At 39.6% G+C, this 992,790-nt stretch overlaps 6 protein-coding genes, 2 long non-coding RNA genes, 2 other non-coding genes and 1 pseudogene across 25 annotated transcripts; 6 read left to right on the top strand and 5 right to left on the bottom strand.

Moving 5' to 3' along the window:
- Window positions 1-8,758: 8,758 nt before the first annotated feature.
- TTC39A (tetratricopeptide repeat domain 39A) lies at window positions 8,759-63,632 on the top strand. Of its 4 annotated transcripts, XM_042247870.2 has the most exons (19): window positions 18,937-19,058; window positions 20,665-20,750; window positions 26,633-26,737; window positions 34,307-34,438; window positions 35,303-35,379; window positions 36,625-36,692; window positions 38,762-38,826; window positions 40,882-40,981; window positions 42,296-42,361; window positions 44,295-44,403; window positions 44,821-44,888; window positions 44,970-45,029; window positions 45,924-46,085; window positions 51,351-51,442; window positions 53,404-53,524; window positions 55,593-55,704; window positions 56,119-56,233; window positions 57,154-57,270; window positions 57,782-63,632. In XM_042247870.2, exons 2-19 carry the CDS (start codon window positions 20,674-20,676, stop codon window positions 57,903-57,905), a joined length of 1,770 nt encoding a protein of 589 aa, XP_042103804.1. In that variant the 5' UTR covers window positions 18,937-19,058; window positions 20,665-20,673; the 3' UTR covers window positions 57,906-63,632. The 4 variants fall into 4 exon arrangements, with proteins under 4 accessions (XP_027825762.1, XP_042103804.1, XP_027825767.1 ...); XM_027969961.3 differs by lacking the exons at window positions 18,937-19,058; window positions 20,665-20,750 and adding an exon at window positions 8,759-8,936; XM_027969966.3 differs by lacking the exon at window positions 20,665-20,750.
- RNF11 (ring finger protein 11) lies at window positions 58,642-105,117 on the bottom strand. The gene is made up of 3 exons (XM_004001961.6): window positions 104,507-105,117; window positions 71,094-71,263; window positions 58,642-69,929 (listed from the first exon to the last, which is right to left on the bottom strand). The coding sequence occupies exons 1-3, from the start codon at window positions 104,627-104,629 to the stop codon at window positions 69,758-69,760; spliced, it is 465 nt and encodes a 154-aa protein (XP_004002010.1). The 5' UTR covers window positions 104,630-105,117; the 3' UTR covers window positions 58,642-69,757.
- Window positions 80,681-80,752, bottom strand: TRNAY-GUA (transfer RNA tyrosine (anticodon GUA)). Its single transcript has one exon. It is a non-coding gene; the product is annotated as a tRNA-Tyr (tRNA).
- Window positions 105,118-117,861: 12,744 nt separating the features above from the next.
- On the bottom strand, window positions 117,862-123,160 carry LOC105605441 (serine/threonine-protein phosphatase 1 regulatory subunit 10-like; annotated as a pseudogene).
- A 6,462-nt stretch (window positions 123,161-129,622) lies between these two features.
- LOC132659140 (uncharacterized) lies at window positions 129,623-154,385 on the top strand. Its single transcript, XR_009599109.1, has 3 exons — window positions 129,623-129,815; window positions 148,258-148,405; window positions 150,120-154,385. It is a non-coding gene; the product is annotated as an uncharacterized LOC132659140 (long non-coding RNA).
- A 9,318-nt stretch (window positions 154,386-163,703) lies between these two features.
- On the bottom strand, window positions 163,704-350,868 carry C1H1orf185 (chromosome 1 C1orf185 homolog). Of its 6 annotated transcripts, XM_060408847.1 has the most exons (7): window positions 350,653-350,868; window positions 349,911-349,984; window positions 342,465-342,564; window positions 209,543-209,648; window positions 204,176-204,311; window positions 176,912-176,948; window positions 163,704-175,313 (listed from the first exon to the last, which is right to left on the bottom strand). In XM_060408847.1, the coding sequence occupies exons 3-7, from the start codon at window positions 342,466-342,468 to the stop codon at window positions 174,919-174,921; spliced, it is 678 nt and encodes a 225-aa protein (XP_060264830.1). In that variant the 5' UTR covers window positions 342,469-342,564; window positions 349,911-349,984; window positions 350,653-350,868; the 3' UTR covers window positions 163,704-174,918. The 6 variants fall into 6 exon arrangements, with proteins under 6 accessions (XP_060264830.1, XP_060264832.1, XP_060264838.1 ...); XM_060408849.1 differs by lacking the exon at window positions 349,911-349,984; XM_060408855.1 differs by having other exon boundaries at window positions 349,911-350,679.
- Window positions 350,869-354,054: 3,186 nt separating this feature from the next.
- On the bottom strand, window positions 354,055-360,005 carry CDKN2C (cyclin dependent kinase inhibitor 2C). Of its 2 annotated transcripts, none has more exons than XM_012138615.5 (3): window positions 358,819-360,005; window positions 358,224-358,363; window positions 354,055-354,809 (listed from the first exon to the last, which is right to left on the bottom strand). In XM_012138615.5, exons 2-3 carry the CDS (start codon window positions 358,350-358,352, stop codon window positions 354,432-354,434), a joined length of 507 nt encoding a protein of 168 aa, XP_011994005.1. In that variant the 5' UTR covers window positions 358,353-358,363; window positions 358,819-360,005; the 3' UTR covers window positions 354,055-354,431. The 2 variants fall into 2 exon arrangements, with proteins under 2 accessions (XP_011994005.1, XP_042103788.1); XM_042247854.2 differs by having other exon boundaries at window positions 358,829-360,005.
- Window positions 360,006-360,147: 142 nt separating this feature from the next.
- FAF1 (Fas associated factor 1) lies at window positions 360,148-857,459 on the top strand. Of its 7 annotated transcripts, none has more exons than XM_060408829.1 (20): window positions 360,148-360,730; window positions 404,737-404,805; window positions 428,956-429,048; window positions 495,506-495,552; window positions 511,903-512,108; window positions 551,989-552,080; window positions 559,846-559,937; window positions 583,264-583,369; window positions 629,191-629,277; window positions 679,141-679,236; window positions 699,890-700,016; window positions 700,948-701,011; window positions 702,153-702,234; window positions 717,106-717,260; window positions 739,434-739,570; window positions 743,884-743,972; window positions 794,193-794,273; window positions 795,836-795,913; window positions 811,984-812,199; window positions 855,365-857,459. In XM_060408829.1, the coding sequence occupies exons 5-20, from the start codon at window positions 512,003-512,005 to the stop codon at window positions 855,446-855,448; spliced, it is 1,692 nt and encodes a 563-aa protein (XP_060264812.1). In that variant the 5' UTR covers window positions 360,148-360,730; window positions 404,737-404,805; window positions 428,956-429,048; window positions 495,506-495,552; window positions 511,903-512,002; the 3' UTR covers window positions 855,449-857,459. The 7 variants fall into 7 exon arrangements, with proteins under 7 accessions (XP_060264812.1, XP_042103774.1, XP_060264804.1 ...); XM_060408821.1 differs by lacking the exon at window positions 360,148-360,730 and adding an exon at window positions 366,756-367,251; XM_060408822.1 differs by lacking the exons at window positions 360,148-360,730; window positions 855,365-857,459 and adding exons at window positions 366,756-367,251; window positions 843,667-843,731.
- Window positions 853,113-853,187, top strand: TRNAS-GGA (transfer RNA serine (anticodon GGA)). The gene has a single exon. It is a non-coding gene; the product is annotated as a tRNA-Ser (tRNA).
- A 4,604-nt stretch (window positions 857,460-862,063) lies between the features above and the next one.
- LOC132659137 (uncharacterized) lies at window positions 862,064-867,353 on the top strand. Its single transcript, XR_009599099.1, has 2 exons — window positions 862,064-863,187; window positions 865,130-867,353. It is a non-coding gene; the product is annotated as an uncharacterized LOC132659137 (long non-coding RNA).
- Window positions 867,354-872,041: 4,688 nt separating this feature from the next.
- Window positions 872,042-878,003, top strand: DMRTA2 (DMRT like family A2). Its single transcript, XM_004001956.6, has 2 exons — window positions 872,042-874,492; window positions 875,877-878,003. The coding sequence occupies exons 1-2, from the start codon at window positions 873,877-873,879 to the stop codon at window positions 876,926-876,928; spliced, it is 1,668 nt and encodes a 555-aa protein (XP_004002005.4). The 5' UTR covers window positions 872,042-873,876; the 3' UTR covers window positions 876,929-878,003.
- The last annotated feature ends 114,787 nt before the right edge of the window (window positions 878,004-992,790 follow it).

Here is a 992,790-nt window from a genome sequence, read left to right as displayed (position 1 = left end):
CAGAGGATGAGATGGTTGGATGGCATCACTGACTCAATGGACATGAGTTTGAGTAGACTCCGAGAGTTAGTGATGGACAGGGAGGCCTGGTGTGCTGCACTCCATGGGGTCGCAAAAGAGTTGGACTTGACTGAACTGAACTGAGCCTCATTTTCCTCTTTTAGTGAGCATCATAATACCCAGCTCACAGGATTGTTCTGATTGATTTGAGTTTGACAGCTTTTTAATATTATTTTAATTAAACAAATTCCGCCATGTTCTTATTAATAGAATAAGTACTGGCCATTGAACGCACTACAGCGAGCACTTTATGAGTGTGTGTGTTTAGTCACTCAGTTGTGTCCTGCTTGTTGCAGCCCCATGGACTATATAGCCTACCAGGCTCCTCTGTCCATGTTGTTTAATCTTCACAACGGCCCTAAATAGGAATGTTATTCACATCTGTGTTTTTTCAGTATTTATTTATTTACTTGGCTTCACTGGGTCTTAGTTGTGGCATGTTGGATCTTCAGATCTTTGTTGTGGCAGGCAGGATCTTTTAGTTGGGCATGTGGGATCTAATTCGCTGACCAGGGATCAGGTCTGGGCCCTCTGCATTGGGAGCATGGAGTTTAAGCCACTGAACCACCAGGGATGTCCTCAGCATCTATTTTAAAAATAGGAAAAATGAGGCTCAAAAAAGTTACAATAATGTGATTCAGATAATACAGCTAATGAGTAGATGAGCCAGGAATTGAACTTTGGCCTCTCTGATTCTAAAACATGACACTCTTTCCAGTTTACTGTGCTTTGTCTCATTTTGTATGAAAAAAACTGCCTATAGGAAACTTTAGGAACAGAGCATGATAAATAACACCAGATAACATGTTGAGCTTCAGGCAGAATCCTTCGTGCTTTACATATATTATTTCTTTTAACCCTTTAAAAAGTAACCTTGTAATGTATAGGTACTGTTTTTGTCTCCATTTTCCAGAGGTGCCCTAACGAGGCCACAGTTATGTAGTTAGTAAGTGACAGAGCTAGAATTTGAACCCAGTAGACTGGCAGTACTGTTTCAACCACTGCTCTCTATTCCTGTTAAAGGTGAGAATTCAGAGGAGAAATACCATAAATAGAACAATCCATGTAATCTCTGCTCTTGAGGATTAATGAAATAAACCTACTGCATAACACATGGCATCTTATAAAACATTTCCCAGTTCATTTTCATAGGTAATCTTTACCAGGGTTTAGAATAGTTTTTGACACATGAAAGCACTGAACAACTTTTAGTTATCAATATGACAAATGATAAAAATGAACATAGGGATGAGAGCATCCTTTCTTTTATTAAAAATGTACAAATTTCAAAGCCATGAAACTGGTAAAAACAAAAATTGTTTTCTTGGTGCTGGCAAAGCTCTGGAAAGAATGCATTAAAAGGTAGGCAAAGGTAGTACATTTTGGGGAGTTTGCCACACAGATGAAGGGACAGGCGTTCTAGGCAGAGGCCACAGTTGTATAGGGTGAAAGTGTAGAACACGGTACAGCGTGCCACAAAACCGCACGTGTTGACGTCTCATTCAGTGTGGGTTGCGTAGGTTTGTGGCCAAAGATGAAGTGTTTGTGTGTAGAAAGAACTCATTGGTGGTAATCTGGAGGATTACTTTAGGAGGAAGCCAGGTGAGGCGGGGAGAGCAGGGGAAGGCTATTGGAGTCATTCATATGAGATGGTAAGTACCTAAATATGACTGTGGCTGAGGCCTGAGAGAAAGGGACTTACTTAGGAGAACAAACAGGCCTTACATGTGGCGCTAGTGGTAAAGAACCCGCCTGCCAATGCAGGAGACAGAAGCAACACTGGTTTCATCCCTGGCTCGGGAAGATCCCCTGGAGCAGGGCATGGCAACCCACTCCAGTATTCTTGCTTGGAGAATCCCATGGACAGAGGAGCCTGGCGGGCTACAATCCACAGGGTCACAGAGTCAGACACAACTGTGGTGACTTAGCATGCACGCAGGGTTTGATTAGATGTGGGTGGTGAGGGAAAAGGAGTGAATGTCAACTTCAGCGAGCATCAGCCCTTGTTCAAGTACAGATTATGGACCCCATCCACAAGCTTGTGATTTCAGTAGGTCTAGAATGGGACCTAAGAATCTGAATTTCTGAGAAGTTCGCAGATAAAGCTAAAGTTGCTAGACCTCACTTTGAGAGCCACTAGAATAGAGGCTGACTTCCAGGTCTCTTTGTCCAGATACATGTCTTATTAGTAATAGATCTACTCCTTGAGTTTGCAGTGCTGTTGCACCTAGTCACTTTGTTCTTGACCTGTGGCTTCTGCTTCATAGTGCGAAGTACCTCTAATCTTTCTTGTGCATAAAGAGAGTTTTTAAAAATAATAATAATAATTGCAAGCTTACAGCACTTATTATATACCAGTACTATTTGAAGCACTTTAATATACAGACAGTCCTCAGCTTATGCTGGTTCAACTTGCAATTTTTCTACTTTAAAGATGGTGCAAAAGTAATACATATTCAGTAGGAATCATACCTTGAATTCTGAATTTTTACCTTTACCCAGACTAGTGATGTGCTGTGTGATCCCCTCTCATGTTGCTGGGCAGCAGCCCACCTCCCAGTCCACTTCACAATCACAAGGGTGAACAAGCAATACACTTAAGACCACCGAGTATCCTGACAGACATTCTGTTTTTCAATAAGTTATATGAGATATTCAACACTTCGTTGTAAATAGGTTTTGTGTTAGACAAGTTTGCCAAACTATAGGTAAATATAAGTGTTCTTACATCACATAACATTACATTAAGTGTTCTGAGTATGTTTAAGGTAGGCTAGGCCAAGCTCTGATGTTCAGTGTATTAAATGCATTTTTGACTTAAATATTTCCAATTTATGATGGGTTTATGGGGATATAACCCCATTATAAGTCAAGGAAGGTCTATACACTGACTCTTGTTAATCTCCATAACACTCCTTAAGTTAGGTGCAAGTTTTGGAAATGTACAGCGAGAAGATCATTATCATTCCATTCACCTTTGCTAAGGTGTACTGTGTTCTGGGTACTGTGCTGGGTCAGAGCCTTGCTCTCAGGGTGCAACACGTCTGTAGGGGAGACAGATGTTACTTAGAATTAATTTCACGGCACTGCACACTGAAGATTGTGATAGACATGCTGGGACACCCAGAGGAAGGAGAGAATATTTCTGACTGAGAGGATTGGGAAAGACTTCCCGGATGGGGTATCCCTAGGACACAGTATTCTGTTCCTAGCATTAGTAAAAGCATAGATGGCAACTGTCAAAATTTAACAGCAAACATTGTGGCTTTAACAAGCCCACATCGTTTGATGGCAGGGCTCTGCTGATAGTGAAAGATTGGCAGACAAGTCTCCTGGAAAGCCTCATTTAAGGGACGTTCATTACTTAGTGAATTCAACCTTATCCAAGGTCTGACCTTCAAGTTTAGAAACCTGATTTTCATCAGTAAAAGAGACAGAGCTTGTGTTAAGCAAGTTCTCAGTGACTGCTGTAAAGACCAAAATGTCCGTTTCCAGTAAATGTTGCCCTAGGGCTTGTGGCGCCCACACTTAGCTGAATAAGACTCCTTCTCTCTGCCCATTCTTGAATGCCTCCTGCCTGTGAGGCTCCTCACTCTGCAGCCTCCTTGGATGAGCATGTTCTTAAGACTAATGTGTTTAATCAGGCTACAGCCTTGTTTGGCTGGTTGGGTAGCTATAAAGTCTCTTTGGGGTGACTTGGCATTTCCTGCTTTCATCACATATGTGGACTATATATTTAGCTCCTCCTAAGGCTGGCTTTCCCGTTTCTGAGTTCTTAGTGAAACATCTCACTCCCTGGGCTCTGACCTCACCCTCTCTTTGATCATATCATTTATTGAGTGTATATGTGCCAGGCTTTCTCCTTGACTCATCCTCCTCCAAACCATCCTCACAACTCTGCCTTCTAAGTATCTCTCAAATCTGTCCCCTCTGTCGCCTGCGCCACTTCCCCAGGTCAGGTCTCCATCATCTCTCTTCAGGTTTTTGCTTAAGCTTCCAAATCTCCTTGCCACCAATCTCTGTTTTTCTCTCTGCTTCCAGACCATCCTCCATGTGGCAGTCAGATTCTTATAGAATCGAAATCTGCCTTATCACCCCTGTAATAAAACATCTACTGATCCCTGTCTTATTAAAGTTCATAGCCTAACCCCGTGAAGGCTTTTCCTTAATAACTTTTAAGTTCTGACTGGTATTGAATCAGTAGTGGCTTGACCATATAAGATGTGTTTTCTTTACTCCCTTTAAACAAATCTTGAGAAAATGCCACTTGAAGGAAACACAGCCACTCTAATATGATTGTCGTATATAGAATCCTTTTATAGATTGTGCATAATTTTACTCTCTAACTTGTTGTTTCTCAACAGGTATGTTGTTACTTCTTAGTTGGGTTGTGAAGTCAGTTTAGTGCAGCCAGCAGCATGGAGAAAATGGAGAGTACAGGCACTTGGTTCCAGACCACCTAAAGTGAATGTCACAATAAAGTGAATCACGTGTATATAAAAGTTGTATTTACACTACATTGTAGTTTATTTGAAGTGTGCAGTAGCATTGTATCTAAGAAAACAGTGTACCTACCCTAATTTTAAAATACTTCATTGCTGCTGCTGCTGCTAAGTCGCTTCAGTCGTGTCCGACTCTGTGCGACCCCATATACGGCAGCACACCAGGCTCCCCCGTCCCTGGGATTCTCCAGGCAAGAACACTGGAGTGGGTTGCCATTTCCTTCTCCAATGCGTGAAATGCAGACTGTGACAGTTGCTTCAGTCGTGTCTGACTCTGTGCAACCCCATGATGGCAGCCCACCAGGCTCCTCCATCTGGGATTCTGAACACAGCAAAGCATAATATCTGCAAAGTACGATACAGCAGAGAACAGTAAAATGAGGTAGGCCTGTAAATTAGAATGAACACCCATGTACCAATAATCAGCTTCAATGAATACCAGTTCATGTCCAATCTTATTTTATGTATATTCCTACCCAGTTCCCTTTCCGATTATGTTGAAGCAAACCTTATATTACGCTTGTAGATTTTTTAATATGTTAATAATTAGCATTTTAAAAATTGTGAAATAGAATTTGGTATTAATATATACCAGGTCACAGGATGAAATGAAAGTCATTTTTTTAAGCGTCTCTTTTCAAGTAAGAAATGTGGGTCCTAATGTACATACAGGTTAATAATGTAAAGGATTATCTTATGAAGGGAAGGTATGTCTTTGCTGAAAGACCCGACTTATTTTTCTTCTCCTCTGCAATAAGTGTACAGAATGTGTTCAGCTGTCCAAGACCTGAGAGGTTAATCTCAGCCTCTCCTTTCTGTTTCCTCTGGAGTAAAAACTTGAGAGGACTGAGTTATTTTGTAAAAAGGAAAAGAGACAAGGAAAAGTAGCTGACACTAAGGACCATCTCTCAGCCTGTCTCTGAGGCGTTTGGTATGCATTACCCTACTTAATGCTCACAACACTATTACAGATGGTAAACATGTTGTATAGAGAGATGGAAATGACTTGGCCAAGACCCCCGCCCAGGTGCATTGACTTTGAGACCTGCTGTTCCAGCACACCAGGCTGTGTTTTGCATCCTTGGCCTTATAAGGCCCTTTGAGCCTGAGTGTCAACAGATACCAAACACAGCAACCCTGGGCCCTAAGCAAGAACTGATGTTCTCAAAGAAGACCCCAAGCAGCTCAGCTTCCTGAGAAGGTTCCTGGCCTTACTGTTTGCTAGCTGTGTGACTTTGGGTAAATCTCTTTAACTTCTCTGGTCTTCAGTGGGGATTATACTCACTTCACAGGGTTATTTTGAAGATTAAAGACGATGAATATAAAGTGTTCATTCCTGCTACATGGCAGATATTCACCAAGTAAGAGCTGTCATGTCTGTGTTTTAAGACAGAAAAAAATATTTTAGGAAAATGTCTATATGATTAAGGGAATAAAGTTGTTGAAATAAGTTGTTACCTTGAAAGTTTATTGATATTAAATGTTCCCCACTGGTTCTGGATAAAACTATCACACATTGTCCAGCATTATTCTCTTTTGTTTGCATCAACTCATTTAGTCCTCACAACAACACTTGTGGTAGGTAGTGGTGTTATCCTCATTTTACTGATGAGAAAACTGAAGCACAGAGAGGTTAAGTAATTTGCCTGAAGTCAAAAGCAGCTATCAAATGGTTAGGCCAAGATTCTAACCCAGGCAGTCTGGCTCCAGAGCACAGGAGAGAATATTAATAATACCTGCTATACCTTGAGGGGTAGGGGGTGGGGACATGAGATTCAAAATAAGATAAACTTTGGGAAAGTGGTTCATAAACACTATGTGCATTCTAAAATCTTGGGTGGCAGGCAGACTGGGACTGGGATTAAGATACATACTCTAATCTGGCTGCTTGGGTTGAGTCCTAGCTCCGCCACTTAACTAGCCTTTGTTATTTCACCGGATTGCTTAATCCTCTGCTCATTTTCTGAACTATAGAAATTGAGGTTGTAAAAGGACATACCTGATAGGATTATTCTGAGGATGAAATGAGTTGGTACATAAGGTTTTAGAATAATGCCTAACAAAGTTCTAAGCAAATGATGGTGATGAAAATAATATGATGATGAAGCTGTCCAGATGTCAAAGAACAGGAAACAAGCCATGAAGTCTGAGAACCCTTGGGTTGAATCCCAGTTCTTTTTTCCCCCCTCCTTTGGCTGCCCTACTCAGCTTGTGGGAATCTTTAGTTCCTTGACCAGGAATTGAACCCTCCCCCATCAGTGAAAGTTCTGAGTCCTAACCACTGAACCTCGGAAGAATTTCCCCCAGTTCCTAATTTGATCTCAGGAACATTTCTAAACTGACTCAAATATTCTCAAAGCAGAGTTGCCCAGAATACAGGTAGTGTATGTAAATGCCTTCAGCATTGTGTCTGCCACTAAGTAGAAACTTGATAAATGTTAGGTCCCTCATTCTCTCAGTAGTGATCATCTACTATGTGTAACAGTGGTGTTAGGCTCCGTGGAAGACACAAATGAGAGACATTCTCTGTACCTTCAGATAGAAATCTGAAGAGTGGGACTAATATGGTCATTGATAATCAATATAAGGATTAAAAAAATATATAGTGCTAAATGCTCTGAGAGAAAATCTCTGAAGAGGGAGCTAGTCCTCCATTAGGAGATACAGGAAGGCTTCCTATAGGAAGTAGTGGTGGTTGTGGGCTTGGAGGCTGGTTGGGACTTTAATCCCACGAGGATTAAAGAGGAGACCAGGCCATCTGAGCTCCTGTGGTTTTTATGCCTGTGAGCCCAGGAGGAAGTTGGCTATCTGTAGTGCCCAGTGCTGACAGACTGGGCAAAAAGCTCTGTGAGCTGAGAGGTTTGGGTTCCTGAGTACACGGTAACTGGAATTTCCAGATCTGGAAGCTCTAGCTTTGTGGTCAGATAGGCAGCATTCTCGGGCCCTTGTTGATCTGCCAAGGCCATGACATGAGTGCTCAGAGAAAGGGGAAAAGGTTGTATTTTCTCTGCTGCTTATTAAGGAAAAGTGAGAGAAACTGCCCATGTGAGCCTTGAGGCTTCTGCCCTCTGCTTTGACCAGGACTCCCACTCTGTGCGCTGCCCACCTGTAGGCCACAGGCAGGGTTGGGGGAGCACCAGATGGAGCAGACAGATCCGGTTGTAAGGCTTGTTCTCAGGGAAGCCAGCGAACCATTCTGAACCTCAGTTTCATCAACTGAAAAGGGGGTGAGTATTTAATAAGATGAAATTAAATGAAAATTTATATAAAACACCTGGCTTAGGGTTTGGCACATTACAGTTAGTCACCATTTGATGCATCAATTGTGTTGCTCAAGACGTAGGATACAGACCCAGCCCAAAAGGAGACAGAAGTGGTCCCATTGCCATCTTGCTCCCCTGACCTGTGTTCACCTCCCCCCACTCTCTCACAGAGAGAAGTCTCCAGGGAGCCCTGAGTCCATCCTACACGCTCCACCTTGGAGTGATCCTTCTTGAATACCTCCTCAAGCTGCTCCCTTGCTCCTCACCCTTAGTAGAGCTCCCACCCTCCCCACCCCCATGCAACCTGCTGGGCTGGACTGCCAGAGGCTCACTTGCTCCAGAGCTGATTCTTCTATTTATTACTGTTTTTAAATAAAAAGTGCAAATGTACGTTACCTAAGACAAAATATGGGGTTCCAAAGAAAGTATGTGCTGGAGACAGGTTCATTCTTCTCTGTCTCCCACCTCCCCTAGGGGCTGGGAGCCAGAAGTCTGTGAGCAGGGCCATGTCCCAGGGCCTTGCTCGGCCAGCAGCCTGCACTCCCACACTCCAGCGGCTCCTTTCCTCCTGTCCGCTCCTTGCCCGCCCCTCCTGCTCTGTGCCCTGCACTTTGAGGGCAGCCCCAAGCCCCTGACCCCATTCAGCTACTGCCCTGGCAAGGCGGGTTCTGCACTTGGGCAGGTGGGAAAGGCATTGGTGACGCCATCACCTCTCGATACGGAGTACGGGCTCAATACTGGGAGTGGAGGGGCCGGGGGTAGGTCCTGGCACTGCCACTGGCTCTCTCTGTGACCTTGGACAAATCCCTAGGGTAGGGGGCAGGGGCTCAGTTTCTCATTGTCTCGACGACCGTGGACGGGAGTGGTCTCGCCCTGGGACCGCAGGTCGGCTCTTGGGCACCAACGCCCGGGACAGGCAGGGAGGAGCCCGGCCGGGCGGGGAGGAGCCGCGGGGCCCGCCCCGCCCACTCCGTCCAGGTGCGGCCACTCGAGCCGCCGCTACTGCAGCCGCCGCCGCGAGGGGCCGCCCGCGCCCCCTCCGAGTCGGGCCCGCGTCCATGGCCTTTCTGACCGCCTGGAAGGGGGCGGCCTCCGGGAAAAGCGACTACAGGTACCAGGCGGGGGTGGGGACTCGGCTGGAGGCGCGGGTGGGACTGCGGGACGGCAGCCGACAGAGGGACAGCTGACGGGACATAGCAGGCGACGGCAGCGTGCGGGTTGCTGGGCGCGGGGTAACGGCCGGAGGGCCCCGGGAGGGGCAGCCCACTGCCTCTCACCACCACCCGCGCCACGTGTCGCTTGCTCGCGTGTTATGGCCCCCAGCAGGGCTGGGCTTGGGAGTGAGGAGATGCCACTCATCACCCCAAGCCCCGCTTCCGGTGCTTCACCGGTGAGGGCAACTCAGGTGGGCTGGACCTGGGCCGGACTGGGAGTCAGGTGTGGGCAGCTGCGCCTCTCCTCCAGCAGGGCTGCTCACACCCCGCACCCTCCACTTCTGGGGCAGCAGCAGTGTGGAGGGAACTCCTAGGTTGAAGTGGGCATCCATGTGCACCACAGCTTCAGGGGTGTGTCATCACCTCTGTGTGTCACCCCCAACTCCTGGGTGAGTTGGTATCTCCAGATGTGTTTTCATGAGAAGAGGAAGAGGGGACAGCCCTGGCCTCCCTTCTGAGCTTTGACTCCTGATTCCTTTCCTTTGTATATTTAAAGCTCACCCTGCTACGCCCTGGAGAAGGGCAATCTAACTACCCTCCCAACAGCTCCATCTGACTGTCCTGTTGGCACATCAAACTCAGAAAGCCCCAAATCAAACTTCACATCGCACCCTCAAACCTGTTCCTCCTGTGTGCCCATCTCAGTAAAGGGCATAGTCATCCACTCAGTTGCCCAAGCCTGGAATCTGGGAGTCATCTCTGTCACCTCCCTCCCTCACCTCCACCCTGGTCTCCACGTTCTGCTGATTTTAGCTTCTTGATGACTCTTGAAGCTGTTCATTCCCCTTGGACTATTGCAACAGCCCCTAACTTTTCCATTTCCTGACCATCCTTCAGACTGGTCTTTTCTAAATAAAAAACCAGACCATGTCATTTTTCTGTTTTAAAACTCTTCTGTGGCTTTCTATCACTTAGTAGTGAAAGGTCAAGACTCTCCAGGGGAGGGGCTGTGACCTGCCCAGGCCCACTTCCTATCACTCCGTGACCCTCACTCTGGTCCAGCAACAACAGCTGGCTTTGTAGGACTCTCACAACAGTGCTGAGCTGCTCAGGGCTACCTCTGCCTAGAATGCCATCTACCACTCCTGACAGTCACCCCATAAAATTCAACTTTAGATGACTCTTTTCTTTAAATTTTTTTTTTACTATTAAAATAAACTTTTAATTCAAGGGTAGCATACATACAGAAAAATGCATACACTTTAAGTGTACAGAGCTCAATGACTCTTCACAAGGTAACCAGTACCCATGTAACCAACACCCAGATTAGGACACAGACCATTACCAGCCCCCAGTGTCTCCCTTGTGCCCCTCCCAGGGGCAAGCCCACAAAGGTAACTACTATCCTGACTTCTAATACCATAGGTTTGATTCTTCTGGGTATTTTTGTTTGTGTGTTTGTTTTAATTGAAGTATAGTTGATTTACAGTGTTGTATTTAGATTCTGGTGTATAACAAAGTGATTCAGCCATGAGGAAATGGCAAACCACTCCAGTATTCTTGCTGGGATAATCCTGTGGACATAATCCTGGAGGGCCACAGTCCATGGGGTAACAGAGTCACACATGCACACACACATGTATATGTGGCTTAAAATAGAGCAATGTGATGGACAGAAAAATCCATTATGCCCAGAGCATTTCCAGCAGTGAGGGTATTTCCTGTCAAAGCCTGAGATGTGTCTGAAGAGCAGAGAGGTGTGTGTGTGTCATTGAGGATCCAGGAGGCAGGCTACCCAGAAGAAGGCAGAGTTTGGATTTTATTGTGTATTGGGAGACATGACTGAAGTGACTTAGCAGCAGCAGCAGCAGCAGCAGCAGCAGCAGCAAAAGACATTAGGGAGGGGATTTACATATTTAAAGCTGACCCTGCTGCCCATGGAGAAAGGATATTGCTGAGAAGACAGAGCCGTGGTCACCCCCTTCTGTCTCCCCGCTACATATGAAGAGGGGACAGGGTTCATCTACCTCCATGTCCTTGAAGCCCAACACAGTATGCTTCGGTCTTGATGAGAACATGGGGGAATGATTTCTGAGGAGGGTGAGATCGCTTGGCTGAGGGGATGAGGAGCAGCTGGATCCACGTGGATTTCTTGCCCACCTGCCCTCCTGTAAGAACCCAGTTGCGCTCTGTCCTGTAGCCCCCTATGTGAGGAGTGTAGGTGAGGACCTGAACATGCCTGGCTCTCTACCTCAGCTGGAACTTGCTGGTCACAAATACCCAGAGAATTCTGACTGCCAGATGCCCTTACAGAGTCTCTCACCTGAGGCAACAAACCGGGTCTCCATTTGCTCAGCTCGAGGCCTGTGACTTCTTCACCCGCGGCCCTCACCCACAACGCTGCCTTGTCTCCCACAGCCTGGCCAAAGGCTAAAGGGCTTGGGAAGGTGCTCAGCCCCCGCTTTACCATGTACATACTGGCTCTATGACCCTGATTCAGCTGCCTGACCCACGTGAGCCTCAGTTTACTCATCTGTAAAACAATAGCTGCTCACTGAGCGGTGGAAAGACCTGGTGAAGCCACATTGATAAAGGACCTGACAGACAGCCACTGGGGCAGATTCGGTGATCAGTAAATGTGAGTTCACTGCTACAAGGGAATCCTCCGTCTATGGTATTTGCATTGAACAGAAGGGATTCAGAAAGGTTTAGTGACTTCCCTGGTGGTCTAGTGGTTAAGAATTGGCCTGCCAATGTAGGGGACCCAGTTCAACCCCTGGTCCAGGAAGATCCCACACGCCACAGAGCAGCTAAGCCCATGAGCCTCAACTACTGAGCCCACATGCCACAACTACCAAAGCCTGTGTGTCTAGAGCCCGTGCTCCACAATAGAGAAGCCACAGCAATGAGAAGCCACCACAATGAAGAGGAGCCCCCGCTCACCACAACTAGAGAAAGCCTGTGTGCAGCAACAAAGACTCGGTACAGTCTAAAATAAATAAATAAATAAAAGAATCTTTAAAAAAAGAAAAAAAAAAAAAAAGGAAGGTTTGGGAGCCAGTGGTGTGATTGCAGGCACCAGAACTGGGAAGCCAGGAACTGTTAGAAGAGGGAAATGATGCCTGTGCATCTTAATATAGTAACAGCCACCTACTTGGCCTACAAACAAGGTCCCTTTCAGTCATACCAGTACATGCCCCCCACCATGGCTGCTCCTATAGGAGAGGAAGTGCAAGCAGGCAGGATGCTTTTAAGAGAGTAATTCAGTGGCAGAGCTGCTGTGGGAGAGAGGGCTGCCCCAGGGATGGAGAGACCTTGCTGAAGAGGCCAGGGGCCTGCGGGGCCTGCGTGGACAGGTTTCCAGCTCTCAGTTTGAGCCTGAGTTCATGAGCTCTAAGATGCCTCCAGATAGGGAGTGTCAAATTTGATGACTGGAATCCTTGAGCTGTTAAGTGGTCCCTTCCTTGGCTCTGGATCTGGACTCAAGGCCAGTGCTGAATTTTCACCTATGGGATTCTCAGATCCTGTGAGTTGAGGCATCTGTGATGGTCAGACTCATGATTTAAAATGCCAAGTTTTACATTCTTGAAGTTCCTGACCCCAGGATTCTGATTTATCCCCTTTGGCCAAGGGCAGCTGCACGGGGTGGGAGAGGGCTCTGATGTGGGAGTCACCATGTGGCCCCTCCTATTCTAAACCCCTGGTGAGTGTACCATGGCCCAAGGTGGTAGCATGCCTGACATATTTGGAAAAGAACAAGGAGGCCAGTGTGACTGAATCAGAGAGTAAAGGAAGATGACACCAGAGAGAGAGAGAGAGAGACAGTGGGGAAGGAGGGCTGGTGAAGACTTTAACTTTTGTACTGAGCACCATGGGGAGCCAGTGCAGAGGTGTGAACAGAAGAGTGACATGATCTGATCAAGTAGGGCTGGAGCTGTGTGGAGAATAGACAATAAAGGGACATGGGTGAGAGCAGAGAAAATAGGGAATATGCAGTCATCCAGGCAAATAAATTCTCTATAAATTTAGCATCTGCAGAATAGTTCGGTATAATTCATTGAACTAATTCCTTATCTATGGGCATTTAAATGATTTTCAGCTATATCTTTATTATAAGAAACACTATGATGAACATCCATGTACCATAAATCTTTGTGTCTGTGATTATTTCTTAAGATATGATTGCTGCCTAGGTGTTACTCGTCATCTTTCTAAGGCTCTCAGCCCATTATTCCAGTTACCCTTCAGAAAGATAGTGCCACTTTCTACTCCGACCAGCAGGGAGTGAGGTGGCACATTTGCCCTGAGGGAGGTATTAGATGTCCAGTGGGTGTTGCCCTTGTGGTCCTGGCCAGGTCTGGGTGCATGTCATAGGGGAAGTCCCTGTTCTCTGGCTAGCCTTACAGGGTTCCAAAACTCTTTCAGGTCCATTTGCTTATTTTATTGCTCATGTCAGTCTTGTTATCCCTGCTTTATGAATGAGGAAACTAAAGCTCAAAGAATAATGACCAGGCCCATTCTAAGAGCTTTATGTCTATTATCTCATTTAATCCTTACAACAACCCAGTGAGGTTGGTGCCGTCAACATCCCCATTTCAAAGACAAAATCATTGGTCCATGGTGTCAGAGGTGGGGTATAAGCCCCAGCTTGCAAACCTGCTCTCTGAAACACTCCCTCCCTGCCCTGACTGAAGCCAGCAGAGTGACTTGCTTGGGGGCTACACAGCTAGGACATGGTAGGGCTGGGGGTCCAGCTGGATCTTCCTGATTCTGCAGCTCTGACCTCTGACAGGATGCCACTCAATGCCAGAACCCCCTCATTAGCATTCTGCATCTTCTTTTCATTCAAAATTGTTCTTGGTTTTTGTGCCTGACAGGGTGTTCCTTTCTAAGACCCACCTTTGGCAGCTCTGGGGGACCAGACTTTTGAAAAAGAGCTCATATCCCAGAAACCAAGCACATCAGAGCAGGGAGGGCTCTTGACCTCCTGGTCCAAGCTTCTCTTTCTTTTATATTTGGTGGGGGGAGAGAAACTAAGAGCCAGAGGGAGGCAGTAACCTGTCCAGGATTACATAGCTAGGAAGGGCCAGAGTCCATGGGGAGGGAGGAGGGCGGCCCAAGGAGTAGGCCTAGTCCTCCCTAAGGGCCTCTCTCCAGGGAATGTTGAAGAACTGTGACTGGTTTGGCCCTCTTCCAGGGCCCTTTGTGGATGAGCCTGTTTACTTGTGAATTAATAACGAGCTCAAGCCTGTAACCTGCTGGGTGGAGCTCACTCACTCACTTTAAGGAAAACCAGCTTCACAGTCATCAGCTCAGCTGGGTTGGGAGGGCTCTAGGGTCTGAGGGGTAGTTCTGGGTCTTAGAGACAGTGGAGGTGGGATGCTCCATGTAAGGGTGGGGCCTGGAGAAAGGCACCGAAAGGGCAGCTGTGATGAGGGGAGGGGACCAGGGTCCCTGAGTAATGCTTGGCAAGCTTATGAGCATGCCTGAGAGGTTGCCACTGTGACTGCAGGTTTACAGATGGGAAGACTGAGATTCAGAGGGGCAGAGCCAGAGCTGCCTTCACAGCTTAAGCTGCTTCTACAGTGGCATCACTTTTCACGTGCTCAGACCCCTATTTGTGTGACATCTCCCCTACCCATTTCCACACACTTTCTCTATAGGATAAAGTTGAGATTTGGTTTAAAGCATGCCTAGACCTGAGTCCAAGTCACACTTGGTTCAATCCTCAGTTTTCTCATCTGTAGGATGGGAGATAAAGCTACTGTGGAACTTTCTAGAGCATTCTGAGGAGGTTAGTTATTGAAGGCTCTTTTTTTTTTTTTTTTTTTTTTGGTAACACCATGCGGCTTGTAGGATATTAGTCAGATAGCATCACCTACTTGATGGACATGAATCTGAGCAAACTCCAGGAGATAGTGGAGGACAGAGGAGACTAGAATGCTGCACTCCATGGGGTCACAGAGTCGGACACAACTTAGCAACTGAAAAACAAGTTCCCTGAATGGGGACTGAACTCAAACCCCAGCAGTGAAAATGCTGAGTCCTAACTACTAGTTCAGTTCAATTCAGTTCAGTCGCTCAGTCGTGTCCAACTCTTTGCGACCCCATGAACCACAGCACACCAGTCCTCCCTGTCCATCACTAACTCCTAGAGTCCACCCAAACCCATGTCCATTGTGTCGGTGATGCCATCCAACCATCTCATCCTCTGTCATCCCCTTCTCCTCCTGCCCTCAACATTTCCCAGCATCAGGATCTTTTCAAATGAGTCAGCTCTCCACATCAGGTGGCCAAAGTATTGGAGTTTCAGGTTCAACATCAGTCCCTCCGATGAACACCCAGGACTGATCTCCTTTAGGATGGACTGGTTAGATCTCCTTGCAGTCCAAGGGACTCTCAAGAGTCTTCTCCAACACCACAGTTCAAAAGCATCAATTCTTCAGTGCTCAGCTTTCTTTATAGTCCAACTCTCACATCCATACATGACCACTGGAAAAACCATAGCCTTGACTAGACAGACCTTTGTTAGCAAAGTAATGTCTCTGCTTTTTAATATGCTGTCTAGGTTGGTCATAACTTTCCTTCCAAGGAACAAGTGTCTTTTAATTTCATGGCTGCAATCACCATCCGCAGTGATTTTGGAGCCCAGAAAAATAAAGTCAGCCACTGGTTTCCCCATCTATTTGAGATGAAGTGATGGGACTGGATGCCATGATCTTAGTTTTCTGAATGTTGAGCTTTAAGCCAACTTTTTCACTCTCCGTTTTCACTTTCATCAAGAGGCTCTTTAGTTCTTCTTCACTTTCTGCCATAAGGGTGGTGTCATCTGCATATCTGAGGATATTGATATTTCTCCCGGCAATCTTGATTCCAGCTTGTGCTTCCTGCAGCCCAACGTTTCTCATGATGTACTTTGCATATAAGTTAAATAAGCAGGGTGACAATATGACCACCAGGGAATTCCCCGGAGGTCTTCTTAAGCTGAGAGATGGTATCAGTAGAATTAGCCTATATGAGGCTTCTCAGGGCCACCGAGAAGTGCAGTGAGCCCAGTTGCTTGCTCTTGCTGCTTGGGGAGAAAATGAGAGAGGAAAGCAGGCCTGCTATTTCCTAGGCACAAAGCACCAGAAAAAAAGGTCCCCTGGCAGGGGAGGAAGGAACCCAGGACTCAAGATGCTCTCCTGGTCCCCTGGAAATAAGTAGATGACCTGAGCAAGGTCACCTGGGTTGGGAGGTGGAAATAATGGTAACTCATGGACTCCCCAGGTCTGGGGCTGAGCCAGAGTTCCTGGGGGCTGGGAACTGCCTGGGTGGAACCCTCCTGAAGGATAGGCCATTCTGATGCTCTGATTCATCAGGTGAGTGGCTCCAGCATCACTGCTGCTATTGTGGTATAGACAGAGTTCCAGCTCTGAAGGCAGAGCTAAGCCTCAGTTTTCATCTGTACAAGGTGGAGAATAATAACATCTACCTTGGCCCCCCCACCACCAGCATCAGAGCACTTAAATAGCACTGTAGGCACATGCTAGGCACTATCCTGGGCATTTTACACATAGGAATTCTTAATCTTCAAAATGACCTTTTGAAGCAGGCAGAATTTCCATTTTACTGAGGAAGAAACTGAGGCTCAGAGAGGTGGTTAAATGTGTACATTAAAATGAGATAATCCACGTTATATTCTTAACATATATAGCACATAATAAGCCTGTGATGAATGTCAGTCATTATTGTAATCATTACCTGAGAGGAAAATGGTAAAGTGCTAGGCCCAGTTTTCAAGTTTTTGGTGGTTAGTTGGGCACTGACACAAAGATGTCTGACCAGACCCAGAGGCTCCCAGTCTGATGGCAGAGACAGTCACATACAAACCCCACCCCACCCCCACCACACAGATGGTGGTCGCCCCAGGTCATAGGGGAGGTCAGAATGGGTTAGAGCAGTGTGTGCCCAGGAAGCTACTGCCCCCATTAGGGAGGAAGGGCTTCCTGTGTATGCATCTGAACTGAAACCTTCAGGGTGAGTAGCAGCTTTCATACATGGCAGGTTTTTAATAAATGTTGGTCAAGTACAACTAAAGATTTACCTTGAAGCTAAGGTAGCATAAAGCTTCAGAACTCCTCACTTACTTGGCCCCTTCCAAAGCTCTGGGAGGACCCTCTAAATTATATATTGATAAATTTGTATTCTTTTTTTTAAAAAAAGCCTTTCAATTATATGTTTTTGGATTGTCCCTTGGTTAAACAAATGAATAATACATAACAAGGAAGAAGGTGTGTTCCAGGCAGAGGGAACTGCATGTGCCAATGCCTAGAGACCTGAAAGTGCATGGCATGTGACAAGACACTCCCCACCCCCCACCACCATCTGGGTCTCCTCCACCAGCCTCCTCCCCCAGGCTCCTCTTTAACACATTGCTGGGCTTCTCACCAGCTTCACAAACTCCAGCTGTCATCAGTGTGCCTTTGCCACTTCCAAGCTCTTTGATCCATGTACCCATCTGGTACATCCTTTCTACAACTTCCTTGTGTATAAACAATATAAACTTCAAAACTCAACTCTGTGTCCACCTTCTCCAGTAAGCCTCAGACTCCTCCAGCTTCTGTAGCATTCTTCCTTACCCAGACTTCTAAAGATGATGGTGGATGTTATCATAGTCGGCTTCTCGCAGTTAAATAGCTTTTCCATGCCTATGTCAGAATCCCAGAGGTGTGATGGCCTTTGCTTGTGAGCATCTGGCCCCTGCTTACATATGGACAGAATAAGAACTCACTACCTTTCCAGGCAACCTGCCTAGATTCAAACAGTTGTCCCCAAAGCCTCTCCCCTCTGCCACTGGGCCCAATCTGCCTGGCTCCTCCAGGACCTAGTCCAAGCCCTCTTTCTAACATGGCTGCTTCTATAGGCTCCTCCTATTTCCTTTTCTGACATCCTGGAGCTCAGGGCTGATGCAGGGGTGCTGGAACCCCTCCTCCCTCTGTCCCCTGCCTTTGTGAAGGGACAGCTCTAATGGCAGCCACGTGCTCTGATGAGTCATGATCAAGAGCATCTGGAGCCTGGAGGTGGCCGCTGGTTAACTCTTTATGGGCCAGTGGCTCTTCTGCCAGGAGGCCTGGTCGACTTTAACTTAACTCTGGTCCTAGACATATACCTGAGGGCTGGGCACACAGTAGGCGTCTGAAGTGTTATGGGTGACCCCACATAGGCCCTGGGGAATCAGGGGAGAGGGAGCCAAGAAGGTAAGAGTGTGTAGAGTCAGGAGAGTTGAGTTCCAATCACAATTTGCTATTTCTTAGGTGAGTGGCCTTGAGCAAGTCACATGAACTCTGTGCCTCAGTTTCCCCATCTGTAAAATGGCAGTTATGAGGATTCTTTGGGGAGGCAAGTGCGAACTGCTGGCTGGCAGTGAGTGCTAAACGGCATGATTTTCTGCCTTCTGGTCTCCTGCAAGCACAGCCAAGCTGTGGGAAAGTGGGTGGGATTAAAATCCAGGTCTTTTCTCTGCATGATTGCCCCCCACCAATGCAGTAGGATGGTGAAGGGCTCAGGTCAGGGGCGCTGAGAGGCGGGCCCCGTGGGGATGGGAGAGTGGCAGGGAGGTGGACCTCAGGTCTAGGAGAACTTTCTGGGCCCAGATTGCTGGGGCTCCGTGAGGAAGGCAAGAGCCCGCCCTCCCGGGGGCTGAGCGCAAAGGGTTCTCCGGCATGGGCAGGGCAGACCTTGGGCGACCCGGTTCTCACTGTCAGAGCGGGGATGGGGGATGTGGGGGGCGCCTTTCGCCGGCCCCAGGCAGCCCTCCCATCCGCGCCCGCTGCAGAGCCCGCGTCTGTGGTCCGCCGCGGGCGGGCGGCGGCCTGGCCCCACTGCACGGGTGGGCAGACCGAGGCCCGGCCCGGCCCCGCCGCCTTCCCCGCCCCCGGCGCGCCCCTCCCCGGGCGCCGCGTCCGCGGCTCGGCCGCACAGCGCCCGCTCGGGGTTCCGGCGGCAGCACCTGGGCCGCGGCTGGCGTCCGCGGGGGCACGCTGCCCGCCCCCCTCGGCGATGACCACGGCCGGCGCCCCGGGCGCCCTACCTGCGGGGTAAGTGCGCTGCGGGGCGGCCCGAGGGGCCCCTGGCCGGGCCGGGTCGGGACAGGGGGCGGGGGGCGGGGGCCGGGGGGCGGCGCCGGGCCCGGCCTCCCCAGCGGCCCGCACTGCGGCTTCCAGCCCCTGCCTCCGAGCGGGAAGGGGGCTGGGCGGGGAAGGTGGAGGCCCCGGGGACCCTGGGTCGGTCACTCCCCTCTGGGTCCCAACTTTGTCGGAAGCTGTGGCCACAGCCACGTCAGAGCTTCCTCCCTCCCTGCTGGCGTTTACACCTGAGCCCACCGTCATCACCTCCATTACAGGTGAGGAACCTCAGCCAGTAGCTCTTAGATGACTTGTCTTAGGTCTCCCAGGAGGTGAGAAGTGAGCCTGGGATTTGAAACCAGCAGTGTCTGATGCCAGGCACTACTTCATCTTCAGGGCTATTCGAAGAAGTTAAAAGGCTAAGCAAGGAAGCGGCCGGGCCCCCTGGGCACAACAGGAACAGGGGTAGTAAAGGTGGGCGTTGTCACTTTCAACGTGGCACTGGTGTTCATTGCCACCGCACCCTGTTGAGGAACCTGTGGGACCCTCCACTGCCCCGCAGCAGTGAGCCTCTCTTTGCCATTCGTCGGCCCCTCTGGTAGGGGCTGGGAGCCTGAGCTGCTAGGAACTTGTTGGGTGGAGATCCGGCCCAGGTGATCTGGGAGGGGTGCCATTCTGCCTGGAGCCTGGCCAACAGGACAGTATTTGCGTAGGGCCTCAGGGCTAACACATGAATAGGGAGGTGACAAGGCTGGTGCCGCCTGTCAGCTGGAGGCCTCCACAGGGTCCTTGTGTGTTCCAGACTGAGGGCTTGGAAGTTGGGTGGGTGGGGGACTCCCTGTCCTGGGGGAGGGTTGCCTGGTAAGTCAGGCAACGTTTTGTATGACTTTGACCAAGTCCTTTATCCTCTCTAGACTTCTGGTCCCTCCTTTGGAAAATACAGGGAGGCTGAGCTGGCTGCTCCCTTCCTTCTCTGGGTTGGTCTCTGTAAATCTGGAAGCTAGTTAAGTCTGTCTGCCTAGCCCTGAGCATCACCCCCACTGGGCCAAGAAAAATGATTTTTAGGAGAAAAGGCAGGTGTGGAGCAGGGCACCTATCAAAGAATCCTGAACCCTCAGACTAGAACCCTCATTCATCCTCTTCCTTGCACCCTCACATCCCTGCCTGAGTCCCCTCTACAACTCTAGGCTCCTCTGACCCCTCCTTGGGCCTGCCCTTCTGCACTGGCAGGTCATCCTCCTACTAAACCATACCTGCCCGTTTGCGTGCCCTCAAGTTCCATCTGGTCCCAGCCAGAGCATTCTGGTGGGGTCTGAGCAGAGCAGCGGCAAAGCAGTTCCTTTACCATAGACACTCATTCAGTCACTCAGCAAATTCTCAAGCCTACTCTGAGCCCAGCTCCGTGTGTGATGGTCAGTGGTGAACAAACTAACATTTAAATCTCCATCACTTCAAAAATTATGAAACATTTTCAACCTTCAGAACAATATAGCCAATAATAAAATGAACTCTATGCCCTTGCCAGCAAGCTTTTCCAGATGTTAATATTGTGCCCCATTTATTTCCTATTCTTTTCAAGAGATAAACCATGGCAAAGATGATCAAAGCCCCTGTGGACCACCCCTACCCTTCCCTCTACAGAGACAGTCACCATCCTGAATTTTGGTTTGTCATTTTTCTGTCTGTTTTTATTCTTTTACTGAGTATGTTTAAGCCTAAAAATTATGTAGTTCTTTAAACTGTTTCTGTAAATGGAGTCATACAGCATAAATCATTCTACAACTTGCTTTTACTCATTCAGCTTCAGGTTTCTGAGATAAAGGTCTCTTGATCCTTGAAACCCTGGTCTGCACTTGCCTTCCAATGTGTGGTATGCCACCTGATGTAGAGACTGTTATTTATTTATTTATCCAGCCTTCCTGAGGTGGAAAGAAGGTCCACCTGAACCTGAGATGGTTCCCAGGATCTTGTTTTTCAAACAATATTCTCAAATGATTGTCTTGCACATGTATGAGTGTCCTTCCAGGTTCCCAGGTAGGAGTGGAATTGCTGAGTAGTAGGACATGTGCATTCAATTTTTAAAGTTACTTAGTTTCATTATAAAAGTGGTGCTGTTCTGTAAAAGAAATGATGGAAACATCTTAGGGGAAAAAATTGCTAACATTTCGTGAGTACTTTTTATTGTCCTTTACACTGTCTCAGTCATTCTTAGCAGCAACACTGGGAGGTAGATACTGTCATTCCCATTTTATTGATGAGGAAACTGAGGCTCATAGAGGTTAAAGAACTTTCCCAAGTTTTTCCAACAAGTGATTGCTAAGCTGCATCTATAGTCCAGGGTTGTCTGATTTCAAAACTCCGCACCACCTAGGCCACACTCCCTGCCATGTGGTACTGGCTTTATGCATAGCTAAGGGTGACTCTAGAAGCAGAGTCCCAATCATATTTGCAGTTTAGAAAGGTCATTGTGGAAGCGACAGGTCCCCTATAGATGGGTTCCCCTGAGCCAGTTCCCCGTGAATGCTGGAGCAGGAAGTAGAGGCCAGCTCTGACTCCTGTCTGCTCTGAGTGACCACCTTGCCCTGCCTCCACTGCCCCACCCACCTCACCCTGACTGAGGGCTGGGTAGGAGGGTTTTCTGTTTCCAGAAGGTACGAGGGTGCCCCAGCTCTGCCCATCACACACTAAGGTAGTGATTTCCAGGCAGACTGAAGTGGAGGGGTGGGAAGGAAGGGGCGAGTGGGATGGCTCCAGGCTTGACACCCCCTCCCACCCTTCAGCTCTCTTCTCACTTTGACTTCAAGCCCCCTCCCCCTATGCTAAAGATCCTGCTGTTCATTGTCACTAGCCATTCCCCACCCTCTATCCAGCTCAACATCCCTGCCCACCCACCCCCACCTGCAGCACAGAAGAAGAGGCCACCATCACTACTTGGGATCCCAGGAATATTTTGGCCTGGGCCCCAGCAGGGAGCTTAGAGCAGGAAGGCCTTAAAGACATGGAACAGCCTACAGAGAAGTGGGGACCTCAGTCACAGCCAGGGGAAGGGAAAGGTTTGGCAGGTTGCTTTTGCAGAAAGTATTTCTGTCTTCTCCCAGGTTCCTGGGAGCAGGAAACCAGGTTCCTCTTTTTACTGTCTTCACTTCCTTATCTGTCAAATGCAGATAAGAACTTCTGGCTCTTTGAGCTGGTAGGAGGATTGAGTGAAATAATGCAGGCATCAATTTAGATAACTTGAAGTGATATTCTCCTGACGGTGATGGGTATTTGTTAGTGCTATTATTAAGTCCAGTGAGGCTGATGTCTCCAGCCCACCTCAGCTTCCCAACCAGCTGGGATGCCCCCACCTCACTCCTTCACTTATAGGCCTTGCCAAGCCTGTCTTCCATGCTTGCCCCATGGTAGCTGGCGCCCCCTCCTCACTATGGTGCCATGCCTCCAGCCCTTTGCTCACACTCTGTTCCCCTTCAGGGACTGCTTTATCCATCTAGTCCTCACTTCAGGGCCATCATACCCAGAAAACTTCCTTGATTGCCCCACGCTCACTTCTTGGTCTCGTCAGCCCCCAGTGATGCCCATGAGCGCAGCCCTGATGACTCTGGTTGTCAATGCCTCTGCCTCGTGTAGCCCTCAGGGCAGGCCCAGGCCTGGGTCCAGTCTCTTTTCCCCAGGGTCTAGCCCCAGGTCTGGAGAGGTCACCGCAGACCCGCCTCACCACAGTTAAGGGGAAGGGTGCTGAGGCTGCCAGAGAAGGGAATATGTGCCTCTGTGTTTCTGTCTGTGCATCTTTCTCTCCAGGTAGACTGAGGAAGCAGAACCTCTTTCTTGATGCGGGAGTAGGAGTGGGGTGTGCACAGAAAGGGAAGGTAGGCTCTTGTCTCTGAAATTGTTTAGAGATGGACAGAAGCCAGGACAATGGACTTGATTTCCTGGGGCTGAGCTGGTGGGCACTGGCTTAGGCAGAAACTTGGGTTAGAACCCATGCTCGGACATGTGACCTTGGCCAGGTCACCTCTCTCTGTGCCTTAGTCTCTCTTCTGAAGTGGAATAATAATTCCACTTCACAAAGCTTTGTGAGCGCTCAAGGAGAGGACAGCAGTTAAGTGCCTGGGGCAGTGGGTACTCATAGCCTTTTCACTGATTCACTAGCAGAGATGAATGGACTGAACCCCACTCATTAGGCTAATCCTTGGGTGCAAAGGAAGACACCGTCCCCACCTCATGAAGTGGGGTCTTTTTGGCTTTATCCTAAAGGTGAAGACAGTAAAGGCTTTCAAGTCTGGAAATGACATGGTCAGATTTGGGTTTTAAAAAGATGCCTTTGGCTATTACATTTATCCTTTACCATACATTCCTGAGAGTCTGCTGAAGTAACAAATCCCTCCAGCCAAGGGAGCTGAAATCAGGCTGGTAAATAAGATGAAGCCACAGCAACCTGGAGGTATTTACAAGCTACAGAAACCTAGAATCTTGAGTTTTAAGGACACTTAAGGAATGGACTTCCCTGGGAGCTCAGTGGTAAAAGAATCCACTTGCCAGTGCAGGAGAAGAGGAAATGAAGGTTTGATCCCGGGTCGGTAAGATCCCCTGAAGAAGGAAATGGCAACCCACTCTAGTTTTCTTGCCTGAGAAATCCCATGGACAAAGGAGCCTGGTGGGCTCCAGTCTATAGGGTGGCAGAAGCGTCAGACATGACGTAGTAACTAAACAATAAGAACCAGGAATGGGAAATAAGGACTTGGGGCTACCCAACAGTGTGAGGGGTTGGAACTTATCCTCCCTACCACCCCACCACTACATGAATGTGCCACCCTCAAGGGTGTCTTCAGCACGTAAGGATACTGACTAGGAAAAAAATACCCACACACCACAAAGGGAGACCACAGTTCTGGTGGGGACCAAGGGGCTCCCTAGAAACTTATACATACCAGTCAGCTCTCACACAAATTTCAGGTTTGAATATACATTACCTCTGTGGTCCTGAAAATGCTAAACCAAAAAAGTAACATAAGTAGTCTTAGGGTGGTAGCACCACAGGGAACTTGGCTGAAGTGAATGAAAATGCTCTCTGAAGAAGTGGGTTCTCATTTCAAAATCCCTTTGGGATCAGTCAGATAGGAGTTTGTGGTAAAATTATGAAACATACAAGGAAACGAGGCGCTGTGAGCAATAGATACCAGAAGCGAGAAATAGCAGAATTAAGAGTCTACGATCTAGGGAGGGTGGTGGGAGGGGGTCAGGGTTGGGAACTCATGTACACCTGTGGTGGCTTCATATCAATGTATGGCAAAACCAATACAGTATGGTAAAGTAAAAAAAAAAAAAAAAAAATAGAGTCTACGATCCTAGAGTGATGAGAGACTGTGATTGTGTTTAAAATGTGGAAAGAAATCAAAGATGAACTTGCAACAATAAGCAGAGAACAAAATACTGCCAAAAATGACTAAGCAGATTTGAAAAAGAACCAAGTAGAATTTATGAAGATGAAAAATAAAATCATTGAAATTAAAAAAACTCAGTGGACAGGATAAGCAGCAGATGAGACATACTTAAAGAGAATTAGTGAAATGAAAGATATAAAGAAATTACTCCAAATCTAGAGTGAGTGAAAGAGATGGCCAAGAAGAGAATGAAGAGAAATGAAGCACAGAATAAAATGAGGTAACAGAGAGAAGAGTTAGGAATGGACAGGAGTAGAAGGTGGAGTCTCCCATCAGACCTAGTAGAGATGGTAATGGCCTGGACTGGAGGCCACTGGGTATAGAAGGAGGTGGATTAAGAGATTTTCAGGAAGTAGAACTGATAGGGCTTACTGATGGAGCAGATGACGGAGGCCAGCGGGAGGATGTATCAAGGATGACTACTAATATTTCTGGCTTGGGAAACTTGATAGAGGGGTATTGTTAATTGAGATGAGAAATCTGGAGAACAAATTTGGGAGAAGAAACAGTTTTGACCAAAAAACATACTTCATTTTGCCTGGGAGGTTCTGCCGATGCATCACAGAGTCCTTACAGCTGGGCCTTAAGATAGGTGTAGGACTTTATCTGGTAGAGAAGGAACTTTAACTTTTAAGGATCGTTTTGCAGTAAGATCGTCAAGACTCTTTTTGGAATCTTCTCTACGTAAAAGAGATGGAGAAGGCAATGGCACCCCACTCCAGTACTCTTGCCTGGAAAATCCCATGGACCAAGGAGCCTGATAGGCTGCAGTCCATGGGGTCGCTAAGAGTTGGATGTGACTGAGTGACTTCACTTTCACTTTTTACTTTCATGCATTGGAGAAGGAAATGGCAACCCACTTCAGTGTTCTTGCCTGGAGAATCCCAGGGATAGGGGAGCCTGGTGGGCTGCCGTCTATGAGGTCGCACAGAGTCAAACACGACTGAAGTGACTTAGCAGCTACGTAAAAGAGACCCCTTGAGAAGAAACATTCACAAGAAATCAGGACTTTGGGGATCATCTCTCATCTTTTAGATGGAAACAGGTTCAGAAAGATAAGGAATTTGCTCTCAGAACCCAGGGCTCTTCATTTATTCATTCATTCATTTGTTTGTTCATTCATTCGTTTACTGACAACCTATATTTATCAAAAGCCCATTTTGTACCAGATACTAGATGCTGGTGATACAGTAGTGAACAAAATGAAGATTCCTGCCCTCAGGAAGCTTATATTTTAGTGGAGGGAGACAGATAATAAACCCAAAAATAAGTTAAAAAAAAAAAGGGTCACAGAGTGATAAGAGCTATAAAGAGGTATAGTGGTTAAGACTCTGTGCTCCCAATGCAGAGGGCTGGGGTTCAACCCCTGGTCAGGGAACTAGATCCCACATGCCACGACTAACAGCTTGCATGCCACAGCCAAAGACCTCGCATTCCACAACAAAGACTGAAGATCCTCAAACTGCGAATAAGACCTGTGCAGCCAAATGAAAACAAATATATTTTAAAAAGAGGTGTAAGGACTGGAAGGAGGCCAGGAATACTGGAGATGCTATTGGCTAAGGTGGCTCTGGAATGTAAGGCCCCCTGGGCAGCTCTGACAGGGTGGCTGCCCATTCCAACCCATTGTGACAGGGCCTCTGGGGTTCTAAAGAGCAGGCCAGAGGAGGCCAGGAGAAGGCCTAGAGAAGAAGGAGGAAGAAAAGGACTGAAGTGGGACTTAGTGGGTGGGCTGTCCCCCCTAAGTGGGGGCAGAAAAGTCTAATGGGTCAAAAGGGGCATGGAAGGTAAGATAAACTTATTCTTGAGGCTTCCTTGCACCAACCCCCAACACTATCCTCATCCCCTTCCCAATTCCCCCACTGGGTCTCAGATGACATTCCCCTTCCACTCCCCTCTCCTACCTTTAGGAATACTCAGAGGTAGGTTCAGATTGTCCTGTGTCCTAGTACAGAGGGGGCAGCCTGGAGGAGCTCATGACGCATCCGAGGATCACCAGGCAGGTCAAATGGGTGCTGGGAGGCTCTGTTTCAGCCAGGACAGTTGAGCCTCTTGACCGAGGCTCTGTTGAGAGCTTCGGGGTCATGCTTGTGTCTCTCCCACCAGGACTCCTGTGAGCAGCCTCCATGAGGCCCTGGACCAGTGCATGACCGCCCTTGACCTCTTCCTCACCAACCAGTTCTCAGAAGCACTCAACTACCTCAAGCCCAGGTGAGGCTTAAGCCCAGATTGGGGTGGATGATGTGTGTGTGTGTGTGTGTGTGTGTGTGTGTGCATGTGTGCACATATGTGAGTGTAGGGATGGGGGTGTTAGATGGAGAACCAGAAGTCTTACGTGAGAGGAATCCGGTGTACCTAAATGTCTTCAGCCTTCTGGGTCACTCTGACCTCTGAGAATTCCATAAAAATGGCTCAGGATCCCCATTCCACAGCCATGAACAGCCAAGCCCTCCTCAAGGTCACCGTGACTTCCTTCTCCTCAGGTTCTTGCGGCTTCTTCCACTTTGATTTCTTGGTCCCACAGAATCCAGCTCCAAAACAGCCCCTTTTAGTTATTTTCCTCCAGAGTACTAAAGACTTGAATTGCTTTCACTGAAGCCTTTAGGGCAAATAATGACAGTTAGTAGTTTAGCCATTTCTTCTAAATAATACACTTGGACTGCTCTGTCCTTACTTACCTCTTTTTTCAGTTTTTTAAAAACTGAAATAAAGTTGAGATATAATTCACATACCATAAAATTCACTCCTGTTACTTTTTACTTTTACAAATCATCTAATGGTTGCAAGGGCTTCCCAGGTGGCTCAGTGGCAAAGAACCCCTCTGGAAAGCAGGAGACATGTGTTCGTTCGCTGGGTCGGGAAGATCCCCTGGAGAAGGAAATGGCAATCCGTTCCAGTATTCTTGTCTGGGAAAACCCATGGACAGAGGAGCCTAGCGGGCTACAGTCCACGGGGCTGCAAAAGAATCAGATATGACTTAGCAACTAAACAACAAATGGTTGACAAGAATTTAGCTTTCTTAAACCCCTGCCCTACCTTCCTTCCTTCCTCCTCCGCCTATTATTATATCACAATATCTGGCTAAATTAGTAATCAGTGTTTTCATTATTATAACTATGTAATTATTATAATTATGCTCATCACAAAGATAAGCCTTACCTTGTAAGATTATATTTTCTTTTTGTAGTTGATAATTGTCTTGTTTTTTTCATTTGCCTAATTTGCTATATGTTTATCCTGGGCTCTTTATAGCCACTCCATGAAGTCATGAGGTTTTCTCTAAATACTCACATATAACAGGGAAACCCTCTCAGTCCCTCCTTTTTCTGGAAACCTGTTCCCTGGAGGACAGGCCTGATTACTGGCCACCTTCCAGCTGGCTCCCGGAATCCCCTTTACTTCTCTCCAGTTTGCTTGGCCTGACTTTTTCTCTCACGTCCATATCCTCCCTCCTTTGGTTACAGCGCATCCTCTAGAAGTTTCCTAAGAGAGAGTTGCATGAATATAAGCTTTCCTGCTCAGAATTTTGAAGGCATTGTTTTCTGCCCTGTTTCCTGGCAGGTACTGTAGCCAGGAGAATCCTAATTCTTCTTTCATGACATGGGATCTTTTTTCCTTCTCCAGACATGTTTAGGATCTTCTCTCTTATTCCTGCAAATCTGAAATTTTGCAATGATGTGCTGGAGTGTACGTCTGTTTAATTAGTATTTTTTAATTTGAAAACTCAGTTCTAGGAAATTCTCTTGTATGATCCTTCCATATTCTGTTTCTCTTTCCTGGACTTTACGTCAGCCACTAGGCTTCCTGGTCCAGTCCTCTTCTGAGCGATTTATCTGTACCCTCCCCCCTGCATTTCTTTATCTTTTTTCTCCCTGATTTTTAGGAAAGTTCCTTAACCTTATCATTAAATCCACTGACTTTTCTTTTTTGTGTGTAATCATATGATTAATTCCCTAGTACTCCTCAATGTTTTCTGAATGTTCTTTTTTCCCTAAAACATCTTATTTTTGGTTTATGGGTGCACTGTGTTCTTTATATCTATATTTAAAATATGAGTGTCCTGAGGATGGGGCCTGGCATGTAGTAAGCATTCTAATGAGTATTTATTGCTGTTATTATTATCACAGAATGATTATCTCTTTTAAAAATATTTTATTTTTTTCCCACACAATCTTGGCTTTCTCAGTGTTTCTTTTTTCTTTAAGAGGGAGAATCCTCTCCCTGTGGTGGGGAGGGGCTTTCCTGAGACACCCATGGTCCCTGGCTGTCTGTCTGGTGATATTTAAGAGCAAGTTCACTCAAAATCCAATGGGAGGGTCTGGTCCAAGTAGCCTTGTGATTGGTGGGATCAGCTTTTGGATGAGCTGGCAGAGAGCGGGCCCTAGATGTTAGGATTTCAGGAAAAGAACCCTGAAGAGCCCCCCTCCACACGCACACACACCCCACTACCTTCCTCTATGTGGGCAGAGAGCCCTGGCAGCCTGGGTCCGGGGGTTGAGATGGGGTCGGGGTGGGGTCTAATCACGTCTGCCGCCTGCTGGCCTAATCCCCTCTTTTCAGCTCTGGGTTGTCCTCTGCCACAGCTGGCTCCCCCAGAACTGCCCTCCCCGCCAGCTCCCCCGGGAGAGCGAGTGCTGGGGCAGGGCTGCTGCTTTCCTCAAGCCAGTCCTGTTCAGTTTCTCTGGACCTGACTGACCCATCGCTCTCCTGTCTGGGGTCAGCGGCCCAGCCTCTGAGGGGGCAGTTCCAGGCCTTGGTGGGCATGAGTCGTACAGCGCTCCGTGTGGTAGCAGCCCTCACACCTCAGCCCACCCTCTGAGAGGGTCTGGCTTGAGGTGGGGCAGGACCAGTTCTGCTCAAGAGTGTGGCCACCGTCTGAGGCAGGCCAGGCTCCATCCTGCCCCATCTCTGAGTACCTTCCAGTACTTCTGGAAGGCTCCTTGGCTCCCCTTCCCTCCTGGTCACTACCTGTCCCTAAGCAGCTTCTCTCTGCCACTTCACCCCTCAAAGCCCTCCTCCCCGCCGAAGCCCCCTCCTCCTTGAGGGGCTGCCTCGCCCGCTCTCACCTCAGGAGGGTACTTTCCTGGGGAGTCCTGGATTCAGGCCCCTAGAGGCAGCACAGAGAGAACAGTCTTCCTGCGAGGCCACCTTCACCTCATTCAGGAGACGCTGTAGCCTCTATTTATCTCAGCACTTGCCCCATTCTAAAAAAGGGTCTTTCCTTTCTTTCTGCATTTAAGAGCCTCCCCCTCCACCAAACAGTGCTCGTCATTAGCATACACCCCACCCCTTCTTGTGACAACCAAATAATCTTTCCAGAAGGGAGGTGTGGGGAGGCACAGGAAATATCTTTCTCTATCACTGTGAAGAACCACTGGTCTAGAGAAAATAATTCTTGCTATAACATGACCTCCCCTGCCCAGGCATAGCCACTGAAGCTGTGAAAGACGCTGGGGGTCAGTTTCATTCACTGTTCCTATTGTACGCACAGTGTCTCACTTACTATTAGCCGTACTTTGCCCTCGGGGAGTAACTGGGCTCACCAGGCTCCCCACTTCCCCCCCCCCCCCCAGTTTTTGCTTTCCCTTTGTCCCGTCTTTGAGTAGCTTCTAGTTTATGTTACTTCACTCCATGCCTACCCCTGAGCACTGTCTCTGGAACATGGTCACTACTCCACTCATTTGATGGAAAAATTGGTCATGGCTGATACCGAGCAGAACCACGGTTGAAATCCAGCCCCGCTCAGCTCCACAAGCCACACTCTGCCTCCAGGCTGTCTTGGATCTCAAGCAGGTGGAGGAGTGTATCTGGCACAGAGGCCTCATGCCTGCCTCCTCTTCCTGGTGGGAGGGAAGGAGGTAGAACCAGGGGTGTGCACTGTCCTGGGATTCCTTTTCTTGAATGTTTACGTCGGATCTTGGTTGCAGCACATGGGATCTTTTGTCACAGCTTGAGGACTCCCTAGTTGTGGTGCAGGAGCTTCAGCAGTTGCAGCACCCAGGCTTAGTGGCTCCATGGCATTGCGGTTGCCGGCCAGAGATTGAACCCACGTCCTCTGCCTTGCAAGGCGGATTCCTATCACCTGGACCACCAGAGGAGTCCCCTAGGATTCCTTTGAAAGAGGAAGCCAAGTCCCCTGCTGAGAGTAAGGGCCCAGGCTGGTGGTGGGGTGGGTAGGGGGTGACAGGGATTGAGGAAAAGTTGATGACCAGTGTGATGGGCTGAGGTTGGTGATCCCGCTCAGGATGCACCTGTCTGTGTAGTGGCGGCTTCCTCCCTTATTGCGAGGTGGCAGTGCTGTGGAGAGAGTAGGCGGTTTCTTGTTTTCTGGGCCCAGGCTCCTAACCAGTGCTGCAGGGGGCTGGAAGGCTCAGCAGTGAGGGTTTTGACAAGAGAGTGGGTGACATGAGGAGGCTTGAAGGGTCAGGAAGACAGGACGGGCTGGAGGATCGGGCAGTGGGAGTGATGAGAGAGCGCAGAGGTGGAGAGCCTATGGTTGGGAGGGTGAGTGTGTCATGCAGGCCTCCAGAAGCAGAGCTGTTCTGTGGGTTGATGATGAGGTCAGGATGCGGCAGTTGGGCACCCATGACCATTTCACTTGGCAGCGCCTTGTGAGTAACCTCGTGTGCATGGCAGCAGGTGGGGTGCTGGGGCCACAGGACTGAACAAGGTATGGGCTGCTCTCAGCACTCCTCAGGGAACCAGCAAAGGGTGGTGCTGAGAGTTATACGAGGACCCCAACTCATGTGGGAAGGGGCTGGTCAGGAAGGCTTTAGGCCCAGCCCCGTAACTTCCAGGGTGCATTGCAACATGCAAATGTAGAATCCTTTGTTCAAAAATTATTAAGGATTTCAAAACAATGACAGCAGAGCATTAAACCAAGCATGGACCCCTGTGTGACTGCACAGATGGCATACCCGTGAAGCCAGCCCTGGAAGTCTTCCTGGAGGAAGTGACATTTAAACTGAGATAGGCTGGATGAGGAGTCAGCTAGATAAGAGAGAGCATTTCCAGGCAGAGAAACAGCCTGTGCAAAGGCCAGGCAGAGAACGAGGGCCTAGTGTATTTGAAGAACAGACACTCAGCCTGGCAGGGGTGGGGAGAGCTGGAGTAGGTCCCAGAAGGATGAGGGCTGAGTGATGGGAGGTGGACTGGGGATACAACTGCCCCTGGAGGTGAGTGAGCTGGAGAGAAGGGCAGCAAGGTGGGTCTGAGAGGCGCTGGGGGGCTTCCATGAGGATGAATGAGAGTGGCTTGGAGGTGGGGGGCTCTGTCTGCCTTCCAGCCTAGAACAGCCTCATCCAGAGAGGTCCTCTGGAAGTCAGGGTTTAGACTGGGACTGCAGGGAGGTCCCCAGAAAGAGCAGTAGGGGTGGGATCAGAATCAGCCTGATGGTGAGGACAAAGATGGCTAACAAGTAGCTGGCAAGGGCCCAAGTCATGGCTACTGGCAGGAGGTGGGAAGGGCTGGAGGCCACTGGGCTTAGTGGACCTCCAGGTGGCCGAGGAGTCCCCGATCCCAACATACAGCTCTTCCGATGGATCTTCAGTGCTCTCCTTCTCTCGACAGCTGGTCTAGGCCTGGCAGAGACCCCGGGGGCATTGTGTCCTAGAGCTGGGTCTGGCTCACAGGGAAGGGGATCATTGCTTCCAGTGGTCCAGTCACCACAGGCACAGATAAGAACTTTGTGGAATGCAAACTAAACTTGGGGTGCCTGAGGTCTTGGGGGGCTGTGTTATACCTCTGTGCCCTGAATCCCAGTCCAGACTACAGACTTGAAATTCCACTTTGCCTGCCAGCTGCCCAGGCAGGGTCCCTCCTTCTGGGCTGGGCAAGTGGAGCTGAGTCCTGGGCCTGGGACCTGAGGGTAAGGAGGATGAGAGTTAGACAGGCCTGAGGAAGGGATTTATCTGGGATGTGGGTCTTTGTGCTGCCAGGGAAACCCTTCCTAAAGGAGAAAGCTTTTATGCAGGGCAATGACCCTTGACCCTGGCAGGACCCAGAGGGACTTAGACTTATATTTATTGAGCATCGGCATTGTGGCCCCGGACTGGATACCCAAAAGTCCTGGGAGAGAATTATTGTGTCAATTTTACAGAGGAGAAACCTGAAGCTCAGAGATGCCTATAGAACTCACCAGGATCACACAGCTGGTAACTAGTGCCTCTGTCTGAGATATTCTGGAGCTTGAGTTCTGTCCCCACGATAGGCTGTGACTTCCTTTCCACACGCCACTGCCCTCCAACAAGCGGTTCTAGCAAAGACCTGGGAGGTGTCCTGACAGCTACTAGGATTGGTTCTCTTCATAAACCTTTGACTTCTGAGGATAATATCACCTGAGAATCACCCAGAAGTAGAAAAGCAACTTAATTTACAGAGGTGTTTTATGAATGAGAAAGGCAGGAAAATGTGTGAAGTCGTATACTCTGTAACAGTCTATAAACAGCCTATAAACCTTAGTCATCTCTGCCTCCTGTGAAGTTCCCAGCATAAGCCTGGCACTGAGGAGTTTGGAAAATAATTAACAAGGGAGTGTAGGGAAGGGAGTGAAGACTGCTGCAGCGTCTACTCTGTGCGAGGCTAGAGCACTCCCTGGCCAGTCTCATGGGGACTCTGGTGGACCAGCGTTATTGTCCCCGTTTTGCAGAACCATAAATCAAGGCCCAGATGTGTTGTGACTTCCCAGGTACAGGGAAGGGCCGGGTCCCATCCTTCCTTGCCTGTTGCTCTCTGTGTGTTAGACTAAATGCCGTCCCTCTCTCTCCAACAGCCTTTAGATGAGAGGTCTGGGACCATGGAGGAGCAGGGAGAGAGGAGGGGGAGGCTTCCTGAGCCCAGCTTGCACTGTCACATGGGTGCTAAGACAGAGATAAACACACAGCCCTGTTCTTGAGATGCCCACCATCTGGGAGAGAGCTGAGTGTCTGTTGGCGTAAGCTCAGCGTGGTCTGCACCTCAGGCATAGACGCATGCTCCCTGGAGCAGGAGCCCCAGTGACATTCGAGCAGGAGCCCCTTGAGGCGTTCGAGTGCCTTTACAGACGAATCGGAGTGTGGGGTAGAGAACGGGCATTTCATGCTGTGGGAACAGCAAGGACAAAGGCCTGCAGGAGGGAAAGGGTGGAATTTTCCTGAGGTAAGCGTGTATGGTTCAGTGTGGGTAGACTTGAATGTGTGCAGATATTGAGGCAGGAGCGGAAGTGATAGGAGAACTGGGCTGGAGAGGTGGCCAGGGCCTCAACCCCCAGAGTTATCTCATGGGAGGTGGAAGCCCCAGGTGGGCTCAAGCAGAAAGCGGTGTGGTCAGGTGATGGGATGGGGAGAAGCAGGAGGTAGTGAGGCCAGGGGCGTTCAGACATAAAGATGGGTAAGCCCGGGGTGGGGTTTGAGGATAAAGGAGGCCCTGCGGACAGCACTTGGGCTTGGCCTGTGGTGGGTAGGGGAGAAGGCGAAAGATGGCCCTGGCGCAGGGAAGTACCACCTCAGGTCAGCATGCTGCTGCTGCCATCTGAATGAATGTATAGATGCTGTATAGAATGAATGAGAAACTGAAGCTCAGATTTGGAGATTCACTTAGGGCCATGCAGCAGGAAGAAGAGGAGCTGGGATCCGAGGCCGCCTGAGTAGCAGTGGAAGGGTCAGCTGTTGGGCGAGTCCATTCTGCTCTCTGGACCTGTGTCCTCGCCATGCACGATGGGGGAGGGGATGGTGAATGATGACATGGGATCAGCTATCTTAAAGTTCTAGGGGTTGATGCTTTTATGTCCCTTCTCTCTGGCAGAACCAAGGAAAGCATGTACCACTCGCTGACTTACGCCACTATCCTGGAGATGCAGGCTATGATGACCTTCGACCCCCAGGACATCCTACTTGCTGGCAACATGATGAAGGAGGCTCAGTCGCTCTGTCAGAGGTCAGGTCCACGGGGCAGGCAGGGATGAGGCATTGTGAAGCATCTGTTTGTCACTTTGGCCTATCCCAGTGCCTAAAATGCCACTATTAGTCCTGCTCCTTTTGGCTGAAAAGTGTGTCCCCATGTGCTCAAAGCTGTCCTTGTTGGCGCTGCCTCAGGAGCCACATTGTCTGACCTGGTCACTGAGGGCTTCCAGGGCCAAACTGGATTGGGAGGAGATGAATCCTGGCTGTGGTCATGTAATAATTCTCTGACCTTGGGCAAGTCCCTCTCTGGACTCAACTTTCCTCATCTGTAAAATGGGTGTGATGATAGAGTTGTTGTGGGAACTGCATAGTTGGTGTTCAGTGCACATTAACTGCTTGAATGCATGAATAAACAGACCCTCAGTGTTTGTGCACAGGTAGAGTCATCATTCACTGGGACACACTCCAGCCTGACCTAGGCCAGTCCCTGTGCTGGGCTCTGTTCGCCCAGACAATCATCAGACCCTGGCCCCTCTGATGCCTGAACGGCCTGATCAGGGAGACTCAGGCACAGACAGTGACAGCTCAGCGTGATGCAGGGCAGCTCATAGGGTCGTGGGGGTCCAGCCTGAGGAGCAGGAAGGGCTTCCTGGAGGAGGTGACATCAGAGCTGGGTCCTGTGGGGTGACGAGGAACAGGTCAGGTTAGAGGGGACAGGGGAGGGGGCTCCATGCAGAGGCAGCAGCAGGGGCAAGGGCATGAAAAAGCCTGGATTTGGGGGGAGTTTCCAGGAGCTAAGTGTGTGGAGTCCTCTGGGAGGGGCAGGGGAGGCTGTTGAAGGTGCCTGAGCCCCCTGCTCACCTCCCTGAATGATATGAGGCCCTGTTTTTCTCTGCAGGCACAGGAGGAAGTCCTCTGTAACAGATTCCTTCAGTAGCCTGGTGCACCGCCCCACTATGGACCAGTTCACAGAAGGTGTGGCATCCAGGGTGTCCTTTCAGCCCGCTGACGCCAGGCTGCCTGGTTCCAGGCCTGGGAAGGGGCAGGAAGGGGCAGTTATCCTCCTCATTGTCACCCAGGGGGCCGAGCCCTGGCCCAGGCACTGAGACATTGATGGGTCAGACCTGGGGCCTTTTGAGGACTGGTCTCATGTGTGGGGGTGGGTGGGGAGCAGGTAAGACTCAGTTACCTTACAGCATTACCTGCTGAGGCCTGCAACTTGAGGAAAGAAAATGCTGTCAAAGGAGCTGTCACTTTGCTCCTCAGGCTAGGGTGGACTTAGGGCTGTGTGTGCAGTTAGGTTTAGTGGTTTAAAGACCATAGTGATCTCAGGTGCCCCAGAGGGGACTGTGGTTTTAGAGCCTGACACCCTGTGACGAAATAGCTGGGGGCAGTAGCAGAGAAGGTCTGGGCTGCCAGAGCCACACTGCATCTTTGTGCCATGACCTCAGTCCTAGAGGCAGCAGCAGCCAACCGTAAGCACTTGGGGACCCTTAAGTAGGGGTGGAGGGCAAATGGCCATCCCTACCTCGAGAGCCCTCGATGGTTCCAGCACAAAACATTGCCCTCGATGGTGTCCCTCTCGTTCAAACTTGCCATGGCTCCGTGCTGCCCACAGGCCCAAATCTGTAAGTCTTCACCTGTGTGTAAGGCCCTTTCAGCCAGACTTCTGCCCCTCATTTTCCTTGTCCCTTCAGTCTCTCCCCACTTCACCCCATTTCAACCTTCTGTGGCTCAGCTGTCCCCAAGCATCAGAGTTGTTTGACTTTCCTGGGCCTCTGCCAAGAAAGCTCTTCCTGCCTCATGCTTCCATCCCATTTTCAACTCAGATATCCTTCTCCTGGAAGTCTTTCCTGACTCCTCCAGCTGTGTCGGTTCTCCTTCCTCGCTCCCACAGCCCGTGGCTTCCCTGGTTTCATCCGTTCATCCCAGTGCCCTAGGAGTGTTGGTGCACAGCGCCTACAATGAGGCCTGAAGGGCAGGAGGACAAGGCCCAGGGCCCTGCGCTGGCTTCTAGGGGGATGCAGGCGTGGGCAATGTAAGCTAACTGGGGACGTGTTGAGTACCCTGTGTGAAGGAACCTGGTGATGGGACTCAGGAGGCAGTGGGCAGGTGCTGACTCGGGCTCCCTTTGCCTTTTGGGAAATGAGATGAGGAAGTGACCCGAGTCTCCTGCCAAGAGTTCCAGGAGACCGCAGGGCTTTGGTTTTCTCCCCGCAGAGGAAATCCACGCTGAGGTCTGCTACGCAGAGTGCCTGCTGCAGAGAGCGGCCCTGACCTTCCTGCAGGTAGGAACCGCTGCCTGTACAAGCATCCTGGGGGTTTCAGAGGGCGGAGCACCACATCTTAGCCTGAAGGATCTAGAGAAGCCATGACCTGTGGTTGATGCAAGGACCAAGGCACAGTTACCCCAGCACTCCTGGCCCTGGGCAGGCTCAGTGGCAGAGGTGACGGGCTTTCCCAAGGGGTACACATGTCCCCACCCACTGACAGGATGCACGTCCACCTCGTGACTGCTGGTTTTCTGCTGCTTTTGTGTCACGGGTTCAAATGTCAATCAAAGCCTGACATTTGATTTATTCAACAGACAAGTTGGAATGAATCAAACTTGATTCATTCAAGAACTTGACTTGTAGCACCTGCAACACACCATACTTTGTATATACATTGCAGGGTTGTCGTTTTTACATACCTTATACCCATTACATATTTGTTTCTGCCTACATTTGCATATTTTATTTAACCATCACCTCAAGCCTGTGAAGGGGAAAATTAGGGGGAAGGACCCACCTTCTCAGGGTCATATGGCTAACAAATGGCAGAGTTGGGGTTTAAACCAGATCTGGCTGACTCAGCCAAGTAGGAAATGGCAGCCACTCTAGTATTCTTGCCTAGAGAATCTCAGGGACAGAGAAGCCTGGTGGGCTACAGTTCATGGGGTCACAAAGAGTTGGACACGACTAAGCACATGGCTTCTGGCTGACTCAGAGCCTGTGCTCTTCACCATAGAGGAAATTGTGAGACCCTTTGGTTTTACCAAAAAGCCAGGATTATAGTTATAAATATATGTGCGTATATATTCAGTCTCTTCAGTTGTGTCCAGGGATTGAACCCGCGTCTCCTGCATTGCAGGCAACCATCATGTAAACAGGTATATTGGGGTGGGAGAGGCACATATAAATTTTATTGTTGGGGTGTTCTTTATTTTTGTTAGTGATATTTCTATCTTTTTGGACCTTGGATGATTAGAATTTGATTTATCTTAGTTCTTCATGAGGATCATCATGAATGGCCTTTTATTTCCTTTGTTTGTATACTCTATTATTGCACATAATACCTAAATACCCATGAACCCCACCCCAACCCAATCAAAGAACAGAACCCTGCTGACAAGCCTCCTTCCCTCCTTGCCTCCTCCCTCCCTTCCCCTGGGGGGAGACCACTACCTGGAGTTTTGTATGTATCATCCCCACCCTATTTTTTTTTAAAATGGTTTCTCAGCTTCCTATTCATGTCTGAACACCAAATTGCTATGTTTTGGTTGCCTTTGAGTTTCTTAAGGCCTCAAACTGTGTGGGACTTGCTTTTTTTACCCAATCACATAAGGCTGTGTTTAATACTCCCTGCTGTGAACATGCCAGTTTGTTTATCCATTCTCTGGCTAAAGGACATCTGGTTGTTTCGGTCCTTGGCTACTGTGAACAGTGGTGCTATGAGCCTTCTTGAAATACATCCATTTTTGTTGGATGTATACCTGGGAGCAGAACAGCCAGGTGGGCTGTAGGTATTGGTGCTTCTTTTTTTTTTTCCTGCATCGTGTGGCATGTGGGATCTTAGTTCCCCAGCCAGGGATCAAATCCATGCCCCCTGCAGTGAAAGTGTGGAGTCTTAATCGCTAGACCACCAGGAAAGTCCCCAGGTATTGGTGCTTTAAATTACAAATGTGATAAATACCTGTTTGTTGTTAAAAAAAAAAAAAAACCCACAATCCCAAACCAAAAGTCTCCCTTCCTTCCCCACAGTTCCTCTACCTGGAGGAGACATGGTTAACTGGTGGGAGCATCTCCTTCAGGCCTTTCTCCAAGAGCATAGTTCATGTACATGTGAGCCTGGTAAAGGAGGCTGTGGTCCAGCCCTGGGCATTTTGGAAGGCTTGTTTGGCAAGCAAGACGCTCGTCTTAAGTCCCCAGGATAGAGTGGGGAGGTCTAGTTTAGCTGACCTCGGACCCCTACCCATGCAGGGCCCCTCATAAAGTGGGGCCCAGGGAAAGCAAGGAAGGATCTGGAGCCTTGATGATCCTCTCAAGCCTGTGGCTAGGCACCCAGGCCTGGCTCTTAGCAAGTCTCCCTCCTGCAGGACGAGAACATGGTGAGCTTCATCAAGGGCGGCATCAAAGTTCGAAGCAGCTACCAGACCTACAAGTGAGTGGGACTGGCCTGGGCTGGGGGATGTGAGGGTTGGGGGGCACAGCAGAGCACAGCACCTACTATCCTGTGCCCCTCAAGCTGCCCTGTGGGAGGCAGAGGGTGCTGGCTGGAGGCAGGACACCTAGAATGCTGTGTGACTTCACATTTCTGCAACCTCAGGACCTCCGTTTTCTGGAATATTATTCCCCTGGTTTTCTGGGTGTATCTGTTCATTTGGTCCCCCCAAGTGCTGTCTTTGTGCCTAACTCTGAACTAGGGAAAAATAAGACGTATTCGGTACAAGCAGCTCGGTCTGGTTGGGGTAGGAGAAAGATGCAGGAACAATCATTTTGAGGACAGCAATATAATTCCTACACATCCGTAAGGCCCCGTCCAAATGCCACTTTCCCCATGAAGCCTTCCTTGAACCCTCCAATATGTAGAAATGGTGCTTATACACACACACCCCCTCCCCAGACTGGGAGCTCCTCGAGGGCCAGATAGGTTATTTCCATGCTGGCCCAACACTGGGCCACACATAGGGCCGTGTTTATGGAGCGAAGATTGAAGACTTAATCCAGAGCACTTCTGCCCAACATGGTCCTGCAGTCCTTGTCTGTAATTCTCAGACCAGGAAAGCTCTGAAAGTAATTAACCCTCCCTCCTGCCCCCAGTTTGGCATTAAAACTCCTTTTCCATTAAAAGTTGAATCGACTTGAGACTGTTGCCATTACTTTGCCCACTTAATGTGAGAGTTTCCCTGTGGAGACACTGTGAAGTTGATTTCAAGGTGTTCCTGGGATATAACACACCATGCCGTATATGGATGCCAGCTCCCTTCTGTGGTCTCTGCTGGAATTGCTCAAGGAAACCAGATGTGTGTTCTGGCCCCTCCAGGCTCCCTACCTGCTGCCAGAGTGATGTTTTCAAAGCACAAACCTTGTCAGGTCACTCCCTGCCAACTCCCAAGACCTCTCTTGCTCTTAGGATAAAGTCCCAGGTCTTTGCCGAGTCACTCCTGGGAGCTCCGTTTGTTCTTGTAACCTCATCTCCTGCCCCACTCTGCCTCAGACATTTGGGCCTTCCCTCAGTTTTGCAAACATACCAGCTCATTCCTACCTCAGGGCCTTTGGACATGCTGTTCTCGCTGCCAGGAACATTCTGTGCAGGCTAGCTCCTCGTTCCTCAGGTTTCAGCTCAGATGTCAGCCCCTTGAAGAACCCTTCCCAGCACCCCAAATGAGGTCAGGCTCCAGGGTTCCCCCTCTTCCTCTCAGTGACTTGATGGGGGTCCGTCCCTGAGAGGGGAGAGTTGTGAAGATAGCAGCTTGATGGCTTTGTGCTCTGCCGTCCAGAGAAGCTCAGTCAGTGTTTGCTAAGTGAATGCTCTTAAGATGCTCATGGCCTGCGGAGGAGGCAGGTACCTCTTTAATTTCCCTGTCCTGCCCCAGGCGGACTGGCATATGTGTGTGCTCAGAACTATGGGTGACCAGAAAGAAGAGGGTTGGATTCCGACCAAGAAACTCCAGGAAGACTTCCTTAAGGAGGTGCTGTTGGAGTTAGCCCAGTGTTCCTCATCTGGGGCCAGTTTCCCCGCCACGAGGCAATGTCCAGAAACATTTTGCTTGTCATACTGGGAGAGGCTGCTCCTGACAGCTAGTGAGTGGAGGTCAGGAATGCTGCTAAACTTCCTAGGATGTGCAGGACAGCCTCCACCCCCCGCCCCCAATCTGAACAAAGAATTATCCAGTTATCCAGCCTAAACTTATCGGTAGTACCAAGGTTGAGAAGCTGTTCTAGACAGAATGCAGAGCACAAGTCAATGCCTAGAGGTCAGATGAGGCGGGTGTGTGAGAGCTGATAGAGCTGAAATTCAAGAGCAAAGACTGTCATTACGGTGGGAGATGGGGCTAGAGGTTCCTCGAATATCGGCTCTCTGGATTGCCAGACAGTTACACATCCACCACCAGGGAGTTCTGAGGTCAGTAAGAAGTGGGGGCCACTTGGCCCCAGCTGGAAGGGGACCCCGCCCCCCAGCTGTGGCTGAAACAGGCTTTACCTCCCTCCACAGGGAGCTGGACAGCCTTGTGCAGTCCTCACAGTACTGCAAGGGGGAGAACCACAGGCACTTTGAAGGAGGGGTGAAGCTCGGCGTGGGCGCCTTCAACCTGGTGAGTGGGCGTGCCTCCCCGTGTCCCGCATCTGGGTTCAAGATTAATCTCCCCTGCACATCACTGGCTACACTGGGTCTCTGCTGGGCTACTGTCCTGGGCCCCAGTGATGAAGCAGACACACTGCCAGCCTGGGGGTAACTCACAGCTGGGGTGGGAGTGGAGGCTGGCCATGGCTCCACGGTCCCTTCTGTACGTTTCTTCCTGAGGCAAGTTGAAGCTTGAAATCAACTATGGCGACAGTATTTATAGCACCAGAAATTGACAAACACAAGACATCAGGGCCTTTTTTACCCCAGAAAGCTGGTGGTTAAACATTGACCAGTGGCTGGGAAGGAGACAGGCCTGGAAACAACTGATGACCCATGGGGAACAGAAAGCCAGGACTTCTTTCTGGGGGAGTTGGGGAAGGTTCCGGGGAGCGGGGAGTATTTGAGCTGGAACTTGAAGGATCCACAGGTAAGGGAAGTTTTCCAGGTGGAAAGAGCATTCTAGGCAGAGGGAACAGTGTGAGCTGAGTCAGGAAGGCTCAGAAGAGGTGTGCCTGCTCCTGGGAGGAGGAGCTGCTCTTGGATGACTTGGACTCCTGGCCCTGGGTGGCCAGGGACTTACCCCAAAGTGTGTGTGGTGGGCGGCAGCTCCTCACCTATAGGCAAAGCCTGTTCAGATGGGGATCCCTGCCCCTCTCTGGGTTTCAGATTCCTCATGGTAAGATGGGAGCAGTGATTCTGGCCCAAGTGCTGAGAAATACAAGCTGCAGAGTGCATCAGATACTTTAGCAGGTTGTAGCTGGACTGTCTTGGGTTCAAGAAGTGGCTCCACTTCTGATCTGTGGAGCCTTGGGCATATTCTGTCACTTACCTTATGCCTCTGTTTCTCCCTCTGTCAAACATAGCAGTAAATCCCTTCTTTGCAAGACTGTTCCGAGATTCAATGCAATGACAGAGATCCTGGTACAAAGCAGGGATTAAGTGTAATAACAATAGCTAACTGCTAGGTGCCACCTCTGTTATGTGCTTCATGTGTATTAATGTGATCCATTTGGTAGGGGCTATTTTTATTTCCATTTTACAGATGAGGAAATTGAGGCAGAGAGAGGTGACCGAGCTGGGAGTGGTGAGGTTAGGATCAAGACGCAGTCTTTTCCTTATTGTCATGCTGTAGTGCCTCTGTCCCTCAGTGGGAGCTGGGGACGGCCTCATGGGCATTCCAGAGATGGACTTGCACCTCAGGGATCACCCCCAGGACTGTGGAGGTCTGCATTTGGGAGGGGTGGCCCCCACCCCTCATGGGTTTGCCTGCCTCTCTCTTCAGACGCTGTCCATGCTTCCTACCAGGATCCTGCGGCTGCTTGAGTTCGTAGGGTTTTCAGGAAACAAGGTAACCACCTCCCTCCTGGGGCTCCCAAGCCTCAGCCCCAGGGCCGGAGCTCAGCTGGTAGGGTGTGGCTGAGGGGCGGTGGGGCCTTAGCACCAGCCCTGGCTCAGCGCTCCGCTCGGTGTGAGACCCTGGACAAGGCCCAGGCCTCTCTAGGCCTCAGTCTGCTCTCCTGCAAATGGGACCAGTGATTGCTACCAGGCTCTTCTCAGGGTGGAGAGGCTCTAGGGTGAGGATGGGTATGAAGAGCGGCTCCTGGGGTCCTTTAGGGGCCTGGGGTCATCATCTCTATGTCTGGTAGGTGTTAGGAACCTGGTCCTTCTCTCAGATAGCCTTGAGCAAGTCCCTCCCCTTGGGACTTGTCTGGGAGATGCCCATGGGGAGCCCTGCTGTGCACTGGGCCTTGAGGTGGAAACCAGAGGACTCAAGAACCCAGAGGCTTTACTGAGGGCAGGAACCTGAGTGCCAGGTAGCAGATCAGGGAGGGCTGCCTGGTGGAGGAGACCCAAAATGGTACAAGGAGCATTCGCCTGGAAGTCAGGAGCCCTGGGTCTGTCTAGCCTCATCCCCTTCTTCCTGTGACTCTGAACAAAGACTACTGACTGACCTCTCCACTGATCAAATCAGTGTTTCTCCAGCTTAGACTTTCTCCAGCCTTTCCTGATTTTTTGCCATGTGCACAGACCTCTATATTATTATTTACGTATTATTTTTCTCAAATGTGGTTCTTTTTTTTTTTACTTAAATTTATTTAAAGGACACATTACTACACAGAGACCCCATATTATGTGGCATGGTAAGAGCATGATCCTAACAATAAATACTACGGGACCAAGCAGTCTTCCTTGGTCCACCAGATTGTGTAGCCTGTTTCTCTCTGTAGCCTGTTTCTCTCTGTGTGAAAGACAGCTTAGAGCAGGGTGATGCTGCTCTCTCCAGCACCACACTGAGGCTTTCTCCTGTACCCTGAGGACAGTCGAGTACTGGGAAGGGCTGCTCCTCCCTGGGACCCTCTGCTTCTTCTCGTCTGTCCCAGGACACATACAGGCTTGGCTGCCATCTGTGGTCCGTGGCCTGGGCCCAGGGAAACACTCATTACAGGCTCTGCAAGTCCTCAGTTTTGTTTTGTTTTGTTTTGTTTTGTTTTTTTAAATAAGAAGGCCCTTTGGTCCTGAGCAGGATCTCAGGATGATGATGGAAGAACACGAGAAAGTCTGAGAGGTGGGACAGGGTGGCCTGGCCAGGAAGAGAGGGTGGCAAGGCCGGAGCAAGAGGGACCTCCTGCACCCACCAGCTCCAGCTTCGTCTTTGTTCCAAAGTCAAGGGGGTTGTGGAGGGTTTGCAGCTGGGGTGAGGCAAGTCAGATGTGTCTATTAGAAAGATCAGGAACACACCCTAGGATAGGCAGTGGGGCAGAAACTGCTGGTAGTGATACAAGCGTAGTCTGGCTTCTTGCTCCTCCCCAGGCAGGCTCTTGGAGCCTTCTCCTCCTGGCAGCCTTCCCAGCCTGCAGTTTCTATGGCCCTGTCTGTGCCCTGAGCCTGTGGTTAGGATTATCTGCCTCCTTGTCATTTCTACTCCCCGACCAGACTTGGGGCTGCTCAGGGCCTTGGCGCCTGAGCAGGTGGCTATAGGGAGGAATGGGGAAGGGGCTATTAGGGAGGTAGGGGACGCTGTCGCCTTTGCCCTGGCTGTGGCAGTGGGGTCCTCTGCCCCCAGCAAGATGGCTGAGGCACTGAGAGGGATGGCCTCTTGTTCCTGGTTGCGTGGCCTCCAGGGCTCCAGGCTCGGAGCCCAGCGCTGTCTGGCCCCTTCCGCAGCAATGTTGCCCTCACAGCTGTTGAGGGACCTCCCTTCCCCTCCCCTGCCCCAGGTCGCGGGGTAGAGCTGGGGGCCTCGGGCCTGGCTGCCTCAGCTGTCCCCGTCTTTCCCCCAGGACTACGGGCTGCTGCAGCTGGAGGAGGGTGCATCGGGGCACAGCTTCCGCGCCGTGCTCTGCGTCATGCTGCTGCTCTGCTACCACACCTTCCTCACCTTCGTGCTTGGTAGGAGCGCCCTCCCAGTGAGCGCCGGGGCCTCTGGGCTTTGACTGCCTCTAAGGGCAGGGGTGAGAGGGCAAGGGGCTGCTGGCCCCCAGGACTGGGGAGGGGGCCCTGAAACCAGAAACAGTAGAACCGCAACTGTCAAGGGGCCTGGACACTCACTTCTTTACAGTGTGACTGGGTTCCAGACTCGATTTTCTCATCTGTGAAATGGGGGTGGGTCCTGCCCACCTTGTAGAGGGCATGAGGATGCTGTCAGCCCTGGGGTCTTATTCAGTCCTCACATCACCCTGGACACAGAAGAGTTATCATCCACATTTCACAGAGCAGAAATGGAGACCCTGAGAAGCCCCTGGCAGGTTGCTGGGAGGATCACCAGGGAGGATGGTGATGAGTCCTGTTGTCCCCCACCTCCTTCAGGCACCGGGAACGTCAACATCGAGGAGGCAGAGAAGCTCTTGAGACCCTACCTGAAGCGATACCCTAAGGTGAGCCTCACCTCCTGGCAGACACCTGCAGCCCACATGTGCCCTGTGGACCCCCACAAACCCAGATACGTGTCATTGTAGGGCGCCATCTTCCTGTTCTTTGCGGGGCGGATTGAAGTCATTAAAGGCAATGTTGATGCGGTAAGTAACAGGGGTCTGAGCCAGTGCTGGAGGCCCCTCAGGTCTTCCAGGTCAGTGGGACTGCAGACACACAGACAGGGGACAGGCAGACCAGGAGGGGGCCTGAGAGAAGACCCACGAAGGGAGCGGGCCCAGGAGAGGCACTGCCAAGACGGGAGAGTCTGGGAGGGCGAGGGAGGAGGTGGCAGTGCTGGTGAGTGGGATTGGCAGGGAGAAAGAGGGATACAGCGCCCTTGAGTAAGGCAGAGAGGCGGGAGGGTCCACTGTGCAGGGAAGGGGGACAGGCTGGAGCCTGCTGCTAGGGGCGAAGCAGGCGCCTGGAAGGCCTGACTAAGGATCTGGGCTCCAAGGTGGGAGGGAGCCGTGGAAAGGGTGAGAGAGGGGAGGCTTACCACCCTGGCAGAATCCCCAGCACTAAGCCAAGGCCCAGGACAGACCCCGTGACTTGGAGTTCTGGCACTTCCCGCTGGTCCTGGCTGTGGTTCCTCAGGCCGAAGGACAGATGCCCCGGGTCCAAGTCACTTTGTGGAAGCTGCTGGAACCTTTGGAGTTTGCTCTGAGGCAGAGACATCATTGTATCACTTTAACACTTCCCACTGCCTATCATGCCTCTGTTATAGCTCTGTCCCACACCCTTTCGCTTTGTGCCGAAAGACTAGAGTCCCTAGGAGGGTTGGTAACTGGGCCCAAGGTCATGTAAGGCTTTGAGGATAGAACCGGGACTGGCGGCCATACCTGCTGTCTCCCCGATGCTGCTGCTCGCCCCCCTCCTGAGGCTGGCATGGGGCTGGGGCCGCTGTGGAGCTGGGCAGGGATGGAGGGTGTGGCGGGGGGTTGGGGCAGATGGCTGGGGCTGGGGGGTACTGGCAGAGGCTCAGTGGCAGGTGCCCGCAGGCCGTCCGGCGGTTCGAGGAGTGCTGCGAGGCCCAGCAGCGCTGGAAGCAGTTCCACCACATGTGCTACTGGGAGCTGATGTGGTGCTTCACCTACAAGGGCCAGTGGAAGATGGCCTACTTCTACGCAGACCTGCTCAGCAAGGAGAACTCCTGGTCCAAGGTGGGCTGGCACCACATGCTGGGGGAACAGGGAGACCAGAAGACCCGCCTAGATTGGCCATGAGCCCCCAGACCAGGACCAAACCCCTAACTGAACACAGACATCTCAGCTATAATTTAAGCAAAACCACAAATTCTACTAGACCTCAGGGTTGGAAGGAACTAAAGACCACGGGAAACAGGTGACCTTTAGAACTACAAGGTGTCGAGATTTTTAGCCACAAGGGACAGAAGTGTCACTCACATGGTCTGAGTGAGTGTTGCCCAACATAACTTTCTGTTACAGTGAAAATGTTCTATGCTGTCCAGTGTAGAAGCCCCCAGCCACACGTGCACGCCAAGCTCTTGAAATCTGTCTGCTGCAACTGGGAAACTGGATGTTTTCAATTGTATTCTATTTTAGTTACTTTAAATGTAAAAAGTCACATGGAGCTAGTGGACATGTTACCTGACTATGCAGGTGTAAACACAAAGGCTTATTGGTTCATAAAACTGAAAATTCTAGGTACATCTGATTTCAGGTTGGGCTGAATCCAGGAATTCTAAGTGGTTTGGGCTAATTTTTTCCAGCTGGGACTACGCTCTTCTCTGTGACTTCTTCACTGTACAGGCAGGTTCTCTCCATGTGCCAGCAGGGTGGCTATGGGCTGCCTGTTCCTGTATCATCTCTCCCATTTGGTTTCAACCAAAGTCCCATGATAGAGCCTCATTGGCCTACATAGATCATAGGCCAGTGCCTGGAAACAGGGGTGGGAAGACCCCTCATGGATTAGAAGTAGCAGAGGGGTGATTCGCCAGAAGAAAAATGAGGTGATGCCCCAGAATAAGTGTTGGGAGTGAGCATTAAGGAGATGCCACGGAGGCGAAACAAAACAGATGCTCAGCATAAATGCTTATCATGGTTCAATTCAGTTCAGTCACTCAGTTGTGTCTGACTCTTTGCAACCCCATGGACCGCAGCACTCCAGGCTTCCCTGTCCATCACCAACTCCTGGTAACTTGCTCAAACTCATGTCCATCGAGTTGGTGATGCCATCCAACTATCTCATCCTTTGTCATCCCCTTCTCCTACCTTCAGTCTTTCCCAGCATCAGGGTCTTTTCCAATGGGTTAGTTCTTCATATCAGGTGCCCAAAGTATTATCATGGTAAGTAGTGAAATAAGTATCAGCCATTATCATCACAGAGTAATGATAGCACAGAATGCTGAACTAAGAGTCTTAGAATCATTTAGAGCATCAGAGAGCATCCGCTATTGTGAAATCCATAGCACGTATGTCTCAGTGACCCTGATTTTCTCATCTTTCCCCCACCTCTGCATGAAAGTCCCTATTCAGTCACCTTGCCTAGGGCCCAGGCTGAAAGGGACTCTCTGGCTCAGGGCTGGCTTCCCTGGTGGCTCAGATGGTAAAGAATCTGCCTGCAGTGCAGGAGACCTGGATTCAATTCCTGGGTTGGGAAGATCCCTAGAGAAGGGAATGCCAACCCACTTCAGTATTCTTGCCTGGAGAATTCCACGGACAGAGGAGCCTTGTGGACTACAGTCTGTGGGGTTACAAAGAGTCGGACACAACAGAGTGACTTTCACTTTCGCTGGCTCAGGGCAGGCGGGGCTGGGAGGAGGAGTGGGCTTTCACTGAGCTCTGACTGTGTGCCCAGCGCTTGTCCTTTCCTCCACATGACACCCAGTGAGGTAGATGTTACCTTCATCAGGCACATGAGAGACACGGAGGCTGAGAGGGTGAGACTTCCCTGGGCCACACAGCAGCTGGTGACACACACGGGATCTGAAGGCAGTTTTGTGTGACTCCAAGGCCTCTGCTTTTCCCTCGCTCCTCAGTTCCCCTGAGTAGGCCCAGCTTGCCCCAAGACCACCTTGCTGTTGAAGGCACTTCCTCAGGCCCAGCCCCTGTGGGCCAGCATTCATCCCTCATCCCTCCCCCTGCCAACAAAGCCTCCAGGAACCTTTTTAAATTAAAGTGATCTAGAAGCCTGCTTGTGAAGTGGGGCAGGCAGCTGGGCCTTCTACCCGGGGAAGAAGAGACCTGAGGTGGCCACCCAGCTGCTGTGAGGAGCAGAGGCGGGGCGGGCCAGGCCTCCCACGCGCCAGCAAGTCTGCCTGGGAGTTGGCTCAGCCTTCAGCTCTGTGGCTGTGGGGTGGTCAGCCCCCCTCTCTCTGCAATGCTTTCTCAAAAGGGTTTCCTGTGAAAGTAGGTAGAGGTTGTGGCACCTCGAGTTCTGGGGCCTCATTCATCCCTAAATTCCAGTGCTTGGCTACTAAAGTCCCCTGGCTTCCAGCTCTAGGGAGTTGGCCTATGGCTACTGCCCTGCGTGCCGGCCCCTCTGTTCAGTGTCTGACTGTGCTCGGCTGGCTCACCCCTGTGGGCCTCATCCCTAGAGCTTGCAGCCCGTGCTTGTCTGGCTCACCCCGTGGGCCCTCTGCTCAGTCTGCCTGTGTTCGGCTGGCTCACCCTGTGGGCCCTCTGCTCAGTATCTGCCCGTGCTTGGCTGGCTCACCCTGTGGGCCCTCTGCTCAGTATCTGCCCGTGCTTGGCTGGCTCACCCTGTGGGCCCTCTGCTCAGTATCTGCCCGTGCTTGGCTGGCTCACCCTGTGGGCCTCACCCCTCGTGCTTGTAGCCAGAAACCAGGCGGTGACAAGTGTGTGCTCAGTGCCACAATGGGGGCATCAAGAGGGGCTCAGAGGCGGCCCTGAGTGGCCCAGCCAAGAGGACAAGGAAGGCTTCTGGAAAAGGAGATGTCTGAACTGAGAGTCTCGAAGGACAAGGAGTTAGGGTGGCAGGACACCCCAGGCCAGGAGAACTGCAGGGGCACAGGCTGGGGAGCCAGGGGCGGCCAGGAGGTCCTGTTTCACCAGGTGAAGGGCTTGTGGGCGGAAGTGCAGGGGGACTGTGGAGGGATCTTCCCCCTCTAAGCCACACACTGGAAGCTTCTTGGGGACAAGGACTGTCTGCCTGCACAGAAGCTAGTAGAATAATCCAGCCAAATAAATATGTGGAATCAATAGGCAAACAAGTAACTGGGAGAGAGGACTGCCCCTCAGGCAGGGCGGCTGTGGCTCCATCAGCATGGCCCCATAACATCCCTCAGTAACCTGGATGCCCATGGCTCTCGCCATGCTAGGTCGCTGCATCCGTCCTAATTCCTGCTGACTCAGTGCGGGTGGGGGCCAGGGCTGGGGAAGAAGCTCTGAGAGGAAGCCCACAGATGAGCCTGGCAACGAAGGGACAGTGGGGTCCCAGGCAGAGGGATAGCACAAGCAGGACCCTGAGGTGAGTTCAGGGGGTGATGGGGGAGAGTGGCCCAGAGGAGGAGCCGGAGAAGCCAGTCTCCAGGGCCCTGAGGGGCTGTTTGGGCTTTAGCCTGACAGTGGGGGAGCTCTTGTTGCTTCTGGCTTGTATTTGTGCTTTTAGAAATCTGTCCTGCAGTCGCTTGGCACCCTCACATGCCAGTCCTATTCTAGAGCACGTCAGCTACAACTGAACAGAGCAAAGACCTCGAGGCTCATGTTCTAGTGGGGAGAGAGACAAGAAACATAGATGATGCGCTGTGTAAGATAGCGCCAGGTTCTGGTTAAGCGCCATGAAGAAAAATTGGGCAAGGTGTGGGTGGAGGATGTGGAGAACAGTGTGGTCAGGAGGGGCCTGCCTGAGAAGACACCAGAATGGAGTGAAGGAGCAAGCCAGGCTGACATCTCCGTGAAGACTGTTCCAGGCCTGGTAGATGTTAGGACAGGTGTCAAAGGAAGCTGAAGCCATGAGTTGATATATTCTGGAAACAGCCCAGAGGCCAGTGTGGCTAGAGCGAGGGGGCGCCAGTGGAGAAGCTGGAGGGGAAATTGAGGGAGGCTGCCTCGGGCCTCGCAGGCCGTGACAGGGAATGTGGGCCTTCTCCCTAAGTGCAGTGGGGTATCATGAGTCAAAGAGAGACTGCTGTGACCTCATTCTAAAATGTCCACGTGGCAGCGGTGGGAGAATGGCTGGCAGGGGCAGGAGTGGGAGCAGGACATCAGGAGACCACATGGACCAGGGCGAGGCCTGGAGCGGGAGATGGCATGGAGAGAGAGGGCCAGGCCAGTGGGATTCCAGAGCCCTGGGAAGTCAAGTCCTGAGGGCTGGGTGGCTCAGTACTGGGGCCAGGGGGAGGGAGAAGGCACAGGTGACACCAAGAGGTTAAAGAGGGCTGGGGAACAGATTTCACTGAGGGAAGCATCTTAGCACACCCTGCAAAGACCAGATTTTCCTCATGTTGTGAAGGGCAGGCCGAGGTGCTGGGGGCAGACTGGAACTGGGAGCAGCCCTGGGTTTCATCATGGGTGGGGCTCCCAGGTGGAAGTTGCTTTCCACCTTCTCCTAAGACTAGACTCCAGGATGTCCGGCTCCCTTCCCTCCTCTACTGGCTATACTTTGCTGGGTAGCAGCTCCAGGGGGCAGGAGCTGTGGTTCAAGACTCGACCACTGGAGGGCAGCACAGAGCCAGGTTCCTCTGGCATTGAACTTCAGGCAAAGGGGAGCGGCTTTCAGGAATACATCTCTGAGATGGGGGTGAGGTTGGGGCTCTGCAAACCACCCCTTATCTTGTCAGCGGATCCCTTGAAGCCACACAAACCTGGGGTCCCTCCCAGCTCTGCCCCTAGCAGCCCTGCGGTCCCAGGAAGCAGAGGTAGGATACAGATTCCTTTCTGGCATTGTCTTTGGGATATATGTAAAGTGCCTGGTACACAACAAGGCAGTCTCACCAAGGGACCCTGAGATGAGCCACAACCCAGGTCCCTGCCCCTCCTGGCCTCACACTTCTTGTGTATTCCATGCTTTATGCTACCACCCATTTGACTTACACACGTCTCTGCCCTCCCTTTGATCAGGATGTTCCTTTTGCCTGGAAGGTCCTTTTTCTGTTTCCGTGAATCTTCCCATTGGCCTTCAAGGGCCCAGTGTGAAGTATCTTCCCTGAAGCCCCTGCTGCCCCGTCTTTGTATCTCCATCCTGTCCTCAGCACCGCCTGGCGCACCCACTAGCTGCTTGCATCTGCCCAGTTGCTTCAAAGTGGAGAGGTCAGGAGCTTAGACATGGCCCAGTACGGATTTAACCCCTAGGTCATGTCCTCAAGTTGCCTCGGCTTCCTCACCCACTTTCTCCCCTGGGGGTTGGGGGTAATAGTGAGGTTCCAGTGAGGTATCTGTGCCAGTTCAGGACTGTGGCTTGGAGGGCAGGTTGCCGACGCTTGACTGTTGCTCTGCCTCACACAGGCCACCTACATCTACATGAAGGCCGCCTACCTCAGCATGTTTGGGAAGGAGGACTACAAACCGTTTGGAGATGACGAAGTGGAGCTGTTCAGGTGGGTCTGGTCATTGCATTCCATCGTAGGTCTCAGCCAGGCCCTGCCCACAGCCGCCCTGAGCAGAGGGGGACGGGGGTCGCCATCCCCAGGGCCCGGGGCCCCCAGCCCTCCCCAGCCCTCCCCCCACACCGCGCCTGTCGTCGTCTCCCACCCCCACCTCCTCTTGCTGCTGCTGTCAGAGCCCTTTGAATCTGTTCAGAGGTTTTCTTTCTCAAAAGTGGTTTTGTCAACATCATTTCCACTGGGCCTCTTTCATCCAGAGTGTAGCACAGATGTGGACACAGGTCCAGAGAGGTTCCTTCTGCCGAGTTAACCTGATACACTCAGAAAAGCAGAGTTGGAATCACGTAAGCAGGATTAAATCTGGCCTCTGCCATTTGTTACCTGTGTCATCTGGGACAGTTTCAGCATCTGTAAAATGGGAATAACAAACTCGGCTTTGCAGGGTTGTTTTGCAGATCAAATAGAGAATAGATTTAAAGAGTCTGTGGTAGGGCCTGGAGCCAGTAAATGGTGGCTGTTTTTATTCCTACCTGCACTGCTGTGTTTGCCTTCTGTGAAGGGCCTAGAGCAGGGCTCAGCCACGGCAGGCCTGAGGAGGGAGCCTCGGGCTTTCCCCCGGTCATGGGAGGGTTGGCCCCAACTTGCAGATACGGCAATGGGTGTGGTCATCGCTTCTGGGCTGTCGCAGTCACAGGGTGCTGTCATTTACTGAGGGACTTAGTTTCTTTATCTTGTGTAACTCTTCTAGAAGATCTGTGAGGGTAAGAATCCGTGGGGAAATAAGAGTTATTTTTCCTCCATCCTTCTAGATTCTTGGCTGAGACCCTCATAATAAGATTAATGGAAAAGCAAACAGAAATGTAATAACTTCTGTATGGGAGGGACCCAGGAAAACCGAGGTGACTCTCTGAAATGGCCCAAGCTGTTACCTTAAATGCCATCTCCAGCTAAAACAAGAAAGAAGAGTTAGTTGAATGGGGAGCCAGTTATGGGAGGTTTTCAGGTAAAAGAGAGGGTATATGGTTGTTATGCAGACTTTAGTCTCCGCCTTCTTCACTGATAAGTTTCTGGAGATTCAGTCTTCCTCCTCTTCCTGGTCCAGAGAAAGACATCCTTACAAATGACACTTTCCTTGTAAATGTCTCTTACAAGAAGGTTAAATTCTACTAGATTTTCAGAGCATTTTGTGTGTTTGCTGTTTTCTTAAAAATAATCATCCTAAAATAACCCTTATGCCAAAGACGCATATTTGGGGGTAACAACTTCTTTCCATATCATTGTCTCCATTTCAGGGATAAGAAAGCAGGCCCAGAGAGATTCCACAGTGAATAAGTGGCAGAGGTGTTTGCTGGGGACCTCACAACTAGGTCCAGCTATTTCCTGGGCCTGGACGGCTCAGGTCACAGCCATACCCCCATGATTGTGGCAGAGATTCAGGGCAAGGCAGAGCTGGGGGGATGGGGCCCCAGATGTAGTCTTGCTCAGCTGCATACCACATTTTACTCTACCCTTGGAAACAGCTGAGGAGGCTGCAACTCACATGGCCAGAGTTAATGAAAGGTTTGTGCTGTGTGGTCTTGGGCAGGTCCTTCCCTTTTTGAGTTTTAATCTCCTCTGTGAAACTAGGGTCAGACTTCTGCTGGGCCCTCAGGAAATGGGGGCTGGGAGTAGAGAGGGACAACTGGAAGGCAGAGCAGACCTGAGGAGTGGTGGTGGTGGTCATGTACATTCTCAGCTCTAGCTACGGGTACAGAGGAGCCTGCCTAGCCATAGGAAGTGGTCAGATCTTGCGATAGGGCCTATGAAATTAGGTCGTAGCCACAGGGTATGAATCCAACACTCTCGTCATATAGATGGGGAAAATGAGGCCCAGAGAGGGGTCAAGCAGTGGGCAGGTTGGGGACTCTCAGTTCTAGCATTTTCTTGCCCTCTCTCCATCCTCATCTCTTCCACAGAGCTGTGCCAGGCCTGAAACTCAAGATTGCTGGGAAATCTCTACCCACAGAGAAGTTTGCCATCCGGAAGTCCAGACGCTACCTCTCCCCTAAACCTATCTCGTTGCCCGTCCCTGCTCTGGTGGGTAGGAGGGTCTTGACTGGTCCTGAACTCATTTGGGATTGTGGGGATTAGCTGAGGGTCAGGGATATAGCCAGTGACCCTGGAGGGTATGGACGCAGGACAGAGACCTTCATGACCCCAGGGCCTGGAGATGATTTTACAGATCACCTGGCCCTGGGTGAGGGACACAGGAGTCTGAGCCTGCCTCAGCCTCTGAGAAAGCATGGTCTACTAGGGATGGGGGTGGGCAGGCAGGTGAGCAGGCTGCAGATGCCGGAAAGCAGAAAGCGCAGCTCTCCCAGACAGGCATCTCTCAGCTGTTTGTGTTGCCATCCTGTCTGTTTCTGTCTTGTCACATGGTTTTAATTATTGTTTATACTGTTCCTCCGTCACTGCCCCAAGCTTTTCTGAGGCTGGGACCCGTGTTACAGTCAACTTTGAAGTAACAGTAATTGCTGGGATTGTTACTGGGCACATGCTTGTTCAAGGCTCGTTACACCCATTGCCTATTGCCTCATCTGATCTTCACAAGAACCCTCTTAGGTGCTGGTGGCATCTCCATTTTACAGAAGGGGATAAAAAGGCCTAATAGATAAGTAGGAAGCTAAAATAGAGATAAGATATAGCTAATAACTTGTCCAAGTCCCTTAGCTGATGAGTTAGAATTTGAACCCAGGCAGTCTGGTTCCAGAGACCATATTCTGAATCACAGCTATGATGCTAATTCCATGCATGATCTGAGCAGGCATCAGAGCAAGTTCTAGTTTGTTAAGAGTCCTTGTTATTCAAATAATAAGGCAGCCAGAAAGGTAGGAAGGGTGCTGCTTCAGAGACCTGGCTCTGCTGTTCACTAATTGTGTGACCTTGGATATAGGGTTTCCTTTCCCTTAATGTAAATATCTACCTTGCCCATTTCATAGAGCAGGTATGAAAGTCTGCTGATAAAAACTTATTAAACTTACTGCAGAAATTAACAAGTTCAGTATTTATGTAGAATTTATTTTGAGCTTATATCCTGAATATCTTTAAATAAATTTTGAACTATTTTACAATTAAAAATATAAAATAAAGCTGTCATCAAATGGGGGCATATGTTGTAAGGAGGGGCAGGGAAAGCAGCTAACCGGATATTTAGGGGAGAATTTCCAAAACTGTAACCTGCAAGATGCTATGTGTGCATAAGATTATTTCTGTGATTAAATACATTTGGGAAAGACCGGCCTGAACAAAGTTTACATACTGTAGACCTTCTTGGAGCCTTTATATGCTCATCTGCATGGTAGGTCTCCGAGAAGAAGCTGAAATGCAGTTTTTCCCTGTTATTTAGCCACAGAACTCTTTTAGACCATGTAATGATTTACTAAGTACTTGTCAAAACTTAAAGTCCCTCCCTAGAACATAATAAGAACTATAAAAAGTCTTTCTAGAACTTTATGTATACAAATCACTATCATGTCCATTGCTTGGTTCGATAGTTTAGGAAATGCTAATCTCGGCTAACAGAATTACTAGAATGAAAATTTAGTATTCTGAGCTTCCTGGCAGTTAAGGCAAAGAAAGAAATCATGTTTCATAGATGGAAACTCAGGCCCACTGCCTTAGTGAAATAGGAGAGAAGGTATCTTGGTCTTAAGCCCCTGAAGAGCTTACGTCAACTATGATTCCTCTGGTACAGGAGGCCTTGTTAGCTGGAGCAAGGAAGACAACTCCCTGGAGAGTGTGGGGCATGACTTTGTTCTCAAAGGATGGGAAATTTGGACAGAGAGATTGGGAGAGTGCAGACTAGTGCCCTAGGGATCCAGGAACAGAAATGTAATTGAAAACTATATGAGGAGAAGAGTGAGAATACTGGTCCATCTTAAATTCTCACAGGGATAAGGAGAGATCTCAATAATAAGTAAGAGATAAGAATCCCTATCACTCCCTCAAGCCTACAGCTTCAAAGGCTGGGCTGAGACTTGTCATGGAAGATTAGAGCTAGAAGGGCCTTTAGTGATCCTCATCTGAGCTACACATTTTATAGATGGAGAAACTTGAAGCCCCACTGGGGAGGAAACCTAGGACTGACTTGCTCCCCTGCCCCTAGGAAATGATGTACATTTGGAATGGCTACGCTGTGATTGGGAAGCAGCCGGAACTCACAGATGGGATCCTTGAGATTATCATCAAGGCCGAAGAGATGCTGGAAAAGGGCCCAGGTGACTACCCGAGGCCCTTGAACTGGCCAAGCTGGGTCTGACCACAGGTCTTTACAGCTGAAGGTTCCCTCTACCCAAAATGTCCTTCCTCACTTCTCCACCCTGGTAATTGTCCTCTGCCTTTCTAGGCTGAGTTTCAGTGACAGCTCCTCCAAGAAGCTGCCCCTTGTCCCCCAGGGAGCATCAGGGCCTCTGCTGGGCTCCCACAAGCCCCGAGCTTCCTTCAGTCGGTCCTGATTTCACTGCATTGTCATCGTCTCAGTATCTGTCTTTCCTCCCCAGATGTGTGCTCCCTGCAGACAGGGGCTATGTGCGAGCCATCTCTGTGTCCCCAGGGCCCAGCAGAGTAGGGGCTCCAAGAGTAACTGTTGGGCAAATGAACAAAGCTGTCTTCCCTCACTCCCCTGTTCTCAGAGAATGAGTACTCAGTGGATGATGAGTGCTTGGTGAAGCTGCTGAAAGGCCTGTGTCTGAAATATCTGGGCCGTGTCCAGGAGGCTGAGGAGAATTTCAGGAGCATCTCTGCCAAGTAAGTGCCTCTGTGGCTGCGCTCGCTCCAGATGGCCTCCTGCTGGGCCCGGGGCTCCAGGGTGGCGTTTTCTGGGCTTCTCTCTCCCTATGCACACGTGCACGGTGCCTGGCTCTGGCCTGCTCCTCCTCTCTTCACATGTACTAGTTTCTGTTTTGTGCCAGGACCCTTCTAGGCCCAGATCATTAGACCTTGTCCTCCAGGGCCACCAGACTGCCCAGCGACAGGAGCCCATCTGCAGTGTTTCCTGTGAATGGTGCCCCCTGGAGTTTGTAACTGAGGATCTCTGTCCTTGGGGAGTACAGATATTAGAGAGACAGCTATAGGTAACTTAATCTGGTATGGTGAGGGCTGTGCTAGAGGAAAGCAGAGAGGCCAGCAGGTGCCAGGAGGAGGGACCTGAACCTAATGCTAGACACCAAGAAAGGCTTTCCAGTAATGCCACTTCAGTTGGAAAGTTCAGGCAGAGAAAGCAAGGAAAGAGGAGTTTTAAGTGGAGCAGGTAGAGGATGTGCTAATGCCTGGACACAGGAAAGACACCTGAGGTCGGGCGGTCAGTCCTTCCCTGCTTAGGTGAAGCCATAGAGGGAAAGGGTTGCAGATGAAATAAAGGCGGTGGGGGGAGGGGGGTGCAGGGTTGGGGACTGAGGTGGAGGTGGTCCTAGGACATGACGTGAACCATAGGTTGTCAGGGACTTGGGGCCCCAGGTGCAGAGGACTGGAAGGCTTTGCTGTGGTTCTTAAGTCTTTCTAGGGCTAAATAGTGGGAACCTTCCAAGCTGGAATTCAGGTCAGAAAACCGCACGAGACCATGAGTTGGATCCTCCCATTTGGGAGACGCTCAGGAGGAGTCTGACGGACGTGCCCAAAGGATGTCTCAAGAGCAGAGCCTGTAAGCTGTGTTTTCTTCTGTCCTACAGTGAAAAGAGGATTAAATATGACCATTACTTGATCCCAAATGCCCTGCTGGAGCTGGCCCTGCTGTTTATGGAGCAAGGCAGAAATGAAGAGGCCGTCAAACTCTTGGAAACTGCCAAGTAAGGCTTGATTTGCCTTGGCCTGGCCTTTGTTCCCCATGAGCTCAGGGGAGGCAGAGGTGCCAGGCGGCAGTGTGAGAGGGTGCTGGCAAAGGCAGTGTAGCAGCCCAGAGGCTGGGCCCACGTCCCGGGGGAACCCAGCTCTCACCTGGTTGTAGGGAGGCTTCTCCCCTAATTTACCAAAGAGGAACTGAAATCCCAGACTCAGTGACTGAGTTATCCAGGGTCACACCGCAAGCTGCAGGGCTGGTGTGAAGATGCAGGTCTCCTGCCTCTAGCCCATGGATCTTGAAAGCATTCCTTCACACTGGGCCCCAAAGGACCAAGAGTGGCTCCAGAGGGCACGATGACAGGTAATCCCTATTAAATTTAAGCCCAACTCTTTCTTTAAACAGAGATAGGGATCAGCCTTTAAAAATATCCCTTGGCTAGTGGGTTCCCACAGCTCAGACTAAGGGAAAAATCACAACCTGGAGCATCTTCACATGTCTGATTCTCTGGTCTCTTCCAGGCAAAACTATAAGAATTATTCCATGGAGTCAAGGACACATTTTCGAATCCAGGCAGCCACACTCCAAGCCAAGTCTTCCCTAGAAAAGGGCAACAGATCTATGGTCTCATCAGTGTCCTTGTAGTTTTGTGCAGCAGTCCCAGACTGGAAGACAGAATCAGCTGGACAGAGCTCCTGGAAACATTTCAAAAAGAATCCCTCCCCCTGCCCTGCCTTTGGGGTCCACCGGTGCTCCAGTGGGACAGCACGACATAGGCGTCTGTGCAGAAGTGAAGCCAGCATGCTCACTAGTGCAGCCAAGGGCTTTGGTCAAGGCCAGAGCAGGTGGAGCTCCCTGCCTGCCCTGTCACACATACGGGTACTTGTTTTTCACTGTGATGTTAAGAAAATGTATGAACAGTTTACATTTTCCTTAGAAATACACTGATGGAATCAAAGTTGGCTTTTGGGGAAAAAAACCACCAACCAACCATCTGTATGTAAATCATTGTTAGACTTCAGCGAGGTCTCAGCTTCCAGGGCTGGAAGGACCCAAAAGAGGATCTGGACCTCAGGCTTCGAGATTTCTGAGGGCTGAACACAGAGGTTTCACACAATCCCACTACCTTACTTCTTACAGTCCCTTTGTAATTCTGCAATTGAAAAAAACAAACATGTCTTTTTAGTGAGATAATCTTGAGTCCATTTGTAGGAAAAAACATCAATTCCCACTACTAAGGAATGGTGATATCGAGGCCTGAAGGAAGGGGAGCACTTTCTGTGCCAAAGCCAAGAAATTTGGCAGGTAAAGTTTCTCAGACACTAGTCTGCTATACGCCAAACTGAAACCACTGGGAATGATTTATGAAAGACAAAAAATCTTCTATACTTCAAGGTACATTTATTTACTGATAGTATTTTTCTTAGAAACAGAATGGTTATTCTTAGCCTGTTTATGTATGTTTTAGATTTTTCAGTCAAGAGAAAAGCTATATTTCAGTAATAAAACTTATACACTTCAGAGATCATACAACATCTATTTCAGTAAAATACTTTGTTGCTTGAATTCTTGGGCAGGGCAGAAAGTTTCAATCAGAAGCCATATGGCCCAAGCATGTTTTATTTAGACAACCTAATGTTTTAAAATTTTCAGAATAAGTTAACATTTAAAAATGGGGAGACTTCACAAATAAATCTGGCTTCTGGCTTCTTACTTTAAAAATCTGGCAATACTGGGCCTCATTTTCACAAGGCAACAATCAGTTGGAGCTGAGTAGAAGCTCTTTTCAACACTTATCCTTCTGGCCCCTAAAAGTATCTTACTAACTCAAACACACAAATGCAGTTTCTGTAAGGGAAGGACCACAGACGACTTTTCCAATCTTCCAGCCTGCTGTATTTAGCAAACACTTTTAGGCATATGCTAGGGACAGGGAGGTTTATTCAGTTAATATACAACTAAGTTTCCTTGACTGATATTGAATGAAGTTATGGGTTTTAGGTAAAGCATATTCTCATTTTCGACTGAAAAGACAGTCGAAAGATCCTCTTTCTGTCAGAACAGAAATGCTACTGAAGGAAAGCTCCAGTATCTTGTTAGAACTAGACAAAAGAATGCTTTCCACAAAGGGCAAGCTCTCTTCCACAGCCTGGATCCTGGGCGCCCAGCCCAGCAGGGCAGGTGAAAGGGGTGAACTAGAGCTAGACTGCTGAACAGGGTGGCCTCTTGGCCTCCCTCACATATCAGAATGGAACCCATCGCAGTATAAAAGCAGCACTGGTCACCACATACCAAGCATAAAATTGCCATTTAAAAAGCCTTTCTTTCAGTGTTCATTTTAGGTGTTTTTGAACTCTTTATGCCAAGGTGATCTCCTAGTTGTTGCTGTTTCCTTCTGGGCCTCACGCATTAGCCGCCCAGCCGTCTGCTGCCCTGGCTGCCGACATATTGGTTTTGTCTCCTTTATCCTACCTGCAGCTTGAGCTCCTCCCTCAAACACGCTTGTGAGGGAGGTCCCCAGAGGTCCAACGGTTAAAACTTGGTGCTTTCACGGACGTGGCCAGGGTTCGATTCCTGGTCAGGGAGCTAAGATCCTGCAAGCTGGATGGCCAAAAACAAACACACACATATGTGAAGGAATGTGAAAATGCTGGGTGTCTACACCACTGTATCCTTGTGCAGAGGCCTCTGAAGGTGAAAATGCTGTCTTGAGAGTCTCACTGTGTCTTGAGCCATTTCTGGTCATTGCTTCTCTAACACTGCAGACCTTCCTAGCACATTCTGCCCTAAAAAGGCAGCTGATCGGGTGAGGAGATTTCTGGCCTCCAAGTAAGGAGACCTAATTGCAGCCCCTGCTTTGCTACTACTGCTTTTTCAGTGTGACCCTGGGAGTCATGGAGCCTCTAAAATTTAGTAATTTGAACTAGATTAAGGCTCTCTCCTGCTGTCAACAGTTCTAATTCTGGTCAAGTCTGTTTCTGGGCTTTCATCTTCAAAAAGAGGCAACTGATCTGTACCTCTCTACCTTTTGTCAAAGGCTTGTGTCCCCAGGTGGCTTATGAGAAGTAATGATAGACTCCCTCAATCAGGGGGCCTCTACAGTGGTCCAGGACACCCAGAGAGCAACTAATCCTCATTTGCGGAAAGTCTGAATCCTTGCCACACAGAGGAACTCAGTTGTTAGGGAGCAGCAACTGTGTAACATGCTCTGAACAGGCTCTTGGCAACAAAGTCTACTCTGCCTCTCACTGGTCCCAGGCCTTGAACTGGCAGGGTAGCTTCCAGCAGTATGCTGGTCCCTATCAGCTCTCCCATATGTTGGCAGGATTCCCTATCCCTTATCTCTCAAGTCAGAATAGGAGCGTTTCCCAGACAGCTATCGTCATTCACAGCAAAGCAGCCATGACCTGACAGTGAAGCCAGGACTCTAAAAGGCCAGCACCAACCAAACACTTGGCTCGGGTCTGAGTGGGAGATTCCCAGCAACAGGGGGAGCACTGGGGGGTTTTAGAAAGCCCCAGCCTGCTGCGTGCCTGAATCATTCAACAGGGGAATAAAATCCAGATACTTTTCTCTGGAGTGACTCCCAAGCTGATTTCGTCTAAGATGGTAAGGAGTGGAAAACAGTCTTCCTCTTTGCTTCAAATTTAGTCCAACAGTGTGCCTTCTCAACAGTTCTTTTATGTCCTTAGCACCATCACACTAATTCACTAATAAATGTGAGGTGTCTGGATTCTGAAAACCATTAGCAAATGGGAACTTCTCACCTGCACCCTCAGATGCAGTTTTCCAAGGCTGGAAAGTGCCTTTCTGCTTGAGTTAGCACAGCTCTGTGGAAATCTGGTGCAAAGTTCATCACTGTCTGACAGGGTGAAGTAAATCCACAAACAAGGAGCCCGCAGGGCCTTAAAAATCCATTTTGAAGTAGTGAGCAGTCTATGAGTTGCTTCCACTGTCTACTTAGCTCTTAAAATGACAAAATAGAGCCCTTACTTTGGGAAGATACAGAATTACAGAAGATTGCTGTGGACGTCTAAATATTAAGTGCTACTTACCAGTTGTGAGTCTAAGTCGTCCACACGTATCTAATCCTCAAAAACCACTCTATGAAGTAGGGCTATTATGGCCATTTTTCAGATGAGAAAACTGAGAGAGGTTAAACAACTTGCCTAAGACCACACAGCTATTATGCATCAGAAATATCTGAAGCCAAGCAGTTGAACTCTAAAGCTCATGCTTTGCTAAACTACTGGTCAAGCTTTCCAATTATTAGCTTCAAGTTGGATCTGATTTAATTGACCCTTGGGCCAGTGTTAAATAAGGAAAAGGTACTGGCTAACAACTCAAAACACTAAAAATCCTTGGCTTGGAGTGCACGGAATTATGTCTGTGTGGCATGGTTCCCCACATGGCACTTGGCATCATGAGGTAGGGGCAGGGTCTAAATTGGACAAAGGCAATCCTTAAGCAACCATATTTGCTCATAAAATTAGGATGTTGGAGGAAAATGTATGAGCTAATCCCAGTTGAAGAGGTAGAGTTCCAGCCAGCTACTCCAGAGATGGAAAGTGAACTGATGCAGAGGCTCAGGCCTGGACTGTGGCTTGAGTCCAAACCATATGCTAGAAGAGATTTGGTATAAGACACTGAGAGGTAGGAACACTGGCAAACTTAGAAGCATATGATGCTGAAGACACTCTTAGAATTTAAGTTTTTAAGTGCTTAAGAGCTCTGGCTGGCCAAATATTTCACATCTGTGGGTCAAAGTGGTTCATGGGCCAGAAATCTGTCACCCCTGGGCTAGAGGTGACTTGCAGACATCTATCTATGGAAAAGAGGTAGTGAGCAAATTCATAAGAGAAAAGCCTGATCTACTTTAAAATAGCAACTGTAAATTCTATTATCTACATGGGATAGTGGATATAAGTACAGCTTGAATTCAAATTATTTTACTGCTTTGAGAATCAGTTTACTCTTCTACAAAATGGGGCTAATGCCAACTGCTTCACAGGCCTGCTGAAGATAAAAAGAATCAACTAAATAAATAGCCTAACTGAACAACAGTCCTTAGTATATTAAGGTACATGTATTGGCCCACATGAACTGTGGGAAGGCAGTGGTGAGTTTGGCCTAGGTGATGACTGAATCAATGAACAGCTCAAGTGCATCCATTAGGCCTTTTCCAACCCTTTACTTTGTTCATAGATTCTCTTGAACTGACTCTTCTGCATGATGGTTCAGACCTTACATCCTTACAGCTTTGTAACCAGAAGAAAAGGGCTCCTTCAGTTCAGCTCAGTTCAATCGCTCAGTTGTGTCCGACTCTTTGCAACCCCATGAATCGCAGCACGCCAGGCCTCCCTGTCCATCACCAACTCCTGGAGTTCACTCAGACTCATGTCCATCAAGTCAGTGATGCCATCCAGCCATCTCATCCTCTGTCATCCCCTTCTCCTCCTGCCCCCAATCCCTCCCAGCATCAGTCTTTTCTAATGAGTTGACTCTTCGCATGAGGTGGCCAACGTACTGGAGTTTCAGCTTTAGCATTATTCCTTCCAAAGAAATCCCAGGGCTGATCTCCTTGCAGTCCAAGGGACTCTTAAGAGTCTTCTGCAACACCACAGTTGAAAAGCATCAATTCTTCAGCGTTCAGCTTTCTTCATAGTCCAACTCTCACATCCATACATGACTACTGGAAAAACCATAGCCTTTACTAGACGGACCTTAGTTGGCAAAGTAATGTCTCTGCTTTTGAATATACTATCTAGGTTGGTCATAACTTTTCTTGCAAGGAGTAAGCGTCTTTTAATTTCATGGCTGCAATCACCATCTGCAGTGATTTTGGAGCCCCCCAAAATAAAGTCTGACAGTTTCCACTGTTTCCCCATCTATTTCCCATGAAGTGATGGGACCAGATGCCATGATCTTCGTTTTCTGAATGTTGAGCTTGAAGCCAACTTTTTCACTCTCCTCTTTCACTTTCATCAAGAGGCTTTTTAGTTCCTCTTCACTTTCTGCCATAAGGGTGGTGTCATCTGCATATCTGAGGTTATTGATATTTCTCCTGGCAATCTTGATTCCAGCTTGTGCTTCTTCCAGCCCAGAGTTTCTCATGATGTACTCTGCATGTAAGTTAAATAAGCAGGGTGACAATAAACAGCTTTGAGGTACTCCTTTTCCTTTTTGGAACCAGTCTGTTATTCCATGTCCAGTTCTAACTGTTGCTTCCTGACCTGTATATAGGTTTCTCAAGAGGCAGGTCAGGTGGTCTGGTATTCCCATCTCTTTCAGAATTTTCCACAGTTTATTGTGATCCACACAGTCAAAGGCTTTGGCATAGTCAATAAAGCAAAAATAGATGTTTTTCTGGAACTCTCTTGCTTTTTTGATGATCTACCCCTAGTATGAAAAATCCCCAAGTAAGGACTCTTGATTAGTCTGACTTTGGCTCAAATGTTCCTCCCTTAGGCTGGTGGCTTCCCAGCATTAGATATCTTGAGAATTTGTTAGCAATGCAAATTATCAAGTCCCCTCCTTTCAATCAATGTAGGGGTGAGGTTGAACAACCGCAGTCCTCCAGGTGGATCTGATGCACACTGAAGTGTAAGAACCACCTTGGAAAGGGCGTGAGGTACTACAATTGGTCCATCTTGGGCTACACACTTGGTTGGGAATTATTACTAAAAAACATGGGGTACTGGGCAGACAAAAACAACATGTATCCACTATACGTCCTTTCTTTCAAAAGTTGATTCCCAGGTGAAGGGCAGTACTGATTAGAGAGAAGGCTTATCAGCAAGCTGCCCACTCAAGAAGAGCTTTGCCTTTGTCCTTCTTGCCACCCTCAAAAATCTTTATAAGATCCCTACTTTCCAATGGGAACCTCCTAGATGGTGGCGTCCAACCATCAGAAATGCTCAGACTCCCTGCTTTCTCCTTCCCTTCACTTAATAAATATCTGCAGAGCACCTAAATGTCCTGCTCTCATAGAAACAAATGAAAGTAAACAAATTAGAGCCATGGAATAAACAGGGACTGTTGGTACAGAGGATAAGAAACCAGCCATCAAACAATCCGGGGAAGTGAACTACAGGATAGAAACCACAAGAGACCTGACAGGAAAGAGCTTGGCATTTTAAAAAGCACAAAAGGTCTAAAAAGTAGAGTACTATTAAAGGAGAGAGGCAGAAAATCTACTATCGCCATTAAGGAGCTTGGATTTTATTCTCCACAATAGAAAGCAATTAAAAGCTCTAAGCAGATGAACGAGATAATCCAATTTACTCAACAACTTTTAACTGCTGTGTGAAGAATGTACCATATAAGGTTAACCATGGAAGTTGGGAACCCAGTGCCATGCCAAATGCCACCACCACCAATTGCTCCTGCTTTGTGCAAATTGCCATTAAAACACCTCATCTTCTCTTCACCAGCTATGACACTTAGGGGGAGAAAAACACTTTCAATATGCTAAGTGATAATCAGGCTCTAAGCGTCCATGTGAGCTGGCATTTCATGTTCTCTATTCTTCATGAGAAATTAGCAATGCACTTTTTTGAAATCCAAACCCATAAATGTGATTTCTTAAAGATACCTTCAACCTGCAAATGCCCAGCTAGCATCCATCTCACTACTCAGAAGAATGGTTATTATTCCTCATATCAAAACAACATTATAGTGATTATCAAGGGCTATGAGGAAAAATAGTTTGTGAAAAACAACTTCCCTTCAGCACATACTCTAAAATTGTAGCAATTAACTTATCTGTGCTTGAGTTCAGCTACCCTCATGGAAAGAGGATCACTATTCTGCACTATTTCAAAGGTGAGCCTGGCTTTGATTCTGGAATTGGCAGAATGTAGCTTATTTCCATACCTCTGGTATGGATAGTGCTGGGAAGTCAACCTCAATGTCTTCACTGCTAAGACAGCCCAGCCTTCCCAATTCACATAACACCTACAACCTGCTTTTGGATCCAAAATGACTAGATTAACTACCATATGGCTCCCAGAGAAAAGGACCCAGCACTTGCTTAGCCAACCATATTTTCTCGTAATTATTCAGAGTTCACTACTATGACCAGACTCCTGAAGTAAACCCTCAGCTGCATTTTTCAACTTTTCTCAGCACCAAGAAACACAGTCGATAAGCACTGCTTACAATGTGTTCAAGGCAAACAGGCACTGCTTATCATGTGGTCAGTTTTAGATGTCTAAAATCTGTACCTTATTAATAATGCTGCTTCACTCACTATACAGACAAAACAAACTTGCTGTGGAAAACATCCAAGATAACGAAGTCTTCCAGTGGACAGTAACTTTTCTCAAAAAACAGAAATGGAGAAGTCAGTACCTCTTAAAGTTTCCTTAAACTCTTTTCAGTCTATCAGTAACATTAATTAGATGTATCCAGTTACTGTCCTGGGCTAATGCACATTGCTCAGGGTGATAATGTAACGAAGAACAATGTGGACAATTAAAAGGTGCAGGTTAAGTCCAAACCCCTTTTGTAAAATTTTACTGAAGCATCTTAACAAAAGGTTTATGGATCACGAAATGGGTTGTAAAGGAATTTATCTGCGTTTTGTTTCCATGCAAGAAAATGAAGGATAAATGGAAAAGCAAAGTCTGGATACCTGTTATTGGGACAATCAATATCTGAATAAACAATCACCCAGTACTGCTGTTTTCAGACCCAGAGGCTCTCAGAAAAGGCATTACAAAGTACATTTAATATTCCCAAATTATATGTGCCTCATTCATACTAACTTCTATATGGTTTTTTAACACAAACACTGCTGTGTTATAATGTAACTCTTAGAGCTTAAAAAGCCATGTATTTTTCTCTAGTTAAAAATAATAATTTCTGTGAAGAGAGAACAGTCCACTTAACTTTCCCTAAATACATGAAGTGGACTTGCTACATCTTTCAAACCACTCAGAAAAAGTATCATTTTAAGGTGTTTTACATAATGTAATCAAGCAGTTAACAGTCATTCCCATTAAATCCTTATGTTTCACTTGAAATTTCTACAAACTAAAGCGCTGTCTAAATTTGAATTATGAGCATTAATTAAACTACTGCCTGGCCATAAGCAAGTGTCTATTCTGACAATAGAGAACTGAAGAAAAATTCGCAGGCCATTTCTTGATAGCTCTCAGGTCAGTCACCTAACAGTGGGTCAATCAGTAATGGCATTTAATGCAAAGATGAAATTTTGCAGGTGGACATTTTTATCCCACACTTTTTAATTTAATGATGGCAAAATACTTCTGAAGTGGGACCAGGAGGAAGAAATTAGAAGGAATTAAATAAACTATGTCCTCAAAAGGAGTAACAGAAGGCAGTCAGAATACGACTGAATGACCCTGAAACGGACAACCTGCACCGAGCCTGAGTCTTCGGGAAGTCTAGAAAAGGGGAGCTACACAGGGGACACAAGCAGGGGCTACAGACTACCTAACTTTTCCCCTACCCAGTAAAAGAATAGCTGATCTTTAAATTCAGGTGAGTAAGTTTAGCATTACTTCAGGAGATACTACCCCAAAATCCACTTTTTCTCATGTCCACCGATTTCAAATTTAAAGGCTTAAAAAATTAGCTGATTAGCTATGATGCACTTAACATGCAAGTGTCAAGTGTCCTCAGTTGACTCTGAGAAACTGATCTGCTAGCCAATGCCTTTGTAAGCAAACATGGCCACCAACTGTCTACATTTATGAATTATGCCAAAAAACTTACCTTTTCTGTTTGCCATTTTCAGTCTAAGGACCACAGGCAGTTTTACTTTGTATTCCTTTATTCTTAATCCTTTTTAAAAATGTATGCTTCCCTAAAGAGGAGGTTTGCACATAGAGAATTTGTTACCCTGATGCTCACTATATTCTGTTTTATGTCATATAGACACTGAAAGTAGTTTGGAGAGTCAATACCTGTTTTAAGAGACGCCTTATAAAGAACACTCAGAGCATTTAAAAAGTTTGTGTGAACCAAACTCCAAGTATCTGAAAGTATTTCTTCTATGGTTTACATTTAAAAGAATAAGATTCTTTTATTTTTTTCCTGGTCAGGCTTTTCAGACATTTCAAATCCTACAGCCAAGCCTGAACACATCTTACCCAATCCCAATTATGCCGGATAACAGGGTAATATGCCTATTATTTGCTTTAGAAAATATAGAAGCTACCAACCTTCTAAATTTATGATTAGATGATAGTAAAAGCCAAGCCATAAAAAATACTTCCCCCAAAGTTTATATATATACCTAGAAAACTAAAGGCAATTAATTAAATTTGTACATGTGTGTTCTGAAGGAAGGATTAGATAACTTGGGAGAACTGATTCTTATGTAATCAATTCTAACTTTAGCCCTTTACAACTGTATTATAACTTTATTTAACTTGGTAAAAGCCATAATTGATGGTTCTTAACATGGTATGTAGAGATCAAAATTAAAGAATACAAAGTACCTTATTAAAAAAAAAATTCAGCTCAATCCTGGTTCCCTCAATATTACTGCCAAACTTCTGTAAAAGAAACCTTGTTAATAAAGAAAGACTAATAGCAACATAGAAGATGATTAAAAAAAATGTTCATTTACCAATTTTGACAATCTAGAAAAAAAGAAAGTCTGACTATAATACTTGATGACAGACATCATGTTTAAGTAGAAAACACAAAGATAAAAAAGTAATATTGCTGAAAATATTGCACAACTTCAGGTGTTTCCTCCAAATTTGCTTTATGTAATTGGATATAAATTAATGAACAAAAACTTAAGGAAGATACATGTAACAATTTAACAGAACCTGATAATCTATAATTTCTTTCAATTTTTCTCAAACTCATCATGGGGCTCATAAGAAAATTAACCAACATAGATACTGCTACAGTTGAATGTCAAATCTTTAAGTGCTTCTGACATACTAAATTCTTCTTAATACAATTATGAAGAACCCTTCAAGAGACTTGACTTGTGTTTTGTATGTAGAAAAGTGTTAAAGAGTCAAATATTCAACTCAATACAAAATAAGAAACATTTCTGATTTGTTAAGGTTGAGATTGCTTCTCCTTTCGCTAATGAATGATTTTTTAGTTGTAATTATCACTGAGCCAAACAAATATGTCATCTTCTAGTACATAACAAAAAATAAACACATGCTAAATGGATAAAACATTACAAACTACATCTTTGCTAGACCATCTCTACCTCTAACACTTCAGAAGCTTAGAGTTTCAGAGAATTCCTACATTTAACTGCAAGAAAAAGATAAAGGAGAAAGTCTTTTTTTTGAGATCACAACTATGATGTCATGTGGTTATACAAATTCTGCATTTGTGTGCAAAACATTAATTAAACACATTTATCTTAATTCTCCCTGTTTAGAATTGTCAGTCAACTAGCAGGACTTTCCTTCTAAGAAACAGAGACTGAGATGTGTTTTGTGTAACTTCAATAACCTCAGCAATACAACAAGAGATGCAGTATCCTTTTGCTATGGTTCAAGACAACAGGGAAGAAGGTCACAGGAGAGAGAAAATCAAAATTGTTACAACTGAGAAACTTTCTCAGTTTAACCATGTTGCCACTTTCATTTTTACATAAGCATGGTGGCATAATTCGAGCTCAATAAATCAGAATTCCTAATATTTAAAATTTACCTTGACTTTTAATTATCACCATATTAACAACCAAAATAATTATCACCTATTAACAACCAAAATAATTAGATGAAACACATAAGAAAGGCTAATATTAAACCTGACTTTACTAGAGTTGGTTTCTTGACACATTAACTGATTTTTAATAGAAAAGGGATAGTGCATCTCAGTTTGCTTACAAGCTAGGAGATCACTTTGAATTCTGCATTTCCTAACTGCAAACAGATATAGCACTTATAACAGGTTATAAATAAACTGGTTTTCAAGCATAGAGCCAGCCCCAACGATAATAATACACTATTTAAAAAAGACCTAAGGCAATGAATTCCATTTCCAATGGAAAAAAAGAACTGTGCAAACAAGCTTAAAACTACTTTTTTTGTGCCAGTGTTATAAAATGTAGCTTTTAATAAAACCTTGACCCAAATGCCAGCAACTTCAGAAAAGAATTTGGGTGGGGGAGAAGAAGAAAGTTATTTCATTTAGGAAAAAACAACCACTATCTTTTTCCTAATCTTTGACACACACAATTGAAACATATACAGCTGCTGTAACACTTTACACAATTCCTATGTACTGGAGCAATAACAAGATCTAAATACAATTATATTTTTAAACACTGGGTCAAGGCTTTACATAAAAATACCATCCTACTTTTCCCCCTTAGTTTCTAAAATATCACGTACTTTTCCCCAACATCTGCAGCCATTCAGGAAATTTTAGGAAACTTTTGTGCATGATCTTAATTCCTAATCCCTGGCTCTTTGGGCTCAGTGACAAAAGATCAAAACCACCAAAAATGATGGTTCACTTGAAGTCAGATGAGAGACCCTGGCTCAATTAGTCTCGTAGGACGAAAGCAGTGCTGCATCAACTGGCTCCATGCAGGAGGGGCACGTGAAGGATCTCATCAGCCAGTCATCTATACAGTCCAGGTGATAGATGTGCATGCACGGCAGAAATCGAATTGGGTCCCCATAAACAAAGTCCATCATACAGATCACACACCTGTTGGGGTGAGGGAGAGAAATGAGAAAGCATTTTTAGACAAGTGATCTATCTAGAATACTCTTTAAAATCCCCATTACAAAGACAATGTTAATATGAACAGACAAAAACGGCTTCCTGTCATTCTATCACCTAAGCATCCAGACGGAATTTTTTCCTAGCATTATCCTGCTACAATCTCTTTTTTCAATCACCTGGGAATTTGAAGAGTTTGAGAGCAATCAACGAAGAGAAACGTATCAGATAGGAATCAAGTTCACTGCTAGAATTGTGCTTGTAAAACAGCTACATATTACAGAAGACACCTTAAGGAGGATGTGAAACTTTAGTAGACAAGAAACCATGTTAGATTAATTTTATTTGAACTGAGTTTTCAGTGTAAGCCCAGACAGCTTTCAATTTAATAACTACATGTAAATACAGAACCACTAAACCTAAATGGTGCTACAGCTCAAACAGCCAAGCACAGCATAATAAATTACTTTATGTCTGTTGGTAAAGATCATTCTTAACCTACAAGGAAAATAGTTGTTCTCAGGGATTCTCAAACAATAATGAACTCTGAAGGAAAAATCTCCCTGAAGTAAAATTTTATATTTAACTCATCAGACTTAGTACAATTATTCTATAAGTTAAGAAACGGATAAGGTTTTCCTCATATCACTAAAATCCTTAGCAAACAATTTTAATCCCTATATAACCTACCAAAGTATTCCTCTATTATTATTTTTCACTAACTAAAATTATGGTAACTATCTCTGCGCATAAAACTCTGGGAGCTGAAGTGAGGTACATATTCTAGGATAGATCTCTAGAATTAACTGTCTCAAAGGGTTTAGATCTAAAGGTCTGTGAAATATTGCCAAACGGCTTTACCAATTGATTAGGCCACCAGCAATGCTGGTACTAGTTCACACTTATTACACAGTTAAATAATTTTTAACTGACATTAACTGTCATCCAAATGGACACAGGCAACCTATAAAACGGTCAGAATTTGTACCATCATTTATTTATTTTTATATGAAAATTCTTAATTTCTACATCTAAACAAATTTTTGCCCAGAATTCATTAAATATCTGACTCTCAAAATGCAACAGAATATTTTTAAAAAACAAATCTCTGAAGACAGACCTTTGAAACATGTATAAATTAAAACTTACTCCCGGATCTTTTTTTCTGATCCATCTCTTCCAGGGTCATAAACTCCTTTAGGCAGATGCTGTATAAGGCCTATTCTTTGAGCTATCCTAATTTGTTCCTCTTCAGTCAGCTGAGTTGCCAGGCGAGTCTGGCTAGGTGTTGGATGATAGACCGGAACTGGAACTTGTTCCTAAATTTTTTAAAATGGAGAAAATAATTATTTAAAAAAAAAAAATCTGTTTTCTAGGTAACGTTTTCCTTTTGTTTCTTCCTTTTTTGGCTGAGGAGGGGACCTTGGAGAGGAAGGAGATTGGACAAATATGCACTGGCATGAAATTCTGTTTTACCCTGCTTTAACGTTAGCATATCTGACCTACTTTTAAAGGATATAAAAACAAGCTTTACAGTAAAACTGGCATGGAATGTTACCTGAAGTATTTCTATAGGAAAACCAAATAACACAGACATATTCATTCCTGATACACAAACAGATAAATCAATGTAATTAATTAACCAAATGGACTGTATTCAATATTCTGTAGGCCACAATGGGAGTTTCGTGGTTTTGGTATATATCATTACTTACAGTAGAATTGGCCATTACAGATTCTTATTTGCAAACTTGTTATTTCTTTCCATACAGACAACAATCTTTATAATTAATTTTTTCTTTATTTGGAAAGATGAGATATTATCGCAATAAATTCCTGTAAAATTAGGCTTTGCATATGTATTTGGATATGATGATCCAGTGAGCGAAATGAGGCCACCTTCCTTCCAAATGGAATACACATTCGAGGACTCAACCATGAATCATGCAGTACTGTAGTGCGTATTAGCTGAAAAAACACCCATGCATAAGTGGACCTGTGCAGTTCAAACCTACGTAGTTCAAGGGTCAAGCAACTGTATTGCTTTATTTTTCTACTCGCTGTGCTGTGCTTAGTTGCTTAGTTGTGTCCGACTCTTGGAGACCCCATGGACTGTCGCCTGCCAGTCTCCTCTGTTCATGGGGATTCTCCAGGCAAGAATACTGGAGTGGGTTGCCATGCCCTCCTCCAGGGAATCTTCTCAACCCAGGGACTGAACCCAAGTTTCCCACATTGTGGGTGGATTCCTGTCTAAGCCATCAAGGAAGTCTCACATTTATGAGATAATTTTATTCACACTCTTTTATACATTGTTTCAACAGATACCTGAGTATCTATTATGTACTAGGTGATGGGGAGTGAAGTGTAAACAAAGTTCCTTGATTGATAGAGAAAGCTACCTTGTTAGATAAGATACTCAGAAAAAACCTCTGATGAGACATCTGGGAAAAGATCTCAACTCAATGAATACTATGAAGTTCATCTCTGACCTAATGATTTCATTGTGGCTAAAACCATTTTTGAGCCACCTAATACAGTGTTTCAGATAATCTCTCTACTGAATAAATTGACTGAGACATAATACTTTCAATCTATGTATAACGTCTTCATGGGAAAATTCACATTAAATCACAACTAATTAACATTAAAATTAGAAAATGTAACATTACATTTCTAATGTTATGTAAACATAACATTAGAAAATGTTATTTTTATTCATCCTGTATGATTACTTATGATTTCTACAATTTAGGCATTTGTTTACAATGATAGCCAACATATGCAAGTAGGAGATTATGCCTTCAGGAATAATCGCTTAATTTGTTGACACAACCTTTTTTAACAATTTGAAAAAACTGTTTAACAACTTAAAAAAAATTCTGTGAAATAACCTCCCTAAGTATTAGAAATAGCATCAGCTGAGGCTGTTTTTAGTCAATGGTTTCTGGGGTTCAAAAGAAAATAACAGAGAGCACCAATAATGAGACTTTGTAAGGGCTCAAGTATAAATATGCTTTTCAAAGAGAAATTTTAGGGGCAAGTCTCAGATACATATATATTAGGCTCAAATACTGAAATATTTAATTCAAGGAAAAAGACATTTCATCACAATGTCTCTTAAAGATACGATTATGTTCCTTTAATTAGCCCTATTCTTATAAACCTGTTTTCTGACTAGTTATTATTGAGTTTCTGGTTAAAGGCAATTCAACTCAAGACTATTTCTTTTGAGATTCAGAACAAATCTGTAATTAAAGATCTCAAAAAAAGGTAAATTCTTATCAAATTAATGTTATATTCTCTGACACAGTAAAATGCCAGTAGTTCCAAGTTTCATGTTTTATAAATTTCCACATGGAATCAATAATGATTAATACTTCTAGCTCATCTAGAAAATAACAACCAAGCATATGGATACTTATCAGAATTACATTCTTCATCCAAACACTTAGTTCATTTCACATGGAAAGAACATATTTTATTATTATCAAGTATGGTTTTTGGATCCAGATAACCTTGGATTACTGTCAAAGTTGCTTCTCTGCCACTAGAGTGACCATGTTGAAGAGATTTAACCTATCTGGATTACCCTACCATATATGGTTGCTGTTAAGACTTAAATGAGAAAGACGGTGAACCTTAGAATGGCAGGAACTCACAAAACAGTGGCTTTTATAACTATCAATATTGCATTTGAAGAGCTCTGTTACTTCAGCCCAATTAGCTGTTTCCTAAAAGTTTCAAGCTTGTCCTTCTTACTGCCTTTGTTCTTGCAATTCCCTCTACTTTCCCCTGCAGGTCCACTGGTTCAAAGTATATTAATATCTTGTTAATGTAAAACTTTACCCGATCCTCCTCCTTGCCACCCAATATTGATAGACACTGCCTTTAGCCTCATCTTAATTACATGTGTCTGCCTATAAGAGAATTAAGATTAAACAATACAGTGAAACTTCAGTTAACAAATACTGTTAAAATTCAACAAATAACAATTAACAATTAAATAACAAATTCAGTTAACAAATAACAAAATAGTTATTAAGCAAGAGGCTGTCAATTCTAGCTTTCAAAGAGGAAGTGAGGTACAAAACTGCATTTCTTTACCACAGCATGAGAGCTTTTCTTCAGTCCTATAAAAGTTACATGACCCTTCTGTTATTAAAGATTGTAAAAATGGCTGTTGCACCTCTGGTTTAGATATTCACCTATTAAAGGTTTTATACCTAGTGGGCAAATTTTTTTTTTTTTTCCTGAGCTCAAACCATTTTATCTATCTAGAAATACAATGATCATTTCTCTGTTTTTAACAAAGAGAAAACTATAGTACCAGTATTTATTTTTGATTTAGCAATGTCAATCAGGAAGTTAGTAATAAAAGGAATATAAGTTTGTGCAACTAAGCTCTGTTAGATTGTATTGGTTAAGGTGTACTATATATTGACTATTATTTGGCCTCAGAGTAGGTAACTATTTTTTGTTTTAGATGTTAACTGTCGATGACTCATAATGTTAAAAGTACATCCAAATTAAAATGTTTTTGATTAAGAATATCTGCTGATTATGATGGATGTCTACATGTTTTATTGTAAATTCATTTGAAAAAGGTATGCAAATACTGTTAAAAAAAAAAATGTTAGCTTTCTCCTGGCTTTGAAGCAAAAGAAATACACGTAAGTTCCCCCAGCCCTACCCCAAAACAATAAAAAAAGTCATGTTTTTCTTAAGGTAGCTACTGAACTCTTAAAAATAAATTTAAATGCTTTATTTAAAAAATAAGCCATCGAAGTAGGAATTTCTAATAAAGTTATAAATCTTTTTCATCTGCAATAAAGGTTTTGTAATTTCAACAACTTTCAGAATTTAGAATTTCAAAAAACATCAACTCTATCTTGAAACTGTCTCATAAAATAGATTCTATTGCTGATTAAAAAATAAATAGAATCCTGCACGCCCCCACCCCCCTATCTAGGGTACCTTTGCAGAATCCTAGGAATCAATGAAACAGTTTTTAAAATACTGCTATTTACGAATATGGGATTTTCAGTCTGAAAAACTTGAGTCTCTGATACTTTCTGCAGTGAATAAGTTATTTGAACCCTTTGCTTTCTTCCCATCATCAAATGCCTCTGGTGTGCAAACGTTAGGCTAACTGCAACTGCCCCGGCTTTGGTCTTAGCTTTCTGGCTTGTCTCTGAATACAAGCAACTCTTTGGCCTCTGTTGTAATCCCGCAGCTAAGATTTTCAACCCCTGAATTATGACTTTCAATTTAGACTATTTTTCTTATTCTCAGTCCCAGATCAACTGACTGCCATCCACATCAAGATATGACTAATTCCAAAGTCAGTGGAACAAATAGTGTAAGACTGTGGGTAGTGTAAGACTCCTTAATCCTTGAACATACCTACTACTGTTAGTACAAACAAAAAGACCTAAACTACAAACCAGAACACCTTAACTGTCTCTTAAGCAGGTGCTTATAAAAAGCTCAATTTCTTTGGTCTTGTGGTTCACATATGGGTACAGAGAACACAGAAAGCAGAACAGAAAAGGAAAGCTCTATCTTATGAAGAAGCATATTAATAGACACAAAACCACAACTCCGATCTCTTATAATATTATGGATGTATTTTCTTCTTTGGTATTTTTGTTAAACCAAAGGAACCCTCTAGAAATTTTAAATGAGTCACCATTCTAATTTCAGTTTACATGCAACTTTTTAGAAACCTTCTACAGAGAAGGAAATGACTAAGAACTAATATTTTAAAGATGGCCTCTCTCTTCTTACCACAAACACCTATTTTTATTCCCATCCTACTTACTAAAAATGACCTTAAGGATGAGTTATTGTTAAGTAACTCGAGAGCCAATGGTATTTTCTAAGTGGCCAAACAGAATATAGTCAGAAGACTAGAATGGAAGATTGGACAGGGATATAAAAACGGCAAGTTTTAAAAGGCTGGATTCTGAGTCATTAATTGATGGCTCACTGTGCCTAAACTCTTTGTGTGAACAATATGATTTATGCCGGACATGTTTTCCCTCTGGGAGTCTAGAATTTTAGTATATGCTAGGCAGTGACTGTCTATTCAGTACTTCAGGCTCCCCTGGTAGTTAACACTTCACACATGTTGGCACAATTCTGTGCGACTCCACCAGGAGAGAACTCTTAGAAGCCTGTGCCTTACCTATAGACATATGCACCTTTCTTCACCAACTGACTTGTGTTCTCCTGCAATAACAAATCATGACTGTGATTACAATTATATGCTAAGAACTATGAGTCCTCCAATGGAACTGAAGATCTAGATGGTAAGAGTGATGGAAGGAACTCCCTGGCAGTCCAGTGTTAAAGGCTCCGTGCTTCCACTGCAAGGGGCATAGGCTTGGCACTCCCTCCCCGACTCCCCAAAAAAGAGTGATGGATAAGTGCTGCATTGACTCTCCTGTTTTCAAATGGTTTACTTGGTGATGTTCATTAGGAATGCTTCTTTATGGCCTTTCCTGGCGGTCCAGTGGTTAAGACTCTTGTGCTTCCACTGCCAGGAGCATGTGTTTGATCCCTGGTCGTGAGAACTAAGATCCTGCCTGTTTTGAGCGGCCCCTCTCCTCAAGAAGAGAAATGCTCCTTTGTGAAAGACATGTTTTGACAATGACAGTTACACAGTTTTGCGTTTTATTCCTATTTTTTCAAAGTAAGTTCTAAGGAACTAATATTCTGAAATTATTATTAAGCACAGAGAAAACCATCTCCAGCACAGAAGTGTTACATGCTGAACTGCGTCCCCCAAAATTCTTATGTTGAAATCCTAACCCCCAGAACCTCATGATGTGACTGCACCTGGAGTCACAAATGTGACTTTTTGTCCTGGTCTGTTCTCCTGCCCTGTACTCTTCACTAAAAACTATGTCCATGTTGACAGCTAAAAATACTACCTAGATATAAATGATTCACAAATTTATATTCCAGTCTAGATCTCGCTTTTAAACTCCAGGCTATACTTTGACAGTTCAAACTCAATGTCCAAAAATGAACTGCCCTCCAAAACCTGTTCCTCTTCCCTATCTCAGTAAATGACATGACTTCCTTTGTATAGTTCTGGAAGACAGAAACATCCTTGGCACCTTCCCCTCACTTAACTACTGAAATGCTGATGATTTCTTCCCATGTCTACTGCCGATACTTCAGTCTAAGTTCCCATTTCTTTCCTGATTAGCCATCAAAATCTCAATTTGTTTTCTACCTAGAAGTTAGAGCAATCTTCAAAAACAAACCCAACCCTATGCTCTCCTCAACATACATTAAAAACCCCTTCAATAGCTTCCCACTGCTCTTAGGATGGAGTCCAAAGTCCTTAACGAGACCTCCAATGCCTTGCATAAGTCTACCTACCACCCATCCTCTCCTTTTTCATCTAACAACTCACTCACTGCTTTCTAGTCTTACTGGCCTTCCTTCAGATCCTTTAAAGAAGCATGATCTCTTCTGTGAAGTCACAGCACCTGTTATATTTGCATAAAACACTCTCTTCCACCATTACTCTTGCTTGGTGGTGGTTTAGTCACTAAGTTGTGTCTGACCCTCAAGACCTCATGGACTACAGCTCACCAGGCTCCTCTGTCCATGAGATTTTCCAGGCAAGGAGACTGGAGTGGGTTGCCATTTCCTTCTCCAGGGGTTCTTTCTGACCCAGGGATCAAACCCTGGTCTCCTGCATTGCAGGCAGATTCTTTGCTGACTGAGCTACCAGGGAAGCTGACTCTTGCTTAGACACTTCTTTTTCCTTCCTTCAAAGTTCAGGTTAACTTCCATTGTTTCAGATATTTTCCCTAACCATTCTTTTCTACTATAGGCTCTTTTACAACAAGTGACTTCCCTTCATAGCATTTGTTATAGTTGTAATTTTATATTTAGTTATACGTTAACTTGAATGTTGTCTTTCCCACCAGACTGTAAGATCCATGATAAGAGTTGTGTCTGCTTTTGCTCCTCACTGGATGGATAGATGAATAAATGACCTACTAAAAATGTTACTTACTAATAGCTAAAAACAGTCACCCATTAACTGACTGCAGTGTTCCTTCACATTTTAGTTTTTTCCTTTAGATTTTTAGGAACCCGTAGATAACTGTCAAATAATTATTAAAGTTAGTATACATACGCTATAATCCTGGGATTACAGAGCTGCTTTGGCTTTGCTAAGTATATTCTTTAAAAATGACTAACAATAGTATGTCCATCACTTCCTCTGCAAAAGTGAGCCCTAAATATGATTTTGAAAACCTGTGGAAAATGCTTACAAATTAATCACTGATAATGTGAGTCACTCAGCGTGTCCGACTCTTTGCGACCCTTTGGACTGCAGCCCACCACGTTCCTCTGTCCATGGGATTCTCCAAGCAAGAATACTGGAGTGGGTTGCCATTTCCTTTTCCAGGGGATCTTCCCACTTAAAATGTACAAGGGCACTTAGTACAAAATGAATGGATTTATGAAAATCTTAATCACCAATGTAGTAAACTGCTAATTAATATAGATGCTGGGAACCTTTGAGGGTGGTTCACTTGACTGTCCTCACCTCTCTATGAAAATGATTCAAGTAGTATTTTGTGCCTGGGCTGAAAAGGTGATTACCTGTGTGACTATCTGACGAATGTATTCCTTCACCACTTCATAAGCTTAACAAAGGCAGAGATTAAATCCATTTTGCTCACCAATATATACTGTTCACCTAGCACAGTGTATCATTCACATAGTAGAGATTCAAACATTACTGGATAATTGAATGACTTAAATGAAAGCACTCATGTTCCTGAAATCCATGTTATATATTCATATCAGGATTTTGTAAACATGCTATGAAAATTTTTCTAAGGATCTGGATTATGCCACAATAAAACCAAAAAGGAAAACTTAATATAAATTATAACCATCATTCCTTCTCCAACAGATGATCTGGTTTGTTGCCTCTGTGATACTTTTACCTATCTTTCTATCCCATTGAAACTTCAATTTAAAATTTATCTAAAATCAAACTAATGATCTCCTACTCCCATAAGTTTTCTCAAACTCAGAATTTCTATGTCCACTACCTAGGTTAATGATAGAAAAGTACAGTGGAAGGAACAGATATAGAATATCAGCCTCTGGCACTTATTAGGTATGTGACCATAGGCAAGTTACTTAATACCTCTAAGGTTTCTCATCAGAAAAATGTATAGAATACCCATCTTAAAAGAGTGCTACTAAGGAATAACTAAGAAAATGCACGAACCACGACAGGGGCTCAAATATCTGGGCCTTCCTATACTGACATCTAGAGTCATCCAAGGTAGACATCTCTTCCCCCCGCTTTTCGTTTAGCCTTATCATTTACTTAAATGTCTTATGTGCTGTGCTAAATCACCTCAGTTGTGTCTGACTCTTGGTGATCCCACCCATGGACTGTAGCCCACCAGGCTCCTCTGTTTATGGGATTCTCCAGGCAAAAATATTGGAGAGGATTGCCATGCCCTCCTCCAGGGTATCTTCCAGACCAGGGGATCAAACCCATGTTTCTTGTGGTTCCTGCACTGCAGGTGGATCCTTTACTACTGAGATACCAGGGAAGCCCAGTGGCTCAGTGGTAAATGTCTTATAATCTTTATCTAACTACCATTTCCTCAATGTCACTAGGAGACATACATGTACTTGCCCTGTGAGTTTAAATCTTGTGAAAGAGGGAATTCACTGTAAGAGAAGCAAATGTATTCAAATAAATTTAAACATTTTTTTCTTCCTTAATGCTTTCAGTTCAGTTCAGTCTCTTGTCATGTCTGACTATTTGCGACCCCCATGGACTGCAGCATGCCAGGCTTCCCTGTCCATCACCAATTCCCGGAGCTTGCTCAAACTCATGTCCATTGAGCTGATGACGCCATCCAACCATCTCATCCTCTGTCATCCCCTTCTCCTCCTGCCTTCAATCCTTCCCAGAATCAGTGTCTTTTCAAATGAGTCAGTTCCCCACATCAGGTGGTCAAAGTACTGGAGTTTCAGCTTCAGCATCAGTCTTTCCAATGAATATTCAGGACTGATTTCCTTTAGGATTGACTGGTTTGATCTCCTTGCAGTCCAAGGGACTCTCAAGAGTCTTCTCTACACCACAGTTCAGAAGTGTTTCTCTGGCTTTCATCAATTTGGTCGCATCAATTCTTTGGCGTTCAGCTTTCTTTATAGTCCAACTCTCACATCCATACATGACTACTGGAAAAACCATAGCTTTGACTAGACAGACCTTTGTTTGCATAGTAATGTCTCTGCTGACAAAACGTGGTCCACTGGAGAAGGGAATGGCAAACCACTTCAGTATTCTTGCCTTGAGAACCCCATGAAAAGTAAGAAGAGGCAAAAAGATGACACTGAAAGATGAACTCCCCAGGTTGGTAGGTGCCCAATATGCTACTGGAGAAGAGTGGAGAAATAACTCCAGAAAGAATGAAGAGATGGAGCCAAAGCAAAAACAGTGCCCAGTTATGGATGCGACTGGTGATGGAAGTCTGATGCTGTCATAGGTACCTGGAATGTTAGGTTCATGAATCAAGATAAATTGGAAGTGGTTAAACAGAAGATGGCAAGAGTGTTCAGTCGTGTCCGACTCTTTGCGACCCTGTGGACTGTAGCCTACCAGGCACCTTCCTCCGTGGGATTCTCCAGGCAATACTGGAGTGGGTTGCCATTTCCTTCTCCAGGGGCTCTTCCCAACCCAGGGATCGAACCAGGGTCTCCTGCATTACAGGCAGACGCTTTAACCTCTGAGCCACCAGGGAAGCGTTTAAGAATCAGTGAACTGAAATGGACTGGAATAGGAGAATTTAATTCAGATAACTATTATATCTACTACTGTGAAGAATCCCTTAGATGAAATGGAGTAGCCCTCATAGTCAACAAAAATGCAGTACTTGGGTGCAATCTCAAAAACAACAGAATGATCTCTGTTCATTAATGCTTTAAGTCTTCATGCAAAACAAAAACAAAAACAAAAACAAAAAACCCCCACACAAAAACAACAAAAAGCCCAAGAGAATCCAAGCAAAATATCTGCCTTAAAGAAAGGGAGTAATTTAAATTAAAAATGTGTTCGGAAAAGAAATGCAGCATCATGGAAATGGGTAGAACAGAAAAAGAACAAAGGATTACAAGATGTGCTGAGGCAGGAAAAAACAGAAAAGAGGGTTAGTCACACAAAAAAGCAAGGTCTGACTTTCTGATAAGGTAAATCTCTGAAGTGTTCCAGTTGTTTGTTAATAAATAATGAAGCATCTATAAAATTATGAAAGTTATGAAAAATAAAATAGGCTCTAATCTCAGGGAGTTTAAAGTCAAGAAAGACAGAAACAGATCAAAGTCTAAATACATCTATCTGAAAGGCACTATATTAAAAATTGGACCCAGTTTAGGGAATTATGATACAATTTCAGAAACTAAATAAAACAATGCAGTGGGGAAGTGCCTAAATAATGTGCTGAGGCTGGAAATAGTACAAGTCTGGTCTGTGGTAAAGGAAAAATAAAGTCACTGCTAAAGAATGCAGCTTGTCACCAAAATCTGTATCCTTTCCTCCAAAATCTGTATCCTTTCCTCCAGAAGACTTAGTTCTTCTGATTTTCTCCTTACAGCCGCACGAGCTGCTGCTGGCAGCACCCGATCCCCAGCTGCAGTCTCCTACTGGGGATGTTTCCTGCATTTTGCCAGACTGAAACACAGCCATAAACTGGAGGATGTGGATAAATGATCTGAATGCATATTCTTACTCTGACGTTCAATGACTCCTGACCAAAAAGACTCAAACCAAACAAACAAAACCCTAAAGACTAGCATTAATGCAATTCCTGAACCATAAAGGATGACAATTATACACTGAGGGGAAAAAAACCCAGTATCCCATCAATGACACTGACAAATGATATGTTTTGTTTAATGCGAAAGTATACAAACCAAAGTCATCTACATGGAAAAGGAGCACTGCTTCCAGGGAGGCAGTTTGTATTTGTTTGCTTGTTTTTTACAGAAATGAAAAAGTTGGCTTATTTCATTCACTATATAAATATTCACTGAGCACAGCATCCTAATTGGTAGACGGCTGGTAGGCATTATTACTACAGGCACTCAGCAATAGCAAGTCATTAGATAAATCCATCTAAAGGTCAAGACAACTGAAATCAAGGTCACATTTGGAGACTAGGCACAAATTACAATATTTTTTAAATACTCAACCACATTTCAGATGCTATTTTAGGCAAAGGAGATATAGTGGTGACAAAGATAGATGAGGCCTGTCCTTATAAAGCTTAAATCCCCTGTAAGTAGGGGGATACAGAGATAGCAAACAAGATGATTACCACATCAAAGGCTCCTATCCCTAAATTGTCCATGACCTGGCAATTCTTGGGACAGGCATACATTTCAGTGGATCCATAGGCTAGTAAACATTTGATGAGTGGCACCTACTGACTGCTGAAGAGAGGATGAACCAAGAGACTGTCTTCTCTTAGAACTGGAGCACTGAATTAATTGACCTGAAAGGTACTAAGCAGCAAATAAGAAACGTGTAAACTGAGGTTTTGAGGAAACTAATGGTATTAAAGACAGATTAGAAATGCTGAGTAAAGCAGATATTAGGAAATCTGCTGAAATCTGGTGATGGAAGTCTGATGCTGTAAAGAACAATACTGCATAGGTATTAGGAAATCATAGATATTTGTGATATTTCCTAATATCAGCAGATATTAGGGAATCACCAGATATTTGTGGTGATATTTTCACAAATGAAAAACCCTGAAGTCCCTGGGTAAAAGAACTGGGAGACACTGGCTGCCTTGGTTCCTTTACAGTTTTTTGATTCTAACCCATGTGTATATCATTACAATAAAGCACCTTTCCTCTGAATTAACTTTTGTCTAAAGTAAAGAGTCTCGTGAGCACCACCACCGTTTTCTTTGCTAAATGAGACCTAAATTAGCCTACCTTTTCCTTTTCATCAAGCAAACTGGTTTCCAGAGGGGAAATGGTACCAAATGACTGACAAAGAATTGCTTACCAGTGGAGCTGATTTCCAGGGCAGTTGTAGGCGAAGAGATATTCCTCTGACTGACTACATAAATTATTGCTGGAACCACTTCTTTGCTACAGCCAAAAAATACTGAAATTTTTCTCATCCAAGCATCCTACCAGCTTAAAGAATAAGAATATACATTTCAATAATTATCTTTCATCCTTAAACATAAGATGCAAATGTATGACTACCGGAAAGCTAACAGTAATAAGCCCTAGAGTTCTCTGCAAAACCAGAGCTAGAATATACACAGCCTTTAAGGAGTTAAAAGATGAAAGCTTAAAAAAGGTATTAATTCCAAAGAGAATATGTTTGTAGCAGCCAAGGGTTGGCTTTTGATCTCAGGAAGTCTGTTATTGCATTTACTGCACTAAGTTCTTTAACAGATACCTTTCCCCTCTCTTTCTTAAAAGTTAATATTTGAAGGACCAGGGCTAACATCACCAGAAAAACTAATGCCCTCTAAAAACCAGTGAACTTCATTTGTAAGAATTCTACAAAACTCTTTAGGAGATATATTTCTTGGATTCTAACAGCTTTTTGCTATTGCTGTTGAATAGTTGATTCACAGTATTATATTAGGTTCAGGTATACAGCAGTCATTCCATATTTTTATAAACTACACTCCATTTAACCCTACTACAAAACAATGACTATATTTCCCTGTGCTGTACAATATATCCTTGTTTATCTATTTTATAGGGGCTTCCCTGGTGGCTCAGACGGTAAAGCGTCTGCCTGTAACGCGAGAGACCCAGGTTTGATCCCTGGGTTGGGAAGATCCCCTGGAGAAGGAAATGGCAATCCACTCCAGTATTCCTGCCTGGAGAATTCTGTGGATTGAGGAGTCTGGTAGGCTACAGTCCACGGAGTCGCAAAGAGTCAGACACGACTGAGCGACACAGTAGTTCTTTGGCGACCTACAATTTAGCATATTTTACCCATGTTGTAGCATGTATCAAAATCTCACTCCTTTTTATTGCTGAATAATAATACTGCATTGTATGTATGTCCACACTTTGCTTAGCCATTCTTAGCTGATGGACATTTGGGTTGTTTCCACTTCTTGGCTATTACGAATATACTGCTATGAGCATTTGTGTACAAGTTTCTGTATGGGGATGTTTTCATTTATCTTGGGTATATACCTAGGAGCAGAATTGCTGGGTCATATGATAATTCTAAGTTTAATCTTTTGAACAACTGCCAAACTGTTTTCCAAAGCACTTGCACCATTTTATGTTTCCACCAGAAGTGTATGAGGGTTATTTCCTATTTCATCACATCACTGCCAAATCTTATTGTCTTTTCTGTTTTGTTTGTATATGATGATCCTTTTTAAGACACAGCTATCTTGGATCTCAATGTTGTGACTGTATTAAATAAATACTGAGATGCTAATACTTTTCTACTACACTGCTCAGATTATGCTAAATATTAGCACCTACAAGTCTTAAACTAGAAAATAAGGTTGAATCTTTAGATTCTTCAAGCTGAATTCCAGGGGTCAGGTCATCAGGAAATTTTTAACCAGTAAGCAGAATACAGAGTTCTTAAGTCCTTTTGCTAATGAACCTCAAAAGAAAAAAAAAAAAAAGGTTTCCTAATACAAATATAAGTAAAAGTTATGACTACCAGAGAGTTACTAATGTTAGTATCCAAATGTAAAAGTTGCCCTAAGCAAGGCTATCTGCCCATCAGCCAGCTATTAACAAGTTATTTTCAAACTGAAACTGTCAGTACACTACTTTTTCATAAAAGCTCCGTGGTACAATTTATACATGAGAAACACATCTCACCAACTCCTCCACTACTACCACTATCAAGAATCAAGAAACTTATCCTAGAATATCAAGAAACACCCTGAATGTACAGGAGCATAATATAGACTTAATGGATTTATAGATTTAATGGCTCTTAAAAATGGGAACTTTCAAGACTGCAGCAACATGAGAAAATACTTAAATGGCATTAAGGAAAAACTAAAAGTGTGCAAAAATATGAGGGTACTACTATATTTTAAAATATTTACATTTGGGAAAAATCATAAAACTCATTCCTCCTTTTCCCCAGCCTGTTTCTACGGACTTACCTATTCTAGACATTTTATATAAATGGAGCCACATCTATGTGTATGGTGTCTAGCTTCTTTTTTTTTTTTGGTGGTGTTTTTTTTTTATGTCTAGCTTCTTTCACTGAACATTATATATTTGAGCTTCATCCACGTTGTGGCATGTTACAGACTCCATTTTTAAGAGATACTGAATCAGTCATATAAAATTATTTTGAGACTTTCTTGTATATAGGATACTATTGGTTAAATAATATTTTGTTTCAACAATATTATTTTGGAGTGCAAATGTATACAAATCAGTGGAAATTTTTGTTTATACTTAAAACTGTAAAACTACAAAAAAAAGAATAAATTTCAAAATATCTTTTTAAAGTATATAAAACCACTTCTAGTTTAGAATTATGTAATGAAATCCAATGATACATACTGTGTACCACAAATCAGGAAAACGGGGCTCAGTGTGGTGTTACAAAATAGCTGTGTGACCCTGTCACACTCATTCAAATTTCCAAGAGTACAGGACATCAAATGTTCTTAAATTTTTGTTCTTTATATTAAATAGCAGGCACGGTGGAACCACTGTTAACAGGAGACCTGGTAGCAGCAGACAAGGTATACTGAAGAAAGCAATGCAAGGAAGTAAGAACAGAAGTTTGAGACGATAGGCCAGAGATTGTTAATTGAGATCTGGGCTTAAGTGGGTACATAAATTCTTTCAAATTGCATACAAAATTCTGTGCACCTGCCCAGGAAGAGGATTTATGGTTTTCAGCTTCTCAAGAATTATTAAATAATGAAAGGGTTAAGAGACACTTGGGTGAACTTGGATGGTTGCCAGAGAAACAGAAAAACCAGCTGAAGGAATATAAGTTAAAAATTCAGAGAAGAAATCTTGGCTGTTGATACCTGAACACCCAGTCCTTAAACAAGCCCTCTCACAACTATAACCAAAGTTAGCTGTCCCACCGCACGTCTTTGGCACCTGCCACCCACATGACTTGTACTGTTTCAAGTCTGATCTTATCCTTGGCCCGTGGTACCTAATACTGAGAGTGACCTCCTAGACCCACCCAAAGTATCTGAAAAAATTATAACCACTTGCAAGTACCTTATGTTACTGCAAACAAATTTATAATTTGGGCTTAATCAATTTTTCTATTTTAGCTTAAAATTATATATTCTATAACTGAAAAACAGTAGAAAATGGAAATTCTTGGAAATTAGGCAGTAATGTCTTTTCATAGAGCTTCTGAACCCAAAACACAGTCTTTGCCCTAAAAAGGAATCGACCTTCAGATAAGCTAGATCCACTTAACCTTAAATGGAAGGTCCTGATTTGAGGCTACCCAAAAATAGTCCTAATTTTTCTTCAAAAGGTGATTTCTAAAAGTGACTTCCGACAGACAAACATGTACTTTAATTAAGAGTTTTCCTGGTAATGACTCCAACTTGGTCCAGTAACTCCCTTACCTCCATCTGGTGTACTGACCTGGCCAGATTTCCCTAGGTGAGGCATTTTAATTCCTGCTTATTTGACCAAGTTAACTCCCTACACATCAGCTCATTTAACCTAAATATTAAAGTTCACTCTGCTGGTCCCAAAATGGACCACCTAGCTCTCTCTACTCAGATAATTTGGACCACTTAACTTCTACAGTCAAACTTATAGTCCTGCCCATTTGTGCACCTATCTCCAGTTAGTCTTTCTGACTTGTTAAAACAGAGGTTATTATCCAAAGAATAGTACTGACCCAAATGTCCATCAAATACAGAACTGGTTAAATAAATAACAGTATACACAATAATACTATGCAGCTCTAAAGAATGAAGCTTTTATGCACAGATAGGGAAAGAGCTTTAAGACATAGTGGAAGAACAAGCAACGTGCAAAACTGTGTGTATAGTGGGCTACATTTTGTGTAAAGGGATCAGGGAGGACTAGTATTTGTTTGCATGTGTATAAAATTTCTTGAAGGATATAAAAAAAATATTAACATTAGTTGCCTATTGGATGTGGAACTGAGTGGCCAAAGAAAAGATTTCTCACCTGTACTTTTGTCCATGTGAATTTGACCACATGAGTGTATTATTTAATATTATTAAAAACTAAAGCTTGTTTTCTTTTGTATAGGCCAATCCCACTACCTCTGGATTCCATCTGCTTCCACTTTCTCAGAAAGCTTATACTACATCTTTCTCATTAAAATCTATCCACCTTCAATTCCACAGCCCATTATTGCCTATTCTTATACCACCCTCTTCCTTCAGAGCTGATCTCCTCCCAAAATAACGTGTTCTTGATGTTTCTATTCTTGGGAAAAATTCTTACCATATAATCCATTACTGAGTTCTGCTGTTTATTTCTCTAAAATAACAAGAGAATTCATCTGTAACTCTTCTTCTCTACTGACAACACCCCAGGTAACAATATCTACTAATGCAGTGGCTTCCTAAATAGAATATATATTGTTCTCAGAGATCTCCTTCAAAAATTTAATTTACATAATACTTCTCCAACCCTACCTAAAATCCTTCACTGGCTGCTGCTGCTAAGTTACTTCAGTCATGTCCAACTCTGTGCGACCCCACACACGGGGGCCCACCAGGCTCCCCCATCCCTGGGATTCTCCAGGCAAGAACACTGGAGTGGGTTGCCCTTTCCTTCTCCAATGCATGACAGTAAAAAGTGAAAGTGAACTCGCTCAGTCGTGTCCGACTCATAGCGACCCCATGGACTGCAGCCTGCCAGGCTCCTCTGTCCATGGGATTTTCCAAGGAAGAGTACTGGAGTGGTGTGCCATTGCCTTCTCCCTTCACTGGTTATCTTTCCCCTTTTCTAGGATAAAATTCAAAATCTTTAATAAAGATAATAAATGTAAAGGACCTGGCACAAGCATCTTAATGACAACTCCCAGGTTACAAACATGTATCTGCTTCTCTAAAATGCTCTTTTTAGAGAGGCAAGTTTGTTCCTAAGAGATTTTGTCTGAAATGAGAGACATAAAAAGTATTTTAAATGTATGTCGTAATCTTATCTTTGTGGTACTATATCTTGGAGTCTTTCTGGGCTCATAGCCACTGTGAGTTGTGAGATCAGTTTTGGAGGGTTAAAGCTAGGACTTTCCAGAAAATGAGACAATATGCAGAATACATAATGGTAAGGGCCAATGCTGCTTATGAAACTTGTTTCTATTTTTATAAACAAATCTGGTATAAAATGTATTTTTTCTAACATGAGTTGTCAAAAAAAAATCTGAACTCCACAGTCTAAGCAATTTGAAACTATGATGCTACTGTATTGCTATGATACAATTTTTTCATCCATGACTAAGAAATTATACCTCAAGTTTAATTTTCAATAGATTTCAGAATTTCAGTCATTTAAAAATGGCTCCACTTCATGTTACCCAATCTTAAATGAGGTCTGACAGTTTACCTAACAGTGTTGCAACAGCAAAGTTTAACTTAATACCTATATCACACAACTATCAGAACTCTGTGGTTCAAACCCCCAAGGCTTTGCCGTTTCTGGCAGCAGAGATAGGAGCTCATGACCTGCAACTCAAGAGACTGCCTCTCAGGGATTCTTAACCTTCTCTGTGGCATGGAAACCTTTACCAAACTGATGAAAAGTCATGGTTCCCTTCTCAGACACTGCTTTTGAATGGATATGTAAGATTACCAAGGAAATTAGTTACAGTGAAATGCAGTTCTATTCTTGACCCCAAAGGGATCTGTGGATTTAAAGGTAAGTATTTCTCAAGCTAAACATTACAGTGAGTTTAAGAATTTATACATAAGGAGTCTTAGGTAACTAAAGTACATTTTAAGAGAAACAAAGCATTTTGAGAAACAGTATCTAGGGACAAGAGAAAATTCCAGCTAATGAAACAGGAATGGGAGGTATATTTGAAAAATGAAATCCTGACAAGCTCACTTCAGTATTAAAGGTTTCTTCCCTTTCTCTATTTCTCTACTCTCACGTGTATATGGACTTCCTGCTAAAATCAACTTTACTTTAGCAAACTTGTGCCAAGGAAACGAAATTTTTGGCCCCTCCCCACAAAAATTATAAAATGCAGCTATCAGAATGAAAAGCAGAATAAATTTCACTCAGTAACACAAATATTCCTGCATAATTGAAGACTCTGGGCATCATTCTATTCCTTAGAGAGTATCATAAACTCATCTTTCTAATAATTTTGAATCAGTAAAATGAGATGAAAATCTGCTCTGAAGTCAGTATTTCAGTGATTTATGATATGGGGGAAGGAATAAGAATTAAAAGGGTGGGTTGCAAAGTTTGACTCAGCTGAGAATCAATCTTAGAAAGACATTGTTACCAAAGATAGTGTACTGGAATAAAAAAATGTTAAAAATGTAAAATATATTTTAGAAGGCTTTCTATCCCAAACTTATCTATCCAAAATAAATTGTTTGAATTGGAAAATTTCACTTAAATCTAATTGCAGTTAGATTTTCTATACTTGGATCCACCTCTGTATGATTTCAATACCCCATCTTTTAAAAAATTTAATTTTTAATTGGAGGATAATTGCTTCACCAATGTTGTGTTGGTTTCTGCCAAACAACAAGAACCAGCTATAAGTATATGTATGTCCCCTCCCTCTTGAACTTCCTTCCCACCCCCAACCCCATCCCACTCCTCTAGGCTGAATATTTCATCTTTTCAAGTCTTGTTTTTTTAAGTTTGTTTGCTCCTTCATTACACTGAATAGACTACTTATCAGTTCTTGTGGCTTCAGGGCCCTTTTAAACTTCAAATCTACTTTTATTACTTTAACATTTAAAAAATATCACAATAAAAAGCAAGAAACTAGGATACAAATGACTAGTGGAGATAATGCTAAATAAAACACATTCACACTGAACTATGCATGTCACGTGCGTGCCAAGGTGCTTCTGTCATTTCCGACTCTGTGCGACCTTATGGACACCAGGCTCCTCTGTCCATGGGGATTCTTCAGGGAAGAATACTGGAGTAGGTGGCCGTGCCCTCCTCCAGGGGATATTCCTGACCCAGGGATTGAACTATACTATACTATAATTAACTTTAATCAGGAATTGGTGCCTTAATATCAATTAATGGCAAATGTATCATTTCTTATTTTGATTTGGGAGAGAAAGGTTAGACAGGGATCCCTGATCACTTACAGGAGAAAAGAAAGATGAAAGGGGAATTACCAGCTGAGGACAGAGGAGAGGCCACTGGAACAACAAAAATACTTTGCCAACTTTAGCATTTTGCTAAGTGGCAGTGTTGTTTATTTTCAAATGACAAAACAGATGTTATACAAAGGGACATTTCTGTCAATTTAGCACAATCCTGCTGTGCTATACAAAACCTACCTTTATATGACTTATGAGATATTTTTAGAAGACCCACTTTATTATAAAGGAGCCTCATTACCTCAATTATATCACTGTATAACCCACTTCATTCCAGTATCCCATTCTTCTGACAGATTCACTCTACTGGAAAGGACTCCCAGGCTCCCATGACTGCCTTTGAGCCAAATCTAGTGTGTTATATCTATTTTGATTCTTCTGCTATTCCACTGCCACACTGTGCAATTACTTCTGCCATCTAAAACTCAATTCTCATATAGCTGACTAACTCTACAGCTAACTAAGCCTGTTTCTTCATCTATAAGATGGGAATAACATTCACTGTCAAATAATTATTATGAAAATTAAGAACTTCCAGTTTCTGATCTAGCATGCAAGTAGAACCAGTGCTAGGGTAGAAAAACCTAAACTATAATTCTGCTGGGAGCTGCATGATTGTGGGGGGTTCAGTATGAACAAGCCTGAGTTATAATCTCCAGGGGAACCAGCACTAAATCTGTAAGTGTTACTTCCTGAGCTATACCAGGTCCTCACAGTGACTATTAGGATCACTTATTATTAGATTATTAATTATTATTATATTAGAAAAATCCCCTCATGCTCGCAAGAGGAGGAAGAGGAAAGGAACTATTTTGATATATGTCACAGCATTCTATTTTTCTTCACCTTAAGGGGCAGAGGTGGACGCAATGAGAAGCACTGGGAATTGCAAATTAATACAAGTAAACAAAAATATCACTACACACCTATTAGAATGGTGAAAACCTAAGACACTTGACAATATCAAATGCTGGTGAGGCTATGGATGGAACAACAAAAATCTCATTCACTGCTGGTGGGAATGCAAATGGTACAGCCACTTTGAGAGACAGTTTGGTGGCTTCTTACAAAACTAAACACACTCATACAATCCAGCAATTGTGCTCCTTTGGTATTTACCTAAAGGAGTTGAAAACTTACATCCACCCAAAAACCTACACATGGATTTAATATCAGCTTTAATCATAACCTTTATGTAAATAAACTGTAATACATCAAGGCAATGGAATATAGCACTAAAAAGAAGTGATCTATTAAGCCATGGATAGACATGGAGGAACCTCGACTGCATATGACTAAATGTAAGAAGTCAATGTGAAAAGGCTACATTCAATTTGATTGTAAATATAAGACATTCTTGAAAAGACCAAAAAAACCCTATGGAGACAGTAAAGGATCAGTGGTTGCCAGGGGTTAGAAGGAAGGGATGACTATGTGAAACAGAGCATTTTTTAGGCAGGACAAATATCCTGTATGATACTATAATGAAAGAGCCATGTCACTGTACATTTGTCCAAACTCATGCAATGTACAACACCAAGAGTGAACCTTCATGTAAACTATGGATTTTGGATAATAATGATGTTTTAGGGTGGGTTCATTAAAAAAAAAATTAAATGTGGCCCAATCAAAATCCCAGCTGGCTTATTTTCAGAAATTGACAGTGATATAGAACTACAAGGGACTAAGAAGAGCCAAAATAAAGTTGAATAATAAGAACAAAGTTTGAAGATTCACATTTCCTGATTTCAAAACTTAATGCAAAACTAGTGTAGGCCTAGCATTAAGAACAGACATATAAAATCAGTGGATATGACAGAAGAGTCCAGAAATAAACCCTTAACACTTACAGACAATTGATTTGGGGCACAACAATGGGGAAACAGTATTCAAAAGTGGTGCTCTAACAGGATAACAGGATCATCAGTCAGTCAGTCAGTTCAGTTGCTCAGTCGTATAACTCTTTGCGACCCCATGAATTGCAGCACGCCAGGCCTCCCTGTCCATCACCATCTCCCGGAGTTCACTCAGACTCACGTCCATTGAGTCAGTGATGCCATCCAGCCATCTCATCCTCTGTCGTCCCCTTCTCCTTCTGCCCCCAATCCCTCCCAGCATCACAGTGTTTTCCAATGAGTCAACTCTTCATATGAGGTGGCCAAAGTACTGGAGTTTCAGCTTCAGCATCATTCCATCCAAAGAAATCCCAGGGCTGATCTCCTTTAGAATGGACTGGTTGGATCTCCTTGCAGTCCAAGGGACTCTCAAGAGTCTTCTCCAACACCACAGTTCAAATGCATCAATTCTTTGGTGCTCAGCTTTCTTCACAGTCCGACTCTCATATCTATGCACGATCACTGGAAAAACCATAGCCATGACTAGACAGACCTTTGTTGGCAAAGTAATGTCTCTGCTTTTCAATATGCTATCTAGGTTGGTCATAACTTTTCTTCCAAGGAGTAAGCGTCTTTTAATTTCATGGCTGCAGTCACCATCTGCAGTGATTTTGGAGCCCCCCAAAATAAAGTCTGACACTGTTTCCCCATCTATTTGCCATGAAATGATGGGACCAGATGCTAAGATCTTCGTTTAAGCCAACCTTTTCACTCTCCTCTTTCACTTTCATCAAGAGGCTCTTTAGTTCCTCTTCATTTTCTGCCATCAGGGTGGTGTCATCTGCATATCTGAGGTTATTGATATTTCTCCCGTGTAAAGTAATAAATTTGGGCTTTCCTTACACTTACACAAAAATTGACTCTTAAAACACAGGAATAAATCTTTTTGAATCTGGGTTAGGCAAACTTTGCTCAGATAACACCAAAAGCTCAAGTGACAAAAGAAAAAATAAACTGGACTGTATCAGAATTAGTAATTTTTGTGCTCAAGTAATACCATCAAGAAAGACCACAGCAAAGGAAATCATAAACAAAATGAAAAGATAACCTACAGAAAGGGGAAAATATTTGGAAATGAAGTGATCAACAAGGGATTAATCTCCAAAATATATATATATATATACACAAACAGCTCATGCAGTTCAATTAATTAAAAAAATAAAAATTAAAAAAAATAGGCAGAGATCTAAATAGACATTTCTCCAAAGAAGACACAGAGATGGCAAAAAGTACATGAAAAGATGCTCAACACCTCTATTAGAGAAATGCAAATCAAAACTTCAATGAGGTATCACCTCACATCGATCAGAATGGACACCATCAAAAAACCCTACAAACGATAAATTCCGGAGTGAGTATGGAGAAAAGGGAGCTTCCTATACTGTTGATGGGCATGTACATTGATAAAGCCACTGTGAACAACTGAATAAGGTTCCTTGACTAAAAATAGAGCTACCATATGATCCCACAATCATATGGTATATGTCTGGAGAAATCATAGTTCAGAAAGATACATGCACCCCAACGTTTACTGTAGCACTACTTACATAGCCAGGACATGGAAGCAAACTAAATATCTATGGACAAAAGAATGGATAAAGAAGTGGTATATGCATACCATGGAATATTACTCAATCATAAAGAAGAATGAAAATAATGCCATTGCAGCAACATGGATGAATCTAGAGATGGTCATACTGAGTAATGGAAGGCAAAATAGCATATGGTATTGCTTATCTGTGGAATATAAAAATAACATGGTACAAATGAACTTATTTACAAAACAGAAACAGACTCACAGATGTTAAAAAAACAAACTTATGGCTACCAAGGGAGAAGTGGGGGGAGGGATAAATTTGGAAATTGGAATTGACATATACACACTACTATACATAAAATAGATAATTAATAAGGACCTACTGTACAGCACAGAGAACTCTACAAAATACTCTAACAACCTCTATGGGAAAAGTATCTAAAAAAGAGTGAATGTATGTATGTGTATGACTGATTCACTTTGCTGTACAGCAGAAACTAACACAACATTGTAAATCAACCATACTCCAATAAATATTAATTTTTAAAAAAGTGAAAAGACAATCCACAAAACAGGATAAAACTTGCAATCTCATATCTGACAAGGGATCAGAACATATAAAGAACTCTTGACAACTCAATAATAAAGACAATCTGATTAAAAATGGATAAAGGATCTGAATAGACATTTCTCCAAAGATATACAAATGGCCTAGAAGCATACAAAAAGATGCTCAACATTAGCTTTTATAGAAATGGAAGCAAAACCACAATGAGATATCACTTCATAGTCATTAGAGTGGCCATTTAAAAACAAAGCAAAAAGCAGATAACAAGTTTTGGTGCTGATGTGCAGAAATTGGAACCCTTGAGCACTGCTGGTGGGAATGTAAAACCATACTACAAGTGTTCAGGGAAAGTCAGGCAGTCCCTCAAAAGGTTAAACATGGAATTATATGACACAGCAATTCTACTAGGAAGTGTATAAACCAAGAGATATAAAGACATATCTGTATAAAAACTTTAATTCAAACATTTATAAAAGCATTCATAAGAGCCAAAAAATGCAAGTGCAAACATTCATCAATGATGAATGGCTAAACAAAATGTGGTTGATCCATGCAATGAAATACTTCACAATAAAAAGGAATGAAGTCCTGATATATACCACAGGATTCATATAGATGAATCTTGAAAACAGTTAAGTAAGAGGCCAGCAACAAAAGACCACATATTAATATGCATATTGGTATGCACTTCTCATGTTGTTTAGGAGCTAAGTCATGTTTGACTCTTTGCAACCCCACGGACTATATCTCTCCAGGCTTCTTTGTCCCTGGGATTTCCCAGGCAAGAATACTGGATTGGGTTGCCATTTCCTTCTCCAAGGGTTAGGGAAGACATTCATTGGCAGGCGAATTCTTTACCATTGAGCCACCAGAGAAGCCTGCACTTCTCATTGGGGAAATACAAATTAAAACTACACTGAAACACTTTTACAGACTTATTAACTCCAAAATAAAAGCTTGACTGACAATATCAAGTGCTGGTAAGGATGTAGAGCATACACAGCTGATAGGAGTGTAAACTGGTGAAACCACTTTGGCAACTTATTTTAAAATGCATCCCTAAATAGGATGAATTGATAAAGGGGTTGGATGTATGTTAAAACAAATTCAGCAAAATGTTAACTACAGACTAAGTGGTAGGAATATGGGTGTCCAAACAATTCTGTCAACTTCTCTTTATTTTTGAAATTTCTGTAATACAATATTGTGGGAGAAACTAAATTCATATCTGTTCTAATACCCAACATTTCTACTCCTGAATATATACAAATAGGTATTTATGTATATTTAAAAAAGATGTTCATAGTACACTCATACAGACAAAAACTAACACAACCCAAATATACATCAAATAGTAACATGGACTTTAAATATATTTAGGGACTTCCCTGGTGGCTCAGCTGTTAAAAAATCTGCCTGCAATGCGGGAGATCTGGGTTCGATCCCTGGGTTGGGAAGACCCCCTGGAGAAGGGAAAGGCTACCCACTCCAGTATTCTGGCCTGGAGAATTCCAGGGCCATGGGGTTGCAAAGAGTCAGACACAACTGAGCGACTTTCACTTTCTGGTGGTCCAATGGTTAAGACTTTACCTTCCAATGGGTTCAATGCCCAGTCAGGGAGCTATAATTCCACATGCCCTGGGGCCAAAAAACCGATATATAAAAAACAGAAGCAATATTGTAACAAATTCAATGAAGATTTTTAAAAAAATTATCTACATTTAAAAAAGTGTATTTATTCAACTGAATCCTGAACAGGAACGAAAAATAAAGAGCTGCTCCCACGAATATGAAACAACATAACTGAATTTCACAAACAATGCTGAACAAATTATTCAAGTTCAAAATTGGGTAAAAACAATATAAGGTGTTAAGAGGTCAGAAGAGTGGCTACCTTTGGAGAAGGGGCATTGTATGTTGGAGGGATATGAGGGAGCCTTTTGGGGGGCTGGATATTGGCTATATACTGATGGTGGCTATAATATGTTAAGGGCTTCCCTGGTGGCTCAGACGGTAAGGAATCTGCCTGCAATGCAAGTTCACTAGGTTGTGTAGCTAAGGGATTGTTATTTACACTATTAAAGATATAGTCTTTATTATATTATATATAAACAATAAAAAGGTTTTACACACACATATTATACTTAACTGTACAAGACTATACAACTCCCTCTAAATTCATGCTCACCACCTACTGATTATTCTTCTGGCTCCAAGCTCCCCAACTCATAGTTTAATCAGGGCAGTTCTTCTCTTTTATTCATTTTTCATACTGATGTTCATCATTTGATATCTTCAGAAGCTAAAGAGTTATTTTGTGATTCACTGCCCTATATTATCAATTGATCCTCCAACTTAAAAAGTCTGAAACAATTTAATACTTGATTACACTGTTTCACACTGAATAAATGCTTCATGTATATACATTAATCTTGTCTCCTTAAAGCAGTAGCTCTTTAGGGGTAAAGAACTCATTTTTCCTTTTGTCTTCGTGCCCAGCACACACCTAATGACTGGTAGAAGAAGTGAGGTATCAAGTGTCTTGGTTTTTAACCTTAAAGCCTTGCTACTCAGTTTATGGTAAACTGCTTTTTTCCTCAAATATAACAATTAAATTGTTATACAAGATTATGTGCAATTTAACTGGAACAATTATAAAGGTCTCATTCTTCTTAAAATCAGTTAGCTTTATAAGAATTCAAAAAGTTTTAATAAATTTAGGAACTAATATATCTGGAGGATTGCTTTCTTCATTCCCATACTTTCAGATCCCTTATTTACCTTATTGTACGCTCTCTGGATTAAGTAACAAGATTAATTGCTCAACTGCCCTTGGGAACACACTTCAGGTTTGCTAATTAAAAGATAGGTATATGTGCATTCACATTAAAATGAACTCAAAATATTTTTAATTGGTTACAAAAAGAAACTCTTTGAAGACTTTAAAAGCAACATACCACAAAGTCAAACTGAATATCAAAACCAAAAGGTCAGCCAGATTCCCCAAGAGCAGAAAATATATTTAGTTCTCCCTTATCACTTTACTTTTCAATTGATGTAGCAATCTCTTCTGCCATTAAAAACACATACACTTTGCCTATCTATATGCTTGCTTTTCTTCACATCTTGCACTTATATTTCCACTCTGAGTCTTTGGTTATTTTTACCATCTCACTCTTAATTTCATTTATATCACAAGTGCAAAAATCCTGAATATTGAGCAGGTTAACAATATCATAAGTATTTGTTAAATTCAATATTAAAAGTTACTGACAAGTAATCAGCCTCTGGGAATTTGTTACAGTCCTTAAAATATTCTATGATACAGGACAGAAACACAGCACCCCTAACTCTATATCATCCCTAACTCTTTGCTTGAAGAAAGGTAATACATAGAGGATAATTATATTCAGAAATGGCTTGGGGCAGGATGACATCCAATTTAAATTGTATTTATTTACATCATCCTCCTTCCACTCCCTTCCTCATTTCTACAAGTTCTGAAGTTGGCTGAGGCAGTGAAGACAAAAAGTAGTGGTGTAAGTTGAAGAAAAAAGGCAGGGAGAACCTAGAGTAGCCAGTCTGTGACACTTATACTATGTAGAAGGAACCAAATAAAATTAAGATCATTAAAAAAAGAAAATCTAACCTATCTTGAGTATTAAGATTTTTTTAAAGATCAAAATTTTACAAAAAAAATATATACCAGAAAATACCAACTAAAAAATATTTTAAGAAAGTCAAGTTCTCAGACCTTCTGTACCAAGTACTCATTACCCCTATCTTCTCAAGTTACCCTATAATTAGTCCTAGAATTAAACTCTAACACAAACTATCCTAATCTTAAAGGTGCTCATACATTCTTAATGGCAAAGAATCAGCCTTAATTAAAGGACATCCAGAGTGGGAGATCATGCACAGACAAAATTCCTGCAACAATGGTTACAAGTAAACTGCTTATTTAAAAAAAAAGAAAGATGAGGCAAGCTGAACACAGACCAAACTCAAAGGAAAAAAAAATGTAAAGAGATTAACTTTCCCAAAGCTTATGCACTTTATAAATTAGAAGTGATGGGACAAAACTGAATATAGTCAGATAAAATAGTTAACATGGGAGAGAAAAATAGCAGAACCCTCTAAAGTACCAAAGCCAAACACTAAAGCACAGGATTCTGGGAACAATTACACAGAAGTCAACAACCATAAAACTTCACATTCACAGAAAAACACAGTAACCGATTTTCCCATTTATTCAAGTATTTGAGTGTCTGCTATGTGAAAATAGTTCTAGCAATGCAAAGATGAATCATCAGACTTGGATTCTGGAAGGGGAGATGTAACATTGTTATAAAGAATTAAAATCAAATAGGAAAGGTAAAGCGTCCTAAGAAAGGTAAACAAGCGCTAAGTGAGTTCAGATTAAGAAGCTATTCATGTTGGGGGAGATCAGAAAAGGACTTCTAACATTTGAGCTGGACACTGCAAACTAAAATTTACACTGGGAATGATTAAAAGGGGTATTTCTGGGCAATGAGCAAAGGCAGAGGTTGGGAACCAGAAGGCATACATATATACTGGTTTGATCAAAAAGTTCATTTGCATTTCTCTGTCACATCATTCAAAAACTCAAATGAATTTTTTGACCAACCCGAAAGATTATATAGCAAATGTCAGTCTGACTAGAGTACAGATTTTATGTGCGTGTGTGTGTGTGTTCAGTCACTCAGTTGTGTCCGACTCTTTGAAGACTCCACTGACCCACCAGGCTCCTCTGTCCACAGAATTTTCCAGCAAGAGACTATAGAGTGCGTATTTGTGTGAGTGTGTCGGGGGGCAGTTGGCCTTTGGACAGATGTCTGCCACCCTACCTCCCCAGACACCAGCATCTGTAGCAAACTTTCCTTTCAAAAAAAAAAACAAAACACCAAACTCTAGTGGGTTGCCACTTCCTTCTCCAGGCGATCTTCCCAACCCAGGGACTGAACCCTCATCTCTTGCATCTCCTGCATTGGCAGGCAGTTTCTTTGCCACTGTGCCACCTGTAATTTCATATGAGACTACAAAAGCTGGGAAAGTATAAAAGAAGTCAGATTATAACTCTGAATGCTAAGATAGGTCTTTAGTGATGAGTCATGAAGAATCATTAAGGATTAAGAGGCAAGGGAATCTGATCTGGACAGAATCTACTGAATAACAATGGATGAAATGAATGGGGAGAAGAGCAGACATTAAACATCAAATTGTGAGAGGTCATGAAGACCTCAGTTGCAGTGGTGATGGTCTAAGAGGGAGAAGGCAGAGTTCTAGGTCTATAATGTGTAAGCTGCCATTCTCCTCTACTGAGAAACTTTTAAAATCTGAACACATCATTCTCACTTTTAAGAAAATTGTGATCTGGAAAAATAATAAATGTTAAAGCATCAAGAACTAATTAATAAGGTAATATATGATTTCCAGATAAATATTACACGGAAAAAGTACTGTACTGGAAGAAATCAAGAGAGGGAAAAATGAAAGTGGAAGCTTTATTAAAGAGGTTGTAGTTGATCTGCACCTCAATGAAAAGGTAGAACTTTAAGAGGGGAGGGATAAAATCTCACAAACAATTCGATTAGTAAGAGTAAGATATGTTAAATAATTTGTTTATTAAGAGTAAGATATGTGAGATACATTGAGGTAGTTTTCAGCAAAATGGTAAACAAAATACTAGTACATTAAAAATAACACACAAAAAAACCCTCAAAACCTCAATTACCTGAACTTCATAAAGATATCAAAAAAACAAGGTATTATTTATTACAGGTTCGAAAGCTTAAAAATAAGTATTTTCTTAGTCTAGATTTTTAAACGAGAGAGAGTAAAGGAGAGACCACGCCTTAAAAAAACAACTTTCAGTCAGTTTGAAATATCCAAAATGTTATGTTTGTTATTTGTGAAAGAAGCTCCTCAAGACGTAACATAATCTGATAAACCCTCTTCATAGTCTACATATAAGTAACAACCAGGATATGTACTCAGACCCATCTGACTCCAAAACCAGAGCTACAACTGCACTCAGTGCTGTATTATAATTTTTCTTCTGATTTCAAAATCTCATATGTATTAATCACAAAGTGCAGGACAGAAGAGATCAGTAAATCTCAAACTACTGAACATACAACTGATGCAAAACTGAGAGATACCATTTTGTGCAAATATATACCTATTCAGATAAAAATACTGTAAAGAGCTTTTTTGCAGAGGAATGGGGGTCTTTGAGTGACTAGTGGTTTTTCAATTAGTTCACTTACACCTTCCAAGGCTGGGCTATCTTACCTGGCCCTTTCCTCAGCCTTTCATGACTTATCTTCCTTCTAACAACCCTTCTAAGACTGTCCTTGATGGGTAGATTTCCTTTGTATTCTTTTTAAAAATTCCTTCCTTAAAGAGTAGATGGTATGTCAAATTTCTTGTTTTTAATCTTCTAATTCAAGAACAGCTCTAACCTCTTATCTCAGATTTCTTTAAGGACAAGAATTCACATTCTTTCTCATAAACATTTTGTTAAGATTACAAAGGGTTGAAAAAAATTACACTATTTTATCAATGATTATTTTAAACCAGTTACTATATTTAGTATTATTGGGATTAGATTTTTAGGATTGATTTCTTAAAAATGACCCACAATAAAGGAAAAAGGCACTAGGAATATGCATAATTTTTATAAGACATTCAATTGCATTTGCCTCAAAATAAATATATTAATTCATTTAAAGGAAATCCAGTCTTCAACCAGTAACTGAGTGCCTGTTATGTCCCGGCACTATTCTAGGCACTTGGGAAACCACAATTTTTTTTAACACTCCCTTTTCTTCATGGAGTTTACCACCAGCAGGAGAAACAGATAATAATAAATAATGTTAGAAAATGATAAATGCTATGGGAAAATAACAGAACAAGGTAAGCTTAGCAGAGAGCTAAGGTAAATGCAATTTTAAATAGGGTGGTCAGAGAGGATTTAAGAAGGTGACACAATTTGAGTAAAAACTTGAAAGGAAAGGAGTCAGCCATGATGATACCTGGGGGAAAAGTACTCAAGGCACAGAATCAACAAGGGCAAAAGTTCTGGTGTATCCTAGAACAAAGAGGCCAGAGAGGTTAAAGAGAAGCCAGCACGGGTAGAGTAGCAGCAAGGATAAAGAGAGCTACGTATGCGGGCAGAGAGTACAGATCATGTAGGGTTTATGGGACACTAAGGAATCTGGATTTTACTTTGAATGAAATGAGGATTCACAGAAAGTTTGGTAGAGTGTCATGATCTATTTTACCAGAAACAATCTGGATGACAGATTAAATATAGATTAAAGGGAGAGCAAGGGTGAAAGGAGTGAGACCAGTGAGGAGGCTACAAAAGAAACCCAGGAGAGAAATATGTATTTTCCATAAACTTGACCACAGTTTATTTATGCTTACTTTCAAGCATAAATAGATAAAACAAATCTCAGATCCTGCTAATAGGAAATAATTGGATCTTATTGAAGTTTATTATAGAGCTCTTGGCATATATATGTACACACATCTTTTAACTACTCACTGCAGAATACCAAATGCGTTCCTTTACAATCAGTTATTCTCTGAATTTTTAAAACATCCTTTTGTAGCTGAAACTATTCTTTAAAGAAATAAGCCAGTATTTCTATAGCTGTCAATTATATACTATTTTTGAAGAAAAAATAAGTTACTTCTGTTCATTAAAAGTATAAATTATTTATCTTGGATTGGTGTTTCTCAGACAATCTGAATTTTACATTCCTAACACATATTTTACATTCCTAAAACATTTCAGTTCCTTCAGGTAAGACAAATTTTTACAAAAGTTTCTCTTTTTATACTTTTATCTTTGAAGAAATTACTTTCTTCAAATTGATACCAAAGTTGCCTATCAGTATCTGGGTTGTTCATTTCAGGAAAAGGAAACCACGAAAAACTCCCATTGTCACAAACATTTCAAAAAGACCTTTCTACCTGATACCAAAAAAACCCTCTCTTTATTATCTTATCCTCCTGGAAAAGGCAAATATTGAATACAATCTCCATAAATTCTAAAGAAGTTATTCTTAACAATGTATAAGATATACATGTATTTAAGAGAAAGAGTACAATAAGTTGAAGGTATTTTACTTGCTTATAAGAGGACTAAGGAATATAGGAGATTCTGAAATAAAAACTCGTACCTCTAAAAAATTTTTTTCATGAAATGGAAATAAGCACATTGTCCTATAAACATTTATGAAGGAAATCAAGAGTGAAATTTGAAGGAAAGTAAGAGTGAAACAATTTACTTGCTTCAAAGACTCAGGAAAGCACTTAGATTTGGTTTGGATTTTTAAAGAGACTTCTCCTGTGACAATTCTTTGGAAGAAATGGGTGTGTAAACTTACATAACAATACTCCATTTAAATTCATTAATTCACTCAACATTTAAGTGTTCATGAGCCAGAAACTGCACTAAGCACTGGCGGGTAGTCCCTGTTCTCAAGGGCTTAGAGTTTTCCCTTATTCCAGTTACTGAGCAACTACTATGAAGCCAGATGTTGAGGATACAACAAACAGGAAACAGAGTTCCTACCTGCATTCAGCTTATACTGGAGAAGGAGGGAAATGCCTCAAGAATGAGACACACATCTAACTTAACAAGGACAACATATAAGTGTTATATGCGTTGCTTTTGAAAGTGCAGACACTTCCTTCAGGGGAGACACAAAGAAGGGAGTGATTGATTCAGGGCGAAAGGGAGGGGAATTTAGGAACTTCAGATACAGCTCAGCTGAGTCCTCAAAGAGGATTACACGCTCACCTGCTGACCTTGGGGGAAGGGTTCCAGAGAGAGCAATTGGAACTAAGGCAGAGAGGTGTGAATAAGCTGTTGTGTTTGACAGGCCTGGAATATGAATGTGAGGGATAAATCATGGAGTCTTCTGTAAGCCACATGAAAAGACTGGACTTTACCAGCATATATGAAAGGCCCCTGATGGGTTTTATTCAGAAAACCAGCATTTGTGATCAGGTTTTTCTGGTGTGGTGAGACACTGATTAACATAGGAATGAGAAAAGAATAACACTAGATAATGATGTCACCACATGAAACAACAAAGGAGACTGCCCAGTTAGAAAATTAAACCCCAATCAGGAAAAAAAATTAAGCCACTTAACTATCCAAGTCCTTCTGGTAAAGTTTTTAATCAACATCTTGAAATAGTAGAGGAAAGGTTTATATATATATTATGGATTATAACATCTACCTATCTATTTTGAGTTTTCTAAAGAGGGCTTCAGCTCTTTACAAATCGTGTAAAGACATCTGGAGCTGCTGACTGCTGCACAAAAAGCAGTGAAGTCATTTAGAAGACAAGTCTTTGATACACACGGAGAAACCATGAGTAACAGAAGGTATTTCTCAAGTAAGGTTTAAAGGTTTCCAAAGTTCAAGATAATCAAGTTCTCTAAATCAGCGCGTTTAAAAGGTGTGTCACAGGGGTGGAGCAAAAAGAGGAGGGGTTCAGAATTAATACTGTTGTTGCTGTTCAGTCGCTAAGCTGACTCCTACAATTAGTATAAACACACACACACACATAAATATGTATACATATATATGTAAAGAAGCAACTCCATGTTGCTGGAACCAAAATCACTACTTGAAAATCTCCCAAGCACAGGAAGAAATGAACGCCTACTAAATTCAATGAATACAGACAGACGAGAGGGAGGAGAGGAGGATCACACTTTAAAGTATAAATGGGATGTATGTGTGGTGGGGTGGGGTAGTGGGGGGAGGTTAACCACTTATCCAGAACCCATAATCCAGCCGGTGATGAGGAAATCACCTTCGAACCTCACAATGCACATATAAAGGCATGAAAATATCACTTCCGAACTCCACAATCTAGCCACCAGTCACTGGCCAAGGGGATATAGTCACACACTCGAATCCCAGAACTCAAGGACAGAAGTATCCCCACACTGCTCGAAGGGAGGTGAAGGATTCCCCCTACACTGACGATGGGATCAATCACACTTAAACCCAGCCCTAAGGGGGTCCAGTGCCTCTCAGGCCGGGTGTTGCCGAGGCCAGGGACAGTGACAGACAGCCCCGAAGCCCCCACAATCTCCGCCAGAGCCGCCTCTACTCCTCGCACCCCCCTTCCCCAACACACACCCTCCCCTACCTGATATGGCGGCGGCGGCTCCTGATCCGGCTCCGTCCCCTCGCCAAAGCTGGCCCGGTCGGACTGAGACTCGTGAAGCAGGGAGATGTCATCCGAAGTGGGGGACTTGAGGCAGTTCCCCATCTTCTGGAGCTGGGGTGTGTGATCTGGGGGAGGAAGAAAGCAGTGGCGGGGTCGTTCGCACGCTCCGCGGTCAGCCTCGGTCAGCGAGGTGGGGTCGGGCGGCAGGCCGGGGTTCAGGCGGCAGCGGCTCCCCCGGCCCCCGGCGCCGCCGAAGGGCAGCTCATGCCAGTCCCTGGGGCTGGGGGCTTAAGGCTGGGCCGCGGGTTTCCCGGGGTCGCGGCGGTTGCCTCCTGAGGCGGCGGCAGTGGGGGGGGGGGGCGGGGAGACGAAGCACTTCCCCACCCCGCCCCCCCGCGGGGCGGCGGCGGCCACGGAGCTGCTGGGCCTAATCCAGGTCAGGAGTGGGGGGGCGCAGCCGTCGCGGCTCCCTCAGCTGCTGCCTCAGCTGCTACTGCTGGCCCCGCCGACGCCGGAGCCGCAGCCGCGGGCCTCATCCTACTCCGCTTCGCAGCGGCGGCGGCGGCCAGAACGAGGCCAGCTGCGGCCCTGCGTCACGCCGCCGTGCGTGCCCTGGTCCCGCCCCCGGCGCTGGGAGGCGTGGGTAGCTCCGGCTGTGCTCCCTGCTCCTTTGCCACCCCCCTGCCCCTCCCCCGTCCCCAGCAGCTGTTTCTGGGGCTGCGTCAGTTTCTGCTTCTCTGACAGCCTGGGACGCGATTCCGATACCTCTTTTGGGTCTTCGGTTCCTCCCCACGCGCTCTGCTCCCTCTTCGCTTGTCTCAGCTCTTAACTGTGCGTTGTTTTGACAGTCTTCTGGCCACCTTCTGCCAAGTAATCCATTTTAAAACCCATATCTGAATGGATTACTCCCATGACTAAAATATTAAAATATTCTATCCCTTCAGAATAAAGTCCAAACTCACTACCTCCCCAGTCACTTTGCAATCCTCCTACATCACAGTCAGAAGAATTCTTCAACCGATTATTCTATTTATTTCTATTCTTACCACCATAGTACAAGCTACCGTCATTTCTCTGCTGTAATACTTTGAACTATTTCCCCTGCGTTCGCCATTGCCCCCATTCAATTTACTATTTGTACAGTTATCTTTTTAAAATGTAAATCTGATCAGGTCATTCCTGTAGGAGGAATTTAAGCCTTTTAAAACATTCATTAAAAACTTCCCAATACTGTTATGACTGAAGTATTAATTCTTAAATGGTTTACAAATCTGGCTACCTCCCCAGTCTCATTTGTGGCCTTGTTCCCTCACATATTCTAATCTTTAGGATGTCTGAATAGTTTTCAGTTATCTAGAAGACTATTCCCTCTGGCTGAGGTCTTTACCTATGATGTTTCTCTGACATAAACTCACTTCTCCCCACTCCTGAGCTTATACCTTCCATCAAACTATATCCACACTTGTCCTTCTTGGACTCAACTTTGATTCCACTGGGAAGCCTGTCCTCTAACCCTCCTGTCTGGGTTAGTTACCTCCTCTGTGCTCATAGTCCCTGAGCACTCAGTTCCTGAGTCCCTGTGAGTCTCTATCACAGCCAGATCAAGCTGAATCTGCCCCTCCTCTGTACAAAGACCTGGCACATTGCCTGAGGCAGAATAGCCTTTCTTCTTAACCGAAATAACAAAGAGTTCAAGAGGCAATGTATGTAGAGGGAGGAAATAAGAAAGATGAGAATGCTCTAATATTCATTCAACGAGGGGAAAAGAGGGTCTTGACTGTCTTTTTTTCATTCTTCATTTACTTTTTTTTTTTTTTTCCCCACTAGACTCTATATTAGGCACTAAGGAAATCTGGCTTATTCTTGATGGAGCCCAGAATCCACCTAGGAAGATATGTAAACAGTGAGGTCTCCTGCCACCCCCAGGACAGGTTTCTAGAGGGCACTGCTGCTGCTGCTGCTGCTAAGTCGCGTCAGTTTTGTCCGACTCTGTGCGACCCCATAGACGGCAGCCCTCCAGGCTCCTTTGTCCCTGGGATTTTCCAGGCAAGAGTACTGGAGTAGGGTGCCATTGCCTTCTCCTCTAGAGGGCACAGTAGGGAGTACTTAGAGCATTGGGTGAGGATCAGAAAGGATTCTTGGAAGTAGAACTGTGTTAAAATGACATGTCCTAAATGCTGTAACTTTGAAGTCCTTGTTCTGCAAAATCACATATTTTATTTGAATACACTCATATCACACATTAAATGTAACCATTGTGCTATTTTCCCTCTTTTCCAAGACTTACCTTTCTTCCTGTTAATGGCTCCCACCTGAATAGGTGTATCTGTAATGCCATGTTTGTTATCAGAATCTTTCACACATCCCCAAGAATCATTGCTTAATGCTGTGGCTTGGACAAATAAAATTATTGGATCATTTGGAAGGAAATTTTCAGGTATTTTCTTCTTTTCTCTTATTGCTATTTCCCTGGTCCCCTCTGAACTGTTGTGACAACTTCTTAATGAAGCCCTTGCTTCTGCACCATCTATACATTCTCCACACTACTGTCATGAAGAATGTGATCAGAGAGCGTTCATAGACTTGTGGTTCAGAAATTTAGCATGACATTAAGGCCTTGAACCATTTGGTCCCATCCTGATCTCCACTATGACTTTTTAAATTTTAAATTTATTTTTTAATTGAAGGATAATTGCTTTATAGAATTGTGTTGGTTTCTGCCAAACATCAACATGAATCAGCCATAGGTATACATAAGTCACCTCCCTCTTGAAACTTCCTCCCACCTCCTTCCCCATCCCGCCTATATGACTCTTGACTCCAACCAGGCATCCTATACTCCAGCCACATCATAATACTTACCATGCCCTCAATTTTCACTATGCTTTTCCATTTCTGATCCCTTGCCATGCTGTTCCCTTTTGTTGAAATCCAACTATCTTTTAAGATCGTCCTTAGATGCTACTTTCTTCATATAGCTGCCCTTGATTTCATTTAGTTGAAATATATGTAAAAATATAAAATAAATGGGATCCATTACTATATTATATTCTATGTATCTATTTATGTGTATAGTTTAACATAATTTCTATGTATATACACAGATGTGTGTATATCTGAATATATATGTAAGAATGAATGAAACCATAACTTCCATTTATTAGCCTGAGTCTTGAAAGGTTGATGTTAACATTCCTGTTTTACAGGAATAGAAATATGGCTTCACATGGCTACCCAGGGGGTAAAGCCAGTATTTAAATTATATACCAGTTGCCTCTATTAGGTTGGGAGAGGGAACTACGTCATTTTTCGTTCTGATAGTCTTTTCTCAGTGTATAAAAACAAGAGAATGGGAGAAGACTTATCTTCAATGCCTTTAGCATCCATGTGTACTTTTGTAACGAAGTAGCTATTCAATGATCTTTCTTCCTAATCTAGTTTTAGGAGGGAACATTTGGGAAGTGTCCTGTATACCAGAAAGGGTGATCTAATTACAAAACAATTTTAAATAAAAAAATAACCAACACTATTGAAGTGACAAAGACTCTTCTAGACCCAGCTCTAGTCAGGCTCCTCTAAGCCCTCAAGGCTCTAACTTTGGGCTTTGTGCTTGACCTATTTATTTCAGTTTAGCAAGAATATAGTTGAATTAGCTTAGCCAGAGTCCCTCTCCCTTTGTATCTGACCACCTTGGCCTGCCTTTAGCAGAAATCCTATCAATGTTTTTAGCCAGAATTTTCTTTTATCCCTGATGTTTCCTCTTTGTAATTTTCCATCCACTGTCCCCCACCCTGTTCCTTGCCCATAAATTCCCACTTGTCCTTTTTATATAATATAGAGTGAAGTCTAATTCTATACTGAGTCTCTTGTCTCCTATTGCAACAGGTACTGAATAAAATATGCCTTCATTGCTTTGTCTGATTCTTGTTTTCTCTGACCAGGATATCTAACGCAGAAACAGAGATGAAAATCTAGTATCTTCTGTTGAGCCAGATTTTTTTTTTTAATAACACTTTAGACCAGTTTTAGGTTCACATCAAAAAACTGAGCAGAAGGTACAGAGATTTACCATATACCCCTACCCCCATACATGCATAGCCTCCCCCATTATCAACACCCTGCACCAGACCAGCTTATTTGTTTATTTTTGGTTGCATTGAGTCTTCATTGCTGTGAGTATGCTTTCTCTACTTGTGGCAAGTGGGGTCTTTCTAGTTGTGGTGCACGGGCTTCTCCTTGCAGTGGCTTCTGTTGTTACACAGCACAAGCTCTAGGTGCATGAGCTGAGTAGCTGTGGACCATGGGCTTAGTTACTCTGCAGCATGTGAATCTTCCCAGACCAGGGATTGAATCCATGTTCCCTGCATTGGTGGGCAGATTCTTAACCACTGGACCACCAGGGAAGTCCCAAACATTTGTTAAACTGGTAAGCTATCACACAAAATGCTTGTTTATGTTAGGGTTCACTCATGGTGGTGTACATTCTATGGGTTTAGACCAATATATAATTATGTGCACGTACCATTATAATGTCATACAGAATAGTTTCGCTGCCCTAAAACTCTTCTGCACTCAGCCTATTCATTCCTCCTTTGGCAACCACTGATGTCTTAGCAGTCTCCATGGTTTGATTTTTTTCAAAATGTCATATATTTAGTATCTTACAGCATGTAGTCTTTTCACACTTCTTTCACTTAAGTGAAAACTAAGATTCCTCTGTTTCTATTCATGCCTTGATGATTTCTTTTTATCACTGAATAATATTCCACTCTCTAGCTATCTCACAGTTTATTTATTCATTTATCCACTGAAGGACATTTTAGTCGCTTCCAAGTTTTGGCAATTTTGGATAAATCTACTATAAACATCTGTGTATAGGGATCTTTTTCCCAACTATTTTTATTGTAGTAAAATACACAACATAAAATTTACCACCTTAACCATTTTAAGTGTAAAGTTCAATGTTAAATATGTTCATAATATTTTGCAACCATCACCAGCATCCATCTCCAGAACACTTTTCATCTTGTAAAACCAAGTGAAAGTGAGTGAAGTCGCTCAGTTGTGTCTGACTCTTTGCGACCCCATGGACACCAGGCTCCTCCGTCCATGGGCTTTTCTAGGCAAGAGTACTGGAGTGGGTTGCCTTTTCCTGCTCCAGGGAACTTCCTGACCCAGGGATCGAACCCAGGTCTCCCGCGTTGTAGACAGACTGTTTACCACCTGAGCCACCAGGGAAGTCTCCAACTATCCATTAAACAATAATTCTTCTTTTTCCCCTTCCCTCAGCTACTGACAACCACCATCCTACTTTCTGTCTCTGATTTTGACCGCTGTAAGTATTTTATGTAAGTATAATTACACAGCATTTGTACTTTGTGACTGGGTTATTTCACTTAGCATAATGTCTTCAAGGTTCATCCTGGTATAGCATATTGTAGAATGTCCTTCCTTTTTAAAGCTGAATAATATTACATTGTATGTATGTATCGCATTTTGCTTATCCATTCATTCATTGATGGACAATTGGATTGTTTTCACATTTTAGCTGCTATGATCCTGCTATGAACATGGATGTACAAATATCTTTTCAAGACCCTCATTTTAATTATTTGATTATACACCAAGACTGAAATTGCTGGATCATATGGTAATTCTATATTTAATTTTTTGAGTAACTCAGACTGCTTTTCCACAGTAGTTGTACCATTTTACATTCCCTCAAACAATATGTTTGCAGGTTTTTATGTGAACTTGTTTTCAAGTAATTTGGCTTATATCAAGGAGCACAATTGCTGGATTATATGGTAAAAGTATGTTCAGTTTGTAAGACACTACCAAACTGTCTTCCAAAGTGGCTGTACCACCAGCAAAGAAGGAGTATTCCTATTGTTCCATATCCTCACCAGTTCTTGGTGTTGACAGTGTTTGGGTTTGGGTTTTGGCCATTTTAATAGGTATGTAGTAGTATCTCATTGTTTAATTCCCATTTCCCTGAAATTTTCCTTTCATGTGGTTATTTGCCATCTGTATATTTTAACTGGTGAGGCGTTTTGCCCATTTTTTTTTTTTAAAAAAGGGGTCTTTTGCTGCTTCATAAAAATTTTAGAATCAGTTTGCTGATAACCTCAAAATAACTTGCTGGAATTTGGGATTCACTGAATCTACAGATCAACTTTAGAAGAACTGACATCTGGACAATATTGAGTCTTCTTATCCATGAATGTGGATATCTATCTCTCTTTTTACTTAGATTTCATTATTCAGAATTTCATAGTTTTTCTCATATAGATCTTGTATATATTCTATTAGATATGTATCTAAGTATTTTGATAAATACTTAGTGACATTGTACAGGAGACAGGGATCAAGACCATCCCCAAGAAAAAGAAATGCAAAAAGCAAAATGGCTGTCTGGGCAGGCCTTACAAACAGCTGTGAAAAGAAGAGAAGCAAAAAAACAAAGGAGAAAAGGAAAGATATACCCATTTGAATGCAAAGTTCCAAAGAATAGCAAGGAGAGATAAGAAAGCCTTCCTCAGCGATCAGTGCAAAGAAATAGAGGAAAACAATAGAGTGCAAAAGACTAGAGATCTCTTCAAGAAAATTAAAGATACCAAGGGAAATTTTCATGCAAAGATAGGCTCAATAAAGGACAGAAATGGTATGGACCTAACAGAACCAGAAGATATTAAGAAGAGGTGGCAAGAATACATAGAAGAACTACACAAAAAAGATCTTCATGACCCAGATAATCAAGATGGTGTGATCACTCACCTACAGCCAGACATCCTGGAATGTGAAGTCAAGTGGGCCTTAGGAAGCAAGATTGCCAGGAGAAATATCAATAACTTCAGACATGCAGATGACACCACCTTTATGGCAGAAAGTGAAGAAGAACTAAAGAGCCTCTTGGTGAAAATTAAAGAGGAGAGTGAAAAAGTTGGCTTAAAGCTCAACATTCAGAAAACTAAGATCATGGCATCTGGTCCCATCACTTCATGGTAAATAGATGGGGAAACAGTGAAAACAGTGGCAGACTTCATTTTTGGGGGCTCCCAAATCACTGCAGATGGTGACTGCAGCCATGAAATTAAAAGACACTCCTGCAAAGGAAAGTTATGACCAACCTAGACAGCATATTAAGAAGCAGAGACACTACTTTGTCAACAAAGGTCCGTCTAGTCAAGGCTATGGTTTTTCCAGTAGTCATGTATGGATGTGAGAGTTGGACTATAAAGAAAGCTGAGCACTGAAAAATTGATGCTTTTGAACTGTGGTGTTGGAGAAGACTCTTGAGAGTCCTTTGGACTGCACGGAGATCCAACCAGTCCATCCTAAAGGAGATCAGTCCTGTGTGTTCATTGGAAGGACTGATGCTGAAGCTGAAACTCCAATACTTTGGCCACCTGATGCGAAGAGCTGACTCTTTGGAAAAAACCCTGATGTTGGGAAAGACTGAGGGCAGGAGGAGAAGGGGACGACAGAGGATGAGATGGTTGGATGGCATCACTGACTCAATGGACATGAGTTCGGGTAAACTCTGGGAGCTGGTGATGGACAGGGAGACCGGCGTGCTGCGTTTCATGGGGTCGCAAAGAATCGGAAACGACTGAGTGACTGAACTGAACTGAATGTAAGTGATATTGCATTTTTAATTTCAAACTCCACTTGTTCATTGCTGGTTATATAGAAAAGTAATTGATTGTTGTATATTAACACTGTATCCTCCAATGTTACTCTAGGAGGGGTCAATCTTACTATAATCACTTATTAGTTCCAGGAGGGGTTTTTGTTATTTCTGTTGATTCTTTTAGATTTTCTATAGAGATGATCATGTCTTCTATTAACAAAGTCAGCTTGATTTCCTCTTTCTCAACCTATGATTTCCTCTTTCTCAACCTAGATAGCTTTGATTTTCTTTTCTTGTCTTATTGCATTACCTAGGACTTCCAGGACAATACTGAATATCAGCAGTAAGAGGGTACATCCTTTCTTTGTTCCTTATCTCAGTGGAAAATCTTACCAATGTTGGAATCTCCCCATTCAGTAAATGCTACTGTAGGGTTTTTGTAGTATTCTTTATACTATCAAGAAAATTCCCCTCTAGTTCTAGTTTTCTGAGAGTATTTATCATGTATGAGTGTTGGATTTTTTTCTCTCTTTCTTTTGAGTGTTGGATTTTTATCAAATAGTTTTTCTATATCTATTGATATGATCATGTGATTTTTCTTCTTTAGGCTGTTAAGATTGTAATGTAATGGATTACATTAATTTATTTTTATTAATTGGGTCTTCCCTCATTCTTTTTTTAATTTAATTTTATTTTTGGTTGCATTGGGTCTTTGTTGCTGAACACGGGCTTTTTCTAGTTGCCATGAGTAGGGGCTACTCTTCATCGCAGTACACCAGCTTCTCAATTGAGGTGGCTTCTGTTATTGTAGAGCATAGGCTCTAGGCATGCAGGCTTCAGTAGTTGAGGCACTCAGGTTCAGTAGTTGAGACTCATGGGACCTAGAGCTTGGGGCTCAGTAGTTTTGGCACATCAAGAGTTGTGGTTTGTGGGTTCTAGAGTGTGGGCTCTGTAGTTGTGGCACACAGGCTTAATTGCCCTGCAGCCTGCAGAATTTTCCTGGACCAGGAATTGAATCCATGCCCCCTGCGTAGGCAGGCAGATTCTTATCCACTGTACCACCTGAGAAGTCCACATTAATTAATTTTCAACTGTTGAATTAGCCTTGCATATGCGATAAATGTCACTTGGTATATAATTCTTTTTTATACATTGTTAAATTCTACTTACTAATATTTCATTGAGGAGTTTTTGCATCTATGTTCATGAGCACTATTGGTCAGTTTTTGTTTTTTTGTTTTTTTTTTTGTAATGTCTTTCTCTGGTCTCAGTAATGAGGGTAAGTCTGGCCTCATAGGATGAGTTAGCATCTATTCTGCTGCTCTTCTGAAAAAGACTGAGAGAACTGGCATAATTTCTTTCTTAAATGTTTATAAGAATTCAACAGTAAACCCATCTGAGCCTAGTGCTTTCTGTTTTGGAAGGTTATAATTATTGATTAAATTTCTTTAATAGATGTAGTGATGTCCCTTCTTTCATTTCTTATGTTAATAATTTGTGTCCTCTCTTTTTTTCTTTGTTAACTTGGCTTAGAGGTTTATTGATTTTATTGTGTTTTTTTTTTCAAAGAAACAGTTTTGGTTTCACTGATTTTCTTGATTGATTTCCTGTTTTCAATTCCATTGATTTCTACTTTTATTTTTTTAATTTCTTTTCTTTATTAACTTTGGATTTAATTTTCTCTTCTTTTTCTAGTTTCCTAATGTGGAAACTTAGGTGACTGATTTTAGATCTTTTTAATTTCCTAATAGATGCATTCAATACTCTAAATTTCCTTTGAAATAGTGCTTTTGCTGCATCCCACAAATTTTGATAAGTTTGGTTTTCATTTTCATTTAGTTAAGAATATTGTTTAATTTCTCTTGAGATTATTTAGGAGTGTGTTGTTTAATCAAAAAGTTCTTAGGGATTTTCTGTTATTGTTATTGGTTTAATTCCACTGTGGTCTGAGAGCAAATATTGTATGATTGCTTTTAAAATTTGTTGAGGTGTTTTCTAGCCCAGAAATGTGGTTTATCTTGGTGAATGTTTCATGTGGACTTGAATAGAATGTATATTCTGCTGGTTATTGGATAAAGTAGTCTATAGATACCCAGTATTTGATTGATGGTGTTGTTGAGTTCAAATATGTGCTTACAAATTTTCTGCTAGCTGCCTTCATTTCAGACAAAGTGGAGCCAAATATTAAAGAGCTATTGCAAAAATATAGAAGACTTTTCTTGGAAATATAGTTATTTTTCATAAAAATATGTTATATATATTAACATGTAATGGAATTAATATTGTGATTTAAAGGGATTAAATACATATTTTATATTTCTCAGTTTTATTTTCTAACATGAGAGACATGCTAGATATAATTTATATAAACAGAAGCTCAATTCAGTTCAGTTCAGTCGCTCAGTCGTGTCCGACTCTTTGCAACCCCATGAATCGCAGCACGCCAGGCCTCCCTGTCCATCACCAACTCCCGGAGTTCACTCAAACTCATGTCCATTGAGTCAGTGATGCCATCCAGCCATCTTTTCCTCTGTCATCCCTTTTTCCTCCTGCCCCCAATCCCTCCCAGCATCAGAGTCTTTTCCAATGAGTCAACTCTTTGCATGAGGTGGCCAAAGTTCTGGAGTTTCAGCTTTAGCATCATTCCTTCCAAAGAACACCCAGGACTGCTCTCCTTCAGAATGGACTGGTTGGCTCTCCTTGCAGTCCAAGGGACTCTCAAGAGTCTTCTCCAACACCACAGTTCGAAAGCATGAATTTTTTGATGCTCAACTTTCTTCACAGTCCAACTTTCACATCCATACATGACTACTGGAAAAACCATAGCCTTGACTAGACAGACCTTTGTTGGCAAAGTAATATCTCTGCTTTTAATATGCTGTCTAGGTTGGTCATAACTTTCCTTCCGAGGAGTAAGCGTCTTTCAATTTCATGGCTGCAGTCACCATCTGCAGTGATTTGGGAGCCCCAAAAAATAAAGTCTGACACAGTTTCCACTGTTTCCCCATCTATTTCCCATGAAGTGATGGGACTGGATGCCATGATCTTAGTTTTTTGAATGTTGAGCTTTAAGCCAACTTTTTCACTGTCCTCTTTCACCATCAAGAGGCTTTTTAGTTCCTCTTCACTTTCTGCCATAAGGATGGTGTCATCTGCATATCTGAGGTTATTGATATTTCTCCTGGTGATCTTGATTCCAGCTTGTGCTTCTTTCAGCCCAGTTTCTCATGATGTTCTCTGCATATAAGTTAAATAAGCGCAATTAGGTCCTTAATAATTTTAAAAAGCATACAGTGGACCTAAGAGTAGAAGTCTGAGAACTGCTATTCTAAATCTTCCCCACTCAAGTGTGTTCCATGGATTGCACTACTTAACTCACTTGGGAGCTTCTTAAAAATGCCAACTCAAAAAAAAAAAAAAAAAAAGGAAAAAAGAAATGCAAACTTTCAGGCCCCACACAAGACTGAATAAATAAGAATGTACATTTTCATGATCCTTTGATGATTTAGATGCCCATTAAAGTTTGAGAAACACTGGTCTAGGGGTTTTAAAAAAAATCTTCCTGACACTTGAGTTTTATAGAATGACTGGGAGCAGCTGGGGAGGACTGATGACCAAGGACTCAGGCAGACAGGAGAACATGGATGAAATAGTAGTAGAGAGAAATGTTATGACATGCTGGGAAACTGCAAACTGAACATATCTAGACTTTTGATAATGTTCTTTTTCAAATTTTAAAAATTGTGCTAAAATACTTGTAACATAAAATTTATCATCTTAACCATTTTTTATATGGGTAGTTCAGTGGTTTTAAACACGACTATCCATTCCCATACCTCTTTTTATCCTGTAAAACTTAAACCCTACACCTACTAAACAATAATCCTCCAGTTATCAACATGAACAAGGGTTCCAATTTCTCCACATCCTTGCCAATATTAGTTGTTGTCTGTTTTTCTGATAGAAGCCATCCTAATGCGTGTGAGGTCATAACTCGTTATAGTCTTTATTTACATTTTCCTAACGATCAGTGAGGAGAAGGCTATGGCAACCCACTCCAGTACTCTTGCCTGGAAAATCCCATGGATGGAGGAGCCTGGTAGGCTGTAGTCCATGGGGTAGCAAAGAGTCAGACACGACTGAGCGACTTCACTTTCACTTTTCACTTTCATGCATTGAAGAAGGAAATGGCAACCCACTCCAGTGTTCTTGCCTGGAGAATCCCAGGGACGGGGGAGCTTGGTGGGCTGCCGTCAATGGGGTCGCACAGAGTCAGACACGACTGAAGTGACTTAGCAGCAGTAGCAGCAGCAGCAGCAGCAGCAGCAGCAGCAGCAGCAGCAACGATCAGTGATGCTGAGCATCTTTTCATGTGCTTCTTGGCTATTTGTATATCTTCTTAGGAGTAATATCTATTACTGTGCCTATTTTTGAATCAGGTTGCTTTTTTATTGTTGAGCTTTAAAAGCTCTCTGTATACTTTGTATATTAATGCCTTAAAGATAAATGATTTGCTAATATATTCTCCTGTTCTGTGGTTTTCCTTTTTACTGTTATTCTAACTTTTGATGCATACTGTTTTAAAGTTTTCATGAGGTATTATTTGTCTAATTTTTCTTTTGTTACTTATGTCCTTAATGTCATAGACAGGAAATCATTTCCAAGTTCAATGTCATGAAGCTTTTGTCCTATTTTCTTCTAAGAGTTTATTGTTTTAGGTCTTACATTTAGGCCCTTGATCCGTGAAGAATTTTTTTTTTTATATGATGTTAGCTGAAGGTCTAACTCCATTATTTTGCATATGTATGTCCATTTTCCCCAGAATCACTTGTTGAAAAGCTTGTTCTTCCCCCATTGAATGGTCTAGAGACTTTTGTCAAAAATCACTTGACCATATATGTTATAGTTTATTTCTGGGCTGTATATTCTATTCCACTGATCTTTATGTCTGTATTTATGCCAGTATCACACTATTTTGATTACTGTAACTTTGTAGTAAGTTTTGAAATCAAAAAGTGTGAGTCTTCCAGTTTTGTTTTTCAAAATTGTTTTGTGTTTGTGGGGTCCCTTGAGATGTCATATGAATTTTAGTGTGCTTTTTCATATTGCAAAAAAAAAAATAATGTAGTTGGTATTTTGGTAGGGATCACATTGAATCTGTAAATTGTTTTGGGCAATATTGTCATTTTTTAACAATATTAAATCTTCCATTCCATAAATATGAGGTGTTTCCATTTATTTATGTCTTATTTAATCTCTTTCAGCAATATTTTATAGTTTTCATTGCGCTTAACATCCTAAGTTAATTCCTAAGTATTTTATTCTTTATGATGCTATAGTAAGAGGATTGTTTTTATAATTGCCTTTTCAAATTGCTCGTTCTTAGTGCATAGAAATGCAACTGACTTTGTGTTGACTTTGTATCCTGATTTTTTTTTCTGAATTAATTAATTAGTTCTAACAGACTTTTTTGTGGAATCTTTAGTATTTTATACATATAAGATTATACCATCTGCAAATAGAGATATTTTTATTTCATCCTTTCCAATTTGGAAAGGATTGTATTTGGTTTCAATTCAAATCCAGTTGAAAATTGGTTTCAATTTTTTTTTTCTTGCCTACTTGCTCTGGCTACAACTTCCAGTACTAAGTTGAATAGAAGTGGTGAAAGTGGGCATCCACACTTACCTTGTTCCTGATCCTAGGGGGAAAGTTTCCAGTCTCCTCCATGGCTGTGGCCTCCATCATGCTCTCAGTGGCCCCACATTCCTCTCATGGCCAGGACCATCATGGCTACGGTGTTCGTGAGGGGGTGGCCCTCAATGGTTGTGGCCTCAATAACCAGGAACATCATGAGGCTGGTGGCCATGGGGTCCGTCCCCCATGTCCAAAGCCTTCATGGGGCCAATGTCTACCACCAGCATCCATTCTTCCACCAGGGCCTTCATGGGGGCAATGTCCACTGCCTTCACCCCCATGCCACTGCCAGGGCCTTTGTGGAGATGATGCCCACCATCTCCAACTATACCCCCACCAGGGTGCCCTCCTTCATTTGGGAGTCTCCTTCAGAACAAGCTTTTCTGGCCCCTCAGACTGGAGGAAGAGAAGGTTCATTTCCTCCTTGGCCACCATGGCCTCTATGGTATGGTCCAGGACCTGATGCTGATTCCCCCACACCAGGTCACCCTGCATGGTGTCACATGGGCCATCCCAGAAGGGATCACCACCCCCTCCCTAGAAGAGGGTGGGGGACACAGCAGACGTGGACCCTCTGGGCTACCAGGACACCCAGGTCCTCCATGGGGATCTGGCATAGGTTTCCCAGGTTCAGGGAGGATGTGCTGCATGCCCTTGGGCCCCTCAGGGCCTTCCAGTAAGAAACCACTGGCTATTGGACCAGGCCTGAATCCAGGTGGCACCAGCATCTGCTTGATCTTGTCTGAATAGTCTGGTTGCTTTGGCCTTCCTGCGAGGGCCAACTGTTAGGTCTACCCACGATGGAGGAGAGGCTCTCCTGCAAATTGATGCCTCCTGCTCTAGGGTCCTGGGGACTCTTCCCAGCACCTGTGCTTCCAATAAAATTGGCCATAATAGGAGGCAACTTCAAACTGCCTTCCCCATCAGGTGAACCACAGGCCCCTTAGGCTCTAGGGTCTCATCCATGGAACAATCCACATCTAGGGTGATGAGTTTGGGTGGGGAGAATAGGCTCCTAAGGCTTAGGATCAGGCTCATGAGGACTTTCTTTGTTCAGGAAGAGCTCCTGAAAGATTCGCTTCTCCTCCTCAGCCTGGATGTACCTCCTGTTGCATTCAGGGATAACGAGAGGCGAAAGCATCACCAGGGGCCTGGTGCGCATCCAGGGCACCTTCTCCTCCATGGTGTTGTGGCTCAGATGCCAGCCTATCTCAAACATGTGTTCGCTCTGATGGTATCTCTCACTTAGCTGACCTGCCAAAGTCCTTGATCTTACTCACATTTGCTCATTCAGTTTCATCCAGTTCAAAACAGAAATACTCTCCCAGTTTGCCCTCTGACCACATCACAGCTTTCTTCTTCCTGCCTTTCCGAGTCAGCTGACTAGGATCTCTGGTACTCTCAATTGGCTTTGCTTCCAGAGTTCCTGGCTCCAAAGAGGTGGTATCCATGAGCTCTGGGACTTCAGCAGGGGAAACTGGGGGCTTGGACATTCTGTGTCCATAACCTCAGAAGGAGGAGGTGCTGACTGGCTCTGGGGAAGAAGTTTCGGCTGTGCTTGGTTCTGTGCTTATTTTCCCTTCAAATGGGCTTGACTTGGCAGCTGTGGGTGACAGCACCTTCTTCTTGATTTTGATGCCTGGAACAGAAGATAAATTGAGCACATCCAGAAAGCCCAGGCTTTCCATTGGCTGTGGCAGGATTATTAGATCTCTTTGGTGGCGTTGGGTGTTGTGTTGACACTTGAGGGGGACGGGTTTAAGGTTGTACTTGTCCGAAACCACCACTACACTGGTATTCTTCACAGTCACCAAAGATGGGGGTCTCCAGCTCTAGTCCAGTGAAACTTGGTGTGAGACTGGACACTGGGGTTATAAGAGACTTAGACTTCTCCCTCTTCTCTGGGGCCTCCTGAGCCTGAGTCTCAGCCTTCACTTCTATCACCGGTTGGTCAGGAGGGGTGGTTTAACTCTTTCCCTCTTCTTTCTGTTTCTCTTATCTTTCTCAGCAGGCTGGGTGGTGTACTGCTCTGGGAGTGGATGACTAGTCGCTGATAAGGACTGAGGCCAATTTCCAGAGCTCTTCATTCTCACTTGACTTGCTCAGTTGCTTCACCAGTTTGGCTGTGTTGTTCTGCTTGAGATGGTCTGCAGGGAGTGGAGATGCTGCAGGGTCAGTAGAATTTGCTGCAAGAGGGGAATGTTGTTGGTTGTTTTTTAATTTGTCAGCGAATTGTTAAGAAACTTGTAACTACCAGCGTCAATAAACTTGACTAATATTTCTGGTGAATGAGTCTGCAGCAGAATGTTCAGATAAGTGTGATGACTCACCATCTCTCATGCTTCCTTCATCAGACTGAATATCTTTAAAATCTCATCCATATTCTTGAGTTCCCCATCTCAGTTAAGGAAGCTATCCAGCATCCTTAAGTTTAAGGACTCTCTTTGAGGCCTATGGGACCCAAACGCATGATCAAGGTTTTATCAGGCTCAGGTGGGGAGGAGGTTAAACTTTTGGAGGAAAAAAAATAAATAAAACAACTAATCAGAACCCAAAGTTCAGTTATTTGGGGGGGCCTCATTGGATCAAAAAGTCTCTTTAAAAAAATAAAGGCCAACTCAGCATACATTCCCCCCTCCCCAACTCCATTTAGGGAGGGGGCTCATAGGAAAAAAGTTCTGAGTAGATTAAAAAAAGTAAGTGTTGAATGAGTGAATTTGGGTGGGTTTCGGAAGGAAGGGTGGTTAATTATATTTGAAGTTATGTGGTAATGGTCCTTTAGCCACAGATTTCAAGTACCAGGCAGTGTGGGCTGGTTGGGTGGGCGAGATAGGTGGGAAGGGGCAGAAGACACAAGTGGTTGGGCTGATGGCTGTTGTTTTCCCTTCCCCCTTTCTTTCAGGATCTTTTCAAGGGTTCAGATGTTGCTGTGGCTTGTTTCTTTTTCCCTCATGGCCGACTTGAGAAAATTCCAAACCCCTAAATAAATCCCAGAATCGAACCTTCTATTTCTCTCTTCAATTCCATCAGAGAAAAAGAGAGGGAGAATAGTAATGGCAGCCCTTTAAATTCCCTGGAATTTTGCTGTATGGGTAGGCACTTGCAACGGGGTGGGAGGTGCAGCAACGACTGCCTGCTTCTTTGTCTGCACCTCTGTGATCAGAAGCAAGTCTTCCACTGGAAGTTGCCAGCAAGTCTTCGATAGGTTCCAGAGTTGCAAATAGTTACAGGAGGCAGATTCTGCTAGTGCAGCTGTTGGCAGGTGGGGAGATAGAATCCTGGTGCTTTCTACTTTGCCATCTTCCTAGAATTCTCTCTTGCTAACATTTTGCCCTCTGACATGTGAATTGTGGTGATTATAATCTTTAGGAAAAACCAGGAGCTAAAACTGCTAGTAGTCCTCTTTCAGAGTTTTATGCTAAAGGAAACTTTTAATAAAAACATAAATATGTATTTCACTGATAGGCAATCTCAGAAACAATGATCTAAATGGTTGAATTTGGTATCAGTATTAAGTAATTGTGTCTACTCCAAGAGGCATTTTCTAAAATGGTCATTCCCTGCAACATTGTTCTCTATTCCTTTGCCTTGCTTTAATTTGCTTTATAGCACCTGACATTTTGCTATATATGCATTGTTGGTTGTATGTCTTTTTAACTAGAATTAAATCCACAGGATAAAGTCTTTGGCGTATTTGTTACTGAATCCTTGTCATCTAAAATAGAGCCTGGCAAGTAATAAGAACTGTGTAAAATTTGTTGGATATATGCATGAATGAAACATGAAATTTGGGGGGGGGGCCAATACTATTCAGTAAAAAGTACAGAAAATAAAATGAAATGTATTCTTTCATTAAAACAATGAAAAAATGACATACATGAGGGCAGAGTTTGGAATTTAGGAATTTGGAGACAACGTCACCAAGGTTATATGGAGAAATGAGAACAGTTATTATGATAGGAGACAGGGTTGTCGGCAACGTTTTCTCTCCCTCTTTCTTTTTATTTCTGGTATTAGTGTTTCAAAATGATTTATTCACTGAAAAAAAAATTTAAAAAACCCATCATTTTCCTAAGTCAGATGAAAAGTATGGATAGAGTATTATGCTTGCCAAACTTATTCCTGACAAATGGAGCTCTATATTCCATATAGGAAGGAACAGTCTCTGGAGCTTTCAGACAGAAAAATAAAGACAGAAGGAGGAAGATTTGCTTAGTGTTTGAACAGTAAATCACAAAATGTTATAATTAAAAGATGTGGGGAGAAGGGGACAGAAACTAACTTCCTTGGTTTGTGTCCAGAGGCTGTGTTCTGAATTTAACAATAGAATACCAATAACCAGGCGGGGCCAGAACATAGAGTCACACATTTTGTTCATGTCACAAAGGTGCCTGAGGCAGAAAACAAATGGCAGCTGAAATTCAGACCCTGCTCTATTCTCCAAGCCACTGAAACCTAGTGTAGGGCTGTATGTACCCAGGGGATGTACTTTTTTTCTGATTTTCACATAGGCATTGCAGGGGATGGGTATTGGAATAGGTCTTTGACTTAGCATGTTGGAGTCTGATGCCAAGTAAAATAACCTCTTTGTTGAACCATATCAATCTCTATTCCAGTAAGGATTAAGGTTGGGCTTAATATGTAGTCTTCAGAGAATCATATGAAGAGGCATGAATAACATTTATGACACACAGTCCATTACCCAGACTTGCACTCTGTTGGAAGACAGAAGTTTAAATGCTACTGGATGTAAATACAGAACATTAAATAGTCTTATCTTCCTCTAGTCCTATTGCTGTGATTTAATGAAGAAATGGGGTGGCAGGGTTGCAAATAGAAACAAAGAAAAGCTCTGGAGTCACAACTCTTAGAATCAATAGGAAAAACATTAGGTTGAAATGAAGTCTCCAATCCCCTTCTCCCTATACCTTTCTGACTACCTCAAGAAGAAACATTAAAATAATTTCAGGTTTCTACTGCTCACATTTTCCACCTCAATCATGTGAACCCCTCATCGTTCCCCAGACATTCCATGTTTCCTCACCCCACCTCTTCTCAGCCCATGCCTAGAAAGTCTTTCACTGTCTTGTCTTCTTAGGAAATTCTCTTTAGCTTTTAAAACTCAGTTCTAATAAAAAGGAATGCATATGAGTCAGTTCAAATGAGGTAGATGAACCTGGAACCTATTATACAGAGTAAAGTAAGTCAGAAAGAGAAAGACAAATACTGTATAATAATGCATATATATGGAATTTAGAAAGATGGTACCAATGATCCTACATGCAGGGCCGGAAAGGAGCCATAGATGTAAAGAACAACTTTTGGACTCACTGAGAGAAGGCGAGGGTGGGATGATCTGAGAGAATACCATTGAAACATATACATTCAGTTCAGTCGCTCAGTCGTGTCTGACTCTTTGTGACCCCATGAATCGCAGCATGCCAGGCCCATTACCATATGTAAAACAAATGACTAGTGCAAGTTTGATGCATAGAGCAGGGCACTCTAAGCCAGTGCTCTGGGATAACCCAGAGGGATAAGGTGGAGAGGGAGGTGGGAAGGGGGGTTCAGGATGAGGGGGACACATGCATACCTGTGACTGATTCATGTTGATGGCATCACAATATTGTAAAGTATTCTCCAATTAAATTAATTAAAAAATAAAATACTTGGGCAAAGTAATAAAAAAAGAAATTCAGTTCAGGCACTCAGTCATGTCTGACTCTTTGTGATCCCATGGACTGCAGCAAGCCAGACTTCACTGTTCATCACCAAATCCTGTAGCTTGCTCAAACTCATGTCCCTTGAGTCAGTGATGCCATCCAACTATCTCATCCTCTGTCATCCCCTTCTCCTCCTGCCTTCAGTCTTTCTCAGCATCAGGGTCTTTTCCAATGAGTCAGTTCTTCTCATCAGGTGACCAAATTATTGGAGCTTTAGTTTCAGCATTAGTCCTTCCAATGAACATTCAGGACCGATTTCCTTTAAGATGGACTCGTTGGATCTCCTTGCAGTCCAAGGGACTCTCTAGAGTCTTCTCCAACACCACAGTTCAAAAATATCAATTCTTTGGTGCTCAGCTTTCTTTATAGTCCAACTCTCACATCCACACATGACTACTGGAAAACCATAGCCTTGACTAGACAGACCTTTGTTGACAAAGTAATGTCTCTGCTTTTTAATATGGTGTCTAGGTTGGTCATAACTTTCCTTTAAAGGAGTAAGTGTCTTTTAATTTCATGGCTGCAGTCACCATCTGCAGTGATTTTGGAGCCCCCCAAAATAAAGTCATCCACTGTTTCCCCATCTACTTGCCATGAAGTGATGGGACTGGATCCCATGATCGGTAGTTGCCCAATATGCTACTGGAGATCAGTGGAGAAATAATTCCAGAAAGAATGAAGAGAGGGAGCCAAAGCAAAAACAACACCTAGCTGTGGATGTGATTGGTGATGGAAGTAAAGTCTGATGCTTTAAAGAACAATATTGCATAGGAACCTGCAATGTTAGGTTCATCAATCAGGAGATGGCAAGAGTGAACACTGACATTTTAGGAATCAGTGAAGTAAAACGGGCTGGAATGGGTGAATTTAACTCAGATGACCATTGTAGTACTGTGGGCAGGAATCCCTTAGAGGAAATGGAGTAGCCATCATAGTCAACAAAAGAGTCTGAAATGCAGTACTTGGATGCAATTTCAAAAACAGCAGAATGATTTCTGTTCATTTACAAGGCAAACCATTCATTATCACAGTAATCCAAGTCTATGCCCCAACCAGTAATGCTGAAGAAGCTGAAGTTGAACGGTTTCTATGAAGACCTACAAGACCTTTTAGAACTAACACACCAAAAAGATGTCCTTTTCATTATAGGGGACTGGAATGCAAAAATAGGAAGTTAAGAGATACCTAGAGTAATGGTCAAATTTGGCCTTGGAGTACGGAATGAAGCAAGGCAAAGGCTAACAGAGTTTTGCCGAGAGAACGCACTGGTCATAGCAAACACCTTCTTCCAACAACACAAGAGAAGACTCTACCCATGGACATCACCAGATGGTCAATACTGAAATCAGATTGATTATATTCTTTGCAGCCAAAGATGGAGAAACTCTGTACAGTTAGCAAAAACAAGACCGGGAGCTGACTGTGGCTCATATCATGAACTCCTTATTGCCAAATTCAGTCTTAAATTGAAGAAAGTAGGGAAAACCAGTAGATCATTCAGGTATGACCTAAGTCAAATCCCTTATGGTTATATAGTGGAAGTGACAAATAGATTCAAGGGATTAGATCTGATAGACAGAGTGCCTGAAGAACTATGGATGGAGGTTCGTGACATTGTATAGGAGGCAGAGATCAAGACCATAACAAAGAAAAAGAAATGCAAAAGGGCAAAATGATTGTCTGAGGAGGCCTTAGAAAAAAGGAAGACTTAAAAAAAAAAAATTCAGCTCTAAAGTCACTTCTCTAGGAGGCCTGCTGATACTCCCTCTACCCGACTGTAGATATTTCCTCCCTCTTTGGTGTTCCCTTAGCATTTGGCATAACTCTCTAACAGCATCTGGTTTCCCTGGTGGCTAAGATGGTAAATAACCTGCCTGTAACGCAGGAGACCCAGATTCTTCCCTGGAAAAGAGAATGTCAATCCACTCCAGTATCCTTGCCTGGAGAATTCCATGAACAGAAGAGCTTGGAGGGCTACAGTCCATGAGGTCTCAAAGAGTCGGACAAACGACTGAGCAACTAATAATTTCATTTTCTAATAGCATTTAACATTATCTGTTAACATATCTACTGATCTCATTAGACTATGGGTTATTCTAGAATAGAGTTTATACCTTTTCAATGTTTATATCCCGTCTCAGCATCTAATATGGTATCTAACAGACAGGGACATTTCAGAAATGCTTGCTGAATCATGAATGAATGAATGAGTGCTATGACTCATGCATGCATCTGGAGGCAGAAGATCTGGATTCAACTTTTTGTTTTGCTGTTAACTTTCTGGAGGAGGAAATGGCAACCCACTCCAGTACTCTTGCCTGGAAGATATCACGGACAGAGGAGCCTGGTAGGCCACCGTCTATGGGGCTGCAAAGAGTTGGACACGACTGAGTGACTTCACTTTTTTATGTGGCAGATTAAATATGGCCACAAATTCTTTGATGCTCCTTCTATTGAGATGATATTCATATCCTTTCCCTTTGTATCTGAGCAGACCCTCTAACTGCTTTCAGTCAGTTCAGTTCAGTTTAGTTGCACAGTTGTGTCCAGCTGTTTGTGACCTCATGGACTGCAGCATGCCAGGCCTCCATGTCTATCACCAACTCCTGGAGTTTACTCAAACTCATATCCATTGAGTCAGTGATGCCATCCAACCATCTCATCCTCTGTCATCCCCTTCTCCTGCTGCCTTCAATATTTTCCAGCATCAGGGTCTTTTCAGATGAGTCACTTTTCGCATCAGGTAGCCAAAATATTGGAGCTTCAGCATCAACTTCAGTCCTTTCAATGAATATTCAAGACTGATTTCCTTTAGGATGGACTGGTTGGATCTCCTTGCAATCCAAAGGACTTTCAAGAGTCTTCTCCAACACTAGAGTTCAAAAGCATCAATTCTTCAGCACTCAACTTTCTTTATAGTCCAACTCTCACATCCATACATAACTACTGGAAAAACCATAGCCTTGACTAGATGGACCTTGTTGGCAAAGTAATGTCTCTGCTTTTTAATATGCTGTCTAATTTGGTCATACCTTTTCTTTCAAGGAGTAAGCGTCTTTTAATTTCAGGGCTGCAGTCACCATCTGCAATGATTTGGGAGCTCCAAAAATAAAGTCTGTCACTGTTTCCCCATCTATTTGCCATGAAGTGATGGGCCTGGATGCCATGATCTTAGTTTTCTGAATGTTGAGCTTTAAGCCAACTTTTTCACTCTTTCCTTTCACTTTCATCAAGAGGCTTCTTCTTCACTTTCTGCCTTAAGGGTGGTGTCATCTGCATATCTGAAGTTGTTGATATTTCTCCTGGCAATCTTGATTCCAGCTTGTGCTTCATCCAGCCCAGCATTTCTCATTATGTACTCTTCATGGAAGTTAAATAATCAGGGTGACAATATACATCCTTGACTTCTTTCCTGGTTTGGAACCAGTCTATTGTTCCATGTCTGGTTCTAACTGTTGCTTTCTGACCTGCATACAGATTTCTCAAGAGGGAGGTCAGGTGGTCTGGTATTCTCATCTCTTTCAGAATTTTCCACAGTTTGTTGTGATCCACATAGTCAGAGGCTTTGGCATAGTCAATAAAGCAGAAATAGATGTTTTTCTGGAACTCTCTTGCTTTTTCTATGATCCAGCGGATGTTGGCAATTTGATCTCTGGTTCCTCTGCCTTTTCTAAAACCAGCTTGAACACCTGGAATTTCACAGTTCATGTATTGCTGTCTTGGAGAATTTTGAGCATTACTTTACTAGTGTGTGAGATGAGCGCAATTTTGCTGTAGTTTGAGCATTCTTTCGCATTGCCTTTCTCTAGCTAATAAATAAAATATGGCAAAAATTGACAGTTTCCAAACTCAGGACTGAAAAACTGGAAGCTTCCACTTCCTTTTTCTTGGAACACTGATTCTTGAATTTCTTGGGTGTCATATAAGATGTTTGACAACATGTCTGGACATACTTCATGAACAGGATTTGAGACTACATGCAGAAGAGAAGGGCTTGAATGAGCCCAGCCTTCAAGAGAGGAACAAAGAGAAGGCCTTCAAGAGAAGGATAAGTCTAGTCTTGCTAATGTCTCAGTCATGTGAGTGAAGCTATCTTGGATCCTTCAGATCAGCTCAACTTCTAGCTAAATACCATCAGCTGACCCCAGTTCATTTCATATGGGGCTGAGAACTGGTTATTCAAGCCTTACCTCAAATATTGACACACAAAATTGAGAGACAAATGATTTTTTTTTTCTAAGTTACTAAGCTTTGAGACAGTTTGTTAGGGAACAACTGGCAACCACAACAGAAGCTGATAACTGGTAATTGGGCACTTCTGTAACCCAAACCCCAAATATGTGACATTAATTTTGAGACTGGAAATGGGTAGTGACTTGAAGGACCTTGAGGAGTCTGTTAGTGAAAGCTAGAAAGATCTGGAGGAGGTGTTGGAGATCACTTTCAGAACAGTCAAGAAATTGTTATTGGAAGCCAGAGGAAGGTTTGAAAACAAGGTTACCTATGGCAACATGGAAAATAGAAAGGTACCTAATGAACTTGAGGATCTAGTTGGGGGGTTTCTAGACAGAAAGTCCAAAGTGTCAACTGGCTTCTTGTAGTTATTTATAATTAAATATTAGAAGAGAGAAGTAAACTAAAGAAGAACCCAGGATAGTATTTCCAAGCAGCACAAGAGTCTCAAAAGTAAAGAATGGCCTCATGGTAAAGATCAAATGTAAGGTGTTGCTGACAAAATGACATCACCAGGTAAAAACAAGCCAAAGATGCAACTGTAAGATCTTTTTTTAAGACTTCAGAAAGATATCTTTTAATTGAGGTAACATTGGTTTATAACAGTCATGTGTACAATATTATATTTCAACTTCTATATACACTACAGCACGCTTATCAAAAGTTTAGTTTCCATTTAGCACCATACAGTTGATCCCTTTTACTCATTTCACCCTTCCCACCCCCCTTCCTCTCTGGAAACCACTGCTTTGTTCTCTGTACCTATGTGTTTGTTTTTGTTTAGTTTTATATTTTTTATACTCCACATATGAATGAAATCGTAAAGTATTTGTTTTTCTCTAACTTATTTCACTTGGCCTAATACCCTCAAGATTCACTCATGTTATGGCAAATAGAGGTTTTGTCTTTTTCTGGCTGAGTAGTATTTCTCTCTGTGTGTGCATCTGTGTCTGTGTGTGTCTGTGTGTATGTATACACACACACACACCACATCTTCTTTACCCATTCATCTGTTGATTGGCGCTTAGGTTGTTTCCATATCTTAGCTCTTGTATATAATGCTATGGTGAACATAGGGGTATGTATATCTTTTCTAATTACTGTTATCACATTCTTTGGATATATACCCAGAAGTAGACTAGCTGGATCATATTATAGCTCTATTCTTATTTTTTTGAAGAAACTCAATACTGTTTTCCATATGGCTGCACCAATTTACATTCTCACCAACAGTGTAGGTCAGAAAGATTTAAGGCAGTGTCTCATAGATGCTTTCAAAGTTATTCTTAGTGGAAATAAATTTTTTCTGAGGATCTCAAAGCTGTGCCTTAGGGATACTCTGTGTTAAATAGTAGGGTTTCTAAGAGTCTTAACGGTGTCATTCCACAGCAGGTTCACAGGGGGACCAAGGTCGAGAAATACTATCTGAAAGATTTGTGTGTGTGTGTTTTGGATAATGGAGTAGAGTATAATTCGATACACAGGAAATCCCCTAAATTTTAAAAGGATTACGTTAGCTTGGCCTGAAACTGACAGAGGCAGTATGAAATGAAAAGAAGTCTTTGGACTCCCAGTCTACTACAGGCAGAGAGCAGGCTGAAAAAACTATTCAACTATAAAAATGGGCTATTTCTTATGGAAAAAGAAGGGTGACTCAGAGGGCAGAACCAAAAGTCACAGAGACTCATTCCCAGGGAGCAGAAGTAGGCCTTAATGAAAGAACTGGCATCAAGTGTTTGGCTAGATTTCAGAATTTCTAAGTACCAGTGACTGCTTTGTACTTCTGTTCCTTCTACCACCACAACCACCACCCTCCTTTGAACAGAATGTCTGCAGCAGTTACTTTATGCCTGCTCACCGTTATAATCAATAGTTGGGTGTATGTGGGGAAGGTAACTTTTTCGTTTCAGAGATCTTCAATGGAAAAGAACAATGCTAAAGAAACTACACCCTAGGAACTACATCTGAGGATATTCATCCACGCCTGGAACTTATTCAGATGGTGAGATCATGGATGTTGACCCTGAGTCTGATGCTATAATAGGCTGAGTTTGGAGGGGCAGGTCCTTTGAGGAGGTGAATGTATTGTGCTGTGGGAAGAATGTAAATAATTTGTGGCCAGAGGGCAGATGGTAACAGATTAAAGACGGCTGTAAATTCTTTGATCCTCCTCCCAGTGACAGATGGGGTCTGTGTGTCCTTCCCTGGAGTCTGGATGGGCTCTATGATTGTATTGACCAAGAAGATACTATGGAGGTGACACTGTGCTAGTTCCCAAGCCCAAGTCTTAAGAGACTGGTAATTCCCACTTCCTGTCTTCTGGGAACATTTTCTCTTTGAGCCCTAAGATTCCACATACTCTTGACTGAAGTGACTTAGCGTGTATGAGATGCCTTTATTATTTGGGCTTCCCTGGTGGCTCAGTGGTAAAGAATCTGCCTGTAATGCAGGAGCTGCAGGAGACTCCGTTTCGATCCCTGGGTAGCGAAGATCCCCTGGAGAAGGAAATGGCAACCCACTCCAGTATTTTTGCCTAGAGAAGCCTCTGGACAAAGGAGACCATCGGGCTACAGTCCACGGGGTCTCAAAGAGTCAGACACAACTGAAGTGACTTAGCATGTACTCTAGCAAAGAGATCACATTGAAACTATCTGAAAGTGAAAGTGAAAGTGAATGTCTGACTCTTTGTAACCCCATGGAATTCTCCAGGCAATAATACTGGAGTGGATAGCCTTTCCCTTCTTCAGGGGATCTTCCCAACCCAGGGACTGAACCCAGGTCTACCGCAATTCTCAGCAGGCGAATTCTTTACCAGCTGAGCTACCAAGGAAGCTCAAGAATACTGGAGTGGGTAGCCTCTCTCCTCTCCAGGGGATCTTCCTGACCCAGGAATCGAACCGGGGTCTTCTGCATTGCAGGCAGATTCTTTCCAGCTAATCTACCAGGGAAGCCTTAAGGAAGGGAAGAGGGGGCCAAATGAAGCCAAGGTTCAAAGCACTGAGTGAAGCTCAATTGAGGATCAAAGAATTTACAGCCATCTTTAATCTGTTACCATCTGCCCTCTGGCCACAAATTATCACTGAGTGATCTCACTTGAATCCATGTGGAGAAGAAAAAGCAACTATTCTAGCTCTGACTGGATTCCTGACTCACAAAATTTTGAGAAATAATAAGGTTGTTATCTAAGCTGCTGAACTCTGGGATAATTACAGTTACACAGCAGTAAATAATTGAGATTTCCATGACCTTGAGTCAGTCTCTTCTCTCTAGTACTACTTCTTCAGCTTGAGCAGTGTTGCGTTAGGTTGGGTGAACTATAAGAGTCTCAATAGCTCTGATTTTCAGTTTGGATGCAGTTGAAGGCAGTTGGACTATACCAAATGGCATTTAGACATCTGTAGAATGACCAGAGGAACACAGAACATATATTGTTAGGTATTCAATAAATATTTCAATGAGCTTTGAAGGATGAAGAACTAGGTAAGCAGAAGGGAAGGGAAGGACACTTTAGGCAGAATGAACAGCATGTACAAAAATGCAAAAACCTGGACAAACCCGAAATGCAAGCATTTTAGAATCATTGAAGTAGCAAGTACAAGGAAGAGTGTGGTAGACAAAGCTGGAAAGGTAGACAAAGGCCAGATGTTGGAGAGACTTGTGTACCTAGCCGAAAGTTTTAGGCTTTGTCTGCAGACCCTGGGAAACCTCTGAAGGAAAATTACCATTGAATCCTCTGTCAGATAAATTATGTTTTTCTTCCTTTTAAACACATAGAAACTGAGGTTTTGTCATTTGCCCAAGATCACATTGGGCTTCCCAGGTGGCTCGGTGGGTAAAGAACTCACCTGCAATGCAGGAGACATGAGTTCGATCCCTGGGTCAGGAAGATCCCCTGGAGGAAAGCATGGAAACCCATTCCTGTATTCTTGCCTGGAGAATCCCATGGACAGAGGAGCCTGGCGGGCTACAGTCCATAAGGTTGTAAAGAGTTGGACACGAAGCGACTGAGCACACACACAAGATCACATTATTAGTAGGTGGCTGATTCAGGATATGAATCGCTGCTGCTGCTGCTGCTAAGTCACTTCCTAACAATATTTAGGTATAAAATATTGTTTGAAACAATATTTTTAAAAACTTCAGAAGTTAATATTACTTTATTTAAAAAATCATTTTGAATATATTCTATATGACTGATATTGTATAAAGTAGAAGAAATCTGAAAGTAAATGTCACAGGCAATATGAATTGCTTATGATTAATTTTCCTTGGCGGAAGTTGAAGAAATGATCAATTTTCCTTGGATAAATGAAAAAGGACATTTAATTTTGTTCATTAATTATTCATTTATTATTATTTAAACTGGAGCTAACATTCATTGAGCTCAAACTATGTACCTGCTATTGTTCTAGGTGTTTTACATGTGCTATTTATATCTCACCCTATGAAGCAGGTACTATTATTTTCCACTTTTATTTCTAAAGCAAAGTGAGGTTAGGTAACTTGTTCAAGTCACACATTTAGTAATCCTGGGTTAGATCCTGGTGAATCAGACATCATGCTCTTAACCATAAGTAGAGACATTTGAATTAGGCCTTAAGATAAGAAGATTCCTATGCCAAAGGACATTCAAGAGAGAAAAACACATGCTAATATTTGATGGCATGAAAGTTCACCATGTTCTAAGAATAAGATTTCAGAGAAGTTTAGGGAAATTTAGAGAAAGAACATTGTGCATAGGTGTGTGTGTGGTAGGAAGTAGAGGGAGATGATGAAAGAAGAATGATAGAAAAGGGTGCTAGAAATGTAGTTTGCGGCCAGGAAGCTAGACAGAAGAGTCTGGACTTGATCTTGTAGGCTATGGGGAGGCATTAAAATTGCTTTTCTTTCTTGTTCTTTTTTTAAATCAAAGAAATGCCATGATTAGGTCTGTGTTTCAGAAACAGTTAATCTGGTGCCAAGGAGAAATGGACTGAATGGAAGAGGCTGGAGGCAAAGAGAAGGAAGTCAGGAATCAGGTGTCATGTTTGATATCAACACCTGAACTAGGATAATTATAGTGAGGATGGAGGAAAGGGAACCAAGGAACATGTGGGCTAGTGCTTATTCTCATAGCTAATGTCTGTTTACCAACAGGCATAATATTTTGAAAGATGATTAAATTCTGCCAGTTTTGCTTGGAGAGGCTTGGATGAAAGCATATTTGGAAAGTCAGAAACTCTGCTTACAATTCAGTGGTCTTCCACACAGGGCAAATGGGACACAGAGACTGTAAGAGGATATATGTACCAAAAAACTTCAAACACTTTATTGTTTTCCTGGCCTTCCTATTAATGACACTGTGCCATCTATAGCTATGTGCTTTCTTTCTACCTCAAAGACAGGACATCAGCTGGATTTTAATAGCAGGTACCTTTCTGAGACTTGAAAATGTCCACAGAATGCCCCTAAACTTGACCCGACCCAAATAAAACTGAACAAAATTGAGGAAGTCCAGATTCTACACATCCTACCTTCTAGCATTAGCAGACACGACAAAGGAAATTTGCTGGTACCTCTAACTCTTTTCACATCAATTCCATTTGCCTGAAAAGCTCTTCCTTCCCTTTTCCTCCTCCCAAGGCAAAGCTAGCAATGCCCTCCTTTCTTCTCCCGTTATGCCCACCATATTTCTCTATTATAGCACTTTTCATCTATTTGATAGCTACTTGGTTTTTTGTCTTTTCCCTCACCTGTGTTCTGAGCTATTTCTTTAAGGGTAAAGCTTTTATTCTGCTTATTTATTTATCTTCAGTGCCCGGCAAGACACCAAACACATAGGTAAATATTTGTTAAGTAACTTGCAGTCCGCACAGAAACACATGATTAAAAAAAATTAAGGAAATTCAGCTTATACTGATTCTTTTTGATTTATCAGCTTTAGGCATTTTCTTTTAAATCCCTATTGTGGAAGATGAGTATTCATCTCTTCTATCACCCTAGACACCTATTTTCCTCTCCCTTATTTAGTTAACATATACCTTTTGACTAAATCAAAATTCAGGTTATGAATTATTCTAAGTATTGGCTACTGCTAAGCTAAGTGAAAGTGAAGTCGCTCAGTTGTGTCTGACTCTTTGTGACCCCATGGACTGTAGCCTACCAGGCTCCTCCATCCATGGGATTTTCCAGGCAAGAATACTGGAGTGGGTTGCCATTTCCTTCTCCAGGAGATCTTCCCAACTCAGGGTTTGAATCCAGGTCTCCCGCATTGTAGGCAGATGCTTTACCGTCTGAGCCACCAGGGAAGTCCAGTCAGTTCAGTCGCTCAGTCGTGTCCGACTCTTTGCGACCCCATGAATCGCAGCACGCCAGGCCTCCCTGTCCATCACCAACTCCTGGAGTTCACTCAGACTCATGTCCATTGAGTCAGTGATGCCATCCAGCCATCTCATCCTCTGTCGTCCCCTTCTCCTCCTGCCCCCAATTCCTCCCAGCATCAGAGTCTTTTCCAATGAGCCAACTCTTCACATGAGGTGGCCAAAGTACTGGAGCTTCAGCTTTAGCATCATTCCTTCCAAAGAACACCCAGGACTGCTCTCCTTCAGAATGGACTGGTTGGATCTCATTGCAGTCCAAGGGACTCTCAAGAGTCTTCTCCAACACCACAGTTCAAAAGCATCAATTCTTCGGTGCTCAGCCTTCTTCACAGTCCAACTCTCACATCCATACATGACCACAGGAAAACCATAGCCTTGACTAGATGGACCTTAGTTGGCAAAGTAATGTCTCTGCTTTTCAATATGCTATCTAGGTTGGTCATAACTTTTTTTCCAAGGAGTAAGTGTCTTTTAATTTCATGGCTGCAATCACCATCTGCAGTGATTTTGGAGCCCCCCAAAATAAAGTCTGACACTGTTTCCACTGTTTCCCTATCTATTTCCCATGAAGTGATAAGACCAGATGCCATGATCTTTGTTTTCTGAATGTTGAGCTTTAAGCCAACTTTTTCACTCTCCACATTCACTTTCATCAAGAGGCTTTTAGTTCCTCTTCACTTTCTGCCATAAGGATGGTGTCATCTGCATATCTGAGGTTATTGATATTTCTCCCGGCAGTCTTGATTCCAGCTTGTGCTTCCTCCAGCCCAGTGTTTCTCATGATGTACTCTGCATAGAAGTTAAATAAGCAGGGTGACAATATGCAGCCTTGACGGACTCCTTTTCCTGTTTGGAACCAGTCTGTTGTTCCATGTCCAGTTCTAACTGTTGTTTCCTGACCTGCATACAGATTTCTCAAGAGACAGGTCAGGTGGTCTGGTATTCCCATCTCTTTCAGAATGTTCCACAGTTTATTGTGATCCATACAGTCAAAGGCTTTGGCATAGTCAATAAAGCAGAAATAGATGTTTTTCTGGAATTCTCTTGCCTTTTCCATGATCTAGTGGATGTTGGCAATTTGATCTCTGCTTCCTTTGCCTTTTCTAAAACCAGCTTGAACATCAGGCAGTTCACGGTTCACGTATTGCTGAAGCCTGGCTTGGAAAAATTTGAGCATTACTTTACTAGCATGTGAGATGAGTGCAATTGTGCAGTAGTTTGAGCATTCCTTGGCATTACCTTTCTTTGGGATTGGAATGAAAACTGACCTTTTCCAGTCCTGTGGTGCTAAGCTAAGTGTACTATATTTCCTGTCTTGTACATACTTTCCTTACTGGAGATATTAATAGTTTTTTCATTTGTTTAGTTCTCTGTACCATTAGTTTCTACATTATCAAGTATATCAGATAATCTATCTGTTCCATTTATTCTCCTGAAGACATAAGTCCTGGAGCCCTTCATTCTCTTTCAATTTTTGTACATGCTATCCTACGACCCCCCAGCTTTTTATTGAAATATAATTGCTTTGCAATGTTATGTTAGTTTCTGCTGTATGACATCATGAATATGATGTTGTACATATATTACCAAGGGAACAAGGGAACCAAGGGAATAATATAATACCAAGGGAATATACTTATAATACCAAGGGAACATTTCATGCAAAGATGAACACAATAAAGGACAGAAATGGTATGGACCTAACAGAAGCAGAAGATATTAAGAAAAGGTGGCAAGAAAACATAGAAGAAATATACAAAAAAGATCTTCATGACCCAGATAACCATGATGGTGTGATCACTCACCTTCATCCTGGAATGTGAAGTCAAGTGGGCAGTAGGAAGCACCACTACGAACAAAGCTAGTGAAGGTGATGGAATTTCAGTTAAGCTATTTTAAATCCTAAAAGATGGTGTTGTTAAAGTGCTGTACTCCATATGCCAGCAAATTTGGAAAACTCAGCAGTGGCCACAGGACTGGAAAAAGTCAGCTTTCATTCCAGTCCCAAAGAAAGGCAATGCCAAAGAATGTTCAAACTACTGCACAATTGCACTCATATCACACGCTAGCAAAGTAATGCTCAAAATTCTCCAAGCCAGGCTTCAACAATATGTGAACCATGAACTTGCAGATGTTCAAGCTGGTTTTAGAAAAGGCAGAGGAACCAGAGATCAAATTTCCAACATCTGTTGGATCATTGAAAAAGCAAAAAAGTTTCAGAAAAACATCTACTTTTGCTTCATTGAATACTCCAAAGCCTTTGGCTGTGTGGATCACAATAAACTGTGGAAAACTCTTTAAGAGATGGGATTTCCAGACCACCTTACCTGCCTCCTGAGAAATCTGTGTGCAGGTCAAGAAGCAACATGGACATGGAACAACAGACTGGTTCCACATCGGGAAAGGAATACTTCAAGGCTGTATGTTGCCACCCTGCTCATTTAACTTATATGCAGAAACGCTAGGCTGGATGAAGCACAAGCTGGAATCAAGATTGCCGGGAGAAATATCAATAAACTCAGATATGCAGATGACACCACCCTTATGGCAGAAAGTGAAGAGGAACTAAAAAGCCTCTTGATGAAAGTGAAAGAGGAGAGTGAAAAAGTTGGCTTAAAACTCAACATTCAGAAAGCTAAGATCATGGTATCCGGTCCCATCACTTCATGGCAAATAGATGGGGAAACAATGGAAATGGTGGCAGACTTTATTTTTTGGGGCTTCAAAATCACTGTAGATGGTGACTGCAGCCATGAAATTAAAAGACGCTTGCTCCTTGGAAGAAAAGTTATGACCAACCTAGACAGCATATTAAAAAGCAGAGACATTACCTTGCTGACAAAGGTCCATCTAGCCAAAGCTATGGTTTTTCCAGTAGTCATGTATGGATGTGAGAGTTGGATTATAAAGAAGGCTGAGTGCTGAAGAATTGATGCTTTAGAACTGTGGTATTGGAGAGGACTCTTGAGAGTCCCTTGGACTGCAAGGAGATCAAGCCAGTCAATCCTAAAGGAGATCAGTCCTGAGTGTTCATTGGCAGGACTGATGCTGAAGCTGAAGCTCCAATACTTTGGCCACTTGATGCGAAGAACTGACTCGTTGGAAAAGACCCTGATGCTGGGAAAGACTGAAGGCAGGAAGAGAAGGGGATGACAGAAGAAGAGATGGTTGGATGGCATCACAGACTCGATGGACATGAGTTTGAGCAAGCTATGGGAGTGGTGATGGATAGAGAAGCCTAGCGTGCTGCAGTCCATGGGGTTGCAAAGAGTTGGGCATGACTGAGCGACTGAACTAACTAACTATACATATATTCGGGCTCTCCAGGTGGTGCAGTGGTAAAGAGTCTGCCTGCCAATGCAGGTGATGCAAAAGACGTGGGTTCGATCCCTGGGTTAGGAAGATCCTCTGGAGAAGGAAATGGCAACCCTCTTCAGTATTCCTGCATATAAAATTCCCTGGACAGAGGAGCTTGGTGGGCCACAGTCTATGGGGTCACAAAGAAGCAGATATGACTGAACATGCACACATGTACCTATGTCAATGCTACTTTCTCAGTTCTATGATTCCTTTTTATAATCATCGTGGGATTCTCTTTGCCTCTCTCCTTTGTTTTATCTCCTATTTTCCAATCCCAAGTTTCTCTCTCTCTTTTTTAACTCCCTCATTTTGGTGGCATATATCCTGTAGTAGCCTCCTGGAAAAGAGATACGGGAAGTAATTTTTTAAAAAGACTTTACAAGTCTCAATATGCCTTAATTTTGCCTTCACAATTGATTGGTAGTTCTCTGGATAAAGACTTCTTGGTTGAAAAAAATTTTCTTACAGAAATTTTAAGGCATTGCTGTTTCATATTCTAGTTTCTAGTGTTTGTTTTTGAGAAATTTAATGTTATTTCAATACTCTCTCAATCCCTTATATAATACCATTATTTTCCCCTGGGAGCCTGAGCATACTTTTTTTTTTAGTCTTCTAGTGTTCTGAAGTTTCTTAATGATGCCCCTTGACATAGTTTTTTGTTTTTTAAATCCATTTTGCTCCACCCTTGATAAGCCTTTATAAACTGGAAATATGTATTCTTTAGCTCTGAAGCGACTTAGCAGCAGCAGCAGCAGCAGCAGCAGCAGCGGCAGCCATGGAAGGTTTTTTTTTTTTGCATTCTCTTTCTGAAACTCACATTGTTTGGACGTTAGATCTCCTGGATTGTTTTTTTTTTTTTTTTTTTTTCAGTTTCCTTATCTCTTCTGTTGTCAAACTCTTTTTGTTCTATTTCTTTAATTTCCAAACGTTTTGTTGATTCTTTCGGCTATCGTGTTTATTTTTTATTTTTATTTTTTTAATTTATTTTAATTTATTTTTTTTTTCAAGAATAATCTATTCATGAAAATAACACTGGCTTAATTATAAGTATTTCCATTTTTTCCTGTCAGGGGATTATCACTAACATGGTATTATCTTTCCCCTGCATAATCATATCAGCAGGCATGGGAAGGCTGTTAGGTTGCTTCACCCAGACTTTAGCTCCAATTGCAAGCATTTCACTTATGGACCCAAACTGGCCATCACTCCTCACTGTTAGTAAGATGGGAGATATTCTTTTTCATGTGTTTAATTTTCACGAGTTCTTAGTCTTTTATTATTCCTTTTTTTTTAAAAAAAGAAAGCATCCTAGTCTTATTTCATGAATGCAATGTTTATTTTTATCTAAGTATCAATTCAGTTCAGTTCTGTTCAGTTGCTCAGTCATGTCTGACTCTTTGTAACCCCATGGACTGCAGCACGCCAGGCCTCCCTGTCCGTCAGCAACTCCTGGAGTTTACTTAAACTCACATTGACTGAGTTGATGATGTCATGCAACCATCTCATCCTCTGTCGTCCCCTTCTCATAGTAATGATCATTTCAAAATTTTCTTCTATTTCCTAATTTATTTCCTGTGAGTTTAATTTTCTGTTTGTTTCTTTTGTCATCTCTCATTGTCGAATCTCTTTTCAAATATTTGGTGAAATTTTGCAGCTCTTCATATTTAACAGTAAGTTACTAAAAAGTCAATTGGAAGCTCTGTGTAAAATGGATGGAATTTGTTGGTTGGTGGCTTCACTGTAGAGTAATAGGGGGGTTACTTGACCAGTTTGCTGGGGATCCCAAAGTATCAGTATTTGTAGTTCTCTTCTCTGAAGCTGGTCAGATTCTCCAGTCCCTTCTCTTGGGTAAGAGAGGCAGGTATGACTGCCTGACTATCCAAGTACTCTAAGCTGAACAGGACATGGGGGCCAAAGGCCTCACCATTCAGTAAGTAGACACTCACTTAACTTTCCTGTTTTCACTTGGCCCTTCTCTCCAGCTACCACAGGACCTAATTTATCTGTGCTTTGGCCTTTAGGGCTCAATTTTTCTTTTGATCAAATGTCTGGTCTCCTGCCAGGGTAGGGAGATATGCCAGGTTGATTTATTCATTTGGGGAAGGGACTTGCAAGTCTAACTTCTCTTTTCACAGACTTTCAATCAATTTCTGTACCTCGTCCCTGCCTTCTATGGTTCTCTGTGCTTCACATTACTGAGGCTTTATCAAGAGGCAGTACAATGTGTAGTCAAGGGAATAAACTTTGAACCTAGATAGCTTGGGATTGAAATTTGGCTATGTGACCCTGGACAAATTATTTGACCTCATACTTCATTTTCTTCGTTTGTAAAATGGTAAAAATAATATCTACCTCAAAGGATGTTGTGAGAATTAAATGATTTTACACACATATATATAAATATATATATACATATATAAAACTATATATGAATTATATATATAAAATGCTTAGAACAATGCCTGATATTTAAGAAGATATGTTGCAAGATATTACTATTAATATTATTCATTTCTATAGCTTCCCACTGGATTCACCTGTCGGCATATTTCAAATTTCTCAACTCTGCTAACTTTCCCCACTTCTAAAAATGTGCTCACTGACAACTTCTCTTGCATTTTTTTAAACTATGAGTTGATATTTTGAAAAAAATCATTTTTTCTCTTTTTATTGATGTTTTGGGAAATAAAAAGAGATAAGGACAAATATAGATTATAATACACACATATATAAAACATGTGTTACATATATATTACATATATAATATATTACTTATATGTTATTATGTTAGAACTGGTTCAATTAGCCAAAATTGAAAGCATTGAAATTATAATATCAATGTTGATAAGATTATGGTAAAATAGAGAACTCATACATTATTGTTATCAACATAAATTAATAAAATTCCTTTGGAATATACAAATATATAGTGAGTCATAAAAATACTTTGACCTTTAACTGATTATCCTATGAAATTTTTTAGGGGAAAAATATAATAAATAAAAAATTATACATTTTAATGAAAAAGTACAAAAATTTCCAATAGTCTCAAGATGTTAAAATTCAGTAGATTCTAGTTTATTGAGTTGATAATATTATATAGTAATTATTTTCCAACATGAATTATATTAACATTAAGCATTACAATATAACACTAAGTGCAAAGAAACGGACACAAACGTATGTTCACTGTGGGTAAGCAATATAAACTTTATATGCTATAAAGGGAATATACAAAAATAAAACCAGTTGTTTTAGCATGGTAGAATTAGGAAGGTTTTGTTTTTCTTTCAAAAAAAATCCTTTTATGTTACCATAAAAATGTTTTTATAATTAAAAAAAAAGAACCCTCAAGCCTAAAGCTGACAAAAATCATAGTGATTGTGTCTACCAGGCCCCTTAGATGAAGATGAAAACTAAACCATTCAGCCAAACATCTGAAAGTTTCAGAACAGCCAGGTCTTTGATGTTGGGTAGACTAAACAACCAGATGTTTGACTGAAGTTTTCCGTTTTCATCTGAAGGCTGACATCATGTAACTATAGCCTGAGTGCATTACTGATGTCAGTCACCATAAAGTTCAATGAGTTGTTAACATGGCCCAATGCAGCTCTCCTGGCCTTCCTCATTTGGTACTCACAAATATCATCTTTAACTTGCTCTTTGCTTTAAGGTGTTATACAACTCTTTGATTGTTCTTCATTATCTAAAGAATAAAGGCTTAACCCTTCATAATGTGGCCCCAGCTGGCACCAACAGCCCCACCTCTCACCATCTGCATCCTTGACAAAGTCTATACATTCTAGATGCTAAAAATATAGTCCCTGATCTTCAAGATACTCATAGTTGTACTATTATTATTATCATACACTAGAGAATATTCCTGTTATCACTCATTGAACTACTTTGTTCCAGAGTGCTAGGGTTTAGTATACAGTATTGAATTTAATCTTCACCATAACTTTCTCTGGCATTATTATTTCCATTTTAGCAGTAGAGGAAGAGAAGCTACAGAAGTTAAATATCTTTTTTTTCCCAAAATTTTATAACCAGCAAGTTACAGAGCCAGGACTCAGTATATTGGATTCCAAAACCATGCTCTTAATCACAACACCACAGAAATATGTTTACTGACACATTTACTAAGGTATTATGGTGACTATGTGGTAATATGGAGAGAATGAGGTTTATTGAACGGCAGTAAGTAAAAATAGAAATAGGCAAAGGCTTAGTCCAAGTACCAATAATAGAATGCCTAGTATGTTCCATGGAGAAGGCAATGGCACCCTACTCCAGTACTCTTGCCTGGAAAATCCCATGGATAGAGGAGTCTGGTAGGCTGCAGTCCATGGGGTCGCTAAGACTCAGACACGACTGAGCGACTTCACTTTGACTTTTCACTTTCATGCATTGGAGAAGGAAATGGCAACCCACTCCAGTATTCCTGCCTAGAGAATCCCAGGGATGGGGGAGCCTGGTGGGCTGCCGTCTATGGGGTTGCACAGAGTCGGACATGACTGAAGCGACTTAGCAATAGTAGCAGTATGTTCCAGGCCCTATCCTAAATATATAGGGACACAAAAGAGTCAATATCATCTTTAACAAAGGTGTCAGACACCCAAAATTAGGTGGAAAGTGCAGGTGTTCCAGGAGTGGAGCCCAAAGGAGTGATGGTGTCAGATATGCCCAGGGCTTGGCTGGGGTACAGAGTCATGGGTTAAAAACTTCAGGAAGAGGAGAAAGGGAATAGAAAGACTCCCAGATACCAAGGGGCTTAAAAAGAGTGCCCAGAGAAATCTCTGTCTCCCCACAGGACTATTTGAAGAGTGCAGACGAGGAGAAATTTTATCCATCAGAATCAAGAAAGTACAGAAACACATGACAGGCACAACTGTTCAAAACAATAATGAAGATTCCTTTATTTTACTAGTTCCTATTGTGTGCCTCTCCTGGGCACCATGGATTTGGATTAAAGTCATATGGTCTCTCCCAGTAGTGGTCACTGGGCTGGATCATTCTTTCCACAAATAAGTATAGAGAAGCTACTATGTTTGAGGCTTTGCTCTAGGCACTATGGATACAACTGTAAAAAAGACAGACATGCTGTCATGGAGCTTACAGTCTATTAGGGTGAGATGGACAAATAAATATGTGAAATATATAGAGTTTTAGAATGTGTTAAAAGTCAGGAATACAAATAAAGAAAGGAAGGAGGGCAGGAAGAATCAGTGAGATACCAAGATCAGGAAAGGCCTCTCTAGGAAGCTGACCACTAAGCAAAGACTTGCATTTTCACAAAAACGAGATCATGCTAGAGAGAAAAAAGAGCAAGTACAAAATCTCTGAGGCTGGAGTATGTTTGGTGTGATTCAAGAGAAACAAAAAGGCTAGTGAAACTGGGGCAGACTAAGTACTATAAGAATTCTGACTCTTATTCTGAGAGAGATGGGTAGCAGTTGGATAGCTTCTGAACCAAGAAGGGATATGATCTACTTTATGATGTCACATTTTCATTCTGGTTCCTGTGTTGATAATAGACTGGAGGAGGATAAGAGTGGAGGTTGGAAGACTGATGGGTAGTATTGTAGGGGAGAAATGATGGTGCCTAGGATGATAGCAGTAGAGGTACTAAGTGGTCCGATTCTGAATATCCTGTATTTTAAAGGTAGAGCTTATAAAGTTTGCTAATGGATCAGACTGAGATGTGGAAGAGTGGAGTCATGGATGACATTTACTTTGGTGAATAAGACTGGGAAGAAGCAGGTTTTAAGGGAAAAGATCTGGAGCTAAGCTTGGACATGACAAGCTTTCAGTTCAGTTCAGTTCAGTTGCTCAGTCGTGTCTGACTCTTTGCGACCCCATGAATCGCAGCATGCCAGGCCTCCCTGTCCATCACCAACTCCTGGAGTTCACTCAAACTCACATCCATCGAGTCGGTGATGCCATCCAGCCATCTCATCCTCTGTCATCCCCTTCTCCTCCTGCCCCCAATCCCTCCCAGCATCAGAGTCTTTTCCAATGAGTCAAGCCTTCACATGAAGTGGCTAAAGTACTAAGTTTCAGCTTCATTCCTTCCAAAGAACACCCAGGGCTGATCTTCAGAATGGACTGGTTGGATCTCCTTGCAGTCCAAGGGACTCTCAAGAGTCTTCTCCAACACCACAGCCAAGCCTTATGTGCATTTAAATATTCAGGTGGAGATGATGAATAAGCAACTGGATATATGGCTCTGGAGTTCAGGCAAGAGGCTCAGGCTAGAGATAAAAATTTAGGATTCATTGGCATGTAGATGATTATTTGAAGCTACATGAAGTCAGCAAGGAAGTGAGTATAAACAAGAAAAAGGTCCAAGGACTGAGCTCTGGGCTAAGGTCAGGACATAAGAAACCAGAAAAGAAGACTGAAGAAGAATTGTTAAAATTAGAAATAAAATCAGAAGAGGGTAGATTTTAAGAATCAAATGAAGGCAATGTTTCTAGGAAAATAGAATGATCAACTCAATTATGTGCTGTTGAGAATTGACTGTTGAACTTAACAAGAGAAATTCTGATGGAATGTCTGGCTCTGATGGGGCAGAGCCAGACTGGAAAAGTTTAAGTGAGATTTAGAGGAAAGGAAGTGGCACGGTGAGATTAGATAAGATATTTGAGGACTTCTACAATAAAATAGCAACAGGGTTGAAGTTGGAAGGGGAGTTTAAGGATTTAATATGAGAGAAATATCAGAATTTATGCGTGTGTGCTTATAGGAATGACCTAATTTAGAGTTTCCCAACTTTGGCACTACTGACATTTTGGGCTGAATACTTTTTTGTTGTGGAGGGCTGTCTTTTCCATTATAGGATTCTGAACATAATATCCCTGGCAGTCTATCCACTCTATGCATTCCCCAATCTCCCCAGCTGTGATAGCCATAAGGGACTCTGCTGCTGCTGCTGCTGCTGCTAAGTTGCTTCAGTCGTGTTCGACTCCTGTGCGACCCCATAGACGGCAGCCCACCAGGCTCCCCCGTCCCTGGGATTCTCCAGGCAAGAACACTGGAGTGGGTTGCTGTTTCTTTCTCCAATGCATGAAAGTGAAAAGTGAAAGTGAAGTCACTCAGTCATGTCCAACTCTTAGCGACCCCATGGACTGCAGCCTACCAGGCTCCTCCATCCATGGTTTGCCAGGCAGGAGTACTGGAGTGGGTTGCCATTGCCTTCTCCGATCAGGGACTCTAGACATTGCCAAATGTTCCCTGAAAGATGAGGGAGGGCAATGAGCTAAAATAACCCATGGTTAAGAACCACTGACTTAGTAGGAAAAAATATTGGTGATGCCAGACAGAAAAATGGGAAAATTGCTGGGGCAATATCCTTGAGTAAGTGAGAATGGATTTGGATCTATGGCATAAAAAGAGGAATGGGTCCATTAGTTTCATAGACTGAATGCACATTAATAGAGAAAGCAGAGGTTATCGGCACAGATGCAGCTGGATGGCTAGATGTGGTGTTAGGAATCTAAGGAAGTTCTCTTCTAGTCACCTTTGTTTTCTTAATAAAATAAGAATCAGAGTAGGCAATTACATTTGGAACATGAAAGGAGGTATTTTCAGAGATGGAGGATCACATAGGAGAATGAAAGACAAAACAGACTAATGAAATGTATTGTGATTGCTGAGTGGCTTTACTGTTCAGTGGTAAAAATCCATTAAGAGTAAAGTAAGACTAATGGTTAAGTAAAACTCAACATTCAAAAAGCTAAGATCATGGCATCCAGTCCCACCACTTCACAGCAAATAGATGGGGAAACAATGGAAACAGTGACAGACTTTATTTTCTTAGGCTCCAAAATCACTGCAGATGGTGACTGCAGCCATGAAATTAAAAGATGCTTGCTCCTTGGAAGAAAAGCTATGACAAACCTAGACAACATATTAAAAAGCAGAGACATTACTTTGCCAACAAAGGTCCACCTAGTCAAAGCTATGGCTTTTCCAGTAGTCACATATGGATGTGCGAGTTGGACCATAAAGAAGGCTGAGCACTGAAGAATTAATGCTTTTGAACTATGGTGTTGGAGAAGACACTTGAGAGTCCCTTGGACTGCAAGGAGATCAAACTAGTCAATCCTAAAGGAAATCAGTCCTGAATATTCATTGGAAGGACTGATGTTGAAGCTGAAGCTCCAATATTTTGGCCACCTGATGCGAAGAACTGACTCATTGGAAAAGACCCTGATGATGGGAAAGATTGGAAGCGGAAGGAGAAGGGGATGACAGAGGATGAGATGGTTGGATGGCATCACAGACTCAATGGGCCTGAGTTTGAGCAAGCTCTGGGAGTTGGTGATGGACAGAGAAGCCTGATGTGTTGCAGTTCATGGGTTGCAAAGAATCGGACGTGACTGAGCAAGTGAACTGAACTGAAAGACTAATGTACAATGTCATGTGTTTTTCTTCAGCCACACATAAAGGTCTTGGTGCACAGAATAAGCTGAGTAGGGTATGGGTAGGGTTGTAACCTTACAAAAAAAGTATCATGAAATGAAGTGGGGCAAAGGTGTTGATAGTATATGCAAGGGAGTGATCATAACCATGGACCATGAAATTTAAGCTGGCTAGGAAGAGAAATGAGGGCATGAAGTAGGTGACAGATGGTGAAAAGGTGGTAGGAACATTGGTGGAATATGTCAATCGTTAGCGGAATATGAGTGGGGCTGAAAGATTGCTGGAGTTGCAATACTAAAGAAAGTGAGCTGGAAATATAGTCAGCGAGTGAGATGTTTCAAAGTGAAGTTATGGAGGGGTATATTTATTGGTAAGGATATGGTCTAGGATATGACAATGTTGGTAAGTTTTGGGCTGGGGTGGAAAATGGAGTCACAAAGGCAGATACACAGAGCCATAGAATCTCAGAGTTCAGGGGATGAGGGCTGACAGCAAGACTTTACTGTTGTAACTAACATAAACATTTACCAGTTTCCACCCTGCCTTGGATGATTAACTTAAATTCTGTGATAACATTATTCCCCTTGCCAGTGACTGATGTAGAGATGGCTGAGAAGGTAAGGTAAAGTCTTCATGGGAGTTTCTGGAATATGTTTTCCTTATTCCAAAGAAATAGAAATTTCCTCTTCTTTCTCTGGATTATATGATGCCTAAAACTTTTTAGCCATCCTGTTAGCAGCCTGAAAGTGAAAGTGAAGGTGAAGTTGCTCAGTCATGTCAAACTCTTAGTGACCCCATGGATTGCAGCCTACCAGGCTCCTCTGTCCATGGGATTTTCCAGGCAAGAGTACTGGAGTGGGATGCCATTGCCTTCTCTCTAGCAGCCTGAAGGTGAAGCTAAACATTGAAGATGGCAGAGAAAGGGAAAGAAGATGAGCTCTTGATGAGACTGTTGAATCACTATCTCAACCAATTCTGGAGGCTGCCCTACCCAAACACTTAACATTTTGAAAAATAATAAATTCTCATATTGGTTAAGTCAGTTTGCATTAGGTTTCTGTTATTTGCAGCCAAAGCATCTGATAACATTATCCTCAAGGAGAACCCTGCCTGCGGGAGAGCCAGATATGGAAACAAATATATCTCAGTATGTCAACTGCTGCCCTAGAGGAAAACCAGGGGACCATGAGAGCCTTGTGTCAGTGAGTAACCAGATGGAGAGTCAGAAAAGCCTTTTCAGGGAAGAGTAGTTCTTCAAGGACAATAAGAGTTTCCTGGGTGAAAGGGGGTTTCTGGGGAGAGAGAGCTGAATATGTGATGGAGCAATGGTAAAAGCTCAGGCCTGTTTGTAGATTTATAGCCAGCAGAAATTTCAGATAACCTCAATAAAAATTCCAGCAATAGCTGATACATACTTGCCAATCAAAAAGGTGACACATTAGAGGTTCATCAGTTGCCTATCCAGCACCAGCCTTCCCTCTTCCCTTCCTTTGTCGTTGTTCAGTCGCTAAGTCATGTCCCACTTTTGCAACCTAATGGACTACAGCATGCCAGGCTCCTCTGACCTCCACTGAATTCCGGACGTTGCTCAAATTCTTGTCCATAGAGTCAGTGATGCTATCTAATCTTTAGTTCCTCTTCACTTTCTGCTATTCTCCCTTTCTTACCACACTCATATTTTCCTCTGGGCACTACTCCTCCTTCCTTGTGTCGTTAACTCCAATCCCAGTTCTAGAGAGGCTCTGACTGACAGAGGCCAAGTAATCTTAAGCCCCTTGACACAACGATTCGTTCTGGTAGATCAGGCATAAATTAGTCAAATCTGGAAGTTTCTGGCTACAGAAAGCAGTTCAGTGGGGGTTTAGTCAAGTCTGGAACTTTTACTCACTATTAATAGTTTTAAGAAGCAATACTCTCTTCCTTTGTATGTGGGCAAGAAAGCACATAATCTTTCTGCTAGCTGCTAGTCTGCATCCAATACAGAAGCTGGTGCAAGGATTACAGGCTATATACATAGCGGTTGGAGATGAAACAGCTGAACAGCAATTGAGGAAAAGCCCCGATTGAACCACTCTGAACTCTGCCCTATTGTTTGGCTTTCAGTTACATTTGACAATAAATCCTTTCACTAAGTTAAACCAATTTTAACTGGATTTTCTATTTCTTGAAACTGTGTGGATTTCAACTTGAAACACATATACACAGGATCAGCATGTTCATTAATAACTTACATTATAACTGGCACATGAATGATTCGTACCAAGTTAAAATATTTTGTATTTTTTATTTCTTGTTCAGATAGATAAAATGTAGGCTGTCCAGTTCCTCACCAGACATCTGCAAACTCTAATGGCTTGGAATGGGATATGTGGATATAACTCTGGAGAAGAGGACAGGGGACAGTATTTTATCCTAAAAGTAATGGAAAGTCAAGAGTAAACGAAAGGTAATAATCATGGCTTTGAAGCCTCTTCAAAAAGGAAATTCTTTTTCTTTGCTTTTTTGTCATTAAAATTCTTATTGATTTCAAGATCAACCCATTCATTCAATAGCTATTTATTAAGCACTTATTATGTGCCAGTCGTATTTGTAGGAACTTCAGATAAAACACTGAACAAAACAGGAAAATAATCCTGCCGTCATGGTCCTTATGTCCTTTTCAGACCAAATGGCATACTCTCCAAGGCATCCTTCTGAATTTTCTCAATCATAATTAATAACTCCTTCTGCTTTTATGGCATGCAGTACCACTGGAATTACATGTAAATTCTACTACAAGGTAGAGGCTGCTTCAGATGTCAAATGTCTCCTTCACTAGACCAAGGGAATCTTGGGTTCAGGGTCGATGTTACAATAAGTCTCTGAAGCACAGAGCTGGCTTAGAGCAAGTGCCAGTAGGTATTTGTTAAATGAGTGCACGACTGTCTACAGTCCAACAGGGGAAGCCCACATAGTGAATCCCTTACTGCAGTCTCTGCCAGGTATTCATTTGGAGCTGTTGGGAGCCAACCTGTTATGGACTTAGGCGATCTGGAGGTTGTATAGAAATGACACTCCTAATGAGTGATTATTACTGATAAGTGGCAATAATAAAGTTCATTTGTGTGACTATGGGCATAATAGGAAATTGAAGTCTGAATAATTCTGTTATGAAATTCAAGTAGCTGTTCAGCTTAATGAGCGTAAATGGCTTTTTGGTGAAGAAATGGAACAAGGCCAGTGAAAGTGGTGACTGTGAGTATGAAAATATTTCTTTGGTTAAAATGTAAATGACCCAATAACTGGGTCATAAATACACTTGATTGCTTTATAAGTTACATAATTTAAAGACCTCTAATTTTCCTAAAAGCAAAAAAAGAGAAGAATTACTGTACAGATCCAAAGCAATTGTTTCTGCTGGATGTCGAACGGTTGCTGTTTTATTGCTACACAGTCAACAGAGGGAGCCCATGTTACAAAACCTAATAACAATTTCCTTACAGAGTGTTGTATGTTGCTAGAAAGTCAACAGAATAGAGAGAAAAAGAAGAAATAGAATAAAAGAGTTAAGGTATGGGACAGTTTGGTTTTAAGTGGTAACGGGAATCTGGGATCTCACTTATGAAACCAGGTTTGGGGAATGCTGGTAATTACACGTATTTCAAGAGAGCCTACATGTAGTTGCTTTTAAAAAAAAGCACTTTCTATACTGCCAGAGTGATCCTTTGTTGTTGCTTTTTAGTTTTAATGACTCTTTCATTTATTTATTTTTAATTTTTTTTTGGGCGGGGGCGCGCACAGCATGCAGAATTTTAGTTTTCCGACCAGGGATTGCACTCTTGCCCTCTGCAATGGAAACGTGGTCCCAACCACTGGACTGTCAGGGAATCCCCTAGAGTGATTCTTTCCCTTTAAAGTGCACAATTACACTACTCTCCTGCTTAAAACCCTCCAATGGCATCTTTATCATTCCTATGACAAATCCAACCTTATGGGGTTGTGCAGATGCAAGAAGATGATAAATAGCACAATGCCTGGCTCAATAAACTCTCAGTAAATTTTTAGTATTATCTTTCACGATTGTGTCTTTTATTGTAGTGATCCTTCAGACTAGAATGTTTTCTAAACTGCCTTATTCTTACTTTGGATTTTATCTTGTTAACTCCTTTCTTACCCAATAGGTTCCTGGATCCCAGAAGTCTTGCCTCATTCACAGTGTGAATGCTCTTCTGTTACTTATCACACCACATTGCAGTAATCTGTCCACGAAGATGTCTCTCAGCCACTGGACCACCAGGGAAGTTCCATGAATATACATTTCATTGTGGATAAGTTTTCCTACTTTTTAAATTTTCAAACATCTCTACAATGATCATATGATTTTATAGCCAGCAAACACTACCTACAAAATACTGGCATTTTTGTTGATAGGGTAGTGGGTGTACTTTAAATAATTATTTTTCAGAAAGTTGTTACCTTTGCATGAAGTTGTTGCTGAAAATTAGGTAACAGATTATATGTTTCTTCTCGTACAGTGCTTCTCAAACTTTACTGTAGGTCTAGGATGGGCCTGTGATTCTGCATTTTAAAATAAGTTACTTATTTTTAATTGGAGAATAATTCCTTTACAATATTGTGTTGGGTTCTGAATCATGAATCAGCCATAGATATACACATGTCCCCTCCTTCTTGAACCTCCCTCCCACCTCTCACCCCATTCTACCCCTCTAGGTAGATCTGCATTTCTAACAGACTTCCAGATGATATAAGTGCTTCTGGCTTGTGAACAACATTTTGAGTAGTAGCTCTAGTATACCTGAATTCTAGTCTACATATATATATATATATATTCACCATCTGTGCCTTTGTTAGTGCTTCCAAAAACGACACACTGGAGTAAATATAGAAGGTTTCTCATAATTCAAGTTTCTGAGAACTGGGGGAATCAATACCTTGGGAACATCTGTGACATTTCTGAGGTACAGTATAGAGGTTGGGAGTTCTAGCCTTAGAGTTAGTCGTCTGGTAAACAAGAAGTCAAATGCAGCGAAACATATCAGATCAACCAAAATGCCAGAGCACTATGCTGATAGATGTTACACTACTCAAAACAGATTAACTGCCTCCTCCTCTATGCCTGTCGTGGAGTACAGTTGTGTTTGAAGGCAGGAATGAACTTAATTATATAATAATAACAACTAACATTTGAATACTTTCTAGAAGTTTAAAGCACTGATTCTCAAGTTTCAGTGTGTATGAGACTTATCTGGAGAAGTAGCTGAAATGTAGATTCCTGAACTATACCCTCAGAAATTCTGATTCTTGGCAGTGGAGTTCAAGACTCTGCATTTTTAACAGGTATCCAAATGATTCTAATGTAGATGTCTCTGGACCATGTATGTTAAGCAGCACCATTCAAATGTAAGAAAAAAAAATACTACAACCTTTAGTAAAACAATTTAATACACTTTATAGCTTGATCCAATTCACACACACATTTGTGTGTGTGTGTGTGTATGACAGTTTCACATACATATATGTGAATATATATATATATGACAGTTTCACAACTATGTGTTATATAGTGTGATATTTTCTACTTTACTCAATTTCATCACAAAAACATTGCTCATGATCACATTAATTTCACATCATTTATCTTCTTTGAGCTTCACATCAGTGCTGCAAAGTGAAAAGTTAAAGTCGCTCAGTCGTGTCCAACTCTTTGCGACCCCATGGACTACACAGTCCATGGAATTCTCCAGGCCAGAATACTGGAGAGTGGGTAGCCTTTCCCTTCTCCAGGGTATTTTCCCAACCCAGGGATCGAACCCAGGTCTTCTGCATTGCAGGCAGATTCTTTACTAGCTGAGCCGCAACGGAAGCCAGTGCTTCAAGGTTAGCACTTTTAACTGCATCTTTTTTCACTTGAAAGTTCAGTTTGGAGAGGATTAATGTTCTCAGTGTTACACATCGAGTATGTGGCAGAGGTGAAATTCAAATTCAGAATGCTTGCCCTTAAATTGCCCTGACCTGCTCTCACCCTCACACTGACATCCTGAAAAAGTGCAGGAACACTCCAATTTGGGTGTACATTCAGACAACGTCTGGTTTTCCCAGTTGAATTCTATCAACTTTGAATACCAATTTGAAATTTCTAAGAGAAAAAGAATTTGACTCAAGTTGGACCAGGTGTGAACTCTGATCTGTTCTGCAGTAGTCAAAAGGATGCTAAGGAAGGGTCACCTAATGCAGCCATGGCCAGCAAATCCCTAGAGCAAGGGCTGAAACTGGCAGATTTCAAAGAGACAAAGGGCTCAGCAGTCATGTGGAAATATATTTACTATACCTGCATTTCTCCTCCTTGGAGAAGGGGAATTTAGTGTCTCCATCTCCAGAAAGGTCCTCACTTTAGCATCATACCAGAAGAAACTAGAACAATATAATACATGTGTCTGCAGTCTCACAACTTCCTGCCAAATGTCTGGCCTCTCCACCTTCCCAAATACAGGGCAGGGATAATCCTGAAATATCTCACCTGAGGCAAAGGAGAATGTCAAAATGAAAAGGGTATCTCCTTCAGTCTTTGTGACTGAGGACAGCGATTGACTTCCTGGGTCAATAAAGATCTTAGGAGATTCAAAGGTAGCTGATTCCTCTCCATGTTTGAAGTTGTCACAGCTGGGCCCCAGAAGCAGGTTCTTGCCTAAGGTTCTGAAAACTTGATACTATTGATTACATAATTCAAACTTTGCATCTAAGACACGATTTTAATCTTTTGAAAAATTGCAAAATTGATCTCAAAAGTTCTTGAATGAAGAAAAAACAGCATTATCAGCCCTCTTAGAAAGTATTCAAAATGGAAAAGTCATGTGGCAGTTCTTTACCACATGTTCCTTTCTTCTATCAGTGTAGACACACACCTCTTATGAAGACCAGCTATGGAGGTTTGAGCTATGCCAAGAAACATAAGACTAAATAAATCAGAAGGTTATAAAAGCATATGGAATTTTTAAACGCCTAAATCCTTTTTGGACAAATCAAAGGGTGCTTTCATCTCAATCCTTTGTTTTCTTCCCACCCCTGAGGAAGATCGACAGTTTCTTTGATTAAAAGAATAGTTTGATTGAAGTGTTTTTTAAAAGAATATTTTTAATAGTTTACTTTCTGTTATTTTCAATATTGTTAAAAGTTTTAAAACATTTTCTCTCTTTAACATGGTAAAATAAAGACTGACCTTTAACTGGCTTTGTAGACTGTTAATATGCTTATTTCTAATTAAACTTGCAGTTTTTTTAGAAATAAAAACAATCTCTAAATCTTAACTCAGCAAGTATTTTCCTTTTCTTCCCGTCTTTTCAAGTCTTTATATGCTATGATTTTGTATAACAATAATCATGGTGAATACATAATGTTGGGTTGTACTTTTTCACCTTGATGACAACAATAATAACAACAATGGTGCTTTCTTTTGCAGAAGTTAATCTGTATGTGCACAATCATTATAAATATTACTTCTAAGTGTCTCAGGTATTGCTATCATGTCTCATACTCTTTCATCTGGAAGTGTTTTGATTTTTTAAAGGCATTTTTGTTTGTAATATTTAAGATGAGTATTATTTTAACAAATATTCTTTATTCATCATTATTCATATTTACCTGAGTGAAGATAGCATCTACATCCCACAAAAGTAATGCCAAGAGTTTTAACCCAATGAGCATCTGAAAAGTAATAGTACATTTCTAGTTCCAATAGGTAAACATTTTAAACAGTATTGCTATTACTTTAATAAATGAAAATTGGCATTTCTCTTTAGAAAAGAAATTCCTCAGGAAGTAAATGTTTTACACACACAAAAAAATCAACTAATTAAATGAAACTCTTTTAGGAAGAAAGAAGGAAACACTTAAATCCTATCTTAATAATAGATGGGGAGACAGAATAATTGTATTTAAAATTAGGCTTAAACCAAAAACTGAACATACTCAAAATTACCCTTTAAAATGCTAAGTCATGTACTATCTACATCACTCATATATAACGCTATAGAATATCAATGTATAAGACACATATCAAACACGAAGAGTATAATTCCAAGAGAACTTGGAAACTGAATAATTTAAGTAATTTGAAGACTGCAAATTAGTGAAGATTCCAACTTATTATTCTTCCTATGCCTGATTTTATTGGTTCTTCTTTTCATTATCCAGGAAAGAATCCAACTTATTTTCTATGTAACCACATATGCTACTACTTGATTTCTATGAAAAAAAAAGTTTTATTACAATTCAAAATATCTTGTCTGATTTAGTAAATTAAAATGCCACTTTCATTGTATTTTTGTTGATTTAGACTTTGTAGGTATGTGTGTAAGAATAACACCAGCAAAGAGAAAAGCATGTTGGAAAATTTTTAATAAAAATAATGTTGCCAAAACTGGAACAAAGACTCCTTTGTGGTTTTGAATAGAAGAGCTAAAAAACAAGAATCTAAAACAATAATTATTATCCCTCTGAACTCAGAAACACTGCAAATGAAACATAAGTCTAAAAATGCAGGAGTTACAATGATAATCAAACTTAACACTTAAAAACACATCCTTAGCAGATTCAAGTAAAGGTACAAAATATTTATATTTGATATACCTATCTGATGAGACACAAACCAGCTGGCAAGTTTCGATCTCTTCAAGAATATTAGTTTCCTGGAATTTTGTTTGTAACTTTGTTTTGTTAAAGCATACACTGTCATTTATGAAAATCCAAATTTAGGAAAATGAAAACTTTCTCTATCTTGAATTTTGTTGACTCATTGAAAAAGACTCTGATGCTGGAAGGGATTGGGGGCAGGAGAAGAAGGGGACGACAGAGGATGAGATGGCTGGATGGCATCACTGACTCGATGGACGCGAGTCTGAGTGAACGCCAGGAGTTGGTGATGGACAGGGAGGCCTGGCGTGCTGCGATTCATGGGGTCACAAAGAGTCGAACATGACTGAGCGACTGAACTGAACTGATTGAGCATTTCAATACTCTTTTATAATTTTCACTCAAAAACATCTTTCTCTTCTTAAAGATATTTTATGTCACCTATTGCCTTTAGAACATTAGCTGAGCATTCAAAGCTCTCCACAATGTGGCTGCAATTTATTTTTCTAGTCTTTTCTCCCGTCATTGTGTCCCTTACCACACTCCGGCTCATGCTGCATTAGACTACAATTTCCTCTTCAACCAAACACCCTGCTCCCCTTGCTGTGTGATGTTGACTCTTCTGCCTGTGTTGCTCTTTTCCTACTTCTCTGCCAAGTAAAACATTGGTAATAGATCAAGATTCAGCTCAGATTGCTTCTAGTATAACAGAGCAAGTTCTTAAATAATTTCCCTGCAGTTTATCTTGCATATCACTTCTAAACCAATCTTACTGAAACTATTACTTTATCCTTTTATTGGGCATCTGGACATGGCTTAGCAACTGAAAAACAATAAATCCTTTTATTATCAGTTACCAACTGGGGCTTCTAGTTCAAAATACTAAATTAAACAATTATGTTATGAAAGTGAGAGTCTCTCAGTTGTGTCTGACTCTCTGCAATCCAGTGACTGTAGCCCGCCAGGCTCCTCTGTCCAAGCAATTCTCCAGGCAAGAATACTAGCGTGGGTAGCCATTCCCTCCTCCTGGGGATCTTCCCGACCCAGAGATAGAACCCAGGTCTCCTATGTTGCAGGTGGAATTATGTTATAAATGTGGGAAATACAGCATTCCTAAACACTTTAACATGTGACTTTGAAGTGTCAGGACATTCTCACAATATAATTATCACACATGAAATTGAACATTGATACAATATTATTATCTTACAGTTTATATTCAAATTTCCCCAACTGTCCTGATAATATTCTTTATAGTGCTGTGTATGTGTTTATGTATGTGTGTGTGTGTGTGTGGGGAGATCCAGGATCCAAACAAGTATCACATGTTAGTTGACATGTTTCTTTAGTCTTATTTATTATTATTATTTTGGCCACACTACTTGACATGTGGGATCTCAGTTCCTTGACCAGGGATTGAAGCCACGCCCCCTGCGTTGGGGGCATGGAGTTTTAACTACTGGACCACCAGGGAAGCAAAGCTCCTAGTCTCATTTATAAAGAATTAAATAAAAAAAAAGAGAACAATTTCCTACCTTTCATTAGTCTTTCAAGACAGTGGCATTCTTTTTTTTTGTTAAATTGGTTGATAGTTGCTTTACCATATTGGGTTGGTTTCTTCCATACAACAACGTGAATCAGCCATAAATGACACTGGCATTCTTGAAGAATCCAGGTCAGTTGTATTACAGACTATCCTTTAATTTACATTTATTTTATTGGTTTCTAATGCCTGCAATGCAGGAGACCTGGGTTTGATCCCTGGGTTGGGAAAATTCCCTGTAGGAGAGAACTGCTACCCACTCTGGCCTTGAGAATTTCATGGACTATATAGTCCATGGGGTCGCAAATAGTCAGACACGACTGAGCAACTTTCACTTCCATGATTACATACAGATTAATTTGGAGGCAGAACCTCAGGAATACTACATAAGAATTGTTGTGTTCTTCTCTGCACAAACCTATCAGGAGGCAAACAATGTTAACTGGTCCCATTTTAACACAATTCTGATCACTTTTGTCATTTTTAGATTTTTTTCATTGCAAAAGTACTTTCCCTTTTTATACATAATGAGTGGATGATTCTTTGAGACTGTGAATATCATATTCTCAACAATCTTAAACCTCATATTTTAGTGTACATTGACTTGTACAATTGTTAGTTATTGCTAAAGAGGTTGCAAAATGGCGATGTCCTAATTTTATCATTCTTTCTGCATTTACTACTTACTTTCTGTCATTATCTCCTTTAAATTTTTAAAAAAGTTATCAGTATGGACTCATGGATTCTTTTTTATTCAATACATTATAGCCTATTACTATTTGTTTTTATTTCAAAATTTCCCACATTTGACGACTGGGAGCCCCTTCAAGCTGGCTCAGATGTCCTTTTGGCCTGGTCCTATCAATTAATGAGCACTTCCTTACTTTAAGGACAAGAAAATGTTCGAGGTTCATTTTGTACTTTTCTTGCCCTCAGTTCAGTTCAGTTCAGTTCAGTCGCTCAGTCGTGTCTCACTCTTTGAGACCCCATGACCCGCAGCACTCCAGGCCTCCCTCTCCATCACCAACTCCTGGCTGCTGCTACTGCTGTTGCTAAGTCGCTTCAGTCGTGTCCGACTCTGTGTGACCCCATAGACGACAGTGCACCAGGCTCCTCTGTCCCTAGGATTCTCCAGGCAAGAATACTGGAGTGGGTTGCCATTTCCTTCTCCAATGCATGAAAGTGAAAAGTGAAAGTGAAGTCGTGTCCGACTCTTCGCGACCCCATGGACTGCAACTTACCAGGCTTCTCCATCCATGGGATTTTCCAGGCAAGAGTCCACCCAAACCCATGTCCATTGAGTTGGTGAGGCCATCCAACCATCTCATCCTCTGTTGTCCCCTTCTCCTCCTGCCCTCAATTTTTCCCAGCATCAGGGTCTTTTCAAATGAGTCAGCTCTTCACATCAGGTGGCCAAAGTATTTGAGCTTCAGCTTCAAAATCAGTTCTACCAATGAACACCCAGGACTGATCTTTAGGATGGACTGGTTGGATCTCCTTGCAGTCCAAGGGACTCTCAAGGGTCTTCTCCAACACCACAGTTCAAAAGCGTCAATTCTTTGGTGCTCAGCTTTCTTTGTAGTCCAACTCTCACATCCATACATGACCACTGGATAAACCGTAGCCTTAACTAGACAGGCCTTTGTTGACAAAGTAATGTCTCTGGTTTTTAATATGCTGTTTAGATTGTTCATAACTTTCCTTCCAAGGAGTAAGCATCTGTTAATTTCATGGCTGCAATCACCATCTGCAGTGACTTTGGAGCCCCCAAAATAAAGTCAGCCACTGTTTCCACTGTTTCCCCATCTACTTGCCATGAAATGATGGGACCGGATGCCATGATCTTCATTTTCTGAATGTTGAGCTTTAAGCCAACTTTTTCACTCTCTTCTTTCACTTTCATTAAGAGGCTCTTTGGTTCTTCTTCACTTTCTGCCATAAGGGTGGTGTCATCTGCATATCTGAGGTTATTGATATTTCTCCCGGCAATCTTGATTCCAGCTTGCGCTTCCTCCAGCCCAGTGTTTCTCATGATGTACTCTGCATAGAAGTTAAATAAGCAGGGTGACAATATGCAGCCTTGACATATTCCTTTTCCTATTTGGAACCAGTCTGTTGTTCCATGTCCAGTTCTAACAGTTGCTTCCTGACCTGCATACAGGTTTCTCAAGAGGCAGGTCAGGTGGTCTGGGATTCCCATCTCTTTCAGAATTTTCCACAGTTTATTGTGATCCACACAGTCAAAGGCTTTGGCATAGTCAATACAGCAGAAATAGATAGAATTTGCCATTTCTTCAAGGAACACTGTTTCCCTTGAGTGGGGAATAGTTTTTAGAAACCAAAATCTGAGCATTAACTGTCCTCACTGCCACTGGAATGAGATATCAGTATTAACATAAATAGGATGAACATATATAGTATGAATATGCTAATACTAATAACAGGATTAGAGGGATCAGTGGAAATAAATAAATATACAAACACAATATATATACATATATATGGATACTTGTAACTCCAAACTAATACCACATTACATGGTTTTTTTAATTCTGTGGTCTTTTTCTGCATGAAGATCAGCTAAGGTCTCTCTAGGGAAGTGATATTTGAGATGAAGTCAGAATAATATTTAGAAGCCAGCCATGCGAAACTCTGGAAGCAGATCATTAAAAGCAGAGGGAACAACACAAAGACTCAAAGCAGAAATGTGTGATATGTTTGAGAAGCAGAATGACTCGAGTGGTTGGAACACACTGAGCTACTGAAAGGTGGTTTGAATAAAAAGCTATATAGGACATAGTAAGGAGTTAGGAATTAATTTCAGCACAACAGAAAGACACTAAAAGTTTTTGAGAAGGGGATCATGATAATCTGATTTATTTTTCCAAATATTACTCTGGATGTTGTGTAGAGAATGAATTGTTCAAGGCCAAGAAAAAAGAGCAGGGAGATAGTTATAACTTGCAGTAACATAAGCAAGGTAAAATAATGATTTAGAGTAGCAGCAGATGATATAGACAAGAATATACTTGTGATATATTTTGGAGGTAGAAGCTAATTGGACTGATTCTGAATTCTCAAATGGTTATTATACGTCTACTATGTGCTATGCATTGTGCTAATTCCTGGGGATAGAAACACTAAAAAGAGAAAAGACCTATTTTTAAGAAGCTCATAATTTAGCAGTGGGGACAGATATACAAATAATTTTTTTATATGTGGTAACAGATCAGTTTTAGTTCTAGAACCTGAAGCCATACAAGCATACACTACAAATGTCATGGGACTGTTGTACACATTCAATAAAGTGACAACTATACAATACCACTTAGTATCTCAAATCAGGAACATAAGTCTTAAATTCATTTCAGTTTGAGTGTATTTTTTATATGGAATCAGATAATTTAAAAATTTATTTATTTGGCTGCATTGGGTCTTAGTTGTGGAACATGGGATCTTTCGTTGTGACTTGTGCCCTCTCTTGTTGTGGAGTGGGCTTAGCTGCCCTGCAGAATGTGGGATCTTAGTTCCCTGACCAGGGATCAAACTTGCGTCCCCTGCATTGAAAGGCAGATTCTTAACCACTGGACCACCAGGGAAGTGAAGTGAAGTGAGACACTCAGTCATGTCTGGCTCTTTGCGACCCCCGTGGAACTGTAGCCTGTCAGGCTCCTATGTCCATCTCCAGGCAAGAATACTGGAGTGGGTAGCCAGTCCCTTCTCCAGGGGATCTTCCCAATCCAGGGATCGAACCCAGGTCTCCCACATTGTAGGTGGAGCCTTTACCGTCTGAGCCATCAGGGAAGCCCACACCAGGGAAGTCCCTATCAGATGATTTTTGAAGCATCATTAGCATTTCCTTTAATCTGTCTACATTCAGCCTAGTCTTTGCTGACACCTCCATGGTGTGTTACTGTAAGTTGTGAGCCCACTGGTGTTCTTCCTATGTTACCTGAGTTTGATGATCCAAGTCTGATTTATTGCCAATTAAAATCATTGGAACTCATCATGATTCTTTACTCTGAGAGTCTGTTCCTTAAACTGACAGATACTTTCAAAACTGCCTCTATCCATGACTGAAAAGAGCAATAGGGAACCCTCACCAGTTCTCAGGAACCGTTATAGCCCAGGACTTCTCCCACTGTAACCTGAATATCTAGCTGGGCTGCTCTGTCATTTATCACATATACACAAAGCAGATGGTTGGTTCACAATCCATTACAAAATAGTACTGGATGGTGAGCGCCAACTTGCCCAAGTCACCCCCACCGACTACCATCAACAACTGGTATTTCTGGCCAGACCAGTTAGGTCAGTGGGCCAGGACCACAGAGATGTGTAGCGTCCAGCCTGGCCACACTGAGCTTCTGCTCATCCTAGGTCAAACTCTGAATGTGTGTACCCCACAGGTATCCAGGGTCTGGTGGCAGTGCAGAGCCCCTGGGGGTGGCCAGTCCAGCCCAACAGGTAGAAGACAGCGCCAGGAATATCGGGTGCTAGGGTCTCACTACTCTATTCCTCTCTGTAGTGTGCTAAGTCCAGAGAAGGCAATGTCAACCCACTCCAGTACTCTTGCCTGGAAAATCCCATGGATGGAGGAGCCTGGTAAGCTGCAGTCCATGGGGTCACTAAGAGTCGGACACACTGAGCGACTTCACTTCCACTTTTCACTTTCATGCACTGGAGAAGGAAATGGCAACCCACTCTAGCGTTCTTGCCTGGAGAATCCCAAGGATGGTGGAGCCTGGTGGGCAGCCATCTATGGGGTTGCACAGAGTCGGACATAACTGAAGCGACTTAGCAGCAGCAGCAGCAGCAGTGTGCTAAGTCACTTCAGTCATATCTGACTCTGCGACCTGCCAGGCTCCTCTGTCCATGGGGAGTCTATAGGCAAGAATACTGGAGTAGGTTGCCATTTCCTCCTCCACCTCTCTGTAGCACCTGCCCACAATTAATTTTAATATATGTGTGTGTGATGAACAGATGGTAGTAGTAACAGATAGTAATAATAACAACAATTGAATTTAGTACTAGATAAAATGTCAGTACAAATGAAGAAGGATTTGACTGTGCCAGCTCTCCTGAGAGTCCCTTGGACTGCGAGGAGATCAAACCAGTCAATCTCAAAGGAAATCAGTCCTGAATATTCACTGGAAGGATGGATGCTGAAGCTGGAACTCCAATAATTTGGCCACCTGATGCGAAGAACTGACTCGTTGGAAAAGACCCTGATGCTGGGAAAGACTGAAGGCAGGAGGAGAAGGGGATGACAGAGGATGAGAGGCTGGATGGTATCACCTACTCAATAGACATAAATTTGAGCAAACTCCGGGAAACAGTGATGGACAGGAAAGCCTGGCGTGTGGCAGTCCATGGGGTCACAAAGAGTTGGACACGACTGAGTGGCTGAGCTGAACTGAGATGCAAGGAGTGGTTTAAAAAGTCCTCATAAAGGATTCAGAGAGCTGTCCTTGTTTTTCCCCATTGAGATATAATTGATATATTACATTGTGTAATATCAAGGTGTAAACATGCTGACGTGATACACTTCTATATCGCGAAAAGAATACTACCATGGCATTAGCTAATACCTGTATCATCTCACATACTAATATTTCTTTCTTATGGTAAGAATGGTGAAGATCTCTCTTGGCAGCTTTAAGTATATAATACAATATTATTCACTATAATCACCATGCTGTACGATAGATATCCCAAACTTATTCTTCTTGTAACTGGAAGTTTTACTCTCTGACCACAGAGAGCTATCTTTTAAAGGCTAAAGGATTGGGGAGTAAAATAAGAATAGGTGCATGAGACAGCCTGATGAATTCCAGGACTGCTTAAGGATGACGGAAGCCTAGAGTTTAAGGATGGGATTAGTGTCAGGTGGAAGCAATTGAGGGGCTTTACGTGAGGAGAGATGATATTAGATTTGCATTTATAAAATATCACTCTGACTTTATAAGGAAGCAGATAGATTTGAGAAATGCAAATCCAGAGTTAGGTGGGACTTAAACTTTTAGCTCGGAGAAGGCAATGGCACCCCACTCCAGTACTCTTGCCTGGAAAATCCCATGGACGGAGGAGCCTGGTAGGCTGTAGTCCATGGGATCGCGAAGAGTCGGACACGACTGAGCAACTTCACTTTCACTTTTCACTTTCATGCATTGGAGAAGGAAATGGCAACCCACTCCAGTGTTCTTGCCTGGAGAATCCTGGGGATGGGGGAGCCTGGTGGGCTGCCGTCCATGGGGTTGCACAGAGTTGGACACGACTGAGGCGACTTAGCAGCAGCAGTAGCAGCAGCAGCAAGGTATACATGATGATGTGATATGTTAACACACTTAATTTAATCAACATGTCCTTCACCTTAATAGGTGGGTGGACACTTAATAAAGTGTCCTCAAAAAAGGACACTTTTTTGAGTGTGTATGGTGAGAAATCTTAAGATTCACTCTCTCATAAAATTTCAGCATGTAAGACAGTATTATTAACTACAGTCACTATCTGTACATTAGATCTTTAGAGCTTATTCATCTTATAGCCGAAAGTCTGTACCCTTTGACCAACATCTCCCCATTTTCCCAATCCATGGAAAATGCAATTCTACTCTTTTTCCATAACTGTGACATTTTTTTTCTTTAGATTCCATGTATAAGTGATACTACACAGAAACTGGCTTTCTCTACTTGGCTTATTTCACTTAGCATAATGCCCACCAGGGTCGTCCATGTTGTGGCAAATGGCAAGATATTCTTATTTTTTGTAGCTGAATAATATTTCATTATTATGTGTATATGTATATATACATGTGTATATACACACACACACACCATATTTTCTTTCTCCACTCCTTCATCAGTGGGTACTTAAGTTGTTTCTATAGCTTGGTTATTATAAGTAATGCTGCAGTGAATATGGATGGAGGTGAGATATCTCTTCAAGATACTCACTTTCAGATATATATTCAGAATTGGGTTTGTTGGACATGTGGAAATTCTGTTTTCAAGTTTTTGAGGAAACGACATACATAATGGCTGAAATAATTTACATTCCACAAATGGTGCCCAGGGTTCTCTACTCTCCATATCGTCACCAACATTTGTTTTGTATTCTCTCTTTGATAATAGTCATTTTGATGGGAGTGAGGTAATATTTCACTGTGGTTTTGATTTGCATTTTCCTGATGATTAGAGATGCTGAGCATCTTTTCATGTACCATTGGCCATTTCTGTGTCTTATTTGGAAAAATGCCTATTCGGGTCCTTTGCTAATTTTAAAATTTTGAGTATTTGCGTTTTTCATTGAGATATATGAGTTCCTTATATATTTTAGATATTAATCTCTTTATTTGGTAGGTGGTTTGCAAAAATTTCCTTCCATTCCACAGGCTGCCTTTTCATTCTGTTAATAGTTTCCTCTGCTGTGCAAAATCCTTTTAAATTGATATAGTCTTACTTGTTTATTTTTAGTTTTGTTGCTTGTCCTTTTTGTGTCAAATATAGAATGCCATTGCCAAGACCAACATCAAGGAGTTTTTCCCCTGTGTTTTCTTCTAGGAGTTTTTACATTTTCCAGTCTTACATTAAGTTTTTAATCTTTGTGAGTGATGTAAGATAGAGGTCCAGTTTCATTTCTTTGCATGTGAATATCCAGTTTTCCTAACACTACTAAAGAGACTATCCTTTCCCCATTGTGTGTTCTTTGTGCCCGTGTCAAAGATTAGTTGTATATGCATGATTTATTTGTGGCTTCTCTATTTCATTCCATTGTTCTAAGTGTTTGTTTTTATGCCAGTACCATAGTGCTTGATTATTATAGCTTTGTAGTATAATTTGACATCAGGAAGTATTATACCTCCAACTTTGTTTTTCTAAAATTGCTTTGGCTATTTAGGATCTTCTGTGGCTCCATATAAATTTTTGGATTTTTTTTCTCCTGTGTCTGTGAAAAATGCCACTGGAATTTTAATAAAGATTGTGTTGGATTTGTAGATCATTTTGTGGAGTATGGATTTTTTTTGATATTCTTTCAATCTATTTGTGTCTTGTTCAGTTTTTTTTCATCTGTAGCTTACAGTTTGCAGTGTACAAGTCTTTCACCTCCTTGATTATGTTTATTCCTAAATATTTTATTGTTTTCAATGTGACGGTAAGTAGGACTGCTTTCTTAATGTCTCTTTCAGGCAGTTTATTGTTAGCATATCAAAATGCAAGTGATTTTCGTATGTTTACTTTGTATCTTGCAACTTTACTGAATCTGTTTATTCTAACAGTTTTTTTTTTTTGGTAACTATTCTAACAATTGTTTTGATTTTTTAGGGTTTTCTATATATGATATCTTTTTTTTTGCCTAATTTCTCTGGCCAGGACTTCTAGTCCTATATTAAATAAAAGTGGTGAGAGTGGGCATCCTTGTGTTATTCCTGATCTAACAGTAAAAAAATTCAGTTTTTCACCACTGAGTATGATGTAAGCTGTGTACTTGTCATATACGGCCTTTAGTATGTTGCGGTACATTCACTCAGTACTCACTTTGATGACAGTTTTTATCATGAAAGGATGTTGAATTTTATCAACAGCTTTTTCTGCATCTATTTAAGTGATCATATGATTTTTAGTGTTCATTTTGCTAATATGATATATCACATTTACTGATTTGTGAATATTGAAACATCTTTGCATCCCCAGAATAAATCCCACTTGATTATGGTTTATGATTATTTTAATGTATTGTTGAATTTGGTTGGCTAATACTTTGCCAAGAATTTTTGCATCTATGTGCATCAGGGATGTTGGTCTCTCTGTAACTTTCTTTTCTTGTAGTATTCTTGTCTGGTTTGGTATAAGGGTGATGCTGGCCTTGCAAGTGGAGCTTTGAAGTGTTCCATCTACTTAAATTTTTTGGAAGAGTTTGAGAGGACTGGCATTAATTCTTCTGTAAATTGTTGGCGCAGTTCACCAGGTACACCATCTGGTCCTGGACTTTTCTATTTTGGGGAGATTTTTGATTACTAATTTTATCTTTTTACCAGTTTTAGGTCTAGTCATACTTTCCATTTCTTCATGAGTCAGTCTTTTAAAAAATTAAATAAAATTTTATTTTATTTAAAAATTTTTTACTGAGGTACAAGTTGATTTATAATACTATTATATTAGTTTCAGGTGTACAACATAGTGATTCACAATTTTTGTCTGTTCAGTGTTGGCAGGTTATCTTTTTAGGAATTTATCTGTTTCTGTTAGGTTGTCCAATTTATTGGCATATAACTGTTCATAATGGTCTCTTATGGTCCTTTGTATTTCTGCAGTATCAGTTGTAATATCTTCTCTTTCATTTCAGATTTATTTGAATCTCTTTTGCCTTAGTCAGACTGAAAGGTTGTCAATTTTGTTTGTTTTTTCTTAAAAACAGCTCTTAGTTTCATTGATTTTCTTTTTCTTTTTCTTTTTTTTGGTCTGTACCCTTTTCCCAATCTGATCCTTGTTATTTTCTTTTTTCTGCTAAACTTGACCTTAGTTTGTTCTTTTTCTCTAGTTCCTTGAGGTATAAAATTAGATAGCTGGAATAAACTATATATTCCTGTGATGATGGATGGATAATTTCAAATTACTTCTCTTTGAATTAACAGATTTTTTTATTCTGCTTGATTATGTATATTGTTCATGCTATCACAATTTTTATTCTATTCATTATATCCTTAGCTGCAGAATTTAAAAAATAATTTATTTTCTTTGTTGAACCTTTTTCATGCACTATTTTCCTGATTTCATTGTCTGTCTTCTCTTGCAGCTCACTGTTTCTTTAAAACAATTATTTTGAGGACCTCCCTGGTGGTCCAGTGGTTAAGACTGTAGTTCCACTGCAGGGAGCACAAGTTTGATCCCTGGTTGGGAATTAAGCTTCCACATGCCATGCAGTGTGACCAAAAGTAATACTAATAAGAATTTTCAATTCTTTGCCAGGCAATTTGTTGATCTCCATTTCTTTGGGATTGGTTACTAGAAAATTATTGTGTTCCTTTGATGGTGTAATATTTCTTTGATTTTAAAAAAATTTTTATTATTTCTTAAAGTCTTGCATTGTTGTCTTCACATTTGAAGAAGTCATCTCTTCCATTATATACTGACTGACTTCAGGAGAGAGTACCTTCATCTGTTAGTACAGCTAAGAAATTCTGAAATTCTAAAAATTGTATGCCTTTTCTTAATCCTGCAAAGACAGACTGGATGGTGAGAGCCCCCCGCCTCCCTCCCCTTAGCACTACCCTGAATCACTAAAGTTTATGAACCTTTTCCTAGGCCCACAGAGTTGGGGTGACTTTCTGTTCTTGTTTACTAGCCATCTGTAAGGGCTAGCTCTCACTGTCCATAGAAGCTCATGCTGGGAGCCAGCCTGGGGAGGTTGTAGATATGGCAGAGATGCACAGAGAGTTGAGAGTTCTCATGATCCTGGTAGGGTAAGGCATTTCCGATGTCTCATGATTGGCCTTTTTGATAGAATCCACAGATCAGCTGGTAGGAAGAAGAGTGAAGCTATTAGTTGTGTCCCTTTGATATAAATACATCAAAGGGACACAATTGTGTCCCTGTCCTCCCACCCTCTCCGAATCACACAGTCTTGCAGATCACTTCAGTAAACTGAGTTGGATGAGAAAGGAAAGCATCTCTTGGTCAGCATCCTGCACAGCTGGGAGAAGCAGGTACTCACTCACATATTCTCTTCATCTCCTGTGGGCAAAATCACAGGCTGTGGGGTTCTCCTGACACCAAGCCCTGCTACCTTGAGGGAGAGGTAACATGGGCAAAGTGAAACTCTTTATCTTACCATTTTCAAAATATTTCTTCTCAGATTTTTCTTTGGTGGTATTTTGGAACTTCTACACTAGATTCCTGGACTTCCACAAAAGTACCGTCACCTATTGGTGACTGCTAAAATGGATGTGGAACACCAAATCTGCATATAAATGCTCCTGCAATTCAGGGCTCAACATTTTTTAAAATATATTTTAATTTCTTTAAAAATTTCCCAGTTTTATTGAGATGTAATTGACAATATTAGTTTAAGGTATACAACATAATGATTTCACATATATATATATATATGTATAGCAAAATGGTTGCTACAAGTATGATTAATGTTTATCACCAAAGTGTTGCAATTTTTTTCTTGTGATGAGAACTTTATTCTCTTAGCAACACTCAAATATGTGATACAGTATTGTTAACTAAAAACACCATGGTGTATATTATATCCCAGAACTTATTTATCTTAGAAATGGAAATTTGTACCTTTTGACCATCTCCACCCCTTACCCCAAGCCTCTGGCAACCACCCATCTGCCCTCTGTTTCTTTGAGTTTTGTTTTTTGAAATTCCACATATAAGTGAGACTATACAATATTTGTTTTCCCCTGATTTCTCTTAGCATGATGCCCATCAAGTCCATCAATGTCACAAATGGCAAGATGTTCACTATATAGTCCTATACACTCTTCCATTGTCTATATATACCACATTTTCCTTATCCATTCATCCACTGATGAAACTTGTTTCTGTGTCTTAGCTATTGTAATTAATGCTACAATGAACATGAAGATACAAATGCCTCTTTGAGATAGCTTTTCATTTCTTGTGGATATGATCCAGAATTGCTGGCCCATATGGTAGTTCCATTTTAAAATCTTTGAGGAATCTCCACCCTGTTTTCCATAATGGCTGCACCAACTTACATTCCCTCCAACAGTGCACAAGCATTCCTTTTTCTCCACTAAGTGCTAACACTTATTATATTTGTCTTGATGACAACCATTCTAATAGGTGTGATGTAACATCTCATTGTGGTTTTGATTTGAATTTCTCTGATGATTAGTGATGCCGAGCAACTTTCCATGTGCTTGTTGGCCATCTGTATGTCTTTGGGAAAATGTATCTTTGGTCCTCTGCCATGGCTTACTATTGAATTGTTACATAGGTGATAATCCAAGGTGTCCAGGGGCAAAACAAGAGCTGAAAGAGCCAAGCAGACACTTCAGCTGTTGTCTACCACAGTGCAGACAGATTTAACCTATAAAAGCTAACTTGATTTGAATGAGAGAAAAAGCTCTAGCTAGATAAATAGCTTGAATCTCTACAATATAGAGTTGTGGTTCCTCAACTACATCCCAGATTTAAGCTTTTTCTCAGACCCAGAGCCCTTAGGATAAAAGATGGTTTTGAGGAAGGACCTCACTGCTCTGCTGAAAATTCACACTGTAAATCTTCCTTCTAGGCTTCCCCCCAAATAAGTACAACCATTTTCCAGTGTGATGGTGCACTGGGCTAAGGGAAATAACCAGATTTTTAAGTGGAGACAGCAGTTGTGAATTAATACTAATTACTGGAGTTTTAAAATGTCACAGTAGTTCACTAGTCAAATAGGGGTTTACGGAGGTCAGGTCACTAATGTAGTTATGGTTTGGGTCCATTTCAACAGGTCCAGTGAATTCCAAACCCAATCCATGGTTTTCTTTTCAGTTGCAGAAAGCATAATTGGAATAGACATACTTAACAAATGACAAAATCTCCATGTAGGCTCTCTACCCGATGGAATGAGAGTTATTATGGTAGCAAAAACCAAATGCAAGGCACTGTAAGTGTTTCTCCCTACCAAAATAAGAAACCAAAAGCAAAACCACATAGAAAGATGAAAAAGATTAATGTTGCCTGAAGAGGCAGGGATGGTGACTCTTCTTTCAGCTTGCTTCTTTGGCCTGTGCAGAAGACAGATAGCTTCTAGAAGATGAAAGAGAATTGTTCCAAATAATTTATTCAGGTAGACCTCAATTAAAGCTGCTGTTCATGTGTTGCTTCATTGCTGAAAAAAAAAAAATCAACACTTTCCCTTGTATCTGCTATTCCTCTGGCAAATACTCCCCCGCCTTTATTCCTGTTAGTATGAACCACAAGATGCAGTTTTATTTCATTTGCAAGGAAAAGCACTGTACCCTCACTGTTCCCCCCAAGGGTTATATTGTTTTTCTAACCCTCCATCATAATCTAGTCCAAATTGGTCTTGATCTTCGTTACACATGAATGGACACCACAGGATATTTGTGGTATCATGCTGATTGTCCATGGTGAATAAGAATTAGCAACTATTCTAGATAATTTGATAAGATATATGCATGTCAGAAGGTGGAAATAAATTCCACAAAATACAAGGGCTTGTTGCCTCAGTAAATTCTTAGCATCCAGCGGTCTGGAGCATGTTCAGATGGAAATGGACAAGATGCTTCAAGTTGCTGCATCTGACTTCTCCAAGCCCTAAGAGGTACAATGGATACTGGAGGCAACACAAACCTCACTTGGATGTGCTACTCTGACTCACTGAGTTAACTGGAAAGAGTTCCAGTTCCGACTATTGCCCAAAAGAACAGAAGGCTCTGCAACAGGTCCAGGTTACCAAGTTAGTTGTTCTGCCCCTTGGGCCATATGGCCCAGCAGATCTTTGCTCTTTGAAGCATCTATCAGATAGGAAGCCATATGGAGATTTCAGCAGCCAAATAAGGTTAATCAAAGTTTATAGGATTCCAAACAAAGCTGTGTTACACCTGCCAATAATTATTCACCTTTTGGAAACAACACCTAGCTTGCCATTAGACTAGTAGAGGCTTAATCTGTGACCATGGCCACCAAGCTACCTTGAACTGGTGAACTGAGCTGCTCGCCATGAACTGGATGTTGTCTGACTCACTAATAGATAAAGTTAGGCATACAGATCTGTGATAGATCTAACATGGCATTAAGACATGTAAAACTGAATTTGAGTAGATTCTGAAGGCACAAAGAAATTGTACAAGGAAATGGTTAATATTCTTGGGGCTCTGATTCCTGCTACCTGGTCTTCTCTCAACTTGTATCTATGAGATCAAGTGGACTTGCTTGTCACCAGTTGACTGAGGAGGGAAATATTTGACACTGGTTCACAGATGCTTCTGAACGACGTGCCAGCTTCAGCTAAAAATTCAGAGTTGGAGTACCATAGCCCTGCTCATATATCACTCTGACGGTCAGGAGTGAAAGACAGTCTTAGTAGGCATAACTCTGAGCACTGACCTATTTTTATAGACTGGAAGAAGTATACATTCAGACGTATAGATTTTCACTGACTCATTGGCAGTGGCTAATGATGTGGGGGGGATGGCTGGGAACTTGTAAGGAATACAATTGGAAAATCACCAATAAGGAGTCAAGGAAGACACTTGTAGGTAAATTTCTCAGAATGGGCACAAAGTGTGAAGATAAATTGGAGGCCCTTGTAAATGCTCCCCAAAGGGCAATATCAGAAGATGCTAATAATCAAGCGGACAAGATGATCTGTTCCATGGACGTCAGTCAGCCTCTTCCAACAGCTACCCTTGTCCTTGTCCAATAGGCTCATGGAGAAAACAACCATGTTGAAAGGGATGAAAGTTACTTATGGGTTTAGGAACATGGACTTCCACTCACTAAAGCTGATGTGACTACAGTCACTTCTGAGAGCCCCACTTGCAAAAAGCAGAGACTAACACTGGTTCCCCATTTCCTGGGAGGAGCATGTATCACCATCTGGTAACAGGTTGATTACATCAGACTACATCTACCATGAGAAAATTATTACCTGTGTTCTCAGTTGAATTTCACTTTAGATATGGATTTGCCTTTCCAGACCACAGAGCTTCTTCCTTTACCACTATCCCTGGACTTCAGGGTACCTGATTCACCATCATGGTATCTGAAAAGATCGCTTCTGACCAGAAGACAATTTCACTTGACATCAAATGAGGTGTGTCAGTAGGGTTGTGCTCATGGAATTAACTTTTCTTACCATTTTCCCTTTTACCCAAAGCATGAATCTGATAGAATGGTATGGGGGTTGGGGAGGGGACTTTTTGAAGACCCAGTTTTAACAGCAACACTTTTCATGGCCCAGACAGATGTGTTCCATACCAAGATATAGTGAGATCTCTCTATCTCTTGGCTAGGATTCTCAGGCCCAAGAAAGAAAGGGTGTAGAAAAGAGTGACTCTTCTATTACTCCTGGTAATCCAGTTGTGAGTATTTTGTCTCAGCAATGACCACGTGACAAATTACAAAAATGATGGCAGTAGTTACAGGCATTTCACTCCTACCTTGAAATGAATATATACCAGTTCTTTTTCTTTTCTTCCTCTATCTTATTCCTCTAAGAACACATGTAAATAGTGGCTAACCTTATATTTCATTATTTAGGTTACAGAATTTCAATGCGGATCTGTCTCGCTAAAAGAGAAACATCACTCAAAAATGGACAAAGTGACAAGTGGGACTCTGTATCTTCCACTGGGGAGAGTCTAGGTGCATTGTTTTTTATAGGGGGTATCTTGCATCATCTCATCATGGAACATGAGAACACAATTGCTGCTTCTTTTTGCAGAAGTTTTAAATATTGTTAAAGTGTGTGTGCATGTGTGTGTGCATGTGAAATTGCTTCAGTTGTGCCCGACTCTTTGGGACTCTAGCAAATGAACGCCAAACTGATGAGTGGACTGAGATAGTTTATACTCTGTTAACTCCTTACGCTAGAATTATGTTTCCCTGTACACTTTCCCCTGTATGATTATGGGTTAGAGTTGGCCAAGAAAGTAATCTGTGCAGTATTTGGAAGGCAGACTTCAAGCAGAAGCCATTATTCTGTGAAGGCCATCATGTTTACATGTGGTATCAGCAGAGGACAATGGGCTTCAAATTGTCCTCACTCTCCTCTGCTGAGTTTCTAGTTCATTCCCCCAGCATACAGCTTTTCTTCCTAACTGTTGACCCTGTTGACAAACAATGGCTCCAGGGTCCCCAGCAGATGGTTGATAAAATACCGTCAAGGCAGTTGCTACACAGAGGCGCATCTTCCTCTAGACATTCCCACAAGCCTTCCTTCCCCCTTCCCCAGGCTCCCTGTGGCAGCTGGACAAGGTGGCTTCTCAGACTATGTGACTTCTCTGATCCTCTAACTTCTCTTCTAAACCTTCACTTCCCCAGCTTCTTCTACAACTATTTAAGATATAGCTCTTAAAAATCCCCTTTCTCATACATGATAGTGATTCATTTTCCCCTCATCAAAACTTGACTGGTATAAACAGAAATAGTCTTGATGGACTTTGACCCTGTTCCATCTGTTCTTGAGACCCAAGAAGAGATGTTCTTGTGCTTTCTATATTTAGTTGCTAAACCATTATTTGAATTCGATTTACAAATAAAAATATTTTTCCTAAGCTAATCTGTGTTGGTTTCCAGGTATTTGTGATTTAAAAATAAACTGTAATCAATACCCTATGGCAGTGTTAATCACAGATCTCTTGTATTTCTGCATGCCTGTGAGCAGACACACAGAACACCAAATTCTATTCACCAATGTATATGGAGCAAAACACTCTTAGAATATATTGTGGCTTCCTATGGTTCAAAGGGCAGGCATGCTTATTGCACATTATAAAATACTTGCTTCCATTAACTCAGTGTTCTTTCCTGTTACGCAATCCACTGTGCAGTCATTATTTGGGCCTCTTTTCACTGCCTTTTGGGAACTGGGGCTCAAGAAAAGAGGCAAAAATGATGATACTTTGGATATTGCTATGAATAATAAACTGTCCTTTGTCACTGACCTAAAACACATGTGGGCTTCCCTGGTGGCTCAGATGGTAAAGAATCTGCCTGTAATGTAGGAGACCTGGGTTCCATCCCTGGGCTGGGAAGATCCCCTGGAGAAGGGAACGGCTACCCACTCCAGTATTCTGGCCTGGAGAATTCCATGGACTGTATAGTCCATAGGGTTGCAAAGAGTTGGACACGACTGAGGAACTTTCACTTTCACTTTAAAGACATGCTGTAATTTCATATGTACTGCTCATTAGATTTTTCAAAGAGAACAAGGTATATACCTATGATACAAAGCAACACATTAATAAACAAGCAAATGTATTAGGTTCTGAAGAAATACTCAGTTTTTTCTATCACTACAGTGTGAAGTTCTTTAAATGTATAGTTCTTTTTATTTCTCATTTGTAATGACAAGAATTTGATTAGGATGCTTTGGTTACAGTAACAGAAACAAAACTCTACTTAATGCAAAAAGGGTAATTTATTAAAGAATTATATGGGTACCTCACCAAAGCTAACAAAACAAAACAAAACAGTTAAAACAGGCCTCAGTGATAGTGGCTAGTAACAGAAATCAAATCTGTTAGGGGTCGCAGAGTCAGACACAACTGTGCGACTTAGCAGCAGCAGCAGCTTAAGCAAAAAGGGGAATTTATAATTAAGATATGAGGGTGCCTTACTAAGCCAAGGGCAGGATTCAAGAAGGGCTGGAATAAGGGAATGGAGCACTGTTAAGAAAGCCAGGGATCACATTTTTCTGATCTCTCATCTCTGTTCTTCACTTTGCAAATATTTCACTGCTCTCTTACTGCAGATTTGCTGTTCTTTTCTTCCTAAACCACAGAGTGGGACATGGCAGTCCACAGCTCCCCAATTTATGTCTCTTCTATTCCAGAGATTAGTCAAAACAAGGCTAGAATCTGTTGTTTCTAACCCCAAATTTCTAGGGAAGATTTAGAATCTTACCAAAATTAGAGATGACTTTCTTCTCTGGGATAGGCAATAAGATAGAAGTTGGTAGAAAATCAAGAAATAGAGACCATTTTTTTTTATGATTCTTTACAAACTACTAACTGAAATGGCTTATTTTGATTTAGGAATGGATGTAGAGAGATATAGAGAGATATTCTCACAATCTAATCAACAAATATGACCAGATGCTTCAAAAGACAGAGGTGTTCTAATATTTTTTAATATCCTCTCTAAGAGAGAAATGATGGGCCTGTATAATACTACTACCATATCTGAGACAAGTTTCCTTTCATTTATTGTAATAGACATGATTTATCTCTTGGGAAGATATGCACAGTCCCAGTGTGAGTGTTTTAAGCACAAAAAGTAATGATATAGTTCATTGTTTTTCCGAAGAGAAAGAAAAACAGGGCCTAATTACATGAAGAGTATTTATGAGAAAGAAAAAAAGATTAATTATGGGGTAGGTGTCAAAAATCCATGGGAGCCATAAATTGAAATTTGACCATGGGTTTCTCAGACTAGAGAGAAATTCTGGTTCATCCGAGCTTGAGTCAGGTGCTTATGAACATAACTGCTTATACCTTCATCATAGTGGGGTAAGGGTCAGAGGGTCATTCTGAGAAACAGACATAGGACAGGGCAAAGAAAATTATTTTCTGTATTCTTCAGTGTTCCAGGCTCCCCTAGAGGAACAAAGTTATATTGCTTATGAAAATCATGGCATAATAAGATTTAAATGGTAGGTGATTTATGTATTTAAAAATCAGAATAGCTGATGGAAGTATTCTGCCCAGTCTTACCCACACTGAAATAAAACTGAAAATGTCAGAAGTATAAAGAAATGCTGCAAATGTTTTATTTAAAATGTATTTGTGCTGAGGATTTCTTAAAGTATTTCTCCTATATGTTAAAATACTTTTGTATTATTTATTATATCCTTTGATGAGATACAAGGAGTTAAACTTAATGTTTATGATATCACTCTACTTCTTCCTGTAATTTTGTTTCTACAAATAATTGGAAAGGGAAGTAGGACCACTCTATGGTAAAGAACAAAAGAAATAATACTAGCATGGACATGTTAAGAGACTCAGAAGCTGGTAATTCAGTTTTAACTTTACATGATTTCAGGGTACACAAAGTTTCAAAAGAAAAAAGTCATTCAGTATTATGTTGAAGGTTCTGTATTTCAACCTCTGTATTTCTTCGCGTAAATATTTCCTTAAGGTTATCATCTTTTTGATCATCACAAAGTGTCATATTTAGTACATTTTCAGTACATTGTTCTAATGGAATGGTTGTCAAGTATGAAAATACTTTTTCCATTAGAGGCTCCCCTAGAAAAGGCATCGGAGGGCTCTTTTTCATTTGAGAATCATCAGAATACCAGTCATCAGCTATTTCTACACTTTGGCTATAATAAAAATCAGATGGTAATGTTGATAAGCTTAAGGTAACACTGCTGGGATTTGTTGCCGAGCTAGACTCTGAGGGGTCACAAATGACTTTTTTTGTTGCAAGGCAGAAATCATCTTTAGAATAACCATTATTTGCTGTAAAACAAAACAAAACAAATTTACTATGAATATTACATATTCATGAGACACATCTTAATATAAGGATAATGTTACTTTCTAAAGTTCAAACTCTTTTCACGGTTTTTAGGAACAGAATAATGCAACAGTGAAAATTCTAAGTTGCTATCAATATCTACACAATGTTAAGTATTTAATGGGGAATCAGCAATATTTTCATGATAAACAAGAGTAGAAAAATCTATTCTAAATAAAGTCAACTTGTCTTAACAGGAGAAGATTCTAAACAGACTAGAAAGCTCAGTTCTGGAATGTCCCTTAAAATCAGAAATGGCAGATAGTTTAACTATTTACGGCTAAATATTATCTTATTTTAAAAATAAATTTTGGCTCAGGAAACTCAAACAGAGGCTTTGTATCAACTAGAGGGGTGGGATGCGGGGGGAGATGGGAGGGAGGTTCAAAAGGGAGGGGATGTCTGTACACCTATGGCTGATTCATGTTGAGGTTTGACAGAAAACAACAAAATTCTGTAAGGCAATTATCTTTCAATTAAAAAAAGGAAAAGTAAGAGAAAAAAATAAAAAATAAATTTAAAAATGTCTCCTTAAGCAGATAAATTGGGGCTTCCCTGTGGCTCAGATGGTAAAGAATCTGCCTGCAGTATGGGAGACTTGGGTTTGATCCCTGGGTGGGGAAGATGCCCTGGAGAAGGGAATGGCTATCCACTTCAGTATTCTTGCCTGGAGAATTCCATGGACAGAGGAGCCTTGAAGCCTTCAGTTCATGGGGTCAAAGCAGCTAAATTACAAAATGTTTGTCCACCATGGGATCAAACTGGCTTTATACCAATTAAAGTAACAACTAAATGAACATTCATATATAATGCCTTAGAATTTGTACAGCAGTTTGATATACTTCCAGATATCATTTATCCTTTCAATTATTACTCAAGGTAGTTATTAGCCCTGCTTCACAAAAGATATTACTGAGAATAAGACTTAGAGAAATGAGTCACCAAAATCAGATACAAAATGGACTTTGTTCTAGATCTGTGTTACTGTAAGTCCCATGCTTCTCCCATTACATTATTTATGCTGTACAGCTGCAAATAAAATTGCTAAGTTTTAGAAAATATCACATTTACAAAATATGCTAAAACATCTTTTATGATATTTTACATAATTTTTATGCAAATATGTAACATTAATTTAAAAGCTGTTTTAAATACCTTATTACATTCTATATTCAGCATTTCTAAAATTATGTAGGAGAGTAAGGCTTTGAGGTACTAAGTCAATATCTAAAGGGTTACAAAATGCTCATGCCTTTTGACTCTCCATCATGTCTCTATGGCATTGACTCTGATACCTTTGGGTATAAATAAGAGACAAAAAAAATTTTTTTTCACATTTTAAGATAGGCATTGCAAATTTTGTTTTCTAAAAAAAATGCTCATTCATAGCACTAATAAATAGATATTTCCCTTGAGTTTTCATGATTTTAAAAATATTTAGATATTCAGCATATATTTAAGATAGCCTCTTGATTCTTTAAAATGTGAATTGCTAAAAGTTGATTATGATTTATTCTAGTAAACTGTTGAGAAAAAGTACCTTTTATACATGCTGTTTCCTTTTTTCTTTGCTCCTCCTACATAAAAAATATTATTTGTATTTTAAAAATTAATAGTTATAAAATAATTACTTGATATATACTTATGTGATAATATATGTTAACATCATAATAAAATTTTTATAGAATCATATTTTTTCCATCATATGAATTTATCTCACCAAACTATATTGACAAGAAAGACAATGTGTTGAGGTATCATCTGAAAAGAATGTGAATTGGCTCAAGAAGGCAGTCTCCAGGATAGGGAATGAAGGGTGAAATAGAGTTCAACAGGATTATTTCTCTCTATTCTCACTAACTTAGAGTTGCTTGGTTAGAACTAGTGATGACAATAAAAGTAATTACAATTCCTAGACTTACTCATCCTATTAACTGATAACAACATAAAAGTAAATGCTGGCTGAAAGCTTTTATAAAATTGCGACTATTTTGAAGCCAATAGAACATCTGATCAAACAATACATTTCAGATATGTTCTGGAAAGTGTAGTGGTGTAGTAGTTCTCAAACTTAGGGCATCAGAATCACCCAGTGTGTTTATTAAAAATGCTGTTTCTTAGACACAATATCAGACCACTAAAACAGATTATCGGGCAGTAGGGTTTACAAGTATCTATTGTAAACCACTCCATAAGCGATCTGATTCAGTTTTTCCTTAGACTACTAGATAAATGATGAGCTAATGCACAGAGTGTTTGATATGCAGTGGGTGAAGACAGAGAGACAATGCTGTCTCATGTTACAGGGGAACAGTGTTGGTACTCTGTGCTGATCTTCATTGTCTTGTTTGCCAAAAAGGCTTGATTAGGAGATACACACACACACACACACACACATACACACATGCACACATGGAATATACATATAGGTAGGATAACACATAAGCACTGTTTTTGGAATCTACTTTACTTTTTGATCATTGTTACCTTTTATTAATACAAATGTCAGTATAGGCGCTTGACTTAACTTGCCTGGATCTAGGATCAAGTCAATTTTCCCACACGGGCCTGCAGTTTAATCTAAGAAGTTCTGGAATCAAGTCCTGGACTATTCTATGCTCCTGTCTACACATGGGCTTCCCTGGTGGCTCAGTGGGAAAGAATCCATCTGCTAATGCAGGATATATGGGTTTGATCCCTGGGTGGAGAAGATCCCCTGGAGAAGAAAATGGCAACCCACTCCAGTATTCTTGTCTGGAGGTTTCCATGGAGAGAGGAGTCTGGTGGGCTACAGCCCAAGGGGTTGCAAAGAGTTGGATATGACTGAGCGACTGAACAACATATAAATTATATTTGAAACTGCTTTTCAGACTTTTATGTGCCTATGTACTACCTGGGGGAACTTGTTATAATACAGATTCTAACTCAGTGGGTCTGGGGTGGGGTCTGAGATTCTGCATTTCTAACAGGTTCCCAGGTAATGCTGATACTCTTGATATGGGAACCATAGAGTAAGGTCCTAGAAATATTAAAATTCTACCCAAACTAGGGAATGACAAAATGGGCATTCTTATATATTGCTGTATATATATAAATATATAAACCACTAGACCATTCACGTATGACTGAAAGCAAATCCCTTATGATTATACAGTGGAAGTGACAAATAGACTCAAGGGATTAGATCGGATAGACAGAGTGCCTGAAGAACTATGGATGAAGGTTCGTGACACTGTACAGGAGGCAGGGCTCAAGATCATCCCCAAGAAAAAGAAATGCAAAAAGGCAAATTTGTTGTCTGAGAGGGCCTTACAAATAGCTGAGAAAAGAAGAGAAGCAAAAAGCAAAGGAGAAAAAAAAAATACACACATCTGCATGCAGAGTTCCAAAGAATAGCAAGGAGAGATAAGAAACAATAGAATGGGAAAGACAAGAGATACCTTTTAAAAAATTAGTGATACCAAGGGAACATTTCACACAAAGATGGGCTCAATAAAGGACAGAAATTGTATGGACCTAACAGAAGCAGAAGATATTAAGAAGAGCTGACAAGAATACATAGAAGAACTGTACAAAAAAGATCTTCATGACCGAGATAATCACAATAGTGTGATCACTCACCTAGAGCCAGATATCCTGGAATGCGAAGTCAAGTGGGCGTTAGGAAGCATCTCTATGAACAAAGCTAGTGGAGGTGATAGAATTCCAGTTGAGCTATTTCAAATCCTAAAAGATGATGCTGTGAAAGTGTTGCACTCAATATGTCAGCAAATTTGGAAAACTCACAGTGGCCACAGGACTAGAAAAGGTCAGTTTTCATTTCAATCCCAAAGAAAGACAATGCTAAAGAAAGTTTAAACTACTGCACAATTGTATTCATCTCACACGCTAGTAAAGTAATGCTCAAAATTCTCCAAGCCAGGCTTCAGCAATATGTGAACTGTGAACTTCCAGATGTTCAAGCTAAATTTAGAAAAGGCAGAGGAACCAGAGATCAAATTGCCAACATCTGCTGAATCATCGAAAAAGCAAGAGAGTTCCAGAAAAACATCTGCTTCTGCTTTATTGACTATGCCAAAGCTTTGACTGTGTGGATCACAATAAACTGTGGAAAACTCTTAAAGAGATGGGAATACCAGACCACCTTACCTGTCTCCTGAGAAATCTGTATGCAGGTCAAGAAACAACAGTTAGAAATGAACATGGAACAAAAGACTGGTTCCAAATAGGGAAAGAAGTACCTCAGGGCTATATACTGTCATCCTGCTTATTTAACTTATACGCAGAGTATATTATGTGACATGCCAGGCTGGATGAAGCACAAGCTGGGATCAAGATTGCCAGGAGAGATATCAATAACCTCAGATATGCAGATGACATCACCCTTATGGCAGAAAATGAAGAAGAACTAAAGAGTCTCTTGATGAAACTGAAAGAAAAGAGTGGAAAAGTTGGCTTAAAGCTCAACATTCAGAAAACTAGGATTATGGCATCTGGTCCCATCACTTCATGGGAAATAGATGGGGAATAGGTGGAAACAGTGGCAGACTTTATCTTTGGGGGCTCCTAAATCACTGCTGATGGTGACTGCAGCTATGAAATTAAAAGACGCTTGCTCCTTAAGAAAAGTTATGACCAACCTAGACAGTATATTAAAAAGCAGAGACATTACTTTGCCAACAAAGGTCTATCTAGTCAAAGCTATGGCTTCTCCCATGTATGGATGTGAGAGTTGGATGATAAAGAAAGCTGAGCACCGGAGAACTGATGCTCTTGAACTGTGGTTTTGGAGAAGTCTCTCAAGAGTCCCTTGGACTGCAAGGAGATCCAACCAGTCCATCCTAAAGGAAATCAGTCCTGAATATTCACTGGAAGGACTGATGATGAAGCTGAAACTCCAATACTTTGGCCACCTGATGCGAAGAACTAACTCATTGGAAAAGACCCTGATGCTGGGAAATATTGAAAGCAGAAGGAGAAGGGGATCATAGAGGATGAGATGGCTGGATGGCATCACTGACTTGATGGACAAGAGTTTGAGCAAGCTCCAGGAGTTGGTGATGCACAGGGAAGCCTGGTACACTGCTGTCTATGGGGTCAAAAAGAGTCAGATACGACTGAGCGACTGAACTGACTGATATTAATAGGTATAATTCTTCTAGAGGGCAATTTAACAAATCCTCTTCTAGAAAATTATTCTGCCAGGTAAATAATTTTGGATTTATGTTAATACCCAGTTACTAGAATTTTCCTCACAACACAGTTTAGCATTTTTAAAGTCTATAACGTAAAATTCTAAGAGTAAGGAAATATTTAAATATATAAGGATATATAGATATTAGTAAAATGAGTATTCTTTCAAAAATGATACTATAGATCAGAAGTAAGTAAAGATTCTAAAAATGATGGGGATATTTAAAAAAGACAGAGGAATAATCTTGAACAAGTGGCTCACTGGTTAAGTTTAGGAAAATTTGAGCAATAAATTAATGATAGTGATGGATTATAATCTGCTAAATAAAATAGAAATCCATGAATCTATACTGATAATAAAGCAGAAATAGATGTTTTTCTGGAACTCTCTTGCTTTTTTGATGATCCAGCGAATGTTGGCAATTTGATCTCTGGTTCCTCCACTTTTCCTAAAACCAGCTTGAACATCTGGAAGTTCATGGTTTACATATTGCTGAAGCCTTACTTTACTAGCATGTGAGATGAGTGCAATTGTGCAGTAGTTTGAGCACTCTTTGGCATTGCCTTTCTTTGAGATTGAAATGAAAACTGACCTTTTCTAGTCCTGTGGCCACTGCTGAGTTTTCCAAATTTGCTGACATATTGAGTGCAGCACTTTCACAGCATAATCTTTTAGGATTTGAAATAGCTCACCTGGAATTCCATCACCTCCACTAGCTTTGTTCTTAGTGATACTTCCTAAGGCCCACTTGACTTTGAATTCCAGGATATCTGGCTCTAGGTGAGTGATCACACCATCATGATTATCTGGGTCATGAAGATCTTTTTTGTACAGTTCTTCTGTGTATTCTAGCCACCTTTTCTTAATATCTTCTGCTTCTGTTAGGTCCATACCATTTCTGTCCTTTATTGAGCCCATCTTTGCATGAAATGTTCCCTTGGTATCTCTAATTTGCTTGAGGAGATCTCTAGTCATCAGGTGGCCAAATTATTAGAGTTTCAGCTTTAGCATCAGTCCTTCCAATGAACATTCAGGGCTGATTTCCTTTAGGATTGACTAGTTTGATCTCCTTGCAGTCCAAGGGACAGATCAATTAGATGCACTGAAAACTGCAAAGCCTACAGCCAGCACTGGTCAACAAAAAAAAAAAAAAAGTGGAGCAACTTTGAGGAGATGTCCCATGTCCAAGGCAAAGGAGAAGCCCCAGTAAGATGGTAGGAGGGGCGAAATTGCATTTAGAATCAAACTCCATACCTGCCAGAGATGCTCAGAGGGCTCATACAAACCTTGTGCCCACCAGGACCCAGAGACTCCAGAGACTGAGACAGAACTGTGTTTGAGTGTCTCCTGTGGAGGTATGGGTCAGCAGTAGACTGCCGCACAGGCAGGGACTCTGGGTGCAGCAGACTTGGGTATGGCATAAGCCCTCTCAGAGGAGGTTGCCATTAACCCCACCATAGAGCTGCCAGAACTTACACAGGACTGGGGAAATAGATTCTTGGAGGGCACAAACAGAACTTTGTGCATAACAGGACCCAGGAGAAAGGAGCAGTGATCCCACAAGAGACTGACCCAGACTTGCCCATGAGTCTAGGAGTCTCTTGTGGAGGCGTGGGTCGGTGGTGGCCTGCTGCAGAGTTAGGGGCACTGAGTGTAGCAATACATGCATGGGACCTTTTGAAGGAAGTTGCAATTATCTTCTTTAGCTAAGCAAAAATGGCTGTCTGAGGAGGCCTTACAAATAGCTATGAAAGGAAGAGAAGCAAAAAGCAAAGGAGAAAAGGAAAGATATACTCATTTGAATGCAGAGTTCCAAAGAATAGCAAGGAGAGATAAGAAAGCCTTCCTCAGTGATCAATGCAAAGAAATAGAGAAAAACAATAGAATGGGAAAGACTAGAGGTCTCCTCAAGCAAATTAGAGATACCAAGTAAACATTTCATGCAAAGATGGGCTCGATAAAGGACAGAAATGGTATGGACCTAACAGAAGCAGAAGATATTAAGAAGACATGGCAAGAATACACAGAAGAGCTATATAAAAAAGATCTTCATCACCTAGATAATTACGATGGTGTGATCACTCACCTAGAGCCAGACATCCTGAAATGTGAAGTCAAGTGGGCGTTAGGAAGCATCACTATGAACAAAGCTAGTGGAGGTGATGGAATTCCAGTTGAGCGATTTCAAATCCTGAAAGATGATGCTGTGAAAGTTCTGCACTCAATATGTCAGTAAATTTGGAAAACTCAGCAGTGGCCGCAGGACTGGAAAAATCAGCTTTCATTCCAATCTCACAGAAAGGCAATGCCAAAGAATATTCAAACTACTGCACAATTGCACTCATCTCACATGCCAGCAAACAAATGCTCAAAATTCTCCAAGCCAGGCTTCAATAGTATGTGAACCATGAACTTGCAGATGTTCAAGCTGGTTTTAGAAAAGGCAGAGGAACCAGAGATCAAATTGCCAACATCCGCTGGATCATCAAAAAAGCAAGAGAGTTCCAGAAAAACTCCTATTTCTGCTTTATTGACTATGTCAAAACCTTTGACTGTGGATCACAAAAAATGGTGGAAAGTTCTGAAAGAGATGCAAAAACCAGACCACCTGACCTGCCTCTTGAGAAATCTGTATGCCAGTCAGGAAGCAACAGTTAGAACTGGATGTGAAACAACAGACTGGTTCCAAATAGGAAAAGGAGTACGTCAAGGCTGTATATTATCACCCTGCTTGTTTAGCTTATATGCAGAGTGCATCATGAGAAACGCTGGGCTGGATGAAGTGCAAGCTGGAATCAAGATTGCCAGGAGAAATATCAATAACCTCAGATATGCAGATGACACCACCCTTATGGCAGAAAGTGAAGAAGAACTAAAGAGCCTCTTGAAAGTGAAAGAGGAGAGTGAAAAAGTTGGCTTAAAACTCAACATCCAGAAAACTAAGATCATGGCATCTGGTCCCATCACTTCATGGCAAATAGATGGGGAAACAATGGGAACAGCGAGAGACTTTAGTTTTTTTTGGCTCCAAAATCACTGCAGATGGTGTGTGTAGTCATGAAATTAAAAGACGCTTGCTCCTTGGAAGAAAAGTTATGACCAACCTAGACAGCATATTAAAAAGCAGAGACACTGCTTTGCCAACAAAGGTCTGTCTAGTCAAAGCTATGGTTTTTCCAGTAGTCACATATGGGGTTGCACAGAGTCGGACACGGCTGAAGCGACTTAGCAGCAGCAGCAGCAGCAGCATGTATGGATGTGAGAGTTGGATGATAAAGAAAGCTGAGTGCCGAAGAATTGATGCTTTTGAACTATGGTGTTGAAGAAGACTCTTGAGAGTCCCTTGGACTGCAAGGAGATCCAACCAGTCCATTCTGAAGGAAATCAGTCCTGAATATTCACTGGAAAGACTGATGCTGAAGTTGAAACACCAATACCTCAGCCACCTGATGCAAAGAGCTGACTCACTTGAAAAGACCCTGATGATGGGAAAGATTGAGGGCAGGAGGAGAAGGGTTCAACAGAGGATCAGATGGCTGGATGGCATCACTAACTCAATGGGCATGAGTTTGAGCAAACTCCTGGAGTTGGTGATAGACAGGGAGGCCTGGTGTGCTGTAGCCCATGGGGTCACAGAGTCGGATACGACTGAGTGACTGAACTAAGTACAGCCAGCACTGGTCACCAAAAAAGCGACCAATTCTTCTCCACAATAACACCCATCTGCATATCATACAACCATTGCTCCAAAAGTAGCTGTGTGTTTTCTAGGATCAACTACCTCCTTGTAAATCTTACTGCATCTCATGCAAGAAACTTGGCCTCCACTCTGTGTTCTCCAGAGACAGCTGTGTGGGTTTCAGGAATAATAATTCAGGCAGAGGGTCCTCTGTGGTCAGGGGAGCCCTAAATTTGGATAAGATTTCACTTGAATATTCATTGGCTCTAGTAATTTGGTTAAAGTAGGAGAAGACTTAATTCCAAGGGGTCAAATATCCTCCTTGAAACGAAAATGAAAAAGATGAATTAACTCATGGAAAGAATTTTGTGATAAAGCTAATATCCTGGGACTACTTTTGTAATAGTACCTTCTTTTCTCATCACTCATTTCCCTTTTGTGTGTCTTGAATAATATCATTTTTAAAGATTTAATAAAGATTTCTCTGTCAGCAACCTGCCCCGCCCCTGCCCAAAAAAAGTTGAATGAATTGGGCTACATAGGTTTGCCTCATCTGTCATATTTACCTGATCTCTTGCTATCTGATTACCACTTCTTCAAGCATCTTGACAACTTTTTGCAGGGAAAAATGCTTCCACAACCAGCAGGAGGCAGAAAATACTTTCCAAGTTTGTTGAATCCCAAAGCATGGATTTTTGCAAGACAGGAATAAACAAACTTATCTCTCATTGGCAAAAATGAGTTGATTTTAATGGTTCTTATTTTGATTAATAAAGAGCTGTTTGAGCCTAGTTATAATGATTTAAAATTCACATCTGAAACTACAAGTACATTTTCACCAACCTAGTATAAACCACTCAAACATCTTTCAACTGATAAATGGATAAACAAAATATGGTATAGTCATACAATGGAATATCATTCAGCCATGAAAAAAGAATAATATACTGATATATGTAATAACAAGGATGGACCTTGAAAACTTGCCAAATGAAAAGGTAGATATGAGACCATATATTGCATATTTATGAGAAATTCCAGAATAGACAAATCTGTAGCTATAGAAAGTAGACTAGTAGTTGTCTAGCCCTAGGAGGATTGTTGGAAAATGGAGAGTCAGTGATTGCTAAGGGTATGGGGTTTCTTTTAGAGGTGATAAAGTTATTCTAAATTGATTGTGAAGGCTGTTCTACAACTCTGTGAATATCTAAAAATTTCTGAAGTATACACTTTAAAAAGGCAAATTATACATTATGTGAACTATACCAGTAAAGCTGTTAAATATAAAACAAAACAACCTAAAGCCAAGAAACTTTCAGAAGAAAATTTAGAAGCAAATTCTTGTGACCTAGGGTTAGGCTAAGAGTTCTTGGATATGACACTAAAAGCATGATCCAAAAATGAAAAATGTATAACTCAACAACAAAAAGGCAAACAACCCAACTGAATAATGAGCAGAAGGCCTAAACAGACATTTCACCAAAGAAAAAATGAAGATGGCTAGCAGGCATATGAAAAGATGCTCAACATTTCTAATATTAGAGAAATGCAAATCAACTACAATGAGGTACCACCTCACACCAATCAGAAAGGCCATCGTTAAAAAGTCTACAATAACAAATGCTGGAGAGGATATGGAGAAAAGGGAACCCTCCGCTACGCTGTTGGTGGGGATGTGAGTTGGTACAGCCGCTGTAGAAAACAGTAAGAAAATTTCTCAAAAAACTAAAAACAGAATTACCATATGATCCAGCACTCACACTCCTGGGCATATATTCAGACAAAACTATGGTTCAAAAAAGTACACACACCTCTATGTTCATAGCAGCACTATTCACAACAGTCAAAATATGAAAACAACTTAAACGTCCAATGACAGATGAGTGGATAAAGATGCCATGGTACATACATACAATGGAATACTACTCAGTCATAAAAATAATGAAATAATACCATCTGCAACAACGTGGATGCAACTAGAGATTATCATACTAAGTGAAGCAAGTCAGAAAGAGAAAGAGAGATACTATAAGATATTACTTCTATGTGGAATCTAAAATATGACACAAATGAACCTATGAAACAAAACATAATCACAGACATATGGAACAGACTAATGGTTGCCAAAGGGGAGGAATTATGAGGGAGGGATGGTATGGGAGGTTGGGGTTAGCAGATGTAAGCTTTCATACATAGAAGAGATGAACAACAAGGTCTTCTTGTATAGCACAGAGAACTATATTCAATATACTATGATAAACCACAATGGAAACAATATATTAAAAAGAATGTGTATATATGCATAACTAAATCATTTTGCTATGACTTCCTAGGTGGTGCAGTAGTAAAGAATCCACCTGCCAATGCAGGAGATGAAAGAGATGTGGGTTCAATCCCTGGATTGGGAAGATCCCCTGGAGTAGGAAATGGTAACCCACTCTGGTATTCTGGCCTGAAAAATTCCATGGACAGAGAAGCCTGGCAGGATACAGTTCATACGGTCTCAAAGAGTCAGAGAGTACAGAGCAACTGAGCACACACACACACAAATATATATAACTAAATTACTTTTCTGTATAGCAGTAATTGAAACAGCATTGTAAATCAACCATCCTTCAATAAAAACAAAGCAAAAAGGGAAAATGGATAAATAAAATCTTATGCTTTGCAAACTCCTCTTTGACAAGATAAAAGCACAATCATCAATTAGGGGAAAACATTTGTAAATCACGTATCTCATAAAAGAGACTTGTATACAGAATACACACTCTAAATTACTCAGAAATATAATCCAATTAGAAAATGCACAAGAAAGCTGAAGAGACTCTTTATCAAAGAAGATACATGATGGCAAATAAAAATATGAAAAGCTGTTCAACATCACTGCCCATTAAAGAAATAAAAATGAAAATCACTGAACATATTTAAATGGGTTTCCCCTGATGGCTCAGTGAGTAAAGAATCCATCTGTAATGCAGGATACACAGGAGACATGGGTTTGATCTCTGGGTCAGGAAGATGCCCTGAGGAGGAAATGGCAACCCACTCCAGAATTCTTAACTGGAAAATTCCATGGACAGAGGAACCTGGCAGGATATACTCTATGGGGTTGCGAAGAGCTGAACATGACTGAAGAAATGGCACCCACACAAACAAATTTAAATGGGTAACATTTAAAATGCTGCTAAATATCAAATGATAATGAGGATGTGGAAACTTGATTCTCTTACACATTACTGGTGGGTATGTAATATGGTACCATCTGCAAATCAATCTGGGAATTTCTTTTAAAAGTAAACATATTGGGACTTCCTTGGTGGTCCAAAGGTGGAGAAGCTGCCTGCCAATGCAGGGGACATGGATTTGATCCCTGGTCTGGGAAGATTCCACATGCCACAGGGAAGCTAAGTCTGTGCATCACAACTACTGAGGCTGCCTGCCCTATATCTTGTGCTCTGCAATAAAGAGAAGCCACTGCAGTGAGAAGCCCATGCACGGCAACTAGAGAATACCCTCAGCTCACTGCAACTAGACGAAGCCCATGCACAGCAATGAAGACCCAGCACAGCCAAAAGAAAAAAAAAGTACACACTTACTGCATGATCCAGCAACTGCATTCCTGGGAATTTATTCTAGAGGAACTGAAACTAATGCTTTCAGAAAAGTTGGTACACAAACAATCATGGCATGCTTATCTTGTGATACCTCATAACTAGAAACAAAATATTCCCCGGTGGATAAATGGTTAAGCAAACTATGGTATACCCACACAATGTTATACTACTCAGCAATTAAAAAAGAAAAAATATTGATACATGCAATGCTATGGAGGGATCTTAAGGGTATTATGCTATGTGATGAAAACCCAAGCTCAAAGGGCCATAAAGCTATAGGATTCCATTTATACAAAATTCTAGAAGTGAGGCAATTAGAGAGATGGAGGACAGAATCAGAGGTTAAGGAAAAGGAGGGAGGGTGTGACAATAAAGGCTAGTATGAAGGAGTTTCTTCATGGTAATGGAACAGTTCTGTATGTTGACTGTCATGGTGGTTATACAAATCTATATATACGATAAAATGTCATAGAAATATATACAAAAGCAACAAAGAGTAAGTACGTACAAAGATTGGTAAGCTTTGAGTTAGGTCTGTAATCTAAATTTCCTGGTTTTGATAATGCATACTTAAAAGTATACTTTTCATGAAGTATACTTATATAAGGTGTTGTCATTGGGCAAGTGGGTGATGGGTATATAGGGCATCTTTGTAATTTTTTTTGCAACTTTTGATTTTCAATTCAGAATAAGATAAGACAAATCAATTGTATTTATATTTACTAACAACAAAAATAGGGAAATAAAAAATTTAAATCAATACTACTTACCATAGCATAAAAATACCTATAAATAGGGCTTCTCTGGTGACTCAGTGGTAAAGAATCCACCTGCCAAATCAGGAGAGATGGGTTTGATCCCTTGTCTGGGAAGATCTCATATGCTGCAGAGCAACTAAGCCTGTGCACTACAACTATTGAGCCTGTGCTCTACAGCCTAGGAACCACAGCTACTGAGCCTATGTGTCTCAACTACTGAAGCCCACGTGTCCTAGAGCCTGTGCTCCACAACAAGAGAAGACACTGCAATGAAAAGCCCATGCACCACAATGAACAGCAATCCCTTTTGCCACAACTAGAGAAAAGCCCGCACAGTAATGAAGACCCAGTGCAGCCAAAAATAAATAAAATTATGTTAAAAATACCTATACTTACAAATAAATTAAAACAAATGTGAAGGACTTCTATACTGAAAACAATGAACTAAAATAAAAGATGAGCTCAATAAATCAAATTAGTAACTTTAAAGAAGTCAACAAGAATAATATCCTCATAAATTAGAAGAATCAATAATATTAAGATATCCATTCTTCCTAAGCTTAGAGATTCAATGCCAATCCAATAAAAATTCAAGCAGGCCTTTTTAAAGAACTAAACAAGCTGCTTTCTAAATTTTATGGAAAAACAACACACCTAGAGTAGTCAAAATATTCTTGAACAAATAAAACAAAGTTGGAGGATTTACTATACTTGATTCCATGACATAACACTACAGTAATCAAGACAGAAGAGTATTGTTTAAGAACAAATAGTTCTCTAAAAAGAATATAAAGTTCAACAAATAAACCAATACATATACAGTAGACTGATTTTCATTCAAAGTGACTAATCAGTTCAATGGGGAAAGAACGTCTTTTTAACAAAGTTTTCTGGAACAACTGGATATGCAAATTGACCTGTACTTTACAGACTTAAACATAAAACCCAACACTATACAGCTAAGACAAATATAGACTATTTTTGCAAACTTAGAAAGGTAGATATTTATTAGATAGATACAAATTTCTTTTAAAAGAAAAAATCACAGTCTCAATCAACATTGAAAATTTCTGCCTACCAACTGATACCACTATAAAAATGAACAGATAAGCTACAATCTGGAAAACAACATTCACAACATATATATCTTACAACAGACTAATTCCAAATTGTATTAAGAACTCCTAGAAGTCATTATTTAAAAAACAAACAAACAAAACCAATCTTTAAAAATGACCAAAAACTTAAATTATCAAGTCACACACACAAAAATATGCAACCGGCTAATGAACCCATGAAAAAGTGCTCAACATCTTTACTTATCAGAAAAATATAAATTAAAAGCACATGGAAATGTCATTCCACACCTGCTAAAATGGCAAAATTAAAAACAAAACACTAGTAACACTAAATGTTCACAAGGATGTGTAGCAACTGGAACATCTGCTATTGTTGATGGGAGTGAAATAAGTTATAACCACTTTGGAAGCTGTTTGGCAGTTTCTTATAAGGATATATATATGACTACTCAAGCCCCACTGATTCCATGCCAGGTATTTTTCCAAGAAAAATACCAAAAGTTTTTACTCAAAGTACACAAATATTTATAGCAGCCTTACTCATATTAGTCAAAAACTGAAAAAAACTCAAATGTCCCTCACTAAGAATACATAAACACGTTATTATATAACCATACAATGGAACTGTTGTTCAGTCGCTAAGTTGTGTCCAACTCTTTGTGACCCCATGGATTGACTGCAGCACACCAGGCTCCCCTGTCCTTCACTGTCTCCCATAGTTTGCTCAAATTCATGTCCATTGAGTCGGTGATGCTATCTAACCTTCATCTGCCACCCCTTTCTCCTTTTGCCTTCAATCTTTTCCAGCCTAAGAGTCTTTTTCAATGAATCAGCTCTTTGCATCAGGTAGCCAAAGTACAATAGAACACTACTTACCAATAGAAAGAACAAAGTTTTAACATATAAATTAACATAGATGAATCCTAAAAATTTGTATTAAGTGAAAGCCATATGTAAAAGGTGTATATTATACAACTCCATTTGCATGAAATCCAGACATAGATTAAAACTAAACTTTGCTGATAAAAATCAGAAAGTGCTTGCATGGAATGGTTAGAAGAGCTGACTGGAATGGGACATATGGTAACTGTTTCAGGTGATAAAAATATTCTGTATCTTGTTTTTAGTGTTGTTTAAATGCATAATGGAGAAGGCAATGGCACCCCACTCCAATAGTCTTGCCTGGAAAATCCCATGGATGGAGAAGCCTACAATAGTGGAAAATCTAAGGTCTTGCATTCTATTGCAGGTAATTATACATCAACAAATATTTTAAAAATCATATCAAATTTGACTTCCGTGGTATTCTTCCCCCCAAATCCATAACTCTAGTATAATAATGAGCAAAATATCAGATAAATCCAAATTGAGGAACACTGTAAAAAATACACAAAAATTTATAAAGCTCAGATAAAAGAAGGAAAGATGTAGATATAGTCAGAGTGGAAGAAATTAGAGACAAATGCAGTGTGTTATCCTGGATGAGGTCTTGAAGGAGCAAAAGGAAATTCATGTAAAAGCTGGTGAAACCCAAATAAAAGTCTGGAGCTTGGTTACTAGTGATGTATCAATGTTGGTTTCTTCAGTTCAGTTCAGTTCCGTTGCTCAGTCATGTCAAACTCCTTGAGACCCCATGGACTGCAACATGCCAGGCTTCCCTGTCTATCACCAACTCCCAGAGCCTACTCAAATTCATGTCCATCACATTGGTTTCTTAGTTTTGACAAAAATATCATGGCAAAAATATTTTTAACATCAGGGGGAAATAGGTAAAGTACAAGACTATTCTATACTGAATTACTTTTGTCACTTTCCTATAAATCGAAAACCATTCCAAAATACTTTACTTAAAAACCATATCATAAAGACATAAAAAATGTTTTCCAATAATAAAGACTAGTATAGGCCAGGAAAGGATTGGACTGGGAGTTTAGAATTAGCAGATGCAAACTGGTATATACAGAATGGATAAACAGTAAAGTCCTACTGTATAGCACAAGAAACTATGCTCAATATCCTGTGATAAACCATAATGGAAAAGAATATGAAAAAGAATGTGTATACACACACACACACACACACACACACACACACATACATATGTATAACTGAGCCATTTTGATGTACAGTAGTAATAAATATAACACTGTAATTCAACTATACTTCAATGAAAAATGAACTTTAAAAAAAGCTAGTATAAGATGCGCAAGATTTTAAAGCTTTATTTAAAGATATTAAAACCAGTTTTTCTCAAATTGATCTAAAATTGCACTACAATGTATGGCAAAACCAATACAGTATTGTAAAGTAAAATAAAGTAAAAATAAAAATTAAAAATAAAATAAAATAAAATTGCACTACAGTTTCCCTCAAAATCCCAAAAGAATATTAGTAAGTGCTACTAGGCAGTTGAGCAAACATAAGAGAAAAAGTGAAATTGGGTTGCTATTTATACCAAACACGGAAATAAATTCTAGATTGGTTAAAGATCTATGTAGTCAAAACTATAAAACTCTTAGATGACAATACAGAAGAGTATCTTTATGACTCTGCAGTAGGGAAAGAAATAAATAATAAAGGAAAGGGTTGAGAAATTAGTTTACATTAAAAGTTAAAGAATTTTTTGTTCATCAAAACACCACCATAAAATAGTGAAAACACAAACAGAATCAGACTCATAGAAATAAACTTATGGCTACCAAAGGGGAAAAGTTGAGGGGATAGGGAGGAGGGATAAATTAAGAGTATGGGATTGGAGACTGGTGTGGAGATCACAAAGGTGGGAAGCCTTGGTGGGGGGTGGGGAGCGTCCTAAGATGGCAGAAGAATAGGATGGGGAGACCGCTGGTGGAGGACACCAGGCACCCAGAAAGGCAGCCCATTGTCTTCAAAAGATGTTTTATCATTGGTGCAGTATGGATGGAGAAGTCTTGAGGCTACTGTAAGAATAAGACTGAAAGCCAGAGGCAGGAGGCTTAAATCCAAAACTTGAGAACACCAGAAAACTGACTCCAGGGAACATTAATCAACAAGAACTCATCCAAAAGCCTCCATACCTACACTGAAACCAAGCTCCACCCAAAAGCCAACAAGTTTCAGAGCAAGACATACCAAACTAATTCTTGAACAATGCAGGAACATAACCCTACTCATTAAAATACAGATGGCCAAAAGTCACACCAAACTCAGTCACCTCAAAACTCACTACTGGATACTTCATTGCACTCCAGAGAGAACAGATCCAGCACCACCCACCAGAACACTGACACAAACTTCCCTAACCAGAAAACCTTGACAAGCCACTCATCCAACCCCACCCACAGGGAGGAACCTCCACAGTAAAAAGGAACCACAAACTTCCAGCATACAGAAAGGCCACCCCAACCACAGCAATCTAAACAAGATGAAAAGGCAGAGAAATACTCAGCAGGTAAAGCAACATGATAAATGCCCACCAAACCAAACAAAAGAGGAGGAGATAGGGAGCTAACCTGAAAAAGAATTCAGAATAATGATAGTAAAAATGATCCAAAATCTTGAAAACAAAATGGAGTTACAGATAAATAGTCTGGAGATTATACAGAGTGAAGTAAGCCAGAAAGAAAAACACCAATATAGTATACTAATGCATATATATGGAATTTAGAAAGATGGTAATGATAACCCTGTATGCGAGACAGCAAAAGAGACATAGATGTATAGAACAGTCTTTTGGATTCTGTGGGAGAGGGAGAGGGTGGGATGATTTGGGAGAATGGCATTGAGACATGTATAATATCATACATGAAACAAACTGCCAGTCCACGCTCGATGCATGATACTAGATGCTTGGGACTGGTGCACTGGGACGACCCAGAGGAGGGAGGGGGGTTCAGGATGGGGAACACGTGTATACCTGTGGCAGATTCATGTTGATGTATGGCAAAACCAATACAATATTGTAAAGTAATTAACCTCCAATTAAAATAAATAAATTTATATTGAAAAAATAGTCTGGAGACAAGGATTGAGAAGATGCAAGAAATGTTTAACAAGGACCTAGAAGAAATAAAAAAGAGATAATGAATAATGCAATAACTGAGATCAAAAACACTCTGGAGGGAACCAACAGTAATAACTGAGGCAGAAGATAGGATAAGTGAGGTGGAAGAAAGAATGGTGGAAATAAATGAAGCAGAGAGGAAAAAAAAAAAGAAGAATTAAAAGAAATGAGGACAACCTCAGAGACCTCTGGGACAAGGCCCCAACATTTGAATCATATTAGTCCCAGAAGAAGAAGACAGAAAGAAAGGACATGAGAAAATACTTGAGGAGATAATAGTTGAAAAATTCCCTAAAATGGCAAAGGAAATAGTCACCCAAGTCCAAGAAACCCAGCAAGTCCCAAACAGGATAAACTGAAGGCAAAACACCCCAAGAAACATACTAATCAAATTAATGAAGCTCAAATACAAAGACCAAATATTAACAGCAGCAAGGGAAAAACAACAAATAACACACAAGGGGATTCCCATAAGGATAACAGCTGATCTTTCAATAGAACTCATCAGGCCAGAAGGGAATGGCAGAACATACTTAAAGTGATGAAAGAGAAAAGACTACAACCCAGATTTCTGTACCCAGCAAGGATCTCATTAAAATGTGAAGGAGAAATCAAAAACTCTCAGTTCAGTTCAGTCACTCAGTCATGTCCGACTCTTTGAGACCCCATAAATCGCAGCACGCCAGGCCTCCCTGTCCATCACCAACTCCCGGAGTTCACTCAGACTCACGTCCATCGAGTCAGTGATCATCCAGTCATCTCATCCTCGGTCGTCCCCTTCTCCTACTTCCCCCAATCCCTCCCAGCATCAGAGTCTTTTCAATTGAGTCAACTCTTCGCATGAGGTGGCCAAAGTACTGGAGTTTCAGCTTTAGCGTCATTCCTTCCAAAGAACACCCAGGGCTGATCTCCTTCAGAATGGACTGGCTGGATCTCTTTGCAGTCCAAGGGACCCTCAAGAGTCTTCTCCAACACCACAGTTCAAAAGCATCAATTCTTCGGCGCTCAGCCTTCTTCACAGTCCAACTCTCACATCCATACATGACCACAGGGAAAACCACAGCCTTGACTAGACGGACCTTAGTCAGCAAAGTAATGTCTCTGCTTTTGAATATGCTATCTAGGTTGGTCATAACTTTTCTTCCAAGGAGTAAGCGTCTTTTAATTTCATGGCTGCAGTCACCATCTGCAATGATTTTGGAGCCCCCCAAAATAAAGTCTGACACTGTTTCCACTGTTTCCCCATCTATTTTCCATGAAGTGATGGGACCAGAGCCATGATCTTCATTTTCTGAATGTTGAGCTTTAAGCCAACTTTTTCACTCCCCACTTTCACTTTCATCAAAAGGCTTTTAAGCTATCCCACGTTGAAGGTCAGGATGGGCGGTGGTGAGGAGAACCCTTCATCCAAGGTAAGGAGCAGCCGCTGCAATTTGCTGGAGCAGCCGTGAAGAGATACCCCATGCCCAAGGTAAGAGAAACCCAAGTAAGATGGTAGGTGTTGCAAGAGAGCATCAGAGGGCAGACACACTGAAGCCACACTCACAGAAAACTAGTCAATCTAATCACACTAGAACCACAGCCTTGTCTAACTCAATGAAACTAAGCCGTGCCTGCGGGGCAACCCAAGATGGGCAGGTCCTGCTGGAGAGGTCTGACAGAATGTGGTCCACTGGAGAAGGGAATAGCAAACCACTTCAGTATTCTTGCCTTGAGAACCCCATGAACAGTATGAAAAGGCAAAATGATAGGACACTGAAAGAGGAACTCCCCAGGTCAGTAGGTGCCCAATACGCTACTGGAGATCAGTGGAGAAATAACTCCAGAAAGAATGCAAAACTGCTAGACCACTCAGGTATGACCTAAATCAAATTCCTTATGATTATACAGTGGAAGTGAGAAATAGATTTAAGGGCCTAGATCTGATAGATAGAGTGCGTGATGAACTATGGACAGAGGTTCGTGATATTGTACGGGAGACAGAGATCAAGACCATCCCCATGGAAAAGAAATGCAAAAAAGCAAAATGGCTGTCTGGGGAGGCCTTACAAATAGCTGCGAAAAGAAGAGAGGTGAAAAGCAAAGGAGAAAAAGAAAGATATAAGCATCTGGATGCAGAGTGCCAAAGAATAGCAAGAAGAGATAAGAAAGCTTTCTTCAGTGATAAATGCAAAGAAATAGAGGAAAACAACAGAATGGGAAAGACTAGAGATCTCCTCGATAAAGGACAGAAATGGTATGGACCTAACAGAAGCAGAGGATATTAAGAAGAGGTGGCAAGAATACATAGAAGAACTGTACAAAAAGATCTTCATGACCCAGATAATCACGATGGTATGATCACTCATCTAGGGCCAGACATCCTGGAATGTGAAGTCAAGTGGGCCTTGGAAAGCATCACTACGAACAAACCTAATGGAGGTGATGGAATTCCTATTGAGCTATTTCAAATCCTGAAAGATGATGCTGTGAAAGTGCTGCACTCAATATGCCAGCAAATTTGGAAAACTCACCAGTGGCCACAGGACTGGAAAAGGTCAGTTTTCATTCCAATTCCAAAGAAAGGCAATGCCAAAGAATGCTCAAACTACTGCACAATTGCACTCATCTCACATGGTAGTAAAGTAATGCTCAAAATTCTCCAAGCCAGACTTCAGCAATATGTGAACCTTGAACTTCCAGATGTTCAAGCTGGTTTTAGAAAAGGCAGAGGAAGCAGAGATCAAATTGCCAACATCCGCTGGATCATGGAAAAAGCAAGAGAGTTCCAGAAAAACATCTCTTTCTGCTTTCTTGACTATGCCAAAGCCTTTGACTGTGTGGATCATAATAAACTGTGGAAAATTCTGAAAGAGATGGGAATACCAGACCACCTGACCTGCCTCTTGAGAAATCTGTATGCAGGTCAGGAAGCAACAGTTAGAACTGGACATGGAACAACAGACTGGTTCCAAATAGGAAAAGGAGTATGTCAAGGCTGTATATTGTCACTCTGCTTATTTAACTTATATGCAGAGTACATCATGAGAAACGCTGGGCTGGAAGAAACACAAGCTGGAATCAAGATTGCTGGGAGAAATAGCAATAATCTCAAAAGATTTACAGATAAACAAAAGCTGAGGGGAATTCAGCACCACCAAACCAGCTCTCCAGCAAATGCTAAATGATCTTCTCTAAACTGGAAATACAGAAAAGGTGTATAAACTTGAACCCAAGACAACAAAGCAAATGGCAACAAGATCATACTTATCAATAATTACCTTAAATGTAAATTGGTTGAATGCCCCAACCAAAAGACAATGATTGGCTAATGGACACCAAAATGAGATCCTTATATATGCTGTCTACAAGAGACCCACCTCAAACCAAGGGACACATACAGACTGAAAGTAAAGGGCTGGAAAAAGATATTTCATGCAAATGGAGACCAAAAGAAAACAAGAGTATCAATACTCATATCAAATAAAATAGACTTTGAAATAAAAGCTGTAAAGAGAGACAAAGAAGGACACTACATAGTGATTAAAGGATCAATCCAAGAAGAAGATTAACAATTATTAATATATATGCACCCAGTATAGGAGCACTGCAATATGTAAGGCAAATGCTAACAAGTGTGAAAGGGGAAACTAACAGTAACACAATAATAGTGGGAGACTGTAATACCCCACTCACACCTCTGGATAGATCAATTAAACAGAAAATTAGCAAGGAAACACAAACTTTAAATGATACAATGGATCAGTTAGACCTAATTGATATCTATAGGACATTTCATGTCAAAACAATGAACTTCACCTTTTTCTCAAGTGGACATGGAACCTTTTCTAGGATAGATCACATCCTGGGCCATAAATCTAGCCTTGGTAAATTAAAAAAAAATTAAAATCATTCCAAGCATCTTTTCTGATAACAATGCAGTAAGATTAGATGTCAATTACAGGAGAAAAACTATTAAAAATTCCAACATATGGAGGCTGACCATCATGCTGCTGAATAACCAACAAATCACAGAAGAAATCAAAAAAGAAATCCAAATATGCATAGAAATGAATGAAAATGAAAACACAACAACCCAAAAGCTATGGGACACTATAAAAGCAGTGATAAGGGGAAGGTTCATAGCAATATAAGCCCACCTCAAGAAACAAGAAAAAAGTCAAATAAACAACCTAACTCTACACCTAAAGCAACTTGAAAAGGAAGACATGAAGCACCTCAGGGTTAGTAGAAGGAAAGAAATCTTAAAAATTAGGGCAGAAACAAATGCAAAAGAAACAAAAGAGACCATAGCAAAAACCAACAAAGCCAAAAGCTGGCTCTTTGAGAAGATAAATAAAACTGACACACCATTAGCCAGACTCATCAAGAAACAAAGGGAGAAAAATCAAATCAACAAAATTAGAAATGAAAATGGATAGATCACGACAACACAGAAATACAACGGATCATAAGAGACTACTATCAGCAACTCTATGCCAATAAAACAAACAACTTAGAAGAAATGGACAAACTCTTAGAAAAGTACAACTTTCCAAAACTGAACCAGGAAGAAATGGAAAACCTTAACAGACTTATCACAAACACAGAAATTGAAACTGTAATCAGAAATCTTCCAGCAAACAAAAGCCCAGGCCAGATGGCTTCACAGCTGAATTCTACCAAAAATTTAGCGAAGAGCTAACACCTATCCTAATCAAACTCCTCCAGAAAATTGCAGAGGAAAGTAAACTTCCAAATTCATTCTATGAGGCCACCATCACCCTAATACCAAAACCTGACAAAGATGCCACAAAAAAAGAAAACTACAGGCCAATATCACTGATGAACATAGATGCAAAAATCCTTAACAAAATTCTAGCAAACAGAATCCAACAACATATTAAAAAAATCATACATCATGACCAAGTGGGCTTTATCCCAGGGATGCAAGGATTCTTCAATATCTGCAAATCAAGCAACGTTATACACCACATTAACAAACTGAAAAATAAAAACCATATGATTATATTGATAGATGCAGAGAAAGCCTTTGAGATAATTCAACATCCATTTATGATTAAAAATCCTCCAGAAAGCAGGCATAGAAGGAACATACCTCAACATAATAAAAGCTATTTCTGACAAACCCACAGCAAACATTATCCTCAATGGTGAAAAATTGAAAGAATTTCCCCTAAAGTCAGGAACAAGACAAGGGTGCTCATTCTCACCACTACTATTCAGCATAGTTTTGGAAGTTTTGGCCACAGCAATCAGAGCAGAAAGAGAAATAAAAAGGAATCCAGATTGGAAAAGAAGTAGTAAAACTCTCACTGTTTGCAGATGACATGATCCTCTACATAGAAAACCCTAAAGACTCCACCAGAAAATTACTAGAGCTAATGAATGAATATAGTAAAGTTGCAGGATATAAAATCAACACACAGAAATCCCTTGAATTCCTACCCACACTAACAATGGAAAAACAGAAAGAGAAATTAAGGAAACAATTCCATTCACCATTGCAACGAAAAGAATAAAATACTTAAGAATATATCTACCTAAAGAAACAAAAGACCTATATATTGGAGAAGGTGAAAGAAACAAAAGACCTATATATAGAAAACTATAAAACACTGGTTAAAGAAATCAAAGAGGACACAAATAGATGGAGAAATATACCATGTTCATGGATTGGAAGAATCAATATAGTGAAAATGAGTATACTACCCAAAGCAATCTAAAGATTCAATGCAATCCCTATCAAGCTACCAACGGTATTTTTCACAGAACTAGAACAAATAATTTCACAATTTGTATGGAAATCCAAAAAACCTTGAACAGCCAAAGCAATCTTGAGAAAGAAGAATGGAACTGGAGGAATCAACCTGCCTGACTTCAGACTATACTACAAGGCCACAGCCATCAAGACAGTACGGTACTGGCACAAAGACAGAAATATAAATCAGTGGAACAAATTAGAAAGCCCAGAGATAAATCCATGTACCTATGGACACCTTATCTTTGACAAAGGAGGCAAGAATATACAGTGGAGAAAAGACCATCTCTTTAACAAGTGGTGCTGGGAAAACTGGTCAACCATTTGTAAAAGAATGAAACTAGAACACTTTCTAACACCCCACACAAAAATAAACTCAAAATAAACTCAAAACTTTTAAAATTTCATAATAAAAAGATAAGCTAATAGAAAAAGGGGTCAAAAATTTGAACAGGCATTTTCCATAAGAGAAATTAGTAATGGCCAATGATCTTTAGAAAAGACAATTACTTCAGTTTTTAGCAGGAAAATACAAATTAACACTATAGTGAGATATCAAGAGAATGAGAAGACAGGACACAGGCTAGGTAAAAGTGTTTGGAAGAGACACATCTGATAGAAGATTGTTATTAAAAATGTGCAAAGAACCCCTAAAACAACAATAATAAACCCAACAACCCAATTAAAAAATGAGCAAAAGATCTGAACAGACACCTCACCAAAGAAGATATACAGATGACAAATAAACATATGAAAAGATTATTAGCACCATATATTAGGGAAATGAAAAATAAAAACAACAGAAACAATTATATGCCTATTCAGTTCAGTTCAGTAGCTCAGTTGTGTCTGACTGTTTGCGACCCCATAGACTGCAGCACACCAGGCCTCTCTGTCCATCACCAACTCCTGGAGGTTACTCAAACTCATGTCCATTGAGTTGGTGATGTCATTGAACCATCTCATCCTCTGTCATCCCCTTCTCCTGCCTTCAGTCTTTCCCAGCATCAGGGTCTTTTCAAATGAGTCAGCTCTTCACATCAGGTGGCCAAAGTATTGGAGTTTCAGCTTCAGCATCAGTCCTACCAATGAACACCCAGGACTGATCTCCTTTAGGATGGACTAGTTGGATCTCCTTGCAGTCCAAGGGACTCTCAAGTGTCTTCTCCAACACCACAGTTCAAAAGCATCAATTTTTCAGCACTCAGTTTTCTTTATACTCCAACTCTCACATCCATACATAACCACTGGAAAAACCATAGCCTTGACTAGATGGATTTTTGTTGGCAAAGCAATGTCTCTGCTTTTTAATATGCTGTCTAGGTTGGTCATAACTTTCCTTTCAAGAGTAAGCGTCTTTTAATTTCATGGCTGCAGTCACCAACTGCAGTGATTTTTGGAGCCCCCCAAAATAAAGTTTGTCCCTGTTTCCACTGTTTCCCCATCTATTTCCCATGAAGTGATGGGACCAAATGCCATGATCTTCATTTTCTGAATGTTGAGCTTTAAGCCAATTTTTTACTCTCCTCTTTCACTTTCATCAAGAGGCTCCTTAGTTCTTCTTCACTTTCTGCCATAAGGGTGGTGTCATCTGTGTGTCTGAGGTTATTGCTATTTCTCCCGGCAATCTTGATTCCAGCTGTACTTCATCCAGCCCAGTGTTTCTCATGATGTATTATGCATATAAGTTAAATAAGCAGAGTGACAATATACAGCCTTGACGTACTCCTTTTCCTATTTGGAACCAGTCTATTGTTCCATGTCCAGTTCTAAATATTGCTTCCTGACTGACATACAGGTTTCTCAAGAGGCCGGTCAGGTGGCCTGGTATTCCTATCTCTTTCAGAATTTTCCACAGTTGATTGTGATCCACACAGTCAAAGGCTTTGGCATAGTCAGTAAAGTAGAAATAGATGTTTTTCTGGAACTCTCTTGCGTTTTTGATGATCCAGCAGGAGTTGGCAATTTGATCTCTGGTTCCTCTGCCGTTTCTAAGACCAGCTTAAACATCTGGAAGTTCACAGTTCATGTATTGTTGAAGCCTGGCTTGGAGAATGTTGAGCACTACTTTGCTAGTGAGTGAGATGAGTGCAATTGTGCGGTAGTTTGAGCATTCTTTGGCATTGCCTTTCTTTGGAATTGGAATGAAAACTGACCTTTTCCAGTCCTGTGGCTACTGCTGAGTTTTCCAAATTTGCTGGCATATTGAGGGCCGCAATTTCACAGCATCATCTTTTAGGATTTGAAATAGCTCAGCTATATGTATATGCCTATTACAATGGTGAAAATTCAACACTAACACCAGTAAGTCCTGGTGAGGATGTAGAGCATCAGAAACTCTCATTCATTGCTCGTGGGGATGCAAAATGGTACAGCCACTTTGTCAGGCAGTTCAGTAGTTTCTCACAAAATTAAACACCTCTTACCAGTTAATCCAGCAATCATGTTACTCGGTAGTTACCGAAATAAGTTGAAAATATATGTCCACTCAAAAATTTGCACACTGAGTGTTGACAGCAGCTTTACTCATACTTGCTACAACTTGAAAGCAACCAAGATATCCTTCAGTAAGGGAGTGGATAAATAAATTGAGGTAGATCCATACATTCTAAGCTGAGAAAAGTCCATATAGTCAAAGCTATGGTTTTTCCTGTAGTCATATATGGATGCAAGAGCTGGGCCATAAAGAAGGCTGAGCACCAAAGAATTGATGTTTTCAGACTGTGGTGTTGGAGAAGACTCTTGAGAGTCTCTTGGACTGCAAGGAGATCAAACTTGTCAATCTTAAAGGAAATCAATCTTGAATATTCATTGAAAGACTGATGCTGAAGTGAAGCTCCAATACTTCTGGCCATCTGATGTGAAGAGCCAACTCACTGGATGCCAGAAAAGATTGAAGGCAGGAGGAGAAGGGAATGACAGAGGATGAGATGGTTAGATGGCATCACTGACTCAATGGAAATGAGTTTGAGTGAACTTAGGGAGATGGTGAAGGACAGGGAAACCTGATGTGCTACAGTCCATGGAGTTGCAAAGAGTTAGACACCATTGACCAACTGAACAACAACAGATCCATACAATGGAATATTAGTCACTGCCAAAAAGAAATGTGATATCAAGTCTTGAAAAGACAGAGAGCACTTTAAATACATATTAATAAGAAAAAGAAGCCTGAAAAGGCTACATTCTATATGATTCCAACTATACAACATTCTAGAAAAGGCAAAAACATGGAAACAGCTAAATGACCACTGGGTGGATGATCCTTCCTTTGAACAACATGGAACAAGACTTTTAGGGTAGTAAAACTATTGTGTGTGATGCTATTAATATAATGTTGCCCACATATCTCTCTCTGTCTGTCCCTATTTTTCTGTGTGTGTGTGTGTTTCTGTCTCTACATACATGTCAAAACCCATAGAATGTAGGATTCAAGAGTGAGTCCTAACAGACAGTGGACTCTGGGTGATGATGTCTCAATGTAGATTCATCAGTAGTAACAACTGTACCACACTGGCACAGGATGTTGATAGTAGAGGAGGCTGTACTTGTGTAGGGGTAAGGAGTATATGAGAATGCTATACTTTCTCCTTAGTTTTGTTGTGAGCCTAAAACCTCTTGGAAAAATAAAGTCAACTAAGAGAAAGCTATAGTGAGATACTATTACACACCCATCAGATTGTTAAAAACTCAGAAGCCTAAAAATATCAGTACTTGTTGATATGGAGCACCTAGCAATTTTGTATGCCCTAGGGGAACATATGTTGACAGAACTGCTTTGGAAAATAATTTGAATTTATCTAATAATATAAAACATGCACAAATCTCATGAGTCAGTGATTCCAAAGTTAGGTACATATTTTTTGGAAATTTCAAAAAAAAAAAAAACCCAGCTGAAAACAACTAAATGTTTATAACAAAAACTTGACATATTTATATAACAGAACACCACATTAAAAAAAAACACAATGAATAATCAGTATATGCACCAATCTGGATGAGGTTTAGAAGTACAACAGAAAAAGGAAGAATATATTAGACATAGAATCCAAAAACATTAATCAAACATTGTTTAGCTATACCATAGTTTTAAATTTCTACTGGCGTCTCCCTTGTTTTACTTTGTCCATACAACACTATTTTGATACCATATAACAGAAAGTTAATTATGCATCTGTCTTTTCCACTTGTACTACACTAGCACTTTGATGGTAGGGTTCATATCTTACCATAGGGAGGGCCAAGAGCTCAGAATGTAATGAAGCCTTAATAAATCCTTGTTAAACTGTATTTAATTTCAATTAGTTGGTTTTGATTAGATTTTTTGGTTATCTGAGTATCCTCTTATCTCCAAATCTCTTTCTTTTCATAGACTTAGCAATTTTGCTTTTCTTTTCTTACGCCTTTTATCTTCAAGCCTATAACAACTGCAATATGGGGAATACAGGTTCTCAGGCTAGAAATATAAGGAAACAACTACAGGAGACATTTTCACTTAGCCTTTCAATTTCCTATAATAGAAACCCTAACTAGTTTGGGTAATTTAAATTTAGCTCCATGTTACTGTCCCTCAAATTTAAAAACAATAGTGGATAATTAAAATAAAGATAACAATGCTAATGACATGGTGTCACAAGAAATTATTTGACAAGATTGCTATAAAATATTACACACTACCTGTGATTGGAATCTTCCAGTATGAAAATTACGAGAAATAAAAACACACTGAGGATGAGATTTAATCTTCGCCTTTGATGGTCTTTGTCTGCATTTCTCATCAACTGCTTTAAATTTAGAGTCTTGAAATATTTCTCTGAAAAATATTTTATAGAGAACATTAGTAAACATGAATTATAAAACAAAATAATTGTTTCTAACAGTTCTACATAAATGGTTTAAAATCAGAATATATTATTACATATTTACTTTCAAAATTGCAAATCAACTTATATATTCTCTTCTCATATGTTACTGATTTCACAACACTATTTTGTTCATAGAATATAAATTAAGCTACTTCATCACAGGGTTAATATTTCCAGTTTGAAGATCAACCATTAGTTTTTGATAATCTTCTCTCTCTGGCTGTGAGATAATCAACTTTAATGTCAGTTAGGCTTTTCATAGATCTGCCTTTAATGGCATAGGAAATTAAATGAATGAAACTCATTGGCCATTTTTATATTTAATAATATTGACAATAGATGGGGAAACAGTAGAAACAGTGTCAGACTTTATTTTTTTGGCCTCCAAAATCACTGCAGATGGTGATTGCAGCCATGAAATTAAAAGATGTTTACTCCTTCAAAGGAAAGTTATGACCAACCTAGATAGCATATTCAAAAGCTGAGACATTACTTTGCCAACAAAGGTCCATCTAGTCAAGGCTATGGGCTAATGGTTTTTCCAGTGATCATGTATGGATGTGAAAGTTGGACTGTGAAGAAAGCTGAGCACTGAAGAACTGATGCTTTTGAACTGTGGTGTTGAAGACTCTTGAGAGTCCCTTGGACTGCAAGGAGATCCAACTGGTCCATTCTAAAGGAGATCAGTCCTGGTTGTTCATTGGAAAGACTGAAGCTGAGGCTGAAACTCCAATACTTTGGCCACCTCATGCAAAGAGTTGACTCATTGGAGAAGACTGTGATGCTGGGAGGGATTGGGGGCAGGAGGAGAAGGGGACGACAGAGGATGAGATGGCTGGATGGTATCACCGACTCGAGGGACATGAGTTTGGGTGAACTCCAAGTGTTGGTGATGGACAGGGAGGCCTGGTGTGCTGCAATTCATGGGGTCGCAAAGAATCAGACACAACTAAGTGACTGAACTGAACTGAACTGGCAAAAAATAAGTAGAAGGAAACTGAATTGAAACTAATGACTTACAGGGGAAGAATACCTGGGATCTTTATGCATGCAGCCACATTATTTCTAAAATAATGAAATAGCAAGTAAAACTCCAGCTGACTGAAGACAGTTAAGTATAAAGGATTGTAGTTTCTAATAGTAATTCTAGATTTAATTAAAAATTTTTTTCCATTTCTTTTTTCTGAGGTACTAGAAATTTTCTAAATTAATTCAAGAGATCATATTATGTTACTTAATACAGTATTAACAATTAAAATCCATTCAATTATTGAATTCAATTTACTTAACAAATATATACTGAGTACTTACTATGTGCCAGGCATTATGCTGGGTGTTATATACAGTGGCAGGGGAGAAAAAGCACAGCCACTACCCTCATGGAACTGTCACTGTGCTCATGGAGCTTAAACACTAGCAACAAAGACAGATAGTAATAAAACAAACACAAGAAAATGAAAAAATTACAACTATGGAAAGTATTATCAAGGAAAACTACCTGCTACTCTGTGTGTCTATAAGAAAGGGAATTAACCTGATTAGAAAGGTCAGGGAAGGCTTTTCTGAGGAAGAAATGATTGGATTAGGCATCTGAAGAAATGGGAGCAGGTATTAGATAGAATGAGTGTAGGAGGGGAGATGTAGGAGTAAGAACATTCTAGTCAGAGAGAATATCAAGTACAAAGACCTAGTGGCCACATTAGGACAGTGTAGCAGAAGTACAGAAAGCAAGAGGGAAAGTGGGAAATGAAATTTGAGAATATGCACGGGGAGACCATGTGGGGCCTTAAAAGTCATATTGTTTTATCTTTATCCTAAAATCAATGGGATGGCCTTCACAGTGGGAATGGGGTGGAAGTAGGGTGATTTGATCAGATCTGCATTTGGAAAATATCTGGATGAAGTGTGGAGAAGAGATTAAATGATGTCAGTAGCGAAGGTAAAGGTCAGTTATAACTCCTACTGCAGGAGTCTATGTGGGGGATAAGGTGGTGGCAAAGATAATGGAGAGAAATGGATAGATTTGAGCAATTTATGAGGTAAAAATAAATAGAACATGATGGTTCAAGTTTAGCAGGGGTGCGAAAGAGAGGAGGAGATATCAAACATGCTTTCCATGTTTCGAGGAAAAACAAAACAATCCTTCCTTGGACTTTTCTGGTGGGACAGTGGATAGGAATCCGCCTGCCAATTCAGGGGACATGGGTTTGATCCCTGGTCTGGGAAGATTCCACATGCTGCAGAGCAACTAAGCCCGTGCACCACAGCTATTAAGTCCAGGCTCTAGAGCCCATAAGCTGTAACGACTGAAGCATATGTGCCTAGAGCCTGTGCTCTGCAACAAGAGTGGCAACTAGAGAAAAGCTCAAGCACAGCAACAAAGATGCTGCGCAACCAAAAATAAATAATTTCTCAAAATAGATGTTTAAAAAAAATTCTTCCTGACCTCACATTTTCTTCCAGTTTCTGCCCCTTTTAGCAACTCCTCTACATACCACTGCCCAAAAAATGCTTCTTAAGAGATTGTATGTATTTGTTTCAATTTTCTCACCTCCTGGTTTTACTCAAAAGTAAGTTTCTGAACCCACCACTCTACTAAAACTATTCAAGGCTACCAACAACTTCTTTACTGCTAAATCCAAAAATTATTTCTTTATCCTCATTTTCTCAACTTCTTAAGTTCCTTTAACATAACTGGTCATCACCTCCTTCTTAAAACTTTTTCTAATTTTGACTTCCTTGACACCAGACACCTTTCTGCTTTTCCTTCTCAGATGTTGTTGATTCTTCTTGCTCTTTTTCTAGTTTTCTAAATGTTGGTGAGTTGAAGAGAACAGTCATACAGTCTTCTCCTTCAAAAATTACTCCCTGGTTAGTCTCATCCAGTTGTATGACTTTATATACCCTCCATACAATGATAACCTAAATCTTTAGCCCTGACTTCTCTCCTGAAGTTCATACCGGTATATCCAACCGTCTATTTAACATTTTAACTTGGATGTCTCATAGGCTTTCAAATTTACATTCAAAATACAACTCCTAGTTTATCACCATTCCCTCAATTTGTCCCCCTCATTACCTCCTCATCTCAGTAAATGGCATGATTAACTCATGGTAAAAATGTAGACGTTAGCATTATCTCTGCCATTTCACTTGTCTTTCCTTGCCTCATCCAACCCATCAACAATCCATCCATCCTCCTAGCTTTACCTATAAAATTATCCCAAATCCAACTCCTTCTTTTTTTTCATATCCTCTTAGACACTTAGACAGTGTCTAAGACACTGTCATCCTTAATCTGGACTGTGCAATAGCCTCCTAACTTGCCTCTCAGATTTTATTCTTACTCCATATTAATATAGAATCAGAGAGATGTAAGAAAAATCTTTTAAAAATATGAATTAAAACGCTCGTACCTTGCTGAATGGGAGTGTAATTCCACCTTGGAGAACTGGTTAGCAGTTTCTTATAAAGCTAATCACATGATCCTGCAACTCTATTCTTAGGTATTTACCCAAGAGGACTTAAAAACATGTGTACAAAAAGATTTAGAGTAGAATGTTCATAGCAGCCATATTCCTAAGAGCTAAAAATTGGAAATGACCTAAATGTCCATTAACTGAAAAATGGAAAAGCAAACTGAGATATATTTCTACAATGAAAAGAAGGAAAAGATAAACTCAACAACATAAATGAATCTAAAAAATATTATACTAAGTGAAAAAAGCAAATGTAAAAAGTTTGTACAAAGTTCAAAATGGGTAAAATTTATCTACAGTGATAAATCAGAATAATGACCGCTTCTGGGTGGGAGGTGGGGAATAAAACCTGGAAAAGAGGATGAGAGATCCTTACAGGATGATGGAAAAGTTCTGAGTCTTCAATGGGGTTGTGATTATATGGGAATATATTTGTTGAAATTCCTCATTATATATTTAAAATCTGTATCTCAAATTGTAAGTGTTACTAAAATGTAAATCATCTATAGGTGGCACTGTAGTCTTTAAAGTGGGGATAATATTACTGAAACTTCATGGGGCTGCTATGAAGTCTAAATGAGATAAGAACATATAAAGCACTTAGAATAGTATATAGTAAACACCTGATTTTAGCTGTGATAATGATAATAATGCCATTCTCTTGCTTAAAACCTTCTGATGGCAGAAATAATAAAACCTAAATTTCATGTTCTTGCCTACAAACTTCTATGTGATTTGACCTCTGTCTACCTTTTAATGTCATCATTATTTCCCTCTCATTTGATCTATTCACACTTTCTGTGTACTGAACAATACCAAGATCATTCCCACTTGAAATTCCAGTACTTACTATCCCATTAGCATAGGGAAAAGCGCTTGCACAGGATTATCACATGTCTGGCTCCTTTTTTAAGCCAAATCTCAGATTAAATATTACTCACTGGAAGAGACATTCTTCCCACCACTTTGTTAATTTGTTTCCTCTCAGTGGCACTGCAAGTCTATGAAATAAGGACCTTATCTGACTTGTTCACAACTGTATCTTTAGTACCCTGAACAATGGCAGGCACCCAATAAATATTTGTTGAAAGAATGGATTAGTGAATAATTTCTGGTTTTCTGACTTATGCAAGTGTATATTCATTTGCTGTAATAGGAAATACTGGAAGAGTGTGTGGGAAGATTACATTTTTTAACATGAGCCAAAGCAAATACCAAACCAATTAAATAATGAAAAACACCAAATTTTAGGGGTGAAAGGAACTGAGGTATCAAGTTTCTTATTTCTATCTCTGGCAAAAGACTACACGTAGACCATACCAGAACATTCTGTCAGCTCTTTTCTTAAGTTATCTCCTAAAGGAAGAGAGTCTTTTTCTTTCAGTAACTTTTTAAATCTCTAAATTAGTAATCAAAAATTTTAAAAAATTTCTAGCCTTTTATTATAATTCAAACCCATGTCTTCTACAGAATAAAACACATCTCATTATTCCTTAAAAATTTCATGCATGAAGATTGCTACTATACTACTCGGACTATTATACTACTAGGACTTCTCTGCTCAGGCTACTTTAAACAAGTAGTTTTCTTCCCAGTCAAATTATAAAATATCATTATAGTTATCTAAGTTTAATATCATTTGAGAAAATCTTTCTTCAAATTTTTAAAAGAAAAAAGTCAGATGCTCTAATAAATCTTACCTTCTTTTGCAAATCAGGAACCACAAGGCTGATGCCAAAGCAAAGAAACCAATTCCCAAAGTAACAGCACCAGCAGCCAGAAAATAGGTTAAGTGGTTAAAAAAACCTATACAAATAAATTATAAAAGATTATTTCATGCATATATCTTCATTTTCTATGTAAAATTAAATGTCATAATATTTCAAATGGTGTTACATAGTGTAGTGTTTAAGATATTAACTAGAAGTTTGGGGGACCTGAATTCTGGTCCTGTGTAATTCTAATAAATTTCAAGATCCTGAGTTTGAGAATTACATGGGGGCTAATGAAGATTAGGCCCTAGGGCACATTTCTTTGACCCTGCTAGAATTTGAGACCTAGGCTGTTGTTGCTGTTTTATACAGCTGTTACCCCCTTTTTTCTTATCTAGTTTTTTCCCTTTCCAATCCAGCTGTAAATTTTTATGCTATTTTTCCAGCACCACTCTTTGTAGTTCTCCAACATAAGACAATTTCCATTTTAAGATTTTTATTATCAATCGCTATCAGGAGAGAGATAAGGATAGTAAAGGCCAAATATGAGGAATTTTTCAAGATCTTAGAAATCTTTAAACATTTTATCTCTATCCCAGTAAAGGGTCATAGCCAAAAGCCAAATAAAAGCAATGTAAATAATAATATATCACTGGTTTATAAGTGGAAAAGCCTATGGGAATTGGATGATATAACTCTTTCATTTTACATATGATAAAACTGAAGCCCAGGTGAGAGAAGCAAGTGAAGTTAGGTCAAGCAGCAAATTAAAGGCAGTCCTCTGTTCTTATCTATTATCATATCCCTGCTACCAAACATCTTAATACTGGTCTGTACTAAAAAGAATTAAGACTAAAGAAAGCATGATATATTTACGGTTAGGTTGGTAAAGCATTCATTAAGATTCTGAAATCTGCTACGTAAGCATAAAGCAAGGAAGGCTGTACAGAATTTGAAGGACCTTAAGACAACTTACTGAAGGAGCGCATGGCAACTCACTCCTGTATTATTGCCTGGAGAATCCTATGGATAGAGGGGACTCGCAGGCTGCAGTCCATAGGGCTGTAAAGAGTTGGACACGACTGAAGTGACTGAGTATGCACGCATGCAAGACAACTTAGGAGTATATTTGGGGTGGAGGGAAGGAGTTTAAAAGTAAAACTAATAGAAGATCTTTGTGTGTGAATGTATAAGTTCCACTATGGGAAAGACATGATAAAGACTTTGTTTTCTAAGTAATTTTCAACTTCCTAGATAGTGCCTCTCAAATCTTAGTTTTCTTTGGATTCAGAAATATCTACATTTGGGGATTCATTAATGGTGTAAAAAAGTTACATAAGACTATTTATAAAAGTGATATAATATTGGAAAAAAAAAACCACAACCCCCCCCAATACCCATATAGGGAGTCAATTAAATTATGATGGTGTTACATATGAAAAAAGTATAGATATTTTGGATCAGATACTTTGTCTGAGGGACTGTCCTGTGCATTGAGCCAAAGATATCAAATGTATTCTGAGGGGCAGAGTTACCCTCAGTTGAGAATTACAGGTATAGTGGTATAAGGAAATATCAGATAGTATTAAATGATAAAAGCAAGTAGATAAAACCCATATTAAAAAAAACTTAAAAGATACAGTTATTCTCAAATATAAGATAAATATTTCTATGGACAAAAGAAGAAAAGCTATATAGATAATAATTAGTAGCTTCAACCATAGGCATCTAAGCTCTGAGATCTGGAAGAGGAATTAACTAGAAGAAGCAAAGAAAATCAGTAAGACAATAACTAGACCAAGTCATCCTCTGGCAGAGTGAATGACTAACTCAAAAAAGGACCAAGGAAGAATCCTGGAGTTTATAAAATTAAACATTTTAAGATGGAATAAACTCTTCTTTAAACACAAAGAATTAATGAAATGAAAGGTAATACTGAGAGTCCATCCAGTTACATTAAAAAAGTGAAAAATATGATAAATTATGAGACAGAAAAGATGAAGAACACACAGCATAAAACTTGGAAAAAGTAACATAGAAACTTACATTACCATATGTAAAATAGATAGCCAATGGGAATTTGCTGTATGGCTCAAGAAACTCAAACAGGGTCTCTGTATCAACCTAGAATGGTTGGATGGGGAGGGAAATGGGAGGGAGTTTCAAAAGGGAGGGGATATATGTATACCTATGACTGATTCATGTTGAGGTATGACATAAAACAGCAAAATTCTGTAAAGCAATTATCCTTCAATAAAAAATAAATTAATTAAAAAATAAAAAATTAACAGGGGTCCCCAAAGAGAAAATAAAGAAGTAGAAGGGAAGCAATATTCAGAGATACAGCTTAAGAAGGTTTCTTCTAAAATTTTTTTTTCAATTTACACATAGTAAAATTCACTGTGTGCATGCAATTCTGTAAGTTTTGACAAATATAAAAAGTGTTTAATCACCATCACAACCCAGTTACCGAAAACTTCTCTCACCGGAAAATATTTCCTTGAACAGCCTCTTAGAGGTCAAGAACAAACTGCTGGCAACTACTGATTATTTTCCATCCTTATTCTCTATCGTTATCGGAGAAGGCAATGGCACCCAACTCCAGCAGTCTTGCCTGGAGAGTCCCATGGATCGGGGAACCTGGTAGGCTGTGGTCCATGGGGTCGCTGAGGGTCGGATATGACTGAGCCACTTCACTTTCACTTTTCACTTTAATGCATTGGAGAAGGAAATGGCACCCCACTCCAGTGTTCTTGCCTGGAGAGTCCCATGGATGGAGGAGCCTGGTGGGCTGCCGTCTATGGGGTCGCACAGAGTCGGACACAACTGAAGCGATGCAGCAGCAGCAGCAGCAGTATTCTCTATCGTTATACTTTTGCCTTTTCCAGAATTTCATATAAACTGAAATAGTCGAGCTTTTTAAACTTAGCATAATGTACTCGAGGGGCTTCCATGTAGCTTGCTGCTGCTAAGTCACTTCAGTCGTGTCCGACTCTGTGCGACCCCATAGACGGCACCCACCAGGCTCCCCCATCCCTGGGATTCTCCAGGCAAGAACACTGGAGTGGGTTGCCATTTCCTTCTCCAATGCATGAAAGTGAAAAGTGAAAGTGAAGTCGCTCAGTCATATCTGACCCTCAGCGACCCCATGGACCACAGCCTACCAGGTTCCTCCATCCATGGGATTTTCCATGCAAGAGCACTTGGAGTGGGTTGCCATTGCCTTCTCCTCCATGTGGCTTAGACAGTAAAAAATCTGCCTACTATCCAGGAGACCTGTGTTCGATTCCTGGGTGGGGAAGATCCCCTGGAGAGGGAAATGACAACCCACTCCAGTGCTTTTGCCTAGAAAATACTATGCACAGAGGAGCTTAGTGGGCTACATACAGTGCATGGGGTCTCAAGAGTGGAATATGACTTAGGATCTAAACCACCACCCCTGCATTCGAGATTCATCCATGTTGTGGCATGTATCAGTAGTTTCTTTTTATTTCTGACTAACGTTCCATCTTAGCATCATTCCTTCCAAAGAACACCCAGGACTGATCTCCTTTAGAATGGACTGGTTGGATCTCCTTGCAGTCCAAGGGACTCTCAAGAGTCTTCTCCAACACCACAGTTCAAAAGCATCAATTCTTCAGCACTCAGCTTTCTTCACAGTCCATTTCTCACATCCATACATGACCACTGGAAAAACCATAGCCTTGACTAGACGGACCTTTGTTGGCAAAGTAATGTCTCTGCTTTATAATATGCTATCCAGGTTGATCATAACATTCCTTCCAAGGAGTAAGCGTCTTTTAATTTCATGACTGCAATCACCATCTGCAGTGATTTTGGAGCCCCCCAAAATAAAGTCTGACATTGTTTCCACTGTTTCCCCATCTATTTCCCATGAAGTGAGTGGACCAGATGCCATGATCTTAGTTTACTGAATGTTGAGTTTTAAGCCAAATTTTTCACTCTCCTCTTTCACTTTCATCAAGAGGCTTTTTAGCTCCTCTTCACTTTCTGCCATCAGGGTGTTCTTTGGAAGGAATGATGCTAAAGCTGAAACTCCAGTACTTTGGCCACCTCATGCGAAGAGTTGACTCATTGGAAAAGACTCTGATGCTGGGAGGAAGTGGGGGCAGGAGGAGAAGGGGATGACAGAAGATGAGATGGCTGGATGGCATCACCGACTCGATGGACATGAGTTTTAGTGAACTCTGGGAGTTGGTGATAGACAGGGAGGCCTGGCGTGCTGCAATTCATGGGGTCACAAAGAGTTGGACACGACTGAGCGACTGAACTGAACTGAACTGAACTGAACATTCTATTTTATAGATGGGCCACAGTATATTCCCCAGCAGAGAGACATCTGGTTGTTTCCAGTTCAGGGTTGTTAGGAATAAGGCATACTATATACTTGCATACAGGTGCTTGTCTGAACATAAATTTTGAATTCAGTAGCAAGTATATATTCAAATTTATAAGAAACTATGAGATTGCTTTCCAAAGTGGTCATTCTGCTCTGCTTTCCTACCGCGTTATACAACAATTTCACATGCTCAGTATCATTGCAACCACTTGGTATTGTCAGTTTCATTTCAGCCATTCTAATAGATACACAATGGTATCCTACTATGGTTTTAATTTGCATTTCCTTAGTCAGTTATGCTGAACATCCTTCCACATACTTATTTGCCATTCATATCTTCTTCAGTGAAGTTTTTGTTCAAATCTTGGCAGATTTTTAGAATTCTTTATGTATTTTGGATACAAGTTATTGGTCAGATGTGTGGTTTGCAAATATCTTCTCCCAGCTGTGTACTGTCTTTTCAATTCTCTTAATAGTGTTTTTCACAAAGCAAAACTTAAATTTTAGTGAAACCAATTTATCAATTTTTTTTATGACTTGTGCTATGGGTCCTTCTCTAAGAGCACAGTATCTAATCCAGGTAACAAAGTTTTTCTTCTATGTTTTCCTATAAAATATTTTCAGTTTTATGTTTTACATTTAATTTCTGATTCATTTTGAATTAATTTTTGCATAAGGTGTGAAATAGGGGTCAAGGTCTTTTTTTTTTTTTTTTGCATATGCATATCCAGTGGTTTCAACACCATTTGTTGAAGACTACTCTTTCTTCATAGAGTTGCTGTTGTACACTTGAAAAAGTCAATTAGCTATATTAGTGTTAGTCTATTTCTGGACTCTATTCTGTCCCCCTGATATATTCCCTTTCATGAATAACAACAGTAATAACAACATATTACTTATAGAGCAAATATATATAACAGTATTTGGCACTACTCAAAGTGTTTATATTAACTCATTTAATTCTCACAACATCTCTATTTCCCCACTTTGGAGATAAGGAAACAGATGAGGCAAAAATGAGGTTAAGTAACTTGCTCAAAAGGCATACAATCAATAAGCAAGGGAACAATAGTAATTTTAAAAATTGCTAAGGTCCTTCCTTATCTAATAGAGACAATGAGTATCTTTAGATTTTATTAGAAAACAGTTAAGTATGAATACTAAATATTAAAGTGTATCACAAAAGAGAATATCTAAATGACCAATAAATATATGAAAACTTCACTAATAATCACAGAAGTGCAAATTAAACCACAGTGAGTTAATATGACAACTTGATGCCTAAAATGAAAAAGAGAGAAAATATCAAATGTTGTCAAGGAGGCAGAGTAACCTGAATTCTCATTCACTGTTGGTGGGAGCGTAATTTTATATAATGCTTTGAAAAAGTGTTTATGTCACTATTATTAAAGCTGAACATATACATACCCTATGATGCAGCAAATCTCAGACACATACCAAACTGAAGTACATATATATTTTCACAAAATTATATACTAGAATGTTGATAGCATCACTTTTGTGTCTATATGTTGACAGAGACACAAACTGGAAACTACGCAAAGGCCCATCAATAGTTAATGGATAAATTTTAAAAGTTTAATTGATTTAAGGAAATAAAATACATACCAATGGGAAAGAGTAGACTACAACTATGCAGAACAAAGTGGATAATTTCATAAATAATGTTGAGCAAAAGAGGCAAAGACAGACATCAGAAGGAGTTCAGGAATGCTAGTAATTAACGTTCTGTTTCTTGAACTGGGCGCTGATTATATAGGTGTGTTCAGTGAAAATTCAAGCTTAACACTTATGAATAAATTAGGTATATATGTATCAGCATGAACAGAACTGGAAAACCTAGTGTTCAGTGAATAAGGCAATTTCCATAAATTTATATTCAATTGTAACAATCATATGGATTCCATTTATGTACGTCAAATATACTTTTTTTTAAAGTGTGATATAAACTTTAAAATATATCATATTAATTGCATCTGGGACTGTGGATTGAATATAAACTTAAGAATTTATCTGTAGATTTCTTTAAAAGATTAAAGATTTGAAGTTTACATAATCAAAAAATTTTTATTTAGTAGAAAATTACATGAATGTTTGTTATTTTTTGTGCCTTTCTTTTTACTTTCCTGGTTATCTCAAATGTAAAAAATATAAACAATGACCTCAATTTTGTGAAGAAAAAAAAAAAGGAGAGGAAAAAGGGAGAAACATACTTGTATAAGGAAAATAATCAATACTGGCTAATACTGGCTACTTCTGGGGTAAGGGCTTAGTTATAATTTTCTACTCTAGACTTTTCTGTACATTTAGATTTTCTACCATGAATATCTTAGAAAAATCAGGAACAAAATTTTTAATGTTCATATGAGATTCTTGATTCCTTTGCTTGGATAGTACAAGTCTCCTTGTAGCACTTTCTCTATTGTTATCACTGTTTTATAACCTACTTAGTAGCTTTCTCCTACTGAAGAGCTCTACCCTCCTTTTTATCATTTTTGTAATTAGTAAAACACCATTCTAGTCCTTGGTGTCAGTGAGCCATTTACATCTCAAGAGGAATTCCAATGAGGTATAAAGAATATAAAAGTTACCCAAATCAATTTACCAACAGAAAGACAAATTACATATTTTCTAATACCTCCAAGTCACAGTTTATCTGTAAAACAATCTGTAAAATGAAAAGTCTTGATTCTGTTATTCTTAAAATCCCCTCTCGCTTTGAAGATTTAGTCAATATATAGTTTTAAGAAACACCATATATAAAGGTTGTAGTTTTACTTCTTGACTCTGTCCTTAAGTATGCTATCTAATGACTCTTCATATACAACAGTCACTTTATTACACCACCTTATGTCTTCATCTTAATAATTAATAAAATAAATAATGCTCTTTATTTATTAGTTTACTGTCTAATGTCAAGATAAGTCTTTTTCACTGGTATTCTATGAGTTTAGAATAATGGCTGGTTACTCACAGATGATTGACTATTCAATGAATAAATGATAGGCACTGTGCTAGATGCTAGTACAAAAATTGTAATATGGGTATGTGGGATTTTTTTTTTTCTTATTTTGGTTGTTCCAAGTGGCATGCAAGATCTTAGTTTCCTGACCAGGGTCTGAACCCATGTACCCTGAAGTGGAAGCATGAAGTCTCAACCACTGGATGACCAGGGAAGTCCTTAGGTATGTTGTTTAGTAGGAAGGTCATACATGTGAAAAAGAATTAGTGCAATTAAAAGGTATTATAGGCATTATAGTGGAAGAAATAAATACAAAATACAGATACAGAAAGATCTATAAAAAGATACGAGAAAAAAATTTTGAAAGTTACATAGTCTAATGAAACATGCTTTGAAAACTTTCCACTGCCAAGTCCTTGACAAGAGTTGGTGATTCAAAGATAAGTAACACATGGTCATAGACTTTAAAATCTGAAGGGTACAACATTTAAATAGAATATTCATTATAATATTCTAATTGTTATGATAATAACATCTTGACAGCACAATATCATGTGAAATGCCAGGCTGGAGGAAGCACAAGCTGGAATCAAGATTGCCAAGAGAAATATCAGTAATCTTCCATATGCAAATGATACCACCCTTATGGCAGAAAGTGAAGAGGAAGGTGAAAAAGGAGAGTGAAAAAGCTGGCTTAAAACTCAACATTCAAAAAATGAAGATCATGGCATTTGGTCCCATCACTTCATGGTAAATCAATGGGGAAACATTGTAAACAGTGACAGACTTTATCTTCTTGGGCTCCAAAATTACTGTAGATGGTGACTGCAGCTGTGAAACTGAAAGATGCTTGCTCCCTGGAAGAAAAGCTATGACCATCCTAGACAGCATATTAAAAAACAGACATTACTTTGCAGACAAAGGCCCATCTAGTCAGAGCTATGGTTTTTCCAGTAGTCATGTATGGATGTGAGAGTTAGACCATAAAGAAGGCTGAGTGCCAAAGAACTGATGCTTTCAAATTGTGGTATTGGAGAAGACTCTTCAGAATCCCTTAGACTCCAAGGAGTTCAGTCAGTCCTAAAGGAAATCAACCTTGAATATTCATTGGGATGACTGATATTGAAACTGAAGCTCCAATGCTTTGGCCACGTGATATGAAGAGTTCACTCATTAGAAAAGGCCCTGATGCTGTGAAAGACTGAAGGCAGGAGGAGAAGGGGACAACAGAGGACGAGATGGTTGGATGGTATCACCAATTCAGGGGACATGAGTTTGAGCACGCTCTGGGAGATGGTGAAGGACAGGAAAGCCCAGCATGTTGCAGTCCATGGGGCTGCAAAGAGTCGGACACGACTCAGCGACTGAACAACAAGAAGACAACTGAGGCAGTTTGACCAAGTGCTGGAACAGTTTCTAAGGGAACACCAGAGCTGAATCTTACAGAATGAGTAAGAGATAAATTTCCAGATATTATCTTAAACTGGGGTATGATTCTTTCATCTTACGGTAAACAAAACTCTCTCAATGTACATTAAGCTATAGCTTACAATTGATCCTTTCTTTTTTTAAAAAAAAAAAAAAATCATTTTCAGCCAAAACTCTTAAAATGAGAATTTCTACTTCACAAGTTCTATTTCCAAGGTCATTAATAACTTCATGAACACAAAATTGAAAGGTCACTATTGACCATTCTCACTCTCTTACCTGGGCATAAGTAACCTAAATTCACTTGGTTTTCTTCCCTTTTCTTTGTTTATAATTTAATTGCCTTTACAGGTCCCTCTTCCTCAACTTCCTCAGTCCATCTATCCTTCCAGAGAAAGATCTAGCTGTATCCTTTCACATATGTAAATAGGGCTATACATAGATATATAAAGAATGTAGACACATACAGACATTAGATGCAGATGTAACATATCTGTATCTATGTCTAATATCTTTAATCAGAATTACTATACCTTTGTGCCAGGAGTATTTTCAAATTATATTTTGCAGTGATTCCAGAATTGAATGTTCAATTTTATTTTTTGAGTATTCACAAATTACCTCTTTATTATACTCTTTTAGGGTTTCAGATTTCAGTCTGAGATTTACTGCAATTCAACAAATGCCTATTGAAAACCCATATGTGTGAGATATTGTTTGAGGCACCAAGTGAGGGATAAAAGGTCACTGAAGTAAGAATGAATCTTCATCCTGAGGTTTAAAATTTTATAATGAAATTATTAGTAAGCCTCATATGCACCTGGCATAAAAAGCTGATCACACCAATTTTTTAGTTGTTGGCTGCTCTGACTGAATAGAAACTGACTAGATCTGTGAACTCAGAAGAGTTATTTATGCTGATTGGATTTTAACATTATTATTTGAAAAACGGGAGTCATATTATCTGTCTCAGAGAATATGAATAAGGAATAAACAAGATAATGTTGCAAGGAATTACTAACATAGTAAAGAAGATATCTCAAACAGTGTGTGTATACCAGACCATAAAGCAAGACTCAACAAGTTTTATAGAATCATTATACACACCACACTCTCTGACAATTAATTTTAAATTAGTAACCTAATTTAAAACCAAGTGTCATCGTTGATCTAATTGACATTTACAGAACACTAAACCCAAATAAAATGAAACACAACATATCAGGATTTGTGGGATGCCAATAAAGCAATATGTAGGGGAAAATCAATACTGAAAAACTGTAATAGTAGGGGAAAATGTGAAACACCCTTAAAAACTAAAATAAGGAAATTAAGCCCAATTAATTTTAAATTAGTAACCTAACACATACTCTAAGAAAAGTTCCCATACTTGGAAAATTTTAAATCACACTGTAATAACTATGTATTAAAGAAGAAATCAATGGAAATTTGGAAATACATAATACTAATCAGTAATGAAGCACTATATATAAATACTGGTCTCATCACTTCATGGCAAATAGATGGGGAAACAACATAAACACTGACAGAATTTATTTTCTTGGGCTCCAAAATCACTGCAGATGGTGACTGCAGCCATGAAATTAAAAGATGCTTGCTCCTTGGAAGAAAAGTTATGACCAACCTAGATAGCATATTAAAAAGCAGAGATATTACTTTGCCAACAAAGGTCCGTCTAGTCAAAGCTATGGTTTTTCCAGTAGTTGTGTATGGATGTGAGAGTTGGACTATAAAGAAAGCTGGGTGCCGAAGAATTGATGCTTTTGAATTGTGGTGTTGGAGAAGACTCTTGAGCCTTTGGACTGCAAGGAGATCCAATCAGTCAATCCTGAAGGAAAACAGTCCTGAATATTCACTGGAAGGACTGATGCTAAAGCTGAAGCTCCAATACTTTGGCCACCTGATGTGAGTAACTGACCCACTGGAAAAGACCCTGATGCTGGGAAAGATTGAAGGCAGGAGGAGAAGGGGATGACAGACAATGAGATGGTTGGATGGCATCACCAACTCAATGGACATGAGTTTGAGTAAGCTCCGGGGATTGATGATGGACAGGGAAGCCTGGCATGCTGCAGTCCATGGGGTGGCAAAGTCAGACACGACTGAGTGACTGAACTGAACTTAAATATAAATGCTTGCAGCAACAAAGCTGATGACCAATTCCAGGAAAATACATGGCCCTAAATGCTATGTTAGGAAAAAAAGGTGAAAAATAATGAACTTAGCATTCAAATTACCAGTTGAAAAAGACCAGAAAAGTAAGCCTAAATAATGCAGAGGAAGGAAATAAAAAAGAACAGAAATTAGTGAAAAAAATTAAGATTTTAGGAAAAGACTAATAAGATTACGAAATGTAACTAAATTTTTTTAAAAGGTGGCACAAGTAAACAATTTCAAAAATGAAGAAAGAATATAATTACAGTTATAGCAGAGATTAAAATAAAATACTTTCAACAAATTTATGCTAGTATATTCTAAAACTTACCCTAAATTATATATACCTATAAAGTGACTTACAAAAAATGACTCAAGAAGTAATAGAAAACCTAAATGAACATGTATCCATTAAACTGAATCAGCAGTTACAAAATTTCCCCCAAAGAAAAGAGCAGGCCCCAATAACTATAATTTCTACTGTATACCCATGATACAAATATTTCTTATCTTATACAAGCTCTTCCAGAAAACAGAAAGAGATTTCTGGCTGTTTGTCCAAATGTATTTTCTTCTTCCCATGTAAAAACTAGATTACATGTCCCAGCTTCCCATACCATTAGGTGAAGCCATGTGACTGAGTTCTAACCAATGGAATTCAAATGATGTCATAAAAACCTCCCACGTACCTTTCTCCATAATCTTTCTTCCTTTAGGCTTGGCTGAGATGAAGATGATCCCAAGGAAACTTTAGAAACCAAGTATCATCATTGATCTAGCTGACATTTACAGAACACTCAACACAAATAAAATGAAATGCAACATATCAGGATTTGTGAGATGCCAATAAAGCAATATGTAGGGGCAAATCAATATTAAAAAACTGTAATATTAGGGGAAAATGTGAAACACCCCTAAAACCTAAGTAAATTAAGCCCAAAGAAAACAGAAGAAAAGAATTTTAAAAAGCCAAATGGAAACCAATGAAATAGAAAACAGAAAAACAATACAGAAAATCACTGAAACAAAAAGATGGTTCTTTGACATCTATATAATTGATAAACTAGCTAGACTGACTAATAAGAAAAAAGACACAAATTATTAGTATCAGAAACAAGAGAGGTGACATTACTACAGATTCTATAGCTATTAAAAGAATAATAAGGCAATATTATGAATAATTTTATATTAATAAATTTAACAACTTAAAAAATTCCTTAAAAGATATGTTTTCAAAGTTCAATCAGGAAGAAACAGATAACATAGATAGACAAATATCTTTTCAAGAAACTGAAATTGTAGTTAAAATTCTTACAAAGAAAGCTCCATGTCCAGGTGCTTCACTGGTAAATTCTACCAAACACTGAAGGGGAAAAAAACACTACTAATTCTTCAGAACTGCTTCAAAAATTTGAAGAGAATTCGTTTTGATTCATCCTATGAGGCTATACAAAAACTAGGAATGAAAGACAGACAGAGAGAAAGAGAAATAGAGGAAGTCACAAACTGAACATATATGTAAATGTACCTATAAACAAGGAAAATTCTAAACAATATTTTAGCAAATTAAATTCAACATTATACTAAAAAGGTGATGAAGTGGAGTCTATCCCAAGAAAATAGGGTTGGGTTACATTTAAAAAATCAATGCAACTTACCATATTAACAAATTAGAAAAGAAAATTCATGTGATCAATAAGGATCTATGTCAATAGACATGAAAATTTTTGAGATTTATTCCTGATTTAAAAAAAAAGATTTCAGAAACTAGGCAAAAGGGTATCTCTCGTTATCAGGTACCCCAAGCTGATAAAGGTCATTTATTTTAAAAATCAGACTTAATAGTGAAAGAATGAATGCTTTCCTCCTAAAATCAGTAAAAGGATGTCCACTCTTACAACTACTATTGAACACTGCAATGAAGGTTCTAGCCAGTGCAAGCAGGCATGAAAAAGGAAAAAGTCATCTAGATCAAGAAGGGAAAAAATAAGTGTTTTCAGTGTTTTGGTCTGAATGTTTTTGTGCTGCTCAAATGCATATGTTGAAATCCTAATGCCTAATGTGATAGTTTTAAGTGGTGAGATCTCCAAGATCTGCATGGGTCATGAGAGTGGAGGCCTTGTGAAGGGATTAGTGCTCTTAAGAAAAAGATCCCACAGAGCTCCCTAGCCCCTTCCGCCATTTGAGGACACAGCAAGAAGCCAGAAGAGGGCTCTCACTAGACACAAAACTTGATCGTTTAAGCACCCTGATCTCAAATTTACAGCTTCTAGAACCGTGTGAAATAAAATTCTGTTGTTTATACATCCAGATTGTGGTATTATGCCATAGCAGCTTGAATTGGCTAAGGCATACAGGGACCATTATCATATACGTAGAAAATCCTGGACAATTTTATATAAACCAGTAAAACAATTAAGTGAGTTTAATAAGACTGCAGAATATAAGGACAATACTTAAAAATCAACTGTTTTCTGGAACTGTAAAACTCCTAGAAGAAAACAGAAAAAAATATTTCATGGATCAGCCTTGGCAATTATTTCATGAATATGACACCAAAAGCATAGATAACAAAAGCAAAAACTGACAAATGGTACTGTATCAAACTACAAAGGTTCTGCACAGCAAAGAAAACAACAGAGTGAAAAGGCAACAGAGAATGGAAAAAATATTTGCAAACCATAAGAGGTTAATTTCCAAAATATAAAAGCTAACACTCAGTGGCAAAAGAACTAAGAACCCACCTTAAAATGGGCTAAAGACTTGAACAGACATTTCTCCAAAGAAAACACAGAAATGGCCAATAGGCATATGAAAAGATGTTCAACGTTTCTAACCATTAGGGATCTGCAAATCAAAACCACAATGAGATATAATCTCACACTTGTTAGAATGGTTATTTTCAACAACAACATAAAAGAGGATGCAGAGAAATTGGGAGTTCTTGTGCACAGTTGCTTAAAATGCAAAATGGTGCAGCTGCTATGGAAAACAGAATGGACATTCTTCAAAATATTAAAATCAGAATTACCATATGATTCAACAATCTCATTTTTGGGTATTTATCAAGAAGAAATGAAAATAAGATCTCAAAGAGGTATTAGTACTCTAAAGCTCAGTAATAGCTAAAATTGGATAAAACCTAAATGTCTATCAATGTATGAATAGATAAAGAAAATGAAGCATATGCATACACACACACACACACACAATGGAATGTTATTCGGCCTTTAAAAAGAAGGAAATCCTGCAAAATATCACAACATGGATGAACCTGAAGGACATTAGCCTAAGTTAAATAAATTAATCATATTAAGACAAATACTATGTGATTCCTCTTATATATATTAGGTATATAAAACAATCCTACTCATAGAATCAAAGAACAGAATGGTGGTTGCCAGGGGCTGGAGGAAGGAAGGCAATGGTGAGTTGCTAATCAATGGGCATAAAATCTTAACTATGCAAGATGGATAAGTTCTAGAGATCTGCTGTAAAACATTGTGCTTATAGAAAATAGTACTGTATTACACACTTAAAAATTTGAGAGGATAAATGTCATGTTAAGTATTCTTACCACAATAAAATACAATTTTTTAAAAAAGTAGAAAAAAGTCTTTCTATATACCATTAAAAACAATTGGACATTGAAATGTTCAAAAATTACCATTTGTAACAGCATAAAAGTATGAAAAGCTGTTTCACAACTTAATATGAAAAGTTATGCCCGACTCTGTTGTAACCCCATGGACTGTAACCTGCCAGGATCTTCTGTCCATGGGATAGCCCAGGCAAGAATATTGGAGTGGGTTTCTATTTCCTTCTCCAGGGGATCTCCCTGACCCAGGACTCCAATCTGCATCTCCTGCATTGGTAGGTGGATTCTTGACCACTGAGCCACCTGGGAAGACTAAAAATATGAAATATTTAGGCACAAATCTGATAAAAGATGTGAAAAACCTGTGCCTAGGCAACTACAAAATATTGCTAAGAGGAATTAAGGATGATCTAAATAGATAGAGACACATACCTTGCTCATGAGTTGAAAGACATACTACTGTTTTGACATTGAGAAACCCACACCCTGCAACTAGAGTAACTCCCACTTGCCGCAATGAGAGAAAAGCCCAAGCAGCAAAGCCTGTGCGTCAGTGAAGACCCAGCACAACCGAAAATAAAGGGGGGAAAAAAAAAACAGATTGACAAATCAAATCTTATTTTCTTTTTAAAAATTATTTATTACTTTTGGCTGCAGTGGGTCTTTGCTGTGGCCCATGGGCTCTTTTTTTTTTATGTGTGTAGGCTTTCTCTAGTTGTGATTAACCAGAGGTGACTCTCTAGTTGTGGTATGCAGGCTTCTCATTACTGTGGCTTCTCTTGTTGTGAAGCATGGTCTCTAGGGAGCACAAACTTCAGTAGTTGCGATGCATGTGCTCAGTAGTTGCAGAGTACAGGCTTAGTAGTTGTGGTTCACGGGTTTAGTTGCCCCACAGTATGTGGGATCTTAGTTTCCAGACCAGGGATCAAACCTGTGTTCTCTGCTTTGGCAGGTGGATTCTTAATCACTGGACCATCGTGAAAGTCCTAAAAATCAAATTTTAAAACACATACTCTTCAAAAGACACTACTAATAGAATGAAAATTCAATCTGCAGACTGGAAGAAAATCTCAGCAAAGCATATACTAACTTAGATCTGGCATCTAAAACTGAAGGATTGGGATTCACAAATATATTACAGGACAGCTAAAATTAAAGACTGACCATACCAAAGTCTGGCAAGAATATGGAGAAATTAGAACTCTTGTACTCTGTTGATGGGAATGAACAATGGCACAATCACTTTGGAAAATAGTTTGACAGTTTCATGAAAAGTTAAACATATGCCTACCATGTGACTCAGCCATTCTATTTCTATATATTTACCCAAGAGAAAAGGAAATATACATCCATACAATTTTCATAGCAGCTTTATTTGTAATAGGCAAAACCTGTGTGTTGCCTAGAATTCTAAGATCTTTCCAAGATTCCTGGCCCCTGGTATACATGCACCTACCTTCACCCAGGTATTTTAAAAGGAATAATCTGGGTACTACTTTGAAATGATTGCACAGATTTATTAAGGCCCCAAATTAGCTGAATTTAAGATAGTAAGATGATCTGAGTGGGTCTGACTTAATCACTTGAGCCCTTTAAATCTGGGTCTAGAGGTCAGACTGGTAAAGTCTTGAGCCCTTTGAATCTGGGTCTAGAGGTCAGCCTGGTAAAGTCAGGGATTTGAAGCATGAGGGGGATTCATGTATAAAAAGTTCCCTGCTCCTGGTCAGAAGGTAGAGGTAGCCTCATGGCAAAGAATGCAGAAAGCCTATGGCAGCTGAGAGCAGTCCCTAACTGAAGCCAGCAAGAAAAAGGGGGCCTTGGTTCTACAACCAGAAGAAGCTAAATTTAGTCAACAACCAAAATGAGCTTGGATGTGGATTTTTTTCCCCAGTGCCACCAGAAAGAAATGCAGCCTGGCTGACACCTTGATTTCAGCCTTATAATACTGTAAGCAGATCAATCTGACCACGGTGTGCCTTACTTATGTAGGGACTTACACCCTACATAACTAAAAACTAACAAATGGGTGGCTTAGATTGTAGTAGCTTGTTATGCACCAATAGAAAACTACTACAAACCAGAAACAACTCAAGCGACCATCAACATATTGTAATATATTCATACAATGTAAACTTCTCATCAATAAAGAGAAATAAACTATTGATACATACAATATGAATACATTTTAAAATTCTGCTGAAAGCCAAAAAAAAAAAAAAGCATACTGTATGATCTCATTTTCATAAAACTCTAAAAAATGCAAACTAGTCTACAGTGACAGAAAGAAGATGAGTGATTGCTTAGAGATAGGGGACAGGGAAGGATGGGAAGGTTTACATAGAAGACTTCCCTGGTGGTACAGTGGATAAAAATCTGCCTGCCAATGCAGGGGACACAGGTTCAATTCCTGGTCCAGGAAGATTCCACATACTGCCAGGCACCTAAACCTGTGTGTCACAAATACTGAGCCCGTGCTCTACAGCCCACTTGCTGCAGCTACTGAGCCTGTGGGCCATGACTACTGAAGCCCGCATGCCCTAGAACCTGTGCTCTGGCCTCAAAATAGCACACTGAGAAGCCTGCACACCACAATGAAGAGTAGCTCCCACTTGCCACAATTTTAAGTTTTATAGCCAGCTCATTCTGAAGGCTTTATCTGGACATGATATTAAAAATCAGATGGGCAGAAATTATAAGCAAGTCTTTGATGATTGTGGAGAGAGAAATGGCAACCCACTTCACTATTTTTGCTGGAGAACCCCATGGACAGAGGAGCCTGGCAGGCTGCAGTCCATGAGGGCCACAAAACAGTCAGACATGACTTAGCCACTGAACAACTTCAATGACTGAGGCCAAACTATAACAATTCTTTCAGAAAAAATGTCCAGGCCCAAATAATCTAGTCCAAGATCAATAACAAGAAAATAGTAGCAAACAAACAAAAAACACAAATAAAAACACACAATTCTGTCATCATTGCAGATACTCTTGGGACTCATCTGTTTTTGAAGATGGGCAAGTCCTAGAGAGAAAGGTACCAGACTTCAAAGCAGAAATTCTGAGCTAAATTCTGATTCAGCCTCATGGTATCAACCTCCGCAGTGGAGTAGAGGGGAAGGATGGAAAGATTATATTAGCTAATAAAACGAAAAACATATTTTCTGACTTACTTCACTTAGGATGATATTCTCTAGGTCCATCCATGGTACTGTAAATGGCAATATTCTTTTGTATGTTGATCAACACACATATATGTACTAACACATATATAGCACACATATATGTATTACCATGTATACTTATATCACTTCTTAAACCAATTATCTGTTGATGGGCACTTAGGTTGTTTCCATGTTTCGGCTATTTTATAGAGTGCTGTTATAAACACTGGGATGCATGAATCTTTTTGAACTAGAGTTTTAACCTTTTCAGGATATATGCCCGGGAGTGAGATCAATGGATCTTTTAGCTTTTAAGGAAATTCCACACCATTTTCTATAGTGGTTGTACCAATTTACATTCCCATCAACAGTCAAGATTCCCTTTTCTCCATACCCTTTCCAGCTTTTATCATTTGCAGACTTTTTGATGATAGCCATTCTGACAGATGGAAGGTGATACCTCTTTGTGGTTTTGATTTTCATCTCTCTAATAATTAGTGATTATTAGAGCATCTTTTCATGTGCCTGTTGGCCACTGGTATGTCTTCTTTGGAGAGATGTCTATTTAGGTCTTCTGCCTGTATTTCACTTGGGTTATTGAGTTGAATGAGCTGTTTGCTAATTTGGATATTAACCCCCTGTTTACCATATCATTTGTGAATATCTTTTCCCATTCTGTAGGTTGTTTTTGATTTGTTGTTTCCTTTGCCAAATTGCCAAATTTCTTTTCCAAAGATTGCTTCCTTTTAAATTTTATTAGGTCACATTTGCTTATTTTTTTTAAATTTATTTTGCCTCGGGACACTGACATAAGACAATATTGCTATGATTTATGTCAGAGAATGTATTGCCTATGTTCTCTTCTAGTTTATGATGTCATGTACTGTATTTTAAGTCCTTAAGACACTCTGACTTTATTTTTGTGTACAGTGTAAGGGAGTGTTTGAACTTAGTGCTGATTTACACGTGGTTGTCGAGCTTGCCCAACACCACTGAACAAACTTTCTTTTCACCATTGTATAGTCTTGCCTCCTTTGTCACAGACTGACTGTAAGTGTGTGACTTTATTTTGGGGCTCTCTATTCTGTTCCATTAAGCTAAATGTATGTTTGTGGGCCACTACCACACTGTTTCACTCTGCAGCTTTGTAGTATTAAGTGTGAAAGGGTTATGCCTCCAGCTTAGTTCTTTTTCCTCAGGATTGCTGTGGCAATTCCGGGTCTTTTGTGGTTCCATATAAATTTTAGGAATATTTGTTCTGGTTCTGTGAAAAAATGTCATAGGTATTTTGATAGAGATCACATAAAATTTGTAGATAGCTTTGAGAAGTATGATCATTTTAACAATACAATCAATGAGCATGGCTATCTTTCCATTTCTTTGAATAACTTTCAGTTTCCCTTATCATTGTTTGATAGTTTTTAATATGTAGGTCTTTCACCACCTTGACAAAGTTTCTTCCTAGGTTTTTTTAATTTAAAATGGAATTGATTCTCTGCTTTCTTTGTCTGGTATTTCATTGTTAGTGTAAAGATATGCCACAATTTCTGTATATTATTATTATACCCTGCTACCTTGATGAATTCATTTATTGGTTGTAAAGGATTTTGTGGGGAGACTTCAGGGTCCTCTCTATAGAATACCATGTCATCTGCAAACAGCGACAGTGTTACCTCTTACCTTCCAATTTGGATACCTTTTATTTCTTTTTCTTGTCTGATTTCTGTGGCTAGGACTTCTAATACTATGTTGAATAGAAGTGGCAAGAGGGTAAGAGTAGACATTCTTGTCTTGTTTCTGTCTTTAAAGGAAAGCTTTTCAGTTTTGAGTATCACGTTGGCTGTGCGGTTGGCATAAATGACTTTTATTATGTTGATGTATCATGCGAAGAGTTCACTCATTGGAAAAGACTCTGATGCTGGGAGGGATTGGAGGCAGGAGGAGAAGGCGATGACAGAGGATGAGATGGCTGGATGGCATCACCAACTCGATGGATGTGAGTCTGAGTGAACTCTGGGAGTTGGTGATGGACAGGGAGGCCTGGCGTGCTGCAATTCATGGGGTCACAAAGAGTCGGACACGATTGAGTGACTGAACTGAACTGAACTGATTCACTCTACACCTCTTCTGTAAGAGTTTTTATCATCAACGAATGTTGAATTTTGTCAAATGCTTCTTCTTTTCCTATTGAGATGATCATGTAGGTTTTGTCTTTCCTTTTGTTAGTGTAGTGCATCATACCAATTAATTTGTGTATGTTGAACCATCCTTGAGACCCAGGAATGAATCCAACTTGATCACGGTGTATGATCCTTTTTGTGTATTGTTGGATTTGGTTTGCTAACATTTTTGTGGAGAAATTTTGCATCTATATTCATCAAAAATACTAGATTTTAACTTTCTTTTTTGTAGTGTCTTTGTCTAGTTTTGCTACCAGGGTGATGGTGGCTTCATGGAGTGAATTTGGGAGTGTTCCCTCCTCTTGAACTTTTTGGAATAGTTTGAGAAGGTCAGGTATAAACCCTTTGTATGTTTGGTAGGATTCCCCAGTGAAGCCATCTAGTTCTGGACTTTGTTTTCAAGGAATTTTTTTCAATTACAGATTTTCTTTCACAACTAGTGCTTCCTGACTCAGTTTTGGCAGGCTTTATGTTTCCAGAAACATGTCTATTTCTTATAGCCTGTCCAATCTGTCGATACATAACTGTTCATAGTATTCTTTTATATATTTCTTTGGTATTGGTTGCTAAATTTCCTCTTACATTTCTTATTTTGTTCATTTGGATATCCTTTCTTTTTTTGTTGGACAGCCTGGCTAAAGGTTTATGACAAACTTCTTTTAGAATTCAATATCAAGAAACAGTCTTTTTAGACCAACTGATAATGCATTCAACTGTCAAGACCTAAGAAGTATATACCCAGTTATCCTTTGCCCTGAATATAAGAAAGTTTAGACTAAAATTCAAGCTTGATTATGGGAATTATGCTAACTAAAATTTCTAAATTAGGACTTTTCTATTTCTCCTTTCAATTTTTAACTTTATATCTTAATCAGTTCTATTATATGACTTTCATTGAAAACTACTTTAAATTTTCTGAAATTAAAAAAGTCATACATTTCTTAAATTCATTAGAACTTTGTTAGTGCTTCAAAAAGCATCCCATACTGTTGACTTTTGTGCCCCTGGGCACTTTAAAATTGATCCTTAAATTTTGCTTACAGCTTAGTACCCAACAGGGATAGAACTGTGAATGGCTCATATTACAATTTGAAGAATTCCCACACAATAAGAATGGAATTTATTAATTCCATAATTATTTACTGAGCACCTACCATGTGCCAGACACATTCTGAAGCCAATGATACTGTGATGAAAAAGATGAGGGTCCTGGGACTCATATTAAACACATAAGCAAATAAGACACTTTTAGAGAGTAATAAAGATCTTAGAGAAATCACCGAAGAATGAGTGGGAAATTGGAAAGGATATCTCAAGATAATGTGTATTTTTGTACTATCATCCATAAAAATATCTGAATTGTCAGTTTAAAAGGGATACTACCTATATTTGTCATCAGTTCAATTACTGGGGCCACTTTTTATAAAAAACAATGCTAGGGAGTTTGTTTAAGGATTTAGAAGTAGAAAATGTTGAACATTATTAGAGCATCAAAATAACATAGGCAGTTATGTTATTTAAGTTCATTATACAAACAACAGAGAAGTCTGTTGACTTTTACTAAAGGTAGCCTTCTATTGGGCTTCCCTGGTGGCTCAGATATCTGGTAAAGAATCTGCCTGCAATGCAGGACACCCAGATTTAATTCCTGGGTTGGGAAGAGCCTTCTATTTTTATTTCTTAAATTTTCCCTGCATTTTCTTAGGTCCTTTTCACTGTAACCTTTCTTCCAAAAGATAAGCAGATCATAAGTCAAAAGATAAACATGTGTCACTGGCTAGGATAAGCACTTTAATGTCCCTGACTTGAATTAGATAGGTATGATATCATTGAACCCATTGTTTTCTCTTCTTTATGCAATTGCAGCATCCTCTGGTGGAGATTAATTTATTTGATAATGTTTGAGATAAGCTTTTACAGATTTTGAGAAATAGCTTTTATGGAATTTAGCACAGGAATAAAATATTTGGTGCTTCATTATCTTTGTTATCAACCTTGCAAAGTATTATGTTAGTGCTTATTGTCAAACTTAAACATACATCTGAGAGATATGCAATTATACAAGTACAAATAATAAGGACACTACTACAAATAAATGCTAATACATTATTCTGGAAAGCATTCAAATGACTTTTGATGGGAAAACAACTTTCTCATGTGATTTAAATTCTCTAATTGTGTCTATCTTTTTATATACTTTTACTTCCATCACATGTACATTTATTATATATTCAGAAAAACTAAAAAGCACAACTGAAAAAGGTAAAATAAGCTATTAAATATAATTTTATCCAATGTGACAAAAAATATATTTGTTTCTAACAAGTGATACAAACTTGATGAAATATAACAGCATAATTTATAAAACAAATAGCAAAGATTCTTAGTTTTTATAGGATATTTTACAATCCAATCTCATAAATAGGTAATGATAATCTATAAAAGAACATATAAGCAAAACTTGGAGATTAGTGCTTTTTTCATTTCTGAATTCTACTTCCTTCTAGTTATAGGTGTCACTGCTTTCCAAGGAGAACCTGTAATAAGGGGAAGGGTCTCAAGAGAACAAAGTCACAACAGTGGGATTAATTGGAAACCCACCCAAAAGCCCTGAGATTCCAGTACCAGCGATAGTGATAGAATGCCAGGAGAGTGAAGTATGTGTGGCTGACACATCATATATACTTATTATAACAAATAACTGAAGAGAAGATGAACTTAAGTCAGAAATTAATGGATGCATAAGCTAAGAGTAAGTATAAAGGAAGAGGGACTCAAATGCTTACAAATCAAGAACAGAGCTCCAAATTCTAACCAGAGGAGCAATCACAGCTGCTGTCTGGGCACAAACAGCAAAACCACAGTATAAGATAAGTGCTGAGCCAGACTAGAGAGTCACAGGGGCATTCTTTTTTCATTTTTTATTTGAAGTATCATTGACATACAATATTATAATAATTTCAGGTGTGTAATACAGTGATTCAACATTTATACAGTATGAAATTATCACCATAATAAATCTAGTAACCATCTGTCATCATACAAAGTTACTGCGGTATTATTGACTATATTCCCTATGCTGTATATTACATCTCTATGACTCATTTATTTTATAATTACAAGTTTGTACCTGCCAATCCCCTTCACCTATTTCACCCAACCACCTCCCCCCACTCCCTTCTGGAGACCTCCAAATGTTCCCTGTATTTATAACTCTGTTTCTGTGTTATTTCAGCTTGTTCATTTACTTAATTTTCCAGATCCCACATATAAGTGAGATCACATGGTATTTATCACCTAGAACCAGACATCCTGGAATGCAAAATCAAGTGGGCCTTAGGAAGCATCACTACGAACAAAGCTAGTGGAGGTGATGGAATTCCAGTTGAGCTATTTCAAATCCTGGAAGATGACACTGTGAAAGTGCTGCACACAATATGCCAGCAAATTTGGAAAACTCAGCAGTGGCCACAGGACTGGGAAAGGTCAGTTTTCATTCCAATCTCAAAGAAAGGTAAGGACAAAGAATGCTCAAACTACCACACAATTACACTCATCTCACACTCTAGCAAAGTAATGCTTAAAATTCTCCAACTCAGGCTTCAACAGTACATGAACCGAGAACTTTTAGATGTTCAAGCTGGATTTAGAAAAGGCAGAGGAGCCAGAGATCAAATTGCCAACATCCGTCAGATCACTAAAAAAGCAAGAGTTCCAGAAAAACATCTCCTTCTGTTTTATTGACTATGCCAAAGACTTTGATTGTGTGGAGCACAACAAACTGGAAAATTCTGAAAGAGATGGGCATTACCAGACCACCTTACCTGCCTCCTGAGAAATCTGCATGCAGGTCAAGAAGCAACAATTAGAACTGGACGTGGAACAACAGAATGGTTCCAAATTGGGAAAGGAGTACGTCAAGACTGTGTATCATCACCCTGCTTATGTAACTTCCATGCAGAGTATATCATGAGAAATGCAGGGTTGGATGAAGCACAAGCTGGAATCAAAATTGCTGGGAGAAATGTCAATAACCTCAGATATGCAGATGACACAACTCTTATAGCAGAAAGCAAAGAAAAACTAAAGAGCCTCTTAATGAAAGTGAAAGAGGAGAGTGAAAAAGTTGGCTTAAAAGTCAACATTCAGAATAGATGGGGAAACAATGGAACCAGTGAGAGACTTTATTTTCTTGGGCTCCTAAACCACTGCAGATGGTGACTGCAGCCATGAAATTAAAAGATGCTTGCTCCTTGGAAGAAAAAGCTATGACCAACCTAGACAGCATATTAAAAAGCAGAGACATTTCTTTGCCAACAAAGGTCCATCTAGTCAAGGCTATGGGTTTTCCAGTGGTCATGTATGGATGTAAGAGTTGGACTGTGAAGAAAGCTGAGCGCCAAAGAATTGATGCTTTTGAACTGTGGTGTTGGAGAAGGCTCTTGAGAGTCCCTTGGACTGCAAGGAGATCCAACCAGTCCACCCTAAAGGAGATCAGTCCTGGGTGTTCATTGGAAGGACTGATGCTGAAGCTGAAACTCCAATACTTTGGCCACCTGATGCGAAGAGCTGACTCATTGGAAAAGACTCCGATGCTGGGAAAGATTGAGGGCAGGAGGAGAAGAGGACGACAGAGGATCAGATGGCTGGATGGCATCACCGACTCGATGGACATGGGTTTGGGTGTACTCCAGAAGCTGGTGACAGACAGGGAGGTCTGGCATGCTGTGGTTCTTGGGGTCTCAAAGAGTCGGATATGACTGAATGACTGAACTGAACTGAACTGAAAATCACAGTATCCTTTTTGCTTTTAGTTTGAAATGATTGTTTTCATTGCTCTGAAGAGAGTAGGTTAAATTTAATACTGAGATGCTTTTTTATTCTCACAAGACTTTCTTAATGTATTTACCAACCATGTGTCAGAGTATATTGTTAATATTTATTAAAGTCAATTGAATTTTTTTCAACTACATTCTTTCTTAGATAAGTTTAAGATTCTTTCATAATATGTGATCTGATTCATATTATATGTATTTCTTCAAACTCCTACAATTCCAAACAATATAATTTTTGCTGTTAAAGCCGAATTGAGTTTCGTTTTTCATTTTTATCTTTTGTAAATAGATATCCTAATTTCACTGATATTCTTTTTGCTTACCATATTAAATGAGTGTTAAAATATTTTCAAATGAAACTTTTTTTTGCCAATTCTTGCCTTTGTTTCATATTTTCTGTTGAAATTTTGCCTTTCTAACATCCATAAATAATTTTTCTTCCCAGCCCTTTAATAAATTAAGTTCTTTGAAGTGTGGCCTACTCTGAATTTGAAGATGGTAGCTGTCCAGTGTAAGTGGTTTAGTTCAGCACTGATATTGATACCCTTTTATTTGACCTGAAAAGCATAGTAAAATACAGCCATAATTAAGCAGATGTTTTAAATCACTTTGGTATTCAATATTAAATCATTTATTATTATGATTAAAATTACTTTGAAAAATTCTAAGAAGTACTAAAAAATATCATTAGAAAGAATATGCTGAAGAATGTAGTAAGAAAACTAATCATAAAATGAAGTTGCCTTTGATACTGTCAAAATGACTATATTACCCAAGGCAATCTACAGATTCAGTGCAATCCCTATGAAATTACCAATGGCATTTTTTGCAGATCGACAACAAAAAACCCTAAAATTTGTATGAAACATAGAAGACCCTGAAGAGCCAAAGCAATCTCGAGAAAGGAAAGCAGAGCTGGAGAAATCAGGCATTCTGATTTCAAACTATATTGTGAAGCTACAGTAATCAATGATTACTGGCACAAATATAGACTTATAGATCAATGCAGGATAGAAATCTCAGAAATAAACATAAGTACTTATGGCCAATTAATGTACAACAAAGGAAGCAAGAACATACAATGGAGAAAAGACAGCCTCTTCAATAAGTGGAGCTTGGAAAACTGGACATGTACAAGAATGAAATTAGAATATTCTCTAACACCATACACAAAAATAAACTTAAAATATATTGAAGACCCAAATGTAAGGCTGAATACTATAAACCCTTAGAGGAAAACACAAGCAGAACACTCTCTGACATAAATCGTACCAATCTTTTGTACCAATCTTTTATTACTCTACCTTGCAGAGTAATAAAAATAAACAAAGGGGACCTAATCAATCTTAAAAGCTTTTGTACAGCAAAGAAAACCATAAACAAAACAAAAAGATAACCAGAATGGGAGAAAATATTTGCAAATGATAAGGATTCATCTCAAAAACATATAAACAGCCCCAACATAAAAAATAAAACAATTAAAAAATGGGCAGAAGATCTAAATAGACATTTCTCCAGAGAAGACATACAGATAGCCAAAAAGCACATGAAGAGATGCTCACAATGCTAATTATTATAGAAATACAAATCAAAGTTACAATGAAGTATCACTTCATACAAGTCAGAATGGCCAACATCAAAGTCTACAAACAACAAATGCTGAAGCGGTGTGGAGAAAAGGGTACTCTCCTACACTGCTGGTGAGAATGTAAACTGATATAGTTGCTATGGAGAAGAATATGCAGGTTCCTCAGAAAAACAAAAACAGAGCTACCATTGTTGTCCAAGTCATTAAGTCTTGTCTGACTCTTTGCAACCCTATGGACTGCAGCATGCCAGGCTTCCCTGTCCGTCACTGTCTCCCAGAGTTTGCTCAAACTCCTGAACATTGATTTGGTGATGCCATCCAACCATCTCATTCTCTGTTGCCCCCTTCTCCTCCTACCTTCAATCTTTCCCAGCATCAGAGTCTTTTCCAGTGAGCAGGCTCTTTGCATCAAGTGGCCAAATTATTGGCGCTCCAGCATCAGTTCTTCCAATGAATATTTAGGGTTAATTTCCTTTAGGATTGACTGATTTGATCTCCTTGCAGTCCAAGGGACTCTCAAGAGTCTTCTCCAGCACTACAGTTGGAAACTATCTTCTCTCTTCCTTCTGTACTATTTCTTTCCCATCCCTCTATTGATCTTTTCCCTTAATATATACATATACCAACCAAAAGTCCCTTCCATCTTCAAGATAAATAAAACCTTTATCCTTCTTCACAGGCAAGCATCTTGGAAGTTTTTCACTGTCACTACTCTGGTTTTCACTTCCCAACTCACTCTAATATTACTTCTGCCCATACAATTCCTCCAAAGCTGCTCTCACTAATGTCAACATTGTATTCCACATTACCATGGCCAATGGACACAATTCTTTCTTTAAAAAATTTATTTATTTTAATAGGAGGCTATTTAGTTTACAATATTGTGGTGGTTTTTGCCATACACTGACATGAATCAGCCACAGGTGTACAAGTGTCCCCCATCCTGATTCCCCTCCCACCATCCTCCCCATCCCATCCCTCTCAGTTGTCCCAGTGCACCAATTTGAGTTCCTTGTTTCATGCATCAAATTTGGACTAGTGATGTATTTTACATATGGTAATATACATCTTTCAATGCTATTCTCTCGAATCATCCCACCCTCACCTTCTCCCACAGAATCCAAAAAAGCACTGTTCTTTATCTCTGTGTCTCTTTTTCTATCTCACATACAGGGTCATCATTAACCATCTTTCTAACTTCCATATATATGTGTTAATATACTGTATTGGTGTTTTTCTTTCTGACTTAATTCATTCTGTATAATAGGCTCCCGTTTCATCCACCTCATTAGAACTGATTCAAATGTGTTCTTTTTAATAACTGAGTAATAGTCCATTGTATATATGTACCATAGCTTTCTTATCCATTCAACTACCGATGGTCATCTAGGTTGTATCCATGTCCTAGCTATTGTAAACAGTGCTGCAATGAACAATGGGGTACATGAGTCTCTTTCAATTCTGGTTTCTTCAGTGTGTATGCCCAGCAGTAGGATTGCTAGGTTGTATGGCAGATCCGTTTTCAGTTTTTTAAGGAATCTCCACACTGTTCTCCATAGTGGTTGTCCTAGTGTACATTCCCACCAACAGTGTAAGAGGGTTCCCTTTTCTCCACACCCTCCAGCATTTATTGTTTATAGACTTTTTGATAGCAGCCATTCTGACTGGCGTGAGATGGTAGTTTATTGTGGTTTTGTTTGCATTTCTATGATAATGAGTGATGTTGAGCATTTTTTTCATGTGCTTGTTCAGTTCAGTTCAGTCACTCAGTCGTGTCTGACTCTTTGCGACCCCATGAATCGCAGCATGCCAGGCCTCCATCGAGTCCATCGAGTCCATGATGCAATCCAGCCATCTCATCCTCTCAAGAGCCTTCTCCAACACCACAGTTCAAAAGCATCAATTCTTCGGTGCTCAGCCTTCTTCACAGTCCAACTCTCACATCCATACATGACCGCAGGAAAAACCATAGCCTTGACTAGATGAAACTTAGTTGGCAAAGTAATGTCTCTGCTTTTGAATATACTATCTAGGTTGGTCATAACTTTTCTTCCAAGGAGTAAGCGTCTTTTAATTTCATGGCTGCAGGCACCATCTGCAGTGATTTTGGAGCCCAAAAAAAAAAAAGTCTGACACTGTTTTCACTGTTTCCCTATCTATTTCCCACAAATTGATGGGACCGGATGCCATGATCTTCATTTTCTGAATGTTGAGCTGTAAGCCAACTTTTTCACTCTCCTCTTTCGCTTTCATCAAGAGGCTTTTTAGTTCCTCTTCACTTTCTGCCATAAGGGTGGTGTCATCTGCACATCTGAGGTTATTGACATTTTTCCTGGCAATCTTGATTCCAGCTTGCGCTTCTTCCAGCCCAGCATTTCTCATGATGTACTCTGCATAGAAGTTAAATAAGCAGGGTGACAATATACAGCCTTGACGTACTCCTTTTCCTATTTGGAACCAGTCTGTTGTTCCATGTCCAGTTCTAACTGTTGCTTTCTGACCTGCATACAAGTTTCTCAAGAGGCAGGTTAGGTGGTCTGGTATTCCCATCTCTTTCAGAATTTTCCACAGTTTGTTGTGATCCACACAGTCAAAGGCTTTGGCATAGTCAAGAAAGCAGAAAGAGATGTTTTTCTGGAACTCTCTTGCTTTTTCCAGGATCCAGTGGATGTTGGCAGTTTGATCTCTGGTTCCTCTGCCTTTTCTAAAACCAGCTTGAACATCTGGGAGTTCACGGTTCACATATTGCTGAAGCCTGGCTTGGAGATTTTTTAGCATTACTTACTAGCGTGTGAGATGAGTGCAATTGTGTGGTAGTTTGAGCATTCTTTTGCATTGCCTTTCTTTGGAATTGGAATGAAACCTTTTCCAGTCCTGTGGCCACTGCTGAGTTTTCCAAATGTGCTGGCATACTGAGTGCAGCAATTTCACAGCATCATCTTCCAGGATTTGAAATAGCTCAACTGAAATTCCATCATCTCCACTAGCTTTGTTCATAGTGATGTTTTCTAAGGCCCACTTGACTTCACATTCCAGGTTGTTTGGCTCTAGGTGAGTGATCACACCATCACGATTATCTGGGTCATGAAGATCTTTTTCGTACAGTACTTCTGTGTATTCTGTGTATTGCCACCTCTTCTTAATATCTTCTGCTTCTGTTAGGTCCATACCATTTCTGTCCTTTATCGAGCCCATCTTTGTATGAAATGTTCCCTTGGTGTCTCTAATTTTCTTGAAGAGATCTCTAGTCTTTCCCATTCTGTTGTTTTCCTCTATATTTTTGCATTGATTGCTGGCCAAGGCTTTCTTATATCTCCTTGCTATTCTTTGGAACTCTGCATTCAGATGCTTGTATCTTTCCTTTTCTCCTTTGCTTTTCGCTTCTCTTCTTTTCACAGCTATTTGTAAGACCTTCCCAGACAGCCATTTTGCTTTTTTGCATTTCTTTTCCATGGGGGTGGTCTTGATTCCTATCTCCTGTACAGTGTCACGAACCTCCTCCATAGTTCATCAGGCACTCTGTCTATCAGATCTTGTCCCTTAAATCTATTTCTCACTTTCACTGTATAATCATAAGGAATTTGATTTAGGTCATACCTGAATGGTCTAGTGGTTTTCCCTACTTTCTTCAATTTAAGTATGAATTTGGCAATAAGGAGTTCATGATCTGAGCCACAGTCAGCTCCCGGTCTTGTTTTGGCTGACTGTATAGAGCTTCTCCATCTTTGGCTGCAAACAATATAATCAATCTGATTTTGGTGTTGACCATCTGGTGATGTCCACGTGTAGAGTCTTCTCTTGTATTGTTGGAAGACGGTGTTTGCTATGACCAGTGTGTTCTCTTGGCAAAACTCTATTAACCTTTGCCCTGCTTCATTCCGTATTCCAAGGCCAAATTTGCCTGTTACTCCAGGTGTTTCTTGACTTCCTACTTTTGCATTCCAGTTCCCTATAATGAAAAGGATATCCTTTTTGGGTGTTAGTTCTAAAAGGTCTTGTAGGCAGGCATAGGAAGATTAAAAAAAAGGGTTATCTCACTATTCCAAGGACCATTCTGCAACTTTTTAGAGTCAGCAGTTTCTTCATCATTTTAAGATTCTGGTTTTCCCTTACAAACATGGCAAGGGGATCTTCACTGCAAACCTACCAACTATAACCCGCCAAGGCTCCTCTGTCTATGGGAATCCTCCAGGCAAGAATATTGGGATGGGTTGTTGTGCCCTCTTCCAGGGTATCTTCCCAACCCAGGGATCAAACCTGCATCTCATATCTACCTGCATTGGCAGCTGGGTTCTTTACCACTAGAGCCACCTGGGAAACCATTGCAAACCAGAGTCAACTAAAGCAGGGCTCTCTCAAGAACCCTAGATTAGAGAGGGAAGTCGACTCCAAAGTCCTAAAGCCTAGTGGCTGCCAAAGAAAGGGAGCAAAAGAAAATGAGGGCGAAAACGGGTGCCAGGTCGTTAACTTACCCCTGCAGGAGACTCCATTGAAGATGCCAAACTTCACAGAAGCTAGAGGCACAGAGGCTTTTTTTTTTTTTTTTTTTAAATATAGGGTTTGCAGCTTGTTGGAACAGCAGAAAGAAAGAGAAAAGATCTTCTAGGGAAGGGAGGAGCAAGAAGGCTCACAACACCAACTGCCATCGCGGCACCAACTACCAGCGCCGCACCCACTGCGCGCCTTCGGGACTGAGCTGTGCCTCAGCGGCAGGCTGGAAGCCAGAGTCTCGCAGCCGGAAGCAAGAGCCTGGGAGGCTCGGAAGCTTGGACCCAGGACGCAGTCCCAGGTCAAGATGTGAAGGAGAGAACCCTGGGGCAGGGAGGTTGGAAGTGCAACCTCATTCAGAATATCTTGGTTGCCCTGGCATCAGCCCCTGAGCTGATGTTATCTGAGGGAAGGGGACCAAGCCTTCTAATGTGCCGCCAGACAGCTCCTTCGAGTTTATTTCGCAGTCCCCATTCTGGCCTTTGGTTCTTATGAAGTACTTGTTCTTGCAGCCTGCGAAACTCTAACAGTGTGTTAAGCCCTTCCAAGTCCCTGTCCTGAGAGCTTCACCAACAACTATTTATATATCTATCTTATATTTATATACATAAAAAATATATTTAATATATATTAAATTCAATGAGAATTTATTAAATAGCTATTATGTACTAAGCTCTGTTCTAGGTTTTGGTCATAGAAAGTTGACTCAATCTTTGTCTTAGAGATCTGAGCTCTGAGTCTTGGTGGGGGAAAGGGACAGAGCACAAAACAATTATCTTTAAAGGTATAAGATGAATAATGGTAAATGCTATGCACAGATTCAGAACAAGTGGGACTACAGGAAACAGAGAACTGAACTGTATGTCTGGAGGGAATTGAAAAGCTTTGTAGAGGAGGTAACTTGTAAAGTAACCAGCAGAAGAGGAGGGGTTATGTTTACAAGTAGAATTCTGGCTTAAGGTCTGAACTTTCTAACAGGTCTCAGTTGAGTGCTTTGCTCCATTTTCTCTTGCTTTCCAGTTCACTTTGCCTTCTACTCACCAGCTCTTGTTCTGTTTTCTTGGAAGTAGCCAAGGCCAGGGTATTTCACTTATGAATGATAATTGCTTCTTATTAAAATACCTATTTCTGCATTGACAGCCCTTGTAAATAAAGAATTTTCTTTCTTTCTTTATTTTAGAATTTGTTTTAGCCAAGTCAACAAAGCGCAGTTCCTGTGGCTCATCTCCTAGAACACAAAAATAGCTTCACCATGTCCATACAGATGTTTAAAATGGTATTCATTAAAATGAAATTCCACCTGTAATAGAAAACAGAAAGTGGATGCAAAACGAATGCTTTACGCTGGCAGCTGCTTGCTGTTGCCTTCCATTTCTTTCAGTTCAGTTCAGCCGCTCAGTCGTGTCCGACTCTTTGCGACCCTATGAATCGCAGCACGCCAGGCCTCCCTGTCCATCACCAACTCCCGGAGTTCACTCAAACTCACATCCATCGAGTTGGTGATGCCATCCAGCCATCTCTTCCTCTGTCATCCCCTTCTCCTCCTGCCCCCAATCCCTCCCAGCATCAGAGTATTTTCCAATGAGTCAACTCTTCGCATGAGGTGGGCAAAGTACTGGAGTTTCAGCTTTAGCATCATTCCTTCCTAAGAAATCCTAGGGCTGATCTCCTTCAGAATGGACTGGTTGGATCTCCTTGCAGTCCAAGGGACTCTCAAGAGTCTTCTCCAACACCACAGTTCAAAAGCATCAATTCTTCGGTGCTCAGCCTTCTTCACAGTCCAACTCTCACATCCGTAGATGACCACAGGAAAAACCATAGCCTTGACTTTCTTTAGGAATGTATATTTGTGGGTAAAATCTTACTAATAAAAATGCATTTCTGGCTTTGGTCTCTAACCATAGGGCTTACTAGTGATATTGACAAACAATCGTCCCAGCTCATTACGAAAGTAGTAGTCATGACCAAAAAAAAAAAACCTATCTCTAGGGCATATGCCTTCTTACCAATGAACAAAGTTATCTCATGCAGAAAATTAATGACTGTCCTACATTAGTAACAGAAATGAACATTTACTAGTTATCTTCTGTGTCAGATGCCTTTCATTTTTACAGGGACCCTATGAAAGAAATATTATCCTCATTCTATAGATAAAGAAATTAAGACTGAGCAATCTGTTAAATAACTTGCTCATGTTGATGTATGGCAAAACCAATACAATACTGTAAAGGAACTAGCCTCCAATTAAAATAAATAAATTTAAAAAAATAAATAAATAACTTGCTCAAAGTTATAACTACATTGGCTCAAAGTTACAATGACAATGGAATCCAGGACTCTGATTCTAAGCCAACATACTTTTTTCCAGTATTTCACACTGTCTTTATAGCGATGCAGGCACATAGGGGTTAAAAACCCTACTCTATCAAGTGGAGTATCTGGGATGTAAATCAAGGTCTGTCTGTGTTTACATATTTCTATGTATTTTTGGCCTTTGCTTCCAAGTTCATTCAGCCCCATCTATGGCATAGAGGAGAAGGCTGTCTAGTAAAATAGACAGTGTTCTAAGTTATAACTAGCATGCCCAGGCTGGCACTTAGTTACTGTTAACAGAAAAACTATTTAGACTGGTGAAAATACATGAATCATTTTTAAATAAACAGAAGTAGATTAACTTCTTTACTACTTCATATTTTTCATGTTCTTTCATTGATCAATACAATAAATTTTGTTGATCTCTTACTTTGTGTGAAACAGAGGATTAATCAGACCAAAATCCCTGTCTTCATGGAGTTTACATTCTGGTTGGAGATGCAGGCAATAAGATAAATATAAATCAGTAAAATATGTTGCATGTTAGGTGCTAAGTGTTAAATACAAAAGTGAAGTAATGAATGGAGGTAACATGTATGTGGTAGGGACTGTTGCATTTTTAGGTAGGATAGCCAAGGAGGACCTTACCTAAAGCAGACGGGGGAAAGAATCAAGCTGTTATGTGTGGGGAGTACATGTGAAGAGATGGAATATCAAGTGCAGAGGCCCTAAAGCCAACGTGGCAGGAACAGAATATGGAAGCGGTAGATAGTAAGATGAGGTTGGAGTGATAAAGGGAAAGGGTTTAGATAATGAAAGACTTTGTGAGTCATAATGAAGACTTTGACTTTTACTCTGAGATGAGAACTGTTGAAGGATATTGAACTGATGAATAAGCTAATTTGCCTCAGTTTGTTGTTGTTGTTGTAAAATACATGTCACATAAAATTTACCATCTTACCTGTTCAGTAGTATTAAGTACATTAACATTGATATGCAGCAATCACCATCATCTATCCCCATGACTCTTTTTATCTTGTAAAAGTGGGACTTTATATCTATTAAACAATACCTTCCCATTCTCCTCTCCCTTGAGGCTCTGCCAACCACTATACTATTACAGTTTGTTTCTTCATGATTTTGACTAAGTATCTCACGTAAATAGAATCATACAGTATTTCTTTTTTTGTGACTGACTGGCTTATTTAACTTGGTGTAATGTCTCCAAGGTTTATCCATGTTGCAATATATGGTAGAATTTCCTTCCTTTTTAAGGTTGAATAATATTCCATTGTATGTATATACCACATTTCTTTATCCGTTTGTATGTTGATAACCTTTTAAGCTATTTCTGTATCTTGGCTATTGAGAATAATGATGCCATGAACATTGATGTACAAATATCTCTTTGAGACCCTTCTTAAAATTCTTTTTGGGTAACTACCCAGAAGGGGAATTGCTAAATTATGTGATAATTCTGTTTTTAACTTTTTGAGCACCCTTTATACCATTTTCCACAGTGGCTGGGCCATTTTATATTCCCATCAGCGTTGCACAAGGGTTCACATCCTCACCAACATTTATTTTCTGGTTTCTGTTCATTTGTTTTTGAATATTAGCCATTCTGTTGATGTGAGGCAGTATCTCATTGTAGTTTTTATTTGCAGTTCCCTGATGATCAGTGATGTTGAGATTTTTTCATATACTTATTTGTCATTCATGTATCTTCTTTGGAGAAATGTCAGTATTCAAGTGCTTTGCCCATTTTTGAACTGGATTGTTTGCTTTTGTTGTTGAGTTTGAGTTCTCTATTCTAGATGTAAATCTTTTATCAGATATATGGTTTGCAAATTTTCTCTCCCATTTTGTGCATTGCTTTTTTACTCTCTGGGTAGTGTCTTTTGATGTACAAAAAGGATCTGATATGCAAAAGAATTGGTATTAGTTCTTCTTAAAAAGTTTGATGGAATTCACCAGTGTAGCCATCAAGTCCAGAACTTTTCTTTGTTGGGAGATTTTTGATTATGGTTTCAGTCTCCTTACTGGTCTGTTCAGGGTCTCCTTATAGGTCTGTTCAGGTTTTCTATTTCTTTGTGATTTAGTCTTGGTAGGTTTTGTGTTTCTAGGAATTTGTCCATTTCATCTAGGTTATCCAAATTTTTTTCCATATGATCTTTTATAGTACACTTATAATATTTTTATTTCTATAGGATCAATAATAATGCTTCCCTTTCTGATTTTAGAAATTCGAATCTTCTCTCTCTCTCTCTTGTTTTTTCAGTCGTCTGCCTAAAGATCTGGAGAAGGCAATGGCCCCCCACTCCAGTTCTCTTGCCTGGAAAATCCCATGGACGGAGGAGCCTGGTAGGCTCCAGTTCATGGGGTCGCTAAGAGTCAGGCATGACTGAGTGACTTCACTTTCACTTTTCACTTTCATTCATTGGAGAAGGAAATGGCAACCCACTCCAGTATTCTTGCCTGGAGAATCACAGGGACAGAGGAGCCTAGTGGGCTGCCGTCTATGGGGTCGCACAGAGTCTGACACAACTGAAGCGACTTGGCGGCAGCAGAAGCAGCAGCAGCAGCCTAAAGATTCGTTAATTTTGTTTATCTTTTTGAACAATTAACCTTTGGTTTCACTGATTTCTCTATTGTGTTTATCTTTCTCTATTTTGTTTATCTTTGCTCTCATCTTTATTATTTCCTACCTTAAGCTAGCTTTGGGGTTCTTTATCTAGTTCCTTAAGTTTTGAAGTTAGGTTCTTGATTTCATATCTTTATTGCTTTTTAAGTATTTATAGCTGTAAACTTCCTGCTGAGCACTGCTTTCTCTGCATTCCATATTTTGGTATGCTGTGGTTTTGTTTTCATTTTTCTCTAAATATTAGGTTGATGCAAACATAATTGCAGTTTCAGACTGTTAATTTTAAATCATTACAACTAGGGTCAAACACATCTTTATTAATCAAAATAGGAATATTACAATCAACACATTTTTGTCACAAGAATTAAGTTTGTTTATTCCTCTAGCATAAAATTCCATGCTTTGCGATTTCACAGACTCTTGGAAAGCATTTTCTGCTTTCTGTGGTTGTGAAAGCATTTTCCCTGCAAAAAATTGTCAAGATGCTTGAAAAAGCTGTAGTCAGCTGGCGAGAGGTCAAGTGAATATAGCAGATGAGGTAAAACTTTGCAGCCCAGTTCATTCAACTTTTGAAGTGTTGGTTAAGCGACGTGTGGTCGGGTGTTGTGGAGAAGAATTGGGTCGTTTCGGTTGACCAATGCCAGCTGCAGGTGTTGCAGTTTTGAGTGCATCTCTTCCATTTGCTGAGCATACTTCTCAGATGTAATGGTTTTACTGGGATTCAGAAAGCTGTAGTGGATCATACCACCAGCAGACTAACAAACAGTGACTATGATCTTTTTTTTGGTGCATGTTTGGCTTTGGGAAGTGCTTTGGAACTTCTCCTCAGTCCAAACACTGAGCTGGTCATCACCTGTTATTGTATAAAATCCACTTTTTGACCCAAGTCACAATCTGACCAAGAAATGATTCATTGATATTGTGGAGAATAAAAGAAGACAACACTTCAAAATGATGGTTATTTTTTGATTTATGGTCAGCTCATGAGGCACCCACTTATCAAGCTTTTTCAGCTTTCCAACTTGCTTCAAATGCCAAACAATCTTAGAATGGTTGGCACTGAGTCTTCAGCAACTCCTCATGTAGTTGTAAGAGGATCAGCTTTGATGATCCTTTCAAATGGTCATTGTCAACTTCTAATGGCCAGCCACTACACTCTTCATCTTCAAGGCTCTTGTCTCCTTCAAAACTTCTTGAACCACCACTGCACTGTATGTTTGTTAACAGTTTCTGGGTAAAATGCCTTGTTAATGTTGAAAGTTGTCTCTACTGCTTTACAACCCATTCTGAACTCAAATAAAGAAAATTGATTGTTGCAAATTGCAGTCTGTTGTTCCATGTCTAGTTCTAACTGTTGCTTCCTGACCTGCATACAGATTTCTCAAGAGGCAGGTCAGGTGGTCTGTATTCCCATCTCTTTCAGAATTTTCCACAGTTTATTGTAATCCACACAGTCAAAGGCTTTGGCATAGTCAATAAAGCAGAAATAGATGTTTTTCTGGAACTCTCTTGCTTTTTCCATGATCCAGTGGATGTTGGCAGTTTGATCTCTGGTTCCTCTGCCTTTTCTAAAACCAGCTTGAATATCTGGGAGTTCACAGTTCACATATTGCTGAAGCCTGGCTTGGAGAATTTTGAGCATTAACTTTACTAGCATGTGAGATGAGTGCAACTGTGCAGTAGTTTGAGCATTCTTTGGCATTGCCTTCCTTTGGGATTGAAATGAAATCTGACCTTTTCCAGTCCTGTGGCCACTGCTGAGTTTTCCAGATTTGCTGGCACATTGAGTGCAGCACTTTCACAGCATCATCATTCAGGATTTGAAATAGCTCAACTGGAATTCCATCACTTCCACTAGCTTTGTTCATAGTGATGCTTCCTAAGGCCCACTTGACTTCACATTCCAGGATGTCTGGCTCTAGGTGAGTGATCACACCATCGTGATTGTATATCAATAAATCTATGAGATAAGTTCATAAGTGAAATTGTTGGGTTAAAGGATATATTCATTTGTAATTTTAATAGATTTTGCCAGCTGTCTTCCATAGAAATAACACTATATACTTCCCTCAATAATAGATGAGGACTTCCATTTTCACATATAAGGAACTTGGAAGTTACCACTCCATCCTAACAACAAGTAAAAAGCTGACAGGTTGAAAAATAGAAAACTGAAGACACAGGATCAGAAAGACAATTAAATACAAGGAGTCACAGTTTATCAGAGCAGAGACTCCTGCCTAAGCAAAAAATGAACCAGAAACCAGTGTCAGGGTAGGAGAACCTGAACTGTAATTGTGAATTGCTGGAGCCTCAACATGGGCCTGTCTGAGAGTTAAAGACTCCAAGGAATATAGTCATAGGGGAGCACTCACAGTGTTGTTCAACCAAGTTCCCACAGCAAATATCTGAGAAAAATCCCTTCGTGTTTCCAGCATGAGGATAGAAAAAGGAACCGGTTTGAAATATGCCATATCATTCTGTTATTTTTGTCAAGACCTACAATCAGGGGAAACTGTTTAAACAGAGCCTAGGAGATCCAACCAGTCCATTCTGAAGATCAGCCCTGGGATTTCTTTAGAAGGAATGATGCTAAAGCTGAAACTCCAGTACTTTGGCCACCTCATGAGAAGAGTTGACTCATGGGAAAAGATTCTGATGCTGGGAGGGATTGGAGGCAGGAGGAGAAGGGGACGACAGAGGATGAGATGGCTGGATGGCATCACTGACTCGATGGACGTGAGTCTGAGTGAATTCCGGGAGTTGGTGATGGACAGGGAGGCCTGGCGTGCTGCGATTCATGGGGTCGCAAAGAGTCGGACACGACTGAGCGACTGAACTGAACTGAACTGAATCTGCTGAGATATTATCAGAGCCTACTCTGGGGGGAAGGGAAATGCTCAATTCCAGCTCCCTCTAGCCATTCTGCCTCACCCAAGAGGAGAGAGAAAAAAATGAGACACTCGTGAAATTCACAGTCCAGTGTCATAGGCTCCCTGAAAGACTGAGACCTAATCATAGGACTGTTTCCCCTCCCCTGACACCTTACTAGCGTAGTTCTAAAAGTCTCCTTAAAACAGTTCCTTTTACCTAGCATATCATGTCTCATTATCAAGAAAACACTACAAGGTATACTAAATGGCACAAAACACACTTTGAACACATAAAGCTAGAATCAGAATGAAATGTGACAGAGAATTTGGAATTACCAGGATGCTAATTTAAAACAAAGATTGAACCTGGGTCTCCTGCATTGTAGACAGACGCTTTATTGTCTGAGCCACCAGGGAAGTCCTAATATACTAAGGACTCTAATGGATAAAGTACAGCTTTCAAGCAAAGATGTGCAGTGTAAGCAGAGAGATGAAAATCCTAAGAAAGAACCAAAAATAAATACTAAAGATCAAAAACACTATAACAGAAATGAAGAATGCCTTTAATGGACTTAACAGTGGATTAGACACAACCAAAGAGATAATCTTTGAGCTTGAGGATATAGCAATGGAAGCTTCTAAAACTGAAAAGAAAAGAGAGAAAAGCCTGCAAACACAGAACAGAATATCCAAGGACTGTAGTACAACTACAGAAGCTATAACGTATGTGTGATGGGAGTACTAGGAGAATAAAGAGAAAGGACCAGAGGACATATTTAAAATAATTAAATATTTAAAAAAATATTTAAAAGACTAAGAACTTCCTCAAATTAATGTCAGACACCAAATCACAGATCCAGGAACTCAGATAACATCAAGCAGGATGAATGCCAAGAAGCTTTTTTTTTTTAATGGATTATAGAAGATCAAAGATAAAAAATTCTGTAAGAAACCAGAGTAGGGGAAAACCTTACCTATAAAAGAACAAAGATTAGTTATATCCAACTTCTCCTCAGAAACCATACAAGCAAAAAGAGAGTGGAAAGAAATATCTGAAGCATTAAGAGTAAAAAATAACAACTTAGAATTCTGTACCCTACAAAAATGAAGGAGAAATACTTTCTCAGACAAACAAAAATTGAGAAATTTGTTGATAGTAGATCTGCACTATAAAAAAATTCTAAAGAAATTCTTTAGAGAGAAGAAAAATCATGTAGGGCAGAAACTCTAATCTACATTAAGAAAGGGAGATCATCAGAGAAGGAATATGGAATAATTTAAAATTTTTCTTTTTCTTCATTGATCTAATAGGAAAAAATTATGTTCAAAATAGTACCAACAATGAGTTATGTGTGTGTGTATGCTTACGTATAAGTACAGTGAATAACAAAATGATACAGAAGATGGGAGGGGGGAATTAGGATTGTTGTCTTATGGTACTCCCACTACCTATGAAGTGTTACAGTATTGTTTGAAAGTGGACTTAGATGTAAATATGTATTCCAAACTCCAAAGCAATCATGAAAACCAAATTTTTAAGTATAACTGATGTGCTTCGAAAGAGAAAATGGAGGGAATTCCCTTGTGGTCTAGTGGTTAGGACTCCACACTCTCACTATCAAGGGCCTGAATTCAATCTCTGATCAGGGAACAGAGATCCCACAAGCCATGCAGTGCAGCCAGAGAGAGAGAGAATGGAATCATACAAAATACTGAATTAAAACAATGTATGAGAATGCTTCTATTTTTCCACATCTTCACAAAGTGGTATAATATTCAATTTTTCGTCACTATAAGGAAACAATATCACAGTGTGGTTTTAAGTTACTTTTTCTTAGTATCAGGAAGTTTTTTTTAATGTCTCTGCTTTTTATTTATTTATTTTTTTGTTGTGGTGGTTTTTGCCATACATTCACATGAATCAGCCATGGGTGTACATGTGTCCCCCATCCTGAACCCTCTCCCACCCCCACCCCGCATCCCATCCCTCAGGGTTGTCCCAGTGCACTGGCCCTGAGTGCCCTGTCTTAATGCATTTAAAATACTTGTATTTTATTTCTGCAAACTAGCTGTCTTGGAGATATTTTAAAGGAAAAAAAGAAGTGAATTCCAGAATTTTTTTTGATGCTATTGTAGACCAGAAAATACTTATGTCTAAATTAAAATTTTATATTATTTTGAAAAAAAATCCTAAAAAGAATTGGGGAGATTTGTAAAGAACAGTAATCTATCTATGTGTGATGGCAGCAGTGACCTAGCTGTTCACATAACAGAGCAAAATTGAACAACTTCTATCAAATCTCTAGTACATTTATCTTCATAATAAATGAGTCAGAGAATTTGTGTCTAAAAGACAGGATGGAGTGACATCAGCTAGATGGCAAGTCCTTGTTTCCTCACAGATACACAGATTTAACAATAACATAAGTAACAAAATATCCTTATGAGCAGTACATAATTCAGTTAAGAAGTTACAGTACTCCAGACAAGCACAAGGCTGAGATCAGCTTCATCAAGAGAGGTTACACAGAGCAAATTTTCTTTACCTGTATCACAGCTAAGCACAAAGAGAGATTGTGAGTCCTCTTTTTTTTTTGGAGGGAGGGAGAAAAAGTAAGGCCAACTTCTACATCTCTGGTCTTTCAGTGGACTGCCAGAGGGACCAGCTTCAGTCCCATTTCAAGTGGATCACAGAAAGAACTGGCATAATACGGTTGTCTGTTGTGGCTAAAGGAATGGACAGCATTTCTGCAGCTGGCATGGCTCTGCAAGGTTGAAAAAGGCACATAACTGATGCTTTTCAAAGGGAGAGGAAAGAGTGTAGCATGTCCCCAAAGTTAGCAGCCTTTCAGTGTACCACCCAAGGCGCTGGTTTCTATCTCACTTCATACAGAGGACTGACATGATTGACATAGATCCCGCAAGCCACATGGTGTGGCCAAAATAAATAAATAGTAATTAAAAGAGTTGGTTTTTTAAAAAGATTTTAAAAATTGACAAACCCTTGGCTAGGCTAAGAAAAAAAAGAGAAGACTGAACTAAATAAAATCAGAAATGGAAGAGCAGAATTACAACTGATGCCACAGAAATTTAAAAGATTGTAAGTAACTATTATGGGCTTCCCTGGTGGCTCAGCAGTAAAGAATCCACCTGTAATGCAAGAGACCTGGGTTTGATCCCTGGGTTGGGAAGATCTCCTGGAGGAGGGCATGGTAACCCACTCCAGTATTCTTGCCTGGAGAATCCCAAGGACAGAGGGGCCTGGTGGTTTACAGTCCATAGGGTTGCAAAGAGTTGGACATGACTGAAGTGACTGAACATGCAAGTAACTATTATGGACAGTTATATGCAATCAAACTGGATAACCCAGAAGAAATAGCTAAATTTTAAAAAACACATAATTCACCAAGACAGAATCATTAAGATTTAGTAAACATGAGCAGACCAATATCAAATAAGATTTCATCACTAAAAAAAAACACCACAACTCCCAATGAAGAAAAGCCCAGGACCAGATGGCTTCATTGGTGACTTCTGTCAAACAGTTAATAATTAGCACTAGTCCTTCTTAAACTTTCCAAAAACTGAGGAAGATGGAACATTTTCAATCTCACTTTATGAAGCCAGAATTACTCTGATACCAAAGTTAGACAAAGACTAACAAAGATTAGTTTACAAGAAAACTACGGACCTATATCCCTAATGAATATAGATGTAAAATTTCTGAAAACAAAGAAACAACAAACACTAACAAACTGAATCTAACAGCTCATTAAAATAATCATACATCATGACCAAGAAGATTTTTCCCTGAGATGTAAGGATGGTTCACCACATGCAAATCAGTTAATGTGATTCACCATATTAGGCGATTGAAGAATAAAAATCAGATGATCATCTCAAGAAAGCCAGAAAAAACACTTAACAAAATTTAACACCTTTTCATGATAAAAACTCTCAACAAAGTAGGTACAGAAGGCATTTACTTCAACATAGTAAAGGACAAGTGTGAAAAGCCCACAGCTAACATCATACTCAACAGTGCAAAATAAAAGCTTTTCCTTTAAGGTCAGGAATGATGCACGGATGTCCACTCGCTTCACTTCTTTTCATCATAATCCTGGAAGTTATAGCCAGAATAATTAGGCAAGAGAAAGAAATAAAAGATACCCAAATCAGAAAGGAAAAAGTAAAATTACCTCATTTGCAAATCACATGATTGAATGTATAGAGAATCCTCAGGACTACGTGCGCACACACACACACACACACACACACATACACAAAACTATTAGAGCTAATAAATGAATACAATAAAATTATAGGGTACAAGATCAATATATAGATATAAGTTGTGTTTCTATACACTAGGAATGAATCTTCTGAGAAGGAAAAAGAAAACAATCCCATTCACAATAGTGTCAAAAAGAATAAAATAACTAGGAATAAACTTAACCAAAGTTTAAAGATTCATACTATAGAAACTATAAATCATTGATGAAAGAAATTAAGACACAAATGAATGGAAACACTTCCTGTATTTATGGATTGGAAGACTTGATATTGTTCAAATGTCCGTATTGCCCAAAACAATCTATAGATTTGATGCAGTCTATATCAAAATCCCAATGGCAGTTTTTTAAGAAATAGAAAAAAGCAATCCTGAAATTCATATGGAAACACAAACGACCCTAGTTGCCAAAGCAATCTTAAGGATGAAGAACAAAGCTGGAACATCACTCTTTCAGGTGTTAAAATATATTATAAAACAATAGTGATTAAAATAGTATGACTGGGACTTCCCAAGTGGCTCAGTGTTAAAGAATCCACCTGCCAATGCAGGAGACATGGGTTTGATCCCTGATCCAGGGAGATCCTACATGCTGTGGAGCAAAGAAGCCTGAGTGCCACAAGTATTGAGCCTCTGCTCTAGGGCCCACATGCCACAACTGCTGAAGCCCACGCACCCTAGAGCCTGTGCTCTGCAACAAGAGAGGCCACTGCAATGAGAAACCTGCACGCTGCAGCTAGACAGTAGAACCCACTTGCTACAACTAGGAAAAAATAAAGCCCAAGCAGCAATAAAGACCCAGCCCAGCCAAAGATAAATAGATAAATAAAATTATTTGTTAAAAGTATGACTGACATAAAAACAAATATATAGAGAACAATGGAACATAATAGAGAGCTTAGAAATAAACCCGTAGATATATGATGAATTGATCTTCAACAAGAGAGCCAAGAGTATACAATGGGAAAAGAACAGTCTCCTCAACAAATGATGTTTGGAAAACTGGATATCCACATGCAAAAGAACAGAATTAAACCCTTATTTTACACCATAGTAAAAAATCAACTCAAAATGGATTAATGAGTTAACAGTAAGACCTGGAACTGTAAAAATCCTAGAAGAAAGCATAGGGAAAATGCTTTGTAATATTGAGCTTGGTAATGATTGATATATGCTACTGCTATGGATAGGACACCAAAAGCACGAGCAACAGAAGCAAAAAAGCCCAGTGGGACTATGTAAAGCTAAAAAACTTCTGCACAGCAAAAACAAAAACTCAAAACACAACAGTGTGACAAGGCAACCTATAGAATAGAAACTATTTGCAAACCATGTATCTGGTAGGAGATCAATATCTTAAGTATACAAGGAACTTTCACAACCTAACAGCCAAAAAATAAAATGACATATATTTTAAATAAGAAAGAACTTGAATAGACATTTCTCCAAAGACATACAAATGGCCAGCAGGTAAATGGAAAGATGCTTAATATTACTAATTATCAGGGAAGGGCAAATCAATACTGCAATGAGATAGCATCTCACATTTGTTAGTATGGCTGTTGTCAAGAAATTGGAATGCTTATACACTGTTGGTGGTAATGTAAAATGGTGCAGTCACTATGGAAAATAGTATGGAGATTCCTCAAAAAAGTAAAAATAGAGTTACTACATGATCTAGCAGTCCTACTCTGGGTATATATCAAAAAGAGAAATCTGGATCTCAGATGAACACTCCAGTGTTCGTTATAGCACTGTTCACAATAGCTAAGATGTGGGAAAAACCTAAATGTCTATGAACAGATGAATGGATAAAGAAAACATGTTATAGACATACAGCCTTAAAAAAGAAGAGAATCCTGCAACAACATGGATGAACCCAGAGGACATTGTGCTAAGTTAAATGAGCCAGGCACAAAAGGACAAACACAATTCCACTTCTGTGAGATATCTGAAATAGTAAAACTCATAGAAACAGAGAGTACAAAGATAGTTACCAGGGGCTAAATGGAGAGGAAATGGGGAATTGTTCAATAGGTATCAGGTTTCAGTTACACAAGATGAGTATATTCTAGAGGTCTATTGTACAACATTGTGCCTGTAGTTAACAATACTATATTAAGCACTTAAAATTTTGTTGAGGGTCAGTCTCATATTAAGTGTTCCTATCACAATTTTTTTTATTATAAAAGACTCGTAAAGAGTTTTATGCTATAGTATTGAATAAAAGAAGATAATGATGGAGTGGATATCAATGCTTAAGAATTACCATTAAGAAAATTTAATTTCTATTTATGTTCTATTCTTATCTATAGCTAGTGGTAAAGAAACTGCCTGCCAATGCAGGAGATTTTACAGACACAAGTTTGATCCCTGGGTTGGGAAGATCCCATGGAGAGGTGCATGGCCACCGACTCTAGTATTCTTGCCTGAAGAATCCCCATGGACAGAGGAGCCTGGTGGGCTACAGTCCATAGGGTCGCAAAGAGCTGGACATGACTGAAGTGACTTAGCACACGCAGAGAATTAATAATATACCTTACATTCCTGTATTTCATGGTATTATATTATTGGAAGAATTATGTTTCAAAATGCAATAATATTAAATTTAGTGCATTAAAAATTGCATGTGTAAAGTAAAGCAGTTTTTTATTTTATTTATTTATTTTTTACTTTACAATACTGTATTGGTTTTGCCATACATCAACATGAATCTGCCACGGGTGTACATAAATTCCCACTCCTGAACCCCCCTCCCACCTCCCTCTCCATATTTTCACTCCAGAGAGAAAAATAAAGCAGTTTTAATTTGGAATAGCTTGGGACTTTCAGTAAACAGATTTTTAAATTCTTTATTGATGTCTGGATTAAAATATCTGATTTTATCTGAATTTCTTTTGTTTTTTTTCTTAGTTGTGGAGCACAGGCTCTTCACTGTCGTGAACGGGCTTAGTTGCCTCTGGCATGTAGGATCATAGTTCCCTGAGCAGAGATTGAACCTACTTCCCCTGCACTGGAAGGGGGATTCTTAACCAGCGACCATCAAGGAAGTCCCCACCTGATATTTATCTGAATTTCTGAGAAGCAAGTTTGTGTTGTGACAAGAATTGGGGCTTTGAAGACCTGGGTTAAAATTATGACTTCTTATTAGCTGTGTGATCTTGATGAGTTATATAATTCAGTTCAGTGGCTCAGTCATGGCTGACTCTTTGTGACCCCATGGACTGCAGCACACCAGGCATCCCTGTCCATCACCAACTCCCAGAACTTTCTCAAACTCATGTCCATCGAGTCAGTGATGCCATCCAACCATCTCATCCTTTTTTGCCCACTTCTCTTCCTGCCTTCAGTCTTTCCCAGCATCAGGATTTTTTCTAATGAGTCAGCTCTTCACATCAGATGGCCAAAGTATTTGGAGCTTCAACTTCAGCATCCATCCTACCAAAGAATATTCAGGGTTGATTTCCTTTAGGATTGACTGCTTTGAGTTTGCAGTCCAAGGGGCTCTCAAGAGTCCTCTTCAACACCACAGTTCAAAAGCATCAATTCTTCAGTGCTCAGCCTTCTTGATGGTCCAACTCTCACATCTATATGTGACTACTAGAAAAACCATAGCTTTGACTACACAGACCTATGTTGGCAAAGTAATGTCTCTACTTTTTAATATGCTGTCTCAGTTTTTCATAGCTTTTCTTTCAAAGAGTAAGCATCTTTTTATCTCATGGCTGCAGTCAACATCTGTAGAGATTTTGGAGCCCAAGAAAATTAAGTCCCTCACTGTTTCCATTGTTTCCCCATTGATTTGCCTTCAAATGATGGGACTGGATGCCATGATCTTTGTTTTTTGAATGTTGAGTTTTAAGCAAGCCTTTTCACTCTCCTCTTTCACTTTCATCAGGAGGCTCTTTAGTTCTTTTTCACTTTCTGCCATAAGGATGGTGTCATTTGCATATCTGAGGTTATTGATATTTCTCTCGGCAAACTTGATTCCAGCTTGTGCTTCCTCCAGCCTGGCATTTTGCGTGATGTTCTCTGCATAGAAGTCAAATAAGCAGGGTGACAATATACAGCCTTGATATACTCCTTTCCCAATCTGGACCATTCTATTGTTCCAGGTCCAGTTCTAACTGTTGCTTCTTGACCTGCATACAGATTTCTCAGGAGGCAGGTCAGGTGGTCTGGTATTCCCACCTCTTTCAGAATTTTCCACAGTTTGTTGTGATGCATGCAGTCAAATGCCTTGGTGTAGTCAGTAAAGCAAATGTTTTTCTGGAATTCTCTTGCTTTTCTATAATCCAACGGCTGTTGATAATTTGATCTCTGGTTCCTCTGCCTTTTCTAAATCCAGCTTGAACAGCTGCAAGTTCTTGGTTCATGTACTGTTGAAGCCTAGGTTGGAGAATTTTGAGCGTTACTTTACTAGTGTGTGAGATGAGTGCAATTGTGCAGTAGTTTGAGCATTCTTTGGCATTACCTTCCTTTGAGACTGGAATGAAAACTGACCTTTTCCAGTCCTGTGGTCACTGCTGAGTTTTCCAAATTTGCTGGCATATTGAGTGCAGCAATTTCACAGCATCATCTTTCAGGATTTGAAACAGCTCAACTGGAATTCCATCACCTCCACTAGCTTTGTTCGTAGTGATGCTTCCTAAGGCCCACTTGACTTCACATTCCAGGATATCTGGCTCTAGGTGAGTGATCATACCATAGTGGTTATCTGGGTCATTAAGATCCTTTTTGTATAGTTCTTCTGTGTATTCTTGCCACCTCTTATTAATATCTTCTGCCTCTGTTATGCCCATACCATTTCTGTCCTTTATTGTGCCCATCTTTTCATGAAATGTTATATAATTACTCAGTCTCAATTTTCCTTATGTGCAAAGTAGAAATAATAATATGAACTCAAAAGATTGTTGGAAGGATGTATTAGATAATGTACCCAGATGCGTAGCCTATAGTGGAATCTATAATAAATGCTACAATTAAATGTAATTGTGAACTCTAAATTCTGAAACTTTACAATGAAGATATTACAGAAACACATTGAGTAAACTTTTTGAAAAATCACATTAATTACAGCAATGATTTTCCTGTATACTATCTAAAGAAGTCATTAAAACATTGTGTGATTAAGAGTTTTCTAATTAAAATACCACATTTAGTATAGTTTCCTATTATAGTCAATAAATATTTAAATCCTATATGTGAAATAACATATACTTTTTGATTTGACATTGTCAGAGCTTAATGTGTATTGGTATATCTTCTCCAAAATTTGACAATTATCAGTATTTTTCATTCTAGCTCAGGAAAATAAGATTTAAAAGAGGTGGTTCATGGCCAGTGAGTAACAAAACTTAAATTTATTAAATATTATTTTGCTTTAAAAAAAAGCTACTCTGTATCAGTTCCTATTTTTTAACAAACCATGATCTTAAATCAATATAAAATTATAGAAGCATATACATTTATATTTAATTATATAAACATACATATGCACATACTATACACACTAAAATATAATCTATTTGATGTATTTAGAACCAAGTGGCCAGTTAGAAATTTTATATAAGCATTTAATGAAGACGACGCTTTAAAAAGAAAAAGAAAATTAAAAAGAAACAACTCCAGCACTTAAAAAGAAAATGCTGGAGTTGGTTCAAGAGTTTATTTATATAATTAAAAGTCTTTGAAAGATTGTAGAAGATTACTTGCCAACATTTTATTTCATTAACCTAAACTTTATTTTAAAACTTTCATATTTTTCATAAATACTTTCATTTTTAGAACCTTCAGATAAATGTTTGCACAGCTCAGCTATTTGATAAATATCCACAAGATGGTGCCATGGTTAACATATTAACATGGAAATTTGAAAATAAGGGAGAAAGTGTTTGACACACAATTGTATGACAAAATTACCACCAAATTTTCATTTGTTTTCTATAATAATATTGATTAATGCATTTTGCATGTTCAAATTATTACATTTTAATATTAAAATGTTTCATTCTTTGTAAATGTATGTTTCTTCAAAAGGAATATTAAACAATAATATGATATTCAAAGTTGCTAAAAGAGACATCAGTTGGACCTTTTATATTTTACAAATTAATGGATATATTTTTAATGATCTCATGTTCCATCTTTACTGCCATAATCAAGAATAATATCCAAATGCTGTTCCACTAATTAGCATCAATTAATCATATATAGGCTAGGTCTTTGCTATGAGCTGAATTGTGTTCCCCCAGAATTCATATGTTGAAAGCTTAACCTTCAGTGTGATGGTATTTGGAGATGGGACTTTAGGAAGGTAATTAGGTTTAGACGAGCTCAGGAAGAGGGCCCTCATGATGGGATAAGTACCCTTATAAGAAAAGACACCAGAAAGCCTACTCTCTCTCTTCACCGTTGAGGATGCAGCCAGAAGGTGGCATTCTGCAAGCCAGGAAGAATTCTCAACGGAAATTGATTATACTAACATTCTGATTTGGGGCTTCCAACCTCCAGAACTGGTCAGTTCAGTTCAGTTCAGTTGCTCAGTCGTGTCCAACTCTTTGTGACCCCATGAACTGCAGCACGCCAGGCCTCCCTGTCCATCACCAACTCCCAGAGTCCACCCAAACCCATGTCCATTGAGTCGGTGATGCCATCCAACCATCTCATCCTCTGTTGTCCCCTTCTCCTCCTGCCCTCAATCTTTCCCAGCATCAGGGTCTTTTCCAATGAGTCAGCTCTTTGCATCAGGTGGCCAAAGTATTGGAGTTTCAGCTTCAGCATCAGTCCTTCCAATGAACACCCATGACTGATCTCCTTTAGAATGGACTGGTTGGATCTCCTTGCAGTCCATGGGACTCTCAAGAGTCTTCTCCAACACCACAGTTCAGAAGGATCAGTCCTTCAGTGCTCAGCTTTCTTTATGATCCAACTCTCACATCCACACTTGACCACTGGAAAGCTACTCAGTCTATGGTATTTTGTTATGGCAGTTCGAACAGATTAAAGCAACCTTTAACAGTAAACATTACCAAAACTGCAGAAAAATTATTAAAAAATAAAGCATGTTTTGCACAGTAGATGGAAATTCATACACTTTATAACAATAAACTATAATTTATAGTTGCTGCTGCTGCTGCTGCTAAGTCACTTCAGTCGTGTCCGACTCTGTGTGACCCCATAGACGGCTGCCCACTAGGCTCCTCTGTCCCTGGGATTCTCCAGGCAAGAACACTGGAGTGGATTGCCATTTCCTTCTCCAATGCATGAAAGTGAAAAGTGAAAGTGAAGTCGCTCAGTCGTGCCCGACTCTTAGCGACCCCATGGATTGCAGCCCACCAGGCTCCTCCGTCGATGGGATTTTCCAGGCAAGAGTACTGGAGTGGGGTGCCTTCTTCGATTACTTATAGTTAACCATATATAATTGTTAACAATATTTAAGGCTGTTCCAATTTAGGTTCACAATAGCTGTAGTGGTTTCCAGGTGGTGCTAATGGTAAAGAACCAGCCTACTAATACAACAGACATAAGAGATATAGGTTTGACCTCTGGTTCAGGAAGATCCCCTAGAGCAGGAAATGGCAAACCACTCCAGTATTCTTGCCTGGGAAATCCCATGGAAAGAGGAGCCTGTGGGCTATAGTGCATAGGGCCGCAAAGAGTTGACCATGACCAAAGCGACTTAGCACAAATACAGCACATCAGTTCAGTTCAGTCACTCAGTCGTGTCCAAGTCTTTGTGATCCCATGAATTGCAGCACGCCAGGCCTCCCTGTCCATCACCATCTCCCGGAGTTCACTCAGACTCACATCCATCGAGTCCGTGATGCCATCCAGCCAACTCATCCTGGGTCGTCCCCTTCTCCTCCTGCCCCCAATCCCTCCCAGCATCAGAGTCTTTTCCAATGAGTCAACTCTTCACATGAGGTGGCCGAAGTACTGGAGCTTCAGCTTTAGCATCATTCCTTCCAAAGAAATCCCAGAGCTGATCTTCAGAATGGACTGGTTGGATCTCCTTGCAGTCCAAGGGACTCAAGGGTCTTCTCCAACACCACAGTTCAAACGCATCAATTCTTCAGTGCTCAGCCTTCTTCACAGTCCAACTCTCACATCCATACATGACCACAGGAAAAACCATAGCCTTGACTAGATGGACCTTTGTCGGCAAGGTAATGTCTCTGCTTTTGAATATGCTATCTAGGTTGGTCATAACTTTTGTTCCAAGGAGTAAGCGTCTTTTAATTTCATGGCTGCAGTCACCATCTGCAGTGATTTTGGAGCCCCCCAAAATAAAGTCTGATACTGTTTCTACTGTTTCCCCATCTATTTCCCATGAAGTGATGGGACCAGATGCCATGATCTTTGTTTTCTGAATGTTGAGCTTTAAGCCAACTTTTTCACTCTCCTCTTTCACTTTCATCAAGAGGCTTTTTAGCTCCTCTTCACTTTCTGCCATAAGGGTGGTGTCATCTGCATATCTGAGGTTATTGATATTTCTCTCCCAGCAATCTTGATTCCAGCTTGTGTTTCTTCCAGCCCAGCGTTTCTCATGATGTACTCTGCATAGAAGTTAAATAAGCAGGGTGACAATATACAGCCTTGACATACTCCTTTTCCTATTTGGAACCAGCCTGTTGTTCCATGTCCAGTTCTAACTGTTGCTTCCTGACCTGCATACAGATTTCTCAAGAGGCAGGCCAGGTGGTCTGGTATTCCCATCTCTTTCAGAATTTTCCACAGTTTATTGTGATCCACACAGTCAAAGGCTTTGGCATAGTCAATAAAGCAGAAAGAGATGTTTTTCTGGAACTCTCTTGCTTTTTCCATGATCCAGCAGATGTTGGCAGTTTGATCTCTGGTTCCTCTGCCTTTTCTAAAACCAGCTTGAACATCAGGGAGTTCATGGTTCACGTATTGCTGAAGTCTGGCTTGGAGAATTTTGAGCATTACTTTACTAGCATGTGAGATGAGTGCAATTGTGTGGTTGTTTGAGCATTCTTTTGCATTGCCTTCCTTTGAGATTGGAATGAAAACTGACCTTTTCCAGTCCTGTGGCCACTGCTGAGTTTTCCAAATTTGCTGGCATATTGAATGCAGCACTTTCACGGCATCATCTTTCAGGATTTGAAACAGCTCAACTGGAATTCCATCACCTCCACTGGCTTTGTTCGTAGTGATGCTTTCTAAGGCCCACTTGACTTCACATTCCAAGATGTCTGGCTCTAGATCAGAGATCACATCATCAGGATTATCTGGGTCGTGAAGATCTTTTTTGTACAGTTCTTCCATGTATTCTTGCCACATAGCTGTAGTAAAAGGGTGTGTTTTGAAGGAAAATGTAAAGGAGAATTTGATGAGTGGATGGGGAGAATTTGTTAAAATAGTCAGAGGTATACAGCAAGAATACGCTGAAATTTAAGAAAGCAGCTCAAGAGGGAAGCTAGGAAATGGGTAAAAGTGAAGTGAAAAATATGTGGAAAAGTAGAAGTATGAAAATACTCTGATTGGATTTCCTACAAACGCCTAAAATTATTTAAAATTTTATCATTAAACTCTTATCTCTTTGCATTTTTCTATTATGGTGTGCAATTATTATTAGTTAGCTGTACTTGAAGTCCTCTTTGATTAATCTGGTGTTTTTCATGACTTATTCATTATAAGATTTTGCCATTTCTTTATATGTTTAATAGGTCTAATATGTTTTCTACCTCATTTCTGAATTACTTATCCAGAAACCTTTAAAAACAAACCTTAATTACTTCTTTTTATAAATTTATATACTATCTAGATTTTAATCTGGTATTCTACTTCCAATATAACCTATTACTTAAGAATTGCCTTTTATGAATTTTGTTTTGGTGATAAAACTATTTAGAAATCTTATTTTCTTTTGGACTTGGTCTGAATTTTGCAGTCTTTCAATTACTGCCTCTTTCTTCCCGTCTTCCAACAGACATTTTTCATTGTTGTTGTTCAGTTGCCCAGTTGTGTCTGACTCTTTGTGATTCCATGGGCTGCAGCACGCTAGGCCTCCCTGTCCCTCATGTTCATGTTCATTTGCATTGGTAATGCCATCCTGCCACATCATCCTCTGACACAGGAGGACAAGAAGAAGGATCCTCTTCTTCTGCCATCAATCTTTCCCAGCTGACTTTTCCAATGAGTCAATTGTTTGCATCAGATAACCCAAAGACTGGAGTTTCAGCTTCAGTATCAGTCCTTCCGGTGGTATTCAGGGTTGATTTCCCTTAAGATTGACTGATTTGATCTTCTTGCCATTCAAGGGACTCTCAGGAGTCTTCTGCAGCACCACAGTTTGAAGGCATCAATTCTTACTGCTCTGCCTTCTTTATGGTCCACCTCTCACAATCATACGTGACCACTGGGAAGACCCTAGCCTTGACTATATGGACCTTTGTCAGCAAGGTAAGATTTTCAACATAGTACCTAGATTTGTCATAGCTTTCCTAATAAGAAGCAATCATCTTCTGATTTTGTGGCTGTAGTCACCATTTGCAGTGATCTTGGGCTTCCCTGGTGGCTCAGAGGGTAAAGCGTCTGCCTACAATGCAGGAGACCCGGGTTCAATCCCTGGGTTGGGAAGATCCCCTGGCGAAGGAAATGACAACCCACTCTAGTATTCTTGCCTGGAGAATCCCATGGACAGAGGTGCCTTGTGGGCTACAGTCCATGGGGTCTCAAAGAGTCGGACACGACTGAGCGACTTCACTTTCACTTTCACTTTAGAGTCCAAGAAGAGGAAATCTGTCACTACTTCCACCTTTTCCACTTCTATTTGCCATGAAGTAATGGGGCCAGTGGCACCCCACTCCAGTACTTTTGCCTGGAATATCCCATGGACAGAGGAGCCTGGTGGGCTGCAGTCCATGGGGTCGCTAGAGTCAGGCACGACTGAGTGACTTCACTTTCACTTTTCACTTTCATGCATTGGAGAAGGAAATGGCAACCCACTCCAGCGTTCTTGCCTGCAGAATCCCAGGGACGGCAAAACCTGGTGGGCTGCTGTCTTCCAGTCGCACAGAGTCGGACACGACTGAAGCAACTTAACAGCAGCAATGGGGCCAGATGCCATGATCTGAGCTTTTTCATACTGAGTTTTAGGCCAGCTCTTTCACTCTTCTCCTTCACCTTCATCAAGAGGCTTTTTTATTTCTCATTATTCATCATCAAATCATATTTTCATCGAATGCAGACACTGGTTAAAAAAACTGATGACTTTGGTTAATCAATATCTTTTTAAACAATTGTTTTCAAATACTTTCAAGCCCCAAAAAGAGTAATAATAGTACAAAGTTTTCTATATTCATCAGTCAAATTCACTAATTTTTACTGTTTTCCTAGTTTTTTATTATCATTCTTTCACTCTCTACATATGTACATACATAAATGCATTATTCAATTTTCTGTTGTGGTAAAATACAATTGACATAAAACTTACCTATCTTAAGGATTTGGGGGGCTTCCCTCATCACCAGGGAAGCCCTAGCAATTATGATAAAGAATCTGCCTGCCATTGCAAGAGACTCAGGTTCAATCCCTGGGTCAGGAAGATCCCCTAAAGAAGGAAGGGGCACAACCCACTCCCATATTCTCACCTGGGAAATCTCATGGATGGAGGAGCCTGGTGGGCAACAGCCCATTGGATCACCAAAGAGTTGGACATGACTTAGCAACTAAACAAACAACAGCAATTTTTAAAGTGTGTGGTTCAATGGTATTAAATAATTCATAATGCTGTGCAACTGGCGCATTCTATGGAGATGGAGCAATGCAGATAGGGAGATATTTATCTCCATAGCTCTTTTCATCCCAGAGGATTGAAACACTATACCCACTGAATAATAACTCCCCATTCTACCCTCCTCCCAGCACCTGGAAGCCACCATTCTTTCCATTCCTATAATTTTCACTATTCTAAGTGTCTCAAATAAGTATAATCATACAATAATTATCTTTTCGTGCCTAACATTTCAGTTAATATGATGTAACTTGCAACAAGTTTCATCTATGTTGTAGCAAATTTCAGAATTTTTTAACTTTCAAAAGACGCTTATTATTCCATTTTATATATATACATTTTGGTTGTCCATTTATGCATTGATGGGCACTTCAGTTGCTTCCATGTTTTAGCTATTGTGAATAACACTGTTATAAACATGGACACAGAAATAACTCTTTGAGATTCTGGTTTCAATTCTTTTGGTTACAGATCCAAAGTGGAATTGGTAGATCATGAGTACATATATATATATATGTATTTGTATATATATAATTTCCTGAGTCATTTGAGAGTGGGAGTTAATAGACATAATGCCCTAAAAACTTCTTTCATGTGTTTTCCTAAGAACAAGAAAACAAATGATGATACAGTCAAAATACAATTAGAAAATTTGGGAAATTTTCCACTGATATGTCAGTATTATTGAATGTAGAGTCAATATTCAATTTTTGGCAGTTATCTCAGCAATGTTCCTATGGAATTTTCCCTATGATTCAGGATCCAGTCCAGGATGACGCGTTGCATTTTGTTGCTGTCTGCATTTAGTCTCCTTTAATACGTAGAATGGCTTTTCAAATTTTCTTTGTCTTTCATATACTGATATTTTTAAGAGTATAGACTAGTTGTTATGCAGAATATCCTTTATATTTTGATGTCTCCTCACAATTAAATTCAGATTATTCATTTTATCACATGCTATATAATGATGATATCAGTTTGTCCCATTACATTACATTTATTGCACTGTCAGTTACATTGGATCAGTTCAGTTCAGTTCAGTCGCTCAGTCGTGTCCGACTCTTTGCGACCCCATGAATCGCAGCATGCCAGGCCTCCCTGTCCATCACCATCTCCCGGAGTTCACTCAGACTCATGTCCATCCAGTCCGTGACACCATCCAGCCATCTCATCCTGGGTCATCCCCTTCTCCTCCTGCCCTCAATCTCTCCCAGCATTAGAGTCTTTCCCAATGAGTCAACTCTTCACATGAGGTATCCAAAGTACTGGAGCTTCAGCTTTAGCATCATTCCTTCCAAAGAAATCCCAGGGTTGATCTCCTTCAGAATGGACTGGTTGGATCTCCTTGCAGTCCAAGGGACCCTCAAGAGTCTTCTCCAACACCACAGTTCAAAAGCATCAATTCTTCGGTGCTCAGCCTTCTTCACACTCCAACTCTCACATCCATACATGATCACAGGAAAAACCATAGCCTTGACTAGACGGACCTTAGTTGGCAAAGTAATGTCTCTGCTTTTGAATATACTATCTAGGTTGGTCATAACTTTTCTTCCAAGGTGGACCTAACAGAAGCAGAAGATATTAAGAAGAGGTAGCAAGAATACACAGAAGAACTGTACGAAAAAGATCTTCATGACCCAGATAATTCTGATGATGTGATCACTAATCTAGAGCCAGACATCTTGGAATGTGAAGTCAAGTGAGCCTTAGAAAGCATCACTATGAACAAAGCTGGTGGAAGTGATGGAATTCCAGTTGAGCTGTTTCGAATCCTGAAAGATGATGCCGTGAAAGTGCTGCATTCAATATGCCAGCAAATTTGGAAAACTCAGCAGTGGCCACAGGACTGGAAATGTCAGTTTTCATTCCAATTCCAAAGAAAGGCAATGCCAAAGAATGCTCAATCTACTGCGCAATTGCACTCATCTCACATGCTAGTAAAGTAATGCTCAACATTCTCCAAGCCAGACTTCAGCAATACGTGAACCATGAACTCCCTGATGTTCAAGCTGGTTTTAGAAAAGGTAGAGGAACCAGAGATCAAACTGCCAACATCCGCTGGATCATGGAAAAAGCAAGAGAGTTCCAGAAAAACATCTCTTTCTGCTTTATTGACTATGCCAAAGCCTTTGACTGTGTGGATCACAATAAACTGTGGAAAATTCTGAAAGAGATGGGAATACCAGACCACCTGGCCTGCCTCTTGAGAAAACTGTATGCAGGTCAGGAAGCAACAGTTAGAACTGGACATGGAACAACAGGCTGGTTCCAAATAGGAAGAGGAGTATGTCAAGGCTGTATATTGTCACCCTGCTTATTTAACTTCTATGCAGAGTACATCATGAGAAACGCTGGGCTGGAAGAAACACAAGCTGGAATCAAGATTGCTGGGAGAGAAATATCAATAACCTCAGATATGCAGATGATACCACCCTTATGGCAGAAAGTGAAGAGGAGCTAAAAAGCCTCTTGATGAAAGTGAAAGAGGAGAGCAAAAAAGTTGGCTTAAAGCTCAACATTCAGAAAACAAAGATCATGGCATCTGGTCCCATCACTTCATGGGAAATAGATGGGAAACAGTAGAAACAGTGTCAGACTTTATTTTTTGCAAAATCACTGCAGATGGTGACTGCAGCCATGAAATTAAAAGACGCTTACTCCTTGGAAGAAAAGTTACATTGGATAGTGGTTTGTTTTTCCTGTGCTACTTTTTTTTGATAAAAATCAGAAAGACATATGTATTATATAGTCTCTTATTTCCCTTTTGGCTTTCATAAAAGATAGCATATAATATTTGCTCTTCCTACAGGTTTTTTTTTTTCCACTTTATGTACATCCTGAAAAATCCCTACATTTCAGTTTATACAGATCTTCCTCATTTGGTTTTACAGCTGCATACCCTATTGTATAAATATACTATAATTTATTCAACCAGTCTCTTATGTATGAGCATTTAGTTTTTTTCAGTATTCTGTAATTACAAATAATGGAACAGTAAATAGCCCTGTGAGTATGTATTTTCTTATTTTTGGATATGTATTTTGAGGGTAAATTTTTAGACATGGAGTTGCTTGTCAAAGTATAAATGTGTATGTAATTATTAGATATTGCCATATTCACCTCTATAGGGAATGCACTATTTTTCATTCCCATCAGCAGCATATGAAACTGCTTCTTTCCTCAAAGCCTTACCAATATAGTGTGTTGAAAAACTTGTGAGGTTTGTCTAATCTGGTATGTGAGAAATGATATCACAGTACAGTTTTTAGCCTGAAGGACTCCCTTTAGTATTTCTGCTCATGATGTATCCTCTCAGTTTTGTTTGTCTGGGAGTGTTGGGGGCCAGAGTGAGGAACTCCGCCCATGGCAAAGGTCATGAGGAAGGAGGCTTGGCATACGCAAAGGCATGATCAAGCCTCAGGAAACCCCCTGTTCCCGAGCATCTACCCCAAAACCAGAGTCTGTATTATGCTCTCACCTACACCTCTGACTTTACAGGGGGCTCTCCCCCATAACTGTTTCTCTTGGAGAAGGAGTAAACGTGCAGCTCCAAGGCAATAAAAATTCCTGGGCGTGACAAGAGTGTTTCAGCTTACGGACTCCTCTGAAGATTATCTAGCCCACCTGTATAGGTTCGTCCGGCCACATGTGATTGTTTACAGCCTCCCAATCTGAGAGGCACGAGATGTTTCAGACTTACTAAAGACAAATTCTTTGGGGGAGTTAGAAATTATTAGTATAGTGGGTTGGTTAGGAATTATATTGGTGAAGGGTTTTTCATTTGTTGTGTCAATAATTGCTGCTAATTCCCTCCCCTGGGTGGGACAAGGATGTCTCAGGTCAAACCTCTCTGCTGACAGACTAGCTTGTGTGACAGGATTATCCATACTCCTGCCATTACACACATGATTGTTTACTACCTCTCAACCATAAACAGCACAGAGAGTTTTGGAGTATTTTGAGAGTCTTAATTAGCATAGGGCTTTTCTCATTGTTGAGTCAATGATTGCCGCCAGGCCTCCATATCCTTAGGCACCTGGGAATATATTAATCAATGTATTTGGAATATAGAAAAGGAAATATAGTAGTTTTTGATGTTAGCAATACTAGACTTTTTGAGTTAATGGATTTTCTCTTTTGTAATAGATCACTGTACTTTGTTATAAATCACTGTGTCCTTGCTATGTAAAAATGTAACTTTATCACTATCTTAAGACTAAACAGATCTTAAGGGGAGCATTGGTGAAAGGATTTTCATTTGTTGGGCTGATGTTTGCTGCTAAATCTCCATGTTCCCTGCCCTTATAATGAATATAACTAGTATTTAGGAGAAATAAGCATTAACCTTTAAGCATATAGGAGAAATAAGTATTAACCTTTAAGATTAATCATGTTAACCTTGGGTTAAATAAATTCTTTTCTTGATTATAACTCACTACACCCTCACCCTATAGGAATGTAACTTTATTTGGAGGGTGGTGCCTGGTTTAAGAAAAAACACCCTTGGAAAAAGTAAGTTTTTGGTTATCAGAAAGAAAGGATCATAAAATCCCTAAGACCTTTTTATGTGAAGCACCTGATTTTGATAAAGGTCAGGACTGCTGACCCCCCGCGTGACTCTGTATTCATTCCTATATGTAACAAAAGGTATATAAGCAAACCCCAAAATAAAGAAATCGGATCAGTTTCCGGAAAGACTGATTCCCCCATGTTGCTTCTTTCTTGCTCCCCTTTTCTCTGGCTGAATTCCCATCTGGAGCATGGATGCTATTCCACGTAAACCAAGTTATTCAGCCTCTTTTTCTCCACTAATTTTCCTACTACACTATCTATTTCTAATCTCTCTGTATATCTGTAATTAAATATGTATTTTTCCAAGGACGCCAACTCTGTGCCCACCTTCGAATCACCCTGGATCCACCAGGGCTGGACCCCGGCATGGGAGCGTCGTAAGTTCCCCTTCAATTCTGAAGAATGGTTTCACTGATACAGAATTTTTGTTTGACAGTCTTCTTTTTCTTTTCTTTCTTTCTTTCTTTTTTTTTTGAGTGTTTGGAATACGTCACCTCATGACTTCTGGCCTCCATGATTTCTTATTAGAAATTAGCTATTTATCTTTTTTTCCCCCTGTATTTTATTTTGTTTTTTTTTAAAATATAAATGTATTTATTTTACTTGGAGGTTAATTTTACAATATTGTATTGGTTTTGCCACATATCAACATGAATCCTCCACAGGTATACACGTGTTCCCCATCTTGAACCTCCCTCCCTCCTCCCTCCCTGTACCATCCCTCTGGGTCGTCTCAGTGCACCAGCCCCAAGTATCCAGTATCATGCATCGAACCTGGACTGGCGATTCGTTTCACATATGATATTATACGTTTCAATGCCCTTCTCCCAAATCATCCGACCCTCGCCCTCTCCCACAGAGTCCAAAAGACTGTTCTATACATCTGTGTCTTTTTTGCTGTCTCACATACAGGGTTATCATTTATCTTGTTTAGGATATTTTTACTTAATGAGTTGCATCTCCCTTGCTGCTTTAAAGATTCTCTTTTTCAGCAGTTTGATTTTGAAGTGTCTGGGTGTAGATCTCTTTGAGTTTATTCTACTTGGAATTTATTCTGTTGTGTGGATGCATAGAGTAATGTTTTTCATCAAAATTTTGGATGACGTGGGGCATTGTTTCTTAAAATATTTCTTATGCTTCTTCTCTCTTGCCTTTTCTTTTGGGACTTCAATTATGCACATACTGATATGCCTGATAGTATTTCACAGGTTTCTGAGACTCTGTTAATTTTTGTTCATTCTTTTTTCTTCCTGTTCCTCAGACTGGATAATCTCAATTATGCATTCTTATATGCATAATAGTATGTATGTATAATGAATAGTGGATAAGGTTGGACCAAAGAGGCAAGGAGAGAGAGAAAGGAACAGAAAAAAATACTTAAAATTTTGGCCGAGGATATTGTAAATTTGGTGAAGCACATTAATCAACACCTCATAAAAGCTAAACAAGCTCAATTTAAGGATAAACTCAAAGATATCCATGCCTAGGTATACTCATTGTTTTCTACAAACTTGAATTATGGTTTATTTGGCATCTCAATTCCCTAAAATATTTAGCAATATTCTGACATACTTCTGACATACTTCCAGACAATTCTATGTGCTAATAATCACAGCGCAAATTGTTTTCATGAGACTAACTTATTTACATTTATTTTTGCTGCTGAGTCCAATTAAGTTAATAACAGGCTTGGGAAGGAAAATATCATTCTTAATCTATTTTTGCTCTATCTTCCATTTTATAGAAGAGAAGTATTAATGGAAGAAGCTTGAGAAAAATCTGGAGCCAAATAAAGTAGCTTGGAGGAGTATAACTGATTGGAGTTTTCCAACCCACCGGGTATGAGTCAATCCACTGGGTATGAGTCAACACACAGGCAGGGAGAATCTCTCTTAAAAGAACTGAATTCTTTTTCACTTATGCTTGAAAATTAACCAATTCTTGTTTGAAAAGATTTCTTTGTTGTAATATCTTACTGTCAGCATCAAGGAATAGCCAATACATACCATAGGCTAGTATTTTGTAACTTCTTCATCTAGAACTTCAGGTTCTCTTAGTGCATAATTTTACTTCCAAGATATCAGAGACAACAATTTTACCAAATGTCTTTCCACAATATATGAAAGTAATTAAATTTTCAGCATACAATTGTTTTCTTTCCATCTACTAAGCAAATGTAGATGTTGCACTTTTGAGTAATTTTGTTTATAGCATCATCCGTTTCTGATACCAAAAACTCTTATCAGTTTGGGTTTGCTCCAGATAAGAGATAGAAGACTTGATATTTCATGTAGGAAGGGATTTGATACAGGGACTTAAGTGCTTACAGAATCTTTAGAGAATTAAAGGAGTAGTTTCTTGAATAAGCATCCTAAGGATTACTACCAGAATAAGTCTGAAGTGACAACTACCACTGAGGCCACAGCATCTATGCTTTAAGAAGCTGTTGCCACAATAGTTTCTTATACTCAAGAAGGCAAAGAATGAGTCTCTAAGACAGCAAACTAGAGATTACAAAGCATAAATTCCAATGCAAAAGCATTGCCATGACTGTTGTTTCTTTACTCATAGGTAATGGACACTGGAACCCTTTTTCAGAGAGCTGCACATTTATAAAACTTGCTTTCTAGCAGCAGCAGACCAGAGCTACAGCTAACCGATATATATCTCACTTTCATCTTGTAAATCACATTTCAGTTTTTGTTTTACATATGGTAATGTATATGTTTCAATGCTACTTTCTCAATTTGTCCTACCCTCTCCTTCCCCTGCTGTGTCCACAAGTCTGTTCTCTATGCCTGAGCCTCTATTCCTGCCCTGCAAATAGGTTCACCGGCACCATTTTTCTAGATTCCATATGAATGTGTTGTGTACACGTGCTCAGTAGTATATGACTCTTTGCAACACCAGGGCCCATCAGGCCCCTCTGTCCATGGAATTTTCCAGGCAAGAATACTGGGGTGGTGGCCATTTCCTACTCCAGGTGATCTTTCTGATCCAGGGATCAAACCTGAGTCTCCTGCATTGGCAGGTGGATTCTTTACCACTGAGCCACCCGGGAAGCCCATGTATGCATTAATATTCAATATTTGTTTTTCTTTTTCTGACTTACTTCACTTTGTAAAACAGGCTCTACATTCATTCACCTTACAAGAACTAACTCAAATTCATTCCTTTTATGGCTGCATAATATTCCATTGTATATATGTGCCAAAACTTTTTGATCCACTCATCTATCAATGGACATCTAGGTTGCTTTCATGTCCTGGCTATTGTAAATAGTGCTTCTGTGAACACTGGGGATTATGTGTCTTTTTCAGTTATAGTTTTCTCAGGGTATATGCCCAGTAGTAGGGTTGCTGGGTCATATGGTAGTTTTATTCCTAGTTTTCTAAGGAATCTCTATACTCATCTCTATAGTGGCTGTATCAGTTTACATTCCCATCAACAGTGCAAGATAGTTCCCTTTCCAGCACCTAGCATTTATTGTTTGTAGATTTTTTGATGATGGTCATTTTGACCAGTGTGAGGTGATAACATCATTGAGTTTTGATGTGTATTTCTCTAATAATAAGCAATGTTGAGCATTAGTGAGGCTAATTTTGATAATTTTTTAACACTGCTAAGTTTCATTAGATCATATTGCATTTTTAATATACACTGTTGGATTCAACCAGCTAATATTTAAGATTTTTATAGGTATTTTCATAAATGAAATTGCTTGCATGTTTCTTGCGCTATCCTTATTGGGATGCTGTATCAAATTTTCCTTGCCTCATAAAAAAAATTGATGTTCCCTCTTTTCTATGTTCTATTTTCTGATATTTTTATAAAATTCTACTCTTTGACACAGGCATTTGGAGATGGCAAATAGAGAAGGGAAGTCACATGAAAGATTGGGAAGAAAAGTATACAACTGATACCACAGAAGTTCAGAAAGTCATACAGAACAGTTACATGCTAAATTAGATGACCTTTAAAAAAGTGAACATTTCCAGGAACATAGAGCCAACCAAAGTTGAATCTAGAATAAACATAATTTGGACATACAAATCACTAGAAGTGAAATAGAATTTGTAACAATAATAAGAAGTTCTTTTTAAACAAAAGTCCAGTACTTGAAAACTTCACTGGGGAATTCTACCACACATACAAAGAAGAACTTATACCTGTCTTTCTCAAACTATTCCAAAAAGTTGAAGAGGAGGAAAGACTTCCAAATTCATTTTTTGAAGCCACCATCACCCCTGATACCAAAACCAGAAAAAGACTCTACAAAAAAAAAAAAAAAAGGAAATTCCAGGCCAGTATCTTTAATGAATATTCATCCAAAAATTCTCAACAAAATATTAGCAAGTCAAACCCAATGATACACAAAAAAGATCATACACCATGATCTAGTTAGATTCTTTCAGGAGTTTCTATGATGGTTCAACATATACAAATCAATCAGTATGATATACCACATTAACAAAAGGAAAGACAAAAACCCATGATCATCTCAGTAAATGTAAAAAAAGCATTTGACAAAATTCAACATCATTCACAATAAAAACTCTCACCAAAGTGGCTGTAGAGGAAACATATCTCAACATAATAAAAGGCAGTTACAACAAACCTACAGCCAACAGTGAAAAGCTGAAAGCTTTTCCACTAAATTCAGGAAAAAGACAAGGATGCCCACTCTTAACACTTCATTCAACACAGTATTGTAAGTCCTCACCACAACAATCATACAAGAAAAAGAAATAAAAGGTATCCAAATTGGAAAGTAAGAGGTGAAACTGTCACTGTTTGCAGATGACATGATACTCTATAAAGAGAACCCTAAAGTCTCCCCACAAAAACCGTTATAACTAATAAATTAATTCAGTAAGGCAGTAGGATACAAGAATATTACATAGAAATCTGTGGCATTTCTTTACATTAGCAATTAAATATAGACAGAAAACAAAAAACCAATTCCATTAAAAAAATTGGAAGAAACTTAGTCAAGGTGGTGAAAGACCTACATACTAAAAACTATCAATGATAAGGGAAACTGAAGGTTATTCAAAGAAATGAAAAGATAGCCATGCTCATTGAATTGGATTGTTAAAATAGCCATACCACCCAAAGCTATCTACAGATTTTATGTGATCTCTATCAAAATACCTATGACATTTTTTTTTTCACAGAACTAGAACAAATATTCCTAAAATTTATATGGAACCACAAAGACCCAGAATTGCCAAGGCAATCCTGAGGAAAAAGAACTAAGCTGGAGGCATAACCCTTCCATACTAAATACTACAAATCTGCAGAGTGAAAACAGTGTGGTATTGTCCCCAAAACAGGCATATAGATCAATGGAACAGGGTAGAGAGCCCCAAAATAAAGCCACACACCTACAGTCAATCTACAACAAAGGAGGCAAGAATATACAATGGTGAAAAGAATGTCTCTTCAGTGTTGGGAAAGCTGGGCAGCCACATGTAAATCTATGAAGTTAGATCACTCCCTCACACTATACACAAAAATAAACTCAAAGTGGCTTAAAGACTTAAATATAAGACATGATACCACTAAAACCAGTAGAAGAGAACATAGGCAATACATTCTCTGACATAAACCATAGCAATATTTTCTTATATCAATGTTCCAAGGCAAAATAAATAAAAACAAAACTAAGCAAATGGGACCTAATCAAACTTGAAAGGAAATAATGCTTTGGCAAAGGAAACAATCAACAAAACAAAGGCAGCCTATGGAATGGGAAAAGATATTTGCAAATGATGCGACAAACAGGGGGTCACTATCCAAAATATGCAAACAACTCAGCCAACTCAATAAACAAACAACCCAAGTGAAATCCCATCTCCCACCTCCTCTTTGTCCTCCAGTCAGTAACTCTTATTGCTTGTTCACTTGATGCCAGCCCCTATTTGCCAGCTGTCATACTATACTACACATCTTTTAAGGTACTGTACTAAAAGATTAAAAATGGTTTCTTTTTTAAGAAAAGATACAAAAATTGCTACTCTAGTGAATACATGAGTGATAAGAAAGCAGAACAGCCTTATGGGTGATCTGGGGAGTTTTACAGGTCTGCATAGGTCAAACTAACCACAGCATTCTCTTATGCCAATCCAGAGCAAGACCCTGACTCTTTTCAAGAAAGAGGTGAAAAATCTGCAAAAGAAAAGGTTGAAGCTTATAGAGGTTGGTTGTTCATGTTTAAGGAGAGAAGCCATCTCAATAACATAAAAGTGCAAGGTGAAGCAGCAAGTGTTCATGTAGAAATAGCAAGTCAGCCTGAAGATCTCATTAAGAAAATTAATGATGGTGGTTACACTAAACAACAGATTTTTCTATGTAAATGAAACAGCCTTATATGGAAAGAAAATGCCATAGCATCTTCATAGCTAGAGAGGAGAAGTCAATACCTGACCTCAAAGCTTCAAAGAACAGTCTGACTCACTTGCTAGGGGCTGATACTGTCGGTGACTTTAAGTTGATGTGAAAGCTCATTGATCATTTTGAAAATCCTCAGCCCCTCAAGAATTATGCTAAATCTACTCTGTCTGTGCTCTATAAATGGAACAGCAAAGCCTGGATAACAGTACATCTGTTAACAATACAGTTTACTAAATATTTTAAGCCCAATCTTGAGAGCTACTACTCAGAAAAAAGATTCCTTTCAAACTTACTGCTCATTGGCAGTGCACCTGGTCACCCAAGAGTTCTAAACAGAGTTGTACAATGATACTCATATATTATTTTTATGCCTACTAACTCAATGTCCTTCATTTCATGGATCAAGGCATCATTTTGACTTCAAATCTTATTATTTTAAAAATACACTTCATAGGGCTATAGCTGCCATAGATAGTGATTCCTCTGATGGGTCTTGGCAAAATAAGTTGAAAAACTTCTGGAAAGGATTCACCGTTCAAGATGCCATTAAGAACAGTCATGAATCATGGGAAGAAATTAAAATATCAACATTAACAGGAATTTGGAAGAAGTTGATTCCAACTCTCATGGTTGACTAAGGCTTCATTGAAGGAGCAACTGCAGATGTGGTGTAAATAACAAGAGGATTAGAATATTAAGTAGAGCCTGATGATGTGATTGAATTGCTGCAAACTCATGATAAAATTGAATGGATGAGGAGTTGCTTTTTATGGATAAGTAAAGAAAGGTTTCTTGAGATGGAAAATACTCCTGGTACAGATGCTGTGAAGATTGTTGAAATGACAACAAATAATTTAGAATATTGCGTAAATTTAGTTGATAAAGCAGCAGCAGGGTTTGAGAGGACTTACTCCAACTTTGAAAGAAGTTCTACTGTGGGTAAAATATTTTCAAACAGCATTGTATTCTACAGAGAAATGGTTTGTGAAAAAAAGTCAATATATGCAGCAAGCTTTGTTGTTGTCTTATTTTAAGATATTGCCACAGGCATTCCAATTTTTAGCAACCGTTTCTTTGATCAATCAGCAGCCATCAACATCAAGGCAAGACCCACTGCTGGCAAAAAGATTACAGCTCAATGAAGGCTCGGATGATTGTAGGCATTTTTAGTGATAACATATTTTTTAATTAAGGTAGGTATGAAAAGACAACATACAGAATTGGAGAAAATATCCGCAAGTGATACAACAGACAAGGGCTTAATCTCCAAAACATACAAACAGCTCATACACCTCAACAACAAAGAAACACAACCCAATTAAAAAATGGACAGAAGACTTTAATAGACATTTCTCCAAAGAATACATAAGATGACCAGTAGGCACATGAAAAGATGCTCAACATCACTAATTATTAGAGAAATGCAAATCAAAACTGCAATGAGATATCAACTCACATCAATCAGAATGGCCATCATTAAAAAGTTGACAAATAACATATGCTGAACGGTGTGGAGAAAAGGGAACCATCCTACACTGTTGGTAGGAATGTGAATTGGTGCCGTCACTATGGGAACCCATGTGGAGGTTCCTTAGAAAACTAAAAATAGAATTACCATATGTTCCACCAATCCCACTCCTGGAAAAATACCTGGACAAAACTATAATTCAAAAAGATACATTCATCCCTATGTTCATAGCAGCACTATTCACAATAGTCAAATCATGGAAACAATCTAAATGTCTATAGATAGATGACTAGATAAAGAAAAAATGGTATACATATACAGTGGAATACTACTCACTAATGAAAAGGAATGGAATAATACCATTTACCGCAACTTGGATGCAACTAGAGATTATCTCACTAAGTGAAGCAAGTCAGAAAGAGAAGGAAGGGGGCGGCCCTAAGATGGCAGAGGAATAGGACGGGGAGATCACTTTCTCCCCCACAAATTCATCAAAAGAACATTTGAACACTGAACAAATTCCGCAAAACAACTTCTGAATGCTGGCAGAGGGCATCAGGCACCCAGAAAGGCAGCCCATTGTCTTTGAAAGGAGGTAGGAAAAAATATAAACGATAAAAAGAGAGGCAAAAGAGGTAGGGACGGAGATCCATCCCAGGAAGGGAGTCTTAAAAAAGAGAGAAGTTTCCAAACACCAGGAAACACTCTCACCGGTGAGTCTGTGGCGAGCCTTGGAATCTCAGAGGGCAACATAACCGGGAGGAAAAATAAATAAATAATTAAAACCCACAGATTATGTGCCTAAGGCACCTTCCAGCAGAGAAACAGCACAGACGCTCGCATCCACCACTAGCAAGCAGGGACTGGACAGGGAGGTGTGGGCTGCATTGCTTAGGGTGAGGACCGGGCATGAATGCCCCAAGGGCAATCTGAGGGAACTAACTAGGGATAGCAGCCCAGACTGTGGGATAGCTATCCCGTGAAAAGCCCTAACCTAAGATGCCTCAAGGACTGCTCACAGAACAAAGGACTGAGCAGAGCTAGCTGGCTGCGAACCGGCCCATCCCCCACTGGAGACAGGCAGGTGAGGGCAGCCAGAGCCAGAAGCGGGCAATCACAGCCCCAGAGAGGCATCATCTTCCAAACTGCAAGCAGGCTTTGTTGCTAACCAAGACTTCTTGGGATTCTGGACGGTCGACATCCACCAGGAGGGTCACAGAGATCAGCTCCCCAGAAGAGACACATGGCATACCTGAGAAGGTGTGCCGGTTGTACACCCAGAAAACCGAGTGGCAGGGACACGGGAGGTGATAAGTTGCAGCCTCCAACTGGGGGCAACTGCGCTTGCCAAGCCCCTGGTCACCTGAGCTGCTCGGACCTGGGAAGGGCACAAAACGCAGGCCCAACCAAGTCTGTGTTTTGTGGAGTGCCCAAGAACCTGAACCTGAGCGGAAACCCAGGGCCCGCCTCAGACAGTTCCTGGCAAAGCAACCTAGAGCCTGAACAGTGTAGACTGGGAAAGCACACACGCTGTGAGCGGAGGCAAACCCACTGTGGCTGCGAAACTGCAAGCACTCCCCACACACGCCAGTGATATTTGTTTGCAGTGTTCGTCCCTCCCCACAGCACGACTGAACAAGTAAGCCTAAAAAAGTGACCACCATGCCTCCTTGTGTCAGGGCGGAAGTTAGACACTAAAGAGGCCAGAAAACAGAAGCTAAAATAAACAGAGGGAACCACTTTGGAAGTGACAGGTGCAACAGATTAAAACCCTGCAGTTAGCACTGACTACATAGTAAGGGGCCTATAGATCTTGAGAAGTGTAAGCCGGATCAAGAAACCGTCTGAAAATGAACTGACCTCACACTGTCCACAACATCAGAGAAAGTCCTAGATATATTTTTACTATTGTCATTTTTTAAATTAAAAAAAGAATTAAGTCCTCTATTATTCCTCTAATTTTCATTTTTATAACCTACTATTTGCAAAAAAAAGACCCTATTTTTAGAGCAAACTTCATATATATATATATTTTTTACATTTTTGTGACTTTGATTTTTTCTTTAATATTGTATTTTTTGAGAATCTAATCTCTACTCTAGATTTTTAATCTTTGCTTTTTGGTATTTGTTATCAATTTTGTACCTTTAAGAACCCAATCTTCAGTACCCACTTTTACTTGGGAGCAAGATTACTGGCTGGATTGCTCTCTCCCCCTTTGGACTCTCCTTTTTCTCCACCAGGTCGCCTCTATCTCCTCCCTCCCCTTCTCTTCTCTACCCAACTCTATGAATCTCTTTGTGTGTTCTGGGCTGTGGAGAACACTTAGGGAACTGATTACTGGCTAGATCAGTCTCTCTCCTTTTGATTACCCCTTTTATCCTCCTGGCCACCTCTGTCTCCTTCCTCCCTCTCCTCTTCTCTGTGTAACTCCATGAATATCTCTGAGGGATCCAGACTATGGAGAGCACATAGGGAAGTGGTTACTGGCTAGCTTGCTCTCTCCCCTTTTGATTCCCCCTCTTCTCCTCCTAGTCACATCTATCTCCCTCCCCACCTCTTCTCTTCTCCATGTAACTCTGTGTACCTCTCTGGGTGTCCCTCACTGTGGAGAAACTTCTTATCATTAACCTAGATTTTTATCATCGGTGATGTAGAGATGGGAAAGTCTTGAGGCTACTGTAAGAATAAGACTGAAAACCAGAGGCAGGAGGCTTAAGTCCAAATCCTGAGAACACCGGAGAACTTCTGACTCCAGGGAACATTAATCAATAGGAACTCATCAAACACCTGCATACCTACAGTGAAACCAAGCACCACCCAAGGGCCAACAAGTACCAGAGAAAGACATACCATGCGAATTCTCAAGCAACACAGGAACATATCCCTGAGCTTCAATATACAGGCTGCCCAAAGTCACGCCAAACCCACTGACATCTCAAAACTCATTACTGGACACTTAATTGCACTCTGGAGAGAAGAAATCCAGCTCCACCCACTAGAACACTGACACAAGCTTCCTTAACCAGGAAACTTTGACAAGCCACCTGTCCAACCCAACCCACAGCAAGGAACTTCCACAATAAAGAGGAATGACAAACTGCCAGAATACAGAAACGCCACCCCAAACACAGCAATGTAAATAAGATGAAAGGCAGAGAAATACCCAGCAGGTAAAGGAACAGGATAAATGCCCACCAAACCAAACAAAAGAGGAAGAGATAAGGAATCCACCTGATAAAGAATTCCAAATAATGATAGTGAAAATGATCTAAAATCTTGAAAACAGAGTGGAATTACAGATAAATAGCCTGGAGAAGACTCTACAGGTGGACATCACCAGATGGTCAACACCAAAATCAGATTGATTATATTGTCTGCAGCCAAAGATGGAGAAGCTTTATACAGTCAACAAAAACAAGACCAGGAGCTGACTGTGGCTCAGATCATGAACTCCTTATTACCAAATTCAGACTTATATTGAAGAAAGTAGGGAAAACCGCTAGACTATTCAAGTATGACCTAAATCAAATCCCTTATGATTATACAGTGGAAGTGAGAAATAGATTTAAGGGCCTAGATCTGATAGAGTGCGTGATGAACTATGGAAGGAGGTTCATGACATTGTACAGGAGACAGGGGTCAAGATCATCCCCATGGAAAAGAAATGCAAAAAAGCAAAATGGCTCTCTGGGGAGGCCTTACAAATAGCTATGAAAAGAAGAGAGGTGAAAAGCAAAGGAGAAAAGGAAAGATATAAGCATCTGAATGCAGAGTTCCAAAGAATAGCAAGAAGAGATAAGAAAGCCTTCTTCAGCGATCAATGCAAAGAAATAGAGGAAAATAACAGAATGGGAAAGACTAGAGATCTCTTTAAGAAAATTAGAGATACCAAGGGAACATTTCATGCAAAGATGGACTTGATAAAGGACAGGTGGTCTGGACCTAACAGAAGCAAAAGATATTAAGAAGAGGTGGCAAGAATACACGGAAGGAATCATGATGATGTGATCACTAATCTAGAGCCAGACATCTTGGAATGTGAAGTCAAGTGGGCGTTAGAAAGCATCACTATGAACAAAGCTGGTGGAGATGATGGAATTCCAGTTGAACTGTTTCAAATCCTGAAAGATGATGCTATGAAAGTGCTGCACTCAATATGCCAGCAAAATTGGAAAACTCAGCAGTGGCCATAGGACTGGAAAAGGTTAGTTTTTATTCCAATTCCAAAGAAAGGCAATGCAAAAGAATGCTCAAACTACCGCACAATTGAACTCATCTCACATGCTAGTAAAGTAATACTCAAAATTCTCCAAGCCAGGCTTCAGCAATACGTCAACCGTAAACTTCCTGATGTTCCAGCTGGTTATAGAAAAGGCAGAGGAACCAGAGGTCAACTTGCCACATTTGTTGGGTCATGGAAAAAGCAAGAGAGTTCCAGAAAAACATCTCTTTCTGCTTTATTGACTATGCCAAAGCCTTTGACTGTGTGGATCACAATAAACTGTGGAAAATTCTGAAAGAGATGGGAATACCAGACCACCTAACCTGCCTCCTGAGAAATCTGTATGCAGGTCAGGAAGCAACAGTTAGAACTGGACATGGAACAACAGACTGGTTCCAAATAGGAAAAGGAGTATGTCAAGGCTGTATATTGTCACCCTGCTTATTTAACTTCTATGCAGAGTACATCATGAGAAACGCTGGGCTGGAAGAAACACAAGCTGGAATCAAGATTGCTGGGAGAGAAATATCAATAACCTCAGATATGCAGATGACACCACCCTTATGGCAGAAAGTGAAGAGGAGCTAAAAAGCCTCTTGATGAAAGTGAAAGTGGAGAGTGAAAAAGTTGGCTTAAAGCTCAACATTCAGAAAACAAGATCATGGCATCCGGTCCCATCACTTCATGGGAAATAGATGGGAAAACAGTGGAAACAGTGTCAGACTTTATTTTTGGGGGGCTCCAAAATCACTGCAGATGGTGCCTACAGCCATGAGTTTAAAAGACGCTTACTCCTTGGAAGAAAAGTTATGACCAACCTAGATAGTATATTCAAAAGCAGAGACATTACTTTGCCAACACAGGCCCGTCTAGTCAAGGCTATGGTTTCTCCTGTGGTCATGTATGGATGTGAGAGTTAGACTGTGAAGAAGGCTGAGCGCCGAAGAATTGATGCTTTTGAACTGTGGTGTTGGAGAAGACTCTTGAGAGTCCCTTGGACTGCAGGGAGATCCAATCAGTCCATTCTGAAGGAGATCAGCCCTGGGATTTCTTTGGAAGGAATGATGTTAAAGCTGAAGCTCCAGTACTTTGGCCACCTCATGCAAAGAGTTGACTCATTGGAAAAGACTCTGATGCTGGGAGGGATTGAGGGCAGGAGGAGAAGGGGACGACCGAGGATGAGATGGCTGGATGGCATTACGGACTTGATGGACATGAGTCTGAGTGAACTCTGGAAGTTGGTGATGGACAGGGAGGCCTGGCGTGCTGCAATTCATGGGGTCACAAAGAGTCAAACACGACTGAGTGGCTGAACTGAACGGAACTGAAGGGGAAGGTTCATAGCAATACAGGCTTACTTCAAGAAACAAGAAAAAAGTCAATTAAATTACCTGACTCTACACCTAAAGCAACTTGAAAAGGAAGACATGAAGAACCCCAGGGTTAGTAGAAGGAAAGAAATCTTAAAAATTAGGGCAGAAACAAATGCAAAAAAACCAAAAGGGACCATAACAAAACTCAACAAAGCCAAAAGCTGGTTCTTAGAGAAGATAAATAAAATTGACAAGTCATTAGCCAGACTCATCAAGAAAAAAAGGGAAAAAAATCAAATCAACAAAATTAGAAATGAAAATGGAGAGATCACAACAGACAACACAGAAATACAAAGGATCATAAGAGACTACTATCAGTAACTACATGCCAATAAATTGGAATACTTGGAAGAAATGGACAAATTCTTAGAAAAGTACAACTTTCCAAAACTGAACCAGGAAGAAGTGGAAAACCTTAACAGATCCATTACAAGCATGGAAATTGAAACTGTAATCAGAAATCTTCCAGCAAACAAAAGCCCAGGGCCAGACAGCTTACAGCTGAATTCTGCCAAAAATTTAGAGAAGAGCTAACACCTATCCTACTCAAACTTCCAGAAAATTGCAGAGGAAGGTAAACTTCCAAACTCATTCTATGAGGCCACCATCACCCTAATACCAAAACCTGACAAAGATGCCACAAAAAAAGAAAACTACAGGCCAATATCACTGATGAACATAGATGCAAAAATCCTTAATGAAATTCTAGCAAACAGAATCCAACAACATATTAAAAAAATCATACATCATGACCAAGTGGGCTTTATCCCAGGGATGCAAGGATTCTTCAATATCCACAAATCAATCAACATAATACACCACATTAACAAATCGAAAAATAAAAACCATATAATTTTCTCAATAGATGCAGAGAAATCCTTTGACAAAATTCAACATCCATTTAAGATAAAAACCCTCTAGAAAGCAGGAATAGAATGAACATACCTCAACATAATAGAAGCTATCTCTGACAAACCCACAGCAAACATTATCCTCAATGGTGAAAAATTGAAAGCGTTTCCCCTAAAGTCAAGACCAAGGCAAGGGTGCCCACTCTCACCACTACTATTCAGCATAGTTTTGGAAGTTTTGGCCGCAGCAATCAGAGCAGAAAAAGAAATAAAAGGAATACAGATTGGAAAAGAAGAAGTAAGGTCTCACTGTTTGCAGCTGACATGATCCTATACATAGAAAACCATAAAGACTCCATCAGAAAATTACTAGAGCTAATCAATGAATATAGCAAAGTTGCAGGATATAAAATAAAAACACAGAAATCCCTTGAATTCCTATACACTAACAGTGAGAAAACAGAAAGAGAAATTAAGGAAACAATTCCATTCACCATTGCAATGAAAATAATAAAATACTTAGGGATACATCTACCTAAAGAAACAAAAGACCTATATATAGAAAACTATAAAACACTGGTTAAAAAAATCAAAGAGGACACAAATAGATGGAGAAATATACCATGTTCATGGATTGGAAGAATCAATATAGTGAAAATGAGTGTACTACCCAAAGCAATCTATAGATACAATGCAATTCCTATCAAGCTACCAAGGGTATTTTTCACAGAAGTAAAGCAAATAATTTCACAGTTTGTATGGAAATACAAAAAAACCTCGAATAGCCAAAGCAATCTTGAGAAAGAAGAATGGAATTGGAGGAGTCAACCTGCCTGACTTCAAGCTCTACTACAAAGCCACAGTCATCAAGACAGTATGGTACTGGCACAAAGACAGAAATATAGATCAATGGAACAAAACAGAAAGCCCAGAGATAAATCCACACACCTGTGGACACCTTATCTTTGACAAAGGAGCCAAGAATATACAATGGAGAAAAGACAATCTCTTTAACAAGTGGTGCTGGGAAAACTGGTCAACCACTTGTAAAAGAATGAAACTAGAACACTTTCTAACACCATACACAAAAATAAACTCAAAATGGGTCAAAGATCTAAATGTAAGACCAGAAACTATAAAACTCCTAGAGGAAAACATAGGCAAAACACTCTCAGACATAAATCACAGCAGGATCCTCTATGACCCACCTCCCAGAATATTGGAAATAAAAGCAAAAAATAAACAAATGGGACCTAATTAAAATTAAAAGCTTTTGCACAACAAAGGAAACTATAAGCAAGGTGAAAAGACAACCTTCAGAATGTTAGAAAATAATAGCAAATGAAGCAACTGACAAAGAATTAATCTCAAAAATATACAAGCAACTCCTGCAGCTCAATTCCAGAAAAATAAATGACCCAATTTAAAAAATGGGCCAAAGAACTAAATAGACATTTCTCCAAAGAAGACATACAGATGGCTAACAAACACATGAAAAGATGCTCAATATCGCTCATTATCAGAGAAATGCAAATCAAAGCCGCAATGAGGTACCAGTTCACACTAGTTAGAATGGCTGCTATCCAAAAGTCTACAAGCAATATATGCTGGAGAGGGTGTGGGGAAAAGGGAACCCTCTTACACTGTTGGTGGGAATGCACACTAGGGCAGCCACTAAGGAGAACAGTGCAGAGATTTCTTAAGAAACCGGAAATAGAACTGCCATAGGACCCAGCAATCCCACTGCTGGGCATACATACCGAGGAAACCAGAATACGAAAGAGACACATGTACTCCAGTGTTCATCACAGCACTGTTCCCAACAGCCAGGACATGGAAGCAACCTAGATGTTCATCAGCAGACGAATGGATACGAAAGCTGTGGTACATCTACACAATGAAGCCATTAAAAAGAACACATTTGAATCAGTTCTAATGAGGAGGACGAAACTGGAGCCTATTATACAGAGTGAAGTAAGCCAGAAAGAAAAACACCAATACAGTATACTAATGCATATATATGGAATTTAGAAAGATGGTAACAATAACCCTGTATGCAAGACAGCAAAGGAGACACAGGTGTATAGAACAGTCTTTTGGACTCTGTGGGAGTGGGCGAGGGTGGGATGGTTTGGGAGAATGGCATTGAAACATGTATATTATCATATATGAAACGAGTCGCCAGTCTAGGTTTGATGCATGATACAGGGTACTCGGGGCTGGTGGACTGGGATGACCCAGAGGGATGGGATGGGAAGGGAGGTGGGAGAGGGGTTCAGGATGGGGAACGCATGTATACCTGTGGCAGATTCATGTCAAAGTATGGCAAAACCAATACAATATTGTAAAGTAATTAGCCTCCAATTAAAATAAATAAATTTATATTTTTTAAAAAAAGAAAGAGAAAGAAAAATATCATATAATATAACTTGTATGTTGAATCTAAGCTATAACACAAGTGAATCTTATCTACAAAATGGAAACAAACTCACAGACACAGAGAACAGATGTATGGTTGCCAAGGGGATAGGGGGAGGGGAAGATTGGAATTGGTAGATGCAAACTATTACATTTAGAATGGATGAAAAACAAGGTCCTAATGTGCAGTACAGGGAACTATATTCAATATCTTATAATAAACCATTAAAAAGAGTGTGTGTGTGTGTGTGTGTATATATATATATATATATATATATGTATGTATGTATGTATGTATACCTGAGTCACTTTGCTATACAGCAGAGACTGGTACAACATTGTAAATCAACTATACTTCAGTAAAAAACATTTTTAAAATACATACAAAAATTCCAAATGATAATAAAATTAATTAAGGTAGGTGCATTGTTGTTTTTGACATAATGCTATTACACACTTAAGCTACAGTATAGTATAGACATATAAACATAATTTTTATATATAATGGGAAACAAAAAAATTTTGTGTGACTTGCTTTACTGCAATATTTGCCTTATTGTGGTGGTCTGGAACTGAAACCACGATATCGCTTAAGTGTGACTGTACTTGATGAATCTTTTTTCTCTTGCTTCTTTAAAGATTTTCTCTCTAGCTTTTCAAACTTCTTGAAAGTCTAAGTCAACATTTTTTCCTGTTAATCAAATTTGGAAAGCCAACCACTGTTTTTCAAATAATGGTTCTCCCCTTTCTTCCTCTGCTTTTCTCTGAAGTATCCACTCCATGTATGCTGGTACATTTGATACTGTTCCACAGGTTTCTGAGGTGCTGTTAATCTTTATTCAATGTTTTACTCTATGATCTTAAATTTTTAGTAGTTCTATGGATCTAGCCCAAGTTCACTAATTTTTTTAGCACTTAAATATTTTGTTGAGCAAATTGAAATTTTCATTTTTATTATATTGCTTTTCAATCCTCAAATCACCATTAGCTTCTTTTAAATAATTTTGGCTTATATTGATATTCACTATTTGTTTATTGTCATTTTCCTTTAATCTTTTAAGTATGGGTCCCTTTAATTCTCTGAACTCATGACTGCTTTGAAATAATTTCATACTAAATGCAACATTATAACACACCTGCTGCTGCTGCTGCTAAGTCACTTCAGTCGTGTCCGACTCTGTGCGACCCCAGAGACGGCAGCCCACCAGGCTCCCCCGTCCCTGGGATTCTCCAGGCAAGAACACTGGAGTGGGTTGCCATTTCCTTCTCCAATGCATGAAAGTGAAAAGTGAAACTGAAGTCAGTCGTGTCCGACTCTTAGCGACCCCATGGACTGCAGCCTATCATGCTCCTCCGTCCATGGGATTTTCCAGGCAAGAGTACTGGAGTGGGTTGCCATTGCCTTCTAAACACCCTAAGAATGAGTCATATTTTCCTGTCTGTCTGTACGAGAATGCAAGAATTCTACATTCTCCCTACTATTTAGCAGGTTTCCACAAATATTTCTTACTTGTTAATTCTCTCTGATTTGTGAATATTTTATTTTTCAATTTCGTCCAGTTTTAAGTTGTTTTGTGGTAAAAGAATTTGTCAAGCTTTTCATTCTGTTACAGCTGTAATTCTTTCCCTCTTAATACTTTATTTTTAACTCCACTAAGAAACTTTTTTTTTTTGTTATTGTTGATATCAGGCAGTTTTCATTTAAACTTCTCTACATGTTTATATATATTCACTATTTCTTTACATATTGTTGACACCCCTGCTGGAGTCATTTTTCCTATTTCTGAAATGAATCCTCTAGAAGACTTAGTTTAGGTTTCTTAGTAGATAACTCTCATAAGTTTTGCTAATCTAAAAGTATGTTTTTTAAAAAGAATTATTCTTTTTTAAATTTTAATTTGTTTTTCACAATGCTGGATCTCCATTGCTGATCTCAGGCTTTCTCTAGTTGTGGTGAGCTGGGGCTACTCTCTAGTTGAGGTGTACAAGCTTCTCATTGCGGTGACTTCTCTTATTTCTAAGCACAGGCTCTAGGTGCACATACATCAATTGTTGCAGCGTGTGAGCTCGGTAGTTGCGGTATCTGGGCCTCGCTGCTCTGTGGCATATGGAATCTTCTTGGACCAGGAGTAGAATCTGTGTCCCCTGCATTGCAAGGTGGATTGTTAATGACTGGGCCACCAGGGAAGACCAAAAACCATTATTCTTGAAATAAAATTTTGCTATACAACTTTAGAAGGTTATTTTTTCTAAGCACTTCGAACATATTATTCCATTTCTTCTCTTCCAGGACTGCTTCTGAGAAGTCTTTGCTCTGGCCCTATATATTATTCCTTTATAAGTGACCTGTCCTTTCTTTCTGGCTACTTTTAAGATTTACCTTTTTTAAAACTATGGTGTTTTTTCAAGTTTCTCAGGAACATATCTAGAAATGGATTTGGGGTGTTTTGTTTTTGCTTATCCTGTGTGGTACATGTTGTGTTTCTTATAGCTAGATATTCATGTATTTTATTAATTCTGGAAATTCCAAGCTACAATCTCTTTGAATATTATATTGCCTCCATTCTTTCTTGAAATCTTCTTAGATATATGTTAATTCTTAAATTCTTCCTACTTTCTTACTCTTTTTGTGCCTCATTCTTGGGAATTGCCTCATATCCATCTTCCTTTCTACCTCATGCTTATTGTCCACATTTTTCTGTAGCTAGTCTGTTGTTTAACTAAACAACTAATGTTTAAAATTTTCTTTTATTTTTCATTTCTGGAAGTTTTACTTACTTTCAAATTTACCGGATCATTTTGATTGTATCTTGTTTATTTTGACATTTTAAAATATCATATCAGTAATTTACTTATTTTATAATCTTTATCTGATCTTCTTGGAAGTCTAAATTTGTTACCATTTTGCTGACTGTTACTCATTGGATTTTTCTTTCTTTGTTTGATATTTTGAGTTCACATAATTTATTGAATTTAATATATATAGAATCATGAAGGTCTAAATTAAAATTTCCAAGAGGAAAACATGTTATTTTGCTTGTTTCTAATAATAACTGGGGATGCTATGAGACCACTTAAGCCTGTTCATGAACTCTGATTAATTATTGGAGTCTCAAGTTTAGCTCCTTTACTTTGGAGCAGGATCTATATTTTGCCTCCCTATATCAGTGTTGGCATTGGCATTTAAATCCAATGGAATCTTCTCTTAAGAATTTACTAACCTCTCACAATTCAGGTTTCATATTGCTGTGTCTTTATTTTGGCTCTTGGAAATTTCTTTCACTATATTGAAAGCTCAGCAAAACTTAAAAAAAAAAGTCTTATAGTTTATCTAGAATGCCTATATTTTACCCAGGATGCCATTATAACGTAATAGGAAAATCTTTCGAGTGTATAGTCCAACATGTTACTGGAAGAAGATCTTTTATATATTAATTTTTTCAGAAGAATTGAATGATGTTCAGTTCAGCACAGTCACTCAGTCGTGTCCAACACTTTGTGACCCCATGGACTGCAGCACACCAGGCTTCCATGTCCATCACCAACTCCCAGAGCTTGCCCAAACTCATGTCCATCGAGTCGGTGATGCCATCCAATCACCTTATCCTCTGTCTTCCCCTTCTCCTCCTGCCTTCAATCTTTCCCAGCATCAAGGTCTTTTCCAATGAGTCAGTTCTTCGCATCAGGTGGCCAAAGTATTGGAGCTTCAGCATCAGTCCTTCTAATGAATAGTCAGGACTGATTTCCTTTAGGATGGACTGATTGGATCTTCTTGCAGTCCAGGGGAATCTCAAGAGTCTTCTCCAACACCACGGTCCAAAACCATCAATTCTTCGGCGCTCAGTTTTCTTTATCGTCCAACTCTCACATGACTACTGGTAAAACCATAGCTTTGACTAGATGGACCTTTGTCAGCAAAGTAAAGTCTCTGCTTTTTAATATGCTGTCTAGGTTGGTCATAACTTTTCTTCCAAGGAGCAAGCGTCTTTTAATTTCATGGCTGCAATCACCATCTGCAGTGATTTTGGAGCCCAAGAAAATAAAGTCTCTCACTGTTTCCATTGTTTCCCCATCTATTTGTCATGAAGTGATGGGACTAGATGCTATGAGCTTCATTTTTGAGATGTTGAGTTTTAAACCAACTTATTCATTCTCCCCTTTCACTTTCATCAAGAGGCTCTTTAGTTCCTCTTCACTTTCTGCCATAAGCATGGTGTCATCTGCGTATCTGAGGTTATTGATATTTCTCCCAGCAATCTTGATTCCAGCTTGCACTTCATCCAGGCCGGCACTTCTCATGATGTACTCTGCATATAAGTTAAATGAACAGGGTGACAATATACAGCCTTGACATACTCCTTTCCCAATTTGGAACCATTCTGTTGTTCCATGTCTGGTTCTAACTGTTGCTTCCTGACCTGCATACAGATTTCTCAGGAGACAGGTAAGGTGGTCTGGTATTCCCATCTCTTTCAGAATTTTCCACAGTTTGGTGTGATCCACACTGTCAAAGGCTTTAGCATAGTCAATGAAGTAGAAGTTGATATTTTTCTGGAATTCTCTTGCTTTTTCTATGATCCAACAGATGTTGGCAATTTGATCTCTGGTTCCTCTGCCTTTTCTAAATCCAGATTGAACATCTGGAAGTTCACAGTTCATGTATGGTTGAAGCATCACTTGGAGAATTTTGAGCATTACTCTGCTAGCGTATGAGATGAGTGCAATTGTACGGTAGTTTGAACAATCTTTGTCCTTGCCTTTCTTTAGGATTAGAATGAAAACTGACCTTTTCCAGTCCTGTGGCCATTGCTGAGTTTTCCAAATTTGCTGGCATGTTGGGTGCAGCACTTTAACAGCATCAACTTTTAAGACTGGAAATAGCTCAACTGGAATTATTTCATTCCAAAAAAATTGTTTTGATTGAGTATATTAAATGCATAAATTAATAAAAGGACCAATAGCATTTTTCTATGCTTGTGTAAGACAGTTTTTCCATTGAATCAGTTTTCAATATATCCATCAGGCTTATGCTTTTCAAATAATTGTTACATTTCTTATCAAGTTCATAACTGGAAATTCTTGGGTTGGTTTTTTAAAGAAACATTTTTCCATAATGGTTGTCATCATAATGGTTTTATTATAATATACAGTGAAATTTGTACCCAGTTAACTTAGTAAAGTTGTTCATGTTTCTAAAAATCTTCAGTTGATTCTCTTAGATTCTTTAGACATTTGATCATATTATCTATCTGCAAATAATAATACTTTTGTCTCTTCCTTTTCAAATTAGTACCTTTTAGTTTTCACATTTTTCTCTATGCTTTAGCTATGACTATCAGAAGCCTTCATGTTCTTATACCAAAACTACATGATATGATATCTGTGTAGTATACATTTAAACTAAGAATAAAACAACTGACTAAAATGACCTATAACTAAATATTTTAGCCCTTTAGATGCTATTCAAAAGCCATGTTTTACAACAGTAAGTTGTTTTCAGATTTGTTTTATTTTTGTATAAGCTTCCAAATAAGCAAATTAATTGCATCCTGAATTTGATCTCTAGAGAGACTGATGAGTTAGAATCAAAAAAAGGTATCCTATGTTCTCCTAAAAAATGCATCATTTTGTGTGGAAAAAAGAGAACACTCCTACACTACTGTTGGGAATGTAAACTGGTACAACTACTATGAAGTACAATATGGAAGTTCCTTTAAAACCTGAACACTTGAAACAAACACAACATTGTAAATCAACTATCAGTTCAGTTCAATTCAGTCACTCGGTCGTGTCCGACTCTTTGCAATGCCATGGACTGCAGCACGCCTGGCCTCCCTGTCCATTGTCAACTCCCAGAGTTTACTCAAACTCATGTCCATTGAGTTGGTGATGCTATCCAATCATCTCATCCTCTGTCGTCCCCTTCTCCTCCCACCTTCAATCTTTCCCAGTATGAGAGTCTTTTCAAATGAGTCAGTTCTTCGCATCAGGTGGCCAAAGTATTGGAGTTTCAACTTCAACATCAGTCCTTCCAATGAATTTTCAGGATTGATTTCCTTGACTATATCAAATCAACTATACTCCAGCATAAAATTTAAAAATTTTAAATGCACCATATCAAATGATTTTAATGTTTTCAATAATCTCTAAATTGCTTCTGGGCACTGAAAAGAGTGTCTTAGAGGACTTGCCAGTAAGATGGCCGAGTAGAAGGACATGAGCTCACTGCTTCTTACAAAAACACCAAAATCACAACTGCTGAACAACTATTGACAAAACAACAACAGAAACATACTGGAACCTACCAAAAAAGAAACCCTACACCCAAAGACAAAGAAGGTGCAATGAGATGATAAGAGGGGGTACAATCATGATAAAATCAAGTCCCTTACCTGCCAGGTGGGCAACCCACAAACTGGAAAATAGTTATACCACAGAAGTTCTCCTATAGGAGTGAAAGTCCTGAGCCCCACAGCAGGCTTCCAAGCCTTAGAGTCTGACAATGGACGAGAAGCCCCCAGAGAATCTGACTTTGAAGACCAGTGGAGTTTAATTGCAGGAATTCCACAGGAATTCTGAGGGAAACAGAAACTCCACTCTTAGATGGTACACACAAGGTCTAGTGTGCATCAGGACCAAAAGGAAAAAGAAGTGAGCTCATAAGACATTGGGCCAGAACTACTAGTATTAGAGGGTCTCCTACAAAGGTGGGGGATGGCTGTGGTTCACTACAAGGGAAAAAGACATTGGCAGTGGTAGCTCTGGTAACTACTCATTGGTGCAAGCCCTTCTGTAGGCTACCATCCCCCAGACTCAGCCCCATCCAAGAGCCTGTAGGCCAGTGTTGGGATGATTCAGGCCAAACAACCAACAGAATAGTAACACAGCCCCATCCATTAGCAAATAAGCAGCTTCCTGAACATGAGCCTACCCATCAGAGGGACAAGACCCAACAGTGAGCAGAATCCAGACCCTCCCATCAGGAAACCTGCCAAAGACTCTTAGACAGCCTCTTCCATCAGAGAGAAGACAAAAGAAGAAAGAACTACAGCCCTGAATCCTGAGGAAGAGAGACGGTAATCACAGAAAGGTAGACAAGATGTGGCAGCAGAGGAATATGTCCCAGATGAAGGAACAAGATAAAACCCCAAAAGAATAACTAAGTGAAGTGGAGATAGGCATTTACCAGAAAAAGAATTCAGAGTAATGATAATGAAGATGATCCAATATCTTGGAAAAAGAACAGAGGTACAGACTGAGAAGACACAAGAAATGTTTAACAAAGACTTAGAACTAAAGAACAGACAAACAGAAATTAACAATAGAACAGCTGAAATGAAAAATATAGTAGAAGGAATCAATAGCAGAATAAATGAGGCATAAGAACAAATAAGGGACCTGGAAGACAGAGTGGTTGAAATCACTGCCTCAAGACAGAATAAAGAAAAAAGGAGTAAAAAGAAATGAAGATAGTCTAAGAGACCTATGGGACAATATTAAACGCACCAACATTTGTGTTATAGGGGTCCCAGAAGGAGAAAAGAGAGAAAAAAGGACAAAGAGCACAACTGAAAATATAATAGCTGAAAACTTCCCTAACATGGGAAATAGTCAGCCAAGTCCAGGAAGCAGAGAGAGTCCCCGGCATGATAAACCCAAGGAGTAACACACTGAGACACACAGTAATCAGGTTGACAAACATTAAAGTAAAAAAATACTAAAAGCAATAAAGGAAAAGCAACAAATAACATACAAGGGAACTTCCATAAGGGTATCAGAAGATTTCTCAAGGGAAACACTGTGTGCCAGAAGGAAGTGGCACAGTATACTTAAAGCAATGAAAGGGAAGAACCTACAACCAAGAATATTCTACCTATACCTATGGTTGATTCATGTTGATGTTTGACAGAAAACAAAAATATTTTGTAAAGCAATTATCCTTCAATTATAAAATAAATTAATTTTTTAAAAATAAGAATATTCTTCCCATCAAGGCTTTCATTGATATTTGGTGGAGAAATCCAAAGCTTTACAGACAAGCAAAAGCTAAGAGAATTCAGCACCACCAGATTAGCTTTGCAACAAATGCCAAAGGAAACTCTCTAAGCAGAAAAGAAAAATCCACTTTAAGAAACAAGAAAATTACAAATGGAAAAGCTTACCAGTAAATGAAGAAATGAAGTAAAGGCAAGCATAGAGTAAAAGTAGGAAATCATCTGCACACAAATACGATAACAAAGCCAGTCATTGTGGGAAGAGGAGAGCACAAATGCAGGATATTGGAAATGCATTTGAAATTAGGAGCCCAGCAACTTAAAACAATCTTGTTTATATACAGATTTTTATATCAAAGTGAAAGTGTTAGTTGTCCAGTTTTGTCCCACTCTTTGTGACCACATGGACTGTAGTATGCCAGGCTCCTCTGTCCATGGAATTCTTCAGGAGTGGATTGCTATTTCCTTCTGCATGGGAGCTTTCTGACCCAGGAGCTGAACCCAAAACTCCCACATTGCAAGCAGTTTCTTTACCATTTGAGCCACCAGGGAAGTCCTTTATATCAAATCCTCATGATAACTGCAAACTGAAAATCTACAATAGATACACACACACGAAAGATGAATCCAAACACAACACTAAAATTGGTCATCAAATCACAATAGCAGAGAACAAAAGAGGAAGGGAAGATAAAAAGACCTACAAAAACAAATCCAAAGCAATTAAGAAAATGGCAGTAAGAACATGCATATTGATAATCACTTTATATGTATGGATTAAATGTTCCATCCAAAAGACATAGACTGGCTGAAAGAATACAAAAACAAGACCCATATATATACTACCTACAAGAGACCCACTTCAGACTTAGGGACACAACAGCCTGAAAGAAAGGGGATGGAAAAAGAGATTCCATGCAAATGAAAATCAAAAGAAAGGTAGAGTGGAAATATTCATATTAGACAAAATAGACTTTAAAGATGTTGTAAAAGACAAAGAAAGACACTACATAATGATCAAGGGATCAATCCAAGAAGAAGGTAAACAATTGTAAATATATATGCACCCCAAATAGGCACACCCTAATATATAAGGCAAATACTAATAGCCATATAAGGAGAGATCAACAGTAATACAATAATAGTAGGATACTTTAACACCCTATTTTCATAAATTGACAGATTATCCATACAGAATATCAATAAGGAAACACAGGCCTTAAATGATACACTAGACCAGATAAATTTAATTGATATTTGTAGAGCATTCCATCCAAAAATAGCAGAAAACACTTTCCTCTCAAGTGCACATGGAACATTTCCTGGAATAGATCACATCTTGGGCCACAAATCAAGCCTTGATAAATATAAGAAAACTGAAATCATATCAAGCATGTTTTCTGATCACAATGCTATGAGATTAGAAGTAAACTATTTAAAGAAAATGTAAATAACACAAACATGTGGAGGCTAAACAATATGGTACTGAACAACCAATGGATTACTAAAGAAATTAAAGAGGAAATAAAAAGTTACCTAGAGAAAAATGAAAGCTTAACAATCCAAAACCAATGAGACACAGCAAAAGCAGCTCTAAGAGGGAAGTTTATAGCAATACAATTAGCTCTGGAAACAAGAAAAATCACAAATAAACAAAGTAACCTTATACCTAAAGCAACTAGAGAAAGATAAGTGCCTTAATCTTTAAGAGCACTGTTAAATAACTCTGTATATGTCCTTTCTCTAAAGTAATAGAGTTGTTTAACCTCTATTATTATTTTTTACCTTTTTATTTTATATTGGAGTATAGTCAATTAAAATGTTGTGATAGTTTCAGGTGGACTTTAACCTTTATTGTTACTTTCTACTTCTCAACATTTTCATCATTTACAGTACTGTCTCTAAAAGTCCTGTCTTTTTGAGATTACAGAACTTACTGCTAGCTTGAAAGTGAAAGTGAAGTCGCTCAGTCATGTCCGACTCTTTAAGACCCCGTGGACTGTAGCCTATCAGGCTCCTCAGTCCATGGACTCTTCCAGGCAAGAGTACTGGAGTGGGTTGTCATTTCCATTGCTAGCTTACAATGGCATAATAGCTACCCAGTGTAAAGAGGAATAATTACAGATTGTTTGCCATATATTGTCCTATACTTCTGGATGCTAAGATTTTGTTTGCATATTTAACAACTTTAATTAATTGATTTATTTTCAGGTTCTGATACTTTGTTCTTTAATCTTTTTCAGTCATAATTGCACATAGCCCATGTTCAATAAGAAGAACCTCTTATTTTCTTTGGATAATGTCATTTGAAAGTATTAATAGACCTTTATTAGAAGAAGGAAACCATTATATGTTGTTTGGAATTCAGCTAATACTCTCTGCACCTAATCCCTTTTGACAACAGATAGTGGATAACATAGGCATATTGACTTGATAATTATGCAATAAAGTTAATTTTTAGTTTTAAAAAATATTTATTAAAGACAATAATGGGCTTCCCTGGTACCTCAGCTGGTAAAGAATCAGCCTGCAATGAGGGAGACCTGGGTTCGATCCCTGCATTGGGAAGATCCCCTGGAGAAGGGAACGGCTACCCACTCCAGTATTCAGGCCTGGAGAATTCCATGGACTTCACAGAGAAATCTATGGGGTTGTGAAGAGTTGTATACAACTGAGCAACTTTCACTTTTCACTTTCATTTTCAAAGACAATAATAAGAATCATAGATGTTTTAAACTGGAGGCAGTCTTTGGTATTAAAAGTTAGTGATAGGATGGGGTATATCTCTCTGTACTATCATTGTAATATAAGTCCATATATCTAAAACTGTTATAAAATGAGCAGATTATTTAATAAATAAATTTCTAAATGGCTAATAGTAGAGCTCTGTTTCTTTCATGTTTGGTATATAAATTACTATGTTGAATAAGCACTGATAGTGTCCAAACTAGGTTTGATTGAGAAAAATGAGAAGGGATAAATGTTTAAAGGGATAACCAAGATTTTAAAAGATCTCAACAGACTGATAGGATGATCTCCAATTTCATGAAATGAAATTATTTTGAATTTATGTTCAAAAGTCAATTGGACAAGTAAATTATGTTTGTTAGCTGAAGCATATGTGAAAGAAAATCTTAGAGGTTTTATTTTATAATAAACCTAGTGTAAAGTCTATAAATGCTGTCTAAAAAAGTCAATATTGATCTATATAAACAATATTTACAATGAAATATAATGTTGTTACTCTATTATGGCCAAAATGCTTCTTGAATATGGAAATTGGTTTGGTACTGCTACAAGTTAAATGATACAAGACAAATTGGAGCATGTCCAGAGGACAAAAGTAGAAATGTAAGGAAATTTCACCTTGTACAAAAAGAAATTTTGAAGGAAATTGAATGTTTAGCTTGGGTCAGGGGAAATTAGAATATAATTACTTCTTTCACAAATATTTGAAGAGCAACTGTACAAAAGATTGATTTTGTATGACTTCAGAAGATAAGTTAGATATAGGATAAAAAAACTAAAGTAGACGCAGTTCAGTAAAAATTTAATTTTTGAAAATAAAATTGTCTTTCTGAATATGAGTTCCCTGTCACTGGAAGTATTCAAGTAAAATCTCTATGAAAATTTGTTGACAAACTTCATTAGGAATTAAAGTATTTAATATAATGTATCAGGTTGGCTCAAAAGTAATCTTGGTTTTGCATTGTTGAAATTTGCCATTTGATATCACATTCTTAAATTAATGTGATTATGTTATACATCATTTTAATGTGCATTTCTTGCTTTATATATTTTGCTAATGAATTATTACTTACTGTTTATTTTATATGTATTTTAGACTATGGAAATGATGTTAGACAAAAAGCAAATGTGAGAAATTTTCTTGTTCGATTTCAAAATGGTAAAGCAGCAGAGACAGCTTGCAACACCAACAATGCATTTGGCCCAGGAACTGCTAACTAATATACAGTGTCATGGTGGTTCAAGTAGTTTTGCAAAGGAGATGAGAGCCTTGAAGATGAGCACAGTAATTGGCCATTGGAAGTTGACGACAACCAACTGAGAGGATCATCGAAAGTGATCTTCTTACGAAAACAGGAGAAGTTGCCCAAGATTTCAACATAGACCATTCTATGGTCAATTGGCATTTGAAGCAAATTGGAAAGGTGAAAAAGCTGGATAAGAGGGTGATTCATGAGCTGACCACAAATCAAAACAGTCGTCATTTTCAAGTGTCCTCTTTTCTTACTGTACTCAACAACAATAAATCATTTCTCAATCAGATAGTGATCTGTGACAAAAAGTGGAATTTATTTGAATAACCAGCAATTACCCTCTCAGTGGTTGGACTAAGAAGAAGCTCCAAAACTTTTGTAGGGAAAATGCTTCCACAACCAGCAGGATGCAGAAAATGCTTTCCAAGAGTTCATCAAATCCTGAAGCATGGATTTTTATGCTACCAGAATAAACAAACTTATTTCTTATTGGCAAAATATGTTGATTGTAATGGTTCCTATTTTAATTAATAAAGATGTGTTTGAGACTAGTTATAATAATTTTAAAATTCAGAGTATGAAACCATAATTGCTTTTGTTGTTGTTGTTCAGTTGCTCAGTCATGTCTGGCTCTTTGTGACCCCTATGAACTTCGATATGCCAGGCTTTCCTGTCCTTCACTGTCTCCCAGAGTTTGTTCAAACTCATGTCCTTTGAGTCGATGATGCCTACCTACCAACCATCTCATCCTCTGTTGCCCCCTTCTCCTACTGCCTTCAATCTTTACTAGCATCAGGGACTTTTCCAACAAGTTGACACTTCACATCAAGTGGCCAAGTGACTGGAGCTTCAGCTTCAGCATCAGTGCTTCTGATGAATATTCAGGGTTGATTCCTTCAGGATTGACTGGTTTGATCTCCTTGCTGTGCAAGGGACTCTCAAGAGTCTTCTCCAACAACACAGTTAAAAGCATCAATTCTTCGGCACTCAGCTTTCTTTATCATCCAACTCTCACACCCATACATGACTACTGGAAAAATCATAGCTTGGACTATATGGATTTTATTGACAAAGTGATGTCTCTGCTTTTTAATATGCTGTCTAGCTATGTCATAGCTTTTCTTTCAAGGAGCAAATGTCTTTTAATTTCATGACTACAGTCACCATCTGCACTGATTTCAGAGCCCCTAGAAATAAAATCTGCCCCTGTTTCCACTTTTTCCCCATCTATTTGCCATGAAGTGATGGGACCAGATACCATGATTTTAGTTTTTTGAATGTTGAGTTTTAGGCCAGCTTTTTCTCTCTCCTCTTTCACCTTCATCAAGAAGCTATTTAGCTCCTCTTCACTTTCTGCCATAAGGGTGGTGTCATCTATATACCTGGGATTATTGATATTTCTCCCAGCAATCTTGATTCCAACTTAAGATTCATGCAGCCTAGCATTTCACATGTTGCTCTCTGCATATAAGTTAAATAAACAGGGTGACAATATGCAGCCTTGATGTACTCCTTTCCCAATTTGGAACCAGTTCATTGTTTCATGTCCGGATCTAACTGTTGCTTCTTGACCCACGTGCAGGTTTCTCAGGAGGCAAGTAAGGTGGTCTGGTATTCTCATCTCTTTAAGAATTTTCCACAGTTTGTTATGATCCACATAGTCAAAGGCTTTAGCATAGTCAATGAAGCAGAAATAGATGTTTTTCTGGAATTCCCTTGCTTTTTCTATGCTCCAATAGATGTTGACAGTTTGATCTCTGATTCCTCCACCTTTTCTAAATCCAGCTGGAACATCTGGAATTTCTCAGCTCACATACTACTGAAGCCTAGCTTGAAGGATTTTGAGCATTATCTTGCTAGTATGTGAAACAAGTGCAATTGTGAAGTAGATTGAACATTCTTTGGCATTGCCCTTCTTTGGAATTGGAATGAAAACTGATATTCCAGTCCTTTGGCCACTGCTGAGTTTTCCAAATGTGCTAGCATATTGAATGCAGCACTTACACAGCATCATCTTTTAGGATTTGAAATAGCACAACTGGAATTCCATCAATTCCACTAGCTTTGTTCATAATGATGCTTCCTAAGGCCCACTTGACTTCACACTACAGGATATCTGGCTCTAGGTGAGTGATCACACCATTGTGGTTATCCAGGTCATTAAGACCATTTCACCTTTTCAGTATAGTTCTTCTGTGTATTCTTGCCACTTCTTCCTAATCTCTTCTGCTTCTGTGAGGTCCATACCATTTCTGTCCTTCATTGTGCCCATGTTTGCATGAAACGTTCCTTTCAGTTCAGTTCAGTTGCTCAGTCGTGTCCAACTCTTTGCGACACCATATACTGCAGCACACTGGGCTTCCCTGTCCATCACCAACTCCCAGAGCTTGCTCAAACTCATGTCCATCAAGTCAGTGATGCCATCCAACCATCACATCCTCTGTCATTCTCTTCTCCTCCCACCTTCAATCTTTCCCAGCATCGGGGTCTTTTTAAATAACTCAGTTCTTCACATCAGGTGACCAAACTATTGGAGTTTCAGCTTTAGCATCAGTCCTTCCAAATTAGAGATGCCAAATGTTCCTTTGGTATCTTTAATTTTCCTAAAGAGATCTCTAGTCTTTCCAATTCTATTGCTTTCTTCTGTTTCTTTGCACTGTTCACTTAAGGCTTTCTTACCTCTCTTTGCTATTTTTTGGAACTCTGCATTCAGATGGATATATCTTTCTTTTTCTCCTTTGTCTTTAGCTTCTCTTCTTTCCTCAGCTATTTGTAAGGCCCTCCTCAGACAACTATTTTGCCTTTTTTGTTCTTGGGGATGGTTTTGATCACTGCCTCCTGTACAATGTTACGAACTTCCATCCATAGTTCTTCAGGCACTCTGTCTTCAGATCTAATCCCTTGAATCTATTTGTCACTTCCACTGTATTATCATAAGGGATTTGACTTAGGTCATACCTGAATGGCCTAGTGGTTTTCCCTACTTTCTTCAATTTAAGTCTGAATTTGGCAATAAGGAGTTCATGATCTGAGCCACAGTCAGCACCCAGTCTTGTTTTTGCTCACTGTATAGAGCTTCTCCATCTTTAGCTGCAAAGAATATAATCAATCTGATTTTGGTGTTGACCATCTGGTGATGTCCACATGTAGTGTCAATTTTCATCTTGTTGGAAGACAGTGTTTGTTATGACCAGTGCATTCTCTTGACAAAACTCTATTAGCCTTTGCCCTGCTTCATTTGTACTCCATGACCAAACTTGCCTGTTACTCCAGGTATCTCTTGACTTCCTACTTTTGCATTTCAGTCCCCTATGATGAAAAAGACATCTTTTTTGGTGTTAGTTCTAGAAGGTCTTGTACGTCTTTATAGAACCATTAATCTTCAGCATTGGGGCATAGACTTGGATTATTGTGACACTGAATGGTTTGCTTTGGAAATGACTTGAGATCATTCTATAGTTTTTGAAACTGCACCCAAGTACTACATTTCAGACTCTTTTTTAACTAGGAGAGCACCAACCTAATAGTTCATACCCTTAGCCTTTATATTCATTGACATTTCATTCAATTAAAAAAATTCAAAATGATTTACTATTTTCTGATACCAGTTAATCTTCTGAAGACTTCATATTAAGCATAATATAGCATATTGTAGATAGGATCATACATAGTCTTTGGAGTGATTGTCTGGGTTTAGTCTGGTTCTGCTACTTACTAACTTTGTGACCTTGGACAAGTAGCTGAAGTTCTATCTGTTGGAGGTTTCACCCAGCTAAAAGTAATGTGTTTCCTTGTTTGTAAAATGAAAATATACTTAACTCATGAGGTTATTATAAGTATTTAATGATTTCTTATTTATGAAGTGATTAGAATAGTAACTGGTACTTTGTAAGTATTATAAAAGTATTGTTGAAAAATAATGAAGAATTTTAGCAAAAGTTTTAAGAGGTTCTAGGGTTAAGACTGAACTCTAGTTTTTATATGGATATTTACATGTTAAAATACAATTTTTCATCCAATTTAAACTTTTGGTGCTATTTTGTTATATTTTTTAATAAGAGGGAATCTTTCCAAGCCACGATTTAAAAACAATAAATCTAATAAGGCCAGTAAACAAATGTTCCTCTGCCATATAGATGTTTATAAATTTAAAGTTTACTTACTTTATGCTATATTATTTTTCACCACACTTACTCTATATCAAGTTTAAATTCCAAAGTGTTTCTCCCTTAACTTATTTTAAGGCCTGCCTTTCATCACTTTCTTTTTGCTCACTCCAATTACAATACCCTTGCTTAATCAACCTAACTTATGCATCTGGAATTGCAACATAAAGGTCCCAAAACAGCACTTGAGAAACTATGATTTATACTTAATGTGTTACAGGTGGCTTCTTAGGAGAAATGCTTATTTCTTGTGTCATTAAAATGATAAATTTCTAAATCCTTGAATTGCATTTCTGTTAAGAGTTTACTGTGGTACATTTTCTTCCAAACGTGGTTTTGCGTACACATTCCCGAATAATACTTTTGACCTTATGTTTACAAGAGCAAATTACCATTAAAATCCTAGTAGTAGATGAATATTAACAAATTTAGCAACAGGATTTCCTGCTATTAAAACATCATAAGTTATTCAGACTAAACTGTACCAGAAACTGTTTTAGAAATTGGTGAAAAGTTTACATCAGATCATTATCAAAACCAATGCGAATGTAATGGATGAGACAATCTCAAATATAATTTAAAATATGCAACTATTAGATTTTAATTTGTGATGTTACATTAATGTTTGAGAGGTTGGCTGCCAATTTACATCTTTTGAGAATTTTAACTTCAGTTTCTAATTAAAAAAGAAAATGGTTTACAATGAAATAAATGCAATACCAAGTCTTGTAAAAGCATTTGACTATATTTTTGCTGTATTAATGTTTTACAATTTAGAGATTACTTTAAACATGAATATAGGAACTAAAAAGTGGTTTCTAGTAAGTGTCAATGTGATATTGAGACATCTTTTGTTGATTTAAAGATGAGTGTTGTGACTGTAATAGTACTATGAGACTGAATTTTAGGTATACCTGTATAAACTATCAAATGCCCATCAGATTGGTGTAAGGTAATTAATCCTAAATAATTCTGTGACATTTTAGGAATATACTGTTCTGTTTATGGTTATTTTCAAATGTTTAAATATGATAAATTAACTTTTAAGTGCTATTTTAAAAAAGTACTATGAAGACAGTCATTTCTACATTTTATAATGTTTTGTCGTTCAGTCACTAAGTCATGTCCAACTCTTTGCGATCCCATGAGCTGCAGCACTCCTACCTTCCCTCTCCTTCACTATCTCCCGGACTTTGCTCAAACTCACGTCCACAGAGTTGGTGATGCTATCTAACCATCTCGTCCTCTGCCACCCCCTTCTCCTTTTGCCTTCAATCCTTCCCAGCATCCAAGTCTTTACCAATGAGTTATCTCTTTGTATTAGGTGGCGAAAGTATTGGAGCTTCACCTTCAGCATCAGTCCTTCAAATGAATATTCAGGGCTGATTTCCTTTAGGATTGACTGGTTTGATCTCCTTGCAGTCCAAGGGACTCTCAAGAGTCTTCTTTAGCACCACAGTTCGAAAGCATCAATTACTGGGCTCTCAGCTTTCTTTATAGTCCAACTCTCACATCCATACATGACTACTGGAAAAACCATAGCTTTGACTATTTGGACCTTTGCTGGCAGAGTGATATCTCTGCTTTTTAATATGCTGCCTAGGTTTCTCATAGCTTTCCTTTCAAGGAGCAAGCGTTTTTTAATTTGATGGCTGCAGTCACCATCCACAGTGATTTTGGAGCCCAAGAAAATAAAATCTGCCCTGTTTCCACTTTTCCCCATCTATTTGCCATGAAGTGATAGGACTGGATGCCATGATCTTAGTTTATTGAATGTTGAATTTTAAGCCAGCTTCTTCACTCTCTTCTTTCACCCTTAAAAGGCCCTTTAGTTCCTCTTCATTTTCTGCCATTAGAGTGGTGTCATTTGCATATCTGAGGTTATTGATATTTCTCCCAGCAATCTTGATTCCAGGTTGATCTTCATGCAGCCCAGCATTTCTCATGATGCACTCTGCATGTAAGTTAAATAAAAGTAGGGTGACAATATACAGCCGTAATGTACTCCTTTCCCAATTTTGAACCTGTCCGTTGTTTCATGTAATGTTTAATGCCATTATATTTCATTCTTTAAAATTTTGTTTATTTATTTATTTATTTAACGTTTGACTGTGCTGGGTCTTCGCTGCTGTGAAGGCTTTTCTCTAGTTGCAGCAAGCAAGGGCTACTTTATCCTTGCAGGTGTTGGCTTCTCATTTCAGTGGCTTCTCTGTGTAACCCTAGCACAAACTCTAGGGTTAGGGTACACAAGCTTCATTAGTCATGGCTCCCAGACTCTAGAGCACAATAGTTGCTCTGCGGCATGTGGGATCTTTCTGGATCAGGAATCGAAGCCATGTCTCCTGCAATGGCAGGTGGATTCTTTAACACTGAGCCACCAGGAAAGCCCCTGATGAATGAACACAAGAATGAGCTATGCTGGCCTGATTTGCCCATTTTTATTGCTCTCATGGTTACTCTTAAGGAAAGATTGTAGATCTACTGATTGCTGGACCTGCCTTGGGGAAAATCATCTGTCCCCTACTTAAATCACCTAACTACTAAAATTGTTTCTGGGAATATGAACAGCTTTCTATGTGTTTTTTTTTTTAGTTTTTATTTTTACTTTATTTTACTTTACAATACTGTATTGGTTTTGCCATACATTGACATGAATCCGCCACGGGTGTACATGAGTTCCTAATCCTGAACCCCCCTCCCGCCTCCCACCCCATATCATCTCTCTGGATCATCCCTGTGCACCAGCCCCAAGCATCCTGTATCCTGTATCAAACATAGACTGGCGATTCATTTCTTACATGATAGTATACATGTTTCAGTGCCATTCTCCCAAATCATCCCACCCTCTCCCTCTCCCTCAGAGTCCAAAGGTCCATTTTATACATCTGTGTCTCTTTTCCTATCTCACATACAGGGTTATCATTTAAATCTTAATTTGGTATGTCACTAACACCTCACATTTGTTAATATTTTTAAAAATTTTTATTTATCTGTTTGTTTACTGGCTGCACTGGGTCTTTGTTGCTGCACCCGGGCTTTCTCTAGTATTGCAGAGAGAGGGGGCTTCTCTCTAACTGTGGTTCACAGGCTTCTCATTGCAATTTCTTCTCTTGTTGTGGAGCCTGGGCTCTAAGGCACACACACTTCAGTGGTCACGGCACACAGCCTTAGTTGCCCTGAGGTGTGTGGAATCTTCCCAGACCAGAGATCAAACCCATGTTTCCTGAACTGGCAGGCCAATTCTCAAACAATGGACCATCAAGGAAGTCTAACTTTCTACGTTTTAATGTCTTCCTGAAGGAAGTAAATTTAGTGTCATCTTTGTAGTGTTCAAGTCAGAAATTATGGAGCCTGGAACATTTGAGCCTGCAGACTGTAAAGAAACCCCAGACTTTTTTGGTTTCCCAGTACACATAAAACAAATTTTTTTGTGTTCCAGTACAGGTAAAAGTTATGTTTACAGTATGTGTGAAGTGAAAGTGTTAGTCACTCAGTTGTGTCCGATTCTTTGCAACCCCATGGACTGTAGCCCACCATGCTCCTTTGTTCTTGAGATTTTCCAGGCAAGAATACCAGAATGGGTAGCCCATTCCCTTCTGCAGGGAATCTTCCCAACACAGGGCTTGGGGTCAGGTCTCCTGCATTGCAGGCAGATTCTTTACCATCTGAGCCACAAGTTTGCACTATATTATAATCTATTAAGTTTGAAAGAGCATTATGTCTATAAAAATGTATATATTGTTAAAAAAATGCTAACAACCATCTGATAACACAGGGTAACCTTCAGTTTGTAAAAAGACACAGTATTTGTGAAGTGTAATAAAGTGAAGGGCAATAAACTGAGTTAGGCCTGCCTGTGCTGAATAGAGTAGTGAACATTGATGTCATCTTCCCAAGTTTAGGGGAAGGTTTAGATGACATATAAATAACATTTAAAAGATTTTTAAAGTTCTCCTTTTTTTCTTAGTTTGCTGAAAGTTTTTTTTTTTTTTTATCATGAACGCATGTCAAACTTTAGCAAATGGTTTTGCTGCAGCAATTGAGATGATCAAATTGTTTTCCCTCTTATTCTGTTAATGTAGTGAATTAATTAATTTTCCTACTTTTAAACCATGCTTGCTTCCTGGAATAAATCTAACTTGGTCATGATGTGGTATTCTTCTTACATATCACAGGGTTTGATTTGTTAATACTTTGTTTAGGATTTTGGCATCTAGCTTCATGGGAGATACTGGCCTGTAAGTTTCTGTTTTTGTAATCTCACTGTCAGGTTTTGTAATTAGGGTTGTGCTGGCTATGTAAAACAAGTTGGGAACTGTTTACTCTTTCACTATAGTCTGAGAGAGTGTGTTAATACTGGTATTATTTCTTTCATTAAATGTGAGGAATAATTTACCAATGAAATCATATATGCCTGGAATTTTGTTTGTGGAAAGAGTTTTAATTTTGGATACAGTTTCTCTAACAGATTTTTTCCGTTTCCTTCTTTACCTTTTGCTTTCTTTTACATATTTTGAAGCATCATTCCAAAGCTAGTGGAGGTGATGGGATTCCACTTGAGCTATTTGAAATCTTAAAAGATGATGCTGTGAAAGTGCTGCACTCAATATGCCAGCAAATTTGGAAAACTCAGCAGTGGCCACAGGACTGGAAAAAGTCAGTTTTCATTCCAGTTCCAAAGTAAGGGCAATGCCAAAGAACGTTCAAACTATTTTTCACAATTGCATTCATCTCAAATGCTGGCAAAATAATGCTCAAAGTTCTCCAAGCCAGGCTTCAATAGCATGTGAACTGTGAACTTCAGATGTTCCAGCTGGATTTAGAAAAGGCAGAGAGGAACCAGAGAACAAATTGCCAACATCCGTTGGATCCTCGAAAAAGCAAAAGAGTTCCAGAAAAACATCTACTTCTGCTTTATTGACTATGCCAAAGCCTTTGTGTGAAAGTGAAAATCACTCAGTTATATCCGACTCTTTGCGATCTCATAGACTATATAGTCCATGGAATTCTCCAGGTCAGAATACTGGAGTGGGTAGTCTTTCCCTTCTCCAAGGGATCTTCCCAAACCAGGGGTCGAACCCAGGTCTCCTGCATTGCAGACAGATTCATTACCAGCTGAACCACCAAGGAAGCCCAAGAATATTGGAGTGGGTAGCCTATCCTTTCTCCAGCAGATCTTCCCGACCCAGGAATCGAAATGGGGTCTCCTGCATTGCAGGTGGATTCTTTACCAACTGAGCTATCAGGGAAGCCTCCTTACCAGACCACCTTACCTGCCTCCTGAGAAATCTGCAGGTCAGGAAGCAACAGTTAGAACTGGACATGGAACAACAGACTGGCTCCAAATCAGGAAAGGAGTACGTCAAGGTTGTATATTGTCACTCTGCTTATTTAACTTCTCTGCAGAGTACATTATGCGAAATGCCAGGCTGGATGAAGCACACACTGGAATCAAGATTTCTGGGAGAAATATCAATAACAGATTCGCAGATGACACCACCCTTATGGCAGAAAGTGAAGAGGAACTAAAGAGCCTCTTGTTGAAAAGGAAAGAGTGAAAAACCTGGCTTAAAACTCAACATTCAAAAAACAAAGATCATGGCATCCGGTCCTATCACTTCATGACAAATAGATGGGGAAACAATGGAAACAGTGACAGACTTTATTTTCTTGGGCTCCAAAATCACTGCAAATGGTGACTGCAGCTATGAAATTAAAAGACGCTTGCTCCTTGGAAGAAAAGCTATGACAAACCTAGTGAGTAAAGTCTCTCAGTCGTGTCTCACTCTTTGAGACCCCATGGACAGTAGCCTACCAGGTTCCTCCGTCCATAGGATTTTCCAAGCAAGAATACTGGAGTGGGTTGCCATTTCCTTCTCCAGGAGATCTTCCCAACCCAGGGATTGAACCCGGGTCTCCCGCATTGTAGGCAGATGCTTTACCATCTGAGTCTCCAAACCTAGACAGAATATTAAAAAGCAGATACATTACTTTGCCAACAAAAGTCCATCTAGTCAAAGCTATGGTTTTCCCAGTAGTCACATAGGGATATGAGAGTTGGACTACAAAGAAAGATGAGCGCCAAAGAATTAATAATTTTGAACTGTGGTGTTGGAGAAGACTCTTGGGAGTCCCTTGGACTGCAAGGAGATTAAACCAGTCAATCCTAAAGGAAATCAGTCCTGAATATTCATTTGAAGGACTGATGCTGAAGCTGAAACTCCAGTACTTTAGCCACCTGATGGGAAGAACAGACTCATTTGAAAAGACCCTGTTGCTGAGAAAGATTGAAGGTGGGAGGAGAAGGGGATGACAGAGGATGAGATAGTTGGATGGCATCACCGACTTGATGGACATGAGTTTGAGTAAGCTCTAGGAATTGATGATGGACACGGAAGCCTGGCATGCTGTAGTTCATGGCATGGCAAGGAGTCGGACATGACTGAGCGACAGAACTGAACTGAGCTGATATATTTTGAGTGATATTAGGTGTTTATATTTAGGATTGTTACATGTTCCTTTTGAATCAATACTTTAAACATTATCAAATGTCTGTTTATACTTAGCAACACATCTTGCCTTAAAGTTTACTTTTTCTCACATTAATATAGCTATGACAGTTTTCTTTTGACTAGAGTTAATTCTCAACCTTTATCTATTCTTATTTCACAGCATGCCTCCTATAAACAGTATATATTTGGATGTTGTTTTCAGTCATTCTGTCAGTGTCTTTTAATCAGTGTCAATATACATGTAAGTGCTGATATATTTAGATTTAAATCTATCATATTTCTTTTTGTTTCCTATTTGTTTCATCCAATCTTTGTTTTCTTATTTCTCCTTTCCTATGGTAGTGATCATAATTTTCTTTATTTGTACTGGTGAATTTTTGTTTCCATATTTTATTTCATTATTATATAAAGGATCACTTTGGAATGTGGTTTCCCCAATCTCAGCACTACTGACATTTTTTAAAGTTTTTTTTTATGGGCCAATTTTAAAGTCTTTATTGAATTTGTTACAGTATTACTTCTGTTTTTTATATTTTGATTTTTTGGCCATGAGACAGGTGGGATGTTAGCTCCTCAACCAGAGATCAAACCCACATCACTTACATTGGAAGGCAAAGCCTTTAACCACTGGACTGCCAGGGACGTCTCTACTATTGACATTTTGGACCAGATAATTCTTGCGTCCTGTGAATTATAAGATATTCAGCAACATATCTGACCTATATGCAGTGGCAGCACCTTCCCAACCCCCCTGACAAGATTGTGACATCCAAAAAAATTCAAGACATTACCAAATGTTCCCTGGGGTGGCCAAATCAACCCTGGTTGAGAATCACTGCTCTAGATCAGTTCAATAGAAATATAATACAAGTTATAGATGTAATTTAAAATTTTCTAGTAGCCACATTAACAAAGCAAACAGAGAGAGGTAAAATTACTTTAAAGAATGTTTTTATTTAACAAAATATACCCACGGTATTATCATTTCAAAATGTAATCAATATAAAAGTTGTTAATAAAATATTCTATATTCTTTTTTATACTATTTCTTCCAAACCTGTGTTTTACTTTTATAGTACATCTCAACTTGAACTGGCCATATCAAGTACTTCACAGCCACATAGAACTGGCTAAAAAATGGGCAATATTCTAGAAATCTCTGTTTTAATCCTTAGCTTATAATCATTAGTAGATAAGTCAGTAAATACAGTCAAAATAAATAAAAACTTCTACCACAATAGCAAAATATACAGTAGTTTAGCTCCATCTCCCTTGTTTCACATGTAGCATTGTTACCATATATTTTATTTCTATATATGTAACAAGCCCCACAAGACAATATTATTGTTATTGTTGCCTTCTGAAAAACCTGTATTCTTTTGCAGTAAACCATGTATTTACACTTCATTACATTCTGCAGCTCTGTACTTTTTCTATATAATTTTCCTTCAGCCTGAAGACCTTTTAGAATTTATTGTTCTGTGAGTCTTCTGGCAACAAATTCATTTAGCTTGCTTTCTGTCTTTATCTTACCTCATTTTGAAGAATATTTTTGTTGGGTACAGAATTCTATGTTGGGAGATATTTTCACTTAACAATTTAATGATGTCATTCCATGATCTTTTCAACTTCTACTGGAAGTCAGTTAGAGATCCTATTGTTGCTCTTTTAAAGGAAATGCTACCTTTCTTCTCTGTTTTTAAAATTTTAGGTTTCCTTCCTTTGATTTTCAGCAGTTTTACTAAATTTTATCTGGGAATGTTATCTTTGCATTTATCCTGAAATTCTTGAATCTGTTATTTTGCTATCTTTCTTATTAGTTTTGGAAAATGCTAAGCCTTGAGTCTGAGCAAGTCTGGGAATTGGTGATGGAAAGGGAAGTCTGGCATGATGCAGTCCATGGCATCGCAAAGAGTCGGACATGACTGGGTGACTGAACTGAACTGAATTGTTTCACTCTAATGAGATTCGTTGTCTCCTAAACACCTCGAACATTTTTCTGCCTCCCTGGCCCAGGCCCACCAGCTTTCTGATTCACTGTCAAAAAATCCCATGTAATAAACTGGCTGCACATTTGAGGTACCTCTAAATTCTGATCCATTATGCCAGCTATCAAATGATTTTCTGTTTTTTCCAAAGGAGTCTCTCTGACTAGGCCAAGGCCAGTTCTTCAGTCTGTGCCTGGAATTAAAAAGTATAATGAAGAAAAAAAATAGTTGGCTATTGTCAGCTTACATGGAGTGGTCGCTTCTTTCTGAAATTTTAATTCATTGAAATGAATGCTGGTATCTTTTAAAATATGATTTTTTGTAATTTGTCCACTTTTAAAAAATTATTTCAGCAGAACATTGATCTATCCTCCCCTATATCCTATCTACAAGTGGAATTATCATTATGATTTAAAATGAATTTTCCTGATTACTAATTAAATTGAGCTGTTTTAATTTATTTATGGGCACTGGATTTCCCTTTTGTAAAATATATGTCTTTTACTTTTTTTTTCCTATTAGGTTGTTTACATTTTGAAGATTTGAAGGAGATTTTTATACGTATTTTTTCTATAATGAGTTCTTGGTAAGTTTTATGTGTTGCAAATATATTCCCTTTCTCTGTGGCTTTTTCCCCTCTTCTGTCGATATGTAATATATCATAATAAAAACGGTTAGAAAATATTTTAGAAATGTTGAAATTAAGATGCCTGTGGACCATTCTAGTGGGATAAATTACAAAAAGTCATATTTTAAAATACACCAACATTCATTTAGATTAATTAAAATTTTGGGAGAAAGAGCCCTCTCCAGGTAAGCTCAGTCGGTCAGCTCAGTCTTTCGTCCTGTCTGACTCTTTGTAACCCCATGAACCACAGAATGCCAAGCCTCCCTTTCCATCACCAACTCCCAGAGTTTACCCAGACTCATGTCCATTGAGTCGGTGATGCCATCCAACCATCTCATCCTCTGTTGTCCCCTTCTCCTCCTGCCCTCAATCTTTCCCAGCATCAGGGTCTTTTCAAATGAGTCAGCTCTTTGCATCAGGTGGCCAAATTATTGGAGTTTCAGCTTCAACATCAGTCCTACCAATGAACTCCAGGCCTGATTTCCTTTAGGATGGACTGGTTGGATCTCCTTGCAGTCCAAGGGACCCTCAAGAGTCTTTTCCAACACCACAGCTCAAAAGCAGCAATTCTTTGGCACTCAGTTTTCTTTACAGTCCAACTCTCACATCCATACATGACTACTGGAAAAACCACAACCTTGACTAGACAAACCTTTGTTGGCAAACTAATGTCTCTGCTTTTTAATATGCTGTCTAGGTTTGTCATAGCTTCCCTTTCAAGGAGCAAATGTCTTTCAATTTTGTGGCTGCAGTCACTGTCCACAGTGATTTTGGAGCCCAAGGAAATATAATCTGCTACTATGTCTACTTTTTCCCCATTGATTTGCCACGAAGTGATGGGATTGGTTGCCATGATCTAGTTTTTTGAATGCTGAGTTTTAAGCCAGCTTTTTCTCTCTCCTCTTTCACCTTCATCAAGAAGCTATTTAGTTCTCTTCACTTTCTGGCATTAGGGTTGTGTCTTCTGCATATCTGAGGTTATTGATATTTCTCCCAGCAACTTGATTCTAACTTAATCTTCATGCAGCCCAGCATTTCATATGATGCACTCTGCATGTAAATTAAATAAGTAGGGTGATAATATACAGCCTTGACGTACTCCTTTCCCAATTTGGAATCAGTCCATTGTTCCATGTCTGGATCTAACTGTTGTTTCTTGACCTGTCTGTATACAGGTTTCTCAGGAGGCAGGTAAGATAGCCTGGTATTTCCATCTCTTTAAGAATTTTCCACAGTTTGTTTTGATCTGCACAGTCAAAGGCTTTCGTGTAGTACACGAAGTAGAAGTAGATGCTTTACTGGAATTCCCTAGCTTTTTCTATGAGCCAACGGATGTTGGTAATTTGATCTCTGATTCCTCTGCTTTTTCTAAATCCAGCTTGTACATCTGGAATTTCTCAGCTCACATACTGTTGAAGCCTAGCTTGAAGGATTTTGAGCATAATCTTGCTAGCATGTGAAATGTGTGCTATTGTACAGTAATATGAACATTCTTTGGCATTGCCTTTTTTTGTGATTGTAATGAAAACTGATTTTCCAGCCCTTTGGCCACTGCTGAGTTTTCCAATTTTGCTGGTATATTGATGGTATATTTAACAGCATCATCTTTTAGGATTTGAAAAAGCTCAGCTGGAACTCCATCACTTCCACTAGCTTTGTTAGTAGTAATGCTTCCTAAGGCCTACTTGCTTTCAAACTGTGGTGCTGGAGAAGACTCTAGAGAGTCCCTTGGACAACAAGGAGATCATACCAGTCAATCCTAAAGGAAATCAACCCTGAATATTCATTGAAATAACTGATGCTGACTGAAGCTCCAATACTTTGGCCACCTGATGCAAAGAGCTGACTGATTGGAAAAGACCCTGATGCTGGAAAAGATTGAGAGCAGGAGGAGAAAGGGGCCACAGAGGATGACATGGTTGGATGGCATCACAGACTCAGCGGACATGAATTTGAGCTAACTACTGGAGATAGTGAAGTACAGGGAAGCCTGGCATGCTTCGGCATCCATGGGGTCACAAAGAGTTGGACATGACTTAGCAACTAAACTGCCACCATCACCACCAAGGAATGCAGCTGTTGCATCAAAGAATAAGAGTATATTTAGTTATGTAAGAAACTGCCAGTTTCTAAGGTGGTTGCATGATTTTGCTTCCTCACCAGCAATGAGTCACAGTCCCCATTGATCCACATCTTTGCCTGAATTTGGTGTTGTAAGAGTTCTAGATTTTGGCCATTCTAATAGGTATGTGGTGATTCTAAAAGATGATGCTGTGAAAGTGTTGCACTCCATATGCCAGCAAATTTGGACAACTCAGCAATGGCCACAAGACTGGAAAAGGTCAGTTTTCATTCCAATCCCAAACAAAGGCAATGCCAAAGAATGCTCAAACTACCATACATTGCACTCATCTCACATGCTAGTAAAGTGATGCTCAAAATTCTACAAGCCAGGCTTCAGCAATACATGAACCGTGAACTTCCGGATGTTCAAGCTGGTTTTAGAAAAGGCAGAGGAACCGGAGATCAAATTGCTAACATCCACTGGATCATCGAAAAAGCAAGAGAGTTCCAGAAAAAACATCTATTTCTGCTTTATTGACTATGCCAAAGCCTTTGATTCTGTGGATCAAGACAAACTGTGGAAAATTCTGAAAGAGATGGGAATACCAGACCACCTAACCTGCCTCTTGAGAAACCTATATGCAGGTCAGGAAGCAACAGTTAGAACTGGACATGGGACAACAGACTTGTTCCAAATAGGAAAAGGAGCACATCAAGGCTGTATATTGTCACCCTGCTTATTTAACTTATATGCAGAATACATCATGAGAAACACTAGGCTGGAAGAAGCACAAGCTGGAATCAAGATTGCTGGGAGAAATATCAATAATCTCACATATGCAGGTGACACCACCCTTATGGCAGAAAGTGAAGAGGAACTAAACGCCTCTTGATGAAAGTGAAAGTGGAGAGTGAAAAAGTTGGCTTAAAGCTCAACATTCAGAAAATGAAGATCATGGCATCCGGTCCCATCACTTCATGGGAAATAGATGGGGAAACAGTAGAAACAGTGTCAGACTTTATTTTGGGGGGCTCCCAAATCACTGCAGATGGTGATTGCAGCCATGAAATTAAAAGATGCTTACTCCTTGGAAGGAAAGTTATGATCAACCTAGACAGCACATTAAAAAGTAGAGACATTAGTTTGCCAACAAAGATCCATCTAGTCAAGGCTATGGTTTTTCCTGTGGTCATGTATGGATGTGAGAGTTGGACTGTGAAGACAGCTGAGCACCAAAGAATGGATGCTTTTGAACTGTGGTGTTGGAGAAGACTCTTGAGAGTCCCTTGGACACCAAGGAGATCCAACCAGTCCATCCTAAAGGAGGTCAGTCCTGGGTGTTCATTGGAAGGACTGAAACCTCAATACTTCGGCCACCTCACATGACAAGTTGACTCATTGGAAAAGACTCTGATGCTGGGAGGGATTGAGGGCAGGAGAAGGGGGTGACAGACGATGAGATGGCTGGATGGCATCACCGACTAGATGGACATGAGTTTGGGTGAACTTGGGGAGTTGGTGATGGACAGGGCGGCCTGGCGTGCTGCGATTCATGGAGTCGCAAAGAGTTGGACACGACTGAGTCACTGAACTGAACTGAACTGAATAGGTGTGTAATGTATGATTTAGGGAGTTTTTGGAGGAAGATTACAAATATGAAGTTCCATTTTATAATATCATATCAAAGTTACATACTACCACCATCACTTAACACTATTAATGTTGACTTTGACCACCTGACTGAAGTAATGTTCATCAGGCTTCTCCACTGTAAGGATATTCTTTCTTACCCCCTTTCCTTGTTATACTGTTTGGAAGAAATTCTCTATGTGCAGCCCACACTTAACTAGTGGGAACATATTCTCCCCTTCCTTTAAGTTTTAGCATCTACATAATTTATTTGAAATTCTTCTGCATGGGTGATTTATCTGTTCTCCTTCATTTACTAATGTGTTCAGTCATTTATTTATATCAATATGGGTTTGTGAATATTTATTTTATACTTTTGGTTATAATCCAGTCCTACTTATATGTGAACAGTGCTTAGATTGTTCCGACCCTGACCACTGGAAATTCTTTCAGTTGGCTCCTATGCCCCATTGACATGTCCCACTAATATGTGTATATGTGTTGAACAGTTCCTTACATTCTGATGACAGAAGATGATCCATGCTATATTTGCTCATCTGTATCTATATTAATCAGACATGCTTTCTTACTGCTGTGGCCAACTTGAATCCATTATCACATTTATCACTCTAGTCTCTTTCTCAGACTTTTCTATAACCTCCCAGTCATTAGAGGAAACGTATGTATGTGTATATAAATATAAACATAAATATATTTGTTGTTGTTTTATCACTAAGTTATGTCTGATTCTTTTGCAACCCCATGGTCTGTAACTTGCCAGCCTTCTCTGTCCATGGGATTTCCCATGCAAGAATACTGGAGACGGTCGCCATTTTCTTCTCCAGGGGATCTTCCCAACTCAGGGATTGAACCTGCATCTCCTGGGTTGTCAGGCGGTTCTTTACCATTGAGCCACCAGGGAAGCCCACATGCATATATACATGTATATATAATCTTATTCATTCCTATGAGATAGCAATTATTATCTCATTTCATGGTTGAGAACTGAGTTCAAAGAGGAGATCTTTTTTCCAAAGACACAGTGATTAAGAGATGGAACTATGACTTCTTCTGGGAAAAAAGAGCATTTAAGAGGTAGAAATGAGAAGGTACATGGTTTTCCCAGTAGGCCATCTTGTGAATTGGTAAAACTGATGAAGGCTGTTTTGGCATGACCCTGAAGAAAACATGGATAAATTTGAAATTATACCTCTTTGAGGAGCTAACTTTTCTATGGAAAATTTGTTATTAATCATGTTCAAGTGGGAGGGAATATGAGTAAACCTATGGCTGATTTATGCTGATGTTAGGTAGAGACCAGTACAATACTGTAAAGCAATTATCCTCCAATTAAAAATAAATAAATTTAAAAAGACAAAAAGTTATACATCACTCCATGAATCACCAGAAAAAAATGTTAAATTTTATATCTTCTAAAAGAGATATATCATGTCTCACATCAAAAAAAAAAATCATTTTATGTTATACATTTTGAGTCGGTTAAAGGACAATGGGGCTCTGGTGGGGAAATAAATAAGAGTGGATTAGATAGGGAAATTAAATCTCTAACTTTTTAGACTCACTTAAAAATCTAAAACAACAACCATGCCCCAACCCCACAGCCAAATTACGACCTACTTTAAAATCTTTATCTTTGACTGCTCATTGAAAAGGGAGCTCTGTGATAGAAGAGCTAAAGACACAGTGAATATATATCAAGATCCTCTTGCAAAAATCATGATTGCTTATTAAAGTAACTGATAAAGCCTGCAACAAAAAATTTTATACAAATTTTAAGCAACTGTTTCCTAAATTTATTTGCCCATAAAATGCTTTTGTCATGTAAAAGCTATTAATACCCATAGATTGATATTTGGAATGTAAATTTTTTATTCATTTTATAAAAGAAGGAATTTGCTTTATTTTTTCTGTTTCCAGAAATTGAAATAGGGCCTGTCACACAAAGGGTCTTCAATTAATGTTTATTTGTTAAATAAGTAGAAGAGAAAATATTTATTAATAACCTGCTATATGTTAGAAACAAGCAATACAGTGTGGCAAAAATAAACATGGTTTCTGCTCTAGGCTTACAGTCTACTGGAGAAGATTGCAAGTAAGCAAGTAAGACATTTAAATATTAGGGAACTCCCTGGTGGTGCTAAAGAAGCAGACAATATTAAGAAGAGGTGGCAAACACAGAAGAACTATACAAAAAAGATCCTAATGACCCAGATAACCATGATGGTGTGATCATGCACCTAGAACCTGACATCCTGGAGTGAGAAGTCAAGCGGGCCTTAGGAAGCATCACTAAGCACAGAGCTAGTGGAGGTGATAGAATTCCAGTTGAGCTATTTCAGATCTTAAAAGATGATGCTGTGAAAGTGCTACACTCAATATGCCAGCAAATTTGGAAAACTCAGCAGTGGCCACAGAACTGGAAAAGGTCAGTTTTCACTCCAATCCCAAAGAAAGGCAATGCCAAAGTATGTTCAAACTACCACACAATTGCAATTCTCTCACATGCTAGCAAAGGAATGATCAAAATTCTCCAAGCTAGACTTCAACAGTATGTGAACCGAGAACTTCCAGATGTTCCAGCTGGATTTAGAAAAGGAAAAGGAACCAGAGATCAAATTGCCAACATCTGCTGAATCAGAAAAAAGCAAGAGAGTTCCAGAAAAACATCTACTTCGACTATGCCAAAGCCTTTGATTGTGTGGATCAAGACAAACTGTGGAAAATTCTTAAAGAGATGGGAATACCAGACCACCTTACCTGTCCCCTGAGAAATCTGTTTGCAGGTCAAGAAGCAGCAGTTAGATCCAGACATGGAACAACAGACTGCTTCCAAATCAGGAAAGGAGGACAGCAAGGCAGTATATTGTCACCCTGCTTATTTAACTTATATGCAGAGTACATCATGAGAAATGCTGGGCTGAATAAAGCACAAGCTGGAATCAAGATTGCTGGGAGAACTATCAGTAACTTCAGATATGCAAATAACACCATGCTTATGGCAGAAAGTGAAGAGGAACTGAAGACCCTCTTGATGAAAATCAAAGAGGAAAGTGAAAAAGCTGTCTTAAAACTCAACATTCAAAAAACGAAGATCATGGCATCTGGTCCCATCACTTCATGGCAAATAGATGGGGAAACAGTGGAAACAGTGGCTGACTTTATTTTTTTGGCTCCAAAATCACTGCAGATGGTGACTGCAGCCCTAAAATTAAAAGAAGCTTGCTCCTTGGAAGAAAAGCTATGGCCAATCTAGACAGCATATTAAAAAGCAAAGACATCACTTTGCCGACAAAGGCCCATATAGTCCAAGCTAGGGTTTTCTCAGTAGTTATGTACAGACGTGAGAGTTGGACTATAAAGAAAGCTGAGTGCTGAAGAAATGATGCTTTTGATCTCTGGAGACGATTCTTGAGAGTCCCTTGGAATGCAAGGAGATCCAACAAGTCCATCCTAAAGGAAGTCAGTTCTGAATATTCATTTGAAGGATTGATGCTGAAACTGAAACTCCAGTATTTTGGCCACCTGATGAGAACTGACTCATTTGAAAAGACCCTGATGCTGGGAAAGATTGAAGACAGGAGGAGAAGGGAATGACAGAGGATGAGATGGTTGGGTGGCATCACCAACTTGATGGATATGACTTTGAGCAAGCTCTCTGAGTTGGTGAGGGACAAGGAAGCCTGGCTTGCTGCAGTCCATGGGGTCGCAAAGAGTCAGATACGACTGAGCGACTTTCACTTTCACTTTCACATCAGAATCTGAATATTTCTAACATCACCCTTCATTCAGACTGCATGTTGAAATCATTTATAGCCCTTGCACTAAATGGATGGCATGCTCAGAAGTACATAAATTAAGACAGCATTATAAAGGATATTTATAGGTATGGAACAAAGTTAAGCGAAGAAGAGGATCTCAAGAACCAAAGAGAGTCAGATGTCATTTCAGTTCAGTTCAGTCACTCCGTCGTGTCCGACTCTTTTTGACCTCATGGACTGCAGCAGGCCAGGTCTCCCTGTCCACCATCAACCCCCAGAGTTTACTCAAACTCATGTCCATTGAGTCACTGATGCCATCTAACCATGTCATCCTCTGTCGTTTCCTTCTCCTCCTACCTTCAATCTTTCCCAGGATCAGGGTCTTTTCCAGTGAGTCAGTTCTTCACATCAGGTGGCCAAAATGTTGGAGCTTCAGCTTCAGTCCTTCCAATGAATAGTCAGGACTGATTTCCTTCAGGATGGACTGGTTGGATCTCTTTGCAGTCCAAGGGACTCTCAAGAGTCTTCTCCAGCATCACAGTTCAAAAGCATCAATTCTTCAGCACTCAGTTTTCTTTATAGTCCAACTCTCACATCCATACATGACAAATGGAAAAACCATAGTTTTGAATAGACGGGCCTTTGTTGGCAAGGTCATGTCTCTGCTTTTTAGTATGCTATCTAGGTTGGTCATAACTTTTCTTCTAAAGAGCAAGCATCTTTTAATTTCATGGCTGCAGTCACCATCTGCAGTGATTTTGGAGTAAAAAAAATATATATTCTGTCACTGTTTCCATTGTTTCCCCATCTATTTGCCATGAAGTGATGAGATCGGATGCCATGATATTAGTTTTTTGAGTGTTAAGTTTTAAGCCAACTCTTTCACTCTCTTTCACTTTCATCAAGAGGCTCTTTAGTTTTTCTTCCCTCTTATCTGCATATCTGAGGTTATTGATATTTCTCTCCCAGCAATCTTGATTCCAGCTTGTGCTTCATCCAGCCCAGCATTTCTCATGATGTATTCTGCATATAAGTTAAATAAGCAGGGTGACAATATACAGCCTTGACGTACTCCTTTCCCGATTTGGAACCAATCTGTTTCATGTCCAGTTCTGTGTCAGTTTCTTCCTGACCTGCATACAGATTTCTCAGGAGGCAGGTAAAGTGGTCTGGTACTCTCATCTCTTTAAGAATTTTTCAGTTTGTTTTGACCCACACAGTCAAAGGCTTTGGCATAGTCAATAAAGCAGAAGTAGATGTTTTTCTGGAACACTGTTGCTTTTTTGATGATCCATCAGATGTTGACAATTTGATCTCTGGTTCCTCTGCCTTTTCTAAATCCAGCTAGAACATCTGAAAGTTCACGGTTCACGTACTGTTGAAGTCTAGCTTGGAGAATTTCGAGCATTACTTTGCTAGCATATGAGAGGATTGCAATTGTGTGGTAGTTTGAACATTCTTTGTCCTTGCTTTTCTTTGGGATTGTAGTCAAAACTGACCTTTTCCAGTCCTATGGCCACTGCTGAGTTTTCCAAATTTGCTGGCATATGGAGTATGGTACTCTCAAGCATCATCTTTTAGGATCTGAAATAGCTCAACTGGAATTTCATCACCTCCACTAGCTCTGTTCGTTGTGATGCTTCCTAAGGCCCATTGGACTTTGCTTCCCAGGATATCTGGCTCTAGGTGAGTGATCACACCATTGTGGCTACCTGGGTCATGAAGATCTTTTTGTATGGTTCTTCTGTGTATTCTTGCCACATCTTCTTAATATCTTCTGCTTCTGTTAGGTCCATACCATTTCTGTCCTTTATTGAGCCCATCTTTGCATGAAATGTTCCCTTGGTATCTCTAATTTTCTTGAAGAGCTCTCTAGTCTTTCCCATTCTATCATTTTCCTCTATTTCTTTGCATTGTTCACTCAGGAAGGTTTCCTTATCTTTCCTTGCTATTTTTTGGAACTCTGCATTCAGATGGATATATCTTTCCTTTTCACCTTTGTGTTTTGCATCTCTCTTTTCTCAGCTATTTCTAAGTCCTCCTCAGACAACCATTTTGCCTTTTTGTATTTCTTCTTCTTGGGGATGGTTTTGATCACTGCCTCCTGTATAATGTCATGAACCTCTGTCCACAGTTCTTCAGGGACTCTATCAGATCTAATCCCTTGAATCTATTTGTCACTTCCACTGTATAATCATAAGGGATTTGATTTAGGTCATATTTGAATGGTCTAGTGGTTTTCCCTACTTTCTTCAACTTAAGTCTGAATTTTCCAATAAGGAGTTCATGCCACAGTTAGCTCCTGGTCTTGTTTTGCTGAATGTATAATGCATTATATAGTGATCAATCCACCAAGAAGACACAGCAATACTAAATATATATGCACCAAACAGCGGATCTGCAAAACATGAGAAGTAAAAATTGATAGAACTGAAAGAACAACTGACAAATCCATAATTATAGCTGGAGACTTTAGAGCCATGTGTCAACCACTGATAGACTGGATGACAAATTTAAATATAAGAGCTAAATCTGTTAGAAGAAGAAAAAAGAAAATATCTTCATGATCATGAATTAAGCAAAGTTTTTGCAGAGAGGATCCTGAAAATCATGACAGAAGAACAATTATAAAAGGGCTTCATCAAAACAAAAATTTTATATATTGTATGGCTATATCATATTTTGTTTATTTATTCATCAGTTAATGGACATTTGAGTTGTATCCACTATTTTGGCTACTTTCAGTAATGCTACTATGGCCATTTGTGTACATAATTTTTTGAACATATGTTTCATTTTTTCTGATATATCTATACACTGAAAATAGAATTTCTGCATCATATGGTACCTGCATGTTTAACAACATGAGAAAGTGTCAAACTGTTTTCTAAAGTGGTTCTACTAACTAACATCCTTACCAGCAGTGAATGAGGATTTCAATTTCTCCACATCCTTGTCAACACTTATAGTCTTTTTAGATTGTCCCTGGTGGCTCAGAGGTTAAAGCGTCTGCCTGCAATGTGGGAGACCTGGATTCGATCCCTGGGTCAGGAAGATCCCCTGGAGAAGGAAATGGCAACCCACTCCAGTACTCTTGCCTGGAGAATCCCATGGAGGGAGGAGCCTGGTAGCTACAGTCCATGGGGTTGCAAAGAGTCAGACACGACTGAGCAACAAACTAACTAACTAACTGTATGTGAAGTGGTATCTCCCTGTGTGTGTTTTTTTCCTTGTTTATCTGCTAATGATTTTGAGCATATTTTCATGGGTTTATTAACCATTAGCATATCTTCTTCAGAGAAATATCTATTAAGATACTTATGCCCATTTTAAAATTAGGTCATTTGTCTTTCTATTATTGAGTTGTAAAAATTCTTTATATATTCTGATACAAGTCCATTATCACATATATGATTTGCATATATTTCCCTAAACTCTATTTTTATAATAAGTTAACTTGTGTATAGTGTAAGAGTCAAGATTCATTTATTCCAAATAAATATCATTTGTTAAAAATACTAAACTTACTCCCTTGAATTATCTTGATATGTTGAAAACCCGCTGGACTTCCCTGGTGGTCCAGAGGTAAAGAATCTGCCCTGCAATGCAGGAGACACAGGTTTGATCCCTGGTTGGGGAACTAAGATCCCACATGCCATGGAGCAACCAAGTCTGTGCATGTTCTACAACTAGACAATCAGAGTGTCAACTATGCATCCCAAGTGCCACAGTGGAAGATCCCACTTGCCACAACTAAGACCTGATGCAACCAAATAAAAAATACATAAAATATTAAAAATAAAAATTAATTGAGCATAATTACATGGGGGTATTTCTGCAGATTGTATTATTTCATTGTTTTCTGTATCTGCCCTTACACCAAGACCACAATTTTTTTATTAATAAATGTTTACCTTGTTTTCTTATTGTAAAACATATACAACAAAAATTGCCATTTAAACTGTTTCTATACATACAATTTAGTGGAATTAAATTACACTCACAATGTTGTACAACTATCACCACTATCCATTTCCAGAGTTCTTACATCATTCCAAATAGAAACTCTGTACCTATTAAACAATCGTTCATCATCCCCTGCTTCCTCAGCCCCTAGTAACCACTATTCCACATTCTGTCTCTATGAATTTGGCTGTTCTAAGGACCTCATATAATTGGAATAACACAATATTTATCTTTTGGTGTCTGGCTGACTTCACTTAGTATATTATTTTTGTGGTTCATTCATGTTGTAGCATGTATTAGAATTTTTTTCCTTTTTAAGGCTGAGTAACGTTTCATTATTTAACTTATATGCAGAGTGCATCATGAGAAATGCTGGGCTGGAAGAAGCACAAGCTGGAATCAAGATTGCCAGGAAAAATGTCAATAACCTCAGATGTACAGATGACACCACCCTTATGGCAGAAAGTGAAGAGGAACTAAAAAGCCTCTTGATGAAAGTGAAAGAGGAGAGTGAAAAAGTTGGCTTAAAGCTCAATATTCAGAAAACGAAGATCATGATATCCGGTCCGCATCACTTCATGGGAAATAGATGGGGAAACAGTAGAAACAGTGTCAGACTTTATTTTGGGGGGCTCCAAAATCACTGTAGATGGTGACTGTAGCCATGAAATTAAAAGATGCTTACTCCTTGGAAGAAAAGTTATGATCAACCTAGATAGCATATTCAAAAGCAGAGACATTACTTTGCCGACTAAGGTCCGTCTAGTCAAGGCTGTGGTTTTTCCAGTAGTCATGTATGGATGTGAGTTGGACTGTGAAGAAGGCTGAGCACCGAAGAATTGATGCTTTTGAACTGTGGTGTTGGAGAAGACTCTTGAGAGTCCCTTGGACTGCAAGGAGATCCAACCAGTCCATTCTGAAGGAAATCAGCCCTGGGTGTTCTTTGGAAGGAATGATGCTAAAGCTGAAACTCCAGTACTTTGGCCACCTCATGTGAAGAGTTGACTCATTGGAAAAGACTCTGATGCTGGGAGGGATTGGGGGCAGGAGGAGAAGGGGACGACAGAGGATGAGATGGCTGGATGGCATCAAGGACTCGATGGACGTGAGTCTGAGTGAACTCCGGGAGTTGGTGATGGACAGGGAGGCCTGGCGTGCTGGGTCATGGGGTCGCAAAGAGTCGGCCATGACTGAGCGACTGAACTGAACTGAATGTTTCATTGTATGTATATGCCACATTTTGTTTATTCATTTATGCAGTGGATTTATATGTCCCATTTATAGATGGGAGTTGTTTGTACCTTCAGGCTATTGTGAAGATTGCTACTGTGAGGACTTCCCTGGTGGTCCAGTGATTAAGATTCTGTGTTCCCTATTTAGGGGCCCAGGTTCAAACTCTGGTCAGAGAACTAGATCCCATGTGCCACAGCTAAAGATCTCAAGTGCTGCAACTAAGACATGGCACAGCCAAAAAAAAAAAAGCATACTACTCTGATCATGGTACAAATATCCGATTCTTTGCTTTTAATTCTTTTGGGTATATATCTAGCAATAGATTACTAGGTCATCTGGTAATTCTATAATGTTTGGAGGAACAGTGGAAACTGTTTTCCACAGCAACTGTGTCATTTTACATTCCCAACAAAAATGCTCTATGAAATGAAAGCTCTATTTTATTGATGTCATCTTGTCATTTTCATTTAGTAGTAATAATCATCCTGACAAGTGTGAAGTGACATCTTGTCATGGTTTTGATTTTAATTTCCCTAACAATCAGTGGTGTTGAGCACCATTTCATTTCCTTATTGACCATTTGTATTTCTTCTTTGGGAAAATGACTACTTAAATCTTGTGCCTATTTTAAAGCTGGATTTTTTGTTGTTGTTGTTGAGTTGTAAGAGTTCTTTCTATATTCTGGATATTAATCCCTTATCAGTTATATGATTTGGAAATATTTTTCTCCTCTGTAAGTTGTGGTTTCATTCTCCTTACACTGTCCCTTGGTGCACAGAAGTTTTTAATTTTGGTGAAGGTCAATTTATTTTTTCTTTTGTTGCATGTGTTTTTTATGTTTTATCAAATAAACACTGACAAAATTAATGTCATGAAGCTTTCCCTCTATGTTTTATTTTAGGGGTTTTATGGTTAAATCTCTTATATTTGGGTCTTTGAGTCATTTTGAGTTAATTTTTTATGTGGTGTAAAGTAATATTCTAATATAATTCTTTGGCATGTGGATGTACAGTTTTCCTAGTAAGTTTTGTTAAAAAACAAAAACCTCTTCTTTCCTTCATTGAATGATCTTGGCAACAGTATTGAATTCATTCTGACCATTATGTGCGAATACAGTTCTAGGTTCTTTTTCCGGGGGAGAGGGCTTTATTCTAGTCCATTGTGTGGTGTTTGTTGGTGTTGTTCCATTTGTTTTGTTTTTGGCTGCACTGGGTCTTCACTGTTTTGGAGCATGGGGTCAAGGGAAAATGGGCTAAGTAGTTGCAGCTTGCAGGCTCTAGAGGGCGGGCTCAGTAATTGTGGTGCACAGTAGCATTCCATGGCATGTGGAATCTTCCCAGACCAGGGAAAGAACCTGTGTCCCCTGCAATGGCAGGCATATTGGACCATTAGGGAAGTCCATCCATTGATTTTTATGTCTATCCTTATGCCAGTACCACACTGTTTTGATTACTGCAACTTTGTAGTAAGTTTTAAAGTCAAGAAGTGTGAGTCTTCCAATTTTATTCTTATTTATTGTTTAGATTATTTGGAGTCCCCCAAATTCCATATGGATTTTATAATGAGTTTTTCTATTTATGAAAAAAATGTTTGGATTTTGATAGGAACTACATCAAATTGGTAGAGTACTCTGGGTAGTATTGTCATCTTAATAATATTGTCATCTTAATAATATTGTCATCTTAATAGTATTGTCTTATAATTCATAAATATGGGGTGTCTTTTCATTTATTTATGTATTTATTAATTCCTTTTAAAAATTCCTTTCAGTAATGTTCAGTGTGCAATATTGATTAAACTTATTTCTAAACATCTTATTCTTTTTTGAAACTATCGTAAATGGAATTATATTTTGATTTCCTTTTTAAACTGTTCGTTGATAGTGTATAAAAATGCAGCTGGCTTACGTGTGTTAATTTTGTAACCTGCAACTTTGCTAAGTTGCTAAATTGATTCATGAACTCTAAAGTGTGTGTGATTGTAGAATTTTTAGTGTTTTGTACTTATATCATCTATAGGCAGAGATAATTTTCTTCTTCCTTTCCAATTTGTGTATCTTTTATTTCTGAAGTATTTAAAAATTATTTTCCATTATGGCTTTTTAAAATTGAAGTATAGTTGATTTACAATGCTGTGTTAGTTTCTGGTATACAGAACATTCTTTTTCATATTCTTTTCCATTATGCTTTACTACAGCATATTGAATATAGTTTGCTATACAATGGGATCTCATTGCTTCTCTATTCTAAATATAGTATTTTGCATCTGCTAGTTCCATACTCTCAATCCAACTCTTACTTCTCCTTGCCAACCACAAGTCTGTTCTCTACGTCCGTGAGTTTTTTTCTCTTTCATAGATATGCTCATTTGTGTCATATTTTGGATTCCAAATATAAGTGATATCTTATGATATTTGCCTTTCTCTTTCTGACTTACTTCTCTTAGTATGATAAGCTCTAGGTACACCCATGTAACTGCAAGTGATTTCATTATTTTTTATGGCTAAATAATATTCTTGTGGGTATGTGTCTCTGTGTATGGTATATCTATTTATCGATTCATCTTTCGATGAACATTTAGGTTGTTTCCATGTCTAAGGCTATTATAAATAGTGCTGCTATGAACATAGGGATGCATACATCTTTTCAGATTATAGTTTTGTCTGGACATATGCCCAGTAGTGGGGATTGCTAAATCATATGGAATTATATTTTTTAGTTTTTTGAGTAACTCCTATACTATTCTCCATAGTGACTACACTAATTTACATTCTCACCATCAGTTTACAAAGGTTCCCTTTTATTCATACCCTCTCCAGAATTTGTCTTTTGTAGGTTTTTAAATGATGGTCATTCTCCCCAAAGTAAGGTAATATCTCATTGTAGTTTTGATTTATATTTCTCTAAAAATTAGTGCTGTTGAGCATTTTTCATCTACCTATTGGCCACCTATATGCCTTTTTCAAATAAATGTCTACTTACATCTTCTGCCCATTTTTTAATAGAATTGGCTTTTCTTATTGAGTTGTATGTTGTTCAGTTGCTAAGTCGTGTCCAACTCTTTACAAGCCCATGGACTGTAGCACTCAAGCTTCCCTGTCCTTCATTAGCTCCCTGAATTTGCCTTTGTTGGTTGCATTATTTGCAAATATTTTCTCCTAGTCCATATGTTGTCTTTCTGTTTTGTTTATGGTTTCCTTTGCTGCGTAAAATATTTGTGAATTTTATAGTACACCTAGGAATCAGGTAGAGTTAGTCCTCCAACATTATTGTTTTCTTCAAAATTATTTTTACTTTTCTAGGAGCTTTGTATTTTCATTCAAATTATAGAATCAAGTTGTTCGTTTCTAACAAAGGGTACCCTCTAGGCATTTGAATGTGATTCTGTTGACTCCATTAATCAATTTGAGAAGATTAAGATCTTAGTGCTACTGACTTTTCTAATCCATGAGTCCATTACACTATATCTCTCCATTTATTTTTAAAACTTATTGCCAGTGTTTGTGGTTTGAAATGTATAACTTGTGAACATATTTTGTTAAGTTCATTTGTTAAGTTAATTTATGACATTAAAAAGTAACTTCCTTTCTAATGTCTGTGCCTTTTATTTCTTTTTATTGCTTATTTCACTCATTAAGATAACCAACACAACATTGAATAGAAGTGGTGAGAATGTACATCCTTGCCATGCTCCTGATCTGATGGAGGAAAACACTGAGTCTAATCATTACAAATGAGGTTAGTCATAATTTTTGCATAGATGCCCTGTTGAGGTTAAAGACGTCCATTTTATTATTACTTTTTATAATGCATGGGTATCTACAAGTGCTTTTTCTACATCGGTTGAGATGATTATATGAGTTTTCTCCTGAATTTTGCTAACATAGTGAATTAAAGTGATTGACCTTTGAATGTTAAACCAACCTTGCATTTCTGTGCTAAACTTTACTTCCTCAGGCTATATTATATATTAGTGAATTCTAATTGTGAATATTTTGAAACGAAGTGTTTTATCCATGTTTATGAGAGATACTCAATAGCTTTATTTTCTTCTGATGCCCAGTTTTGGTATCAGGGTAATGCTTATGTCATAAAATCAACTGGAAAGTATTTCTACTATTTTCTGAAAGAGTTTGTGCAGGGTTAGCATTATGAAAATTTATGAAGTCCTTAAACTTTATGAAGTCAAATCACTGAGGTCATTTGGAACCAGAGTTACCTTAGCATTAAAGTTTTAAACTAAGAATTTAATTTCCTTAATAGGTAAAACACTATGCAACTCATCAAAGTTATATTTCTTCTTGATTCAATTTTGTTAATTTGTTTATCTGTTATTACCAAGAAGAAATGTGTACTTTTCATTCAGGTTCTTGGATTTATTAAGATAAATTTGTTCATAATTTTTGTTTTATCCTTTAAAAATCTATAGTGGTTAATTTTTGTATTATCTATTTCTTGATCAACCTAGCTAAAAGGTTTATGAATATTTTTTAACCTGTTCAAAGGCCAGCTTTTGGTATCTTCTAGCAAGGATATTCTTGAAAATAATCACATTGCTATTATCTCAGGAAATTTAACATTGATACATTCATATTGTCCAATATACAGTCCACATTAAAAGTTCCCTAGTTGTCCAAAAATGTTCTTTAAAGTTGTCTTTAATTCAATCAAGGATCCAAGACAAGACCATGCATGTTGCTGCATGTATCATCTCTTTAGTCACTGTAAATCTATTTTTTCTTTGATAACACTGATATTTTTTAAGGGTTGAGCCATAGAATATCTCACAATCTGTTTATTGTCTGATTGCCTTTCAAAATTAGACTCTGGTTAAACATTTTGGGCAAGAAATTTCATAAGTAATATTATGTATACAATACATAAGTAGCACTGTGCACAAATGACAGAAAAGAAGAGATGTGAAAGGCAAAGGAGAAAAGGAAAGATATACCCATCTGAATACAGAGTTCCAGAGAATAGCAAGAAGAGATAAGAAAGCCTTCCTAAGTGAACAATGCAAAGAAATAGAGGAAAACAATAGAATGGGGAAAACTAGAGATCTCTTCAAGAAAATTAGAGATACCAAGGGAACATTTCATACAAAGATGGACGCAATAAAGGACAAAATGTTATGGACCTAACAGAAGCAGCAGATATTAAGAAGAGGTGGCAAAAATACACAGAAGAGCTATACAAAAAAGCTGCAGACAGTGACTGCAGCCATGAAATTAAAAGATGCTTGCTCCTTGGGAGAAAAGCTATGACAAACCTAGACAGCATATGAAAAAGCAGAGATATCACTTTGCCGATAAAAGTCCATGTAGTCCAAACTAGGGTTTTCTCAGTAGTCATGTACAGACTGAGAGTTGGACCATAAAGAAGGCTGGGTGCCAAAGAATTGATGCTTTCAAATTGTGGTGCTGGAGAAGACTCTTGAGAGTTCCTTGGACAGCAAGGAGATCAAACCAGTCAATGCTAAAGGAAATCAACCCTGAATGTTTATTAGAAAGATTGATGATGAAGCTGATGCTCCAATACTTTGGCCACCTGATGTGAACAACTGACTCATTGGAAAAGACCCTCAGGCTGGGAAAGACTGAAGGCAGGAGGAGAAGGGGATGACAGAGGATGAGATGGTTTTATGGCATCATCAACTCAATGGACATGAGTTTGAGCAAGCTCTGGGAGATAATGAAGGACAGGGAAGCCTGGCATGCTGCAGTCCATTGGGTCTCCAAGAGTCGGACACAACTGAGTGAACAACAGTCGTGTTTGTCCCCTGTATCTTATCAGGAGATGCTTTAATATCATTTCATTCCATTAGAGTCATGCCTAGTTTGATCATTGATTAAAGTGATGTTCAAGAGATCTCCATTATAATTATACGATTCCCTTTTGTGATTAATAAGCAATCTTAAGGGTGATCTTGGAGATCATATAAATGATGCCAGAAACTCAGCCTCTGCGCACTTGTGCTGAATCAAATCTTGGAGACAGAGTTTTGGGGTAGCTCAGATGGTAAAGAATCTCCCTGCAATGTGGGAGACCCAGGATCAGTCCCTGGGTTGGAAAGATACCCCTGGAGAAGGGAATGGCAACTCACACCATTATTCTTACTTGGATAATTCCATGGACAGAGGAGCCTGGCTGGCTAAAGTGCCTGGGTCGCAAAGAGTTGGACACAATTGAGTGTCTAACATTTACTTTATAAAAGAATAGCTTTAGTTCTTTGTCAGGCCAAAGAGAATACCGACTCATGCCCTGAAAAATTATGAGTCCCCACTTGGGAGGATTCTGAAGAAGTTTTATAGCAATGGTTCAAGGCCAGGATTGCTGATAAGGATTAGGGTGTGTACAGGGTCTGCACTCCTTTGATATGATTTCAGGTAGTCTCTTGATGAGTTTCTCTACTTCCTTTAATCTTAGGTGTTCTTAGGTGCTCTTCTCTGGAGTGAAGAATTTTCCCTTTGTTGAGAGTTTTTGTCTAGAATCAAGATTGCTGGGAAAGTATCAACAATCTCAGAGATACAGATGATACCATTCTTAGGGCAGAAAGCAAAGAGGAATTAAAGAGCCTCTTGATGAGAGTGAAAGAAGAGAATGAAAAAGCTGGCTTAAAACTCAACATTCATAAAACTAAAATCATGGCATCCAGTCCCATCACTTCATGGCAAATAGAAGTGGAAAAGTGGAAACAGTGGCAGATTTTATATTCTTGGGTTCCAAAATTATTGCTGGCAGTGATTGCAGCCATGAAATTAAAAGACACTTGCTCCTTGGAAGGAAAGCTATGACAAACCTTTGTTATTCAGTTGCTCAGTGGTGTCTGATTCTTTATGATCCCATGGACTGCAGCACACCAGGTTTCCTATCCTTCATTATGTCCCAGACTTTGCTCAAACTCATGTCCATTGAGTCAATGATGCCATCCAATCATCTCATCCTCTGTCACCTCCTTCTCCTCCTGCTCTTAGTCTTTCCCAGCATCAGGGCCTTTTCCAATGAGTTGGCTCTTTGCATCAAAGTACTGATGATGGTCAAAGTATTTGACCATCAAGGTGGTCAAAGTATTGGAGCTTCAGCTTCAGCATCAGGTCTTCCAATGAATATTCAGGGTTGATTTCCTTTAGGATTGACTGGTTTGATCTCCTTGTTGTCCAAGGGACTCTCTAGAGTCTTCTCCAGCACCATAGTTCGAAAGCATCAGTTCTTTGGTGCTCAGCCTTCTTTATGGTCCACCTCTTTCATCCGTACAGGACTGTTGGGAACACCATAGCTTGGACTATATGGACTTTTGTCAGCAAGGTGATGTCTCTGCTAACATGCTATCTAGGTTTGTCACAGCTTTTCTCCCAAGAAGCAAGCATCTTTTAACTTCATGGCTGCAGTCACCATCTGCAGTGATTTTGGAGCCCAAGAAAATAAAATCTGTAACTGCTTCCATTTTTTCCCCATCTATTTGCCATGAAGTAATGGGATCATACCTAGGGTCTCCTGCATTGCATGCAGATCCTTTACAGGTGCAAGTGGTTAAGAACCCACTTGCTAATGTAGGAGATATGAGATGCGGGTTTGATCCTTGGATCAGGAAGATTCCCTGGAGAAGGGCATGGCAACCCACTTCAGTATTCATGCCCAGAGAATCCCATGGACAGAGGAGCCTGGCGGGCTACAATCCTTAGGGTTGCAAAGAGTCAGATATGACAAGCGACTTAGCACGTATGCACGCACAACCCATCAGGAAGCCCATGACAAACCTAGACAGCATATTAAAAAGCAGAGATATCACTTTTCTGAAAAAGGTCCATATAGTCAAAGCTATGGTTTTTCCAGTAGTCATGTATGGATGTGAGAGTTGGACCATGAAGAAGGCTGAGTGCCGAAGAATTGATGCTTTTGAATTGTCGTGCTGGAGAAGACTCTTAAGAGTCCCTTGCACTGAAAGGAAATTAAACCAGTCAATCCTAAAGGAAATCAACCCTGAATATTCATTGGAAGGCCTGATGCTACAGCTGAAGCTCCAATACTTTGGCCACCTGATGGGAAGTGCCCACTTATTGGAAAAGATCTTAATGCTGGGAAAGATTGAGGGCAGGAGGAGAAGAGGTGACAGAGGATGAGATGGTTGGATGGCCTCACCAACTCAATCATCACGTGTTTGATCAAACTCCTGGAAATAGTGAAGGACAGGGAAACCTGGCATTCTGCAGTCCATTGGGTTTCAAAGAGCCAGACAGGACTTAGCAACTGAACAACAACAAAGATGTCAAAGATATTATATTGTGTATCCCTTGAGGTAGCATCAGGACAACGCCCCCAAGCCTGCACTATTACTTCTGCTTCTCCCTTATTTCTGTATCCCCCTCCCTTGTCTAATTAGCAACTGTTCAATCTGCCTTTTGGAACTCAGCAAGGATCATGAAGGCTGGAGTCATTTCTCTAAAAGAAACAGGGAATGTGCCCAGCAGTGGGATTGCTGAGTTGTATAGCAATTCTATTTCCGGTTTTTAAGGAATCTCTACACTGTTCTCGATAATGTCTGTACCAGTTTGCATTCCCACCAACAGTGCGAGAGGGTTCCCTTTTCTCCATACCCTCTCCAGCATTTGTTTGTAGACTTGTTGTTGATGGCCATTCTGACCAGTATGAGATAATGCCTCATTGTCATTTTGATTTGCATTTGATGTTTATTTCTCATTGCAGCACTATTTACAATAGTTAGGACATGAAAGCAACCTAAATGTCCATCAGCAGATGAATGGATAAGGAAGTTGTGGTATATATACACAATGAAATATTGCATGTGCTTTTTGACCAAAGATAAGAAATTACATATTCAAGAAGTTCAATATGTTCCAAGAAGGATAAATGAATGTCATCCACAGCAAAACACATTATGATTAAGCTGTGCATGTCTAATTACTCAGTCATGTCTGACTCTTTGCAAATCCATGGACTATAGCCTGCCAGGCTCTTCAGCCCATGGGATTTTCCCAGCAAGAATACTGGAGTGGATTGCCATTTCCTCTTCCAGGGGATCTTCCTGATCCAGGAGTCAAACCCCTGTCTACTGGCATCTCCTGCATTGCAGACAGATTCTTTACCAGCTGAGCTACCAGGGAAGTCATGGAATATTACTCAGCTGTAAAAAGGAACACATTTGAGTTAGTTCTAATGAGGTGGATGAACCTGGAGCCTATTGCACAGAGTGAAGTAAGTCAGAAAGAGAAAGACAATACTGTATATTAATGCATATGTATGGGATTCAGAAAGATGGTACCTATAATCCTACATTCAGGGCAGCAAAGGCGGCACAGTCATAAAGAATAGACTTTTGGAATCAGTGTGAGAAGGTGAGGGTGGGATGATTTGAGAGAGTAACACTGAAACATGTACATTACCATATGTGAAATAGATGACTAGTGGCAGTTTGATGCATGAAGCATAGCACCCAAAGCCAGTGCTCTGGGACAACCCAGAGGGATAGGGAGGGGAGGGAGGTGTGAGCAGGGTTCAGGATGGGGGGGACACATGTATACCTGTGACTGATTCATGTTGATGTATAGCAAAAACCATCACAATATTGTAATTATCCTCCAATTAAAATTAATTAATTAATTAAAAAAAAAAGAAACAGGGACATAGGAAAGTTTCTGTGCCCAGGAGTCTCACAGGGTCCTGCTTGGTTTCATAAGTATCTTGTTACCCAGCAAACTTTCACATAGTGATTTCTAGCTAAGTACTATTACACTGGTGATTACAAAATAACATTTCTTAACTCTCTCCTTCATTCTTCAATACATATTTACAGGGTGTCTACCATGTTCTAGGCACTATGGTAGGAATTAGGGATAGTGAGGTAACCAAAAGAAATACATTTCCTCATTCACACTGAGAGAAATAAAGAAACAGCCTCTTCTAGCCCTTCAAAACTAAAGAACATATACTATTTAGACTCATCATCATCTTTGTATCAAGTAAAGGCACAGACACATTCTGGGTTCTGATTTTGTCTTTTTTGTCTCTTTCTTTTTGAAAAAGATTTTATATATAATACATCCACCATAATATTCACCCTTTTAATAAAATGAATGGTTCAGTGATTTTGGCATTTTTACAAAATTGTGTAGCTATCACCACTATCTAGTTCAAGAACTTTTTTATCACTCAGATAGTAAAGCGTCTGCCTACAATGCGGGAGACCCGGGTTCGATCCCTGGGTCTGGAAGATCCCCTGGAGAAGGAAATGGCATCCCACTCCAGTACTCTTGCCTGGAAAATCCCATGGACAGAGGATCCTGGTAGGCTATAGTTCATGGGGTTGCGAAGAGTCGGACACGACTGAGCAACTTCACTTCACTTCAAATGGAACTCTATGCCCTTTGTCATTCCCTATTTCCCCCTCCAATTGCCCCTGACAACTTTCTGTGTATATAGCCTATTCTGGACATTTTATATGAATAGAATCATACAATATGTAGTCTTTTATGCCTGGCTTCTTTTCATTTAGCATAATGTTTTCAAGGTTCCTCTATGTTGTACCATATATCAATACTTCATTCCCTCTTGTCTGAAAATATTATATTTTATGAATGTATCATATTTTGGTTATCCATTTATTCAAATGCATCTATTATGTGTTGTCAAATTTACTTCAGAGAGGTTGTACCACTATTTTATTCCCACCAATAATGATTTGAGTGCCTGTTTTCCCCTAGCCTCACCAACAGAATACACTGTTCATTTTTTTTACTAAATTAAAAATTTCCTACCAAAGTTATCAATGAGAATTATATTTTCACTTTGCATTTATATAATTTTGAATGAAATTGAATATTTTGTCAAATGTTTAAAAACCATTCTAGACTATCCAACTTTATGTAAACTGATCAAATTGAGAAGAACCCTCTAGTCAATCCACAGAACCATATTAAATAATAAATCTTATTGTTTTAAGCATTAAGTTTTTGGGTGGTCAGTTAACCAACAAAAGCTAACAATCCTATCAGCCAACACAAATCATATGACTGAGCCTAAATATAAGGGGATGGAAAATATAGTCTGCTTCTTGTGAGAGGAATAGCAAATTCACCTGGCAAAGCATATAGATATGGGGAACAATGAGTAATTGGTCATATAACTCAATCTACCACAGTATTTTTCTTTGTTCCTATCTTTATCAAGTATAGCATTTAAGTTTTTTCTTTTTTTATGATGTTGTGGAATAATTTAAGTGAGCTTGTCATTATTTGTGTTTGAGAAGTTGGTAAAATTTGTCTGTAAAACATATAATATTGCTTTTTTGAGAGCTACTTCTTTGATAATTTTTTCTATTTTTTTTCCTGTGGAAATTGGCTTATTTAAGCTTTTTATCTACATTGAGGTCAATCTTAGTAAATTTTATTTACTAGAAATTATGTATTTTTAACTATACTCAAATGTGTTTGCATAGAGTTGTGAAAAGTAGTTTTTCATTATTTGTTTTCATATTTTCTGTATTACTGTTTATTTTCTATTTGTCATTTCTTATTTTGCATATGTATACCTTCTGCCACTTGATAGGAAAGCTAGTGATTTTTCTATTTTATTTACATTCCCCAAAGAAAAAGAAGCTTATTTGTTGTACAGTTTCTTTGTGTTCTACCTCAATATTTGCTTTTACATATTATGTCCTCCCTCTGATTCCATTTGATTTTTCTTTTCTAGCTTGTTAAGTTTAAAAACTAATTCATGTGTTTTCATTTTTATTGATATAAGTGTTTAAGGATATTTTCCTCTGACCACTACTTTATTTATGTCACTGAGATTCTGACATCTACCCATTATTATTATTTTTTCAGAAATTTTTGGATTTTTCAATTTTATTTTCCTTTATAGCCAAGAGTTGTTTGTGAGAAATTTATAAAATATGTAGTTGGAAGAAGATTTTGTTTAGATGTGGTATATACATACAATGGAATATTTACTCAGCCAAGATGGGAGGGAGGTTCAAAAGGGAGTGGATATTGGAAAAGACTCTGATGCTGGGAGGGATTGGGGGCAGGAGGAGAAGGGGACGACAGAGGATGAGATGGCTGGATGGCATCAAGGACTCGATGGATGTGAGTCTGAGTGAACTCCGGGAGATGGTGATGGACAGGGAGGCCTGGCGTGCTGAGATTCATGGGGTCGCAAAGAGTCGGCCATGACTGAGTGGCTGAACTGAACTGAACTGATGGCTGATTCATGTTGAGGTTTGACAGAAAACAACAAAATTCTGTAAAACAATTATCTTTCAATTAAAAAATGAATAATTTTTTTAAAACTGAGGAAAAATAAAGAACTAAGTAAAAGAAAAAGGAAATAATTCTATTTGCAGCAACATGGATGGACCTGGAGATTATCATACTAAGTGAAGTTAAGTCAGACAGAGAAAGACAAATATCACATGATATCACTTATATACAGAATCTAAATATATATATATATATATACACAAATGAACTTATCTACAAAACAGAAACAGACTCACAGACTTAGAGAACAAACTTTTAGTTACCAGGTGTGAAGGATATGGGGAGTAACAGACTGGGATTTTGGGGTTGACACACTGTTTTATTTAAAATAAATAACTGGACTTCCCTGGCGGGCCAGTGGTTAAGGCTCCAAGCCTCCACTGCAGGGGTCATGGGTTTGACCTCTGGTCAGGGAATTGAGATCCCACATACTATGTGGCACGGCCAAAATAAAATAAAATATTTAAATAAATGAATAAATTAAAAAATAGATAACCAATAAAGACCTACTGTATAGCAGAGGGAATTCTGCTCAATATTCTATAATAACCTAAATGGGAAAAAAATTTGAAAAAGATTAGATACATGTATATGTATAACTGAATCACTTTGCTATACAGTTGAAACTAACACAACATTGTTAAACAACTGTACTCCAATGTAAAATAAAAAATTTTTAAAAAGATGACAGTATCTGGCACATAGTTTACAATACATGTTAACTGCCATTATTATTAATGCCACAAGATAGAGGGTCTGAAAAACAAGGAATTGTTGATCATTACTCTATATTTTCTAATGACAAAACAAAATATTTAAGCTACACAGCTACATAAAAGGAGAAGGAAATGGCAACCCACTCCGTATTCTTGCCTGGAGAGTCCCATGGATGGAGGAGCCTGCGGGACTGCAGTCCATGGGGTCGCACAGAGTTGGACATGACTGAAGCGACTAAGTAGCAGCAGCAGCAGCAGTTACGTAAAACATTTTCTGGAGACCAAAAAAAAAAAAAAAATTGCTATTTATTTTTAGTTTTCTTAAGTGAAATAAGAGAATCTAGTTTGTAATATATTTACCTTTTGTTGAGGTTTTTTTTTTTTTGCTCACTATGTGACTAATTTTCATAAATGCTTCATGTGCCCTTGAGAAGCAGGCATATTTTCTATTATCAGAGTGTAAAGATTGATATATGCATTAGGGCTACCATATTTATTGTGTTGTTTAAGACTTTTTGAGTCTTACACCTTTAGTTAAAATTGACACGTGTTAGATTAAGAATCATATGTTAGTATGTTTCTGTCTATTTTTCCTTGCACCTCGTATAAGTACTAACTAATTTATAATGATAAGTTATTTATGAAGTTGCTGTTATTTGCTTTATATAATTCATAACTTTTATAACTTCTCTGTGTATTGCTGTCTTCAGTAATTATTAAAGATTCCTCATTTTTCTCATTTAATGTTTTTTGGCCATTCACATTTGTTGATATGGCTGATGTAGTTGGTATCAACTGAAATAATACAAAGTATATTTTCTGGCCATAGTACAAACAGCCCATGGATCAAAGTGTAAGTCATAAGAAAATTAGAAATATTTTTGATTGATTGAAAACAGAGCATATCAGAATTTGTTGGATGTTGGGAAATTTGAGAAGCAACTGATTCTTTTAGAAAATAAGAAATATGTGAAATCAATCATCTAAGCTTCTGCTTTAAGAAAATAAGAGCAAATAATGCAAATGATGCAACCAACAGGAAGTTAATATTTAAAACACACAAACAGCTCATATAACTCAATATCAAAAACAAACAACCAATAAAAAATGAGCATAAGACCTGAACAGACATTTTTCCAAAGAAGACATACAGATGGCTAGCAAGTGCATGAAAAGATGCTCAACACTGCTAATTATTAGAAAAATACAAACCAAAACTACAATAAGGGGACTTCCCTGGTGGTCCAATGGTTAAGAATCTGCTTGCCAATGCAGGGGACATGGGTTCAATTCCTGGTCCAGGAAGATCCCACATGCCACAAAGCAAATAAGCCTATGTGTTAGAACTACGGAGCCTGCTCTCTACAGCCTGCAAGCTGTAACTATTGAGCCCATGTGCCACAACTACTGAAGCCCGCATGCCTAGAGCCTATGCTCTGCAACAAGAGAAACCACCACAATGAGAGATCCATGTACCACAACTAGAAAGTAGTCCCTGCTAGCCACAACTACAGAAAGCCCATGCGCAGCAACAAAAACCCAACACAGCCAAAAACAAATAAATAGTTTTAAATATTTTTAAAAATTAAAAACAAAAACTGCAGTGAGGTATCATAACAGAGTGGTCAAAATGTCTATCATCAAAAAATCTAGACATAACAAATGCTGGAGAGGATATGGAGAAAAGAGAACCCTCCTTATATACTGTTGGTGGGAATGTAGATTGGTGCAACCACTATTGAGGTTCCTTAAAAAACTAAAAATAGAACTACCATATGACCCAGCAATTCCACTCCTGGGTATATATCAGGAAAAAACAAAGATGCCAGCTTGAAATGATACATGCACCTCTGTGTTTATAGCAGCATGATCTACAATAGCCAAGACATGGAAACAACTCAAGTACTCATCAACAGATGATTCAGTTAAGATGTAGTACATATACACAATGGAATATTACTCAGCCATAAAAAGGAATCAAATACTTCCATTTGCAGCAATGTTGAAGGACCTAGAGAATACTGTGTTTAGCAGAATAAGTTATACAAAGAAAGACAAATAGTGTATGATATCATTTACAAGTGGAATCTAAAAAATAACACAGGGACTTCTTTGGCAGTCCAGTAGTTAAAACTCTATGCTTCTAATGCAAGGCACATGGATGTGATACATGGCCAGGGAACTAAATATCCTGCATGCTGCATGGTGCTGCAGCTAAAAATAAATACATAAAATTTTAAAATTAAACAAATGAAAAAAATAAAATTTTAAAAAATAACACAAATTAATCTATATAAAGAACAGAGACAGACTTACAGATAAAGAAAACAAACTCGTGATTACCAAAGGGGAGGAGGAAGTGGGGAGGGACAGATTAGGAGTGTGGGACTAACAGATGAAGCTACTATATGTAAAATATATACACAACAAGGCTATACTATACAGACAGGGAATTATACCCATTATCTTAAAATAACCTATAATGGAATATAATCTGAAAAAATAATAAATCACTATGCTGTCACTTGAAACTAACACAATATTGTAAATCAGCTAAACTTCTATTTAAAAGGGAAAATAAGAGCAAATTAAACTGGAAGCAAACAGAAAGAAAATAATCAAGGTAAGAGCAGAAATCAGTGAAACTGAAGCAAAAAAAAAAAAAAAAAAAGCAATAAAGAAAATCAGTGAAGCCAAAAACTGACTCTGAAAAGTTCGGTATAATGATATCGTCAATTGATCAAAATAAATGAATTAAAGAGAGAGAAGATATTAATTGTCAACATCAGGAATGTAAGAGAGGATATAACTACCTATAGTACAGACATTAAAAAAAGCAATATTATGACCAATGTATTTTCAATAAACTTAACAACAAAAATAAAATAGACAAATTCCTTTAAAAACACAAACTAACAAATCTTATTAAATAATAAACAGGTTACCTAAATAAGCTTGTATCTATTTTAAATTTTGAATCTGTAGATAAAAATTTTGCCATGAAGAGGACTCTAGGCCACAGGGGCTTCACTAGTGAATTCTACCAAACATTCAAGAAAGTTATAATGCCAATTCTATATAAATTATTTCATAAACCAGAAGAGGGAGCGTTTCCCAACTCATTTTATGAGGTCAGCATTATCATACTACCAAAATCAGAGAGGGAGAGAGATGTATCTTATCTTTTCAGGCTGCAAAATACCATAGACTAGGTGGTTTATTAACAACAGATCTGTGTTTTTTTCTGCTGTGCCACACTACTTGTGGAATCTTAGCTCCCTGACCAGGGATGGTACCCAGAACTCATGAGTAAAAGCTTCAGAGTCCTAATCACTGGACTACCAGGGAATTCTCAACAACAGAAATTTATTTCTCAGAGTTCTAGAGGCTGGGAAGTCCAAGACTAAGACTCTGGTAGGTTCAATGTCTGGTGAAGGTCTGCTTTCTGGTTCATAGGTGATAGTGACTATGGAGCTCTAGGGGGTACATTCTTTCATAAGAACATTAATCCCATTCATGAAGGGTCTGCCCTCCTGATCTAAGCACTTCCCACAGGCACTCATCTCCTAATACCATCACATTGAGCATTAGGTGTCAACATATGAATTTGGGCAGGGACACAAATATTCCATCTATATCAAGATGTCAAGAAGAAGCAAAACTATAAGCCAATAACATTCATGAAAATAAACATTAAAATATTTAACAAAATATTAGCATATAAAAACCAGCAATATGTAAGAAGTAAAAAAATAAAAACCAAGTGAGAGTTCTAGGAATGCAAGGTTGATTTAACATCTGAAAACCAATGTAATTCACGTCTATGAGAAGCTAAAACAAAAAATCACCTGAAGAAAAGCAGGAAAAATTTTTACAAATTACATTCATTTATGATTTTTTAAACTGTCAGCAAACTAAGAATAAGAGAAAACTTTCTTAAACTGATAAAAAGGCATCTATGAAAAATCTAGAACTAGTATCATGGTTGCCAGCATCTGTTGGATCACTGAAAAAACAACAGAGTTCCAGAAAAACATCTACTTCTGCTTTATTGACTAACCCCAAAGACTTTGACTGTGTGGATCACAACAAACTGTGGAAAATTCTTAAAGAAATGGGAATACCAAACCACCTGACCTGCTTCCTGATAAATCTGTATGCCGGTCAAGAAGCAACAGTTAGAACTGGACAAGGAACAAAAGACTGGTTCCAAATCAGGAAAGGAGTACAGCAAGGCTGTATATTGTCACCCTGCTTATTTAATTTATATGCAGAGTACATCACGAGAAATGCTGGGCTGGTTGAAGCACAAGCTGGAATCAAGATTGCTGGGAGAAATATCAATAACTTCAGATATGCAGATGACACCCTTATGGCAGAAAGTAAGAAGAACTAAAAAGCCTCTGGATAAAAGTGAAAGAGGAGAGTGAAAAGGCTGACTTAAAACTCAACATTTAAAAAACTAAGATCATGGCATCCGCTTCCATCACTTCATGGCAAATAGATGGGGAAACAATGGAAACAGTGAGAGAATTTATTTTCTTGGCCTCCAAAATCACTGCAGGTGGTGACTGCAGCCATGAAATTAAAAGACACTTGCTCCTTGGAAGAAAAGCTATGACTAACCTAGACAGCATATTAAAAAGCAGAGACATTACTTTGCCAACAAAGGTCCATTCAGTCAAAGCTATGGTTTTTCCACTAGTCGTGTATGGATTGAGTGTTGGACTATTAAGAAAGCTGAGCATCGAAGAATTGATGCTTTTGACCTGTGGTGTTGGAGAAGACTCTTGAGAGTCTCGTGGACTGAAAGGAGATCCAACCAATCAATCCTAAAGGAAATCAGTCCTGAATATTCACTGAAAGGACTGATGCTGAAGCTGAAACTCCAATACTTTGGCCACCTGATGCAAAGAGCTGACTTACTGGAAAAGACCCCGATGCTGGGAAAGATTGAAGGCAAGAGAAGGGGATGGCAGAGGATGAGATGGTTGGATGGCATTACTGACTCGATGGACTTGAGTTTGAGTAAGCTCCAGGAGTTGGTGATGGACAGAGAAGCCTGGCGTGCTGCACTCCATGGGGTCACAAAGAGCCAGATACGACTGAGCGACTGAATTGAACTGAGTATCATGGTGAAAGACTGAAGAAAGTGCTCTCTTGCCACTCCTATTCAACACTGTATTGGAGGTCATAGGCAGTGCAGTAAGACAAGAAAAAGAAATAAAGGGCATACAGATTGGATAGGGGAAAAAAATGAAACCTGTCTTTATTTATAGACCCATGGTTATCTGTGTTGACAGTTAAAAAGTATCTACCAAAAAGAAGCTAGAATAATTAGTGAGTTTAGCAAGGTTATAGGATATAAGGTTAAAGCACAAAAGTCATTGATTTTCTATATGCTAGCAATGAACAATTGCAAACTGAAATGTATACTGCATAAAAATATGAAATAGGAGCAAGTCTGGCAAAATGTATGCAAAATCTATATATGATGAATGGCACAATATTAATGAAAGAAATATTTAAACCTAAATAATTAGAGAGATATTCATGGTCAAAATCCTCAAAATTGCTGAGATGTCAATTTCCGCCAAATTAATTTATAGATTCAACATAACCCTAATCAATTTTGAGGATTTGACATGCTAAACCTAAAATTTGAAAACGTATATAGAAATCAAAGGACATGGAATATCAAAATTAAATTTGGAAAAGAACAGTTGGAGAACTCACATTACTTGATTTTGAAACTTACTGTAAAGCTATAGTAAGACTATGATACTTGTACAGGGATGTCCTTGGTTGTCCAATGGTTAGGGCTTAGTGCTTTTGCTGCCCTGGCACAAGTTCAATCCCTGTTTAGGGAACTAAGACCCCACAATCTGTACAGCCTAGCCAAAAAAAAAAAAATTTTTTTTTTGTATAATGATAGACATATATATTAGTGGTACAGAATAAAAAGTCAGAATTAGACCTACACATATAGATGGTCAATTGATTTTCCCACAAAGATGTCAAGATAATTCAGTGGTTATGGATAGTATTTCCAACAAATGATCCAAGAGTAACTGGATATACCTATTAAAAAAAAAAAACAACAACAACAAAATCAAACACCCCAAAACCTTTAACCCTTTCCTCACACCATGTATAAAAATTTACTTAAAATAGATCACAGATCTAAATGTAAATTCTAAAACCATGACACTTCTAGGAGAAAAACTTTATTTCCCTGGTTTAGGCAAAGATTTCTTGGATCATGCAAAGCATGAACCAGAAAAGAAAAAAATTGATAAATTGTACTTCATTAAATTAGACATCTTTTCAAAAGATATGATTACACAAAAAGACAGGCCACAGTCTAGGAGACAATATTTACAAAACACGTATCTGATTAAAAAAAAAAAAAACTTGTATCCAGAATATTCAAAGGAATTTCAAAATTCAATAATAAGAAAATAAACAATAAAGTAGGCAAAATATTTTGACATTTAGTTTAACTTTGCCTTGAGTGTATTATCCTTTGGCAGTTCTGGCTTTGTCAAGGGGCCTTCTGTCAGTCTTCCAGGTCACAGTTGCCCTAAGCATTGTCTTTTTTCCTCTCCTTGAGTCTCTTTAAAACTAATACTTGAGGTTATCAAATGTTATTGGTTGAATTTTGTCCCTCTAACAAATGTCAAACTTCTAACTTCCAGTACCTGTGGATGTGTTCTGGTTTGGAAATAGAGTCTTAACAGATGATCAAGTTAAGATGAGATTATTAGGGTAGGCCCTAATTCATTATGACTGGTATTCTTATAAAAAAGGGAAATTTGAATGCAGAAGTAGACACATACAAAGGGAAGCCTGAGAAAACACGATGAACAGCATCTACTAGCCAAGTTATACCTGAGGCTACAAGAAGCTATGAAAAAAGAATGGAATAGATTTTCCCTCAGCCCTCAGAAGAAATTAACTTGATTTCAGACTTCTCAGCTTTAAAGAGTGAGACAATAAATTTCTGTTGTTTAAGCAACTCAGTTTGTAATATTTCATTACAGCAGCCCCAGGAAAATAACATACTAGAGATCAGTGGATGCCCCCCACAACAGCTGGCATCAAGACTCACTTTCCCTATTTTTGGTCTCTGCAGATTTCCCTTACCTTCTTATCAGTGCAACTCTGAATTCTAAAGTATATTTAAAAAAATATTTTAGCCAGCAGTTTATTTGTTATGTTTTGGGAAGATTTTTAAGGAAATCTAGTCTTCATTTTGTTGGAAATGAAAATCTACTTGACTCTTCCAGAGTAACTTTCTGAAAATGGAGTTTGGTATCTTAAAGGTACTTATTACTTTCCAAATCTAACTTATTACTTCATTATATCTAATATCCTACTATACACCATATAAGATATTTTATTTCTCTCATTAACTTTCTAGTTCCTTGAGGGCTGAGATGATGTCTTACCTTTATATTCTCAGCATATGCAAAGGCACTTTACATATAATGGGTTTTTAATAAATGTGGTTATTCAACTGAAAGTACTTATATATGGGTCATATGCACAGATACTTGGAGTAATGACTTTAAATTAAAAGTTTTTATTCTTAATCCACAAATGTCTGTGTTACTCAAGGTTGTATTCACAGAAGAGGGATTTTCTTTTCTTTCTGATTAATATAACTAACTCTAAATCTCAGAAAACCTGTTAGTGTATAGCCTTTCAAGCTTCCTATGTTAGAGTATTAAATGACTTATTAATAAATATTATTCCTAATTATTACAACCTTGTAAAGTAATTGTTATTATTATGCCCATTTTACAAATGAGAAAATGAGGATTAAAAAGGTTAAGTGCTAAGATATATAGTATGTACCAGAGTTAGAAATAAAGTTTATTTATTTTGAATAGTGAATGGTCCTAAAGCTATTCACTCACTATCCTCTACTGCTTATTAGGGATCCCATTATCTAATGATTATGAAACTCCTAGGTATTTCTATTCTCATTTGAATCAGAATATCATAGTCACTTATTCTAAAATAATGTCTTTCATTTATACCTTTCAAAATACCTACTTACACATGTTTTTTATATTTTCTGTCCATGCAGTTGCTTTCCATTGTTCACCCAATATATTGTTAGATGTAGACACCTCCAGAGTGTACATGCTAGAGAAGTCAATTATTTTGAAGTGGCCTTCCCTTTTTCTTCTCAATAAAGGAAAATTTCCACTACAGGATATTTAAATCTACAGTATCATAAATCTAATAAGATGGCATAAGCTATACCACATACCACATATCATGTCCTTGCTTATATCTTGCTTGCTTTCTAGTTGTTATATGTGTGCCACATGTAAACTTTATTTACCCAAATAGTTTTTTAAGTTCCTTGGGGTCAAGAATGGGTTTTCTCTTACTTTGTATTCCCTATAATAATAGTTCCTGTTAGTAAAGTCTTGCTGAGTCCCAGGAAATTTACACAAATTTCATTTACAGTAACAACAAATTAGGTATTATTACCCCCATTTTGCAGATGCAGAAAGCTTTGGAGACAATTGGTCTCAAAGCTATGAACCTATTAAGTGACTATAATGATGGATCCTTAATATATGATTCTTGAGTTGATTGATTTGTTATTTCCCTGAAAGATCTTTTCATCTGGCTATAATGAAGTAACAAAAGACATGGGTTCATATCCTTATGCTATAATTACAAGCCTGTAACATGGGCAAGTTATTCAACATCATTAAATCTGAGTTTCTGGATTTATAAAATTGGGAGAATAAAGCTCAATCTATGAAGGGGCTATGAATATTAAATTAGGTTATACAGAGACTAAATAATGAATATTGACTTATTAACTTGCTTGATTTTGTGTTTTCTTCTCTCTCCTTTTACTGAAATGTAAATTGAATTAATATATTTGTAAATTAAGAAGTACCAAAAAGAAGAGATAATTATTAGAGCATCTCCTACTTTCTTTGTGTACACAATTTAACAGGATGATGACAAATTTCAGTATATTTAGTACTTTTTATGCTAACATGTTCATAACTATATTAAAATAGTTTTAGAAAATCCTCTCAGGTCAATTACCATCACACTTCCTATACAGAGACTCACTTGCTTTTTAGCATGGTCATATCCCTTTTTCTAAATATTTAGGATTTTATTTCCAATAATATTGGATAAGAAATCAGTAATCTTTTAATCTAATGGAAAAGGATTTAAATATTTTTTTCCTGTCACACCTTTTCCCCAAATTAATGGAAGATTTTCAGGTGAGACAATTTTTTTGTTGATTTCACATCATTGTTGTTGTTTAACTTGAATCTTTTATCTGAATTTTATGTTTTGATCTGATTTCTCTTTAATCTGTTCTGTTGCTAAATAAGGAGAAACCTTGCAATGTCTCTACAGAGTTCCATTGTTTAAATTCTACATATTTAAACTCAAAATGATGATATTAAAATATTACCTTACTATAGAAATATTAAATAAACCTTATATTGATCCTAAATATAATCTGTTTGTTCACAGAAGATGAAATCTGCTACTGAAAATTCTCAGACCTTTATCTTGATAATTTGAGACAGAACATTTTCTTTAGAAAGCACTTATCTTTACAGTTCTTTTATATGGCTAAGCCTCAAACTTTATGTGCTGATTTTAGGGTATGGTACATTATCTTTTAATAGGATCTGATGAACTAAAAGGTACTTTGAATAACTTTTTTGAGAAAAATTTAAAAATTAGAATATCAAAAATTAGTATGTACACTATATTTTATAGATATTATCCATATGTTTGAAGAACTGTACATTAATTTTTTTAAACATAATAAATAAGCCTTTTTAAAGAAATGAAAGCAATCATTTACGTGCAGCTGATGTTATTATGTACAGTTTTCTTTTATATTAATATTACATTAATACTTCCCCATGACATTTGTAATGTCCCTATGGATTCAAAAAACATATATATTCCTTCTTTTAACTGTCTTTGTATAAAGCTATTTGCTTTTTCATCAGGTACATGGTATATTTAAAAACTAGGAAATTTATACTGCCTCAAAGCCATTTTGATTACTCTTAAGCAAATTCGCCAGCATTCAGTCAGTTCTGTACTCTCTCCCATGCGGCCCTACTCGGGCTGCACATTAAACAGCTCCTCAGTCTAGTCCAGATGTCCAACTGTATCCATTCACCCTTTCAGATTGGTGTTAAACTTGCTATTTTTGGACAGAATATGTATATGTTGTATTTAAGTAAAACATATATGTAATTTTAAAATACGACCAACTATAATAAATGGTTACTGTCCAACCGTGTTTTAAAAAACATTATCTAAGTGAAATAGTAGAAAACTTCACTGGAAACTGTAAAATTATCCATACAAGTACATTAATTTGTTTATTTCCCATGGTGGTGTAATGGGAAAAAATTGTTTTTTGGTCTTTGCCCCACTTTTGAATTATTGGGCAAATGTCTTTACTGGTCTTGCTTTGTCCTTTCTTTTGGATTATTTAGCAAATTGCCCATCATGTAATTGATAATAAGCTAATTCAGAGGCATGGCTATCCAAAACACTTGAAAAGTCCATTATTCCTCTTATCTTTACCACAATTCTGTTTCTAATATTTCAAATTTGATTACACTAATGTTAAGTGGCTTTCATATATATTTGCTTCATGATAAGAATTTGAAACAATAACCTAGATAGAACTAAGACCTGCATCAGTGTATCCAGTTCTAAGATTTTAATTTATATCTTCCCCTGGATCATTAGTGAAAAGGATCTCATGTATATCTAAAAAATTATCAGCTTATATTCCTGAAGCAAATCATAATTTATCATCTTAAAAAACAGCAATAGGAAGTGAATTTGCAGTATTTGTCCAAAATATCTATTTACTCATTATTGAACATTAGTAAGAAATATCTAAATATACACACACATACATAAAAATGCTCATATATAACAGGACTATAAAGTATTATTTGGATTACCTGCATAACCAAACGTATGCTTATAGATAAACACAGAGAACTTTGGTCCATCTGCCAAGTGTAAAATTTAATTATAAAACAATAATCACTACAATTAAAATATATAATTTACCAGGAGGAGTAATTTATTTAAAAAAAGAAAACACTGCCTTGGATTTGATATTATAGTCCTCTCTTCATATTTTCCAAGTATCAACATTCTAACTTTTCACTAGTTAAAACAATTAGCCTTATCTTACCGTGGCAAATTAAAATATATTAAATTATTTTGCAAAGACCAGAAACTAAATTTAATACTTTTAAGATCTTGATTCTAAAATTATAACCTTAGCATATGTCAAAATTTGAATGTATTTTAAGATTCCAACTTATATTCAAAATATAAATATACACTTGCTACAACCTAATGCCCATTTTTTTCACTTAACTTTATTTTAAATAAAATACAGACAATGCTTTTTTCACTCATAGACCTATGATAAATTTTAATTAATGGGAATGATTACTTTTTAGCATCACAAAACAAGGTTTTTAAAACTGAAGTCATGTTTGTGAACAGAGAAGTAGATGACTGAGGCAGCAGGAATAAAGGAGAACTGGAAACCTTTTTCTACATGCTATTTTTGTTCATCACCTATAATGTAGAGACAAAAAAAGTAAGAGAAGTTGGAAAAAAGAGAAAGAAATAAATATGGGGACAGCCAAAAACATAGGTGATAGTGTAGTTAAGTTTTTTTTTAACTAATGTATTTTAATTATGTCTTATGTAACACTGAAAAAGATATTCTGGACTTCAACCCCTTTTATATATCAGAGGAGTATTACATAACTATCTTTCACAGTTAAAAATTATTCCACAATACACACTATCTCTTATTTGAATTTGAGATAGGTAATACTGTACTATTAATCAACATCAAATGCTACTTAATAATGTGATCCCATTTATTCTTTTGATATATGAGATTTTTAAAATTTCATCTTTCATCATCACAGTGTAATAACTGATTTGCAAATTAATTATTCTAGGCCTTTCAAATGCTAACGTTCATCCACATCTGTTCTGAACTTGGACAAAAGAAGAAATGCATATTTAAATGTGTATATAAGTCTAGTGTGAAGTTCTTGAATTAACAGAATGGGCATCAGAATCCTGCTACATCATTAAGGACAGTCACTTCTTAGTAAAAATATCTGAAGAAGAAAACTTTGGAACAAGAACAATTTGGGCCCAAATGGCTTTTACAATAGTTCCAAAATATAAAAGAAGATACTGCTACATTAGCAATAGTATAGAATAGCCAAATTATAGAATAATCATTCTTAAAGCATAGTGAGTTATTTTTTCCTTTAGGAAATTATGTTTCTAAGGCATACATTTTAAACCCAGGACAGACTTCTTTACCAGCAAGCTGTACAAACTGTACACTTAGAAGAAACAAGGGAGTGAACTGTACTTTAGTATAGTTGTGATAATTTAGTTGCATTTCTAAATTAAACTTTTAACATTAAAAGATGTTGGTTTTGCTTTATATGTGAACTTTCACTCTGCTTATAACTAATCTGAAAAACTAATGTGTATAACTAAAATAAAATTAGAATGATACTGCTTTATATGGTCAAGATAAAGTATCAGTTTTTTTTTCTAAGTAACTACTGCACTTATGAAATATAGAGAGCAGAAGCTCCCATCTCGAAACATTTCAATGCAGTTTTTTTAAGCTTTTCACCTATTAATTCCACAAACTGTCCCATTATTTTAATGTTAAAAGGCAATTAATATCACTTTAATTATATCAATTGAATGCATCTGAGGTCCTGGTAAATTATTTTTTTCTTTCACAGTATAGATTATATGTAGGATTTCTTCTTGGTGCTCAAAGAAATGACGGGTAGTTTGGATAAGGATTGGTGGTTTTTTTACTTCCTCCCCCAAAGAGCTGATGTTTTTGGCTGACTGTTGTGTTTTTTTTTTTTTTTTTTGGGGGGGGGGGGGGGGGGGGGAGGGAAGAGAAAAAGTCTGTAAGTTGAATTATTGAATAGGCCTAACACTGAAAATCTTCCTTGACCAATGGTGACTGGAGAGAGGAGAGATGAGATCAAACACTCTTAGTATAACAGTATCTGTGTAGTTTTAGAAAATGTACAAACTCGTCCAGCCCCCCGTCCCTCTCCTCCTATGTGCTGGTACCTCTGGACCGTCCTGAAGCCATTTTAGAACTTAGGAAGGAGACCCACTTGTGCTTTTGCAGGTGCTGTGGTGGCAAGGATAACCTCTGCTCCTTTGCCGGGTGTGTTACCATGCTGTTATTGAATATCTTTGAGGATTAAAGACAGCACAGAAAATTCCAAACCCACATCGTAACACCTGAAGCTCGCACAATGTTTCTATAGCAGATGGCAAAACATTTCACTGGAAACTTGATTTACCAAGTGAATATCCAGATCTGCAGAGTTTTTCATCTTTTCAGGCACCGCTGAAGATCCATACTGGATTTTCGGCTCTATTCCGGGTTGAAAAAACAAGACCACTTCTAGGTGTTTTGCGCACCCCAGCCCCACCCAAAGTCCCGACGGGCCTGCAATTCTCAGTGTTTCAAGCTGAGGGTCTTTCCGAATGAATGTGCATTTTCAGTCCCGGACGTCTAATAATTTGTGGGGGTAAAAGGCAACACCATAGGACTTTTCGGACAGTCGAAGAGGGTGGGAAGCCGGAGAGGCAATTGCCTTCTCGCAGTTGGACGTGAGGCTCGGAGCCCGGCTGTCCTCAGCTGTCACGGGGGGAGGGGGGAGGGAGTGCTGGCATTGGCTTTGGGCATGGAGTTGCTCCAGCCGCCGCGCCCGGTCCCGCCGCCAGCTCACCTCTGCGGAGAGCTAGGCACTCACCGGCCCGCTCGCCCCTGCTCCCAAGTCGCCCTCCGGCCCCAGTCCTCAGGCATAGGTCGCCGGAACCATCCAGAGGGATGGCCGCCGCCTCCTCAGGGGCCGCTGCCTGAGGGCCAGGGCCGGGGAACCCTGGCCGCCCTGGCAGCCCGTAGCACCCGGGGCGCTGTGGCGGTTGCAGTGAGGCACCGGGGCCCTCTCCCCCTCCCGCCCCCGCTCTCGCCTCCTGCCTGCCGCGCAGTGCGCCCGCTTGCCCCAGCCGGCTGGCGCAGCAGCGCACACAACTCACTCCGAGGGCGCCTCCAAGGTTACCCGCGGGGTGGGGGCTGGGGCAGTCTCCGGCCACCGGCCTCCTCCGCTGCCTTCCTATCGCCGCGGCTCTTCAGCCGCTCCAGGGCGACCGGGTTCCAAACCCCAAAGCAGAAGAGACTCCAAAGTCCGGGGAGGGAAGTCTCGAGCTGGGAGCAGACGAGCGTCCGGGCAGGGGGCGGCCTTAGTTGGCTCTGGGTGCTGGGAGAGTCGGGTCAGGCGAGGTCGCGGCAAGAGGGGGCTGTGGCTCCGGCGGCCGCGCTCCGGGCCGCGCTGGCTGGGCCGGGGGGCAGCGCACAGGGGCTGCAGGCAGCACCGAGGCATCCAAGGCGCCCCGGGCCCGCTGGGGGGCAGAGACAAGCGGGCGGCCAAACCTGCCGAGGAAACTAACTAAATAAAAGGAGACTGTTATTTAAGGCGCGGAAATTTGAAATATTTGGACAGGAAGAGAAAAGAAAAGAAACCTTAGCGAGGGAGGGGAAAAAAAAAAACACAACGCGAGCTAACGGTTTTGAAACTCCCCCACCCCCACCCCGGGCTTTTCTGCGCGCCCTGAGGGAGCTCTGGACTCCAGCTTCCTCGCTAGGGAGCCGGGAGCTGCGGTTGGAGTCTGGAGAATTTCGAGGGAACAGAAAGGATGACTCTGCAGCCCCTCCATAGAGGACTTGGGTTGACGACGGGCAGAGCCTTTTTACCCCGGTTCTTAGGCTGGAAGCTTGTCTCCAGCCTCTCATTAGGTCCCTAACGTCAATCTGATTATTTTGAAATTGTGGTGTAAAAATCAAAGCAGTCTCCATAGTCCAAGACCCGGACTTTTCCCCTCCCCCCCCCCCCCCCCCACGCTACCCCCCGACCCCCCCTTTTTGATGAAGGTCGCTTAGGGCAGTCAGGAAGGCTGTGACTACGACCCTTTCTCGCTCCAGCACTGTGCTCTTTCAGCACTTCTGGACGATTACTTCTTCCCCCGGCAAAAGCCGAAAGCACCTTTTTGGGAACTGAGATTTCGAAACCAGTCCGGGGCTACGGCCACAACGTTTGTTTGACCCACATTATCAGGCACATTTACAATATTACTAACTGAAATGCTTTCCTGGGACAGAAATATTTTGTCCATTTATTGGTCACCCAGCGTGGTGTTTGTAGGAGCTCATCACACTATTAGGAGATGTGTATTGTTTATCAGAGAACTATTGATTTACTACCAAAAAATGATAAAATGCAGTTTCCTTGGTGGCTTGGAGACCAGAACGTGGACTGAGGTCCTTTTGGTGTTCTCCCCCACCCTCGCCGCAACCCCTCACCGGCCCTGCTTTGCCCCAGATATAAGCCGGGGGTTCAATTTACTGAGCAAAAGGTAAGCCTGGTTTCCCGACGTGGATGCGGGCTCAGAGAATGAACTGAGTTTGAGAAACGCATCTCTGCCTACTGCCGCGCCACTCTTTCTCTGTCTTCGTCCCCTGAGGCCCTGGTTACTCCATTGATTAGTACTTGCCTCTGTACTCTGCATCTGAAAAAGCTCAGATCCTTTCCGGTCTCAGCTGGCTGTAAATTAAACCCCCGTTAAACTCTGCAGTACCGTTTCTTCCATCCTATACATTTCGGTATATTTGTCTTACTGAATATTGTCGAGGTTTTTAAGAGATTGAATAATGGCTTTTCATATTTCCTAGAGGGGACCACACAACTCATTTCTAAAATACTTAGATTAGCAAAGCTATTTCCTGCGAAGAACCAAAGAAATGTGGCGATGTTTTAATGTCTAGGCAAGTTTTAGGCTGATGAAGAGAGATAGAGCTCCTTCTCCTCACTTCGTGCTCCGACCGACTGAGACTAAAGCAAGCGCAGAAGGACCGCTCTTTTAACTTCAATGAACATCCTATATTCGAAATAGCTAAAGAGCGATTTTAATGCTTATACTTGGTGGATACTGAAAAGTCCATTAAATCAACTTTGAGAAACATTTATCTTTACAGTTGCAACTTGTAAGAAGTATTACTTTTATTTTTAGTAATAGTCTTGTGTTTAGAAAGTATTCAGCTTACTCAAGCAGTGTATTTTGTATATTGATTCTAGTTCTTAAATACAAAATACACCCTTTTCTTTCATAATCATCTCAATTTCTACTTTTCCCCCAAACTTTAAAATAAGTGTTTTACATTTAATTTCATGTTGCTATCAAAAATAAATTTATTCAGTAACTTGTGGTTTGAGATGGCAGAAGTTGAAGTCTTGTTGCACTTGACATAGGGAAGGTGAACTTAAAATGCCAAATGAAAAGGATTTTTTTCTTGCATATTCTTTTATACTATTATGAAAAATAAATTATCGAAAACCACTTGTCTGCAACCTTCCAATCCTTGTTAGGGCAAGCATCAGAACCATGTCCTTCAATAAACCTTCAAGTATTTTGTTCTTTTTGGAGTGAGGGCAGGGAGCTTATGAAACAGGAGGGACCTTTAACGTAAAACATTTTTGTTCATGTGGGAGACGATGAATAAAGTATTTATAAATTTATAAGAGGTAACTGCATTGAAATCCTTTGGTGAAATCTTTAAAATAATAGTAAGTAGTAGATACTGGAAAATTCTCTTGGAAATTTGATATTTCCACTTCATTCAAAAAAATTTTTAACTAGATGTATTATTAAGAGTTTTATATGTCTTTACTAAAAAGTTTTGAGGGAATCAAGTACTACGTGTAGGAGTGGCCTATTTATTTACTGTAAAAGTTTCTATATTATACTGTAGCCCCTAAATAAATAATGACACATATGTAATTAATATGTATATGCTCTTGCTAAGCTTTTTATCACCTCAATATTGGTATTTGCAGTGCATTTTAATACTTAAACTTTTATAATTTTACATTTCTGGTATTTTAGGGAGAAAAAGCCATTGTTACACTTAGCATACTTATGGTATACTTTTGGGAAATATACTATTTAACCAATTGTTTCATTTTGTGATTTAAAAAAATCAACAAATGGGAAGCACTTTTTAATGGCAATTTCTTTTTGAAGTGGCTTTTAGGGCTAACATATATTTGATTCCAGATTGTTACTTCTGAAACCTGTTTTTCAACGACTTAACTTTGAGAAAAAAGGAAGATCAAATATTAGGATAAGTCTACACAGAGGTAATTTCAGGTTTGATTTCCAAAAAAATGTGTTCTTACTCTATTTTAAAGCAGACATATTAGGCATCAAGTAAAATCTTTGCTGGGAGGCATGAGGAGAGAAAGAAAAGCATTTAACTGGATCATCAATAGAATATGTCTAGTTCTAATGTCAAGACTTAAAACACCATGATCTTTCAGTTTACTTCTCCTTAGCAAGAAGCATATCACGTGTGGATTATAAGAGGAGTGGAAATCACAGAAAACATTGTCCTGTTTTGAAAATGTGTTTTAATCAGGCAAAAGAAGCATCAGGACAAACCATTTTAAAAACAAAGTCTCCAAGTTGGGTACTGAGACTGGCAAAGGGAGAGGCAAGGAGAAAAGTCAGGGAAAGATAAAATATTCAGAAGAAAGCCAAAGCTTTTGCAATTACATGTTAGAATTCAGGGTTTTGCAGGTGAAAGAGATGTTGCTTAAATATATTCATAAAGCTGTAGTAAGATTTCCACTTGGCAGTTTCAGAGGCTTTAACTAACTGCTTAAAATATGACAAAACTGAATTTTAACAAATGATATTAAAATAGGACAGCCAATCAATTAACTGACAAAACAGAAGGCAGCGTGGGAGAGCCCTCCCCACATTCATTGCAGATTCGCAGCTCCCTCCGCCCGGTTGCCCTCCATGAGGCTAACGACCTCGTTTCTCCGGTAGAGCCTGGCCAAGTCGCAGGCGGTGTCCCCCTGATGGTTCCGATGCCCCACTTTGCAGGCCGTATGCTTCACAAGGAACTCCACCACGGGGAGGTGGCCTTCTTTGGCAGCCAAGTGCAAGGGCAGGTTCCCTTCATTATCCTCGATGTTAACATCAGCTTGAAACTCCAGCAAAGTCTGTAAAGTGTCCAGGAAACCTGCTCTGGCCGCATCGTGAATGACAGCGAAACCAGTTCGGTCTTTCAAATCGGGATTAGCACCTCTAAGTAGTAGTCTCCTGGCAATCTCCGGATTTCCAAGTTTCATAACCTAGAAAAGAAGAAAAAACGGTAGAATCCTTCAAGCGCTCCTACTACAAGACTATTTTAGAATATCCATCTTTCTATTTATGTAACTTTTTTGGTGAAGGAGTGCTTTGGGAGGACCCATGTGATGGAGTTTGAAGGGCTCAGTTGCAGCAGATGAGTACTATTAGGTAAAAGTAGAAGAAAACTTCTAAAAATTGAGCTTCTATGATGGAATATCTTAAACGAGCCATCAAGTAGGATATATTGATTAATAAAAATAGAATGAGTACTATTTGTACAAAATTCGCTGACAACTCAGCTCTCTGTCTCCCATAAAGAGTTGTGTAATTTCATGAATTTATTAAAATAAAAAATGGAACTTGAGATTTAAGTAAGTCTTCTGTTTGGTTCGTCATGTTCATAAACTGTGCCTGGGGTATTGATTCTGTAAAATTAAATGTGGGTAAAATTTTTCTTAATAGCTAAAAAGAAGGAGAATGAGCTTCTTTAAATCCTCAAAGAAATGCTTCCACACACCAGACTCCATCTAGGCTGATTTTACCAGTGTAAAAATGATCTCTTAAAAATCCAAACCTGGTATTTTCTTAAATTATTAATTTTCACACGTTCTCTCCAAACAGATAAGCCCCAAGTTTCCAAGTAATTAAAAATTTTTTTTCTTTGCAATTATTTCATGTGGGTTACTAGGTGTATTTAGTGCTTAGAATCCTCCACTTGAAAATTTAAAATGTTATTGAATATTAAAGTGTTTTTTTAAAAAAAGCAAGTGTTTTTTACATTGCCAATGATACTGATTTATCTAAAACATAACATATTAATGATGTGCCTGTATTAGATAGGAAAAGACTGTATGGCAACTGTTCTTAAAAGGAATGGAACAGTCATTCTACTATTTTACTGTCTCCTAAAAAGTTTTAGGTAGCTTCCTAATTTCAATTCAGCAAAAGAAGAGAAAGTAAGATATTTAATGTATATTTTGGGACATAGAAAGCTTTGTCTGTGGTTTCAGCCTATTTGTTAATCAACTGGTGACCTCATCTTATTTCCTTTAGCAGTTATTATCAGGCATTTAGGAATAGTTATTTGTAAACTGGCAATATTTTAAAAGCCAGAATTTGATATTAAAATTTACTATCAACATACAACTAATTTACATGATAAAGACTTATATACTGGTGTTTGAATATATTTCACTCTAATAAGAGGTCTCTATTAGGCTCTCATAATTATAAAGTATTTTGTACAGCAGCATGAAATTATATAATACATATAATCTAGTTGTGAAAAAATATAGTCTCATTAACATGCAAGGAAATTTCAGCATTTTAATTGTTTTATTCCTAGGTATATTCATAATAACCTAAATTTATAGTAAACAGATTGCATAGTAGACACTCGAAATTAAATACATCCTGGAAAAACATACAAAGCTGATCTATCTCTTTAGAATGTTTGTTTTAAAAATCACAAATTAAGTAATATAAAATATATTTAGAATGAATAATATTTTATAAATTCAAACTATATAGATGACCAAGATGTTAAGCTTCCCTGTTGATAAAACTGCTGACTTTTGGCCCTTCCTTTGGGGCAGTGGTTAAAAATGATACATAATTTATTTTTTAAGAACTTAGATGAAATACACTTTTGGTTATTAAAAATTAACACAATCTAATTTTTACCACAATTGCCTCTAAATATTTAGTTACATTTAAAGACCTGAACTGGGAAAAATAGGAGACAGACACCTTGAATCTTTGTAAAGCAAATGTACGATCAGGGCCTTTGATATTATCCTGATTGAGAGGCTAACACTAGGAAGAGGGAAAAACCTTTTGTAATTCAGTTAAATAAACATTACTGTAGGAGAAATTTTGCCATATTCCACAGAAAATAATAGCAATGCTGGAAACTGTTTTGAAAGAAAGTTCTTTCTTGAGTTATGATACAACTTCAGAGTCGGGATTATACATACTGAAAACAAGCTTTGAGACTCCTGTTTGTGTGTGTTTCATTATATGTACTAGGACTAAGCCACAATAAGTGGGTGTTAATATCTTGATAAGTATGTTTAATACAAACAAGACCGCAGAGTTATATTAAAAATGTTTGTCAAAACTTTTGTTTTGCAGTATTAATCTCCTAGTCTTCCTGCTCGTCACAAGTCCTGCAAGATCCTATTCTTACAGGGTTAAGTGGCTCATTCTTTGTGAGATTTATATAATATTTTGAATGTTCAATAGGAAAAATTTCAATATGTTAAATTTGTGACATTGCTATCATCACAATACCTGTTAAAAACTAAAAGGTGGAAAAAGAAAAAAATCCTTTCCCCACTTAATATACCTGAAATAACAAGATAAATAATTTAGTATGTATAAGCTTTCTTAATACTGAAATTTTTGCAAAGTCAGTGTATTCTGATTTAAAATATACAGAGTGTATGGACTTCGTCTGTTAGTAGTACATCTCCTGTCACTTAAATTTCTCATTCTTGCAATTAAAAACAAAGCACTCTAAAAACCCTCTCCCCAGTGGATTTTCAAAAACAGCTTTTAAGTGTTGCATTTCAAATACGAACTGCTTTTGAGAATATCATCAGAACTCAGATAAAGCAACTGTTTGAGACTACTTAGCCATTTTTCTGTTTCTAAGCCTTTCAACCAAGTTACATGATAACGTTCAGAGGAGGAAAAAAGTTATTAGGTACAATACTTGGCAGCTGGACATGTTTCATTTGTTGCTTGTAAATCTAATTACTAAAAATTAGAACATACCATGGTAAGACCGCAGAGACAAAAACACTATAAACTGAGCTCTGATTAGAAAATTCAACTTTTTATTCCTCCTCAATCCTGAATGGGTGGATGGTATTATATTAACTGTGAAATGTACATCCTGTGCCTGTGCCCAGGCCACCCATTCCAAATGAGGAAAGGTCGTTTGTCAAAACTTGAAGCATTTGAAGGAAAAAATACCCTCGCCAGTAGTCAAGAAAATTAACGTTAAAGTCAATTATTGGAGCAAAGTACGGAAACCACTAATAGCAGTGTATTTACTTCAAATAATAATCATAATAACGTGTTTACAGAACTGTCTAAAAAAAAAAAAAAACCAAAAAACTCGGCGCTGCTACGACTGGTACACAATCCCCACAGTCACAAAAACATTCCAAAAATTAAGACCAAACCTGGAACCGACTTGATATAGAGGATGTTACTGGATTTGACGAGTTTGTTCAAAGTACGTCATTTTGGGGAGTTGGATCCACTTAAAGATATAAAATATGGCAACCAACTAGTTTTAAAAACAGTGAAATTTAGTACCCCTGAAAGCTTGAAAGCTATTATTCTAGAAACCCGGGTCACGTAGGCAACATTGTTGACCTGTTTTCCCCACCTCTCTGGATACCAACCTGCAGCGCAGTCCTTCCAAATCCATTTTGTGCATTGACGTTTACATTATTTTGCAACAAACTAGTAAGTTGCTCTAGGTCCCCCCTGGCAGCTGCGGACGCCAACTCGTTCCCCCAAGGCTCGGCCATTCTTTAGGGTCCTGACGATCGGGAAAAGATGAATTAGTTGTTTTTCTTTTTCCCCTTTCCTTCGCTCCTAACCAGGCTGCATGATGGCATCGGAGACTGACAGAAGGACTGGGATGGTTAATCTGGAGTAGAGCTTGGTAGTAAATACTAGTAAGATCTGCCTGCCAAAAGCCCGCCCCTCGATTCACACGTGATTATTCAGCAAAACTGAGCCATTGGAGAGGGGCTCCGCTCCTCGCTTTTTAGCTTAACCCCTATGAAGAATTCTGGTGATTAAACTGAGAGATATACAGACACACATATATTCCTGGTAAATTACTCTGGAAGTAAAATGTAGGCAGAGCTGGCACGTACCTACACTACAGATCTCCAGGAGGAATGTATGCGGAGATTTAAGGGACTACGTTAGGGCAGAAAATACCGTGGAAAAAGAGACATTTAGGGGGAAGAAAAGGTATTAACCCACCCTTGCTCACAGTAGTGACTTGAGCCGCGCGAGCCAGTACCGCAGGGGCAGGTCCTCGGAGGGGCTCGGTCTCCATCCGTCTCGGCGAAGGGGTAGTTCTGAGTCCTCCGCTGCAGGGAGAGCGCCTCGGTGGCTGGATGCTGATGTGCTCCGGGGGTTAAAGATGATCACCAAAATCAAACGAGAGTAGCAGTTCCGTGGCCCTCAAGTTACAGGTCGTAAGGACTCCTCCGTGGCCTTCGATTCTCCGGATGAGTCTTAATCCGCGTCCAGGCCGAGCTGCGGGCTAATGCCGTGCGGGAGGGCTCCGGAGCCCGCCCGCCGGGCTACCGCAGCCCTTCCGAGCCTGAGAGGCCGTGGGAGCCAGGCTCGGCGCGCGTCTCCGGAGACGGCCGGGCGCGCGGCGGGCCCCCGGCAAGCCGGTCATGCCGGCCCCACCGGGTCCTGGGACGCCCAGCAGCGTGAGGAAGGGGGAGAGAGATGCGGGAAGTGTCTATGGAGCCCCGGCTGCTGAGGCAGCGCGCTGCAGCATCGCGGCTGCACGGGGCAGCCCACCGGTAACTTCCCGCCTACAACCGAGCCAGTTCAGACTTCCTAATGTAGAAGCTCATTGAACGACCGCCGCTTCTTTTCCTTCCTTTCTCGGTTTTCTGAGGGCTCCAGAGATCGGGAGGGTCCTAGGAAGTCTCAGGCCAAGCTCTGAGTATTGCGAGTCGCCACAATTCCAGGGCGCAGCCAGTTCCGCCCTCGGCGAGAGCTCAACGGCGCCCTGTGCCACTTCGCCAACCTCTCGCAGTCCCCTGGCCTGTGCCCCCAGCCTGTGCCGCCGATAGGGCAGCGGCCGCCAGCCAGCTGTGCCCGGGAGCCTAGCCGGGTAGCACCGCTTCCTCCCGAGCCGCAGCGCTCCCAGTGACAGTTTCTTTTGTAGCTGGTCCCCCCCAAATCACAGGTCCCTGCTCCCTTCACCCCTACAGACACTTGTGCGTCGTGCCCCTTTCTGGTCTTTTCCTTCCCTCCCTCGCTTCTTTTTTCGCTCAAACAATTGCTGCTTCTGTTGCCGCTGCAGAGACGGTGCCGGTTTCTTCTCCCTTTTTTCCGACCTCATCAGCTTTTTTTGAAAAGAAAAAAATTGAGCGCTTTTTGAGTTGAAAAACCCGCCCCCATTTTAACGGCAGAGTTTTAAGGAGGCTCGGCGGAGTTACAGCACCGCGGGAGCGGGAAGGCCGGGCGCCGCCCACGCCCCGCCCTCCGCCCTGGTGGCGCTCGAGCTCTCAGCCCGGTTCGCCCCGCCCCCTGCCCCGCGCCCTTTCTCCCGCCTCCCGGCTCTGCGCTTCCCTCGCTGTCTCCTGCGCTGGCTCCCACCCGCCAGCCCAGCGGCCAGGCCCGGGCTGGAGCGGCTTTCGGCCCGGCGAAGCCGGGTTTGGCCTCCTTTGGCTGGCGGGCGGAATGGAGGGTGCGACGTGAAACCTCGAGCTGTCCTGAGGCCGGCGGGGCCGGAGGTGGGGAAAAGAGGCTTGTTAATTAAGGGTGCGGAGAGCCGCAGGGCCTCGGAGGCTCGGCGGCTCTGACTGTTGGAAGGCAGAGAGGAGGCTGGCGCGGAGCTAGTCTTTCCCGGGCCTTGGCGGGGCAGGCCGCCCGCCTCAGCGCTCCCCGGCCATGCTCTCGAAGTTCCGGAGGCCAGGCCTATCGCTGCCGCCACCACCTCCGTGGCGCGCTCTGTGCAAACTCGGCCTCCTTTTCTCAGTCCAGCGCTTCGGCCTCGCACCTGCCAGATCAACGCTGAGGGCCGCGGTGGGCCGAGGTGGCCGCGGGGATGGAGGGAGAGACCTGACTGACAGCAAAAAAACTGTGCTCAGAAAAAGCAAAAGCCTTTTCTAGACTGATTGTTACGAAAACTAAAGGCATGGTGTAGGTAAGAAATCACGACGAACTGAAGCCTTAATGTTCCAGGGACTTGAAACGGAAATATTCCATTTCTTTGGGGAAAGGGAGAAAAGCAATTAACTTTAAAGCCAAAAAAATCTTTTAAAGTAGGTCTTGGGAAGGGTTTTCTAAGAAGGGCCTTTGTTTTTGTCAAAGTTCTCTCTGACTACTTTAGATGGGACTTGTTGGGGGTGGGGGAGGGGTGTTTAAATGTAAAGGAATAGTATTTTCCCTAATGTTTATTTCAGTCGTCCGAGGCACCAGTTCTCTGTACTTTTACTTCCTTTTTTAGCTATGTAAGATTAATTAATTACTGCTTTCTATATTTTTTGCTCTTAAAAATATCCAACACGGTTGCATGATGCACCCAGTGGGCAAAATGAAACCAAACAAAAAGTGACAGGTGGTCTAATTATTACCGGTCTCTAGCAAGCATGTTTTCAAGCAACATCTATACCGAGCTCCTTGAGGTACACTGTAGGTATTAGCAACGAAACACATCAACAACATCTGGATAGTCATTAGTAACAGATTGCCTGGTAGGTAGAGGGAGAGTTCGAACTTTGAGCAATCTGGTGGTGTTTCCTTTAACGGAATTGTTAACAGAAAAGTAACCAGATCTATTTTCTTAGGTAACTAAACTTGAAATGTGAATCAAACATGAACTACAACACAAGAAATTAACTCCTCTTGATTCTTACGTGTATTTAGACATTTCAAATAGAACTTTTAGGATTCCATATATACCAGTAAATACCATAAATAATATAATTTACTTCTGATTATTCTGGGCAATTAGTATGTAATCCTTCAGTACAGCTGGAGGGTGTGATGCTATAGTAGTATTGTTGGCTGATAAGAGATAACTGGCATTAATCCAATTTATGAGAGTTGCTGTCTAGCATTTATTATGGTTTCTAAGAGAAGACAGTGTAATAAGGAAGATTCTTAAATTGTACTCATGTGAAGTATAGGTATACATGGGTTATAATTTTCATGAAATAAAATTCTTTTTGCTGAATAACAAGAAATAAAACTTAGGGTAATTTAAGATGCCTACAGAGCTGGATTAAGATTTTTGGAGATCCTAAGCACTGAAAAGATTTTGATGTCCCACCAATTCACCTAATGTGTAAATAAAAATAATACAAGACCAAAACATAAATGTGAAGAAGTCCAACAAGGTTCTGACTTTTTCCGTCTTGACTACTTTAGTGATTTTGCTGAAATATTAAACAACTTAAGGAAGTTGTGTGTGTGTGTCTTTTCACTTTGGCTTTGCTGGTATTCTAAAGCATATGCTTTGTTTACTTATTGTATAACCCAGAACTGGCAGTCCAGAGGCACAGAAGTTACAATCTTAGTTCAGAAAGCATAAGTAAGACTACAGAGGACCCTCAATGAAAATTTCACATTGATTGCTAGTTCACTGAAATAATTTCAAAGGTGAGTATCTCTGCGGTCAACAAGCTTAAATTCTAACATGGTATACAAGAAAGATTTACAGTTAAGAATCTACTATATTGAAAATAGTAGTTTGTCTTTTAACACAGTAATGGCACATCTCTCAAACACTGAAACAGAACCTTTTAGTTGGGTATAAAATACAAATAGTCATGGAAATCTTTTTCTTTTCAGCAATTCATACTTATTTTAAAGGACTTATAGAAAGACTATAATCAAATTATTTTGTGCTTTCTCCCCTTTGACTTAAGTATACATAGTTTCTGAATGAGTAACTTATGGTTATGTGTATATGGTATTTACAATTTATTTACATAGTTTCAAAATCTTCCTTTTGTTATATTTATAGACCCAAGGGAGGTAGGAAACAGGTTGGTACACTCAGGGGAACTTTCTGTCATTTCATTACTGTGGCATAATGAAATGGCATTTGGCATTTTATTTCTGAGATTCAGTAGGCTTTTTCATATGGGTTCTCATACCACTTATGGAAGTCTTTTTGTAAAGTGAGAAAAAAATGTACAGTAAGCAACTCAAAAGTTTATAATAGCAATGATTAATATTTGTGTAGTTTCCTGGTTATAACATACGATGCATACATTATTTAATCTTTGCAACATCTCTGGGAGGTAAATATAACTATCCCCTCATTCTTTTCAGGTGAAGGAATTGAGACTTACAGAAATTGTGACTAAGGCCAGTAAGTAGTGGATATAAGATTTGAACTCAGATCTTGGGTTCCCAAATATTAGGCCTTTTCCACTACTTCAGAGTCCAGGACTCTGGAAGCTTTGCATTCAGAACGCAAAGCATTTAGATTTTTCTCTAAATGCTTCTTCCATTGGCTGGTTTTGGCCTGTATCCTTTCCCCTTTCTCTGTAATAAGTTGTAATCATACATTTAAAAAAAAAGAAAAAGACAGGATCAGGCACTAGTGCCCTAAGGAACATTATATCATATTATATATTATATGTTTTTGATTACTTGAGTGTGGATCTAACTGTAGTAGCATTAATCTCATGATTTATAATAGAGTAGCAGTTTAAAAACTTGGTTAACTTAATCGAAAGATCAAGGTTAACACCCCCCAAAATAAGTCATGTTGATATCATGTGTCCCTGATATGATGTGATGAGGACATACCATGTTTGTGGTCTCCCCTGAATCCATAAACTCAGCATAATTATGAGAAGACATTATAAGACAAACCCAAACTGAGGGGCATTCTATAAAGTTCCTGACCACTATTCTTCAAAACTCAAGACTGAGTAATTGTCAACAATTGGAAGAGGCTAAGGAAACAGACCATTCAATGTAGTATGGACTTCTGGTTTGGACCCCGGAACAGAAAGAGTACATTAATGTAAAAATCCAAACAGAGTCTCTGAAACATAACAGTATTATGCCAATGTCAATGTCTTAGTTTTGATAGCAGTACCATAGTTGTGTAAGATGGTAACATTAGAGGAAGCTGGATTAAAAGAGCATTCTGTACTATGTTTGCAAGTATTAGATTAATTGAAAATTATTACAACTAAAAATTTAGCAAAATATCTATAAGTAGCTTATATATATATTTGAAAAATATGAAATAAAACTTCCTTTCAAAAGAAGAATGGTAAGATCAAAGAACATGGAGATTCTAGAGAAAGATCTATATTTGCATTAGACTGTGCTCCATGAGTTAATGCAGTAGAACAACTAAGAGGATGGATATATTAAAACCATTTTTCTTTGCTTGTGCTTATGGACAGAGAATCTCTATACATTTTTATTCTCTTAGTTTGTGACACTGCAGTGAAATTGTTTAAGGAAGGAATTCTGGTGAAATGAATTTTCTCTTAACTCAGTATTGATTTTTGTAGTAGAAAATTACTCTGGATATCCAACCATGAATAGTTAGGTCATAGAGAAGAATCAATCGCCTCACTATACACTATGGAGGGTAAAATGCTGAGAAGCAACAGGGTAAGTGGAAAGAGCACTAGTTTTGACTTAGCCTCACTGTATAGCATGACTTTGGGCACATTCTTAACCTCTGAGAGTAGTTTTTTTATTCTGTTTATTCCATTGTAAGCATTAAATGAGATAAGATGTGTAAAATACCTGTATATTCTAGACATCCAGTAAAAATAAGTTCAAAAGCTTTGGTTGTTATATACCCAAGACCTTGCCATGAATGAACTATGGCAAATATAAAAACATGGAATGAAACGGCTTATAATCTCAAGGAACGTTCAGACTTTGAGGAGAGATTAAAACGTGCATAGGGGCTTCCCTGGTGGTCTGGTGGTTAAGATTCCAAGCTCCCAATGCAGGGGTCTGGTTTGATTCCTGGTCGAGAACTACATCCCACATGCTGCAACTTAGACTTGGAGGAGCCAAATAAATAAAAATAAATATTAAAAAAACATGCGTAGATGAAACAATTAGACAAAAAATTTACAGAGTTTAATTACAAGAGTATAAAAATGTGTTGTAAAGATCGTAGAGCAGTGATTAGAAAGGAAGAGAATCCTTGTTGGCTTAAGTTTTGTGAAAGAGATTAACCTGAGAATAGCATTTAGGAACTGGTGTACAACTAATACTGGAGGAGGGCATAGCAACCATTCCAGTATTCTTGCCTGCAGGAGCCTGGTGGGCTGCAGTCCATGGGTTGCAAAGAGTCAGACATGACTGAAGCAACTTAGCACATATGCATACATAACAAGTAATAGCAACTAATATGTTTGGACAACTTTAAGTTTTCTGAAAAGCATTATACACTCTATTCATAATCACCTTATGAAGTAAGTTTTATGAGCCCTATTTTAGAAATAAATTGAGACTCAGAGAAGTTTTTTGTTTTTGTCAAGGGGCAGAACTAGAACGCAAGCCTAGTAATGCTATGCAGTCTGTGCTTGTTTTGTAAAAATATTTTATGCTTCCATGCATTTTCATAATTGTTTTCTCATCACCTGAAATAGTCATGTCAGAAGCTGAAGTCAGAGAATCTAAGTGACCCATCCACTTTCACCTAACTAATTAGCTGGGAAAGCAGTACTAGAAACCATATTCCTGAATGTTTAGTGTTCTCTTCACTGGTTTCTACATTACCACATTCTTTTAATTTCCAGATGGAGAGAAGGGAGGGATAAGGGGAGCCGTACTGGATTTGAATTGGCTCAGAAACACATACATTTCATCACAGAGAAAAATCTCAACTTTGCAGGATTTGCTCACTTGCCTTGTGCTGAGAACGACATATATGAATGGGACAAGTGAATTGCCACACTTAAATTGCTGGTAGTATGTTTCACCTCATGATTCACATTCATGCTTTATTTTGGAATTACTTCCCTGGGGGGGGGGGGCAGCAATTAACCAGGAAACCCTTCAATTCATATGACTATGGAGGGTTCTATTCCTTATCTAGCTAATTCTGGGCTCAATACAAATTATTACTTGAGAATTGTAGGCCAGACTATTCATTTAAATAAAAAAAAGCCCACAATAAACCTAGATCTTTGGAACACCACAGTGCTTTTCGTGTTCAGGGAATACAAAGATCTAGGCCTTGATTCTGGAGAAGGAAATGGCAACCCACTCCAGTGTTCTTGCCTGGAGAATCCCAGGGAGGAGGGAGCCTGGTGGGCTGCCGTCTATGGGGTCGCATAGAGTCGGACACGACTGAAGCGACTTAGCAGCAGCAGGCCTTGATTCTACATGGTGATTTCACTATTATCTATTTCAACTCTACAGCACAAAATTATCAATCTTACTTTACACTTTCAGGATTTTGTATACTTTACAAGGCAAATACAAGCTCTAGTTCAATCCAGAAGATGATATCTTCCCAAGTCAAAGTTGAACAAATTCGATTGTCACTCTTCCTCCAGCGACAATTACAAACCATCACACTTCACTGTACATAGTCTTTGTCTATTTTTGGCTCAAAGCCTGATCATCTTTGTCTTGGGATGGATATTCTCACCTTTCTCAGCTTCCATGTTTGCCCCATAACTACCGTGGGAATCTGGTTCTTTCTTACTCCTTGTTAATTATGTCTGAGGATGCGAGGCGTCATCCTTTATACATTATGTCTGAAGATGTAAGCGTCAGGGCTTGGGATCGAGTGTGACAGTGTGTAAGTGGGTTTTGACAGGTTGACGTAAAAGACTGTATATGAAGTTGTATTTTGGTGAAACTTTGTTAGAGAAAATGTACATTTATGAAATGCTGTTAGACGGGTTGTGACTGTGCTGAGTTGGTTTGTGAGGCTTGACGTGTATGTGTGCTACTATATAACAACGTAAGGAGCAGAAACTGATCGCCAACCCAGCCAGAGGGAGGCGGTACCTCAGGCCTTTGCTTAATTCAAACCGGAAAAACCTGTTGCGGGACTCCAAGCTCCCGCAGTTTCAGGTTGGCGTCCCCGCCAGCCGCGCGCAGATCCCCGCCCGGTAGTTGCGCGTCCAGCGCTTGACAGGAGAGCAGTCACGTGGCAGCCGCAAAGCGGCGCTTTGCGACCTCGATGACAGGCAAAATGTGCGACAGCCTTGGCTCTGGCCAACCAGGGGCGGAGGCGGCGGCCTGGGAGGAAGCGGAGGAGGCGGAGGCGGCCGTGGCGTTTGCCCGCCTGGTTTTTCGCTGTCTTTCTCCGCCCCCGCCGGTCTCGCCGCCGCTGAAGAGAGCTGGGTGCGCGCTGTCGCAACCTGCCTTCATCCTGGCCGGCGACAGTAAGACCGGACCCACATCCTTACCAACCTCTCTGTCTGGGCGGCTGCGGAGCGGGCTCCACAGGGCACAGGCGGGCGGCCCAGGCGCCTGAAGGTTACCGAGTGCATGAGCGCCTAGCCTCCCGCACTGCCCCGCCCGCCGGCCCGCCGGCCCGCCCGCCGGCTCGCCCGCCAGCCCTTCGGCGCCCGGCGGCGGCGGCGGCGGCGGCGACGGCCGCAGGAGGCGCAGTCTCCCTCCCAGGTGCGCGCTTCGCTCCCGGAGCCGCGGAACTCGGCGGCCGCCATGACGTCCAACATGGACCGGGAGATGATCCTGGCGGATTTTCAGGTGAAGTATTGGGCCCGATTATCCTCCCATCTCCAACCTCGTGGCTTTCCAGTGCCCACAGGGTGGCCTCTTCCCAGCGTTTGTTTGAGCACAGCAGTGCTGTGTGGTTCAGGTTTTTTTAATACAGTACCTGGCTTGGGATGTGTGTGTGTTGTGAACTGTGGGGGATTATGTTGGGGCGTGTGTAGAATGTGTTATGTACGGTGTGAATGTCGTTTATAGGGAGAGGTTGTATTGTGTTGGGTTGTTTTGTGTGTGGACTGTGTATTGTTTCCTGTATTATATGAAGAATGTGTAGAGTTTGAAGGTATTAAATCTGGGGCTTCTAAGTATGAGGTGCTTTGGGTGAGGAGTTTGAGTTGTTTATGAGGAGAGTGTGCTGTGTGGAGTGTGGGTGTGGTGTGGGTGTGGTGTATTAAGGGGAGAGTTAAAAAGAATGATGAGGTGGTAAGGGTAGCAGGGCATTGTGCTGGTTTTGAAGGGGAAATAAACATTTGAGACTTCGATGCCTTATTAGAATCTTTGGGTATAGGAAGATGAGGAGTGTATATATTAAAGTGAATTTACAAACTGTGAATTCACAAGTTGAATAAATTACCAATCCATGCTTTTGGACGCCCTTCCTCTACAGATTTGAATTACTTGGGTGGTGTTCTTTCTCCAGGAATAATTTAAAGGATGAGCTAAGATTATTTCTTAGTGAACCCAACTGTAGTGCCACTGGCATATAATTGTTTTAGGGAATCTCTTTGAAAGTAGAGCTGTGTGCTTCATGAAGCATTTGAAGCTAGAATACCCTGTAAACACCACTTTTGCCTTTTGATGTTTGAAGACAATGTTGTAGTGAGATGTTTTTAATCATTTATTTTGGCATGAACTTAGAAGCTTCAGTTACATATAGGCAGGCATTTCCTTCCTTTAACGCTGTCATCATTGCACATGGTCTCACATTAGCTTAGTAGGCAGTATTTTTTCTTAATGATATTTTGTAGGGCTTTTCTTCTTTCTTTGATTTTTAAAGTTACTTATTCTTACAACTTTATAGTCTGATGTCCATTTCCAGAGTTTGCTCTTTTAATTATCTAAGTGATACCTGCTACGTTAGGGAAATGCATGTGTCTGCATTTCATTATACTGTAACTTTCAATCTCAGAAAGAGGTTCTGAAAATAAAAGTTGACCACAAGCTTTTGGTGCTTTGTAGGATTAGGATTGGCCTGAGATTTTCTGCCTGATTTCACCTTTTTTCATTCTCCATTGCAATCTTTTACCTAATGTGGAATAATATCATTGTGTGACAAAGGACTCTATATATCTAGAAATGGTTTTATCCTTTTGTAAAATTGTTCTGCTCTGGTAGGAATGGCTTTAGATTACAACAAAAAGGATAGTTTACTCACTAAAACTTACTCTAGTAACTTGTAGCTGTTTTCTCTCATTATTTGTGACAGTTATTATGCTTAGATGTATTGGTTTTGGTCCAGAAATTTAGAATTCTTGTGTTCAGAGGTAAAGTAAGATTTTCTGACAAGCTTTTCAGATTTTATTTTGAGCACATGAAAACATTCTAGTAAGTTTTTTTCTTCAAACAAATGGCAATCCTGTGAACAGTTGTTTACAAATGGGAAAAAAAAGCTTATGGCATCTGTATCAAACAATTGTTTGCCAAATGGTGAGAGTTAATTTCATATTGTCAAATAGGCAGGAGAATATTATTGTAGAATAAAGTTATTTGGAAAACCATACACAAGCACATTAGCTTTTTGTGTATTTTAGGAACCTTGTATTCCTCTTGCAAATGATGATTCCAGATCAGTTTACTCCAGTGGACTTGGTTTTAAAATGGATTATTCTTCACTATGCTGTACACCTGAAACTAACACAGCATTGTAAATCAGCTGTGTGTGTGTGTGTGTGTGTGTGTGTGTGTGTGTGTTAGTTGCTCAGTCTTGTCCGACTCTGTGACCCCATGGACGGTAGCGCTCCAGGCTCCTCTGTCCATGGGATTCTCCAGGCAAGAGTACTGGAGTGGGTTGCCATTCCCTTCTCCAGGGAAATCAGCTGTCTCCAATATAAAATAAAAATAAAAATTATTCTTTTAAATAACATGTAAAACTTTTATAGAATTAACCTAAAAAATAGCATTTATCCAGTTACCAGAAACCAATCAATTTATTTTAAAAATTATAGCTTGAAATTTGAGATATAGATACGTGGATGATACTGGCTTCTTTTGTAACTGGACAAAAGATTTCCCCAGCAAAAGTGAACATAGTGTAGTTATGTTCTGCTTATTTTGTATGATTGTGAAAATTAATAATAGTTTTGAGCTCATTGCTTCCATTGTAGAAAAGGACATGATTTTAAAATGTGAGTAAAATTTAAAATAATTAAGTTTATGACATTGATTATTGCTAGATAATAGCGTCTTACAAATACAATGTCCAAATGTAGGAAAGTTCTTGAGAAGGATTTTGTATTCTCTCTAAATATTTCAACTTAAGAAAGGACTTCTGGTGAAGTCAGTGGAGGAGTGGCTAACAATCATATGAGGTAAATAGAACATAATTTTACTATGTTCAGTTGTGGGTAGGAAAATTGATTTGACCAGTTATAGAAGAAGCATGTATCATTCAAGCATCTACATTCCAAGTCTTAGGCTATAATTTTAAAAAATTGCCTGGTTTCTCTTAATGGGATAAGTAGTGGATGAAAGAGTCCTGCTCACACTTAATGGAATAGATTTGAGATTTTGTAGGTGAGTGAACTAATTACAAAGCAAATATGTTTCGACTTGTCTTCTAAAAGATTTCTCCCCCCCAACCCCAAGTAAAAGCAGCTACCAGTCGGAAAAAATGTTAAATTGTGGTGAAATATGCATAAGATAAAATCTGCCATCTTAACTATTTTCCAAGTTAAGAGATTTGAGATAGAGATGCATGGATGACAGTTCAGTGGTTTTAAGTATGGTCACAGTTGTGCAACCAACCATCTTCAGAACTCTTTATATCTTGCAAAACTGTAACTCTGTTTCTATTAAATAACTTCCCATTCTTCCTTCTCTCCAGCCCCTGGTAACCACCATTCTTTCTGTCTGTGAATGTGAATGTGAATGCTCTAGGTACTTTAGATAAGTGAAATCATACAGTATATGTTCTTTTGTGACTTACTTATTTCACTTAGAATAATGGCCTCAATATTCATCCATGTTGTAGCATGTGTCAGGATTTCCTTCCTTTCTAATACTATCGAATATTAATTACTATTAATTAATATTATTGAATATTATGGAATAATATAATGGAATATAATGGAATATTAATAATATTCCATTTTGTGTATGTACCACATTTTGTTGATCCATTCATCTGCCAGTGGACACTTTTCCCCCATGTTTGGCTGTTGTGAATCATTAATGCTCTACATGGGTGTTCAAATATCTCTTTAAGTCCCTGTTCTCAATTCTTTTGGATATATGTCCAGAAGTAGAATTGCTAGATCATATTGTATTTCTATTTTAAATTTTTTTAGGAATTGCCTATTGTTTTCCATAGTGGTTACATCACCAAAATTGAGTGGAGAGAATGACAACGTAGTGTTTAATCAATTATTTGTAAATTCCACTCTGAACTAGTAAGTTTGGAACTTGGAATAGTCTGACAAAAATCAGCTTTAAATGTAAATAGTGTTAGCATAGTATATTACTGGTAAAGGAATGAGTAAACTGGTACACCTACAGTTCTGGCTAACCAGAATGAGGAGGGGGTGTAAAGGAATTTCCTGGGTTTAAAAAACAGGCAGGCACTGATGAATTGTGAGTCTTTTTCCTTCCTTAAGGTCTTTTCATAACAAAGAGATGCATTCAGGTGAAAATTCCAAATCTTTTTGTAATTGTATAATTATTTAAATTTTTTTAAAGGTTGAGGTATAGAACAAAAATCATTTGATCAAACTCTTGATACTGTATTTGATTTGCTTACAGATGAGAAAACACTTATGCAAACAAAATTGTAGTTGCTATTTAATAAGTAATTAGTTAACCTTTTACTTTAATTCTCGATAAACAGAAGAATGAGTCTCCTCTCTTCCCCATCCCTTTAACTTTTCAATTAATACTATGCCAAATTGTTTTTTGTCTAAGATACTTTTTTTACTTATAATTTTTTTTTTTTTTTGAGAGCAAAATGAGTGGTGTAGCAATTTAGTGTCACATGTGCATCACATGTCTTTCTATTTCTTGGTAACTGATAATACAGACACATAGATTAGAGTGCTACTCAAGTGAAGCAAAAGCAACTCTAACTAGTAGTAATATTTTCTTTCAGACTTTTTCTTAAAACTCATCTGCTTTGCTAAAAAAGTATTTTTTTCTGAATCTAGTTCTATTGGTCACAATAAGAAGACCTTATTCTTATTCTTCTTATTCTCTAATTTGGCACTGATTTTGATGTTACTTCTGTTGTGTATCCTGGATGACACAATTGTGCATTTGTTTTCCACTCCTGGTCTTTCCAGCTAGTAATACCTTTGCTACTTAAATTGCTTTGTACATTTACATTAATGTAAGTAATCATGGACTAAGTAATCATGGAACAAACTAAGTAATCAAAGTAAGTAATCATGGAACATCATCTTTATTTCCTGGGAAGTTATCTTGGGTGAGATTGAGTGCTATGGTAGGAAGTAGTCTTGTTACTCTTTTTTCTTTTCTTTACTTCACTGTCCCCTTTATTTTTAGAGGGACAAATCATATTGTTTTGTGTTTGGATTGTTGGTCATTGTGGAAATAAGGTTTTGGCATATAGGTTAAAGTTTAGTAGATAGTGGTTAAGAGAATGGACTTTGATGTCCGATTATTTAGATTAAAATCATAGCTCTGCCTCTTACTCATCTTGTCATTTTTGACCAGTTATTTCATACGACTTTGCTTCAGTTTTCCCGTAGGAAAAATGAGTTAAAGTGATTAGAACAGATGTCTGATATAGAAAATGTTTAATAAATTTTAGCTGTTATTTTTATTGTTGACAGTTTTAAGGTACACACTTGTTTCTTGCGGGGGACTTCAGAGATCATCTATTTCTAGCTTCTCATTTTTCCTTTTGTGGAAGTTGAGACACAGAAAAAGGAAGTGACTTGTCCAAGGTCATGACTGGTTTTTAAACAAAGGTTTTATTCAGGTGTACATAAAAGTGTTCATTTTCTAGCTTAATTTGTCAGATAGCGTGAATTTCCAAGGGAAAACAAGATCCACCACTTAGAAATTTCTCTAAATTGATAAAACTTATGTATAAATAAATTAACAGTTCCTGGCATATTGCAGACATGCCAGAAGGAAGGAAGGGAGGGAAGAAAAGGAGGAGGAAGGGAGGGACTGCTCTCCCTAGACTGCCATTCAGTCCAGTCCAGTGCCATGATTCTGACCTCACAGGTGGTCAGAAACCGTGGAATGGGAGAGACTTCAGATTTGTTGAGTGTGGTTGGGTGGGTGCCTATTGTTTGCCAGACAGGTTTTATGGACTCTGTAGTTCAAGGGTCAGGAAACTGTAATCTATAAGCTGGTTGCCTGTTTTTATGAATAAAGGTTTATTGACACACAGCCACACCCATTCATTTACCTGTTTTCTATGACTGCTCTGTCGCTGCAGTGACAGAGATGAGTAGTTGAGACAGAGACTTCATGGCCCACGAGCTTGAAATATTTACTATCTGGGCTTTTAAGATAAACTTACCTACCTTTTCCCATACCACCCACCTCAGCCCACCCCATGATATCAGTACTTTTCTTTCTAGGTTTTAATAACTCTGAAGTGAGAACATTTGAATGTATCACAGGCCACGTTATATGGTTACTCTTCTATAGGAGGCACTTAGGCCAACAAGAGCTCTGGATTTTTTTTTTTTTTTTTTTGCTTTGGCTATGGTTTTCTGAGAGAGTCATTTATCCTTTCTGGATATCAGTTACTCAGAATACAAGATGGAGATCTGTTTAGAGCCCTATCTACTTGAACATAAAAGATTGTACTAGATCAGGTGTTCAGATAGAGTCTGAATAATCACTTGAGGTTGGGGACATTCAGATATAATTTAGGTAGTTTATCTAGCTTTGTTGTGTTGTTGTTTAGTTGCTAAGTCGTGTCTGACTCTTTGCGACCAACCCTATGGACTGTCTCCTCCAGACTCTTCTGTCCATGGCATTTCCCAGCAAGAATACTGGAGTGGGTTGTCACTTCCTTCTCCAGGGGATCTTACTGACCCAGGGATTGAACCTGTGTTTCCTGCAATGGCAGGAGGATTTGTTACCACTGAGCCACCAGCGAAGCCAATTTATTTAGCTTGTTGAGTTCATGTGCATACTGAGTCTCTTCAGTTGTGTCCAACTCTTTGCATCCTATGGACTGTAGCCTGTCAGTCTCCTGTCCATGGAATTCTCTAGGCAAGAATACTGGAGTGGGTTGCCATGCCCTCCTCCAGGGGATCTTCCTGACCCAGGGATCAAATTCGCATCTCTTATGTCTCCTGCATTGGCAGGCTGATTCTTTACCATTAGTGCCACCTGGGAAGCCCTTATCTAGCTTGAGGTGTTAGCAAGCTACATCTGGAGTGCCAAATCACTGGTTTTTTTTTTGGGGGGGGGGTCAGTAAAGCCTTATTGGAAGACAGTTATGCATATTCATTTATGTATTATCTCTGGCCACTTTTGCCCTTGTTATCAGAGTTGGGTAGTTCATTGCATGGTCTGCAGAGCCCTGGCTCTTACAGGAAGGTTTACTGATCCCTGGTCTAGATAAGTGGTTTTCAGCTTTGGATAATTTCTGTCCCCCAAAGAACATTGGGCAGTTTCTAGAAACATTTTTGGCTGTCACAACTAGGGGGTGCTGCTGGCATTTAGTGGATAGAGGCCAGGGTTCTGCTAAATAGTGTACAATGCAGTAGACATCCCATGATGATGAAAAATTATCTGCCCTAGAATTTCAATAGTGCTGAAAACCACTGGTCTAAATTAGTGGTTCTCAAACTGTAGCTTGCATAAAAATAACTGGGAAAGAAAATGAAAGTGTTAGTCACCTAGCTGTGTCCCACTCTTTGTGACCCCATGGACTGTAGCCTACCAGATTCTTCTGTTCACAGAATTCTCCAGGCAAGAATACTGGAGTGGGTTGCCATTTCCTTCTCCAGGGGATCTTCTCGACCCAGGGATTGAACCCAGGTCTCCCTCATTTTGGGCAGACTCTTTACCGACTGAGCCACCAGGGAACACCAAAAAAAAACCCAACCAAACAAACAAAACTGGGAGGACTTGTTAAATCACAAGAGACCAGAGTTTTTGATTCAGTGGATCGTGGGTGGTGCCTGCAAATTTGCATTTCTACCAGGTTCTTAGCTTATTCTGATGTTGCTGAATCTATGGACTAGAGAACAACTGACCTAAATGATTTGTGACGTTACATTCATTCCTGTGATTCTTTGATTTTGTAATCTTAAGTACTCTTCCATTTTTTATGACTTAGAAAAATTTGAGTATTTCAGTGTATACTTGTTGCTCATAATAAAATGTGCTGTTTCATGAGTCTATATGTTTGAAGGCTTAGTTTTCATATCCCTTTGAGTGCGTGCATGCTCAGTCATGTCTGACTCTTTGTGACCCTATGGACTATCGCCCGCCAGGCTCCTCTGTCCATGGGATTCTCCAGGCAAGAATACTGGAGTCGGTTGCTGTTTATTCCTCCAGGAGATCTTAAACCAGGTCTTGAATCTGTGTCTCCTGCGTCTTCTGCATTGGGAGGTGGATTCTTTTCCACTGAGCCACCAGGGAAACCCTCATATCCTTTTGGAATACTTCTATTTGTCTTTCAAAATCATTGCCTACCTTTTTCTTATTTAATTACATCAATATTCTGTGCCCAGTTAATCATTTCTTCTTAAATATCTTGTAATATTTCTCTTCTTTTGAGTCTTATATCAGATTGTTGCTAATCACTTACCATGTTTCTTTCCTCTACTGTCAGCTGTTTGAGTGAACAACTGCCTGTATCTTAACCCTGTTCCTGTAGTATCTATTAATAGGTGCTCAGTGAATATTTTTTGAAGGAATATTATGAATATTGGCTGTTATGGTACAAATAAATGGAGTAGAATTGTAAATTTTTATGTATTTTTAAGTACCTACTGTTTTGTGACATAGTTTTGAATAAGTAAATCTGTCATTGGGAGAGTAAAAATTAGACTCATTTGTTGAATTGAGGGTTATAACTTCAAGGTGAGCCATTTTTAGGGAAGTTCAAAACACCTACCCTCTGTGTTAGCTTTTATAGAGGACTCAGTAAGATAATGTGGCAAAATATAGGGCTTGAGGCCATGACCTTTGTAAAATTTGAATGCTATCACTGAATTGCCTTATGTTACCACTCTACCTGATTACATTTTCACTCAAACTGTTTTTAAGGCAGAAATTCTAATTTCAAATAAAAAGTTCTTGCCATGTTAAATCATTAGTCATTGATTTTAAGGTAAGTTTGAGAAGCAAAATTAACAGAATAATTGTACCTGTCTTTATACTTATTTGTGGTTATAGAGGAAAAATTGAGATAGAATGAGATATCAAGTTATGGTAAAGAAAAGTAGAAAAGTTTGCAGGTTATATGCACCTTAATGGCATTAGAGTTAGGTTCCAGTCACATTTCCCTCCCCTTCCTCCCCATCCCAGAGTTCATGTGCTTTAATAACTGAGCTATAATAGAAAAATGTTACAGGAAAGTTTTGTCTCTTGTGCTCTCCTGGCATCCCACTCTCTTTCTCTCAAGCGAAGAGTAGTGGTTAAACTGTTTTCAGAGTCAATTTTAGTCATATTCTTTGGCATCTTTAAAGCGAGATGGAGACGTGATTGATCATTTTTATTTTAGGTTTAATGAGGAAGGAATAATAATATTAGCATATAGCTTTTGACTGGTTTGTATGTGCCAGATATTGTGCTAGGTTCTTAACATCTAAATTCTACAGCAACCCTGTCTTGGATTTCAGAGATAACCATGGTTTCTGTATGACTTGTCAGAGTCCTGACTGCTGCTGCTTTTGTTTCTGATTATATTTTCAAGGATATTTGTGCAGTGAGAAGCCTTGGAAGATAGAGGTAATATCTCTCTCTGGAGCAAAGGGTAAACACGCACAGTGTCCATTTAAAAAGAATTCGGTGCTCCAGGCTCTGGGTTCCTTCTCTGTAATACAGTCCACTGTATGTGCAGGTATCATTTGGACTGCTTTGTTTGTGTCACGCAGTGGGAAATGGAACTAGGAAACTGTGCAAGAAAATTCTGATATTTTGACTACAAATATTGCCATGAATCATAAAATTAATTGTCTCCAACTCAGGAGTCTAGGTCTTATGCCAGCATCCATGAAACTGGCAGGCTCCAACTTCGTTTGCAAGTAGGGTGAAAATCACATATCCTTCAATTCTCTTAACAGTTCTAGCAATAAGGATGAGATGTTGACAGATACATAACTTTCTGGAAGAGGAAGAGTGAGGGCCTTATGGGCTGGTTAATAGTTAGAGGGAAGTCCTTGGGAATTGGTAGTGAATATGTTGACAGAACTGAGTAGTTCTCTACTTTCTTGCCTATTAATGGGGAGGAAGTAAGTAGGTGGTTGCAGACTGAGTACCAGGAAATAGCTTCAAAGACAGCTGCCTAAACAATCCTCTGGTTGTGGCTTGTTGTTCTCATAGCCTGCTGGGCTCCTCTGTCTAGGGATTTCCTAGGTAAAAATTCTGGAGTGGGTTGTCATTTCCTTCTTCACTGGTTGTGGCTAACTTTCAACAACTCTCAAATGTCCTCTCAGATGGAGGGAGTGTTTTCCATCAATTTGTCAGTCAGACTCAGGTTCTGATGCTCCACAGTGTAGCAAATAGCGCTAAGATTTGTCCTGGCTGGGCAGAAGGTTCTGCCTCCTTTCAGACATTTACAGATGTATATACACCTACATTTGAATGCGAAAGGAGTCAAATTTACAGTCACGGTGGACAGAAAGCAAAATTATTAGAATTTTCACTGGTTTGTCTGGGAGATCAGAGGATGAGGGTGCATAATGTCTTGTAGCTCAGCCCCTCCTTTGAAGGAAGCTTTATTCCCAACTTCATATCTAAAGCAAAGCCAGTGACTCAGTGAGGGCCTCAATTTATTAAGGTTTTCCTAAACCTGGACCTGGTTCACCAGTGGTTCAGCCAAGCTGAAATGGGTTGTGTCTGCTTGTCATTTGTGACTGTTCAGCCTCTGCACCAGCTATGCAGACTAGTAATGACTGTAATTGCTGTGTTCAGTGTATAGAACTCAAGAGTGTTCTTATAGGTCTGGCCTGTCCTTTCATTCATGAGACTTGTTGTATTTCTATTGACCCTTGGCCTGTAGCCAGTGGCCCAGCTATTTGGTCTGCCACTTGGAAACTATAGACTGACAGATTAAAGACAGCTTTCTTTGAAGCTGTGAACTATGGAAACAAATTATAGCTGCTGATCAAACTGTCTGAATCACTCATGTAGATGCCCACAGTAAGGGCTTTTTCTCTGATGAAGCCCCCTGGAATCAAGCTTCTGATTGAGCCTGTACTGCCCAGAGCCATTACTGTTGCCAGGATCCATCATCATATCAGATGTGACAACATATTAACTATCATAAAGTGTGTGTAAAGCAGAAGACTGTATTTCTGATGCAGAGGGTACCACTGCATGCCAGACATGTGACTCCTCCCAAAAGTTGACCTGTTTGTCACATGAGAGAAGCCACATTGCATGGGATGTGGCCCCTGCTTGCTTTTGGCAGGTTAAATAAATTGGACCTTGACCTCCCTCTCTGAAGTATCAGCGGTGCCTCACTGTTCTTGGTCCAGTTAGCTGACTGGCTACGCCATTTTGGCTTTTGAAACTAATTGTGCTCTACTTTCCATCTTTCTGGACCTTTGCAGTCTGACGATGGTGCAGTTTTTATTGCAAAAGTCAGTAGTGAGCTGACAGTCAAGGTATTTGAGGGACCTTTGATACACTCTACCATTCACAGCTTTTTAATTGTCATTCCTGTGATTTGTCTTAATCTTATGAACAGGTCTATTGGAAATATCAGGAGTTGGCCTCCAGATTCTTTACTTTCATGCAAAACACCTGTCAGCACTTCCTGACGCCTACCTCAGTCCCATACCATAGCCTTCAGTTAGAAATTCTATGGGGCAGATTACTGGTGGGCCTGGTCAGATGGGACAGTTTGGATTAACTGCCTTCATTAATTTCTGTCAACAACAAGGATTAAGCTTAATTGTAGGAATTGGGAACCCTAAGGGCCACCACTTAAATGGGACATCATGTTGAGACACAAGCTTAAATGGGACATCATGTTGAGACACAGGTTAATAGTGCCTCCAGACTGATGTAGGTCCCACTTGGAAGGAACCAACAATTGTGAACAACCTACTCTTTCTGGGTGAACTGTGTCTGCCTTCAGGACTGTATTTCTTGTGTGGAAACCAGGCATTAATTCCCCTTCCTCCAAAAAATATGGACTCCTTCACCTTTTGAATATTTAAGTAAACATCACCAGTAGATCTTGTAGCCTTCATGTGACTGCGAAGATCTCTCCCAGGTGAGGCTATCTTTGGGAAAGCCTCGCAGAGTGATTTCTGATTTGTTATTTATGTGCACCCTGTGGACAGTTACCTCTCTGAGGGAAGTCATTCAATTAGAATAGGTGGTTCAGAATTTGTTCCTGACTTTTTAGCTGAAGTGATCAGTGGATCATCTTGGCCCTGGAAAGCATTCAGGTCAGCCACAAGTCACTAACCAGAGTTGATTAAAATTGCCCTATACTTCTTTCCTGTGGGTCAGGGCAGAGCCTGTATAATTGTTAATTCATTCCCTTGTTCTGGATTAATGCCTTGGGCCAAGTGGAAAGGTTAATATAGAAACTGAGAGAAAGCTATTAGACTTTTTTTTTTGAAGATTTTATGTTTTGACTGAGTTGGGTCCTTGTTGCTGTGCACAGGCTTTTTCCAGCTGCGGTGAGCTGGGGCTGGTCTTTGTACTGGTGCTCGGGCTTCTCTTTTCGAGGCTTCTCTTGTTACAGAGCCTGGGCTCTAGGTGCACAGGCCTCAGTAGTCACAGCGTGTAGATTCAGTAGTTTCCGTATGTAGGCCCTGGAGCACTGGCCAAGTCGTTGTGGCTCCCAGCCCTTACAGCAGCTAGGATTGAGCTAGTGTCCCCTGCATAGACAGGTGGATTCTTAACCACTAGACCACCAGGGAAGCCCCACACACTTTTCTGAGGTAAACCCTGATGACTTATCCGATTTTTTCATGTTGCTTGGGTATGGAACCCTGAGGAACATGGATGAAATAAATTTTGAAGGTTGTCATCATCCTGCTGACTGTTGATAGTTGCCTTAATTAAATGTTGTATGAGACAAATTAGATAGATTTAGCCCTAGCTTCTGCCGATCACATTAATCACAGTGGCTGCTGGAGTGGTATACCCATGAAAAACTTTGTTCAGTGGCAGAGATGGTTACGATTGAGGGGTAGGTATTGTTGGGAGACAGTTCTGTCTGTATCTCTTCTATTTCTGCATGTCTTATGAATAGAGACTGGTTGTTCCAAACTGCTGTTTTCAAGGGTGTTGGATTGTGATCAGCCATGGTCACATGTCTCCTTCCAGACCAAAGGGCAAGTTTGCTTATGGCCTAGAAAATAAAGATAAACAAAGCAAAGAGTGGGCATGCTTACTGTCCATGATAAAGGATTCATGTTTGGACTTGTCTGGTGGTCCAGTGGATACAAATCCATCTGCCCATACAGGGGACACGGGTTCATTCCCTGATCTGGGAGGATTCCACATGCTGTGAGGCAAAGCCAGTGTACCACAATTACTGAGTCTTCCTCCAGCATTCATGAAATTATAACAGGCTGCATTGTTAGCGTGCAAGTAAGTTGAGAGTAATATTTGATGCTTCACAGTTCTTATTACCATGAAAGACTGGTAATCCCTCATTGTACAGATTGATTTTCGAGATAATTGTAATTACTACTAACGCTTACTGAGCTTTTTACTGGTGTCTGTGATATGTTTTATCTGCATTATCCAAACTAATTGGTATATGAGATCTAATCTGTGGTAGGTCTTGTTATTATTCCCATTTTAAAGATGAAAAAATGGAGGTGTAAAGAGGTTAAGTAATTATCTAATGACAGGTAGTCATAACAAGACTGGTTTTGGAACTCAGTTCTAGTCTGTGAAATTATATATATACACATTTCTTAAATGGGCATGCTAGGGAGTACTCAAAGCTACAGAATAAAAATGCACATTTTGTAGGACCAATTTACTAGAATAAATGAAATATATGTTTAAAAAAAATTAAAGACAGTTGTCATGAAGTAAATATAAAATTTGCATGAATTTTAAATAGAAAAGCAAACTTCAAAGAAATTGTAAAAATTTGGCCTGCTTTTCTTTGGGTCATCTCCTCCCCTCCTGTGAGAGAACAAGTTTTCCTCTATTATTCTGACTACAGTAGAGGAAAATATTAATAACTTCATTTTACAAGATTCAGTTCAGTTCAGTTGCTCAGTCATGTCCGACTCCTTGTGACCCCATGATCACAGCATGCCAGGCCTCCCTGTCCATCACCAACTCCCGGAGTTCACTCAGACCCACGTCCTTCGAGTCAGTGATGCCATCCAGCCATCTCATCCTCTGTCGTCCCCTTCTCCTCCTGCCCCCAATCCCTCCCAGCATCAGAGTCCTTTCCATTGAGTCAACTCTTCGCATGAGGTGGCCAAATTACCAGAGTTTCAGCTTCAGCATCATTCCCTCCAAAGAAATCCTAGGGCTGATCTCCTTCAGAATGGACTGGTTGGATCTCCTTGCAGTCCAAGGGACTCTCAAGAGTCTTCTCCAACACCACAGTTCAAACGCATCAATTCTTCAGCGCTCAGCTTTCTTCACAGTCCAACTCTCACATCCATACATGACCACAGGAAAAACCATAGCCTTGACTAGATGGACCTTTGTTGGCAAAGTAATGTCTCTACTTTTGAATATGCTATCTAGTTTGGTCATAAATTTTCTTCCGAGGAGTAAGCGTCTTTTAATTGCATGTCTGCAATCACCATCTGCAGTGATTTGGAGCCCAAAAAAATAGTCTGACACTGTTTTACAAGGTAGCCTTAAGAAAAAAACACAAAGATGCCTCCAGTTATTTTTGATTTTCCTCTTATTGTATATAGCTTTGTGAAACACAAAAGGGAAGAATAACAAGGTTTTTCTGGTGTCTCAGGATTTACTGAGGTCAATAGAGGAATCAAAGAAGAACAAAACTGGTATTCATTGACTTTTTATCTTGAAATTGTGTGTGGCAGTGGTTTCCATTGGGATTACTTAGTACTTTAGCAAGAGATTATCCTGTCACTGGTATTTTTTTTTTTTTTAACTTCACTTTTGCATTTATCAGTATTTGCATCATTTTGTGGCGTGCTGTCTGGGTATATTTGTGAGGTCCTGGTAGTGGGGTGTGAAGCTAAAGTCCTTCTGTATCTATGGGGTATTGGCTCCAGGAGCCCCTGAAGATACCCAAATCCAGGATGTTTAAGTCCTTTACATAGCATGGCCCAGTACAGGTTTCACATCCATGGATACTGTAATGACATAGTGGCAAGAGAAATAGAGTTGATGCCACTGAATCGATCAAGTTGACCCCAAGTTGATATACACGAACTTTGTTTTACACTGTGTTGTGTTTTTTTTTTTTTTTGCGTTGTATTTTTAAAAAAGAAGAACATTACTTAGTGATTATCTTGGGGTAATGTAGTAAGATATTTTGCCAGGGTTGACTGAATATTTGAGGAAATGAAATACTTAGGGTTTTTAAACATGATAATATATTAGGTTATGTTAAAAAATGTCCTTATCCTTTAGAAATATATACAGAAATACTTCCAGGTGAAATGATATGATGTCTGGAATTCAGAACTCTCTGGGAGGTCTTCGGGAGTAGATTGATGGGGAGTAAAACAAAAGTGGCTGTGTCTTGGTACGTGTTGACGAGGCTGTTACGTTCATGGTTGTTCATTTTACTGTTAACTTCTACTGTTGTATGTGCTAGATCTTTTTCATAAAAAAGTAAAAAAGATGTTTTGCCAAAATAAAAATTACTTTGGGGAGATTGTGAGCTTTAGGATAGTATCTTCATGTTCTAATGGACTGTAAGATTAGAGGAATAGGTATATGACTATTACAAGGAAGTTATAACAATCATAGTAATGTTATGTAATTCTAGCATTTTACCAATATAGTTGGTGAATTTATGTCTATATTTTTGTCTTCAGTGTAAAACTTAAAGTAGCTTACTAGTTAAATTTTCTTTCTTAAAAGCTTTAGCTGAAGTCTTGGAATAAAGGTTTCCTGAAAATAATCAATTTTCTAACTAAAAGAAACGTGTAAGGAATTAACTTTGTGTGCTAAATTTGAATAACTGAAGAGAAGAGTCATTTTGGCAAAGAGGTGCTAATAGCTCTTTTCTTTTTTTAAAGGAATATTTAAATAAAATCAGAAACCTAAGTACAAAAGATATATTAAGCAAAAGATAAAGGCCAGTTAGTGATGTGTCATTTTCTGTGTATTGGTACTATCTGCTTTCTGCAGTGCCCTTTTAGTTTTCATTCTGCCTTTGTTGTCCCAGTAGAATAGCAAGTGATGATAATGTTTAAATACGTTTTTTTTCTTTCTGTCCTTTTCTTTCATTTTTATTATATATGCTTCAGATGCATTATAATTCAACATCTTTATATACTACAAAGTGATCACCCCCAGAAGTCTAGTTACCTTTCATCACCATATACTTAACCTCCTTTACCCCTTTCATGCACCTCCAGCTCCCGTACTCTGATAACCCCTCATCTGTTCTCTGTATCTGTGAGACTGGTTTTGTTTGTTCATTTGTTTTGTTTTAGATTCCACATATGGGTGAAATCATATAGTATTTGTGTTTTTCCTTCTGAGTTTATTTAACATAATATCCTCAAGGTCTATCCATGTTGTCAAAAGCGGCAAAATTTATTTTATGGCTGAATAGTATTCCATTGTGTATAATTTATACGTATACACACACACACTCACTCTCTCTCTCTGTCTCACACACACACACACCCACGTCTTCTTGGTCCTTTTATCACTGATAGAAACTTAGGTTGTTTCCATGTCTTGGCTATTGTAGATAATGCTGCAGTGAACATAGAGATTCATGTATCTTTTCAAATTAATATTTTTGTGTTCTTTGGATAAATACCAAGAAGTGGGATAGCTGGATCATGTGGTAGTTTTAGTCTTAATTTTTTGAGGCATCTCTGTACTGTTTTCCATAGTGACTGCACCAGCAGTTTACAAAACCCCCGACAGCAAATGTGTTTCCTTTTCTACATATTCTGTCCAACACTTTTTATTTCTTGTGTTTTTAATAGCTGTTTTAACAGTTGTGAGGTAGTAGTTCATTGTGGTTTTGATTTGTGTTTCTGTGATAGAGATATTGAGCACCTTTTCATATATGGGTTAGCTATCTGTAGGTCTTGTTTGGAAAAATAACTATTCAGATCCTCTGCCCAGTTCTTAATTGTTGTTTGACAACAACTGTTTATTTTTTGTTATTGAGTTATATGAGTTTTAAAAGTATGTTTTGGATATTAACCTCTTATCAGATATGATTGACAAATATCTTCTCCCATTCAGTAGGCTACCTTTTCATTTTGATGGTTTCCTTTGCTGTCAGAAGCTTTTTAGCTTGCTGTAGTCCCATTTGTTTATTTTTTCTTTTGTTTCCCTTGCGTTTGAACTCATCCATAAAGACATTGCTAAGACTGCTGTCAGTGAGGTTAAAACCTATGATTTCTACTAGGAATTTTATGGTTTCAGGTCTTACATTCATGTCTTTACTCCATTTTGAGTTGATTTTTATGTATGGTGTGGATAGTGGTCTGAAAGTGAAAGTGAAAATCGCTCAGTCTTGTCCGACTCTTTGTGACCCCATGGACTGTACAGTCCATGGAATTCTCCAGGCCAGAATACTGGAGTGGGTAGCCTTTCCCTTTTCCAGGGGATCTTCCCAATCCAGGGATTGAACTGAGGTCTCCCACACTGCAGGATTCTTTACCAGCTGAGCCACCAGGGAAGCCCAAGAATACTGGAGTGGGTAGCCTATCCCTTCTCCAGTGGATCTTCCCGACCCAGGAATCGAACTGGGGTCTCCTGCATTGCAGACGGATTCTTTACCAACTGAGCCATCAGAAAAACCCATGTAGTGGTCTAGTTTGATTCTTTTGCATGTGACTGTCCAGTTTTCCCAGCACAATTTATTGAAGATACTATCCATTCTCCATTGTATGTTCTTTCCTTCTTTGTCATAAATTAATTGACCATTTATCTGTAGGTTTATTTACAGGTTCTCAGTTTTGTTCCATTGAACTCTGAATCTGTTTTGTGTGAGTACCATACTATATAGCTTGTAATGTAGTTTGAAATCAAGCAGCATGATACCTCTAATTTCATTCTTCCTCAAGATTATGGCTAAATAGGATCTTTTGTGTTCTATACAAATTTTATAATTATTTGTTCTAGTTCTATAAAATATTCCATTGTAATTTTTATAGATATTACATTGAATCTGTAGATTGCTTTAGGTAGTATGGACATTTTAACAATATTCTTCCAATCCATGAGCGTGGAATTTCATTTATTTGTGTTCTCTTCAATTTCTTTCATCATTGTCTTATAGGTCTCAGTGTACAGGTCTTTCACCTCTCTTGGTAATATTTTTTCCTAGGCATTTTATTATTTTTGATGCAGTTGTAAATGGAATTGTTGCCTTAATTTCTCCTTATAGTAATTCATTGTTAGTGTATAGAAATGTAACAAATTTCATATATTAATTTTGTATCCTATGGCTACTATATTTATTTATTAGTTCTAGTAGTATTTTGGCAGGGTCCTTAGGATTTCCTGTATATAGTATCATGTCATCTGCGAATAATGACAGTTTTACTTCTTCCTTTCTAATTTGAATTCCTTTTATTTCTTTTTATTTTTAAATTGCTGTGGTGTGGCTAGGATTTCCAACACTGTGTTAAATAAAATTGCAGTAATAGGCATCTTTGTCTTGTTCCTTATAGCTTTTTACTGTTAAGTGTGATATTAGCTCCAGGTTTGTCATATGTAGCCTCTATTATGTTGAGGTACATTCATCCTGTACCCACTTTATTGAGAGTTTTTATTATAAATGGATGTTGAATTTTATCAGATGCCTTTGCTGTATCTGCTGAGGTGATCATTTGATTTTTCCCCCTTTTGTTATATTAATGTGATGTATACATTGACTAACTGGCAGATATTGAACCATCCTTGCAACTCTGGAATAAATTCCTCTTTGTCATGGTGTGTAAGTTGAATTTGGTTTGCTAATATTTTATTAAGAATTTTTGCATCTATGTTCATCTGTGGTGTTGGCCTATAATTTTTTTGTGTGTGATGTCCTTGCCTGGTTCTATTGTCTGGGTAATGCTTGCCTCATGAAACATGTTTAATGTGGATTTAAGATTAGAGAAATACTGCTTAAGCTATTAGTCTTCCCACTTAAGCAGGCATGAAGAGAATGTAAAGTTAAAATGTAGATTGTGACATAATGAAGTATGTTTTATTGCTAAGATTAAAGATTTTGTTGGATCATAAATCCTGTCCATAATCCAGGAGTAATTTAATTTGCCAAGATAAAAATATTAATATGCCAAGAAACAACCACATACTTTCCTGGCATGTCTAACAGAGGATTTTTATGTCTTTCCTTTTTTTCAAATCTATGCCTTATGTTCACATGTGTGTATGTGTGTGTGTTTGAGAGAGACACAGAGAGAGAGACAGAGAGATTAAAGAAGAGCCTTGGCATTTCCAGGGGATGGATCCTGAAGGTATACTGACTTAACATGTATGTAGAGTCATCCGTTGATTAAAGGGCAGTGGTAACATACATAGCTGGCCCTAGGACTCAGTTCCATATGCAGTCCTCCTGAGTTTTTAGGAGACCTTCATGAAGATACTTTCAGGGGATTCCCTGCTGGCCAGGCCACATCTCACATTTGGAGCTGCTGTTTGTCACCCATGGAAAAGTGTAAAATTATAGAGTCATGTATTTAGGCTGCTTTTTTCACTTATCCCAGATAGGATGCTCTGATCTTACCCAACAAGGCCTTTCCTCAGAAATATTGATATGTCTTTTCTGGTTGTTATTGTGATCAGATGAGTGAAGTAAAAGAGATGGGAGTATCATGGAGTTTTGGTGGTATTAGTGGTAGTCCTGGATTAATGAATAGAATCTTCAGTTCTTATTACATATCAAAAATTGTGATGTGAGGATATGAAGAATACCAAAATATATATATTACTTGAAACTGTCTTAATGAATATTTTCACTCACTTGACGAAACTGAATACCTACTCTGTGCCAGGCATTGAACTAGTAATTGGGAGATCACTACTTCATAATGCAACTAATATAGCTAATAAAAGTTTCAGTTCAATTCAGTTGCTCAGTCGTGTCTGACTCTTTGTGACTGTACGGACCGCAGCATGCCAGGCCTCTCTGTTTATCACCATCTCCCGGAGTTTATTCAAACTCATGTCCATTGAGTTGGTAATGCCATCCAACTATCTCATCCTCTGTCCTCACCTTATCCTCGCGCCTTCAATCTTACCCAGCATCAGGATCTTTTCAAATGGGTCAGCTCTTCGCATCAGGTGGCCAAAGTATTGGAGTTTCAGCTTCAGCATCAGCCCTTCCAATGAACACTTAGGACTGATCGCCTTTAGGATGGACTGGTTTGATCTCCTTGCAGTCCAAGGGACTCTCAAGAGTCTTCCCCAACACCACAGTTCAAAAACATCAATTCTTTGGTACTCAGCTTTCTATGTAGTCCAAATCTTACATCTATCCATGACTTCTGGAAAAACCATACTTTGACTGGATGGATCTTTGTTGGTAAAGTAATGTTTCTGCTTTTAAATATGCTGTCTAGGTTGGTCATAACTTTCCTTCCAAAGAATAAGCGTCTTTAAATTTCATGGCTGCAGTCACCATCTGCAGTGATTTTGGAGCCCCCTAAAATAAAGTCAGCCACTGTTTGCACTGTTTCCCCATCTGTTTGCCATGAAGTGATGGGACCAGATGACATGGTCTTAGTTTTCTCAATGTTGAGCTTTAAGCCAGCTTTTCACTCTCCTCTTTCACTTTCATCAAGAGGCTGTTTAGTTCTTCTTCACTTTATTTCATAAGGATGGTGTCATCTGCATATCTGAGGTTATTGATATTTCTCCTGGAAACCTTGATTCCAGCTTGTGCTTCATCTAGCCCAGTGTTTCTCATTGTGTACTCTACATAGAAGTTAAATACGGGTATCCCAATGTTCATCGCAGCACTGTTTATAATAGCCAGGACATGGAAGCAACTTAGATGTCCATCAGCAGATGAATGGATAAGAAAGCTGTGGTACATACACACAATGGAATATTACTCAGCCATTAAAAACAGTACATTTGAATCAGTTCTAATGAGGTAGATGAAACTGGAGCCTATTATACAGAGTGAAGTAAGCCAGAAAGAAAAACACCAGTACAGTATACTAACGCATATATATGGAATTTAGAAAGATGGTAACGATAACCCTGAGACACAGATGTATAGAACAGTCTTTTGGACTCTGTGGGAGAGGGTGAGGGTGGGATGATTTGGGAGAAGGGCACTGAAACATGTATAATATCGTATATGAAACAAATCGCCACTCCAGGTTCAATGCATGATACAGGATGCTTGGGGCTGGTGCACTGGGATGACCCAGAGGGATGGTACGGGGAGGGAGCAGGGAGGGCTGTTCAGGATGGGGAACACGTGTATACCTGTGGCAGATTCATGTTATGTATGGCAAAACCAATACAATATTGTAAAGTAATTAACCTCCAATTAAAATAAAAAGGAAGTTAAATTAGCAGAGTGACAATATACAGCCTTGACGTACTCCTTTTCCTATTTGGAACCAGTCTGTTGTTCCATGTCCAGTTCTAACTGTTGCTTCCTGACCTGTATACAGGTTTCTCAAGAGGCAGGTCAGGTGGTCTGGTATTCCCATCTCTTTCAGAATTTTCCACAGTTTATTGTGATCCACACAGTCAAAGGCTTTGGCATAGTCAAGAAAGCAGAAAAAGATGTTTTTCTGGAACTCTCTTGCTTTTTCCGTGATCCAGTGGATGTTGGCAATTTGATCTCTGGTTCCTCTGCCTTTTCTAAATCCAGCTTGAACATCTGGAAGTTCACGGTTCATGTATTGCTGAAGCCTGGCTTGGAGAATTTTAAGCATCACATTACTAGCATGTGAGATGAGTGCAATTGTGCGGTAGTTTGAGCATTCTTTGGCATTGCCTTTCTTTGGGATTGGAATGAAAACTAACCTTTTCCAGTCCTGTGGCCACTGCTGAGTTTTCCAAATGTGCTGGCATATTGAGTGCAGCACTTTCACAGCATCATCTTTCAGGATTTGAAATAGCTCAACTGAAATTCCATCACCTCCACTAGCTTTGTTTGTAGTGATGCTTCCTAAGGCCCACTTGAGTTCACATTCCAGGATGTACTAATTTACTTTAGACCCTTACAGGATTTATTTTCCCACCGCATGAAGGCAGCTATGTTACTGTTAACTCTTATTATCTGAGCCCTAATTTTCCAGTTCGTTCCACCAGTCTTATCACTTGGTTGCTTTTTCTGGATGTGTTTACTTATTAATGGCACACTTCAAAGGAGGAGCTTGGGAGTTTATCATTAAACTTGAATTGCCATCCCTCTACCTGCTCTTAATCATCTCTCTAGAAATCTGCACCACATCAGTTTTTCGTTACATTTCCTTTGGATTTGTGGCTCCCTTTCTACTGGCTCCTGTTTCTGAGCCCACTTCCAATTTAAAGATTTACCAAGTTTTTCTCAGTTTAAAAATAGGCTTTATTGACTTTATGTCCTACTCTGAATGCATCGATCTCTCCCTCCCACTCCCATCTTTCTCTTAAATATTAATATCAGTATACCTTAAGGGTCTCTCCTTGTTCCCTTTTCCATTCCATCCTTCCCTGTATGGTCTCTTTGGATAATCATCTTTTCTTTAGGTGCCCAATATGCTACTGGAGATCAGTGGAGAAATAACTCCAGACAGAATGAAGGGCTGGAGCCAAAGCAAAAACGATACCCAGCTGTGGATGTGACTGGTGATAGAAGCAAGGTCCGATGCTGTAAAGAGCAGTATTGCATAGGAACCCGGAATGTCAGGTCCATGAATCAAGGCAAATTGGAAGTGGTCAAACAAGAGATGGCAAGAGTGAACGTCAACATTCTAGGAATCAGCGAACTAAAATGGACTAGAATGGGTGAATTTAACTCAGATGACCATTATATCTACTACTGTAGGCAGGAATCCCTCAGAAGAAATGGAGTAGCCATTATGGTCAACAAAAGAGTCTGAAGTGCAGTACTTGGATGCAATCTCAAAAACGACAGAATGATCTCTGTTCGTCTCCAGGGCAAACCATTCAATATCATGGTAATCCAAGTCTATGCCTCAACTAGTAACGCTGAAGAAGCTGAAGTTGAACGGGTCTATGAAGACCTACAAGACCTTTTAGAACTAACACCCAAAAAAGATGTTCTTTTCATTATAGGGGACTGGAATGCAAAAGTAGGAAGTCAAGAAACACCTGGAGTAACAGGTAAATTTGGCCTTGAAATGTGGAAAGAAGCAGAGTAAAGACTAATAGAGTTTTGCCAAGAAAATGCACTGGTCATAGCAAGCACCCTCTTCCAACAACACAAGAGAAGACTCTACACATGGACGTCACCAGATGGTCAACACTGAAATCAGATTGATTATATTGTTTGTAGCCAAAGATGGAGAAGCTCTATACAGTCAACAAAAACAAGACCAGGAGCTGACTGTGGCTCAGATCATGAACTCCTTATTACCAAATTCAGACTTAAATTGAAGAAAGTAGGGAAAACCGCTAGACCATTCAGGTATGACCTAAATCACATCCCTTATGATTATACAGTGAAAGTGAGAAACAGATTTAAGGGCCTAGATCTGATAGATAGAGTGCCTGATGAACTATGGAATGAGGTTCGTGACATTGTACAGGAGACAGGGATCAAGATCATCCCCATGGAAAAGAAATGCAAAAAAGCAAAATGGCTGTCTGAGGCAACCTTAAAATAGCTGTGAAAAGAAGAGAAGCGAAAAGCAAAGGAGAAAAGGAAAGATATAAGCACGTGAATGCAGAGTTCCAAAGAATAGCAAGAAGAGATAAGAAAGCCTTCTTCAGTGATCAGTGCAAAGAAATAGAGGAAAAGAACAGAATGGGAAAGACTAGAGATCTGTTCAAGAAAATTAGAGATACCAAGGGAACATTTCATGCAAAGATGGGTTCGATAAAGGACAGAAAAGGTATGGACCTAACAGAAGCAGAAGATATTAGGAAGAGGTGGCAAGAATACACAGAAGAACTGTACAAAAAAGATATTCATGACCCAGATAATCATGATGGTGTGATCACTCACCTAGAGCCAGACATCCTGGAATGTGAAGTCAAGTGGGCCTTAGAAAGCATCACTACGAACAAAGCTAGTGGAGGTGATGGAATTCCAGTTGAGCTATTTCAAATCCTGAAAGATGATGCTGTGAAAGTGCTGCACTCAATATGCCAGCACATTTGGAAAACTCAGCAGTGGTCACAGGACTGGAAAAGGTCAGTTTTCATTCCAATCCCAAAGAAAGGCAATGCCAAAGAATGCTCAAACTACTGCACAATTGCACTCATCTCACATGCTAGTAAAGTAATGCTCAACATTCTCCAAGCCAGGCTTCAGCAATACATGAACCGTGAACTTCCAGATGTTCAAGCTGGTTTTAGAAAAGGCAGAGGAACCAGAGATCAAATTGCCAACATCCACTGAATCATCAAAAAAGCAAGAGTTTCAGAAAACATCTCTTTCTGCTTTCTTGACTATGCCAAAGCCTTTGACTGTGTGGATCACAATAAACTGTGGAAAATTCTGAAAGAGATGGGAATACCAGACCACCTGATCTGCCTCTTGAGAAACCTGTATGCAGGTCAGGAAGCAACAGTTAGAACTGGACATGGAACAACAGACTGGTTCCAAATAGGAAAAGGAGTATGTCAAGGCTGTATATTGTCACCCTGCTTGTTTAACTTCTATACAGAATACATCGTGAGAAACGCTGGGCTGGAAGAAGCACAAGCTGGAATCAAGATTGCTGAGAGAAATGTCAATGACCTCAGATATGCAGATGATACCACCCTTATGGCAGAGAGTGAAGAGGAGCTAAAAAGCCTCTTGATGAAAGTGAAAGAGGAGAGTGAAAAAGTTGGCTTAAAGCTCAACATTCAGAAAACAAAGATCATGGCATCTGGTCCCGTCACTTAATGGGAAATAGATGGGGAAACAGTGTAAACAGTGTCAGACTTTATTTTTTGGGGCTCCAAAATCACAGCAGATGGTGATTGCAGCCATGAAATTAAAAGACGCTTACTCCTTGGAAGAAAAGTTATGACCAACCTAGATAGCATATTAAAAAGCAGAGACATTACTTTGCAGACTAAGGTCTGTCTAGTCAAGGCTATGGTTTTTCCTGTGGTCATGTATGGATGTGAGAGTTGGACTGTGAAGAAGGCTGAGCGCCGAAGAATTGATGCTTTTGAACTGTGGTGTTGGAGAAGACTCTTGAGAGTCTCTTGGACTGCAAGGAGATCCAACCAGTCCATTCTGAAGGAGATCAACCCTAGAATTTCTTTGGAAGGAATGATGCTAAAGCTGAAACTCCGGTTCTTTGGCCACCTCAAGCGAAGAGTTGACTCATTGGAAAAGACTCTGATGCTGGGAGGGATTGGGGGCAGAAGGAGAAGGGGATGACAGAGGATGAGCTGGCTGGATGGCATCATGGATTCGATGGACGTGAGTCTGAGTGAACTTCGGGAGTTGGTGATGGACAGGGAAGCCTGGCGTGCTGCGATTCATGGGGTTGCAAAGAGTCGGACATGACTGAGCGACTGAACTGAACTGAACTCTGTATGTGCTCGGCTTCCCTGGTGGCTCAGTTGGTAAAGAATTCGCCCTCAATGCAGGCGACCCTGGTTTGATCCTGGTTGGGAAGATTCGTTGAAGAAGGGATAGGCCACCCACTCTAGTATTCTTGGGTTTCCTTGGTCGCTCAGCTAGTAAAGAATCAGCCTGCAATGTGGGAAAACTGGGTTTGATGCCTGGGTTGAAAGGTCTCCTGGAAAAGGGGAATGCTACTTACTCCAGCATTCTGGTCTGGAGAATTCCATGAACTGTATAGTCCATGGGGTTGCAAAGAGTCAGACATTACTGAGCCACTTTCACTCACTTATGTATGTGCTGTTGACTCCCAAAGCAGCAGCCTCATTCCTAACATCTCTTGAACTCTCTATTCGATTGCTTATATAGGATGAGTCAACTTAATTGACATGATTAACAGAGCTCCTTGTGATTTGGCCCAGGGTAGCCTATACTTTCGGAGAAGGCAATGGCAGCCCACTCCAGAACTCTTGCCTGGAAAAACCCTAGGATGGAGGAGCCTCATAGGCTACAGTCCATGGGGTCACGAAGAGTCAGACATGACTGTGTGACTTCATTGTCACTTTTCACTTTCATGCATTGGAGAAGGAAATGGCAACCCACTCGTGTTCTTGCCTAGAGAATCCCAGGGACGGGGGAGCCTGGTGGGCTGACGTCTATGGGGTCACACAGAGTCGAACATGACTGAAGCGACTTAGCAGCAGCAGCAGCCTATACTTTTCCCAATGACTTGTTCTATAGTGATACTGTGATACTTGTAATTTTTGTGAACTTTTATCATGTCATGTCACTTTGCCTTTGCCAGTTTTCTCAATTGCTTTCGTCTCAGTCTTTTGTTTATCTCTTAGACTTGTGCTTAGGCATTTTCTCTGTGAAGTCTTCCCTGACATTTACTTATTCCTTCCTCCTCTGTATCTATTACTCTTATACATAATAGCTGTCATTGCAGCTTTTACATACTTTTAAAATATCTGTTTGTCTTTCTTATTAATTTGTGAGTTCTTTACAGCCAGGAAGTAGATCTTAGTCATTTTGGTGTTCTTAATGATTAGCATACTTTCTGGCACAAAGTATATTCTCACTGAGTATTAAATTGAACTTAACAAGTTTTGATATTGGAGAAGGAAATGGCAACCCACTCCAGTATTCTTGCCTGGAGAATCCCAGGGACAGAGGAGCCTGGTGGGCTGCCATCTATGGGGTCGCACAGAGTTGGACACGACTGAATGACTGAACTGAAGTCAAGTCAAAATTAAATGAAGGCATTCATGCTCTAAAGTTTCAGCATGACTAGTAGCGTTCATCTTTATTTCTGTCCTTTTTTTTTTTTTAAAGATTTTTTAAAAAACGTGGACCATTTTTAAAGACTGCTGAGTTTGTTACAATATTATGTCTGTTTTATGTATTGATTTTTTGGTTGTGAGACACATGGGATCCCAGCCCCTCAATCAGGGATCGAACCTACACCTTCCTGCATTGGAAAGTGAAGTCTTAACTACTGGATCACCAGGGAAGTCTTTATTTCTATGTTTAATCTTTCAGAATAAATCAAAGAAATTTTGTCAGTTGCCTTATTGGAATCCAGATTTATGAAATATAGTTATATTCCTGACATACAAGTCAAATCATCTGTTAAAAAATGTTTGGACATCATTTATTCATAATGATAATAGTTACCCTCTAGGGATCTGTTGGCCAGCATCTCTTCAAGAATTTATTTTAAAATTTGTTATGAATTGATAGCAAAGTAATAGTTATCTTAATTTTTCTGTTTTCCCCCTCTTTTGAAGTGATTCTAGCCTTATGTTGAAAAAAGAAAAATCCCTTAGTATCTTTAATGGGTCTTGGTGCAAGACATATATTTACAGATTTAAGTTGAGAACGCAAAGTAGGATTATTACAAAGAAACTAACACATAGGCACATAACAGCCGAATTCTTGAAAACCAAAGATAGAGAGAAAAGTCTTAAAAATGGTCAGAGGAAAAAAAAAAGACATTCTATGAAGAGAACAGTGACAAGAATGTTAGTTAACATCTCATCACAAATTACGGAGTACAGGAGACAATGAAGTGTTATCTTTAAGTACTGAAAAAAAATCAAAATAGAGTTTTATTTAGTGAAATTATTTTTCAAAAGTGAAAATGAAGACATTGTCAGAAGATAATGCCTGAGAGAGTTTATTGACAGTAGACCTGCCCTTCATAAGAAATGCTGATGCAAATTCTTTAAGCTAAAGATGGATGTGGATCTACGGAGGGAAAGCATGGAGTCCTAACCATTAGGCCACCTTCTGGTTCTGTGTTGATTAAGACTTGATTTTTTTCACTATACATTGTTTCCTGACGATGGACCTTCCCGAAAAGGACTGTATCTATATATGTTTTGCTTCTATATAGGCATACCTAATTGGAAGATCTCCTGGATTATTACTACCTAATTAATCATGCCCTTTTGGAACCCGTTCTTCTTTAAGTCATATAAAAATAATTGTATTTAAATGTTATTAATAGGTTGTGATTGAGACTTTTTAGTATTGGCATTATGATTTTACTACTAATCAGTACATTTCAAAGATGCCTCTCCTGAAGTACTTTAACTATGGCCCAGCATTCCCCTAAGCCAGTGTTAATTTGCTTTCATTTTGATTTAGCTTAAATGGGAAGACAAAGTAGTTTAGATCATCAAAGTCTGCTTGGTAAAAAGATACTGGCATTTTATAGCCTGTTGTGCATTCTTTATATGATAAATTGCATAATGCATATTATTTGCCTCTTAGAGTTGTGGACTATGCATTACTGATACTTGTTTAATCTTTTCATCACATTTGTAGTTTCTGGTCAGACTGAATACTTATAAACTTTAGTTTATAGTGATGCTATAAATGCTAAGTATTATTTGTGTTATCTTACAAGTCTCTAGATGTACTTTGTTGCCTGATACGCTGTGAAATCTGAGATCACTCTGCTGGTATGTGGTAGACACTCAAATATTTTTGGTAGTTTTATTATTTTTTCTGATTATTGTTCCTAAAAGTCTCATGTAAAAATTAGTATGTAATGCAGTTCCCGTAAAGATTTATTAAATGTTTGCTCCCTCTTGTGGATATAAAGGAGAATGTAAGTTCTTATAATAAGTCTGTTCTCTAGTTTTGTTTTTAAGAGGTGAACCATAAATAGTATATAAAACATCAATTTTTTCTGTTTTTAGAAGGATATTAATTCATACAACTTTATCATCTCTAAATTTTTTAGTTCATGTACACTCCTAAAACACACAGAATTCATGTTCAAGTATCACTGTGTAATGTCCAAGATAAAGTTTGTAAATTATTATTCAGTCCAGAACTTAGTAGCACTTTTAAAGCATATTCTTTCTAATTTTCTGTATATAAATTACAATTATGAAAATAACCTTTTTGTTTTAATTCTAAAAGCACATTAGATATTTTTGTATATGATGAGAGTATTACTGAGTATTATTTCCTGTGTTAAAAATCACTACTTGTTTTGATCAAAGTAAAAATAAAAACTTAATCAGTTTGCTTGCCTTCTATAGCTTTTAATATTAGAAGACCTGACCAGTTTTTTTTTTAATGCATAATATTTTTGTTCTAAAGACTTAATCCAACTGAGACAATAAGCATCTGGGCCTTGGAAATTCTTTGACATGTAGAAAAATCTTTTTAACACAGATATATGTCCTTGACATTCTTTTCTTTATATGCTTAGAAATTTTCATAGTACACTGTTAGATTTCATTTTCTGTTTACTTCTATTGTTAATAATAGAAGTTGACTTTCATTTTAGACTATTTTTGAAACAGAAGCAATATTTTCATCTCTTGAGAAAAATTATACTTGATGTGCCAAAGACAGGTAGCATGCAATAAATGTTTACTGTAGCATAGATATTGGATTTTTTTTCTTATAAACATTTCATTTGGATTGGAGTATAGACGATTAACAATGTAGTGATAGTTTCAGGTGAACAGTGAAGGGACTCAGCTGTGCATATCCATGAATCCTCTCCCAGACCCCCACCCATCCAGGTAGATATTGGGCTCATTTGCTAGACTGGTATGTGTTCTTTAAACCTATCTAGATATGAAGCATGATCCAGTCCTCAATCAGCAAAATCACAATTTATCTGCCATTAACTAAGACAAAAAATAAAACTTCATCGTGGTGTAATAGTCATATAGTAAAGAACATAAATCATAAAAGTATAGTTTCATAAACTTGCACAAAATGAACATGTCTGTGAAAATGACATTCAGGTTAAGAAAACAATATAAGTAGAACTATAGAAATCTCCTAGTCAGTACTTACCCTTGCGCTGTCCCCCATGCTCTAAGAAAACCCAGTACTTTGAATCTAATATTATATATATTAGTTTTACCTGAAAAAAACACTGTATGTGTGAAACTACGTGTAGCTTTCTTTTTCTATATTAAAATATGTGTAACAAAATTTACCTTTTTAACTGTTTTTAAGTGTACAGTGTAGTAGCATTAAGTACATGCCCTTTATTGTACGCGTCAATCACTACCATTTTTCCAAAGTTTTTTCATCTTTCCCAACTAAATGCCATTCTGATTAAACATTAACTCTCCATTCTTTCTCTGTCTATGGATTTGACTGTTCTAGGTACCTCATAGAAGCAGAATCATACAGTATTTGTCCTTTTGTGTCTGGCTTATTTAGATATAATGACCTCATGGTTCATCCCTATTGTAGCATATGTCAGAATTTCCTTCTTTTTTAAGACTGAATATTATTCTATTGTTATGTATATACCACATCTTGTTTACCCATTCATTGGTCAATGGACATTTGAATTGATGCCATCTTTTGACTTATTGTGCTATTGTTATTCCATCTTTTGACTTCCTGTGCTATGAACACAGATCTATAAAAATCTGTTCAAGCCCCTGCTTTCAGTTCTTTTGGGTATATACCCAGAAGTAGAATTGCTGGATCAAATAGTAGCTCTGTGTTTAGTTTTCTGAGAAAATAGTAGACTTTTGTCATATATTTTGTATCCTGTGACCTTAAACATTTATCTATCACTCTGGAAGCTTTTTCTTTTTAAAGAATGAAAAGGATTTTCTATGTACAGTCATTTATATTAAAAGATACCTTTGCTCCTTTCATGTTAAACTACTTTTGCATTGCTGGAAGAGACCCCACTTAGTCATGATGTGTTATTCTTTCTATATGTCCCTGCATTTGGTTTTGTTAAGGGTTTTTGCATCTGTTTTCATGAGGAAAATTAATCCAGGCCTGGAGAAATTGTGGACCTTCTCTCTGTTTCATGTTCGTGAGGTGAACCAGTGGATCAGTAACAGTGTAATGGGTTACAATAACACTTTGGGCCATAACTAGACTTTTGGAGGGTAGTTTCTTTGCTGCTTCTCTTCTGCCTTCTAAATCTTGCACATATTTTTCTTATGGCCATTGCTGACCTGAAACCACTCAGAAGAAACTTTCATTAATGTGGTTGCAACTTAGATAGAGTCTGAGAGAAGAAAGCCTTCTTCAGTGATCAATGCAAAGAAATAGAGGAAAATAACAGAATGGGAAAGACTAGAGATCTCTTCAAGAAAATTAGAGATACCAAGGGAACATTTCATGCAAAGATGGGCTCGATAAAGGACAGAAAAGGTATGGACCTAACAGAAGCAGAAGATATTAGGAAGAGGTGGCAAGAATACACAGAAGAACTGTACAAAAAAGATCTTCATGACCCAGATAATCATGATGGTGTGATCACTCACCTAGAGCCAGACATCCTGGAATGTGAAATCAAGTGGGCCTTAGAAAGCATCATGATGAACAAAGCTAGTGGAGGTGATGGAATTCCAGTTGAGCTATTTCAAATCCTGAAAGATGATGCTGTGAAAGTGCTGCACTCAATATGCCAGCACATTTGGAAAACTCAGCAGTGGTCACAGGACTGGAAAAGGTCAGTTTTCATTCCAATCCCAAAGAAAGGCAATGCCAAAGAATGCTCAAACTACTGCACAATTGCACTCATCTCACATGCTAGTAAAGTAATGCTCAACATTCTCCAAGCCAGGCTTCAGCAATACATGAACCATGCAATTCCAGATGTTCAAGCTGGATTTAGAAAAGGCAGAGGAACCAGAGATCAAATTGCCAACATCCACTGAATCATCAAAAAAGCAAGAGAGTTCCAGAAAAACATCTCTTTCTGCTTTCTTGACTATGTCAAAGCCTTTGACTGTGTGGATCACAATAAACTGTGGAAAATTCTGAAAGAGATGGGAATACCAGACCACCTGACCTGCCTCTTGAGAAACCTGTATGCAGGACAGGAAGCAACAGTTAGAACTGGACATTGAACAACAGACTGGTTCCAAATAGGAAAAGGAGTATGTCAAGGCTGTATATTGTCACCCTGCTTATTTAACTTCTATGCAGAGTACATCGTGAGAAACGCTGGGCTGGAAGAAGCACAAGCTGGAATCAGGATTGCCGGGAGAAATATCAATAACCTCAGATATGCAGATGATACCACCCTTATGGCAGAAAGTGAAGAGGAGCTAAAAAGCCTCTTGATGAAAGTGAAAGAGGAGAGTGAAAAAGTTGGCTTAAAGCTCAACATTCAGAAACCGACAATCATGGTATCTGGTCCCATCACTTAATGGGAAATAGATGGGGAAACAGTGGAAACCATGTCAGACTTTATTTTTTGGGCTCCCAAATCACAGCAGATGGTGATTGCAGCCATGAAATTAAAAGACGCTTACTCCTTGGAAGAAAAGTTATGACCAACCTAGATAGCATATTAAAAAGCAGAGACATTACTTTGCTGACTAAGGTCTGTCTAGTCAAGGCTGTGGTTTTTCCAGTAGTCGTGTATGGATGTGAGAGTTGGACTGTGAAGAAAGCTGAGCGCCGAAGAATTGATGCTTTTGAACTGTGGTGTTGGAGAAGACTCTTGAGAGTCCCTTGGACTGCAAGGAGATCCAACCAGTCCATTCTGAAGGAGATCAGTCCTGGGCGTTCTTTGAAAGGAATGATGCTAAAGCTGAAACTCCAGTACTTTGGGCACCTCAAGCGAAGAGTTGACTTATTGGAAAAGACTCTGATGCTGGGAGGGATTGGGGGCAGGAGGAGAAGGGGACGACAGAGGATGAGATGGCTGGATGGCATCACCGACTCGTGGATGTGGGTCTGGGTGAACTCCCGGAGTTGGTGATGGACAGAGAGGTCTGGCGTGCTGTGATTCATGGGGTTGCAAAGTGTTGAACACAAGTGAGTGACTGAACTGAACTGAACTGAACGACTAATGATGTTGAATATTTTTTCATGTTCTTATTCTCATGTAGAGTTTCATTAGTAAAGTTTCTGTTAAAATCTTTTGCTACTTAAAGATTGTATAAATTGAATTTTAATGATTGAAAATTCTTATATTCTGGTTATTCATCTTCTGTTCCATGTATTTTGCAGATTTTCTCCCAGTGTGTGGCTTGCCTTTTCATTCTCTTAACAGTGGCTTTCAAAGAGCAGTAGTTTTTTCCCCAAAGTTTTTTATTCTTTTTTTGCCTGCACTGTGTGGCTTTCAGAATCCAGTTCCCCAATCAGGGATCAAACCTGGGTCCTCAGCAGTAAAAGTGCTGAGTCCTAATCACTGGACTGCCAGGGAATTTGTGAGCAGTCAGTCAGTTCAGTTGCTCAGCTGTGTCTGACTCTTTGCGATCCTGTGGACTGCAGTTTGCCAGGCTTCCCTGACCATCCATCACCAACTCCCAGAGCTTGCTCAAACTCATGTTCATCGAGTTGGTGATGCCATCCAACCATCTATTCCTCTGTCATCCCCTTTTCTCATGAGTGGTAGTTTTTTTTTTTTTTTTCAACTTGTTATTGGAGTATGGCTGATTAACCATACTGTGATTGTTTTAGGTGAACAGTGAAGGGGTCAGCCATACATATCCATGTATCCATTCTCTTCCAAATCCCCTCCCATCCAGGCTGCCATATAACTTTGAGCAAAGTTCCCTGTGTTATACAGTAGGTTTTTGTTGCTTATTCATTTTAAATATAGCAGTGTGTATCTATTGATCCCACACTCTGTAACCATCCTTTCCCTCATCCTTCCCCCTGACAACTATAAGTTTGTTCTCATTAAGTCTGTGAGTCTCTTTCTGTTTTGTAAGTTTATTTGTATCATTTCTTTTTAGGTTCCACATATAAAGGATGTCATATGATATTTCTCCTTCTCTGTCTGACTTATTTCACTCAGTATGACAATCTCTAGGTCCATCCATGTTGCTACAAATGACATTGTTTCATTCTTTTTAATGGCTGAGAAAGAATTATATACATGTACCACATCTCTTTTATCCATTCCCCTATTGGTGGACATGTAGGTTCCTTCTATGTCCTGGCTATTGTAATCAGTGCTGCAATGAACATGGGGGTGTATATATCTTTTCGGATCATGTTTTTCTCTGGATATATGCCCAGGAATGGATTGCAGGGTCATATGATAGCTCTGTTTTTAGTTTTTAAGCAACCTCCATACTGTTCTCTGTGTGGCTATACCAATTTACATTCCCACCAGCAGTATAGAAGGGTTCCCTTCTCTCCATACCCTCTCCAGGCTTTATTGTTTGTGAATTTTTTGATGATAGCCTTTCTGGCTGGTGTGAGGTGGTATTTCATTGTCACTTTGATTTGCATTTCTCTGATAATTACTGATATTTGACATCTTCTCATGTGCCTCTTGGCCATCTCTGTGTCTTCTTTGGAGAAATGTCTATTTTGGTCTTTGTGAGTGGTAGTTCTTAATAAAGTCCATTTTATCAGTTTTTTGGATTGTACTTTTGCATTTGTATCTAAATGTCACAAAGATTTCCTTCTATGTTTTCTTCTAGAATAGCATTAGAAATAGAATGAATCATATATGTAATAAATTTCTTTAGTGTCCACATTAAGAAACAGAAAAAAGAAACAGGTAAAATAAATTTAAATGTGTTTTATTCACGCCAATTATTTTTTATAATTTCATAATTTATTTAGGCTGTGCTGGGTCTTTGTTGCTGTGTGGGCTTTGCTCTAGTTACGGGGAGCAGAAGCTACTCTCTCATTGAGGTGCGTGAGCATCTCGTTGCAGTGGCTTCTGTTGTTGTGGAGCACAGGCTCTGGGGCTCATGGGCTTCAGTAGTTGCAGTTCCTAGGCTCTAGAGCACAGATTCAATAGTTGTGTTGTGTGGGCTTAGCTACTTTGCAGCACGTGGAATATTCTCCAACCAGGGATCTAACCCTGTCTCCTCTGTTGGCAGGTGGACTCTTTACCACAGAGCCACCAGGGAAGCCTTTAAGCCAATATACTTTAAATGATATATTTCAACATTTGTTCATTAGAAAAATTATTAATGAGATGCTTTCCACTTTAATCTTTATAAAGTCCTACGCTGGTATGTATTTAACACAACACATCTTAACTCAGTTGAATTACATATCAAGGGCTCACCAGCCATATGTGTGTAGTAGCTACCATATCCAACAGCACAAATTTAGAGGCTTTGTAATTTGGGGTTTTACTTTACATCTGTTATTTATTTATTTATTTAGATATGTATGTATTTGTTTATTTTCCACTGTATTTGTTACTAATATAAAAAAAGTTAATTCATTCTCAGTTCTCCAGTGGCTCTTATTCCTCCCTTTTGCCCATACAACTCCGACCTCTTTCCTTAGGGCCGGTTCAAAACTGAATCTGTTCACTGCCATTTTCATGGAAGACAGCGAGTGCCACGGATGTAGGGAAAGAAGGTTGGGAATGGGCGACAGTACTGTCTACTGCTAAGTCACTTCAGTCGTGTCCAACTCTGTGTGACTCCGTAGACGGCAGCCCACCAGGCTCCCCTGTCCCTGGGATTCTCCAGGCAAGAACACTGGAGTGGGTTGCCATTTCCTCCTCCAATGCGTGAAAGTGAAGTCGCTCACTCGTGTCCGACCCTCAGTGACCCTTCCAGGCTCCTCCGTCCATGGGATTTTCCAGGCAAGAGTACTGGAGTGGGGTGCCAGCAGTACTGTCTAGGTTCTACCCAGAGGCCAGGGGGAGATTCACAGAATTCAAGCAGAAGGGCTGGTGACCTCACAGAGATGTAATCTTAAGTAAAATGGGCTGAAGAGGACATAAAAGAAAGAAAGTAATTGAAAGTGAAGACGCTTAGTCGTGTCCGACTCTTCGCTACCCCATGGACTGTAGCCTACTAGGTTTCTCTGTCCATGGGATCTTCCAGGCAAGAGTGCTGGAGTAGGTTGCCATTTCCTTCTCTAGGAGATCTTCCCGACCCAGGGATTCTAACCTGGGTATCAGATGGGCCTACCCTGTGTCCTCTTCAACTTCCCTGGTGGCTCAGATGGTAAAGTGTGTCCCGCATTGTAGGCAGGCGCTTTACTGTCTGAGCCACCAGGGAAGTTGAAGAGGACACAGGGCAGGCCTATCTGATACTTAGAGGACATCTCTTGGGCCTATGTTGGACCCAAAGAAATTGGCACTGGAAGAATGGGGAGAACCAGAAAGGCAGTCTTCTGTAAAGTTTCGTAATTTTTCCATGTTGGGAGGTGGGGAAAGTCTAGACAGTACAATGAATGGCCTCACTCAGTTGGGCAGAAAAGAGTACTATACTATAGAAAGTGACAAAGATTATGTGAACACTGAGAAAGGCTATGAGGGGATGCACAGTTTCACAAAGTATATTGACCAGGGACCATAGTAGTGGGGATCATGCTATTGGTGCAGAAGCTATGAAACTTGAAAACGGAGGTATAGCCTTTCAGGGAGTTATGACTACCAGTCATTCAAACCTGCCCTGGGATTGGACCACCTGGTCAGTTTCACAGAGCCGCTGACACTATTGGGTGTAGGGGTTGTGACATATAAAGAACTTAAAAAACAAGCAGCTAGATGAAGGGAACTGCTCTATGCCTCTCAGGAATTAAGGGCAACCCTGGAGGCTGGGTGGACAGATGAATAAGAAACAGCACCAAAGAAGTTTCCTGTTCAGCAGTCATTGCCTAGGGGGAAGAGGATCCAGGAGGTAGTAGAACAGAGCAAAGATGGGATCCTGAAAATGACTCTGAAGGCTCGATCAGAAGTATGTACACTGCACACCAGTGATGAAACACAACTTTGGACCCCAAATGGGGGAGATGGCCATGGAAGTGGGAGTTACTGACTGGTTGTTGGAACAGCCCCACACTAGCCATCACAGGACCACAGGGAAGTGTATGGCTGGTAGGTTACAGAGGGCTGTGAGAAGGCACAGTCTCACAGAGGAGGTCCACTGATGCCTGGGTGGTAGAAGACAAAGAGGTCAGTCCCCGTATGAACAGTGGACCTCTTTGGCAAAGCGTCAGCAGACAGGGCAGTTGAAACTTGTCTTTCATAACCTGGGGTCCATCCTTGGATGGGCAGGTATTCTTAATAAGACCAGCTCGTGAGACTTTGAGGATTTCTCTGCTTTTTGTAAAAGCCTGCCTGGAGGGATCCCTGCCTGGAGGGATCCCTATGGCCTGGTCCAGGAAAAGGCAGTTCACCCTACCAGCTGTGACCACATGAGCCAAGGCTGTTCACCCTACCAGCTGTGACCACATGGCTTAACCCTTCTCCCTGCCCAGGGAGGAGATGGGAGACTGAGCAATGGTGAAATCATCGTGAAGAGCTGACTTGGAGTCACCAGGGTTTTCACTGCCATGACGGGAGGGCCTCAAAGGCTAGGTAGTCTGATGGGACTTTCAGCCCTCTCGAGTCTCCTCCTGCTCTGGCAATGAGGACTGCTGCTGCTGCTGCTGCTTTCCTTTCAGCATTGTGGTTCTGGCAGTGGCTGCAGTGAGTATTTTGTCTGTTATTATTTTGAGTTAATTTTTGAATAAAGTACGAAGTATGGATCAAAGTTCATTTTTTTAACACATGATTGTTCATCAGAAGCTGCTTAATAGAAGTTGTCCTGGGCCGATAGAGATGTAGTGATCATCCTGGGCTCCAATCAGCATTTAAACATATTTATTACTTTATTGTCTTTTACTTCAGTGTAATGTTAACTTATATTGTAATGAACAATTTTCAAACCGTCTGTGTAAAATGCTTAGAAGTGTTAGGCATATAGTGTCTTGGCTTTGTTTACATACCTGTTCAAACCTAAATTGCACATTATGCTGTTTGTTTCTTTCAATGCTAATTAACCTCTCCATTCTTAAAATTCTATCTAAAATTCTTACTTTGTTTTCAGGCATGTACTGGCATTGAAAACATTGATGAAGCTATTACATTGCTTGAACAAAATAATTGGGACTTAGTGGTAAGTGCTTTTTTCTTTTTTACAGCTTTATTGAGATATACTTGAGAAACAACATTGTGTAAGTGTAAAGTGTACACTGTGATGATTTGATATACATGTATATTGCAAACTGGTTACTACAGTAAGGTTAGTTAACACATTACTCTTTTAGCAACTTTCATCTATATTATACAATATTGTTAACTATAGTTACCGTGCTGTACATTGGACCCCCAGAACTGGAAGTTTGTAACCTTTTGACCACCTTTACCCATTCTCCACCCATACCTAGCAACTATCACTTTACTCTGTTTTTATGATTTGGTTTTCTTTGTGGATTACACATATCAGTGAAATCATGCAGTATTTGTCTTTAACTGTCTGACTTATTTCAAGTGCTTTTTTTCTTTATCTGGGCTTCTCTGGTGGCTAGGATGGTGAAGAATCTGCCTGCAGTGCAGGAAACGGGGGTTCGATTCCTGGGTCAGGAAGATCCCCTGGAGTAGGAAATGGCAACCCACTCCAATATTCTTGCCTGGAGAATTCCTTGGACAGAGGAGCCTGGTGGGCTATAGTCCATAGGGTTGCAAAGAGTTGAATACAACTGAGCAACTAACTCTTTATCTTGACAATGAAATTTTATGAATTCTGGAATGTCTTTGGCATTACTTATAGGTGGTTCAGCATATCTATACGTGGTCCATCTATAATTGTAATCTGAATGAGGACAATCTGAATGTCATATATTTAATATGAAGTTCATATTTAGTTCAGTATTAAATTGCTAAATTATTATGAAACCTTAGGTAATTTCAATTATCTTTAAACTTCTCTTACTGTATATTAAGCTACATTTCCCGCTGTAGTATTGCGGTAGAGATGTTTAGAAGGAGAGGGAAGTCAGACTTGTTGAAGGTCTGAATAAATCTACTTGATGTTTCTCCTTCTCTTGGGGTGGAGGTGGGGGGCCTCACTGATGATTACTCTTTTCTAAAGCTATTAAACAAGTGGCATTGTGCTGTGGTTTTCCTTATGAACTTCAGGCAGTTTATTATAGAAATGGTTTAGTTTTTTTTTTTTTTTGGAGAGGGGTTAGGCAGTAACTCAGAAGGCAAGGCCCAGCATAGCATCGCACATTGACAAAATTGTATTTTATTTACAGTTGCAAAGCAAACTAAAAATAATTTGTACAGTAGTATAGGAACAGTGTTGGTTATGTTGGGATGACACATATCTCTCAATGCCTTTGAAATCCTAAAGAAGTCTAAATTAGAATTTTGAAGAAATGTTAATTTTCAAAAGTCAAAACTGAAGGTAATAATAGAGCTGAGATTAGATACATAGCAGCTATGTTCAAGTCCATACATAGATTTATATAATGAAGTTAATTATCTATGTGTTTTGTATAGATTTACCACTATTAATTTATAAAGGATAAATTAATAATCACATTTTATCCCATCATTTAGAGATAGTTATTGTTTAATTTTTTTGTGTATGTTATTCCAGAATGTTTTATTTTAATCATATGATTTAAATGTTTTTTTTAAAATGCAAATTAGAGTTTTGTACTTCTGTTTTGTAGTCTGAGTTTTTCACTGAATGGACTATCATGAATGTCTTTCTGTTTGAGTAAATGTGACCATTCATCATTCTCTCTTATGTTTAATGTTTGGCTGGTGCTTTATGGTGTTGTTATAGCAGAGTAATTTGACCAATCAGTCTTATGCTATTAGATAGTTAATTTCTGTGATATTTTGGAATTATATATATTAAAGGATATTCTTGTACATTCATCCTTGCATATTTAACCTACTGTTTTCCTGGAAGACAGTGAATAAATTCAATTAATAATTTGAGTTTCTGGGTCAAATTATATACATATTTTTAGGCTTTTGGATAATTATACTACCTTCCAGATTGGTTGCGGTAATTTAAATTTCTACTGACTTACATACATTTTTAGGATTGTCTGTTTTAGGATTATCTTATTTTTTCATGTTTTAGCACTTGTCAAAGTTTATAAATATTTGTATGGCCTGACTTCAAAACCATGCTTTCACCACTGTGATTCTCTTAACAAAGCATGATAGACGTGACATATTCCTGATTTCTATGTGGTGGAAGGGGGAAAGGACAGTAGTTTATTTGAAATAATATCACCAGGTTTCTTGTCTTGAAACTTCTTTTGCAATAGCAAGAACATTGCTTTATTTAGTATTTATAGTTTTAGAGTATCTCTTGGAGAGCCTGGTGCAAATTACTGGTTAAGGTTAAAAATCTCACCAAGCCACTCATGCATGGTACTGGAGTAAAGGGAGGTTGTATATTGGGAGTAATGGACTACAGGTCTTTGAAGTAAGAATTACCGTTTTGGGGGAATGACTATAAATTCTTTCCTTGTCTGCTTCATATTGGTCTGTTTCATTAGTTTTGAAGGTTAAATTCTTACTGAATCTGGATTTTTTCTCAACCCAATAATCTAGAATATTGCAAGAGGAGAATTTTCCCAGGTAGTTAAATAATTGAACGATACAGGTATTCTCCAACTGTGAGATAAAATTTGGAAAAATATTAAAATAGCATTTGGGCTAAAAACACTGATGCTATCTTTCTGCAGAAATGCAATCTCATTCTTTGTTGGGCCCAAACATCCTTTGTTGGGCTATCTTTCACAGTTTTAAACTGGCTTTTTTTGTTTGTTTGTTTGTTTTAATGTTTGTCTTAGCTGGCTTTTCTTTGCACATAATCCACTTTCATTCACAGTAAATGATGGCTATGCTGTGTAACTATCTTACTCTGTAAAAGTTCTCATTTACCTTGTTTTTATGTAGAACTCACTTTACATTGTGGTTTTTAAAAAACAAAGTATTTTGAATAATCCATTACTAGTTCAAACTTTCGTTAGAATGATGAAACTTTTTATGTGGTGTTTTATATATCTTGTCTGTGCATTATATTTTGTGTTTTAAATTATGATTATCACTGCTTTGTATTTTATGGGCCTTGTGGAAGAGTTCACATAGTTTAAGTTTTTACCTTAGGACATGTTTGTATCTCACATTTGCTATACGTATCAGTAAGACATCTCCAGGGTTTTTGTGCATATTTTACTAGAGATGTAGAAAGGAATGTAAGTTAGGCATCACAGTCTGGAATTGTAATGAAATTTATAAAGTCCAGTAACAGAAAACTCATTCTCTTGGTACTGAATGCTTACAGTTTACCCAGATTTATGCTCGATACAATGGATGCTTAAAAACATGTTTATGGTGTCTGAAGTGTTGAAATTGATAAGACAGGTGGTCCTTTATACATGCATATTATACTCAGAAATGGGTATAACTTCCTGAAAAAGTAATGATTGCAAATATTGTTGCCATTTTATAGATTTATACATACAAATAAAAAAGAACTTTATATGAAAGCCCAGTCCTAGCAACTTTAATTATTAGTCACTTTCTCTGATCCTGTACATTATTTTCATTATATAGCTGTCCACAGACCAGTCCTTCCAAACCCAATGTTTTAAGTGCCCTAAATTGACTGCTTATTTTTGGGGCAACTGCATGTTGGCTTATATATGCTAAATTCTGAAAACAAAATAACATCAACTTTAATAATATTGGTAAGCATCTTGAGATACTGATCTACTTGATGTGAGTCCTGTAGTATTACTCCCCATATCTCTGTCTACCTCAGACTTACATTTTTCACGTTGTCCTGCATTTTTAGTTAAGATTAATGTCATTGCAGTGATTCCTTCTTTGCAGACAAGTATTTTCAATGTACATCCAGAAAGGAAGAATTATTAGCAATGAATTAGAATATTTTACCAAAGGATTGCCTTCTTACGTGGAAACATGCTGCATGATCACTGTATATTATAAATTATAAATCTGTGCTCCACTATTGACCCACTGCTCATATTCTGTTTTCAGTATAGAAGATTTTGGGTCAATGAAGAATAGTAGTCTGTGCAGCTTGTGTTTATTTTGAGTAATCAAAATACGAGGCAGTTAACTATCATGGTAAACCTGTTGCATTCATCTTGAATCAAGGGCCCTGACTTTCAAACTTCTTGTTACAATTTTATTCAGTATGGCCTAGGCCAAGTTACTTCTCTCTGAATGTCATATAAAATTAAGGAATTTGGACTAATTTATATTCAAGATCTCTGAAACATTAAATATTTATGAAGAGTCTATTTATGTCTTGATTTCTAATATTCTATAAAAACAGTCAATTATGAATTATAGTACAAGTAAATATTTTAATGGAACTTTATAAGTTTGAAACACTTGTGCGTATTATTTTGATTAATCCTTTTAACAGCTTTATGACATAGATGATGGACAAGATGCTGTGCTAGTTATTTCATGGAAGGTCTATACATATGAAACTCCTTCAATAAATTAATATTTCCACTGAGCTCTAGGAGATCCAGGGGAAGCTATTTGACGTATACTTAATAACCCAATGCTAAGTGAAATAAAGTACAAGTAAACATTAACCTAGCTGTACTACATTTTAAGTACTCCATGCTCTTTGGAAATAATTTTTGAACTTTGCACTCAGTTTCTGCTCTAATTTGCTGCCTGTGCTGACATAGCTGCTTTGTTGAAGAAAGACTCTATTCAGAGTGCTTGTATTTATCTTTAACTACATGTCCCAACTTACGGCAAAAGTGAAACAAATCAGCGTGTCCAATTTTGGATCATTACTGAATTTCTAATCTTCAAAAATAATTTTGTGTTAATGGAAGTTTATAGTAAAGACAGTAAATCTAAAGAGTCAAAACCCAAGGAAAATTATGCACATAATCTGTCTCATTTTGAGATTCATTGAGGTGCTTTGAGACATTTCCATTCCACCAATTTTCACTTTTGAAGAAATGTGTTTTAATAATTATCCTGAAATGCGATAGAACAATTTCTTCTTCTACGTTACTCAATATGTGGCTATAGAGTTCCTCGAATGTGCATTGCTTTGCTACTTTATACAGTGTTATGAACACCTGCAGTTTTATGAATGAACTAGTCTAACCAGTGATATAATGAGTCTCTGTCATCGTCAGAAAGCAGCCAAGCATTGAGTGCTGGGCTTCATCAATGGCCATTAGACACTGGCTTATATTTGTACAGATCTTTGCTGTGACAGAAGAGATTTTACTGTGAAGGAATACCTCGTCATATCAGTTTCTCCTCCTTTGCTGTAGCCTTCTTTGTTTCCCTTGTTTTATGGGACTATAAGCCCTTTAAAATTCTACGGAAGTTTTCAGTTTCTCACTTTGTAATTTGACCATCATCCACCCACCTCTACCTTCTCTCCTTTTATTGAGGGTCTGCTTTGTGCTAGGTATCGTGTCAGGTGATGTACCTACATTATTTCATTTAATCTTCCCAGCAGGTAGATATTATCTTTAAGGTGGGTAGGTAGATACTATCTTTATTTTATAGACGAGAAACTGAGGCCCAGTGCTTTAAGTAAATTGTTCATGCTCACTTAGCTAATAAGGGGTAAAGCTGTGGTTTTGAACTTGGGTTTCCCCTTTAAAATTTTAAAAGCTTTAATATTGTAGTTTTAAGGTTACTAGATTTTCTGTAGTGTGTTAATCTTTTCTGAACTCCTATACTTTTCTTTCTGTCACTCACAGCTTATTTCATGTTGTCAAATGAAAGAGCTTTTGCTATAGTTACATAATGGTAATTTAAATATGTTTATGCTCTGATTTCAAATAGGTTCTAATACTCTGGAGGAAAGGAAATATGTTTCTTATTAATTTTGTTTTAGCACATGGTAGTTGCTTACTAAAATATTTGACTGATATTATTGTTAACATACTTGTTTTAAGTCTGTTTTCCATTTTCATTATTTGGATATTGGAAAAGTCTTTGCTATTCAGACTTGTGATTCTTATTGCTGTCAGTCTTCCTTATCTGGCAAACATAAGATTTGAGGAAAGAGGGAAAGAGGGAGGCCCAGTTACATAAGGAATAGATTGGACTGATTTCATTATCTCACAAATAAAATTTAGATGGTTTTTACCTATTGTGGCTTTTTGAGAAATACTATTCACAAATAAATCCTTTTCTTTGCAAGTTTTTTTCTTGGCATCTCAAAAATAATTTTTTCTCTCCTATTTATTTCTGGTTGTACCATTCTACTGTAAAGGAAGCTCTAATGCAACCTATATGAAGTTTTCACAGTTCTGTGTGATAAAAGATCACTTCTAAGTAATGTTTAATTAAGTGGGTATGAAAGAATTGTTTTCTGCCTTTCAAAGGAAAACTTGAGTTTTTACGAACATGAAATTCTCAGTTTACAAAACTTACAGTTAATGGTTCGCATTATTAAATCAAAACTGTTTGAGGTCCACATTTTACCCCAGACTGCAAGTTAACTTTCTGCTTATCTCTTTATTGGCTTTTGCTTCATATGTTACTTTCCCTTTGAATGTAATTTACATAAGCCAGACATCTCCTCTTTTATAAAACCCATTGAAGAATTGATGCTTTTGAACTGTGCTGTTGGAGAAGACTCTTGAGAGTCCCTTGGACTGCAAGGAGATCCAACCAGTCCATTCTGAAGGAGGTCAACCCTGGGATTTCTTTGGAAGGAATGATGCTAAAGCTGAAGCTCCAGTACTTCGGCCACCTCATGCGAAGTGTTGACTCATTGGAAAAGAGTCTGATGCTGGGAGGGATTGGAGGCAGGAGGAGAAGGGGACGACCGAGGATGAGATGGCTGGATGGCATCAAGGCCTTGATGGACGTGAGTCTGAGTGAACTCCGGGAGATGGTGATGGACAGGGAGGCCTGGCATGCTGCGATTCATGGGGTCACAAAGAGTCGGACACGACTGAGCGACTGAACTGAACTGAACTGAACTGATGAATGATAAAAGTTCCCAGGGTTTAAGACTTGGTGAGAATGCGATATGTTAATCTCCCAGCAGGAAATGATATGCCCATTGTTAAGTGCAATTTGGAAATGTGGCTTAATATTTATTGATTTCTAGAAGGCAATGGCACTTCACTCCAGTACTCTTGCCTGGAAAATCCCATGGACGGAGGAGCTGATAGGCTGCAGTCCATGGGGTCACTAAGAGTCGGACATGACTGAGCAACTTCACTTTCACTTTTCACTTTCCTGCATTGGAGAAGGAAATGGCAACCCACTCCAGTGTTCTTGCCTGGAGAATCCTAGGGACGGGGGAGCCTTGTGGGCTGCCGTCTATGGGGTTGCACAGAGTCGGACACGACTGAAGCGACTTAGCAGCAGCAGTACTATTTATCTAACCAATGATTTAGAGCACAGGTATACTCTTCAAATGGAACATGTAGTAAGGAGTCCCCTTACTGCTATGAAATTAAGCCAAAGGCTATGACTTGAACATTTAAAAGAAAATAAAAATGTACATGGGTTTGTTTTTAAAGTTGTTCAATTCAATTAGATGTAGTTTGATCTTGATATTTTACAAAGTTTGCTAACTTACAAGTTAACGTCATTTGAAAAATGGGTTTATTTGCAACTGATTGCCTTGATATTATATTTATTTCTATTACTGGAAGTGGTTTAAACAAAATATCATTACAACAAAATAAGTGGTTTAGTGGTTACACCTGTAAATGTGATGACTTGCTGTTCTTTCTGCTGGTTTCAAGGATTAGCTGACATAAATCAGTGTGTGCTTGGAAGGAAAAAGTAATATGGTATTTTAAATTCCTATCTTTAGAACTTTGTATTTATACTGACAATTTTTAAATAAATTGGTACTTAATGGAAGTATAGTTTCTTAAAAAGTTTAGTTGTATTTCTGTCTTTAAGTAAAATTGTGCTTACAATATTCACATAAAAAACATGTATAGTTCCTTTCTATGTATTCTGTGGTTCTCATTTTCTTCATTCGCTCTTACTGATTTTTCTTATTAAACATTTTTTTTTTTTTGAGGTGAGAATGCTTAAGATCTCCTCTCAACAATTTCACTCTCTTTTAATAATCTATTTTTGGCTTTTGTTGTTTGGTTTAGGTTTTGTTTAACTTGATATTTTAGTAACTTTTTAATTATATTTTTTGGGGTCCTTATTTAATGCTTCTTTCTCTTGTGGGTAGATTTCTCTCAAACACAGACTTGTATGTTTTAAAAAAAATCATAGCCAAGCTTAAACTCTCTCCATAGTAAACAGTGATAAACATAATTTCATAGTTCCTCAGATATTAAGGTACTCTAAGACTGACTATGCTCTGTGTTAGTTAGTCACAGGTTCGATCCCTGAATTGGGAAGTTCCCCTGGAGAAGGAAATGGCAACCCATTCCAATATTCTTGCCTATGAAATCACATGGTCAGAGGAGCCTGGCGGTCACAGTCCATGGGGTTGCAAAAGCGTGGGACATGACTTAGAAACTAAATGATTTCATTATGAATGAGTTTCTATAACTCTGGGGCATGTATAACAACGTGTGTAGGGCATGAGAACATCTGAAAATGCTAAGGACTTACAGAAGAGATGCAGAATAGTGCAGTGTTTTTTATACCCTTCATCAGACTTCTAACATCTTGCATAAACGCAATTGATATAGTACTCTATTTTGGTGCTGTTATACTGTTGATGCAGTACTATTAACTGAACAACAGCCTTTATTTGAATATCACTAGATACTCTCTTAATGTACTTTTTTTGGGTTCAGTATTTGATCTAAATTCCACAATGCATTTAGTTTTCTTGTCTTTCTAGGCTTTTCTAGTCTGTAATCTTTTGTTCATGACCATGACACTTTTGGAGACCATGACATTTCAGATATCATGCAATATATTCTTAAGTTTAGATCTGTATGATGTTTCTCATGATAGACTGAGCTTATACATTCTTGGCAAGAATACCACAGATGTAATTTTGTGCCTTTCTCAGTGCAACAGGAGGTACATGATGTTAATGTGTCTTATTATTGATGGTGTTAACTTTGACACTTGGTTAAGATGATGTCTCCTAGGTTTCTTCACCTTTGTAATTAGTCAGTATCTTGCGAGGAGATACATTGAGACAATACAAATATCTTGTTTTTCACTAAACTTTTGACCACTAGTTTTTTCTCTTCTGTTGATTTATTGTAATCTCTCTTCTGAAATTGTTTTTCAGTAGTTGTTCTAGGTTTTAAAATACAGGTCACCAAAATCTACATTTAAATAATAAGATATTGCTTCATATGTAGTGTGATGGTCCTATACCACTGTATTTCCAATTCTTCTTACCTATTTTTTGTACTGTTGTTCTCATATATTTTTGGGCTTCCCTTGTGGCCTGCCTGCAATGTGAAAGACCTGGGTTTGATCCCTGGGTTGGGAAGAGCCCCTGGAGGAGGGAAAGGCTACCCACTCCAGTAGTCTGACCTGGAGAATTCCATGGACTGTATAGTCCATGGGGGTCACAAGAGTCGGACATGACTGAGTGACTTTCACTTTCTCATATATTTTAGTTTTGCATATGCTATAACACATAATATGTTGCTACTATTTTTCTTCAGATAATTATCTTTTAGAGCAATAAAATATAAAGAAAAATAATTAAATTTTAATTGGATTTGTTTTATTTCTTTCTGTATGTTTAAGTTTTTGTCTGGTATCATACTTCTGCCTGAACTACTTCCTTTATTTCTTGTAGTGTGGGTTTGCTGGCTGTACATTGTCGTAAGTTTTTTTAGTCTGAGAAAGTCTTTGTTTTGTCTCCAGCTTTGAAAGATTCTTTCAGTGGGTATGGAATTCTGGACTGAAAGTTTTTTTTTCCCTTACCCTCTACCTTTTTAAAGATGCCATGCTGTTTGTTATCTTCTAGTTTGCTTGGTCTCTGGAGAGAAGTCCATTGCTATTTTTATAGTCGTTCTTTGTATGTAATATCTTTTTCCTCTCCTATGGCTCTCAAGGTTTTCTTTTTGTTTTTCACCAGTTTGACGATGATCTACCCAAGGGTGTGTGTGTGTGTGTGTGTGTGTGTGTGTGTGTGTGTGTGTGTGTGTGTGTGTGTAGTGTTTGTAATCCAGCTTGATGTTCTTAGATCTGTGACTTTGAAGATTCTTTTTTCTTTTTGAGACTAAATTCGTCTAACAGAAAGTATATAGTTGATGGTATATGCTGTATTCACAGTGTTGTGCAACCACCAGCTCTCTTTAGTTGGTGTTGAAAATTCTTGGATATTATGTTTCCTGCTCTTTTCTTTCCTCTCTTCTCCTTCTGTGTTGCATATATTAAATAGTGTGGTTTGGTGTTCTACACATCTTTAATGCCCTGTCTTTTTTCTTTTTTTTCCCTATATGTTTTAATTTGAGTAGTTTCTCTAGACCTGTCTCCAAGTTCATTGATTCTTTCCTTGTGTCAATTTTACTGATAAGCTTGTTGAAGATATTCTTCATCTGTTACTGTATTTTTTTTAAAATTTCTAACATAGCCTCTTCTAAATCTCTCCCTTTTTAACCCTCCCAAATATATTTTCATGTGATCTTATATGTTGTCCATTTTTCCCATTAAAGCCTTTAATATTTTGATCATAGGCATTTAAATTCCCTGTCAATTTTAGTATCCTATCTAAGTAGGTTTCTCATGATTGCTTGTCGCTTGCAAATATGCTTTACATGGCCTTTTGGTATGCTTTGCAATTTTTATCAAAAGCTGGACGTTTTATGTAGGATAGTAGTTGTTCAGTTTTGTCCAGCTCTTTATGACACCATGGACTACAGCATGCCAGACTTCCCTGTCCTTTACCATCTCCCAGGGCTTGCTGAAACTCATGTCCGTCGAGTCGATGATGCCATCCAACCATCTCATCCTTTGTTGTCCCCTCCTCCTCCTGTCTTCAATCTTGTGCAGCATCAGGGTCTTTTCCAGCGAGTCAGTTCTTCATATCAGGTGGCCAAAGTATTGGAGCTTCAGCTTCAGCATCAGTCCTTCCAGTGAATATTTAGGATTGATTTCCTTTGGAATTGACTGGTTGGATCTCCTTGCAGTCAAAGGGACTCTCAAGAATTTTCTCTAAGACTCCAGCCACAGTTCAAAAGCATCAGTTCTTTGATACTCAGCCTTCCTTATTGTTTAGCTCTCACACCTGTACGTAACTGCTTGAAAAACCATAGCTTTGACTATAAGGACCTTTGTTGGCAAAGTGATGTCTCTGCTTTTTAGTACATTGTCTAGATTTGTCATAGCTTTTCTTCAAGGAGCAAGCGTCTTTTAATTTCATGGCTGCTGTCACCATCTGCAGTGATTTTACCCATCTATTTGCTATGAAGTGATTGAACTGGATGCTATGATCTTAGTTTTTTAATGCTCAGTTTTAAGCCAGCATTTTCACTCTCTTCTTTCACTTTCTTCAAGAGGCTTTTTAGTTCTTCTTCACTTTATGCTATAGAATAGTGTCATCTGCATATCTGAGGTTATTGATATTTGTTCTGGCAATCTTGATTCCAGCTTGTGCTTCATCCAGCCCAGCATTTTGCATGATGTACTATGCATAGAAGTTAAATAAGCAGGGTGACACTATATAGCCTTGATGTATTCCTTTCACAATTTTGAACCAGTCCATTGTTCCATGTCTGGTAATAACTGTTGCTCCTTGACCTGCGTACAGCTTTCTCAGTAGGCAGGTAAGGTGGCCTGGTATTCCCGTCTGTTGAAGAATTTTCCATACTTGGTTGTGATCCACATAGTCAAAGGCTTTAGTGTAGTCAGTGAAACAGAACTAGATGTTTTTCTGGAATTCTCTTGCTTTTTAAATGATCCACTGGATGTTGGCAATTTGATTTCTGGTTCCTCTGCCTTTTCTAAATCCAGCTTGAACATCTGAAAGTTCTCAGTTCACATACTGTTGAAACCTAGCTTGGAGAATTTTGAGCATTACTTTGCTAGCATGTGAAATGATTGTAGTTGTGCGGTAGTTTAAACATTCTTTGACACTGCCTTTCTTTGGGATTGAAATGAAAGCTGGCCTTTTCCAGTCCTTTGGCCACTCCTGAGTTTTCCCAGTGTGCTGGCATATTGAGTGCAGCACTTTCACAGCATCATCTTTTAGGATTTGAAACAGCTCAACTGTAAATCCATCACCTCCATTAGCGTTGTTCTTAGTGATGCTTCCTAAGGCCCACTTGATTTCGCCCTTCAGGATGTCTGGCTCTAGGTGAGTGATCACACCATTGTGGTGTGATCTATTTTGTATAGTTCTCCTGTGTATTGTGGCTCAGACGGTAAAGCATCTGCCTGCAATGTGGGAGACCCGGGTTCGATTCCTGGGTTGGGAAGATTCCTTGGAGGAGGAAATGGCAATCCACTCCAGCACTCTTGCCTGGAAAATCCCATGGATGGAGGAGCCTGATAGGCTACAGTCCATGGGGTCGCAAAGAGTCGGACATGACTGAGTGACTTCACTTTCTGTATATTCTTGCCCCTTGTTCTTAATCACTTCTTTTTCTGTTAGGTCCATACCATTTCTGTCCTTTATTGTGCCCATCTTTGGATGAAATATTCCTTTGGTATCCCTAATTTTCTTGAAGAGATCTCTAGGCTTTCCCATTCTGTTGTTTTCCTCTGTTTCTTTGCATTAATCGCTTAGGAACATTTTTGTTTTTTTAATCTCTTCTTGCTATTCTTTGGAACTCTACATTCATATGGTTATATCTTTTATTTTCTCCTTTGCCTTTTGCTTTTCTTCTTTTCTCAGCTATTTGTAAGGCCTCCTCAGACAACCATTTGTCCTTTTGCATTTCTTTTTCTTCAGGATGGTTTTGATGACCACCTCCTGTATAATGTTACAAAACTCCATCCATAGTTCTTCAGGCAGTCTATTAGATCTAATCCCTTGACTCTATTTGTCACTTCCACTGTATTATTGTAAGGGATTTGATTTAGGTCATACCTGATTGGTCTAGTGGTTTTCCTTACCCTCTTCCATTTAAGTGTGTGTTTGGCAATAAGGAGTACATGATCTGAGCCACAGTCAGCTCCTGGTCTTGTTTTTGCTGATTGTATGTAGTTTCTCAATCTTTGGCTGCAAATAATATAATCAGTCTGACTTTGGTATTGACCATCTGGTGATGTCCATGTATATAGTTGATTTTCATGTTGTTGGGAGTATTTGTTATGACCAGTGCATTCTCTTGGCAAAACTGTTAGCCTTAGCCCTGCCTCATTTGTATTTCAAGACCAAACTTGTCAAGAGGTATCTCTTGACTTTCTACTTTTGCATTCTAGTCCCCTGTTATGAAAGGACATCTTTTTTTGGTGTTAGTTCTAGAAGGTCTGTAGGTCATCATAGAACCAGTCAACTTCAGCTTCTTTGGCATTATTGGTAGGGGCATAGACTTGGATTTCTATGATGTCGAATGATTTGCCTTGAAAACAAACAGATCATTCTGTTTTGAAATTGCAGCTGAGTACTGCATTTTGGACTCTTGTTAACCATAAGGGCTACTTAGTTACTTCTAAGGGATTCTTGCCCACAGGAGTAGATATAATGGTCATCTGAATCAAATTCATCCTTTCTGGTCCATTTTAGTTTACTGATTCCTAAAATGTTGATGTTTATTCTTGCCATCTCCCATTTGAACATTCCAATTTGCCTTGATTCATGGACCTAATACTCCAGGTTCCTACGTAGAATTATTCTTTACAACATCAGACTTTACTTTCATGACCAGACACATCCATAACTGGGTGTTGTTTTTGCTTTGGCTCAGCCTCTTCATACCTTCTGGAGCTATTTCTCTGCTCTTCTCCAGTAGCGTATTGAGCAGCTGCCGACCTGGGGAGTTAATCTTTCAATGTCATACCTTTTTGCCTTTTCATACTGTTCATGGGGTTCTCAAGGCAAGAATACTGAAGTGGTTTGCCATTCCCTTCTCCACTGGACCATGTTTTGTCAGAACATTCCACCATGGCCCATCCATCTTGGGTGGCCCTACACTGCATGGCTCATAGTTTCATTGAGGCTGTGGTCCATGTGATCAGTTTGGTTAGTTTTCTGTGATTGTGGTTTTCATTCTGTCTGCCCTCTAATGGATGAGGATAAGAGGCTTGTGCAAGCTTCCTGATGAGAGGGACTGGCTGTGGCAAAAACTGGGTCTTGCTCTGGTTGGTGAGGCCATGCTCAGTAAGTCTTTAATCCAATTTTCTGCTGATGAGTGGAGCTGTGTTCCCTCCCTGTAGTTTGGCCTGAGGCCAAACTGTAGTAGGGGTTGGTGGTAATGGTGACCTCCTTCAAAAGGACTTAGGCCAGCATGTTGCAGCTCCTAGGACTGTTGTAGTCAATGCCACTGACCCTGCAGCACGCCACTGTCAACCCCCACCTCCACTGGAGATTCCATGACACTCACAGGCAAGTCTGGCTCAGTCTCGGTGGCATCACTGCTCCTTTCTCCTGGGTCCTGGTGCACACAAGGTTTTGTTGTGCCTTACAAGGGTCTGTTTCCCCAGTCCTCTGGTCGTTCTGTAATCAAATCCCACTGGCCTTCAAAGTCAGTTTCCCTGGGATTTCTCAGTCCCTTTGCCAGATCACCAAGGCTGTGAAATCTCTTGCGGACCCTAGAACTTTTAAAGCAGTGCAAGAACTTCTTTGGTATAATTGTTCTCCAGTTTGTGGGTCATCTGCTCAGGGTCTCTATAGTTTGGCTAATGGCGACTTTCTTCAAAAGGACTTAGGCCAACACACCATGGCTCCCAGGACTGCTGTAGTCAGTACCATTGACCCCATGGCAGGCCACTGCTGACCCATGCGTATGCAGGAGACCCTCAAACACTCAAAGGGAGGTCTGGCTCAGTCTCTTGTGGACGTCACTGCTTCTTTCCCTGAGTTCTGGTGCACACAAGGTTTTGCTTGTGCCCACTGAGTATGAAGTTTGATTCTAAACTTGATTATGCCCCTCCTATCATTTTGTTGGGACTTTTCCTTTGTGCTTGGACGTGGGGTATCTTTTTTTGGTGGGATCCAACATTCTTCTGTTGATGGTTGTTCTGCAGCTAGTTGAGATTTTGGTGTTCTCACAGGAGAACATGAGCACACGTCCTTCAACTCTGCATAACTTATTGCTAGGATAGTAGAGACTAAGGTAAATCTTGGGTTAGCCACAAAGTTCTTTCGGGATGTTATGGAAGAACCCAAATAAAGTTAATGGCCAACCCAGTATTTTATGTCTGGAAATTGACATGCCTTTCTTTATGCTAAGACTTTAGTGCAGGTGTTTGAATTGATCTGATTTTGATTTGGGTTGTGCTTGAGACTCATTTCTCCAATGGCTTTTGCTCAGTATACCAAGGCCTTCAAATTCTTCTCCTGTGGACTTAACTGGTGGTCCGGTGGCTAAAACTCTTGTGCTGCCATTGCAGTGGACCCAGGTTTGACTCCTGATCGGGAAACTAGATCTCACAGGCTTCAGCAAAGATTGAAGAGCCTGTGTGCCACAACTAACCTGGTGTGGCCAAATAAATAAATATTAAAAACAAAACAAAACAAACTTCTCCTGATACATAGTGTTTAGGGTGTCAACTGATTTGGTAGAGATTTTTTTTGGGGGGGCTATGCAGCTTGTGGGATATTAGTTCCCAAGCAGGGCTTAAATCCAGGCCCTCGGCAGTGAGAGTGTGGAGTCCTAACCACTAGTCCACCAGAGAGTTCTGATTTTTTTTTTTTTTAATGCTCACTTTGCCCTTAATTTTTGGTTTTTAATCTGAGCTGTGCTTCAGTTCAGTTCAGTGGCTCAGTTGTGTCCGACTCTTTGCGACACCATGAACTGTAGCACGCCAGGACTCCCTGTCCATCACCAACTCCTGGAGTTTACCCAAACTCATGCCCATTGAGTTGGTGATGCCATCCAACCATCTCATCCTCTGTTGTCTCCTTCTCCTCCTGCCTTCAATCTTTCCAGGCATCAGGGTATTTTCAAATGGGTCAGCTCTTTGCATCAGGTGGCCACAGTATTGGAGTTTCAGCTTCAACATCAGTCCCTCCAGTGAACACACAGGACTGATCTCCTTTAGGATGGACTGGTTGGATCTCCTTGCAGTCCAAGGAACTCTCAAGAGTCTTCTCTAACACCACAGTTCAAAAGCATCAATTCTTTGGCACTCAGCTTTCTTTGTAGTCCAATTCTCACATCTATACATGACTACTGGTAAAACCATAGCCTTGACTAGGCGGACCTTTGTTGACAAAGTTAAGTGTCTGCTTTTTAATATGCTGTCTAGGTTGGTCATAGCTTTCCTTCCAAGGAGTAAGTGTCTTTTAATTTCATGGCTGCCATCACCATCTGCAGTGATTTTGGAGCCCCCCAAAATAAAGTCAGCCACTGTTTCCACTGTCCCCCCATCTATTTCCCATGAAGTGATGGGACCAGATGCCATGATCTTAGTTTTCTGAATGTTGAGCTTTAAGCCAACTTTTTTGCTCTCTTTCACTTTCATCAAGAGGCTCTTTAGTTCTTCACTTTCTGCCATAACGATGGTGTCATCTGCATATCTGAGGTTATTGATGTTTCTCTCAGCAGTTTTGATTCCAGCTTGTGCTTCATCCAGCCCAGTGTTTCTCATGATGTACTCTGCATAGAAGTTAAATAAGCAGGGTGACAATACACAGCCTTGACATACTCCTTTTCCTGTTTGGAACCAATCTGTTGTTCCATGTCCAGTTCTAACTGTTGCTTCCTGACCTGCATACAGGTTTCTCAAGAGGCAGGTCAGGTGGTCTGGTATTCCCATCTCTTTCAGAATTTTCCACAGTTTGTTGTGATCCACACAGTCAAAGGCTTTGGCATAGTCAAGAAAGCAGAAAGAGATGTTTTTCTGGAACTCTTGCTTTTTTGATGATCCAGCGGATGTTGGCAATTTGATCTCTGGTTCCTCTGCCTTTTCTAAAACCAGCTTGAACATCTGGAAGTTCATGGTTCACGTATTGCTGAAGCCTGGCTTGGAGAATTTTGAGCATCACTTTACTAGCATGTGAGATGAGTGCAAGTGTGCGATAGTTTGAGCATTCTTTGGCATTGCCCTTCTTTGGGATTGGAATGAAAACTGACCTTTTCCAGTCCTGTGGCCACTGCTGAGTTTTCCAAATTTGCTGTCATATTGAGTGCAGCAGTTTCACAGCATCATCTTTTAGAGAGGATGTATCTCTTGCAAGTTGCCTGTTACTCTGCTAGCTATCTGACTATGGGAACTGGAGGGGCATTTTCTGTTTTTGATAATATTTCAGGCTTCTGCAGGCATTGAGTCCCTGGTCCTTGGATATGTTGTCTTTGCAAAGCTCATGTCTCTCTCTGGATGTAGTTGTGAGCCCAGCATGTTTTCCTGCTCCTCTTCCTGGGGCAGAGGAGTTTTTCCCTTTTCTACTTGGATATCACAAGTGCACCAAGATGACGATGGTTGTTGCCCTTCTCCTCTCAGATTAAGGCTTTTGTTTTGTGAAGGAGATACCAGAGTCCTGGTAGAGTTTTGTGCCCCTCTCATTGCGCCCTCTTTCTTTATTCTGCACCATAATAGAGTTCCCGAGGACTTTGCCATTTATTTATTTTATTCCTCCTCTTTTTTTTTTCTCTTTCTGTGAGCACTTTGTGGTGTTGATGGAGTGAAAGCCTGCATACCCCTTCCCTATACTTGTCTTAACTTTCTCACCATTACATTGTTAGCCTCTACTAATTTGTCAGTCATCCTAGTGTAACTTTTACTTTAGTAAGCCAGTGCTCGCATTTTGTCTGTCTCTGACAGGGTTAACCTGTCTTAGATTTTGGGCCAATTTTTTGTGTTGTGATCTTACTTTCTGATGGGTTTCAGAAAAGTCATGTACATATGCTCTTGCTCTTCCCATTATAAGGCTGGAAAGAAAGAAAAGAAGGTGAAGTCACTCAGTCGTGTCCTACTCTTTGCGACCCCATGGACTGTAGCCTACCATGCTCCTCCATCCATGGGATTCTCCAGGCAAGAGTACTGGAGTGGGTGCCATTTCCTTCTCCAGGAGTTCTTCCCGACCCAGGGATGGAACCCGGGTCTCCTGCATTGTAGGCAGATGCTTTACCATCTGAGCTACCAGGAAAGTCCTTTATAAGGTGATTACCTTTTATAAGGTCATCCAAGTATTAATGACATATTCATAGTACAAATGATTCACATGTTTATCATATACATTTAAATACATATATGGCTGAAAATGTTTTTATGAGTAATGCACTACTTACGTTCCCACTAATGGTAGAGAATAGACCTTGTAATCAGATTCCAGCAAAAGTAATAGCTTGCATGTCTGATCCATGGTAAGATATCCATATTTAGGTTGGAAACAGTATACTTTCCAGTTGTCTAATGATTCATTGTCATTACCTTGAGAAATCACTGTAATTTCCGTTTGTATTTCTTTCCAGACAAAGGTTTAATAGATGGTTTCAAAATTTTCAAATGCAGAGTCCTTTCTGTTTTCTTTTTTTGTTTTGTTAGTAACTTCTAGTTCCATTTTGTTGCATTCAGAGAGTATCAGCTTATGATGTTTCTATTTTGTGTCTGTTATGTGTCTTATGATCTCACATATAATTGATTTTTCTGTATGTGTCTTTGGCTTTTGAGACAAGGTGTCTTCTGTGTTATAAAATGTAGAGTTCAGGGTAGATATCCATAAGATGTTCTACCTTCTTTCGTCAGTTTGCTGTGTCTTTTATTGAGAGTAGTGAGTGTATTTAGCCTCATTATTTAGTATATTTTTGTCTTTTAAAATCTCCTATAGTTTTTCCTTCATGAAATTGATTGCTTTATTTCATGCATACATATTCATAAGAGTAATATATTTTGTTGTGAAATATGGCTTTAAGCATTAGAAAGTGACCTTTCACATATAATGCTTTGGGCCTAACTTCTGTTTTGTCTGATATCAGCAGGCTACCCCTACTCTCTTTGTTTCCATTAACCTGATATTTTAATTTTATTTTTAATCATTACCTTGTTTTAGTTGTAATTCTTATATATAGCATATAGTTGAGTCTTGTTTCATGAGCTGAACTGAAAATGTTTTTCTTTTGATAATTTAGTCCATTCATATTCACTAAATATAATTGATGTGTTTGATCAGTGCTGTTACAATATTTTGTAATCTTGCATACTTTGTTGTATTTGCTATGCTTTCTATGAAATACTATGTGATTTATCAATTTTCAAGTACTCTGTCAGCCTACCTTTGCCTTTATAGCAATCAATATACTTATTGTATTTTCCTTTCCCTCACCCTTCTTTCATTTAAAAATTGCATTATTTATACTTTTTAAGAACATGAAGATTTATCTGTTTGCCTTTCAACTTGCATCCCACCTTTGTTTTAGTGGTATATATTTATTTGTATTTAAAAATACCCACATATTTAAAAAATACTTATTGTTGATCCTTTTACTGAAAGTTTCTTAGTCATCAGTTGGATGCTCTTTCTCTAGTAGACTTATCAAGAAGGTCTGATTGAAGCGTAATTCCTTAAGTTCCTGTATTATTGAAAACAATTTTTCTGTCACCCTGAAATTTGACAGATAGCTTTTCTGTGTATAAAGATCTTTGGTTCATCCCCCACCCACCCTAATATTGCTTCATTATTGCTTTGTTTTATATATTGTAGACTCTGATGCTACTCGTACTCTTTGCCTTTGTAAATTATTGATCTTTTCCTGGAGGCCTTGAGGAGCTTATTTTTGAAATTTAGTAGTTTTAGTAGAATATGTCTCAGAGACATTATGAATTTTTCTGAGGCATCCAGTGAGCTATTCAAGATATAGATTCTTGTCTTTATTGTATTTCTGGAAAGCTTTCCTAGATTATTAAGTGGGTTCAGTCATGTCTGGCTCTCTGCGACCCTGGACTGTAGCCTGCCAGGCTTCTCTGTCCATGGGATTTTCCAGACAAGAATACTGGAGTGAGTTGCCATGCCCTCCTCCAGGGGATATTCCTGAGCCAGGGATCGAACCTGCTTCTCTTATGTCTCCTGCATTGGCAGGCAAGTTCTTTATCATTAGTGCCAGCTGGGAAGATTATAGTTTTAAATCTTAGATCTATTCCATTGCTTTGGTTTTCTCTTTTAGAGATTTGACAATGTGAATATTATTACTTTGTCTACTACTTCCATTACTTTCTCTCTGATCCTTTTTACCTTTATGTTGTTTTTATTCTCTTGGTTGGTTTCTTGCCTTTCTTCAGTGCCTCACATTAAATTTTGTTGGCATTTATTTTCCCTTAGGCATCTTGTAATTTGTTCTTCATTTCTAAGAGAATTTTCTTTCTTTTCTTTCTTGGTAACATCAACTTTCTTCCATTTTTCCATGCCCTTTTTTTTTGGGAGGGGGGTTGTTATTTATAGTTTTTGAATTTTCTAATTCAAGGTGATTTTTCACATCCTCAAATGCTAATTTAAGTATATTTAATATACTATTTGAAGTATATTTTAGTATACTATGTCTCAGAGTTAGTCATTATGAATTTACTTAATATCCTAATATAAGTATATTTATATAAGTAATATATAAGTATATTTAATATACTGTTTGATTTATAGGTTTTTCCTATTCACGGTTATTTTGTGGGAAGGAATTTTTCTTAGTAGAAATGTGTGTAATTTCATTTCTTGATTTTTTTTTTTAACAATACATCATATATCTTTGTATTTTCATGGGAATGGTGTGATTTATAAGATTTTTATTTAAGGGCGCCCTCTTCTGTCAGTTTGTCAAAGTTCAGATACTTTAGCTAGTTTTTTGGCTGATTTGTTTTAGTGTGTGTGGGGCTGGTGAGGAAGGGTGGTGGGGAGTAACAAGCACTTTGGTTTTATGATTCTCTTTTGCCTCTTTTCCCTTTTACCACTTGGTTGTCGTAGGGTACTTTTCACTTTCTTTTTGCCTTTTTTCTTCTTTGCAGAAGCTGTGTGTTTCTTAACTTGCCCTTTAGGTCATGTCTACTCCTTTTAAGTTGTGCTTTTTTGAAGTTCCTTTCTTGTAATCTTTGCTCTGATCTGTTGATATACTCTTTTTAATGTTTTCAGACAGATTGAACTTAGGTTGTCAGGCAGTAGTTTTAGAGCAGTTTTAATCTCCTTCCCTAGCTTCCCTCTTCTGTCTTCCTCTCATTTTTTTCTGGGTATGTCTTTGTAGGGTAGGGATGGGACCAGGAACATGAGAGATCAGGCACTAGGATTTGGCAAATTTTTTTTTTAAATTCATAGTTGTTTTTGAAGTTTCAGTATTCTCTTTGTTTACCTTTATTTTTCCCTTGTTGAGTAGTAGTGTTATGTATGGTATAATAGTCTGGGTTCAATCAGAATGTATATAATCACAAAGTAGGTTAAACAGGTGAAGTTTAATATAATGAATTAATAACTGTGATAAACCAGTAAAGATAAAATATGAGGAAACTCTATATTGTACTGTGTAGTACTGAGAGAGTGTACCCAAGGATGGACATACTTTGAAGGGAATCATACCTTGATGGAGAAGTTGTTCAGCTCACTCAGTAGAAGAAATGTTCATTGTTTGACCAAGCCAGAAATGGTTTGTAATCACTAGGCAAGTAATTGGCACTCTCTGCTATGCTGTGTGTGTGGTCACTTCAGTTGTGCCCTACTCTTTGCGACCCCAAGGACTGTAGGCTGCTAGGCTCCTCTGTCCATGGGATTCTCCATACAAGAATACTGGAGTGGGTTGCCATTTCCCGAGGATCTTCCCAACCCAGGAATTAAACCCAAGTCTCTTATGTCTCCTACACTGGCAGACAGCTTCTGCACTAGGGCTACCTGGGAAGCCCCCTGGTGTGCAATGGAGGAGCAAATCAGCAATCAGTTAGTATGGGTGTACTGTGAGCTCGCGTGGAGTTGCGGATCCTCTGGGCACAGGAACGCTGCATGTGGTGGACTGGAGACTTGAAGAAGAAGGGGTGGCATGGTGTCAACCCTCTGACCACAGGCAGGCTGTTCACAGGAGCTTGTAGAGGGAGTCAAGGTACTGTGGGTAGGTAAGAGATCTTTGAACACTGGATTTTATATTGAAAGGGCCATGAAAATATTATCTCTAGGCCAAGATTGCAAGGTTACAGAAAGACTATGTTCTGGGCCCATGTCTGGGGCAGAGCTCCACCGGCTGCCCTTACTTCCACACTGCTGGCTCCTGTGTGGCATCAGGAAACTGCAGGAGAGCCTGTTTCCTCTGAGTATTCTGGTGTTCTCTGTTGAGAAAGTTTAAGATTATTCCCCCTTTAAAAAAGAGATATTTAAAGAAATTTCATTTCGTTCCATTTTATTTTGTTCCTTTCCTATTCAGCCCTATCCTAGAACATAACTGAAATGTGCATTCAGATCTGAGAGTCAGTAAATTGATAAATAACACAGAAAGAAATATTGCATGATAGGTAGGCAGCCATTGTTGGCTTAAGTTATCTGGAAGTCTCACCAAATTTTATATATTTGTACCCTTTTTTTCTTACTAAATCCTATGTTTGCCGTGCCATTACTTGGTACTTCAAACCTTTCCTTCCTCTCAGTGTGTCAGACATTCATCCTGCCATAGGCACCTTCTTATTATAATCTTTTTCTTAACCATTTTGTTACCAGTCGCTGCCTGTCCTTGGTAATCTTAATTTCAGACATCTGTCTTTCCCACCCCTATCTCATACCCTTTAATAACTAGACTTGGAAGTCCTTCAGGCACACTAGGATCTATAATTGATTGATTCTGCCACCTTTACACTATTTTTCAAATCTTGTGTATCTGTCTTTTTTGGCTAAAATTTTAGCTTCCATCATTACATTGACATTGCTGAAGGACCAGAACTTTGTCCAGGTTTTCTGATGCTGGATTTAGATTTCATTATGCTAGAGACAACAGATGCTTTTAGCACATAACCCAATTCTGTTGATTTTTCCTTTGTTTGTTTGTTTTTTTTTTTCTGATTGTAAAGGCAGTTGGTAGTGCCTGACTAAAGAAGTGTGTTAAGATTTGAGGTCATGTTCAGATTTAATAGGAAAAAGTGACACAAGTGCTTCTGAATACCTGCCATGGACATATATTTTTCATTGTAACCACATTTTGGAGTGTCTTAAAAATCAGTTGTCTTCACTAGTAATGAAGTTCAACTAGCAGTTTTAGGTTTTGGTTTTAATAAAAGATAATTGACATTGCTTCTCTGCTCCCACCACCTGCCATGATGTGTTCTATGAAGCTAACATATAACCCCAAAGTGAGTTTATCTGCTTCACTTATTAATTGATTAAATATATTGAGTCCTTGGGCTTCCCTGGTGGCACAGAGGGTAAAGCGTCTGCCTGCAATGTGGGAGACCTGGGTTCAATTCCTGGGTCAGGAAGATCCCCTGGAGAAGGAAATGGCAACCCATTCCAGTACCCTTGCCTGGAAAATCCCATGGATGGAGAAGCCTGGTTGGCTACAGTCTGTGGGGTCGCAAAGAGTCAGACACGATTGAGCGACTTCACTTCTTCACTTCATTGAGTCCTTACTATGTGCCAGCACTTTTCCTAGGCACTGGGAATATAGCAGTGAATAAGACCAGCAAGTCTTATTGGAACTTGCAGTCTTGGGTGAGTAGGAGCCATAATATCTGTAAATAAATTTGTAAATATACAATATAATTTTAGAAAGTAATAACAAACAGGAAGAAAACCAAACAGGACTGGAGACATAGAGAGGGCTCTTTTATATTATGGATTCAAGTAATGTTATTTTATTGAGTAGCATTTTAGTTGATACTTGGGAATGAGGAGCCAGTTATGTAAAGATATAAGGAAAAAGTTTTGGAAAGACAGAGGAAAGAGGAAATACAAAGACCCTGAGGTAAGAGTCAACATGTGTTTGAGGAAGAGATGGAACTCTGATGTGACTATAGTTAGCAGAGGGAAGAGAATACTAAGGCAGAACAAGAGATAGGGACTCGAATTTGTAGGACTCTGTAGATGGGAATTTTTTGTGTAGCAAGAATATTTCAACTTGATAACTCATAATCCAAAAATTATTGTTGTTGTTCAGTCGCCCAGTTGTGCATGACTCTTTGTGACCCCCATACCAGGCCTCCCTGTCCCTCACCATCTCCCTAAGTTTGTCTAAGTTCATGTCCATTGCGCTGGTGATGCCATCCAGCCATCTCATACTCTGATGCCCTCTTCTCCTCCTGCCCTCAGCCTTTCCCAGCATCAGGGACTTTTCCAGTGAGTCAGCTGTTCTCATCAGATGACCAAAATACTGGAGTTTCAGCTTCAGCATCAGTCCTTCCAGTGAGTATTCAGGGTTGACTTCCCTTACGATTGACTGGTTTGAGCTCCTTGCTGTCCGAGAGACTCTTAGAAGTCTTCTCCAGCACCACACTTTGAAGGCATAAATTCTTTGGCACTCTGCCAACTGTATGTGGCATTGGGAACTCTCACAACTGTATGTGATCATTGGGAAAACTATAGCTTTGACTATATGGCCCTCTGTCGGCAGAGTGCATTTCTGTCTAGGTTTGTTGTAGCCTTCCTGCCAAGAAGTAAACATCTTCTGATTTCATGGCTGCAGTCACCGTCCACAGTGATTTTTGAGCCTAAGAAGAGGAAATCTGTCACTAGTTCCACCTTCTCCCTCTCTATTTGCCATGAAGTAATGGGACCACATGCCACGATCTTAGTTTTTTCAATGTTTAGTATTTAGCCGGCTCTTTCACTCTTCTTCACCCTCATCAAGAGGCTATTTAGTTCCTCTTCACTTTCTGCCATTAGAGTGATATCATCTGCATATCTGAGGTTGTTGATGTTTTTCCTGCCTATCTTGATTCCAGCTTGTAACTCATCCAGCCCGGCATTTCTCATGATGTTGTCAGCATATAGATTAAATGGACATGGTGACAGCATATTCTCCTTTCTCAATCTTGAACCAGTTGATTGTTCCATACAGGGTTCTAACTGTTGCTTCTTGACCTGCATACAGGCCTCTCAGGAGACAGGTAAGATGATCTGCTATTCCCATTTCTTTAAGAGCTTTCCACAGTTTATTACGATTCACATAGTCAAAGGCTTTGGCATAGTCAATGAAACAGAGGTAGATGTTTTCCTGGAATTCCCTTGCTTTCTCTATGATCCAGTGAATGTTAGCAATTTGATTTCTGGTTCCTTTTTCTTTTCTAAACCTAGCTTGGACATCTGGAAGTTCTTGATTTGCATAATGCTGAAGCCTAGCATGCAAGATTTTAAGCATGACCTTACTAGCATGGGAAATGAGTACAATTGGCTAGCTCATTCTTTAGTACTACCCTTCTTGGTAATTGGGATGAGGATTGACCTTTTCTAGTCCTGTGGCCACTGCTGGGTCTTCCAGATTTGGTGACATATATAGAATGCAACACCTTGATGGCATCGTCCTTTAGGGTTTTGAATAGTTCTACTGGAATTCTGTCACATCCACTAGCTTTATTAACAGCAGTGCTTCCAAAGGCCCACTTGACTTTGCTCTCCACTTGACTTTGCTCTCTTCTGGATGGCTGGTCACACCATCATAGTAATCCAGTTCATTTGGGTCTTTTCTGTATAGTTCTTCTGTGTATTCTCTCCATCTGTTCTTGATCTCTTCAGTGTTTACTGGGTCTCTACCATTATGTCCTTTATTGTGCCCATCTTTGGGCATAGATGAAATTTTATGTGTATCAAGAAGATTTCAACTTGATAACTCATAACCCCAAAATTGCTTTCTCATTAATACATGAAACATTTAAATACCTGCTTAAGAATGATAGAAAATAATATTGGTTTGGGTTACAAAATAGTGTTTTCTTAAAATGACAGGTTATATAATACCTATCAATGAAGAAACAATGGGACGAACTTATTACTGTTCTAAAGAAATCACTTCTCAGGTGCTCAGTCCTTTTTGTACCTACCTGTCTTCCACTTTTTGGTCTGCAGTGATCTAAGAGTTCAAAATGCATGACTGAAAGTAAGTATTGGTTCTGGTCAGTAGGTGTGAAGTGGTTAAGTAAATCTCCAAAATCACTGCAGATGGTGACTGCAGCCATGAAATTAAAAGATGCTTACTCCTTGGAAGAAAAGTTATGACCAACCTAGATAGTATATTCAAAAGCAGAGACATTAACTTCGCCGACTAAGGTCCGTCTAGTCAAGGCTATGGTTTTTCCTGTGGTCATGTATGGATGTGAGAGTTGGACTGTGAAGAAGGCTGAGCGCCGAAGAATTGATGCGTTTGAACTGTGGTGTTGGAGAAGACTCTTGAGGGTCCCTTGGACTGCAAGGAGATCCAACCAGTCCATTCTGAAGGAGATCAACCCTGGGATTTCTTTGGAAGGAATGATGCTGAAGCTGAAACTCCAGTACTTTGGCCACCTCATGCGAAGAGTTGACTCATTGGAAAAGACTCTGATGATGGTGGGGGCAGGAGGAGAAGGGGACGACCGAGGATGAGATGTCTGGATGACATCACGGACTCGATGGACATGAGTCTGAGTGAACTCCGGGAGATGGTGATGGACAGCGAGGCCTGGTGTGCTGTGATTCATGAGGTCGCAAAGAGTCAGCCACGACTGAGCGACTGAACTGAACTGAGTGTAATGAGGCTTAGTACATTAATGTGTCTGGACCCAGCAACCGTATTTAGGGTAATAAAACTTGGTATACTTAGATGAAGTATAACGGGATCTTACATTTTTGGTCAATAATTGAAATGTAGTCCAGAATTCCAATTAAATTAGAAAATATAATGAGGCCCTTGCATTCCTAGTCAATCAGGAAATGTAATGGAGTCCAAATCTCTTACTTAGTCTGGAAATGTAATGATCCAGCATTCCTAGTTGGTCAGGAAGTATAATAGTCCAGCATTTAGCTGGATACTGCTTAGCAACTGGTATGAAGGTTTGATGGAAAGGAAATAGAAATAAATGGTCAAAGTTAAGTTTTGGAATCATTAAGTTATTCAAGCCCTGCTTTGGATCAGTCTTTAAAATTTTATGTGTCAATCTGAGTTGTTCTTCTTGCCTTAATAACTTATTTTAAAAAATCTTTTACTATCTGGCCTTTCATTCTCTCTTACATTAATTGACTGGCTAATTAAAAATATTGCTTTTCAAATAACTTCATATCTTTTTCTCTTTTATTTCCCCTTTGCTAGGCAAAGGCCTTGAGTTCTTACTCTTATCTTCCTTTTACTAAAACCTTAAAGGCAAAGAAACAAATGAAAAGCATAGCTAGGTTTAGTCTGTTTCTTTTGAGTTTACTACTGTGTTTTTATGATATAAATATTTGTGTTTAAATAGTGAACAACACATAAGATATTATTGAAAAAACTGACAACTATGTAAAAGCAACAAAGGAGAAAGTCACTAGTCATTTGATCCTGTAACTTTTGTTTGACATTTTGATAAATTTTTTTTGTCTTTTTTTCCCATCCTGTGCTTATGTATAAGCATGTATACATATGTATTGGTTTTTCTTAAACTGTTTGGGGTCACAAGTATCTTAAAACATTTTGGAACTTATGGATGAAGAAAAAGCACTTAAAAGACAATGTTTTATATATATTTTCAGGACAATTCAGGATTCAGTATATCGGCACTGGTTTTTTTCACTTACTGTTATGTGTTGCTGAACCTTATTCTTTTAGATCTTATTCTTCTGCAGTAGAGCCATTGTGCTCCATACCTTTGGTCATGGTAATGCTATAGTTGGGATGTTCCTCTCTCATAATCATGTCCAGTGTTAGCTATTTTTGTCAAAGTATGACACCCATGTACCAAGTGACTGGGTCCTGAGAGACTAAGTTTCAATAATATGTAGTGTCAGTACCAGCCTTAATAACCCATCATGTAATTTTTTTATCAGCTGAATAATATTCCATTGTTGAATGTACCATAATTTATATAATTAATCTTCTCCTGACATACATTTAGGCTCTTCCTAATTTTTCTCTGTTATAAACGAAACATAGGTGCAGTAAATACCTTCCTATTTTCTTGTCTGACGATTTCCTTGTGATATACTCCTAGAAGTGAAATTGCTCAAATTTTATATGAATTGCCTAGTTGCACTTGAGAAATTTATAGATAACAAAGTTAATTTTTACTAACACTACATATTATGGAATATTTTTATTATAATTTTTATACATGAAATGTATAGTTCTCAAGTATGCAGTAAGATGAATTTTGACAGTGTTATGTACCTGTGTAATTAATGCCTCCAGTCAATATATAGAACATTTCTACTGTCACAGAAAGATTTTATAGGAAACATTCTATTGTTTATAGGTCATTTATAATTTTTGGTGAAGTGTCTATTCAGGTCTTTTGTGCATTATATTTGTATTGTTTTTCTTATTATGGGGATTCTTTTTATATTCTTTTTATATTATATACAGACCCTTGTTGTTTACCTGTTTTATATATATAGTAGTGTGTATATGTTAATCCTCAAATGCTAATCCTCCCTACCCCCTCATTAGCTATTTTGGTAACCATAAGATTGTTTTCTATGTTAGTGAGTCTGTTTATGTTTTGTAAATAAATTCATTTGTATAATTTTTTTTTTAGATTCCACATATAAGTGACAGCATATGAAATTTATCTTTCTCTGTTTGATTTCATTTATTATGATGATCTTAGGTTCACCCCTGTTGCTGCAGGTGGCATTATTTCTTTCTTTTTAATGGATGAGTGATATTCCTTTATTTATATAGCACATTTTCCATTCAGCTGTTGATGGACATTTAGTTTGCTTCCATGTTTTGGCTATTTTAAATAGTGTTGCTGTGAACTTTGGGGTGCATGTACCTTTTCAAATTAGAGTTTTCTATGGATATATGCCCAGGAATGGGGTTGCTGGATCATATGGTAGCTCTGAAAAGAATATATATAAAGGATTATATACACTCTATTACATTTTGTGAACTAGGTAAGATAGATGACATACATTTAGGCTCTTCCTAATTTTTCTCTGTTATAAATGAAACTTTACAGATGAGTAACTTAACTTTACAGATGAGTAATGTAAGGCTTAGAGCAATATGCCTAAGGTCATAGACAACTACTTCATGCTCAGACTCCTCTCCTAAACCTTGAGGTCGTTCCTCTTTCTAATTACTCATGAGACATCTAGATGTTGCACAGATACCTTAAATGCAAAGTGTCATAAGCTTATTCCTTTCTTTTTATTTTCCATAGTTACGGGTACCTTAATCTATCTAGGTGTATCACCCAGGCACCTGGGTATCATCCTACAATTGCTATCCTTTTATGTAATTGTCTTTGGGGGAGGAAGAAACGGGAAAAGAGAGCTAGTATTATTCATGTACTTATTCAATATTCTGGGGCTTCCCTGGTGGCTCAGTGGTATAGAACCGTCCATCAGTGAAGGAGATGTGAGTTTGATCCCCGGCTCGGGAAGACCCCCTGGAGGAGGAAATGGCAACCCACTCCAGTTTTTTTGCCCGACAATTCCCATGGGTAGAGGAGTCTGATGGGCTATAGTCCATGGGGTCGCAAAGAGTTGTGCACTACTGAGTGGCTGAGCGCGCACACACACACACGCACGCATAGTCCCACACATACACACACATACTTCCAATTTCTAAGGACTTCATTCTCTCCAGTTTCCTAAGTTAAGACCTTTTCTGTTACTCTCAGTGATACTGCTGTTGTGTAAGTCTCAGTTTTGATTGCTTAAAGAGCCTACTTAATCAGTATTTCTCTTATCAACCCCATTTTCTTTAGTTAAGTCTCCAAGCTGTTGAAGAGTGAGCCTTTTCAAAAGCAAGTCTGGCCATATTACTTCTTTTCTTTGATAGCATGAAAACAGCAAACAAAGCACTTCATACCACCTCATCCCTACATGCTTCTTTTTCCTCATCTTTCATTGCTTCTCACATCTATCCTGCTTTCCAGCTGTAATGAAGAGCTGAATTGCAGCTGCTATAGTCTGCTCATTGACTACACAAAAGCCTTTGACTGTGTTGATCAGAACAAACTGGGGAAAATTCTTCAAGAGGTGGGAATATCAGACTATCTCCTGAGAAACCTGTATGCAGGTCAAGAAGCAACAGTTAGACTTGGACGTAGAGCAATGGACTGGTTCAAAATAAGGAAAGGAGTACCTCAAGGCTGCATATTGTCACCCTGCTTATTTAACTTCTATGCAGAGTACGTCATGTGAAATGCTGGGCTGAATGATGCACAAGCTAGAATCAAGATTGCCGGGAGAAATATCAATAACCTCAGATATGCAGATGACACCACCCTTATGACAGAAAGCAAGAAGCTAGAAAGCCTCTTAATGAAGGTGAAAGAGGAGAGTGACAGGATGGCTTAAAATTCAACATTGAAAAAATGAAGATCATGGCATCCAGACCCATCATTTCAAGAAATAGATGGAGAAACAGTGGAAACAGTGAGAGACTTTATTTTCTTGGATTCCAAAATCACTGCAGATGGTGACTGCAGCCATGAAATTAAAAGAAGCTTGCCCCTTGGAAGAAGAGCTATGACAAACCTCAGTTCAGTTCAGTTCAGTTCAGTTCAGTCACTCAGTCGTATCCGACTCTTTGCGACCCCATGAATCACAGCACGCCAGGCCTCCCTGTCCATCACCAACTCCCGGAGTTCACTCAGACTCACATCCATTGCGTCGGTGATGCCATCCAGCCATCTTATCCTCTGTCATCCCGTTCTCCTCCTGCCCCCAATTCCTCCCAGCATCAGAGTCTTTTCCAATGAGTCAACTCTTCACATGAGGTGGCCAAAGTACTGGAGTTTCAGCTTCAACATCCTTCCCTCTGAAGAAATCCCAGGGCTGATCTCCTTCAGAATGGACTGGTTGGATCTCCTTGCAGTCCAAGGGACTCTCAAGAGTCTTCTCCAACACCACAGTTCAAAAGCATCAATTCTTCTGCACTCAGCTTTCTTCACAGTCCAACTCTCACATCCATACATGACAGCTGGAAAAACCATAGCCTTGGCTAGATGGACCTTTGTTGGCAAAGTAATGTCTCTGCTTTTTAATATGCTGTCTAGGTTGGTCATAACTTTTAGACATTGTATTAAAAATCAGAGACATTACTTTGCCGACAAAGGTCCATCTAGTCAAAGCTACAGTTTTTCCAGTAGTCACGTATGGATATGAGAGTTGGACCGTAAAGAAGGCTGAGTGCCAGAGAATTGACACTTTCAAACTGTGTTGCTGGAGAAGACTCTTGAGAGTCCCTTGCACTGCAAGAAGATCAAACCAGTCAATCCTAAAGGAAATAAACCCTGAATATTTATTAGGCGGAGTGACGCTGAAGCTGACACTTTAATACTTTGGTCAACTGATAAAAGAGTCTACTCATTAGAGAAGATCCTGATGCTGGGAGAGATTGGAGGCAGGAGGAGAAGGGGATGACAAGAGGATGAGATGTTTGGATGGCATCACCGACTCAATGGACATGAGTTTGAGCACTCTCTGGGAGATGGTGAAGGATAAGGAAGCCTGGCGTGCTGCAGCCCATGGGGTCGCAAAGAGTTGGACATGACTGAACAACTGAACAACAGCGACAAGTCTCTTGTGACTGCATGCCTTCATATTTGTTATTTTCCTAGCTGTCTTCTCAGCCACATTATCTATCATACTTATTCAAGATTTTAAAGTATAAATTCCCACTTGAAGTCTTCATAAAACCTTCGCTGGCTGAATTAGGTACTTTTTCTTTGCCCTATGCATGTTTCTGTTATAGAACTACATTTTCATGCCTTGCTTTAAAACTCTGAACTCTAGGGTCAGTAAATGTTGATGGGCCACCATCTAATAGTAAAACTGTAAAACTACCTTTGCCTAGGGGAGCTGGAAAAATTAGATTTTCTCAGAGTTGTTGTGACTTTTATGTTTATTTTGTTCATCCTTGGTGTTGGAATGGTAAATTGGAGAACTCTATTTCTAGTATTTGGTACACTCTCTTAGGCAAGTCACTGTTCATTTTCTAGACCTCTGTTACCTCATCCAGTTAATGACAGGTTGAATTAAATGTTTTCTGCCCCTCCCTACCCCACAAATCCATCTTTCCCAATCACTCTGATTTTATTATTTCATATGAAAGGTTTTTGAGCAAAGATGTGACACAATGTCAGAAGTTTTGTAAGAGTTCCACTTTGACAGAATGTTTAGGATAAACTGTGCTTCCCAGTGGCAGTAGTGGTAAAGAACCTGCCTACAAGCAGGAGAAGAGATACAGATTCAGTCCCTGGATTGGGAAGATACCCTGGAGGAGGGCATGACAATACTTCTTTGTTCTGTAAGAAACTGGATTTTCTGAGTCGAGGGTAATATAACTAGGGGAGTAAATAGCTTAAACTATTTTCTAATTTCAGCCTTAGTGTCAAAAGAGAATAAAAGATGGAACTTCAAACCAGAGACATTCCAGATTTATACATAATATATGTACTTTTTTCCCACCTAAAGACTTGGTTCCCTAAAAACCAATTTAGGTTCTGTTTTCCCTAAAAGCAGAGAGGGTTATTAGAAGCAGCTTAAAGATAAAGAGAAAACTAATTTTGAAAAAAAGAAACAACTTTCTAAACATGCTCATTGAGTTCAAAGGCTATAAGTTTTGGTTTTGAGAATTTTCTTATGAAACATACACTGTGGAGACAGTCTCCTTGTTAATATTATTGCAGTTGCACACTTAAATTTCGTATTTGTTATGCTCTCATACTTGTTCTGCAGGAAGCTGTTAAAAATTATTATACTATAAGGATGCTGCTGGCTTTTATTCCTCCAGACAGTCAAGAAATCTGGAACTCTCTGGTATCAAAATTGGTACTAAGTATAAGAAGTGCAGTGGATGATGGATCATTCTGTTCCTGTCACTACTGCTGGGCTCTGTGGCAGTACAGGACTCTGGGAACAACTGTTGAAACTGCTAATGCTAATGTCTGTACTACTCTAGAACTTCTAAATAATGGTTCCACTGGGTTTGCAGATAAGTTGAGAGGAAATGTATTGGTTTTTCCAATTTCATCCTTCGTATGTTCCCTGTCACACTGCACATTCATGTTTCTGACAGCAGGTATGGTAGTTTCCTGAAGTGACTTAGCAGCAGCAGCAGGCTACTTTAACAAATTACCACAAACTTGGCGTGTTAAAGCAGGAGAAATTTACTCACAGTTCTGGAGGCCAGATACTCAAAGTCAAGGACTTGGCAGGGCCAGACTCCCTCTGAAAGATCTAGGGGAAGAGTCCTTTCTTGTTTCTAGATTCTGATGGCTCCTGGTGTTCTTTGGCTTGTGGCAGCATAGCTCCATCCTCACATGACCTTATCTCTGTGGGTTGTTGTTTTTTTTTTTTGTCTCTGATAAAAATACTCTCATTGGATTTGTTGTTGTTTAGTTGCTAAATTGTGTCTGACTCTTTTGTGACCCCATGAAATATAGCCCACCAGGCTCCTCTGTCCATGGGATTACCTTGGCAAAAATATTGGGCTCACTCTATTTCTGTGTTATCTTAATCGAGTCACATTTGCAAAGACCCTGTTTTCAAATAAGGTTCAGTTCAGTTCAGTTGCTCAGTCATATCCGACTCTTTGCAACCCCATGAACTGCAGCATGCCAGACCTCCCTGTCCATCACCAACTCCCAGAGCCTACCCAAACTCATGTCCATTGAGTTGGTGATGCCATACAACCATCTCATCCTCTGTCATCCCCTTCTTCTCCTGCCCTCAATCTTTCCCAGCATCAGGAAGGTTCCCAGCATCAAATAAGGTTACACTTTTAGGTTATAGGTAGAATTGAAATTTTTTTATTTAGCCTATTGTTCAATCTACTACAGAGAAGTGCTGGTAATTTGAAAACTTTTTGGTAGAGGCCTTCTTTCCTTTTGATCATATTCACCCTTATTTGCTTAACAAACATTTAATGAACCATAACACTGTACCAAGAGTAGGTTCAAGAGAACAAGAACTAGTTAGATTATTTGCTCTTAAAGAGTTCCCGTGTAGTTGGAAAGCAGATATAGACCCTGTTATCTGCAGTGCAGTATGAGAAACTGGGTGATAGAGGCTCATACCAGGTGCTGAATACCTGTTTTTTTTTTTGTTTTTTTTTTTACGATTAACTAAAAAGGCAGGTAATTTTTTTTTTTTTAAATTTTATTTTTTTATTTTTTAAATTTTAAAATCTTTAATTCTTACATGCATTCCCAAACATGAACCCCCCTCCCACCTCCCTCCCCATAACAACTTTCTGGGTCATCCCCATGCACCAGCCCCAAGCATGCTGCATCCTGCGTCAGACATAGACTGGCGATTCAATTCACATGATAGTATACATGTTAGAATGTCATTCTCCCAAATCATCCCACCCTCTCCCTCTCCCTCTGAGTCCAAAAGTCCGTTATACACATCTGTGTCTCTTTCCCTGTCTTGCATACAGGGTCGTCATTGCCATCTTCCTAAATTCCATATATATGTGTTAGTATACTGTATTGGTGTTTTTCTTTCTGGCTTACTTCACTCTGTATAATCGGCTCCAGTTTCATCCATCTCATCAGAACTGATTCAAATGAATTCTTTTTAACAGCTGAGTAATACTCCATTGTGTATATGTACCACAGCTTTCTTATCCATTCATCTGCTGATGGACATCTAGGTTGTTTCCATGTCCTGGCTATTATAAACAGTGCTGCAATGAACATTGGGGTACATGTGTCTCTTTCTTTTTTTTTTTTTTTAATTTTATTTATTTATTTATTTATTTTTTTTTAGTTTTTTATTTTTTAAATTTTAAAATCTTTAATTCTTACATGCATTCCCAAACATGAACCCCCCTCCCACCTCCCTCCCCATAACATCTTTCTGGGTCATCCCCATGCACCAGCCCCAAGCATGCTGCATCCTGCGTCAGATATAGACTGGCGATTGAGTTCACATGATAGTATACATGTTAGAATGTCATTCTCCCAAATCATCCCACCCTCTCCCTCTCCCTCTGAGTCCAAAAGTCCGTTATACACATCTGTGTCTCTTTCCCTGTCTTGCATACAGGGTCGTCATTGCCATCTTCCTAAATTCCATATATATGTGTTAGTATACTGTATTGGTGTTTTTCTTTCTGGCTTACTTCACTCTGTATAATCGGCTCCAGTTTCATCCATCTCATCAGAACTGATTCAAATGAATTCTTTTTAACAGCTGAGTAATACTCCATTGTGTATATGTACCACAGCTTTCTTATCCATTCATCTGCTGATGGACATCTAGGTTGTTTCCATGTCCTGGCTATTATAAACAGTGCTGCAATGAACATTGGGGTACATGTGTCTCTTTCAATTCTGGTTTCCTCGGTGTGTATGCCCAGCAGTGGGATTGCTGGGTCATAAGGTAGTTCTATTTGCAATTTTTAAGGAATCTCCACACCGTTCTCCATAGTGGCTGTACTAGTTTGCATTCCCACCAACAGTGTAGGAGGGTTCCCTTTTCTCCACACCCTCTCCAGCATTTATTGCTTGCAGATTTTTGGATCGCAGCCATTCTGACTGGTGTGAAGTGGTACCTCATTGTGGTTTTGATTTGCATTTCTCTAATAATGAGTGATGTTGAGCATCTTTTCATGTGTTTGTTAGCCATCCGTATGTCTTCTTTGGAGAAATGTCTATTTAGTTCTTTGGCCCATTTTTTGATTGGGTCGTTTATTTTTCTGGAATTGAGCTGCGTAAGTTGCTTGTATATTTTTGAGATTAGTTGTTTGTCAGTTGCTTCATTTGCTATTATTTTCTCCCATTCAGAAGGCTGTCTTTTCACCTTGCTTATAGTTTCCTTTGTTGTGCAGGAGCTTTTAATTTTAATTAGATCCCATTTGTTTATTTTTGCTTTTATTTCCAGAATTCTGGGAGGTGGATCATAGAGGATCCTGCTGTGATTTATGTCTGAGAGTGTTTTGCCTATGTTCTCCTCTAGGAGTTTTATAGTTTCTGATCTTACATTTAGATCTTTAATCCATTTTGAGTTTATTTTTGTGTGCGGTGTTAGAAAGTGATCTAGTTTCATTCTTTTACAAGTGGTTGACCAGTTTTCCCAGCACCACTTGTTAAAGAGATTGTCTTTACTCCATTGTATATTCTTGCCTCCTTTGTCAAAGATAAGGTGTCCATATGTGTGTGGATTTATCTCTGGGCTTTCTATTTTGTTCCATTGATCTATATGTCTGTCTTTGTGCCAGTACCATACTGTCTTGATGACTGTGGCTTTGTAGTAGAGCCTGAAGTCAGGCAAGTTGATTCCTCCAGTTCCATTCTTCTTTCTCAAGATTGCTTTGGCTATTCGAGGTTTTTGTATTTCCATACAAATCTTGAAATTATTTGTTCTAGTTCTGTGAAAAATGTGGCTGGTAGCTTGATAGGGATTGCATTGAATTTGTAAATTGCTTTGGGTAGTATACTCATTTTCACTATATTGATTCTTCCAATCCATGAACATGGTATATTTCTCCATCTATTAGTGTCCTCTTTGATTTCTTTCATCAGTGTTTTATAGTTTTCTATATACAGGTCTTTAGTTTCTTTAGGTAGATATATTCCTAAGTATTTTATTCTTTTCGTTGCAATGGTGAATGGAATTGTTTCCTTAATTTCTTTTCTACTTTCTCATTATTCGTGTATAGGAATGCAAGGGATTTCTGTGTGTTGATTTTATATCCTGCAACTTTACTATATTCATTGATTAGCTCTAGTAATTTTCTGGTGGAGTCTTTAGGGTTTTCCATGTAGAGGATCATGTCATCTGCAAACAGTGAGAGTTTTACTTCTTCTTTTCCAATTTGGATTCCTTTTATTTCTTTTCCTGCTCTGATTGCTGTGGCCAAAACTTCCAGAACTATGTTGAATAGTAGCGGTGAAAGTGGACACCCTTGTCTTGTTCCTGACTTTAGGGGAAATGCTTTCAATTTTTCACCATTGAGGATAATGTTTGCTGTGGGTTTGTCATAGATAGCTTTTATTATGTTGAGGTATGTTCCTTCTATTCCTGCTTTCTGGAGAGTTTTTATCATAAATGGATGTTGAATTTTGTCAAAGGCCTTCTCTGCATCTATTGAGATAATCATATGGTTTTTATTTTTCAATTTGTTAATGTGGTGAATTACATTGATTGATTTGCGGATATTGAAGAATCCTTGCATCCCTGGGATAAAGCCCTGAATACCTGTTTGTATTCATTCTGTATTTGCTGTTCAGGGACCTGGGAAGGAGGAGGTAAGAGGAGAGTCAGCAAAGAGGTAAGATTAAAGAGGTGACATTTTTATCTTGAAGGAAGACAAGGATCAGGTGTAAAGGCACTGTAGATTGAAAGAGAGTGGCTTAAGAAACTATAGATTCTACAGTATCACTGAATCATAGAATGCATATGGAGGAATGAGAACAAATAATAAAACTTCTGTTTTCTGACAACATTGACTCCTGATCATGGACTGCAATAATCCTATGAAATTTATACAAAATCCCTTTTTTCATGACTCTTGCCTGGGAAAAGAGAAAAGTTGTTTTTTTCTAGCCCTTTTGAAGTTACAGGCAGACATGCCCCTCCTTTGTTTTCCTTTTTCCTCCTTCCCTTCTTTTTTACTTCATTCTAAACTGTGGCCATTGATGAAAGTTCTGCTAATGTGATGAAACAATACTGGAGTAGCCTAAATCACTGAGTTACTGTATGGAAGACAGCTGTCTGGAGAGTTGTGCCTACTTTCATGAGTGAGTGAGAAATAAACTTTTTGATTTGTTAAACCACCAGAATTGGGGTATTATTATTTCAGCGTAAAATATCCTGACATAATTTTTGAAATTTTCATTTAAATATCTTCCCAGATTAAAGATAAAAATGACAGAGGAAGCTTGTTGCTACTTTTACATTTTTGGCTGAAAATATATTTCCAAAGTAATTACATATTTCAAACTTAACCTCTTTTATACTTATAAAAGTTATATAGATTCACTTTATGAAATTTAGAAAAATACAGAGTAGGTTTCTCTCCATTCAGTTATCAGTACTGTTAATGATTTAGCTTGTCTCTCCCTCAAATGATTATTTTATACATTATTTTATTTTTAGTATTTCTTTTAAGATGTTATAATGTATATTTTTATAAAGTGTGATTTTCAGTGACCCCAAGTCCTATCATGAAACATAGTTTTGAACCAGCTTCCAGGTTCTGTTCACTTGGTTTGTTCTAATTTTTTTATAACATAAACACCAGAGAGAATATCCATGTAGAAAAATCACATCAAATACTACTAATTATTTCCTGAAACCAAATACCTAATGATAGATTTGTTGATTTAAAAGAATCTCTTTCTCTGACCCTTTACAATGTTTTTGATACTGCTATATCATATTAACCTCCATAGAGGCCATGCTCAGTCACTTCAGTTGTGTTTGACTCTCTGTGACCCCATGGACTATAGTTTGCCAGGCTTCTCTGTCCATGGAATTCTCCAGGCAGAAGTACTGGAGTATGTTGTCATTCCCTTCTCCAGGGGGTGCTTCATGACCCAGGGATCAAACCCAGGTCTTTTGCTTTGTAGGCAGATTCTTTACCATCTGAACCTCCAAAGAGGCTGCATCTATTTGCAATCCCACCAACAATATATAAGAGATCCTTTCCATTATGTCTTTAGCAACACTATATTAGTGTGTGTATAAATAAATATATGTCAGTCTGATAAGTATGTTATCTTTATATTTTCTTAAAATATAGTTGACTTACAGTGTTGTGTTGGTTTCAAGTGTACAACATAGTGATTCAGTTTTTTATGATTATATTCCATTTGAAATTATAAAATATTGCCTATATTTCTTGTGCTGTACAGTATATTCTTCTTACAGATTTTATACATGTTAAGTTTGTGCCTCTTACTTCCCTACCCCATCTTGTCCCTCCTCTCTTGTCTTTTCCCTTCCCGTTGGTAACTACTGGCTGCTTCTCTGTATCTGATAAATCTGTTTCTGTTTTGTTGTATATACTAGTTTGTTTGTTTTTTTTTTTAAATTCTGTATGTGATAACATATAGTATTTGTCTTTCTCTGTCTGACTTATTTCACTAAGCATAATACTCTGCAGGTCCATCCACAGTATTGCGATGGCAAAATTTCATTCTTTTTTATGTCTGAGTACGGTTCCATTGTGTGTGTGTTTGTATACACATGCATATCTGTATATATACACACACACACACATCGATATTTTATATATATATATATATATATAAGTGCATACGTATATCTATCTATATGTACATACATATTTTATACATACACACTTATTTTACATCTTTCTGTTCATTTGTTGATGGACACTTAGTTTGTGTCCATACCTTGGCTTTTGTAAATAATGCTGCTATGCATATTTGGGTGCATATATCTTTTTGAATTAATGTTTTCATTTTCTTCAGATATATACCCAAGAGTGAAATTGCTAAGTGTTGGGGTATTTCTGTTTTTAGTGTTTTGAGGAGTCTCTGTATTGTTTTCTATAATGGTTGCACCAGTTTACATTCCCATCAGCAGTATACCAGAGTTTCCTTTTATTCCACATTCTCGCCTACGCTTGTTATTTGCAGGTTTTTTATTATTATTACTTTTTAAACTTTATTTATTTATGGCTGCACTGACTTCACTGCTGCACATGGACTTTCTCTAGTTGGAGCGAGTGGCAGCTACTCTTTGTTTGGTGCTTGGGTTTCTCATTGTGGTGGCTTCTCTTACTGTGAACCACAGGCCCTAGATGCACAGGTTTCAGTAGTTGCAGCTTGCAGGCTTTAGTGCTCTAGCTTAGTAGTTGTGGTGCACGTACTTAGTTGCTCCACAGTATGTGGTATCTTCCTGGACTAGAGATCAGACCAGTGTCCCTTGATTGCAAGGTGAATTCTTTTTTAATTTATTTTTTTATTGATGGGTAATTGCTTTACAGAATTTTGTTGTTTTCTGTCAAACCTCAACATGAATCAGCCATAGCTATACATATATCCCCTCCCTTTTGAACCTTCCTCCCATCTCCTTCCCATCCCATGCCGCTAGGTTGATACAGAGCCCCTGTTTGAATTTCCTGAGCCATACAGCAAATTCCAATTGGTTATCTATTTTGCATAGGGTAATGCAAGTTTCCATGTTACTCTTTCCTCTCCTCCCCTCTTATCCTCTTTTCCCCTCTCACCATGTCCATAAGTCTATTCTCTATGTCTTTTTCTCCATTGCTGCCCTGTAAAAAAATTTCTTCAGTACCATTTTTCTAGATTCCGTATATGTGCATTAGAATACAATATTTATCTTTCTCTTTCTGACTCACTTCACTCTGTATAATAGGTTCTAGGTTCATCCACCTCATCAGAACTGACTCAAATGTGTTCCTTTTTATGGCTGAGTAATATTCCATTGTGTGTATATATACCACAACTTCTTTATCCATTCATCTGTCAGTGGACATCTAGGTTGCTTCCATGTTCTAGCTATTGTAAATAGTGCTGCAGTGAACAATGGAATGCACGTGTCTTTTTCAACCCTTGTTTCTTCAGGGTATATGCCTAGGAGTGGGATTGCTGGGTCATATTGTGGTTTTATTCCTAGTTTTTTAAGGAATCTCCATACTGTCTTCCATAGTGGCTGTGTTAATTTACATTGCCGCCAACAGTGCAAAAGTGTTCCGTTTATTCCACACTCTCCAGCATTTATTATTTGTAGGCTTTTTGATGATGGCCATTGTGACTGGTGTGAGGTGATATCTCATTGTGGTTTTGATTTGCATTTCTCTAATAATGAGTGATGTTGAGCGTCTTTTCATGTGTTTGTTAGCCATCTGAATGTGTTCTTTGGAGAAATGTCTGTTTAGGTGTTTTTCCCACTTTTTGATTGGGTTGTTTGTTTTTCTTGCATTGAGTTGTATGAGCTGCTTTTATAGTTTATAAATTAACCCTTTGTCAGTTGTTTCATTTGCTCTGATTTTCTCCCATTCTGATGGTTGTCTTTTCACCTTGCTTATAGTTTCCTTTGCTGTGCAAAAGCTTTAGAGTTTAATCAGGTCCCACTTGTTTACTTCTGTTTTTATTTCCATACTCTAGGAGGTGGGTCATAGAGGATCCATGCTTTGATTTATGTCAAGTGTTCTGCCTATGTTTTCTTCTAAGGGTTTTATAGTTTTTGGTCTTACATTTAGGTCTTTAACCTATTTTGAGTTTATCTTTGTGTATGGTGTTAGGAAGTGTTCTAATTTCATTCTTTTACGTGTAGCTGTCCAGTTTTCCTAGCACCATTTATTGTATATTCTTGCCCCATTGTATATTCTTGCCTCCTTTGTCAAGAATAAGGTACCATAGGTAAATGGGTTTATTTCTGGGCTTTCTATCTTGTTCTGTTGGTCTATATTTCTGTTTTTGTGCCAGTACTATACTGTCTTGATGACTGTAGCTTTGTAGTATAATCTGAAGTCAGGAAGATTGATTCCTCCAGCTCCATTCTTCTTTCTCAAGACTGCTTTTGCCATTTGGGGTCTTCTGTGTTTCCATATGAATTGTGAAATTTTTTGTTCTAGTTCTGTGAAAAATGCCATTGGTAATTTGATAGGGATCACATTGACTCTGTAGATTGCATTTGGTAGTATGGTCATTTTCACAATATTGATTCTTCCTACCCAGGAACATGGAATATCTCTCCATCTGTTTATGTCGTCTTTGATTTCTTTCATCAGTGTCTTATAATTTTCTGTGTACAGTTCTTTTGTCTCCTTAGCTAAGTTTATTCCTAGATATTTAATTCTTTTTGTTGCAGTAGTGAATGGGATTTATTCCTTAATTTCTCTTTCTGATTTTTCATTGTTAGTATGTAGAAATGCAAGTGATTTCTGTATATTAATTTTGTGTTCTGCAACTTTGTTAAATCCACTGATTAGCTCTAGTAATTTTCTGATACTGTCTTTAGGGTTTTCTATGTACAGTATCTTGCCATCTGCAAACAGTGAGAGCTTTACTTCTTTTCTGATTTGGATTCTTTTTATTTCTTTTTTCCTCTCTGATTGCTGTAGTTAGGACTTCCAGAACTATGTTGAATAATAGCGGTGAAAGTGGACACCCTTGTCTTGTTCCTGATCTTAGGGGGAATGCTTTCAGTTTTTCACCGTTTAGAGTAATGTTTGCTGTAGGCTTATCATATTAGTTTCCTTCTATGCCCATTTTTTAAAGAATTTTAATCATAAATGGGTGCTGAGTTTTGTCAAAGCCTTTCTCTGCATCTATTGAGATGATCGTATGGTTTTTATCTTTTGATTTGTTAATATGGTGTATTACATTGATTGATTTGCATATAGTGAAGAACCCTTGCATTCCTGGAATAATTCCAACTTGATCATGGGGTATGAGCTTTTTGATGTGTTGCTGAATTCTGTTTGCTAAAATTTTGTTGAAGATTTTTGCATCCATGTTCATCAGTGATATTGGCCTGTAGTTTTCTTTTTTTGTGTGTTGTCTTTGTCTGGTTTTGGTATCAGGGTGATGGTGGCCTTGTAGAATGAGTTTGGAAGTGTTCCTTCCTCTGCAATTTTTTGAATGAGTTTTAGAAGGATAGGCATTAGCTCTTCTCTAAATGTTTGATAGAATTCTCAGATTCTCCTGTGAAACCATCTGGTCCTGGCTTTTGTCTTTTGGGAGATTTTTGATCACAGCTTCAATTTCCACGCTTGTAATTGGGTTGTTCATAATTCCTGTTTCTTCCTGGTTCATTCTTGGAAGATCGAACTTTTCTAAGAACTTGTCCATTTCTTCCAGGTTATCCATTTTATTGCCATATAGTTAGTTGTTCATAATAGTCTTTTATAATCATTTGTATTTCTGCATTGTCTGTTGTAACCTCTCCTTTTTCATTTCTAATTTTGTTGATTTGATTCTTTTTTTCCTGATGAGTCTGGCTAAAGTTTTGTCAATTTTGTTTATCTTCTCAAAGAACCAACTTTTAGTTTTATTCATCTTTACTATTGTTTCTTTCATTTCTTTTTCATTTATTTCTGCTCAGATTTTTCTGTTTTTTTCCTTCCACTAATTTTGGGGGTTTTTTGTTCTTCTTTCTCCAGTTGTTGTAGGTGTGAAGTTAGGTTGTCTATTTGATGTTTTTCTTGTTTCTTGAGGTAGAATTGTATTGCTATAAACTTCTCTCTTAGAACTACTTTTGCTGCATCCCATAGGTTTTGAGTTGTCGTGTTTTCATTGTCATTTGTTTCTAGAAGTTTTTTTTATTTCCCTTTTGATTTCTTCAGTGACCTGTTGGTTATTTAGAAACATGTTGTTTAATCTCCATGTGTTTGTGTTTCTTACAGTTTTTTTCTTGTAATTGATATGTAGTCTCATAGTGTTGTGGTTGGAGAAGATGCTTGATACAATTTCTTGCTTGATATGATTTCAATTTTCTTAGATTTACTGAGGTTTGATTTGTGGTCTGTCTTGGAGAATGTTCATGTACACTTGAGAAGGTGTATTCTTCTGCATTTGGATGGAATGTCCTGAAGATATCAATGAGATCCATCTCATCTAATGTATCATCTATGACTTGTGATTCCTTATTAATTTTCTGTTTTGATGATCTGTCCATTGGTGTCAGTGGGGTGTTAAAGTCTCCTACTATTATTGTGTTACTGTCAATTTCTCCTTTTAAGTCTGTTAGTGTTTGTCTTATGTATTGAAGTGCTCCTCTGTTGGGTGCATAGATATTTACAACTGTTATGTCTTCCTCTTGAATTGCTCCCTTGATCAATATGTAGTGTCCTTCCTTATCTCTTGTGATCTTCTGTATTTTTTGTCTGATACGAGCATTGCTACTTCAGCTTTCTTTTGCTTCCCATTTTGCATGGAATATATTTTTCCATCCTCTCACTTTCAGTCTATATGTGTCTTAAGGTCTGAAGTGGGTTTTTTGTAGACAGCATATATATGGGTCTTGTTTTTGTATTCATTCAGCCAGTCTGTGTCTTTTGGATGGAGCACTTAATCCATTTACATTTAAAGTAATTATTGATATATATGTTCCTATTGCCATTTTCTTAATTGTTTGGGGTTGATTTTGTAGATCTTTTTTCTTCTCGTATTTCTTGACTATATAAGTCCATTTAACATTTGGTGTAAAGCTGGTTTGGTGGTACTGAATTCTCTTAACCTTTGCTTGTCTGAAAAGCTTTTTATTTCTCCATCAATTTTGAATGAGCTCCTTGCCAGGTACAGTAATCTTGGTTGTAGATTTTTCCCTTTCAGTACCTTAAATATATCCTGCCATTCCCTCTGGCCTGCAGAGTTTGTGCTGAAAGATCAGCTGTTAAGCGTATGGGGTTTCCCTTGTATGTTACTTGTTGCTTTTCCTTTGCTGCTTTTAATATTCTTTCTGTGTGTTTAGTCTTTGTTAGTTTGATTAGTATGTGTCTTGGTGTGTTTCTCCTTGGGTTTATCCTTTATGGGAGTCTTTGTGCCTCTTGGACTTGACTGTTTCCTTTTTCATGTTGGGGAAATTTTCAACCATAATTTCTTAAAAAATTTTCTCTTTCCCTTTCTTTTTCTCTTCTTCTTCTGGGACCCCATTAATTCAAATGTTGGTGTGTTTGATATTGTCCCAGAGGTCTCTGAGACTATCCTCAGTTCTTTTCATTCTTTTTACTTTATTTTGCTCTTCAGAAGTTATTTCTACCATTTTATCTTCCAGTTCACTGATTCGTTCTTCTGTTTCAGATATTCTGCTAGTGATTCCTTCTAGAGTATTTTTAATTTCAGTGATTTTGTTGTTTGTCCCTGCATGTTTATTTGTTAATTCTTCTAGATTGTTGTTGGTTGATTTTTGCATTTTCTCCATTTTGTTTTCAAGGTTTTTGATCATCTTTACTATCATTATTCTGAATTTTTTTCCAGATAATTTGCCTATTTCCTCTTCATTTATTTGGACTTCTGTGTTTCTAGTTTGTTCTTTCATTTGTGTAGTATTTCTCTGCTTTTTCATTATTATTATTATTTTTTTAACTTATTCTGTTTGAGGTCTACTTTTCCCAAGTTTCAAGAGTTCTTTCTTCCTTTTGGTTTCTGCGCTCCCAAGGTTGGTCCACTGCTTTCTGTAAGCTTCTTATAGGGTGAGATTTGTGCTGAGTTATTGTTTTTTCCCTTTTGCTCTGATGGGCAAGGCTGGGTGAGGTGGTAATCCTGTCTGCTGATGATTGGGTTTGTATTTTTGTTTTGTTTGTTGTTTAGATGAGGGATCATGCACAGGGTGCTATTGGTGGTTGGGTGATGCCGAGTCTTGTATTCCAGTGGTTTCCCTTTTTGAGTTCTCACTATTTGATACCCCCTTGGGTTAGTTCTCTGGTAGTCTAGGGTCTTGGAGTCAGTGCTCCCACTCCAAAGACTTGGGCTTGATCTCTGCCGTGTACAGCAACACCGTCCTCAACCACAGATGGTGATCACAATGTCCACTCCTGCTCCTAGTAAGTCTGTAGTGAGTCTACAGGGCTCGGCTAGGGTGGCTGTAGACAGGCTGTCTAGTGGGTTGGCCTGCAAGGTGAATTCTTAACCACTGGACCGCCAGGGAAGTCTTGCAAGGATTTTTAAAGGGAATTATTTTCTTGGTTTCTCTTTGTGATAATTTAGTTTTTACTGTGTCGAAAGGCAACAGATTTCTGTATATTATTATTGTGTCCTACAGCTTTACTTAATTCACTTATTCTGAAACTTTTTTTGGTGGAGCCTTCAGATTTTGTATGTGTAGTATCATGTTATCTGCAAACAGTGGCACTTTTACTTCTTTTCTGATTTTGATTCTTTATATTTCTTTATCTTATCTGATTGCAGTGGCTAGGACTTCCAGTATTATGTTAATAGAAGTGGCAACAGTGGACATCCTTATCTTGTTGCTGATCTTAGAGGATATGCTTTCAGCTTTTCACTGTTGAGTATAATGTTAGCTGTGGTTTTGTCACATATGGCCTTTATTCATTTGAGATATCCTCCTTCTGTATCAACTTTGATGAGGGTTTTTATCATGAATGGATGTTGAATTTTGTCAAATGTCTGTTTTGCGTTTATTGCGATGATGATGTGATTTTTATCTTTCCTTTTGTTAGTGTGCTATATTGTTGATTGGTTTATGGATATAGAACCATTCTTGCATTCCCAGAATAAATCATACATGATTATGCTGTATGATCCTCTTTATGATCCTCTTTATATATTGTTGAATTTGGTTGCTAATATTCTGTTGAGGATTTTTGCACCTATATTAATTAGAGGTATTGACCTGTAATTTTTCTTTTTCTGTACTATCGTTGGTTTTAGTATGGGTGCTGGTGGCCTCATAGAATGAATTTAGGAGTATTCCCTCCTGTTCAGCTTTTTGGAATAGTTTGAGAAGGATAGATATTAGTTCTTTTTTATAGGTTTAGTAGATTTCCCCGTGAAGCCATCAGTCTTGGACTTTCGTTTGCTGGGAGTTTTTTGATTGCTAATTCAATTGTGCTACAGGCTTCCCTGACGGCTCAGACAGTAAAGAATCTGTCTCAATGCAGGATTTAATCCCTGGATTGGGCATATCCCCTGGAGAAGAGAGTGGCAACCCACTCCAGTATTCTTGCCTGGAAAATTCCATGGACAGAGGAAACTGGCAGTTTACAGTCCATGGCATCGCAAAGAGTCAGACACAATTGAGCAACCAACACTTTCACTTTTCAGTTGCACTACTCATCTGTTCAGAATGTGTACTTCTTCCTGACTCAGCTTTGGAAAATTATGTATTTCTAGATATTTATCCATTTCTTCTAGTTGTCTGGTTCATTGGCATATAACTGTTTGCCCTATTCTCTTATCTCTGTGATATTGGTTGTACTTTCTCCTCTTTCATTTCTTATTTTATTTGGGTCCTGTCTTTTTTCTTAATGAACCTGACTGAAGTCTCAGAAGTTTTGTTTATTTTTTAAACAAAAGCTCTTGATTTCACTAACTTTTTTCTATCTTTTTGTTTTTATTATTATCATTTCAAAAAACTCTTCTCTGATCTCCATTATTTCCTTTCTTCTGTTGACATTTGGCTTTGTTCTTTGTAAAATTTCTTTAAATGCTTGGTTAGGTTGTTTATTTGAAAAACTTTTTTTTCTTGAGGTAGGCCATTACTACCATAAACTTCCCTCTAAGGAGTGCTTTTACTATGTCCTATAAATTTTATAAACTTTTATTTTTATTTTCTCAAGGTATTTTCTGATTTACTTTTTGATTTCTTCATTGATTTCTTCATCTTCATTTCCTAGTAGGATGTTGCATAGTTTCCTTGTGTTTATGTTTGTCCCATATTTTTGTCCTATAAATGATTTGTAGTTTCATACCCAAATTATGGTTGAAAAATGTGCTTGATATAACTTCTATCTTCTTAAATTTGTTAAGGCTTGTTTTGAGGTCTAGCATGTCATCTATCCTGGAGAATGTTCCATGTGCATTTCAAAATAATATGTTCAGTTCAGTTCAGTTGCTCAGTTGTGTCCAACTCTTTGCGACCCCATGAACTGCAGCACACTAGGCCTCCCTGTCCATCACCAACTCCCAGAGCCTACCCAAACTCATGTCCATTAAGTTGGTGATGCCATCTAACCATCTCATCCTCTGTTGTCCCCTTCTCCTCCTGCCCTCAATCTTTCCCAGCATCAGGGTCTTTTCAAATGAGTCAGCTCCTTACATCAAGTGGCCAAAGTAGTGGAGTTTCAACTACAACATCAGTCCTTCCAATGAACACCCAGGACTGATCTCCTTCAGGATGGACTGGTTGGTTCTCCTTGCAGTCCAACGGACTCTCAAGAGTCTTCTCCAACACCACAGTTCAAAGCATGAATTCTTCAACACTCAGCTTTCTTTATAGTCCACTCTCACATCCATACACGACTACTGGAAAAACCATAGCCTTGACTAGACGGATCTTTGTTGGCAAAGTAATGTCTCTGCTTTTTAATATGCTGTTTAGGTTGGTCATAACTTTCCTTCCAAGGAGTAAGCATCTTTTAATTTCATGGCTGCAATCACCATCTGCAGTGATTTTGGAGCCCAAAAACATAAAGTCTGCCAGTTTCTCCATCTATTTGCCATGAAGTGATGGGACCAGATGCCATGATGTTAGTTTTCTGAATGTTGAGCTTTAAGCCAGCTTTTCAACTCTCCTCTTTCACTTTCATTAAGAGGCTCTTTAGTTCTTCTTCACTTTCTGCCATATGGGTAGTGTCATCTACATATCTGAGGTTATTGATATTTCTCCTGGCAATCTTGATTCCAGCTTGTGCTTTATCCAGCCCAGCGTTTCTCATGATGTACTCTGCATAGAAGTTAAATAAGCAGGGTGACAGTATACAGCCTTGACGGATGCCTTTTCCTATTTGGAACCAGTCTGTTCCATGTCCAGGTCTATCTGTTGGTTCTTGACCTGCATACAGGTTTCTCAAGAGGTAGGTCAGGTGGTATGGTATTCCCATCTCTTTCAGAATTTTCCAGTTTATTGTGATCCACCCAGTCAGAGGCTTTGGCATAGTCATTAAAGCAGAAATAGATGTTTTCTGGAAATCTCTTGCTTTTTTGATGATCCAGCAGATGTTGGCAATTTGATCTCTGGTTCCTCTGCCTTTTCTAAAACCAGCTTGAACATCTGGAAGTTCACGGTTCACGTATTGCTGAAACCTGCCTTGAGAATTTTGAGCATTACTTTACTAGCATGTGAGATGAGTGCAATTGTGTGGTAGTTTGAGCATTCTTTTCCATTGCCTTTCTTTGGAATTGGGATGAAAACTGACCTTTTCCAGTCTTGTGGTCACTGCTGAGTTTTTCAAATTTTCTGACATATTGAGTGCAGCACTTCCACAGCATCATCTTTCAGGATTTGAAATAGCTCAACTGGAATTCCATCACCTCCATTAGCTTTGTTTGTAGTGGTGCTTCCTATGGCCCACTTGACTTCACATTCCAGGATGTCTGGCTCTAGGTGTGTGATCACACCATTGTGATTATCTGGGTCATGAAGATCTTTTTTGTACAGTTCTTCTGTGTTCTTTCCACATCTTAATATCTTCTGTTTCTGTTAGGTCCATACAGTTTCTGTCCTTTATTGAGCCTATTGTTGCTTGAAATCTTCCCTTGGTATCTCTAATTTTCTTGAAGAGAACTCTAGTCTTTCCCATTCTATTGTTTTCCTCTATTTCTTTGCATTGATCGCTGAGGGAGGCTTTCTTATCTCTCCTTGCTCTTCTTTGGAACTCTGCATTCAAATGCGTATATCTTTTCTTTTCTCCTTTGCTTTTCGCTTCTCTTCGTTTCACAGCTATTTGTAAGGCTTCCTCAGACAGCCATTTTGCTTCTTTGCATTTCTTTTCCATGGGGATGGTCTTGATCCCTGTCTCCTGTATAATGTCATGAACCTCCGTCCATAGTTCATCAGGCACTCTGTCTATCAGATCTAGTCCCTTAAATCTATTTCTCACTTCTACTATATAGTTGTAACAGATTTGACTTAGGTCATATCTGAATAGTTTAGTGGTTTTCCCTACTTTCTTCAATTTAAGTCTGACTTTGGCAAGAAGGTTCATGATCTGAGCCACAGTCTGCTCCTGGTTTTGTTTTTGCTGACTGTATAGAGCTTCTCCATCTTTGGCTTCAAAGAATATAATCAGTCTGATTTTGGTGTAGGTCATTGGTGATGTCCATGTTTAGAGTCTTCTCTTGTGTTGCTGGAAGAGGGTGTTTGCTCTGACCAGTGCATTCTCTTGACAAAACTCTTTTAGCCTTTTCCCTGCTTCATTCTGTACTCCAAGGCCAAATTTGCCGGTTACTCCAGGTGTTTCTTGACTTCCTACTTTTGCATTCCAGTCCCCTATAATGAAAAAGACTTCTTTTTTGGGTGTTAGTTCTTAGAGGTCTTGTAGGTTTTCATAGACCCTTAGAAAAGAATTTGTATTCTGCTGCTTTTGGTTATTAAGTCCAACTTGTTTAATAGATCCTTTAAGGCCACTGTTACTGATTTTCTATCTGGATAATATGTCCAGTGATGTAAATGGGATGTTAAAGTCCATACTATTTATTGTGTTAATGTGAACTTCTTCCTTTTTGTCTTAATATTTGCTCTATATGGTTAAGTGCTCATGTAATAAGTGCATGTATGTTAATTAATATTATATACTATTTTATGGTCACCCTTTTATCATTATATAAGGCCTTTCTATGTCTCTTGTTATAGAGTTTTGTTTTATAGGTTAGTTTGTCCGGTATGAGTATTGCTGTCCTAGCTTTCTTATTGTTTCCATTTCCATGAAATACATTTTTTCATCCCTTCACTTTTATTATGTATGCGTCTTTAGTTCTGATGTGAATCTCTTTAAATGGCAGTTTTTTAAAAATCTGATTTTACACCCTGTGTTTCTTGTTTGTAGCACTAAGTCCATTATCATTTAAAGTGATATTGAAAAAAATAAAGTCATTATTGATAGGTTTGTACTCACTGCCATTTTGTTTCTTGTTTTCCGGTTATTTTTGTAGTTCTCTTCTTTTAGTCTTTTTCTGTTGTGCTTTGATGATTTTATTCTGTGGTATGCTTGTGTTCCTTTCTTGTTGGTTTTTATGTGTATCTTATTGTTATTTATTTATTAATTTTTGGATTTGCTGGGTCTTTGTTGCTGTGCATGAGCTTTCTCCAGTTGTGACAAGAGGGGGCTCCTCTTTAGTTGCAGTGCTCAGACCTCTCTTTGCTGTGACCTCTCTTGTTGCAGAGCTCGGGCTATACAGCATGAGGATTTAAGTAGTTGCAGCCCATGGGCTCAGTAGTTGCAGCTTGTGGGCTGTAAATCACAGGCTCAGCAGTTATTTATTGGTTGCAGTGGGTCTTTATTGCTGCATGGGCTTTATGTAGTTGTGGTGAGCAGGGGCTCCTCTCTAAGCTGCTTGTGCATGGGCTTCTCATTGCAGTGGCTCTCTTGTTGTGGACACAGGCTCTAGGGTCTGCAGGCTTCAGTAGTTGTGATCTGTGGGTTCTAGAGTGTTGGCTTAGTAGTTTTGGTTCATGGGCTTAGTTGCCCTGCTACCTGTGAAATTTTCCTGGACCAGGGATTGAACTCTTGTCCCTTGTTTTGGCAGGTTGCTTCTTAACCATTGAACCATCGGGAAAGTAATTCTTGTCGGTTTATGATTTGTGGTTACCATGGGGCTCATATATATTGACTTTTAACTGTATCTACTCTTTTAAAATTGATAGTCATTTGAGATTAAACATATTCTAAAAGATCTACATTTTTTACTCCCCTTCCCCATGTTTTGTGTTTTGATATCTTATTTACACCTGCATATTTTCCTGTAACTGTTTATTTTTTTATTTTTTATTTTTTTTAGTTTTTTATTTTTAAAATTTTAAAACCTGTAACTGTTTATGATAGTTACAGATTTTTTTATTTGAATTTTTGTCTTTTAATCTTTGTGCTGGGCTTCCCCGGCGGCTCAGATGGTAAAGAATTTCCCTACAATGCAGGAGATCTGGCTCATCTTTCAGGATTTGATCCCTGGGTAGGGAAGATAACATGGAGAAGGGAATGGCAACCCACTCCAGTATTCTTGCTTAGAGAATTCTGTGGACAGAGGAGCCTGGGAGCTACAGTCCTTTCAGTGATTGAAGTATAGTCTTTAGTATATATTTGGATGAGATGGCTGGATGGCATCACTGACTCGATGGACGTGAGTCTGAGTGAACTTCAGGAGTTGGTGATGGACAGAGAGGCCTGGCATGCTGTGCTTTCTGGGGTCGCAAAGAGTCGGACACCACTGAGCAACTGAACTGAACTGAACTGCCTTTGGTAGTGGGAATTTTACATACCTATAAAGTCTTACATATTGTTGAGCCATTTTTTCCACTTAGAGAAGACCCTTTAACAACACTTTATGTAGGGTCAGTTTCAGTTGAGTTTAGTCCCTCAGTTGTGTCCGACTGTTTGCAACCCCATGGACTCCAGTATGCCAGACTTCCTGTCCATCAACAACTCCCTAAGCTTGCTGAATTCAAACTCACGTCCATCAAGTCAGTAATGCCATCCAACCATCTCATCCTCTATCATCCCCTTCTCCTCCTGCCTTCAATCTTTCCCAGCATCAGGGTCTTTTCCAGTGAGTCAGTTCTTCGTATCAGGTGGCAAAAGCACTGGAGTTTCAGCTTCAGCATCAGTCCTTCCTGTGAATAATCAGGATTGATTTCCTTTAGAAGTGACTGGTTGGATCTTCTTGCAGTCCAAGGGAGAGAGTCTTTGGAGAGTCCAAAGTCAAGAGTCTTTTCCAATACCACAGTTCAAAAGCATAATTTCTTCGGTACTCAGCTTTCTTTATGGTCCAACTCTCCCATCCATACACAACTACTAGAAAAACCGTAGCTTTGACTAGATGGACCTTTGTCAGCAAAGTAATGTCTCGGCTTTCTAATATGCTGTCTAGGTTGGTCATAGCTTTTCTTCCAAAGAGCAAGCGTCTTTTAAAATTCATGGCTATAGTCACTATCTGCAGTGATTTTGGAGCCCAAGAAAATAAAGTCTATCACTGTGTCCATTGTTTCCCCATCTGTTTGCCATGAAGTAATGGGACTGGATGCCATGATCTTAGTTTTTTGAATGTTCAGTTTTACGCCTGCTTTTTCACTCTCTTTCACCTTCACCTTCAACATGAGACTCTTTAGTTTCTCTTCACTTTCTGCCATAAGGGTGATATTATCTGCATATCTGAGGTTATTGCTATTTCTCCTGGCATTGTTGATTCCAGCTTGTATTTCATCCAGGCAGGCATTTTTCATGATGTACTCTGAATATAAGTGAAATAAACAGGGTGAAAATATACCTTCTTGGTGTATTCCTCTCCCGATTTGGAACAGTCTGTTCCATGTCTGGTTCCAACTGTTGCTTCTTTACGTGCATACAAGTTTCTCAGGAGGCAGGTGACGTGGTTTGGTATTCCCATCTCTTGAAGAATTTTCCACAGTTTGTTGTGATCTACACAGTTAAAGGCTTTGGCATAATCAATAAAGCAGAAGTAGATGTTTTTCTAGAGTTTTCTTGCTTTTTCTATGATCCAGTGGATGTTGGTAGTTTGATCTCTGGCTCGTCTGTCTTTTCTAAATCCAGCCTGAACATCTGGAAGTTTACAGTTCACGTACTGTTGAAGCCTGGCTCGGGGAATTTTGAACATTACTTTGCTAGCATGTGAAATGAATGCAATTGTTCAGTAATTTGAACATTGTTTGGCATTGCTTTTCTTTGGGATTGGAATCAAAACTGACCTTTTCCAGTCCTGTGGCCACTGCTGAGTTTTCCAGAGTTTGCTGGCATATTGAGTGCGCACTTTATCGGCATCATCTTTTAGGATTCAAAATAGGTCAACTGGAATTCCATCACATCCACTAGCTCTATTTGTAGTGATGCTTCCTAAGGTCCACTTGAGTTCGCCTTCCAGATGTTTGACTCGAGGTGAGAGATCACACCCATTGTGGTTACAAAGCTAGGGTCAGTTTACTGTTGATTAATTCTTTTAGTTTTTGCTTGTCTGAGAACTTCTTTATCTCTTGGACAGTTTTGAGTAATAATTTGTTGAGTAGAATATCCTAGGTTGTAGGTTTTCTCCCATCAGCCTTTGAAAAATATGATGCCACTGCCTTCTGGCTTGTACATTTTTTACAGAGAAGTATTGCCTCTGAACATTGGAGTTAGCCTGTTCTTTGCTGCAAAAGAATGCTCAAACTACCGCACAATTGCACTCATCTCACATGCTAGTAAAGTAATGCTCAAAATTCTCCAAGCCAGGCTTCAGCAATACGTGAACCGTGAACTTCCTGATGTTCAAGCTGGTTTTCGGAAAGGCAGAGGAACCAGAGATCAACTTGCCAACATCTGCTGGATCATGGAAAAAGCAAGACAGTTCCAGAAAAACATCTCTTTCTGCTTTCTTGACTATGTCAAAGCCTTTGACTGTGTGGATCACAATCAACTGTGGAAAATTCTGAAAGAGATGGGAATACAGACCACCTGACCTGCCTCTTGAGAAATCTGTATGCAGGTCAGGGAGCAACAGTTAGAACTGGACATGGAACAACAGACTCGTTCCAAATCGGAAAAGGAGTACGTCAAGGCTGTATATTGTCACCCTGCTTATTTAACTTCTATGCCGAGTACATCATGAGAAACGCTAGACTGGAGGAAACAAAAGCTGGAATCAAGATTGCCAGGAGAAATATCAATAACCTCAGATATGCAGATGACACCACCCTTATGGCAGAAAGTGAAGAGGAACTAAAGAGCCTCTTGATGAAAGTGAAAGAGGAGAGTTGAAAAGCTGGCTTAAAGCTCAACATTCAGAAAACGAAGATCATGGCATCTGGTCCCATCACTTCATGGGAAATAGATGGGCGAACAGTAGAAACAGTGTCAGACTTTATTGTTTTGGGCTCCAAAATCACTGCAGATGGTGACTGCAGCCATGAAATTAAAAGACGCTTACTCCTTGGAAGAAAAGTTATGACCAACCTAGATAGTATATTCAAAAGCAGAGACATTACTTTGCCGACTAAGGTCCGTCTAGTCAAGGCTATGGTTTTTCCTGTGGTCATGTATGGATATGAGAGTTGGACTGTGAGGAAGGCTGAGCGCCGAAGAATTGATGCTTTTGAACTGTGGTGCTGGAGAAGACTCTTGAGAGTCCCTTGGACTGCAGGGAGATCCAACCAGTCCATTCTGAAGGAGATCAACCCTGGGATTTCTTAGGAAGGAATGATGCTGAAGCTGAAACTCCAGTACTTTGGCCACCTCATGCGAAGAGTTGACTCGTTGGAAAAGACTCTGATGCTGGGAGGGATTGGGGGCAGGAGGAGAAGGGGACGACCGAGGATGAGATGGCTGGATGGCATCAAGGCCTTGATGGATGTGAGTCTTAGTGAACTCCAGGAGATGGAGATGGACAGGGAGGCCTGGCGTGCTGCAATTCATGGAGTTGCAAAGAGTCGGACACAACTGAGCAACTGAGCTGAACTGAACTTGCTGCTTTATAGTCTGGTATCAGGTTTACCTCCTTACTGATGTAACTTCAATCTGGCATCCTCTTCTAGTACAGTCCTGTTTCACCCACATTAAAAACCTGCTCAGGTGAATATGGCTCTCATCAATAATTTCTTGAAGCATTTCAGGAAATTCCTGGGTAGCTACTGTTTTTGCAGTCAATACTTACTTTTACATTGTGAAGATTGGCTGTAAACCTGAACTGAGGATACAGCCATGGCTGGTGTTAAAGATGTGCCCCCTCATTCTTCGCCATGTTTCTTCTTCCCGTCTTCATAAAAGCTTTTAGCTTTCCCTGAATCAGTATTAACCCATGTGGGGCCTGACACTGATACTGACCCTACATCCACACACTAAGCAATTTCCTAATCTCTTCCAGCATTTTTCCATGCATCTTTGATGTTATTGTTGACATCATCAAAATGGCAGACTTCACATGTTCCATAATCTTGTCCTTGTTCTGTAGACAACAGACTTCGTGTATTCCGTGATCTTGTCTTTGTTCTTAGAATCATTCCAATGGTTGAATGATTCATTGTACAAAAACAAGCAACATCTACCATCCTTTTGCCTTTTTTCATTCTTTCAATTATTTTTACTTTTGTTTCCATTGTCATTTCTTAGTGCTTCTTAGCAATACCAGCTGTATCACTGCTTCTTTTATACTTGTTTCTGGACATCCTGGGCTTCAAATAAAGATTCTGTACTACTGAACTTTATACAGTAGTGTACAGTATGCGAAAGCACAACCACTTATAGAGGATGCATGCATGTGACAGTGTACGCTAGACACATGAACTAACTTACGTGATTGGACATGCAAACACGTTTACATCTGGAAATTTGTATGTGTGGAATTTACTGTATGGTGTTTTCCTGGTATATGCTCAGGAGTGGGATTGTTGCAACATATGGTGGTCCCTTTAATTTTTAAAATCTATTCTTGAAGTAGCTTCAAGTTGGTTTCCTTAAGGTAGCTTTATAGTGTGTGCTTACATCTGATGGACAAATATATTTTCCTTATACTCCTCTTATAAAAATGTTTTGTTTGTTTTCAGCAGATTTCTTTTTCTTTAGATTGGATTTAGAATTACTTTAAGTTACAAAAAGAAAACTGCTATTACTATAGGGATTTCTTTATTCTTGTAAGGTAGCTTGGGAAGAATTGGCATCACTACAGTAATATTTCCATTCAGGGGAGCTTTCCATGTCTTCAAATTTTCTTTTCATTTTCTTCAGTAAAGTTTTAGTTGTATTTATTTTATATTTGAAAGTGATATGAGAAGCAATTGGAATTGGTAAACAAGACTCTGAGCCCTGGAGGAAGTTGCAGTATAGAATAGCTTCTGATAAACTAGTAACAATTTCTGTTCAGATTATAAAATGTACATTGGTAAAACTTGGAAATGTTTTATAAAAAAATGGTTGCTGAAGTACTGATTCTCTGTTGATTTAATGATCGAATTTATAAGAAAAAATTTAAAGAAACCTTTAAAAAAATAGTCTCTCTGTGTCACCAAGGTTTGGGTCTTGCTGTGTGCAGGGCAGATTCTAATGACCAACCTGTTGTTACTTTTGTAACCTCAGTTTCTTTCATGCTACTAATAATGCTTTTTATTTATAATAATTTTTTTTCTTATTTAACTCACTTGCAAAAGCAGTTTGGCTCCTGAGGTTTAAACAACTGAAATGCTGGCCCTTGGTTTGTCAATAATTGGCAGCTCAGTTACAGGATACAGAAGAGCTGCCCAGATTTAGAAGAAACAAGTGGAACAGGAAAAAAGAGAATGGTGTGTGGGTAGTTTTTTGGTTTCCTGATGTTTCCACTCAGTAGTACAAAATGCTCTGAAAGAGGAATGGACTTTTGGGAAGGATTGTTGCCGTTGACTGCTTTTAATTCTGAGCAGCAGTCTCAGTTTCCTACCTACCCTGGCATACATGCCTGTTTTCCACTTTGGGAATGTGTGGAGGAAGGCAACAGATGGGCGTCAGCAGTGTTGAGGTTAGGCTCTAATGAGAGGCTGTTTAGCTGAGGGTGAATCAATTTATAGTTTACAGCACACGATGTTAGTATTCCATAGTAGCTAACACTGTGAAAACCAAGTTGTGAGACTGTTGAAAAAGTGTGTAAGGATAAGACCTTTTTTGTATATTTTGCCCCACCCTTCTGACCAGCTTGGTTCCATTTTTTACCTTCATGTTGGAATAAAGCTCCTTGCAGGAATGCACCTTCATATCCCACTCCCCTCTACATAATGATTGTGTCCTATTACCTCTTAAGTGTTTGCACCAATTTTATTACAGTTGGCAGAGTATGAAAGTTCTAGTTGTCCTACATACTTGCCAGTACTTGGTGTTACCAATCTTTTAATTTTTATCTTTTGTCTTAGGCATGTAAGGGCATTTCACTGTGGTTTTAATTTATACTTTCCTGATTACTGATGGCCATTTGGCTATGTTCTTTTCTGAGTACCCATTCAGACCTACTTATTTATTTATTTTTTATTGGGTTGTGTCTTTTTCCACCTGGTTTTTTAAGAGTTGTGCATATTTTTGGTTTAGAAGCTCTTTGTTGTATGTATTGTAAGTATCTTCTTCCATTCTTGGCTTGCCTTATTGCTCTTCTTGTGGGATACTTAATGAGCAGGAATGACTAATTTTAATGTAGCTCTGCTTATTAACCTTTCCTTTATTGACTTGGATTTCTAGGTCCTTTTTTTTTTTTTTTAAAGAAATCTCTGCCTATCCTAAATTAATGAAAATGTTCTTACAGATGTTTTCTTTTAGAAGTTTTACCATTTTTGCTTTTTACATTTAGAGTTATAATTCATCTGGAGTTGATATTTTTGTGTGTGGTATTAGATAGGCTCAAGTTTTTTGTTATATTTTTTCTTACAAATATATGTTTGACTATCATTTGTTAAAAATACTGTTCTTTCCCTACTTCTTAGCAGTGCCTTTTTTGTCATAAATTGACTACACTTATGATGTATAGACCTGTTTTCTGAACTCTATTTTGTTACATTGTTATATTTATCTACCCTTGCTTCATTACTACTATATTTTATTTTTAAAAAATTCTTGATAATCTGGCAGAATAGGTCCTTGAACTTTGTTCTTTCCAAGGTTGTCTTGGCTGTCCTTCAATCTTTGCATATTCATATATATTTACAGTCAGGTTATCAGTTTTAACAAAAAATTGTGTCAGGATTATAGTTGAGTTTATACTGAATTTAGAAGCTAATCTGGAGAGAATTAACATCTTTACAGCATGAAATCTTCAATTCCGTGAACATAGAATATCACTCTATTTATTGAACTTGTTTTCAATGTCTCTTACTATTCTGAGATTTTTGTTGTTGTTGTCTTTTATATTTTTCCTTAGATAGTCTCCAAGTACTTAAACCTTTGTGATTGTGATGTAAATGCTGTTTAAAATTTTTCATTCCTTGTTTTTTAATACTTTGAATTTTGTTTTTTTGCATATTGTTCTGGTTAAGATCTTTTATTATACTGTTGAAAGGAGTGATCTAGTGAGTATCCTTGAATCATTCCCATTCTTGCAGGTAGAGATTTCAGTGAGTGTTTAAAAGCGATGTTAGTTACAGGTTTTCTATAGCTACTTTTTATCAGGCTAGTGAAATTTCTTTTTTCTCCTGTAAAGAAATTATCTTTTAGTGATTATAATTGGTATTGAGGTTGACTAAAGAGTCGGACATGACTGAGCAACTGAACTGAGCTGAACTGAATGAATATTTCTTCATAGGTTGAAATGGCCAGAGACATTTTCTTCTTCTGTTAATGTTGTGCATTAAGTGATTAATATTTGACTGTTATGTTATTCTTTTCCATTTACTTCTGGATATACTTTGCTAATGTTTTAGAAATTTTACATCTGTGCTTAAAGTATTTAGTAAAGTAAAATGATTTTTTTTTCTTGTAACGTTAATGTGTTTTGATCTCAAAAGGCCTGCCATATATAGCAAATAAAAATCCCATGAATAATTACACTGAAAATATTTATTTTTTATCTGAAATTTAAATTTAATTTGGTGTACTATATTTTATCTGGCAGCACAAGTAAGTTCAGAAATGTTGCTTCTCTCTTTTCTTCTGGAAGAGTTTGTATGATATTGGTGATTTCTTCTGTGAACATTTGGTAGAATTTATCCGTGAAGTAATCTATGCCTGGAATTTTGTTAGATTTAGAGATAAATATTTCATTTTGAGTGTGCTAGTGTAAATTAAAATTTGAATTATTCATTGATGGTATATAGGACAGATATTAATTTTATATATTGACCTATATCCTGCAAGGATATTCAGTTCTTATTTATTGGATATTTTATTCTTTTTAACCTGATTATGATAGAGGTTAAACATTGTACCCCTGATTTTTTAAAACATAATATAAATGAAGAGTTTCACCTCTTTCCAAACAAAGCAGTGACAGTAGAGCAACACAACATCCATGTTTTGCTTCTTATGTTTTAGGTATTTTGTTATTTGTGTGTGTACTCAGTTGCTTAGTCGTGTCTGACTCTTTGCAGCCACACGGACTGTAGCCTGCCAGGCTCCTCTGCCCATGGAATTTTCCAGGCAAGGATACTGGAGGGAGGTGCCATTTCCTACGCCAGGGGATCTTCCCATCCCAGGGACTGAACCCGCGTCACTTGTGTCTTCTGCATTGGCAGGCGGATTCTTTACCACTAGTGCCACCTGGGAAGCCCGTTGTGTTATTTAATTCTATATGAATTTGCAGTTTATAAGAGGTTATTATTATTGTTTTACATTATGTCTTTAGAATTACCTTCTAATTACTCCTTCTGTTGCTTTTAGTTTCTTTCTGCATTTCCTTCCTTCCATCTGGTATCAGTTTCTTCTGCTTGAAGAACACCTTTTAGGTTTTGCTTTATTGTGGGTTTATTAATAAAAAATAAAATATTTTCAGAAATGTATTTATAATCTCATTTCTTCCTTCATTATTGAAGAGTATTTTTTACTGAATATAGAATTCTGGATTGGAAAGTTTATCTACTTCTTCATTAATTTGAAAAAATTTTCCTTTTGCTTTCCAGAAGAAAACAACTATAGATTTAGTTTTGTTCCTGAAAGGAAAGCTTTTCTTTTTGGCTGCTTTTAAGATAGTCTTTGTGTTTTAGCAGTTTAACTAATATGTACCTATATGTGGCTTTTTTATTATTTATTTTGCTTGGAGTTCATAGGATCTCTTTGATATGTGTCTTGATGATGTCTGTCAATTTTAGGAAATGCTAGTACTGTCCCCTTAAATGAAAGGTTCTGTACCATTATCTTTCCCCAGAAGTAAAGTTTGTGTAAGATGGCTCCTGGTGATCTCTGCCTCTATATGTTCATGCACTTGTTTAGTATCCTTCTGTCAAGTGTGAGTGACAACAATAAAGTGATGATGTCCTTTTGATGATTAGGTTCCAGGTTTAGTTTGTCTGAAGCATCGTTTTCCCCTTGTTCCTTTATTCTTGAAAAATATTTTCCCTGAGTATAGAATCTAAGTTGTTATTTTCCTTTAACACATTGATTGAAGATATCATTCTTCCATTATATTCTGGCCTTTCTGTTTTGTTTTTAGTGGGCCAGTCTCATGGCATTCCTGTGATTTTATATTGCTCCTTTTCTCTGGCTTCTTTTATAACTTAAAAAAAATGTTTTAATTGAGGCATAATTTTTTGTTGTTGTTGTTGTTGTTCAGTCACTAAGTCATGTCCAACTCTTTGTGACCCCATGGACTGTAGCACACCAGGCTTCCCTATCCTTTATTGTCTCCCACAGTTTGCTCAAATTCATATCCACTGAATCGGTGATGCTGTCTATCTCATCCTCTGTCACACCCTTCTACTTTTGCCTTCAGCCTTTCCCAGCATCGGGGTCTTTTCCAAGTAGTCGGCTCTTCGCATCAGGTGGCCAGTGTATTGGAGCTTCAGGTTCAGCATCAAGTCCTTCCAGTGAATGTTCAGGGTTGATTTCCTTGAGGATTGACTGGTTTGATCTTGCTGTCCAAGGACTCTCAAGAGTCTTTTCCAGCATCACAGTTTGAAAGCATCAATTCTTCAGTGCTCAGCCTTCTTTATGGTGCAGCTGTCACATCCGTCCATGACTACTGGAAAAATGATGGCGTGGACTGACTATATGGACCTATATAGCAAAGTGACGTCTCTATTTTTCAATTAGCTGTCTAGGTTTTTCATAAGTTTTCTTTCTTTAAATCTTTTAATTTCCTGGCTGCAGTCACTGTCTGCAGTGATTTTGGAGACTAAGAAAATAAAATCTGTCTCTGCTTCTACTTTTTCTCCTTCTATTTGTCATGAAGTGATGGGACTGGATGCCAGGATCTTAGTTTTTTGAATGCTGAAATTTAAGCCAGCTTTTTCATTCTCCTCTTTCACCCTTATTAAGAGGTTCTTTAGTTGCTCTTCACTTTCTGCCATTAGAGTTGTAGCATCTACACTTATGTGAGGTTGTTGATATTTCTCCTGGAAATCTTGATTCCACTTGTGAGTCATCAAGCTCAGCATTTCACATGATGTACTCTTCAAAAATGTTAAATAAGCAGGGTGACGATATATAGCCTTGATGTACTCCTTTCCTAATTTGGAACCAGTCCATTGTTCCATGTCTGGTTCTGACTGTTGTTTTTTGACCTGCATACAGGTTTCTCAGGAGGCAGGTAAGGTGGTCTGGTATTCCCATCTCCTTATGAATTTTCCACCATTTGTTGTGATCCACACAGTCAAAGGCTTTAGCACAGTCACTGAAGCAGATGTTTTTCTGAAATTCTCTTGCCTTTTCTGTGATCCATTGGGTGTTGGCAATTTGATCTGTGGTTCCTCTGCCTTTTGTAAATCCAGCTTGTACATCTGGACGTTCTCATTTCACATACTGTTGAAGCCTAGCTTGAAGTATTTTGAGCATTACCTTGCTAGTGTGTGAAATGAGCGCAGTTGTACAGTAGTTTGAACATTCTTTGACATTGCCTTTCTTTGGGATTGGAATGAAAACTGAGGTTTTCCAGTACCACACCATTGTGGTTATCTGGGTCATTAAGACCTTTGTTGTATAGTTCTTCTGTATATTCTTGACATCTCTTCTGCTTCTGCTACTGCTAGATCCTTGCCGTTTCTGTCCTTTATTGTGCCCATCTTTGCATGAAATGTTCCTTTGATGTCTCCAGTTTTATTCAAGAGATCTCTAGTCTTTCTCATTCTATTGTTATCTATTTCTTTGCATTGTTCACTTAAGAAGGCTTTCTTATCTCTCCTTGCTATTCTTTGAAATTCTACTTCACTTGGGTATATCTTTCCCTTTTTCCTTTGCCTGTCACTTCTATTCTTTTCTCAGCTATTTGTAAGGCCTCCTCAGACAACCGGTGTGCCTTGTTGCATTTCTTTTTCCTTGTGATGATTTTGGTCATCGCCTCCTCTGCAATGTTATAAACCTCCGTCCATAGTTCTTAAAGCACTCTGTCTATCAGATCTAATCCCTCGAACCTATTTATCACTTTCACTGTATAGTCATAAGGGGTTTGATGTAGGTCATACCCGAATGGTCTAGTAGTTTTCTCTACTTTCTTCACTTTTAGCCAGAATTTTGCAATAAGGAGCTGATGATCTGAGCCACACTCAGCTCCTGGTCTTGTTTTTGCTGACTATATAGAGCTTCTCCATGATTGCAAAGAATATAATCAATTTGATTTCATTATTGACCATCTGGTGATGTCCATGTGTAAATCTGTCTCTTGTATTGTTGGCAAAGAGTGTTCACTGTGACCAGTGTACTCTCTTGGCAAAACTCTGTTAGCCTTTGCCCTGCTTCAATTTTGTACTCAAAGGCCATTCTTACCTGTTACTCCAGGTATCTCTTGACTCCTACTTTTGCATTCTAGTCCCCTATGATGAAAAGGACTTTTTTTTGTGTGTGTGTGTTAATTCTAGATGGTCTTGTAGGTCATCATAAAACCATTCAACTTCAGCTTCTTTGACATTACTGGTTGGGGCATAGACTTGGATTACTGTGATATTGAATGGTTTGCCTTGGAAATGAACAGAGATCATTCTGTCATGACCGCGTGACTTCACTTTCACTTTTCAGTGCATTTCAGACTCTTGTTGACCATAAGAGCTACTCCATTTCTTTTAAGGGATTCTTGCCCACAGTAATAGATAGGGAGGAAGTGTCCTTTGCTGAACTTCAGTTTGGTTTCTTTAAAAAAAAGTGTTCAATATTTTTTATGAAAATATTTGAATGTATAGAAAAATTTAAAGGATTTTACAGTTAACATCTATCACCTTGTCACTTATATTCTACCATTAACATTAAAAATTTTTATTTTATATTGGAGTATAATTGATTACAGTGTTTTGTTAGTTTGAGGTGTATAGCAGTGATTCAGTTATATATATACAAGTATCTTTATCTTTTTCAAAATATTTTTTCCTATTTAGGTTATTACAGAATATTGAGTAGAGTTCCCTGTGCTATACAGTAGGTCCTTGCTGGTTATCTTATTAATTTGCTTTGTATCCCTTATCATGCCTGGTATTAAGATGGCACCATCTGGGAAAGTAGAAAAAGTGGCTGGAGGTCCTTTAGAGATGATTTGAGATCAAATGTTGACCAAGTGTTATAGAATTCTTGGTTGTAATTTTGCTATCTCAGTGCTTTGATATGAGACTTAAGTTGTAAAATTGTTAGTGTGACTGAAAAGGAACTAGAGGAAAAGCTAACTGAATTTTTAATTTTTCCATATGTGCCAAAAATAGGGGAGATTATAGCTACTTTTTTAGCATGCTCAAGGAGTATAATTTGGCCATTTTGCAGTTTATGTTGTTTGTGTTTTAAGACTGGTTAAATGTTTAGGTTTGCTGCATTGCTGTTGTGACTAACATCTGTGTACCAGTTGGCAGATAAGGTTTTACCATCTTTTTGTATTGTTAAAAGCATAGATGAAGCAAAAATGTCATGGTGTTTTGTATGAATTATAGTTCAAGAAGCTTACAGAAAAATTTAAGGCCTCAGCAAGTGAATTTGAGTGTTTTATGAAATCATTTATAGCATTTCCACACTCCTATAAAGAAATGTACTCTAGGACTTTCGCAGTGGTCCAGTGGTTAAGAATCCGCCTGGCAATGTGGGGAATGTGGGTTTGATCCCTGGTCCAGGAAGATTCCACATGCCACAGGGCAACTAAGCCCATGCACCAGAACTTTTGAACCTGTACTCTCAAGCCCACTAGGTGCAACTTTTGAAGCCCTAGCACCCTAGAGCCTGTGTACTGCAACTAGAGAATAGCCCTCACTCGTTGCAACTAGAGAAAACCCATGTAGCAACGAAGACCCAGTGCAGCTAAAAATAAATAACTAAATACATTTAAAGAAAACTTAAAAAAAAGAATTGTACTTTACATTCTTATTGATTGAAAAATATCTGTTATCACAGCTCAATTAAATGAATTCAGCATTATTAATTGCAGCTATTTATTCTGTATGGCCATAGCAAACATCCTCTTCCAGCAACACAAGAGAAGACTACACATGGACATCACCAGATGGTCAACACCAAAATCAGATTGATTATATTCTTTGCAGCCAAAGATGGGGAAGCTCCATACAGTCAGCAAAAACAAGACTGGGAGCTGACTGTGGCTCAGATCATGAACTCCTTATTACCAAATTCAGACTTAAATTGAAGAAAGTGGGGAAGACTGCTAGACCATTCAGGTATGACCTAAATCAAATCCCTTATTATTATACAATGGAAGTGAGAAATAGATTTAAGGGACTAGATCTGATAGACAGAGTACCTGATGAACTATGGATGGAGGTTCATGACATTGTACAGGAAACAGGGATCAAAACCATCCCCATGGAAAAGAAATGCAAAAAAGCAAAATGGCTGTCTGGGGAGGCCTTACAAATAGCTGTGAAGAGAAGAGAAGCAAAAAGCAAAGGAGAAAAGGAAAGATATAAGCATCTGAATGCAAAGTTCCAAAGAAGAGCAAGAAGAGATAAGAAAGCCTGCCTCAGCAATCAATGCAAAGAAAGAGAGGAAAACAATAGAATGAGAAAGACTAGAGATCTCTTCAAGAAAATTAGACATACCAAGGGAACATTTCATGCAACGATGGGCTCAATAAAGGACAGAAACGGTATGGACCTAACAGAAACAGAAGATATTAAGAAGATGTGGCAAGAATACACAGAAGAAATGTACAGAAAAGATCTTCATGACCCAGATAATCACAATGGTGTGATCACACACCTAGAGCCAGACATCCTGGAATGTGAAGTCAAGTGAGCCATAGGAAGCACCACTATGAACAAAGCTAGTGGAGGTGATGGAATTCCAGTTGAGCTATTTCAAATCCTAAAAGATGATGCTGTGAAAGTGCTGCACTCAATATGCCAGCAAATTTGGCCATGACTGGAAAAGGTCAGTTTTCATTCCAATCCCAAAGAAAGGCAATGCCAAAGAATGCTCAAACTACTGCACAATTACAGTCATCTCACAGGCTAGTAAAGTAATGCTCAAAATTCTCCAAGCCAGGCTTCAGCAATACGTGAACTGTGAAATTCCAGATGTTCAAGCTGGTTTTCGAAAAGGCAGAGGAACCAGAGATCAACTTGCCAACATCTGCTAGATCATGGAAAAAGCAAGACAGTTCCAGAAAAACATCTATTTCTGCTTTATTGACTATGCCAAAGCCTTTGACTGTGTGGATCACAATCAACTGTGGAAAATTCTGAAAGAGATGGGAATACTAGACTACCTGACCTGCCTCTTGAAAAACCTATATGCAGGTCAGGAAGCAACAGTTAGAACTGGACATGGAACAACAGACTGGTTCCAAATAGGAAAAGGAGTACATCAAGGCTGTATATTGTCACCCTGCTTATTTAACTTCTATGCAGAGTACATCATTAGAAATGCTCGGCTGGAGGAAGCACAAGCTGGAATCAAGATTCTGGGAGAAATGTCAATAACCTCGGATATGCAGATGACGCCACCCTTATGGCAGAAAGTGAAGAGGAACTAAAGAGCCTCTTGATGAAAGTGAAAGAGGAGAGTGAAATAGTTTGCTTAAAGCTCAACATTCAGAAAACTAAGATCATGGCTTCTGGTCTCATCACTTCATGGGAAATAGATGGGGAAACAGTGGAAACAGTGACTGACTTTATTTTCTGGGCTCCAGAATCACTGCAGATGGTGATTACAGCCATGAAATTAAAAGATGCTTACTGGTTTTTCCAGTGGTCATGTATGGATGTGAGAGTTGGACTGTGTAGAAAGCTGAGCACCGAAGAATTAATGCTTTTGAACTGTGGTGTTGGAGAAGACTCTTGAGAGTCCTTTGGACTGCAGGGAGATCCAACCAGTCCATCCTAAAGGAGATCAGTCGTGGGTGTTCATTGGAGGGACTGATGTTGAAGCTGAAACTCCAGTACTTTGGCCACCTCATGCGAAGAGTTGACTTATTGGAAAAGACTCTGATGCTGGGAGGGATTGGGGGCAGGAGGAGAAGGGGATGACAGAGGATGAGATGGCTGGATGGCATCACCGACTTGATGGACATGAGTTTGAGTGAACTCTGGAAGTTGGTGATTGACAGGGAGGCCTGGCGTGCTGTGATGCATGGGGTCACAAAGAGTTGGACATGACTGAGTGACTGAACTGAACTCCTTGGAGGGAAAGTTATGACCAACCTAGGCAGCATATTAAAAAACAGAGATGTTACTTTGTCAACAAAGGTTCGTCTTGTCAAGGGTGTGGTTGTACCAGTAGTCATGTATGGATGTGAGAGTGGACTATAAAGAAAGCTGAGCACCAAAGAATTGATGCTTCTGAATTGTGATGTTGGAGAAGACTCTTGAGAGTCCGTTGGACTGCAAGGAGATCCAACCAGTCCATCCTAAAGGAGATCAATCGTGGGTGTTCATTGGAGGGACGATGTTGAAGCTGAAACTCCAGTATTTTGGATCACCTAATGCGAAGAGCTGATTCACTTCAAAAGTCCCTGATGCCTGGCAAGAGTGAAGGCAGGAGGAGAAGGGGACGACCCAGGATGAGATGGCTGGATGGCATCCCCGACTCGACGGACGTGAGTCTGATCTCATTCACTTCAGTTCAGTCGCTCAGTTGTGTCCGACTCTTTGCGACCCCATGAATCGCAGCACGCCAGGCCTCCCTGTCCATCACCAACTCCCGGAGTTCACTCAGGCTCACGTCCGTCGAGTTGGTGATGCCATCCAGCCACCTCATCCTGGGTCGTCCCCTTCTCCTCCTGCCTTGAATCTTTTCAGGCATCAGAGTCTTTTCCAATGAGTCAACTCTTCACATGAGGTGGCCAAAGTACTGGAGTTTCAGCTTTAGCGTCATTCCTTCCAAAGAACACCCAGGGCTAATCTCCTTAAAATGGACTGGTTGGATCTCTTTGCAGTCCAAGGGACTCTCAAAGAGTCTTCCCCAACACCACAGTTCAAAAGCATCAATTCTTCGGCGCTCAGCTTTGTACACAGTCCAACTCTTACATCCATACATGACCACTGGAAAAACCATAGCCTTGACTAGACATTAGGATTTAATATTTTTTAAAATCACTCCAATGCTGCCCCAACCCAGTGTAATAGTTTCAACCTTACAAAAATATACTGTATGATTAATTTGTGAAATTCAAATGAGCATCAATCACTTTTACTCCTTCACCTCTAATATATGGTATTATTTTGTTTTGGGGATTTCTTAGTTAAGCCATTAAATCATTTCAGTGAAAATATAGATTTCCTTGATGAAATTTGAAACCAAGGGAATACCACTGTTCCTTGACATTGGTCTAATTAGTTTGGGAATCAGTGATTCTTAAACTTCAGTGAGCTAAAATTCACCTGGGGAACTTGTTGCAGAGCCCTGTCGCACCTCCAACCAAGTTTGTGATTTTTATAAGCTTCTTTCATTATCTGGTTAGAACACTAAAGAGAATATGTTGGAGTTGAAGGGTGTTGGTTCCCTGTGTCATTCAGTCTACAGTTGCCTTAAGTCCACATTCCTACTTTTTGAGGTTCTGTTTTGCTTATTCACATATCTATCTCAATACCTTAGCTCTTTTTTCTCTCTCAACATCATGGTTAAGAAAATGGCGGCACTATAACAATAGACATAATGCCTAAAGACCTGATTTACAGCTCCATTCTAATATTTACTGTAAGAGTATAGCTGTTTGGTTAAATTAACTCCTTTAATCCTCAGCTAATCATAATTATTTCACAAGGTTATAAGGATTAAACAAAATTACATATGGAAAGTGCCTAGCAATGTGTTTGTCATATTGACTCTGATTTCATATTGAGTGCTAGATATGAAAAAGTGTTCCCATTACTATTGCTATATAATAAACTAATGCAAAACTTCAGTGGCATAAAATAGATACCTTATTATGTTCACAGATCCCATCGATCAGAAATTTTAAAAGATTATGGTAGGAATGGCATGTCTGCTCCACGATGTCCAGAGAATTAGCTGGCATGGCTTAGAGTGACTCCTTGTTGGGAGCTGGAATATCTAAAGCTAGAGGATCTGCTTCCAAGATGGTTTCATCACTCATGTTTCTGGAACCTGTCCTGGGATGACTACAAGACTGAGCTCAGCTAGGACAGTAAACTGAGTCATCTCTACATGACCTCTCCATGTGGTTTGTGCTTTTCTCACAGCTTGGGGTCAAGTTCTGAAAAGCAGTTTCTCAAGAGTGAACTTTTAAGGAAACCATGTGGAAAGTTACCATCCATAGCCCTTTATTACCTAGCTTCAGAAATCACATAGTATACTACTGCTGTACTTCGATGGTCAAAGCAGTCACACAAACCAGTATAGGTTTAAGAGCCCACTTTTTTTTTTTTTTTTCATGGAGGCAACACAGCATCTATTTTATTTTTCATTGGCACTTAGGTTGTTCCTGAGTTTTCACTGTTCCAAATGATGCTATGACAGATGTTCTTGTGCACGTCATCTTATATACACGGGCGCATCCCTGCCTAAATAGGAATCTGGGTCACACAGGATGCACATATAATGTTCAGAATATTGCCAAATTTCCCTCCAAAAATAAATTACAGATTTGTACTCATTCCAGAAGAGCTCACTTCTTGATGGGAGTGTTGTCCAAGAATTTGTGGCTAGTTTTAAAAACGTACAGAGTCATTGGAGACTTTACATCTATTCTAGTTTCAATTCTTGTCCTGTTAAAGTTAAAACCACTTTGACAAATTATGTATGTATGTGTGTGCATGCATGCATGCTAAATTGCTTTAGTTGTGTCAAACTCTTTGCACCCTATGGACTATAGCCTGCCAGGTTCCTCTGTCCTTGAGATTCTCCAGGTGAGAATGCTGGAGTGGGTTGCCATGCCCTCCTCCAATATGTATGCATGCATATGTATGTATATATATGTATGTGTAGTTATTGTTATTAATTTCAGAATTCCATAAAGATACATCAGTAGACTTTATGAAGTAAGTATTTTCACAGATGCAGAAGTCAGAGGTTATGGAATCTTAGGTCTGGAAAGGACCCTACAAATCTGTGATGGTTAATTTTATGTGTCAACTTGGCTGGACCATAGTGCCTGGATATTTGAACTGGCATGCTAGATGTTCTGTGAGAATGCTTTTGGTTGAGATTTATATTTATATTGGTGAACTTAGTAAAGCAGATTGCCCTTTATAACATTGATAGGCCTCACCCAATCAGTTGAAGGCCTGGACAGAAAAAAGATTGACATCTCCTGAGCAAGGGGGAATTATGTAGTAGATGCCAACTGCAGCATTGACTTTTTCCTAAGTATACAGCCTGCTGACCCATCTTGTAGATTTTGGACTTGCCATCCTCCTTAACTGCATGAGCAAGTTCCTTAAAATTAAATTCTCTCTTTCTCTCTCTTTCTCCCCATCCTATTAATTTTCTTTCTCTGGAAAGCTCTGAATAATACAAGATCATTTAGACCAACCCCTTTGGTTTTACAGATTTGGAAACATAAAGACTAATAAAGAGAAACAAATTGACCAAGATCAAACATCAAGTTATTGAGAAAGCCACAACATGAACCCATCTCTTGGTTTCCAGTTCAACACTCTTATTATCTGAAATAACCATGCCCAGAGCTATAAAACCAGGTGGAAAAGCTCACCCTCTTCTACTTCAAATAAAAAATAAGCATATTGAGTACTTTCCATACATCAAGTCCTTCTGAAGTAGTTTGTATTTTTCTTTCAGTTTAATTTTCACAACAGCCCTAGGAAATAACTATTATTATTATTGTCTTTAAGTTTGCATATTTGGAGGGCAAATGACTTGCCTAAGATGACACAGATAGTCAGCAACAGACCTGTTATCTGAATTTAGATCTCTGTATCTGGGATTGGGATTCGTAATTATTATGCTACATTCTCTGCATATTTCTTTTATACCCATCACTTACTGATAAGCAAGGAAGAAGTGATTTGGATTCAGTGAACTTTTGATTCTCATCAGCCTGGAGCCTTTTCCCTTCATTGGTTGGGCATGATAAGTGATTCATACAGCTTACCTTTAGGTGTTAATTATTTATGATCCCTTATCTTTTGTTAATACTGATCCTTTCCTGAGTGAAAATATCTAGGCTGTTGTCTGACTGTTGCTAGTTGAGACATTTCTGCAGTGGATGCTTTTACCATGAAATTATGTTCCATGGACACATGTAAATTTTCTGCTGCCATTAACCCTTATTGTCTCTCCTGCATCTTATTTCTCCTGCCTTTTCTCCCTTCCTGTAGTACCAGTAGAAGGGGCTGAGGGGAGAGGGTGGTGGTGGGGAGAAGTTTTTCATTTAGTCCCTGGGCCTCTCCAGGCAAGAATACTGGAGTGGGTTGCCATTTCCTTCTCCAGTGCAGGAAAGTGAAAAGTGAAAGTGAAGTCGCTCAGTCGTGTCCAACTCTTTGTGACCTCATGGACTGCAGCCTACCAGGCTCCTCCGTCCATGGGATTTTCCAGGCAAGAGTACTGGAGTGCGGTGCCATTGCCTTCTCCGAGCAGAGCATTAAGTTGCATATTACTTTCAGTTTCATATAGTTACAAAGGGAGCTTATTCATTATTAGTTTATAGGACTAAAAAAGGAAAAAATATAACCAATTCAATGGTTTGTGCTCCTTTAGCATTTTGATTTTTGAGTGCTAATATTTAAAGTGTACAAATAAGATGGTGATCAATCAGTAAAGGATTAACATTTGGGAACTGGGATTGGAAAGACCGTAGATTTTAATAGCACTTACCTTGTGCAAATTACTCAAGTTTACTGAACTTGAGGTAAATGTCCTGCAGATCTATTGTGTAATAGATTGAAGGCAATTTTATTTTGTCATTATTTAGTATATTTGGAGCACCCGATACACAGCTTTCCTTCTGTCTTCTAGAAAATCAATCAGCTGTAAGTGCTGTGATGAATGCAAAGAAGTAATACATTGTTTTCGCCTGTGGGAGCTTAGACTCTAATTGAGGACATAGAACATATCAGTCAGTTCAGTTCAGTTGCTCAGTCATGTCTGACTCTTTGCAACCCCATGGACTGCAGCACGCCAGGCTTCTGTGTCCATCACCGACTCCCGTAGCTTACTCAAACTCATGTCCATTGAGTAGATAATGCCCACCATTTCATCTTCTGTCATCTGCTTCTCTTTCTGCCTTCAATCTTTCCCAGCACCAGGGTCTTTTCAAATGAGTGAGTTCTTCCCATCAGGTGGCCAAAGGATTGGCGTTTCAGCTTCAGCATCTGTCCTTCCAATGACTATTCAGGACTGATTTCCTTTAGGTTGGACTGGTTAAGGGACTCTCAAGAATCTTCTCCAACACCACAGTTCAAAAGCATCAATTCTTCAGCGTTCAACTTTCTTTATAGTCCAACTCTTATATCCATACATGACTACTGGAAAAACCATAGCTTTAACTGGACAGATCTTTGTTGGCAAAGTAGTGGCTCTGCTTTTTAATATGTTGTCTAGGTTGGTCATAACTTTTCTTCTAAGGTGTAAGCATCTTTTAATTTCATGGCTGCAGTCACCATCTGCAGTGATTTTGGAGCCCCCAAAAGTAAAGTCTGTCACTGTTTCCTTTGTTTTCCCATGTATTTGTCATGAAGTGATGGGACTGGATGCCATGGTCTTAGTTTTTGAATGTTAAGGTTTATGCCACCTTTTTCACTCTCCTCTTTCACTCTCATCAAGAGGCTCTTTAGTTCTTCTTCACTTTCTGCCATAAGGGCAGTGTCATCTGCATATATGAGGTTATTGATATTTCTCCCGGCAATCTTGATTCCAGCTTGTGCTTCATCCAGCACAGCCTTGACGTACTGCTTTCCCAATTTGGAACCAGTCTGTTGTTCCATGTCCAGTTCTAACTGATGCTTCCTGACCTACATATAGATTTCTCAGGAGGCAGGAGAGGTGGTCTGGTATTCCCATCTCTTGAAGAATTTTCCACAATTTGTTGTGTACCTGACTGAACTGAACTGAACACAGTCAAAGGCTTTGGTGTAGTCAATACAGCAGAAGTATGAGTTCTTCTGGAACTCTCTCACTTTTTCAATGATTCAGTGGATGTTGGCAATTTGCTCTCTGATTCCCCTGCCTTTTCTAAATCCAGCTTGAATATCTGGAACATATAAAGCATTTAACTGGGAGAAAAAAGATTAACATTATAAGGCAAAATATATTACTGTGTGCTAAGTGAGTGACCCATAAAATAAGCATATTCAAATATATTTTGGCAATAAAAATTGAAAGAATGTGAGAATGCATGAGAATGCTCAGGGTAGGAAACAGAGACTTGAATTGGGCCTCATGACTATTGATTGGAGTTGATGAGCTTAGCTTTTAAAATAAATATGGGGGGTTATTGTATATGTCTGAATATGAGATAATTCTCATTTTCCAGTGACAGGATAAAAATATTTTTGTTAACCTGAAGATATAAACTTAAAAAAAATAATTTTATTTATTTTTGGCTGTGCTGTGCCTTCGTTGCTGTATGGATTTTTCCTTAGTTGCAGTGAGTGGGGCTTATTCTCCAATTGTGGTGCTTGGGTTTCTCTTTATAGTGACTTCTCTTTTTGTAGAGTAAGGACTCTAGGGCATGTGGGCTTTGGAAGTTGCAGTATGTGGGGGTCAGTAGTTGTGGTACATGGGCTTAGTTGCTCTGTGTCATGGGATCTTCCCGGACCAGGGATTGAACCTGTGTGTCCTGCATTGGCAAGTGGATTCTTTACCACTGACCCACCAAGGAAGCCCTATAAACTTTTTAAAGCTTGTATACAAAATAGTCATTAAGTTAGCTTATTAACTTATATATACATGTTTTAAGTCATACAATATAAAATGTTACTTTAGAAATGTTGCTTTTAAAAAATACTCATGTAATGAAACAATTATATTCAAATACTTCACACACATTTTAAACGTTAGTGTCTTCCCCATTACTGAAATTAGTCTCGTATTTTTCCAGAGCACCTGATCTTAATTTTTGTTTAAGTGGTTTAAATTAGAGCACTTAAAATCTGGATATGGTACTTTTTCTGGAAATTTTAATCTCAAGCCAGAAGAACTTATTTGCTATTCATGAGCTTTACAATGAAACCTTTTCAAGTAATCTTTAACAGGCTTATTTATAATGAATGTAAAGTTTTAATTCTGAGCCAGTACCTTCCCCACTCTGCCAAATAAATATGAAATTTGTTGAATTTCTTTGCCATCCTTTTTAACTGATTCCGTTTGGTAACTTGTTTTCAGTGTCCAGAACTAGTATTGTCTAAAGTTGCTTTAGGCTCTGTGTCTTTTCTAAATAGTTTTTTGTTCTTAAAAAATAAAATAATGTAAAGACTCAGCTATAGGGCAGTTTCCTCTTTTCTTTGGGATAGTTTTGGGGGACAAATTTAACCCTGTATTCAGTGTCGTCATTTAAAATTGACCAGAGTATTACAAGTCAGTAAGTTAGGTGAAGGAGGTGGTTGAAGTGGAATGGAGAGTCTAGAACAGTGCTGTTCAATACAAAAGCTACTAACGCCATGTAGATATTTAAATTATAATTTAATTCCTTGGTCCCACTGGCCATACTTCAAATGATCAATAGCCATATGGGACTAGTAGCTACAATATTCTATAGTGCTGATACAGAGTATTTCCATCATTGCAGAAAGTTCTGTTGGGTAGCACTACTCTGGAAAGGTGTTCTGTAGCCTTAAAGAATTCAGAGATTTCTAGGGATGATCATATTGGTGGTAGCAGTCAGTTCCATGCTTCCCTCCACCTCAGCCGTCCAATCCAGCCATCACCTTCCATTCCTCCACATAGACACAGATGAGAGGTGGATTGATTTTCCAGTTCCTAAAATAGACTTAGTGACCTAAGGAACTGTAGTAAATTTTAGTATTGCAAGTAAATTATGGAGATTTGTACTGTATTGATTGATACTCAAAAGTATCCCCTCTCCTCTATGCTGTCAAGAAATAGACCCCATGATTAAAAGAGCTGGACTTTTTGGAGTCAAAGAGGCCCCAGTTTGAGTGCTCAATTCAGTTCAGTCGCTCAGTTGTGTCCAACTCTTTGTGACCCCATGAACCACAGCATGCCAGGCCTCCCTGTCAATCACCAACTCCCAGAGTTCACCCAAACTTATGTCCACTGAGTCAGTGATGCCATCCAACCATCTCATCCTCTGTCGTCCCCTTCTCCTCCTGCCCTCAATCTTTCCCAGCATCAGGGTCTTTTAAAATGAGTCAGCTCTTCGCATCAGGTGGCCAAAGTATTGGGAGTTTCAGCTTCAACATCAGTCCCTCCAATGAACACCCAGGACTGATCTCCTTTAGGATGGACTGGTTGGATCTCCTTGAAGTCCAAGGGACTCTCAAGAGTCTTCTCCAACACCACAGTTCAAAAGCATCAATTCTTCGGCGCTCAGCTTTCTTTATAGTCCAACTCTCACATCCATACATGACCAATGGAAAAAGCATAGCCTTGACAAGACGGACCTTTGTTGACAAAGTAATGTCTCTGCTTTTTAATATGCTGTTTAGGTTGGTCATAACTTTCCTTCCAAGGAGTAAGTGTCTTTTAATTTCATGGCTGCAATCACCATCTGCAGTGATTTTGAAGCCCAGAAAAATAGTCAGCCACTGTTTCCACTGTTTCCCCATCTATTTCCCATGAAGTGTTGGGACCAGATGCCATGATGTCAGTTTTCTGAATGTTGAACTTTAAGCCAGCTTTTTCACTGTATGTGATTTTGGATAAATCTGTTATTTTTTCAGAATGTCATTTTCCTCATCTGTTAACATGCTTACTTCATAGAGTGAGGATTAAGTGAGATAGGTAATGATGTGTAATTACGCCTTGCACACAACAGATCCTCTGTTTCTTCTCATTCCTCTTTAAGACTGAAAACACATATAATCAGATTTATTCACTTGACACTCTATCAGAAATTCACCGGGAAATATTTTTGAGCTTTTACTATATGCAAAGTTCTCTTCTCAGTGCTAGGGAAATAACAGTTTCATCCAAATCCCTGCCATGATGAAACTACATTTTCTTAATGGGAGACAGAAATAAATGATATAAATAACATTATATAGTGTATCAGAAAATATTAACTCTAAGGGAAAATAAATAAAACGGGGAAGAAGGCTAAAGTATGTTGGATGGTGCTCTGCAGTTTTTTTGTTTTTTTTTTTAAGAAAAAATAGACAGGTGATAGTTGAATAAAGACCTGGAAGAAGGGAGTTAGCAAATCATCCATGTATCTGGGGGCAGGAATATTTCAGGCTGGGGTAATAGTGACCACAAACATTCTTGAAGTGAGAAATAACGTCTGAGATTTTCCCAGGAACATCAAGGAGACACAAGTATGGCTCGGGAAAAGAGGAGACGGACAAATTAGAGAGATTAGGAGAGTGAGGGAGGAATAATACATCTTAAGGCTGTTGTCTTTTTATATTAAGGAACATATCAGTGGAAGATTTTGAGTAGAGCTTTTATGTGATCAAATAACTTCACTATTAAATAAGAATACATTGAAAGTGAGGAAGTGCAAGGCTCAGAAATCAGTTTGGAGGCTGTTTTAATAATATAGGAGAGAGAAGATGGAGACTAGGACCAGAGTCGCAGTGAAATGTGGTAGCAGTGAAATATGATCAGAATCTCAATGTTTTTCAGAAATCGGAATTTGCTAATGAGTAGAGAAGGAGGGAATAGTGAGAGAAAAAGGGAGTCAAGGATAGTTCTGAGGTTTTTGGCTGGGCCAACTGGAAGAATGGAGTTGCCATTTATTAAGGTTGTGAAACTTTCTTTATTCTTAATGTTGTATTGTTATTTGTCCTCCTGGTTTCCAAAAGTTTGGGGCTGTCTTGCCTGTTTGTTATCTGTAGTATCTAGCACAATTCTTTATACAGAGTAATTGCAATCTATTTCCAGAATTAAATTGATTTTTTTAGATGAACATCAGTCTCAAAATGGAGGTAGCTGTATTCAGGACTGCTAGTGACCAGAAAAAGTGTTTTCCTTATGTTGCTGCTTGTAATATAAAGCGTATCTGGTTTGTTGGCTTTGCTCAACCAACTAAAAGTCTTCCCTTGACTACTATAGGATGTCTACCTCTATAAAACTTTCAGACTGCTAACGTTAAGACATTTCTGTCTCTTGGGTTTTGGCTTGCCAGTTGAATCTAGAAAAGGCAGATTAATGAACTTGCCCTTTCTTTTTCCACAGTCGATAGATAGAGCAGAAAATAATTATTGTGTAATAGGCAGCAAAGAGAGGTTGAGTAGCCCTTTATGTGATGCTGACTAAAGTCTAAGTACCATCCAGTTGCCTAAGGAAGAGTCAAGAATCCAGGGAAGGGAAGTGCCCGTACCAGAAACCACCTTTCTTACATTTCAGTTTTAGTAAATGAGATCTTGGTGTTCGGTTTGTTTTGATCTTAGCTATGTTGTTTTTGCTGTTTGTTTTTTCATCTATAGGTATTTGACAAGGGTGAGTCTCTCCGGTACCATTATTAGTCTTAGGACTTGCCTTGTATTCCTCAGTCTTGATTCTGCATGTTGGGCTATTGTGATAGTGATATCTGTGTGGAAATATTCAGCGAGTGTTTTTTTTTTTTCTTTTTGTATTAGACTAAAAGCAAATTGTAGAATGGTTACATTTCTTAAATTGTTTTGCTTTTCATTTTTTCCCCTGAAAAAAATCAATTCAGAACTTATTAAAACCAAATATTAGCCTGTTAGAATCTGTTATAGGATTGCCAGTTGGAATTCTTTCTATGGGAATAATAAACAGCAAGGTTAATAAAAAGAAATTTGGGTTTAGAGTTAGGTAAGGATGTTAAACTTTTCGCTTCTACTTTGGTCTGATCATCTTATCTGTAACTGTTAGAGTATTTTGATGATGGTAGATCTTTATGTAAACAGTGAAGAGAGAGAGGAAGCATCTCCAGATATAAGTTGTCTGCAATTGGTAAAGTGTTGAGTAGAAAATTCTCTATTTTTAAATAGTGTCCTTCCCTTGCCTTCAGAATTTTATGATTAAAATCTGTTTATGATTTCAGACAAGGGTAGCTCTCAATATGATAGCAGTTACAATAAAAGCAGTTCACCTTTACTGGGTATTTTACTATGTATCAAACACCATTTAAGCATTTTATATGTGTTAGAAAGTTTCATAAAAAGCCAGTGAACAAGTACTGCTATCACTGCTGGCCCCTCCCCCCCACATTTTATTGATGAAAGAACTGAGCCAGAGAGAAGTAGGCTTTCTCAAGATTATGCAACAAGTAATGATGGCGCTAGAATATGAGGGTTTCTGGCTCAAGAGCCCTCGCTTTTTGCCTATTTAACAACATATGAGTGAGTTTATGAAGAATGTGTTCCTTTAGACATAAATTTCTGAAATAATAAGGGGCTTGGGGGAAATAATAGATTCTGTTGTATTGTAATGGCAGACTAGCCGATTTTATCTAGGCCTCTAAAAATGTATGCTATAAATTCTCTATGAAAAGTGAAAAAGTGAAAGTATTAGTTGCTCAGTCATGTCTGACTCTTTGCAACCCCATGGACTATAGCCCATCAGGCTCCTCTATCTATGCAGTTCTCTAGGCAAGAATACTGGACTGAATATTTATTACCTTCTCCAAGGGATCTTCCCGACCCAGGGATCGAACCCAGGTCTCCTGCATTATAGGCAGATTCTTTACTGTCTGGGCCACCAGGGAACCCCACAAATACTCTATAGTTGTCCCAAATCTAGTTGTGCATCAGAATCACTTGAGGAGTTTGTGGCGGGAAGAAAGATTTCTGGGTCTTCAAACCACCTGAAGTAGGATCACTGGGATCAGGACTTTATGTATCTGAATTTCTAGTCTAGCATGAGGCAGACATTTATGCACCACTGATGTAAAGGACACCACCCTTATGGCAGAAAGTGAAGAGGAACTAAAAAGCCTCTTGAAAGTAAAAGTGGAGAGTGAAAAAGTTGGCTTAAAGCTCAACATTCAGAAAACGAAGATCATGGCATCTGGTTCCATCACTTCATGGGAAATAGATGGGGAAACAGTGGAAAAAGTGTCAGACTTTATTTTGGGTGGCTCCAAAATCACTGCAGATGGTGACTGCAGCCATGAAATTAAAAGATGCCTACTCCTTGGAAGAAAAGTTACGACCAACCTAGGTAGCATATTGAAAAGCAGAGACATTACTTTGCCAACAAAGGTCCGTCTAGTCAAGGCTATGGTTTTTCCAGTGGTCATGTATGGATGTGAAAGTTCGACTGTTGAAGAAAGCTGAGCATTGAAGAATTGATGCTTTTGAACTGTGGTGTTGGAGAAGACTCTTGAGAGTCCCTTGGACTGCAAGGAGATCCAATCAGTCCATTCTGAAGGAGATCAGCCCTGGGATTTCTTTGGAGGGAATGATGCTGAAGCTGAAACTCCAGTATTTTGGCCACCTCATGTGAAGAGTTGACTCAATGGAAAAGACTCTGATGCTGGGAGGGATTGGGGGCAGGAGGAGAAGGGGATGACAGAGGATGACATGGCTGGATGGCATCACGGACTCGATGGACATGAGTCTGAGTGAACTCCGGGAGTTGGTGATGGACAGGGAAGCCTGGCGTGCTGCAATTCATGGGGTCTCAAAGAGTCTGACACGACTGAGTAACTGAACTGAACTGATATATAGCACATAACAAAACTGATTAAAACAAAGACCACGTAATAGGGATGGATAATTATGGTGGCTAACATTTGTGGAGTATTTTGTTGTATTATCTCATTTAATCCTTATAACAGCCTTATGAAATAAGTTGGTATTATTATCTCCACCTTATGGATGGGAAACTAAATCTTAGAGTAGTCAAATTAACATGACAGAAGTCACACAGGTAATAAGTACATGATAGAGCCAGGGTTTGAAAACAGACTTGTCAGACTATGGAACACAGGAATTCCCTTAATTGATCTGGTTAAATTATAGTAGATCACAGGTCATAAAGAACTAAATACCGAATATGAATTGTTACTGTAGTTTTTTTCTTTGCTTAGAAACAAAGATATAAAATGAATATGTAAAAATTAGTGTTTGCATGCCATCTGCCTTTTATCCATTTTCTGTTAATGGCAGTAAATTATCATACCTGCATTTTCTCTAAGGCCAACATTTCAGTATTAACAATTTGGTTGATGCATGCATATATATATATAACTGTGATGCATAGCTATATAACTGTAACTGAGGTTTGTATTGAAGCTCAGATGTGCATGTTATCTCCTTCTACTCCGATACTTCTATTTAATATTGTCTGTGATTTTTTCCCTACATACTGCTTTAAAATGTTGGCATTCCAAAGGTTCCATCTTGAGACATTTTCTTTGTCCACACTACCTCTCATTTTGGGTGACTTCACTCCTAGGACTTTTACAAATACTTAAAAAAAAAATGGAGATATGAAAGATTTAATATATTATCTTAACCACTTTTAAGAATATAGTTTGATAGCATTAAATATATACACATTATTGAGAAGTAGATCTCCAGAACTTTTTTATCTTGCAAAACTGAAAATCTGTACCCATTAAATTATAACCGTCTTCTCTTCCCCCAGCTCTTGGTAACTGCCATTCTATGTACTTTCAGTTTCTATGAATTTGACTACTCTAGGTACCTTATATAAGTGGAATCAGACAGTATATGTTATTTTTTACTGGCTTATTTCACTTAGCATGATGTCTTAAGATTATCCATGTTGTAGTCTGTGACAATATTTTCTTCTTTTTAAGGCTGCATAATACTCTATTGTTTGTATGTAACACTTAAAAAAAATCTCTTACCATTGATGGACATTTGGGTTGCTTCTGTCTCTTGGTTATTGTTGCTGTGAATGTCAATATAAAAATATCTCTTTGAGACCCTGATTTCAGTTATTTTTGATATTTAACTAGAAGTGCGATCGCTAGATCATTTGGTAGCTCTGTTTTTCCCTAGATACTTTTTAAGTGATTGACTCATCAGTCCAAACTCAGTATCTCAAACTCACACATTTTAGTTTCTTAACGATCTGTCGGATATCTCTTTATGAATGTTCCATGTGTAGTTCAAAATCAACATGCCTAAATCTGAAAGCCTCAAACCTCCCTATCCTTACTACCCTATTCCTTTACCCATATTCTGTGGCATTCATTTATTTTTTTCACTTGAACATTTAGTATATGTTAACTCATACTACGTAGGTATTAGGTACCATTGATCCTGATGATGGTGCATTAGTGAACAAAATAAAGACATTTGGAGCTTGTTATCTGATAACAAACAAGGAAATAGTAGGTTGGTTAAGGAAGGCCTCTCTTAGATGATCATTGAGTAGAAACTTGACTGGAGTGAAGGAGTGAGATATGTGGCTATCTAAAGGAGTAGCATTCCAGACAAAGGGAAGAATAAGTTAAGTAGTTTAATGTGGGAGCATCCTTAGCTTGCGCAAGAGATTGTAAGGAAACCAGAACAACTTGGTAGGGTTAGTAGAAGATGATGTCAGAGAGAGAGAGCTGGAGCCAGAATATATAGAGTCTTCTAAGGTCCGAATAAGGACTTTGACTTAGAGTCTGATGATATGCGAAGGCATAAGAGTTTTGAGTAGGAAAGGGATTTTATTTGGTTGACATTTATAAGCATCATGCTGGCTGCTGTGTGAATAGGCAGTAAGTGTGTGGAGCAAGGATGTTCAGAGACTGTTGGAATACTACGCCAGAGGAAACATGGTGATTTAGACCAGGGTGATAGCAGAGAACATTGGTGAGGTTCTACATTTTGAACATATAATGAAGAATTCCTCAGAGATTAAATTTGAAGTAAGAGAGAAAGAAAGGAATCGAGGATGATGTATGATTTTTGACTTGAACGGTGGAACCATTAGAATTGCTTGTAATTTTTAGTGATTGAGAGAACTGGAGCAGGAGCAGTCTCCTCATCCAAGTCAGAAGCCCAGATTTCATATTCAGCAGTTTTTTCCTTTTCAATTCGTATCTCACAGTGCTACTAAAATGATTTTCCTAAAGGGCAAATTTGAGTTGCAGCAGTTGCCTCCCTCTTATCTTCAGGTTAAACAAAACTTTTAATGCCTTTATCCCACATCTCATAATCTAACTCTTGCTTACTTTTCCAGCTGGCCTCTCACTGCCTCCTAATGTAAACTGTTCCTGAAGCCACACAGAATTACTTTTACCTTCCTGGGTAAATTAAGTAGATCCACTTAAAAGAAAGAAAATCTGTCCCTGAATGCTTTCATTCAATTTCTTTTCCCTGCTAGAGCCTTGTTTTAATACTTGCTTCAAATAATCATCCTTTCTTCCCAGCTTTACTCCTAACATTCAGCTTATTGCCACTGTTTTGCTTTTAGAATATGTTATGTATTTCTCCATTGAAGTCCATAATGCTGCTGCTAAGTTGCTTCAGTCGTGTCCGACTCTGTGCAACCCCATAGATGGCAGCCCACCAGGCTCCCATCCCTGGGATTCTCTAGGCAAGAACACTGGAGTGGGTTGCCATTTCCTTCTCCAATGCATGAAAGTGAAAAGTGAAAGTGAAGTCGCCCAGTCGTGTCCGACTCTTAGCGACCCCATGGACTGCAGCCTACCAGGCTCCTCCATCCATGGTATTTTCCAGGCAAGAGTACTGGAGTGGGTTGCCATTTCCTTCTCCTTAAATATAGTAGATGGTTGGAAATAGCTGTTACAGTTATGAAAAATTAAATAATTATTTATTAAAAATGGTTTTCCTTTCTGCTTAGAAAGAGGAGGAAATGGTATTAAGCCATCTTTTTGAGACTTCATTGGCTTTCAACCACAATCTTATAGCTGTTTTTAGTGTGGACACTTAAATCTATTATTTCTTTGGTCTATCACATCGGTAGCTGGGAAAGTTTTCATCCCAAAATAGATCACTTGATTAACATAATTCTAATGAGGTTTGTGAAATAATAGATGTTGGTATTGGTCTATCCTGGTTTCAGGCACAGAGCTTCTGAAACCCTTGTAACTTCCCAAGTGATAAAAGTAGCATTTTTGTTGTTGTTGTTGTTATTCTAATATTTTTTCTTTGACTCTGGTTCTTAACATAAATCTATGCTTGGAACTTCCTAGGTGATAGGAGTGTCTTTTGTTTTAATGAAACTCATGGATTTGTGAATAGCTTCAGAAAGTGTCTGGTCAATAGAAAGACCAAGCTGTATCCTCTAGGAAGGGGAGAGGGACTGGGGATTGAGTTAATTAATGATTAATTATGCCTACCTATTGAAGCGTTCATAAAAATCTCCATAGTACAGGTTGGGGGAGCTTCTGGGTGAATGCATAGGAGAGTGGCATGCCCGGAGAGAGCATGGAATCTCCATGTCCTGTACCACATACCTCATTCTATGCATCTCTTCCATCTGGCTGTTCGTGAGTTATATCCTTTTATAATAATCTAGTGATCTAGTAACTAAAACCTTTGCTTGATTTCTGTGAGCCACTTAAGCAAATTAATTGAGCAGAGGATCATGGAAACCTCTGATTTATAAACATTTGATCAGAAGCACGGATGACAACTTGCAATTGTCATTAGCATCTGAAGTAAAAACTGTCTTGTGGGACTGAACCCTTAACTTGTGGGATCTATCTTCCGGAAGATAGTGTCAGACTTAAGTTATATGGATACTTTCATGGTGTTACAGAATTGCTTGATGTATAGAAAACCTACACAAATGCCGTCAGAAATGAAGTAGAGTTGTGGTACTCTTGAGAGTAGAGGAGACACACAGGGCAATGAGCATGTTTTCCCCCCATACAAGGTCAGAGGTGAAAATTCCAAAATTCAGAGCTATAGAATGATGATCTCTTCAGAATTTTTCATTGGCTCAACTTACGGCAAAACATGAGAGGAGGATGATTGTGTCTTATTCACAACAGTCGTTTCCTTAGTATTTAGAATAGTTTCAAGTTAATAATTAAATATTTGTTGAATGAGTTAATGGTGGAGTGAAAGAATGAAATATTCAAATACACGATACAAGATGAGTGATTGCTATGTAAGTACAACACAATGGAAAAATCATTGAGAAAAATGTAGTGTGAGTCAGTTAAATTTTCTTGGAGAAAATGATTCAGATCTGGGTCTTGAGCTCTATTAATCAACAATAGGCATTCCTTCCTTTCTGAATTCCATACTGTCTCTCAGGTTGGACTGCTATTAATTGTTTCTTTAACTGGTCACTTGAGAGGAATGTGTCTGTCATCCTTGTATTCCCTCCAGTGTCTATAACACTGCCTTGATAATGGGGAAGAGAAAGCCTGGATTTTGTTGGAAGAATTCACTTGATGGCAAGATCAGAGTTGTGAATGCTAAAATATGAGTACTTTGTGGGTCTGGCACCTATTATTAAGATATTTTGAAAATACCTGAAATCTGACATACCATAGAGTAATGATTTCAAGTTTAACAAAAGCACACTAATTTAGAAAGCATTTTTTATACTTTAAGTATTTTCAAGAGATGGAAACAATGCTAATATTATGATCATAACTATTACCCTAGTTCACAGGCTTTCCAAACACAGCATATACAGAGTCGCCTATACTAGTCTATCTGGAGATTGTGTGTGTGTGTATGTGTGTATGATTATATAATGAAAATGTATATGTCATTTCTGTTTTCATACATTTTAAAATTTAACAGGTTTTCTTTTTCTACTTGTTTATAGATTCTTGTATTTGAAATGTATTTAGTTTCATTGATTTGTAATCAGTAGTTAATTTGGAGATTGACCAGGTGAGAAGGCTGCTATAAGAATTAAGCTAATAATACTGACAGTTGTTGAAGACTGGAAAAATGGTGATCTATAACTTAATGTGTATTGAGTTTGTCATGTAACCTCATTGAATATTGGTTTATCAGTCTTTGACTGCAAAGTAGAATTAGGGAGAATAAGAAGCAGAGTTTATTGGAAGGTTGCTCACATATTTGAAGGAAAGCTTGAACAACCAAGTCTTAGGACAATTAGTAAACAGAATCGCTCTGTCAGAAGCTTATTGTGAAAAGTGCCTCTGAGCACTGTTGTCAGGACACAGCTTCAACTAGTTAGTTACTCGTTCAAGATCCACACTCCCAGGAGAGCCTGATTGGTCTAAATTGGGTCACCATGATTAGCACATTTTCAGTATCACATGGGATGAGGCATGCGTAATTCTCTAAAGGAGACAGATGACCTTATCAAAAGTAAAGAGGGAGGTGATGATGGGTGGGTGCAAACCACAGGTAGGGCACAGTAATAGCTAATGGGACGATATATACATCTGAGATGACATTTTTCTAGTGTCCCATGAGACTGAATTAGAGTTTTAATGTTCTTTTGTTAAATCAGCTTTGAAATTGACTAATTTGTATGCATATGCAAACTTTAATTGTATACAGTTCTATGAGTTTTGATAATGTTTACATTGTTTATGTATACATTGTGTGTCCAGTCCCCATCCCTTCAAGATTTCTATCATTAGAAAATCTTTTCTTTTCAAACCCTAACTCCTAACCCTGCTTCAGGCAGCCACTGATCAGATTTGTATTACTACATTTTGAAAGTTTTGTCTGTTCTAAAACTTCATGTAAAAGGAATCCTATAGTATGCAGTCTTTGTGTCTGGCATTGTTTACTTGACATGATATTTATGAGATTCATCAGTATTGTTGCAAGTATCAGAAGTTCATTTTCATTACTGAGTAACAGTCCTTTGTGTGAACATGCCGCAGTCTTGCTTATTCATTGGTTAAAGGACATTTTTGCTTGTATCTAGTGTTTGGTATTATGAATGAAGTGGCTGTGAATATTTGTATGCTAGTATTTACTGGACATGTTTTTATTTCTCTTGGATGAATCCCTAAGTGGTATTGTATGTTAAGTGTTTGTTTAACTTTATATATGAAACTGTCAAACTGTTTCCAAAGTAGTTGTGCCATCAGCAGTGTGTTAGTTTTTATGCTTCAAATCCTCACCACCATTTGGTGGTGTTAGTCTTTTTAATTTCACCCACTTTAGTGTATTTGAAGCAGATTTCTTAGTTGTTCTTTTTCAGAAATTAAGTTTATTGATGGTAAAATGTACTCATTTTAAATGTGCAATTCAGTGAGTTTTGTATGAATCTATATTACTACCACCACTGGAGTCATTATCCCTTAATTGCGCTTTTGTTAGTGCTGTCATTCCCCATCCACCCTAAGCAACCCATGATCTGCCTTCTTTTATTAGAGATTGTTAGTTTTTCCTAGAATTTCATATACACGAAATCATGTAGTATTTTCTCGTGTGTGTCTGATTTCATTTAGCATCATGTTTTTGAGATGTACCTATATAGTTGAAACTATTTGTAGTATGTTCTTTTTTTTTTTTTTAATTGCTGGGTAGTATTCCATACCCCAAACAACATTTGCGTGAATGATGGGCATTTGGGCTACTTCCAGTTATTGGGAATTGTGATTAAAGCTGCTATGAATATTATAGTATGCAAGTTTTTGTTTGGGGAATATGTTTTTATTTCTTTTAGATAAATACTCAAGAGTAATATTGCTAGCTTATATGTTTATTACCTTTATATACAAAGCAATTTTTAAAGTGATTATACAATATATGAGACTTCCTATTGTTCAACATTATTGTCCAAACTTGTATCATCTGATTTAATTTTAGCCATTTTAATAGGTTTGTGGTGGTCATTTACCATGGTTTTAATTTGCCTTTCTCTGATGACTGTTTAATTTGAACAGCTTTTTATATGCTTATCTTTTTTTGAGACTTTTCTGTTCAGATCTTATTATTATTTGTCATTTTTGAGTCATAAGAATTTTTTTAATATTCTGAATATAAATCCCTTCTCAGACATATATATGTAACAAATACTTTTCCCAGTCTGTGGTTTACCTTCTCATTTTCTTAATGGTGTCTTTCAAAGAGCAAACATTTCAAACTCTTATATTCATCATTTTTTTCTTTGATCTGTTGCCTATTATTTTCTACTGTGTTTTCTTGGTATCCTCATTTGTAAAATGAGGGAATAATATGAAAATTGAATGACTTAGTTTGAGCTTACCAGTGCAGGAGATACAAGAAATGAGGGTTCTATCCCTGGCTCGGGAGGATCCTCTGGAGTAGGACATGGCAATCCACTCTAGTATTCTTGCTTGGAAAATTCCAAGCAAGAGGGGCCTGATAGGTAACAGTCCATGGAGTAGGAAATGGTAACCTACTCTAGTATTCTCGCCTGGAAAATTCCGTGGACAGAGGAGCCTGGTAGGCTATAGTCCACGAGGTTGTAAAGAGTCAGACATGACTGAACGTGCACACACACACACACACACACGTAAGGCACCTAGAGAATGCATAACACCTAGTAAGTACTGTTAATATATAATGTTAGCTACCTTTATTATTACTGCATCTCTTTTACTCGGAAGTTGACACTGAAATTTTTGGATAATATCATCTCCCTCCCTTCTGAAGAAATCTTATTATCATTTTCTTAAATATAAAGAAACCCAAAGCCAAGATTTACTATATGTGTAGGGGATGATTTGTATTAGATACTGTAAATTTATTTATTTATTTAATGGATGCCATAGTTTTATAATCCACCAGTTTACCAATGGCTCATTTTTCTTTCATATCTGACAATGTAAGACTGTCTACAGGAATTTTTGCCGTTTCCCATCCCCAAAAAGGTCTAAAGCCCACCATGAGTGTCATCATTTTCTCCATCTGTTAAGGCTGAAGATAAGAATGTTTCTTACAGCCACCTCTGACCTTGACTTCCATTATACTTAAAACATAACCTTACCTATCTTCCAGTGGACTCTGAGAAATGATGTTTCAAGTGTCATCAAGTTTTGGTAAAGAGAACTTAGAAGCTGAATTCTAATTGTGGTAAATTAGTGGATTAAAAATGTCATTGACATAATGGCATAAAAGCAATAATAGTTATGCCAAAGTGGATTTTCAAATTACTGTAACCTAGACCAAGGCAAGGTGCTGTTTTTGAAATCGATTTCAGTCTGGTGAAGATCACTAAGGAAGCCCGGTCTGTAATGTAGGTTTTTCTAAATCTAGTCTCTTTCCTAAAGGTATCCTTTCTATCTGTGCTCTCCTGAGCCCTAGATAGATCCCAGGTATCCCCATAGTCTAGCACAGTGCCTGGCAATGAATAGGCTTTTGTTAAGTCTGTTGAACTGAACTTTGAATTTTACTCTTCATTTCTTCATTCTTTACTGTTCCCTTTTCTAATGAATTCTCTTTGAACTCAATAAATCACTATTCTTCTTTTTTTTTTTAATCACAAACAAAAATTTATTGTAGCCATTTTTCTTGCAGGTCCTTTATTTTTACTTCTTGTGTTGTTTCAAAATCAGTTATACTTCCTTATTTCCTATATACTTCTTAGTCTTTTATAATATAGTTTTTACCAAAACTGTTTTCAAATATGTCTAACAGTCTCTTATTAGACCTCATTACTCCTTGGAAGGGATGTTATGACCAACCTAAATAGCATATTCAAAAGCAGAGGCATTACTTTGCCAACAAAGGTCCGTCTAGTCAAGGCCATGGTTTTTCCAGTGGTCATGTATGGATGTGAAAGTTTGACTGTGAAGAAAGCTAAGTGCTGAAGAATTGATGCTTTTGAACTGTGGTGTTGGAGAAGACTCTTGAGAGTCCCTTGGACTGCAAGGAGATCCAACCAATCTATTCTAAAGGAGATCAGTCCTGGGTGTTCTTTGGAAGGACTGATGCTAAAGCTGAAACTCCAGTACTTTGGCCACTTCATGCAAAGAGTTGACTTATTGGAAAAGACTGATGCTGGGAGGGATTAGGGGCAGGAGGAAAAGGGGACGACAGAGGATGAGATGGCTGGATCGCATCACTGACTCGATGGACAAGAGTTTGGGTGAGCTCCGGAAGTTGGTGATGGACAGTCAGGCCTGGCGTGCTGCGATTCATGGGGTCGCAAAGAGTCGGACACAACTGAGCGACTGAACTGAACTGGACTGATACTGGACTGATTTCATATTTTTTTATTTTGTCTAGTTCTTCTTTATTGTATCTTTGTTGCCCTCCCTATGACATATACCTATTCTTTGCCCTCTTTTCTAACCCTTCCATTTTTATTGTTTTGTTTTTGGTTTTAGCTTTCTCTTCTCTTTTTCTTACATGTATGAATTCCCCAAGATTCTGTTTGTCTCACTTCTCTTCACCAAATAAGAAAGGGAGGGAATTAAAATATTTCCAGAACTTCATTTTATTTGTCTTTAAATAGGTGCTTTACTTAATCTAGTTCTGATTTTTAATTTAAAGAAAAGTTATTTTAAAATTACTTTTTGTCTCCTTTTGGATATTACCAGAACTTCTCATGGTAAAATTAATTGTTGAATAGAGTTTTTCCCATGCTAGAAGCCAGGATGATTAAGTTTCAGCCAGACAGGCAATACGAAAAAGGGCATTCCAAGCAGATATAGTATCTTAAAAGGCCTTTAAGGAACAAAAAGGCAAGTCCACTTTGGCTGAAGATGTAGTATTCACTCATACAGATGAGGAAACTGTGGCTCAAGGAAGTTCAGTGAATGGAGAATATATACTAAGGTCATCAGAGCAATAAGTGGGGGAATCTAGATTCAAACTTTGGACTTTATAAATCCTGTGTTCTTTCCATTATACCTTGGCACTCTCTAGTGAAAATTTGAACAAAATCTTTCCAGACTCTGGTATTTTGTTTCTTTTCCAACATCACAGAACATTCCCTTGCCACTTTCTGTTTTTTAACAAAGAAGATATTTGTATGTGGAACCATTGCTGTCAACAGAAAAGGGATAATTGACCTGGCAGGAGGAAGAGATGCTTCTATTGAATTTGTGGCTTTCAAAACTGATTTTAGGGTTTGCTTGACTCAAAGGATTTATGAGCCTCCAGAGTTGTCAGGGTTCTATGGTATCCACTATCTATATTAATCTGGGGATTTCTTTGACTTTTGCCCATGGAGCATTAAAACTTTGAAAATTCATAGCAAGTGTCTTATACTCTACATTGTTTCTATTCAGTGGTATAATTTTGTAAACTTGACCTACCTCTGGCAAGTATTTAAACTGATGTTTCACAAAAGACACAAACTCCTTTTTGCAATTGATCGCCATATAGCTGATAAAACATTGAAGTGTTTATCTGCATTTTGATATGGACGTGTGGGAAAGGGAAGGGAAGAAGTCGTTATGATGCAGAAGCAAAGTTGGAAGAATCATTTTTTTTTCCTTCAGAGAATCTTCTCTATTACCCTGTAATGATCTGCCCACAATCCAGGATGTAACAACCTGTTTGCTCAGTAGTCTTTAAAACTGTCCATATCATGTCACATTTGTGCTCTTAAGTAACTGGTGACTTGCTAGCTTAGAGACCAATTTCAGAAATGTTTTATGTAAGGAGACTTCCCTGGCGATGCCCCTGCTCCTTTTGTAACCTGATACAATTGTGGTGTGTTTATCAGACACCTTATGCCCTACATTTTTTCCTTCTGATTGTTCTTTTCGTTAGGAATAATGACTGTAACATAACACAATGAATTTAATTCCTGAGCTAACATAAAAATTCTTATTGGCATTTTTCATTTGTGATTCTATATCTTTTTTCTCTCAATCTGAGGAAGGAAATAATATTAAGAGATAACTTTTAAGGTACTGATTTTACTTGTTCTAGCATCCTTAAACATCCTTTGTTTTGTGGGTGTTTTGCTTAAATGAGGACTGTGGAATTAAGCTTTTATGACTCAAGATTTGGAAGTATTATATGCCAAATGCATTTTAAAAAATTCTCTAAAATACAGTTGTATTATAGAGATGTATAAAAAATATTAAACGAAAAAATTTTTTTATCACTGAGGAAACACCTAATATTTTGTTTAAATTTTCAGAGTATACTTATTTTCCTTTATAGTGTTTTCCACTCCACTCCACTCCACCCCTGAGCATTTTTCTGTTTCCTTAAATGTCTTCTCTGTTTTTGTTTACAGGCAGCTATTAATGGTGTAATACCCCAGGAAAATGGCATTCTGCAAAGGTATGTTATAAGATGATGAGAATTTAAAGCAAAAAAGAGACAGTGGTTAATTTTTTGTTTGTTTGTTTCACATTTTCATAGAGCATTTTATCTTTGGTGTATTAAGTTATTGATACAGTTGTTCTTCTTTCAGATATTTGGTTAGTTATATTAATTTCTGAAAGTCTCTAGTGTTTGACTGTGTAATGTTACTTCAGATTGGGTGATGCCATTTTTAAAGATGATTTATTTTATTTTTAGGAAAACTTTTCAAAGTCATCTTCTAATTCATAAGATGGAAGGAACTGAATCCTTCAAGCTGTTAGTAGTAAGAAAATCAGACATGCTCAGTAACTCCAGAGCATGGTTATCATTTAACTATACAGGCTTTATCTCCAACCTTACTAATTCTTTTTTTTCCTTCTTTTTGGTTTCTAAATTAAATTTTTGTTAATTTGCAACAATTTGAGTAAGTCCTTAGTAATGAAACTTCCCAGAGCTTTGAACTATTTTGCCTGAAGTATCCACTGTAAAACATGTGGAATAGTCTTTGTGGTTTTGTGTCATTGCCAAAAGGTAAAATTGGAAGATGATGCCAAGAGAGCTATAGTAGTTACAAAACAATTCCTTAAATTAAAAATAAATTCATAACTTTCTTTTCTTAAAATTGGAGACTGGTTATGGATTAAGAGAGCACATTATAAAGTCATAGGAGGCAAACCATTCTCCCTTCCAAGTATAGTTTAATTACTTGATTCCCCCTACCCCTCCTCTCTCCTTGCAGTTCAAACTTTGGCTTGATTTTTGGTGGCTGGGATTTCTAAGTCACTGAAGCATGATCTGCTAAGTGCAGATGAGGCAAACAGAAACAGCAGACTAGGAATGAGGTTGTTTTGGAGAGGAAGGAAAGTGCTGTTGCAAAAACATCAAAAAATTCACCATGAACTGCAAAATGTGCTGTTCTTTATAGGAAACTGTGTATATTTAGAAAGGAAGAAAAATTCTGTTTGATACCTGTACCACCCTTTGTGATTAATGGTTTTTAGGTCAAAGCAATGATAAACAGACCTATTCCCCACTCTCTGTTTTTTTTGGAAGACTATCAGAATTTCATCCAGAGTAAATGTGGCTGATTTCCACAGTCTGTACCAAATTTTGTTCAGTTTTTTTTTTTTAAGTTCACAAGCATTCAATTCTATTGAAACCCTTGTCTAGAAAGCAAACCAGATGATTACAAGAGCTTCCTTCAAGATTATTTTTCTCCCTTGGTTTAGAAAATTTTAGACTGCTAAATATGGCTCCAGTTTTATTCTTGAGTAAATGTTATGTCACTTTTTGTGCCAGAATTTTTGCTTGCTAAACCCTTGTGGATTCAGCTGCTAGGTTCTGAGTACATATTGGATATATCTTATAATTAATAGTATTTGCTAGAGGTGAACTGTAGAAATTCCCTCATCCCTGGAAACATCCCAACTTCCTGTCACAGAAGATACTTTTTGCTTAATATATTTTATAGCTAGAAATTCAGTACTGAATTGATTTCTAATAAAGTTACTATAATATTTGGGGTTTAACTTTCATCAGAGTGGGTTTTCTTTTGTTTTGTTTGCTTGTTAAAGGAATGAATCATATGTCCACAGAAGAAAGTAATAGTCTTCAACTATTTTCCTTCCTAACTTTGTTCTTTAGTTTTCAAATCACTGTGGATTTGATAGAACTGAAAATTCTTCCTGTAGTCTGCTGACCAGAGGAAATGAAAGAGGGCTCTTTGTACTTTTTCGTGGATTTAACACTGAAAGTGTAAGATACAGTGCTAGGAATGGTATGTGTAGGCAGTTTAAAAGAATCTTTGTTTTGTGTGTTTGAATTTTGTAATAAGTTGATGATAGTCTATGAAAACAACTACCTCAATTTGTCAGTTTTACCTCAACAGAGAAAAGAGCTACCAAGAAGAGGGATGGTTATTTTTTTTTTAATATGTAAATTATTTTGGGGAAAAGAACCTAATCTCTGTACTTTATAGTTTTTCTTGAATTCAGATGTTCACGTTTGTTCAAAAGTGGAATTTTTTTTTAATGTACCCGTAAATTCAAGGCAAAGAAACCTTTTTTTTTTTAATACTTAAGGTATTTTGCTATGTAATTGATACAATTTTCTTTATTAATGCCCATTAAAACCCTTAAGTAAATGCTCATATTTCATAGATGAGGAAACTCAAGATTAGAGAATTTATAGGTTCATTGAAGGCCACAAATGTAGTAGGTGATGAGGTCTGGATTTTCTCATTTTAAAAACCATGCTCTTTATTTTATACCAATCTGGCCTCTTGAAGGTTAGTAATCTAGTCATGTCATAACTTTTAAGATTTTTTTCCTTGGGGTAAAGAAGTTAAAATTTAATGCATGTATATAGCATCTTTCTTCTAGAGCTTTGTTTTTACAGTCATTATTTCAGTTGTAAGCAAGTAAACACAGGTATTTTTATCTCTCATTCTAAAGGAGAGAGAATAAACCATGAGTGATTTGACTCAGATAACACAGCATGATGCTGTTGGAGTCAGGAACATAAGCAAGTCTTCTGCCTCATCCTCCAAGGCTTATTTAACTACACAATACATTGCTAATACAGCATATGCTTGCTTAGAACTAAAATAATAACTGTAAAAGCAAAGCTGTAGAAGAAAGATGCTATATACATGCATTAAATTTTGCTTTCTTTATCCCAAGGGAAAAAAATCTTAAAATTTATGACTAGATTAATAACTTCAAGAGGACAGAGTAGTATAAAAGAAAAAGCATGGTTTTAAAATGAAAAAAAATCCAGACCTCACCACCTGTTACATTTGTGGCATTTGGTGAATCTATAAATTCTCTAATCTTGAGTTTCCTCATCTATGTGAGCATTTCTTTCTTAAGGGTTTTAATGGGATTTAATAAAGAAAACAATATCAATTGCCTAGCACAATTACCTTTCAATTACCTAATACCTTAAGCATTAAAAAAAAAAAAAGTTTCTTAAGTGTCTTTAACTTACGGGTACATTAAAAAAAAGACAATTTCTATTTTTGAACTCATGTAAAAAGGTAGCAAGAATACAGAGAAGAACTATACAAAAAGATCTGAATGACCCAGATAACCATGATGGTGTGATCACTCACCTAGAGCCAGACATCCTGGAGTGCAAAGTCAAGTGGACCTTAGTTAGCATCACTGCGAACAAAACTAGTAGAGGTGATGGAATTCCAGATGAGCTATTTCATATCCTAAAACATGATGCTATGTAAGCTGCACTCAATATGCCAGCAAATTTGGAAAATTTAGCAGTGGCCACAGGGCTGGAAAAGGTCTGTTTTCATTCCAATCCCAAAGAAAGGTAATGACAAAGAGTGTTCAGAGTACTGCACAATTGGACTCATCTCACATGCCAGCAAAGTAATGCTCAAAATTCTTTAAGAGAGGCTTTAACAATATGTGAACCGAGAACTTCCTGGTGTTCTACCTGGATTTAGAAAAGGCAGCAGAACCAGAGATCGGATTGCCAACATCCGATGGATCATAGAAAAAGCAAGAGAATTTCAGAAAAACATCTACTTCTGTTTCATTGACTAAGCTAAAGCCTTAGACTGTGTGGATCACAAAATACTGTGGAAAATTTTTCAAGAGACGGGAATACCAGACCACCTTACCCGCCTCCTGAGAAATCTGTATGTTGGTCCAAGCAACAGTTAGAACCAGACATGGAACAACAGACTGGTTCCAAATTGGGAAAGGAGTCCATCAAGTTTGTATATTGTCACATATGCAGAGTACATCATGTGAAATTCTGGGTTGGATAAAGCACAAGCTGGAATCAAGATTGCCGGGAGAAATATCAATAACCTCAGATATGCAGATGACACCACCCTTATGGCAGAAAGTGAGAAGAACTAAAGAGCCTCTTGATGAAAGTGAAAGAGAAGAGTGAAAAAGCTGGCTTAAAATTCAACATTCAGAAAACTAAGATCATGGCATCCAGTCCCATCACTTCATGGCAAACAGATGGGGAAACAGTGGAAACAGTGACAAAGTTTATTTTCTTTGGCTCCAAAATCACTGCTGATGGTAACTGCAACCATGAAATTAAAAAAAAAAAAAAAAAACCCGCTTGCTCCTTGGAAGAAAAGCTATGACCAACCTAGACAGCATTTAAAAAAGCAGAGACATTACTTTGCCAACAAAGGGCCGTCTAGTCAAAGCTATGGTTTTTCTAGTAGTTGTGTATGGATGTGAGAGTTGGACCATAAAGAAAGCTGAGCGCCGAAGATGGATGCTTTTGAACTGTGATGTTGGAGACAACTCTTGAGATTCCCTTGGACTGCAGGGAGATCAAACCAGTCAATCCTAAAGGAAATCAGTCCTGAATATTTGTTGGAAGGATGATGGTGAAGCTGAAACTCCAATCTTTTGGCCACCTGACGAAAAGACTGACTCATTGGAAAAGACCCTGATTCTGGGAAAGATTGAAGGCAGGAGAAGGAGATGATAGAGGATGAGATGGTTGCATGGCATCACTGACTCGATGAACATGAGTTTGAGCAGACTCTGGGAGTTGTTGAAGGACAGGGAAGCCTGGCGTGCTGCAGTCCATGGGGTCGGAAAGAGTTTGACTTGACCAGCGACTGAACTGAACTGAATAAAGTTTGTAACTAATGCAGTCAGAATCTAAACCATTCATTTATGCATAAACATCAGATATATACATGTATATTTAATCCTTCTTCGTAAAATATTTTTTTATTCAGGATATTGTTCAGTTCAGTTCAGTTCAGTTCAGTCGCTCAGTTATGTCCGACTCTCTGCGACCCCATGAACTGCAGCACGCCAGGCCTCCCTGTCCATCACCAACTCCCGGAGTTCACTCAGACTCACATCCATCGAGTCCGTGATGCTATCCAGCCATCTCATCCTTGGTTGTCCCCTTCTCCTCCTGCCCCCAATCCCTCCCAGCATCAGAGTCTTTTCCAATGAGTCAACTCTTCGCATGAAGTGGCCAAAGTACTGGAGTTTCAGCTTTAGCAGCATTCCTTCCAAAGAAATCCCAGGGTTGATCTCCTTCAGAATGGACTGGTTGGATCTCCTTGCAGTCCAAGGGACTCTCAAGAGTCCAACACCAACATCACAGTTCAAACACATCAATTCTTCGGTGCTCAGCCTTCTTCACAGTCCAACTCTCACATCCATACATGACTACTGGAAAAACCATAGCCTTGACTAGACGGACCTTAGTCGGCAAAGTAATATCTCTGCTTTTGAATATGTTATCTAGGTTGCTCATAACTTTTCTTCCAAGGAGTAAGCGTCTTTTAATTTCACGGCTGCAGTCACCATCTGCAGTGATTTTGGAGCCCCCAAAAATAAAGTCTGACACTGTTTCAACTGTTTGCCCATCTATTTCCCATGAAGTGATGGGACCAGATGCCATGATCTTCGTTTTCTGAATGTTGAGCTTTAGGCCAACTTTTTCACTCTTCTCTTTCACTTCAGCACCTTTAAAGAATTATTTTTGGAGATAGTTATTGTTAGAAAGTTGCACTAATGAATTACTTGTGTTTTTGGCCAGTATATGTTATGTTCTAAAATTTTTTTTGAATTAATACTGTGTAATTTTGCTCATTGATTAAATAGTATTTATCAACTATTTTATTTTGTGATCCAGACATATGTATTGTATGTGTCTTTGTTTATTAATTCATTGAGGAAGCCTAGAGAAGAGAGGTTTGCTTTCAGATCTTGAGCATTATTATAAATAGCTTTCAGAATAGGTAGATGCTGAAATTTTCTAATTTAGAAAATGTCCATTTTGGCTAATTAGTTTCTGTTTATTGTCTTTTCTGATGTCCATTAAAAATATCTGGCTTTTTTTTTTTTTGAATACATATATCTTTAAGGCACATTTTATTTATTTATCTTGTACCTAGAGGTTTTACCAAGGGGTGAACTTTTCAAAATGGAAATAACAGGTTAGAGTCTCTGTTTGCTTTGCTTTGTTCACTGTCTTTCCTGGACCTGTGTGGTTTGTAGAGGAAAGTTGAATAAGGATAAAAACAACACTTTAGTTGAAGTTTAGATCTAAAATAGTTTTCTCCATAGAGTTTCCCTTACCACTGTGTTTGTGTGTATATGTATTTTTTTTTCTTCTCCTTTTAAATTATTGATTAACTAGAATAGTGAGAATAGATTATAGGATTGAAGTCTTCATAGGTGAAAAATTTTTAAATATATTTTTTGAGTAAACAGTTTTGGATACCTTTGCACTCTTTGGATGCTATTGAACATTAGTCACAACTGATAAGATTATTCATTAACTGGACCTCTTTTTCTCTCTGTCTCTCTCTCTTTTTTTGATTGCTAGTAAGAAACTAATGTAAATTCATTATGTTTTGTTGATCTTGAAATAGAATAATTATAGCTAATAAGAAAATTTTAAAGTGATAACTTAAAAAAAAATCCTTTGTAACCAACAAACATACCAAATAGCCTGCTCTGATTAGAAATATTAAACTGTGTCCTTGAGTTAGGGTTTGGTAAAGAGAAAAAAAGCAGCACACTGGGAATTTCAAATCTGAGGGTCTTTCATGTAGTGCATAGTTATACAGATGTGGTGTAGGTTGAAAGAGCCAAAAGGGATACTTAAAACAATCTGGATGTAACGACTGCAGGAAACTGCACCACTAGGCCCAGATGGGGTGTGTTCTACTGGTGAATGAGGAAGAGAGCCTAGCGCCAGAGAAAACTTAAAGCTGTGGTGTCCTCTGAGAAGGGTGGGCAGAGCTGGGACTGTATGGGGCAGATCTGTGGAACCCACTCCTGAGAGCTTGCTCTAGGACAGGCTGCCCAGAAGAAGGGCACAAGGTCATTCCTTGTACTGGAGGGAAAAAAGAAAGATTTGGGAGAGGTTGAAGTTAGCAGAATTTTGGAGCTCAGAGGAAGGACCCTAGGAACTTAGCACCAGACATGAGAAAGAAATCTTGCTCAGCTGATACTGATATTTCTGACAGGATGCAGAGGTTGTTTTGAAGTATTGAAAGAAACTAGAAGCTAACATCAGTGATTGACTGAAACAAAGTGGGTGCCATTGATGGTGCTGTCACTGCTAGGATAGTGTTGATAGTTTCAGTGTGTAAACTGTAAGAACAGAATTTTGTGTGTGTACACACATGTTGTTACTGTCCTTGTTTCTGTTTACTGGCCATACAGCCATGGTTTGTTTGTTCTTCCACTGTTTTCTGTCAGTCAGTACCTCAAATAGTCAAGGTTCTCTACTTGGTGGGACATCTCAAACATTCATTCTTGAAGAGTTAGTATCCTCAGTGGACTTTTGAAGAAAATTGGTTATAGTTTCCCATTAACTCTTAATTTTGGGTATACTCTAGAAAATAGCCCATTGCATGTAGCAACAATCTTGATTTTTTCCCCTTGATGATCAGGAGATATCAGCTAGTATTGCCTACTTTGTTGGCTGATTCAGTAGCTTGAGGAGTATAACATGGCCAAGTGGCATTCTCAAATTCTAACACAGTGGAAGTACTGTGGAAACATTACGTCCTGTGATCTCTGAACCACCAGATGCCAAAGTTGCAGGAAGCAAAAATTTGGTAAGTTATTAGGCATAATAAGTTAATAACCACCACTTAATTCTCTTACTCATTTTTTTTCCCCTGGCAGTGAGACATATCACGATGTTTTGGTCATTGATGTAAAGCATATACCATCCTTTAAGGTGGACCCTTAAACTCTGAGGACTGCTTCCGTGGTAGCTCGGGCAGTAAAGAGTCCGCCTGCTATGCAGGAGACCTGCGTTTGATCCCTGGGTTTGGAAGATCCCCTGGAGAAGGAAATGGCTACCCACTCCTGTTTTCTTGCCTGGAGAATCCCATGGACAGAGAAGCCTTGTAGGCTACAGTCCATAGGGTTGCAAAGAGTCAGACACAACTGAGCAACCAACGCACAAACTATACCCAATCTGTGCCATAACTGTCTTTAACCATTCCACTGTTAAATAACTAGCTGTTTCTGGGTAATGGTATACACCAGTGATACCAGTGCTGAACTTCTGTTACTGTGAAATGAGTTCCTTGGTTAGAACCAGTGTTGCATGGAAAGCCATAGATCAATAAGGTGAAGTCACTCAGTCGTGTCCGACTCTTTGCGACCCCGCGGACTGTAGCCTACTAGGCTTTTCCATCCATGGGATTTTCCAGGCAAGAGTACTGGAGTGGGTTGCCATTTCTTTCTCCAGGGGATCTTCCCGACCCAGGAATCGAACCCAGGTCTCCCACATTGTAGGCAGATGCTTTACCATCTGAGCCACCAGGGAAATCATAGATCAATAAGGCATTCCTTAAATCCATGAATGGTGGTGCTGGCAGAAGCATTGCTGTCAGAGAAGTCAACTATGTATCCAGAAAAGTGTCTTTTTAGATAGGAACAGATGACTGACTGCCCCCTCCATGGTAGAAATGATCCATTACCAGACCCCTGTGAATGGAGTTGTATTGAGGGCTCCATATTGGTCTCTGTTGTTTGCAGTTTAGGCATTCTGTAGATTCCCTAGCCAGATTCAGACCTGGTGAGGGTAAGTTGATATTGTTGTGCCTAACCTCCACTCCTATTGGCATGGCCAGATTGTACCTTAAAGCATTGAATAGTCCTGGGGTACAAATGAATAAAGCTCACTGACATCAGCAGAACAATGCCATTTTATCTCTCTGAGAGGTCCCCCCCCACCTGCCCCCCGCCTTTTTTTTTTAACTGGATAGCTTCTCTGGTGGCTCAGTTGATAAAGAATCCGCCTGCAATGCAGGAGACCAGGGTTCGATCCCTGGGTTGGAAAGATCCTCTGGAGAAGGCAATGGGTACCCACTCCAGTATTCTGGCTTGGAAAGTTCCATGGACTAATATCTGGGATTGCAAAGAGTCGGACACGACTAAGCGACTTTTACTTTCAGTTTCATAGACAGCAGTCACCCAATAACATATATTCACATTTTGTGTCCACACTAAATGATCTATTTCCATTCCTCTTCCTGAAACTCTTGTGTGAGTCAGTTTTCTTTTTATGTTTTCCAAGTTCTGATCAGCTGACCAATTCATTAACTACTTCATGTGATTCAGTATAGATTTGTATCTCAAGTTATTTCTCTGTCTAAATGAAGTGATTACCCTGTGTTACAACCTTTAAGTTCTCCTCACTTTCACTACTGTCTTTTTAAAATATTTTATTTAGTTGTTATTTATTTTTGGCTGTGCTGCATCTTTGTTGCTGTGTGCTAGTTGCTTTCTCTAGTTGCTGTGAGTAGGGGGCTACTTTGTTGCTGTGTGGGCTTCTCATTGTGATGGCTTCTCGTTGGGGAGCATGGGCTCTAGTCGCACAGGCTTCAGTAGTTGTAGCATGTGAGCTCAGTAGTTGTGGTACTTGGGCTTAGTTGCTCCAAGGCATGTGGGATCTTCCTGGACCAAGGATAGAACCTGTGTCCTCTGCATAGGCAGGCAGATTCATTACCACTGGACCACCAGGGAAGTCCTTCAGGGATATCTTTGATTAGGGTTGCAATGATGTTTCAGCAGTTTATTTTTGGTTGGTACCGGCATATTATACATAATCATTTTTTCCAATTTTTTTCTTTCTCAGTTAGCTTAGATATCTCTTAGGCATTGATGGGAGTACGTACAGCAACCAGCTTCTGACCCCTGGACCCTGAAACTTCACCAAGGTGAAGGGCCCTGCATTTTTGTGGTGTGTATCTCCTAATGTCTAGCATGCCCATGTATCTTACCAAAGCATCAAAATGCTTGCTACTTTTCCTCTTCAGGGCTAGTCTGCATTGTCATCACTATAATGTTTTATGAGATACCTGGGTGATCAAGATCTGTCCAGGCTAGATTATTATGACAAAGAACAAGAGAGTTGATTTAATCTTCAGGAAAAGATAGTGAGGGTTTATTGTTTACCCTGCTGAGAGGCAGCAAAATGCTTGTCATGGTGCTTGCAAATTAAAACAAAAAGTATAGGCAAGAGTTGTTGTTCCTATTCTCTCCTCCTACATAATATCCCAGATTTCATGGATCAGGAAGTCAATAGGAGCTGTCTATCGGGATCTGGGGAAAAAACTGCAGGATAGGTTGAAGATATGGAATGAGGTTCATGACATTGTACAGGAGACAGGGATCAAGACCATCCCCGTGGAAAAGAAATGCAAAAAAGCAAAATGGCTGTCTGGGGAGGCCTTACAGATAGCTGTGAAAAGAAGAGAAACAAAAAGCAAAGGAGAAAAGGAAAGATATACCCATTTGAATGCAGAGTTCCAAAGAATAGCAGGGAGAGACAAGAAAGCCTTCTTCAGCGAACAGTGCAAAGAAATAGAGAAAAACAACAGAATGGGAAAGACTAGAGATCTCTTCAAGAAAATTAGACATACCAAGGGAACATTTCATGCAAAGATGGGCTCGGTAAAGGACAGAAATGGTATGGACCTAACAGAAGCAGAAGATATTAAGAAGAGGCGGCAAGAATACACGGAAGAGCTATACAAAAAAGATCTTCATGACCCAGATAATCATGATGATGTGATCACTAATCTAGTGCTAGACATCTTGGAACGTGAAGTCAAGTGGGCCTTAGAAAGCATCACTATGAACAAAGCTAGAGGAGGTGATGGAATTCCAGTTGAGCTATTTCAAATCCTGAAAGATGATGCTGTGAAAGTGCTGCACTCAATATGTCAGCAAATTTGGAAAACTCAGCAGTGGCCACAGGACTGGAAAAGGTCAGTTTTCATTCCAATTCCAAAGGAAGGCAATGCAAAAGAATGCTTAAACTACCGCACAATTGTGCTCATCTCACATGCTAGTAAAGTAATGCTCAAAATTCTCCAAGCCAGGCTTCAGCAACACGTGAACCGTGAACTCCCTGATGTTCAAGCTGGTTTTCGAAAAGGCAGAGGAACCAGAGGACAACTTGCCAACATCCGCTGGATCATGGAAAAAGCAAGAGAGTTCCAGAAAAACATCTATTTCTGCTTTATTGACTATGTCAAAGCTTTTGACTGTGTGGATCACAATAAACTGTGGAAAATTCTGAAAGAGATGGGAATACCAGACCACCTGGCCTGCCTCTTGAGAAACCTATATACAGGTCAGGAAGCAACAGTTAGAACTGGACATGGAACAACAGACTGGTTCCAAATAGGAAAAGGAGTACGTCAAGGCTGTCTGTTGTCACCCTGCTTATTTAACTTCTATGCAGAGTACATCATGAGAAACGCTGGACTGGAAGAAACACAAGCTAGAATCAAGATTGCTGGGAGAAACATCAATAACCTCAGATATGCAGATGACACCACCCTTATGGCAGAAAGTGAAGAGGAGCTAAAAAGCCTCTTGATGAAAGTGAAAGAGGAGAGTGAAAAAGTTGGCTTAAAGCTCAACATTCAGAAAATGAAGATCACGGCATCTGGTCCCATCACTTCATGGGAAATAGATGGGCAAACAGTAGAAACAGTGTCAGACTTTATTGTTTTGGGCTCCAAAATCACTGCAGATGGTGACTGCAGCCATGAAATTAAAAGATGCTTACTCCTTGGAAGAAAAGTTATGAGCAACCTAGATAACATATTCAAAAGCAGAGACATTACTTTGCCGACTAAGGTCCGTCTAGTCAAGGCTATGGTTTTTCCTGTGGTCATGTATGGATGTGAGAGTTGGACTGTGAAGAAGCTGAGTGCCGAAGAATTGATGCTTTTGAACTGTGGTGTTGGAGAACTCTTGAGAGTCCCTTGGACTGCAAGGAGATCCAACCAATCCATTCTAAAGAGATCAGTCCTGGGTGTTCTTTGGAAGGAATGATGCTAAAGCTGAAGCGCCAGTACTTTGGCCACCTCATGTGAAGTGTTGACTCATTGGAAAAGACTCTGATGCTGGGAGGGATTGGGGGCAGGAGGAGAAGGGGACGACCGAGGATGAGATGGCTGGATGGCATCAAGGACTCGATGGATGTGAGTCCGAGTGAACTCCGGGAGATGGTGATGGACAGGGAGGGCTGGCGTGCTGCAGTTCATGCGGTTGCAAAGAGTCGGACACAACTGAGCAACTGAACTGAACTGAGGTTGAAGAGAGTAAATGAACCTTGTGTGATTAGATTAGGCTAAAACTTCATTTACCACTGTAATCTTCCATTTCTATATTCCCAGGAGAATTAGTATTGGGGTTAGTATCCAGTTATCTCCTAAAGATGTAGATTTTCCTTTAAGCAGTACACAAACCTTTAGTAAATAGCTACAGGTCTCTTACGGGAATTCTTAGAGGAAATTTTACAATACTTATGGTGGCTTTCTTGCATTGTCTTTAGGTGACCAAGGACTTTGTGTTTGGAAACAGAGTAACTATGACCCTCCAGTGTAGATATTATGGAAGTTAGGATCTAGGTTGCTAGATCTAGGTTTCTACTGTTTATAGATCAAGTAATTTTAGTCAACTGACTTTCAATTTTGTTTCTTAGAAGTACCACATTCAGTGAAGTACTATTAAAGATTTCTGCAGGTTGAAGTCTTCTGATTCTTACGTTTCATCTATGCTGTTTATTGACATCATTGCTGCCACCTTTTTCTTGTTGAACTCTGCTCTGTGACCTCTGCACTGTGGGATCCCATCATGCGTATTAGGGAATCTTTTTCAGTGGTATCATTAGCCCTGAAACATCTGTCTTATTCCCTTCCTACAGAAGACAGCTACTACAGAGTTTTTCAAGGATGTAGATTTCCTTCCTAATGTGTTTTTTCAGTGCTTTAGTACAGTATTCTCTGGGACCTCATGGATAATGTCATGGGATGATGTGTATATATTCAGGTTCTACATGATTAATCCACTCCAGCATTCATGTTTTTCTAAGCATCTTGATTTCTTCCACATTTTGCCAGGAAAGTTTGGACATTTCATCCTCATTAAATGTAGACTCATTTGGGATTTAAGTTTTCTTCGGTCAACCAGAAAACTATTAGAGGTTCTTTCAGCTGCGTAAGCATACATGTTATATTTGGCCCTATCCAAATTCTTTTTGTCAAACTCACTTCAAATTTATTTCCACAACTATTCCCTAGGATTTTGCTGATATATTTATCAAAATCTTATAGTTACTTTTGGATATAAGCTATTTTTTCTCAGTTAATATGTTGTACTTGTTTTTGTGGAGCATGCCTGCATCTGACTTTAGAAGTAGTAAGGAATGGAGGAGGTAGGTTTTAAGAATAGGCATCTACTTTCAAGGGAACTGTCTCAGGTAATAGTATTAATAGTTTTTAAGCAAGAGGCTAGTCTTCTTAACCATGAGGAGGAGCTGTTTCTGCTTACAAAAGAGGCTCAGACAGACTCAAGGGGTTCAGTTACAACCTTTATCTGAATCCACTCAGGTATCTGCATTTCCTGGGCTTCCCTGATGGCTCAGCTGGTCAAAAATCCACCTGCCACGTGGGAGACCTGGGTTTGACCCCTGGGTTGGGCTGATTCCCTGGAGAATGGAACAGCTACCCACTCCAGTATTCTGGCCGGGAGAATACAGTTCCCTATATGACTCCTATTCGGTCCATGGGGTTGCAAAGAGTCAGACATGACTGAGCAACTATCACTTTCATCCCCATTCCACATCTTAGATCCTCATTCCTTCCACAACAGTGCCTTAACTTTCACAAGAGAGACTTAAAAAGCATGTATATTCAACTTTCACTATAGCTATGCAAGCTGAAAACTTAAATTTTGAGTCTGATTTTTAGGAGAATCATACCTTTGATTACAAGAAATAAGAAACTTGTTTAAAAATGCCACTTCAGAAACTCTGTAACATTCTTAACATGAATGAATGGAATGTTAACCCCCCCCCCCAGTGTATCATTCTGTTCTGTAAGCTCTCCTTTGGAGTCAGAAGCAGCCTGCTCATAGTTCTTGTTATCATTATTACCACCATAATGGTCAGGTCCGATCATCATTTGGTTCCTTCAGGCACTTGTTTCTATAGTGATAGTTAATCATTATGCCAGTGCATGGCTTGGATTACTAATATCCCATTTTCCATTGGCAAGGAGCTAAGCAGTGCATTGAAGGTCAAGGCCATAATGAAGGCAGTTCCTGAATCCTGTGTTTCCTGGGACACCTTCGTTATCAAGAAAATGAAACCACACTCTAGGGTATTTTTAACAGAGGTATTCAAACAGTGAAGAATCCGCCTGCAATGCAGGAGACCCAGGTTCGATCTGTGGGTCAGAAAGATCTCCTGGAGAATGAATGACTGCCCACTTCAGAATTCTTGCCTGGAGAATCCCATGAATTCAGAATCCCAAGAATCCTGTATTTTTGCCTGGAGAATCCCACGAGCCTGGTGGGCTACAGTCCGTGGGGTTTCAAAGAGTCGGACACGACTGAGTGACTAAGCACACAATGTAGGATCAGTTAAACAGGTTTGGAGGACTAAAAGCAAAAAAGTAAAACTGAAGTAACTTAGGTATAATAATTGCTTCAGGAAGTTACCACTTGAAGGTGTAAGAAATTAACAGAACTTTAAATTTCAGAACAGCTCTTTGGAATGGAGAATTAGACTTCTGTGGGATGTTTACTGTCTAGCCATTAACTGGTATCTCAGGGGCAGTGACAAGAAGCTGGTTGTAAGAATGCTGAAAAATAAGCTGCAGGGTGATGCTAGTGGAAATGCATGTAAACAGGAAGAAGGAAATCTTTCTTGCCCTCCTCCTAATTACTAAGTTCTATCTAGTATCCTCTACTTGACAAAGTCTATCAGGAAACCTTAAAGAAAAAATATAATTTTGCAGAAATCTTAGCTCCTAAATTACAGAAGACTATACAATGGCGAATTTGGAGTTAAGAAACAGTAAGTCAGTGACTAAGCTACTGTTTTTCTTAGATTCTGAGACATTGTGACAACGTTTAGATGCGTGAAGTGTTGCACAGATTCTGTTCTTAGATACTTAGAAACTCACTTTGGATTCCAGCAGTGACATTCTTCCTGCTTTGGACATTTTCTCTGTTCTCATATCTTCCTTCCCACATTACTTTCCTTGACTGTAACAACTGGGAGAATGGATAGGTTTTTGTCTTTGAATCAGCGATTACTTGAGTGCCTGGACTCAGTTAAGGTCTAAGAAGCTAGTCATGTTAAGACTTTTTGACAGTGACCTACAGTGAGAAATATTTGGAATCCAAAACACATATTACAAATATGTCCCAGAATCAAAAGTTTTTTGAAACAATACTTAGTTCTAACTATTAAACATACTGATAATTTCCATTCTATTCTGTTCTCTTCTACTCTATTCTTAGTCTTATCCTAATTCTGTTCTTTAAAATATGAGGTAAATGTAAATATTTTCTCCTTAATTGTATAAACAATGCTTAACCTAGCTTGTTTTTGGTCAGTCTTGTCGTTGTTCCTATTCGAGCCCCCACCCATTTATTTACTTTAACTTCAGGGTGAGAGGAAAGGTATTTTAGAACTGAGCCTATAGTTCTTATGTTGGAGAAAAGTTATACAATAATGATATTTAACAGGAGCATTTCTTATGCTCCCTCACTACTGTTCCTACTGAGGGGGAAAACAGTGACTCTGTGTGTGTGTGTGTGTGTGTGTGTGTGTGTGTGTGTGTGTGTAATATACATTAAGTCAGAAAGAAATCCAAATTCTTTAGAATTATTTCTCCTCTCATTAGTGTGTTAAATGTATATCTCCTGTGATAAAGTATTGAACTCGGCAGATGATACAACCAATAAAAACACAAATGTGAGCTTCATAATTATTGGTAGTGGTGAGAAGTTAGAACTAGTCTGAGGTAGTAAAACGTTGAAAAATATTTAATCTGAGATATGAAGGATAATTTAGCTAGAAGAAAGGTGAAATTTTGGAATGGGATGGGAAGGAAAGATTGTTCTTGGAAGGAATGGTTAAGGTTATTTGTTTATTTGGTTTAGGAATGGTAAAGTTTTCAGAATAGTTTTTGTGGAAAGTGTAGTCAGTTAATGACTGGGTAAGTAAATCAGAGTGGGTTAAGAAAATACTGTAATTCAGAAGAGTTTAAATGATGTTTTACCAATGTAGTAAGAGCACAAGACAAAAAAATAATTGAATGATATGTGTGATACTACTATGAGAGGGAAAGTAAGGTGGCTTTCACTCAGTGGGAGAGATTTTGTGAAAGAATTAGAACTTAAGTTAGTCCTTGATGCACAGGTAGATAAATATGACGTGAAGAACAACACAAGCCAAGTACAGAGTAGATCTTTAGTGGTAATTTGTAGTGATTTGGTTGATGATAATCCTTTTTTGTCAATATTTCAGTGACTATGGAGGTGAGACTATATCAGGACCTGCATTTGATCCAGCAAGTCACCCAGCTCCAGCTCCTGCTCCCTCTTCCTCTTCAGCATTTCGACCTGTAATGCCATCTAGGCAAATTGTAGAAAGGCAACCGCGGATGCTGGACTTCAGGGTTGAGTACAGAGACAGAAATGTTGATGTGGTACTTGAAGACAGCTGTACTGTTGGTAAGGTTTTTCCTGCCATATAGCCGTCACAAATAAAAAATTTATTAGGTAAACATTCAGCTCATATTCTTTTCTTTTGAGTTGACTGCTATACCAAGAGGGGGTAAAAAAACCTGATTGATGTTGTTCCATATATATTATTGTGTTCTAATTTTAAATACTGTCTTGATATTGAGGTAAGTTTGAGAAGAAAGTTTTTTTGTTCTACATACACAGAATGGTATATGAAGCTGTTTCAGGGCAGATACAAACCAAACATCTCAGAGCTTAAAAAAAAATAACAAAATTATTAAGTACATTGATAACAGACTTTTTAACTGAAGTGCTCTCATTTTTAATACTGATTAATGAGCGATCACTTTTTCTCCCTGATGGCTAAATAAATGCTTTAGCGTTATTCTTTCAAAGGAGACTCACCCGTGGCGGATTCATGCTGAAGTATGGCAAAACCAATACAATATTGTAAAGTAAATAAATAAAGAAATAAATAAAACAAAGGGGGAAAAAATAAAAGAGATGTCTAAAATCAACCATTTTAAAAGAAAAAAAATTTTTTTAAAAAGATACAAAGTTTGTACAAATATCATATGACTTCGAACTGAATAAAAATATAATGTAACCTAAAAAAAAAGAGACTCAAAGTGTATGCCTGCCATTTTAAGACAAACTTTACCAAAATTCTGTAGAGAAACTATGTTGAAGTCATATTTGATTCAGATTATTTGATCCATGTTTGTTGTAGAACCAGAAATTGTATTTTTATTTTAATAGAAGTTTGCCTTAAATCTAAATTTTAGATATTTCTGAAATTTTGCTTTTCTTCATTTTTGGGGTGATTCTTATTTAATTTTATTAATTGAAGTACATTAAGAGAAAAGCAAGGCTGTTAAAACTGATCAGATAGTTATTCCTTTACTTAAATCCATTAAGAATCTTTCCACTGTTTGGAGGATAAAATTCAATTCTTTTAACATGGCCTGTAAGTCCCTGCTTGACCAGACACTGCTGCATTTCTAGTTTTCATCTGTTATCACTCTCCTTCTTACTCACCATGCCCAACTTATAATGGACTTCTTTTGGTTCACTGAATAGGTTATAGCCAATAGGGCATTTGGGCTTGTTCTTTTCTTTGCCTAAATTCCTCTACATGTAAATGAAATATGTACAGTATAGTTTTATTAACAGTAGCTACATTGTTGTACAGCTGCTGCTGCTAAGTTGCTTCAGTTGTGTCCAACTCTGTGCGACCCCATAGATGGCAGCCCATCAGGCTCCTCTGTCCCTGGGATTCTCCAGGCAAGAACACTGGAGTGGGTTGCCATTTCCTTCTCCAATGCATGAAAGTAGGAAGTGAAAGGAAAGTCGCTCAGTTGTGTCCGACTCTTAGCGACCCCATGGACTGCAGCCTACCAGGCTCCTCCATCCATGGGAGTTTCCAGGCAAGAGTACTGAAGTGAGTTCACTTGTAGAAGTGAAACTCTGGATCCACTGAAATGCAACTCCCTGGCTGTTGTCATTCTGTTTTCTGCTTCTATGAGTTTGACTAATTTAAATACGTTATATAAGTGGAATCATGCAGCATTTGTGTTTCTGGATTACTTCACTTAGTATGATATCCTCAAGGTTTATCCATGTTGTAACATATTACAGGATTTCCTTTTTTAAAGCTGAGTAATATTCCAGATGTTCAAGCTGGTTTTAGAAAAGGCAGAGGAACCAGAGGTCAAATTGCCAACACCCGCTGGATCATCAGACAAGCAAGAGAGTTCCAGAAAACATCTCTTTCTGCTTTCTTGACTATGCCAAATCCTTTGACTGTGTGGATCACAATCAACTGTGGAAAATTCTGAAAGAGATGGGAATACCAGACCACCTGACCTGCCTCTTGAGAAACCTATATACAGGTCAGGAAGCAACAGTTAGAACTGGACATGGAACAACAGACTGGTTCCCAGTAGGAAAAGGAGTACGTCAAGGCTGTATATTGTCACCATGCTTATTTACCTTCTATGCAGAGTACATCATGAGAAACGCTGGACTGGAAGAAGCACAAGCTAGAATCAAGATTGCTGGGAGAAATATCAATAACCTCAGATGTGCAGATGACACCACCCTTATGGCAGAAAGTGAAGAGGAACTAAAAAGCCTCTTGATGAAAGTGAAAGAGGAGAGTGAAAAAGTTGGCTTAAAGCTCAACATTCAGAAAACTAAGATCATGGCATCTGATCTCATCACTTCATGGGAAATAGATGGGCAAACAGTGGAAACAGTGTCAGACTTTATTGTTTTGGGTTCCAAAATCACTGCAGATGGTGACTGCAGCCATGAAATTAAAAGACGTTTACTCCTTGGAAGGAAAGTTATGAGCAACCTAGATAACATATTCAAAAGCAGAGACATTACTTTGCCAACTAAGTTTCGTCTAGTCAAGACTATGGTTTTTCTAGTCTTCATGTATGGATGTGAGAGTTGGACTGTGAAGAGAGCTGAGTGCCGAAGAATTGATGCTTTTGAACTGTGGTGTTGGAGAACTCTTGAGAGTCCCTTGGACTGCAGGGAGATCCGACCAATCCATTCTAAAGGAGATCAGTCCTGGGTGTTCTTTGGAAGGAATGATGCTAAAGCTGAAACTCCAGTACTTTGGCCACCTCATGTGAAGAGTTGACTCGTTGGAAAAGACTCTGATGCTGGAGGGATTGGGGGCAGGAGGAAAAGGGGACAACAGAGCATGAGAGGATGGCATCACTGACTCGATGGACTTGAGTCTGAGTGAACTCCTGGAGTTGGTGATAGACAGGGAGGCCTGGCGTGCTGCAATTCAAGGGGTCACAAAGAGTCGGACACGACTGAGTGACTGATCTGAATTGAATATTCCATTGTGTGTGTGTACCATATTTTCTTTATCTGTTCATCTGTTTATCGACATTTAGGTTGTTTCCACTTCTTGGCTATTATAAATAATGCTGCTGTGAACATGGGATTGCAAATATCTCTTTAGGCTCTACTTTCAATTCTTTGTGTGTGTGTGTTTTTTCTCTTTTTTTTTTTTGTTTTTATTTTCTGTATTTCATTTTATTGGAGTATAGTTGATTTACAATGTTGCATTAGTTTTAGGTGTACAGCAAAAGTGATTCAGTTATATGTATATATATATATATATTTTTTTTTTTTTAAGGTTCTTTTCTCAGATAGGCTATCATAGAATATTGAGTAGAGTTCCCTGTGCTATACAGTAGATCCTTGTTGGTTATCCATTAATACCTTATATATAGTAGTGTATATGTATTCATTCCAGGGTTCTAGTTTATTGCCACCCCTCCCCATCCCTTTGCTAACTGTAAGTTTGTTTTCAGTATCTGTGAGTTCATTTCTGTTTGGTAAATACATTCTTTTTTTTTTTTTAAAGTAGATTCCACATATAAATGATATCATATGTTATTTGCCTCACTTCACTTAGTATGATAATCTCTAGGTCCATCAATGTTGCTGCAAATGGCATTATTTCATGCTTTTATATGGCTGAGTAATATTCTGTTAGCGCTTCCCTAGTAGCTCAGCTGTAAAAAAAATCTGCCTGCCTGTGCAGGAGACATGGGTTCAATCTCTGGGTCAGGAAGATCCCCTGGAGAAGGAAATGGCAACCCATTCCAGTATTCTTGCCTAGGAAATACTATGGACAGAGAATCATGGTGGCCTATAGCCCATGGGGTCGCAAAAAATGAGACCCGACTTAGGGACTAAACAACAACAAATATTCCATTGTATATAGGTACCACATCTTCTTTATCCGTTCCTCTGTCAATAGACTTGCAGGTGTGTTCTTCTGGATTAATACCCAGAAATGGCCTTGCTGGATCATATGTTACTTCTGTTTTTAATGTTTGAGCAGCTTCTGTATTTTTTTGCATAGTGGCTGAACATTTTACATTTCCAGCAATAGTACATAAGTATTCCTTCCAGTTTTTCCACATTACCAGTGCTTGTCATTTTCTGATATTTTGTTTTTGTTTTTATAATGACCATCTTAACATGTTTGAGTGACATCTCATTGTAGTTTTGATTTACAGTTCATGATGATTGAGCATTTTTTATATAGCTGTTGATCATTTGTACGTCTTTGGAGAAATGTTTGTTCAAGTCCTGTGCCAAGTTTTAAATTGGATTATTTAACTTTATTGCTATTTAGTTGTGAATTTATTTGTTTTGACTATTAACCCCATAACAGATATGTAGTTTGCAAATATTTTCTGCCATTCTGTAGGTTCCTTTTACTCTATTATGTCTTAAGCTGTAGAGAAGCTTTTTAGTTGAATCTAGTCCCACCAGTCTATTTTTATATTTGTTGTCTATGCTTCTGGTGTCATATATCCAATAATCATTGCCAAGATAAATATTATGGAGTTTTTCCTTTATCTTTTCTTCTAGGAGTTTTGCAGTTTCAGATTTTTAACCCATTTTGAGGTAATTTTTGGGTATGGTATAAGATAAAGGTCTAATTTCATTCTTTTGCATGCAGCTATCCAATTTTGCCCACACTATTTGTTAAAGAGACTATTTATAATGTAGACTTGGTACCCTTGTCAAAGATCATTTGACTTATGTGTGGGTTTTGTTCTGGACTTTATTTTGTTCTCCTCTTTATGCCAGTCCTGGGCTGTTTTGATTACTTTGTAAAATTTCTTGAAGTCAGTAAGTGTGAAGCCTCAAGTTTCATTCTTCTTTCTCAAGATTGTTTTGGCTATTTAGGGTCCTTTGTGGTTCCATATGAATTTTAGTATTGTTTTTATTTGAGATCTTTCTACTTTTTAAAATGTAGGAATCTATTGCTAGAAACTTTCCTCTTAGTATGGCTTTCCATAAGTTTTGGTAATGTTATGTTTTCATTTGTCTGATGGTATTTTCTACTTCTCTTTATTTCTTCTTTGGCCTATTGGTTGTTCAAGCATTAAATTGTTTAATATCTACATATTTGTGAATTTTCTGGGGTAGAGGACATATTAGGTGGTGGTGGTTGTTTAGTCACTAAGTCATATCTACCTTTTGTGACCCCATGGTCTGTAGCCCTCCAGGCTCCTCCATCCATGAGATTTCCCAGACAAGAATACTAGAGTGGGTTACCATTTCCTTTTCCGGAGGATCTTCCCGACCCAGGGATCAAACCTGCATCTCCTGCATTTGCAGGTGGACTCTTTACCTCTTAGCTGCCTGGGAATCCTGCCATATTAGGTTACAAACAAGTTAACAGATTTAAGAAGACTGAAATCATACCACGAATGTTTTCCAACCACAGTATAATGAAACTAAAAGTCAGCAGCACTTTCCTTTATGCTTTTCTTCTTAAATTTATTATCTGTCCTGAGCATGTTCTTTGTGTGCTTAAGAGGATGTGTATTCTGGTGCTGTTGGGTGTTCTGTTTTGTACATGTCTATTAGTTCCATTTTGTCTACAATTTTTGTTCAAGTCCTTATTGATTTTCTCTGTGGAAGTTTTATCAATTATTGAAATCCTCTGCTATTTTTGTGTTGTTGTATACTTCTCCCCTTGATTCTTTCCTTGTTTGCTTTGTAAATTGGGTTCTTTGATGTTGAGTACATATATGCTCATAATTGACATGTCCTCCTGGTGAATAGCTTCTTTTATCATTATATAATATTTTCTCGCAACATTTTTTTCTTTTCTTTTCTTAGATTGAAGGATAATTGATTTACAGCATTGTGTTAATTTCAGGTATGCAGTATAGTTTTTCAGTGCTTTTGTAGATTATGTTCCCCTATAGATTTTTACAATGTATTTGGTGTAATTCCCAGTGCTGTGCAGTTTACTTATTTCATGCATGCTGTTGCTGCTAAGTCACTTCAGTCGTGTCTGACTCTGTGCGACCCCATAGAGGGCAGCCCACCAGGCTCCCTCGTCCCTGGGATTCTCCAGGCAAGTAGTGTGTTAATCCCATACTCCTAATTTTTCTTCCCTGGCTCCCTCTCCCCATTTTTAGCCATAAGTTTCTTTCTATGTCTTTGGGTCTCTTTCTGTTTTGTATATACATTCATTTGTATTAGATTTTTAGATTCCACATATAAGTTTGTCTTTCTCTGTCTAATTTCACCAAGTATAATATTCTCTGGATCTATCCATGTTTCTGCTGCTGCTGCTGCTAAATCACTTCAGTCTTGTCCGACTCTGTGCGACCCCATAGATGGCAGCCCACCAGGCTCCCCCATCCCTGGGATTCTCCAGGCAAGAACACTGGAGTGGATTGCCATTTCCTTCTCTAGTGCATGAAAGTGAAAAGTGAAAGAGAAGTCGCTCAGTCATGTCCGACTCTTTGAGACCCCATGGACTGCAGCCCACCAGGCTCCTCCATCCATGGGATTTTCCAGGCAAGAGTACTGGAGTGGGGTGCCATTGCCTTTCTCTGGATCTATCCATGTTTCTGCAGATGATAGCATTTCATACTTTTTTATGGCTGAATAGTATTCGTGTGTGTGTGTGTGTGTGTGTATGTGTGTGTGTGTGGTGTTTGGGGGAGTGGGAGAGAGGGATAGGGAGAGCAAGGGATTGCCTTCATTTAGTTGTCTGTTTTTGGACCATTTACACAGAATGTCTTTTCTCATTCTTTCAGTTTCAGCCTGTATGTGTTCATGAAGCTAGAGTCTCCTATAGACAGTATATGAGCTTCCCAGGTGGCTCAGTGGTAAAGGATCCACCTGTCAGTGCAGGAGATGCCTGAGACGTGGGTTTGATTCCTGTGTCAGGAAGATACCTTTGGCAACTCACTTCAGTACTGTTACCTGGAAAATCCCAGGGACAGAGGAGCTTGATGGGCTATAGTACCTGGGGTTGCAAAGATTTGGACACAACTGAGCATATAGTTGTGGACACAATAGACAGCATATAGTTGGAGTTTGTGTTTTTAATCCATTTAGCCTGTCTATGTCTTTTGATTGAAGAGTTTTATCCATTTACATTTAAAGTGATAACTGATAGGAAAGGAGTTACTGTTGCCATTTGTTAATTATTTCTTTCTGTCTTGTGGCTTTTTTATCTCTATTTTCCTGTTTTACTGTCTTCCTTTTTTTTTTTTTTTTTGGTAGTGTCATTCTTTGATTCTTTTCATTTTCTTTTGTATATCTCCTTTAGGTATTTTCTTTGTACTTTCCATTGGGTTTATATAAGACATCTTACAGTTACTACAATCTATTTTAACCTAACTTCAGTCATATACAAAACCTCTGCTGTTTTATTCTCTCCTCTTTTTGGTCAGTTCAATTCAGTTCAGTTACTCAGTCATGTTCAACTCTTTGCGACCTCATGGACTGCAGCATGCCAGGCCTCCCTTTCCATCACCAACTCCTGGAGTTAACTCAAACTCATGTCCATTGAGTTGGTGATACCATCCAACCATCTCATCCTGTCGTCCCCTTCTCCTCCTGCCTTCAATCTTTCCCAGCATCAGAGTCTTTAAAATGAGTCAGTTCTTCATATCAGGTGGCCAAAGTATTGGAGTATCATCTTTAGCATCAGTCCTTCCAGTGAATATTCAGAACTGATTTCCTTTAGGATGGACTGGTTGGATCTCCTTGCAGTCCAAGGGATTCTCAAGAGTCTTCTCCAACACCATACTTCCAAAGCATCAATTCTTTCACGCTTAGCTTTCTTTATAGTCCAACCCTCACATCTATACATGACTAGTGGTAAAACCATAGCTTTGACTAGATGGACCTTTGTTGGCAAAGTAATGTCTTTGCTTTTTAATATGCTGTCTAGGTTGGTCATAACTTTCCTTCCAAGGAGCAAGTGTCTTTTAATTTCATGGCTGCAGTCACCATCTGCAGTGATTTTGGAGCCCAGAAAAATAAAGTCAGCCACTGTTTCCAATGTTTCCCCATCTATTTCCCATGAAGTGATGGGACCAGATGCCATGATCTTAGTTTTCTGAATGTTGAGCTTTAAGCCATCTTTTCCACTCTTCTCTTTACTTTCATCAAGAGGCTCTTTAGTTCTTCTCTTTCTGCCATAATGGTGGTGTCATTTGCACATCAGAGGTTATTGGTATTTCTCCCAACAATCTTGTCCAGTTTTGCTTCATCCAGCCCAGCATTTCTCATGATGTGCTCTGCATAGAAGTTAAATAAGCAGGATGACAATACATAGTCTTGACATATTCCTTTCCCGATTTGTAACTAGTCTGTTCCATGTCCAGTTCCAACTGTTGCTTCCTGACCTGCATACAGATTTCTCAAGAGCCAATATCCGTTGGATCATCAAAAAAGCAAGAGAGTTCCAGAAAAGCATCTATTTCTGTTTTATTGACCATGCCATAGCCTTTGACTGTGTGGATCACAACAAACTTTGGAAAATTCTTAGAGATGAAGTACCAGACCACCTGTCCTGCCTGTTTTTGTTACTAATTCATAAATTGCATCTTTTTATATTATGTATACGTTAACATATTTTTAGTTATACTTATTTTTTGCAGTTTTGTCTTTTAACTCCTCTCTCAGATTAAGTGTTCTAAGTACCACTGTTAAAATATTTTGTGGTTTGTTTCTATATAGTGTCTTCTTGTTGCAACTTAGAGTACTCTCTTTAGCTTTTCTTATTAGGTTGGCCTACTGTTGATGAACTCTCTCAGCTTTTGTTTATCTGGTGAAGTCTTTATTCTGCCTGAATATTTGAAGGATAATTTTGCTGGCCATAGTATTCTTGTTTGGTGGTTTTGCACTTTGAATATATTATTCTATTCTCTTTTGACTGGAAAGGTTTCTACTGAGAAATATTAGCTGATAGTCTTGTGAAGGTTCCCTCTATGTGACAAGCTTTTCTCTTGCTGTTTCACATTTCTCTTTATCCTTTAATTGCCAGGTGACTCAGTGGTAAAGAATCCACTTGCCAATGCTGGAAACTCAGAACATGTGGGTTTGATCCCTGAATTAGGAAGATCCCCTGGAGTAGGAAATGGCAATCCATTGCAATATTTTTGCCTGGAAAATTCCAGGGACAGAGAAGCCTGGCAGGCTACGGTCCATGGGGTTGCAGAGTTGTACATGACTGAGCACACATGCACGCATTCACATCCTTTAATTTGACAGTTTGATTTTAATGTGTTTTGATGTAGATTTCTTAGGAGTCATCCTTCTTGTTATCTTTTGTGCTTTATGAATCTGAATGTCTTTTCTTTCCCATATTTGGGAAGTGTTCAACCATTATTTCTTCAAATATGCTTTCTCCTTCCCTCTGTAGCTCCCATTATGTGTATATTTGTCCGTTAATGGATGACCGTAAGGCTTTTGGCCTTTCTTCAGTCTTTTTTATCCTTCATTTTATTTCTCTGGATAATTTCAAGTGACATGTCTTAGCACATAGATTATTCTTGTTAATCAAGTCTATTGTTGGGCCTCTTTAGTGAAATGTTCAATTCACTTATTATATTTTTCAGCTCCAGGATTTATGTTTGATTCTTTTTTATAGTTTTTTAATTTTTATATTAACTCTTTGCTGATATTTAAAATGAGCTTGCATTTTTAAAATCACAAAACTCATCTACTGATATTAAAAAATAATTTTATTTATCTTTACAGTAGTATTGTAATTAGTTAGAATTGACCATGCTTATTGCTCATATGTATTTTCAGTAATATTGCTAAGTTATCCTTGGTATATTAGGAGGGTATTAGCCGGCCTTTACTTTCTTAGCATAATGATGAATGTATTCACTGTAATTAGAGAAGTAACTCAGTGTCATATCTTACTTTCTCTTTTAAATCATAAAATTCTATCAAATTTTTATCTATTTTAAGAATCTAGAATACAGTTCTGTATTAAATAAATTTTAACTGCTGTTGTATAGCATGTGACTGAGTAGTTAATAGTGTTTCTTTCAAATTGACCTGATTCTTTTTGTTGTGGGAGACCTGAGTTCAATCCCTGGGTCAGGAAGATCCCCTGGAGAAGAAAATGGCAGTCCACTCCAGTATTCTTGCCTTGAAGATCTCATGGATGGAGGAGGAGCCTGGTGGATTATAGTCCATAGGGTTGCAAAGAGTCAGACATGCCTGAGCGACTTCACTTTTTTGTTGTTGAAGTATTTGGGATATGATGAAAGTTCATGGATATTTTAATCACTTGAACCACTTTTTATTGGTTCACTCAGTTGGAATCAGTTTTGTGTCCCTGCTCATTTCAAAGATGGTGATGAAAATGTTCACTTCTCGATTATATATGTTAAAATTATACTTTAATTCTATCCTAGTTTGGAGAATGTGAACTATTTTAAAGCTTTGTTATAGAAATATATGATAGAGTTTCTAGGGGTCACGTTTATAAACTCTTAGTCTTTTAATTAACTGTAAAAATGGACTTCTACTGTAGTATTATAGAGTAGAAGCATTTGTGTTATCATTCATTTTGAAAACAAATACAATTTAAGTAGCTACATACATTTTATAAATGAAACTTGATTCCAAATAAATTGTAAGCCAGATACTATTATTGTATGATATGTATCTTTCTACTACTTGTCCACACTGTTCCAATTTTTTATTTGTTCTGGATTATAGTTATTCTCTTATTATGAGCTATATACCAGTTAAATAGTCACATCATGCATAATTTCTTTGTTCATTATTGGTTTGTTGATATGCATCACTGTGGAAGGCACACTCAGGGATATTTGGAATTGTTGGAAGTTTTTTTTTTTCTTTCACTCTTTTGATTAAGTTCTCTTAGTTTCATGGTATCACTTGAATTCCTCCTTTATTTTGATCCCTTATGTTGCAGTTCAAGAATTAGTTTCTTTCATTAGTTACTGTAACAATTCCTCCCTCTATTTCTGTTCTTTCAGTTTCTTCCTTCCTGTAGTCTGTGTATTACATAGTTTTCCTATGGTGATCTTTTATAATCTTTCTAAATCTCCTCATATCCTTGGTTGGTACCTTACTTTCTATATTCTGTTTGACTTTGTTCTTTCTTGTTTTAGTTTTCTGGTAAGCGTACACTCATCTATCAATATGATGAGTAAATATCTCCCTTTATGAAGCCCTTCCTAACCACCGTGGACATAGTTACTTTGATTCATCTCCTATGATATCATAAAATTTTGTGTATACCTTCAAAATTGATATTAAAACATCTTACTCTTTTTTTGTGTTTTGGTTTTCCCTTGTGAATGTTAACTTCTCAAACACAGAGACCAAGTTCTATTTTTTTCTCTGAATCCTTCCTCTAAATGCAATATTTAGCATAGAGTGGTATCAGTTGAGAAAATGTATGTCTCAGTAAATGAGCATGTGTATAAATGTGTATGCACATTAATCCATCTACTGCAGGAAATTTAAAAAAGAGACACATGAAATTTTATGTGACTTTACAATGTAATTGTTAGTTTTTAGCTGTTGACCATCTTACTGTTACTAAAGAGTTGGACAAATATTACTTTTCCTGTATCTCTCTCTCTCTCTCTCTCTCTATGTATATATATATATATATATATGTATATGTATATGTAAATAAATACTAAAGTACAGAGAGATGCTAAATAAGATAATGTCATTCCCGTGTTATTACCAGGAAGAGTTTACAAAATATAAAAGTAAGCCTAAAGACAGCCAAGAACTTTATATCAGAGTGACACCTAGTGGTAATTGTATTGGTCTGTTAATATTTTTGGGTCCTTTTTATTACTGTAGTTTCATTTTATTACAAAATTGTTTGGAATTTTCTTGAATAAACTTAAAGAATTATTTTAAAGCAGTAATACTATCTAGTGTGAAGTAGTGTCACCTTGAAGATAGGAGTTATTGTATATTTTTATGTCTAAGATCTAGCAATGGACATACAGGTATTTGTTCAATACAGTTTGTTCAATAAAGTCTGTCTGCAAACCTGCTTTTGCTGGGCCTGTTCAGCATAGCCTTAGTTCCATTTTTGGAGTGTAGCAGAAAAATAGGTTTGTTGTGAGTTGAACCATTTACCTTATTTATTTCTTTTTAATTTTCTTTCTTTAAAAAGAGCTTTTAATCCTTTTATTATGTTGGATGCCATTTTGGTGTAAAAGTGTTTGAGTATGGAGTTAAAACATTTACCAAGTGCATTTGAACCAAAAAAAAAAAAAATAGTTTGGAATATTTCAAACCAGTTTTTGTCTTGAATATATGAACTTGTTTTCTGGTCTTGACTCTTAAATACAGGTAAATTCTGTAATTTTGTTGTTGTTATCAGTACATATAGAAAGAAATAGTAGCAACCTTTTTTGCCTCATATGTATGAATCAGCATGAAGCAAGAGAACTGATCATAGCTTATACTTTTGAAGAGGAAAGACAGCAAATGTTGTCTATTAGTAATATTTTTCTTTGGTCCATCAGCAAACTCATGTCTGTTGTCACCATGTTAACAATTATGTACTCCTAATTATTTATAAAATCATTTTTCAAGTTTTATTGAGTTATAATTGACATAGAGCACTGTTTAAGGTGTGAAGCATAATGATTTGAGTTATATACATCATATAAGGTCAATTTGAAGTCTAAATAAGCATCATCCCATACTGGTCTTACTGTGCATAATTTATTTTTATTTATGCATTAGCAGTTTTTAAAAATTTAGCCCCACATTTTTAGATACTGTGCTTTAGTAAACATTTTAAAAATAGAGATGTATATAAATCATCATTTGTGCCTTTGGCCTTTTTGCTGGTTGAGGATCTTGTCTCAGTGCTGATGAATGCTGATTGATTAGGGTGTCGGTTGCTGAAGATTGGCTTGCCTGTGACAGTTTCTTAAAATAAGACAACAGTGAAGTTTTCCACATCAATTTCCACATCTTCTTTTCACAAATGTTTTCTCTGTAGTGTGTGATGCTGTTTGATAGCACTTACCCACAGTGAACTTCTTTCAAAACTGGAATGAATCTTCTCAATCCCTGCCAGTGCTTTATCAACTAAGGGTATGTAATATTCTAAGTCCTTTGCTGTCATTTCAGCATCTTCACTGCATCTTCACTAGTAGTAGATTTTATCTCAAAAAACTATACTCTCTTTGCTCATGCATTAGAAGCAGCTCTTCCTTTGTTCAAGTTTTACCATGAGATGGCAACAATTCAGTCACATCTTCAGGCTCTACTTCTGATTCTGGTTCTCTTCCTATTTGCACCACATTGGCAGTTACTTCCTCCGCTGAAGTCTTGAACTCCACAAAGTCATCCATGATGGCTGAAATCGACTTCTTTCAAACTCCTGTTAATGTTCATATTTTGACCTCTTCCCATGAATTGTGACTATCCTTTATGGCACCTAGAATGGTGAATCTTTTCCAGAAGGCTTTGAATTTACTTTGCTCAGATCCATCAGAGGAATTATCATCTATGGCAGCTATAGCCATATGAAATGTATGTCTCAAAAAGTAAGACTTAAAATTTCGAGTGGCTCTTTCTTTCATCCATAGACTGCAGAATAAATGTTGTGTTGGCAGGCATGAAAACAACATGAATCTCTTTATACATCTCCATCAGAGCTCTTTTAAGACCAGGTGCATTGTCAGTAGAAAGAAATAATTTGAAAGGAATCTTTTTTTTCTGAACAGTAGGAACTCAACAGTGGGCTTAAAATATTCAGTAAATAATGTTATCAGATCTGTTTCCATCCAGGTTTTGTTGTTCCATTTATAGAGCACAAACAGAGTGCTCTATCACAGATTTACTGTGATTCTTAATGGTACTAGGATTTTCAGAATGATAAAATGACTATTGGTGGCATTAGCCCTCAAGAAGAGAGTCAGCCTGTCCTTTGTAGCTGTGTAGTGAGGCATTGACATCTCCAAAATCACTTTGGATAGTGACTGCACCCATGAAATTAAAAAACGCTTGCTCCTTGGAAGAAAAGCTATGACAAACCCAGGCAGCATATTAAAAATCAGAGGTATCACTTTGCTGACAAAGGTCTGTCTAGTCAAAGCTATGGTTTTTCCAGTAGTCATGTAAGGCTGTAAGAGTTGGACCATGAAGAAGGCTGAGTGCCAAAACAGTGATGCTTTCAAATTGTGGTACTAGAGAAGACTCTTAGCACGGAGAGATAAGAAAGCTTTCCTCAGTGATCAATGCAAAGAAATAGAGAAAAACAATACAATGGGAAAGACTAAAGATCTCTTCAAGAAATATTAGAGATACCTAGGGAGCATTTCATTCTAAGATCAGTACAATCAAGGACAGAAATGGTATGGACCTAACAGAAGCAGAGAATATTAAGAAGAGGCGGCAAGAATACATAGAAGAACTATACGAAAAAAGATCTTAATGACCCAGATAACCACAGTGGCGTGATCAATCATTCTGGAATGTGAAGTCAAGTAGGCCTTAGGAAGCATCACTACGAATACAGCTAGTGGAGGTGATGGAATTCCAGTTGAACTATTACAAATTCTAAAAGATGATGCTGTGAAAGTACTGCACTCAATATGTCAGCAAATTTGGAAAACTTAGCAGTGGCCACAGGACTGGAAAAGGTCAGTTTTCCTTCCAATTCCAAGGAAAGGCAATGCCAAATAATGCCAGACTACTGCACAAATTACACTTATCTCACTCGTTAGCAAAGTAACACTCAAAATTCTCCAAGCCAGGCTTCAACAGTGTGTGCATCGAGAACTTCCAGATATTCCAATTGGATTTAGAAAAGGCAGAGGAACCAGAGATCGAATTGCCAAAATCTGTTGGATCATTGAAAAAGCAAGAGAGTTCCAGAAAAACATCTACTTCTGCTTTATTGACTACACTAAGCCTTAGACTGTGTGAATCACAACAAACTGGAAAATTCTTCAAGAGATGAGAATACCAGACCACCTGACCTGCATCCTGAGAAATCTGTACACAGGTCAAGAAGCAACCATTAGAACCAGCCATGGAACAACAGACTGGTTCCAAATTGGGAAAGGAGTACATCAAGGCTATATATTGTCACCCTGCTTATTTAACTTATATGCAGAGTATCATGTGAAATGCCGGGCTGGATGAAGCACAAGCTGAAATCCAAGATTGCCTGGCATTTTGTGTGATACTTTGCATAGAAGTATCAATATCTCAAAAGAGAAATGTCAATAACCTCAGATACACAGATGATACCACTCTTATGGTAGAAAGTGAAGAAGAACTATAGAGCCTCTTGATGAAAGTAAAAGAGGAGGGTGAAAAAGTTGGCTTGAAACTCAGCGTTCAGAAAACTTAAGATCATGGTGTTTGGTCCTATCACTTCATGGCAGATAGATGGGGAAACAATGGAAACAGTGACAGACTTTATTTTCTTTGGCTCCAAAATCACTGCAGATGGTAACTTCAGCCATGAAGTTAAAAGACACCTGGTCCTTGGAAGAAAAGTTATGACCAATCTAGACAGCATATTAAAAAGCAGACATCACTTTGCTGACAAAGGTGAGTCTAGTCAAAGCTATGTTTTTTCCTATAGTCATGTATGGATATGAGAGTTGGACTGTAAAGAAAGCTGAGTGCTGAAGAGTTGATGCTTTGGAAGTGTGGTGGTGGTGGAAAAGACTCTTGAGAGTCCCCTGGACTGCAAGGAGATTGAACCAGTCCATCCTAAAGGAGATCAGTCCTGAATATTCATTGGAAGGACTGATGCTGATGCTGAAACTCCAGTACTTTGGCCACCTGATGGAAAGAACTGACTCACTGGAAAAAACCATGATGCTGGGAAAGATTGAAGCCAGGTGGAGAAGGGGACGACAGAGGATGAGTTGGTTGGATGGCATCACTGACTTGATGGACATGAGTTTGAGCAAGCTCCCGGAGTTGGTGTGGACATGCAAGCCTGGAGTGCTGCAATGGTGTCACAAAACATCTGACAGGACTGAGTTACTGAACTGACTGAGAAGCCTCTTGAGAATCCCTTGAACTACAAGGAGATCAAACCTGTTAATCCTAAAGGAAATCAACCCTTAATATTCATTGCAAGGACTGATGGTGAACCTGAAGCTCCAATACTTTTGATACCTGATGGGAAGAGCTAACTCATAGGAAAAGCACCTGATTCTGAGAAAGATTGAAGGCAGGAGGAGCAGGGGATGACCGAGATTGAGATGGTTGGATGGCATTACTGATTCAGTGGACATGAATTTGAGCAAACTCCAGGAGATAGTGAAGCACTGGGGAGCTTGTGTGCTGGAATCCCTGGGGTCCCAAAGAGTTGGAAATGACTCAGTGACTGAACAACAGCAACACTGACTTCTCTCTAGCTGTGAAAGCCCTGGGTGGAATCTTCTTCCAATATAAGGCTGTTTTGTCTATGAGAATCTGTTGTTTAGTGTATCCTTCTTCATTATCTTAACTAATGTTCTGACTGACTTGCCTTAGCTTCTACCTCAGCGCTTGCAGCTTTACCTTGCATTTTGTTGTTATGGAGATGGCTTCTTTCCTTAAACTTCTTGAAGGAACCTCTGCTAGCCTCCTACTTTTCTTTTGTACTTACCTCTCTCAGCCTTCTTAGAATTGAAGAGAGTTCGGACCTTTCTCTGAATTAGGCTTTGGCTTAAGGGATTGTTGTGGTTTGATTGGTGCAGACCTCTGAATCTTCCTCTGTGTCACAAATATGGCTGTTTCACTTTCTTTCATTTGTGTATTGACTGAAATAGCACTTTTAATTTTCATTAAGAACTTTTCCTTTTCACAACTTTGATAATGTTTGTTCAAAAAGGCCTACCTAGCTTTTGGGCTGTCTTGGCTTTCTACATGCTTTCTTCACTGTGTTTAATCATTTCCAGCATTTGATTCTAAAGTGAGAGATATATGACCCTTTCTTTCACTTGAACAGTTGGAGGCCATTGTAAAGTTAATAATTGTCCTAATTTCCATATTATTGTGACTCAGGGATTAGGGAGACCCAAGGAACAGAGAGAAAGGGGAATGGCCTGATGGTGGATCAGTCAGAGTACACACAGTATTTATCAAGTTCCTAGTCTTATATGGGTGTTGTTCATAGTGCCCCCAAACAATTTCTCTAGTAACATCAGAGGTCATTTGATCACAGATCACCATAACAAATAAAAGAGTAATGAAGAAGTCTGAAGTTTCATGAGTCTTATCAAAATATGACATAGGAATGAAGTGAGCAAAAGTTTGGAAAAATGGCACCAGTAGATTTCCTGATTGCCACAGACCTTCAATTTGTAAGAAAGGAAATAACCTGCAGAGTGCAATAAAATGAGGTAATAGCAATAGTAAATAATGTTGTACTTTCCCAGGGTCTCATGTTTAGCAATTACTGCTGAAAATTAGGAAGTAAATTTCAAAAGACTTCTGTGCAATTAGAATGGGTCATTTTATTATAGGTGTTTGCTGATTACTTTATGCTTAATATTATGCTAAGGTCTTGGGCTTTGTATAAATAAGGAATCCCTTATCCCAGAAAACTCCATCATCTATTTGGATAGAGAGAGGAAGAAGACAAAGAAAAAAGGACATTTATGAGGAAGAAGACAAAGAAAAAAGGACATTTATCTACTCATTCATTCATTTACACACATGCACACAAACATACATTACCTACTGTACACCAGCTACTGTATTGACTATACTTAATTGCTGTACAACCCTTCCAACAATACTGTAGGGCAGATGTTATTAAAACTGTTTTGAAGAGGAATAAACTGAGGCTCAGAGAATTCCTGAACCACAGATTTAGTCTTAAACAAATCTAGAATTCATGATCTTTCCAATAAAACAGTGTCAGTTATGAAAATACAGAGTGCTATGAGATTGTTGAAAAAGAAGCAATTCAGTTTTATTTGATGACTTGGAAATATGGGAAGGGAATAAATAGAGTTATGAGGGTGATTAGGAAAGATTACAGAGGAACCAGGCTATGAAATATTTCAGGAAATGAAATAACCAGGCTATGAGTTAAAATATGTCATGTGGACATAGGAGTTTATTCTAGTCAAGGAAAAGCACAGAAGCAGGAATAATAATGGTGTGTCTGGAGGAATATGCAATCCTGAGCATAAAGGTGGGGTTGTGGTCTTCAGTTAGCTGAAAAGTTCTCTCCTTTTCTACCAGTGACAGATTCATGCTATAGTTCCCTCTCCTGATCCTGCCTCACTGCTGCCCCTGCCCTTTTATACTCATTGGCTTACTTATTTTCATGTTACCTTGAGGTAGCCAGAACCTGGATCCGCACATTATAGATGTGAGAACTGACATAAGAGAGTAAGTGACTTACTGGTTCATAGTGACTAATGGTTTTGGAAGATCTGTAAAAGCTTGTCTAGCTGATCACTAAGTAAGTAGCCTTCTCCACATTTTTGTTTTAGGTTTATCTAGTGTGTGCCTAAATTCTTTTAGCAATGGGATGCTTATTAATTTTAAGGAAGTAATTCCATTGTTCAGCAGTTCTGACTAAAAATTTTTAAATAAAAACACTTTGTCAACCACATGCAAAACAGAGATATCAGCTAAATGTATTAATTTTTTTTTATTTTAAGTGACCACTTTGACCTCATTCTGCCAGGGCTTCCCTGGTAGCTCAGACAGTAAAGCGTCTGCCTACAATGTGGGAGACCCAGGTTCAATCCCTGGGTCCGGAAGATCCCCTGGAGAAGGAAATGGTAACCCACTCCAGTACTCTTGCCTAGGCTACAGTCCATGGGGTCGCAAAGAGTCAGATATGACTGAGTGACTTCACTTCACTTCACCTGACCTCGTTCTACTTTGATCTCATTCTGTTTTCAGAGAAAGAATACACAAAGTGATATCTTTTCTCTCTTGATAGTTTTCCAGATATTAAAAGACAGTTCTATTTCCCCCCATTTCTTCAGGCTAAACATCTTCAGTTCATTCAGCCATAATTGAGCACAGAATTATGTTGAAATTAAAATGCGTGCTTTATGGGGATATAATGGATAATATTGTGACTATAGTTAGTGACACTGTATTAGGTATTTTAAATTTGCTAAGACAGTAGATCTTAAAAAAGTTCTCATGGCATGGAAAAAATTTTAAGAAGGTGATTGCCAACTAAACTTATGGTGGTAATGATTTTGTAGTACATATAGCAAATCATTATGGGTGGGTGGGTACTTTGGAACCACTATAATGTTATATAACAATTATATTTCAATAAAACTGGAAATAGCACATTCTTTGTGAGGCATCACTTCCAGATAGTTTCACACTTTAGATCCATGGTTCATTTTAGGATGTATCTTTTGGAACCTCCTTTTCAGGTGTTTCAGAGTCTCACAGTGAGATGGTGATTGGTTCTTGCCCTGTGCTCTCTTTCTGTCCATTATATATTGATGTATAGCAGTTGTTTTATGGTTTCATAACACGTTATCTTTATGTTAGATTGTGAATTCCTTGAAGATGGCCATAATTTCCTATCTTTATTGTGCCTTGGTGCTTGGCAATAGTAGGTGTTAGTTAAATATTTGTTGAGTACATTTATCAGATAATGGGATGATACTTATCAGATCAGATACCCTGATCTGATACTTAAACTTTAATGGTTTCTTCTCCTATCCATTTTCCTTTTCTTTTAGTTTGTGGGTTTTTTTTTTTTTTTTTGAGAATTTCCTTTCCTATAGCTCCAATTCATATGCAGCTTGAATTTCTGATTTGCTCAGACCATTCTCCTGGCTTTCCAAAGGCCAACTTGTTTACCATCTTAGTGGGCTAAAGTCTGGAGAAGAAAAAGCAATAGGAATATGCCCTTAATGTAAGGCGTTTTTAATTATTACCTCTTCTATCAGCCAAACAATCTCTTGTAAACATAATGTATCTTGGATGGATAAAGAAGATGTGGTATACCCAATGAAATACTACTCAGTCATAAAAAGAATGAAACGTTGCCATTGGCATCAATATGGATGGACCTAGAGATGACCATACTAAGTGAAATAAGTTAGAGACAGTTATCAAGTGATAGTTTGCTTATATTTGGAATCTAAAATATGACACAAATGAACTTATTCATAAAGCAGAAACATACTTGCAGACATAGAAAACAAACATGGTTACCAGAGGGGAAAGGAGGTAGGGGAGGGATAATTTAAGAGTTTAGGATTAGAGGATACAACTAACTATATATAAAATAGATAAACAGTAACATCCTACCATATAGCACAGAGAACTATACTTATCCTGCAGTAAACCATAATGGAGAAGAGTATGAAAAGGAGTATTTGTATATGTATAAATTGAGTCACTTTGCTGTATACCAGGAAGTAACACAACATTGTAAATCAACTATACTTCAATAAAAACAAACATCTTAGTGTATCTTGGTATTTTAGGATTGTTGTACTTTTGAGCTTATCCTTTGTTTTGCATACATCTTCTGACCTTCTCTCTCATTTTAGGCAATTATGCTATTATAGGATATTAAATTGATGATAGCTCAGTTGGTTAAGAATCCACCTGCAATGCAGGAGACCCTGGTTTGATTCCTGGTTTGGGAAGATCTGCTGGAGAAGGGATAGGCTACCCACTCCAGTATTCTTGGGCTTCCCTTGTGGCTCATCTGGTAAAGAATCTGCCTGCAATACAGGAGACCTGGGTTCGATCCCTGGGGTTGGGAAGATCCCTTGGAGAAGGGAAAGGCTACCCACACTCTAGTATTCTGGCCTGGAGAATTACAGGGACTGTATAGTCCATGGGATCACAAAGAATCAGACACGACTGAGCAACTCACACTTTCACTTTTCAAGCTGAACACAAACAGATTTGGTTTGGAAATTCCTTTATATGCTTGGAAAAGAAATTCTAGTTTGGAGAGGATCAAGGAAACTTAAAATTTTAGGTTAATTCAAGTATATGTGGTAACCAAGGAGAAATAGAGCAGATTTCCTGGCCTTTATTTCCTACTTTGGTGATGACAATAACGCACACCCTGATTGATGTAGACTGCTGATATCAGCCTAAATTTCTCCAGATATCTTGGGCATGTAGAAACTTTGAAATTTCTGTTTGTTTTTTGTTTTCCTAATCAGATTAGATCCTTTACCCCTTAACTACTCTGTTGTGGAAATATCAACCCTCATTGAGATAGTCCCATTATGTTCTCCACTTTTGGTCTTTCTCTGCTCTAGCTGTTTCTTAATAGCAATTGCTGTTCTTGCATTTGTTTACACGTTGTTTATTCACTCAGTATGCGTTTTCTACTGTGATCTAGGTATTGTATTCGATCCTAGGTATAAGATGGAGAAGAAAACAGGCATAACATTTATCTTCATAGAACTTAGTAAGGGATGTAGACATAACCAATTCATTAAAAATAAATTGGAACCTATGAAAAGTTATGTATCACGAGTAGAATTAGAATCATGTCACTGCTGTGACTGAAAAAAATATAATGTACCTTGTTGTTCAGTCACTGAGTTGTGTCTTACTCTTCGAGACCCCATGAACTGCAGCACACAAGGCTTCTCTGTGCTTCACTATCTCCCAGAGTTTGCTCAAACTCATGTGCATTGAGTTGGTGACGCTGTCCAACCATCTCATCCTTTGTTGCCCCTCCTTTTCTTCCTGCTCTCAGTCTTTCCCAGCGTCAGAGTCTTTTCCAATGAGTCAGCTCTTCACATCAGGTGGCCAGAGTATTGGAGCTTCAGGTTCAGCATCAGTCCTTACAGTGAATATTTAGGATTGATTTGCTTTAGGAAATCATGTACCTTATCAACAGACTTTAAAAAATCCCATACAGTCATCTTAACAGATATGGAAAAAGCATTTAACAAAATTAAATATCCATTTGAAAGAAGCTCTTCAAAATTAGGAATTAAAGGTAGATTCCTCAACCTGATAAAGGGCATGTATAAAAATCATATACTTAGTATAATACTTAATGATAAATGATTGAATGCTTTCAACCTAAGAATAAGAACAAGGCAGGGAAGATCCCTCCTGCTATTTCTGTTTAACATTCTACTGGAAGTCCTAGGTTAGAAGGCAAGAAAGAAGAAGAAATAAAATATTGATTGAAATATCTTTATCCAAAAATGACATAATAATCTATGTTGAAAGCCCCAGATAATCTACAAAATACATACTAGAGCTAATAATTGAAATTCCTATGGTCAACAAGATACAAAGTAAATATATAAAAGATTGATTGTATTTCTTTATGCTGCTGCTGCTAAGTTGCTTCAGTCACATCCAACTCTGTGCGACCCCATACATGGCAGCCCACCAGGCTCCCCCATCCCTGGGTTTCTCCAGGCAGGAATACTGGAGTGGGTTGCCATTTCCTTCTCCATTTCTTCATGCTAGCAGCAAACAATTGGAAACTAAACTGTTACTAAAAACTTATATTTTATATTATAAAAATATTTTTGAAAAGACTTAGGACTTTCCTAGTGGCTTAGATGGTAAAGAATCTGCCTCAGTGCAGAAGATGCGGGTTTGATCCCTGAGTCAGGAAGATCCCCTGGAGAAGGGAATGGCTATTCACTCCAGTATTCTTGCCTGAAGAATTGCATGGACAAAGAAGCCTGGCAGGCCAGTCCATGGGGGCTCAGAAGAGTTGGACATGGCTGAGGGACTACCACTTTCACCTTCTAGGGTAACTATAACAAAATATATGTAAGGCCTCTAATGAAAAACTATAAAACATTCCTGATGAGTTAAAAACCTAAACAAATGGAGGAGAGATATATTACATTCATGAACTGGAAGACTCAATATTAATAAAGCTTCCTTTTTTTTCATATTAATCTATAGAATCAGTGCAATTCCAGTAAAAATTCCAGCTACAAAAAATAGATACAAGTTTTTTCTAATATTTATATTGAAATGCAAATGGTATAGAATAGTCAAAAGAATTTTGAAAAAAATCAAACATTTTTAGCTTTATACCACCTAACTTTTAAGACTCATTTAAAAATAGTAACCATGTCAGTATGGTATTGGCAACAAAGATAGATAGGTCATTGGTACAGAATAAAGTCAAGAAATAGACCTACATATATTTGGTCAGTCAGATTTTTACAACTTTATAAGTTAATTCATTTTAGTGATAATAATTTTTTCAACAAGTGGAGTTGGTACTATTTGGACATTGAAATTTAAAAAAAAAAAAAAAGGGGGAGCCACATCAGCATCACCTCCATATTACCCTTATACCACATAGAAAAATTAACCCAAAATAGTGTACAGACCTAAATGTAAGAGCTAAAACTATAAAATTTCTGAAAGAAGATCATTGTGACTTTGGGCTAGGCCAAGTTCCCCTTGCTCCCTAGGACAGAAAAAACACAAATCTAAAGGAAAATTTGAAATATTAAACTTTATCAAAGTTACACACACTCTGATCTTTGAAAGATATTCTTTAAAGAAATGAAAAGGCAAGCTGAAGAATATTGGAAGAAAATATTTGCAAAACACATGCCTTATAAAGGTTTTATATCCGAGATATCTAAAATGAAAGTGAGTCACTCAGTTGTGTCCGACTCTTTGCGACCCCATGGACTCAGTCCATGGAATTCTCCAGGCCAGAATACCGGAGTGGGTAGCCTTTCCCTTCTCCAGGAGATCTTCCCAATCCAGGGATAGAACCCAGGTCTCCCACATTGCGGGCAGATTCTTTACAAGCTGAACCACAAGGGAAGCCCTCTCAAAATTCAATCTGAGGAAGATAAACAGCCCATAAAACATGGGCAAACGAGTCTATCAAACACTTTATCAAAGAATACATAGGTAAAAAATATTTTTTGTTGGAGAGGTAGAACATAATCTCATGAAAATAATTCAGTACTATTAGTTATTAGGAAAATGAAAACTAAAATCATGAGAAACAACCAGACAACTATTAGTATGGTTAAAATTAGAAAGACTGAATGCCAAAGGGTGACATGGAGGCAGAGCAACTAGAATTTTCATGTATTGCAGTGGGAATGCAAAATGATACAATTTTGAAAAAACGTTTTGTAGTTTGGTATGATACAATAGAATCTTATCAATTAGAACATACTTACCCGTATGACCTAGTGATTATATTTCTAGATATTTACTCAAGAGAAATGAAAACATTTCCCCACAAAGACTTATACATGAACGTTCAGTGAAACTTTAGTCATAATAACCCCAAACAGGAAATACCTCAGTTGTCCATCAACTGATAAGTAAAGAGCTTGTGGTACAACAATGTAATGGAATACTGTTTAGCAATAAAAAGGAATAAACTGCTGATGCTGGTTACAGCATGGTTGAATCTCAAATATTGTGCTATGTAAAAGGAGCCAGATACAGGAGGAAATCTTTATAATTTCATAAAACTTTCTGAAAAGGTAAAACTAGTGAAAAAAAATCAGATCCAGAGTTAAGAGATTAACTGCAGTTAAGTTCTAGTGCATTAGCCTAGCATACGTTTACCCTTTAAAAAAAAAAAATTTATTTATTTATTTTAATTGGAGGACAGTCACTTCACTCCAGGGGCTTCTGGAGGCCCCTGCCACACATCAGCATGAATCAGCCACAGGCGCATATGTGTGCTCCGCCCACCACCCCACCCTACCCATCTTGAACCCCTCTCCTACCTCCCTCTCCACCCCATCACTTTGGATTGTCCCAGAGCACTGACTTTGAGTGCCATGCTTCATGCATCGAACTTGCACTGGTCATCTGTTTTACATATGGTAATATACATGCTTCAGTGCTATTGTCTCATATCATCTCAGCCTCGCCTTCTCCCACAGCCTCGCCTTCTCCCACATAGTCCAATAGTCTGTTCTTTACGTCTATGTCTCTTTTCTTTCTGACTTACTTCACTCTGTATAACAGGCTCCAGTTTCATCCACCTCATTAGAATTGACTCAAATGTGTGTGTGTTTTTTTTTAAATAGCTGAGTAATAGCCCATTGTGTATGTGTACCACAACTTCCTTATTTGTCTGCTGATGGACATCTAGGTTGCTTCCATGTCATAGCTATTGTAAACAGTGCTGCAATAAACATTGGGGTACATGTGTCTCATTCAGTTTTGGTTTCCTCAGTATGTGTGCTCAGCACTGGGATTGCCGGGTCATATGGCAGTTCTATTTCCAGTTTTTAAAGGAGTCTCTACACTGTTGAAAGAAATCAAGGATGACACAAATAAATGGAGAAATATACCATGTTCGTAGATTGGAAGAATCAATATAGTGAAAATGGGTGTACTACCCAAAGCAATATATAAATTCAGTGCAAACCCTATCAAGCTACCGATGATATTTTTCACAGAACTAGAACAAATAATTTCATAGTTTGTATGGTAACATATACCCTTTATTATCTGGTCTTATCCTACCTTTCTAGCCCTACTGCTTTCTTTACCTTGTAAATACCTGGTTCTGATTTCATTGTATGCCTTCAAGTGCTCTTCTAGTCCCTTAAGGATAGGATTGACATTAAAATGCTTATTAAGTTTTAAGGTAAACAGCTTCAGAGGTTAATAAAGTATACTCCCTAAAGAACAAATTAAGCGGTTAGGTAGTATGATGGAAAGCAACCAACTTTAGGCAAAAGTGATTGTTAGGGTAAAGTAAGTATAAAGCGTCAGTTGTGTGGCAAGGCTGTGGATTATGAAGAGTCTATAGCAACATGGAGCTAGTACCAGCATTCTTGATAGCTCAACCATTTCTTCTGTTCCTTCATCCCTGTCATTTTCAGGTTCTACTAGTTATTAAATTCCATAAGAATGTTACTAATTTTACATGCATAAAACTCACCTTGGAAAGGGGATGGGGGTTGATTAAATGTATAAGTCCTGGGTTACATCCCATATATTTAGATTCTAATTCCGTAACAAGGTAGAGCCCACAAATACGCATTTTTAGAAACAAATAGTAGGTTATTCTGATGAAACTGAAGAACTACATCTTAAGAAACACTGCTAAAGAGTCTTTTTCAGCTTACTGTCTCGTGCATCACCTTTTCCATTTCACCATAAACAGTTTATGCCTTCTTTTACCATTTCTTATCTTGCTGTTTTAATACCCTTGGTTAATAGCTTTCCTCTCTTCTGTTTCCTTTTTAATTCTTTGCTCTACTGCTAGATTTTCTTGTTTGAAAAAGTAACAAGTTCCTATTACTATTCAATATACGTGGTTGAAATTTGGCACTTAGAAGAAAGTCTTTCAATAGATATTAGTTTCTTTGTCTCCCCTTTCTTTCTTGAATCCTGGGATAGAAATTGCCTTGCTCTGTTTTGAAATAATTCATTTCCAACCATATTCCTGTTCCAATGTTGATTGTAGAACATTTATAAATTGAAAAGTGTGAAAAAAGTAAAAATTGCCAGTAATTCTACTTTTAACTACAGTTAACATTTTGCTGCATTTATTCCCAGTTTCATTCTATGTCTTTTGTATAAATTATTTTACAAAATTGAGATAGACTATGTTTGATGCATTAAAAGCTGCTTTTTTTTTTTTTACTTGCAATATTACATCATGGTCATTTTCTATATTTTAAAATACCATTGAGTCATACAATTTTTAAAACCTGTACTATGATTTATTATACCATTTTACTTTTGCTGGTTATTTTGAGCTCACCTCATTCTTGATCTTTCACTGTTATATGTTATAGTGAACTTTGTTGAACCTCAGTGATATTTTTTCTTCGTAAAGATGCCTAGAGGTGTACTTCTGCATGAGAGGTGATACACACTTTAAAAGTTTTAGATATAGTCTACCAAATTACTCTTTAGAGAAATCTTATTTTAAATTACCATCAACAGTATACTAATTTGTAGTCTTGCCAGTAGTTTGTGATATTAAAAAAAACAGAATTCTCACTAAGACTTCAGCATTAGAACTGAGACTATATAAAACTCTTAGAAAACATAGAGAAAAAGCTTTATGACAGGGGTTTTGGGAACAATTTATTATTTATGACACCAAAGCACAGGAACAAAAGAAAAAGAAAGTGAATCAGACCTAATCAAAATTAAGAAGTTATGCTTGAAAGAACAATGTCCATAGAGTAAAAAGGCAACTTACCGTATGGCAGAAATATTTGTGAATCATATATCTGAAAAGGGATTAGTATCCAGAATATAAAGAACCCCTATGACTTAACAACAACAACAAAAAACCAATTAAAGTAGTTCCTACTACAAAAAACCATGTGATGTGATAGAGCTAATCCTAATTGTATTTCAGTATATAAATATATCAAATCAGCACATGTATATGTTATACTTATACTATGTTATATGTCAATTATATCACAGTAATTTTTTAAAATAAGTAAAGGGACTTGAATAGGTATTTCCCCAAATAAGATACAGGTGACTGGTAGGCACATGAGACGATACAGAACATCATGAATCATTAAGGAAGTGGATGTCAAAACCGCAATGAGATACCACTTCATGCCCATTAAAATGACTGTTATATATATAAAAAATTACTCCAACCAAACAAAAAGTAACAAATGTTGGCACTTTGATGCTTTAAAATCTGCTTTTTTGTGGGTATGAAGAAATTGGAAGTGTTGTGCATTGTTGGTAGGAATGCAAAATGGTACAGCTTCTGGGGAAATAGTATGTCAGTTCTCTAAAAAATTAAACATAGAATTATCACATAATCTACCAGTTCCACTTTTGAGTATATATCCCAAATAATAGAAAATAGGAGCTTTTACAGAAAAGCAGAACAAAAAGTGGAAGCAACCCAACTGACTGTCGACTGATGAATGGATAAGCAAAATGTGGTATGTAGATAGAGGAGAATATTGTTCAACTTTACAGAGAAACAACATTCTGCTATTTACTACAACATGGCTGAATTTTGAAGACATTAGGCTAAATGTTTCATAAGCCAGATGCAGAAAAGGACAAATACATGTTATTCCACTTATAAGAGGTACTTATAATGGTCAAATTTCAGCAAGTAGAATAGTGGTTATTATGGGCTGAGAGGGGGTGGGAATGGGGAGTTATTTAATGGATAAAGAGTTGCATTGTGGATTGATGAAACAGTCTGTAGATGGGTAGTGGTTGTAGTTACATAATGTGAATGTATTTAATGTCACTGAACTGTATACTTTAAAATGGTACATTTGGTTTGAATATTTTATTACAGTAAAAAAAGAAAAAAAATCTTGTCAGTTTGGAAATAAAAATTTTATGTTTTTAGTTCAATTTTTTAAATTTTTAATTAATTAATACACTTGGTTTATTGGCTCTTTTCTATGTAAGCTTATATGTTTTACTGTGACTTCCTTAACATTTTTAAAAATTTATAAGAACTTCTTATATACTAATGAGATTACCTATTCATTACATGTTTTGCAAATATTTTCCTCGTTTACATTTTCATTTTATTGTGCTTTTGGAGACACGGAAGTTTTTTTTTATTTTTACGACAATGGACTTTTCCTTTATAGCTTTTCTTTCTGTTTGTGGTTAGGAAGCTCTTCTCATCCTGACGTATCTTTCATTTTTTGTATTTCCCAAGTGCTTAACGCATATTGGCTGTAATATGAACATGAGGTTTTAGGATTGGAAAAGCCCTTAGAGGGCATTTAACCTAGCTGCTTTATTTTACAGGTATGTGAACTTAAAGCTTAGGGAGGCTACCCTGCCATGGTAGTTAGTAGCAGACTCCAGAACAGCCAGTCAGTGTCTTTTGACTTTTAGCCCAGTCTGTACTCCACTGAACTTAAAATAATTCTGCTTTATGGATGGTGAACACAGAGTATCTTTATTTGGGTAAAGGTTCAATGGTATAAGAAGCAAAGAGGTAAACAGAAAACACAGTTGCTAATGAAAATTGACAGTCATTATTGATCATTATGCTTCCTAAATGACTGGAATGTTTGCTCATAGTAAAGTTATTTTGAATACTCCCCTTCTAGTTATAATATTAGGCTTCTGTTAGAATTAATGGAACATTTATGTTTAGGAGTAATAGAACGGGACATGGAACAACAAACTGGTTCAAACTAGGAAAGGAATACCTCAAGGCTATATAACGTCACCCTGCTTATTTAATTCATATGCAGAGTACATCATGTAAAATGCTGTGCTGGATGCATCATAAGCTGGAATAAAGATTGCTGGGAGGAATATCAATAACCTCAGATATGCAGATGATACCACTCTAATGGCAGAAAGTGAAGAGGAACTCCCACATCCATACATCCATGCGTAGCTACTGGAAAAACCATAGCTTTGACTAGACAGTAGTCATATATGGATGTGAGAACTGGACTGTAAAGAAAGCTGAGCGCTGAAGAATTGATGCTTTTGAACTGTGGTGTTGGAGAAGACTCTTGAGAGTCCCTTGGACTGCAAGGAGATCCAACCAGTCCATCCTAAAGAAAATCAGTCCTGAATATTCATTGGAAAGACTGATGCTGAAGCTGAAACTCTAGTACGTTGGCCACCTGATGTGAAGAATTGACTCATTTGAAAAGACTCTGATAACTGGGAAAGATTGAAGGCAGGAGGAGAAGGGGATGACAGAGGATTAGATGGTTGGATGGCATCACTGACGTGATGGACATGAGTTTGAGTAGTCTCCAGGAGTTGGTAATGGGCAGGGAAGTCTGGCGTGCTGCAGTCCACGGGATTGCAGAGTTGGACACAACTGAGTGACTGAACTGAACTGAAGAGGAACTAAAGAGCTGCTTGATGAGGGTGAAAGACAAGAGTGAAAAAGCTGGCTTAAAACTCAACGTTAGAAAAACAAAGATCATGGCATCTGGTCCCATTACTTTATGGCGAGTAGATGGGGAAACAGTGGAAACAGTGACAGACTTTATTTTCTTGGGCTCCAGAATCACTGTGGATAGTGACTGCAGCCACAAAATTAAAAGGCGCTTGCTCCTTGGGAAACCAGACTATGTATTAAAAAGCAGAGACGTCACTTTACCAACCAAGGTCTGCATAGTCAAAGCTATGGTTTTTCCAATAGTCCTGTACAGATGTGAGTTGGATCATAAAGAAGTCTGAGTGCTGAAGAATTAATGCTTTGGAATTGTGGTGCTGGAGAAGACTCTTGAGAGTCCTTTGGACAGGAAGGAGATCAAGCTAGCCAGTCCTAAAGGAAATCAACCCTGAATATTCATTGGAAGGACTAAGGCTAAAGCTGAAGTTCCAGTACTCTGGCTACCTGATACAGAGAGCCTACTGACTGGAAAAGACCCTCATGCTGGGGAAAATTTGAGGGCAGGAAGAGAAGGGGGCAACAGAGGATGAGATCGTCAGATGGCATCATCAATTCAGTGGACATGAGTTTGAGCAATCTCTGGGAAATAGTGAAGTACAGGGAAGCCTAGTGTGCTGCAGTCTATGGGGTCACAAAGAGACATGATTTAGCAACTAAACAAACAAAAAAAATGTTTAGGAAAAAAGGACTTTTAATCTTACAGACACAATTGAACATTGGCCTTTAGAACAATCTAGTACAGTATTTTGTGTGCATTGTTGGGTGTGGTCTCAAATCCTGTAGGACCCAGTGATATACTGTAAATAACCGAAAACGAAGTAGCATTTTCTGGAACCCTCTTGTCTCAGACTCTAAGTTGTCACATTTATAATTCTGTTGATAACTATAGGTATTACAGTAGTGATCTTTTTGTTTAAATTCGTATGATTGAGCAGCAAGATATACAAGGACTGCATCTTTGAATATCTGAGGTGAAAATGTATATAGGGAAAAGCAATGGAACATTGCCGTGTAGGTTTTGCCATTAACTTACTAGTTGTTCGTGGGTAAGTTGTATCCCAGGATGATTTTAAAAAGCCTCTGAGCTGGGTCCTGTCTAGCCCTGAATATCTAATGTGTAATATGCTGCTTCTGCTACAGAATCTTAGTCCGATTTTTTTCAAAAGAGCAGTTCCATAAGGTGAAACAAATGTTTGTAGGTGTTGATGGCTTATAGTGTTTAAGGAAATGAATAGAGGCACTGGAAGATTTCTGACATTACAAAAAATGTAATTTGAACAAAGGAGGCAAAAATTCACTTTTGAGATTTGTGCTTGAGAGAAAGTCACATGATATATTATTTCTCATTTTCTAGATGACAGGTTTGATTTTCTTGTGTTACTGGGAGACTAAGTCTCAGTTTTCTATAGGGACAGTTCTTACTTTTTGGTGCTGTGTTAATTTTTTTTTTTTCATTAAAAAATGGTAACAGGTGACATTAATATGAAGTGCATTCTTAGCTTTTTTTAAAAATTAATGTGGAACTTGAGTCTCAGAGAGGGCCAGTAAATTGGTTTAGTAACTAATAGTGATAGAATTTAGATAATGCTTTTCAACATAGTAATCATTAATTTTATACATTCTCAAGAAATTCTCCAAAATTATGAATTATACTTTGGAGAATCACTGCTTTAGATCCACCAAAATAGTTTTATAAAGAATTCTCAAATGGATCAACCTGATATGCATGAAATTTAAGGACCCATCAAAATAAACTTCTACACTCCTTAGAGGCAAACCATTAAATACAGACATTCATTGAGCCTGCTAGGCTCCTCTGTCCATGGAGTTTTGCAGGCAAGAATACTGGATTGGGTTACCATTTGCTACTCCAGGGGATCTTCCTGACCCAGGTATCGAATCCCCGTCTTTACATCTCCTGCATTGGCAGGCAGATTCTTTACCACTGAACCACTGGGAAGCCTTCAAAATAATGACTACACTGTTCATAATAGAAGCAGTGAAAGCCAGGAGACAATGTAATGATGTTTCTAAGTGCCAAAGAAATAAAATGTCAACCTGGAATGCTATATTCAACAAAAGTATCTTTCAGAAATGAAAACTAAGTTAAGACTTTATTTTTCATACAAAAGCTACAAAAGCTATTACACTATCGAAGTAAATTCCTCAAGCTGGAGAAAATGATACCTGATAGGAAACTAGATTAACACAAAGAAACGAAGAGATATGGTAAAAATATGAGTATATTTTTCTTATGTTTAAATTTCTTTAAAAGATAATTGACTTTATAGATGTAAAGGTATGGAAAGAACACAAACAACAGGAAAGAGGAATGGAAGTATGTTTTTGTCAGACAAGTCCTGTGTTATTTGAAGATGGACTTTGTGAAATTGAATATGCATATTGTAAACCCTAGACCATCCCTAAAACAATGAAACACACATAAAAGTAATTAAGTCAAGTGTTGAAATGAAATGAAAATACCTAAAATATTTGATATTTGCAAATGAAGGTAGAGAAAGATGATAAATAAAAATCAAGACAAATAGAAAACAAATAATAAGCATATAGATAATTATCTTCACATCCTTATGAGAATGTAGAGATTGTGAGACTGTGTAACAAAGAAAAACCAATTATATATATATAAGAAATCTACTTTACATAGAAAGTATAAGATTGAAATATAAATAAGAAAATAGTAACCAATATATGTGTTCTATTAATCACATATTATGTTAATACTAAATGAACTAAAATTCTGTGCAAGTACTATTATGAAGGCTAAATGGGGACACTTCATAATGATGAAAATGTCAATTAATCCTAAAGACATAAGTGTCCTAAATGTGGTCATATATAATAACAACTTTTAAAGTCTGTGTACTAAAAACTAATCACTAGAACTGCAATGAGAAAAGGAAAAAAACTACAGTTGTAATTGGGCATAAAAACACTCCTTTCTCATAGTAATGTTCAAAACACTAGATAGAAAATATGAATAGTGTATCAACCAATTTGACTTACTTGAAATAGATAAAATTCTTCTTAAAACCATGCATACATGCATGCTCAGTCACTTACTCATGTCCAACTCTTTGCTACCACATGGGCTATAGCCCACCAGGCTTTTTCTGTGCCTGGAGTTTTTCAGGCAAGCATACTGGAGTGAGTTGCCATTTCCTTCTCCAGGGAATATTCCCGACCCAGGGATCAAACCTATGTCTCCTACACTGCAGGTGGATTCTTTTACCACTGAGCCACTTGGGAAGCCCTCTCATAACCGTAGGAAAATTTATATTCTTTTCACCTGTATTTGCTACATTCATTAAGGTTAAAAAAAAACGCTCTGCCATGAAAGAAGTCACAGAAAGTGAACCAAAGTGACTTAAAAAGTCATGTGAGGTGTGTTCTCTGACTCAGTGGAATTAAAATAGAAATCAAAGGAAACTTGAAAATTCTGATACATTTGGTAATTAACATACAAGTTAAGTGTGCATTGTAAGTTGCTTCAGTCATGTCCAACTGTCTGGGACCCTATGGGCTCTTGCCTGCCAGGCTTCTTTGTCCATGGGATTCTCCAGACAAGAATACTGGAGGTAATTAACATATCTCTAAGTAAACTAAGGATCAGCAAAGAAATCACAAAGGAAATTAGAAAATATTTTTAGTTATGATGGAAACATCGCATATCAACATTTGTTTTATGCTGACAAAGTGGTATGGAAGGGAAATTTACAGTTCACATGCTTATTTATGTAAGAAGAAAGTTCTGAAAGCAATGATCAAAGCTTCCACTTAAGAAACAAGAAAAGTGTCCCCACCCCACCCTACCCTTCTGCTTTTGAGAACCAAATATACATTTACCAACTGGACTAGAAAACCTCATAATTCATGAGGCTTTGGATGGAGTACAGTTGATTCTTGAACAACTCAGGGGTTAGGGGCACCAACCCTTTGTACTACTTAAAATCCACGTATAACTTATAGTCAACCCTCTGTATATCCTTTTCCTCTCTATCTGTAGTACCTCATCCACTAATTCAACCAACTGCAAATTGTATAATACTGTAGTGTTTACTGTTGAAAAATAATCCATGTATAAGTGAACCCTCATAGTTCAAACCTGTGTTGTTTAAGAGTTAACTGTACTAAGAAGGCTCTTGTCTTAGTAATGTCAAGATTAGTCTTAAATACTGCTCATGTGGTACAACATCTTAAAAGCAAAGACTCAAAAGGACAGAACTATTTTCAAGTAACTGCCTCCCAAAATAAAGCTCAAGTATATTTATAGAAATAAGAAAATATTTAGCACCTATTGAGGTAAAATTCACAGTGTCTGGCATCCAATAAAGATTACCAAGCATACAAGAACGAGGAAAGCCTGGCCCATAAAGAAAAATCAGTTAACCAAAACAACCCGGAATTGACATAGATGTTGGAATTAGCAAATAAGGACATTAAAACAATTATTATAACTGTTACTTAGGTTCAGAAAGAGAAAAAATTTCAAATCATAAATGACTGAAAATGTAAAATTGCCCAAATCAAATGTCTTGAGGTTAAGACCATGATGTCTGAGATGAAAAACATAAAGTGGGATTAACAGAAGATTAGACATTGAAGAAGAAAACATCAGTGAATTTGAAGACATCACAGTAAAAACCAGTTTGGAAAAGTGTTTGACTCTTTCCTACAGAGTTAAAAATACACTGACCATTCTTCTCATAGGTATTTACCCGAGAGAAATGAAATCATATGTCCCATCAAAGACACATATGTTATTTGTAACCTCAAATATTTATTTGTAGCCTCAAACTGTGGAAAACAACAAATATCCATAAGTCAGTGAATGGATAGACAAATTGTTTTATATTCATACAATGGAATGCTATTTAGTAATAAAAGAAACAGATTGTCATTACATGTAACAATGTGGAAGAATCTCAAACAATGTATTTTGAATGAAAGCCGTATTTTAAAAGTATATTCTGAAATTCCTTTTATCTAAAATTTTAGATAATTTGAACCAATTCATAATGACCAAAATCAAATCACTGGTTCCCTGGGGATACGGAAAGGGATAGTGTGGAAGAGTTAACAAGGTATATAAGAAAACTTTTTGGGATTGCTGAATAAATTCATAATCTTGATGATGATGATGGTTTCACTGCTTTATATATTTGTTAAAACTTAACAAATTATAGATTGTGAATATGTGTATTTTGTTTTTACCAATCATAATAAAACTTAAATGTTTTTGAAAAGAGCTAATCGAACCCCAAGTAAGTATGAAAGGAAAAACTTATATATATATAGACACAGGCATAGAAGTCAATAAAGCAGAAAATGGATAAACATTATAGAGAAAATGAACTAAATGAACACAACCTAAAGCTTTTTTTTTTATTTTTGAGACGATCAATAAAGGTGGTAATTCTCTTGCTAATGTTAGTAAGAACAAGAGAGAAAACACAAGTTAAACATATTGAGAATGAAAGGTACCTACAAACATTAAGTGGATTATAAGGCAACATTAAAATAGATTCATGCTAGAAAACTTGGAAGTTACATAAAACACTTTAAAAGCTAGAAAAATTATTTTAAAGGTGTAAGTTACCACAACTGACAGAGAAAAAATTTAAAATCTTAATTGCTCTACATCTAATATATAAAGCTATAACAATCACAGCCTTCCCTGTTCCCTTCCCCGCTCCCTTCCCCCCTTCCTCCTCCTCCAAAAAAAAGCGAACTCCCAAGCCCAGATGGATTCACTGGTAAAGTCTGTCTAATATTTATGGAAGAAGTGTTAGAAATCATTCACAAATAGTGAAAGATGAAGTATTACCTAATTTATTTTATGTAATCAGCATTAACCCTGATAAAATCAGACAAAGACGTTATAGGAAAAGGAAACTATTATAGACTGGTATTTCTTACAGTCTAGAGGCAGAAATCCTTTATAAATATTTATAAGTTGAACTCATTAAATGTAACACAATATATAAATATGTATGATACCTTGGAGAAGGCAGTGGCACCCCACATCAGTACTCTTGCCTGGAAAATCCCATGGACGGAGGAGCCTAGTAGGCTGCAGTCCATGGGGTCGCGAAGAGTCAGACAACTGAAGTGGCTTCACTTTGACTTTTCACTTTCATGCATTGGAGGAGGAAATGGCAACCCACTCCAGTATTCTTGCCTAGAAAATCCCAGGGACGAGGGAGCCTGGTGGGCTGCCGTCTATGGGGTCGCACAGAGTCGGACATGACTGAAGCGACTTAGCAGCAGAAGCAGCAGCATAATGATACCTCATGATCAAGTGGGCTTTACTCAGGAATACAAGGCTTGTTTAACAGTTTATATATAATCCATTATTAATTCACCATATTAGTACAATGAATAAGAGAAAATCTATTGATCATTTTAATAGCTGGAGGGAAAAACATTTGACAACAATATTTGGCTTGTCAAAAGCATTGACAACAATATTTAACAACAATATTTGGCTTCTCTGGTGGCTCAGTGGTAAAGCATCCACCACCAATAAAGGAGATGCAGGTTCAATCCCTGGGTCGGGAAGATCTCCTGGGGAAGGAAATGGCAATGCATTCTAGTAATCTTGACCAGGAAACGCCATAGACAGAGGAGCCTGGCAGGCTACAGTCCTCGGGGTTGAAAAGACGCGACTTGTTGACTAAAAAATATTTAAAATTTCATTTATTTAAAAAAAAATTTAAGTAATTAAACTCCCAGCAAAGTATGAATAAAAGGAAGCAACCCCACAATGGTTCTCTTTTCTTCATATCCTCACCATCACTTATCTCTTGTCTTTTCGATGGTAGCCATTCTAACAGATATGAGATGATACCACATTATGGCTTTTTGTTTGTATTTCCCTAGTGTTCAGTGATATTGAGCATCTTTTCATGTACCTGTTGGCCATTTATTGTCTTCTTTGGAAAGATGTCTAATCAGTTCAGTTTTAGTTTGATTACTTAGGGGCTTTTGGTTATTGAGTTATGTGAGTTCTTTATATATTTTGGATATTAAACCTGTATCTCATATATGCTTGGCAGTCAGTGGAGTGTTCCTTGATGAAGTCTACATATCATCAGTTTTCACATATAGGGGTACTGTAGTGGCAGTGCCATCTGCCTGTAATGTAGGAGACCTGGGTTCAATCCATGGGTCAGGAAGCTCCCCTGGAGAAGAGAATGGCAACCTACTCCAGTATCCTTGCCTAGAGAATTCCATGGACAGAGGAGCCTGGTGGGCTGCAGTCTATAGGATTGCAAAGAGTTGAACACAACCAAGTGATGTAACACAATCACAATCACATAAGAAATATGGCTCACCTTTCTCTTATTTCCATGAAGAGAACAATCCTTTCTCAACAGTGATATTTTTGAAGGTCAAAGTTGATGTATTTTGTGCTTCTAAAATATAATGTTGAATCAGAATTCTTTTTATGATGTTTAATCACTATCCAAAGTGCCCAGATAGGAATTTTCTTAGGAAAGCAAAAAAAAAAAAAAGTCACTACGGACACTTTCCCAGTGATTATGTATGGATGTGAGAGTTGGACTATAAAGAAAGCTGAGTGCCGAAGAATTGATGCTTTTGAACTGTGGTGTTGGAGAAGACTCTTGAGAGTCCCTTGGACTGCAAGGAGATCCAACCAGTCCATCCTAAAGGAGATCAGTCCTGGGTGTTCATTGGAAGAACAGATGTTGAAGCTGAAACTCCAATACTTTGGCCACCTGATGTGAAGAGCTAACTCATTTGAGAAGAGCTGGGAGGGATTGAGGGCAGGAGGAGAAAGGGACAACAGAGAATGAGATGGTTGGACGGCATCACTGACTGAATGGACATGAGTTTGGGTGAACTCTGGGAGTTGATGATGGACAGGGAGGCCTGGTGTGCTGTGGTTCTTAGGGTTGCCAAGAGTTGGACATGACTGAGCAACTGAACTGACTGAACTGAAGACCATGAAGGGTTTGATTGTACCATTGCTTACCTAGACCACTGTGATTCCATAGAACTTGTGTAGGGTAAGCTCCACCTTCCTTCTTTTCCTTTATCAGCATGGAATTACTTTTCTTTTAATGTATAGTATGATCATTTTCTGCAGTGTTCAAATCACTTATTATAAATGGAATTGTATTACATATTAATCTAAAATTATAGACTAACCAATCTAATAAAAGCATATACATGAAATATTTGTACATTCTGATTTAATGATCTGTAGAACCAGAAATAAGCTGGTTAATTAATAAGTAGACTTGATTCTTGAAAAGTGCTTTGTAGCATGCTGGAAAAATTGTGTTTCCTTACTGTTTCTCATTAGCAGCATTTTCACTTTTGCTTTTACCTTTTGGTCTTTTTTTTCACCGAGTAGTATATCCTTTCCTTTGATTTGATTCTCCTTTACAACCCTAATATACTTCATGCTTGGTTTTAATCCAGCTACAATTGAAACTTGAGTTGAAGTCTCATCTGTCTCACAAAGCCTTCTCTAGTTGATCCAACATAACTTTTTTTTTTCTTTTCTTAAATTCTGTTCCTTTTCAAGACAGTTTTAATTGTCTTCTAGATTATATGCTTTGGTTTTTTTTTTTTTTTTTTTTTTAATTTTTTTATTTTTAAAATTTTAAAATCTTTAATTCTTACATGCATTCCCAAACATGAACCCCCCTCCCACCTCCCTCCCCATAACATCTTTCTGGGTCATCCCCATGCACCAGCCCCAAGCATGCTGCATCCTGCGTCAGACATAGACTGGCGATTCAATTCACATGATAGTATACATGTTAGAATGTCATTCTCCCAAATCATCCCACCCTCTCCCTCTCCCTCTGAGTCCAAAAGTCCGTTATACACATCTGTGTCTCTTTCCCTGTCTTGCATACAGGGTCGTCATTGCCATCTTCCTAAATTCCATATATATGTGTTAGTATACTGTATTGGTGTTTTTCTTTCTGGCTTACTTCACTCTGTATAATCGGCTCCAGTTTCATCCATCTCATCAGAACTGATTCAAATGAATTCTTTTTAACGGCTGAGTAATACTCCATTGTGTATATGTACCACAGCTTTCTTATCCATTCATCTGCTGATGGACATCTAGGTTGTTTCCATGTCCTGGCTATTATAAACAGTGCTGCAATGAACATTGGAGTACATGTGTCTCTTTCAATTCTGGTTTCCTCGGTGTGTATGCCCAGAAGTGGGATTGCTGGGTCATAAGGTAGATCTATTTGCAATTTTTAAGGAATCTCCACACTGTTTTCCATAGTGGCTGTACTAGTTTGCATTCCCACCAACAGTGTAGGAGGGTTCCCTTTTCTCCACACCCTCGCCAGCATTTATTGCTTGCAGATTTTTGGATCGCAGCCATTCTGACTGGTGTGAAGTGGTACCTCATTGTGGTTTTGATTTGCATTTCTCTAATAATGAGTGATGTTGAGCATCTTTTCATGTGTTTGTTAGCCATCCGTATGTCTTCTTTGGAGAAATGTCTATTTAGTTCTTTGGCCCATTTTTTGATTGGGTCGTTTATTTTTCTGGAGTTGAGCTGCAGAAGTTGCTTGTATATTTTTGAGATTAGTTGTTTGTCAGTTGCTTCATTTGCTATTATTTTCTCCCATTCAGAAGGCTGTCTTTTCACCTTGCTTATATTTTCCTTTGTTGTGCAGAACTTTCATGGATGTTGTCTCCTCTTATCCTTGAACCTTAGAGGTAGATAAGATAGACAGTATTATTCCCCATTTTACAGATAGAAAAACTAAGAATAGACAAGTTATTTTATTTCTTTAAGACTTCAACCCCAAATTGCATTGCACAGTTTGCTTTCCTTATACTCTAATGCTTCAGGTTTTATACTTTACTGACTACTCCCACCATATGCTGATCACATATTGGTCTGTTGGTTGATTTGAAGTAGATTGTTTCTATTCAAAACCCCATCACTGATATCTGTTTCTTTTTTAAAAAACTGCTTAATTAATAAGTTTTTTATTATAATGTTGAAACTTCACTTCTTCAAAGGGGCATCAATGTTGTATGATCAAGATTTGAAGTTTGGCCTATTGAAATTTTTCATATTCATTCGTGAAACAAATGTCATTGACTTGAGAACCATATGCCTAATATTAGTACTAGCTTTGGATATGAATAAATGTTGATTGTATTATTTTGTTATTAATATCTGGTCTCTTCTTATTTGTACAGGAGAAATTAAACAGATTTTAGAAAATGAACTTCAGATACCTGTGTCTAAAATGCTGTTAAAAGGCTGGAAGACTGGAGACGTGGAAGACAGTGTGAGTTTCATAATTACCTAGAAATAAAAGAAAATTAAGTTATGCTATTGACTAAAGTATAAAATTGATTTTTGTTTATGTTGTTACATATGACAGATGGAGATTTGGTAATAGTAACTTAGTTTAAGAATACAGCAAACAGTGTTTTTCAAGTTAAAACATTTCATAGTTAATCAGCAACATTCGTTAGGTATATAAGTGAAATCACTCTTTGGCATATTTTTCCTATTTATAAGTATTTTATAGAAGTCAACTTGACATCTTTTTCTGAGAGCATTTTATCCTTTTCTCAAACCTCATATGATGTCAGTAATTGCCTTGGAATAATAATTTTCTAAACAGTTACTTGTTGGCCTGAAAGAAGTCATACTCAGTTTATATACATTTATGAAAGTGAGTTTTAGACACTCAGTTGTTTCCAACTCTTTGCAACCTCATGGACTGTAGTAGCCCACCAGGCTCTTCTGTCCTTGCAATTCTCCAGGCAAGAATACTGGAGTGGGGAGCTATTCCCTTCTCCAGGGGATTGTCCCAACCCAGGGATTAAACCTTGCATTGCAGGAACCGAGGGCTCCTGCAGTGCAGGTGGATTCTTTACCATCTGAGCCACCAGGGAAGCCCACATATATTTATATCAAGCATTTATATGAAACAAAAAGGTAATAGGAAATATTTTTAACTTAGAAAATTTAAATGGTAAGAATACTTCTTTGTTAGGTGGATAGGGTCAGGTGCATGGATGAGTTATATTTTAAGAGTTTACACAAAATGTTGCAATTTTAAGCTAGTAGTTGCTATTCTCAAGCACCCATTTACAGCCTCAGGCACATTCTTTTTTCTGACAGAGTGAGTCAGATGGAAAGAAATGAGTTAACTAAAGTTTTAGGTGTTTGAAATAGAAATAACTAAATCTTTTCACACTAGTTAATGAGCTGATATTTAAATACCAGGCATGAACTTAAAATCTTCAACTTTAGGTTCAGCTCTCTGTCAATAGCTTCTGGTAGACATTGTGCTTATAAATATTTGTATGTGAGTTCATTTGATACATGGAGATACTCTGAGTACTTTATTAAGTTATTTATAGGAATTTCAGGTTGGCAAGATACTTATAAATTTAGGTAAAAATTAGTGATGTGCTATATTATTATTATAATATCAATAACTTCAGATATGTAGATAACACTACCCTAATGGCAGAAAGCTAAGAGGAATTAAAGAGCCTCTTGATAAAGGTGAGAGAGGAGAGTAAGAAAGCAGATTTAAAACTCAACATTCACAAAACTAAGGTCGTAACATCCAGTCCCGCCACTTCAGGGCAAATAGATGGGGAAGCAGTGGGAAGAGTGACAGACTTTATTTTCTTGGGCTCCAGAATCACTACAGATGGTGACTGCAGCCATGAAATTAAAAGATGCTTGCTCTTTGGAAAAAAAGCTATGACAACCTAGACAGCATATTAAAAAGCAGAGACATCACTTTGCCGACAAAGATCTGTCTAGTCAAAGCTGTGTTTTCTGGTAGTCATGCACGGATGTGAGAGTTGGTCCATAAAGAAAGCTAAGCATCGAAGAATTGATACTTTTGAACTGTGGTGTTGGAGAAGGCTCTTGAGAGTCCCTTTGACTGCATGGAGATCAAACCAGTCCATCCTAAAGGAAATCAGTTTTCATTGGAAGGACTGATGCTGAAACTGAAACCCTAATACTTTGGCCACCTAATGTGAAGAACCAACTAATTGGAAAAGACCTTGATGCAGGGAAAGATTGAAGGCAGGTGGAGAGGGGGGCAACAGAGGATGAGATGATTGGATGGCATCATCGACTCAGTGGACATGAGTTTGAGCAAACTCCGGAGATGATGAAGGACAGCTAAGCCTGGTATGCTGCACTCCACGGGGTCCCAAAGAGTTGGACATGATTGAGCGACTGAACAACAGCAATATTAGGAGTTAGTTCACTTTTTCTGTACTGAGCGAGGTAGTTAATATTTTAGGCTTTGTGGACCATGGAATCTCTGTTGCAACCGCTCAGTTCTGCTATCATAGATGAAAATAACTTTAGACCATATAAGAACCAGTGAGCATGACTGTTGGATTAAATCAATATTTGTGGACATAGAAATTTTCATTTTATATAATTTCACATGTCAGACACTACTCTTCTTTTGATTTGTTTTCAAACATTTAAAAATGCAAAAACCATGCTTGGCTGACAGGACATACAAAAGTTAAGTAGTAGGCTGAATTTTTGCACAGGGTATAGTTGACTGTCACCTGGTCCTTTATGGCTGTTCTAATTGAAACGTAGGTTTAAGAATAAAAAGAAGTGTTGACTGAGTAAACCAACAACCTTGGTAGAAATAAAACAACAAAATGCTTAGTTTACATAGCTGTATCATTTATCCATTCATTTATTGGGAAACCCATGGATATGAATTACCTACCTGGCATTTTTGGTAGCTTGTAAAAAGAAAGGTACACACTTTCAAAATGTTCTTAAAGCAGTGTGTTCTGATAAGTTGTTTCTCAGTAGCCATAAGAGATTGGTTCCAACATCTCCCCCCTCACACCAAAATCTATGGATGCTCAAGTTCAGTTCAGGTCAGTTGCTCAGTCATGTCCGACTCTGCGACCCCATGAACCGCAACACACCAAGCCTCGCTGTCCATCACCAACTCCAGGAGTCCACCCAAACCCATGTCCGTTGAGTCGGTGATGCCATCCAACCATCTTATCCTCTGTCGTCCCCTTCTCCTCCTGCCCCCAATCCCTCCCAGCATCAGGGTCTTTTCCAATGAGTCAACTCTTCACATCAGGTGTCCAAAGTATTAGAGTTTCAGCTTCAGCATCAGTCCTTCCAGTGAATATCCAGAACTGATCTCCTTTAGGATGGACTGGTTGGATCTTCTTGTAGTCCATGGGACACTCAAGAGTCTTCTCCAACACCACAGTTCAAAAGCATCAATTCTTTTGAAGATGCTCAGCTTTCTTTATAGACCAACTCTCACATCCATACATGACCACTGGAAAAACCATAGCCTTGACTAGATGGACCTTTGCTGACAAAGTAATGTCTCTGCTTTTGAATATGCTGTTTAGGTTGGTCATAACTTTCCTTCCAAGGAGTAAGCATCTTTTAATTTCATGGCTGCAATCACCCTCTGCAGTGATTTTGGAGCTCAGAAAAATGAAGTCAGCCCCTTATATAAAATGGCATCGTATTTGCATATAACCTATACATCCTCTGTATGCTTTAAATCATCTCTAGATAACTTACAATACGTAATACAATGTAAGTGCTATGTAAATAGTTGCTGATGTGTGGCAAATTCAAGTTTTGCTTTTTGGAGCTTCTGGATTTTTTATTTTTACGAGTATTTTCCATCCTTGGGTGTGGAACCTATGGATACAGAGGGCTGACTGTTTATGTGCTCTTCTCCCTAAGTGATATTTCCTATTTCTATGCCATTAGTTTTCTGATTGCTCCCAAATGTGTATTGCTAGGTTATATGTCTGTGAATTCATATAACCAAATTGGTAGTTCAGTTTTATTCTTGCATATTTTATTGGCATTTTTAGCTTAACATATTTAAAATGGAACTTTTGATTTCCCTTCCCATGCCATTTCTCTACCAGTCTTCCCCAATAAATGGCAGAACCATATTACCACTGCTAAATCCAAAAATGTGGGCATTAATCTTTTCCCATTTGAAAAACACCTAATCCTCGGAAACTGACTCAGCACATTGTATATCAACTATACTTCAGTAAAATAAATTTTAATAAATAAATTAATTGGCCATGCTCTGCAGCTTGCGCGATCTTAATTCTCCAACCAGGGACTGATCCTGGGTCATGGCAGTAAAAGCACTGAGTCCTAGGCACTGGATTGCCAGGGAGTTCCTCAATAAAATAATTTAGAAAAACTTTCAAAAGTACCTAATCCTTAGTAAGTCCTATAGACTCTGTTTTCAAAATATGTCTCAACCATAGCCACTTTACAGTATTGTTATTGCACGGCCTAATCCATGCTGTTAGCATATCTTGCCTGGGCCAGTGTAATAGCTTCATTATTGTTTTTTCAGCTTTTTTGGGGGGGATTCTTCCTATGCATTCTCCATAGAGGAGTGACAGTGTTTCTTTAAAAACATGAATTATATCACTCTCCTAGTAAAGTATAACTTTTTATTGCACTTTGAATAAAATTCAATCTATTCACTGTGGTTTAAAAGGTATTATATTATTTACCCTATATTCACCTCTACAACCTCATCTTCAACCTTTCATACCTTCACTTTCTAAGCTGTGATCATAGAACCTTTTAATTCTTCTAAAATGCTCGAGCTGTTTACATCTTTATCTGACAGATGCTGTTTAGCTGCCTGGAATGCTTTACCCTCAGTTCTTCACATGGGTAATTTTTTCATCCTTCAAGTCTCAGCTTAAACGGTACTTTCTTAATAGATGTTTGTATTTTGTAAAATAGCTCCCATCCCAGCATTTTCTATCACGACACCATAAAAAATGGTGTTTCTTTCATCATTAGATATCCAATGCCTGATATAATAAGCATCAAATAAATGTTTGTGGTATGACTGACCTACTTAAAGTATATGTTTAATCATATCATATGTGGTTTGAGAAGAAAGATTTATTGGAAAATCTTTGGATCAGGAATGGTAAAGTGACAATAAAGATCAAGTGGAAGACCAAGCTGTTATCAGTAGTCATCAAAGTAAAATAATGAAAGATAAAAAATGGTAAAAGTAACTTTCCTGTGTTTGTATGCCATATTTTTATTTGTTTGCATGTTAACTCTTGCAAGGTAACGCAGATCCATTTCAGAATAACTTGCATATGTTTGACAAAAAGATTCAGAACTTTAAGGCTTCCTGGATGATTGTGAAGTTATGATTAATTGTCTATTACAGTGTTTTTTTCAAACCGTGGGTCACAAATCATTAGTGAGTTGTGAAGTTAATTGAGTGGGTTATATCTAGCATTTAAAGAAAAGGAAATAGTATAAAGGATGTCAGAATATATTGCAAATAATGAGTAAGGCTTAAGGGATGACAAATATAAGTCAAGAACAAGTCCCAAAGCTTGTGAAGGAAGACTCTGCCTTTAGTAAGAAAGATGGGTACTCTCATGGAGGGTCAAGAATAAATTCATTAGGTTATATGCTAGGATAAGATCAGCTCTCCCCAGGTGTCCCTGTTTCATATACAGGGTTAAAAGTGATTCCTAGATATCTACTCCACATTTCTTTCCAATACTTTCAGCCTTGACATTATTATTTGCTTTGATTCAACCAGAACCAGTTTCATTATGCCTTTTTATGCCAGTCACCACAAGAGTCTCAGATTCCCAGATTATTCCTCATTTAAATCTCCATAGCCTCTGTACAGCCCATATCTGTCACTCTTCATTTTGCTCTCCACTGCTTGAAAATTTTTTCCTGAGCCCTGTGGGACTAATTTCATCATTAGCAAAATTCCTTCTATTGCCAACCTCTTGCCTACACATTCTCTTCACCATCTACCTCTGATTGAAATCTACCTTCCTGAGGATATTGTTTCTTTGGAGGATTCTCAGTTTTAATTGCTTTTCTCTGAAAAAGATGGGAATACCAGACCACTTGATCTGCCTCTTGAGAAACCTGTATACAGGTCAGGAAGCAACAGTTAGAACTAGACATGGAACAACAGACTGGTTCCAAATAGGAAAAGGAGTACGTCAAGGCTGTATATTGTCACCCTGCTTATTTAACTTATATGCAGAGTACATCATGTGGAGAAGGCGATGGCATCCCACTCCAGTACTCTTGCCTAGAAAATCCCGTGGACAGAGGAGCCTGGTAGGCTGCGGTCCATGGGGTCGCTAAGAGTCGGACACGACTGAGTGAGTTCACTTTCACTTTTTACTTTCATGCATTGGAGAAGGACATGGCAACCCACTCCAGTGTTCTTGCCAGGAGAATCCCAGGGAAGGGGGAGCCTGGTGGGCTGCCGTCTATGGGGTCACACAGAATCAGACACGACTGAAGTAACTTAGCAGAGTACATCATGAGAAACGCTGGGCTGGAGAAAGCACAAGCTGGAAACAAGATTGCTGGAAGAAATATCAATAACCTCAGATGTGCAGATGACACCACCCTTATAGCAGAAAGTGAAGAACTAAAGAGCCTCTTAATGAAAGGGAAAAAGGAGAGTGAAAAAGTTGGCTTAAAGCTCAACATTCAGAAAACTAAGATCATGGCATCTGGTCCCATCACTTCATGGGAAATAGATGGGGAAACATTGGAAACAGTGGCTGACTTTATTTTTCTGGGCTCCAAAATCACTGCAGATGGTGACTGCAGCCATGAAATTAAAAGATGCTTACTCCTTGGAAGGAAAGTTATGAATAAGTTAGGCAGCATATTAAAAAGCAGAGACACTACTTTGTCAACAAGGTCCGTCTAGTCAAGGCTATGGTTTTTCCAGTGGTCATGTATGGATGTGAGAGTTGGACTATAAAGAAAGCTGAGCGCCAAAGAATTGATGCTTTTGAACTGTGGTGTTGGAGAAGACTCTTGAGAGTCCCTTGGACTGCAAGGAGATCCAACCAGTCCATCCTAAAGGAAATCGGTCCTGTGTGTTCATTGGAAGGACTGATGTTGAAGCTGAAACTCCAGTACTTTGGCCACTTAATGCGAAGAGCTGACTCATTTGAGAAGACCCTGATGCTGGGAAAGATTGAAGGCAGGAAGAGAAGGGGATGACAGAGGATGAGATGGTTGGATGTCATCACCAACTCGATGGACATGGGTTTGGGTGGACTCTGGGAGTTGGTGATGGAGAGGGAAGCCTGGAGTCCTGCGGTTCATAGGGTTGCAAACAGTCGGACACGACTGAGCGACTGAACTGAACTGAAGTAGCCATTATACTACTGGACTAACTGTTAAAATATGTATCCTCATTGCTCCTCTTTTCCATTTCCGGTCCTTCCTCTCTGAAGAACCTTCAGCATTGACTTTGATGTTAAAATGTTTTTTTTTTAGTCATCCATGTGGTACAGTGGTAAAGAATCTACCTGCCAGTGCAGGAGATGCAAGAGTCATGGGTTGATCATTGGGATGAGAAGATCTCCTGGAGGAGGAAAGGGCAACCCACTCCAGGGTTCTTGCCTGGGAAATCTCAGGTCCCATGGAGCCTGGCAGGCTACTGTCTATGGGGTCCCAAAAAGTTGGACACTACTGAGCACACACACACACACATGATGATTATCTGGAGGAAGAGTTAAGTAACCTAGGTAACACTTAGTAGAGACCTCATCCAGGTCTTTTCATTTCTTAGGCTATAGCTCCTCATTTATAAAATCTTTGATTTAAGATATTTTCTATCATCTTTTCTAGGTCTGATGATCTCTGCAAACATAACTTGCTAATTTTTGCTATAATGGTCCTGAATGAAGTAGATATTAGTTGCCAGATTATGCTTCTTCAATGAAGTAATTAATAGTCTTCAACTGTGTATATAACTGTGTATATTTGTATCTCTTTGTGAGCTAAAGAATTTTTATTTTATTTTAATACTCAGATTTATGCTAACTAATACATGGGAGAAACATTTATTTGGATTTAATAGTTCTATATTATCCTATTTAGGAAATTGTCAGAAGATGAAAAGTCAAGCTGCAATGGCAATAATTTTCTAAGAATTATAGGAAAAGAATAATGCACAATCAATAGTTATTTTCTGTTTTTTTCTTTTTCTTTTTCAGACGGTCTTAAAATCACTACACTTGCCAAAAAACAACAGTCTTTATGTCCTTACACCAGATTTGCCGCCACCTTCATCATCTAGTCATTCTGGGTAAGATGTTTACTTTTCCTGGATTAGGAAATGAAAAGTGTGATTGTTAAATTTCTTTAAGCTGTGTATAAATATCAAAATTAAATCAAAGCTTGTTGAAGTTTTAGCTTACTAACAACTATTAACTATATAAAGTTTCAAACTATTTGGTTTGGAGTGTTTATTTGTTTGATTTTAGTGATGGAATCTTTTTACAAAGAAAAGCTAGCAAAACTTTGTTATATAATAAAAGAGTCATAAATGGTACTTCTCTGTTTGAAGGGAAGAATGGGAGGGAGGGAAGAGAATGAGTAACTGGAACTCTAGTGTCTCCCATGGCTGAAGCAGTATATCTTTGAGGAAATTTCTTGTGCTCTGGAGAATACAGCTTGAAATACATTGATATAAAATTTTTAATATTTTCTTTCTTTTTGGAAGAGAGAGTGTCATTCTTTTTTTAGTTTTTACAGTGAAACTCAGTATATTTATAGAATGATCAAATGATTTATATATTTAATTATATATTGTATTATTATTGCCTAATGAAGCAACCAGATCTAAAGTGAATCATTAAGCTAGTAATAGAGTCATAATTTTCCTGAGCACAGTATCCTTCTGGAACTGTGTTTAAGTTCTTAGATTTTTACAATTTTTTGCCCATTTTTTAAAAAATTTAATACAACCTGGTGTCTCTAAACTTCAAATATTGTCAAATTTTTCCCCACCACTATCTTTATTATTAGTGTAGTGAAAGAAAAAACGTCCTGTTTTCTTTACTGTACTACCCATGGAATAGTACTAGCCAACAAATGTGTCTCCTACCCGCCAAGTCTTCAACACCTACTGGCTATTCTTCAGTTTAGCAAAATTCTGATACTACTTAACTGGAGATAGCATTAGATCCCACAAGTTCAGGACTCAGCTCCATAAGACTGCCCCATATCAGATCCAATTGCAGGTATAGGTTGTCACCTGTGCTTCTGACCAACTGGCTGTGGATTGGAGGTTCCCACCACTCCCTTCTGTGTTCGATAATTTGTGAGAGAATGGCTCATAGAACTCAGAAATGCTCTATGTACTATTACCAATTTATTGTAAAACGTATTTTAAATGAACAGCCAGATGAAGAGATATATAGAATGAGATCTGAAAGGGTCTCGAGCAGAGGAGTGCTTGTAATGTTTAAGGTGTGCCCCCCTGCCAGCACATGGACGCTTTCTTTTTTACCAACCTGGAAGCTCTCCAGAGCTCTTCAAGTAGAATTTTTTATGGAGATTCACCACATAGGCATGATTGATTGAATCACTGGCTACTAGTAATTAGCCCAACCTCTAGCTCCTCTCTTCTACACAGAGTAGGGTGGGAGGGAGAGGTGGTTAAACATTCTAACCCTCTAATCATGAGGTTGGTTCTCCTGACAACCAGGATAGAAGCTCCTTAGTATCACTCTTATTACTTAAAAAATTGCAAAGATTTTAGGAGCTCTGTGTGGGGAAGAAAACAAAATGTGTATTTCTAATAGCTCATACCATTACAGGTAGATAGTATCAAAAAGAAAAGTAAATTTCACTTTACCAAAGTAGAAATCACTGAACTGAAGAAAGTTAAATCTGATATAATTGTTTCTGATAGTCTGTTAATGGTTTGTTTTAGGCTAAGAATTTAAAGATTTCTTGAGTTGCTCTGTATCTTATGTCCAGATCATATATTAATGGGAATTTGTATTTGCATATTATGAGAAACAGTACTTATAGTCCTTGTGCTTATAGTAATGTTGATTTAAATGCCAGATGAGATTATAGATATGGGTTCTGTATCTACTCAGGTACAACATTATTTTTAGGTTAGTTAAGAATGTCATCCAATATGTAATCCACATAATTAAATGTAGATAAGAGACATCATTGGTTATAGTCTGTTGCTTTCCAGTAGTATGATTAAATGGATTTTTCAAAAATGTCTTCCTGGGCTAATGGAAATGTTCATTGCCATGTGTCTCAGTCCCTAGGCAGGCAGGGGCCTACAGTGTTTCTTGAAATGCAGTGTTTATTGCAGAATGACTACTTTATATAATACTAAGCTAGTCTTCCCTGGTAGCTCAGCTGGTTCTGCCTGCAATGCAGGAGACCCCTGTGCAATTCCTGGGTGAGAAAGATCTGCTGGAGAAAGGATAGGCTACCCACTCCAGTATTCTTGGGCTTCCCTTGTGGCTCAGCTGGTAAAGAATCTGCCTGCAATGCAGGAGACCTGGGTTCGACCCCTGGGTTTGAAAGATCCTCTGGTGAAGGGAAAAGCAACCCACTCCAGTTATTCTGGCCTGGGAAATTCCATGGACTGGATAGTCCATGGGGTCACAAAGAGTCTGATAGGACTGAGTGACTTTCACTTTCACTTTTCAAAGTAATCTTCCTTAGTTGGCTGTATGGATTTTTAGCAAGTTATAATGGTGCTTTTTCCTATGTTGGAATGATAAGAAAGACAGAAAAATTCAAAGTTAAATAAAAGATACAAAAAACATATCTGGCTAGTGAGAGGAGGAGCATAGAGGCTCCTGCTGATGAGGAAGTTTATTAATGCACATAAAAGTTACAGTGTACTTCTTTTAGATATGTTAATCCAAGATATCTTTCTATAAAGCTAGAGATCATTTTTCTTTTTTTAACCTATAAAATGTATCTTAAATTCTCATTTCATGAGAGACAGTTAAAAACAAAATCCATACAGAATTTTAAAAGCTAATGGTAATAATTATTTTTAACTTAGGATTTTTACTTGTGTTTTATCAAACAAAAATAATTTTTATATCATAACTGTATAATGGAACCCAAAAGTAATTTAATATTTAGTTATATAGTATATCATATTATCAACTATGGGAGACAGTATTGCTGTGCACTAACCTACATAATAAATCAAGTCGATTTGTTTTTGCAACATTTTGTTATAATTGGTGGATTCATACAAACCTTATTTTTAATTTGTAATCCAGTTTATAATCTAAAAAGGAGAAAATATCATTCTGATTGTTATATTTGAGACCTGGCAAATAAATAAAAACTTCAAAACTGATAGAGGAAAATAGCAAAGGTTATGTACATACCACCCCATTCTTTTCCTCAGATTTGGGATTTTTTTAAAAGGTATATTTGGTTTATATGGTTGGTTTGATATTAAATTGATTTTATTCTTTTATTTTTCTGACACGAGTCAGTGGATGTGGAAAGACTGAGGGAAACTGGGTAATAAACTGCCTGTTAATTGCAGTGCAGAACTATGACAAGGTCCTGCTGCTGGATTCCACCCTTCCAATTTCAGTGCAGTGGCAAGCGTCATGTTCTTTCTTTAGAGTATCAGTCTTCTCTCAATGAATTGGACTGTACTGGTGTTATGGTGTCATTCCTAAACAAAGTTTATTATAACCAAATCAGGAAAGTAATGTTATTATAATCTATCCATGCAGAAAAGGTAAGATCTAGATAGAAAAGTCCCAGATTATAATCCCTGTTTATCTAGGGTCTTAGATTCTCCTTATATAAAATAGTAAGCATTGATTTTAGTTGCCAGGGTGTTTTTAAAAATTCATTAAACAGAAGAGGTGCATTTATATGTAAAAGCACAAATTGCAAAGCATAATTATTAAAACATGTATGCTAGTAAATACCAGTAGTAATCTTTTTCATTCAACTCTCACTTCATTTTTATAGCACCTCTGTAAGAACACAGAGGCTGATATTGATATCTATATTATAAATTAGGAAATTGAGGTATTTTAAAGAGAGTTTTGCAGCTGGTTTAAGGTCAACAGTGAATAATATTTCTGCTACTGGTATCTTCATCTGACTCTCCATCTAGCTTCTGGTTTCTTGACAAATATATAAAGCTTTATTCCAAAGATGACTTCTTTTTTGGAAGCTGTTTTCTATAATGACATTTTAAAAAAAATCTTATAATTTGTCATTATATAGTCCTTAAAATTCATTTATATGCTTTTCCGTTACTATAGTTTTCAGGAATATTGATGAAATTTTAGTGTGTGAATGACCTTTTTAGTTACTGTACACTGTTCATCATCTAGTAAAATATAGATGTAAAATAACATGCTCTTAAATTGTTTACTGACAAACAGTTTTATTCTCAGGGTTTGGTGAGAGCTATATATTAAACCATGCCTTATGAAAAATTTTTTAACTAGATTTTACTGCCACTAGGGGGTGCCTGGTAATCAAATCTTATTTTGTATTTACAGTATTTTTTAAGAAGCTAAGAGAAGCAGAATTACCATATAAGTGTCTATAACCTTATATTTAGAATTATTTTAAAGTAAATTATGTTTTCGTTTTTCAGAAAACAGAATTTCTGGCTTTTTGAGAATTTAAGAGGAACTCTTTAATCATAATCTTTTTAACAATTGAAAAGTGTTTTTAAACTTTTTAAAATAGATCAGATTTCACTTATTAATTCAAAGGTGATGCAGTTACATCTATGGCACAACTTCAGATTGTACTGTCAATCACAATAAAATTAAAAGAGGGGAACTGTCAACTATACCTGTTTCATATTATAGGAGAGGGTCAATCTATCAAAGATTTATTGATTAACTACTAGATGAAACATGCTCTGTCCTCTAGGCACTTACAACCTAGTCATTGACATATTGTGACTTAAAAAAAAAATTAATCTCTTTAAAGAAAATTTCCAGCACTCTTCTGGTGTTTTATCTGCCACTCAGATTGTTTCATCCTGTAAGCACCTCTTTTCTTCATCTGCTGTAAAGTTGGTGTCCCCTAGAGTTCTGTTTTCAGCAGCCCCTCTTACTGTACATTTTCCCTGACAACTCTTCTCAGTGCTTCATTTTCCAAATATGTATAAATGACAGATCTCTATAAACACCTGTTTCCTAGTTGACAATTGAGCTTTTACTGGTATGTGCGTCTTGTAATTCAGTCATATGTCTCTATCTAGATTGAGACAATCCTGAGAAATCTGTACTACTACCTGTATTTTTTGTCTCAAATATACAGTGGTAATGGTACAAAATACTGCAGTGTATTCCAAGTAGGATGATTAAGAATCACTACCAAAGAATCACTGTCATGCTAATCCATTCTTTGGCCACTTTGCAGTAAAATTAAAGGTGAAGTAGTAATAAAAAGGAATCTCTGAGGTCCTCCATACATTGGATACTACAGATAATTTACGGGTAAAGGTGAAATCATAATAACAACCACTAGTAATTTAGAAGTGAGCACAAATAAGAGTTTGAGCATTCCTTGGCATTGCCTTTCTTTGGGATTGAAATGAAAACTGACCTTTTCCAGTCCTGTGGCCACTGCTGCGTTTTACAAAATTGCTGACAGATTGAGTGCAGCACTTTGAGAGCATCATCTTTTAGGATTTGAAATAGCTCAACTGAAATTCCATCACCTCCACCAGCTTTGTTCATAGTGTTGCTTCCTAAGGCCCACTTGACTTCACATTCTAGGATGTCTGGCTCTAGGTGAGTGATCACACCATCGTGATTATCTGGGATGTGAAGATCTTTTCTGTACAGTTCTTCTGTGTATTCTGGCCGCTTCTTAATATCTTCTGCTTCTGTTAGGTCCATACCATTTCTGTCCTTTATCGAGCCCATCTTGGCATGAAATGTTCCCTTGGTATCTCTAATTTTCTTGAAGAGGTCTCTAGTCTTTCCCATTCACATCAGTCCTTCCAGTGAACACCCAGGACTGATCTCCTTTAGGATGGGCTGGTTGGATCTCCTTGAAGTCCAAGGGACTCTCAAGAGTCTTCTCCAGCACCACAGTTCAAAAGCATCAATTGTTTGGTGCTCAGCTTTCTTTATAGTCCAACTCTCACATCCATACATGACTACTGGAAAAGCCATAGCTTTGACTAGACAGACCTTTGTTGACAAAGTAATGAATGTCTCTGCTTTTTAATATGCTGTCTAGATTGATCATAACTTTTCTTCCAAGGACTGAGTGTCTTTTAATTTCATGGCTGCAATCACCATCTGCAGTGATTTTGGAGCACAGAAAAATAAAGTCAGCCACTGTTTCCCCGTCTGTTTCCCATGAAGTGATGGGACCAGATGCCATGATCTTAGTTTTCTGAATGTTGAGCTTTAAGCCAACTTTTTCACTCTCTTTCCCTTTCATCAAGAGGCTCTTTAGTTCTTCTTCAGTTTCTGCATAAGGGTGGTGTCATCTGCATATCTGAGGTTATTAATATTTCTCCTGGCAATCTTGATTCTTGGGAAGAAGCTTGTGCTTCATCCAGCCCAGCGTTTCTCATGTTGTACTCTGCATAGAAGTTAAATAAGCAGGGTGACAATATACAGCCTTGACGTACTCCTTTCACTATTTGGAACCAGTCTGTTGTTCCATGTCCAGTTCTAACTGTTGCTTCCTGACCTGCATATAGGTTTCCCAAGAGGCAGGTCAGGTGGTCTGGTAATCCCATCTCTTTCAGAATTTTCCACAGTTGATTGTGATCCACACAGTCAAAGGCTTTGGCATAGTCAAGAAAGCAGAAAAAGATGTTTTTCTGGAACTCTCTTGCTTTTTCAACAATCCAGTGAATGTTGGCAATTTGATCTCTGGTTCCTCTGCCATTTCTAAAACCAACTTGAACATCTGGAAGTTCACGGTTCACATATTGCTGAAGCCTGGTTTGGAGAATTTTGAGCATTACTTTACTAGTGTGTGAGGTGAGTGCAATTACTTTGGCCACCTGATGCAAAGAGCTGACTCATTTGAGAAGACCCTGATTCAGGGAAAGATTGAGGGTGGGAGGAGAAGGGGACGACAGAGGATGAAATGGTTGGATGGCATCACCGACTCAATGAACATGAGTTTGGATGATCTCTGGGAGTTAGTGATGGACAGGGAGGCCTGGTGTGCTGTGGTTCATGGGGTCGCAAAGAGTCGGACACGACTGAGCAACTGAACTGAACTGAACAAATACAGCAAAAGTGATACTTAGAGGGAAATTTGTAATACTAAGTCCATTAATTAGAAGACAATAGATAGAAAATAATTGCATTTTATGTTCTACTTAAGAAATTACAGAAACAGCAGTAGAGTAAGTCTGAAGAAAATAGATGGAAAGAAACATTCAAAAGCAGTAATTAATGATAGTAGAGTAGGAAATGGCAACACACTCCAGTATTCTTGCCTGGAAAATTCCATGGACAGAGGAGCCTGGCGAGCTATAGTCCATGGGATCACAGAGAGTCAAATATGAGTGAGCACGCATACAATTAATGATATAAGTAGTCAACAAATAATAACTGCTTGAGAAATCTAGCCAAGAAAGGGTGAGAAAAAGCACAAAAATATTAGGTTTAAAAAGAGGACTTAACTACAGATTCAGAGGAGAGGTTTTGATTAGTATGATAATTATTAAGTTAATGCTAAACATAAGAAATTAATAAATTGTTCTAAAATAAAAGTGTATATGAATAGTAATAAAATAAACTTGTCTTTGTGGCAGTAAAATCTGAAGTTTAGTTGAAGTGGAGAATTTTGTAAAAACTATAGGTACTAAAATGAATATAAGACTTAGATAACCTGAAAAAGTAATATGACCATTACAGAAATTGAACTTATAGTATAAAATTTTGCATGCTATATTCTTCCCCTAGCCCAGAGGATTTCCATAAAGAAATCTTACCACAAACTTCCCAGTGGGACTGCTACCTATCTTATTGTTATCAAAACTGGAAAAAAAAAATGTAAGAAAAAATTGTGTGTATTTCTTACTTATAATCATAGATAATAAAAATGAATAGGTAAATTTTCCTTTGCTTTCTCTCAGTCTTACCATTTAATGACCTCTTCTTTCCCCTGTCCTTATTCCACTACCTGCAAATGGCAGCTCTCCCCATATTAAAATGGTCTAAGATATACATGAATCAAAACCATAGCTTGATTGTGTCTTTCCCCTGCTCACATCCCTCCATTAGCTTTCCATTACTCTTAGACCAAAATTCAGGTTACCAAAGTATATTAAGGACTTACATAATCTTGTCCCTGACTTTTTAAACTTCATCTTTTATCATTCTCATCTCTGGCTTGTATCTTGCCAGCCGCACTGGCCTCCCTGTTCTTCTTTAAACTTTCTAAGTGTGCTTTATCAACTTCAGGACACTCGCACTGTGCTGTTCTCCTACCTGGGATATTCTTTCATCAGTTATCAACTTGACTCTCTCCTTTACTTTATTCAGTCCTTTACTCAAATGTTACATTCTCAGATAGATTTTTCTTAATTCCCCTGGCTAAAAGAGTCCCTCTGTTATAGTCTTTCCCTTTATCTTAAATTATTACAAAATGCATTATATTAGTAATATATTCATATTTGTTGTCTGTATTCCTTATCATAATGTAAAGCTACAAGAAATTATGGACCTTTTTTGTTTACTCTTATATCCTCAGCAGCTGAAAGAGTGCCTGAAACATTGTAAGTACTTAGAAATATTAATGGAATGAATACTGTGAAGTAATATATCCCTGAGAATGTTTGCCTCCTAAGAGAGACCAAAGCTAATGAGTAAAGTTCTAGTGTGGAATATCAAGCATCATGCAGAACAGATATAAGATATTTGGGGAGCTGAAGATCTTACAAGTGTTCCATAAGTGTAATAAACTAGGCAGTCTCCACTCCTTGGCCTGAGTTTAGCATTTTTTTCCAGTGTTCCTTTTGATCTTTTTTTTTTTTTTTCCACTGAAGTATGGGATAATGGAAGTAGCTCTAGCTTTATAGTCAGACACTGTTTATCCTGTGTCTGTCCCACTGGTTTTGTGGCCTCCGGCAGCACCTTTCTTTTATGAATCTTAGTTTCCGCGGTATTATTTCATAAATGGCTGTCCTCTCTCTCCAGCCAGATCCTAAGCTGTGAAAACAAGAGCATTCTTACTGAGCATCTCCCTCAGCTCATCTATGGCCATCTATGTAGAAGCCCTTAATAAACATTTGTTGTTAATGAATATGAAAAGTTTCATGACAAATTGAGGGATTTAGTTTTCATCCATACACATATAGTCTCTCCATTGGCTGTTTTGCTAATTGTGTTTTTCATATATATGGAGAGTCCATCTCATTTTATTCTTATAGGATGTCAATTATTCCTTCATTTGCCACATACAGTTTGAGTACCATCTTACAGTGTGTTAGTTCCTTGTTCTAGGTGTTAGAGATACAATGAGAAACCAGATGACAGGGTACCTGCTTTCATAGAATTTACAATATAATATGTGTAGACATGGGGGTACGGTGCAAGGACAGACACCAAACTGTGAATCAAGCAAGAAGAGGCGTCAGATGATAATAGTGCTTTGCAGGATACTGAAATAGAATGACATGATACGAAGTAACTGGGCAACTCCTGTAAGTTGTATGGTGAGGAAAGGCCTCTCAGAAGATGTAGTATCTCAGCTGAGACATGGATGATTAAACACTATTAAAGTGAAGAGCAGAATGAATAGTATTCTAAGCAAGGGAAATAACTAGTGCCAAATAACTAGTGGCAATAACTAGTGACTGAATAGGTGCCTTGGTAATAAAGTATAGTCTTTTCAGCGTGCTTTAGTCTTATCCTAATAAGTAATAAAAATGTTCAGCTCCATTATAATTACATAGATTGTCTCCATTTTTTGTGGCAGGGTGATAGAAAATAAGGTATCCCTTATATATAGTTGTCCCTTTTTATAAGTAGTAATTGAGTCTTGCTATTGAACTTTGACCTTTTTATACTGAGAGGATGGTTCCCATTAATATTTCGATGGGTTCTGGGAGGGTGTTGTTGAACTCCGGTCATACAGTCTAGCATATGCTCCTCTTGTGTGGCCTATTCTGGCTTTGTGTTAGCTGCTATTTGTGCAAGCTTGAGTAAATTCAGGGTACTAATTGAGACCCTTGTGATAGTTAAGTAAACCACTGGTATTAAAATATGTGGCCTTTCTTTGTTCTTGGAAAACCATTCATAGGAAATCGGGTAACAATAGCCTTGAATTAATCTAGAGTAGGGTATTATATTTTCCAGTGGATACTATGGAAGGAAATTGAGTAGTAATGAGTCAAGGTATCTGAGTTGCAGCCCCGTCTGAGTTTTAGCCCCAGCTCTCCCACAGAATCACTGTTTGATAGGGCAGGTCACTCTTCTGCTATGGACCTCAGATGCTACCAGAAAATAAAGAGACTCCATGATTGGGGAAAAGAAACTGCTTTAGTAACCAGACAAGCACCAAGTAGATCATGTGGCTTTGACTAGAGTTCTTCGTGAGGTCTTTTACCTTTCACTCCAGACATAAATCTTAGGACCCACGTTTCTGGTGGCTCAGATGGTAAAGAATCTGCCTGCAATGCAGGAGACCCAGATTCAATCCCTGGGTCAGGAAGATCCCCTGGAGAAGGGAATGGCTACCCATTCCAATATTCCTACCTGGAGAATTCCATGGACAGAGGAGCCTGTCACGCTGTACTTCCTGGAGTTGCAAAGAGTCAGACACAAATGAGCAACTAACACTTTTACTTTTTCACATGCTCAAGTGACCTACAGAAAGAGTTATGACTGGGTTTTCAGAGCCTTAAGGACTGATGCAGTCGGCCTGCCTCACCAACATGGTCACAGCAGCATACATAGCTTAGAGAGCTCATGGCAAACCTTGTTCAGGACTATCTACCACAGGGGATAAAAAGTGGAAGGTAATTTAGTGCACTAGGCCATAGGAAATGGGGGACAAAGCTGCTCATCTCATCCTCACCTTCTGTGAAACCTAACCTAGTACACAGTGACTTTATGAATAATTGTTAATAGTCTTTTCTCTTTTTCTGGAAGAAGAAAGTTTAGAATCTGGAAAAAATGCCACAAGTGTTCTTATTAGAAACCTTCCTTTGTGAAGAGAAGCAGCACGGGCAGAAACAGCACTTACCTGTGAGCAGAGGCAGAAGTTTAAAGGAAAGCAAATGAAACATTGTTCTCATGATCCCTGAGGTATCTTCTAATGTCCTTTGGATACTCCCTTCCTAGATCCCATAAAGCGTGGTATAAAAAAGGGGAAAATGGAAGTATTCCTCTTCTGCCCCTGCTTCTTATAACTAGCTGTGGTAATTGCAGCTATGTTCCTAGCCTTGGTCTTAGCTAAGAGGTGACACCTCTGGGTGATATGTATATTGATACTTTCACAGACAGTTTACTTTTTTCTTTTTGTTTTTTTCCCCTCATCTCTCCCACCCTGTTCTGAGGCCATTCAAGATACTTATTCACCCTCATTATCCCCACTAAAAAGATTACTGAGAAGTCTCATGGAACTACTTGGGGTCCACTTATTAGAAGAACATTCTAAGGATGCTTTCAGATAGCTCTCATCCTACTTCTGTTTCCCACCTCACAATCTCTGCACAGATGTTAATCCTTGTAATATTTTTCACTCTTTTTTTTCTATGTCCTGCTATTTCAGTTTTTGGTGTTCTCCTTTAATGCAGTAGTCACAATTATGAGATTGCTGACTAAGAATAAGGTGACAACTCTAGGGTATCATCTTTGGAAGGATTTAAAGCAGTCATTTAATCTAGTCCCATTTTATGCCTGAGAGAACTGAGGTACAGAAAAATGTAACTTTACATATGCAAGTAGATGTTCTGAATGGATTAACTTTTCCTTCCAAAATGCTTTACAAAACAACTTCTTTGTTGTTTTCACAAATGATATTCATCTGTGAAAATGTTTTACTGGTGCTGTAAGCAGTACAATATTTAATAACAATTTGATGTATATCATTCTTAAAGCAACTAATCATTTCTTAATATAGTATAATCAGTGTTTCAAGTACATTATTGTGGTTAGTGTTTAACTTCAATTCTCATGAGCATTTTTATTACATTTTGTAAAAGTGATATTAGGAAGTATTAGATTAGTAAATGTGTCTTAATAAAGGGTACTGAAAAGTGGCTTATTTTAAGAAGACGACATTTCCCTAAAGTTATGCATTCTGGATAAAAGAAACTTGTCCCCAATTACAGCATTGATGGAGATCACAACACTTCTAATTGGATTGATGTACCAAACCTGTTTATATAGTTTACTGCCTATTGATAGGTCAGTGACTACTGAGATTAGCTTGTTAAAATCACACTTTGAAAAAGAACTACAGGTATTCTCTGTGGTTGATTTAATGGAAAATTGGAAACTTGGTCACTAATTCATGAAACAAAAATCAATGTAACTTTTTTTCTTTCTTCATGGTTTGTCTAGATGGATAGAATTATGTTTTGACAGTTTTGCTGTGAACTACTTGGTAAATCACAATATATCACTATCACTGCTAATTACCACATTTTGATTAATCTTATATTAGTTAGTACATTTTGCTGAATCCAATATATCTCTATATTGATAAACAGTAATTCATAAGGACACCTGAACTTTGAAATCTTCCTGAAAAATGTTACTAAGAATTATGTGAAACCAAATGTTTGTTTATCTAGACATATTTAATTGCCAGCAAAGAAAGCAATTAAAAGTAGCTGCAGAGTAAGAGGCCAACCTTTGTTAAACGTGGTTTTAAGATTGTTACAGAACTTGTGGTGATGATAACATGGTGTCTTGGAGGATGTTAACAACTGTAGCAGAGTGTTAATTAAGAATGATGTAATCTGCAGCTCAGAATTATTAATATCACATGTTAGTTTAGCTGGACAGAAATAAAACCTAATTTCAGTTATGATGATGGCTCAAGTTGTATTTGTAGTAGAAAGATTAACATTTTATTTTTGTGCTGTTCCTGAGACAATTTAAAAATCCTGAATGAAATACAGTCAAAGGTAAACATCAAGTCCCTAGCTCATTTACATATGTGCCAGATTTTCAAACTGATTGCTATTTGAACCTAATCTGTCATTGCTGGCTGCATTAGCTACAACAAACATTACATTTACATATTGATTTCTTATTTTGTTTTAGTGTAAATAATCCATAATTATAGTAAATTTGGTCTTTTGTTGACAAGAGCTCATATGACTCTGTAAGTTTAGAATGGAAATTTAAATTGCCATGTGTCATGCTTTTTAATTTAAAAGCTTGCTATATCTGAAAGGATAAAAAGATCATTGTAGATCATAAAATATTCCCAAAGAGACAAAGGAGAGAAAATTTTGTAGAGCTTTTTAGAAAAATATAAATTGTAAAATATTAATGAAAAATTCAGTAACACATTCTAAGATTATTTTATTTTTAAAAGAAAATCAGTAATTTGAAAAAATTAATTTTTTGGCTTCAGTATTAGGTCATATTTAAAAAATCAAGTTAATGGAAATGCACCTTCTAAACCTATTTTTCACTGATATTTGTTTAAAATATTCAGTGCAAAAAAAGAAAGAAATAGCATACACACACGAGCAGAAATGAAACAGATTTTCGATCTCTTTACTGATGTTAATATTTTACTCATCTGAACTACCTATACAACATCGATTTGAGAAATTTAATTTCACTGACAACAACCAGTATATGTCAGTGGTCACATGCTCTTATAAAGTAGCATTGGAGAAAAAATCCATAGTTCCATTTACAATGATTGAAAGTGTGTTTTTGAGGTTAAAAATACAGGACTCATTTGATTGCACAAATAGTAGTTATCCAATTGTTGAAGTAAATTTTATGGCTTATAATTTTTTATGGAGATATAATTTACATACAATAAATGCATAATTCTTAAGTGCCCCCTAGTTACATGAGATTTGACAAATGCTTATTGTTTTCTACAGTGGGTTTAAATGAGTGGGATATTAATTTGGATGTGTGTATACAGGTATTTAACAAACAGCCTGTGCTGAATTGATGGTGTCTGTTTACTTGAGTGCTATGAATACAGAACCCCTGAAAACTCATGTCAGTCACTTAGGCTGCTATAAAGAATACCGTAGACAGGGTGACCTAATCAACAGACATTACTTTTTCACAGTTCTCGAAGCTAGAAAGTCCACGATGCTGACAGACTTGGTTCATGGTGAGAGCTTGCTTCTTGACTTGCAGACAGCTGCTTTCTCACAGTGTCCTCACTTGACAGAGGGAGAGCACAAGCTCTGTTTTCTCTCCTTTTTTTAAAAAAAATTATTTTAATTGGAGGCTAATTACTTTACAATATTGTATTAGTTTTGCCATACACTGACGTGACTCTGCCACGGATGTACATGTGTTCCCCATCCTGAACCCCCCTCCCACCTTCCTCCCCATCCCGTCCCTCTGGGTCATCCCAGTGCACCAGCCCTGAGCATCCTGTATCTCTCTTCTTCTTACAAGAACAGTAATCTCATTTTAGGAGTCTCATCCTCATTATTTCATATAAATGTAATCATCTTCCAAAGACCCTGCCCCCAAATACTGTCATGTTGGGTGTTAAGTATTCAGAATGTGAATTTGAGGGGATACACAAACATTCATTCTATAACAGCCTTGAATCCCAAGTCTAAATGTTTTGTTCTTCCTAGTCTAGTTGTTTAATCTTGATGGATTTATACTTTACGTGTGCTTCTCACAGAACTGTTTCTGTTTTATTAATAATAGACAGGCTATAGTTTAGCCTGACCAAATCTTCTGTTCACTGAAGATTTAAGAGAAAATTCTTGATTCAAGGAATTTCTGGAGAAGAAATCCTTAAAATTACTGTTAATATCCTTGATGCAAAACACTCTGCCTTCTACTGTTCCACCCTATGGGCCTGCTGCTCTTTGTCAGAAAGAAGTCATTCCTCTTCTTAATCAGGAATTAATGGCAGGTATATAGTGACATGATGATTAAATGATTGTTTTGCTACCATAATTCAACCATAAGTTAACCTTGAAAAATCACTGTGGCACATATATTAAAATATCCATATGCTTTCTGTATTAGTGAATCATTAAAGTACTCTCTCAATGTGAAATAAAGTCAAGACAGTAAAGTCTGTTATATATATTTTCTTAATGTTGTTTTATCCATACTTGACATATGGAAGCCAGTAATTTATGACTTTTTATGTTCACAGGTATAAAAATGTCTGTAACTTCAGATTTATTTATTGGGGCCTGTGTTAAGATTTGCTGAATGCTATTTTCTCCTTATGGTCAATCCACCCCCCACCCACCCCTGCCCGGCCCCCAAAAGAAAAAACTAGAAAGGACTATAAAATGTATTAAACTAAATCAGTGCATTAAAATAAAGTTGTTATTCACTAGAAGGCAGATATTTTACAGATGACTTCACTGTTCCTGATAAATGCTCATAATTAAATTGGAATGGGATTTCCCCCCCAGGTAGAGATGGACATTCTGCTAATGAAAGAGCACTGGAAGGGCAAGATTTGTGGACAAAAATGAAAGTAGAGAAGGGATGTTCTATTGAAACTACTTCTAGAATTTTGTTGGTATTAGATACTAATGCTTAGTTATCATACTGAAAAATTTAAGGAGGTGGATATCTATTTATTTACCTATCTGTCTGTCTTTTTATAGTTCCCTCTCTTAGAATGTACCTCCCTCCTTCTGCCCTTCCCCCCAGCTTGAATTTTAAGAAACTGGCTGGAAAATTATGAGATGGTAAATGTGCGCTTTGCCACTAACTGCTTTAAAATATTAACATTCATTGTGTTGTAGTCTTTGCAAATACCTACCAGTTTGAAGCTTGGGGACAATGTATGTGATTTTCATTACCTTTTAAATGTTAATTTCAGTTTGTATTTGAGGGTAGAGTAATGGTGAGTTTTAATAACTGTTGTCTATTTGTAGAAACAACCATCTCCTTGTTGGTAAATGCAGCTATTAAAACTGAAAGGAAAATCACAATGGAGAATAATACATTAAAAACCAGTGAGGAGAGAATACTGCTAAGTCACTTTACTCGTGTCCGACTCTGTGTGACCCCATAGACGGCAGCCCACCAGGCTCCCCTGTCTCTGGGATTCTCCAGGCAAGAACACTGGAGTGGGTTGCCATTTCCTTCTCCAGTGCATGAAAGTGAAAAGTGAAAGGGAAGTCGCTCAGTCGTATCCGACTCTTAGCGACCCCATGGAATGCAGCCTACCAGGCTCCTTCGTTCATAGGATTTTCCAGGCAAGAGTACTGGAGTGGGGTGCCATTGCTTTCTCCGAGGAGAGAATAGATTTCTATTTAAAACCACTTCTTGCATTGAGATAAAATTCAACTGCTTCTGAAAATTTTCTGCATTTGCTAACACTTTCCTTCTCCATCTAATTGAAGAGAAAACCATTAAGGGAAACAAAAAACCGTTTTGTGTTATTTCTCATCCATCTACTTTGGTTGGCAGTTACCCTTAGAGCTATTCTGAAGGTCAAAGTTGAAATAGCATGAATGACTTTGCATTTTGAAGGTGAAAGAAGACTGCTTGAAGGTGGATTAACTGTGGCTAACTATCCTAGCATGAAAAGTGAATGTGTTAGTTGCTCAGTCGTGTCCGACCCTTTGCGACCCCAGGGACTGTAGCCCACTGGGCTCCTCAGTCCATGGAATTCTCTCAGCAAGAATACTGGAGTGAGTTGCCATTCCCTTCTTCAGGGGATGTTCTGGACCCAGGGGTCGAACCCAGGTCTCCCACATTGCAGGCAGATTCTTTACTGTCCACACTCATTGAAGAGTAGCCAAACAGCTAAGTGAATGAATCAGGCTGGAGTCTGAGGTTGCTAAAGCTGAAACTCTAGTACTTTGGCCACCTCATGTGAAGAGTTAACTCAATGGAAAAGACTCATGCTGGGAGGGATTGGGGGCAGGAGGAGAAGGGGACAACAGAGGATGAGATGGCTGGATGGCATCACTGACTCGATGGACGTGAGTGTGAGTGAACTCCGGGAGTTGTTGATGGACAGGGAGGCCTGGCGTGCTGCGATTCATGGGGTCGCAGAGTCAGACACAACTGAGCGACTGAACTGACTGACTGACTGATGGTGGCATAATAGTATTCAAAGAATGTGTTATTGTGGAGGTGGGGGACAACTTGCAACAACTAGCAGGTAATGAAGCAGGAATTCAAATCTGTCTCTGACTCCCAAACAGTTTAAAGCCATAAATGTTTTTTCTTGCCAAACTTACCCTTCCCCAGGGCTACTAGAAAATTGTAGCACTAGACTAAATTGTTCTAATCTATTCTGGCAGTCAGTGCTGGTCCTGGCAAACCTTTTTCCAAAGTTATTGCACAAGTTTGCAAATCAGGATCAAGAAACGTATCTAAGGAATTACATAAAGGCAAGCACTAAGGGTATTAAGCATTTGTGTAGGTTCATATGTAAAGATAAGAGGATCTCTGTATATAATAATCAAGAATTCTGGAATTTTGAATTCCTTAGCCTAGCGTTTAAAGCTTCCATAATGTTGGTCTTTAATGTTTTTCAAGTTTCCTCTTTTAGAAACCGTTCTTTACATCCTCTTATACTTCTTCTTCATTGCTTTCTATACCCTTCCCTGTATTCTCCAGTCGCTATCTCTGCTCAAACTAGTCTATGTCTGAAATTACCTCCATTATCTACTTAATAAAATTACCATCTATTCTTCTTCATAGTACTTCAAAGTACTTGTTCGCTTTTCCAAAATCCTCAAGTTTTAACTCAGACTAGTCTGTCTTGAGGTCAGTGATTATGTCTTTGATTCCTATATTATTACAAATAAGAATCAAATAATTATAGAAAGTGGAGTTGTGAGCTTCTAGCAGTCAGGGGTCTTATTCATTGTTACATCCTCAAAGCAGCCTAGCTATTTGGGACATAGAATGCTAGTGTACAAAGAACATAGAATCAAATATAGTTTTTAAACTATATGCAGAATTATTTCTTAAATATAGGATTTCATTGAATCACTTTTCAGATGCTAATGCCAAGGGAAATACAGATGAATGATAAAATACTTACCTTCAAAAGGGTTGCAGTCTTGAATTCAGGCCTTCCACACATGAAACAAAGCAAACCTTACAAAACACACTATAAATAAGTATTAAATAAGGTGTGTATATATATATATATATATATATGTGTGTATATATATATATATATATATATATATATATATAGTATAGTATAGTAAAGCGTCTACCTACAACGCAGGAGACCTGGGTTCAATCCCTGGGTCGGGAAGATCTCCTGGAGAAGGAAATGGCAACCCACTCCAGTATGCTTGCCTGGAAAATCCCATGGATGGAGGAGCCTGGTAGGCTACAGTCCATGGGGTTGCAAAGCGTCAGACATGACTGAGTGACTCACTCACTCACTCACATGTGCAGTATTTGGGAGGACAGGGATGTAAAGAAGGATGAAAACAATATGAATCGAGATCAAAGTGAGTTTGGTGTAAAGTTTTTGATGTGAGGGGAAGTCAGCCAAACTCTAGAGCTTGAATTCTAGAGAATAATTGTGAAATAGGTTTACCCATGCAAGACCTTAAAACTGCAAGTAGACTTTCCAGTCTTGCCACTTCCAACTCCAGATTCATTTGACATACGTATGTATATTGAGGGGCTTCTCTGTTGGCTCAGATGATAAAGAATCCTTCTGCATTGTGGGAGACCTGGGTTCAATCCCTGGCTTGGGAAGATCCCCTGGAGAAGAGAATGGCTACCCATTCCAGCACTGACCTAGCCTACTTTTTGAGCTTCACCATAGTCCTCTCATATACCCTTTATTGTGGTTACACTGAGCTTTCCGCAATTTCCTGAACATGATCACTTTTTCTGGCTGTACTGCATGTAAAACTCAAGTATCGTTTGACATAATTGCTTATGCCCTCCTAATTAAAATGGTTATGTCTTTTGGCTACCTTGGTTTTTCTGTTATCTCACTGGCCATTTATCAATCTACTTTTCATTGATTTCTCCCTGCTTGATTTCGAATTATTGGAATGCCACAGGGCTCCATCTTGGCCTTTCTCCTCTTTCTCTGGTTCCCTAGATGATTTTTTTTTGAGGTAGGGACTACAAAATCTAAATACTATCTATAGTAGTCCTGCCATCCATGGTGGGCCTGAAACTACAAAGAGTACAAAATTCTACATGTACTGTGTTTTTCCTTATACAGGCACACACCCCAGAAATATTTTAAAGTCAATTCCAGACCACTGCAATAAAGCAAGTATCATAATGAAATGAAAGTGAAAGTGTTAGTCGTACCCCATGGACTTTCGCCCGCCAGGCTCCTCTGTCCATGAAATTCTCCAGGCAGGAATACCAGAGTGGATTGCCATTTCCTTCTCCACAGGATCTTCCCAACCCAGGGATTGAATCTGGGTCTCCCACATTGCAGGCAGATTCTTTACCATGTGAGCCACTAATGAAGCATGTCAAATGCATTTTTTGGTTTCCCTAAGCATGTAAACTTATGTTTATGCTATACTGTAGTCTGTTAAATGTATAATAGAGTTCTGTCTAAAAAATCAATGTATATTGATTTGGCAAAGTGCAATATAATGAGGTATGCCTGTACATACATACCTATAATAAAGTTTAATTTATTAATTAGGCACACTATTAAATTAGGTAAAAGATAAACAATAAATGTTGATAGAGAAGTTATAACAATTACTGTATTAAAAATTACAGGAATGTGGACTTTCTCTCAAAATATCTTATTGTGTAAATACAATGCCTTTTCTTAATTAAGCGCTTTCAGGCACTGTAGCCATAACTTTTGGAAGTAGAAGTGAGACTGCGACTAGTACGATTTCTTTTTCCTTCATCACAATTTAATGGAAGAAAATTCATTCTTACTGTTGAGTTTAGCAAACTCAGTAGACATTTTTATTTCTTTTAACTTTTACCTGTTCACGTCAAGGAAGCACTTTATGGCTCCTCTTTGTCATATCCAAATTGCCACTATCACTACTTTTGTGCTTTGTGGCTGTTAAGTAAAATTAGGGTTTGCTTGCATGTAAGCGCTGTGATAGTAGATCTGATAACCAAGATAACTGCTGAATGACTTCTGAACATAGGGATGATTCATAACCCAGGTGGGATGGAGCAGGAGAGCATGCGATTTCATCACGCTATTCAGAATAGCCTGCAATTTAAAACTTAGAAATTGTTTATTTTTGGAATTTTTCCATTTAATATTTTTGGACCTTGATTAACTGCAGATAACTGGAATTGCAGAAGTGGAAACTGAGGATAGGGGGATGCTATTTTATGTGCTATCAACTCTCCTGCTCTCAGTTCAGTTCAGTCGTTCAGTTGTGTCCAGTTCTTTGCAATCCCTTTGAATGCAGCACTCCAGGCCTCCATGTCCATCACCAACTCCTAGAATTTACTCAGACTCATGTCCATTGAGTCCATTATGCCATCCAACCACTTCATCCTCTCGTCCCCTTCTCCTCCTGCCTTCAATCTTTCCCAGCATCAGGGTCTTTTCAAATGAGTCAGTTCTTCCCATCAGGTGGCCAAAGTATTGGAGTTTCAGCTTCAACATCAGTCCAGTGAATATTCAGGACTGATCTCCTTTAGGATGGACTGGTTGGATCTCCGTGTAGTCCAAGGGACTCTCAAAACTTGAGTCTTCTCTAACACCACAGTTCAAAAGCATCAATTCTTGGGCATTCAACTTTCTTTATAGTCCAACTCTCACATCCATACATGACAACTGGAAAAACCACAGCCTTGACTAAACGGATCTTTGTTGGCATAGTAATGTCTCTGCTTTGTAATATGCTTTCTAGGTTCGTCATAACTTTTCTTCCAAGGAGCAAGGCGTCTTTTAATTTCATGGCTGCAGTCACCATCTGCAGTGATTTTGAAGCCCAAAAAAATAGCCTGTCACTGTTTCCACTGTTTCCCCAACTATTTCCCGTGAAGTGATGGGACCGGATGCCATGATCTTAGTTTTCTGAATATTGAGTTTTAAGCCAGCTTTTTCACTCTCCTCTTTTACTTTCATCAGGAGGCTCTTAAGTTCTTCACTTCCTGCCATAGGGTGGTGTCATCTGCATATCTGAGGTTATTGATATTTCTCCTGGCAATCTTGATTCCTGCTCTAAGCTGACTTATTTGACACTCAGTTCTTATACACAACTGTAAATCATATCTCTTTTTGGATCTTTAGTAGGTACCTGAAACTTTAATATATACAAAATTTCACTCTTAGTTTTTCCACCCAGCCTGTTCTTAACCTGATTCTTTGTCAAATGCAGTTTCATCTTTCCATTTGCTTAGACAGCCTTGGAGTTATGTTTTCTCTTATATTTCATTAGTAAGCTATCTGGTTTCTTCCTTTAAAATACAGTTGAACCTAGCAACTCTTCACTATCTCTGCCTCTGCTACCCTCATTAGCATAAGCCACCATCATTTCTTGCTGAGACCAGCCATGCCTTGACTCCTTCCACACTGTAGCCAGGGCAACCAGAATGATGTTGTATAAATGTAAGTGTAAATCAGATCTTAGCCATTTCCCAGTGTAAAACTCTCCAATGGCTTTCCTTTGCAATTACTATAAATATCAAGTTCTTTACTGTGGTCTGTAAGGACCTACATGATCAGACTTCTGCTATCTCTTTCTTATACCAGCCTCAACTTAAATGTCACTTCCTCAGAGATGTCTTCCCCAGCTAGTCTATTGAAAATAATTCCCTTCCCCCTGCCCCTCTGCTACCTTTTACAATCCTGTTTATTTCCTTCACAACACTTAGCATTTTCTAAAGTTACTTATTCATTTACTTGAGTATTGTTTCCTTTATTAGAATATAAATTTTATGAAAACTGGGACCGTAGTTTTTTTGTTCATATGCCTAGTTCCTAGAATGGTGTCATAAACGTAGGTAGGTGCTCAATAAATACATGTTGACTAAATGAATGAACATTCTGTGTTCTTCTGTGTGTTATTTCATTGTCTAAGAAGTGCTACCCATCTCTCTTACCCAAACCAAAAATTTCATCCCTTTCATTAATAAACTCTAAGGTCCTTTAAGTTTCTGTTTATATTTTTCTTCTCCTCTGAAGCTTTTCCTTAGCCCTTTCATCCTTTCACTAAGGCACAATTAAGCACTTCCTTCTCAGTTTTCATTGTACTTTTTTCGATTTCTCAGTTTTACTTATTACATTATACTACAGCTGTTTATGTATCCGTCTGCCCTCATTAGATTGTGAAGGTTTTCATGAACAGGAGCTGTATATTATTTGCGTTGGTTTCCTTAGCATCTGGAATAATGCAAGGCATTCAGGTAATATTGATAAATAAATGAATAAAAATCAGAATCTTGATTCCCATGGTAGTTTACCAGAAGATAACATTGCTCTTGCCTTGTGAATTTATAATTTATTCATTATTTAACAAATATTTATCTAAAGTGTGCCAGACATTGCGCTTAAGTGGTAAGGCTGACAAAGGTCCCTGCCCAAATAAACTGTATTGTTTTCTTTGATTTTGATTAATAATACTTCATGCTGTATATTGGTGTTTCCTAGATATTTTGAATCTGTAATTAACCTGTGAACCCTATGGGAGACACCAAGTTACAGATAACTGCCTAATTCTAATCTTACTTTGTATGTATATCTATCCCATAGTTACATATTGGCAAAGGAGGAGTGATGAAGGCCAGAATCGTATATTGTTTTTTATTCCATAAGTATGGCATAATTACACTTGAGGCTAGCAATACAGATTGTTCATATGTAATGGTGACATTTAAAAATTTTTATTGCTATTAGTGTTTTTTAATATTATCATAAACGAACCATGGTTTATGTTTCTTAATTTATGTGGCTAAATGTATTTATTATTCATGATTCTGGCACATTTCTTACTGTTTGGAACTTTGGCACAGAGCTTAATGTTGTTTCTAAATACTGGGTTTTTCTGAGTCCTAAGTGAAAGCATGTTATTTTGAGGGAATTATGGTATAGCAATTAAAGTTCTGTAGATTTCAATGGTTTCTCAATTTTTACTGAAGCTGTATTTCTGTTCCTATACAATACTCATGAGTATAGTTTCAAATTTGTGTTCTTCCAGAATTGCTGTTTCACTTGGAAACTAGTCTTTGAGTGTACATTTTAGTAGCATGTTTGGAATTTAATATAGTTGACAAACTTGCTTCTCTTGGCGAAAATACATATGTAGGCAATAGCATATAACTTGTAGAAATTCTTATGTATGCAATGTATTTATAATTGAAGTTTAAAACACCTTGGTAGAGAAGGAGTTAACAAGTTAGCTCCCCTTGGTTGTTCTCAGTATGCTCTCTTGCCTTTAGAAGCTGAAAAGATGATAACATTGGGCCTGGACATGCCTGTGTGGAGGTTATGGTACTCCTGGGGTTTTTGCAGCTAACTGTAAAGCATGCTAGAACTTGTTCATCTCAGAGTCCTTGTTTTTCTTTCAACCCTTTCAGTGCCCTGCAGGAGTCATTAAATCAAAACTTCATGCTGATCATCACCCACCGAGAAGTCCAGCGGGAGTACAACCTGAACTTCTCAGGAAGCAGTACCATTCAAGAGGTGAGTTATGTCTCACAGTTAAGGAATAAAGGTAGCTCATTATAGCTAATGTTGACCCTGTTAAAGAGGGCTTATCTGTTCTGGTTGGAAACTCTCTGTATGTTTCATTATTGGCTTCTTAATTTTAATTAACTGGAGCATCAGTGATTACTGTAGATATATTACTTGACCTAGAAAGATAGATGTCGTAAATGAAAGCTCTTGATAATTCTTAAAATAGTCAACTTTTAAAACCTTTCTTAAAAATAACTCATTGTTATATATTTCACAGTTTTATAGTAATTATTCAGTATACTAATTTGGAAATTATTGATAGCATGCATTTTCAGACATGCTTATATTTTATTTGAACGGTTGCTCTCAAATGTATTATTTATAATGTGTATCTTGCCTGCTTCCAAAAGGAATTGAAGAGGCTTTTCTTAAGCAGCTGAATTCCAGCCTTGGGCAGTATTCTAGAGATGCTGTAGGAACCCAGTCATTTTGCCCAGAGTATCTAATAAGAATCTATTTATAGTGTCAGTATTTTCTTCAATGGAGCCAACCAGGGCCGCTGTTTCAAAAAAGAACCTTCCCCAAGAGAGAAGAGGTAACTTCTTGTCTGTGGCCCCACCCACCTAAAAGCTAGTAATTTATCTCCTTGGATGGGGCGGGGCAGATATGTGTAAGGTTATGATGAGACTTGTGTTTAGAAACAGTGAAATGATTATGTCACATTACCTCTTGTAAGATATGAAGACAGCAATCGTATCTAATCATGTTTTTATTAATCATGTTTAATCTTGGATTATTTCATAAATTTTTTGGACTATATTGCTTAAACTAATTATTAATACCATATTGAAATAACAAGTTTCCATCCTAATCATACTTCAGAAGTATATGAATTGTTTCTGAAATGGCTGGAGAGTTAATGGTTTTCTTTTTTCATTTTATCAATAAATTTCAGCTGCTGAGTTTGGCATAAATAACTCAATACATGAAGTTTATTTTCTCTGTTTATCACTTGAATAGTTTATTGACTAGTAACTAAGATTAAAAAATTTTTTTGGCCCCTAATTTGAATTTTAGGTTTAAATTATTTGATTTTTTCTAAGGTTTTAAATATAGTAACTGCCATTTCATTTAAAATCTCTAAAATGGATGTTCTGTTCTCTGAATTTAAAATTTTAATTCCTTGAAGAATCATTGTTGTTTTTATGTTAAAAATAATAAAATAAAAATAATAACTCTGGCCCTATTGGAAAGTTATTCTTGGAACCTCATGATTATGAAATTTAAATTATATAGTGAATAAAATTAAATAAGAAATTTAGTTTCATAATAACCTCAATTTAATGAAGAAAAGCACAGATAATGAGAGATAAATTTCATTGTTATTGATTTACTTTTTTAAGTTGAAGACTAGTATAGTGCATGAAGGATAAATATAGACTGTCCTATTTTCTTTTTGGTTGAGATTTTTATAGCCAAAATTTTCCCTTTTTTTGTGTATTGTATTTTTGTTTTAACATTCCCAGTTTTTATAGTTTGAGTGTGTTTCAACTTTCTCCCACAAGAGGGCAGAGAGGACTATTAAACTGATAGTCTAAAAATGCCATTCAGTGTTTTCAAATTAGCTTCTCTTATATTAACAAAAAGGAGCATAATGGCCAAGTTATTGTTTGATTTACAGATAATTGGCACATTGCAGGGAGGAGACTTAATTTCACCCTTTTAAATTAAACAGGGAGATTTAAAAAGACATAAAATATTCATTAATGTTCGGTGATTATAAAGTAGTGGCATATATTTATTTTGCCTTTATTACTGTTTCGATGGGAAAATACTGCAAATATTTCCGAAATCGAGTTGGCCATACTGACAAGTTGAAATGTTTAAGCAGCGTTAATGCAATCTGCTCACACCTGATATCCTATGCAGAATGATTCAAAATGACTACATCAATTATTAAAAGAAATATTTAAAATTCTGTAAATGTGCCATTGTACGCCACCGTTGGCTGAAACTGTTCTCTGTAGCCTGCTATTTAGATTATCAAATATATTTTAAGCTTCAAGGACTTGAAAACAGTAAATCTTTTTACATCATTTTCTAAATGAAAAATGTCTCAAAAATATTTTTGTAGATGGATGTCCTTAAATGTATTTCTTAACAAGAGTTTGGTTTTTCTTTTTTTTTTTCCTTTTCTCTCTCTCTCTCTTTTTTTTCCCTTTTTCAAAAGTTGACCTAAAGTAATATTTTGTAATACTAGTTACCAGGAAAAAAATAAATACTTTCATTTCTAATATCTGTGGGCAGACAGTTACACATAGGCTATTTTATTCTGTACAGGTTAGAAAAGGAATGTGGATTATACTCTTTAGGCCTTGGGTCCTATTCTGTAGGCCTAACCCTGAGACTTCTTCAACTTGTGGAATACCTGTAAGGGGATTCAGGAGGACAAAATGGTCTTATGCTACAGCCTTGCAACACACAGTGACACTTAACTACATGTAGTATTTGTATTTGTAGTAGCCAGATGGAAAGTCAGGTTGCCACACAACAAAAATATAATCTTGAAATGATTTTACAATGTTACTTTATAAATACTAGAAATTTTGCTATTACTGTGAAAGCTTAATGATATCATATAATCTAACTTGTAAATTAATTTTTGTCACCAGTTTCAGAAATCTCTTTTCAGTATTGTTTAAAAGGTTCAAGAAGAATTCTAAGCAACATATGAGAGAAAGGAAGAAATTTTTTTTTAAACTTGATTTTATTTTTCACTTAATAGTATATTATTTTTGTTTTAGGTGGGAAAAATATCATTTTGGGGGTATTTTGAAAGTCTTATAATTTAAAAAGAAAACTCTTGTAATATTTACACCCTAAAGGGAAAGTTCTTTTAAATGAAATAGGATTGAAAAAGGCACTATAATTTCAACTTTTAATTAACAAAATACATTTAAAAAAATACTGACTTGGAAAATAGAACTTAGATGCAGTTTGAATTTTAAATAACTCTTCACTGACCATATATTCATGTAAGTTAGTGGTGATAAACCAATAGTTGTACAAGTGTTTGTTCATTCTGGCTCTGTGGTCTCTTGCCTTACAATGCATGACTTATGTCCTTTGGGTGCTCTAGACTTTAATTTAAGCTAGTTAGATATTGAGGTTATTTTTTTAAGCTCTTTACAAATCCTTCCACTTACATTATCCTCCTACTTGAGGAAAAAGCAATGTTAGTATAAAAAGGTCAAAATGGAGGGTTGCAAGTAGTCATAAGAATAAAAAATCCATTATCCTTTTCCATTATGACAAGATAGTTTATAAAAATTATCAAATAATGTAATGATAATTTCATGATATTTCTACTTTTGGGGTCCTCAATCAGCTGGTTGGCACACTGTAGTGACTTTCCTTGAAAATTTAAACAATCTTACCTTAATCTAATGAATTTTCTACCCTGAGAGTTTAGATTTTTTAAACAGTTAATTGTATAGATCTAAGTAATTCTGTCTTCAAATACTATTAAAGATCTGTGGTTACAAATGCACTTGGGATTGGTTAAATTAAGGAGAAGAAAAGATTGATTTGCCTACTGTAAATCCTAATCCCAGGTGTGGAAAAGGATATAAAGTCCCTGAAATCAAGCCAACTTTTCTTGGAAACTAATTCTTTGTTGTCCATCTTGCTATTGCAGAAGCTCCTGTTAGACAAAATATCCACTTTGCTTTGTAGATGTCATACAAATTTAAGGAATATACACATGACCCAGAATAATAAGGATTAAAGAAACAAAGTAATTTTGGTTCTGAATCATGGAGTATTCCATGTCTCATACAGCAGAAGGCATGATGAATAGCTATTGGAATTGTTTAAATTCTTTTCTGAGTTTCACTTTATCCTAAAATTCTCACTGTTCTTGTTAATGTTGATTTATTTCTTAATGGGAATTAAAGGGAAAAATTGACAACCTATAAAGATACATCTTGGATGAAATAGTAGAACATTTTACTACTAATACTAGTAATTGTTAAGTAGGAAGCTACAAATTTGAATTAGCAAGTAGAAGTAAATTAAATAAATCATACCAGTCCTTGAAAATAATGTCAGCTAAATAACTGTGAACTCATGAGGCTAATTCTGATTCTGCAAATTGAAATTCCTGTTAGGGTTTTGTGTGCATTTTTCTTTTCCTACTTTCTTAACTTGCTTGACTAACATATATTTCAAACTATTCTCCTTTAGTGCTAGAGGTTAGTACCAGTAATTAAATATGTAGTCTTTTACAGGTTATACTAAGGAGCAATTTTCTAGTAGTGTATTGACTGTAACTTCTTAACTAATGTGCCCTTTCTATATATGTTTTAGATACAGTTTGTTGGTTTGTTTGTTTTCCAGTATGGAGAGTGTAGGGGCTGCTGGCACAGAACTGAAGAGTAGGGAGTTGAGAATGTTCATATGCAATAGGATAAATTAAATTGTGTGCTTAATTAAAAATTTAAGTGGTTTATTTTTATTGCAAGATAAATGACATATAAGCTCAATTAGAATGAACCCATTTTAATTAGCATGTATCATAGTCTGATTTTTTTTTAATTTGAAATCACAAATGATACCTAAGCAAGAATAAAAGATAATTTCTTAAGAAACTGGGCAGTGAATTCAAGCCTTTATTCAGCTTTCAGGAAAGGAGATTATAAGTTTCTTTTAAATATGCATGTATATTATAAGTTTCACATTGCACTTTATAACAGAGATGTGTTGAAGTTATGCTATTTCAAATGAATAAATAAGTAATGATCAGTTTATAAATATTGGGGTTTTCTGTGATGCTTAATAAATTATCTCCTTAGGAAATACATTTAATATTTACAATGCAGCCATTAGAACTGACAAGTCTTTCTCTCCCTCTGAAAGTATTTTAAAATTATCTCCATTGGGCTTTTTTTTTTTTAGCCCATGTAAGTATTTCTTCTCCTACATTTCAAGAAGATAGAAACAATGAAATTTTGTTAAAAAGTTGACAGAGGTTTAGACCTTTGTTACTTAAGGTACGGGTATTCTAACAACTTCTTGGCCGACTGTATTTCATCATCTGTGATTTGTGTGTTGGTAGGTTTTAAATGCCTGTGGTAAGAGATATTATGTTCAGTTTTCAGAAACTAATAAACATAAGACATTTTTATATGCAAGAAAAGGCAGAGAGTAAATAATTGCACTGGTGACCAATACTGTAATAATCCTGTTTTACAATATGCACTTGACAGGTTGTAATAGTGCTAATTGAAGAGACTAATTCACACTTGCTTCATTCTATTCAAAGGCAAAATCAGCAGCTTGTTTTGCTTTTGACCAGATGGTCCTCATGAACACCTACTGTGCACTTTAAGTGCTTTACTAGAATTACAAAGGCTGGGGGGCTGCGTTCGACTCCAAATGATTTGAGGAGAGAGGGAGAGAGAGAGGGAGGAAAAAAATCCCTCTGTGCTCAATGGATTTGGTGCAAGTAAATTAATTCTAGTAGACCCATTACACACTGAGCCCCCTTTTCAAAGCTCTGAGCCTCCTCGCTTGCTCTGTAGCAATGAGAAAGAGAAAGAGAAAGGCAGATTACTGCAAACAGAAATAAAAAAAAAGGGGGTATGAAAGGGAGAAAAGAGGCCTTGAAGCCTTTCATATCATTTGAGTTTTTCAAGTGCGTTATTTTTGGGGAGGGTGGATGTCTGAAAAGCCAATTGGAGTTTTTTTTGTTTTAAAGTGCGCTATTTAAGCACCATGAATATAGGCGCAAGAGCAACAGTTGACTGAGTTTACTGTGGTGAAGCTTTGTGTTCGAGGATGAATCAAATTCATTATATTCAACTCTTTGTGTTTTAACATGAATGTAGGGTTAGTTTCACAAGACTGTGTCTGTTTAGGATAATTATAATTTAATATTTTCCTTTCATAAAGTTATCACTGTAGATGTCTAAAATTTTAATCAAAGCAGATTTTGTACATTGACTTTGAAGCACCCTGACAGTTTAAAATTCAAAGGAAAGCTTTTTTAGTTTTCAAAAGAAAAGAAAGGCTCATTCTAATGGCATTGAAGCAGAGATTATTATAACTAATTAGAAGTCACACATCTGTTAGCTTTTGGTTTGTGACTTACTTATGAATTTTTTGAGTAAAATATATACTTAAAAAATATATCGCTGTTACTGAGTAAACCGAAAGGGATAAAATGCCCTTAAAAAAGAACCAGTTATTTGAGCCAACCATTTTTCCAGATCTCCACATGGTACCATAAAAATATATAATGTATTAAAGTCCATTAAATGTAAATTGGACTTGTGTAATTAATAACCTTAAGTTCAAATGAACTTCCAAATTGTTTTTGCATAGCTCTGCTTAGCATAATTCTGATTAGTAACCAAAATTATTATAAAATTAGAAAGAAAGTAAAAGCAAACCTAGTTTGTGCAAATTTATAGTTATTTTTTATTCTTAAAGCTGTTTGTGTACAATTCTAACTTGGAATACTGACAATGTAAAATAATTAATTCTTATTCTAAGGTATATGGATTAAAATACAAAGGATCACATGCAAATTATTTTGTGCTTTTTTATATTTTGGGCATAATTCTCTTATGATATATTTTTGTTCCATGGTTTACTTTTGTTTAATGGCACATATTACACTGTAATCAAGTTTATTTTAAATATAGCCATTAGCAAAGAACAGCAGAATCATACCAATAGTATATGACTTATGTGATAATTATAAACATTTTACAAAAAAATAAATGTCTAGAGTTTACATTTTGGCATAATGTACCAATATGCTTTATATGTCAATATGTTTTAGTTATATTCTTAGAAAATAAAATATAGAAATTAGACATATAAAATATAGAATATTTAAATATTTACATGTTTATCTAAAATATAGAAATAAAGACAACCACAAAAACATTTAAAATTTTACTTTTCAAAGACCTTTAATGAAGAGGATAGCATGCTGCTTGATATTTAAATTAAATTAAATTAATTTCCTATTAATGCAGTCATTACTTTGGGACTTGTTCATTCAAATATAAATTGTAGGCTGGAGAGGAATATAAGGGGAATCCCCAGACTTTCAACTAACAAAATATGCAGTGAAATTTATAAGCAATGAAGTGTTAATGAATTGATATTGTTGGGGGAAAAGAGATTTCAAGAAAAAATCTGAATGATTAGGGGAACTTACTGAAAAAATTTTTTTTACAGTAGACTATTTAAAATAAAGGTAAGACTACTAGATTCTCTTTCTTATAGGTACCATAAAAAGCTATGTTTAAAGCCAGACCCTCATATAGCAGAAGTGGACTGATCATGACCATGCAGTCATTTGTTTAGGTGGGGCTCAATCTTTGGTTTCACACACACAGTAGTTGGAGCTTTTCTCCTCATGAAGAAGAGTTTATTTCAGTATTAAAATATTAACCCCTAGATTCCTGAATGTCAGAGATAAGATTCTCTTCTGTGGGTAAAGGTTGGAAAATACTGTGGTTTATATACCTTGGTAAATACCACATTACTTAAGCTGAGATGTGTTTTAACATTCTACTATCCTCTAGGCATAAAATAAGAATTATATAGCTTCCTTTATATAGATATAAAAATATTAAAGAAAATTATGTAGCCTCCTTTATATAATTATAAAAATATAAAAGAGAATTATATTTTCCCCATCTTCCCACTCTCCCCCCAGCAAAAACATAAACAAAAACAAAGAAGTAAATCAAAGGGTGGGTAGGTAGATGAACATAAAGTGCTTATACATAAGCTAGACTAAGACTTGGTGTATAAAAATAAGGTCTGCATATAGGAAATATTTACGTGTTTATCTATATACCAAACGTTATTTGTCTATAACCTCTTAAAATGTCTGCATATGGTAATTTTTCTTTTGTCTAATGTGTCTTGTATGTGGCCTAATACTATTTAGCCAAGCAGTTATCCTTTTTCAAACGTATCTATTTTAGCAAATATACTTTAAAAAATTTTGTTGCTCAGTACTCTCAATGTATTCCTATTATTATTCTCTTAAGCACTTTTTTAGAAGAAAAAGACTTTAAAAGCTCATAGCAAACATTTTCTGCAAATGACAAAATGTATTCCTTGCTTTGTGGTCATTGCGTGACCAGACAGTAGAGTACTGGATTGTTTTAAGGTTTTTACAGCTGCAAGGCAAAAGCATCTGCTCATTGCAAAGCCGGCATTGTTTAATTTTGACACTGACTTTTCCATGTGTCTTGTACCAAGGACTGGATTAGATGCCCCTTAGATGAAATTTGTTTTAAGTTGCTCCCAAAGTGCAGCTGTCCCCATAAAACAGACACACAGGATCAATCAGAATCTTTGTACAGGGGTCACCTCACTAGGCAAGAGAGGCTCAGAGGAAGAATGTTAATGATATTATTTATCATGAATAACTGCAAAATTAGTTTCCAGGCTGGTTTAGTATATGTAGAGTCCCCATAGCTTCTCCCCCCATCTGCTTTTTAGGGGAATAGAATCATTATTAAATATTTAGCTTTTAAACTGAGATATAAATAGTCAAGATGCCTATATATGCATTAGGCACTATTCTGCAGTCAGTTGCAAGGAAAATGATCAGTTTATTGGCCACTAAAGTAGTAATTGACTGAAAATAAAACTCAATCTAAAATAGCTCTGCTAAAATCTTGAGAAGTGGACATTTTTATAGAATGATAATTTTTCTTTAATGTTTCAAGTGAATGAAAAATGAAAGAGCACCTCACTTCCCGGGTTTCCTGGGATTGTGTGAATTTCTACCCAGCTGGTCCAAATTGATTGATACAGGGCCAAATATTTGTCTGCCTACATTTCAAAGTCTATAATTTGCTAATGAATTGTGGTAATAATCTTTCATCATACATGAAAGATTTAGCCAAACAATTTGCTAAGTATGTATTTTGATCATAAAATTTTTGGACTTACACCAAGCTTTACATCTATTTTACAGCTAATACATAGGGGTGGAGGGAGAGCAGGGGGAGAAATAATATTGAACATGGACACTTGATGGAAAAGGGTGAAGGAAACAAGAGGAAAGAAGGTACTTTGGAAAAGAATAATGCTGGGAAAGACTTATAAGTGACAGTGGAAAACCAATTAGATTTGCACATAGAGTGCAAAATTTTTAAAATGCCAGAGGAGTTTTAGTCTTCGGTGTCTAGAGGTATGGAATCCATGTGGCTGAACATAAGACAGAAATCTTTTCCTTTTTAGCCACAGCTATTCCACGTGTTGATTATGGAATAATTTGCTAAAAAGTTATGCTACAAAAGTCAGATGCCCAGAAATTGGAAATAATTAAAAGTATTAGTATAAAAACCAGATGTTTGTTCTGTTTGATTTAGAGACATTAGGTGGGGAAAAACAGTGAAGAAGTAAATGATTGCACCAATTTCAGAAGGTAAGAGAGGAACTTCCTAGTTAAACTTTTAGCTAGGAATGACTAGAAATGATTGTAGGCATCCAAGAGGGAATTATTTTCTGTCTCCAAAACAAATACTAGGCTTCTATCTGTGAAGGGACATTTAGGATTAAATAACCTCCATTTGAGAAAGTACGAACTTTTATTTATGTTTTTTGGGAGGACAGCATAAATTATATACCATAGGAAGTCCAAGATTAAACTGTTGAGTGAGAAGACAAGAAAATGTTCTAAATAAAACTATCTTATAAATGTAATTTCTCTTTCATTGTTAGAGATTAGGGAACCATGACTTCCTATTTGACTGAAATAATCTGAATTGCTTTCAGGTTGTCCATAAGGAGGATATTTAATGATACCGATAAAATTCTCCTTGCTTTGTAAGCAGAGAGCTAAAAATAAATTTAAAAAAAAAAAAAGAAAGAAAGCCATGTAGTTGAAGGAGAAAAAACATACTATGAAAGAGACTGAAGCTTCCATTTTGTAGATTTTAAAGCTGAACAACTCTAGAATTTTTATACTTGCCGTACCTCTTGAATATGTCCCACTTCGAAAGCATGACTCTGTATCCATTTATGTAATTCTCTTTTTGTTCTCTGATAGAGATAAGCCTAATGTTAAGTACAGTGAATGTCTATCCAAGATTCAGTGTTATAGCTTTGAATCTAACAGTACTTCTCAATTGGCAATTAATTAACTTGTGATAGTGGAAAGATTATTGCATTATGATATAGTGAATCTGAGGTCTAAACCCCCTGCCACTAGAAAGCTATATGATCATCTAGGCCTGAGTGGCCTGGTATGTCTTTTTCATTTGTTTGGAAAGCAAAGCAGAAGCTCTGTTTTTGCTAGTGAAAATATAAAATGAACCTTAAAATATGTGTAAAGTCCCTGTGTCTCATTGCACTTGTTAGACACTTCTGTTGTAGCATTTCTGTCCTTCTATTTGCCTTGCGTTTGTTTTCCTTTTCATGGTAGGCTCCTTGAGGGCAGGATCTCAGTCATTCAATCTTCATATTTATAGCACTAAGCCTAGTGCCTAGCGCCTTTTAATGATTGTTGAATGAGCAAATATTTACATGAATTAGCATTCAGTGGTTGAAAAGAAATTTGGAAACCTAGATTCTAATATCTGATATTTTGCTCTCTCCCTATATGAGTTTGGGCAGTTCATTTAACTACTCTGGGTTTGGTTCATCTATAAAAAATAGGAAATAATTTCCAAGAATTTTTCTGGTTCTAAAATGTGATTACATGTGAATTTTAAAATTTCATATATGCTTGTATGGGAGGGAGAGGGAGAGAAGGAAAAAACTGGTCAATAGGTAATAACTATGTATATAAACATACATATTTACCGTGGTGGGATGTAAATGTCCCTTTAATCATTAAGGTGTTACTTAAAAGGCTCAAGGTTGAAATAGAGGCCTCTGTTGCCATGGTGTTTGAATTTCTATAGTTAAGAATTTTTCTGAATAATTTTGTTTTTATCTTAAAGTACACTTTTGCCTTAAATACATATCATGCAATAAGATTTTAACAGTTAATTGCATAAGCATGACACACCTTTCTAATATATAAGAAGATTTTGAAAATACTGAGATGCGATAAAAGTAAGTAGTATATTAATTTGATGTCATTAGTTTCATTTGTAGTAAGTGAATTAAAATTCTATGTGAATATCAAGGCTGTTACTGCCATGATAATAGACATATACATCAGTAGAATAGAATTATAAGTCCAGAAATAATCTGAGTCAGCTGGATATCTACATGCAAAAGTATAAAATTGGCTTATTCCTTCACATCATATACAAAAATCAACTCACTTGGATCAAAAACATCAATGTAAAAGCTAAAACTATAAAACTTTTAGCAGAAAACATTGAAATAATTTTGTGATCTTGGGTTAGGCAATGATTCCTTAAATATGACACCAAAACATAAATAACAGGAAGTAGGTAAATTGAGCTTCATCATAATTAAAAACTTCTGTGCCTCCAAGAGCACAATCAATAAAGTGAAAAGACAACTCACAGAATGAAATATTTCCAAATCATACATTGGTAAGGGACCTTATCTCAAATATGTGAAAACCTCTTACAGCTCAAAAAGAAAAATAACCCAATGGCAAAATGAGGAAAAGTTCATACTTATGTGCTAGAATACTAGAGTAGGGGTACTGAAGGTATACTGAAGACCTCCAGGGCGTCTTCCTGATTGAGGAATTAAACCAGTGTCTCTGCATCTTCTGCATTGCAGGCAGATTCTTTACCTACTGAGCCATCAGGGAAGACTGTGTGTAATCAGTAAGCACATGAAAAATTGCTCTACATCTTTAGTCATTCAGTTCAGTTCAGTCACTCAGTTGTGTCCGAGTCTTAGCGACCCCATGAACCGCAGAACGCCAGGCCTCCTTGTCCATCACCAACTCCCGGAGTTCACCCAAACTCATGTCCATTGAGTCGGTGATGCCATCCAACCATCTCATCCTCTGTCGTCCTCTTCTCTCCTGCCCTCAATCTTTCCCAGCGCCAGGGTCTTCTCAGATGAGTCAGCTCTTTGAATCAGGTGGCCAAAGTATTGGAGTTTCAGCTTCAACATCAGTCCTTCCAATGAACACCCAGGACTGATCTCCTTTAGAATGGACTAGTTGGATCTCCTTACAGTCCAAGGGACTCTCAAGAGTCTTCTCCAACACCACAGTTCAAAAGCATCAATTCTTCGGTGCTCAGCTTTCTTTATAGTCCAGCTCTCACATTGTACATGACTACTGGAAAAACCATAGCCTTGACTACACGGATCTTTGTTGACAAAGTAATGTTTCTGCTTTTTAATATGCTGTCTATGTTGGTCATAACTTTCCTTCTAAGGAGTAAGCACCTTTTAATTTCATGGCTGCAATCACCATCTGCAGTGATTTTGGAGCCCCAAAAAACAAAGTCAGCCATTGTTTCCCCATCTATTTGCCATGAGGTGATGGGACTGGATGCCATCAGGGAAGACTGTGTAATCAGTAAGCACATGAAAAATTGCTCTACATCTTTAGTCATTCAGTTCAGTTCAGTCACTCAGTTGTGTCCGACTCTTAGCAACCTCATGAACCGCAGAATGTTGATTTTTAAGCCAACTTTTTCACTCTCCTCTTTTACTTTCATCAGGAAGCTCTTTAGTTCTTCACTTTCTGCCTTCTTTAGGTACTTGTCACTTCACTTTCTTTAGTCATTAGGGAATTGCAAACCCAAACCAAAATAAGATACCAATACTTGCCAAAAAAAAAAAAAATTTAGATCAATCTTGAGAAAATTATTCACATGAAAGAGCCAAACACAAAAAGTCCTCATACTGTGTGATTACATTTATATGAAGTGCCCAAAATAGGCAAATGAACAGAGATAACACATAAGGTTAGTAGGACTGAAACTGCTCTGTATAATACAATACTGGTGGATGCATGCCAAATCCATAGACTGTATAGCACCAAGAGAACCCTGACATAAAATATGGTCTTTGAGTAATGATGAGATGTCAGTGTAGGTTTATCAGTTGTAATAAATACACTACTCTGGCAGGGTATGTTGGGGAAGGCTGTGAATGTGTCAGGGCAAGGTGGAGTTTCCACCTTCTTCTCAATTTTGTTGTGAACCTAAACTTCTCTAAAAATTACAGCCTATTTAAAAAACTTTTTTTTTTTTTTTAAAGTAGATTCATGGTTGTCAGGGACACCTGGCTGAGTAAGAAAGGGGAATGGGTCATGGCTACTAATGAACTTAGGTGTTTTGATATTGTTTTCCTTTGTCTTGTTGTTTTTGTTTTTTGCATTTCATTAATAATAAGCAGCTAAGGGTGCAACAATCCATTAGAATATTGAATATCTTTAACTGTGTATTTATTTACATGCAACATGTTTTCATGATGAGAAATATACTGTAATCTAAATACAACACAGTGGTCTTCATATGGGTACCCACAGAATATTTAAGAAATTAGGAAAGCCAATTTCAATCTTCATATTTATTTGTGTACACATTTGTTTTTGTGTACATATCTCTCCCTACTTTAGTGAATTTTCAGAGTTCTAAAATATTTTTGGCTTTCTAAGAAAAATCTGATGATGTTTGACAGAAAATAGCAAAATTTGTAAAGCAATTATCCTTTAGTTAAAAAATAAATTTTAAAAAAATTTTAAAAAAGGTTAAAATTTTTAAAATATCTGAATTTGCCATATGTATGATTTTCCATTGTTTTATTAAGGCTGAATAATATTCCACTGTATTTTTTGTACCACATTTTGTTCTATCCATTCATTCATTGACGAGATATTTGGGTTGCCTCTGCCTTCTACCTATAGTGAATAATTCTGCGATGAGCGTGGGTGGACAAATATTTGTTTAAGCCCCTTCTTTCAGTTCTTTTGGATATATACCCACAAGTGAAATTTTTAGGTCATACGGTAATTCTAGGTTACATTTTTTGAGAAACTGTCATACTGTTTTCCACAGTGACTACACTATTTTACATTCCCATCAGCAATGCACAAGGCTTCCAATTTCAACATATCCTCACCAACACTTGTTATTTTCTGTCTTTTTAATAAAACCATCTTAGTAAATGTAGAGTGATATTTCATTTTGGTTTATGATTTGCATTTTCATGATGGCTGGTGATACTGACCTGGCATTATCTCTGGTGCTTATTGTCTATTGTATATCATACTCTTTGGAGAAATGTCCATTTAAATCCTTTATCCATTTTGGGGGAGGTTCTTTTTGGAGTGATGAACTCTGGAATTCACTATTGATGATGCTTGCACAAGTTTGTGAACTTATTGAAACCCATTGAACTGTACATCTAAAAATAGTAAAGTAAACTAAACAAAAATGAGTATCAAGAACTGAGGGCCTATGAGAATGTAACACCTACTAGTTGAAATATTATACCAAAAGGGTTAAAGAACTGGTGATGATGCCACCAGGATAAAGTATTGGATTGGCCACAAAGTTGCTTTAGTTTTAAAGTAAAAAGACACCTTTCATTTCCCTAAGAAATTCACAGAAAAATATATTTACCATTTTGTTCTGCTACCTACTGCTGTTTTTCAGGCAACTTCATAATTTCATCTTCCCAAATTTTTTTATCTTTTTGAGCAAAGAACTGTTCCAGGTACCTTTTACAGTCTTCTGGGGAATTGGAATTTTTTCCATTAAGAGAATTTTGTAAAGACCAAAATAAATGGAAATCTGCAGGTGCAATGTCTGGTGAACATGGCAGATGAATTAGAACTTCCCAGTCAAGCTGTAATAGTTTTTGCCCGGTCATCAAAGAAACATGTGTTCTTACATTACTCTTACGGAGGATTATCCTTTTTATGTTAACTAATTCCAGACACTTTCTGTTGCTGCCTTCAGTTGATCTGAGTTGGCAGCATTACTTGTTGCAGTTAACTGTTTGGTTTTCCAGAAGACACTCCATACTAGAGGACTCCCTTCTAGTCCCACCATATACACAACAGCACCTTTGGATGAAGACCGACCTTTGGTGTGATTGGTGGTGATTCGTTTCACTTGCCTTACAGTCTCTTCCATTCTACGTTTCTATACAGTATACACTTTTCATTGCCTGTCACAATTTGTTTTAAAAACAGAATATTTACATTTAAGTAGAGAATCGAATGTGGAAATATGGTCAAGAAGGTTTTTTCACTTAACTTATGTGGAACCCAAACATCGAAGTGATGAACATAACCGCAATAGTGCAAATGATTTCAACGCATGATTTGGATATTGTGAGTATTTTGGCTATCTCCCACATGGTATAACATTGATTGTTCTCAGTTAATATCTTGATTTGATCTCTATGAGCTTCAACTGGTTACTCATCCTTGGAGCATTGTCCAGCAAGAAATATCTAGCATGAAAACTTTGCAAACCACTTTTGACACAGTCAGTCACAGTGCCTTCTTCATACACTACAAATCTTTTTTTGCATTACAGTTGCATTTTTATTAATACCATTCTTGAAATAATAAAGCATAATATGTTGAAATGTTGCTTTTTCTTCTATCTTCAGTTTTTCTTCTATTAAAATGGCTACACAAAATTTCACCAGTTTTTATTTTTTTTAAATGTACACTGATATGACAGCCATCACACTATAACAAAATTTTTTGAATACTACTAGGACGGGGGAGCCTGGTGGGCTTCCGTTTATGGGGTCGCACAGAGTCAGACACGACTGAAGCGACTTAGCAGCAGCAGCAGAGCCATCTTACTGAAAAAAACCAAACTAACCTTTTGGCCAACCCAATATCTGAGAAACTAGATTTCAATTTACCAGTATTTGCTGAGAATTTAAAGAACTCTTTTCGAGATAGTAACTACATGCCCCTCCATGACTCCCTTTCTGTTGAAGTTAAGAGGAAATAGACAGACTTGATAATGTTGGAGAGAATTTTTCTTGAGTTTGAGATTATTAAGGATTGGAGAGATTTTTGGAATCACATAAGCATTTCTGGTAAATATTTAAAAGGGAACAGATTCTTACTTTGCTTCTACTTCATGGCAAGTCTATTGCATGACTAGAATAATATCCCAAGTGGATTAATACCAATTTCTTTACATGGAGGCAACATGAACAGTACTATTAAATGGTCCTGATGATTTCATCATATAGAGTTTCTTTGATTTAATTTTTCATAGAACTTTTTCATCAGTATTACTTTTGTTCACACCACATCATATGGGATCCCAGTTCTGAACCTGCAGCCTCTGCACTAGAAGCACGTGGTCTTAACCACTGGACACCAGGAAATTCCCCATCATTATTGTTCTGTTACTTTGATGTAGTCGATGCATTTTTGAGCATGGAGTGAATACTTTGTATCCGAAATAAAGATACTAATTATTTGTTTACTTCAGTTCAGTTGCTCAGTCATGTCAGTCGTGTCAGTTGTTTCTGACTCCTTCCGACCCCATGAACTGCAGCACGCCAGGCCTCCCTGTCCATCACCAACTCTGGAGCCTACCCAAGCTCATGTCCATTGAGTCCTGATGCCATCCAACCATCTCATCCTCTGTCATCCCCTTCTCTCCTGCCCTCAATCTTTCCCAGCATCAGGGTCTTCTCAAATGAGTCAGCTCTTCGTATCAGATGGCCAAACTACTGGAGTTTCAGCTTTAGCATCATTCCTTCCAAAGAAGTCCCAGGACTAATCTCCTTCAGAATGGACTGGTTGGATCTCCTTACAGTCCAAGGGACTCTCAAGAGTCTTCTCCAACACCACAGTTCAAAAGCATCAATTCTTTGGCGCTCAGCTTTCTTTATAGTCCAACTCTCGCATCCATACATGACTACTGGAAAAACCATAGCCTTGACTAGATGGACCTTTGTTGACAATGTAATGTCTGTGCTTTTTAATATGCGGTCTAGGTTGGTCATAACTTTTCTTCCAAGGAGTAAGCGTCTTTTAATTTCATGGCTGCAATCACCATCTGAAGTGATTTTGCAGCCCCCCAAAAGTTAGCCACTGTTTCCACTGTTTCCCCGTCTGTTTCCCATGAAGTGATGGGACCAGATGCCATGTATGTTGAGTTTTAAGCCAACTATTTCACTCTCCTCTTTCACTTTTATCAAGAAGCTCTTCAGTTCTTCATCACTTTCTGCCATAAGGGTGGTGTTATCTATATATCTGAGGTTATTGATATTTCTCCTGGCAATCTTGATTTCAGCTTGTGCTTCATCCAGCCCAGTGTTTCTCATGATGTACTCTGCATAGAAGTTAAATAAGCAGGATGACAGTATACAGCCTTGATGTACTCCTTTTCCTATTTGGAACCAGTCTGTTGTTCCACGTCCAGTTCTAACTGTTGCTTCCTGACCTGCATACAGGTTTCTCAAGAGGCAGGTCAGGTGGTCTGGTATTCCCATCTCTTTCAGAATTTTCCACAGTTTATTGTGATCCACACAGTCAAAGGCTTTGGCATAGTCAATAAAGCAGAAAGAGATGTTTTCTGGAACTCTCTTGCTTTTTTGGTGATCCAGTGGATGTTGGCAATTTGCTCTCTGATTATTCTGCCTTTTCTAAAACAAGCTTGAACATTTGAAAGTTCATGGCTCACGTATTGCTGAAGCCTGGCTTGGAGAATTTTGAGCATTACTTTACTAGCGTGTGAGATGAGTGCAATTATGTGGTAGTTTAAGCATTCTTTGACATTTCCTTTCTTTGTTATTTGTTAGTCTGTTAAAAAACATTCTCTATGGGAAATTATTATCTGTCATCTATAATCTAGTAGAGGCTCATTAAAAACTGGGATGGTTTTTATTTCACAGTAATTTAGGTGAATTTCTTTTTTTTTTCCCTTATTCAGCTTTCCCCGGTTTTACTTGGATTTGTTTTTGTATTTTTCTTTTCAATAGTGTAATTGGCTTTAATTCTTTTTTAAAACACTTATATTGGGGAAGAGTTGAATAAAAATGTTTTGTTAGTTTCAGGTATACATCAAAGTGATTCAGTTAAACATATACATGTGTCTGTTCTTTTTCGAATTCTTGGATAAATTTCTATGGAGACTCCTCTAGTCAGTGATATTCTGGTTATTAACCTTAAAGTTGTTGATAACTTCATTGAGAGGAGAAAGGAGGAAGCTTCACATTGGGTTAGTGTTTTATAGTTTTCAATTCCCTTCTTCCTGCCTTAGTTCATTTGATTCTTAATAGGCTCTACTAGTGTGAGGCTTGTGCATATCGTTACACAGGTTGAAAATGGCATCTCCTGAAAGCTGTGGTCTTGATGTGCATGTGCATGTAGGACTTGATGGAAACTTTTCCATCTTGCTAAATAAAGAGAGGTACTAATGCATATTGTAGATAAGCTGTCTCTAAGAATCTCCAATAAAATCATTACTTTTTTTGCCTTTGCCCGTCAGGCCTCTTCCTCATGACCTTTGCCATGGGCGGGATTCCCCATGCTGGCTCCCGGCACTTTTTCTCACTGTATGATTTGTAGTACCTTCAGTGATTCCATTCCCCAAATCTTTAATCCATTAGCAGTGTGTGTATTGAGGAATAACCTACTTCACCCTCCTTTTGTCTCTACATAGACTGTTTCCTTATCTTTAAAGTTAGCATAGTGGAAATATTACTTGCCTGGCAGATATTTAATTGTGAGCATGAAAGTGAGATAATATAGTTGAATATAACTTTATTTACTATAAAATATTTTTTAAAGGAGTTATTCTTACTTTCCATGTACCTCAGATTTTACTAAATGATATTATTTTCTCACACCTTACTATTTTTAAAAAGATTCCTTTGACTCTTCTCTTTTTGCTTGATCCCTTCTCTTGACACTGTTCAACCACCCCTATATGTTTCAGGAAATGGCAATCCACTCCAGTACTATTGCCTGGAAAATCCCATGGACAGAGGAGCCTGGTAGGCTACAGTCCATGGGGTCGCAAAGAGTCGGACATGACTGAACAACTTCACTTTCACTTTCTCTTCACACTGTTCAACCACCCCATATGTTTCAGGAAGACCATACTTAGCTTACACCCTGTGGGAAACCTTAAGGCCTCTGTCCTATTGTGAATGTAACCTTTCCTTACGTGTTGATTTTGTCCTCAAATACCACAGAGTGTCACTGTGTCCCATACTTAACGTGTAGATGTCTTAGCCCATTGTCCAGCCTATATGCTATTTGAGAAGAGAGGGATTATAGTATTAATATATAGCTTCTCTCATCTTTTTATTTCCTCTATATAGAACTAAACAGAATGCTTTTAGAACAGTAGTAGAAGAAAAGGTATTTGTTGAAATTAACTGAGATACTCAAGAATTTTGTGAACTTGGCAAACTGTTGCTTACTTGAAATCAGCCATAGAGAGAGCATTTGCACCATGGAAATCAGCAGTCTTTCCAAATCACAGCCTTTTGTTTGGAGGTCCAGTTTTATCAGCACACTCTGGTTGTGTGTCTCTAACCCCCAGCAGGTTGTGAACTCCTTCAGATTCATCTCTGCCTCAGTGCCTGTTCTGTGATAGGAAAGCTGTTTGCTTAGTGAATAAATAAGTGATTGAATATATCAGCTGCCTTATTCCTGTACTGCTAACTCTTGCTAGTAGAGTTAGCAGAATCTAATATATTTTTGAGACCAAGTTCCAAAATGACCCATTGTCATGGACTGCAGTTTTCTTTCTGCTTCATAGTTTAAACCAGAAAAAAGTGTCTGTTGGAAATCAAGGCTGTTAAACACACATGTTTCAATAGCACAGTTAGGATGGCATTTCTGTCCATTATCACCTTGTTAAGCTACTTTTGCTCTGACTTTGCTACCTACTAAGTTTGGGGAATCTATTGCTTAATGAATTAACTTACTTTTTAATTTCCAAGTTGAAAGCCAAGAGTGTGAACCATCTCAAATTAGCTGAAAGATTTTTTTTCATATTTATAAGAGGTAACTAACTGATTTTTCTCTAGTCACAGATGTTACAAATACCAACAAATGAAAATATGATGTCTTAGGACCTTAAAATTTTACTTTAAAAATTCTATATTAATACAGCTTTACTGCCTTATTTTCTGTTGATTTTATCAAAGTGGCATATAAGATGAAATTTAAATATGCTAACAGTCGCTTGACTTTTTAATTTTTTGTAAAACATCCTTCATACTGATGTTGCATGAAAGTTTTTAAAAAAATAATGCTACCTTTCTGGCCATTCTTTGTGCCATCTGTTACCATCTAAACTTGAAACTGTTTTTAATTTATTTTAAAATATGTAGATTTATCAACATTATATTAAGATCTCAACACTAATCATTAAAAGAATATAAATATAGCAACTTACTCTCTAAAGATTTCAGTGAGTTTTATGTTCTGTACACCATATTTTATGTGACTTATAGTACTTTAAATTTGTTTTAGAAAGATAGAAAGTCCCAATACATATTAGATGTGTAACATATTCAGACTAATCGCTTATCAACATAATTTTTTGTTTTTCATGTTCTGCTCTCACTTTACACAACAAGTTAAATATTTTGTTGGTTAAAATTGAGACAAACAGAAAATGACATTAGACAACATCCGTATTTGTTGGTTTTATTGAATGTGCAAAAAATTTCAAACAGTTCTAATTAGATGCAAGTGCACTCTATCTCTGGAGGTACATCTTTCAGCATCAGCTACTCAGTTGCATATTGAAATACTGGGCTTTATGGAATTAATGTACCACAGATACTAAAGATGTTTGATTCAAGGATAGTAATAATGGAGTGATGACATCTTAATAAAACCTTACCTTTTGTATGGCACAGTTAAGAGATACAAGCTATTCAGAAAAATGGGAGATTCTTGTTTGGATTAAAAACTTTACTGTGTTAGAATTTCTTTTGAAGTGTATGTAGGGGAGAATATTTGTGAAACATTTTCAGAATACTTGAAATTTACAATAAATCAAAACAAAAAGTTAACTACTATTTTCTGACAAAGTCATGGTTATCACAAATTAAGCATGTAACTAAGTTTTCGTTTTTTCGGGCATTTCATTGAAATAATTGGAAATCTTAATGTAGTGTCTGTGATCTGTAATGCATAGTCAGTTTCTGTCTATAGAGCAACTGTTCAGATTAGAGAATAGCTTTCTGTAGAGTCTGCATATAATGGGTTTGGTTAAATTCTATAAGTGTTCTATACTATAAAAATGGGAAAATTAGAAGTATCTTAAGTTGATCTGAGAGTCTTGGAGAGGGTTAGAAATTCTCTCAAAATTCTCATCAGTTATGAGATAATTTCATTATGGAGATTGCTACATCGAGTAGATGTCTTGACTAGATGATCCTATAGGTCACTTTTGGCTTTAAAGTTCTTATAATCTGTTGATTTTCAAAGTGTTCTCTTAATAATGTGATAGAGCATTAACTTCTCTTTCAAAGGCATACTTTTGATAAAATCTAAATAATGTATAGCAGGGAACAGACTAAAAAATAGAATTCAAGTGATAAAACTAATGTCGTAACACTTGAACACTAAGTTTTAGAAAACATTAATTAGCTATCTGTATAGCCACTCTGTTGTACACTGTCAGAGCTTGACATTGTTTCAACTTGGAAAACATGATTTTAATCTTTTAACATTCCCTAATTCTGTATCATCATTAATTTGGTATGAGACAAAACTGATTTATTGAGCACGTACTATGTGTACTAGCTGTATTGCAGTGAAAATGAATTTCCTTTTTTAAGCTAGGTTTTGTCTCAAGGCAAAATGTTACTTATTTTAAAGCAAAGATATAAGTTCCAGGCTCTAGAACTTATTCCTCTTTGGAACATTTATCATATATGGAATATATTGTTGATCTATGTGATGTGGTTATTAGATATATTAACTGCCAAGATATATGGTTCAGATGCTACAGAACTGTTTTTTAGTATTTGCATTTAGAATATCTGTGACCTACAAACACATGTGGAGTGATACGGTAATTACCAGTATTTTTTATTTTCTATTTTCCTACTATGTACTTTACATTTTAATTACATAGAGTTATGAGTTTGTTAATCAGCAATATGTTTTCAGCAATACTAAATTGAAATATAGCTAATAGAAATAAAGTATAATTTACTACGAAATTATTTACTGAGAATTATCACATTGCCTCCTTTACTTAAACACATAAGTCTCTTGACTGCCTCTTACTGTCCTGTCTGAAATGTTCTATTTATGATTGGCTCTTCATTCTTCAGGTCTCAGTTTAAATATTGTCTGACATTCTCTGCCACCATCCCCCTCTCCCCCAATCTAAGTAGGTTTCCACTCCTTTGTTAGTTTCCATTACTAAATCTAGTTTATTTCCCTCATAGGATTGGTCACAAGTTGTAATTAAATATTTGTTTACTTGTCTTTCCTATTAGACTATAGACTTCACAGGAGTAAAACCATGTTGTTCCATTCCCTGGCATAATCCAAGCACCTAGTTCAGTATCTACAACACAGTTTTACTGCCTCTAAGAGACATTTCCAGTCAAATCCAGTCTCCTATACTGATATAACACTTTGTACTAGACCCTCCACTTAGAAACTCTGTGACTTTGGGAGTTATTTAGGCTCTTCCTGCCTCAGTTTACTCATCTCTGAGATGACGATCAGTCTCAGGTATATTATGAAGATTAACTTTACTAGTGTATCTGAAGCTCGTAACAATGCTTAAAATGTAATAAGCACTCAATACATGCTATAACATTATTTTAAGATGTATTATTGCCTGGATTGTGTGAAACTTTTTTATTGTTGTATCCATTACTCTCTTTCATTGTAAGCTTCAGGAGGATAGTGGGTATGTCTTCCTTACTTGTATATATTACTCTTATCTTGTACAGTCAGTCCCCTATATACAAATGAGTTGTGTTTTGAGAGCACATTCATAAGTCCAATTTGTACAAATAGTTAACCTAGGTACCCAGCTAATACAATTGGCTATATAGTACTGTAGTGTAATAGATATATAATACTTTTCATACCAGTAATGCATAAAAAACAAACACATACAAACATTAAAGAAAACATTTTTAATCTAACAGTACAGTACCTTGAAAAGTACAGTAGTACAGTACAACAGCTGACATGCAGACGCGTGTTTGCATCTTTGAAAATTTGTAACTTGAAGGTTTATATATGGGGGATTTAATGTACAGTGTTCTGTTGCAATTTAAAGTTTAATTCAACACCCATTTGATGCTTGATTCTATCCCTTAAGTATCTACATCGTAATAATAATTGCTCTCTTCATGTCTGAGTGTTGTAACGAGCTAGTAACGATTTCACCTTTATTCTCCCTTGTTCATCAGAGGTTCTGACTGCTCCGGGCTGTTCGGCATTCTTAGACACACACTTTTTCAATTTCTTGCACTTTTGTTTATTCATACTGCTTCTGCTCTCATTGTTTTTACATTCCATGTCCATATCTAGAAAGTTTTTAAGATCCGTACTGAAAGTGCCACCTCTAAACTTTGCTAATCTTTCATAAAGATAGAATTACTTTCTTTTGATACTTAATAGTGCAATTTCTGACATTTGTATAAACATCTCCCCATGTAATATACACACACACACACATATATATACAACAAATATTCCTGATGCTTCTACCACATGCTAAGTACCATTCTGACACCCGACAGCACAAAGATAGTTTGCATGCGGACTTTCTGAGATCAACCCATGCATATTAAAGATGATTTAGTAAGTATTATAATGAAGTGTGTTGAAGAATTGTACGAACTGGGATTAACTTTACCTGCAGGGTTGAAGAAAGCCTTCTCAAGAGGCAATATTTGAGTTGAACTTCTAAAAATGAGTAAGAATTTTCCAAGGGACAAGATGAAAAAGTGTGGAGGCATGAAAGTTTTAAGGAAACATTATTTTTCTGATATATATGATTTCTTTTATCTTCAGATCCTGTCAGGGTCCACCCAACACATATGCTTAACATATAGTAAGTTGTTAATGTTTGAATAATAAATGGAGTGATGTGAGTCTAGTACAAGTCAGCATAAAAGATTCTCTATGTCCATCTCTTGCTTCTATTTTCTTCTGAAATATTTTTATTCTTAGTCAGTGGCTTCCAAAGTATTGATATAGTGGCTACTATAGAGCTCTGAGTTTAACTTCAGTGAAGTTTGCCCTTCTTATGGTTACAGCAGAATTCTTGCTGCTGATTTGGATGGCCCAGCTTGGGTCATATATTCATCTTTAAACAAATAACTTGATGGGAGAGAGGATAAATTATTAATTTGGAAACGTAAGTTGGGACCAAATCATTCTAAACATAATGGGATGCTTTTAGAGGTTTTAAATAGAGAAATGATATGACCTATTTTTTGTTATTAATACTATTTTTGCTCTGTGTGTAGAGTGGATTGCAGAAGGCGAAAGTGAAAGCACCTAGACTAGAGAAATGGTTCTTGCCATAGTCTAGCTAATAGATTATAGTAGTCGTGTTTTGAATATACATTAAAAGGGAATGGATGGTGAGATTAAGGGGAAAATGAAAGATGATTCCTGAAATCTTGACTTGAGTAACTGAGTGCATGGTAGTGTCATTTATTGGACATAAAGAGGACTGAATGTGATAATTTAGCTTTGGCTGTTAACTTTTCATTGTCTTTTAAATGTCTGTGTGGAGAAACAGGTATATCAGTTGGACAAGTCCTTAGATATCATTTTTTTCATCTTTAAAGTGGAAATAATGTTATGTATTTAATAGGGATACTGAGGGATGTGGTAATATATAGAACATGTGACATTTAATAGTTAGTTGAATGAATGAAGGAATAAATGAATGAAGTTGATATTTTAAAACCTTATAACTGTACCCTTTAACAAATTGGAACTGACTTACTTTCCCTCTGTAATTTTGTTGCCACATTTAGCAGTTACAAAGAATTGTACATTGTGTTGATTTATCATATTTGGTAGATAAAGAATCTGCCATAGGAAAATGTATTTTTAAAAAAGTAACTAATTTTATCAATAGGTTTTCTAGTTCTTGCTCACTTCTGTTTTTACTCTTAAAAATCAGTAAATTTCATGAAATGTGTAGGCTGCAGTTAAAAAGGAGTCCCCTGGTCAAACACTAATGAATTTGCCCTTAGATATATGCTTGACATTACCTGACCCGTGAGTTAAATAAAAATGGCATTGTGATTTCAGTAGTATAAAGTTGCCTGGTTACTCAGTGCCTATACACTTGTCTATGAGGCTAATACTATTTGGATTTATTAGCGATTGGGGAAATTCTATTTTTTTATGCAGTTTTTAGATTGTATATTTTGAAATATCTTATAGGGTGAGGTGGGGGGTTGGATATTGTTTAAAGCTGCTTATAGAAGGGAAAGGGCCTGATGTCAGGTGTTAATTTTGAATGAATAGTGGCTGTCTCAAATAGTCTTAAGTTATCAAAAAATACAAGTTAATTATTTTCATTTGGTAGTCTACGTATGTGGCCTAGATTTGTTTTGTAATTCATACTTTTTAAAATCTACTAATATGAATTAAGTGAAGAAAGTATCCCTTAAGTTTGACATTGAGAAGTAAACAGCAGTTTTTCCATCATAATGTTATTTTTTTAATTACTCAAAAATTACATGGATAATATTTTCATGGAAAATAATACTAATAAATAATATTTTCAGGAACTGAGGAGTCTAAAAAATAAAAGATGACAGTCCTACTTTGTGAGTTGTGTGGATTTCTCTAAAATAGCTACTTAGAAATGCAGTGGCTTCCGTTAAAGGTTGCTTTCACTTTATTTTGATAGATATTGCCAGATTGCCCCCCTCAAAAAAGCTTTGCCTACTTCTTCACCCATCAGCACTATTAAGTATGCGTGTTACATTGTATTCTTAGCAAACAGTGGGTTATATCAGTATTTTTAGTTGTGTTCCTAATTGAAAGGCAAAAAATGACAGTGAAAGATGAACACCACAAATTGGAAGGTGCCCAATATGCTATGGGAGAAGAATGGAGAAGTAACTCCAGAAAGAATGAAAAGACAGAGGCAAAGCGAAAAAAACGCCCAGCTGTCTACATGAGTGGTGATGGAAGTAAAGTCCGGTGCTGTAAAGAACAACATTGCATAGGAACCTGGAATGTTAGGTCCATGAATGAAGGTAAATTGGAAGTGGTCAACCAGGAGATGGCAAGAGTGAACATCAACATTTTAGGAATCAGTGAACTAAAATGGACCAGAATGAATGAATTTAATTCAGATGACCATCGTATCTACTCCTGTGGGCAAGAATCTCTTAGAAGAAATGGAATAGCCCTCCTAGTCAACAAAAGAGCCCAAAATGCAGTATTTGGATGCAGTCTCAAAAATGACAGAATGATCTCTTTTTGTTTCCAAGGCAAACCATTCAATATCACAGTAACCCAAGTCTATGCCCCAACCACTAATGCCAAAGAAGCTGAAGTTGAATGTTCTATGATGACCTACAAGACCTTCTATATCTAACACCAAAAAAAGATGTCCTTTTTGTCATAGGGGAATAGAATGCAAAAGTACGACGTCAAAAGATAACCGAAGTAACAGACAAGTTTGGCCTTCGGCCTCAAAATGAAACTGGACAAAAGCTAGTAGAGTTTTGCCAAGAGAATGCACTGGTCATTACAAACATCCTCTTCCAACAGCACAAGAGAAGACTCTACACATGGACATCAACAGATGGTCAATACTGAAATCAGACTGTTTATATTCTTTGTAGCTGAAGTTGGAGAAGCTCTATACAGTCAGCAGAAACAAGACCAGGAGCTGACTGTGGCTCAGACATGACCTCTTTATTGCAAAATTCAGACTTAAATTGAAGAAAGTAGGGAAAACTGCTAAACCATTCAAGTATGACCTAAATCAAATATCCTATGATTATACAGTGGAAGTGACAAATAGATTCAAGGGATTAGATCTGATAGACAGAGTGCCAGAAGAACTATGGACAGAGGTTTGTATCATTGTACAGGAGGCAATGATCAAGACTATCGCCAAGAAAAAGATATACAAAAAGGCAAAATAGTTGTCTGAGGAGGCCTTACAAATAGCTGAGAAGAGAAGGTAAAGGAAAAGGAGGAAAGGAAAGATATACCCATCTGAATGCAGAATTCCAAAGAATGGCAAGGAGAGATAAGAAAGCCTTCTTCAGCGATCAATGCAAAGAAATAGAGGAAAACAATAGAATAGGAAAGACTAGAGATCTCTTCAAGAAAATTAGAGATACCACGGGAACATGGAATGCAAAGATGGGCACAATAAAGGACAGAAATGCTATGGACCTAACAGAAGCATAAAATACAGAAGAACTGTACAAAAAAGATCTTCATGACCCAAATAATCACGATGGTGTGATCACTCACCTAGAGCCAGACATCCTGGAATACGAAGTCAAGTGGGCTTTAGGAAGCATCACTACGAACAAAGCTAGTGGAGGTGAAGGAATTCCAGTTGAGCTATTTCAAATCCTCAAAGATGATGCTGTGAAAGTGCTGCGCTCCATATGCCAGCAACTTTGGAAAACTCGGCAGTGGCCACAGGACTGGAAAAGGTCAGTTTTCATTCCAATTCCAAAGAAAGGCAATGCCAAAGAATGTTCAAACTACCACACAATTGCATTCATCTCACAGGCTAGCAAAGTAATGCTCAAAATTCTCCAAACGAGTCTTCAACAGTACGTGAACCGAGACCTTCCAGATGTTCAAGCTGAATTTAGAAAAAGCAGAGGAACCAGAGATCAAATTGCCAACATCTGTTTCATCATAGAAAAAGCAAGAGAGTTCCAGAAAAACATCTACTTCTGTTTTATTGACTATGCTAAAGCCTTAGACTGTTTGGATCACAACAAACTGTGGTAAGTTCTTTAAGAGATGGGCATACCAGACCACCTTGTGTGTCTCCTGAGAAATCTGTATGCAGGTCAAGAAACAACTATTAGAACCAGACATGGAACTACAGATTTGTTACAAATTGAGGAAAGAGTGTATTAAGGCTGTATATTGCCTACCTGCTTATTTAACTTCTGTGCAGAGTACATCATGCAAAATGCTAGATTGGATAAAGCACAAGCTGGAATCAAGATTGCTGGGAGAAATATCAATACCCTTGAATATGCAGATGACACCGCCCTTATAGTAGAAAGTGAAGAACTAAAGAGCTTCATGATGAAAGTGAAAGAGGAGAGGGAAAAATTGGCTTAAAGCTCAACATTGAACTGCCAAAGATCATGACATTTGGTCCCATCACTTCATGGCAAATAGATGGGGAAACAATGGAAACAGTGACAGACATTGTTTTCTTGGGCTCCAAAATCACTGCAAATGGTGACTGCAGCCATGAAATTAAAAGATGTTTGCTCTTCGGTAGAAAATCTATGACAAACCTAGATAGCATATTAAAAATCAGAGACATCATTTTACTGACAAGGGTGAGTCTAGTCAAAGCCATGGTTTTTCCAGTAGTTATGTAGAGATATGGGAGTTGGACCAAAAAGAAAGCTGAGCATCATAGAAGTGATGCTTTTGAACTGTGGTGTTGGAGAAAACTCTTGAGAGTCCCTTGGACTGCAAGGAGATAAAACCTAGTCAATTCTAAAGGGAATCAATCATGAATATTCATTGGAAGGCCTGATGCTGAAGCTGAAGCTCGAATACTTTGTCCACCTGATGTGATGAACTGACTCATTGGAAGGGACACTGATGCTGGGAAGGATTAAAAGCAGGAGGAGAAGGGGGCGACAGAGGATCAGATGGTTGGATGGCATCACCAACTCAATGAACATGAGTTTGAGCAAGCTCTAGGAGTTGGTGATGGACATGGAAGCCTGGCATATTGCATGTGGTCCATGGGGTCACAGAGTTGGGCATGACTAAGTGACTGAACTGAACTGAATTGAAAGGTGTGAATGGTGTTTGTTTCAATATGCATTTCCTTAATTACTCAAAAAGTAAACATTTTTCTTTCTGTATCATTATCTTAATGATATTATAGTAGTTTCCAAGTCAGGTTATTTTAGTATTTATTGAATTAGTGGTGATTAGTTAATGTTTATGCTAATGCTAAGTCACTTCAGTTGTGTCCAACTCTGTGTGACCCCCTAGACAGCAGCCCACCAGGCTCCCCCGTCCCTGGGATTCTCCAGGCAGGAACACTGGAGTGGGTTGCCATTTCCTTCTCCAAAGCATGAAAGTGAAAAGTGAAAGGGATGTCGCTCAGTCGTGTCCCACTCTTTGTGACCCCATGGACTACAGCCTACCAGGCTCCTCCATCCATGGGATTTTCCAGGCAAGAGTACTGGAGTGGGGTGCCATTGCCTTCTCTGAGTTAATGTGTATGATAATGGTTAAACTACAGTGACACTGCCACCCGTGATTCACATTGTTAATTTTACTTTAGTCCAGTATATGTTGTAGTGTTTAATTTAGTGCCCTTTTCAATATATCATTACTGGAATAAAATGTAGAGAGGGAGAAGAGTGTAGTGGTTGAAAGTATGGATTGTTGAGCCAGACTGCCTGGACCAGAATACTGCCTCCAGAACTTACTGTTACGTGATTTTGGTTAAGTTACATATCATCTCTCTGCCTCAGATGCCTTATCTCTAGATGAATAAAGAAAATAAATAGTAATTTATTTGTAAATTTTTAAAAATAAATAATAAAAGATTAATTATAACTATAATGGGATATTATTCATCCTTAACAAAGAAGAAAATGCTGCCATTTGCAGGAGGAATCTGGAGGACAGTGTGCTAGGTGAAATAGACACAGGACAAATTCTCCATATACTACTTATATGAGAAATCTAAGATAATCAGATTTATAGAAACAGAAAATAGAATGGTGGTTGCTAGATGTTGGAGGAAGAAGGAAATGGGAAGGCATTAGTGAAAGGATACGAAGTTTTAGTTATACAGAATATATAAATCCTAGAGATCTACAGTAAAACAGTGTCTCTAGTTAGCAGTACTGTATTATATACTTAAATTTTGCTAAGAGAGTGGTCAGGGAAGGCTATGGCACCCCACTCCAGTACTCTTGCCTGGAAAATCCCGAGGACGGAGGAGGCTGGTAGGCTGCAGTCCATGGGGTTGCGAAGAGTCGGACATGACTGAGTGACTTCCCTTTCACTTTTCACTTTCATGCATTGGAGAAGGAAATGATAACCCACTCCAGTGTTCTTGCCTGGAGAATCCCAGGGCCGGGGGAGCCTGGTGGGCTGCCGTCTCTGGGGTCGCACAGAGTCGGACATGACTGAGGCGACTTAGCAGCAGTAGCAGCAGAGAGTGGACCTTATGTTAAATGTTTTTATCAGAAAGTATTAAAAAGAAAGATATTACTTTGCCAACAAATGTCTGTTTAGTCAAGGCTATGGTTTTTCCAGCGGTCATGTATGGATGAGAGAGTTGGACTGTGAAGAAAGCTGAGCGCCGAAGAATTGATGCTTTTGAACCGTGGTGTTGGAGAAGACTCTTGAAAGTCCCTTGGACTGCACGGAGATCCAACCAGTCCATCTTGAAGGAGATCAGTCCTGGGTGTTCATTGGAAGGACTGATGCTGAAGCTGAAACTCCAATACTTTGGCCGCCTCATGCAAAGAGTTGACTCATTGGAAAAGACCCTGATGCTGGGAGGGATTGAGGGCAGGAGGAGAAGGGGATGACAGCGGATGAGATGGCTGGATGCCATCACTGACTTGATGCACATGAGTCTGAGTGAACTCTGGGAGTTGGTGATGGACAAGGAGGCCTGGCATGCTGTGATTCACAGGGTCGCAGAGTCGAACACGACTGAGCGACTGAACTGAACTGAACTGAATGGTAATTATAATGATAATAAATAAAGAGGGTGGGAGGAAACTTTTGGGGGTGATGGATGGATTTATGGCGTAAATTCTGGTGATAGTTTCACAGGTTTAATTCATCAAGTTGTATATATTAAATATGTATAGCTTTTTATATTTTAATCATACTTCAGTAAAATGGTTTATAAAAGAAAAATCATGAAAATAGTTAACATTTACAAAGTGCTTAGATTAGTGCCTGTAAGTACTATTTGAACATCTGCTAAATAAATTAATTCATAAATTTTATTGTATATTGAGTACATATAATTCTTCAAACACTGGAATCTCAGCATTTTCGATAAAAGTTAATGATGCAAATATGTTACAACTTAAATGTTAATGTCTAAAAATTACATCTTAAAGAATGCATTTTATAAGTATCTTCCAGTGTGATTATTAAATTGATAAGAAAAAAAGATTTCTCTTTTTTTCTAGAATGAGGTAGAATGGGTGAAAAAGTAATTTGTTTCATTTTCATATGTTCATGTGGTTGATCTTTAGAAACTAAGACTTTTATTTAGAGCAGTGGGTACCAGTGTAATATGGTAGGACAAAAACACATTTTTACAATTGGAAAGAATGGAGTTGTTCAGATCTGGGTCTGCCACTTTAACAAAGTCATTTCTGTATACACAGGGTTGATGTGAGCATGAAATGTAGTAACACATGCAAAATGGGTAATCCTTGCCTTGGCACTCAATAAATGATAGTTACAGCTGTTATAGTTGTCTCTTCTCTACCTTCCTAATACTTTATTGATATCTTTAGCATTATAATTATCACAGTGTACCATGAGTATTTGTTTGTGAGTGTGACAGGTGTTCATTGGGCTGTGACTTTCTTAAAGGCAAGAGTATCAGCTCGATCTTCATATCTCTCTTGCAGAGTTTGCAACTGCCAGCTACTAAATACAGCACTGTTTTGTTCAGCTACCTGTTTTTGTCCCAGAGTGTTTTAAATTTGAACTGGTTGCCAACATTTAAAAGTTTAAAAGTTTCACATTTCAAGATAAAGCAAAACATTACAGGATTCCTTGTTTCTGGCTTTTGTCAAAGAATCAGAAAATTCAGCAATACTGAACCCCAGAGTTTCCGTGGCAGTAATGAATTGTTCTGGAGTAGAGCTGCATCCTTCGTGAGGCATGCTGTCTGGTTTGCCATAGTCCTCAACACCTGAATATTGCTTCCTCAGAACTAAAGCTGAATGCCCTTTGCCCATCACATTTCACTCATCTTTTGTCTGCTTTTCTAGATACTTGTGTTTGAGAAAGCTGCTCTAGTGACAGAGAGTTTGTAACTTTGGTAGTTACTCAGTCGTGTCTGAGTCTTTGTGACCCATGGACTGTAGCCTGCCAGGCTCCTCTGTCCATGGGATTTTCCAGGCAAGAATACTGGAGTAGGTTGCCATTTCCTTCTCCAGGGGAATCTTCCCAATCCAGGGTTTGAACCTGGATGTCCCGCATTGCGAGCAGATTCTTTACCATCTTAGCCATCAGGGAAGCCTGTTCGTAACTTAGAAAGCACTCAACAAATGTTTGTTGAATGAATGAGTGATTGAAAGAACCTTAAGCATAAACAAGTATAGAAGGTTTACTTGATCTACTTTAAAATGCCCGAATGATGAGGATCTAGCTGTGCTTTAGCAACAACTATTCCCATCACCTTTTTCAATATACAGCATGAGGAAGTAATGGTAATGTTGGAGATGGTCAGAGAATGATGCTCTGAAATAACTGGATTTCATTGGATGTGATTACTAGACTGCCACATTTTCAAAACTAGACATCCTCAAATTTACTGGTGTAGTGCAATGAAACATGACAAAAGATAAAATATGATCAAATGCACTTGCCATTTATTTTGGAATGCATGGTAATATCTTTTCCTCTTAAGCAAAACATACAAACAACACCCAACTGTGTTTGAAGACAAGGAATCTTTGATCAGAACTCTGAAATATCCCTTTGAATTAATATTAGTATAATAAACTTTATTAATTTATACCTGACAGTAATTTGGGATTTATGTTTATTTAGTTGAACTGATGCATGTCCCATATCTGTGAAGGAAGGGTTAGCCAAGTAAGTGAAAAGTGTGGGTAACATTTCTTTGGCAAGGAAGGGGGGTGGAGTAATAATGTACTGGAAAACTTTTCTACTTTCAGTTTTGGAGGAAAATATCATAAATAGTTAAAAAAGATAAAGTGCCTTGATGTCCCATAATTTTCCTTTTGAATTTTGCTTCTGCTTCTTACTTGAAGAGTTATTACCCTCAGTTGCATTTTCTGTAAAGAAAATAAATAAAAGCTGCATTGAGGTTGATAGTAAGAGTTAGAGAATATATACATATATGTAAAACATCTCACAGAACCTTTCCATTTCATGTTTTCTCTGCCTGGAACATTCTTTCTGGGATTTGTACGTTCTCATTCAGGATTCAATCCAGGAAATAGAGAATGACTGCAAGGATTCTAATATCATTCTTCATAGAACTTACCTAATTCTGAAATTATCTTGTTTATATATTCATATTTCTTTCTCTCTCTCACCGCTCCCTCCACCATGCACCTACTATATAGAATGAATGTAAGCTCCATGAAGGCAGAGACTTTGTTTTCTCAGTAACCACTACAAAATAGTGCCTTCCTCTTAGTAGACACTCAATAAATATTTGTTGACTGTGTAACCAACTAAATGAGTGGTCATGAATTATTAGCACTCATTGAATGTACTTGTTAAACTAGAACATGTTTATCTGTTGCTTATAAGTCCAATGAGAGATTCTCCTAGCACTTTATTAGCAGTAGACTATGTATTTCTTTTAAAATATTTTTTACTGACACCCTAATTTTTAGCACTTAATATAAGGAATGAAGTGCTTTTTGTAAGGAGCAAGAGTTTTATGTGTATATCTTAACTCTCAGTCCCATCTGTAATTTTTCACTTATATGTTCAAGTTATTCACTTTTAAAATAAAAATCTTATAACAAGTGTATTTGTGTTGTACATAACTATTTACACATTTTCTTCCCAACTAGATGTGGCTCCTTAAGGGAGTGTGAAAGTCTGCATCTTGTCTGTCCACCACTTTCTTTGCTATGTTGTAATGACTTAAGTGATAGATGCGGGTAAGAACTTACTGAGTCAATAAGGGACAGAGTGTATGGCATCCATTACACCTATCTTTCCCCGTCTGCTGCTATGAATTCCTCCCAAAAGAATGATTAAGTTTGAATCGTCACTCACTTAAATAAAATAAAACTGCCAGATGCACAGTTAACATGAATTACTTTGATAACATCTACATCATTGTAGTTGTTCCCTGGTAACTGTTTTGTAAATGAATGCATGAATTGATGAATAATTAGACCAATATGATGTGGCAGTTATGTTGAGTTGTAAACTTATTTCTTTACAGAGTATTTTTACTGTCTTTGATATTTAATTATTTTATATTTTATTGTTGCTCTTTTTTTCAGGTTATGATTACATGTATTCTATCATTACTTTTTCAATTTTGTGGTGCTAATGCATATAGTTCCTATTAAAATAATAAAAGAATAAGTAAAAAATTAGTTTAGCACAATATTTCTACCTTTATGCCTAAAAGACTGTAAGGAAATAATGTGTTAAAGCATGTTTAAATATACAGTATGTATGCATAGTATACATTGTATGTAAAGTATGTTGTTGTTGTTTAGTCGCTAAGTTGTGTTGACTCTTTTGTGACCCTATAGACTGTAGCCCGCCAGGCTCCTCTGTCTGTGGGATTCCCCAGGCAAGAATACTGAAGTGAGTTGCCATTTCCTTCTCCAGGGAATCTTCCTAACCGGGGGATTAAACCCAGGTCTCCTGCATTGGCAGATGGATTCTTTGCCACTGAGCCACCAGGGCATTGTAAACATCAATGGTATATTTTTGTGTGGGTCTATGTTCTCTACTTTCTTAATCCACTGTCTAATAGGGTAGCTACTAGCCACATATGGAAATTTAAATTAATTAAAGTGAAATGAAATTTGAAGTCATTTTTCTTAGTCACACTAGGTGTGTTTTAAGTGCTCAGTAGCCACATGGGGCTAGTGGACACCCTATTGGATAGGACAGATACAGAACATTTCTGTCATCACAGAAAGTTCTGTTAGCAGCTGGTAGGCTATCATATACACAATTCCTTATCCCTTATTTTGCCACATTGTATGTTAGATATTTTGTTTGTAATTTGAAAATGAAATTGAATGTGTCCTAGAAATATTATCTTGCTTAATTTCTTGAAATCTCTTTGCCCCCAAAATGATTATTTTATCAATTATATGTTTAAAACAATGTTTTTTCCATTTATTAAGATAGTCAATACCTAACATTTTCATCAGTATTTAAAACTCTAAATTCTGTGATGAATACAGTTGAAGTATTATTCACTTTTAAGACAACACAGTGTATAATAATGTCTCCATGTGCCTTTTCTACTATATTCAATGAAAAAAAAAAACTTATTAAATGGTGATTTTTCTCCCTTTATCTTATTAAGTAAATTATATGGTCCTTTTTTATGGAAGTCTTCATAGTTAGAGATGTAAAACAGCAATTTCTTGGTTCTATAGCATGACATAGTTCAGAGCTGAGATTAGAGAAACCCCGTAGAGTTGTTAATACTTGAGGGCATCCCCAACTAGAAAAGTATGTGAATTTAGGCATGGGAGGAAGGAAGGATCTGCTTTAAATTTAGTGTAGGGTCACTGAATCTTAATGATAGATTAAACAAGAGAGGTAGAATAATGAATAGGGGTATGCAATGTGTAGCACTAATACCAGAAGTCCATGGTTTGTGGAGGTTTTTTAATGTCCTTTCCCATATGGTTTTGAATAGAGTAGGTTATGGCAGGGATGAGCTAAGCAATAGCTTTGTTAATGAATAAATAGGAGTAAATTTTTTTAAAAACAGGAGACTTCAGGCTGTTTAGAAGCCTGTTTATTTAGTAAATCATGTGATTAAAGATTTTCTGATCTTAATACATTAAGAGATGATGCTAAGGTATCCCTGTTTTATTTTTTATAAAATAATTACATTTACATTTCAGGGTCAGTCCTAACAGTGAAATCGTTGGGGTGCGATTTTAACTTCCTTAATTAAAAGCCAATTGTATGGAGTGTCTCAGCATTGGCATCGTCAGTCCTTTAAGTTTATTGTACTGTATTAGATTTTCATTCATGATGTCAGTTCACTTTGAAAGGTTTAATTAAATTGTTATTTGGAACCAGTTTCTAACTCTTCTTCATTCATCTAAAATTAACTAGGTTTGTGATTTTGATGGCTATGCTCTTATTGTAACTTTGCTCTTGGCCAAGGCAGCTACTTTTCTTAAGATATACTTCCTGCCTTTCTACCCACATTTCTCTCAGAGAAAGTAATGACAGCATTAAGCTGATCTTGGAAAAGAGCAAGTTAAAATCAGAAAACCTGACTAGACACATTTTAAAATATTTCACAGAGCTGTTCTTTGATGATTGCTTAATATTTCCAAAAGGAGAGGTTAAATAGATTGTCTCTGGTGCCTTGGTTAAGCCGAGGGAAGGGAAATGTAAGTCTTCTGACTCCAGGGCCCCAAATGCAAACACTGGCCTAGTTGTTCCCAAACTTTCTCCTTGATGTGGGTGACTTGAATGGTTTATTTTCCCTTGATGAACCACACCCCCAGGCACTTTAGTATTCATGGCAGACCCCAACACTAAGTCCCTTTGTTGTCTTTGTTTTTTGAATTTTTTTGTTAACAAGAAAAGATAAAATTATAAGAGACCTGATTATAGACTGAGGTTCCATTGCTGATAGTTCCCACCAGTTTTTTCAGCATCTCAGAGAAAGACAAAGTCCTGGATAGGCAACAGAAAGCAGCAAAGCAAACATAAACATTATGTCTAAGCATCATTGTTGGTGCTACCAGAGTCGGGGAGGATACACACAGTCTTTATCAAAATATAAAGATGAGTCTTCACCAAAACAGTAAGATTGCCAGCACCTGAAAAATTTTGAAGTTTCTACAGAGGCTTTGGTTCTTTAAAGGGAAAAAAAAAATTTCTTAACAAGAAATAGATTTTTAAAATATTTCTAAATTTGCATTATCATCCTGATTTAAGCATTAACTAAGTGAATGACATTTGCAAGGCAAGTGGTTTAATCTATCTGTGTATAAAATTTAAAAGAAAATATAGGTTTATGAAAAACAAATTGGCAGAATAGATTTATAGCATTGCCCTATATCGTCTTCCCTATAGATGCAATTTCATTTTAGAACTTAATGAAATTGCAAATAAATATCTAACCAGAGTTTCACTTGTCCAGATCCAAAGGACAGAAGAGGGATTGGCAACAGTGCCCAGTTGTTGAGAGAAGGAAAAACTGGAATAACAAGATAGGACATAATTGATTTACTTACTGTATATAGACAAAGTAGAAGCAGCAGTCTTCCTATATTTTTATTGCAGACAAAACTCTTAACATTAGTGTTGGGTAGAAACTCAGAAGGCATTCAACAAAAGTGTATGTGAGGAAGTTTTTGCCAACCCTCACACGATAAAGCTTATTTTACTGCTTTAAGTATTCTTCTTCTTTTACCTTGACTTATTTTCCTTGAATATGTTTTATCTTGCTATTTCTTTCCCAGCTATATGTGACACCAGGAACTGCCCTCTTACTGTGAAGGCAGCGTTCAGTCACTGAAACAGTAAGTCACAGATCTTGCAGTTGTTCTCCTTCTGCAGTACAAAATTGACAGCCTGTAACTGCTCTTCATTGGCTGTTACAGAGCAACAGGTATAAAAAGGCTCAGTTATGTGCGAGAGTAACCTTGGTTGATCACTTTTGTTACCTTATAATGCTTACCATTTAGAGTAAGTGTAAATGGTCTTAACGGAAAATTCTTACACATTACAGTCATGTGTCAGGTGGGCTTCCCTGGTGGCTTAGCAGTAAAGAATCTTCCTGCCAATACAGGAGATACAGATTTGATCCCTGGTGAGAGAGGATCCCCTGGAGAAGGAAATGGCAACCCACTCCAGTATTCTTGCCTGGAGAATTCCATGGACAGAGGAGCCTGGGGGGCCACAGTTAATGGGGTCGCAGAGAGTCCGAGTGAGCAACTAACACTTTCACTTTTCACTTTCGTATATGTATATGTATAGCTTAATAAATAGAAATGAGCATAATTTTGTAACTTGGTTTTTGTTTAATATGTAACAACTTTATATATTATTAAATATTCTTCTAGGTAGGGTCAGTAAACTTTTTCTACAAAGGGCTAGATAATAAGTATTTCAGACATTGCAGGGCATGTGATCTCTGTTGCATCTGTTAAGTCTGCTCTCATGGTAATGCCAAAAGCATCCATAGACAGTATGTAAATAAATGGAGGTAGTGGTGTTCCAATACAGCTTCATTTACAGAAACAAACAGCAGGCTAAATTTGGCCTATAGGCTGCACTTTGCTGACCCTAGTTCTATATCATTGTTTTAATGGCTGCGTGATATTTATTTATTTAACTATCTCATTATCAGATATTAAATTTGTGCCAATTTTGTGTCTGTCTGTGTGTAATAATAAACAGACTGCAGTGAATATCTTTGTAGTTAAATATTTGGCTTACATGTATGATTATGTCTTTAAACATTAACTCGTATAGTGCTTCTGACATAGCAAATGGTTTATCTACTAAAAAATCAGTGTTCCTGATATACAAGTATTTCTTGGTTTATGTGACCAATTTTTAAAGTTGTACATAAAATTGAACTTTAATGAAACATTTTAAGATTTAAGTAGGACTCCTTAAAATGTTCTTGTAATTACCCCATTATTTCTAAGATTGACTTTTTACTTAGTGTTTTTCTTCATGGAAGAATTTTTAAATTAATTTACTTCATTTTAAAAGGACGCATTTTAAGAGCATTTAATGAGTGACTGATGTTTTATTCATTGAGGACAATAAAAAACATTCACCTCTCTGGTATCTATTAGGCCATTGTTGGAAAGATTTCGCTCTTTCACTGTTCCCATAAGGTACAGAGAGGAAATACTACCTTCTAGGATAAGGTCTTTAATGACTGATATGAGGTTAACCTCCCACTGTTTTTTCTGTGGGTCTTATTTCAGCTTGCCTATGAGAGAGACCAAAAAAACAAACCAGAAACTGTTTAGTCTTTCCTTTGCTTCAAACAGTTCTCTGGTGTTCAGGGACATTTCCTCAGTTCAACTGACAGGTACAGGTGCCTTCCGAGTTTATTTAATATGACCAATAGATCATTTATTGTGGATTTGCAGTTTTATTGCAATGCCCAAATATATATTATAGCCAAAAAGCAATAACAAACTTAAGGCAGAGGAACTGAAGATTAACACAGATTTTCAGTGATGAAGATTACTATTTATCAATTGTGTCAGTGCTGTGGAGTCTGTAGTGACGTAGTACCATCTCTCATTACTTTCTTAGACTAAAAATAATTACTTTATCATCGTAAAAGTGATAGCATTTCTAGAATTTTTTAGCAAGTCATTATTAATTATGTTCATTCTCAAAAGGACTAGCTACCTCAGGCAGGAGTTTAAAGAACTCTAGAATCAGTAAATTAGAAAGGCATGGCCATCTAGGAGAGCTTGTAACTCTCAAATTTTGGTAAGAGTTACCTAGAGTGCTTGTCAGAGCATATACTGTAGGGTCCTAGCATTTCCAGTGTACTATGCCTTGGGTGGATTCCCTGGATTTTCATTTCTAATAGTTTCCAGGTGATACTAATACTATTTGTATTAGTATTAGGCACCACACATTAAGAGAGTCACAAATGCAGAAAAATGATTGTTCCCCTTTGTGTTGTTGTTGTTGTTTATAACTTCAACTTCTATAACTTTACTATTTCTCTAAACCTTTTTTGCTCCCCAAAAGACTTAAAATTTAGCATCTTTTCTATTTGTGAAACATACTTAACCTTGGTCGTTTATAAACATTTTCTTCACTCTTTACAAGTTCTCTTTTCTTAAAATCCGGGCTTATCCTTTAACTAAATATATATATATATATATATATATATATATATATATATACACACACACACACACACACATATATATATACACATACATACATATACATATATATATATATATATATATATATATATATATGTATATGTATGTTAGTCACTTAGTCAATTCTGACTCTTTGCTACCGCATGGACTATAGCCCTTCCGGGTCTTCTATCCATGGAATTCTCCAGGCAAGAACACTAAACATATATATATATATATAAAGATATGAATTAATTTTAATAACTTTATGACCATTAGTTCATTTATTTTATTACCTACCACTGTAATTTTTGTATCATTTTCACCCACACCAAACTTTTAGAATAGAATATTATGAATATAACCATGTTGAAAGTGTTAAATCTTATCCATGATAGTTTGCTGGATAAAATCCATCTAACTGTATGCATTCAAACTAGTTTCCATATTTGATTAGCTTTATTGTCATCATTCCCAGTAATTGCTTAAGGTGCCAGTTGTCAGATTTCTTTACAGACAAGTAAGAAGTGAAATAAGTTTTTAAAGTATGTTACAAAGCAAAACTTAGTTACAGTTGTTGGAATGAAGAATTCAGCTACAGCCAAAAAAATGTTTTAATAGAACAAAATGCAGTCCAAAGCCTGATTGAAAGCCACCAATTTTATAGTTTTCTTCAAACAACATCTTCATTGTTTTCTGGAAAGATGGTATTTGAGAAAAAGAAATGTCTTGAGTTACTTTTTTTATGAGGAAAGAATTGCTGAGTCTCTTAAATGGTTAATGAGAAGAAGTAATAGTTAAACACTTGGAGCATTGATTTCTGATTTGAATTCTCCAACACAGGCCAGCCCTGAGGGAAGAGGGGAAAAAAGCTTGCTAATTAACATTTGATTACTGATGCCACCTTCTCTTTCCCCTTGCACCATCCGGTTTCAAGTGTTTTTGTTCAAGAAGTATTTTTAGGAGGATTTTAACTTGCATCCTAGTAAAACAGATCCATGGGCAACTGCATCGAGTGTATAGTATGTTAAAAAAAAAAAAAGAAAAAAGTCCTTAGATATGAAGTATATGTTCAAAACCCAGTCTGGATCAGAAGTGATTGGTTTCCTATTATAAGCCTTTCTGAGCACCAGTGATTGCTAAGAAACTGGAACTAAGCCTAGTCTGTGTGTCTTATTTTAATCACACACAGATACTTATTGTTTGGTGCAGTTATTATTTTGCAAACTCAACTGGAACATCATTTGATGGTGTGAATTACTTGCAGTTCAGATTTTGATACTTTTAACGTTTGAATAAGCTTAGGTTCTAATATTCCCAAAGGCCTTTCTCTTCTAAGATTGATAAGAGAATGAGATAAATGTATGTAGTTTCAGGATGCTGTTTTGTAAGGGCTGTCATTTGTCAAGGTATTCTTAATTCAGAAAATCTAGAAACTAAAGTGCTAACAAACTGATAGCTGTTCTAAGCCCATGGCAATTCAGTATTTTATATGTTTCTTTTTGCTATTTTAAACTGATTAATATGTGAAAATTCATAGCCCAGATTTCAAAATTTTTTAAATGCTGAGATAAATTAATAGAACTTTACAGTTGTATCACTCTGCTGTTAGTATTCTGGCAACACTTCGCCTGTTTGGTTGATGAAATAATTATTTGGGAAACCAGGATATAAGTAAACCAGTAAGCTTTACTTTTAAATGAGATCTCTTTGGGGAAAAATATATTGAGTCTTTTCTAAAAAAAAACAAAAAACAAAAAACAAAACTAAGACTTTTTAGTATAATTAAAAGGAAAAGCTAAGACTTTTCTTTATTCAAGAAAAAAATTCACTTAAAATGTTTATTACATGTCTGGATTTCTTAACTGAAATTATTTGCAGTTTTCCTTTTTGATGTGTTGTATTTATTAACTCTTTACTATTTTTCTTTCATTTTCTAGTCTTAATGGTTTTAAACTTTCCCTCTTGCATATCTTAAATGTACTTAGCTCTTCTTTTCCTGTACCTAGGATTAACTCCAGTCTTTTCCAAAAAATCAAAGAATTTTAGAGTTTAGAAAGTTAGCAATGAGCTCATTTTGTTCTCTTCTAATATTGAATAAACTGGTCTCAGTTTCTACCAGTTTGTACCACAGTAACAGCTGGGTAGAATTGGGACTAGAAATCTAATTTTCTGTCTCATATTATGGCACAGTAACTCAAGTTTTGTGACTTTTGTGTAACATTATCAGAATCTTCTTTCAGGTGAATAATACCTGAATGAAATTTAAACTTCCTTAAAATATTTTTCAGTAGTGTATCCAACGTATAGTTCACAACATTTTGCTATAAAATAGAGCTGACAAAGTTGTCTACCAGTTTTTATTTTTTTCAGTTTGAATAGCTGCAAATGGCTCATTTAAGGCTAATCTAAAACCTCAACCTCAAAATCTAGCCTTTAGAAGAGGAACTGTCTAAGAATTATTTTCTAAGAAATTCTGATAAAATTTAACCAAAGTATAAAACTGTTTAAAAATGTATGGAACTCAAAGCTTTGTGGGAGATGAATGTCTTATATAATTTTATATTGAGCAAGTCGTAATATAGTAATCTTTTTTCCCAGTGCTGTGTGTATCATTGAAGTTTCCACAGTGAGGAAATACGAAGTTTGAAGTGGAGATCATTGCTTACATTATTTATTATATATAAATAGATGTTTACTAACAGTGAAAAGCAAATAATAAGGAAATGAATCAATACTGCATTAATTCTGTACTATTTCAGGGTAATCTGATTCAAATATGTTTTTCTTAATCACAAACAACTGAAGGCAGAGAAATGAAACTGTTCTTTTAGAAAATCTGGAAAATAAGCTCTGGAAAATCTGTTGTCAATCTAGAACCTTTGATCCAAATACAGTATAGTTTGTAACATAATTGTACTGTTCAGCTGCTAATCAAAGCTTTCATTAAATTTTTTCAGAACTAATTGAAACATTTATGTAGTTTAGCAGCCTAAAATCTCATAGATTTAGAGCTTAATGCATAACAAGAATTGAAAAGATTATGAAGATTCAGAATGATCTTGAGCCAAAGCTGATCAAAGAAATTATGTAAGACAAAAGGGCCCTTAGGAAATGTTACCCTGTGAAGTGCCACTTGTCCTTAACTGGAATTTAACACAAATCTCTAAAGATGAAACTCCATGAGAAGTAGCACAGTAATGGCAGCTGAGCATGCCAGCTATAGCAACTTAGCCTGTGTGTGTGTTCTTTCTCTGAAGAGCTCTTAAATCTCTCAAATCAATCAATCTCTCAACCTTCCAGCCTCTCACTTCTCCCCTTGCCTTAAGTCTTTGCTCTCTCCTTCCTCCATTCCTTCATCCTCTCTCTGAGAAAACTGTATCCTGCATTTGATTCATGATGACCTTAAATCCATCTGCATCATTTTATAATTAGGTACATTTGAACAATTTTTATTTTGTATATATTTCTGATTTTTTCTTTCCTGCAGGATTGTCACTGAAAATTTAGTTAAAGTCATCGATAAAGACAATAGAATATTTTTATCTCTATTAATAAAACCATTATTCATTTTGTGCCTTTGCTATCTTATCATTTGTCTTTCTTCCGTATACTGGTAAAATCTGCCTATGATTTTAGCACTGATAAACATGAAATTATTTTTTAAAAACTAATTTGGTTTCAGGTATATTGTTTAGTGATTATGGTTTAGCACAAGATTCTTTTGGCTTAATTTCAGAAATACTGTGAACTTTGCTTTTCCATTGAAACAGTCAAACATCAGTCTAATATGCTTTATGTTGTACCCTCTCAGCCAAGTTCTTTCTGCATTAACCAGTTTATTCTATGACAAGTTGCTTAACAGATGTCATTCTGGGGAGAACAATGAAGCCAAATACTTGTGCAATGGCTAACATTACTCTAACTTTGATCACTTTTGTTCAGCACATCAGTCTGGCGTTGTGCTTTATACCAACATAACACTATAGCCAGAACATGCTTTTCAGGCTTAGAATAGCAAAGGAATGTTATTCATTCAGTGCAGTTACAGATGAGTTAATGAAAGAAGAAAAATACTGTTTATTTCATAGTACCGTATTGTTATGTTTTAGAATTAAGATGGAATTTAAAGAATTCCACTCCAGAGTTATTCGTTTATATATTCAACTCATAGTATTTGTGTATATTCTCCAGTGCAGAGGTAGCCTTGCCACCTTTCTAACAGATGTAAATATTTGCCCTGACTTCCCCTCCACCTTCAAGAATAACTGCTGACCCTTGGTGTCTCTAGACAACATAATTAAAACTAACTTTAAGAAAGGAATTTTTTGACTTGTCGCTTAAAGTTTCCTCATACTCCCATCTTCTGTCCTCTCCCTTTCTTTTATTAATAAACAATAATAATAATGCTTTGGCTTTATGGAACACCTTTCCTCTTAAGAGCACTAATGTTTAAGCATGACAGAATAGTCTTAGCTAGTGCAGGTGATAAGAGGTTAGTCCAGTTGCATTTTGTTAAATTGTTGGGTTGATAATGACTAATGAAAATTTCCAAACTTGATATGACTGACCATAAACAAGATACTGCATGGTAGACTGGCCATTGCTAAGAATCTTGGGAAAAGAAGCTGTTTGTTTGAATTGAGTGGGGATCAAGCCATGCCCCCAAGCTTCACAGTTCTCGTTTACTAAGTCTTTTTTTCACAGGTGTATATTAGAGATAAAAATAGATTGAGTTCCAGGTTTTGTTTTGTTTCTTTCTTTCCCCAGTGAATATATTTCTCCATTTCACTGGAAGTGTAACTTAGATATGCTTATGTATAATAAACAGTAATGTGATACAGAAATGCCGTAATTGGACAATGTGTTACTTCAGGCTTCTGCATTTTAAAAACATGAATGAACGCTGCTTCTTTTCCACATGGAAATCATAGAATGTATTATGTGCAACATTTCAAAATTAGTTTCACTGTTACAATATGTAAATCTCAGAATTTACATGAAGAGTTTGCTAAGATGGATGATCTCATCATTCTTATGATGTGATCATTTATTTGGAAATATGGAATGAAAGGGAATTTTTGTAACTTGTTTAGAGAAAAAGGCTAGAAAAGGATATGATAATTACTGAAAAAGAGTTTAACCTTCCAACACTTCATTCTGATAATTACTTGTGTCCTCTCCTTTAAAGTTAAAAAGTATTGGGAATTCCCTGGTGGTCTAGTGGTTAAGACTCCATGCTTTCATTGCTGTGGGTGCAGGTTCAATCCCTGGTAGAGAAGATCCCACAAGCTGTGTGGTATAGCTATAAATAAATAAGTAGTTTCAAAGTATAATATTAAATGTTGAAAAAAATAGTTTTTCAACTTTTATCTTATTTAAAATAAAAACTATCAGTACTATATTTTCTTTGGGGGAAGGGCCTAAATAATATATTAATGGATAGCCCTCAGGTAATAAATATTTTCTTAAAATAGTTTCTAATTTGGGGTAATTAAAAAATATATACCCTGTACAGCTTTATTATTAAGTATTGTATCCTTGAAATGTACATAAAACAGTGAAGGAAACTCCAGGTTTTTCCTTTTACCCTGTTGGGAAAGAAACTACTACCCTTTTGACTGAAAAGAAACTTGAAGCCATCCAGGATTATAAAAATAATCAGCAGGGTGAGGTAGGAGAATATGGTTTGAACTGTTATTTCATTTAACCCTCATTGAGAATCTGCTTTTAAATTTGGTTTAGTTTTATTTAGTAAAATTTTTTTATGATTTGTGTTTTCCTAGTTTCAAATTCTTGTTTTAAATCTAGAAGAGAACAAAGGAAACACAGTGTATCCCATAAATTGACTAGCAGCTATCATAAGTCATGTGGAAATCCTATTTTAATTGTTTTATTTCTTTTTATAGGTAAAGAGAAATGTGTATGACCTCACGAGTATCCCTGTTCGCCATCAGTTATGGGAGGGCTGGCCAACTTCTGCCACAGATGACTCCGTAAGTGACAGTTGAATTGTCAGTCTTATATCCTCCTCTCTCTTTTGCCACTTTCAGCCTAATTGGCTGTGATATTAAGTGGAAATCAAATGTTTTGTATCCATGGAAATAATTTTTATAAATCATTTGCATTCACGTGAAGAACTAGTGTCATAAGCCAAATATATTAGCATTCTCTTGATAATGTTACAATATCAGTATCAGGAACTTTATGCTGCTTGATTTGACTTAAGTTTTTCCTTGATGAAAAAAATACAAATATTCAGATATTTCTAATGAAATGTCCCAAACACAAAAATTTTTTTTCCTAAATTACAGATACTTCAAAATCAATTTAAGCATTTTATTTAATTTTATAACTGCATTTCCCATAGTTAGACCTACACTTTAAAAAGTTAATTTTTGTAGTTAATATTAATCACACTCTATTCTTAAACATACTCGTAATTTTCACTGCCATAAAAAAATGAAAGAAAAGACTTAGTTTGTAATTTTTAATTATTATGACATCTACTCATAATAATTTCCTGTTGTAAATTTTGAAACCTTTCCTATCTCTATCTTGTTTCCAGTGATTATTATTTTCTAAGAGAGTAAATTTTATCATTGAGGAGGCCGTTTGGCTACTTTTATCCACAGTGTTGATTGTTCTAACCAAATTTTTAAGGAAAAACTTAGAATCTTTCAAGAATTTTGAAGTGAGTCTTATTTTTAAAATAAATAGGGCTAAAAAGATGCTAAGATTTTGTAAACACATTACAACAATAAATATCCAAATAAATGATTATGGCTAGGAGTTTAATTATGTTTTCTTATGTTCTAAATATTACATTTGTCAGAATAATATTACATTTTGTCATAATAATAATTACCACTTCTCTCTTAGTACCACCATCATATACTTTAGTCTAAAGGAATTCTTTGTGGAAGACAGTAACATTTTTAAACAATTTGTTTATGTAGATGCCACTTGAGTCTAATTATTCTACAGTCTAAATATTGTGCCTTTGTAAAATGCTTTGTGGATTATGAAACTTCAAAAATAACCAGAAAATAGCAAAACTTGTTTTTTAAGTGAACCCTTCAGAAAAAAATTATTTAAATTTAGGCACTTACACTTATTTATAAACTGTTAATTTTGACATTGACATTATAGTATGTCATTATAATTATTGATGGTTGTCCATGGCTAAGTGGTAAGAATGTGGTTGTTGTTTTTAGTATGTTTTTTTCCTGTTAAACTGAGAAATTTGATGGAAAATACAATACATTTATTTTTATAAAGTTAAGAAACTAAGTATATAAATGATAGCTTTTTGTTTACCTGAGAATATATGAAGAAACCAGAAATGTTCTTAACATTGTCTAATAAACTGCTACAATTTGTAACATTAATAGAAGAAAATTAAGATGGAGCGTGTCACTGAGTTTCAGATACCTCACTTATTTAAAGCATTATAATGAGGATTAGCAATAATACAAATACTCTGTTCATAGTAGACAATAAATGGGAGTCAGTATTATAACTTAATATTAACATAACTCAGAGAGTGATCATGGGCAAGAATTGACTGGTTTACATAAATGAAATGGTACCTGAGATTTGCTTTAAAATAACCTCTTGTGTTGGAAGAGTGAGTGGGGATATTTATAAATCCAAACTGATTATTGTTGAAGATAGTTAATGTGTATATTTGATTTTTTTATACTATACTCTCAAGTTTTGTATACATTTGAAAATTTCTGTAAGTTTAAAATAAAAATAATTGTCTGGTTTAAGATAATAAAGTCCAGAAATGTGGGACTTAATAGGGTTGGAAAAGTCAGTTGCTCATGGGCCTCATCTTTATGGATACCAAGCTGAAGTGGGCTTATCAGAGCAAGTTTCAAGAGTGATAGGCAAATCAGTGGAATGCAATATATTCCTCTGTAACATAGTACTTACTATATTTTAATTTTATGTATTTATTATTTGGGGGTATGCTGGGTCTTCATTGCTATGCACTGCCTTTCTCTAGTTGTGATGAGCAGGGCCTACTCTCTAGTTGCGGTGCTCCCGTTTCTCATTGTAGAGGCTTCTCTTGTTGCAAAGCATGGCCTTTAAAGTGTATGGGCTCAGTAGTTGTGGAGCATGGGCTTAGTCTCCTGACCTGGATCCCCCGCTTTGGTAGGCAGATTTTTACCGCCTTTTACCACTGGACCATTGTTTTCCCGTCTGTGCTTCTACTTGGTACTAGAAATCCAAGTAAAGAGGGAATGTCCATTAAGAAGCCTTATTCTTTCTGCCTCATTTTTCATGTTTGCACCTAGTCCCAGAACCCGTGAAGTGATGCCTGTCTGTACCTCCCCAGAGCATATGTTGCCACATTGGCAGGATGTTGCCTTGATCTGCATGATTTGATACAACAAAGATGTTTAAGGCCAGGCTGCTTTTAATCTGTGCCATAGCAGATCCACTAGCTCCAGTGCTTGAGTCTTGGCAAAAAATGCTTATGATTGTAGTCTTTTAAGGAGATCCTAGCCAAAGAAATGTCATGCAAACTTTCTTTCATTAGGACTATAAAAAACTCGTAAAGCTGGTGCCTATAATCTATATTGTTGCAGGCGATGGTGTTTTTATACTTATTTAAATCACTCAAGTGGAGGCATCTGCTACAAAATAAGATCGTCCTCACAGCTTAGGGCATGAATTGGGTGCAGCTGAGAAATGTCAGCTGTGTAAACAGCCTGAAATGTGTTACCAACAAAAATATAATTAATTTCTTTCCAAGACAGTGTGCCATAACTGAATATTTAGGATGGTTTAACTTTCAGAGAAAGCACCTGAACATTTTCTTCCCAATGCCAGAGTAGAGGATTGGTTATAAAGGTCATTAAAGGTGAGATTAGTTTATACTTTCCTGCTCAGTTGCAGAAATTTCTGTGGCTTTGAATATATAATAGTTTTAGATACCAGTGGCTTCTGTGAATTAATGGAAATATCTTAGATCAAGAAATTAATAGCTTGGGATGATGGAAATGTTCGAAAATTGGGTTTTGATGATGACTGTACAACTCTGTACATTCTAAAAATCATAGAATTAAACATTTCAAAAAATAAATTTTATGGCATGTAAATTATATCCTCAGTAAAGCTATTTTTTAAAGGATATGAGCAAAGAACTATATTAAAATATTTCTTGGTTTACATTTTTATGTTCCATGAGAAATACTTTGCAGTAATGCAGAAGGTGTTTTCTTCAATGTACTTCTCATTAACCTTTGACTTAACAAACAGGACAAAGAAAGACTTCTTATAATTAGATTCTTGTATAATCTTGAGTCTCTTACAAACGTGATAGACTGCAGTCTTTTGACATTTCCAACACTACACAGTGAAGTTAACAATCATTTAAAGCATTGTTGCCCCATCTCCCTTCAGAGTTAAAATATTTTCTTCGCTTATAGTTGCACTCTGATGGGACATGGGATACTGTATGAATTGTAAATAACTCTTTTAGTGCCTTTTGCGCTCTTTCACCAGGGAAATAGGTATCTAAAGCTTCACCAGTATGGGAATGTTTTCATGCTGTGACAGTTCAGCTGTGAGAACAAGGAGTTATAAGTAGGCAAAATCTCATTTTATACTTTCACAGGACACTTGATTTCCAGAGAGTAGAAATGATTTTAACTCTATGAATTATGGCAAGGCACCTTATTATAATGCAGACAATTTGAATATATGTAGTTTTTAAAACTCCAGGTTTTAGTAATACTTATACAAAGGAAGAAAAATTCTTCAGTTTTTAATACTTTTTGTTGTTCTCCCCTCCTCTTTTTTCTTTAATGGTAATCATGTATAGTTTCATCATTGGCTAAGCAATGTTAAATCAGAATTTGAGAAATTAGGAATTCTAGAACCAGAGGTCTTTAGGTATATGCTAGGAGTCAGAAAACTACTTATTAAATATTAAATATTTTCACATTGAAAATGAGATCATTTATAAACAGAGTAAACCTCGTGGCTTTTCTGTGAAATAACAATAAAACAAAAGTCACACACATGACATATTCCTTTTTTATTATTATTAAAAAGAATTTGTGAATGAGGGAATACCATCTACTTTCATCCTTCTGGTGGAGGCCATTTTCTCCTGTAACTTCTTTCTAATGATTTGTTTTTGGCAGGTGTCAAATTATAAACATCCCCCTTATACTGGATCCCCACCCTCCACTATATAGCAGCTGCTGTCCCAGTACAGACTCTCCCTATTACCACATACCTACCACACTATCAGCCTTATTTATCTTCAATGGCAACCTAGTATGTGCTGACTTATGTACAGATTTTTATGCTGTCATTCACAACCTTCATTCTTAAGTGTGAAACTTCCCTTCTGGGTTTATTTTCCCTTACAAGCCTAGAGAAATTGTTCAATAAATGTTTCTTGAATAAGTGATTGAATATGGTACCACATATATCTCCACTTTAGCTAAATATTCATTTTGCTATTCTTCTGATATACTTGGTTCTCTACTCCTGTATTTTATCATACTATTCCTTTTACCCACAATATCTGCAACAATTATTTCTTTCCTTCAAGACCTTTCCTTCAGAAACTTTGCCTGTATCCCATGCTACCACCTCCAACCAACTTAGAAATTAGTTTCTATTTAAATTATTTTTGTTTTTCCTTATTTTTGTTATTTTTGTCCTTCATTCCCTCCCACCTGGCTCCATTACTTATCTGAGTAACTGCAAATAACTTGATTAACCCCTTTGAGTCTCAGTCTCTATAACTATAAACACAGATAATACTCCTACTAGAGTTTGTAAAAACTTAGAGCCAGTAGTTACAAATATAGTTACTTCTTTATTTATTTTGAAGATTTAAGTAGTCTGTACTAGATAATGTCTAATATATGGTTAACCTTTGGCTATTACTATTTTTTTCATCCATATATCTATTCATTCATTTGACATTCATGAAAAAAACTCTTTTACACCAGTAAACAAACTGGACCTTAAAGTTATAAGGATGAAGTCCTGTTCCTTAGGGTTTGCAAAGTATAGTGTGAGACAGATACATAAACAGTGATGATTGAAGTTTATGTAAATGCAAAACGTAGAATCATACAAGAGGAAACAACTAATTTCTCTAGCAGATGGTGTGGTGAAAAAATGGCTCCCTAGAAAAAGGAACCAAATACCCCTTAAGTTAAATTAAACAAGTCTAAACTGCATTTTAATTTGTATCCTGTGTTCCTCGCTTATGTAAATTCTAAAAATTGAGAGTAAGAACTGTTTTCCTCATTTTTGTATGCACTGCAGGATAAAGTGTAGTGGGTTTTCTTTTTAAATATAGTGTTTTATACATTCACTCATCTGAGTTGTTCAGAGCTCCACCAAGTTGACATCTGTGACAATAAACAACTAAATGATGAATTGGTGTGATATAGTGACTTTATAAACTGAGAATCAGGTTTATTTTCCTTCTAATAAAAATGATCAAAACTCAGTATTTCTTGGTAAGTAGACTAGCAAATTTAGAAGGTGAGGTGTGTGTGAGAGAAACAAGCAGACCAGTCCAAATTCATCACATCCCTACATTGCTATCACTTGGATAAGTTGTTTATTATAAGTTGTTTATTGTATGACCTTCATTTTCCTCATCTGTAAAATGAAGATGACATTAACACCCTTGAAAGTCTGTTGTGAAGATTAAATGGATTAACATAATAGTTTGAACTGTATGGAATTGCCATTTTTAAAGGACAAAATGTTGAATATTAGCCATTCCATATGGTTTTACCTATATGTAAAGCTTATATTATATAATGCAGGATTTAGCAGTTCAGCCCAAATCCTACTCTCTCTGTTTTTCCTGCATCGTAAGCAGATCTTTTACCATCTGAGCCACCAGGGAAGCCCCAAAATTGGTATAAAACATTATATTAGTTTGGATATACAGTGTAATGATTTGATATTAGTAAACACTACAAAGTGATCACCATAATGTCTTGTTACCATCTATTACCATAAAATTGACCCCCCTTTACCCATTTCCCCCTCCACCCTCCGAACTCCTTTCCCTCAGGTAACCAGAAGACTGTTCTCTGTATCTATGCATTTTGTTTTAAGATTTCACATATAAGTGAAGCTACACTATTTGTCTTTCTCTATCTGATTTATTTCTCTTAGCATAAGGTCTATTTCACCTTATCACAAATAGCCATATCTCCTTCTTTCTTATGGCTGAATAGTATTAGACACACACACACACTCACACACACAAACACACACACGCACCGCATCTTCTTTATCTAGTCACCACCTGACGTACAGGTATGTTACTTCCATATTTTGGCTATTGTAAATAATGCCACAATGAATGTAGGGTTGCATTTGTCTTTTTTGAATAGTGTTTTTGTTTTCTTTGGATAAATACCCAGAAGTGGAAGAGCTTGGACCATATGGTAGTTGTGTTTTTAATTTTTTGCAGAGCCTCCATTCTGTAGTGGCTGTACCAATTTACATTCCACCAATGGTGCACAAGGGTTCCTTTTCTCCATATCCTTACCAACACTTGTTAGTTTTTGCCTTTTTGATAGTCACCATTGTAACAGGATGTAAAGTGAATCTCCTTGTGGTTTTGAATTGCATTTCCCTGAGGATTAATGTTGTTGAACAGCTTTTTATTTGCCTGTTGGCTATCTGTAGATATTCCTTAGGAAAATGTCTATTTGAATCCTCTGCCCATTTTTTAGTGAAATGTTTTTGTCTGTTTTTTTGCTGTTGAGTTGTTTGAGTTCTTACTATATCTTTGGTGTTGACTCCTTATTGGATATGTGATTTGCATATATTTTCTTCCATTCAGTAGATTCCCTTTTCATTTTGTTGATGGTTTTCTTTGTTATGGAGAAACTTTTTAGTTTGATGTAGTCCCACCTTTTATTTTTGCATTTAGAGTCAGATCCAAAAATTCAACACCAAGATGAATGTAAATAATGTTTTATTGGAGCACAGTCACACCATTTGCTTTTGTATTGTATACAGCTGCTTTTACACTGTAACTAGTGGCAGGGATGTTTAATTGCAGCAAAGTTACCTGGGTCACAAAGTGTAAAATATCTACTGTTTGACCCTTAACAGAAAAAGTTTGCTAACCTGTGGTGTAATGTTTGGCACTGAGTAGGCATTCAACAAACGTTGGCTCCTTTTCCCTTGAATAAGCATCTTCTTTATATCACATACGCATACAGAATCAGAAGTATTCTTTGAGTAGCGTCGGGGTCATCTTATGCTATTTAGATTACTTTGTTAGCCTGTCCTAGGTCAGACAGATTCAGGCACTCTTTGGACATTTTCACTGGCTTTTTCTTTATTTGACAAAGTCATAGATAATGTTGCTTCTAACGGTGGTGAGACTCAGTAGCTTCAGAAGGTCTGCTGCCCTTGTCAACATATAGAGTCTTTTACAAATAACACAGGCAAAGACTAAACAGACAGAAAGAACAGGTTTAAAAACAGTAGAAGAAAGTTTAAGTTTAAAAGGTATAGAAAGTTGTAAAATAGACTACACCCTGAAGAGTGAGAGAGAAGTTCAGGAGGGTGGGTGAAGCACTCAAGGGACATATTTACTTGGTAAATATGAGGGAGAACACATGAAAGTGAGACAGCCCTCAACAGGAAATTTACAAACACTAAGATCTGATGTTCTGAATGTTGACTTCATTTTATTAAAATCTCAAGCGTGTACAATAGTGCTTCTGCTCATGAAGAGGTAACTGTTATGTCTTCCTTCTGTGAACAACTAGAAGACTGGATATAATGTGTGAAACAGCAGTTCTCAGATATTAGGCAACAGGTAGTTCAGGGCTCTGAAGAAGGAAACAAGTGAGCCTTGCTGGGAAGCAGTTCCTGGAGCCCATAACAGGGAGAGAAAGCTAAAACAGAATCTGCTGATTTTATTGCAGTTGAAGAGACTGAAACAGAGTTTAGGGAGGTCAAGGCAGCTAGACTTTGCAAGACAGACCACCAACAGAGGAAAAACTCCAGAAATGTATATTGTTCTCCTGACTTTTAGCTGAATACCAATCCATGCATGCCATGCATAGAGTGAAATTCCAGGAGACTGGGCAAAGAACTACTGCCTGGAAAAAGAACAATTAACTGGGAGCTGTAAGACAAACAGTACTCAGAGCCCACACAGTGCTGGGAATAGTTCGAGTTCCCACCAGCCATAGTAGAGGCACCTCAGTGAATACATGGAGCACCATAGGAGATATTCACAGGAGAATCACATCTTGGTGCAGTGTATAAACAAGCCTTAGAGTGAAGGCTACTCTAGGACTTCCCTTCCACAAACTTAGAAACAGTTTCCGAAAGGACTAAGATGATTAATAGGTAAATGCCTCTACGAACAGAGTCCAGCATCCAATTAGAAATTACTATATATACAAACAAGCAGGAAAATCTAATCCTTAACCAGGAGAGAAATCAGTTTAAATGAAATTGACAGATAGGGACTTTAGCTATTGTAAATGTTGTGAAAAGTCTCAAGGATTTAAAGGAAAACATGAATTTAATGATGAAAGAATAGAATATATAAAAGATAGATAAATAATGTCTGAAATGATCATTTCACCAATGAGCTTAATATCAGATTGCTGTTGTTGTTCAGTCATTAAGTCATGTCTGACTCCGAGACCTCGTAGATTCTATCACACCAGGCTTCTCTGTCCTCCACTTTCTTCTGGAGTTTGCTCAAATTCATGTCTTTGAGTCGATGATCCTATCTAACCGTCTCACCCTTTGCTACCTGCTTCTCTTTTTGCCTTCAATCTTCCCAGCATCAGGGTCTTTTCTAATGAATTTGCTCTTTGCATAGGGTGACCCAAGTATTGGAGCTTCAACTTCAGCATCAGTTTTTCCAGTGATTATTCAGGGTTGATTTCCTGTAGGATTGACTGGTTTGACCTCATTGCTGTCCAAGGGACTCTCAAGAGTCTTCTCCAACACCACAGTTCAAAAGCATCAATTCTTGGGTGCTCAGCTTTCTTTATAGTCCAACTCTCGCATCCATACATGACCACTGGAAAAACCATAGCCTTGAGTAGACGGACCTTTGTTGACAAAGTAATGTCTCTGCTTTTCAAGAGTAAGGAGAAAATATCTGAAAACATATTTGGCAAAGGTCCTCTATCCTGTTACATAAAAAAGTCTTACAAATAAATAATAACACAAGCCAATTTAGGGGAGTGATATAACTTTTTGAAATTTTGATTGTAGTGGTGGTAGTTAGAAGTGCTAAAATTCTTGAACTGTACATTTATAATGGGTGCATTTTATTATAGGTAACTAGATCTCAATTAATTTTAACTAGTGATTTATGATAAGCATGTTGATCTGAAACTGTAACTGGTACATGAGAAGGTGAAGTGCAGAACCAGTATTCAGCTCTCAATCTGCCTGTGCTCTGATGCCAGTGTTCTTTCTCTTGTACCTTGCTGCTGCTGCTGCTAAGTTGCTTCAGTCGTGTCCGACTCTGTGCGACCCCAAAGACAGGCCGCCTGCCCACCAGGCTCCCCTGTCTCTGGGATTCTCCAGGCAAGAACACTGGAGTGGGTTGCCATTTCCTTCTCCAATGCATGAAAGTGAAAAGTGAAAGTGAAGTCGCTCAGTTGTGTCCGACTCTTAGCGACCCCATGGACTGCAGCCTACCAGGCTCCTCCATCCATGGGATTTTCCAGGCAAGAGTACTGGAGTGGGTCCTTGTATATTCCATGTTGCTCAAAATAGTTCCAGTTTTGAAATATCCAGTCTATTTTCCCCCAGAATTGTATTCATGCTCTTTTGAAGTTTTAAAGTTATTCATAAAGACAGTAACAGAGAAACAAACTTTGCCTTTATCTTCCTTTTTTAAGTTGGCATTTAGGAGTCTTTGAAGATAAGTGAACTTAAAATTTTCACTGTAGCACTTTGGATTATATGCTGTGTCTTTTTGAATAGTAGCCATATCATTAATGTGGCAGAGAATGAGCAACAGGACTCTATTTTGGTACTGATAGTTATTTAACATAGTGGTTGGTGAGTATATTAACTGACATTTATGTAAAGATTTTAGTTTACAAAGCATATTTCATATACATGATCTCATTTGAGCCAAGTAGTAGATTACAAATAATTTTTGATAGAAATAGTATACAGTGGAATACATTACTATCTGTAGAAATTTTCTCCAGAGTTTCTTCAAACCATATTTTCTTAATAGCTACCTTCTAGAAAGCATGTCTTATTCATTTTTGTGTCTCAAGTGCCTGGCAAAGCCCCTGGCACAAAATAAACATTCAGTAAAGGTTTCTTGTGTTTATGTTAAACTTACTGATGAAGTCGAGTGGTTGGCGCTAAATTGCAGTAAACAACTGCTAGTTGTATTCTCCAATATGTATCATTACTTTCTTCAGAGATACCCCTGTTCTTTTTCAAGAAAGCAAGCTCTTTTCTGCTGTTAACTGAGAAAGAAGTTGTTGGAACTCTTGTACTTGACTCTATTCTATTACTGAGAAATGGAAGGTTGTTTATAATACATATGTGCAGTACTTAACCTCTAGCATTTGTGTTTTGAAGTTAACATGCTGTCTGTTGCATTTGAACAGCTGTAACATATGTGATAAGATTTCTTAATAAGTCTTTTTCTTGAGCAATGGAAATACGAATATGAAGGGCAGTATTCCCAGCTTGTTAAGTTGTACTTTAGACCCTTGGATTTAAATGTAATCAATTGCCCATAATTCTCTCTTTGAGAAAGATAGTGAAGAGAGCATTACAGCTGTTTTGGCTAACAAAGATTCCATGGCATTTTTTGATGTGCAATTAAAAGGATGTTTGCAACTGTGTCTAATTGGCTAAATTCTTACAAATTTTGTAACCCGAAGAGAAGGCTTAAAATGAAAATTTATGCGTGTTAAAGTAGCCATTTGAGCTCGAGGTGCCTCGATCAATAGTCAAATCAATTGCTGCCCCCGAATCATGACTTTGTTTGATATTCTACATGTAAAATATATAAGGGTGTTTTTGATAAACAGCCACAAGAGATTGCTGGTACTGATTGTTCCCACAGCCAAAGAAAGTCTTTTTGTTCTTTTAATGTATGTTTGTTGACAGTTGTGATCAACATGGAATGAACTGCTTTACAGTTTATTACTTTCAAAGTACAAATTTGAATGCTGTGGATTCAGATGTATAAAAGAGATAAAATTACAGACAGCTTTGAGTGGCAGTTACATATCAAACCTCACGGGGGTTTGACAGGCAACGAATATCGTTATTAGACGCTTTTTCCATAATTGCTGACATTTATCCAGTGTTTCACAGTATTTGCTAATGTATTAATGCAGTCAATCTCTGAGAGGCTGCACATGCCTTTTTAGCCCTGGCTTTTATGGGATTCTGAAATTCATAGACCCACAGATACTTATTCCCTGCTGGTTGCCGTAGTGACAGAGCTCAGAGATAAGCCAAGACAGAGCCCTTTTGTGATTGCTTTTCAGGTGACATTCAGCGGCAGCTTGAGTAGAGTGTCCTTTTATAGTTCCTGTAATTCAGAAAATGATAACAGCTTTTTGCTGCTTAGAAGAGAAGTCTGTGGACTGCTCCCGGTGGGATTTCAGTTTGCTGTGCCACTTCATACCAACACCAGCCTGATAAAGTTCTTATTATTGTGGAGATTTCAAAGTGCAAGGGGAGTGAATTAATTATAACAGGTTAGAAAATACAGGACTGATACTGCAAATAAAACTTTAAAGTGCCAATTCATGTTTCATAACCATATGTAACAAATTAATTTGGACATTTTCAACTATTAGGGATGATGTAGTTAGGCACTTGCTAAGTAAATGCACCTGACTTATAAATTACTTGATGAACCATGCTACATCTCGAAGCTGTTACATCTCAAAGTTTAGAGGTTATCTTTCATTTCTATATATCATTTTCCCATTTGAAACCATTGCTTTAACATTTTGTTGTTTAGAGGCAGGTAGCTTTATTAGGACACATTCTTAGGGTTATAATTATACTTTCTTTTCAGCATTCTCAGTGTAATAATTAAAAATGAATGTTTTATAAATAACATAATGGTATAAGCTATTCAGAGGCTTATACAGAAGAAGACACTATGATGATGAAACATAGTGGGTTGGGGGGGTTACATTTCAAGAAATAACTGGAGAAAATGGAATCTTGCCTGGAAAAAACATAGAGGTCTTAAGAAGCCATTCCCCGCCCCCCCGCCCCCCCCCCCCCCCCCCCCCCCCCCCCCCCCCCCCCCCGCAACCTCAGACTCTTAAAGCTTGGAGAGTTAATATTTGTTATTCTGCAAGAAAAAGAACTTGAGTAATACTGGATAAGTAAAGGATACTTTGAGAACCAGACTGTCTGTATGGTTGATATTATTTAAAAGTGGTGAAAAGAACACCAAAAAGAAGAGGAACACTAACCTAAATTTAAACTATGCAAATCTGAAAGGAGGTACGAAACACTTAAATGTCTACTCCTAAAATTGAAATGTAATTTGCAGTTAATCAGGGAGCAAGTAGAACCAGCCAAATAGAGAAGTAACTTGAGAATACGAAGACATGAAAAAGAATAGATGTGTTCCTCAGTTTCAGAATTGCTGGTGAACCATGCTAGATGAACAGGCAAATAGACAGCACATGAATGAGGGCTCAGAAGAGAATTTGGCCTAAAAAATCTAATTCTTTGATTAGTTGTACAGTTGAAAACCTGGAGTTCTACTTTGTGTTACTTTCTGACCTTTTAGGCTCATTTTGAGCAGATATAAACTCACTCATAAAATTCAAATATTTATCATTCAGACAAAAAAGGGTTACCTTCAGACTAGTGACAAATAAATATGACATTTTCAAATGATATTTAGTAGACTTTTATTGACACTGTGTTGCCCTGTGATGTTGATTGCATTCCTTCTTATGGTTTAACTTGATCTTCAGTTACCTGTTTTGCTATGGTAAGAGGAAAAGAGAAGAGAAATTTTTTAGAGTTGTATAATTATGTCATATGCTTTTTTTGTGCTGTGGTTATCCACTTAAGAGTCTCTCTCAAAACTTAGTCATCTACTGAAATGGTCTTTAAGACCATATCATCCCCACAGTGTTTTAAAATTGATAAATATCAGCTTATAATTGATAATATCAGCTTAAAAAAAAAAAAACACAAAACAAGCAAACAAGCAAACCAAAGTAATGAAACCTAAAGAATAGAGGAAAAGGGCATGTTGGCTCTCAAAAAGTATGGTGACTGCATGTTAAAAAGTGGTTATTATATTAAGGAGATTGGAGCTTTTTACTAATATAACACCTTATCCCCTGAATTCAGAAACTCAAAAATTTCATCATAGTTTTTGCCTTTGATGTTTATCTGTTTTCAGGTAACTGTAAAGTCAAAAATAATTCAGTGAAAAGTAGCCGTTGCAGTATGACATCACAGATTTTATAGTGTACTAAAATAACTTACAAAAATTGCAGTTTTGATATTTTAACACACAGTATTACATACTTTTGTGACTTGAATCTAGGAAGTAAAATAAAAAGTCTAGATGAAATTTAACCATTTCTCCTTACTTCTATAAGTATTTTGTTGTTAATAATAATAACAGGAATAGTATATTTATCCTGCTTTCTTATGCACTTCTCTGGACCTTTATATGTTTTATCTCTAGTCTTTGTATTAATCAGTTCTGAAAGGTAGATGTTATTATCCCACATTTGCACATGAAGGAGCTCAAGCTTAGAGTGGCTTAGTAACGTGTCCAGCAACACACAGAGAAGTGGTGGGAAGGGGATGCTGTCCTGAGTTTTACTCTAAAGACTACCTCTTTGCGCTGTACCATAGGGATTTTCTTGTGAACCTTAAACCCCAATTACTTATTTTTCCTTCCCTAGCATAGTTCTTCAGTTTTACCTATTAGGAACTTTAAGATATTTTCCTTACGCTATCTTAGCCTCATAAGATTGGTTCCATTGCTTTAGGCTCATCTTAGACCTATGTCTCTGTAAATAACATTATAGAGTACTTAAAAATACTTACTATATACAAAGTATATATATTGTCTTAGCAATATACAATTAATAATATGACTCAATCTGCCTAGCAACCCCATGAGGTAAAGATTATTATTTTTTCATTTTACACATGAACAATCTGAGGCATATTCCTATGACCTTATAATCAGTAGCAATGGTATTTGAACTCATGTACAACAGAGTTCCTGGCCTTACCCTATGCCTCATTATAGCAGAGGAAGATCAGTGACAGGACATCTGTAAAAACCTATCCATCATCTTTGTTCTTCACCATGCTGTAATGTTCACTGTAGAGCAACTCAAGGATGAACTCACCACATTCATTGTGGCCATAATTCCACTTTCATGAAATGTGATATGGAAACTGGATCTTTCTTTAATTTACAGTGCAGTGTAACCATAGTATGCACCATGTCTGCCACTTCTCTTCATTTTTCTTTTAGTGTCACTGGTCTAGAGACAGTTGTTTAATTACTAATAACCTTTTAACTTCCAAGAAGGAGAAAGGATCATCATTCCATTTTTTTCATCTATAAAGCAATATTAGTTGATGGTTTACAAATTGATCATCAGACTCCAGAAATATTATTAAATTTATCCTCTTTTTAAATGTGGAAGATACTGTGGCTCTTTATTTAAAAATTTGTCCAAGGCCACAGAAATAGGATTAAAACTTGGAAACTCCTTTACCCTGAACATTAGAATATTGCCTCTAGCCCCAGCCCATACTTCCAATCAGATAACTGTGTGTAGAAAAAGAATATTGGACTTGGGGATCACAAAATCTTGTTTCTAGTCCAAGCTGAAAGTCTACTCCTCTACCTGTGCTCTTTGCCCCATCCCCTTTTGTATTTTCTGCCCTGTTAATAATTTTCAATTACCGTGATCAATAATCTCTGCTTTAGTACTTTTTACTAATCTCTTAGTACTAGATATTCTGTCCATATTTAAACATGAAAAGCCTCTTACCTTGAAAGAAATGCACACATACATGCAGTAAATACAAAGACAAAAATCCTCTTTTGAGTTTACCTGTCACTGTCTCTCTTCTTTGCAGCCAAACTTTTAAATGAATTATCTATACTTAGTATCTTTAATTTTTTCTCTTCCAGTAATTCCTTAATTCATGCCACTTTGACCCTCAATCCATTTCTCCACCAGAATAGTTTTTCTTCAGTTACCAGTGACTGCTGTCTCATTGTTCTTGGCCTCTTGATGCTGCTGCTGCTAAGTTGCTTCAGTCATGTCCAACTCTGCGACCCCATAGATGGCAGCCCACCAGGCTCCCCCGTCCCTGGGATTCTCCAGGCAGGAACACTGGAGTGGGTTGCCATTTCCTTCTCCAATGCGTGAAAGTGAAGTCGCTCAGTCATGTCCGACTCTTAGCGACCCCGCGGACTGCAGCCCACCAGGCTCCTCCATCCATGGGATTTTCCAGGCAAGAGTACTGGAGTGGGGTGCCATTGCTTTCTCCATCTTGGCCTCTTAGTACCATTAAAAAAAAAAAAAAAATACCTTTTTATTGAAATACGTTTATTCATAAAAGGATATAAATCATAAATGTACAGCTTAATGAATTCTCATAAAGAAAATACCCTTAGATAACCAGGATCCAGACTAAGAAAAAGAACATTTCCATCATCTAAAAATTCCTTCATGTCTCTTTCATCTAGGAGAGAAGACCATAGATTAGTTTTGTCTTGTTTTAAACATATATAAATAGAGCCTTATAGTATATATTCTTTGTCTAGCTCTTTTCTTTCCTTTCTTCCTCTCTCCATCTTTCCTTCCTTCCTTTTTTTCTCAACCTTATGTTTATCAGATTGATTCGTACTCATATGTAGTTATAGTTCAGTCATTCTCATTGCTTTATAATATTCCATCATGTGGATATTCCATGTTATTTATCTCATCTGGTTTTGATGGGGTCTTTGGGTAGTTTCTACTGCTGGGCTGTTTTAAAGAGATTTCAGCAGCGTTTGACCCTGTTGAGAACTCGTTCCTAAAGTGCTCTTCCATTGGCTCCCAGGAAATGATACTGTCTTGGTTTTTCCCCTCTCCTTAGGATGCTCCTTCCTTTTCTCTCTCCTTTGGAAACTCATCCTTCTCTGCGTGCATGCGAGCTCAGTCACTCGGTTGTGTCCAACTCTGTGCAACCCTCTGGACTGTAGCTCACCAGGCTTCTCTGTCTTTGGGATTCCCCAGGCAAGAATAATGGAACAGATTGCCATTTCCTTCTCCAGAGGATCTTCCTGACCCAGGGATCAAATCTGCGTCTCCTGCATTGGTGGGCGAATTCTTTACCACTGAGTCACCTGGGGAGCCATCATTGTACTCTACCCAGCCACTAAATATTGGAGTTCAGTAGGGCTCAGCCCTATGTAGTCATTTTGTCCTACTTTGTGTGTTCTTCCTTGACATTCTTATCACAGCTATAGTTTAAATTATCACCCATGTGATGGCAATTAGGAAATGTATTTCTGGCCCAGTCATCCCATGTCAGATCCAGAAGAGCCCTATCATCTCCACTTAAAGGTCCCAAAGGACTTCAAATCCAACATATCCAAAGTTGAATCCATGTTCTTCCCTGGCCATACCTTGTTTTTTCCTAAAGTTCTCTAATTCCATGAATGGCACCTCCACCCACCAGCTCTGCACGCCAGATAGGAGCTACTCTTAATAGCTGACCATGCTTACCATATCCAAATTGTCAAGTTCTGTCAATATTAGCTCATATATCTCTCATTCATTCTCTGCTATCCATTTCCACTGTCATCACCCTAATATATGGTACCAACTTTTTGAATCTGAACTGTTGCAAAAGTCTCCAGTCTGGGTTCCCATAACCACTCTCACTTCCCTTCAAACTACTCTTCATACTGTATCAGGATAATCCTTTAAAAAATACATATATATATATATAAATATATATTTATAAATATATTTCTAAATATATTTACTCAAGCAATGTCCATGTTAAAATTTTCCCTTATAAGCACCAAGAACCTTAACATAACCCGCTGGGCACTGTATAGTCTGATTCCTGCTTGCTTCTTCAGTGTTTGTCTATATTACACTGCCTTTTCTTCTCTAGCTACACTGGTCTTCTGTCAGTTCTTCTATATCATTATTGGATCTTTGCAGTGCTGTTGTTTCTACCTGGAACAGTCATCTTCCCTTCAGTCTCTTCTGTATATTTCTTACTCATTCTTCAAACTCAGTCACTTCTCCATGGAAGCTGCTTTTTCATTACTTTTTCCCACATTTGTGATTTTATATTTCATTTAAGTGATTATCACATAAGCTTTAAGATAGGGAAAATATCTTTTTTTTTTCAGCTTTACATAACTAATACCTTCTGATAGAAGGTGCTCAGTAAATATTGGTTGAATGAGTAAACCTGTCTGAGCCTCAGTTTCCAATTCTTAACAGCTATTCAGCGTTGTTGTAGGGTTCAAATAAGATAACATATGTGGAAACACACCCTAAAATACAATGCTCTAAAGAAATGTAAGGAACTTGTATTATTATGCCCAAGCAGATAGATTCTTGCTACTGAAGATTCAAATATTAAATCTTGCTATGATAGTAGGATTATGTAAACAAATGGCAAAAATTATTGTGGTTTCAGTTCTCATTCTTTTGGTTTGTTGATCTGTCTCCATGGTCGTTCTATCATTCCTGCTATAGTTCAGATTCTCATCATTTTCTCCTGCTTTACCTGTTCCAGATCTTCCTCTCTTGCTTCCCTTAGTCCTTTCTCCCTTCTTCAGTTAGTTATCTTTAGAAAATGCATTTGCATCATATTATTCCCTTGCTTCATATAACTGTATGGTTTCCCATTGCTTATAGGATAATGTCTAAGGTCCTTAATGGAGCATATATGACTCTTTGTGATCTGACCTATGCCTTCCCTTCTACTTGTCTCCCTCACCATTTTTTACCCTGCTTCCTCTCCAGCAATACTAGGCTACTTGTTTATTAGATATATTACCTTCTTTCTTGCCATTGCTTATATCACATTCCTTCTCTTCTTAGGTGCTTGTACCACTCTTGGTCTATTCCTTAATCATATCATCCTTTTAAGATTGAGCTGATACTCCTTTGTGGCATTTTCTCTTAAGTTCTCAGGCAAAGCTAGTCATTTCTTCCCAAAGCACCTATTAAGGAACTTAACCATATTGGGAAAATAGGTTCTTTACACTTCTTATGTACAAGTACACTTGACTACTTGTTTTAAACCCTTCAAAGGCAGGGATGCTATTCTTTTTAAACTCTATTGATAGATATATAATGGTTACTTTATTTATAGGGTGATTAGAGAAAAATGTACTCTTGCCTGGAAAATCTCATGGACAGAGGAGCCTGGAAGGCTGTAGTCCATGGGGTCGCTAAGAGTCGGACATGACTGACTAAGCGACTTCACTTTCACTTTTCACTTTCCTCCATTGGAGAAGGAAATGGCAACCCACTCCAGTGTTCTTGCCTGGAGAATCCCAGGGAGTGGGGAGCCTGGTGAGCTGCCGTCTGGGGTCGCACAGAGTCGGACACAACTGAAGCAACTTAGCAGCAGCAGCAGAGAAAAATGACCAAGACAAATAAAGAATGGTCAGATTTTAAAGTATGGGAATATATGTAGGGCCTAACTCATGTTGCATAGGGGATTTCATCTATTATTGTTGTTAAGACTGAAGTCAGCTGCAGGATGCTAGTGCTTTGTAGGGGGGTAGTTACAGTGCATTGAACTTTAGTTAGAGTTCTTACTGTGTCATCAAGATCAGCTTAATAGTCATGTTTTTATTGCACGTATGCTTACCGTATGGCACTTGAGTTTTACTTTGAGGTCTTATAAAGTAACCAGGTGAGCACATACCAAAAGTTACAGATATGATAATCCTCATGTTATATAGTGTGTGTGTGTGTACATGTGTGCATGTTCAGACATATACGACTCTTTGTGACCCCATTGACTGTAGCCTGCCAGGCTCCTCTGTCCTTGGGATTTTCTAGATGAGAATACTGGATTGGGTTGCCATTTCCTCCTCCAGGGTATCTTCCCGACCCAAGGATCAAACCCACATCTCCTACATTGGCAAGCGGATTCTTTACCACTGAACCACCTGAGAAGCCCCATGTTATATAGTACATAGGATGAACCTAGTAAATGTTGAGAAATAAAATCAATCATCTATTTTGTTTCCAGTTTTAAAGTCATTTCACATGAACTGACTTATTTTTCTTTCATATCTTTCTTAATCAGGCAGAAGAGCTATTGTTTTCTTTTACAAATAAACTGAGGATCAGAAAGGTAAAAAACTTGGGCAAGAACACTAGAAAATTAGGAAGTTGTGCAAGTCTGGAGTAGACTGACTTGTCTACAGGAATGCCTCCCATGGAGCCACATGACCTTTCTGGTGGCTATACCAGGGCAATGCCATTTGTGCTTTGATCTATAACGAATGTTTTAACCTGAGCCAAAATTTCTGAAAACTTCCAAATTACATTCAAAGTGGAACATTGTCCCTTAAATGACATAGTCTAAATGAATGAATGTAAATCTAGCAAAGTCTTCAGGTCCAACAATTAACTTGATATAGACTGGTTCAAGCTTGGTGCATCTGTTGAGTTAGTTGATACTTAAAACACTGAGAAGACGAAACTCAACACATGTAAGATTCAGCACAGTTGGGAGATGATCAAGAGGAGCAGGGTCATGGTGTAGGAGAAGATAACATTAAAAAATCAAATTTGGAAAAGTCAGCAGTGGCCACAGGACTGGAAAGGTCAGTTTTCATTCCAATCCTAAAGAAAGTCAATGCCAGAGAATGCACAAACTACTGCACAATTATACTCATCTCATACACTAGTAAAGTAATGCTCAAAATTCTCCAGGACAGGCTTCAACAGTGTGTGAACTGTGAACTCCCAGATGTTCAAGCTGATTTTAGAAAAGGCAGAGGAATGAGAGATCAAGTTGCCAACATCTTCCAGATCATCAAAAAAGCAAGAGAGTTTCAGAAAAACATCTACTTCTGCTTTATTGACTATGGCAAAGCCTTTGACTGTGTGGATTACAACAAACTGTGGAGAATTCTTAAAGAGATGAAAATACCAGACCACCTGACCTGCCTCTTGAGAAATCTGTATGCAGGTCAGGAAGCAACAGTTAGAACTAGACATGGAACAACAGAATGATTCCAAATCAGGTAAGGAGTACGTCAAGGCTGTATATTGTCCCTCTGCTTATTTAACTTATATGCAGAGCACATCATGAGACATGCTGGGCTGGAGGAAGCACAAGCTGGAATCAGGATTGCTGGGAGAAATATCAATAACCTCAGATATGCAGATGACACCACCCTTATGGCAGAAAGTGAAGAAGAACTAAAGAGTCTCTTGATGAAAGTGAAAGAAAAAAGTTGACTTAAAGCTCAACATTCAGAAAACTAAGATCATGGCATCTGGTCCCATCACTTCATAGCAAATAGATGGGGAAACAATGAAAATAGTGACAGACTTTATTTTGGGGGGCTCCAAAATCACTGCAGATGGTGATTGCAGCCATGAAATTAAAAGACGCTTACTCCTTGGAAGAAAAGTTATGATCAACCTAGACAGCATAATAAAAAGCAGAGACATTACCAACAAAGGTCCATCTAGTCAAGGCTATGGTTTTTCCAGTAGTCATGTATGGATGTGAGAGTTGGACTATAAAGAAAGCTGAGTGCCAGAGAATTGATGCTTTTGAACTGTAGTGTTGGAGAAGGCTCTTGAGAGTCCCCTGGACTGCAAGGAGATCCTACCAGTCCATCCTAAAGGAAATCAGTCCTGATTATTCATTGGAAGAACTGATGTTGAAGCTGAAACTCCAATACTTTGGCCACCTAATGTGAAGAGCTGACCCATTTGAAAAGATCCTGATGCTTGGAAAGATTGAAGGCAGGAGGAGAAAGGGATGACCGAGGGTGAGATGGTTGGATGGCATCACCAACTCAATGGACATGAGTTTGAGTAAACGCCGGGAGTTGGTGATGGACAGGGAGGCCTGGTGTGCTGCAATTCATGGGGTCTCAAAGAGTCAGACACGACTGAGAGACTAGACTGAACTGAAGGTATGGAGATGAGGGTACATTATGGAGTTACCAAGTCTAAGATGATGAAGGAGAGATCAAGATCCTAGAAGGGGAGTTAGGGAACAGGGGTAGAGTGTAGAAGAAGTTCTAGGCTACCTCCTAGTTGTGCCCAATTGTAACTAACACTGCTCCAGATATACACAGCTGTACATCAAAGCTTCCCCAGGAGAACCTCCTCTCATGGTATCTCCAAGGACATTTAACTCTAGAGGAGAGTCATTCATTGCCACTTGTTCCTTAGCTTCCTGTATGTGTCCAAAATGGCAGCCTGCTGGTTATTAAGCTCCAAGGAGCCAACCTTGATGAATGCAGACTTCACCTAAGACTGGCTTCAGCATGTTATTATTTTCTCCCAGGCCGTAACTGGGTAAAACTTTTAGCGTTAGAAAATTAGAGAACTAAGTTTGGGTAATGTTAGTGTGATCTTGTCAGATAGTTTTGAATGTCATTTTTGCTGGGGAAGAGTTTACATGACATCATTTATGAGGCTCATGGATTAAGTGGTGGTGAAATGTGTCCCTTGAATGACAAAGAATGGAAAAAGCGGCACATTGAAGCTGACAGAGCCATGTCATAGTCTTTCCTCTGTAACTTGCCATCTTATTGACTTAGGAAAAGTCATGCAAATCTTCTGAATGTTGATTTTCTGAGCAGAAAAATGAGATATATTAGAAAATATGTATGTGATCAGGTATAATAGATCTTAAAGTAGCTTTAGACATATTTACTAATTTTCCTAAGCCTGTGTTTCTTCATCTGTCATGTGTCAATATTAGCAGCTTTAGGATTAAATGAGTTCATGAATATGGATTGCTTGGCTGAATAAAAGTCAGTTTCTTTCATATGAGTGAACAAATACAGATTCTAGAATCAGAACGTCTCTAATTAAAATTAAATCTCAATCCCATCAGGAGTATATAGTCTCTCAGGACTTCTATTTCCTGAAACTGGGGTATTAATACCTACCTCATAGAGCCCTTGTATTAATGGGAAGTGAGAAGATGAATTTAGAGTGGCTATTGCTTAGTAGATGCTCAATAAATATCGGAATCCTCTCCCTTTCCATCATCTTCCCTACCCTCAACGCCACGGTTTCCCCTAACTCTAAAATTCTCTAATTCTAGGCAATTCTAATACATAAGTCTTCAACAAACAAAATAGATCAACTAAAAGTAGGTAAATTTCAAATAATAAATGACTCCTGAGTGACAACTGTATTAGTGTTCTTTTAAAAATAACACTTTCCTAAATTCTTTAATCTTTTCTTGATTTTGCTAACGTTGTTACTGTATGTTGATATGTTGATCAAAATAATTTTGTATAAAATGAATTATTCCTAGCCTCTGGAGAAAAATCTTTACTGTTTTAGTTTTGTTATACTCACATTCAAGTTTATTTATTTATAAATTTATTTATTTAAAGTAAATTATTTATTTAAAGTTTATTTATTTATTTTTAACTGTAGTACTTTTCCGTAAATTTATTTAGCTTAAAGTGAAGTTTCTGTTCACTCAGATGGTAAAGATATCCCTGCAATGCAGGAGACCCAGGCTCAATCCCTGGTTAGGGAAAATCCCCTGGAGAAGGAAATGGCGACCCACTCCAGTATTCTTGCCTGGAGAATTCCATGGACAGAGGAGCCTGGCGGGCTATAGTCCATGGGATCACAAAGAGTCGGCCATGACTGAGTGACTACACTTTCCCTTTCTTTTCACAGGTAGTTATTTGAAAAATAAGACTTAATATCCAACAGTGATTACTGCCTGTTTGGAGAATTAGCACTTTAGCACAGTTTCATTTTACAATAATTTTTTGGCATTCATAACTGCTGCAGGTATGAATCTGCCCACAGAAGACATGCTTGACTCAGGGGAGGAACACTATCATGTTTCACATATGATTTTAAAGATTATTGAATTTGAGGATTTTCCTGTTTTTTAATACAAAATATTATTATTTTGTGTCTGTGTGTGTGAGCTTGTGTCTGGATATAGAAGAACCAATGAACCAATAAGAAACATATACACATGTATAATAGAGGAATGACTTATTGGTTATTGTATTTCTAGTGCAAGTCTTAAAAAATATAATAGTAAAGTAATTCTGGTATATTATTTTTTTTATATGAGACTTTAAAATGTATTATAGCATTTTGGTTTATAGTATGCATTACTGAGTGGTTTCTATACCTGAAAACATTTTTATTAGCTGTATTATGCATCCTCATAAGTTTGAGAGTTACCATGTTTACAGAGTAGAGCTTAAGTGACATTTAAATTACTCTAATTTCCATGTAGTACATAGGATGTAATACTTTATAATAGAAAGATAATTATGCAGAAATGCTAAATAGAAAATGAAACTAATGTGCCTTTATATAAAAAAATGAAACTAAGTTCAAATTATATTGATGTTGAATTTAAGTGGTCTGTATTTTACTTATTTTGACTAGTTGTTTCAAGTCATCAGTGACTGCTGAATTAAATTTAAGCTATTTTATGTCAGAATCCTTTTGAGCCTTATACTTTCCACTCAAGCCCAGAGATCACTAAAACAGTACTCTGATGATAGTTTTAGCATTTCTTATTTCACTTTGAAATAGTTTCCAGGCACAGCCCCTCCCCAGGTAGATACAATTTTTTCTCTAAAAAATTACAAGTATCTTTTTGTGTTTTGTTTAGGCTGAAAGTGAAAGTGTTAGTCACTCAGTCCTAATCCTAACCCTAATCCCTAGGTCAGGAAGACCCCTTGGAGTAGGAAATGGCAACCCATTCCAGCATTCTTGCCTGGAAATTTCCATGGACAGAGGAGTCTGGACTGCTAAAGTCCATGGGGTCACAAAGAGTCAGACACGACTGAGCACACACGCCATGCCAGACATTTATTACATGGCTGCCCTATCAAGGCAACTTACTAAGCCCTATGAGGGCTGAAAATGAGAACACTGATTTGTCTTCAAGGACTTTAGGACCTAAACATAGACATAAGCAGAGTTAAAAGGACCACAGACTAAGAATTCTAGAAGTTTACAATAAGGGTATAGGAGTTGAGCAAAAGGAGAAAAATCACTTGGCTGGGATGGGCCAGGTATGCATTAACGAGCAAGGGGACATTCTTTCTAGTTTCTAGATGACACCCATTTATAGTGCTGTGCCTAACTTTCTGTAGTTAATTCACACTATTTTTCCCAGGAGGAGGAGCCATGACAAGATGCTCAGGAGCATTATGTCCATGTGCAGAGACCAAAGCGGTTAGCATAACTGCCCAAGTTTGCCAAGGAATTAGATGCTGCTGGAAAAATATCCAGAGCTACTATGTTTGCTATCCAAAGAGTTCCACAGTGTTGTGGGGTAAATGGCATCCCACTATTGACTAGATATGTGCCAAATAGCTGATTAGTACTCTTTATGCATACAAAACAGATTTGAGATGTATCCTTGTATATTTAAAGCTTCTGTAGTTATGATAAACTGAAGTCACCACTGATTAATACAGTAGCTCTCTAAAATAATGAGGTTTCCCTGCTAATAGTACCTCTTCATCAAACGTAAATGAGGAGCCAGCTTGAGGTAAAAAGCACCTTTCTAACCAAAGATTTTGTCTTTATTGCCTCTGAATATGTTGTGATTATCAAATAAGGCAAAGGACTTGTTTTGATAAGATCTTGGATTCTTATGATGAATATTTCCTATGTTGACTTTGTATGCTTTTGTTAACTTTCTAAATGTTAGAAAAATGGAGAAAAATATTTTGAGGAGTTTCTCTTTTTTTCTTCTACAGAAAATACCCTGTCTGTATTTTAGATGGAGAAAAATTCTGTATTTTTAATGTACCAGTAATGTATATGATGGCTCTTTAATTTCTGGTACTATTAAAGGTATTGAAATTATGTTGCCATACCAAAATTACGATGGATTCACCATTAGATGTAATTTCCTATAAATTTGTGACTGATTTCTTCTATTGAATTCCTGCTTAGCATCATTATTTTGTCCTTTGCTTTTTATGAGTGTTTAATACTTCTAGATTGTTTTTCAAAGAAGTCTCCATGAGCTTTGGCTTTGCATCCTCCAGACAGATTGTTAACATGTGTATGTCTGTGTCCATGCATGTGAGGGTATGTGTATGTTTGTGAGAAACAACACTGAATTCCTTTTAACTGTACCCAGGTAACAGACACTGGGCATTTGTGAATCAAGTCTTGCACGCTGTGGCAAGTACAGATACATTCTCTATTGTTTTGTTAGTGTACATTAGCATTGATTATGATGTGGACATATTTATTTCCAAGACTTTCTTCATCTAAATAACAGCAGCAAATAATGAAGTATCCATCACCATTGGTGTTTCCTTAACTCCAAACTGAAGTAAAAATTGAGTAAAAGACCATTTTATTTATTTTTAAAATCCCCTATGAGGAGATAGTAATTAACTCAAGATCCACAATTAGCTTCCCAGCAGTCCATATTAACCACCTTCAACCATCCCAGGTCTTTGAGAGGTGGCCTAATTCTGAGATTATTTTGCACTTGAAACAGAGAGACTTATAATGATTACCTTGAAACACATTTAAGAGTGTGAGTTTTTTCCTTTTTCTTTTTGAGTTAATGTCTGCCCTCCCTAATAATTTTATGGTTTCCAAGTGGGGGGAAAAAAAAAAAGCAAATATTTGAAGATCGTATTCTTTCCTATCAAGTTATAGAGCTATGTTTTTCCTTTGGTAAATCTATAAGTAGCAGCTTTGCTTTAGCTGAAAATTTCATTATTGATTTAGTTAAATGACACAGAAGAATTAGCAAAATGAATAAAAGATTCAAGATTGAGAGAGAAACATGAAGAGGCCCACTTATCACCACTGCTTACTGGTAAAATTGCTGGCTCTTCCTTGTTTACCTTTTTGGTTTTGTTTTAAAGGAAATGTTCAGTTGCAGAGCATTCCTGCATGATTCAGGTATAGCACAAAGCTCAACCCTGGGAACTTTTGCTGCTGCTCTCTGAACGTTTTTAATGCAACCTGCTTTTACAGGTTTAAATTACATTCTGTCACACTGTTTTTGTGGTTGAATTAGAAACTTTTTTTTTTTTTTTTTTAGTTAAACCTGTGATAAGTAATTGTCACAGTTAGCGCCCTGGTACAATGCTAATTTGAAGTGACATGTCCATACTGGCCCTCCGTAACATGAAGAAGCCTAACAGGTGTGAGGGGTGTGGCTTCCCATGGGCTCTGTTGAACTTCTAACCAGAGAAAAATAGCAGAAAAAGTGAAATGAACCTTGAATAAAGCTGTCAGCAGTAATTATCTCAGCAACACTTTGTGGGGAGATAAAATAAGCACTGGTGCTTTTATAACCTGAACACACTGGACCGAAGATAGATTTTTTCACCCGTTTAACATAAACTGCTGAATACCTTTCAAGAGATATTTTCATGGAGCCTAATTAAACAATAACTTAATTATTATCATGAAATATAAATGGCTGGAAGACATGCATTTGTTTTTTTCGGTTAACACATGATTTCTTTGGGTTTTTTTTTTTTTTTTTTTTTTTAGTAGTTTTGGTAAATTTTTTTCATGCTTTTTGTGTTAGGAAGCCATTATGGTCTGAAATCTCAAGTAGTTTATAGAAAGTTATATTGTCTTCTGGGAAAGGATAGTTTCACAACTAGCACCAAAAACTGCTTGAAAGTTTGGTTGTCAGATACTTTGAGAGGTGTTCAGTTTATTGGACTGGCCCACACAAAGCAGAATAATACATACGAATGGCGTGAATGAAGTGCAAGTCATCAGTGTTGCACGTGCTTCCTTGGAGAAGTATAGCAGCAGTATACTTCCTTAGTGGAATAGGACCCAGGTGAGATTTGATAAATCTTTTTCATCTGTTCTTCAAACACCATCCATTGTCATTTTCTTTTGACAGTAGTATTTTTAAGGTGGCTTCCCTAGTGGCTCAGTCAGTAAAGAGTCCATGCTGCAATGCAGGAGACCTTTAATTTACTTACAAAACAATTCAAATGACATAATGACTATGTTTATCTAACCTGAGAAATATAGAGAAGTTTCAGTATGGTTCTTCTTCATAAATTTCCAGACTATAGAAGCTAACTGCAAAGAAGCAGATGAGATTTTGCAATATTAGTTGCTGTTTTTCTTTCATTGCCTTTCTAGAGTTATGGTTTCAGGTGATCTAATGACATCTAGAAACTTTTTTTTTTCATGATTCAACTTTACCATGTTGCTGTGGCACTTCCCTAGTTGCTTAGATAGTAAAGACTCTGTCTGCAATGCGGGATACTCGGGTTTGATCCCTGGGTCAGGAAGAACCCCTGGAGAAAGGAATGGCAACCCTCTCCCGTATTCTTGCCTAGAGAATCCCATGGATAGAGGAGCCTGGCAGACTACAGTCCATGAGGTCTCACAGAGTCGGATACGACTGAAGTGACTAAACAGCAGCAGCAGATATAAGTAAAGATATATATAGGTTATATGGTTGGTGGTAAGAATTTTAGAATATAATTCTGAGGAAAAGACAAATAGGTGGTACTAAATTTGTTTTAAGTAAAATGCTAAATATATTATAAATTCACTTTACTAATCATATCTGAGCATCTACTATGTGCTGAGATCTCAGCTGACTGCCAAGGATACCACCAGTGGTGAACAGTATCTACTTTGATGAAGTGAATGGCTTTCTAGGCTATAGGTTTGTGAATGATTTGCAGACAGTGTTACCAGTATTCTGCTATACCTAATCCTTCAGTTCCGTTCAGTGTGGTCACTTAGTCGTATCTGACTCTTTGCGATCCCATGGACTGCAGCACGTCAGGCCTCCCTGTCCATCCTAATCCTTGGTGTACCTAATCCTTGATATGCCTAATCCTTGGTATACCCTAAATGAGAATGCATTTGGCATAGTTTGCTACAGTCCTATTCTACAGAAAAGAAAACTGAAGCCCCTGTTTTCACCCCAGATCTCAGAGCCAATAAACAGAGCAGAGTCAGGACTAACATATTTTGACTGTTAGCTTTTTTTTAAAAAAGTGGTATCACCTCCACTTTAGATTGAGCCAACCTGGCTATCTTGTTAAGTCTCTGATGTACTGGGTGCAGCAGCATGAAAAAATGAAAGTGAAAGTGTTAGTCGTTCAGGCATGTCCAACTCTTTGTGACCCCATGGACTGTAGCCTGCCAGGCTCCTATATCTATCTACATATGTATACATGTAGACTATAATCCTCACAATAATCTTAATTTTTTCTTTTTTAATGTTTTATAAAATTTGTTATGATTTACAGTTTATTACAGTTATTTCAAAACATTGGTTATATTCCCCAACTTGTACAATATTGAGCCTATCTTACACCCAGCAGTTTGTCCTTCCCCTTGCCTCCGCTGCCAGTGAGCACTAGTTTGTTCTATATATCTGTGAGTCTACTACTTGCCTCACTACAAGATTTTGACTTAGGAGCTTTGCAGAGAGGGGTATTGAGGCACTTAGAAGATAGGAGAATTATTCAGAGGCATACAGAACTAGGATTTCAAACACTGGCAGTGTAGCTTTGGAGTCAACTTCATAATCACTCTTATATAGTTCTCCAAGCAAATATAGTGACACCTAATTAGCAAAGAATTTGCCTTACAGTGACATACTTTTTTCCAGAAACTTCCTTGTCACAGATATAAATGATTCAGAAGACATTGGGTACATATAGGGGATGAGGTTCCTTCCTTGTTCAGTAGTATAGTTCTTTCTCTCTTACCTGTATACAGTATAAAAAATAGTGGGAGATAATAGCTGGAAAGTGGGCCACGTAATAGCCTTGAAAAATTGGTTCAGAGTAAGAGAAGAGAACTTGGAAATAACTTTAGTGAGAGGCAGATTTAGGATTTTTACCCAGGTCCTTTTATCTGTGTACAGTGCTCCACAAATATTTTTACACACGTGGAATCGTATCACAGGCAGCATTGATGGGAGAAAGTAATAAAAAGGCACCATGCGTCTTAAGACATAAAAGAACAATACTTGCTTTGCTGTAATGGTGGTGACAGAAAAGAAGTAGCTTACAGGCTCTTCTAAGTTAAGTGTATTTAAGCTGAAAGTTCTCAGTAGGCTTAACTGGTCTCCTAAAGTCACTGCCGCAGTGACTTTTCTGTACCCTCAATAACCTGTTTTCCTGTCTCTCTGTCTTCATTAAGTTCATCTCATGAGTTAAACAAGTTCCAGTTTTGGACATCACTTATAGGATATGCTTTTTAAAATACCAGTCATAAGCAGATAGTGAATTTCAGAGATGAACTCTTAGACAAACTGAGAGCCAAAATATATCTAAATAAACATACTCTTCACTGGGCGGCACTTAAAAGAATGTCATATAAGCTCTTGAGAAGAGATGAGAAACACCTCAATAAACTGTTCACCTAGAAAAAAGTAATGTATCAAGTATTGATCAACATCTGGATATTTTTGCTGTAGAAAAGATTAAGTAATATTTTTGATTGCTCTCTGTATGTTTCAGGATACATACTAAATAAGCTATACATGGTTGACATAAGGTGCTATAAAACAACGTATACCAATAAACCCCAACACTGGCATCTAGGCTTAAATTCTTTAAAATTAAAAAAAAATTTTTTATACAATTTTAAATATTACTTTCCATTTACAGTTATTTCAAAATATTGGCTATATTCCATGTGATGTACAATACATCCTTGAACCTACCTTACACCCAATAGTTTTTACCTCTCACTTCCCCACTCCTAAATTGCCCCGCACCTCATTGGTAACCACTAGGTTGTCCCCTATATTTGTGAATAGGCTTAAATTTCTTAAAACAAAAAATTGTGTATTGCATTTGAAAACACCCATATGACAGTCCTTTCCACTGTCAAAGAGCCAAAGTTGTGTGTGTGTGTGTGTGTGTGTGTGTGTGTGTGTGTGTGTGTGTGTGTGTGTGTGTGTATGTGTGTGTGTTTCAAATTGCAAAATTAAGTCCACTCTTCTAAGGTACCTTTTCATTTTTCATCTTTTTAATGTTGTCAACCAAGATATTATTCTTATTTCTCATATGAGGAAACTGAGGTCTTTTGAGGTTAAACAGCTTACCTGGGAAATGACATTAAATATCAAAATGAGGATCCTAGACCAGGTTATCTGCATCCAAGTGCCTGGCATATAATAGGAACTTTATAAGTGTTTACTGAATGACTAAGTTATAGACTCTAGATAATGATATGGTTAATGAAGCTTATTAAACAGCTAACTCTAAATTATGAACTAATTATAGGGAAGAAGAGAAAAGTCAAGAGAAATCTGCTCTTGTCTCAGATTACTTTCTCCCTGTAATCAGTCTTGTGGGTTAAAGCCATATTTTCTCTCTTCTGCCCTCCACCAGAGGGTGCTCATAAGCAATTAAATGACGGAAAGCCATAGAAACAGAAACCAAGAAACCAGTACCATTTTAATTCACAGCATGGATTATTGGCCCCTGTGCAAAATAGCTGACTTTAAAACAGAACTCTTTGGTTTAAAGTTGCCTTGCAAATAACAACTTGTCTGCCTGCCTGTGCTAATATCTTTATGCAGGTAAACCTGACCAATAATAGATATGGGAAATACTATGCCAGGAGGCAGCATTAGGCTGGCCTAATAGGGTAATATTTAATGCTGTTCGGTTTTATTCTAGTATTCTGAAGTTTTTCAGATGCTCTTCTAAGTGTACTTATTAGAATCAATAAAAGGGTTCAAGAATGCTGCTATTGCCTTTATATCTAGTTTATAAAAATACTACATTTTTAAATAAAAATACATCTAATTCTGGTGCAGTGGGCAACTTTTTATCTCTCTGTGGTGTAATCTGGTTTTAAGGGCTGGGGTGCAATAGATTTTTTCTTTTAAACAAAACTTGTATATGGAGCACTCTTTTTTTTTTTTTTTTTTTGCTAGAACTCAAGATAATGTTTGAGCAGTTCAGAGAAGCATAAAGGTGAGCAGTTATAATGTGTTTTGGAGCTCCCCAGCAGATTGAAAGAAACAAATACTAAGTCAGAAGTTTTTTTTTGTTGTTATTTTCATACATATTCCTAAAATTTTTTAGAAATTTGATGTTATTAAATCAAGATACTTATTAGTATTTTACAACTACCTATGGCATCTGAAGAACACACAATTAACATTATTTAGTAGAAAGATGATTGAATATGAGTCAAGAAAATATGTTCATGCAGATAGGTGACTTGGGTAAGCAAATTAAACCTCTGTGCATCTCAGTTTCTTTCCCAGTTAAATGGGAGAATTAGACCAGACCTTCCTGTGAGAAGACATTGCTTTTCATTTGGAATCTGTTGGGGATGATGGGACTCCTGATAGAAGAAGTTTTAAGAATTGGCTGCTGATACATTTCTCTCTGTAGTTTCTCAGTTCTAGCTTGGAAGGGAGCTGAGGATGCTTGACAGGGAGGGTATGGCAGCAATGCTTAATACACTTAAGATTTCAAGATCTGTGATGTCCTACTTGGAATGCCATTTGATGAATTCTAAGGACCCTTCCAACTCTCACATCTTATGAGTCTAAAATGAACCCGTCTGTAGGAAGCCTTCCTTGTTTCTTCCAACTCTGTGCTTTCCTGATAGCATTCATATTTATATACATCACAAAAAAACTTCAGAATTTGTTACTGTTGATGTTTATCTCATTAAATCTTACTAACTTGCCCGATCAACTGAGTACTATAGCACAACAAGGCCAGGCAGAGAATACAGTTTTTTAGCTATTTACACAGGAGTTTTGTACATAATTGATCTTGACCTATACATCTCTTATGATATTCCATTGGTTCCAGCTTATTATTAGTCACATCCTTTTTAACAGTGTGTTTTTTTATGAGGTGACTAAACTGCTATTTAACCCTGCTACAAGAATGTGACAGTGGACTAGTCCAGACAAGTGGAGTTGCACTTGGTAACTAACATTCTTAATAAGCTTGCTTCAACCTGCCACAAATTAAAAGCTCTGTGATTTTTCTAGCACATAAGTGATTTAAAAAAAAAAAAAAAGCTTGAATTGTGAAATAAATAAGCTTTTTTGATTTACACTCTGGTTGGCAGTAAATGAAACTTCAGCCTCTTGATTCACTTTGGCTTAAACTACGTTAATAATCTGTCTGGCTAAACAGTGAGCATCTGAAAATTTTAAAGGAGTGTTCCAACAGTCATCGTCAGGGCTCCATAAAAAGCCTTAGTGTTGCTCAGAAATATGATGTAGTTGAAAACCCCGTGGCCTTTGGAGTAAAATCTACTTTGCTGCTTGGTAGTTGACTGATCTTAGATAAGTTGTTCTGCCTCTCAAAAGGCTGTATTGTGATTTATACGATCATGATTGCCTTTAATTTGCAGGATTGCCATGTAGGGTATATGTATGTTACACATTTTATATATAGTGCCTAGCACATTGATGATATCAAGAAGCAGCTATTTCAATTAAGACAAAGAAAGTAATTATTGTTTATCAGACTGTGAGACAACATATTGTAGGGTATTAATAGTTGTTTGATTGAATTATTTTTAAATGACTCTGAGGTAAGACTGCCTAAGTTTAATTTTGGTGACTGCAGCCATGAAATTAAAAGATGCTTACTCCTTGGAAGAAAAGTTATGACCAATCTAGATAGTATATTCAAAAGCAGAGACATTACTTTGCCAACACAGACCCGTCTAGTCAAGGCTATGGTTTTTCCTGTGGTCATGTATGGATGTGAGCGTTGGACTGTGAAGAAGGCTGAGCGCCGAAGAATTGATGCTTTTGAACTGTGGTGTTGGAGAAGACTCTTGAGAGTCCCTTGGACTGCAAGGAGATCCAACCAGTCCATTCTGAAGGAGATCAACCCTGGGATTTCTTTGGAAGGAATAATGCTAAAGCTGAAACTCCAGTACTTTGGCCACCTCATGCGAAGAGTTGACTCATTGGAAAAGACTCTGATGCTGGGAGGGATTGGGGGCAGGAGGAGAAGGGGACAACAGAGGATGAGATGGCTGGATGGCATCACCGACTCGATGGACGTGAGTCTGAGTGAACTCCGGGAGATAGTGATGGACAGGGAGGCCTGGCGTGCTGCGATTCATGGGGTGGCAAAGAGTCGGACATGACTGAGCGACTGAACTGAACTGAACTTAGTAGCTGTATAACTTTGGGCAAGCTTCTTAATCTATATAAGGCTTAGTAGCCTCATCTTTTAAAATGGGGTTATAATATCTGTCTGGCAGGGTTATTGTGAGAATTAAATGGAATAATGCATATAAAAACTTCATATAATACCAATACATATTAAACTCTCAATAATAGCAGTTATTTTAAAAATAATTTTTAAACTACTGAGTGGTTTCATGGGTAAATATACATATTTCAGAACACCAAATTATACTGTTCAAAATGTGTGTCGTTATTGTAGATCAGTTTTACCTCAATAAGGCAATATTCTGGAGAAGGAAATGGCAACCCATTCCAGTATCTTGCCTGGAGAATCCCATGGATGGGCAAAAGCCAACTCACTGGAAAAGACCCTGATGCTGGGAAAGATTGAGGCAGGTAGAGAAGGGGACAACGGAGGATGAGATATGGATGGTATCACCAACTCAATGGACATGAGTTTGAGCAAACTCTAGGAGTTGATGAAGGACAAGGAAGCCTAGCGTGCTGCAATACATGAGGTCGCACAGAGTTGGAGAGGACTGAGTGATTGAACAACAGCAGAGCAATACTCAATGATGTGTGTGTGTGTGTGTGTGTGTAGTATTGATTGTATTGAATGCCTGGTGCCCAGTAGCATTCCCAGACCCAGATGAAATTAATTGTCCTAGTATCAAGACGATCACAGGCTTGAAAACATAGTTTTTAAAAAAACTTTCTTTTATTTTTTTTAAGCATAAGAGAATTATATTTTGCAAACTGATTTTTTAAAGATACATATAATAAAGCTTCCCTAATGGCTCAGACGGTGAAGAATCTGCCTGCAGTGCAGGAGACAAGGGTGTGATCCCTGGATTGGGAAGGTCCCCGGGAGGAGGGCATGGCAATCCACTCCAGTATTCCTGCCTGGAGAATTCCCATGGACAGAGGAGCCTGGCGGGCTACAGTCCATGGGGTTGCAAAGAGTCAGACACAATTAAGCGACTAAGCACAGCACACAGTAAAGCTATGCTTTCAGAATTGTTGTTTTATGTTACTGAGTGTTTCATATGCAGGGTGAAGATCCTCCTGGTGGCTGAACTGAATTTTCTTAGTCTCTTATTAAGATCACAGTCCATTAGAATTGTAAGAGGTCTGAGGGATAAATCATGTGGGTTGCTATTATATTTTACAAAAGAGAATATTGATTCTCCTGATGACTATCCCAAGGTCCCATAATTTGGTCTCCTAAATTCTTGTGTAGTACTCTAAAAATGTCTTCAGTTCAGTTCAGTTCAGTCGCTCAGTCGTGTCCGACTCTTTGCCACCCCATGAATTGCAGCACGCCAGGCCTCCCTGTCCATCACCGTCTCCTGGAGTTCACTCAGACTCACGTCCATCGAGTCAGTGATGCCGTCCAGCCATCTCATCCTCAGTTGTCCCCTTCTCCTCCTGCCCCCAATCCCTCCCAGCATCAGAGTCTTTTCCAATGAGTCAACTCTTCGCATGAGGTGGCCAAAGTACTGGAGTTTCAGCTTTAGCATCATTCCTTCCAAAGAAATCCCAGGGTTGATCTCCTTCAGAATGGACTGGTTGGATCTCCTTGCAGTCCAAGGGACTCTCAAGAGTCTTCTCCAACACCACAGTTCAAAAGCATCAATTCTTCGGCGCTCAGCCTTCTTCACAGTCCAGCTCTCACATCCATACATGACCACAGGAAAAACCATAGCCTTGACTAGATGGACCTTAGTCGGCAAAGTAATGTCTCTGCTTTTGAATATACTATCTAGATTGGTCATAACTTTTCTTCCAAGGAGTAAGCATCTTTTAATTTCATGGCTGCGGTCACCATCTGCAGTGATTTTGGAGCCCCCAAAAATAAAGTCTGGCACTGTTTCCACTGTTTCCACATCTATTTGCCATGAAGTGATGGGACCGGATGCCATGATCTTCGTTTTCTGAATGTTGAGCTTTAAGCCAACTTTTTCACTCTCCATTTTCACTTTCATCAAGAGGCTTAGTTCCTCTTCACTTTCTGCCATAAAGGTGGTGTCATCTGCATATCTGAGGTTATTGATATTTCTCTTAGTCTGTCATTAATAGTAAGGAATAAAGACAGGCTACAAGTCTGTATTTGGGAAAAAGCTAAAATTTGGCTGCAAAACAAAAACACTTTTAAGAACTAATTTATATGGTTAGAGAAAGCGTTATTAAGATGGGCCTAATAAACACCCTGAAACGATAAGACTACTTGTCAGAAATAACCAGTGGTCAATTATGATGGGTTTTAGGAATTGTCTTTACATGTTGTTTTGGTATTTCATTTTAATTTATTTAAAAGGAAATTATATGGGAGGAAACATTGAGAAGATTCTAAACTTCACAGAAGAATATGCTTTGGGGCCTTCTCAGTTGTTTCAAATAATTGCCATTATTTATGAAAATTAGTTTCACCTTACACCTTGCATAGTCTAGCACTTCGCAACTTTTTGGTCTCAGGATCCTTTGGTACCCTTAAGAAAGTCAGAATTATATCTACTGACATTTGCCATATTTAAAATTGAGAAAAATTAAATGTTTAAGATAGTAGTAATAAACGCATTACATGCTGGTATGAATAGCATTTTTATGAAAAGTAATTATATTTTCAAAAAAAAGCTAGAATTAATGAGTGATGTTTTACACTTTTACAAACCTCTTTAAGGTCTAGCTTAATTGAAGACAATTAGATTCTCATAGCTTCTGAATTCAGCCTATTCTGATATGTTGTTTTCATTGACGTATGATCTGCATTCCCCAACCTTTTGGGCACCAGGGAGTTTTGCAGAAGACAATTTTTCCACGAACTGAGGGGTGGGAAGTGATGGTTTCGGGATCATTCAAACACATTACATTTATTCCATGCTCTGTTTCTATTATTACTACATCAGTTCCCTCAAATCATCAAGCATTAGATCCCAGAGTTTGGGGACCCCTGAAGTATATGAAGAAAATCTGACCTCACACAGAGTTGTAGCTGGAAGAGGGAAAAGTATTTTAATAGTCTTTTCAGACAATTGTGGATATTCTTCTTTGATACTAAACTAGAACTTGACAAGTGATAGTTTTCTAAAGATTAGTTTCAATGTGGAATCTGGTACCATGTCAGTATATTTTTTGTACTTTGTTACAAGATCCATTGATCTGTCTCACACTTTGAGTATATCCTTTTTCCATGCATAATTTTGTAATGTCATGCATTCATTGTTATTTGGAGGTTGTTGGTCCTCTGAATTACACAAATTTTCTAATGGTTTCAACTCTTTCAGAATGCATTATATAATGTCAAAAAAATCACTCTGTTAATATCACCTCCAATCTCATTAGAAAAGTCTTTAGGCATTAAGGAGCATATTGATTGCATGGTAGCAATAAATGGTTTTCCAAAATTTTAGTTTTTAATCTTGAAAACTCAAATTTTGTCATTGGCAATTAATATTGTCAGATTTGTGGCTTGAAATAACAAGCTTGCTTCGTTTATTTTGGTGGAAAATCCTAACACCTAAATCTGAATAACCACAGTTCGTCTGCCAGTTATTTAAGTAATAACAGTGTTCCCTGGAAAAAGTGGCTGGTTCAGAACACAACTCATATAGTTACATAAGTGCTTTCCCTCTGCACAATCATAATTCTCTGCTGTGCAGTATGAGTGCTTTATACATGCTTCCTAGTTGTCACATAGAATATTAAAAGGCTTGTACTCAAGTCAGGTTTAATTAAAACTAATAAAATTTGCCCATTCAACAGTAACATTCTTGAGGGAAATATGTGTTTTTACAGTGAATACATGGTATTGAAGACTTAAACACAATATAGTATCACTACTTTGGTTTGTGCGAAGGTTATCAGCAGTTTTCAGGCTTCCCAGGTGGCACTAGTGGTAAGGAACCCACCTGCCAGTGCTGGTAGAAGTAAGAGATGCAAGTTCAAACCCAGGGTCAAGAAGAACCCCTGGAGGAGAGCACAGCAAACCACTCCAGTATTCTTGCCTGAAGAATACCATGGACAGAGAAGCCTGGCAGGCTAAAACCCCATAGGGTAGCACCGAGTTGGACATGACTGAAGTGACTTAGCACACACTGAAGCGACTTAGCACACACATCAGCACACCATTGATTTACCATTCGTATAAACACAGTGAAAAAATCAAATACTATGTGTTTATTTCAAAAACTATTTTGATTTTATGGAAACCCTAAAAGGTTACTGAAAATCGTGTGTCTCATGTACCCGTATGTTCATGGCAGTATTGTTTACAATAGTCAAGAAATGGAAGCAACCCAGATGTCCATCAACACATGAATGGATAAAGAAGATGTGTGGTACATGTATATAGTGGAATGTTACTCAACCATAAAAAGAATGAGTTTGAGTCAATTCTAGTGAAGTGGATAAACCTAGTGCCTGTTAAACGGAGTGAACTAAGTCAGAAAGAGAAAAACAAAAATATTGTTAAAATAACACATATATATGGAATCAAGAAAAATGATATTGATGAACCTATTTGCAGGGAATGAATGGAGATGCAGATGTAGAGAATAGACTTGTGAACACAGTGAAGGAGGGAGGGAGTGGAACAAATGGAGAAAGTAGCATCAACATATATACACTATCATGTGTAAAATGGATAACTGATGGGAAGTTGTTACATGACACAGGGAGCTAAGTCTGGTGTTCTGTGATGACCTAGAGGGGAGGGATGAGGGGAAAGAAGGGAGGCTCCAGAGGCAGGGAAAGTGAAAGTGAACTTGCTCACTCGTGCCTGACTCTTTGTGACCCTATGGATGGTGGCCTGCACCAAGCTCCTCCGTCCATGGGATTTTCCAGGCGAGAGTACTGGAGTAGGTTGCCATTTCCTTCTCCAGGGAATCTTCCCGACCCAGGGACCAAACCCAGGTCTCTTGCATTGTAGACAGACGATTTACCATCTGAGCCACCAAGGAAATCAGAGGGAGGGAATATGTGTATAATTATGGTTGATTCATGTTGTTGTATGACAGAAAGCAACACAATATTGTAGAAATTAAAAAAACCGAAACTAAAGAGAACCTTGTGTCTATGCACCATACTTTGAGAACTAATTGGGATAGTTAATGTGTTCCTAAGAAAATGCTAAATACTTTCTGTAAGAAGAAAAGAAAAAACTTCGTAGATTTAAGAGTATTCACTAAATGATGACTTTATTGACTGTGCCAAAACCTGACTGTGTGGATCACAACAAACTGTGGAAAATTCTTCAAAAGATGGGAATGCCAGACCACCTGACCTCCCTCTTGAGAAATCTGTATGCAGGTCAGGAAGCAACAGTTAGAACTGGACATGGAACAACAGACTGGTTCCAAATAGGAAAATGAGTGTGTCAAGGCTGTATATTGTCATCCTGCTTATTTAACTTCTATGCAGAGTACATCATGCGAGACGCTGGGCTGGAAGAAGCACAAGCTGGAATCAAGATTGCCAGGAGAAATATCAATAACCTCTGATATACAGGTGACACTACCCTTATGGCAGAAAGCAAAGAATTTAAGAGCCTCTTGATGAAAGTGAAAGAAGAGAGTAAAAACGTTGGCTTAAAGCTCAGCATTCAGAAAACTAAGGTCAGGGCATCTGGTCTCATCACTTCATGGCAAATAGATGGGGAAACAGTAGAAACAGTAACAGCTTTATTTTGGGGGGCTCCAAGATCACTGCAGATGGTGATTGTAGCCATGAAATTAAAAGACGCTTACTCCTTGGAAGAAAAGTTATGACCAACCTAGAAAGCTTATTCAAAAGCAGAGACATTCCTTTGCCAACAAAGGTCCATCTAGTCAAGGCTATGGTTTTTCCAGTAGTCATGTATGGATGTGAGGGTTGGACTATAAGAAAGCTGAGCACCAAAGAATTGATGCTTTTGAACTGTGGTATTGGAGAAGATTCTTGAGAGTCCCTTGGACTGCAAGGAGATCCAACCATTCCATCCTAAAGGAAATCAGTCCTAAGTATTCATTGGAAGGACTGATGTTGAAGCTGAAACTCCAATACTTTGGCGACCTGATGCAAAGAGCTGACTCATTTGAAAAGACCTTGATGCTGGGAAAGATTGAAGGCGGGAGGAGAAGGAGATGACAGAGGATGAGATGGTTGGATGGCATCACCGACAATGGACAGGAAGGCCTGGAGTGCTGCAGTCTGTGGAGTCGCAAAGAGTTGGACATGACTGAGCAATTGAACCTGCCTCTTGAGAAATCTGTATGCAGGCCAGGAAGCAACAGTTAGAACTGGACATGGAACAACAGACTGGTTCCAAATAGGAAAAGGAGTACGTCAAGGCTGTATATTGTTATCCTGCTGATTTAACTTCTATGCAGAGTACATCATGAGAAACGCTGGACGGGAAGAAACACAAGTTGGAATCAAGATTGCCGGGAGAAATATAAATAACCTCAGATATGCAGATGACACCACCCTTATGGCAGAAAGCGAAGAGGAACTATAAAGCCTCTTGATGAGAGTAAAAGAGAAGAGTGAAAAAGTTGGCTTAAATCTCAACATTCAGAAAACTAACATCATGGCATCTGGTCCCATCACTTCATGGGAAATAGATGGGGAAACAGTGGAAACAGTGTCAGACTTTATTTTGGGGGGCTCCAAAATCACTGCAGATGGTGACTGCAGCCATGAAATTAAAAGACGCCTAGTCCTTGGAAGAAAAGTTATGACCAACCTAGATAGCATATTCAAAAGCAGAGACATTACTTTGCCAACATAGGCCCGTCTAGTCAAGGCTATGGTTTTTCCTGTGATCATGTATGGATGTGAGAGTTGGACTGTAAAGAAGGCTGAGTGCTGAAGAATTTATACTTTTGAACTGTGGTGTTGGAGAAGACTCTTGAGAGTCCCTTGGACTGCAAGGAGATCCAACCAGTCCATTCTGAAGGAGATCAACCCTGGGATTTCTTTGGAAGGAATGTTGCTAAAGCTGAAACTCCAGTACTTTGGCCACCTCACGTGAAGAGTTGACTCATTGGAAAAGACTTTGATGCTGGGAGGGATTGGGGGCAGGAAGAGAAGGGGATGACAGGATGAGATGGCTGGATGGCATCACTGACTCGATGGACGTGAGTCTGAGTGAACTCCGGGAGATGGTGATGGACAGGGAGGCCTGGCGTGCTGCGATTCATGGGGTGGCAAAGAGTCGGACACTACTGAGTGACTGAACTGAACTGAGCAACTGAACTGAGCTGAACTAGATGATGGAGTATCTACGTGTGGCAAATGTATCCACTCAGAGAGCCTGTTAGGAGAGGTAATATTATCCATTTTTATATAAAAAGAAACTGAACTTGAGACATAAAATATTTATTTGAGTTAACAGTCGCACAGTGACTAGCAAAAGTGATTTTGAACTCAAGACACTGTTATTCTTAAAGTCCTTGCTTTCAGGAGAGTTAGAAGACAGGCCACAAACTGAAAGAAAATATCTTCAAAAGATATATTTGATATAGGACTCTTATCCAAAATATACAAAGGATTCTTCAAACTCAACAAGAAAACAAACAACTCAAAAAAATGGGTCACAGACCTTAGGAGACACCTCACCAAAAGAAGATATACAGGTGACAAATAGCCATAGGAAAAGATGCTACATTATATGTCATCAGGAAGTACAAATTAAAAGAACAGTGAAATACCACAACACACTTATTAGAATGCCCAAAATCCAGAGCACTGATAGCACCAACTGCTGGTGAGAACATGGAGCGACAGGAACTCTCATTCATTGCTGATGGGAATGCAGAATGGTCCAGCCACTTTGGAAGACAGTTTGGCAGTTTCTTACCAAAATAAATATACTCTTACCATAGGATCTAGCAGTTATGCTCTTTAGTACTTACTGAAGGGAGTGGAAAACTTATGTCCACACAAAAACCTAAACATAGATGTTTATACAAGCTTTATTCCTAATTGCCATAACCTGGAAGCAATCAATATGTCCTTTAGTAGGTAGATGGATGAATAAACTATGATACATGCAGACAATGGGTTATTATTCTTCCCCCCACTAAAAAGAAATGAGCTCTCAAGCCATGAAAAGACATAGATGAACTTCAAATGTGTATTATTAATTTTTAAAGTCCATGGTACATTCAACCTTCCCCCGTTGTTAAATAGAATAAGTTCCTTTAACTATTCACCAGAACTTTTAAGTGCCTGCGCTTTCCTTGGATTACTTATTAACACAGCAGATTTACCTGATTTGGGTCATTTTTCTTTAATTTAAAAACAAATTTGCTGTCTTTCAGTGTTACCAAGTTCATATACAGCTCGCCACATGACAGGCCGATAAATTGAGTTGTTGAAGCAGGGAATAGTGACTTGATTCAGAAAACCAGGAGACAGAGAAGATGGTAGACTAGTGCCCCAAAGAATCATCATACCTGACTTAGAATTCAGGCTTTTTTTATACTAAAATGAGAGGGCATGTGACTGGTTGTTGCAAACCTCTTGGTGCTAGAATCCTTTGTTCTTGCAGCTATCCTCATAGGTAGGTCAGGTTACAATATTCCTGTAAACCTCCAACAAGACAAATGTTACTCTCTGTTCTGCCACTTTTTGTCTCTATTTGAATGGAAAAATATTATACCTTTGAAGATCAGAACCTTGAGAATGTTCTTTCCTGTTTATTTCCATGCTATTGGCAACATTCTTAACTTTAGAAAAAGTAATAGCATACAGAGTTAAAAGTAAAAGAGATCCAGTATGGAGTTGCATTTGTTCTAACCTATTAACAGTTTTGTCATCAGCTGACAGGAAGAATCAGCTTGAATTCTTGCCTGCTGTGGAAGGTGAAAGTGAAGTTGCTCAGTCCTGTCCGACTCTTTGCGACCCCGTGGACTGTAGCCTACCAGGCTCCTCCATTCATGAGATTCTCCAGGCAAGAGTACTGGAGTGGGTTGCCATGTCCTTCTACAGGGGATCTTCCCAATCCAGGGATCAAATCTGGGTCTCCCACATTGGAGGCAGATACTTTAACCTCTCAGCCACCAAGGAAGCCCTACTGTAGCTATCATGCTTTAAAAATGTGGTCTTATTTTTGAAATAAAAGTACTGTAGAATCCCTTAGTTTTGAAAAGAGGAGAGTTTGTTGAACAGTTTAAATATATAAACTTTTTGTGTTAATGTAATAGAATATATACTTGTCAAATTAATTCATTAACTTAACATTAATTTGAATCATTGTTTTCATGCTCTCACTGGTCATTTTATCCCAAACTACAAGTCCTCATTCACAGAATAACAAAAGGAGTGTTTGTTGAGCATCTACTGTGGCTAGACAATGTTCTTAATACTTTACACATATTAGCTCAGCCTTATCCCATCCTTGTGAAAAAGTACTAGTCTAATACCATTTCTATTATGTATCGTTAGGGCATCTGTGGGGTTTTTGTTCGTTATCATCTGTCTTATAGGTATATATCATCATCTTCCCAAGTGTTAGTCGCTCAGCCATGTCTGACTCTTTGCAGCCCCACGGACTATAGCCCACCAGGCTCCTCTGTCCTAGGAATTCTCCAGGCAAGAATACTGAAGTGGGTTGACATTCCCTTCTTCAGGGAATCTTCCCAACCCAGGTGAATTCTTTTCTGTCTGAGCCACCAGGGAAGCCAAAACATTCTTCAAAATATCTATAAGACTTATTTATAAGGACTTCCAACACTTGCAGTTGTGAGATCATACCTCTAAGAATAATCATGAAGTTGATATTAAGTATCCTTGTCTCCTTTATTAACCAGTTCTGACAGAGGTGCTCTGTAAGCATCTCAAGCATCATTGACGGGAGAGGGGAGGCCTTATTTCAGGCTAATTCTTTCCCAAATAGTCTTTCCCAAATAGTCTGTTGTCGTTCAGCTTAAAGTATTTGAGGAAGCATCCTGCAATATGAGAACTTTTGTAAACCTTCAAATAAAAGGTAACCTTTCCAGTGAGAGAATTTTATATAGAACCTAATCATGTACGGCATTACGGACTTGATGGACGTGAGTCTGAGTGAACTCCGGGAGATGGTGATGGACAGGGAGGCCTGGCGTGCTGCGATTCATGGGGTCGCAAAGAGTCGGATACGACTGAGCGACTGAACTGAACTGAATTGTGTACTTGTTGTTTTAGGGATGTAAGTATCTTATGGAGTTTCTTTATTCTGTGTCTCTCCTCCAATTTGTTGTTTTTTAGGTGTTATAATAGTCATATCTGATTCCCATGTGCATTGGAGCCATTTATTTTCATCTCAGAGACATTTTTTTTTCACTCAATTATTATTAACAATTTTCTCAATGATAAACTGAGGCAATAACTAGACAAACAGGCTTTATTTTTACCCTCATAGAATCTACTATAATGGTAGACTTACTAGTTTTTTGTCCTCTCCACTTTACATATAAGCTTTATTCATAATTGCCTTAACCTGGAAGCAACCAAGATGTCCTTCAATAGGTGAATGGATGAACCATGGCAAATCCAGGAATATCATTCAACACTGAAAGTAAATGAACTTTTAAGACATGGCAAGACATAGATGAACTTTAAATGCATACAATCAACCTTCCTATCTGTGGATTTCGATCTGCAGTTGTTTGAATCCACAGATGCTGAACTTGCAGATAAAAGAGGACTGACTATACTATGCCATTTTGTATAAATGACTTGAGCAACTTCTGTACTTTGCTTTCCATTTTATTGTACGCCTAAAATTACTCTTTAAAAAAAAAGTCTTAATACATATATAACAAAATCCTGTGCCCATTCAGCTCTTTCAACAAAACCCATTCAACAACATACCCATTTTAGCATAAAAATATGCAATGAGTGATACCAGTGATATTTTAGTCATAAAAATTCTACTTTTTTGTCAGTCTTCCCAATCCTTCAGTGTCCAGAAGATTACATACCCAGATTTGCAGCAATTGTGTAGAATTAAATAATAAAATGAAGCTTTCTTGACTTTATTCTGTGCTGAATTTTTGAACCCATTTTTAATCTCTTCATCTACCATGATGGAAAGTCAGAGAATTAAGTCTAACATAACCAGAAAAAACTGAATAAAGACTTGAAACAAATTTTGAAATGAGTCACAATCCTTCATTGTATTAGAATAAAGCAATCTTGTGATTGAAAGATTACCTTTATGTAGAGGTTAATTATTATGATGTATGTATATCTAAATGTAAAATTTTAAACTATAAAGTCAAACAAACCTGCAGCCATAATCTTTTCTTTTTCTACTTTCTTGCAAAATAAATACTCCAGTGATAATATTGATATCACATTTGATTTCACAAATATTATCTTTCACATATATTATCTTTGATTTCACATACGTTACCTTTCTGTATCTTCATACCAACTCTGTGAGAGAGAGAGAGAGAATAGATTGTATTACCCTATTTTATAAATCAAGGACAGATTGTATTACATCATTTTCTAAGTAAGAACCCTGAAGTACAAAAATTCTAAATGATTTTGCCCATTATCATTGGGCGACTTGAGTGCTTTAGCCAGGCTGGAACTTCAGCCTTCTAACTTCACATCTGTTATAAGTTTTTGTCATGAATCATAGCAAAACTTTGGTGCTAACTTCTTGAAGTGACTGTCTGAGTAACTTGTCCCTCCAAAGGGTCCCCAGCTCTACTGAGACTGCAGTAATTATCTTTTTTCTGTCTGTTCTTATGTAAATCTCCCCAACTGGTATATCTGTTCCTTTAAAATAGATATCATGCCTTATGTTTAATCAGCACTGGGCACCTAGTAACTTAAAAATTCCTGACCCTTTAATTTCCTCAGTGCAGAATGAGGCCTACCTGGTCACCTGTAGACTGAGGAGAAAGTACTGACTACTGTCCTCTTATCTTCAGGAATTATTAGTAGCTATGGGGAAAGTTGGTGGCTCAGTGGTAAAGAATCTGCCTGCCAATGCAAGAGACTCAGATTTGAACCTGTGTCAGGAAGATCCCCTGGAGAAGGAAATGGCAACCCACTCCAGTATTCTTGCCTGGAATATCCTATGGACAGAGGAACCTGGTGAGCTACAATCCATGGGTTTGTAAAAGAGTCAGACAAGACTTAGCGACTAAACAACAACGATGGAGAAGGTTAATGTTGATAACGGTGGAGACAAGCCCATTAAAGAGCCAGTGCATTTGTAGTGCAGGTACTTTTAGTGAGTGCCTTCCTCCAGTTCCTCCTAAAATACACCCTTTTTTGATTTACGTTTGGACTGTATGCAGCGATAGTCACAGTGGAAGTTAATCACTATTTTTCTTCCCTCAATCCTAAAAATAATGACTGTTGGAGTATAAAAAGCTCTCTGGCTATTTCATTATAGTTTCAAAGCCATCTTTTATTTATCTTATCCTATTTAACCCTTTCAAGAGTCCATTGAGGTAGTTAAGGCAAGGATTACTCACCTCAATTAATAAAAGAGGAAACTCTAGCTTAGAATAGAGAAATGACTATTCCAAGATCAGGAGGCTAGGCCATACTTAAATTGAAATTTTTCTGGCTCCTCCAGGTCTCTTTCCATTACACTACACTGCTTCTGATTGTCAGTGACATTTACCATCATTACTATTTCATTACCAGAGGATTTCAGAGTGGGGGAGGAGAACTTTTTTCAAATGAAAAAAATGAAAGCAGTGTGGCTTGAAATTAGCTTATGCTTCTTATCCAACTTAGCTTTGCTTTTATTTGTACTGAAATGAAATAAATTGAGCTAATTGTGATAATTATGTTGGTGGATAGAAATGACAGAATCAATGAAGTTTTATGTTTGTTTGTTGTGTTAATCAGGTCTAGCATTTGTGAAGTACACTGCCAAAATATCTAGATGCAAAAGCAAACAAACAAAAACCACTAATGAGGCTAAAAGAAAGATAACAATAATCAAAGACACGATTTTTGTATAATCCATATGACAGCATACACTGCACATTATTGAAACTATGTAGATATTTAGGTGACATTTATGTTTTCCATTCCAGTATTTGTCTTCAGATAATTAGCCTAATTATAACACGTTAGAAGTGTAGTTAGAACTAAATCACTATTAAGTCTGGTACCTATGAATTTGCCGATATTTGGGTTTCCTCATATGTCAGTTTAGCTCACAGCTCCCCAAAAGTTACAGTGGATATTTCCAGTGTGCTAATGGATACCCTATTTTATTTCTAATAATAATATAGAGAAACTTTATATCATCATTACATTAAATATGTGTTATTTTACTACCACCAAGGAAAAAATACATCTTTAGGCTATTCAGTGTTGTTTGAGTTCCTTTTCATAGACAAAAGTTACATGTACTCTTTCCCATTCTATTGTTTTCCTCTGTTTCTTTGCATTGATCACTGAGGAAGGCTTTCTTATTTCTCCTTGCTATTCTTTTGGAACTCTGCATTCAAATGGGTGTATCTTTCCTTTTCTCCTTTGCCTTTTGCTTCTCTTCTTTTCATTGCCTTTTTGCATTTCTTTTTGTTTGGGATGATCTTGATCACTACTTCCTGTACAATGTGATGAACCTCTGTCCATAGTTCTTCAGGCATTCTGTCTATCAGATCTAATCCCTCGAATCTTTTTGTTACTTCCACTGTATAATCATAAGGGATTTGATTTAGGTCATACCTGAATGGTCTGGTGGTTTTCCCTACTTCCTTCAATTAAAGTCTCAATTTGGCAATAAGGAGTTTATGATCTGAGCCACAGTCATCTCCCAGTCTTGTTTTTGCTGACTGTATAGAGCTTTTCCATCTTTGGCTGCAAAAAATGTAATCAGTCTGATTTCAGTATTGACCATCTAGTGATGTCCATGTGTAGAGTCTTCTCTTGTGTTGTTGGAAGAGGGTGCTTGCTATGATCAACACGTTCTATTGGCAAAACTCTGTTAGCCTTTGCCCTGCTTTGGTTTGTACTCCAAGGCCAAATTTGCCTGTTACTCCAGGTATTTCTTGACTTCCTACTTTTGCATTTCAGTCCCATACAATGAAAAGGACATCTTTTTTGGGTGTTAGTTTTAGGTCTTGTAGGTCTTCACAGAACCATTCTCTTTAAGAAAATTAGAGATACCAAGGGAGCTTTTCATGCAAAGATGGGCACAATAAGGACAGAAATGGTATGGATATAACAGAAGCAGAAAATATTAAGAAGAGGTGGCAAGAATACAAAAAACTGTACAAAAAAGATCTTCATGACCCAGATAATCACGATGGTGTGATCACTCAACTAGAGCCAGACATCCTGGAATGCGAAGTCAAGTGGGCCTTCGGAAGGATCACTACAAACAAAGCTAGTGGAGGTGATGGAATTCCAATTGAGCTATTTCAAATTCTAAAAGAATGCTGTGAAAGTGCTGCACTCAGTATGCCAGCAAATTTGGAAAACTCGGCAGTGGCCACAGGACTGGAAAAGGTCAGTTTTCATTCCAATCCCAAAGGAAGGCAATTCCAAAGAGTGCTCAAACTACCACACAATTACACTCATCTCACATGCTAGCATAGTAATGGTCAAAATTCTTCAAGTGAGTCTTCAACAGTACATGAACCGTGAACTTCCAGATGTTCAAGCTGGTTTTAGAAAAGGCAGAGGAACCAAGATCAAGTTTCCAACATCCACTGGATCATCGAAAAAGCAAGAGAGTTCCAGAAAAACATCTACTTCTGCTTTATTGACTGTGCCAAAGCCTTTGTGTGGATCACAAGAAACTGTGGAAAATTCTTAAGGAGATGGGCATACCAGACCACCTTACATGTCTCCTGAGAAGTCTGTATGCAGGTCAAGAAGCAACAGTCAGAACTAGACATGTAACAACAGACTGGTTCCAGATTGGGAAAGGAGTATGTCAAGGCTGTATATTGTCACCCTGCTTATTTAACTTCTATGCAGAATACATCATGAGAAATGCTGGACTGGATGAAGCACAAACTGGAATCAAGAAAGAGAAATATCAAGAACCTCAGATATGTAGAGGACACCACCCTTATGGCAGAAAGTGAAGAAGAACTTAAGAGCCTCTTGATGAAAGAGGAGAGTGAAAAAGCTGGCTTAAAACTCAGCATTCAGAAAGCTAAGATCATGGCATCTGGTCCCATCACTTCATGGCGGATAGAGGGAAAACCGTGGAAACAGTGACAGACTATTTTTTGGGGCTCCAAGATCACTGCAGATGGTGATTGTAGCCATGAAATTAAAAGATGCTTACTCCTTGGAAGAAAAGTTATGACCAACCTAGACAGCTTATTAAAAAGCAGAGATATTAATTTGCTGACAAAGGTCCATCTAGTCAAAGCTATGGTTTTTCTAGCAGTCATGTATAGGTGTGAGAGTTGGACTATAAAGAAAGCTGAGTGCCAAAGAATTGATGCTTTTGAACTGTGATGTTGGAGAAGACTCTTGAGAGTCCTTTGGACAGCAAGAAGATCCAACCAGTCCATCCAAAAGGAAATCAGTCCTGAATATTCATTGGAAGGACTGATGCCAAAGCTGAAACTCCAATACTTTGGCCACCTGATGTGAAGAACTGACTCATTAGAAAAGACCTTGATGCTGGGAGAGATTGAAGGTGGGCGGAGAAGGGGACAACAGAGGATGAGATGGTTGGATGGCATCACTGACTCAATGGACTTGAGTTTAAGTAAACTCCGGGAGTTGGTGATGGACAGGGAGGCTTGGTGTGCTGCAGTTCTTGAGGTCGCAAAGTGTCGGACACAACTGAGCAACAGAACTGAACTCGAACATAAACTGAACATGTTCTCATTTCCCTAAATTAATTTAAATCTCAAAATAGTTATTTAATATCTGACTCACTATAAAATTCGATAGAAATTAATATATGTTAATTTCATTGGTTTGACTAAACTTGGTTAGTGTTTTAGATCATAATGGTAATAAAACTAAATGTCTGTGCCAGGTACTGTGCTAGGTACTTTATAAGTATTATAGACTCATCAGCTATAATGATCTGAACTTCTGGATTAATATTGACTTGATCATAAATGACATTGTTACATTGTATAGAAAAGTTTTTTAATGGCTTCAGCAAACAGTCTTCTAGATACACCTTCAAACAAGATTATAGAGTATTGCCTTGGGAATTGAGAAATGGAGGTGTTATTATCCTGCTCAAAAAAGTAGCAGACATGCTAGCATGGGGAGGTGTATATGATTAGCTTTATTTTAGGCTTGGTGCAGTTTCCTGAAGCCTCAGCCTATTGTCTGATAAAAACTAGCCTTGACCAATGTAGCATTCATATGTGGAAAAATTTCAGATTTTTAAAGCCTCCCTTTGAATGTAATGCCTAGACTACTAGAGTGAACTTTAATTTTGCTTCAGAAATAATAGAAAATGTCTAAATATAATTTTTTTTGTAAAATATAACCTCATTTTGTTTACAAATGATGGATTCTACGTTTTACAGATGTGTCTTGCTGAATCAGGGCTCTCTTATCCCTGCCATCGACTTACAGTGGGAAGAAGATCTTCACCTGCACAGACCCAGGAGCAATCTGAAGAGGTAAGCATGTTTGTTAGCTTTTCATCAAACATAATGTCTGTCCTCCACTCACCTGCCCACTTCCTATTCTTCTTTTTTATCTGCCGCAGCAAAGAATAGGTAGAGTTAATGTAGCATGAATAACTTTTCAGTAAATTCTTAAAGGCAGAAACTTTCCAAGCGAGATTATTGCTAATGTGCTGCTTCTTGTTCTGTAGATTTCATGTTTGAAACAGACAGAATTGGGGTGGATCAACTGAAATGATTTTTACTTAGAATTGTTAGGTTAACAAAGGAAGTTTTTAGTTGCTGACTGTATAGTGGACTACATTTATTAGAATTCACCCTGAAGGTCCTTTAACTCATTGAGCTGGATCAGGTTCTATGTGCCAAACATTGTCCTCAATACTAGGGAACAAAGATGAATAACAGTGTACCTATACCAAGGTGCTCAGAGTCAAAGGTGATACATTAGTAAACCAATAATAATGGCAAATGTAATAAATGCAGTGACAGCAGTGCATTACAGGGTGCTGTAGAAACAAAAAGGAGCAAGGAGATTGAACATGTTTATATATGTGGTATGCCTGTATGTGTCTTTGCAGGTCTGAACTATATTAAAAGGCAGAATCTTTTCCTTGGGTAACAATAGCACTGTGTCCAACCATGACTTGCGTATAAGGGAATGAGAAAGACAGCCTGGACATTGTAATTTATCAGTTTTAGAAGTATTTATTGGGACTTACTGGTGGTCCAGTGGTTAAGACTCTGTGCTTCCAGTGCAGTGGGGGCAGGTTCGATCTTTAGTTACAGCATGGGAACTCTTAGTTTTGGCATGTGGTATCTAATTCCCAGACCAGGAATCATACCCCAGGCTCCCTGCATTGGAAGCACGGAGTCTTAGCCACTGGACCACCAGGGAAGTCCTTCAAATGTTTAAATTAGTCCCGTAAAACCTTTTCCATTTACATTCTATACAAAATACAGTTGCAATTTTTTATTTAAACTTAAATATTTTGGACATTTGTTATGGAAGCTGCCACAAAACCTCTCCCACTATTCTCTGAATATGTAATTGTATCATTTAAATATGTAAAAGAGAAAAGGGACTGAATAACAAGTTGTAATCTGTGATCATCCTGTGAAAATGACAATTTTCCACTCAATTTTTGGAACTCCTTAAGGAAGGGAGATTTTCCCCCCACTGCAAATACTACTATACTATTTCTTTAGGTTTCTAAAAATGTTAATTTCATTTAAAGAGCCCACACCATTTTTTCCAACACTATCTTGCTAATTGCTCATGAAAGGAAAAATAATATTGAGTTTCACTGCTTGAAGAAACTGCCAAAAACAATTTATTGAAATATTTTCTTCTACTGCTTGAGTATATTTTTAATGGCTAAAGTAAGCTATGCTTCAACCCTTTAATGAATAAATCTGCTAATATTAAAAGGAAGCCAACTAGCTCCACCCAGAATTCTTGATGATTTTATGATCTAAAAGGTGACAGTTACCGGTTTCATTTTATTTCCTTTTCTCACCCTCACCATTATATGTGTTATTTGGGCATTCCATTCAGTGGAGTGTGTGGCTCAGCTGGTAAAGAATCTTCCCACTGAGCAGGAGACCTGGGTTTGATCCCTTGTTTGGAAAGATCCCCTGGGGAAGGGAACGACAACCCACTCTAGTATTCTGGCCTGGAGAATTCCACTGACTGTATAGTCCATTGGCTCACAAAAAGTCAGACATGACTGCAGGACTTCCACTTTCACTTTCAGTGGAAGGAAAAGTGGCTAAAGTAAGTTATGCTTACTTTATGCTTATTTATGGAAAAAATTTTCCCATAAATTGAGGAAAAGCGTATTAGAGGGTGGCATATACTTTAGATTAATGAAGGAAGAAAGTAGAGTGGGGTTAGGGAGCTTTGTAAAACTAAGAGAGCCACAGTCTTGGGGATATCTTTAAATCTGATTTTCTGGGATGAGTCCATTATTTTTCCTTCCCTGGCTAAGTAAATATACCACTTACTCCAGGTGGCTGATGAGAAATGGGAAAGGAGCTGTGACTTGGTTTTTATGTTGTCATAAAATTATGAAACTGGAAGCAGTTTTTTATTTGATTTACACTTGCCCATCCATTTATGCCTCATTTATTTAAACATTTTTCAATGTCTTCTACATGCCAAACATTAGGATTCCAGTCTTTGTGCTGAAAGAGCTCACACAAAATAATATCTGCATTTTATCTCTAATAGCAGGGTTCTGTCCTCATGAGGCAGCTGGTTCCATTGTTGAGCATCTCTGTTGGTATCTACTACTGCTGCTGCTGCTAAGTCACTTCAGTCATGTCCAACTCTGTGTGACCCCATAGATGTCAGCCCACTAGGCTCCCCTGTCCCTGGGATCCTCCAGGCAAGAACACTGGAATGGGTTGCCATTTCCTTCTCCAATGCATGAAAGTGAAAAGTGAAAGTGAAGTCACTCAGTCCTGTCCGACTCTTAGTGACCCCATGGACTGCAACCTACCAGGCTCCTCCGTCTATGGGATTTTCCAGACAAGAGTACTAGAGTGGGTTGCCATTGCCTTCTCCACTGTTGTTACCTACCCTATATTAAATCAGAAGCTATGACTGTGTAGACTGTGTAGAACCCAGTGGTTCTACTTCTTTCCTCTTGTTTTAACCCTTCTCTTACATGACTTTGTGTGTTTCAAGATAATTACCACTTTGCTATTGATTGTCTTCAGCCTTGAGTTAGGAAGAAGATATTTGAGACCAGTAGTTAAATTCAGGTTTTGAATTTTATGCATTGTACTTATGTGTTCTTTAACTGGGGGAATTTTTTTTTCTTACGTTGTCCTTCTAGCCCTGCAAATACATTTTCCTTATAATTAATATTTTCTCATTTCTTCCCATCTTCCCTTTGTTCCTGAGCTCCCTTTCAATGCTTATGTGCATGCTAAGCCACTTCAGTAGTGTGTAACTCTTTTGCGACCCTATGGACTGTAGCCTACAAGGCTCCTCTGTCCATCGGATTCTTCTGGCAAAAATACTGGAGTGGGTTGTCATGTCCTCCTCCAGGGGATCTTCCCTACCCAGAGATCGAACCCACATCTCCTATGTCTCCTGCATTGGCAAACAGGTTCTTTACCACTAGTGCCGCCTGGGAAGCCCCTCCCTTTCAGTGACCTTTCCATATTTCTAGGTACCTTAGCTAGGTACCTATCTCTCCTCATCCCAGCTGCTTGGTTGGGACATTACAGGGACCCCCACTGGACCCAGGTTTTTTGAGAGTTGTCCAATCCTCAGTTGATAGTGTAAGAGTAGGAGGGATACTCCAAGAATAACAACAACAAAAATAAAATCCCAAGTTTAAAATATAGTTATGTTAAAACTTTTTGTAATTTCAGTTAAGCAGACATCTATTGAATACTTACTGTGCTAATCAAATGAATATAAACTGAAAATTTCATATTATGTAATTAATGAGAAAGATGAGATAAGCATAAGATACTAGAGAAACACACTTACAGGGAAAGGGGTGCTATAACTTTCAAGAATGTTGGTAGGCAAAAGCCTTGTCTGCCTTATCTACCTCTGTAGCTCTGACACCTAGTAAAGCTCCTGGTATATACCAGCCACAGAGTAAATACTTTGTGAATGAATATTTTAAAAAGAAAGAAGGAGAGGGAGAACTAGAGCAATTTATATCCAAATAAAATGAAAAGAATGAGTCACAGCCAAAGAAGAAACATGGATGTAGTATTCCATTTGGAGGAAATAGCATGATTTGATGTAGTGAATGGGGAGACCTAAGTGCAGTTTGGTGTTCATGCAAAATAAAATGGGAGACAAAGATAAGAAATGAGACAGCGGTGAATAGGTTTTTATATCTCAAGTTGGAAACTTGAACTCTGGGGAGCCAGAAGACTTTTAAGTGGAGGATGATTTTTTTTTCTCTCTCCCAAATGGACATTTTAGAGAAAAACATTTTGACTGCTGTGCAGAGACTAGATGTAAGGGAAGCAAGACTAGAGACAGAGAAATCAGATATGAATCTGTTGTACTAGTATAGGCAGAAGATAATGGGATCCTAAACTAGAACATCACTAGTCAAAAAAGAGAAGGAAATGGATTTAGGATATATTTTGGAGGGAAAATCAGTAGGACTGGTGACAGACAGGATCTGTGGGAGAAGAAAGAGATGGAGGATAAGAATACCTAGGTTTTGGCTTAATTGGCAGAAAAGATTTATTCAGTAGTTATTCAGTGAATTCTGATTACATCCTTTCTCTACCCCTGACACTGGCATAAGTGTTAGGAATATGGCTATGAACAAAAATAGTCTTTCCATAAAGGAGCTTGTTCCTAACTAAATGAAATTGAATGCACATAATTGCCCAAAATTTGTGTTTCTTTTTTTTTTTAATGTTTATATTTTATTGAAGAATAGTTGACTTACAGCGTTTCAGGTGCTCATCAAGGTGATTCAGTTAATACAAATACATATATATTATTATTGAAAATTTGTAGTTCCCTATGCTATACAGTAAACCTTTGTTTCTTGTTGCATATCTATTTTTTAATAAGAAATACAGCATTCTATTCATACTAAGTCAAACAAGTACAACCAAAATGTCATAATTTTTTTAGTTAGGCAAAAATTCATAAGCTTTCTAAAATAAATGTATTATACATATTTATATATGTGTGTGTGTGTGTGTGTGTGTGTGTGTGTACAAAAGCTTTTCTAATACATTTGATAAAAGCTTGAAGAAAAACATCAAAAAAATGATGGAGAAATTGGAGAACATAAACTAAATGAAAGGAAGCACTGAATATGAAATAGAAAAAGTGAAACAAACTAGATAAAAGTAAAAGATCATCATATAATCTAGTTGTTTTTTATGACTGCTCATTAGAAACATAAATATGGAGCTCTGGAGAAAAAGCAATACCTGAGCATTTGTATTTTTCAAAAAATTTCAAGATAATTCTGATATGCATTTGGATTTTAAAAAGTGATTACAGGTTTTTCTATTAGATCCTAGTTTATCCTAGTTTTGGTGATACAGAGTTCTATTATTTTTCTGTTAACCAATCATGATACAATGGTATTAAATGAGTAATAGTTACAGAATCACAGTAGTAGAACATGTTTATCAGTTTTCACAATCTATAGCCAGACAAAAAATAAAAGTCAATTACAGTTGCAAGCGATAATTAGAACAAAATTAGCTTAACAGTATAAAATAATTACATACAGTTTGGGCAGATCAAGCAGAGTGATGTGGTAAGTGGAAGTGCATACATCCATATGTTTTCTTTCACACGGTCATTTAATCCATTTATATTTAAGGTAATTATTGATATGAATGGTCCTATTACCATTTTCTTAATTGTTTTGGGTTTATTTGCTGTAGGTCTTTTCCTTCTCTTGTGTTTCCTGCATAAAGAAGTTCCTTTGGCATTTGTTGTAAAGCTGGTTTGGTGGTGCTGAATTCTCTTAACTTCTGCTTGTCTGGAAAGCTTTTGATTTCTCCATCAAATCTGAAGGAGAATCTTGCTGGGTAGAATATTCTTGGTTGTAGGTTCTTCCCTTTCATCATTTTAAATATATCTTGCCATTCCCTTCTGGCTTATAGAGTTTCTATTGCGAAATCAGCTGATGTTTCTATTGAGAAATCAGTTCTATTGAGAACTCCTGATGGGAGTTCCCTTGTATGTTATTTGTCATTTTTCCCTTGTTGCTTTTAATATTGTATCTCTGTCTTTAATTCTTATTAAATTGATTACTATGCATCTCAGTCTGTTTCTCCTTGGCTTTATCCTTCCTGGGACTCTCTGCTTCCTGGACTTGGTTGACTATTTCCTTTCCCATGTTTGGGAAGTTTTCAGGTATTATCTCTTCAAGTATTTTCTCAGGTCCTTTCTCTCTTTCTTCTCCTGCTGGGAGCCCTATAATGCAATAGTTGGTGCATTTAATGCTGTCCCAGAGATCTCTTAGGCTGTCTTCTTTTTTTTTTCTTTCATTCTTTTTTCTGTATTCTGTTCTGTGGCGATGATTTCCACCATTCTGTCCTCCAGGCCATTTATCTGTTCTGCCTCAGTTATTCTGCTGTTGATTCCTTCAAGTGTATTATTCATCTCTGTTTGTTCTTTAGTTCTTATAAGTCTTTGTTAAACATTTCTTGAATCTTCTCAATCTTTGCCTCCATTCTTTTCCCGAGATCCCAGATCATCTCCCCTATCCTTATTCTGAATTCTTATTCTGAGTTCTGTCTCCACTTCATTTAGTTGTTTTTCTGGAATTTTATTTTGTCCCTTCATCTGGGACTTAACTTTCTACTTTGTCATCATAATTAACTTTCTGTGATATGTTTTTTGTTTTAGCCACTGTGAGACTGTGCTTCTTCTGTCTTCTGTCTGACGGATGAGTCTAAGTAGCTTGTGTGAGCTTTATGATTGGAGGGACTGGCAATGAGAAAAACTTGTTCTTGCTCTGGTAGACAGGGCCTTGCTTAGTAAAGCTTTAATCCAACTATCTGCTGATGGGTGGGGGTTGCACTCCCTCCCTGGTAGTTGTTTGACCCAGCCCTGGTGTTATGGGCTCTATGGTAAGGTTAATGGGAAACTCCAAGAAAGTTTATGTCAAAGAGGACCTTCCAGTGCCTATCCCTATGTGGTGAGCCCCTGTCGACCCACACCTACACAGGAGGCCCTCCAACACTAGCTGGTAGTTTTGGTTCAGCCTCCTGTGGGATCACTACTCCTTTCCTCTGGGTCTTGGTGTGTGCAAAATTTTGTTTATGCCTCACCTCCAAGACTGGAGTCTCTGTTTCCCTCAGTCCTCTGGAAGGCCTATAATCAAATCCTGTTGGCCTTCAAGGCCAGATTCCTTGGGGATTCCCAGTTCCTTTGTTGGACCCCCAAGCTGGGAAGCCTGATGTGGGGTTCAGAACCTTCACAATAGTGCAAGAGCTTCTTTGGTATTATTGTTCTCTAGTCTGGATCAGCCACCCGGCGGGTATGGGATTTGATTTTATCGTGATTATTCCCCTCTTACCATCTCACTCTGGCTTCTTCCTTGCCTTTGGATGTGCAGTATCTTTCTTGGTGGGTTCCAGTGTGCTCCTGTCAGTGGTTGTTCAACAGCTAGTTGCAGTTTTGATGCTCTCACAGGAGGAGATGCACACACGTCCTTCTACTCCGCCATCTTAAACTGGCTCTTTATTCATGTTTTGATCTCTGCATACAACTGAAATGCCTAAATGAAAAAGTTTCAACCAGACACACTGGTTTTTATTGAAACAAAGTCTCTTTCTTATTTTCCACACTCCCAGGGCAAGATAATTACTTAAAAACTTAGCTTATGGTAGCTGCTTCGAGCTCCAAAGGTGACTGGGTGTCACAGTGGGACTGGGCAGCCAGGTGGGAGGGGAAGGAGGGGGCTAAGCTAAGACAAAATATGTTTATTCCAGTCATTGAGGGACCTGCTGTTCTTTGAAACTGTCCCAGTTGATCTGATACATCAAGATATTTATGATCCTTTTGACTGTTCAAATTAGGATGTTTTTATATCAGCATCAGATTTTTTTACCCTAATTTGTTAGCTGAAATGTTTGTTGTTAGAGTCTGTGTTCTGCCCATTATCTTGATCCTACTCCAACTAGCTTCTCTATACAACATGGCAAGGATAAGGACTCGCTCTTGCATTTTTAATCCTCTGTCTATTGGATTGTCTTCTCTTCATTCTAAATATTTATATATATTATAGATATAATATATATATTCTCATCCTAAATATATATATAATATAAATATACATTATATAAAATATATATTATGTTTTATTTATATTATTGTATTATAAATATATAGATTACATATATATATTATATTCCTTCAAATTTAGTTTCCCCCTCAAGCTTTAACTCATCTGTTCTTTTATTCACAGCCAAGCTTCTTAGAGTAATCTGTACTGAATGACTCTATTTCTTCATTGTTTATTTTGTTAACTCACTACAGCATTGCTTCTTTCTGCTATGTGACTAAAATTGAATTTAACTGTTAGAGTCAGATAATAGTCTTTGGGAGATCATTTAAGATGGTGGATCCTGAGCTTACCTCTCTCACAAGCATACCAAAATCACAACTATATGCAGAACAACCATCGATGAAAAAGACTGGAACCTACCAGAAAAGATCTCCTCCAACTAAAGACATAAAGGAACTAAAGTGAGATGGGTAGGAGGGGCAGATTCATGATATAATCAAGTCGCATAGTCCCAAGTCACAAACTGGAGAATAATTTTATTGCAGAGGCTCTCATAGGACTGAGTGGTCTGAGCCCCATGTTGGGGTCCCCAGGCCAGGGGTCCTGGCATTATATATTTGTGTATATATGTATTAATATCTACAGTATTTTACATACACACATGTGTGTGTGCTCACATACACAATGGAATACCTCTCAGCCATAGTAAGGAATGAAATTTTACCATTTCCAGCAGCATGGATGGCCTTGGAAGTTATTGTGTTAAGTGAAATAAGACAGAGAAAGATAAATACTATGTGATATCACTGGATATCACAGACAATACAGAATATGTCTGTATTCTGAAAAACACAACAAACTAGTGAATATAACAAAAAAGAAGCAGACTCACAGATAAAGAAAACAAACTAGTGGTTACCAGTGGGGAGAGGGCAATGAAAAGTGCTCAGCCGTGTCCGACTCTTTGCGACCCCATGGACTATACAGTCTATGGAATTCTCCAGGCAAGAATACGGGAGTGGGTAGCCTTTCCCTTCAGGAAGAGGGAAGTGAGGGCCAAAATACAGGTAGCTGACTAAGAGGTGAAACTAGGTTGGTGCAAATGTAATTGCGGTTTTGGACCATGAATTTTAAGTCATCATAACTAGGCTCAAACACATCTTTATTAATCACAGTAAGAACCATTACAATCAACACACTTTTGCCAATGAGAAATAAGTTTATTCCTGTCACATAAAAATCCATGCTTCAGTATTCAGTGAACTCTTAGAAAGCATTTTCTGCCTCCTGCTGGTTGTGGAAATATTTTCCCTGCAAAAAGTTGTTGAGATGCTTGAAGAAGTGATAGTTGCTGAGAGATCAGGTGAATATGGTGAACGAGCCAATACTTCTTAGCCTAATTCGTTCAGCTTTTGAAGTGTTGGTTATGCAACATGCAGTCAGGTGTTGTTGTGGAGAAGAATTGGGTCCCTTCTGTTGACCAATGCTGTCTGCAGGCATTGCAGTTTTTGGTGAATCTCATGGATTTGCTGAGCATACTTCTTAGATGTAATGGTTTCTCTGGGATTACAAAGATTGTAGTGGATCAGAAGGGCAGCAGACAGTGACCATGACCTTTCTTTGATGCAGGTTTGGCTTTGGGAAGTGCTTTGGAGCTTCTCAGTCCACCTAATGATCTGGTTGTCACCAGTAGTCATATAGAATCCACTTTTCATCACAGGTCACAATCTGATCAAAAAATGGTTCATTGTTGCATGAAGTAAGAGAGACAACACTTCAAAATGACAATTTTTTCATTTGCAGTCAGCTTATGAGACACCCACTTACTGACCTTTTCACCTTTCCAATTTGCTTCAAATGCCAAATGACCTTAGAATGGTCTGTGTTGAGTTCTTCAGCAGCTTCTCATTTAGTTGTGAAGAGGATCAGCTTCAGTGATCCTCTCAAATGGTCGTTGTCAACTTCTGATGGCCAGCCACTACATTCCTCATCTTCAAGGCTTTCGTCTCCTTTACAAAACTTTTTGAACCACCACTGCACTATACATTCATTAGCAATTCCTGGGCCAAATGCATTGTTGATGTTGTGAGTTATCTCTGCTGCTTTATGACCCAATTTGAACTCGAATAAGAAAATCACTCAAATTTGCTTTTTGTCTAACATCATTTCCATAGTCTTAAAATGCATATAAAATAAACAGAAAGTAATAATTCATTAGCAAAACAGATAAAGCAAGAAATGCACATTAAAATGATATATAACATAATCACACTTATTTAAGAACATATTCATTCCAATATCAAATGGCAAAGTTCAGCAGTGCTAAATAAACCAAAATTACTTTTGCACCAACCTAATACATTCTACTAAAACTCTCCATAAATACTTTAATTCCTGATGGTGTTCTTCAACAAATTATCACAGAGATTTTACTTGAATACCTCCAGTGATTGGGAACTCATATTCAGAAAGGCAATTTTATTTTCAGAAATTAAATTACTATTGCACCAACCTAATACTATGTATAAAATAAGCTACAAAGAAATATTATACAACACTGGGAATATAGGTAATATTTTACAAAGATAAATAGAATATAGCCTTTAATAATTGTGAACCACTGTATTGTACACCTGTAACTTTTATAATACTGTACATAAACTATACTTCAATAAAAAAACAGTTTGGGACAGGAAAAAGTAGATTTTATAAAATGCCATACTACACCATATCTTTTCATTTTCACAGCCACCTTTGTGTCAATATAAGTCACCCCCTGCAGTAGTGATGTAATGATGCTTGCCTAGAGTCATATAGAAAATGGCAAAATATTCAACACCTGTTCTTTGGTTTATAAATTCAGGATCTTTTATCCTTTTTTTTTCGTCATACCATAACTGCTTTTTACTTAATTCTCATCCTTCTGAATCTGTTTGTTTCTTATCTTCATTGAGATTTCCTCAGTTCTTACATCTCAGATTCTTTGTCTTAATTGCCTTTCTAATCTTTGATAGTTTTTACTTCATCTCTCTTTTCTTCACCAGTTGAAATATATTCTGTAAACTTTTATCCTTATTGTTGTTCTTTTTTAAATTTAACTGAATGATCTTATTCATTTCTATAACCTCAGCTATTATTTATCTGCTGATTATTTCCAGATCTAAATCTTTTCTGGACCTCTTTCTTGAGCTCCTAAGAAGATTTTTTTTCAAGTTGCTTATTAGATGTTTTTACTTGGATGTCCTACAGCTTCCTCAGATGTATTCTGAGAACTGGCCTCAATATTCTTGCTTACCAGACCTGACCTTCCCTACCACTCAGTTACCCAGACTAGGAATTTGGTTTTATGTGCCTCTTCCACCTTTTTAAAGCTTCAAATCTAAATGATGAACAATTCTTCTCAGTTCTACTGAAGTATGTTTTAAGTTTGTCCCCTTTATTAAATTCTCACTGCTATTAATGTATAAACTCTCAAGTCCTTGCACTTGGAACATTGAAATAAGTATTCCTTCTCATGTCTTCAGATCTAATCTGCCGAATGGTACCAAATCACCACAAAAAAGACACACATGCACGTACGCTTGTAGACACACATATCCACCCATCCATCAGAGTTGTTCTCTGAACAGTCCTGTCCTTGAAAATCATTAGTGATTTCCCTATTGACATCAGAGTAAAGTCCAAATTCCTAAGTATGCCAGTTTGAGTGCTATAATCTAGTTTCCTGAAAACTTCCTTGCCTTATAGCCAGTCCACATTCCACTTCCATACATCGAGCTGATGATTTAGTTTATTTTTTGTAATTTTTTATTGATTTTTTAAGATATCCAATTTCTTGCTTATGTTTTTTCTCTCCCTAGAGCTCAGCCCCCTCCCCAACAATCTTCCATTATACACTCTCCACAACATTGATATCTTTTTTAAGTGAAAGTTACTCAGTCGTGTCCAACTCTTTGTGACCCCATGGGCTATACAATCCATGGAATTCTCCAGGCCAGAATACTGGAGTGGGTAGCCTTTCCCTTCTCTAGGGGATCCTCTCAACCCAGGGATCAAACCCAGGTCTCCCGCATTGCAGGCGGACTTTCTACCAGCTGAGCCACAAGGGAAGCCCAAGAATACTGGAGTGGGTAGCCTATTCCTTCTCCAGTGGATCTTGCCGACCCAGGAATTCGAACCAGGGTCTCCTGCCTTGCAGGAGGATTCTTTACCAACTGAGCTATCAGGGAGGCCCAAGCATACCTATAAACTAAAGCAGCTAGTCCTAAAATCTCATGTTCACGTTAAAACCGATATGCGTATGGCACTATGTTAAGCACTTTGGGAAACACAAAAACTGCAAGATAGGTCAGGATGAAAAGGGCTTCCTAACCACAAACAGAAAGAAAAGCTATGAAGCAAAAGTCCAATAATGTAAAAATAAACAAGTTCCTAGTCTCCAAAAGCACAATAAAATGAAAATGTAAATGGGGAAAATATTTGCAAAGCAGGTAATGGTTGAAGAGATAATCTCATTAATATATAATCTTTTTTAATGATATGGCTGAAATATTAGCACTTGCATGAGGCCTGCACAGTCTCCTTTGTTCTTCAGTAGTCTTTGCTTAAACTTTCATTGTATCCCATAACACTGAAAAACACATATTTGCCACCAAATATGTCTTGCTTTAAAATGGGAATTTCTTGAAAACTGGAACCATGGATTTTCTCTGTATCCCAGACTTTTAACTAGGTTCTTAACATAGTGAGTAGTTGGTGAAAGAAATATCAGCTTTAATTATGAGCTTCCCTTATGTATACATGAGTTCTAAATTTTTGTCTCAAGCAGTTTAGTTACCTTCTTTTCTAAGAAGTTTGCTCTGATTCCTTACACTGCCATGATCTTAGGTGCTCTCCACTGAACTTACCTGTCCTAACTCCTGTTGTTGTGCAGTCACTGAGTTGTGTCTGACTCTTTGTGACCACATGGACTGCAACACACCAGGTTTCTCTGTCCTTCACCATCTCCCAGAGTTTCCCCAAACTCATGTCCATTGGCTCAGTGATGGCATCCACCATCTCATCCTCTATCACCATCTGCTCCTGACTTTAATGTTTCCCAGCATCAGGGTCTTTTCTGATGAGTTGGATCTTTGCTTCAGGTGGCCAAAGTACTAGAGCTTCAGCTTCATCATCAGTCCTTCCAATAAATATTCAGGACTGATTTCCTTTAAGATTGACTGGTCTGATTTCCTCGCAACCCAAGGGAGTCTCTAGAGTCTTTTCCAGCACCACAATTCAAAAGCATCAGTTCTTCAGCACTCAGCCTTCTTTATGGTCCAACTCTCACAGTTTCCCTGGTGGCTCAGATGGTAAAAGCGTCTGCCTACAATGCAGGAGACCTGAGTTTGATCCCTGGTCTGGAAGATCCCTGGAGAAGGAAATGGCAACCCACTCCAGTACTCTTACCCAGAAAATCCCATGGACAGAGGAGCCTGATAGGCTACAGTCCATGGGATCGCAGAGTCAGTCACGACTGAGTGACTTCACTTCATTTCACTTCACATCCATACATGACTATTGGAAAGACCATAGCTTTGACTAGATGGACCTTTGTCAGGAAAGTGATGTCTCTGCTTTTTAATATACTATCTAGGGTTTTCATAGCTTTTCTTCCAAGGAGCAAGTGTCTTTTAATTTCACGGCTGCAGTCACCACCCACAATGATTTTGTAGCCCAATAAAATAAAATCTGTCTCTGTTTCCACTTTTATTTTTTTACCATCTATTTGCCATGAAGTGATGGGACTGGTTGCCATGATCTTAGTTTTTTGAATGTTGAGGTTTAAGCCAGCTTTTTCACTCTCCCCTTTCACTGTCATCAAGAGGCTCATTAATTCCTCCTCACTTTCTGCTGGTAGGGTGGTATCATATGCATATCTGAGGTTTTTGCTATTTTTTCCCCACAATCTTGGTTCCAGCTTGTGATTCATCCAAGCATTTTGCGTGATGTACTCTGCATGTAAGTTAAATAAGCAAGATGACAGTATATAGCCTTGACATACTCCTTTCCCAATTTTGAGCCAGTCTGTTGTTCAATGTCCAGTTCTGTTTCTTCTTGATCTGCCTACAGGGTTCTCAGGAGGCAGGTAAAGTAGTATTTTCCCATCTGTTCAAGAATTTTCCAGTTTGTTGTAATCCACACAGTCAAAGGCTTTAGCATAGTCAATGAAGCAGGAGTAGATGTTTTTTTGGAATTCTCTCGCTTTTTCTATGATCTAACAGATGTTGGCAATTTTGACCTCTGGTTCCTCTGCCCTTTATGAATCCAACTTGTACACCTGGAAGTTCTCAATTCATGTGCTGTTGAAGCCCAGCCTGAAGGACTTTGAGCATTACCTTGCTAGCCTTTGAAATTAGCACAATTGTATGGTAGTTTGAACATTCTTTGGTATTGCCTTTCCTTGGAATTGGAATGAGAATTGAGTTTTTCCAGTCCTGTGGCCACTGCTGAATTTTCCAAATTTGCTGGTGTATTGAGTACAGCACTTTAAGTGCATTATCTTTTAGGATTTGAACTAGCTCAGCTGGAATTCTGTCACCTCCACCAGCTTTGTTTGTAGTAATGCTTTCTAAGGCCCACTTGACTTCACACTCCAGGATGTCTGACTCTTAAGTGAGTGAGCACATCATTGTTGTTATCTGGGTCATTAGGACCTTTTTTGTAGAGTTCTGTGTATTCTTGTTCTTAAGCCCTTCTGCTTCTTTTCAGGTCCTTACCATTTCTGTCCTTTATTGTGCCCATCTTTGCATGAAACGTTCCCTTGGTATCTCCAGTTTTCTTGAAGAGATCTCTGTTGTTCACACTTTTTTTTAACACTTATTGTTAGTTATTATAATTACCTGTAACTGTATATTACATTGGATCCTCCCTGAAGCTTAGATGGTAAAGAATCTGTTTGCGATGCAGGAGATGTAGGCTCGATCCCTGGGTCAGGAAGATCCTCTGGAGAAGGGAATGGCAATCCACTCCAGTATTCTTGCCTGGAGAATCCCATGGACAGAGGAGCCTGGCGGGCTACAGTGCTTGGGGTCGCAAATATATTACATTATATTCCATGAAAGAACATACACTATATATCTTTCATCCAGGTCCAGGCTATGTAGCACTTAGTAGGGCTAATGGATATATTTTAAATGATGAAGGGAATAAGTGAATGCAGTAAGCCAAAATAGAATCACTAATTTTTTTTTCCTTTGAAACACTTTGATCTTGACTATTTATTTTTTTTAATATAAATTTATTTATTTTAATTGGAGGTTAACCACTTTATTTTTACCTTTATTTAAAAATTCTCAATAAATAGTTCTCTGAATTCAAAGAATTTTAGGGCAACCATCTCTGAACCAAGAGATTATCTATTCTCATCAGCAAACATTAAAGAGAAAAGATTATTTATCTCATTTTTTGGACGAAGCTTTTCCTAACCTGTTAGATGGCTGATAAGAAAATGTGAAGAGATTGGGAGTTCCTTATACATAATTAAGTAGCTCATTCTTGCAGATAGTTCAATAATTTATATTTGAAATATAATTTTTTCAACAAAATCGGCTTTTTAGTTAGCCTCCTTTGAAGATATTCTTGTTGTAGGGTTTGTCTTTCTAGGATCTCTCTCTTAAGAGAATTGGAAATTCTATACTTTGTGAAGAAAAAACAATGCATTACATAGGCACAAAATTAAAATCACCTTCCTAGTATGAGGTCAAGTCCTATTTTTACGAAAAGTGTTTTTTATTTGTCTGAAAACTAGATTAGGAGAAAGGATAGATGTGAGATAGTAAGGTAAAACAGTGAGGGGGGGTGCAGAGATAATATATAGAACAATTTCTTTCTTTTTTATCCTTCTGTCCTCCAAACCTCCTTCTTAATCTGATGCCTCTTAAAGGGAGGGTAAGTGATAGGCAAGACTAAGTGAAGGCTGAGATGATAGCTTAGCTGACTGAGAATACGAGAAAGTTTGTCATACTGGACCTTTGTTTCTTTCCACTTGTCTGTGAGCCTGGCTAAGTACTCTAAAGGAATGTATAGTGTACCTTTTATATCCTGAGCCTTTACCTGTTTAAAGACTGAGCCTCAAAATTCAAAGGCAGTTCATGCTCCAGATATTTGCCTACCTGAAGCACAGATGGAATTCAAGTATAGTTCAGTTCAGTTCAGTTCAGTTCAGTCGCTCAGTCGTGTCCAACTATATGCGACCCCATGAATCGCAGCACGCCAGGCCTCCCTGTCCATCACCAACTCCCGGAGTTCACTCAGACTCATGTCCATCGAGTCAGTGATACCATCTAGCCATCTCATCCTCGGTCGTCCCCTTCTCCTCCTGCCCCCAATCCCTCCCAGCATCAGAGTCTTTTCCAATGAGTCAACTCTTCGCATGAGGTGGCCAAAGTACTGGAGTTTCAGCTTTAGCATCATTCCTTCCAAAGAAATCCCAGGGCTGATCTCCTTCAGAATGGACTGGTTGGATCTCCTTGCAGTCCAGGGGACTCTCAAGAGTCTTCTCCAACACCACATTTCAAAAGCATCAATTCTTCGGCACTCTGCCTTCTTCACAGTCCAACGCTCACATCCATACGTGACCACAGGAAAAACCGTAGCCTTGACTAGATGGTCCTTAGTCGGCAAAGTAATGTCTCTGCTTTTGAATATACTATCTAGGTTGGTCATAACTTTTCTTCCAAGAAGTAAGCGTCTTTTAATTTCATGGCTGTGGTCACCATCTGCAGTGATTTTGGAGCCTCCCAAAATAAAGTCTGACACTGTTTCCACTGTTTCCCCATCTATTTGCCATGAAGTGATGGGACTGGATGCCATGATGTTAGTTTTCTGAATGTTGAGCTTTAAGCCAACTTTTTCACTCTCCTCTTTCACTTTCATCAAGAGGCTTTTTAGTTCAGTTATGGTCCTACAAAATGTTATTTTGAAGAGTAGTTTCCCTCGCTGTTTTGATATGAGAAAGGGTTTAAATTTTTAAGCTGTTGAATTGCTGAAATAAAGAGGAGATCTTGACTCCACAAAGCAAAATACTTAAGAAACATTACGATTGCAAATGGAACCAAGGCTTCTGTAAGAAATAGTGGTAAATTCAGGATAGAAGATGCTTAGGGCAAGAGCCATTCATTTCATTTTTCCAATAAGTATTATGTACCTTCTCTATTCAAACCATTGGGAAAACTGTCTTTAAGATAAGAGACTTATCTTAAGATAAGAAAACTGTCTTAAGATAAGATACAAGTCTGGGCATTAATGTTTGGTTATGTCCAAGGAGGAAAAGCCTGCCAAGTCGACATATTTCATTTCAGGCTAGCATAAGTCCTTTTGAAAGAGGTTACATTTGGCCTGAGTTTCCACCTACCAGCAGAAAATTGGATTAAAGACTTACTGAGCCTAGTTTTGTCCACCAGAACAAGACCCAGTTTTCCCTATAGCCAGTCCCTCCCATCAAGAAGTTGGCACAAGCCTCTTATGCTCATCCATCAGAGGGCAGACAGAATGAAAACAGCAATCACAAAAAACTAACCAAACTGATCAAATGGATCACAGCCTTGCCTTACTCAATGAAACTATGAGCCACGGCATGTAGGGTCACCCAAGATGGTCGGGTCATGGTGGAGAGTTCTGACAAAATGTGGTCCACTGGAGAAGGAAATGGCAAACCACGTCAGCATTCTTGCCTTGAGAACCCCATGAACAATATGAAAAGGCAAAAAGATATAACCTCAAAGATGAACCTCCCGTGTCAGTAGGTGTCCAATATGCTACTAGAGAAGAGTGGAAAAAGCTCCAGGAGGAATGAAGAGGCTGAGCCAAAGTGAAAACAACGCCCAGGTGTAGATTTGTCTGGTGGTGAAAGTAAAGTCCAATTCTGTAAAGAACAGTATTGTATAGGAACCTGGAATGTTAGGTCCATGAAACAAGGTAAATTGAAAATGGTCAAAACAGGAGATAGCAAGAGTGAACATTGACATTTTAGGAATCGGTGAACTAAAATGGACCGGAATGGGTGAATTTAATTCAGATGACCATAATATCTACTCCTGGATGACTCACAAGCTGAAATCAAGATTGCCAGGAGAATATCAATAACCTCATATTTGCCAGTGCACCACCCTAATGGCAGAAAGTGAAGAGGAATTAAAGAGCTTCTTGATGAGAATGAAAAAGTTGGCTTAAAACTCAACATTCAAAAAACTAAAAACATAACATCCCGTGCTATCACTTCATGGCAAATAGATGGGGAAACAATGGAGATAGTCACAGAGTTTATTTTCCTGGGCTTCAAAATCTCTGTGGACAGTGACTGCAGCCATAAAATTAAAAGATGCTTCCTCCTTGGAGGAAAAGCTATGAAAAGCCTAGACAGCATATTAAAAAGCAGAGAGATAACTTTGCTAAGAAAGGTCTGTACTGTCAAAGCTATGGTTTTTCCAGTAGTTGTGTTTGGATGTGAGAGCTGGACAATAAAGAACGCTAAGTACTGAAGAATTGGTGCCTTTGAACTGTGGTGCTGGAGAAGACTCTTGAGAGTCTGTTGGGCTACAAGGAGATTCAACCAGTCCATCCTAAAGGAAATCAATCCTGAATATTCATTGAAAAGAACTGATGCTGAAGCTCTTTGGCCATCTGGTGCGAAGAGCTGATCACTGGAAAAGATCCTGATGCTGCTAAAGATGGAAGGCAGGAGAAGGGAGCACTAGAGAATGAGATGGTTGGATGACATCACCATCTAAATGGACATGAGTTTGAGCAAACTTGGGAAGAAGGTGAAGGACAGGGAATCCTGGCGTGCTGCAATCCATGGAGTCACAAAGAGTTGGACACAACTGAGCGACTGAACAAAAACAAAGGACAGCTAGGTAACTCTGTGAAAAGAAACATGAAACCCATTAATGAGAGATCTTTAAAATCCCTTCCAGTTTTAGTATCTATAATTCTATGGCTGACTGAACTATAACATCCCCTCTAGACAAGTTTCATGGATCTTTGCTCCTGAGTTCCTTTTAATACATTTTAATAATTTAGGTACACACCACCATAATTTAAAATATAGAAACTTCATTTATTAAGTGATCTTTGTAGACCTGATTTATTAAACATAGTACATACAGGCATTTAGCCAGATACCTTGCTGGGGCACCCTTGTTATCCAAGATGTGAATATTTGTCAGTATTCACAACCCAATTCAAATGTTTGGTATTTCAGACTTCCCTGGTGGTCCAGTGGTTAAGAATCTGCCTGCCAGTGCAGGAAACAGAAGTTCGATTCCTGTTTGGGAAAGATCCCACGTGCCACAGGACAACTAAGTCCTTGCACCCTAAAGCCCATGGTCCACAACAAGAGAAGCCACTGCAATGAGTATCCCCTTTCCGTAACTAGAGGAAGTCTGTATGCTACAACCAGAGGAAGCCTGTTGGCAGCAACAAAAGCCCAGCACAAATGCAACCAAAACATTAAATAATTTTTTTAATCTCTAATTTAGAGATCAGGGGCTGAATTCATATTTTGAAAGTAATGTTTTTCATTGTAGTACCTTACATCTCAATTGAGGTTGCCGAAAACAAAATAAACAGAGGATGTTTACCAGTGCCTCAGTTCAGTTCAGTTCAGTCGCTCAGTCGTGTCTGTCTCTTTGCGACCCCATGAATCGCAGCACGCCAGGCCTCCCTGTCCATCACCATCTCCAGGAGTTCACTCAGACTCACATCCATCGAGTCCGTGATGCCATCCAGCCATCTCATCCTCGGTCATCCCCTTCTCCTCCTGCCCCCAATCTCTCCCAGCATCAGAGTCCTTTCCAATGAGTCAACTCTTCGCATGAGGTGGCCAAAGTACTGGAGCTTCAGCTTTAGCATCATTCCTTCCAAAGAAATCCCAGGGCTGATCTCCTTCAGGATGGACTGGTTGGATCTCCTTGCAGTCCAAGGGACCCTCAAGAGTCTTCTCCAACACCACTAGTGCCTAGTATGTAGTAAATTCTCAGTAAACGTTTACTGAATTGAAGCATCATTATAATTGAAGCATCTCATTTAATAGCCTTCAGTTTAAAAGACCTTTCGTATATTATTTTGTGTTACCTTCCAAAAATACCATGGAGGTGGCATACTGTATTTCACTAATGAGAAATTTGAGAACCATTGCAATAAGGAAATGGCAAGTTTAAAAATGTTATCATTACTCCTGCCCATAAGCTTTCTGAAAGACCTGTATAGCTTATTTATCTCTGACTTCTTAGATTTTACCCATTTCCTTGTTTGCTGCTGCTAAGTCTCTTCAGTCGTGTCCGACTCTGTGCTACCCCATAGACGGCAGCCCACTAGGCTCCCCCGTCCCTGGGATTCTCCAGGCAAGAACACTGGAGTGGGTTGCCATTTCCTTCTCCAGTGCGTGAAACTGAAAAGGGAAAGTGAAGTCCCTCAGTCGTGTCTGACTCTTCACAATCCCATGGACTGCAGCCCACCAGGCTCCTCCGTCCATGGGGTTTTCCAGGCAAGAGTACTGGAGTGGGATGCCATCACCTTCTCCGATTTCCTTTGTTTATTGTGCTCTTAATTGTGTACTCTAGGCTGGGGATAAAACTGATAAAAAACCCCAGTCTTCATTGATTTTGTAAGCACTCTTCATTTTCCCTCGGCCTCCATCCTTTAGTAGGGGTATCATAGCAAGATTAGAAATATATTAAATATATATATATATAAGCCTTAAAATGAGAAATATTAAGCTTTACTCTAGCAAATAGCTTCTTATTTAATAAAATTTTTATAATTCTAATGCCCTATTGTGATTATATAACTTGTATGTTAGGAATTTGATTTCCTAAAGTCAGTATGAAACTAATTATAGGACTTTTCTTAAATAGCAAAGCACCGATGTTCATATGGTTAGTGATAGTGATGGAGATGACTTTGAAGATGCTTCCGAATTTGGGGTGGATGATGGAGAAGTATTCGGCATGGCGTCATCTGCCCTGAGAAAATCTCCGATGAGTGAGTATTAATAGCTCCTTGGGTCCAACATTATGATTCTCCTTCCTAGTTCAGCAACTTATGAGGAGCAATGAACTTAAGAATTTCTTCTTGACTTTCAGGTTTGGAGAGATAAAATGTAGCAAGCAGACATTATTCATAGGAACTAGAGCTTCTTAAGTTTTGATCTTAAGCCCAACCATTCCCAATACTTTAGTAAAATTCATTAAAAACTCAAGGGAATGTAACTTGTTTCACATGTATGAATTCATCTATCTACTTGAAGTCTGGAAGTTGATAAAATAGCTGTACTTTTTGTGACTATAGTTATCACCACACATCTTATTGGAGATACCAGTTTTATCAGTAGTTATATTATTTTTCCATTCACCCATGTTTGGAGGGAAAAAAGTAAACTATATCATCTCCCTCACTTGCACTTGACAGGATGCAGTGTAGGATCTTAAGTGATACTACATACAAGATGATTGTTAAACTAAGCCCATAAATGACTCATTTACTCTGAAATTAGGGAACCTTTATGGGCAGAAATAGATGTGATATTTACATAAAGTTGATTTTTCCCATTAGGTCTTTAATTTGAGAGCCTTTTTATATAATTTAATTACAAGTGTCATTCTTCAAGAAAACTTTGAAATCATAATTGATGACTGGCACATATTTTGAACACCTAGCAAGATTGTGTCAGTTTTCAAAAATTCATGAGCTTGACATTTTGGGGGGTTCGTTTCTAAGGTTTGATGAAATCTTCTAATGTAGCTGGAGTTAAAATGTCTTCTCAGATATATCACAGAAGCAAAAATTTAATTTTATTTCCTCTTTATTGATTAAATATATTTCTTATATGTGGGATTAGATGTTATGTGGTTTGTTTTTTGTGTCTATTTGTTTTGGTTTTTTGTTTTTGTTTTTTCTTTTGTTTGTTTTTTAGTGCCAGAAAACGCAGAAAATGAAGGAGATGCCTTATTACAATTTACAGCAGAGTTTTCTTCAAGGTAGGGTTAGGACATTGACTATATAATTTGATGTTCTTTTAATGCTACTGTGATTTTTTTTTGAAACAACTTTAATCATAGATTGTTTTAAAATTTATCCTTAAAGTATTCAAAGTATACATTTATCTACACATACAGTCCTGATAGTGAATATAGAGTGTTCCAATCAGATAACTATAAACTACTTATGCCACTTCAGAGATGTGTTTATCTTATCTCTATGTCATTATAGAAGCATAATAAATGGATTACTAATTTAATATCTTGACGATATTTGCAAAAGGACTAGGCTGTTGTTGTTTAGTCACTGTGTCATGTCCAGCTCTTTTGTGACCCCATGGACCATAGTCTGCCAGGCTTCTCAGACCATGGGGTTTCCCAGGCAAGAATACTGGAGTGGGTTGCCATTTTCTTCTCCAGGGGATCTTCGCAACACAGAGATCAAACCCACATCTCCTGCATTGCAGGCAGATTCTGTAATGCTGAGTCACTAGGGAAGTCCAAAAGGACTAGGTATAGGATACTAATTTTTAGTATATCCTAGGACAAACAAAATATTTTTTAAATTATTGGATAAAAAGACAACATTTTTAAATGTAAATGAATCTTTTAATTATTTTGGAATCATTTAGCATTTCTTCTTTTAATAGTCTAATACAAATTTTTCTGTGTATTTGAGATTCTCCTAAGGTGTTTAAATATTTAAACCTAAATTTTCATGTAAATGATATTTCTCTTTAGATCTATTTTCTGATGTAATGTAATTTGGAAACTTAGCAAGGGACCATCATTTCTCTCTGTGTTGGACTTCCACAATAAATGAACTAAAATGGAAACTTAAGGCTGTTGTAATCAGGAAATCTTAGGGAAATAGGTAGCCAGGAATTACTACTTATAAATGGCAATGGGGCAGTTACTAAGTCCATTTGCTTGATGTACTTAAAATTCCAGTGTTCTGATCTATCACTAGAGGCCAAGAAGAGTTCAAAAAACTAATGAAGCCTTTAAAGAAGTACTTCAATGTTTTGTCTATACTGAAGACATTAGCCCCAACATTTACTTAAAAGTCATTGGTTAGACTTGTGAAACTTGAAGTAAATTTGAAATGTATTTTAATTAATAGATGCAATTTTTCCTATAGATATGGTGACTGCCATCCTGTATTTTTTATTGGCTCATTAGAAGCAGCTTTTCAAGAGGCCTTCTATGTGAAAGCCCGAGATGTAAGTGCAATTTACCTTTTTAAATTAAACAATGCATCCCATAGGTTTACCACCAGGCCTGAGGCAATGCTTAATATTTTTCGCTTTTTTCAGATTGAAGACGATTTTGGTTGTGGTCCATTTCCCAAACTAATCATCACCAAGATGCCTATTTCAGTCAGAGAGCAGGAGTATGATAGGGTACTACTGGCTCTTGCAGAAGACTTTGTCGAGCTTTGAAATAGGGTTTCTTTCTTTCTTTCTTTCTTTTTTAAAGGGAGAAAAAGAGGTGGACATGCTTAGAAGGGACCAGGCTGTGTACTTGTATTCTTTTTAGTTATGTGATTGACAGTTTCTTGCTAAAGGATTTGTTCTTCAGTCTTTTCCCCAAATGATTATTCCATCTAATAGTATATATCTAATAACTGTAATATTTTTTCCTAAAAGTCATTTTAGACAACAAGAAGATTTTTCTTTAAATACAGAAATGAGCTTTGTGATCTTAAAATCAAAAGGATTGAAATATGTAACAAGAAATCAGTAGCTGTATTTTGAGCAAGAAGATTCTATGCGATTATTCTATTTATATGTTGACACTGCAGTCCAGGCCTCAGTTATCTGGCTCTTTCCTACCTGTACAGCTTCAGCTTTTCCCATTTCCTGCCTTACACTTAATTAATGTAGCAGTAGTATACTATTTGTATTTCCCCATAATCTTACTCTTTTCTAATGCTGCCTTACTGTTAAGAATATCTTTCATCTTGCTCTTTACCTGGTTAGGTAAATACTCTGAATGTTTAATGAATAAAGGAAAAAAGGAAGGAAGGAAGGACTAATGTGTAGGTGGAGTTAGAGTAAAAGTTTTGGAATTAGGAATTTTGAGAATAGAGTGCAAGGATGGCTCTGGAATTTCTAGTTTCTACTTATGACCTAAAGAAACATAATAACTAATTTACTATTAGGTTGGTGCAAAAGTAATTGTGGTTTTTGCATTGTTGAATTTTGCCATTTAATATTGGAATACATTCTTAAATAAATGTGGTTGTGTTTAAAAAAAAATAAAATAAAACAACTTTGAAAAATGGAATTCCAAGACAGTAATTAGTGATCAACTTAAATCTGTCATTGATAGCTCAGTGAATTAGATTAAGAAACATAAAACTGTTCTTTACCCTAAGAATAGCTGAATAGCCCATGTAAAGTCGGTTTTAACCATCAATTTTTTAACTATTAAAACTATATTAAATGGATTTTATTTTTGAAGACATATATTTACAGTAATATAGTGTTATAGTTTCTATACAGGTTTTGGAAGATACTAAAAAGCACAAAGAATACATTCTAATGCAGATTAGCTTTATGATATGTTCTTTCCATTTTTTATTATATATTTTGTTGAACCCATTTACACATTTAACAAGAAATTGCTCATGTTATAATCCCATTAAAACAGCTTATTTTCATCTTTTAATATTATATGATCATTTCCTTAATTATATTTTATAATATTTCAACTTTTACTAAAATAATTTTTAATACAGAAAAAGTAAAGGAATAATACAATAAACACTCAAATCACCTATACCTAGAGTTAATAATCACTAAAATTTTACCCTATGTTTGGTTCTTTATATACAGGACATCCTAAAGTTTTAATGGAATTTTGAGCCTTATAACTTCAAAAGTTTAACTGCTACATACTTATAAAGAAGCAGCATTTGAGATTTAATTATTTACATTATTTATGCTATTAGATTTATGATTTTGATTAATAAATTTTTATGGTAAATTTTTGTTTCAGTCCCTCTGATTGAAAATGGCAAACTTTGACTGGAATAGAAAATAACTTTGAATTTATTATTCAAAATTCATAAAAGCAAATATAAAAGAAATCTAAGTTGCAAATTTTTTTTTAAGTTTTAGCAGTTAAACTTTTGAAATTATTGAAACTTAAACTGCATAAGTTAGGATACCCTTATATATTCATTATTTTTGCTAAGCCATTTCAAGGTGACATCATAGTTTACCCATAAAAACAGCTGCATACACTTTTCAAAAATAATGATATTTTCCCACAGAATCACAATACCAGTATTGCTTGTAACATAATTAACAATAACTTCCTAACATCATCTAGTATCCAGTGCATATTCAAACTTCGCTGGTTGATTGGGAAACCATGATCCAGTCAAGGATAACAAATTATATTTGTTAGTTAGATTTCTTATACCCTTTTAAGCAAACACTCCCTTTATTCCCCACCACCTGTTTTTATGACATTTGCTTTGTGAAGAAATCATGTTGGATGATTACAAATTGTTCTAAATTCTCGATTTGTGTTATTGTTTCCTTGTGATATTATTTAACTTGTTCCTCTATCTCTGTATTTCCTGAGAAATGGATATTAAGGCTTAAAGCTTTGTTAGATTCAGGTGAATTTCTTTTTTTTTTTTTTGGCAAGAATGCTTCTTAAGTAATGCTGAATACTTTATTATAATCAGATTTTTAATGGTTATAGAGTCCATCATTGTATGGCGATGTTATTTTATTTAAACAATCACTTATTGTTGAACATAAATATGTTTGAAAGAATATTTATAGTTCTAAAATAATCTATTTTTCAATTCATTGCTGGGTATGAATGTATTTGGGATTAATTTGTCTCTGCTTTCCAGCAAGACTGCTAAGCAGTTGGAGTAACAAGAAAATACAAGGGTCTTTTATAATCTAAATATAGCTCCCAAACAGGCATAGTCATCTGTTGAATTCCATTTTAAAAGCTATTAGAAACATTATAACTTTCAGTGATGATATTTTATTTAAATATACAATATGTAATAGATGAAAGAACTTTTTACTGCGTGCCTTTGTACAGTAAATTGGTATTTGGATTTATTCAGACTGCTGATCCCCAGAGGAACATAAACTCTTAATAATTTCTGGTATTTCTAATGAAACAATTGACTGTTTGTTTTTGATTAATTAGTATTTTAACAACTGAAAGTCATTGGTTCATGTAATTAAATGTGTTGTTTTATATTAGATTGATGCCAAAATCCATTGACTTCTTTGGACTCCTAAACCATCTTTATCTTTTTCTGCTTGTCCAGGGATTTTTTCTTTCTTCATTTCTCTTTTCCAAGTTGAAGGTCAATAGCAGTTTATGTATCATTTATTACATTGCTGTAAACTTAAGATTTGTCTGCATAGTGGATAAGTTATTCAAAATTAAATCTGAGAAGAAACATTTATTTTAGTCATCAACCAAATTATATACATATTCCTTTAAAATTAAAAACAATTGTCTAGAAAGTATAGAAATAGTACTACTGCTTTAGGTTTATATGGTGTACTATGGTTTGTGAAGCTTTTTCCTATGCATACATATCTCATTTCAACCCCACAACAAACCAGTGAGATAGGGATATGTAATATCAGTATTCCAATTGCAGGGATGAGGAAACTCAGAAAAGCTACGTGACTTAACCAAAGGCAAATCAAGGATAAGCAGTAGAGGCCAAGTAAAAGTGCAGGTGTTATAACATATAAAAGTGTGTTTTATACTACACCATCTTACTTCCAGAAGCTTTTCAGTGCTAACTGCTAAACTACTATATTCAGTTATCAAACTCATCTCTTCTTTCAGACTGCACATTTGAAAGTTAAAAGAAATTGTTTTTGATATTTTTTTAAAAAAACTTCTGAATGAATCATTTTTAAGAAGAGTTTTCCTATTATGTTCAAACATTTTAAGGCAAGCATGACTGATACTATGGGATTGTTACTAAATTTCTTTCATCTTAAACATCACATGTTTAATTTAAACTGTTGGAGACACATTAATTTTACCAGGGCAACAGATGAGCCTTGAGCACCAGCAGTCTTCACTTGAAGTGAGAAATTGAGTTCTAAGAGTAAATAAAAACAAGACTGAAGGTTTAAATCCTCTGCTAGGCTGTTTGAACTTATATACTCATTAAATGTTTATTGGAGTGGTGGGATTACAAAGGATTTGGGGAGCTTCATCAACTGGTATATAGTTAATCACTAAGTAAAACACTACATTTGATAAAGTGTTTCTCACGATACACATTCAATTCATCTTAATGAAAACTGCTCCAAACTGATTTCATTCGAGAGCACTTGGTGAGGGTACTCACATTCTTTCTGCCTTTTTCATGAGAAATTTACAATATTGTTCAAAGTAGAGCTTCAACTTCAGTGAAACAGGTATTCTAAGTTCTTGTGTTTAAGTATATTGTGGAAAGTTTTGACTTCTGATGATGAATTAATCGGTTTTATGATCTCTTCTTTGCCCTTAACTGTTAGGGATGTTGATTGAATTGAAGGCCATAAATATTTATTGTATGCCTATTTAAGGACCTAGGATATAGAGGTTTCCTGTCCTTGACGTGTCCACAGTCTAGTAGGGAAGATGTGTGCTCATTCACTTCAGTCATGTCCGACTCTTCGCAACCCTATGGACTAAAGCCTTCCAGGCTACTCTGTCCTTGGGATTCTCCAGGCAAGAATACTGGAGTGGGTTGCCATGCCTTCCTCCAGGGGACCTTCTTGACCCAGGGATTGAACCTGCATCTCTTATATATCTCCAGCATTGGAGGCAGGTTAGTTACTACTAGCACCACCTGGGAAGCCCTAGTAAGGAAGATAAAACAATATATAAATAGATCTATAAAATGCTTTAGGAGCAAAGAGGAGAGGTACTTCATCTGCCTTAGAAGTTCAGGGAGATTTTTAGAGGAGGTACTTCTGACCTAAATCTTGTAAGATAAATAAAACAAGCAAATAGAATTCTAAACAAAAGAAGGTCATAAGGAAATACCAGAAGATTGTAATTGAGGCTGAAAGTTGCTCAGTCGTGTCTGACTGTTTGTGACCCCATGGACTGTAGCCTGACAGGGTCCTCTGTCTGTGGGATTCTCCAGGCAAGAATACTGGAGTTGGGTTGCCATTCCCTTCTCCAGGGGATCTTCCTGACCCAGGGATCGAACTTGGGTCTTCTGCATTACATGTGGATTCTTTACCGTCTGAACTACCAGGGAAAATACAACCAAAAAAATAAGACAGAGCAAAACAATGCAAGACAGAGAGTTGGATTGCCTGGTATGATGAGGCTGAGAACATCAACAGGAGCATAGAGGGGTCTGTGATGCTCTGGCATTACCTGGTGTTTAAAAAATATTTGATGAATGAAGCTTCCATTTTATCTATAGATAAGGAAGAGCCAGTGGTTTGCCTCTTTAATTATAGTTAAGTTACCACCAGCCGCACCCATGATTCCCTGGGATTTTCTTCCCCTAAAGAAGTTTCTTTTTCTCCTTATAGCCTCCCCACCTCTCAGTTCTGCTATCCCTAAGATCACTTCACAACAAAAAGCCCCCCAGAGAATGATTAGACATTTGTAAGTGACTAAAAATCAACAGCAGTAAAAATCCCAGTGCCAGGGCTTATGTCCCATGTGAAAGATTGTTCCTTTTCCCAGCCGCCCTTTGGGAGACTGGGCTTTGATAGCAGTAATCCTGTTATACTTCCTTAGATCTTCAAACCCAGTACTGTTTCCAAATATTACACATGAATTAAGGAAACCAGTGCTTCAGTTCTTGATTTCCCACTTAGTAACTCTGTGTTCCCAAACAAGTAATGAGCCTGTTTCTAATCTAGAAAAAAGAAGGGTTGATGATAATATGTATTTACTTCATATGGTTGTTTTGAGGATTAAGTGGGATCTCCTCATAAATGCTTCCCTGATAGTTCAGTTGGTAAAGAATCTGCCTGCAATGTAGGAGACCCTGGTTCGATTCCTGGGTTGGGAAGATCCACTGGGGAAGGGAAAGGCTACCCATCCTAGTATTCTGACCTGGAGAACTCCATGGACTGTATAGTCCATGGGGTCGCAGAAAATAGATATACAATAAGCAATAAAGTTTACTGTATAGCATGGGAAACTATAGTCAATATCTTATAATGACCTGCAATGGAAAATAATCTGAAAAATACCAAACCTGATTTTTTATGCAGTACATGAATAAAAAAATAATAAAAAACTGTTCTTAACTTTACGAACAGTTCTATAAAGGAATTTTGAGAACCCATTTGAGCATTTATAGCTCTAAAATGAATGCTTTGCTCTAACAGTACCTTGTTCATTATCAGGTTTTATTACACTCATTTTAAAAATTGGCCCATTTTAAAATAGTGCTGGACAAGGAAATGACAACCCACTCCAGAATTCTTGACTGGAGAATCCCATGGACCGAAGGGCCTGACAGGCAAAGAGTCACACACGACTGAGCAACAAAGTAGTAGTGCTGTTTCTGCTTCCTCAAGTTAATAACCTAGATACCATCCTTGGTCAATGTTTTTTAAAAAGAAGTAAGCACTAATCAAATCTGAAGCCAGAACTGCGATTGGTAAGTTTCTAGCACTCCATTATCCAGAAAAATCAGCCAAACAGATCTATTTGTGCTTTGGAAAATATGCAGTTTGTTCATCATGTCTTTGTTTTCTTTTCAATTTAAATTCCTTAAAGGCAGACAGTGTCTTTAGAGTAATTTTTTATGACAGCTAGGATAGCATCTGGCACATGTATGAGATAAGAACTATGATGCTAGTATAATTTTTGAAGTATGTTTTCATATAAATGAAGTGTTTGTTAAAAGAATACAGATACATTTAAAGTAGCAAATTAAGTTACCTCATAATCCTAAACCTGAAAATAAGCACTATTAAATGTTTTTACTTTTAAATGTGGTTAAAAAAAGAAAAGTCTCCAAACATACATCAGTAAAAATGTTGCTGGGTTTTATAGAAGTGCAGCCATACTAAATATGCTGTTCTGTAATTAGATATTTCCACTAAACAGTATATAGCACCTTATCTAGAATTTGCCTCTAATTCTCTGAGTTATCAGATCTACCTAATTAAAATTGTAAAAATCTTTAATGTTTATAATAAAACTTTTTTAAATTGGTTAAAATTAATTAGTTTTAAGATATGCTGCTGTGTGAAGCATTCTTCTCAATTTATTGCTGTTCACCATTTTTTGAGAGCCATATAACCATATTCAAACAGCTATATAGGTAAAATTTATTAAAATATGAAAAGCAAGGCTGATTTTTAGTGGGCTTTAGTCATATTTGTATCATTTCTCTTAAGGAGCCCTCCCTGTCCCTAGAAAGTATCTGTTACTCATACTACCTATTTGTAAAGGATAAAAAGCTAAATTGGATCTCTTAAGTATTCCATTCATAAATTTAAGAAGTTTGTTCTATATTTAGTCTTAAACATTTTCATTTAAATATAAAGAGTATGGTAGAAAGAGAAATAATGGGAATTCTTATATTAAATTCTGAGCCCCCATTTACTTGCTGTGCACTATTAAAATTAGGTTACTCAATCTCTCTGAGCATCAACTTAAAAATTTGTATTGTAGTGCATACCTCACAAGGTTAACAAGAAATTAATATAAGTAAAACGTCTTCAAAATGTTTATGAAACATCTATAAGATTGTTTGCTTTTAGTAGATGGACATTGAATAAATCAGGCTGATTTGGATTTGAACCTGGAACCTGAAACTGACTATATAAGCCAACATTTTCTCTGAAATGGAGATTAAAGTACCTTGGCAATTAACCCAGCTTGAAATAATGAATCCTTACCTTCACAGTAACCAAGTTATTCAGATGCACATACTAGGGAAGATGAATTGGCCTACATAATTGGTACATGTAAAGGAGCAGTAGGAAATCAGACTGAAATAGAGAAGTAGACTGGGGTTTCAACATGGAAATCCGTGAATGCCAGCTAAAGACTATTGTTATTGTGAGGTAGTAGTTAGCTTTTGAAAGTGCTGAAGAAGAGGGTGACATTGTCAGAGAAATAAGTATTGTGGTGGCAGTTTGTATCAATAGAATGGATGGAAAGGGAAAAATTGGTGGCAGAGACTGAGCAACTGTGTATGTTTGTATATGTGTAATTGTGGAGTGTCAGGCAATGATTAGAAAATCATAGTACGATAATAGCACAGTATAGTTTACAAACTTTTTGACTCCTGCGTTTCACAGCCTGTTAGCTTTTGTATACCTTTTTATACATTTGTATCTTCTAGTATCCTGTTTCTCCCACACGCTTCTTGGAGTGCCTAACAAAACAGAGAATAATACTGCTTTTGTCATAGACCTACACTAATGTGTTCTGACCTTTCTTTCCTCTGAAGCATTTCAATAGAATCTGTTGGTTTTATATTTGCCTTGTCATTTACAGTCTTTTATAAATAACTATATTAAGAAAATCAAAGTATCTCTGATGTTAAGCAGGGCCTAGTATCTTTATTAGAAGTACTGGGAACTTAATTTCTCTAGCATATACACTTAGGAAGAACAGGAAGCCCCATGAAGAACTCTAAAGATCAGTTAAAAGAGGACAATGACCCAGTAGGGGCAAGCAATATAAGTACATATTTCACAGAAAAGAAAAGTAAAAACAGTCAGTTTGCTGTAACAGCCAGTCAGTTGAGCTTCCAGTTTATTTTTTTATAGTTATTTATTCATTCTGACTGTTAGTTCTTGGTTTCAGCACACTGTTCGGCTCTTAGTTCCAGCACACTGACTGTCTAGTTATGGTTTGTGGGTTTAGTCACCCCACAGTTTGTGGGATCTTAATTCCCTGACCAGGAGTCAAACCTGTGTCCCTAGCACTGGAAGGCAGAGTCATAACCGCTGGACCACCAGGAAAGTCCCAGGCTTCCAGTTTCCTTATTCATAAGAACTTTAGGCACATGGTTATCTTTCTCAAAGATATTTTATGACCTGAGTAATACAGTTTGAACAATGCAAACTGATAAAGCTCTGTACCCAGTGAACACTTGTTAGCTTATTTTACAAAGAGAGTTTAATTTTGCTTTAGGCTTTTTGGTTTGTTTAACTTACGACTTTCACATGAGCAATCTCCCAGTGTGAGATTCAAATACATCTCAGACATATACTGTGTCTTCAAGAATGCGATTCCAACATCTGCTTTAGGAAGTAAGAGGGAAAAGATACCGTCCTAGCATCTCTTCATCTTCACTAGCTGGCTATTTTCTTTTGGAACTTCTCTAGTTGGTTGCTATCAGTTGGTCCCTCAACTCGGTTTTAGGAACAACAACAACAAAAAGACAGAGTGTCACAATTCTCTCCAAAATCAGTCTGCACTCTGATTCTTTACTCTTCAAAATTACCAGCTTGGAGTTCTTTGAATACATCAGGCCATTGACATCACAGGGCCTTTTCCCAACCTTTTCTCTTTGCTTTTACTCTTTTTTCACTCCTCCTTTTTTCCACTATCACCTAAAGTTAAATTTCAGCTCAAATATCACCTTCATAAAGAAGCAGCCTGTCTGTTGTTCATACCTAGACACAAGGACCCCCTCTATATAATAGTCATGTCACCACTCCCATCTAAGAGTGTTGGACTTCCAAAGCTATGTGTCACCCAAGGCACAGAAAAGAGAAATAGCTTTCCCAACGTCACAGAGCTGGAAGGTGGTGAAGCAGGAATTTGTTTCCAGACGATGTAGCTTCATGCTGCTGTGCCACAGTTCTTACTATGTGCTTGAGTCTTGGTTGGATGCTGGCTGGATCTATGCATATATAGGAACAAGATTGTAGAAGTGGGCAGTGAACTGGGATGAACTAATTAGAACTGGCCGTGAACTAATTAGAGCCTAGATTTAAAACAATAAATAAGATAGCTACGGAGGTCATTTTGAGATACTGGAGAAATTTGAATATGGATTTTGTGTTAGATAATTGTACAATATTATAAACAATATTAAATGTCTTAGGTGTGAGTAAAGAAATAATGATTATGTAAGGGAATATCCTTATTTCTTAGGAGACAGACACTAGAGTGGAGGTGTCATGATATGTGAAGCTTTCAATGTTTCAGGGAAAGAAACATGAAAAGAATGATTGAGTTAATATGGCCTAAATGTTAAATGTTAATAATTGATCAATCTAGGTAAAATATAAAAGAGTGTTTACTATTGTATCAGTTTATCAGTGGCTTGTATCATAAACCACCCCCAAACTTAAAAGAAGAGTGATGATTCTATTATGGCGATGATGTAAAAGGAGAAGGGAAACTGAAAATGGAGAAATAAAATTGGGTCCCAGTTTACACAAAGATAATTATTTTTACTTTATTTTAATTCATATACTGAAAAACATATGAAATACCATTTCTAGAAATCATTTGTCATATCAACTTCAAAATCATGGAACACACAAATTACGGATATTCTGGTACCTAAAAAGAAACTAGACAACTTTCTTTTCAGTCCATCTAGCAAATATTTTCTGAATGTCTGCTCTGTGCCTGGCTTATTTTGAGACTTAGCCAGCTCATTTCTTCCAGCTCTAATGTTCTGTAGTTCTGTGATGCTGAGTATCTAAACACAATAGCTACTGTAGCTCAGGGCCAGGTCACATTGGTTGCTGTCAGCCTGGCATTTTCTAAGAGTCGACTTAGTACCTTAGCACCTGGATTTGAATATGAAGATTAGTGAAGCCCTGAAATTGCGGACACAGTTAAGCATCCCAAACACTAGTAGGAGGAATGAAGGAGTTGTATTTTTATGGCTATAATTTATCTTGAAATGGCCTTTAAATCCTTTATTTTGCATGGATATTTTCAGAATCTTGAGCCTAACAGCTGCATTTTATTCGGCACCTATTACGAGCCACACATTGTAAATAGGTATTTTACCTACTATATCCACAATCCTTACATCTTGCCTCAATAATTACACCGCTGTTAAGTGGCAAAACTGGGTTTAGCACAGTTTTTTCTGTTACTTTAATTCTTGGAGGCTTTCCTTTAACTGTGTTACCAAAACCTAGATCACAAAGAGGGAGTCTGAGGAGAATATAGCTAGGCTGCTTGCCTTTTTCCTCAACCAGACTTACACTCTCTCTGCCAAATTAGAAAGGACAAATAAAATGTACATTCTTTAAATGCCCTGATCTTACTGCTTCTCATATGATACTGCAGTTAAGTTTTTGCTTTCCGCATTTGCCATCCCCTCCAGACCCCCAACTTTTAGAGAGCACGGGAACTTTGTTTTATTCATCTTTATATTCTCAATGCCTAACACATAGGCACTCTGTAAATGTTGTTGAACTGAATTATTAATGGGCCAAAGGGAAAAATGGTTATAGTAATGGAAAACAAAACATTTTCCTATGCTTTTTCTATGTACTAAATGCCCTTTCTTCACAAAAGCAGTTTTCTGATATGCTTAACCCAGTTCTCACTGTTTTGGCCTGTGTTTAGTTGAGTCAATAAAATAATCAGAAATCTGAGTCTGGGAGGGGTTTCATTTAGGTGCCTATAGTTTGATCAGAGATTTAGGTAACCAAAATTTAGTAGCATTTTCATATTATTAAGTCTTAACATTTTACCTGTTTTTACTGTCATAATAGCAGAAGAAAAAAATTTCGTTGAAAGTTGAAAGCATTATTATGTTTGGGAGAAAAGATTATTTTAAGATGTTTCAGTTTTTCTCGTGAAAGCTACTATGGGAATACCCCCAATCTGAAGATCCTTCTCTGATACTCTTTATATCATCTCCTTTCTCACAGTTTAGAGCTTAAAGTGAGATTTTTTTAAAGTGTGTTTTCCTGGCATCTCATGTTTAACAGTGTCAGGGGTTTGTGTCCCTGGAACGAAAACTGTTTCTCCAGACCCTTTTTTCTCTCAGCTTCCAGTGAAAAGAGGGGCGAGGCGAGCCAGTCGCTTACCACAAAGCAGTGCCACCACAAAGGAAAGATTAAGGGTGTAGAGAGAGGTCAATGTGGGTTTTTCTCTAACTAAACACTTTCCTAAAGTTTCCTTGTGGAAAAATAATGAAGTCATCTCAGAGTTTTTAAAGAATTTTTATTTCTTTTCCACCGTCTGCATTCGCTTGTCTTCTCAGCATGGATGTTTAATCTTCCTAGGCTTTGTGAATTGGTCCAAATGAATAAGTGGTGAGCTGTCTCTCTAGGAGCTAGAGGCTTATTCTAAGGGCCTAATCACTGAGTAAACACATCTTTGCCCTCCCTCTCACAACTGCGATATAATAGTCGAGATTCTAGCACAGTAACCTGGATATTGCAGGGACCAATGCTTTGAAATGCAGAATGGTTGATCCTCCAAAACAGACAGTGCCTGATCTTCGCCTGCCTCTTTCTTCTTCTTTTAAATTAAATATTGCCAAAGAGATGCTTTTTATTGCTTGATATTGTGCATTAGTGCCCTGGATTTCCAAGTTTAGTTTCAGTCAACACTGTCGGCTGCACTTATAGGGAACTCTCCATGTTGGGTTTCTTAGTAGCCTCTTCAGTATATGTGTGTTTGTTTTGGAAGAGCATTCAAATTAAATCAGTGATATAGCAATGTAAATTGCTAATCTCTTTCCCAAAGTCTAAATGTTCCATTGCAGTGTTCTTGAGAGAAATAAGCATTTTAAAGATTTAGCCATTGCTGTTGTTTGGTTAAAAATATGCTGATTCAAAAATGGATGGCTCTCTTGTTCCCAGTGTCTCTTTAAATGTAGTTGCTGAGATATAATCAAGCAGAATTAGAGGTTGACATCTCTCTGTCTGTTGGGCTAGAGAGCTTCTAAGGAGAAGACTTGTTAGTGCTGAACTTGTTAGTGCTGCCAGGTTCATATTCCCACCCCTAAAGCAGTAGATTTCTAGATTCGTTTACTAAGAGTGATTTGGCTACCATTTAGTGTCTTTTTTGCCAGAGGGCTGTCGTTGATACAAACCAGCAGTCCTGTTTCTTTCCTCAAATATGTTGAGACCTATGCTAACTTAGGGATGCAAAGAAGACCAAAAGAGATCCTGCCCTTACCCTTGAGAGACTTTGTTTAGAGGGGAAACTGGTTAACAATTATAATATAACAGAAGAGATAGAGGCCCAAAAAGGAAGCGCTCCACTGCCTTGGAGAATCAGGGAAGGCTTCATAGAGGCATTTACTTTGAGCCTTAAAGATTGAGTAGGAATCTTCCAGATAAATATCTCTCCCACAATGTATCTGATTACAGACTTCCTAGATACCAGCTACTATTATCTGCAGGTGTCAACATTGATGAAAAAACCCTAAACCTTTCTTGTTCGATGTTTCATCACTACTGCTTCCTGCTGAGCCTGAGACAAAGAATATTTTAACAAATACTTGTTGAATGAATAAATTGACACCTGGAAGCAGCTACTGTTGGAGCTACTTACACTCAGGAGTTCTGCCCTTATTCACATTACATGCTGTCTCTGAGGCCCCAGAAGTACTGATGTGTGAGCATCTGGTGCCTTAATACTCTACAAGCTCTCTAAGCCTGGAGTGTAGTGTAGTTGGGTTCTTTGCTACTTCTATAGTATCAAAGAAAGAACACTAGGCTTGGAGTCAGTCAATCTGGATTCCAATCCCAGATAAACTACTTACTTATTAGTTGTGAAATTTAGGATAAGTCAGGTTTCTAAAGCTCAGTTTCCTCATAGGTTAATAAAGTTAAGAATACCATTTTACAGGTTTATTCTAGGGATTAAAGTAGATAATGGGTGTGTTAGATAATGGGTGTGTAACTAACACACTCATTTTGGAAGCATCTACTTCTGGCTACGCTCACATAGTACAAAATTTTCCTTTGAAGAAAATAATGATTATTATTATTATTAGGATTGTTTATCAACATAATTCCAAGCATCAGATGTTCATCAGCATGAACCCTTCTTCTGTGAATGGGTTAAATAAATAAAAACCCTGGGTTATAATAAAATCCCATCTTTTGTTCATCTTACTACACAGCAGTTTTTTTCATCATCACATTCTTTTTCAATATGAGGGGAAGGACTCTAAGCTTCCTTGAAATTGTCCTTCACCAGAATTTCACAGATTAGTTTGTGTATTTATCATAATATTTTACCTTTCCATTTCCTGGTAACTGGCTGTTCTTAAACTCAGCTCTTCTATAGCGTAGCACCAGAAAATTAGTTAAGGACAATTTAGGTTCTTTAACCACCATTGTTGTGGTTAAAGCTGACATTTGCAAATTATATTGCTCAATATCAGCTTTTAGTTTCAGTTATTTTATTGATTATCTAGCTATGACAGAGGATACATTTAAAAGAGCAAATGTCATTTCTTGAAAGCAAGTTTTATCAGGCAAAAAGGAAAGAATAATTTTCTATATGAGAAACTACATTGGATATTTTCTGAAATATAAACTAGAAAGAACTCATATGAAGTAAACATTTTTCTATCATCCTTTCAAATGGCAAGTAGATATCAATCACATGTTCTGAAGTAAGGACTTTGATATGGGAAAACATTAAGGACTTTGAAATTACCTGAGGAACTAAAACAAAAGTTATTTCAGACTTTTTTCTTTCAAGTAGAAGAGACTCTTCAGTGTTCAGGTTAAAAACATAAAAAATATGTAAGAGGAGATTTTGGCATTCAATCTTAATCGGTATTTTTTTCTCTGTACTGTTGAATAGCTCAGAATTAATTTTCCCTTTACTTATAAAGTATGTGCTAAATATGAAGAATTGTAATTACATTTCCTTTAAAGAAAATGCAATCTTATTTTGATTCATGCTTGAGATAGGCTTGCACATGTTAACAGGAATCTGTGACAGCAGTCTGTAAGACAGAGTATAATCATCCGAAGCAAAATGTATTCAAATTAGTAGATGCTTTAGGAGCTCCAGGTGTCAGATACTCTTAGGGAATAACATTTAATTTTTATCTTTGTTGTTTGTATTGACTGATTGTGCCTTTCAAAATTCAAGGAAGGTTACATCAGTGGATATTTTAATTCATCAATCTTTTCTCCTCTTTTCAGAGAAAGCTTCTTGCTATCTACCTCCACCATGATGAAAGTGTATTAACCAACGTGTTCTGCTCACAAATGCTTTGTGCTGAATCTATTGTCTCTTATCTGAGTCAAAATTTTATAACCTGGGCTTGGGATCTGACAAAGGATGCCAACAGAGCAAGGTAATACTGTTGTTCATAAGTTATAAGTTGGGCTTTTGTTTGTTTTAAGTCATCATTGTATTTGATTTATCATCATAAACATTTTCATCCTCAGCTTTTCTATTATTACATTTAATTAGATAAAAACTGTTTGTTGTAGTTAATATATGCAGTTATTTACAATTGTGAAAAAATACTTTAATAAAAGATTTCTTACATTCAGGAATAACCCCAAAGCCAAAATACATTGTTCTTATCTTTTTGCAATAATAAAATACATTTCTTAGTATTGTATATTCTAATGTTCTAATATGTTTTTGAACATTAAAATTTGTTTCTAATAATATTCAGGAAAGACAAGGAAAATATAATATATAATCCTACTAGTAAGTTTGCTTTCTTAATAATTCCAGTGATGAAGGCAAGACATTCTGGACTAGTCCAGTGGAGTTGGTAATAGCTTAACTCTAGCATATGCTAATTGATGTAATCGCTTTATTGCACACATTCTTTTGCACACAGCCAGCAATACATCCATATTCTCAGTTAAAAAAAAAAAAAATCCCTTTCCTAGCTGTCAGGATAAATTTACTTTGTTTGTTAATCATAATATCTGTAAGTAATGAATAATTCTTCATATTTTGCCTATTTGAGTTTACCTTCTGAAATATATTTCATCGTGTTTAATTACACTTGTGGCCATAACATCCTGTGATGCAACTTTGGGTGGTGTTAACACAATCATAATCACAGCCTGCTGGTTTATGAACAGGGAAATTAAATTAAGTCATTTCAGGCAATTCTATTGTAGTTACATGATTTAAATGACTGTAGAACAATTGGAAATCATCTGATTTGTCTTTTTATTATTTTATGGCTCACTGAATTTTTGTTCATCATTCAGACTTTGTTTTATGTAATATGAATATGGAAAGAAAGATGATTCTTCCCTTAAAAGTGAAGCAAAAGAATGTTGAAGCAGTTTCTTCATCTAATACTTCATTTCTTTAAGTAAATGGTTAGGAATTTTCATAGGATGACTTCGTTCTGCCTTAGAAATATTCCCTGTTATACATAAGTAAAGAACCTTTAGCACCTGTATTTGTTTAAATTAAATCAGGTTATTATTCACACTCAGTTAAAGGTGATGAAAAGCAGTGCCAAAAACAGATAAAAATGCAGCATCGAAGGTCTTTCATGAGGCAAAATACATAGACTGGAGACTTGGCTAAATCTTTTGCCATTCACTGGCAGTAAGGAATCTCCTCCTTTCCTTTTATCCACAACTCGATGGAGAAGGAAACACTATTTCTAAACCATCTGTAGTGGCTAAGTTCAGCAGGCTACCTGCTGTTATTTTGTTCTATCCTCCATTTAATTCCTTAGTTCCTTTTATTTTACAATGACAAAAAATTGCAGTGTAGTTTCTTTTGAAAAGCAGTGTTTGAGGGTTTTTTTTTTTTTTTTTTATGACTGGCAATCAACAGCCATGTAATTGCTTTGTTATGTTTTACTAAAGAAGTCTGTTAAGTAGCACAACTTTGATACACTAGTAATAAGAGTGTGCAGGTTACAGAGACACCTGTGGTGACCAAAGCGACAGAAGCTGCTTATTAGAAAGAGCCAGTACAGCTGTGTCCTATTAACTCCTTATGACACTTTTTTGAAACACAAAATAAAAGCCTTGTTTAAGGCTTTAGAGCTCTTTCTCAAGGAGTTGCAAGACCAACTATGAGGTATGATAGGATATTTCAATCAACATTTATGTGGCATCTCATTATTAAGTTACTGTTATGAAAATAAAAAGAAATGATATTAAAGACTAAATAGAAACATCTAGGAATTTAATAAACATTTATAGGAACAAGAAACAAGGCAATGGGGAGAAAACATAATTTCTGGGATTTAAAACATTTGTCATCCTTACTCAAAGTCAGATTCTATCCATATTGCAAATTAAATACTATTTTAAGGTATTACATTTATCTCTATAAAGTAATAAGTAAAATTATATTGCTACTGTTTGTGTACAGCTGCTCATTTTTACAGTTAAGGCCTATGGTAAAATTCACATTCTACAAACACAAGATGACAATTTGCTAGAATGGAATGTTCTTCCATTCCATACTTCCATACTTTTACTCCAAAAGAGTAAAAGTAGATTTCCTTTTGATATACAAAATTATAAGCAAATTACTTAGGCTGATATATTGCCCCCCAAAACAGTTTGGCTTTAGCCACAATTTTCTTACCATCTACCACAGATGCATCTAAATAAAATTATCTCATTGAGTTTCCATCTCTGTGATGTCTATAAGCTGTTTAGTCTGGATGCTTCCTTAGTGGTTTTATGAGACTGTCCTCTGATATGATAGCTGGGGACATTGATGCCCAAGACAGGAAAAGGCTTGCCAAACTATTTTATTTTTGCTTAAGAAATACTTGGATTGAACCTACAGAAACATTAGTCCTCCATAATTTACTGTGAATCTCTTCTGTTTTAAGTGAAGGATATTGAACTAAGTGAATGCTTTAGTTAAGTTACAAGAATATGAGTGTGAATTGATATTATAAGTTAGATATCCTAGTTTTGCTAACAATCCAGAATGCCTGATTTCGTTAACAAACTAGAATAAATAAGAAACAGATTTCTATAGAATGTTACAGGTATACACCACTGAAGATATAGATGGTTTGGATTTCCCCCTTCCAAAATAATTCTAGTAACTTTCTAAGCTGAATGCTTAAGTTAACCAGTCTATATCTGTATAATGGATTAGAATAACTTCTAGATTGATTGTGGAACAGTCCAAATATTAACTAAAACATCAGACTTTAACAGTAGTGATTACTTGCCTCTTTTCTCCCTCACTAAATCATGATCTTCTGGAAGGACTTATTTTATTTGTCTCATTAAACACAGCACTTTACGAAATTCTGGGGAAGAAACTCAGTAAGAATTTGACAAATGAATGTATTCATTTAATTCCACTTAAGAATGTTGCTTATAATTTCAGTATTGTATATCTAAATGGAAGTTTCTTTCTTAGAAAATTCTGTATAGTCTTACTGGCTTCCAGGTATAGTTGCATTTCAGAGCCATTTTTTCTTAAAGCAGTAGGCAGAAAGCCCTTGTTAGTCTTGAAAGGTGCTAGAAGATATAATTTCCCAAATATCCAGTAAAACAATAATCCTGATAAAAACAGTAGGATATAACTGTAAAGAAAAAGCTAAAACCAAATAGATAATAGTAAACAGAGAGATCTTGTAATTCAATGGAAGTGGCTAAAATATCTTAAGAAAGGTATATATTGTTCCATGTTTATTCATTTATTGAACATTTATTGCTTCCCTGGTGGCTCAGATGTTTTAAAGGATCTGCCAGCAGTGCAGGAGACCCAGGTTCAATCCTAAGTCAGAAAGATTCCCTGGAGAAGGAAATGGCTATACGCTACAGTCCAGGGGGTCACAAAGAGTCTAACACGACTGAAGGATTAACACTTTCACTTTTCAAACATTTACTGAATGTTTAATATGAACCAGGATCAGTGCTATGCACTGAGGATGAACAGTTGGAAAAGATACAGTGCTAATGCCTAAAACACTCATAATCTAGTAGGTAAGACTGACATAAGAGCTAATATGTAATATGAAATATATACAGGGTACCTTGGGAGTATAGATGAAATTCATACTGAGTCATTCTACCTGAGTGAGCCAGGGAAGGACTGAAAGAGATGGCACACAGAAGGTGATAATAGATTTTCACTCTTTCTCTTCAGAGATTTTTTAATATTAGCAGCATTCTTACTTTATTGAGTTGCTATTCTTACAAAAGGATATTGGTACTTTAAATTTCATAATTAGCTATCTGAATTGTGGAGGAGAGAAAAAATAGAAGTTGGCCAGCTAATGTAATCCTGTGTGGTCTGAACCAAATTGAACATTAAGGCCAACCAATCAGGATAGACAGATCTCAAGAAGTTGTTTTGTCAATAATTCATGCTGGTATTGGCATCTGCTTATAGGCAGACAGTGGAGCAGAGATCAGGAACCCTTTGGACTTGTAACATGTATAAAACCATGGTGGATTTAACTAATAAACAACAAAAATATTTTTAGCATAATATAGCAAGTGGATCGTCTATGAGAGAATAATTTCTTGAAATTCAGAACACATACCACTTCTAGGAAGCCTTGCATCTACTCCCATTCTTCCCTTGCCTCAGTCTGGGTGAAAATGCACATTCTGTATACTGCCATCATATCACTGTACTAACTTGTGTTGATGGCATTCATTATATGGAATGTTTATTGTCTCTCTCCCTGTTAGGTTGTCAGCTTCCCAAGGGAGCTATGTCTGTAATGTCAATGCATTAAAGTACCTTTTAAAATATAAGTGTTATATTGATAGATTAAACCAATAATCTCTAATAGGATTTTTGAAACATAATGAATAAGAGAGATGCACTTGGATAGTGGAAATATCATTGGAGATGCTACCATATCCCTCTAATTGTATGGTTTTCCCCAACAGCCATTAATAGGAATAATAAAGCAAAAGCCTTCAAAAGTCTTCTCCTTGGAGAATGAACTAAAAATAACTAGAAGGGGTACCTCATCTTCTGCTAACATTAGTACCCCAGGCTGTTGTGGCCTCAGCTCGTGTGCCCTCGGAACCCCCTGGCCATCTGGAAAGTGGATTGAATTCTAACCAAAGACAAGTTTATCCACTGGTTCCAAAGTTTCTCCCCCAGACTCACCAAGTCTCTCTGATACCTCTAAAGCAATTGGCCTTTCAAATTGGGCCATTTGGGATGGTACTCTGAACCTTCTGCTTTGGTGGTGGCTTTGATTAAAATAAATATGCCCATTGGATATATAAGAATGGTGGACTCGCTTCATTTTGCAGTATGTCAAGAAGCTAGGCAAAGGTCCATCTGGGCACCATCATAATTAAATATACATAGAACTATATAAAAAAACTCTATTAGAGCTATTTGGGACTGGGTAGTGGGAATATTGACACATGAGTGCCCTTGATGTTGAACTACAGGTTCTTAACTGAAGTTGTTTCATCAGGGAAAGCCATGTAATACGTGTGGCACAATAAACCGCTTGTGTTAACCAGTAATAAGTAGGTTAATGGGTATCACTTGTTCTGAATAGGCCCATGTGGCTAATGTCTTAGTATATCCAGTATAGATATTGCTTTAGATTATCTCATTCTAGAAAATTTAAGCATTGAATTTGACTAGGATAGTGCAAACTGGGTAATCAGCAATGTTTGAGTGCTGAAGAATGAGCTGCTTATATGTAAGTTCCTGAGATGAAAATGTTTGGCACATCAGTGGACATGCCACAAAGTGTTAAATTAGGCATTGCACACTATTTCTAAGTGGTGTTCAGAGTAGCTGCAGATAGAACCCTAGGAATTACTGACAGAGCCTGGGTTACACAGGTTACGTGTAACACATGTAGCATGACACAGTTAGTACCAGTGTTCACAGACAATTCTATTGCCTATCAATGTTAGCTTTTGAACTTAATGCCCTTGGGTGCAGTATAATAGGTCACTGTAGACTTATGCTGCTGTGCTGACAGGTACTTGTTAGCCTTGATATTCAAGTAATAGTTTTCCACATTACTTAATCTTTGGCAAGAGTTAATTGGCTTAAATCTCTTATTATCAGTAGGTTGTCTGCCTGCTCTTTCCATCTCAGTAATTAGCCATATCACAGTGGCTTACCCTTAATTTCAGACTACTTGCTGATTCATGCCTGGCTGAAGCTAGCTGACCATGTTACTCTAACCCTATGCTTCCATTTAATCCAGCAAATATAGCCCAGGTGTGGTGTCTCCTTGGGAGACACAAGGAGTGTTAATTTCCAGCTGCTTCCCTACGAGCAGATATGGATTCTGCAAAGTAGCTGATAAAAACAGATGGACATGTTATGGTCAGAGTATTAAGACTTCCAGAGTGCCTTCCTGCCAGATTTCCATATAATTTTCCCCAAACTCCTTTATTTCCTTTATGACACATTTTCCTTCCAAATCCTTATAAAGGAAATGTATTGCCATCCTAAACATCCCAGGTCAAGGCTTAATTAATGCTTTAAAATAAGGTTCCAAAACACCAGGAGAGTTTGTCATTTTCTCCCTGGTTTGTTTTGTGAAGAGGGAGGAGAGAAGGTGAGGAGGAACCCCTCCTGTTCCATGATTACATCCTATCCACTCATTTTCTCCTTTTCTCCTCTGCTTTTGATTTTTAGTGGCGGTCTTAACAGAATGTCAAGATCAATTTGCAGCATGGTTTAACTCAAGGTTTGCATTCTGCCAGCAGCAATTGTCCCTGCAAACAATGCTGTGTGTTCTTGTAACTTCAGAAGCTTTTAGAAGGATCATGGCAAGGGCAGCATCTAATGACTTTATTAGTGTAGGGTTTCAAAATGGGCTCAGTAATTGTTCATATCTCTTCGTCAGCAAGTCATAATTACTGCTCAACACTGTCCAAGAGTGCACTTGTAAATAGTTTCCTAATAGTACTGAAAGGAAGGAAAAGAGGGAGAGGATAAAAGGTGATGGCCTCTTACAATTGAAAAGAAGCCAGTCTGTATATAGATGATGGCTAAACTGTTGACAATACATTTTTTACTCTTTCTAAAATAGACAATTAAAAAATAAAATAAAATAGACAATTATCCTTTTAAAAGCGTTCTTTGATAGAACTTTAAATGACCACTTTACAAGCTTTTTTAACTCTGATTTGGATACTTCTACACTACTACCTAGTGCTACAGTCATAACTATCTGGTGGTGCATGCATTGTATCTGAATCAAGCATTTGTGTAAAAACAATTTTACTTCCTTGACATTCATCTATTAAGAATGAATACTATTCACGAAATGTGTGTTTAACTCAGATACAGTTGTCTGTTATCAGATCCCATTTTCCTCATGCACTAGACTTTTCTTATTACTCTCTTGGAGTTTTCCTTGGTCTTTCTCCTAAACTCTGTGCTTTGAGTATTCTAGGGATCTTGATTTTGAGAGTCATAGAATTAAAAGAATTGTTGCATTCTCAAGATATATAAAGTTTGAGCTTCATACCAAGCCTTCACCCCTTTGTGCTGTATTGCCAAATCCATACCTCTTGTGTGACTCCCATGTATAGTTTTGTGCAAATATTCACTTCTGATGGCTAGTTATCTTTGTATTTTAGGAAATACAGGTTCAAATAAATATGACTACCAGAGATACTCGATTCAGTTTACATATACAGATTACTAAACATGAGTTATCTAATGAAACAAATTCAAAAACGATGACATTCCCCAAATAAAATATTTTTTAAAGTAGTATACCCCCTCATATCGTTTACTTTCTTATTTCCTGAAATTGATAAGATCTCAAGAAATTTTTCTTAATTGCTTTGTAAGTATTGATAATTTCTATATTTGTGGTTGTTTCTGAAGAATTTTTACTAATCATGTCATCTATGCCATTTAAATTGGTAGTATATTTCTCTCTTTCATAAATGCTGATAGTAAAATGCTGAGAGAAACTATAAAAGAAACATATTAGGTCAGTCATGTAAAACCACCTATGGAAACTGATTCCTTTGATACTTTTCCAGTATTTGCCTTTCAGTCTACATAGATGCTCAAAAGAGGTTTTAGTGCCCAATAATCTTAGTAATTGAATCTGCCAAACATACCACCAAAAATTGAAAGAGGAAATAACTATTTGTCTGGAGTTGAGGGATCAGGTGAACTCCTATTTCGTAGATGTTTAGGTAGTTCAGCATACGTTTGTATCTTTGTACTTGGTTGGTTGTATTATCATAATAGAGAAAAGTATCAATTTTATATATTTACAAATAAAGAGTTAACTATAGGGGTTTTTAAACAGCCATCTGTTAATTTATCTGTTGTTGACTGATTCAGCCTGTAGCCACAACAATTTTTAAAATCCTCCTAATAAGTTGTCACCTTTCATGTATCTTTCCTTTCCTCAGTATGTGATCAGCACCAAGAAAGTCCTCTTTAACATACTTCTCGACAGATCTCAACTAAGGAAAGAATGAGGCAAGTTTATATGAACAGTAAAGAGACTATGACTTTGATGTCTCAATCTGAGAAATTATGTTTCCCAGTCCCAGTATCAAATAAGGTATTGAAGGTTCTGAACTGCTCTCAGATAAGTTACTTGATTAACAACCACAGCAACAAAAATTTATTATTTGGATGTTATGAAAGCTATGTAACTCTTATTTATTAGTTCTTAAAGCAAAACCTATTCACATTTAAATGTTAGCTGTTATTCTTAAAAGACTGATTTTCAATACAACTGTTTCCTCACTGTTTATGCAGACAGTCATACATAAATCATAAAATGTAGGTAAATTAAGAATGCGACTCAGTTAGTCTGGGATTATGAAGAATAAGGGGTTATTAGGCAGGTGGTATGATATTTGTAGCTTTTTTTTCTTCTGTGAAAGTGTGGGGGACCTGACCCTATTTGAACTTTTTACCTCTAAAATTCTATGACCTTCTGATGATGTGAACACACAGTTTTCAATAGAAAAATGAGAGGTAAGCAAGATTTCATTTTAAAAATGAATGTTAATAAAGTTTGTAAGTAGATTGTAGCATACTGCCCATACCAGCTTGTGATCCAATCAGAGTGACCTTAGTGGGGTCTAGCCGGAGAAGGCAGTGGCAACCCACTCCAGTATTCTTGCCTGGAGAATCCTGTGGACGGAGGAGCCTGGTAGGCTGTGGTCCATGGAGTCGCTAAGAGTCAGAAATGAGTGAGCAACTTCACTTTCACTGTTCACTTCATGGATTGGAGAAGGAAATGGCAACCCACTCCAGTATTCTTGCCTGGAGAATTCCAGAGACAGAGGAGCCTGTTGGGCTGCCGTCTGTGAGGTTGCACAGAGTTGGACATGACTGATGCAACTTAGCAGCAGCAGCAGCAGCAGCTAAGGAAACCACAGCCATTTTCCACCTCTTTTACCAATAAAGGCATCTTCCTTATTCTTAGAACTGTCATTCAAATACTGACAGAGAGTCAGTAGCTAAGATCAAGATTATCAATACTGCTTTAAAACACATACACACACACACACACACACACACACAGAGCAATTGCAGTCAGTAATTAAGCCTCAACTGTGTGTCAGATGCTGTATGTGTTGTTCAGTTGCTCTGGTCATGTCTGACTGTTTGCAACCCCATGGACCATCTCCTGAAGCTTGCTCAAATTCATGTCCGTCGAGTTGGTGAGGCCATCCAACCATCTCATCCTGTATTGTCCCCTTCTCCTCCTGCCTTCAATCTTTCCCACCATCAGGGTCTTTTCTAATGAGTCAGCTCTTCGCATCAGGTGGCCAAAGGATTGGTGCTTCAGCTTCAGCATCAGTCCTTCCAATGAATATTTAAGATTGATTTTCTTTAGGATTGACTGGTTTGATCTCTTTGCAGTCCAAGGGACTCTCAAGAGTCTTCTCTAACACCACTATATATAAGCCCATTTAATCCTCACTCTATATATACATTACCCCACTTAACCATAATTCTGTAAGGTCAATGGTAAAGTCCAGTTTCACACGTTAGGAAGCTATTTTGACTCAGATTCTGAGTCAGCTTACTCAAGGTCACGTAAATGGTTGTACCAGATATAAATCCTAGATCTACCTGCACTTTTCTACTACATACTTCTTGTCCCTTGACCTTGTCAGGCTGTATTATTACCACCAAACTGTACAAAAACTGTGCATAGACTTGTGGGAGGTATAAGAGAAGTATAAGACAGGGATCTTTTGGTTAGGGAACAAATAAACACCAAATTCACCAAATCTTAAAGAGTTGGGGGTTAGAAACATTCTTAGTTAACATCCAGTTTGCAGCTCTGCAGGCATTTTCCTCTATGTTATGTCTAACTGATACTACTACAGTCTCTACATAAAGAATCTGCCTGCAATTTGGGAGACCCGGGTTTGATTCCTGGGTTGGGAAGATTCCCTGGCGGAGGAAATGGCAACCTTCTCCAGTATTCTTGCCTGGAGAATTCCATGGACAAAGGAGCCTAGTGGGCCCCAAATAAGTTTGCAAAGAATCAGACATGACTGAGTTACTAACATTTTCACTTCCACTTTGCTACATGAATCCTGCTAGGGACAGAGAGATGAAAGCTTCAAAAGATTTTGAGTGGCAGAAGTTTTTGCAATAGTACTTCTTCCCATAGAGAACTTCTGCAACTTCCTCCTTTTGGGTTCTAGTTTTGGCCTTGGAATTACCTGAAATAAGACGCTTCAGAGGGATGGTACAGGAAGGGAAGAGGGAGGGGGGTTCAGGATGGGGAACACGTGTATACCTGTGGCAGATTCATGTTGATGTATGGCAAAATCAATACAATATTGTAAAGTAATTAACCTACAATTAAAATAAATAAATTTATATTAAAAAAACAAAAACAAAAAACAGTGGCAATAAAAAAAAAAGACTAGCTTATTTTCTGCATTGTAGTCTTTTGTTTAACCCTAACTGTCTTGTTTACCTTAATTTTCTTGCCTTTCCAACCAAGTATATTGATTCCTTCCATTGTTCCTCATATGATAGGGTATCTAGACCTAGCCCATTCTAAAGGGACCCAGAATCGAGCATAATACTTCAGTGGAAATTTGTCTGATGCTGTGCTCAGTTGTAGACTATAACTTTATTATTGGCTTTTATTGAACTGAGGAAGTCAACTAAAATCCCTTAGCAGTTTTTCAGTATGGGGTGGTCCAGAGTGGACTGGGTCTGAGTTGTTATTGATATTAAACCAGACTTCTACCATTTTCTACTAATGCAGTTGATTGGCAAGATCTTTTGAAGCTTGTGTTCTATTAACTGTCCCAAATTTTGTCACTCGTAAACAATACTTGAACTTCTTATTGTCTCCATTCCTGTTATCATTCTTGATAATTCTCTCAGTTCCCAGACTTGTCCAACTAGAGAAAAATTTTTTTCTTCTCTTTGTTTACCATACTTAGATCTGGTCATCAGTAGAAACTGTATCACCTTATATATTTTTATTTCAAACATCTGGTTCTAACGAACACGTCCTATTTCACTTACCTCCTCAAGTGTCACCAGTGCTAAATTTGTTTTGTTTTGTTTTTATCTCATCATGCCCTTCAATCTATTGACCCCCACCACCTGACCTCATCCACCCTTTCCTGTGTCCAGTTTTCATTTCCTTCCTTGTCCTATTTAAATTTCAAGGTTCATCATTATCACTTCTTTGTAATACTTGAAACTCTTTCATCTCTGTCTTCCTCCATTGCACTCAATTTGTTGACCCAAACTATTCACCTTCTCTATGCCCATGCCTTGCAGTTGAACACTGCTGGAGACAATCACACTGATTTTTTAAAAAATAAGCACAAGCAAGGTTTTGTACATAAGCATTGAATTCAGTTCTGGCAGCTAAAGGAGAAAGGAAATGTGATAGGCATATCCTCACTCTTTCATCTATCCATCCAATGTATATTTATTTTATGTGCCAGGTACTATGCCTTAGAGTTTATGATTTACCATTTAAATTTTTCATTGTCTGATAAAAGGTAGCCTAATCGTTTGTGTCCAAATTTCCTGGCACTGAATTCAAAGAAGAATTTTGTTGCATGATTTTCAATTTGAGAAACATTAGGAAATATAATAATAAAATATAATGAACAATTATTTTCTACTATTGTAGAAAGATGACTCACTTTAAATAGATGTTTCTTATATCAATCCCCTGTGAAAACAGAGGGCTTTGTATTAAATCTTTTTTCAGACATGGTAATTCTTTAGGTGAATACGGCCCTGAAATACTCCTTTTCTTGATCTAACTCATAACAGGCATAGAGCTTAGAAAAAGCCTTGTAGTAAACCTGGCCATTCAACTTTCTGTCAAACATCAGCTGTCTCAAATGAGCCTTTGTCGAGTGCTGCATTGTAATCAGTTCTTGCTTGAAAGCTTTGATGAGTGACGAAGTGCTAATACTCTGTGCTGTTGGTCATTTATCTTTTAAAAACTTTTTTCCTGTGCGTAAGACTTCTCCTGATGCCCTCCTACATTTTTTTTAATCCTTTAGAATAATAGTTCTTTTCAAATACATAAGGAAATTGTATATAAATATTAAGGTCTCAATAGAAGCCAACCAACTCTGAAAAATTTTTATATAATAATGCTGAGTGAATCTTACATAATAATAAAATCACAAAGTCTCCAAATTTTGCAGGGAAAACAAAAACATAGACTATAACATGGAAAAAAATATGTATATCTTTGTTTTCCACCTTAGAGTAGGGCATAATCTTACTTTATGATGATTCCATAGAAGTGACAGAGCACTGTAACTTTTAATACAGTGCTTGGCATTGTATTATATGGATGACTTCTTATTTAAGTGATATGAGTCTAAGATTTGCTGTTATAACTTACTTCAGGAACCATTTTGCCATATCCTTAATTTTGGGGGAAGGGATGAGAAAGGAAAACCCCATTTTGACTCTAAAGCATATAATAGGGAGGAAAAAGAGGTAATATTGATTAATCCACAGACCAACTCTCAGAGTAGATATTATTGCCTTCACTTTATATGTAAGAAAACAAAGGCTGAGAGAGATAAGGGCTTCCCTGATAGCTCAGTTGGTAAAGAATCTGCCTGCAGTGCAGCAGACCCTGGTTCCATCCCTGGGTTGGGAAGATCCCCTGGAGAAGGGAAAGGCTACAACCACTCCAGTATTCTGGCCTAGAGAATTCCATGGACTGTATAGTCCATGGGGTAGCAAAGAGTCAGACACAACTGAGTGGCTTTCACTCACTTACTCAGAAAAATTAAGATATCCAAAGAAACAATTAGTAAGCAACAAAATCAGGTTTATTTTACTCCAAAGTCTTTGTCTCACAGTATTATGTGGATTACAATAAATCCTATTAATACTTTCTCTAATATGTTAAAATTTGGATACTTTATACCTCTTCCAAGTAACATTTTCAATTAGTAGATGGTGACAGGATGAAATGATGTAAAAACTACAGTATTCTAAAAACCAGGTGGGAAGCTTAGAGTCATGAACTTGCAGGTGAATACCTGCTATTTTGAGGGATCAAATGATCTATCAAGGTAGAAACATACTGAAAGAGGTCTTGGAGACGATGGCAATTCTACCAACTGTCTTAATTAAACTGATTTCAGGGGACTTCCCTGGTAGTCCAGTGACTAGGAATCTGCCAGGGAGCCCAAGTTTGATCCCTGGTCAAGGAGCTAGATCCCACATGCTGCAACTAAGACCTGGCACAGCCAAATAAATAAATAAAAATAAACTGATTTCAACTAAAGTAGTTGGAAGAAAGAAAGGAAGATTGTATGATCATCAGTGTTACAGTGGAGATAAAAGTTATTGAAGCATGAACTAGCCCATACTTGTAACAAATACTAATATATACTGTTTGGCAGTAGGTGCTAGGAATACAGATGTGATTAAAAGATGATTCTCCTACTAGCTGTCCAGGAGCACTGTCTTAGAACAGAAAGTTCTCTATGATGTCTAAGCTCCCATTCCTTTCTTTTATTTTTTTCCAGCCCTTAATCTGAACCACTCTATCTAGCCCCCAGTTTTATATCAGATTATGTTTCCTATTTGGCAGTATTGATTTATCAAACCTGAAATATTCTTATTATCTTAAGGACACAGACCATGTCTTATCTTGCATATTTAGTAGACCCTAATAAATACTGATCAATTGGTAAAAGGCAGAACACAGAAAAAATATTATCTGCCATTTAACATAAATTTGCTCTCTTGTATAGCCCCTGGAAAATGAATCTTCTCTTTACATTGCTAGAGAAGAAATGTCTGTGTTTGATAAGCGATTGGGTTAAATATTCTCTATTCCCTCACCCAACTTAAAATGGGGTACTTAAATGTTTTTGAGTAATAAATGTTTATATTCTTACTCATGGTGAGAAGATAGCCAGTTATCTGATTATTGTCCCTCCAAAAAATTAGTATAAATTGGTCCCTGTATATTAGTTACAGCCCTGTCATTAAACTGTCAGTGTTTCAAAGCATTTCCACTTGAATAATTTATGGATGACAGCAAGGAGATACTTGTTTGTTTTTTTTTAACTCTGACTACTAATCTATAGAGATGATTTAGCAGTTTACTATTACTTTAGTCTTGAACCAAAAACAAGTGAAAGATGATTTTCAGATTAAATTTTCACAAAGTTTCATCCTGTGGTTTCTTAAATTCACCTTTTAGTTTGGCTGTATTCTTTAACATGCACGCATTCAGTATTTGCATTTGTACAGAGAGACATTATACTATTCTTTTAGCAAACAATTTGACAGTATTTATCACCAGTCATTAAATGATTCTATACTTTTTTACTCTGTAATTCCACTTCACAGACTTTTCCCTTAAAAATACTTTAAGAATTTCTCCAGTATTATTTATACTGATAAAAAAAACTAAAAAGAAAAATCTAGCTGTAGGTGAATAGTTATGAATATGGCTGTTACGTCTACTCAATGGAATGTTATTCAGCCATCTAACTTGCTGGTTCATTACTTTTGTATAGGTGGCAAAAGGACTGTATCCAACTAAACACTGATTACCACAAAAAGAAAAAGATGTACTTGTGCAAAAGACTGATAAGAACTAGACAAATGTGATTAACATTGTGGTAAATTTGGGGATTGTGTGCAATTTTTCTTTGTTTTTATAAGAGAGTTACTGTCTTAGGTTCAGATTCCTTATTGACTGGGTAATACCTTCATATTAATCAAAACTCAAAGTCTTAGAAGGGTGCATAATGAAAAGTCTCCTCCTTATCCTTGTTTCTAAGTTACCTTTTCCAGGAGTAATGTCTTAAGTTTCTTATTTATCCGTCCAGAGATTATTTTATACATAAATAAGCTAATATATCATCATTTTCCCATTTTACACAAATGGTAAACAATATTTAACACCTTCTTTTTCCCACTAACATCATATCTTAAAAGATACTGCATATCAGTTCATAAACAATCCTTTCTATTTTATGGCTACATAGTATTCCTTTGAATTCCATAATATACTATAATTTATTTAACCAGATCCTATTGGTTGTCATTTGGGTCATGTCCAATATTTTTCTACTATAAGCTTACAGTAAATAACTATGCACATATATTTCCATCTGGAAAATATATCTATAGAATAAATTCCCAATTTTAGGAGTACTGGGTTAAGAGTTAGTATATTTAATTTTAATAGACACTGACAAATTTCCCACAAGAGAGTGGGTACCAATTTCACTCCTACTAACAGCAAGCAGTAGTGCCTGTTTCCCTATAATCTGGCCAGTGCAAGGTATTACCAAATTTTATTTTGTCTTTACTAATCTGACAGATAAAAAAATGGTTTTAGTACAGTTTTAATTAGGAGCTAACTCATCATGGTATCCAGTCCCATCACTTCATGGCAAATAGATGGGAAATAGTGGCTGACTTTATTTTGGGGGGCTCCAAAATCACTGCAGATGATGATTGCAGCCGTGAAATTAAGACACTTACTCCTTGCAAGGAAAGTTATGAGCATATTAAAAAGCAGAGACATTACTTTGTCAACAGAGGTCCGTCTAGTCAAGGCTATGGTTTTTCCAGTAGTAATGTATGGATGTGAAAGTTGGACTATAAAGAAAGCTGAGCACCAAACAATTGATGCTTTTGAACTGTGGTGATGGAGAAGACTCTTAAGAGTCCTTTGGACTGCAAGGAGTTCCAGCTAGTCCCTCCTGAAGGAGATCAGTCCTGGGTGTTCATTGGAGGGACTGATATTGAAACTGAAACTCCCAATATTTTGGCCACCTGATGAGAAGAGCTGACTCATTTGAAAAGACCCTGATGTTGGGAAAGATTGAAGGCAGGAGGAGAAGGGGACGACAGAGGATGAGATGGTTAGATGGCATCACTGACTTAATGGACATGAGTTTGGGTGGACTCTAGGAGTTGGTGATGGACAGGGAGGCCTGGCATGCTGCGGTTCATGGGGTCACAAAGATTTGGACACAACTGAGTGACTGCACTGAACTGAAATCATTAGGAATTATTTTTAGTATCTTTTCACATGTTTATGAGCCATTACTGTTTATGTTTATGGAAGCAGACAGATATTCTTTGTTGATCTTTTCCCAGTTATTAAGGGTTCTTTATACATTAGGGAAGTTAGCCCTTTTTCTGTGGTTTCAAATTCAGAATTTTTTTCCAGTTCATAATTTATTTTTTGGCCTAGATATGGTTTTCTTCCAACCATGTGAAAACTCAAAATTATCAGTTTTCTCTTTTATGCTTCACTCTGCTTCAGCTATACTCACCTTTCAAATATGCTAGATACTTTCCAGCTTTAAGGTCTTTGTGTTTGCTATTCTCTCTGCCTGGAATTCTCTTCCCAGAGATATGTGTTCCACTTCATCCTTTACCTCTTTTGAATCTTTGATCAAGTATCAACTTTTAAGTTAACTTCTCTATGTAATATTGCAACACCTCTTCTCTGCCTTGTTTTTCCTCCATCACCTGGAGCTCACGGACTTTAGTTTTGTCTCACATCATATTACACCTCACCTATACAGATGAAGGAAGTGGGAATTATCTTCAGTGTCATCACCTCAGGAGACTAGACACTAGGTCCAGTGAATATGCCACTGCCCAAAACATTTAGGGGACACTTCTTTAAGAGCTGCCTTCAGAGAAAGAAGTCCTGCCACCTAAAAGCAATGTTTTTCAAAGTGTGTCCCACCAAACACTTGAATCAGAAACACCTTGGAGGGAGACAATTGGGAGCTTATTAAAAAGACAGTTTCCTGGCCTTACCACAGATCTATTAAATCAGAATTTCTAACGATGGGACTGAGGAATTTGCCTTTTGAGTAAACTTCATAGGTGATTCCTAGGCTTTTAAAGCTTGAAAATCACTGCCTTTATAGTCAGTGTCTCCCAGCTTGTTTACCTAACTTATTTTGATCCAAAGACTTAGAACTTTTTCAAAACCTCAAAGCCACCCTTAAAGGACAAAGGCACATATGCCAGTGGTGCTGAAGATCATCTCCAGAAATGAGCTGCACAACGGATAGGCCTGCAGGCTTGGAGAAATGATTTTGTCGTCGGAGACAGTAGTCTTTGGCTGTTTTTGGTATACTTGACAATGCTAGCAACATTGTTAGGTCTCACTTTACATGTTATAGGCCCTTGGCTTTAACCTCCCTATTAAGTGCAAGAAAGGAAGAAGGGAGAATTCTGTTGGCTAGACAGTAGGTGATCTCTAAGGTCCTTTCTATGTATTTTGTGTTCTGGTTTTTCTACTGAGCTGTATACATGTTTTTTAACAAACCCTGAACGCATGAATGAATATGTATAGCTAATGAGGCTTACTACTATAGCAAAAACCAAGTTTGGCTTGCTTTAAAAACAAGAGCCTCCTTAAATCAAAGTGATTTAAAAAGATATAAAAAACAAACAAACCAAAAAAAACCCACTCAGCAGCCCATACTGGAAAAGTCCTATATTACTTTTGAATATGAATTTCTTCTACTCGATAACCTTTCATTTTGGAAAAATGGTTCACACATTATCAGAAAGACATTTAATGTGTTTAATAGTTCAAGGGTAAGCAGCTAGAAATTGTGATGCTGATTCTTGGTTTCAAATTAGTTAACATTGTGTATGTGTGTGTGTGTGTGCACGTGCACGCGCATGTGCATGCACAGGCACATGCACACAGGCATGCATGAACACTGTCAGTCAAGTGTGACTCTTTGCGACTCCATGGACTGTAGCCTGCCAGCCTCCTCTATGCATAAAATTTTCCACGCAACTGGAGCGGGTTGCCATTTCTCTCCAGATTATTTAATTACATATTCCCTTTTAAGTGTGTGAAGTTTTATAGTACTACACAACTGCAGCATTTATGATTGTACTTCCTTATTTCCCAAATATCAATACCTGCCCTTTCATGCTCTGAATGAGAGTAATACCAGTGATTGTATTTGTTTCATCAACAATTTTTTGATGCTGTGTCTTAATACACAAAAAAATCTTTTAGTGTTGGCCCATAGTTATAAGTTATCATTTTGATTGTGGAAAAAATGATAAAAAATTTAAATATAATTGTGCATTTAATAGTGATCAAATAGCTACCAATTTTAACTGTCTACCATGTTCTAAGCACAGTTGTGAGTGCTTTCTGTATCTTATAAGAATGTTAAGTGTTTTAAAGTTGTGTTATTTCCACTTTATATACAAAGCTTCTTTAAACTTACGGATGTCACATTGAAATGTAATAATCAAGAAGCCTCACACTGAGTATTTAACAGTTTGGAGTTGTTTTTTTTTTTTAGCACATGTGCCTCTTTACATTACCTGAGATACAGTAGGTAGACAGTAGATGTACAATTTCATCACCCTCTCCCTAAATTGCTGTTTCATTTAGTGTATAGCTTTTGTTGAAATTTAAAGTTGATGACTTATGTAATTATGGGTTTGATTGAAAGAAACTAAACTATATCATGTTTTGAATTAAAATGAGATTACTTTTTCTCATATCTGATTTATTAGTAATCCTGGTTTCCATTAACAGGATAGAAAAGATCTCTGCTTCAGAAGCTGAAAATTTTACTAGTGATTAATATATGCTAGCCATCAGATGTTCTGTTTATTTTTCTCCTCAAACTTTAGATTAAAACCACTTCCTCTTATCTTTCCAATTTTAGACTTCTAATAGCAAGAATTGGTGAATATAGCTTCTAATTATATTTTCTTGGGCCTCCCCAGTGGCTCAGATGGTAAAGAATCTGCCTGCAATTCAGGAGACCTGGGTTCAATCCCCAGGTGGGGAAGATCCCCTGGAGAAGGAAATGGCAACCCACTCCAGTATTCTTGCCTGGACAGAGGAGCCTGGTGGGCTACAGTCTATGGGGTCACAAAGAGTCTGACACAGTTAAGCAACTAACACTTTCATTTTTCTTTACCAAAGCCAGAGTTTGAGGCTTCCCACTCCCTATCCCCACCACCTCCACCACTACCTACCTACCCATGCCCCAGGGAACAGTGAGTTGCATTATTAATTCTGACTTGTTATTAACCATTTCACTTCATTCATTTTCTCAACCTGTCCTTCTTCTTTCCTTCTTTCCCTCATTTTGCCCCCTTAATAAGAACATTCTTTGTCTTTTCAAATTTGTTACTTTAGCCTTTGGCTTTGGGGGGTTGATTTTGCAGTTTGTTATTCCCATTCTTCAAGTCAGTCTATGATGCATAGGTTGTTTGATTTATTAAAATATTTTACAGTCAAAAAACAAAGTCATTTCTTCTTGCCACAGAATGGTTACCATTGCTTCCCTCTTTGGTGTTTGAGATTGCAGCAATTCAATTGCATTTATCTCTTCTTGGCACCTGACTCTGATGAGCACCATTGGTAGTTAGACAAGTTTGCTGCTGCCTCTAGATGCACTGGCACACTTTTGTGTTTTCAAAGGAAGAAAATACCACAATTATGAGAGAACTGCATTTATTCTCTTAAAACCACTCGTTTTTCCCATGTCTGATTTCGCTGTAAGGTTTTGAACTAGATTTCTGCTGCCAGTAGTGTGATGTGAATGGTAACTTTGTGTTGTGAGTGATCTTGAGAAGAAGAAGCAGGGCCTCCCACCCATGAGAAAGATTTGATATTTGCATTGTGAAGTTCTTGTAAATTGTAAAGGAAAGAACCGGCAAGTAGGAATTTTTTAATTGGGGGCTGTCCATTGGCGCTATGGGCTCTTGATGATTGCAATTTGAAAATTTCAAATCTTAGGAAGATCTTAGGAGCTAAGATCTGAATTCTTAATTAAGATCTGCTTAATTCAGATCTTAGGAAGATTAAGCAGGTTAATTAAAGTTTTAACAAAGTTTCTCTGATTACAACAAATTGTTAGTTAAGGCCACTGGAAAGCATCAACTGGCTGTGTGATCCCTTCATATTTCTCACCTGCTGAGAAATGATTGGAAGGATTTGCTAATACCTGGTAGAAAACTGATCACCTTGTTTTTTCGTAGCAATTGAATGGCTTAGTGGTTAATGTGACCTTGAAGTCTGTACCTCCCTTGAATGTTTTATATAGTTTTGAAATTTATGTTGTAAATTTAAACCCAATTAAATACCTGTATTTTCATAGTTATTTTCCCATCTAGCTCATTTTCACAAAAAGAGGATTTGGGACGTACACAGTTTCCAGGCAAAATTGTCTTGAAATTGAATTCCTAAAACTACTAAGCCAACCTGCCTGCCTGCTTCCCTTTTCTTCCTTCCTTCCTGGCTTCTTTCCTTCCTTCACTTTTTGCAGGTCTCCTCTTTAGCTAGTATTTAATATCACTCATGAGGCTAATGCTGTGTTGGGCATCTACTGTGTGATATCCACTTAATCCATTGGTGTGAAAGCAACAAGGACTTATTTTCTCCCTTTTGTAGGAAACAGCATTCCAACTGTTTTTTGACATCTTTAATTTCAGAGGTTGTCAATGATCAGATGAGGGTCAGGATTGACTTTGAAATATTTTAGTAGTAAGCAGAAAGGAAAATGAGATCTAACTTTCTAGTCTCCTGATCTACACATCTTCACTGATGAATTAAAGCTGTATGGGTGTGAATTTTGGTATAGAGACTTAGGCTGCATCAACACCTTTTATCTCATAATAGTTGTGGAATGTGAAGATCTGAATTTTCATGGGGGCACTGATATTTCATGGTCAACAATGGGTTTTTTAAGGCCTTGTCATTTCAGATTGCCATGAGATCTGGTTATTGCTGCTCTAAACCTGTGTATGAACCTAACTCCCAGTGAACTTACTGCAGTGGTGCTAACTTGTTTTGACAGTCTTGCCAACAGTTCTCGTGGCCCTGTGTGTAGTCATAGCATAGGTTTTTGTGGAGGATTCAGCCTAAATTTCTGGGATAAATTCCTATACACAAGAAATATATTGGCTTTAAAAATTAAGTGGTTTGATTCTGTTTTGAATTTGGATATCAAATGAATCTGAGCACATGACATTTTAATGCCGTTTGTCTTTTCAAATAGATTTACTTTCTAATGCATGTGACGACAGGACTTTGCTCATCAGCTAGAACATACATTTCAGAGGAGTTGTTACCTAAAATATTATCATAAGGCATGAGAAAACACATGATTTAAGTTGCCTTTCATGAACATAATTAAGAATTAATAAGCCAGTACCAGTGGCTAGTCCCCAGAATTTCCACTGTTTTGCCTTTTGTGACCTGTGTTATTAAAAGTCCATTATTTTTACAGACTTTATTAAATTGGATCTTATTAAAGCATTCTATATTTGCATTTGGTCTTTCATAATTCATTATTATTATGACATTTACTTTTTACCATCAGATCTGAAAACATATCATAAGCTACCCTTTTCTCTTGAAAGAAATGCTAATTTCAAACAGTCCTCTAATAGAAGAGAAAAGCTTTATCAGTTTTTTCATTTATTCAAGATCGTGTTAAGAATACTAATGCTAGACTTCTGTATGCTAATATCTCTGAGCTTTTTTTTGGTCAAAAGCTTAGAATTATTATTTTTATCCCATACTAAGTATGAAACTAGAAGACCTGCTACTACTGGAGAAAACACAATTCTAAAGTACAATTCTTTATTCTAAGAACCCGCAAAAATGTTGCTGAATCCTGTTTAGACTAGGATACAGCTGGTCAATTTAACTTTTACCACCTAGTATTTGTCCTCTTGAAGAAATTCTTTCCTCATAAAATTCTTTTTGTTTGTTTTTTCTGATAGTTTAGGGTAATACAGCTTGTAATGTTTAAAACTAAGAATCCTATGCTGTCAGTCCTACTCAGCACTTTGCATGTACTGCCTGATTTTCTGTCTTCTGATAATCATTTCTGATATTGATGTCTGATAATCATTTCTATTCCATTTATGATGTAGTTGAAAACTTAATATAGTAAGATTTTATGTATTGATATCAAGCAGACTGTCTAATATAACTGAATTTTTTCAGTTATAATATTATAATTATAATAAGACTGAATTTTTTCTTTGGGTAGTAGTAAATTTCTTAAATTCTGAAATGAAGCTAACTTTGGATTTTGTTTCATTTTAGATTTCTGACAATGTGCAATAGACACTTTGGCAGTGTTGTTGCCCAAACCATTCGGACTCAAAAAACAGATCAATTTCCACTTTTTCTGATTATTATGGGAAAGCGATCATCTAATGAAGTGTTAAATGTGATACAAGGTAAAGTACATTCACAAGAGGAATAGAGTGTCTCCTTATTTATGTGATAACCTTATAATATTTACCATCATAGCTGAAAGTTATTCTCTGTATTGGTGAATATCTTTGCATTTTGAAATATAGAACATCCTAAAGAAGAATATCTTTAAAAAGTATAGGTGCTATGAAATATGAAATATGCTACATGAAAATCCAATAGAAACACCTTAATAAAACTGCACAGCCCTTGGGATATAGGTTAATCATGTTAACTATTCAAAATTGCTAAGTTTTCTAAAATAGAAATTAAGTCATAATCAGTCATCAAAGATGATGTCATATGTGTGTGTGTGTGTCTGTGTATACGTATGTATATTTCTTGCTGTAATTTTGATTGGTTGAAGGAAATCCTTATGGTTAGTTATCTGGAAAAACTTGTGACTGTGTATTGTGAATTGAATAGTTCACAGTGGCAATTGTTTATCCTTATTTGTGTGAATCTTTGTCTAGAGTGCAACCTTGAGGTGTGAAGCTATAGCATGCCTGTCAATTTAATCACAGTGCACATTCTTTACCAAAAAAATGAGTGTTTTTTTAATGTTACTAATATACCCTAAAGATTAGTATAAAAAATTACCTTATTCGTGGCAAAGCTTAAATTGAAAACAGTTTATTTTTTCTATGCCACAGAGAAAACGATGTTTCAAGTGCTCCAAGGTGTCTGAAATACTTAATTTCTGCCCCTATTTAAGCTAAAAGTTCAATAGTGGATAATGCAGTGAGGAAGGGGTATAACTTCTAGTGCCTTTCAAAGTCAAATAAAACAAAACCTCCAGTATTTTATGTTTTCTCTATAACTAGAGCTTTCACTTTCATAAACAGTGTTAAAGAAGACCTGCTGGGGGGACAAATTATACAGATTAAATAGATAATGTTTCATTTCAGTTTTCCTATCAGGAGCAATGTTATAATAGCTAGTAGTTCTCAAGGATGGTCCATGGACCCTACAGGTCCCCTAGACCCTTTCAGGGCATCTACAAGGTCAAAAACGTTTTCATAATAGTAGTAGACTTTTTTTTTTTTTTTTTTTTTGCATTTTTTACTGTGTTGACATGTGCACTGATGGCAAAAAAATCAGTGCTGTTTAAAACTGCTGGTACCTTTGCACAAATCAGGGCCATGACCCAGAACTGTACTCATATTTTCCACTTCCATGTATGTACATTAAAAAAGTATATTTTATTAAATATTAAACCTTTTTATAGTTTATGTGACACAGTTGGGCAGACATTTCTCTAAAATGAACAAAATGACAGCCTGTTACTGCAAACTTTAGAACAAATAACATTTGTTGCCAATGATAGAAATTTGGTTTTTTAAGCAAAAAGTTAGAATGTCCTCCACCATTTAAGACTGACAGCTTAAATACTTTCCTGGTGACATCAGTGGTAGTACTGATAAATGTGATTTTTTTTTTAATATCATAGAATTAGCTGTGTCAGCATTCAAAAGAAATGGATTACTCAATGAACCAGTATTTTCCAGATGACCAGTGTATAATGTTATAAACTCATGCATGAGGAACAGACCTATTCAAAGGTCAAAATAGACCAATGGATTTTAATATAACACAGTGCAGTAAGTTCACTGATACAGTTTCCAGTTTTTCACATACCTAATCTTAAAAAAAATCCCACTTGTCAGTTTGGGAGTATTAAATAAAAATCTGTAATTACCTATTAAAATACTTCTCCATTTTCCAACTATGTATCTGTGTGGGGCCACAATTGCTTCATAAATTTCAACCAAGATGACACATTATAATTAGTTTAATGTAGATATAGATATGAGAATCCAATTGTGTTCTATTAAGCTTAACATTAGAGAAATTTGCAAAAATGTTAAAATAATGACATTCTTCTCAGTAAATCTTTCCTTTTGGAACATATAGTCATTTTTCATAAAACATGATGTTTATATTAGCAAATTATGGGTTTATTATTGTTACCTTTTAAATGGATGGATAACTATGTTTTAGATATTTCAGTTTTCATTTCCAACACAGTAGATGTTGGTAACCATATCCACATAAAAAAAAAGTCCTTCAGGGATCTCAACAGTTTTTAAGTATATAAAGAAATTCTTTTGCAATAAACTATAACAAATAAATTGTCCCTGAAATGCATTAACTGATACTTTTCTGCATCTTGGATCATTAAGGGCTTAGGTATAAAGTACCTTCAAGTACAGTTTGGCAATGAGTCTGTAAATTAGGGTCAAAGCATAGTTGATAAGCAGTAGCTTTAAGCCTAAAAATTAATGGCCATGATGTAGTCACCTATTCAGGGGACAACAGAGGACAAGATGGTTGGGTGACATCATTGACTCAATGGATGAGTTTGAGCAAGCTCAAGGATAGTGAAGGACAGGAAAGCCTGATATGCTGCAGTCCACGGGGTCGCATAGAGTCGGGCATAACTGAACAACAACAACAATAAAATTATAATATTTCCCCAATGATGATTCTAGTACCTTTACAAAGTATTCATGCCCCATGCTCTCTTAGTCACTATAGTTTACAAATAAGAAATGGAAACCCAAAGATTTGCCCAGTATCAAAATCTACATTGAGGTTACTCTTATTAAACTTTTACTGTTTATTTTATCTGTCTCACACAGTGATGCTGTGTGTCAAAGAACCCTACAGAGGTAGTGTTATCTTCATTTTGCAGATAAGAAAATTGATTGTTTCAGAGCTATAGTCACGCCCTCTTTTCTTATTCACTTGTTTACTAAGCCCTTGTCATGTGCTAGGCAGTTTCTAGGTACTAGATCATGTAAGAAGTAGAAGTAGGGTTAGAACTCTGACTCTAAAACCAACTCTACTTCTTGGTAATGTTATACCAGACCAAGATAATATTTGTTCTTTAGCTGATCTATGGAGAGAGTAGTGCTCAGTATGGCCAGATTAGATTATTTCTTTGACTAGAGACCAGAACTGCCCCCTAACTCCATGTCTTACCTGGAAAATCCCATGGATGGAGGAGCCTGGTAGGCTTTAGTCCATGGGGTCGCTAAGTCAGAAATGACTGAGCAACTTCACTTTCACCTTTTGCTTTCATGCATTTGAGAAGGAAATGGCAACCCATTCCAGTGTTCTTGCCTGGAGAATCCCAGGGACGGGGGAGCCTGGTGGGCTGCCGTCTATGGGGTTGCACAGAGTCAGACACGACTGAAGTGACTTAGCAGTAGCAACCCCATGTTGCCAGTGATCATAAGGAAAACTGGGAAAGGACCAGTGGAGGATCATATTAGGCAGATGGTACTCTGGAAGAATACAAGCAAGGATGCTTGTTATGTGTTGTCTCATTGGTAGCCGTTCCATTAATGGGACTAGAAGACACCTTTTGAGGCCTTGGAGAAAGACAGGCTCTTTTGCCTGTTGGTTTGAAAGAAGAGAAAAATTGCTATATCTTTATGGATCTTCATGACTTTCTCTCTTGTAGATGTATCCAAAGCAAATAGCAAGACTCGATGCATGCAAAAAATGGCATATATGTTTGTTATGGACTTGGAATAAAATAGCATTCAAGAAAATCAAACATTTTAAATATCCTGTCCATAAAGATTATATAGCATAGTTATTTGAAGGGAAATATTTGCAGCTAAAAGGGAAAAATACCATTTAGGGGAAAAAAATCTTTTTTTTTTTTCCCAGAAATTGGATTACTGTTTGTTTCACCAAAGGAATTTTAGTAGGAGATAATTCTAAGTAAACAGTGTGCTAAAGTGTCAAAGAAGACAGGCTTTTGAGTCAGACTCATATGGTTTCAAATCCTGGTCCTGTAACTTAACCAACTTGACCTTGTTTAGTCAGGTTACTTGAGCTCTGTAAGCCTCATTTTCCTTCTCTTTACTATCAAAATCATAATGAGCCTTCATAGATTAAGTGAGATTTTATATATATAAACCTAATCATTTAACCTAATCACTGGCTTACAAACAAATGGTAGTTGTTGCCAGTGTTGTTCAGTAGATATGTTTTCCTAATTTGAAAGATACTTTTTTCCTTGTGACTTGGATATTCTAAATAGTACCAAAAATCTTTATAAAGAGACTGTTCTCACAAATCTAAGTATTCTGAAATTTCAACTGCCAGTGTACTGCCTTACTTTCTTATTGAAAATAAACTTTTCAATGCAAGCATAAAAGTCTTTATTGGCATGCTAGTCTGTAATTTTTTAGACTGTAGTTATTCCTTAATGATTAATTCTAGAGCAACTTCCCATTTTCTAACCTTGATGTAAAGTTTGGCAATCTCCGTATGTTACTAGGTAACACAACAGTGGATGAGTTAATGATGAGACTTATGGCTGCGATGGAGATCTTCACAGCCCAACAACAGGAAGATATAAAGGATGAGGTAAGGTGAAAGGTTAAGTGGACGTTTAATAGGATTTTGATGAGACAATTTGTCAAATGGTGATGTTTGCCTATGACATGATTGATAAACAAGGCATTGATGAAGATGCATTTCTACATGAACTGAGAATTTTTATGCCACTGAATTTACATTTCACTCCATTCTTTTCATGACCCAAAGACACAACAATTTGTTTAACTTTACGAAGTTATTCTTTGCTAGATTTGCAATTCACAGGAAATGAATTCTGAAGCATGTTTACAGGAGAAACTACATAGTCCAGTACTATTATATGAGTATTTCACTCCCTTTTAAGGTCCTCTTACTCTTTTTGAGATTGATTGCCAATAAACACATTTTACATTTGTACATATTTTTGAATCCCTGTGAGAATTAGTGAAATGATCACCAGAATTCTGAATTTTGTGTCTCTCAAACATTTAGATGGCATAGATGACATGGGCATGAACCTCAAATATAATAGAATAATAATAACAGCAATATTGATAGTATAATAGTAGTCAACACATACTGAATATTTATAATGTATTAATCAGTTCAGTTGAGTTGCTCAGTTGTGTCCTACTCTTTGCAACCCCATGAATCACAGCACGCCAGGCCTTCCTGTCCATCACCAACTCCCAGAGTTTACTCAGACTCATGTCCATTGAGTCGGTGATGCCATCCAGCCATCTCATCCTCTGTCATCACCTTCTCCTCCTGCCCCCAATCCCTCCCCAGCATCAGGGTCTTTTCAAATGAGTCAGCGCTTCGCATCAGGTGGCCAAAGTATTGGAATTTCAGCTTCAACATCAGTCCTACCAATGAACACCCAGGACTGATCTCCTTCAGGATGGACTAGTTGGATCTCCTTGCAGTCCAAGGGACTCTTAAGAATCTTTTCCAACACCACAGTTCAGAAGCATCAATTTTTTGGTGCTCAGCTTTCTTTAGTCCAACCCTCACATCTGTTCATGACTACTGGAAAAACCATAGCCTTGACTAGGTGGACCTTTGTTGACAAAGTAATGTTTCTGCTTTTGAATATGTATATCTAGGTTGGTCATAACTTTCCTTCCAAGGAGTAAGCATCTTTTAATTCCATGGCTGCAGTCACCATCTGCTGTGATTTTGGAGCCCCCAGATATAAAGTCTGACACTTTTCCCACTGTTTCCCCATCTATTTCCCATGAAGTGATGGGACCAGGTGCCATGATCTTCATTTTCTGAATGTTGAGCTTTAAGCCAACTTTTTCGCTCTCCTCTTTCACTTTCATCAAGAGGCTTTTTAGTTCCTCTTCACTTTCTGCCATAAGGGTGGTATCATCTGCATATCTGAGGTTATTGATATTTCTCCTGGCAGTCTTGATTCCAGCTTGTGCTTCTTCCAGTCCAGCGTTTCTCATGATGTACTCTGCATATAAATTAAATAAGCAGGGTGACAATATACAGCCTTGACGTATTCCTTTTCCTATTTGGAACCAGTCTGTTGTTCCATGTCCAGTTCTAACTGTTGCTTCCTGACCTGCATATAGGTTTCTCAAGAGGCAGGTCAGGTGGTGTAGTATTCCCGTCTCTTTCAGAATTTTCTGCAGTTTATTGTGATCCACACAATCAAAGGCTTTGGCATAGTCAATAAAGCAGAAATAGATGTTTTTCTGGAACTCTCTTCCTTTTCCTATGATCCAGCGGATGTTGGCAATTTGCTTTCTGGTTCCTCTGCCTTTTCTAAAACCAGCTTGGACATCTGGAAGTTCACGGTTCATGTATTGCTGAAGCCTGGCTTGCAGAATTTTGAGCATTACTTTACTAGCATGTGAGATGAGTGCAATTGTGCGGTAGTTTGAGCGTTCTTTGGCATTGCCTTTCTTTGGGATTGGAATGAAAACTGACCTTTTCCAGTCCTGTGGCCACTGCTGAGTTTTGCAAATGTGCTGGCATATTGAGTGCAGCACTTTCACAGCATCATCTTTCAGGATTTGAAATAGCTCAACTGGAATTCCATCACCTCCACTAGCTTTGTTCATAGTGATGCTTTCTAAGGCCTACTTGACTTCACATTCCAGGATGTCTGGCTCCAGATGAGTGATCACACCATTGTGATTATCTGGATCGTGAAGATCGTTTTTGTACAGTTCTGTGTATTCTTGCCACCTCTTTTTAATATCTTCTGCTTCCGAAATGAAGTACTTAGATGCAGTCTCAAAAACGACAGAATGATCGCTGTTCATTTCCAAGGCAAACCATTCAGTATCACAGTAATCCAACATATGCCCCAACCAGTAACCCTGAGGAAGCTGAAGTTGAACGGTTCTATGAAGACCTACAAGACCTTTTAGAATTAACATCCAAAAAAGATGTCCTTTTCATTATAGGAGACTGGAATGCAAAAGTGGGAAGTCAAGAAACACCTGGGGTAACAGGCAAATTTGGCCTCTGAATACGGAATGAAGCAGGGCAAAGGCTAATAGAGTTTTGCCAAGAGAACGCACTGGTCATGGCAAACACCCTCTTCCAACAACACAAGAGAAGACTTTACACATGGACATCACCAGATGGGCAACACCGAAATCAGATTGATTATATTCTATGCAGCCAAAGATGGAGAAGCTCTATACAGTCAGCAAAAACAAGACCAGGAGCTGACTGTGGCTCAGACCATGACCTCCTACTGCCAAATTCAGACTTATATTGAAGAAAGTAGGGAAAACCACTAGACCATTCAGGTATGATCTAAATCACATCCCTTATGATTATACAGTGGAAGTGAGAAATAGATTTAAGGGACTAGATCTGATAGAGTGCCTGATGAACTATGGAATGAGGTTCGTGACATTGTACAGGAGACAGCGATCAAGACCATCCCCATGGAAAAGAAATGCAAAAAAGCAAAATGGCTGTCTGGAGAGGCCTTACAAATAGCTGTGAAAAGAAGAGAAGTGAAAAGCAAAGGAGAAAAGGAAAGATATAAGCATGCGAATGCAGAGTTCCAAAGAATAGCAAGGAGAGATAAGAAAGCCTTCCTCAGCGATCAATGCAAAGAAATAGAGGAAAAGAACGGAAGGGGAAAGACTAGAGATCTCTTCAAGAAAATGAGAGATACCAAGGGAACATTTCACGCAAAGATGGGCTCAATAAAGGACAGAAACAGTATGGACCTAACAGAAGCAGAAGATATTAAGAAGAGGTGTCAATAACAGACAGAAGAACTGTACAAAAAAGATCTTCATGACCAAGATAATGTATTAATACTTGGCACTATTCAGAGCACATTTCATTTATCATCTCATGTGATTCTTAAAACTATCTCACAAGGTTGCATATAATTCAGAGTTCTGGCTGGAACAGGTGATGCTTTCAAACTAGATTGTTGAGAAGAGTTTAATAAGATAACTCTTTATACAGATATGGGCAGAGTTTATAGGAATCATCAATGGATAGTATACTCTAGGGCTAAAGGGAGCCATTACCACCCTTAGGCCTGAAGGCCTAGGAAAGGGTAGTATGTGGAGATGATTGCTTCTTTCAGGGCCAGCCCTTTTGAGCTGGTAAGGAGGAAACTAAGGAATAGCTCCCCTTCCCTTTTTATACTTATGATCTGCTAGTACCTTCTATTGACCTAACCCAACTAGCAACTGAAAGGCAGGCAAGAGAACCTCCCTGAGCAAAAAGCTAGGTAGAGCATGAAAGTGAAAAGTGAAAGTGAAAGTCGCTCAGGCGTGTCTGACTCTTTGTGACCCCATGAACTATACAGTCCAGGTAATTCTCTAGGCCAGAATACTGGAGTGGGTAGCCTTTCCCTTCTCCAGGGCGTTGTCCCAACTGAGGGTCAAACCTGGATCTCCCGCATTGCAGTTGGATTTTTTTACCAGCTGAATCACAAGGGGAATCCCAAGAATATTGAAGTGGGTGAAAGTGAAATTGCTCAGTCGTGTCCGACTCTTCGCAACCCCATGGACTGTAGCCTACAAGGCTCCTCTCTCCATGGGATTCTCCAGGCAAGAATACTGGAGTGGTTAGCCTATCCCTTCTCCAGGGGATCTTCCGACCCAGGAGTTGACCAGGGTCTCCTGCACTGCAGGGAGATTGTTTACCAACTGAGCTATCAGGGAAGCTCAGGTAGAACATGGGTGAAAGGAAAGTGAAAGTGTTAGTTGCTCAGTCTTGTCCAACTTTTTGCGACCCCACGAACGGTAGTCTATCACGCTCCTCTCTCCATGGAATTCTCCAGTCAAGAATACTGGAGTGAGTTGCCATTCTTTTCTCCAGGGGATCTTTCCGACCCAAGGATTGAACCTGGGTCTCCTGAACAGTAGGCAGATTCTTTAGCATCTGAGCCATCAGGAACTGAATGGGCAAATGGAACATAATCCAACACAGACTGGTACTGTCATCTCTAGTTTTCAGATGAGAAAACTGAGAATAAAAAAGGTTAATTTACCCAAGGTCACACAGCGAGTAGGATTGATGTTCATCTCTAATTATTAGTGCTTTGTCAGTCAAGAAATTTCTGGATTTGGGAAGCAATCTAAAGGTAAAATATGAAACAAATATTATCACCTATTAATTTGAGATGCTAAATTCATATATCTATCAAATTATTCTTTTTAATTTTTTCTTTGTTTTTAATTTTTAAAGAAAGATTTACATAGAACAAATAAAGGAGAGTTTGATTTTTGAGCAATAATGTAAAATTTCCAGGTATAATGAGTGTTTTCAGTACAATTTCCTTTGGCTATTACAAATGGGAAACATGTAAACAATTTCAGTATAACCTTTAATATTGATTTAACTTTATTTATTTGTCTCTGTCTTCTGTTAGACTTGAGTTTAAAGGCAAGGGTTATATCATATTCATATTGTAACTCTGTCTTGTAACAGTTTGGGCTTCCCTGGTAGCTCAGTGGTAAAAGAACCTGCCTGCCAGTACAGGAGACATGGGTTTGATCCCTGAGCCTGGAATATCTCCTAGAGAAGGAAATGGCAACCCGTTCCAGTATTCTTGCCTCAGAAATTCCCGTTTCCTCTGTGGTAAATCCCATAGAGGAGCCTGGTGGGCTACAGTCCATGAGGGTCACAAAAGAGTTGGACTCAACTTAGCAACCAAACAGTAACAAACTTCTCAGTGTTCAGTTCACTTCAGTTCAGTCACTAGTAGGCACTTAAAAAATGTTTGTTAAATGACTAAATAAATTATTGCAAGAACTTATATAAAATAGTGTGACTTTAAAAATAATACTTAATTACAGTGGTATAAAACCTGGTGTATCCACATTAACAAATATGAAAGTTCAGAGTGCTGTAACTAGAATTTTAATATCAATAGGTTCCTTCTGTTGCTATAAAAATTTTGTTTTGTAATTTTTCCTAATAGTGTTTTATTTTCTCTGAGGGAAAGGTAATTGGATATATGGTAGAAAGATGTTTATCTGTTGCTTTATAAATTGACACTGACATTTTGAAATTATGAAGTACTGTACTTAGTTAGGAATTTGTAATAATTGGTGTGTTGCCATTCAAGATTACATTTATCCTGGAATAGAGGCATTGATTGACAATAATGCACTAAACGCATTCTTCAGCCATTTAAATCTTGAGTCTCATTAGTACTAGATTTACAGATTATGTTGTATAATAATATGAATGTACAATATTTGCATGCATAGTCCCAGTTCATTCTTTCATCTTAATTTGTGTTCCTCATAATTCATTGGTAAGGTAATTCCTTTAATACTAAGCACAAAATTTAATATGAAGGTTACAGGAAATGTCTAAGACTCCATATAATTGAAATTTTTTATTGAAATTTAACTGCAAGAGATAAGGGTTTCTCCTTGTTTTTAGAGTATCTTCATGAAAGTTATCTTTCAGGTCATAAGTAGAATTCCTAAGAAAAGCTTTTCTAAGTTTAAAATCTTCTCTTGACTATGCATAGATCGTGATTTGGTATCTGCTGAGTAAGTGATAAGAAACACTGTCTCTTGTAATTGTAAATTTGGCTTTACTTCTTTAAAAGTTTCAAATAAGACTTAAGCATACAGTTAAAATGGAATTTGTGAGCAGATTTGAAGGATGACTTCCTAGGCCTGAATTTATTTAAACTTAACTTTGGTTCACTTACATTCATCACTTCCATGATTCTATTGTATTAGTACAACCAGAAATGCCTATATTATAAAGCTTTTATTAAATAGAACCAAGCACAAACTATATATTAATGACTCATTCTTCAGTGGCTCAGAATGAACTAACCTTTTATATCATTAATTGTTCTTTTTACTGAGCATCTGTGAAAGATACAGCACTGGGCTCAGTACTGGGGACAGAGAGGTACTTTGCTCTAGTGAAGTGAAGTGAAAGTCAAGTAAAGTTGCTCAGTCGTGTCTGACTCTTAGCGACCCCATGGGGTGTAGCCCCCCCAGGCTCCTCTGTCCATGGAATTTTTCAGGCAAGAGTACTGGAGTGGAGTGCCACTGCCTTCTCCAGGGGATCTTCCTGACTCAGAGATCAAACTTGGGTCTCCTGCATTGCAGGCAGATGCTTTACCAGCTGAGCCACTGATCTCCCTTTAACCTAGTGCTTTCTCTAGTGAGAAGCTGTATCTTTCATAGATGTTCAGTAAACACTTAGAAAACAAATCAATACCGTTAACAAAAATATCTACTAATAAAGTAGTGTATTATTATATTGCTATCTATTTCTTCCTTTAGGTCTGTTAATATTTGTTTTATGTATTGGGTTGGCCAACCAAATATTTAGGTGCTCCTTTTTTGGGGTACATAAGTACTTTAAAAGGGTTCTTCATCCAGTGACTTTTCTACATAGTTAGTCCCCAATCACAGCAGATGATGTTTTGTGTCATCTTGCTTGTATATTCATTTCATATTCTTTTCCTATGCACCAGATGTAGGGCACCAGTAACACAGCTGTAGCAAGATAGACAGGGTCCTTGGACTTACCACCCAGCATTTTCAATAAGTCTATGAAGCTGTCAGGTAGATGAAGCCTCAGGAGCACCTACCCAGGACGAGCTAGGCATGCTGTGCAGGCAGCTTGACATGGAGCACACAGAAGGGCTCTTGCATACTGCCAATGTAAGCTAAGATACAGGTAGAAGAGATAAGAAATAAGGTAATAATAGTAGTCATTCTTCAAGTTCGTGCTACATGCCAGGTATAGTTCTAATCTCTAAGGCAATGTTTTTCACTGTGTTTCCCAGATTACTGCTGTACTCAGCCATCTATCAAGGATTACAAGCATCTAGTTTGAACAAGCAACATAGTCAGTTTTGTTCATGTTTATTTCATATTTTGTTTTTTTTTTTTCCATTTGAATTTCTTGTCATCTGAATATTTTTTTTTTAATTTTAGTTTTTTATTTTTTAAATTTTAAAATCTTTAATTCTTACATGCATTCCCAAACATGAACCCCCCTCCCACCTCCTTCCCCATAACAACTTTCTGGGTCATCCCCATGCACCAGCCCCAAGCATGCTGCATCCTGCGTCAGACATAGACTGGCGATTCAATTCACATGATAGTATACATGTTAGAATGTCATTCTCCCAAATCATCCCACCCTCTCCCTCTCCCTCTGAGTCCAAAAGTCCGTTATACACATCTGTGTCTCTTTCCCTGTCTTGCATACAGGGTCGTCATTGCCATCTTCCTAAATTCCATATATATGTGTTAGTATACTGTATTGGTGTTTTTCTTTCTGGCTTACTTCACTCTGTATAATCGGCTCCAGTTTCATCCATCTCATCAGAACTGATTCAAATGAATTCTTTTTAATGGCTGAGTAATACTCCATTGTGTATATGTACCACAGCTTTCTTATCCATTCATCTGCTGATGGACATCTAGGTTGTTTCCATGTCCTGGCTATTATAAACAGTGCTGCGATGAACATTGGGGTACATGTGTCTCTTTCAATTCTGGTTTCCTCGGTGTGTATGCCCAGAAGTGGGATTGCTGGGTCATAAGGCAGTTCTATTTGCAATTTTTAAGGAATCTCCACACTGTTCTCCATAGTGGCTGTACTAGTTTGCATTCCCACCAACAGTGTAGGAGGGTTCCCTTTTCTCCACACCCTCTCCAGCATTTATTGCTTGCAGATTTTTGGATCGCAGCCATTCTGACTGGTGTGAAGTGGTACCTCATTGTGGTTTTGATTTGCATTTCTCTAATAATGAGTGATGTTGAGCATCTTTTCATGTGTTTGTTAGCCATCCGTATGTCTTCTTTGGAGAAATGTCTATTTAGTTCTTTGGCCCATTTTTGGATTGGGTCGTTTATTTTTCTGGAATTGAGCTGCATAAGTTGCTTGTATATTTTTGAGATTAGTTGTTTGTCAGTTGCTTCATTTGCTATTATTTTCTCCCATTCAGAAGGCTGTCTTTTCACCTTGCTTATAGTTTCCTTTGTTGTGCAGAAGCTTTTAATTTTAATTAGATCCCATTTGTTTATTTTTGCTTTTATTTCCAGAATTCTGGGAGGTGGATCATAGAGGATCCTGCTGTGATTTATGTCTGAGAGTGTTTTGCCTATGTTCTCCTCTAGGAGTTTTATAGTTTCTGATCTTACATTTAGATCTTTAATCCATTTTGAGTTTATTTTTGTGTGCGGTGTTAGAAAGTGATCTAGTTTCATTCTTTTACAAGTGGTTGACCAGTTTTCCCAGCACCACTTGTTAAAGAGATTGTCTTTACTCCATTGTATATTCTTGCCTCCTTTGTCAAAGATAAGGTGTCCATATGTGTGTGGATTTATCTCTGGGCTTTCTATTTTGTTCCATTGATCTATATGTCTGTCTTTGTGCCAGTACCATACTGTCTTGATGACTGTGGCTTTGTAGTAGAGCCTGAAGTCAGGCAAGTTGATTCCTCCAGTTCCATTCTTCTTTCTCAAGATTGCTTTGGCTATTCGAGTTTTTTTGTATTTCCATACAAATCTTGAAATTATTTGTTCTAGTTCTGTGAAAAATGTGGCTGGTAGCTTGATAGGGATTGCATTGAATTTGTAAATTGCTTTGGGTAGTATACTCATTTTCACTATATTGATTCTTCCAATCCATGAACATGGTATATTTCTCCATCTATTAGTGTCCTCTTTGATTTCTTTCATCAGTGTTTTATAGTTTTCTATATAAAGGTCTTTAGTTTCTTTAGGAAGATATATTCCTAAGTATTTTATTCTTTTCGTTGCAATGGTGAATGGAATTGTTTCCTTAATTTCTTTTTCTACTTTCTCATTATTCGTGTATAGGAATGCAAGGGATTTCTGTGTGTTGATTTTATATCCTGCAACTTTACTATATTCATTGATGAGCTCTAGTAATTTTCTGGTGGAGTCTTTAGGGTTTTCCATGTAGAGGATCATGTCATCTGCAAACAGTGAGAGTTTTACTTCTTCTTTTCCAATTTGGATTCCTTTTATTTCTTTTTCTGCTCTGATTGGTGTGGCCAAAACTTCCAGAACTATGTTGAATAGTAGCGGTGAAAGTGGACACCCTTGTCTTGTTCCTGACTTTAGGGAAATGCTTTCAATTTTTCACCATTGAGGATAATGTTTGCTGTGGGTTTGTCATAGATAGCTTTTATTATGTTGAGGTATGTTCCTTCTATTCCTGCTTTCTGGAGAGTTTTTATCATAAATGGATGTTGAATTTTGTCAAAGGCCTTCTCTGCATCTATTGAGATAATCATATGGTTTTTATTTTTCAATTTGTTAATGTGGTGAATTACATTGATTGATTTGTGGATATTGAAGAATCCTTGCATCCCTGGGATAAAGCCCACTTGGTCATGGTGTATGATCTTTTTAATGTGTTGTTGGATTCTGATTGCTAGAATTTTGTTGAGGATTTTTGCATCTATGTTCATCAGAGATATTGGCCTGTAGTTTTCTTTTTTGTGACATCTTTGTCAGGTTTTGGTATTAGGGTGATGGTGGCCTCATAGAATGAGTTTGGAAGTTTACCTTCCTCTGCAATTTTCTGGAAGAGTTTGAGGAGGATAGGTGTTAGCTCGTCTCGAAATTTTTGGTAGAATTCAGCTGTGAAGCCATCTGGACCTGGGCTTTTGTTTGCTGGAAGATTTCTGATTACAGTATCAATTTCCGTGCTTGTGATGGGTCTGTTAAGATTTTCTATTTCTTCCTGGTTCAGTTTTGGAAAATTGTACTTTTCTAAGAATTTGTCCATTTCTTCCACGTTGTCCATTTTATTGGCATACAACTGCTGATAGTAGTCTCTTATGATCCTTTGTATTTCTGTGTTGTCTGTTGTGATCTCTCCATTTTCATTTCTAATTTTATTGATTTGATTTTTCTCTCTTTGCTTCTTGATGAGTCTGGCTAATGGTTTGTCAATTTTATTTATCCTTTCAAAGAACCAGCTTTTGGCTTTGTTGATTTTTGCTATGGTCTCTTTTGTTTCTTTTGCATTTATTTCTGCCCTAATTTTTAAGATTTCTTTCCTTCTACTAACTCTGGGGTTCTCCAACTCTTCCTTTTCTAGTTGCTTTAGTTGTAGAGTTAGGTTATTTATTTGACTTTTTTCTTGTTTCTTGAGGTATGCCTGTATTGCTATGAACTTTCCTCTTAGCACTGAAATGTAAGATAAATTGCAGTATCCCTCCAAATCCTGTTTGATTCATCGTATCTTTTATAATTTATTAGATTCCTTGTGTATTACAAGGATTACATTGGTTGTTCAGTCTTGACAGATACTCATTTGACTGCAGCAGTTGGTTTCAGCTTCTGTACTTTCATGTCATTCATGTGTTACTGTTAAATTTACGTTCATATTTTCTTGCTTAAATTAGTTATATTCTTAGTTCACCAGAAGTTTTCATGGCTTACATGTGGTTCACTGAAGCATAAAGATAATGATGAAAATACTATAAATGAATATTGTAAATCAGGAGACTTACCTGGTGGTCCATTGGTGAAGGATCTGCCTTCCAATGCAGAGAACACAGGTTTGATCCCTGGTCAGGGAATTAGAGTTTCCACATGTTGCAGCTATGAAGCCCACAGACTCTAGAGCCCACACACCACAGGTAGAGAGAAGCACACATGCTGCAGTGAAAGATCTTGCATGCCACACCAAATATCCCATGTGCCATAACAAAGGCCCAATTCAGCTAAAAATAAAATAAATATTTAAAAATACTGTAAATCAGTATAGACAGTTGAAACTAGTTCAACACCAGTAGAAACAAAATTAAGAGAACTCTAATGCTAGCATAGGAAATACAAGGGAACTTACTATTGATATTGATGATTTCATACTGGCCTCGATAAAAGAAACTTTTGACTGAAAAGTAAATATATGAATATAGATTGTATAGGAAACACAATCTGTTTACCCTAATGCCACTGCTTCTCTACAAAATTTTTCATAAAAGCACAAAGCCTTCAGAGTTTTTGTTTCATTTTTAAGTAAAGTTCAGTGACCTGCCACTCTGTTAAAGCAATAGATTTTTTTCAGGACAAAAGAAAAAGTAATACTTACCATTAACACATTTTTTTTAAATCATATTGCTTACCTCAGAAAAGTAACCAAACCACCGATGAGAATTTGCTTACAAATGGCAGTCTTTGAGGTAAAAATGGATTCAGATTCTACTGTTGCCAAGAAACTTGTAAATCCAGCTACTACAAAATTAACAGTAAAAAAAAGAAAAGCCCAAACAATAAAGCAGAATAAGTTCTAAAGGAATTAACTTCATCAAATGGCACTATTGGATGGCATGCAATGGGAATAGGATGGTCTGTAGAAGAGCAGTGACCACACTGTGCTCACTGTCTTGCTTTGTTGTTTTTCAACAAAGTCCCTAAGTCGTGTGCGACTCTTTGTGACCCATGGACTACAGCATGCCAGACTCATCTGTCCTCCACTATCTCCCAGAGTTTGCTCAAATTGATGTCTATTGAGTTGGTGATGCTATCTAACCATCTCATCCTCTGCTGCCCCCTTCTCCTCTTGCCCTCAGTCTTTCCCAGCATCAGGGTCTTCTTTTCCAGTGAGTTGGGTTGTTACATCAGGCAGCTAAAGTATTGGAGCTTCAGCATCAGTCCTTCCAATGAATATTCAGGGTTGATTTCCTTTCGGATTGACTGGCTTGATCTCCTTGCAGTCCCAGGGACTCTCAGTAGTCTTCTCCAGCACCACAATTAGAAAGCATCAGTTCTTCAGTGCACAGCCTTCTTTATGGTCCAGCTCTCACATTTGTACGTGACTACTGGAAAAACCATAGCTTTAACTATATGGACCTTGTCAGCAAAGTGATGTCTCTGCTTTTTAAAACTCTGTGTAGGTTTGTCAAAGCTTTCCTTCCAAGGTGCAAGCATCTTTTAAATTCATGTCTGGAGTCACCATCTGCAGTGATTTGGGAGCCAAAGAAAATAAAATCTGTCACTGCTTCCACTTTTCTCCCTATCTTTGCCATGAAGTGATGGTACCAGATGCCATGATCTTAATTTTTTTTTTTGGATGTTGAGTTTCAAGCTACCTTTTTGACCCTCTTTGACCCTCATCAAAAGGCTCTTTAGTTCCTCTTCACTTTCTGCCTTTAGAGTGGTATCATCCACATATCTGAGATTGTTAATGTTTCTCTTAGCAGTCTTGATTCCAGCTTGTGATTCATCCAGCCTGGCATTTCACATGATGTACTCTGCAAATAAGTTAAATAAACTTGATGACAGTACACAACCTTTCCCAATTTTGAACTAGTCAGTTGTTCTGTGTTTGGTTCTAACTGTTGCTTCTTGACCCACATACAGGTTTCTCAGGAGACAGGTGAGGTGGTCTGGCACTCCCATCTCTTTAAGAATTTTCCAGTTTTTTGTGATCCACACAGGCATAGGCTTTAGTGTAGTCAGTGAAGCAGAAGTAGATGTTTTGGGGGAACTCCCTTGCTTTCTGAATGATCCATTGAATGTTGGCAATTTGACCTCAGCCTCTTTGAATCCCAGCTTGTACATCTGGAATTTCTTAGTTCACGTATTTTTGAAGCCTCGCTTGAAAGATTTTGAGCATAACCTTGCTAGTATGTGAAATGACCATGATTATACAGTAGTTTAAACATTCTTTGGCATTGCCCTCCTTTGGAATTGGAATGACAGTTGACCTTTTCCAATCCTGTGGCCACTGCTGAGTTTTCCAAACTTGTTGACATACTGAGTATAGCACTTTCACACCATCATCTTTTAGAATTTAAAATAGTTCAACTGGAATTCCATCACCTCCACTCATTTTGTTCATAGTAGTTCTTCCTAAGGCCCACTTGACTTCACACTCCAAAATGTCTGACTCTAGATGAGTGATCACACTATCATGGTTATACAGGTCATTAAGACCTTTCTTGTATAGTTTTCAGTGTATTCTTGCCACCTTTTCTTAATCTCCTCCGCTTCTGTTAGGTCCTTACCATTTCTGTCCTTTATCGTGCCCATCCTTGCATGAAATAGTCCTTTGATATCTCCATTTTTTTAAAGAGGTCTTTCCCATTCTGTTGTTTTCCTCAACTTCTTTGCATTATTCACCTAAGAAGACCATCTTGTCTCTCCTTGCTATTCACTGGAACTCTGCGTTCAGCTGGGTATGTCTTTCCTTTTCTCTCTTGCCTTTCACTTTTTTTATATCCTCAACTATTTTTAAAGCCTCCTCAGACAACCACTTTGCCTCCTTGCATTTCTTTTTCTTTGGGATGGTTTTGGCCACTACCTCCTATACAATGTTATGAACCTCTGTCCATAATTCTTCAGGCACTCTGTCTATCAGATCTAATCCCTTGAATCTATTTGTCACCTCCATTGTATAAAGGATTTTAATAAGGTCATACCTGAATGGCCTAGTGGTTTTCCCTATTTTCTTCAGTTTAAGCCTGAATTTTGCAGTAAGGAGCTCATGATCTGACTTGTCAGCAGCTGGTCTTGCTTTTGCTGACTGTATAGAGCTTCTCTATCTTTGGCTACAGAGAACATGGTCAATCTGATTTTCTCTTCATGGATCACAGCCTTTTTGTGGCAATGGGGCTTGTGTAACTCAGTGAATCTATGAGCCGTGATGTGAAGGGCTACCCAAGATGGATAGGTAATAATGAAGAGTTCTGATAAAAAGTGGTCCACTGGAGATGGAAATCACAACCCACTCCAGTATTCTCCCCTGGAGAACCCCATGAACAGTATGAAAAGGCTCAGAGATATGACACCAGAAGATGAGCCCCCCAGGTCTGAAGGTATCCAATATGCTACTGGTGAAGAGTGGAGGGCAAGTATTAATAGCTTCAGAAAGAATGAAGTGGCTGGGCCAAAGTGGGAACAGTGCTCAGTTCTGGATGTGTCTAGTTGTGAAAGAAAGTTCAGTGCTGTAAAGAACAATATTACATAGAAAATTGGAATGTTAGGTCCATGAGTCAAGGTAAATTGGACATGGTCAAGCAGGAGATGGCAAGACTGAACCTCAGCATAGTAGAATTAGTGAACTAATATGGGCAGGAATGGGCCAATTTAACTCAGATGACCATTGTATCTACTACTGTGGGCAAGAATCCCTTAGAAGACACGGAGTAGCCCTCTTAGTCAACAGAAGAGTCCAAAATGCAGCACTTGGGTGCAGCCTCAAAGATGAATGAATGATCTCAGTTTGTTTCCAAGGCAAATCATTCAGCATCACAGTAATCGAAGTCTGTGCTCCAATCACTGATGCCAAAGAAGCAGAAATTGGCTGGTTCTATGAAGAGCTACAAGACCTTCTAGAACTAACAACCAAAAAAAGAAAAAGATGTCCTTTCCATCATCAGTTCAGTCACTCAGTAGTGTCTGACTCTTTGTGACCCCATGAATCACAGCACACCAGGCCTCCCTGTCCATCACCATCTCCCAGAGTTCACTCAGACTCACGTCCATCGAGTCTGTGATGCCATCCAGCCATCTCATCCTCAGTCGTCCCCTTCTCCTCCTGTCCCCCAAATCTCCCAGCATCGGAGTCTTTTCCAATGAGTCAACTCTTCGCATGAGGTGGCCAAAGTACTGGAGCTTCAGCTTTAGCATCATTCCTTCCAAAGAAATCCCAGGGCTGATCTCCTTCAGAATGGACTGGTTGGATCTCCTTGCAGTCCAAGGGACTCTCAAGAGTCTTCTCCAACACCACAGTTCAAAAGTATCAGTTCTTCAGTGCTCAGCTTTCTTCACAGTCCAACTCTCACATCCATACATGACTACTGGAAAAACCATAGCCTTGACTAGACGGACCTTAGTTGGCAAAGTAATATCTCTGCTTTTGAATATGCTGTCTAGGTTGGTCATAACTTTTCTTCCAAGGAGTAAGCATCTTTTAATTTCATGGCTGCATGCACCATCTGCAGTGATTTTGGAGCCCCCAAAAATAAAGTCTGACACTGTTTCCACTGTTTCCCCATCTATTTCCCATGAAGTGATAGGACCAGATGCCATGATCTTCATTTTCTGAATGTTGAGCTTTAAGCCAACTTTTTCGCTCTCCTCTTTCACTTTCATCAAGAGGCTTTTTAGTTCCTCTTCACTTTCTGCCATAAGGATGGTGTCATCTGTATATCTGAGGTTATTGATATTTCTCCCGGCAATCTTGATTCCAGCTTGTGCTTCTTCCAGTCCAGCGTTTCTCATGATGTACTCTGTATAGAAGTTAAATAAGCAGGGTGACAATATACAGCCTTGACATACTCCTTTTCCTATTTGGAAGCAGTCTGTTGTTCCATGTCCAGTTCTAACTGTTGCTTCCTGACCTGCATACAGATTTCTCAAGAGGCAGGTCAGGTGGTGTAGTATTCCCATCTCTTTCAGAATCTTCCACAGTTTATTGTGATCCACACAGTCAAAGGCTTTGGCATCGTCAATAAAGCAGAAATAGATGTTTTTCTGGAGCTCTCTTGCTTTTTCCATGATCCAGCGGATGTTGGCAATTTGCTTTCTGGTTCCTCTGCCTTTTCTAAAACTCGCTTGAACATCAGGGAGTTCACAGTTCACGCATTGCTGAAGCTTGGCTTGGAGAATTTTAAGCATTACTTTACTAGCATGTGAGATGAGTTTAATTGTGTGGTAGTTTGAGCATTCTTTGGCATTGCCTTTCTTTGGGATTGGAATGAAAACTGACCTTTTCCAGTCCTGTGGCCACTGCTGAGTTTTCCAGATTTGCTGGCACATTGAGTGCAGCACTTTCACAGCATCATCATTCAGGATTTGAAACAGCTCAGCTGGAATTCCATCACCTCCACTAGCTTTGTTTGTAGTGATGCTTTCTAAGGCCCACTTGACTTCACTTTCCAAGATGTCTGGCTCTAGATTAGTGATCACACCATTGTGATTATCTGGGTCATGAAGATCTTTTTTGTACAGTTCTGTGTATTCTTGCCATCTCTTCTTAATATCTTCTGCTTCTGTTAGGTCCATACCGTTTCTGTCCTTTATTGAGCCCATCCTTGCATGAAATGTTCCCTTGGTATCTCTCATTTTCTTGAAGAGATCTCTAGTCTTTCCCCTTCCGTTCTTTTCCTCTATTTCTTTGCATTGATCGCTGAAGAAGGCTTTCTTATCTCTTCTTGCTATTCTTTGGAACTCTGCATTCACATGCTTATATCTTTCCTTTTCTCCTCTTTGCTTTTCGCCTCTCTTCTTTTCACAGCTATTTGTAAGGCCTCCCCAGACAGCCATTTTGCCTTTTTGCATTTCTTTTCCATGGGGATGGTCTTGATCCCTGTCTCCTGTACAATGTCACCAACCTCCTTCCATAGTTCATCAGGCACTCTGTCTATCAGATCTAGGCCCTTAAATCTGTTTCTCACTTCCCCTGTATAATCATAAGGGATGTGATTTAGATCATACCTGAATGGTCTAGTGGTTTTCCCTACTTTCTTCAATATGAGTCTGAATTTGGTAATAAGGAGTTCATGATCTGAGCCACAGTCAGCTCCTGGTCTTGTTTTTGTTGACTGTATAGAGCTTCTCCATCTTTGGCTGCATAGAATATAATCAGTCTGATTTCGGTGTTGCCCATCTGGTGATGTCCATGTGTAGAGTCTTCTCTTATGTTGTTGGAAGAGGGTGTTTGCTATGACCAGTGCATTTTCTTGGCAAAACTCTATGATTCTTTGCCCCCCAGGAGGCTGCAGCAGCGGCCGGTGCCCTAAGCTGGCTGAGAGAAATTATTACTAGTATTAATTAAATGTTATGGCGTATTTTTTATTATCTAAAAATTATGATCTTAGAAATTTTCATAAAGTTGATGGTTTACACATGGGCCAGTATCATAAGCTCAGTATTTAAAGGAATTAAAGTCCATTTCTTTGCCAGTGAATTATGAGGTGCGCAAATTAAGATAAAAAATGAACTGGAAATAGGCCCTCAAATATTGTACATTTGTACTATTATACACCATAATCTGCAAATATGGTATTAATGAGACTCAACTGATGAAGAAAAAGGATTTAAGAAAATGCAACAGTCTTTCATGATAAAAACAAAAACAAAAATACTTATACAGGGAAACTTCTTCAACATTGTATAGGCCATATTTGAGAAACCCACAGCTGACATTTATAGTCAGTTGTGAAACATTGAAAAGCTTTTCCCCTAACATCAGGAACAAGACAAAGATACCTACTTTCACCACTGCTTTTCAGTAGTAGTAATTCTATACAGGGCAGTTAGGCAAGAAAAACAGAGAGGAGACATTCTAATTGAAAGGAATAAAAATTATCTCTGTTCACAGATAACATGATCTTGTGTGTAGAAAACCCTGAAGATTACACACAAACACACACATCATGTACTATTAGAACTAATAAACAGATTTGAAAAAGTTGCCAGACATAAAATTAAAAATCAATTGTAGTTCTATAATTTAGCAACAAAGAATCTGAAAAGGAAATTTAGAAAGCATTTCTATTTACAATAACATTAGGAATAATAAAATACTTGGAAATAAATGTAACCAAGGAGGCCTAGGCCTTGTACTGTGAAAACTAAAAATATTGGCTGAAAGAGATTTAGAAGACCTAAATAAATGTAAATACTTCCCTGTTCATGAAATTGGAAGACCATTTTTAGATAACACTTCAAAGTGATCTGCGAATGCAGTGCAGTCCTTATCAAAATCCCAAATGTGATTTTTGCAGAAATAGAAAAATTCATTCTAAAACTCATACAAAATTTCAGGGAGACCCAAATCACTGAAACAGTCTTGAAAAAGAACAACAGAGTTGGAGGATTCACACTTCTTAATTTTAAAACTTCCTACAGACTTAACAGTTTCAAAACAGTATAGCACTAGCATAATAATATGGACCAACAGAACAGAAAAGAGAACCAAGAAGTATTCCTCATATGTATGGTCAGATGTTTTTCACTAAGGGCCCACGACCATTCAATGGGAAGGAAGAGTCTGTTCAACAAATGGTGCTGGAAAACGGGATACCCAGATGCAAAAGAATGAAGTTGAACCCTTGCCTAATACCATATACAAAACTTAACTCCAAATGGATCGAAGAGCTAAATTTAAGAGTTAAAACTATAAAACCCTTAGAATAAAACATAGAGAGAAATCACTATGACTTTGAATTTGGTAATAGTTCCTTGAATCTGACATGAAAAGCACAGAAAACACAATGAGGAAATAGGTAAGTTTCAACTTAATAAAAGTTGAAAACGTTTGTGCATCAAAGAATACTATCAAGAGAGTGAAAAGACAGCCTATGGAATGAAAGAAAATACTTACAAATCATATATGCTGCTGCTGCTGCTAAGTCACTTCAGTCGTGTCTGACTCTGTGCAACCCCATGGACTGCAGCCTACCAGGCTCCTCCACCCATGGGATTTTCCAGGCAAGAGTACTGGAGTGGGTTGCCATTGCCTTATCTGACAAATAATATATGGTAAGGGTTTAATATCCAGAATATAAAGAATTCTCACAACTCAACAATGAAAAGCCAAACAACACAATTCAAAATGGATAAAGGCCTTAAATAGACATTCCTCCAAAGAAAATATACAAATGGCCAATGAGCACAGGAAAAATCGCTCAGCATCATTAGTCATTAGAGAAATGCAATTGAAAGCTACCGTGAGATACCATATCACATCCACTAGGGTGTCTGTAATCTAAGAGAATGGAAAATAACACTTGTAAACAAGGATGTAGAGAAAGCAGAACCTTGTACATTGCTGGTGAGAATGTAAAATGGTACATGGAAAACGGTTTGACAGCTCCTCAAAAAGTTAAACAGAATTATCACTTTACTCAGCAATCCATTTCTAGGAATTAAAAACAGGGATTCAGAACTTGTGCATGAATGTTCATTGCATCATTATTCACAAAAGCTTAAAGGTGGAAGAAATCCAAGTGTCCAGTAACAGATGAATGGATAAACAAAATGTGCTATATACATTGTATGGATTTGTATTTAGTCATAATAAAGATTGAAGCATTAATGTTTTCAAATTGCGGTGCTGAAGCCTCTTGAGAGTCCCTTGGACTGCAAAATCAAGCTAGTCAATCCTAAAGGAAATCAACCCTGAATATTCACTGGAGGAACTAATACTGAAGCTGAAGCTCCAGTGCTTTGGCCACCTGATGCAAACAGCTGATACACTGGGAAAAACCCTGATGCTGGGAAAAAGGCAAAAGGAAAAGAGAGTGGCCAAGGATGAAATAGTTGGATAGCATCACTGACTCAATGGACTTGAACTTGAGCAAACCCTGGGAGATACTGTGGCAGGTTTCTCGTGCTACAGTCCATGGGGTCACATAGGGTCGAATGCAACTTAACGACTGAACAATAGCAGCAATAAAGTGTTGATAACATGCTGCAACATTGATGAACCTTATAGATCTTGGAATGAAAAATGCCAGATACAGAAGGTCAAATATTATGTGATTCCGCTTACAAATCTTGAATAGGCAAATTCCTAAGAACAGAAAGTAGATAAAAGTCGCTCAGTCGTGTCCAACTCTTTGCGACCCGTGGACTGTAGCCCACCAAGCTCTTCCGTCCATGGGATTCTCCAGGCAAGAATACTGGAGTGGGTTGCCATTTCCTTCTCCAGGGGATCTTCCCAACCCAGGGATCGAACCCAGGTCTCCCACATTGCAGGCAGACGCTTTAACCTCTGCACCACCAGGGAAGCCCAGGGACTTAATGAGTATAGAGTTTCTGTTTAGGGTGATGAAAAGGTTATGGAACTAAATAGTGGTGATGGTTTGCAAAACATTGTGAAAGTACTTAATGTCATTAAAGTGAATACTTAAAATAGTAAATTATATATTATATATATCTTATTATCAGTTCAGTTCAGTTGCTCAGTCGTGTCTGGACTACAGCACACCAGGCTTCCCTGTCCATCACCAACTCCTGGAGCTTGCTCAAACTCATGTCCATTGTGTTGGTGATGCCATCAAACCATCTCATCCTCTGTTGTCCCCTTCTCCTCCTGCCTTCTTTCTTGCCCAGCATCAGGGTCTTTTCTAGTGAGTCAGTTCTTTGCATCAGGTGGCCAGAGTATTGGAGCTTCAGCTTCAGCATCAGTCCTTCTAATGAGTAAGATTTTAAAAAAAAGAAATACTGTAATAATGTTTTATAAAAGAAAACAATACACAAGCATGTTTAGTACTTTTGAGTGCATAGAATACAGAATGCTGTGGACCGGCAATCTTGTTGGTTCTTGGGCTTAATACTTGCTGACACTCCTGGGGACTGACATAGAGTGGAAAAGAGACAATCTTCACCTTCATGAGCAATTTATTGCTTCACTTTCATCCTGAGCAATTTATTACTCTAGATTAAATTCCTAACTTCTACCTATTAGGGAAGCAAGGGTGTCAGTTGAAGAACCTTCAAGAAGGGAACAAGCATGTGTTGAGTATCTGTTAGATAATTTCTATAAATATTCTCTTTTAGCTTTCATGGTAATCTTATGAGATACTTACTTATCCCTGTTTTATTGAGGAAGAAAGTGAGGCTTACAGATGTTAAATAATTTGCCCAAAGTCACACAGCTGTGTCAAAACCAGACTACACACTTATGTGCTTTTCATACACTCATGATCCCTTATAAAGCTGAGTTACATTCACTTTAAAGATACAGGGGGTAGACTGAAGCAGTTCTCTTACCAAGATTAGGGAGAATCAGTGGACTGACCCAAAGAATAGGTCAGACACTCAGAGATTCCCAAATATCATATTCACTTGAGGAGGATAAAAACATTTGTCTTGAGCATGGAATAATGCTCACTGTTTAAAAGTTATATCCACACCCTGTTTATTTACATTTGTTGCTCTTAAAGTGCCTACTGACAGATCTGTTCATTCATGCTTGACACCTCAGTGTAGAAGTTAATAATTTGTCATTTGTGAAGCTAATGTAAAGAGATTTATGATTCAACATTGGCATTACAATTCAACACACCTGTTCAGAGCCAGCCCATCACATTTTTCCTTCCTTTGCCTGAGGTGGAGACTTCTTCATGGATTACAGTAACACTTTTTGACAAGCTTAGACTGGGTGGAGCTGCCTTGTAATGACAGAACACAATTGATGATATCTTAGTAATGCATTCTTTTTTGATTTGGGCTGTCAACATTTATTACTATAAAGGCACTAATTTTTAAACAACTGGCCCAACCTGTCCAGTTTTTGTTTTTAGTAGCAGTAGAGTCTAACAAAGTATGTTTATTTTTGTAGTTATTCAATATTAGCTAGCTTTGGGGGAAGTATATCTAGTTATTATGTTTTCTTTTATGTATCATTGTTTTCAAAGTAGCTATCTTAGTGTTCTCTAAATAAAAATTAAAGCCTTCTACTACTTCCAAAGTCTTTCTCAAGTGGCTGTTAAGATTTTCCCACTGTCATAAGCCTGACAGGCACCAAAAAGATTGAAAAGATTCAGAAGAAACTGTTCATATCTTAAGTGATACCTAAATTCCTATCTTTAGAGAGAGTCATATCCTTCACAAATTGTTCTTTCCCACTAGGAAATACATGGCTGTGTTTGTGAGAAGGAATTTAGGGGCTGAAAGTACATGTGCATTCTTCCTTTACCTTGAAGTGTTATGCTACAAGATTGAGGGCCTTTCACTGTTTGTTTCTGGAGAGATTTTAAAAATAAAATCGTGAGGGACAGTACTTTTCTTTAAGGGACTTAGTTCCTACAGTTTGAAAGCTAAAGCACATCCTTACAGAAGTAAACAGTTTGTTATATGACCTGAAAGAATTCAGAAGGAGTGAAATGTGTAGTCACAAGAGACTTCTCTGAAGATGGGAGATTGGATCTGGAACTGGAAAGGAAAAAGCAGTTTGCATGTTCAGAAATAAGAGGAGAGAGCATTACAATATGGAGAAAGTATGACCAAAGGAATAGTGTAAAGAAGTTGAAGACATGTTAGTCAGGTTTAGATAAAACAGAGAATTTGTGTAGAAAGAATAGCAGGAGGGAAAATTATTCCCTACCATTAGTATTTTCAACATTCAAAATTGCCTACCATTAGTATTTTCAACAGGTCACCTTTGCCTTTCAAAATTACTTTTGTCTGATTTGTGTGCCTCTCATGGGGGGAGTACCTTTCTTACAGTTATAAATTTGCCTTAACTACAGTTACACTATTCAGTTACTTCTACCAGCAAACAGTAATTATGGTATAGTATGTATAATAGCAGTGACAATAAGTACGTAATACAGAGGGCTTCCCAGGTGGCATTAGTGGTAAAGAGCCCACCTGCCAATGCAGGAGATGTAAGTGATATGGGTTCAATCCCTGGGTTGGGAAGATCCCCTGGAGGAGGGCAGGGAACCCACTCCAGTATTCTTGCCTGAAGTATCCCATGGGCAGAGGAGCCTGGTGGACTATAGTCCAGAGAGTTGCAAAGAGTCAGACACAACTGAAGCAACTTTGCTTGTGCACACACCCAGAGTGCAGAGGTGACACAAAGAACTCTTAGAGGCAGAAACATTTGAATCTTGAAACATGACGTGTAGATGTTCACCACTATTAATTCATTACTTTGGCCCCCAAATCAACACATTTTTATTAAGGACCTGCTATATACCCACATTTGTGCTAAGCACCAGTAGATATAAGGATGACACAATCCTTTAGATGTTTGGTGACATGTTGGCAAAAAGATCCCAGTATAATTATATAATTCCAAGATGGAGATAGATGTAGGATGTTAAATCTGCCTGTCAGGGAAAATTCTTTTAAGTTGAAACTTTAAAAAAAGGAAAAAGCAACATTGTAGCAGGTGGACTTATAGGGCAGTGTCTTCCAGAAGAAGGGTACTTTTCTAGTAGATGGCTAGATCAGAAGACTACATCATCAGCCAGAAGAGACACACATAAGTAAATGAGGGCTGCTTGTCTAATTCGGCAGAATGATTCTAATTTCAGATTAAATATTTCACTCTAACAATAGTCAAATACCTCCCATATCCTATTATACTCATCTTGTCCTTTATTTATTTATTTTATTTATTTATTTATTTTACTTTATTTTACTTTACAATACTGTATTGGTTTTGCCATACATTGACATGAATCCACCACGGGTGTACATGAGCTCCCAAACATGAACCCCCCTCCCACCTCCCTCCCCATAACATCTCCCTGGGTCATCCCTGTGCACCAGCCCCAAGCATGCTGTATCCTGCATTGGACGTAGATTGGTGGTTTGTTTCCTACATGATAGTATACATGTTTCAATGCCATTCTCCCAAATCATCCCACCCTCTCCCTCTCCCTCTGAGTCCAAAAGTCCACTCTACACATCTGTGTCTCCTTTGCTGTCTTGCATACAGGGTCATCACTGCCATCTTTCTAAATTCCATATATATGTGTTAGTATACTGTATTGGTGTTTTTCTTTCTGGCTTACTTCACTTCATATAATCGGCTCCAGTTTCATCCATCTCATTAGGACTGATTCAAATGTATTCTTTTTAATGGCTGAGTAATACTCCATTGTGTATATGTACCACAGCTTTCTTATCCATTCATCTGCTGATGGACATCTAGGTTGTTTCCATGTCCTGGCTATTATAAACAGTGCTTCGATGAACATTGGGGTACATGTGTCTCTTTCTATTCTGGTTTCCTTGGTGTGTATGCCCAGAAGTGGGATTGCTGGGTCATAAGGCAGTTCTGTTTGCAATTTTTTAGGGAATCTCCACACTGTTCTCCATAGTGGCTGTACTAGTTTGCATTCCCACCAACAGTGTAGGAAGGTTCCCTTTTCTCCACACCCTCTCCAGCATTTATTGCTTGCAGACTTTTGGATCACAGCCATTCTGACTGGTGTGAAGTGGTACCTCATTGTGGTTTTGATTTGCATTTCTCTAATAATGAGTGATGTTGAGCATCTTTTCATGTGTTTGTTAGCCATCCGTATGTCTTCTTTGGAGAAATGTCTATTTAGTTCTTTGGCCCATTTTTGGATTGGGTCGTTTATTTTTCTGGAATTGAGCTGCAGAAGTTGCTTGTATATTTTTGAGGTTAGTTGTTTGTCAGTTGCTTCATTTGCTATTATTTTCTCCCATTCAGAAGGCTGTCTTTTCACATTGCTTATATTTTCCTTTGTTGTGCAGAAGCTTTTAATTTTAATTAGATCCCATTTGTTTATTTTTGCTTTTATTTCCAGAATTCTGGGGGGTGGATCATAGAGGATCCTGCTGTGATTTATGTCTGAGAGTGTTTTGCCTATGTTCTCCTCTAGGAGTTTTATAGTTTCTGGTCTTATATTTAGATCTTTAATCCATTTTGAGTTTATTTTTGTGTATGGTGTTAGAAAGTGGTCTAGTTTCATTCTTTTACACGTGGTTGACCAGTTTTCCCAGCATCACTTGTTAAAGAGATTGTCTTTACTCCATTGTATATTCTTGCCTCCTTTGTCAAAGATAAGGTGTCCATATGTGTGTGGATTTATCTCTGGGCTTTCTATTTTGTTCCATTGATCTATATTTCTGTCTTTGTGCCAGTACCATACTGTCTTGATGACTGTGGCTTTGTAGTAGAGCCTGAAGTCAGGCAAGTTGATTCCTCCAGTTCCATTCTTCTTTCTCAAGATTGCTTTGGCTGTTTGAGGTTTTTTGTATTTCCATACAAATCTTGAAATTATTTGTTCTAGTTATGTGAAAAATATCACTGGTAGCTTGATAGGGATTATCATAAATTACGCTAGCAGTAGATACCACAAAGATAAATGGTCCTCTGCACTCCACACTTCTAAATTTTTGTTGTTGTTTGGGGTGTGTGTGTGTGTGTGTTCATGTCTGGACGTATGTAGAAAAATATCCTAGGAAAAAAGTTAGCAGATTAGAGAAAACTATTTTAATAGAGTATTTGCTTTTGGAATTCCCAGTTGTACCCATTTTTTTGGGCTTCCCTGGTAGCTCAGCTGGTAAAGAATCTGCCTACAATGCAGGAGACCCCAGTTCAATTCCTGAGTCAGGAAGATCTGTTGGAGAAGGGATAGGCTACCCACTCCAGTATTCTTGGGCTTCCCTTGGGGCTCAGCTGGTAAAGAATCTACCTGCAGTGCGGGAGACCTGGGTTTGATCCCTGGGTTGGGAAGATCCGCTGGAGAAGGGAACAGCTACCCACTGCAGTATTCTGACCTGGAGAATTCCATGGACTGTATAGTCCATGGGTTTCCAAAGAGTCAGACACAACTTAGCGACTTTCACACATTGTCTTATTGAAGCAATTCACTGTTTTTGTGCTAAAATACTCATGACCTCTTTGCGTGGGGGTTCCCCTCCAAGCTCTGGGGACTTGAACTAGGGCTGCTTATTACCCCTAAGTTAAAGAGAGAACACTGATGTGCCTGATGAAGAACAACTCTCATTCATTGCTCCTGGGAATACAAGATGGTTCTGCCATTCAGAAAAATAGTTGGTCATGGTTTCCCAGGAAGTTAAACATACACTTAACATATGACCCAGCAGTCTTATCCCTGGGTATTATTATTAACCCTAGAAAAATGAAAACTTATGTTAATAGCAAAACTGCACGTGTTCATAAAAGCTCCATTCATAATTGTCAGAGCTGAAACAAATAGGACCTTCCTTATCCTTCAGTTCACCTTCAGTGGGTGAGTGAATAAATATACTGCTTACATCCATGCTGTGGAATACTACTCAGAAACTTTAAAAATAACAACTGCTAATACATACAGCAACGTGGATGTATTACAGAGGCATTCTGCTTAGTGTAAAAAAAAAAGGTTTCTAAAGGTTATGTACTATAAAGTTCCATTTTATATTTTTACAAAGACAAACTCTAGGGCCAGGGAACCAATCAGTTGTTGCTGAGAATTAGGACTCAAGAGAGAGGATGACAACAAAGGGATAGCATCAGGGATATTTGTGGGATGATGGAGCTGTTCTATATCCTATTTCAGTGGTGGTTAAAATCTATACATGTGTTAAAATTCATAGAACATACATTGAAAATAATTATTTTACTTTATGTTCATATAAAGTTCCATGTAGCCTGAATTCAAGCCCTAGCTCTGCCATTTAGCAGTTGTATAACCTTGAGAAAACTCTTTCAATCTCCTTGTGCCTCAGTTTCCTCAAGTAGTAGTTGGTAGTTACTTGATAGGATTAAATCAGTTGATACATGTAAAGAGTTTGGATTGGTACCTGGTATCTATTAAGTAGTTTTGAAATGTTTTCAATAATAATATATAAACTGAATTTTGAAGAGCAAGTAGGAAATAATCATTTGGATTAAGGAAGAAGTACATTGAAAAAATGTGGAAATGTATTACAGCTTGGAGATTATCAAATGACTTGAGACATGTGGGAAATGTAAAGTAGTTCTGTAAGACAAGAAGGAGGTATTAGTAGAGGGAAGGAGAAAGTTGTTGTTCAGTCACTCAGTTGTGTCCAACTCTTTGCACCCTCTTGGACTGCAACACGCCAGGCTTTCTTGTCCTTCGCCATCTCCAGGAGCTTGCTCAAACTCATGTCCATTGCGTTGGTGATGGCATCCAACCATCTCATCCTCTGTTGTCCCCTTCTCCTCCTGCCTTCAGTCTTTCCCAGCATCAGGGTCTTTTCTAATGAGTCAGTTCTTCACACCAGGTGGCAAAAGTATTGCAGCCTCAGCATCAGTCCTTCCACTGACAGTATTCAGGACTGATTTCCTTTAGGATTGACTGATTTGATCTCTTTACAGTCCAAGGGACTCTCAAGAGTCTTCTCCAACACCACAGTTCAAAAGCATCAGTTCTTCAGCGCTCAGCTTTCTTTATAGTCCAGCTCTCACATGCATACATGACTACTGGAAAAACCATAGCTTTGCCTAGACAGATCTTTGCTGGCAGAGTCATGTCTCTGCTTTTTAATGTGCTGTCTAGGTTAGTCATATCTTTTCTTCCAAGGAGCAAGTGTCTTGACCAGCACACCACGGATCCCAGGACAGTTGTAGTCAGTGCCCCTGACCCAGCGGCTGCTGTTGACCCATGCCTCCGCCAGCAACTCCAGACACTCACAGGAGAAGAGCACATGTCCTTCTACTCCAGCATCTTATACCAAACTGATCACATGGGTCACAGCCTTGCCTAACTCAGTGGAACTATGGGCCATGCAGTACAGGGCCACCCAAGACAGATGGGTCATGGTGGAGAGTTCTGACAAAACGTGGTTCACTGGAGAACGGAGTAGCAAGCCACTTAAACATTCTTGCCTTGAGAACCCCATGAACAGCATGAAGAGTATGAAAAGAGAAAAAAAGAGGCTAAACATATGCTTTACACCACACTGTACTTCTATGCTCTGCTGTAGCATTTGAACCTTAAACTGTGGGTAGAGTGAGTATTCATCTCTTCTTTTAAGCAGGAAGTTGACCTAATTAGATTTGTTATTTAGGAAATTAATTCTTATGTCTATGCTATTTGCTAATCATTTTGTCCATATCTTTATGATAGTACTTCTTTTGGAGTTATAATTTTATCATTTTTTTCTTTTTGAGTTGCAGTGCTTTTTCAAAATGTGGTCCTGAGCACATGTTTGTTAACAGTACAGACTTTTGAATTTCCATGCTAGACCTACTGAATCAGAATCTCTGCAGTTGGGCCAGAGAATCTGGGTCTTTACAAGTTTCACAAGTGATTCCTGTATATCTTAAAATTTGAGGACCATTAGTTTAGTGGAAAGAATATAGGCTTTACAAACTGATAGACCTAAATATTAAAGCAAATTCAGTCCCATACAAGCTAGACACTACAGGCTAATTATGTAACCAAGTCAAGTCTTGGTTTTCCCATAGTGAAGTGGAAGTAATAATTGTAGTAGTGTGAGGATGAAAAGAAACAGTATATTATAAAATGACTAATCCATAATAGGCCCTCATGTTGCCTTCCTTTCCAATCTTATACATCTGTTTCCAGTGACTAGTGAGAGAAGGAAACAACTTCTTACTTACTGTTCCATTTCCTAACACAGAGCTTATATAGATGAGCATAAATGATTTACAAATGTGGAAGTGAAATGACTGGATAAATGAATTTTATAGGAAGGGACTGGAAGTTAGGAGATCCACTAAGAGGCCAGTGCCATAGTCGCAAGAGATGACCAGGGTCTGAACTGAGGCATCATGCTTGGAAAATATGCAGGTTTCATCCCAGGTTACCAAGCAGGTAGGTAGATTCTCTGGATTGTTTTAGCTTAACATGAACTCTCTCTTTCACAAGTTGTCCCACTTCCTCTAAAGCAGACTCTGAGACGCAGGTCATCATTTGAAATCCTGCCACTAAAGAAATTAGCAAAGCAGTCTTAAATCCAGCTTTTCAACTCACTCCCACATACCACTTCTATCCAGATGAAAAAGAATCTTTTCTAAACATCTCTGCCGGAAATTCCAGAGACTTACATTCTAGCAAAGCAACACAGTCTTAGTTAGAACTTGGAAGTTACTTTCTATTTGTGAATTCATCTCTGTTTTCATAGTCCTATGATTAGACTATGATATAAATACCAGATACAACTATCTTGAAATTTCTCTGCTTAAAACTTGATAACTGGATTTTTAAGAATAACCAGTTAGTCTAACATTTAGGCTCTGCCCTTGATATAATAGGTACCAAACTTATTGTTTCAGGAACCTGAAAGAATGTCAAATGTCAGGTTAGCCATAATCATTTCACTGTTTTTGAGCTGTCATTGATGATTTTACAAGCAATTCAGCTTAACAAGTCTAAACTTATAATGCATATGTCTGTGAGTTCAAAGTGTTCATTCATTATTCCATTTTTAGGTTTCTACAAAGTAATAGGTACTGCTGGAGATTAGAACCAGGGATTCAGAGATAAATAAGGAAAAGTCTCTTCAGTTTGTTTAGAGTCTGAAGAGAGAAATAGACAAGTAAATAAATGATGACAACTCTACAGGATAATACAAGGCTAGAGGTACATATCCATTCTATACCATCTTGCTCTTCTCTGTGGAGAGTCCACTGGTAATGAAGCAAGCTAAACTTATATCTGTTTTTCCTGCTTCATTCATTCAGCAAGTGAAAATAGTTTAGTCCCATGAAAATCATACCATAACCATTCCTGTACTGATTGAAGAACGATATTTGCAGTGTTTGGAAGGAAGAAAATTTAGAGAGGGAGAAACATGGTAAGTGTGTTGGTTGAAGAGAAGTGAAATGACAAAAAGAACTGTAAATGAGAATGGGTGGCCTATATTTTAATAAGCTAAGTGTCCCTGGGAAAATCAGTTAAACTTTCGTAGTCTGTTTCCTCTTCTCTAAATGGGGATCAAAGTCCCTTCCTGGCCAGCCTGATTATTGTAAGTATCACATGTGAAAGTGGTTTGTAAACCTTGAAATATAAGACTTTAAAGGATTAAAAATCTTAGATAAAGATATAGGCAGGGGGATATTTATTAATACTTACTATGTTTTCCTTTGCAAATACTTAGTTAATGGTCACTTTGATTAACAAGGAAATGAGAGCTTTTTACAGAATGGAAATCAGTGATAAATTAGGCCTAGTGCCAAGAAATTCATTCTTACCACAGAGTAGATGAGGCCTTCTAAGACATTCCTAATTCTGTAAACAAACTGATCCTTCCTTCCAGTCTGAAATCTTAGTCCATTTCAGAGCGTTATCCCACCATGTATTGTATTTAATCCTCATAGCCTGGGTCTCTTGGAAGTAGAGCAAACTTAGGGGTCTGTCCTGGGCCTCCATATTAAAAACCTCCCTCCTTTGCAGCTTAAAATGTGATTATATAAAGGCAGACCAAGCACCTGTAAAATAAGCAAAGTAGTTTCACCAAGCAGGAAAAATATATATATATAGAGAGAAACCTTTTTGAAATTTATTATTTCAGAAAAATCAAAGTAGTCTTAAAAATTACAGTTTTGTCAGACTTCTGAACACAGTTTAATATTGCCTCTAAATTACATAGGCTGTATAATCTCGCTTCAGACCTCTAATGTTATTTCTTTTTGGCCCTGGGATCCTTGCCAGAGCCCTGGTACACAGACAGTGACTAGAGTAGGGCACAGCATTCAGTTACAGGACAGTGGGAAGATGTTTCAGAGACCTGAGGCTCATGTCTGTATAATCATTTATGAACGTTCCCCTGTTTATCCTCTTCTACCACTGCCAATTTACTTGCTGAAAAATGATGCTATTAATGACGGATGATTTGCCCCAGATCCTCCCTAGGAAGTCCTTGTGAAAAATTCAGAGGAATACAACTGTTTGGCCTACGGTTACACATTAGTTATTACAAGGAAGAGGACTAATATTATTAAGGTGATTATGATAGCGATGATTATTAGGGTAACATTTATCAAATGCCCACTATGCTAGGTGATAGGTATTCATCATTTAATTTCCTCCTTCTAGCAATCCAACAAGGAGATATTTTTCCAGTTTTAGAGAGAAAATTGATAAGTATTGAAAGAGGTCAAGGAATTTGCCCAAGGACACAGAAATTAAGTGGCCAACCTAAAATTCAAACCAAACTAAAATATCTGTGTTTGAAGCTGTATTTTTTTCCTGTACTGCTCTGCCATCAAGATGAAACAAGGACTAGAATCCAAGTTGGCTGGAAGACGAATGCCTTGGCCACAGTACACTGAGAAGCCAATGCTACCCAGTCAGTACTTCTTTTGAATGCTAACTTAACACATCTTTTCAAGTAATGCCCTCATCATTTATACTTGACATGAAGAAAAATTAAAATCTTCTTCCATTTTACACATAGAGAGCTTTGTCACTGTGTAGTTCTTGGCTCTGTAATTTGATATGTGGGGGGTGCAGTGGCTAGGCAAAATTCAGATAACAGAAAATGAACCATTTTGAAGCATACAATTCACTGGCGGTTTATACATGCACAGTGTTGTGCACCTATTACATCTATCTGTAAATGTGCTAAGTTGCTTTAGTCATGTCTGACTCTCTGTGACCCTGTGGGCTATAACCTGCCAGGCTCTTCTGTCCATGGGATTCTCTAGGCAAGAATACTGGAGTGGTTTGTCATTTCCTTCTCCAAGGAATCTTCCCAACCCAGGGATCAAACCCACATCTCTTATGTCTCCTGCATTGGCAGACGGGTTCTTGACCTCTAACGCCATCTGGGAAGCCATTATCTCTATTCTAGTTACCCCAAACCTATTAAGCAGTCTTGGCTCCCTGCCCCAGCCCTCTTGGCTCCCTGCCAGCCTCTGGCAGCCACCATGCTACTTTCTGTCTCTGGACTTGGCCTGTTCTCGATATTTAACACAAATGCGATCATACAACATGAGACTTTTGTGTGTGGCTTCTTTCACTTAAGTTCCTCCACATTGTATTATATCTCAGTACTTCATTCCTTTTATAGCTGAGTAATATTCCACTGTATGGATACATCACAATTTGTTTACCCGTTCATCTGTTAATGGACATTTGGACTATTTCCGTCTTTTGGCTGTTGTAATGATGGAATGAACATTCTTGTACAACGGTCTACTTGACTCCCTGTTTTCAGTTCTTTTGGATATATATCTAGAAATAGATCACTGGGTCACGTGGTAATTCTGTTTAACTTTTTGAAGAACCACCAAACAGTTTTCAGTGTCTATACCATTTGCATTCCAACCTGCAATGTGCAAGGATTCTCCACATCCTCATCAACACTTGTTGTCTCTCTCTTTTTTTTAAAATAATAGCCATTGTAGTGGATATAAGGTGGTATTTCCTTGTGGTTTGATTTGCATTCCCCTGATGCACGTATGCTGAAGCCTGGCTTGGAGAATTTTGAGCATTACTTTACTAGCGTGTGAGATGAGTGCAATTGTGCAGTAGTTTGAGCATTCTTTGGCATTGCCTTTCTTTGGGATTAGAATGAAAACTGACCTTTTCCAGTCCTGTGGCCACTGCTGAGTTTTCCAAATTTGCTGGCATATTGAGTGTAGCACTTTCACAGCATCATCTTCCAGGACTTGAAATAGCTCAACTGGAATTCCATCACCTCCACTAGCTTTGTTCATAGTGATGCTTTCTAAGGCCCACTTGACTTCACATTCATCTCACACACTAGTAAAGTAATGCTCAAAATTCTCCAAGCCAAGCTGCAGCAGTATGTGAACCATGAACTTCCAGATGTACAAGCTGGGTTTAGAAAAGGCAGAGGAACCAGAGAGCAAATTGCCAACATCCGCTGGATCATGGAAAAGGAAGAGAGTTCCAGAAAAACATCTATTTCTGCTTTATTGACTATGCCAAAGCCTTTAACTGTGTGGATCACAATAAACTGTGGAAAATTCTGAAAGAGATGGGAATACCAGACCACCTGACCTGCCTCTTGGGAAACCTATATGCAGGTCAGGAAGCAACAGTTAGAACTGGACATGGAACAACAGACTGGTTCCAAATAGGAAAAGGAGTACGTCAAGGCTGTATATTGTCACCTGCTTATTTAACTTCTATGCAGAGTACATCATGAGAAACGCTGGACTGGAAGAAGCACAAGCTGGAATCAAGATTGCTGGGAGAAATATCAATAACTTCAGATATGCAGATGACACCACCCTTATGGCAGAAAGTGAAGAAGAACTAAAAAGCCTCTTGATGAAAGTAAAAGAGTAGAGTGAAAAAGTTGGCTTAAAGCTCATCATTCAGAAAACTAAGATCATGGCATCTAGTCCCATCACTTCATGGGAAATAGATGGGGAAACAGTGTCAGACTTTATTCTTTTGGGCTCCAGAATCACTGCAGATGGTGATTGCAGCCATAAAATTAAAAGATGCTTACTCCTTGGAAGGAAAGTTGTGACCAACCTAGATAGCATATTCAAAAGCTGAGACATCACTTTGCCAACAAAGGTCCATCTAGTCAAGGCTATGGTTTTTCCAGTAGTCATGTATGGTTGTGAGAGTTGAACTGTGAAGAAAGCTGAGCACTGAAGAATTGATGCTTTTGAACCGTGGTGTTGGAGAAGACTCTTGAGAGTCCCTTGGACTGCAAGGAGATCCAACCAGTTCATTCCGAAGGAGATCAGCCCTGGGATTTCTTTGGAAGGAATGATGCTAAAGCTGAAACTCCAGTACTTTGGCCACCTCATGCGAAGAGTTGACTCATTGGAAAAGACTCTGATGCTGGGAGGGATTGGGGATGGGAGGAGAAGGGGATGACAGAGAATGAGATGGCTGGATGGCATCACGGACTTGATGGACATAAGTTTGAGTGAACTCCGGGAGTTGGTGACGGACCGGGAGGACTGTTGTGCCGCAATTCATGAGGTCACAAAGTTGGGCATGACTGAGCGACTGAATTGAACTGATGACCAATGATGTTGAGCATCTTTTCATGTATTTGTTGTCCATTTGTACATCTTTGGAGAAATGTCTAATTCTGATACTTTAAAATATGGGATACTCCTTAAATATCTTGGTTTATAAACGATATTATCAGGGTATCCTGGGTTCTGAGAAACTTTCTAAAATAAGATCTTAAATATTTGAACTCCAATCCGGAGTCGACGATAAGAAAGGAAAGGAGAAAAAGGCTGATATTCCTTGGTTTACGCAGAAAGCCAATAAAGCCCCTGGCACGGGGCTTGTTCTGTTCATGGAGGCCTCAGGTGCCCTCTCGATGGGGTGCAGGCGCAGAGCGCCCTCTCAAGAGGGTCTTGGAAGCCCGGACAGGAAAGTGAACTCAGAGAGCTTCTGCACTCCAGGGGATCAGCCTGAAAAGAGAGAGAGAGAGAGAGAGAGAGAGACGGAGACCAGAGCTCTGATGGAGCAAAGGTGTTTTAATCAACATGGTGCGGGCATATACACTGTCTTACAAGGTAGTTTTCTCAGCAAAGATAAAGATTAAAATTCCGGACTTACAAAACATAGGCGATCCATATTAAAGAGAGAGAGAGTTGTAAACAATCACTTTTACCGTTTGGTTCACAAGAAGGAAGAGGGTACTTACCACTGTATAGAAAAACTAATGAAGGAAATGCCTAGATTCTTCAGCCCCCTGCTTCCCTCTCCTCTTAATTTCCTGAGTATTCAGGAATTAATAAGGAGCAGAGAAGTCCTGACAGATCCGAAACAGCACACAGGAAGCCTCCTGTTAAATGCTTCCTGACAAAACCATAAGTTGGAGATTTAAAAAAAGAGAGAGAGACACAGGCTTTTTACTTCTCAAATACCAAAGAAGAAACTGAGGCAGTCTTACATCTTTTTGGTGCCTAATGAATTAGCCCCTTAAGAATAATTTAATTGTTAAAATCTCTGCTTCCTTTGATCTCACACCAACCAAGTATTTATGGAAAATAATCAATTTAGCTTTAGAGGCGGGTTTTGAAAACTTGGCATTAAATGATTAAATATTTGAATTATTTTACATTTTTCTGACATCACTGAATCTGCAGAATTTCTAGAAACTGGTTTATCTGTTTTAGTGACTCAAGAAAAGTCAGTTAATTGTCCTCCCAGCTCAATTCAGTATATATTTGTAGACTACCTATTCCACGCCAGGCACTGTGCCCAGTCATCACATGAAGAGAAGAAACTTGTCACCCTTACAGATTATGTTACAGAAGGAAGATAGTCCTAAAATAATCTAGCATCCTACAAGAGGATGCTGTTATTTTCCTCAGGAGAGCTGTTTGCATTTTCCCTTCCTGACTATATTATTATTTCTCTCAGTGCCTCTAGCCATAATCTCAGAACCCCAGTTAGGATAATGGTAGCAAGAAAGAATGTTACTCAGTTGTGTCTGACTCTTTATGACCCCTTGGACTATAGCCTGCTAGGCTCCTCTGTCCATAGAATTCTCCACACCAGAATACTGGAGTGGATAGCCGTTCCCTTCTCCAGGGAATTTTCCCAACCCAGGGATCGAACCCAGGTCTCCCACATTGCAGGTGGATTCTTTACCATCTGAACCACCAGGGAAACCCTGTGGTAGCAAGAGGAAAGTAAAATAAGAGCATTTAGCTTGCAAAGACTTTTGCCACTTTTGAGGTCCATGACAGTTCCTGGAGCAGACACCTTAGGTCTCTTTCTCTTTTTATCTGTATAGTCATCTCTTTTCTTTTTTGCTTCCCTTAATATATCTGAGTATTCAATAAAATAATAATTAGAAGAATGTCTGGCATATACTAAACATTCACTGGATGTTTACTATTATTGTATCAAATGCCAACATGGTAGTGTTCACGTATGCTGGAAATTCGGAAATTAATAGGACAGTATTCCTGTCCTCTAAATGCTTGGTCTACTGAGTAAGAGGCATGTGTAAATATATAATTATAATAATACAGTGCGAATAGAACACAGAAATGAAACCATTCAACCCAGGTTGAGGTATCTGTGAATGCCTAGACACTTACTTTGGGCCAGAAAGATAAGTCTGATTTTGCCAAAGGAGGAGTTAGGAAGAATATTCCAGGCTGAGGATAAAGGATAGGCAAAGGCAGAGAAGGATGCAGTGAGATGCATTTCAGGGAGCAGTGAGAGGGCTAGACCATAGGGTATGCGGAAGGGGAAAGTGGGTAATGAAGCTGATAAAGTAATTGAGGGCTCCTGTGCTAGGAAGTTTATCCCAAGGGTGTGGGAAAGTCATTGAAGGTTAGGAAAAAGGAGTATTATACTATGATTTATATTGTAGAAAGGGAAGTCTTTGACATTGTACTTTCAACAATAAAAATTTGATAACTACAAAATCTCCATAGAAATAGCTTTCCAAAATCATTTGTCCCTTTCTTTTAGATGAAATTTAAAACACTTTTTAAAAGTAGGGCTCTTCTATTTCCCCAGCAATCCCACTGCTGGGCATATTGGAGGAAACCAAAATTGAAAGACACATGTACCCCAATGTTTATCGCAGAACTGTTTATAATAGCCAGGACATGGAAGCAACCTAGATGTCCATCAGCAGATGAATGGATTAGAAAGCTGTGGTACGTATACACAATGGAGTATTACTCAGCCATTAAAAAGAATACTTTTGAATCCGTTCTAATGAGGTGGATGAAACTAGAGCCGATCATACAGAGTGAAGTAAGCCAGAAAGAAAAACACCAATACAGTATACTAACGCATATATATGGAATTTAGAAAGATGGTAATGATAACCCTGTATGCAAGACGGCAAAAGAGACACAGATGTATAGAACAGTCTTTTGGACTCTGTGGGAGAGGGAGAGGGTGGGATGATTTGGGAGAATGGCATTGAAACATGTATAATATCATATATGAAATGAATTGCCAGTCCAGGTTCAATGCATGATACTGGATGCTTGGGGCTGGTGCACTGGGACAACCCAGAGGATGGTACGGGGAGGAAGGAGGGAGGGGGGTTCAAGATGGGGAACATGTGTATACCTGTGGTGGATTCATGTTGATGTATGGCAAAACCAATACAATATTGTAAAGTAATTAACCTCCAATTAAAATAAATTTATATAAAAAAATAAAAGTAGGGCTAGTTTAACAACTACTAGTTTAGTTTACCATCTTTCTCTTTCCTACAGTACCTGGCCCAGTGTATTACTCATACCCTATGTTGAACAGAGTCATTGCCTGAAACTAAGCCAAGATACCAAGTGGTACAGAACAAAAATTTCTATACCTAAGTCTCTAAGACAGATGATTTGCCCCCTAAATGTGTCTAGAGTTAGAAGTCATTCCTCCACTTTTCCTAGATACCTGAAAACCTATCCAAGTATGTAATTCTCTTTCATTCTTATATTTAATACAGTTGTTTTTATCTGTGATCCACCTTCAAGACCTTTTATTATTAGTCCTTGTAATAGGCTGCTGTAAGACCTTTGACTTTAAACCTTTCATACTGATGTCAGAGCTAGTTTATGGCTTCTGATTTTTTGTATGTGATAAGCAAATTAGTTATTCTTTCCATCTGACCTTTTCCTGAAGCTTTCCCTAGACTTATGAATTTAAAATTTCATTAGGGCTTTATTCTCAACTTACTAAAAGTTATAAAGGCTGAAACCAACATTTATAATGATTTTAAAGGGTTGGCACACATTTTCTGCAAAGGGCCAAATAGTAAATATTTTCAACTTTGGGAGCTGTATACTCTTTGTCACAACTACTCAACTGTGCCTCTGCAGCACAGAAGTAGCCATAGACAGTTCATGAGCAAATAGGCATGGCTATGTTCCACTAAAAATTTTATTTACAAAAACAAGCCACAGGCCAGCTTTGACCCAAAGACCACAGTTTGCTGACCTTTGATTGAAAGTAACCTTCCTCCTCCTTCTTATCTGTCCGCCTTCAGAAAGGAATGGCCACAGACTATAGTATTTAGATTTTTTCAAAGACTGTTACATCATCTCTGTTTTACATGTGCGTGCACACACATGCACCAAAAAAATCTCCAGAGCATTTAGCTGGACTTGCCATATAACAGGGCTGCCATACTGGAAAGGAAATATGTTTGTCTCTCTCCCTTTCTCGAGAGTTTATGTTCTCAGTAGACAGGTAGGAGAAATCTATGTGAACATTTGGGAACCTATTATAGGATTCTGTTCAGAAGCATAGGTCTTGTCTCCCAGACTTATTGACTGCTGAAGAATTAGGTCCTGGTCCTAGTGTTAAACCATTCTTCTGCACCAGTATAGATAAACTTTCTCCATTTATGGTTTTTCTGAAGGCAGAAGTAACATGACAACCACTTGTCACTTAAGCAATATATGCTACTTTTATTTGGGGGGGGGGAGTTTATTTAAATTTATTTATTTTAATTGGAGGCTAATTACTTTATAATATTGTATTGATTTTGCCATACATCAACATGAATCCACCACGGGTGTACACGTGTTCCCAATCCTGAACCCCCCTCCCATCTCCCTCCCCATACCATCCCTCTGGGTCATCCCAGTGCATCAGTCCCAAGCATCCTATATCCTGCATCGAACTTAGACTGGCGATTCATTTCTTATATGATATTATACATGTTTCAATGCCCTTCTCCCAAATCATCCCACCCTCTCCCTCTCATAAAGCTTCTTAAGCATTGCTTTCTAAATTTAAATATGCATAGTAATTACCTGAATCATATGGTAGGTATATCCTTCATTTTTTAAGAAAGTGCCAGTGTTTTCCATTTTACTTTTCTACCTGCACTGTGTAAGAGTGCCAGGGGCTACAGTTTGTACGTCAACACTTGGTATAACTAGTCTCTTTTAATTCTAGATATTCTAATACATTTTTGGTGGTTCCTCATTGTAGTTTTGATTTGCATTCTCCCAGTAACTAATGAGGTCAAGCCCCTTTTCATGTGATTACTTGCTACCCATATCTTTTTTAATAAAAAAAGTTTGCAAATCTTTTGCCTATTTTTAAAATTGTGTTCTTTATTTTATATTAAGTGAGTTTTTTATAAGCTCTAGATACAAGTCCTTTATTTGATATGTAATGTAATTTTCAAAGATTTTACTTCCAACTTGTGGCTTAATTTTCATTATCATTTTCAACTGTCTTTAGTACTACAGAAGATTTTAGTTTTGATGAAATTCAATTTAGTATTTTTACTTTTATTCTGTTTTTGCATCATATCTAAGAAATACTGACTAACCAAGGTCACTGTTTCTCCTATGTTTCTTCTAAAAGCATTATGCCTTTAGATAGTATGCTTAGGTCTGTGATCCATCTGAGTTAGATTTCATATTTAGTATAAAGTAGGGACTGAAGGGTTTTTTTTGTTTTTCTGGGAGGTAAAAGAATATATGGATATTCAGTACTTCTGGCACTATTTGCTAAATGACCTTTGCTTGTGCAGGTATATATCTAGACTCTATTCTGTTTTATTATTCTTTTGTCGTCTTATACTAATACCACATGCAATTACTTTAGCTTTATAATGAATCTTGAGATCAAGTAGTGTAAGTCCTCTAGTGTTCCTCTTTTCATTGTTGTTTTGGCTGTTCTAAGTCCTGTACATTTCCATATGAGTTTTATAATCAGTTTGTGAATTTCTTTGAAAAAAAATATTGCTGGTATTTTTATTAACGTTGCATTGAATCTAATTTAGAGAAAATTGACATATAAAACATTAACTCTTTTAATACATAAAAAGGTTATATGTCTCCATTTAGGTCATCTTTAATTTCTCTCAGACTGTTTTAGTTTTTCAGTGTACATCTTTTTTTCAAAGTATTCCTAAGTATTTCATACAGTTGCGCTCATCTCACATGCTAGTAAAGCAATGCTCAAAATTCTCCAAGCCAGGCTTCAGCAATACGTGAACCATGAAATCCCTGATGTTCAAGCTGGTTTTAGAAAAGGCAGAGGAACCAGAGAGCAAATTGCCAACATCCTCTGGATCATGGAAAAAGCAAGAGAGTTCCAGAAAAACATCTATTTCTGCGTTATTGACGATGCCAAAGCCTTTGACTGTGGATCACAATAAACTGTGGAAAATTCTGAAAGAGATGGGAATACCAGACCACCTAACCTGCCTCTTGAGAAATCTGTATGCAGGTCAGGAAGCAATAGTTAGAACTGGACATGGAACAACAGACTGGTTCCAAATAGGAAAAGGAGTACGTCAAGGCTGTATATTGTTAGCCTGCTTATTTAACTTCTATGCAGAGTACATCATGAGAAACGCTGGACTGGAAGAAGCACAAGCTGGAATCAAGATTGCCGGGAGAAATGTCAATAACCTCACTTATGGCAGAAAGTGAAGAGGAACTAAAAGCTTCTTGATGAAAGTGAAAGAAGAAAGCGAAAAAGTTGGCTTAAAGCTCAACATTCAGAAAACGAAGATCATGGCATCTGGTCCCATCACTTCGTGGGAAATAGATGGGGAAACAGTGGAAATAGTGTCAGACTTTATTTTTTTGGGCTCCAAAATCACTGCAGATGGTGATTGCAGCCATGAAATTAAAAGATGCTTACTCCTTGGAAGAAAAGTTATCACCAACCTAGATAGTATATTCAAAAGCTGAGACATTACTTTGCCGACTAAGGTCCATCTAGTCAAGGCTATGGTTTTTCCAGTGGTCATGTATGGATGTGAGAGTTGGACTGTGAAGAAAGCTGAGCGCCGAAGAATTGATGCTTTTGAACTGTGGTGCTGGAGAAGACTCTTGAGAGTCCCTTGGACTGCAAGGAGATCCAACCAGTCCATTCTGAAGATCAGCCCTGGGATTTCTTTGGAAGGAATGATGCTAAAGCTGAAACTCCAGTACTTTGGCCACCTCATGCGAAAAGTTGACTCATTGGAAAAGACTCTGATGCTGGGAGGGATTGAGGGCAGGAGGAGAAGGGACGACCGAGGATGAGATGGCTGGATGGCATCACGGACTCGATGAACGTGAGTCTGAGTGAACTCCGGGAGTTGGTGATGGACAGGGAGGCCTGGTGTGCTGCACTGCGATTCATGGGGTCGCAAAGAGTCGGACACAACTGAGCGACTGAACTGAACTGAACTGAACTGAACTGATGCTATTATATGGAGAAGGAAATGGCAACCCACTCCAGTGTTCTTGCCTGGAGAATCCCAGGGACGGCGGAGCCTGGTGGGCTGCCCTCTATGGGGTCACACAGAGTCGGACACGACTGAAGTGACTTAACAACAAGTGCTATTATAAGTGGCATTTTAAAAATTGTAAGTTCTGATTATTTGTGGTTAGTGTATAGAGGTATAGTTGCTAATTGTATGTCAATTTTATGTCCTGCATTGTGACCAGAATCACTTATTAGTTTTAATAGTTTTTTGGTAGAATCCACAGTATTTTCCAGATCCCTAATCATTTTATCTGTAAGAGTTTTTCTTCTTCCTTTGCATTCTTGATGTATTTTATTTCTTTTTCTTGCCTTCGATTTGAAAATCAGTCATTGTGTTCAACACTGAATCATCTCAATGGATGCAGAAGAAGCATTAGACAAAAGTTAATCCATTCCCGATAGAAATGTTTAGTAAATAGGAATAGATTAGAACATGAGAAAGGGCATCTATTAGAAAACCTGTCAGCTAATGTTTTGCTTACTGGTGAAAGACTTAATATTTTCCTGTTAAGATTAGGAAAGAGGCATGGATGCCTGTTTCTATCACTTCTACTCACCACCACCAAACTGGAGATTCTAGTCAGTCTAATAAATAATAACACCCTATTTATCTTTTTGTGTCTGGCTTCTTAGTATAATGTCCTTTAAAGCTTATTTGTATTATAGTATGTATTAGAACTTTGTTCCTTTCTATGGCTGAATAATATTCCATTGTATATATACCACATTTTGTTTATTCATTTGTCCACTGATGAGTATTTGGGTTCTTTCCACCTTGTGGCTATTGTGAATAATGCTACTATGAATATGTATTTATTGACCATTTATATATCTTCTTTAGAGAAACGTATATTCAAATCCTTTGCATATTTTTTGATTGGATTGTTTGCTTTTTTTGTTGTTGAGTTATAGGAGTTCTGTATGTTAAAATCTTACTAAGTATATGATTTGCAAATATTTTCTTCCTTCCTGTGGATTGTCTTTCACTCTCTTTATAATGTCCTTTGACGTACAAAAGTTTTTAATTTTGATGAAATCTGACATATCTATAAAGGACAGAAATGGTATGGACCTAACAGAAGCAGAAGATATTAAGAAGCAGTGGCAAGAATACACAGAAGAACTGTACAAAAAAGATCTTCAAGACCAAGATAATCACGATGGTATCATCACTCACCTAGAGCCAGATATCTGGAATGTGAAGTCAACTGGGCCTTAGAAAGCATCACTACGAACAAAGCTAGTGGAGGTGATGGAATTCCAGTTGAGCTCTTTCAAATCCGGAAAGATGATGCTGTGAAAAGTGCTGCACTCAATATGCCAGCACATTTGGAAAACTCAACAGTGGCCTCAGGACTGGAAACGGTCAGTTTTCATTCCAATCCCAAAGAAAGGCAATGCCAAAGACTGCTCAAACTACCACACAATTACACTCATCTCACATGCTAGTAAAGTAATGCTCAAAATTCTCCAAGCCAGGCTTCAGCAGTACGTAAACTGTGAACTTCCAGATGTTCAACTGGTTTTAGAAAAGGCAGAGGAACCAGAGAGCAAATTGCCAACATACACTGGATCATGGAAAAAACAAGAGAGTTCCAGAAAACATCTATTTCTCCTTTATTGACGATGCCAAAGCCTTTGACTGTGTGGATCACAATCAACTGTGGAAAATTCTGAAAGAGATGGGAATACCAGACCACCTGACTGGCCTCTTGAGAAACCTATGTGCAAATCAGGAAGCAACAGTTAGAACTGGACATGGAACAACAGACTGGTTCCAAATAGGAAAAGGAGTACGTCAAGGCTGTATATTGTCACCTGCTTATTTAACTTCTATGCAGAGTACCTCATGAGAAACGCTGGACTGGAAGAAGCACAAGCTGGAATCAAGATTGCCGGGAGAAATATCAATAACCTTAGATATGCAGATGACACCACCCTTATGGCAGAAAGTGAAGAGGAGCTAAAAAGCCTCTTGATGAAAGTGAAAGAGGAGAGTGAAAAAGTTGGCTTAAAGCTCATCATTCAGAAAACGAAGATCATGGCATCTGGTCCCATCACTTCATGGAAAATAGATGGGGAAACGGTGTCAGACTTTATTTTTTGGGGCTCCAGAATCATTGCATATGGTGATTGCAGCCATGAAATTAAAAGATGCTTACTCCTTGGAAGGAAAGTTGTGACCAACCTAGATAGCATATTCAAAAGCGGAGACATCACTTTGCCGACTAAGGTCCATCTAGTCAAGGCTATGTTTTTTCCATTGGTCATATATGGATGTGACAGTTGGACTGTGAAGAAGGCTGAGTGCCGAAGAATTGATACTTTTGAACTGTGGTGTTGAAGAAGACTCTTGAGAGTCCCTTGGACTGGAGGGAGATCCAACCAGTCCATTCTGAAGGAGATCAGCCCTGGGTGTTCTTTGGAAGGACTGATGCTGAAGCTGAAACTCCAATTCTTTGGCCACCTCATGCGAAGGGTTGACTCATTGGAAAAGACTGATGCTGGGAGGGATTGGAGGCAGGAGGAGAAGGAGACAACAGAGGATGAGATGGCTGGATGGCATCACTGACTCGATGGCCATGAGTTTGGGTCAACTCCGGGAGTTGGTGATGGACAGGGATGCCTGGCATGCTGCGATTCATGGGGTTGCTAAGAGTCGGATACAACCGAGCTACTAAACTGAACTCAACTGATGTATCTATTTTTACTTTTTAGTGCCTGAGCTTTGTGTCATACTAAAGGAATCATTGTCTAATCCAAAGTAATTAAGATTTTTACCTTTATTTTCTAAGAGTTTTATAGTTTTGACTCCTTAATTTTAGATCTTTTATTCATTTTTAGTTGCTGTTTTTATATGTGGTGTAAAGTGATAATTCAATCTCATTCTTTCCCATATGGAAATCCAGCTTCCCCGATCCATTTGTTGAAAAAACTCACCTGTCTCCATTGAATGGTCTTGGCATCCCTATATGAGAGTTTATTCCTGGGCTCTCTGTTCTATTGCATTGGTTTAGACCAGAAGGTTTTGGTTACTTTAACTTTGTAGTAAGTTTTCAAAATGTGAGTTGTTAAAATTGTTCTCCTTTTTCTTTTCTTTCTTTCTTTCTTTCTTCTTCTTTTTTTTTTTTTTTTACTATTTAGAGTCTCTGAGTTTCCATGTGAATTTAGAATGGATTTTTTATTTCTGTAACAAATGCTGTTGAGATACACTCAGTTGTTCCTTATAGAGATTTAAACAGTAAAGAGAAAACATCTATTAAGTTATGCATGAAATGCCCATTTTCAGTTCTCCTCATTCCTTTGGGTAGATCCAGATTTCTGACTGGACTCATTTTCCTTCTCCTTAAAGGACTTCCTTTAAGTTTTATTGTAGTACATAAGATAGTAGTTAATTCAGCTTCTGTATATATTTGAAAAAGTCTTCATTTCACCTTCAGTTTTTAAGATATTTTTACTGGGTATAGAATTCTAAGTTAACAAGTTTTTTTGTTGTTTTCTTTCAGTGCTTTAAAGATGTTTCTTGAGTGTCTTCTCATTTGCACTGTTTTAGATGAAAAGTCTGATCTCATCTTTATTTTTTCCCCTATATATTATGTATTTTCTCTGATAGATTTTAAGAATTCTTGTTTTAATATTAATTTTATGCAGTTTGGTTTTTATGTGCCTTGGTGTAGCTTTCTTCATTTTTATTTTCTCATGTTCATTTATATTCTTGGATCTGTCTTTATAGTTATCAAATTCAAAAAAAATTTGGCCATTATTTCTTAAAATAATTTTTCTTTTCCTATTCCCTGCACCTGTTTTCACCCTCTGATTGTACTTTTGTTAGATTACCAAAAGTTATCCCATAGATAACTTTTCCAACTTGCTACCTTGCTTGGGTGCAAAATAAAATCTTCCGGTTCCAACTGGGCCTCTAGGTTACCAAGATGGATAATCTACCTGTCAGGTTCCGTATTACCTCACTGTTTACAATGCTGATATTTAATTTCCTCGTTGTTTCTGGTACTTAGGAATTCTCCTTTGTCCTTTCTTTCTCACGTGCTAAGTAATACTTTTTAACATTTTTGCTATATTTTATCTACTATTTCTAAGTATTTATATTGAGAGAATTTCACATTATCTTGGTCCATATCTCCTCAGGGACAGACCAGGATCATTTCCTTAGTTTCAAAGGCCTACTTATTAAGGTACATTTTAACCTGGGCATTCAGAAGAACAGATAAATACCATATGTATATATGTATGTGTGTATTTGTGTATACAGTTGGTTATTATTTGAAACCAGCCTAATCACTATAGCTTCTTCAGTTTGATAATGTGAAATTTTACATTAGTTCTTGAGAATTAACTGATGATTACTAACTTTAAACAAGGAGGAGTAACAAGTTGCACTTAAATTCCATGTCTGGTTCATTTCCTCATTTAAGAACCATTTGATAGCTCATAAAATGTGTTCACTGTTTTTGAAGTGAAGTGAAGTGAAGTCGCTCAGTCGTGTCCAACTCTTTGCGACCCCATGGACTGTAGACCACCAAGCTTCTTGGTCTATGCCATTCGCTTCTCCAGGGGATCTTCCCGACCCAGAGATCGAACCCAGGTCTCCCACATTGTAAGCAGACACTTTACCGTCTAATGGACATTATTTTTGATGAGTTGTAGAGACACCTAATTCAGTGGTCACTGTTTCAGAGATATAAAACTCTACTGAGCAACCCAGAGAGCCACAGTGGTAAAAAGGCATAGGCTTTCAGAAGGAAAAGACTGGGTTTGAATTTGAATTCTAGCACTTCTTTGCAAGTAATTATACTACTCAGAAAAAATATGCTTATGTAAAAAAAATCACTAGTCTAAAGAATACTTAGAAGTTCAAGAACTTCAGATGTAAAACTGGTAAGCACTGATAATTCTACTCATTCATCTACCAATTATGTATCGAATGCTTGCTATGTATAAGATAGTAGCCTAGATGCTATAGGATATATAGAATCTTTTCCCTTAGGGAGTTTACAGCTCAAGTAGGGAGTAGTGAGACAGATACACAGATGAGTGAGCAGTGACAAGTATGCTACAGGTGAAAGGCTCCAGTAGAGGTTATTACTTAGTTCTGAGCAATGCAGCTTCTCATTTTCCTATAACAGGAAGTATTTTTATACTAAGTAGCCCAAGCCATAGATCAGGCAGCACCTGAAACCTGTTCCTAAACCAGATCATCCAGCTGTTCTACCTCCACCTAAGCAACAGTGTATTTCTAATCACTTTGTCTGATGCATCCCCTGAGATTTAGCAAGGGGAACCTCTGCAAGGACAGTATTTGTAGGACACAGAAGTTCCAAGAGGCACAGTTTATGTAAACAAATTTATACATGAACTGTTAACCACAGTACCTGGAATTGTCCTAAAAGTTTGATCGTAATATGGGCTTCCCAGGTGGTTCAGTGGTAAAGAGTCTCCTTGCCAGTGCAAAAGATGTGGGTTCAGTCTGTGATCCGGGAAGATTCCCTGGAGAAGGAAATGGCAACCCACTCCAGTATTCTTGCCTGAAAAAACCCCAAGGAGAGAGGAGCCTAGCAGGCTATAGTCCATGGGATCGCAAAGAGTCAGACACAGCTTAGCAACTGAACAACAACAGCAACATAGGATAATGGGGGGAAAGGCTAAGCAACATTCTCTATATCCCCAGATTGGAAATGACTGTGAGTAGGACAGTTGGAGAGGCAAGTATAAAATCTACAAGACAGGGGAAAAAAAATGGATGATAGTCAATCACAAGCAACTACCAAACATGCAAGAGTCTATGACCATGATGGAATTTAGGAAAATTGACCCTGAGCCACATGCTTGAGCTGGTCCTTCTGTCTCCCTGTCTGATACTCAGGGACATTGTGAGTAAGGAAAGGAGCATTGAATTACCAGGGGAGAGGAGAGGAAAATATTGCTGATCTGGATTCAAATCTGAGTTCTACCACTAACTTAATGGCCATGTGTAAATTATTTACCCTTATGTGATTTCAGTTTCTTTATCTGTTTACTTGTCTCTTATATTTCTAAAAACATATGAAAAGCTGTTGGGATTTTGAGGGATAGAGCCAATGGAACAAGATGTTTTCCAGGTGGTAAGAGTGACGTTATTTAAGAAACAAAAGGAAAATAATGCAAAACTTGAACACTGAATTTGTCACAGTAAATCAGTAGATGCCTAAAATAATGATGAAGGTGGTCCATGTATAATTATCTACGTCTTCCTCTATTAAACTGTGTCCTGCTTCTGTATTCTGTATTCCTGCTTCACACTGCTAGTGTGATGCCTAAAGTAAAATTGATACTTAATAAATATTTTCAAGAAAGAAAGAAGGGCAGAGAAATAGAAGGGAGAAGAGGGGAGAGGGAAGGAAGAAAGTTAGCTGGCTTAGGAAGTCTTATCACAACAGGTGCCGCGTTTTATGCCACGGATCCCTGTATTTAATGACCTTTCATATCTGCAACAGTCTGTTTTAAAACAGAGCTGTTCACCTAGAATACTTCTATTATAGACTGTATTTGTGCTCAGAGAGCTTTTAGAAGATCCCTTTGTGGTGTGTACATAGTGTCGTAACAGGTCATTTCTGCCCAGCTAGTCAATTTCATTGACTCAGATGGAGCTGCTTTGTGAATGAGCTGTATCATTTTCCTCCCTAATTTTTACAGTAGACAATAAATGTTTTATACCTGGAAAGGCAGTTCATTTATTCAGCAGATGCTTGTTAAATGCCTCCCAAAAGTTGGGCATTGTGCAAAACACTTGTAATATAAAGGTATGTAATATGGACAAGGTCTCTGCCTTTATGGTGCTTACAGTTGTCATGGGGAACTCTCACATTAAATAAACAATCATCTGACAATACAATTGTGATAAATGTTTTTAAAGGGAAAGTACAGGATGTTACAAGAGAAATCTAAACTAATTTGCAAATGAGATCAAAAAGTGTGTTACAGTTAAAACTTTAAGCATCTTAAATATTTCCCTATTTGAAATATTAAAAGAGAACTCCCATAGGTTGTTGATAATATTAGGGATATCTAAATTTGGAAAGATAGACTTGTTTAGAAAGGCACAGAATCCTTAAAAATTCGATTCTTCAACTTAATAAATGACTGAAAAGGGAGACACTGTTTACCCAAGAATACACAGCTTGCTAATAGCATGGCTGGAACTTGCACACAGGTCTACTAATCTTCTCATTATCTCTCTCGGTGAAAAAATAAGATATTATACATCAAATATAGATCAGCCATGGCCAAAAGAGAATCTATTAAGTATCCACTCTGTACAAGCTTGTATATTGGGGGAGGGAGGTGCTTATAGAGTAATGAATTAGGCAAATGTAAATATAAACAGAAATATATAAAATATGTCCTATCAGTCTGGTTGTACCTGGTCATAGTAAAACTGTAGTATGTGGACCAAAGTGGGAAATACCCGTTGGAATCAATGAAGATATCTTTAAAGGAATATGCTTCTATTTCTTTAAAATGGAAATACTAATAGCTAAGTACTAAGTCTCCAAGTAGAAGTTTTTACAACCTAGTTTTATTCATGTGTAATATTATATGGCTTGTAAATTACCCTGATTACTTTGCAATCTAAGTGATCTTTCAGGTTAAACATTGTTCGTGATATTTTATTGTAACATTAAATTTCCCTGGCATACTTATTTATCTAATTATCTAATTCTTTATAATTTTTTATTTGAAAGACTGGGAATCAATGAAATGTTACTATTCATACCAGAGATTGTAGAATTAATGGGATCATTGAAACCAAAAGGAGTATGAGACTTCAGGGAGAAGGCCAACCTTGAGTAAATATCAGAGGGTGCACCTAAGACAATGCTGAGCATATACTCAGCCTGAGTAAACATATATTGAATCGAGGAGACAAAAAGAAAGAATTCAGTTAAACTGTATGAAATGTCCATTTTTATGGGTCAAAAGCCAGCAAATATTGATGATTTTATATGATTCAACCTATCCTGCAAAATAACGATAAAAGGAAACTGTACTCTAATGTCAACCAATGTGGGTATTTATTAAATTTAAGTACATGTATTGATAAATATGTCCCTGCTGGCTCAGTCGGTGAAAAATCTATCTGCAATGCAGGAGACCTGGGTTCAATACCTAGGTTGGGAATATCCCCTGGAGGAGGGCATGGCAACCCACTCCAGTATTCTTGCCTGGAGAATCCCCAAGGACAGGGGAGCCTGGTGGACTGCAGTCCATGAGGTCGCAAAGAGTTGGACACGACTGAGCGAATAAGCACAGCACAGCACATTGATATACTGGCTATACTCCAGAATTTAACAAATAAATTCTGGTAGTTGAATTAATTTCATATAACATCACAGTTTAAATGTAGGCAGATGGCATAATCACTTCTGACATTAAAAATATTCCAAAAGATCTTCAACTCAAATAACTTCTACATTATATACACTTCATGAGTGTGAATGTTGTGGGGAAATACTTTCTCTGATGGCTCAGATGGTAAAGAATCCACCTGGAAGATCCCTGGAGGAGGGCATGGCAACCCACTCCAGTATTCTTGCCTGGAGAATTCCATGGACAGAGGAGCCTGGTAGGCTGCAGTTCAGGGGATCACAAAGAGTCATACACAACTGAGTGACTAAGCACAGCACAGCACAACCAAGCTTTAGCAGTGATATTTCAGCCTCTTTCTGTGCTGACCAAGGGATTACTTCCTAGTCTTTTTCTGTCTCCCATCCCTTAGGCCCAGTTCTGACAGTCTCCAGGTTTATCTTAGAAAAATCAGGAGAAAAAGAGAAAGGAACTAATCACTGAAGAACTAAATGCGAAGTACTTTTCTAAATATTAATAGTTTATATATATATATATTGAATTCTCACAACAACCCTATGAGACAAATGTTGTTTCTTTTTTATAGTTGAAGTAACTAAGACCTAGAGAACTTAAATAACTTACCCAAGGTCGCACAATTTGTAAGTGGTGGCACTCGGCTTCAAACTTTTTATTTTCACTGTATACTGTGCTGTGCACCTTATTACTTGTTTGTGCTGTACACTTTATAAGTGCCTTGTTAATTATAATAAATTTATGCAGGGATAAGACAAGAGAATTATCATTTTTTTTTCTTTAAAAAACAGTAATGTGGTAAAATGCACTGAATATTTTCCTTTCTTAATAAGGATGAACGAGAAGCCAGAGAAAATGTGAAGAGAGAACAAGATGAGGCCTATCGCCTTTCACTTGAGGCTGACAGAGCAAAGGTAGGTTTGGTCAAGGGACTTCTGGGATAAAGACATCAATCCTAAATAGTCTTTGATTATTTAAGTGCCAGTCCTTTAGTCATCTTGATCCATGAGAGGTGGTTTTGCCTTGGAGAAAGCTGGATTCAGTTAACAGAAAGAATATAATTCTGCCTCTGGTTCTTAAAGCATGGTTCATTTTGACAAGATAGAGCTTTTTCAAGAATCATGAGAAATGAAGATACAAATGGGCCTAGTATTTACTTCATTTGTTCTTTAATCAGCCTATGGTAAAATTTAGCAATGTTTTAAAAACTCTTCAGGTGATTTTAATGTGCAGTCAGGGTTGAGAACCACTGGCTTATTTAGTGCTTTTGAGCACACACTTCCACAAGAGGAAAATGAATAAGCCACAGTTTCTTACCCTCAAAAGAAGGGTCATTGTGGTGGAGAGTAGATTAAGTCAAGAGCACAGATAGCTGGAACACTTGGGCAAGGATCGTAAATGTCATAAGGGAAGCCCTGAGTTCTGTAAGAGTTCAATGAACAGAATTTCTAGTGGAAAGCTTTTTTATGGACAGCCAAGAAGTGGAAATGTACTTGGAAGGGTTTCATAGAAGAGGCTGTTTATTCCAACCAGATAGAGAAAGAGAGATAAGAGAAGAAGTAATATATGCTAGCAGGAAGGGCAGAAAGCCGGGGTTCATGACAGTGGCTGGTTTGATATTTGGGTACAAGAGAGGTTGGTGACTGTAGCCATGAAATTAAAAGACACGTGCTCCTTGGAAGAAAAGCTGTGACAAACCTAGACAGCATATTAAAAAACAGAGACATTACTCTGCCAACAAAGGTCCATCTAGTCAAAGCTATGGCTTTTCCAGTAGTCATGTCTGGACGTGAGAGTTGGACTATAAAGAAAATTGAGCGCAGAAGAACTGATGCTTTTGAACTGTGTTGTTGAAGACTCTTGAGAGTCCCTTGGATTGCAAGGAGATCCAACCGGTCCATTCAAAGGAGATCAGTCCTGGGTGTTCTTTGGAAAGACTGATGCTGAAGCTCCAATAATTTGGCCACCTGATGCAAAGAATTGACTCGTTAGAAAAGACTCTGATGCTGGGAAAGATTGAAGGGAGGAGGAGATGGGGATGGAAGAGGATGAGATGATTGGATGTCATCACCGATTTGATGGACATGAGTTTGAGCAAGGTCCAGGACTTGGTGATGGACAGGGAAGCCTGGCATGCTGCAGTCCGTGGGGTAACAAAGAGTTGGACATGACTGATTGAACTGAACTGAACTGAGGTAGCAGAAAGGACCAGAAAGGATGACCAGAGAAAGCTCTAAAGGATCTTGAATGCTGCACTACCCAGAGCACCTAAACAAGTTTAATAGGAACCTAAACATGATCAGAGACCTATGCTTTGTTGTTTTAATTTCCATCTTTGTTCCAGAGATAAACATTTTCATTACTACAGGCCTCTACAGGCCTAGTACCTCTAGGCCATGCTGAGAATGGAGTTTTTTCTTTTTTTAAGTAGACCAGTGTTTATTGAGTGTTGAATTACATTCTCTTTTATCAACAGAGGGAAGCTCATGAGAGAGAGATGGCAGAACAATTTCGTTTGGAACAGATTCGAAAAGAACAAGAAGAAGAACGTGAGGTAGGGCATAAATTTTAGAAAAGTTATTAAAATGCTACGTCTGTTTCCATTGCATTTGCTACTAAGGATGTTAACATTTCTTATAACTTAATTCTTTCCACTTTTCCCAGACTCATTTTAGTATGGAAAACTAACCTTTTTTTAAGAAGAATCATTCCTGATCTGTTATGTTGTTGAACTCTTAGAAAACTTGACCTTGTACTAGATTCATGGTTTTCTGTTCTTCTCAATTCCTCTCCCCTTTCCTGCCTGACAGATACTCCCATCCTTCCTAAATGTTGTCTCACCCCACAAAGAGTGTATTTTCTCCCCTTTTCCCAGGCTTTACTGTACCCACCCAGAGAAACAGAGTAACTCCTGCAACATCTTGTACTGGGCCCCTAATTATGAGAAATCCATTTAGCTTGGCTGTTTTTTTTTTTTTCCCCACCTTGAGTCCATGTCATGTCTGTGATAACACAGAGAATTTTTCATTCACTCATTTTGCAGATATTTTTTGACTACTTAGTATGTGTCTGAAATCTTTAGGAACAGGGAAATGGGTCCTCCCCTCCAGGAATTCATAGTCTTATAAAAATAAAACTACATAATATTTGTAAAAGGTATTCTAGTGATTTACCTGAAGTGCAATGGGAAAAAAAAAGGAAGTGGTATCAAATGACTTCCTTGGATGGCTCGCAGAAAAGGACTTTTAGAACTTTATGCTAGACATGAAATTAATGGCCAAATTGGTTTATAAAAAGAGAAAGCAAGTGATGGAAAAGCCTGGAGGGCCCTAACTTGGGCTGAGGAAAACTCCATTAGTCTTCATTTTTTGTCAGAGGATGCTGCCTCATAACTTATTCAGCAGATTTTTAAAAATTGATATATAGTTGACTTTACAACATAGTGTTAATTTCAGCTGTGCAGAGAAATGATTCAGATATATATATACACACACACATATTTATTTTTCAAATTCTGTTCCATTATAGATAATTACAAGGTTTTGAATATAGTTCCCTATGATATATAATAAATTATTTTTGTTTATTTTTTATATAGTAGTGTGTTAATCGGAGAAGGCAGTGGCAACCCACTCCAGTACTCTTGCCTGGAAAATCCCATGGACGGAGGAGCCTGGTAGGCTGCAGTCCATGGGGTCGCCAAGAGTCAGACACGACTGAGCGACTTCACTTTCACTTTTCACTTTCATGCATTGGAGAAGGAAATGGTACACACTCCAGTGTTCTTGCCTGGGGAATCCCAGGGACGGGGGAGCCTGATGGGCTGCCGTCTACAGGGTCGCACAGAGTCGGACACGACTGAAGTGACTTAGCAGCAGCAGTGTGTTAATCCCATACTCCTATTTTATCCCTTTTCCCCTTCTTTCCTTTTTGGTAACCATAATATTGGTCTTTCTTAGTCTGACTTACTTCACTTAGTATGATAATCTCTTGGTCCATGCATGTTGCCACATATGGCAATATTTCGTTCTTTTTTATGGCTGAGTAATATTCCATTGTGTTTAGGTAGCGCATCTTCTTTATCCATTGATCTGTTGATGGACATTTAGGTTGCTTCCATGTCTTGGCTATTGTAAACAGTGCTGCTGTTTACACCTCAGTGTAAACACACTGAGGTCTATGTATCTTTTCAAACTAAAGTTTTTAATCTTTTCTGGATATATGCCCAGGGGTAGGATTGCTGGATCATATGGTAGCTCTACTTTTAGTTTTTAAAGAAACCTCCATAGTGTTCTCCATAGTGAATACACCAATTTCCACCAACAGTGTAGGAGGGTTCCCTTTTCTCTACACCCTCTCCAGCATCAACAAATGATTTTTGAATAAGAATTATGCTTAGCACTGAAAGAGAAACAAAGGCTAGAAAGACATTTTCTGCCTGCAAGAAGAGATTACATGTTGTAGGGAAGATGCAACATGTCTACAATTAACAGCAGATCAAGGAAAAGGGTGCTAAATAACATGAGAGAAATAAAAACAAAATACTTATGAGTTTAGGGTCAAAGTAAAAATCTTTCACAGCTTTTGAAATCAGACAACACTATAGAAGAGGTGATATTTGAGGTAGGTCTTGAGAAATGTGTAAGATTTCACTGTTTGGAAATCAGAGTTTATTCATGTTCAAACACTTATTGAGTGCCTATCACATATGTGCAAGATACTATACCTGACAAACTCTAGTCTTTGTGCATGCTGAAGACTCTCAATAATGGAAGAGAGAAATAACTGTTAAACATCTTCTGTGTGTCAAGTACTCTGCCAGCTGCTTTACCTGTGTTTACTTATTGACCATTAAAACAAGTTACAAGCTTAGAGATTTCTCTTCACATGTGAGAAAACTGAAGCTCATTGAGAAGTCACACATAGAAATAGGAACAGCTGAGATTCTCACTTAGGTCTTTATGACTGTGTACCAAGCTCATGCTCTTTTGCTTACTCCGTTTCAGTACAAGGCCATTTTTCATTGTGTATGACCATAGGAATCATGTGTGTAGAGTTTCATAAAAGTTTGGATAAGAGATTTTTCACTATACTTTTAGGCTATTTCAAGAAATACAGTGTTTTTAAAAATTATTTATTTATTTGGCTGCAAAGGGTCTTAATTCCAGCATCTTTAGTTGTAGCATGCAGGATCTAGTTTCCTTACCAGGGATTGAACCCAGGCCCCCTGCATTGAGGGCTTCACAGGGGGCACACAGTAAAGAATCTGCCTGCCAGGTGGGAGACCTGGGTTCAAACCCTGGGTCCAGAAAATGCCCTGGAGTAGGAAATGGCAGCCCACTCCAGTATTCTTGCCTGGAAAATTCCATGGACAGAGGAGCCTGGCAACAGTCCATGGGGTCATAAGTGTCAGACACAACTGAGTGACTAATGACACCCCTGCATTGAAAATGTGGAGTCTTAGCCACTGGACTACGAGGGAAGTCCCAAGAAATATAGTTTTAAAATACTAGAACTTTCACTTTTATGCTCTTTCACAAATGTGCTTGCTCTCTCTCTAATAGTATATTTTCAACATATATTTGCTAGATGCCAAGTGTGCACAATTAACTGCCTGGTTTAGACCTAGAAAGTGAAAGTGAGAGTCACTCAGTCATGTCTGACTCTTTGTGACCCCATGGACTATGGAATTCTCTAGGCCAGAATACTAGAGTGGGTAGCTCTTCCCATCTCCAGGAAATCTTGAGCTTGGTAGCGTATGTACTTTCTTCTGATGATTTACCTTATTTACCCTTGGCTAAAATTTTCTCTCTCCAAACGTTGGTAAAGCTTGTTCTCTCATAGAAAACCCCATAAATATCCTTTAGCATACTTCAGTGCCGGTGTGTTCCAGCTGTAAACATGTGTAAGGACAGGACGCAGAGGGAGAAAGGATAAGTCATACTTTGCAGCTAGTCATTACTTGAACTTGGCCTTTGGTGTACTCCCAAAAACAACTTCAGGTAATGCTGAACTATCCTTTCCCTCAGAGAGCTGCATTAATGACTTTTATAAATCCCACCACTGAGAAACTGTTTATCTTCTGCTTATCTTAGTTTGGGCTTCCCTGGTGGCTCAGGGATAAAGAATCTGCCTCCAGGGCAGGAGACTCAGGAAACATGGATTCGATCCCTGGATCAAGAACATAACCCCTGGAGGAGGAAATAGCAACCCACTCCCCCTGGTGGCTAAGACGGTAAAGCGTCTGCCTGTAGGGCAGGAGACCCAGGTTTGATTGCTGGATTGGGAAGATCCCCTGGAGAAGGAAATGGTGACCCACTCCAGTACTCTTGCCTGGAAAATTCCATGGACAGAGGAGCCTGGTAGGCTACAGTCCATGGCGTCTCAAAGAGTCAGACAAGACTGAGTGACTTCACTTCACTTCACTTCCAGTATTCTTGCTAGAAAAATCCTGTGGACAGAGGAGCCTGTTGGGCTACAGTCCATGGAGTTGCAAAGAGTCAGACACGACTGAGCAATTTAATTCATTGCTATCCAGACTCAGTTCCTATTTTTTCGTGGAGCACCAGTTAACATATTTCAGCACACTAGTGTATAACAAATGTCTCTTTGGGAAAAGCTGGTATTTTGAAACCTCTGAAAAACTTGAGACCCAGGGAGATTATACAGTTTGCTTATGGTCACCAAACTGGTTGGACACATAATCTGGACTAGAAACCAAGTCACCTGACTTTTCACAGTAACACTGCATCCTTTTCTAACCAGAAAACCTAACCTATGTAATTGCATTGAGAAACAAGAATGGTTTTATTCTTTTCATTATCTCTCAGTATTACAAAATTCTTTAGAAAAATTAAGTACTGAATAGTTAGATCACCTTAGTTACAGGAAAATTCCTTCAGGATTGGCTTTATTTTGCTGTGGTAAACCCTGAAGTAAAATCAGTAAAATCTAGGAATGTATTTTGATCTGGTCCTTGGCCATGATAAGGTGAAAGTCTGTAAGACTATTCTGAAGGGGAAAAAAAAGAAATGACAACAAAAATTTGTGCTGTCTTGCAAAGTTATGTATCTTCTTCTTTCCAAAATGAGTTTCAAGTAACTGACATAAATGCATGCAATTCAATTCAAATGGATTAAAAGCAAAAGAAAAGATATAGAAATCAAGACAAGGTAAATTAAGAAAGATAAAGCCAAAGATAAGATTAATATGTTGACAACAGATAATCCAGCAGAGACACCAAATGCATATGACTGAGTTCTGTACATTTGCCACAGAATTTGTTATTTGCTTCTCTTGAGCTAACAGAAAATATGATTGTTTACAGGTGTTACTCTGTCTATAATATCAGATAAAAGCTGATGTTACAGTCCCTCAAAAAGTGCCTAGATTTTTCAAGCACAAAGACCATAGAGCGATGTTCCATGTGGTTCCTGTTCAAGAGGAAACTATGCAGTATGGCAAATACTGTACTCAGCTGTATCCAGTAGCTGTAATAGCAATAGCAAGTCATGTATGACAGCTTACAACTTTCAACTTTAAAGTCATAAGACCAGAGCACAATTTAATGAAAACATCTCTGCAAAGGCTCAAACAATACATTTTTCTCATAGTTCAGTTTAAAGAACAGATTTTATCATAATTAAAGAAATGTATGGGGCTTCCCTGGTGGCTCAGTGGTAAAGAAACTGCCTGCCTATGCAAGAAGCATGGGTTCAATCCCTGATCTGGGAAGATCCCATGTGCCCCAACTGTTGAGGCTATACTCTTGAGCCCAGGAGCCACAACTACTGAAGCCTGCGTGCCTTAGAGCCCATGCTCTGCAACAAGAGAAGCCACTACAATAAGAAGCCTGTGCACTGCAACTAGAAACTAGCCTCCACACGCCACAGGTAGAGAAAGCCTGTGTAGCAACAAAGGCCTAGCACAGCCAAAAAATAAATTAAAAAAAAATTATTTTTAAAGAAATGTATGAACTACATATCCTTTAAGAAATCTTTCCTGAATATTGTTTCTTGCCACTGAGTTTGGAGTAAGTAGAGAAGGTTTCAACTAAGATTGTTGACTCCCAAGTCTTTTAATCAGTCAGTATTCAGCAAATATTTGTTAATATTTTTGTGTGTACAGATCAATGAATCTGGTACTGTGGGTACTATATAGCAAGTGTGAGACAGCCTGTACGCTCAAGGAACTCACTGTTTAGTACAGGGGGGTAGATGAATACCAAATAACTATAGGAAAATATAATATACATTGTATAAACCAGTAGAATAGCAGGTTGGGAGGAAGATGACCTCTGACTAGGAAGGCAACGAGGAAGACTTAACAGAGGAAGGAAGCTTTGGAGGACTGATAATACACCGGTGGTTAAAGATGAAGTAGAAGAGTATTTTGGATGGATTGAATAGATAGGTGGTTGGACAAATGGCAAAAGGTATGGGCTGGATAATCATGAAAAAAGGGAGAAAGGCATAGGACTTCCTCAGAACTGTAAATGGGCAAATTTGGAACACAGTCTTAATCACTAGAGCTAAGTGCTAGAAGGCCAAGTTTTGGGGAATCATGGGTAGGAAAGAATGGACCCAAAGCTATTCCCTTTTGCTGCTGGTTTCCTCAAACAGAAAATTTTAACATTGCGTTTTTGCCTATCTACCCAGAGTTGGTTCCTTTCAATCTTTATGCCTCCTCAAGTAGAAAATCCTAAGCAGTATTAAAGACCACTAAATGAGAGAACAGAAGAAGATGGAATTAGAAACATTGGCACTTCTCTTCAATTCTCTGATTTAATCTTCACAGCCATCCTACAAAATGGATTATGGGAGATACAATCATTACCACCTTACAGATGAAGAAAATAAGATCATAGCAGGATTTAAAAGCCTATTTTACTCCAAAATCACTGCAGATGGTGATTGCAGCCATGAAATTAAAAGACGCTTACTCCTTGAAAGGAAAGTTATGACCAACCTAGATAGCATATTCAAAAGCAGAGATATTACTTTGCCAACAAGTCAAGACTATGGTTTTTCCAGTGTCATGTATGGATGTGAGAGTTGGACTGTGAAAAAAGCTGAGCACCGAAAAATTGATGCTTTTGAACTGTGGTGTTGGAGAAGACTCTTGCAAGTCCCTTGGACTGCAAGGAAATCCAACCAGTCTATCCTAAAGGAGATCAGTCCTAGGTGTTCATTGGAAGAACTGATGCTGAAGCTGAAACTCCAATACTTTGGCCACCTCATGCAAAGAGTTGACTCATTGGAAAAGACCCTGATGCTGGGAGGGATTGGGAGCAGGAGGAGAAGGGGACGACAGAGGATGAGATGGCTGGATGGCATCACTGACTCGATGGACATGAGTCTGAGTGAACTCCAGGAGTTGGTGATGGACAGGGAGGCCTGGCGTGCTGTGATTCATGGGGTCACAAAGAGTTGGAGATGACTGAGCAACTGAACTGAACTGAACCTAGCATTTGTCTAGTAAAAGCAGAACCAGAACTCCTATCCAGTATTCTTTTTATCTATTACTCTACACAGGAAGAATGAAGGTGGCACCATGAACAGGTTATTAAACTAAAACTATTTTTTTATAGTGTATGTTTTCATCTTAGGTAAGTTGCTTCTTTTCACATAGATAATACCATTACACTGGACCATAATGACAATCAGTTTTGCCATCAGCATGTCACTATCTGAGCAGTTCACTTCAGTTGCTCAGTCGTGTCCGACTCTTTGCAACCCCATGAACCACAGCATGCCAGGCCTCCCTGTCCATCACCAACTCCTGGAGTCCATCCAAACCCATGTCCATTGAGTCGGTGATGCCATCCAACCATCTCATCCTCTGTCGTCCCCTTCTCCTCCTGCCCTCAATCTTTCCCAGCATCGGGGTCTTTTCAAATGAGTCAGCTCTTCGCATCAGATGACCAAAGTATTGGAGTTTCAGCTTCAACATCAGTCCTTCTAATGAACACCCAGGACTGATCTCCTTTAGGATGGACTAGTTGGATATCCTTGTAGTCCAAGGGACTCTCAAGAGTCTTCTCCAACACCACAGTTCAAAAGCATCAATTCTTGAGCAGTTAATGTGTCCTAAACTCTGTGCTGAGCACTTTCTTTTTTTTCTCTCTTTTTTTTTAAGTTTTTATTTTTACTTTATTTTACTTTACAATACTGTATTGGTTTTGCCATACATTGACATGAATCCACCACGGGTGTACATGAGCTCCCAAACATGAACCCCCCTCCCACCTCCCACCTCACATTATCCCTCCAAATCATCCCCATGCACCAGCCCCAAGCATCCTGCATCGTGCATCAAACATAGACTGGCGATTTGTTTCTTACATGATAGTAACATGTTTCAATGCCATTCTCCCAAATCATCCCACCCTCTCCCTCTCCCTCAGAGTCCAAAAGTCCGCTATACACATCTGTGTCTCTTTTGCTTTCTTGCATACAGGGTCATCATTACCATCTTTCTAAATTCCATATATATGTGTTAGTATACTGTATTGGTGTTTTTCTTTCTGGCTTACTTCACTCTGTATGATCGGCTCCAGTTTCATCCATCTCATTAGAACTGACTCAAATGTATTCTTTTTAATAGCTGCATAATACTCCATTGTGTATATGTACCACAGCTTTCTTATCCTTTTATCTGCTGATGGACATCTAGGTTGCTTCCATGTCCTGGCTATTATAAACAGTGCTGCGATGAACATTGGGGTACATGTGTCTCTCTTTCAATTCTGGTTTCCTTGGTGTGTATGCCCAGCAGTGGGATTGTGGCTCCAGGATTGAGTCAGACCAGCAATACCTGTATAAGACATTACACTTATTTGATGATCTCATTTATTATCATGATTTTAAGTACTATCTATACATTTGGCCCCCAAATTTATATCTCCATCTCCTTCCATTCCTCGAACTCCAGATATGAATATGTAATTTCCAGCCCATCATCTCCATTTAGATGTCTGATAGGCATCACAAACTTAACATATCTTAAACTGAACAACTGATCTTACTCTCCCCACCCAATCTTACCGTCCACAGCCTTCCCTATCATAAGTGGAAAATCTGTCCAGTTGTTTGAGCCAAAAAGCTTGGAACTACTCTTAACTTCTCTCTTTCATGTCCCTATTTAACAAATAGGGCAAATCCTGTTGACTCTACCTTCAAAATGTATGTGGAACTCAGATGCTTCTCACTAACCCCACTGCTACCACCCTCACCTAAGCAACCATTTTCTGTTACCTGGATTACTTTAGTATCCTCACAGCTTGACTCCATGCCTCCATTTTGCCTTTCCTGTATGTCTTTTGATACATTCTTCTTAAAACAATTGGCATATTATATCATTTCACATCACTTATCTTCATATCTCAAAATAAAAGCTAAAATCTTTACAGTGATTTCAATCAAAATCCTTGCAGGGTTTTTTTTCTTTTTCTAGACATTCACAAATGGATTCTAAAATTTTTATGAAAAGCCAGTAGAACTAGAATAGCCAAAAATCAGTTTTGAAAGAAAAGAGTAGTGGATTTACACTACTAGAGTTCAAGACAGTATAATCAAGACAGTGTGGGGATTACCAAAATGATTGTGCCATATATCCATGATACAGAACAAAAATCCAGAGATAGATCCACATGTATGGATCATCAGTTGATTTTTGAAAAAGTGCCAAGACAATTCAATGGAGAAAGGATGATCTTTTCAACAAATGATGCTGCAAACTAATAGATATATGGATATATGCAAAACAAAATTGAAGACAAAACAGTAAAAACACTTCCAATCCATATCTTGTGTCATGTTCAATAATTAACTGAAAATGGGTCATGAACCTAATTGTAAAAACTAAAACTATTAAAGCCCTAAAAGGAAACATAGGAGAAAACCTTCATGGTTTTGAGTGAAGCAAAGATTTCTTAGTTCTGACACCAAAAGCACAAGTCAAAAAATAACAAATATTTAGACTTCATCAAAATTAAGAACTTGTGTTCAGAAGACATTGTTAAGAAACTGAAAAGACAAGCCACAGACTGAAAAAAAAGTCATCTTTCTAATATCCAGAATATATAATGAACTCTCAAAACTCAATAATTTTTTTTAAAAACCCTTAGTTTAAAAATGGGCCAAATATTTGAACAGACACTTCACCAAGGAAGTTATACATCAGGGCAAATAAGGATGTGAGAAGATACTCAACATTATTTGTCATTAGGGAAATGCAAATTAATACCACAATAGATACACACTAATTGTCAATAGAATAGCATTTAGAAAAAAAAGGGCAATACCAAGTAGTAGCAAAGATGAAGAGCCACTGGAATGCTCATATATTAATGACGGGCATCATTAATGATAGCACATCCACTTTGGAAAATAATTTGGCACTTTCTTATAAAGTTAAAATGTACATACCATATGACCCAGCAGTCACACCTAGGTATTTATATCAATGAAATGAAACTAACAGAAAAATGTATTTTTATGCAGAAGTCTGTACTCAGATGTCTATATTGGCTTTGTTTGTAATCACCCCAAACTGGAAATAGCTCAAGTGTCCCTCAACTGGAGAAAGAGTAATCAAACTGTAATATAGCTACATAATGGAATACCAATCAGCAATAGGTAGAAGTGAACTACTGATATATTCAACAACATGGATGAATCTCAAATGCATTACATTAAATGAAGGAAGCCATTTATATGACATTTATAACTAAATTTATATAACATTCTGGAAAAGGCAAAACCAGGGATAGAAAACAGGTTGCCTGGGGATAGGGGAATTGGGAGGTAGATGATAGAATTGTTCTTTATATTGATGGCTGATGATGGTTAGACAAATATATGCATTTATCAAAACTCATCAAATTATGCATTTAAAAGGATGAGTTTTACTATATATGTGTGTGTGTGTGAAAGTGGTTTGACTGGTTTGATCTCCTTGCAGTCCAAGGGACTCTCAAGAGTCTTCTCCAACACCACAGTTCAAAAGCATCAGTTCTTTGCCACTCATCGTTCTTTATGGTCCAACTCTCACGTCATTGCGTGACTACTGGAAAAACCATAGCTTTGACTAGATGGGCTGTTGTCAGCGAAGTAACGTCTCGGCTTTTTAATATGCTGTCTAGGTTTGTCATAGCTTTTCTTCCAAGGAAAAGGAAAATGAAAGTCACTCAGTTGTGTCTGACTCTTTGTGACCCCATGGCCTATACAGTCCATGGAATTCTCCAGGTCAGAATACTGGAGTGGGTAGCCTTTCCCTTCTCTTCGGGATCTTCCCAACCCAGGAATTGAACCCAGGTCTCCTGCATTGCAGGCAGATTCTTTACCATCTGAGCCACAAGGGAATCCCAAGAATACTGGAGTGGGTAACCTATCCCTTCTCCAGTGGATCTTCCTGACCCAGAAATCAAACCAAGGTCTCCTGCATTGCAGGCAGATTCTTTACCAACTGAGCTACTATGTATAAATTATACCTAAATTTTTAAATGGGAAAAAAAGTCATTTAATTGGGCTACTCAAGACAAATGATCTAATCACTCTTCTCCTTTACTTCCTCTCTGACTCCAACTCCTACCCCTTTCCACCTGATCATTCTGGCTTAGCATTTACTGTGACTTTTGCATATAATACTTCTCTCAGATGTAAATATGACTCCTTCTCTCCTTTAGGCCTCTACTCACTGAGGCCTATGGTATTTGTATTTATATTTGTACCAAGGTTTATGGTATTTAATGTTCCACTTCCTCCCTTTACCAATACTTCCTGCTCTTTTCTCCATAGTACTCATCATTATGTGGCAAAATGTGTATTTTCTTGTGTGTATATTTGTTGTTTTTCTCCCACCCTATTAAAATGTTGGCCTCATGGAAGCAGAATATTTTATCTGTTTTGTTCCCTCTTATTTTCCCATCACCTAGATGGGAGGTGACACATAGGTGCTCATTTTAAGAGTTCATGGAATTAATGAATGTGAGCTTTAGCCTATTTCACACTCTGCTTCAGCCAGCTATATGTCTATTTGTAACTGACTAGAAGAGAGTGTGCATGTATTTACATATGCATGGGTGGGTGTACGTTAGGCCAGTCTTGGATTATTCTTATTAAAGGTTGGTGTAGGTGTATCCTACACTTTCTGTTTAAAAAACATAATTGTATAGAAACAATCTTTCTTGGATATTTGTCTTTACGGCTTAATTTCACTTCAAAGAGTCCTCATTTCTCATCCCTCAAATGTGAATGCTTTGAATATTCATTTAACTTTAGTGAAACAAAAAGCCCAAGATCAGTTCATATTTCCAACTTACACTAGGTTTCCTCGTTTTGTTACAAACCTGAAATAATGCAAATAAAAAACTGTATTTGTTGAGCAAACAAAAGTTTAACAATAGTGTTTACTATGACTGCTATTCAATTGTAGCTGTCCTTTATGTCATTTGTTTTACCACAGTATTTACTTACACAAGGCCTTTGCTTTTAGCCAGTTTGAAACTGAGCTACTGATGTATTTTTGTTCTTTTTTTGCCAGTAAAACTTGGGTATTCAGATCCCAAGGTTGCTGACTTACCTAGTATCTCTCCATTGTTTTCCACATTGGATCACTGGTGAGGGATATCTGAGGTCTGTTTTCATTCTGGGGAAAAGCCCTGGAGACTGGGTGCATTGAGGAGCAGACATTGTCTGCACAGTGAATGGGGTAATGAGCTACTGTTGTTGATTTGTCTATAGTATAATTGGTTGAGTTCAGATAATAATGTAGCATCTGTTGTTATACTGTGCAAGGAAATGTCAAAATAGAAAGCAGGCAGACAGGTGGATTAAAAGAGAAACAGGAAGAGAAACCAGGAAATATCACATAAGTTCTGATTTAAAGTAGATACAAAAGGATAATGATAACAACAGCAACAGTTGTTGTCCACTGTCATCTGTTGTGCCCAGTGTTACGGTGTGAACTTCAGTACTGGGCACTGCTGACTAATTTGAGTGCTGACCATGGGTCAGCACTTGCTAAGTGTTTTATAAATGTGACTGCATTTTATATAAGCATTGTTATATGGAAGATATTATTGGCCCTGTTAAATAGGGTAACTGAAGTTCATAAAGACTGTCATATGCCTGTTGGCCGGGATTTGAACCTCTGGTTGTCATACCAAAAGCCTGTTTTCTAACCATACATTACATTTAGTAGACTAAATTTTTTAAACAGCAGTGTTAAAAGTCAGGATAGTGATTAACTTTCAGGAAGGTAATTCTAAAGAAGGGGACAAAAGGATTCTGAGAACTTTGATCAGGGTGCTAGTTACACAGAAATGTTCACTTACTGAAAATTTATCAAGTTGTGTATTTAATATATGTGCACTTTTTCGTGTATATTTCAATAAGAACTTTAAAACAATGACAAAATGCAGCTTTTAACAAAAGATGCTGTGTATCAGCTGTGTATAACACTGATTCAAATTTTGTTTTTAAAAGTTTAAAATGTGTATTTAAATGAAAATTAATGAAGATTCTGAGGTGATGAAAAGTTTTAGAAACAGTGGTGATGGCAACGCAACACTGTGAATATACGTAATGCCTCTGGTGGCTGTATCTTGGTGAATCTAGATATTCATTAGTAATGTTTTCTTATCATTTACTCTAGTTTTTACAGTAAATGTATATTACATTTATAATCAGGGAAAATAGTTTAGAAAATATATATAACTAATCCATAGAGGTAGTTTACCCTTTAAATAACTCTTGGTTAGCTGGCCCTTGTAGGACACATGAGGAAACTTAATCTGAACAGTTGATGCTGGAGGAAGTCAATCTCAAAGAAAGGAAACTCGGGGTGTTCAGTTCTTGGTTCCTAGAAATAGAAGCCATGATATTCAGATTCTTTTAGCATTTGCTGAGCACCTACTATGTGCTTGTCACCATACTAAGCACTTTTATATACAGTATTTCAGTTAACATGTTAGTTTATTGCTTCTGTTATCAAATATATATAGTGAGCATCTATTTTGTATACTATGCCCTATAGTTATAATAAAAAGTAATACATTTTCTCACATCCTTACAGAGCCTGCAGGCTAGTGGGAAAGCCATACATTAAACAAGTATCAATAATATAGTATACTGAAAGCTATAATAGACATAATTGGACCTTAATTTTGATGTACATGGGTGCATCTCTTCATTGGGTTTTTAACATATGACAGTGTTACTAAAATAGTTTAATATTTGAAAATATTTTGCTGAAACTCATTGCTGACTCAGAACACTAATATTAGATAAACTTCTACTTGTGGTATCCAAAAAAAAAAGATAAAAGTAAATGATTTAACTTTCTATTCTTCTGATTTTTAAACAATATTTTTGTCTCCATTTCTGAGTATCAATTTCACCATATAAAAAATGAGAGTGTAGGACTATTTAGCCAGTGTAACCCTAAGCAACCATTAACCAAAGCCTGTTCTGTCTCAGACAGCACACTGGGAACTTTACACATGTTGTGTGTATAATCCCATGTTTATAATCCCCTTTGAAGGAAATGGCAACCCACTCCAGTATTCTTGCCTGGAAAATTCCATGGACAGAGGAGCCTGGCAGGCTACAGTCCATGGGATTGCAAAGAGTCGGACATGACTGAGCACACAGGATGAAGTAGGTGATATTAATTCAGTGCTTCCAGAAGGAAAATGACTTCAGTATCATAGAAAAGACTAGATTTTCTATATAGTACAGAAAATGTTAATGCTTTTTTGAAAATACTTCAGTGTAAGAACCAACCAGATTATATAAATAACACAGAAAGTAATTTCTTATTCATACTAGAGTCTGAGCAGAGTTTGTTCTGCTATTAGTTGTTTTAAATATATTTTAACAGGTAATACATTTATATAAGTCAGAAGTAAAATATATTAAACAGCATATTCAGAAAATGCTGTCATTTCTTCCATCCTGTTTATCCCACTTCTATAGGTTACCATTTTTGTGTTTCTTTTTATTACTTTTTAAGTTGATTTTTCTCCAAAGAAGCAGCCTATTTATTGGTTACTAGTTATGTTTTTCTTCTTTTTTTCTAATGTGATTCCTTTATGCTTTTAGTTTTATTTTCTTCTCAGCTTACTTTCCATTTGTTTTATTGAGTTTTTTTTTCTCCTAGTGTTTTAAGCCTCATTCTTATTTTTATTCTTTTCTTTTGAATTATATAAGAATTTTAGGGTTACAAATTTCCTCTGAGTATGGCTTTAACTGAATCCTTTACATTCTAATATGAATATGAAATTTCAGTAGTCATTGTTTTCTAGATAATCTGTAGTTTTCATTTATATTTCCCTTTTTACCTGAGAGTTGTTTAATAGAGTGATTTTTTGTGATTGTTCTTTCTCCAAAGGGAAGAGTGACACCAACTTGGAAAATTGTGTTGAGATTTTAGAAAATGTATATCCCAATTTCTCTCTCTCTCATATTACTTGATTATAATAGTTGTAAATTAACTGGGAGAAATTTTTATTTTTCCTGTTGATGAAAATTGGGAACATGAAAGAGTGAGAGTAACCAGGAACACAACTGGTTACTTTCTGTGAAGCTAAACATGCCAATTCCAGGCTTATTTGTCTAAGGAACCTCCCCCAGTGCTAGGAACAAAATGGTTTTAGTGAGTTTCTGCCATAGGCAGGGACATCAGAGACCTTTAACTTCCTTCTGCTGGAGTATCTTGAATGTGAAATAACACTAGGTTAAGAACTAGAGCCCAGCCCTAGCCATGAGATCTCCCAACAATTTACCCTTAGTTGTTTGAATCTGCCATCTCTAGATCCAGAGATCTGGACTTGGCCAACTCTGACAGTTAAGTGGCAAGGCTGGAACTGGGACCATAGTCTGCTCCAGTAAACCTGGTATTTTAATTTCTTTTCTTTCCATTCCATTTTCTTGTATTGAAGCACAATATATATAACAGAAATCTGCCTTTGTAACCATTTTTAAGTACAATTAAATGGCATGAGTTACATTCACAATTTTGCAACCAGCACCACTATTTCCAAAAATTTTCATCACCCCAAGCAGAATTATCCCTCCATTTCATTGTTAATATCTTATCCAGAATTCTACAAAGTCTTCAGCCATTTCTACTTGGGAAATGTATGTTTTCTCTCTCTTTCGTTCTGTCTCTCCCCCCACCTTCACATTCACATCCCCATGTATGTGTGTGTGTGTGTGTGTGTGTGCGTGCATGCATACGCACACACACGTGCTTTTGAAAATGCTTCTAATAGCCTTAATTCATACTGCAGAAAGGAAGCAATTGGGTGTTTGATACCTATTTCCTCAATCACAAATACTGAGCCTTTCAGTAAAAAATTAATTTCTTTTCTATGTCATTACCTATCAGTTTAATGTGTCATAATGATGGAATTTATTTTAATTACTTGCATATTGGGCTAATATTTAAAAAGGTGAAAAACACGTGATTCTGTTGTTCAAGTATTAGGCTTAGTTAATAAATGGGCAATGACCTTTTGACGGGTTTCTAGAAGCCAGCAGGTTTTTCTAGTGTCTCCCTCCCCCACCCCCCACAGTTCCATCTATCAACAGTTTAACACCTTGTTTTTGCCCTCTTCAGGCCATCAGGCTCTCCTTAGAGCAGGCCTTGCCTCCCGAGCCAAAGGAAGAAAATGCTGAGCCTGTGAGCAAACTGCGGATCCGGACCCCAAGCGGCGAGTTCCTCGAGCGGCGTTTCCTAGCCAGCAATAAGCTCCAGATCGTCTTTGATTTCGTAGCTTCCAAAGGATTTCCGTGGGATGAATTCAAGTTACTGAGTACCTTTCCTAGGAGAGATGTAAGTTCCCACTGCTGTCTTGGGAAGTACATCGGATGGGAGATAAAGCATCATTAAGCCTAGGCAAAGTAGTCCAAGCAAGGTGCCACGGCACAACTTACCACAAAACCAAGCACTCGTGAGTCCTTCTTTGTTCTGCACACCATTCTCTCCTCAGCCTTTGGAGAAAGTATGGCTTCCCAGGCCAGCAGACATGTGCCTAGTAGCCTAGGTAAGGAATTAAGTACCAGGTCTTTCTTCCTTCCTAATGATTTCCCCCTATTCCAGCACTCATACAGGCTTTCCCAAGATCTCATCTCTGTATCCCATAGGAGATCTGAGAATTATGTTCTGAACAACTTAACACTCAGATCAGGGTCAATGATTATAGGTTCACCATGAAAGAGTCATGCTAAACCAAGAATATTTTATAATTTGATAGCTCTTATTAGCCTGGGAAGTCAGGGAGGGTGACCTGAATTCACTGTGTATCTGTATTTCAGTAAGGCTTTTGATAGTCTCTCACAATATTCTGGAGAAAAAGTAGAGAGATATAAATCGACAGTTAGGTAGATTCTTTACTGATTAAGTAGATGTGTCCAGAAACTGCTGGCTAAGAGACTGTCCTCTCCCTGGAAGGAAACAAAGGCTCTATATTTAATCTAATTATTCACCATACATATTGGCAACTTAAATGAAGACATTATCATATTTATGGATTATGAAAAACAAGATTCAGGAAACCCTTAAAATAGTAAAACCTAGAAAAATTTTACAGAAATATGTACATATGGAAAGAGATGACTGCATAGACTTAGAAACAAATTGCTCAAGTTTGAGATGGGAAAATCATGCTTGAATAGAGGTTATTATAGTTAAATTAAGATGAATATATGTTAATAATGTGTTATGACTGCCATCAAAAAGCCAGCTGCATTTTTAGAGGTATAATCCCATCAAGAGAATAACTTAAGTCCTAGTCAACTCTTTACAAAAGTCTTTAGACTCCATGCTGAAACTCCTTGTTGTCACTTGAAGAAATAGGAGCTTCTGTAGAGCAGGGCAGTTAGGAAGAGAAGGAAACAGGAAATCATATCATTTGGGGAAGTATTTTTCTCTGGAGAAGGAGTGGCCATGGGACATGTGATTGTCGTCTTCAGCTGTTTGAAAGCCTACCAATAAAAACTGGAATCTGATTTTGTGTGACTCCAACAATAAAGTAGGACCAGTAAGTTGAAAGTTATTGGGAGGCAAATTTTGTCTTTCTAAGAAAAGAATATTTTGTGTTGTGAGGTAGTGATTTTTCTATTTTTGAAGTTAACAAAGCACTACTAAATTATCCCTTTTTGGCAGTAATGGATATATATGGAGTCATTCCTGGTGTTCCTCCTTTATATGAAAAGGTGCTGAGACTAGCTTATCTCTAAGATACGTTTTAAATCTTGATATTCCGTGACTACATTATGATCTGCTAATGTGAGACTTAATAGCATAGACTTCAACACCAAAACCAAGAATTTGGTCAAGGTTCATCTTCATCATCATCATTCAGTCACTCAGTCATGCCTGAGTCTTCACAATGCCATGGACTACAGCACACCAGGCTTTCCTGTCCTTCACCAATTTAGTCCCTCACATTAGCTATTGGATTTGCAGGATAGAAACAAGCTAGTAGTATATGTTTAGCTCTACCACTCAGCCACAAATCTCTTAAGTAGGATGAAGATCCAACAACTATCTCTAACCCAAGGAGACTAAAGTGGACCTCAGGTGCTGGACATTGTCCCTTCTCTCACCGCCCTCATCTACTACTCCAGCCTCTTCTTATTTTTCCTTATATAAGATATAAAATTTGCATAATGGAACATATGCATGTGTATGCTCTATGGACCACATGGCCAAGTAAGAAACTACCTTAAATTCTAGGGCTGAAGTTGAACTTTAAATGGTGAACACTTAGAAAAAGAGACACTGTCAAGGGGTTCAAGATCAGCCTGGCTCTCATGCTTCTTTCAGGCTATGCTAGACCATGAACATCTCACCTTGGAGAACTTGTATAACTTAGGAGCCAAATTAACCCCTTCCAACACTTGGTTTTAAGTCACCCTTCTGAGCCTCATCTATAATATGAAAGTACTGAAAGAAATGGAATCTATGGACCTTCCTGGCTTTTAAAAGTAACCTTTCTTTCAGATTAATTTTTGAACCTGATTACTGGGAGTATATTAAAAACCAGAGATATTACTTTACCAACAAAGGTCCGTCTAGTCAAGGCTATGGTTTTTCCATTGGTCATATGTGGATGTGAGAGTTGGACTCTAAAGAAAGCTGAGTGCAGAAGAATTGATGCTTTTGAACTGTGGTGTTGGAGAAGACTCTTGAGAGTCCCTTGGACTACAAGGAGATCCAACCAGTCCATCCTAAAGGGGATCAGTCCTGGGTGTTCATTGGAAGGACTGATGTTGAAGCTGAAACTCCAATACTTTGGCCACCTGATGTGAAGGCCAGTTTAGACTAAATTTGGCCCAGTTGCTCAGAGAAAATGTCCAGCCAAAACGGCTTGTTCCTATTAGAGAAATCAAGAGCTTCCCAGTATCCATCACAGGTCCATTTTATGGTCCTTGGTCAACTTGAAATTATCTGCCACAGAATAATTATTCTAAAAGCCTACTCTGATCATTCTTTTTCTTATTTAAAAAATCTTTGGTAGCTTGCTACTCCCTCAGGATAAGTACAGACCCATTAGAATGCTTTTTAAAAACTCATCACAATCTGGCCCACAATTCTACCTCTCCCACCTTAAATCCTGCCTCCCCTTACTTAATTCTGTCACCAGGAGGTAGGATATTGCTCACTTTTCACTAAAGACACAAGAGACTGTCATGTCTTTGTGCTTTTTTATATACTTTGTTCTCTTTTCCTTGAATATCTACCCTTCCCACTTTTCCTGACCCATTTGAACTTGTCTTTTAATGCCTAGTTCAAATGTCACCTCCTCTGGGAAGCCTTCCCCTTCTCTTAAGCTCCTCACTTATGTATCCAGTGCAGTTTAGATTATACATTCCTCTCTCATAGGACTTGTCCTATTGTTCTGTAATTATTTACAGAGACTGTTCATATCATGTTAGTATCTATCTCCCATGAAGTTACCAGCATGATGACTCACACATAAGCATTCAAGTTAATGTTGTCAAGTGTTAATGACCTCAAGTCTGATTGATCCTAAATCCCTGATTCCAGAGTGAACTAGAGAGTCTGTTCCAAATGAGAACAGATGCCATAGGCCCACCCAGATTCCAGACCCACACCTAAACCCAGAAAGCCCACCCAGGACTCATTAGACCTCCTAGAGCTAGGGGTGGGATGAGAGTTAATGGCCCTTCATCCTTCTCTGAATGCTCTTTCAAGTCGAATGAGTAGTGTTTTTGCAAGGCTATTCTGTAACAGCCATCTGTGTCTGCAAGGATTAGGATCTAATTTGTAAAAGTCATCTTAAATTACAGCCAAACTAAAGACTGTTAAAAAGCACGTCTTAAGACCTTGCCTTTTTAATAACAAATAACATAAGAGTTAACTCTAGAAGTCTTATTGTGTCTTCAGCCTTTTCTCCACAAAGCAGAGACGGGTTTCTCACCAGAGGACCTGTTACACATTTTTCTGTGCCCCTCCCCCTGCCCCCCCAATCAAAACAATACTTCATGTTAAGATTTCCCAGCTGTCCCAACTATTTACTAAATGTCTGCTGGGTATACCACTGAACTGAGTGCTGTGGGACAACCAAAATAGCAGCAGACACAGGCCTTCCTGGGAGAAGCTGATTATCAAGATGCTGAGAACACTGAGTTATTTGTTTGTTTAGTTGTGTTGTCTACCATTTTGCTAATGACACTTACTGGGAAAAGAAGTAATATTCATTTCAGAGCTGCCATCATTAGGCCCTACCTCATCGGTATGTCAGAGCCATATGAACATCATTGGCCCATTTGCCTTACTCAGGCATACCCAGGCAGTGAGGTAATTGAGTCTAAATACTGAAGAATGAGACTGACCCCCACTGTTCCTCACCCTGCCTTGGAATGGGACTAAGGGATCCCTGCCAGCTCCCCTTTGCCCTCTGCAGTTGTCTGGCGCCACTCAGTGTAAAGTTGTCAGTATCCCCCAGCCTTCCTCTTCCTTTTTCTTGCCTCCTTTCTTTCCCACCCCTCCATCTTCTTTCCAGTCCTGTTTTACCCTTATTACCCTCTCCTCCTTGTTTTCACTCTTCCCTTCATTTTTTGTTTTCTTAATCCCACAGCTCTTCTTCCTGCCTCCTGTCCTTCCCTTCTTTTCCCTACTCATATCCACCTGCAACTGGAATGTGAGGTCTTACTATTTATCAGATGAGTACAGACTACTGCTAAATGAGGATGGGGATGACAGGTGAGCTTCAGAACTGGTGACCTGCGTGCCTTGCCACTTGCATAATCACACAGCCCCCATTCTTGCCCCAAGAACATCTCTTCCTCTAGATCTGTAGCTATGAGTCCCCAAAACAGTGAAGATTTGTTTAAATGAGCCGGGAGGGAAGCCTTACAAATTTAGGGTATACAGATTCCTTCCTCTGTCACCCATCCCCCTTTACTACACTAAGCACCGAGCACTAAGCTCAGTACTGAGAACACAGTATTAAAAAACAATGACATAGTTCTTACCCTTGTCAAACTTAACAGTCTGTATCCACAAGCTACTGCTGGATGACTTTAGAGTTTATTGATAATACAAGGATATCCTATTTACCACCATAAGAAAATAAAAATAGGTTATTGGCATTTCATTCTTCTAGTCATTCTTTCATAGAGTAAAACAGTTGCTGAGCAACCAGTCAGCCAGCCTCCATACCAGACACTAATGACAGAGAAATAAAGAAATTGTTACTGACCTTAGAGAATTCAGACTTCCCTGATGGCTCAGACAGTAAAAGCATCTGTCTACAATGCGGGAGACCTGGGTTCAGTCCCTGAGTTAGGAAGATCCCCTGGAGAAGGAAATGGCTATCCACTCCAGGACTATTGCCTGGAAAATCCCATGGACAGAGGAGCCTGGTAGGCTACAGTCCATGGGGTCACAAAGAGTCAGACACGACTGAGCAATTTCACTTTCTTTTAAAGAGTTCACATTCTAGTAAAAACACATATGTAAAGCAAACTGCATTACGAATCATACAAACAGTTGGAAGGATAGGTAATTTCAGCCTGCAATGATAAGACTTCATAAAGGAAATGAATTTGACCTGAGCCTTTCACAGAGAGCTGTTGGGTGAATGAAAGTGAAATAGATTAGTTAAAAGTGATGCTTTTAATAAAAATTTTAGTGTAGTTAGACCTGTATCTGAATCCCACCTCATCACATACTTGTTTTATGACATTGAGCAACTTACTTGGCCCTGCTGAACTTTTATTTTTTTCACTTTTAAAAGAGAATAATAATACCTGGCTCAGAGAATTATGGCAGAAAGTGAAGAGGAACTAAAAAGCCTCTTGATGAAAGTGAAAGAGGATAGTGAAAAGTTGGCTTAAAGCTCAACATTCAGAAAACGAAGATCATGGCATCTGGTCCCATCACTTCATGGCAAATAGATGGGGAAACAGTGGAAACAGTGTCAAACTTTATTTTTTTTGGCTCCAAAATCACTGCAGATGGTGATTGCAGCCATGAAATTAAAAGATGCTTACTCCTTGGAAGGAAAGTTATGACCAACCTAGATAGCATATTCAAAAGCAGAGACATTACTTTGTCAACAAAAGTCCATCTAGTCAAGGCTATGGTTTTTCCCGTGGTCATGTATGGATGTGAAAGTTAGACTGTGAAGAAAGCTGAGTGCCAAAGAATTGATGCTTTTGAACTATGGTGTTGGAGAAGACTCTTGAGAGATCCAACCAGTCCATCCTAAAGGAGATCAGTCCTGGGTGTTCATTGGAAGGACTGATGCTGAAGCTGAAACTCCAATACTTTGGCCACCTCATGCGAAGAGTTGACTCATTGGAAAAGACCCTGAGTTAGATTGAGTTTGATTAAAAACAAACAAATAAACCAAAAAAAAGAACCAGAAGGAAAAACCTTAATGTCATTTAACTACCTATATCTTAAAAGCATCGATTTCATGGTAAAGCAAGATGAAGCATCGAATCAATGAAATGCATGAAAGTTGCAATGCTGAGCTTGTTCCATTCCCTTCAGATACTTTACATCACCAATCTAATTTGAGATTTTCTAGTATCTTTAAGTTATCAAGACTCAGAGAATAGGAACTATGACTGTGGAATGGAATGCAACTAGTATCTAGTAGGTTATAATATTATTTCTGCGTCTAGTTCAATTCAGTTCACTCGCTCAGTCATGTCCAACTCTGCAACCCATGGACTGCAGCACACCAGGCCTCCCTGTCCATCACCAACTCCCAGAGCTTACTCAAACTCGTGTCCGTTGAGTTGGTGATGCCATCCAACCATCTCATCCTCTGTCATCCCCTCCTCCTCCTGCCATCAGTCTTTCCCAGCATCAGGGTCTTTTCCAATGAGTCAGCTCTTCACACCAGGTGGCCAAAGTGTTGGAGTTTCAGCTTCAGCGTCAGTTCTTCCAATAAATATTCAGGACTGATCTCCTTTAGGACTGACTGGTTGGATCTCCTTGCAGTCTAAGGGACTCTCAAAAGTCTTCTCCAACACCACAGTTCAAAAGCATCAATTCTTAGGCACTCAGCTTTCTTTATGGTCCAACTCTCAATCCATCCATGACTACCAAAAAACCATAGCTTTGACTAAATGGACCTTTGTTGGCAGAGTAGTGTCTCGCTTTTTTTTTTTTTTTTCATTGAAGGATAATTGCTTTACAGAATTTTGTTGTTTTCTGTCAAACTGCAACATGAATCAGCCATAGGTATACATATAGTCCCTCCCTTGTGAACCTCCCTCCCATCCCACCCCTCTAGGTTGATACAGAGCCCCTGTCTGAGTGTCCTGAGCCATACAGCAAATTCCCATTGGCTATCTATTTTACATAGGGTAATGTCAGTTTCCATGTTACTCTTTCCATACATCTCACTCTCTCTTCCCCTCTCCTCATGTCTATAAGTCTATTCTCTATGTCTGTTTCTCCATTACTGCCCTGAAAATAAATTCTTCAGCACCATTTTTCTAGATTCCGTATATGTGCATTAGAATATGATATTTATCTTTCTCTTTCTGACTCACTTCACTCTGTATAATAGGTGCTAGGTTCATCCACCTCATCAGAACTGACTCAGATGTGTTCCTTTTTATGGCTGAGTAATATTCCATTGTGTATATGTACCACAATTTCTTTATCCATTCATCTGTCGGTGGGCATCTAGGTTGCTTCCATGTTCTAGCTATTGTAAATAGTGCTGCAATGAACAGTAGAATACATGTGTCTTTTTCAACCCTGGTTTCTTCAGGGTACATGCCTAGGAGTGGGATTGCTGGGTCATATGGTGGTTTTATTCCTAGTTTTTTAAGGAATCTCCATACTGTCTTCCGTAGGACTGTATTGATTTACATTCCCACCAACAATGCAAGAGCATTCCCTTTTCTCTGCACTCTCTCCTGCATTTATTGTTTACAGACTTTTTGATAATGCCCATTCTGACCAGTGTGAGGTGATATCTCATTGTAGTTTTGATTTGCATTTTTCTAATAACAAGCAATGTTGAACATCTTTTCATGTTTTTGTTAGCCATCTGTATGTCTTTGGAGAAATGTCTGTTTAGGTCTTTTTACCACTTTTTGATTGGATTGTTTGTTTTTCTAGCTTTGAGTTGTACGAGCTGCTTGTATATTTTGGAAATTAACCCTTTGTTAATTGTTTCATTTGCTATGATTTTCTCCCATTGACAGTTGTATTTTTACCTTGCTTTCACCTGTGCAAAAGCTTTTAAGTTTAATCAGGTCCCACTTGTTTACTTTCGTTTTTATTTCCGTTACTCTAGGAGGTGGGTCATAGAGGATCTTGCTTTGATTTATGTCATCAAGTGTTCTGCCTATGTTTTCCTCTAAGAGTTTTATCATTTCTGGTCTTACATTTAGGTCTTTAATCCAATTTGAGTTTATCTTTGTGTTAGGAAGTGTTCTAATTTCATTCTTTTACATGTAGCTGTGCATTTTTCCTAGAACCGTTTATTGAAGAGGCTATCTTTGTCAATGTATATTCTTGCCTCCTTTGTTAAGAATAAGGTACCCATAGGTGCATAGGTTTATGTCTGGGCTTTCTATCTTGTTCCATTGGTATATATTTCTGTTGTTGTGCCAGTACCATAGTGTCTTGATGACGGTAGCTTTGTAGTATAATCTGAGGTCAGGAAAGTTTATTCCTCCAGCTCCATTCTTCTTTCTCAAGACTGCTTTGGCTAGTCAACATCTTTGATGTTTCCATACAAAGTGTGGAAAATTCTTCAAGAGACAGGAATACCTGACCACCTCACCTGCCTCCTGGGAAATCTATATGCAGGTTAAGAAGCAACACTTAGAACTGGACATGGAACAATAGACTGGTTCCAAATAGGAAAAGGAGTCCATCAAGGCTGTATATTGTCACCCTGCTTATTTAACTTCTATGCAGTGTACATCATGAGAAATGCTGGGCTGGATGAAGCACAAGCTGGAATCAAGATTGCCAGGAGAAATATCAGTAACCTCAGATATGCAGATGACACCACCCTTATGGCAGAAAGTGAGGAAGAGCTAAAAGAGACTCTTGATGAAAGGGAAAGAGGAGAGTGAAAAAGTTGGCTTAAAGCTCAACATTCAGAAAACTAAGATCATGGCATCTTGTCCCATCACTTCATGGGAAATAGATGGGGAAACAGTGGAAACAGTGTCAGACTTTATTTTTGGGGGCTCCAAAATCACTGCAGATGGTGACTGCAGCAATGAAATTAAAAGATACTTATTCCTTGGAAGAAAAGCTATGGCCAACCTAGGCAGCATATTAAAAAGCAGAGACATTACTTTGTCAACAAAGGTCTGTCTAGTCAAAGCTATGGTTTTTCCAGTAGTCATGTATGGATATGAGAGCTGGGCTATAAGGAAAGCTGAGCTCTGAAGAATTGATGCTTTTGAACTGTGGTGTTGGAGAAGACTCTTGAGAGTCCCTTGGACAGCAAGGAGATTCAACCAGTCCATCCTGAAAGAAATCAATCCTGAATATTTATTGGAAAGACTAATGCTGCAGCTGAAACTCCAATACTTTGGACACCTGATGCGAAGAAGTGACTCATTGGAAAAGACCCTGATACTGGGAAAGATTGAAGGCAGGAGCAGGAGGGGAAGACAGAGGATGACGTGGTTGGATGGCATTACTGACTCAATGGACATGAGTTTGAGTAAACTCTGGGAGTTGCTGATAGACAGGAAGGCCTGGCATGCTGCAGTCCATGGGGTCGCAAAGAGTCAGACATGACTGACTGAACTAACCTGAACTGAATGAATTGTGAAATTTTTGTTCTTGTTCTGTGAAAAATGCGCTTGGTAATTTGATAGGGATCACGTTGAATCTGTAGATTGCATTTGGTAGTATAGTCATTTTCACAATATTGATGCTTCCTATCCAGGAACATGGAATATCCCTCTATCTGTTTATGTCATCTGTGCTTTCTTTCATCAGTGTCTTATAATTTTCTGTGTACAGTGTTTCTGTCTCCTTAGGTAAGTTTCAGTTCAGTTCAGTCGCTCAGTCGTGTCCGACTTTTTGCTACCCCATGAACCACAGCACGCCAGGCCTCCCTGTCCATCACCAACTCCCGGAGTCCACCCAAACCCCTGTCCATTGTGTCAGTGATGCCATCCAACCATCTCATCCTCTGTCGTCCCCTTCTCCTGCCTTCAATCTTTCCCAGCATCAGGGTCTTTTCAAATGAGGCAGCTCTCTGCATCAGGTGACCAAAGTATTGGAGTTTCAGCTTCAATATCAGTCCCTCCAATTTACACCCAGGACTGATCTCCTTTAGAATGGACTGGTTGGATCTCCTTGCAATCCAAGGGACTCTCAAGTCTTCTCCAACACCACAGTTCAAAGGCATCAATTCTTCGGCACTCAGCTTTCTTCACAGTCCAACTCTCACATCCATACATGACTACTGGAAAAACCATAGCCTTGACTAGATGGACCTTTGTTGGCAAAGTAATGTCCCTGCTTTTTAATATGCTGTCTAGGTTGGTCATAACTTTCCTTACAAGGAGCAAACGTCTTTTAATTTCATGGCTGCAATCACTATCCGCAATGATTTTGGAGCCCAGAAAAATAAAGTCAGCCACTGTTTCCCCATCTATTTGCCATGAAGTGATGGGACTGGATGCCATGATCTTAATTTTTTGAATGTTGAGTTTTAAACCAGCTTTTTTCGCTCTCCTCTTTCACCTTCATCAAGAGGCTCTTTAGATCCTCTTTACTTTCTGCCATGAAAGAGGTATCGTCTGCATATCTGAGGTTGTTGATACTTCTCCTGGCAATCTTGACTCCAGCCTGTGAATCATCCAGCCCAGCATTTTCATATGATGTACTCTGCATATAAGTTAAATAAGCAGGCTTACAATATACAGCCTTAATGTACTCCTTTCCCAATTTTGTATGCATTATCATTTAATCCAAAAAATTATTCTAAAGGTCAGTATTCATACAGTCCTCAGACACAAAATAGGTTATGTACCTTGCCCAATGTCATAGTAAATATCCGAACCAAATATAAACCTAAGTGTGTATGATTCTAGAGACTGTTCTCCTGCCTCTTGAGCCAAGTAAGGAATGAATTAGTGAGATAATTTATGGTCAAAAAAATGCTCCTGATGTGTAAATGAAGCCCAGTTTTATACATTTGGGAAAGTTTCATTATCTCTGATTTCTTTATATTATCCTTGTAATTTTTATTCCTGAGTCACAGCCAGATGTAGCTAAAATATACACTTAGTTGTATTTCTTACTCTGTTTATCCAGGCACTGTGCTAAGTGCTAAGGAATGGAGCACAGTCCTTCCTTTGAGAATATTCTCACCTCTCATATAAATAATCTTCACAGTGCGGTTTACATAGTAAGTCCTAAGAGTATTTCATACTGAAGGGGCAAAAGAAGTCAGAGCTGGCCTGGATGACCAAGAAAAGTTTTGTAAAGGAGGAAGCAGATAAACAAAATTTTAGATGATAGGATTTTTGGTAGGCTGATAGAGGGAGAACATTCTGCAGCCTGTGGGCCAGCTTGAGGAAAGAAGCTAATGTTGGAAAGTTCAAGGCATGGTTAGGCATTGGAGCATAGAACAGATTGATTAAAATATGGGGTTTGTATCATAAAGTTCTGAGAAAAGACTGATGGGGGATTATATAAAACCTCAAATATCAGGAAAGGGAGCTTGTTCCATGAGTAGATTGTTGAACAAAGGAAAGACTTGGTAGTCATGGTTATCTTCAATGTAAGATTACCCCTACATTACTCCATAATGTATAAATTCACATTCCCTGGCACATAGTACATGCTCAGTAAGTGTCAAATCTCTGATCTCTGTCTGTGCTCAATATCTAAGTGATCTCATTAATCTTGTAGCTTCAAATACTTTGTATATAGGTATAGCTCCATATTCCAGCCCAGGCTTTCTCCTAAACTCCAGATGTTTACACGTACAACTACCTGCTTAACATCTCCACTTTATGTCTGACTGGCATCTCAAGTTAAACAATCAAAACTAAACTCTTGATTTCCTCCCTTCCCCAAACCTGCTTCTCTCATAGTCATCCATATCTCATTAAATGACAACTTCACTCTTCTTGTTTAGTCCCCAAACCTCAGGTTCATCCTTGGTTTCTCTCTCATTTTGCTATCCATCTCATGAGCAAATTTCGTTGATTTTACCTTCAAAATACATTCAGAAGCTACTTCTCACTGCTTCCACAAATAAATGTTAGTCTAAATCACTGTCACCTCTTGTCTAGTTTACTGTAATGGTGTCCTAACTGGCCATTCTGCCTCCACCCGTGCACCCTCCCCCTTTCAGTCTCTTTTTCTGAAAAACAGTAACAGTTTGTTTTTGTTTTTTTTAAATATAAGGCAGAACATGTCATTTCTCTTTTCAAAACCCTATAATGGCGTCCCATCTAGTTCTGAGTTTTTGAAAGGCCTCTCTGATGAGACTCCTTGGCATTCCTCTCACCCCACTGAATCTTTTGCAGTCACCCTGGCATCCTTGTTGCTTGTTTAAAGCCATGGAGCATTTTCCCACTTTGGATGTTTGCACTTGTATTTTCTTCCTCTGGATCCATAGTACCTGTGCTGTTACTTCCTTTAGACCTCTGCTCAGATACTGCCTTTCCACTGAGGCCTTTTCTCACCAACTCACATTAAGAAAACAGTTCTCCTTCCCTCTTCTCTGTCCCCACCTTCCCTAAGCTGCCAAAATGGCAATCCCTATGCCTCTTAGCCTGCTTTTTTTCCTCCTACACTGAACTGATCACTATCTGACATAGATAATAATAGATATTTACTTGTTTATTGTCTGCACCCTACCAGAATGAAAGCTTTTTGAAGGCAGGAACTTTGCTTGTTCACTGCTGTGTACCTGGCACTTAGAACAGTACCTGGAAGTAACTGATACTCAGTAAATAACTATCTATTGAATAAAGTAGACAAACAACCTGTGAAGTAATAATAATGCTATCTACCACTGTGTGAGTTCCCACCATGTGTTGGGAAGCTATGCTCTGCACTGGACAGGTATCATTTAATTGAATCCTTACAACAACCCTATGAGACTGCTATTATTGTTACTTTATAATTGAAAAAAATTAAAGGCATAAAGAACCAAGTTAAAAACCCAGGTCCAGAATATGTTATATCAAGCAGGCAAATATTATCTCTATTTTACAGATATAGAAACTGAAATTCTTTCAGTGTTTTGACCAAGATCACATATCCAGAGAATGGCAGAGCTGGAAATTAAATATGAGGGTCCTTATTCTTTTTCTTACATATCTCACTGGCAGTTTGGAGAGATGAATTGACATGGAGAAAGACTGAAGCCAGAAGAATAGTCAGGGGATGTCACAATGCTTAAAATAGGATTGATAAAAATGCAACTAAACAGGGAGAAATCAGAGAGATGGTTGTAGGTATGTAAAGTCCAATGCTTAGACTATAAATATTGTGATAAATGGTTCCACAGCTCTTCCTCCCTTTTCTGTTCTTGGAGTCAGACAGATCTTCGTTCTCATGTTGGCACTTCTGTCCATTTGCTGAGTTACACTGAGTAAGTGATTTATTTTCTATATTTCAGTTACTTCATCTTTCAAGTGAGGATAATGTGCATCTTCACAGATACACTGTGATGATAAGATCAAAAGTGGTAATGAGAACACTTAGTAGACAGCAGAGGGCCATGCCGTTTGATTTGGTAATGCTGTTTCTTTGATCCATCTCCAGCAAGTCATTGCCTTTGACCTGTCTCTAATGTTTAAAAGATAAATTTTTTAGACACATTCCTCATTCTTAATATGAGGGTGACCTGCACTTTGTCACTTGGGTTATAACAGGCCCTTCCTTGGAAGAAAGTCCGCTGTTTTTTGTAGTTCCCCTGGTATAGGAATAATGTTTGCTGAGCATTGGCAGTCACAATGGGGGAGATGGCATGATGCTGTAGTATAAGGAATGAATTATCAGGTGGACCTTGGATGCGTCACATAACCTCTATAAACTGGTTCCTTCACATGTAAGAAGGTAGATAATAATAGCCACCTATAGAGCGGTTTTAAGAATTAAATGAGGTGATTTGAGAGCACGAACATGGCAAGTAGTAGGTATTCAGGATATGTGAGGCTTTAAGATGTGTAGAGCTTATGCTGGGAAGTGACATAGTTCACCATGGGCATGCCCCCTGGGCAAGGCACTGTGTGTAGGATGAAACCACACCATGTCACTTTTAGTCAGACTTTGCTTTAAGAAAGTATATTCTCTTCTCTTCCTTCCACACCACCGTTTTCATAAAGCAGAATCCTCTTAGTTAGGACTGCATGGAAATGTGACTAAACACCAAAGAGGTTTTTAGTAAAAAGTGTTGGTACAATTTTTTACTTTAGTTTCAGATGAGCTGGGTCTGAGCCTTCTGAAAGTGAGTGGATGCTGATGTGAAAGTTTTCTTTGAAATGTTTATGCCTGATTTGGTGATCTCTTCATTTCTTACAGCCTTTCCCAGTTTTCACTCCGTCAAGGATAATAATAATTCTTAATGTGCTATGCTGTGCTAGACACTTTAGAAGGTATTCTCACAATCTTTATACAAACCCTAAAGTATAGATAGTGGCTCCGTTTTCCAGATAAGATAACTGAGGCTACAAGACATTTAGTATTATTTCCAGAGTCATATATGTGGTAACTGACATAATTGGGACTTGAACATCCAAAACCTATGCTTTTTATCCTAAATGGAAAAATTTTTCATATAATGGGTCAGGAGGGTCCCCAAGGTCTACCTCCAGGTTCAGTGATATTCTAGGAGGACTCACAGAATTGAACATACTCATAGTCACAGCTCTGATTTATTATAGCAAAAGACTATAAAGCAAAATCAGGAAAGAGGAAAGGCACATGCGGCCGAGTCCAGAGAAAATCGGGCAAGGCTTCTTCCAAGGGTCCTCTGTCAGTGGAGTCACATAGGATGAGCTTCATTCCCTCAGCAGTGATTTGGGATAGCACATGTGAAATGTTGCCAATCAAGGAAGCTTTTTAGGGGCTTAATAGGGGTCTGATTACATAAGGACCCTCTGCCTGGTACATACAAAAATTCCAGAATCTGATAAGGAAAGCAGGTGTTTAGCATAGCTATATTGTTTGCACAAACTATTTAAGTAACATTAGTGAGCTACTCTTATCAGTTCTGGGAATAATGGGAACGCCCCTAAAAGCCAAGTTCCCAGACACCAGCCAAAGGCCAACCTTGTAAGCAAACCTTTCAAAGAATAGCAGTTGGGCCTGCTATGTTAACTCTTTTCTGCAGAGATCACCCTTTGCTCCTGTCCGAGGCATCTTTACAGAAAAATTATGATCAGTATGAACCTACACACAGGCTGAGAAAAACCTATAGTTGTTGATCTCAATTATTTTTGCTTTTTAGGGATCCTGGACTTAGCCAGTTAAAACAAATCCCGTTAACCATTATAGTCTGTCTTAGAAAGCCAGATGGATTCCTCCTTAAGTTTATGTGTTAACCCTTTCTCTCACCTGGCTCAAGGCATCAGTTCAGGAACAGCACAACTAGCTAGTTGAAGCTGACATGAAGCTCCTTCCAGGGACGAGCCTGTCACAATATCCAGGTACACACCAGAAGTGCAATCACAGAGGATGGTCATGGGAAACAAAGCTTACAAGTGTTAGAGCACCCCAAGCAGGACATGCATTAGTTGGGCCCACTGTGATACCTCCCACTGCTGGGTTCTCGGTCAGTGATTTAGTTCAGCCCTTGGTTTCAGAGGAACTGCCTAAGGCAGTCTCAAACAGTTTTGCTTATCCACGACACCAGTTCATTCACCTCCTGAATGTAGACGGCATCTGGAGACATTCTGTTTGGAACTTACGGAGCTGAGACCACCCCCTGCTGTCTCATAGTCACCACCGTCATGTGTGATTGTAGACTCAGCAGTCAGTTTGAATTCAAAGCACTTGCAGCAGCTTGGAAAGGCAGCATGGAGAGTTTTCCTTCAGGAAGAGGGGAAAACGTCCAGGAACAGTTTTGAAAGGCAAAGACCTTTAATGCTTTCTCCCTCATTTGTAAGCCCACCACCACCACCACCAGGTGTCAAGGTTTTTGTTTAGTTTTTTCTCCTTTGTTTTAAAATTGTGTCTCAGCAGTCATAATTTTACTTTTTTAAAAACTATCCCCTGGTCTCATCCAGACCCTTCCTTAGGAAGGACTGTATATGCAACAAGGAAAAAAGATTTTACAGAATATAATTTTTATACAACTAAACCAGAAAGACATGTCATGTTTAGGATTTGGTTAGTACAAAATCCTGAATTATGAAAAATTTTCAAAATGACTTTATATAACCTCTCACTCTTTTGTCCTGTTCATTTATCCCATGAGCAGCCTGGAAAAGATCAATCCCTTTCTGAGAACAGTAGCATTTAATAATCAAATTGTCTTTCAAAGGTGTGTGTCCTAGAGAAAGTGAGAGAAGCAGAGTCAGGCTATTTATTAGTCCATTGTTGCACACTACAACTATTCTGGGAAGGTGAACACAAGTCAACAGCAATGAGATGTCCCCCGAGGTAGTCAGGAGTCCATTCTGTCATGAGTGGGCAGGGAGGTCACACTGTTTGTGATAGTTCTGTCTCCATATCAAATATAAGCCCATCAGCAGCTTGATTTTGGATGGTCCAATCAAAAAACAAACCCTTTCCTGTTGGCATTTGTATGTGACCCAGATGGTATAGACAACATTCATAATGTTTCACAATTTCAGGCCCTACCCAGAGGTATAAATCTCCAGTGGTCCCAGAGTCAGAGTCCTGTTCATTGAACCTATGCTTAATTGCAGTTCAGCCCTTGCTGAACATCAGTACATTCTGATGCTAAAACTGCTCACAGCAGACAATCAGGTTAAAGTCAGGTTTGGGCCATTAGGATTTGTGGATTTAGGATTCCAATAGAAGGCATTAGTGACTTTTATTTTGAATTTTTTTCCAAAATCACTACGGATAGTGACTACAGCTGTGTAATTAAAAGATGTTTGCTCCTTGGATTTTCATTCTTTTCAAATCACAGTCACAGAAAACTAACCAATCTGATCACATGGAGCACAGCCTTGTCTAACTCAATGAAACTATGAGCCTTGCCAGGGTCACCAAAGACAGACAGGACATGGTGGAAAGTTCTGACAAAATTTGGTCCACTAGAGAAGGGAATGGCAAACCACTTCAGTGTTCTTGCCTTGAAACCCCATGAACAGTACGAAAAGGCAAAAGGATAGGACACTGAAAGATGAACTCCCCAAGTTGATAGGTGCCCAATATGCTACTAGAGATCAGTGGAGAAATAACTCCAGAAAGAATGAAGAGATGGAGCCAAAGCAAAAACAACACCCAGTTGTGGATGGATATGACTGGTGATGGAAGTAAAGTCCAATGCTGCAAAAGCAATATTGCATAGGAACCTGGAATGTTAAGTCCATGAATCAAGGCAAATTGGAAGTGGTCAAACAGGAGATGGCAAGAGTGAACATCGACATTTTAGGAATCAGCAAATGAAAATGGACTAGAATGGGTGAATTTAACTCAGATGACCATTATATTTACTACTATGGGCAGGAATCCCTTAAAAGAAGTGGAGTAGCCATGATGGTCAACAAGAGTCCGAAATGCAGCACTTGGATGCAATCTCAAAAACGACAGAATGATCTCTGTTTGCTTCCAAAGCATTCCACTCAGTATCACAGTAATCCAAGTCTATGCCCCGACCAGTAATGCTGAAGAAGCTGAAGTTGAACGGTTCTATGAAGACCTACAAGGCCTTCTAGAACTAACACCCCAAAAGATGTCCTTTTCATTATAGGGGACTGGAATGCAAAAGTAGGAAGTCAAGAGATACCTGGAGTAACAGGCCAATTTGGTCTTGGAGTACAAAATGAAGCAGGGCAAAGGCTAACAGAGTTTGACCAAGAGAATGCACTGGTCATAGCAAACACCCTTTTCCAACAATTCAAGATAATACTGTACACATGAACATCACCAGATGGTTAATACCGAAATCAGACTGATTATATTCTTTGCAGCCAAAGATGGATAGGCTCTGTACAGTCAGCAAAAACAAGACTGGGAGCTGACTGTGGCTCAGATCATGAGCTCCTTATTGCCAAATTCAGATTTAAATTGAAGAAAGTAGGGAAAACTACTAGACCATTCAGGTATGACCTAAATCAAATCCCTTATGATTATACAGTGGAAGTGACAAATAGATTCAAGCAACTATATCTTATAGACAGAGTGCCTGAAGAACTATGGACGGAGGTTCGTGATATAAAACAGAAGGCAGTGATCAAGACCACCCCCAAGAAAAGGAAATGCAAAAAGGTAAAATGGTTGTCTGAGGAGGCTTAACAAATAGCCGAGAAAAGAAAAGATGCAAAAAGCAAAGGAGTAAAGGAAAGACACATCCATTTGAATTCAGAGTTCCAAAGAATAGCAAGGAGAGATAACAAAGCCTTCCTCAGTGATCAGTGCAAAGAAATAGAGGAAAACAATAGAATGGGAAAGACTAGAAATCTCTTCAAGAAAATTAGAGATACAAAGGGAACATTTCATGCAAAGATGGGTACAATAAAGGACAGAAATGGTATGGACCTAACAGAAGCAGAAGATAGTAAGAAGAGGTGGCAAGAATACACAAAAGAACTATACAAAAAGATCTTCATCACCCAGATAACCATGATGGTGTGATCACGATGGTGTGTCCAGAGCCAGACATCCTGGCATGTGAAGTCAAGTGGGCCCTAGGAATCATCACTATGAACAAAACTAGTGGAGGTGATGGAATTCCAGTTGAGCTATTTCAAATCCTAAAGGATGATGCTGTGAAAGTGCTGCACTCAATATGCCAGAAAATTTGGAAAACTCAGCAGTGGCCACAGAACTGGAAAAGGTCAGTTTTCACTCCAGTCCCAACGAAAGGCAATGCCAAGGAATGCTCAAACTATTGCAGAAGTGCACTTATCTCACATGCTAGCAAAGTAATGCTCAAAATTCTCCAAGCCAGGCTTCAGTAGTACATGAACCATGAACTCCCAGATGTTCAAGCTGGTTTTGAAAAGGCAGAGGAACCAGAGATCAAATCACCATCATCGAAAAAGTAAGAGAGTTCCAGAAAAACATCTACTTCTGCTTTATTGACTACACCAAAGCCTTTGACTATGTGCGTCACAACAAATTGTGGAAAATTCTGAAAGAGATGGGAATACCTGACCACCTGACCTGCCTTGTGAGAAATCTGTATGCAGATCAGGAAGCAACAGTGAGAACTGGACATGGAACAACAGACTGGTTCCAAATAGGGAAAGGAGTACATCAAGGCTGTATATTGTCATCCTGCTTATTTAACTTATATGCAGAGTACATCATGAGAAGTGCTGGGCTGGATGAAGCACAAGCTGGAATCAAGATTGCCAGAAGAAATATCAATAACCTCAGATATGCAGATGACACCAACCTTATGGCAGACAGTAAAGAAGAACTAAAGAGACTCTTGATGAAAATGAAAGAGGAGAGTGAAAAAGTTGGCTTAAAACTCAACATTCAGAAAACTAAGATCATGGCATGTGGTTCCATCATTTCATGGCAAATAGATGAGGAAACAATGGAAACAGTGAGAAATATTATGTTTTTGTGCTCCAATATCACTGTAGATGCTGACTGCAGCCATGAAATTAAAACATGCTTGCTCCCTGGAAGAAAAGTTATGACCAACCTAGACAGCATATTAAAAAGCAGAGACATTACTTTGCCAATAAATGTCCATCTAGTCAAGGCTATGGTTTTTCCAGTAGTTGTGATGTGAGTAGATGGATGTGAGTTGGACTATAAAGAAAGCTGGGCACCAAAGAATTGATGCTTTTGAATTGTGGTATTGGAGAAGACTTGAGAGTCCCTTGGACTGCAAGGAGATCCAGCCAGTCTATCCTAAAGGAAATCAACCCTGAATATTCATTGGAAGGACTGATGCTGAAGCTGAAACTCCAATACTTTGGCCACCTGATGCAAAGAACTGACTCATAGGAAAAGACCATGATGCTTGGAAAGATTGAAGGCAGGAGGAGAAGGGGACAACAGAGGGAGAGATAGTTGAATGGCATCACCGACTTGAGGGACGTGAGTTTGGTTAAGCTCCAAGAGTTGTTGATGGACAGGGAAGGGTGGCGTGCTGCAGTCCATGGGGTTGCAAAGAGTTGGACATGACTGAGCAATGGAACTGAACTGAACTGCTCCTTGGAAGGAAAGCAATGACAAACCTAGACCAAACAAAGATATCACTTGGCCAACAAAAGGTCCATATAGTCAAAACTATGGTGTCCAGTCGTTATGTTTGGATGTGTGAGTTGGACTGTGAAGAAGCCTGAGTGCTTTCCAATTATGGTGTTGGAAAAACCTCTTGAGAGTCCCTTGGAACACAAAGAGATCAAACCAGTAAATCCCAAAGGAAATCAACCCAGAGTATTCATTGGAAGGACTGGTGCTGAAGCTGAAGCTCCAATACTTTGGCCACCCAGTGCAAAGAACCGACTCATTGGAAAAGACCCTGATGCTGGGAAAGATTGAAGGCACAAGGAGAAGGGGGTGGGAGAGGATGAGATCATTAGATAGCATCATCAACTTAATGGACATGAGGTTGAGCAAAGTCCAGGAGATAATGAAGGACGGGGAAGTCTGTTGTGCTGCAATCCATGGGTCACAAAGAGTTGGACACAACTTAGCAACTTAACAACAGAAGCCAGCAACTTTTCTTCTGTAGCAACAAAGCCAAGATGCTATAGGGACAGGCAGCTGTGTTCCAAGTTCAAATGGTAAGCAAGACTTCCCTATGCTGTTTTGGCCTTGTCCAAATTTACCTACTCAAAAATATGCACAGTTTACTTGGAAAATCTTAAGCCTCTAAAGATTAGACATCTGATTTTATAAGTGCTGATAAGTAAACTAAAAACTACTTTTTAAAAACTCCCAATGTGTATCTCTCTCTGGAGGCTGCCTCTCTTTTCTATGTTGTCTCTCTTTCTCCAGATGCTCTCATAAGCAAAAATCATTCTGGAGACTTATTCTGTCATTCAAAGAGTTTAAATTCTAACCCACTCACCAGCAGCAAAGAGCAAGGCAGTTGTGTTCTGCTAACACTTTTTGCTTGCAGCTTTCCCCAGTTAAGCTGACTCTGCTAGCATTTATTAAATGAGAGGTATATCATGTTTTATATCAGTTTTTACTATATACCCAAATATAGTAGCCCCAAAACCGTTATGTTTTAGTCTCCTTTTTTTCTCATTGCAAATTTACTTAACCCTCCAGCAGTAAATTTAGCATTTTGTTCAGTCACTCAGTAGTGTCCAATTCTTTGTGACCACATGGACTGCAGCATGACAGGCTTCCCTGTCCTTCACTCTCTCCTGGAGTTTGCTCTAACTCATGTCCATTGAGTTGTGTCCATAGATGCTATCCAGCCATCTCATGCTCTGTCACCCCCTTCTCTCCTGCCCTAAATCTTTCCCAGCATCAGGGTCTTTTCCAATGAGTCAAACGGTTCTTTGCATCATGTGGTCAGAGTAGTACAGCTTCAGCATCAGTCCTGCCAATAAATATTCAGTGTTGATTTCCTTTAGGATTGATTGACTTAATCTCCTTGCTATCTAAGGGACTCTCAAGAGTCTTCTCCAGCACCACAAAAATTCGAATGTTAAAGTTGCTGGGGGAAGACCTCTCCTAGAATATGAAGGAAGTCAGGGAGGGAACCATACTAGGCTGCTGCAGCAAAGGTGTGTTTTATTAGTCATGCAGTCGTGTCTGACTCTTTGTGACCCATGGACTATAGCCCGCCAGGGAATTCTCCATGCAAGGATACTAGAATAAGTAGCCATTCCCTTCTCCAGGGGATCTTCCCAAGCCAGGGATCGAACTCAGGTCTCCTACATTGCAGGCAGATTCTTTACCATCTGAGCTACCAGGGAAGTCCAGCAAGGGTAACAGTAGCCAAACAGAAGAAATTTCTGAAATACTTTTCTCCCTTAATTTTCCTGCTAATTTATCTAAAATTCTGCTCCAGTTCCAGGAACTCATGTAACTTTCTTTTCCCTCACACTCAAAGAGAATACTACAAACTTTTAATATTTTTGGCCCATCCAATCTCTTGCCACCTGAGAGCTAGAACAAAAGCTGAAGGTATTACAAGGCTCACCTTTTCCCCCTCACTTTACCCAGTACAGCCAAAAGCAGTCAGGGGAGCCAGTAAGCCAGCTCTCCTGGGTTGGGTCTGTTATTTTAAAATTGCATAAGGTAGCTTTTACCTCACAACAAACCATCAGCTCAGCTTCTTTTTCATACCATGGATAAATGACTTTGTATCCACTCAGGCACCAAATGTTCATCATTCCCTGCTTCTTCATCCTTTTTTTCCCCCAAAACAGTGTTTCCACCATATTTTGATGAGTCTAGTTGGTCTTCTGAATCCCACTTCTGACAGTATCTGGGGAAGAGGTCTCAGGACCACTCCAGAGTTTCATGGTTCCATAGCAAAATTCATAACTCAGGATGTAGTCATACTCACAGCTATGATTATTATAGCAAAAGGAAACAAAGCAAAATCAGCAAGGAGAAAAAGCACATAGATTGAAGTCTAGGAGAAACCAGGCAGAGCTTCTAAGGGTCCTCTCCCAGGGAAGTCACACAGGATGGACATAATTCCCCCAGCAATGACTTGAGACAACACGTGTGAAATGTTGCCAAGCAAGGAAGCTTATTAGAGACTCAGTGTTCAGGGGTTTCATTGGGGGCTGATCACATAGATACCCTCTGCCTGGTATATACCAAAAATCCAGAATCCCAGAAGAAAAGATGTTCGGCATAAACTATTAACATGTTGTTTGTACAAACTGTCTAGGCACAGTAAGCCACAATTATCAGTTCTGGGAATCATACAAACCCTCCTCAAAGCCAGGTTCCCACATGCCAGTGTTGTAAGCAGGCCTTTCAAAAGAATAGTCGTCAGGCTTCTCTGCAGATGTAATTTTATTTTTTAAGACAGTCACATCTCAAGTTTACTTCTGGGGTTTACTAGTAGATATGTAGGTAGAACTCCGTAAACAGGGAAACTTCTAAGCATTTGACTTTGCCTCTCATCTTTACTTGTAGCAGAACTTGGTCCAGTAATGAAGGATAAAAATAACCTCAGAATACAAACAGGCATCAGTTAACCCTGTATTTTCAAAGGAGATTTTTAAGAGAACCTGAGGGAAACTCAGTCCCCAGAGATGGTCATCACCTAGTCTCTAGGGTTCCAATACATTCAATTACATTCAATACATCCAATTACATTCAACATAAACTTGCCCCCAAATCTGTAGTGGTCTGCTCAGAGCCCCCACAGTTGCAACTATGCTTGAGGTTGCAACTATGCTTCCTCACCACAGAGGGAGAATTACTTTCTGCAAACTGGCTACTTAAAATAAAGAGGGAGTTGTTGGTATTTATTTTTCCTTGCTTGTTTTATAAGCAAATATAAATCAACACTGTAAGGATGATTTATTTAACACTACTTCTTTTCAGTCACATTTCTGAGGCACTGTAGCCTGAAACAAGAGCATGCATAGACCTGGAGTCAAATGGACCTGGCCTTGTATTCTAGATCAACTTTTCACCGAGTGATCTTAGAGAGATTACTTAATCTCTTGATAAAATGGGAGTTACAGTGTCTACTTTAAAGGGTTGTTGTGAGCATTAAGTGAAAAAATAAATGTAACATGTTTAATATATATATAGCACTTAACAGAGTAAAAATCTAATAATGGTAACTGATACGATGTAATGGTGATTATTTCTCACTTCACTCCCACACCCTCTTTCCTATCCTTGGTTTTTCTTTTCTGTTTTGGTTTTAAGAAGACAAGAAATCTTTATCCAATATTAACTGTTTAGAAACTATCAGCTTTTACAGGAAGGCTATCTAACAGTCTACCTTGTATGACCAATAACAAAAGGTTAAGGGGTGTTCAGGTAGAAATATATAGAGTTTAATATCTGCATTCTGTTTTACCAAAACAGCAGATTTCTTTCATAGTTGGAAGCATTCCTGAATTAGTTTATGGTATCTTTCTGAGAGTGAGAGACAGGCTCATTTCCTCATGATGACATTTATATCAGGGTCCTCCAGGGCTGACTCTGTGTAAACTCACGTAGGGCAGTAGCTGTACTGTCTTATTTGCCTTTGTGACCCGTTTCTGACACAGGAACCACACAGGCCTGTCGCAGAGTAGGGGCTCCCTGAACTGTGGGTAGATGGAGTGTAGGTGGATGACACACACTGGGGAGAATGTAATAACAATTATAACATGGCCTTGGTCTAAAAGACCAAGTCTGTAGGGGCGATAATGCAGGAGATCACCCTAGCAGGCGTGGGGCACATACCACCAAGCAAGGCACAGAAGCATACACTGATTTGACCGAACAAAAAGGTCTGTATCTGGAGTGCAGATTGTGGTGAGAGAGGTGACTAAAGCTAAGAAATTAACAAGTTTATTCTGTGGGCTATGGGGCTATTAGCTTTAGAACTGAGAGGTGTGCTGCTGCTGCTGCTAAGTCACCTCAGTCGTGTCCGACCCTGTGCGACCCCATAGACGGCAGCCCACCAGGCTCCTCCGTCCCTAGGATTCTCCAGGCAAGAACACTGGAGTGGGTTGCCATTTCCTTCTCCAGTGCAGGAAAGTAAAAAAGTGAAAGTGAAGTCGCTCAGTCTTGTCCGACTCTCAGTGACCCCATAGACTGCAGCCTACCATGCTCCTCTGTCCAAGGGATTTTCCAGGCAAAAGTACTGGAGTGGGTTGCAGCCAGGTCTTATAATTTGCAGTAGTTATATTGTATAAAGTTGTCACAAGCACTAAAGAAGCAAATACTCAATTGTTGCCCTAGGTGAAGTAGAGGGTTAAATTACTATGAGCCTCTCATCACAAATTTTCATCAACCAGTCAATATATAACCTTGCCTTATGTGTGTTTCTTTTTAAAGGCACCTTATTTGACATATAATGTTAATTAGTTAACATTGAATCTGTGACCAACTCATGCCTAAGCACAGCTTATCTAACACACACACAGTCTCTCCTTCCTACACACAGCCTTCCTACACTTAGGAACGCTAGGTAGCACCTCAGCACTAGGCTTAGCAGCAATTGATTGGGAATTGCTCACAGTTTGCAGTGACTAGATTTTAGGATATGAAGTTGGATGTGGAGAAAAATGAGATGGGAGGTAAAAAATACTGGAGAGTTCTCTTTGCCTTAAACAAACACTTGAGTACTTCTTATATAGCATAAGACATTGGAAATACAGTAGTGAATAGCCTAAATAAAGTTTTTACCCTCATGGAACCAATTCTAGTGGAAATTTTAACTAGTTAAAGTAGATGTTGGCCCTTGTTAAGGATGCAGAATTTAGGCTTAGAGCTGTCAAATGGCTAACAGATTGGGTTGCTAATAAGTTACAGAGCGATGGCTCCAGCTAGGTCTTTTGAGTTCACATTTCTGTCTACGTCATGCCATCCTAACCATGCCTGATCTCATCTGATTACATATTTCTGTGTTTTTCCCCTACCGTCTCAAACCTGTTGATTGTTTATATCAGAAAGGATCAGAGTAGTGGGAGCCTGGGAAAGGGAAACCAGATACTTGTTTTGAAGTACCCAAGACAACAGGTTTATGGGAGTTAGAACTAAGATGACAGTGTTGGAGATGAAGAGGAGACACAGAATCAGGAAGAAGCACAAATCACTGAGATTTGGTAATTGTCTAACTATGTCAGGATAGAGATGGTAGGAAGAAGGGGTTGTCAAAGGTGTCAGAGGTACCATGTGCAGAATCAGAGAAGACTGATGAAGGTGCAGGTTCGCTTTAAAATTTGTTAAGTCTGAGGTGCCAGGAGAAAGTCTAGGTGGTGCTTTCTGATGAGGACAGAGATTTAAACTGAGACTGGCTCAATACCAAAACTGGCCCTGGCAGTAACTGCAGTGGATTTGAAGGAGATAAGGGACAGAGAGACAGTATAAGGCAGTAGTTAAAAGATTGCATTCTGGAGTCCCAGGCTGATTCTCACCTCTGCATTTCCTAGCTTTTTGATCTTTGGCAAATTACTTAACCTCTACATAGCTCAATTTCCTCATTTATAAGAGAAGGATAATGCTAGTACGTACTTCACAGGGCTCTTGGAAAAATGCAAGAGATGATACTTATAAAGCACTAGCATCAATATGTAGTAAATGCTCAGTATACCTAAGCCGGTGTGATGAAGTTGACGGCAAGGAGCAGAAAGGATTTTGCTAACCCACAAAAGAATTGAGAGACCAAGTGATACCCTGTAAGAAAACCCATCATTGAATGCTCCTCGCCAGATCAAAAGGGGTACACAAAAGAGTTTTTAAAATATGTTTGAGGTGATTACAGCCATTTCATGAAAGTTGAATGGGATTCAAACCTTAATAAAATCTGCCCTTGTCCCTTTCTAATTCATTTACAAAGTACTTGGAATAGTAGGGGGTTATAACAATGAATAAAGCCATTTATTTTATGCCACTTGTATGCACAATCAAGTATATTAGTTATCTGAAAGATGCGTATCATCTCCATTTTACAGATGAGGACACAAGCTTAGAGAGCTTAAATTTCTCAAAGTTGCATAGTAAATGTCAATACCAGTATTTGATTCTAAAATCCAGGTTCTTTCCCTATACCATGCTAAACATAAAATGCAGTGACTGTTAGGATTGTGTATAGATAGGCTGATGTATTTAAACCTTTCCCAAATTAACTTACTTTGCCCCAGAACTTAATTTTATAAGGTACTTATAAAGCACTATATCATTCAGTATCCAAAATCAAATAAATTTTTGAAGGCTGTACATACAACCCAATCTGGCTCCATCCGGCCATAAATAAAAAATCATTAGTTCTGTGCTCAGTATTCCAGGTGCTTCTGCAGACACGCTTTGTTCACTTAAAGTCTGCATAATGACCCCATTGTAAATACAAACAACTGCAAACGTGTATATGCGCAGATTAACCTTTTCTAAACACTCCTTGTAATTTTCAAAGCCAGTGCTGGAGTTTCACAGTGCAGTAGCTCATGCATCAACATACCAGTTCCCCTGGGCCTCCCTGGGCCTCACTGCAGTGCTTGTTACAGTTCCGGCTGCAGCCCTAGCCTACCTCACCTGGACCACACCCTGCTTTTCATCCAGAATCTAGCCCTGCAGGCTTCAGGTTGAGTGTCTGTGGCTGAATCCCAAACCTGAAGATTCTTGATATTTCCAAGTTTATTCCACTTTCTTTCCTTGTGTGAACAGGCCTTCCTCACACATGGATTTTAGGCTGTGAGAACTGCAAAAAATCCTTATTTTATAGATGAGAAAAGCAAGATGCTGAGAAAAAAATAATTTGATCAAGGCCTCGAAAAACCAAAGACACCAAAAGCAGAAATGGTTAACCCAAGTTTGCATAGTCACAGAATAGCATAAGATATACTGATGCTGAAGCTCAAGCTCCAGTATTTTGGTCATCTGATGCGAACAGTCAACTCATTGAAAAAGTCCCCAATGCTAGGAAGGATTGAGGGCAGAAGGAGAAGAGGGCATCAGTAGATGAGATGGCTGGATGGCTTCACCATTGCAATGGACAGAACTTGGGCAAACTTTGGGAGATGGTGAGGTACAGGGAGGCCTGATGTGCTGCAGTTCATGGGGTCGCAAAGAGTTGGACACAATAACAACAATATACATTTTTTTAAACAAAAATTTGTACACATGAAATCTGAAATTATTTGGGATTATGTCTGATTCATCTGGATTTTCCCTGGTACAGTGCCTGGCACATACTAGTTCATTGTATCTGAAAGTCAGTAGAATGGTTAATTAGATTGTGGGAAGTAGTTGTGTGTACTGGAATGAGACAAAGAAGAGAGGGCAATACAGAGTTAATGACACACCAGGACTGAGTCAGGTGTTTACCTTCCTTGTGCTCCCCTGCTGCCTTCTTCCATACTGTACCCCCTTACTGTTCTGAATTGCAGTGGGCCAATTTCTTGCTCATCCTGCCCTGGATGCTGCATTCCTTGAGGGCAGAAGCAGTGCTGTGTTCACCGTTCTATCCCAGTGCCCAGCATGATTTCTGACTTCATAGTAAACACTCAGGAAATATTTGTCTAGTAAATAAATGAGAGAAAATAAAATATTCCTACCCATTCATGCATCTACTGTTTTTGTTTGGTTTTTGTATTTCTCATCTCACCAGGCAGAAACTCATGTGTAATTTATGGTATCCTCATGGTTGAGGAAGGCAAGAGAGGGACCACAGCATAGTGGCATTCACCCTCACTTATTCCTTTTTCTTCCTTCCGCATTCCTGTACATTTGCTCACTCATTCACTCCCTTCCTCTCCTTTCTTTCTTTCCCTCTCCCTCTCTGGTTTTCTCCTGCTCCTCCCGCATAGTCATGGAAGCAGAACTTCAAAGCATGGAGTCTCTGGAATTCAAGAAGTCACCCATGTAGTTAAATTTTTAGTTTAGTTTTTTCTTTTTTAACTTTTCCCCCATGTTTGTTTGTTTTTTCCTAAAGTATAGTTGATTTAGATTGTTGTATTAGTTTCAGGTATACAGCAAAGTGATTCAGACACATAGATATACATATACATATATTCTTTTTCAGATTCTTTTCCACTATAGGTTATTACAAGATACTGAATGTAATCTCTTGTGCAGTATACTAGGTCCTTCTTATTTATCTATTTTACATATAATAGTATATACCTGTTAGTCCCAAACTCCTGATTTATCCCTCCCGCACACACCCCTTCCCCTTTGGTAACCGTAAGATTGTTTCCTATATCTGTGAGTCTATTTTTGTTTTGTAAATAAGTTCATTTGTATCATTTTTTTTATATTCTACAACTAAGTGGTATCATAGAATATGTGGCTTTCTCTGACTTACTTCACTTAGTATGATAATCTCTGGGTCCATCCATGTTGCTATAAATGGCACTATTTCATTCTTTTTATGGCTGAGTAGTATTCCACTGTGTATATACACCACACCTTATTTATCTATTCATCTGTCAAATGGACACAAATTGCTTCCATTTCTTGCTGTTGTAAATAGTGCTGCTGTGAACATCAGGGTGCATGTATCTTTTCAAATTAGAGTTTTCATCTTTTCCAGATATATGCCCAGGAGTGGGATTTCTGAGTCATATGATAACTCTATTTTTAGCTTTTTAAGGAACCTCCGACAAGAACCTACAATATGTTGCCTACAAGAGACCCATTTTAGGGCAAAGGATGTTCGTGCTGAGTCGTTTCAGTTGTGTCCAACTCTGTGTGACTCTATGGACTGCAGCCTGCCAGGCTTCTCTGTCGATGGGATTCTCTAGGCAAGAATACTGGAGTGGGTTGCCATACCCTCCTCCAGGGGAGCTTCCCAGACCAGAGATCAAATCTGCATCTCTATGTCTCCTACATTGGCAGGCTGGTTCTTTACCACTAGTGCCATACACATAGATTAAAAATGAAGAGATGGAAAAAATATTTCAGGTGTTTTTTAACAGTCAGCCTCTTATTTTGACATCTCCAGTAGGGTAGTCTCAGATGAATGGAATGTAGTGGAAAGGGAACTGAGGTGGGGGCCATGTATTCTAGAACAGAATTTTTACTCTTCCAGCCATTTGTTGTATGATCTCAAGGAAGGTACTTACTAGAGAAGTAAGTTCTGGGTCCTATTTTCCTCATCTGAAATATGAAGAGATTAAAATAAGTGCTTTCTTAATCTTCTGTCAGCTCTGATACTATGTGATTCTATAATTAAATGACCTGGATATAGATAATACCTACCTTGTTGACAACTCTCTTCTGAAAACTAAAACAAAACCATTGGCTTCCCAGTCCTACTGGCTTTATTTAAGATCATCTTCTCTTACTCCCTTTATATGAGAATGTCTCTGTCCCAGGCAGTTTATGGGGACTTAAGCTTTTATTTACTGTAGTTGGCAGTTCCTATAAGCCGGGGCTTTGACAATATTTCACATTTATTTATCTGAGCCAGAGCTTAGGATCAGGTGGCAGTTAAGTCATTTAAGGTTATTCACATGCATTGAAAATGTTGCTTAATAATTCAGAACCAGTTTTCTCTGTTTAGAGTATTAAGATTTTTTAAATCCTTCTAATTATCCAATTCCAACAACAGTTTAAATAGGCAGGGAGAAATCTGTCCCTTCTGAAAGGGCAACAGATGCAAACTTATTTTCATTCCCTTTGTGCAGCAGGGCTGACTGAGGCAAGGGCCAGAGAGAGTCCAGAGCTAGAGGACTTGCCTGGGTGACCTTCTGGTGGCATCACTGGCAGGGTCTGCCTGCCATAGGAGTGAGTCTAGAGGAAGAGGTCTGGGGATGTGGCTTCTTTTGATTTTGGATTGGTGGAGGCTTTAGCGGGTAGTGGGGAACCTCCATTCAGTCATTCAGTAGGTCTGTCTTTCAGCCAACAGTTGTTGAATTTACACTATTTCCAGTAGTCTGCTAGGCCCTGGGGATAGAAAGTCAGTAAAACCTCATTATATGGCCTCAGAATTCAATATAACTGGAGAGACTGACTCATAGACAGTTGCAGTATAGCTTGAGAGACAGAACAGATAACTTAGTCTGAGACAGGAGCTGATCCTTTGGGGTAGGTCCTTCAGAAATGGGTTGGTCAAAGTATAGGAGTACTATTTTAACTAAGGACAAGGTTAGCATTACCTGGGCCTGTTTTCCAGTTTGAACACTAACCTTGAGTCTGCCAGCAGACCCTTTAAGCCATCTTGTCTGAGAAACCTAAGGGGAAACAAAAGTATTAGTTAAGCAAGTGTGAATTCGTCAGGTGCAGGGCAGTGGAATAGGAATATGAAGGAGAGACCTCAGTGAACATATATGATATATGGCCCCTTTGACAACAGGAGCCATGACCCCGTGAATGGAAGAAGACACTCTGTCACTTAGACCTGGTTTCATGAGAGAAGTAGCAGTTAAGCTGAGCTTTGAAGGATGTTTTCAACATGTGAAACTGGGGAGAAAGGATGGTCCACTAGTGGGAACAACATAAACAAAGGTTCAGGGAAGAGAAGCAAAAGCTATAAATGGGGAATAGCAAACTGCTCTGGTTGACAAGAGCATAATATCTTTGAAGGGATGGTATTTAGAGATCAAAATAGTAAAGAATGTTGGGGCCAAGCCACCACCACCCTTTCAAAAAGTTTAGGCCCAGATTCTACTTCTTGATATTTTTTCAAAAGAAAATAGAATAAATGTCTATTTTGCAACTTACTCCTAAAATATCATTAATAAAGTCTTTTATTATTTAGTCTGTATTTTTTAGTATTCCATAATGTCCATTCTCTGGTTTGGTCATTTATTCAACACGCAGTTATTGAGAGCATATAATATACCAGATTCTTTGCTGGATGTTGGAGATACAGAAGCCAGAAACAGTCCTGCCTTTTAAGTTATTCAGTCTTACACAGGAAATGTTTGTGTGAAGACAAGCTGTGATGATGCTCATCACAGGCCTGTAAGATGCTGCATCAGATGTCAGCATCAAGCTCAGAGAAGGAAAGGTAACTTGTTCAAGCTCACACAGGTATGCTAAGGTTAGTAGTGAAGTTTGTAGTCACTAAGAGGGTCTTCATTCCGTTCTCTTCTCCTCTACTCTGAGGCCTGACTCACCATCTGTGGACTTCGGAACTGAAGTGATAGGAAATGAGCATGAAGAAAGTTCTGGCCAGGTAAAATGCATATCTCCAGCCACCTTCATTGCGTATCTCCACTTTCTTAACATTTTCCCTCTTAAATACTTTTGTTTCTCATCAGAGTACTTTTCCTTAAATCCACGAGTTTGGGAGCTGGTATAAGTTTGGTGCAGTAGAAACACCCGCTATACCAGCCTTCAAAGAAAACACCTGCTCTCTTCATGATTCTTGCCTTCCAGTTTCATAAGCTTTGGGCAGATGAAATGTAATATCAAAATAGCTCAGAGAGAGCCTTGGTAACATTTAAGATATTGAACGTGCTGCATCTGGTAACTAGAAAATTTAATGATCTCCTGCTGTTTTGGTAATTGGATAAGTAAATACATCAGAATAAATCACACCAGCAAGTCTTTTGTATGTCGTTAGGGACTCAACTCTTTTAACTCCTGTTCAAAGCTCCAGCTCTTGAGCTGTGTTGGCGTGCAGAGTTAACGTACACACCAGCTCGCATGGCTCTGCTTGAGTATTAAAATGCATTCAAAATGCTTACATTCTCCCCAGCCACTCTGCCTGAAGAGTACATCTAGTATGCTATTCCAGGTCTCTGTAAAGCCTGAGAGAAAAATTTTTCCAAGAAGTTTAAACATAATATGTCATTTGAGTCCCTCACAGTCTGTCTCCAAACTGCCTTTCCAGCCATTCCTTCCACTATTCGCATGCTATGAGCCTTGCCAGGAAACTTACCCATTTACAAATTGGGCGAAATGAGGTCAAAGCAAAAAGGAACTATCCTATTGTCGTATGGAATCTTGTAGGAGTTTTAAGTAGGACGGAGACGGACTCAAATATTTTGTTCACCTCTCTCTCAAGTGACAGGAGAAACCCAGGGAAATGGTCTATTAGAGCTTATTAGGTATTGAATGATACTATCATTACAGGTGAGAAATTTGGGTCTTCTGGCGGTCCAGTGACTTGCTCAAGAGCACTCATGCAGAACGAAGATTCAAAACCCACCAGACCTTTTTCTTACTGCCTCCCTAATTAGCACTTAATCGATATCTACTAAAGAACAATAATCAGAGTTTCTATGAGAGTATTTAAATGAGAAACGCTGGACTGGAAGAAGCACAAACTGGAATCCAGATTGCCGGGAGAAATATCAATAACCTCAGATATGCAGATATGACACCACCCTTATGGCAGAAAGTGAAGAGGAACTAAAAGCCTCTTGATAAAAGTGAAAGAGGAGAGTGAAAGAGTTGCCTTAAAGCTCAACATTCAGAAAACGAAGATCATGGCATCTGGTCCCATCACTTCATGGGAAGTAGATGGGAAAACAGTGGAAACAGTGTCAGACTTTATTTTTTGGGGCTCCAAAATCACTGCAGATGGTGACTGCAGCCATGAAATGAAAAAACGCTTACTCCTTGGAAGAAAAGTTATGACCAACCTAGATAGCATATTCAAAAGTAGAGACATTACTTTGCCGACTAAGGTCCGTCTAGTCAAGGCTATGGTTTTTCCAGTAGTCATGTATGGATGTGAAAGTTGGACTCTGAAGAAAGCTGAGCACTGAAGAATTGATGCTTTTGAACTGTGGTGTTGGAGAAGACTCTTAAGAATCCCTTGAACTGCAAGAAGATCCAACCAGTCCATTCTGAAGGAGATCAGCCCTGGGATTTCTTTGGAAGGAATGATGCTAAAGCTGAAACTCCAGTACTTTGGCCACCTCATGAGAAGAGTTGACTCATTGGAAAAGGCTTTGATGCTGGGAGGGATTGGGGGCAGGAGGAGAAGGGGACGACAGAGGATGAGATGGCTGGATGGCATCACCGACTCAATGGACGTGAATCTGAGTGAACTCTGGGAGATGGTGATGGACAGGGAGGCCTGGCGTGCTGCGATTCATGGGGTTGCAAAGAGTCGGACACGACTGAGCGACTGAACTGAACTAAACTGAGCAGTTCTAAATCTAAACAGTTAACAGGTTTCTCTCCTTTCATTTGTCTTAGTGTGGTGTTGTGGACTCATCTTTTATCAGAGGCAAACTCTGAGCTTCTATTCCAGGAGCTTTTTATGCAAGATCCTGGCTGCCTTCCATGACATGGGCCTCTGAAAGTGAGGCATGTTCCCTCCATCAATGTTTCGCAGACTGTTTCAGATCAGCACCAGGTGCTCAGGGTCAAAGGTAACCCACCCCTCAGGATCTTGGCTGCTTTGAGGAATGAGACCCATTTCCTGGTACACCTGTAACCCACACCAGCAAGGCTGAGTGACTCTGGCTTTCTCTTGCCACACTCTAGAATCCTCATTAATGAATTTGCCTGTACCTTGTTTATTAAGCTTTCAGAAACAGTGAGCTTGCAAACCACTCTGTAAAGCAGGACTTCCTTTTAGTTACTTGAAATTGTGTCTTCCAGAGCCCAGGAGGGACAGGACTAATCTTGGGCTTCCCAGGGTGAGGAGGCATGCCTCTTCTCTTATTTTATGCTTTTTATATTCATTCTGCCAATTTGGATCTTCTTGTGTTTCTAGACTAAAGAGGCTTTCCCCTCCACAACCCACCCCCCACCTCTCCTGATAGAAGTCTCTATGTTCCCTCTGGGTCTTCCCCACTACACTTTATTACAGTGACCAGGCCACTCTCGCCTTATGAGATGGACTGCATTCTGCCTATGGAATATGTGTCTCTCTCAAAAAACCTGCTTTAAACTTTAAAAAGAAAAAAAGTGTAGTGACCAAAACCACCATCAGTGATAGCACTGTAAGGAGAGGATCACATTTTTTTGTTTTGGTGCCTAGGATCTCCCTGACAGTATACCAAGTTTGAGGTCATTTCGTTACTGGGAACACTTTAGAATTGGTATCCTCATTAAACAGCCTGTCTAAAGGCATAGGCTGGGAATGAAGAATCCAGATTTGGTCCCAGATCTGCTGAGAGTGCTGAGTAACCTTGGGTAAGCTCTTTCCACTCACTGGGCTTTTCTTTCCCCATCTATTACAGAGATGGACTCCTAAAGGCCCTCCAGCTTTAACAATCACTAGGTCTGTGATAATTGAGGAGCTATGAATGAAATTTGCCCAAGTGTCTGAGTTGGTAATATACTCCGTTGTGGGGAAATTTATGCTTCAGTTACACAAAGGGGATAGTCTTTCCAAGCAAGAGGCAAAGAATAAATAGTGCATTGTATGACTACAGTAGTAGAAGTACCTAGTGTGGTGGTTAAGAAAACAGACTTTGGAACCAGACCTAGTTTTAAATCCTTGCTCTGTTACTTCCCACCTGTGCGATCTTAGGCAGGTTATATAAACTCTCTGAGCTTCTATTCCTCATTTTAAAGTGGAGGTAATAGTACGTCCCTCATGGGCTTGTGTAGTACTTATAAAGTACTTGGTACAATTAGCACCTAGTAAGCCCCCATAAATGTTAACTGTTGTTATCATTATAATATTATTGAAAAAAAACACACACACATAGGGCAGCCTAGACCTTAGTTTTCTCTCCCTTTGTTCTTCCTTTAACTTTTCTTTCTTTCTCTCTTCTTCCCACCTGAAAACATCAAAATGTCCTATAGGCATTCCTGTGCTTAGCAGCCACAGAAGACCACCCACCCTCACTTCTAGCACCCCAGTTGTTCTACCACACTTTAAGAATAGCATCTCTCACTCTTTCCTGGAAATCCTCACCCCAGTGCCACTCTTTTCTGTGATCCTGTGAGACAGATTGGTCCAGAAACTATACTGGAAGCTGGAATGTAAATAAGCTATAGTGAAGCCCCAGCCCCATAGTGCAACCATTCCAGAATGGAAGTTCTTTTTGCATTACCACCTGCAGCAAATGTAGAGGAGAATTTGCTAGGAGCTACAGCTGGTGTTGTGGATGATGTTGATGGTCAGTCCCTTATGTTTGCAAAAGACTTTACAGTTACCAAAGCCTTTTCACACCCTGATCAGCACACGACCAGCAGATTGGGTCTCAAGTTCTTCCTCTGATACTTTGTGGGTATAACTGCCCTCTTTAAGGATTCCCAGCTCATCAAAAGGTGTTTAAAGAAAATGAACAATTAGCTGTTAGGACCAAATTGATAGTAACAAAAGGTAGCTTGTTTTCCTGTGGGGAACAACAAAGCCTGTGCCACAACAGGGACATGAGCCAGGACAGCTGCAGAATGCCTGCTTTCTTTATGGCCAAGAAAAGCCATTTAGTTACATTAGCTGTCCTCTGTTTAGAAGAAGGATCAGAAGTTAAAAGGAAGTGAAATGCAGTGCATCAGATACAGGCTAGAAGCTCACAAACCTGGGTGCAAATTCCAACATTATCTTTCCTAGTTACCTGTGTAATCTTGAGCAAGTCCCTTAACCATTTTTGACCTCAGCGAATTCATTATAAATGAGAATAACAGGAGTACTTATCTCATAGGATTGTTGTGACCATTTAATTAGGTAATATATAGAACAACTAGTATAGTGCCTGACACTTTGCCAAATAAATGGTAAATTTTTTGATAGTGATGACATTGGTAATTATTTTTTAAACTTGTAATATTTAATATGCATGTTTTTAATAGAGTAAGTAATGGAACATGTTTGGGGGCTTCTCAGGTGGCACTAGTGGTAAAAAAAACTCACCTGCCAATACAGGAAACACAGAGACGTGGGTTTAATCCCTGGGTTGGCAAGATCTGGAGGAGGAAATGGCAACCCACTCCAGTATTCTTGCCTGGAGAATCCCATGGACAGAGGAGCTTGGCGGGCTGCAGTCCATGGGGTCGCAGAGAGTTGGACACGACTAAGCACACATACACAGCTAACAGAATATGTTACTCATAGCTTACCAGAAAGACAAGTTGTTCTCCCAAGTTCAAAGTAAATGCTAATTTTGAACAAAACCAAGGGCAGATGTATTCAGTTTTACTAAATATAATATGGGGATTTACATATGTGGCCTTTGTGCTGCCTACTTCATGGAGTAGAAGGAGCTCAGGATTTGGAGTGAGAAGACCTGAGCTTCACCAATTTTTAGCTGTATGACCACGTGCAAGTAATGTCCCTATTTGAACTTTGGTGTTCTCATCTGTGAAAATGAGGATAAATTAGTCCAGTCTCTTAGGATAGCTCTAAGATTTAGACAATATATGTTAGGTAGTTGGAGAGCTTGTTAGCACTGAATAATGTTCCATTGTCTGGATATTCCAATCTGTTTACCTATTTACCTACTGTAGAACGTCTTGGTTGTTTCCAAGTTTTGACAGTTGTGAATAAAGGTGCTTATTAAACATCTGTGTGCAGATTTTGGTGTGGACCTTAGGTTTTTAACTTCTTTGGGTAAATACCATGGAGTGCTGTTACTGAACTATATAGTAAGAATATGATTAATTTGGTAAGAAACCATCAAACTGTCTTCCAAAGTGGCTATGCCATTTTGCATTCCCCCAGCAGTAAATGAGTGTCAGCATTTGGTGTTGTCAGTGTTCCGGATTTTGGCCATTCTAATAGGTGTGTGGTGGTATCTCACTGTTTTAATTGCATTTCCCTGATGGCATATACTGTTGGAGAAGCATCTTTTCATATGTTTATTTGCCATCTGTCAATCTTCTTTACTGAGGTATGTTTAAGGTTCTGGGCCCATTTTTTAACTGAGTTGTTCATTTTCTTATTGTTGAGTTTTAAGAGTTCTTTGTATATTTTGGATAATAGCTCTTTATCAGTTGTGTCTTTTGCAAATATTTTCCCCTAGTCTCTTGTCTTTTCATTCTCTTGACAGTGTCTTTTGCAAAGTTTTTAATTTTAATGAAGTTTAGCTTATCAATTATTTCTTTCATGAATTGTGTCTTTGGTGTTGTATCCCAAAAGCCATCACCATACCCAAGGTCATCTAGATTTTCTCCTGTGTTATCTTCTAGGAATTTTATAGATTTGTGTTTTACGTTTAAGTTCACAATCCATTTCAAGTTAATTTTTGTGAAGGCTGTAATGTCTGTGCATCTAGATTCATTGTTTGCTTGCAGATGTTCTGTTCCAAAACCAATTGTTGAACTTAGCATTTTTTTCTAAATATGAAAATATTAGATCCAGACTTTCCTTTATTCAATTTTAAAATAAAAGCTTACCTTAGGAAAGCTAAATAAAATGTAAAAGACTAATAATACCAACACTGCAAGATTTTGATTTAATGTTTGTATAAATATCTTACAGATTATAAAGTACTGTTCATATATTGCAGTTACCGTTATTCTTAGTATTACTCAGCTCCTACTCTCAGGTAGCTCCCAGCCTAGTATTAGTGTTATATTTCTGCTCAGGCATTTTTGTTAAGTGAGAAGCAAAATAGTGTGACTAGAGAGAACCTCAAATCAGAAGTTAGAAACAGGTAGAGCACTGTATCTGTGCCTTATCAACCAAGTGATCTGGGCCATGTCACTTGACCTCTCTGAGCCTCAGGTTGCCCACAGAGAAGTGAAGGGCTTGGACCATTTGGCATTTAAGGAGCTTTCCCATTCTAACATTGTAGGACTCACTCAATATGGCCTAAGGATGAGAAACTGTCATATTGATTCACATTTTTCTCAGCAGCAATGTTACACTTTTTCAGGGAAAAAAATGCCCAGGGAAATAATAGAAGTACAATATACATGAAAGCTCAAACTGCTGAGAAAAGTGACCTAGAAAAGAATAACTCTCTTTGACAGAAAGCATGTCTCATTTTTGTTAACAAACAAAAGCCAGTTTGCTAAAATGTAAACTTGATGAGAACATTTTTTTCCAGGTTTCTTAAATATAATGAATAAAGTATCAAGAAGATTGACTTTCCTTTTCTAACCTAGACAAAGTCAGGCCATACTTCTTATCTGAGAACGGCCCCTCCTCCCCAAGAAGGTCCCAAAGGGAGGGTTTCTCTGTTGATTTAGAAAGTCAATAATTCAGTAAAATCCCAAGTAAATGGCAGGACATAAGCTCAGATTGCATTTTTGTATTCGTATTTTATAAACATTTCAGGATTTTTTCCTTGACCCTTGACCTTTTGCCATTCTTATCGTGAAGATCTTATATCCTAGAAGCTTGGTTAGAAACAACCTCAGTGTCATGTCATCCAACGTCTTTCTCTGTGTGGACTCTACGCTTAGCAGCACCTCTGGCAAAATAGTCCAATAGTTAAACATATGGATTCCAAAGCTAAATTGCCTTGACTCACTTTCTGGCTCTGCCCTTAACAACTTTGAGAACTTAAGCAAGTATTAATATGTTCCATGGCTCAGTTTCCTCATCTGTAAAATAGAAATAACAATTGTGCCTATGTCAGAGGGTTATTATGAAAATTAAATTGTTTTATAAATGTTAAGTGCTTAGAATGTGGCTGGTACAAATTAAATGCTCAGTAAATGTTAGCTTTATCATCATGATCTTCTTCCTCAAATAAGCCCCTCTTTGAACACTTCCCTTCCCCTCCCAACCCCTGTATTGTCCCCCAGGGCAGCCTGTCAACATGTAGGCCAGTGGCACTCTGGTTATCCTTAGCTTTGGAGTCAGGCAGACTTGACTTTTAAACCTTATTCAATCTGCAACCTTGGGTAAGATAACCCATGGTATCTTCAACTTTAAAATGGTAATAATAATACATACTTTGTTTGGCTGTTTTGAGGACTACTTCAAAAGCATTTCATATGAAGTATTTAGCATGGTTCCAGCAAACTGTAGGCACTGAATATGATTAGCCCTTGAACAACATGGATTTGAACTACACAGGTTCCCTTATAGGCAGATTTTTTTTTCAGTAGCAAATACTACTGGAGAAGACAACGGCACTCCACTCCAGTACTCTTGCCTGGAAAATCCCATGGATGGAGGAGCCTGGTGGGCCACAGTCCATGGGGTCGCTAAGAGTTGGACACAACTGAGCGACTTCACTTTCACTTTTCACCTTCATGCAGTGGAGAAGGAAATGGCACCCCACTCCAGTGTTCTTGCTTGGAGAATCCCAGGGATGGGGGAGCCTGGTGGGCTGTCGTCTATGGGGTTGCACAGAGTCAAACACGACTGAAGTGACTTAGCAGCAGCAGCAGCAAATGCTACAATAATGTGCCATTCTCAGTTTTATCATGGATGCAGAACCCACATACAGAGGAACCACAAATATGGAGGAACTGCATATATGAAGGGATGACTACAAGTTATTATGTGATTTTCCACTGCTTAGAAAGGTGATCCCCCTAACCCCCAGGTTGTTCAAGGGTCGACTGGAATTGATTGCTACTATGATGATGATGATAAAAGAAAAACAAGAAAATTACAGGACAAGAGGGGAATGAAGAAAGATGAAAGAGAAGTAGTGGCCACACCAGCACCTGCTGCTCTATTAAAAAGTGTTTTCTGACCAGCTGAGGTTCTGCTCCCCTACAATTTCACCTTATCATTGTCATCTCTGTTCACTGGAGTTGCAGAGAACACATCTGCTCTGTTTGCCTGGCTTATTTGCCAGCCCTGCAGATGTTCAAAGAGGGCACACAGCCCCCTCCCTGCCCCCACAGCAGCAGGAAGACGTACCCCATTTTTCAGATATGTGTTAGAAAACATGGTTTTTAGATTCCTCCCTAACATGAGGTCCCTCCAGCACACTCCCAATCCTTCTTGAATGGGGCCCAGAACACTTCAGGATCATTTCACAGTATAGCCACAGTCTCGCTGAGGAAAGGGATGGCATCCTGCATCTCACTAGGTTCCATACAGTCTCTCTGTCTACTCCAGGCAGATGAGAATGGAAATGAAATTGTCCTTGTTCACTTTAAATTTCTGTCTGAAATGACCTTCAGAGAAAAAAATTGCTTGTGATATGGGGCACCAGAAGGAGCAGCCCCAACACGACCACATTTAATGTGAGCAGTCTTTTGGTGGCACAGCCCTGCTGAAGGGATTCTCCAGGTACTGACACATTGATCTATCAGAGAGAAGGGAGCCCTTCTGCTGAGCAACAAGATGGAAATAAGAGAGAGAGCCTAGTGCAGGCCTGGGCTCCAGAAGACTTTGGGGAAAGAGCTGCAGCTAAAGTTAGGCAGATCCAGTCCCCACCCAAGGCAGTGCTCCAGCTAGTAATGGCTGCTACCAGCTGAGCACTTACTGGTTCAGTCTGTACCAGAGCCTTCATCACCATTATTCTATTTAACTAGCACAACAACCTATAAAAGAGAAATTTACTATTCCCATCTTATAGGTGGGAAAACTGAGACTCTTGGATTGTATTACTTCTTCAAGGTCATATAAGTAGTAAGTAACAGAGCTATGAGTTTGAACCTGTTGCCTCACTGTTTTTAACTACTGTACTGTATAGACAGACCCTCACTAACTATGTGGCCTTAAACAAGTGGCAGCCATGTTGAGCCTCAATTCTGTCATCTCCGTCTTACCTTGCCTAGTTAATTCCCTGGTGGCTCAGAGGTTAAAGCGTCTGCCTGGAATGCAGGAGACCCAGGTTCGATCCCTGAGTCAGGAGGATCCCCTGGAGAAGGAAATGGCAACCCACTCCAGTACTCTTGCCTGGAGAATTCCATGGAGGGAGGAGCCTAGTAGGCTACAGTCCATGGGATCGTGTCTAGTTTTTTAGGGATTAAATTAAATAACATATTTAAAGTGCTCGACATGTAATAGGTGTTCAAGAAATTACAGTTTTCTCCTTCTCAAATCCCAGCTTTCCCACTTAAACTGACTGGGAAAAATCACTCAAATTTTATCAGACACAGTGAAAACTGGGTGTGTTTTCCAAACATCTAACCTTGTGTATCGATAATATGCCCTCAAGGCTCCAATCTCCCAGCCTCTTTTGCTTCTAGGCCCATCTTTCTGCTGGTATGCACAGCCCTGGCACTATTATGATTTTGGTTTCTCCCAGCAAACATCATATTTATGAACCACAAATAACAAAGTAGAAGATGCTGGAAGAGCTCTGGCTTGTTAATTAAGAACAATAGCAGAAGCAGCTGGGCAGAAAATGCCAACGAGTCAGAAGCAGAGGCAGCATAGCTCTGTTTGTTGACAGAAGCCAGCGCAGTGTTGTACGTTAATTGGGGAAGTGGGTAAACATTTGCCTGCAGCTTGCCCCCCCCAACCCCCCCCACCCTGCCCCCTGTGCATTGGAAGACAGACAGCAGGCTAGGCTCTCCCCACCACCTTGTCTGCCCATCTGCCCAGAGCCCAAGAGATATCAGTAGAGCAGCCTTGCAGTGGGTTCCTTGTAAGCAGAGAGGATTCTGGAGGCGGATGTGCCTCCTTAATGACCCTCCTGGGCATACCAGATTTCCATCTGGATACAGTCAAAGATAGTGTTCCCTTCTTCAGTTCACCAGCCTGCCTGTGACACTCAGGCCCCCAGGGTGTCCCCTTCCCATCATCTTGGAGAAGACAGCAGAGCCATCTCATTAGGTGTGGCTTGAGTTGAGCAGAGGACAAGATTGCCCTCTCAGGTGCTGTAGTCTTTGCCCAGGGGCCCAGAGCTCCTATACACAAATCTGACTGAGCAGACTGCCCAGCCTCCCATCACACACACTTGGAGCTGTCCGTTTATCTGTGTGTCCATCATCCATCCTTATAGTTACTCACATATATGGCAGCCATCGTTGAATACCTGCTCTGTGCCAGACACTGTGCTAATTATGTTTTTCTTCACTTAATCCTCATATCAGTCCTACAGGGTTGATACTAACTCCAAAGCCACAAAGCTAATAGCTACACAGTTGTGATTTAAACCAGAATCTTTCTGGAGTCACAGCCCATTGTCCATATCACTAAACTAGTATTAGTATGTCTCAGCTTTTTAAAATTCATGTTCCCTTTAGGAAAGTTTGGGTTTTTTCTTCTCTCACTCTTGGATTCAGAAAATCTCCACATCACATCCTTGCCAGTGACCAAGGAAGCCATAACCCTAATATAGGGTTTGATTTGGGGTGTGATCAACATACCCCAATGAGCCAAGAAGACTCTGTCTAGCTTTATTCCCTGTACTAGTTCATATTATAAAATAATTTTTACTTCTAAAATATAAAGTCATATTATGGCATCAACTCCCTCCTTTTTTTGGAACTAAATATCTTCACCAATGCCACCAACAGGGAGACTGATATGCCTCCCTAGGGAGCCTCTCCTCAGTAGGGGAGATGCTTGTCTCTGGGCTTCATGGGATGGGCACCGTATAGTCTCTGCTGCAGGTGTGTTCAGCATGTAGATCAGCCCCAAAAGCTTAGCCCTCTCCCACCAGACAGAAAAGGTCCTCCCTGCTGTCCAGAGTTAAACAAGTATGTGTCCTCTGGAATGCCAATCAGTTTTTAACCAGCACCCTTTCCTAAGGCCCTCCTGCTCTGCTGTCCCAGCTGAGCTGTGGGTCTCCACCTGCCCAGGAAGAGATTCCAGCTTCTGAACATACATCCTGAGGTCAAATGCTAGTTCTTCCACTAAACTATGAGACTTGGCCTCTCTGAGCCCTGGTTTCTTTGCTTATAAAATGGGGACAACACCTACCTCACAGGGTTATTTTGAGAATGAAATGAAAATAGTAGGTGTGAAAATGCTCATGCTGGTACATAGTAGGCTCAAAATCAAAGTTCAGGACAGGATCTGAATGCCATGAGAGAAAATGGTGCTTCTTCCAGTCTTTTGAGTATATATTTTCTTTCTTTTTAGGTAACCCAGCTGGACCCAAATAAGTCATTATTGGAGGTAAAGTTGTTCCCTCAAGAAACCCTTTTCCTTGAGGCAAAAGAGTGAACATGGCTCAGCGGTGGAACCAGCCATTCCTTGACAAGCCAGAGGCTGCATCAAGAGGAGGGCTCCTCATCAACCCATTTACACGCTCGTCTCACTCAACTCAATGTCACACTTCTGCCTCTTGCAAGATTGCTGGAAAAAAGTAATAATAAACATAGCTACTTAAAATTTCCCATCCACGAGTATATGTTCCCAATCCTCATTGTAGAAAATTGCAACTCTTCCACCCTGACCCCCTTCGCCTCACCTTTGTTCAATGACTAATGCGCCGGTAAAGTGTGAGTGACCATGAAGTAGGATTTTTACCTCTCCCGTGCCCGTCTTCTCCACACAGGGTCTGGGACCATTCTGCCTGACCTGTGACACCAGGCTGCTGTGTATTTGATATGTCTCATTGAGCCAGGGCTCATACACCCCTGCCTTTTTCTTTTCATGACTGGATTTCTACTTTGTCACCTAATTTTAAGAGGCAGGGGGAAAAAGTCAAATGGGACTTCTTGGCATGGAGATTAAACATTGTTGTAGGAAAACAAAAGGCATATCATTTGTTGATACTTCCTGACTCCTTTACTAAGATGTAAGGTTGTGTTTGAGGACTGCATCTGACATATAGCAAGATATTTATTTATTGCTGCTGCCTTGGGTCCCCAGGGCCCATCTGGGAGTTATTTGCTGTTCCATTACAGTGTGAGAAACTGTTTAAGCTCACGATGTGAATGTTGAGATAGTGTGAAGAGGACCAGTACCAGGACTTCAGTGTCTGGCCCAGCTGCAGAAAGCTGCTGTTAGGTTTGCTCTTGGGCAGGTAGAACCTCATGGATACCAGCTCCCAGGTTGCTGGTCCGTCAGTGTACACTGAACGCAATTCTCTCTTGCTCTTTTCTCCGTCTACTCCATCACACATTTGGACCCTGTCACTTGGTGTTTTAAGCACCTTGACTGATCAGCCACCCCATGGACTCTGAGCCTGGCTGTAATAAGGAACCTGCCCCACTGTTTTAATGTTTCAGTATTAGATGGTAGACTCCTATCTCAAATGAAAGGGATCTCATTCTGTGGCTGAAAATTCTGATGTCATATATTTGAGAGAGCAAACCTGGGGGCTCAGCTCAGAAGACATGTATTGCCTGAACTTACGTATAATAATTTGGGATGATTTAGTAAATGTGGATTATTAATAATCTATGGATTTGGGGGTGGGAATTTAGTTCTTGCAAGAACTGTTTATACCTTCACCACTAGTGATTTCTTTTCAGTCTTGAAATGTTTTTCCGTATCTGTTTTTGTATCACCTATGGTCTCTATCCTAGGCTTTGGGATCCTGATTTGACATTTTGTATGTGCCCAGAAGAGTCTTAAGCGCTGGGTTTATCCCGCTGACCCAAACCAAGGGGTTCTCAGGAGACTCTAACAACAGCCTGAGATATGCCTGGTCATTTTCCCTCTGCCCAGAAATGGGCATTGGCCAGGAAAATTCCACCTGTGTCTTTTCTCTGACACGCAAACCAGGGACCTCCCCTGAACACTCTCTTAAGAGAAGTGTGTTCCTAACAGACTAGTGCTACATCTGCCTGTGTACAGGCTTTCTCTGGCCCCAGGGAGGCTGTAAGGAAAAGGCACCCAAACCGGGGTAGTTCAACCTGAGCACTTCCTCTCCAGCTCCATTCCTACCTTCCCAAACTGATGGCCCCACAAGACGCTCATTTCCAATGCTGCAGATGTACTCGGGCACCAGCTCTTCTTTCTCCAGGGAGCCCATGTTCTGTAGCTGCTGTGGAGAAGCAACAGCCCTGAACTCAGGCCACACTCAGGACCAGCAAGCAATGGTGTGGGTGGGGACTGGAGGGAGGCGACTCTCGAGTTCACTCTCGTGTCTGACCTGTTCCATCTAATTTGGGTTTGACTGCATCATATTGTTCCCCTCTATCACCTTCACTTCTGTATTCCAATAATATAGACTTTACTCTGAAACCGATTTCATAAAAGTTATTAAATGCTACTTGAACCTGTATGAAGTTTACACACCCTTTTTCAACCCTGCCGTGAAAAGTTCTTGCTCGGTCTCATGAAATCCTCTTGTTTTGGCCCCTCTGCTAGGAGACACCTCAGCTACGTATCACTGTTCACTCATGCCATTCGGTTCTACTGAGCTTTAGAACAGGAGCCCAGAGCAATGTTACGTCCTTTCTTACAAACACAACATTAAAATGACATAGAAAGTTAGGAACCAAGAAAAACGTTAAATCACTTACTGTCCCCATAGAAACAGCAGTGTCCTTTGTAATTCTTCTTCCTGCCGTTGGCTTTACTGCTTCCTTGGGCTTTACATCCCAGCCTCCAGACACAGAAATGTGTCCGTCAGAACACATGGCCTGTGTTCTTGCCCAGCTGTCTAGAGTGACATTCCAGGGCTGCAGTCATCCCTGCCTCAGTCCAGTTCATTCCTTTGTATTTCTTGGATTATCACTTGTATGTTTGGAAAAATTGTTTGGGGGTTTAAGGAAGTATTGCCAGTTTCCTGCTGCCTCTCAGAAGGTGCAGCTTGGGGGAGTTTGCTGGTTTACAATGGTGTCGTGCTTGGGCATCACTAGTTTTTTGGGTCACACAGGTGTTCATTTTTGAATCGCAAGCATCCAAGTTGTGAGTTCTTTTATGGAGTCTTTCCTTTTCAGTGTAAGAAAAGAGGATTCAGGTTTTTATAGATTTTATTGGTGACATTAAAAACATAAAATAAGTCCGCAGTTGTATTAGAATTTCTACTCTCAAAGCTAGCCATGCTGAGTCACATGTGCTGGTCAGTGAGGTTGCAGAGCTCCAGATTTTCCTGAAAGCACAGAAGTTCATGTGGATGTGGGAGGGCGTCTTAACTGTCTCCATAAGCAGCATCTCTGATTGACACACTTCCACCATCCCCCTCAGCCCCTCATCCGACCAGTCCTGAATCCCACAGGCAGATGGGATGTGGAATCTTAAATTCAGTCCAGGAGTAATTCACTTTATAGTCTAAGTGACCCTTCCACATGCATTATCTCATTTGACCCTTTTTCAGATTCTTGGAGGGAGACCTACACACACACACACACACACACACACATATTCCAGAGACTACAGTGTCTTTCAGTTTGAACCTTGGTTCTGCCACTAAATAGCTATGTGACCCAAGGTGAGTAAATTATTTGAACCTCAGTGTGCTGATAACATCTGCACAGCACTTTGCATTTTAGCACACCTTCCACAGCCATCATTACGGTCCACTGCAATGAGGGAAGCATGCCAGGCATGATCATTCCATTTTGTACATGAGGCTCAAGAGAGTAGATGCTTGCCTGAAGTCGCAGAGAATGGCAGTAGAAGAGCAGAACTCAAGCCCCAAGCTCTGATTTTCAGGTCCACAGCTCTTCCATAAAGAACTTCTAAATTTCATGTCCAAACATGGATCTTAGAACTCCTTACAATTGTCTACAAAAAGTTAAATGTGTTCTATTCTGGAAGGAGAATCTGTATTTATCAGATTGTTAGTGGGTTTGATTGACACCCCCCCCCACTTACATTATGCAAACAACATCAGACCATTTGGAAAGTTGAATCTGTCCGTTCTCCTCATCAAGTCTTTTTTTTTTTTTTTAATCTAAAAGTCACAAAGAGGGTCAGATGCAACAACCAGGCTTTCCTGCCTTGAACCTCCCTCTACATTTAGTGCTTCTCCTTTGTCCCAGTCTGCTTTGGAAGATCACCATTAATAACCTCAACTGGCCATGCAGCTCCTGGATTTTGAAAATCTCCTCTGAAAGGAAACACCAATAAAAGAGACCTGCTCTCCAGTCTTCAGTCTATTAACTGTGACATAATGTGTGGTTAAGAGAATAGCCTCTGGAGCCATATTGCCTGAATTCAAGTCACTCCCCCACTTAATAGTGTGCCCTTGGGAATTACTTTACCTTCCTGTGCCTCAGCTTTTTAGCTGTGAAATGTATAATAAAAGTACCTGGTTGATAAAGTTGTGAAGATTAAATGATTAACACTCAACTGTTAGCTAATATGTAAGGGAGTTAGAGAACAACTGCTCTTTGGGTGATGACAGCAGTACGAAATGGCAGGTTATGGGGGAAGACACAGAAAACATGAAAAGCAGACACAAGAAGTCCAAAGCACTGCGCTGGGCTCCTTCAGGGAAGGTCAGAGAGCCCTGCGCAAAGTGTCATTGAGTTACTGGTGTCCGTAAGGGTCAGCCCAGGGCGTCGTGAGAAGGTGGAGGAGGGAGGAGGACTAACTTGCTGAACACTCAGGATATGCCCATATTATACTTAGAGCTTTGTGTACATTACCTCCCGTAAGACCACAACCACCTGCTAGGTGGGTCATCTCGACCCCACTTTGAAGAGGCAGCGAACTCACAGTGATGAAGTGACTTGGCCGAGCTCTAGAGCTAGTGCAGAGCAGAGTCTGGGACCCAGATCTGCAACGCCAAAGCTTCTGTGTTAATGACAGTTCAGTGCCACCTTCAGCTAAAGTATGACACAACTAAAGCATTTCAAATAATAGTTACAATAACATCTTTTAAATGTTAGTGGATGCCAAGAGGGATTAAAAAGTCACATTTTTATAGGAAACTCAGCTTTCCAAAATGACTCATTCCCCAGAGCATCAGAGCCAGGATTTAAGCACTGCCTCTTAAGTACATGCACCGATTTAAGAAGGTTTCCGTAGCTTCTGCTTCTGACATCTCCAAATTCCACTCCCTACTCCTTCATCCTTTGTCCCTACTGACCTTCATTTCTCACTTGGCTTATAAAACTACATTCTAACTGATCCCCCTTTCTCCAGTCCTTTCTCTTCTAGATCAGTCTCCACCTAACTGCCAGAAAAAGCTTTCTAAAACACCTGCCTTACCATGCCACACCCCTGCTTATATCCCCTCAAAGGCTTCCCGTTGCCCTCCAAAAAAATCCAAACTTGGCTTGGATTTAAACCACCTGTCACCTGTCCCTACTTCCCTCCCCATCTGTATCTCCAGCCACGCCCTCAACACACATCCTGGAATACCTGCAGTTTCCTAAAAGCATCAATTTTCTAGGCCCTCTCCCCTGACTGCTATTCCATCACCATGAGACTCCTTGCACCATCCATCCATCCAGCCCTCACTTTCAGTTTAGGCTTCACTTCCTCCACGATGGCTGGTATACCAGACCATAGCCACACCTCGCACACTCTCCAGGTTAGGGGCCTGTGCTGAGCTGGATTGGATTTGTTGCAGCACTGAATCGCTCTGAACTGGAACTCTCAGCTCACATGTTGTCCCTCCCCCGACCCCAGACTGTGAGCTCCCCAAAGAGTCTGAGTTACTTCATGTCCTCAAGGCCTAGCAAAATGACTCGAAGTAAGCACACAGTTATTTGGACTTACTAACCAAATTCCAACAAAGAAATAATGATGGTCACGTATCAATACTAATAAGGTGGTCACTTCCATCTCTAACATCCAGCCTTTCTGGGAACATTGTGAGAGCAGAGACCAGATCATAGTCATCCATTTATTCCCTGAGCCAGCCCAGGGTCTGGCACGTAGCTGTCGGGCACCCAGTAGTTACTGAAGCAGTTAATTAATTGGAGCTGGAGCAAAACCAACTGGCACTGGTGAGGAGAAAGAGAGTAGAGGAGTTGGTGTTGAGTGCACAGGTAAGCCGTGCGTGGTGCTGGGGGCTCTGTGCACTGTCCTCCCACGACTGCCTCAGCATCACTCTAAGGTCCCTACTGTTAGTGTCCCTTATGTAACCGGAAAACTGAGGCTCGGAGAAAGTGCCACTGTCCAAGAGACATGTCCAAGTAGGGAAAGAAGCTGACCTTCCAGTCTGGATCTGAGGCCAACCCTCATGCCTGCTCTGTTTCCCCTCATCAGTGAGACGCCTTCCATGAGCTGCTTCAGTAGCTGTAGCTTCTAGCCCACAGATAATAGAGTATAGTGAACATTCTCACCCACTCCCCTCTGCCTTCCAGGACTCTGCACTTCTTTATTTTCCCTCCCACCTCTCTGAAAGGCCCCCTCTGTCCGCTCTGTAGTCTTCCTGCTCTGCTTGCCTGTGAAATGTCAGCACCCACTGAGTTCCTTCCTTTGCCTTCTGCTGTTCCAAACCTTCCTTAGATAAGAAGCTATTTGTACTTTGATACTCAGTTCAGATTTTGCCTCCATGAGGGTAGAGTCCGTGTCAATCTGATCATTGACAGATCCCTTAGCACGGGCCTGGCACTGTGTAGGTGCTTGATAGATGGCTGTTACGATGGTGAATATTTATATCGTGTTTACTGTATGCCAGACACTAAGTGCTTTACTTGTATTAGCTCATTTACATCTCACAGCAATCCTATGAAGTAGGAACTATTAATATTACTATCCCCACTTTATTGGTGAGCAAATTAAAGCACGGGAGATTAGGTAAGTAATATGCCTGAGGTCATACAGCTGGTAAACCAAGAAGTCAGATTCAAACACAGACAGTTTGTCTCCAGAACTCAGGCAATGATCACTCCACCCCATTACTCCTCCTCCAGGTAGCCTCATGGAATCCCCAGGATGAGTTAGGGCCCCTTCTAATCCCTGTGCTTACCCACAGTAGAGCACTTATCACATCATTGTGATTATTTGCATAGAATCTCCTCTGTGGACCATGACAGGCGTGTCCTCACCGGGCCTGGCATAGGGCACAGTCAGTGAGTGTTATATGAATGAATGAATAGCAAAACTGCCCCCTGAGGTGAAATGTACAGGATCTACAATCCCTGTCTCTTACATTGATAAACTGAGGCTGGCTTAGTGAGGTTAAATCATTTGCCCAAAGTCTCACAGCTACTATATAGCATACTCTAAGACAAATGCTTTTTCCATCATGCATTTTCATCAAACCAGCATTAGTTGAAGTACTTTTAAGGGTACTTAAGTGGCCTTTTCCTTATGGAAATTGGGTCAGTTTTGACTCAAACATCCATTCATCATTTAGGCTTTTTGTTAAACACAGATTTACAGCCTCTACCCTTGACCCAGAAGTCCCGGGTTGGCCTAGGGCCACCAACTCCAGGGCACTGTGGGCAATGCTTAGAGGAGTGCCAGGAGATGTGGGACCCCAGAGGAGGCCCTCATGCAGGCAGTCAGAGGGGCTCTGGGGAGGGGTGAACCCCATCTAGGAGCTCTGACCAGAGTCCCCTCTGTAATGAATGGGCCACCCAAACCCAAGAGTCAGATCCCAGAGTTAGAGAAGGTAGGCATCCTAGGGATCAGATCTGCCCCTCTGGGCTCAGGTCTCCAGCCCCCTGGAAATGTTCTTGCCTTCCTTGGGCACACACTGCTAACATTTGTGTAGGACTTTTCCAAGGAGGTGGCAACAACGAGAGTCTTACTGAAATTTTTCCGTGTTTGGGGGGTCAGGTGGAAGCACATGCATGGGAAACCAGGTGTGGAGGCCAGGAACTTTGCTCTATTCCAGAGATGGATGCCAGGGCCTCAGCTGGATGGCACATCCTACGTGGGGATCATCATCTTCCTAGTGGGGTGTATGCATAGTCCTCCTCTCATTTCAGAGCGTTTCCAGATCAGCAGGCCTACCTACAGATGAGAAAATGGAGGCCCAGAGCAATGAAGTGACTTAGCCAAAGCCTCCCTTCTGGCCTCCTCAACCACACCAAGCATCAGTGGGGAACTGGCTTGCACAGCTATTGCCTACATGCCTCCGTTTCTTCATACGAAAAGGGGTAGGTTTTATGAGTTTTTTACATGCTATGGGAAGTCATGAACATAGAATGAAGAACAGGTTCTGTGGAATAAAAGTGGTAGTGTGCCATGGGGGTCCAGAGCCTACTAGGGGATCTCTCCTAGGAATCAGCAGTGCCAGGTGTGCTCCAAATAGTGGAGGCCCCTGAGAAGAGAAAAGGTGAGGATGCTTCCAGAGGCTGGGGGTGTGCCCTGAGCTGGGCTGCTCCTTTCTTACTGACACTACCACTTTGTACCTTGTAGCAGACATGCTCTGGTTAATGGAGTCCCAGGAGAAGGTGACGGGCAGAGTGGGTGAAGTGACCGAGGAAGGGAATAGCCCAGGCCTGCTACAAGCTCTCTGAGCCATGCAGATCCATCAGAATTCTGACTCTGGAGGGGGTTTTTCAGATTTTGATTCAAGTGTGGAGGCTCCTGTCACCAGCCCCCCAGTCTTCCTTCTGATGGAGGCAAAAAGAAAAGAAAAAGTACTGAAAAAGAAACAGTTTTCCTCTCTGAAGAAAGAGAAAATCATTCATCCAACAACGCTAACAAATAAGAATATCCAGTACACCTGAGTCCACTACGTGTCAGACACTGAGGACTTTACATCACTTGTGTTACTGAAGCCTCACGATGCTCCCATGAAAGCCTTAGTTCTACTCCCATGTGACAAAAAGGAGGAAATGTGACAAAAGCAGGACTCCAGCCCAGGTTCCCTTCCATACTGGCAGCCCTGCTCAGCCAGGCGTTGTGACCACAGGTACTGAGGATGCATGAAAGGTGGTGCTGGAGTCTTGCCCAGCAGTGAGGCACAGTGTGGTCCATCCTGAGGGGTGAAGGGGGTTCTAGGTGCACAGAAAGGAGTGAAGAAACCCCCAAGAGAAGAGGCTCCAAACACCTTCCTCCACCCCTCCTCCACCCATCCCCGGGGGATCAGTTCAGAGAAATGAGGGTAAAGAAAGTGGCCTCAACTCCTCCAAGTCGCCAACCAGTCTCTTCTGTAGATGCAAAGAAGAGCTCGCTTCCCCTACCCTGCACCTAGCTGGATGAGCCTGGAAGAGTCACTTCCTCTCTCAGGTTCCTCTGATATGACATGATGTGGATTGCTTCAGAGAGGGGAGGGGAATGCACTTGGAGAGCTTGCAGGGTCACACTGTGCCTACTGTGCCTCTGGCAAGGACGGTGAGGGATCCAAGGGGCTGGGTACTAGAGCATCAGTAGAAATTTCCAGGTAACTTACTGGCCTGGGCCTAGGAACCTGGAAGTGGGGGGAAGGGTTGGTGGTCTGTACATAGTTATCACCTCAAGCGTAGAGTCTGAACCACCCACTGAGGGCACAAAGGCCTATTTGTGAGCCAGCTTCCTGACCCCAACCTTGCCACCACCGCAGCCAGGAAAGAGAGCTAACATGTTGGGCTCCAGGCCAACCAATTTCGGGTCCTGAGCCAGTCATGCAGCTTGGAACTCACCCACCATACACAGTTTAAAGACTAGGGCAGTCCTAGTGCAAAAGAAGGGGTGGAGGGAATGGGCTGTGGGCCTGTGGGGGTGGAAGTTAGAGTAGCAGAACTCTTTTATCTGAGGGAAAGAGGCCCAGGGTGGGGGCTGGGGCTGCCAGGTTAGGTCTCTTCCCTCCAAGCCCCATCCCTCCCTCATATCTTCATTTGGGTCAGTGACCTAGGGATTACAGTCTGGGGGCATACCCCGGCTAACACATGGGAACTCGGAACTCGGACTCTGGCGAGAGCCTAGCTCTAATGCTCATCCTCTTCGAATTCCCTTCCCCTGAAATTCAGTGGCCTGGCCGCTGCCTCCTCCAGGTAGTCTGATTTCAAGGTGGCCAGGAGGTGAGCCCAGCATGGGTCATATAGCGCAGCAGTGGCTTAAGTTTAGATGGCCTGTCAGGCCCTGGGGCTGATTCCCCAATTTCTGTTTCCAAAGGCCGTCTTGGGAGATGGAGACCAGGAGAAGAATGCTCCAGAAGACCACCCTGCAGGTGAACACCATCTCCAGAGTCCCAGGAGGACCTGCAAATCACACGGGCCTCTGCACTGTTTTGTCTGTGCAAAATTGCCTCTCCCTCCCTCCCTTGGCCTGGTCAATTCCAGGTCCTTCTAAACTCAGCTCCAGGAAACTGTGAGAACTAATTTAAAAGGGGGAGGGGTCAGAAAGGCGACTGGTTTCAAGATAAATATACTATAACCCATAACTTTCTTGTGCTCCTGCCATAACTAGTTAGACACTGTAATGAGTGCAAAGATTTCATTCACAACAGCATACAAAATGCCAAAGAATGCTTAAAAAACAGAATTACAGGGGGAAAAGCACGACAGAATTTACAAAGGGCTGTAAAAGTTGTGAATAAGTGAAAGTCATTCTGGGTCCTAGATGAAAAAATACCATATTGTGAAGATGTATAATCTCCCTCAAAGTAATGTCTAAAGGCAGTTAAATCAAATTTCCAAATGGTTAAAAAATTTTCACTTTCTTTTTGGAACTAGCTTTAAAAATTCTAACGTATTTATTTAGAAGACTATCTTTTCAAAATAACTATGAGAATTTGGGGAGGGAGGGAAGAATCAGGAATCAGAAGGTGACTTGCCCTTTCAAGCATTACAGAACTACAATAATTAAAAGGGTGAGACTAGGGCAAAAGGAAATAGCTCCCTAGATGAGAAAGCAGAGAGGACCTGAGTTCACCTGAGAAGGCAGAGTATGGTATTTGGTCAGTGGGGACTTGGTGAGTCATTAAGTGGTGCTGTAATAACTGACTAATCATTGGGGGGAAATTAAACCACAAACTTACTGCACATATTCCAATATTAATTTTCAAATTAATTTCAAAAATGTAAATAAATGTAAATTTTAAAGTGCTAATATAAAATATAAGTAAATGCTTTTGGATAGTTGGACTTGAAAAACTCAATTGTTAAGTATGATCTGTAAATAGAATAAAGAAAAAAATGACAGATGTGACTACATGAAAAATGTTAGTTTGGGTATAACAATAGCAATATAGGATTAACAAAAATGGAGAAATGCAGCATATGTCCAGATAAGAGGATACTGCTGATTTTACTATATAAAGCAATTACAAATTAAGGAAAAGAGAAGCTCTCTGTTAGAAAAATAAGTAAAGCTATACACAGATTTTTTTAAACATGAATGACCAACACATATGGGAAAAACTAAGGAAATGCAAATTACAGTGACAATAAGATCCCCTTTTCCTTGCTTGAACTGGCAAAGATTAAAAAGATCAGCAAAATGCACTGCTGTTGGGGTATCCACTGATACAACTTTTCCTGAGTGCTGACAGGTAGCAATCAAAAACTGAAAAAAGCCTCTGACCCTCTGACTAATCAGTCTCATTTCTAGGAATTTATCCTAAGAAAATAATTAGGCAAATTCACAAAGGATGTTCACTGTATTTTTTTATTATAGCAAGTATTGGGAACAAACTTAAATACCTATTAAAAGGGAATTGGTTAAATAAATTAGGGTACATTCATACAATGAAATATTAAGCAATTCTTTAAAAGATTATGTAGATATAGATTGATATGAAAAGTGCTTATCATATTTGCAAATTTTAAAAAGTAACAAAAAGTGTATTTTTGTAAATGTAGGCACACAGAAATATTCCAGATACACTTTGCTGAAATGTCTAAAATGTTTTACTTATCAGAACAGGCAATAATGTTTCCATTTTGGAAACCTAAAGTCTTGCATCAAGGGTCCCTTTCTTCATAAGGTTCCTCTGACCCTTCTTTGCCCACTCACACCTCAGCCCTCTACTCCCTGTGAGGTCATTGTTAGGTGACTGGGTCCACCGTTGGCCAATGAACTCTTTAAGGGCCCATCGCGGTTGACTTATCTCCAGTCCTCAGGCCCAGGCACATACAAGGTGCTTGATATTAATGAAATGAATGATGACCAGTGTTACGTTTCCGTGAATAACCAGCGAGTTGAATAGAATGGAATCGACTGAAAGCCCCCAGGTCTGACCCTACCAGCCCAGAGCTGAAGGTGAGAAGAAAAACGCCTGGGAGTGGGAGTCAGATCTGGGTGCCGGTCTTCCTCTGGGCTCACAGCCCTGGGCAAGTCATGTCGCCTCGCTGAACCTTGGAACCTCGGCCGACTCATCCGGAAAGGCGGCACGTCACACCTCCCCCAAGGACTGCGGAACAAGCAAGATAGCACACACCAAGCGTTTAGCAGAGTAGCGGTACACAGTAGGCACTCAAAACTAGAAGCAAGTAGGAGGGTGATGAACGTCACTCTCTGCGCGTTTGTCTCAGGCTCAGATGCGCTCAACAAGAAGGATGTGGAGACAGGAAGCCAGGCGGCAAGGGGCGGCTGCCCTCCTGGGCGCGACCTGCAGAGGCAAGGGCTTGAACCAGAGGAGGGCGGCGGCTGGGGCTCTGCCTTGGGGTTCCGGCCGCGCTCTCCGCGTGGATGCCCTCGCTCCCTCCGCCTGCAGCTAGTTCTTTGGTTCACTCCTTCCCTGGGGGAGTTGAGAGCCTGGAAAGAGGCCGGTCCTGCGGGCGCCAGGGTAAGGGTTCCGAGAAGGGCCTCAGACCCAGAAATCCACCGTGCCTAGCGAGAGGCCGCGCCTGGAATCTGGCGGAACCTGGACTCCGGCTTTCCTGGTACACACGAGATCGAATTCTGCTGTGTCCCGAACTAGTTGTAAGACATGGGACAAGTCACCTCACCTCTCTGAGTCTGTCTTCTCACCTGTCAAGTGGGAAAACAGGACTTGCTTCTCAGAAGCAGAAGGTAGTGTGACTTACGAACGCATGTGAAGGAAGCACGAGGCGCAGGGCCCCTCACAGGACGAGCGCCGGAGAAGTCAAGCGCCACGATGGCAGAGGGTCTTGGTGGCTGCAAACCTGTGTCTAGGTATTTGGTCCTGGCCTAGGCCAGATCCGAGGCCTCGACCACGCAAAAAGACCATTTTAGGGGCCGGGGACCGAGACTGCAAACCAGGCTGCGCTTCTCCCTGTCCAAATGAGGGTGCACGTGGCAGACAGCCTTAATGAACGTAGCTTGAGAGTTGAACTGGAGGAAGATGTTGTCGTTGTGTGTCTGTGCGTATATAGGTGTGTGTGTATCCATGCGCAGGTCGTATGCACAAGAGCGTCTGTCGTTGTGCTGGAAACAGCGTGCTTGGGGCGGCCGGCGTAGACTCCTTCTCCCAAAGGCACCTTCCCTCTTTTCCCCGCGCCCCCTTCCCGGTAAGGAGTTTCAGCCAAACTAACGGAATCTGGCGCGGCCAGGGGAGGGGCAGGGACAGGAGGGGCGATTCCGTCCCGAAGCCCCTGATTTGGGGATAATTACTTTTAATGTCAGAAAGATTTAGTTTAATATCATCTCTATTAGGCTGCCAGGAGGGTAATTAAACGGGACGCGCCGCAGCCGGCAAACAGATGGCGCCTGCTCGCTCCGCGGCCGAGGGCAAACAGCGCAAAAGTCAATGCCTCCCGGGTCCCCCATCCGCGTCCCCGGCCCGGCTCCTACTCAGCGCCACCACGCCCCGCCCCCAGCCCCCTCCGCGCCTCCCACAGCCCCCACCCCCGGCCTCACCCTCGGCCCCCACCAGGGCCGTCCCTTTGTACCCCACCACTGCCTGGGCGGGGGCGAAGGTTGGGGGCCAGTCTCAGACATGCAAGCGGTAGATTTTCGTTGCTCAGAGCGCTCACCCGGGGCCCCCACACCTTGGCACAGCAGAACTCTGTGTGCAAATGAGTTTGAGCTAAGAGGACATGCGTGAGTGTGTAGTGTGCGATTGTGTGAAGGCGGGCTTTCTGCTCTCCTCACCTCATTTGTCCCAGAGGTCTGACTTTCTCTGCCCAGGGTGCGGCGGCCCGCTGGGCTCTGTAGTAGTGTTAGGTCCGTGGACGAGCCAGGCACAAGTGCTTATGCTCCGGTCTAGGTGTTCAGTCACGTGGGTGGGAGTCTGTGGACCTCTGGGTGAGAGGTCACACACCGAGTGGATGTCTCAGAATGTGAACATGCTTATGAGAGGGCTGTGAAGTCCATCAAACTTTCGGAAGGGGTCCTCTGGGGTGGGAGAGCAGCGTCGGAGATGCGTTTAGATCCCCTGGAGAAGGAAATGGCAATCCACTCCAGTCTTCTTTCCTGGGAAATCCCGTGGACAGAGGAGCCTGACGGGCTACATTCCATGGGGTCACAAGAGTTGGACACAACTAAGCAACTACACCACCACCACCACCTGAGGTGCTCAGATGTCAGGGTGTGTCCAAGACTTGTGCAGAATGAGGTCACACGTGCAGATTGTGTGTCCAGCTGGGAAGCCATACTCCGGCGTGCGTTAGGGGCATACCTCCTAATGCCTCAATCTGGGCCTGCTTTCCCCACCCTTGGCAGCCACGTCCAATGAGCCACTTCCGGTCTGCTCCCCTCTGAGAGCACAGTTCAAATCAGGACTAGTCCGAAGTGGCCTATGGAGGTGTGAGTACAGCCACCTCGCCGGAGGACGGTTACTCTGACTCCTTCCATGACACATGCACTCACATGAGCATAGGGGGACATCAGAACCTCAGGGACATCAAAAGAAAAGGATGTGGTCCCAGACCTGTTGGGCTGTGAATGCGAGGAGAGAGGCCAGGCTCTAGGGAGGCAGGTTGAGCAGGGGACCAGGCTGTGTCTCTCCCCATCTTAAGGAAATGAGATTCCCTCTACACCAGCGGGATAAAACACGGGGACCCCAAACCCTGTGGCTTGACCCTTGGATGCCGCAGGATCATTGGGACAGGAGTGGGGGGAATCTCATAGTGGCCGGGCCTCAACGCTCACCCCCGCCTGCGCCTCCCAAACTAGGCGGACGTCTATACTTCTTTTCGTTTGGGGTTTAAAATGACTCGAAAACTTTATCCAAGGGAGCTCTGGGAGGCGCCTGGCTCCCGGCGCCAGATTCTCTTCTCTCTCCTTCAGCCACCCCCGCCGCCCCTGCTAGGGTGCAGTTAACGCACAGATTTCCTTAACCTCATAACCTCAAGATGCTGGAAGGTGGGGGTCTGGGTCCTACGCCCCTGCAGGACAGATATCCCGGACTCACTCCCTTACCCTCACTCAGAGCGGGAGACCCAACGCGGGCTGACACCTTTCGCTCTCAGGCTCCAGCGAGTGGAATTTGCTAGGGGCGAACAGCCCGGTTTCTATCATTATCGAAGACCGTCAAGGTCTGAGCATGTCGCGCGCGGGCCTGGTCAACTTTCTGGAAGCAATCTCCGGGTACGTGCCAGGCGCTTCCGCGCACCAGCCCCTCCCCTGCCGGGGTCCCCGGCTTGGCTTCGCGGAAGAACTTGCGCGATGTTCTCTAGCATGCGGCGGCAACCCAGCTCGTCTAGCCTTCCCACCCCAGTTGCCCAGCCCCGGGCTCAGAGGCGGCTGCGCTGGCAGCAGTTGACCTTCCAGGTGGGAAGGGCTGCGTCCGGAGGGCCCCGGCCGAATCTTCGCGCCCAGGACGGCGGGCCAGATCCTGGGGGCCCTGGAAGTTCGAAAAAGCAACGCGGAAACGCTTGGTCGGGAGTGGAGAGAGAACGACAGGCAATTCATTTTTCTTTGCTCATGAATTAAATGAATTTTCTTTACTTTCGGAGTAAAGAGAAAAGAAAAAGAATGAGAGAACATTAGAACGAGAAAAAGAAACGGCAAGAGTCAGAGCTAGAAAAACCCGAAGCGATCCCGCGCGAGGACCGCGGCATTAATTCCAGATGTTGCCATTCAAAAGGGAAACAAAATCCGAAACCTGTTACCTCAGCGCACCGTGCTGTTCCTCAGAGCCGTGACGTCAGGACGGGAGAGTGTGACCAAAGTTAAAACTACTCTTGGGGGCCGGCGGCGACCTTGTCTCCGGACCGGAAGGATAGACAGACTGATGTGCGTCCTGCGTTGAAGGGAATCTGGGGAGTCGGAGAGGCCACTTTTTACTTTCGTTTAAAAAAGAAAATCAAACTGTTTGTTAACTTAAAATAACGATGAAAAGAACCTCACCACCACGGAAAAGGTATCTGGATGCTGCAAAAGCGAGGGGGAAAAAGCGCAAGATGGGGCAGAAGACGGGGTAGGGGGGCTGGGAGGGGAAAGGCGCAGAGCGCACTGGCTCGGCGGGCGCCGACAGGAAGCGCAATCTCGTTTCTTCTCTCGCGGCCCCTTTCTAAAAACGAAAACCGTCAAGCCACACTTACCCGCCGTGATGCCTATCGTATTAGGGCTTTTAAAATAAAGAACCTGCGTTTTAAAGGCGGCAAAGGGAGAAAAAAGTGTCTCAACTACCCCAAACGCGTCGGACTTGGGAGCAAGCCGAAACAGAGCGAGATAAAGGCAGGAAAAATCGTCCTGGCATTTATGCCATGAGCACCCTCCCTTCTCCACCCCCGTGCTCCCATTCCACCCCCACCCCGGCCGCGGTAATTGAATTGTCACCTGCCCCCATCCCGCCCCCGGCTGCCCGGGCTACTTGGGAATGTCGGCCTTGCCAAGCGCCCCTAGCTAGTGAGAGCGGCGCAGCAGAGCCCGCGCCCCAGAAACCGAAGGGTTACACACGTCTACGTAGAGGCGCACCGGACACGGTAATTAGGCGCAATTCACACGCTCTCGGGCACACGGAAACTACTTGTCACGGTATTTTCAACGCTCCTCCTTGCCCACTTTTTTCCACTCCTTCCCTGGCGCGCCCCCTCCCCTCCCTGAGGCGCTCAGAGAAGCTTTTGGAGTTTCGAATCTTTCGGACACTGTAGAATGCGGGGCTCCCGGGACGCGGGCCCGGCCAATCAGAGCGCCGTCTGCCTCCCCTGGCCAATGGCAGGCGCCACATTGTTGTCCAATTCTGTCTAATGGAGCCCTAAGGAGCAACAATAGAGCGGGCGAGCGGCTCATTGAGAGTCTGGCAGCGCCGGGCAACTGGGGCCCGGCTGTGCGCAGCGTACGGCGCGCTCCGCGAAGGGACGCGACGAGGGCCGGGTCGCGGGTTCCAGCCGGTCGATCCCTAAACGGTCCCCCGGCTCCGATTTCCGACGGAAGGGTTGAACTGCGCAGCGTTCAGAGGGGGTCCGGAAGTTCGGACATGGTGACTGAAGGAGGGTGACGTGGTCAGATCAGGGGCCGGGGGCAAGGGGAAGAGGCCGAGAGCGCCAGCGTCGCGGGCGGAGCTGGGAGGCGCGCGCAGCGCCGGCGGAGGAGGATCCCCGAGCCCAAGGCAGGTAGTTGAGGGCCTCAGGGAGGGCGGGGGGACGCGGCCCGGCCTTTCGTCCCTGTTGACGCAGCCCGGGCCACTCTGGCTTTAGGGACTGCGTGGCTCGAGGGGCCTGAGGGGAGAGGCAGCGCTCGCTGGAACGGGGTCCAGAATTCTTGCGCGGAAACACCAGGATCCGGTCCTGGGCTCAGGCCGGGAACCCGGGACCTAGAGGAGGCCGCGGCGGAAGCTTAAGAGTTGGGCCTTCTTGGGCCTTCAGAGGCCAAGGCGCAGGGGGGACTCCTGTGTTCTCCGAAACCCCGTTCCAGAGGCGACTCCCAACGCCTCGGTCCTGCTAGCTTGGGCCGTTCTAAGTCCCACGAGCCCAACTCCGAGACCAGAACTTGAGAAATCTGCTCCCGAGCGGGGTCCCGCGGGGCCCCAGGATGGGGAGGGCGTGTCTGACGACTGGATCCCTAAACCAGGAGGGGAGGGGAAGGCTGGGTGAGTGGTTCAGTGAAACGGCTCTTTTCTACAGTACCTAACTTCTGCAAGATACTTTTTTCTCCCCGACTACTCCAGACTACAAGGCTAAAAACGTGTAGTTTTTACTCGATTTCCAGCCCAGCCTATGCCTGAGGGTTCTTTTTTTCACGGACACACCTCTCTCCCAGACCCCAGTATCACCTGTTTCTCGCTGTTTTTCTCGCCTCTCATGCTAATCTTCGGTGTGGGTTTGCCTACTGAAAAGAAGTTTCTTGCTCTGAATTTTCTCTTTAATCCTCATTCCCAGGCCTCCTAAACTCAGCTCCAGAACCATTTTCTCTTACTCTCTGGAGGCTCGTACCTTGGAATTTGGAGCCCCCACATTCCCACGGGTCCCTGGGCCCCTGGGCCTAACTTTGCCCCTGAGTTTGTATCCTCGCCTTCCTAGAGCTTTTTTTTTTTCTTCTATTCTTGATTTTTTTTCTCTCTCTCTTTCTCATTCACCTCTCACCAACGAAAACTGTTCCAGCCCCACCAGCTGATCTCTAGGCTTTAGTACCTCCCTCCTCCTCACCCTTCTACAAAACCGAACGTTTCGCTCCGGATTTTCCTGTTTTGGTCTTGGCATCAGTCTAATTTTGGGTCAAATTTTTCTCTCTAATCCGAGTCCCATCAAACATTCTTCTCCACCCTACTAACCTCAGTTATGCTAAAGTTTGGGGGTATTAAAAAAAAAAAAAGAACCCACGTTACACTCATCTGAACCAGTGACTTTCAAACTTTTTTCCCCAGCGGAACTACTGATTCAAATGAAATCAACACACTGCGTAAATGAGTTATAAGAACTCTGAAGGGAGTGGGGTGAAGGAGCTGGGCATTTACAAGGAGGCTCCAAAGCAACTCCTCCCAGCAATTTGGTAACTGTTAGCCAAACTGTCCGCTGCCGAATGCCCCTGCCTAAACCTGGATTCCTAAAGGGTGCGCTTTAGCTTAGTGCACCATGCGCTCCTCACCGCAAGTTTCTCCTCTCTTCCCACGGTCTTCCACGCCAGGTCCTGCCATGGAGCTGCGCTCTGAGCTGCCCAGCGTACCCGGCGCGGCGACTGCGGCGGCGACAGCGACGGGGCCGCCCGTGGCTTCGGTGGCGTCGGTTGCAGCGGCGGCGGCGGCGGCCGCTTCGCTACCGGTGAGCGTGGCGGGCGGCTTGCTACGGGCGCCGCCGCTGCTGTTGCGGGCTGCGGAGAAGTACCCGCGGACGCCCAAGTGCGCGCGCTGCCGCAACCACGGCGTGGTGTCTGCGCTCAAGGGCCACAAGCGCTACTGCCGCTGGAAGGACTGCCTGTGCGCCAAGTGCACGCTCATCGCCGAGCGCCAGCGCGTCATGGCGGCGCAGGTGGCGCTGCGCAGGCAACAGGCGCAGGAAGAGAACGAGGCGCGCGAGTTACAGCTGCTCTACGGCACCGCCGAGGGCCTGGCGCTGGCCGCCGCCAATGGCATCATCCCGCCGCGACCGGCCTACGAGGTCTTTGGCTCTGTGTGCGCAGCCGACGGCGGGGGGCCGGGAGCAGGAACGCCCGCGGGGACCGGGGGCGGCGCAGCGGGCGCGGGGAGCTCAGGTGAGGAGAGGGGAGCAGGGACGGGTCCAGGGGTGCGAGGCCTTAGGGACTTGATCTCGGTACTGAAAGAGTAGAATCCCGTTCTCCAAATGCCCCAACTGCTGCAGTTGGCCGCGCACCCAGCTCCTAATTTGGGGCATAAACACACAAAACTCTCCTTTCTCCTCTTTCTGAAGCATTTGCTCTTTATTCCTTTCTCCCACCGCAGGCCCCAAAGTAAAGGTTTTAATCTTATCGCCTCTACCCAAACGCAGGGATGTCCCAGCTTCCTTGGTTAGTTCACTGGGTCATATCCCCTGCGCGAAAACCCACGCGTCTTATCTTTTCCTTCTTTCAGCGCTTCTCCACGTGCCGCAGATTCCCAACACCGCCCCCCCCCCCGCCCCGCCCTCGTCCCCTCTCCTTCCCAACTCTCTTCAGAAATTCCAGTCTCCAAATCTCCTCCCCCTCCCCGCTTGTTTTTCTCTAGGTACTGAAGACGCCGAATTCCTTTTAAACCCCTCAGTTCCCCGGGCGAGATTCCTTTTCTTCTGTTCCCAGTGTTCCCCGATCAACCGCCCTACTCCTTTTTTCCAGCTTCTTTCCCCACTCGTCTCCCTTTTCTCAGAGTATGCGCTCTCTCCCTTCTCTCCATCCCCTTTCCTCTTCCCTTTCTACCCCCAGTCCAGCCCTACTCTTTTTGAGACTCCTTAGGCTGTTTTGGTAGGGCTGGGAATTTGGCCGGGGTTGGGCGGGGGGGGGGGGGGGGGGGGGGGCAGGCAGGGAGTGTCTCACCTTCCAGCTTGGGAGGGAAGAACTTCTTAGCTCTTGATTTTGGAAAGGATGGATTAAAACGGAGGCTCTACTTTTGCCTGTAGAGAAGCTTGGAATCTTATAAACGCCCAAAGTACCTTCCCTTACAGGCTGTGCTGTCCAGGGCCAGAGACCCCCCCACCCCCACCCCCCGGGGCTGGCTTGGCTCTTGGACTCACAGGGATAGAGTGAGGCCTTCTTTACAGCGTGGTGGTACAGGTGCGAGTTGTGTTGGCTGCTTTTTGAACTCTGGGTCAGGCCACTTCTCCAGAGCAGAGGCAAGGCCAGGAAGAGTGAAGATGTTAGGCACAGTCGTAGGAAGAGGGCCACTGGACATTGAGTTTACAGGGCATAGGTGGTTGGGATTCCGGGTACAGAAAGACTGTGCCCTGACGGCCGGGAAAGAGAGCTAGGCCTGCAGGAGTTCAGAGGGGAAGGAATGCTGGAGCAAAAAGACGGGCTTTGGAGCCCAGTGAATGCGGGTTGTGGGGCTCAGAGGGAAAGGAAGCTGAGATCCAAAGGGCTCAGGTGCCACAGGGTGCGGTTATCTCCGTGCTAACCCCTCCTTACATACCCCTTTCTCCCCTCCTAGAGGCCAAGTTACAGAAGTTTGACTTGTTCCCCAAGACGCTGCTTCAGGCAGGCCGCCCAGGCAGCCCGCAGCCGCAGCCGGGAAAGCCCTTATCACCCGACGGCGCGGACTCGGGTCCTGGGACATCGTCCCCAGAGGTGCGGCCAGGCTCGGGCTCGGAGAACGGCGACGGCGAGTCCTTTTCTGGGTCACCCCTGGCCCGGGCCTCCAAGGAGGCAGGTGGCAGCTGCCCAGGCAGTGCTGGCCCCGGAGGTGGCGGCGAGGAGGACAGCCCAGGATCCGCCAGCCCTTTGGGTTCAGAATCCGGTTCCGAGGCCGACAAAGAAGAGGCGGAGGCCTCGCCTGCGCCAGGGCTGGGCGGGGGCCCGGGTCCACGGCAGCGGACGCCGTTGGACATCTTGACGCGCGTCTTCCCGGGCCACAGGAGGGGCGTCCTGGAGCTGGTGTTGCAGGGCTGCGGCGGCGACGTGGTGCAGGCCATCGAGCAGGTGCTCAACCACCACCGCGGGGGCCTGGCGGCCGGCCTCGGCCCCACCGTGCCCCCAGACAAGGCCGCAGTGGGGGCGGTAGGCGCCGCGGACGACACGTGGCCAGGCCGCGTGGACGCCGCGGCCGCCGGGGGCCCGGGGCTCCCCGCGCCGCTGCAGGCGGGCCCCGCCGCACCTCCGCACCACAGACCTTTGCTGGCTGGCGCCATGGCGCCCGGGGCTCTGGGCTCGCTGAGCAGCCGCTCGGCCTTCTCGCCACTGCAGCCCAACGCCAGTCACTTCGGCGCCGACGCCGGCGCCTACCCGCTGGGCGCGCCGCTCGGCCTCAGCCCCCTGCGCCTGGCCTACTCGGCGGCGGCGGCGCACAGCCGCGGCCTGGCCTTCATGGCTCCCTACTCCACCGCTGGCCTGGTGCCCACCCTCGGCTTCCGCCCGCCCATGGACTACGCCTTCAGCGATCTCATGCGCGACCGCTCGGCCGCCGCCGCTGCTGTGCACAAGGAGCCCACCTACGGCGGCGGCCTGTACGGGCCCATGGTCAACGGCGCCCCTGAGAAGCAGTAGGGCCGTCGGCCCCCAAACAGGGACTCCAGCCTGGTTCCCGCGGGCCGCCGGCCAGGCCTCAACCTGGTGCGCTCTCTGCGCCCCGCTAGGGTCCTCTCGCTCCATGGTGGTTTTCAGTTTTGTTTTGGACAGTGGGTGGGAGAGCCCAGCAGAGGAGCAGCTTCGGGTGCAAATGTTCTCGGAGGGGATGCGCCGCCCAGATCCTCCACCCGACCCCCTCATCAAGGCTCTCAGCCCTTCGAAAGGCCAGGAATTCTTGAGAATTCAGACGCTGCAGCCGCCGCGCCAGCTCCTGCCTCTCCTGTCTCTATGCTCGTCCCACCTGCCCGCGCTCGCAAATGGATGGCAGGATAGTCTGTCTTATGTGTCTCCCCTTTCCTTAAAAAAGTTTAAATATTCTAACAAATATAAATTTAGGATGTATAAATCTCTTGGCACTGAGTCGAGTCTTTGGGACACACATATATATCGATATCAATTGTAAAAAAAAAAAAAGGAAATTCTAAGGTGCACTTTCCTCGTTGCGGTATTTGTCGCTCTCTTTGTTGCTTATGCCGATAAGCATGGGTTTCCTTGGTGCAGTGTGAGTTTTTATATATGTATAAATCTATATATAAACTATACATATATATACAAGCCAGTGTATAATGTTATAAAATGGAATTCTAAGTTATTAATTGTAATCTGTAGGTGACCTCGGTATTAACGTGAAAAATATTCAAAAACAAGCAAAAAAAGGACAAAACGGAAAAAATTAGACTATGCGCGCTTTGTACTTATCAGGTTTTATAGACGAAATATATCGTAAACTCGAGACGAATCCTGCCCACCCGCCCCCCTTGCCTGCGGCCGGTCTCTCCCTAAGGAACGGTCAAGGTACGCGCGAAAGCAGGAACGGAGTGACGTGTGACTGAGCCAGAGCCGCCCGCTGGAGCCCATCCCCGCCTCCCCGGACTCGCCAAACACGTCGGCCGAAGGGCCGGCAGCGGAAAACGCTGCTACAGAGAATGGCTCACTTTGTGCTTTCCTTTGCATAGACATGAGCTAGAAATAAATGTTATTTTCTAAGAAAACAGCACCGAATCCCGTCCCGCTTCTCCGGCGGCCGGGTTGAAAAATCTTAATTTCTCGCGGGAGCCGCGGTGCCTGGGAGAAGCTTGGCCGAGGTCCGGCGGGTGCTACGACCCTCGGGGGTGCTGGACGAGGAGACTTCCAGCCGCGCCTGGGAGAGGCGTGCGCTCGGCCCTACAGGAGGAGCGGCGCCCGCTGCTCGCGTGGGGCCTGGTGTCCCTCCAGCTCCCGCTCGGGTGGCGGCGGGGTCGTCTGGCCAGTGCTCTCTGTCTCTGGAATCCTGCGAGGCTGGCGGCCCGGCTCCTGTTCTCTGGGCGCAGATCTGGGCGCCCGCCGCGCGCCTCCCTGCTGGGTTTTGGAACGAACCGTAGGCTAGGCACAACCAGGCGACTGGGGCGGGAAGGCTAAGATCGTGTTCCGCCAGAGGCCTGGGAGTTATTTTGGGGTGGTGGGGTGGCGGGGTGCTGTCTTCGCCCTAGGCAGTGTAATCTGAGAGCGGCAGTGAGGACGCGCTTTCCAGCCCGACCTCAGTCCTCACTCCGCACCCCTTTTTCCTTCCCTGCTTTAGCGGAGCGGAGGAAATTAGCGGCTCCGGGCCGACCCCCTCCGGCCTCCCGCGTCCCTCCAGCTCCCAGCTGGGTGACTCCCCCTCTCCGAGAAACCGGGCGCGCCCCCTCCCCTAGGCTGGGCCGGCGACTTCCCAAGGTAAACTTCTGAGGCCGACTCGAGTTCCGCCAGGCGGTGAAACTTAATAGCAGGACAAGAAAACGGTTTAATAAAGAAGGGCTTTAATAGGGAACTAATTTGATTGAGTTGCCTAATTCCACTTTAATTGGAAAGGGGTTTGGCTGTTTGGTTATAAAGTGAGAGGGTGAGGGAGAGCTGGAAGTGGGGGGCGGTGAGAAGGAGCGAGAGAAGAAAGATGGGGCAAGAGAGAGATGGTTCGAGACAGGCAATGAAGATAAGGAAGGAAAGGAGAGAGAGGGAAAAAGAAAAGAGGAAAGAGTTACCTAGGAAGTAGAGAGGAAGGCGGGGGAAAGTGAGCGGAGCTTCTAGAAGTGTGAACTTGATTGTGCTTCAAGGCTGCGCTCTCCTGCCTCCCACTCCAGGTTTTCGGATGCCTCGAGGTCTCTCATTCTGGGTTCTAGCCACCCCCTCCTCAGCATCTGCCCTCATCCTCACTCGAGGTGAACTTAAGATCTCTTGGTTTCAGGAGGGATCTATACTGGATGCTCTGAAGTTTTGGGTTCCTGATGGTCCTCAAGCTAGGTCTAGGGATGCTGCCTATGGGCCGGTGTTGCCCACTCTCTAAAATACCTAGAGCTTCATAGATTCCAAGGGCATTATTTTAGTTCATCCTCGCAGGCAAATCATCAGGAAACTGAGATCCAGAGTGGTGCAGGGACTTGTCCACCCATCAGGGGACCTTGGATCTCTTTTCCTTTCCATTTTCCCACTGGGCCTACTCCTGCTTCTCATCTCTTGAAGTGGTCTCGGCTGACCGGCGGTGGAGGCTTTGCGGAAATTGCACTCCTGTGTACACACGCGGCCCAGAGAGGAGAAGCGACTCGCGCCTAGCTCCCAGAAAGGCCGCGGGGCCTCCGTTAGGTTCCAACGTCATCTTTCATAGAACTCAGAACGATTCTCAGGCGGTGGAAGTTAGAGGGGATGGGGTAGTGGGGTTCCAAGGTTCCTCATCTCCCTGGTTCTTCAGCTCGCTTCTTGCTGGAAACCCAGGGCAGTCAGTCACGGCCTCGGCGCCTGGCGAAGGCCTACATCTTTGGCGCTCCAGACTCCACAGCCCACTGAGCAGTCAGAAAGGCTAAGGCAGTGACCCGTTCAGGGTTGGACATCTGCGAGGAGCGGGAATCAGGAGCCCAGGAAGCTCAAGCTAGGTTGCTAGTTGCACTGGTGGGAGTGCGAGGGTGGGTGAGGAGGCACCTCGGGTTCCGGGAGCTTCCTGGGTGGGCTGGAGGGGGCTGGGGCCTGAGGTCGCTGGGATCCGCATTGGGGAAGAGCTTGGAGTTCTCCAGTCCGGTGGTGCTGTCTCCCCTGATAGGACAAAGATAAGAGCATAACCTCTTTTCTCCCAGGAGGGGAAGATGGGACAGGAGTTCCCTTGATCTGTACTGGCTGTTTATTTCCAAACCCTCCCCTAAGCCTGCTGGAGCCGACCCTGGGCTGGACTGCCTTGAGAGACACCACTGAAATAGTAGTCTTTAAAAATTAACTCCCCTTTGAGCCCAACAGCAGCAGCTCCATGCTACTGAGTGTCTGCTGTGTGCCAGAACCTGTACTAAGCATATTACCTGCACAGGACCCTCCTGGGGTGGGGCAGGTGAGGAAGAGTCAAGAGCTGGGATCCAGGCTCTGTTGTCTGCCGGCCACCAGGTGTGTTCATTCACAGATCACTGAAGTCAGCGAGTATTTACTCAGTGCTTACTGAATGCCAAACCCAGTGCAAGACAGGTGTCATCCCTGCCCAATAAAAAGTCTGTGTTGGGAGTTAAGTCAGGAAACAACTAAGCAGGCAAGGAGGATGTGCTGACCAGTGCCAAGGAGGTCTGCCAGGGAGGCCAATGAAAGGCAAGCTAGGCAAGGTGCTTCACCCTAGTTTCCTTCTCAGTTAAATAGGGCTGTGGTAGCCTATTCCGCTTTGAGTGCTGTGAGGATTAAATGAGATACTGTACAAAAAGCTCTTGGCTCAGTCAGTACTCACTACTCAGTGCCTACTCACTAGGCTTCCCTTATTGTAATTCTCAGATTTCTTTGGGCTTCCCAGACGGCTCAGAGGTTAAAGCATCTGCCCACAACCTGGGAGACCTGGGTTCGATCCCTGGGTCTGAGAAGGAAATGGCAACCCACTCCAGTATTCTTGCCTGGAGAATCCCATGGACAGAGGAGCCTGGTGGGCTACAGTCCATGGGGTCGCAAAGAGTCGGACACTCCTAAGCGACTTCCCTTTCACTTTTCACTTTCAGATTTCTTTGGTGTGGACATTATCCCAATTCACAGAGGAGGAAATGGCTCAGAGGGATGGAGTGACTGGGACAAATTCAGCTTATAAATTCTCTAAAGTGTCACAAGTTATGGGAGACACCCTGCCCAAGGCAAGGGGCCACAGAGAAAGGTCATCAGATTGGAGAGTATGGGTTCTGCAGATGCTTCTGAGACGAGGGAAGGCTGCAACTAGGTTCCAAGGAGCTTGATGAGGGGCAGCATTGCAATTCATGGAAGGAAACTGGTGAGAGAGTGAAGTGTTCCTCTAAAGGAGCAGTTGGAGAGGAAGGAGTTGGGGGCAGGCTGTGATTAGAGGTTCGAGGTTAGGTCATGGAGATCCTTGAACTCCAGTAAAAGGGGTCTGGCTTTCAGAGTGTGGGTACTGGCAGACACTGATAGCAGAGCCTGGTGAGATTTGCATTAGTATTGGATAGCCTAGGGCTTCCCTGGTGGCTCAGACAGTAAAGAATCCACCTGTAATGCCGGAGACCCGGGTTCCATCCCTGCGTTGGGAAGATTCAACCTTTGTTGGGAAGATCCTGGATTGGATAGATTGTTAGGAGGGAGGCTGAACACCTCTGAGGAGGAGCTGTGAGAGATGGCAGCACCAAAAATGACCAGTGGGAGCAGGAACAGGGAGAGAAGAGGTTGACTGCAAGCACTGTTGGGAGCCAGACTCTCCACTGGTGATCCAATGTGGGGAGTAAGCTGGGAGGAAAGCTCATGGCTGATCTGCAGATGTCTGGGCTGGGTGACTCATTGAGGATGATACTTGGAATGTGGGCTTCTGAAACAGAGGCAAGGTTGGAGGGTGAGGAACATTTTTTCAACATTCAAAATACAGACTTGGAAGGACTTATAGGGCCTCTAGGAATGGACACCAAAATGCTGGAGTCAATATTTGAGTGGCAGCAGGGCCTTGGGAGAATGAATGGGTCCGCACTACCTCTCCCCTACTCCTTAGGACACAGGACTCTCTTAGTAGAGGCCATGGACCAGGGAAGGGTGTCAAGATCCCAGACATTGGAATTCTGCCTCTCACCATTTTTGTTCATGCTAAGAAGGCCGGCATATTAAAATTAACTTTGCACCCTTTAAAGGTCATTGTCCTGGGGCAGGACCCTGGGCAGTCAGTCCTGGATCTATTGTGACACAATGGAGCTTAAAACTTAAACTTTGAGACTCCTTACCTGTACATGTTCTTTCCAAGATCTTGCATTTTGTGCACATAGTCAAGAGGCTTCTTTGTCTTAAAGTTTCAGGCTCCATTAAAAATTGCATCCACTCCTGTACAACGTTGGTCACACCTTTTGGTTTCCTGTTTCTGTTAATTATTGCTGCATAGCAAACGCCCCCAAATTCAGTGACTTAAAACAATTATCATTTTATTACCTCATAATTTTGTGGGTCAGGAATTTGGACAGGGCATGGGCTTCCGTGGTGGCTCAGAGGGTAAAGAATCTGCCTGCAATGCAGGAGACCTGGATTCACTCCCTGGGTTGGGAAGATCCCCTGGAGCATGGCAACCCACTCCAGTATTCTTGCCTGGAGTATCCCCATGAACAGAGGAGCCTGGTGAGCTACAGTCCATGGGGTGGCAAAGAGTCAGACATGACTGAGAGACTAAGCATAGCACAGCACATCTCAGCTTGGAGTTCTTCGATGGCCACCAGTAAAAATATGCAGTGTCTTTTCTTTTATTTTATTGGGCTTCCCTGATGACTCAGTGGGTAGAGAATCTACCTGCAATGCAGGAGGCTCCGGAGTCATTAGTTTGATCCCTGGGTCGGGAAGATTCCCTGGAGAAGGAAATGGCAACCTACTCCAGTACTCTTGCCTGGGAAATCCCATGGATAGAGGAGCCTGACAGGCTACAGTCCAATGGGTCACAAAGAGTTAGACATGACTGAGCGACTAAGCACATGGCTGGGTTATTCTAAAAACTATTCCATACAGTGCTGATGGAGATCTTTTACTGGTATTCAGCTGGTCGATGTGTTGGTCTGGAGGCTAACAGCTCAGTCACATGTCTAGTGCCTTTGCATGGGGCAGGAAGGCTGGACTCAGCTGGACCATTGATTGGAGCACCTACCTGCAGCCCTTTGTCATGGTGGCCTCAGGGTATCAGACCTCTTACATGTTGACTCAAGGTTCCAAGAGCAGGTATTTCAGTGAACAAAGTGAAAGCTATGTGGCCCTTTACAATCTAGCCTTACAGATCAAGGAATGTAACAAGACTCTACTATTGCAAGTGACTGACACCCAAGTCACACTAACTTAAAAAGAGATAATTGAAGTCCTCCTTGAAACGTCCTCAGTTACCAAGGTTTCTGCAGGATATAGGGCCTCTGAAAAAACCAAGCTTTCAGGACAGCTGAATGTCTATTTTAGCCCTACTAGTTTTTGTTTTAACATTTTAGGGTAGGAGCTATATAAAACATGGTACTTACTTTTCCATTTTCGTTTCCAAGGGACACTGAAATACTCTAATTTCTGATTCAAACTCATCTCAGCATATACCTCATGGTATATGAGGTCGGACCGTGGGGTCTAATTGCAAAGGGTTCATTGGCTCAGGGACTAAGAGACTCAACATTTCTGGGATTTTCTGGTGCACTTTTATTTTGAAAACCTTTTATTATGAAAGATTTCAAGCATTTAAGAAAATTGAGAGAAGAATATGATAAGTCTTTACATATTCATCACACAACTTTACTAATTACTAACATTTGCCATATTTGGTCTAAATTTTTCTTTGAAGTATTTAAAAATAAATTACTGACATTGTAAGGTTCCATTGTGAAATACTTCAGTGTGCATTTCTGAAGCATGAGACATTTTCTTACAGAACTCCAGTATTGTTAATACAATATCAATAATAAAAATAATTCCTTTATATTATCTAATACTCAGTATGTATTAAGATTTACCCAATTACTCCCACTGGGGATAGATGTATTTGTTTAAGTGGTAAAGTGTGGCACTAGTGGTTAAGAACCCGCCTGCCAACGCAGAAAACGTAAGAGACGTGGATTGGATCCCTGAATCAGGAAGAGCCCCTGGAAGAAGGCATGGTGACCCACTCTACTATTCTTGCCTGGAGAAACCCCATGGACAGAAGGGTCTGGTGGGCTAAGTGCATAGGCTTGCAAAGAGTCAGATGTGACTGAGCGTGCATGCACACACGTATAACACATAACTTATTGATCGTTTGAACCAGGATTTGGTCATCTATAGCAGATCCTGTCAGAGTCCCACTTATATCCCTTGGACCTTTTAGTTCACTTATTTCCAGCTTCCAGAAGCAGCTTCTCTGTGTGTAAGGGCTTTAAGCACAGAATCACAGAAGCAAGTGGCACACCAGGGTTGGGGTAGTGAGAGCCTTTTCTCCAGAGTAGGCAGTGAGTGGGTACATGATTTGTAGAGAGTTTAAAACAATAATAATACTGACAAGTTGATCAACTTTTTAAATTATCACTAGAGCCCAGAAATTCTGAAAAGTGTCAGAAAGAAAATATTACTTATCTCAAAAAAATTGTTGGTGGTCAAAGTCCTAAACAAACCTTGCAGTGACTGTGTGCGTATATAGATAGATAAACACATGTATATAATACATTTATGTATTTCTTTCTTTTATTATTTAAAAATTTTTATTTTTATTATTTTTTTATATTTGACTATTCTGTGGTACATTGCTAAGTGGTGGAACGCACAAACAGATTTGCATAACCACCATCACAATCAGGATTCAGAACATCTCCATCACCCCAGAAAGCTGCCATGCTGCTCCTTTATGATCAAAGCTTTTCCTCAGCCTCTAGCCCTTGGCGCCCACTGTTCTCTGCCTTTACAGTTCCTTCCTTTCCAGAGTGTTATATAGATGGAATCATACGGTATGTGGCCTCTTCAGATGGGCTTCTTTCACTCACCATAATGCCTTTAAGGTTCAACCAAGTTGTTGTGTATGTCAGTAGCGTATTCAGATTTATTGGTGCACAGTATCCAATTACAGAGAAGGCAACGGCACCCCACTCCAGCACTCTTGCCTGGAAAATCCCAGGGACGGAGGAGCCTGGTGGGCTGCAGTCCATGGGGTCGCTAAGAGTCGGACACGACTGAGCGACTTCACTTTCACTTTTCACTCTCATGCATTGGCGGAGGAAATGGCAACCCACTCCAGTGTTCTTGCCTGGAGAATCCCAGGGACGGCAGAGCCTGGTGGGCTGCCGTCTATGGGGTCATACAGAGTCGGACACGACTGAAGCGACTTAGCAGCAGCAGCAGCAGCAGTATCCAATTAAATGAATGTACCACAGTTTGCTAATCCATCCACTGTTGAAAGACTTTGGGATTGTTTTCATTTTTGGTGATTATGAATAGATGAATGGAACTGCTATAAACTATGAGCAGTCTTCTGTGTGATCACAAGTTTTCATTTGTCCAGGGTAAATACTTGGAAGTATGACTGCCAAGTCATATGGTAAGTATATGTTTAACTTTATATTTTCAGAGGGGTGATGCCATTTTGCATTCTCACCAGCAACATATGAGAGTTGCCGCATCATCACTCTTGCTTTGTCTGGCTCATTTTTTTAAGCCTTTCTGATAGTAGTGCAGCAGTGTCTTATTGTGTTTTACTTGCATTTTCCTAGTGACTAATGGCCTTAAGCACCTTTTCATGTATTTATATTTTATCCATATATATCTTTGCCTAATTGTCTGTTCAAATGTTTTGCCCAATTTTTAAAAAATTGAGTTATTTTCTAACAATTGTATATTTTTAAATAATAGCTTTTTGAGAAATTATTCAACTACCATACAACTCACTTTTTAAAGTGTACAATTCAATGGTTTCTAGTGTATTCCCATAATTATGAAAACATCACCAAAATCAATTTTATAATATTTTCATCAACCCCCAAAGAAACTCTATACTCATTAACAGTCACTACCCTTTTGCCCTAAATTCTCCAACTCTGCATAGCTACTGATTTACTTTCTGCCTATAAATTTGCCTGTTCTGGAAAATTTACATAAATGGAATCATACAATGTGTGGTCTTTTGTGTCTGGCTTCTTTCACTTAGTATAATGGTTTTGAGGTTCATTGTAGCATAGATAAATATGTCATTCCTTTTTATTGCTGAATAATATTCCATCAAATGAATATACCACATCTTGTTTATCCATTCATCTGCTGATGGACATTAGAGTTGCTTCCAGTTCAGTTTGGTCCCTCAGGTGTGTCCGACTCTTTGCGACCCCATGGACTGCAGCATGCCAGGCTTCCCTGTCCATCACCAACTCCCAGAGCTTGCTCAAACTCATGTCCTTCAAGCTGATGATGCCTTGCAACCATCTCATCCTCTGTCGTCCCCTTCTCCTCCTGCCTTCAGTCTTTCCCAGCCTGAGAGTCTTTTCCAGTGAGTCAGTTCTTCGCATCAGGTGGCCAAAGTATTGGAGTTTCAGCTTCAGCATCAGTCCTTCCAATGAATATTCAAGACTGATTTCCTTTAGGATGGACTGGTGGGATCTCGTTGCAGCCCAAGGGACTCTCAAGAGTCTTCTCCAACACCACAATTCAAAAGCATCAATTCTTTGGTGCTCAGCTTACTTTATGGTCCAACTCTCTCATCCATACATGACTAATGGAAAAACCTTAGCATGGACTACACAGACATTTGTCATCAAAATAATGTGTCTGCTTTTTAATATACTTACTGTCTAGGTTTGTCATAGCTTTTCTTCCAAGGAGGAAGTGTCTTTTATTTATTTATTTATTTTTTGCAAGTGTCTTTTAATTTCATGGCTGCATTTGGTCCCATCACTTCATGGTAAATAGATGGGAAGACAGTGGAAACAGTGACAGACTTTATTTTCTTGGGCTCCAAAATCACTGCAGATGGCGACTGCAGCCATGAAATTAAGAGTTGCTTCCACTTTGTGGCTATTATGAATAATGCTGCTATGAACATTTGTGTACAAGTTTTTCTGTGAACATACATTTTCATTTCTATTAATTATATACCTGGTAGTGGAATTGCTAGATCATAGCTCTTTATTTAACTTTTTGAGGAGCTGCTAAACTGTTTTCCACAGCCACTGCACCATTTACAATCCTACCGGCATTGCAATAGGGTTTCAGTTTCTCCACATCCTTGACAACACTTGTTATTATCTGTTTGTTTGTTTTTTTTTTAATTTTAGCCACCCTAGTTGGTGTGAAAGTGGTATGTCATTGTGGTTTTGATTTTCATATTCCTGATGGCTAATGATATTGAGCATCTTTCATATGCATTTTGGTCATCTGTATATCACCTTTTTAGAAATGTCTGTTCAAGTACTTCACTCATTTTTAAATTGGGTTGTCTGTTTGCTGTTGAGTTATAAAAATTCTTTATATATCCGAAATATAGCCCCTTATCAGCTAGATGATTTACAAGTATTTTTGCCCATTGTAGTGTTATTTTTTTCACTTTCTTGACAGTGTCTTTTGTAGCATAAGTTTTTAATTTTGGTAAAGGATAACTCATCTGTTTTTTCCTTTGCTGTTTGTATTTGGGTATTATATTTAAGAAATACTGCCTAAACTAAGATTGTGAAGACTTACACTTTTATTTTCTTCAAAGAGCTTTATGGTTTTAACTCTTACATTGAATCTTTGATCCACTTTAAGTTAATTTTTGTATATATGTGAGGTAATGGCCCTAATTCATTTTTTTGCATGTATGAGTGCTAAGTCAGTTCAGTCACATCCAACTCTTTGCAACCCTATGGGCTATAGCCCACCAGACTCCTCTCCATGGGATTTTCCAGGCAAGAATACTGGAGGGGGTTGCCATGCCCTCCTCCAGGGGATCTTCCCGACCCAGGGATCTTATGTCTCCTGCATTGGCAGGAGGGTTCTTTACCACTAGTGCCATGTGGGAAGCCCATTCTTTTGCATGTGGATATCTAATTGTCCCAATCTTGTTGAAAAGACCTTTCTTCCTCCCACTGCATTATCTTGGCATGCTTGTCAAAACTCAACCATAAATATGAGGACTTACTTTGGACTCTCAGTTCTATTCTGTTGATATGTTTATCTTTATGTCAGTATCACGCTGTCTTGACTACTGCAGTTTTTTAGTAAGCTTTGAAATTGCAAAGTTTGAGTCCTTCAGTTTTGTCTTTTTCTAGCTTGTGTTTCTTGAGTTTCCATATACATTTTGGGATTAACTTGTCAATTTCTACAAAGAAGCCAGAAAATTGATGTGGATTGTGTTGAATATGTTAGATTAATTTGATCAGTCCCATCATAAAAATATTAAGTCTTCTGATTGATGAACATGGGATATCTTTCTGTTTATTTGGGTCTTCTAAAATTACTTTCAACAATGTTTTGCAGTTTCTAAGAAATTAGTTTTGAACTTATTCTGTTAAACTTATTCCTAAGTATTTTATTATTTTAATGTTATTGTAAATGAAATTGCTTTCTTCATTTCATTTTTGGATTGTTCATTATAAGTGTATAGAAGTGCAGTTGATTTTTGTATATTAATTTTATATCCTGCACCCTTGTTGATTCGTTTATTGGTTCTAATAGATTTTTGTAGTCAGTTCCTCAGAGTATTCTATACAAGGTTATGTCATCTGTAAACAGATAGTTTTACTTCTTCATTTCTAACCTAGATGCCTTTCATTTCACTTTGTTGCCTAATTTCCCTGGTTAGAATCTCCCTCAGAATGTTGGATAGAGCCACAAGACTGGACATTCTTGTTTCATTCCTAATCTTTCTTTCATCATTAATTACAGCGTTGTGTGCTTAGTCGTTCAGTCGTGTCTGACTCTTTGCGACCCCATGGACTGTAGCCTGTCAAGCTCTTCATGGGGATTCTTCAGGCAAGAATACTGGAGTGGGTTGTCATGCCCTCCTCCAGGGGATCTTCCCAACCCAGGGATTGAATCCAGGTATCCCACACTGCAGGAAGATTCCTTACCGTCCGAGCCATCAGGGAAGCCCAAATACAGTATTAGCTGTGCATTTTTTTTAGGTGTCTTAATTAGGTTGAGAAAGTACACTTCTATTCCTAGTTTGTTGGGTGTTTTTATCATGAAGGGGTGTTGAACTTTGTCAAATGCTTTTTATGCATCAGTTAAGATAATCATATGGTTTTATCATTTATTCTGTTATTATATTAATTAATTTTTGGATTTTAAAACAACCTTATATTCTTGAGGTAAATCATGGTGTATAATCCTTTTTTGTATGTTGTTGGATTCAGCCCATGTTATTGAGAAATTTTGCATCATTTTCATAAAGAATTTCAGGCTGTAGTTTTCTTGTGATGTCTTTGTCTGATTTTGGTGTCAAGGTAATATTAATTTCATAGGATAAGTTGGAAAATATTGTGCCCTCTTCTATTTTTTGGAAGTCTGTGAAGAATTGGTATTGATTCTTCCTTAAATATTTGGTAGAATTCATCAGCGAAACAACATGGGCCTGGATTTTTCTCTGTGGGTAGTTTTTTGATTACTAACGATCTCTTAACTTGTAATTGATCTGTTTAAATTTTCTGTTAGTTCTTGTGTCGATTTCAGTGTTCATTTCACTGGTTATTTACTTTGTTGGCACATAGTTGTTTACAATATTTCCTTATACTCCTTTAAAAGAATTCTGTGAGGCCAGTAGTAATGCCCCTCTTTCATTTCAGATTTTAGTGATTTGAGTCTTTTTCCTCAATCTTTAGTCTGTTTTCTTGGCCAGTCTAGCTAAAAGATTGTCAATTCTATTAATCTTCAAAATAACAGATAATTTTATTTTGCATGTTGTTTTTCTATGTTCTATTTCATTAATTTCCACTCTAATCTTTATTATTTCCTTTCTCTACTTGCCTTGGATTTGGTTTGTTCTTTTTATTATTGAATGTTGAGCATTTGTTTTTATATATTCTTAAATAGAAAAACTTTTAAAACTTAAAATTCAGCATTCAAAAAACTAAGATCATGGCATACAGTCCCATCACTTCATGGCAAATAGAAGGGGAAAAAGTGGAAACAGTGATAGATTTAGTTTTCTTTAGTTCCAAAATCACTGTGGATGGTGACTGCAGCCATGAAATTAAAAGACACTTGCTCCTTGGAAGGAGAGCTATGACAAGTCCAGACAGCATATTAAAAGACAGAGACATCCATCACTTTGCTGACAAAGATCTGTCTAGTCAAAGCTATGGCTTTTCCAGTAGCCATATATGGGTGTGAGAGTTGGACCATAAAGGGGGCTGAGCACCAAATTGAGGCTCTCAAATTGTGGTGCTAGAGAAGACTATTGAGAGTCCCTTGGACTGCAAGGAGATCTAACCAGTCAATCCTAAAGGGTATCAACCTGAATATTCATTGGAAGAACTTATGCTGAAGCTCCAATACTTTGGCCACCTGATGTGAAGAGCTAACTCATTGGAAAATATCGTAATGCTGGGAAAGATTGAAGGCAAAAGGAGAAGGGGAAGGCAGAGGATAAGATGGTTAGGTAGCATCGCTGACTCAATGGACATGAATTTGAGCAAACTCTGGGAGATAGTGAAGGACAGGGAAGCCTGGTGTGCTGCAGTCCATGGGGTCACAAAGAGCTGTATACAACTTAGCGACTAAACAGACTGAGAATTTGTTTTTGTATGTTCTGGATACAAGTCCTTTGTTGGATATGTAATTTATAAGTATTTTCTTTTGGTCTGTAGATTATCTTTTCATTCTCTTAACTGTACCTTCCACAGAGAAACGTTTTAAATTCTCATTAAGTTCAACTTGTCAATTTTTAAAGAATTGTTTTTGGGGTATCATATCTACAAACTGTTTGCTTAAAGTCATAAACATTTTCTATCTTTTCTTCTAAAATTTTAATAACTATATAGTTTAACTTTTGACCCATGACTCATTTTGAGTTAATCGTTGTAAAAGGCATGAAGTTCAGGTTGAAATTCATGCTTTTGCATACAGGTGAACATGTGTTCTAACACTATTTGTTGAAAAGACTATCGTTTCACTATTGAACTGTCTCTGCACCTTTGTTGAAGGAACAAGTGGCCCTCCCTGTCTATGTGCATTTATTTATGGATTCTATTTTGTTCCATTGATTTATGTATCTATCCTTTTGTTAATCACACATTATCTTCCTCACTGTAGCTTTAAAACTGAGTGCCACAAATCCTTCAACTTTATTCATTTTTAAAAAATTGCTTTGATTATTTTAGTTCCTTTTAGCTCTGCTTATAAATTTTAAAATATGTTTGTCTGTATCTGCAAAAATTCCTGCTGGAATTTTGGTTAGAGTTGTGTTGAATCTATAGTTTAATTTCAGTTTCAAGGAAGAATTGAATTTTAACTATATTGAGTATTCGAACCCATGATCATGATATAGCTCTCCTTCCATTTCTTTCATCAGCTTTTCATAGCTTTCAGCACACAGATTTTGAATGTGTTGTGTTAGGTTTAGACCTCTTTCTTTTGCTGGGGGTGGGGGGAACCATTGAAAGTGCTCTTTTAAACATTTTTGGTTTCCAATTGTTCATTTCTATTATATATACATTTGATATTTATAAGCAGACATTGTATCTTACAACTTTGCTAAATTCACTTATTAGGAGCTTTTTTGTATATTCCTTGGGATTTTCTGCATATATCATCATCTCATCTTTTAAGTAGGGATAGTTTTACTTCCACTATAATGTTGAATGGGAGTTTTGAGAGTAGAGATCCTTGCCATATCTTAATCTTAAAAGGGAAATATTTGATCTTTTACCATTAGTTCTGGATGTACTATTTTAGATTTCAGGCTAACTTTAAGTCCAGGCTGGGGGGAATTAGAGGAGTAAAAGAAGAAAACTCACCACTGGGTTAGGGGTTTTTCATGTTCTGGGTTTCTTCCTCAACCCTCCTGTTATTACTTACTTTTCAGAGTCCTCAGATAACAGGTCCACGTGTTCTTTCTGGGATGTTTTGGTTGCATACAATGGGAGAGACAGGGTGAAATGTGCTTACTTCAACTAAACTGGAACCAGAAACAAATCGTTTCTTTTTAATTACTTACATTTTAACAAGCCTTGTATTCTACTTGTAAGTTAATTCAGAGCAATTAAAGGTATACAGTTAGGCCCCAACATATGAAAATTCAGCTACTTGCATTTGCTTCAAAACTAAATTAGTAAAGGTTTGGAATCATCAGAGCTTACTTAGGTTGTAGTTCAATACTCCAGCTTCTGTGGAACTACATATTCCCTGCTGTTTAAACAGCAGATTCGAAATAAATGATGATAAAATAAAAAAATAATCAGAACTTGAGTTAATTTTGTCACTTCATGTGACCTCTTGGAGATTTTTGTTCGTGTTTGAAATTTAAAACAGTAAAACAAAGTGTGAAATTTGAGGTGCAGTATTTTTTTTTTTTGGTGACCATAGTGTAGTTCAGATAAAAATCAAAGATATTAATTCCAAATTCTTATTTATGCCTTTTACAATATTCTCTGAACTTTTATGGAGTTCACACTTTCGGAAGTTCTTTTTTTAATGTGTGACTTTTTTAAAATTAAACTTTGGGGAAAAATTATTCTTTCTTTTCAATATCACCTAATTTACTAAAAATGCTGCTGAATGTGAGTGTATCAGTGAAACAGACTATTCCAGGCAAATGAAGCTGTGTCCACAATAAGGACAAAGTTTGAAAGTTAATGTTAACTTTTGAGATACTGTGCAATCTAAAAGAAAGCATGCACATAAGAGGGTCAACTCATAATTTGTTCTTTGCCCTAAATGATTTGTTTTCTGAATTATATTTTATTATTTGGTTTGAAATTTTAGATGAGGTTAATAAGAAACTAATGTTTGCAAAGGTCCAGAATCAACCTTGAACAATGTGTGGTAAAAGTCATGATTGAAGATTGACACATAAAAATTGTGGAGAAGGCCATTGACTATACAACACAAAATGAAAGGAATGAATATTTACATGGAAAACAAGAAACGCATTTTGAAGAAGACTTCCAGGAGAAACAGCAAAAGATGCCAGAAGAAACAAAAAGTCAATGTTTGAATACTTTGATCATTTTGACCAAGAACTGGACACTCATTCTAAAACAATGACTCAAATAATATCAATATTTTCTGTCATTCAGCCACTTCATCTTATTTTGCAGAATAAAAATGGAGATTACCAAGCACAGTAGAATAGTGAAGATACTCTAGTGGAAAACTGACTCTGGAGACAAATTAGAATCCACTAGCATCATTCTCCAAAAACAAAGTAGTACGTGATGTTATGATTTCCAGAATTTGTTGTGAAATAGATTTTTAAGAATCTCCATCAAAGTATTTATGGGCTACTTCATATAAAAGAGATTTTTCAAAATTAAAACTGATATAAAGGAGTAAAGACAGATCGACAGATTATACTGTCTGTTTGACATGTATATATGAAGAAGATAATTTTGATGAAGTCCCTGGCAAATTTGTAAAAGTTAAGGCTTAAAAATAAATATTGTTATTATTCATTACTGCAATAGATCAATAGGGGGTATGTTTTCCCCCTTTTTCAAAAACTATGTTGATATATTTAGAAAGCCTTTATCTTGTTCTTTTTTTGTACTGTATTCGTTATTTTATTTTTTATTATTTTACATTTTAATGGCATGGTTGTACAAAGTTCAGCAGAAGAAACTTTTTACTGTATTTCCCATCTGATTATTTTTCATCTTACTCCATACTAATTATTGAAAACAATTTTTTCATATTGTGAAAGAGGTTAAATGTGATCTATTGCATGTATCAAATATATTAGGTACATTAGGTACAAGATTCCTTTACTTGCTTGCTGCATGCCAAGCAATTAACACTCCCAGGGACCAATTCTCTACAAGTGACTTTTACCAGTTGCTATATAGCTATTTCAGCTCCCTTGCTCTTTGGGTGTGGTAATTCTTTTTTTTTTTTTTTTTTTTGAGGGGGTGTGGTAATCCTGAATCTTGTGTTTTGTGTCATTTCCTAGAGTTTCCTCATGAAATTGAGACTCAGCTGCCCACTGTGGTAGCTGGCTTAATGGTAAACCTAGTATCAACACCTTTCCTTCCCTGTTTCTCTTCCTTGCATCTCTACAGGTACTCTAGTACTTCCCACATACACTCAAATCCATATATGGGGGTCTGCTTCTGGGGGAACCATTATTATTTAATCCTAAACAGCCACTGGGTTTTCTTTTCTTTTTTTTTTTTAGGTCAGTGATTTACTAAAGAAACTGAGACAATTTTCCTGCTTCTTCGTGGTGTCATTTAACTTTTTCCTCCATCCCCAGCATTTCTGATAAACTGGAAATTAGTTACAAAAGGTTGTTTAAAGTCATGTAAAACATTTCTGTTAAGAATATTTCATAGGTGATGCTTTTTATTTCATGTTACGTAACATCAGAATGCATACCACATCTGTTAGTGATGTTAAAATTATCAGTGGGTTTAGTTGGAGACAATCTGACTCCTTCATTGATAAGGTGTGTTTTCCCCCTTCATGACCTCTAAGTAAGTTGATAATTTGATATATTGCAAACATCTAGTTCCTTATTGTGATAGGCAGAATTTGTGAATATGTTACCTAGAAAGATGAAAGACTGCAGATGGAATTAAGGGTGACAATCAACTGAAATCAAGATAAAGAGATTATCTTGGGTTATCTAGGTGAGTCCTGTGTAAGCACAAAGTTGAAAGTGTTAGTCACTCAGTCATGTCCAACTCTTTGCCACCCCCTGGATTATAGTCTGCCAAGCTCCGCTGTCCATCCTCTTTGCCACCCCCTGGATTATAGTCTGCCAAGCTCCGCTGTCCATGGAATTCTCCAGGCAAGAATACTGGAGTGGGTTGCCATTCCCTTCTCCAGGGAATCTTTCCGACCCAGGGATCAAACCCAGGTTTCCTGCATTGCAGGCAGATTCTTTACTGTCTGAGCCACCAGGGAAGCCCAGTGAAGCATAAGGCTCTTTTAAAGTGGAAGAGGGAGGCATGGGAGGGAGAGCTCAAAGTCTGAAAAGGCTCTGAAGATGCTACACTGATGGCTTTGAAGAAGAAGAGAGAGGCAGCTAGGCAAGGAATGCAGGTGGCCTCTAGAACCCAGCTATAGGCCAGGGATCAGATTCTTCCCTACGGGCTTGTAAGGAACACAGTCCTCATGACACTCTGATTTTTAGCCTGTTGAGACTCATTTCAAACTACTGACCTCCAGAACTGTAAAATAATAAAACGTATATTGCTTTAAGCCACTAACTATGTAATTACAGTAGCAATAGAAAATACATCCACCAAATTTTGATCAAATGTGTTTTTTATCCATTGCTCATCATCATCTAGAATATTATTCCATGAGGACTCACAAAAAAAGTGTTTTCTAATCCCATCATTCTATCAACATTTTCTAGTTGAAATTCTTTTGTAAGGAAAGACCTTTCCTCATTGGTCAAATGTACTTGGTTGCCTGCAATTTGACAGACAGTTTGAGTAGAACAAATAGGCTAAAAGCTTTATATTTTCCTGTTAACTGATAATACTCAGACTTAGGAGTGGGTACAATTCAGTTCAGTTCGGTTGCTCAGTCGTGTCCGACTCTGCGACCCCATGGACTGCAGCACACCAGACTTCCTGTCCATCACCAACTCCTGGAGCTTACTCAAAACTCATGTCCATCGAGTTAGTGATGCAATGCAACCATCTCATCCTGTCGTCCCCTTCTCCTCCTGCCATCAATCTTTCCCAGCATTAGGGTCTTTTCAAATGAATCAGTTCTTCACATCAAGTAGCCAAAGTATTGGAGCTTCAGCTTCAGCATCAGTCCTTCCAATGACTATTCAGCACTGATTTCCTTTAGGATTGACTGGTTTGATCTTGCAGTCCAAGGGACTCTCAAGAGGCTTTTCCAACACCACAGTTCAAAAGCATCAATTCTTCGGTGCTCAGCTTTCTTCACAGTCCAACTCTCACATCCATATATGACTACTGGAAAAACCATAGCTTTGACTAGATGGACCTTTGTTGGCAAAGTAATGTCTCTGCTTTTTAATATGCTATCTAGTTTGGTCATAGCTTTTCTTCCAAGGAGCAAGTGTCTTTTAATTTCATGGCTGCACTCACCATCTGCAGTGGTTTTGGAGCCCAAGAAAACAAAGTCTCTCACTATCTCCATTGTTTCCCCATCTATTTGCCATGAAGTGATGGGACCAGATGCCATGATCTTAGTTTTCTGAATGTTGAGTTTTTAAGCCAACTTTTTCACTCTCTTCTTGACTGTCTCCAATGATGATAAATACATTTTTAAAAAGAATCATTTACTTTGACCTCTGTAAACCTTCTTTTCCTCATCTGCAAAATGGGGATAGTAATGGTCTTCTCTCAGAGTTTGCTGTGAGGGTATAATAATAATAATAATAATAAGTTTATGCACCTAATAAGAGATCCTCAAAATCTCTGAAGGAAAAATTGATAGAATTAAAGGGAGAAACAGTTCTATAATAATAGTGGAAGACTACAATAGCTCTCTCTCAATAATGGATAGAAAATGAAAAGACTAAAATAAGAATGATATAACATGAAAGAAGCCTGAAGACATGGTGTCATTCTTTATCTCTAAGTTGTGTCTGATTTTTTCGACCCCAAGGACTGTTGCCCACCAGGCTCCTGTGTCTATGGGATTTCCCAGGTAAGAATACCAGAGTGGGTTGCTATTTCCTTCTCCAGGGGATCTTCCTGACCCAGGGATTGAACCCAGAGATCGAACCCAGGTCTCCTGCATTGCAGGAAGATTCTTTGCTGCTGAGCCATCAGAGAAGCCCAAGGCACTGTACTTTAGTGAAATAAACCAGTCACAAAAGGACAAATGTTGTGTGATGCTACTTATAAAAAGTACCTAGAATAGCCAACTTTATAGAACCAGAAAGTGGAACAGGTGTTACCAGGGGTTAAGGGGAAAAGAGAATGGGCAGTTAGTATTTAATGGGTACAGAATTTCAGAATGGGATGATGAAAAAGTCCTGAAGATGGATAACAGTGATGTTTGCCCCACAATATGAATGGAATTAATGCCACTGAGTTGTACACTTAAGAATAGTGTACATAAAATGGTAGCATTTATGTATACTTTACTACAATAAAAATAAATTAAAAATCTAATACTGGAGTGTGAAGTCAAGTGGGCCTCAGGAAGCATTGTTGTTGAGTGGCTAAGTCATGTCTGACTCTTTGCGACCTCGTGAACTGCAGTGCATCAGGCTTCCCTGCCCTTCACTAACTCTCTGTGTGTGCTTAGTCACTCAGTTGTGTCCAACTCTTTGCAACCCAGTGGATTGTACCCCGCCAGACTTCTCTGCCTATGGGGATTCTCTAGGTAAGAATACTGGAGTGGGTTGCCATGGCCTCCTTCAGGGATCCTCAGAAGCCAGGGATCGAACCCAGGTCTCCCACATTGCAAGTGCATTCTTTACCATCTGAACCACCAGGGAAGCCCAAGAATATTGGAGTGGGAGCTTTTCCCTTCTCCAGGGAATCTTCCCAACCCAGGAATCAAACTGGGGTCTCCTGCATTGCAGGAAGATTCTTTACCAGTTGAGTTACCAGGGAAGCCCTCACTAACTCCCAGATTTTGCTTAAACTCATGTCCACTGAGTTGGTATGCCATCCAACCATCTCATCTTCTGCTGCCCTCTTGTCCTCCTGCCCTCAATCTTTCCAAGCATCTGGGTCTTTTCCAATGAGTTGGCCCTTCACATCAAGTGGCCACAGTTTTGGAGCTTCAGCTTCAGCATCAGTCCTTCCAGTGAATATTCTGGGTTGATTTCCTTTAGGATTGACTGGAAGTATTACTATAAACAAAGCTAATGGAAGTGATGGTATTCTAACTGAGTTATTTCAAATCTTAAAAGATGATGCTGTGAAAGTGCAGTACTCAGTATGTCAGCAAATTTGGAAAACTCAGCAGTGGCCACAGGATTGGAAAAGGTCAGTTTTAATTCCAATCCCAAAGAGGGGCAGTGCCAAAGAATGTCCAAAGTACCATATAATTACACTCACTTCACATGGTAGTAAGGTTATGTCCAAAATCTTTCAAGCTAGGCTTTAGCAGTACATGAACAGATAACTTCCAAATGTACAAACTGGGTTTAGAAAAGGCAGAGGAACCAGAGATCAAATTGCCAACATTCATTAGGCCATAGAGAAAGCAAGAGAATTTCAGAAAAAACTGCTTCATTGACTACACTAAAGCCTATGGCTGTGTGTATTACAACAAACTGGAAAATTCTTAAAGAGATGGAAAAAGCAGACCACCTTATCTGTCTTCTGAGAAACCTGTATGTGGGTCAAGAAGCAACAGGTAGAACCTTACATGGAACAATTGGCTGTTCCAAATTGGGAAAGGAATATGTCTAGGCTGTATATTGTCACCCCATTTATTTAACTTATATGCAGAGTACATCATACATGAGCTGGAATCAAGATTGCCCAGGGAAATATCAGATACGCAGATGATACCACCCTAATGGCAGAAAGTGAAGAGGAACTAAAGATTCTCTTGATGGGGTGAAAGAGGAAAGTGAAAAAGCTGGCTGGAAACTCAACATTCAAAAACTTAATATCATGGCATCCAGTCCTACCACTTCATGGCAAATTGAAGGGGAAAAAGTGCAAGCAGTAACAGATTTTATTTTCTTGGATTTCCAAAATCACTGCAGACAGTGACTCCAACCATGAAATTAAAAGATGCTTGCTCCTTGGAAGGAAAACTATGAAAAACCTAGACAGCATATTAAAAACATCACTTTGTTGACAAAGGTCCATACAATCAGAGCTATGGTTTTTCCAGTAGTTATGTATGAATGTGAGAGTTGGACCATAAAGAAGGCTAAGTGCCAAAGAATTGATGCTTTCAAATTGTGGTATTGGACAATACTCTTGAGAGTCCCTTGGACTGCAAGGAAATCAAACCAGTCTATCCTAAAGGAAATCAGTGCTGAATATTCATTGGAAGGATTGATGCTGAAGCTGCAGCTCCAATACTTTGGCCACCTGACTCACAGAGCTTCAGTAGTTGAGGCACATGGGCTCAGTAGTTGTGACTCCCAGGCTGTAGAGCGCAGGCTCAGTAGTTATGGTGCTCAAGCTTAGTTGCTCCACAGCATGTGGGATCTTTCTGGACCAAAGATCAAACCTTCGTCTTCTGCATTGGCAGGCAGACTTTTCTTTTCTTTTTTTTAACCACTGAGCCACCAGGGAAACCCCTACCTAAGTTTTATTATTATTATTATTTATTTTTTACTTTGGCCATGCCACTAGGTTTATGGGATCTTAGTTCCCTGACCAACCTGTGCCCTTGGCAGTGAACGTGAAGAGTCCTAACCACTGGACTGCCAGAGAATTCCCAACTCCCAGGTCTTGATAAGCATCTCTGGTTTTGTAGTCATCTTATATTCTAGGTCATGTTCTTGGTTTATATCCTAAAGCGCAGTAATATGTCAGGAACTTGTCTTTGAATAGTGAAGTCTTCTCTGCTGCAGAACTGTGAACACCAGAAGCCTACACTGAAGCCCTTTTTTGAGACTAGTCAGAGATTCCACGTGGCCTTTTTGTCGACCATGGACACCTCTATCACGACTGGGTCTACTGGTTCATATAGCTTATGGGTCAAGGCAGCTTTTACAGCGACCTGAGCCAACTGTAGAGAATCCTCAAAGTAGGTAACCTTCTAAGTCACCCAGAAAACAGATTAGAGCAGTTTACCTAAGTGTGGGCTGACCTGCTAAGGGCTGTGACTCTTCCTTAGTTGTAGGAGGTAAAAGTACAATAACAGCCTTTACTCTGGGGAGGTGGGATGTCCTCCAATACCCTTTGCCATTAGCCTACTACAGTGCTGTTGATGTGGCAGTCCCCTTAATCTGTAGGGTTAATCTACTTACTCTCTGGCATGCAAGTATCTTTCCAAGAGTACCTCTGTAATGGGATTAAGATGGTGCCATCAGCAGGGTGGATTGTATGATGATGCTCTGTGGCAGTGTCAGAATGATGTGTTCCCCGGACATATACTGAGACAGAAAGGAAGATTACCACTGCCCTCGGGCAAGAAGATCAGTGTATACTGCTGCTCATCCTAGGTGACTGTGAAATGGGAACTGTGAACTGCTGATCTTCCTTTTTGATGGGGACTGCAAAGAATACATGTGCGGAATCAGTAGCTCCATAACCAAGTGCTGACTGTTTCTAGCAGAGGTAGCATATCTGGCATGATGGCTGTGATTGGTTATGTTTCCGATAGTCCACTATTGTCTACCATAATCTTTTTTTTTTTTTTTTTGCAGGGGATATTATTAGAGAGAGATATGGTAAAAATGGGGCTTCCCAGGTGTCACAGTGGTGAAAAATCCATCTGCCAATGCAGGAGACAAAAGAGACACAGATTTGATCCCTGGGTTGGGAAGATTCCCCTGGAAGAGGAAATGGCAACCCACTCCAGTACTGCTTGGAAATTTCCATGGACAGAGAAGCCTGGTGGGGTACAGTCCATGGAGTCGCAAAGCGTCGGACACAACTGAGCACACACTCATGTGATGAAAGCCACCACCCTGGCAGCCTTTAAATCACGGAGGGCGGAGCTAGTTCCTGCCACCCTACCCATGATGTAGCGCTCCTTCCGACTCCTTCTCTTGGCCAGGGCAGGGGGTAGTTTCAGGGATGTCCTTTTCTCATAGGATGGATTTCACTATAAGATGGACTTGGGCCAGGACTCCCTGTGTCATCTGGCCTTAAAACAACTGCAGTCCAACAAGGGAGCCGTTACGGCATGTTGGGTTCCCTGGTAAGAGTGCCTGTTCAGGCACTTTATTCAGTAGCTCTTAAGGGACTTGGGTGTTCCCTTTCTTCAATATGCAGTTAGTCTTGTAACTGGTTATATGGCTTTTGGGGAAGGGGGGGTAATATGTATTGCATATATTTGCTATGACACATCAGCTCCTAGCAAAGGGATCTGGCCTCTCCTTTGATTAATGGACTCTGGATCTGAAAACCTGGTCAAGCCTAGAAACCAGACAAGGGACCATAAGTTTTCACTGTGACAACAGATTATCAGTCTCCAGTTTCCATGCTCTTGCATTTTTTGATTTATAAGTCTGCACTCTAGATGGCTGCCCATCTGTCTCATCTCTGGGAATACTGTGGTCTGTTAGCCATCACCACATATCCCTCTGTGGGTCAGAGTCTTTGGTTACCCTTCTACTTTTGTGGTCCATCACCCTTGCCTCTGATGTTTAAATGCTACCGCTTGGCCTCTGAGAGTTCAGATTTCTATATTCCTACCACCACTAGGTAGGTTCCATAGCTGCATCCTTACTATCAGCTTGGCTTACCGAGGAGAGCCACCACTGAGTTTCTTCCAGTACATCCCTTCTTATTCTACAAGGTACATCCACTCAGTAAGTGTGAAAGTGAAAGTCACTCAGTGGCGTCCGACTCTTTGTGACCTCATGGACTATATGGTCCATGGAATTCTCCAGGCCAGAATACTGGAGTAGGTAGCCTTTCCCTTCTCCAGGGGATCTTCCCAACCTAGGGATCGAACCCAGGTCTCCTGCATTGCAGGCAGATTGTTTACCAGCTGAGCCCCCAGGGAAGCCCAAGAATACTGAAGTGGGTCTGGGATCCGTCTCCAGCGGATCTTTCAGACCCAGGACTTGAACTGGGGTTTCCTGCACTGCAGGTGGATTCTTTACCAATTGAGCTATCAAGGAAGCCCCTCCAGTTAGTAAAGTGAGTGTCTTCTAGCCCTTCTGTAGGACTTAGTCCATTGGTGGCTGTCTGGCCTTACATCATAAATCCATTCTAGAATGCCCACTACTCCGAGCCTCTGACCTCTTCCCCAACACTCTGCCAAGGTAGCTATGGTATATACACCTCACTTATTGGAGGCCATTGTCATCTCTAGCAACATATTAAGGTTGACTTTGAACATCCTTGTCAGGCTATGAAGTCTTGAGTGATAGGATCACTCACTTCAACAACTATCTCCTATCCAGTCTTATAGTTTTCTTCCACCATGGTCCAACACCCTCATCTTCTAGTTGCTTCTGAAACCATTAGTCAGTTCCTGTAGCTTTGATGATGAATAATCTGTTATCTTCCATATAAGGGCCAGTACTACTCCATCTTTGCTGACAAAGTTCTGTATAGTCAAAGTTATGTTTTCAGTAGTCATGTATGGATGTGAGAGTTGGACCATAAAGCTGAGCACCAAAGAATAGATGCTTTTGAACTGTGGTGTTGGAGAAGACTCTTGAGAGTCCCTTGGACTGCAAGGAGATCCAACCAGTCCATCCTAAAGGAAATCAGTGCTGAATATTTATTGCAAGGACTGATGCTGAAGCAAAGCTCCAACACTTTGGCCACCTGATGCGAAGAACTGACTCATTAGAAAAGATCCTGATGCTGGGAAAGATTGAAAACAGGAGGAGGAGCGGACGGCAGAGGATGAGATGATTAGACGGCAACACCAACTCGATGGACATGAGTTTGAGCAAGCTCTGGGAGTTGGTGATGGACAGGGAAGCCTGGTGTGCAGCAGTCCATGAGGTTACAAAGAGTTGGACACGACTGATTGACTGAACTGACTGACTTCTCTATCTAGTCATTATGAGATCAGACTGTAGTTTTTGGACTGGATGTCATGGGCAGTCGGGTGGGGTGGGGTGGGGTGGAGTGGCGTGGTGGAAGGCAGGAGGAGGACCATTATCTTGGAGAGCATTTGTCTTGGGTGAGGATTTGGCATGGTCTCCTGGCAGTGGGAAGCTTCCCTTGCCTATGAGGGGAAGGGAGGTATTCGTGACACCATTACAAGGTTCAGGAGAATGTGGCAGTCTGAAGTTCTTAAATCTGAACCCCAAGTCTCAGGGCCTCTTCTGCCCTTTGGACCCTAACTTTAGCCCATGACTTACTGGGCCTGTGGATTCAGCCTCTTTTGTAACCTGGCCTTGCTTACAATCAAATTTTGGGCTGATTTTTTGCATAGTCCATCGTCCAGTTGTAAGAGATAAATGTTTCTTTGTGCCATGGAGCCCTTCTAGTTTTCATAATATGCTCTGAGTTGCTAGTGGACTTTATTAAGCATATCAGATTATCTTTCTTTGAAGCTTCTTATGGCAGATAACAAAAGTTAATCAACTCCATGATCCTTATGTTGCCTCCATATCGTTCAATTGTTGGAGCTATTACATAGCTTGGATTCCCTTTCCACTTATATATCTGCCCAGTCCACCCATCACAGGTGAGAGTCATGAATTGTATTGCTGCTAAAACCTCCCACTTCCTACCAGAAAATGAGATTCTATTTTGCCATCTGGCTGGCTAGCCATTTAATTCTGGAATTTCCTGCTGACATTTGCTTTCTGGTGGGTGGGGATTGGTTACCAACTACTCAGTTTGGATTTTCCTGAAAGTATATCCTAAGACAAGAATTAGGGTGTGAGTCATTTATTGGGAAGATGATTCTAGGAGACACAATGAGGGAATACAGAAATGAGTCAGGAAATGGAGAAAAGCTAATAAAAGTTAAGCTAATAAGTGGGTTGCCTCTGGCATCACCTGGAGCTCAGAACAGCTGAAGACCCTCTGAGATCCAGGAGGCAGGAGGATTTACCACCAACTCCCAACTCTTCTTGGGTTAGCTTGTTTCTAGGGTGTTAACTCCTCAGCATTTCTGGCCTGCCTTGCCCGTACCCGAGAAGACTGCAGTGTTAAGAGTCCTCAGGCAGAGACATAAGAAGCTCTTGGCACTGTGTGGGGTAGGGTAGGGCTCCAGGCCGCTGACATCTCACTTCAACCTCCTTGCTGCTGTCTCCCAGGGCTCCTAGCTGACCATGCCACTGTGCTGTTTCAAACCGTACAGTGACCTTATGGTTCTCAGGATGAAGTAGCTGAAGTTCACTGAGAGCCAGTGAAACGCCAGCTGTTGTATAACGGTCTGTTCTTGCATTAATACGGCTTATCTTTACAAGAGCCTCTCATGTTCATTCCACTGAGGAGAAAACTGAGTCCCAAAGAGGTTTGAATGCCTCTGTCTAGCAAGAAACTTGTCCATAATCTTGCCCCTGGCTTCTCCTCCCTCTGAGCCCTCTCCTTGTCTCAGCCATACCAAGCCACTTGCAGCCTCCCTAATCAGAACCATCTTCATACCTTTCTAGGAGTCTCTGTGTGGTTTCTTCATCTAGAATGCTTCTTCCTTTTAATATCTTGCACATATCTTCCCATCCTTTAAGACTCAGCTGAGACAACACCTCCTCTAGGGAGTCCTCCTGCCCTGCCAGGCTGAGTTGGCCCTCCTTGGTGCTGCCACTGAGGTCTCTGCTCCTATCAGACCACTGCCCTCTTGGTGTTCTGTTGGCCTGTTTGTGTGTGTGTGCACCTGTCAGAATATCCCTCAGTGGATTTTTGCCAGGTGAGTGAAGGATCTTAGTTCATCTTAGTTCTCACTCTTTGCTAGTTTGTGCTGTTTCCCCACTTTTTCACAGTCCTAAGTTTTTTTCCATGCCCAAGTGGTAGGCTTCTAGGGAGGCCGCCATCTTTGTTTTCTTCCCTGGATTGGAAACTCCTGGAGGGTAGGGAACAGCGGAGCTCTCATCACTGTCTGCCAGCACCTAAGCCAGGCCTGGCTGGATGGGAGACGGCGGAGGTCGACACACACAGCTCACTAGACACGTGCCTGCGCGGTGCTGTGTGCTGTGGAGATGAACAAACAAACAGACCACATCTCCGTCCTCAACCCTGGGCTCCTCCGCAGCTGACCCTGAGATAAGGCTCTTGTGTAAGCAGGTTATCTGAGGGGAGATCCAGCAGGCACTTCCCCAGGACAGAGAGCAAGTGAGGCAGAGCGCCACCTGGGGGTGTGTCACTGAAGCCCCTGTCCCCACAGTGAGCAGCTGGAGCTCACATTGCGCTGGGAAACCCTGAAGAGCTCCGTGGAGAACGTGCGCCTTAGAGCGCTCCGCTGAGGGTGAGGGGGCTGGAGATTTATACAGGAACTCAGTCAGTTGAGGACCAGCAGTGGGGTGGGGTGGGGAAATGGACTCTGAAAGCCAGAGGAGGACCTTAGGAAAAACAGTGGAGATGCTGGCGGTGGAAGAGTTAGGACAAGGGCTGTGGGTTGGGGGTGTGCACAGTGAGTGGTACCTCCAGCCGTGGACAGTCACATAAACATGTCATTAACGTACAGCCAGGCTCCAGGTGAAAATTCCAAGGAGCAGGTAGGTAATGTCAATGAGAGAAATGTTTGGGTGGAGAACGGTTGCCTCTTAAAGAGTTGCATACCCTCTGCTTTGCTACTTCCTCTTACTTTGGTAGAACTCACTGCTAGTCTTAAGAAGGTAGGGTGTGTGTAGGGGGGTGGTCTTTAATCCTGGGCTGCTGTCAAAGTTGTTAGACCCCTCGGTGTAGGGACTATGGTGGGTGGAGGTCGTGTACCCAGTATATGTGGGAATGAGAAGACTTTTCTGCTCCGGCCACTTGCCACCATGTAGATCTTCATGACCCAGATAATCATGATGGTGTGATCACTCACCTAGAGCCAGACATCCTGGAATGTGAACTCAAGTGGGTCTTAGAAAGCATCACTGTGAACAAAGCTAGTGGAGGTGATATAATTCCAGTTGAGCTATTTCAAATCCTGAAAGATGAAGCTGTGAAAGTGCTGCACTCAATATGCCAGCAAATTTGGAAAACTCAGCAGTGGCCACAGGACTGGAAAAGGTCAATTTTCATTCCAACCCCAAAGAAAGGCAATGCCAAAGAATGCTCAAACTACCGCACAATTGCACTCGTCTCACACAGTACAGTAATGCTCAAATTTCTCCAAGGCAGGTTCAGCAATACGTGAACTGTGAACTTCAAGCTGGTTTTAGAAAAGGCAGAGGAACCAGAGATCAAATTGCCAAAATCCGCTGGATCAGCGAAAAAGGAAGAGAGTTCCAGAAAAAGATCTATTTCTGCTTTATTGACTATGCCAAAGCCTTTGACTGTGTGGATCACAATAAACTGTGGAAAATTCTGAAAGAGATAGGGATACTCTTAAGAAACTTATGTGCAGGTCAGGAAGCAACAGTTAGAACTGGACATGGAACAACAGACTGGTTCCAAATAGGACAAGGAGTATGTCAGGGCTGTATATTGTCACTCTGCCTATTTAACTTATATGGAGAGTACATCATGAGAAACGCTGGGCTGGAAGAAGCACAAGCTGGAATCAAGATTGCCAGGAGAAATATCAATAACCTCAGATATGCAGATGACTAAAAAGCTTCTTGATGAAAGTGAAAGAGGAGAGTGAAAAAGTTGGCTTAAAGCTCAACATTCAGAAAACTTCCATCACTTCATGGGAAACAGGTGGGGAAACAGTGGAAACAGTGCCAGACTTTATTTTGGGGGGCTCCAAAATCACTGCAGATGGTGATTGCAGTCATGAAATTAAAAGACGCTTACTCGTTGGAAGGCAAGTTAAGACCAACCTAGATTGCATAGCAGAGATTGCTTTTAGCAGAGATATTACTTTGCCAACAAAGGTCCATCTAGTCAAGGCTATGGTTTTTCCAGTGGTCATGTATGGATGTGAGAGTTGGACTGTGAGGAAAGCTGAGCGCCGAAGAATTGATGCTTTGGAACTGTGGTGTTGGGGAAGACTCTTGAGAGTCTCTTGGACTGCAAGGAGATCCAACCAGTCCATTCTAAAGGAGATCAGTCCTGGGTGTTCTTTGGAAGGAATGATGCTGAGGCTGAAACTCTAATACTTTGGCCACCTCATGCCAAGAGTTGACTCATTGGAAAAGACCCTGATGCTGGAAAAGATTGAAGGCAGGAGGAGAAGGGGACGACAGAGGATGAGATGGCTGGATGGCATCACCAACTCAATGCACATGAGTTTGGGTGAACTCAGGGAGTTGGTGATGGACAGGGAGGCCTGGCGTGCTGCGATTCACAGGGTTGCAAAGAGTCGGACACGACTGAGCGACTGAACTGAACGGAACTGACCGAACTGAACTAGTCAGTTTGGTTCAGTTCAGTCGCTCAGTCGTGTCCGACTCTTTTTCACCCCATAGATGCTCAGCTTTCTTTATAGTCCAACTCTCACATCCATACATGACTTCTGGAAAAACTATAGCTTTGACTAGACGGACCTTTGTTGGCAAAGTAATGTATGAGAATGATGTGGGGTCAGATCTTTTTTAAAAAAGAAGGCTGGTAATCTACATATTTATGTACAATCTCCCAATTTTAAATACACTGAGTTGAATAGTGTCCCTGCCAGATTCATGTTCATCTGGCACTTCTGAACATGACCTTATTTGGAAATAGGGGCTTTGCATATATAAGATGGAGTCCTATGGTTTGTTATTTATTTATTTAAATATTTATTTTTATTTATTTACTTTATTTGACAATGCCAAGTCTTAGTTTCGGCATGTGGGATCTTCAGCCTTCGTTGTGGCGTGTGGGGTCTTTAGTTGCAGCTTGTGAACCCTTCCTGCGTTGTGGCACGCAGGATCTAGTTCCCTGACCAGGAGTGAAACAGGAACGTGGAGCCATGGGCACTGAAGCACCAGGGCAGTCCCAGTCCTATGGTTTAGAGCGGACCCTAATTCAATGACTGTGTCCTTATACGAAGAGAAAGCAAGGATTGAGATAGAGGGAAGACGGCCATGTGAAGATGGAGGCAGAGACTGGACCTGTGCTGCCACGTGCAGAGGCGTGCCAAGGATCGCCAGCATCAGCCAGCGTGTGTGTGCGTGTGTGCTTAGTCGTGTCCGACGCTTTGTGACCCCAGGGACTGTAGCCCACCAGGCTCCTCTGTCCATGGGATTCTCCAGGCAAGAGTACTGGGGTGGGTTGCCGTTTCCTTCTCCAGGGGATCTTCCCAACCCAGGGATCAAACCCGCATCTCCTGTGTCTTCTGCATTGGCAGGGGGGGGTTCTTCACAACTGGGCCTCCTGGGAAGCCCTGACAGAAGCAGGGAAACCTGGAGCGACCTCATCAAGGAACGTGGGACCTTCTTGAAGGAGGGAGATAACACTGCCACTGCTCCTAATTCAGGGAGGAGGCTTCCCTAGAGCCTTTGGTGATGGGGCATTTGGAGGGGAAGGCACTACCAACACCTTGATTTTGAACTGTCAGCCTTCAGAACTGTGAGAGAATAAATTTCTATTGTTTTAAGCCAACCAATTTGTCATACTCTGTTGGCAGCCTTCAGAAACTAATACAGTTGACAGTGGCTCATTTTTAAAAGCCTTGTGTTGAGCCCATGGTGGGGGTAAAACACCTCTGGAGGCTGACACTGGTCCTGAGTTGCAGGTTTGCACCCTTGGCTTTGGGACCTGCGTGACAGAGGGGAAGGAAGCTGCAGGTGGAGCCACTAGTGGCTCCTGGAGTGGCAGGAAAGACTTCCCAGGGGAGGTGAGTTGGGTGTCCCTGGTTGCCTGGGGGAAGAGGGACTTGAGGAAGTTGGGGAGAGGAGCTGGCCGGAGGTAAAGGTGAATTGGTTGGGGGCAAGTAAAAGATGGAAGTGCTGGCTTATGCTGAAGTTTGGGGCTTATTTGACAGAAGGTGTGGAGATGGCCATGTCCAAGATGGAGAGGATGAGCAGTTTGGGTGGAAGTCAGCTCAGGTTTTAACCTTTTGAGTTGGAGGTTTCTGTGGGACACACAAGTGGAGATGAATGGGGCATCTGGGCATGTGAGTCTGTGCCTAGGAGAGCTCTCTGGGCTGGAGACAAGAGATTTTGGGAATTGTCAGCAGGGAAGAAGAGTCTGCCAAGTAGAGATGTGGCTGGAGAGGAAGGAGGGAAACCTGGGGTGACCTGATCAAGGGGACATGGGACCTTCTAGAAAGAGGGAGATCTTCACTGCCTCAGGCTGCTAAGGGGCTGCTTTCGCAAATAGAAAACAGGTTTTCTTTCATTTGCTTGTTTGAAAAACTCACAAAGATTTCCAGAGAGGGTCAGAGACAGGAGGGGACAAGGACTCTTGTTGGGGGGGGATGGAGCCGAGAGAGGGAACTGGGAGAAGAAAACGTGGGCTGCAAGCTGCAAGCTGCAAGCTTGTGGAGGAGGCAAAGACGGGGGAGGGTGACCTGCTGGTGTCCAGGGCAGGTGTGAGGTGGTGTCTGGAGAAGAAGGAGCTGACGGATGAAGAGGGGCGTGGATTGCGGGGTGGCTTTGGGCAGAAGGAAGGATCCTGGTTTCTGGAGGGACAGAGGACAGGGGCAAGGATGGTGGAGGATGCTGGCAACTGGTGAAGGGGAAAGCCAATGGCCAGGTCATCTGCTTTGGGGCCACAGCTGACAGGCGGAGTCTGGGGTCATCTGTGAGACTGAGGGCTGGTGCACAAGGAGAGAGCGCCATTGGCCACCAGTGGGCCCAGCAGAGCTTAGCAGGGCCTCCTTGAGGGAGCCCCAGGCTCACTTTCCTCACTGTTCTGTGCACACATCCTTCTTGAAGGGCATGGCTGGGGGGCACCAGGGGTTCTGTCCACCAGTTACTGTTGTTGGCTGAAAAGACCAACCTGTGTGGGGGTGTGCATCCCCCAGGGGCCCTCCAGCACTCCAAGGCATGGCAGCAGAGGCCACTGAAGGCTCCACTGAGCGTCTGCTGTGTCCCAAGTGTTGAAATACCTTCATTTGTTTTACTCTTTGAAATAATCCTGAAAGAGTATTATTCCTTTTTCAAGTAATAATAAAGGAGCTCCTTGCTTGAAGCATTCTGTGCACAGGGCTGGCCCTTCAAATTTGTCACCTCGTTCCACCCTCCCATCTGCCTTGCTGAGGAAGAAAGGACCATTGTTATCCCCATTTTGCAGATGAAGAGGGAGGGGCGGGGGAGGGAGTCTAAGCGTCTGAGCCAGGGGCGCCCAGCTGCACCTGGGGCCCGCTCTGGGGACTACATGCTTCCCTCCTCCTGTGCCAGTGTGTGCCCCTCCCGTGCCGCCTGTTTGTTGTTCCCTGTCCAGATGTTCGTTCCTGACAGCGACGGTGGGCCCATTTGACAGACTTCCTGACGCTGTCCAGCGCTGACCTTGCAAGTCCTTCAAGCAAGTGGCTTGAGAGCAAAACATGCTGCTGCCTTCTGCCGAGCCCCTGCCAAGGTATGGCAGCAGGCTGCGCTCCGCTAGACAGTGGGACCGAATTTAGCCCCTGGGCTGGGCAGGCGCTTCCTGTCTCCCACTGAGTCAGCCGGCCCTGGAAGGAAAGGTCACAGGACCTGATTGTAAGTCCTGGCTCTGGCCTTCCCCGGCTGTAGTCCATGTGCCAAGTCACTGAATCCCTCTGAGCCTCAGGTTCCCCATCTGTAGGACAGAGGGAATATTTTCAGCAGCACCAAGCAAACATGGAAACTAAGGCTCCCCTCCATGTTTTGAGATTATTATTTTTCAATAATCATTTTGTTACAGGAGAATCTCCACTAGTATTTATATAGAGCAAAAAAGCTGTTATTACTCCCAGAACATGATACAAAAATTATCTTTCATACAGCAAAAGAAAAAAAAAACTAACAAGATGAAAATGTCTTCATGTTATAATTCGCATTAGTTTTTTTAAATTAGAGCATTACAATTAAGAGATTAAATTATCAATTCACTTGGTATATTTAGGAATTAAGTTACAGAATGATACAAATCACAGTCTAGTTCAAAAGTTACTCCCCTTTCCCTTGTGAGTCATTTGTCCTGATTGTTCTTTTTATTTATTTAAAATTAATTTACTTATTTTAATTGGAGGCTAATTGCTTTACTACATTGTAGTGCCTTTTGCCACACATTGACATGAATCCGCCACGGGTGTACATGTGCCCCTGTTCTGAACCCCCTCCCACCTCCCTCCCCATCCCATCCCTCAGAGCCGTCCCAGGTCCCAGTGCACCGGCCCTGAGCGCCCTGTCTCATGCATTGAACCTGGACTGGTGATCTATTTCACATATGGTAATATATGTGTTTCAATGCTGTTCTCTCAAATCATCCCACCCTCGCCTTCTCCCACGGAGTCCAAAAGTCTGTTCTTTACATCTGTGTTTCTTTTGCTGTCTCACAAATAGGGTCATCATTACCATCTTTCTAAATTCCATATATATGCGTTAATATACTGTACTGATATTTTTCTTTCTGACTTACTTCATTCTGATTGTTCTTTTAAAATTCTTTTTATTTCCTAACACTGGATTTTACTTATTTGTCTTGTTTATAATCTGATGTCCAAATAAAATGTTAGTCCAAAAAACAAAAAAAAAGATACATATACTTTTAAAGTGTGATGTGCCAACCAAGTTTAAATTTTTACCACTAATTAGGATTCAGATTTCAGAGTAGGGGAACATTTTGGTTGATTTTGTGATATGTATAAAGGTTAAAAAGGGCAAGGGAGGAGGAAGATATCTGTAAATAATTTCACAGAAAAAACTTTATAAAAACAGATAACTAAGTTTTTAAATGGATAAAACGTTCTAACCTGTTGTCACAAGGTAGAAAAACACAATAATTGTTGGCGTTTATGCTGAGTGCTAGTCTAGCACGTTATATCTGTTGTTTCATTTAATTCTCACAACAACGCCGTGAAACAAGTAAGGAAAGTGAGGCAGCGAAGTTAAATAACCCAGCCAGGAAGCTATCTAGTGAGGATTCCGCGTCCTAACAGTTGACCACAGTCCTCTCTCTTCCCCAGTTCCCTCATCAATGAAAAGGGTTCGCAGTAATCACAGGCTCAGACAGCACCTAGAGGGGTCACTGTCAGGATTAGCAGTGCTGGGCTCCCCTGTGGCTCTGGGGCTTCCAGGCGCACCTTTACTGGACGTCTGGCTGCCTGTCTCCCCTCTCTTCATTTTACTGCCTTCACTTTCATCTTTTGTCTCTCTGTGTTTCTAGCCCTCTCTAGGTCTTTCTCCCTGTCTCCTTACCCTCTTCCACCCCCATCCCAAGGCCCTCTGTCTTCTCCGCCTGTCCTCTGCTGCCCCCGTGTGGCCCAAAGTGGAAAGGCAGCTCCTCCCGGGCCCCACCCCTTCGGGGCTCCGCGCACCTGAGCGCGCAGCTGGGGTGAGCCTGGTGCATCCAGATGTGACGCCACGCTGGAGGCTCACCCTCTGCCCGCTTCAGACAAGGGTGTGGGTTTGGCACTCAGCCTTGGACTTGGCTCCGCCCGCCCCCTGCCCCCGACCTATCTGACCTCATCTAGGTGCAGGGGACAGAGGCCTGGCTCTCGCCTCGGTTCTGTGTGACTCCCCCCACCCCCCAATTTCCCGCTACCCGCGAGTACGCTGCGCTGCCCGGCTCCTTCCTGAGCTTCAATTCCGAGGAGGGCTCTTGCCTCTGAAATGCAGTGAAATTTGAACTGAGGAACTGTGACGGTTTTTCGCTAGCCTCATCACCCCAAGGACCGCTCTCTCCCGCCACACCTAGTGGTCTCCCTTTTAATTGCTGCGGTTGTAACTGCAGGTCGAGGTGGTCACTATGCGTACACAGAGGAATTTATTCGCCTTCGTGATGTGAAAACACGGGCATCTCAGGATACCTTTCTTACACTACCCAGCCCGTTCGAGGTATTCTCCCGTCGGAATCCTGATGAACATCCTCTTCTTAAACTGTTTTATATGATTTCACAATATTTAACTCACGTGCTTAAATATATTTTAAAACTGTGTGCCATGTGTGGTCTTTGTAGAAAGATTAGAAAACCCAGCAAAGGACTTCCAACTAAAGATGACAGGCTGGACACGTCTGTTCTTTTCCTGACATTCCACTAAAATGACAGCAAAAAGATTTGATTAATAGATTTAAAGCTGCAAGGACTTAGTGAACAGGAGAGGAGATGCCAGCAGCAAGGAAGCTAGGAACTCATTTGAGTCAAAAGACTTCAGAAAGCTGCATGATACACCCCCAATGGTCTACGCAAGAAACTGGGTTTACATTGGGAACCCTCCAAAGGCTCAGGCACTTCTAGAAGTAGGTGGGCTGGAAAAAAAAGGACAGTAGACAGACCACCTACTCAGCTCAGCTACCCCATTCAGTTCCTGGGTTGAGAAGATCTTGGGTTGGAAGATACCCTGGAGAAGGGATAGGCTACCCACTCCAGTTTTCTTGGGCTTCCCTGATTACTCAGCTGATAAACAATTCACCTGCAATGTGGGAGACCTGGGTTCGATCTCTGGCTTCAGAAGATCCCCTGAAGGAGGGCATGACAACCCACTCCAGTATTCTTGCCTGGGAATCCCCATAGGTAGAGGAGTCTGGTGGGCTACAGTCCATTGGGTTGCAAAGAGTTGGACACGCTGAGTAACTAAGCACAGCACACAGGGAGTTAGTGAAGGGCAGGGAAGCCTGATGTGCTGCAGTTCATGGGGTCACAAACAGTCAGACATGACTTATCAACTCAACAACAATATTTCCTAAGGCCCACTTGACTTCACACTCCAGTATTAGATTTTATTTTTATTTTTATTTTTTTTTGAGTTGGCACTTTTATTTTCTCAGCTGAATTTTATCAACTTTCATCAACAATAACATATTCTCAATGCTTTGCTCCAAGAATAAATGGAGTAGAGTTAATTCATAGGATTGTCAGAAGATCAAATTGCCAAAAATCTCTATACTTTTTTTTTTTTAGTTTTTAGATTTTAATTTATTTTTATTGTAGTAAAATATACATAAATGCTACCATTTTAACTATTCTTAAGTGTACAACTCAGTGGCATTAATTCCATTCATATTGTGGGGCAAACATCACTGTTATCCATCTTCAGGACTTTTTCATCATCCCATACTGAAATTCTGTACCCATTAAATACTAACTGCCCGTTCTCTCTTCCCCTCAACCCCTGGTAACAACTGTTCCACTTTCTGGTTCTATAAATTTGGCTATTCTAGATACTTTTTATAAGTAGCATCATACAATATTTGTCCTTTTGTGACTGGCTTATTTCACTTAAGTACAGTGCCTTGGGCTTCCCTGATGGCTCAGTGGTAAAGAATCCACCTGCAATGTGGCAAACCTGGGTTCCATCCCTGGGTTGGGAAGATCCCTTGGAGCAGGGCATGGCAACCCACTCTGGTACTCTTGCCTGGGAAATCCCATAGACAGAGGAGCCTGGTGGGCTAAAGTCCATGGGGTCCCAAAGAGTCAGACACAACTGAGTGACTAAGCACAGCGTGGCGGCTAGATGACACCCATTCACCCATGTCCCTCCCCGCCCCCGCCCCCACCAAGTAGGCAGGAAACTAGAGGATTATTCTTTGGAGAGTATAAAACAGAGGGTCTCTGACCTGGGGGAAACAGGTTACGGAGGGCGAGAAAGGAGATTAAGTAACTGTTTACATCCTGAATGTCTGTGGAGTCCCCAGGACAACGCCCCTTTCCCTGCCGGCCTCAGCTCCTGGCACCCGGCAGCCAGGCAGGAATCTCGAAGCAGAAGACTGGAATATGATCCTGGGATGAGGGCAGCACCTAATGAAATGGCCCAGTCAGACCTCTGGCAGCTTTCACCCCAGGGGTGGCCACTGTCAACAAGCCCCAAGCCCCACAGCTCCCAATCAACTTTTTAATTTTTCTTTTTAACCTTTTTTTTTTTTTTGGCTGGGGTGGGGGGCGGGGGGCTGCTAATTTCAGACTTAGAGACAAATTGCAAGCATTCCTGTCTACTCTTTACCAAATTCCCCTATGTTCCTATTATTTTTCTACTAAACATAAAGTCCTTTTATCACTGAATAATTTAGTGAGTGTTTCTCAAAACCAAGGACGTTCTTCTAACATGGAAATTGACATTGTTTTAGGGCTAGCATCTTATCTGCAGACCTTATTCAGATTTCGCCAGATGTGCCAATAATATCCTTTAAAGGAGAAAAGGCCAGAATACGTGCTGCATTTAGTTATCATGTTTCTTACCATCTGAAGCACTTCCTCAGTATTTCTTTGCCATCATGGTATTGATAATTTTCTCCAAGAGTTCAGGACAGGTATTTTTCAGCATGTCCCTCAGACTGTGTTTCTGATGTTTGCCCCTGATTTATGCACTGTTGGCAGGAACACAGCAGAAATGGTTCGGTTCTTGATGCATCATTCAGGAGGCCCATGGCATCTCTTCATCCCATTGCCAGTGATGTCAACCTCGATCACGTGCTTAAGGAGGCAGGTGTCACATTTCTCCAGCGTTAAATTATCGGTTTCCCCTTTATAATTAATATCTGTCACTCACTAGTTTTAGTATCATCGAGTCTTTCTTAAATCAGTTCTTATCATGCTGCTGCTGCTGCTGCTGCTAAGTTGCTTCAGTCGTGTCCGACTCTTAGCGACCCCATGGACTGCAGCCCACCAGGCTCCTCCGTCCATGGGATTTTCCAGGCAAGAGTACTGGAGTGGGGTGCCATTGCCTTCTCCGATCATGATGCTATCTGGTGGCAATTTTCTAGTTCCATCATTCCTTTTATATTTATTAGTTGGGTTTCTGGAATAAGGAAGCGCTTCCTTTAATTACCATATATTTATTTATAAAGTTACATCAATGTGGACTCATGGATTTTATTTCAATCAATGAGTTACAATCTGTTACCACTGAAATCTCTCTCAATCTACATATCTACTTAATATACCTACTCAGTATATTCCGGATTTTTCCTGTGGGAGCTCCTTCAGGCTGGTTCTTGTGTCCCTCATTACGTCATTCTTTGAGCACAGCTGTCACAGAGATGTTCTGGCCTCATCTATTGTCTCTGCTCTAGTTCAGGAATCAGACATTTCTTCCAGGACTCTTCATTCTTTTAGTAATGCTTCAAATAAAGACAACAAAGCATCACCAGAGAGCCAAGGAAGGTGTCTAGTAGAAAAGATAGCGCTAAGACAAAATACAGCAAACAAACAAATGGATAAAGGCTTCTTGGGAGAAACAGATTGTATACGGAGATAAACACTTAAAAATATCCAACACACTATCATGCGTATTTTCGGAGAGGAGAAGCTATTGCATCCATTTAAGGACAGGATGCCATAAAAAGAATGATTGGTGAAGAAACAGATATTGGATGTTAAATACTTGAGAGTGTAAATGAAAAACTCAACTGAGGGGCTATGAGATAAAGCTGAGGAGATAACCTAAAATGGAAGCAAAAAAAAAAAAGGAGGTGGAAAATATAAAAGCAAAAATAAAACAGAGGTCCAAACTCTGAAAGGTAAAAGTTCTAGAAAAAAAGAGAGAAAATGGCAGTAAGGTCCATGGAAAGAAGGGGCTGGGTGTTGGTGGACATGGGCAAACATGGCCTTTTGCCAAACGAGGGATAGAGTTAATGGGTATTTGAATACTGCTGGGTAGGGGTGTGCTGAAAAAATTTTAACAACTAGCCGTCTAAAAATGTATGCACGTGTATGCATCCATATTTTTATTATAAATTTTTACTGATATGAGTGAAAAATTTAAAACAATAAAATATGTAATATTCTTTATTGTTAATTCTATCTATCTAATTGATTCTCACAGGATAGTTTCACTGATATTTGTCAAATTCTTATATGTGTGGCTAACTGATGGTTGTGATTCAACCATTATTTGACAAAGAGAGATGCATTCCAATATGCTCTTTTCCCACTTAAATTTAGTCAATAAATCAGACGTATGTTCTTCTGTGAAATTATTGCCTAAACCTCATAGAAATTATTGAAATTAAATTTAAAACCTCTTTCAGCTTCAGTACTACACATTTTGGAATTTCACCTGTTTGTCAATGACGTCAATGATTTTTTTCTGCATTAGTTAATAGCTTTCAAAACTGGAAAAATATCTCCTCAATATTTTATGGATTTACAGTGTAATAGCTAAAGACCTGACATGTTAATAATCTGCAGTATTAATACTTTCTCCATCACTTTCCTAGGTCTGGACCATAGTTCAGCAAACTTTCTGTAACGAGCCAGAGAGTAAATATTTTATCCTCCTATGGTCTCTCTTGCATATTATCCTTTTGTTATTTTTTTTTCAGCATTTTAAAAATGCAAAAATCATTCTCAGGTCACCATACAAAAATAACATGTTGTCTGCGGTTTGCTAATTTCTGGTCTAGACAATTAGCAAAACAATAACTCAGGCCTGTTTTGTAGTGTGTACTGATTTCTGCAGTGTAAATGCTCTCAGCATGGTGATTTCGAGCTACCAATGTGATGTCCCTGGAGACAGAGATGGGGGGAGGAGCACCCGAGCTCGCTGTTATGTAGTATTTGGGCCGTGCAGATGCAGTAGGTGTGAATAACCTCTAGAGCACGGAGAAGAGTAAATGGAACTTACTAAAATAATTCAGAAGCAATGCATTTTGTATTACCTTTGTTTTGTTATACAGCTTAAATAAAGGTAAATATGTAGAATTTAGTTTTTAGTAATGGTGGTGTTAAACAGTGGGGGAGTGGGTCAGGGGACTGGTGGAGGTCTGGTGAGGCCTCGAGGGTGGCCGTAGTCTCTAATTAGGATAGGAACACAGCCTATGGATAAGGCCAGGCTCAGGCTGTGACCTTCGTTATGCCTCAGTCTTTGTGGAGGCTGTGTCTGGTGTTAACTTGGGGGCTTGATATATGATCTGAGAAAAGCTGACCGCGTCTCCTGATGAAGTAGGCTGAACCATGTTTCACCAGGCCTCTGCTGACAAGCCTGGGAATCTGCTCACAGACCCCAGCTAAGCAGAGGCTCAGTTAATTGTGAGTGTGTGTGTGTTTTCGCTGTGCCATGCACCTTGCGAGATCTTAGCTCCCCAATCAGGGATCAAACTTGGGCCCCCAGCAGTGGAAGGGCAAAGTCTTAACCAAATGGACAGCCACGGAGTTCCCAAGGCTCAGTTATTGTAGATTTTCCCTGTTTTTTCAGTGAAGCCTCCTCTCCGGTCATCTCCACATTCGCCACTAGAGGGTAGCAGAGACTTGACTATTGATAAAAAGGCCCCTAGCCTCTTCACCCAGGAAACAATGCTGAAGCAAGCGCCAGGCTTGATCTACCAGCTGTGAGTGGGCAGTAGGTGTCCTCCTCTACTTGTATGACCACTATGGCTCGAGTCGTAGCCTTCTGGATGAAGCTCTGGAAACTGATTGACCCTGACCCCTACCTAACTCCAGCCTTGGTCCTGGCCCTGGCTGCCTGGCTAAATCACGCATTCCTGGGGGCTGGGCTTCCTTTGTGGCTCAGTGGTAAAGAATCCACCTGCCAGTGCAGGAGACATGGGTTCGATCCCTGGTCCAGGAAGATCCTAGATGCTGCAGAGCAACTAATCCTGTGAGCCGCAACTATTGAGCCAGTGCTCTGGAGCCTGAAAACCACGACTGCTGAGCCCAGGAGCCGTAACTACTGAAGGCTGTGCATGCCCCAGAGTCCATGCTTCACAACAAGAGGAGCCACCGCAAAGAGAAGCATGGCACTGCAGCCACAGAATAGCCCCTGCTCTCTGCAACCAGACAAAGCCTGCATGCAGCAACAAAGACCCCGAGCAGCCAAAAGTAAGTAAATAAATAAAACTGTTAAAAACAATAATGAGTGCCGAAAAATTGATGCTTTTGAACTGTGGTGTTGGAGAAGACTCTCGAGAGTCACTTGGACTGCAAAGAGATCCAACCAGTCCATCCTAAAGGAAATCAGTCCTGAATACTCATTGGAAGGACTGATGCTGAAGCTGAAACTCCAATACTTTGGCCACCTGATGGGAAGAACTGACTCATTGGAAAAGACCCTGATGCTGGGAAGGATGAGATGGTTGGATGGCATCACTGACTCGATGAACATGAGTTTGAATAAGCTCTGGGAGTTGGTGATGGATAGGGAAGCTTGGCGTGCTGCAGTCCATGGGGTCACAAAGAGTCGGACACGACTGAGCGACTGAACTGAACTGAACTGAGTGGTTGGGAGTGGAGTTGACTGCATTTGTACCTCCAGAGTCTGTCATAGTGCCCAGCACTGACTGGGTATGATTATTGAATTAGTAGTTGGAGGGTGGGTGGTATAGTATGCGAGAAAGAGCCTGGCTTTAGAATCAGAGAGACATGATTTAAACTCTAGCCCTAGCTGTATGACCTTAAGTGACTTAGCCTCTCTGAGCCTATGATTTGCCATTTGTAAGAGAAAATATTGGTACCTAACTTGAATGGTTGTTTGAGGATTAAGTGAAATGCCATGGGTTGGACCCAGTACACACTAGTTGCTTAATAAATGGAGAAATTGTTATAATACACTTTTGAGGAATGATGAGTAATTGGGTATGGATAAAAGAATAGATGGGAGATGGAAGATGTGATTGTCAGAAAAGGAGGCTGAAGGTCGTGGAGGAGCTTGAATGCTATGTTGAAGACCTAGGGTTTTCTTCTCTCTACAGTGAGGAACCTCTGAGGAGCTCCATCTACTTGTTGCGAAGAAACTAAGACACAGGAAACCTCTTATGGCGGCTCTTTGGCAATCTCACTTATTGAGAATCCAGAACACACACATACACACTTAATTTGGAAATTATTTCACATTTACAGAAAATTTCAAGTATAGTCAAAAGAATACCATATGCTTTTTATCCTCAATCACCTGTTGTAAATCATCACATTTGCTTTATTATTTCCCCTCCCCCTTGTATATTATTTATTACTCCTGAACCATCTGCCAGTAAGTTGCATACATCGCAATCCTTAACCTCTACATATTTTAGAGCATATTTTTAAAGGAGAAGGATATCTTTTTACATAAGCATAATTGATAAACAGTTATCAACTTCTGTAAATTTATCATTAATACAATACTTATTTCAAATATTGACTAAGTTGGCAGAAAAGTGGCCCTTAGAGATGCCATGTCCTAAACAAATTTGCACCTGTTTTAAGCCACTAAATTTGTGATAATTTGTTATGGCAGCAAAGAAACTAATCTTAACACTTCTGTCGATGCTGATGGTATTTCAGTTTTGTCGACTGGCCCTGTAATGTCCTTTACGACATCTCTCCCTATACTCTATGGGCACACATTGTGCTCAGCTGCCAGATCTTTTTAGTTTCCCATCACTGGATCAGAACTGGATCCATTTCTTGGCATTTATTTGTCTTTTATGACAACGACATTGTTGAAGGTGCAGCCTGCCCATCCCTGCCTGCTCCTTTTTCAGCTGAATGTCTCTCCTTCTGGGTTTGTCTGCTGTTTCCTTGTGACTAGATTCAGGCGCTGCCCCCATGGCTGGAGCACTGCATAAGTGATCTTGTGTCCTCCTCAGGGTAACACCAGGAGGCAGTCAGTGTCCATCATGGGTGTTAATTCTTTATCCTGGGTGCCACTGAGGAGCGGCCCCTCGGGTGGGAAGTGGGAATTTGCATCAAGGTGGTCATCACTCTGCTGGGAACTGACGAGGAGACAAGTGACACCTAATGCCGCCCTTGAGGGCTATGCAGCCTCCCAAGAAGCTCCCAGTTGAGTGGGAGGTGGAGCAAGCAGACTCATTCATTCATTCCCCACCACACACATTTACTGAGTGCCTGTGTGGGTTGGAACTGGGCTACAGAGGTGAGCTGGTGCTTACCTTCACGATGCTTACAGTCAAGCAGAGAGGACCACTGGTGAAGAGACTGCTGCATCCCCAGCATCTAGACTAGCACCTGTCACATAGTACCAAGGGCTGACTGAATGAATTGCCAAACATCGGAGCGGCATCAGTCTTTCACTAGAGGCAGTGTTTGGTTCTGCTCCCTTAACAGGTGAAGAAGTCGAGGCTCAGGAGGGCAAATAGCCCTTAGTGGCCAATCAGGTGGCTTTGGGAGTTTTAAGTCCTGATCTTCCTAAGCAGAGCAGGTCAGCAAGCTGGATTTTCCTGCCAGTAGGCAGCTGGGGGCTGCTTCATCTCAGAGGGTGCCGACTCCCCCTCCTTCCTGCTGCCCTGCCTCCTCTCCCCATCCTGCTCTGGGGCCTGGGGCCCTGCGATTGGGCCTGTGGTTATTTAGTCAGCGATAATATTGGATTTACTTTCATCTCTGAATTGCATCAAATGTCGCCAGTGACATTTAGCTGACACACAAGGAGGAGGCTGGCATTTTTAGATTGTCAGCGTGTTACAGATGTAGAAGTGGATTGTGTCGGCGTCTGGTTTATTGTTAATTAGATGGAGCCTCAGTGAGCGGGTGGATAAGCCCTTCCATAGCTCGTGCTTCAGACTGACTTCAAACCCCCTCCCAGAAATTAATGAGGCCCTGCCAGTTTCCCCACCATGATGGGGAATTTGTTTCAGAAGCTTAGGGAGCAAGTGACAAAGTGAGTTGTTCTCCATCAGTGGGCCTCTTTTATATGCTCGGTTATGCACTGGCAACTCACTGCAATTCTCCTTTACAATTGAGAGATAAACATGAAAGGAGGTGACATTTGTGTAGCAATTCACACGAGTTCAACATTTATACATCAATGTTTATTGAATGCTTACTAGCTGTCTGACTCCAGGGTAATTCCTTAACCTCTCTGCCTCAGTTTTCTCATCTGTCAATTGGGATAATAATAGTTCCACTTCCTAGCATTGCTGTGAGAAGTTAAACATTCAAAGTGCTTAGAATGGTGTCTTGCACATAGGAGGCACCACATCCCTCTCTGCTACCACTGTGAGTGTTTCTATTTTGTGATTAATGTGGTGGTGCTGAGGAAATGGGGGCTTCCCAGGCGGCGCTAGTGGTAAAGAACCTGCCTGCCAATACAGGGCACATAAAAGAGGAGGGTTCGATCCCTGGCTTGGGAAGATTCCCTGGAGGAGGTCATGGCAACCCACTCCAATATTCTTGCCTGGAGAATCCCATGGACAGAGGAGCCTAGTCGGGTACAGTCCAGAGGTCACACAGAGTCGGACATGACTGAGCGACTAAGCATGCATGCTGAGGGGATATGCAGTTGTGGGAAATCCTTCTCACATAATTTATAATCTGATGGACGAGGTGGATGAGTCTATGACCAACTCCTCAGAGTCCAGGATGGTGTTATTTCAAAATTCTTTGACTGTAGGACTTGGAAGTTCTGTGATTTCACAGTTTTTAAATAATTTTATTTATTTGCTACTTTTGGCTGTGCTGGGTCCTCACGGCTACAAGGACTCTTCTCTAGCTGCGGTGCATGGGCTGCTCACTGTGGCGGCCCCCTTGCTGTGGAGCGCAGGCTCCAGGGTGCACAGGCTTCAGCAGCTGCGGCGTGCAGGCCCCATAGTTGCGGCTCTTGGGCTCTAGAGCACAGGCTCAGTACTTGCGGCACATGGGCCTAGTTGCTCCATGGCACGTGGGGTCCTGCCCAAGCAAGGATGGAGCCCCTGTCTCTTGCATTGGCAGGTAGATTCTTTACCACGAGCCACTAGGGAGGCCCCTGATTTCCTATTTTTAAGACTCTCTAAAGTGATAGTCCTAACATTCTATGGGTCTATGATTCTCAGGTTCTGTGATCCCTAAGTGCCAGGAGTTGAGCTGAAGTGACAAACACTGGCTTGTCGTTTGCCGAACTGGTTTCCCTCTCCTCCTGAGCATGCAGACTGTTTCTCTGGCCTCTCTCATCATTCGGTGTGTCCTTGGGCTGAGTTCTGGCCAAAGAAGGTGAGTGGAATCACACCCTGGGATTCAGACTTAAAAAATAACTATATGAACCTCACCAGAAGCTACAAAGGTAGTGGGGGTCAGGGGAGAGGGGCAGCTGGAGCCCTGTCCTCTCTACACAGAGCACCTTCCCTTTCTTCTCCATCTGATAACTGGAGCTCCCAAGCCACCTCCTCTAGGATACCCTCCTTCACACCCGCCCCCCCCCCCGACCCCGCAAGTTAGCTGCTCCTTCCTCTATGCCTCAGTTTCCTCATCTGTGAAAGGGGGCACACTGAGGAATAATGTGATGCTGCAAATAGATGGAGAAAAAGTGGAAACAGTGACAGACTTTTATTTTCTTGGGCTCCAAAATCACTGTGGATGGTGACTGTGGCCATGAAATTAAAAGACACTTGCTGTTTGGAAGAAAAGCTATGACAAACCTCGATTGCCTATTAAAAAGCAGAGACATCACTTTGTTGACAAAGTTCCATATAGTCAAAGCTATGGTTTTTCCAGTAGTCATGTACAAATGTGCGAGTTGGACCATACAGAAGGCTGAGTGCTAAAGAATTACTGCTTTTGAACTGTGGTGTTGGAGAAGACTCTTGAGAGTCCCTCGACTGCAAGGAGATCAAACCTGTCAACCTGAAAGGAAACCAATCCTGAATATTCGTTGGAAGGACTGATGCTGAAGCTGAAGCTCCAATACTTTGACCTCATGTAAAGAACTGAATCATTGGAAAAGACCCTGATGCTGGGAAAGATTGAGGGCAGGAGGAGAAGAGGGCAACAGAGGATGAGATGGTTGGATGGCATCAACGACTAAATGGACATGAATTTGAGCAAACTCCAGGAGATAGTGAAGGACAGGGGAGCCTGGTGTGCAATCCATGGGGTCACAAAGAGTTGGACACGACTTAGCAACTGAACAACAACACAGAATGTGCTGAGACCTGAGCCTGGCCCTAGCAAGGATCTCGGTCTATCAGAGCAACCCGGCTCTTGGGTTGGGTGTCGGCATTGGTATTAGGGTGGCTCTAGGTGGTACTAGGATTCCAGTCTTCATAGAGATGCACTGACCTTTGGGGAAAAAAGACCAAAGAAAGCTTTGGCTTCCACACCCCAGTGTTAGTCAAAGAAAGGGGGACAAAGACTGTCCTGGAACTCTGGGAAGAGTGACCAGAAGAGGCAGCAGCTGGCCTTGTCATTGTCATCAGTGAAGGAAAGCACTTCTGAGCAGGGACCCTGAAGTGGCTTCCAACCAAGCCACCTAGCAAGCACTAATCTCAGGTTCCTAAAAAGATTGGCAAGGGTGCTTAGTAGAACCACAGAAATGAGAACTGGGACAATCTGACTTTTTAAACTGGGCCCAGACAGTTTATACTTAAGGAAGCTGAAGTTCAGAGAGGGTAAGTTACTCCCCCAAAGTTGCACAGCATTAACCAGCAGAGCTGGAGTTGGAACAGCAGTGTCCAGGTCTTTCCCTTGGTTTGGTGCAAGGCCACACAGAGGAGGGCAGCAGAAGCAGGGGTGGAGAACTCCCAGCTGGCAGTGCTAGTGCAGGCAGCTGGGAAGCTCTGGAGGCCACGGAACAGGAATCATGCGCCTCCCCAGGGACCAAGAGAAGAAGGCTGGGGCCCCCTGGCCTCCTCATTCTCTGTCTGGGGGATGGCCTTCCCCTCCAGTGAGCGTGGCCGAGGAGTCAGTGACGTTACAAGGGGTACCTGCTCCCTGTAGATGAGTGCTTGTTTGGAAGGGCCATGTACAATGCGCACTTGCCCTGTGTAAATAACGAAATAAAAAGGCACGCTCTGTCACCGTGCCACTCTGCAGTCCCTGTGCAGTTTCGCTGTTCCTTGGAGCAGGAGGCTTCCAACTGAAGGATGTTTAGGTACTAATGGATTCTACTTGAGTTGCCATCTAAACAGCAGACATCTTTGCAGCTGCATAAAATCTTCCCTAGGGAGTGGGGGGAGAGCGCCGAGCTGGGTGGAGGTGGGCTTCACATGCTGTTATTTTTAGAACACTTGGCGGAAGGCCTTAGAGATTCGAGAGAGGTTTTTCAGGTTGGATATAATCTCAAAGAATAGAAAGAGGCTGAGAGAGATGGTAATTCTCTACTGGTTGAGCCTGAGATAAAAGGCTAAAATATTTATGTCGTCTTCGTCTTTTAAACCTGAGTTTTATAGGGATGAAATGTAGTATCTTCCATTATATACTGGCAACCTTATGGCAGTGCCTAGTCACAGTTGCTGTGATGTGCAGCAGACACTTAATTCTCTTGTTCACAGTTAGGAGTCTCACCGAATTGCTGACCCGTGTGTCTGGTACTTTCCTCAATTACCTGGGTGTTAGAGCTGCCCTAAGTAACACAGAGCTCTGAGTATATGGAAGGCCTGTTATGTTTGTTTCCCTCATGGTTGCTGTAAAGTCAGAAGACACATGGAAATTGATCTCTGATTAATGGTGAGCTCATAAATAATCTCGGGACACGAATATGTCCTGAGAACAGGGAAGGAAGTCAGGGGGAAGGCAGGCCAAGCCAGGGAGGGGAGATTGTGGAGATAATGGGTGATTAAGGCCCCAAACATGTGATTGGAGGCCGCCCTGTGGAGAGAAGGGCACCTGTTTTCCTCAGAGATGCACTGGGCTGTGGTCTCAGATTTGCCACTTTTGCCCATGAGGGTGGAAAAGTCAGCCATCCCGAGCTTCAGTTTTCTTATTGGGGAGCAGGTAATAGTCCCTGCCTTACAGTGATGATATGAAATAAGGGATGTAAAGTCAATGGATGCGCGACAGTGCTGGTGTGTATCCCTTCTGGTGACAGCTGGGTTTGCTGTATTTCTCTTTTTTCTTTCTCTCCCTGTGTGCTACTGACAGAGCTGAGCAGAACGAAGACTGCGGGGGAGGGGGGTAGGATATTGTGACTCCCGTTTTTCTACCAAACATCTGACATTTTCGCAGTTTGGGATGTTGTAGTGGAGACTATTTCTTATCAGAAGTAGTTTCTCAGTTATAGATTAAAACTTAAAAGATTTAGTCCTTGGTCCTTGGCTCCCAGTGGGTCCTCAGTAACTATGTGGAGTGGAATGTTGACAATCAAGGTCTTGTCCTCCAGGGCTTCACATCACGCGGGAGACATGTTGACCACCTGCCCCTGGAAGTGGCTGAGCAGATAATGAAGCACTTTGTACTTGCAGTGGTCTTGAGTTTTCTCAATTGAGGTTCTACCCCAAATGCCAGGGATACACTGAGTAGAGAGGGACTGACTAATGGTCTGGGAAGTCAGGAAGGCTTCATAGAGGAGGTGACATGTGAGCTGGACCTTGAAGTACATAGGAGTTCTCCAAAAAGAGGAAGGGGTAAAGAGTGTTCTGGGCACAGCACACGTGTGAAACTGAGAGGCGTGAAAGGAGAGCGGCAGTCATCACCTAAGTGATGCCTAGGAGTGTTGGCAGCGGCTCTGCAACCCCTAGGGGTGGCTGGTGCTTCAGGTGGACAGAGTTAACTCCTGTCCCCTCCCCCTCCCCCTACAGAGGTGCAGCTGAGGATGCTGCTTATCACCGGATCAGTTAGCATTTATTGAGCACTTAGTATGCCCCTGGCACTGGAGGTACTTTCCATATATTAACTCCCTTCATATCCATCAAATTTATGAGGTAGCTGCTGTCTATCTATTCCCCACTTTAGAGATGAGGAAATTGATGGCCACAGAGGCTAAATAACTTCCCAAAGGTCACGTACCAACAGCGACAAGCATCTCTTGTCTCCCCTTCCTCTGATCCAGTGAGCTGCCTTATTTGGTATCTGCCCACAGATTTGTTATATGATAGGGCCAGAGTGAGCCGCAAATTTGGAAATCGCTGTTGAGCTGGGAATGGGGCGAGGCAGGGAGAAGAAATCGAATGTGATGACAAGATGGAAAATTAGAGGTGGCTAAAATTAAGTGATATTACTCACATAGCACAGGCCTACTCCCACACCTGGTTTTCATCCTGTTTTCTTCCCTTTCTTCCCCTCAGGTCTTTAGTAGAGCTGGGCACAGGCTGCTGGTGATACGAAGCCGAAGAGAACTGCAGTGTCCGGAGTGGCCTCCCTGCTGGCTCTGGTCTGGGAGGTGGCAGCTGCTCCCTGGTGCAGCAGCCGCTTTAATTTCTTCCTTCCTCCTCTGTCTCTCTTTTGAGGCTTGACTTTAAATGAAAAACTTTCCCCTCACTTGCTGAAGACACGTTCAAGTTCGTCTGGCGGGGTGGAGGCTGTGGGATGGAACGGGGAGGGGAGGAGGAGGGAACTGAGGGGGCATGGAGGGGCAGAGGAGGGGGACATGGGGGAGTGAGAAGGGAAGGAGGAGGGAAGGGGAGGGGGACGTGAGATGGCAGTGCTCTGGGGACCCTCTTCTCCCTGCCTCTCTGCCTGCCTCTGGGGTTCCAAAGGTGGGGATTGTCCTTCAGGTCCACAAATAGTGTACTGGAAAAGGCCTGGTGTTGGCCAGGAGGAGGCAACTTGTGTGGGTGTGAGCAGAGTTGTGGCTGCTCACTGAGTGTGTTGAAGTGGACTGAATGGACAGGCTCAGTGAAGGGGCAGGGGGCATGGTCGGTGACTGTGGGTGAAGCTCAGTCTTGAAATCCAGAGGCACAATGGCTCTGGGGTGGGGTGGGCAGTGCTGCGGTTTAGATGCCAGTAGATCTGTATGTCTTCCCTGTGGTCAGCTGGTTAAGAATCCACCTGCAACATGGAAGATCTGGGTTCGATCCCTGGGTTGGGAAGATCCCCTGGAGAAGGGAATGGCTACCCACTACAGTATTCTGGCCTGGAGAATTCCATGGACTGTATAGTCCATGGGGTTGCAAAGTGTCGGACACAACTGAGCGACATTCACAGGTCTGTATTCAGGCTTCCCAGGTAGTGCTAGAGGTAAAGAACCCACCAGCCAATGCAGGAGACATGAGATGTGAGTTTGATCCCTGGGTCAGGAAGATGCCCTGGAGGGCATGGCAACCCTCTCCAGTATCCCTGCCTGGAGAATCCCATGGACAGAGGAGCCTGGCAGGCTATAGTCTATAGAGTCACACAGAGTTGGATGTGACAGAAGTGACTTAGCATGCACGCAGACCTGTATTCAAATCCCAGCTTCTACCACCCACCAACTGTGTGAGCTGGGCAAGACTCCAACCTCTCTGGGCCTCAGCTTCCTTGAGGGCTGCTGTGAGGTTTACATGACACAAATTATATTACTAACCTGGCCCATGCAAGTTTCTTGGATTCTCTCTACTGAGTATTAACTACCTGCGTGACTTGGGGCATGTCAAACCACTTCTCCACATCTCAATTTCTTCATAAACTGAGGTAACTAATGGACTGCCTCTTGCGCTTACCTCACTAGGTCAGTGCAAGGAGGACTTAAAAATCCATCTATGAAAACTGGAAAGAGCTGATGGATAGGAGAAGTAATGGAGGTGCTGGTTTTGTGGCTTCTGTCTGGAATCGTTGTGCTGGTGTCACAGAGCCGTAGGGCTAGGCTTACTGTTGCTTGACTCTGTCCCTGGAAATCTTTGGGTTTAAAGAACAGCAGAATTACTGTGGCAAGGGAGGCTTCTGGGGGTGCTATCATGCTCTGTATTTTGATCTGGGAGCTGGTTAGACCGGCAGTGGGCTTTGTGAAAATTCACCAAGCTGTGTAGTTATGATTAGTGCGTTTTCTGTATCTATTTCATATATCAACAAAACACGTCTACTTAAGAATATTTGTGTGTGCCAGTTGCATTATTTATTTCATTGTTGGAATATAATTGCTTTATAATGTTGTGTTAGTTTCTGCTGTTTGATTGTATTTTTAGTGATATTAATAATTGTTAAAATTTTAAGGTAGGCTAAGGGATTTGTTTAAAACAGAAAGAATTCTTATTCTTTTAGGCACATGTTGAAATGTTTATGGATTAAGTGAATAGAATTTGATTTAAAAAAAACCCCTCAACAATGAGGGGACAGTGGGGAGAGGGAGCTGGTAGAAATGTAGATGAATCAAGACTGGCCAGGGGTTGATAACTGATGAAGCTGGAACATAGGTTGATGAATGCTTACTATACTCCCTATTTTTGTATATTAAACAATGTCCATAATAAAAATGTTTTTAAAATATTGAGAATTTTGTATAGATCATGACCAAGTGATATTTATCCCAGGCCTGAAAGGCTGGTTCAACACTTGAAAATTAATGTTATGAGAGTGAAGTTCGCTCAGTCATGTCCGACTCTTTGCAATCCAATAGACTATGCAGTCCATGGAATTCTCCAGGCCAGAATACTGGAGTGGGTAGCTATTCCCTTCCCCAGGGGATCTCTCCAACTCAGGGAAGGAAGCCAGGTCTCCTGCTTTGAGGCAGACTCTTTACCAGCTGAGCCACCAGGGAAGCCCTAATGGGCATAGATGCAAAAATTATCAACAAAATGATATCAAGTTGAATTAATCAGAATACCAAAAGGATCATACACCATGATCAGATTTATTTCAGGAATGCAAGGATAGTTCAATGTGTTCAAATCAATAAATTTCATACACCATATTAACAAAAATCATATGTTGTTGTTCAGTCACTAAGTAATGTCCGACTCTTTGCGATCCCATAGGTTGTAGCATGCCAGGATTCCCTGTCCTTCACTATCTTCTGGAATTTGCTCAAACTCAAATCCATTTAGTTGTTGCTGCTATCCAACCATTTTATCCTCTGCCACTCCCTTCTCCTTTTGCTTTCAATCTTTCCCAGCATCAGAGTCTTTTCCAATGATTTAGCTCTTTGCATGAGGTCAAAGTATTGGAGCTTCAGCTTCAGCATCAGTCCTTCCAATGAATATTCAGGGTTGATTTCCTTTAGGAGTGACTGGTTTGATCTCCTTGCAGTCCAAGGAACTTTTAAGAGTCTTCTCCAGCACCACAGTTTGAAAGCATCAATTCTTTGGCACTCAGCCTTTTTTTATGGTCCAACTCTCACATCTGTACATGACTACTGGAAAACCCGTTACCTTTGACTAGATGGACCTTTGCTGGCAAAGAGATGTCTCTGCTTTGTAACAGGCTGTCTAGGTTCTTCATAGCTTTCCTTCCAAGGAGCAAGTGTCTATCAATAAATTAGGTATAGATGGAATGTATCTCAACATAATAAAGGCCATCTATAACAAATTCAAGTTACAGTGAACATAGAGTGAAGATATCTCTTTGAGATAGTGATTGATATCCTTTGAACATACATCCAGAAATGGGATTGCTGGATCACAGTGATGTTGTTGGTTAGTTTCTAAGTTGTGTCCAAATCTTTTGCAACCCCATGGACTATAGCCCATCAGGCTCCTCAATTCGTGGGGTTTCCCAGGCAAGAATACTGGAGTGGGTTGCCATTTCCTTTTCCGGAGGATCTTCTCAACCCAGAGATTGAACCGGTGTCTCCTGCATTCTTTACCACTGATCATATGGTAGTTCTGTTGTTAATTTCTTTAGAATCTTGGATGTTTTCCATAGTGGGTGTACTGATTTACGTTCCTACCAACTATGCACAAGGGTTTCCTTTTTTCTGCATGCTTGCTAACATTTGTTATTTCTTGTCTTTTTTTGATAATAGCCATTCTAACATCCATGAGGTGATATCTCACTGTGGTTTTGACTTGCATTTCCCTGATGATTGGTGATGTTGAGCACCTTTTCATGTACTTGTTGGCCATTTGTACATCTTCTTTGGAAAAATGTCTATTCGTATCCTTTGCCCATTAAAAAATTGGGTTATGTTTTTGTTTTTCTAGTGTTGAGTTGCATGAGTTCCTTGTGTATTTTGGATATTAGCCCTCTATCAGACATGTGGTTTGCTATGCATACGCTTTTTTGTTTGATGTAGTCCCATTTGTTTACTTTTGCCTTTGTTGCCTTAGCTTTTGGTGTCAGCAACTCATTGTCAGGGAGCTTTCCCTTAATGTTTTCTTTTAGGAATTTTATGGCTTCAGGTCTTATATTCAAGTCATTGATCCATTTTGAGTTGATTTTGGGTGTGGCGTAAGACAGTGGTCCCATTTCATTCTATTGTACACGCATGTCCTATTTTCCCAACACCGTTTGTTAGAGACTGTCCTTTCCCCATTATATATTCTTAGATCCTTTGTTGAAAGTTAATTTGACTATATTGCATGGATTTATATTATCTCATGTAATCCTCACAATAGCTTCAGGTTCAATATCCTCCTTTCATAGATCAGGAAACTCAGGTTGAGTGGTGACTTACTTGAGGAAGTTGTAGAGACAAACTGAGCCCAAGTTATCAGACACAAAATGACTTTTGGGTAGTGTTTTTGTGAAGGAAATGAAGGCAAAACCCCGAATTTTATCTCATAAAGGATCAAACTGGAAATGGCTGTGAATGGTGCAGTCTTAATAAACACTTCTCCCTTAAGAGAGTTCTCAAGGCAGGCTGCCCTCTTGCCTGTCTTTGCCGGGGCTGGCTTTCCGGTCTGGAATGTCTCTCCTGCCTCACTGGACCAGTCCATATCCTCCCATCTCTCAGGGCCCATCTCCAGCTCCCCTACTCAGAAACCTTCCAGGAGGACTTTGGGCCCCAGCACACCCCGGAAACACCTTCCAGGGAGGGAAACAGATTTGCCCAGAATCTCTCAGCTGCGAAATATCACAGCCAGGAGGCTGGGCTCAAATCCAGTCCTCGTGATCCCTTCTTTCTCCCTCATGGGTGCCACCTGAGCTGCCCTGTGCCCCGTGGGCAGCTGTGCCCTGCCTTCTGCAGGCTGCAGTTCCCACCCTCTCCCTCTCTCCACAGCTCAGATTTCCTTCTGGGAAGGAAGAATTTTTTTTTTTTCCCTCGCAGAGATGACTCTATTCTCGTGGCCATAGATTACTCCTGACACCTAATTACTGTATATCATTGTGCTGTAAAATGATGATTGGAGGTGTCACTGTCCCAAATTTGCGCTCATAAAATACGTGTTCTTTTTGTTTTCCTCCTCTGCATTTGTCTGGGAGAAAAGACAGGCGAATTTATTCCAACTTTTCAGAGGGACTTTCAAGCACAGGAACAGAGGAGTTTTAGAGGTGGGTGGTTTTAAAAATACCCTGCAGAGGCATGAGGCCCCAGTTGTGCTGAGTTTGTGTGGCCGGGAGGAAACAAAGACCTTGGTGAAGATGCTGACTCCTAACCTGCATTTCTCTAACTTTGCTGGTCTGGAGAACCTCCCTCTTCTAGTCTTTCTCCTTTCCTGTCGTCCCCATCATCCCTCCCTGCCACCAGCCCCCTCTAAGAAAGCACTGGAATGTGGTGGGAAAGGTTCCCATTCTGAGGTCACCTTGATTGGAGATCAGATCTTGCCTCTGCTGCTTTCCTGCCCTGTGACCTTGGGAGAGCAATGCCACCAATGGCGTCTTGGTTCTACTATATAGAAAATGTTGTTGTTCAGTTGCTAAGTTGTGTCTGACTCATTTTTGACCTCATGGACTGTAGCTCACCAGGATCCTCTGTCCAGGGAATTTTCTGGGCAAGAATACTGCAGTGAGTTGCCATTTCCTCCTCCAGGGGATCTTCCTGACCCAGGGATCGATCTCACGGCTCCTGCTGCGGCTCCTGCATTGCAGACAGGCTCTTCACTGCTGAGCCATCGGGGGAGCCTACAGGGACTAGCGAATGCTACCTCTGCCTCACAAGGCTGCTAAAGAGAGTTAAAATGAATTAAAAATGAGAATTAAAACGGAAACAACCACGGAGGTAAAGCACCTACTAGGGGTATGACACAAAAGAGGGCTCCACAAATATTTGCTCCTTGTCCTTCCCTCTGAAAGTTCTCCAGTCTGTTCCCCCTAAAAGTGAAAGTGTTAGTTGCTCAGTTGTGCCCAACTCTTTGCGACCCCATGGACTTCGGCCCACCAGGCTGCTCTGTCCATGGGATTTCCCAGACAAGAATACTGGAGTGGGCTGCCATTTCTTTGTCCAGGGGATCTTCCTGATCCTGGGATTAAACCCAGGTCTCCTGCATTGCAGGCAGATTCTTTACCGTTTGAGCCACCAGGGAAGCCCTAAGAGGACCCTAAAGTTCTAGAACCTGGTTAACATGTTTCTTTTCCTATAAGCTCAGGCTGCAACTGGGAGCCATAAGATAAGCAATCTGATTAAACTGGTTGCCCCTAGGGGAGAGGGGTGGTTGTCCCTTTAGTCCCCCAAAAGGCATCAACAAGGACATTTTGAAAGAGCAATCTTATTTACCAGTGGAAGAACCAGGAAAGTCAGCCTGTCCCATCACCCTCCCCATACATAAGCTCCTGCTGGGGCCTTCCAGCCTCTCCATCACCTCTGATAGGGGTGAGATGTTTATATCCCAAGGAGTCATTCAGAGTTCCCCTCCCTCAGGCTTCAAGCTGGGCCCCCAGCTCTTGTACAGCAAATATTTCCCCTGGGCTATGGGGGTGACTTTTTAAAAACAAAGTAACCTGTGCATCCAGACCAGTGAAGTGAAAGTTGCTCAGTCATGTCCAACTCTTTGCGACCCCATGGACTATACAGTCCATGGAATTCTCCAGGCCAGAATACTGGAGTGGGTAGCTGTTCCATTCTTCAGGGGATCTTCCCAACCCAGGGATCGAACCCAGGTTTCCTGCATTGCAGGTGGATTCTTTACCAGCTAAGCTATCAGGGAAGCCCATCCAGACCAACCTGCAGGTAATTCCCAGCTGTAGCAGGGGACTTGAGGCCTTCCAGGTGCGGATGGACACCACAGCTGCCACAGGGCTGTCGTCCTTACACCGGCTCACCTCTGTTCAGCAAATACCTCAGTGGAGAAGCCACTCTGCTTGAGCGCCTTCCTCAGCCCTAGCCTGAGGTACTTGTTTTCTACTCTGAGACCTCTCTGTACTGGACTTCTTTCAATCAACTCTGGATCACTGGACAGATGGGTCTGGGCTACCCTCGGGCCTAGGATCCTGACTTTGAGGGCACCCGCATGTTCTTCAGGCCTGTTCAGTGTCTGTTTTCTGGGCCGGCAGCTTCACCAGGGCAGTGGCTCCGAGGTGTGTGGTATAGTGTCTGGCACACAGTAGGTATTGAGTGAACAGTCATAGTAACACTGAACCAAGGCTGCTTGCCAGGTCCTGTTTGGAGCACTTTACACATATCCGTTCATAAAATCTTCACAATAATCACATGATGTTGGTACTATTATCATCCTGGTATGATGATTAAGAGCAGTAATCCTGGAGCTAGATTACCCGGATTTCTGTCCTGACTCTACCACTTATTTCCTGTGTGACCTTGGTTAAGTTACTTAACCTTTCTCTCTCTGTGTGTGTGAGTGTGTGCTCAGTCATGTCTGACTCTTTGTAGCCTGGTGGACTGTAGCCCACCAGGCTCCTCTGTCTGTGGAATTTTCCAGGCAAGAATACTGGAATGGGTTGCCATTTCCTCCTCCAGGAGATCTTCCCCACTCAGGGACTGAACCCATGTCTCTTGCGTCTCCTACATTGGCAGATGGATTCTTCACCACTGAACCACCTGGGAAGCCCTTTCTGTGCCTTACTGTTAAATGGGGATAATAACTGTACCTACATCACAACCCCTAGAGAAGGAAACTGAGCCTGGCAGGCTACAGTCCACAGGGTTGCAAAGAGTTCCACGTGACTTAGGGGCTGAGCACACATCACAACAGTTGCAATGTAGTTAGATGAGTTCACATACATAAAGCCTCATATATTAGGCATTATCCTCACCTTCTGGGGGCAAAAATTGAGACACAGAGAGTTTTGTTAGCTTTTCCGAGGTCACACAGCTGAGAAGAATAAAGTTACAACTCAAACCCAGTTGCTGGGGCTCTAGAGTCTAGGCTCTTAACCACCTCGCTGTGCTGCTCTTACGGAAACCTGGCTCCCTCCTGGGAACACTGTGAAGGTCTCCTTCATTTAAAACATGCAACTGGAAAGGTGTGTTTAAGCATCTTATGCCGCCCGCGCCCCGCGGTGTGTCTGAGCCCGTGTGCTCAGTGTGAGCGCCGTGCGAGTGCCCGCTGATGCTCACGCGGGGAGGGAGGGACACCCCCCCAACTCTGGATGGGCGCGGTCAGTGGGGCTCGCCTAGCCGCCAGCCTCCAGAGCAGCGACTTTTCCCGTGGCCAACAGGGGTCAGCCGCAGCCGCTGTTAGCGTCTCTCGAGCGATGAGCGGCTGCCAAGAGCGGAACACAGCCCGGCTGGGTGTGCGAAGGACCCTTAGAGGTCATGCGCCCTCCGAGGGCCCCCGGGAGGAGGAGGTCCCGCTCAAGGTCACCCAGGGGTGCGTGTTAACAGTGCGGGAACCCAACTCCCTTCGTCCTTGGCTCTTCCCCAAAGCCCAAGAGGCCAGTTGTCAGGGGCTCTAGAAACCGGGAGGTTTGGATCTCTGGAAGGTTCCACCGGAGGTGTTGGTCCTAGTCCCAGTTGTACCATGGACGTGCTGTGTGACCTTGGGTAGGTCGTCCTAAGAGTCCGTCCAAGGAGAAGGTCCCCGGGGCCGACGCGTCTTGTGATTCTAGAGAGGGTCTCTCTCAGTGCCTCATCCGCTGGCCCTGAATGGTCCAGAGTCGGCCCCGCCGGGGTCGGAGCCTGCGGGGCACAGCCACGCGTGCCGGGACCCATCCGGTTATCCGCAGCTCAGCGCGGGGCCGGTTGGGAGCGGAGCGCCTGGCGTCCGGCAGGGGGCGCTGCCGCACTGCGCGCGGTTCCCCGCGCGTCCTTCCAAGGACAGCGTGGACGCGGCGGGCGGCGCAGGGGCAGTGGCTGGCTGAGCCCGGCCGCGCCCACACTCCTGCTGTTGTAGTTCCCAGACACTGTCTGGGGCGTCGGGACTGGGGGTGAGCCATCCGGCGCACCCGCTGGTCCTCAGCAGGTTTCTGGAGCTCGGTGTGTGGATGGGGGAAGGGGGCAAGGAACAAACTCTGGGAGGTCTGGCCTCATTCGCTCTTTGACCTTGAGAGATCACCGCCCTTGTCTGAGCCTCGGTTTCCTGCCTCGCAAGGGAGTTTCTAAGAAGCGGATGAGATACTGCCTGTGAAAATGCTTTAGAAAATCTGAGGCCCAGGCCAGATGCTCTTACTGAAAAAATAGCTGTACCTGCTCACCCAATCCACCCTGCCAGTTCTGCCCGCGGGTAATAATTGTTTGAGCCCTTTTAACTTGTTTCCTAATGTTTACTTATATATTTTGAACTAATATGCTTATATTGCTGCTTCTCAATTTACCAGTTTCAGACATTGCCTATTGTGTGCCCGATGGAGTTCCAACCCCATTCCCCTGCCCAGTATATCTGGAACACTATATTTAGGTAACTCAGTGATCAGACTTCCTGTTAAGAAAATGTGGCTCTTCATTTCCCCAAATGCTGTATCGGAATTGCCTTACACCTCTCAACCCATATTTTCCCCCACAAGATCTCTGTTATGTTCCACGTTCTGACTTGGGCCTCCTTCTCCCAGAGATGTTCCCTCCCAAACTGCACTGGCCAGCTGTCTGCTGGGGCTCTTTCCCCCAAAGCTTTCTTCCCATGTTCCTGTTTCTTGGTCCTCTGTCTGGCTCTGTTTGTTTACTCCCTTCTTTGGGAAACTCCAGTTGCCTCTTAAGAAATTGGGCAGGGGTGGGAAATTTTCATGTATGTGGACTTAATCTATATTCTACTCTTGCTCTTGATTGATAATTCAGCTAAGCATAGAATTTTGGGCTGGAAATTATTCTCCCTCAGAAACTCTACGCTCTGCTCCACTGTCTTCTGCACCTGGATTTACTGTTCAGAATCTTTGTGCTTTCTGATTCCTTATTTCATATGTAACTTCTCGCTCTTCTTCTCCCTCTCTGTTTTTTAGGGTTTTCTGTTTATCCTCGGAATTTTGGAATTTCCGAATGCATGTGACATATTTGTGACTCTCATTCATTGTGCTAGTCCTTGGGTGGCCCTTTTCAATCTAGAGACTCGTGTCCTTCAGTTCCATGGAGACAAAACACTTTTTTCTTTAATAATTTCCTTCTGCCTCTTTCCTCTCTGAAGCTCCTATGAGTTGGATCCTGGACCTGATCTTCCTTGCCTCTTTTCTCCTGTTTCCTTTGTCCTTCTCTCTCTGTTCTGCTGTCTAGATTATTTCCTTAAATTTATCCTAATCCTTCTATTGAATTTTTAAACTTCAGCTATTATATTTTTAATTTCTAAGAGTTCTTATTTGTTCCCTGTTCTCTCCCAAATAAAACTATTAATATAGCTGCTTTATTTATCTCTCAGGATATTACTTAGTGATTTTCTCCTCCTGTTCCCTGGCTTATCTCTGTCTCCTCTAGTTGACCTGTTTTGTTTGTTTGATTTATTGTGGTCTCTCTTAGACTCTGTGTCCCTCCCCATGTTGGAGATTTCACTGATATTTAGTGATCTTAGGTTTCTGTACACAGTTAGGATGAGAGTCCAAGAGGTTGACTGACATTTAATGTCCTGTGAAGGCAGTTGTACCAGTTTCCCTTTAGGTAGATTAGATAGGGTCTGGACTTTTGGTTGACCAGACAGATAAATATCAACAAGGGGAGTTCTTTCTCTGGGACCACTCTGTAAGGCAGGATGGATGTGGTTAAAAGCATGGATTCTGGAGCCAGAATACCTAGGTTTGAATCCCATCTCTGCCACTTACTAGCTGTATGACTTTGGACAAGTCATTTAATCTCCCTGTGCCTCAGTTTTCTATCTGTAAATTAGACCTAATAAGAATATTACCCCATGGGTTGTTGGGTTTGTAAAGCTATTATCCTGGTACATAGTAATGGGTCTTGTGGTCACTGTTTGCAGCCTTATTTTCTACAGAGTAGAGAAGAGGGCTGTGGGGTCTGACCATTCCCTGGGCAGATTTTCAGTTAATCCTCCTGTTTTCTGCCCTTTCTGGCCTCAAAATCTCATCTTCTATTCCGTGCCCGCTTCCCAGCTCAGCAGAGCCACTGACTTTCTTCTCAGCGGCACACCTTCTGCAGGTCTTATCTGATTCAGTAAAAACTAGCACAAGTTTAGTTCACCAAAAATTGTTCCATGCAAGAAATCATTGAAAAATAAAACACATTGTAGATATTTAATTTTAACCCAAAACATACAAATGCCTATTCCTTTTTCTTTGAGTGTGGGTCTGTTCATAGGAATTCTGTAAGGTCTTTCTTGCACAAACCCCAGTGTTTAAAGCATTGTCTACCAGATCCTGGTTTGCGTCTTTATAGCACAGCTAAACTTACAGGAACTTATGGAACAATCTGAACGCAGATTCCTTCTAGATTTATATAATTTCCTTCCAATCTGTTACAATTGCTTGTCTGTAACTTATCTGAACATGTTTTTAAATAGCAATCTGCCTTCACTGAGTTTTTCAAGGCTTTCAACTTAGTTTCATAAAATAACTCCCTTTCACTATCATATTTTATTGGCTTATTAATATTAAATTGACTCACATAATTACAAGAGCAAGTATAGCTGGCATAAACAGGTTTGGGAATAAACAATTGTTTCTGGGAAATGCAGATGAATTAACTGCAGGAGATATTATATGGGCATTCTGAGGAACATTCTACCAGACAGGGGTATTCAGCCCCCAAAGTATGTAGAGAGAAGGCAAGTGTGGCTATTCCGAGAGCACTCATTCAGCAGTGGTGGAGTGTGAGAGCTTAGGTCCCATCACGCTGCAACATCAGTACCACTCACTCCTCTGGGCCCTTTCAATCTTACAGAAATTCGTTGAACCTTCTCAGCCGTTATGACTCCTCTTCTTTGCTTCCTGTCCTCTGGGTTTATATTTTCTCTTTTCCTTATTGTCATTTTAGGGGAGAGGGTGCAGAGAGAGAGACAAGATAAGCATTAAAGTTCAGCTGCCATTTTTATCCAGACAGTTTCTCTTATTTAAGACTCCCAGCGTCCAGTGAGTGGCAGAGACTGTTATTATCTCCACAGAGGTCACACAGCTGTAAGTGACAGAAGCAAGTTTCAAACTCAGGTCTGTCAGAGGCTGTAGGGTGTTTTGCCTGGATCCCCTCCCCAGGGTTGATGCACCATCCTCCAACTGCTGGGAATGTTGGTTGCTGGTGGCTCACTGAAAGTTGTCCTTGGCTGTAGGAACTGCCTCACCCTTGCATGTGCTTCATCTCAGGGGATCACTGTGACTAGGAAGGGGCCTTGTGCCCATGTGGGAGTATAAGAGCCCAGCCCTCTCCCCTCATTTGGGATGCCTCTGAGGGGCCATCCCAGATCCAGGGCTCTCTGTGGGATCTGCTGAGATACCAGTTGCAATTCACTGTGGGTCAGCTTGTGTCTCTGCCCACTTACAGGGGTGATTCCAAAGAGGACTACCCAGTAAGCCTTCTGTACACAGCTCCTCACTTGAGAGTCTGTTTGTAGGAAACCCAATGTAAGGCAGAGGCCACAGTCCTTGATTTTTTGCTGCCTTGTCTGGTAATGGAGATCCTGAACTCCCAGGCTGTCTTGGGGCAGGATTCATCAGCAGGGTGAGGAAAGCTGGGTTGAGGGTGGTTGTTGCAGAGCTCAGGACCGGTGGTGGGGTGGCTGACATCCATGCAGGATGGGCAGGAGTGCAATATTCTTGGTGTGGGTTGGAGGATGGGCTTCCAGGTGATACTAGTGGTAAAAAAAAAAATCTGCCTGCCAATGCAGGAGATATAAGAGACACAGATTTGATCCCTGGGTCAGGAAGATCCCCTAGAGGAGGGCATGCAACCCACTCCAGTATCTTTGCCTGGAGAATCCCCATAGACAGAGGACCCTGGGGGGCTACAGTCCATAAGGTTGCACACAGTTGGACACGACAGAAACTACTTAGCATGCATGCACAGTTGGAGGGCAGGGCTGTGTGAAGAGCGTGTGGTGGGTGATGAGCTGAGCAGGCGGATGCTAAGGAGGGATTTACAGTCATAAGAGGGTTTTACATAAGGAATGACATGATCTGATCTGTGATTGAGCGAGATGAACTTGACTGTAAGATGCATGGGAAGGGGCCGGTGGGGACAGGGAGGGCTGTGGAGAGGCAGCCACAGTGGTCCATGAGAGAGAGAGAGGCCTGGTTCAGGGTAATGAGGAGGCAGAGAGGGTTCTCAGTGACGGAGTGCTCCCCACCCAGAACCCCAGCCTCTACTGCCCTGCTCTTTTACTGTACTTTTAGATGTGCTGCATAATTACCTTACTTGTTATTGTTCGTCTCCCTCCACTACAATGTAAGTTCCTCAAAGGCAGGGATTTTTCTGATTCATTTATTGACATATTGTCAACCATAAAAGAGTATCCGGCACACAGCAGGTGCTCAGTAAATAATAATGGATGGAGGAGGGATGGATGGATCCTTGTGAGGTGTAAGGGACTGGGACATGGCTTAAGGATTAGTCCTTTGGCTTCTGCCTGGGTGCGTGGGTGGATGGTGGGGGCTCCATGATGTGAGGTTTGGGGAGAGGCTCCATCATGCAGGAACTGAGGGGGCAGACATGGGAGGTGGGAGGAATCCCCACTGCTGATGTCCAGCAGATCTCAGTCCTTGTAAACTTGAATTTTTCAGTGTTGCTAGGAGTGATGAGCTGTCTGTGGGATGACCAGTGGGCTTGGCATGAAAAAGGTCCTCCATTTGTAGTTAAAAATGCTACTTACCTTTTGCCTCCTTGTCCCAGTCCCTCTTAGCTGAGAACCCTGATCCCTGAGTCCTGCTGGTGTCTCTGCTGGGGATAAGCTCTGTGCTCGCCGAGCCTCAGTTTGCCTGGCAGGTGAGGTGAAGTCATTTCTCTGAGAAGCGCTCCTGGCCCCCACCCTGTCAAGGTCTCCTCCCTTCTCTCATGGTTTCCAAGGTACCGAATGCTGCATCATGTCTGGTCACCATGGGACTGGGAAGCTGCTTGTCACAGATACAGAACTGAGTTATGGACTGGAAACACAGGGCAGAGACAAACATTGCTCTCCCAGATAGGCAGTGTGGAGGATCAAGCTCTCTCTGGTTGTGTTGGAACTTGTCAGCTAGGTTTTGGAGTTTTTTTTTAATGATCTTTCCAAAATGCACTGATTCTGCCTGGATGCTTAAATGAGGGAGTTTGGCATCTCGAAGTCAATGTGTGCAAAGCCCTATTTATCACTGCTCCTCCCAAGCTGCTTTTCCTGCTCTCTCTGTGTCTCTCTCTTGATGGCATCGCTCTCCTCCCCTATGCACGATTGTAACCCCCTCCTGCTTCCGTATTCTCTTTCTTTTGTTGTTGCTATTGCTTGGAGATATCTTTGTTTTGCCTGTGCTCTTTACAAAAAGATTTATTATGGAAAGTCCAAGCTCATACAAAAGCAGAGGGAGTAATGAACCCCTGTGTACCTGTCACCCAGCTTCATAGTCATCAACCCACAGGCTGCCTTGTTTTATCTACTCCTGCCCACTCTCCTCACACTTTCATGCTCCCAGATTACTATTGTTTAAAAATTTTATTTATTTATTTATTTTTGTTGAGCTCAGTCTTCATTGCAGCACGTGGGCCCTCTCCAGTTGCAGCAGTGGGGGCCACTCTGCTGTGGTGTACAGGCCTCTCCTTGCAGCAGCCTCTCTTGTGGATGACAGGCTCTAGGTGCATGGCCTTCAGTAGCTGCAGCACGTGGGCTCAGCAGTTGGGGCTCACGGGCTCTAGAGTGTGGGGTCAGTAGTGTGGCGCATGGGCTTAGTTGCTCTGAGGCATTGTGGCATGCTCCACGGGATCTTCCTGGACCAGGGATCGAACCTGTATCCCCTGTAGTAGCAGGGGGATTCCCATCCACTGTACCACCAGGGAAGTCCCCATAGATTATTTATATATGTGTGTGTATGTGCATATATACATATATAAAATAACTTTTGGATGGCATCACTGACTCGATGGACATGAGTTTGAGCAAGCTCCAGGAGTTGCTGTTGGACAGGAAGGCCTAGCATGCTGCAGTTTATGGGGTCATAAAGAGTCAGACATGAGTGAGCAACTAAACTGAACTGTTAACCTTCCCAGCCAGTCAATTCTCAAATACATAGTTTTTTTTTTAAAATCAGTATGTGAAATATCTTTTCAAATGAACAATAAAAACATTTATTTAAAGAATAATGTAAATGAATGGGGAAAATAGCATTTATTAGATACCTGTCTATAAGTAGGTACTCTTAAGCATTATGCATGTGAGTTAATTTAATACTTTAAAAATTGTTTTGAAATATGTGCCATTATTATTCCCATTCAGCAAATGGAAATAAAAGATGAACTAAGTATCAGAGATGAAGGGTCATACAATAGATGGAGTTGCCTTAAAATCAGTCTGTCTGAATCCCCTAGACTATTTTTAAAGCAAAGCCTAGCTTAGACAAAATATCATCAGACCTATAAATATAAGAATACATTAAAATACATAGCTATAAACATAAACTAGTCACAAAAAGACAAACACCATATGATTCCACTTACAGGAGGTACTTAGAGTAGTCAGAATCATAGAGACAGGAAGTAGAATGGTGGTTGCCAGGGCCTGGAAGGATGGGAGAATGAGGAGGTAGTGTTTGATGGGTACAGAATTCAGTTTTACAAGATGAAGAGAGTTGTGGAGATGGATGGTGCGGGATGGTAGCACAATATTGGAAATATATTTAATTCCACTGAACTATTAAAAATAGTTAAGATGGTGAATTTTACATTCTGTATATTTTACCACAATAAAAATTGGAAAAATATATAACGATAATATCATTAGGGGCTTCCCTGGTGGCTTGGATGATAAAAAATCTGCCTGCCATCAGAAGACCTGGATTCGATCCCTGAGTCAGGAAGATCCTCTGGAGAAGGAAATGGCAATCCACTCCAGTATTCTTGCTTGGAGAATCCCATGGACAGAGGAACCTGGTGATCTATAGTCCATGGGGTCACAAAGAACTGGGCATGACTGAGCAACTGAGCGTGCATGATATCATTACCATACCTAAAAATAAAGAATTCTTTAATGTCATCAAATATGCAGTTAGTGTTCAAATTTCCTGAGTTAACTCATAATTTTGTTTCTTTAAAATTTTATGTGTTTCAGAATCCAAGTAAGTTCTGTATATTGCAATTGGGTTATAGTGTCTTTTAAGTCTTTTTTATCTGTAGGTTACTCTTCCTGTTTTTCCCTAGCTCTATATTTGTTGAGGAAACTTGGTTGTTTATCCTGTTTGCCACATCTGGACTTTGCTGCTTGTATCCCATGGTGTCCTTTGATATGGTCATTTGTCCCCTGTATTTGCTGTATATTAGGAGTTAAACCTAGAGGCATCATCAGATTTGAATTCTGAGCAAGAATACTTCAGAGGTGGGGTGAACTTTTACCATGAGGCACAAAATTGTCTAATCATCACATCTCTTTTTATTGTTAGCTGCCATCGATCCATTACTTCTTCAGCATTTGCACAATAATGATAGTCTGTCATTAAAATAATTTTTGAAGATCTTATTCGTTTTATTCAACAATTCATGAGTTGGGAAGGATCTTATCTAGCAGAGAGAAAGGAGCTCTGAGGACCTATACAAAATAAAAGAACTTTACAGGCAGAAGGGAACGAACTGGCTGTGGCAAGTTCACCTTCCTTTAGGGGTCGACAGGGGTCTATCAGTAAGGCAGATTGACTTACTAGTTCTCACTAGGTAGTTCCTGACTGACTGGTTTAAGATTTCATTCTTGGAAGAGGCTGAAACTGTAATTAAGTATTAAGTCTTGGTTTGATGACATGGGGCTTATCATAAGTGACTCCATTTTGGTATGTTGTCAACTGAGAGAGCCTAATGGAGATCTGATCAAAATTTAGGGGCTTAGCATCACTCCTTTTTACCGTCCTGAGGTTCTTACAGTTTTTTTCTAGTTTTGTATGAGGTTCACAGGTTATAATGTCTTTTTGCAGAATCTATGTGGTATTTACAGTTCATAATTTCAAATTCATGTGCATGCTAAATTGTCTCTGTTGTGTCCAACTCGTTATGACCCCATAGACTGAGGCTTCCAGGCTCCTCTGTCCTTGGGATTTTCCAGGCGAGAATACTGGAGTGGGTTGCCATTTCCTCCTCCAGGGTATCTTCCAGACCCAAGGATTGAACCCATATTAGGTGGGTTCTTTACCACTAGTGCCACATGGGAAACCCATTTTTGATCATTTTTTTCATTCCTTTTCTGATGTTCCAGTCCTAGGAAGATAATTTACTTGGTAGCTAGTGGCTGCAAACATGCATTTAAAGAGCTTGAGAGAATACAGTACATTAGGGAGACCATTATGATTATTATAAACAAGATAATTCCTAATACGTGGAGTGCACGTCAGAGCTATGGTCCCCAAGGCCCAAATATCAATGCCAAATAAGTCAGAGAAAGATCTCATTGGTTTCTTAGCCAAGTGACTTGTTCAGTGATCTTAAGCAGCTGAACTTCAACTTCCCCACAAGTGTTAATCCAATGGCAGCAAGTAGTATTGGCCACAGCAGACACCTCCTTGCTTAGCTGAAAGATTAATCAAGGACTAACCTATTATCAATAGCTTTTCCAGCATGCTTTCCCCCAGCCAGGTTGCCACTTGCACTGACTGTTCTCAGGGTTTTAAGTCTATCTGTAAATGTGATGTTATATTTTCAAACAGGTTTATTTCTATTATTCCACAACTTGAGCCAATTGAGCCCATAAGAATGATGTGTTGGAGCAATTCTCTTTCACTACTTGTCATGCATTCAGCATGTTGACATCTCCAAGTCTCAAGGAGCTATTTTCACATCATATCACTGGGCCAAGGAGATATGGCCTGAATTTTTAGACCAGACCACCTGACCTGCCGCTTGAGAAACCCTATATGCAGGTCAGGAAGCAACAGTTAGAACTGGACATGGAACAACAGACTGGTTCCAAATAGGAAAAGGAGTACATCAAGGCTGTATATTGTCACCCTGCTTATTTTTTTTATTAATTTAAAAATTTTATTTTATTGAAGTATAGTTGATTTACAATGTTGCATTTAATTTCTGCTCTACAGCAAAGTGACTCAGTTATACATATATCAGTTCAGTCGCACAGTCGTGTCTGACTGCAGCACACAAGGCTTCCTGCCCATCATCAACTCTCAGAGCTTGCTCAAGCTTATGTCCATCGAGTCAATGATGCCATCCAACCATCTCATCCTTTGTTGTCCCCTTCTCCCGCCTTCAATCTTTCCCAGCATCAGGGTCTTTTCCAATGGGTCAGTTCTTCTCATCAGGTGGCCAAAGTATTGGAGCTTCAGCTTCAGCATCAGTCCTTCCAGTGAATATTCGGGACTGATTTCCTTTAGGATGGACTGGTTGGAATAGATGAGGAAACAATGGAAACAATGATAGACTATATTATTTTGGCTCCAAAATCACTGCAGATGGTGACTGAAGCCATGAAATTAAGAGATGCTTGTTCCTTGGAAGGAAAGCTATGACCAACCTAGGCAGCATATTAAAAAGCAGAGACATTACTTTGCAAACAAAGGTCCATCTAGTCACCCTGCTTATTTAACTTATATGCAGAGTACATCATGAGAAACGCTGGACTGGAAGAAACACAACCTGGAATCAAGATTGCCGGGAGAAACATCAATAACCTCAGATATGCAGATGACACCACCGTTATGGCAGAAAATGAAGAGGAACTAAAAGCCTCTTGATGAAAGTGAAAGAGGAGAGTGAGAAAGTTGGCTTAAAGCTCAGCATTCAGAAAACAAAGATCATGGCATCTGGTCCCATCACTTCATGGGAAATAGATGGGGAAACAGTGGAAACAGTGTCAGACTTTATTTTTTGGGGCTCCAAAATCACTGCAGATGGTGACTGCAGCCATGAAATTAAAAGACACTTACTCTTTGGAAGAAAAGTTATGACCAACCTAGATAGCATATTGAAAAGCAGAGACATTACTTTGCTAGGTCCGTCTAGTCAAGGCTATGGTTTTTCCAGTGGTCATGTATGGATGTGAGAGTTGGACTGTGAAGAAAGCTGAGCACCGAAGAATTGATGCTTTTGAACTGTGGTGTTGGAGAAGACTCTTGAGCGTCTCTTGGACTGCAAGGAGATCCAACCAGTCCATTCTTAAGGAGATCAGTCCTGGGTGTTCTTTGGAGGGAATGATGCTAAAGCTGAAACTCCAGTACTTTGGCCACCTCATGCAAAGAGTTGACTCATTGAGAAAGACCCTGATGCTGGGAGGGATTGAGGGCAGGAGGAGAAGGGGACGACAGAGGATGAGATGGCTGGATGGCATCACTGACTCGATGGACATGAGTCTGAGTGAACTCCAGGAGTTGGTGATGGACAGGGAGGCCTGGCATGCTGCGATTCATGGGGTCACAAAGAGTCAGACATGACTGAGCGACTGAACTGAACTGATCCTATTATCAAGAACAACTTTGGCCAAAGAGGCTTAGGATTTTTGTCTGACAGCTATTGCTTTAGCAGTGAATTTTGCAATATCTTTAAGAATTGAGGAGAGGTTCCTGATTATAGCCTCATTCCTACTCACTACTATGGAGGAAAGTAGGGATCTGCCAAAGGAAGAGAATCCTGAATCATGAGTGCCTCTGGTAGGACCTTTCTAACTTGATGAAGTAAATTCAGGGAAGTTGACCAATGAGGTGTTTCAGTTTGATTGTGGGCAGTTTGGGGGCACAGTTGGATAAGAGGATTGCTAAGTGATGTGCTAGCCATCTAGGCATTCATAGCCTCAAGGGGAATGATCACCACAGGATCACTTTTTCCTTTGTTCTTTAGCTGGACTTATTTAAAGAGTAACATCCTCTCATAAACTATTTGGATACTTGGATACCCTGAGGTACAGTTCATATAGGAAAAGCAGGAAAAATGCTTGATTCTTATCATTTATTTTCAATTTAAAAAATAACGGGTTGGTTTCCTAGCATTATCCAAAGGTGACGAATGAGATGATATTGTATCATTATGAATTCATGGGTTTAAATAAAGGGGATGTTTTTCAATCCATTTCAGTTTTTGTCTTTATTAATGCTCAAATGGTCCTACCTTTTGGTTAATGGGAACCTCTTCAACTGCTTTTGATTATAGCCTCAGCAGTCTCTGCTAGCTTCCTTGCTTTCTAGAATGACAGGATGTTCCATTTTGTGCATTTCCTGCCCCAGGCCTGCAATCAGTCATTTCTCCAAGGGCTTGGGGCAAAAGGCAGTTTAGGTAGTTTAAACTAATTTAGCTCCTAGTTTAAAATGCTACTTACCAATTGTCTCCTTTTCTTTTTAGTGGGAAATGGTATTTAGAAACCAGAGTCTGAATACTAGGAGTATTTTTTCATATTATATTTGATACATACAAAAAGATATATACCACATATATAATTATGAAGCATCATCATAAAAGGGCTACTCATCAGTCACCACCCACTTTAATAATTGGAAGCTTATCGACAGCAGTTCATTGTGCAGTTCTCCTTCTTTATCTCAGGTTTCAGCTTCCATCTGAGAGGGTGGATTGTGTATTTATCATTCTCTTGCTTAAAAAAATTTTATCTCTTATGTTTGTGTCCTTAAATATACATACCTGCTGGGAGCCAGCGTGAGGAATCCCACCCGTGACAAGGTCATGCGGCAGAGATCTGATGGGCAAGGTGAGTCAAATCTCAGGGCTTCCCCCTGGTATTTCCTGAGCATGTACCCCAAAAACCAAAGTCTGCCGGCCTTTGTACTCTGCTTTTCCACTCTTCTGACACACTCCGGAAAAAGTGAACTCGGGGTTTTAGTCTTCTGCATTTGAAAGGGTGTTTCAATCCAAAACCCCTCTGATAGCTTTCTAGCCTGCCTGCAGGACTCATACAGCTGCACATGTGATTGTTTGAGGCCTCCCTACTGCGGGAGGCACAGGAAGCTGAAAACATCCTAGGAATGTAGGGGCTTCCGAGGAGTCAAAATCATTAGAATAGGACTGATTAAAGGTTTCATTTGTTGAGTTAATACTTGCTGCCAAATTTTCATATCTTTTATTTGTAGATATAGTTGGTATATAGAAAAACAGGTAGTAGACCTGGCATTAGCAACATTAGATCTTTGAGTTAAGTACTTTCTTTGTTATAACCCACTGCACCTTTGTTCTACAGGAATGTAACTTTATTTAGTACTTTGAGGGAGATGCAGAGTAAAGAAAAAACACTTCTAGGGAAAAGGAGTTTTCTGGTTGATAGACAATTACCCAGGAAGGGAGCCATAAAAATGTTAACAGGCCTCTTGGCCAGAAGACAATGTAAACCACCTGAGACCTTTTGTATATGGGAGGGTATGCAAAAAGAAAGCCTGGTCTCAATGAGGGTCAGGACTGCTGCCCCTGCATAACTCTGCATATTCCATTATTTCTTTATGTACAACTTGGGGTATATAAGCTGATTTTGAAAAATAAATTTTTTGGAGTCTTGCACCGATGCTGGGCTTCCCCATGTCATTCTTTTCTCCCCCTTTTTGGCTGAATTCCCATCTGGAGTGGGGAGGCTCACCATGTATACTTACTTGCCCTGGCTGCTAAGTTCCATGCAAAAGGGAGCCTAAGGCGGGGCACCCTTCGATATTCAAGTGGGCGCTGGTGGCCTATCATAGATGGTGCAAACCTCTTGTCTCGAGGTTTTATTTATTTTCCCTGTAAACCAAGTTATTCAGCATCTTTTTCTCCGCCTAAATTTCCTACTATACTATTTCTTCCTAATCTAATCTTATATCTCTAAATAAATAATTTTTCCCTCGCCAGCGCCATCCACGCTTCGAATTACCCTGGATCCACAAGGGCTGGACCCCGGCACATACCTATTTTATAGCTTTTTTGAGCTTTGTAAGAATGATATTGTGAAGTATTTTATTCTATTTTCTGCCTTGATTTTGCCTAATGTAAATAAAAATAAATCTGAGAAATATCCTGTTGTTTTTTTTAAGCTGTAGTTTGTTCTCATTGCTGTATGATATTCCACTAAAGTAGTGTGACTATACTGTAATAATTTTATCCATTCTCTTGTTTATGGGCATTTGAATTGTCTCCAGTTTTTACTACTACAAATATTTTGCTAAGATAATGCTGTTACAGGTATTCTTGTTCATGTCTCTGGTACACATGTGCAAGAACTTGTCTAGGGCAGTGGTTGTCAAACATTTTTGTTTTAATATTCCAGAAACTTTTGTTTATGTGTATTATATCTATAGATTTTACTATATTAGAAATTAAAACAGAAAAATATAACCATATTATTTATTAATTCATTTAAAAATGGCAATAACAAACTCATGATATGTTAATATAAATCATATAGTTTAAGTGAAAAATCACTACATTTACTAAGACAAATTAAGTAAATGGAGTGGCATTATTAAATTTTTGCAAATGTCTTTGGTGTCTGGCTTAATAGATGATAGCAGATTCTCATATCTACTTCCATGTTCAGTCTGTTGAAATAGCTTATGTTACACAGCTTCTGTAAAACTCCTCTGTATGTTTGTGAGATAAGAGAGAAAAAGTCAAAAATGCCTTTCAGATAAATTACAAAGTGTTTTTGACCTCATGGATTCCCCCTGAAAAGTCTCGGGGTCCCTGAACCACACTTAAAACTGCTGCTTTAAGAAATATTGGTGTCTAAGTGAAACTGCTGAGTCATAGGGGTTGCATATGGACATAGGCAAATATTCAAGCTATATAAATTAATATTGTTGTTTTCCAAAATAGTTGTAACAATTAACACTTCCATCATTAGCATCTGAGAATTTCCATGGATTCATATTGTCCCCGACACTTGATGTTATCAAATATTCTGTTTTCACCCATCTAATGAATGTGAAATGGTATTTCATTTATCTGTACCCAGTTTCTTCTCATCTTAATACCTCCTTCTCACACTGCCAGCTTAATATTTCTGTGATGACATTTTGATCATGTCATGTTTGTTCCTCCTGAAAATCTTTCAAAGGCCCTATGTTTTCTTTCTTTCCCTCAACATACCTAGGAACAAATGTATCATTCCTCCAGTCAAGGCTTTTTCAGCAAAGACTGATTCAATCAGTGAAATATTCTACCTGGTTACTAGTACATGTAATTTACATGTACATTCTAGGCAAATGGAAATACTTGCTGTCCTCAAGGAGGCAATTTCACACTCCAAGTTTTTGCCCACAGTATACTTCAGCCTTGAATACCCTCTCTATTCTATCTGCCTGCTGAAATCCAGTCGTTTCTGATGACGTTGCTGGTATGCAGCTTCTCCCAAGAAGCCTTGGGGCTTCCCCAGTGGCTCAGTGGGTAAAGAATCTATCTGCTGTGTGGAAGACACAGGAGATGAGGGTTCGATCCCTGGGTCAGGAAGGTCCCAAGGAGGAGGCCATGGCAACCCTATTCACTGTTCTTGCCTGGAGAATCCCATGGTCAGAGGAGCCTAGTGGGCTGCAGTCCATAGAGTTGTAAAAAAGTCAGACATGACTGAAGCGCTGAGCACACATCAAGAAACATGCCCACATCTTTCCCTCTTCTGAACTCCACCACACAAGGCTTGTCTCTCTTATCCTTTCACCATACCATCATGGATTCTAGTTAGGAGTGCTGTCCACCCTGGTCCAGGAGCTCCTTGAGGTCAGAGACCATGTCCTTTTGTCTTTGTATTCCCCAAACCTCTAACATAAAATAGGGGCTAAACATCTGTTGATGATACAAGGTGCTTTCTGTTAAGGGTTAAAAAAAAATTTTTTTTTAATGACCTATATAGCAAATGAGGAAACAGAGAGAATGGGCTGTGGGAGCTCAAAGCGGGTGGTGGGGTGCCAGTGTAGACAGGGAAGGCTGGAACCAGCATGACTTGGAGTGGGCTTGGGTGAATGGGGCTGTGGATGATCAAAGTAGAGGCACGTTGGGCCTGAGGCTGAGGAGAAGGAGAGATGTGGGCTGAAAACATAAGGCTAAAGGATTTGGGCCAGGTTTCAATGCACAGAAACTGTGCATCCCTGGGACCAGTTCTTACTGCTGCCTGTCCAGCAAGCGGATGGCCTGGCTGGAGCAGGGACCTGGGGCCAGCAAGAGATGAAAAGTGGGCTCATCTTCTGGGGTGTGACATCAGCTGAAAAGGACTGGACCCCCAGAGGCTCTGGTGGAGTTCAGCCTTTAGAGGACCACTGATCTGTGCGGTCCTTTCTGGGTTGGGGGAGTTTTGGAAATTTCAAAGGTGATCAAGGACAGCTCATGAATGTGATCACTTTCTTCTCTGCTGCAGCCCTGCTCCATCTCTTGACCTTGGACTTCCCTGGTTTCCTCTCAGCTCGCTTTCTCCCCGAGGCATCCACACTACTCAGAGTATCAGGCAGCCTCTCTCCTCTGCCTTTGGTCTCCTCTCACGTTTACCTAGGTACAGAGGAGGCTGTTTGCCAAGATTTAGGCTCAGTTATGGGCTGGAATAATCAGTTGGGGGCCTTCCTTGGTTCTGTCCAAGCTCATTCAGGTGAAAGAGATTTCCCATGGCCCAGCCAGCTCTCAGAGTTGGGTTTGGGGTCAAGACTACATTTAAAAATCAGTGTAACCAAGCCATTCCTTTTCTATTTATTGTCTGGGTTCTTTCTTCACTCAAGGACTTGAAGGAGATAGGTGAAGGGAGGGCAGGGTTTGGGCACAGGAATATCCAGTGGCACTTGGACTCACCCTGGTTTCTAATAGCATCCCCTGACCCATCAGAATAAGCACATTTAGCGCTTACTGGGTGGCGGGGGTTGGGGGTGGGGAGGACAGATCTCGCTGAGGCCTTGGTCCCGTTCCGCTGAGAAGTAGTATCATGACCATCACCACCACCATTGTCAAACAGCTTCTGCTTACACAGCACACCTGTGTAGATCAGGCCTTGTGTCCTGTGTTAGGTACTTTACATGCAACAGTTCACTGGATCTTTGAATAACTTTTAAGAGCAGGTATTATTACTCCCAGGGAGGGATAAGTGAGGAAACGGAGGCTCAGAGAGGAGCAGTGACTTTCCTAAATTCACACAGCTTCTGACTTGTGGAGTAGAAGGTAGAAGCTAGTGCTCCCACCTCTTGGTTTAGGACTGTTAGTGCCAGAACAGGAGGTCACTATCCCATGGCTCCTATGGTTCTGGGTTTTTTGAGAGAAATTGGGGGCAAAGGGCAGGTCCAGCTCATAGAGCCAGTCTGTAGATCTAGCTGGCTCATCCAGACCCTCAGCCACCATAAATGCTACTTGCCCTCCCCTGTTGGCCTTGCTTGAGTGGGGATTTCTGGCATTGCTCACTGGGTGCTGAAGCAGGAACGGAGGGAGTAGGATCTGTAGGATGTGTGATCCGAAGCTTGTCACCTAGGCTCTTGTGCCTCAGTTTCCTCTTTTGAAAATGAATACTAGGACCATCTCTGCTGCTGTCTCAGGACTTTTGTGCAGAAGAAACAGTGCTACTTAACCATTCATTTGATGTCTGTATGTTAAGTGTTATGCCAGGCTCTATATATGGTTTAATATATGGAAGACCTATACAAAAAAGATTTTAATGACCCAGATAACCATGATGGTGTGGTCTTTCACCTAGAGCAAGACATCCTGGAGTGTGAAGTCAAGTGGGCCTTAGGACGCATCACTACGAACAAAGTGGGAGTGATGGAATTCCAGCTGAGCTATTTCAAATCCTAAAAGATGATGCTGTGAAAGTGCTGCACTCAATATGCCAGCAAATTTTGAAAACTCAGCAGTGGCCACAGGACTGGAAAAGGTCTCTTTTCATTCCAATCCCAAAGAAAGGCAATGCCAAAGAATGTTTAAACTACCACAAAATTGCACTCATCTCACATGCTAGCAAAGTAATGCTTAAAATTCTCCGAGCTAGGCTTCAACAGTATGTAAACTGAGAATTTCCAGATGTTCAAGCTGGATTTAGAAAAGGCAGATGAACCAGAGATCAAATTGCCAATATCTGTTGGAGCATAGAAAAAGCAAGAGAATTCCAGAAAAACATCTACTTCTGCTTCATTGACTACAGTAAAGCCTTTGATTATGTGGATCACAATAAACTGTGGAAAATTCTTAAAGAGGTGGAATACCTGACCACCTTACCTGCCTCCTGAGAAATCTGTATGCGGGTCAAGAAGCAACAGTTAGAACCAGACATGGAACAACAGACTGGTTCCAAATTGGGAAAGGAGTACGTCAAGGCTGTATATTGTCGCCGTGCTTATTTAACTTATATGCAGAGTACATCATGTGACATGCCAGGAAGGATGAAGCACAGGCTGGAATCAAGATTGCCGGGAAAAATATCAATAACCTCAGATATGCAGATGACACCTCCGTTATGGCAGAAAGTAAAGAGGAACTAAAGAGCCTCTTGATGAAAGTGAACGAGGAGAGTGAAAAAGCTGACTTAAAACTCAACATTCCAAAAACCAAGATCATGGTATCCAGTTCTATCACTTCATGGCAAATAGATGGGGAAACAATGGAAACAGTGACAGATTTTATTTTATTGGGCTCCAAAATCACTGAAGATGGTGACTGCAGCCATGAAATTAAAAGATGCTTGCTCCTTGGAAGAAAAGCTATGATCAACCTAGATAGCATATTAAAGAGCAAAGACGTTTCTTTGCCAACAAAAGTCCATCTAGTCAAAGCTATGGTTTTTCCAGTAGTCATGTATGGATGTGAGAGTTGGACTATAAGGAAAGCTGAGCACTGAAGAATTGATGCTTTTGAACTGTGGTGTTGGAGAAGACTCTTGAGAGTCCCTTGGACTGCAAGGAGATCCAACCAGTCGATCCTAAAAGAAATCAATCATGAATATTCATTGGAAGGACTGATACTGAAGCTGAAGCTCCAATACTTTGGGCGCCTGATGTGAAGAATTGATTCATTTGAAAAGACCCTGATGCTGGGAAAGATTGAGGGCAGGAGGAGAAGGGGGAACAGAGGAGGAGATGGTTGGATGGCATCACTGACTCGATGTACCCGAGTTTGAGCAAGCTCCGGGAGTTGGTAATGGACAGCTGCAGTCGCATGCTGCAGTCCATGGGCTCACAAAGAGTCGGACATGACTGAGCAAATGAACTGAACTGAACTGAATCTTTACAACAACCCTGAGCACCAGGTATTTTTCTGTCTCCATTTTACAGATGAAGAAGCTGAGGCTTAGGGAGGCTGCAAATCTTTGAGCTATGAGGTAGTAGAGCTGGGGTTTGAACCCAGGTCTATTTAGGCTACTGTGAGTTTTATAATAGTGATGGTGCAGTGTGTGCTGGCATGTGCTGGGGTTTCACATGCTGATGGGCTCTGGGCACTGTGGTTTGCAGTAACAGTAGACAGGAGTGCAGGAGATAGACCAGGTGGGTCAGACCGGCTAGTGACAGTTTGTTTGCCAAAAGATATGACAGAGAAGAGAAAGGAAGATTGGGATCTCAGGAAGGATGGTGGTGGTGGCAGAGACCATGCTAGGCTCTGTGCCAGCTGCTAAGGTCCCAGCAACGGAGCTGACCTGGTCTTGTCCTCAGGGCACTCAGCTGTGGGAACTGACATCCCAACAGACACCAGTGGTTGCTGTGTTCCTATTAGGATGCAGAGGTTGCATCTGAAAAGTCCTATGTTATAAAAAATGAAATCATATAGACAGTTGCCTCAATGGGGAGAAAGAGGTTAAGGGCTAGGCAGTTTTAGACTCACCATAACAAAGTTATTTTTCCTTTAGGAACATCAATAATAAAGGTGCTTTTACAGCTATAAGTGTATGGCTGTAAAACCTGAACATCACGGAGCAAATCCAGCCTTAGACATCCCCACACTTTTGCTTAAGATGAACAGCTTTTCTTTTCCTATCACTGCAATATTGTCCTAGGACAGATTCCTCTCTCCTTCCTTTGCTTTGACTATTCACTGCCAGAGAAACAAAGGGCCAAGCCCCTCTAAGGAAGCATCCTAGAGACATCAGGACTGTAGGTCCCCAGACCCCTCCACCCCCACCCCCACTGATTCCCCTGTAGCAGACTCTTCCTCTCCACTGTGTTAAACCAACCATGATCTGCTCAGTGTACACTGTGCCCTATAATTAAAGGATTACATTATATTTAATTTGCACTTACAAATATCATCATAGGAGACAGTATTACCAGATATGAGAAAAATAATGGGGGTATGGAGAGGCAGTATTGTGTCACCATTAAAAGTGGGGCCTCTGGAGCCAATCTTCATGAGCTGAAATCCTAACTTTGCCATTTACTAGCTGTGTGATCTTGGGCAAGTCACTTAGTCCTCTATGTTTCATCTCTAAAATGGGGAGAATGGTTGCATGCACTTCTCATGGTGATGAGGATTCAAAGTTAATGATTATAAAGCCTAAGCACAGAGCCTTGCACATAGTGAGTGCTCCATAAATGTTAGCAAGTCCATGGTGCAAAGAGAGGAGGATCCACTGAGCCTGGGGTATGAGGCATAGAGGGGTGAGGAAAGTCGCTGTGGAGGAGGGAAGACCAGAGCTAGACTTGAAGAGTGGATGGGATTGGACAGGATGATGAAGCAGAGTGAACAGAGAGACACAGCAAGTCTCTTTTGAGGCCCCAAACAAGTCTGGAATGATCCAGGCCATGGTTTCTGCTTAACACCAGATGCTATAACAGACAAAACTCTAAAAAGTCAATAGCTTAACATCAGTCAATTCAGTTCAGTCGCTCAGTTGTGTCCGACTCTTTGCGACCCCATGAATCGCAGCACGCCAGGCCTCCTTGTCCATCACTAACTCCCGAAGTTCACTCAGACTCACGTCCATCGAGTCCGTGATGCCATCCAGCCATCTCATCCTCTGTCGTTCCCTTCTCCTTCTGCCCCCAATCCCTCCCAGCATCAGAGTCTTTTCCAATGAGTCAACTCTTTGCATGAGGTGGCCAAAGTTCTGGAGTTTCAGCTTTAGCATCATTCCCTCCAAAGAAATCCCAGGGCTGATCTCCTTTAGAATGGACTGGCTGGATCTCCTTGCAGTCCAAGAGACTCTCAAGAGTCTTCTCCAACACCACCAACTCTCACATCCATACATGACCACAGGAAAAACCATTGCCTTGACTAGATGGATCTTTGTTGGCAAAGTAATGTCTCTGCTTTTGAGTATGCTATCTAGGTTGGTCATAACTTTTCTTCCAAGGAGTAAGCATCTTTTAATTTCATGGCTGCAATCACCATCTTCAGTGATTTTGGAGCCCCCCAAAATGAAGTCTGACACTGTTTCCACTGTTTCTGCATCTATTTCCCATGAAGTGATGGGACCAGATGCCATGATCTTCATTTTCTGAATGTTGAACTTTAAGGCAACTTTTTCACTCTCCTCTTTCACTTTCATCAAGAGACTTTTTAGTTCCTCTTCACATAATAGGTGTTAATTTCTTGCTCATGTAAAGTTCAGTTAGTGACAGTGAGGGAGGAGGGGTACTCTGAACCTCACCAGTATTAATCCAGGCTCTACAACCTTCCCTGCATCTGCCAAGGTCACCCTGGGTGTTGACCTCCAGCTGGTAGATGGGGGAAAAGAGTATAGAGGGTCATGCAGGTGTTTTAAAAAAATATTTCTATATTGGCTGTGTCAGGTCTTAGTTGCGGTATGTAGGACCTTTTGTTGCAGCTCACAGACTTTCTAGTTGCTTCTCAGTATGTGAGATCTTAGTTCCCTAATCAGGGATAGAACCCTGAGCACCTTCCACTGCAAGGCAGATTCTTAACCACTAGACCACCAGGAAAGTCCCCATGCAGGAAGTTTTTATGGGGCCAAGTTTGGGAGTGATGCACATCACTTCCTCTTACATTTCATTGGCTAGACACATAGATATGGTAAGCCACAAGGGAGTTTGGGTAATATAGTCTAGATGTGTTTCCAGAAGGAAGACAAGATGGATTTGGGGGCTAGCTAGCTGGTCTCTGTCCCAGGTGCTGGGTGCTGAGAGGTGCACCCACCCATTTGAGCAAGGGTCAATGGTTAGGACTTGGGGGAGGAGTTAAAGAAACAGCTCCTGAAGGATCGGAAGACTGTGGGGAGCTATTGGAAGCGGGGGTCATCAGGGCAGCAGCGTGGTCACAGAGTGCCAGGGATTAATTGGCTCCCTCCACTGCAAGGTAGAAGGATGTGGGAGGGTGAGGAGGAGAGATTGAATGTAGAAGACCAGTTAGGGGCTGTTGTAGGGCTTTGGGCAGGAGTTGATGAGCCAGCACTCAGCCACGGCCGCAAGGATGGGAAGGAGGAGTGGTTTTGTGAGCGTTCACCAGGCAACAGTTACTTGGAAGACATCTGTTATTCTATGATCCTGTTGCTCAGAGCTGTGGAGAATGTAGGGGAAATGGACCAGGTCTTATCTGTTGGGAGCATATACTCTATTTACAGACATGAAACTGACAAAGATGTCTTTTAAGTGTCACAATTTTGGAGTGAGCTGGTCAGGGATATCCCAGAGTGGTCTCCTGTGAACCTGAACACTATCGTCTATTTCTTCCATCTCTGCTCACTGTTGCTCTCTCTCTCTCTCCCTTTCCAAGTTTCATCTTTGCTTCTCTTGGCATCTGACTTCATTCTCTCAGACAGGCTGCCCCCACCAGGCTAGAACCACAGCTGAAGGCAGGTCCAGGCTTGTATTCATACATCCTAGCAACAGAGAGGTGTACATGTCTGATTATGGCTTAGAGAAGTGGTTCTCACACTGAGTGTGCATCGGAATCACCTAGGGGGCTTGTTAAAACACAAACTGCTAGGCCCCAGAATTTCTGATTTAGTTGGTGTATTAGTTAGCTGGCACTGCCATAAGAAACTACCATAGGCCAGGGGAGCTTAACCAAGAGAAGTTTATTTTCTTACATTTTGGAGGCTAGAAGCCTGAGATCAAAATGTTGACAGGGTTGGTTTCTTCTGAAGGCCTCTCTCCTTGGTTCATAGATGGCCGTCTTCCTCTGGTGTCCTCATGCGCTCCTCCCCTGTGTGTGTCTGTGCCCTAATCTCTTCTTCTTACAAGGACACCAGGCATGTGAGATCAGGGGCCATTCCAACGACTTCACTTAACCTTATTTACTGCTTTAAAGACCCTATTTCCAGGTATGTGTGTGCGTGCTAAGTTGCTTCAGTGTCCGATTCTTTGTGACCTCATGGACTGTAGCCCACCAGGCTCCTCTGTCCATGGGATTCTCCAGGCAAGGATACTGGAGTGGGCTGCCATGCCCTCCTCCAGGGGATCTTCCCAATCCAGGGATGGAACCTGCGTCCCTTACATCTCCTGCACTGGCAGACTAGTTCTTTACCACTATCGCCACCTGGGAAGCCCATCTCCAAACATAGTCACAGTCTACACGCTGAAGAGTTAGGGCTTCAGCATGTGAATTTGAGGAGGACACAATTCAACCCTTTAAGGTAGGTCTGGGGTGGAGTCCTGGAATGTGCTTTTCTAACAAGCTCCCAGGTAATGTGGGTCCAGGGACCGTACTTGCATAATCATTGGCTTAGGATGATTACCCCTCTTTCTGGCATATATGCACCTGAACAGGAGCAGACTTGGAGAAGGAAATGGCAGCCCACTCCAGTATTCTTGCCTAGAGAATCCCTTTGACAGAGGAGCCTGGTGGGTTGCTGTCCATAGGGTCACACAGAGTTGGACACGCCTGAAGCGACTTAGCAGCAGTGGCAGCAGCAGGAGCAGACTTGGGCTCAAAGAATTATAAACATTAATTGGAAGGAATGCTGAACATTTGTTTTCTTTTCTTCAATTTCAACTTTTTATTTTATTGAAGTATGATTGATTTATAATTTCTGCTGCAGAGTGAGGTGATTCAGTTATACATATATATACATTTTAAAAAATTATTCTTTTCCATTATGGTTTATCATAGGGTACTGAATATAGTTTTCTGTGCTATATAAGTAGGAATGCTAAACTTTTGTAATTGGCAAATAAGGGTGAGAGTTTTAAGCTGAGGAACTTTCTGGCATTTCCAAAATTACCTGACACTGATATTATGTTCTTTTAGCAGCATGTGGCAGGAGAAAGGGCTCAGGTTTTCACATTGGAAGCATCACGGATCCAATCCTGGCTTTGTCCTTTCTGAGCTAATTTTTAGCAAGCCACAGAACCACTCTATGTTTCAAATTTCTTATCTATAAAATGAGAATGAAAATAATACTTATAAGGTAGTTGGAATTAAATGTAATAATTTATGTGAATGGCCTGGCACTTATAAATGGCAGTGATTACTGTTGCTGTATGTTTATCTATTTTTTTGCTCATCAAATATGTGACCAGGAGTCAGGAGACATGTGGTCTAGTCCCAGCCCTTGAACCTAACTTGGGCCTTGCTTAACCTCTTTGAACCTCAGGTTTTTTTTTTTTTTTTAATCTGTCAGGCAGTAAAGAATGCTTCTTTTACCACCCCCAATCAGGGCTGTTTTGAGGACCAATTTTTTTTTTTTTTTAATAATAGTCACCGAAAGAACTAACTGCCTGATTCATTTTTGTTGTTCTATGTCTAAGTTATGTCTGACTCTTTGCAACTCCATGGACTGCAGCATACCAGGCTCCTCTGTCCTCCAATATTTCCTGGAATTTGCTCAAGTTCATATCTATTGAGTCTGTGATGATATCCAACTGTTTTATCCTCTGCTGCCCCTTCTCCTTTTGCCTTCAATCTTTCCCAGCATCAGGGTCTTTCCCAATGAGTTGGCTGTTCGCATCAGGTGGCCGAAGTTTTGGAACTTCAGCTTCAGCACCAGTCCTTCCAATGAATATTCAGAGTTGATTTCCTTTAGGGATTGACTGATTTGATCTTCTTGCAGTCCAAGGAACTCTCAAGAGTCTTCTCCAACACCATAGTTCAAAAGCCTCAATTCTTCAGCACTCAATCTTCTTTATAGTCCAACTTTCACATCCATACATGACTACTGGGAAAACCATAGCTTTGACTAGATGGACCTTTCCTTTTCTCTAGGAACAGGGTATGTGCTATGTAATCCTACCCACTTGGTCAGAGGTGCATCCTTGACTCAGCTGGGCAAGTTGGAGGGCATCTTTGGGATTTTTCAAATTGGAATAAGAGGAAGGAAATCCTAGGTCTTTGGTGAGAGCAGGAGTTGTTAGATGTGAGGCTTGGTAGGAGTAAGTTGTCACTTTTCATAGCTATATAGGGGAAAGCATGCTTTTCTTGGGTGGAATGATGCTGACATGCTGAAAGAGGGCAAGATGCGTGACAGGAAGACCTGGAACTATTTGAGACCCTGGCTGCTGTGCTTCCTGAGGCCCAGCTGCACCTCATTCATAAGGGACACTCTGTATCCTTCCCTTCTTTATCTCGGCAAATTTCAACTGGGTTTCCAACACTTGTAACTCTGACAAATATTTTATTCACTCTACAAGTATTTATTAGATACTTATGCTATGTTAGCTAGATGTTCATCAAATAGTATAACAGATTGGTAAGGCCATTTTCACTGCCCCAAGCCCATTCTGCCTGCCTCCTCTTTACCTCTTAGCAGGAAACTGCAGGTGCACCTCCATCCCCTGCTGAGCCAGACCTCTGGGCAAAAATCACAGAACTGGAGAATCTTAGTCTCTTAGAGCTAAAAAATAATTAAACCTGAATTCTCACAGGCTTTAGGGAAAACCCTTGTTTGAAAGATACAGAGCCCTCCAACTCATACCAGGGTGGTAACTTTTCCACACTCCTCACTGGGACTTGGGGTGGAGGTGGGAGTCAAAGGATATTTCAAGGGGGTCCTCTCACTTTTAATTCCTATTGTGAATTGGAATCAGTTTCAGCATTTATTTAGAAATAGATTCCTGGGTCTCTGCTCAAACTATCCAAATCACAATACTTAGGGGCAGATAACAAGGAATGAAATTGGGTCATTTGTAGAGATGTGGATGGACCTAGAGACTGTCAATATAGAGTGAAGTAAGTCAGAAAGAGAAAAACAAATGCCATATATTAACACATATATGTGGAATCTGAAAAAAAAAGGCATAGATGATCTTATTTACAAAGCAAAAATAAAGGCACAGATGTAGAGAACAAATGTATGGATACCAAGGGGGGAATGGGTTGAATTGGGAAATTGGGATTGACATACATACATGATGGTACTATGTATAAAACAGATAGCTAATGAAGAAAACAGTGTCTAGCACAGGGAACTCTATGCAGTGCTCTGTAGTAAACTAGGTTGGAAGGAAATCCAAAAAAGAAGGAAATCCACTCGATAGTGTTGACTTGAGGATTAAATGAGGAAAGGTAGTCATCTTGTCTAGCCTAGTGCTTGGCAAGAGCAGATGTTCAAAAATATGGGTTCATTTATTTCATTGATCTTTGAATCCTTCCTTTCCACCTCTGCCCCCCTGCCCCCCAGCTGTCCCAACTCACTTTCCACTCACCTTTTCTTGTTCCTTGGGCTCTTCATACCAGAGTGCCAGCATGTGGTTCTGCTGCATAGCTCTTTTCTTTTTCTTTTTAATCAGAAGTGAATAAAAGGAGCGTTCAGTGACAGCTCAGAACCTCAGGAATCAAGCCACAGAAAATCTATCTCAAAGAAGGCAGTGAACTGGTCCACAAGGGTGACCTGCTGGCTTCTGACTTCATTGAGAGGAGGCAGGGGCTGTGGGAAGAAAACTGATTGCAGAACTGGAAGACTGGGGTTCAAATCCCAGCTTTGCCTCTGAGTAGCTGTGTGGCTCGACCAGTCTCTTTCCCTCTCTGGGCCTTAGTTTCCCCAGCTGACAATAAGGGGCAGACCAGAGGAAGTTCTGATACTCTAAATTTCCAGTTTTATTCTAATTATATGTCTCAGGAAGGATAAGTGGGCCCTGAATGTGATATGATGAATGAATATTATTAATGAGAAGTGGAAATAATTTGTGGTTGAGAGCCATGCCTCAGATCAGAGGGACAGGATACATGGCCAGGCTATATTTTCCAGCAGATTAAGTTAAAAGCTGTGGCCCAAGACTCTGAAATATGAAGAAAGAAGATGACAGAATAATTTTTAAAGAAATATTAATACTTTTCAGCTAAATGGTGTAGCAGATGACTTCTAGGAATTTATTCTTGTTCTCTATCAAAGGTGGAGAGTTCACAGCCCTCAAGGAAACAGGAGGCTGTGGGATGGAGTAGCCCAGGTGGCCTTAGGCCAGCTGCTAACTCCTCTGAGCCCCAGTTTCCTCCCATCCAAGGTGGGGGTGATCTTCCTACCTAGGATGGTCCTTGCGGGGGTTATATGAAGTATTGAGTGTGAGTGTGTCCCTCCCATAGCACACAATCCTAATTCTGGTCCTACTTGGTTGTGGCTGGTTGGGAGGGTCAAAGAGGTAATGAGAAGGATTCTCAGTTTCATGACAGGGAGCCCAGTTTCAGACCAAGAGTGTAGCCAAGGTGACAACTTTACCATTTTGTTTCTTCACATTTATTTATTGAGCCAATGTTTATTGAACACATGTCATGTGGTGCTGGGGTGGTCTACAGCCCCACCTTCAATGTGGAAAAGCACCTCCACATCCACAGGTCCCCCTTCACCTTGGACCAGCCCCACCCAGCAGCTGTCCAGTTGGAAGATGGGGGACAGTATCCTTCTTCCTCCCTCTTCATCCAGACAAACACATCTAGTCCATTCATTCTGCTGCTGTCACTCACCCTGTCCCTCGTATTGCTCTGGTCCAGACCACCTCCCCATGTCAGGGAGCCCAGAGCAGCCTCCTCTCTGCAGATGCAGTCCAGATTCCACATGCCAGCCAGAGTGACCCTTTTAAAACATAAACCATGCCACTGCCCTACTCAAGACTCAGTGGATGTCTTTTGCCCTCAGCAATGAGAACTTGGCCCTTTGTATGGCTTAGCAGGTCCCGCCCACCCCGCCCCTTACTCCCATCCTCTGGCCCTGCATGCTCCAGCTTTATCATGCACAGCTCTTTCAGATGAAACCTCACCTGGTGGTTTAGGATGGGCTGTTTCAAGCCTTCCTGGCATTGCTGGGCGCCCTCTCTCTGCTGGATGTCACCCTTCCTGCGAGCACCTACTCTATAATCACCTTCTCTGTGAAGACATTCCTGAGTTTAGCTCAGCAGAGCTTTCTTCTTTTATCAGCTGTAGAAATAGTCTTGGAGAAGGGAAGTGACCAGCCCAGATCACAAATGGACAGTGACATAGGCCTTCTATGTCAGTCTGCTAGGGCTGCCACAGAATACACAGACTGGGTGGCTTCAACAACAGACATTCATTTTCTCACAGTTCTGGAAGCTGCAAGTCCATGGTCAAGTGCTGGCAAGCTTGGTTTCTGGTGAGGCCTATTTTCCTGGCTTGTAGGGAGCCATGTTCTTGCTATGGTCTTATATAGCCTTGTCTGTGTGTTCACTCTTGTGTGTCCTGTGGAGTCAAATGGTGCAAGATGGGACTTGATATTTAGAGGAGAGGTAGAAGAATGGGATGGTCAGGGATAAGAAGAAGACGATTCTAGTGGCCTAGGGTGGAGGTGAGGAGGGGGGGCAGCCTGTGTAAGGCTATGGGGGCTGGACTAAGTGTGAATATGCAGGCTGGGCAATGGAGGGGAGGAGTGAAGAGGAGAATGGGGAGCTCAACCTGCCTTGACTTTGGGAGGGAGCAGAGAGCAGGTCTGTTTGCAAAGCAGGTGGTGACTAAAGGCTGCCATCCACTGTGAGAGCTCAGCCTCTTATCTAGGCCTCGTGTCACCCTTCAGTCCTTCATTGTAGGGATGCACACCCTTATTTCTGGGAATTGGTAAAACCAGTTGCCTAGGTCAACAGTCTGGTGAGCAGCAGAGTCAGGACTTGAACTCAGGGGTCCTGATCCCCAGTCTGTGTGGGACCTTTTCTCTGCTCAGGGTCAGGAGTGGTAAGGTAAGTTAAATGCTTATGGTGCAAAATTTAGGGAGGCCCTCACACCATCCTGGGGTTGAGTGCCTCTTTTCTTGTCTCACTCTTGTTCCAGCCCAATCTGGCCTCCTTCTCAGTGGTGACTGCCTCCCTTCTCTTTAACCTCAGCAGTAGAGGCAGCAGGCTGCAAGGACCTGCAGCTGCACTTGGCTTTGCTCCTAACCAAGTGGGAGGCATGAAGGTAGTGGCTCTACAGGCAAAATCAATCCGTCACAATTATTGCCTTCTCCTTCCCCTGCCCACTTTAGGAGCCAACCATGCAGCATTATCTGTTCTCACTCATTTCCTCAGTTCACTAGGTCGACTTTCAACCACTGGTGCCTGGCGCAGAATGGAGCTGAAGCTGGTAGAAAGGGGCAGGGGCCTCCCTCCTCGCTCTGCTCTATGGCCTAGGCCACCTGTTGCCAGAGGCCAGGAAGAGATCAGGACTCACAACTGGAACACTGAATTCAAGACCAAGCTCTGCCTCCTCCTGATTGTGTGACCTGGACAAGTCTCTAGGCGTCTCTGGGTCTCCTGTCTCCTCTGTAAATGTGTAGAATAATTTTTGCCCTCCCACCTTCCAGGCCACAATGAGAGGTTAATGTGAAAATTCTTTAAAACATGAACAGGAGTGAGGCAAAATTGGAAATAACAATCGATAACACTTAAAAAAATAAATTTATTTATTTTAATTGGAGGTTACTTTATAATATTGTATTGGGTTTGCCATACATCAACATGAATCCACCACAGGTATACATGTGTTCCCCATCCTGAACTCCCCTCCTTCCTCCCTCCCCGTACCATCCCTCTGGGTCATCTCACTGCACCAGCCCCAAGCATCCAGTATCATGCATCGAACCTGGACTGGTGATTCATTTCATATATGATATTATACATGTTTCAATGCCATTCTCCCAAATCATCCCACCCTCGCTCTCTCCCACAGAGTCCAAAAGACTGTTCTATACATCTGTGTCTCTTTTGCTGTCTCGCATACAGGGTTATCATTACCGTCTTTCTAAATTCCATATATATATGTTAGTATACTGTATTGGTGTTTTTCTTTCTGGCTTACTTCACTCTGTATAATAGGCTCCAGTTTTATCCACCTCATTAGAACAGATTCAAATGTATTCTTTTAAATGGCTGAGTAATACTCCATTGTGTATATATACCATAGCTTTCTTATCCATTCATCTGCTGATGGACATCTAGGTTGCTTCCATATCCTGGCTATTATAAACAGTGCTGTGATGAACACTGGGGTACATGTGTCTCTTTCAATTCTGGTTTACTCAGTGTGTATACCCAGCAGTTGGATTGCTGGGTCATAAGGCAGTTCTATTTCCAAATTTTTAAGGAATCTCCACACTGTTCTCCATAGTGGCTGTACTAGTTTGCATTCCCACCAACAGTGTAAGAGGGTTCCCTTTTCTCCACACCCTCTCCAGCATTTATTGCTTGTAGACTTTTGGATCGCAGCCATTCTGACTGGTGTGAAATGGTACCTCATTGTGGTTTTGATTTGCATTTTCTGATAATGAGTGATGTTGAGCATCTTTTCATGTGTTTGTTAGCCATCTGTATGTCTTCTTTGGAGAAATGTCTATTTAGTTCTTTGGCCCATTTTTTTGATTGGGTAGTTTATTTTTCTGGAATTGAGCTGCAGGAGTTGCTTGTATATTTTTGAGATTAGTTGTTTGTCAATTGCTTCATTTGCTATTATTTTCTCCCATGCTGAAGGTTGTCTTTTCACCTTGCTTATAGCTTCCTTTGTTGTGCAGAAGCTTTTAAGTTTAATTAGGTCCCACTTGTTTATTTTTGCTTTTATTTCCAGTATTCTGGGAGGTGGGTCGTAGAGGATCCTGCTGTGATGTATGTCAGAGAATGTTTTGCCTATGTTCTCCTCTAGGAGTTTTATAGTTTCTGGTCTTAAGTTTAAGGTCTTGAGTTTATTTTTGTGTATGGTGTTAGAAAGTGTTCTAGAAACTAAAGACCTATATATAGAAAACTATAAAACACTGGTAAAAGAAATCAAAGAGGACACTAATAGATGGAGAAATATACCATGTTCATAGATTGGAAAAATCAATATAGTGAAAATGAGTATACTACCCAAAGCAATTTATAGATTCAATGCAATCCTTATCAAGCTACCAATGGTATTTTTCACAGAGCTAGAACAAATAATTTCATGATTTGTATGGAAATTCAAAAAACCTAGAATAGCCAAAGCAATCTTGAGAAAGAATGGAACTGGAGGAATCAACCTGCCTGACTTCAGGCTCTACTACAAAGCCACGGTCATGAAGACAGTATGGTACTGACACAAAGACAGAAATATAGATCAATGGAACAAAATAAAAAGCCCAGAGATAAATCCACACACCTATGGACACCTTATCCTTGACAAAGGAGGCAAGAATATACAATGGATTAAAGACAATCTCTTTAACAAGTGGTGCTGGGAAAACTGGTCAACCACTTGTAAAAGAAGATAGCACTTTTATAGTAGTTACTGCATGCATCTCTAACCCTGCGATATACATTTGATCACCACCACCATCGTCATCATCCCCATTTAGAACATGAAGGAAATCAGGGCTCCAGGAGTGAAGTAGCTTGTTTAAGGGCAAGACACTAATAAATAGTAAAGCTAGGCTCAAATCCTGGGGAGAAGGCAATGGCACCCCGCTCCAGCACTCTTGCCTGGAAAATCCCATGGACGGAGGAGCCTGGTGGGGCGCAGTCCATGGGGTCGCTAAGAGTCATACACGACTGAGCGACTTCACTTTCACTTTTCACTTTCATGCATTGGAGAAGGAAATGGCAACCCACTCCAGTGTTCTTGCCTGGAGACTCCCAGGGACTGGGGAGCCTCATGGGCTGCCGTCTATGGGGTCGCACAGAGTTGGACACGACTGAAGCGACTTAGCAGCAGCAGCAAACCCTGGCAATCCAGCTCTACATCTGTGCCCTTATCCAAAATGCTCTCTTTCCTTCTGGGACATGTCCCATTTGTGTTTAAATGTTAGTTAAGATGGGCTTCCCTGGTAGCTTAGCTGGTAAAGAATCCACCTGCAATGCAGGTGATCCCAGTTTGATTCCTGGGTTGGGAATATCCCCTGGAGAGGGATAGGCTACCCACTCCAGGATTCTTGCCTGGAGAATCCCATGGACAGAGGAGACTGGTGGGCTATAGTACATGGGTTCACAGAGAGTCAGATATGACTAAGCGACTAAGTACAAGAATGATCAGGCCAGGCACTTAACATATTTTTTTTCATTTGATCTTCCTGAGATGATGGAAATTATTTACCCATTTTGTAGATGAGAAAACTGAGACTTAAAGAAGGGCATGTGGTTAATGAGTGGAGGGTCAGGATTTAAACTTAGGTCTATCTGTTCTAAAATAGTAATAGTGGTACTAACAATATGATAACATAAATATTAGTAACAATTTATTTACAATAAACTGGAAATTCTTCAAGAGATGGGAATACAGACCACCTGACCTGCCTCTTGAGAAACCTATATGCAGGTCAGGAAGCAACAATTAGAACTGGACATGGAACAACAGACTGGTTCCAAATAGGAAAAGGAGTGCATCAAGGCTGTATATTGTCACCCTGCTTATTTAACTTATATGCAGAGTACATCATGAGAAACACTGGGCTGGAAGAAACACAAGCTGGAATAAAGATTGCCAGGAGAAATATCAATAACCTCAGATATGCAGATGACACCACCCTTATGGCAGAAAGTGAAGAGGAACTAAAAAAGCCTCTTGATGAAAGTGAAAGAGGAGAGTGAAAAAGTTGGCTTAAAGCTCAACATTCAGAAAACGAAGATCATGGCATCCGGTCCCATCACTTCATGGCAAATAGATGGGGAAACAGTGGAAACAGTATCAGACTTTATTTTTTGGGGGTCCAAAATCATTGCAGATGGTGACTGCAGCCATGAAATTAAAAGACACTTACTCCTTGGAAGAAAAGTTATGACCAACCTAGATAGCATATTGAAAAGCAGAGACATTACTTTGCCAACAAAGGTCCATCTAGTCAAGGCTATGGTTTTTCCAGTGGTCATGTATGGATGTGAGAGTTGGACTGTGAAGAAGGCTGAGTGCTGAAGAATTGATGCTTTTGAACTGTGGTGTTGGAGAAGACTCTTGAGAGTCCCTTGGACTGCAAGGAGATCCAACCAGTCCATTCTGAAGGAGACCAACCCTGGGATTTCTTTGGAAGGAATGATGCTAAAGCTGAAGCTCCAGTACTTCGGCCACCTCATGCAAAGAGTTGACTCATTGGAAAAGACCCTGATGCTGGGAGGGATTGAGGGCAGGAGGGGAAGGGGACGACAGAGGATGAGATGACTGGATGGCATCACTGACTCAATGGGCGTGAGTCTGAGTGAACTGAGTTGGTGATGGACAGGCAGGTCTAGTGTGCTGTGATTCATGGGGTTGCAAAGAGTCGGACACTACTAAGTGACTGAACTGAACTGAACTGAACAATTATCAGCTTGACACGGCTCTCAGGGTCAAGAAAACCTGTATCCTCATTTTGGTCCTGTCTCTGGTCTATATGTGATCTTTTGTAAGGCTGTCCCCTCTTGGGGTCTCACAATGTAGTCTCTGGTGCTCAGGTCCCTCCCTTGACAGGTGGTAATTCACCAAAGTTGGCAGTCTGAGGGCAGCTGATTCCTCAGATGGAGGCATTTGTTATCTGTATTGGAAGTATTTAGTGAACAAGCATAATAATCATAAAAAAATCCCTCCTGGAAAGGGAACTGCTGTGGAAACAGTTACTTAGACAAAACACCATTTGTTTTCAGCTCTTGCTCCCTGCTGGAATGGCAGGCCCCTTGTTTTGGTGACAAGTGCTTTTTGATTGGGATTTTGGAGAGTGAGCAGCTTTGTGTGGTTGGGGTAAGGGGTGGAGCCGGACTAATCTCAGGGGAACTCTGAGGGGATTCCCAAGGTCTCCTGGAGGTGGGGAACTCTCTGCCCAACCTGTTACTAGGGGGCCCCAGACCTCTGGGGCAAGGCCACTCCCTCTGTCCTGATATTACTCTATATACTTCGACTCAGAATTGTGGTCCTGAGATCACAGTGACTTGCCCAGAGTCCCTCAGCAAGATGGTGACAGAGCCAGCATTAGAATTCACATCTCCTTGTTCTTTCCGTGGTGGCATGAGGGCTTCTGAATGAGTGATGATGTCAGCTCACCTGGCTCTAGTATCTGTCTGCCTGCCCTTGCACAAGCCTTGTCAGGAATTAGTAATTCTTTGTATCCTGGCACTGACTCAAAGATTACTATCACCCTCTAGCCTGGATGGATACCAGGGCAGCTAGTGTTTTATGTAGCCCAGTAGAACAGGTATTCAGAGGCACGCAGGGTAAGAGGGGCTTGAGTCGTGTATAGTGCTTCTGGTCTTGTTTATGTGACATCCTGGCTTATGTGTGGTTAGTGGGTTCCTCCATTTACCAACATGCTTTGATCTCAAATTCTTCATTTATAAAATGGAGCAGTAATCTCTGTTCTCCATACTCCATTCACAAGGGTTCTGTGATAATCAGCTACTTATAAACTTCTTATAAACTAAAAAATATTATCAGTAATAATGGCCAATATTTACCAAGCACTTTCCATGTGTGTGTTGGTTGAGGTATTATTGCTTGCTACTGAAACACACAACCTTCAAATCTCAGTAGATTAAACAAGAAAGGTTTATTCCTTGTCCATCATCGTCGGAAGTTGTCCAGTTGGCTCTTGGGAACAGCTCTCTACTAACTTTATTTTCCTAGACTCTTTCCCTTTTAGCCTCACTGACAAGGGTGAATAAAAGAAGCACAGAAGGTACATGGTGGATTTAAGGTCAAGCCTGGAAGTAGTATGCCTCACTTTTGTCCATATTCCATTGGCTAAATGGAGAAGGCAATGGCAACCCACTCCAGTACTCTTGCTTGGAAAATCCCATGGATGGAGGAGCCTGGTAGGCTGCAGTCTATGGGGTCGCTAAGAGTCAGATACGACTGAGCGACTTCACTTTCACTTTTCACTTTCATGCATTGGAGAAGGAAATGGCAACCCACTCCAGTGTTCTTGCCTGGAGAATCCCAGGGACTAGAGAGCCTAGTGGGCAGCCTTCTATGGGGTTGCAGAATCAGACATGACTGAAATGACTTAGCAGCAGCAGCACTGGCCAAAATTCAGTCCAGGGTTCCTTGTGGGAACTGGGAATTGAAATGAAGCTGTGTGCCCAGGGAGAAAATAAACCTATTTGGTGGACATGTGGCCTTTTCTCAGCTACAGTGTGCCACCTACCTTCTTAATCCTTATACAAATCCTGTAAATGGTTTTAATATTCTTTTTTTTTTTTTTTCCAGATGAGGAAATAGAGAGACTCAGAGAAGTCAAATGACTTATTGAAGATGTCAAAATCATGGGAGGGTGGTGATCTGAATTCAATCAATCTGGTTGCACAGTCCTTGAAATTTTACTTTTTTCTTGAGAGAACTTCCAGGTGCAGGCGCTGTGCTGTGCTTATCACTCAGTCATGTCTGACTCTTTGTGACTCCATGGACTGTAGCCTGCCAGGCTCCTCTATCCTCTTCCATGGGGATTCTCTAGGCAAGAATATTGGAGTGGGTTGTCATGCCCTCCTCCAGGGGATCTTCCAAACCCAGTGATCAAACCCAGGTCTCCTGCATTGCAGGTGGATTCTTAACTGTCTGAGCCAGCTGTGAGTGGATCCATTTAATTGGGCTGTTTATTGAGTGTCCACTATGTATGTGCTAAGCTCTGTTCTATCTCCTGTAAAATGTCATAACCATTCTTTTTCTTCTTTCCCATGGCTAGGCCATAGTTCAAATTCTGTCTAGTCTTTAAGGTTCAACTTCAGACTGTTCCTTTCAGGAAGTTTCCCCTGATTATCTCCTGGGAATCACTCGTTTCTGAACCTCTCTTGTGCTAGCCTCCATTCCAAGAAATACTGTGCAGGAGAAAGTGAGGTGCAAAGTGGATCCTTTTGTTCCCCAGAAATTGACAACTAAATTTCATAGCTTAGAAAAAAGACAGAAAGTCCCTACATTTTAAGTCACTACCTCCATTCACCAGCATGTTTTGATCTCAGATTCTTCATTTATAAAACTAAGCAGCAATCTCTGTCCTCCATACTCTAGGTGGGGTGACCAGGAGTCAGGATGACCACTGCTGGCTAAGAGTCTCCTGGCTTAGAAAATTAGTCCCACTCTGACCTCTTCTCCCTATAAGAGGATTGGGAGGGGGAAAGCTGTTACTTTTCCATCCCAGTGCCCTGGAGGAGACAAAGAATTTTCCATCCCTGAAACAAGGCCCTGCAGAAAGGGTAGACTGACTTTTAGCTTCTCCACTTAACTACTTGGCCTGGCCCTGGTGTAGCAGTGGAAAACTAAGGAGAGACAGGTGGTGTTCAAAAAAAAAGGGGCAAGGTCAGCTCCCCTGCCCCAGTCAGGTCTCAAATGTGTTCACAGGCCTCTGGAGGTGAGGGGCCCACAGAGACTAGATGAGATTGAGGGCCTCATATAGTGAGAGGTGTCAGGGGATTGAGTTGTGAGACCAGGATGTGAGGGTGTCAACCAATAATGAGGCTGATCTCAGTGGGGATCTCCAGTGCATAGGGGAGCTGCTTGGGGAGGCTCCTCATTACCAGGTTTATGAGAGCCTCCCCACCACCCATAAGGATCCCACAAACAACAAACCGGGTCAGTGACTAAGGCATACTTAGAAGGGGACTATTTCATTGTGACAGATTTCCTCTTCTTGGGCTCCAAAATCACTGCAGACAGTGACTGCCGCCATGAAATCAGAGGACAATTGCTTCTGGCAGGAAAGCAATGCGAAACCTAGACAGTGTGTTTAAAAGCAGAGACATCACTCTGCTGACAAAGAGCCATATAGTCAAGGCTATGGTCTTCCCAGTGGTCATGCATGGTTGTGAGAGCTGGACTTTAAAGAAGGCAGAACACCAAAGAATTGATGCCTTTGAACTGTGGTGTTGGAGAAGACCCCTGAAAGTCCCTTGGACAGAAAGGAGATCAAACCAGCCAATCTTAAGTGAGATCAACCCTGAATGTTCACTGGAAGGATTGATGCTGAAGCTGAAGCTCCAGTATTTGGGTCATCTGATGCAAACAGATAACTCACTGGAGAAGTCCCAGATGCTGGGAAAGATTGAGGGCAGAAAGAAAAGAGGGTGTCAGAGGATGAGATGGCTGGACAGCATCACTGATGCAATGAACATGAACTTGGCCAACCTCTGGGAGATGTTGAGGAACAAGAAGGCCTGGCATGCTGCAGTCCATGGGGTCACAAAGAGTTGGACACAACTGGGTAACTGAACAACAACATCTCACTGTGAGCTATCCCACTAGGAGTCTACTTCCTCTTCCCTCTTTCCTTGTATGCCAACATTGGAGCAGTGGAAGAGGAAGAAGGAAGTGAGTGAGAGCAGACCCTGCCCCTCCCACCCCAGCTAGAGTCAGATCTAGGTTAGGGATGGTAGAGGTGAGGGGCAGGAAATGACAGGGGGTGGAGTAGGAAGAGATTTGAATCAAACAAGAATAAAAAAAAAAAGCAAATAGAATTGGATCTTAAAGAACTCAAATGAAACTGTTCTAATAATTGAAAGTGACTGAAAAGTTGTGGCCTCAGACTGAGAATTTGTTAAGGTGGCCTGATACCCAGAAGGAAAAAGAGGGGTTTAACCAAGTACAGTTGATAGCAGTTATTGGAAAAAATAAACTATTCCAGGTATATGCCCTAACGTACTGAAACTCTACAGTAAATCAGTTTCATACTCATCCATTTAGCTTCTCTTTGCTGAGATTCTAGTCTTTGCCAGACGGTGCTCTGGGCACTGGTGATTCCAAAGAGTGATTCCAAGGTGAACAGACAGACAAGTGAAAAAGGAGCCATTCAGAGTGATTAATGCCATGAGATAGAAGGGTAGAGTCTAGTGGGACATGGAGGAAAGAGGGACTTAGTTATGGTTGTGTGTGTCAGGGGAGGGGTTGGGAAGATTTTCTGGGGTCCTGAGAATGTATGAGAGTTGATTAGGCATTGGGAAAGGGTCTCTGTGAACAAAAGCACAAAGGCATGAAGTAATGGGGTACATTAGGGGAACTCTGAGGAATGTATTTGAGCTGTGCATAACAAGTGTTCATTACTACCATTTTGCTGCCTATTTTCAATTTGTTTCTTTTGTGCAACTGAACTATAAGCTTCTTCAAGGAAGGGCAATGTCAAACCTCAATTCTATCTCCTTATTATAACCAGCAAATGTGTGCAAATGTAACACTGAGCTCCTTTTCACTGGAGAAAGATGAGACAGATGAGACAGATGAGACAGATCCTCGTCTAGGACTTGGCTTCCCCTTTGTATGTGAGCAAGTTGACCAGATGATCTATAGAGTTAGTTTGAAAACAGTCTGACATGGATTGGAAGCCAGGAGACTTGGTCCCTAGTTCAGTTCTGTCATTGGCTGAGCATATTAACCTGCCTCCCCCCTCTCTAGGCCTCAGTTTCCCTATTTGTAAAATGCAGGAGTAACACACTATAAAAGTCTTACCTTCTATGCCTTTCCACTGAACTCATTTGACCTTGTTCTGGCCTGGTGTCCTTGCTCAGGAAGGCCTTACTTTTCTCAATGTTCTTTAGACATATTTTCAAGCTCTATGGGGGTAATGGAGGGAGATTAGGGCCAGGAGAGGGTATTTGAGTGAGGCAATGAATATTTATAACAGACGCTCCCACCAGAGGACACATTAAGTCTTGCAGCATAACAAAACTGAATTACCATGAAATAAACTTTCTTAATTAAACCAATTAAATTTCTTCCCAGTATGTAATTTAGAAACTCTGATAAACCCTGGTTGAAAAGGTTTGTTTTAGCCTTAAGCTGGCTGAGAAAGCAGGAACATCTGGTTGGTGGTGGAAAGGCCTGTTTAGGCTCCAGGCCATGGGGGCAGCGCCATGGTGCTATCCATGGTGCTGAAACAGTCTCTGCCTCACGGCCTCGATAAGGACACAGGCAGGCCAGGGATCCGTAGTGCTCAGGACATGTGCTTTTTGAGGACAGCATCTTCCACTCTACTTATGGTGTACTTGTCTATTCCTGTGTTTGACAGCAGCCACTCAGAAGTTAACTATGTATTTTCCCCACTCCCACAGAAACTCTTGAGTGAAAAGATGTCGTGAATTTTCTTATGTTTATGGAATCTTAGACTTTCAAATGTGGGAGGCTGGACTGGTCCAAACTCCTTGTTATAAATAAAGGAAATTGGCTTTCAAAGAGTCACAATGACTTGACCCAAGGTTACATAACTTCTAAGTGACAAAACTGAGATCCAAGCCCAAGTCTCTGACACTAAATTCAGTGCTTCTTTCACTACAATGAACAGAGTATCCTTTGAGGACAGAAGCCATGTCTTGTTCACCAATCTTAGTGTCTGAAAAACTTTTTGAACAAATGAATGCATGCATGCTATTTCTATTCCTCCCTAGTCAAATACATTAAATAGCAACCATACCATAATATCAATTACACTAACATAGTTCTTTTTTAAAAATTTATTTATTTTTAATTGAAGGATAATTGCTTTACAGAATTTTTTTGTTTTCTGTCAAACCTCAACATGAATCAGCAATAGGTATACATATATCCCCTCCCTTTTGAACCTCCCTCCCATTTCCCTCCCCATCCCACCCCTCTAGGTTGATAGAGAGCCCCTGTTTGAGTTTCTTGAGACACATAACAAATTCCTGTTGCTATCTATTTTACATATGGTAAAATGTTTAGTTCTTTGTATTTGTAAGGTTATTATGGTTAACAAAGTGCTTTTTTTGTCTGTTATCTACTTTATCACAATAATTCTGGAGGCAATATTAATTAAATTTTATACCAAAGGAAACTGAGGCCCATAGGTCTAGTGGCTTAATCAAGGTCACACAGAGAGTCAGTGAAGAAGTTGGGAGTTAGATCCAGCTCTCCTAATTCTTAATCATGAACCCAGGGCTGCACTTAGCACACAATGGGGGCAAAAACTGAAGGTTAGTACATGGATTGTGTTCTCAAACTACAATCCAAATGTGGAGATAAGCTACACCATCTGATGTGTGGAAACAAGGTTTAGGTACTCAGGATACAGGGAACAGGAGAGGCGGCATGGCCATGGGCTGGTGAGTAGTACAGAGAGTGACTGCTCCCTCGTTTCAGGAGAGGAAGTGTCCCCGAATTTCTATGGGAGATTGGAGAAGTCCTCAGAGAGCATGTGGGAGCCAAATTGGCACTGGAGGGTGAACACGATTGTGATAGGTAGAGAGAACATTATTCACCTGAAATCAGGCAGTTTTAATGCTGGAAGAAATGTAGAGGTAATCACTTCCTACTCGTTTTATAGACAGGGAAGCTGAAGTCAAGAGCAATGAGGGGCTTGTTCAGTATTATGAAGTCATTTATGGTAGGCTTTTATGTGTGGACACTAGGGACACAGGGAAGGTAAGACAGAGTCTATGCTCTCAGAAGGTTCTCAGGCTAAGAGAAGGAAACAAGTAGATATAGTTAAGTGTCACAGACACAAGGATAGAGTCTATGTGGGGTCTAGTGCAGTCACAAAGAAGAGGCATTCGTTGAGTAGCACACTTAAAGGTCAAAGGGATTCATGTGAACTGGTCAAGGACAATCAAGGTCGGGTAGCAAATGCTTTGGATGGATTTTGACCCATCTCCAAATTCTGCAACCACTACAATAGAAGGAGTTTCTAACTAGAGTAGCTTAACCTGAAACAGTGGAGAGAAGCAGACACTGAATCTAGAATCTGAAGGGCTAAGTTCCAGTTTTTGTTCTGTTTCTTTCTGGCTATGTGGCATTGAACTTGATACTCTCACTTCTAGAAGCATGAGTTGTTTCATTATTAAAAAGAAGAAGGGGCTAATTTGCTCCTTTCAAGGCTGTAGGATGATCATAGAAGACACTTAAATGTAAGTGCATACTTAATTATAAATATATAATATTTGATATATGATAAAATAGTATATGTTAATTGTTAATTGATGCAGAAGAAAAAATTCTGAATTATAGTCGAGTCACCTCTCTGGGCCTCTGCTTTCTTGTCTATGGAATAAGATGATACCTGCCCTGACTACCTTAAAGAAATGGTATAAAGTGAAAAATACCCATGATAAAATAATGATAGGTATAAAGAAACAAAAAGTATGACCATATTCCTGCGTGGGAATCAGTGACTGAATAGAAAGCAAACTGGGCATTGTTACTGTAAACTCACATTTGTGTCTTGAAACCATTTACAAAGAGCTTTCACAGACATGATCCCATCCAATTCCCTCAGCAGCTCTGTGAGATGAGCCTGTAGGGATGAGCCTATCACAGATTATCAGCCTCATCTCACAGATGAGAAAACTGAGACTTAGAGGAAGTAATCAACTGGGAAGCTGAATCTCAGTATAGCCTCAGTATCACCTCTTCTGGTTTTTCAGCCCATTCCTAGTTTCCTAGGGCCTAGAACTCTGTCTTCATGCAAGTCAGCTGGAAGAGAGGTCAGTCTTGTTCTTTCGGACTTCCCCCTTGCCTCTGGGAACAATACTGGTCTTCCTTCCATTTTTAGCCCTAAGGATGCTTGATAAAATCTCTTTTCCAGAAATTGATTAGAGGTCTCACCCGCATGGGGTGCTCCTGCAAACTAATAAACGAAGCCACCTGTACCTTTTTCTTCATTCAAAGGATTCCAAATGGGAGAATGACACAGCTGGCACACTCCTTAGGACGCTTTCAGTTTCTTAGGCTGTCTTAGCCAAGACATGCTCTCCTTTGTTCCTGATCTCAGTTGAGGACTGTCCTCTCCATTATGTAGGCAGAAACCTAGGGGTTATTGTCCACATCTCAGTTCATACTCCTCCTTTGCGGAAACCTTCCAGTGGCTGGATTAAGCCAGGCCCCATGTGTGTTCCCTTTTCCTTAAAGATCCTAAAGTAGAGAGAAGAATTATTCTATTTTGGGATTTGGAGGACATAATTGAATTGTGTTTTGTTAGATGGTTACTGCAAAAAAATATCTTCCGCGCTGTGGCCATGGGACTTTGAGAGACTGTTAAGCTGGAGTTTTCTATGAGGCCTGAGTATTGAGAATCCAGGAAGTAGAGTTTTACTGAGTCTTCTTTCATCAGGGGCAGGATCTGGATGCTTTACATCTCTGGATGCTTTCCTCTCCTCAATTAGGAGAGGAAGGGATTATTAGGAACAGAGATGGTCCAGGCACAGGAAATGCTAATGCCTGCCTCCTGGGGAACAATTATTGACAGATGATTATCTTTCAAGGGGAAACCAGGCACTCCTTCTTTCAGGATTCATCTGTGATCTTAGGGCTTCCCTGGTGGCTCAGATGGTAAAGAATCTGCCTGCAGTGTGGGAGACCTGGGTTCGATCCCTGGGTTGGGAAGATCCCCTGGAGGAGGGCATACAACCTACTCCGGTATTCTTGCCTGGAGAATCCCCATGGTCAGAGGAGCCTGGTAGGCTACTGTCCATGGGGTCACAAAGAGTCAGATATGACTGAGCAACTAAGCATGACAGCCCTGATCTCCAGGCTGCATTGAGGGATTCTCCTCCATGCTCCCAGATCCCTGGGCTGCCCTCTGTCCCAGCCATTATCACACTGTACGGTTATTGTCTATGTTAGCGACTCTCTCCCTCCACTACACTGTGAGCTCCTTTGCTGCTAGTTGTGGTTTATCTTTGTATCTGGCTCCCAGCATGGGGCTTGACAGGTAGTGGGTTTGGCATTGCGGTTACAAGCATGGGCTCTGGAGCCAGATTGCCTGTGTTTGATTCCCAGCTTGGCCACTTACTAGCCTGAAGACCCAGGGCTAGTCACTTATATGTCTGGGTCTTCCTCATCTGTAAAGTGGGAGTAATAATGGCAATTATCTCATAAGGTTGTTACAAGAGTTAACAATGTAAAGCATTTCAAACAATGCCTAGCACTGAGTAAATGTTGTAAAGGGTTGACTATTATTACTTTGTGTATTTTGGATCTTCCCTTTATGTAAAATAGGTCTACCCTCTTTAGGAAGTATGATTCCATTCCTCTTCCACCCCTGCCCCAAATTTAGCTGTGAGAATGAGTTCCAAGTGTCTGGGGCTGGAGGGGAGAGCAGGCCAAGGAAGACTGCACAGGAGAATTTATAACTATTTCTTTCTTTTTTTTTTTTTTGCAAAATTTGACCCTTAATGAAGTCTCTGTGTTATGTGATATGAAACGCAATTAGATTGACTCCTCCTTTTTCTGCCTCTAATCTGCTCCACACCTGGGTCTAGAGGATGCTGACAGGCATTAGTGTTCTGCACAGCAACAGGAAGCCCTTCTGAAGGCTGATCCAAACCGGCCTTGGCTGGTTTGATTGAGTGTCCTGGGTGGGAGGAGAGGTTGGAGGGCAGCCAGAGGAGAAGGGTGAGCAGAAAGTACCAGAATGCTTCCTCTTGGGAATATCTTCCTTATGGATAGTGCTGTTTAATACCTTTGCAGATTACAGTGTCTGGTACTATATAGTTTTTTTTTTTTGAAAGAAAATAAAATTTATCCTAAGTCAATCTGGTGAGGCAGGCCATTCCAAGACTTTGGAGTCTGGATTCTTGGCCCTGTCACTTACTGGTGGTATGACCTTTGAAAAATTAATCTGTCATTTAAACCTTAGTTTCCTTTTCTGAAAAATGAAAGACTTAAAATCAATGCTCTCAACAAATTAAAGTCAGCATTTTAAAATTCAAACAGATTCCCAGGCCTCACCGCAGAGACTTTAATTAGTTGGGACTGAAATGGGGCCTCAGATTCTGTACTTCTAACAAGAAACCAGGTGATTGTGATATGTGGACTACTCTCATTGTGAACTAGTTGGTTCTTCCTAGATTTAATATGTAATGAGTCTATAATTTTCCTCAAGTTTAGGTTACAAATCTGACCACATTAGCTCCTGTGTAAAATTCTTCGGCAACTCTTACTTCCCAAAGTTATACTTGTTTAGCCTGGCTGGGTGCTGCTCCCCAACTCTGTGTCTGGACTCAACTCACACCATTGTCCTCAACAGCGCCATATGCCTGTCATGCAAAGACTGCAGCTTGTGTGTTTCCCACCTCCAGCCCTCTGCTCAAGCTGTTCTCCCTTTCTGGTGCATTTTCTCCTTTTCTTCTTTTAAGACTTTTCTCGGTCTTACTTCTTCCTGGAAGTGTTGTGTAACCACTCCAACCACAGAGATCTTGTTTCTCTCTGAGCTACAGAAGCACTGACATTTTATACCACTAACTGGTCACCGGCAGAATACTTTGTATAGTTTTTGACTTGTGTCTTAGATTTCTCCTACCCTCTCCCCCTTTAGATTATGAGCTCCTGGAGAGCAAGGATTCTTTCCTGTCTCACTCCCCTGCTTAAAGTTAGCAGAACATCATGGACATTCATTAAATATATGAAGATCAGTGATACCCTCTCTCTTAGAGAGGCCTAAGGCTCTGGGTTTACTAATTGATTGTCCATCTTGGGGTGAACCAGATTGTTCCTTGTTTCTTAGTTTGGAAATATACTGTAATAGCCAGTAACAAAACAGAAGAAAATTTCATGTCTAGCAATATTATTTTCTCTTCTAAACTTACCATCCTGAAATTATCACCCATTAATGAGAACAATGAACTGTTATAATTTGTTAAAACCAGAAACAATTCATAATCACTATTTTAAAATATTATAAAATGTTATTATTGTATAATTTAATAGAAATCAATATTATTATTTTCCTTAGTGGTTTGGGGAAGGTGTGCTTATGCTCACAGGTATCTGTTTAATAGACATAACATAGTTAAGGGGTGTCTGTAGGAGAAAAGTTTATTGAGCACTTCTGGGCTTTAAAAGCCCCAGCCAGGACTCTTTTGCCCTTGCCTTCTACCTTCCTCAACTGAGGCCACATGGCTGTCATTAATTCTACATGCTAATAGCATTGTTACCTAAATAAATAATTATGCTTCTCGATTAAGGAGCCCAGAGCCTCTGGGAGCCAAGCTGACCCAGGCACTGAGGAGCCCTGTGGCCCCTCGGGGCTGCAGAGGCAGCTGCAGCTCTGCTCTTAGCTGGACCAGTCAGACCCAGATTCAAAGGGCTTTCCAGATCCTGAAGCCTGGGACCCTCATGACCCACTACTTCCACTGCCAGTCACTGTGACTTCGGGAAAGCAGCCCTGGCCTGGAAGTCAGATGACTTAGTACTAGTCCCATTTAGGTCTCTTGTCTTCTAGACCAGTGCTTCCCAAGCTTGAATGTGCCTGTGAGGCACCTGGGAATCTTGCTAACATCTAGATTCTGAATCAGAAAGTCTGGGATGGAGCCTGGGATTTTGCATTTGTAGTGAACTCTGATGTGTTGCCAATGATGCTGATTCATGGACCAGACTTTGAGTAGCAGAACGAGTTTCCCACTGTGAGCCTCATTTCTTCATCTTTGAAGAGATAGACTTGATAATCTTTGAAGACATGTCCAGTTCTAATTCTCTGCAATTCCATAATAAATAATAACCATGGCTTTTGTAGCCAATGTTTGTAGCAGTTTTATTAATAATAGAAACAACTCAAATATTCATCAAGCAGGGGAAAGGATAAACAAATTGTGGCATACCCATACAATGGAAAACTACTCATTAATAAAAAGGAATGAAGTATTGACACATTCAACAACATGGATGGATCTCCAATGTAGTCTGCTAAATGAAAAAAAACAAGACACGAAAGATAACTTAATGTGTTATTCCATTTATATGAAATTCTAGAAAAAGAAAACTATAAGGACAAACCTCAGATCAGTGGTTTCTAGGGGCCATGAGTAGGGGGAGGGTATAGATTGAAAGGGAGAACTGGCAATGTGTGATAAAGGGGTGATGGAAATGTTCTATGTCATGAATATGGTGGTGATTACATAACTGGAAACAGTTGTTCAAACCATTGAGTTAGGCACTTAAAATTGGTGCATTTTATGGTATGTATCTTGGTATACCTCAAGAAAGCTGATGACTCCTGACAAAATCAATCCCCCCAGATACATAGTTTATTCAGTATACATTATGTGCCAGGCATTTTACAGAATGTGTTTCCCTTTTTAAAATATGCTTTCAAGGTATGATTATCCCCAGATAGGGAAACCAAAGCTCAGATGGGAACTGACAGCTTTCAAAGAAGACGTATGGTTTGAGCTCAGGTCCTGATGACTCCAGGACCTGGGCTACTTCTGGATGGTTGCCTTGAATCCCATATCCCTCAGTCCTTTCTTGCAGCCTAATGAGTTCTAAAAGATATCCCAGGGTTGTGCCTGGTTTCTGGTCTCTCTATCAGGAGTCATGTTATAACTATGCATCCCTTTGTTGACCATGAAGCTCACCTTTGGTAGAAGATGCCACTGAAGTGACATCAGCGGCCTGGAGGGTATAGCAAATCGTCAATACATACACATATTGCTTTATATGATTTTTAAGTAGATAAAAGGTTATTTTGGGAGCATACGGTATTTGGGGCAGTAGACCCAGTGGGGAAGGTGGAGTTCCTAGTTAGAAGACATGGACAGGACAGCCCCACTGGCCTGTCACCTGGGAGGCTAGGATTACTGTCTTCTTCATTTATGGACTGAGACCCTGAGGCTCACAGGGGCTGAACAACTTCTCTGGGGTCATGCAGCTTATTAGTGGCAGAGGCCAGGCTTGAACTCTGTTCTGGTGGCTCCCGATTCCATGCCTTTTCCCTTTTCCCACAACAAGAAGGAGAAGGCAGAGCTTTTTTTCCCGCATAATTTTATGTATTTATTTTTGGCTATGCTGGGTCTTCATTGCTTTGTGTGTGTTTCCTCTAGTTGTGGTGAGCAGGGCTACTCTTTATTGCTGTACGTGGGCTTCTTATTGCAGTGGCTTCTCTGTGGCAGAGCCCAGTCTCTAGAGCACGGGCTCAGTAGCTGTGGCACATGGGCTTAGTTGCTCCATGGCACATAGAATCTTCTTGGACCAGAGATTGAACCCATGACCTCTGCATTGGTGGTGGATTCTGATCCACTGTGCCACCAGGGATGTCTGGAGAAGGCAGAGCTTTGCTCTTGAAAAGTTTACAGGGATAGAGGCTGACTTAGAGACCAAAGAAAAGCAGGCTATAGTCCTGTGGACTCCATGGCACAGAGCAAAAGGAATTCAGAGGTGAACTGAGCCAGGGAAGGCAGAACAGTCAGGGAAGACCTCCTGGAGGAGGTGAGGCTTGGGTAGGTTGGCCATGGAAGTTGGGTACAGCTAGGGGCAGGCAGAAGGGGCAGAGCAACATTTATGTCCCTACTCCCAGGTCCCGAGAAAGACCTTGATCTGAAGCCCAGGAAGAAGACCTGAAGCATGGAGAGAAAATTTGGGAGGCACTGGGCTTGGTCCTGGCCAAGATGATGGATTTATTTCTGTTCTTCTTTCTTTGGTTCTGTCCAGAGGGCCTTTGTGGGATGGGGAACCTGCAGGAAGGGCATCTGCTACAGACGAGCAGAAGGGAAGTGGAAGGATGTCCTCTGGGCCTTTTAAATGGCCTGCCTCTCAGCAAGGCCAAGATGGCTAGCAGACCCCCTGCTCAGTCAGCCTGGGCCCTAGATCCTGCTGCCATGGTTACTCCAGATGTGCCTAGGAGCTGCTGCATCTTACTCCTCCACCCCCAACCCTGACCCCACCCCCACCTGGGACCAGGCCACTCTTCTGGGCACCCAGGAGGCCTGTTGGCTGCAGCAGCTGGTGCAGGATTAATAATTGAGGCTCTCTCCTGAGCCCTGCATCCACTGGGGATGAGTCCTCCTGTTGCCTGCTATTATTGTGCTCTGATCAATTAGTGAGGCAGAAATGAGGTCAAAGAGACCAGGTGTGGGGTTGGCTTTGTTTCCGGGGAAGGGCTGGGCTGGGCTGGGGCTGGGGCGGGGTCGGGTGGCAGGGATGAGGAGACAGTTCTCAGGGCTTCAGGCCCTGGGCAGTAGAGAGGAGAGTGCACCACAGCCAACACACAGCTTTTAGTTCAGAGGGCTTGGCCTCATGGTTGCCAAGAGATAAAAACAGCATTTGGAAAACATTTGTGCTCCAGGCTGCACAGGGCACTGAGATGGGCCCATTAGATACTTAATGTCCTGGATAATGACCCTCGGCTTCCGAGAATGTCAGCTGGAAACCCAGACTCTACCAATGGTTTGGAAACAGGCCAGCATCCTTGGCCTCATGATCAAAGCCCTCCCCATCTAGCCAACCAAGCAATCTCACTGGCTTCATCTCCACCTTCCTCTCACGTGGCCGTATGCTCCAGCAACCTGAGCATGTCCTGGGCTCTCTTATGTCCCTTTCTTTCCTTAAAATGTCACCCCCTTCAGTCCTGCCTTGTTCCATCTCTGCCTGGTTAAACTCTCCTCATCCTCCACCCACCACGAGCTATGCCAGGTTCTTCAGGAAGCCTTCTCTGATAGCCCCTATCAGAAGCTGTCTCTTGCCTCTGATTCCCAGGATGCCAGCAACACTTTACCTCATTTTAAAGGGATCTGAGCTTGTTTTCATCTTCATTTCCTGCTTCAGAGCACTGGAATCACAGAAGGCTGTTATGTGTCCAGTTCTGGATGGCTGGCCTTGACTGTATGTGACTTTTTCAGAAGAACGTGACTTGGCCAGCATGTTTTCTGTCCCCCAGTAGATTGTAGGAACTGTTTGATAAATCTAATACCCGCATGCACACACGCAGTCTGCTTCTCTATATTACTCTGATCACCCACTGAGTGTGCAGCTTCTTTCACCCATTGATGCCTTCACACTTGCTGTTCCCTTTGGTTTAATTACCCTTCCTTACTTTTCTCTCTGATAAGATCCAGCTCCAAGTCAGGTTAATCTATGGTCTATGCATCTTGTTCTCTTGTGTTCAGTGGTGTGACTCACACAGTGGTCTGAGTAAAGCAGGCTTTTTCTCCCCCAAAATGTGCAGCCTGGCAAGCAAGCAAACAGCTATAGCACAGTCTTCAAATCCAGGGCCAACTCTAAGGGTCCAGGATTTGATGTCATAAAAATTCAAATGGGATAAAAGGTTGGGTAATAAAAGATCTATTTTCTCCAAAATCAGGGCTGCTGCTATATTGCACAATTCCAGAGGACACCATCACGATTATGGTCTAGGTATATGGTTCCATCTGGGCTTGTGTAGTGTATAAGCTTTACAACAATATCTGAGAGCCCCACCCCAATCTTCAATGGCAGTTCCATTCCCCAGAGGTAACACCCCTGTTATATTTCTTATGTATCTTTTCAGATGCTCTATACATATCAAGCATTTGTGTGTATATTCATAGCACATGTGTGTGTGCATCCTTCTATACACAGATGGGACTCTATCATGTACAATGTTTTGAATTTGCCTTCTCAATACATCTTTTTGTGTGTGTGTGTGCTGTGGAATACTATGTACTACTTTATTTCTTAAAATATAGATTTATTTATTTTAACTGGAGGCTGATTACTTTACAATATTGTAGTGGTTTTGCCATACACTGACATGGATCTGCCGCGGGTGTACATGTGTTCCCCATCCTGAACCCTCCTCCCACCTCCTTCCCCATCCCATCCCTCTGGGTCATCCCAGTACACCAGCCCCAAGCACCCTGTCTCATGCATCAAACCTGGACTGGCGATCCATTTCACATATGATAATATACGTGTTTCAATGCCATTCTCCCAAATCTTTGAACACTTGTAGGTGAGTTTATCTGCAGGACAAATTTCTAGAAGTTGAATTGCTGGGTCAAAGGGAAACGTGTATTTGGGTATTACTAAATTTCTCTTCAAAGATCAAGCTGAGTCTTCTAAGATGAGTAGGAACTAGTGAGGTAAAGCCATGGGCATAAGGAGCAGCATGAGCAGAGGCATGGCACTTGATAAAGCACAGCCTGTTTGGAGAAACTGAGTCGTATTGATTGGCTGGCCAGCAAACTCATTGCATGATGAGTGACGAGGCTAATCATTGTGAGGCAGTGGCTAAGTCACTCAGGGCATGTAGACTGGTGTAAATCATGGAGGTTGAAAGCCATCGCTCGCTGGCCAAATCTAGCTCCTTGCCTGCATTTTATTTTTAGATTTATTTATTTATTCTTGGCTGCTCTGGGTCTTCGTTGCTGTCCCTGGGCCTTCTCTAGTTGTGGCAAGTAGGAATTACTTGTCATTGCAGTGCATGGATTCTCATCCTGGTGGCTTCCCTTGCTGTGGAGCATAGGCTCCAGGCATGTGGGCTTCAGCAGTTGTGGCTGGAGGGCTCAGAGGGCAGGCTCAGTAGCTGTGGTGCAATGGGCTTAGTTGCTCCTTGGCATGTGGGATCTTCCCGGACCAAAGGAACTTCCTGGCACACAGGGACCAAACTTGTGTGCCCTGCACTGGCAGGCAGATTTTCAACCACTAGACCACCGGAGAGGCCCTCCTTGCCCGTTTTTATAGGTAGAAATTTATTGAAGCTTGCCACACCCATTTGTTTGCTTATTGTCAAACGACTACTTTGACTGCAATGGCACAGTTGAGCAGTTGTAACAGAGTCCACAGAGTCCACAAAGCCGAAAATATTTACTGCCTGGCCCTTTACCGAGGATGTTTGCTATTCTAACCAGTCGGATGAACCTGAGAACAATGGCAGACTTCCAAGGAGTAGAGGGTCTTGGTCAGATTGCATTTTGGGAAGAACACTGTTGCTGTGCAGAGAGGATGGTGGTGATAGTGGGGGTGCTGAACAACAGGAAGGAGGCTGATGCAGTGGCCCAGGTGAGAAATGATGGGGCCTGGAATAAGGCAGAGGCACTGTGAATGGAGAAAGGAGGGTAGATTTGGTGGTGCTTGAAGAATGGCTGGGTATCTGAGTGGGGAAGGTCCACTTGAGGAGTGAAGATGTTTGGGGAGATGCTGTGTTCTGGTGCTGACATGTGTGACAGATGAGTCAGGCAGCTCAGAGCCTCTCACTCTGTTCTGACTGCAGGTACCAGTGCTCAGCATGTGGCTGCCCTGGACTCAAGGTCTTCAGTATCTCTTGACTTGCAGGACCAACCTCCTCTAACCCTTAAGATGGCATTAGCAAAAGGAGACCTAGGGATGTTTTATAATGCTATCCTCAATTTGTATCTTCTCTTATAGCACTAATTCAGCTTTGATTTTATATCTAATCAAGCTTTTTGATTTTCCATCCATTTAAAAGTTCATCATCTTACATGCATTTGGGAACGCATGTAAGAATTAAAGATTTTAAAATTAAAAAAAAAAAAGTTCATCATCGAGATGACTCAAATAATCCATGAAGTGGTGGGGAGAACTTGGGTTCACAGGACAGATCAAGCTACTATTTTTCTTTTGTTGTTGTTGTTCAGTTGCTAAACTGTGTCTGACTCTTTGTGACCCTGTGAACTGCAGCATTCCAGGTCTCCCTGTCCTTCACTATCTTCCAGAGTTTGTCCAAATTCATTTTGCTTTTACTCACCTCTGTAAAGATAATCTCCTGGTCACTTCCCATGAGAGAATAATTTCCCCACTCTTTGAGCTGGTAGGGGTGTCCCTTTCAAATCTGAGGGGTTAAGTATAAAGAAAGAGGAAGGGCTGGGAACAGTGATTCACCAGAATTTGAAAGGATAGTGACAAAAGATCTTCAGGGAACACTGGAATCAGCCTTTCTGGAAGTCAGTGACACAGTATCATAACCACTGTTGTTGAGTCATAAGGATTATATCCTAATGACAGCACAAACAGACCAGGGTTGTCCAGATAAAGATAGAAAATGAAAAACAAACAGTTCTGAGAGGCCTGTGGCAGTAATTATCTGACTTTTAGGATAGAGCAGTCTGGGACATTCTTTGGATTGACATGAACTACAATGAAGCAGAGAATAGAGAAGGAAGAAGAGAGAGCAAAGGACAGAGAGAATGAAGAACAAGTGGTTAAGAATGGAGATGGAGGAGCTTCCTGGCAGTCCAGTGGCTAAGACTCGTGCCCCCAATACAGGGGACCCAAGTTCAATTCCTGATCAGAGAGCCAGATCTCACATGCTGCAGTTAAGACCACGTGCAGCCAAATAAGGTGGTACTGGTGGTAAAGAACCTGCCTGCCAATGCAGGAGATGTAAGGGATGAAGGTTCGATCCCTGGGTCAGGTAGATCCCATGGAGAAGGGCACAGCAACCCACTCCAGTATCTAGGCCTGGGGAATCCCATGGACAGAGGAGTCTGACAGGCTCTGGTCCATGTTGCAAAGAGTTGGACATGACTTAACTTAAGTCACTTAAGTGACTTAACATTCATGCACACAGCCAAATAAATACGTATGTTAAAAAGAAGAATAGAGATGGAGAAGAGGAAACTGAGTAAGCTCTTGTGCATAGTAGGTGCAGGTGAGCTATCTACTGTGGCAGGAACTCTACATCCACGGCTCATTTATGCTTTGTAAAAACTTTCAAGTGTAGTAATGTCATCATGATGAGGAAGGGTAAGTGACTCATGTAAAATCTCTGAGAATAAGTGGTAGAAGTTGAGGTTAACCCCAAAACTATCTCACCCCCAAACTGTGTTCTTTCTTCTATAGTCTATAGGGCTAAGAGTGGGTAATGGGTAGACTAGGGCAGAGGGAAGGCAATCTGGGAAGGCAATCTGGGAAGGCAACAAGGCTGGAGGAAGCTCACAAAATCTAAGCACTTGCTAAGCCTAACCGCTCATGCCTGAGCGGCTGGCTGATTTTTTATAAAATAAAAGAAGTCCCTGAATTGAGAAATATGTGTGTCTCCTAGATTGGATTGTGCAGTGAAGAGTAGCCAGAGCGAGCAGTAATCCATCACGGCCTGGCTTTGGTGGGTGTACCAGCCAGAGCCCTGGTGGAACTGTCATGAAGGTGACCTTGGGAATAAGCCAGGGTCCAACCTCCAGCTGCCTCCTGGGAGTCTGGGGATGGGGTGGAAGGGAGTTGGGTGACAAGATCCCTGCTACCTACTGTGGAGCTGTTTTCCTCCATTTTCTTTTCAGTGTTTTATACGCTGCATCAAATGCTGGTCTGGCAGCAGCTGGCCAGGTCCCAGAAGACAGGGATGAAGCTGAGCCTGGAGAGATGGATTGAGCCAGCAGAACCCCCAAATCTTACACTGAGACTCAACTTAATCAGCCCTGGTGAGCCCAGACCTAACTGTCCTTCCTTGTTAGCCGAGGGTCCTGGTGTGGAGCCCATTAGCCTGAGATGGGCCCTGGAGGGCATCTGCTCACCCAGGAGAGGCCAGTGGTTAAGGATTCTGACTGTCCTCTGTCATCAATCAGATCTGGGTTCAAGTCCTGGCTTGACTGCCTACTTACTATCTGTGTGACTTAGCAAGTTACTTAACGTACTAGTCTCTGTCTTCGTCTGTAAAACGAGGATTCTTCGTGTTCTTGGGAGAAAGAAATAGGATAATGTAGGTAAAGCCATTAGTTAAATGCCTGATGCAATCAAGGATCTTGACAAAAATGACACATCGTAATTATTTCCTTTATTCCTCAGGGTCACCATTTCAGAGGGGGATTACTTATTGTATTTCACAGAGAGCCAGAGATGTACTCCTCAGTTCTTTTGTGGGTTTAGAATAGACAGAGAATGAAAGGCTTGTTTTCTAGAACCATGTACGTTTTAGTATCTTATGGTCTCATTGTCGGGCTTTCTGGCCTCCTGAATTCTTGGCTACCATGAACTGAGTAATCGCCGTGTTCCAGAGGCTACACTAAACTCTGCAATTATTAGCTTTAGTTAGTGTATCACTAGCTGCTATAACAAGTAAACCCATGAAAGCACAATGGTTCAAATATTGTAGACTTTTATTTTATTCTCTGGTAAAGTCTAGAATGGGTATTCCTTTTTTTCTTTTCCATTATGGTTATTGAAAATAATTCCCCATGTTATACAGTAAGATCTTGTTTATTTTGTATATTGCAGTATGTATCTGCTAATCCCAAACTCCTAATTTATCCCTCCCCAACCTCCTTCCCCCTTTGGTAATAAGTTTGTTTTCTATGTCTGTGAGCCTGTTTCTGTTTTGTAAATACATTTGTGTCATATTTTAGATTCCACATATAAGTGATATCGTATGGTATTTATCTCTCTCTTTCTGACTTACTTCACCTAGTATGATAATCTCAAGGTTCATCCATATTGCTGCAAAATGGCATTATTCTATTCTTTTTCATGGCTGAGTAATATTCCACTATGTATATATACTACATTTTCTTTATTCACAGAATGGGTGTTCCTGGTTGAGAGGAATCTCTCCTCCAAGTGATGAGTCAGAGACCCAGACTCCTAATGTATTGTGGGCCTGTCAAGCTCAACATGTGGCTGTGGAAGCATTGTCTCATCTATACCCAGTAGCAGAAAGGGAAAAAGCAGGGAGCTTACTGTGTGCCAGGTCAATAAGTGGCACTTGTCACTTTCTGCTCACATTCCACCGGGGTTCAGTCATATGGCTTCTCTCAATGAAAGAAGACTGGAAAGTGTGGTCTAGCCATGTGCCCAGAAGAGGATGTGGGTTTGGTAAAGAGCTAGCCAATCTCTTCTATCACACCTCATTCTATTTTATTCTTATAGCAATTGAGAGAGAGGAGGAGAGAAGAGGGGAGAGAGGCTGCTCTTTCTGGCTTAGCCAGCACCTTGTTGACTTCTTTTCAACCTTCCAATATCTACCTGTCTGTTTAACCCTGATGATCTCAACTTATCCCCCTTTTCTTCCTTTCTCCCTGCTTCCAAGCTCTCTTGTTCTAATTATTCCCAATAGGGTGCCAGATACTTGTATAAAACCCTTTGCAGCTGAGGATTTGGGTAGTTGGCTTGTTACATTGTGCAGAAGATGGACCAAGAACAGAAGCGTCATCCTCAGATGAGGTGCAGAATGGGTGTTGATCAGTCACTGGGTCGTGTCTGACTCTGCGACCCCATGGGCTGCAACAGGCCCCTCCTTGCCCTTCACTGTCTCCAGGTGCAGAATGGTCATCCTCTACAGATGAGGAAGTGGGGTAAAACGTCAGCGGATCACATAGACAAATAGTGGCCTCAGCAGGACTTCTGGCCCAGAAATATCTCCAGGGCTCAGCCTCAAACAACGGCCTTTTGATTTTACACTTTGCAACATTTCTTTGATGGGTTAGACGATAATCCACGGGCCTCCTAGAACTGCTCCGGCCACAGAGTCCCTTAGTGAAAGATCTGTGATTATTGAACCTTCTGTGATGAGTTGGAGCTACTTCTCCCTTTCTTCTTCAAGGCCTGGAGATTACAACAGTGGCTTGGATAGCTAGCCATGCTTGGGAGTTGTGCTAGTGGAGACCTACCAGTAATCGTCCCCTGTTTGTTGACTAAATACATGAGGAGGAAAACCCTCACCCGTCAAGTTTCCCTTGGCTCTCAGAAGCCTTCCAGGTTCTCTCACTCCAGAAACTGAACAATCCCTGTAGGTTGAGTCTGGCCTAACACGGTTGATAATGTTCTTCTGAGGTGGTGCTGCCCACGGCACTGCCCAGCTTCTCTTCTCTCTGACTGTCCATGCCCTGCCCTCACCCTCACCATCCCTGGCCAGGACCCTCCTTGGTCTCTCCACCTCCCATATAGACCCCTCCAACTCACTGTCCACACTGAGGCCATATCAGGTTCCTTCCATGTCACTCACCTGTCAAAAAACACTTTTAGCTTTTCTCTGCCACCTGGACAAACCTCCAAACTCGGTGGTTAGGCATATGAGTCTCACCTTTCATCTGAGCCCTTCCTATCCTTCAGTATCATCTCCCACATTCCTTGCTGGCCCTGTTCCTGCTACATGCCCAGAATATACCCAATACCAGGCCTCTTCGCTTGCTGTTCACACTGCCTATGGTGCTGTTTCCCCCCCCCCCCAACTCCCCCGCCCATCTACCCAGTCAAAGCTCCAAAGCCTAACCAAAATAACTCCCCCCGCACCCAACTGCACAGGTTCTCCTTCACTGGAGTCCCATCACACTTTGCATGTGGTTCTTTCATAGCGCTGGTTTCATTGGGTGGCAACTGGTGTTTACATCTCTGCAGTGCCCCTTAGTTCCTCACTGGGCAGTAAACTCCTACAGGACAAAGCCTTGGGTCCCCTTCATTGTTGTGACCAGGGCTAATGGCTGGGCTGTACGAATAGAGCTCTGCTGACTACCAACATGTTGAAATATTTTTATACTGATTGGCAATAGCTGTCCTGGCATTTCCCATAGGATTATCAGCCTTCCTACTGTCTAGCAATGTAAAGAATTAATACTGGAGGAATTCCCTGGTGGTCCAGTGGTCAGCATTCTGTGCCTTCACTGCAGAGGGAGTGGGTTTGATCGCTGGTAGGGAACTAAAATCCTGTAAGCAAGCAGCATGGCCAAGAAACAGAAAAAAGTTAATCCTGGGAATGGTGAATGGCAGGGGGTTCCTGATAGATCAAGTTAATTGTGACATTTAGGCCTTTCACAGGGAATGAGCCGTGGCCCTGTCCTTCTCTACCAGACAAACACCTTAGTTCCTCCCACGTCTTGACTTCTAACTCATAAACAGTCTCAGGAGCTTTGGAGGCCCTACCCACTCCAGCGTTCTTGCCTGGAGAATCTCAGGGACAGGAAAGCCTGGTGGGCTGCCGTCTATGGGGTCACACAGAGTCGGACACGACTGAAGTGACTTAGCAGCAGCAGCTCTCCAGAAAGTAACAAAAGCACTCCCTTCAAGATGCCCAGATCTGAGAACATGGGAGTGTGGTGCTGCCCAGTGGCCCTAGCTTGGAAGCAGGCACTGCCAGCTTCAGATTTCAGGCCACAGGCTATAGGCTGGGACGACTTTGGTAGCTCCACTCAGCTATGGATCCCATACTACTTACCTGGCACCAAGAGATGCACCTGGGCTCCAGAGCTGCTTCAGGATGGACCCTGCCATTCAGAATTCACAGCCTGGATGGGGAAACAGGTATGGAAGCAAACAAGAGCAGTATTGGGTCATAATAGAGGTGGAGGTTGGCAGGATCTCCAGTGGAGAACTCCTTGGAGGATGGAGAAAGTACGCTGGAGCTGAGTCCTGGACACCCCAGGGTCGTGTCCACAGGCCACTACCCTCCTGGAGAAGCAGTGCCTAGTCATTTCTCTGTCTCATTGCTGGTCTTCTGCCAAAACATAGTGTGAAGAACAACAACAATAACCAAAAATTAAATAGTGTTTATCATGTTTTAGGTGCTTTGTGTGTAATGACCCACTTAATCCTCACAACAACCCTATGAAGTACAGTGGCTACAATCACTCTGCCTGCTTTATAGATGGGAAAACTGAGGCGATCTAATTTTGTATCTTGTCCAGGGACTCAGGTAGGGTGTGGTAGAGCAGGCCGCCTAGTTCTAGGGCCTCTGTGGGCTTAAGCACCATATAACACAGTTCCAGTTGCACTGTGAGGCTGTCATCTCCCTGATCAGTGGCAGGAGGTGATGCCTCAAGCCCTAGAAGGCCCTTTCCTCCAGAATGTTTGGTGTGGTTAGAAGTCCCACAGTCTCAGGCATGAGCTACCTTCTGACACAAGCTCCTGAGAGCCCAGGAGTGACATGTATCCCTCGGTGGGGGGGCGGTCACTGTGAGGCCCCAGGCGTGGTCAGTCACACACCAGGCCCTCAAAGCAGGAGTAAGCTCACCACCTACAGGGGCCCAGCCCTGACAGAGGGTCCCGGAAGCTGCAAAAGTCATTGTTCCCCAAAATGGCCTCCTTCTTTCTCACACTCATGTCCTCACAATGCCCCCTTCTCTCAGAGAAGGCTGCATGGAGGAAGTGACATCTGAGCTGGGCTGTGAAGGGTGAGGAGGAGTTCTTACACAGAGGCGAGGAGCACAGACATTCCAGGTAGAGGGAGCTGCCCAAGCACAGGCATGCAGCAGGGTGTATTTAGGGAATGGGAGGGCCAAGGTCAGCGATACGACTGGGAACAGAAGAGGCTATGACCTTGGCCTTCAGTCAGTGGGCAAAGGGCAGTTACTGAAGAATATGGAGCAGTAGAGCTGCAGGGCATATTACTGTTTTAGAAGGACTGCAGACCATGGCCATAGGCGGGCACTGGCTGTGGGGCAGCCAGGAGGGAGGCTGTAGCCATATGCTCCTATAATAATGGTCTGAATTCAGGTGACGATAGAGAAGGGGGCAGCCAAGAAATGCTTCTGAAAACTTTGTTGTCGTT

Source organism: Ovis aries, chromosome 1 (genome assembly GCF_016772045.2).
Source record: "Ovis aries strain OAR_USU_Benz2616 breed Rambouillet chromosome 1, ARS-UI_Ramb_v3.0, whole genome shotgun sequence".
NCBI lineage: Eukaryota > Metazoa > Chordata > Mammalia > Artiodactyla > Bovidae > Ovis > Ovis aries.
The sequence above is the reverse complement of the archived record's forward strand: the minus strand, read 5'-3'. Positions and strand labels throughout refer to the sequence as shown.

Bases quoted from the DNA above. Each gene is read 5' to 3' on its own strand.
- C1H1orf185 (XM_027971648.3), bottom strand. The intron at 204,312-209,542 runs GTAAGATTTATT...AATATTTTTCAG, and splicing joins TTCCTGATTTGCAAAAGAAG to AGAAATATTTCAAGACTCTA. The intron at 176,949-204,175 runs GTAGTGTGTAAT...TTTTTTATGTAG, and splicing joins CTGGAAGATTCCAATCACAG to GAGGAGCAAAGAAAAAAGGA.
- CDKN2C (XM_012138615.5), bottom strand. From the start codon at position 358,352: ATGGCCGAGCCTTGGGGGAACGAGTTGGCGTCCGCAGCTGCCAGGGGG. The intron at 354,810-358,223 runs GTTGGTATCCAG...CTTCTTTTCTAG, and splicing joins TTGGAAGGACTGCGCTGCAG to GTTATGAAACTTGGAAATCC.
- RNF11 (XM_004001961.6), bottom strand. From the start codon at position 104,629: ATGGGGAACTGCCTCAAGTCCCCCACTTCGGATGACATCTCCCTGCTT. The intron at 71,264-104,506 runs GTAGGGGAGGGT...TAAAAAATTTAG, and splicing joins AGCCGCCGCCGCCATATCAG to GAACAAGTTCCAGTTCCGGT. The intron at 69,930-71,093 runs GTAAGTTTTAAT...TCACCCCAACAG, and splicing joins TCAGAAAAAAAGATCCGGGA to GTGTGTGATCTGTATGATGG.
- DMRTA2 (XM_004001956.6), top strand. From the start codon at position 873,877: ATGCGCTCCTCACCGCAAGTTTCTCCTCTCTTCCCACGGTCTTCCACG. The intron at 874,493-875,876 runs GTGAGGAGAGGG...CTCCCCTCCTAG, and splicing joins AGCGGGCGCGGGGAGCTCAG to AGGCCAAGTTACAGAAGTTT.
- FAF1 (XM_060408821.1), top strand. From the start codon at position 367,207: ATGACGTCCAACATGGACCGGGAGATGATCCTGGCGGATTTTCAG. The intron at 495,553-511,902 runs GTATGTTATAAG...TCAATATTTCAG, and splicing joins GAAAATGGCATTCTGCAAAG to TGACTATGGAGGTGAGACTA. The intron at 717,261-739,433 runs GTAATACTGTTG...GTTTCATTTTAG, and splicing joins AAGGATGCCAACAGAGCAAG to ATTTCTGACAATGTGCAATA.
- TTC39A (XM_042247870.2), top strand. From the start codon at position 20,674: ATGGCAAAGATGATCAAAGCCCCTGTGGACCACCCCTACCCTTCCCTC. The intron at 45,030-45,923 runs GTAAGTAACAGG...AGGTGCCCGCAG, and splicing joins TTAAAGGCAATGTTGATGCG to GCCGTCCGGCGGTTCGAGGA. The intron at 51,443-53,403 runs GTGGGTCTGGTC...TCTCTTCCACAG, and splicing joins GACGAAGTGGAGCTGTTCAG to AGCTGTGCCAGGCCTGAAAC.